General features: G+C 45.9%; 10 protein-coding genes and 2 long non-coding RNA genes across 21 annotated transcripts; 9 read left to right on the top strand and 3 right to left on the bottom strand.

Moving 5' to 3' along the window:
- Window positions 1-36,756: 36,756 nt before the first annotated feature.
- TOR1AIP2 (torsin 1A interacting protein 2) lies at window positions 36,757-53,671 on the bottom strand. 2 transcript variants are annotated; one of them, XM_045028637.1, is made up of 6 exons: window positions 52,439-53,671; window positions 48,846-48,944; window positions 47,528-47,703; window positions 43,663-44,235; window positions 41,776-41,865; window positions 36,757-37,865 (listed from the first exon to the last, which is right to left on the bottom strand). In XM_045028637.1, the coding sequence occupies exons 3-6, from the start codon at window positions 47,559-47,561 to the stop codon at window positions 37,081-37,083; spliced, it is 1,482 nt and encodes a 493-aa protein (XP_044884572.1). In that variant the 5' UTR covers window positions 47,562-47,703; window positions 48,846-48,944; window positions 52,439-53,671; the 3' UTR covers window positions 36,757-37,080. The 2 variants fall into 2 exon arrangements, with proteins under 2 accessions (XP_044884572.1, XP_044884573.1); XM_045028638.1 differs by lacking the exons at window positions 41,776-41,865; window positions 52,439-53,671 and having other exon boundaries at window positions 48,846-49,433.
- Window positions 53,518-73,671, top strand: LOC123376558 (torsin-1A-interacting protein 1-like). The gene is made up of 8 exons (XM_045028636.1): window positions 53,518-53,888; window positions 56,418-56,492; window positions 58,130-58,204; window positions 59,328-59,375; window positions 65,584-65,739; window positions 68,768-68,830; window positions 69,419-69,481; window positions 71,027-73,671. Exons 1-8 carry the CDS (start codon window positions 53,687-53,689, stop codon window positions 71,827-71,829), a joined length of 1,485 nt encoding a protein of 494 aa, XP_044884571.1. The 5' UTR covers window positions 53,518-53,686; the 3' UTR covers window positions 71,830-73,671.
- A 12,072-nt stretch (window positions 73,672-85,743) lies between these two features.
- On the top strand, window positions 85,744-233,038 carry CEP350 (centrosomal protein 350). Its single transcript, XM_045028635.1, has 38 exons — window positions 85,744-85,832; window positions 91,911-91,996; window positions 94,193-94,236; window positions 95,793-95,907; window positions 97,021-97,192; window positions 118,642-119,288; window positions 121,312-121,425; window positions 132,267-132,380; window positions 137,983-138,129; window positions 146,124-146,788; window positions 147,474-147,595; window positions 149,482-150,542; window positions 152,903-153,056; window positions 156,685-156,848; window positions 158,106-158,289; window positions 172,046-172,260; window positions 172,650-172,813; window positions 173,488-173,598; window positions 173,865-174,005; window positions 175,335-175,471; window positions 175,949-176,068; window positions 177,939-178,105; window positions 178,817-179,013; window positions 180,906-181,090; window positions 181,735-181,822; window positions 182,223-182,369; window positions 184,005-184,162; window positions 196,210-196,409; window positions 198,685-198,896; window positions 200,181-200,325; window positions 207,913-208,073; window positions 208,624-208,760; window positions 210,045-210,127; window positions 211,192-213,290; window positions 214,381-214,782; window positions 214,872-215,018; window positions 216,277-216,399; window positions 228,883-233,038. The coding sequence occupies exons 2-38, from the start codon at window positions 91,924-91,926 to the stop codon at window positions 229,045-229,047; spliced, it is 9,480 nt and encodes a 3,159-aa protein (XP_044884570.1). The 5' UTR covers window positions 85,744-85,832; window positions 91,911-91,923; the 3' UTR covers window positions 229,048-233,038.
- A 9,774-nt stretch (window positions 233,039-242,812) lies between these two features.
- Window positions 242,813-283,591, top strand: QSOX1 (quiescin sulfhydryl oxidase 1). The gene is made up of 13 exons (XM_045027157.1): window positions 242,813-243,111; window positions 250,321-250,421; window positions 259,754-259,802; window positions 260,533-260,635; window positions 262,960-263,050; window positions 264,828-264,973; window positions 267,833-267,967; window positions 270,303-270,432; window positions 275,545-275,667; window positions 275,828-275,975; window positions 277,057-277,233; window positions 278,929-279,236; window positions 279,513-283,591. The coding sequence occupies exons 1-13, from the start codon at window positions 242,862-242,864 to the stop codon at window positions 280,062-280,064; spliced, it is 2,313 nt and encodes a 770-aa protein (XP_044883092.1). The 5' UTR covers window positions 242,813-242,861; the 3' UTR covers window positions 280,065-283,591.
- Window positions 283,592-296,493: 12,902 nt separating this feature from the next.
- LHX4 (LIM homeobox 4) lies at window positions 296,494-373,575 on the top strand. Of its 3 annotated transcripts, none has more exons than XM_045028112.1 (7): window positions 296,494-296,620; window positions 297,956-298,016; window positions 334,157-334,328; window positions 353,069-353,271; window positions 370,008-370,162; window positions 370,879-371,050; window positions 372,498-373,575. In XM_045028112.1, exons 3-7 carry the CDS (start codon window positions 334,264-334,266, stop codon window positions 372,890-372,892), a joined length of 990 nt encoding a protein of 329 aa, XP_044884047.1. In that variant the 5' UTR covers window positions 296,494-296,620; window positions 297,956-298,016; window positions 334,157-334,263; the 3' UTR covers window positions 372,893-373,575. The 3 variants fall into 3 exon arrangements, with proteins under 3 accessions (XP_044884047.1, XP_044884048.1, XP_044884046.1); XM_045028113.1 differs by lacking the exon at window positions 296,494-296,620 and adding an exon at window positions 297,255-297,283; XM_045028111.1 differs by lacking the exons at window positions 296,494-296,620; window positions 297,956-298,016 and adding an exon at window positions 308,610-308,685.
- A 13,665-nt stretch (window positions 373,576-387,240) lies between these two features.
- ACBD6 (acyl-CoA binding domain containing 6) lies at window positions 387,241-544,796 on the bottom strand. Its single transcript, XM_045026959.1, has 8 exons — window positions 544,447-544,796; window positions 532,576-532,640; window positions 532,069-532,165; window positions 486,297-486,379; window positions 471,079-471,184; window positions 452,479-452,568; window positions 393,280-393,310; window positions 387,241-387,804 (listed from the first exon to the last, which is right to left on the bottom strand). The coding sequence occupies exons 1-8, from the start codon at window positions 544,630-544,632 to the stop codon at window positions 387,650-387,652; spliced, it is 813 nt and encodes a 270-aa protein (XP_044882894.1). The 5' UTR covers window positions 544,633-544,796; the 3' UTR covers window positions 387,241-387,649.
- Window positions 544,797-545,201: 405 nt separating this feature from the next.
- On the top strand, window positions 545,202-851,888 carry XPR1 (xenotropic and polytropic retrovirus receptor 1). 2 transcript variants are annotated; one of them, XM_045026958.1, is made up of 17 exons: window positions 545,202-545,310; window positions 549,557-549,625; window positions 590,404-590,457; window positions 619,498-619,549; window positions 766,280-766,381; window positions 779,125-779,348; window positions 784,086-784,235; window positions 784,592-784,675; window positions 785,431-785,512; window positions 801,417-801,604; window positions 804,003-804,182; window positions 811,352-811,517; window positions 813,577-813,771; window positions 837,549-837,715; window positions 842,080-842,219; window positions 844,311-844,532; window positions 846,678-851,888. In XM_045026958.1, the coding sequence occupies exons 4-17, from the start codon at window positions 619,510-619,512 to the stop codon at window positions 846,736-846,738; spliced, it is 2,001 nt and encodes a 666-aa protein (XP_044882893.1). In that variant the 5' UTR covers window positions 545,202-545,310; window positions 549,557-549,625; window positions 590,404-590,457; window positions 619,498-619,509; the 3' UTR covers window positions 846,739-851,888. The 2 variants fall into 2 exon arrangements, with proteins under 2 accessions (XP_044882893.1, XP_044882892.1); XM_045026957.1 differs by lacking the exons at window positions 545,202-545,310; window positions 549,557-549,625; window positions 590,404-590,457 and adding an exon at window positions 608,380-608,586.
- A 23,739-nt stretch (window positions 851,889-875,627) lies between these two features.
- On the top strand, window positions 875,628-925,658 carry KIAA1614 (KIAA1614 ortholog). Of its 2 annotated transcripts, XM_045028401.1 has the most exons (11): window positions 875,628-875,746; window positions 875,850-875,973; window positions 887,642-888,661; window positions 890,151-890,214; window positions 907,436-907,579; window positions 909,045-910,780; window positions 911,586-911,754; window positions 917,233-917,500; window positions 919,583-919,707; window positions 921,466-921,650; window positions 924,471-925,658. In XM_045028401.1, the coding sequence occupies exons 3-11, from the start codon at window positions 887,668-887,670 to the stop codon at window positions 924,662-924,664; spliced, it is 3,879 nt and encodes a 1,292-aa protein (XP_044884336.1). In that variant the 5' UTR covers window positions 875,628-875,746; window positions 875,850-875,973; window positions 887,642-887,667; the 3' UTR covers window positions 924,665-925,658. The 2 variants fall into 2 exon arrangements, with proteins under 2 accessions (XP_044884336.1, XP_044884335.1); XM_045028400.1 differs by lacking the exons at window positions 875,628-875,746; window positions 875,850-875,973 and adding an exon at window positions 883,208-883,603.
- Window positions 925,659-940,800: 15,142 nt separating this feature from the next.
- STX6 (syntaxin 6) lies at window positions 940,801-959,255 on the bottom strand. Of its 3 annotated transcripts, none has more exons than XM_045027359.1 (8): window positions 958,958-959,253; window positions 954,787-954,956; window positions 954,011-954,105; window positions 950,720-950,782; window positions 949,176-949,298; window positions 946,408-946,514; window positions 944,849-944,943; window positions 940,801-942,142 (listed from the first exon to the last, which is right to left on the bottom strand). In XM_045027359.1, exons 1-8 carry the CDS (start codon window positions 958,990-958,992, stop codon window positions 942,066-942,068), a joined length of 765 nt encoding a protein of 254 aa, XP_044883294.1. In that variant the 5' UTR covers window positions 958,993-959,253; the 3' UTR covers window positions 940,801-942,065. The 3 variants fall into 3 exon arrangements, with proteins under 3 accessions (XP_044883294.1, XP_044883293.1, XP_044883292.1); XM_045027358.1 differs by lacking the exon at window positions 940,801-942,142 and adding an exon at window positions 943,268-943,548 and having other exon boundaries at window positions 958,958-959,255; XM_045027357.1 differs by lacking the exon at window positions 940,801-942,142 and adding an exon at window positions 943,269-943,551 and having other exon boundaries at window positions 958,958-959,255.
- On the top strand, window positions 943,377-951,646 carry LOC123375927. Its single transcript, XR_006581628.1, has 3 exons — window positions 943,377-944,975; window positions 945,457-945,557; window positions 949,480-951,646. It is a non-coding gene; the product is annotated as an uncharacterized LOC123375927 (long non-coding RNA).
- Window positions 959,256-959,337: 82 nt separating the features above from the next.
- On the top strand, window positions 959,338-1,029,648 carry LOC123375926. Of its 3 annotated transcripts, XR_006581627.1 has the most exons (5): window positions 959,338-959,614; window positions 965,179-965,269; window positions 1,015,994-1,016,108; window positions 1,017,339-1,017,428; window positions 1,029,589-1,029,648. It is a non-coding gene; the product is annotated as an uncharacterized LOC123375926 (long non-coding RNA). The 3 variants fall into 3 exon arrangements; XR_006581626.1 differs by lacking the exon at window positions 1,015,994-1,016,108 and having other exon boundaries at window positions 959,338-959,602; XR_006581625.1 differs by lacking the exon at window positions 1,015,994-1,016,108.
- On the top strand, window positions 979,051-980,294 carry IER5 (immediate early response 5). Its single transcript, XM_045027360.1, has one exon. It carries the CDS (start codon window positions 979,083-979,085, stop codon window positions 979,632-979,634), a length of 552 nt encoding a protein of 183 aa, XP_044883295.1. The 5' UTR covers window positions 979,051-979,082; the 3' UTR covers window positions 979,635-980,294.
- Window positions 1,029,649-1,153,433: the final 123,785 nt, after the last annotated feature.

Raw genomic sequence — 1,153,433 nt, 5'->3', positions numbered from 1 at the left:
CATCAGCCTCCAATTTATCACCCCATTGGGGCAGAGGTCTCTCTTTTGTAGCTTTCCACTCTTCATTTCCTTACAGTTTCTGTAACTCTCTGCTCCCCCTTTCCTCTGGACATGTGTGTTCTGAAACCATAATCCATGCTACACAATGCAGGACCATTCCAGTCCCCACTTTGTCCAGGTGGGGTTAGGGGCGGGAAGAGGAAGATGGTAACAGCAATCAAAAGCCAGTGGGGAAAGAACATGCTAAAACCTGGGGGTGGGGGGAAAGGGAGAGAAGGAGAAAGGGCTGGCTCTGCATGCCTGCAGCCTGAGATGGGCTGGATCAATATCAAACTGAGACTCTCTCCACTTGGGGAGATGGGCAGTACTAGCAGAGGCTGCCAAAAGCAGGGATCTCAAGAAAGGACATGTTATCAGGAGCCTATTGGTAAGATCAGTAGAGGAAGGAGGCCTGATCTAAAGCCCATTGAAGTCAATGGGTGTCTTTCTACTGACTTCACTAGGCTTTGGATCAGGCTCTTCTAAACTGAATGAGTCACACCAAGACAGCAGAGGAGGGAATCGGGCCCAGGGAATCTATTGCCCAAAGTGACTTTCTTAGAAAATAGTCTCCTCTTGGTTTCAAATATGGTTCAGTCTTTCTTGGAAATGCCTCTGTCCTTCTACATTTGACATTGTTCAATAATGAGGATGTGGTTGAGAGTCTCAGGCTAGGTTTACACTACAGACCTATATTGGTATAACTATGTTGGCTTGGATGTGAAAAATTCACACCCCTGAGCCACGCAATGATACGGACCTTAACCCCCCATGTAAACAGCACTATGTTGGCAGGAGAGGTTCTCCCATTGACATAGCTACTGCGCCAAGGGGAGAGCTCTCTCCCATTGGCCTACGAGCGTCTCACTTAAGTGCTATAGAAGCGCAGCTGCATTGGCACAGCTGTGCCAGTGCAGTGTTTTTGGTGTAGACCTGCCCTCATTTTCTTTGATGGACAAGGCCTTATTGCAGCTTTGACAGTGTCGTCTCTTATAACAAGTTACTGGAGATGGTTGGGAAAAAATGACAATTGTTTTACTCGGGAATTTTTATTTTCTGGGAGGAAAAAAAAGGCATTTTTAATTAAAAGCTAAATGTATTTTGGTTTCCAGTGAAAATGTTCACTTTCTGGTTCAAAAAATCAAAGATTTTTACCCAAAAAAAGAGGCCGTTTTCAATTTTTGGCTTTTCAAAGAAAATTGAAACATTACAGTGAAAACGGTCAAAAATTTTCATCAACATTTTTTTTTCAACCAAAATGGAAATTTTTGTGGAAAATTTTCCAATTCCAGAAATCACATTATTTTGGGAGCTTCTCCACATCCTTTACTAGAATCCTCTTGTCAACAGCACCCCTTTATTGGTGAAGGGGTTCATATTAACTAATGCAAGGTGCTCCTTCCCCAGGACATGAATGTGGTACCTTAGCAGCATCCCTGCAGCAATATCTACCTAGCTCAAGTATTTATATGGACCTAATCACTAGGTTATCTCACAGTCTTTAATGTATTTATTCTCACAACACTCCTCTGAGGTAGGGCAGTGCTATTATCCCTATTGTACAAGTGGAGAACTGATCCATAGATTCAATGACTCACCCAAGATCATACAGGAAGTCAGTGGCGGAGCAGGGAATTGAATGCAGGTCTCTCAACTCCTTGGCTAGGGCTTTAACTACAGGGCCATCCTTCCTGGGCAGCAAGAAAGCACTGCAAGGACTGAATCAGGATCTCCTGCCTAGCATTGTGGTGTGTTACCACTAGGCAATTTGGCCAGCTGAAACTGCATCTTTCACAGGAACACAGTGTGATGGGTTCTCCCCAGGGTGCCACTGAGTCCTCTGACCCACCAGCCTGGGCTCCCTCTCACACTGCTGCTGTGACAAATTGCAAAGCCCTCCAAGTTTGCACTTTCACCAGCATTCATTCAGGTAGGGACACACCCAGCTGCAGTCACATGCAGGCTCTCTAACCACCAGCGTCCCAGCCTCCGACCCCCGAGCAGTACCGTCCTGCCTTTTCAGGAAAACACTTGCTCAAGTGCTTTTCTGATCCTGGGCCATGGTCCTTATTGTGTATACATTAGCGTTCAGCAATTCTGTATGATCATATAGAATCGCCTCGGTTATTACACTAGAATACAGTACAACTTTTATAGAGCCTTGGATAAACACATATACCATTGCGTTTTACCGTGTAGTACTTTCTGTGTGTGTTAGATAATACATGGGAATCACTTAGATCGACAGTACAAAGTTAAATACAAATGAGGTGAAATAAAATAGAGTAATACCAGATATATGTGTATTTAAGGTTGCAGAAAATACTGTATTATATATGCCATTGGGATAAGGAAGAGGAATTATTAAAGCTTATAGCATGAGGCATAAGGACAAAGAGGAGTATTTACAGGTAAAATAGTAACTTTTGTATTTCCTCTTGTGTATTTAATGAGACACCTGCAGCTTAAAATCTAGTCCATTTCAAAGCAAATGGCCAAATGTTTGGGGGGTGTAATTATATTTTTCTTTTTCTTCATGTACAGGTCTGTCGCTTCTTATGCACATTTAACATGCGTGAATTCAGCTTTACACGGTTGGCAAAAAAAAAAAAAAAAGAGAGAAAAATAACAATTTAAATACTGTTCCTGTAGTGTGGGCGATTCCGCCCGCCATTACACTCAATGTAATTTTGACTATACGCGGTTTTCGCTTTCCGTGCTGACTGCGGAACGTAACCCTAGCGTAAGATGAGACAGACCTGTAACTTTAGCGCCCTCGTGGTCAAGATGGAGTCTGCTCTGCAGGCAGCTTTGGCCAAGAGATGGCACGCGCAGGAATGCAGCAGGAGAAATCCCTTCCATTCCAGGGCACCTGTTCCAACCCCCGCAGAGTGCACACACACACCCACAGGAAAAGTACAATGGATATAACAAAGGGAGATATTTATTTACAGAGGATGAGAGGAGAAAAACAAGGGGAAATATAGGGGGAGCAGTAGAACAGGGTTGCATCCAAAGCAAGGCCCCACAGGCCCAGTGGTAGCACAGTCTGGAAGGGCAGATGCTGAGCAATGTGTCTGCGCACAGAGTTCAGGAGTCCTGAGCAAAGTTGCAGTCCAGTGGTGAGTCTTGGGTGCTCCTGGTCGTCTTTGGTGCCAGTGAACTTTCCCCCAACAAATCCCTTCGGTGCCCTTCTGCTGCCCTCTGCAAAGCCACACAGAGCGACCACCTCCCCACTTAACTAGCTAATAGCCTCCCCTTGTTCCCAGTGCAGTCACAAGCCCCAGTACTCACAGCCCCATGCAGCTCTGAGCAGCGGTGATACTGGGTCCAGCTCTGGCAATTCCTTCCTGGCACAGTGCTCCTCCTGGCTCCCGTCCTTGGGGGTCCCCGATCAGCCGCCCTGGCCTTCCCAGGCTTCAGGCAGGTTCTCTGCTGCTTCACTTTGCAAGGGCCTGTGGGCTGCAACACTTCTCTCCAGAACCACACTCCCGAGTTTCCCTCCTTTCTTTCACTGCTCCCCTCCCCACTAGGAAAAAGATTTAAAGGGGCCATGCTCTCTAAACCCCAAAGGGGTTACATTCAAACTCCCCTTTTCCCCCAAATCCTCGCTTCTCTGTTGCTGCATGAAAGGCCAACGCAAACCAAAGGTTTGACAGACTAGCTATGGCTCTGATCCTGCACTGGGAGCCACCTGGGCACACCCCTGGCCTCCAGCAGTCCCGATGGAGTCAATGGTACTGTGATGGCCAGTATGCTCTGCCCATGCAGATCCAATCACAGGATCCAGGCCTAACTGTTTACATTGAGGAAGTAGCAGAGTTGAATCCATCCGAAGTGCTGTCCAGTGCCCTAATGTTTTGTGAGCCCCTGGAGCTACTTTTATGTGGTCAGAAAGGCTCAACGTTATTTCAAGCTCCTGAGCCATCTATAGGTCTATTAACTACAGGCATGTCTACACTACAGCGGCGCTACAGCACTGCAGATATGCTGCCATAGCATAGGCGCTTCCTGTGGGGGTCTCCTATAGGGGGGTTTCTGTCGATGCAGAAAATCCATCTCTCCAAGAGGAGGTAGCTAGATCGATGGAAGAATTCTTTCATCAATTTAACAGCATCTATACTGGAGATTAGGTCAACCTAACTACGGCGGGCAATCAAGAGGCAAAATTTTTCACAGCCCTGAGGGACTTAGCTAGGTGGATCTATTTTTAAGTGCAGGGCCGGCTCCAGACCCCAGCGCGGCAAGCACGCGCATGGGGCGGCCCTTTCCCGGGGGGGCGGCAGGCTGGGCCGGCAAACCTGCCACAGTCATGCCTGCGGGAGGTCCACCGGAGCCCCGGGACGACCGGACCTGCCGCAGGCATGACTGCGGAGGGGGCGCTCGTCCCGCGGCTCCAGTGGCCCTCCCGCAGGCATGACTGCGGACGGTTCGCTGGTCCCGCGGCTCAGCTAGACCTCCCGCAGGCATGCCTGCGGCAGCTCAAGCAGAGCCGCCGGACCTGCGAACCGTCTGCAGCTGCGGGAGGTCCAGCCGAGCCGCGCGACCAGCGGACCCTCCGCAGTCATGCCCGCGGGAGGTCCGCTGCTCCCGCGTCTCCGGGGCGCCTCCCGGGCATGACTGCTTGGGGCGGCCAAAAACGTAGAGCCGCCCCTGTTTAAGTGTAGACCAGGCCTACATTTACCCCCTCTCTAACATGTACTTACCACAGAAATCTTACACTGTCAGCTACAGTGGGGTTAAAGTGTACATGAATAGCAGCGTCTTTGTAGTTACTGTGTACAATACTAGCAGGGTGGATGTTGAGGCATAGGCTAGTCACAAGGGTACAAACTTGCCTAATCCATGGGTACATACTCTGGTGGCTAACCCACACCATTGACCGTACTGCCATGGCCATGCTGCTGTTTTTAGCATGCTAGCTTGAACAGCACTAGGCATGTCTGTCTACCCATGCTGGGAAGCTCTGTCCCACCTGCTGGGTAGACTTACCCTTAGTGACTTTGGGCAAGTCACTTAATCTTTCTGACTCAGTTTCCCGATCTATACAATGGCCATAGTAATCCTTAAACACCTGAGTAAAGCTCTTTGAGATAAATGAGTCTAAAGGTCTGTCATAGAATCGTAGAACTGAAAGGGATCTCAATAGGTCTTTTTGTCCAATCCCCTGCACTCAAGGCAGGACTCAAAAATAACAAGACCATCCATGACACATGTTTGTCTAACCTGTTCTTAAAAACCTCCAATAACAGGTTCCACAACCTCCCTAGGCAATTTATTCCAGTGCTTAACCACCCTGACAGTTAGGAAGTTTTTCCTAATGTCCAACCTAAACCGCCCTTGCTGCAATTTAAGTCCATTGCTTCTTGTCCTACCCTCGGCGGTTAAGGAGAACAATTTTGCACCCTCCTCCTTGTAACAACCTTTTATGTACAGTAACTCCTCACTTAACATTGTAGTTATGTTCCTGGAAAATGCAACTTTAAGCGAAACGATGTTTAGCGAATCCAATTTCCCCATAAGAATTAATGTCAATGAGGGGGTTAGGTTCCAGTAGGGTGACCAGACAGCAAGTGTGAAAAATCGGGACGGGGGTGGGGAGTAATAGGAGCCTATATAAGAAAAAGCCCCAAATATTGGGACTGTCCCTATAAAATCAGGACATCTGGTCACCCTAGGTTCCAGGGAATTTTTTTCACCAGACAAAATACTATATTTTTTATATATATATATATACACACACACACACAGAGAGTATAAGTTTTAAACAAGCAATTGAATACTGGCACACAGTGATGATGATTGTGAAGCTTGGTTGAGGTGGAGGAGTCAGAGGATCGGATATTTCCCAGAGAATGCCTTACTGTTAAATGATGAACTAGCAATTGGCTGAGCCCTCAGGGGTTAACTCTTACACTCCACAAGGCAGCAGGAATGGAGGGAGGGGAGACAGCATCACAGACAGAGACAGTGTGTGTGTGTGTGTGTGTGTGTGTGTGTGTGTGTGTGAGAGAGAGAGAGAGAGATGCGCATTTCCCCTTTAAGTACACTGCCTTGTTAATTAGATCAGCTTGCTGAGACCGCAGCTGCTGCCAGCAAGCTCCCTCGGTCCTGAGCCCTATCGTGTGGCCCCCCTGCTCTATGGAAGATGGGGTAAGTGGGGTGCAGGAGCAGGGGGGAGTGGGACACCCTGACATTAGTTCCCTCTCCCGCCCCGCACAGCAATCAGGAGTCTCTGGGAGCAGCTCCAAGGCAGAGGGCAGGAGCAGCACATGGCAGTGTGGGGAGGGACAGCTGCAATTGTTAGCCTGCTGGCAGCTGCTGCACAGGGAACTTAGGAGAGTGGGGAGCTGATAGGGGGGGCTGCCAGTCCACCCTAGTTCCAAGACCCCACCAGCTAACTGCAATGGGCTGCTCTTCCTGCAAGCCAAATGATGTTAGAAGGGAGCATTGAACAACTTTAAACGAGCATGTTCCCTAATTTATCAACATTAACTGGGATGACTTTAAGTGAGGAGTTACTGTACTTGAAAATTGTTTACCATGTCCCCCCTCAGTCATCTCTTCTGCAGACTAAACAACCCCAATTTCTTCAATCTTCCCTCCTAGGTCATGTTTTCTAGACCTTTAATAATTTTTGTTGCTCTTCTCTGGACTTTTGCCAATTTGTCCACATCTTTCCTGAAATGTGGTGCCCGGAACTGGACACAATACTCCAGCTGAGGCCTTATCAGTGCAGAGTAGATGGAACAATTACTCCTCATGTCTTGCTTACAACACCTCCTGCTAATACATCCCAGAATGATGTTTGCTTTTTTTGCAACAGTGTTACACTGTTGACTCATATTTAGCTTGTGATCCACTATAACCCATTAATCCCTTTCCACAGTACTTCTTCCTAGGCAGTCATTTCCCACGTTGTATGTGTGCAATTGATTGTTCCTTCCTAAGTGGAGTACAATACTTTGCGTTTGTCCTTTTTGAATTTCACCTATGTACTTCAGACCATTTCTCAAGTTTATTCAGATTATTCTGAATTTTAATCCTGTCCTCCAAAGCCCTTGCAACCCCTCCCACTTGGTATTGTCTGCAAACTTCATAAGTCTACTCTCTATGCCATTATCTAAATCATTGATGAAGATATTGAACAGAAACAGACAGAGGACCAATCCCTGCAGAACCCCACTCAATATGCCCTTCCAGCTTGACTGTGAACCACTGATAACTACACTCTGGGAATGGTTTCAGAGTAGCAGCCATGTTAGTCTGTATCCGCAAAAAGAACAGGAGTACTTGTGGCACCTTAGGCCTGGTCTACACTAAGGGGGCGGGTCGAACTAAGGTACGCGACTTCAGCTACGCGAATAGCGTAGCTGAAGTCGAAGTACCTTAGTTCGGGCTACTCACCCGTCCAGATGCCGCGGGAACGAAGTCCGCGGCTCCTCCGTCGACTCCGCCACCGCCACTCGCTCCGGTGGAGTTCCGGAGTCGACGGGAGCGCGTCCGGAGTTCGAACTATCGTGTCTAGATTAGACGCGATAGTTCGAACTCCGAGAAGTCGAACGCCGCCCGTCGACCCGGCAGGTAAGTGTAAACCTACCCTTAGAGACTAACAAATTTATTTGAGCATAAGCTTTCATGGGCTACAGCCCACTTCATTGGATGCATAGAATAGAACATATAGTAAGAAGATACATATACACATACAGAGAACATGAAAAGGTGGACGTTACCATACCAACTCCACACAAGCGGTCCATTTCCTGGACACTATGTGACCATCGCTTATTAGCACAGTAAACACCACCCTATACTGGAAACCTGAAGTTTTGGTGATTAGAAAATTCAAATGATCTTGCTGCCATCCATATGATATATAAACAAATTATTTCCAACTCACAAAAACAGCTGTAAAAGAATGCTAGATTTAAAAAAACAAGCATGCAGTAATCTGGAAATCCCTACTTAGTTCTCTATGATGTGAATATTCACGCCTAGTAATGCTTAATTTATAAAATCTCATACTAGAAAATTGTCTCTTAAAATTATACCTTATTGAGCTCAGGCCAATTATTTTTCATTACATTTTCTCTCTAACCTTCCCCTTCATATTCTGGGAGAGGATTTGTCCCCAGTGCATGTAGAGGGAGCATTTTCTGTGTTCCCCAAAGTACAGGGGCTGCATGGTTCTGGTCTTTGGATCACACAAGGGAGGAGAGGAGCGGTTCTTTTATCTTCATTCTACCCTGTGCACTTGCACAAGGGACAGGTGACCCTAAAAGCTGTAGTGTCCTCGTTGTCCAGCCAGACAAACTGAGAGAGAGGAGAAGTGACACTTACCCTAAATCACTGTCAGAATACCGCAGCTTGTCATGCCCAGTCCTGTGCTCGGAGCATTTCAGGAAAGTGTGAGGCAGAAAAATCTGGGGAATGTAAAGCTTGTGGGGTGGATTTTCTGAGGGGCTCAGCGATCACTTACCTCTGCCCCCACTGACGGCGATGGGAGTTTTCCCACTGACATCCATGGGAGAGGAGTTAAGCAAACGCTGAGTGCTTTGGAAAATCCCACCAGCGGTGCCTGGTTTTAAGATAGTGGTTGTGCCAATTAACCATTTAAAGCCAGAGACAAGCCAGGTCTGTATCTGGGAACCCTGAAGTGGTGCACAGGATAGACTAGAGAAATCCACTTAATCCCTCCTGGAAAGCTAAATGTTTCTGCTCGCAGACTTTAGGGAGCTATTTCCTTTTCCAGTCTGTGGATGGAGGATTAGTGTCCTTCCAGCACTTCTGGGGGAAGCTGGAGCTTTCCCCAGCCTTCTGGGACAAACTTTTCTGCTGCCCCCCAGCATCCCTCTACAGGTATGCAACATGTGGCTGCCTTCCTCTATCCTATACAAGGCTTCATTACTCTAGTGCGGCATTTGGGGAATGCAAAATGCTCTGTAAATGTAAAACACTAGCACCCGTTCTCTTCTCACTTACATCTGTGTAAATCTGCATTGTCAGTGGAATTACACAGGTGCAGAGTCAGCAAAAGCAATGGCAGAATCAGACTTGTTATTGACTGCCTGAGAGTATCTCCTATGCAGAGGTGTTTAAGGCTAGAAAGAGACCATTGTAAGTGGGGAAAGTGAGGAAATGTCTGCCCAAGGGTTAGAATGAACTAGCGATAGAGCAGGGACTTGAACCCAGACCTTGTAGAGTCACCACTAGTGTTTTAGCCACTAGACCACTCTGCCTCAGTCAGACATCAGGCCTCATTTCTCCATCTGAGTTCCAAACTGATAGCTGGGCTCTATCACTGCAGAAAGGTACCATTCCCTAGACTGGAAGAAGATCCGTGACTTGACCAATGACCTTGATATCACATTAAGTTAGCTATTCTTTTATGGACACTCAGTTTAACGAACACAAAATTAAAGAAACAAGCCCTCAAGGGAGCCCTCTGGGGCAGGGATAGTCTTTCAATTTCATGTGTGTCCAGCATTTAGCACCACTGGGCCCTGATCCCTGACTGGCACTTCTAGACGCTAACATAATACTACGAATAAATAACAAAAACGTGTGCATGAGGTTAGTTCACAGTAGCGGTATGACAGAGAAGTAACACTGCATATCACATTAAATACATTGTCAGTTTTATTTTAATGCAGTGCTGTTGCTACCATTCAGCCACTGAAAAATTCACTCTGCGTTAGTTTTCTGTTTGTTGCTGTGGGGTTGCTGTAAGATTCCCATTTCATTATGCCTTGAATGCTAAATGGAATAGGACCTATGCAGCATATGCATTACAACTCATCTGAGTCTCCTTCAATCACTGTAAATATCAATCTTTTTATAGTTAGGATCCCAACTTTTTAAATATGAATTGTGTCCCAGCATTAACGTGCAAATCCTGCTCTCTCCTCTGCTGTCGCAAATGGCCCAGGATGCAGCAAAATGTTACTGTGCCTGGGAATAGTGCAGGAATCTTGGGGCCAAGGGCAGGGAAGATGCACCCCTTGACCTCCCCTCCATCCCCAAGCCATCTCTACCCATGCAGATGGGGCCTAGAGTAGGGCACTGCAGCACTGAGTCTTTGTGGATCTAGCCCTTTGAAGTCCTAGTCATGGACCAGGCCTCCACTGTGCTTGGTGCTGTATAAACCCTGAACACACTGACAGTCCTTGCCCCAAACAGCCTAGCTTAGTTAGATCCATCCAAGCAGAGGGAGGTTTGAGAACAGTGGACAGACAAGTTCCTTGGGTATGTCACTTCTCCTCTCTGTGCCTCTGTTTTCCCCCTCACCCTTCATTTGTCTTGCCTGTTTAGATGATAAGCTGTTCAGGGCCCGAGCTGTCTCCCACCACGTCTGTATAGCACCCAGCACACTGGGGCCCACTAAGCAATACCTTGATGTCAACCACAAAGGGACTGGTATTAAAGCAACTGTGCAGATGCATGTGTAAGAGCAGAGGAATAGGTTGTATGGGCTGTGGATGCTAATCCAACCCTGGAAGCAACTGTGGAATGTCTCCCTTAATCCTCTGCAACATATGGGGGCCAGGGAGAGAATCCTCATCTCCTCCCCTCCACGCACATGTGCAGCCTCTTTCACCAGGCTGTCCCACGCAGGTGCAGCGCAGGGGTGACAATGTGACTGTCTGACATCTGCCGGCAGCTGCGGTTTCTTTGTGTATAATCTGGCTGTTTGCTAAGGAACCATCCCTAACCAGATGTGTGTGAAATTCTGCAGTCTTGGTTCCCAGGAGCTGATGTGATTCTGACATGTGGCTTTACATTCCCTGAGATTCAGGTACAAACGTGGCAGCAAAACGAAGTGCAACGCATGGCCCCAATCTACCCCTTCCTCGCCCCCCCTCCCCCCGATCTGTTCAACTGTCCCTGGGCATCAAATCCACTCAGTGTTGCTGCTGTTAATTATGGCTGCTGACACTGCACTGGGCTTAACTGGGAAGCAACCATTCCCAACAGTAGTAATAATAATACCTAGCTCACACATAGGGCTTTTCAGCGGTAGATCTCAAAGCGCTTTACAAAGAAGGTCAGTCTCATTATCTCCATTTTACAGTGGAGGACTAGGAAGGGGAGATGGGTGGGAAGCCCACAGCAGAGCCAGGAAACTCAAGGAGGGCCACCTTGTTTGAATTCCCAACACAGGGCATTGGATTAGCTGGTTCCTAGATGAAAGAAATAGGAGTGGGTACAAATCCCACAAGGGGCCATGGAGAAGAGCAGATGCCTGGAGCTCCAGGTCTAGTGTTTGTTGGTGAGGAAAGGCTGCTGGGGCAAGTATCAGTGCAGACAAGTCACTGAAGGTAATTGCACTCCCTTCCCCATGCACAGCAGGGACCCTAAAGACTTTGGGAACAGATCAGAGCTGCTCCAGGCCGCCTACAGCTTCTTTCCCATGGAGATCAGCACAAGTTACTGCTGACACAATCAGAATTCTGTGCCATTTAGTAGCATATTTTATGCAACTTTGCCTGGGGATGATGTTGTACAGAACAGGTCTCCCCCAGCCCTGCCTCTTCCCCACCCAGGCACACGCCCCCCCAAAAGCCATGGAGACTGAGGTGTACAGAGATCACAGGGGCTTCCCCAGAGAGAAATGACGGTGCTTACGTCTCAGCCCACTTCACTCAACAAAATTTGGGCCTGCTAAACTAACGTTCTGCTGTTTTCCTGCCCTCAGCTCTTGAGAGGAATGTAGGTTCTGAACCGCCAGCCATCCTCATGCCAGCAAAACTCTCAGGGACAGGAATTCACCTTGAAGCCAACAGGCATTTTGCTGGAGGAAGTGCTGAATTAAGCCCTGAATTAAGCCCTGCAGTGAACTCTGATATACTGTAACTCTAAGCCCAATTGTCCACTGCATTATGGCCCTTTTATGCCACCCAGTGATTTCCCTACACCCCCCCCAGAGGGGGTGTACACCCCCCCTGAATTTTCCCAACACCCCCCCCCCCAGTTTTGTGAGCTAGTTACATACCAATTTAGTGACTGTTTGGAAATCTGAATTTAAACTGAAACATTAATACACACTTTAAAAGCTTATACAGTATATGATAAAATATGTGTATCTGAAAAAGTATAATAGATTTGAAAAGTATGAACATAGACTAGCTTCCTTGCTTCCTTATACAGCTGTTTTTTATGATGTCAGTGTATTCATTTCGGTGATGTTGGCCAACCTAATAATTTCAAATGATGATTTGTAAGCAAAGTCTAAATGAGTTCTCCCTGACAGCTAGTGATGAGCTGGGGGCTAAGGCTTCAGGGCCAGATTATATTTACATTCACACCTAATCTACCTAGGAATCCAGCAAACAGAGCTGTGTTGTCCAAGTGATAGATTTTGGCTGGGGTTGGGTTACAAACCACTTGAATGTGGGGGGAAGGGGGGGATGAAATGTTGTTCTTATTGTATGAGTAAAGGGCAGTAGAACTGTACTTAGCCTGTGATGATCTGAAGGCATCAAGAGAGAGGGTGGGGACCTGTCCCTCTCCACTGTTTAAAGACAGAGCTGATTAGGCTCCATAGATAGTCTTTTGTTCTGTTAAGTGATCGCTTGCATCCGAAGAAGTGGGTATTCACCCACGAAAGCTCATGCTGCAAAACGTCTGTTAGTCTATAAGGTGCCACAGGATTCTTTGCTGCTACTGCAGCTGAAATCACTGACAATCGGGTCTAAGTGCTTAGTCCTGTTGTGGGGACAGTGTTCCTGTGGGGACAGTGGTTTTGTGTAAGAGACAGCCCAGATTGCACTAGCAGTGAGGTTCCCGCACTGAGAGCTCAGCTGAAATCACTGAGAGCTGGGTGGAACCTCAAGAGACCAACTCGCAGAGGTCACAGTGGTAGGTGACAGCAGAAGGTGACTGTGCAGGGCCATTGGCAACAGAGTGGTGGAGTGAACGGTGGCACAACGAACAGCCGTGGCCAGAGCAAACTGTGCCTTTTTGTCCCCCACCTGGAAGGTGTACTCACGTGAAAGCACCTCTGAACTCTGAGTCTCCACTGACCAAGGACAACACCGGTGAGTGGAGTGCGGTGGAGGGAAAAGTGAGGGGGACGTTAAATAAACATTTGTTTGTTGGACTATATTTTAGTCACTTTGCTCCAGGATGCTAGATTTGTGACTGGGAATGGAAACTTATATAAATGTTTCCCAGTAGGCCAAGGTTTTTAAAATGCAGTATTTGCAAAGGTTGTTATCTCACATTGTTGCTAGCTTGGGAGGTCATTATGTTGGGGAGTTTCTGTACTAAACATTTTTATTATAATTAATTTTTACATAAGAATGGTCATACTGGGTCAGACCAATGGTCCATATAGCCCAGTACCCTGTCTTACAACAGTGGTCAAGGCCAGGTGCTTCAGAGGGAATGAACAGAACAGGGAGTCATCAAGTGATCCATCCCCTGTTGCCCATTCCCAGCTTCTGGCAAACAGGCTAGGGACACTCAGAGCATGGCATTGCATCCCTCTCATCCTGGCTAATAGCCACAGATGGACCTGTTCTCCAGGAATTTATCTAGTTCTTTTTAAAATCCTGTTATAGTTTTGGTCTTCACAGCATCCCCTGGCAAAGAGTTCCCTGGGTTGACTTTATATTGTGTGAAGAAATACTTCCTTTTGTTTTTTTAAAATCTGCTGCCTATTAATTTCATTGGGTGACTGCTAGTTCTTGTGTTATGTGAAGGATTAAATAAAATTTCCTTATTCACTTTCTTCGCACCAGTCAAGATTTTATAGACCTCTATCATATCCGCCCTTAGTCGTCTCTTTTCTAAGCTGAAAATTCCCAGTCACTTTAATCTCTCCTCCTGTTTCATACCCCTCATCATTTTAGTTGCCCATCTCTGTACCTTTTCCAATTCCAATATATATTTTTTAGGATGGGTGACCAGATCTGCACACAGTATTCAAGGTGTGCACGTACCATGGATTTATATAGAGGCAATATGATATTTTCTGTCTTATTATCTATCCCTTTCTTAATGATTCCCAACATTGTTTGCTTTTGTGACTGTTGCTGCACATGGAGATCTATCCACAATGACTCCAAGATCTCTTCCTTGAGTGTTAACAGCTAATTCAGATGCCATCATTTTGTATGTATAGTTGAGATTGTTTTCCAATGTGCATTACTTTGCATTTATCAACACTGAATTTAATTTGCCATTTTGTTGCCCAGTCACCCAGTTTTGGCCTGGTCTACACTAAGGGGGGGGGTCGAACTAAGGTACGCAAGTTCAGCTACGCGAATAGCGTAGCTGAACTCGAACTACCTTAGTTCGAACTACTCACCCATCCAGACGCCGCGGGATCGAAGTCCGCGGCTCCCCCGTCAACTCCGCCACCGCCGTTCGCGATGGTGGAGTTCCGGAGTCGACTGGAGCGCGAGACGCGATAGTTCGCGATAGATTAGACGCGATAGTTCGAACTCCGAGAAGTCAAACTCTACGCGTCGACCCGGCGGGTAAGTATAGACCTACCCTTTGTGAGATCCCTTTGTAGCTCTTCGCAGTCTGCCTGGGACTTAACTATCTTGAATAGTTTTGTATCATCTGCAAATTTTGCCACCTCACTGTTTACCCATTTTTCCAGATCATTTATGAATATGTTGAACACCGCTGGTCCCAGTACCGACCCCTCAGGGATACCACTATTTATCTCTCTCCATTCTGAAAACTGATAACTTATTCCTACCCTTTGTTTCCCATCTTTTAACCAGTTACTGATCCATGAGAGGACCTTCCCTCTTACCCCATGATGACTTACTTTTCAAAAGTCAATTTAAATTAAATACATTTTTTTTAAATTATATATATTTTTTTAGAAATCTAGATCTGTTATGTGTTTTGGTGTAACTTGCATTTTCCTTATGTTAAATTTGCATTATCCTAACAAAACATTTACTTTATTCACTTTCTTCACACCAGTCAAGATTTTATAGACCTCTAGCATATCCCCGCTTAGTCGTCTCTTTTCTAAGCTGAAAATTCCCAGTCATTTTAATTTCTTCTCCTGTTTCATACCCCTAATCATTTTAGTTGCCCATCTCTGTACCTTTTGCATTTCCAGTATGTCTTTTTTGGGATGGGGTAACCAGAGCTGCACACAGTATTCAAGGTGTACATGTGCCATGGATTTATATAGAGGCAATATGATATTTTCTGTCTTCTTATCTATCCCTTTCTTTAAAAAGCAAAGATTTCAGAGTAGCAGCCGTGTTAGTCTGTATTGCAAAAAGAACATAAGTTTTCGTGGGCTACATCCGATGAAGTGGACTGTAGCCCACGAAAGCTTATGCTCAAATAAATTTGTTAGTCTCTAAGGTGCCACAAGTGCTCCTGTTCTTTTTAAAAAAGCAAACAGAATGTTGGGAATCACTGACTGCTGCTGCACACTGAGTGGATGTTTTCAGAGAACTATCCACAATGACTGCAAGATCTTTCTTGAGTGTTAACAGCTAATTCAGACTCCTTCATTTTGTAAGCATAGTTGAGATTGTTTTCCAATGTACATTACTTTGCATTTATCAACATTAAATTTCATCTGCCATTTTTGTTGCCCAGTCACCCAGTTTTATGAGATCCCTCTGTAATTCTTCGAAGTCTGCCTGGGACTTAACTATCTTAAATAGTTTTGTATCATCTGCAAATTTTGCCACCTCACTGTTTACCCATTTTTCCAGATCATTTATGAATATGTTGAACACCGCTGGTCCCAGTACCGACCCCTCAGGGATACCACTATTTATCTCTCTCCATTCTGAAAACTGATAATTTATTCCTACCCTTTGTTTCCCATCTTTTAACCAGTTACTGATCCATGAGAGGACTTTCCTCTTACCCCATGATGGCTTACTTTTCAAGTCAATTTAAATACTTTTTTTTAAAATGTATATTTTTTTAGAAATCTAGACCTGTTATGTGTTTTGGTGTAACTTGCATTATTCTTATGTTAAATTTGCATTATCCTAACAAAACATTTACTTTATTCATATCTCTTTTATATATCTCATTGGTTCTGACACCCCCCCTGTAAATTCCAACACCCCCCCTAATTTCAATTCCTGTGGAAACCACTGATGCCACCCCAACGCCATAACTGGGCAAATCCATCCACCAAGAAATTCCATTGGCATAGAGGGATTCTCAGGTTGGCGCAGAGCTGCTATGATGACCCTCTTCTACCTCTTACCCAACCCCTCGGGTAGGGGTATGTGGCCTACCCACTGTTGTGCTCTGGCTATCCTCAGCTAGCAGATTGGCCCCTTGTGACCATATGCAGTTGTGTGTAAGTTAGAGCAGCCATGAGGTTGCCCTAACTTATGCTGAGGGCTGGGTATCTCCTGAATATGAAGAGTGCAAAGAAGGCTTAGTCACCTTTACTGTTATGCAGCTCCTGCTCTGAACAGAGTTTGAGTGGAAGTAAGGAGCCAGGCCCTCTTATATAGTAAAGGAAAACAAAAGCCCCATGTAGTTTCAATACATCCAATACTGACTATGTGGACAGCTAGCTCTCCTTTCCACTGCATTGAGAAGCTGCAGAATCCTAGCTCTCTTGATATATGGGAAACCTTAAACTATTGTAGAAGAGGGTTCTACTCCTGTGTGAGGATTGTAATAGCCTAAAACTCCTTACAGGAAGTATTGTTTTAACTGCTTGTGGCTTGGCGTAAAAGGGGGAAATAAAACATTTAACCATCGCCTACAGCTGTTTTAACATTTTTTAATGCAAAGAGAAAGCAAAGAAAATGCTTTTAATCAAGCTGGAAAAATAAAAGGCTGATGGCTCAGAGAAGAAGGGGTGGCTGACAAACCCTTCTTAAACAATTTATTGGCAGGGATTTTATAAAACAGAAATATTTATTTTTAAAAAAAGTTACCTGTGCAGTGGAGAACGAGACATAAAACAGAAGGAGTTTGGATCCCAGAGACAGTGGAATAACTGACCCCAGCACTACAAATAGACACAATGAGGACTTCTTTCGCCTTCAGTGCAGGGAAGGGCAAAGAGTAGGGGAAACTCCAACCTGGTGGGTCTCAGGTATGTGCAACTCTCTCCATCTTGGCTGAAACACTGGGGATTGGAGTTGCGATCTCCAGAGATAAAAGCATGAACTACTCCAGTGTCCCAGCTTGGGCTGTAACAGACACCTACCCTCTGTGGATTGGGCACACAGGGGGATCTCTAACACACACTCCCCAGTGTGTTCCATAAGCCCTGCAAGTGAGGTTCTCAAACCAGCAGGGATCTATTGCATCCCAATGGCCGGAGTCAAAGAATGACCTCTCAGTTGTGGCTGGGGGAGGTCTGACCTATTGGAACACCAGGAGTCATACCATAGCCTCTCTCCCTGATTTGGGGGTAGGATCAGGTGTGGGAATCAGATGGTGGCTCTGGATTATGGAAGGTCTGATGTACTTAGATGGCTGGAGATGGACCTGCAGTCACCAGGTTCAGAGGATTGTCTTGTGTTAAAGCATTGGCTGTCGAGCCCCAATGTCTCTTGGTGAGAGAGTGTCAGTCACGCGTGAAGGTGTGCCATATGAGAATGCTGGGATCACAGCCTGATTTGATTAGGGAGGATCCAAGGCAGGAGGTACCTGGAACCAAACAGCAGATATCTTTCTAGCACTTGGCAAAATCAGAACTGGGTATTAAACGGTCGGTAAAATACTGGAGCACCAATAACAATATCTTTGCTCCCAACCCACTCCTCCCTACTGATCAAAGTGTTTGCTTTAGCGGAGGCCCAACCCTGTTCTCTGTGCTTAGGGGTGGACATCTTGACAACCCTCTCATGGAAGGTCTGATATACTAATCTGCTAAGAAATGCCCAGCAGCCTCTTTGTTATGGAGGGTTAACGTGGGAGAACAGCAGCCAAATTAAACCCTGGTGCCCTCGCCTTATCTCCTTACTCCACCAACCAGGCACGCGCTGAATTTCTGCTCCCCTCCCTGTCTACGATGGTGGTGAAGGGTTGCGCCCTCATCCCCGCTGAGTCTGCAAGAGGTGCCAGACCAGACCTGCTGGGGACAGTTTTTCTCCATGTGTGCATCTTGGATGAAATCTTGTCAGATCACTGACAGCCCCAAACCACAGCTGGAAAAATCATTACTGGATTAGATGACTGATCTGCAGAGGCTGATGGGTTCAGCATGTGTGGTCCTGGAAATCATCCATAAGGTTTAAAGGCTCAGATGGTGACACTAATCGTGCCCTTTCAAAGGCCTGCAAGTGAATCGCACATCCTTAGGATTTATATCTTGCACTCATATGCTTCCCGGCTCCGCTGGTCCTACTGACAGCTGCTGAGAGAGGTTATTGCCTATCAATATCTCCCTTATCAGCACTCTTCCGCAGGCTTCCTTTGGAGCAGGGAAACTGAAAAGAAACAAGTGACTAAACAGATTTTCACTCCCAGAATTTTCACTCCCAAAAACTCTCCCCACCAAAATGTGAAATGAATGATGACTTAATAGCATTGGAGCCATATTCAGGGGGAGCTTTCAGAGGCACTTCTCAGGCCTCCTCACTGTAGCCTTCAAATGCCCTGTTGTAGCTAGCTGCTATGTTCTAACCCTAATGCAACCTCAGTCTTGTCCAGACTAGACTTCCTAACATTTCTCATCCTTGCTGCCACCTGTTCAACTCTGCGGGAAGTAGCAATGGAGTAGCCAAGTTGCAGACAGCCACCAGAGTTTTTACCACCATATTCCCTAGATCTGATCTGAGCAAGATTAAATGGCACAACAGTGAAACTCTCAACACCCTGTCTACACTAGTGATCCCACTACTGCTACCACTAGCAGAGTTGCACCAGTATTAGCTATGGAGAGGGAAAAGGATTAGTGTTCATGTAGCCATGGAGACTGATGTGTTGCTTTCCACTGGGTTGCTGTTCTGGTCTTTAGCAGCAGGGATATTTTTTCAAATGCTTCTTGGCCCAGTTAATTCAGCACTGCTACCACATTCATTGGCCTGTACCCACTAAAGGGCCTTATCCAAAGCCTATTGATGCCAATGGGAATCTTTCCGTTGATTTCAGTGGGTTTTGGATCAGGTCCAAAATGCATCAGTAACAGAAGCAATGACACCTTTGAAGGGTGGGGAATGGGAGCTCAAATGTGAGCTCCCATAAAACACCATAAAACACATGCACTGGGGAATGCCACCATAAAACACATGCACCATAAAACACATGCACTGGGGAATGCCTTCGTTGATCAGTAATGCCAGCCAGATGATGGAGTGGTGATCCTGCAGAGAGTAAAAACACCAACACAAAATTCAGTTAGAAAAAAGGAGAAGTGAGACATCCAGGCTAGCGCCAGGTGCATGGTCGAGGGCTCAGTCCAGCCTTGTTTGCTCCAGTCTCCTTTGTTGACAAAGGGAAATCAGCACCAGAACGATAGGATTAATGACATTCTGTCCTTCCTCTCCAGGGTGCAAAGCTAGCTAGAGCCTTTTAGCAATAGGTTGACACATTACTGGAAAGCTGCAGAGTTTTTCTCTAAGCTGAGACAACGTGCAGCCCAAGAGAAGGAGGGAATTCTCACCAGCTGGGCCTCCTGCCCATGAGTTTGAGGTGCTCACTGTAAAATTGTGCAGTGTTTTTCTTTCTTGGGGCACTTCAGCTGCTTACATTGATTCTATTAAGTTTAGACCCAGCAGTGACCTCACCATGCCAAGCTAATTAGCCTGGGATGGCTCTTCTCTTACAGCCATGGGTGCCAGGACAGAACAGGGCTCAACTCTAGCAATAGAAATATGAGCCCTACGTTAGCTAGCTGGCCCTGAACCCTGATAGCTAACCCCAGAAAGAATTGTTCCTCCTACTCCCATTTAACATCAGATCTGCTTTCCTTCTGCTTGCAGTGGGGATGTGGGCTGCTCCAGTGCTCATTGAAGTCAATGGGCATTTTCCCTTTGACTTCAGTGGGATTTGGATCGGGCACTGGATGTTCATCCCAAGGGAGAGATCTTCTGCTGGAATAAGCCGGTTCCATGTGGATGATCCCGTGAAGTCCCCAATTGCTATAAACTTCTAGTCCCCTTTTTCCACCTCCCAGCTGCCTGTAGCTTATTGTTTTCACATAAAATTGTAGTTGATAGGCGCTGTGTGTCCATGTCTACTTCACTTTGGTGCTTTGGTTGGCTCTGGCCCCAGGAGGACATCAAAGATGTTTCCATCTCTCTGGGATGCCGAGAATGCTGCTGGAGTCTCTCTTTCAAATGTAGAAAGATCTACTTTAGTGTTTCCCTCTGTCTGAGGGAGGTCTGGCCAGCCCCATTCACTTGGCCCTGCCCTGCCACACCTGGGCAGAGTGTGGGGCTTAAAATGAAGAAAGCGCAGCAGTAAGGGGTGACTGGGGAGGAGTGTGGATGGACTGCTCCTTCCTAGGCCTCAGAGCCCTTTGCAGATGGCTGGCTGAGGAAAGGGCCCAGGGGAGAGCTGGGAGGTTCTGCACTGGAAGATGTGAGGGAAAACAGGCGCAGCTGTTAGGCCCCTTTGGCAAGGCCTGGGGAAGGAGCCCAAGTGAGCCTAGGGCCAGAGGCTAGTGAGCGGTCGACCACAGTCTGCCTGGGACTGTTGTGGACTCCTGGAGCTCAGTGGGAGTGAAGAGGATTATGCACAGACCCTAGTGAGTAGAAGGAGGAATGTGGGGTGCCTTGATAAGGGGAGGAAGAAGTATTTACAGGCCTGAGTGTAAGGCTGAGGATATTGGTAACCCCAGAAGGGGTGGGACCAAATGTGACTGAGCCAGAGGCATTTGTAGCTGGGCAGAGTTGTAAAAGACCACAGGAAAACTAAAGCAAAGCGCTGTGCTCTGAGACAGTAATTCTTCTAACACGTTCCTCTTAAGGGTAACAAACACAAGCAGAAAATAGGCAAGATTTTTAAAAATTGGTAAGCGAGAGTAACGATGGTGGAAAGAAATCTTATGTTCTTATGACAGAGAAGATGGCGGGAGAAAGGAAGGCTCGTTCTCTTCATTTTATGGATGGGGAACTTAGGTCCAGAAAGATGAAGTGACTTGCCCAAGGTTGCACAGAAAGTCCTACATAGAGTTCTCTGGACAATTATTGTTGATTTTTCAATAAGTCTTGGAACACTGGGGAAGTTCCAGAGGACCAGAAGAAAACTAGTGTTGTGCAAGAATTAAAGGAGGGTAATATAATCAATGCCAATCAACAAGGGTTTATGGAAAATAGATCCTGTCAAATTAACTTGATATCATTTTTTATGCAATTCCAAATTTGGTTGATAAAGGTAACTGTGTTGATGTAATATACTTAGACTTCTGTAAGGCATTGACTTTGTAAGGCATGGCATTTTGGTTAAGAAACTAGAATCATACAGAATCAACATGGCACACATTAAATGGATTAAAAACTGGCTAACTGATAGGTGTCAAAATGTAATTATAAATGGGGAGTCATCAAGGAGAGGATGTGTTCGTAATGGAGGTCCCACAGGGATCAGTCTTGTTCCTGTGCTATTTAACATTTGTATCAATGACCCGGAAGAAAACACTCGATCATTACTGATAATATTTGTAGAAGACTCACAGATTGGGGGAGTGATAAATAACAAAAAGGACAGGTCATTGATATAGAGCGATTTGGATCTCTTGATGAGCTGAATGCAGGAAAACAATATGTGTTTTAATACGGCCACATGTAACTGTATACATTTAGGAACAAAGAATGTAGGCCATACTTACAGGAAGCAGTGACTCTGAAAAAGATTTGGGGATCATCGCTGATAATCAGCTGAATATGAGCTCCCTGTGTGATGCTGTGGTTAAAAGGGCTATTGCAATCTTTCAATGTGTAACCAGCAGAGGATTCTTGACCATCCTAAACACGTCAATAGATTCATGTGTTCCAAGGCCAGAAGGGACCACTATGATCATCTGGTCTGACCTCCTAGATAACACAGGCCATACGCTCAACACTGTCTTCCTTTCCCCAACCTTCATCTTTTCTTTTGCCCTTCTAGGTTGTGTAAGCTCCCTGAAGGCTTTGTGTAGGTACATACAACACCTGGTATGTGTTGGAAGGTTATTCTAATATAAATGGTGATTTGTGCTGTATTTAAAACCCCCAAAAAATATCTTCCTCTGAAGCAGCTGAGAATGTCTTAGCCCCTTATGTGGCTTGAATCTCTGCCCAAGGTCCTCCTTCATTTACTTCACAGGGCGGGCAGACTACACCACTAGGAAGGATGGGCACCTGCATTCTAATCCTGCTACAGCTTTCTTGGCCATGGACATGTAGACCAGTTTACTTATGGAGGAGAGCAATGCCATCTGGTGGTGAAAGTGTGTATTTAAAGAGATGTTGTTTGAGTTCCATCAGCAGGATCTCAGAATTTGGAATTAATATTTAGTCAAGCAACACTAACCACATTTTTGTATCTTACTCGCTTCAGCTTAACTCCTCTACCTTGTCTATTTCTGCATCATTTATTTAGCTTTTCCGCCCTGCCTGCCTCTCAGTGGAAAACTTGTGCTACAGCCACAGAATCAGGGTCTTTATCTCCTCTATTTTATCTGGGAACACTTACCAATTTATTTGCTGTCATAGGAATGTTACTGATTACCCAATTGGCCTAGATTTCAGTTTGGACTTGGTGGTTATTTTGTATGTACTGACACACATGGCTGACAGCTTTTAGTCTAAGCATTGACTCATCTGATTTTGTAGTTCTCTGTAAGACTATATAGCAACTCACACAAGTGTAAAAGGAAACAAATAATGGGATTATTTTCCCCCAGATTTCCCCTCATCCAGGCCAGAGGAAGAAGGAACTAATTTAACATTCCAAGTGCTCATGTCCCCCTTTTAACCACAAGGCACTTGGGTGTATCTGAAGCACCTGCTACCCTTCATATAGCTTATCTGGAAAGCCTAATTCTGGTACTCAAGGGATAACGGTGTGTGAATGTTCATCACTTTGATTTGAAATGGTCATTTAGGGTCTGAGCCAATGCCAGCTGAAGTCAATGGAAAGACTCTCATTGACTTCAATGGGCTTTGGATCTGGCCTTTACAGGTGTGAATGAATAAAAAATTAAATTGGACTGTGTTTTTCTTTTTTCATCATGAAATAGCTGTTACTCCGTAATAAGGGCTGTTTGTTATTGGTTTTTATTTAATTTTTCTCAGGAATTTATCTGTGTTTATTACTATTACAACAAAAACAGGTGAAAATCAGTGCAAAAAAGTGTTAATTTTTCTGGATAAATATTGGGGTTTATTGTGGTGGATGGAAAGACAAGGGGAAAAAGTATTCAGTAGATTAATGCTTTGGTGAATGGAATTCAGTGTGGTTTGCTGCAGAACTAAAACAGAACTCAAAACACAATGCCACCTCCGAGTTTAAGAAAACACTATAGCTCTAATCCCCAAATAAAACTTTTCATTTGAATAACAGTAAGGGAGGGAAGGCATAGCTTGGTGGTTTGCACATTAGCCCACTAAACCCAGGGTTGTGAGTTCAGTGCTTGAGGGGCCATTTAGGGATCTGGAGCAAAAAGTTGCCTGGGGATTAGTCCTGCTTTAAACAGGGGGTTGGACTAGATGACCTCTTGAGGTCCCTTCCAACCCTGATATTCTATGAACTATTAGCCTATATTTTTACATTTAATAATTGAGACACATAATTTGCAGCACATACACTCAACTTCATCCTTTTCTCCTGTTTTTTTTTTAAACTTTCAAATACTTCCTTGTGTTCTGAAACGTATTCTGCAACAGATTTTCATTTTCTTCCCATTTTAGTGTGTCAAATCTTTAAACCATTATCTGCTAACAAATTGAAATGTGGACATGGTGGGTGTGAGATTCACCAGAACGTTCAAATGCGCATGCACTTCAGAGCTTGCATGCGTGCCTGTTTATTGTGTGTATCTTCTAGACTAATATATAGCCTTACTTCAACAGGCAGCATTGCATATACACACAGACTAATGCAGGGCCACCCGGGGGCGGGCAAGTGGGGCAATTTGCCCCCGGCTCCTGGCCCAGCGGCGGTCCAGGTCTTTGGTGGAAGGGGGTCCTTCAGTGCTGCCAAAGACATGGAGTGACTGAAGGCCGCCAAAATGCCGCCAAAGACCCAGACTGCCGCTGGGTGAGTATAATCTTTGCCCCAGGCCCCCTTAATCATTTGAGCAGCCCTGCTAATGTATTATTGTAATACATATATCTCATGCAATGTATTGTATTTTCCTAATAGAACAAGTTATTTTTATATATATTTGAATTTTACAAAAGTAGGTGAAATCGGGGGAAAAAAACAGATTAATACTTTTTGTAAAACCTGGGATTTTTTTCAGTAAAAATCTGTTCAAACTGAAAATGTAGGGGCTTATCCATACTCCATGCATGAGAGTCAAGTGTCCAAGGGAACCTCTCTGCGTGATACCACCAATTGCAGGTTTGACCTTAGTCATAATGTCAACAATGAGTCATAGTATGTGAATTACCAGATGCGTTGACACAGAGTGAGGGCAGCTGCTAGAAGCAGGATGTTCTTATTTTCAATTTTTACAGACTTAAACAAGATTCTTGACACACAGATTGCTTGAGATTCATACAAGCATGTTGCTTTGTAAATGTTGAAAAATCATGTTCTGAAAACAGGAGTTCAAAAACACTGGTGCACGCAGACTCAAGGACGACTCTCTTGGAGCCCCTCCGTGGTTGCTAATAAAGTTGCCCTGTTTCCACTGGCTTTCAAATACAAGCTGATTCCGCGGAGCAAAGGTGGGGACCCCACAGTCTCCTACACATACCCCCTCCAGCCACCTGCCATGAGCCGCTCAGGGCAGGAGGCTGGGAGCACCCCCATAACCCCAACCCACACCCCCAGCTCCCTGCCCTGACTCCTACACCCCCCACACATACCCAGCCCCCCCCACCCCATGCCCTGACTCCTCCACATCCTCACCCCCACCCTGAGCACCAAACGGGAGCTCCTGCACACACACCTCACATTCCCACCTGCACCCCTCGCACCAAATGGGAGCTGACCCAGGTAAGCGCTCCACACCCAAACCTCCTGTCCCAACCCTGAGCCCCCTCCCTCACCCTAACTCCTGGCCAGACCCTGAACCCCAAACCCCAGCCTGCCCCTGCACCCTAACTCCCTCCCAGGCCCTGCACCCCCAGCCCTGAGCCCCCTCCCACACCCTAAGTCCTGGCCAGACTCTGCACCCCAATGTTTTTTACATTTATTTTATAAAGTGCTCTTATCCAAAGCGCTTTACAATAGTTAGCTAATGGTACAAACAATATTTGGAAAGATCATTAAGTTGTCTGCTGAGACCCCCCAGCGATTTTCAAGTGGTCTGTGGAAAAATAAGTTAGACTACAAGAACAACAAAGGGACTTCACTTTATTTTCATTTACTTGCTATTACTTATAGGAGGATGAAGAAAAAAAGAATGAAAATCAGGGGCGGGGGGGAGATAAGAGAGAATGTTCTTTTTCTTGGCTGGGTCCCAAGGAGGGGTCCCAAAAATGAAGCTGAGCACAGGGTCCCACTAACTTTAAATCCACCACTGGGGCTGACCCCTCCCGCACAGTTCCCCACGCTGCAGCCAGAGGCTGACCCCACCACCACCATTCCCCGAGCTCTGCATGCTGCTGCCAGGGCAGGGGCTGACCCCTTCTTTGCCCCAGCTCCCCACACCACTGCCAGGGGCTGGCCTCTACCCCCCCGCCCCACAATCCATTCTGGCTGGGGCTGACCCCCCAAGCCCTACCTTGCACACCACACTTTTTTGGTAAACTGGCATTTGTTCATTTGCTCTTGCCAACTGATCAGTTGGCAAGAGCAAACGGGATAAATGCTGGTTTTTGTCAAAAACGTCAGGATGGCCAGGACAGCTTAAAAAGGGAACTGTATGGTCACCCTAGCTCCAGGCAAGTGAGTCCTGAGGGAGTCTGGCCAGGGCGGGGGCAGACCCTGGCCTGGCTAATTGCACCAGTCCTGGGAGGCCAGAGTGATTCCCCACCCTGGCACTGGACTGGCCCTGGATGTGCTGCCAGCTCAGCCTGGCAGACGCTGTCACCTTCCAGCAGGGCTGGGTAGTGGGACCAGGGTGTAAGGCAGAGTGTGTGTGTGTGTGGGGGGGGCTGCTGGGCAGTGGAGGGTCTCTTGGGGGACAGTGGGGTAGGTCTGTGTGTTGGGATGCTGGGCAGTGGGGGTGCTGTGTAGTTGTGGTGGTGGGCTTTGGGGAAGTGCATTGGGCAGTAGTGGTGTGACTGTGTGGGGGGCTGCTGGGCAGTGGAGGGTCTCTTGGGGGACAGTGGGGTAGGTCTGTGTGTTGGGATGCTGGGCAGTGGGGGGGTCTCAGTGGGGTGCTGTGTAGTTGTGGTGGTGGGCTTTGGGGAAGTGCATTGGGCAGTAGTGGTGTGGCTATGTGGGGGGGTGCTGGGCATAGCAGTGCCGGGGGACACTGCGAATAGGGAGTGGGGGGCTGTGGCATGGCATGGCATGGGCCCACCCCCAAGGGAAGGGGCACACTGACAGCACAGGGCTGGGCAGGCCAGTGTGCAACTGCCCGTTTGTATACAGTGCCTTTGCACTGGGCTGGGTGGAGCGGGGCTGGCCCCACCATGCTATGCCCCATTGCCCCTGGCTGGCCCCTTGCTCTGGGGACCGACCACCCCACACCCTGCTCCTTTGCCCCCATGGGGGCCCACAAATATGTTTGGCTCTGGGCCCACAAAACTTTAATCCAGCTCTGGATTTAGTGTTGCACAGGATTGCTAGATTCAGCAACTGCCTGCTCCAAAGCCATAGAAGTCCAGCGGAAAGGCCATGATTGCCTTAAATCAGCACTGGATGGGGTCCCAGGTATTCCTCTTCATCCATCTGTCTGTCTTATCTCCAGGTTTCTCTCTCTGGTGGGGGTGTTACTGAATCCTCCGTCACACATCAGAAGACCCGAGTAAATGCCTGAGGTTTACATTTGGTAGTTCACCATCTGAATGAACAGGGCATATTCTTTGGATCCATGGAATACAAATGCTCAAGCTTCAAGTGTATAGTTTGCTAAGACTAGGCCAGAAACAACCCCCAAAATACAGAGTTAATGCTGACTGCTGCTACCAGTATGACAGAAAAAGACAGGGCAGAGTGTGTCAACCCTGCAATATCTGAGGGTAGGTGTTGCAGGGAAGCAATACATTAGCCTTCCCCATCCACCCACATGGAATCCCAGTGACTCGGTGGAGCTCCACATAAGCACAATGGTCTGCCCACACTCAGTTGCAGGATTGGGCAGTCAGAGGCTGATCCAGAGTCAATCAGAACAGAAAGACACTCTACCTTCACTAAGCTTTGGATCAAGCTTTTAGATGGGCTATGTTAGCATTGGACCTGTCCTGACCTAACTATGGCTCTGTATACAACAGATTATCATGTATGTGCACTAAAACTCACTAGAAATGTATGAACAGTTTATAAAAAGACAAGGGCTTCAGTCTAACATTTAAGTCTTTACTGGGTTCTTTTACAACCTCATGATTTATTGATTTAAAAACTACTTTAAGAAGCACAAGGAAGTTTTTCTTTAAAAAAGCATAAAATTTCTCTACACTGCAACAGCTCGACTGGTTAGTGCTCATGGGCCATATTGTCCACAGTGACTTATGTGCCTGAGAATCATTCCTTTCCATGCACAGAAGACAATGCAGTAGAAACGGAATACATAAAACTGTCTGTGCATGGCACTTGACTTTTAGATGTTAATATTTTTTCAAATCATTGAACTTGCACCATAGACTGATCTCTTGCTGATTATTAAGTCAAAGCAAACAATAAATCCCAAGCCATGCAGAAAAACAAGAAAGTGCTTCCATGTTGAGCACTTCTTTGATTAAAAATGAAAAGCAGCCAAATTCCCCCACCCCAAATTTTGTACAAAAATGTTCTTTGGACTGGACCCCTTGGTTTGCTGATGTCAGCGCAGAGAGACTTTTTACAGCCACAGTTATTAATTATTCTCCTTAAAACCTGATCTAGCTGAGTGTTAGAATGTTGATTGTGTCCTAAGGAACACTTCAGAAGACCAGCCCACCTTCTGTAGTAAAACCCTATTTCCATTCTGCAGGGGAGAAAAAAGCACGTGCTTTTCACTACAAGAATTGGATCACATATAAAATGCCAACTACTTTGGAAAAATCAGCAACACAACTACCCAAGACATGTCTTGAAATGGCCAGTCGTGCTGAAAAACCACATCCAATGCATTCTGTTTGCAAGAATAAAAGCAGACTCTGTTTTCAATGCAAAATCACCCCCCCTCCCCCAAAAATTCACTGTCTCAATCCTGAGATTTGGAAATGCAGATGGGCTGCACCCCTGGGGCTGTAGCGAAATGAGTGAATACTGTGAGCTATGCTGTGAGTCAGCTTAGTCTTCCTTTGGAATGGTTCAGCAAGGCACCACTGGTGTGCGGCACAGGCAGCATTGGTGTACAGTCATTGGAGGGTATTTTACAAAGTTACCCATCTCAGAGCGTCCAAGCATTTTCCTGTTGTTGCTTAATTAAAGCCTATGTCTTTGTAAGGCCTGTTTTGGGCAGTTCACCTTGATTGCTCGGTCCTTCAGCCCTCATATAGATTGCGCCGATCACAACATGTCTTCCATTTGAGCAGTTAAACTTGGAAGTAAGCTCCACTTCTTGCCACAGCCTCTTCTCCAACTGGAAGAGACTTGGGCCTTGCTCTTGCAATGTGATCTGTGCATTCAGACTCTCTGCACCCACACAGGTGCAGGGAGTCTGCCTGCAGAGATCTCATTGCAGGATTGGGGCCTTTAGAGCTTTAGCCTAGTACCCTGAGTCCCCTCCAGCATGACTTTAGTAGCTCTTCTCTAGACACTTTCCAGAATGCATCAGTACCTATGGAAGTAACATGCCCCCGAGTGGCTCAAGCTCTTCCTATGTTATGTACAGAAGATGATGTGCAATAATGCATTGGTGTGCACCAAGCTGGGGATTCATAAGCTTTCAAACAGGGCATAAAGTATTAGCTCGTTACCAGCCATCAATGCATTCAGTTCCCCAGCCATATGAAGCACTCCTATTACTCTGAGTGGCTGCTCCCCTGGGCTGGTGAGAAGGTGAGCTCTCCCTATGCAGAGAGATCCCATTGCGACATGTCCTATAGAGGCTGAAATAAATACCTCTATTAACAAATGTCTAGGGAACTAAAAGTTAATCATAAGAGCTATTTATAGAGAGACCTAGAGGCAACTGTGAATTACAAGATTACTATGTCCCTTTGCTGTTACCAGTAACATTACAAACCATGGGCTGATCACCCTTCCCAGGGCTCTGGTGGGGGAGGAACTCTCCCTGAGAAAAGCCCTTGCCAAATTCCTCCTGGCCCCATCCAGCTTTCATCTTGCTCTCCAGACTGAACCTCCATAGGATCTGGGGATACACTGCTACAGCGTGGCTACGACTGCCCCTTCTGTATGGGAGGGAGCAGGTGTGCAGGTGAAAGGTCCCCTCTGTACAGAAAAAACAATGAGGGAAATTATTTTGCCAAGGAGCAGAGTGTGAGTGGCCTGGGACATCACCAGCGACCCAAAGAGGCCATTACAGCCTTGCTGCTGAAAGCTAATTTCTTTGAAAGGGGTTGTGATGACTGGCTGGCTGGCTGGCTGTCCATAAGGTGTGATAACTGAAATGAGGGGAGAAAGGGAGTAGCTCCCCTATGGACTTATTCTACAGTTAGCTGTAAAATCCCTCTTGGTGTCTGTTCTCTGCTTGCTTTACCTGTAAAGGGTTAACAAGCCCACATGTAAAAGGAAAGGAGTGGGCACCTGACCAAAAGAGCCAATGGAAAGGTAGAACTTTTTTAAATTGGGAAAGAAACTTTCCCTTTGTCGGTTGTTCTCTGGGCTGCAGGGACACGGAGCAGCAATACTGTAAGCAGCTTTAAGCCAGGTTTGATTATAGATTATCAGTTCATACCTCAAACCTACTTATCCGAAGCCTCAGATATGTAAGTAAAATTAGGGAATGTCTAAAAAGATGTGATTAGGGTTATTTTATTTCTTATTGGCTTGTGGACTCCTCTGTGCTAACCCCAGATGCTTTTGTTTGCTTGTAACCTTTAAGATGAACCCCCAAGAAAGCTATTTTGGGTGCTTGATTTTTGGAATTGCTCTTTTAAAAACTAGAAAAAGCCAAAGTTCCAGATGTATTTTCTTTCTTTTTGTTTTTAATAAAATTTACCTTTTTTAAGAACAGGATTGGATTTTTGGTGTCCTAAGAAGTTTGTGCATATGCTGTTTGATTAGCTGGTGGCAACAGCTAATTTCCTTTGTTTTCTTTCTCAGCTCTTCCCCAGAGAGGGGTGTGTGAAAGGGCTTGAGGGTACCCCACAGGGAGCAATTCCCACGTGTGCCTTCCTGGATCCAAGGGAGTTTTTTTGCATTTGGGTGGTGGCAGCATTTACCAAGCCAAGGTCAGAGAAAAGCTGTAATCTTGGGAGTTTAATACAAGCCTGGAGAGCAGAAAGTATTAATTTTTAGAATCCTTGTGGGCCCCAACTTTCTGCACTCACAGTGACACAGTGGGGATTCAGCCTTGACAGGGGCCATGTCAAGTTAAATATTTAAAAAAAAAACAAGCCAACAACCTTCCTTCACCTGTATTTTTAATATCATCCTAGTTTAAATAATCTAACTGAATTTTAAAAATCTAATCTGGTTTTAACACCATCACGTTAATTACCTTCTTGCATTTCTCTCAGTTTGGACAATGAAATCACCTTCCAGTTAGTTTTGTTTTCAGGTTCTCTTGAACTAACACAATGATGTGGGCCCGGTTCGGATGCTCTGACCACTGGGCCAGATGCTCCAGTGTGATAAGTCCACTGTGCACCATGTAACCAGTGCGAAGTGGACTAAGAGGATGGAGATGGCCTGTGGAACTCTCTGCTTGTGGAAAGCTGGCAAAGTCAACTCCATCGCCAAACTGCGCCAATGGGACATCTCGTTCTATTTAACATGAGCAAGATGATCTGGATCTGGCCCTTGGTTTGCAAATACTGCAGAGGGTTATGTGTGGTTCAGAAAGGCCTTCTACTGGAATTTTTAATAAAAATCTAGTTTGGTTTTAGGTTTTGTCTGATATAGTTTGGGGGCAGATTTGATCTGACAGGTTCCCTTCTTGGATAATATGGATCAATATTTTATCACTATTTTCCCTCCCATTACTACACCTCTGCTCCCTTCTCTACCTATGTTCCCTACCTGTTACTTTTCCTTCTTCTCTTTCTCCCACTTTCAGAATGGCCTCTCCTTTAACCATTACCAAATAGTGTCACTTGGAATGCAGCATTGTCACACAAATCTAAGAATCTTGAGATGCACAGCAGCTGGGAGACGTGGCACCTTTCCATATACAAGAGTTTCATATTAGATTGAAGTAGCTATGAAGTAGCTACTTCAATAATAACAACTTCAGATTTCAAAGTCTCCCTGAGGAGTACCTCAGGATACTCCCCACATCCCCCAGAAGGAGTCCTAAGAACCATTGTCAACCTGACTTTTTTTTTAATTGACTACTTTTAAAATTGCCATTCCTGGTTGAACACCCTATATACAGTGAACCAGCACCTCAGCTGGTGTAAATCAGCGCAGCTCCCTTGATACTGATTTACTACAGCTGAGGCTGTGGCCAGTATATCCTAATTTTCTTTTTAAAATATCCCTTAAGTATTTTTAACTGGGGTGTTCTGCTCCCCCGTTTCTTTCAGTCAGGGAGAAAGAAACTGACACTGCAAAGGAAACAATGAAATCGCCTTTTGCAAAGTGCTGTCAAATGTAAACAAATGGGAGGGGGGGCGGAGGGGGAGGGAGATAAATATTTCAACCCAGTTGCTTCTGTCAGTTATAGTAACCTCCTGTGTTACATGTATCTATAATAGGTCCATAGGCGGCAGGTTTGTATAATTTTTGGTGGGGCCCAAAATGGTGGTGCCCCCCCGCTCCCGCCCTGTAAGCCGATATAAAATGAAGCTACAACGCGTCAGTGCCACAAGATTACAAGGGTCAATTAAAAGTGGAAAGTCAGAAGCAGCACTTGCCTACTTCAATATACAGTATTATATTTTGTTGCATCTGTTGTGATGAAGTGGGAATGTTCTTAATATTTTCTCTGACTACTGTGTGGGTGCCTCAGTTTCCCCTGCAAGATGCCAACTGAAGGTGTTGGGGACAAAGAGATCAGGTGGCCTCCTTGTCCAGAAGAGACACAGAGGCCAGAGGAGGGAGTGTCAGTTTGGAGCTGGCTGGGGAAATGGGGAGAGACCCAGAACTTGGTTCTGGGCTCCCTACCCCCCAAGATGGACCTGACAGAGGGGTTCTGTTTTCTGTACCAACAAGCTCTGTTTAAACTGTGTTCCCGTCATCTAATAAACCTTCTGTTTTACTGTCTGGCTGAGAGTCACATCTGACTGCAGAGTTGGGGTGCAGCGACCTCTGGTTGCCCCAGGACCCGCCTGGGCAGACTCGCTGTGGAAAGTGCATGATGTGGAAGGGCAAGCTGAATGCTCCGAGGTCAGACCCAGGAAGGTGTAAACTTCTTGCCCTGGAGACAGTATGCTCCGAGAGAGGAGGCTCCCCCAGAGTCCTGACTGGCTTTGTATGGAGATGTTCCAAAGCATCACAGCATCCCCTTCCACACCGTGCACTTCCCAGAAGTCCGCACAGGCACTGACACTCCCTCCTCCGGCCTTTGTCTCTTTTCCAGGCATTAGGAGGCCACCTGATCTCTCTGTTCTCCAACACCTTCAGTTGGCACCTTGCAGGGGAAACTGATTTGGGAGAAATGAAGTAAAAGCTGCCCAAACCGAGCTTGAGCACTCCTGAATTTTGAGGTGTTCAAATCTGGAAGGCAGGTGCTGGGGGTGGGAGAGGGCTGTGGGCTCCATGGGGGAGCATGGCAGCAACTGTCTGGAGCTGCATGGAGCCAGATACGCTGGTCTGAGTGGCACAGTAAGCGGTTTGGGGGTTGGTGAAGAGGTAGGGAGTTCCGGGGGGCAGTCAAGGGACAAGGAGCAGGGGGAGTTGGATGGGGCAGAGGTTCGAAGGGGCAGTCAGGGGACAGGCAGCAATTGGATAGGCATGGGAGTCTAAGGTTTATCAGGGGACAGGTAGGGGGTGCGGTCCTGGGGGGGGGAAGTTGGGTGGGGTCTCAGGAGGGGGCAGTTGGGGACAAGGAGAAGGGAGGCTTAGATAGGGGCTGAGGTCCCAAGGGGCAGTTGGGGCAGGGGTCTGGGGAGGGGGCAATCAGCGGACAGAGTCTGGGATTCAAAGGGCTCTGGGCTGCTGGCAGCCGCGGGGATCCCAGAGCCCTTTAAATCCCAGCCCCGGCTGGGAGTCAGAGGACTCTGGGCTGCCTGCAACCGCAGGGAGCCCAGAGCCTTTTAAATCCCAGCCGGGGCCGGGAATCAGAGGGCTCTGGGCTGCCCGCTGCGGCGGGGAGCCCAGAACCCTTTAAATCTCAGCCGCGGCCGGGAATCAGAGGGCTCTGGGCTGCCTGCAACCGCGGGGAGCCCAGAGCCTTTTAAATCCCAGCCGCAGCCGGGAATCAGAGGGCTCTGGGCTTCCCGCTGCAGCAGGCAGCCCAGAGCCCTCTGATTCCCGGCCGGGCTGGGATTTAAAGGGCTCTGGGCTGCCTGCAACCGCGGGGAGCCCAGAGCCTTTTAAATCCCAGCTGCAGCCGGGAATCAGAGGGCTCTGGGCTTCCCGCTGCGGCGGGGAGCCCAGAGCCCTTTAAATCCCAGCCGCGGCCGGGAATCAGAGGGCTCTGGGCTGTCTGCTGCGGCGGGCAGCCCAGAGCCTTTTAAATCCCAGCCGCCGCCGGGAATCAGAGGGCTCTGGGCTGCCTGCAACCACGGGGAGCCCAGAGCCTTTTAAATCCCAGCCGCGGCCGGGAATCAGAGGGCTCTGGGCTTCCCGCTGCAGCAGGCAGCCCAGAGCCCTCTGATTCCCGGCCACGGCTGGGATTTAAAGGGCTCTGGGCTCCCCACGGTTGCAGGCAGCCCGGAGCCCTCTGATTCCCGGCTGCGGCTGGGATTTAAAGGGCTCTGGGCTGCCTGCAACCGCGGGGAGCGCAGAGCCTTTTAAATCCCAGCCGCAGCCGGGAATCAGAGGGCTCTGGGCTGTCTGCTGCGGCGGGGAGCCCAGAGCCCTTTAAATCCCAGCCGCGGCCGGGAATCAGAGGGCTCTGAGCTTCCCGCTGCAGCAGGCAGCCCAGAGCCCTCTGATTCCCGGAGGCGGCTGGGATTTAAAGGGCTCTGGGCTGCCTGCAACCGCGGGGAGCGCAGAGCCTTTTAAATCCCAGCCGCAGCCGGGAATCAGAGGGCTCTGGGCTGTCTGCTGCGGCGGGGAGCCCAGAGCCCTTTAAATCCCAGCCGCGGCCGGGAATCAGAGGGCTCTGGGCTGTCTGCTGCGGCGGGCAGCCCAGAGCCTTTTAAATCCCAGCCGCCGCCGGGAATCAGAGGGCTCTGGGCTGCCTGCAACCGCGGGGAGCCCAGAGCCTTTTAAATCCCAGCCGCGGCCGGGAATCAGAGGGCTCTGGGCTTCCCGCTGCAGCAGGCAGCCCAGAGCCCTCTGATTCCCGGCCGCGGCTGGGATTTAAAGGGCTCTGGGCTGCCTACAAACGCGGGGAGCCCAGAGCCTTTTAAATCCCAGCCGCAGCCGGGAATCAGAGGGCTCTGGGCTGTCTGCTGCGGCGGGGAGCCCAGAGCCCTTTAAATCCCAGCCGCGGCCGGGAATCAGAGGGCTCTGGGCTGTCTGCTGCGGCGGGCAGCCCAGAGCCTTTTAAATCCCAGCCGCCGCCGGGAATCAGAGGGCTCTGGGCTGCCTGCAACCGCGGGGAGCCCAGAGCCTTTTAAATCCCAGCCGCGGCCGGGAATCAGAGGGCTCTGGGCTTCCCGCTGCAGCAGGCAGCCCAGAGCCCTCTGATTCCCGGCCGCGGCTGGGATTTAAAGGGCTCTGGGCTGCCTGCAAACGCGGGGAGCCCAGAGCCTTTTAAATCCCAGCCGGAGCCGGGAATCAGAGGGCTCTGGGCTGTCTGCTGCGGCGGGGAGCCCAGAGCCCTTTAAATCCCAGCCGCGGCCGGGAATCAGAGGGCTCTGAGCTTCCCGCTGCAGCAGGCAGCCCAGAGCCCTCTGATTCCCGGCCGCGGCTGGGATTTAAAGGGCTCTGGGCTGCCTGCAACCGCGGGGAGCGCAGAGCCTTTTAAATCCCAGCCGCGGCTGGGATTTAAAGGGCTCTGGGCTGCCTGCAAACGCGGGGAGCCCAGAGCCTTTTAAATCCCCGCCGCAGCCGGGAATCAGTGGGCTCTGGGCTGTCTGCTGCGGCGGGGAGCCCAGAGCCCTTTAAATCCCAGCCGCGGCCGGGAATCAGAGGGCTCTGGGCTTCCCGCTGCAGCAGGCAGCCCAGAGCCCTCTGATTCCCGGCCGCGGCTGGGATTTAAAGGGCTCTGGGCTGCCTGCAACCGCGGGGAGCGCAGAGCCTTTTAAATCCCAGCCGCAGCCGGGAATCAGAGGGCTCTGGGCTTCCCGCTGCAGCAGGCAGGCCCGAGCCCTCTGATTCCCGGCCGCGGCTGGGGTTTAAAGGGCTCTGGGCTGCCTGCAACCACGGGGAGCCCAGAGCCGTTTAAATCCCAGCCGCGGCTGGGATTTAAAGGGCTCTGGGCTGCCTGCAAACGCGGGGAGCCCAGAGCCTTTTAAATCCCAGCCGCAGCCGGGAATCAGAGGGCTCTGGGCTGTCTGCTGCGGCGGGGAGCCCAGAGCCCTTTAAATCCCAGCCGCGGCCGGGAATCAGAGGGCTCTGGGCTGTCTGCTGCGGCGGGCAGCCCAGAGCCTTTTAAATCCCAGCCGCCGCCGGGAATCAGAGGGCTCTGGGCTGCCTGCAACCGCGGGGAGCCCAGAGCCTTTTAAATCTCAGCCGCTGCTGGGTTTTAAAGGGCTCTGGGCTGCCTGCAACCGCGGGGAGCCCAGAGCCTTTTTAATCCCAGCCGCAGCCGGGAATCAGAGGGCTCTGGGCTTCCCGCTGCAGCAGGCAGCCCAGAGCCCTCTGATTCCCGGCCGCGGCTGGGATTTAAAGGGCTCTGGGCAGCCCCGGCGGCGGCAGCGGCGGGGGGCGCTCCAAGCAGGGGAGAAAAAATATTGGTGGGGCAGAGCCCCTGCTTGGGATTTATTCATGGGGCTAAAGCCCCAGAGCCCCATATAAGTCGGCGCCTATGAATAGGTCCAATTTTTTCCAGGATAAATCTGCTTTTCAAGGTGATGTTATCCCTTCAATAACCACTCCCCTCCCTGTCTATTCTCTCCATTGGCCATAATCTTCTAGCTGTGCAGTTAGCAGTTTAAAGTACTAGCTCTTCCCATCTATTAATCCACAAATGGGAAGCATCATTCTAGTGTCTATCCAATATGATTGGCTGAGATGGCTTAGCGGCCAGGGGTCGGCAACCTTTCAGAAGTGGTGTGCTGAGTCTTCTTTTATTTACTCTAATTTAAGGTTTCGCGTGCCAGTAATACATTTTAACATTTTTAGAAGGTCTCTTTCTATAAGTCTATAATACATAACTAAACTATTGTTGTATGTAAAGTAAATAAGGTTTTTAAAATGTTTAAGAAGCTTCATTAAAAATTATATTAAAATGCAGAGCCCCCCCGGACTGGTGGCCAGGACCTGGGAAGTGTGATTGCCACTGAAAATCAGCTTGTGCGCCACCTTTGGCACGCATGCCATAGGTTGCCTACCCCTGGCTTAGCCAGTTAACGCCTGCGCCATTGGGTCTCACTTTGAAAATTATAAAATCTTTCCAAGAGGTAAAAATAGATGTGACAGTGTCATGCTATTATAAAGTAAGCTTATTGTTCATTAATGGCTCCAGATCCCTGGCTTAGTAATAACTTGCCTCCTCTACACAAAGGCTTTGGCTGTCCTGGAAGCTGATTTCATTCACCACTATGGTTTGATTTGGAAAGAACAGCCATTGTTCTCTATGGCTTTTACTGGATGGATGGGCAGTACCAGGTGGGAGATGCGGCTCCACAACCCACTCAGTTTGTCGGTGTCCATGTGGTTGTAGGAGCTGGGAGTGTTGGCATTGGTGAATTTGGCCCAGAGGAAATCACGGACTCTCTCCTCGACTTGCTGTAGGCCTATATTAGCCTCCAGCTTCTCTTCCTCCAGCAGGACTGTTAAGAGCAGTGCCACGTCTTTGAAGGCCGCGCTCTCATGGTCGCAGTACTTGTAAAAGATCAAGGTGGAGCCAGCTGGTAGCGACTCGAACCGGTGCACCACTGCGGCCCTCTTGCCCTCCTCAAAGCCGGTGCTCAGCTCATAATCTACCTCCAGTTTAGCTTTGTCGCTGTTGAGAGTGGCTTTACCAGCCCCGTCAACCTGGATGGTACTGGCACGGAGTGAGGTGGAGTAGGCATCTGCAATACGGTTGCTCAGGCACTTTAAGGTTTCTTCACCTTCACGGGCAGCAGTAAAGATTAAAATAGCTGGCTCGCTATGACTGGAAGTGTTGAGATGCCTCTGCAATAATTTTCGCCCTCTAACCCACAGGTAAGAGCTCTGGCCCGGAAAGCTGTCCTTCAGCTGGTTAAACCCGGACAAGAAGGCCTCCAAGGCTGGATTTTTTGGCATATGGTGGGGCTGGGAAGTATAGTAGCCATTGCAATATATGCTGAAACAAACCACAACTACCAGGACTCCCAGTGAAGCTGCAGGAGAGGCAAGACCTGTTAGAGAAGGTTGAGGGGAAGGGACAAGAGAGAGAGAGTGAAAGAGTCTGACATGAGTACAGCGGCATGCTGGAGGCTAGCACAGAGATATGCCTTTGTCTTCATCCATCTCCCAGACCCCAACATCTGCTTTCTAATGAAAATGATAGGCTCACCACATCAACCTAGTGATGGCCCTGAAAATGTTTAATGTAGCACTGAAAAAGAGCCCTCTTCCCTGAGGTGAGGGGACTTGCTCTGCCACTGAGCAGAGGGCCCTACAAACCCACAGACTGAGCTATGGCCCACAGCTTTGGAACCATGGCGTGAGATCCTACACGTTCCCTTGGGAAACTTCAGTCCTTTATGTGATTTATTGCCTTTTCCCCCTAGAATTTAATGCACCAAATCCCAATCCGACAGCACTTTTTCATAGCTCTTTTCTAATGCAGTTTTGTAGGCCATCAGTTTAGGGCACTCAGTGGCGTGGTGGAGCTGCTGGGTGCTCAGCCTTCCAAAATCCAGTCTGCTTACTATCTAAGGTACTTATATGGTCCCTAGTGCTGTAGTGTCTGAGTGCCTCACCATCTTCATTGGGCCTATCATCAACAGCCCTGTGCATGGGCGCCAACTTATATGGGCTCCTGGGGCTTTAGCCCCAGGAATATTCACAGACAGGGGCTCTGCTCCAGCAATATTTGGAGCTAGGTTTCTCCCCTGCTCTGCGCTGCCGGCAGCCCAGAGCCCTTTAAATCCCAGCCGCGGCTGAGATTTAAAGGGATCAGGGCTGCCTGCAACCGCGGGGAGCCCAGAGCCTTTTAAATCCCATCCGCGGCCGGGAATCAGAGGGCTCTGGGCTGCCCGCTGCGGGGGGGAGCCCAGAGCCTTTTAATTCCCAGCCGCGGATGAGATTTAAAGGGCTCTGGGCTCCCCGCCGCAGCGGGCAGCCCAGAGCCCTCTGATTCCCGGCCGCGGCTGGGATTTAAAAGGCTCTGGGCTCCCCGTGGTTGCAGGCAGCCCAGAGCCCTCTGACTCCCAGCCGGGGCTGGGATTTAAAGGGCTCTGGGATCCCCGCAGCTGCCAGCAGCCCAGAGCCCTTTGAATCCCAGCCCCTGGCTGCTGATTGCCCCCTCCCCAGACCCCTGCCCCAACTGCCCCCCAGGACCTCCACCCCCTAGCTAAGCACCACTGGTCCTTGTTCCCCGATTACCCCCTCCCGAGACCCTTGCCCCTAACTGCCCCTTGGGACCTCAGCCCCTATCTAAGCCTCCCTTCTCCTTGTCCCCAACTGCCCCCTCCTGAGACCCCACCCAACTTCCCCCCCAGGACCGCGCCCCCTACCTGTCCCCTGATAAACCTCCTAGACTCCCATGCCTATCCAATTGCTGCCTGTCCCCTGACTGCCCCTTCGAACCTCTGCCCCATCCAACCCCCCCTGCTCCTTGTCCCTTGACTGCCCCCCCGGAACTCCCTACCCCTTCTCCAACCCCCAAACCGCTTACTGTGCCACTCAGACCAGCATATCTGGCTCCGTGCAGCTCCAGACAGTTGCTGCCAAGCTCCCCCATGGAGCCCACAGCCCTCTCCCACCCGCAGCACCTGCCTGCCAGATTTGAACACCTCAAAATTCAGGAGTGCTCAAGCTCGGTTTGGGCAGCTTTTACTTCATTTCTCCCAAATCAGTTTCCCCTGCAAGGTGCCAACTGAAGGTGTTGGAGAACAGAGAGATCGGGTGGCCTCTTAATGCCTGGAAAAGAGACAAAGGCCGGAGGAGAGAGTGTCAGTGCCTGTGCGGACTTCTGGGAAGTGCACGGTGTGGAAGGGGATGCTGTGATGCTTTGGAACAATTCCATACAAAGCCAGTCAGGACTCTGGGGGAGCCTCCTCTCTCGGAGCATACTGTCTCCACGGCAAGAAGCTTACACCTTCCTGGGTCTGACCTCAGAGCATTCAGCATGCCCTTCCACGTCATGCACTTTCCAAAGTGAGTCTGCCCAGGCTGGTCCTGGGACAACCAGAGGGCCCTGCACCCCAACTCCGCAGTCAGATGTGACTCTCAGCCAGACAGTAAAACAGAAGGTTTATTAGATGACAGGAACACAGTTTAAACAGAGCTTGTTGGTACAGAAAACAGAACCCCTCTGTCAGGTCCATCTTGGGGGGTGGGGAGCCCAGAACCAAGTTCTGGGTCTCTCCCCATTTCCCCAGCCAGCTCCAAACTGACACTCCCTCCTCTGGCCTCTGTGTCTCTTCCGGACAAGGAGGCCACCTGATCTCTTTGTCCCCAACACCTTCAGTTGGCATCTTGCAGGGGAAACTGAGGCACCCACACAGTATTCAGAGAAAATATTAAGAACATTCCCACTTCATCACAACAGGTGCAACAAAATATAATACTGTATATTGAAGTAGGCAAGTGCTGCTTCTGACTTTCCACTTTTAATTGACCCTTGTAATCTTGTGGCACTGACGCGTTGTAGCTTCATTTTATATCTGCTTACAGGGCAGGAGCGGGGGGGCACCACCATTTTGGGCCCCACCAAAAATTATACAAACCTGCCGCCTATGGCCCTGTGAGGTAGGGATGTATTACTCCTGTCTTATGGATGGGAAACTAAGGCACAGAGATAGCAAGGCCCAGATCCGTATGGGTATTTAGGCCCCTCACTCTCATTGATTTAAATGGGAGTGAAGTGTCAGAGGGGTAGCCGTGTTAGTCTGGATCTGTAAAAGCGGCAAAGAGTCCTGTGGCACCTTATAGACTAACAAACATCTTGGAGCATGAGCTTTCGTGGGTGAATGACATGCATCCGACGAAGTGGGTATTCACCCACGAAAGCTCATGCTCCAATATGTTTGTTAGTCCAAATGGGAGTCAGGTGCCTAAATATCTTACCAGATCTGGGGCTAAGGGCCAGATTGTTAACTGTCTTTATTTAGACATTGCTGTGCTCAGCATTGCAATGCCTAACTGACTTGGAAGCCTAAATCTCATTTTCAAAAGGTATTTAGAATCCTAAAAGCCATTGGCTTTCAATGGGATTTTGCCCCCCCCCAAGTGCCTAAATCCCTTTTGCAAATGAGATTTAGCCTCACTCAGTTAGGCGGCACAAAGCTGAGTGCAGCAACACCTAAATACCTTTAATAATCTGGGCCTTCGAGAATTGCCCAAGATCCCACACATGCCAAACAGAGGATTGAATCCTGGTCTCCTAAATCCCAGACTAGCCACCTAGCCACTGGACCAGCCTCAGCCTTTTAGCTCAGATCTTAAAGATTTAGCAGCTTAACTTCAGTCAACTTTTCTTAAAATCTTTGCCACTATTGCCGAGTACAAGTACCCTGTTGGTATTTATTTTAAAGAGACAGTGGCCACCTCACGATGTCCCTGCAGGAAGGAGGGGACAAGTTACTTGGAGGGCCCTGTCATTGTTGCCAAGCCCTGGTGCTGTGGGGTTGGGTTATGGGGAAGGAAGCATACCTTCCTGCACAGCGAGCTGGCGTGTCCCTGCACGCCTTTCCATGCCCTGGGAACTTTAGGGAAATCCCATGTATTATGGGACTGAGCCCAGACGCACCTTCGTTATGGATGAGAGCTGCTTTCCATTTCAAACCCACTTCTCTAAAATCCCCATTAAACTAAATTTGCAGCAGTTTTCGCAAATCCTGGGCCAAAGGGTTAATCCACCTCCGCAAGAGCCTCCCGTCAACACAGGGGGTTAGGTTGGTAAAACCACATCACTCAGGGGTGTGGATTTTTCACACCACTGAGTGATGCAGCTATACCGATGTAAGTTTGTAGTACAGACCTGGCCTGAGAGGCCTGAGTGAAAGGTCTGAATGTGTTTCGTTATCTGATCCTGGTTGCTGACTGTTTCCAAGGGAACTGTGAACAATGAAACGCACAAGGAAACCTTCCCGTTCTCACCATTTCCTAAAAAGGACTTCTCCTTCTCTGGCGTTGCTTCCTCCCTGGTCTCTGTCTCTTGTGGATGGGCTTCAGCCTCTAACTTCCCCGCTGTGGGTCAGATATTTTAAAAAAAGGGAGATGAAGTTTGCCACTCACTAGCAAAGGCAAAAATCAGTCTAATCACACTACTAACAATAAAGTCTGCATCCATAGAACACAAGACAAATCTGTGAGACTGCTTTCAGCTGCAGACACCTCTGCTTTGGGAGGCTGTCATCACCCTGCAAAGAATGGAAAGGAACATGCAGCTTTTTAAAGCCCCTCACAATTTCCCTTCTTCCCAAGCAGAAGAGAGTCCCACTCAGTGAGAATGAGCCAGCTGGGATCTGTGCTGAGCTGGAGATAGCTTCATCCCTGCTCAGCTCTTTAGAAATGGCAGCTTGCCCCTGGGTCAGCTCAGCCTCCAAATCTTGGGTAGGGCAAGGATCTTCATAAGATGCTCCACCAGCAAGTATCAGTGGGGATGGGGCAGAGAGGCTGATGAGAGTTGTTCCTTACGCAGCTAAGGTCTCTGCAATAGCTGCAAAGCTGGGTGAAATGTCCTACAAACAGAAGCTGCCCTCGATTGTGATTAAATGCTTAAAGTGAGGTTCTGCTCTGAAAAGTGTCTGTTTTCGAACTGAACGTTCTCAGAATAGCTCTGCTCTCGGTTTGTGCTCAGTCAGACCTGCTGAGTTTAGTGACAAAAGTACATTCTTGCTGCTCATTACTTCGGAACCAGCGCAACCCAGAGAGAGTGAGCTAGAGCAGCAGTTCTCAGCCAGGGGCCTGAGGCCTCCTGGGGGGCCCCGAGCAGGTCTCAGAGGGTCCACCAAGCAGGGCCGGCATTAGACTCACTAGAGCCCAGGTCAGAAAGCCGAAGCCCCGCCGCCCTGAGCCCTGCCACCTGGGGCTGAAGCCAAAGCATGAGCAACTTAGCTTTGCGGGGCCCCTGTGGCATGGGACCCCAGGCAATTGCCCTGCTTGCTACCCCCAAAACCGGCCTTGGCTTTTATATAGGGGTGCTGGAACAATTTGTACAGTGGGGGTGCTGAGAGCCATTGAGCCAAACTGTAAACCCTGTATGTGATGGAAACCACTTCAAGCCAGGGGATGCAGCCGCACCCACATCTTCTCTACTTCCCTAGTTGTTGTACAGCTGGGTCGTGGAGTTTTTATAGGATGTTGGGGGAGTCTCAGAAAGAAATAGGTTGAGAACCTCTGAGCTAGAGTCTGTTCTAACTTATGCATCATCAACAGGATTATTACTAACTTTCAAACAGTCACATTTGTGTGTCAATTTATTGAAGGTCATCTGGTTGTACAGGTGTCACTGAGGTCACACTTTGGCCTGCAGAACCATTTCTGCTGCTCGTGGGGGTGATGATACACAAGAAGGAAATAACTAGGGCCGGTTGAACATTTTCCATTCAGAACTGTTTTCCAATGGAAAACTCGGGTTTCAATGAAACAAAACTATTCATGAACAAAGCCCCTGGTTCTTGTGAAGACTTTCAACTTTTTGTTGGAAAAAACAAACCTGCAAAAACCAAAGAAGAGCTTTCGTTTTACAATTAAGTCTAAATTTTCCACAGAACAGAAACTCATTTGCTGACCAGCTGTAGAAGCAACCATGTTGATTCTGAGGCCAGAATGAGTTTGCCGGGCTTGCAATCTGGGAAAACATCTTCCTACTTGTAAACCCAGCACAGGTGATCTGCAATCCTTGACTGAGAGACAAAACCCTCAATGCCATTCTTACAAAGCCCCTTTTCAGAGATTAACCACACATTAAGTTGAAGGCAAGGGATCTGCAGAGACCTTAAACATGGCAGCACTTTGTCATGCAAACTACTGTTGACTCACCTTCAGTCAAGTGTCTCTTCCTTGCTGTGTCTTGGGGTCTCTCTCCCTCCTTGTTTGAGATACTCTCTTTCATTGGTTCCAGGAAGTCTGCAGATGGAAGTGTAGTTTCTTGGATTATGGTATCTCGTGGCTCTCCTCTGGGGGTGGGTACACTGTTCTCCTCTTCTGTTGGGGGTTCCCCTATGATTTTCTCCTCCAGAGCAACTGGCACTGAATGTGTTTTCCTTTCACCTAAGGAAGATACCAGGTCTTTGTCTAGGGAATAGTCTGGTAAACTCATTGTGTTAAGGTTCAGAAGACCTGGAGACTCCTCAGTGTTTGTTTTCAGAGAAATTCCATCAGAACTCACTGGCCTTCCCTCTGAGGAATCCTCTTCATTTACTGCGGAGGGGCTTCCAGACGCACTGTTTGTCTCTAGGGGACCTAGTGTTTCTATTTCTGGGGAGGTTTTCAGTTGGACAGAACCAGAATCTTCAATCATCTTTTCTTGGTGGATCCTCAATACATTTTCATCTTCTTGGACCTGGGAAGTCCTCTCCTCCTCTCTTCTCATCAATTCTTGGGCCGGGTAGGCTGTGGGATCAAAAAGTCAAATACTGTTTATTTTCTTTAATATAATGGTCAAGAATACTGAGTTGCTGACTAGTTTTCTATAAAGTCTCACCAAAACTCCTAGTCCTATACGCTCCAAAATTGACACACAACAAGAATGGGGATGAGATTCCCATGACTCCTCACCACCAATGAACTACACTGGGCCATCTTCATAGAGATCTCAACCTGGCCTCTAAATTTGTGCCTGCAACTCTGCAAATACAATAATTTGTTCACACTAATGGACCTGCAAAGATTGGATCCTGGCTATTTTAGAAATTTACCCCTCTTTCTGTACTCTGCACCCAGCTGTCAAGACCAGCCGGGACATATAAATGGTCACCAAGGGTCTTAGGTGGAAGTCTCTTGACTCTGAAAGTATAGTCCATCAAATTGCAGAATATGTCATAAGGCCTAACTATGTATCTGGGGTTTCCCTAGTTGGTATGTCAAGGAGAAGAGGATGTAGATTATGTTTTGTGGTTTGGGGAATTTCTACTAGTGGTGTTGACATGGTAGCAGATTGATCTGAGTGAATTCAAAACATTTCTTTGCAACTACTGTACATAAAAAATGTAACTTGCTTCTGCTATATTTCTGATCCTTTTTCATTGACTTTCTGTGGTTGTTCTACCAAAGAATTTAGGTTTGTTTGCAGAAACAGAAATGTAAAGCAAATATTAGAGAATATTTGCACAAAGGAAGTTTTGAACTTGTAAATATGAGTATCTGTGCCAGGAACTTGAATCTTAGGGCAGGTCTACACTAAGGGCGGGGGTCGAACTAGGGTACGCAAGTTCAGCTACGTGAATAGCGTAGCTGAACTCGAAGTACCCTAGTTCGAACTACTTACCCGTCCAGACGCCGCGGGATCGAAGTCCGCGGCTCCAAGGTCGACTCCGCCACCGCCGTTTGCAGTGGTGGAGTACCGGAGTCGACCGGAGCGCGCGGGGAGTTCGAACTATCGCGTCCAGATTAGACGCTATAGTTCGAACTCCGAGAAGTCGAACTCACCGCGTCGACCCGGCAGGTAAGTGTAGACTAGCCCTTAGACTTCCAATCAGGGAACAAACAACAGGTATAAGTGAGCTATAGGATCTAGCAAAACTACCCAACATGGTTCAGATTTCAAATACTGAATATCTGCAACAACCTGCTCACAAAAAATCTACAGCTCAAGAACTATTATCGTATGGAAATTATTCAGCAAATAATTTTGAATACAAAATAAACCTGACAAAATTGTAAGATGCTCCCAGACAATTCAAGAACAGTGAAAAAATATATCTTTGTTGAATACAATCTTTACTGTGAATTACTCACTGAATTCTTTTAGCACTGGTGTAGATTGGGTAAAGTGATCCTATGTGTTCAGGAGTTCTCTGGGGGTAAGGGGAACTGTCATTTATCTGTTTTACACTAGCACAGTGGTTCTCAAACTTATTTGATCGCGCCCTCTTCACTGTGTCTGTAGTAGTTTACGCCCCACACCACACCAGTCCATATACTGATAAAAACAATCAACTTGCAATTCTCACTAAATATGAAAAATGGTAAGGCACTGATTCAAACAGAGTCAACAGTCCATTGTAATAAGAGCAAAACAACACTGAAATTGTGGTTGATGCTTACAATTAAAGGTGCACCTAGTGTCACAGCAAACAGATTAACCTACAAATGGCAACGACTCTGTATAATGCTATTCATTCTTACCAGAAATCTGTCAAAATGCACAGTGGGGACCTGAGGACCTGCTATGTTTGGAGGAATCAACTTTGCTAGTTATTCATTGCTGTGGGTAAAATGTGCACAGTTTTTTCCCCCTAAAGCTTCTCACACCCAATTTGAGAACCTCTGTACTAGAAAATAAAAGTACGCAGTATACATAGAAACAAAAATAAATTGTCCAGTTAGGCTTCTGAATACCCAAGTTGTGCACAGGTAATTGGTGTGAGGATCACTCTGGTTTACATATGCAAAATCTGGGGCCAGCAAGCTAGAGGCCATGTGTTGAACAGTTGGTCTATGATGTGGCCAGCTATAATTTCCTGGTCTCTGTGGAATTTGGATCTCAGACCTGATCCAATTCTTCTTTGTATGGAAAACATGTCCCCCACAGGGGTTCTGGAACAATTTTATAGTGGGGGTACTGAGAGCCACTGAACCAAACTGTAAACCCTGTATATAATGAAAATCACTTCAAGCCAGGGGGTGCAGCAGCAGCACCCCCAGCACTCCTATTTCCAGCACCTATGGTCCCCTAAGTCCACAACACACTCACTTCTCAAACATAACCATATTCATGTTCTTAGGAAACTGGGAACTTTAAATTCAGCTCTGCTTCCATTAGTTAGTTCATCTGCAATAAAAGCTACTTTGTTAATTGCCCCAAATATTGGCCTGTGGGACCTCTGCCCACCTCTGCGTGAAGCTTGATTGCTTCAGAGATCAGAAGGAGGGATAGCTCACTGGTTTGAGCATTGGCATGCTAGACCCAGGGTTGTGAGGTCAATCCTTGAGGTGGCCACATAGGGATTTGGGGTAAAAAATCTGTCTGGGGATTGGTCCTGCTTCAAGCAGGGGGCTGGACTAGATGACCTCCTGAGGTCCCTTCCAACCCTGAGATTCTATGAAAGAAATTCCCCTCTATCCTCTACAGGAGAGCACAATTAGGTAACTGTACTGTGTTGAGGTGCAGGATGGAAAAGGTTCTCTTGGTCTGAAGCATTGATCACTGTCATGGATAGAACCTAGGATAGGTATCTATGGCCTTGTCAACACAGGGATGGCTTGTTCTCACAGGACTCTGAAATTCAAACCGCAAGCTTTGCTTTAACTATGAGAGTGACTGTCAGGGGCTTCCTTTTATTAAACAGGAAATATAGAAATGAAACAGGCTTTTTCCTTTCCAGGTTTTAGTTTCATTGAGGAGATTTTCTCTTCCGGTGTGTCTGAAAATGCAGTAGCTAGGGACTATAGCACTGGAGACATGCATGGAACTCCCTTAAGACTCAGCTTTTCAAGGAGAACTTTGTTTAAACACAGATGCCCCCGCACGCGCACACACACGCACCAGAATCCAGCCCATCTCTGCAAGCGTTCACTCACTGTGACCCCACCCTATTCTTAAAGGGCCAGCTCCCATTTCTCTTATTATATAACTAGTAACAATGACAAATACAACAGTACACAAATATTAAAAATTATTATTAAATATGAACCTATTTCTAAAACATCTATTCCAGGGGCCTCACATTCACACCAGACTTACTCCGGTGAGGATCCTGGTCTCCATTTTCTGCCATTCTCTTGATCGTTTGGTGTTTTGGTTTCTTGACTAGATTGTTACACTTCCTGATTAGGTCATACAGACGCCTGCTATCTTCTTTCTGGTCCGAATAGCTTGATTAGTCTCAACCAGCTCGTGGAGACCATCCCCTGAGCCAACTAAATACAAAGAATAAAGCAATGACTCATACTAGGAAACTTGAGACCTTCCCCACCACCACCAAAGCCATTAATAAAGCTGTTTGGAGCTGTGTGAGCCTGTTACCTTATGATGGAATATACCGAGATGCACCTCAGATAATCAGTGACATCTGAACACTTCAGGCCTAGTGCTGTTAACAAGCTGCTAATATGACTGTAAAGGTGTTCAACTGGGTCTATATGTTAAGATAACTTGACTGGAAAAAAAAACCACTTTTGCCCATGTAGACAGAGCCCACGTAGACCAGGCCTAAGCCCTTATATCTGAATCCCATTGGTGGGGCGGTGATTTGGGAAGTCACACTGTACCTGTCAGTGCTGTCTCTGTGGTCAGAGGACTTCAATCTCCAGGGCTGTTGCACCAGCAATTTAATCCACTCATTTAAAATATGTTTGAATCAAACTGCCACACACAGAATATAAATGCTGGGGGGTGGGAGGGAGAGTGTTGAAAGGAAAAGGAAAAAGGAGGCATGCCTCTCAACCTGCTAAGGTGTAAGAATGTGAGCCTGACTTTTGAACAGTCACAAAGGCCCTAAGTGAGGGAAGGACACAAATAACACAGAAGAGCGATGTGGGATTCAGTTTCTTCACGTAATAATGTTTTCTATTGTTTCAGTTTCAAGATGATGCATTTTGTGATGCCAATCATGTATAGTCAACACTAGTGAGCAATGGATCCTGTTTTCAGACTTGGCTAAGAGGAATGAGTAAGTACATGGGCAATTGAAAAGAGAAACTTTCCCTGATGGCAATCGGCTTGCATACAAGATTTCTGCTTAGTACAGGATCTATATGCACAAGACCAGTAGTCTGTGCCCTCTGTCCCTCATACAGAGTCTAGTAAGAGACTTCCCCACACCAGATGGCTTACCGTCTCTATTGTCATGCCCTCTAACTGAAGGCAATACCATATTTGGAGTTAAACAAAACTGCTCCCTATGGAGGCAAGTGGTCAGATTTACAGCTCACCCCCCAGGAATTTCTGCACTCTGCCGCCCACTCCAACCCACCACATTTTGATTCCTCCTTTGTGTTATTTAGAAAGAGCAGGAAGTGAGAAATTAAAAGTACAGTAACTCCAAGAGTTGAACACTTACTTGTGTGGATTGCAGCAGCTGCTCTTGGCGGGGATTTCTTAGCAGAGGGGTTGTTACAGGCGGATCCAAACTGCTCCCTCCACAAACGTCCCAAGGGCCCTTCAGTTTCGATGTTAGAGGGAAAACAGATCCTCTCAAATACACACACCCATAAACTCTTAATCCTTCCACTGTCAACGTGACAGTGAACTTTGCACCCATCCAAGGTGCCATAGTGTGGAATGCTGGGATATGTAGTTCTGCCCCCACTCTTTGACTACAGCCACGTTTCTTTGAATGACTAGTCCCTAGTTGTAGATCAGTCAGTGGCTTTGTTCTGATTACAAACATGTATTTTCAGGAAATAACTCATCTGTTTGGACTTATTTACAGAACTCTACAATTGTACAGAGCATCCTTCAAACAGACTATCTCAAACCACTTTAGATGTTAAATAATAGAATTAAATTTATTGCAGCAGCAGCAGCATGGCAAATTCCAAAGGGACCTAGCCTCCTTGCAGCTCAAGTGGATCTTGAGATCAGATGGATCTCTAGCTCAGTCCTTAAGTTGGTCTGGCTGGATGTTCAGTCTATGTCTGTCATTCATTACCTTATAGCACCACCGAATTGCCACCAAGCAGCCTCCAGATAATCCTCCAGATTATAGCCAGCTCAGTATTAACCTATCTCTATGGGACACTGAGCAGGTGGCAACTGTTAAATACTTAAGAAGCATCATAGACAGTGCTGAAGGATGCTCAAAAGATGTGGATGCTTGTATAGCAGGAGCTACTGCCATATTTCAAGCCCTTCAGTGATCTCTGTGGGGACATCATGACATTAAGCTTGCTATGAAGCTGCAGATCTATAGAACCCTGGTTACACCAACTTTATGGTACAGCAGTGAAATATGGACATTGAGGAAGGCTGAAGAGAGTGGATTGATGTTTTTGATTCTTCATCAGCTGCTCCATATTAAGAAGCAGAACAAGATCAGCAATGAGGATATTAACTGAATCCAGCAACTGTCTCTGTCAGCCCTGGTGACTTTCTTGGTACAGACCTATTATTAGGATGGAAGACCAATTAACAGAATTACAACAGAGGGAGAAATTATTAAGAGGTATAAGGCAAGGGAGAAAAGAGGCAATTTATGTAAGTAAAAAAAAAATACAGAAGCAAAGAAACTAAGACATCACACTCTGGGCCATGTGTCCATGGAGTCAGTTCCTGTGGGCTGAAAAACGAAACTAGAACTGGCCAATGGGGGATTAGGAAGGGAGTGGTGCACTGAGTGATGCGGCTGGAAAATCACTGATCAGTCAGTATGTACAGCACTGGCAGTGTAAAACAGAAAGTGGGAAAGAAAAATCAGGGAAGCCAAGATTTATTGTTTTATTTTCTGGAACTCAAAACATCCCCATTTAGAAAATAAAGTGTCCAGCCCTTTTCCCAGTGGCCTTCCTTGCATAGGGTCACTTCATTAAGCCAGCCTTGTAGAATGCTACTCTAAAAGGCTCCAGACTGGAGCAGGTGCAAAAAGGTCACTTCAGTGTTAAAGATGGGACTGTTCAAATGTTACTATTAAGCTAGGCAGCTTAAGAAGCAAAACTAAGCTGGAGTCAAGGGCCTTTTGTTTTTATCCCCTTCACTGATCTTTTAACAAATTTTCAAAGCAGATTCATCTATTTAGTCATACCAAGGAATGCACTCACAGAGGGCGTTATTTAGAAACTGGTTTGAAAATGTTCTCCTGTATATGAGAGCAGCATGCTTCTTCGATACGCTTCCATTCACCTCTGGATGCACTGACAGGGCTGACCGTAAGAATGAGCTATTGCATGGATACTCAGCGGTTTAAGGGCTCCTCAACTCCTTCTAGCAAAAGGAGAGGAGAAAGAAAAAAGCCAAAGCCTGAAACCCACTCTCTTGGAACTTGGAGCCTCACAAAATGGAAGGGCATAGCACAGGCTGAGATGCACTGAAGGAGAATCTATTCTGTTTGTGTTCTTATACATCTGGTACATGGCTCACAGACATATAAAACATGTCTTTCTGGGTCATGCTGCATAATCTTTTCCTTAATCCACATTTCACAAACAAAATGTATTTGCCACTCTCATAAATTAATAGATTTTAAGGCCATGCATTTTCCCATTATATGGGGTATTAATTTTCAAATTATATCTCACAAGGCATATTTTGTACAAAGATTATTACAGTAGAGTGTAGGGTGTGAATACAGGAATGCATTCAGTCACACAAGCTTGAAAACATAAAGCTAAACAGTTTTTGAGTTACAGGTGATTATAAACTACTCTGATTGGAAATGTTGACTTTGTCTAATTTTCTTTGTCTCCATCTAGCAAAATTATAACTTGTCACAATCCTGTTGTGTTTTGATAGGTGTATATATATTGTCACTTAGCAACATTAACTTTTTTTTAAACTAAGGTTTTTGGGGTTTTTAGAAATATACCAAGTTAAAGAAGGGTCAACAAATCAGTTTGTAGCACAGTACTCCACTAGATTACGCAGAGCATATCTTGAAGTGCCGCTTTCATTTACAGTCAGTAACCCACATAATTTAATTCTTGTAAAGCCCTTTGAGACCTTCAGATGAGGTGAAATGTAAAGGTCTTACCTGCATATTTAGTAGATGAATCTATGAAAGATTATAATTAATTTACTAGATCTCTTTCTGCATAGCTCTGTGGACTTTAAAACCTCAAGATTAGATGATTATCTGTTACATCCTTTTGTATTGCTTAATAAGACAATGCTCAAATTCTTTGTTCTCCTATTCCATTTTAGAAGACTGACAGTTCATACATCTATTCCTGGCATAAAAGAAGGCATGCATAATTTACATAACAAAATTTCACTTGCTTCTAAACATAAATTGAACTTCTAGAGCACACTTGTACAACATTATTTAACACTTCTTTCTTCTTTAATAAACATCCCACTTGAGAGGTAGAGAGACTAGGAAATGAGGAAAGCTGTCATCCCACATTCTTGCTTAAGAAGTGCTCATAGCATATCCATGTCTCCCCAAACACAATTTATAACCTTGCAGTACAAAAAAGGCATCTTCCTGTTATATATATTCTAAATAAGATGGACTTTGCTGAAGAAATCACAGGAAGGAAATGCTCCCTTCCTCCTACCCATCCCCTTTCAGGAAAATGTAAACCCTTTAGGACCTCTTCATTTTGCAGTTAAATTTGCCTTTCCTAAATCGTGTTTACAGATATTCTTTGCTCAAATCCATATGAGCAAAATAAACCAAATAATGATCTTGAATTTATATCACAGCTTGTATCCAGAAGATCCCAGATAACTTTATATGCTGTATTAGTAAAATCCTCTGGAGGTGACACATGCATGTGGTTAAAAATGGTACTTAAAAAAATCAAACTTCCCTACTGTATGTTATAGGAATACTACTACTATATGTTATTAGTCTTTAATCTGAGCATCTCATAGCACTTTTACATATATTAGTGAATTGCAATTGTAACAACCCTCTGACGTAGGTATTTTATTAGTCCCATTTTATAGCAAAACTTAAGTACAGAGTCATTAGGCCACAATCCAGCAAATGCTTACGTTTGGGAGCAACTTTATACAATGTGTAGTTCCAGTGACTTCAAGGGGTTACTCATGGGAGTCAGGTTTAGCGTGTGTAACAGCTTGTCCAAATTCAGGCAAGAAAGCCAAGAAAAGAACTCTGCACTCCAAGTCCACCTCATTGCCTTCACTGGCATGCTTGTGTGGGTCTAGCTTGTGCATTGCCCTCAACAGGAGCAATGCAAGGCCCAATCAGCGTCACTTTTGTTGCTAGCTCCTTTCACAAGCCATTCACATTTCAGAGTCCTGTGAGAAGCTTCCCAGAACCATTTCCAATGCTCTCGGCTCTCGTAACTGCTGGATTTTCCAAAGCTACATATGGGGGTCATATTCGATCCAAGAGCTTCCAGCAGCACCATCAGGGGGAGGAGGAGGGTTGGGGTGAGCCTTTTTTAAAGCCTATTGCAGAGACTATAGCCCAGCAAATCCCCAGGGCAGCAAGGACCCACCCTGCTCGCTCCTTTTTGGGGAGGGCTTCCCCCTCCCCCTGGACTCGCTGGGGCAGCCACTGCCACTCTCCCATAGATGCGGGAGCTAGGTGAGCTGCTGCACCCCCTCCTTTGACGTGGTTCCCATCACATTCCGGGTTTACAGTTCGGTTCAATGGCTCTCAGCACCCTCCCCCCACTACATAAATTGTTCCTGCGACCCATCGCTTGACCCTTGCTTTGCTGAGATGCCTGGAGGGAAGTGGTAGAAAACGGGGCAAGCGGACTTTCAGGGGAACTGGTGGATCTCCGCTCACTGCGAGCCCCCGCCTCTGGGGGAAAGGGGACGGAGGGAGGATAGGGAGAAGGAAGGATAGAAAAGGGGGTAGAGGGGAAGAAAGAGGGAGCTGGGAGCGGATCGACAGATCCAGCTCTTGACTGTTGGGCAGAGCTGCTGCTGGAGCCGCAGGTTTCTCCGCAGCTAGAGCTGGGACGGGAGAGACAGGGGCTGAACGAGCCAGGCCACGCCAGAGCGTTCGGCCTTAGGCGGGCGGGGGTGCTGCGGCCTCACGTCCCGTGACTTCCTCCCAATGAGGAGGGAGGCCGCGCCGGAAAAGCACCCCACGAGAAACGCCCCTCAAAATGGCGGCCGCCCGGAGGAACGGGTTCCCCTAATAAACTTCCGCCCCTCAACATGGCCGACAGGAAGTGAGATTATCGAAGCAGCAGAGCCCATCACCAGCGGGCTGCGGTGCGGCGGCTTCAGCCCGAGGAGGAGTGCGGCGGGGGGCGTATCCGGATGGAAACGCGGCTGGCGGAGGAGGCGTTCCGCGAGGACGAAGGCGGGAGAGCCGAGAAGGAGCGAACGCCGAGAGGAGCCTATTATCTGCGATCCAGGCAGCCGCTGCGCCAGGAAGCGGTGGAGATGCAGACACGGCAGAGAACCGGGGCTAAGCAGCCGGGGCCGGAGACCAGGCGGCGGGACGCCCAGGCTTCGGAAAGTGAGTGACTGGGCAGCGGTTGCCGACCCGCGCGTCGCGCCCCTGCTGTATCCTGTGGTTCGGGGCACGCTGGGGTGCGGTGAAGGGACGCGGGCGGGGGCCTCGGAGCGCTGCGGGATGCCCAGGGGGGAGGGAGCGGTGTAATGGGGGGCGCGGGCATGATCCCGTACCGGCGTGGGGGGGGGGTGGATAGGCCGTGTCCCGTTCGCCCGGGAGAGGAGGGCGCCCTGGTCTCTGCCTCATCCGGTCCCTGCAGCCGGTCGGGCTCCGTGGGGCGGGGCGGGGCCCGGGGGGAGGGGGTGTGTCAGGGTCCTGAGCCCCCATTGGGTTCAGTGAGAGCTGCCGTGCTCAGCATCTAGGCTGGGGATCGGGGGGCATCACCGTGGTGTGGGTCACGGTGCACCCCGTGTGTGTGCGTGCTGGACCCGCCACGTGCGGGTCTCCCCAGGGGAGAGGCACCGCGTGGCTGCGGCACGCTGGGGCTGGGTTGGGGTTCCTTTCCCCGTACCCCGCGTCTCAGCTTCTCCCTGAGTTTGCCTGCCACGTGCCCGGAGGGGACAGCTTAAACGCAGCAGACTTTACTTCTGTCATATGTAGCTAAACGGCTTCAGAGGGGCAGGTGAATGAAATGCAGGCAGCAAAAGTCTCCTTCGCTAGCAGGAGGAGCTTTACACGCTTTTCTTAAAACTGTTTCCAAGATAAAGAAGGCTGGGCAGACCCAGGTGCGGAAGATGGGGCAACCTGGCTCCATAGGAATCGTTAATGTGACAGTGACATTTGGCCAGTAAACTAATCCGGTTTAAGCAAATCAGTTGTGCTGCAAGAAACAGGGCTGGGCCAACTGGCTTTTGAAAGCAGAATAACAGCTTTATTTTGGGTACAATTAAATTCCATTCTCTTACCTGCTTGCACCTGTTTTCTTTCATACAGTCAATATGTATCTTTTGTTTCTAGCATGATTGCCATTTTAAGGAGGGTAGAGTTTGCTATTAACCTTCAATGGTCTGGCCTGTCTGAGGCAGGGAGGGAAGAGATGTGGTACAGAGGACATTCAGCTTGGACATTGCGCTGAGCATTTTCCCACCAGTTTTTGTCTATGGTAAAACTCTTTCGGGAATCTATATGGAGACGGTTGAGATGTGCAGTGTGCTACATTCTTCTTACCTGTCTCCCCACAACATAACTTTGTATCCAGCATCAGTTTTCTTTCAAAGGACCAGAAAGTGTTTAAAAATACACTATCTGCCAATGAATTGTAGTTATCAAATAGTTGAGATGTTACATTAAAGTTGTATAGAAGGTATTTTTAAAGTGAATCCCCAAAAGACTGGAATGACAAAGCTGAAGTTACTTGTACACCATTAATTCAGCCCCCTTGTAAATATTTATTACAATACAGTACTTAATTATATGATTGTGTACTTTTTTGCGGGCTCCTGCCTCGTTCATTGTGCAGGTTGGACTCTGCACTGTGAAGACTTAATTCTGCTACACTTACTCATGTTGAGTAATACCATATTACTTATGCAGTAGCATTGATCTTAGTGAGTAAGGGTAGTAGAATTGGACCCTGTGTGTAAAGTGTGTGACATATTTAAATAGCTCACTGAAACAAGTGAAGAGTCAGGCTGTGCACTATACAATTGCTATGTCTGTTGACATGGAACACTTCCTCAATGGAAATAAAACTTACTCAAGTATTTTAAACTAAATGACTTGTAGATCTGTGCTTACTGCGTTATTTTGATCCTCCACAGTGAGTTCACTCTTGCCTTATTCCCTGTGCACCAGAGACCAAAATTTGCTCTGTTACTTCAGTATAAATTTAAAACACGGAATTCAGCTTTACTTTGTAGCAGTGTTAATTGGTAAGCAGGCCTGCCTCATTCTCCCTGTAGTAAATCTAAAGTGTGGTAAAACTTCTGGCTTCTACATAGTTCTAGATTTGTGCATAAGAAGGGGCTACTTTTATAGCTGCTCTCCTGCAAAGTTCTTCACATCCCTTAATGTATTTCACACTTCTCTGAATAGTTGTTTCAGGCTCTCTGCCAACTTTGTCAGGCTTCATTACATCTGTTTCCAGTCAGCTCACAGTGCAACCATAAGGGGTTGAGACTTCATTTTTTATTTTTTTGTTTTTACGCGCCAGTTTAGTTTCTCATAGGGATGTAAATACTGTTTAAAAGTTAACTGTTTAAACAATAAAAAATATTTAATTTAAATGGTTAATTGCTGGGATCTATTTCCTCTCCTATCCTTACACTCTTAAAATTAAGCAGGAAGGCTCAAGTTGAATAGTAAAGCCCGTGCATTTCAATATTTGATGACAAGTCTCTTATGCACAACTTGCCTCTTATGTGGTTATATGAGTGACTTTACTAGTTCAATCTCAGTGCTCTTATAAACTGAATAAAAATTGAATTTCCAGACTGATTCAGACATTTTTATTTCTATAGATATGTGCACACTAAATTACCTGTTTGTTTCTAAAGTACCTGTGGCTTTTTTTTTTCTGTGAATGTTTTGAAGATGAAGTGTCCACATACAGAACCAGAAGACAAAGGGACAACACAAATTACAACAGCCAGACACGCTTGACAGAAGGTAACAGTGGGCTTCCTTTCCTTTCCCTTCCCTTCCCAGTTAGAGGAAGTCTTCCCCCTCCCAGATCTTATGAATTGCTATCAACAATAAATTAGTTCCTTAAAAATCTACAATATCCGGTTTCAATAATTTACCTATCTGCAGAGAAATATTAGACTTCACTCTGCAGTATTGTGTCTTCTTTCAAATAGTTAAGGTAGGCACTACTAGATTTTTAAATTGCCATTACACATTAAAGGCACTGTTGTGCTCTTTCAGATGCACCTTAACAGGATAGTTACTGTGAAAAAGGTAGCCAAAGCCCTTTGCAAGGAAATTAGTAGGAGTCTGGTTGTTATTTTTTTTGTATAGTCTCCATTAATTTATGATTAATAAAAATATAATATTACAAAAAATATTTATTATTGAGGCCCCTTGGGTCTCAGCATATAGTTTAGATACATCAAAATCAATCATTTGTATATAGGATTCTGCTAGGCCAAAAAAACCCAGTATTTATTTGTTGTTCATACAGTGGTGTATTCTTGAATCAACGATCGGTTTCCTAATCCATTGGTGTTCAGTTATTCCACATGGTTAGGGATTAGAAGGATGGTATTACTAAACAATTTTTTTTTAGGACTTATCTTGCTTTTATTGATCTCTGGGCCTCTTTAATGCGTTAACCTCTCTAGGATTAGGGTTTTTGGGGAGGGTTGGGTGAGGAACTTCACTTCCTCTTTAGCTCCTTGATGACATATGGGGAAGTTTCATGGAGCCTGATCATTGATTCTTTAGGATTGATCTAGGGGCAGATTTTGGGGCAGGATCAAACATTGCTTCATTTAGAGAAGTTTGGTCTGACTCACTCAATGAATGAATGACTTCAAAACATGTCCTGTCTCAGTCCCTGACATAGAATCTTACGCTGTCACTAATTCAGGACTGAATCCTGCCTGACCTGCACCTTAAGCAAGTGCAATTTTTGACCCTCAGATCCAGAGCACTGGCCAGTACCCTTTGAACTAACTAACTGAGTGACTGCCTGCAGTAGTAGATTGTAAGATTCTGTGTAGACCAGCTGTTAGAGGGTGATGAGGCACCCACTTTATCAGTGGGTTTTGCAGCTATTTGCCATATGGCAGAAGAATGCTGAGCCTTGAGGATCCTGGGATCGATTCCAGCCTCCAGAGGGAAGTGTCCTCTAGTGGTAATAGACCCTTCTGCCCCATTCCCCTTGCTTGTCTCTGCCACTCTCAGCTCCTGTTCCTGTCCTCGCATCCCCTTTGTTTCTGCTCCCACTTTGCTGCCCATACCCTGGATACACTAGCCACTTCTTGACCTGCACAGACCTTGCAAACCTCAGGAAAATTGCCAAACTGGAGTTGTGGACTTGAGAAGACCATGTTCTTGAAGAGATGGAGTGGAGGGTTAAAGTACTTGTGGGGGAGGAGTGACTGCTTTGGTGACTCCCTGATCTTATTTGCCATACGCAACAGTCTCATAAGAGTTAACAGTCCAGCCAATCAGAAACTAGCATATTTATAGAGCGTTTTCTCTGCTTAGCGGAAGTGTGTCAAACTGTTCTATAAACCCATCAGAACCCAGTTTTTCAAAATGTTATACTTTTTAATGTATTCCTCTCTCTCTTGTTTTAGGGAGTGAAAGTGCATTTGGCATAGCAGATATATCGCCTTTGGTTCGACCGAGTATAAGAAAGAGTCGACAGACAGGTAAATTAACTTTTAAACCTAAAGGATGGAGTTTTCGCTAGTTACAGTATAATGTTAGTGAAACACACACAGGACTTGTGGGAGCATAGTTCAGTGATCACAGCCGGGAGTGGGAATTAGGGGACCTCAGTTCTATTTCTGACTTTGCCGTTGACTTGCTGTATAATCTTGGGCAAGTCACTTAATCTCTCTGCACTTTGCTTTTTTCTCTAAAATGGGGGTGGTACTCTTCTATCTCTCAGGAGTTTGTGAGGATTAATGTACGTATATAAAGTCTTTGAGATCATCAGATGGAAAGTGCTATACAAGCGTATATTGTTTTACAGTGCATGAGTTGCAGTAATAGTTGGCTGGGATATTGCAACATATAGTAATTGAGTCAGATAGCATTGTGTGGTTTTGTAAAAGCACTGAGTAAATGCTGTGACCAATAGTATCTGTAGTTATGCAAGCTAAGAGAAGGGTAATAATTTATATCTTGAAGCATGAAATCTTAACAAGGATTCCGGTGACACCTTAAAGATTAACAGATTTATTTGAGCATAAGTTTTCGTGGGTAAAAAACCACTTCTTCAAATGCGAAGAAGTGGTTTTTTACCCACGAAAGCTTATCCCCCAAATAAATCTGTTAGTTTGTAAGGTGCCACTGGGCTCCTTGTTGTTTTTGTGGATACAGACTAACACGGCTACCCCCCGATACTTGAAGATATAAATTGACTCTCTCAAAAGGATTGGGAAGGGATCCCTCCCAGACCATCCAATGTTTAGCATTACACTTCACCAAATGCATTATTGGGATTTGGCAGTACCTTCTCTAAAGCATCAGGCATAGACCACTGCCAGATGCGGGTTACTGGGCTCGATAGACTAATGGTTAGGTGTAATTTGGCACATCCCATGTTTCATTAAAAAACAAAAATATGAAGGACATAATGAAGTTTTAATTTGCCAACCTCTGGCGGTTGGGAGGGGAGCTAGGTCTGTTTTACAAGTGAGTGTGCAGCCTTTGCAGTGTCCTGAGAAATGTATCAGTGACTGCATCAGATAACCACAGCACGAACATGACTGCTTCATTTCCTTCCTTTTTTTCTGTTAATCGTTCTTGTGTTGTTTTGCCTTACAGAAAACACGCTCTCCAGTGCAAATAGAGATTTCAAATGGAATGAGTCAGGTTGGTTCAAGTGACTTTTTTCCCCCTTTTAAATATTCTGGTCTGCTTACTGTTATAGGGTTGTTTCTGTGAGTTTTGCTTGTTATGAGTGTAATGCCCAGATCGAGAGAGAGTGAGAGCACATGCAGAACTGAACGTTGACAGTGGAGTTTGCTGCTACTTGAAAAATGCCGAGATGTTGAGTGTTCCAAGTATAGACCTTTGACAATGTGCTATTACAATGACTTTTTCTGATTTCCTCCCCCACCCCAATACAGTAAAGTTGAAGTGTAACTGCATGACACTGGAAGCTGATTAGGTGGATTTTTCTTTCAAAAGAATTTCAGTTTACTCAGCACTGCATTTACTATGACACCCCCATGAGTAGAACTGAAACTTAAAAACCAGTATCCTAGTGCAAAAACTTCAAATAGCATGTGACACAGTTGCAGCAATGATGCTTAGTGGTTTAAGTGTAGACACTCACTACAGCGACAGGAGGGGTTCTCCCATTGCTGTAGTTAATCCACCTCCTCGAGGCAGTAGGAGAGTGGATGGAAGAATTCTTCAGTTGACCTTGCGCTGCTTACAACGAGAGTTAGGTAAGATGACCTATATCATTCAGGGGTGTGGATTTTTCACACCCAGGAGTGATGTAGATGGGTCAACCTAGCTTTTTAGTGTAGACCTGGCCTCAGATGTCAGCTATATTTTTTTAAGCTCTATATTTAAAATTTTTGTAAATGAACAAAGATTAAGGAAGTTATAAATGTCAGTGCTCTTATTGTTTTAAAAACAAAATCCTCCATTTTATAAGTGATTTTTGAGCTAAAGGTATGTTTTGGGTGCTGGAAGTATTTGTCATTTGGCTTTGTGCCTCATTGTGTTTACAGTTACCATGATAACCACATTCATTATTGTATATTGTCTTATACACTGAATAATTTTGCAGATGTAATCACTTTGCATAGTGGATTTTGATACTGTAGGAATGGCTGAGCTCTATACCGGTTTTAAAAACTGGATTCTGAAGAGTTTAAAGAACAGTCTTATATGCTTTGTCTATCAGAAAATACTCTAGAAATGGTAGTTTCTAATTGGCAGGGATGTTACCTACTGTTGGGTGTGTCAGATAAGATCAGTCACCCAAAGAGGGATGCTCTGAAGACCCACCATGTAGGCAGGTGATAGGCACTGTCTAAAGCTGCTGATTACAGCAGTCTTGTGTTAGGTGTGGCTTGTTAACGCCTCCATTCCTATAAGGGAGGTGGGAGTGATCCTCTGGACAGAAGGATCCAGGATCTGGGACAGTAGGGGCCAAAGGGAAGAACCCAGGAACAGCCAAGCCTGAGGACAAAGCTCAGGCTGAAATTTGTTTCCCTTTTTGATAAAGCCAGACTCCAGGCAGAGTGAGAGTTTGCTGTACTAAGAGCAGGTTAAAAATGCTACCTGCTCACACTAACTTTTTCCTCCCCAGTCAGGCAGTTTGCATTACTAGCTGGTGAAATTAGGCAAGATTTATACCCTAATATTTAGTTTCACGAGGGAAGTGAAATTGCAGATCTCTGCATCTTCCTCTTTCCTGTGACTTTTGTTCCTGTAATAGAGAGCTTATGAAAAAACCCTCCAGTTGACAAATAACTGCTTAATTCTGCAGATGATTTCTTTTAGATTGGGTTTGTGAAACAAATGTTTGTTTCTTAAAAGGAACTTGACACTGAACCTTGTAAAAAGAAAACAAGCTGTGGCTTACACAGCTGAAAAGGACAGTCTGTACCCTTTTGCTGACATTTCAGAGATTTCTGTTTGCATAATTTCATCCCCCTAACAGCCCAGTTTCTCCAAGATGATAGACCACTGTTACCTGAGTTAAAGGAGACTCCCCATTAACCATTAGTGTTATAGGGCCTAAGACATACAGTTGAACATTTGAAAGTTGCTCTTGGAGTGAATTCCTATGTTTCCCAAACTTCTGTCAGTAGCAATTGATTACAACCAGGTTAATACTCTTTGGAACTGCTAAAGTCTGTAAGGGAATTAATAGCTATATCTTCGCTTAAAGTAATAGTAGTGATTTAAAGAACTGTTGTATGGTTCAGTACAGACATCTGATGTCATATTTGCCCCTTTTATGTGCTGTAGTAGTGTATTTTAATCTTATGTGAAATAAAACTATTTCCCACTGTTTCATTATGCTGTTCTTATTGTTTGATAACTGGAGAGTATTTTTAAAACTGGACAAATACATTTTAAATTTAGCACAAAAATTGCTGTGAGCTGTTCCTAGAATAAGTATCACTTTCTTTCTGTTTCCTTTCCTTCCATCTAAAGAGAGACTGCGAGATGATCTGCACAATTCACCTGCATGTACGTTGCCTAAACTATTAGGAGTGCATGAGTGTCTGGATAGCCTAAGAATGTTAAAGATGAATTGACAAGTAGTTAAGGCCCCAAATGTAGGTTTTGCATGAAAGAATAAAGGGCTTGTCTACACACTCTTATGGAAATAAGCTATACTGGTGTAAGCAGCTTTATACCCATATAATTGTGTCCACAGTGTGGAGTTTCACCAATCTGAACAATCAGGTTTTAAATTGATATAGGTAAGTCAGTACTTAAACTGTGTGTAGACCAGCCCTTAGCATAAAGAAATGTCTTTGTGAAAACTTAAATAAATACTTCAGCAAAAACAGTGTTATATTCTTTTGGTGGTGAAATATTCCCCAAGAGTGTTGGACCTCTGGCACCCTCACAAAACCCAGATGCAATTGTGCTATTGCATGAGAGCCAGGAAGTGAATCTAAGTAAAAGTGAAACTGACTAGTCTAGTTTTCTGATCAAGTTAAGTGTGTTGCAAACTAGACTGCAGGCACTCTGTTTTGTTTTTTTTAAGTAGAGGTTTCTAAATATGTGAGCAGTCTGTCTTGAGTTCCTTGACTATTTACTTTTCTGATAGCATATTGCAACAGTCTTGAAAACCCATCTTCCCTAGATTTGCGGGAAGGTCTTGCACTTGACTCATGACGTTGATGTTCTAAAATCTTGAAAACTGGTAATGGAAAAAGCTGATTATCCCATCTACCAGGGGCCAGGGTAGGACTGTTCCTACAGTATATTTTCCAGTACACTGTAGTTCTAGATGCTTTAAGCGAGGGGGCAGCAGTCTATTAATTACTTATTACAGTAGAACCTCAAAGATATGAACACCAGAGTTATGGACTGACCAGTCAACTAGACACCATGTGAAACTGGAAGTAACCAATCAGGCAGCAGCAGAGACCCCGTTCCCCACCCTCCAAAAAACAACAACAGAGATACTGTACTGTGCCTGTATTGCATCTTAAAGGTAGGCACGTCTGGGCTTCCTGTCCCCATCCCACCCCCATGCACGGGGCAGCCACTTACAGCTAGGAGGTGAAGATGCTGGGGCTGCCAGCCCAAGGCAGCCAGAGAGAGCGGAGCAGGAGCAGCACTGAGGTCTGCGCCACTTCTCCCCCACTCCCCCTAGCTGGGAGGGGATGCACTTTTTTTCAGTCCCCAGAGCGGGACATGCTGTTTACTTACACACTCACAACACTTCCTTCCCCCCCCCACACACACCCCCAGCTGGGAGAGGGACAAGCTTGCAAACTCAGTCTGACCCAGGGAAAGAAGCTGCCTGCAAGGAAGTTGCTGGTGCTGAGGAGGGAGCTCAGCCGCTGCTGGAGCCTGTACGAACATTTCAGAGTTACGGACAACTTCCATTCCCAAGGAGTCCGTAACTCTGAGGTTCTACTGTAATAATCACCTTACAAATAGCCAGGCAATTTATGTTTTGTAAACATCACAGATTTTATTACTTCAAAAAGATAGTCCATTAGTAGAACTAATTCACTTCTTTTATTTTGCACTGATGCATTCATTTTGTAGATAGGAAATTCCTATTACATTTAAACAGGATGTTTAGAACCCAAGATACTACAAAAATTTTCCCCACTTGCTCTCTTTCTAGAGTAAATCCTAATCTATCAGACAATCAATTTAGTGAAGCATATAAATTCCTTTTAAATAGGCAAACAGGCTGCTGTTGAATCACTGACTGACACTGTTGCAACAGAAGCAGTTTTTTAGTAGTTAAATCTCCTGGAATCCCAAAAGATTTCAATAAAAGTAAAGCCCCATCTGAGCTTTGATTGTTTTTTGAGACGTTTGAAAGCTGTACATATTTCTTGCATGCTATTAGGGCATAAGATAGCAGTCTTCCCTAAACTAGTCTTGGTGGCCACTGTGAGCCACAGTGTTTGCATTATAGAGGGGAGTTTTTAACTATTAATCGCAAATTTGGGCTTGGAAGAAGCCCCAGTACATTTTTAGAAATGAAGATTGAAAGAACTTAAGGCAAAACTGAGATCTTGAGCACAGTTTGAGAGCAAATGACTATGAACAGCTGCTGCTTCTATCAGCCATGTAAAAATACCTGGCCTAATGGGTTTGTTGTGAATACAGTGGTGACTGTGGCACACTTTAAGAGTAAAAAACTTTTGCTAATAGTTGCTATGCCCCTTTTTATGTAAGTTCTACACTAACCCCCCTCCTTTGGAGGTGATGAGGAGCTGTAACTGCAGACAAGTGTAGTGTCGCATAGCTATTACTGCAGAAATCAGTAGTCTTGGGGGTCCCCAGTCATGGGCCATAGTAGCATCAAGAGGCTTCTTGCCTCTACCAGCACCATTTCCCTCTACTATGTGTTGATCCTTGACTTTTTGCAACCTTGTGTTTCAATATGAGATTCCTACTTGTGGACTGAGATTTTAAAACAAACCAAAAAGCCACATTTATCAAAAGGAAATACACCTCTACCTCAATATAATGCTGTCCTTGGGAGCCAAAAAATGTTATCGCGTTATAGGTGAAACCGTGTTTATACTGAACTTGCTTTGATCCACTGGAGTGCGCAGCCACCTCCCCTCCCCCTCCACCCCCCATCCCCCCGAGCACTGCTTTACCGTGTTATATCCAAATTTGTGTTGTATTGGGTGGCGTTATATCGAGGTAGCAGTGTAATTGTATTTGTGGAAGGATTATTAAACGTTATGTTTCAGTGCTTAAGCCAATCTCTAACTACTAGAGATCAGGAAGAGACCGAACGTGTGGGTCATAGTACTCCACATCTGCCAGTTGTGCAGTTCTTACCCCTACCTCTGAAGCGTCTAGTGCTGGCCACTGTCAGAAACGTGATAATGGACTAGATGGACCTCTGGTCTGATTCAGTCTGGTGGTTCCTATCCAACTCTGTTCACTTAAAGTTCTCAGGTTTGTTTAGACTGTGGCTTCTGAATTAGAAAGCCCATGACTTCAATAATACCTCACAAAAGAATATTGCATTGTATCTTTAATACAGACTTAGAGTTAAATATAACTAGGGGGTGGGTGTGAAACTGAGAGTTAATAATTATTTCACAGATGAGAAGTTAGTCAACTAAAGATTTGAAATGAAAAGGAGTAATATAGAAGAACTGTTTTAGATGGCAGGAACTGCAGAATAGGCAATGATATTTTTATGAAGGAATGCTGAGAAGGCTGGTATTACACAAGGCAGGAAGGGGCTATTTCTTTAACAAAAACAAAAAACTCTTCAAACCTGTATTGTACTCTTAAGAGAGGCCAGTCTGAATTGGTCACCTTTCACCTTCAAGGCGCTGTACAGCTCTGCTCTTCCATTCACAACCTCTTCTCTGTTTGTGCCCCATGCTTTGTCAGCCCTGTGCATTTGGTCACCCTCTTGATTGCCTCCCATGGTCAGCTCTGTGCCATCTATCATGCTACATCCCTACTGAACACCTGAAATATCCCTCTGATTCTGTGCACCATATGGTGGTACCTCTCTCTTTCAAATCCTTCTTCTAGCTTGATTCTCTTGGTTGACCTACCATCTTGGTGGACTTTGCTCCTTCCTAGTATTAACATTACCCAAGGGAGAACTGTAGTGCCCAAACAGTTACACAAGTTGACAAAATAGCAAGTAACAAGATATGTACATCCAGTAGTTTATCTTACAACCTTTCCTGTTGTGGCCTTCACCTTTTGGTGTCCCATGATTAGTGTAGGCCATAAACTTCTTGAGACAGAGACCTGTCCTTTTATACTGTAAAATGTCATGCATACAGGTAGTGCTGTTAGCTATATATAATAGCCTTTGAGTTGTGTGGCAAGCAGTTCTTAATCTTTATATAACCTGTTGTCTTTGCAGATGATGATGAGGAGGAGGAAGACGAAGAGAATGCTGATGGCTACAGTGATGATGATGAATCTGAAAATGATGGGGGAAATTATAAGAAGACTAATGTGCGTCAAACACCAAGCGATAATGGAAGTGATGATTTGCAGTCGTCCCTTCTGTCAAAGGGTTTGTCTCCAATGATTATCAGTTCAGTTTTTTAAACTTGTAAACTTTGGGCCAGAACAAAGCAAAACATAAGATATCATTACAGTACAGTCCTGTATACATGGCATTACAGTTTTGTAGTTCAATTTTTCAGAATGCTACACTGGGCAGAGAGAACCACCCCTTTGATACGTATGAAATATTTGTACAGTTGAGACAAAGGGGGAAAGGTATCATCTTTTATTGGACCAAGTTCTTGGTGAGAGAGGCGTTCAAGCTACATAGAGCTCTTCAGCTGTGGGGAAGGTACTAAGACTGTCACAGCTAAACGAAAGATTGAACAGATAGTTTATGCTAACTACTTATGATATATTCTAAGGGACCATTCAAGGTGAAGTGGGCTATTAACACCCCTGAAGTCATAGGACTAAAAGGGGGTTAGTGGGTTACAGATTGTTGTAATAAGACGTAAATTAGTGTCTCTTTATTAAGACCATGATTTTTAGTGTCTAGCAAAGTTATGAATTTAAGCTCCCAGGCTCATCTTTTGAAAGTGTTGCGCAGGTTTCCTTTGAGGATGAGGACTGATAGGTCAGATATAGAGTGGTGGCTTTGTGAAAAGTGTTTGCCAACAGATGATCTGGTATTTTTCTCTTTTTCCTGTGAGTTCATTTGAGAGCTTAATTACTAGTTTCACCGCATAGTTGTTGAGGCATTTAGTGCACTGGATGAGTAGGACCCATGGATCTTGAAGGGTGTTTTGTGTGGTGGGGGTGTTGATCATTGTATTAGTGGAGATATGTCTGCAGGTTTTGTGTCTGTTGTTCTGGCTGGGTCTGGTGCTGCTTTGAGTTGGTGTGCCCTGGTCTGTGGTGTCCTGGGCTTCTGATGATGGACATTTGCCATCTCTTGCTGGAGGTTGCTGAAAAGTAACAAACATCTGACACAACATAGTAGCCAAGATTCATTTTCTAGCCTGCTTAAATCCTGTTTAAACATGAGAAATCTACTATAAATCATTTTGTTTAAATATAATAAAATTAGGAGAACTTCAACTTTATTAAGGGAGCACTGTTAATTTGAAAACTAGTCAGTTGAAAAAAGCTCCTTGACAATTTTTGTGGATTTATGTATTTATTTATTTTAAATAATCACTATACCGTTGTGTTAGGCCAAAATGCTCAAAAGTGAAATCCTAAATTTAAGTGCACATATAGGCCCCGGTCCTGCAAACACTTAAGATACATGCTTGATAAGACTCATGTGAGTAACTTTACTCGTGTGTTTCCAGGAGTGGGGCCATAGCTGCTTAATTAGGTGGCCTTATTTTTTTTCTAGAAGAGCTGAGTTACTGACAGCTCCTAATGACTCCGGCAATGGAAACTAACTATACCAAGTGCTATCAAATAAAGTGATGAAAGAGAATTTTTTCCTCTACTCTTTCTCAGTTATAGTCATCTTAGATGTGACTTGTAACAGTATGAAAAGACTTTTAGACAGAAGTGTTTTTTTTTTTTTTAAGTTAAGGGCTCCTTTAAGACATGATTTAAGATAAATTGATTTGCAGTCTCTTCAACTGATACTAAAGTGTCTGAATAGATACACTGGTGGAGGACTGGGTGATTGAGGACTGGTAATAGGTTATGGTATGAATCCAGTCTGGTCAAAATCGAATCAACTTGCTATATGATTGCTTATGGGAGAAGACCAGGGGAGCGGCCAGTTGCTCTAACCTGACAAAGCACAGAGATGAACTGGACTTGGAGATGAGAGGTGCATGCAAAAGCAGAGCTGTGCTGGCCTTTGTTCAGTTTTAAGGAGGTGGTGTACAGCACCTACACAGTCAATATGCTTTAGCACCCTTGCCCCTAGGCATGACCCCTCAGACTTCAGGTGCATGGTGAGATGACTGGCCTTGTTGTTAAACAAGTGGTTTTGGTTCTAAAAGGCATTAGTCTGGTGGTGCCTCTCATGAGAATTAATTTCACTTTAGTTATAACTTTCCATCCTCTGCTTAGAACTCCAGTGACTGAATTCAAAGACTAGGAAATAAAGACAGCTAAAAGTGTAGGTAGGGACAGGCTGCATGAGAAAGAAGTGACTGTTTTAAATCTCCCCCAGCATCCCAAATGCCAACCTGCCCTTTGAGTAGCAGTTTGGAAGTACTATGTCCATGATTGATTTGTCTCCAAATTGGTCAGTGTCTGTTAAATTTATGATCTCTGTTCATTTTATTGTGGTGCTGCTTCTGTGGTTTGAATGTAATCCTATGCTGAATTTCAAACAATGAGCAGCCACTAATGAGGACACTGCCCAATGTGACAGGCATGTGTGGCTGCAGCTGAGCAAACACTGTGTTGAAGTATTAGACATGATACATAGCATTCATGTCCCATATGTTCACTTCTGAGTGTTCATGCTCCTAAACCTCTGATCAGGGTCAATTGTTTTAGGTTATCTCCTGGGATTCTGGGCTACCCTTCCATTACCCATTCATTTTCCTTGCTCAGATTCTGCCTGCCTGTCTGCTAGCGTCCTCTACTCTCTCTCCATCTGTGACTATGCATCTATATACCTATCTATATGTGAGATCTTTCATCTTTGAGACAATTGCTGTGATTACAAAGGATTGATTTGACTCAAGGAGCCATAAATATAGGTGGTTTTGTACCATGTGAGTAAACATTACATGTACCCTCACTGAAACCATAACAACAGATAACTGCATGGTGTGCACATTCATACATGTTGATGGAATGCAGTTTACACTGTCCTTTTCAGGAGTTACTTTTTAGTATCTTTTACCTTCTCGTATTTTTTACATGAATACTCCCAAGGCTCACTTTGATATAAAAGCTTGCATTTTGGGTTATAAAGCACTATCTGGTCCAGTTTTCTGATGGTGTTACACAGCACGTTGGTGGGCAGAAGTAACTTTGAGGACTGAGATTGTGCTTGACAAAACTACTTTTCTTCTGTTTCTTGAATCTCATATGGTAATGGTATTGCTTTAAATTATGCATATGTTTCTTCTGTTACTATGTTCCAGATCCCCCAACAGTTGTACAAAAACAACCAGTGTTTAACCAGAAGATGACATTCAGGAGACCAAGTATGTGGATAAAACTCTGCCTCTTGTTTACCTATGTATAGACTGATTGCTATTTTCTTTTGGTGGTTCAGCATTTGAGGAGTTTGTTAGCTCTACATAAGCATGTTTAGTTATTTGTGCTTTTCTGAAAACGGGACCTGGGAGGAGTGTGGATGGGAAACTGAAGCTGGTCTGCCAGTTGAAAGAGATCAGTTTGCTGGCCTGAAACAGTTGTGAACTTGCCATTGTATTTGTCTCTGGGGATGGCGCAGGGCTGGCTTTGAACTCTTTGATGCAAACCTGAAATGAAATCCTTTCCAACTGATTATTTGTCACAGTAGCAGCTGGACTGCTGAGTTCATAGTCCCTTCCTCACTTCTGTTAGTGAGACAATGCTGGCTAAGCAGTGTTCTCAATGAGGTCAAGTCATTTAACCTTTAACCTTTCTGCCTGTTTTACTGTAGAATTAATCTACAGAAAGCAGAAGCTAGACTGAGTTTAGAGCTAAAATCAATTTTCATATGATTTCTCACCCCTTCCATTGATAACTAGATAAATGGATCAGGATTCTGTCATCTTAACTCCCCTTCCCTCCAATCACTCCAACAGATGAAGCTGAATCTCAGGTTCAACCCAGTACGCTGAAGAAGCGTTCACAGCCTGCAGCAAAAAGTAAGATTTATGCTTTCAGATCTGTTTAATGTGTATATAGCATTTAACCATTTTTGTGCCCATCCTTGTATTCAAGCCCCTTTAACTTGGTGCTGTATAGTGGGTCCTGCTAAAACAGACCTGCATTACAGATCCTGCTTATCAGGAGACATATTTTCAGCACTGAGGGAAAGATAACTCAAGAGGCCTCTTGTCTAATCTCTGATTTCCACCTGGTCTGCCCTCTACTCCTTTAATAGACTCTGGCATCAATATGAGATTAAATTTGGGGCACACATAGTGATAGTTCTGTGTTCCATTGGTTTTTTAAATTAGATGCTTCAAATTCAGTTGTAGTAATGTACAGAAAACTTTTGTCATCCTGTTTTCTGATATATTTAGGATCCAAGAAAAGCATCTTCTTGCTATGGGTCTGGTCCTACTTCTAAAGAAGTCAATGGGAGTTTTATTAGTGACTTCGTTGGAAGCAGAATCGGACCCTGTAGGATTTGGGGAGGAGGGGAAGATTTTTAAGAACATGATGCAAGCTTTTTTAATGTTAACAATAACCCTGGTGAATAGTTCAATCGTTTTGTTAAATTAACATTTAAAAAACGAACATGTAATCCATCTTCAAATGTCTGATTTCCCATGCATTTCAATGGTAAGATGCATTTCCTGTGTCCTTTTCATCCTCTGCTTTTACTTTTTGCGTTCTCTGAATGAATGGATGAGACCATTTCACTTCTGGGTTCTTATGCACTAGCACACTGGTTCTCAAACTTCCTGTATTGGTGACCTCTTTCACACAGCAAGCCTCTGAGTAAGACCCCTCACCCCCTTATAAATTAAAATCACAATTTTTATATTTAACACTATTTTAAAGTGATATTTGTATGTTTATCACTTTTCACAGCAGACTTGGTAGCTAGCTGGGAGGCATGTACTTGCAACCCCCACATAATAACCGTGCGACTCCTAGTTTGAGAACCCCGGCACTAACACAATGCAGTAATGTTTGAGTTGCAAACAATGGTGAAGAATGTTCATTTTGTTTAAAAATGCCTTTGAGATTGGTTTCTATGACTTTACTTTTTTTCTTTCTGTTGCCTTCAGATTTTGTAGAAGATTATTCTTAAAAAACTTAAATATTGGGCCAGGTTTGACCTGCCTCTTTAAGATACATTTTAATGTGTTTTTAATAATTTATAATTCTTTGATTAGATAGAATGGTTAGAATGTGAGTGAGCAAAATTTTCAAAAATGCCTTAAGTCCCGTTTTCAAACTGTGATTTGTGTGTTTAAGTTGTTTAAGTGCTTTTGAAAAATTTACCCTATGTCTTGCATTACCCTGCAGTTTTTCTTCTAAGGAAGTTAAGTCCTTCTTTCTCACTCCAGGGTGTCTCCATAATCTTGTGGTGTTCAGTTGTTTATGGGATAGAAAAATGGGTCTTTTCAAATGTCACTGTTCACTCATCCATACTAATTGATTCCTCATAGAACATGACGAAAGCATTTGTTTATTTTTAACATCCACCCCCTCTGCCCCCATTCTCTTTTGTGCAGAGCCTGTTGGACAGTCCAGTGCAGGATGGCTTAGGATGTGCATTTTAATATTAGCAGTAGCTTCCGTTACTGTTGTATGGCATGTCTGGAAGAATCAATCCTCCAAGACTTTGCCGAGGGAAGAAATCAAAGTTGTGCAAGCATTTGAGACCCAGATGAAGAAACTTAGGAATGTCTATCCAAATCAGGATCCAAGACTGTGGGAGAGAATCCAAATGTTCCTTGTGAAACGACTCAATACCACCCATCCCCACTCGCAGCCTGCCATCTTACTGCTCACAGCTGCTCAAGAAGCTGAAAAGTCTCTAAAGTGCTTAAGTAACCAGATTGCTGAAGCTTATTCCTCCTCCCTGAGTGCTGCCACAATCAAGATTGATGGAGCTGGAAAAGCCACGCTGGATAGTGACGTCGTCAAGCTGGAGGTAGATAATAAGCTAAGCTCTGGGTTCAAGGAAGGTAAAAAAGCAGCTGTGGTGCATCGATTTGAGTCTCTGCCTGCAGGCTCCACTTTGATCTTCTACAAGTACTGTGACCATGAAAATGCAGCATTTAAGGATGTAACTCTTCTGCTAACTGTCCTTCTGGATGAGAAGTCGCTGGGAAAGAACCTCAAGCTGCTGGATGTTGAGGAGAAAGTACGGGATTTTCTCTGGGCCAAATTCACCAATTCAGACACTCCCAGCTCCTATAATCACATGGACACAGATAAGCTGAGTGGACTGTGGAGCCGCATATCCCACCTGGTCCTGCCTGTTTGGCCTGAAAATGGTCTCCCTAAGGAGGGCTGCTTACAGATGGATTAAATATAAGACATGGGAGAATAGGAAAACAGTGTTGTGGTATCTGGGCAGTGCAGAACTTAACTGCTGAGCTGAGGCAGCACACAATATTCTCTGTGCAGAGCAAGGATTGGTAGGGTTATTCCATTTAAAAGACCTGGAGTTCTCTCTAGACAATTGGAGAGCATAAGTATGGGGCACAGCTGTTAGGTTGGTCTCTCCTCAGTAACTGATAGGGCCTAGTGCTCTGTAGGTAGAAATGTCTTGCCCCCATTGTAGAGCCATCCCTCTGTATGTAAAGCTATTCTTGTGTGCAGTAGACAAGTGTGTGTCTGCTGAAACTTTTCCAGCAGTAGGTAGTACTGCTATTGGGTATGGCAAGATAATGAGATTTAGCGGATTCTACAGACTCTTCTCCCGTCTCCTCTACCTACTTGCAATCTACCAGAATAACATTCCCTTCTATTCTCAGAGGCTTAATTTTATTAATTGGCGGTGGAGATGGGGCTACATGCATACAGCCATCGGCTTTCTTTCTCCAGCTGACCATGGCCTCGGGTATAAGTTGCCTCTGCATGTTTCCTAGACTGACTGAATTGTATAGAAGATATTCTGGTTCAGGAGAGACTTCTCAAAAGCTGTTTTTGTTCTGTTTAGAAGATCCTGGTGCTCTTCCCCCCCTCCACCCCCCCCCCCCCAAAAAAAAAGCAGCTTTGGAGGCTGGGATGAACAAGGTGCAGGTGATTGCTCTGGGCGTTGTTAACACATCAGTTAACAAAATAACCCCTTAGTGCATCTGCTTCCCAGAGCACCCAGGAATCCTCTGTTCTGCATCCAGTTTTAAGACCTACAAATCTCGAGGAGGAAGTGTTAAATGCTGTTCCAGTGTGTGCTAAAAAGGCCTCACCATACCCTTCTCAAAGGCCTAAGATGTGTACATTCTGAACAGATTATTTTGGCTAGGTCCAAAGGTTTTATTCAAAAAGAGTATTTTTACATCAAGAGGATTTGTTTATTACTGTTGTAAGCCTTGTCCCAAATGAGTCCCCTGTGTGTCTGCATAAAACCTGCTGCCTCCTATGTAAATTTTAAGAAAAATAGACTTGATATGCATGTGTTGAACATATTTTATTGAGTGGCTCATGCCAAAAATCCCTAAAATTTACCACTGATTGAAAATCATGTATGTATTTCTATACCCACAGAAGAATTGTCATACTTTCATGCCTCTCTGCTGCCTAGTATCTCATCTTGGTTGTCTCTTGTTCCAGATCCATTCAGTTTTTTTGGATTTGAAGGAAACTGCTCACGTTTAAGATACGTTTTCTTATAATAGCTGTCAGATTGATGGCACTCTAACACATCCATTACTCAATCTTCCCCTTGCCTTGCTATAAAAGTCCTTTAAAAGGGACTATCTGTAGGGGGTGAAAGGGCAGCTAAGTCCCCATGCTGAGACTACCAGAAAAGACACTGGTTTGCAATCTGAAATGGGCTGGATTAATGACCGGTTCAAGAAAACGCCATAGACTTGGAGCTGTGACCACTTATGCCAGTGGTGGATTTGGCCCTTCTTTGAGAACTGGAAACTGACCACGAATTTGTTTTATGTAGCGGTATTTATTCAGCAAAGAGACATGGAAGTGCTGCCATTGTATGTGTGTAAGAACAGCTCATGAAGAAAAGAGATTTAAATGTTACAAACACTTCACTGGACAAGGGTTTTTTAAAATCGTATGTTAGTTTATCAGTTGGAAATGACCAGTGATGATTTGTAAATAATTTAAAGAAACTATTTTAGTAACCATTAGAAATAAATTTACCTATTTGTTTTATAACCTGTTCTAAGACTGCTGATAAAATTTTAAGATGTGATCAACTTTTTTTTTACAAGCCAGCATTTTCAAATGTAGTTACCTCTGAAAATCAGTCCACCTTGATTTAGGTACTTGAATGTGGACTTAGTGCCTAATTTTGGGCACCTAAACTTGACAACTTTGGCCAAGATCCTTGAATTATATGTAAATCCAGACAGAGTTGTTTGGAGAGGTGGAGGCTGGTCTACAGAGACACCCCCTTCCCTACCATCTGAGCTGTTACATAAACTTCATGAAAATAATTTTTGGCTAGCTGGGAGAAAGCTGCATCACATTCAAGTAGATTGGGAATGTAGTTGGGAACTTCCTCTTACCTGGTGTTCTTGCATCATTTCTTACTAGGGACTCTGAATTGGACATACTTATTCTGAGTTGTAAATGTTTGTCTGAGATTTTTAACCTTGTCAGCTGTCCTTTTCACCTCACCTAGACAGTTTGCATTCAGACTGAAAACACGAAGTTGTTACCTGCTTTTAATGTAGAAGGCACCTGTAATTGCAGTTGGTTTTTCAAGATTGAGGGAAGAATGATGCAGTGTCTACTCTGCCACCTTGCAGGCTGCACTTCAGTTTCCAGTCTTTTTAGTAATTGGTATGATGGAAGTGATTCACAGGTGATTTCTTACCTGTTTAAGTATTTCCACGCAGGCCGAAAAGCTAGAAAACCGAATAATGCTTGGCATTTATAGGGCATGTCACTGGAGGATATCAACATGCTTTACAAGCATTAATTCATTAAACTTCACTCCACCCAGCAATTATACTTTTTTTTTCTTTCTTCATGTACATTTGATGCTTGTGAACTGTCAGTGACAGCCCTGGCGGTGGAGTTTCTCTATTGTATCACAGAACAGTTACAGCACAGACCTCAGAAGTGCAGGTTTCTCTACACTGTTACAAGGTGCCCCAACCATGCACTGGAGAAAACACCCTTAGGTAGCGTAGTCTCCTTGTCCTCTGTGAGACTGCATCTAGGAGATTAATGAGAGTGTTGGACCAGGAATACTAGTCCTAACGGGTGTTGAAATAATCTCATGATCACAACCAGTACAGAGCAGGCTTCAGTTTATGACTTGGAGATGAAAGGCTCCGTGTTCCTCTACCAATAATTACTTGAGCCACCCAGTTCCTTCAGAAGGGAGCTGATTTTGAAGGATTGTGTGTTTAGGAGAGTAATTTTTTTTCTGTCTGAAAAGGTAAAATGAGACCTTGTTTAGTACATGCCTCTCTTTTACTCCTCACTGAAGATGTAAAGGAATTTCAGATATTCTTTGGCTAGCTGGGATAAAGCAGCATCATGTTACAGGTATGTAAAATGGAATATAGTTCCAGATGTAGATTGCGGCACTTATCTCAGGGTGGGGAAATAAATTTAAAAGAGAGAAGCTATAACCTGGCCCACATTTGACTGTTCGTGTACCACCTCAGTCAGGTGAAGTGAGGGCTGTATGCATCCTTCACATGGTGGCTGCTGACCATTGTCCTCTTCAGGCTTCCCTTTTCATTACAATGTCACTCCTGCCATTGAAAGTCTTTTCCAACCACTCCACAGCACCTTGGCTTCTAGAGCAACCTCCTCGCTGGAGGGTGAAGCGGAGTTGGATCTAGCTGTCACAGACCAGTGAACCCAGCCCATGGAAATGAGTGAGTGTGCTTGCAGCAGCTAGAGCAAGGAAAAGTGTAATTCACCTGTGGCTGATAAAGTGCTACTTTGTGTTCTGCAGGCATATGCTGCAGTAGTGTTTTAAGCTTTGGTTGGAGATTCTGGGTAGCGGTTGGGACATCATCTTTAGTGTTTGCAAGTGAAAATGAAGGGGAGCTGAACCAATTAAAGTAGCATAAAGTGCTGTATAAATATTGTGGCTATTAGCAGCTGGGGTCCAGTGGAGTCAGTCAGGAGGAAAACAAGTCAGTTATATCAGGGCAAAAACTCTGAAAGAGAGGAACCATAGTCTAGAGTAAACTTAGAGGGAACATATTTACCTATGTTACAGACAAATACTCAGGGCAATTGATTTGTTTTTAATAGTGATGAACAAAACCCCTCTAAAGAAGCTGCAAACTCAAACATAGCCTGAAAACATACCCAATGACAGAACTGAAGATTGATGGCTTTCCATGTCTAAAGTGCAGTATTACAGATAAAAGTACTAGGAAAGGAAAAGAGTGTAGCATTATGAGAACAAGAAACACGGGCAAGTCAGTGTGGTGCCTAAAGGTGAAAAACATGTAATACTGGCCGTAAGTAGTAAATTGTTCAGGGTAGCACATCAACAGAAGAGACTCCAACCCATCTCCCTGTTTGTTGCCCTCTCCACCATTTCATCCAGGGTGGCTAGCTACCACTTCCAGTTACCCATCCCTGAACTTCTTTACCTAGGACCTTGCCTGAGTTCCTTTCCTCAGTAGGGACAGTTCAAACCATTCCTCGCGCTCTGGGCAGATGACTGGAGCTGTATGGTGACAGTGATGGATCCTGCCGTCCTGATCCTGTGTCTCCTCGCAGTGGTGGCCTAGTCCTCCCAGCAGGGAGCTCTGCAGCAGTTCCTGCTTGTCCCACCTGCTTGCCCTGAGTTTGAGAATACTGCTCTCCCCTTCAGTGGTTTATGACATCACAAGCACCTAAAACAATGCACAACCAATCAGTACGCTTTGTCTTTCACATCCTGCTCTAACTGAGTTGTCAGTAATGTTCTCTGCTGCTACAATGGGCAAAGAAGAATCTTGAATTTGGTTTGCAGGTTAGTAAAAAAGGCTGATTTTTTTCCCCCCCCCACATTTTTCCAAAAATAAGTGTGTATATCCAGGAATATGGAATCCTTACTTTAACTTTGTGTGTTGACAGGCCGGTACTTGGGTAGATTCTCAATTCGGTACACAAGTGCAGATGTGCATACATGTTAAAATAGATATATAGGTAAATGTTATAATTAGTAAATACACTGCTTTTTATACATTATTGTTGTACACCATCTGGGACATGGTTAATTGGCAGTGTACGACATACAGAAAAGAGAGCCTGCTCTTGGTGCTGCATACTGATATGTGTGCATGAGCACACAAACGTAATCAAATTTTGTACCAAGGTATGTAGATGACTGGGAAGCTCTATTTTGTATGATGATCAGTGTGTGCAATATCTAATACAAACGAGGAGCTAACATCTAAATACCCTACAGTACAGCTGTTCCTACTTTGTTTTATGAGCCCAGATCATACACAGGAAATTTTCATTTTCTTTATATAAATTTTCCAGTTCACCTTTTAAGATTCTAATATAAACGTATGTACTGTATTTTCCTGCAACTAGTTTTGCACCATTTCACAGTTGTCTTGTGTCCTGTTTTTACTGTTGGGTTTTGGCAGCTGGATTTATAACTGAATGCCTGCACAACCCAGTCCATGTTCAACAGGTGGAGATAACCCTTTCCAAAATTCCTGGATGGCTTTAAGGAAGCATGTCAGTCAAAGAAAGGAGAAGGGTGGGGGGGAATTTACAGGGTCTTCTTTCAGGCACAATAGCCAGCTGCCCCTCTCTATTTTTAGAAGGCGTGTGCAAGGGTACTATGGAGTGGAAAACTTTCCACAGCCTGGGTGTTAAAAGCTGTAATAGTCAGCACAGTGTAAAATGAGATGGTGCTTCTTTATGTTTAGTCCTCCTCTCCCGGCCACTGCTTTCTAATGCTTGCGCTGCACTGCTGCAATATATTCAATAATGCTGCCTAGTTCTGTTACCAGTTCGTCAAAGCCATATTGGAATTGAGTGCACTTGTTTCTTCCTTTCTCTGTTAGCCATGGCTGTTTCCAGGTAAAGGATTTACTTTGTTTCTAAAAGGCTAATAATTTTAGCAAATTTAATTGAAAAGAGCTTAATTTTCACAAGAGAATTTAAATTTCCTTAATTTATCAGGTGTTATGTGTCTCAAATTATTAATTTTTTTTACATGAAAGCTGACTCTGGAAGCATTATATTTTTTGATCATTTGCTTTAAGATTTCGTGCAAGAGTTATTATTGAATTCCATTGTTACATAGAAAAGTCCTGACATTTTGAGAATGTGGGAATAATATGGAAGCAAAGTCAGGGCAGAGGGGATCTTTGTATAATGATTGAAAATAAAGACGCTAAATTAGTGACTTTCCTATTCAGTGTAAATTCTAATGCACCCTATTTGTCTGGAGAATGAGGGAAGAGTGAGGAACTAAATTAACTGCTAATGAGTAAAATAAAATGTTACGTTCAAAGACAATTTGAGGCAATATGTTACAGCAAGTGATGAATAGGTGAAGAGATCTGCCAGTAAAGTACTATTAAGCAACAGATTTAAGCAAACACTAGGTGACTATATGGGATATAATCAGAATTAAGAGGTCTTGGTCTACGGCTAGAACTGTTAAGCACTTTGGTAATACAAATAATAGTCACTTTGGTGCTTGGGCTACCTTTCTCAGGAGTCAGGAGGGAATTAATCACGATCATGCTCCTTTTCCCCACTAGAGATATCTGTTTTGTCTTTGTTGGCAGGGATTTTTTTCCTCCTCTGGCAAAACAGATACATATAATTTTAAAATCTTCTAAATTTTAAGATAGAGATGTTTGTTGGTGTGAGCATTTGAGACACCCTGAAGCCCATGCTATGCACTGAATGAGGCAGGGTCATATGGAAAATACAGTACACAATCATGTAATTAAACATCGTACTACGTTTGCAGGAGGGAACAGAATGTTGAATGGGCAGCCTTTAATTCTAACACTTTCAAAGTACTGAGTGTTTGGCTTTGCAACCTTAACGTTTTTTTAACATAATGTTGGGGGTCTTTTGCATGTAGTATTAGAGGCAGGGCTTGTGTCACTGCCTATTAAGGTTGCCCAACACATCATCTTATAAGACGCTGGATTCCAGTTGCTTATAACTTTGCCAAACATCAGCTGTTTGGGCTGAAATTTTCCATGCTGGTTGTCGGTAGTGGGCTGAATTTGTTTGGAAAATTTCAGCCAAAATGATTCAGAGTGAGGCTAGGGAAAAATGTTTTGCCCATGTTAAAATATTCCGGTGAACTAAAAAAACACCCCCCCCCCCACACACACACACACAACCCTGAAAAGATTAGCATCCGCATGATGACTATAATTTATTCTGAGAATCAAGGAAGCTTAACAAAGCAAAAAACTTTGGACTCATGCACCTTGGTCCTGATGTGTCAAGCAATAAAAATACCTATTGGAGTTACACATGAGATTATGCTGAATAGTATACTATTAACTTTTTAAAACTGAAAGTAAAACTCTTCTGAGTTTTCTGCCTCTGTGTTGATCAAGAATGGAGTTGAAATGAGGTCTCATTTTTCAAATTAGGTGACATACTGTTTCTTTAAGCAAGTAGCATGATGGAAGTGGATAAAGTTGTAGGTAGAAGCCCTTAAGTGAAGCAGGCATGTGCCCACATGCCTGTATATATACAATTGGCTCTTTAGCAATAATGCTGTTTTGCCTTTTCTAATGACTTTCCTTCTTCAGTGTTAGAAGAAATACTTTACCTGTGTTGCCTTAGTGCAGGGGGCTGGACTAGATGACCTCTTGACCCCTACATTTCTATGATTCTATAGCTGCATGTTATCACATGCCTGCTTTTCAAATACAGTTCTCTTTTTATAATGTACCTATGATGAGGGGGAGAAAAATCCTGCAAAGTAGAAGTATTAGAGGTATTATAAAAATGATATCCTAAACATTTCCCCTTCCCTGCATTTTTAATGAAACGTTATTAAAAGTGAAAGAACTTAACTTCAGTTTTCATTGTATTGATTTAAACTGCTTGTTTGCTACATTTTTCACTTAGAATTAACTTTAAATTTCTTCAAAAATATTTAATTGAAATTTTTTTTAAAAGGTGTAAACATCTGTACTCCTACTTTTTATATTTTTTTTCCTGTTATTTGCCTAAACCTTATGTTCTGGGTCTCAGTGAGACAGTCACTTTAATTAGTCTTTTTTTTAATTAAGTGGTTCTTATAAGAATGATTTTTTTTTAGTAGATATAAAAGTTGGAAAAATAACTCCCTGTTCTGGTGTAAGGAGGCAGGTTCAAAGATTTGGCATATGTAGACTTCCTGGAACCCCAGGTTTATTAACCCTGCACCATTTATTCAGGCATCAGAAGTAGACTGAGTTTCAGGCAGGTTTCTGTCTGTATAACATTTGGATGAGCCTTTACAAAGCAAATTGTTCTTTCACTCTGATAGCCATTTATGTAAAAACTAGAGTTGGTCAAAAAGTGATGGAGAAAAATTATAAACTAAATTTTGAAGTAATTTCTGTTCTGTGGGTTTTGAAAAAACAACTTTTCACTCATTCAAAAAATTGCACATCACTTTTGAAATGGAAAATATTTTAATTTAGTTTTTTTTAAATTTTTAATTATTTGATTTTTTTCCTGGTTTCTTCCTTAATTTGATTTTTGCCCTGAAAAGGGAAGAGGAAAAAGGGGGAAATAAAATCATGGGGAATAATCCTGAATATTTTGTTCCATTTTTTTTAAAAAGAGTAAATCATAGTGGGAGGGGAAAAAAAGGTTTAGGGTAATAGATCTAAAAGAATGTCCTTATTTGAAAAACTGACTAGCCCTATACTACCCGAAGACCCCATTAAGACTTGGGAAAGAACATGGCTGTTACCACTGATGCCATTGGTTGCAGTCCTCCTATTTGAGTTGTGCTAGGGGTGAGCTGCTGCTCTTACACAACAGTGTTGGCTGCAGTTAATGAATCTGGGCTACAGCACCACTTGATAGGGCCCTGCTGTGAAAAAATTTGTGGATGGTGAAATCTGGTCTCCCCTGTGAAACCTGTATAGCACAGGGTAAAAGTACATACAAGACCATGATTTCATGTGGGTGATCAGTGTTTCTCAAAGTGGGGATCCTCACCCAAAAGTGGACTGTGGGAGAGGGGGGTTTGCAAGGTTATTGCAGGGGGTCCTAATATTGCTACCCTTACTTCTGTGCTACCTTCAGAGCTGGGTGGCTGGAGAGCAGAGCTGAGCAGTTGGCCAGCAGCTGCTAAAGACAGCATCCTGCCAGCATTACTGTAAACTCTCCCACCCCCACCACACAACTCCTGTTTGGGTCAGGACCCCTACAGTTACAACACCATAACATTTCAGATTTTAAAATCTGAAGCCTCTGAAATTGAACAAAATGGATTGTGAAGCTGGTAGGGCCCTTTTCATTGATTTTAATGGAGGTTAGGAGCCTACACTACTTTCATGGAGCTACTTTTGGATTCACTGCCCCAAAACTTTAACACAGGGTTAAGGCAGCACCCACCAAACTTGTCTTGTTCCAAAACACTGAACACATCTAAACTTAAACCCCTGAAAAGCTGCCATTCCAGGGTTAAGATACACACCACACCAGCTCTGCAACAGATGTCCTCCAGGTCTTAAATGCTGTGTCTCAACCTTAGCTGTAGGGGTGCTCCCCACCCCTACATCCCTTACGAAGGGCAGGAGAAATAGCTGGTTCCAGGTGCTGAGATTCTATTCAAACCATTGCCACTCTTGGAGCACGTTTTGTGGGAAATCTTTCCTCTCCTTCACTGCTCAGCTGTTGTCCCTCCAAAGGGTAGCCCTGCCTTCTGTCAGATCTAAAGCGGAGACGTGTCAGTGCCCGAGTATTACATCGCAGGTGCGCCCTGAGGTATGCAGGAAGCTGTGCCACACCCAATATGGCCGAAGTATCGTTTGGGCAGGAATGCTTAGGGGCGCCGCCATGTTTGGAAGGTCATAGATTAGGCCATTCTCGCGAGGCGTGGCCGGCTGTTCCCGCCCTGCCCCGCGCCGCTGCCGCCGCCGCTCCGTGTCAGTCGTTGGCCGGTAATGGCGACCGGCGAGCTCTCCTGAGGTGACTGAGCCCGTGCCGGGCCCAGAGTGGGACGCAGCCGCCCGTGGAGGAGCAAAGCGAGGGGTGCTGCTAACTCCACCGGGCCCCCAGCCCCCCCAGGATGCGCTGGGAGCTGCCCCCGGGGTGGGAGGCGGCGGCGGCGACTCTCAGGTGAGGAGCCTGAAGGGGGAGAGCGGCTGGCAGCGGCCTGTCCTCAGCCGGGCCCTGCCCTGCCTCGCCCCGCGGCCGCCTCGGCTCCTGACCTCCTGGGGCGAGGTGGAGCCCCGGGGGTGGGACGCCCTTGGGTCGGGCTCAGGGGCTCCATCTTCCGTAGGGCCGGCGTCCGGGCCGTGACTCGCCCCCAGCGCTGCCAGACCCACTGGACCTCCGCCCCCGGGTCTCCATAGCGCTGGGCAGCCCTGTCTCCGGGCCGTGCTGTCATTCCCTGTTTAAAGAGACCTTCCCGTAGGGCCGTGCCCCGCACTAGCCAGCGGCGCTTTCTGCCGGGCTGCTAACGCCGCCGTGAGCGAAACCTGACCCAGCTGCCCCGCTCAGCTGTGTCTGAGGGCTGGCTACTCTGCTTCTGCTCCGCTTGGAAAATGAAACTGGGTTAACCTCGATCACGGCTCTTCCTAGCCCACTTCCCTTTCTGCTTCCCATGCTCGGGCATGACATCTGGGTGGTGAACGCTGTTGAATGTTCACAGCCACTTTTCATTTTAAGTGTATCTATTTAAAGCCACACACACCCCTTGTGTTAACATTAGGCTTGTAAAACCTTGTTTTAAAATACCAAGCGTACGTTTGGTGGTGGATTGACTTTCATAGCCTTGTCCTCACTTGTCTACAAAAGTGTTGGAATGCTTTGAATGTACAATATCTGTATGTACACCTTGCATGCACTCATAACACAGCAGGCATTTTACAAATTTTGGTTAAGCTATTTGTTTGTGGCCTGATCTTTACACGGATTTTGTACTGGTGTGACTGTGATTTTGAGTTGTGATACTTTTTAAAAAAAACATATCATTATACTAGTACAACCGCTAATGTGGGTTTGGCTATACTGGTATAGCTTACTTCCCTTTCTGTGAGGGTCTGTCTTCACTACCAGTGATAAAGCGATGTGTAGTTGCGATACCAGTGCTGGGAGAGAGCTGTCTCAGTGCAGTAAAGAAGCCACCCCAACCAAGGGAGTAGCTACTAGTGTACTGTCTACACTGCCACTTTATAGTGCTGAAACTTGCATTGCTTAGGGAGGTATTTTTTTCACATCTCTGAGTGGGAAAGTTTCAGTGCTGTGAAATGGTAGTGTAGACAAGGCCTAAGGGAATAAGTTATACTGGTATAACAACTGCATCCACAGTTGTGGTGGGGAATTATCCTACTTTAACTATACTAATATAATTAAAGCAGGTAAACTTTCTTGCGTAGACAAGCCCTGTAGTGCCTGGAAATATAGGTTTTTATTTTAATGTGTGGTTGAATTTGTGCAGATCTATATCTAGACTGGTCAATTTTACTTTCTGGTTCACTTTCAGTTTAAACCATAATACAATACCTTTCATCTGAAAAATGGCTAAAAATTCTGCTCTCAGCAAAAATTCTGGGCAATCTGGGATAGATACTATGCCTTAAGAGTCCCAGAATGTACTGATGCATCCAAATTTGTAAGGCACACTGTGTGTGGATTCAGTTAAATGTTTCTGTCAAACTGTGATATTGTGTTGACGCACTAACCTGTTATAAGGGCAAGTGAGACAACTAGCTGCTTCATACAATCTTTGTCACTAAAACAGTTTCATTACTAAAATGAATGGTGTGTCCACACTAACACAGTAAACTTTTTGGAGCAAAGAGAGATGCTATTAAAACAAATATATGTGGTGTGTTTTGAATACAATTTAAAGTTGTTTTAAGAATTGTCAAGAATGTTCGTTTGTCTCACGCCCATGAATCAGATTACTCACATGAATATTCCGATGATTTTAATGGGACCATTCTTGCCTCAAATGAAGCAATGTTTTTAAGATTACGTTCTTAAGCCTAACTTTAAGCTTCAGAATAGTACCAGTTGGAGTCAGTAGGATTACTAGTGTACTTAAAATTAGACTTTGTCTACAACTTTTATATTGGTATAGCCATGTCAATTAGAGGTGTGACTACTTTACCAACATATTTTACCAGCTACTGTCAATATAAGCCCTAGTATGGACACAATTACACTAGTATAGCTTATATTAGTTTGAACTGACATAAACTATACTGGTATAACTGTCCACAGTGGATGGGTTTTGCCAGTTAACAGCATAGGTGCCGACCCCGTGGGTGCTCTGGGGCTGGAGCCCACTGGCAGCTCCCCGCCTCAGGTCACCTCCGCCTTCTCCCCTGAGTGTGCCTTCCCCGCTTCTCCCCCTAGCTCTCAGTGCTGGGAGGGAGTGGGGAGGAGGGGGAACGCGGTGCGCTTGAAGAAGAGGTGGGGCTGGGGTGAGGATTTGGGGAAAGGGTCCAACAGGGTCAGGGAGGAGGTGGAGTTGGGGTGGGGACTTTGGGGAAGGGGTTGGAATGGGGGTGGGGCTGGGCCAAGAGGAGGCAGGGCAGGGGTGGAGTCAGGGCACGGCTGGGCCAGGGGTGAGGGCAGGGGTGTCAAGCACCCACCAGTGCCAGGAAAAGTTGGCGCCTATGGTTAACAGTACAGGTATAACCATACTGGCAAAACTCTCCTAGTGCAGACAAGACATTAGGCATGTGCTGAAGTACTTTTCTGAATTGGGATCCATATGAGTAAAGTTACTCATGGCCATAAGAGTTTGCAAGTTGTACAGGTGTTACAAACTTGAAATATTCTGATGACTTCTGTCTAGTGTGACTTCAGTGGGACTAGTTAAGTGAGTAAGGTTACGCACAGGCACAAGTTTGCAGAATCAGGTACAGTATTTGGTTGAAAGACTTGTGTGAAAGAACCACAAACAAAGTGGGAAATAAGTTTCACTCATTGACTATACCAGGTCAATTGAAACTGACTAATAACAGAGGGTGAAATCCTGATCCCATGTAAGTCAATGGCAAAATATCCATTGACTTCAGGGGGTCCAAGATTTCAACCAAAGTGCTGTCAAATACAAAAAGTAAACAAATGGCAAAAATGAAAGTTTTTTTCTTCTAATCTTCAATTATTAATATTACATGTTACATGTAATAATAGTAGGTAAAAATCAATCAGACAGAGGTATGATTCCTTTTTTAAGTTGTTGTTCCTGTTAAATAGATACAGACAACTCTCATGAATGAAAATACAGCAAATGTCAGCGTTCCTAATGAGGAAGATGATTTGTAATGCCAGGAACTGTATGGTCAAGTCTTGGGAAGATTTCTAGGTTCTTTATTGCTGTAGATAAAAGTGGCATTTTCTTTCCAGGATGCAGATACTAGCCATAAAGGTGGTATAGCAGACAATGCTAGCTATCAAGTTGGTACAGCAGAAGAGAAATTATCCATGAAAGAAAAACATACTTTCCAAGTTATATTATTTTGAGCTCTATGTACATGAAAGCCTAAATTCACTGTGCTAAAATCAGTCATGTGCTTTGGGATTTTGGGGGAAAGCTTCTGATACACTGTGACTGAAAACAGTGTTCAACATCTTAAAGTTTTCTGAATGTCTGTTTCTTACTGATATTCTTGTTGTATTAATGTAGGTGGAATATATGGGCCCAGTGTCAAAGGTGTTAACATAAGCCAGTCACTGTCCACCATTAAATAGTGTTAAACCGGGTTATGGGTTTGGTATACAGAGACTTCAGCATGCTTAATACCATGGTGCAAACAGCGTTAAATATCTTTTTAATATTTTCTTGGAGATACAAAGAAGAAGGGGAAAACAATTAAAGGTTTTGAAATGTAAAACATTAAATTAGGCTTTCATTTTAAAAATATCCATTGTTCCCTTTCCCTTTAAAGGGAAAAAAAACCCTTGTTTGACTGTCTCTTGTGTGGTATTAAAGATGATGATAACTTGTCCTTTGTGGGGAAAAGAGAAGTTAGTTGGAATGGGCTGGTGGTGCTGCTGCGCTTTTGTTGTTAAAGTCTGATCCTGTTTCCTAGAAGACAAAACAAGACAGACACACAAATGAGAAAAGAAAAGAACAGCAAAGATGGAAAATGCAGCTTCTGTCTCTGGTGTTGACTTTCACTTGCATACTTACTGCTGGAAAAATACAGACAGAGCACATTCTCTTGTCAGCCACTCTGAGGCCTTGTCTACACTACCGGGGTAAGTCGACTTAAGTTATGCTTCTACAGGTCGTGAATAACATAGCTAGAGTCGACGTAGCTTAGCTCGACTTATTGCGGTGTCTACACTGCGCTGTGTTGATGGAAGACACTTTCCTGTTGACTTAACTTATTCCTCTCGTTCCAGTGGAGTATCGGAGTCGACCGGAGAGTGCTCTGCGGTCACTTAAGTGGGTCTTCAGCTAGTGTTCCCTCTAATTTTTTACGTTCATGTGTAGAATGAATTTTGTTGTGTGCACCAATATGGAGGTGATATTTGACACATCACCTTCATATTGGTGCACATAACAAAATTAATGTGGTGGGGGTGGCACCGAGGGGTTCAGCGTGTGGGAGGGGGTTCAGGACTGGGGCAGAGGGTTGAGGTGCGGGGGGTGTGTGTGAGGGCTCTGGCTGGGGGTGTGGGGTTTGGGTGTGGGCTGCCCCAGGGCTGTGGTGGGAGAAAGGACTCTCCTTAGCCCTCTCTCTCTCCACAGCAGCTTGGGGAAGGAGGAGAAGTGCCTCTCCCTGGCTGTGGCAGCTCCGGTGGGCCTGAGATGGGCCAGCGGGGAGGGGCACCTCTCGCCCGGCCACGGCAGGTCCATGCTGGGGGAGAGGCCTCTCTCCCTTCTGCAGTTCTGAGCCCCTGCCCGGGGCTTAATAGGCAGTTGCATGGCTTAGAGGGAATTTAGGTCTTCACTAGACCCAGTAAATCGATCCCTGCTGCAGCAATTGTAGCAAAATCTGTCCATGGTAAGTGTAGACATGGCCTGAGACTTGGCATACTTGTACCAGAATTGGGGTTTTTAGGGCATTGCATTTAGTTGCCTCTCTGATCACACGGCAGTGTTGCAGAATACACAGTCTTGGTCAGCTAAGCTGGACTTTTATTAGGCGGAAGGAAAAAGGAGAGACATAATTGGGGGGATCTGTGGGGGACAAAGTCTCACATCCCAGATGATATTTGGGATTTAGCTGGAGCTGGCGATGTTATCTGGCTCACTCTCTGCCCCTGTCTGGTTAGTACATCTTTGAGGATCGGGATGAAGAAGTTCTGGGGGTCCCAAGAGACAGTAGGTATGGCAGCCATGATGATAAAGCTCACTGCAATGGTTGTTTGCAGAGAGCAGCTGCTTCTGCTAATTTTTGCAAAAGGTATTTTCTTTGTAAGGGAGTGCAGAGTGGAATAGTCCATCTTCTCATTATTTTGTCCACCAATAGGTCCAATTCAACACATTAATTTTTGGTTAATTCATTTCCAGTCCTCTTCATCTCTGATTTACCAGTTATATTCTTAACACAGTCCTTGAATGGGATCAGTAAATCCCTTTCTGTTTAAATTAATTCAGTCTTTCTTAAACAATTTTATATAACAGAACATTGTGACAATTTATGAACGTTCATTCATTGTTTATAGATGAGCTTACAATTAGGCCGTTATTACATCAACTCTTCCTCATTGGGTATCGATAAACAGTAATTTTTCTTAGAGGGTCTCTGTGTATTCCTTCACTTGGAATCCAGGCATTTGCTTGGCAAGGTTCTAGACTATCCTTAAAGCTATTTCTGTTGGAGGCAGTGTGGGCCGTGCTTCGTAGCACTGAATGTTCAAGGTCCGAGGTTATAAGTTATTGACTGCACTTCCCTTTTCAGTTTCTACCTTCTTGTCATACTTGGCAGGTGTAGGAATATTAAGCTTGTACCTGAATCGGACCACATCAAATGTTCCTCTTTACGCAACCTTTGGTAAATAATTTTAAGGTATTTTAATTGTGTTTAGCTGTGTGTGTGTGAGAGAGATAACTTAGCTTGTAGAACCACTGTGGTTCCAGTGCTAGCTATTGCTAGGTGGTACTTTACCTGGGCCACTATACTTGAGTGAGTTAGCCATAGCCTTTCTTTCTCCACCTTTTTGTTGGGATTGAATTGGTGAAAGAAAAGTAGTGGCATTCTCAGATACTTTGCCTACAAACCAAGCTCTGCAAACTTCAGGTAAAAAAATGAGACACCTGTTGATTATGCAGATCTTCCTTTGATGATCATTCCTCAGCTGATCAGTCTTTCTGATAGAGAATTTTTTTTTTTAAATGAAACCTTAGATTCTGATGCACAGGCTGGTAAACAACTCCTCTCCTCTCCCCCACACCCCACCAAGTTTCAACTGGCTGAGCCACACTAAACGAGCCAGTTTGAGCCTTAACTTTCTTCAAGGCTGTGCCAGAGAAGGCATGTTGCCTGTGTGAGTTTTCCCTCAACTAAGCTATCTCTGGTTGGTGAGGGACTCAGTAATTTGGATGAAGTCTACCTAGCTTGGCTTTCTTGCTTCTTCTCATCCTTTATTTTTGTCTCTCATAGACTTTAAGACCAGAAGGGACCATCAAGATTGTCTAGTCCAGGGGTTCTCAAACTGGGGGTTGTGACCCCTCAGGGGGTGTCACAAGCTGTCAGCCTCCACCCCCAACCCGCTTTGCCTCCAGCATTTACAATAGTGTTAAATACAAATTTATTTATTTATTTTTATTTATGGGAGGGGGGTCGCACTCATAGGTTTGCTGTGTGCAAGGGGTCACGAATACAAAAGTTTGAGAAACACTTGTCTTGTCTGACCTCCTGCACGTTGCAGGCCACAGAACCTCACTCACCCAGTGCCATTGACCCTTTTGGATGTCCTTGTAGTTTACATGATAGATTTACCATTCACAGAAAATACTAGAGGTGACCTATTGGCTAGCGAAGTGGTGTAAATTAGAAGGTTTTCGTTTCATGGAGCATTGGGCCACCCTTTATGGGAAGAGGGGCCCCGTATAGTTGGGGTGGCCTTCATCTCAACAGTAGAGGAACAAGTCCTATGATTAACAGGGGATTTTGGGAAGTGATGGAGGAAGAGCCTCTCATTCAGAACTGCTGGGCTCCACAATAGGAAGAGAAGATTGGTGTCTGTGGGTATGGGGTAGAGGAGAGAGGGAACTAGTTTTCTCATCCCAACCCTTCAGTCATTGATGAAGAGCAGGGTGGATCTTTCGTGTAGTGACCTGCCTGCTGGATAATTTGTTAAGGGTTGACTTCATTTATTCTGAAGGGCACTAAGAATAGCTCTTTTACCTTCCAATATAAATCTTGGTCACATTTTAATGTTCATCTTCTAATTTTGCTTTTTCATCCTCCATAACAAGAATTTCCTCAAAACCTTGTGGTGATTGTTGAGCTATTGGTAGAATATATTTAAGTTCGTGGGCTTTGAGGGAAAAAGAGGTGCTGACTAATGAGAGATCTTGTTGACTGTGGAGGCATCTTTTCAGGACTCTTAAAACACAGTCCTCTTAAAATCACTTTATTCCTTTGTACTGTTCTTATTTCAAAGCACTTTCCTTTTAAATACTCCCACTCCCAATCTACATTTGCTTTGTAAATAAATTCGCATGTATTATGTAATCACTTTTTGCATGTTACTTATTTTTTCTAAGAGATCATCAATCCATACTATTGAGTTGTTTTTGTCATTCTTTTTCAGGCAACAATAACCAATAGTATTGAAGGAATTTGGATGTTTTCCTTGGCCTTAGAACATGCATGATAGTCTTCAATGGGAGTTTTAACATTGATTTCACTGAGAGCAAGATTGGGGCCTTGGTCTATTTCAGGGGTCAGCAACCTTTCAGAAGTGATGTGCTGAGTCTTCGTTTATTCACTGTAATTTAAGGTTTCACGTGCCAATAATTTTAAACCTTTTTAGAAGGTCTCTTTCTATAAGTCTATAATATATAACTAAACTATTGTTGTATGTAAAGTAAATAAAGTTTTTAAAATGTTTAAGAAGCTTCATTTAAAATTAAATTAAAATGCAGAGCACCCTGGACTGGTGCCCAGGACCTGGGCAGTGTGAGTGCCACTGAAAATCAGCTCGCGTGCTGCCTTCGGCACCTGTGCCATAGGTTGCCTACCCCTGGTCTATTTCCTGCTTCCAGCGTTGTGCTCTGCAGTCTAGCCTGCCTCTACAGAAAGTATTCTTTCTCACTTCAAACTGGAGTAATTTTCTCACAGAAAGGTCTTACTTACCGTATATACTCGTTCATAAGCCGAATTTTTTTAGTAAAAAAGGAAAGCACCAGAGAAGGTCAGCTTATGAATGGATATAGAGAGGGAGAGGTGGGACACAGCCCCTCCCACAGCAGAGGGAGCAGGGAGAGGCTGCACAGCCAGCAGAGACAGAAGGGAAGAGGTGGGGCCAGAGTCTCTCCGCTTCTGGCCACACTGCTCTCCCTTAGCCTCCGAAGCAGCTGCAGCTCCGGGGCTGGCAGGCTGTGGCTGCGCCGCCCGGTCTGGCCCGCCCGGAGCAGGCTGTGGCTGCGCCGCCCGGTCTGGCCCGCCCGGAGCAGGCTGTGGCTGCGCCGCCCGGTCTGGCCCGCCCGGAGCAGGCTGTGGCTGCGCCGCCCGGTCTGGCCCGCCCGGAGCAGGCTGTGGCTGCGCCGCCCGGTCTGGCCCGCCCGGAGCAGGCTGTGGCTGCGCCGCCCGGTCTGGCCCGCCCGGAGCAGGCTGCAGCCAGGTCAGAAATATCCTCCCCTGGCCCTCCCCAGATAAGGTGGGAAGGGATGGGATGGGGAGAGTGTGGGGGTCCTAGGCTAGGGGTGGAGTCATGTGGGGGGTTGGTCACAGGGGTTACTCCCCTGATTCCCAGCTTCTCCCCCGCAAAAAAATTTCCCCACCAGTTGCTGTCCCAGCCCGTCAGGATAAGCAGCTGGTGTGCCGGGACACTTTGTTTACTTAGGTTTACCTCTGTGCCTGCAGACGCTCGAGGTAAACAAACCATCTCGGCCCACCAGTGGCTTATCTTGATGGCCTAGGAGCCAAAGTTTGCTAACCTCTGAATTATAGGGTAGGCTTATGAACAGGTTATAAAAAATTTCCATTTGTACTTATCCATCTTGGGGGGGTCGGCTTATAAACGAACTGGCTTATGATCGAGTATATATGGTATATATCCCTCTGAAGACAGCTATTTAAAAATTTGTTTTCACTGCTCTGTGGAAGTGGGTCTACATGGGGGTCTGCTTCACACCGAAGTGACAGGAAGAGCCATTTCAGATACTAAGATACTACTACAATAATGTGGGGTATATAAATCCCTAGATTGGCTTCAGGACAGAGGTCCATCAACCTGAGGAATTTCTGGGACCCTTAGTGTCAGATGACCCAGAATGGCAGGATGATTACCGGTCTTTAACCTTCAAAGTTTGTTCCTCTGTCAACTTTAATCTTCTTGGTTTTACCCTACCCGAAGCTCTTTAAGGATAGCTTCTAACTGTTTGGGTTTAGAGGGGGTACTTGGATTCATTAGCAGACCTGTACAAGAAACTACTTTTTGTGTTTTTCTGGCCTTTAAATCGTGTAATCTCTCTGGAGCTTTTGGAAAGATGTCACTGAATATTGAGTCGTCTTATACTCTTTTAAAAAATTGTCTAATTATTACTTTTATTGTCATGCTTCTCGATCTCAGTCAGACTTCAGACCCTTATTTCTTTTAAAGGCTAAGGTGGCACATGTGTCAGTTGTTCCTTTCATTCATCCATTGGCAGGGCCAGACATTTTCAAAGCTTTTCAAAATTCTCTAGGGATGACTCTTGACTGTGTTTTATTTCCTCGGTTCCCTGTTAATGTAGCCTCTTTATCAGGATTCGTCTTATCATTTCTGCAGACTCAGTGGAGCGCTTGTTGCTGTGGACTGACAGGTTCTCTCTGTCTTTCTATATTGAAATCTATTATAGTGTTAGAGGCCTTACCTCATACCTTCTGGATTTTTGTCTCTGGTCGCCTTCAGCCTCCTTTGTAAACATTCTTATTCACAGTGTCTCCCGTTGTCAGTAGTAGTTCACTCTTGTTCCTTTTTAAGAGAATTACAAGCTGTAGTCACCTTTTTGGTCTTTCAGTGTTGCCTGTCTGATCCAACTGGTGATGTATATAGTGTCAAAAGGTAATTTGAAGGTAAAACATTTTCTTTGGTCTTATTGATCAAGACAAGAGAGATCTTTCTTCACTTTTATTTTGTATACTTTTGGTCCTTAGTGAATGTTTCTGTTTGTAGGTAAACTAACAGGATGTGGAGCAACAAATCGAAGGAGGTGCCTTTACAAAACCCAAGGCACACTCAGAACAGGGATTCCCTCAGAGGTATGGATTTGCTTTGTTGTATCGCTTTACTTTAGAAGCAGTTTTATCCTAGATAGTGTAATATTTTGTACTGTATTGTAAATTTTGTAGATATAATTTGTCTTAATTGAGTCAAAGGCTAAAACCATATCTTACATAAGAACGGCCATACTGGGTCAGACCAAAGGTCCATCTAGCCCAGTATCCTGTCTACCGACAGTGGCCAATGCCAGGTGCCCCAGAGGGAGTGAACCTAACAGGTAATGATCAAGTAATCTCTCTCCTGCCATCCATCTCCACCCTCTGACAAGCAGAGGCTAGGAACACCATTCTTTACCCATCCTGGCTAATAGCCATTAATGGACTTAACCTCCATGAATTGATCCAGTTCTCTTTTAAATGCTGTTATAGTCCTAGCCTTCACAACCTCCTCAGGCAAGGAGTTCCACAAGTTGACTGTGCGCTGTGTGAAGAAGAACTTCCTTGTATTTGTTTTAAACCTGCTGTCCATTAATTTCATTTGATGACCCCTAGTTCTTGTATTATGGGAACAAGTAAATAACTTTTCCTAATTTACTTTCTCCACATCACTCATGATTTTATATACCTCTATCATATCCCCTCTTAGTCTACTCTTTTCCAAGCTGAAAAGTCCTAGCCTCTTTAATCTCTCCTCATATGGGACCTGTTCCAAACTCCTAATCATTTTAGTTGCCCTTCTCTGAACCTTTTCTAATGCCAGTATATCTTTTTTGTGATGAGATGACCACATCTGTACTCAGTATTCAAGAAGTGGGCGTACCACGGATTTATATAAGGGCAATAAGATACTCTGCATCTTATTCTCTATCCCCTTTTTAATGATTCCTAACATCCTGTTTGCTTTTTCTGACTGCCACTGCACACTGCGTGGGCGTCTTCAGAGAACTATCCACGATGACTCCAAGATCTCTTTCCTGATTCGTTGTAGCTAAATTAGCCCCCATCATATTGTATGTATAGTTGGGGTTATTTTTTCCAATATGCATTACTTTACATTTATCCACATTAAATTTCATTTGCCATTTTGTTGCCCAATCACTTAGTTTTGTGAGATCTTTTTGAAGATCTTCACGGTCTGCTTTGGTCTTAACTATCTTGAGCAGTTTAGTATCATCTGCAAACTTTGCCACCTCACTTTTTACCCCTTTCTCCAGATCATTTATGAATAAGTCGAATAGGATTGGTCCTAGGACTGTCCCTTGAGGACTAGTTAGCCCTCTCCATTCTGAGAATTTACCATTTGTTCCTATCCTTTGTTCCCTGTCTTTTAACCAGTTCTCAATCCACGAAAGGACCTTCCCTTTTATCCCATGACATCTTAATTTACATAAGAGCCTTTGGTGAGGGTCCTTGTCAAAGACTTTCTGGAAATCTAAGTGCAATGTAGCCCTGATCCTGATTGGGGCTTTTGGGCACTACTGTAACATGTAATTACATTTAGCAACACTTACAGCTGACTTCTTTTTACAAAGTGCTTGTCAATATAGTCTAAGGAAAAAGATCATACTTAAATATTATTTCAATAATTTTGGTCATATTACTAGATTTGTGAAGATAGTTAACTTTATAAATTTAGCTTATAGAGGTGAAGTAAGTAAAGCTTATGAACCTATCACCCATTCTTTGGAAATCTTGGCTATATGTATTGTATATGTAACCTGTGACGCTTAAATATATGAATTGGTATTTAAGAGTAACAAGCTGACAACTTGTAGTCTAAATGGGAGCTTCCACTGACAATATTTTCATAGCCTGTTTGTAAAATAAATAAATAAAAATATAATAAATAAAAATTCAAAGCATGAGATATAATGGAAAAACCCCAAAGATATTTGTGTCACATGGGTAATGAATTTGCTATAGATTTTTAAAATATATAGGAGTTCTGGCTTTAGCTGTAATAAGAAACTCAGCTTAACTTATGTAACCCTTGTTAACTTTGATTTTTTTTTGTTAAAAATATAGTTTTTAAAGAAAATCATAATATTGAATTGATGTGTTTTAATGACGCTGTATAATAATTACCCCACACACAGGAGTTTCATCGTTTGGGATGAATTCATTAAAAGGAATTAGTTAGTGAGCCATGCAAAACTGTTTTAAAATGTTTTGTTTCATTGTGTTACTTGAATTAATAGGAAACTTGTTTTTATTCTTTTATTTTTGTTTTGTGAGATCTAACCACAGCTTGGGATACTTTTTCTCAAACTAAAGCTACAGTAAGTATAATTTTTTCTGGATTGAAATCAGTTAATGGCCACTGCAGTTTTATTTAATGCCTTATTTTCCCCATAGTTTGATGGTTATAAAAATAAAAAACGGGGTAGGTGGTTGGTGGCATGAAGATGATGGATGTTCTTATTGCTTTGGACCGCAATTCTGACAATGTAATTTAGTGCTACAAGAAGCTCAGTACTGAGGTTAATGAAAAATCAGTCTTGCTTGGCTACTATAAAACTAACACCATTATCAATGAATAGTATTGTTTGTATCAGTCAGAATGGTGTAACGAATGTATGGGTAACTTGTGTTAAATATTTTTGTAATTTCTTTTTAATTATTGCATAAAAGATGTAAATGTTAACTAGAATCTTACAATATCTTTACACTGAAGATTTTAAATAATATTAAATATTTCTTTATTTGTATTATCATAGTGCCTAGGAACCCCAGTCATTGGCCAGGACCCCCTGGTGTTAGGCACTGTACACAAACAGAACAATAAGACAGTCCATTCCCCAAAGAATTTACAACCCCAGAAAGCACATAAGCTGCCAACTGGTAGCTCTGTAGTAATCCTGGGCCACCAAATTACATGTCAGCTTTCACCAAACTGAATATTATAAAGAATCTTTCTCCTGAAGACCTTAGTTAGGGCTAGTAAATATCAAGGGCAAGGTTTTTCAAAAGTGACTAATGATTTTGGGTGCCTAATTTTGGCACTTTAAAGTGTACTGGTTTTCAGAAAGTAATGAATGCCCATCCTCTGAAAATCCAGACCCCTTTACAATGTCGAAGTTGGGCACTCAAAGTCACTGCTTACGTTTGAAAATCTCCCAAATCCCTGCAGATATGAGCTGTAGAGTGAGATACCTCTGTTCATCATTTTAAAGGAACTAACTGTCCTCTCCTTACCTTCAGAGATAGAGGCTGTTGAAGCAATATACATGTGTTTCATAGTTCCATATGTACTGCACCAACCATGGAATTACTACTATGACGTGTGAACTTAAGCTATATACTCATGATGCAATGCTACATTTTCTGTAAACTGGGATACAGTGATATCAAGATGCTAAATTTCTTTGGCAACTTAGGGAATTTATCTATATGTTCATTACCCCTCTCATTTTTAATAGCTGAGTGAAGTGGTACAGTTTTATATGTGGAATCCTATTTTGTGTTACCTCTAGAGTAGAGCATTATAGAATACAGTGTGTTTTCGTTCTTAGTGGTTATGTTTCAATGAGGCCAAGTGTTAAGACCTTTGGCATTTTGTATAATTCTATTGTTGGCAATGACCCACTTGTGGAAACAGATTTAGTCAACAGAACTGAATTTGAATAATCTTTTTTGTACTAATCTCCATCATCTAATGTTTCTGGTCACAAGACTATGGAAGTTTATACCACCAGACTTTTAAAGCTGTTCTTCCCTGTAATTGTTTCTGACTATGAAAGCCAGAGGAGTTCTGTACTCTTTTTTTTTTTTTAAAGTTGTATCCTCAACATTCAAAAAATGAACCTGAATATTGTTTTGTGTCTTGAAATTCTAGTTGCGTCATATTGAGAATAAACTGGAGGTAGCGCCTACCAGCACAGCAGTGTTTGATTCTGTCATGGATGCCAAGAAACCGTCTGCCAGTGCTACCAGGAAAATAAGCAGGAAAGGTGTGTATTACTTATATAGGGCAGGGTAAGAATAAGTCTTTCTTAGTAGTATCATTTTTATTTTTTTAATCCTCTTTTCCTGGTTTCCTTTGTTTATGAACTTGAGAGAAAGTTGGAGCAATGTTTCTCTTCTGAATACATTGTCCTGAAAAAAAAAATATGCTGCCTATCTGGTGATGGTATTTGGAACTCACTAGAAGGGTGCTTTGCTGCAACTTGTGCTTGCCATAGTCTGTTACCTTGTTTCTACGGCATTCCAGCTAACAGCTACACACGCTGATGGCTAGCTCCAACGGTAGTATTACATTGGAGTGACCATCTACATTTTTAACATTTCTTTAACTGGTTAACTTATTTTAATAGTTTCACAATGCTCACTTTCAAGGATAAATGCCCTTATATTGCCTTTTTAGAGTGATTGTAATCATGACAACAAGGCTATGAAAAGAGGAAAAATCATATTCTAATGCTACTTTTAGAACTTAAACCACTTTATGAAAAAATGTGTTCCTATTTGCAGAGTGTGTTTTCCTCATCCCTATTCAGCCCCTATGGTTAGTTGTAATTTAACTCATTTGGCATTCTCATAGGTTTTATATCAGGGGTTCTCAAATTGGGGATCGCGACCCCTCAGAGGGTCACAAGGTGGTTACAAGGGGGTTGTGAGCAGTCTGCTCGGTGGGGCTGACATCCCCGAGCCCCCATTAAATTAAATCCCCCCCTGCCCCATTTTTAATTTCTAGGGGGGGTCACAGTCAGAGGCTTGCTGTGTGAAAGGGGTCACCAATACATAAAGTTTGAAAACCACTGTTTTATATTGACATGTCAGAGCAGCAAGAAAACTGGTTGGATCTCTATATTTCTCTGATTCAATCAACTCTCTTAGGCTTAATCATTCCCAGTTATGATTTTTTTAAAACATTCTTTTAGAAATGTTATATGCAGAACTAGTGCAATTATTTGCTTGAGTGTTTACCACTTACTCCTGGTAGCTTGAAACAGCTTGCTGGTGAAGAGAAGGTGATAACTTAAGTATTATTTTTGAGCACTAATTGAACCGGAAGAGAGCTGCATTCTAAACCACTCAGCCCTATGAGCCTTCTCTTCCTGCAGATGGTAGGTACCTAGAGGATTCCTTGGTTTCTGCTTCAGCCTCCAGGTCCTCCAGCCAAAATAAGTCACGCAAAGAGAAGTCCTCCCGTAGTCCTCTTCGAGCTACAACTCTGGAGAGCAATGTGAAAAAGAGTAGCCGTGTGGAATTTCGTGAACCCTTGGCTTCATACAGGTTAGTGCAAGAGAGAACTGACATTTACTGTGAAATACACAAACTGGAACAGAGCTGTTGCCAGTGTTCTTATGAACACTTCAGGACTGGGTTTATTTTTTTTCTGCCAACAGGTGGAGAATGAACAAAACCTCTTGGTTTTAGATTGAGCAAGTATAATGTCTGATGTGTTGCATAAGGGGCTTTATCATCCATTTACAGGAGGATGGACGCAATGATCCAATAGGTCTCTTATGTCTTTAACTTCAGTGATAATTCCCCCAATATTTGGAATATCACAAAAGTGTTGTATTTGTTGCTGAAAATTCATTCTTGTTCTTCTCCTGCTTCTGTTAACCACCTATAGTAAAATAATACGCTGTAATTATACTAATGTCTACTAAATCCAAGCATTTCATTATTAGTATTGAGGCAAAACATTTGTTTTTAAAGATCAGGGAGTTGTCTTAACTGGATTTTTAAAGGGGTTTAAGTGGGTTAGGAACTCAAGTCCCTTAAACTGTTCTGAAAATTCCAGCCCTAATGGTTACTACTCACTATGACAACTTGTTTAAAAGGCTGCCTTAACAGAGCTGCCACTCTTTACCAATAGTTTAATTTTCTATACAGTGTACAGAATAAGCCAAAGAATCTTCTTCAGCACTGGTATTGCAAATGATATCAAAAAGACTGAAATGTTTTATTTAACTGCTGAATTGCTGTTGCAAAGCCAGCAGAGGAAGTAGAAAGCATTATTACAAGTCATAGGGAATTAGTAGTTATTTCTTATCTTCTTGGCAGTGGTGATAGATTTTAAACACAACTTTTCCTACTTTTGATTCATCTTAGAATCTTTTTTCTAATGTATAATATTGGTGATGTAGAAAGAATGTTTTCTATCTTGATAACATTTTTTCTTTGCTCTTTTGAGGACTTTGATTGAGGACCAGCCCTTTTATTATTGCCATAACCAACAGAACATGACACTTCATTTATTTTTGAACATTATAAGTAATGATAAAGTTTTTCTTGGCTGTTGTCATGTATTCATGTAATTTAAATTTTTTAACTTCCTTGACATTTTACTTGTGGAATTTTTGCACCCTGTTAAGTCAGCAGACAAGCTGGTAAACTATTGTATAAACTTGGAGTCTTTAAAGAAACACCTTTAAAATTGCATAGGAGAGTATTGAACAGCAGGGGATCACTGACCCTGTTGTAGGGAACACTCTCTTTCTGTCTGTCTCTCTCACATGCACACGAGTGCAGAGAACCTTGCTGACTTTAAGAAAATATTGGTTGGGGGCAGTTGGAAGGTGTGTGGTGGGGAGAAATACTTAATGATTACAATGTACCCTAAAACAAGCTTGTCACTGCAGAGTTAGTTTGGTTAGTACTTAAGATTTCTGAGACTTGTAACATTTCACCATAAGTCCTTCATTACTTTTTTTCTCAGTTTGTGGCAAACCTTGGCCCTAGTCATAATGAATGACTTGTTTAAATTGATATTGTGTAGGATTTTTTCAAGTGCTGAACTTCTGCCTAACTCAGATCCACTGAAGTCAATGGTAAAACTCCTATTGACTTTAGTAAGAGTTGAATTAGGCCACCACTGACTGTTTTTTTAAAATCCCACCCTTTATCTCTTTATTTATAATGGGCCCAGCACCTATGTTATCTCAGTACCAGTAGAAATGAAACGTAAGCAAACATAGAAGTTCTATCTTGCCTGCAGGCTCCTCATTCCAACTGTGGATTTTCCTCGTTGGCTACATAGGAGGCAGAGTTGGACTTGTCAGGCTGGGGGCTCTTTTGCTAATTAAACTGCTCCTGGTGTTAGTTCCCCATCTGGAATAATTCTTTCCCGGACATCAGTTGCTTGGTGTAAAAACAGTGTATCAAATTGTTTGACTTCAAATGCAGGGGGGAAAACCATGAGCAGATGAACTCTTATCAACCTAATATCCATTTCTCATTCAAATATACTTAGATATAAAGAAATCTAAAGTACAGGAAATGAAAAAGACTACCTTTTTACATTGTGAAGATTGTAAGATCAAGTACTCAAGTCAGGGCATTCAAATTGTTATGCTTGTGCTAATTATGTTAATTCTGTCCTATTTCATGTCCTGTATACTTTTATGATATACATTACTAAGAGCATGATACCTGAAGGTCTGTATTTAACAGGGAAAAGAGAAATAGAAAATGCTGTGTGTATGCAATGTTATGCACATGGCTTCAAAAAGCTCCTTTGAACATATACTTGCCCAAGGACTAAGCCTACTAGCCTAGATGAAAAATAGTGTCACCTCAGTACTCCTGCCATTGGCACATATTCAACCCCTCTTCAATAAACCTTAAATAAATTCTGCCCTCATAGCGCGCAAACATCCTAGAATACCAAAGGAGCTGACTGAGAGATCTGAGCCATCAGCAAATGTTCAAAAAGTCATGAAAGCCAGGAGAGATTTTAGAGGACTGGAAAAGGGCAAATATAGCGCCAGTCTATAAAAAGGAAACAAGGACAACCCAGGGAATTACAGGCCAGTCAGCTTAATTTCAGATAATGGAGCAAATAATCAAATTGCAAACACCTAGAAGATAATAAAGTGATAAGTTACAGTCATCATGGATTTGTCAAGAAAAATTGTGTCAAACCAACCTAACAGCCTTCTTTGACAGTAACAAGTTTTGTAGATCGGGGGCGGGGGGGAAGCAGTAGATGTGGTGTATCTTGACTTTAGCAAGACTTTTGATAGTCTTGCATGACTGTCTCATAAACAAACTAGGGAAATACAACCTAGATGGAGGGTGCATGATTGATTGTAAAACTGTTCCCAGAGATAGTTACCAGTGGTTCACGGTCAAGCTGAAAGGGCATATCAAGTGGGGTCCCATGGGGATTGGTCCTGGGTTTGGTTCTGTTCAATATCTTCATTAATGATTTAGATCATGGCATATAGAGTACACTTATAAAGTTTGCAGATGATACCAAGCTGGGAGGGATTGCAAGTGCTTTGGAGGATAGGATTAAAATTCAAAATGATCTGGACAAGCTGGAAAAATGATCTGAAGTAAATAGGATGAAATTCAATAAGGACAAATGGAAAGTACTCCACTTAGGAAGGAACAATCAATTGCACACATGCAAAATGGGAAATGACTGCCTAGGAAAAAGTACTGTGGAAAGGGATCTGGGGTCATAGTGGATCACAAGCTAAATATGAGTCAACAGTCTAACACTTGCAAAAAAAAAAAAAAAAAAGCAAATGTCATTCTGGGATGTATTAGCAGGAGTGTTGTAAGCAAGACACGAGAAGTACTGTATATACTCGTTCATAAACCAAATTATTTTAGTAAAAAAGGGAAGCACCAGAGCAGGGGGGCGGCTTTTGAATGGGTATAGAGAGGGAGAGGTGGGACACAAGGAGCAAGGAGAGACAGCACAGCCAGCAGAAACAGAAGGGAAGAGGTGGGGCCAGAGTCTCTCTGCTTCTGGCCACGCTGCTCTCCCCACAGCCTTCGCAGCAGCTGCAACTCTGGGGCTGGCAGGTTGCAGCCATGCTGCTCAGCCCCACCCCCCAGAGCAGGCTGTGGCCGCACCTCCTGGCCTGCTGGAGCACGCTGCGGCCGCGCTGCCCGGTCTGACCTGCTGGAGCAGGCTGCGGCCGCACTTCCCAGCCTGCCAGAGCAGCTCCAGCCAGGCCAGAGACATCCTCCCAAGATAAGGTGGGAAAGGAGGGGCTGGGGAGATTGTGGGGGTCCTGGGTGAGGGGTGGGGTCATGTGGTGGTGGTCACAGGGGTTACTCCCCTGACTCCCAGCTTCTCCCCCCCCCCCCCAAAATTTCCCCACCAGTTGCTGTCCCAGCCCATCAGGGTAAGCAGCTGGTGCGCTGGGACACTTTGTTTACTTAGGTTTACCTCTGTGCCGGCGGATGCTCGAGGTAAACAAACCATCTCGGCCCACCAGTGGCTTATCCTGATGGCCCGGGAGCCAAAGTTTGCTGACCCCTGAATTATAGGGTAGGCTTATGAACAGGTTATAAAAATTTTCCATTCTTCTTCGAGTGATTGCTCCTATGCATTCCAGTCAGGTGTGCGTGCCGTGCGTGCATGGCATCTCGGAACTTTTTTTTACCCTAGCAACTCCGGTGGGCCGGCTGGCGCCCCCTGGAGTGGCGCCGCTATGGCGCCTGTTATATACCCCAGCCGGCCCGTCCGCTCCTCAGTTCCTTCTTACCGCCCGTGACGGCCAGTTGGAACTGTGGAGTGCTCTCTGTCCTCCACTACCCTAGCTCTCGCTACTGTTCTTTGTATATAGTTCGTTTAGTAATTAGTGTAGATAGTTTTTCATAGTTAATTAGTTAGGTTTAGGATAAGGTTAAGGGGGGTATCCCCTCCCTTTCCTCCCCCGGTGCGGGCTCATGCCCAAGGCACCGGGCTTTAAGCCCTGCGCGTCGTGCCAGCGGCCTATGCCAGTTGGGGATCCGCACGACGCCTGCCTCCGTTGCCTGGGCGAAGGACATCGAACAGATAAGTGCTCTTTCTGTTCCGCCTTCAAGCCGCGAACTCGCAAGGAGCGAGATATTCGCTTGAAACAACTTCTAATGGAGGTGTCGCTCCAGCCCCCGGCACCGCCCGCGCCGGCACCGCGAGCTTCCTCGGTGCAGAGCGCACCGGCGGCACCAAGCCGCTCAGGCACCGCGGCACCACAGCCTAAGCCAGCGGCTTCGAAGACCCGGCACCGCTCGCTCTCGCCTTCAAGAAAACACAAGCTGGCGAAGGAACTTGCTAAGGCCCGCGCTGAGGACTCAGCGAAGACTGTTGCGCCACCTGCGACCCCTGCGATGGCAGTGCACAAGGTGTGCACCGGGCCTCTGACTCCGGCGCCGCAAGGGCCGTCGAGTCCGGCATCGCCACGCTCCCCGGCACCGACCGTGGTTGAGCCCCGGCTGCCATCAACACCGGAGACTTTCTCCTCGGCGCGCGAGGTAATACGGCTCATAGAGGCACCACGCCTCCGGCCCCCGGCACCGCCGGTGCGGGCGGTCGTGTCCGCAGGGAAACCGGCCATGATGCTCCGGCCGCCCTCTCCAGAAAGACGGCTCGACCGACGCTCCCGCTCCCGGTCACGTTCCCGGTCCCGCCGCAGATCACCATCCCGTCGATCGCGATCGCGGCACCGCTCGCCATCGCGGTACCGGTCGCCGTCTCGACGTCGGTCAAAGTCCCGGTACCGTTCGTCATCACGGTACTGATCGCACTCCCGGCGTCGCACCAGGTCCCGATCGCCGTTGCGTCGGCACCGACAAAGGTCTCCATCCCGGCACCGTTCCCGGCACCGTTCCCAGCACCGTTCCCCGCGCAGCCACTCCCGGCACCGCAGGTCCGACTCCTGGTCGAGCTCCCGGCACCGGTCGAACTCCCGGCACCGCGGCTCCCGTTGGTGTTGGTCACCGTCCCGGTACCGTGAAAGCCGGCACCGATCCCCAGCACCGTCCGGGGCCGGACTGCCTCGGTCGTCGGCGCACTCCATCAGCGCCTCGGCACCGCCATGGCCATCCTGCTCTGCATCGGTCACCTCCGCAGTGGATGGCACTGCCCACCTTCCGCCTACCCCACAAGGTCACCCTCAAGGGGCACAACAGTGGGGCTTCTGGGTGCCGTGGGCCCAGTACGAGACTCAGGGGGTGCCATTGCGCCCAAGAGCCCCTGCTTCCGAGCGCAGGGTACCAGAGGCAACGGTTAGCCGACCGCCCCCTTCTCCTACACGTGAGCCGGCCCACGAGGATACCATGCAGCCCGACCCAGCCGACGAGCAGCCCGCAGGTCCTTCCACAGAGGTCGCCGTCCCGGGCTTGTCTTCATCGTCCTCACCGGACGAGGCGGTGGCCGGAGCCTCTGCCAAGGAGCCTCCGCCTATCGATCTGAAGGCCCACCAAGACCTTCTTTGCCGCGTGGCGACGGCTATGGCTCTCCCGGTGGCGGAGGTTCAGGAGGACGAGGACCCTATCACTAATGTCGTCGGGTCCGAGGCTCCCGTCCGAGTGGCGTTACCTTTTGTGTGAACAATTCAGAAGAACGCCGCCGCACTTTGGCAGACGCCTGCGTCCATCCCTCCTACGGCTCGGGGGGTTGAGCGCAAGTATTCAGTCCCCCCCACGGGCTATGAGTATCTATATACTCACCCAACCCCGGACTCGTTAGTTGTCCAGTCGGTCAACGACCGGGAGAGGCACGGTCAACCTGCCCCGGCGCCGAAGTCGAAAGACGCGCGGCGAATGGACCTGTTAGGCCGCAAGGTCTACTCGGCGGGCGGTCTACAAATGCGCATCGCCAACCAGATGGTCCTTGTAGTGAGTCGGTGTGGCTCCCCTCCTGCCCGGCAGAGGGAGCTGCCCTGCCAACACCTCAGTGGGCGGAACTTCCGCCCCCAGTCCCCGCCCCCCGGAGGTCAAGGGGCGGGGCAGGAAGTAGGAAAGGAGCGCGCCCAAGCTCAGTCAGCACCCAGCCACCGCCGGGAGCAGACGTGCCGGCGGGAGCTCCTTACTGGGAACCCTCCCCAGCCCGAGGCGGCTGCCCGGCCTGGCCGGAGCTGCCTCGCGCCCACTACGACGAGGAGCCCTCGGAGCCTCCCCGGACCCGGTACTGGGAGGAGCCCCCACGATTGCCGAGCGGGCGCTACGACGAGGAGACCTCCGAGCTGCCTGGCGACCGCCTCGACAAGGAGCCCCCCAGGCCCTGCTGTTACCCGGAGGAACCGCCCGAGCAGGCCTGGCCCGACTGCCCGGAGGAGCTGCCGGACCTGCCGCCAAGCCCTCCACCGGAGCCGATGCAGACGGACTGGCCTGAACCCAGTGCGACCGATGAGGTAGGCCCTGAGGGGGAGATGGAGTGTAGCCCGGGGGTAGCCGACCCCTGTCCGGCTGAGGGCACCGACGTGCCCATGTCAGTGTGTTGCGGCCAGGATCCCCACTGACTGCAGCGGATCCACGCCGCTGCTAGGGCCCCGGGCTGGGACACAGTGGAGTGGGTGGGCCTGTGTCCCCCCCCTGCCACCCTTCTCACGGGTGGCAGTCTCCCCCTCACACCAGCACCCCGACCCAAAGGTCTGGACTTACCGATTGTTTGCTCAGCTCCTGACTGAGGACCTGAGTCCCTGAACTTGAACTGCTGCTCAGCCCTGCCTGAGGGTCTGAGCCCTGTGTGTGTTGTTGCCCCGCCCTGCTCCAGAGGGCCAGGGCTTATTTGAACTGCTGTTGCCCTGCCCTGCTCCAGAGGGCCAGGGCTTATCTGAACTGTTGTTGCCCCGCCCTGCTCCAGAGGGCCAGGGCTTATTTGAACTGCTGTTGCCCTGCCCTGCTCCAGAGGGCCAGGGCTTATCTGAACTGTTGTTGCCCCGCCCTGCTCCAGAGGGCCAGGGCTTATTTGAACTGCTGTTGCCCTGCCCTGCTCCAGAGGGCCAGGGCTTATCTGAACTGTTTGCCCAGCCCCTGCTCCAGAGGGCCTGGGCCTATTTGTACTGCTCTTTGCCTAGCCCCAGCACCAGAGGGCCCGGCGACCTAACGTCGTTCCCCGTGACTCCTAAAGGCTAGCAGGCGAACAGAAGTGAGTCGGTGCGGCTCCCCTCCTGTCCGCTGGAGGGTCGAGCCCCGACCAACCAATTACAGTCCTCCTTGCCAGGTATGTCTTTGACATCATAACGTCCCTGGCAAAGTTTACGGAGCTCCTGCCGACAGCCTCCCGCCAGGAGTTCTTGGCGATGTTGGACGAAGGGAAAAAATCGTCCAGGTCCTCCATCACGGCCGCCCTCGACGCCGCGGACTCGGAAGCTCGGACCTTGGCCTCTGGCATGACGATGCGGCGCATCTCCTGGCTCCAGTCCTCCACCCTGCCGCCGGAAGTGCAATATACATTACAGGACCTGCCTTTTGACACTCAGGGTCTCTTTTCCGAGAAGACTGATTCCCGGATCCAGACCCTGAAGGGCGGTCGAGTTGCCATCCGCACCCTAGGGATGCACACGCCGGCTCCACAGCGCAGGTCCTTCCAGCAACAACCCACCCGGTCTTTCCCTCAACAGCGGTACCGCCCGTACAACAGCAGGCGGCCGGGGCAAAATCGCCGTCGCCCATCCGGCAACAGGCATAACCAGGGCCAGGCCCCTTCCAAGGCCCCGCAAGGCTCCAAGCAGGCCTTTTGATGGGACGGCCGAGGACGGCCCATCACTCTCCCTACCGGATCCTACCCCTTTATTTTACAACCGCCTTTCCCATTTCTTTTCAGCGTGGTCCCAATTAACAACAGACAACTGGGTGCTTCAAACAGTCCAGTCGGGATACCGCCTTCAATTTGTTTCGCCCCCACCTTCCCACCCACCCTCCCTGTCCCTCTTCAGGGACCCCTCTCACGAGCAAGTCCTCTTACAAGAGGTCCAGACTCTGTTGAGCGTGGGTGCCATAGAAGCAGTGCCTCAAGACAGGCGGGGCAGGGGATTCTATTCCCGCTATTTTCTCATCCCCAAAGCGAAAGGAGGGCTACGTCCTATCCTGGACCTTCGCGGGTTGAACAAGTACCTGCTCAAGCCCAAGTTTCGCATGGTCACCCTGGGGACCATCATTCCCTCTCTGGATCCGGGAGACTGGTTTGCCGCCCTCGACATGAAGGACGCCTACTTCCATGTCGCGATCTATCCTCCTCATCGACGTTACCTCCGGTTTGTGGTCAACGACGCCCACTACCAGTTCGCCGTGTTACCATTCGGGCTCTCCACCACACCGAGGGTGTTTACCAAATGCATGGCAGTGGTTGCCGCAGCCCTCCGCCGTCGTCGGATACATGTCTACCCGTATCTCGACGACTGGCTGGTTCGCAGACAGTCTCGACGGCTGGTAATAGACCAGATGACAGACATACTGTCCCTCTTCTGGCGACTCGGTCTTCTCATCAACACCGAGAAGTCCACCTTGCTCCCGTCGCAGCGAGTGGAGTTCATTGGGGCGATCCTCGACTCCTCGTTGGCCCGGGCCTGCCTGCTGCACTCTCGCCACCAGACGATGGTCTCCCTCATCCGGGACCTCATCTCTTTCCCAACCACGACGGTGCGCTCCTGCCTCCACCTCCTGGGCCACATGGCATCATGCACGTACGTCACCGCGTACGCGCGGCTCCACCTCCGCCCATTCCAGTCTTGGCTCGCGTCGGTGTACCCGCCGCATCGAGATCCCATCGATATGGTGGTCACAGTCTCCAGGCCGACCCTTGAGTCCCTCAACTGGTGGCTAGACCCGGAGGTCGTCTCTGCGGGAGTCCCGTTCCGTCCGCCTCGCCCGTCCGCCACTCTGACCACGGATGCCTCAGCGCTCGGTTGGGGAGCACACCTGGGCGGCCTTCACACCCAAGGTCTGTGGTCGACCCAGGAGCTCGCTCTGCACATCAATGTACGCGAGCTGCGAGCGATCCGTCTGGCCTCTCGCACCTTCTGCACCCACCTGCAAGGCCGCTGTGTGACAGTGTTCACGGACAATATATCAGCAATGTTCTACGTGAACAAACAGGGCGGAGCCCGCTCCTCCCTCCTCTGCAAGGAGGCGATGCTCCTGTGGGACTTCTGTGTGACCCACTCGATTCACCTAGAAGCGTCCTTTCTTCCGGGAGTCCAGAACACACTGGCCGACCATCTCAGCAGGTCGTTCTTCTCCCACGAGTGGTCTCTCCGTCCCGACGTGCACACAATTTTCCAGAGGTGGGGGTTTCCCCGGATAGACCTATTCGCCTCCAAGGCAAACAGGAAGTGCCACCTGTTCTGCTCGTTCCGGGGTCACGCGCCGGGCTCCCTGTCGGACGCCTTCCTGTATTCCTGGAGGGATCACCTTCTCTACGCCTTCCCTCCGTTCCCGCTCGTCCACCGAGTGTTGCAGAAGCTTCGCAGGGACAGAGCCACCGTCATTCTCGTAGCTCCAGCCTGGCCGAGGCAACATTGGTACTCCCTGCTGCTCGAGCTCTCCGTTCGGGATCCCATCCCCCTTCCGTTGTGGCCGGACCTCATCACACAGGACTTCGGCAGACTCCGCCATCCGAGCCTGCAGTCCCTCCATCTTACAGCTTGGTACCTGAGTGGTTGACCCACGCAGAAAGGGGCTGTTCAGCGGCGGTGCAGCAAGTCCTGCTAGAGAGCAGAAAGCCTTCCACTCGCTCCACCTATCTAGCGAAGTGGAAGCGGTTCGCACTCTGGTGTGACCATCGAGGCCTTAATCCCTTCGTAGTCCCTGTCCCTACCATCCTGGACTACCTCTGGTACCTGAAGGGGCAGGGTCTTGTGGTCTCCTCCTTAAGAGTTCACCTGGCAGCAGTGTCCGCCTTTCGGCCATCCGTGGAAGGTCGGTCCATCTTCTCCAACCAGATGGTTTCCCGCTTCCTTAAAGGCCTGGACCGCTTATACCCGCCGGTGTGGCATCCTGCCCCGACCTGGGATTTGAACCTCGTGCTGGCCAAGCTGATGGGTCCCCCCTTCGAGCCCTTGGCCACGTGCTCCCTGCTCTACTTCTCTTGGAAGACAGCCTTCCTCGTCGCCATTACATCCGCGAGGCGAGTCTCTGAGCTCCGTGCTCTAACTGTTAGCCCGCCATACACCGTCTTCCATGGGGACAAGGTGCAGCTTCGACCACACCCGGCCTTCCTCCCAAAGGTGGTGTCGCCCTTCCACCTCAACCAGGAGATCTTCCTCCCGGTCTTCTTCCCGAAGCCGCATGCCTCGCCTCGGGAACAACAGCTGCACACCCTCGACGTCCGCAGGGCACTCGCTTTTTACATCGAGCGGACGAAGCCCTTCCGGCGTTCGCCCCAGCTGTTCGTAGCGGTGGCTGACCGCATGAAAGGCGAGCCGATCTCCTCCCAACGGATCTCCTCCTGGGTCACAGCGTGTATCCGGACCTGCTACGAGCTGGCTCGCGTGCCACCATGCCGCTTCACCGCTCACTCCATGAGAGCGTACGCCTCGTCGGCCGCCTTCCTGGCCCATGTCCCCATCCAGGACATCTGTCGAGCGGCCACCTGGTCTTCGGTCCACACCTTCGCCTCCCACTACGCGTTGGTGCAGCAGTCTCGAGACGACGCAGCCTTCGGCTCAGCGGTATTACACTCCGCCACGTCTCACTCCGACCCCACCGCCTAGGTAAGGCTTGGGAATCACCTGACTGGAATGCATAGGAGCAATCACTCGAAGAAGAAAAGACGGTTACTCACGGTAGTAACTGTTGTTCTTCGAGATGTGTTGCTCCTATCCATTCCAGACCCGCCCTCCTTCCCCACTGTCGGAGTAGCCGGCAAGAAGGAACTGAGGAGCGGACGGGCCGGCTGGGGTATATAACAGGCGCCATAGCGGCGCCACTCCAGGGGGCGCCATCCGGCCCGCCGGAGTTGCTAGGGTAAAAAAAAGTTCCGAGATGCCGTGCACGCGCGGCGCTCACACCTGACTGGAATGGATAGGAGCAACACATCTCGAAGAACAACAGTTACAACGGTGAGTAACCGTCTTTTTTTACGTATCCATCTTGGGGAGGGGGGTCGGCTTATAAATGAACCGGCTTATGAACGAGTACATACGGTAATTCTTCCGCTCTACTCCGTGTTGATTAGGTCTCCACTAGAGTATAGTGTCCAGTTCTGAGCACCATGTTTCAGGAAATTGGAGGAAGTCCAGAGGAGAGCAACAAAATGATTAAAGGTCTAGAAAACATGATGAGAGAAGATTGAAAAAATTGGTTTTTTTTTAGTCTGGGGTAAAGAAGACTGAGGGGGGACATGACAACAGTCTTAAAATATGTAAAATGTTGTTACAAGGAGGAGGGAGAAAAATTGTTCTAGTTAATCTCTAAGGATAGGAGAAGCAGCAATGGGCTTAAATTGAAGTATAGGAGGTTTAGGTTAGATATTAGGAAAAACTTCCTAATTTCGTTGTCATGGTAGGGCACAGGTGATCTGTTGTAAACAAACCAAACAATTATAACCAGGTGAATATAACTAAAACCATTACAATTGACTAAACACCAGATATAACCTAAACACAAATCCAAACAATTATAGTTATTATAATTGGGAATACAATAAAACCATAACCATTACAATAATTGGGTACATTGTTACATAAGATGAGGCCCAAGTTTGATGCTGCAATAGCCATCAAACAATAAAAGTTACTGAGGTCAGGACCTTCTTAAGCACACACAACAAATAAGATTTTGTTGGAGGACTATAGTTGTCATGCAAGGTTAAGCTGATTTGGACTTAAACTAACATTTATTTGCTAAAATGTTGCAGAATTCCCTATTTTTAACAGTTGTACTTAAGAGGTTTTTGGGGACCTGAAAGATGAGGCTCTGCAATTATGGGCCAAGGTCTTACAGGTTATGGGGGCCCAAGAACTACCCTTTAGGACTTGGGGAAGTAGAACCAGAGTGTATAGAGAAAAGTGTGGAAAACCTAACAAAAAATAAACCTGATGCACTGGGGACCAAAGTCTTTTGGACACAAGTGGTGATTGATAAGTTGGATGGACATGGGGGAAGTAGAGAGAGGAAAAGACATTTGCTCTGTCTAGTATAGTTTTTTTTTTTGGACCCAATGCTAGCACAGGACACCACTAGAGACAGACACAGAACATGCAACAGAGAACATGCAACACAGAACACTGAACACAGACTTTGTCGCGACACTATAACCATGGTATTTTATAACTCTTCAGCTGGTACCAGCTCTCCTGATGTTTTGGTTTTAGAGCCTGAAAGATAAAAGCTTAAAAATAAATTAGCACAGTGCTTCCACATGGCAGACCCTGCTTAGTCTCTGCCACAGTGTGTTTGGTACTTCGGGCTGCACAAATGCTAATTAAGTGGTGCAAAAAAAAATTTTTTTCATTTTAAAATCCCCAGCCACTTTGCCATGGCCTGGAGGTCTGAGGCAGAAGCAGGCACTGTTGTTACTGTTGCAATGGCATTGTGGCCCTGGGAGGAAGAATCTACCCAAATATTCCCCTTCCCACTCTCCAGAGGGGTCCCAAAAACCTGCCCCTTCTGGGGTCTCAAATGTTTTTTCTTCTGATGTTACTGCTGATGTAAGATGTGAGAGTGCTGTTTTAACTCTCTGTACCCAACCTTAAGGGCATCTAACTGGGTTTGAGTACTACATACATTTTTATTTCTCTGCTTTTGCAGCAGAGGCTTGTAAATCTTAATGCAGTTTTGTTTTTACATTTTCCCAACAGTTGTGAACAACAACCAACCACAACAAAAAAAAAAAAAAACCAGACTGATAAATATTAAGCACTATAACCCTTAATTCCTAAAAGAGCAGCTTACAATGGTTGTTTCACATATTTTCTTCCCATGTTTTTCGGGGGTCCCAAGCCTCTTTTTCCCAATGAGCCATTACTTTCCAATTTTCTAACCCTTTTTCCAATTGGGATAGTTTTTCTTTTAGAGATATTTTCTCCTCTTTACAGGCTGCTAGGTGGAGGTAGCTGTCATTACAAGCCTTCCACAGCAGCCAGATCCCTGTAGCATCTCTTTTTACTGCATCTAGGGGTTTGCATATGAGGATATATTGGGCCAATCTATCCTCTTGGTTCACAATGGTGCAGATATCTGCAAGGGCTTGTTCAGTCCAAGGACTGTGCCCATATCTTTGGAGAATTTTCTGAAAAGGCGTTATCTCTTTAATAAAAGGTGAGGTAGAAGCTACTTTTGACTTCATTTCTTCCTCTGGGACTGTTTTCCCTTGCCTTTTCTTAAACATTTTAAATTTTGTTCAGCAAGCAGCACTGTCTGGTCCCTGGGACCCTCTTGTTGCTCCTGATATATATATATATATTTCTTTTTCTGCTACCTTCACGGAGGCCAACAGATTTAGTTAACAATTTTCCTACTACCCACACGGGGGCCAGCAGTTTTTGTTAATAATTTTACTTTTCCTACTACCCACCCGGGGGCCAGCAGTTTTTGTTAACAATTTTACTTTTCCTACTACCCACCCGGGGGCCAGCAGTTTTTGTTAACAATTTTATGTTTCCTACTACCTTCACGGAGGCCAGCAGGTTTTGTTAACAATTTTACCTTTCCTACTACCTTCACGGAGGCCAGCAGGTTTTGTTAAGAATCTTATGAGCTCTTTATTTTCCTGCTACCCACACGGGGGCCAGCAAGTTTTGGTTAACCAGAAATAGAACCGTGCTCTGTAGAGACGGTTGTGTGCACACAGATTGGTTTACAATAAGTGAGGCGAAAATACCAATAATTCCCCTTTCGCTATTCTCCACCAAAATGTTGTACCAATATAATAAAAACCAGCAGGATCTTATTAAGAGGGATAAGGCAAAGATGCCACATTTATTGTAAATACCATAACAAAACAAAAGACAATGTTTTTCTACTTATTTCTATCACTACTTATTCCTTATACACACACACACACACACACATACACACACACACACACACATATTCATCCACACAATCATTCATTCAGGTTCTGTATAGATGTTATAGTTACCAGCCTAGATGTTGCTCATGCCAAGTTACTGGCCAGGTATCTTGGTCATGAGGATGGAGCCGAGTCTGTGTCAGATGCATCTGATGCTCTTGGAGGCTGGCAGCAGAACCATAGACTCAAAGTCCTTATTCTTTAGAGTCCAGTTTTATAGGGATTTTTCCCTATGTTAGTTCATAGGAGTTGCTTCATTCTGCTGTTGCTAAATCAATCAGCAGATGGCTGGCTCCATGTTATTAGATGTTTTGTTTTTCCTTCCTTTGAGGTGTGGTGGGTGGATTCCAGTTTGCCCTCCGGGGCGGGGGGGGGGTCATCTGGTTGATCCCACTTGACACCTTCTTCAGCCGACACTGAATTCTTCAGGCTGGTGACTCCCTAACCATTCATTCATTGTTTAAACTAGGCATGCATTCACATACATTCTCTATCTTAATCACATCTATTTCACTGTCTCTTTACCTTTTGGGGTGTTACCAATTTATGTGAGACTACCTGTCTTTTAACAAGCAAAGATAAAGTGAGATGAAAACTTACAGAGGGTGGGGGTCTCTATCTATACACTATAACAGCTTCTGTTTTGGCTTACTTAGAGTTAATTAATGTTTAGCAAGTTTTATACCAAGTATTTTTTTGAGCAGGCTTCACACAGACACAGCTGGTGGCTTGCAGGTTAGAATCACAAATTTACTTTTAACATAAACCTTTAGTTATGAGGCATCAATTAACAATAAGTCATTTTTCATATAAACCATGTCTAATATAAACCTTCTTTAATATCCCTACATTAGGAAAAACTTCCTAATTGTCAGGGTAGTTAAGCACTGGAACAAACTGCCTAGGGAGGTTGTGGAATCTCCATCACTGAACATTTTTAAGAGCACATTAGACAAGCACCTGTCAGGGATGGTCTAGATGATACTTGGTCCTGCTTTGAGTGCAGGGGACTGGACTAAAAGACCTCTCAAGGTCCCTTCCAGTTCTGTGATTCTATAGGTTTTTGTGAACAGGGCTGCTAACAAGGACTTTCGCAAGGGAGTTCTCCAGGTGAAGGAGGAGCAAATACAGCACCCTTGGGATAAGTTGTTGTCTGTAGTTTGTGTTTGGAGGTTACTTGCTGTGTGCTGAGCTTGTGTTTGTCTGTCCATTTGGTTGTTTGAAGGACCATGTGCTGTGGCTGGCAGTTGGAAGCTGTGAGCTTCAAAGTAAGGTTTGAAAGCTAGAAGCCTCTGTTAATTGGCTGAGCCTTAGTCAGCGGGCGGGGCTATCAAGAATGCCAGGGCTTTATAAAGCAGTGAGCAAGTGCCAGGGAGCTTTGCGACTAGGGCTGCTAAGAGGGAGTTTCGCAAGGGAGTTTGGAAGGGGAGTGAGAAGGGGGCAAGGTTCACCTGTCTTTCTTTAAAACCTGTAAACTAAACTACATTAAAAACTTCTTGATTTAAACAAAACCCTTTGATTAACTTAGGTAGCTGTAGGAGAGAACGCAGGCAGAAGCCCAGCAGCAGAGTCGGGGCTATCCAGTTTATTGCGCTGAGTGCAGAATGTATGATTACCTGCCCTGTGGGTGGGTGGCATTTGTGTGCATTCGGTGCAAGGAGACCGCATACAGGCTTTGGAGGCCAGGGTGGTGGAACTGGAGGAGCTAAGGGAGGCAGAGAGATATGTTGATGAGGCTTTCCGGGACACTGTAGAATTGTCTCACGTCTGGTTAGACAGCCCATGCGCTGTTGAGGAGGATGAAAGGCCCAGGGAAGTAGAGCAGTCAATGGGAGCAGAGGGAAACCTTCCCATAGTTGGGACCCTCCTTCCAGATGGTTTTAATGTATCCTCTCGCACTGAAGTTACCTCTCCGGGGAGGGAACTCCAGTCACTAGGAAAAGGCAGGTGTTAGTAATGGGAGATTTGATCATTAGAAACATAGATAGCTGGGTTTGTGATGACCGGGAGAACCGTATGGTGACTTGCCTGCCTGGTGCGAAGGTTGCAGATCTCTCGAGGTATCTAGATAGACTTATGTGTAGTGCTGGGGAGGAGCCGGTGGTTGTGGTACATGTAGGTACCAATGACAAAGGGAAGGGTAGGAGAGATGTCCTGGAAACCAAATTTAGGCTGCTAGGGAAGAGACCGAAATCCAGGACCTCTATGGTGGCATTCTCAGAAATGCTCCCAGTTCCATGCGCAGGGCCAGGTAGGCAGGCAGAGCTTCAGAGTCTCAATGCATGGATGAGATGAATCTAAACCCCTCCTCTCTACACAATCATTAGGAACTGGGGAAACTTTTGAGTTAGGGGGAGCCTATACAGGAGAGATTGGCTCCACCTAAACCAAAGTGGAACCAGACTGCTGGCACTTAACATTAAAAAGGTTGCAGAGCAGTTTTTAAACTAGGAGATGGGGAAAAGCCAACTGCTGCAGAGGAGCATGTGGATCGGACAGAAACTTCTCTTAAAGGAGAGTCTATTGATAGAGATTTTCTAGGTTTTAGTCAGGAGGAGAGGATGGAAGAGAATAATGTAAGGGTCAGATCAGACGAGAAACATTCACATAAAAAAGAATCTGACACATCAGAAAAGGGCAGACAAATAAACAGTGACAAGTTCTTAAAGTGCTTGTACATAAATGCTAGAAGTCTAAATAAGATGGGTGCACTAGAGTGCCTTGTGATAAAGGAGGATATTGATATAATAGGCATCACAGAAACCTGCTGGACTGAGGACAATCAATGGGACACAATGATTCCGGGGTACAAAATATATCGGAAGGACAGAACAGGTCGGGGGTGGGGGATATATGTGAAAGAAAATGAAGAATCAACTGAAGTAAAAATCTTAAGTGAATCCACGTGTTCCATAGAATCTCTATGGATAGTAATTTCATGCTCTAATAAGAATATAACATTAGGGATCTATTATCGACCACCTGACCAGGACAGTGATAGTGACGATGAAATGCTAAGGGAGATTAGAGAAGCTATAAAAATTAAGGACTCAATAATAGTGGGGGATTTCAATTATCCCTGTATTGACTGGGAACATGTCACCTCAGGATGAAATGCAGCGACAAAATTTCTCAGTATTTTAAATGACTGCTTCTTGGAGCAGCTGGTACAGGAACCCACAAGGGGAGAGGCAACTCTTGATTTAGTCCTGAGTGGAGCGCAGGAGCTGGTCCAAGAGGTAACTATAACAGGACCACTTGGAAATAGTGACCATAATATAATAACATTTAACATCCTTATGGTGAGAAGAACATCTCAAGAGCCCAACACTGTGACATTTAATGTCAAAAGGGGAACTATACAAAAAATGTGGGGATTTATTAAACAGAAATTAAAAGGTACAGTGACTAAAGTGAAATCTCTGCAAGCTGCATGGACGCTTTTCAAAGACACCATAATAGACGCCCAACTTAAATGTATACCCCAAATTAAAAAACACAGTAAAAGAACTAAAGAAGAGCCACCGTGGCTTAACAACCATGTAAAAAGCAGTGAGATAAAAAGGCATCTTTTAAAAAGTGGAAGTCAAATCCTAGTGAGGTAAATAGAAAGGAGCATAAACACTGCCAAATTAAGTGTAAAAATGTAATAAGAAAAGCCAAAGAGGAGTTTGAAGAACGGCTAGCCAAAACCTCAAAAGGTAATAACAAAATCTTTTTTTAAGTACATCAGAAGCAGGAAGCCTGCTAAACAACCAGTGGGGCCCCTTGACGATCGAAATACAAAAGGAGCGCTTAAAGACGATAAAGTCATTGCGGAGAAACTAAATGGATTCTTTGCTTCAGTCTTCACGGCTGAGGATGTTAGGGAGATTCCCAAACCTGAGCTGGCTTTTGTAGGTGACAAATCTGAGGAACTGTCACAGATCGAAGTATCACTAGAGGAGGTTTTGGAATTAATTGATAAACTCAACATTAACAAGTCACCGGGACCAGATGGCATTCACCCAAGAGTTCTGAAAGAACTCAAATGTGAAGTTGCGGAACTATTAACTATGGTTTGTAACCTGTCCTTTAAATCGGATTCTGTACACAGTGACTGGAAGATAGCTAATGTAACAGCAATATTTAAAAAGGGCTCTAGAGGTGATCCTGGCAATTACAGACCAGTAAGCCTAATGTCAGTACCAGGCAAATTAGTTGAAACAATAGTAAACAATAAAATTGTCAGACACTTAGAAGAACATAAATTGTTGGGCAAAAGTCAACATGGTTTCTGTAAAGGGAAATCATGTCTTACTAATCTATTAGAGTTCTTTGAAGGGGTCAACAAACGTGGACAAGGGGGATCCAGTGGACATAGTGTACTTAGATTTCCAGAAAGCCTTTGACAAGGTCCCTCACCAAAGGCTCTTATGTAAATTAAGTTGTCATGGGATAAAAGGGAAAGTCCTTTCGTGGATTGAGAACTGGTTAAAAGACAGGGAACAAAGGATAGGAATAAATGGTAAATTCTCAGAATGGAGAGGGCTAACTAGTGGTGTTCCTCAAGGGACAGTCCTAGGACCAATCCTATTCAACTTATTCATAAATGATCTGGAGAAAGGGGTAAAAAGTGAGGTGGCAAAGTTTGCAGATGATACTAAACTGCTCAAGATAGTTAAGACCAAAGCAGACCGTGAAGATCTTCAAAAAGATCTCACAAAACTAAGTGATTGGGCAACAAAATGGCAAATGAAATTTAATGTGGATAAATGTAAAGTAATGCACATTGGAAAAAATAACCCCAACTATACATACAATATGATGGGGGCTAATTTAGCTACAACTAATCAGGAAAGAGATCTTGGAGTCATCGTGGATAGTTCTCTGAAGATGTCCATGCAGTGTGCAGTGGTGGTCAAAAAAGCAACAGGATGTTAGGAATCATTAAAAAGGGGATAGAGAATAAGACAGAGAGTATCTTATTGCCCTTATATAAATCCATGGTACGCCCACATCTTGAATACTGAGTACAGATGTGGTCATCTCATCTCAAAAAAGATATACTGGCATTAGAAAAGGTTCAGAGAAGGGCAATTAAAAGGATTAGGAGTTTGGAACAGGTCCCATATGAGGAGAGATTAAAGAGGCTAGGACTTTTCAGCTTGGAAAAGAGGAGACTAAGGAGGGATATGTTAGAGGTATATAAAATCATGAGTGATGTGGAGAAAGTAAATTAGGAAAAGTTATTTACTTGTTCCCATAATACAAGAACTAGGGGTCATCAAATGAAATTAATGGACAGCAGATTTAAAACAAATACAAGGAAGTTCTTCTTCACACAGCGCACAGTCAACTTGTGGAACTCCTTGCCTGAGGAGGTTGTGAAGGCTAGGACTATAACAGCGTTTAAAAGAGAACTGGATCAATTCATGGAGGTTAAGTCCATTAATGGCTATTAGCCAGGATGGGTAAAGAATGGTGTTCCTAGCCTCTGCTTGTCAGAGGGTGGAGATGGATGGCAGGAGAGAGATCACTTGATCATTACCTGTTGTTAAGTTCACTCCCTCTGGGGCACTTGGCATTGGCCACTGTCAGTAGACAGGATACTGGTCTAGATGGACCTTTGGTCTGACCCAGTATGGCCGTTCTTATGTTCTAGGTTGAATCATTTCTATCCCATCTTTTTCCAGGCTGTCTGTTCTCAGTATGCTGCCCAAAGAGATGGCATCTACCTTCCTGGGTGCAGATCCCTTTTTTCACTTGAGTCTTCTGTATCTAGATTCTACCTCCCTTTCTTTAAGGCAACAGAAGCTGTGGTCCACTCTACTTCTCACTTTTCTACCCTCCTATAAAAATGTAGCAGCTCTAGCTGTTATAATTCCTTCTTTCCGTAAAATGTGCTGTAGTGCTTGGGCCACTCTGTTCCCAGTCTCCCTCCTTCTCTTCAAGGAAAGCTGCTGAAAACTGCTTTGCCCACTCAGTTCACTCGTTTGGCCAAAACCTATGCATGCCCTGAATCAGTAGATGTTACAAACTCTGATTCTGCACATTTGCATTAAAATACTGCATATAAGAAATTTTGTCAGTCAGCTTCCAAAACAGCCTTATCTTTTGGACTTTTCTTACTTCTGATTGCTTGATACTGCAAACTGTTAACATCCCATTAACAGTTGTTGGGTTTTTAAAAAGGGAGAGAACTGTTGGGAAGGAAGATACTGGGAGGTAATTAGCTTGCTGAGCTGATCACCTCTATTAGTGAACCTTGTTAAGTTCGCTGTTCTACCCCCAATTCAGTCTGAAAGATCAGTAAGTTCCTTTCTCATCAGTTTTTCTATGCTGTGCACACGTCAGATGCAAGTTCCTTTCTCTGCAACTTAGAAGCTTCATTGTCTACTATACATTTTCTGAACTAAGAAGTGCTAACTTAAGGAACTGTGCACACATTTTTTTCACTCTTGCAAACCTAAGCTACTGAAGGGGTTTTGCTCAAACTGTCCAGGGGGTGGGAAGGAATCACTTTCAAGGCAGAAACCAAAGTATAGAAAATTTCAGCTGAAATAGGGAAACATTCGAAAAGTAGGGAGCATATAAAAATGGGGTCATCATTTAAACTTTTGCAACTTTCGTTGTATTAGGTAACATTAAGTGCCCATTGTAATAAACAAAGTAATTGTTTCCATGAGTCATCTAATAGGTGTTGCTGATTGGCATCTAGAAATCTATACTTTTCAGAGGTTTTCTGGTGTGTGTAAAAGTTAGTTTATCTCAGCAAATGTTGAAACCATTATTATGCTGACCACTATAGTTTAGGCAGCATAAGCGAACGTCACAAATGTTAAAATTGGTAGATTTTTATACAGTGAATAACATTCTCTTTGATTTAAGAAACTCACAGGCGTTCATACTGTATACTTCATGTAGGTGATGATGACTACAGAGTTAATTCAAACCTAGTTTGTGGTGTTTTTACTGTTGTGTTTCTAATGTTGACTTTCTTTTGTGGTAGGGAGACTTATGGTGTGCCATCTTATCAAAGTGCTAGTCAATTGGAGGCAAAATGTTTGCTGTCTGGTTTAGACCGTAATGAAGCACAGGATAAGACTGAAGGAAAGAGCTGTATGATATATGACAGGAATGAAAATGACTTGCATAACAGAAACTTTGAAAGCCCACATTCTTCTGCTGCAGATGACACAGTTGTTAGGTATTTGAATGACCGACCAGCAATTGATGCTTTGCAGAACATTGAGTCTCTTTTTAAAGCTGTAACCCCTACAAGATCAGAGGAGGAAAAGACTAATGGATCCAGAAGAGATGAGAGCAGCACTAAAACTCCTTTGAGTAGCACAGCCCAGGATGCAGAATTGAAAGGGATAAGGCTGGCAGAATCTTCTCCTTCCTCCACTAGTACTTCTAGTGCCCACAGGCTGGAAATCTTAAAACGGAGGCAGCATGACGCTAAATTGCATGATGCTAAATTGGAGAAGCTGAAGGAGCGGATTAGGAAGCAATGGGAGCATTCGGAAGAATTAGGCAGCAAGGGACAACTTCTGGGATATGCCGAGCAGCCTGTAGTGGTAACAAATGTGGAGAACGCAGTGACGCCAAAAGTCAGAAAAGTGGCAGTTGCACCCCCTGCTCCAACATATAAAGGTATGTAGACCCTCTATCTCATGTTATTTACATGTAGGGGGGGAGAGAGAGAAAGCAGAGTTTGTGCAGCGTGTCAAAATATGGCAATTGGCTTGTGACTTCTGTCTGTTTGGGTAGAAATCATTTAAATATGACCACAGGCAAGAAATTATGCCATCTAAATGTACACCTTCAGTATATTTTACATCATTTACAATTCCTCCTGTACCTTCTCCCCAGTCAAAATAGAAAATTAGAGCATGCCATCTCATTACTCTCTTAGGTTACCTGCATACTAGATGCATTTTCATGTAGTCCTGTGCAGCGTTTGGTAATTTATATATGCAGAAATTTTTTTTTGTTCTAATCACTTCGTCAAAGGTATGTTAAACACCAGCTGCATTTAAAACAGTTTAAAGGTTTGAAGCAAAAGCCAGGAAGTGCAAGGTTAAGCTTTTCACTTCGTATTTCAGCATAAACACAAAGAATTAAGACCAAGTATTTGTCCTAACTTCAGGCTCCCATAATTTCTGTGAGTCTAGAATGGCAATGGTGGTGTTCTAACATAATTTCTTAATAAAATTTAGACTTTTTTTACAAAGAGAAAAATGCAGAAACCTCAAAAGGTATAATTACTGACATTAACCAAAACATCCTTCAGAGTTCAGGTAATCCAATATGGGGCCTCTTTAGATTATATGACCATATTATATTCTTATATACTGTTTAAAAGTATTGTTCACTCATTGAGTGAGTTAGGTTTTTTTTTTTTAAAGCTGTTGCTGACTATAATGGAAATACAGTCTTGAGCACAAGAGCTTTTTTAATAGAACCTCTTTTAAATTGTTTGTTGCACATGTGCTAGAAATGGGCCCTTTCTGTGAAATTAGGATCCGGCTTTCCCCCTAAACTCAGTGATATTTTTGTGAGTGAATAGAGAGTGGGTCTGCCTATAAATATATGTGGAATCCACTCCAAAGATTAAGTTTGCCTAGGCCCCTCTTTGTGCACAGTAGCTTCTTTTTAAATCTAATATCTTGGTTGGTTTACATACTTCTCTGAAATCTCTAAAGATGAATCCTGGTCTTTTATTCTCTAAATGTGAGATATGGAATAGGTATGAATTTCTGATAAGACTTGGAAAATCAGGCCTTATTTGTACTTTTGGTAATGCACCATGTTAACCTAGTGCTTGTCAACTGCTTGCAGTGTAGTACTTTCTCCTCATGTAATATACCTTGGCAACTGAAAACAGTCTTAGGCACCATATAAAAGATATGTGTCTATTAAGAAGATAAGTCAACCTATGTTAAGTCGACGTACAGCCACCGCATTAATTACTGCGGTGGCTGGTGTCCACACTACCCTCTTTCCGTCTGTGGTGTGTGCCCTACAAGGAGTGCTTCCACCGTCTGAAGAGGGGCAGTGTGGGGGACAGAGCCAGGGCTCTTAGCTCCATGTAGCTCCCCACCAGGAGCCCAGCTGCTCCCCTGGGCTTCTTGCCTTCCCGCTCCCACCTCGGAGTGGTGGGGCAGCTGCCTGGGGCACCTTGCCTCCTTCAGGGAGATCTGCACTCAGTCTGGTCAGCTGCTGCTCTCCCAGCGGGAAGCCAGGACCCTGGGAGGTGGCAGGGCTCTCACTGGGGAGTTAGGAGCCCGGGCGGCAGCCCAAGCTGGGAACCCGTGTGGCACCCCGGCTTGAAGCAGAGACCGGGCAGCAGCCATCTTTGGAGCCAGGAGTTGGCTTTCTTGTCAATTTGGAGCCGTGAAACTGACAAGAATGACAGCCAAAATCTGATGTAAGGAACACAGTGTCTACCTAGACCTAATTACACCGACATAAGCGCTATACCTCTCAATGAGGTGATTTTATTATGTTGGCATAGCAGGGGAGTTACATCAGTGGGAGGAGCATTTCAGTGTGTACACCTCCACTGTTTTGTCAACAAAACCATGTAGTATAGACAAGGCCTAATAGCACAATTTTTTTCCTCAAGGTTTTTAAAGTATTCTGCAAAATCTAGATAAAACTCTGTTTATCATAGGTTTCAATCCTGCTGAGACAAAGATTCGCACTCCTGATGGAAAGGTGTGGCATGAAGAGGAGTTTCAAAACATCAGTAGGGAGTTGTATCGAGATATAGCACTCCAATTAACAGGTGAGAAGCAGATCTAAGCTTATTAATACACACAGGCTTCTTTGAGAAGCATCTAGGGTTGCTACACACACAACTTAACTGACACAAACGCATGGGAAATGAAAGGTAGAGCTACCTAATAGTGCATACCCTGTATTCCAGTGTTTCTTAAACGTATTTGATCACACCATTCTTTGCGTCTATAGTAGTTTATGCCCCCCTGCCACACAAATAAATACACCAATAAAAAAATCAACATGCAAGTCTTGCTAAATATTAAAAACAGGAAGGCATTGATTCAAACAGAGCCACTTAAGTATATAGTAAAGTAAATTTTAAGTGAGATGCTGCAGTTTTGGGCACCCGGCCAGCAGCCACCACTCTTCGGCTTCCCAGTTCTGAAGGCAAGGCAGAGGGCAGCATAAAATGTGCGTAGTACTTTTTTTTCCTTAAGCTTCCCACACCAGAATACATTCTGTGCCTCCCAGTTTGAGACCCTCTGCTGTACTCCATCCACAGGCACTAGAACTGGTTGAAAAAACTTTTGCCCCCCACAGGATTTTTTTTAAAATAAGTCAAATGTTTGTTTTATTTTGTATTGGAGTAAAAAATGCATATTGAAGTGGAACAATTTTTCATTTAATTTTGAAATTTCCCATTGAAAAATTTAATCAGATCTTTTCCCACAATAAAATTGTTTTTGATGAGACCCCACTTTTTTGTGGTAAAATTTTTCATTTGAAAAAATGCAGACAGTTCTAACAAATGCACACCTTTCAGTTACCACAACTACTACCACTATGTGGCACATCTTTAATTCTGCCCCTTCAACACTCCTTTTTACCAAATTACCCACTCCCAAAATTAGTTGTGGAGATGTTTTGTGTTGTGGTGTGTTCCGCTATGAGGTAGCTTAACTCCTCCTAAAGTGTCAGGAGTGGAAAGTCATGTCATATGCTAATCAAAAGATCACTGGACAATACAGATACTTCAGGACCCAAAAAGGGACTTTTGTTGTCTTGACAGCTCTTATCCCAGTTTCTCTTATAAGGGGTAAATTAAATCAAACCAGGTATTCTCCCTCAGCTCAGGGGAAACAGAAGGTTCAGCTGTATCCAACTTTCAAAAGAGGAGGAGGAGTGGAAAAGTTTTTCCGGTAAGAAGAGTGCCAGGATAACTCTTCCCACAATCACGTTGCTGTGTAACTCTTCTCTAAAGAAGGGAGACAAAAAGGGTGAACTAGTAGGAAATGAAAAAAACATTGTCATGATGTGCCATGATTTTTTTTTTCCTTACAGCACTCCTACATTGTTTTTGTCTGTTGTGAGGATCTTGGGGATTTTATAATTTACTTTTTTGTTTCTTTACTGCTGCTTTGTTAACAATAATTTGATTTCAGGGTTTTGAGTTTTTTACAAGGGCTTGGCTTTGCTTATTTTACACTACCAAATGAACTTTTTTCTTTAAATGTTTATTAAACACACACACAAAAAGGGGGTGGGGGAGGGAAACAATGAAAATGTTCAAAGTGAATTGTTTTCAGTAATATCCTTTATTCTCTCTCTGTGTAGAGAACAAAACTTTGCTTGATAGTCTTTTAAATAGCATTAAATGTCTTTGTTGTGGCAGGGGATCAATTTTAGCGCTAGTACTCAGGTTTTGTTAAAGCAAATGCTGGTTCTTAAAACAAATGCATACAAAGGACAAAAAGAAAACAGTAACCAAAAGTGCTAAAATGTAGCCTGGCTTTGCTTACAGTTCAGTTGCTGAAAGACCACAAGTATAGCACATGCCCATTTAGCCACTCCAAGTCCTTGGCTTTACTCCTCCTGGCTCTGGAAAATGTTTGGCTGCTGTTGATTGCCCTCACTTTCCTCTGGCAAGTCTGTAGAATATTTTTACTGAGATAAGGCTACTTTTTAGTTTGTCAGACTGGCTACATCAAAATGATACTGTTAAATAGCTTCTGATTCACTAAGCCAGGGAAAAAGAAGAGATGAGAGGAATAAAGTGGCTATGGAAATTGACACACTAAGAGGGCGTAATGAGGATCTTAGGCTTTCATCTCGGGAGTTGCTTGGATCATACCAAAGATAAATGTTGCCCAAATACCTGTTCTTATCTGGTCAGAACATATTTCAGGCAAAGGAAAAGGACCAATCGTGTAATAGTAAATCTTTGGGCCCCAGTGTTAATGATGCTGGCTGAAGTAATGGTGGTTGTGATCCGTCTTCCTTCACACTCAGAACTTGCTGCCAAGCTGAAGAAGTTGACACGTGATCCTCACAAAAATGTCCAGAAAGAACAACAATCTATTTTTATCAAAATTACCCAGTCAAAACAAGCTTTCAATGGTCCACATATGTATGTTCTGCCATAATTGTAACTTCACCAGGAGCCTCGAAGGCTCCTAACTTAAGTGGTGTTTTTAGTTCAAATAAGTTTAATTTGCATTTGAATAACTTTATTGAATTATGTGCTTTTTGAAATATTTTTGTCACTTTTACTTGTCAAAAAGATTGTTTACATCTTTCACACACTTAAGATGTTTCAAGATTTTTTAACCCAGGGTAGGATTCAACACATGTCCCAGTAGATGCCATCTCTGTTCAGAAATGGTCATTTTAAGTACGGTCCTTCCCTAAGCTCCAAAATGTTAAGCCTATACAACAGTCATTTTCTAACACCTTCCCCTTCAGAGAGACACACATACGCGCGCACACACACTCTCTTCCTATGCATTCTCTTCCAGTAAAATTTGGGATTTCATAGTATCAGAATAATGTAAATTGTGGTTCTGACATGGGGTTATTGACATTATTGAGAGTAGATCTAGAAATACTGTTGTTTTTTTGTGTGGTGCCTTGGTGTTTTAAAAATATGCTGAGATCACATAAATTATCCTGCAAACATCTCCCAACAAAAAATAACTGGAGAATTCTGCACAAACTCTCTGGACTTTTATGGCTTTGTTATATAAGTATTAAAGATCCATTTTGCCTGTGAGAGACTGTTCAGTTTCTAAAATTCAAAGGTCTTTTATCACTAAGCCTATTCTTTAATTAATTTCAAAATGATTTAATGTAATTATTTTTTTCTCTGAATGTATTTAAAAATCAGCACAAGAAAACAATCTAAACTCTTTACAAAGTCAGTTGGGGCTCACTTTGAGAACTATAAGCAAAACTTAGCTTTTCCCAGCTCTCTCCTAAACTCTTGTGGAACCCTCCTTAGCTATGTGTTATCTATCTGCTGTTGACCTTTTCACTCAAATTCACATTTGTTGTCCTCGAGTTTTGGAAATGTCCATTAGATGTACCTTCACAATATCCCACAGCAGATGACTGCTCTCCCCAGATGATGATGATGTTGTGAGGTTTTTCTAACTTTTCTGAGACTAACTTGCAAGATGCTTGTCATTCTGCCAGCAGAATCAGACACATGCTAAATAGCATACAAGCAATTCAAAATGTATGCATGGTAATATAATCTTCAGATTTCTGGCTTTGTCACCTACACTACATTGACACCACTTAAAAGATTTATCTTGAGTAACCGAACCTATTTCTTTTACCTTTCTGTAGACTTAAACTTCTCCTTCTGACTTGCAGGTTGTATTTTATGGATTCATGAAGTTCTAAATCTTTGGTGCCTTTCTGGCTACTTCTGACACTCTGGCAGTTCAAAGCAGCTGTAAACCTGGCAGATCAGTCTACTGGTGATTTTTCTAGAGTAGTGATAATCCCCATTTAGAGTTAGACCCACCCTTCTCAAGGCCCTTGGTGAAGGAATTATGGCTTGGGTCACAGTTCTGCCAGTGATCCTTTGCTGCCGGAATTGTCTCAAAGGGCTTTGGGAAGCTGGATGCAATTTACAGCTGCCCTGAGGTGGTTCAGAATTTCACCAGGGACTGGACCTGCTCTTGATTAGTACCATGACTGGGGAGCCACAAAGTTGTCTTAAAGCCATTTTGCTTCCTTTGCTGAAGTTCTAGCCCGGGATAGTCAATGGTGGACTGCGGGCCAAATCCAGACCACCAGACACTTTTGAATGGATCCTGAAATATTTTTATTTACTTGTTGTTTTTTATTATTGTTGGGTTTTTTACTTTCTTCTCTGGAGTCTGGACCATGACTATACCTTAACCAAGAAATTTGGACCTTGACAAAAAATAGACTACCCCTGTTTTTGCCCAGGGTTTTTATTCAGATTACTCCAGAGGTGGGCAAACTGTGGCCCACAAGCCACATCCGGTCCATGGGACCCTTCTGCCCGGCCCCTGAGCTCCTGGCCCGGGAGACTACCCCCGGCCACTCCCCTGCTGCTTCCCCTCCCCCGCAGCCTCAGCTTGCTCCGCCGCTGGTGCAATGCTCTGGCTGGCGGGGCTGTGAACTCCTGGGGCAGCGCAGCTGCAGAGCCTGGCGGCGATGGCGTGGCTGGCTCCAGCCAGGCGGCACGGCTGTAGCGCCGCCAGCCACCGGTGTTCCAGGCAGCGCAGTAAGGGGGCAGGGAGCTGGGGGGTTGGATAGAGGACAGGGGAGTTTGGGGAGTTGGTCAGGGGCAGGAGTTTGTATAGGAGTCGGGGCAATCAGAGGGTGGGGAACAGGGGGGTTGAATGGGGGCAGAGATCCTGGGGGGGCAGTCAGGAATGAGAGGAGGGATTGGATGGGGCAGCGGATAGAGGGTGGGGGCTGGGCCCCAACCCCCTCCCCTAACTGGCCCTCCATACAATTTCCGAAACCTGATGCGGCCCTCAGGCCAAAACGTTTGCCAGCCCCTGGATTACTCTAATGTTTATAGATATCTTATTATGTTTAACTTACCTTCTTTTTTTTCTAGAAATCCAGTTTTTCTTTAAAAGTTTAATATAAACAGAGTTGTCCGAATTAAATAGACATCTAGTCCATTTCTCACGTTTTCCAGGGGACACATTTCAGTAAGAGGAATGAGTAGTATGCAAGTTTGGCCATATGCCACTCTTGATGCCATGTGTACACCAGCTGTCTGGAATGATCTCCTTCATTTGAAAAGATCATATCAAATAGCTGATTCTAAGTAACCAATCTATAGTCATACACAGTACATACTGTAAATATATATTGAGGTTGTTCTATTAAACGTGAACACGTGGACAGAAAATCTAACATAGATATATTCACCATGTACTGTATGGACAGCTGAACTTATATTCTTTTCCAATCTGGTACTGAAATCAGCAGCATACCTGAAAATTCTGCAGCACCTTCAAGAACATGTCTCTTAGTAATTGAGGTTTTTCTTTAATTATGAAAATTAATACGACTAATATAGAATCTCATGATTTGGTTTTTTAATTGTGATAGTGGCTACATGTATCCTACTCAGTGGGTATGTTGATTCTGAATCCCACCCTTGGGTTCATCTCTATCAACTAAACACATGTTAAAATAAATCTTGTCCTGTCTACGCTAGAGTTTAAAACAATGTGTTAAAACACTTTAGCTAAATGCATTTTAAAATACCATATTTATCTTAGTCTACACAAGCCCATTGGTAACAATGCACTGACTTGCATTTGGTTCACTTTTTGAATGCTTTCTTTGCAGCCATAAGGGCTAAGGCTTAAGTCTTTTTTTTTCTTTTTCTTTTTTTTTAATGAAAGCTTAAATGATGCAGAACAATTTTGAATCAGTGAATATGTCTACACCACAAACAAACATCCATGGCTGGCCTGGGTCAGCTGACTCAGGCTGCAGGGCTGTAAAATTGCGGTGTAGATGTTTGCCCCGTGAGCCAGAGTCAGCTGACACAGGCCAGCAGTGGGTGTTTAATTGCAGTGTAGACATACCCAGTTGGTGTATTCTGTGGCAAATTCTGCAGGCACAGTTGCAGAAAGTACAATGCTCCGCTATTTAGCCTGTCACATTTTGATGGATTGGTTGGGAGCCAAGGATTAAATGTGCTAGCATGTATAATGTAAAGTTAGAGGGTCATGTATTCAACAATGAAGGAGCTAGACGTAGCCCATTCAGGTGGAGCATTAATATGTACTTTGTAAAATTTAATTTGTCCTTCAGTAGAATAAAAAAGCAACATTAGCTCAGATATGCCAAACTATTAACGTGACTTCTAAACCCCAAAGTGAACTTCCTAACGATCTGTTACGGCTGTTATCTGTGCATACTTATGGCTTTGCAGTTTTCTAGTATTTATGTAAACAGTGTTTGAGGCAAAATGTTCATTCTGAGTGTTTTTGGGCAAAGCTATAAGGGTAAGCCTAAGCAATGCATTGTGGAGTCTAACCTGTGGGCCTTGGAGTAGCAGTAGAATTCTACCTACCGGTGGGCGTGGTACATGTAGGTACCAGCAATATGGGGAAGGATAGGAGAGAGATCCTGGAGGCCAAATTTAGGCTGCTAGGTAAGAGATTGAAGTCCAGGACCTCCATGATAGCATTCTCTGAAATGCTTCCAGTTCCACGTGCAGGGTCGGTTAGACAGGCAGAACTGCAGGGTCTCAATGTGTGGATGAGATGATGGTGTAGAGAGGAGGGGTTTAGATTTATTAGGAACTGGGGAAGCTTTTGGGAAAGGGTGAGCCTATACAGGAAAGATGGGCTCTACCTAAACCAAAATGGAACCAGTTTGCTGGCGCTTAAAATTAAAAAGGTCGTAGAACAGTTTTTAAACTAAGGGTTGGGGGAAAGCTGACAGGTGCACAGGAGCGTGTGGTTTGGACATCCCTTTGGGGAGGATCTATAAATGAAGATTCCTTATGTCCTACTAAAAAGGCGAGGATGGAAAATGATAAAATACAGGGAGGATCTGATGAGAAACAGTCAAATGAAAAAAAGTCCCATTCAATTACATCACGCAATAGGAGACAGCCAAAAAATGACAAGTTTTTAAAATGCTTATATACCAGTGCTAGAAATCTAAATAATAAGATGGGTGAACTAGAGTGCCTAGTATTAAATGAGGATATTGATATAATAGGCATCACAGAAACCTGGTGGAATGAGGATAATCAATAGGACACAGTAATACCAGGGTACAAAATATATCAGAAGGACAGAACAGGTCGTGCTGGTGTGGGAGTGGCACTATATGTGAAAGAAAGCATAGAATCAAATGAAGTAAAAGTCTTAGATGAACTAAATTGTACTATAGAATCTCTATGGATAGTAATTCCATGCTTGAAAAATAAGAATATAGCAATAGGGCTATATTACAGACCACCTGACCAGGATGGTGTTAGTGACTGAAATGCTCAGGGAGATTAGAGAGCCTATTAAAATAAAAAACTCAATAATAATAATAATAATGGGGGATTTCAACTATCCCCCATATTGACTGGGTACATATCACCTTAGAAAGGGATGCTGAGATAAAGTTTCTTGACACCTTAAATGACTGCTTCTTGAAGCAACTAGTCCTGGAACCCACAAGAGGAGAAGCAATTCTTGATTTAATCCTAAGTGGAGCGCAGGATCAGGTCAAAGAGGTGAATATAGCTGGACCACTTGGTAATAGTGACCATAATATAATTAAATTTAACATCCCTGTGTTGGGGAAAACTCCACAGCTGCCCAACACTGTAGCATTTAATTTCAGAAAGGAGAACTACACAAAAATGAGGAGGTTAGTGAAACAGAAATTAAAAGGTACAGTACCAAAAGTAAAATCCCTGCAAGCTGTGTGGAAACTTTTTAAAGACACCATAATAGAGGCTCAACTTAAATATATAGCCCAATTTAAAAAAACATAGTAAAAGAACCAAAAAAGAGCCACCGTGGTTAAACAACAAAGTAAAAGAAGCAGTGAGAGATAAAAAGGCATCCTTTAAAAAGTGGAAGATAAATCCTAATGAGGAAAATAGAAAAGAGCATAAACTCTGGAAGATGAAGTATAAAAATATAATTAGAAAGACCAAAAAAGAATTTGAATAACGGCTAGCCAAAGACTCCAAAAGTAATAGCAAAACATGTTTTTAAATACATCAGAAGCAGAAACAACCACTGGGGCCACTGGACAATCGAGATGCTAAAGGAGCACTCAAAGATCAGGCCATTGCGGAGAAACTAAATGAATTCTTTGCATCGGCCTTCACTGTTGAGGATGTGAGGGAGATTCTCAAACCTGAGCCATTCTTTTTGGGTGACAGATCTGAGGAACTGTCCCAAATTGAGGTGTCAGTAGAGGAGGTTTTGGAACAAATTGATAAACTAAACAGTAATAAGTCTCCAGGATCTGATGGTATTCACTCAAGAGTTCTGAAGGAACTCAGATGTGAAATTGCAGGACTACTAACTGTCATCTGTAACCTATAATTTAAATCAGCTTCTGTACCAAATGACTGGAGGATAGCTAATTGCGACGCCAATTTTTAAAAAGGGCTGCAGAGGTGACCCTGGCAACTACAGGCCGGTAAGCCTCACTTCAGTACTGGGCAAATTGGTTGAAACTATAGTAAAGAACAAAATTGTCAGACACATAGATGAACATAATTTGTTGGGAAATAGTCAACATGGTTTTTGTAAAGGGGAATCATGCTTCACCAATCTATTAGAATTCTTTGAGGGGGTCAACAAGTATGAGGACAAAGGAGATCCAGTGGATATAGTGTATTTAGATTTTCAGAAAGCCTTTGACAAGGTCCCTCACCAAAGACTCTTAAGCAAAATAAGCAGTCATGGGATAAGAGGGAAGGTTCTCTCCTGGCTTGGTAACTGGTTAAAAGATAGGAAACAAAGGGTAGAAATAAATGGTCAGTTTTCAGAATGGAGAGAGGTAAATAGTGGTATCCCCCAGGTATCTGTACTGGGCCCAGTCCTATTTTCCAGATTGTTTATGAATATGTTAAAAGGGGTAAACAGTGAGTTGGCAAAATTTGCAGGTGATACAAAACTACTCAAGATAGTTAAGTCCCACGCAGACTGCGAAGAGCTACAAAAGGATCTCACAAAAGTGGGTGACTGGACAACAACATGGCAGATGAAATTTAATCTTGATAAAGGCAAAGTAATGCACACTGGAAAACATAATCCTAACTATATCTATATATCTATATCTATAGATATAGATATACACACACACACAGATGGGGTCTAAATTAGCTGTTACCACTCAAGAAAGAGATCTTGGAGTCATTGTGGATAGTTCTCTGAAATCATCCACTCAGTGTGCATCGGCAATCAAAAAAGCGAACAGAATGTTGGGAATCATCAAGAAAGGGATAGACAATAAGACAGAAAATATCATATTGCCTCTATATAAATCCATGGTACGCCCACACCTTGAATACTGCGTGCAGATGTGGTTGCCTCATCTCAAAAAAGATGTATTAGAATTGGAAAAGGTTCAGAAAAGGGCAACAAAAATGATTAGGAGTATAGAACGGCTTCCATATGAGGAGAGATTAATAAGACTGAGACTTTTCAGCTTGGAAAACAGGCAACTAAGGGGGATATGTTAGAGGTTTAAAATCATGAGAGGTATAGAGAAAGTAAATACCGTATTGTCCCGAGTATAGGCCGCACTTTTTCCCCCTAATTTAAGTCTTTAAATTAGGGGTGCGGCCTATAATCAGGAACTTAAAAAAAATAAAAATACTTAAAATCCCAGCCACGGCCGGGAATCAGAGCGCTCTGGGCTGCCCGCCGTGGCGGGGAGCCCAGAGCCTTTTAAATCCCAGCCGCGGCCGGGACTCAGAGGGCTCTGGGCTGCCCGCCGCGGCGGGGAGCCCAGAGCCCTTTAAATCCCAGCCGCGGCGGGGACTCAGAGGGCTCTGGGCTGCCCGCCGCGGCGGGGAGCCCAGAGCCCATTAAAGCCCAGCCGCGGCGGGGACTCAGAGGGCTCTGGGCTGCCCGCCGCGGCGGGGAGCCCAGAGCCCTTTAAATCCCAGCCGGGGCGGGGACTCAGCCGGCTCTGGGGTGCCCGCCGTGGCAGGGAGCCCAGAGCCCTTTAAATCCCAGCCGCGGCGGGGATTGAAAGAGCTCTGGGCTCCCCGCCGCAGCGGGCAGCCTAGAGCCCTCTGAGTCCCGGCCGCGGCTGGGATTGAAAGGGCTCTGGGCTCCCCGCCGCGGCGGGCAGCCCGAAGCCCTCTGATTCCCCGCCGCGGCTGGGATTTAAAGGGCTCTGGGCTCCCCGCCGCAGCGGGCAGCCTAGAGCCCTCTGAGTCCCGGCCGCGGCTGAGATTTTCTTTAAGTTAAAAAAAAGTTAAAAATTTATTTTTTTTAAAATAGCACCAAACTTTAAGGGTGCGGCTTATAATCAGGAGCGGCCTATACTCGGAACAATACGGTAAGGAAGTGTTATTTACTCCTTCTCATAATACAAGAACAAGGGGCCACCAAATGAAGTTAATAGGCAGTAAGTTTAAAACAAACACAAGAAAGTATTTTTTCACACAATGCACTGTCAACCTCTGGAACTCCTTGCCAGAGGGTGTTGTGAAGGCCAGTACTATAATTGGGTTCAAAAGGGAGCTAGATAGATTCAGGGAAGATATGTCCATCAATGGCTATTAGCCAGGATGGGCAGGAATGGATTGGGTGACAGGGCATGGATCACTTGATGATAACCTGTCTGTTCATTACTTTTGGGGTACCTGCCATTGGCCACTGTCAGAGGACAGGACACTGGCCTTGATGGACATTTTGTCTGACCCAGTATGGCCGTTCTTATGTACCTAGCTCTTTCTATAGCAGATGGAACTGCTGGATTCTAAGATAGTGGGTATGACCTAGGGAGTGATCATGCTGCAGTTCTCTGACTAATCCCCACTTAATCAAGGTAAATGCTGAAGCAAGTTTGCTTCTGAGTTTTATTTTTCCTTCCCATGGGGTATCAACTAACAATTCACACATACTGTCTGCTTTTCAGAGGATTCAACAGGGAAAGAGAAACCCCCTGAGAAAAGCAAGGAGAAGAAAGCAACCAGACCAGTGCGCAAGGTCCAAAAGCTAACCAGGTCATCAAGCCCAGATTCCAAACCAGGTGAACAGTAGTACTCTTGACATAGGCTTCTTTCTAGATGTGTATGTTCACTGATTAGTTATGCCCAGACTGGTGAAAAAAGCTGTAGTTTAAAGGCACCCCGTTGACTTGAACTCTGGTCAGTTGCACAAAATATCCTAAAGGTTATTTGGTATATTATATCAGCCCTGTATCCCCCACCAGTTTTTTTTCCTTCTGTTTACAAAATTTTCCTTTTCCCTGCTGTTGTGTGCAACTCTCAGAAACAGCAGAAGATTGTACATGTATTTCACAGAGGTTGTCTGAGGACATTCACCAGAGCACTAGAGACCAGCAGCAACAGCAGAACTTCCTTGCTCCTCTCTTCTGCCTGTGCCATCTTTTGTCTCTGTGCAAGAGCCGGGGTGTGTGTGTGTGTGTGTGTGTGTGATATGTACTTCTCTGGGGTGCAGCCTGAAACTGGGATACCACTGAGCTCTGTCTCACCAGCCTGGGCTCTCTCTCCCACAAACTGCAGACCTCTCCCAGTCCTCCAGTCACACAAACATTTACAGGCAGGGACACACCCTAGTGAGTTACACGAATGCTTTTTCCAGTCACTTATGGACCAACAATATGCAGGCTCCAGCCACTTCCACCCCAGCTCCCAAGCCTAGGAACCCACAGCTGTACCATCTTGCCATGGTCAAAAGCCTGACCAGTGTAAGTTATTTACCCAGTTCGCCCCTCCTTCAGTGTGGAGAGGACATGCACCAGCCTCTGTTCCTGAGCAGATTTCCCTTTAAACTTCAAACAACACACTGTTCTAGGTTAAAAAAAACAAACAAACATAAAACAGATTTATTAACTATAGAAAGATAGATTTTAAGTGATTATAAGTAATAAGTGTACAGATCAAAGTAGATTACTTAAGAAATAAAACAAAATCACAATCTAAGTTCTATAAACTAGACAGGATTTGAATCAAGCAGTGTCTCACCCTGATGGTACAAACAGTTCACAAATTTTCCATACACAGTTTGGGGGGACTCCTTTCCAGTCTGGGACCAGCTTCCCAGTCAAAGTCTTTGTTCCTGAGGTGTTTCCAGATATTGAGTTGTGGGGGGAGTGAGGCCAAGTGATGATGTCACTTTCCCGTTTTACAGCTTCAATGTGGAGGGAACTTAATTGTCCCAAACACAGCCTCCAGCACAGTTAGTGGAAAAGTACATGCACAAGATGGAGACCAGTGTCACATAAGCTGGTCACATGCTCTTGCATGCTTTGATGAGTCATAGCAGGGGCCATTACCCATATTCTGGCTAGAATATTCTGAGGAAAGTTCATTGGGTGGGGATAAGCTTCTTCCATGGCCCATTGTGTTCATTGATGGGCCATCAACTTGAATAATCCATTCACAATGTGCTGGCTAGACTGGATGTAAACTACCTTGTGGGAGTTACCACAGGAGCAAACACATTTGAAATACAGTAACTCCTCACTTAAAGTTGTCCCGCTTAACGTTGTTTCGTTATTACGTTGCTGATCAATTAGAGAACATACTAAGTTAAAGTTGTGCAATGCTCCACTCTTCCGTTGTTTGGCCGCCTACTTTCTTCACAGCTGGCAGCCTCCTACGCCCCCCACAGCGCTTCCCCACTGCCGGCAGACCCCGCGGATCAGTACCTTCCCCCTCCTCCTGCCCCCGGCAATCAGCTGGCTTGTGGTGTTTTGGAGGGAGGGGGGAGGAGCGAGGACTCGGCGCACAGGCTCCCCCTTCCTCCCCTGCCTCCTGAATGCCACAAGCCAGCTGATTGCCCTGGGCAGGAAGTGGGGGGGGGAGGTAGGGGGAGCCTGCGTCAAGTCCTCGCTCCTCCCTCCAAAATGCTGCAAGCCAGCTGATTGCCGCTGGCAGGGGAAGGAGGGGAAGGCATGCCAAGTCCTTGCTCCTCTCCCCTCCCTCCTGCCTGGGGCAATCAACTGGCTTGCGGTGTTTTGGAGGGAGGGGGGAGAAGCGAGGGCATGGCACGCAGGCTCCCCCTCCCTCCCCTGCCTCCAGAAATCCGCAAACCAGCTGATTGCCCTGGGCAGGAGGCGGGAGGGAGAGCCTGCGCCAAGTCCTTGCTCCTCCCCCCTCCCTCCTAAATGCTGCAAGCCAGCTGATTGCCCCAGGCAGGAGGGAGGGGGGAGGAGCAAGGACTTGGCATACCTCCTCGCTCCCTCCCCTGCCTCCCGAACACAGCAATCAGCTGACTTGCGGCATTTAGAAGGGAGGGGGGAGGAGCCAGAATGCAGTGTGCAAAGTAAAGGGGGAGAAGGGTGAGGGGAGAAGAGATGGGTCTAGGGTGGGGGCTTGGAGGAAGGGGTGAAGTTGGGCAGGCTGAGGGTTGAGCCCCCTGCCCCTGGTGCTTGCAGAGTAGGGGAAGCTGCCCTGGAACCTAAACCCCCCCATTTACATTAATTCTTATGGGGAAATTGGATTCGCTTAACATCGTTTCACTTAAAGTCACATTTTTCAGGAACATAACTACAATGTTAAGTGAGGAATTACTGTACAGGTACATAGTCAATATTCATAACTTCAGATACAAAAATGATACATGCATACAAATAGGATAATCATATTCAGCAAACCGTAACTTTTCCATTAACACCTCACATGACACATTTTGTACAAGATTTGTTGCAATTATAACACTGGTGAATACGGGGGTGCCAGGGTGTTGCTTTGGGGTACAGAATATCACAGTGGGACGCTGCATGTTGCTTTTCTGTTGCCTATCCTATCTCACAGATAGATGCCAGCAATGAGGGAGGGGCCATCAGTCTCCACTGCTAATAGGTGGGGTGAGGTCAATGGAACCTGTTGTGTTATCCTCCTATGGCCTGATGGATTAGGAATAGAATGAAGGAGTCATCCCTCTCCTTTTTCCTCATCTTCCTCCCCGCCCCCTTCCTGTATACAGGTCCAGGTCTGTGGAGGGAATTGGGAGGTGGAGGGGAACAACTTCCTTCTCCGTTGCTTTTCCTGTACCTCAACTAAAAAAATGAAGGGAGGCACTTTTCCTTTGTTGTACTAATCTTTGGTATTACAAGTAACAAAAGTAAATGGAAAACCTTTCAGATAGAATCATATTTTAATTGAACTTTCATGTCAAATAAGCAATCATCAGGATCAACCCAATCAATATACTAACATAGCTTAAAAAATGCATAGGGCATTTATTTTTGCATATTTAACCTCAGAATGTACTGTTGTCTGTAGTTAGCTCCTTTTTTCTTTAACTAAGCTTATAAAGTTAAGCCATATACAAATTTATTACTCCCAAAGAGTTTCGGCAACAAAGTTAATGTGGCACAATATAGAAATTGTGCACTCAGTATATAGTACTCAGGGGAGCGGTGTGTAAATGTCTCATTTTAGTGATGATGGCTAATAGTTGAAACTGGTATTGAAAGTAAATGTTAGATATGAAGCTGTTTCTTTGTGCTCTGTTGAATTCATGTTGTTCAGGAACTGTGAATGGCTAAGCCTCCTCCCTTATATAGAAAGTAGAGTTACCAAAACTTTAACAGAAGTTGTGTGTTTTGGATTCATCTTTAAAGTAGCTTGAATTTTAGAGCTGCTGCTACCTTCAGTTTGGTTTTCTTTGGGAATCTGAGAATGGATTTCCCAGACAAAGTTGAAAGGGTAGCCTGAATTAAGCAATGCTTGTGGGCCTATGGATTAAGAAAGGAACCAAATGTCTCCTTAAAAAGAAAAATAATTAAGAGTTTTCCATAAAATATTTGTGACCATACTATTATTCCAGAAAGGGGGAGTAGCACAGAGGCAGTTGAACTCCGTAACCATGTTGATTTTATGGTGTTATCCAGCTACACCTATCTCTGTATTGGACTACATAATTCTCCTCATGTTTTTGTGCTGAAAATCTTAGAGGAGAGGCATCAGAGCTGGCTCAGTGTTATATCTGTAATGATGTTCCCTCCCCCTTCAGTCACTGCAGTAACAGAATGCATAACACAGCCAAGTACTATAAATAACTGCAGCTCATATTCTGCTTTGTTAGCTTCTTTTAGTGTAGACAGCTGACCTGATATAGAAGATGAGCTCTTCCTTCTGGCTTTGTGGAGGGGTATAGAAATAATTGAGAGCAGCAAGTTGGGCAAGAGAATCTCTTTGGCTGGTGCATCTATTTTAAAAAGGTTCATGGTAACCTGTTTCTAGTTCAAGTGACAGGTTCATAAACAGGTTGCATAGTTTATAATTTAAGTAGACACTGAAATGGTGGCTTTTCAACCTTTTATCTTAGAGATCTATTGCTTTCATTAAAGGAGCATTGAAGATATTGAATGTCAAAACATACTAGATCTGCTGTGTTGGTTTAGTTTTTTAATTTAGTTAGATTCAATGTCTAGGGTTGTCAGAGCCCTGTAGGGCCAGTAGGCTGATATCCTTATGTATTTATGACTAGTTTTTAAACTATGCGCATGCTCTAGTGTATGAACATATATGGTTGGAAATCCCAACTAAGAGAGAGACAAATTGACCTGATTATTAATTACCTGCAAATTAGGTGTTTCTCAGCAGAGATTCAAGTGATAAATGGCCCAAATTAAATAATCAGTATACTGCTTTGCACTTATATATATACTTTTCATCCAAGGATCTTGGTGCTTTACTTCAAAAGGTCATTAAATATTGTGTGGGAAGCTAACGGGAAGAAAAACTAGTCAGATGAATTTATATGTTTAATCTTATAAGCATTCAGTGAAGATACTTCTGTGCCAGATCTGCCAGCCTCTGATCTGATATAGGGCCATTGAATAATATTAATGCATGTTTGAAAAAAATAATTGTGATGTAACCCTTTATAACTGCATTCTGTTCCTAAGCAATGCATAAACCATTAAGATAGTGTCTTAACCCTTTAAACTTCCCCTTCACGGAATTCCTTGCTAGAATCCACTGGATTTGCATAGCCCAGGACTGTTATTGACTCACATTTGAACATTCGTAAGAGCCATCTATTTCAGCAGCATATTTGCTCTTAAAAATGCTATTGCTTTCTAAAGTCCTTTCTGTAAACTAAACTGCTGCTCGTTTAGCCTCAGTACTTAAAAATGAACCATTCATTTCCTCTTCCCCCCCCCCTCCCCATTCTGGGCCTCCTTTTATTCTCGTTACTCTGAAATTTTATCTTTCTCTTGTTCTATTTCTGCTCTGCTTTCTCATTTTTCTACCCCCCCACTCAAGATACAGAGCCTCTTTTCTCAACCTCACAATCTTCTACAGATTCTCTCTCTTTATTTTCACTAACATTTGTCTTCAGATCTTTTAGGCCAGCACAGGACTATTACTTCTACAGTTTTTTGTAGGGATACAAGTTACTGCAGGATGCTTTGGGTTTTTACTTTGTGCTGTACCTTGGTAATAAACATTATACCTCAGCCTTCATATACTTTTATGCTTCGAGGCTATTTATTAGGCCTGAGTTGTGCAACTGAAGTAGCACCATATTTGTTTGGAATATAGTGATAGTTCTTAGTGTAATAATAAGTAGAAGGGTTATGGTAAGTACTAGGTACATTCAAGATGCACTGGAAAATACATTCAGTACTTCATTATTTGCTCTTTGTTTAGGTGGAGGTCATCTGATAAGTACATCTTCCTGGCGGGATGGACAAAAGCTAGTGAAAAAGATACTGGGTCCAGCACCTAAAGTAGAGCAACAGCACAAAAGAGCAACATCCAGTGACAGAAATGGAAGGGAGAGAGCTACTAAATCTCGTAAGCTGTGCTGTATTTAACACTAGCTTTTTCTGTTGGTTTTAATTTTTTATTTAACAACTTTGCAGACTTCTAAGATTTGTGGAGGCTCCTACTATATTAGGAACATGCAGCAGTTAAGGTTGCAACCTGCTTTTGTTATAAAGCCCTATTTTTCTCTCTTATGACTTTGACTTGGAAAACTAGTTTGGCCTGAAAATTGTCAGTTCTTTGTGTCTTTGGATCCCACTGCAGGTGTATATGAATGTGAGAGCAGAATCTTTTTGAATAGCTGTGTCCACTGGAGCTGTGTCTGCACCTTCCATGCCCATGTGCCTCCCCTTTCCCACCTCAAAAGCATAAAGGGTAGAGCAGCCATACAGTCCCTCTGTTCCCTCTTACCAGTCTTGGCAGTGAAACAGAACTAGTAGCATTTGTCTGCTACCTATTATTGTTTCTTCTCCTCTTAACTCAGGGCTAATTTTTCCCTTTTTACCCTCTGTTATTCTTTATTTCTTATTTTTCTGTTTGGATTGTCTCTTAAAAAAAGCAAAGGCACCTCTTTCTGCACGAAAATGGCAGATTCAAAGTCTTCAGACTGCAAACCACATCTTTTCTGGATGGCTTAATCCCTCTCATTACTGGCCACAGCCACCGTTTATTCTGCCTTGGTGAGAGCCACATTCCAGGTCGGTGTTTGATGTGCTGGACGTTTTTCCACAAGGACATGGAAATTCAGGGAAGCCTGTATAAAGTTTCACTGCCTCAGACAGTGTATAGGGTCACTTCAGACCCTGAAGATGGAGGATCAACTTCTAAGACAGATCAGACCACTGTTAAGTTCTAGTCTGCTAGTGCCCTTGCTACCCAGCACATGACTCCCAAATGGGTGCCAACAAAAAATCCCTGGCATCAAGCAAGGCTCCGGCACCAAAGTCCATGCTGGCACTGAAGACTGGTGCAGCGTCTTCTGTGAGACAAGAGAGGCCCAAATATAGAGACAGACATGGCTCCTGGCACCACTCCCTATCTTTCTGTAAGGAAGGGCCCTAACATCAGTTCTCCAGGGAACAAATCACTATGCCTCTGTCCATCACAGGAGGAGTAAGTGATGCTGGCTCAACCTTCAGCTTGGTGCTGAAGAAGCATTAGCCTCATGTGGTACCAGTGCTTACAATACCACTGGCACAGGCATTGACACAGGTGGCAGCTTCAACATCAGCACCATCTATGGAATTCCTAACAGTGCCTGATGACTTTTTACTGGAGGAGACTATCTTGTACCCGGTGATGTTTTTGGTACTAAGACTTTCATAATTGGCACCAGTGCATAATTTTGGCTTCTTGGCCAAGAAGGTCTTGGCTTCAAGGTCTCCCCAAAGGTCAAGCTGTCCCTTGACTGTTTCTTTGTTGTCCTCCTCACTGGAGCACACTCTTTCTCCTGTGTCTAGCAAGGAGTCTTCTCACCTCAGATCATTATATCACCACAGACAAGAGGCTCTTCCTTTACAGCTCCTACATACACACACCCATCACAGGCATACAAATGGCCTGGTCAGCCTGATCTGAACCAGACTTACCAATACAGTGGGCCATAGTGGGATTGTGCATATTGGGGGTCTTTGGTCCTGGATATCCAGGAGACCTTCCTACCATTCTAGGAAGTAGAGTAGATCTCTGTTTCCCCTCCACTTCTATGCCACGATCACTATCATTTGAGAGAGATGAGTGAGCAAGTGGCTGAGGAGGAACAGACACCAGAGAACCTGAGGAGCAACATCCTTTGCATTTCAGGCACACATTGTCATCTTTCCCCAGCCAAAGCTGTTTCTTCAACCCTTGTACCAGAATCTGATGACTTCAGAAGTTTCAGGACCTGCGCCCCAGAATTGCCAAGAGACGTTTCAATGTCAAGTGTATCACTTTAAAAAGAAAAATAAAAAAAAAAGGCTCTCACAAGCTTCTTGATATTCTGCACTCATCTGCTCCTGCTAGGATAGTACAACCTGTCAACGAGGACCTCCTGGATCTAGCTAAGACCTCGTGGCAAACACCAGCTACTCTATCTTCTACGGCTAACAGAGTAGAGAAACACTGCCAGCTATCCTAAAAGGGGTAGGAGCAGTTTTATATTCCCCTGACACCAGGCTCTTTGGTGGTCTCTCCTGTGCTTGAAAATCTAAGGTAAGAGATATCCCAAGAAACTGATCTTATTTGGGAGAATGGACTGTTCATCAGCCTCACTATGATTATGATTTGTCAATTAACAGGCCCTATCTGAAAAATGTAATTATCTTGTATGGGATAGGGTGTCTCCTTACATATCCAGGCTCCCACAAGATGCCAGAAAGGAGCTGAAAGATATCATTAAGGAAGGCCCAGCTAGTATCCAAAACATTGCTACCAGCAGCCATTGATTCCTCAGATGCTGGCTAGACAAGGCATCCATGTCTATGCATATCTAGATGATTGGCTAATCAAAGGCTTATCCCATCAGGAGCTTACTGCAGCTTTGAACTATGTCCTTCACTTGTTCACTCAAATGGGCCTTTTAGTGAACTACAAGAAATAGTCTCCCATCCCATCACAGGCAAAAGAATTAATAGAGAAGTCTTGACTGACTCCAAATTGGTGATTTCATATCTTTCTGAAGACCGATTTCAGTTTCTTCAGTCAGTAATCACCAGTATTAAATTGAATCCAGCATACACGGTATGGAGTTGTCTCGGATTTCTAGGCTCTGTCACTCTGCACTTACGTGAAGCTTCTTGCCAAACTTCACTCACAACTGTTACAAGCCTGGTTAAAGTTGGTGTACTGTCCTACAAGAGATCAAATTAGCATGAGAACTATGAACCCATCACTCATCCCATCAGCACTGAACTGGTGGTCCAACCCCAAGAATTTCCAAAATGGGTTCTCTTCTCTCTAACTTCTGCAAAGATGCTGATCACTGACACATCATGAGCAGGTTGGTGTGTTCACCTGGACCACCTCCAGATACAAAGGATTTGATCTCAAAGGAAAATAACTCTTCACATAAATGTTCTGAAGCTACAAGCAATTAAATTAACTTCCTTGGCATTCCAGACTGTCCTTTGGAATTCCACAGTACAGTTTCATACAGTCAACACATATGCAGGTGCATCTGCACCTGCTGCTTATCCCCATGTCAAGAAGCTATCAAGTTATGGACATTGTGCCAACAACCCAGGTAACATCTCTCCATCTTGCAGGAGTCAGCAAAGTTTAGCATACTACTAAGCAGACAATTCATCGCCAACTACAAGTGGTCTCTGAAGAGCTTTATCAAGCTTATTTTTTTTCACTAAAGGGGAAATCCTGTCATAGACTTGTTTGTCACCAAAGATCATCTGAAATGTCCAGCCTTTTGTTCTGGGGAGGCAAGATGCCTGTCTCATACTGTTGGATCAAGGTCTCATATAAGCATTCTCACCAATTCCCATGATTCCCAGAATGACATGTAAGATCAGATGAGACAGAGTATCTCTCATTAGTCCTGATGGTCTCATACAAGTCAATACAGTTCTGGTTGATAGACCTTCCCCAGACATCTGCTTAGCCTCCCATTCCACTTCCAGACTGCCCAAATATAGCTGAGCTTGGCAGAACTCAATTTTTGTTTTTTTATTTTAAATATTTTTTTCTATTAACTATTTTTATTTTTATGGTTGTGGGGAGAAGGTTGAAGTTAGAGTTAGGGCAGTGCTGACTGTGATGAGCTGCAGAGGGCTTCCTGTGTGGCTGAGGAGCCCAAGACACCAGGGCCCAAGATGCGGTGCATGGGTGGGGGGGATCACCCTGGCCGGGCAGAGCAGAGCCCTCTGCAGCCAGGACTGTAAGGAGGACAACGAGCCCTTGGCCAGGGGGGAGGCCACCCTGCAGCTGAACAGTTCCTGCCCGGGGACAGCTCCCATGCTCCTGGCTGGTGAGTAAGTGAGCAAGTCCATGACAGCAGAGCTGTAGAGTGCTCCCTGCACGGCCATGGGACCGTTGACAGTGAATCCCAGCAGTCACAAGGTAACAGGAAAGTCTGGGGTCCAAGTAGGGCATAGCAGAGATCTCAAGCCAGAGCCTCAAGAAGGACAAGTTCTTGGCTGTGGGAGAGGTCACTCTGCTGCTGAATGGCTCCAGCCAGGGGATGAAATCATTCAGCAGCTGGATGACTTCCTCTGCGACGGGGGAAAGGACTCCTCCCTGCAGTTCTGGCCAGGTGTCTCTGCTCTGCTGGGTCAGGACCGCAGTCTTTCCCACACCGTATGCCTGTCAGGATTGAGTCTCACCAGCCCCACTCACCAGCCTGGAGTGTGGGAGCCATTCCCAAACAGGAAATTCTCAGCAGTGCAGTGACTTCCTCTATAGCCAGGAGCTTGTCCTCATCCTTGCAATCCTGGCCAGGGGTCTCTCTTCCACTGTGGGGAGGGATAGCTCGGGGGTTTGAGCATTGGCCTGCTAAACCCAGGGTTGTGAGCTCAATCCTTGAGGGGGCCATTTAGGGTACTGGGGTAAATATCTGTCTGGGGATTGGTCCTGCTTTGAGCAGTGGGTTGGACTAGATGACCTCCTGAGGTCCCTTCCAACCCTGATATTCTATGATTCTATGACAACTGCTGCCTCCCTGACACCTTGTTCCTTCAGGGATCGGGTGTCACTGGCCCTGTGGCTATGCAGGGAGCCCTCTTCAGCTGCACTATCATGGCACCTTACTCCTGTGACAGTGGAGCAGCAGAGGTCTCCCTGCATGGCCAGTGACACCCAATCCCTGCAGGGACATGGTGTAGAGATGGCTGCAATCCTGGATGGGCAGACCAGAGACCCCCGGCATTCCCAGCTGGTGAGAGGGAGTGGGGTCCATGATAGTGGGCTGCAGATGGCTCCCTGAACTGTTGCAGGAGCCATTCAGCAGTGGGGTGACCTCCCCTGCTATTGGGGGCTCCTCCTCCTTGCAGTCCTGGTCAGGGGTCTCTGCTCTGCCATGCCAGGACCACAGCCTCCTTCTGTTCTTTGTGCCTGTAAGTATCGGGTGTCACCAACCCTGAGGCAGCTCAGGGAGCCCTTTGCAGCTCCGCTGTCTCTTACCCACTCACGTACTCCTGTGACAGCAGGGTTGCAGGGGACTTGTTGCAGGGCTGGTGATATCCGATCCCAGTAGGCACACTGGCTATTACTGATTGATATTTTTTTAATCGATTTCAGTGAGTCAGCTGAAAATCCGATAGTTAGCAATTAAAATTTAACCCTGCCAAGCCTAAATGTAGTATTGCAGCATCAAGGTCAGATACTACATCAAGACCAAGGGTCACTGCATCTGATAGTCTGGATGTAGGCTTGTTGAGCGCTACTGATTGAGACAACTCTCTACAAGGTCCTATTCCAAAGCAGAAATCCCTCCATGAGGAGGCCTTTTTCCTATAAGTGGGGGAAAAAATTTCAACTTGAGTAGCTCAGCACAACTTTGACTTGCTGAAAGCTTCTATACCAAAGATTCTTGACTATATCATATATTTGAAACATTCTGGATTTTTTTCAATTACATTACAGTCGGCCTTGCAGCATTCACTTCATGTCATGCACTTGTCCAGTCATATATATTTATCCTATGGTATCCAGATTTCTAAAGGGGTTGCTGCATACTTACCCAATAGTCAAGAACTCTCTCCTGCATGGAATCCTTGCAAACCTCATGATGTCACTCTTGGAGCACCTTTTAGTATGCTCTTTCTACCACCTCTCATTTTCTTGACTGTCTTTTTAATCCCATCACATGGGCCAGTAGTTATCAGCAAACTCCAGGCTCTCGTGGTTGATCTTCCTTACACAACGTTCTGCAGAGGCAGATGATGTTGACACCTCATCCAAGGTTTTTCTAATGTCTGGATTTAATTTAAACTGGTCCATCAATTTACCTATTTTCTCCAGGCCTTGATGTTTCAAGGGCTTTATTATACTACCCTTTCAGGACAAATCCTTTGACTGTCTTCCAGTCTTTTTATTGCCTTTTCTCCAGTGACCTGAAGGGCTAAATCATCTCCTCCCAGAGAGTATCAAAACGGGTTACTCAGTGCATCAGTTTTCTACCGTATGGCTGAGATACCTCTTCCTTCAAAGGTAAAAGCATATACCACTGGAGCATAAACTGCTTCCTTTTCTTGTTTCAGAAACCTCCCCATATCTGACATTTGCAAGTCAGCTACATGCACCCCTTGAACGCTCCCTTGATCTGACTGCAGGATCAGATGCCAAGTTCTGGACTGCGGTATTATAACCATTCTTTAGTGGCAGTTCGGACTCCTTTATACCACCTCCAGATGGGGCACTGCTTATCAGTCAATTGCAGTGGGATCCACATGGATATGTTTGATTAAGAAAAAGTGGTTATTTACCTTTATAGTAACTGCTTTTTCAAGATGTCATTATCTATGTGGATCCCACTCCACAATCCAACCTCAATTCCCCACTTTTTTGGAGTTCTCTGAATTAGCCAGGGAACTGAGGGAGAGTTGCAGCTGCTATGCCCTATATGCCCTTGTGTGGGGGGGAAGGGACAAGGGAGAGTGTGAGGACATTCAGGATGCAGGCACCTAGCCCCACTGGACACTGCTTTTTCCAAAGATCAAGGCACTGAGTTGGGCACCTGGAGTGGGATCCGCACAGACAAAAACATCTTGGAGAGCTACAGATACTGTAAGATCAGTAACCAGGTGTGAGGGTTTTTGTTCGTTTTTTGCTTTTAAGGCAAAGAGGGTTTCTGCAAAGTTGAAAGAAAATGCATCTGTGTTTTGAATTAAAAAAGAGTGGTGTTGCACCAATTTGCAGCTTTGTGTACTGATGTAAGTGTTCACACAAAGTTGCAAGTGGATTAGCTAATTTGGTGCAACATTACACCTATAATTAAAACTGGTGAAATTGTGTGTATAGATAAGCCCAGGGTTGTAGTCTAAGATCTGCAGTTGTGTTTTATTATGGAATCAGTTATACCTTTTTGTAACCTTGGCTATAATTAAGAACCCTGGTTGTAAACTTGGAAGCGAATTCTGATCTGCATCTTATAGCAAAAACAAAATCCTTGAACTCTCAGATTTTCACATTTGTAGTTATGGTGTTAAGAGAAGAGTAATTCCAAAGCTTCATGACACAAAATTATCATTGTAGAGATCAAGAAGGATTTTTTCCAACATTAGAGAGCTGTAATAGTGTATTACAAGAATTCTTCTTTCCTTTGAAGCAGCAGATTTTGGCCACCTTTGGTCTTAATGGCTATAGTCCAATCCAATATGGCAAATGTATATTTTTACTTAAGATTAATATGATAGCTCATATAGCTCCATATATGGATTGACCCTATGGTCCATACAATTTAATGTGGCCATTTTGATTTCAAAAACTGTAAAGAAAAGACTATAAAACTTGCAAGATTCTTTGGTATTCCAACAGTGTACACATTTCACATCAAATTTGGAAGAAAAATTGCACTTGTAATCATTTCTTTGCCCAATGTCTAGTTTCATTCTGAAGCAAACTTTACAGCATATTTGTAAAGCTGTACGGAAGGGATTTAATTATAAACTGATAGATCCTGAACTGTAGTAGTGCTAATGGAAACTATTAAAATATGTGCATTTTGGTAGCAGTGTCCTGGCTACAGCCTATCCGTTTCCAATTAATACTAATATATATAAGAGCTTTGGACATCATTGGCTCTGCTTGGTGCATTACAATTCTTTGCAGATATTTCAGTGGTGGCTTCTACTTCCCAAATCTTTGCTTTATATATCAAAGCTTTTTAGTACAGTGCTTTTGATATATAAAACAGGATGTTTTCTCTTTCGAGTGGAACTGACAAGAGAATACTAGTTCATCTCCTTACTTTTTATGCTCTTCAATTATTGACCATTTTTATGTGATTGGTTTGAAACAAAGAAAATCTCCCCTCCCCACCTTTCTTTCCCATTCAAAATGTTTAGATGTAACATCTGACACCTTTCATTCTTTAGCAGGCCCTATTGGAAGGACAGGGTCAGATCCCAGACTGGATGTTACCCACAAAACCTGTCCAAGAAGTTCTGAATGTTCAAGGAGTAAAGTACAGTCTGAGAGTAACCTGAAGAAATTGGACTCTACTCTTCCAGATAGTAAACAAGATGAAGACCATACCTCCTTAAATAAGGACTTTCTGCCCATAGAGATACGTGGAATTCTTGATGACCTACAGTTGGACTCAGTGATTCCAAGTACAAAGCAAGAGAGAGATGGGGAAAGGCAAAGTCAGAAATCTGCAGTGCCTACACAAGGTGCCAGGAGTCACAGTCCAACAAAAAGGAAACCAGACAAGTTAGCTGCTAGTGAAGAGCCTCAAGTTATCTCCAAGAAACGTCACTATGACACAGATGAGGTTCGCCAGTACATTATTAGACAGCAAGAGGAGAGGAAGAGGAGGCAGAATGAAGAGAAGAAGGCACAGAAAGAGGCAACAGAACGGAAGAACAAACGGCTTCAAGAGCTTTACAAGAAACAGAGAGAGGCTTTTGCTAAGGCAAAGAACATTCCAACTTCTGAACCTTCAGCAGCTAGGCGACTACAGGAAACCTATTCTAAACTGTTGCTGGAACACACTTTGCTAGAAGAAACTTCTCAGCTCCCTGTTGCACAGGAAATGCAGGTATGTCAGTTTCACTACCTCAGTATTTTAAAGATAGGCATAGAAATAGAGGGTAGACTACTTAGGAAGGTCCTGAATTATCTTTATTAAGATAGCAGTTAAGGAAAGAAGCAGAGTATATCTATGAAAACAATGATCTATACTAAAAACCAAAATTTTATTTGCCCACAAGATAGATAAACTGCAGAATCTCCTCGTATCAGCAAGACATACAATAATAGTGAATGGAAATTCAGTCTCTCGTAATTCTAACTAGCATCTGAGTTTAATGTATTGATTAACTGATACAATGTTTGAAACTTAAAAAATGCATATAATAAAACTCCTCAGACTGAATGAGGGGCTTCAGTTCAGCTTACTTTGGCAGAGCTGTGACTATTGAGGTAATTCAACTCACTGCTGTTTGAGGCTGAATGTGAAACATGGTTGTTAGATGACAGGTCATTACTGTTAACTTTCCTGGTTCCTCTTTGGCTGGCTCTGTGTGTGAGTAAAACTTGTGTCCCACCAGTCAGTTTTGTTGGGACAAAAATCTTGAATGCCCTCTCCTTTTTTCTATTTTTGCATGCTAGTAAAACGTTAATGTTGAGTTTCTTCTAGTCCCTTTGACTTTGAGACTTAAGCTCCTCAGTCACTTTAGGCACTTCTGAAAATTTTGCTGTTAGAGTCTTCTTTTTATTTCTAGCCCAGGCCTGGATATCAACCATCTGGGGAATCTGACAAAGAAAACAAGGCACAGGAACGTTCTCCTAGTGCATCTTCCAGTAGTGATATGTCCTTGTCGGAACCTCCACAGCCTCTTGTTAGGTAAGTAGGTATGGACGTTTATCAGAGACTTCTAGTTCTCCTTAGAACATATAGTACACTTCTAAAATGATTGCTTTTATAGTGATTAGTGATATAAAAGTGTTCTATGACAGTAGGAATATTTGAAGTGCAGTAATACATTTTTATTTTGAGGTTGTACAGGAATCTGATGCACAAAAAATTAAATTTTGATTACCAATCTGCCTCAAAATCATAGCATCTATAAATGGTATTTGAAATATAATTGACATCAACTGCTACTGTTATTCTTCTATAGATATCTCAGAGAGATGTGCATTCCGCATCAGGGACTGGTCTTTCCTTTGTCATCATCCCAGTGCAAGAACAAGTAATCATATAACCATATCTGCAAGTTAGATTGCATTCTCTATTTGAATCACCTCGTTATTTTCTTCCTCACTTTCAGACTGAGGTTCCAGCTTTTGATTTTCACCTTCAGGCTCCACACAAGTCTGTTTCTGCCTGCATCTCTGGTCTAACTTCTTCCTATTCCCCAGCTTGCTCCTGTTTTTCCCCCTTCTGCTTCCTCCAAAATACTCAATTTATATCCATCCACCATTGCCTTCATACATGAAATAATCTCTCTCCCTCTTGTGTAGCAAGCAGACTCTTGCTCATTATCTGGGAAGCTTTTCATTAATTCACTAAAGTCAGAAGCAGCATGGAGTGGAATCTCTGTACAGTGTTTTGACACTGAACTATCATCTAGTCATTTGATATATTGTCTAATTTAGGTTGTAAGTCCTTTGCAGCATCGACTGCCTTTTTTTCTGGACATTTAAAGTAATGGACACCACTTAATAAATGTAATCAAATTTATGTTAACAGCATATTCAGGATGCACATTGAAACATGCAAAAGTGAGGAAATGACTGTTAAGGCTACATACACATCCTTAACTCTGTCCCCTTGTACATATGCCCTATGATCTGGTTTTTAATTACATGATCACTTACTGTTTCTTAAATGTATATATCTCATTACCTTGATCAAATTAAAACACAGTTTTGTTGTGTAGCAATACTTGTCTCTTAGTCAGGAAGAGTTTTAGCTAGGGCTAGGAAATTCAAGTGGTAATAGTTCAAATACTACACTGGTATTGCTGTATAATGCAATATTAATATACTACTGTGATGGGCACCTTAGCAATACCTAGGTGTGGGTGCTAATAACAGGGAAGAACTGAGACTAGAATGGCTGCATAATTTATTTGGAGAGCCAAGTAGGAAGTTGAGAAGCAGGACTTAGCTGGTGGGTTTCTCAGGAAACCTAATATTCAGACTATGCTAGTAAGATTAAAGAAGGAAATTCCAAGACACTGGATCACTGGAAGAGGAATGCATTTGTAGAACCCTAGTTAGGGGAAACTTGGGTATCTATAATAAAAGGCTTTTATTTTATTTATAGATTTGTGACTATGCTTATATTCCACACTAAATGTGTCTAGTCCTTGCCCAGTGTGTCAGTTGCTATGAAGTGTTGGAAGGGTAATGTGAATAAAACTGGAGAGGGTTCTCTGGGCTTGGAAGACAGGAGTGGCAGGGAAAGCAAGGTGTCATCTGAACTGTATTCTGTAAACTTCTGCAAAAATCTTGCTTTTTCTTACCAAAGAATATTATCTGGTACAACATAATGCAATTTGAGAGTGTTTAGACTTTGTATGTATATGCTGTGTATTTTATGTATATACAGTATAGCGCATTTTTATTTTTGGTACATCTATAATTTCTATTTCCCAAAAGATTGTTGTATTTTGATGTCTGTGAAAAACCCTTTTGTTGCAAAGATATAAGTTCACATGAGCTCTTAGTACTTCACAAATGTTGCACTTGGTCACAAATTTCAGTCTTGTCTTTTGATTCTAGAAATGATTTGATGGAGCCTACGTGGATACAGCCAGATAGACTGAGCCCAAGAGTCCAACTCTCTCACCCACAACCTCTTGCTGGCTCAAGTGGAGGACTTTTCTCTCAGCTTTTGGATCTGGAGCAGATGGGCCTTTTGCCAAAGGACTTTGACTCAGTACTGTCAACCAGGAGGAACCACAACACAGCTGTGGGATCCTTGACTTTGACACCTCAGCCTTACCTGACTTCATCTGCTGCACAGCAAGATCTCTTGGTAAAGCCTGGTGCCAGCCAATATAAGAGTAAACTGGATCGTATTGAAGCCCTGAAAGCTACAGCTGCTTCTTTGTCTAGCAGAATTGAAAGTGAAGCCAAGAAGTTAGCTGGGGCGGGCATCAACTATGGCTCAGTGTGGAACTCTGAGCAACTACTGCGGGGGAAGCAGGATGATGGACACTGGGCTAAGGCTGTGAGTCCCCCTGTGAGAGAGGATAATGAAGATGTTTTTTCAGCCAGAATTCAGAAAATGTTGGTTACTTGTGTGTCTCATACAACCTTTGATGATAACCTTCCTGGAGTGGGCAACCTTAGTGAATTTAAAAAGCTCCCTGAGACTATCAGGCCTCATACTGCTGCAGTCAGCCTTGGAATGAGATCCCCAGCGAGTCAGAGACCTGAAGGAATGCTAGGACATTTATCAAAGAGGCAAACTGACTCCCCTGGGTCTGAAAATCAGGCTTATAGTCAAAACAAAGGCATAATTCCTCACGATTCCAGCACAGATTCAATTAGTGAAGGACCTCTTCTAAGTGAGGGGAGTCTCTCTGAGGAGGAAGGTGACCAACATAGGCAGTCTCCTTTGAAAATTGCTGAGGTGTTAAAAGAAAAGGAGTTCTGTGTTGGGGAGAGAACTGCTTTTGAGCCCATAAAAGAGTTTCAGAAGGAGGCAGAAAAGTATTTACCACTTTTCACACAGACAAGTGGCACACAAAGCAAGGGACCATGGGAGGAACTGGCCAAGGGAAGTCCACATAGTGTCATCAACATATTTGCAAAATCTTACCAACTACATGGAAAAGGTAAGGAAAAGAAATAGAAGTATTACACTGGGGGAATCTTGTGTATATTCATAATTTTCATATTTACTGTATTTTATAGTTGAATTTGCTGGTGATTCAATTTTCAAGTATCTCAATAAATATGAAGATGGATTAATAAGAAACTGTTATTAAGGCATAAGTGTGAATGAGGAAGTGTTATTTATTCCTTCATATAACCCAAGAACCAGGGTCACCCAATGAAATTAATAGGCAGCAGGTTTAAAACAAACAAAAAGTAGTACTTCTTCACATAACACACAGCCAACCTTGGAACTCGTTGCCAGGGGATGTTGTGAAAGCCAAAACTATAACTGGGTTCAAAATAGAATTAGATAAGTTCATAGAGGATAGGTCCATCAGTAGCTACTAGCCAGTATGGTCAGGGATGCAATCCCATGCTCTGGATGTCCCTAGTCTCTGACTGCCAGAAGCTGGGCGTGGACAATACGGGATGAATCACTCAATTACCTGTTCTGTTCATTCCCTCTGAAGCACCTGGCATTGACCCTTGTTGGAAGACTGGATACTGACCTGGGTGGACCATTGGTCTGATCTGCTATGGCCATTCTTACGATTCACAGGAAACTTTTATGGATGTAGTTTTGAGTAATAAGTGATTGACCTGATTTTATTTTTTCCTACTCCAGGAAGAGAATTCCATTGTTTTTGGAAGCAGAAGACTGCTTTTGTGTTTAGGTTGCTACACTCCTGCAGAGTGTAGGTAATTAGAACCTTGGACCTATTCAACTGTTAAATGCAACACAGTCTAATTTGGGAGTGAATTGTATTTTTTATATGTATTTACCATGATTTTAGAACATTGAACTATATGTGGTACAAGTTAATTTTATATGTTTTTAGAATTGTATACTTAGGTTTTATCAGGTATCTTGTCATATGCAAAGTGCTATGCTACACCTAACTATCTTGGGTTGGGTTTGAGGATCAGAATGTGTTTGATAGTTGACTTCACCCCTTACAGTACCAAACAATTTTTCCATAGAAATCTCCCTAACTTCTTATTTGTAAGCCACTTGTATTTTTCTCTTTCCCTTCCCATTCTGTTCATCTCAGTTCCATATATGCTCAGTGTCCCTTTAAATATACTTCAAATACATGCTGTTGTGGACATCTTTCAGTTTGGCATCAATAACTATTTTCAGACCGCTTTGCCAGCGTCTGGGTTGGAAATTTATGTTTTTTAATTAAATAATAAAAGGGTCTTGTTGCTGAGAAAAAGGTAAGTCCTGCCCCTCTTCTTTCTTTTCAGGTTTCTTTAATGTAGCTGGGCAAGTGGAGCCAACAGGGAGAGCTGAGCCAGTGGTTGGGAGTATGCTTCCTCCTACCACAGCTCCATTTCAAATCCACCCACCAATCCCACCGATGCGATTTCTTAAGTGAGTTATTTCTAACCAAAGGATCAAGCTTTGTGCCAAAGCTTTAACAGCATTTCATCCCGTTCTCTTCCCATTTCAGTTATTCCTGAAAGATGGAATGCATACATTTGCAAGATTTGCTTAATGTAGTAATGTCAGTGACTGTATATATGCCAGATTCTCTTTACTCACCAATATAATGCTGCACAGTCAGGGTAGGTTACTTTGGTAGAGGGTAGATTTTTTTTTTTCTTTTTTAACTTCAACTCTTCATATGTTGTCTTATCCAGTAGCTCTGAAAAATAGTTTGGCAGACAACAGATAGTTAATGAACTGAGATCTCTGTAGCAATCTCTGGTCTTCATAGATTAGGCGCTGGTGGTATATCAATAGGCAGGATCTTTCTTACTAAGTGAGCAAGTTTATAGTGTTAATTGCTCTATTTGGTGCCTTGTTGCATATTTTCCAGAATTTTCATGCAGGACACTGCATTCCATTCTTGTACATAGCTGTTCTGTCCTTTTACCAGCGCACTTAATTCTCCTCTGTGAGGCACTTGCTCTTGCCTTCAGGTACTGTAGTCATTTGCTGCTGAATGTTTTCTACAAATTAGTTTACATGATGTCCTTTTTGATTATTTTTTTCATTCTTCAAAGATGATGGAATTTACTCCCTCTAGCTCTCCAGATGGCTCCACTCCCAAGCATAATGTTATTCAGATAATGTTTTCTAAGTGGCTTGTTACTTCAGTATAGAAAAGAGGCACAATATAGTTGACATTTTGTATTAGACATCCAACGGTAGTTCTATCATGTTCATTTAGCATGCTTCTATTAGGAAGGCATTCTTTCTTACTCAGTACTGGTGGAAGTATTTAAAGCTTGCAGCCTCATTGCCTGTCATGCAAGCTACATGGAGTTTAGTATCAACTGTCTTTTTTTTTTTTTTTTTCCTTTTTCACAGGATTTGAGGAAAGGTCAAATGGAGGGTCTCCAATCTTGCGACCTTTACTTCCTACCATGAGCCCTCCAGATAGTGTTGTTTCGTATGAAGATGACTTTGTTTCATCACAGGGCAGTGGAACTTTGACAGACAAACAGATTGCTCTTGAGCCTAGGTAATTATGTAGAAACATTTGGAGAAAATCTAAATGAAAAATGATATTGAATTTTTGAGAGTACTTATAAGCAGCTTCCTTTTTGCATCAAGTAATGTGTGGATATCCCCCAAAAGGGTACTGTTACACTATTTTATCCCATTAGTGAAAAAGACGATTCCTTACAGTAGGATTTGGCAAATTATTTACAATAGAACTTCAGAGTTAGGAACACCTCAGGAATGGAGGTTGTTCATAACTCTGAAACATTCATAACTCTGTGTCTCTTTAAATCTACTTCAAATACATGCTGTTGTGGACATCTTTCAGTTTGGCATCTATAACTATGGTTCTTTCAAAAGTTTATAACTGAATATTGACTTAATATAGGTTTGAAACTTTACTATGCAGAAGAAAAATGGCAGTTTTTTACCATCTTAATTTAAGGAAACAGTTTCCTTACCTTGTCAAATCTTTTTTTTTTTATTCCCTTTATTTTTAGTAGTTTACATTTAACACTGTACTGTATTTGCTTTTTTTTTTTTGGTCTCTGCTGCTGCCTGGTGCCAAATGAAGTGTATGGTTGACCGGTCAGTTCATATCTCTGGGTTTCATAACTCTGAGGTTCTACTGTATCTGTGGCCTTACACAGCTAATATGTCAAGCCACATGGCCTCGGAGCAAGCAGTGTAGGACAGAGAATTGAGTACTCCTGAAACCTAATCCTGGTTCTGCCCTGACTTCTTATGTGGGCTTGGGCAAGTCACTTAACTCTTCTGGGTCTGTTGCCCCATCTGTAGAATGTGAGAAGAATAGTTCCTAACCTTTCATAGCTGTTATGAAGCTTAATGTTCAAAACACTTGGAAAATATTAAGCCCTATGCAATTGCCAAATTATAATTTGTTACTGTCTTTTTGTAGGTTTCAGAGTGGTAGCCGTGTTAGTCTGTATCAGCAAAAAGAACGAGGACTACTGGTGGCACCCTAGAGACTAACAAATTTATTTGAGCATAAGCTTTCGTGGGCTAAAACCCACTTCACTGGATGCATACAGTGGAAAATACAGTAGGACGATATATATACACAGAGGACATGAAAAAAATTCCATCCTGATTATCACTACAAAAGTTTTTTTTCTCCTGCTGATAATAGCCAGCCTGTACAAGAGTTCACCAGGGCTCGACCCTCTCCGGGGTGGAAGGGAGCCATGCCGGCTCACTACACACCAATGGGTCCGGGGAAATAGTCCGTCCAGGGGTCTCCCTCGGTAGCCCTTGCGGTAGTCGGCTGCACTGTGATTACGTCTAGTCCTGGCCCTGGCTCCAGCAGGGCAACAACCACTGAGTCAGGAGGCTCAGGCCGTCAGGCAGGGCTGAGCCATAACAACAGTTATGAGCCCCGGCCCTAGGTCAGGGCGGGGCAACACACACTGAGTCAGAATGCTCAGGCCCTCAGGCAGGGCTGAGCAGTAATAGTAGTTTTAAGCCCGGCCCTAGGTCAGGGCGGGGCAAGAAACACTGAGTCAGGGTGCTCAGGCCTTCAGGCAGGGCTGAGCAGTAATAGTAGTTTTAAGCCCGGCCCTAGGTCAGGGCGGGGCAAGAAACACTAAGTCAGGGTGCTCAGGCCTTCAGGCAGGGCTGAGCAGTAATAATAGGCTTCGGCCTCCTCAGGCCAGGGAAAAGGGGGAGTCTGCCACCCCGGAGTTGGGTGGCAGGGGGGACACAGGCCCTCCCACTCCACTGCGTCCCAGCCCGGGGCCCTAGCAGCGGCTGAAGATCCGCTGCTTAGTCAGTGGGGATCCTGGCCACAACACACTGACATAGGCTCTGGTAATGCTGCAGCCAGATGGGGGTTGGCTGCCCCTGGGCCACTTCCACACTCCCCCTCGGGCCCTACCTGGGTTCTGGCATCAGCCTCTGCAGGGTCCAGGAGCATGGGTTCATCGCGGCAGGGGTTGGTTGGCAGGTCTGGCAACTCCTCCGGGTAGCTGGCACAGGGTAGCTCCGGCAGCTCCTCCGGGTAGCTGGCACAGGGTAGCTCCGGCAGCTCCTCTGGGTAGCGGGCGCGGGGTAGCTCTGGCCAGTCTGGGCGGCTGCCTTGGGCCGCAGGAGCTTCCCAGTCTCGAGCTCCCCTAGGGACGTCTGCTCTCTCTGACGGCTGGGCTCCTACTGAGCTCTGAGGGCCGGCCTTTATAGTTCCGGTTCGCCGCCTGACCCTTTGAGGGGCGGGCTCACAGCTCCCTAGCTCCGCCCACTCTGGCCTCCGGCCTCTTCCTCCTCTGGGGTGGAGGGGAGCCACACTGCCTCACTACATAGCCCACCTTAATTGATTACTCTTGTTATAGTTAGTATGGCAACACCCTGTGTATATATATCTTCCTACTGTATTTTCCACTGCATGCATCAGATGAAGTGATGAAAGTTAGCCCATGAAAGCTTATGCTCAAATAAATTTGTTAGTCTCTAAGGTGCCACAAGTACTCCTCGTTCTTTTGTCTTTTTGTAGTAGTTTGTTGTAAATGTCTAGAATTTTTTTCAAGGTTCCAGTAAGGCTTAATAACAGAAATATATTTTTTAAAAATTCTGATAGAATTTTAAAACCTTTTCTGTAACTGCTTGGAATTTCAAGGCCATGACATTTCAGATCTTCCAATTTATTGTGAAAATGGTTGGATTCGATGTAGCTGAATTTTGAAAAAATTCAGCAAGAAATTTGAATTTTCCATCTTTATAGCTCAGATTTGAGGGGTTTGGAGTGGGATAGGGGAGAAGTGACAACCCTAACAACTTTTTGGGGAAGGAGGGCAGCAATACGTTTGTCTACAGTTTTTGTCTAGGCCTGAATAAGTGGAGGACAGAGCACATTTTTCATGTTGATTATATGGCTAGCTGTAAAAATGTTCTCTTACCGAAGAAAACAAATATTACAATTTAGCTTCTAATACAATTTACCACCTTTCACATAACACTATCCCTTTAATTTTTTTCATAAATGTATGACCCTATTGAAAAAGTCTATAGTTCTACAAGTTTATCAATAATATCAGACGTCCATGTGTAATTTAGATTTCCATCAACTTAAGGGTAATACATATGTGTATCCAAATCTGTAGCTGAATGCCCATAAAAACTTGTATCTGAAATTATGCAAATATTCGTCTTTTGTAATTTTACATCTGGGCTGAAATTCAGTACACTTAGAATCAGGTCTAAGGCCTGGGCTACACTAGCGGGGTGGTTCGAACTAAGATACGCAAGCGTAGCTGAAGTTGAAGTATCTTAGTTCAACTTATCTGGCCGTCCTCACGGCGGCGAATTACTCCTCCTGCCAAGGTGGAGTATGGGCGTTGATTCGCGGATCGATTTATCGCATCCAGATGAGACACGATAAATCGATCCTCAATACATCAAACACTGCCTGCCAATCCGGCAGGTAGTATAGACGTACCCTAAGTTCTGAGTGTCCTAGCAACTTGCTACCCATATCTAATACCAAGTCATCTTGTTTCTCAAGATGGATTTGTAATGCAGCAATATAAAATTGGCCCTGATTTTAGTCATCTGTCTCCTCAAGAAAGTCATGTAGATTTCTTGTGGCATGGAATAGAGGAGTTGAGAATCTTCTGCTAGTGTTTTTTGTTCTATGGCAGTATCAGTGGCAGCAGCAATTCCAGCATTCAAGAAGAGCTTCCCAGCAGGAAGTCTCCCCATGAACACCGATCTATCGAGCTAACCTCTCAGCATTCACCTGTACCCTGGTCTGCAGCATCTTCTCGCTCATCTGGATCTTCTAAAAGGAGAGGGAAAAAGGAAAGTAAGTACAGTGCCGAGTGTAGACGCACTTTTATCACTTTTGTCAGCTGGTTATATTGGTATGCTCACATTTGTAAAGGATTTTTTCTGGGATTATTCAGTGTGATTGATTAAGCATTTTCACTTATCCAGGGTGGTAAGCATCTGTAAATCTAGTACCAGTGTGTAGGAAGCCTTGTTTACTCTTAACCCTGTATGAAAATGTCTGCTTTCATTACATTACTATTCTAAAGAGAGAGCAAATGTCTGTTTTCAGCAGTTACTTTCTCATGCTTTGACCATGTAAGATGCTCATTTGTAACTCAGTCTGTTACAAATTCGGTGAATATTGAAACTGAGTTGTTAACATTATTTCTACCAGAAACCTCACTGTACAGTTTGGGGTGATCCTTTTTTTGGCCTTGTCATATAGTAACTGCTAAAAACAAACAGTTGAGAAACTTAATAGTATCGTGATAAAATGTGCTATATTAAGCAAACTGTTTAAAAAATGACCTAGCTTTATTTTTTTATATAACCTAGAGATTATCCTCAAATTCTAAAATTAATTTTAAAAAATCCATTCAGCTACTGTGAAATTAAAATAATGGCCACCCTATACAATATATAGTCCATCATTAGGCTATGAAACATCTGTATTTTATGCATAAATGAATAAATATCAAGCCTCTTACGGTAGTTTGTTACATTAGAAAGGGAGCAAAATATGATTTGACAAATGGGAAATTAGTTTTATGCTTTTAAAAAAACAAATAATGGAGTAAGATGAGAATACTAAATTTAAAATGTGGTTACAGTCAGAAAAGAAATTGTCACATTGGAGGTTCCATATTTTCTCTGTGGCTTCTGTATCAGAATTCCTCAGTGTGCAAGACAAGATAGGAATTTTTCTAACCACCACTACCACCACCACAAAACCTGATATTTTCAGTTTGAGTTGCCAGTAATTGTGTGTGAAGTTGGGGTTTAGCTGACTATTTTGATGAAGAATGTGTGAGGCAGAACAGAATTGGCTATTATACGTTCATGGCTGGATTGGCTCTGCAGTGCAACAGGCACTCTATTACTAAATTTAAGTAGATGTGATTCAGAACAGGAGCTAGTCTTGAGTAAAAAGGTGCCATATTTATTTAAGAGCACTTTAGGCTAGATAAGGCCCTTTTTAAGTGAGGGAAAAGTCCACTCAATTGTTTCTTTGTAGCTAATAACTGCTGAACTTTGGATTTAACTTTGCCGGTATTATACTTTGCACGGATAGAATCTTTCAATGGAAGTTCACACCACTTTCCTGTGGAAGACGACAAAATACTATCTGAGTCAGAGCGTGGGTCCCAGCAAGCAAAGAAGTCCTTGCCTAACAGCAGAGTTTCTAATAGAGACCCTGAACAGAACGCAGATACTGATAGCACTTTGGAAGAGTTGTCTGGACATTCTTTGCTGAGGTAAAGTGGACCTTTATAAGACATCATGCACATATTACTAGAACTTGGTGTTGAGTTTTAATATGTAGTGTGTAGTACAAGTGCAACCATAATGTAGAGGGGGAGAAAGGATTTGCAGCTTGATCTGCTGTTTCAGCACTGTATTGAATAACTTGGTATAAAAGTCTTAAATTATAGCCTGGGTCCTGAAAATTCTACCATCTATCTGGATAAGTTAGTAGTAGTAATTCACAATGTTTACTAGTGAAACACCTGTACTTGGAATAAACATAGTTTAAAAGATGCTGTCTGATTAAATTGATTCATTTTTAAAATTAAAGAAAATATTGAAGCTGACACTATCGTTCTGAGAGAGGACATAGAGTTTTAATATTATTTGTAAGTTTGTGCAGCTTTTGTAATCAATACAGCTACCTCATTTCAGCACAGAAATGATCCTCAGGGTCTTGTCTGTCTTGTTTAATGCTCAGAAGGAAACTGTCAACTTCAGTTCTTTGAAATGTTTAAGTTTAAGAGAATCAATTTTTTGATGGAATACCCTTTAAACACAATGTTCTGAAAACCTTTTAATTTTTGTAAATATTTGAGAGTTTTTCTTAGGGCTGTCGATTAATCACAATTAACTCACACGATTAACTCAAAAAAATTAATTATTATTATTTAAAAAAATTGATTGCAGGTTTAGTCGCACCGTTAAGCAATAGAATACCAATTGAAATTTATTAAATATTTTTGGATGTTTTTCTACATTTTCAAATACACCGGACCCTTGCTAGAACGCGGGATTTGGGATCCATGCACAGTACCATGTTAATGTGGGGACCGCGTTAAAATGAATTGCAATTAAAGTTATTACATTTGGGATCCATGGCCGCGACCGCGTTATATGCGAATTCGTGCTATATAGATGCACTTTCTAGCGAGTGTCCGGTGTATATTTATTTCAATTACAACACAGAATACAAAGCATATAGTGCTCACTTTATCATTTTTACAGTGCAAATATTTGTAATAAAAATAATATGAACAAAAGAAATAGTATTTTTCAATTATTATTTAGCATGTGCATAGTTCTCTAGCCAAGCAATAGCATCTTCAGTGGTGCGATGCAGTTCTTCTAGGCCACCACTGAACCTAGTCAGCAGGCATTCATCGATAATGTGTTTCATTGTCTGTGTTGCGCCACAGCTGCACAATGGACTGTCTCAAAAGATCCAGCGATACTGGTTAGCTGCACAAAGACCTTGCCCAGACCGGAATCTGTTCAACAGGGATCATTGGTGACGGGCCATGTCAAAACCAGGCTGGCAGATTGTGGGGTCGACAGCAAGGGACTGGTTGGGGATTATAATAGATATCCATTCCTCTCGCCAGAGTGTTTCCACCCTAACATCCTGGTGTGACGGATCAGACTGTAATGGGCGATGTGACAGCAAACATGTAGCTGGTGATTTCAAAAGGTCATTGTGCAATGGCAGGCTTGGGTTCATGCTTAGTTTCTCTAGTAACTTGCCAGTGGCAACCTCTCATCTAATATAAGGAGGAGCAATATTGCTCAGAACTGGAAGCCATGGGAGCGGTGTCAGACGCAGGGTGCTGGAGATGATCCGCATGGCGGCATGTAACTGCTTATCCACCAGTTTGGTGTGTGACGTTTGACTCCACACTGGTGCACAATACTCCGCCACCGAATACGAGGTGACGAGCTGACAGCCGCAGAGTTGGAGCACGGGCACCCCATGACGAACCTGCCAGTTTGCTTAGAAGGTTGTTACACATCTTCTGTCTTCTTCAGGTGGGCATGGCAATTCAGTGAGTGATCTAAGGTCACACCTAGATAGACCAGTTCTACTTCATGCTTCACCTTCTGACCATTCAGATAAACATTCAGTTCTCAGGTTGCACTAGACTGTTTTTAAGCCGCTTGACTGAAGGAGCCAAGTCTTACAGTAGTCAACTAACTTTAACATGTCCCGGTTTAAGGTGGCATCAAGCTCGTGAAACCTCAGGGCTGGGTACCGCAACAGATGTCTGCGTAAATGAACTTTCATGACTCCGTTGTTGGCAGGTCATTGATGTAAAGGTTGAACAGGGTTGGAGAAGTACAGAACCCTGGGGTAACCCATTGCTCAGTCATCTCCAAACACTCGTCTTCTCCCCCATATGGACTCTGAATTGCCTATCACAGAGGAACAGTTCAGCGATGCCTGTGACCCAAGGTAGCAGGACCCATGATACCTTCACGAGCAGGCCAGTGTGCCATACCGTATTATACGCCGCTGTTAGATCAATGAAAACACCTATTTTCAAGGGTCTTTGGAAGCCATTTTCAATAAATATTGTCAGTGAGAGTACTTCGTTGCATATGCTACGACTTTGAATGCCGAAAGCCAGCTTGGTAAGGACTCAAAATTCTCTCCACATCTCTCCATTGTAGGACTAGGCGCTCCAGTGCCTTGAAGCACACTGGCAGTAATGATATGGGACAATAGCTTGATGCTTGACTTGAGTCCTTTCCAGGCTTTAGGAGGTCAATGATTTTTGCGGTGCGCCATATCTTCGGTAGTCTGCCTTCACTGATGACCCTGGTGAAGAATTTCACAAGCCAAAGCTGAGCACAGGGGCCAAGGTTTTTCAGGAAGTCTGGAAATATGTTGTCATAGCCCGCAGCTGTTCCACATTTGATGCTATCCAGTGTCTGTTACAGTGAATGGTCCTGGGCAGCTTCTGATCTGGTGTACACGTTTAAACATATGCCATTCATTCCTCAATTGTCTTTGCACCTGTTTCTCCAAAGGTGCTCTGGTCACTTTAAATAGGTATCCTGGTTGGGTGTCACTGAGGGTCGGTAGAGTGCAGGTGGCTGCTGTGCTATTACAAGGCATTGGAGCAGACTCCAACACTTGTGGCTGGAGTGGGTAAAGCTCATTCTGTCGGTCATCTCCTCCCATCTGGCTCGGCGAGCAGTGTCCAGTGATTCGATCAGATGGTCAGCGACTTCTGGGTCACCAGATACCTCATACTGCTCAAGCAAGGCAGCGCTCTCCTCGTCAAAACAGAATGTAGACCGGGCAGCAACGGTGTGGGATGGCTCTGCAGGCTGCTTTATAGATAGCACTACAGAAGTGACAGTCGGTCTCATTTACCAAGATATGCCGGGCTGGTATTGTCACCACACTCTTCTCCAGTGCTTCCCTATGTTTTCCCCAGTCAGCCTTCTGGAAGTTCCACCGCTTCTTTTTGGAACCCTTGACAACTGGGAGCTGTAGCCCTATATGGTTCAGCAACCATCTCTATTAGCTGTGTGGAAAGTTATTCAAGACTTGGTATGTTGCTGGCTGAGGATGGCCATGAACTGAACTGACCCAGCACAAATCAGGAGAATAGTCATGATCCCATTGAGAGTGAATGGAATGTGCCTTACAGCTTAGCATCATGGATAAGGGCGAGGTCATTTTGAGATGCTCTGGCTGCAAGTTTTCACCATCAGTGTCAACCTCCTTATACCCCCAGTCTGTGTGATGGCTGTTGAAGTCTCCAACGTAGACAGCTGGATGTGGCACACTTGGTAGAACCTGTTGGTTCCAGCTGACGCTTGGAGGCATGTAAACAGTTGCTAGCCAGATACCGCCAACCTGGATGGCATCAAAGAATTCAGTAGACAATAGTTGAGTGGCATCTGCAATATCGGACCGAATGTATGTGGCTTGGCCATGCTTTGGGTGTGTCACATGGCACAACAGGTCGAAGCCGTTGATACTGTAACTCCCGGTTTCGGCAGTTGCCATGTGTGTGTCTTTTGCAAGCAAATTATATCGATAGTGTGTCAATGAGCAAGAACACTGAGTAAAGCATGCTTGGCAACTGACAAACCCTTCATGTTAGGTTGTAACACACGTAGAGCTGGAAGAGGCAAATCCTCAATTTTCAATTCACCTCATTCAAGTACCGTAGTGCAATCTCTTTATCATGAAAGTGCAACTTACAAATGTAGATTTTTTTGTTGCTGTTACATAACTGTACTCAAAAACAAAACAACGTAAAACTTGAGCATCCACAAGTCTACTTAGTCCTATTTCTTGTTCAGCCAGTCGTTAAGACAAACAAGTTTGTTTACATTTACGGGAGATAATGCTGCCCTCTTCTTATTTACAGTGTCACCTGTAAGTGAGAACAGGCATTTGCATGGCACTTTTGTAGTCGATCTTGCAATGTATTTACGTGCCAAATATGCTAAACGTTCATATGCTCCTTCATGCTTTGGCCACCATTCCAGAGGACATGCTTCTATGCTTATGATGCTCGTTTAAAAAAGTGTTAATTACATTTTTGACTGAACTCCTTGGAGGAGAATTGCATGTTTCCTGCTCTGTTTTTACCCACATTCTGCCATATATTTCATGTTATAGCAGTCTTGGATGATGACCCGGCATGTTGTTTGTTTTAACAACACTTTCAATGCAAAGAAGTTACCAATGTGAAATTTCTAAAGATAGCTACTGCACTTGACCCAAGGTTTAAAAATCTGAAGTGCCTTCCAAAATATAAGAGGGATGATGTGTAGAGCATGCTTTCAGAGGTCTTAAAAGCACAACACTCCGATGCGGAAACTACAGAACCTGAACCACCCAAAAAGAAAATCAACCTTCTGCTGGTGGCATCTGACTCATAATGATGAAAGTGAACATGCGTCAGTCCAAAGTAGTGCGGACCATTATTGAGCGGAACCCGTCATCAGCATAGACGCATGTCCTCTGGAATGGTGGTTGAAATATGAAGGGACATACGAATCTTTAGCACATCTGGCACATAAATATCTTGCCACGCTGGCTACAACAGTGCCATGCAAACATCTATTCTCTCTTTCAGGTGACATTGTAAACAAGAAGCGGGCAGCATTACCTCCTGACAATGTAAAAAGACTTGTTTGTCTGAGTGGCTGAACAAGAAGTAGGACAGAGTGGACTTGTAGACTCTAAAGTTTTACATTGTTTTATTTTTGAGTGCAGTTTTTTTATATATTTCTACATTTGTAAGTTTCAACTTCCATGATAAAGAGATTGCATTACAGTACTTGTATGAGGTGAATTGAAAAATACTATTTCTTGTTTTTTTACAGTGCAAATATTTGTAATCAAAAGTGAAGTGAGCATTGTACACTTTGTATTCTGTGTTGTAATTGAAATCAATATATTTGAAAATGTAGAAAACATCCAAAAATATTTAAATGAATTATAGTCTATTATTGTTTAACAGTGTGATTAATTTTTGTGTGTGTGATTAATCGCAATTAATTTTTTAAATCATTTGACAGTCCTAATTTTTCTGCCTCTCTGTTGATGTTAAGAACAGCCTTTAGGGTGCACCCAAGTGCAACATCAAATGTGCTCAGGATTACCCCTCTTTCTCCTATTTTTTCTTTCTGGATATATGCCTACCTGTTGCCTTTTCAATTTTAGTTTCAGTTTTGTTGCAGCTACTATGGGTAAAAACCTTTGTGCAGGGGCTGTGAAAGTGTGTGTGAGTTCTTCTCCCTCACCCCTGCCAGAACATTGCATCAGTGGTGGTGACGTACCAGTATATGAGACTGGAAGAGCAACTGATGAACAAAACATTGAAACAGACTCCACACTGTGCTGTCAAATTTACAAAATAAACGTGGAAAAATTAGAGACTTTTTTTCTCTAGACCTGCTTAATTATGATAGTCTTAGGTGTTATCTGTAGCAATAGCAGGTACAAAATAGAAGTGATTTTCAAATTAACACTGTCCCCTTTAATCTTAATTTCTGTACCAAACAACTGCAAAGAAAACCATGGCCAATACAGGGATCTTTCAGTTTAATTGCTGAAAAGGCACTGAAGCTAGCTTTGCTTTTTCCATCTTCACAAAGAGGAGTCTGTAAGAAGATAAAAGAAATAGGCAGACTACCTATAAAGAGCTGTTGGAATCTCTGCCAGTAGAAACCACAAGAATGTCTCTTTGACTGGGGTGACTGTGGGCTCCCTGATGAATGAGTTTGACAGTGTGATGTTTTGTGCAAAGATGGGTTGCTGCTCCAAAGGAGTGTAGAGGGGGAGAGAATTTAATACCCATCCTTGCTGCTGTTGCAGTTCATGTTTCCATTAACCGTGTCATTGAAAATAAAATCTTGTCTCAAATCTCCTTCTAAAAAGACATGCAAGTTAGTTTTCATGTGTCTGTTCACTGAGGGCATACAGAGTAATTGTGATGAATTGGCTTAGTTTAATTAAAATATTGAACCCAGTATTGGGTTTGAAAACCACCTCCTGACCTAATGAGATGATGAAATGAGTTGTGCTATTGTTTTAATATGTATCTGGGAGGCTTCCCCATGATTTAATCATCGACTGTTGATCATCTTTGCTTTCATAATTTTGGAATGTTAACATTTTTGTATGTATTTGAATCATTTTCTGAAAGTTTTTGGAAAGCGATGTACTGAAACTTCCCTCCACAGGCAGTTTTCATGTTGTATTTTATTAACTATTACTATTTAATGCAAATTTAGGACTCTTTGGCATTTACCTCATTTTGCAAAGGGAGATTAATATTTAAAGGTAACAGCTCTGTCACAACCACTTGCACCTCTAGAGCATTTCCAAACTGTAAAGGGCTTCTATAATGTCAGCTTCTTCTGTAGGTTTAATTAATTTTCTGTAGGTAAAATTAAGTTCCTGGCCAAGACTTTCAAAACAAGGTGCCTAAAGTTCTTCTTCGAGTGATTGCTCCTATGCTTTCCAGTTAGGTGTGCGCGCCGCGCGTGCACGGCATCTCGGAACTTTTTTACCCTAGCAACTCCGGCGGGCCGGCTGGCGCCCCCTGGAGTGGCGCCGCTATGGCGCCTGTTATATACCCCAGCCGGCCCGTCCGCTCCTCAGTTCCTTCTTACCGCCCGTGACGGCCAGTTGGAACTGTGGAGTGCTCTCTGTCCTCCACTACCCTAGCTCTCGCTAAAGGTTTTTTGTATATAGTTCGTTCATAGTACGTGTAGATAGTTGTTATAGTTATAGTTAGTTAGGTTTTAGTGATAAGGTTAGGGGGGGTTTCCCCTCCCTTTCCTCCCCCGGTGTGGGCTCATGCCCAAGGCACCGGGCTTTAAGCCCTGCACAATCTGCCAGAGGTCTATGCCGATCGGGGACCCGCACGACACCTGTCTTTGTTGCCTTGGCGAAGGTCACCGGACAGACAAGTGTCCGATCTGTTCCGCCTTCAAGCCGAGAACGCGTAAGGAGCGGGACAATAGACTTAAGCAGCTCCTCATGGAGGCGTCGCTGCAGCCCCCGGCACCGGCCGCGCCGGCACCGAGAGCCTCATCGGTGCAGAGCGCACCGGCTGCTCCGAGCCGCTCTGGCACTGCAGCCTCAGCCAGCAACTGCGAAGACCCGGCACCGCTCCCTTTCGCCTGCTAGGAAGCACAGGCTGGCGAAGGCGATCGCTCAGTCCCGCGCTGAGGACTCGGCCAAGACTATTGCGCCACCTGCGACTCCCGCGGTGGCCGTGCACCAGGCGGGCACCGGGCCGTTGACTCCGGCGCCGCAAGGGCCGTCGAGTCCGGCACCGCCACGCTCCCCGGCACCGTCCGTGGTTGAGCCACGACTGCCGTCGACGCCGGAGACATTCTCCGCGGCGCATGAGCTGATACAGCTCGTAGAGGCACCGAGCCTCCGGCACCGCCGGTGCGGGCTGTCGCGTCCATAGGAAAGCCGGCAATGATGATCCGGCCGCCCTCCACGGACCGCCGACACAAACGACGCTCCCGGTCCCGACGAAGGTCGCCATCCCGTCAATCCCGATCTCGGCGCCGCTCGCCGTCCCGGTACCGGTCGCCATCCCAACGCCGGTCGGAGTCCCGGTACCGTTCGTCATCCCGGTACCGGTCGCACTCCCGGCACCGATCCAGGTCCCGATCGCCGTCGCGTCGGCACCGCCGGAGGTCTCAGTCCCGGCACCGTTCCCGGCACCGCGACTCCCGCAGCCACTCCCGGCACCGCAGATCCCGCTCCCGGTCGAGCTCCTGGCACCGGTCGAGCTCCCGGCACCGCGGTGGCCGACGGTCTCGGTCACCGTCCCGGTACCGGATGGACAGGCACCATTCCTCGGCACCATATGCGGACAGACTGCCGCCTTCGGTGGTACAATCCGTCAGCGCCTCAGCGCCTCCTTGGCCATCCCGCCCAGCATCGGTGGCCTCCGGCGCTGACAGCAACGCGCACCTGCCACCGACCCCACACGGCGAACCTCAGGGGGCTCAACGGTGGGGCTTCTGGGTTCCCTGGGCCCAGTATGAAACGCAGGGCGTACCGTTTCCCCCGAGACACTCGGCCTCCGAGCGCAGGGTCCCCGAGGCAACGGTTAGCCGGCCGGCCCCTTCGCCTCGACGCGAGCCCTCCGTTCCGCCGGACCACCAGTCCTCCATGCAGCACGACCCAGCCGAGGCGCAGTCAGCAGCCCCTGCGGCGGAGGCCGTCGTCCAGGGCTTGTCCTCATCGTCCTCCCCGGACGAGGCGGTGGCCGGTGCTTCAGCCAAGGAGCCGCCGCCCATTGACCTGAAGGCCCACCAGGACCTGCTTCGCCGGGTGGCGACGGCCATGGATCTCCCAGTAGTGGAGGTCCAGGAGGACGAGGACCCCATTACCAACGTGGTTGGCGCGGACGCTCCCGTGCGCGTAGCATTGCCCTTTGTGAAGACAATCCAGAAAAACGCCACCACGCTCTGGCAAACACCCGCATCCATCCCTCCCACGGCCCGCGGGGTTGAGCGTAAATATTCAGTTCCCCCTACGGGCTATGAGTATCTTTATACCCACCCGACCCCGGACTCGTTGGTCGTGCAATCGGTTAACGACCGCGAGAGGCACGGTCAACCTGCCCCTGCGCTTAAGTCCAAAGACGCCCGGCGCATGGACCTGCTAGGCCGCAAGGTCTACTCGGCAGGCGGCCTACAGATGCGCCTCGCCAACCAGATGGTCCTCCTCGCCAGGTACGTCTATGACATCATGACGTCCCTGGCGAAGTTCACAGAGCTCCTGCCATCAGCCTCCCGCCAGGAGTTCGCGGCGATGTTGGATGAGGGAAGGCGATCATCTAGGTCCTCCATCACGGCCGCCCTCAACGCTGCGGACTCCGGAGCTCGGACCTTAGCCTCCGGCGTGTCGATGCGGCGCATCGCCTGGCTGCAGTCCTCCACCCTGCCACCGGAGGTGCAATATACACTGCAGGACCTGCCCTTTGACACGCGGGGTCTCTTCTCCGAGAAGACGGATTCCCGGATCCAGACCCTAAAGGACGGTCGCGTTGCCATCCGCACCCTGGGGATGCACACGCCGGCGACACAGCGCAGGTCTTTCCGGCAGCAACCCTCCCGGCCCTTCTACCAGCAGCGCTATCGACCGTACAGTAGCCGGCGACCGGCTCAAAATCGCCGTCGTCCTTCCGGCAATCGGCGTAGCCAGGGCCAGGCCTCTTCCAAGGCCCCTCAGGGGGCCAAGCAGGCCTTTTGATGGGACGCTCGAGGACGGCCCATCACTCTCCCTACCGTATCCTTCCCCTTTATTTTACAACCGCCTTTCCCATTTCTTTTCGGCGTGGTCCCAATTAACAACAGACAACTGGGTGCTTCAAACAGTCCAGTCGGGATACCGCCTTCAATTTGTTTCGCCCCCACCTTCCCACCCACCCTCCCTGTCCCTCTTCAGGGACCCCTCTCACGAGCAAGTCCTCTTACAAGAGGTTCAGACTCTGTTGAGCGTGGGTGCCATAGAAGCAGTGCCTCAAGACAGGCGGGGCAGGGGATTCTACTCCCGTTATTTTCTCATCCCCAAAGCGAAAGGGGGGCTACGTCCTATCCTGGACCTTCGCGAGCTGAACAAGTACCTGCTCAAGCCCAAGTTTCGCATGGTCACCTTGGGGACCATCATTCCCTCTCTGGATCTGGGAGACTGGTTTGCCGCCCTCGACATGAAGGACGCCTACTTCCATGTCGCGATTTATCCTCCTCATCGACGTTACCTCCGGTTTGTGGTCAACAACGCACACTACCAGTTCGCCGTGTTGCCATTCGGGCTCTCCACCGCACCGAGGGTCTTTACCAAATGCATGGCGGTGGTTGCCGCAGCCCTCCGCCGTTGTCGGATACATGTCTACCCGTATCTCGACGACTGGCTAGTTCGCGGACAGTCTCAACAACTGGTGATGGGCCAGTTGACAGACATACTGTCCCTCTTCTCATCAACGCCGAGAAGTCCACTTTGATCCCGTCGCAGCGGGTAGAGTTCATTGGAGCGGTCCTCGACTCCTCGCTAGCCCGGGCTTGCCTACCTCGATCTCGACACCAGACGATGGTCTCCCTCATCCGGGACCTCGTCTCCTTCCCGACCACGACGGTGCGCTCCTGCCTCCGCCTCCTGGGCCACATGGCATCATGCACCTACGTCACCGCGTACGCGCGGCTTCATCTCCGCCCATTCCAGACTTGGCTCGCGTCGGTGTACCGGCCGCATCGAGATCCCATCGATGTGGTGGTCACAGTCTCCAGGCCAACACTCGAGTCCCTCACCTGGTGGCTCGACCCGGAGATTGTCTGTGCAGGAGTCCCGTTCCATCCTCCTCGCCCGTCCGCCACTCTGACCACGGATGCCTCAGCGCTCGGTTGGGGAGCTCACCTGGGCGACCTTCACACCCAGGGTCTGTGGTCGCCCCAGGAGCTCGCTCTGCACATCAATGTCCGCGAGCTGCGAGCGATCCGTCTGGCCTGTCGCACCTTCTGTACCCACCTGCAAGGCCGCTGTGTGACAGTGTTCACGGACAATACAACAGCAATGTTCTACGTGAACAAGCAGGGCGGAGCCCGCTCCTCCCTCCTCTGCAAGGAAGCGATGCTCCTGTGGGACTTCTGCGTGACCCACTCCATTCACCTAGAAGCGTCCTTTCTTCCGGGAGTACAGAACACGCTGGCCGACCATCTCAGCAGGTCTTTCTTCTCCCACGAGTGGTCTCTCCGTCCCGACGTCGTGCACACAATCTTCCGCAGGTGGGGGTTTCCCCAAGTAGACCTATTCGCATCCAAGGCGAACAGGAAGTGCCACCTGTTCTGCTCGTTCCGGGGTCACGCGCCGGGATCCCTGTCGGATGCCTTCCTGTATTCCTGGAAGGATCACCTCCTCTATGCCTTCCCTCCATTCCCGCTCGTCCATCAAGTATTACAGAAGCTTAGGAGGGACAGAGCCACTGTCATTCTCGTAGCTCCGACCTGGCCGAGGCAGCATTGGTACTCCCTGCTGCTCGAGCTCTCCGTTCGGGATCCCATCCCCCTCCCGTTGTGGCCGGACCTCATTACTCAGGACTTCGGCAGACTCCACCATCCGAGCCTCCAGTCCCTCCATCTTACAGCTTGGTACCTGAGTGGTTGACCCACGCAGAGAGGGACTGTTCAGCGGCAGTTCAGCAAGTCCTCCTAGAGAGCAGGAAGCCTTCCACTCGCTCCACCTATCTGGCGAAATGGAAGCGGTTCGCGCTCTGATGTGACCAGCGAGGCCTCAATCCCTTTGTAGTCCCTGTCCCGACCATCCTGGACTACCTCTGGTACCTTAAGGAACAAGGTCTTGCAGTCTCCTCCTTGAGAGTCCACTTGGCAGCAGTGTCCGCCTTTTGTCCATCCGTGGAAGGTCGGTCCATCTTCTCTAACCAGATGATTTCCCGCTTCCTTAAAGGCATGGACCGCTTGTATCCGCCGGTGCGGTGTCCTGCCCCGACCTGGGATTTGAACCTTGTGCTGGCCAAGCTGATGGGTCCTCCGTTCGAGCCCTTAGCCACGTGCTCCTTGCTCTACCTCTCCTGGAAGACGGCCTTCCTCGTCGCCATTACATCAGCGAGACGAGTCTCTGAGCTACGCGCTCTGATGGTTAGTCCGCCATACACCGTCTTCCACGGGGACAAGGTGCAGCTCCGACCACATCCGGCCTTCCTCCCAAAGGTGGTGTCAGCCTTCCACCTCAACCAGGAGATCTTCCTCCCGGTGTTCTTCCTGAAGCCGCATACCTCGCCTCGGGAGCAGCAGCTGCACACCCTCGACGTCCGCAGGGCGCTCGCTTTCTACATCGAGCGGACTAAGCCCTTCCGGCGCACGCCCCAGCTGTTCGTAGCGGTTGCGGACCGCATGAAAGGCGAGCCGATATCCTCTCAACGGATTTCCTCCTGGGTCACAGCGTGTATCTGGACCTGCTACGAGCTTGCTCGCGTGCCACCATGCCGCCTCACCGCTCACTCCACGAGAGCGCACGCCTCGTCGGCCGCCTTCCTGGCCCATGTCCCCCATCCAGGACATCTGTCGAGCGGCCACCTGGTCTTCGGTCCACACCTTCGCCTCCCACTACGCGTTGGTGCAGCAGTCTCGAGACGACGCAGCCTTCGGCTCCGCGGTATTACACTCCGCCACGTCTCACTCCGACCCCACCGCCTAGGTAAGGCTTGGGAATCACCTAACTGGAATGCATAGGAGCAATCACTCGAAGAAGAAAAGACGGTTACTCACCGTAGTAACTGTTGTTCTTCGAGATGTGTTGCTCCTATCCATTCCAGACCCGCCCTCCTTCCCCACTGTCGGAGTAGCCGGCAAGAAGGAACTGAGGAGCGGATGGGCCGGCTAGGGTATATAACAGGCGCCATAGCGGCGCCACTCCAGGGGGCGCCAGCCGGCCCGCCGGAGTTGCTAGGGTAAAAAAGTTCCGAGATGCCATGCACGCGCGGCGCGCACACCTAACTGGAATGGATAGGAGCAACACATCTCGAAGAACAACAGTTACTACGGTGAGTAACCGTCTTTTAGACTCCTAAATCCATATTTAGGCACCTGAATGTGGCCTGATTTTCAGAAGTGCTGAGTTCCTATCAAATTCCAATGAAATTGATAGGAGCTGCTGGATAATCAGACCACTTATTCTGGTGCCTAAGAATGGAATTAAGGGGCTAACCTTAGGCACTTATTTTTGAAAATCTTTGCTCCATGGTACAGAGAGAAGTTTGTATCTATGAGATAGTCAAGGAGTCCTATCACCTTTTGATGTAGTTATTTAGGTGAAGGATTATAGGATAATTTCTACAGTATGTTACTGGCCTTGATACTTTAATGACTGTTTATAAATTTGACTCATATGAGGTTTTTTCTATGTTTAGAACCTCTAAGTAATCCTTGTTCCTTTGTTATTTATATACTAACTATGCTTGATACTACAGAACAACTTTATCAAAATGTGTCCCAAAGTGGAATGCATGTGTAACATCCCTTTAGTGAGCCACTTCTTAAATGCAGGGTGGGCACCTGCAAATCATAGGACAGCATTCCTTGTACATAGTCTGTTCAAATGTAGACAAACAGGGGATTTAGGTTAATACTATGTAAACCAGGGGTCCCCAACGCGTTGCCCGCGGGTGCATCTAAATGCGCCCGCGTCCTGGCCAGCGGTCAAGCATCCGCCGAAATGCCGCCGAATTTCAGTGACATTTCGGTGTTGATGCCTCTTGCCGCCGACAAACAACGTCATTGAAAGGCGTTGCCGCCAAAATGCCGCAGAAATTGGGCGGCATTTCGGCGGATGCTCGACCACTGCCACAGTCCTTCATCTGGGGCCCGCCAGGCAAAAAGGTTGGGGATCACTGATGTAAACTGTCATCCTTGCACTTAAATGGCTGGGCATTGGAGAATACTGATCTTTTTCTGGTTTGATTTTTCTGTCAGTCTCTCAGACAAGGGAAGGTCCCAGAAGACCCCAACCTCTCCCCCATCTCCAGGCTCCCAGAAACTGTTACAGTTTGACTCTCTAGGAAATACAGCGGAAAGAGCCAGGTCCCCTGCAGGCTTTCCTGGGACTACAGCTTCAGGGTTCAAGCCCAATGTACCCATCTCTGACTTCAGCCTGGGAACTAGCAAGACAGGAGCAGCAGCAGTGGCTGGTGAGCTGGCTCCATTCAAGCCCAACTAATTCCATAAAATTTCCTCTTTTTTTTTTCTCTTTGTATTTATGTATAATTTCTATGATACAGGCTAAGGGCTTGTCTACACTTGAAATGTTACAGCTGCAGTGCGGCAGCTGCATTGTTGTAGCTCTTCAGCACAGACACTCCTGTTATGTTCTTATGTCATAGGTAATCCACCTCCCCAAGAGGTGGAATTCTGTTGACCTAGCGCTGTCTACACAGGGACTTAGGTTGGCTTAACTACATCATTCATGGGGTGTGGATTTTTCATACCCCTAAGCAGGATAGCTGGGTCAATCTAATTTTTTTTAGTGTAGACCAGCCCTAAGTCCTATAAATGTTAAATAGTAAGTATTCTCTTACAGGATCCATGCGCTTCTCTCCTGCTGGTCTCCAGCATCGTTTGTCAGCAGAGCTCAACTACCTGAGTGCCATTGAGGAATCTGTACGGCAACTCTCAGATGTAGAACGAGTGCGGGGCATATCACTTGCCCAGCAGGAGAGTGTTTCACTGGCTCAGATCCTAAAGGTGACTGGAAACGTTCTTTTACGTGCTTTAACCCTCTTGTTCTGTATTTTGTGAGGAAAAAATAACCAAAGCACTGTAATTTAAATAGTTCTGCTGATGATTTGAAACAATCCACAGCTGAGGTGATGCAGTCTATTTGAAAATGTCCAATATATTTTAAGATCAATACCTGCATCATCTTCCCTGTTCTTATCAACACACCAGTGGTGAGTCAGGAGCTCCTACCATTAGTATATCATTGGCTGAAATAATTGTTTTTACTGCATATCATGATAAAACTAGAATTTATTTACTTGCTAGATTTGATACTTGGCCGTTTAGGCAACACAATGGTGGTTGTTCAGGCTGGGTTCTTGGTCTTATTCCAGGTATATCTTGGTTGAAATCTGTTCCTCTTGACAAGAATAGCTACTTCCCAAAGCAGAACAAGTAAACCTTCCAGATTCTGATTTCTTTTGTACCCAGAGGGAAAGGTGGGGAAGGGGTATACATAGTTGTCAGCTCCCTCACCAACAAGATATTGGTGCCAGAAGAGAGCTTGAAGGTTTGACTTTAGCACAGGAAGCTTCAAATAGAGCAGCATTCTGACTGTCAGTTAGCTACAGTTAGTGGGGTGGGTTGTGGAATCTAAATGCAGATTCCTTTACTTAACACTAAAATGTCTCAATCTATAGGCACAGCAGCAGCGACATGAGCGGGATTTGACTCTTTTGAAACTCAAGGCTGAGCAAGAGGCTTTAGAGAGTCAAAGACAGTTGGAGGAAGCGAGGCAGAAAGCGGCTCAGGTAATGCCTACCTTCAAAAAATATGAAGTGCGTAAGAGACAGAGCTTTGAATCTGTAAGTAAAACCTGTGTCCAGAAATATTCTTAATGTGAAGTCCATGGGTGGTCTGGAATGGGTGAAGGAATTTGAAGTATCTGACCAAAACACATCAGAGACAAATCTTAATTTCAAACTGATTTTTTTTTTCTTTTAGGCTATAAACTCAAAACGAATAGTAATACTACCCAACCAAGAGTAATTATAACTGTGCTGTTTTTTCTTTATAGGCCCATGCAGAATCTCTGCAGCATCTTGTCCAGTCACGACAGGAGGCAGCAGAAGCACTACAGGAGACGACATGTAAAATTGCAGCCCAACAGGTGGAAGCTGCTCTGCTCACCACGGATGCAGCTCGCCAGATCCGCGAGGTGAGATTCTGTATGAAAGACTTGATGAAAATGTTCCATTGCCAAGTTGTCTTGCTACTAAAACATTCACTCTTCAGTGTAGCTTCTTCACCTTTCAGCATGCTAGTGCTGGGTGGATATTCAGTAGAACTTCTGGCACTGCTATTTAGAAAAAAGTGAGTGGCCTTATAATCCCCATGCACTCCCCAGAGCATCTTACTAAGAGATAAGAACTATTCAAAGAAAGGGAAGTCATGGGCTAGAGAGAGTTTTTGGGTCCATGTTCTGAAGAAACTAGGGCAAAACTGAATTGAATTTCCAAAGAGTTAAATGGAACATAATGATGTATAGTGAATACCTGTCGTCAATGCACCAAGCACATTTGCTGGGCACGCACCATACTTTCCTTAAGTATAAAGGGAGTTAAGTTTTCCCACTATTTTCAATAATGTACATATATATGTATACAAGAAAACATGATGGTGTGATGCAAATTCATCAGTGTGTGTTTAAGGTTGCTACATTACTCACGAATGATGAAGACATGAGCAAGTTATGTAGATCATTCCAACCAAAAATATTTTATGCTGCCACACTGTCTGTTCTGCATAAGCCATATATTTTACAGAAAAACTATTTTAGAAATTTATTTAGTAAGTTCTTGAAAAATATTATTGGAACTGATTTTTTTTGTACCCATTCACCAAGCTTTTAGTCTCCGAAGTCTGAACATACAGACCTCCTGAGGAAGATTTAAAACTAGTAAATCTTGAGTTTCTAAAAGTAGAGTTTCCACATATTTTGATATGTTTGATATATTTTGTTTACCTGATTAGAAACAAACGCCTTATTCCATTGAAAAGAGGAAATTCCTGGGTTTCTGATTATATAATACCATTTCTAGCCCTTATGGTTTGTATGATATTGGACCATAAAATTTATGACTAGTCTTGAACAAGTGTCGTCAGTCTCACTCATCAGACAAGTATAATTTTTGGGGAAAGAAGAAAATGATATTTGGGCAGATTTTCTTAAAAAAATAAATCTGTTAAGCTGTTTGGAGTTTTGGAATGTTTGTCTAAGTGAAGATCATTTAGTGAACAGAGTTCAAGTTAGTTGGCCAAAGTAGCATGATTGATACAGTTTATCACATGGCTTTTCCCCCTCTGTGTGTGTAAATAAAAAATAAATGTACAGAGCAATCTGCTCCTCTTTCTTAGTTGAAATTGACCCATCTTTAAGTGTAAATCATTCGTATATCATGGTGATGTGTGTCATATATATGCCTGCAACAATTAAGAGTTTCACATAGGGAATGCAGCTGTGTATTAAGTATATTCCTGTATTCAGGTGACAGAGTTGGCACGAACACAGATATCAGATGCAGTCAGTGCTCCAGCAGCTCCGATCACCACACTGTTTGACCATCAGCGGCAACATCATTCAAAGTTCATGAAAGAGCTCAGAGATCGAGCCGATACAAACAGGTATTTGCCCAATACAACCTCTCACAAACGTAGCACTTTAGGAAAAGCAGTAGCAGTTGTTGTGGCCTCATACTAGTTCTCCCACCATTTTTTAGTGAAAATCTTATGGAGCTTTAATGAAAGAGCATTATATAAAGGAGTTCTATGTGAATAGAGTAGATAGACTAGGAAGATGAATTTATCTTAATGTAAGAGTACAAAGACAGAATTTTTTCCCATGGTTTATACATCATCTGTTCTGTAAAGGGTTGTACATAAGTGATAAGTGAAACTGCTTACTCTTTTCATTGGATAGTTTTCGTCCTGTTTAGTTTGGTTTGATTTTAACTGCCCTATCATTTTTTAAGTCCTCCATTCTCTTTACTCAACAGACCCTTATTTCTCCTATTAAATTGAAGTAGACTTGTAAAAACCTTTCTTTTTTTATTCTTTATTCCAAGACTACTCAAATTTATCCAGAACATTTTCCTTTGACAGGAAAAATGAATCTGGAACCCCTTCACAAAGTAAAGAGAAGACAGCTGACTCAAAGCAGACATACTCCCCGTTATTTGATAGTTACTCAGAATCCTCAAGATCCAAGAATCATGATCAGAGGTGAGAAGAGATTAAAATATGCCATCTATTTCTACTTTAAAAGTGTAGTAAAGTAAAAATACATACAAATGAATGCTCTGGAAAACTGGTATCTATTGGAATTTTAACTTGTCCCCAATGAAAGTTTCTTCTTAATTCCCAGTAGTTCGAGATTGGTTTTATGTCCCAAAGCTTGAAGATTTCTATCCCTTCCAAAACTTGGGGGTTTTTTTGGTTTTTTTTGTTTTTTTTTTTAATATTTACTATTATAACTCTGGATATTAGTGTTATTTATGTAAATAATCTTTACTCTAATCTTTTTGTGTGTTTCCTGCTAAACTCTGTGCCTCAAATGAAAACTTGTTGCAATATATTCCACAGTCTCGTGGTGTGGTGTGAAGATATTTTTTTTCCGTTTTTAAATTTGCCACTGTTTAATTTCATTGAATGTCCCTTTGTTCTTCCTGTCTCATGGAACAAGAACGGAAACTCTTCTTCTGCCTTTTCTATACCATTAATTATTTTGTATATTTTTTATCTTGTCTCCTTTCTGCCATGTTCCCATTTGTGTCCTTTGTAAGGTAAACAGTACTAATCTTTTCAGTTTCTCTTTGTATGCGATTTTTTCCATGTCCCTAATCAATCTTTTGTTGCCTTTCTCTGAAACCTCTCTGATTCTGTTATATATGTTTTGAAATGGGGTAACTGGAACAGTAAATGGTATCCCTGGTGAAGATATACCATGGATCTATATAATTGCTTTACAATATATGTCATATTCTGTGTTCCATTCTTCATATATCCTGACATTTGGTCTGTTTTTATTTGGCAGCTGCTCTGCACTGAGCAGAAGTCTTCATTGAGCTGTCTATAGGTGCCTAGGTCTCCTTCCTGGGAGCTATTTGTTAATTTAGAACCCAGTAAGGTGTATGAGACCCTTCTGTTATTCCATCCATTATTTATTATCTTGAATCTGTCAACACTTAATTTAGTCTTTCATTATATTGTACATTCTCTCCTAGTTTGGTTAGGTAGTTCTGAAGTTCCTCATAGTTGTGTCTGGTCTTGACATATCCAAATAATTTTGTGTCTTCTGCATATTTTACCACCTCACCAATAACTTTTTGTCCAGAGGAAAATTGACCACTTATTCCAACTCTTAGTTTTCTGTCTCTTAGCCAGTTTGTTTCCCCTCCCTAATAATAATAATAAATAATTTTAAAAGCTAAAACAACTGCCCCCGCCCCCCCAAAAAAAATCTTTAAAGACTTGTAAAAGAAAAAAGCAGTGGTCCCCAACCTTTTCGTCTGGCGGGTGCCAGACGAAGGACTGTGGCAGCGGTCAAGCATCCACCAAAATGCCACCAAATTTCTGCGGCATTTCGGCGGTGACGCCTCTCGATGATGTCGCTTGTCGGCGGCAAGCGGCGTCATCGAGAGGTGTCGCTGCCGAAATGCTGCAGGAATTCGGCAGCATTTTGGCAGATGCTCAACCGCCGGCCAGGACGTTGGGGACCCCTGGAAAAAGGGAATGATTGGCATGATTTATCATCAGTACCCATTGCAGGGTAAAAGATTGTACACGCTTACAGGCTTGTTTGTTTCCCTGGCTGTTCCTTTCTATCTTAGACCAGAAGTGAGAACTTTTAGTGTGGATTTCCAATTTAGTTAGGCCTGGGATTTTGCAAAAGCCAAACTGCTTTTGTTTAACCTAAGTATTTTTTTAACTAGGGTTTTTACTCAGTAAGAGAGAAGATAAGAATACAATTTTTTTTTTAAATGTTGAAGGAGTGAACAAGCAGGACTGTCAAATACCTGTGCAACATTTCTATATCTTGGTTCTGGTGGAGAAAAGCAGAAACAAGTAAAAAGTGTTTGTTCTTGTTAAATAGTAGCAGCAGCAGCCGGCAGGAGAGTCCTTCAGTTCCTTCTTCCAAAGAGAATGAGAAGAAGCCCTCCCGACGTGAAAAGACAAGCAGCTCCATAGAAGAGCAGGCTCGTACTGCTGTGGATGATTCCTTGCGGAGCGATAGTATTCCATCACTACCAGATGAGAAAGGTTAGACGTATTCTTGATCCTTGGTGAAGCTAGAGGTAGTGCCTCGGAATTAAAGTCTTTGAGATAAGTGGAGGGGGAATGCAAGTGAAGAAAGATGAGCCTCTGGACTAAGTGGTAGTCTGTGGAGAGATAACACAGGATGACACCGTGGGAAGGAATCATTTAAACTGTTCTGTATTTAGGGGGCAATTGATTTCATAGGCTGTTTTATTTTCTGGTAATTTAACTGTTGCCGGATGTTCATTTACTGTTATACCAGAATATATGCTGAAGGCCAGATGTTTCAGCTACCATAAAAATGCATTTGTATAGTTATTTTAAAAAAAATTCAGACTGTGAAGTGGCACTGGATACCTTCCGTTTGAAGCCTTCATTAGCTAAATAATACTATTAATTAAAAATGTCTGATATTCTACTTCATTATAATCTCCCAGGGATGACCACACATTTTTTCTAATAGGCTTTTTCTGCAGGATATTAACTGTAGTTCAGACTAGTATTTTTATTTTGGCTTATACATTTTTCACAGTATTAGCATTCATTCTGTGATATAACCTTTTTGCCCATTATTTGGCTGAATTGTTCAGTCTGAGTTTCCACACAACACTTTATACCTTTGCTGAGGCTAGATCCACTTCAAAGCCCATGTGTGCATAATGAAGACTCTCACTGGAGAATAAACTCTTTTTTTTTTTCTGATTCCTCCCTCAGACTCAGCTTCCATTGCGACAGAGTATTCCCTGAAATTTGATGAGTCCATGACAGAAGATGAGATAGAAGAAAAGTCTTTCCGGTCTTTGCTACCTTCTGAGAGCCATCGCAGGATTAACATGGAGAAGAAACGAGGTCATCGAGACGATTCTGATGAGGAAGTCTCCCCAGAAAAGACAGCCCTGTCATCTGTCAAGGTAGGTCTCAAATACCATGCAACTGTAGTTACGGAGAATAAATACAATTGAGGTTCTTCTCTAGGTGAGATACTCAATCTGTTGGTGACTTTGAAATGAACCATTTTTTGTCAAGTTATGTTTGCAAACTTTAGGATGTTTCTTTTCCTGTAAAACACTCAAAGGATAATTGTATATACGAATTGTGCCAAATGTAAAGCTAGTAGAGAATGAAGCTTTCCCTTTGCACTGAATTTCAGTTGTACATAATATAACTTGTTTAACATTCTGCCTTTAAAAAAAAAAAACTTTGGAAATCACATAATAAAACTCTGATAAAAAGTTATTTAGCTTTCAAGTCAGGCACTTGAGAATTACAAAATTCCAGAATTATGATTGTCAGCGCAACTTTAATTCTACCTCATTATATGTTTTTTAATTACATGATCACACTTTTTCCACAGGACTGCTGCCTCATTCAGTGTACAGGAGGGACATAACTCACAAGGGGACAGAATTAAGGTTGCATAGGCAACCATAAATCAGGCATTTCCAAACTTTTGAATGTTTGATTGCAACCTAAATAATGTGTTTACCATTATATTTTTATGTAATCTTTCAACTATTTCAATAAACACATATGAATGTCTACTTAATACAAACTTCTCTAATAATTATACAACTATCCCAGTGTCTCCCCACATTATTATCCTTCAAACAAAAACCTTTAACTTAGAATTAAGCAAATCACATCAGCGCAGTTGCTGAAAAATCTAGAAATCACATTTCCCCAACTATGTACTTGTCGCTTTTCCTTCTTCTCTACATCCATCAAATACCCATACCACTCAGACCTACTCCATCACACATGCAGCCCTCTTCCTGCCACTGCCACCAGTTCAGCCCCTATTATTGACAGGGTGGGAGGCAGGAAGAATTAAGAGACTTGTAGCTAAAGGTGCTTCAACTCTGGTCCAGAGGTGACTTTCCTTCTGACAAACTTCTAGTGATTCACCGTGGTCCCAGTTTGTTGGGCTTTGGATGTTCCAAGCCCAGCTGACCTACAGTTGGGCAGGGTTAAGATTTACCAGGGAGGATATGTGGACATGGTTGTGGCATGGAAATCATTCTCCTAATGTGCCACTTCCCCCAATAGATCAACAGACTTTTTGGAACTGTCATCTAACTATCAATTGGCTAAAGTATTTTTGTAAAACAAAATATAGAAGCCTTTAGCAAAGGATAAAGCTGAAACATGTAAGTAGAAAATCTACCCTGTGTTTGAAGCATTTAAATTTATTCTCTGCTGTTGTGTTTGGGGCACATTCCTCTGCTTCTCTGTTGCTTTGTGGCCTTGTCAGCCACAATGGAGAAAAGAAAAGAAACTAAAAATGGCATCAAAATTTAAAAAAAAATCCAAATGTCCCTACACCAGGAAAAGCACTAACAGTTTTTCAGGTGAAAAGGACATTTTCAAGTGGATGTAAAGAACAGACTAACAACTTGGGGAAATTAATCTTACATTAATGTAAGATGTTGGAAAGTTAAGACTGAGCAAAATTTATAGGGAAAACTCTTTCTTGGTGTGTGGTATGTAATTCTCAGCCTGTACTTTAAATGCAGCATCATTGTCTTACAGTAAGGTAGCTCGATGTCCTTGTAAAATTAAAAAAACAAACAAACCACACCACCACCAACTGGGGATCTCAACTTGCCCCTCCCTCTTCTGTTTCATACCATCTCTTCAAATATCCCCTGGTATGAGTTTCAATCTCAACATGTAGTTGGGTACTGGTATTGTACATGCAGAATGCTGGCCCTCATCCTCTTTCACTTAGATAATTTGGGTCTGATGAAATATTACTTGAGGTCCTTTTTGTGGGGATTAACTGGAATTTCTCTTGCTTCACCAGGAGCTAAGTATGCCATTCTCAGGGGGGCAGGATAGTTTCTCTAAATTCACCATGGAGATGGTACGGCAGTATATGAAGGAAGAGGAAATGCGAGCAGCTCATCAGTCTTCACTGCTTCGGCTCCGTGAAAAGGCACTGAAAGAGAAAACCAAGGCTGAGTTAGCCTGGCTGGAACACCAGAAAAAGTAAGAGAACTCTGAATATGTAGTCTCACTGATGATTCCTGCACTTGTGCTTCTACCTGGGTAGTTTTTTTTAATGGCTTCTTCATGCTCTGTTTTTCAAATTCGATTAAATGTTCTTTGTAAACTATTCATCTAAAATCACTGTATACATATAAAAAATGTAAAAATGACGCCCTTTCTAAAATTCCCGTACCACCGACCAGCAAAGGCCCTGTATTGCAGTAAACAACCATAACTGTTTCCTTTACTCTAGGATTTCATGTGTCAGGCAGGGAACTATTAGAGAGTGACCTGAAGCATTTTTTTCACTCACTCTCTTTCAAATGACTGTGCTGTGAATATCTGTCCTGGGCATGAGAGAGAATGTCTGGCATCACCTACATTGACTCTATTAACTTTTTATGCCTTTGCTACAGAATTGTATCTCAAACAGAGCCAAACTAAAAATAGTAAAACTGATTCTGTTTAGACCCTAAAGAACATAGGATAGTTCACTGAAGATAATATTCCTGATGGAGTTTTGACATGCAAAATGGTGCTCTACTCTGTTTTGGAGATGTAAGATTGCAGAGTAGAAAAGTATTGCTGTATTTGGAAGCAAGAGAAATCAAGGCTATTTCTTCCCTTCCCCAATCTCTTTGCAGACATTTACGAGACAAAGGAGAGGATGACAAGATGCCACCTATCCGAAAGAGACAGCGTGGTCTGCTATTGAGGCTGCAGCAGGAGAAGGTAAATGCTGCCCTATAAAAAAAAAAAAAATCCAGTTGAATCCGTTGTATAGTCGCTGGACAGCTCTGACATTGTATAGATTCTTAAGTATTGAACAAGAACCACTGAATCAGGTCCTTGGATCCTAAGCTTATTGTGGTTCTCATTATTTATTTATTTATTTGTTTGTATTATAATAGCATCTAGCATTAATAAGTTGAGCCCTTTACACCAGGACACAGTTATTAGTGGTGATCTAGTAATTGATCAGCTGTCCTTGCTCTGAGAGTAGCTGAACAAAATTATCAAAATAACGTAATGCTGTGACTAATCATATGGCACAGACCTTACGGCAGCCTCAGAATGCATTCCAGGCAAATGGCTCTACAGTTCTTTTGCTGCATCTTTTCTACCTTTAAAGGCGGAAATAAAGCGTTTGCAAGAGGCCAATAAGGCAGCTCGGAAGGAGAGACAACTGATACTTAAGCAGCAGGAGGAGATAGAACGAATCCGCCAGACTACCATGAAACTGCAGGAAAAACTGAAGTCTGCAGGGGAAAACAAGCTGGTAAGTAACATTACAGAAGCTGTATCTTACCCATACCAGTGGTAATTGACTTCAGTGTTATAGCAATGAAAAGTTATCATGTTGATATATAGCTTACAGATTTGCTGCTCCTCCTCCTAAATCTTCCCTCATCCCTTGGGTTTATGAGCAGTTTTGTCTGTCTGATCTGTTTACTTTATTGTGGAAGGAAAAAACAGCCATATGGCAATGACTTTCAAAAGATGTTTATTTTTTGACCTGGATGGCAAATGATGTTAATTGTCAAGATTTTCAAAAGTTACTAGTGATTTTGGGTATCTTGATTTATGGATACCAGCTTGAGACACTTTAAAAGGGTCTGATTTTCAGAACATGCTGGATTTTTGCCTTTTGAAAATCAGGCTGTTTTATGGAGTCCCAAGTTAGGCCCTGAAAAATTGAGGTACCCAAAGTCACTTTTGAAAATCTTGACTAATAAAACCAGTTTTCCTCACTATACATTTCTGGTTTAATCTGGAGAGACTAAAGCTTTCTGTTGATTTTAGACTATTTAATTCAGTCTTCCAGTTGCACAGGGTATAAGAGATTAGGGACCTAAAATGGCAGGAAGCCTCTGTATCATGGGCAATACTAGATGTTGTGCTTCCTAGATGAAAGACCTCTTTGGAAAGTGAACATACTTGTTACAGTACAGGATTGTTGATTATCGCAGCAGCAGGATTCGTGGATTTTCCAGACCATGCAAAGAGTGCATTCACTGTGAGTAAAAGGACGCAAAAGGAAGGCATGGTCATCTAGGAAAGAAAGAAACCCATGTAGTTAACTTGTTAAATAAGTCCTTGTTAGAGACGGAGGAAGGTAAAATGTAGAATCGAGATTCTATAAAATATATCCTACCCACAAAGGAAGGAAGAGAACAAGGCTGAGAAAAAGACATGAGAGAGGGGTGGAAGTGCAATACTTTGAAATGTGTAGGTAGTATGGTTTGAGGTCTTGACCTTTAGTCTTGCATGTTTCTTTCTCCAGGTAGAAAAATAGGAGAGATCACCTTACGGATGCTAAACTCTTTATAAAATCTAAGATGAGGCTTTATTCTAGTAATATGGAAAGGATTACTCAGTATTTAAGAAACTATCAGTGGAGACCTTAAGTTACAGAGCAGCAGAGTACTGAAGGGATTTATGCTGAATTTTAAAAATTGTTAGTATACGAAATAAGCTACCAAGCGTCTGCAATAGGAACTAGTGCCTCAAGTTTCTAAAGTATTGTCAGATTGGTGTTGGGTGGGAGATAAATATGGGATAAATTAATAAAATAAAAAAGAAACTTGAAAAGGTTAAATAAAAAGAATTACCTGCCTTCTTTTTGGCTCTATAGTTTTCTCAGTAGAGGTTTCTTATGGATTATTTTCTTGATTGCTTAAAGTTCCATTGTGTTTGAGTTTTAGTAACCTCAGGATAAACTCTAGATAGACTGCTTGGATCCAAGGATTAACCTGACTAAAGCGGTGTGGTAATAACTATTGTTTACAGGGCCAAATTTTGTGTTTTAAGCTGGAGAAAGGAGGAAAGCGGATCAATATTCTAAAAGTTATTTTTTCACTCTTCACTCCAAGCCCATGATACTTTTCTTAATTTTGTTCTGCTTTTATTGTAGGAGGTTCGCAGTGAGGATGATATAAAGCAGAGCAATGCTTCCAGCCCACTTCCAACTGATGTAGAGACCCGTAGCCCTTCCCCAATCTCCATCTCCAGTAGTGAGACTAGTAGCATCATGCAGAAGCTCAAGAAAATGCGTAGCCGAATGGATGAAAAGTAACTATTTTTATAAAAGTTTTGTTTATTTTAATAAAACTAGTAGCAGAAAATAAGTAAATGCTTTGCTTTATTAGCAATAGATGACACTGCCAAGGCTGCTCCCTTTTACTACAGCAGCACTTAAGTTTAAATGACCATGCCATTCATTTATGAGGAGTTGAAATGGAGTTGAGTTCAATAGAGTACAATTTGGGAAAGTGACCCATGCAGTTCAGTTCAGATAGATCTTTAAGACTACTAAGATACAATGCTTGTGTCCTCTGGGCATCTCACTTTATCCCTTTCACTTTTTAAAGGGGAAATTTATGTAATAATGCTCTGTTACAGTAAATCTTTGCCCTGCATTCTAACAGAAATCTCCTGGCAGACTAGTTGAGTTCAGATTCTGATTTGCAGATCACTGGCTAGCTGATCATATGGGCCTGACTCTCCTTGTTTTAAACTGCTAAATTGCATTAAAAGTCATCTAAAGATAAATTACTTTTCACTTAAGCAATTGCTGTAGGTGGCATGAGGTGGTGTTTGACCATGAATGGAAAGGGGAGATGGTCTGAATGATCATGAAGGAAACAGCAGGCATTCCATGAGATAATCCTGCTGTTAATATGTGGTCCATACACTGAGAAAAATTGAGAACATGTGAGCCACAGGCACTTATTGGAAAGCAGAATATAGTCTAAAAGGTGGGGGTATTTAAATTCAGTTTATTTTATTTTATTTTATAAATGGCTTTTACAGAATGCTTGCTTAAAGGAGATACAACCTAATTGGAGGGCACTAGATGCAGTACAATGAATAAAGAGATTCTATCGGATCCAGAACTTCCTTCAGGGAATTTTGGATGGTATAAATTGCACAGTGAAATAACCCTTATTCCCTAAAGATTGGTATTAGCTATGGCTCTACATTCCAGGTGTATAAGGTAATAAAGGAGCAAATTAATTGCTTCATGATTAGTAAAATTTTTCCTTGAGGCATGCCCTTTGTGTAATGCCTGTATAGTATATATGTCAAAGGATATAAATACTTGTTGCAGAACCACTAGTTCCTTTTCTTATTTCATTGGTTAAGTATCACATTTTCAAGTCAAAAATGTTTAGGCCATCAAAGACTGCAACTTGAAGGGCACGTGAAAGATAATTTCATCAGAGCTTGTAGACAAACTCAAGCTGATCTGAACAGATGAGATATTTGTAAAATACAAGTATGGAATTCTTCTTCACTGAAAATCTGCAGAAGCAATTCAATATGGGAGTTTCTTGTTCTGCTTTAAAAGTCCCACATACATCTAAAATAAGTTAACTATTATGATTCCATGTGTCCACTAATCTTGGATATTAAACTACTACCTTGAAGTTACCATATAAAAAATATGTGGCCCTAACTGCCTTCAACTCTTCTCTTTTGACCTTTAACTATGGGTCACCACTATTAATAGACTTAAAATAATTGCTGTAAATAGCTTTAAACTTGTTACTAGTTAAGGTAATTATAATTTAGTCCATATTATGCAGATTTTCTGCTGTTTTTTCTCTTTGTCTCTAGTATCCCAAGATGATGGGTCCAGAGAAAAGGTCATGAATCAAATGTTACACATCTTGTAATGACAAGATATCTATGACTCATTAGCATATTGGATACTTGAAAATGCCCTGGGAAGGGCATAAGTCCTCCCAATGTTAGATTCTCAGTAACTATGGTAATGAAAGCTCAGATAGTAATGGGGCCTATATAATAGGAAAAAACATGACAGAAGGTCAATCTGATTTCACAGTCTTTACCCACTTTGGGTCTAAAACAGGGGTGGGCAAACTATGGCCCGGGGGCTGCATCTGGCCCTCCAGACATTTTAATCTGGCCCTCAAGCTCCAGCCAGGGAGCAGGGTCCAGGGGTTGCCCTACTCTGCATGGCTTTGAGAAGCAGTGGCATGTTCCCCCTCTGGCTCCTACACGTCGGGGCAGCCAAGGGGCTCTGTACTCTGACCTGCCCCAAGCGCCGCCCCCGCAGCTCCCATTGGCCAGGAACTGTGGCCAATGGGAGCTGCAGGGGCGGCGCCTGCAGACAGGGCAGAGTGCAGAGCCGCCTGGCCACACCTCCTCATAGCAGCTGGGGTGGGGGCATACTGCTGCTTCTCGGAGCTGCTTGAGGTAAGCGCTGCCCGGAGCCTGCACCTTTGACCCTCTCCTGCACCCTAACCCCCTGCCCCACCGCTGATCCCCCTCCCACCCTCTGAACCCCTCAGTCCCAGCCCGGAGCACTCCCATGCACCCCCAACCCCCTCATCTCCAGCCCCACCCCAGCGCCTTCACTCCCATACGGAGCCCTCCCCCCACCCTGCCAGGCGCCCCCTCCCACACCCTAAACTCCTAAACTTCTGGCCCCACCCCAAAGCCCACACCCCCAGCCGGAACCCTCACCCCCTCCCGCACCCCAGCCCCATTTTGTGAGCATGGCCTGCCATACAATTTCCATACCCAGATGTGGCCCTCAGGCCAAAAAGTTTGCCCACCCCTGGTCTAAAAGGAAGTCTTCTGACCCAGACTCCACTGATTAGTTTTGAGTGCCCTGAGCCTTCAGTTCTCTTCTTTAAAGAAGAAACAGCATTCAGGACAACTGAGACACTGACTATGAAGTCTTAAGGATCTGTGCCTCCCACGTTAGTCATGCTGAACCAAGGCCATCTTTATACAAGAAGGGTTGAGATTGAACTATGCCCTAACATAGACAAATCCTTTTAGAATGGGGGGGGCACCCTTTTTATGGGCAATAATGGATTCCAGAGTTCTCCAAAAAGAAAGGGTTTTTCTCCTGAATCTACTTTCTCCTCAGAACAAAAGAAGGTCTTTGAGTCTTCAAGGTTAAGAATCAGTCAGATTGATCAGAAGAATGAAATTTCCAGTGGCGACAGATGCCATAATTCAGAATTGGTTCACGGTTCTTGAATTTTGAAATTGTATTTACATACCTTGATAACACAGTAGCTCTATAGGAAGTATCATAGGTGACTGTTACACTTTTTAATTGAAGTATTTTTATGTCAATATTTTTTTTGGTAATATTTAATTTTCATCTTGTATTGTAATAGACACCTCTCTTCTTTCTCCGGGAGTGTAGATCATTAAATAATACTTATCTTTACAGAAAAAGAGAGTTCGTTACTGGCAGATAACTCTGCCTATTGCAGTCTTATAAAATTGTTATAAAATCTTCAGCCTTAGCAACACAGTATGTTCCACCTTTAAGATGATATGAAAAGGCCTAATGATATTTTAGGTGCCAGTCAAAACAATTGTCCTAGTTCAGTAGAATTTTCAAGACTGGCTAGCAGAATAGTTGCCCTCCTTTATCGCTGCTCTGAGCAGTAAGAATGGAAACTGTGCCTTTGTGTGGTTTAATGTATCGTTCCAATGTTATCTAATTACTTCTTATGCTGTGGATTATGTATGTGTTTGGTAGAAGTTTAGGGTAGAGTAGCACTTTCTTTAAACTTAAATTAAACTTTTATTTTTGCCAAATAATTCAAAATGGATTATTTTTTTACATAATATTTTGCTACATGGCTCTGAAACTGTATGTTTGTTCATAAAAACTAGCATTGCAGACTGCAGTGTTCTCCCGAGGATGTAGCAAAGAATACTGTTAAATCAAAGCAGTACAGCAAGACAGTATTGGCAGAATTTTTGCAGGTGGGGAAGGGAAAGCCATCCTTTGAAAGAGAACTAATATTGAATTAGTCTAATTGCATAAGGTGCAGGAAAGAAACTGAATGATAAGAATTTACTAAAAGCAAACTGGGGAGGAAGAGGGCTTTAAAAGCCTGCTATACTTCAGAATGGAAAAGAATGCTGGACTTGCTGTACTCTGTGGCAAAGGAGAGATTCTTCTCACTTCCGTGACAGCTTCAATACCTATTTTCTGCTAAGAAGAAAAGAGAAAAAGAGTTCTGTCTTAATCCTTCTGGTATGCATGTGAACAGGAGCATGCTCTGTCAAAGAGAATTAACACTTTTTTTTCCCCTTGTGTCCTTTGCATATGCAGCTTCAACAACAATCATCCATGCACCATAGGAAATAGAGGAACTAACCTAATCTTTTGCTTTATCTTAACATGTTTCTTACCTTGCATTAGAATAGTGAGCTATCTGTAGCATGGCTTTTTCCTCTGAATAACTTGTCGGGGCAACACTATATTTTAAGTATTATCATCCAGCTAGCTTCAGGAATTTTGTAATATGAATGCAATTTTGTTGCTCTTTAGTACTTTTAAGTGAAACAGGCAGTGTGTAAACCTGAAAAATGTGAGACCAAGTTAGTGCTTTGCTGAGAATGAAAAATGGCAACATTTGCATTCGAGCTAGAAACAGATGTACCAGTGAACATTTCAGGCTATTTTTCTGAATCACTTCACTATTTTTGAACCAGGTGGTGCTACTAATTAGATCAGTGGTATTCACCTTTTGGAAAAATTGTCTGATTCATGTTTGAACGTACAAGTGAAAATGTGTTTAGGGGTTTCAGACTAGTACCATTGTCCACATCATAAAACAAGCAAGTCCTCTACTGAGGACTGGATAGCAGGAGGTGCTAAAGATCCAGGATTGAGGTGTGTGCACAGAACTGCAAATGGAAGCTTGTACACAAGCAACAAAATTATTAACAAAATCTAGAGGGGAAATTAACCTAGATAACAATATGAAAAGAAGCTTGCATTTAATTGGCAGAATCAACTGTTACATTTTATGCATAGAAGTAGCTATGTTCTGTTGCCTTTGGAGTGACAACATACAATTTTTCTGTTTAAGACGAGGTGATGTAATCCATGTAATGTTAACACATTTTTAAAATTCTTTGTTAGCTGCTCTCCTTTTCTCGTTCTTTCTGTCTTTTTGATATCTTGGTTTTAAACTCTTCCTCCTTATTTTGTAGACACTGCTCTCCTGTTCACTACTTCTTCTCTGTCTTTACGTCTCACCACTGGGCCTCTCTCAGTGTCTGTTTTCCCAACCTCCATCCCAAATTCCAGCTGTATATCTACAACCAGTTGGTCAGGTAACTGCACCTTTTTCAGTGGTGTACTCTTTGATAGAGCATGCTCTGTTCATTCCTAAACAGCCAGGACGGGAGGCACCTCATCAGAATAGAATTCCAACAGACTTTCCTCACTGTTTCCAAATTAATCTGCTATTGCTGAATATAATTTCCTGAGCGGTAGGTAAGAACGTGAAATGGACTGCATATTATCAAGCTGCTGCAATGGAGCAGTAATTGAAAACTTTATCTAGCTCTGGGCTTCAGGTCTGTACACCTGAGCTTCTATTTAGTTATTGCATCAGTGTTTGGAGAGAGCACCACATTTAACCTTTTAAATTGCACAAATAAGTTTTCCTTATTCAATGGTTTCTATTAACCTTTCAGAACAGATGGGTTAAAAAATACAGCATAGTTAGCCTTTGAAAATAGTAATGGTGTGGCGTGAATGCCTTTCTCTCCCCTGCTTCCCACTGACAAAAAAACCCTTTTGCCCAGTATGTATTAGAGTTTTCATTGGATTATTTTCTATAGAGATCCCTGCTCTATAGGATGCATGTGCACGCCTGGTGTTACATTGGAACACTTTAGAATATAGCAAATATTGAGGTTGTATGCGTATTCTCTTGTGGTTCGGACCATTGAATCCCATAGGTTGTAAAAGGAACTACAGTTCCCACCCATCCCTTTCTTTTCTCTTACCACTGTAGATTGAAGGTCAAATCCCTTGTTCTTTCTGGGCTTCTTTTGGCTTGTTCAGCTAGTGTCATCATAAATAGTTAATGTTTGTGTAGCTATTAATTTTTATGGCAGGTTAATTGGTTCTCCACGTTATTCTTTGGGTTGATACAGTAGGCATCTGGTTTGGTATGGTTTTGTCAGCTCCTGCTCTTTTGATTCCGTTTATTTCCATTGTCATAGTGGCTGAATCTTAGAAGAATCTGAGGTTGAAGTAATGTACATTGTATGAAGCAAAGATTTTTGTATTCAGACCAGTGTATCCAGTTCGTGGGTGAGTGATGCTCCCCACAGAGGTATATGCTTTATGCAGATTTCCTCCACTTCCCCTTCCAAAATACTCAGAGTGAGAGTCCCACCTCTGTATGTTGAAGAAAGTCCGACAGGTTAATCTGTCTTTAGCTTAAATGTATTAATGAATAGGAGTCTGGGACATCTTCAGAGTCTAAAGATGCCTAGAAGTCCAACTCTGAGAAATCACTGGGTTCAAGAATGCCTCAAGGACAAGAGTGCTCATTAGGCTCAGATACCACTATTTCCTCTCTTGGAAGGAAGATGTTTCTCTTGGTCCTTTATAGATTCCTGAAATAAGTTATGGAGGCTTTGGCCTCTCTGAACATCAAACTAGGATGAAGTTTAAGGTCTGCTCCAGGGTTCTCAAACCTATCAGGCATCTATGCAAAATCCTTCTGAAATAACCATAAGAAATCCACATGGCCTTGGACCTGTTGGCCCAACAGTCTCAATCCTTTTCCCCTGAGTGGAGGAGAAAGAAGAAATAGAGAATAATCATTCAAGTAGCTGCTGCTTTCTCCTCTTCAACTGATGAGTCTGTGCATACATACCATCCTTTTATGTCTCCATTTGATGACTTTAGGAAGTTTCAGGAGTTATTGAGCAGAATGGCAGAGGAGTTGTTGTATATTTAAATTTGGATAATTCATGGAATGTCATCTCACCACTTGTATACTATCAATCAGCTCCAGCAGAACACAGCAACTATCCCCTTATTCTTTCTGAGAACCTCTATCATCCACCTCTATCCCAGAGATGTTTAACCCTGCTGATAATCACCAAATCCCAGAACTCTTCTTGTGGCAGTTAATAAGAAAACAAAGCAAAGAAGGGTTAACCCATCATGATCAGAATGTTGGGGAAGTAATTGTATTCCTCTGCTGTGCTTCAGAAGAGAATAAGGATTCATCAAGTGATATTTGAACAGTACAATTTCTTGCTGGGGACAGACTTCTCCTATTAATGCACCGGCTTCCAAAATAGTTTAAAAAAGAAGCCAGGGTAGTTGTGCCTGAAGATCAAAAGGAGGCAAAGCATGCCTCTCATGTGGCTCTATTCCTTAGTCACAACTCATTTGGTAGTCATGGCAGAGACTTAGCAATGAATTATGTCTAAGGAGCCCAGACATTCCACAAGATGTTCTAGCAAGTAGAAATATCTTCCTTTTGAGGTTCTCCTCATTAAATATGTGAAGATAGATTATATAATGGAAGAGAGAAAGATTCTAGGTCTTGGAAATTTTTGACTGGATTGATCCTCCTACAGGAAAAAACTAACTTTCCAGTATCCAAGTGCAGCAGAGCAATCCATCTGAACACTTCAAGAAACCCCCATCAGAAACTGTCATTCAGGCAGAAAAAACGTTAGTTAGCAGAGATAAAGGAACTTATCTACAGCTTGGTGGTCTGTGCCAGTGGCTTTCAAAGCTTATTGGTTCATGTACCACCAATTTAAAAAAAAGTATGAAGTGAATGGACGGCATATCAAGCTCACGTACTACCCATGGTACATGTGCCATATAGTTTGGCAGCCCCTCATCTAGGCATGGTTTTTGAGGCAGCAAATTTAATATGCATGCAAGAGCCTTAAGATAATAAATGTGGCAGGTTATTTTCCTTTCTGCTTAGGGAACCAACTTCTTTCTTTATTTTTCATGAATCATAGAGTTGGAATTACCTCGGGCAGATGGGTGTTTGAGGTTGGTTTCGAAAAGATTATGCCATCTTATTCCACTCTATGCTTCTTACCAATCTTTTCTTACCAGTTACTAAAATATGCTGAGAAGTAACTGTCTTCTTTAATTGGAAAAAGATAGCAAATGTCACCTCTGTGGCCTACCTAAATAGACTATGGAGGGCTGAAGGAGTTGAGCTTCATCCTGTTCCATGGGGGTTAGAGGAACTTTTTGCAATCTACTAACCAGCTGGCTGTCCAATTTAGCTGATCATTTATGTGATTGGCTTTAAATCTGAAGACCTTGTACCAGGAAAATTATCTCTGAATCCTGCTGTGTTCCAATGAATAATATGCTCATTGCCTCTTAACACATCAGTCTGTTTTGTAGCAGCAGCAAGGTAACACTTTATTCAAAAAAGTGAGTCCGGTGGCACCTTAAAGACTGACACATTTATTTGGGCATAAGCTTTTGTGGGTAAAAAACCACTTCTTCAGATGCATGGAGTGAAAATTACAGATGCAGGCATTATATAATGACACATGAAGAGAAGGGAGTTACCTCCCAAGTAGAGAACCAGTGTTGACAGGGCCAATTCGATCAGGGTGGATGTAGTCCACTCTCAACAACAGATGAGGAGGTGTCAATTCCAGGAGAGGAATGCTGCTTTTGTAATGAGCCAGCCACTCCCAGTCCCTATTCAAGCCCAAATTAATGGTGTTAAATTTGCAAATGAATTTTAGTTCTGCCGTTTCTCTTTGAAGTCTGTTTCTGAAATGTTTTTGTTCAAGTATAGCTACTTTTAAACCTGTTATAGAATGTCCAGGAAGATTGAAGTGTTCTCCTACTGGCTTATGTATGTTACCATTCCTGATGTCCGATTTGTGTCCATTTATTCTTTTACGTAGGGACTGTCCAGTTTGGCCAGTGTAATCAAAGGGATTGACAAAGGAGGTGCTGTAGTCATAATGAACACTCTTACAGCAAGATAATCAGCACTCTTACAACAGGATTATTTGGCTATTTGGACTCTCTCCTCAGACCCTGCTGTAAGAGTGCTGATGCCTGAGATGATGGGGCATCCAGGGTTTCCAGGTTTACGGATCTTGGGTAGCAGATAGAATACCCCTGGTTGGGGCTCTGGGGGTGTGTCCATGTAGATTTGTTCCCGTGCTGTAGCAGGGAGTTTCTTGAGCAGATGGTATATTTTCTTTTGGTACTCCTCAGTGGGATCAGAGGATAGTGGTCTGTAGAATGTGGTGTTGGAGAGTTGCCTGGCAGCCTCCTGTTCATAATCCGACTTGTACATTATGACTACAGCACCTCCTTTGTCAGTCCCTTTGATTACATTGGCCAAACTGGACAGTCCCTACGTAAAAGAATAAATGGACACAAATCGGACATCTGGAATGGTAACATACAAAAGCCAGTAGGAGAACACTTCAATCTTCCTGGACATTCTATAACAGGTTTAAAAGTAGCTATACTTGAACAAAAACATTTCAGAAACAGAAGTTTCCGGGATTGCCTTTTGGAGGTATTGTGCAGGTTTCCCTTGAGGACAAGTACTGAAAAATCACCTTTGGAGTGATCGCTGTGTGAAAAATGTTCCCCCATGGATGATATGATATTTTTGTCGTCTTCTGTGATTTTTATATCTGAGCTTATTCAAGAGTGCAGTGATTGTCTGGTTTCACCTACTTAGTTGTTAATGAGGCATTTGATGCACTGGATAAAGTACACCACATGTGATAAACATATGTAGGACCCATGAATCTTGAATATGTGTTGTGAGGAATATTGATCATCATAACAGTGGAGATATGTCTGGAGGTTTTGCATCTTGTTCTGGCAGGGTCTGGTGCCTCTTTGAGTTGGCGTGTACTGGTCTGTGGGGTGCATGTTTCTGATGATGAGCTGGGCAAGGTTGGTGGGTTGTTTGAAGGCCAGAAGAAGGGGGTTCAGGAAGGATTTCTTTCAGGATGCAGTCCTTATCAAATATGGGTTGTAATTGTTTGATGATACCCCATAAGGGTTTCAGTGTGGGGTGGTAAGTAACAACTAGGGGTGCGCAGCCAGGGTTTTTTTCTTTTCTGTATTAAACAGGTTCTCCTGGTGTATTTGGGTGGCCCTTTCCATGATGTGATCTACTTCTCTGGTGGAGTGTCCTTGTTTAGTGAAAGCCACTTTAAATGTGTTTAGGTGTGCATCTTGGACTTTCTCTTTGGAGCAAATTATGTGATATCTGAGTGCCTAGCTGTAAATAACAAATTATTTGGTGTGTCTGGAATGGTTGCTGGATCTGTGGAGGTAAGTGTGGTGATCAGTGGGTTTCTTGTGTATAGTCATTTGTAGGATTCCATTATTTAAGCTAATCATGGTGTCCAGGAAATGGATGCTGGTATGGAAGTGTTCTAGCACCTCATTGGAAGATGAGACTCTGGTTTTCACTGCTCATACATTTACTTAACTACCTTTTGACTGTTATGACAATTGGAATTGTACTTCTGGAATCCAGTCAGCCACAATGAACTGGGAATTCGAAACACATCAGCCTGGCTGCTGAATGAAGCAAGACAGAGGTAGTTACCATAATGAGGTCATTGTCACCTAATTGGTCTCCATAAAAGTTTCTGGGTCAAGGACCTACTTGACTAACTGGAATGGCTATGACATGCATAATTGAAAACTGGGAATAAAAAGTTAAACAGTCTTGATGAAGAAACAAATGTGGACTCCATAGTGATCCAAGTATTGTCAATTACAGTTCCCTCAAGATGCCTTATCCAGGGGTTTTGTACTAGAACTTTAAATAATACATAGGCCCTAAATTCAGTTATTTGCTGCCAGGCAGAGGGATCACTTATAGGCCAGCAGCATGTATCATATCATATTTTTTCAAAGTACTGAAGAAGCTCAGACCTCCAAAGGGATTAATATGTCCAACATGGAGTCTCAATTTAATCTTAAAATCCCTCATTTCACATCCCTTTGAACAATTAAACTAAGTTTCTCTATACTGATTTAGTCTTAGTGTGTTTAATGATACCAATCACATCTCCATGCCAAGTATAAGAGATTCAGAGTACTTTACATGTGAATTATAAATATGTCCCCAAGGACAAAATAATGCTGAGAACCGAGGAGAAATTCATCCCCTTCAAAGGTGGTCAGTGTTCCACAGAGCCCAAGATATAGTTCTACCTTCCTTCTACCTCCATTTCTCAATGCAGGAAAAAGAAGCTGTGGCACACCCTGGATGTCTGATGGCTTCTGAAAATATATCTTCATATAATTATTCAGAAAATCTAATTTTATTTTGGAGCTTCCATGTAGATAACTGAAGGAAGAAAGCATGCAAAGACACCATTTCCAAGAGCAGGGATCCAGACAGACAATATTAAAAGAAGGGTTACTTATCAGTACGTATAGTTCTTCAAGCGGATTGTCAGTATGGAACCATATGCTCTCTTCTTATGGTTGCTTGTGGATTTGGAAAGAACTTGAGACATTTAGGTTTGCAGTATCTTCTATACCAGTGAGGACAGTTGGGAGAATGTTGGGATCCTTGAAAAAGAATGCTCACGATCCCAATGGTCGCTATTTTCTAGAGGGTTCTGACTTAATGCCAGCAGCCTTTTTGCATGCCCAGGAATGGGGACCACTACAGACAATCTATTCAAATTGGTTACTGATGAGTAACCCTTCTATGTATAACTACAGTATTTAAAATCCTCAAAATTTGTAGATGATTAGCTCCCTCCAGATTAGTGATCTGCTTATCATACTGTATTATAAAAGCTGGGCCTCAGAGTTATCCTAAGTGACCAGAACTTAATTATGTCTTTGTTGGCTTTCTGCTTAGTGAGCCTGGTACTAGGTCAAGCTTGAAACCTCTTTGAAGGGGACAAGCATTTAAAAAATTCAAAATGGTGGGCCTCTTGGTACATTAAGAATTTGCCATCATAGTTTTTACATTAAAGACTTGCCCACTTCTTATAGAAAGGAAATGTGCAGAAAGATGTGAATTGGAAGATATCTGTTACGCTTCTGATTTTTTTCTGTGCTGTTCTACATAATTTGTCAATGAACAGCAATAAGTCCTACAGAGTAGTAACAATAAGTCACTTGCCTCCTTTTATTATATAGTTTTTTTTGGAGATCTATGGACCGTCACAACATTGATATTGACTTAGAAAATGACTTCTATTTATACAAGTCTATACATTGTGATGATAAGAGCATCTTGCCATTGGGTCTTTTGGCTGTGGTAGACTGTTTTCCCATTGTCTTCTGATATGTTTATCAGGTTCCTGACTAAGCGAGAACAGAAGCTGATGCAGCGGCGACAACATGCTGAAGAACTGCTGGAGTGGAAGCGCCGTCTAGATGCAGAGGAAGCAGAGATACGTCGGATGGAGAAACAAGCCTTAGCTGCTTGGGACAAAGAGAGACACAAAACAAAAACAGCCAAGAAGGAACTGGGGGACCAGAGGGCTGAACCCAAAGGTAAAACCATGTCCTGCTCAAAGAGTGACCCAATGCAAATAATGACTGGGGCAAAACATAGCATATCATAAACTATTAGCCTCTGGTAAGCTCATATTTTTGTATTTTCTTCATGTGTGGTGGTGATTGTTCCTCTCTGGACACAGAATTGTGTTCTGTCCTCTGCTCTTTATTATCTTCTACCTCTTATCATTATCTTTAACCTTAGCTACCACTTTTACGCTGATATTCAACAGTATATCTTTAATGACTTTGTTCACCCTCACTTCTTGCATTGACCAAGTAAATGTGTTGCTTTGTTTCAACTTTCCAGCGCTAAATACCTCTGATAGAATTGCTTCTCTTACACAAGGCGAGCTTTCTTAAGTGCCATTCCATCTTCTCTTCAACTCAAAGCTTTTGGCCTCCAGTGGCCTTATCTTGGTGACATCTTTGACGCTGTACCCTTCTTTATATTCTACATGTTCTATCTTGAAATACACCTGAAATCGCCTCTGCAACTTTATCCATGTATCTCAGTGCCTCTGTTTGTCTCTGTTATTCTAATCCATACCTTTATCTTTTTGCGTTAACTGCTGCAACTCTATTGGCTCCATGGACCAGCTCTCCAAACTTCAGTATTTGTACAGTGCCACTGTCCACTGCCTGTCATCTTGTGTGTACAGAGGAGCGTGGCCACATCATTCATATATTTCAGGATCCAGTTTAAATTTTATTTTTTCTTTTTAAAACACAGATACCATGGTCTTTCACCTAGCCTGCCTCACAGACATTCCCTCTTAAATCCCCTTTTCATTTCAGTGCTGTTCTCTTCTATCTCCCTACCAGCCATCTTACTACGATTCGTGCCATCAGAGGGAGCCTTCTCCTGCCTCACAATTTGTATTTCAGATCAGCGAAAAGCTGTTTATCTTCCCTGCCTTTTACTTTTATTTTCTCTTGCTATGTTATTAACTCTGCAACTATGCATGACTAAAGTATTTTTGGATGCAGTTTGTATGAAAGGTTCTTCTGTATGCAAAATAAACTTGCTTCGATGCAGCTCCCAATATGAGTCTCATTCAGTCTTCCTATGGCAGTTTGTAGCTTCAGCATGAGGTATAGAGGGCAGGGAGTCTAAGTGAAGAAAATACTGGTATCTTCAAGGATTGTCCTAGAGGATCTTAATTTTCCTTTCTCCCCTCACCAAAATAAAGCACATCTTTTGAATCTATGAGGCAGTTCAGTGTTATGGTCAGTTTCACTCATCATTGCAAACTCCCACTTGAACCTCACACAGCTGTATGACAATTAAAAAAGAATGGTGAAAGATAAAGTTTTAGTGAACAAAAACTCCAATGTGTTGAATGTAAAAAGTAAATGTATTTGTATTCCCTCCACTAATTTTATCTACCTACCAGGGTTGGAGCACAGTCAGCCTGGAGAATGGACTAAGGTGATTCCTTTCCCCAGCCTCTGCCCCAATATTGAGTAATTTTCTAAGGCTTTTTTCAATAGTACGCTATATCCTATAAAAGTTAGAAAACAGGAATTTTATAACTCAGTCCTGATTTCCGGATTCTGTCTGCCATCTGCCAAGAGTTGATGAAATCATAACATCTAAAATAGTGCAAGAAACATTTCCCCACTGTTCCCCTGTTTTAGGTTTGTCCACAACTGTTTCAGGGGAAGCATAGAATTTTGAACTCAGGATTTGGTTTTCAACCAATCACAGCTAACCATGCAATTTTGTTGAGGGGTGAGGAATTATTTCCATAGGCAAATTCCATGCTCCAGCATTGATCTCTGGCAGTTGACTTCACTACCTCAGTGACTGCTGAGGGTTGTAATTGAATAGGGGAGCCTGTCTTTGGGGGATGTTGGAAGATGTTCAAGAACCACAGAGCTTGGAAAATGTTAATTTAGAATATGCTGAAATCCTTTGTTTTAGACATCCAACAGCCACTACTAATATTTGGCGTTTTGTTTTATTGAACTTCCTTAATTAAATATCTCCTTGTTAAACAATTCAATACCATATAATGTGAAGTAACACTGTGCAATCAGAATGGTGTAAACTTGAAAGCTTGTCTTTCACCAACAGAAGCTAGTGCAAATAGTACCTCACCCTCTTTGTTTCTTTAACGTACAATCTGGCATTTAAACACAGCTTGTGACTGATTTTGTTTGATCAAATGCAGTAATCAAAACTACCTTAGATTCATGTAAATAGTGCAAGTTCTTGCTTGGCTGACTATACTGTGTGCTCTCTTTTACCTCCACTATCTCATTTCAGAAGCAGCCAGTGAAGAGGAGTCTCCAGTGCTTTCCTATACTCATGTAAACAGTGAAAGCTCTGTCCCAGAAGAACTAGGCAGTCCAGCTGGTGAACCTGTCCAATCAGAGCCTGTGGACCAAGGGAAGCCAGTAAGCCCAGATCATAGTACACTTACTGAAGAAATGGTTTACTCACAGGATCTAGAGTCTGCTACCTCACCAGGCAAGCTTGTGAGTGAACTTTATCCTTTACACTTACATGTTCTAGTACTAGTAAAGAACCATCAGAAGAGAAGTAGAAATAAACTTTCTAGTAGCCATTTAAAGCTTTCTACACAGAGATTAAACTTTTTGTAGCTGTAATGCTATATCCGAGGGTGTCAATAAATATTGCACTCACATACTTTCTTTAAAATCTTTAGGTGAAAAAAAATTGTTTTGGAATGGGGTCAGTTAAGCATTTTTAACTTGTGTGCAGACTTACAACAGATTTTGAATGTGCCAGTGTGGCTACACAGCATAATCAGTAGAATGCTAGCCCAGAATACCAGTGTGACTTGGATGGATGATAGTTTGTCACGATTACATCAGGCACAGGAAGCTAATACTATGATTTTGATTTGAGTAATGCATTATGAAGTGTTTGTAGGTATTCCATAGCATCAGGAACACAGCTGTGCCTCACACATAATCTTGCAGGTTACAACATATAATGCCATCTTGCTAGATAATTCTGGCTTTCTACTCTGTTCCAAGTATTATGTCTGCTTGGCTTTGTAAGTTGCATCATGGTAATTCTTGTTCTCTGGGCTTTATACCTGGATTAAGCTGTGAGGCTAAAGATGCTGTCAGCCACTGTCTGTGGAAACACGGCTCATCTCGACTTACATTGAGTTTTACAAACACCTTTTCCTCTGGGAAAGTCCATTTAGAATGTGCAGCTGAAGAGTTAGTGCAGTATAAAGGTTGTATTCTGTCTCGGTAAAAGGGCTGTGACAAGTATACTGTTAGTGCCATAAATAGATATCTGGACGAGAATCTGCCCTTAAGAGAAGTTTTGCCTCGCTGAAAGTTGAGTCCGTGTTGTGGTGGTTGATGTAGGGTAATGCCTTGCACTTCCTCATATTGAGAGATGTCCTTTCAGTTTAGCAGGTATATTTGGCAGCAGTTTTTACAGAAGTGTGGTTGCATCAACAAATATTCTAATCTGAAGCATACAAGTTTTCTTGTATAGCAATAAACTAGACCATGTAAAACAGAATTACTGAGATCCAGCTCAAGATAAGTGTCAGCTTTTGCTACTTTAGGTAGTTTTTGTTCTGATGCATAACACACTGAGAAAGATAAAGCTTATGTTAATGTATCTGGATAGGTAGTTAGCTATTTGTTATTGCTAAAGATTTATGACTAGAGAATACTTTCCTTCCTTGTAATTAACGCCTGTTGACAGTGATCTCATGCTTTTAAATTGAGCTTCACAAGTAGTTACTTATTTTTTCTTTCGTCTTTGAACAGTCTCCTTCAAAAAGCAGTACATCTATCTCAAAGCAAGATTCCATCAAAGGAAGCCACAGAACTGGAGGACAGCTGCATTTACCTGTGAAATCCCATCAAGTATCCCACAGTTGGTCTGATGAGTCTTTATCCATGACACAGTCAGGTAAGATTGAAGATATCAAGAATACATTGTCTTGTGTTTAAATTCATTTCTCATACTCTGTGTTTTTGCAACCCAGTAAATTAACTCATAAATCTAATTAAGTAAACTGAAAATATTTGAAATTGCGATGACTTCAGGATACTGTGGGAGGGTTTTTATATTAAAGTTGATCACTTCAGTGTACAGCAATGAACAAAGTTTCCTAAACTGTGATGTCATTAACTGTTCTAGAAGCAATACAGAGCCTGAAAATCTGGTCTTAGAAGTTGGAGGAAACGATCTTTCAGATCCTTTGTTTTAAACCATATTGAGTTTTTATACTTAAACACGCACACCCACTGATATGAATGAGATCTTAAACATGTTGCTTTTTCATCAGTTCACTTTTAATGAAGCTGATGTTACTGACTTGGGGAACCTCTGTTCAGAATACTTTGACTTAGTTATTCACACCCAGGGACATTCTGCAGTTTGTGAGCATCAGAATGCCACCTTCATTGTAGGGAAGCTTGCACTGGGGTTGTATGTCTGTGCTTTATCTGCTCTGTAGGATGTAGTTTATCATCCTCTTAGTTGCTCTACCTGACAACCTTTACCAGTAAGGAATTGTTTTTAAAAAATGGAAAAAGAGAAAATTGAAGCAAAATTCCTCTGACAGCAAATGACTTGCATTAAAATTAATCCTGAATTTAGAATTTGCGTGTGCTTATATACAAACAGCAGAATGTGTCGGCCACCTCCAATGCAAAAAAGTTAACACCTGGCATTGTATATTATAGGTGGAGCTGGTAATACCAATCTATTAAGGTTGCCTGATATTTCCATTATAAGACCATGTGTTTGGTTGCTTGCAGTTTTGATAAACTTTAACCATTTGGGCTGCAATTTTCCATGCTGGATATCTGCTTCAGACTGAATTTTCTTAGAAAATTTCAGCCAAAATGGTTTGGGTGTTTCTGAAATCAAGGCTAGGGAAAAATACATTGTTTTGCCCATATAGAAAAATTCTGGCGCACTTTTTTGAGAAGCTGTAGAGCAAGGACTTTAGAGCAAGGACTTGAAATTTGACAGAGGGGTTGCCTTTGTGTTAAGAATATGCCTTTTTGCCTTCCCTATAGAAATCCACCCAAATTTGGCCAAGTTATAAGCCTTGGAAAAATCAGTACATACATGCTCAATAGAGACTTCCTAGAGTTTAGCACAGGGATCTCAAACTCAAATCATCACAGGGGCCACATGAGGAATAGTACATTGGCCCGAGGGCCGCATCACTGAAACTTTTCCATACAACGATACAAAAGTATAGTCAAAAATGGAGGGAAAAAAATGAAGAGTAATATAGTATGCTATTAAAAGTCAATGTATTAACTTTTTTAAAACTCTAATGCCCCGCCCCCATTCCAATCCCTTCCCTGCCTCAACTCTGCCCCCTCCCTGCTCCTATTCCAATCCCTTCCCCAAATCCCGGCCCCAGCCCTGCCTCTTCTCCGCCTCCTCCCCTGAGCGCACCATGTTCCCACTCCTCCCCACTCCCTTCTGGAAAGTCCTAAGTGCCGCCAAACAGCTGTTTGGCAATAGGAAGCACTGGGAGGTAGGTGGAGGAGCAGGGACGTGGCGCGCGGGGGGAGAGGGGAGCTTGGCTGCTGGTGGACTCGGTGCCTATGGCAGGCCACAATGCGGCCCGCGGGCTGCGTGTTTGAGACCCCTGGTTTAGCAGCTAGGATCTCCAAAAGTTCTGAGGCAAGAGAACTGGGAGTGGCTGGGTAAAACAACTGCTATAAGGAGCTAGAAGGTTGGAGAGAGACACTGAGATAGGCCAAAGAGCCCAGGGAGAAAGACTGGGATTGAAAGCTAATGGGGATACAGAAGGAAGAAGAGAGACAGAGTGCGGGGGACTGGGACTGGGAGTAAGGTGCTTGTGGGGGAGGACTGGGATGAAGAGTCCAGAAGAGATTCTAGGACTGACTGGGCATGGACACTGGGACTGGGAGGAGAAGCCTGAGGGCTGAAGACTGCAACTGGCTAAGTGAAGAGAATGGGACCGGGACAAGGTGCTGGGGGGAATGAGATGAGACTGAGACAGGTTTGAAGGGACAGAAGAATCTGTGCCCACTAGATGTGCTACCTTCCAGAGCTTGAACTAGAACCCAAGATCCCTAAGTCTCACCTGTCCTCTGCTGTCAGTAATACCTGTGGAACCCACTGGCAAAGTGTCTCATCTCCCTCTAGTGCTGGTCCATATAGAGGATGACAACCTACTGATGCTATCAGTTACGCTATTAGCTCAAAGGGAAGAGGTTTCTGTAGTGTATCTAACGGTTCCAGCCCTGCTTGACGACTTATGAGAGTGGCAGTATGATGCCACATGATGGAATTTGCGATTTTTCAGCTTGCCTTTTAAAAATCTAGGAGATTACACACAAAAAAGCTACACACAAGAACATTAAGGTTGCACAGTGAAGCAGTCAGAAGCTAGGAAAAGCCAGAATTAATGTTGCCTGTACACCCTTAATTTGTCTTCCTCATATGTATGCATTATGATAGAGTCTTTAATTACATGATCATGTACTATTTTTCCACATGACCCTTGCATCCACAAGTGAACAGGATGGAAGGTGCTCATGTAATGAGCAGCTATTCAATATTTTATTTTATTTTCATTGTGCATTGTGTGGCCTTAAGCCTCATTTGCTGGACACTATTCAAACCCTGCTCTGAAGACAGAATTATTAATTCATTCATGGACTTTTCTGTAGTGCTTATCACATAGTATCAGAGTACTTCACAAACGCTGTCATTTTTACAACTTCCCTGTGTGAAGAGAAGGTGGTATTATCCTCATTTTACAGATGGGGAAGTGAGGCACAGACAGTAAGGTCAAAGGTGTCCACTAATTTTGGGTGCCCAGTTTGAGGCACCTAAGACCTGCTTTTCAGAGTACTTTTCATTACATAGCACTTTCTGTACTCAAAGCACAGCTCTCACTGACTTCAGTTGCAGCTGTGAGCACTCAACACTTCTGCAAATCAAACTCCAGGGTCTCACCTTAGGCACCCAGAAAATGAGGAACACCTAATTAGTGACCATGTGTGAGAGGTTTGGTGTAAGTGACCTGCCTGACATGAGACAGGAACTCTGGGAGGGGAGGCAGGGATAGAATTCAGTTCTCTGGGCCAGCATTTGATTGCCTTTAACCATGAGATCATCCCTTCTTTTTCTGCAATCCCCTGCCTCATTCACTGCAGACCTTCCAACTTCTGCAACAAATGAAGCAGGGGTCCTCTACATATCTCCACAGCAGGTCCATCCTGTACACTGAATGAGGTGGGGGTCACATGGAAAAAATAGAGTGCAATCATGTAAGTTAAACATGTATCATAAAGAATAAGCAAAAAGGGACTAAATTGAGGTTGTATAGGCAGCCTTAATTCTGACATTTCCTAGCTTTTCAGTGCTTGACTTTGCAACCTTAATAATCTTATAACAGCTTTTGTGTGCACTAGAAAATAACAGGACTTGTCAGGACAAGTGTTTTCCATTTTGATATAAAAATGAATACATAAAATAAACACATTCACACTGATTAATTTTTAATAGCGTGCCACCTTCAGGGCACTGCAACATAATTAAAACATGCAATAACTTGATAAAATTCTCTTAAAGTTGAAACAGAGAAAACCAAATAAACATATCAGTATGAATAGATTAAAAATAATGAATATGGGGGGCCAACAGTGATCATAATGAGCTCTTTTTTGAAATAAATAGTCTTTCAAGTATTTGGTATTTTAAAATATGATGGAGAGACTAAGACTGATGTCAGCTGGAGGAGGGATTTGGGGATGCATCACTGCATTCTAGTGTTGGTCTGCATTGTTGCCCTTTTTCCCACACCATATGTAAAATCATCTTGGTTCATTAAAAAGACATTGTTGAGTTAAAAATAGATATTGCAGATTTATTTGCGTGTGTAACTGATGCCTGAGATAAGTAAAGACTTTTTTTAAATTAATTTACTTCTCACCATTCACTGTTTGTTTCCACTTCTGCATTTTTTTGTCAGCTTGAACCATGAAAATAGAATAGTCAATTTCATGTTTGTTTATAGTCTATTTCTGGTTCATATGTACTATTGATACTTGAAAACACTTTAGAGGAAAGCTGTTCCTTTAAAAAAAAATGCATTAAAATTTTTCAATGTCATGGCAACAGATTCCTTTGTTAGGCTTTGTAGAAACTTGCTTTATACAAAACCTGAATTTGGGCCTTAATTAACATGATGTTACTTTCACTTAAGCAGGAGGAATTAATTGTAATCAAGACACTTGCCGTAAAATAGGTACACTACCTCGGACTATGAGGAGAGATCACATTCTTCCTGTCACATACACACATCTATTTTGTGCACTGCTTGTTTAAAAACATTTTCATAAATATTTAACTACAAAACTTTACTGAAAAAGGAATGCATCACATTTACTAGCTGCTGGTAGTGAAATACCTTACTGCTACTTACTGTTGCTGCCTTTGGTGAAATGAGGCACTGGTTATCGAACTGAAGTGTAAATTGCTATTGGGCCATGAAGAACTAGCTGGTCACCTGGTGCTGCTGACTTTTCTTCTTAATTTCAGCTGGTTTTATAGTCATCTATGCTCTTCATTGCAGCAAATGGTCTGGATCCCTGTAAAAGTGGCTAGAAGCTGCCTCTACTAGGGGCTGCTGCTACACAGAAGGATGAGAGGAGATACGAGCAGCCCTGAGGCTGAAGTTTTCAGCCACCAGGGAGAATTGCCAATGGGACTGTAAATTAGACTGAAAACTATTAATAATATTTATTATTTGTATTTTGGTAGTGCCAGTCATGGACTAGGATCCCATTGTGCTAGGTGCTTTACAGACACAGAACAGACTCCTGCTCCAAAGAGCTTACAGCCTAAGGGCTTGTCTACACTTACAGCGCTGCTGTGGTGCAACTGCCCGGTGGAGCTGCATTGCTGTAGCGCTTAGAGAAGATGCTACCTATGCCGATGGGAGAGCATCTCCGGTTGACATAGCACTGTCTACACCAGGAGTTAGGTCGGTATAACTACATCACTCTGGGGTGTGGAAAATCCACACACAGTTATACTGGCATAAGTAGATAGGGTAGACCAAGCCTAGGTATAAAACAAGACACAACAGGTAGATACAGACAGATAGATAGGGATGCACAAGGAATCAATGAGACAATAAGACCATGCCTTTCTATGAGTTTACAGTCTTGACTGGGCCTTGGTCATTACAGAAATACAAAAACATTTATATTAATGGCGACGACTCTACTGTGGAGAAGGGAATCAATCAGCTGAGCATGACTTCCAATAGAATAGAGGGAGAGGACCACCAGGAGGATTGGAAGACCAGACAGTAGGGAATCTTGGGGGAGGGGAAGAGGAACAGAATGGATGGTAATGAAATTGCAAAAGGAAACCATGTGATTTCCTTTTTAAAGGAAAAGGAAAATATTTGTTCAAGTGAGCAGTGGCTACATTCACCACAGGGATATTGTTGTTATGAATGACATAATAGGTGGTCTGCAAAATTGAGACTAGAAGCATAAGTGATCCATGCAGTTGTGAATGGAATATAATGTGGTCCATGAGACAATCTCTCTAAAGATGTGGTTCTCTGTACGCGTAAGTGTGAGAACTCCAGAAATAAGTTGTCAAACAGGAGGGTTTAACAGTTAAAATTACTACCATGATCAAACTGCTTCTCTTTCTAACTGAACTTAACTAGTCATCCTCCAGTCCTAGTGAATTTGTTTAGTCCAGGAGATTTAAAACCTGGTGGTCTTACTGTACTCCATCTATAGTTTTGCAAGAGACCTAGTTTACTTCTGAACTGCACTATTACAAATTAAATACTCACCATTAAAATAATACCTCATGTAGCATAAGTGTGTTTAAGGTGAATTTAAAAGCTTTTAAACAGAAATTTTAAAAATATGTACATTCTTAAACCATTAAAAAGTTTCACACTGAAAAACATAAGATTAAAATACTGTTTCCTCTGCAGCAGTTGATATCACAAGCAGTTAATGACAAATCCTTACGTCTTTATCCAGACAAGTGCTCATTGAATTGAATGAATGAGAACTGAGTAAAGGTTACTGGATGCTTGTGCTATGTGTGTCTGATGTCCTTAACAAAACACAGAAGCCTGAACTTACTTACTGCTAAGCAGGGAGAGGAGGCAATGACTTTCAGATACTTATTATATCTAAAATATATATTTGAAACACATTTCTCTCATCTATAAATTAACCATTTGCATTCTAGACACACAGCATAGTTCTGAATGTTGAGCTAATTTTCAATCCTGATATTCTTCTGTAGATCAGATTCAGTCCATTCTATGTCACCTTCATAGCATAAGGGTATATCTACACTTGGAGCTGGGGGTCTGAGTCCCATCTTCAGGAGACAAATTCACACTAGCTTTCATCAAGCTAGCACACTAAAACTAGAATGAAGCTGCAGCAGCATGAGCTGCAGGACAGGCTAGTCATTCTGAATATGTGCCCCTGAAAAACCTTAGGCACATCGTTGGGGCAGCTAGCCTGTCCTGCCTTCTGTTAGTAGCGTGCTAGCTCAATGAAAGCTAGTGTGAGTTTGTCTCCTGAAGATGAGAATCACATCCAGCCCCAAGTGCAGACATGCCCTAAGTTTGTCATTGAGTAGGCTAATATGCATTAGTTAAAGGGAGAAAATACCTATGTATTGGTTTTGTTTATTTAACAGTGCCTGCACTTTCAGCATCTCAGTTCTGTGTGGTCTAGACTATAGGTTAGACTATGGGACAGGGAATTAAGAGGCTTAAAATCTACTTCCTGTTCTGCCACTGACATGCTGACCTAGGGCAATTCACTTAACTGTCCTGTGCCTCAGTTTTTCTATCTGCAAAATGGGCATAAAATACCGATCTTTGTAAAGCGGTTTGGGATTCTCAGATTACATGTGCTATATGAGGGCAGAAAGGTGTTCATTCACTTTACACTTTTTACCTTTTGTATTTTTTAAAACTATTTTTAAATGCGTTTGCATATACCAGCTTGTATAGATTTTCTGAAATATACCTGCAGGATAAGCACAGAGCCCACCCAAGACATGCGTTTGTTTAATTGTGTGCCTTTTGTATCATAACTTTCAAACACAGCAGCAATTCTATCTATCTTGGTTATTCAGAAGTGTCTCTAATGTCTTCTTTCAGTGTAGGAATCACAAAGTTAAGTGACTTTGGCTTTTTAAGGATGTACAAGATAACTAAGAACATAACCATTTTATACATCATGTCTTTGCCAAACTCAGTACGGTCTAGTGTAGCGTTTTTCTTCCTTACCATATGTGATGTGATATTGTTAAAATAAGAGATGCTTACTTAGGAAGTATTTATTTTGATGAGATGAGCATGTTAAAAATAAATTATTTTACTAATATTTTATATGATGTAATTTAAATTCATTAACTGAAGATTCTGTACTTTGGATAGCAATACTTGTAATGTGTGAGGTTATTTGAGGGTTAAAACTAAGCTATCTTTTTCAGAAACCACATCTGACCAGAGTGACATTGAAGGCCGGATCAGGGCCCTAAAGGATGAGCTACGGAAGAGGAAGTCTGTTGTTTATCAGCTGAAAAAGGAACAAAAGAAGAGGCAGAAGGAGAGGCTGAAAGCCCAGGAGGCTAGTTTGATCAAACAGCTAGAGGTTAGGAACAGTTAGAAGGGCTAAGTAACAAGTCAAACTGTTAGCATAGTATGAATTGGTATATTACAGTCAGTTGTTGAAGAAATCCTTTCTCTTGGACTTATTGATGCACCTTGTTATGACAGCAGCACCACCATTCTGGTACTGGTTTAAATATTTCCAATAATTCTATAGTAGCCCATGTGGTACTGATATGATGGGCTATCCTCTTCAGGCTAATCCACCAGTAGAATGATGTAAGGGGGTTGGGTTTTGGGTTTTTTATTTTTTGTTTTGTTTTTTTTTTTAGTAGTATATTGACTCAGACTTGACAGACATTGTTGGAGTCTATAATAATAAAATATTAAAACTCCAGCCACTCGCAACTGAAGAGCTGTTACTTGTGCAAATAAGCTATTTGTCCATACGCACATGAAAACTTCTTGCTTTGAGAGCAGTCTTCTAAAAGGAAAGGATGCACTTTATTCATTTGATAACTTCTGTTTGCTGATTGATTCTTCCAAGAAGTTGTGATTTGGAAAATTAACAATCTTAACTTTTTCACACTCAGTCTTATGATGAGTTTATAAAGAAGACTGAAGCAGAGCTGAGCCAAGACCTGGAAGCATCACCCACAGCTAAACCTCAGATTAAAACTCCATCTTCGTCTACTGAAAAACCTAAAATCAAGCCACCTCCACTCCATAGGTAACTTGGAACTCTCTTTGTAATTTAACATTACCTTGTTAGCATTTTTCTAGGTCAACTGTACAAATGCCTTTTCCAGAATGTGCTACAGTTGTAATATAAAGTAGTTGTGTGAAGATACTTCTGAATGAGCGTGTAAGAAAAGTACAATGTGTGCAAGCTTCTCTGTTCCTCAAGAGAATAGATCTCTGTTATGTACTTGGAGAACTGTAATCTATCTGAAACTAAACAAAAACGTGTGTGTGTGTGTGTGTGTGTGTGTGTGTGTGTGAGAACACTCAATAGCATTTTGCGGGGAGAGGGAAAGTTGATGCTATCTCAGAAAGTGCAGCAATCATTGGTATAGGGGAAAATCACAGGGAGGAAACCTGAAGACCACAGCTCCGTAGGCCATTGGAGAATGGCAGTGTGTTGATGCCTTATGCTAGCCCAGTCAGCAAACACATCATCAAACAGACAAGCATTGTATAAAGTTCCCATGCACAGTGTCAGGGTATTCTATTCTTGTCCTATCTCATCCTGGTGTCCTAATCTAGGTTTTTCTGAGCAGCAGCAGCTCCTGGTTATATGGAATTGTGACAAATATTATGGATGGCTTTCTGAGCTGGACAGTTCTCTTCCTGGCCCCCTGTGCAGGTGCCTTCTGTCCCTCCCCCTGCCATAGAAACCATTCATACTTATAACTTAAACCTAGTTTACAATCCAGGGTTTCAGAGGTAAACAGTGCATTAGCCCACTACACCTCTTGGTGCATCTCCTTATGGTTCTGTTTCCCACCCCAAGAGATGGTGCTAAAAATCCCATTGGCCTCTCAGTAGTAGGTTTACATGCTCTCAACTGCAGAGGGTAATATTTCTTACTAAGCTAATCTTTATTAGAAAGAAACCCTCCCCAGAATGTATCGCATCCCATGCATACATACACACACCTTTACACGCATGGGGCACGGGTCACTTGCTGGAGGATTCTCTGCACCTTGAGGTCTTTAAACCATGATTTGAGGACTTCAAAAACTCAGACATAGGTTAGGGGTTTGTTACAGGAGTGGGTGGGTGAGATTCTGTGACCTGCATTGTGCAGGAGGTCAGACTAGATGATCATAATGGTCCCTTCTGACTTTAAAGTCTCTGAGTCTATAATTAGTTTCTATAGTCATCTCACCTTTAATGCACTCTTGCATTGAGGTACAAGATTCTTTAATTATTGTGTTTGCACTTACACTATGACTAGCAATTCCAGCATCTGGAACATTGGTGCTTCACTTTATTGACTTTTCAACCCTAGGCCTGAAGCAACCAAGAATTGGAAATCACTGACTGAGTCAGAGCGGTCCAGAGTATCTTTGGAATCCATTGCAGAGCATGTTGGTATGTAATTGGAAAATAAATGCTGCAGATGGAGGCGTCCTTTCATAAATCTTGAAGAATTCTATTCACTGTGTTTTTAAAAATACCGATTCTTTCATAATCTCTAACTGTTTGCTGCAAGGTGAGAAGAGATTTAGAGAGAGAGTGATTAAGTCAAAATTGAATGCATAGTACACACTTTTTCTTTATAGTTGTATTTTTTTTTCACATTTACATTTGTTTTGAGTCTAACATTAATCTTCTGAAGAACAAATTTCACTATTCCTCCCCTTAGATGTAAAGCATTTTATTCGGGTCTCTTCTTTTAAGAGACTTTTTAATAATAAACAGCCAAAACATAGTGGAAAGAAAATGGTAAATTTTAGAAGAATATTTTAACTAAGACAAAATTATAGCATCTTGGCTTTTTCTTCTTGCTCTATCACTTCAACTTAGGAGACAGCAGAAGCAAACAATGTGCTGAACCACAAATATTTGGTTCTATCCTTGCTGAGGCTTATGTGAAACATCAAAAGTATGACAACTGTTTTTCTTTTTGCCTTTTGTGTTTCCCAGCATCATATAATTTGAGAACACTGCCCTTGAAAAAGCCAAAAACAATTAAAGATTTTCTTCTTTTGTTCAGATATTTTTCAGTGGTTTACTATTAGTGTTTATCTCTTCACATACATTTATAACCTTGTTTACCTTTGTGACCTCCAGACAAATACCTGAGCTTTTACCTCCTATAACAAAGTCCCATTCCTCAATAATAAACTCTTCACAGAACAGCAGCAGAGGTAGGAGGTTAGAAAGAAAGCTATGGAGACATAATACATACGGAATACAGAGGCTGCTGTTGTTATTTACAGGACAGTCCAGCAGCCTGTGAAACTTTCACAGATCCCTGTTAATATCCTTTTGTCTCAAATCTTTTGACTGAACAGCTGTTTAACTTTGGCTGCAGTTTCCCAATAAAATAACGGGCATTCCTGATCACACCTTGTTCTGATAGGATTAAAAGATATCAAAAGATTATTCTGGATGATTTAGTATTGTGATTATTAATTTTTTTTTTATTTAAGATGCTGTATCATCAAGTTCTGAGAGGTCTGTGTCTGTACACGTCAAGAGACTCATTGACTCAGAGGTTCATGCAGAAGAACCTTCCCGAACCCTATCCCCAGTCTTCAAGTCACCAAGGAGATCCAGAGCTGAATCTGGTGATTCCTTGGACAGTGTGCCCTCATCAGCTCTTCTCCAAGATCTAAGAGATGGTGGCAGAGTATCCCATGTGTTAGTGAGCAAGTCAGAAGATGTATCCAGTGACGATATTGTGTCCAATCACAAATCTGATATACAAGAGGAGATGGAATACATAAAATCAGAAGAATCCGAGGTTGAAGATGCTAATAATAAACACTCAGAGGGTTCTGGTGCTTTGTTGACGCTAGATATACACCAGGAAAGCTTACCAGAAGTCCTTCCAAAGAGAGACCTCCACTCTGACACTGAACAGTCTCAGAAGGAACTATTTAGCTTGACTGCTGAAAATATTCAGAGTAGAGAAGAGATCTCAAAACAGAGACAGACAATCAAAGATGATGTAGGGAGTGATCAAAGTGACAGATCAGAAAAGTCCTCTCTCAGCTTGAGCAAGTTGGCACAGGAAAAAGACTTCTCTCTGCCAGAACAAGATTTTACTCAAAAAGAGCCATCATACTCTGAAGATTTTGTGGGGTCCTCCCCCAGAAAAGAGACATCAGTTGAAGAAACTCCTTCTGCTGAATGTTTCAAAGATGATTTTGAGATGCCTACATTGTCACACAGAAAAGATTCTCAATCACTTAGAGAGAAGTCACAGCATACAAAACCATCTAGAAGCAGATCCACCAGCCTTGGCAGTGAAGATGAAATCAGTGAATATCTCAGTGACAAGTCTCTCTCTGTCTCTGGCAGTGTGCATTCAGAGAGATTATTAGAACTCAAGTCACCAACAGAGTTCATAAAAAATAAAGAACGCAGTGATGTGGAGAAAGAACAAGCCCCCATTGAATCACCACTTTGGGTCTCAATTTCCATCACAGAAGAAGCAAACACACTGGTAAATTTCAATATTGGTGACAGGATACTTGTGAGTAACGTCCAGCCTGGAACACTGCGATTCAAAGGCCTGACCAGTTTTGCCAAAGGGTTTTGGGCTGGAGTGGAGCTGGATAAACCTGAAGGAAACAACAATGGGACTTACGATGGTATTAAATATTTTGATTGTAAGGAAAAGCATGGTATTTTTGCTCCTCCTGAAAAGATCTCTCACATTTTAGAAAGTTTTGATACCTATATAGACACGAATGAAGATGAAGACTCGTTCTTTGATGACAGATTGGGTCAGCACCACAAATCCGAGCAGAAAGACAAAGAAAGTTCCAAATCTGGCAAAGATGAAGAAAGCAAGGGAAGAGATGCAACTGAGAAATCGTCCCAAGATAAAGCTCCACCAGGCATGACTGCTTTAGAAGCCTCTGTTGGGCAAAAAGTTGATGATTACTCCAGTTCTGAAGTAAACCATATAAAGGAGGTTTTCACAGCTGTTAGACCACTTGCCAAAGAGCAGTCTGTGGTGGACTGTCTGAAAGATGCTGTAAAAGATGAGATTGTCCATGCACCATCGGTTTCTACTATAGAAAATGTTGCCACCATTCTATTGGAAGGTACCTCAGATGGTATATTGTCTGAAAAGCTGGAGAGGCAGCAGTCCTCACGGGAGGAATGTACTGAAAAGTCAGATAATTTTTCTTCTGGAGTTTTGGAAAAGCCTGCAACTCCACTTCTGGACCTATTGACCAAGGAAAAGAATCAATTAGAAGCCCAACTTAGACTGCCTCTTAGAGAGGAAGAGAAATCAAAAGACCAGCTAGAAAAGGTCTCCTTATTGACAGACAGTCTACTTAAGGATTTTGTTAAGGACACTGTCAATCAGCTACAGCAAATCAAGAAGGTCAGGAATGAGAAGATTAATTTTAGCAATCAGGAGCTCTGTTATGTTCAAGAGGAATTATCATCCAGAACCCCAGCCCAGCATATGGAGGAGCAGGTAGCAAAGGACCTGCAGAACTTTTTTTTAAGTTCTGAATTGGAAGATGAAAGAGAAGAAGTTTCCTCTCCAGATATGTGTCCCAGACCAGTGAGTATATAGCTTGCATTGATTTCAGAAGCTAATATATTAATTGTTTGTTTGTTTGGATAATTATTGAATCTGAAGATTGTTTTCTACCAATTTTGTTTCTCCCAAGTGTTGTCAGGTGACCTCCAGTGTGTGTCTCACTTTATGGTATATTCTGAAACATTTTGGGGATTTACAAAGATGTATGAAACACCTACTCATATCACATGAAAAACTGAAAAACATTCTACTTAGAGAGCATTCTGCTTACATATATCATCTTTCCTGTATTAGCCTACCCTGTTTTTCATAATCCTAATTGAATCTGCATGAACGCCGACTCTTGTATTTGAAGAGTAAGTTTGCTTTTGCTTACTCTCCATATATAATAATCATCCTCTGACCTTACAGTTAGTTGCTATAGAGATCATTAAGATGTCAAGCTGCTAAAGGTGCTGGGTTAACAGCTCTCTGATAAGTGAAGTTTTATATCCACTGGACAGATATATCATGAACAGTGGAAGTTCAAGCTTCCCCAGAACCACTTCTAAGGGTAAGAATATAAGACATGGCCTCTTTGCTGAGGCTCTTAACAAAGCTGATAAATGTGATATTCTCAATATGTTACTATCACAGAAAGCACCAGCTCACTTTCACATATGCCACCAAACAACCGTCAGCTTGTAATGGCTTTTAGTCTACTGATTTAAGCTAGATTGATACTGGTGGTAAGTGAAGTGGAAAGTTACATATTCCATTACCAAACTGGTCAGCCACCCAACCCCTCACAAACAAATTGGTTTCAGGGCAGAATGAGCAACAAGAACAGATGATCTATTTTAAAAAATGCTTCTCTCTGTTGTAAACTCCCTAATACAGTAACTTTTCAAAAACATTGGGGAAGAAATGATGAAAGTGCAGGTATATGAGTAGAATCAAATGTTTCCACTGGTTTGGGGTTTTTGAGATAATTATTCAAAAGTGCTTTATAAACACTGACAATCATATCAGAAGTACATTTCAAAATCGAATTATAAGAAGTGTTTGTTGGGCAATAGAGTACATTACTGCTTTGAATAGTAACTCTGTAATTCTGTTTCTTATTCCACAGGAGAGTCCAGTGTTTGGTGCCAGCGGACAGGAAGAGCTTGCTAAGAGGCTGGCAGAACTGGAGATCAGCCGGGAATTCCTGAGTGTGTTAGGAGATGATCAAGACTGGTTTGATGAGGACTTTGGCTTGAGCTCCCACAAGGTCCTGCAGAAGCAAACTGAAGAATCAGCGGTGCTGCCCAAGACAGAGACACAAAAAGTGCCACCTAAGCCATGTGAGGAGCCTTTGGCTGTTCCACATACTGCAGTGGAAGTAGAAGTCATGGTGCATGCAGCAGCTGAGGAGCTGTGGAAGTTGAAAGAGCTGGGTCATGATCTTCAGAATATCAGCCTTCCCATAGACCTTGGTAATACCACCAAAGAGCAGGACATGGAGACTATAAGCAAACAGGTCTATAAACAGGTACAACCCTGGGGAACATAGATCTCATCCCCTGGATACTTGCCCTCAGAAGCTGAAGTTTTAATTTTGACCTTTTTCTTTTTGTCAAGGCGGTATTTGACTTGACGAGAGAGATTTTTCGGGAAATCTTTGCTGAGGATCCTAATCTGAATCAACCTATTTGGATGAAACCATGTAGAATTACCTCCACTTACTTCCGGCGAGTAAAAGATCCAAATGACCTTGATGAGATCAAGGTAGGAAAGATGCTATTAAATTGAGACTGTCCTCATATCATATAATGCTTATATAGCATTTTTTCATTTGTAGCCCACAAAATGCTACGTGTAGGTAGGCAAGCATTACCTGGAGTTTAACAGATGTAGCATTTGAGCACAGAGAGGTTTCAAGAGTGGCTATTTGCTGAAAAGCAATTATGTAAAGATGGTTGTTGTTTTTTTGTTCAATAGATTTACCACCCTCTCTTTCTGGGATGTATTTGCTGACTTTAGTGACTTTAAAAAATTTCCTTTACTGCAGATCTAACAGACCTCAGTCCTGCAATCTGATCTGTCTTGGCAGATCCATATGCCTATGTGGACTTCAGTGCAAGGGTCTATTGTCATGGAGCTGGTTGCGGGATTGGGGCTAAAGGAGTGAGCTGGATTTTATACTTTCTTGTGCATTATATTTGTATGCTAAACTTCAATCAGATACACCAGTGCCAACCCCAGTGAAGGCAATGGAGTTGCACAGATGGACTAAAGGCATGATTTGAAGATGAAATGGGTACACTGCTGTAACTGAGGGCCTAGTTTGGTCTGCAGGCTTTTTATTACTGGTGGTAATGCTCAAGAAAGAAAAATCTCAGCTTGTTGCTGAACCCAGATTTAATTTACAGGGCTGTATGTTAGAAAAAAACATGTGTCAAGCTAGCACTTTTCATATGGAAATCATTGGGACACAAACAAGGAATATCCCTTGCCTCCAGTGCTGTTTTTCCAAAGTTATTTTTCAGAGTAGAACTGCATTTAAAGTAACTTGCCCAAGATAACACATTTAATCTTTGGCAGAGTCAGGGACAGAACCTAGGTCTATCAAGACATAGCTGTCCCTGAACTGTTAATAGCTGGGAAGAATAAAGTTAAAAGGATAAAGGACTGTCTGTCTCTAACCCTATTTTCCTACAGTGTCCTGTCATAAACTGAATTAGTTTTAGTCTCCAGTTTACTGTATTGTTTAAATGAAAGTTGTGCTCTATGGTTAGTCAAAGCTCTAAAGGCTAAAAAAAATTTCAGCCCTTCTTAAAATATAGTATATGTACTGCATAATGTTGCCTCTAAGATAGGGTTATTGCTCAATGCTTCCATTGTAAATCTCTTGCACTGCAATGTACATTTCACAGTTAAACAGAAATCCACCCTGTATTTTAAGATCAGATTTTGAAGGGCAGGCACTCTGTACGGGATTCACTTCTTCTCTCAAATACAATATTACCTCTTTTCTTTTCCCTAGAGTTTCATTGCAGCTGAAGTTCTAAAATTATTCAGCTTGAGGAAGGAACCTAATCACAAAACAGATTGGCAGAAGATGATGAAGTTTGGACGCAAGAAACGGGACAGAGTGGATCATATACTGGTCAGTGGATAAAAGCATCCAGTAGTTTGATTGTATTCTATCCCCTGAATACAAAGTGTTTGTTAGTTATATCTCAAAAGAAGGCATGAACCTTTTGACAAAAGGTAGTTAATCCTAGGTGCACAATTTAGAACTATATGTAAGTTCCATATGGTCCACTTACATTTTTGTCTATTTTGGGTACTTGCAATGAACAAAATAACTTTTAAACAGATCATTATGTGTGGGTAGAGAGGGTAAGAAGAGGAGAAAGTTGAGAAGCATAAAAAGTTAAAACCATTAATTTAAACAGTGAATTTGTTACAATGTAAAATGCATAACTGAAAGGGTAGCCTTTTTTCTTTGGACCAAAAATGGTATTCCTTCCCGTCACAAATTCTAGGAGAAAGACTGGCTTTCTGCATTGATGAACCAAAGTATTTATTCTTTAGTAATGTTGTTTCCACTGTGACAAGTGATACTGAAATCCAAATAGATTAAGCTCCTTCCTGTGACAGAATTCTCATACAGCATTTCTTGGTTTTTTCAAGAGTTCTGCAGTTAAGACCAGTACAGAATTTGAAATAGCATTATAATTTCAAAGTGACTATATCTTCTTCATAGTACTGTGGTAGCAGCTATGCCACATGGTTCCCCCAGCATGTTCACTAATACCTCTGCATGTAAGCTCTGTTGAACAATATACGCTGCCAATGCTGGTGCAGGGATGGAGGATAACTCATGGGGGCAAGCTTTTTAAAGTTGATTTTTGGGTGGTTTTACTGAATGGTTTACTCGTCTGTGATGAGTCTACTTGGCAATATAAGAGTTCCCAACACATTGCTTTTATCTTAACTATATCCTAAATTGGTATATAAAATTACCAGTTAATTCAAACCATGGATATCTTTGGTCTTTTGTTCTCTCACCTGTGGAAGATTTCCAGCAAAGCATTAGGAAGACTCTTCTGCCAGGGACAAAGTTGCACCTTAGCTAGGTAAAGGATTTAAAGTTAGGGTCAAGTATCCTGAGATATCTGGGCTTTATTAGTATATGTGATGTAACTAATATAATTTATAATAAGCTAAAGTACAGCCACATTAGGTATGGAACATGCAGCTATTGTGTGTCTGCACCAGCTCACTGTACCAGCTTTCAGTTGTTATAAATTAGTCTCAATTGGAAACATTCAAAAAAGTGAATCAGGTAGAATGAGGTTGAAAATTCAGACACTAATGTACAATAGTCTTGAGACCTTCCAGATTTCATACAAGAATCCAGGTGTTAAAAGGTTAAAACACTTTAATCCATATATTTTAATAAATACAGTCTGACAAGCCTGTGTTTCATCCACCTCACTCTCACAAAGAAACAGAGGTAAAACAACCACCATTTTAGCTGAAGCATGGGAAAAATACAGACAAACAAACTCTATGATATACTGTTTGCTTTAGGATTTGGCATTGCTCAGTGACATAGTTGCTAAGCTTATCACTGCAATGTAAGCAACCAAGAGAGAAACTTCTAGCTTAGAAGTTTTCCAGGGTTTGGCTACTTTTTCTATAAACATATTTGCTAAAACCTCTTTAAACTGTTAAGCAGCTGGTTAGCTTTCTCTGTTTCCCTAATCAGCCTCCAGCATCTGCCAGTTTTGTTTCTGTGGTCATGAATTGTGAGAATACAAATACTGGATCATGGCAGCATCACTGACTGAATCAGGGGCTTTGCTAAATAGCAGTGTTCAAAAAGAAATAGAACATGATGATTTAACTGGAATTTCGAAAACTCAGTTTCATGTTTTCCTAAGCATGGCAATAGTCCATTAAAGGAACAAATCAAATTTGGTTCCAAATTTAGATTTTGTAGACATATTTCTGTTGCTCTTGGGTTTCTGAAGACAAATTTTCATTAGTTTTCGGCTGTGTTCTTATGTATAAGTTTATTTAAGAAATATATCTGCAGCTCAAATACTGTCTGTCATGCTCTGGAGTGGCTCACAACTGAGTGCCAACCACAGGGCAGACACACCAAGCTGGTAGTGTGTTCTGTAATTAGAATTCACTAAGCCAATAACAAGTGTGAACTCCTAGATCACTACCAGTCTTACCGTGGAGTCACAGACAGTCCCCTGGGATTCTCCAGGGGGCTTTGCCACCCAGACAAACTGGACTTTGTGGTAAAAGGTCACTCAAACCAAAAATCATGTCACATAAGGTTGCCTCCCGTCCCAAGAGAACTCCGGGTCAGTTGGTATTCTATATCTTACACCAAAGACTACACTGGCAGCCAACTCTATTGTAAATGAACTAGAGGTTTATTATCTAAGAAAAGGCAATGAAAGTTATTAAGAGGTTAAAGCAGGTAAAATATATGCACTAATGAGTCACTCTTTGTAATTCCAAATGGTGGCAGTCATGTAATAAACTGCCAGTTTCCCAAAAGTCTTTTCAGGGTACCCAGATTGTCTTTGGGATCTCCGCTTTGCATGTGGTACACATCCCAAACAGTCCAGAGATGAATGCTCTTTCCTTGAATCCATTCTTAAAGCTTCTTCTCACAGAAATCAAGCTGAGGCTATGGCTACATTAGCGCTTCAAAGCGCTGCCGCGGCAGCGCTCCCGCGGCAGCGCTTTGAAGCGCTAAGTGTAGTCAAAGCGCCAGCGCTGGGAGAAAGCTCTCCCAGCGCTGTCCATACTCCACCTCCCTGTGGGGAATAACGGACAGCGCTGGGAGCCGCGCTCCCAGCGCTGGGGCTTTGACTACACTGGCGCTTTGTAGCGCCGCAATTTGCAGCGCTGCAGAGGGTGTTTTTTCACACCCTGCTGCAGCGCTGCAAATTTGCAAGTGTAGCCATACCCTGACAGGGTCACTACTCACATGGGCTTTTCCTTTGATGACAGAGAGTGAGGAATGCATTTTGAGTCTTTGATCTCCAATCATCATGAAGACCACTTGCTTTGAAATTAGCATTTTTCTGTTGAAGTTCTTCATTTGCATTTCAAAAGGCTTCTTTCTTGTCTGATGGGTTATTTAGTTACAGGGGTATTTACAATATAAATATTTGCTATTGCATTATAACAGGATACAGATAAGTGAAAACAATGCAAGTAACAACCCATTCGTTTTTCATTACGTTTAAACGCCAGATACACTCTTATGCATTTAACAATTACTTGAAGCTATACTAATACACAAGTGAATTGACCTGTGGCTTCAGCATCAGCTGGCACCTGCTCTGCCAATGTTACATTGTCATCATACTAAAATAGAATCTAGAAGTTAAACTGTAGCTAGTCTGTTTATAATGGCTGATTTATTGTCCAAATTTGATTTGCTCCTTATAAAGGACTATTTAAGCGCAGAAAATAAACATAGTGAAAATTAAGTTATAATTATTTTCATTTTTAATAATGTGAGGCAGAGATTCTAAAACTTTCATTGTCTGAAATGAGACATTAGTAGAGTCTCTTGCAGGCTTCTTTCCTTCCCATTCATAATTGTGTAACATCCTGTGACAATTACAGCAATTGCTTACTTGGAAAAGTATTCTTAGTAAAGTGTGTACTTTTGGCTGTATTAAATATAATGTAGCAGCTGGAAACAAGGAGAGCCAGCACCATGTGACTATCCAGCATGCTGGGAACCACAATTTGGAAACCACCAGTGTAATGTGTTTGTAATATAGGCAAGGAAATTTGTTGTACGTTCCTCTTCTCCCAGACTACCAATAATGACAGTCAAGTACTTATAGTGTTGTGACTTTGCCTACCAGGAAGCAAAGAGGTGGTAATTCTGTCAGGCAAGCCCTGCATGTAAGGCCCCATTTTAGAGATTTCTCTTTACTTTTGTTTTTCCTTTTGTTCCTATTTCCTCTTACCCAGCTTTGTCTTTCCCCTTTTCCTCATTTCTAAGCCCAGAACTGAAGAAAAGGACAAGTACAGTTGTTGGGTTTAGTGCTGGGTGGTGGTGGTGGCTTATGATATACAGGAGATCAAACTAGAGACCTGGTGGTCCCTTCTGGCCTTAAACTTCATGACTCTACACAGAATGAGGCACAAAATAGACCTCAAAAAGAGAGCAGAAAAACTGAGGGGGAAGGATGATCGGCAGAGACAACCTCTAATGAGGATTCCCCTACCTTCAGCAGAGAGACAACCTTGTGCCGGAGTGTCAGTAACACACAAAGCAGGACAGCATTCCAATAACTCTCCCATCAATCAGGTTTCCATTAATATTGGAGCTGGTCAAAAATGGAGGGGGAAGGGGATTTTGCAAAAATTTTGGAAGTTTTCATTTTGCAGGGCTCAAAGCATCCTTCACCTAAGGAGGCATAAAGGAACTGAGCACTTTGAGCTCTGTGAAGGGGCTGACCACAGTCTGGTCAGCCATGCTGGAAAAAGAGACTTGCTGCGAAATACATCTTTTAACAAACTAGAGTCTCTTGTACAATCGGGTTTAGTTTTAGAAGCGTATTTTTACTTTTGTTTGCTTGTGACTTGTTCTATCTTTATTCCTTATACTTGGTATCACTTAAACCTGTGACTTCTTGTTTAACAAAGTTGTTTAATTTTTACTATAAACCATTCATTGCTTTGATTAAAATAGTGTTCCTTTACGCAGCTAATGTAATACGCTGCTAGGTATTTTCTCTTTAAGGGACCAGTGAAATGGATCACTTCTGTAAATGATCAAGGCGAGGGCTGGACACTGCAGAGCAGACAGTTTGGGGGAAAATTTGGGACTGTGAGAGTGTTGGGATCACCCTGAAAAAAGTAACTGGATGGTAGAAGCCGGGGTGTGATCTGCATGCTTGTAAGCTGGCTGTTGGTGTCAAGGCTGTTAGCCACATCAGCATTGCATTTAAGGCGCTCCAAGTTTCAGGGCAGGCAGTGACGCAACCCCTTACTGGTCTGGGTTGAACCCCAAAGTGTCACAGATGCCCAATTCCCAATTGGCTTTCATTGCAAATTCGGTACCTAACTGCCCTTTGCACCTTTGAAAATTTCCCCTTCAGTCTTCAAGAAGGTCCCTCCTCTTCTAAAGATCTTGATGCTTTTTTATTATGTTCAGGCACAGATAGTAGATTGGCTTGCCTCTGCAACAACAGCCAGAGTACCCTGCTTTTTCACTTGGGCCGTTAGGCCTAAAGCCCTGTCCACAAGCATATTTATCATAGAATCATAGAACTGGAAGGGACCTTGAGACGTCATCTAGTCCAGTCCCCTGCACTCGTAGCAGGACTAAGTATTATCTAGACCATTCCTGACAGGTTTGTCTAACCTGGAGATTCCACAGCCTCCCTAGGCAATTTATTCCAGTGCTTAACCACCCTGACAGCTAGGGAGTTTTTCCTAATGTCCAACCGAAACTTCCCTTGCTGCAATTTAAGCCCATCACATGTTGTCCTTTCCTCAGAGGTTAAGAAGAACAATTTTTCTCCCTCCTCCTTGTAATAACCTTTTCTGTACTTGAAAACTGTTATGTCCCCTCTGTCTTCTACAGACTAAACAAACGCAACTTTTTCAATCTTCCCTCGTAGGTCATGTTTTCTAGACCTTTAATCATTTGTGTTGCTCTTCTCTGGACTTTCTCCAGTTTGTCCACATCTTTCCTGAAATGTGGCGCCCAGAACTGGACACAATACTCCAGTTGAGGCTTAATCAGCACGGAGTGGAGTGGAAGAATTACTACTCGTGTCTTGCTTGCAACACTCCTATTAATACATCCCAGAATGATGATGTTGGGTTTTTTTCTTTTTTTTTTTTTCCTTTTGTCAACAGTGTTATATTGTTGAATCATATTTAGCTTGTGATCCACTATGATCCCCAGATCCCTTTCCGCAGTACTCCTTCCTAGGCAGTCATTTCCCATTTTACATGTGTGCAACTGATTGTTCCTTCCTAAATGGAGTACTTTGCATTTGTCCTTATTGAATTTCATCCTATTTACTTCAAACCATTTCTCCAGTTTGTCCAGATCATTTTGAATTTTAATCCTTGCAACTCCTCCCAGCTTGGTATCGTCTGCAAACTTCATAAGTGCACTCTCTATGCCATTATCTAAATCATTGATGAAGATGTTGAACAGAACTGGCCCTAGAACTGATCCCTGCAGGACCCCATTCGTTATGCCCTTCCAGCATGACTGTGAACCACTCTCTGGGAACGGTTTTTCAACCAGTTTTGCACCCACGTTTTAGTAGCTCCATGTAGGTTGAATTTTCCTAGTTTGTTTCTAAGATCATGTGAGACAGTTTCAGAAGCTCTACTAAAGTCAAGATATACCACATCTACCGCTTCCCCCTTATCCACAAGGCTTGTTACCGTGTCAGAGAAAGCTATCAGGTTGGTTTGACATGATTTGTTCTTGACAAATCAATGCTGACTGTTACTTATCACCTTACTATCTTCTAGATGTTTGCAAATTGATTGCTTAATTATTTGCTCCATTACCTTTCCACGTACAGAAGTTAAGATGACTGGTCTGTAATTCCCCGGGTTGTCCTTATTTCCCTTTTTATAGATTGGCGCTATATTTTCCCTTTTCCAGTCTTCTGGAATTTCTCCAGTCTTCCATGACTTTTCAAAGATAATCACTAATGGCTCAGATATCTCCTCAGTCAGCACCTTGAGTATTCTAGGATGCATTTCATCAGGCTCTGGTGACTTGAAGACATCTAACTTGTCTAAGTAATTTTTAACTTGTTCTTTTCCTATTTTAGCCTCTGATCCTACCTCATTTTCACTGGCATTCACTATGTTAGACGTCCAATCTCTAGCTAGTGTGAACTCGTTTTGTGCCTTGGCCTTTCTAATTTTGTCCCTACATACTTGTGTTGTTTATATTCATCCTTTATAATTTGACCTAGTTTCCACTTTTCGTAGGACTTTTTCTTTTTTTTCTTCTTTTTTTTAGATCATTGACAATCTCCTGGTTAAGCTAGGGTGGTCTCTTACCATACTTCCTATCTTTCCTATGCAGTGGGATAGTTTTCTCTTGTGCCCTTAATTATGTCTTTGAAAAACTGTCAACTATCTTCAGTTGTTTTTCCCTTTAGACTTGCTTCCCAGGGGTTATTACCTACCAACTCCCTACGTTTGCTAAAGTCTGCCTTCTTGAAATCTATTGTCTTTATTTTGCTGCTCTCCCTCCTGCCATTCTTTAGAATCGTGAACTCTACCATTTCATGATCACTTTCACCCAAGCTGCCTTCCATTTTCAAATTCTCAACCATTTCTCAGAATTGAATCTAGAACAGCCTCTCCTCTACTAGCTTTCTCCACCTTCTGAAATAAAAAATGGTCTCCAATACATTCTGAGAACTTGTTGGATAATTTGTGCCCTGCTGTGTTATTTGCCCAACAGATGTCTGAGTAGTTGAAGTCCTCCATCACCACCAAGACCTGTGTTTTGGATGATAGATAGTTGTTTTAAAAAAAAAAAAGCCTCCTCCACCACTCCTTCCTGGTTAGGTGGTCTGTAGTAGACCCCTACCATGACATCACCCTGTTTTTTACCCCTTTTATCCTTATCCAGAGACTTTCAACAAGTCTGTTTCCTATTTCCATCGCAACTCTTAGGCCAATTGTACATATTTTTAATATATAAGGCAACAGCTCCCTTTTTTCCTGCCTGTCCTTCCTGAGCAAGCAAGACCCTTCTATACCAATATTCCAGTCATATGTATTATCCCACCAAGTCTCTGTGATGCCAACTATGTCATAGTTGTGTTTATTTACTAGCATTTCAAGTTTTTCTTGTTTATTCCCCATACTTCTCACATTAGTATACAGGCATCTAAGATACTGATTTGATTCCCCCCTACCTTCAGTTATGTCTTGTCTCTCCCTTATCCCTGCTATAACAGCCTATGCTCCCCCCAAATTTCGACCCTTCTCCCAGGTCTCCAAGTTTTTTACTTACCTGTGGGCTTTGGTCACCTGCCCACCTGTATGGGACTAGGATAAGGAGCTATACCACTGCTTTCTTCCTCTATCCCTTTTCAGAGTTTTGAGGAAGGTGAAGCATGACAAAGCAGAGGTAATGCTGTCAAGCCTCTTGAAGGCCCATGCCCTTAGTTTTTTGAGCTGATGAGCCTGTCATTGGCCATTGCTTGACCTTCTGGACCTGTTGATCCAAGGCCCACAATCTTCCTCTTTCAGTGTGATTTGGAGAGATTGGAAATAAAGCAAAATGCTTACTAGAAGAGGAAATCTGTTTTGAAATTGCAGTCTTTCTAGCTAGCAACAGAGAGCCTACTCCTGTGAAATACCCATGAATTTGGAACCGTTTTTTTGTTCAGTGGGGCAACAAGAAGAATATCAGTGCCTGTGCAAGACATATTAATGCCCTCTTTGTAGGGTTTCAAAAAGAGCTCAGTGTCTATAACCTAAGCGTCTGCTCTTCTGTCCTCTCTCTTATTGGAGTTCTTTCAGGAGCAGGGACACTAGTTCCCAGCTGATTTTTATTCAGTTTTGTTGGAGACACCTGCATCATCCAGTAACTCCTCAGTGGGACCTGTCCTTCATTTTGCAGGTACCCATATGTTTGCATTTGAATCCCGGGAGGAAGTCTCCTTCTGCAGATGCTGCCCAAGCTACCCTTTTGAAGTGCTGCTTTTAATTGTCATAGTACCTTGTCAGACAGATGGGAGAATTTTAAGCTCCCTCATTTTCTCTCTCTCCTACACATCTGTGCACACCTCCTTCAGTATTTTCCAGGTAAGATGGTATTTGTTTTCCTGCCAGAATTCATCCTTGAGGGGGGACATGAATTCTGCTTCAGTTAACCTGTCCTGTTCACAACTTTATCCAAGCCCTGCTGCTCTCCAAGGTGGGAAACTTCAATCCTGGTGTCAGAGGTGTGAAGTTCTACTGAACTCTTTCATGAGATTTCAGAAAGTTTCAACAATTTTTTGTGCTTTTAAGATTGCTGCAAGTGTTTAAAAACTCACTTTAACCACCAGATAGGTAATGACCAGTATCATTTGCTTATTAGCCAGCCAAGTGCTAATGTACCAGTTTGGTCAAACATCACCAACTAACGGTGTCTCAGTAACTTCATGGACTGAGGCCTCTTTGAAAAAATGTAAAGCCACATGGCACTCTCCACCCATGTTCATAAAGCACTATCACCTAGACTGCCTGCACCTGAGTGTTTCTTCAGCTGTAGAGTTCTGCAATCAGCATGATAAGGTAGGTCCTCCACAGAGCACCACTTGGTGCATGCAGTGTATGTCTTTGACTAAATCCATTGGAAGAGTAGGAGAAGAGTGGTGTAGAACAAAAGAAATTTAGTCTCTGTAATTCCTTTTCTTAGTCTTCTCCCCTGTCATCCTTCATCCCACCCTCCTTTCCTCTGAGGAGAGGTGCCACCCTATATTCTTATACCTTTTTCTAATTTCTTTAACTGTCTGTGATGTTCCCCTGGTGTTATCTGGACCGGTGATCTGCTAGGTCACTCCAACCCTCCACTCTGGGAGCCAGCCTTACCCTGCTCTGCTGTGAGAACTCCCACTCCTGGGCTGTTCACGCACAGCCTTTGGCATGTAAGCTGCTTGGATTGTGCAACCAAATGACACTAGCCAATATCTCTGGTCCCAGACACAACCCTAGGAACCTCCGTCTTTCAGTGTCCAGTTATTCCCACAGGACACTGCAAGCTTATATGAGTTTGTCAGTTTAACAAAGAAATTGATACGTACCAGGCTTGTTATCCCAAGAGGAGTCTCTGACACATTTCAAACCAAACACACTGCCTCAGGTAGAGTAAACAAACAAATTTATAAAATCCATCTTTGTAGTTAAAGTGATTATAAGTCAAAGCCCAATAAGTCAGATTTGGTCAAATGAAATAAAAGCAAAACACATTCTAAGCTGATCTTAACACTTTCAGTGCCTTTACAAACTTAGGTTCTTCTCACCACAAGCTGGCTGGTTGCCCTTCAGCCAGGCTCTCCCCTTTGATCAGTGCTTAAGTTGCTTGGTGGTGGTGTCTGTAGATGGAGGTGGAAGAGAGGTGGATGGGAGTGTCTCTCCCTTTTATCATGTTCTGTCTTCCGTCTTGGCTTCCCCTGCCCCCCAACTCAGGTGAGCATTATCTCATCATAGTCCCAAACTAACCAAGGGAAGGGGGGTGACTCACTCAAGAGACCAACAGATCCTTTGTCGCTGCCTAGGCCAGTGTCCTTTGTTCCTGTGAGGCTGGGCTGGGTTTGTCCCATACATGCCCTGATGAGATGTGAACTGCCCCTCTTCTCCTGGAGAGTTTTGCCTGGGCCTCTGTTCCTGGAATTTTTTGCCTGGGCCTCTTTTTAAGCCATGAGAACACATTTTCAGCCTCAAAACTATATACATAAAATTACAACCTATAACATTACTATAACAACAATGTTCAGTGCATCATGAGACTTCCAAAGTCACCCGACATGACGAGCTTTGCATTGGATACCACACAATCATATAAGGATGAACGTGGGGGTGCAGGGTGTTCCCCTGAGTTATAGAGTGTCACACTGGCCTCTCAGAACCTCTCCTTCTGGGGGGGAAGTGAAAGGACTGACCTCTGATATACAGGGCTTGGTTGACAGAGTCTTTGCCACCTTGTTTCCTTGTAGTCAAAGCCATAGCACTTTGTCTTTAACTGTTGGTTCCCGTTAGCCCTCTTTTTTTCCCCCCATACTGCTATGACAAAAAGGAATGATTAGGGAGTGATTTTCCTTTGTCTTATACATGTATGAATGACAGTTTCTTTAACTACACTAGGGCGGATCTATGGAAGCGTGCAGAGCACTAATGAAAGTGCAGGACACCTAAAAATTGCCCTTTCACGCTTGTTTGATGAGGTGCATTTTTTTCCCAAACTCTTCAATAAGTATAAAGGAGCTGTCAAACTGTGAAACCACGTGCATTACTGAGGGCTTGTAGACATAGCTAGAACCTTGGAAGTTCTGTTCCTCTATGGTCTCCATTGCAGCCTGTTGGGCCTTCACATTACTTTTGGATTATTAAATTGCAAAGAATTCTTGTACAGTAGCTTGCCCCCTTTCACATTCTCAACAGATGAAGTCCCCTTGTGTAGACAACTCAAAAGACTAAACAAAGAGGAAGAGGGTACTGGGTTTATTTCAGTTCTCCCTCTTTCCCTGCTCCCTTATTATATAAATAGAGTAAAATACCATAGATATTGATATCATAACTAATAAAATTATCACAAGCAAAGTTTTTCAGCCTTGTTTTGACCGTGTATTCCAAAGTAATGTCTGCCTGATCTTCTTACTAGTTGTCCATATGTATTTTGGGATAGCTTTTATCCACAACGAGGTTTCCTTCTTTTCCTTTTCTGATTATATAATATAAATATGTTTTAATTAAGGTAAACAGATACTCTTGTGCCAAATATAAGGTTCATGGCTCAGTGTTGGTTAGCACTGAAGCTGAGCAAATAGTGGAAGAGTTTTCAAGAGATACTCCCTAGCGTTCAAAAGAATGTTTTATTTGATTTCATGTTCTTTCTGAGCAAGTTAAAACACTCAAGGTTTACTAATGTGAATACATATGGAAGCAAAATTTTAGCATGAATGCTCAAAAGGTCTAATTTCAAATTGTAATATTTGTAAAATTCAGTTTGACTATAGCCTTTGGACTATGCATTATTTGCTGATGATTTCTGTCTGTGTTCTTGAATGGAGCCCGTCATCTGGGGTAATTTTGAATAACAATTAAGAACTGCGGGATCTGCTCATGGACAAGAAAAAGAAAAATCATCAAATTGTTAGAAATTGTTTAGCTGTACGTAGCATAAAACTCAGTTAGTAGTAATGCTTTCAAGAGCAGTGAAGCATAAAATATGCTATACAAAGAAACCGTTTTGCAATATCATAGTATTGCACAACAGCATTGCATGCTAGCATTTTTTATTCTACCGTCAGGAGAATTAGTAGTAAAATGTAAATTTCTTTGATACTATGGGTTTCTGATGCTTATTTAGCCATGTTCTAATCACCTACCTTCTTCCTCCCTCTGTTTTTCTTTGTACTTTCTTACAGATTTCAATCATATTTTCCTCTTTTGTGCAACACTGATCACATCATTGACTTTTTATAAATAAAAAATTAATTTTTAAGAATATTTCAATTTGAATTCACACTATTGATCAGGAATGATGACACATCAGTAGTGTTTTTCAAGCACAAAACTTATATAAAAATAGAATGGATTTCTTTAAAATGAACAGTAAGCCAAAGGGGAAAAATTTAAAAAGTAAAAATATTCTGGTAAAAGTAATGTATCTGGTTAAGAGATCAGCTGTATAATATAACTCTTCATTTTACTGCACTAAGAATTGTTGTGGAACAACTTATATATAAAAACAATTCTGTCATTGCCAGTTATTTCTTATTCTACATTTTCTGTGCTTGTTTTGTACTTGTCCTAGAAGGCCTGAAGAATAATATTCCAAGAAACAATGGAGTGTTAACACGTTTTTTTTCCTCTAAAATCCAAGGTGCAGGAACTCCATGAGGAAGAAGCTCAGTGGGTGAATTATGATGAGGATGAGCTCTGTGTGAAGATGCAGTTGGCAGATGGGATCTTCGAGGCCTTAATCAGAGACACTATTAATGTTCTGAACCAGATAAATGAAAAACAAGGGAGACTACTGCTTTTGTGACATCCGTGATAATAAACCAGAAACTGCAAAACTTCTTGTCATGGGCTTTCTGACTCCTGACATATACTACATCTCCACCATAGCAATATTGCTGCTGGACTTACATACATGGTTTTAAAGGCAGTTCAGATGTGATAAAGGAACACAGTATTACATCCCGCTGCCTTTAGAGACCTTACACTGGATTTGTTGTTGTAAACAAGCATGGTCCTTCACTTGATGCTGGCTTGTGGTGTGTTCACACCATCCTTTTGCTAATTCAGCACAGAGAATATATGTCAGCACCTCTCCATGGTCTCAGACTGGGACTGTGAACTTCAGATTGTACTCTGAAAGTGGTTGGATGTGGTTGGGTTGAGGTACTGGTCACTTGGCCCAAAATTGCTGTCAGCAATCTAAACTGAAGTGATCTTTAGAAAGGTGTATTGGGTGATTTTGATAACTGCTTGTCAGTTTTTAGCCATAAATGGACATTACAGCAATTAATAGTGTTACATTATTAACCACTTTGTATCTGCAGTCCTAACAATATGCATCAATTTTTCCACTTGAGAGTCCATTTAATTCCCTTGAAGTCCATTCCCATCTTTCTTCATGTGATGTGGTACCAGACATGATCGGTGGGCTAACAAAGAGGAACATGGATGAGCTTGCTTTTTTGCATTGATCTAAAGAATTCTTACTTGTTTCCTGTCTAATGTGCTTCAGTCAAGAGTTAAGAGCAAAGTAAAGGCCACCAAAAACTGGGCATAATAGACTAGACTAGACGTTGGTCAGCTTTACTCCTACCATGCAGCATTTCTTTATCTCCTGAACTACCAGCAGCTCTTAGATAAATGGATACTCAGGATTCTCTCAGGCAGTAGACATGCAGGAGTGGAAAATGTTTCTTCACAAAACTTTGGCCTTCAATAGCTCGGCTTCCTCCCTTGCTACCACCCAACCCTAATAAAACTGCTTCTCTGATATTTGAACGATTAGGGAAATGAGTATTCACCAAAGAAAGTGATGTCCAGTGCTTGACTGTGTACTTGTTCTGTGGTTGTGGGATTTTTAACTTATTTTAAGATAATTTATTACATTGGAGTTAAGGAAAGTGTCCAGTGCAGTGGTTGCACTGTCTTAGGTTTTGAAACAGCAGAACCTGTGAAAGGTACCTATGTAATACTGCATCTGTCCTGGAAACTTCTAGGGTCCATATTCTTTGCACAAAAATCCAGCTTCTTGAGACAGGGGGGTCAAAAAGAAACAAACTTCAGTGGTCAAATGTGGGAAGAAAAGGGGAAGACTATGAAAAGAGCCTCATCCGGACAAATTTCAGTGATTGTGGAGTGTTTAAGGGAGTAATCTGAAGACAAGATGTGAAAATATTTCCTGCTCCCTCATTACCTGCCTTCCTTCTCACAAATGTTATTTTTCCAGAGCATTAGGCAGTAGGCAGCCACCGTGTTGTATTTTTGGAGCTGTGCCCTTCGTCTTTGAGTGCTTTCTTAATCTGTCCTCCCTTTTTGTGTTTCTTGGATGAACACAGACAATCTGGGATTGAGTATTAATGCCTTAATAATGGAAGTCCTGTTTACTAACATGGGATGAGACCCAAAGCAGATTCATATTCTCCAGGCATGTTGGAGTATTGAAGTGCATGCAAAAGCATGTTAGGAGGCACCCAAAGATGCTGCAGCCCATGATATGCATGTGGGGAGATTTCTGCTCCTTTCCTTCCATCTGTTTTTGTTTCTTGGATTTCCTACTGTGCATACGTGTGCTACTGCTCCGTTATGTTTCTCTCTCTTTCCATCTTTCCTTTTTGAGAAACTGTCGTTGGAATATTTGCATTTTGCACAATGACACACAACTGGTAATTCTTTAAATCAGGGACAGCACTGAGAAATGTTGGCTTTTCAATCCAATCAGATTCTCAGATGTAGTAGTGCCAGCACCTCATGTGTGAGTTATTAATGGTGAGCCATATCCATGAGAGCTTAATGAGCAAACAACAAACAGGAGCAAATAGTGTCTTGGAACACCTCAGATAGGGCACACGTATCAATCCGTATGTGGTAGCGTTCTTTCTAGCTATCCAGAAGTCAGATGATTTTCATGGGTGGCATGCATCTTTTTCATGAGTGATTCACTTGTGTCTGTAAATTAGCATTCTGATGCTAAACCTCAGCATTGTCTTAAGCATTTGACAAAAACCAACTACAGCTGCTGTTTAACCAGTATGGTATTACTAATCAGGTCACTGTCTGTTTCCTTTTCCTGGGCCTATCTTCTTTTCAACAGAGAATATTGTTATTTTTATACATAGTTATAGAAGAGGGCAGAGTACTAGCAGAAGGAGAGAAACCTACAAAGTACATCTGTGGCATGGGTATCATAGAAATAAGTTAGTCTCCATCCCTAGGAACCATGACCATTGCTGAGATAGTAAGATGGACTGCATCTCTGAGGCTTCCTGCTGGGATACAGAGTTTGTGCATGTGTGGTACATGCACCAGCAGAGAGTGTATTGTACTGGCAATCTTTCAAGATGTGGAAGAATGGAGATTACTTGTGCCCTTGTTGGCTTGAGTAAGCAAATATCTAGGTATCAGCTGCAGAAACAGTTGCTACCTCTCCAGGTCTTTGGGCAAAAAGAAACTGTGTTAAAGTAATGGTTTTGGAGAGATCACCATTTATTTTTGGTACCAATTCGTAATGGGAGCAGCCTAGACTAAAACAACTATGGCTGTTAAATTACATTCTCAACACTAGATAATTGTTGAGGTACAATGGAGGCTAGGACTGATGATCATCGACACTTGGTGATGGTCCTTCCAGGTCAGGCTTTGTGATCAATTGTTGAAGCAGTATGGGGAAGCCTTGAGTTGAATAAAGAAAAGCTGAATTTTCTCTCTTCCCCCCCCCCCCTTTTTATGTCAAGCCCAAGGTGTTCTGTCTGGGTCATGGTTGAATTATCTTGGTGCAGCAGTGTTGGAAAATCCAAGGTTGAGGGAACATGGAAACTCCAGAATTTTTCTGAGCCCAAAAATAGGGTGAGCCCTCTATGGCAGAGTCAGAAAGTGCTGGATAGAGTTGATATGAAGACCTATGTCCCTTTTCAGTCTAGGAGGAGGTCTGTTAATGCAAGGTAGAACAGCCCAGGTTTGTATGAATATGGAGAGAGACCACTTCTCTCAGACTAGGATAATGCCTGAGGTACAGATCTGGGCTATTACTACTTTACCTTTCAGAAAAGGTTTTGTTGCTCATAAGGTTTTGTGGCCTGTTTGAAAAATCTGTCTTGTTCACTTTCCTTTCTTGAAAAAGTGGCCTTAGCTTTTTGCAATACTTGAATAAATTGTGTATGTGCAAAAGATTTTCAGTAGCACAGCGTTAGAGAGCATTTAAATAACGCTTCTGCAAAGAACTGAGTGTAGTTCAGACTTTCAGATCCCTTAAGAATACTAGGAGAATAAATTCTATTCAGCAGAGTAACAGTTGAAACTTACAAGGTATTTAGTTCAAATTGTAGGAATTTTGAAGTGTTTACAAATCAGCTAAAATGGAGAAAAGCAAAATATCCAGAACATATTTGAAATATAAAAATTAAAAATGCAAAAATATATACAGATGAAAAAGGAGTACTGTAATTAACCTGCATTTAATAGGTTTTTTCCTTGACTTTGCAGAGCCTTTTTATATACATTTGCAAAGCCGCCTTGGGAGACCCTCTCTCCCTGTGTACTGTATTGTGCAGATATTAAAATAAATAAACCTGTTTACTGTGTTTGTGTAAATAACCCGTTAACCTGGTTTCCATGCCAGTTTTCAGCCAATAATCGCATCCAGTGCAGCTTTGCACAGTAGAGTTAAGGATGTGGGGTTTTTTGTAATTATGAACTGTAAAATAACCAGGGTTGTCCCTGTGTACACCAATGTAAATATCTTTGTTAACTGAAATGTACTTTGAGGATAAAACCTGTAAATAAACTGATTTATAAATTAATTCTTATTTCCTGCTTCTTTATAAAATGGAGTGTAATTACACAAATAGCTGATAATTCTGAAGGTGCCCAGTGGATTTGTTCTTGGTAACATATTCCACCTTATCTCTGATGCTGCACTTTGGCTCCCAGTTACAATCTGCTAAATCCCATTATAATTGCCTTAATTGTAATAATACCTTAGCGTGTCCTTGCATGTTTGTTAAAGCTGGCTGAGTGTTGTGGCAAAAAATAGAAAAAATCTTTGCTTTGTTTTTCAAAAATACAAGTCACAATTTTCAGTTGGAAAGATTAAAAATGAGTCATGGTAAACTTTTCAAAATGGACTTTAAAAATCTTCTTTTTAAAATTATACTAAAAATGTGTTATTTTGTTTCAAATAGGAAATATTAATAATATATTTAAGAAGTGGATAAAATTTTCCTAGAAATGATCCTAGACCTTGTTATATATTCCTAAATGAGATGGTTTTATGGGTCTGCTCTTGTCTTCTCTGAACTCATCTTTATATAGTAAAAAGGAGTGTTCTCCAGAAGGTTGCTAGGAAGGCAGCACTGCATCCATTACACTTGATTCATATTTGGAAGATTACCTTCATAATTGTAAGGGTTAGAAGTGTAGTAATTTTAAAAATGAAAGCTAATGGAGATCTGCAGAAGGCTATTGAGCAGCCACAACTTTGACTTTAAATTGCAGAAATCACAGGATTCATGACAACCAGCCCTTGTCATCATTAAATGCAAAAAAACTAGCACTAATTCAATATTAAGGTTGCAAGATCAAGCACTTTGATCAAGATTTTCCTACAACTAAGGTTGCTGTCTAGCTATTTTAACTCCTCCACATTACACATCCTGTTTATTTTATGCTGTACATTGATAGAGTAATAGGTTAGGGTTTCCATTTAATAAGGAAAAGAGGCATAATGAATTCTACTTATATGAATCACGGGAGAGTTATTGTTGCCAGAGCAACCTTATCTTTTTGGAGTTTCCTGGGAATCTGAGTGTTTGATTTCACAACTTTAATATTGCATTAATAATACCTGGCTCTTATGCAGTGCTTTTAGTAGATCTCAAAGCGCTTTACGAAGGTCAGCCTCATTGTCCCCATTTTACAGATGGGGAAACTGAGGCACGATGCATTTGTGCCATCTTCATAGACACAAAGTGTATGCGTGTCGCAAGTGGGATCCACACGGACAACCTATCTGGAAGAACCACAGCTACTGTAAGGTAAATAACCTTTTGGGTTTTTTACAAATCAAGTCATCCAGTCTTCTGTGAGGACTTGATCCATGTCAGATTTCAGATTGGTTCATTGTTCATGTGTGGTTGAAATTGTTTAAGTAGAAAGTGAGCGGAGAATTAAGCACTTCATTCCCAACGAGGAATGTTTTGGAAAATTCTTAGCATGTAGAAACCAAGTTAGAATCAAGTCTTACAGTGATCGATTCACTCAGGCTTTTGGATTTGTGCAAACCAGAGCACTGAGGTGGGTTGCTGGTTGAACAAATGAGTGTAACAGAGTAGTGTCTAAATTGGTGCTTCAAACAGGGAGAGCATGCATCGTTGTCCATCCCCACCCTTGAACTAATTTCCACTACATAGCCTGTCCTTTAGGACACATTTTGCTGTCATAATGCCTATGCTCACGATGGGAGCATATTCACTGGGAATCAGTGTTGGGTGCATTTCAGGTTAGAAACTTAATCTTTGGATTTGTCTTCATTTTTGAAAACCTTGGCAAAGGACAACATTGCCACAGTTAATTGGAGAATGGCGCAGCAAACTGCTGCATCACTGCTTTGGGCCTTTCCCAACACAGCCTGTAAACCAGCTGATGCAGCCCCATATTATTCCCTTATTTGCGAATTCCTATTACTTCACCCTGGCATTGACTATCTACAGCATTAACACTTCCCTGCACCACTTAAGGTGTGCAATCACATTATAAATGCTTTCAAACAAGCTCTCCCAGCCCTAGAATTTTGTTACCTAATGAAATTCTCTGAGTGAGCAATGCCAGGGCAGGTACTTCCTAAAGTCCACAGCGTTAATTCTGGTGGGCACTGTCTAGGATCTATTGTACACTCAGCTGCATCTTAATCTGGGGCTACACAGCCTACGATGCCTTGGTGAAGAACATTGTTGGGCCTGAAATGTAACACTGCTTCAGATTTTGGAGCATCCTGCAAAGCAAAGCGTTTCTGGAAAGTTCAGTCCTTCGTATGAATGGACTGCAGAAAGAAAGGTGCTAGCCAGAAGACACTGCTCCAGGAGCCCACCTTAGAGCACAAGCATTGGAAGAGGACAGTTGCGGCTCACTGACCTGATGTTACCATTCTGTGGGAGTCCAGCCCAAAATATGAGTAACTGGAAGGCAGGCTGGCTGGAAGAAATATGTATGGGTTATAACAATGTTTACGGTATATGGCATGATCAGGGTTGGAGATGCAAGCAAAACACAGGGCTGGGAAGTGCACTAGTTGCTGGAGAAGGAAGTGAGATGCAGCAGAGTCTGAAGTAACAAATGAACAAATAGAGATGTACCAGTGACCATCCCACCCCTGAGTGTTATCTTCTTTCTTCCTGTGCCCTTCCTGCCCTTTCTAGAATATGGTGCTGTTTGAAATACACATGCGGAAATCTCCAGGCAAGGATGAAGAACAGACACTATGGGAAAACAAATGGTTACCAAAATAGGGGGCCAATGGGTGTTTATAGGAGAGGGTACTTAAAGTAGGATCAAGGAAGAAAAGGGACATCTAAGGAAAGGTAGCCTCCTTTTCTGCAGCAGCTCAGAGGTAACCTTGTTAGAAGAGTGGAAAAAGAAGCCTATTTGGCTTCAAATCTAGATGTTCATCTCAGCCTAGTTTTTCACCACTGGAGACTAAATATTTGGGACCCCAATCATTTCTTCAATAGCAATCATCCCACTGAGATCAGTTGCAGGTAGCTTCCACCAACAGACAGATCAAGGGCCTGGATTTGAAGTCTGATTTGTCTGTCTCTTTAATCTCTGTGGTGCTTGATTTAGGTGGTATCTAGGGTGATTCTAAATAAAATACTATACGTAAATGTTAGATGTTGAAGAAATTGGATTTAAAGGGGGAAAAATGAAGGCCCAGATATAAACTCAATCAGGTTATTTATGGGTCTTGGTACTACCACACCTGTCAACTGGAATTCAATGGTAACTGGACACTTTATTCCCTCTGGCTCCTTTGAAAATCCCAGGATAAAGTGCTAGTTGACGGTGTTGCCAGTGCTCACAATTTCAGCACAAGTCTCACAATGTTTAGTGTTTGTCTTAAGTCCAAGCTCCTGGAGTCATGTGACTATGTGAGACTCTTGGCCTTAATTAAAAAAAAGAATGAATGTTCTTAGGGCTCATAGTTGTGGAGTCAAGCGTGACAACATGACCAGGTAAAGTCTCAAAAACTAGGGGGCAACTGAAAAGAGCCCCACATGAATTTTAAAATCACATTATTTTTAAGTTGTTCATGACGATTTGAGGCCTTTTTGAACCCTTCTTTGTGACAGTGCTACACAAGTAAGGAATCTTGTAACACTTGCATTCATGGAGTCCCTTCAACTAAGCCAAGGGCTGAATATAAGTAAATCAGTCTGGATTTTCTTAACCCCTCTCCAATCTAGTATACTACCATCATAGAGGCTCTTATAGTCTATGAGAATGGTCGATCTTTGGCAATATGGGTTTCATCCAAAGCTCATTGAAGTCCATGGAAAAACGGTTTATTCAGTGAGCCCTAGAACAGGGGCCATATGAGATCTGACCTTAACATTGAGCTAAGGGACCAATTTTTCCTCTTCTTGATTTCATCTTAAAACAATTCACCAGGAGACTTTTAAAATACATGTATTTTATAAAAGTTCTTCCAGAAGTAAAAGGTGTGAAAGAAACTGATCCTTCATTAATTCTTCTGGCACAATGGCAGCTGCTGTTGTTTTACAATTACAGTCGAGCTCTTTCCAATTCCAGGGGAAGGAAACATCCAGTCTCCTCTTTAGGAGAGGGTTTAAAAAAATGCTATTCAAGCATCATTACACAATGAAAAGCACGCACTGTCAATGAATGAGGATATGTGTGCCATCCTTCCTTCTCCCATCTTTGGACTAATGAAGGGGTGGTCATAACAAGCTACAAGCTAGCTCTGAGGGTATCAGGAAGCATGGAAAATAACTTGCAACATGGAAGAGAGTCACTTTGTAAGGAGTCGAAACATTTGAGGTGTGGACTCTTTCCCTTCACTTTGCATAACTGATGCATGTATAAAGATGCTAGAGTTGCAGCTAGAATGAGTCATAAAATTTGGGCTAATTAGATAAGACGATGTGGCTTTTTAGCAGGATTGCCGGAGAATAAGTAATTGATTTTTAACACATTTGTAATTCATGATGCTAGAGTAACTTAATGAAATAAAGTTGCTGTCTCTTTAAAATGACATAAGCAGATGTGCCCTGGAGAAAGAATCAATATGGTAAAGCAACAGCCCCAGCTGTCATTTCTATGGCAGAAAAGTGGAAGCCCCAAGTCAGGACTCAGTCTTCTAACTCACCCCTTAGAAGAGATGGAGCATTGCAAAGTATCTGCCAATGCCTTGCAAGCAAAGATGCAGTTCTTGTTTTTTTCATAGCACCCTAATGCCAGGTGAGATGGACCCATCTGTTGCAATTGCTAGAGTGGAGGAGAGCTTAACCAATCAAATCAAATTATTCCAAGGCTGAGAGAAGCTGAGTCACCTTCCACTTCATATGGTGGGACTGGAATGTCCTGTCTTGAAGAATGAGTAAGCATGGTGAGGAGCATAATGCGAATATCTTGTAAAAAGGCTGAGGCTTCCTTGAAATGTTGAATCATTCTTATGGCATTAGAGAAGCAATAAACACCTCACCACAACCACCACAGTTCAATTATGTTATTTTTGTAATATAGGCGAGGGCCATTGATGGCCTTAGCAGTGAAGAAAAGGTAACCACAAATTATATCTACGATGGGGGGGGTGTGAGTTCTGGGTAGGGTGACCAGATGAGACACATGAAATATCGGGATGCGGGGGGGGGGTGCCGGCGGAGCAACCCTCCCCCCCAAAAAAACCTAAGAGGTGGGGGGGAGCCGCTGGAGCACAGGAAAAATTGTTGGGGGCTGATCACCCACCAGAAGCTCCATGCCCAGCTCCCCTGCACCAGCTTGCCTTCGCTCTGCCTCCACCTCCCCTGAACTGGCTGCTGCGTCTTGCTTCTCCCCCCTCCCTCCCGCACTTGCACCGCCATACAGCTGATTAGCGCAAGCCTGGGAGGGAGGGGTAAGGAGAAGGAATGCGGTGTGCTTGGGGAAGAGGCGGGGCCAGGGTGGGGCTTTGGGGAGGGATCCAATGAGGGAGGGAGGGGTGGAGTCAGGGCTGGGCTGGGGGGGAGTTGGGGTGGGGGGCACGAGTCCCCTCCGCCTGTGCGCCGGAGGGCAAAATATCAGGACAATTCGCATCCCGACCGAACATCAGTCAGGACATGGGACAAACAAGTAAATATCAGGACAGTCCCAATAAAATCAGGACGTCTGGTCACCCTAGTTCTGGGCGGAGGACACAGGGACTTGAGTAAGTCTCTCCGGGTACTCTAATCTGCCCCATCCCTCTGAGCACTGAACTGGGGCAGGGACTGTCTCTTTATCTGTATTAGCACTGCACTTGGTACACTGGGAACCTGATGGTCACTAGGACTGCCACAAAATAAATGATATACCAGTGGTGGCCAACCTGTGGCTCCGGAGCCACATGCGGCTCTTCAGAAGTTAATATGCGACTCCTTGAATAGGCACCAACTCCAGGGTTGGAGTTACAGGTGTCAACTTTCCAATGTGCTGGGGGGCACTCACTGCTCTGCCCTTCCCCCCCAGAGCTTCCTGCATGCCACAAAACAGCTGATCAGGAGGTGCGAGGAGGGAAGGGGAAGCTCTGATCCGCGGGGCTGCCAGTAGGTGGGGGAGCTGATGAGGGGCTGCTGATGTATTACTGTGCCTCTTTGGCAATGTACATTGGTAAACTCTGCCTCCTTCTCAGACTCAGGTTGGCCACCTCTGTGATATACCATCTGGAAATCTATCCATAGACACCACAGGGCAGTAATGTTTAGGAAGCCCCAAACCACAGCTACCAAAGAATGGGGAGAGCTACATGCTAATCCCACTCCCTAGTGAAATGCAACCAAAACTGCTAGAATGCATTAGGATCTCTGTGCTAATCCCTGTGCATTGAAAGCACTGGCTCATAAATGCACTGGAATCTTCACGTGAAACCCATCTCTAGTCTTACCCGTGGCAACCAAAGTGCCCACTGTCATCCCACTAATCTCCCTGGGAACTAAAGCATTGTACAGGGAGATAGTTACTGAAGTTCCTCAATATTTCATTTAGATGGAAGGTTTGTAATTTTGTGTTTGTAATATTGATTACTGTCATAGCACCTAAGGGCACGGGTCAGGACTGGGGCCTGGCTGGGTTAGACACTGTAACAACATTCCTCTTGCATGAAGATGGTTTGCTCAGGAAAGCAGAGTAGTCATGTCATGTATAAATGCTCCATGCTAGAGCTTGCTGCATCTCTTGTCAAGTGCTGGAATGCTAATGGCCTCTCAGAATCCTGTTCTTCTAGCAGAGCAAGTTGCACTAAATATCTAGGTGTAGCTCTGGGAAGATGAGCTTTCTGAGACCTGAACCAATAAACAAAGCCATAAATAAAGGGGAGTGCCATTAACAACCACGATTCCTGGGAGACCAGTGGATCTGAAACACACGCTGTCAAAAGGCCAACATGTTAATTTCATCTCTGCTTTTATGTATTATTGTGTGAGACTTTATAGTGCCCTGAAATGTGCTTCTCTAATGGAGGAGGATGGCTCAATTCCTGCCCCAGCGTGCTTGCAACGACTGTTATAGTGTTGCAATGCGGGAGTGGGTGACCAGGAATAGGGAGGGTTTGGGGGGAAGCAGGATAAGAATGATAGCAATGAGATCACGTGGTAACTAACCACAGACGTGCTCTCCTGATGCTTCTGTTAAGTGTTCCCCCAGAATTTATCTATATAAAATAAAGCAGATTAAAACAGAACAGTAAATACTAAGTATTTCATTGTTGAATTGCTTCCCAGTGCACCCCACTGTAAAGATGGGGGAGGAGGAGCAAATGAGCTTCAGAAAAGGAGGGGCTATCAGTTTAAATAAATGTGTATAAATAAGCAGGTTTCAGAGGCTAAGGCCAGGCTTTCCTGTGGGTGATGGAGCATGGAGGTTAAAGGTGGTTCTGAATTCAAAAGTGTAACTACTCAATTCCATTTGTCATTGGAGCCCTGATTTCTGTGATATTTTCCATGTGTTTTTTTTAACTTATCCATTAATTTTTGCATGTCGGTGGGTGGATGTGATGGTAACATTAAATGATTTCACTGATGAGTTAGTGTTTTGCCAAGATAAAGCTGGGCTGCATGGGAGTCTAATGTAAAGAGCAAAAAGGTCAGCAACATTATGCTGGCACAAGGGAACAGAGCAAGGAACCCTCAGTAAGATTTTAATGCAAGACAAAATTTCTGCTGATGTAAACTGGCCCAGTTCCATTGCAGGTGACACCAGCAGAGAATTTTTCTCCAACAAGGTGAAAAAAGAAACACGGAGCGTGGAATTGGTTTGCAACGGTTGGCTGGCTCTTGTGTGGTATCTATGTTTAGATCAATTTCCATATTGCAGCCCAAATACAGTTTTAGTGGTTTGTACCAAAATGGAAAAATAAAGATTATCTAGGATACAGAAAAATGCCTGTGACTTCTGACTTTATGTATATTTCCATGTCATGGCTTTTCTTAAACAGGTAAAAAAACCTGAACAAAAATACTGTCCTAGAATAACTAAGTAGGTCCTATCTAAGCTCATCTTAAAAAAAAAAAAAAAAAAAAAAAAAAAAAAAGTTGTGTGTGTGTGTTTTACCAGCTCATGGCAGGACTATGTGTAATATAATTAGTGTTTAAAATCAGTTTTACTTCTGGGTTTCCAAGGTAAAATTCCCGTCTATCTAGGCACGTCTCTCAAATTCCCCTCATTTCAAGAGATGTCACACATTTGTCCCAAAGTTTCCTATCTGCCACAGTGCTGGCGGTCTCTCACCTGGATTGCTGAATATTATTGGCTCCCATCACTGTAATAACTGAGCATCTCAGTCTTTAATGTATTTATCCTCACAACACCTCTGTGAGCAGGACAGTGCTGTTTATCTCCATTGTACAAAAGACTAAGTAATTTACCCAAGGTCAGACAGGAAGCCTGTGGCAGAGCAGGATTTGACTGGGAGGTCTGTCCAGTCCTAGGTGAGTGCCCTAACTACTGGACTATCCTTCCTCTCATGCACCTGAGGTTAGAGAGTTATTTACACTAAAAAAATGAATCCCCCATGGTGATTTTATCATGGGTCTCACACTGTTGGGTGTTTTCCTTAAAGCCCAGCTCCTGGGGACAAAGGCTTACATGAGAATTTCCAGTTTCTTTTCTTTAAAGTATGTTTCTGGTGTCATGGTTACAAGAGATGCTTGAAAAGATAACCTGATTCAACTCTCAAGCCAAGTTTTGTTGTTGTTTTTTTAAATATCGATCTCAGGATTTTTTTTTGTTGCACATGATTTTGGTGGCACCTCTTGATTTTTGAACAGGTGCAGTTGGCTGATGTTTTGTGTCCTGACATAATTAAAATGCTGTGTCTTTGTTACGTGTTGCGGGGCATGGCTGGCCCCTGGCAGGTCTGGATCTAAGTATTTATACTGTATGTCAGCAATGCATGTGAGCAACTACCTTCACACCTGTATTAAAATCTGTGGATGTAGAACAAGGGGCTCTGGCAGCTGCTATGTAGTTAAACAGTGTGACTAGCATGGGACCATATGCCCACTCTAATGCAAAGAGATGTCTTTATCTCTTTCACTGCCCGGCCTATATCCAGTGCATTTCAGTGGCTTGAAACACATCTCCCCAATGTCCTAGGATGGGGAGAGGCAGCTGTGCTAGGCATTTGTTTCAGATAAAGGAGGTCTCCTTTGCTGCACTGTGGGGACCAACCCCTGCCTTTGCTCAGACTGCCACAAAAAGGAAAAAATAACCCAACCACTGCCCCTTTGCTGGGGGCTTGTGCCAATGTACCTGCCAGTACTCAAGGGTCTATGACCCACCCAGCAGGGAAGGGCAAGGGGGGCTGCTTTGTCCTGTGCCATCTTAATCACTTAAGAGGCACCAGGGCACAGTGTAAAGGGGGAGGCGCTCCCTATGCCGGTAGGAAACAGTCAGTCTTGCGTGGGTAACATTTTATTGCAGGTCGAGAAGTTTTACAGGGGCGATGCTGCTTTAAACCCCTCGCTGTGTGTGTGTGTGTGTGTAGCTGGGGGTTGGCACCTTGCTCCCAGGTGCCTCCTGGCTCAGCAGAGCCTGAGACCCAGCACGGCTGGCGGGAGGGGCTCGCCAGGTACCGGGCGTGCCCTGCCTGGGTCCCCACCCCGGCTGCCGCCCAGCCCCCGGCTCTGGAGCAGGGGCTGGACGGGAGGGGAGCTGAGCCACCGCCCACCCCCCGAGGCTGAGCGCGCGCGCCCCTCCCGCCCGGGGCCCAGGCCAGTGCGGTCGCTGCGAAGACGGGGCGGGGGCGGGGACGGCTGGGGCCCGCCCGGCCCAGCTCCGCCCCCGCCGGCCGGGGACAGGCAGCTGCAGCTACGGCAGCAAAGTTCCCCCGCGGCCCGGCCCGCAGCCCCTGTGCGGCGGGCTCCCTCCCGGCGGAAGATGGCGAGGCAACGCTGCCACCCGCACGGGCCCCGGCTGCTGCTGCTGCTCCTGGCGGCCGCCCTGGCCGGGGCGCCGCCCGGCGGCCTCTACTCGCCCGGCGACCCGCTGGTGCTGCTGCAGGTGGACACGCTGGAGAGCAGCGTCCTCAACTCCAGCAGCGCCTGGCTCGTGGAGTTCTACGCCTCCTGGTGCGGCCACTGCGTCCACTTCGCCCCCACCTGGCGGGCGCTGGCCGCCGACATCCAGGGTGAGTGGCCGGGCCACGGCAGCCCCGCTTCCCTCGGCCCCCCAGCAAGGGCACATGGCCACCTGCCCCGGGCCAGCTCTCTCCCCGTCCCGGGGCCAGCCTTCCTCGGGCCCCTCCTTTGTGCCACTGCCCGTGTCAGCCCCGCCCCATAGAAAGGGCCCCCACTGTCCTGGGCCGCCCCATGCCCTTTCTGCCAGCCCCCTTCTCGTTCCCTGCCCCGGCTCGCTGGAGAAGTCCTCGCTTCTCTCCTCTGCATCCTCGGCCCCCTTTTCGGCTGTATCTCTGCCTTCTCCCTTCCCCCCTGGCATCCTCATTCGCCCCCACTCCTTTCCCCTCTTAAGTCCTTGTGTGCCCCTCCCCCTTCACTGCGCCCTCTGTCGGTGCCTCTCCGAGACCCTTGGCTGTGGCATCCCTGCTCCAGGTCATTTGCAAACCGCAGAAGGAGGCCGCCTGGCCTTCCCCTGCTGCGACCGTTTCTTGTGTGTGGCTGACGGGTCCCAGCTGCACTCTGCGCTGTAGCTTTAGTGCCCGTTGCTGAACAGTTAGGAGAGCAACTTCCCTAAAGTTGGTCTCAAAAACCACATACAAACGAAGCCTCTTCCTGCTTTGCTTCTGCGTTGTAGCTACTTCACTTTTGGGGGAGGGTTTCCTTCTCCAGTTGTGACTTTGCGTTAACTTCAACGCTGTGGCTCCTTTCTCATCCGCCTGGGGCTCAGGCACTGTCTAACTGGCTGTGGAGGCGGCCAGAAGTGTAGTGTTGGTCTGATCAGCTGAGGCCCTAATACAGACTGGGCTTGGGAGCTACTGGAGAAAGAGTGTGTGTGTGTGTGTGTGAGAGAGAGAGAGAATTGGAGGTTTTTCCCCCACTGGCTTCTTGCAATGGGCGTGTGTGTTTGAAGGTCACATATGGAGTCTCTGTAGATCAACCGCTGAGTTGTGCCCTGTAGCATGGGCTGGGACAGCTCCTGTCACCACAGGTGGCTCCGTCAATGAGTGGTTGATGAATTGGTGCTTAGTAGTTGTCCAGTTGGTCCCTCCTCTGATGTTTGGGGCCTGCACCCCAGGGAGATGGCAATGTGTTTTGAGCACTTTTCATCCTGAGGGATCTCAAGGCATGTTTACAATTTTGTTAATTGATTGCCCAATTAGAGGCATGTGAATCACTGGACCAGCCACTGAAGTGCAGCGGCCCTGCAGGCGGAATGTGACAGCTGTTCAGAAATGCGCAGTGGCACTGAATGGAAGTGTTGGGATGGCAGTGAAGAATATTGTGGCCATTTGAAACCTGCAGAGCGAATTGTAGGTATTCTGGCCAAATTCCAATGTAAGAAACACCCATATTCTTCCCCAAAGTGCCATGAGCTCAGACAGCTCATTTTGTGTCTCATCCAAGAGGCAGAAGGAAACGTGCCAATGGGAAAGCCACCCACATCACTTCCTACAGCGCCTTCATTTCCTTAGAGGACTCATTATCTGCTTGGTATGGCCATGCTTAACATGCAATATAGGAGGAGGATTTATATTTTTACCTTCAAAGGGCTTTCCCAGCGCTGAATCTTTGCAGCTGCTGTGGGGTAGGTAAGTAAATATAATTATCCCTGTTGCACAGATCAGGGAACTGAGGCAGAGTGGCTAAGGATCTTGCCCAAGGATACCCAATGAATCAGTGGCAGAGCTGTGAGTAGAACTCCCATACCTGTGCACTAGACCATGCAGCCTTAGTGATGAGATTACAGCCTGAGGTTTGCGTAACTGGATGACAGAGCATTGGTTCATGCTCACAGGTGTTTTCTGGTGTTGTGCCCTGATTCTAGACACTGGTGGAACAGCGCTGATGTGACTGTGTGACTCAGTGGGAGGTCAGGAGGGATCGTAGAGATCCTTGTCATCCCCTTGAAGGCCTCTTCAGCACTTCCCGTGTGCATCGTCCTGAAGGGACTGGGGAGAGCTTGCCATAATGGGGTGGCCAGGACCAGCCTTAGGATCAAATGACCCTTCACTCCCTCTGTGCTTCCTCCCATCTGGGGATCTCAAAGTGCCTCCTAAACAGTCAGGGATTCAGCTTCCAACCCTCCTTATTCACAGGAGGGAAGCATTATTCCTGGCTCGCAGAAGGGAGAACTTGTCAGAGGCTACGTGATGCTCCGGGTTGCCCAGTAAGTCACTGGCACAGCTAACTTGGGCCAGGCCTCTGATCCATGGGTTCCCATTCCTGTGCCTTAACCACAATGACAGCGAGGTCCCCGGCTGCCAGAAGAGGAGAGGCATATTGTGACTTATTGCTGTCCTCTCCAGGTCTGCCGCCAGGGAGCGCTAGGGTGGGCCATGCACTGCCGAGCTTGCATGGGGTCTAGGCTTACACAGAGCAGGGTCCCACATGCTATGGGCCAGCCTGTGGTGTGACGCTGTAAGCCAGCCTTGCCTCTCTGGTGATCTTACCACAGGGATTGAAATTCCAGCATCTGGTGCCCCTCAGCGCATCATTTAGGGACTCTTTGCTGTAGTTGCCTGTACCTTCTGGACCCCACCCTAGTGTGCTCCAGATAAGACTCCTGCACAGTGACATGCCCAGGACTGGGGACAAACAGACATGGGAGGGCCATGAACCTCATACACACAGAGGCCATGTCTGCATGGAAGCTGGCATGGAAGCAGTAGAGTCTCATGCCCCAGGCTGCACATACTGGTCTGATGCCTGGAGCTGAAAGGAGGATGCTGCTGATTGCAGTTCTCTGGGGTGAGTTGACAGCCCTTCAACCGGCTCTGGAGGAACACACTTAGTGATGATGGCTGTCAAGTGGGGCTGGTGTCCTGTGGGCAGAGGGGAAAGGAGACACGTGCTGGTGGCCTGTGTTACGCAGGAGGCCTGACTAGATGATCACAGAGGTCCCTCCTGGCCTTGGAATTGATGACTCTATAGGTGCTGTAGGCACATGGCCTCCCATTGGCCCAGAAAATTGTATTTGGCTCTGTGCCAGCAGGGCATTGCACATGCACTCTGTGCAGAGCTCTCCTGCTGACATAATGACGGAAGAGTCTTCACTGTGAACCCACGTTTGCCTCCCTCTGACGTGTGTTGACAGAACCCAGCTCATGCAGCTGGAGGAAGTACACACACCCACACGCCAGGGCTGAAGAGGTACAAACGTGCCTTTAGCGCAGCATTCAATGGTGGTGTGCACTGATGCAATCTAAGCAGGGAGCTTCTGGCCCCTTGCAGACCCTCACAACAGCCCCGGGCTGGATTTGCTTGTCGTTGCAATTTTTCCTCCCCCTTTTCCATTCTGGCAGGAGAGGCTGTGTTCAGGACACTAGAGAATTTTGTCTCCGCTCGCTGATGGCTGCGGAAGCCCATAAATCAGACTTGGAAAAGCTCCATGAATCTAATTGGGCAAATGCTGATCTTTAAAGTGAAACCTCCTGGAGTGGGGAAGAGCCTGGCCTGCCAAATCCATCTTGGGTTGTCATATGAAAACGTGATGGAGAGTTTGTACGAAGAGACCTTGCCTGGGTGGGAGGGGAGAATTGTTTCTCGTTTGTGTTTCTCCCACCCAAATCCTTTTCTCAGCCGATCAGTGCAATTCATACGCTCCTCTTTCCCTGCACTCGGGAAGCCCTGAGCTCCAATCTGGCTTAGGGGGAGATTTTCAAAAGGGCTGTTGGGTACCTGTGTCCCATTTGTGCCTTGGAAAATGTCCCCTTAAGTCACACATGGGGAAGAATTTTGCTTCCTTGTAATCCTCACCTCACAAAGTCATTATGCAGCTGGTTACAATTGGCAGCCTTTCCTCAGGAGAATTAAGGATGTAGAGCTGCCAGACCAGTGGCCCGTCTAGCCCAGTACCCTGTCCCTGACAGTGGCTAGCAGGAATCCCCTTAATGGACACTATGGAATATCCTGTGGGGAACTTAATTTCTAGTGTCCACCAGGCAATGTCTGACTGCGTCCTGAGGCCTGAGAGTTTAGAGCCCTTCTAATTTTTCCTGTCTAATGTAACTGAATGTTCACAGCTGTATGTCTACTTGCCCAGGCCTTTTCTAAATCCTGCTAAACTCTCGGCCTCAGTGAGATCTTGTGGCAGTGAGATCACGGGTTAATTGTGTTTTTAACATGATTTCCTCTGATCAGTTTTAGTTTTGCTGCCTTTCAGTGTTACTGATTGTCCCCATGTTCTTGGGTTAGATGAGCAGGCCCATGATTACCTGCTCAGTGTCAGTTATGTTTTTCTATACCTCCATCACGTTCCCCTGCCGATGCCTGCTCATGTGGAAGTCTTCCCATGCCTCTTGCCCTAAGCCCTGGTCAGAACATAAGAGCCCTGACGGATCTGCATCCCAGCAGGCGAATAGGAGCAAGTGCTGCAGGTCAGGATCAAGGTGCCGTGGGCAAAGCTGGGATGCGCCTGGCACTGGAATAACCGGAATAGCAGGTCAGAGTGTTACAGGTCAGAGTTGAGCTGCCTTGGCAGAGACGTCTCAGAACTCAGGGGTGTTGCAGGATGAGGGCAGCTTGCACAGCGCTGGTCTGCATGAGCTTGGCTCTCGCTAGTGCAGTTTTTTCCTGGCTTTCTCCACCCAAAAGGTGCATTAAACCACCCGCTGCCTTAATGTGAGCTGAGCCTTTTATGTCCACTGGCGGGGAGCATGAAACCTGCCTGGAAGGAAAGCCCTGTGCTTTCAAATGGATCATCCCCAGGGCAATGCTCAATAAGAGAGAGGCAAACACCCCTCAGTCTGATTGTGAGCCCAGCTTCCACGGCCAGTGTGTGGGCCCCAGGATGGTTTCTAGGGAGCCCCGACACAGTCCTTGTGTAGCAGCTGTAGCCTGGCTACAGAGGAGCTGAATAGAAGGCAGATTGTGGGGACAGGAGGGAAGCGCTCAGTGGCTGGGACCTATTCAGTGCTGTGTGAAAGGGATGTTGCATTTTGGATCTTGGGGATTCTGCAGAGAGAGGCTAGAGTAAAGGATGTGAACATTCCCAGCACTGCCTGGGAGTGCAACTAAAGGGCAACCTGCCCCAAACACTGGCTCTGGCTCCCCCTTGCCCTGTGGAACTGTCTGCATGAGCTGGACACCTGCCCTGCTCCTTCAAGCGCAGGTAGCAGCAGCATTGCCAGTGTGCTCCCCCCTCTTTGCTGGGAGCGGGCACCTTTTGGAGCACTGCATTTGGCCTCAAATGGCCAGCAGGGATTGCTCAGACAATAAAAGCACAGAACTGCCTCTCAAATTGAGAGCTGCAAATGGCGCTTGTGCAGTGATTTGAGGGCTGGAGTATATTGGGGGGCTGGTATTTGCCTTGGACTCGAACCCCCCGTGTGCTGCTGCACAATGTTCTCTTGTGGGGCTGGCACAAGTAATGGTACTGTGTGACCTGTGCTAATGGCTGCGTGTCCTGCACTGCAGTAACACCTCTGTCCCTGCCAGAGCTCCTGCATATCAATCACACTAGGTTAGGTAGCCACCTGGTTGCAATGGCCAGAAGAATAGCTAATTGATGCCACCGTATTCCATCCCTGCTGTGCCCACCACCTCCTATATCTTGGCTCCTGTTCCCATCCTTTTAAGCATGTTCCATGGACCGGACCCCAGAGCAAACAGAGGAAGTTTGAGAAAGGGAGAGAGTGTTCTGGGCTCACAACTGCTGCCAGAGAGGCCTCTGAGCCACAGTGTTTATGGAAGAGGGATTAACAGCTCTGCATTGGATCCCTGCCCAGCTCTGCCCCTGGCACCAGGCTGAAGCTGCTCTCCCCTACGTTCCTCCTCTGGTCTCCCAGGAGTGTCTGCTAAGCCTGCCACTGCAAAGGGCCGGGAGGACGTTCTCCTTGTTGTGCCTGGTGTGGAGGAGGCGAGGTCCCTGGAACAAAAGGGCCCAGTTCTCCCTCCCTGGCACCTTGCCCACAGATGAGACTTGTGAGTTTACTGCGCTGACCCATGACTACTGTGGGATTCCTGTCTCTGCAAAGTCTAGGGAGCTTCTCTTTTGGGATGGGGAGAAGCTGTGAGCTCAGTTGAGCTGTATATTGGGGCTGGGGTCCCTGCCCTCACCCAGTGACTGCAGCCCAGAGAGAAGAGGATAGTGGCCAGAGTGAGGATGCCAGTTTGCGGGGGGGACAGAGACGCAGCACACAGTATGAGTTGCTTAGATCTCAGCCCCCAAGTGAACACACGTGCAATGTGATATTATCCACCACTTTGCAAGGCTTGCGTGTTTCACTCCCTGCAGCCCTCAAACTGTGGCTGTCAAGCCAAGGGGGCCTGGGTTGTCCCTGGAGATGAGCCCTCTGAGGAAAAGGCCGGGTGCTGCAGATGACTGTTCCTAGGTGAGCATCCCAACCCAGCCTCAGCGTGGTTCCTTGGTCACTGGACAGCTAGAAGGGCAAAGGGGTGGTAGAGATGGAAAACTGAGTTCCTGATACCCTTCTCCCCTCACATGAACACCTTTTGTAAGAAAAGAGGTTTGAGCCCCAGGCTCCTGACCGGATTCCAGCTCTGAGCATTACGCTCAGTCAGTCCAAAAATACCCCCATAGCATTTGCTGGTGAAGTGGCCTGGTGCTATATAAATCAAGTGGTTTGACGTGTGTAAAGCATGCTGCTCTGCTTCCTGTCTTAAGCTGCTGTGCTTACTCTGCGCTGGTAAACGGCTGCCGTGCCGTACCCCAGAGCCAGCTGAAATTCATTGGTGGCTATAAGGCTCCCGTTGCATGAGTGTCGAAAGTGCTTTGGGATGAGCAGTGCTCTAGCAATGGAGGAGGATAGAATTCAGCTTCCGGCCATGGAACTGTAGGAAAGGTTTGGGGGGGTTACCCATAATACGTTTCTTCCCAGTGGAAAGAGCAAGATTTTGCTCCCGGGGGTAGGTAGGTAATGCTGGAAGTCTGTGCAGTCCTCAGCAGTGTCTGGGAGTGAGATACGAGTAGAAATAACTCCGAAATACTGATGGGCCGCTGTCTATTATGTAATTACAATAGGGAGCAGTAGCTACGGTATAACAGAGGCTTCCCCCAACTTAGCCCTCCGAGTGGCTCCTGCCCCGTTTCCTGGGGCTGGCGTGGCTGGGGGTCTCCCCATGAGCAGTGAAGCTGTGACAGGGAAAAGCAGCCACTGGAATTCTGCCCCAGCGGCTGCTCCTGTTCTCAGCGCAGAGTGGCGGGAACTGGAGAGGGGGTTCAGATCCGCTAATGTCTGTCTGTCTGTGTCTCCTTTCAGAATGGAGCCCCGCGGTGAACCTTGGCGTCCTCGACTGTGCAGACATAGCCAATCAGAAAATGTGCGGGAAGTTTGGGATAACTGGGTTCCCTACGTTGAAGGTAAAGTGAACACAGGCTGGGGTGGGTGGCAGGAAAGCGGAGCTGGTCCAGCTTCAATCTGTAGGGGTGTGTACTTAGCATTCTGCAGCGGGGCTCACACCAGTGCTCTAAAAATAGCTGCACAGGCAGTGCTTTGAACGGTGGCTCAGACTCTGAAGCCTAGCAGGGGGGTGGGAGGACCTGAGCAGGGAGGCTCGCTCCAAAACGCGTGACATTCCATGGAGCTGGTACCCCAGGAGGCCCCTGATCAGTTCTACTGTGGTCCTGGTCTCCAGCCTGTGTTTTACTTTTGGGTCTGAACAGCAGCATTGACCATAAGCCATCTGAAACCACCCCCTCCCCTCTTGTTTATCTCAGCGCTTCACCGGGCAGACTGTGTTTGGGGGCATACCCCCTCCAGCCCCCTGCACGACCCCAGCCCATTCCCACAGCCCTCTGCCCACCTTGACTCCTGCACCCCCTCACACCTCCCCTGACCCTTGCCCTGACCCCTGCACCCCCTCGCACCTCTTCAGCACCCCCCACACCTCCCCAGCCCCCTGCCCTGACCCCTGCATCCCCTCTCATACCTCCCCAGCCCTGACCCCTGCACCCCCACACCTCCCCAGCCCTGACTCCTGCATCCCCCCTCTCGCCCCCAGCCCCTACCCTGACTCCTGCCCCCCCCCCATCCTGAGAACCAAACAGGAGCTGCCCCAGGTAAGTGCTCCACACCCCAACCTCCTGCCCCAACCCTGAACCCCCTCCCTCACCCTAGCTCCTGGCCAGACCCCGCACCCCAACATTTTTTTTTACAATATTTGGAAAGATCATTAAGTGGTCCCTCGAGACCCTCTGTGATTTTCAAGTGGTCTGTGGAAAAATAAGTTAGACTACAAGAACAATCAAGGTACCTCACTTTATTTTAATTTACTTGCTATTACTTATTGGAGAAGGATGAAGGAAAAAAAGAATGAAAAATGGGGGTGGGGGGAGATAAGAGAGAATGTTCTTTTTCTTGGCTGGGTCCCAAGGAGGAGCCCCAAAAATGAAGCTAAGCACAGGGCTAGGGGGCCCCACTAACTCTAAATCCACCACTGGCTGTCATGCCACCTGGGCTGGGGATACTGTCAGTGTAACCATGAGGCGAACTAGGCAGCTGCCTAGGGCGCCAGGATTTGGGGGCGCCAAAAAGCGGTGCCCAAAAAATTTTTTTTACACTACAGTGGAGTCACATCTTATGTGGGGGTTAGGTTCTAAGGTCAGTGCGTAAGAGGAAAATCATGTATAGTGAAAATTACCATAAAGTACAGTATACACTAGAACCAGGGGTCCTCAACCTACAGCACGCATGGCAAAGGTGGCACGCAAGCGGATTTTTTTTAATGGCAGGCTATGTGTCCTGGCCGCCGATGAGCCCTCTGCCGACCTGGGGTTCCGTTCACCCAGGCCGGCAGCAGGCTGAGTGGGGCCGGTGGCTGGGACCCCGGCTGGCAGGAGCCGGCGGCCAGAACCCCAGACTGGCAGCAGGCTCAGTGGTGGCCGGGACCCGCAGCCTGCCAGTAAAAAAAAAATAAAATAAAAATCAGTTCCCTTGCCACATTTGGCACATGTGCCGTAGGCTGAGGACCCCTGTTCTAGTGTATACAGTTTATACGGTGTGTACTGTACTTTATGGTAATTTTCACTATACGCGATTTTCCTCTTATGCGCTGACCTTAGAACCTAACCCCCGTGTAAGATGTGACTCCACTGGATTCATTTTTGAAAGTTTATAATAAACGATGCTCGGGGGGGGGGGAGGGGGCAGGGCTGCGCAAGGTGGAAGTTTCGCCTAGAGTGCAAAATATCCTTGCACTGGCCTTGGATACTGTGTCAGCTGATCCCCACAGTCTCCAGCCTACCTGGGCAGTACAGCAGACATGGCTCCTCTCCACTCCCTAGGCCCCCCCCCCCCTTAGGCTTAGCCTTCTTACTTCTAAAAATGATTGCTTGTCCCTCTCCCCCCCTCAGGCTTTTCTAGCAGCTGTGTTGCCAAGTATCCAGTTTTAGACTGGAAACTCCAGTAGAAAATGGGACCTGGGTGTCCGGTTAGCAGTGCTGACTGGAAACTAAATGTCCAGTTATAGGAGTAACCACATTACCCTCCGTGGGAGGAGGGGCAGCTCAGTGCAGAGAGAGACAAAGAGAATGGGCTAAAACCGGGTAGGTACCTGCTCTATGTGGGCAGAGGTGGGGTGGGTGGATCCTGTTTACCCCCTCCTCAGCCCTGCTGCGCTTGCAGTTTACCCCAGCTCCTCCCTTGCTCCAGAGACCAACCCTAGCTCCTGCCCACTGTGCTTTTACCCCCGGCCCCTTTTACAATCATTCCCCAGGGGGGCCCACAAATATGTTTGGCGCCGGGCCCACAAAAAGTTAATCTGACCCTGGTGCCTCCTAGAGCAGTTTATTCTTGTGGCTTCTCCTAGCCTGTTTCTTTTAACTGTTTCCTCTCCCTGTCAATTCAGCTGAATGATGACCTTGCATCTGTTTATATAGCACCCCAAATGCATTCCTGGCCATACACGTAGGAGTCGCTTCATCCAGCACTGAAATGCAGCCATCTCTGGAGTGAAACACAGTAGCTGTTAAACAGTACTCAGCATCCCTTCTCAGGCATCTAGAACAGGCATATCCAAGTGAGATTGCCGTGGGGATCTGGGGAGGCAGAACGTAGTGAGGCACAGAGGAATTTGGCCAGGAGGCTGGAGCTAACAGCTCAACTCTTGTAAAAAGTACCATGGGGGTCTGCCACAAGTGACTTCACTTTTGTGTCTATTCCCTAGGCCGCACGGGTGCTGCACGATTTCATTCCCATCTGTTAAGTGCTTTGAGGCTTCCCATATTGGGTGGCTCTGTTGTTATTGGCAGTCAAATTGTGATTCCGCCCCTTGGTCCCGTGCCCAGCAAAAAATTGTGTAAATATATATAATTTAAATATTTCCTCATGCAAACAAACCCCGGTCCAACATAAGCAAGAATGCAAAAGCCTCGGAGATGCTTTGCTAACAGGCAATGAATTCCCATAACTTGGAGTTCAGATGCAGGACTTAATTATTATTACTATGCACAGGGCAGGAGAATGGCACCAGAGTAAAAGGTACCCTCCATTTTTCTTTCTTGCATTTCTGTTGGGAACTCCCTGTAATGAGCCCTCTCTGAGGTAGTAGTAGGGAGAGCAAATCCAGAGTCTGGTATGTCCCTGTTCACCCTCCCTTCAGGTTCCCAGCATGCCTCTTGTCCTGGCTGTGTTCCTTTCGCAAGGAACAGGGACTCTAAGTGCCTGAATCCATTCCAGCTGAGAGGATGGTGTGGTGCCTTTGATCTGGTGCAAAGGGGAATACATCATATGACCGTTTCAGATGCCTCTGTCACAAACATTTCCTGAGGCAGACCTAGTGCAGTTCCTGCAAAGTCCTTTAAAGAGACGGTGTCAGTGAGTCCTTCTGAGCAAACATCACTGTGTTTCCAGTGACCCTTTGGATTATTTGAAGCCGGAAGAATTCTGTGACTTGTTTTTTGATGTTTACTTTCTGCACTAGCTGGTGAGCTTGCTTTGTCTGAGCTGTAACCCAAGCTAATTGATTGCCTGTTAACTAACAAGATGCCAGACTCCAGGGTTGACATTCCCTAATGTTGGTTCCTGGTTGGATCTGCTGAAATGAACACTTTATGACTGGCTACTCTAGAATTTACACTCATGATCGTTAACTTGAGTTAAGGAGCAGTCAGCTAGCTGCAGTTACAGCTGGACCAAAATCTCTGGCTGTCTTTGTGTGGGATTTTTGACAGTGGGATAACTAAGGCATGGGAGCTGCCCTGCTGGAGACAAGGGACAGGTCGTTTTTAGTGTGATGTAGCTGGATGAGGTCAGCACTAAACCCTCCACCTGGGGTTGACCTCACCTAGCTACATCCTGGTAAAATGAAAGAGCCTTGTTTCCACTAGGAGTTTGCAGCAGGATCGCTAATACTCATTACCCTGCAGTAAAAACCCACCCTTTTTGGCAGTGAAAATAGCCTGTGTTTTTGTCTACACTGGGAAGATGAGTGGTATATTCAAACATGGTATGTAACCACTACTCTACACCTAGTGTAGACAAAGACAATTGTGTTTAAGAACGTTAGCTGGTTGGGCTAACCCTAAGGGCTTTCTACACTGTAATGTGAATGTTAACATGGTGGGCTTGGCCCTGTACCAGGTGCTGAGTGGTGTTTAAAAACATGTTAATTCAAATGTGTTAGCTCACATGTTTTAAAATTCCGCTCGTTTCCCAGGTACACATAAACCCTGTGGTGAAACCAGACAGGTGAGTTTCACTTCCTGGGCCTCGTGCACTAGCATGGAGCCATTGGCAGGGTCAGGCTCCTCATGTCATCACCTACCCATCCCCCATACACACTCACTCCCAGCTGGACAAAATTTGGCCAGCTCAATGCCCATGCTAGCAATTCCCTCCATTCTCCAGCCATGTGGTGAGTCGTGTTTCAGTGTAATGTCTGCAGGATTGCCAACTTCAGGAGATCAGAGACCATGAGATTGGCCAAAAAATCATGACATTTAAAAAAAAGAAAAAAGATGTGTTTTTCAGGTCAGTCTCTTGATTTTTGACTCCCCCCTGCCTCTGCCCAACCCCAGTTTGTGTGCATGTGACAATCAGTGTTGCCTGCTCTGCCACATGTACTGGATAAGGTGATTTTGGCCCCTGTTACAGGCGTTATCACCCCCGCATCTGCCTGTCTCCTGCCCAGTAATTCATTCTGTCCGACAGGCCTCCGTTGTTTCAGCAGCAGGTGACCCCCAAAAATCCTGAAGTTTGAGAGTTCTGTCATGAGATTATGAGTAATGCGATTTCTTAATAAAATTAAGCCTGTCTCGCAAGTTGACATGTCTGGGTCTATAATCAGACTTAGTCCCAAAAGAGCTTATTTATTTAAATGCCTTGGCCTGTACCTTCAGAGACCTGCCTCTAAGGCCAGCAAAACTCCCCACTTGGGGCTCTCCTGTGTTGGGGAATCTCAAAATGTACAGGAGAATTTCTGATCTCTTTTTGCTTTTTTATTTTTGTAAGTTAGTTTCCAGCCCTTTTCCTTCGATAAAGATAACAAAGTGAGGGTCTGTTCCAACTTCTGTTCGGGTCAATGGATTGGAGCCATCAGCAGCTCCAATCAAGGACCAGCAACTTGGGAATTTGCACTTTTAGTTCAAGAAATATGGGCTGTATTTTTCTGTAAATCTCCCTCTGGTATAGCTGCACCTGTGGTAGTGGCTGTGGGAGCGCTAATATATGCCCCTCGCTGGTGGAGATCTGTGACCTTTAACCCACAGATATTATTACAAATATAACTTTATTTTCATAAATCATTCAATCATCGAATTCTAAGTTTGAAGGAGTCAGGTGTACCAGCTGTACACTTTACAACTGCTAAAGAATTCTGAGTAGTTAAGCAACAATTAAAAGGGCCTTAGACAGAAACACCTCTCAAAAGAGACAAAGTCTAACAAGATAATGAGTCTGTTTGCTGAGCTTGTTTATTATTCAAATGAAACATTTCAAAGGAATTCAGAGTGAGCAATCAAGTCTTGGAAGCAGTAAGCCATCTAGAGGTAGCCACTCAAGATTTCCATTTCAATAAAGAAAGAGGTGGCTGGGAAAAAAAATTCTGACATTTGCAAGTTGGCATGTCTGGGTCTGCAATGACAGGTCAAGTCCCTTTGGTTTGGTTTTTGTTCCCTCTGGGGCAGGGCGGCAGATGCACAAGAGCCATCTCAGGTAGTAATGGGCACTAACCCTAGCGTCTTGCACACCTGGGCGGGCCAGCTCTGCCTCTCACCTGCCCTAGCTTTGACTCGCAGAGCCCTATGGCTGGGCTGGTGGCCAACAAGAGGGTGATTGTAAAAATCCACCCAAAGTTCCTTTCTGTGGCTGGCTGGAAAAAGAAACTTGCCGGACTCCTGGGGTAATTACAGTCCTGGGATCAGCCTAAGAAGAGCTCCAAACCTAGGGGGAAATGAGTGGGTGTGGATTGGGATGCTCCCTGCTCCAGGGGGTCCTGTGAGACCCCTCAATCCGCTGGGTACTTTAATTGGCTGTTGACGGGTAGAACCGAGTGCTGGAGCGATGACCCTTACCTCAGATGCCACAGGAATGGGCCTGATGTGCTAAGCCCCTCGCCTGGCCCAAAATACAGCGCTTGAGCCTGTCTTTAACAAGGCTCCCAAAGCCCAGAGGGACCTGCTGATGTGGCAGTGCTACAAGGCCGTTGGTTGGGGTTGTGTTGTCCTCTCCCCCTCCCTCCTCCCAGCACCTTCTGCAAACAGCTTTCGCTTCCAGCCCAGCCTGGTTGGCAAATATTTGCCATGAGATTTCACTGATCCTGCTGCCCTGCCTGCATGGAGGGAGGGGGGAGAGTGCACAGCTGGCATCAAACACAGAGGGCACATGACTCTTTGCAGCAGGTACTGTGGGGCAGCCTGTATCCTGAGCCCTGGATACATAGAGCAGGCCCACCTCTGCTGGTGAGCCTTTAAAGGGACTGGCAAAGAGGCAGCATGAATGATCCCCAGAGCCGGGAGGTCACTGCGGCTGTATGAGGTTGGCTGTGTTCCTGGGCCCTGGCCAAAGGAGAGAGTGGGCATTCTAGGGTGACCAGATGTCCCGATTTTATAGGGACAGTCCTGATTTTTTGATCCTTTTTCTTATATAGGCTCCAATTACCTCCCACCCCTGTCCCGATTTTTCACACTTGCTGTCTGGTCACCCTAGGGCATTCATCTCCCACGCAGCCCCCGTGTGCCACCCTCCTGCCTGCCCTGCTGGCCTTGGCTGTAACCCCTGGCCTGCCGCTGTGCGCGGGGGACTGAGCTCTCCAGGGGTGCTGCTGCATCAGATAAGCAGCTTGGGTGTCCGGCCCTTCTCCTCCATGCAGAGCTGCAGCCTTAGCATCGGCACAGCCCTCCTCTGGGCTGGAGGCATTGTCGTGTTCTTGGCCAACTTGCTGCGTCCCTTTTCCCAGGGCAGGGCTTCACACACCCGCTGTTCCCAGAGCTGACAGGCAGCTGGTCAGTCAGCCCGGCTGGCTCCTCCAACAGCAGGACTCTCTCTCCCCATCCAGGACCTGCTAGGTCCAATGGGCTGCAGCCCTTACGCTATTGAGCCTGGTGATTCTCCTCCTGGCTGAACACAGCCAATGGGGGGATGTCCCTGCAGTGCCTTGGCACGCGCAGGATGGCGGCCTCTCCCCCACCTGCAGCACGGCTGGGCTGTGGGGTCTGCTGCCCATGCTCCCCAATGGCATAACTGCAACGGGAGCATTGGCAGCTCCCTCGTCTCTATCACGGTCAACTGCCGCGTACCAGGCTCTGGTGCCGGCGCACGGCAACATGGCCACATACTGAACCCTCACAGAGCTTCCCTAGGCTGGGATGGGGCATCTACCTCCATGGAAGCATCCCCTTCCCCTATGGTACACGCACACTTGTGCCCCCTGCCCCTGCAATAAGCGATTCTGTCTCATCCCTTATCCCTCCCCCCCGGGCCAGCGTCCACACCAGGCCCTGGGGGAGGCAGAGCTGGTGTGCAATGCCGACAGTGGGCTGGGGACACTCAGCTCTGCCCCTTTAACTCATTGGATCTAGACAGGCTGTGATTTCTGCTTCCCCACTGTCTAGCTGAGAATGGGGCTCTGGCAAGGGCTAGTTGGCAGAGGGTCAGCCTGGAGAAGCTGGTAGTCTAGGGAAAACATCCAGACTAGCCGGGCAACCGCTCCATCGATTGGGGTAGTCTGCCTGCCTTTACTCTACGAGGATCGCGATCGAAGGGTCCCATTGTTCCTGCTTGGTGGCAGCTGAGAGCGCTCTTAGTTTCCTTCTTTGGTGAGGAGCTTGCACTGAGTGCAGCGAGCCAAGCTCTTGTCCTCTCCAGACTGCATTGCTGCACTGTGGGACTTCGCCTAGGACAGAGGATGGCCTCCCACTTCCAGAGCAGGCCTGGCCTTTGGGAGATGTTGCGCCCACGCTCCAAACAGCATGGACATCCAAGCCATTCCATTACGGGTGCCATTCATGGGGCTGGGTTTGATCTATAACCAAGATCCTATGTACCCTGTAGCCAGGTGACGTTAATTCTGCAGCACAATCTCTGGATTTCACTGTGCCCCGGGGCAGCCGGCTGGGAATTCTGTCTGCTTCAGCGGAATTAAAAAAGGTGGACTTTCCGTAATTGAAATATGAAGATGAACGATGCGCTTTGGCACAGAACCCTGCCCACCATTGACCTTGGTATTAAATGTCATTCATCTGACGTGTTTTTATCTTTCATTGTACTGCAGAATTGGCCAAGCTGGGCAAGTTTGAAGTTTTGGCATCTGGAGAGGGGAGATAGAGAAGAGTTTTGCACCTGTGCGCTGTCCCTGCAGGCCAGAGCCACTGACAGACTTGTTGACAGCCCCCAGATAGGAATTCTGAGGGCTGATGGTGGGAAGGTTACAAGATGTGTGTCTGGATCGTGATTGGCAAAGAGACCTTGACTCTCCAATGCCCGCTCCTCCTTCCCACCCCCTTGCTTAGTCTGACAGAGCCAGCATGTGGGTTTGCCCTTCAGGGTTAGATGAAAGATCTGTTTGCTCCCTGAGGCATTTGCCAGGAGGTGGGGTAGGCTGCTGAGCAGATTTGTGTCTGGGGAGTTTCACTTAGTCTGTATTGGGTCAGTTTATTTATTGCACTTTGTGCCTGTTTTAATGATTATTCTGCAGGTGCCTAGAGACCTTTTATAAATTGGCAAAGCCTAGTAGCTGGAGCATTAGACTGGGACCCCAGGAGGCCTAGGTTCTATTCCTGGTTCTGCCACTGGCCTTCTAGGTGACCATGGGCAAGTGACTTCACCGCTTTGTGCCTCAGTTTCTCCATCTTTTAAATGGGGATAATGATATTGATCTTCTTTGTAAAATGCTTTGAGATCTACTGCTGAAAAAGCTATGTAAGAGCTAGGTGGTATTATTAGGGATGATTAAACTCACTTGGGAAAGTAATAAACTTTACCTTCCGTATAGCATTCTTCAGCCCTACTTCTCAAAGCGCTTTACAAAGCAGGTAAACATTTTACAGATGGGGAAACTGAGGCAGAGAAAGGCAGCCATTGGCCCAAAATCACCCATCAAGTTGGTGGTAGAGCGGGAATAGAACACAGATCTCCTGAATCTCAGTCTGATGGATCAGTCCATGCTGCCTTACAAGTGCTCTGTGCGTTGCAATGAATGTTGTTAAATGTTCTCCAGATGCTCCTGCGGACACTCTTCTCTTATGTTTCTTTTCAGTTTTTCAAGGCCTTCTCCAAGAGCCCTGAGGACGGGATGAAGATATTCCGTGAGTATTCACAACCTCCTGGCTCTTTAATCCTTGCTGGACTCCCCTGTTGGAATTCGCCCTGCTGTGGTGGTTTCCTTTCCATTGCCGCCTGCACACCTGCTGCGTTCTAGAGTAGGGGGTGGTCAGCGAGTGCTTTCCCCAGGTGAGGGTGGGAGGGCAGGAGGTTTTGGTGGAGGATGACTCATGAGAGGGAATCACCTGGCAGGGGATAAATGAATAAAGCATCTCAAGCTTTGTAAAAGAAATGTGTTTCTGCCATGAGCCACTAACCAGCCACTGGAGGGGCTGCCAGGGTGGGTTGGGGATATATTGTACAGTATGGTCCAGTAGCGCTCAGTCCCCATGTGACACTGCTATGGCTTCAGGCAGGGCTGGCTCCAGACCCCAGCGCGTGGCGGCATTTTGCCGGGAGGGCGGCAGGCGGCTCCGGCGGACCTTCCGCAGTCATGCCTGCGGGAGGTCCACCGGAGCCGCAGGACCAGCGCACCCTCCGCAGGCACATCTGCAAGAGGTCCCCCGGAGCCGCGGGACCGGCGACCGGCAGCGCGCCCCCTGCGGCGTGCCGCCGTGCTTGGGGCGGCCAAATTCCTAGAGCCGCCCCTGGCTTCAGGGATCCAGCATAGTTGGGATCAGGGGTTGGGATGGGTCATTGTTACCTTGGATACAGTCCTTGGCTTTTTGTGCATTGTGCTTTGGTGGTGAGCTGTGTGTTTTGTTCCCCCAACAGATCCTGGGGACAGCATTCAGAACCTGAGGCAGAGCATAATCACCAACCTGGAGATGCACAAGGAGACGTGGCCACCTGCCTGTCCACCACTGGAACCAGCCAGGTTATTGGAGGGGGACATAATAGCAGAATGCAACTGTGTGTGGGGGAGGGGGCGGGGTTGGTTGGTTGAGGGGGCCTGGGGTGAGAGAAACAACAAGGAATGGACTCGTGCTTAACCGGGCCTCCAGTAGCAGTCCTTGAGACCTCTGCCGCATGTGGATGATGACTGTGTTCAAGGGCCTGCCCTTGATTCAATCCCTGTTATCGTGTGGAACGGAATTCCTGCGGGTTGGGCTGGCGACGTTGCCCTAGGCGGTCCGAAGAGGCTCCTGGTTACTCCCAGGACAGTGACACGCACTGCAGAGGTGTGAGTGAAACTGACGGCCTGGTGCCAGAGTGACTTCCTGGAGTGACTGTGATAATAGCACATGGACAAAACGAGGAAGGCAACTCTTTAGCCAAGAATTAATAGGCACAGACATTTGGAGTTGCCTCCTTGGTAACGTTCCAGACCTCCTACGTGTATCTTGTCCATGTGATGCGCCCAGAACTGTCAGTGTGGGGCGGGTCCATTACCTACAAGGTTTTTTCCCATGATTTGTCTCTAACAAACCTGCCTTTAACTACAACCCCAGGCTGGAGAGTGGTGGCTGCTCGTATTCGTCACTGGGGGGGAGGGTAAGTCCTGTATTGCTTGTGTGGGGGAAGTGTCAGTGCCCTCTGCTTTATCGAATGAGACCTGCTGACGGCCTGGGAAGGGCAGATGAGCCCTAGTGCTGCCCACAGCAAACAGATGCCCCTGGAGTGGCAGTGGCTTGAGTGTTTGGAGCAGGAGTCTGGGTTGTTTCCCCTGGGATACACATGTGCGTGGTAGTTGATGGTCCGCGTCGTGGCCGGGGGGAATGGCTGGTGGCACAGAGGTGCCGTGCCCGCTGCTGTCCCTGGTCTTCCTCCATGTCCTTAGATCCTAAAGTTGCCCTGCAAGCTGAAGTCACTGCTGCCCTCTGGCTCCTCCCTGGCTGAAAGCCCTTGGTCGAATCTTGCCTGTTCGGTGTATGATCCGGGAGCGTCTAACCTGACCTGCCAGACCTAGATAGCAGCCAGGACTCTGCTGTACAGTGGAATTCCTGGCTCCCAGCCCTGTGCTCGATCCACCGGACCAGGCTGTCCTGGCTACAGGAAAGCTCACCACTACTTGAGCCTGGAAAGCCCCTGTGGCTATAACCTGTTAATGCTGGGGGCAGTGGGGAAAGGTGTTAAGCCAGGAGGCAGAAATGGATCTGTGAAGCTAGCCAGGCTGCCTGCAGATCAGCGATGCAAAGGAAACTCCTCAGATCTGCATCTGGTGATTGCCAGGGGCGAGTGTGTGAGCCCCTCTCCCCTTCACGGGTAACCATATCCTTGTGCTTTCCTCTGTGCCTGTGAAGCTGATCTGGCTCTTCCTGGGTATGAGTCACCTGGGCCTGGCTGGGCCGGACAGAACAAAAGGGTTTGAGCTGCACTGCCCACTAGCCATCCCTGCCCACATTTCAGTGGAGGAGCGGGAGGACGGCCCCTATCCAGGTGTTGGACAGCATGCTGCAGGTGTCTAACTACCCTCTCCTCCCCACTGTCTGAGCGTTCCAGCCTGGGCCCCCAGCAATGCCCCCTCCTTCCAATGGCACGTCTCTGTACTCCTGCTCTCTCCCGGCTTTGGACGCTGCGCCGTGCACAGCGCTGCTTCTTGGCAAAGGTGGACTTATTGCACCTCTCGATGCCCTGTAGGCACTTATCCTCTCTCCTCCCCCACCTGAGTAAAAAATGCAAAGCCACAGGCAGCGTTAATCAAATGCCACAGGTGTGGATGGGGAAATGAACCCCAGCCAAACTCCAGCATTCCCACCTCATGTTCAGGCTCCCCACTGTCCGATGCCCCACAGGGGAAATTGGGGGGTTCATTCCCACTCCCCAAGAGCAGAAGCGTTTGGGCTCAGAGATAGGGTTCAGGCTGTCTCTGATGTGACCCTATCTGTGTCTTGATGAAACTGCTCTGGCTCTAGTCCCACTGCTGGCTTTCACAGTAGACAGGGTTTTAACCTCAAGTCTCCCATCTCCCGTTCCTTGGCTGACCCTGGCAGATTACCATACAGCCAGTGAACTGAAGCAGAAAACCAGGCCGGCAAGCTCCATGTGAATTGAACAGTGTATAAGCAGAGCTGATCTCGGCCACCTACCTAGGCGACAAATCCAGCTGGGTTCAGCTCTGTGCGAGAGGGGCAAACACCCAACCCTTTGCCAAGCATCTGTGTGCTGTGCTGGTAGGGAGCACGTTCTGCGCTGCTGGGGCTGGCGCGTTCACCTGCTCGCTCCGTGTCACTGAGAACACCTCATTGTTTTCTCCTGCAGCGTGGAGGAGATCCATGGGTTCTTTCAAACAAACAATGTCACGTACCTGGCGCTGATCTTCGAGACGAGCGACTCCTTTCTGGGCAGAGAGGTGGGCATTGTTGTTTTGTTCAGTATTTGTGTTGCTGTAGCACCAGGTTGGGTTGGGGCCTGTCACTGTGCCTCCGTGGGTCACAGCTGAGGATGTCAAATTCAGGACAAACTGCTGCGAAACAGGGCAGACTCACCCCTAAACTGGTGGTTATTCTTCTATAAGATATAGCAAACCAGTAACAAAAGTAAACGTCTGTCTCACCACACTGGTTAACTAGAAGTCAGAAATGCAGCCTCCTTAGGTATCCCAGCCCTTGTTTCACCACCCAGTCCCTAGACTTTATGATGAGTGGTTATTTAAAACCAGTTTAATCAACCAAAGGGTTCTTCTGATCCCAAAGGACCAGTCTCATACCCAGGTCAACATATAACTCAGATCTTACCCAGTAATCATGCTATAGCCAAACCTTTAGTATCTAATATCTAACGGTTTATTTATAAGAGAAAAGAAAGGGGTGAGAGTTAAAATGGTCAAAGGAATCAAATACATACATTCATTGCAAAGTTCTTGGGTCAGGTTTGTAGCAGTGATGGAATAAACTGCTGGCTTACAATGTCTCTGGTAATATCCAAAAGATTGGAAGGTCCTCAGTCCACTGGTTGGAATTCTCCTGCTAGTGTAAGTCCGTAGTCCAGAGCAGGAAAGAGGCAAAATGGAGATGCTACCAGGGTTATTTATACTTTCGCCCATGTGGAGGGAAAACTGTCAGGGTTAGTTTGTGGAAAAGTCCTGGCACAAGATGGAGTTCAGGGTCACAGGAGCATGTCACGTCCTTGCATGCTTCAATGAGTCAGAGCAGCCATTACCCATATTCTGGCTGATGCATCCTCAGCTGCTTCTATGGCCTCTTGTGTTAGCTAAGTGTCCTTCAATGGGCCATCAACTTGAATAGCCCATTCACAATAAGCTGACCAGACTGGATGCAAACTACCAACCTTGTGGGCGTTACCACAGGAGCAAACACATTTGAAATGCTGGTACATAGTCAATATTCGTAACTTCAGACACCAAAATGATACACGCACACAAACAGGGTAATCATATTCCTTTTCTGTTGACACCTCACATGACACATCTTGTACAAGATTTGTCGCAATTATATAACAGTAGTATCAATAATAATCACATAATGTCACCGGGCCCCATTATACACTTCATGTACATGTAGTGAAAAATGTCCCTTTCCCCAAAAAGCTTATGGTCTGAGTAGATGAGTGGAGAGGCAAGTTCTGATTCTCCCCCTGGGCCCCTCAGGAGTTAGTATACAAAGATGTTAACTGTTCCTTGACTCTTTATATCCTTTCCAGTTTCCATAGCCATCAAGTGCCACGTGCTGCAGTTAGGTGAGGCTAAGGATCAAGTAGTGGTGAGCTTTCCTGTAGCCAGCACAGCATTGTCCGGCGGGTCGAGCACAGGGCTGGGAGCCAGGAATTCCTGGCATCATTTATTCAGGGAAAGTTCACCTTTTTTAACTTAGCCCTGGCTCTGCCACTGACCTGGGCCATAAAATGTCTGTAAAATGGAGATCCTACTTCTCCACCTCTCGGGGCTTTCGTGAGGGTCAGGCTGTGTTTGTACAATGCTTTGGAGGCATAAAGTGTTCCCTCAGTGCTAGATATTGCTGTGTCCCGACTCCTGCTGGGAGAAGCGGGGGCTGGAGCAGCCATGAGCATCCCACGCCACCCCCCAGAGGAGAGAGCTGCTGTAAGCGGGCCTGGCCCTGAGACGTTTTGTTCCATAGCTAGTCTAACCCATGGAGCGTGCTGCCTTGCAGGTGACACTGGACATGCTGCAGTACGAGAACGTCGCCGTCCGGAGAGTGCTGAGCAGCGAGGAGGAGCTAGTGAAGAAGTATGGCGTGACTGCCTTCCCTTCCAGTTTCCTACTCATCAAAAACGGGACCTTCAGCCGCATCCCTGTGTAAGTCCTTCCCTGCCGGGACCCAGACCGGGTGGCCTGTGATGTGCCAGGCCTTCACGTGGCAGCTGGGTGTGACGCTGGCAGGTGGATCCCACTGTACCTAAGGGGTGGGAGGATGAATCCTGGCACTGTGGGACTGATGATGGAGGGAACTTGCTGCACTGAAGCTTGGAATGTGAACCTCGGTGCTTGTGCACAGATCCCCCTGCCCACGGCCCTTAGAGAGAGATCCTGTGGTGTTTGATAGGGATAAAACCCGTAGGGTTTTATTGCAGCTCCTCTCCTATCCCAGCTGGAGAGCTCTGGCTCGAAATGGTCTACAGAGGGAATAGTTTTCTCTGTTAAACACCATGGGACCTTTCCCTAAGGAATGGGTTGTGAATCCTGGTGCTGGTGGGCAGATCCCTCAGAGATAAGGCCAGCTCCTATTGCCCATGGAGCTGTCCAGCTCCAACCTTCCCTGCCTGTTCTGGGCTGCCCCGTGTTGAAACACTGGGTGTGGCTTTGTGATGCTGTGTGTGGCTTTCCTCCCCGGACTTCCCCCACCAGCTTCAGCTACAAACTGCTGAAAGCCCCTCTAAACTCAGCCCAGCTTGCAAGTGTTTCGCTGGCTGGGGAATACATTAGTGGACTTTGCAAAGCTGGCAGGGAGTCAAGTTGTCCCTGACCACCTCCCCGACTCGGCTAGCCTCCCCACACCTCCCTCTTGGTTTTCTAATTGCGAAAAAGTTCATTAGGAACCAGACAATGGCTGGTTCTGAAACGCTGGCAGAGAACAATGGCGCCGGGACTCAGCCCCTCTCGTGGGTTCCTGCTGCTGAACAGCACGTGAAATAGCAGCCAGATGGTGCCTTCGCACCCTCAATGGATGATTGATGTCAGGCTGGCAGTGCAGGGAAGAGTGTGGCGGGGCAAGGGGGTAAACAGACACTTGTGGCTTCCCTAGGAAAGGTCATGGGGAGGGGGGTCTCTTGCCTGGGTAACAGCCGAGCAGGGAGTTTTTCCTAATGGGAATCGTGGCGTTTGCAAATCTCGTCTGTGCTGCTTGGTGTGCGGAGGATGGGGTGAGCCAGGTTTAGGGGAGGAGGGGTGCTCTCTGATGATGCCAGCTTCACCCAAGAGCAGAGTCATTGTTTCCTTGCCTCAGAGCTGGTGGAGGGGAAAATTGCTTGTGACGACGCCGTCTCTCCACCATCTGCTTGCGGGCGAACATTGGGCTGTGAAAGCAGAGCGGAAAGCGATGGCTCCTCGCTGCCGGCTCTCCTGGGCTTTCCTGCCGCTGCCTCTCTCAGAGCCTGACAGCTTTGCTCATTCTGTGTGGGTTAAGTAGGGAGTCCTGTATTCCACCCTCTGCTCCCTCCATCTTGCCAAGCTGTCCTGAGAGACAGCAAAACCTCCCACAGCACCCTGGGTGCCAGGGCTGGGTTTATCCTGCGCAGATCCCAGTGCATCCGTACCCCCAGCTCTTGGGTTAGAGGGCGTTACTGATTCCAAGAGGGTAAAACCCACCCGGGCAGAACTGGGAATTGCCCCACAGAAGGGGGAGGAAGAGGCAGGTCCTTGAGGCAGCAAGGGTGGTTGGATCCAGGTGGTGGCATATCTTGTGCTTCTGTACCCCTCTCTCTCTCTCGTTGCCCCAGCCTTCCTCTCTGCAGCACCGATGGCCCAGACTAACCCAAATGTTCTTCTCCCCCCTTAAAGTGCTTCCTAACCAGCTCTCCTGGCTCTGCCTGCGAGCCCTTGGCATATTCCCTGAGCTGCCAGAGGAGGCAAACCCCACCCCAGAACCTAGGGTGAAAGGAGGCTGCAAGGGATAGAGCGAAGCTGGGAGAGTGGCTGGGTGAACTGGGGCTGCCGATCCCCATGAGAGCTGTGCCCTTCCTCATGCCAGCTGGCCTGGAACACACGCAGTGCCCAGTCAGAACCTGAGTTCTCTTTATATAGGTGGTTTGGTTTCTAGTGCTCTCCCTTCCCCCTGCCAGAGCCCCATTAGGGACATTCCCTGTAACGTGGCCAGTGGGTCCCCAGTCTTGGCAGTCAGAAGAGGTGCTGGCTCTGCCTTGTCAGATGCTTCAGGGTACACGCCAATGGCTGCTGAGAATGTGTCTGTAGAGGTGGTGGGAGGAGCGGAGAGCAGAGACCCTGCCCTGCAGAGAAGGCAGTCCAAAGGCAGGAGTGAGGCCATGCAAAGCAGGCTCAGGCTGATGGCAGCAGGGCCGCTCCGGCTGTATGTTCGGAAGGAGGCCAGGCAGGGTGCTCAGGGAGCTTGGCTGGGACTAGCGGAGGGACATAGCTGGGAATGGATGAGAGAGGCAAAGGGAGCAGTAGGGAGGGATGCATGGGCTGAGCACAGGGAGTGGGAAGCGATATGGGAAGTGCCAGAGGCAGCAATTCCAGACCAGGCGGACCAAGGAGGCAAACCCATCCCCTTCCAGGCCTGGCTTATGTGCATGTCTCTCCGCCCCTGTTAGGGACAGAGCCTCGTCCCGTTTCTAGGCAGCTGGAGCGGGGAGCTAGTGATTCAAGCAAGGCCATTAGCAGCTGGGGGCACACTGGGGCCACACAGCTAACAGTGCAGATACTCTCCCACCCAAGGAGACCCATGGAGGCCCCCTGGGTGTGTGGGGCCTGCCGGTGCATGTGGGAGGGTGGAAGCAGATGGGAACAGCGCACATTGTTATGCCAGGAATCCCACCCCCATCCCCAAGGACACGTCTGGCCTCCTGCCTGAGTGTGACAAACCTCAGGGTTGCAGGCAGCTGTGTTTGTGGTGATGGAAGGGTTAATGGGGGTGAAGAGGTGACCCCCTGTTCAAGTGGAAGAGGCTCCTCTCACGTGTTCCCATTTCCTTCCCAACAGGCAAATGGAGGCGCGATCCTTCTACACCCACTTCCTGCGGAGGCTGCCTGGGGTTACGCGAGGCCCCTACGCGCCGACCAGGGCACCAGACATGCAGATCAAGACGACCCCCACCCCGCGGAGGGCTGCAGACCGGTGAGCACCCCCCGGCTCCACTCTCCTGTCTGTCCATTTACACACCCCCTCTGCCCGCGTTCCTCTGCAGAGCTCTCCCTCAGCTGGGTAAGTGCTGGGCCTCCAGCATTATGACTGGCTTCGGGAGCTTGATGCTTCCTGTTAGGGGATTCAGAAGGCCTGGCCAGCAGGAGCGCGTGCAGACAAGGGGAGCAGAGGAATGGTCAGTCGGCTTGACAGGCATGAAATGATTGCTACGACGCCAAGGCCGGGGCAAGCAATTGGCCGAAGCAGCAGAGTCGGAGGAGCATGGGTACCGTATTGCAGTTTGGGGCAAAGGAGTCATTCATTGCTGTCACTGCTCTTGGATGCTCAGAGAGCAACAGCTTCTTGCCATCTGGACCTGGTTGGAGGGGCTGGGCCTTTCCTGCCCTTTTCTGTGCCGTTGCCCCTTGCTGGTGAGATCTGCACACTGTGCTCTGCGTGGGGTGGCACCATTCGGACACTGAAGTTAGCATGGGATGGGCCTGCTGCTTATCAGTGCTGGGTCCCAAGGTCATGTGAAGCAGCCATGCTCCCGCGGCCTGCGCTGGCTGCCTTTTATGAGTGGACCTTCAGGCATTGGCCTATGAAACCCTAGAGTGTCACACTCACCTTCCCCTACGTTACAGGGGTGATCAGTGGAGCTGACGGCCCCGTGGTTTGAAAGGGCGGAAGGTGGGGCCAGGGGCTTTCTCCACAGAGGGACCTTCTGCTGGGGAACTTGCTCTTGGATGCATACCCCATTCAGCAGAGCCGAGGCCGGTTGACATCCAGGCCGTGCTGCAAGCCTCACCTGTTTTACCCTGCTGGGCGGGACTAGAGACAAGGCAGTGCAGGAGGGGTGAAGCTGGGCAGGGTGACTAGAGAAAGTACTGGCAGCTTGTGATCTCGCACCCCAGGTCAGTGGAGAGCAGTGAAGAACATGGCTCTGAGTTCAGTCATTACAGAGATGCCGGTAGGGTGACCAGATGAGAAGGAGAAAATATCGGGACACATAGGGGGACAGGGGGTCCACCGGCGGAGTTAAAAAAAAAAAAAAAAAAAAAAGCCGAGTGCTGCCGGCGGAGCAGCAAGAAGGGGGGTGGGGAGTGCTGCTGGTGGAGCGAAATATCGGGACAAATTGTGTCCCGACCAAAGATCATTCGGGACGTGGGACAAACAGCTAAATATTGGGACGGTCCCGATTTTATCGGGACATCTGGTCACCCTAGGTGCCAGTATGAACTGGGGACTGAATTCTGAACAAACGGCTCTGGGGAGCATTGGGATTGGGACAGATTAAGACGATGGCCACCTCCCCACGTAGGGGTTCCTGGGACAGTCGGGGGCATAGGGAAGCCAGGGGAGGGTGGAGGTGATGACATGTCTTAGTGGGGCTCTGTAAGTAGCTGAGATGGTTCCAGGGCTCTGCTTCACTCTGCAGTATGGTGCTACCAAAGCCCAAATACTGAGGTGACTCTCCCTGGAGCCCTACAATGAGGGACAGCTCCCTGTGCCCCAGGTTGCTGCTGTTTGAGTTTAGTGTAAGGGCCTTGACACTGGTAGGTCTGGGCTGCTTGCTCCCAAGGGACCGCAGGGGGCTTATGCTTGGAGGGTGAGGCTGCAAGCTGGGTCAGCGGCAGGAAGAGATGTGGTCATGCTGCTTGCTCCTTGCCCCATCCCTTCCCCCAGCCCACCTCGCTGTCCAGGGATGCTGGAGGTGTTCCCCTGCCCTGCTGAAGGAAGGGAGAGCTCATTGCCTTTCTCCCCCCAGAGGAGGCCTGCAGGCTCTGTGGTGGGGCGCATTCTGCTGGCGTCTGTACCGTGCTGGGGTCCTGGGTGTATTTTGCCCCTCCCCCCCCCCGTTTCTATCCGCCCACCGTCCCTCCTTTGCTTTAGCTGTGGATTGGCAGGTCCTTTGCTGTTGGTTTTGCTGTGATGGGGGGGGAAGGGGTGAAGAGCGGCTGTAAAAACACAACCATTGTTATTCCTCTTGCTGCTTCAGAATAAAGAGAGCAGGCCCCTTCGCCTCTAGCCCCACGGGGGTGAGTGCCATGCTGCTAGTGAGGGCACTGCGGGGGCTGAATGAAGCTGGAGGCTGAGCTAACCTTGGCCTCTCAGGGTGAAGCCAGACTCTGGGTCGTGACTGAATTCTGCCATCCCCTCGTGGGAGAAGGGGCCAGGACTCGCAGCTGTAATGAGGGGTCCTTTCCTCCCAGGCGGATCCTGGGGGGATACAGTTGAGGTCCCTCACTGGAGCAAGGGTCAAGGACCCCCTTTCTGCAAGCAGGCTCAGACAGTTGTTAACGCCCTGTTTTTCTCCTCCGCTCTCCAGCTCAAAGGTGTACATGGCTGACCTGGAGTCCGCGCTGCACTATGCCCTGCGGGTAGAGGTGGCCCGGTTCTCTGTCCTAACGGGAGAGCGGGTGAGGGCCCTGAAGGACTTTGTGGCGGTGCTGGCTAAGGTGAGCGCTAAGGAGTCATCAGCCAGGCAAGGCCTGGGTGGTCTGTAGCCCCCTCATGCTGAGAGCAGATGCAGGGCCTTTGCTGGGGCCTCACTTGCCACCGTGGCAGTCACTGGACCTCCCCTTCAGTTGGATTAGAGGAGGGGCAGGCTGGTATTTGAATCCTGTAGCGAACGAAGCTGGGCATATCCCCATACGCGTTCTGCTTGAACCGGTCTCCAGAGAACCCCATCTCCATGCCGTTCGCACACCCCACATTCCGACCCGCGTAGCAGCCCTTGTGACGAGACCCTGGAGGGCTCGAGCGCTGCTCTGCCTCAGCTGGCCTCTAACAAACCCCCTCGGTTCTGGCTGCTTGGCCCTAGTCCCTAACTCTGCTTGAGCTCTGATTGTGAATAATGGGGCCTTTGTTTAGATAAATGGGAAATTGGAATTGCATCATCCCCTGCGCCGGGCATGAAAATTATATGTGCCCTTCCCAAACCTTCACTGGTGACGTGACCAATCGCATTGAGCCTGGACATGAGCCATGCCTTTTGAAACCCCGTCCACCCGTGCTCAGCCATTCACCATAGCCACTTCCCCCTGAACCTCCTGCAAGAAGGCACCACCATGGCTGGTTCTCTTCCCCCCCCCCCCCGACCTTGATGCAAATTCTTTCCTCCTGCTCCCACCCCTACCTTGAGCATCTGTGTTGGCTGCATCGGTAAGCGCACACACAGCAATGCCCTCTGCAGTGAGCAGCTTGGAAGTGTCATGGGCACCTCTGTTTTGCTATGGCAGATAGGTGGCTTGGCGGCCGTATATTTTCTCCTATACAACCCTCCAGAACTTAGCTTTGGAAATCCTCTTTCACAGGATGAAAGAACTCTCCTCATGCAGGGTGCAATGCGATTGTGATAGCAAGGGACCACTAAGGACCTCTTGCACACAAGCCCATTTCCTTTGGAAACTTGGGTTTGATTTAAAAAACTGGAGAGGGTTCCGAAAATAGTTGCTGGAATAATTCAGGGTCTAGAAGACGTGCCTTATAGTGAGAGATGTAAGAAGCTCAGTCTGTTTAGTTTCTCCATGAGAGGGCTGAGAGGTGACTTGATCATGGTCTAAAACAGGGGTGGGCAAATTTTTGGCCCGAGGGCCACATCTGGGTGGGGAAACTGTGTGCAGGACCATGAATCTAGGGCTAGGGCTGGGGCAGGGGGTTGGGGTGCAGGACAGGGCTCAGGGTAGAGGGTTGAGGTGCAGAGGGGTGCAGCAGGGGGCTCAGGGCAGGGATGCAGAAGAGGGTGTGGGGTGCAGGAGGGGTTTGGGGTGCGGGCTCCGGCCCAGCGCCACTTACCTCAAGAGGCTCCAGGGTGGCAGGGGCACACAGCGGGGCTAAGGCAGGCTCCCTGCCTGCCCTGGCCCCGCACCGCTCGTGGAAGTGGCCAGCATGTCCGGCAGTGGCTCCTGGGGGTGGGGTAGGGCAGGCTACTCCGCCGCGTGCTGCCCTCGCCTGCGGGTACCACCCCCAAAGCTCCCATTTGCTGTGGTTCCCTGTTCCCGGCCAATGGGAGCTGCGGGGGGCGGTGCCTGCAGGAGATGGCAGTGCACGGAGTCCCCTGTCCTCATCCTCCCCTCCCCACCCCCCGAGGCCGCAGGGACATGGTGCCGCCCAGAGGGGGGGCAAGTGGGGCAATTTGCCCCGGGCCCTGCAGGGGCCCCCACAGAATATGGTATTCTATAGTATTGCAACTTTTTTTTTAATGGAAGGGGCCCCTAAAATTGCTTTGCCCCGGGCTCCCTGAATCCTCTGGGCAGCCCTGCTTAGCCCCGCTGCACCATGGGGCTGGCATTCCCGTGGGCCAGATTGAAAGCCCTGATGGGCCGGATCCGGCCCGCAGGCCATAGTTTGCCTTCCCTTGGTCTAAAAGATGCTGAGTTTCTAATCTGCTGCGGGGTGCTCCCCCCGGCTCTGCCCAGGCCCTGCCCCCACTCCACCCCTTCCCCCAAAGCCCCATCCCTGCACCTGTTTCTTTCCACCCCTGCCCCACCTCTTCCCTGCCTCTTTCCACCCCGCCCTGCCCAGTTCCTCTCCTGAGCGCACTGCACCCTTACTCCTCCCCCCAGCGCCTCCTGATGCCGCGAAACAGCTGATCCATGGTAGGCACTGGGAGGGAGGGGGAAGCAGGCAGGAGGCACTGGGGGAGGTTTTGGTAGGGGGGCTGCCGCTGAGTGCTCAGCACCCACCATTTTTTTCCCATGGGTGCTCCAGCCCCAGTGTCAGTGCCTATGTGAGGAAGACATTTCTGATCATAGAGGGTTCTTTAATGGAGCAGAAAAAGGCCTGACGAGATCCAGTGGTCAGAAACTAGACACATTCAGGCTGGAAATGAAGGTGATTCACCATTGGAACATCTTATCTGGGAACGGGGTAGATTCTCTATCACTTGAAGCCTTTAAATCAAGACTGGATGTGTTTCTAAAGCAGATGCTCTAGTTATGGGCTTGATGCAGAGATTACTGGGTGTGGTTCTGTGGCCAGCACTATGCAAGAGGTCAGGTAAATTGTTGTAATGGTCCCTTCTTGCCTTAAAATCTATTAATCTAAATGTGGGTCACTAGTGCAATGAGTCTTGGGTTCTCAGCTTAGACCTTTATTACTTTTTCCCTAATTGCCCAACTGCTGCATGATTAACAAAACTGGCCGGCTGTGCCTGTGAAGGGACTAGGACTTAGACTAGCAGGGATGGTGCGGGGCAGGACTGAGGTGCGTTGGAAGGGAGTGTGTGAGGAGGGCAGGACTAGAATAGCCAGTGGCCATGTGAGTCAGACCTGAGGTGCTTTGGCATGGTTGTGCTGAAGCTTGCTTAACACCTAGCCTGCTTGTGGCCTGGCTTTAGCTAATGCTCTCACTCTCTCTCACTTTCTTGAGCACAGAAGATTTCATTAAATGAATACCCCACCCTGCCACCTTCCCCTTCAAAATACAATCCCCCAGGAGAGTGCAGGCTGTCTTCGACCCTCAGACAGCTGAAGGGCAGCTGGGGCGGGGGAGGTGGGGGGGTGTTGCTACACCAGCCCCCCAGGCTCTGGAACCTTCAGGGGACCAGTCTATACTGTGAAATGTGTTTGGTGTCAGACAGCTGTAGTAATGCAGCTCCAGATTAGGAGACAAAGCTGTTCAGATGCAGGGAACAGAGAGTCCAAGACTGAAATAGCACAAGGAACCCAGTTCACCAGCCAAGCTCCCTCCCTCCTTGCAAAGTGCAGAGATGTTGGGGGGGGGGGGGGAAATGGGAATGGGGTGTGAGGGGGATGGGTGTATGTGTGGGAGGTAAAGATGGGGAGAGAATGGGGTGTCAGTGGGGGGTATAGATGGGGAACGGCATGGGGGGTGGAGTGGTGGGGAGGGGAATGGGTGGGAGTGTGTGTGGATGGGGGGTGTGTGGATGGAATGGGGTGTGGGTGGGGAGGGGAACGGAGTGTGGGTGGGTGGATGGGAAGGAGAATGGGTGTGGAGGGGAATGGGTGTGTGAATGGATGGAATGGGATGTGGGTATGAATGGGGAGGTGAATGGAGTGTGGGTGAGTGGATGGGGAGGGGAATGGGGCGTGTGTGTGGATGGAATGGGGTGGGGGAGGAAGAGGAATGGGTGTGTGTGGAAGTATAGATGGGGAGGGGCATGGGGGGATGGAAGGGTTGGGAGGGGCATGGGATGTGGGTGGGAAGGAAGGGGAACGGGTGTGTATAGAGGTATAGATGGGGGGCGTGGAAGGGTGGGGAGGGGCATGGGTGTGTGTGTGGATGGAATGGGGTGTGGCTGGGGGGAAGGGGAATGGGTGTGTGTTGGATGTATAGATGGGGAGGGGTATGGGGGGTAGAAGGGGGAAGGGAATGGGCGTGTGTGTGTGTGGATGGAATGGGGTGTGGATGGGGGGAAGGGGAATGGGTGTGTGTGGAGGTATAGATGGGGAGGGGAATGATTCTCTTGCAACCTCTCCCCCTTCTGCCTCCTCAGTCTGGTGGTTGGGTGTGTACCATAGTCTAGAGGAAACAGTTTTGTGCTCAGTGCAAGGTGTTTCAGATTTAGGCCACTAGACGGAGCAATGTCACCAGGATTCCCACATTCCTGACAGTTGCAGGGAATTTGCCTTCTCTGGATGTCCAGACTCTGATCCTTAAATCTCGCGTTTCCCAGAGACGTGTAGGCCTGCGGGGAGAGAAGCATTTATTTTAGAATGGGTCACCTGCTAAACCTCACCCCAAATCTCCAGTATCCCCTGGGAGCCTTTGAAAGGAGATTTGGAGGGGTGAGGGGGGCTCCTCAGCAGAAATGTCAGTTCCCTGTGTTTGTTTATTGTCTAGCATAATGGGGTATCCATGGAGGCTAGACCCTTTTGCTTTCATTCCCCCCGCACTTTCCTGGGTTCCCACCTCCTGCTTTTACCCATCTACACTGTCTCCTCTCTTTATGTTTGTCCCTGAGGTGGGTCTTCCCCCCACCTCAGTCACTCGCTCCCCCCCTCCCTGGAGTGCTTGCGGTTTTAAAGTGCTGATACTAATCGGATTTGTGTTGACTTATTGTCAAAGTAGCTTTTCGTGTTCCTCGGAGACTATTTGGAGTTACGATTGAGATTTGGATCTTGGCTGTTGGCCCACAGGGCTGACTTATTCACAATGGTGGCAGCTTGAATACAGATGAAAGGGCTTCCCAGTGCTGGCTGCTTGGATCGTTGGGGGAAGGCTTCATACCAAGCTGGACAGCCTGAGAGTACTGTAGCTTGAGCTCCCCGCAGCCAGTGCTCCTGCACCATTCCCTGCAGTGACTCCTGCTGGGAGAGGCTGGCATTGCAGTTGCCGAGAGTTTCTTACAATCAGGGTCTCACCCCATTTCCCACCTGAGAGAGGCTAGCAAAGGGCATATGAGACATGATAGTATTGCTAAGAACCTGACTTTATCATTGTAGGATGATTGGTGTCCTATTAGCCATCATGCTCAGTAAAGGTCTCCAAATGTCCCCTGGAATCAAAGCAGGAATTTCTCCCACGCCTGGGTTCACGTCGACCATAATGGGTAGCAAGGCTTTTGTTGTTAAACGTATTTCCTCCTCGCTCTGTTCTTGCTGTAGTATTTTCCTGGCCGCCCCTTTGTCCGGAACTTCCTGCGCTCTGTGGACAGGTGGCTGAGGAACGTGAGAGAATCAAGCATTCCCTACAGTGCCTTGGAGCTGGTGTTGACCAACAGAAAAGAGGTGGGTCACATAGAGATGATTTCCCTTTAGCCCTGCAGTGTGTGCACGCGTCTGCCTCCCCCAGTCCTTTTCTCTCAGTCCCCTTCTGCTCTCCCTCCCCTGCCCACCACGTTAGCCCTGAGGTTGTTACTCTTTGTCTGCCTGTCTCTCTCCCCATCAGGGTCAAGCCCCAGCGGTGCTGTCGAACAACGTGACATGGGTGGGTTGCCAAGGAAGCGAACCTCATTTCCGAGGCTACCCCTGCTCCCTCTGGACCCTCTTCCACCTCCTGACAGTGCAGGCGACTAGACACCGCAGGCTGGGCACAGGTAAACACACGACCCCGTGCGCGTCCCACTCTGAACGTGCTGGATGATCTAGCTCTTGGCCATAGAGAAAGGAGTGTGGGAACCACCGTGATAGCTCCCCTTGGCCGTAGCTCGGGAATTTCCGGGAGCTGCTGCTCCATGGGAAATGGGATAGGGAGTGTAGGTAGGCTCCGGCCAGAAAGCTGAAGGCAGTCCTGGGGTTTTAGAAGGGTTGCAGTCCCTGCTTGGAAAGCCCTTCCAGCCTTTCCCTGTAGCCATGGAGTTGGTAAGCCCCACACTAGGTGGCCCATTGTAATGCCCCAATCTTCTCTCACCCCACCTTGCATGCCTAGCACCTGTATCTAAAGCCTGTATCTTGTGGCTTGCTGGATCCCCCAGCATGAGCGTTCTGCAGCTCTCATGTCAGGTGGTTGGCTGCCACTTCTCCCACGTCTGGGTCAGAGCGCTGAGCTTCCCAGCCAGCCAAGGGGGCTGCGCTCCCGTGTGGAATCTTAGCATCTTCTCATCAATCAGCTGCGCCTGGCGCTCTGTCCTGCCCCAGGGCCAAATGTGCTGCTGTCTCCGCTCAGCCAGCCCCTCTGGCTCACAGCTAGCAATAATAGTATCTAGCTCTTCTGTAGTGTGGCTCTTTAGTGACAGCTGAACACTAGCCCCAGGGCCTGCTGGGTCACAGGGGATGTGTCTTAAACAGGACATACAAGCCCGACTGCAGAGCCGGCCTTTGGTATCTCTGCTGGTTTCCCTCAGGATCCCCTTGCCCAGCCTGGTTCATGGTGTCCCATGGTACCATGCCAGCACCTCCCGGTGCAGGTGGGGCTGAATGCTCTAAGCGTCTCACACTTCACTGGAAGCCCCGTGCTGGGCCTCACACAGCCCTCTCAGTGTAGCTAAGGCCACCTGCTCCGTGGCACTGTGATCCTGAGCTGGCTGGTCCTGTGGACCCACCCGGCCTTGGATTGCTAGCACTCTGCAAAGAACCTGGGTTCCTCTGGGCAGTGTGGACGGCAGGGAGGCCGCCGGGCACAGTGCTTCTCTGAGCTGCCAGGGTTTCCCCAGCCGACTGAGCTGTCTCACCCTCCAGGCCCACTCGAGGTCCTTGGCGCTATGCGCGGCTACGTCCGGTCCTTCTTTGGCTGCCGGGAGTGCGCACAGCACTTTGAGGGCATGGCAGCGGAGTCCATGGACAAAGTGAGACGCGTGGATGAGGCAGCCCTCTGGCTTTGGTCAAGGCACAACCGGGTCAACGCTCGGCTGGCAGGTAAGGTGGGGAAGGGGGTGTCCTGCTGGTGAGGCTGGTGTTGGCCAAGGAAGGAGGGGAACGAGGTGCCTGAGGGAGAAGTTATCCCCCAGTGCAGGGGGTCCAGACCCTCTGGCCGTATCTGGGGAGGGATGGGGGACAGGGTCTTGGGGACAGCTGACTGCAGCGGGGTTGGAATTTGAGATGAACCTTATGGGCCGGCTGGTGCCTTGGCTTGTAAAGCATAGGCTGGGCTGACTCAGCTCCCCGATAACGCTGTGCCTGCCCTGCCACTGCTGCGCAGTGAGGGGACGTCTCTCCTCGCAGGTTGATAACTGCGGGGGGAGCCGGGCTGAAGGGGGAAGTCGGGCACAGGGAGCTGTGAGAGCGCTCTGCCTGCATGCTGCGGGCCAGCTTTGTCCGTTCATTTCTCTTTTGAAAGCAGGAGGTGGGTAGCCATGGGTTAACTCTGCAGCCTGGCAGGGGGCTGGCGGAAGGCCGTGGGGAGAGATCGCAGACCCCCGAGGTGAAGGGAACAGGCAGCTGGTGGTGCTGAGCCAGAGACCGCCCCAGAGAGGCAGTTAAATCTTATCCGGCTTCCCGCAGGGGGCTTTAAAAGCTGCCACGTGCCCTGGGAGGACCCTGCTCCCGAGACGATTCTCCAAATGCTCCATTCGTGTGCAGACGCTGCCCCTCCCCCTTCGCACACGAGCCTCTAGAGCCCAGTTCAGGGGGAGCTGGGACAAAAGCAGCTGGCAGCTGAGAAGGAAGAGGGAGCAAGAGTGGCCAGGCAGGGGAAGGAAGGGGGAATGACTTCCTGCTTGTCAGTGCCGCCTCCCCCGGTGGGGGGCATAGCTAGGGTGACCAGATGAGAGGGAGAAAATATCGGGACACATGGGGGGGGGGTGGGTCTGCCGGCGGAGGTGTTTTAAAAAAAAAAAAAAAGTGCTGCCAGTGGAGCAGCGAGGGAGCGGGGCAGTGCTGCCGGTGGAGCGAAATATCGGGACAAATTGCATCCCGACCAAAAATCGGTCGAGACGTGGGACAAACAGCTAAATATCGGGACAGTCCCAATTTTATCAGGCTGTCTGGTCACCCTAGGCATAGCACCCTCCACCCCAGCTCACAGCATTCACCTGGAACGCCCCAGGCTGACACCCAGGGACTCTGGCAGGGAGAGGGCAGAGCCCACTGAAGCCTGGGAGAAACTACCGGCCTTGGTCCCATTGTGGGGTGACGGTCCCTGCTCCGGTCGGTCAATTGGGGGGCAGGGAGGGGGCAGGGAGGAGACTCCCAAGTCTCAAGCGGCTGCAGCTCTTGGCTACAAGAGCCTGTTCTTGGCACTTGGTAGGCTGGGGGTTCTTGCACGCCTGCTCCCTGCCCCTCAGGGTGGCTGAAAGGCACGTGGGCAAGTGGAGCTGCTCCTGCAAGCGAGTTGTGCATGACCTCCCAGTCAGGGCAACGTGCGAATCCCACTGGAACTGTGCTCCCTGCTGGGAGTCTCACGCTAGCAAGGGGAGAACCGGCTAAGGCTGGAGGGCTGTGGGCAGGCTTGGGGTGTGTCTGTAAGATCCATAAGGCACAGAGCCTACTCCCTTTCCTTCAGGGCTTATGGGGTGGATGTTAAATGCTGTGGTTATTGTGCTGGGACTGTCCTGCTTCTGGAGCCCCTGGTGGGACTGTGTCTGAGGCCTTTGTTCCATCTGATTTATCCAGGTACTGAGACCGAGGACCCCCAATTCCCCAAGCTGCAGTGGCCTCCCCCAGAACTGTGCCCTCCGTGTCACGGTGTGGTCAACAGGCGCCACGTGTGGGACGAGGTAGCCGTGCTGCGCTTCCTCAAGGCCCACTTCTCCCCGGCCAACATCTTCTTAGACTACACGGAGCCCGAGAGGGCTCTGGTGGTCAGGCGCAGCCGGGAGGCAAAGGAGGGAGCTGGAGAGTGGGCCATGGGTGACGGGGAAGAGAGAGAAGAGGAGGAGGAGGAAGAAGAGAGAGGAGAGAATGGGAGAGGGGAGGAGGTAGAGAATGGGAAAGAAGAAGAAGAGGGGGAAGAGAGAGGAGGGAATGGGGAGGGGGAAGAGAGAGGAGGGAATGGGGAAGAGAAAGAGGAGGGGGAGGAGAGAGGAGGGAATGGGGAGGGGGAAGAGAGAGGAGGGAATGGGGAGGGGGAGGAGAGAGGAGGGAATGGGGAGGGGGAGGAGAGAGGAGGGAATGGGGAGGGGGAAGAGGAGGGGGAGGAGAGAGGAGGGAATGGGGAGGGGGAAGAGGAGCGGGAGGAGAGAGGAGGGAATGGGGAGGGGGAAGAGGAGGGGGAAGAAAGACGACCAGGGAAACCTGAGGGCGCAGGGGTGGGAATGGAGGTGGGTGGCTCGGAGAGACGAGGCTTCTTGGGGCCACGGAAGCCGAGTATCGTCCGGATGAACCCCAAGATGCAGGAGCTGGAGGAGGACATTGTGGACCTGGATTCCTTCAGCGAGCTGCACTACAAGAGCAAAGCCCTGAAGGCTGCAGCGGCCAACAAGGGGCGGCGGCTGAGCAAGAGGGACACCATCCCGCTGCTGTTGGCGGACGACAGCCATGAGGCCTTTGACTATGCTGCGGCCTGGGAGCGCCTGAGGCGGCGGGGGCTGGGCTCCAAGCAGCTCATTGGGGCCCTGGAGGAGGACGAAGGGGACGCCCTGAGGAGGAACCATTGGTTCCGCATGCTGGGAGTGGGCTTTTCCCGCCTGGACGTCAGCCTGTGCATCATCCTGTACTTCCTCTCCTCCATGTGCCTGCTGGGCATGTACACCTTCTTCCGCATGCGCACGAGGCACCGCAAGGGCCGCCCCGGCTTCCCCACGGCGTGAGGCTAGGGGGTGCGACGGGGTGGGGGTGATGGTATAGGTCAAGTGCTAACGATTCCTTCCGGGGGTCTGTGGCTGGAAAAGCGTCTGACTTTCTCTGTCAGGGTTGCTAGGGCAGTGGGTGCAGCTGGACGGCTTCTGGATCTTGCCACCACTGGCCACACGGACATGGGGCCGCCCATCGGACAGATATGGCAGGGTGTTCTTCTGGGATCCAAGAGCCTTACCAAGCCACCTGAGCTCCTCAGAGACCTCTAGCAGAGCCACTGTCGGGTCAGGGTGGGAGGCTGGAGGACGGAGTGAACTGGGAGAGGTGTGGGGAGTTCTAGCTGCCTCCCTGTTTACAGTAGCTCAGCCACTGGTAAGGATTGGGGGGAGTCTCCTTTCTGGTCTGTTTCCTGCTGCACCGCGGTGAAAGTGAATCCAGCCCAAAGCGCCCAGGCTGCCCCAGAGGGTGCAGAACTTTCTCTTTGCCAGATGATTCCGTCACTCTTGTAGGCCAGGATCGCTAACCTACCCAACCCAAGGTGCTCTCGCACTATGCTCAGGGTGTATGTCACCCCCCACACACAAATAAGGGACTGCGGTGCCACTGGCTGGAGATACACATAACACAGACAGGTGCTGAGGAAGCCGTGTAGCCAGAGCTAAGCCAGTTCACCGTAATCCTGACCTGTAACACTCCTCCCCACCCCCATGTACTATTTGTGTCATGAGCCACTGCTCTCCTTATCCTAATGCATCTCAATCCTGTCTTGAAATACCACCTGCTTCACGCTCTTGGGTTCCTTCTATGCTGGCTCTGCATTTGTGAGAGAGACAGAGAGAAATGGCCACAGGGGTCAGACTCACCAATCGGCATCTGGCTTCTGAAGTTCAGGGCTTGCAGGGGAGGAGTTGCTCCGTTAGCCCAGAACAGCTGTTACGTCCAGCCTCTCTGCAGCCCAGAGTGCACATGGGCACAGGTGGGTGGGAAAGGACACGGACCCTTGGTCTGACCACAGACCATTCTGCTGGAGCATCTAATTCTGTGCCACCTTGGCCTGTCATGTTGAGGCTGTCCCCAGCCTTCTCCTCTGTATGTGGCGCGGTGGCATTAGTGCTGGCAGGGTTCTGTGTCAGCCTGTGCTGTGTTTCACCTGCTGGGGGCATGCTCGGGCCAACGAGCCACCTCTCTGAAAGTCTTGCAGGCAGATTTGCTGCTACCTTCATGCTTTAAAAATAGAAGTGGGAGGAGGTGGTGGGCTTTGCCAGTCCCCCCCAAGCCTATATTATATTATAGAGTCTGTGAAACTGGGAAGAAACTGGAACTCTTCCTTTTGGCACCGTGGGTGGGGCCAGCCTTAGAGCCAAATTCCCCTAGTACAATGAAAAGCCATAGAACCTACCAGGAAGTCCTGTGCTGCTCCATTACTCCACTTTGTTCCCACCTGCTTCAGCATGCAAGCATGGGCACCTCCTTTAGGGTGCCCAGCTATGCATTTGGGTGTTGTGTTTTGGTCTTGAAATCCAAGCACCCAGAATTGGACTCAAGTTTCCCAGATGCACCTGGGCGCTTGTTCAGTACTGGAAATATTCCCTCCCACGTCCTTGTATAGTGAGCACTGTCAGCCCAGAGCATTCGATCTCTGACCCCTAGCGTTAGTGTATCTCACCGGCCTGCAGATGCTGTCACTTCGTTCAACCTTTCTATGAAACCCACTGTACTGGAGTCACCGTTGAGCTGAGGAAAGAGAATCCTAATGCAAATCTTGGCATTGCAAGAGTCACTTAACTTATCCCCATTCATACGCCAGCTCTTCTTGGGTCCCCATCCCCTGTCCTTTTGTTTGTGTATTATTTAGAGTGAGGTCTGCAAGGCAGGGACTGTCTAGCACTGTGCAAATGACCTTTGGGCTGGTGAGATCCAGAGGCTGGCTGCACACTGGGTGAAGGAGCATTGCTTGTTGATTGTTCTGAATGTAGCTCCTGGTACCATCCAAGTAACCCCAGGTACCCGTAGGCTTTCTTCAGAGGGTGCATGCAACTAGTTACAAGTTAGGACCAAGCTTTTCAAAAGTTACCAGGGATTTTGTTTAGCCTGCTTGAGAGGCCTCGAAAGGGCCTTACTGTCACAGGCGGAAATCCAGCCCCTTTCAAGGCGTGTCAAGTGTAGCATCTGAAATCACTAGTCACCTTTGCATACCTTGTCCTGGGGGACCTGCTGGGTTAGCTGTCTGTGGTGTGGTTTTGTGCTCCATCGCCAGGTGGAGAGCTAATGTAGATTGGCTGCCTGTGCTTCTGCCTCTGGCGTCTAACCCTGATCAGACAGCTGTAAAAATGCTAGTGGCCGATCTGTACTCACACTGCCGCTGGTGGGGCTCCTACAGCACTGATGAGTGACACCCAGCCTGACCTGGTTTTTGTCATCTCCCCGCTTTTTTATTGTTTCTTTTTGCATCCCAAAACCGGGGAGGAGGATGGGAGGAACTGGTGCCTGGAAACGGGGACAGCCCTGGAATTTGGGGGTGGAGAGCAATCTATGAGCACCCTTCCCATCCCCCACTTGGTGCTTGAGAACATCTCCTGCCCAGAGCCTCTCTGCCTTGTCCAGTGTAACCCGGTCCTGCCTTTGGGAGTGGTGAGGCTCCTGTGTCTCTCCCTTCCATGGGCTTGTGCTGTCCTGATGGATCTGACCTAAGCCCGCCGGGATGTTTCTTAAGCCCAGACTGGGATAGCTGAGTTCTTTGCTCTTTTCTAAAATGTGCCTTTAAAAAAAATCTGGACTCCTGAGCTGTAAAACATTGGCTTTGAGATCACCTGTGGATTCCTCCCTGATTTTCACTTGGTTACCTTCCTTTTGCCATCTACAGGCTGGAGCTGGGGGTCCGACTTGCTGGGCTACTGGATTTTGGTTTTTGGAGGGGGCTTGGAATGTATCTGAGCCTCCCAGGGCTGTGCCCGTGAGAAGCTGTGCTAGCCCACTCAGAACTAATGGGCACCCCTCAACCATCTGAACTGGCCTGGCATCTGAAGCAGCTTGCTGCATGCCTGGTCCTTCATGAGCTGGTGTTTGTGGGTTGGAAATAGCCACTCAAAGGAATTCTGACATCACATGATGGGGTCACACATGCGCTTCCATGTTGCCTGGCATCATGGGTCTTTGTGTGTCACTGGAGAGAACCGATTCCTTTGGGTGGGGGGAGGGGTGCTGCACCATTATCTGTCTCAGCCAGTCTGCTGTAAGGGGCAGAGCGGCTTCCCTACTTGGCTGGTCCCAACCCAGACCTTTAGCTCAGTGTGTCGCCCCCAGGCTGAGGTCTGCAGGATGCTCTGCTACGGGATGGGTGGAGGAGAAACATTTATCTTTAATTGTCATGAGAGGGTTGGGTTGGTTTCATTTTCTTCACTTTAAAAGTGGTGGTTGGTTTGTGCTCTGTTCCCAGTGCCAGGCTGCTGCGCCAGAAAGAGCCAGGGTCTCTGCGTGCAGTGTCTATGCTTGTGTTAGTGGAATAAATTATTTTTGCTAATAAACATTCTGCTGTGTTGGATCACGTGTGTGTCTAAAGTGTGTGGGTCTGAACTGCTTCGACGCAGAACAGTGCAACACAGGGCGTGACTCTCATCTGCTGAACTCGAGTGGGGCCAGCCAAGGAGCTGAGTGGGCTAGGGACCCGCCTGCTTTTCATTCATGCCCTGTTTACTCTTGTCTCTTCTCCACCTCAACTCTCCTTGGGCCTCCTGTTCCTGGCCTCCTTCCACTAGTCCCCTCCTGGCCCTATGACCACCTCTTTTTGCATCCCCAGTGCAAATCCGATGATGCATTGTGTGCTACTGAACACCTTCTTGGCTTGGAGGGAGGGGGTCTGAGGAAAGATTTCTGACTCCCCTCTGTCAAAAGAAATCTATGCACATCCCTACATCTCCTCTGTCTGCAGGACCCTCCAGTGCATGGGCCCTCCCCGGGGGTGAAAGTAACTTAAAGGACTTATCCATACGCCGGAGTTCTGGGTGGGGTGTGGCCTCAACCGGAAGGGGCGGGGCCTTTCAAGATTTAAAAGCTCTGTGGCTGTGAGCCCCCAGGCCTTTAAATCGCCCCGGAGCTTCCAGCTGCAGAGGTGTCTGGGAGCTCGGGCGAATTAAAAGGCCCGGGGCTCCAGCCGTGACAGAGCTCCAGGCCCTTTAAATCACCTCTGGAGCCCTGCCACCACTACCCCAGCGTGGCGGGGCTAGGGCTGAGGTAGCAGCAGCAGGGCTCCAGAGGTGATTTAAAGGGCCCGGGGCTCCCCGCAGCGGCTGAAGCCCTGGGCCCTTTAAATCGCCTCCGAAGAAGCTGGTCCAGTCTGGCATGGCGCACCAGCTCTTGCCGGTGTGCCATACTGTACCGTACCGGCTTACTTTCACCTCTGGCCCTCCCTGCCCTACCCTCAGGACTCAGCAAGGCTTCGCTCAAAGCCAGGCACCACACTGCATCATTTGTCATCTAAAGTAGCAACCCTTTTACAAGGAGTGTAGCCTTTGATTCTCCACCCCTCCTGTGCTCTGCTCCCCTCTGCCATGTTCCATCCCAAAGAGATTTAAAGTCCTGTTTCTCCTGTACACCAGCTTCACCTGGGAAGGGCCAGGAATAGCCTTCCTTTCGCTCTCTCTTGCCTTGTTTTAATCCAGCAGAAGATTGCATCACTCAGCCTGGCCTGGCAGAGAGAGGATGGCTCAGCTGTTTTCAGAGTTCCATCCTGGTTGGCTGCAGACTAGCCCAAGGCACGTGGCTGCCCATTGCTCTCCAGCCCTTAGCACCCCAGCAGCGCTGAACCAAGCACAGGCACCTTACCTGGCCATTTCTAGTTGGTCTCTCTGGCTCCCAGGTGCTTGGAGTGCTGCCCTGGTATTGGAGCAGTAGGTTGACTGTTGCAGTTGGTTCTCCTGAATATGAGAGCACGCAGCTGTCTTTGGTCCTTGATGAGCAGGGAATGAGAAAGGGGAGAGGATTGTTAATGGATTATGGAGCCATTCACCTGTCACCAGCTTGATTCTACTTTAGGGGGCTGACTGGGCCACACCCAGTTGTCAGCTGTTCAGGGCCTGTGTCCGTTGAGTTGGTGGGACTCCTTTCAGCTCCTGGTGGACAATTCATGTCACCACTGTCAGCCCAGACCAGATCCTGGTGGGGCTTCCTGGCCTGAGTCACCTGCCCACCTTAGTGTGGGTCCTGTGGGTTGTGGTGAGGCACCTTAGTGGGGTGGGGTGGGGGGAGCTTGCCCCTGCCCTGGCAGCTGTGGTGGAGGGAAGTAGAGGGAGTTCTCTGCCCCCGGGCTGGCTGCCTCTGGTCCCTTTCACCAGCACTCAGTTCACTTCAAAGGGCGCCTGGGAGCAGACTCTGCCCTGGCATATGGACTCCTCCATGGCACTGTCAGGGCAATCAGATGCCCTTGCCCCAAACGGGATGCTGGGGGGAAGGGAGTCTGGATGTAGGGTGAGGACGCACCAGAAAGCATTTTCCCCATCTTCCCATGGGCACGCTGGGCACTGCTGTCACCAGGCACTGTTAGTACCCTCTCTCCAGGGACGGGCGTGTGCTGCTGCCCAGGATGCTGAGCGTGGAGGCTGGGGCAGGCAGTGTCTCCTCCCTCCCCACTGTGCATCTTGCTGGGGCTTTGACTGTCTCAGTTGGTTTCTAAGGGATTGAATGAACTTGTGTCACCTCCTCTTGTTTGCACTGTGGCCCCCTTCTCCCCACGCCCCACCTCTCCCCAGAGCTGCTGGCCCCATTTCTCCTGCCCTTTTATCCTTGTTACAAATCATTAAGGAAAATGGTTGTTTTCCAGAGCTGGTCCCGGGCCATCTGCTCCCCTGGCGCTGGCTAAATCCTCCTGTAACAAATTCATTGGGATTACGCCGGGCTCCTCTAATCCCGGCCCTCCCCCCGCTGCGGGGGATTTAAAAGGATTAGAGACCGGCTGATAATAAACTTTATTAAGGGGGGCAGTGGGTGTCAATCCGATTTGGAGCCTTTTTTCTTGACATCTTCACTTTGCTCAGGTGGGGATAGGGAAGACCCAGAGGTACCATAGGAAGTGGGGTGCGCTGGCTCTGGTTGGTATGGGGCGCAGGGGACCTGGGTCCTTCGCACTGTGCCTCACACCTGCTTACGGCCTGTTTGGGAGCTGAGGGCCACTGGTGGCTGTGGGAAGAAGGCAGATGGGAGGGCAAGCAGTGAGGAGTCTTTCCCCTCTCCCTTCCTATCGCTCTCCCTGCCCCTTTCTCTCACTCTTGTTTCTTCTCTAAGTCCTTACTCCCCACCCGTGTCCCTTTTCCCATCTCACTCTCTGCTTCCCACCTCCTGGGAGCTCTGTCTAGCACCTGCCCCCACCCACACACTCAAAGCAGCACAGGTGGTCCCGCTCCTCTGGGGAGGAAGGGTTGCCTAGTGGTTAAGGCACAGGCCTGGAGCTCAGGTGTTCTGGGTTTGGTTCTCTGCTCTGCCACCAACTCCCTGCATAGCCTTGGGAAAATCATTTCACTTCGGTGTGCCCCAGCTCCCATCTGCCAAATGGGACCAATACTTCCCTCCCCCCTAGGCTAAGTCCATTTTTGGCTGGGCGGTGATGGGGTGGGTAGATTTGGGCTGAATTTCTCCACAGCGTAAGAGTGGGAAGGCAGGCCCCGATCCTGGCAGGTGCCAGTTCTGGGTCACTTCTAGCCAGGGGCGGCTCTAGACATTTCGCCACCCCAAGCAGGGCGGCATGCCGCGGGAGGCGCTCTGCCGGTCCCGCAGCTCCACCGGACCCTCCACAGGCACGCCTGCAGGAGGTCGACCGGCAGAGCTCCCCTCGCGGCATGCCACCCCAAGCACGCGCTTGGCGTGCTGGGGTCTGGAGCCGCCCCTGCTTCTAGCCCTGCAATTTCTCTGCCTGTCTGGATGTGGTGAGGGCTTAAATGGAAGCAGACCTGCCCCCTGGCAGGCTAGTGGGTCTCCAAAACGACGGGGCTGGGGTAGAAGAGAAATCACCAAGGTAGTGTTGACTCTGTCAGTTAGAAGTGGAGGGCCAGGGGCCTCTGCCTGCGGCTGTGCCAACCTACTAGGCCTCCTCCCTTGCTTTCGCTCCTATTCTGAGAGTGCATTAAGAGGATGAGGCTCTGTGGCCAGCGAGGGCTCAGCATGGTCTAGAATTAGCCTGGCTGCCTTTATGTCAGGGAGAGGGGTGTTAGAGTTGGGAGAGCAGCTTGTTGCTGCAGGGGGGTGGGAGGGCTCCTGGGAGCCACTGGTTAAAACTCCTTTGCCTAACAGAAGGGAGGGGCTGGGGTGATCCCCCTGCCTCTGATGGCGTCGCTCCAGTTTTGGATTCTGCTGAATCAGCCCTAGCAGAGCGGCTCTTCTATTTAGGTTCTTGCACCACGACCACCCCAGCAACTCCCCAAACAATGTGTGGCTCTTTGCAATGGGGCAGATTGCACTAAAAGCCTGGTGTCTCCCAACCCTTCCCCACGGGATGGAAACCCCAATATATGGTCTTCAGCCTCTCCCCATTTCATCATACGGTTACCTCTTTCTATGCGATTATCCAGTATTCAGGACTCTGAGAGTTGCTCCTGTAGGAGGAGAAACAGATGAGGGAGTCAAGTATTTCTTTGCAATCCTGTTAAGTTACAAAGAAGTCACATAAAGTCCTGTTTCCCTGAACACAGCAGGAATCACAGTTTCCGTTGTTCAGGAGACCATTTCTTTGCTCACTGTTACAAGCCTCTTTCCAGCCAGCCCTTAGCCCAAAAGCTGTCCCTCAGCTTTTCATCAGGGTCACACTTCCCTGATTGTCTCTGAGGCTCCCTTGCTGCCTTCTCTGTGTGCTTCTCTTTCTTTCTTTCTCAGATGCACACAAACCTCACTCACCCAGCCCTCTGCATTTACACTCAGTCCCAGGGAAACCCTCTGCCCACATAACTCAGATTCTTGAGCAGCCTGGAATGTTGCCTGTGGCTGTGCAGTGACTTCTATTGTTTCAGCTATCTCACTCCATAAAGGAGCTGACATGCTTTTACATGGATCCTGAATGGAGGCTGTTATGCCCATTAGCTGCAAGGAGGTTTCCCCCAACCCTCAAAGTAACAGTTCACCTGTTGAACCCTGGACTGCACCATCAATACCCTCCGTATGGGTTGGGGATAAAGTATCAGCCTTTCCAGCAAAGGGTACTTAATCTAAGTCTGTTTCCGCCTGCCCTCCTGCTGCCGGTGGGGAAATCATCCTGATGAAATGGAGAAAGCAAATGCTTCTATCTCCCCTTTGCAACACCTCCCCCACCCGCTCCCCTAGAATTTAGGGTTTGCCGGAGGCCACAAGGGAAGCCTCCCATGGGAGCATCAAGCTCTTGGCACATCTGTGCAAAGCCTGTGGACACACTGGCTGCCCTGTATCCAGAGAGAACGTCTGCCAGGGGCTGTGTGCCCCAAACACTATTCATGTCCATCATTGCCCCTCCCCAGCCCTGTGATTGATAGATGGGGTGGGTCCTCGTCATTAGCAGGGCTGCTACTGCCTCTGTCGCCTTTCACCCTGATTTCCCCAGGGTGCCTGTGAGCATTATCTATAAACCTAAGGGGTCCTCCCCTCCCCACCAGCTGGTCCCCTCTTCCATCAAGTGGGCAGGGCCGAGGGGAAAGGAGGGCTGCTTTGTGAGTGAAATACCCCAAGTTCAGCTCCAAGCATCTCCCAGCCAGCTGTAGGGGACAGTCCCTGACCTGTCTTTTCCATAGGCTGTTTTAGCAGTGAAGTGCTCATGGCTAAGAGCTGGAACCATTTGTGTTGGCTACTGTTAGTGTCAGGGCAATGCAGCTGAGTTGCTGCAAAGTCCCCCCCCCCCCCTCGCATGGCCTAATGGCTTCTTCCAAGCATTACGCTTGGTGTCCAGCTTCATGGTAGAGACCTGCTGGGGGATGCCCATCATTCCCGCTGCCTTGTGCCCAGGCTGACTTGGAAACTACACCCTGAGTCCAGTTAGCTCCCGAAATGCTACACACCGCTGAAGGGCTGCTGCTCTTTACAATCCAGACATTTTGCATGGAAAAGGCTGGTTATCATGGGCACTGCTACTGTCCTACTTAAAGCAACAGCTGATTTAACAGAAAGGAAGACTAAGCTCAGCTTTTCTTTGCCTGTGCATTTAATACAGGTGAAAGGTGCTAGCTAGACAGACAGGCCTGGAGATGGAAGTCCTGGACTCAGTCACAGCTTTCCCAGAGCACCGTGCTCTGCTTTGCCTCGAGCGGGGTGGACGGATTATGCCATCTCCATCCTTGCTCAGCCTATCAATGTGCGCAGTCCACTGTGCTGAGTTGTCCAAAGGGGCCATTTGTGTTCGATGCAAACGCCTGCCCTGTGGGATCTCGCAGCTCATGTCACATAAGTCACGAAACAGTTATTAATGACTTCGTCTCACTATGAATGCACAATTTAGCAGTAAGTGACATCTCTCCTTGCGAGTCCCCTCAGCCAATCAGGGGTCCCTGGGTAGAGCAGGGTGAAGAACTGATATTTCGGTTTGGTGGTAGTTCAGAAAAATTGGAAAAAAAAATCAGTTTGGGGCAAACCAAATCTGAAATGTTCCTGATTTTTTGGTGAATCAAAAGTCTGTTTCAGATCTGTTCTTGAGCATGGGGTTGTGTCCCTGACTATCTTGGCTAGTAGCCATTGATGGACCTATCATCCATAACCGTTTCTAATTATTTTTTTAACCTGGTTATACCTTTGGCCTTCACAACATCCCCTGGCAATGAGTTCCACAGGTTGACTGTGTGAAGAAGTACTTTTTTATGTCTGTTTTAAATTTGCTGCCTATGCATTTTATTGGATGACCCTGGGTTCTTGTGTTATGTGAAAGGCTAAATAACATATTTTCTCCACATCATTTCTGATTATGATTGAGGTCTATAGCCTCCCTTAGTTGTCTCTTTGCTAAGATGAACAGTCCCACTCTTCTTAATCTCTCCTCACCTAGAAGCTGTTTCATACCCCCTCATCAGTTTTGTTGCCCTTCTCTGTACTTTTCCAATTCTAATATGGTGGTGGTTTTTTGAGATGAGATGAGAACCGCATGCAGTACTCAAGGTGTGTGTGTGTATCATGGATTTATATTGTGGCATTATGGTATTTTCTGTCTTGCTATGTATCCCTTTCCTAATGGTTCCTGACAGTCTATTAGCCTTTTGGACTGCTGCTGCACACTGAGCAGATGTTTTCAGAGAATTATCCATAAGGACTCCAGGATCTCTTTCTTGCGTGGTAGCAGCACATTTAGACCCCATCATTTTGTATGTAGTGTTGGGATTATGGTTTCCAGTGCGCATTACTTTGCATTTATCAACACTGAATTTCATCTGCCATGTTATTGCCCAGTCACCCAGTTTTGTGAGATCTCTTTGCAGTCAGCTTTGGACTTAACTATTGTGAGTAATTTTGAATCAACTGCAAACTTTGCTACCACACTGTTTACCCCTTTTTCCAGATCATTTATGACTATGTTGACAAGCACTGGTCCCAGTACAGATCCTGTGAGGACCCGACAATATATGTAGCTCCACTGTGAAAACTGGCCATTTATTCCTACCCTTTGTTTCCTAGCTTTTAACCAGTTACTGACCCATGAGAGGATCTTCCCTCTTATTCCATGACCACTTGATTTGCTTAAAAGCCTTTGGTGAGGGACCTTGTCCAAGGCTTTCTGAAGTCCAAGTACATTATATCCACTGGATCATCCTTGTCCACATGTTTGTTGACTTCCTCAAAGAATTAGTGAGGCATGATTTCCCTTTACAAAAACCACGTTGACTCTTCCCCAACAAATCATGTTCTACTGTATATCTGATCATTCTGTTAGTTTCAACCAATTTGCCTGGTATTGAAGTTAAGCTTACCAGCCTGTAATTGCCAGGATCACCTCTGGAGCCTTTTTAAAAAATCAGCCTTACATTCCTATCCTCCAGTCATCTGGTGCAGAGGCTGAATTAAGTGATAGGCTACATACCAGTTAGTAGTTCTGCAATTTCATAACTGAGTTCCTTCAGAACTCTTGGGTGAAGACCTTTTAGTTCTGGTGACTTGTTACTGTTTAATTTATCAATGTGTTCCAAAAACCTCCTCTACTGACACCTCAGTCTGGGACAGTTCATCAGATTTGTCACCTAAAAAGAATGGTTCAGATGTGAGAATCTCCTTCACATCCTCTGCAGTGACGACCGGTGCAAAGAATTCACTTAGTTTCTCCACCACACAGCCTTGTCATCCTTGAGTGCTCCTTTTGCACTTCGCTCGTCCAATGGCCCCACTGATTGTTTGGCAGGCTTCCTGCTACTGATGCACTTTAAAAAAATTGTTGTGGTTAGTGGTTAGCTTTTGCGTCTTTGCTAGTGGCTCTTCAAATTCTGTTTTGGCCTGCCTAATTACACTTTCATACTTGACTTGCCAGAGTGTGTGCTCCTTTCTATTTTCTTCAGTAGATTTGACTACCAATTTTTAAAGGCTGTCATTTTGTCTCTAACCACCTCTTTTATTCTGCTGTTTACTCATGGTGCTACTTTTTTGTTCCTCTTACTGTCTTCTTTACTGGGGAGGTGGGGGAAGATACATTTTATTTGAGCCTCTATTATTGTGTTTTTTAAAAGTTTCCATGCAGCTTGCAAGCATTTTATTCTAGTGACTGTTCCTTTTAATTTCCATTTAACTAGCTTCCTCATTTTTGGATAGTTCCACTTTTTGAAGTTAAATGCTGCTGTGGTGAATTTCTTTGGTATTTTTCCTCTACAAGGGTGTTAAATTTAATCACATTATGGTCACTATTACCAAGCAGTTCACCTCTTGGACCAGAGTGGGGAGTTGAACCTGAGTCTTTCACGTTTCAGGTGAGTACGTTAATCACTAGGCTAAAGGTTATGGGAGGGTGGGAGCACCATCTCCTCCTGCAGCCATTTTGTAAATGTCTGAAAAGATTTGTGTCAAATTCATGAATAGTTTGGAGTCGATTGAAATTAAACTGTTAGTCCAAAAACCTTTGCCCAGCTCGAGTGTTGGACAAACAGCCCAAGTCTTTGGAGGGTCTCCGGGCCCCCACCTGCTGGAGCATTTTAGGTTATTCCTTTGGTCCCTTTTTTCTCCAGTTAGTGAACTACAGAATCTTGAGAGGGCAGCAATTGCCTGACAGCGAGTGCCCAGTACAGCCCTCCTGCCTGTCCTCCTGAAATGGACAAAGGGACGGCATGTCTGCCATGGGAACAGGACAAGGGGAAGGGGCAGAAAGGGATGGCGCTCAGCTCATTAACCTGCATGGGGGGTGTTTCCTCAGACTCTCTCTTCTGGGCCCTATTCCTGTTCTTCCGCCCTCCCATCTCCAGACCTTGCTGTTGGGTCTCTCTCTCTCCTTCCCTTGGCTCTGTACCCTTCTTTGAAAAGTAGAATCTTCTTTCCTCATCCTGTGTCTCTTCCACATTTGCTCTCATTCCATGCTATCATCCCCCTCCTCTCGCCAACCCCTCCTCTCTCCAGGTTGAGGTGTCTCTATCCACCTTGACCCCACCCTTCTGCTGGTCTCTCTGTGCTGCTTGCTTCCCCCTGCATTACATGGTCTCTCCATGATCCTCCTCCAGCCTTTCCTCTCCTCCCTCCCCGACCATGTCATCCACCCCCTTCTCACCCACAGCATCAACTCTCTGGGGTTCATTCTTCGGATTCTTCCTCCTTCCCCTGAAGGGGGCTGCTGCTGAAAAAGGGGTGCTGTGTTTCTCTGCACACCCACATATAGCCCCTCTCCTGAGGCACGGCTCCACCCTGGTGTTTGCTAATTGGTGCTGCTTCTCCCTGTCTCCTCACATGGTTCTTGATTTTGGCACCTGGTGCCTCCACCCCTGGTGACTCCTCTCTGTGCTTGGGCCACAAGGGGTGCTGGTCCATGGGACAATAACTAATACAACCCAGTACCAAAACAACAAAATGTATTAATACAGGCCCCCACAAATGAAATGTGTCACTCAGAAAGACCAATATAACACAGGCGGCTGTACTGGGGACAGGAAACCAAGGCTCTAAGGATGGAAAGGATTAAGATGAACTAAAATACTCAAACATCAACAATATAACAAACTCCCCACCTCCCTACATTCATCACTGTACACAACTCCCTGGCTTCCTCCTTAGCACCAGCCCAGGGAGATGGGACACTGAGGATAAATCCTGCGATGAATGCTGTGATTGCTGGTTGGCTTGAACAAAAAGAAAGGGGTTTCCTTACAGTGTCTTCACCCCTAGGCAGGGGCAGCTCCAGGCCCCAACACGCCAAGCATGTGCTGGGGGCGGCAAGCCGTGGCGGGCGCTCTGCCGGCGCCGCAAGGGCGGCAGGCTGCCCTCGGCGGCTTGCCTGCCATGCTTGGGGCGGCAAAATCCCTAGAGCCGCCCCTGCCCCTAGGTGGGGTGGGATGGGGTAGAGTCCTCTCCTGGCTCCCTCGGCTGGAGTGCTGTGGAGGTCTTGGCTAGGTCAAGGGAGCTGGCACTGGGTGGACTCTCTCCCCCGAACCCCCAACTACTTGGCTGGAACTCCCTGATCGCCTATTAAATCCCACAACAGTTCAACATCTCCCTTTGGGTGAGGAGTGGGAGTCGAGCTTCCCCAGGCTGTGTTGCTCCTCTCCCCACTCCAAACCTAAACAGCCCCAATGTGAAACCAGAAGAATTCCCAAACTGTCTCTAAGGCAGCCTGTCCCTCTCACTAAAGAACTGAGCAGTCCAGGCCCCTCATTGGCCCAGCAAACTGTCTATATAAATCACTCCATCCAAAGCATCCTCATCGGCTTTTGTAGGAGTTTCCAGTCTACTCCGTCCTCTCCCCAGACCTTCAGCGGGCTGGGAAATGGAACCGTTGTTGCTGTAGTCCATAGGCTAGGACCAGAGTCTGGGTTCAGCATTCCAGAAGCTGGCAAACTCCAAAGGGGTTTCACACACATACAGTCTCAGCCCAAGTGAGCTGAAGAGAAACAAAAATCCAAGACAGAACAATGCTCAAGTCCCCATGAGAGAGTGCAGTGTGTGTCCCCCCTCGGCCACATGCTGCAACCTCTTCACCTCACAAAATGGCAGCTGCCCTGCCAACAGCAGCCTACTAGATTCTTAAAAGTGCATAGACAGCGATGATGCAAGCTTCCCTCCTTGCTGCTCTCCAGCCACTGTGCCTCCATCCTAGCCTGGAGAGCACACTTCTATAAGGAGGGGCAACTGGGTCTCCAGGCACAATTGTCCTTGGCCTCTCTTGCTGAGAGGAGCCAGCGAGTGCTAATTGTAGTTCTGTGGACAATTGTCCACTTGAGACTAGACTGAGAACAACTAACTCATTTTGCTGAAGCCACCAAACAGCTGCTAGATGACAGTTTGCATCCACTCCTGGACCTGAGCCAGCCACTTCAAGAGCTATGTCTCCACAGCCCATCGTCAAGCCTTTGAGTCATTCAGTCCCCACTGCTTTGGACAAGTGTGGACATGAGCGGAGACAGAATTAGCAGGTGTACACCTGGGCGGATGCTAGAGGAGGACAGGACAGCCATAAAGCTACAGCAAGCCAGTCATCTCAGAGCTGCAGGAAAGTTCTGCTCAGCTTAGCATTACTGCCAGGCAGAGCAGTGAGATTTACAGAAGGAACTACAGCTGCCAGTGCAGGCAGGAAAAAGAGAGGCCAATAACCAGACTTTCTATAATCCTGATTGGGGCATTCCAACTCCTTCTAAGAACCTGGCCCAGGCTTTCCTCAAGGCCAACACAACTGCCCTGACTCAACCACACACAGGCAATTCGGTAGCTTCTTTCTCAGGGCTGGCTCAAGATAGGGTAACTCAATTGCCTCTTGTGCTTTGCTGCAAGATGTGAATACACAGCATGCAGCTTTTCATGCTCTAAATGAGCCAGATACAGGGCTCGTGCCAAGGAGAGCAGAAAGGGTGCTGGTCACCCTGTATGAGGCAGAACAGAGCAATTAAACTAAACAAAACAGGCCAGACATGCCAACAAATGACCCTTTCCTTGAGGCTTTTTCACCATCATCTGTTTTGCTATTTCAATAAATATGATATAGTTCAGCATTGTCACCCTATGCCCTGGGACTGAGCATCCCTGTACAGTATCCATTCTGCAGCTCAGCCAGCAGGGTCTGGGGTTTCACCAGTTTTCCATGTATTAGTTCATGAAGCACTGAGTGTATCTTTTGTTATTATTCATGCGACTTTCTTATGCATGATTCTGATGGTGCTGTCTACGAACCACACTTCAAGCTAGGGACGGCTGGGGCAGCTAAGTCCCACCAATAATGCCCCAGCTGCCAGCCATGTTAGCTAAGAGGTGAAAACATTTTCTAATATACTATGGTACTGCTGGATGCAGTACCACCTTCTGCCATAAGGGGGCGCCTAGTGGTTCTCTACCCTGCTCATATAGCAGAGGATGCAGATGCAAAGCAGGCCTCCAGGAGCTCATTTTGATTCTGCTAGTGAGGGTGCAGAGTTCCTCTATGCCTAGAAGAAGGGGTTGGAGGAGGAGCAGCTAAGCTAAGCTCCCCTTCCACCCCACCCCACCCCCTTACTTTAAACCGACTCAGCAACGCTAGCTCGTAGGAGCAATACGAAGACACGGGTCTCTGTGAGGTGACTGGCCAAGTGCCGCTACCTTAGTGGAATAAGGTCAAGACAAAGCTCTCTCTGAAGTTCCTGGGTCAGCAGCTCTGCCTTGCTGGGCTGGTCTCAAGGAAGCATTGAGGCAGAGCCGTCCCTGGGGTATGGCGAATAGGGGCGACTGCCCTGGGCCCTGTGCTTTTGGGGGCCCTGCAGAAGGCAGGCGGGGAGGTTAGGCGGGAGGCGGGTGGGCAAGTGGAGTGAGGAGGTGAACGGGGAGGCAAGCAGCAGGCAGGCGGGGGGGACAAGAAGGAGCCCCCCTACCAGAACCTCCCCCTCCCCCCAGCACTTCCTGCCCGCTGGTGGGCCCCACTGATCAGAACCTCCCCCTCCCTCTCAGCGGCTACCACCTGTCGTGGCATCAGGAGGCGCTGGGGGGAGGGGAGAGGAATGAGGGTGCCATGTGCTCAGGGGAGGGGGTAGAAGTGGGCAGGGAAGAGGCGGGGTGGGGGCAGGAAGAGGCTGGACAGGAAGGGGTGGTAAGGGGCAGGGGTGGGGCCCTGGGGGAAGGGGAGGAGTGGGGGGCAGGGGACTGGATGGAGCCAGAGGGAGCACCTCCCAACAGATTAGAAACTTGGCGCCTATGTCCCTGGCCCTGCACCCCCTTAGGGATGGCCCTGCACTGAGGTCATTAACTCACTGCCCCATCTTGCTGGATTGCTGTTTGGCACAGGCCTTTGTGAGGTCGCTGTCAATGTCTTCACCAACAGATTATTTCTAAAGGAAATGTGGTGTATTGTATTCCCATTGTAACCTGTCACTTAAAATTGCAGGGGTTTTCTTGCTCCTGCTTGCATTAAGAGGGTAGGGGAAGAGGTCTGGAGAGAAGTGTGGGACCTGGGCATAGCAGCAGTCAGGAGCCAACAGCCAGTCTAGAGCAAGGTGGGGTGAGTGGAGCCTCTCTGTTTTAGGGAGCAGCCTGCTTTGTTGCTCTCTATTTTGGAGTCCTTGTGGGTTATCTTTCTGTAGTCTAGGAAATAAAGCAGTGTTGTGTTGCAACCTTCCAGTATGAGTACTTCACATCTAACTTCTCTGTGTGTATGTTCTACATAACAGGAAGACACTGCAATATTCTACTGCAATGGTGCGAAACACTATGAGATGTGGTGTTGGGGTGGTCACTGTGGAATACTGTAGCATTGTTTTATTAAGGGTTGCTTGACTTCTGAATTGGATGTCTCTGTAATCTGTGAATAGAGGTTCTATCTGGGTGTCATGCTTGGAGTGTGGTTATTCTGGCAGCCCCTTTGAAAAGGGAAGTTATGGCAACAAATTCCCTGTGACATGGGTGGAGAGAGCATGCAGGCATTATCTTGGAATGAGGAAAGGGGCTGGAATAGGAGCTACTCCCACCAATTTCTCCATTTTACAATAAGAGATTATTCCAGGCATCTTCCTGGGTGAATGGTCTCATTCTAGTGATAAATGAAGACTCATTTTGACAGGCCCAGGAGATCCAGAGACATCAGGAATCATAATACTATAAAGGGGAAAGCATGACAGCAAAGACCTGATTAGGAGAGGGAATTGTCCTGCGCCATAAAGGTCAGGTATGAGTTGAGATAACAGCCCGTCTGTGTCAGAGGGATTTGGATCTGGAATTAGGGACAGAGGGATCCTGTAGTATCAGGTGTGTGTAGGGATGGAGTGGGATTCAGATGGGCAAGAAGTGTGATTGAACATGGAGCAACCGCAGGGCCGTGTGGGACCTGGAGCTCTGCTGAGGCCCAGGGGAGCAGTAGTAAGACAGAGAGTAGGATAATGGCAGGCTCGCATGGGTCAACTCGAACTCCTATGAAGCAGGGAGAGCCCCCTCCTCCCCTCACCCGACCAACTTCTGGATGGAGCTTCCTGGCCTGCAACTAATTACCTAAATGGACACAGGCTGTTGAGAGACAGTCGCTATTCCCTAATAGAATTTGCCCTCAAGTGCAATTTAATTTTCTCTGAGGTTGTTTTTCCAGCCCCCCTTTCTCCCCCGTCCTCCCCTGACACACACACAGAGTCACTTTCCCAGCTTCAGAGCGGGATCAAAGTACCTTCTCTTCTGGGAGACCTGCCACCTTTGCCTCTTCCCTTTCCCTTTCCCTTTCCACCTTGTTTTCTTCTCCTCTTAAGCTTGTTTTTGGGGCATTTAAATAAGTCCCCCCCAAGGACCCAGGCCCCTCGATGTATGTGTATTGGAGCAAATATGGATTCAGCTAATGTTTAAATATTTTCAGTTAAAATAGCATCCTCCTGCTCTGCAGTTCCTGAAATGGGAGACTCTTTCTTCAACCTCTGGTGAGTACAGAAGCTCGTCCGTGTTTGTAAATACTTTGTACCTGGATCCACCTCTCTCTCTCGCTCTAGCCAGAGGAAGGGGGTATGCAAGATGAGGGGGTATAGAATGGATAGCACTGGAGTAGTGGGGGAGGGGCTATTGCAACGTTCTGTGTAAAACATTTCTGTGTTGTAGCTATGGCTAAGCATTCATATATTCCTGCCTGGGTGATCAATAAGGGCTTGCCGCCGAGGCTCGTGGGTGCTGGGGAGCTGCAGAATGGAGGGGATCCTGCCAGCCCAGCCCTTGTCTGAACAGTCCTTGATTTCCTTTAGAAGGGCTGAGGGTGGATTGTTTTCTGCACCTCGGCTCTGATGGCTGCGAACGTTCACCCCTGGTACTGGGGGGGATTTTTCACATTGGTTCTGTTGCGCCAGGCTCTGGGCTGGAGCTGCGCTCTTTGGGGATTTGGTTTTTCAGCTGATGGTTTATCTCTCCTTCCCCTCTGCCCACTGCCCCTGTGAAAGGGGAGAGTAACCCCAAGGGCCATAGCACAGGCTGACCTCATCGGTTGTCTCTCCGTTGCAGACTGAGGGCAGCTTTTGGCCCTTCCTGATCTTTAGTTACCGTGGGCAGGAGACGGGTGTGTGCGTGCTGGCCCTTGGGGAGTATTTGCCCACCCTGTGCTTTAGACTGTTTCTCTAAGTGGACTGAGGGCTGTGAAAGGTGATCAGCTGACAGCCCTGGAAGCCAAATCCTGTGTCCTCACCAGAACAGGTCCACTCCAGGCAGAAGCGCTGAAGCTTCCCCGCCCATGTGCCCCAGCCCCACACATGGACAGACCCCCTCTGGGGACGAGAAGGTAGCTCAGTCTCCATGGTCCTTGGCAGCTCGGCGCAAACTGTCAGCATGTTTTATGGCTGACATTGACAGCGGGAACCAGGCTGAGACCCACCACGCTCCTTTGAACAGCCATCAGTGACTTGTGGTGTCTTTTGACTTGGGCTGGATTTCAGTGGCTGACCTAGCTGTGAAAGGGGCTTTATCTCTTTACTAATCCGTGAGCCTTTCTGCAATGGAGACGAGGCCTTTATTGGGGTGCTTTTGGAGGGCTGGATCTTACCCTGGAGTACCTTGCCTCTCTAATATCCTGGGACTGACACAGCTACAACAACACTGCATGCTAGCATGGGATGAATGAACCTTGATCCTAGCTGACATCAGAATACCAGCCCCAGGGCCACAGCGGGTGGAAGGTTCCTTTGTTTCTAATCTCTTTACACGGCCCTGCGTGGTTCTAGTGTTTCCAGTCTTGGCTGTAGTTGTCTTCACACAGGCCCTGATTCAGCAAGGTTCTTAAGCACATGCAGAGCTTAAAGTTAGCTATGTGCTTAAATCCCTTGCTGAATTGGGGCAGAGCTAACATTCGCATGCACAAATCGTTAAGGTGGGTGTGTATTTATATAACTTAAATATATACAGGTGGGGCAGGGGACTGTTTAGTTGTATTATTCTTTAATATTACTGGTAGCAGCTAGAGATCCCACTTCGCATCAAGGGCCCGGCGTGCTAAGCATTGTACAAACACAGAGCTGGATACATTGCTGCACCAAAGAATATGCAATCAGAAGCCACCAGTGCCTCGTGGGAAACTCTGAGATAAATTCTCCTTACAGATTTCTTATGATTTATTACTGAAGCAGTGGTGTTTTGGTTAAAAAAAAGAAGTTGGTAAACTACCCTCAGCTAAACTTCATGTATTCCCCAAATGAGAAGTGGGTAAGCTCCGTTTACCTTAATTTACCCTCGACTACACTCCTGTATTGAACCCAGGGGCCCTAATCAATATCAGGCCCCCATTGTATCAGGTGCTATATAAACCCAAAATAAACAGTCCCTACCCTAACAAAATCATTCTGGGTTTCCAGAGTGTTTCTGCTTTTATATCTGCTGTACATTTACAAGAATACAGGGCTTCTGCTCATTCCCTACCTTAAATAGTGATCCTGTTCTTGTGACCTCATAATCCTCTGCTTGTGACAACATAATGAACTGCTAAAACATTTGATTATGATGTTACAAGCAGAGACTTATGAGCCCACAAGCAGAGGATTATGACTTCTGGTGGGAGAATAAACAGCAAGAACAAGTGAGTTTTTACCAATAGTAAATAATCCAACCCAAGAGATAGTAGAGAGAGTTTTCATGCAAACCGCCCTAGTATTTAAAAACAACAACAACAAAAAACCCACGGAAACCTTATTATTTAGGCCCTGGGGGCAGATCTTCAGCTGGTATAAACAGACATAGCTCCACAATGGAGCAATGACAATACACCAGCTGAGGATGTTCCCCCAAGGAGTTCTAGGAGGTGTATACACATGATACCTGGGAGGACGCAGCCATTCTCCCAGTGAATCTCCCTGAGCAGTGCCCTCCTCACAAAGTGAAGAAACAGTCTGGTAGGGAGCCTGTCACGGAGCAGAGCAGGATTAAGAGACCAGGAGTAGCTTTACCAATTCAGACACCACTTTGCAGATGTGGCACCAAGTTAAACGTCCAGCTGGTTTCTTTCTGGCTCTTGATGGATAAGAACCAGAATTTGGGCCTCTCTCACACTCGAAACAATTATTTAAAATCATCATCGACAGAGAGGACCCAGCAGCAACCTTATAAAATACAAGGCCAGACCAGGATCTGCCTCCCGGCTCTGCTCCTGCAGTTTGGCTGGCTGCTGGTGGCTGCAGACATGGTAATGTTAAAGAAAGGGGGAAACGTCTCTGAATGCCCAGGGTGCCTTTGCTCCAGGGTGATATTCTGTCCCCCCCACCCCTCTTTGGCAGGGATGCCGGGTTTTCACTTGTACAAACTGCCCAGTTCTTTCCACAAAAGAGTCTGCTCTCCCCTCCACCCCCCACAAAAAAAGTCAGTTTTAAAAAAATCAAAGCAAATCCTGAAATTATTTTGTACTTTAGGTAGAAATGGGATTTCCCCCCTCCCTGCCCCAAAACACTTAGTTTTGCTGGAAAGAAGGGAGTTTGCTGGCCCCAGAACCAGGTCTCTTGTCTCTCTGGCCCACCTAACCCTGCCACCTGCGTCTTAGGTTTTCTGTGTCCCGGTAACAGCGCTGTGCCAGACAGATGACCAGAAAATAAGAGCGCACATTCCAGATGGCCAGAGGGGAAGGTCAAGAGACAAAAGAAAGGCTAGGAGGGTAGAGGAATGGATGACGGATGACTGGAAAGCCATGGAGAGTCAGCGCACACAGGATCCTGTTCTTTCATTGGACAGCTCCTAGCAGCTCCCTCTGGGAAGAAGGAAGCTCCCTTGAGGTTTGGCTCTGTATTGCCCTCCTTGCTTTTTCTTTGCTGCTATGAGTAATATGGACCAGGGCAGAGGGTCTATATCAATCTAGCAAAGCAGAAAAATGAATGAAAATTGAATTCCCTGAGGAGAAGGGGGTGGGGCGGAAGCTGTTATCCAGACAGAAAGATAAATCAAAGAGTTCGGGAGAGGAAGAAGAATGAGCTGGTTTCCACTAGCAATGGAATAATTAGGGAAACAGGTTCCAAATGCGAACAGGAATCTCGGAGGGGAGGAAGATGATGGCTGTGAGTCTGTGCGTTCCGCTTTGAGCCCAGCTTCTAGATCTGCATTTAGGAAACTGCCTTTCAATTGCCTAGCGGTCTGTCTTGTGCTTATAGTCACCCTCCAGAGACAGCTGTACGATTCCCAGAGACACAGCTCGGACTGCGCTCAAGAGACTGCAGCTCCATTCCCTAGAGGCAGCTGCACTCCGTGTGTGTCTTAATGCACTTGAGAGGCCGGGGCTCAGTTGACGGGTGGAGGACTAGGCTGGAGTGTAATTCCTACCGTGCTGAAGAGAGACAGTGGTTTGCTCCCCCAACCCCAGGAGCTGACTTCTAAATCTCCCTGCACTTGAAAGACTGCAGCTTGATTCCGCCTGGCTTAGCACAGAGAGCCCAGGGCCTTTCAGTGACTGCGGCGTAATTCTCAGAGATTTGCATGTAGAACCTACTGCCTTGAAGAGACTGTGCTTTGATTCCCATGTGCTGATTGGAAGATGTTCCTGCGCGTCAGAAAGGAAAGCTCTAGTGAGTAGTTATCCTTCTTAGGGAGCTGTCCAATAGAGATTGGCTAATATACATTTGTATGTATCTATTAGTTGGCAGAATGCAGATGAGTGTTAACTGTGACTACTAGAATCAGTGTATCTGGACCCCAGTCACTTGTCAGGGTATTAGCCTTGACCCCGGTCAGGACACTGAGTCCAGGAAAGAAAGTTCATCTTACCAGCTCTCCTGAGTTTCATACCCTGATTATAAGGAGGGGCTCAAAGGTGCATGACAAATGCACTGATCACATGGATATCAGCCCCATATCTGCAGGGAGGGAAAGTATATTGTATATGTGTGTATGCAGGGCAATTTAACAGCTGCTTTAATTACTTGTAAAGTAAGCAACACTTGGTTTTAATTAGCACAACTTGCCTTATGATATCTTTGAAATACTGTGATGTTTTGCTTTGCTCAGTCCCACTTTGCATCATCAGATTTGAGTTGGTGGATGCATGTGACACACACACAAGGATTAATCAACTCTTGGTAGTTGCTTTGGGTTTGGCTTTCAGTGGAGCCAAGCACTCACGGCTCTCCCTAACTTCACCTGGCATTTTGGGTGTGCAACACTTCTGAGTAACACTCTATTGTATCCTCAGGGTTATGTACAGCCAGATGGAGGTCTTCTCATGAGGTCATGATTCTGCCTATGTTCCACTGGTTGAGTGTGTTGTCACTCAATATCTTTTAGGAGTGGAGTTCTTTGCAAAGCTTTGGGAGACTCCATCTTGATCCTGTAGTTAAATTAGCCTCTTCTAATAAGCACCATTGTTCTTTTCTTATTCACTACCAGACTCCAGCTGGAATGACCTATATATGCAATGCAGCATTCTTATTTGTCTTAATGCACTTTAACTTTTTGAAATAATTTGCTTTGCCTTGCAATAAGAGGTTTTATTGGAATATTCTTATGTATATGCTCTTCAGAATTTGATTTTTTTAAATAATTTTGATGAATAATATTGATGTTTATTTTTATGCATTTTAAAAACATTGTATCCATTTAAAGTATTACCGTTGAGCAAAATTAAGGGTTTAAGCATTTTTTCAATTTTTATCTATTAAATTTTCACAGTTGCAGGAAACTATGGGAGATGGGGAGCAGACAATTATTGAATGACAGTAGACATTGAGCTTCAAAAAGTGAAAGGTTTAGGGCCGTTAAAACACAAATTGTCACCATCATAAAAAAGTAAATAGCCTTAAATTAAACTTTAATAAGTTCTCAAGCTGCATTTTTCTTACTTTGCCTGTCTATAAATTTGGATTATTATTCCTGGAAATAATTTTTTGTCAGCCTGTGCATGTACGGTGAAATCAATGTTTATCTGCTTTTACCAATAAAAATCTATTCCTTCCTAGCCTACTTATGTAACACTGGAGTGTTCCTTTAAACTGTGCTTCAATTAGCAGAGGGTAAGGGAATATAAGTGGATCCTACTCCATTTGACTGACTTTGTTCCTGCATGGGAAGGGTCATTTAGATCCTATAGCATGCAAGGGATTGTATTTCCACTAATGGAGATCTGGGGACAAATTAAGTTAGAGAAGAAGGAGGGTCATGTATATATTTCCCTAATGAGACTGGACAATTTCAGAGCCAATGAGCATGTCCTTTTGCAGGCTAGCACTTTTCTCGTTCCTTAGAAGGGATTCTTCAGGAGCCTGTATGTCATCTCTCCCATACGTTCTCAGTTATTCCCTGTGACTATCACCCCTGGTTTGTTTATGCAATTTTATCCGTCACCTCCTGCACACGCATGCTTTTCCTTCTCCTGCATGGCTTCCCTCCCAGCCTTTGTCAGTCTGACCTCATCTGGAATAGCCTGACTTTGTATCAGTTTAGTAGGTGCATACTATGGAATTAATATTATGTCTCTGCATGGCTCCGGAAGCCATGTCCCATAGGAGTCCTGAAAAACATACACATACAAAAGAGAGCTTTTGAAATGTTCCCAATCTATGGCCTATGGATGTAACAAAATAGATTTTGATCTAATGCATTGATTTCTGCAATTCACTATAGTAATCTATCCCCAATAGCAACCTCCCATATAGTGGGTGCTAGCATCATTATTAATATTGATAGAAACCATATCACATGGCTCCATTGTCTGTAATGAAGAACCTTGTTGGGTTTTTTCCCCCACTATCTTGGGCATTTTGTTCTTTCTTATTATATTGTCTATTCAATATTATGTCTCAGGAGAAGGTTAACATTTGGAGACCTCTTTCATGCAGAAGACCCAGATAGATAGACAGATCTATAGCAATACCGGATATGTTATGCCATATTCCTTATCAGTGTTCCTTGTGTGGAAATTCTCTGCCTATGCTTTTTAAATTGGATGGGCCAAATTCACCTTTGGTATTTAACTGCTCTAAACATCAGTGATTTTACTTCAGGAATTAACTTCACCCCTTGTCTGAGACTAGGATCTCATGTCTTCCTCCCTCCCACCCTCTGAATTAAAGGGGAACTGTCCATGTGCTTACTCTCATTGTGGTGAACCAGTGTAAACACCTATAGAAGCTCTCCAACGGTGAAACATCCCAAAACACTCTTGCACAGCTACTTGAGTAAATTTGCTTGTTTCTTTTTAACATCCATGGCTGTGTATCCCTTTTCCTTCCTCCACTTTGTTTAACTGGTATTGTCACCCCACAATATTTTGGTTAATTGGTGATTGCCACCTGTCCACTGGACTCATGGAAGTATGAGGTTGAATCTTGGGCTTCATCATGGTCACTCTAGCCCTGGACAGATAGCCAGGAGACCTGGGGCCAGCTGAGGATCTACCCTGGGGTTTTATTCTCCGCTCTGCTGCTGACTATGTTGCCTGGGGCAAGTCAGTTACCTGCTCTGTGCCTCAGTTTCCCCAGCTAAAAATTGAGATGAGTCTTCTCTCCCTTTGTAAAATGCTTGGAGATCCAGAGATGAAAAGTGATACAGAGCTCTCCACTATATTATTATAGTTAGTGTTGTCCTGATTAAAGAACCCCACAAGCAATTAAAATTTAAAAAATACCAAGATAAAAAGATTTGTACATCTGGAGGAGAGTGTAACTTCCCACATGATCTCCAGAACATTCTGGATGGCTGGTGGTGGGTTATGAAACACATTTTCCTACCTATATGGGAATGATTTGGCTTTTCAGCTTGGGACTTATGTTCCGCCTTTGTGGGAGCTTATTCCCTGCCATTCTCTGCTCCCTGGCCCCAATGCTTGGTCTCATCAAACAAGGATATTAATAGAGTTGATCTAAAAATGATTATTTTTTTGTGCAAATTATAAGGAAAATATTGATACTTCAATGACATTTTTTGTCAGAATTTGGAAGAATTCAACCAGCTTTAGAGCTGGTCTAAAAATGGGATGAATACTTTTGTGAAAAAATTTGCTAAACAATTAAAATTAAAAATTCTTCGTTTTTAATCAAAACTTGATTTATTAATCTGGAAGTTTTTTACTCACTCTAGATAATAACTCCCCATTTTTAAATTCGAGTCTATTTGGTGTTTGCTTTTTGGGCTACCAGACATAGAATTTACTAGCCAGGTTCATAATTCCTTCTGCCAAATAATTGTTAGGGTCTTTCTCCAAGGCTTATCTCTATGCACTTGTGCCTTGTGACTTTTACTGACGTGATAAATCGAAATGTCTTTGCCCTGCACACCTAACGTCTAATAACGGTAATTAATAATCGCAGGGTCTGCTTGACGAATCGGACACGGTAACATTCCAGCCGGGGAGATCTTCAGTAAAAGTCCCCTTCGGTAAAAGTTATTTTAACTGGAGGTGCAACAGGCGAGAGACAAGAGGCGGGGGGCGGGGGTGTACAGCCTCAGCTGATATAAACGGCGGGATGACCATTTATGCCAACGGAGGATCTGCCCCTGAGATGGGACGGGCAAGGTGAACACACTGAATCAAACCCATTCCAGCGGGGATGAGGAGGGGGAAATACGCGTGAGCAATGAGGTCATCGCCATACTTCGCCCCAAGAATGAATTTAGCCTAGAGCCTTTTACAGAATCGAGGGGGTTTCACCCCCTTTCCCCTGATCCCAGCCAAGCCTGGCTGTTTCTGTGCCGCGGGCTTGGAGGAAGCAAATACATTGGTTGGACACAGGTACTTTTCTAATCATCTATTATACCTCTCAAAAGATTCTTAAATTCCTCCGTGAGAAATAAATGTCGATATTTTCGTTTGCTGATACCCGCCAGTAAATCAGCCCAGGGATGGGAAACTCACTCGCCGTTATTGTTCGGTTTTTTGCTCATTTCACTTATTGTTTTTTCGTTTAAAAAGTCGCTATTACCAGAGTCCTGATCTCGGTCTCTCTCAGCTGGTGTGAAGGACATTTCCCAGCATGGTTTAATATCGCTGGCAGCGGAATGGACACGGGTGTGTTGCCGGGCTCTTGCCATCCGTGGGGCTGGTCCAAAATACAGAAGGGGCAGGACATGCATCAGTCCTTAGTTAGTGACTTTTACTCCTAAAATGTGCTGTTTCAAACCCCCCCCCCCCCCCCCCCGGCCCCGGGTGAGGAAAGCGGTCGGCCATCCGGAAGAATGGGAGCTGTGGCAAATGGCAAACATTACAATCTTTAAGGTGGAGCGTTGGATTTCTTAGGACATCTTCCTTGTGCATTAAGACGGGGTTTTCAGCGTGCTATCGAAAGCTATTGGGCTGGCTGTTTTCTGCCTTGGGTCTCATGGGGAAAAGGGGAGGGGGTCCCTTCTGAGGAGGTTCAGTGGGCGGCAAAAAAGCCAAGTGCTGGAGCTCTCTCCTTTCCAGTCACCCAAATGTGGGACATTCCAGCTTCCTCAGCCAGCCGGCCAGCATCCCTCCCTACTGCCTAGAGAGAGGGCTGGAAACACCGAGTAACCACAGCCCTGCCTGTAGCCGCAGTGTAGCGAGAAGCGGCCTCCCAATCCAACAAGCAACAGGACTCCCACCAGCGTTCCCCAGGGTAGGGGGATGTTTGGCTGGGCAAATACTGAAATTGACTAGATGAAATTGGTCAATCATCCAGCTCACGTTGATATGATGGGCTGGGGCCAGCAACACTAGCCTGAGGTTTATATATATATAAAGTGAAAAAGGCTATTTTAAAGAAAACCTGTTTGTTTACCACTCTGTGACCTTTCTGCCCTGCGTGCCATAATAATGCATCCGTGATTCGAATTGTTTTTAAGAGGAAAAGCTTCATAATGAACAGAGGCGGGAGGAATAACTTCCTCACGTGAGATCTGAATTTTTTCAGAGAAATAAGTGCTGGAACCAGGCATTTCAAAGTGTGCGCAGCTTGTGACCATGGAGCAGGCACGCACCGAGAAGAATCGCAATGCTCTGTGAGAAATACAGACCCGAGCGCTGTTCAGCGGGCCTGGGCAAGGTGAAGCGACGCTGTGGCTGACGCTGCATGTCAGCGTGGGGAGAGGGGGGAATAAAACACAGGGAGCTATTTGGATAAAGGGGAAATCTTAGAACAGCTGCTGAGGGAGACAGAACCAAGCAACGAATAGAGCGAGCGAGCGAGAAGCCGCAGCGGAGATTAGCGCTGCAAAGCGAGGAAGGCCGCGTGGCAATGGGAGCAAACCCCAACTGGAAGGAACGGCGGGGGGCGGGGGGGTTTGTTTAATCCTGTCAGCGGCAGCCGAGGCCTGTCGATGTCTGCAGCGTTTGTTAGGAGGGAGCAGGTGTGCAGGGGCCGGTGGCCGGGTGGCGAGGGGTAGCTGGCTGGCTGGAGCCGCAGGGTGAAGGGAAGACGGGGTGGGGGGTAAAGGGGAGGGAAATGGAGCCGGGGAACGAGGGATCATAAGGGGGGGCTGTGACTGACGCAGGGATTTCTAGCGTGCGCCGCTGTAACAGGCGTGGGGCGCCGCTCGTTCACCGGGGCAACCTCCCGATTCAAGGGACACCAGGGGCTGCGCAAAGCCAGCGGGACAAGCAGCTCTGAGCGACCCGCTGCCGCCGCCGCCTTTATAGCCCTCGAAGGGCAGGGGCGGGGCTGAATGCCAGGTAACCACGCCCATAAAGGCACAGGCCGCGCCCACTTCGCTTGGTGGCCCCGCCCCTAAAATCTTTACCTGGGCTCTGTCCTTTGAGTGTCCCCGCCCCAGCTTCTGACATGAGGTAAGGGGATTGGCTGGTGGGGGCGGGGCCTCCCTGCGGAAAGTGACGTCACGCTCACTCCCTGCAGTGTGAATGAATCAAACCTGCCTTCAGGGGACCAGCATTCCAGCGAAAAGAGCTGCTGCAGCATCACTTTAACCCAGGATACACTAACCCAGGATAGCAGGATCAAAAGGGATTTGAAACAGACCAGGGCTAAAGCAAAGCCACTCCAGTCCTCCGGCACGTGTAGAAGGATCAGCCCTGATTGTACTTTAAACTTAATGTTTTATTTTATTTTTATAGAGAGAGAAAATAGGGCCGTTTATTTTTTATTTTCTATTTCAATAAAATGATGCAAAGCTCAGCACTCACTACAGAAGGTTCTGTCAAGGGGCTTCCAGAGATTCTTGGTGTGCCAATGCAACGTAAGGATTTTTTTTCCCTCATTGATTTAATAATAAAGAAAACTGGCAATGATAGAAGCCTAAATGGTGCAGGGAGGGTGGCTAACTGCACTGTGAGATCTGGAGAGGCGGGCGCGGGGGGGGGGGGGAGTACTTGAGAAATGTAAGACGGGTGGGTATTTCCATGTGAGGCAAATTCCTGCGAAGGGGCTGGATGAGGTTGGTTGCCTTCTTTTTAAAATACTAATAATAGAGAGAGAAAATAATAATGTGCAACAGGGAAGGAAGTACCCGGAGAGCTTAGCAGAGTGGATATGCAGGATGATTGTGCTGATTGGGGAAGAGGAGCTGCTAGGCAGCTAATGGGAAGTAAACAATCTTCCTAGATGAGAGCAAAATACTGGTCCCGCAGCCACATCAACTTTAAACCGCCTTGCAAGAAGTTGGGAGACCCCCTGAGCGCTGCATTGTAAGGAGGAAATCTCCGGAGAGTGCACCCATCGCGCCAGTTTGCTGCTAGGAGTGGGGAGAGCCCCATGCAAGTCACCGCCGGGGAGTTTATTTGCAATCTGCTCTTCGGAAATACAGGTGGGGAGCGGGGGGAGCAGAGCCGCTGAGCTGCCTGCTGGGGGAGATCGCAGGCGGTTGTTTTGTCAAATTGGAATTGAGGGTAGTGTAGCTCAGGCTAAGCTGTGAACTCTGATCCAGGAATGTTATATGCATAGGAGAGCCTAGTTGGGAACCCTCGCTCAGGAATATAGATACTAAGCATATATATGTATCTACACGTGTGTGTATATAATATAGCTATGCGTCTGCGTATGTATGTACGTGTGTATGTGTTTGTGTGTGTGTGTGTGTGTATAGATCTATATACACACGCTGGTATATATGTTGTTTGTGCATATATATATATGTGGATATATATACGCACACTGATATATACGGCATGTGTTGATCTATGTACATACACACATAATCTAGACACATTCATACTCCATAGTATTCGTTGCTTGTCTTATGACCCCCTATTTCTTGCTCTGTTCCCGACGCTGAGCACGCGGATCGGCCCCTCCTGGAGGCGACAGATGCTCTGGCCAAGGGCAGGCTCCCTGCGCAGCTCTGAACGCAGCGTCTCTCCCCCGCACTCGCGGCCCGTGCGCGCTGGTTAGGCGGAGACGTCGCGTGCGGCTTTGCCCGGTTTCCGGGGCTTTCCGCTGAAATGTGAACTCAGCCGGGCGCTCGGCAAAAACATGCCATGTAAATGGCCGGGGAAACAGAGCAAGAGTTTTCTGCAAATGCTGCCACAGGTCTCTGGCTAACCGGGGCGCCGGCGTGCGGCCGTGTCGGTCTGTGCGTTGTTACACACAGCACCGTGCTGCTTGGCGCGGTACGGAGCCTGCCCGCCTGGCGCGTTGAAGGGTTTCGCTTGGAGACCCTTTTGCTAACTCACTCCGGGCCCGGTCGCATTTGCAGCCGGGACGGAGGTCACACTGAGGAGGGGGCGCTTTACACATCCCCTGCCGTCCTGCCTCTCCAAGCTAGTTCCTCTCGGGTGAGATGCAGCGGGCTGGCGGGTGGGGACAAGTTATAGGAAAAGTTAGGGGCCGTTCACACCTTGCTTGACTCGCAAGTCTTTGCTACCGTTTGAAACCCAGCAGGAAGGAAGTGCGGTCACTTCCTTGCGATAGCAGGGCACAGAAAGGGGTGGCAAAAATATCCAGGTCTGATCTTGGTCGACGGAATAAGAAGAACGGGGTCCAGTTTCTGGACTGTTCCTTTGTTTGTATTTGATTGTTTGGCGCCTTCTAGATTTATCTGTCTACCTGTGGTGCCCTCTCCCCGGCTAGAAAACGGGGGGCTGCTTTAAAGGCTGTAGGGAGCCAATGCGACCTCATTTTATTCTCCTTTATGATCCAGAGGGGAAATTTCCTCTTCTTGCTACTGAGTTTTAAAATCCGCCTCCAACCCAATCTCCCGAATTGAGAGAGAGAATTAACTGGACCCGGCCATTTATCCGGAGACAGACCTGTCTGTCGGAAACAGGGTCCAATTTATAGCTCGGGTCAGATAATCTGTATTTATAATGAAAAGTCAGTTGGTTTAGATCAGATACGGCTAAATTGCATGTCACAAATCCTTAAAATCCCATTGTATCTATCTGTCCAAATATTGATACCTAGATCTAGACCGCTATTGAATGATGTAGGAATACAGATCTCTCCCGTATACATATATAAATACACACCCCGTTATTTCGGTATAGACACACCATTATCTGTATATTTATAGAGAGATCTGTATCCATGCATAATATACCGGTAGTACCTGTCTAGCTACATACCATTATGTATAGAGTATACAAGTTGTTATCTCCATTTCTTCTCTCTGTGCTGTATGTAGATAGATACTATATATACAGAGATACAGATGTACGTGTAGCTACATATCTTGGGCTGTTTATCTTTTTTCTCTACAAATCTCTGGCTGTAAAAGTATCTGTGTATTTAGAGACAGATCCTTCTTGTCGAACAGTTTATACACGCGTCTAGTATATTCATTCCATTGATCAATTCATTCCTTTTCAGTCACGTCCCGGCGCTTTGTGTTCTGGTTGCTCACATTTCGATACTTAGGGGGTCACTGGCTGGCAGAGCTGAAATTCCTGACCCCGACAGGCAAAAGATGCTGTTTCCTTACCCTCCGCCTTCCCAGCGCTTGTGCTTGTACACGGTGTTTGCTCCAGACTTGTAGATCGGGAAGGGCTCTCTGCCGTCTCTGCTTGGTCAGTTACCGGTCTTTAGGCAGCTCCTGGAACCCCCCTCTCATGCTCCCGCTGGGCACTGCGGCTCAGGTGAAAGACTTGGGGGCTGCAAAGGCTCTTGGGGGGTCATTTAGTCCAGATCCTGGTGGATTCTTTCCTGCAGGGATCTCCTCCATTTAGTCTGGAGCGCTCCATCCCTTGGGTTTCCTGAGCAGCAGCCCCGGATTCTCCCGATTTCCTCCTCTCCCCCACCCCTAAAAAACAACCCTGGTGTTGGGAACGTGCCCAGAGCAGCCCTACCATAGCGGCTGAATGGCGAGTCTGAGTCAAACATCTCCAGATAGAGGGGACAGGAGCGATCCGGGCAGCCGCGTTTCACCTCCGGCTCTTTTATCTCCTTCTCTCACCCTTTCCTCTGTTGGGGTGGGGGGTGTTTGTATTTTGTTTGATTAAATACTTGCAAAAGCCGCGCAGAAAGCCCCCTGTGCGTGATGAAAGATCTTTGCTTTCCCGTGACCCCTGGTTCAGAGCCCTCTCCGTACCAATGGGGAGGCATGAGAAGGGGTTGTCAGTTTCACTAGCCCCCTGTCTTTGTGTTTGCTGTGGACTTTCATCTCCCCCCTTTGCTGTTCTAGGTACCAGCCACGGGGGTTTGTTTTGAATTGCTCTGGGTTAGCAGTATTGTAAGAAACTGTGGGTGTGAGTCCGACACCGCACTCCTTTTCTTTCCTTCTCTGCCGTGTGCACCCCCCGCCTTCCGTTTATCCCAGACAACGAAATAATGATGGTTCTAGGCAACCGTCCCCGTTAACAATTGTTTTAAATTCGACTAAACAAGTAACCGATAACGAATAGGGTGTGAGGAGTGTGTGCCTCCCCCAGCCCTTAAAATATCGCTCCCAGCAGGCGTGAGAGAAGGTCTAACAATTCCCTTCGATTCGGATTCTAGGAACCACCTGGCTTGAGAAGGAATCTCGCTTCTCAGATCGAAAAGGGCGGTAGGAGATACTGGGGGTGAGAACAGCGGAGGGCTCCGTGTGGGGTCTGATTTCCCCTTTATACTGGGGGTCCTTGACCCCCTGCGTCCCAGGCAAGAGGGAAAATCACCCTGTGCTATTCATGCCCTGGCCTGTGGCCAAAGCCCAGGGCTCCCGATATCCCCTTTCCTGGCCGGGATCCTGAAACTCCGTCCCCTCTCTAGCTACCTGGGACCCTTTCACACTAATCCGGCGGGGGAAGCAGCAGCTCAGGGATGTCTGGAAACGCCGTTTACAGGGCTGGATGCTGGGCTCCAGAGCTGGTTGGTTGGTTGATTGACCCTTGAGGTGCCCCATATGCAGCCCAGCCGGGGCCACTCAGTGCTGGCCTGGGGTCAAGATCAGAGGAAGGGGCATTTCCCTACCTGCTTCGCCGACCCCACCGCCGCCCGGTGCGCTTCCCTGGGGCATAATTTCCCTTCCTTCTGTTTGCCCAGAAGGACATTCCGTCCCAGCGGCAGGTGGATGGTGAGCGAGGAGGGGGAATTGGTTTGGGTGAGAAGAAAATTCAGGCATTGAGATCTCTGTTAGCTGATCGCGATGCAATAGCGACAGGAGACAGACCTCAACAATTCAAAGAGTCTCTGTCTCCCCACATACAGATCGCTAGATAAACTATTTATCTATAGAGAGATCAAATTCGAATTGTCTATGGATAGAACGTAGTTATCTCCTCACACATATATAAATGTAATTGTTTTTACACCTGGATCCATGGAGATAGATTATTTGAATTACAGATGCGTGGATACATTTTGTGTCTATATTCCTCGATTTGTCTGTCGATGCATCGTTTATTGGGCAAAATTAATCGATGGATATAGAATTTGTTGTCGGCATACACACCCATTGTCTCTGCGGCTATGTGTATCGGTTTATGCGAAACAAATTCTACATCAAGAAGAAATCTATATAGGTGAAATGTGTAATTTGCAAGATGCGCTACGGAGAAAGCCTTGTTATGTGTGTCTGTTTCTAGCCTTATATTTGTGGATTAGTGTTGAAAAGGCTAAACTGCTTGGGTTGCTTCGTAAAGTCTCATTTACTGTCTGTGAAAATGACCTGCCCTGGTCAGAGCTTCATCCCAAACCGAGGGTGAATTGTCTCTTTCCCAGTCGTCTCTTTGCACTTCGGAAATGTTCCCCTGCGTTTTGGGAAGGGGCAATTTCCACCCGCCTACCCCCCATGTCGCCTCTTGTTAATTTCGCGATTATCCCGCATATTCCCGCCGGTTCAAACCTTTCCCCGCTTTCTAGCAAGTCGTCGGCCCGGTAAATTATCAGCGTCAAATGCCCCTTTCCAAGTTGGAAGAAATAAACGAAATCTATAGGATTTGGGAGGGGTGGGATTATTCCGATCCGGGAATCTCTCGCCTGTTTTTTATTTTTTCTCTCTCCTCATAGCCCATATTCCTAGAGATGTGTCCGGTAGGAATTAGCTGCCTGGACTAGTGCAGGATTAAGCCGGGAAGGCGATGGGGAAGACGGACGCCGAAGCGCTTTTCTGGGGTTGTGTGTAGTTTTGCCTGGTAATTTCCTTCCTCGCCCTCCGATCTCCCACAGTCCTGGCTCTTTCGGGCTGAGAAAGGAAACCTGGTTTTATTTCCTCACCAATGGCAGGAATTGCCCCTCCTGCCCCAGACGCGGGGATTTCCCCCCATGTGGGCGCTGCATCACTTTCTCAGCGCGGTTCCGGATCGCTCCTGGCGTCTATCAAATTAGATGTTAGTTAAAGCCGCAATAGATCTACGGCGCCAAACCGAACCCACCTGCCGCAGAGACACACGGGCCCAGCCTTTGTTCAGCTGCCCAGCGCCAGTGCTTGGCGCCAGCTTTTTCTATTCGAGTCCATTGCTAAGGGCTCGATCCCGTGCGCCCTGCTTCCCCGCTAACTTCACAGGGAGTTTGTGGGGTTCAGGGGGTCAGGGTCCCGGCTGGGCAAGGTCTATTCAGGGTTGCTCGCGGGGCACAACTGTGTTGTTGTCGCACACTCTGGTCCCGATTCTGTTATGCGCCGCGGGAGTGTTCGCGGGGGCGACGCGAACTGGCTGCGGCGCGTTAATGGGTCAAACGTTTTGTAGTAGCAGGGGCTATTCTGCTCCTACGTGACTTCCCCTGGAGCAGGATCGGCCGGGACTTGCCACCAGCCCTTGTGTAGCGCAGCCGCTGCAGCCGCTCTGCTTCGGTTAGGTTCCATTGAAATGTCGCTTCTGCAGCAGGGCGAGGAAACACAACTCGGGAGGCTGATCCTGAGAGAGCAGAAACTCCACAGTGCAGAAGCGAAACCTGGTGTGCGCTACCTAAGGGCTGGGATCAGACTCCCCAGTACCCTCCACCTCACGCAGGAAAATTGCCCCGCGATTTTTCTTGCTATCTTCCCTGCCTTGTTGGTCAGAGAGGGCTCACGCGCCCGTAAAAGGGATGCCAAGCCAAAGGGCTGAGAATTCACTTCCCAGCATCAGGCCATGAGGAGAAAGCCCGGGAGTGCCTAAGGGGCGGGGGGGAAGACAGTGGTGGAAAGCAGCGGATTTCTGCAGTGTTCCGGGTACCTCCTGGCAGCAGCAACCCCCAGAATCCAGAGCCCTCTGAGTGAAATATGTGTGGAAAGAGTGATCATTGAACGGAATGTCAGGTCAGGCATTTCACTGATTTCGATTAGCGGGTATTAAATAATGTTACTCCTCCGCCTTCTCTCCTAGGGCTAAGAGAAACGTATCTATCTATATATCTATCTGGATATTAGCTCCAAGCCAGCGAATAATCATTCCCCTCCCTGTCTGCTACCCAGACATTGCAGCGCTGCGAATCAGAAACTGAAATTGGACTAGATACTAAAGGGAAAGTGTCTTCACTGGGTTCCATTGTCCCAATCGAATGAAATTATACGAGCGAGCAGAAATAGTGAAAAGTCGGTGGGCGTTTGAGAAGTTTCTCAGTCGGTTTTTCCAGGCGGAGAAGAGTAGCTTCCGTGCGTTTGTTCTGTACAGAAGTTGGTTCACAACCAAGTACATTTCAAGTGGCGACGCGTGCCCCGCTGAGGCTGCGATCCGAACCTGAGCAAAGCTGAAGCGTTCAGTGAAGTCTGACAACTTCTTCTTGTCTCACCTGGTTGTACCAAGGTACAATGCAAGCGTTGTGTTGTAAATTACCCACTGTGACTGTCCTGAGAGCCCGTGGTCGCAATGCACAACAGGATGGGCTAAAAGGGGTGTCAGCCTTCACTCGGGGTTGCCTGGCTGTTGCCAGTTTGTCTCGTTTACCTTTTTGTTTTATAGTAGATTTTTGTTTGTTTGTTTTGTTTTAACACTAGTGATGAGGCTGATTTTCCCGGCGTGGTGGCTACAGGGGGCTGAGTTATTGGTCAGATCCAGGGGGTAGGGATCAGGAGGCGTGAATATTCCTGACTTTAAAAAGAACAGGAGTCCTTGTGGCACCTCAGAGACTAACACATTTATTTGAACGTAAGCTTCTGTGGGCTACAGCCCACTTCATCGGATGGATTCTATGTATCCGATGAAGTGGGCTGTAGCCCACCAGATCTTATGCTCAAATAAATGTGTTAGACTCTAAGGTGCCACAAGTACTCCTGTTCTTTTTGCGGATACAGACTAACACGGCTGCTACTCTGATTCCTAACTTTGCCACTCACTCGATGGCATTGGGAAAATCACATAAAGCCAGATTATGTCCCCTTCCTTCGGGCTGAATAGCACTTTGCTCTCCATTTCAACGGTCTGCCCCAGCGTGAGGGGAGAAAATGTTGCCTTAGCCTGGGTCCTTGTTTTCTCGCTGGTAAAACGGAGCTAACACCTGCCCAGCTTTGTGAAGCCCGCTGCAATCCTTGTTGCTATGATCAATGCAAACACTGTTGTGTTTCTCTGTCCGTGCCCCGCTGCAATCCAGGCTGTGGGGAGGGTCCAGCTGCGCTGGGACTCAATGAAACTCTTTGCACGTGGGAAGGGTCCGCGCGGCTCTTGCCCCTGGATTGGGGCAGAGCGGTTAGCAGGCGTATCACCAGCGTGCTATGCCACCCTGGCCTCCCCAGGTGCTGGGGCAAAGGCAAGGCAAAACTAGGCAATAGGAAGAGTGAGCTGGGTGACTCACGGCACTGGGAATAAACAGGAACCAGCAGGATTTTGTGTACGGTCATTTCAACGTGAAACTGACGCATGCTTTAAAAACACGTTGTAGTGATACTGTGAGCTTGTGGCGTCCAATCCTCCAACCCCTCCTCACTCAGACAAATAGTCCTCGCTCCTGCGTGTAGGCCCGTTAGCTTCAGTTGGACCTATTGATGTGGGGAAGAATTTGAAGCCGGAGACAGTAACAATTTAACCTGTGTTAAAACGCTGCTGTTTCCATTCTTGTTAAGTGATCAGGCTGTGAGTGAGTGGCTTGCACAATGCTAGTCTTGAAAGGGGATTAGGGTGGCTAGTTACTGTATTTTTTTAAACTGCAAACGAAACCAAATATGAACCAAGCAAGCCACCATTTTCTTCTACTCTCTGTAAACTAAAATAATAATCCTGCCCAAGCTGATTTAAACCCAATGCTTTTTTAATTGCTTTCAGCCTGTGAACTTCGAGCCTGAGATGACATTTTTAGGGTTGAATTATGAACTTCTCAGTAATGGAAATACTGACACGAGCTTAACTAGAGTGGCACCAGTGATACTGCGATGATAAATGAACGACACCACTGGGCTATCGCCTGCCATCATTCCACAGGCAGATCTCCAGGGGGAGCTTTGCAGTCAAAGTGATGGCAGAACAGGGCCCATTCTGGCTGAGGAACCCACTGACATTGCCTCTGCTTATACCAGATCTGAATTTGTCCCTGTGTCTTCCCCCCTCACACCAGTTTTTCATTCTATTTGTGTTTTAGTCTTGGGGACGATCTCTTTGGGGTCTGATCCTGGGAAGTGCTGGGTGCCCTCAACTCCCATTGGCTCTCAGGAAAGGGACTCAGAACCTTGGAAGTTGGGGCATTTTTTGGATTGATCCAAACTCCATTGAAGTCAATGGAAAAAGTCCTAGTGACTGCACTGGGGTCAGATTGGGCCCTTTACAGGAATAATTGAATTAACTGGATATTGTTGCATGATGCAAAATATATGAAGAAGGCAAATAATAAGGAGTTAAAAATATGTTTAGGTTGGTGCCAAGGGTATAGCCTAGGGTAATAGGATGACACTAACAAAGGGAAAATATAGGGTGTATATCAAGAGAAAAATCCTATGTGTGAGATCTGTAAGGCTGTGGAATAACCTCCCCTGGGAGGTGCTAGAAGCCCCATTATTTGAAACATAGGCTAAGCCACTGCAGGCCACAGTCCTGCACTGGTTCCCAGGGAATAGATGAGGTGGTCTATTAGGGCTTTTTTAAACCCTGTTTTCTATTATTCTGTTTAAAAACTCAGCTTCCCCCACATAACAAGAGAGTGAAAGTGAGCATGTTTGGGCAGCATGCAATCTCAAATAGTTACAGACAAAATACAATTCTTGGCTTTATTAGAATAAAACAAAATTTAGAATGAGAGAGAGGCCTTAAAAGCTGGAAGCATGAATTCCTATTCCAGCAGTAGGAGTGCTGAGGGATGGCAGAGAGAAGTCAATGGAAAGAAGATTCACTGTTAATTGACAGATGTTGTTGTCTACCTCTGGCACTGAGGATACCTCTCTGGGGGAGGGAACTCCAGTTATTAAGAAGAGACAGGTATTAGTAATGGGCGATTCGATCACTAGAAACAGAGATAGCTGGGTTTGCACTGACTGGGAGAACCTCACGGTGACTTGCCTGCCTAGTGCAAAGGTTGTGGATCTCTCGAGACATCTAGATAGACTTACGTGTAGTGCTGGGGAGGAGCCAGTGGTAGTGGTACATGTAGGTACCAATGACATAGGGAGGGATAGGAGAGAGGTCCTGGAGGCCAAATTTAGGCTGCTAGGTAAGAGATTGAAGTTCAGGACCTCCATGGTAGCATTCTCTGAGATGCTCCCAGTTCCACGTGCAGGGCCAGTTAGACAGGCAGAACTGCAGGGTCTCAATGTGTGGATAAGACAATGGTGTAGGGAGGAGGAGTTTAGATTTATTGGGAACTGGGGAAACTTTTGGGAAAGGAGGAACCTATACAGGAAGGATGGGCTCCACCTAAACCAATATGGAACCAGATTGCTGGCACTTAAAATTAAAAAGGTCATAGAGCAGTTTTTAAACTAAGGGTTGGAGGAAAGCCGACAGGTACAGAGGAGCACATGGTTCGGACAGAGACATCCCTTAGGAGAGGATCTAGTAATGGAGATTATCTATGTCCTACTAAGAAGGAGAGGATGGAATATAATAAAATACAGGTAGGATCTGATGAGAAACAGTCAAATGATGAAAAGTCTCATTCAATTACATCATGCAATGGGAGACAGCTAAAAAGTGACAAGCATTTAAAGTGCTTATATACCAATGTTAGAAGTCTAAATAATATGATGGGTGAAGTAGAGTGCCTTGTATTGAATGAGGATATTTATATAATAGTCATCACAGAAACTTGGTGGAATGAGGATAATCAGTAATACCAGGGTACAAAATATATGGGAAGGACAGAACAGGTCATGCTGGTGGCGGAGTGGCACTATATATGAAAGAAAGCGTGGAATCAAATGAAGTAAAAATCTTAAATAAGCAAATTGTACCATAGAATCTCTATGGATAGTAATTCCATGCTCTAATAATAATATAGCAGTAGGGATATATTACCGACCACCTGACCAAGATGGTGATAGTGACTGTGAAATGCTCAGGGAGATTAGAGAGGCTATCAAAATAAAAAACTCAATAATAATGGAGGATTTCAACTATCCCCATGTTGACTGGGTACATGTTACCTCAGGACGGGATGCAGAGATAAAGTTTCTTGACACTTTAAATGACTGCTTCTTGGAGAAGCTAGTCCTAAAACTCACAAGAGAAGAGGCAATTCTTGATTTAGTCCTAAGTGGAGCACAGGATCGGGTCCAAGAGGTGACTATACTTGGACTGTTCGGTAATAGTGACCATAATTTAATTAAATTTAAATCCCTGTAGTGGGGAAAATACCACAGCAGCCCAACACTGTAGCATTTAATTTCAGAAAGGAGAACTACACAAAAATGAGGAGGTTAGTAAAACAGAAATTAAAAGGTACAGCACCAAAAGTAAAATCCCCGCACCACCATAATAGAGGCTCAACTTAAATGTATACCCCAAATTAAAAAACATAGTAAGAGAACCCAAAAAGAATCACCGTAGCTAAACAACAAAGTAAAAGAAGCAGGGGGAGGCAAAAAGGCATCCTTGAAAAAGTGGAAGTTAAATCCTAGTGAGGAAAATAGAAAGGAGCATAAACTCTGGCAAATGAAATGCAAAAATATAATTAGGAAGGCCGAAAAAGAATTTGAAGAACAGCTAGCCAAAGACTCAAAAAGTAATAGCAAATTTTTTTTTAAGTACATCAGAAGCAGGAAGCCTGCTAAACAACCAGTGGGGCCAATAGACTATCGAGATGCTAAAGGAGCACTCAAGGACGATAAGGCCATTGCAGAGACACTAAATGAATTCTTTGCATCGGTCTTCACAGCTGAGAATGTGAGGGAGATTCCCAAACCTGAGCCATTCTTTTTAGGTGACAAATCTGAGGAACTGTCCCAGACTGAGGTGTCATTAGAGGAGGTTTTGGAACAAATTGATAAACTAAACAGTAACAAGTCATCAGGACCAGATGGTATTCACCCAGGAGTTCTGAAGGAACTCAAATGTGAAATTGCAGGACTACTAACTGTAGTCTGTAACCTATCATTTAAATAAGCTTCTGTACCAAATGACTGGAGGATAGCTAATGTGATGCCAATTTTTAAAAAGGGCTCCAGAGATGACCCCGGCAATTACAGGCCAGTAGGCCTGACTTCAATACCGGGCAAACTGGTTGAAACTATAGTAAAGAACAAAATTGTCAGACACAAAGATGAACATAATTTGTTGGGGAATAGTCAACATGGTTTTTGTGAAGGGAAATCACGCCTCACCAATCTACTAGAAATATCTGAGGGGGTCAACAAGCATGTGGACAAGGGGGACCAGTGGATATAGTGTATTTAGATTTTCAGAAAGCCTTCAACAAGATTCCTCACCAAAGGCTCTTAAGCAAAGTAAGCTGCCATGGGATAAGAGGGAAGGTTCTCTCTTGGACTGGTAACTGGTTAAAAGATAGGAAACAAAGGGTAGGAATAAATGGTCAGTTTTCAGAATGGAGAGAGGTAAATAGCGGTGTCCTCCAGAGGGTCTGTGCTGGGCCCAGTCCTATTCAACATATTCATAAATGATCTGGAAAAAGGGGTAAACCGTGAGGTGGCAAAATTTGCAGATGATATAAAACTACTTAAGATAGTTAAGTCCCACGCAGACTGTGAAGAGCTACAAAAGGATCTCTCAAAAGTGGGTGACTGGGCAACAAAATGGTAGATGAAATTCAGTATTGATAAATGCAAAGTAATGCACATTGGAAAACATAACCCCAACTATACGTATAAAATCATGGGGTCTAAATTAGCTCTTATCACTCAAGAAAGAGATTTTGGAGTCATCATGGATAGTTCTCTGAAAACATCCACTCAATGTGCAGCAGCAGTCAAAAAAGCAAACAGAATGATGGGAATCATTAAGAAAAGGATAGATAATAAGGCATAAAATATCATATTGCCTCTATACAAATCCACGGTACGCCCACATCTTGAATACTGCATGCAGATGTGGTTGTCCCATCTCAAAAAAAGATCTATTGGAATTGGAAAAGGTTCAGAAAAGGGCAACAAAAATAATTAGGGGTATGGAGCGTCTGCCATATGAGGAGAAATTAATAAGACTGGGACTTTTCAGCTTGGAAAAAAGATGACTAAGGGGGGATATAATAGAGGTCTATAAAATCATGACTGGTGTGGAGAAAGTAAATAATGACATGGTATTTACTCCTCATAACACAAGAACTAGGGGTCACCAAATGAAAGTAATAGGCAGCAGGTTTAAAACAAACAAAAGGAAGTATTTTTTCACACAACGCATAGTCAGCCTGTGGAACTCCTTGCCAGAGGATGTTGTGAAGACCAAGACATAAACTTTAACAAAAAAGAACTAGATACATTTATGGAGAATAGGTCCATCAATGTCTATTTGCCAGGATGAGCAGAAATGGTGTCCCTAGTCTCTGTTTGCCAGAAGCTGGGAATGGGCAACAGGGGATGGATCACTTGATTACCTGTTCTGTTCATTCCCTCTGAAGCACCTGGCATCGGCCACTGTCGGCAGATAGGATACTGAACTAGATGGACCTTTGGTCTGATCCAGGGGAGTCAGTGAACTGGAATCTGGTTGAATGGGATTCCTTCTCTTTCTCTTGGTGTAGTTTTCTCTGAATAAGATTTTCCTTTCTGTTCTCCAGTTGGAATAATGAATCTGGGACTATCTGAAGACGTGTTGCTGCAATACAGCACCTGAAAGGTTTTTACAAAAATAAAATCAGGCCAGATCCAAATCCAGATCAAGCCAAATCAGGCTTGTCTACACTTTTCGGATGATTGACTCTGCAGTGATCGATGCATTGGCGGTTGATTTAGTGGGTCTAGTGAAGACCCACTAAATCGACCGCCAATTGCTCTCCCATAGACTCCTGTACTCCATCTGATTGAGAAGAGTAAGGACAAGTCTTCACTACCCGCCAGATCGGCGGGTAGTGATCGATCTATCTGGGATCGATTTATCGTGTCTTGTGTAGACGCGGATCTGGGATCGATTTATCGTGTCTTGTGTAGACGCGGATAAATCGATCCCGAACACACTCCCCGTCGACTCCGGAACTCCAGCTTGCGAGAGGTGGAAGTGGAGTTGACAGGGGGAGTGGCAGCGGTCGACTCGCCACTGTCCTCACAGCCAGGTAAGTCGACCAAAGATACACCGACTTCAGCTACGCTGTTCACGTAGCTGAAGTTGTGTCTCTTAGGTTGACCCCCCGCCCCAATGTAGACCAGGGCTAAGGGGAGTCGACGGGACAGCAGCTCCTGTCGATGTCACGTAGTGTGGACCCCGCGGTAAGTAGATCTAAGTTACATTGATTTGAGTTACGCAATTCATGTTACTCAAATTGTGTAGACAAGTGTAGTGTAAATGGGCATAGCTCCACTGAAGTTGATGGAACTACTGCTGTGGAGACAAGCTGAAGATCCGGCCCATTAGCTCTGGTTCTGACCTGATCTCATGTTATCTCATGTAACAATATAGGGCCTAATCTTGCAGCCCTCCCATAGGCTTAATTCAGTAGTTCTGGATGTCACTAAGCTCTGCCCATACAAATGACATCACTGTTTCCATAGTAACTAATGCACTTCAAGGAGGAAATAGCAGAGCAGAATTTTATTTTTAAAGGACAAAAATTAGTGGCATAAACAAAATATGTGATGGCGGGGATGCTATAAAGTTTTCATTGCTGCTAATCTGGAAAAAGCTACATAATTCACTTGTAGCTCAGGCACCTACGAGTAATGTGGTCATTGCAAACTCCTGGCAATAAGTCCTTTATGCTGCCCCCACATTATGGGCCCAATCCTCCAGTAATTACATACACAAAGTTCCCACTGACATGAGTGAGTTTGGGGTGTGCAAAGAATGCAGCATCAGATCTATCTGTCTATAGCTAGCTAAAATTTAGTTCCATGTAGTGTGTGGGGGGATGAATCTTTCCAATGAGAAATTAAAAACTGAACTTCTGGCTGCTGCACGTGGACCTTAAGGATCCTATAACGGGGTCATTGGTCAGCAAATGTCTTCTCCTCTATTGCTGTGCAGTGTGCTATGCAACAGTCAGCCAGGGCTCTCCATCCCCAGAGGTGGCTGCATGTCATTGGTACTGCACATATGTAGTCTGTGGAACTCTTTGAGCTGAAATGCCTATGTGAGTGTAATATCTTGTATATCAAACCGCTCCTTTAGACCCACCTCTGCTGTGACACATATATGAAACAGAGCAATTAATGAGGGTGAGACTGAGTGGCAGATGGGATTAGTTGGCTTTTACTTTATTTATAATAATTTTAAAGCAGCAACTTTGTATGAGTGTCGAAACAGTGTATATATTGATTGCAGCTCTCTCTCCAGGGCAAGGACCCTGCCTTCATATGTGTTTGTATGGCTTCCTGCACAACAGGGCCATGATCCTCACCCATGCTTTGGGGTGATACTGCTATACATGTGTTAAATACCCTGCCCCCTGCACTCCATAGGTTCTGATTGACAGCTCCTTGAAGTCCAGGGAAAGTCTTCAAGGGGCTCTGGATTAGATGCAGAGTGATGTCATTTATTTTTTTCCTTTAAAGCCTGATTTTGCAATTCCCACTCAAGCAGAACTTCCACCGGAGCCTACAGGGAGTGCACCTGAGCTAAGACCACAGGATCAGGTCCTCCATATAAACACCGATCACTCCCTAGAACGGGAAAAGCAATTCTGACATTGTGCTGCAATGAAAAAATGTGGAGGTTTGTCTGCTTCAAATGGAGTTAGTTATCATGTTATAACCTCATAGAGGCATTTTATTTATTTTTAAAGGAGTAGCTCCATTAGCTGGTACTTACATTACATCTGTATTCAGTAAAAGCAGGTTCCTCTGCGCATGTACTATGAAGTGTGGGGGCTGGATTTGGAATGCCCCAGATTTCAGGAGCATTCAGAGCTGAAGGGTTTGGTTCAGCCTGTTAAAAAAAATAGGGACCATCTGTAAAATTCCGAGTTGGATGACCTAACGCTTGGGGGCTCTGCTGTGAGGTTTGCTTTGAGACCCTGCCCATTCAGGATTCTCTTGATATCACTGCATTTGATTTCTGTGGCTCCCCTCAGTGACAAATTGATTGAAGAATTTCATAGAGTATTTCACAATCCGTTTTGGTACAATAATTAGCTATTTTTTTCCCCTGACGGGGATAGATAATGCCATAAAGATTAAGCCAGTGTTATAAATCATTCCAACCACTGCCCTGATCTAAAACGTGCTGCTGGTGAATGGCACCCAAACAGACCACACCGTGTCTGTCAATTCATCACTCCGAAACTGAGCAAGGAATAGTACCAGAATCTGAGAACTAGCTACATTTATTTTAATGCTGATAATGGGGTAGTGCCAAGTTCTGCCCTGGCTGGTGCTTATAGGGAGAACTGAGTGTATGTTCAATACATAGATCTCTACTCCTCCTAAAAGCTGCCAGCCTGGGTGGGATTCCATTGGGCAGGAAGACCTGTGAAATGCCTGGAGCTGGGCATACTTTCCTGTAGATTTTTAACAGTAAGGGTAATTTATCTTTGGAACAATTTACCCAGGGTTGTGGTGGCTTCTCCATCACTGGAAATGTTAAAATCAAGATGGGATGTTTCTCTAAAAGATCTGCTCCAGATCTGCTCCAGGAATTATTTTGGGGGAATTCCCTGGTGTGTGTTATCAAGGTGATGATGATCACTATTGGTGCCTTCTGGCCTTGGAATCTATGAAAAGCCACAGCATTTTCCTCTGGTGCTCTCATGCTGTGCAGCACAGCTTACGTGATATCTAGCTAAGGCAGCGTTCCTCAAATGTGGCCACCAGGGGCTTTTCTTGTGGCCACAGCTTCCTGGGCTGTTATTGGGGGTGGGGGAGTAGAGGCCTCTCCCTGTTGCTCCTGGATGCACTGCCTTGGTGTTGGTTTCTGGGGCTGCCAGTAGTAGTTGGGCCCTGCTCCCCCTGTGGAGACACCTGGGGCACAATGCTGGAGGACCAGACACCCGATGAGTTCCCCACCTTCCCTGGGGTGATGGGGTTCAAGCTTTAGGCTTCCGTCCTGGGGTGGTGGGGCAGAGCGGCAGCAAGCTCTGGCCACAGGGCTTTAGGCTCTAGTCCCCCCCACTGCCTCCCCCTATCTGCCCCATTGCCCCTGGCCCCCGCTGCCTCCCCCGACGCCCCATCCAGGGCTTAATTTGTCCCCAGGCTTGACAGGGCTGAGGTAGTCTGTTGTGAAAAGCGATACTTGTATGCTTGTTAATATCACTTTTCACAACAGACTTACTAGCTAGCAATAAATACATTGCAATGATTTGGACATGTATATGTGCATATTTATTTGTTTTTCCTAAAGCTAATTAAGTATTTTAGGAAAAAGTGTGAGAGCGGTCAGCAGCAAGAGTCGGTGGCTGCACTCTGAGGCCACCAAAAAATTTGTCCTGAGAACCCCAGAGCTAGGGGCTCATCATACAGTACCTAGCCAGAGCTCCAAGCCTCTTTGGAGTCATGGTGCATGGGCCAGATCAGGAATCAGATGTTGCTGGATAGCCCTGGTTTGAGAGCTAGGGAAGGATCTTTTTCTGCTGTGTGTCCTGGGGGATGTCTCCCTGTGATCTCTTTCCCCTCCAGTGAAGCCACACAGCAGAAGGACAGGTCCTAGCCCAGAGCATTCAGTTTTCCAACACCATTGTGATTTGGGTGCCTTGATTTGTAGTCTGAGTCTCTTTAGAGCAGTCTTATTGTCAGAGGGAGGGTGCTCAGCCCTTTCTTGCTGTCAGGCCCCTAGCTATCTCAGAAACGAGGCATTTTGCTTTAGAAAATCCTGGCCAGAAATCAATCAGTAACTCATTTCTGGAGTTCACCATTAAAGTGTGCTATTTCCTTTTTTCCCCCTTAACATCGGTTGAAGAGCTTATTAAACAATTCAAGGCACAGAGGAATTTTCAGATTATTTTCAATAAAATCTTGGGGGGCAGGGCCTTCCTCCCAAAGTAAATGCTCTCAATTTTTTTTCTTAAAAAGCAAAATCAGTAACCAACATCAGCCTGTTGATTATAATGTTATTGCAGTATAATGAAGCCTGCTTGGGTTGCTAGTGGGCAGCTTTGAACCAAAGACTTCTAGCAATAAAAATGTGGGCTTTTTTCACTTGAGCTAAAAGAGGATTTGTCCTAGCTGCCAAAAGTAGTAGACTCTTATCCTCTTATGTTGTCCAACTGCTAACGGAAGTCAGAGGCTTGCAGTGTGCTGGTATGGGTTACAAGTGCTATTGCAGAGTGCCAGGGGCTGGCAGAATTTGGCTTGACTAGGTGTGTAGTGATGCACACAAATCAGGCAGTGCAATTGTATTATGTAACTCAACCTTGTCACCTGCTACTGTTTATCATTGTACTGTAAGGCTGATTTTTTTCCCCATATGGTATCGGAACCATCCTGGGCAGGTTGACTCCATGCTGAGGTTTCTTTCCTGTAGGTCTCAGGTTCATGTGACCCTGTCTCAGCCAATAGCTAGAGCCAGTAACGTTTGCCTCATAACAATTGATCATCTACTGTGGGAGAGCTACAGTGCCAGGCTATTCTAGGTCACATAATTCTGTCTCCTCTTATTGGACAGTGTTATCTGCAGTCCACGATTATCATAAATAGCTGGTTGGGTGGACAGGTAGGTAGATACATAAGGACAAGCGGAATGAATTTGTACAGACGGATATGCAGTCAATTAAGCAGCGCCGTTAATCTAATTATGTGTGGTGTGGATAACTGTCTGCCACTAAAAGACAAATGCCGAGGTAAAGTATTTATCAAAAATACTGTAAACGCAGAGGTGAAGCTGAGACATTTGTTATTAAAGAGCTAGACAGTAATCTGGTCACAGTGTATAATTCCATTAACATTATTCCTATTATACCAAATAATTTAGTTAAAATAAATGAAATAAATGAAAGCCATTCTGCAGACATATGATGGCAATGGGAGAGCTGACCCCAAGGAAGGCAATTCCATTTAAAAAGACAAAGCGGGCACATTGATTCTATTTAATATCTTTTTTTCTTTATTTTTTTAAATCTTTGACTGGAAGGGAATTTTTCCCCCTCTGATCCTCGCTGCCTTGCATCACATGGACTGTCCAGAAGGCATGGATGAGGCACCCTTTGGAACCCATCAAGGCCTCTCTGGGTTTAGCCACATGGATCAGTCAAGGAGCAAGAACCTGGGATCAAGAATTAAAAAATAAGATTGTTTAATTCATATGAGAATGGGGCCTCGAGGCCACTACCAAGATTGTGCTAGGCACTGTACATGCACATGGTAAGAGACAGTCTCTGCCTTGAATATCTTGTAATCTCAATAGATAAAACAGTATTATTAGCCTGCTATCCGTGTGGGGACTGAGATTAAGAGACTTGCCCGAGTTACACCCACAGGCTGTGGCAGAGTTGGAAACTGAAGGCAGATCTTTTGAACCCTATCTCAGTGCCTTATGTCTACATTGCAAAGAGAAACCCACAACACCGAGTCTCAGAACCATGTTGACTTGGACTCACAGTGCAGATATTCAGGCTTGGGCTGTAGCCTGGGCTCTGAAACCCCCAGAGGGGACAGTCTCTAAGACCATGCTCCAGCCTTAGTGGGAATGTCTGCTCTGCTATTTTCAGCCTGCAGCCTGAGCCATGCAAGCTGCAGTCAATTGACCCAGGCTCTAAGCCTTGGTGCACAGGTGTTTCTTTGCAGTGTTGACAGCCTCAGCTCTCCAAAGCAGCCCTGAAAACAACTGAGAAAGCCCCTGGCTTTCTCCTCATGCTGTAGCTGAGAAGCTGCATTTTGATTGGCTCACAAGCTGAGTATCTACCTGCTTCTGCCAATCAACAAAGAGCTTTATCAGAAGTAGGGTTCACTTTTTTTTTAATGTAATCGATTTCTCAGAGTAAACTGGCTTCAGGCTGGCCAATGTGTGTGAGCTTTAAAAAGCATATCAATAAATAAGCCAATCATCATGTCTGTTTCATTTTGGTAGAATCCGGTAACTCTTTCCTGACCCTTCTCTAGGTTTGTGGCAGCATACAAATGCCCAAATAGTTACTGCTTGTCAGTCATCCTGAGACCACAGACCTGCCCAATAGACAAGTGAAAGAAAGAGCTGATGCACAAACATCTCCTGGGATATTACACTCCTGCTACAGGGCATATTTCTTTAAAATCAATCATCTTTTATGCATGCATGGCAGCATTATGTGCATTGCTTTTACATGGCAATCTTCTCTTGCAGACTTTTACAGCACTCTCTGCTTATTCTGAACTATAGGCAGATAGAAATGGAGATAAATATCTAGCTATCCAGATCTATATAAGCTGTCTGTCTCTAGACAGACATCTTATATGAGTCTAGATAGCTAGATATATATCTTGCTTTTATACTGAGCCTCTCACCCCAAAGCATTTCAAAAGCTCTTTACAAAGCATAAATACTGCACAGTGGGACCATTTCAGTCAACAGTGAAATGCAGCCACCTTTGGTTTGGAATGGGGTAGCCATTTAACAGAGCCCAGGAACACCATGTAACAATTTAGGTCAGAAAGTGAAGGAGCTACACTATAGCCCATTGACACTGCAGTGAATGTGAGAATGTACAAACTACATGCAGCATGTATGCTCTGATTTGGTGTCTGCTTTTGGATTGCCAGGCAGATCTGTGTAGCACAGGAGAATTTTTGCATAGCTATAGACAATGTGTCCCTTCAAGCCAAATTAGGGTTGCCAGTTTTGGTTGGATGTATCCCTGGATGTTTCATCACACATCATCTTTAAAAATTAATCTTTAATTCCTGGAGACTCAGCAACCCTCAACCAAATACCTGGGCCTACCATCCAATCTTGCTTTTACTGGCAGTAATGAACCCCATGATCTTGGTGTGTTAGCTCTGTACTGGTGTCGCTCTTCTATGCTGTCACTTTTTTTTTCTCTCTCTCTCTCTGTTTGCATACCCCATTAGATACCCTGCTGATGGGTTTGGAATCATCATCTGTTAGTGTACTCCACCCTGCAAAACTGCATGTCTTTGTTACCTTCTAGTACAGGGGTCTCAAACACGCGGCCCGCGGGCCGCATGCGGCCCGCGGAGCTCTTCCCTGCGGCCCGCGGAGCTCCCCCACCAGGGCCGGCTCTAGAGTGGGGAGCCCAGAGCCTTTTAACTCCCAGCCGCGGCTGGGAATCAGAAGGCTCCGAGCTGCCCGCCGCGGCGGGGAGCCCAGAGCCTTTTAACTCCCAGCCGCGGCTGGGAATCGGAAGGCTCCGAGCTGCCCGCGGCGGCGGGGAGCCCAGAGCCTTTTAACTCCCAGCCGCGGCTGGGACGCGGAAGGCTCCGAGCTGCCCGCCGCGGCGGGGAGCCCAGAGCCTTTTAACTCCCAGCCGCGGCTGGGAATCAGAAGGCTCCGAGCTGCCCGCCGCGGCGGGGAGCCCAGAGCCCTTTAACTTCCAGCCCCGGCAGGCTCCGAGCTGCCCGCGGCGGCGGGGAGCCCAGAGCCTTTTAACTCCCAGCCGCGGCTGGGAATCAGAAGGCTCCGAGCTGCCCGCCGCGGCGGGGAGCCCAGAGCCTTTTAACTCCCAGCCGCGGCTGGGAATCGGAAGGCTCCGAGCTGCCCGCGGCGGCGGGGAGCCCAGAGCCTTTTAACTCCCAGCCGCGGCTGGGAATCGGAAGGCTCCGAGCTGCCCGCCGCGGCGGGGAGCCCAGAGCCTTTTAACTCCCAGCCGCGGCTGGGAATCGGAAGGCTCCGAGCTGCCCGCGGCGGCGGGGAGCCCAGAGCCTTTTAACTCCCAGCCGCGGCTGGGAATCGGAAGGCTCCGAGCTGCCCGCGGCGGCGGGGAGCCCAGAGCCTTTTAACTCCCAGCCGCGGCTGGGAATCGGAAGGCTCCGAGCTGCCCGCGGCGGCGGGGAGCCCAGAGCCTTTTAACTCCCAGCCGCGGCTGGGAATCGGAAGGCTCCGAGCTGCCCGCGGCGGCGGGGAGCCCAGAGCCTTTTAACTCCCAGCCGCGGCTGGGAATCAGAAGGCTCCGAGCTGCCCGCGGCGGCGGGGAGCCCAGAGCCTTTTAACTCCCAGCCGCGGCTGGGAATCGGAAGGCTCCGAGCTGCCCGCGGCGGCGGGGAGCCCAGAGCCTTTTAACTCCCAGCCGCGGCTGGGAATCGGAAGGCTCCGAGCTGCCCGCCGCGGCGGGGAGCCCAGAGCCCTTTAACTCCCAGCCCCGGCAGGCTCCGAGCTGCCCGCGGTGGCGGGGAGCCCAGAGCCTTTTAACTCCCAGCCGCGGCTGGGAATCAGAAGGCTCCGAGCTGCCCCCCGCGGCGGGGAGCCCAGAGCCCTTTAACTCCCAGCCGCGGCTGGGAATCAGAAGGCTCCGAGCTGCCCGCAGCAGCTGGGAATCAGAGGGCTCCTGGCGCTTCCCGCCGCCAAGCCGCCAAACAGCTGTTGGTGGTGCTTAGCACTTTCCAGGAGGGAGGGGGGAGGAGCGGGGAGCCGCGCACTTAGGGGAGGAGGTGGAGAAGAGACAGGGCAGGGGCGGAGCCTCATGGAAGGGGTGGATTAGGGGTGGGGCCAGGGGCAGCAAGGGGGCGTGTCAGTGATGCGGCCCTCGGGCCAATGCACTCGTCCTCATGCGGCCCTCGGGGTCATTTGAGTTTGAGACCCCTGTTCTAGTAGCTGGTCCATATAAGAGGATAAGAACCTTACATAGCTGCCAACTAGAGGAGTTACTCCTTTAACTTAAGCTGTAGAGGCTCATGCTTTTAATCATGCTAAACTCCAAAACCCATGTCTGGGTGGTTATATTAGCACTTATGTGCTCTCTGCTGAATCCTCACAGATTCTTTTGTTTTGAGGTATTACATGTATCCCGACTTGTCCCTACTCCTCACAATCCATTGTATTATAGGCAGGGGCTGATAGCACCACCTGGTACTAAAGTTGCTTGACACACCTCCCATTAAAAAGACTCAGTTTTCAGTTGCTTATAAAATGCCAGACTTTGACTGGTTTTTAGGCTGAAATGTTCCATGCTGGGTGTCTGCCTCAGGCTGAATTGTTTTGGAAAATTTGAGCCAAAATGGCTCAACGGTTTCAAAGAACAAGGTTAGGGGAAATAAAATACATTGTTTTGCTCATGTTAAAAAATCCTGGTGACCATTCTTGTTTGCGAAGCTCTAGTGCTCCGTGCTTTGGATCAGGAACTTGCAGTTTGGAGGGGAGGGCAGCGATTTGTCATCTTTGTGAAAAGCCATCTAAATTTGGCCACCCAAGTTTCCAGCCTCTGAAAAATTGCAGTTTGCCCATGCTCAGTAGAGACTTGTTAGAACTTAAAAGCAACAAAGAATCCTGTGGCACCTTATAGACTAACAGACGTTTTGCAGCATGAGCTTTCGTGGGTGAATACCCACTTCTTCAGATGCAATACCCACTTCTTCAGACTTGCATCTGAAGAAGTGGGTATTCACCCACGAAAGCTCATGCTGCAAAACGTCTGTTAGTCTATAAGGTGCCACAGGATTCTTTGTTGCTTTTACAGATCCAGACTAACATGGCTACCCCTCTGATACTTGTTAGAACTTCTCAACTTAATGCCTCAAAGACTTTGTCCACAGTGGGACTTTGCCAGCAATTGCAGCTCATGGGTGCTTCAGGCCAAGCGGTGCTGGGTCTGGGCACCCAAACTGAGAGCAGGAAGCCTGTCCCTTCATGTGCTCTCACTGCTTCCCCTCCTGGGCTCAGGCATGGTGGGGGAGGAAGCTGCTTGAACTGAATGCAGAGGGGACAAGAGCCAGACCTGTCAGGGGAAGTACTGTAGACTGGGAGAAGAAGCCTGATGGGGAAGACTGGGACTGGAGCCTGATGGTGGTGTGGGAGAGGGAAAGTAGGACTGGGAGTTGCTGGGGGTGATGGGGACTGGGAGCCAGAGGAGGGACCAGAGCATATTGGGACTGGTTGGGCATTGAGCCTGGGAGCCAGGTGTATGGGGACTGGGATCCAGTGGGTGGGGGAAAGAGGTGGCAGGAGGGGGACAGAGCAGGTGAGAAGCCAGAGTGTGAAGAGAGAACTGTGACTGGCTGAGCAAAGAGACTGGGAGGAGGGACACTGGGATTGGAGGAGGAGTCTGGTAGAGACACTGGAACAGGGAGCCAGTGGGGTTAGGGAACGTGGGTGTGTGGGTGACTGGAGGCCAGTGGGGGCGAGGAAGAGACGGGGGCGGGGAGACTGTGTAGGGGGCTTTACAACCTCAGTAATGTTCTCCTCAGGTAGAGTTTGTGTGTGTGCTAAGTACGTGTCACCTGACCTAAGCTTTTATGTCAAATTCAATACAGAGTGATTCACACAGAGCCCATAACTGCCAAGGAATGTAGGCAGCCAGGTGTTCTTCACCAGGCTGGAATTACGCCAGGGCATGGGGGTGACTGCTCCTCTTGCACAATGTGCTGGGGGATTGCTAGTGGGAGTGGATGGTCTGGAGCTCAGCTTTGAGCCCCATCCAGGAGCTGGCATCTCCACAACCACTTTTCAGTAAGACCTTCTTTAGTGGAAAGAATATTTTAACGTGTTGCCCCCTCCCCCCACAGCTGAAGGTCTATGCCTGCCTACTTCTGTGAGTGGAGGGGGCTCGTGCTCCACAGATATCGCCAGAGCCTCTCCCACTCACTGCCGTGGGAGAGCTAGGTCGGGATGTCAGTATGGGGGGGGGGGGTTGGACTCTCACAATAACTGTGCCTCACAAACAGGAGCTTGTTCCTGAGGACAGGGTTTGCAATGTCTCCCTCCACACAGCTGAGTAGACCCCCACCCTTAGGAGCAGGAATGCATTGGGGAGCCCCTGGCTCCTGCTATGGCTGTGATGCCAGTGGGTGGCAGAGAGCAGCAAAGTGCCTCTGCAGAGCAGTTCTGTGCCCTGGAGAGCCAGGGGATTACAGCCCAGACTCTTCCATTGGGATGGGGCTGGGAGGGGGACCCCCGATGGGACCTCTGGGAGGGGAAACTTGCAGCATGCTCACTTCCCACTGGGGATGAGGCATGTAGGTGAAAGGGGAGCACCAGAATGGGCGGCCTGGTTCATCTCGTGCCACAGACGTCCAAGGCACTGGGAAAAGCAATAGAGGCCCTGCCCCAAAGAAGTGAGAGCCTAGCAGTGCCCATCCAGTACGAAGCAAGCCCTGTGGTGGCTGTGCTGTCTCTGGGGGCAGCAGGGGGACGTGGTCAGTGAGGGCGATCCAGGAAGGCTGAAGGCAGGGAGTTTTAAGGGGGCCTTTGAGGAAGGGAAGGTGTTGTTGGTGCGCAGGAAGCAAGAAGCTGCCCCAAGGATGGGGGGCAGTGTGAGAGAAGGCTGGAAGCCAAGAGTGGGGGGAGGAGGTGAGGGGAGAGGCTAGGGAGAGGGAGCAGGAAGACATGGGAGCTGAGGCGAGCCAGGGTGAAGCTGCTCAGGGCCTCAAGGGGGAGGATGAAGAGGATGGCCTGGATGAGGAAGGGGAACAGAAGCCTCTGAAGGGATGTCTCCCGCTATATCTGTGCAGCGCCTAGCACAGTGGGGCCCCTGTCTCGCTGGGGTCTCAAGACACTCCTGAGGTGTAATGCTGTTCAGCACAGGCATGGGGTGTAGCTGGAGCGACGGGAGAGCAGGGGGCTGGTTGAGCAAGCTGTGTTCTCGTCCAGAAGGGAGTGGGACACTAGGTGGGCTTAGCTCCCTGAACGCTAATCTCTAGGTGACTGTGTCCCTCCGTGCTTCCCACAGAGCAGGGAGATACAGGCCTCCGAGGCCCGCCTTTTCCCTTCCCCAAATGGGGCCATCCTCACTGACCCTGCTCTTCTCCTCTCTCCCTCCTCCCCCGACTGCTGCCTCATCAGAGATTCCCCAGTGCGCCGGCTGCAACCAGCACATCCTGGATAAATTCATCCTGAAGGTCCTCGACAGGCACTGGCACAGCTCCTGCCTCAAGTGCGTGGATTGCCAGATGCAGCTGGTGGACAGGTGCTTCTCCAGAGCCGGGAGTGTCTACTGTAAGGAAGACTTCTTCAAGTAAGTGCAACCGTCTCCTTTGTGTTGGGAGGGCTGAGTGGCAGTGGCCTGGGTGTTTTCTGACAGCTCACACCAGGCTGTGGAGAAAGCTCCCCCTTGCACAGGAGACCTTGTTCTGGAAACTCCCTGCCAGTGCTTGCGAAGGGGTTTAGGACTAAGAGACCCGCTCTCAGGAGCACACCAGGGTCCTAACAATCCTCCCAAGCTGTTTTTCATTATAAATAAATCCCTTTCTAACTTAATATTTCTCCTAATCGAATCCCAACCTGCCCCTGCAGCTGCTTTGGCACAGTTTAGGGTTAGCGAAAACCAGGACATGGCTTCTTTGGCCTCCCCTCCTGGGATCAGCTCAGAGTAACTCAATTGCCCAAATCACAGGAGATGCCAGCTTGGGGAGCCCTCAGTTACCACCCTCATGCCTCTCATTCTGGGTTTCATCAGAAGGGGAACCATTTGGCCTCCCAGACAGGCTGGCTGCAAGGGGGTACAGTCCACGTTGAGGCTGGTGGAAATGGAGAGAAAAAGGAAAACAGAAGGCGATCATGGAAAGACAGGCGTGATGTCCCTTAAGCAGGCACTGGTACAGACAGACATGGAAACAACTGGACAAATTTTAAGCATAATTTCTCCAAAATCTTCTTATATATAATTTTTTTTAAGCCCAAGTGTTTAAATAAAGGGAATTTTGCTGCTTTAGAACTGCCACAGGCTGAATGCTATTTGTGGGGATTTAACCTTCTTAGAGACCCAAATCTCTCTAATACTCCTCTCTCCCCCACACCCTCCCCCTCCCCATTACATTTTTAAGCCCAAATTGGACTAAGGATTCGGCTTGTTAATCACCCTTCCTGCATCAAGCACATCTGTTCAGATCAGAGCTAGAGGGCAGGAGAAACCCACACAAACACAAAGACTCCAGATCCCTGCTGCTTTTCAAGATCTCCTCTCTTTGTGGGTTGTTTTCGTTTTTTGTTTTTTGCTGCCTTCATTTCCCTGTATCCATATTTTTTCCTAGTAGGATAAAAGCCTTATTTAATTCACACTTGGGCCATTTGCAATCTGTGTACCTGCCTCTAAACCAGTGGCTCTCAATCTTTCCAGACTACTGTACCCCTTTCAGGAGTCTGATTTGTCTTGCGTACCCCCAGGTTTCACCTCACTTAAAAACTACTTGCTTACAAAATCAGACATAAAAATACCAACATGTCACAGCCCAGTATTACTGAAAAATTGTTGAGTTTCTCATTTTTACCATATAATTATAAAATAAATCAATTAGAATATAAATTTTGTACTTACATTTCAGTGTATAGAGCAATATAAACAAGTCATTGTCGCTATGAAATGTTAGTCTGTACAGACTTCGCTAGTGCTTTTTCTGTAGCCTGTTGTAAAACTAGGCAAATATCTAGATGAGTTGATGTACCCCCCGGAAGACCTCTGCGTACCCTCAGGGGTACATGTACCCCTGGTTGAGAACCACTGCTCTAAACTATCTGATGTACAAACCCTGGACTGTCCATGGCTCCTCTGTGAAAGAGCATTATTCTTGCAATGAAAATTGGACTTTTTGCAGTACATTTTATCCCCGATTGCAAAATCCAGTCATTTTATAAAGGACAGTTAATATCTGTATCTATAGCAGGGCAGATCCTCCGCTGATTAAACTGGTGTAACTCTACTGATGTTAATAGTGCGATGCTGATTTACATCAGCTGAAGATCTGGCAAGATACGTATGGGCCAGATCCTTGGTTAGTGGAAATTGGTGTAGCTCACTGAAGACAATGAAGTGATGCTGATTTACACCAGGAGGGGATCTGGCCCAAGATGTCTTTTGGTGGCTGAGAGGACAAGGAATGAACAAGGCGCATTTGGAGTATGTTGGATATGATAGCACAGCCATCAGACCTAAGACACATGGCATGTTTATGCAAGGAGACACAAAGACAGCGTAATGCAAATGGCTTCCTCTCAGAGAGCTCTGTGGTAATTGCTGTACATTACTGTGCTCCGTTCTACCTGGGCTCCTGATCTGAGTGTTCCATGGCATCTGACACCAGTGGTTATTTTGATATGGGTTCCCCACTTGTAAAAGAGTCCCAGGCCATGATGTTCTTTGCCGGCTCATGCCCAGGGTATTTATAAAGATCCCCCTTCTAAAGTAATCCTGCATCAGATGCACACAAGGTATTGGTGAGATATCTACCCTGTACTAAAGGAGTCTTGGGAGAGAAAACAGGACACAAAGGAGTCAGGAAGATTTGATTTGAAAAATGTTACAAAATTCAAGCATGGTCCCACGTATTCCTCACCCAACTATGTCAGGTGGGAGAATAATGAAGCCAATACTTGTCTAGCAACTCATCCCCCAAATATGGTGACATTTCTCTGATGAATTGTGAAGTGAATAGTATCCCTCCGGCTGTAATCCCAGGTCAGGATTTCCCCTGTCCCCCAACCTCTGGTAAATGGGGTGCAGAGTCGACAGTCTCGCTTTCTTTTTGGATGTCTTTCAAGATGGATTTGAGCCCATTCCCAGACTCACCTGGACATCACTAGACACAGGCATTCAGAGACCCCAGTGATGAAGGCAATGTGAAGACTGGGTAGTTCCTCTATCTTTGTGCACAGTGTTGCCAGTATTGCTAGTTCCATGCCAGGCACCCCCGGCTGCTCTTCGCAGGAGGATGGCACAACAAGGGCACCTAAAAGGTTCAGTCCAGCGGGCATTGGTGGTTCTTGGCTTGGGAGGAGTCAGTCCCAAAAGGCTGGGGGGAGCAGGATGAGGCAGGCAGAGAGCTCCCTCTGCTGCACCCAGGGCCGGCTCTGGCTTTTTTGCCACCCCAAGCCGGAGCAGCGAAGCAAAAAAAACAAACCGTGTGGGGCGGCCGGAGACAGGGTGCAGGGGGACTCCCTGTGCTGCAGACGTGCCCCGGGCAGTGGGGTGCGTGCCCCGGCTAGCAGGGGGAGGAGGAGGGAGCGGGGGGAGAGAGAGAAGAAGGGGTGGCCAGGGCTTCCTTCAGCCAGGGGGCTCGCCATGCAGCCCCTCCCGCCGCGCCGCCTGCAGACGGAGTGCGCAGCCTGCTCCCAGCAGGGCGCTCCCCTCCTCCACGCCGCCGCCCCCTACAGGGCAGCCAGAGCAGCAAACCAAAAAAAATAAACCGTGCGGGGCGGCCGAAGGGGCGAAGCAAAAAAAAAAGATAAAAAAAAGGATTGGAGGGAATGCAGTCCCTTAGAATCTGCGGCCCCAAGCACAAGATTGCTCGGCTGGTGCCTGGAGCCGGCCCTGGCTGCACCCCTCGAGGAGGTGCAGCTCATGTTCCCTTGTGCCATCTGCCCCAGTGGCTACAGTAGATCTAGCTGAGCTTGGAAGGCGGCCATTTGTAATGGCTGTTGTCATGGCGCTGGCCGTTATGAAGGGATGCAGGGTGGGGACAGGATGTGGCCAGGGGACGAAAATAGGGGCAAAAGGGGAAATTGATTCAAAAGGCGATCTTGGCCCCCCAGACAGACAGACAGACAGACCAGCATGTGCAGGGACAGGGTGGGGGTTGGCTAGGAGCTCCCCACTCTTTACCAGGATGGAGACTCAATGAAAGAGGGTGAACTCAGTGTTGCAATTTCCTGAGTTTTAGAAGAAGTTCAGCCATCCCCATGGAGATTTAATGCAAGCTTTCAGAGGGGAGAGGGCATTAGCGGCAGGGCCTCAGGGTGGCCTCTTTCTTCCCCTCCCTCCTGCAGGAGGAGTGGGGGTGGGCACATATCTCCCTATAGAGGAGAGACAGGGAATAGGAGAGGAAGACTGGCTCCCTCCCCTCAATGCAGCGTAGCAAGGGATGTCATCCTATTTGTATTGTGTGTTGATAGTGTAACAAGCTCAGAGCAGCTCATGGTGGCCTTGACTATTAACTAGGTTGCTTAGCCTAGATCTCTCATCTTGTGGGACTAGCATGCCGGTGTCAATATGCAGGAAAGTGTGAAAGCAGAACAGAGGCCTGGGCATCAGGTGTTCTGAGTTCTAGTCCCAACTGTGCCCGTGTGGGCAGTTCACGTAACTTCTGTGTCTGCATTTACCCTACCTGTAGAATGGGGATAAAAAACCTGCCTGTATCTTAAGGTTGAATTAATATTACTTAGCTCTTGTAGCTTGGTGCTCTTGAATCTGTACATCTTGAGGTGGTTCACGAGCTGTATGGTATTTATTGTCACCACAGCCCTGTGCGGCAGGGCAGTGCTGATATCCCCATTGTACTGCTGGGGAGCTGAGACATAAAGAGGTTAAGTGACCTGCCCAAGGTCACCCAGGAAATCTGTGGCAGAACAGGGAATTTCTCCCCAGTGGGTCAGACCCTAACCACTGGACCATCCTTCCTCTCAAGTGGTTAATATCTACAATGCACTTGGCTTTCCTTGGAAGGAAGATGCCATAGAGATGCTAAATATAAGTAATAGTACCTTTCAGCTGGGCTCCTAAAGCACCATTGTGCTAGGATAACACAAGGACCAGATCCTCCTGGCGAGTGGTTCAGTTGTGTTCAGCGCTATCATTGTATCTGGGTGGCAGGGCTGTTTCACAGTGGCTGTCTGTTTCTTACATGGGTGTGTAAACATAGCCTGTTGGACAGCTGGATTTGCTATCAGTGATCAGTTGCCATCATCATGGTTGTCTGTTTCAGTGGCAGGAACTGGAGGGACTCTGGTTTGCTACAGGTGTTGCCTGCCCCAAAGAGCTCACGCTAGAGCACCCCAGGTGGGCAAAACGGGTGAGGGAGGAGAAGACATGGAGGACACGATGGCAGTAAACAAATTCAGTGTGTGTGTTAGTCGTGGCTCTCCACATGCCCACCGTTAGCAATGTCCTAATCTACCTTCTGCTTGTGCCTGATAACTGTCTCCCAATTTCTGATAACTCTTTGGCCAGAGGTAATAATAGCAGGCCACTGACACTTGAGATCAGTGTCTTGGTTCTCTTACCCGTCACTCTTTGTACTGTCAGGCCCTGTATTTCATCCCTTGTCACATTTCTGTAGGGCAACTGGGCCAATGTGGATCTTTTGTCCTTTTCAGCCAGTTTCTCACTCCCTGCAAACACCTCTCTGCTAATCCACTGGACTGCAGATAGTGCATACTGGTTTGGGTGTGCATTAGTTATGTGTATTACAGTAGTACCTGGAGGCCCCAACTAAGTTCAGGCCCCCACTGTGCTAGGTGCTGTACAGACACATAGTGAGACTCTGCCCCCAAGAGTTCACATGCTAAATAGACAAGACAGACGGAGGGAGGGAGGAGAAAGAGTGATGACTTGCCCCCGATCGCTCAGCAGGTCAGTGGCAGAGGTGGAAACAGAAAGCAGCTCTCCTGGGTTCCAGTTCTGGGCTCTCTCCACCTTTGCCTTGGTAAGCTAATCCTTCTGCACTTTTATTCCTAGCTCTGCAACAGACTGACTGCATGCTTTCTTCCAGTCTCATAACTAGTCTATGCCTCAGTTTCCCCAGGTTCATAATACCTACCTACCTTGCAGGTATGTTCTGAGAGTTAGTTCATAAACATTTTGGAGACATAGGGATGGAGTGTGATGTAGACGTATTATTATGGACAAAATTCATCGGGGATTCTGTGATGGTCAAATTGTGATTATGCACATTTCACTTCTGGCATTTTGACCAAGATTTTAAAAAGTGACTCATAATTTTCAGTCTTTGTTTTTGACATGCCCAGTTTGCAACATCTTAAAAGGCGGCCTCAGTTCAGAAAACACTGAGCCCTCTGAAAAAGCAAGTCCCTCTGAGGTGTCTCAAGCTGGGCCCCCAAAAACAGAGACCCTGAATGTCGTGAGTCACTTTTGAAGACCTTGGCCTTTATCAGTTTCCTTCAGACTTAGCAAACAAATTTCAATCCAATTTAAGAGTAAGTCTGCCAATTTACAGCCCCAAAGGAAGGTTCTTGCTGCAGTTATGAGGGTGGATGGGAGGTTGAGGGACAGCTGTGAATGCAGGGCCTTTGACTGGAGCTGTGGTTGCAGCCGTATCTGTGGACGAGCTACCTGGGCTAGCCAGAGCTCTTAGGTATTACTTGTTCAGGGATTGGGGCAGAGTTTTATGGACGTTTGTGTTGATTTGGTAGCTCCAGTCTGAGAGTTTAAAAGATGAGTCACTGTCATGGATTCCTTTGAACCCCTCCCCACCCCACAAATGAGCGCTGTTTCCACCAGCTAAATCGCTGTCACATGCCTCATGCCCCTCACTACTCGAGTCTGCATTGTGCGGTTGGCATCGAGATGGGGGAGACGACAGAAAGATTCAGGAGGGTCCATTTTCCTGCAGAATTTTCTGTGTCCAAGCTCCCTCTGGAAATCGTGAGCAGCCGTGTGGAGAAGTGCGCCGGAGCACAGGTGCCAGGCTGCAGGCAGACAAGAGCCAGCGTGGGCAGGTTTGATTTTTTTGGCATGTTCTGCTATAGTGCTCTCTCTCCGTGCACTGGTGTCAGGGCCTAATCTTGCTGTATATGAGTGCTTGGGTTTTGTTTACTTACAATCCCTTTAGCAGTGGTCCATCAGGCTGTTTTTAGTGTCGCGTTCGGGTCAGCGGGGGCTGTTAATGAATGCATTGCTCTGGGGACTCAGCCTTCGGCACGGAGCCCGATCTATCTTCCATCCAGCCCACTCTCCCCACCGGGATATCTGACCACCTTACAAATCTCCCTGACTGGTGGGCTAGATAGAGCCTTAAAATCTCTCTTGCTGCTCCCTTAACATACAAGAAAAAGCCATATTCCCCCCTTCTTCTTTCTGCTCTTCCATCCGGCACCCATCAGGCTGATATTTAAATTGGACACTTTGTGGTCCAGGTTAGAGACTGGCAGCTTTTATCTAGTTCAGCGATTCTCGAACTGTGGGTCGGGATCCCAAAGGCTTTGGAAGAGCTTCACAAACATTAAGAGCCTGATCCATGGCCCACTGGCCAGACTCCCATTGATTTCAGTGTGGGGCAGGCCCAAAGTTTGAGAGCCTCCTTCCCAGCATCCCTATAAGGTTGGTAAAGACTCTTAGTCCCAGATGGGGAAACAGAGAATTGAAAGGTCCTGCTCACACTCTGACTACAGCCCTGATTTTGTAACCGGTTATGGGTACCACCAGCTAATTCCAAGTCACCTGGTTCGGTGTGTGTCACCTTCACAACCACGCTGTCACATCCACCTCTGGTTCTGTGCTCAGTGGTGGTGTCTAAGAGTACGTGTGGGGCATTCTATGCCATAGTGCCCCAGCAGCTGCCTCTGACAAGGTCTGGGGGTAGGGGGTTGCTGACGAGCCCTACCTGTCACCTAGGATTATAGGCTCTCTTAAAACTTAAATCCCCTCACAGCAGCGGCGTATTATCGCCTAGGCCGGCAAATTTGCAGGGGTGGCAAATTTGCTCGTGACCCCTCCCCAACTCCGCCCCTTCCCCAAATCCCCGGTCCGCCTCCTCCCCCAGGCGTGCCATGCTTCCCTCCTTCCATCTCCCTCCCAGGCTTGCCACACTGGGAGGGAGGGAGAAGCAAGTAGCGGTGCACTTGGAGGAGGCAGAGCAGAGGTGAGCTGGGGCCCACGGGCACGGGGAGTGACTCTTGGGGGGGGGAGGGGCAGGGAACCACTCCCCGCCCCAGCTCACCTCCACTCCACCGCAGCCATACCCCGAGCGCGCCACAACTCCCTTTTTCCCCCCCTCCCTCCCAGGCTTGCCGAGGGGGAGCAGAGGTGACCTGGCGGGGGGGGAGGGGGGTGCGGCAATTTTTTGAAGGCCTAGGGGCGCCAAATTTGTTAATCCACCACTGCCTCACAGTGGCTATTTGGTGTCATGGAGACCTTCCTGCCTTTCCATGTTGCAGCACTCTCCAGCTTCTCTGTTACACCCCCTACACAGAGCAGGGGAGACATGGCACCAGCCCGCAGAGCTCTCTCGGGCGTTACCTGGAAAGGAAACCGAGGCAAAGCGCTCAATCTGTTCAGCTTAACAAAGATACTTCACAGCCTAGAAGTATGAACATGGGGAACAAATCATTAATAAAAGGCTCTTCCATGTAGTAGAAAAAGGCCTAATACGATCCAATGGCTGGAAGTTGAAGCTAGACAAATTCGGACTGGAATAAGGTGTAAATTTTTAACGGTGAGTAATTAACCATAAGAACAATTTCCCCAGGGTTGTGGTGGACTCTCCATCACTGACCATTTTAAAACCAAGATTGGATATTGTTCTAAAAGATCTGCCCTAGGGATTGTTTGGGGGCGTTCTGGCTGATGCTATGCAGGAGGCCAGACTAGATGATCACAATGGTCCCTTGTGGCCTTGGAATCTGTGACTCTCTGGAGTGAAGAGGTTTGTGCCTGTCTTCCTTGCTATACTAGATGGTGCAAAGGGCAGTTGTTGAGCCAGGCGGAGCTCTGCCACTGGTGGAACAATGCTGTGGCTGTCTAGACTGGTGGCGACCAATGAGGCTGACCCAGCCAGTTGTTTTGACACAGCCTTTCTGTGTGCAGTGCTGACAGTTGTCATGGAAATCCACCTGTACAGGAGGTAATGCCCCCCCGTGCACAAGAGGTTTGCTATAGTACTCTAGAGACTGGCCATCAACACAACTGTTGCTCCCTGGCAGAGTTCTGTGGCATTGGGAAGACCTCAGGGGCAGAAGCTGAGCTGGATAAGAAGCAAATGCTGACCCACATGGTCAAGGTTGCCTTTGCTCCTGAAACAATGAAGGACTTTGAATGATTTCAGGGGTTTCCAACTGGTGCTGGGGACGGATGGAACTTGCTTCTCAGCCTCTCTTTTCCCAATCGGGCCCAGGAGTTCTACACCCATCAGCCATGCAGGCTTTGTTAGTCACAGAGGGGGCTTCAAGGACTGGCAAATCTGCCAAGGGTCACAATGCAACGACAAACATAGTTTGCACAGAGAGGCATCGGCAGGGATACTCTTAGACAGCAGGGATATGACTGATGATCACATCAACTGGGACTCACTTGGACCCTGCCAGCCTTTGCTAGCCCGGCTGGTGGAGCCATGCTCCAGTTATGGGGCTGCTGACAAATGAATAGCAGTTGAGGGTGCAGTGCCTCTGGGAGACTGGAGGGGCAGGCCAGAGGCCTGCAGAGGTGGAGTGACACTGAACTGAGATGCAAATTGTTGCTGCTGGTCAGGGCTGTCCCTAGCTATTCTGGGGCCCTACGCAGCCCCCCCGTGGGGAGTGTGTGTGGGGGCCCAGGCCTCCGGGGGGGCAGGACTGGCTTGGGGGGCAGGGGGAAACGCCCCCCCAGCACTCACCGGTGGCGTGGCAGGGGCCAGGCCGCTGCACTTCCCGCCACTTGTGAGTGCAGGCCCAGCCCTGCTGCAGTCCTCCAGGGCGGGAAGGGGCGGAGCAGGGCGGGGGCTTTAGGGAAGGGGTGCAGTGGGGGCAGGGCTGGGGCAGAGCAGGGGCTGGAAGAGGTGGGGCTGGGGTGGAGCAGGGGCGGGGGCAGGGGGAAGAGGCAGAGCAGGGGCTGGAACAGCACAGAGCTGCGCAGGGCACCCACACAGCTGCGTACTTTGCGTATGGGTAGGGACGGCCCTGCTGCTGGTTGTGTGCTCCAGAACCTCTGGGAACGGACAGGGGCTGCTGAGGGCCTTATGGCTAAGGTGGTCCTAGCACTCAGGGTTCAGTCCCCAGCTCTGCCCCACACTTACTGTCATCTCATCAGTCTGGGCTTCAGTTCCCCTTTTGCCCGGGGGGGGGAGGGGGTTATTAAAGCTGGGCAGGTTTTCCTGGCCTGTGAGAGTTTTCAAAACCTTTTCCCATCCTGAAGTGGAACAAAAAGTGGAAATCTTGAAAACGTCCATAACCCGAGAAGCCACAAACCATTTGGACTGTGCCTGATGAAATGCTTCCTTCTGATCATTTCAAAACGTTTCATTTCAGTTCTGACCTTTGAAATGTTGTAGTCTTTTTTTTTTCCAGCTGTAAATTGACTCCCCAACCAGCTCTATACTTAGCCTTCCTTCCTTCCATCTTAGATTGTCAGCTCGTTAGGCCAGGGCTTGATTCCCTCCTGGTCTGTCTCTGTGTGCACAGCATGTAGCACAAAGGGGCCCCCTGACCTTGGCTGTGGCATCTCAGTATTCAGTATCAGCCTGTCTGGGGTTCTGCGCCCACTGCTGCTATGCGAACAAGGCCAGCAAGCCAGATAGCAGATGCTCTGTGCTGGTACTTTGCTCACACTGCTGCCTTGGGGAAGGCAGGGGAAGTGGAGTGAAAACACCATGCTGATGTGCTTGTGTCACATGCCCTTAAATAATTTGCCTTTTAAAAACTGATTGATCTGATGTCAGGCAATCATTGCTGTATGTAATCACAAATGAAGTATTTACTTAGCAGTGTTTCCTGGCCTGTGATATACTCTGACAAGGGCTATTAAAGAACATGACTTTTTATTAGAATAGAAAAAGTGCAGAACATTTTTCATACTGTCCAAAGGGGGCAAAAAGATACATTGAAGTGCAGGTCTGCTTCATGCTTTCGGGAGGTAGGTGGCAGCTGATGGAAGGTTTGTGTCCTTGCAGTGCCCACAGGAACCAGTTCTGAGCACTGGCGTGGGGCAGCAGTGTGAGAAGAAAGGAACTGGATATTGTTGCCATTGCACATGGGCAGGCTGCAGATACCAGCTGGGGCTTGAGACTAGAGCTTGGGAGGAGGGGTGCTAGAGACTCCAGCATCATTTGTGGCAGTGTCTCAAACTGCTGACTCCAGCCTGTCTCCTGGGCCTCCATCTCCTCCTGCCTGCCTTCTTCCTTCCCCTACTCCCACCTGTATTTGGCCTCCTCTTCTGCCCTTCCCTCTGGTCCAGTGAGGCCTCCTACTGGTCTGAAAAGGTGAGCATGCAGTCATCTCCCGGCCCCATCAGGGACCACATGGAGTCAGGGATGAGTTCCACAGTGTTCTTTGCTGTCTTGTGTCTCAGGGTTGTTGGTGCCTCTGAAGTTTTGGTAGGTCTTTGCCTTGAGCCAACCCCTGCAGTGGATGGTCCCTGTGCCCTGCTTGGCATGGTGCCATCATCAGGTTGCCATGAATGTTGGCTTTCTGTGGGCAAAGCCCCACTGAGAGTTATTCAGTGTGGGTGGGACTCAGCCCTATTCAAAGGGGCAGCACAAGTCTAAGCACCACTGAGGTCGCACCGAAGTTCTTCAGGTCCTCTGCACAAGGGTGAAGTTCCACCTGGGCAGCCCTGTCGCTAGGATGTTGTTCCCCTGGTCAGAGCTGCGACCTTGACTCTCTTTATGGATTTGTTTTCTATAAAGACACGTCTCTCGACTGCCGGCCATTCACTTGCTTCCCACCAAAGCCACTCATCAGAGCTAGCCATGACTTCCAAGGAAGTAACCTGGGGTTAGTGCCAGGGAAGGGGTGCTTGTTTTAATGTGCTGAAGCCTACGGCCGCCCTGACATTACCAAATGTTCCTCCAGATGCCTGTGGCCTAATCTACCATAAAGCTGCCAGATAACCAGACCACAGTGTGGTTGGACTGCTCAGGGTTATGATAACCAATGAGATAAGCAGAAAGCCTGGGTGTCCTATTCAGGTTCAGCAGGGAAACATTCACTGCCTGTGACCCTGGTACATCAGCTTGAAGAGTAGGTATCTGAAAAGTTCTGTGTGAACCCTGTTAAAGATCAGAGGCTACAAACTAAGGTCAACCTGTACATGGACTAGATCAGTGAGACTCGGGGTATCTGCACTGCAACCAGAGGTGTGACTGTAGCATGTGCAGACAGGCCCAGCTAGCTTTGATCGACATAACGCAAATAACAATAGCAGCGACACCACAGCAGCACGAGCAGCTTGACGTCTGCAGAGGGCATGTAAGCATGCCCTGCTGCAGCTTCATTGCTATTGTTATTTGAGCTAGCTAGATCCAAACTAGCTTGGGTGTGTCTACAGGTGCTGTAATCACACTGCTGCTTGCAGTGTAGACACACCTATAGAAAGGAACAGGGCCACAAAGCAGCAATTGGTGCTCCAAGCCAGTTTCTCAACTCAGTTGATTCCTGCTTTCAGGGGCGGCTCTACAAATTTGGCCGCCCCATGCAGTCATGCCTGGGAAGCGCCCCCGAGCTGCGGGAGCAGCGGACCTCCCGCGGGCATGACTGCGGAGGGTCCGCTGGTCACGCGGCTCGGCTGGACCTCCCGCAGCTGCGGACGGTTCGCTGGTCCGGCGGCTCCGGTTGAGCTGCCGCAGTCATGCCTGCGGGAGGTCCAGCGGAGCCGCGGGACCAGCGAACCGTCCGCAGTCATGCCTGCGGGAGGTCCACTGGAGCCGCCGGCCGAGCGTCCCCTCCGCAGTCATGCCTGCGGCAGGTCCGCTGCTCCCGGGGCTCCGGTGGACCTCCCGCAGGCATGACTGCGGCAGGTCCGCCGGCCCAGCCTGCCGCCCCCCCCGGGAAAGGGCCGCCCCAGGCGGGTGCTTGCCCCGCTGGGCTCTGGAGCCGGCCCTGCCTGCTTTGTTTGTTTTTTAAAATGTGTGGCTTGAATTTCCTGGTATGGGGAACTGGAGCCAGTCAGCTTTGTAGGGCTCGATTCCCTTCTGGTCACTGACCCCTCTGCAAAGTGACTGTAAACACTGCTGAATGGGAATGGTGTAAATGACTAAGCAAGGCAGGGGAGAAGCCAGGCGGCAACATTTAAGATGCTAGGATGGAATGTAGGCTTGTATCAGATGCTGCTTTTGCTACCACGAGCACTGGGGACTACAGTTGGTATAGAGGCAATTTTCTCATTCTGTGAGCTTTGGTGATGGGAGAAGGGGAGTGTCACTGCACCTTAAAATGACTAGGAGTCTGGTGGCACCTTAAAGACTAACAGATTTATTTGGGCTTAAGCTTTTGTGGGTAAAAAAGCTTATGCCCAAATAAATCTGTTAGTCTTTAAAGTGCCACCGGACTCCTTGTTGTTTTTGTGGATACAGACTAACACACCTACCCCCTGATACTTAAAATGACTGCTCCTTGCTTGGCTATATGGGGGTGGAAGGGCTTTCTGGGCTGTGCAGATTGCAGGGTGGAGATAATAGAGGATAGACACTTCCAACCCCAAAAGAGGACAGGTCCACCAATAGTGTGCGTATACCAAGAGCCATGGCTATGTTACTGCTGCCCACACAGCACTGTCCATACCCTCCTGTCCCAGCCCCTCTCCCCCACTGCCCTATACACAGACTAATAAAGACCTGGTGGCACTATAACTGAGTCAGGAAGAGCCTTATTTTGTTGCCAGACCACTTCCTCCACCACCCCACTGAGTTTGACTTCCTGTTGTCTACAAGGTTAATGGCTCTGGTGGTCTGGCACCAAGTCCAGCTCACCAGACTAGGGACAGCCTGTCAGCTGGTGGCAGGAGACCTTGACTGAGTCCTTCAGCCAAATGTATTGCACCTTTATGGATTTTATTTTCACATAGTCTGCTGGATCCTGCTGGCAGTTAGGTGATCAGAGACCTGCTGAGGCACCTTCTGACTGTATCTGGCTGGTTTCCAGATAGCCATCAGGGTCTTAATCTCCCTCCTGGACCAGGCTTTTCCACAGTGGAGGGGTTGCTCTGCAGCTCATGGTACTTACAATGGTGTAAGTGCTACGTCCAGCAAAAATGTGCTGTAAATTTGAAATAGGTCCATGTCATGTGACTGATGCAGCTAGCACCCCCTCCTTCTGCAATAGTTTACGCTCAGCAGAATAGGACCCCTAAGAGGAAAGGGGTAAGGCAAACAGGGCCGATCCAGTGCCCATTGTGGTCAATAGAAAGACTTACACTGACTCCAGTGAGGTTGGCTCAGGCCCCTGGAATGGTACTGGTGTCATGGAGAAACGTGCACTCTGGAAGGGCTAACAGAGTCAGGGAGGAAGGATGCCTGGCCTGACCAGGTGCAGTAACTTGGGCAGCAGTGCCAGCACCTACCACCACCCTACGCCAGAGTCGGCTGCCAGCAGGAGGAAGAATCACCCCTTCTTACCTGATTGCTGGCATCATACTGCATTTGGCACTGTGTGGATGGGGCCTAGATGACGTACCAAGGTGGCAATCTTAGAGCAGGGAGTAGAACCAGCGTTTCAGTGACAAGCACGTCTAGCCCTCCGGAAATGATATTAGCATCAGCATTTTCAAGCCATTTGGTGGTGTGTTTTCCAGCCACACATTGGGATTCTCGTTGAACATTTCAGTGCTCAGTGGGGCTAATGCAGCTCCTCTGCCTCCACCACAGAGCTGAGTTCAAATCTTTTCTGTGTCACTCACAAGCTAATATGAGCCTGGCATTTCACCCTCACAGCCATCTGTTGACATCACACAAGTTTGGCACAATTCAGCCCAGTGGCTGGCTTCTGGTGAGGGGAGAGCCGGGGCTGGGAAATAGCTGGATGCTGTTGGTCAGCACAAGCTGCACTGGCAGAGCCGGGGAGAGGCCCAGGATTGGGATAGCAATGGCTCCAGCTGGTCAGAAGTTAGGTGCACTAGCAGAGATGTGTTGGGAAGTTTGCTTCTCCTCCTCTAGTCACTCCCAGCAGCTCCTCCTTGTGCCATACTCACCCTTCTTTCAAAAAGCATTTGCTATTGCTCGCACTATCCACCCTGAGAGCTAGAAATCTTGGGCCAAATACATCCCTGGTAGCTCAAGTGGCTTTGAGGGAGTCACATCAGTGCAATAGTTAGACCATCCACCCAGGTGTAGTGAAAGGCTCAGTTAGTTCCCTGACGACACAGGGCGGTATCTGTCATTGAGCTGAATGTCTCTGGGCTCTGCCGTCAGTTTATTTCAGTGAAGCCACAATTCAGCACGTTGCATCTGAAGGGCTGAGCCTTGAAACTAAAGTTTTCCTTTATTTATTTCCACATAACCCCCACCTAAGAAAGCAGAAGGCAGGGGAGCAGGTGTCCCATGGAACGTGGAGTTCCCATAGCCCCCCGCGCGGGGTATTATTGCTATGCACTCGGCTGGTCTGATTTGTAATCTCCAGGGGATTACCATTTGCTTGTGACCCAGTCTTTCCAATCTAGCTTGACGCCGTCTGCCTTGGCTTTTTGTAAGGCTCCAGTCACTGTGCGCTCTATCTACTGGGTACCCCTCTGTCACTGTCTGGCAGCTGCTGTTATGGGTTAGCACGTATACTGCAGTGGTGTGTGAAGGCCTCAGCCAGGCTGGGCCCCCTTGTGCTGGGCACTAGACAAACACATACTGACCATCCCTACCTAAAGAGCGTGTCTCGCTGGGCAGCTGTAGGCACGCTGGGGTTGTGGAGATGTGGTGGGTACTGTTCATACATGTCAGGAGAGCCAGTCCCTGCCCTGAAGAGCTTACAGTCTAACCATGTCAGACAGACAAGGGCAGGAGGGGAAACAGAGGGACAGGAAGGAGAAGTGACTTGTTCATGGTCACACAGCACGGTTGTAGCACAGCTGCAAACTCAGGTCTCTCAGCGCACCTGTGGCTTTAGGTGGCTCACTTTAGATACCCAAGTTTGGATGTTTAGGCCACAAATGTTGACCTCAGCATGGCCATGGTTCACTCGTAGCCCTTGCATGGGTAGGAGAACATTTAAAAAAAAACTGTAAAAAGCTACATTAGTGATTGAAACTAGTCACGTTCAGGTGGCAGCTGTAATGATTTGTAGGAGAGAGGAATGAAGTCCCCATGGTCCTGCATGACTAGACCCAAGCAGCCAGGGCTGGTAGGCTAAGTTGTGCGAGGGCTTGTATACCCAGGGAAGTTAGTGCACAGTACACTAGGGTGTGAATCAAAAGTGCATTAAGCTACTGCACACACTCTCATTCCACACTAAGTGTGTCCACACGGGGAGTTAGTACAGCTAAACCTTGTATGACCACAGATAGCTACTCTGAGCTAACAATGGCAGGCTTTTCCCCCATGTTTCCACGCCCTGAGTCAGACTTTAAGTGGCTAATTGAAACATACAACTAAGAAAAAAATAACCCAACAAATAAAAAACTCACACAAGGAAATTAAATGCAAAAAAAATGCAAGTTACTGTACTGTGATGTTTGTACGCACACCATTTTTTTCCAGTGGAAAACTTTCAACTTCAAACAGCATCGTGAACTGGACCGTGCTGCCCACCTGTGTGGTTTCCCAGTCCAGTGGCTCAGTAACTACTGACTGGTGCCAGCTGTATTCCACAAAATCTATGGCGCATGCACAATGTGGCTGAGTTAATGTTGCTGTTGCTGCCTTAGCATTGTAGTTCCTGCCCTTTTATTTTTCAAAGTGTGCATCCTTAATGTTGCTTTATATGGCAATTATACACACAACAGATATACGGTATGTGCTCAACTCACTCTGGCGGGAATGGTGGGGAAACTACATGCACCCACATGCTCTCTGCACCAGGGGGGCACTGACCCCCCCACCCGCCACTACATGGGGAGGGCACCGTGACACTGCATTTAGTACGCCATAGAATTGCTGAATTCTGGCTGAAGCTGTGTGGGGAATGCATTGAATTAGCACATCCAGCACATTCCCTGGTCCTCCCCTGCTGGCCATGCTCACTGTCTGGGCTGTGCTTACTAGTTTGCCTGGAGCCCCTATTGGTGTCCTGTGCTACTGGCCCCCCCCCCTCCCCAATCACTGGGGCTGAATAGAGCTGTGCGGGTGTTGGTGCGTGAGCAAGCAGGGGCTGTTTGAATGGCTAAGGCTGCAAGGTGTCTAGTGTAGAAACAGAGTTTATAAGGGAATCAGATGAGCGGGGACGCCTTATACTGACCGTGAATTGTGTAACTGCACGTACAGGAGCTGCAGCGCTGGGGGAGCCATAGAGAGACTTTCCTGGGCAGGCAGGACATGAAAGATGAGCTGAAGCTGCTTTCACTAGCCAGTGGTGTAAATCCTACAATCAGGGAAATTGCTTCTATTGCTAAAAATTGTGGTGGTGAAGTCCATTTATTTTTCATTTTTCTTGTGCTCTCTCGACCCCCTGGCATGAATCACAGTCTGCATGTCGATTAAATTTACACCAGACATTAGCTTTCATGGCTCTAGTGCACGTATGTAAACTGTGCTTTTGGCCACTGCAATTCTGTAGCTCATTGGTTGCGGATTGGACCACAGTCACCCCCAGGAAATCAATCCTTTGTTAAGAAAATGCTCTGCATCGGCATAATGTGTGATGTTCATGTGTGCCGCACCATGGGACTGAAATCATGCTCTAGTAATACCTAGTGCTCAAGAGCAGAAAGAATGGGAGGCATGAGCCACCCCATCAAGAGCCAGTCATTGGATCAAGTCACTTTTTTCACCCCCTTCAGGAAACATTTTGGTTTCTCCATTGGTTATTTATATGTTTGATTTTTACAAATGGCATCATAGCTATGTGCACCTGAGGCAATGCCATCTAGTGGGTAAGGCACTGGCCTAAGCATCTGGAGACGTGGCTACTAACCTGCTGTGCGACCTTAGACAAGTCACTGCTCTGTGACTCAGTTTCCCCTTTGTCCGTGTTGTCTATTTAGATTGCAAGGTCTTTGGGGCACGGACTGTCTCTTGCTATGCATATGTACAGCACCTGGCACACCAGGCCCTGGTCTCATTTGGGGCAGCTGTAAATGCTACTGCAGTACTAATATATAATACATGTGACAGTAAACAAGATCAAGTTCAACCCTGCCATCAGACTGTCCTCCTGCTCATGGTGGTTGTCTGTCTCAGAAGCTATAGTGCTATAACTGCAGAGCTGGCTAGTTTTGTGAGTTAGCTCTGGCCTCAGAGGGTCTGGTTCCCATCGCACCTATTGTTGTATCAACTGGGCGTAACTCCAGGGAAGTCAGTTGTGTCAGTGTCAGACTGGTATGTGAGGTCAGAATCAAGCCCAGGGTATTTAATGATAGATGTTGTGAAACCTACAACAGATGTGGTGTTTTTAAACATGGGTAACAAGCTGGATTTAAACAACAGTCTGTATCCATATGCTCACTCCAACCTAGACAGTCTCCCCCACTCAGGCACCCCAGCACATTTAGTTAAATGCACACTGTGAGCTGTACACATACATCCCTTTAGAGACCCCACCCCCACCCCACACAGACACATTGAGCTACACCAGACCCAGCCACCCAGTGTGCAAGTTGTCAGTTGCACACTGAGGCACACACTTGCTCTGGCGCATGCTCACAATGATACTCTCAGGCACACCCACACTGGCACAGATCCCCTTGCTCAGATGCACACACATGCAGACACTCCCCGCAGGGCACAGTCACTGGCCCAGACACACTCACGTGGCCTGAGACACACGTTTGTGTGGCAGATGCGCTCTGCCAGGTGTCATTGCAGTGTAACAGCCCTATCATGCTGAATTAATCTGGGATTCATCATGCTAACCGTGCGCGTAATGAATTTATTTGGTATTAATGTGGATGAAATATGTACTGTCCTTGCAGGGAAATCGCACTGCCTATAAGCATTAGTTAAAAGGACCATTAAAATCAAACCTTCCTCAGCTCCATTAGGCCAGTCTTTCACACTGAAGAAGATAGAGCCTTGCTGTGTGAAATGTCATGCATAATTAGGTTGATTGCAGTTTTAAACTCTGCCCCTTCTTTCCCACCCCCTTCCCAGGCTCCCTCCAGTGAGCACTCCCCTGCTGCTAAGATCTCTCCCGAGCTAGTTGGTGCATTATTCCTCACTGTTGCTCCATCCGTGTCAGATCTGCCACTTGTTCTCCTTTCAGGCGTTTTGGTACGAAATGCACGGCCTGTCAACAAGGAATCCCCCCTACCCAGGTGGTCCGGAAAGCCCAGGACTTTGTCTATCACCTGCACTGCTTTGCCTGTATCATCTGCAACCGCCAGCTGGCCACAGGCGATGAGTTCTACCTCATGGAAGATGGGCGCCTGGTGTGCAAGGAGGACTACGAGACAGCCAAGCAGAATGGTAGGTGCTGAGCTCACCACAGAGCAGGGAAGGGGTCACACCTAACAGGTGACACTGGGAATTCTACAACTGCAGGGTGGTCTGAGCCGGGATTATGGTTCAGCTGATTTTAGAGATTGGGGACATCGGCCAAATTCAGGGTCACATGAGGGTGTGTTTGGATGAAGATTTTGACAGTTGGTTTGTCTATGATGTTTAGGATTTTCAGGGGCCCCACTAGGGTCTGTTATTGAGTTAAGGAACTGTGGAATGTGGACCCAGATTCTGAACTGTATCCAGCTACCAATGCTGTGGGGATGTTTGGTTCTGGGGCTGAACTTCAGGCTCTCATCTGGTTTTACTGTAAAATAATTATGCTTATTCCCTGGTTCAGCAATGCACTTAAGCGTGGGCCTAACTTTAAGACACAAACAGTCCCTTTGACATCAGTTGGGCCACTCACATGCATACAGGGCCACCCAGAGGATTCAGGGGGCCTGGGGTTTCGGCGGCCGAAGACCCAGCACTTCGGCGGCGGGTCCCGGGGCGGAAGGACCCCCCACCACGGGTCTTCGGGGCACTTCGGCATCGAGTCCTGGAGTGGAAGGACCCCCCCACCGCCAAATTGCCAACGAAGACCCGGAGCAGAAGCAGCTCCGGGGGCCCGGGCCCCGTGAGAGTTTTCCGGGGCCCCCAGAGCGAGTGAAGGACCCCGCTCCAGGGGCCCCGAAAAACTCTCATGGGGGCCTGGGGCAAATTGCCCCACTTGCCCCCCCTTCTAGGCGGCCCTGCCTGCATAAAGCTATACACGTGCCTAAGCACTGTACAGCTAAATCTGGGCTCTGAGCCTCTTTTTCCTTGTATTCCTCAGTTTTTTGTAACTGGGAACATTTGCAAGTAAACAGGATCTGTGTATCTTGAAGTTCCTGCTGTCTGTTGCCCACCTGAAATCCAAATCCTGCTGTGGCAATGACAGTCAGGTTGAAAGGATTATAAACGCCAGTGCAGAATGGACAGCTGTTGCAGCTTGACTCTTAGAAAATGAAGATCCTGTTTGCATGGGAATGCACATAGGGCCAGCCTTTTAAAGGTTTTTAGAGATGCTGATTGGTGTCTAATATGGAAAGCATCATGCCACCTTGAGCTGCAGTCTGGTCGCATCTCCCGAACTAAACAGGGCTAGGCCTGATGAGCATTTTGAGAGGAGCCCTTCAGGGAAAATCCAAGTCTTGTAGCAAGTGGTGGTGATGGGTGAGGAGCTGGTACAACTGCCTCTGGTTTGTTAAATAGAACCAACCCCCAGCACGGTGGGAGGAGGCACTGTGTGGCTGGTGGTGCTGTCTGTTGGATAAGATGCATCCGGGGTCTTCACTACATCTGGCCATTAAAGATGCAATGAGACTTTTGCAAGGGCAAAGGGTGTTAGCGCAGGGGTCCTGGCCAAAACTCCGACGTCAGGTAATCCCTTCTCACCTTAAATTCTCCTTGTTGGAGAATTGGCAAGGGAATGATGTGGGTTCGTTTCCTGCCCCCAAGACACTTCTCTGTTGTGTATTGCTAAACAGTGCTGCATTTCTTCATTGCTTGGTGAAGTGACTCTTTCTATACAAGGCCAAACCCTGCCTGTTCGCCACTCCCAGCGAGGTTGCCTGGGTGTAACCCTGGGGAGAATTTGCCCCTTTGTTTGTAAAACACATTGAGGTCCTTTGGAAGGAACGGCGCTGTCATCAATGTTAGTAAAATAAGATAATCATTAAGTAAGACCCCAAATTTCCCTCCCCCTAGAAGCGAGTGACCTCTCAAGGGCACATCTCCGGTAGGTTGGTAGAACAATGCGGAGAAGCTTAACATTGAGAGGCCAGTCCTAGGTTTGAGCTGCAGGGACAGCATCGACAGCACAAACCAAATTCAGCTGGGCTGCAGGCAGGCGCAGCACCACCCAAGGCAACGGACTTGCACCTTACACTAGAGCTGAACTTGGTCCTAAATTCCCATTTATCCATGTGAACCAAACGGGGCTTTAAAGAGCCAGTGGAGGTGAAAAACAAGGCTGGGGGAGGGAGGGTGAGAGAGAGACTATAGATCACAAACCAGTAATGAATCCACAGAGACGTCCCAACGGGGCCTGACTGAAATTAAAACTGAACTGGTCTTTAATGGATTTCATGTTGACAAGCCCTGACTTCTCATTAATTAAGGACTCTATTTTGACCTAATCAATTTGGTTAGGGTGATGCAATGCCTACTTGTGCTGAGCGGGGGGGCATGAATGTAATATTACTCAGATTCCATTACTGACTCCCCGGGCTAGCGATGGCCTCGGTGTCACGGTGTTTGACAGTCTAATAGCCAGTAGGCAAGAGAGAGAGAGACAGGCACAAAGTTTCCTGTCCAAGAGACAAGTGCCACTGTGCTGATTTCAGTGGGATTTCACCTGTGAATCTGAGAGGATGTGGCTCGTGTGGGTGGAGCCAGAGCTGTACATGGTTCTGTAAGTAGAGGACATTTTAGGCAAGACCCTTGTTCTGTGCTGGTCTCAGCCAATGCGGATCCACACACTGCTGCCATATAGCTTTATGGTCAAAACCAAACATGGCCCCTCCCAGCTTGCAGTATTATTTCTGAAGGCCTCCATGGCATTCATCTGGAAAAACAGTCTACCAGCCAGAACCTGTTTTGGGCACCAAAGGGTAACCTGTCAGCAAGGAAAATGTCATTGCTACCATGTTAGACACACATCTGGTGGGCATCACCAGGGCGGACAGAGATGCTGGAAGTGGTGCAGTTTTTCTGTCATGTAACATTTAAATGTTATCGGGCGTCCAATCTGAACAAATCAGAAATTCACCAAAAGGGCCCAACCTCGTAGAAATATAGTTTAATTTTGACCAAAATTGGTGGAAAGTTTCTGAATACAACTGATCATGCAATGATACACTCAAACGAGTACTGTCTGGGAAAGCTCGGGAACTATTTTGCCCCAGCTGATATAGTTTATCCTTTTCCCTGTACTTTTTTGCTTTCGGTTACAGGCCAGTATGAACTTGTTATACCACATCAAAATATTTGTCATTATGTGTAGAATGTACTGATTTGAGAAAAGGTTTTCCGGCTGCTATTTTTATGAAGTTATGCAGATAATAAGGCCTTTACCCCTAATTATAAAACATATTTTTTGATGTTCTCTGTTTGGTTAGAGACATAAGTCTAACACACACACGGTATAACTGTTATTATCTTCTTACTATCACTGACTACAGTGACAATACATGTAATCTACTTCTAGAAGAGTAATGACTTAGTAGAAGGGCAGTTGAATATCTTGGTATTCACATAATATATTCATACAAAGTATAACCATGTAGTCGTATGTGACCTCTACATATAACTATGACCTATGGACTGTTTAATGCAACATCCCCTCGTGTTACCTTTACTCACAGAACTAGTCACAGTGATTTGTATATAGTTGACCCATTTCTATTCCCCCTCAGAATCTGTCTCTGATGTGTCCAATACTCTGTTGCTGGACTTGTCACTGTCACAGTTGCATGCATCAGAGCACATCAGCTCTTCCCGGTGGCATTTGTATCACCTTGGTGCACAAGTACTTTCACAACTACATGGCACAAAAGTGAGGCTGGCTTCTGGCGCAGGTAGCAGCATCATTTGAGAAACAAGGTGTCCGTATTACCACCCATCCAGCATCGGCAGGACCCTTGAAGATACTGAACTGTTGCATGATTCCCTATGTGTGACTGATAATTTCAGGTGCGGCCTGAAGGAGGCCAATGTTGATGACACTTTTCATAGAAGTGTAGGACTGGAAGGGACCTTGAAAGGTCATTGAGTCCAGTCCCCTGCCTTCACAGCAGGACCAAGTACTGCCCCTGACAGATTTTTGCCCCAGATCCCTAAATGGTTTTTCATAACAAACAATGCGTAGCACATGTTCTCCAGAGATGCTTGCTGGTTGTGCCACAGTACAATAGAGAGACCAGTGAGCCATAGGCAGCTGAATCAGAAAAAACTGCAGTTATCTGCCTTCCAATCTTGTTAGCGATCCTGAGCAAGGCCTGCTTGATTCAGCTACTGCTGGGTTCTTCATTAACTCTCAGGTTAGGTCGGGTCTGTCCATGCCATGAATTCAAAGTAATGGTCCTAATTTATAACACCATTTATAAGGCAGAGATGTAGCTGTCTTCTAGACTGTCGTATTATTGGGAGTGGTTCTGCTCTTTGCCCTCCACGCTGGAGGTAATGGACACTAGCTTATAAAGGATGGACACATCACACCTGAGATTTCATACCTGTTCTTAAACTTGGAAGAAACCACTTTTCTTTTGCACAAAGCTGGGGAGGAGGGGGGGGGGGGATGAGAAGTATCCCCACAGAATGTGTCTGAGTCGCCATCCTCTGATCTGACCAACACACAGCTCCAACCCCAACACTCTCAGCATTATTAGACTCAACGTGGTGCTGCTGTGAGCCAGACCTAGAATGCTACCAGGCGCAAGACACACCAAGGCTGCAGTAGCACGTCTATTTAAAGTGCTCCAACAGCCAGTCAGGTTGACTTGGATGGTTGTAGGCTCCTAGAAGGGCTTGGGTACCAATACTGGTGCAAATTTGGGATCATGGTCATGTAGCCCTGAGGTGCAGCTCCCTTCCTCGCCTGGAAAATGACCTGTGTTTAATTTTAAAGTGCTCCAAAATGCAAATGAAGTGCCAGATTGGTTTGAGCACTGATATGCCAGCTGAAGCCCTAGATTAGGGTACAATTTGGGGAGGGGGGTTTCTGTTATTTTCAATGGGGCAAGTTATGGAACTCCAGCAGTGTTGAAGTTGGAGGTGCAGACAGTGCTGATGCAGCAGTGCAGTGCTGAGCAGGAGGAGTGAACTGAGACTGCGTGTGTCTCAGAATTCGGGGAGTTAAGAAGGGGCACACTCAGGCCAGACCATTGGCACGCAAAGCCAGAGCCACAGTGAGCCCTAAGTCCTAGTTTTAGCACCATTGCGATCCACAAAACCCCTGCTTGGCTGCCACCCAACCCAAAGTTTTTGCTCTGAACATTCCCTCGGTACCTATGTTTCTGCTTCTGAGCATGAGTCCTACTGCCTCATGCTAGGCACCAGCAGCTTAGCTCATGCCTAAGCCCCAGCACACATGTCAAACCAGAGCTGGTAGGGCTAGAGAGAGGCCACCTAACCACACTCCTGTGTAACATTTTGTTCCATGGTTAGGTTAGGGGAGAGCCTGGCCCACGTGCCACCCTCTGCCTGATGAAGAGAAGGGGTTTGAACAGCGCGTGTCCTGAGCGGTGGCGCAGCTCCCCCACATAACCGATAGCCAGTAGTTAGGGTACTCATGTCGTGGGCGGCGGCGGGGGGGGGGAACTGACGCTGGTTCAATCCCCCACCCCCACCTGCTGACAAGGGATTTGACTAGGGATCTGCCAGCGCTCAAGCGAGTGCCTCGATCACTGAAGCAGAGGCTGTTCACGCAGGAGCTGCTTTTCAGCTCTTGTTGAAGCTGTTCACTTGACTGAACTTATAACTGGGGCACAGGCAGTCTGAACCGTCTATAGAGCCACGGTTTGGGGGCTCAGCTCACGCTGTGGGAGATTGTGGTTCAAGGCCCTTGATGAGTTGGGTTTTGAAGAATGAACTCGTACCTGTGATGTGAGTAGCCTAACTACTGGACTGTGAGGTACTCTGATGTCTTTTCTGTTGTAGCTGAGCTGCTTTAATGGCATATTAATTGGGCCAAAGCAAGACTAAGAAGCCCTCTCTGGTGGTGAGGGGCCTCCCCTTGGATGTGGGAGATCTCCACAGGAGCAGAGTAAGTGCCCATGTCACGGGGCTAGTCTGAGCAGCTGCTCCACTTTTAAATCAGGGCCCAGCAAACACGCAAATCACTCTTTTCTCCGCAGGGGTACCCAGACTGTGGGCGATCCCCGGGCACATCCCTCATCTGCAAAGGCATTTGACCAGGCATCCCCTACGTCTTAGGGCAGTTACCTGGTCAAACTTCTTCCTAACAAGCAGAGAGGGGATTTGGCCCCAGTTCACCCATAGCCCAGCTGAGTAGCCTAATCACTAGACTATAAAGTGAATCTCACTCTTTTGTTGGCCCAAATGCACAGGCACCAATTTACTCAGCTCCCAGGGGGTGCTTGACCCTCCCGCTCTGCCCCAGACCCCGCCCACCCCCCCTTTCCCCAAGCCCCCACCCTGCCCCATCCTGCCTGTTCCTGCTCCTCCCCGTCGCCTCTATTTTCTCCCATGGGTGCTCCAGCCTTGCAGCACCCCTGGGCTTGGCACCTATGGCCAAATGACAGTTAATGAAAGTAGAACAGCTTCAACAAGCAAGACTGAGGGGACCCCCTCCCCATCAGTATATTCCCAAAGCCCAGTGATTAGTGCCCACAGCTGAGAGGTGGAAGACACCCTTCTCCTCATTGGGCAGCAAGGGAAATTGAACCAGGGTCCCACACAAGATAGAGGAATGCCCTAACCTCTGCCTCCTCCCCACACCCCTCTCAGCTGGTTGGGTGTTAGGCAGGTACCTAAGAATCTCACAGGAAACAGCTTAGTTACCTGAGGCCAGGTGAGAGCCTCACCCACCTGATTGCCTAGTGATCAATGGCTCGGTGTCTAGTTGGCAGCCGGTATCAAGCGGAGTGCCCCAGGGGTAGGTCCTGGGGCCGGTTTTGTTCAACATTTTTATTAACAAGTTGAACGATGGGATAGATTGCACCCTCAGTAAGTTCGCAGATGACACTAAGCTGGGGGGAGAGGTAGGTATGCTGGAGGGTAGGGACAGGGTCCAGAGTGACCGAGACAAATTGGAAGACTGGGCCAAAAGAAATCAGATGAGTTTCAACAAGGACAAGTGCAGAGTCCTACACTTAGGACAGAAGAATCCCATGCAGGCTGGGGACTGACTGGCTAAGCAGCAGTTCTGCAGAAAAGGACCTGGGGATTACAGTGGATGAGACGCTGGATAGGAGTGAGCAGTGTGCCCTTGTTGCCAAGAAGGCTAACGATACATTGGGCTGCATTAGTAGGAGCATTGCCAGCAGATCGAGGGAAGTGATTATTCCCCTTTATTCGGCATTGGTGAGGCCACACCTGGAGTATTGTGTCCAGTTTTGGGGCCCCCACTACAGAAGGGATGTGGGCAAATTGGAGAGAGTCCAGCAGAGGGCAATGAAAATTATTAGGGCTGGGGCACATGATTTACGAGGAGAGGCTGAGGAAACTGGGGTTATTTAGTCTGCAGAAGAGACGAGTGAGGGGGGATTTGATAGCAGCCTGAAGGGGGGTTCCAAAGAGGATGGAGCTAAGCTGCTCTCAGCGGTGGCAGATGACAGAACAGTGGTCTCAAGTTGCAGTGGGGGAGGTCTAGGTTGGATATTAGGAAACACTATTTCACTAGGAGGGTGGTGAAGCACTGGAATGGGTTACCTAGGGAGGTGGTGGAATCTCCATCCTTAGAGGTTTTTAAGGCCCAGCTTGACAAAGCCCTGGGTGGGATGATTTAGTTGGGGTCGGTCCTGCTTTGGGCCAGTGATTGGACTAGATGACCTCCTGAGGTCTCTTCCAACCCTAATATTCTATGATTCTATGAGGAGTTCCTGGATGTGGCGCTCAAGCAGAGCTAGGCACTGATCTCCCTGTAAGGGGCAGGGCTTAGCACAACCTCTCTGCTCAGCATCTCCCAGGGGCTAGCTTAGGCTGCTCCCTGCCTAGCATGCCGGCTTTTGTGGCTCCCCTTCTTAGGTGCCACTCTCTCGCTCTCTCCCTCCCGTCATTGAAGCGGGAGCCGAGGGGCCTAACTCAGGCTTTGGGGAGTCCATTGTGATTTTTTCCAGGCATCTAAAAGTTAGGAGTGGCAATGCTGAGTATTGCTACACCCAAGGCTGTTTGTGGCACTGTGCTGACAGACAGGGGAGATGATCATAGAAATGGGCCAAAGCAAGACTAAGAAACCCTCATTGGCATGTAGGGCTGGAAGGGACTTCCGAAGTCAACAAGTCCAGCCCCCCGGTGCTGAGGCAAGACCAAGTAAGGCTAGCCCATGCCTGCCGGGTGTTTGTCCACCTTGTTTTTGAAAGCTTCAATGAGATCAAGCCCTTTCTTGTCCTACCTTCGTTGGACATGGAGAACAAATGATCACTGTCCTCTGTATAACACCCCTTAACATATTGGAAGACTGTTATCAGGTCCCTCCCCGTCTTCTTTAAACATGCCCAGATTTTTCAACCTTTCCTCATAGGTCAGGTTTTCTAAATATTTTATCGTTTTTGTTGCTCTCCTCTGGACTTTTTCCAATTTGTCCACATCCTTCCTAAATTATGGTACCCAGCTGGGGCCTCACCTGTGCCAAGTAGAGCAGGACAACTACCTCCTGTTCTTACATATGACACTCCTCTTAATACACCCCAGAATCATATTAGCCTTTTTTTCAGTTGCATCACATTTATGATTCATATTCAGTTTGTGATTCACTCTAGCCCCCAGATCCTTTTCAGCAGTACTAACACCTAGCCAGTTATTCCCCACTTTGTAGTTGTACATTTGATTTTTCCTTCCTAAGTGAAGTACTTTGCATTTGTCTTTATTGAATTTAATCTTGTTGAATTCAGACCAATTCTCCAATTTGTCAAGGTCATTTTGAATTTTAAACCTGTGCTAGCAGCCCCTCCCACCTTGGTGTCATCTGTACATTTTATAAGCATACTCTGCCCACCATTATCCAAGTCATTAATGAAAATATTGAATAGTATCAGACCAAGGACTGACCCTCTGTGTACCTCCACTAGATACGCCCTCCCAACTTGACAGCAAACTATTGATAACTACTCTTTGAGTACAGTCTTTCAACCAGTTGTGCACCTATCTTATAGTACATTTATCAACACCGCCTTGCCCTAGTTTGCTTAAGAGATTGTCATGTGAGACTGTGTCTAAAGCCTTTCTAAAATCAAGGTATAGCTCATCTACTGCCCACCCCTCTCCATTACATCAGTAACCCTGTCAAAGAAGAAAATTAAGTTGTTTTGGCCTGATTTATTCTTGACAAATCCATGCTGACTATTACTTGCAACACTATTATCCTCCAGGTTCTTACAAACTGATTGTTTAATAATTTGCTCCAGTATCTTTCCAGGTATTGAAGTCATGCAGACAGATCTATAATTCCCCAGGTTCTCCTTGTTTTCATTTTTAAAGATGGGCACTGTGACAGTTCCTCCCATAAGGCTTTATGGATGTATATATGACTGAACTAAAATGTTTTGTGCTACATATGCCATGTAACATATCTCTGTAAAGGTTATGATCTACTGAACCTATTAATCTTATTTGTATGCATGTATCATTTTCGTATTTGAAGTTAGGAGTATTGGCTGTATACTTGCTTGATTTTAACTAGCCTAGTAGAGCATTTGGTCAGCTTCTTAAGAAAAGTGCAAATTAAGTGCCCAATCAAAAACCACTTAAGCCAACAATGAACTTGAAGATGCCAATCCACAGCTGTGCCTTCTCAGGAATATAGCTTGCCTGGTAAAAACTAAGTCATGCACAGTCACATGGCTTGTCCATGTGACTCCAAAACTCCATCTAAAAGCTGGACTTTGCATAGGAGAGAGGAGGGGGTCTCCAACCTCAAGAGAAAGTCTATTTAAGCCAGTGGGAGACCCCTCCATTTTGTCTTCAGCTGGCTAAAGAGAAGCCTGGTCTACACTACGCGTTTAAACCAGTTTTAGGAGCGTAAAACCGATTTAACGCCACACCCGTCCACACTAAGAGGCCCTTTATATCGGTATAAAGGGCTCTTTAAACCGGTTTCTGTACTCCTCCCTAACGAGAGGAGTAGCGCTAATATCGGTATTACCATATCGGATTGGGGTTAGTGTGGCCGCAGATCGACGGTATTGGCCTCCGGGCGGTATCCCACAGTGCACTACTGACCGCTCTGGACAGCAGTCTGAACTCGGATGCAGTGGCCAGGTAGACAGGAAAAGCCCCGCGAACTTTTGAATATTTCCTGTTTGCCCAGCGTGGAGCTCCGATCAGCACGGGTGGTGATGCAGTTAAAAATCAAAATAAAGAAAGAGCTCCCGCATGGACGATGCGGACGTGATCGCTGTAAGGGCAGGCAAATCTGTTCTATCAGTGCTCAAAATTATTTTTTAAATATCTCCAGACAGATGCCATAGCAGGGACTCAGCGCACTGCTGCGTGACAAGCGTAACGGAAAGCCAAAGAATCAAATGGACGCTCATGGACAGGAGGACTCAAGCTATCCCACAGTTCCTGCAGTCTCTGAAAAGCATTTGCATTCTTGGCTGAGCTCCAAATGCTTCTAGGGTCAAAAACAGTGTCCGCGGTGGGTCAGGGCATAGCTAGGCAATTTACGCACACCCCCACCCACCCCCAGAAGTGAAAGGGAAAACAATCCTCTCTTGACTCTTTTACATGTCACCCTATCTTTACTGAATGCTGCAGATAGACGCGATGGTGCAGCACTCAACACCAACATCCTTGCTCCCCCCACGCTATGGATGGCTGATGGTACAAAACGACTGGTATCCGTCCTCATCATCAGCCTATTGGCACATGGGGCAGTGCAAAAGGACTGGTAACCATGCTGACTAGCATCTGTTAGGTCGATCAAGGGCGCCTGGCCCTAATTTTTCCTGGTAGATGGTACAATATGGCTGATAACCATCGTCATCATAGCAACAGGGGGCTGAGCTCCATCAGCCCCCACCCTTCATGTGTAAAGAAAAGATTCAATTGCCCCTGAACTAGCAGAGGGATGCTGGGCTCCTCTCCTACACACTCCTTACTGTCCTGTCTGGACTATCATAGCAGCTGGAGGCTGCCTTCCACTCATTTCTCACTAACAAGTCACTGTGTCTTATTCCTGCATTCTTTATTACTTCATCACACAAGTGGAGGGACAATGCTACGGTAGCCCAGGAAGGCTGAGGGAAGAACGGAATCAACAGGTGGGGTTGTTGCAGGAGCACCCCCTGTGAATAGAATACAGCTCATAATTTCTGCAGGATCTGACATAGAGCAGCTGTGCTCTCTGGTTCTCTGATACAGTGGTTCTCTAGTACACTTGCCCATATTCTAGGCAGGACTGATTCTATTTTTAGATACCAAAAAGGAGGGATTGACTCAGGGAGTCATTCCCAATTTTGGCTTTTGCGCCCCTGGCTAAGAGCAGCCAGGGGCACTTATGACAGCAGCAAATGGCACAGTGCAAAAGGACTAGTAGCCACGATCATCTTATTACCAATTTATGGTATGGTAGATGGTACAATATGGCTGATAACCATCTCTGCTATCATGCAAAAGCAAAAGCATGCTGCTGTGTAGCGCTGCTGAATCGCCTCTGTGAGCGGCATCTAGTACACATACGGTGACAGTCACAAAAGGCGAAACAGGCTCCATGATTGCCATGCTATGGCATCTTCCAGGGCAATCCAGGGAAAAAAGGCATGAAATGCTTGTCTGCCGTTGCTTTCCCAGCGGAAGGAGTGACCGACAACATTTACCCAGAACCACCCGCGACAATGATTTTTGCCGCATCAGGCACTGGGATCTCAACCCGGAAATTCAAAGGGGCGGGGGAGGCTGCGGGAACTATGGGATAGCTACGGAATAGCTACCCACAGTGCAATGCTCCAGAAATCGACGCTAGCCTCGGACCGTGGACGCACACCACCGATTTAATGTGTTTAGTGTGGCCGCGCACACTCGATTTTATACAATCTGTTTTGTTAAACCGGTTTATGTAAATTCGGAATAATCCCGTAGTGTAGACGTACCCAGAGAGCGTCTCCACTCCCAAGGATACCTGAAAGAAACTGGAACAAAGGACAGTAGCTGGGGTGGGGGGGCGTGAGTGATTGCTGGACTCAGACTAGCAGGAGACTAGTCTGTAAAAGGAAGTTTACTGGAACTGGTGAGATTTTATTTGTATTCAGTTTCTTAGACATAGACTTGCATGTTCTATTTTATTTTACTTGGTAATTCACTTTGTTCTGTCTGTCACTACTTGGAACCACTTAAATCCTACTTTCTGTATTTAATAAAATCACTTTTTACTTATTAATTAACCCCTGGGGGAGCAAACAACTGTGCATATCTCTCTATCAGTGTTATACAGGGCGAACAATTTATGAGTTTACCTTGTATAAGCTTTATACAGGGTAAAACGGATTGGGGTTTGGACCCCATTGGGAGCTGGACATCTGAGAGTTAAAGACAGGAACACGTCTGTAAGTTGCTTTCAGTTAAGCCTACAGCTGTTAGGGGACGTGCTTCAGACCCTGGGTCTGGGTTTGCAGGAAGCTAGCGGGTCTGGCTCAAACCAGGCAGGAAAGCAGGGGCAGTAGTAGTCTTGGCATATCAGTTGGCAGCCCCAAGGGGGTTTCTTTGATGCAACCCGTCACAGGCACTATGTTTGCCCAGTCTTCTGGGACCTCTCCCATCCTCCAAGAATTTTCAAAGATAATTGCTAATTGCTCCCAGATTGCTTCAGTTAGTTCCTTAAGAACCCTAAGATGAATTTCATCAGGCCCTGCTGACTTGAACACATCTAACCTATCTACACATTCTTTAACCTACTCTTTCCCTATTTTGGCTTGCGTTCCTTCCCCCAGTTGTCAATAGTGTTTTGAGTATCTGGTTATCATTAACGTTAATCATCTTTCTCTTGCTCCTAATGTATTTAAAGAACCTCTTCTTGCCTTTTATTTTGCTTGCCAGGTATATGTAATATACCATATTACAGGCAAACAGCACTGTGACTGTAAGGGAGCTGAGAATGGGCATGCCACCGGCATGTAGCCCTGAGACTGGATGAGAAGGGTTGTGAGAATGGGCATGCTTGGTTCATACCACAGACGCATCACCAAGACCAAGAGAGCTGAGAATGGGCTGGCTTTGTGAACGCCACAAGCATTGAGATCAGGGTGGGGAATGCAGAATAGACACCATCAGTAGACCACAGCCTTGCACCCAAGAGCAGGGTGGGAAATTGCGAACAAGCAGTCTCAGTGCATGCCATAGACACAGAAGCCTGAAACTGGGGGTTGGGGGTGAGAGAGACACATTGTAGAGCATCCCTTCCCCCTGGTCCTGCTGCCTGGGGAGGTGATGGCAGGGGGATGGGGGAGAAGAGCTCTAAACTCCTTCACCACATAGTGCTCTGGGTGCTCAGCTGCTGCCTTCAGCCATCTCTTTTCCCCCATGCCACTGAAAGCTGAAGTAGAGTCATCACAACCACTGACAGCATGAATGTTTGGCAGCATCTGAGACATGTCTACTCCCAGCTCCAGCCACTCCATTCATGGGAATGAGTCTCATCTTTTGGCTGACCCCAGTTTTGAAAAAATTACTCTCCCAAGAATAGAGCAATATTTTAGGTACATGGATGAAACATCTGAGTCCAAGCACCATATCAGCACCCTGTTTGCTCCGAGTGTTTGCTTTGCATGAGCAACATGCAAGAACGTGCCTGAATCTGCTTCCTCGAGTTCTGGTATTGTAGAATGGTTGCCAGACACTGCTTTCACTGCATGTGCAATGTGGTGAAACCCACCAGTAAGGTACATGTCGCGACCAGGTGACAATCTCTGTCCACACTTCATGAGCCAGTCACTGAGGAGAAAGCGTGCAATGTTAGATTTATTCTTTGAATTTGATATCATCTGCAAGCATTGCTTTGGTAATGGTGTGAACACAGTGGGGACTCTGAATGTGTTGCATTTGGATATTCCCCCTGTGGGCTCTCTCACCAGATCTGATTGATTCTTCATTTGCATAATTGTCACCCACAATAGCAGTGTATGGACATTGCAGTCCGACGGTAGAGTGCAGCAGCTGATCAGACAGCTCCCCAGTAGTTTTGCACTTGGCAGTATCATTGCACACCATCTGCAAAAGCATCCCGAGTTCAAGAATAGCCGACGTTGGCTTATCAGATGCTGGTAGCTCAACCACTGACAGATTTTTCTCCAGCCAAGACAGTGTGTTCCTCTTTTGGGCCTTTCTTAGAGATCCACCCAAGTTGAAGAGGGAAAGTGGGACAGGTGCCAGCTCACGTGTCATCAGACCCTGGATAGCAACATCTCTGGACTGGGCAAAAAAGCTGTCAGCTTGCTGAATATCTGACGATCAATAGTTATCGCTTGTGCTGACTGCTTCTTCTTCTGTTTGATTGTTTTGTTGAGACTACCAAATGATTTGAGATTTTGCCTTTCTATGGGCTCAAAGAGGTCTCCCTTGCCTCTTTGCAGCCTCCTGGTTACGAACGGCTTCATTTATCATTTGCCAGTCTCTCTCATCATGCACAAACCTTCTGCACTTTCAGGTGGGCCCACTGTAGATGCTGCAATGTTCAAAAGTGACTGTTGTGTGGGCTTGTTCCAGGTTCAAGTGCTAAAAGGATGTGTCATTCTTTCAGTCACAAAACATAATACCTTGGACAGCAATTTCATCTGCAGCCATGTGCTTTATGGTTGCTTCTTTGTGGAGATTGAAGGCTGCATTCCACACCTTTGTTTTGTCATAGCTGTTACAGCTGCCTTAAAACGTACAGTCAGGTAATCCTTGGTCAGAGCCTCATTTATTGTGCAAAGACACTGATGATTCCTACAGTCCTTGTTCAGAGATTGCTCAATGGCCATGTCACAGTGTAAGTACCCCACTGAAGAGTCTGGCAGTCTGGTACACTGCTTCCTATCAGCTTGGGCACAATCTATATCTGGCTTCTCCTCCAGAGATCTGGCTTCTGCTACATTTACACAACCCATCTGGCATAATTCATATGACCACACTGTCATAGTGGGATCATCTCTGCAAATGTCTCAAGCTCCATGGACTTGTTATTGCCTCTCTTTGCTACTATGTAATCCATCAGTGATTAGGAGCAATGTAGTTTTTCCAGGATGGAAATGTATCTGAACAGTTTTTTCCTTGGGTAATGGAAGTATCCATGAGCCAGTGCAATGCTTGGGCACTGTTCATCAAGCCTGCCAGAGCATTCTGTGCTTCCAATCTGTTTTCTCTGTTGGACTGCTCCACATCTTCAAATGCTTCAGTGCACGTTTGAGCTTCCTCCAAGATGTGTCACTTCTCATCTTCTGGAAGAATCATCACTGTGCACGGAATCGCCAAGTGCTACCCACTTCAAGTGAGCCATCACCTCATTCATACGTTTGTGGATTCCAATGCCATGGTTATATGCTTTCCCTCTTAGAGCATGGCTGAAGCACCATAGATGCTGGCTTCCACAAGGATGTCTTCAAACCCACTCTCCTGCATCACACTGCCTGTATCACACATGACATTTGCTACATGATGCATGCCTCCCTTCTCAAGGTGGTCATCGTCAAATCTGTTTTGATTCCTCCATTTAATTATTAACAGTGCTTTGCAGTAGATTGCTTCATCATTCAAGACACAGGTCCAGTCTTGGCCCAGAGAGTGGAACATATCCTGAAAACATTTCATCCTGGGGTGCACTGTGTTAACATCAGTTGTCAGTGGAGGAATCATTGGACAGTAGCCAATATTCATAAAATAGCAGACAGAAAGCTTTTCTACAAATAATGACAAATATTTAGATAGAAATGATGGTAGAAAAAAGCTAATACTGTCATGTGACCACAGACTTTTGCTTTAATTGAAGGCAAAAAAGTACAGGAAAATGCATAAAATATATCACGTGGGACAAAATATTTCCCAAAATTTCCAAAACAGTACTAGTTTGAGGACATAGTTGCATGATCAGTTGTATTTAAAAGCTTTCTGCCAATTTCGGTCAAAATTAGACTATGTTTCTTCAAGTTATGGCCCTTTTTGTGATTTTATGATTTTTTTTGGTTTGGTTGCCCAATAACGTTTAAATATTATGTGATATAGAAAAACTGCACCACTTCCACCATCTATGTCCACACTGGCGATGACCACCAGATATGTGCCTAACGTGTGGGAGCAATGAACTTTTTCCAGCTGAAGGGTTGCCCTAACTCATTAATGAGACCCCTTTTTAAAATCTGGCTGGTAGACTACGGAACTTTTAAAATGAGGCAAGGTTGTTATATTGGAAGGAAAAGGATTAAAATGTTCTCAGGTCCATCCTTACAAGAGGAAGGATGGTCTGGTGGTTAGGATGCAAGACAGGGACTCAGCAGCCCCATGTTCAGCTCCCTGCTGTGCTACAAACTTCCTGTGTGGGCAAGTCACTTAGGCCCAGATCCTCAAAGGTATTTAGGTGCCTCACCCTCAGGGAAATCCATGGGAGTGAGGCACCTAAATACCTATGAGGATCCGTGCCTCAGTTCCCACTCTGTACAATGGGAATAATAGCACTGCCCTGTTTCCCAGGGGTGCGGTGAGGGTAAATACATTACAGAGTGCATGGCACTCAGCTACTAGGGACACGGGGACCAGATAAGGACCTTAGATAGGCTTTCCGTGTTGAAAGAGGAGCATCGTCACACTGAGACCTGGAAGGCCACGTTTTATCAAGACAAAGTCACTGAAAAACAAGGGCTGAATTTTGCAAGCCCCCTATCTCCCATCCCTACCCCTCCCGGCCACAGCTAAGGCTAATTAAAATCAACTGCATCTTGCTTTAGATTTTGACTTTCCTTCTGTGCTGGTCATTGGCCAGCTTCTATTTTGTGCTATCTGTTCCATACTGGTAAGAAATTGTTCTGTTCCAGATGATTCAGAAGGTGGAGCCAAGAGGCCACGAACCACCATCACAGCCAAACAGTTGGAGACGTTAAAAAATGCCTATAAAAACTCCCCCAAACCCGCCAGGCACGTGCGGGAGCAGCTGTCCTCGGAGACGGGGCTGGACATGAGGGTGGTGCAGGTGAGACTGCTGCAGTTGAAGTATTTTTCCATTCCCTCCTTGTCCCAACCAAGCTGTGCACATCACATTCCCCTGACAGCGCACGACCCCCGCACTGAATTCCACGGTAGCATAGAAGGAAGCCAGGCCAGAAAGCTGGATAAGCAGTAAGGCCCCCATATTGTGACTGACAGCCCGTGGCTGGACTGCTGAGCATGTGCACTGCCCCAGGGCTCCAGGGGATGCATCTGTCCACCACCTTGATCATAGCACAGGATCCGAACCACTGAGTTAAATCTCCCTGGTTATTAGCAGCAAGCAGTGAATTAGATGTGAGTTTGCAATGCCAGCAAAAAACGGGTACTGCATGTTTGGATGCATATCCCCAGGAGATCTGCCATGGGGTGGGAGGCATCTGACCCACTCTATGGGCCTGAAACGCTGAATACTGGGTCTGAGCCTTGGGGAAGTTTGGATGCAGAACTGGATCTGGGCATTGTGGCTTGGGCCCATTTCTATACGCTGTATCCAGCCTGGAACCCCTCAGACTAGGGCAAAGTTCTGCTCTGAATCCACCAGCCTTGGCGCCCTAAGCTGCAGGGGAGCTGGGCTCCTGGCTCTGAACCATCTTGAACTTCGGGGAGGTTCGGAGCCAGCCCTGAATTTTTCTGTCCAGGCCAATCTTTTTCTCCCTGTGCGTGCTCCTTTCAGTGCCTTCTGGGACTCTGTCTCTCCAGGTCTGGTTTCAAAACAGGCGGGCCAAAGAAAAACGGCTGAAGAAGGATGCTGGGCGGCACCGCTGGGGCCAGTTCTACAAGAGCGTGAAGAGGACCCGCGGGGGCAGCAAACACGAGAAGGAGAGCTCTGCGGAGGACTGTGGGGTTAGTGACAGTGAGCTGAGCTTCCGAGGTGAGCAGGGCAGGAAGGCTGGGGGGCGGGGAGGCGGTGAAGGTGGGAAGAGATGGGTTGTAGCAAAGGGTGGGCCCCAGGAGGGTCCTGCAGAGTGGGATGATTTCCTGCGCTTAGGCACAGCTCAGCATCCCACATTGAGAAGAATGCCTGGATTTCTCTTGCACCAGAAACGGGAATGATCCTTGAAACTGATGTCCCATCTGAAGATGTACGAGTTGATCTCATGGCTGGTGGCTCCTTGGGGCTTTCTGCACTAGAGGAAAATGATTAATTATTGGCCTGTATCATGCACGGCCAGAAACCCCTCTAGCAATGGAGCTAGGAACTGACACACACTCACTAAGGATGTGTCCATTCTGAGCTCCAGCGAAGGGTCTGCAGCTCCCAGGGGAACTTCCCCAAAAAAGAACTGCCGTGCTGGCCTAGAGCAATGGTCCCTCTAGTGTAGGGATGCATCAGGGCAAGGTGGAACGAACTTAGGCTGCACCTCACTGTGTAACAGGATATTATGAAGGGAAATATTTTCCTCATCTCTGCTCATGATCAGTCCCTCCCCTAAAGCCTGAGGATTGATAGCCCATGAAAAGTGTATCTGAGCTAACGTCCCTGGCAATGCGATTCATATCTGCATGAATGGCTAGTCCCTGCTGGAAACTCACCTGCCTCAATACGTTAATAAACTCCCCCTCAGACCCACACCAGCAGCCACCTGCAGGCTGGCACAGCTCAGTGGATAACTTTAAAGCAATCATTTAACAATAGTTTAACTTTTAAAAATGGCCCCTTTGAATCATCGCAGCAAATATACAAGCCACCGGAAATTATTTGGTTATTTATGGTCTAATGAGAGCCAGCTATGGCTCCCAAACTGGTCTGTAGTGCCTGTGTATCAAGCCTGGTCCATAATTAGTTTACGATGCCCTTGGGGCGAATGCATCAGGCGAGAATCAAGAGAACTTCCCCAAAAGAGGCCGTTATGTGCCACCAGCTTTCATATGACTGAAGAATAAAAGATTTAAAGTAATCCTGTCTTGTGTTCGACTGTACAAAAGGCACTACAAGAACAGAGGGAGGCGTGTGGGGTTAGCAAAAGGGTAGAAATAAGCTGTGGTACCATTCAGAATGTATTCTTAATTAGTTGCACTATTTACTCTGGCTAAGTACTAAGCAGAGTGGGGAGAGCACATGTGCAGCTGGTGTAAATTGGAATCACTATTGCAACAGAGCTTCCCCCAGCTCATGTCAAGTGAGAATCTAGCTCAGGATGCCATACAACTGGCCTTCAGTGAGGGACAGTTTTCTTTGAGTATGTGCTCTGTTGGCCCAGCTCATTCCTGGTGTAACCCCACTGACTCCAGTGAAGTCACTCAAGAGATGCGTTTGGCTCTGACTGACCACAGACTGTTTTACACTCATAAACCAATCTTCCTTCTTTCATTCACAGAAGATCAGATCCTCTCTGAGCTTGGCCACACCAATAGAATTTACAGCAATGTTGGGGATGTTGCTAGTGGACAGTTAATGAACGGAAGCTTCTCCATGGATGGGACAGGACAATCTTACCAGGACTTGAGGGATGGAAGCCCCTATGGAATTCCTCAGTCTCCATCTTCCATATCGTCCCTTCCTGCCCATACTCCATTGCTCAATGGTCTGGATTACACAATGGACACTAATTTGGGAATTATAGCACATGGAGGGCAGGGGGTGAGCCAGACACTCAGAGCAATGGCTGGGGGACCAACCTCTGATATTTCTACAGGAAGCAGTGTAGGCTATCCAGACTTTCCAACAAGTCCTGCTTCTTGGCTTGATGAAATGGATCATCCTCCTTTTTAAGCATCTCCTGCTTCCCACCCCATCCCACTCGTTCTTTTGGCCTGAAAGTGTGCTCAAACTAGCAAAAGAGACAACAAGCGACCTTCAAGAATCCCAGACATATCGTACCGGAAAATTTCCATTATTTTCAATGGGAATCCACCACTGGTTCCTGGAGGGCTGTGAAATGATAGCGTGGTGTTTTTTTCCCTTTTCACTTGGGGAGTGGGAGGGCAGGAGACACCCTTCTGAACACTGGCATAAAGGATTTGATTCTAGGTTTTCAGGCTCATAGTAAAACACAAACTCATTGATTCTCTCCAGGTCAAAGACTCTTTGCGGTTGAGTGCTTCTGAAGCACATGTTGGCTGGCTCAGCAGATCTTGGCTATTATGAACTCCAGGTCAGTTGGCGCTCTCTTACTTGGAGCTGAACGAATTATAAATGCCTCCAAAACCCTTGCTCTTATCAGGAAGTGACTGTGCACGGGCAGTTAAACTGACCTTCCTCATAGATAGGAAATGCAGCGTTTCCAAAGCCAGGCCACGCTTACCAAGCACTATACCTTTACCAAGGGCAGGGGTCTGACCCGAAAGGGCAGAGTAAATAATGACAACCCTGGGGGAGAAAAGTTATCAAGATTTTTTTCAGTATAAAAATGTGATTTTCCTCCCATCCCCACTGAATATTAACATTGGCTATTTGGATAAAAAAGTACAGGAATGTGGTTGAATGGATATCAGGCCAAGGAGCAGTCCTACAGCAAGCATTGGGTCAATAGACAGGTACCATGGGTGAAAGTTACCCATGTGCAATGGGCCAGCACAAGGGCTATGTGCCACTTAAGCCCTCAGAATAAGGCTAAGTGGTGCAAAGACTTTGTACTGGCCCCTCTGCATAAGGGTGAGATTCTGCACAGGACAATACCTTGTGTTAGAATGTGTTAACCCCGCAATAACTGCAGAGTTCAAAATCATGTCAGTGGTAATGACTAATCGTTCTCTGGAAATGAACTTTATCAGCTGATATGAATCTAACTCCAACATTCCTTGTCCACACTGAGTGCTAACATGTTTTACATCATTAATGTTTATATTACAGTAGGGCCCAGAGGTCCCATTGTGCCAGGTACTATACAGACAGTCCCTGTCCCAGTGAGCTCTCAGTCTAATTAGGCAAGATAGCTCATGTGTGGGAGGGGAAACAGAGAGGTGATGGGATGTGCCCCAGGCCAGGAGGCTAGCAGAGCCACGATTAGAATGCAGGTCTCCTGACTCCCAGCCTGGTGCCACACCACACTGCTGCACTATCGGAGCTAACACATTATAACACAATACCTTTTCCCAGTGCAGACAATCCCTAAGTGATTTCATTCTGAGGCCCTTGAGTAAGGTCGGCTGGAATTCGTCCATGGGAAATAATTCAAGACATCCCCTGATGGTCATTTTCCACCCAGCTGGTGCATAAACTGATACTTTCTTGCTTTTAGTAGAAGGCCATGTGCTCCCTCACAGATAAAGCCCCTCGGCTGCCCACTGATCAGACAGCAAGTCAAATAGTGAGAAAGTGTAATGGAAAGACAATCAATAAAGCCAAATGGTGGTGAGGATGAAGATGGCTCTCAAAACAACCAAGCCACCTAGTGCGTGATTCCTTTGGATGAGCCTGCTGTGAAAAAGAGACAGCAAAGCCATCTTCTGTTTTCAAGGGTTATTTTTAGCTACTGGGTTTTCAATGTGACTCCACGCTGCCAAGATATCTGTGGTAGAGACATAAACACAGTAGAACTGTTGATTTTAGTGCAAGAGAAGACGGGTGCCTAGTCCCATTAGATTATTATCCTGCTTCCTGGGGAATGGGACTGCTCCATTAATTTATAGCCATTAGCTCCACCCCGACTGTTTTGTTCAGAAGCCTTCAGTTCAGCTGAAGGGTGGAACTGGTTCTGCCCACGGCACCACAGGGGTTTTATCCCTCGGGTTCATGTCACCAGGAAGTGACCCCCAAGCTGCGTTTATCTCAGTGCTGCAGGAGAGTGCACGGATGTTCTACATGCAGCTGGCTCTGTGGGTGTTACAGTGCTCTTTGCTAGAGGATGGAGATGCTGAATGTCAAATAGGAGACGCTGCAAGGGAGAAGCTAACCCGAGAGGGGCTGCACACTTAGCTCCAGGCCCATCTGGAAATCTTCACACACTCTGGTAGGCTCTTGCAAAAACACATGCAGCCGCAAAAGCCACAGGTCCCCTCTTCCCCCCCAGCCTGCGGCGTTAGAGCAGCTGGAAGGACTCGTCCTCTTTCCACTAGGCGAGCTGTGGCTGAGCAGCCCAATCCCGAACACACATGTGCACCACGACAGGGTCAAAGCTGCTCAGTGACGCTTCCTCTCCTGGGATTTCTCCACATACGGAGCTTTTATTGTGGATGAAGATGATTTTGTCCCCATTTCTCCTCAAGCATCCTGTCTGGGGCCGGCTGGGTAGGCTGGACTCATTGGAGACACTGACGTAGGTCAAGAGGAAAGGTCTTTATTGGCACAGCATGGTGTGGTATTAGATTGTAAGCTCTTCAGGGCAGGGGCTGTCTTTTTCTCTCCATCTGTACAGCACCTAGCACCTATGAACAGTTAATAATAATGCTTGGAGGCTCCAGGGGCCAGCTGGATCTTCCCTTCTCTACCCAACATATGGCCAGCCCTCACCAGCTTTGCTGGATCTCACAGATCATCTGCCTCACACTGAGCACCCCTTCCAAGTGGCCCCTGTCACCTGAGCTTTGAAGCATGCCCTGCAGTTTCACTCACACACCTGCTGTGCACCTTGCAAATGCAGCGCCTGGTGGCAGGAGAGCCCTGGCAGGGGTTTCCCAGCCTGACTGGGAGCGCTCCTGCTGGCTGATTTGGAGAGTGGATGAACTCTTCTGATTGTATGGCTCTTGTTCGCTGCCGGGGGGGTGCGCCTGTGGTATGTCACCTGTGGTGCTCACAAAGGGCTCGCCCCGCAGCAGCAATGCGAAGTCACCTGGTCCACCATGGGGTCAGCTTTCGGTCCACTCGCAGCATAGCCTCAAATCTCAAATCAATCCTCTTGGGTGGAGCCAAACGGTGGCCTAGCCAAACCATGTCTAACAGCCAAGGGGGAGCCGGACTCACCTTTGGATCAAATATCTTTAGCCAAACATAGTGTCTGTGTTCCCAAGGGCCTTAGAGACAGGAAAATTACGCTAAAAATGGCAGCAGGAGGGGCCCTATCCAGAGTCAGATTCCTTTATGCTGCCAGAGCAGCTGGATCTGCCTGGCTTTGAATTCCCTGGCATAGAGGGGTTTTTAGCTGATGCAGAGCTGACATTCCTGGCTCTGGGGCAGTGGGGGCATTTCAGGTGCACGGCTGGAGCATTCTGCACTCTGCTTATCCCCAGCTGGTGTATGGTCCCTTGTGGGACTGTTGCCTGATGCACAGGGTACAGCAGCCCACCGGCTGGGAAGATCTGCGCTAAGACTCAAAGCCCTGTGACCAGCTCTCTGAGGGCCCTCTCCTGTCCCACATCCCCTGCTGCAGCTATGACGACGGGACACTCACTACAGCAAAGGGGTAGGAGAGAGGCAGAGGGTAGCTAGAAAAGCAGCTGGCGGAAGCTGTATATGTGAGTATGTTACAACACCCCGTCCCCTTCTTTCACATATCCCATCTAATACCTTTCTCTGGCTCCTTAGCATTTGGGTTCCTCCCACTCAGACTCCCTGACAGCATTAATTTGTGTGCAAGCAGGTCTAAAGGATTCTAAGCACCTAACCCAAATTCCATTGAAGTCAATCAAAAGATGCTTATTGACTTCAGTGGAGGCTGGCTTGGGCCACACAACTGAATGGGAACCTAACGTATGCATCACCTCTGAACTAGACTCTCTCGCTCTTTCTGGGGCTTCCACATGAGATTTGCTCAGTTGGCATCAAAAGCCAGCGTTGCACATTCAACCTACCTCCCCCAGTGCGTGTCACCACAGAGCTGGGCTTTTCCTGCCTCTTCTATAACAATGATCCTGTGGGCTGAAGGGAGCTGGTGATGCCTTAGGAATCCAGCTCGCTCTCCCAGCTCAGCTGTTCTAAACAGGAATCAAGCATTCTTCACCATGAACCAATAAGCAGTCAGGACCTAATGCCCAAGCATGCTCAGATCTGTCGAGTGAGCTGGTGCCATTTTCACCGTGAATCTTCTGAACGGGTTCACATTCAAAATGGTTTCCTCATCTCTCTTAAGGAACGAGGCAGATACAATGTTTATTCATTGCAATTTCTTTACAATTAGTTTTTTTGGGGAGAAGGGGTACTGAGACATCCCCAGATTTCTCTCTGTTAAAAGGAGCATTGAACTGAGGTGTTTCGACAATGATCTATCAGTGGTGGAACAGGAGTGCTTGGGTTGCATTATTACAGTTTTACCTTTTTAACTTGGCAGGAATGAATTTAAAACACAAAAGGCGGGACTTCCCCAAACCACCAGTCTTCTGTCCTCTCTCTGGAGGCTACACACCCACAATTGACTAAGCAAAGCTGGGCTGGGATCACTCACGATGCTGGTGAATAAAAAAAAACAAAAAAGAAAAGGAAACAAAAAGCCATGTCGTTAGTGAGCAGAAATGGCTCCAGGGAAGAGAAGGGAACCATTTATGCCACATAGGTTAGATCAAAATAGGAAAAGGAAAGATTTTACTTTAACTGTATTACAAGCAATAAAACGTGCAAATAGAGAACTGTGTACAAGTAGTGGACAATGCCAGCGAACAACAGGGAGTTGAGACGCTTTATGCATGTAGCAGCTCCAGCCCAGAACATAGAAATATAAGGAAATAATGTGGCTGAGATGTTCAGCTCTGTCTAGTGACTTTAACCACCCTCTATTAATGGTACATGGTGTCTTCTCCCACTAAATGGCTTTGAAAACTCTCAGCCTGCCTACGTAGCCTTGTACTGCATACGGCTGTAACATGGCTTGAATTCTGTAGTGGTTCAAATGGTGCTGAAAGCTATGTGTAGGGGTGTGTCAGAAAGAGGCGCATAACATGCCAATTTGGTACTCTTTGTGGGTCAAATTGAGCCGGGGATACAACAGTCCCTGAAGTCAATGGGAGCTGTGCGTACTTTGGGAAGGGCTAGATTTGAGCTTAGGCATGGTGGGGTTAGTGCGACATTAATGCGTTTGTATGCGCTACACTTACGTCAGAAGGGAGATAAGCCAGGCTCATTTTCATCCAGTTAGTGAGGGTAACAATAGCAATAAAGACCCAGTAGCACGGACCCTGGCATGGGCTGGCAACCCAGGTATGTACCCAAGGTCCCTGGTGGGCTTGTACTGGGACAGCTACCCCAGGCCGGAGCCCACCCAGCCATGTCCTCACTACCACTGTTCCCCACACCAGCTAGATGAAAGCTCCCTTTGCGTCAATCACACTTTTAGTTGTGGTGCACCCATACCCTGACGCTCTCGTTAGTGGATTTTCTGATGCCTCCTCTTTCCTCCAGGGCTCAATAGAAATGATTCTAAGATGCTGTAGACTCTAATAAAAAATGAGATTATCTTGAAAGCTGATATTTTTTAAACCCTCCTGTAGCTTTTAGTGCAGGTGTACAAGTTCTAAAGGATGGTTCAAACCCTACCATGGCCAAAGGGTGTCATGTTCTATTGAATCCTATAGGACTTTTCCATAAAGATCTATGGATGGATTTTCAAAAGGCCCAAGGTTCGGCAAAGCACAGATCCCACTGCCTTTCCATAGACCCTGTGCTCCTAAGGCGCTTTTGGAAATCCGATCCTACCTCTCTAGTCTTTGTTTTAGGCACCAAAGCTCTGATCCAGGTGCCCCCTAGGCAAGTACGGCCCCTTGTAGTGTGTGCCCAGAGTGCCAGATGAGCGTAGCTTCCACCCTGAGCCACCCAAGTGGCTTGCGGCCAGCTGCCCCTGCAATTTAGACCATAAGGTCACCAGCAAATGTATCCCAGAGAACTCCCTGTGCACCAGAACTTCTTCCTCCAGGCTCCAGTCACTGGAATTTGGCTGAGGCCTGTAAGAAGGATTAAAGCCTGGTATAAATGACCCATGCCCCCCAACCAGAAACTGCATTGACTAAGCACACAGTAATCTGTCTCTCCCCTTAGTGGCCCCCTGAAGTGTATGCTGCTCCAATGTAGGGCATCCCATTGTCACAGCTCTTTGCTCTCCACCAGGCAAACGCGTGCCTGCTGTTAGCCTCTACCTGGAGCAGCATGGAACTCATTGCTCTAGCATCGTGGAGGCAGGTGTGGATGGGTGGGGGGAAGATGCTCATGTTTAAACATTGCACTTTAAAAGCTGGAACCGGTGGGCTGAAGAATTGAGTGAAGCAGAAATGGGCTGTGGTTTACTGCCTGCTGTCGAAGGGCTCTGGGCATGCTGAAAGCTAAATGAAAAGCACCTCAGCCGCGCATGCTCCCTCTCGCTCGGATTTGCTGGTTGGTTACCTCTGCAGGAGTTGCTCCAACCACACTGACACAGCGACTGAGGGAAAAACAGAACTCAGCAACCCCGCCACCAGTCTGCCTGGCAGCACCTCCACGTTGGCCACCCTCTATGCTAGTTGCTGGTGAATGAGCTAGCTTCCTGCAGTGAGCCTCGCCTGGGACCATGAGCTCTCAGCGCTCCTCAGGCCTTCCCCCAAAGACTCATGCTCACAGACACCTGCTCTGTCTGCGGAAGACACATCCAGGACAAACATAGCATCGTGGATCCTGTAGCACGGAAGCTGCTTGTATTTTTTTTTAAATGCAGTTTCTACCATAGTATGGCTCCCCAGGCTCTTTTCCACAGCTCGACGATCCCTCCTCCCCGGTCCACCACAGCCGCCCATTGCAGTGTAAATTTTGTACAGTTCCAAAAGTGAAGTCTTGTTTCCTGGGAAAAAAAATCATTAAAAACTTACTTATTGCCATGTGTCTTTGGAAAGCAACACAGAACCTGGTGCATTTCTTTGTATTATGCCTCCTGTGCGTTGGCATGAGATGTGTATGGTCCAAACAAAAAGCTCTGTGAAATAAATATGGAAAGTTCTTTAGCAGCTGATGTCTCCTGTCTTTTCTTCTGTGCCACTAGTTTAAATCAAAGTTTCTTCCAACCATGGACTGGAGACGAGCCGTAATACTATACACCCTCCCTGTAGCACTTTTCATGCAAGGATCACCAAGAGCTTCACAAGACTAGTGAACTGAGCACCATCTTCTGAAGTACCTTTGGTGCCGACCACTATCAGAGACAGGATAACAGACTAGATGGACAACTTGTTTTCCCAAATCTGGTCATTCCTACATTCCTAAGCCTCACCATACTGCTGTGAAGTAGGTGTCTATTAGCTGCCCCCTATTACCGATGGGGAACCCGAGGCACAGAGAAATTGAGCCTGAGATTTTTGAAAGAAGGGAAAGGAAGTTAGATGCCCCAACTCCCATTGAGTTCCTTGGAACTGGGCACCTAACCCCTGAAACACCTTTCAAAGCCTCTAGATCTCACAGTGCAGTGAGAACTGATCCCACAAATCCAAGCTCGACTTATCATTTTTAAACATTTTTTGTCACTGACCAAGAGAGGCCCTACCTCAAACAGCTTTCTCGCCCCCTGCAAACAAGGCTCCGGCTAACAGGGATGGGAAAGCACAGGCACGGCTGCTGGGGAGAAGGGATTGCTGGAAGATATGCAGCTGAAGGAGGAGAGAGGGGTGCATGACAGCTGAGGACCGGGCGTCCATTCCAGGCTGAGGGGAGTGAAGCGCGTTGGGGGTGGGTGTACTATACCATACTGCTTTCTGCACCCCTCGGTGACTAGAGGTCACTAATAAATGGGCCCTGTCAAGCCATTGCGTTTGTACGGTGCCTAGCACAGAGGGGGCTGGGTCCGAGTCTGGGGCGCCTAAACCTCTCTACCATAACCAGTGAAGGCTGTGGCAATAAGGCCTTCAAACGCCCTGTCGGGGTCTCTTTTGGGGCCTCAATATTCACTTTAAAAACCGATCTGTTCAACACACCCCACAAAGCTCGGCACAGACCCGTGGGCATCACCAAAGGGGCTGACGCCCAGAGAGGGAAGCAAACAACTAGCCGCCACATTGGCCTCTGCTGTGTTAGAAGGGGAAGGGTGGGAGCAGACAGGTTAAGTAGAGACACTTCCTCTTCTGGCACCTAAGCCAGCCTCACTAGCTGGGATCCCACAGTGAAGGGGGAGGGGGAATAAAGGTGCTAGTAGAACAAGAGAAAAACAGACACACAAACTGTATTTCATATGGTCCAAACAGCGTCCTTTTGACTGGCTACCTTTCCCCCCCTTGCAGGCCCATATTTACAGGGAACATGACACTTGTTTCTGTAGCCGTGGCTAGGTCTTCCCAGCCAGACTGGCTTTACAATGTTTCCAAATTTGTCAATTTGTGAACTCCCCCCCGCCACTATCCATTCCCTCTATACAGCTCAGCTCTTGGGGGGCTGCTTGAGCCCCTCACTCACTCTGTGATCTCCTGTTCTGGGTAGCAGGTTGCAGAGTGGTAGCCATGTTAGTCTGTATCAGCAAAAAGAACGAGGAGTCCTGGTGGCACCCAAATAAAATTGTTCGTCTCTAAGGTGCCACAAGTACTCCTTGTTCTGGGTAGGGTGAGCAGATAGCAACTGTGAAAAAATGGGACAAGGGTGAGGGGCAATAGGCGCCTATATAAGAAAAAGTCCCCAAAAACAGGACTGTCCCTTTAAAAACAGGACATCTGGTCACCCTAGTTCTGGGGAATTAAGTAACAAGATGGACATTACTAACAAAGCAGAAGCATCTGAGCAGCATGTTTCCAGGCACATAACTGGAGTGTTGGTCATGGAGGGAGGTTCCTCTGCGCAGTGCTGTGCGTTGCTTGTGCCTCACCCTGGGCCAAACTCAGCTCTCAGCTACCCTGCTGTAATCCCGTTGCCCTCAGCTGCATTTCGCTGGATATCAATGAGGGGAGAGCTGGTCTGGTACTGGATGTGCTGGGAAAGGGATGTTGGAAGCTGGAATTCCATTGGTTTTCCAGGAGGCCCTCAGCACATGGCTGCTTTGGTGAACAGAACAGGAGGGACAAGGGCTTTCCGTGCCTGAAGAAACAGAAATGATGAATAAAAATAGGCCCTGTCTCCTACCACACCTCTCCCAGTTGGCTCTCTTAACACTTTGATATAGCCACTTGCAGCCTTCCACCGGCAGCCACGGAGCAGAGCTATGCACTAAGCCGCAGTAGCATGAAGTAAATGATGCAGGAAAACGAATACTTTGTCCATTTCAGGGGCCTGCCCACACACTTGTGGGAGTATTTAGAACTATACCACTTGTGGAGCGAGGCCCTTCCTACATGAGGGTGTGGTGGCTTTATATATTTTAATCATTTTAACATTTAATGCTTCTCAATTAAAGTGATTTCCTGGAGTGGATGCCAAGCTTAGTTTGTATGCGCATTAACCACTTTGTGTATCGGTAGTTAAAGGCACTGAGGGATTTAAACAGCAATCCACAAGGCTGCTGGGGAAAGGTTTGGCAGAATAAAGCAGATTATAAACAATAATATATGTCTCGCTCTCTTTTTTTTGGAAGGGCTCCAAACTCACAAACAGACCTAAAGTGCTATAAACATCTCCAGGCCTAAGCTCCACAAATGTACTGCATGAAAGCCATGGGCAACGCTGCTGCCACTTTTCATCCATGCGCACGTGTATTTTAAGAGAGCTTTTTATTACACAAACTGTCCATCAAAGAGAACCTCCCTGAGGAAGATTAAAATGCAAACAGGGATAACCTTCAATGTGAAAGGAAAAATAAATCCCAGGCAAGGACAAGGTGGCTGCAGCATGTTAAGGCAATACAGGAAGGTGACTTCCCTATTCTTTAACCTCTACCCAGCCCCATAGTGGCACAAGACAGGGTCTTAATTTTGTACAACACTGCATCCAATCCAAAATAAATAGCAGTGTAACCACAGTGAGCTTGGGTTTATATATCCCCCTCACACACGGGTGGATCCAAAAGCAGCTGACAAACTTTCAGGATTGTACAAACGTATGTGCACAATATACCTGTATACACGCGCGCACACACACACACACACAAAAGAGAGGGTATTATACACACTTCACACATAAGGAGTTGAGATCTATATAATTAATTGCAGTCATGTGATAAATTGTGGAACCAGGTGATAAACTTACCTCTGACCACCACACGGACTTATTTTGACATCCATTTATAAGCAATGCATCACCATCCAACGTGGGCACACTTTGCAGGGATTGTGTTATTGACATTTCACATAGGAGGACAGAAACTTTTGCACAGCCCCTTGCAGACACACTCATAAAGACAGAGAGATCTGGTCAGTCAGCGAAGTGTTTTCGAGTTTCCATCGCTCAGTCAGTGGAAGGCCTAGGTTCAGGAAGATCTGGTAACTCTCCTAGCCATGCCCAATTTCACACTATTGTATTCCCAAGAGAAATGCTGGGGTATGCCACTGGATTCTCTAAAGCTTTAATCAAAAGTGACTAGGGGGCAGGTGAGAGAGAGAACGCTTCAGTCTCTGTCGAAACACCTACCTTAAGTGACTGGAATTAAACGCCGTTAGTTGTTGTGCACAGGAAAACTTTAATATTTAACAGCAACTATGTAAGAATTTACATCTGCTAATCCAGATAGCTTGCAGATATTTCTCTAGCTTCATCCTTTAAGCCTGATTGCCGCTGGTCCTCTTCTGTTCCGTGGTTACCCTTTAACGTTCCCCTGGAGTTAGTGGAACTTCAGTATGCAACTGCTAATGCTCAGCAGCACGGCACATGTTCATCCCTGGCCATACAGTCCCTCCAATGCACCGCAGCTGTCATGTGGTTAAACACAGCCGGAGGCTAAACAACTTCATAACAAACAGAAATGGACACACAAGAATCACAACCTTTTCTACCCTAAAGGAACCAATGATTTAAAAAAAACAATTGTGTATGTGAGTCCACAGCTCCTGCTGTTCTGCTTCTGTGGGATGAGCATCATTCACAACATTTCCTGGCTTTCACACACAACGTAAAAAGCCGAAAGCAATGTGCTCTTCTTATTCTGCACAGCAACTGCCAATTAATTTTTGGTGCCACACGGCTACGTTTAATCTGTACTAGATCATGACATTCCCGATTTGAGAGCGTGCATGCGTATTTCCATGTTATTACAGCCACCCGGTGCAGCTGTCTTTAAAGTGTATCACAGTTGTACTCTCAGCCTGGTGGATCATACGATAGGTCACCTTTGCATAGCACATATGATTTTCTCCTGCTGTTTTATCCAAAGTGAACAAGTTCTCCAATAAATATTTGTTTCTATTAAAGTGTGGATCTACTTCACTGCTTTGAATGGACTGGTTGTGTATATTAGCAAACATGTGCTTACACGGCCCACCACATTTAAAAATGTAGCCCAGAAACCCAATTTCATGTTTAAAGTTTTCTTTGAGTTGTGAACTTCGAGCAGATCCAAAACCCATTAAGTAAATGGGTGTCTTTTCATTGACTCATTCATTGGTGTTGGGTGATGGCCTTAGGGCTGATCTGGGAGCCTTGGAACCTGACGAATGAAATGAGGCTGCTGATTCAGAGAACAGGCCCAGCACTGAGAGCAACAGTGCTCATTTATGCCATATTGTCCCTCTACTGAGCCTCTGTACAGACCACCTTAAAGCATGGGTGGGGACCAGTCTCTCCATGCCCTCTATTCTACCATGAGGGTAACTAGTTGGGGGAGTGTTTACTGTAATACAGGCATGTGCTGACCAACAACTTGACTGAAGCCACCAAAGAGGCATCGAGGCCAAGATTATGAAAAAAAAAGAATGCCAAAAACTAAGATGCAAAATTCACATTTCCCACCTACATACTGTCCCGCATGAGCTTCTCATAAACAAACTTGGGAAATACAACCTAGATGGGGCTACTATGCGTGCATAACTGATTGGAAAATCGTTCCCAGAGAGTAGTTATCAGTGGTTCACAGTCAATCTGGAAAAGCATATCAACTGGGGTCCAGCAGGGATCAGTTCTGGGTCCGGTTCTGTTCACTAGCTTCATGAATGATTTAGAGAGAGTGCACTTATAAAATTTGCGGACGATACCAAGTGGGGAGGGATTGTGAGGGCTCTGGAGGAGAGAATTAAAGTTCAAAATGATCTGAAGTAAACAGGATGAAATTCAAAAAGGACAAATGCAAAGTATTCCACTTAGGAAGGAACAATCAGTGGCACGCATACAAAATGGGAGATGACTGCCTAGGAAGGAGTACTGCAGAAAGGGATCTGGGGTCATAGTGAATACAAGCTAAATATGAGTCAATAGTGTAATAGTTTAAAAAAAAAAGCAAACATCATTCTGGGGCAGGAGTGTTGTAAGCAAGACATGAGAAGTAATTCTTCTGCTCTACTCTGTGCTGATTAGGCCACAACTGGAGTATTGTGTCCAGTTCTGGGTGCCATATTTCAGGAAAGATGTGGACAAACTGGAGCAAGTCCAGAGAAGAGCAACAAAAACGATTAAAGGCTACAAAACATGACCTATGAGGGAAGATTGAAAATACTGGGTTTGTTTAGTCTGGAAAAGAGAAGACTGAGGGGGGTCATGGTAACAGTTTTCAAGTACATAAAAGATTGTTACAAGGAGGAGGGAGGAAAATGTATTCTCCTTAACCTCTGAGGATAGGGCAAGAAGTAACGGGTTTAAATTGCAGCAAGGGAGGTTTAGGTTGGACAATAGGAAAAACCTCCTGTCAGGGTGGTTAAGCACTGGAATAAATTGTCTAGGGAGGCTGTGGAATCTCCATTACTGGAGATTATTAAGAGCAGGTTAGACAAACACCTGTCAGGGATGGTCTAGATAATACTGAGTCCTGCCAGGAGTGCAGGGCACTGGACTAGATGACCTCTCGAGGTCCCTTCCAGTCCTATGATTCTATACGTGGCTGATTCTAAAAAGGGCTAAGAACTCAGCAGCTCTCATTCACTTCAGGCTCAGGAACTACTTGGCTACAGTCAGGAAAATCAGGAAAAAAATCACATGGTAAATAAGGGGGAACATCCACCATCTTCATGTACGGCTAACCTGGGTTTTTCTCCTGGAAGCTGTGCAGTGCTACATGATTATGCGTATAAACCACCTCATCTGCAACTGCAGATTTTGGGCCCGTAAACAGCTGCTATGGAGGGAGAGATTTTCTCACGCACAACAAAGTGGAGCAAATCTTGGTAGGTTTAAAAGGGTCTGGTGCCATATTGCAGCTATAGTCAATGGACCAAATCTCAAACCTTTTGTTTCTAGTCAGTCTTTACTAGGGACAATTCCCATTTGACTCAATGCGTCTCAGGTTTTGGATGCATTGTGGGAAGGAGATAGGGTCCAAGGATTTCAGGTTCTACTCATTATAGTGCAGATTCTCTAAAGATCCATCCACACTGTATATCCTACTGGATTGAGGGGCTCCTAATAGTGCCATTAGGAGCCTCTTAGTGCAGTAATTCTCAGACAATAAAAACATGGTTTGGTCTTGCAGTGTAGGTAGGTCTGACCCATGTTTTAACTGTCCCTGAACACTGCTATCACTGTTGACTTGGACCATAACACTGTGACCTGGTTAACACAAGCAGGACCCCGCCCCCACTAGCAATTAAACTGCAGTCATATACATATTCTCTGCACTTCCACAACCCCCTCCAAAACAGAAGCCATTCCTAATGGATCCACAGCCCTCTCTCCAAGGCTGGTTAGTTTCGGACAGATTCTTGTTGGTTCTTACAGATCACTAGCATCTGCACCTGCCCTATGGAGAGTTAAAAATCATGGTTCAGACCTATTTACACTGGAAGATCAAATGGTGTTTTTACTATCAGAGATAGTTTTTACTATTTCCATGTGACAAGGAGTTGGAGATAAAAATAACTCACTGGTAACATTTTTACTCTGCCATATTTTCCCCTTAATAAGCAGTTGCGTGAATGATACAATTATTCCTTGTGACTTCACTCAAGATACGGGCACAGTACTGATATCTCTCCTCCTTTTACATAATTTATGATGCACTAATGTACTTTATATCTAGACTATAGAGTGACACACACTAAAAACCCCATCATCAACCATGGAATTGGGTTGGAGATTGCACTGGCTCAGTCTTTTTTTTGGTCATTTTCTTTTTGAAGAACACTTTCTGGAATGCCCCCCTCAGCTGAGTGTGCTGGTGACATCTGAAAGGCCCCAGTGCAAATAGCTTCACAGGAATCAGGCCACTACCTCACATCCAAAGACCAGAAAGGAACAACATATGACCTTGTGCTCTCTCTTTTATTTATAGTATTTGTCTGGGCCAAGGGAAATACAGCTCAGCTTCCCTCAATGGTACCACACCTGATTTCCACAGATCTCATCTGGTCACATCTGAATCTTCAGTGCTGATTGTTCACTTCTCACCTCTCACCAGCGTTGTCTGAGTCCCCCAACCCACCCAGAGCAGTAATAAATTCCAGAGCATGCAAAAATGGATCCTATTATGCAATGTATACTCCTTCCCATATCTCTCCTTCCAAAGACTTATGCTGGTAGATTTGCCAGGCACCCAGCCCTCCCAAACGTCATGCCCGGCTCTCAAAAAACAATGCATATGAAAGAGGGGTGGGGGGGATTATTGCCGTTTCTGTCCATTCTTGAAGCCCCGTGCTGATGCAATCCTTCTGGTTAGGTTTTGCCAACTGTGTGCTGCTGCAGCATGGAAGTGATTGCTTTACAGTCTGTCACCTCTTCAGGCAGGCAGCCTTCTTGGTCCAAGAGGGTGGGGTCAGCTCCAGACTTCAGCAGCAGCTCCACAATGTCAAAAAACTCACAGGCGGAGGCTGGAGACAAAGGGTAGAGTCAATCTGGTGTTACAATTCAGCAGTGATGGGCCTTCAACAGCTGCAACAGTGAATGCCAGCTGCCTCCAGGCTACAGCTCAAGCATGTACAGGGCATCCTATACTTATACTGAACATTTTCTGGTGCTAGGAAATGCCATTTTGGCTTTTGGCAACGTATGGTAAATATTGCTTTGGGGAGCAATTAGCACAAATTACTTGGATTTGGATTTACTACTGCAAGGGGAAGGGACAATACAAACTAGATATTTCTGTTGTTCCAAACCATATATCAAAGGTCAGGACAAAGAACTCTAGGGTTCCTCTGGAGTCCTGCCTCCATGAGAGCATGCATTTGCACACAGAACAAGGCAGGGCTTTCATACGCCCCTTAACCCATAATGCAGCAGGAGGCAGGGCTTCTTTGGAGCCACATCGAGTTCAGAGACCATTACCTCTCTTTCACTTCCCTGCCTCAGCCCATGAACTCCCCATTGATACACACTTTCGATGTAAAAAGAAATTATATTCCAAAACTCCGCCTGAGCACAAACACACCCGTACATGCAGCTTAGTGCCCATTCGTTTCCAGCACAGAGAGGGGTTACTGCTAGGTGGAAACTACCAGGCAGGCACCAACAACTCTTTTTTTCAAATTCTCATTACTCGGCCAAAACAAAACCAAATTCCACCCCCCTAAGGACTCACTCTCTGCCAAGCTGCCACTTCTTATCCCCACCCAATTTAACACGGGCTGTTCAAAAAAGGGCTTTTTTTCAATAATAGGAAAAGAGCTGTGCCTGTTTACATCAGTGGAAGATCTGGCCCATGGATTTTACCTTAAAATAACTTTGTAGCACAGATTTCCTCTGAGACCTAAAATGTCTCAGTGCTGATCTGCCTTATGAGACTGTCAGGAGGGCAGTTTCCTGTCTGTTAATTGTTGGTTTTAATTATATTTCAGGCACTTTAACAAATTTAGCGACTTACTCTTCTATGCCGCTAGATGTAGTAATTAGTGTCTTTTACATTACATTGCAGTTTCCGACAGATCCAAGGGGACAAGCAGCAAAGTTTAATCAAAGTAAACTCGAGGTGTGATTGGAGCGCATGTTAAAACAAGGAGTGATGGGACTGATGACAAAGCAGCAGGTGGGATGCAGGAAGAGAGAGAAGTGCCAAATGGAGCGGCACAGGAGAGAGCAACATCCAATAAGCTCTCAGGGAACCTTTAGGAAAGGAACATTTCCAGAGAGCTGAGGGAACCATGCAAGGGAACCCAATATCATGGTTTCCCATGGAGCCAAGTCTGTGTGATCCTGAGCAGCTGGTACTGAGATGGAGACATCTCAGAACCTGCATCTCCAGGGAAGTACTTACAGAAGTGACAGATCTTTACGAAATTGGCCACCTCTACACTTAAAATGCGAAAGCGGTGCTGCTGGAGCGCCTCAGTGTAGCCACTACTGATGCCAGTGGGAGGGGTTTGCCTGTCCGCGTAGGTAATCCACCTCCCTGGCGGAAGAATTCGACACCAGGGGTTAGGTAGGTATAGCTACATCTCTCAGGGGTGTTGATTTTTTACACCCATGAGAGATGTAGTTATACCGATGTAAGATCCTAGTGAAGACCAGCCTTCATTCTCTGTCACAAATACACTGCAAAGAAAAATGGCTAGCTTTTGCACCAGCTGAGGGTCTGATCCTGACGGGTGCTAAGTACCTCCAGCCTTAAACAACTGCTCAGCAGGTATTCAGCACTTCTTGGGACCAGGCCCAACATGAGGCAATGTGTTGGCCCTGTTGCTATACTGGGAAATCCAAGTGGTCATCAGCCCATTTCAGAAAAGCATGAACAAGTCCCTGGAGCTTAGAACAGCTGCTGAATTTATGGCACCCTGGGAACCTCTATTTGTCAAGTGCCAGAGAGGTGGCCCTGACACTGGCACAGGTGAAGATGAATTTTCATTCAGCGCAGTTCGCCTCCTGACTCCATTAATCCTCAGGGTTTTGATGATGAATTTCATTTTTTTTTATTTTCACTCCAATGTCCCCTCCCACAGCACAGTACGAGCAGAACAGATGGTGCTTTACAAGGAAGACAGAGTGCCCACGGGGATACAGAACCTGCCCACTCTGAAATCACGTGATTGCAAGTGCAAGGAGAAGCCTTGATTTCCTCTGGGAGACACAGAGGCAATGATTTTAGTATTCCCTGTGGGTAGAGGGAGGGGAGCACGGTGAGGAGGAGCAGGAGACTAACAGGGCATTTACAAGGGAGACCATGCTCATACTGATCAACTCTGCAATAAGCATTGCATATAACCACAAGCACCAAATGCCCAGAAGCCAGTGAATCCTACAGGGGAGCAAAGGCAGGTGGGTGCATTTGGAACTCATAACATGCAGCCCATTTGGGAGGCACATACTGGAGTGTTGCCTCCACTTAACCTCCGATTAAACCCAGGGTCAGAGCCAATTGGAACGATCCAGGATTTATAACCCATCTAGGACAGAGTTTGACACCTGCTGTAATCAGGAGAGCTGTCACCACAAGGACAGCTGTCAGACCAAAGTAACTCATAAAGGGGGATGGCTAAACCCCCCAAAACTGTCCCTGTCTTACTGTCCTCGCTCCTGGGATTTAACTACTTTGCAGTTTACTGTAAAGCTGCAACAAAAGGAGATATTGCAGTCAATCCCAAAAGGAGGCACTTTACTCAAGCTTGTGTGTCTCTGTTGCAATTAATAACCCCATTATGCAGCACCAGTAACAATCATACTTGAGAATTTTCAATAAATTCTAGTTCTAAGTAATAATCACTCGAGTCAAAACAATGTTTTAAATTAACTAGATCTTTTCAGGCTTCACGTAACATATTACTAGTGCTACAGAATGGGGAGAGGGAAAAGAGAGGAGAAACGTTTTACAGATTGGATTCAGACACATTCAGACAGGGAGCACAGGGAGGGGACAACATATGGAGCTAGAATGGACCTGAGTGGTAAGGCTCCAAGCAGGCGTTCTTGCGGATTAGTTGTAGTGAAGGGGACGGGGAGTGAGTGTATACCCAAATGGAGGAATAAACATTGCGTCAATATAGCAACTGGAGGTAAAATATTTTTCACTCTTAAAAGAATTTTTTATTCACACTATACAGGTTTTTAAAAAAAGGCTTTCTTGGAGTGCACCTATAATGGCTTTTACTCCAAAGGACACTATTGCCTTGATCATATTGCTGTCCAGAATTTTTACCTACCGTTGTTACTGTAACTTAAATAAAGAGTAGAGAAAACACAACATTTCCCTTTCCCTCTCCAGTTACTCCGTGCACTTGACGGCACTTTGTGCAGAGTCATTTTCCTGGTTTCCCCTGTGCAGTCAGGGAGTTTCCCTTTTGTTTGTGTGGCTCTAAGACAAAGCAACAAGAGACCAAAAGAGACAAGGTGGGTGAGGTAATATCTGTTCTGTTACCTCACCCACCGTGTCTCGCTAATATCCTGGGACCAACATGGCTACAACACATTGCATATAAGAGATCAAAATCGCATTTAAAAAAAAAGGAAAATGTGATTATTAACTACCCCCCACCCCCAACTCAGCAGGGTGCCACAGGGGCACTACTTTACTTCTGAAAACAAATAATACCATAAATATAATACAACTTGCATCCTTTGCTTCAGGCAGATACTGTTGGATAGTCTGATCATGTGGCTGAGAAAATTACCAGTAAGCCACAAAACCCATGACCAGTTCAATCACTGTAGATGGGTGCTAGGGGTCTGCACAAGGGGAAAGGTGAGGAGGCTGGAGAGTGGGAGGGGAGATGCTACATGGGAGCTATTCCAGCCCAATGGCTAAAGTAGCTTCTGTCACCCTTGGGCCCCCTCTGCTGCAGGAAGGATTGGAAGATCCTCTTGCGCAATGAAACTGCGCCTACGGACCAGGTGGTAGGATCTGCCCCTTAATAAGGAAAGGACAAAACTCCAAATGAGACAGACAAAGAGAAAGCACAACATGAGGCTAAAAGGTGATTAAGATAGTGTTATTCAGACAGCAGAGCCACCATTGTTTGCTACAATAAACAATGACTTATTTCAATCGGGGCGATAGGAATGGCTGTTTTTTGAAGAAAGAGGAACAATGGACTGTAGGTGAAGAGGCAGGTGGGGAAAAGTCACAAAGTGTCAGACTTAATGAACCCTGTGTCTGGACACCCCAGAATTTAGGTAGATTTAGATCCAGATGCAAACTCTGCATCTTGCACTGATCTCTACAATCATTTTGCTATCCTGTTCATGTCCTTTTGGTAGGGGTCTGAAGGAGGGCCAGGCACAAATACTACCCAAGTGACAGGTGTCACTAATTACACAGCGACTATAAAATGATGATGATAAATGATTTAATTTAGGAAAATATTCTGGCAGATTTATCAGCCTTTTTTCTTCATTCTCTGCACGTCAGCACTGTATGTGTATCATTTTAGCCTCTGCTTTTCTCTTTTGTATAGATCACAATTTTCACTAAAAAGACTACACAAAAAGATTTACTTTAGAAACTCAAGTCAGGTTTTTACAAGTCAAAGCTAATTACGATTCAACTGCAGCAGTGACACATGCCATAGTGTCAAGAAGTAGGAGAGATGCTGTTTGTTTTGTTAAGTGCAGAACCTCTGAGGTTGGTGCTCTCAGCGTAAGCTAGGCTTGTAACTTGTTCATTGTCAATTCAAGCCACAGCAATCTTCTCTAAAAGAAAAAATCACTGTACTGTTTCTGCAACATCCTCCTGTCCCACATGGCTTGTCCGGGATAGGACAGCCAGTGCTCTTTGATATAATTCCTCCAACACATTACTGCTAGCAGGTCCAACAGCCACATTTCTGGCAACAGAGATTCGCGGATATGCTACCCAGTATCCTGCATCCAGAACAGGACCGCAAAGGGCTTTATACAGAAAGTGAACCACTAACCAAAAGGAAAAGGAAGGCTTCACAGTGAGATTTAAGGAAGGGAACTGAATCAGCGAGTGCAATGGAGGAAGAGCGTCCCAAACATGGGAAGATGGAGCAGCCCAAGTGAAAGAAGCCCTGTTAACCATGCAGAGTGGAGAAGACACAGATGGAGCCAAGATTGGAGAGAGAAGGTGAAGGTGGGGTCCAGACAGATGTTAGACGACAGTAAAGGTGAGAGAGGATGGGGCTTCCCTCAGTGTAGTTCACAGTGTTGCTACCAGGCCAACATCAGCAGATTAATATGATGAGATTCCAAAGGTCACTTGTTACAACATCTGCACACCACTTTCCCACACTTTCCACTGGAATCTGCTGTTGGAGTTACCGGCCTGGTTAATCCAGCTCCAGTTTCTGGACAGCTCCCTGCTTCTACTTCTTCTGAAATATGCTTTACACATTATACTATTTATTTAAACAGAAAACTCATGCAGTTAATAGGCAAATGTAAATCCAAAGCCAGCTTACCATAATGCAGTGCTGTCTGGCCTTCGTCATCCTGAAAAACAAAGAAACCTGGTTTTAGAGGCAAATGCCGGGTCTAGGGGTATAAATAAGTAAATAACTAACCAGTCAGAGCAATTTATTAAATTAACTAGACAACTAGCACATGGCCCCATGAACATAAGAACGGCCAGACTGGGTCAGAGCCAAGGTCTATCCAGCCCAGCATCCTGTCTGCCAACAGTTGCCAATGTCAGGTGGCTCAGAGGGAGTGAACCTAGCAGGCAATGATCAAGTGATCTCTCTCCTGCCATCCATCACCACCCTCTGAGAAACAGAGGCTAGGGACACCATTCCTTACCCATCCTGGCTAATAGCCATTAATGGACTTAACCTCCATGAATTTATCTAGTTCTCTTTTAAACCCTGTTATAGTCCCAGCCTTCACAGCCTCCTCAGGCAAGGAGTTCCACAGGTTGACTGTGCGCTGCGTGAAGAAGAACTTCCTTTTATTTGTTTTAAACCTGCTGCCCATTCATTTCATTTGGTGACCCCTAGTTCTTATATTATAGGAACAAATATATAACTTTTCCTTATTCACTTTCTCATCACTCATGATTTTATATACCTCTATCATATCCCCCCCCATCTCCTCTTTTCCAAACTGAAAAGTCCTAGCCTCTTTAATCTCTCCTCATATGGGACCCATTCCAAACCCCTAATCATTTTAGTTGCCCTTCTCTGAACCTTTTCTAATGCCAGTATATATTTTTTGAGATGAGGAGACCACATCTGTACACAATATACAAGATGTGGGCGTACCATGGATTTATATAAGGGCAATAAGATATTCTCCTTCTTATTCTCTATCCCTTTTTTAATGATTCCTAACATCCTGTTTGCTTTTTTGACTGCCACTGCGTGGACGTCTTCAGAGAACTATCCACAGTGACTCCAAGATCTCTTTCCTGATTAGCTGTAGCTAAATTAGTCCCCATCATATTATAGTATCAGAGGGGTAGCCGTGTTAGTCTGGATCTGTAAAAGCAGCAAAGAGTCCTGTGGCACCTTATAGACTAACAGACGTATTGGAGCATGAGCTTTCGTGGATGAATACCCACTTCGTCGGATGCATGTGCATCGTATTATATGTATAGTTGGGGTTATTTTTTCCAAATGTGCATTACTTTACATTTATCCACATTAAATTTAATTTGCCATTTTGTTGCTAACCAGCAGTCAGAATTCTACTGAATCTTCTGCCTTTCATGGGCTCAGCACACAGTGAACACACGCAGCAACTCATCAGAACGTCTAGTTACATCACAACATCAGCGTAACTCAGTTCAGAGCACTGACATGTCTAGCTCAGAAAAATCAATGATTCTAGCACCACAGCCAAATGCGGGGTCCCTGGCCAGTCCTGCGACTGCAATGCAACACTGGAAGGAGGCTGAGTGCATTGCCAAAGGTGCTCTCCAAGCAAGATCTCTGACAGCTGTTCAGGTGACGGCAAAGCTCCCAGGCAGCTTTTCAAAATTATTAGAGGAATAACCTCAATGTCAAAGCCAATATTTCTTCTCTCAATAAAACAGGCTCTAACAGCCAATACTGCATATATGCTACTGCTTTAGTGCAAAATGGATGCAGTCTTAGCCTCAGAATTCCTGCTGGCAATTAAGGGTAATATTTTCAAAATAGACTAGGTGACTGACTATGCTCCTAGGTGACTTAGGAGCCTTTCACTTTTGAAAATTTCCCCCTAAATCATTACTATATGAAGAGCTTTGATAGATGTGTATTATTAACACTAAATACAAATTCTTGTGCAGTTTTCAGAAGATAGTGCAAAACCGTCCCCCACCCAGCTGATCAAATAAGTACAGAAAAACATTACATCAGTCAAATTGTATTGGGCTCCGCTGAGTCCTGTGCTGTGCTCTGCTGTGCTGGTTCACGAGTGCGAAGGGGAAGAGCCTCACAGAGAGCCTCTTCTCCTTGTGCAAAATTCCATCATAGCGTGTGTATCTCAGCATTGTTAGAAGCACGTTCAGCTAATGGATCGGCCTGCGCAGCATGCCTCCAGGGAACACAGTCGGCAAGTTCAGAGGCACGTACAGGTCTCAAAGCCGAAAAGCACAAATGCTGTCACCAGAAGCCAGTGCTTGCCAGTAGATGGTGGGGTGTGCATGTTGCAGCTGCTAGAAAGAGCAGCAGCAAGCACCCTGCAGGGTGCTTGTGTCAGATGAACCAGTTGCATCTCTGCTTCCCATTGAGTTATTAGCCACAGCAGGATCTGGCTCTGTGCAACGTTCTCCTTTACCCCCGTTTATCTGCAGAATTTTAATAATAATTTTGTCACCTTTTAATGACCATCTTCTTTGTTATTATACTACAAGCTCTGCAGCCTGTCCTGCCCTCTGAAGAGAAAAGAACTGAAAAATAAGCCGAAAACACAAAAGTGGCTGTTTGGAGATTTGTGGTTTCTGAGCATTTATTAACAGACCAGAGATTGCTCCATATGTAACATTTTTCAACCTAGGAGATTAGGAGCAACTGTGTTTTAGGAGATTCTGCATTCAAGTTGGAACAGAACAAGTATTTCTGTCTCAGCCCAGGTCCACACCTAAACTTAGGTCTACCTAGCTAGGTTGCTCAGGGATGTGAAAAATTCACACACACCCTGAGAGATATATAGCTATCTTGGCCTAAATCCTGGTGTATACACTGCTAAACTGATGGAAGAATTCTTCCCTCAACCTAGCTATCACCTTGTGAGGGGGTAGATTTACGACTATGGAGAAAACCTGTTGCTCTAGTAAGCATCTACACTACAAGTAGTACAATGGTGTAGTTGCAGATATGCGGCTGTAGTGCTTCTAGTGTAGATGTACCCCCAGTAACAATAATACAGCAGCATAAGCATGGAAAAGGCCTTGTCCCTTTTCCTCTGAGTTGCTGTAGCGAGTGCAAACTTAAGAACATAAGAACGGCCACACTGGGTCAGACCAAAGGTCCATCTATCCCAGTATCCTGTTCAACAGTGGCCAATGCCAGGTGCCCCAGAGGGAATGAACAGAACAGGTAATCATCAAGTGATTGATCCCTTGTTGCCCATTCCCAGCTTCTGGCAAACAGAGGCTAGGGACACCATCCCTGCCCTCCCCTGGCTAATACCTAATCATGGACCCATCCTCCATGAATTTATCTAGTTCTTTTTGAACCCTGTTATAGTTCTGGACTTCACAACATCCTCTGGCAAGGAGTTCCACAGGTTGACTGTGCGTTGTGTGAAGAAATACTTCCTTTTGTTTGTTTTAAACCTGCTGCCTATTAATTTCATTTGAGGAACCCTAGTTTTTGAGTTATGAGAAGGAGTAAATTACACTTCCTTATTTACTATCTCCACACCAGTCATGAATTTACAGACCTCTATTATATCCCCCCCTTAGTTGTCTCTTTTCCAAGCTGAAAGTCACAGTCTTACTAATCTCGCCTCATATAGCAGCCGTTCCATACCCCTAATAATTTTTGTTGCCCTTTTCTGAACCTTTTCCAATTTCAATATATCTTTTTTGAGATGGGGCAACCATATCTGCACACAGTATTCAAGATGTGGGCATACCCTGGATTTATATAGAGGAAATATGATATATTCTGTTTTACTATCCATCCTTTTCTTAATGATTCCCAACATGGTTAAATTTTTGAGTGCCACTGCACACTGAGTAGCTATTTGGCTAGGATATGTAAATTGAAACCTATAGTAGACACCACAAACAAAATAACAGAGGTAATTAAGGACGACATTCATTGACTATTCAACACTAAAGCCTGGTCTACACTTCAGAGTTAGGTCGATTCAAGTCAACGTACGTCGACTTACCTCTCTAAGTGTCTACACTGCCATGTTCCTTCCATTGATGTAAGTCGCCCACTACTCTGACTTAATAACTCCACCTTCACGAGAGGCATAGTGCTTAAGTCAATATAGTTAGGTCCATGCAGTGTCAGTGTATACTCTGCAGTGTATAGTGCTTATACTGACTATTGCTGCCTTTCAGAAGCCATCCCACAGTGCCCACACTGGCAGTTCCATTGGAGCAAGCGCTCCTGATGAGGATGTGCACAGCCGACACAAGAAGCGTACTGTGGACATGTTAAACCAATTCAATTACTGTGTTGGCTGTACGTTGACGTAACTTAGGTCAACTTAATTTTGTAGTGCAGACAAGCCCTAACAAGACAACAGATCAGATTCAGAGCCACAAAGAGGTTCTCAAGCACACGTTTGCTTTGGAAACTACAAAGACTGCACTGACTTCAGCAAGATATTGGAAATAACTGGAGATGAAGAGGCGGGCACAGTACAAATGAATTATTGGAAAGGCAGAGCTTAATATATACAGTGTGTGTGTGTTTTGGGGGAGGGGATGTGGGTTATGCTAACCAAATGAAAAGAGGTGAATTGAAGACTTAGGCATTCTGGAAGAATTCCCTTCAGATATAGTACAAATAAGCTCAACAACCTCAAAACTACTTACTGCAGTGGTCAGCCACCCATTGAGTGCGATACTGGTCAATCCTGGAGCCTCTGCCAGTCGATCACGATCTCTGGGTCACTAAAAGGTGGGCGACACAGCAGGGCTCAGGCAGGCTACCTGCCTGCCATGGCCCCGTGTTACTCCTGGAAGCAGCTGACTGCTGGCACGTCTCTGCAGCCCTGTGCCCTGCCCCCACTCCCAGCATCATTTCCACAGCTCCCACTGGCCGAAACGGGGGAGGGGGTGGTGCTTGTGGGCACGGGCAGCGCATGGAGAGCCGCTACCCCTCTCCTCCCCAGGGGCTGCAGAGATGTGCCAGCAGCCAGACGCTTCCGGGAGCATTGTGGGGCCATGGCAGGCCGGCAGCCTGTCTGAGCCCCGCTGTGCTGCCGGCTGGGAGCAGTCTGTGGTAGGCGCCTCCTGCACCTCCACCCTCTGCCCCAGACCAGAGCCCCCTCCTGCACCCAAAGTCCCTCCCAGAGCCCTCACCCCATCCCGCACTCCAAAACCCCTTGCCCCTGCCCAGAGCCTGCACCCCAACCCCCTGCCTCATCCCGGTGAAAGTGAGCGAGGGTGGGGGGAATGGAGTGAGCGGGGCGGGGCCTCGGGGAAGGGGTGGGGCAGATCCCAGGTTGATCTTAAATTCAAAAAGTGATCTTGTGCGCAAAAAGGTTGGAGACCACTGACTTACAGTATATGTCACATGGTAACAGAAATTCTATATACTTTTGTTCTTATTCCAGAGATCTGCATAAAATGTTGTTCCATGAGACTCTCACCAAAGCTGGGTTCTAAAGACACTTGTTTGGAATTTATTATTCCCAGAACTGAGTTTAAATCCCAGCCTCAGAGAGGCTTTTCTTTAATTAAAATGTTATTTTTAAAAGAACTTTTAATTCATTGTTCTAGAAACAGAATCTATTATTTACACTGTGGTTTTTCCCGAATCTGAATGCTAGCCAAATGCTATTCCAGGTTAGAGTTTTTAGATTTTCGCCTTATGACTTATTTTCCCCATGATAATTTTTAATCCAGTGAAACTGAAAAAGCCTAAGCTATGGTTGCTCATTAAGGGCCTTGAAATTCCCTGACTGCTCCCAATCTCTCTTTGATTTGTTTTCTTGTGGCACCATGGCTAATGAAACTTGTGTGTCCAGCTGCTATGTGCTGGAGAGACATTGTGCTTGACTTAAGATACGGCAATTCTGATCCTTCAAGTTAAGGTGCGCTCCCACCTGAAAACTAATTACAGATAGTGCCATGGACATACGTATCACAGTTCTAGTCGGGGAAATAACATGATATGATTATCATCTAATATTATTAGCCTTCCTGAAACACTCATTGTTTTACAATGAATCAAGACGTACAGAGGCATTCTTAAAATTAACCCTAGCCGGTCTTTTTAATGCAGCGATCTACACATTTTCCAGGAGCATGGGCTGCATCTCAACCTGCTGAAATATGTGTAAGCACAAAAAACCACTAAGTAATTACAATGCAACACAAATGTTACTTTTACTGCACAATGGCCCAGACTGTCCCTTGTCATAGTGCCCAAATGGGCAACGGAGGCTGGCAATGACGAACTGCCAAAGAGATGAGAGGAGATTGCACCAGACAGTGCAGCAGGTTCTACCTACTATGCTTCCTGGGACTCTGGGAGGAAGGGTGACCACTGAGCTGCAATGTCTCTTCTGGCATGGTGGGGTCCACTCTGCCCTCTATTTCTTGCTGAGGTTAAATGCCACAAACTAGTCCGGAGAGCTTTACATTCGCCAGCAATTTGATAATCCTCTTTGTGAGCTCCGCTAGTAAGTTATAAACACATCTGCAGTTATAATTCACTTGGATATTATTTGTCATAAGTTTTCAGGTGAAAGGACTATAAAAGCTCTGCAATGGCTGCCACTATAACCAGCTGTACAGGACCACAGCTGTTTCTGTGTGATCCTGACAGGAGGCCGCTGGGTCAGCACCATGGGAGATTTGCAATCCTAGTTTGAAATCTGTAACAAGGAATACATACAACCAAATGGAAATGAATGCTGTGGAGGAGTAAGTGAAAGATTTTACTAATCTGCTTTGCAACTAGACTCAGTTCATTTTTCTCCATTTAAATTGATTTTTATTTTTATTTGTTTGTTCCATTTCAAGTGACCAAGCCAGAGGAGGGATGTTTATCATTGTTATTTATATCCCGCTCCCTCTGCTTTAGTTTAAAGGATTGCCTAAATGTAATTTATATGGAATTGTAACTATGCACAAGACTGAGAGTCTATTGATAAATGCTGAAACTGGTAATTTGCTAGAAATTTATGTCGATACCACATGATCCCAAACTGTGGTCCACAGAAATCTGGTTGGTCACATACCACCAGTTCCCCCCCAATTTTCTGTCTCCTAATCCACATTAAAAGAAGCTAAAATATATTAATTTCCTAATATTTGCTTTCCATGTAAGCAGCTGTGATCTTCTACCTGTATATCATTGTGTAAGATTTTGAATAGAGTCACATGAAAGTCAAAGGTTGAAAAAAAGAAAAGAAAAAAAGAGAAGTCAACAGAACCAAATAAGTGACATTATACAAAAGGAAGAAAAGTCCAACTCAAAGCACTAATATTTAGCTTTCTACACAGCTTGCACTATATGTTTCAAAGTGGCATCCTAATGAATCTCTCCCACAGCCTCTGGTGAATGATATCCCCACTTTACAGACGAAGGAAATGAGAAACAGAGGTTTAGTGACTGGACCCAAGTGAATCAGTGGCAGAGCCAGTACAGGAAGATGGAAAGAAGAAAAAACAGGAAAAAATACAGAAAACAAATAAATGAAAGACAAATATGCAGCAAAATGTCTGAGAAAGTCAGTGAATCCAGAACTAACCCCACTTCCTCACACACAAATGATGGAAAACATTATGTTCCATTCTAAGCTTTCACCTGCACAACATATCGTCATTTCTCAGACTCAGAATTTGTGCAGCACATTTTACATCCTTTTGTTACACTTGGCCATGGTAGGTAGACAGCTACGGCTGCATGGACTTGAAGGGAGATGAAAACATTTCTTCCTAGTAAAACTATGTATTATAACAATAGATCATGTTATCTATGTGGTACCTATTAGCCAAAGCATTCTAAGTGTCTCACAAAACTACAATGCAGTTAAGACTAGATTTAAAACATGAAAATTTGCCAAACTCTTTAGCAAATAAGGTCTGGAAGAGCCTATTTCTATGGCTTTTCTCAAAGCAGAAGAAAGGTCATTCCAGAGGTCTGGGGCTGCTGGTGCGAAAACACAGGCAGCATCTGTTGTACCCATACATGCCCTGGAGCCAAATGCCCTTTCCCTCCAACCTAGTAGAGCAAGGACTTGATTTTGCAAGGTGTTAAACATCCCATATGAAGTCTATGGGAAGTGAAGGCAGATGCTCAGTGTCTCACAGGAAGCACGTGGCTCCTTACAGGATTCAGGCCACAGAACAGTACCCAGGATATCAATAGGCTGGTAAATATGTGGGACCCCTAGTGTTTAGATAGAACATGGTTCCTGAACACAAACTTCTATACTGAAAATCTTACACTGTCTCCAACCTCTAAGTCAAACATCACTGATTCTTTTTCTAGGCAGTCACAAAATTAATAATAGTATATTGACCTTTAAACAATCAGAGGGCAATTTAGTACATTTCCAGTATGAAGCTACAGAATAAGCAGCTACCTTCATTTTATAGAAAGTTAAACCCTAGGAGTCTTGACTCTAGCTGGGGACAAGGGGGGTGGGGAGAGCCTGAAGCCAGTCACTTGCACAGAAATACTCTGGATTATTTAAGTGACATAAAAAAGCACCCATCCTGCAAACTAGCATATGATGCAAATTCACATCACAGCACAGAGGAATTAGATTTGAAAAATGTGTGCTCGTTCTCTGGCACCACAAGGAATCCCTAAATCAGGGGTCGGCAACCTTTTAGAAGTGGTGTGCCAAATCTTCATTTATTCACTCTAATTTAAGGTTTCGCATGCCAGTAATACATTTTAACATTTTTAGAAGGTCTCTTTCTCTAAATCTATAATATATAACTAAACTATTGTTGTATGTAAAGTAAATAAGGTTTTTTAAATGTTTAAGAAGCTTAATTTAAAATTAAATTAAAATGCAGAGCCCCCTGGACCGGTGGCCAGGACCCGGGCGATGTGAGTGCCACTGAAAATCAGCTCGCGTGCCGCCTTTGACACACATGCCATAGGTTGCCTACCCCAAAGTAAATGAGGAGATTGACCAGGGGAAGGAAGTTGCCTTTGTATATTATGACTACTGGTTAAAAAAATATACATATACTGTAATACAGACGCTTGTAAGTGCTTACTTTTTGGGAACTACTGGGTTACACTGGAATTGGCCGTTCCACAGTGAGCTAACATGACTCTTAAAAAACAAAAAAACAAACAAAAAAACAAACCCAAAAACCCCTCAAAGGTTCACATAAATAAACAACACACAGACAAACTCCAGTAATTTCATAGTGTTCAGTGTCTTCAACAGATGTCACCCAGGAAAATCCAACTACCAGTGAGCATCTTATTGGATAACAGGATTGTGTTGTGCTCATGAGTAATTTAAGAAAAAAAAAATTCAAGACAAGATGATGTTTAAAGTGCAGATGGGCCAACTGGCTTATCAAGTAAGTGGCACCTACAACTACTGCATATCAATTTGGAATTGCATGAATATTTGTACCCCATGCTTATCTTGGGGAATTTTTGTAACAATATTTACTGTAAAAACTACAGCTGTCAAACGATTAAAAATAATTGTAATTAATCGCGAGATTAAAAAAATAGTCACGATAAATCGGAGTTTTAATTGCACTGTTAAACAATAATAGAATACTAATTTAAATTTATTACAAATATTGTTGATGTTTTTCTACATTTTCAAATATACTGATTTCAATTACAACACAGAATACAAATGCACTGTGCTCACTTTATATACTTATTTTTTATTACAAATATTTGCACTGTAAAAATAAAATTGTATTTTTCAATTCACCTCATACAAGTACTGTATTGCAATCTCTATCATGAAAGTGCAATTTACAAATGTAGAATTATTTTTATTTTTTACATAACTACACTCAAAAACAAAGTAAAACTTTAGTGCCTACAAGTTGAAGCATGCAGGGCATATGAATGTTCAGTGTATCTGGCACATAAATAACCTGTCATGCCAGCTGCAGCAGTGCCATGCAAATGCCTGTTCTCACTTTCACGTGACATTGTAAATAAGGAGCGTGTGGCATTATCTCCTGTAAATATAAACAAACTTGTTTGTTTAAACAATTGGCTAAACAAGAAGTAGGACTGAGTGGACTATTGATATTCTATTATTGTTTAACAGTGCGATTAAAACTGTGATTAATCGCAACTATGTTTTTAATCTAGTTAATTTGTTTTGTGTTAATTGTTCGTATTAACTGTGATTAATTGAAGCCCCAGTCCAAAAACACACACACAAGTTTCTGAAGGTGCACGTTGGCTGATTCAAGTAGCTTGCGGCTCAGCCCCTGCAAAGCTCTGAAGGTGCATATGGACTCCTGGGGACTGCTGGATACTTTATAAAACACAGTGGCTGACCTTGCTGATCTCACAACGCAAGAAGGATGTGGAACCTTCACATCAGCATTTACTGACTTTTCAATGCTCAACCCTAACAGTCTCATAGTACAGGTTTTTTAATGGAGTTATATAAACATGATCTTTCTTCAGAGACCTGCAGTATTATTATTTTTCAGCTATACTGTGGTAAGCTCTAAAACACAGCGGGTGCATTCCATATGAAGGAGGAGGCACAGTCACTGCCCTGAGGCAAACACAGTCTAATGGCATGGCTACACTTGCAGATGTAGAGCGCTGTAAGTTAAACCAGCCCTCGGACAGCGCAGTAGGGAAAGTGCCGCAGTGTGTCCACACTGTCAGCTGCCAGCGCACTGGTGTGACCACATCTGCATCACTTGCAGCAGCATTGGGAGCAGTGCATTATGGGCAGCTATCCCACAGAGCATCTCTTCCCATTCTGGCACTGTGGCCTGTGGGAAGGGGGTGTGGGGCATTCTAGGTCCTGTCCTAAAGCCCTGTGATGCATCGCTTCGCATCCCAGTGATCCCTGTGCTTCTGTCCATATTTGGCGCCATCTTTCAACGTTTTTTGTACTGTGCGCTCTGTCTTCCCTTTCCGTCTGCAGGAATGGATCCCGAAGTGCTGAAGAATATGTGATGGGTCTCACCAGCACATCATTTTTGGCAGACGAGTTACTCCTTAAGCTACAAACTGACAGTGACAAGTCCGACAACGATATTGACTCGCGTAATGCATATGACATGAGATTGCTTGTGGCATTCACGGACATGCTCACCACCATGGAACGTCGCTTTTGGGCTCAGGAAACAAGCACTGAGTGGTGGGATCATATCGTCATGCAAGTCTGGGATGACGATCAGTGGCTGCAGAACTTTTGGATGAGAAAAGCCACTTTCATGGGACTGTGTGATGAGTTCTCCCCCACCCTGAAGCATAAGGACACGAGATTGAGAGCTGCCCTGCCAGTGGAGAAGCGGGTGGCTATTGCAATCTGGAAGCTGGTAACTCCAGACAGCTACCGATCGGTGGCTAACCAGTTTGGAGTGGGAAAGTCGACCATTGGAATGGTGTTGATGCAAGTTTGCAGGGCCATTAATCGCATCCCGCTCAGAAGAACTGTGACTCTGGGTAATGTGCATGACATTGTGGCTAGCTTTGCACATATGGGTTTCCCTAACTGCGGAGGGGTGATAGATGGGATGCATATTCCAATTCTGGCACCAGTTCACCTAGCCTCCGAGTACGTTAATCTGAAGGGGTATTTCTCTATGGTTCTCCAGGTGCTTGTGGATCACCGTGGGCGTTTCATTTACATTAAAGCAGACTGGCCCGGAAAGGTGCATGACACACGCAACTTTCGGAACACTGGCCTGTTCAGGAAGCTGCAAGCAGGGACTTTTTTCCCAGACCAGAAGATCACCGTAGGGGAAGTCGAAATGCCCATTGTGATCCTTGGAGACCCCACTTACTCTTTAATGCTCATGAAAGCCTACACAGGAAGCCTTGACAGCAGCAAGGAGCAGTTCAACAACAGGTTGAGTCAGTGCAGAATGATTGTGGAGTGTGCTTTTGGCTGTTTAAAGGGCCGCTGGCGCTCTCTGTATGGGAAGCTGGACCTGGCTGATGACAGCATCCCCGCGGTTGTATCCGCATGCTGTACCCTCTATAACATTTGTGAAGGGAAGAGTGAAAGATTCACTCAGGCATGGAACTCGGAGGTTCAACACCTGGCGGCTGAATGTGAACAGCCAGAGAGCAGGGCTATTAGAGGGGCCCAGCGTGGGGCTGCAAGGATTAGGGATGCCTTGAGGCTGAAAAACACCAGTAACGTTTGGTGTCCTGCACGGGAGTGAAGTGCAGTGGTTCCAATGTGAGTAGAAATCTGTGCTTGCTACACTGACTTGCAGTGCCTGTTGCTTTCCTGGGCTAAAGAATCTTTTACTTAATGCAATACTAAAGAATGTTTTCAAAGCCAAAAAAGCCATTTATTTAAAATAACATTCATTTATTGAAAAGAAACACAATGCTTGGGAAACAGAAAGGGCAAGGGAGTGGGGTGGGGAACGGTTTAATCACAGATTTGCGTTATGTGCTGTTCTCATACTCAGCCTCCTGTCTGGAGTGCTGCGCAATGAGTGCTGCACTTCAGGATGGCTATACTGCATGGTGATGGGGGTTAAGTGCAGTGGGTAAGGGTCATAGTTTGCAGGACTGGGTGGTGAAGCTACAGGTGTTGGAGGCAGCTGGTGGTGATAAGAACCCGGATGTTGGGAAAGTGGGTTGGAGGTGACATGGGGGCGCAAGGGAAAGTGTTTTGGGACAAGGGCTGTGCGGGGAGGGAGGGGGCAGGCGTGGTAGCGCTCCGCCTGCATGGATACGAGCGCCTGGTACAAGTCTACTTGGCGCTCCGTGCTTTGGTGCCAGCGCTCTGCATTCTGCTGGCGGAACCGCCTTTCACTCTCCCTCCACACCTGCACCTTTTGATTTTCATGAAGGGACTTCTGCAATACTTCATGCAGCATGTCTTCTTTGCTTCTATGTGGCTTCTTCCTAATTCTTTGGAGTCTATCGGCCGGTGATAACACGGACGGCTGAGATCTCAAGGTTGCATCTGTAAAGGCAAAATACAACACTTAATAGAGGCGGCATTGTTCACACCAGACAAAGCAATGATTCACCTGTACTTAAAGACATGCACAGTCTACACAATAGCAGAATTTGCCCATCCCAAAGCGAGCGCACATAACACACAGGAGCCCCAAAGTGGTGAGTAAGCACAGGGTCAAGGTGGACTGACTGTTTCACTGCCGTACTGTCCTCCGAGGTTCTGTGCCTTGGGGAGAGCCAAAAGCTGCAGGGGGCCCCTATACTGAACATTGTCCCCACATTTTCCACAGGAGTTCGTCCTGGAAGATATCTCACTGCTGAGGGTGGCCTGGGAAGCAAGGGAGGGTCTTCTACTACAATGCGGTTTCCGCCCTGGCCCATATGCAGCTTGCCTGTGTGCAGCAATGATCCCCCCGCCCATCAAAGCACAGTGGCGCGGACATGTTAGCCTTACTGGGACAAGGAGCACAGTAGCGCTCCCAAGGAACCTGCGCAAGCGCATTGCACAGCTTCTGGATGAGGCCTTTGAAGAGATCACTGAGGCCGATTACTGCGATGTGAGAGAGCACATCAATGCCCTATTCCGCATCTAGGCATGCATGCAGCCCTAGCCCTCCTCACCCCAAGAGCCTGCACCGAATAACTTCCTTCCCAAAATAAAAGCCGCTTACCAGGCACGTCCTCTGGTCTTTGTCTTTCCCCAAGCACCGGCTGCTGCAACTGGCTACCTTCCTCCTGGCTTGAGAACAGCTCCTGGCTGCATGCATCTAGGGATGCTGGGGTGACATCCTCCTCCTCAGCACCCTCGCTCCTGCTTTCCTTCTCCTCCTTCTGCCTTGTTGAACTGGGCTCTGAAGTGTCCATGGTGGTTCTCGGAGTGAAGGTGGGGTCACCTCCAGTATTGTGTCCAGCTCTTTGTAGAAACAGCAGGTTGCGGGGGCAGCACCGGAGCGGTGGTTTGCCTCCTTCACTTTAACCTTGCACTGCAGTGCATCCTGGTCATGGCCCCTTTCCATCATATCCCTTGATATTTGCCCGAAGGTATCGTAATTCCTACGGCTGGAGCGCAGCTGGGACTGGACAGCTTCCTCCCCCCAAACACTGATGAGGTCCAGCCATTGCTCCATACTGGGGATCGCCTGGCGTGTGGTGGCATGGTCACCTGGAAAGATGCACTGAGAGCATCCCATGCCTTGCTGAGCAAACAGGAGGGGGATTTTCAAAATTCCCAGAGAATTTAAAGGGCGAGTCTGACAGTTGGTCACCTGAGGGCAGTAGAGTTCAAAGTGATGACCAGAGTGGCTAGAACAGGCATTGTGGGACACTTCTGGAGGCCGATCAGAGCGCATTAACACACCAGGGCATCCACACTGGCACTGAGGTGCTCCAGCCAGGGCGCACCAAGCATTATGCCTCTCGCGGAGGTGGATTACCAGGAGCGCTCCAGCTGCGGAGTCAGAGCGCTCTATGTGCCTTGCCAGTGTGGACGCATCGTGAGTTAGAGTGCACTGGGCTGCTTTAATGTGCTCTAACTTGCAAGTGTAGCCATGCCCCAAAACCAGTCTCTCTATAGATTCAATTTGTTTGATCTGATCAGAATTAGTAAATAGTCCTCCTGGATGTATGGGAATGAAAGGTTCCGTACAGATTCCCCCTTTGAATTTCAACACCTATGTTCATACTGCAGTTAGAGATGAGTATGAGCTGCAAAACTTGGAACTAGATCTCCATTAACCCAGAGTTTGGAGGAAGAGGAAAGAAGGCATGAGTTCAGATGTGGGGTTTTGACTTGGGCACACCCTTAATTGTTGCGTTATTCATGTGCATGGATATATAATGTCTGTATATAGGCTCACAAGCACTCACACAGAATGCAAATGTTCCACTCTTCTTGCTCCCTTTCTAACCAATGGGCACTGCCCACTTCTGAGGGCTACACACACAGCATGAGACATACTTGCCAGCTCTTCCCATTTAAGTGGGACAAGCTCTTTTTAAATTTTATGTTACAGTATCATTTTCTCAACTCTGTCCCCACAGACAGAGCTTCCCTTTTTCCATTCATTTCTATGGACTCAAAAGGTGCATCCATTTATAGATTTCAAATGTTGGCAGGGACTGCACAAGATAAGAGCGTTTCAAGACCACTGGGGATTGGCTGGTGAAAAGATAAATATTTACACTACATCTTTAGAAGGTTTGTGTATAAAATGGGCTAGAATAAGAAGGAATCTAAATGAGAAATGGCACTTGTGAGCCACAAGTATAGATCTTTGCAAACACCTGGCACAGAACTACTCAAGCCAGGAAAGTGAAAAATAGCAAGGAAAATATTTTCCCTACCTTTAAAAAATGTTTTTCTTGTTACTTATTTCCACGTTAGGACTAAGCATCCCAACAATTTACTTTCATCTCATATTTCATTTTCGCCCAATGAAATTCTTATCTCCTAAATGGATGAGGCAACAAAACGTATCAGAATTGACATGCAAACATACACCAACAAGCAAAAAAAAAAAAAAAAAAAATCAGACTAATGCAATCAATGTGAACTCCATGGGCTACATTTTCAACTAGTCTTAACACAGTCTTTATTTTTGTGCTTCTCTTTGCACACCGTGCTTGCAAAAGTGGACATGCATCCTGTTGGTACAAGCAAAACCCACATTTGTCCAGTCAAATCTGGTAGCTGAGTGACTATGGATGCAAATGTGGGCATGTAAAAATGGAGGCTGAGGTTGAATGTTTGGTACCATGATTTTTATATTCCTCTTAAATGGAATACATGTGTACGTTACACACTATACAAAGCAGAAGACTTTCCCCTTTTATTTTTAAACGTATGCTTACAAAAAAAATTCTTAACAAGTGGACACATGCCCATACCACAAAACCACCATGTTACTCAGTGGAAAGGCTAAGGGCCTTGGAGACCAATGGAACGATCCTCTCGCCTCTGGAGATGGTCCCCTGGTTGGGGTAGAGCAGGAGAAGTTGCCTGGACTATCCTTGTTTTGTGGATGACTGGGGAATTTCTCAGTCTCATGAGTACTATCAATCCAGCACCTTTCACACCATGCTGCTTTGGTGCAAGACTCTTGACTTTACGCAGCATGGTATTCTTCACTTAAGGATGCCTGTAATCCCAAATATTGCTGACTCTAGGACAATGAAGCAGAACTTCAGCTGTGTTTCATCTATTTTTGATTTAACTGAAGCAAAATAAAATTGTGACTACTCAGTTTTACCCGCTGCTTTAGACTGATTAAGCTCTGTATTACCCTGATTAAGTCAATATTTGTGATCACTGTATAAATGTTAATGATTATTACTAAATTGCACTGAAGTATGTTGTTGGGAGACTGCATTACTGCTGTCCTCTGGGATCTGCATGATGATAGCTGGGGTATTTTATGAGGCTCTCACACTGAGCAGAAGTGTAATAGTAGAGGCACCAGTGCGGGTAAGAAAGGCCTGACAGAGGCCGAGTCAAAACTCTGAACTCCCTATCAGTTTGTAACTCCCCTCCCAACCAGTTTTTTGGGTGTAGGTTAAAGATAAACCAGATTAACTAGGGCAGGATCACATATGCTGGGGTGACCAAACTTACTGGCAGCCGCATATGACCATCTTAAGAAGTTTGAGAGTTGGGGCGCACCTGCCAGTTCTCAGGGCTTCAGCCCTGTGGCGAGGGGGGTCTCAGGGCCTCAGCCACACAGGGGCACCTGCTGGGGCTTTAGCCCTGCTCCTGCTAAAGCCCTGAGACGTCCCTCCCCACTGGGCAGAGAGGCAACGCGCAGGGGGGGCATGTGGGGTCATGGGACCCCCAGATTTTTGCCAGGGTTTGCTGGCCCTGCTCAGTCACATTGTACCACCGGGCCCCCTCCTTGCATGGCAGCTGCCAGAGCTGGCAAGTTGGGAGCTGCAGTGGTGGGGGGAGGCAGCAGCAAACAGCTGGAAGCTACAGGGAGAGCCGCTGCTTTTGCTGCTGCCTCTCCCCACAGAGCTGCAGCTCCCAGCTGTTTGCCACTGCCTCTCCACCTGGAGCTAACACCTGGGAGCTGCAGGAAGAGGCCTGGGATGTGTGTGACTCAAGCTGTTGATGGGGCCTTAACCTTTAAATTGTGCCTCCCACTCTCAGCAGGCACCAATTGTTTGTGGCAGAAGCCACTAGCCCCACCACCCTATGCAGGGCAAAAGCCCTGAGCTCCCCGCTCCTGGTCTGGTAGGCGGGGGGAGGGAGGGGGCGTAGGTGGGAGGGGAAGGAGGGAGAGAGAGTGTGTGTGTGGGGGGGGGAGGACGCTCCACAAGCCGCACTTTAACTGTAAAAGAGCCGCATGTGGCTCGTGAGCTGCAGTTTGGCCACCCCTGACATATGCCATAAGACTGGTTAGCAATTAAATCTTTCAGCTACCTGGTATCTGGACAGACCAAGTAGGAGCTGCACAGGTAATTTAGACCTGCACAGAGAAGCAACTAGTATATTTGTAATGGTATGGACCCTTACAGCAGAGCTCACTACTGAAAAGAAAACTGGATTACCTTTTGTATGTTTTAAAACTGTAATGTGAGAGAAAGAAATATTGAAACCCTTTAACTGCCAGCCTGAGAGCTGGAGTTCCTTCATTCTGGGGACCACTGTTCTTATAGTGTTCTCTTAGCCACATATTGCTGCCTATCTAGGTGGGGGTTTTGTGCATCTAGTTTTCAGAGCAGCTTTGACAGTTCTGAGAGAATGCAATGCCCAGTATCCTCCACTTGCTTCCTCTTGAAGCCCCATGGGGTTGATGCACGCAAACTTCACTGGCCTGAGAAGCTGAAGCCTCAGGGTTATCCTAACCCAACCCCCAGATTTTCAGTCTAGCTGATAAAATACTTACCATGATACCTGAATTCTCATGTGCCATTTCAACTGCACAGCATTCATCATTACTACTCAATACAAGCTGTTGTGCAGTGTTTCTCTGCATGGATGAACCGTGACTATGTTCCACCTCAGAGGTGGCTGCATTTATTTGAAGGATGAAGTGATTTTCTGAATGTATACAGTAGTTTGTGAAGCATCTCTGAAGCCTTCTGGGCATGGTTTAAAGGTACTATATTATCATATCTTCCATTTATAATGCTTGTATTTTCAAACTCATTTGCACTGATTATCCAGAATGCATTTAGGCATTTAGGAAAGAGGCAGAATACGATGACCCTGTGTAGCAGGGTGGACCCGGCTCCTGCCCGGAGGGGCTTGAAATGCTGCCTGCCAGGGCTTGAGAGGGGTGGCTCTGGAAGCTGGGCCGAGTAAGGAAGTGGCCACAGCTGGGGCCACGCCCCAAACTGAAGCCCTGGGGCTTATAAGAGGGCAGGGAAGCCAGAGCCCAGACAGTCTCTCTCTCTCTCTGCCTTCAGAGAGGGATGGGCCTGGCTGCTTAGCTTGAGGATAGGTACCTGAGTGAAGCAGGGCTGGGGGACAGGCTGAGGGGCTAGGGAAGCTCCAGCCTGGAAAGCCCCAGGCTGCGGCCTAGTAAAGGGCAAAGAGGTACTGGGGGTTGCAAGGGACAACCCAGGGGTAGGACAAAGCAGCAGGTCCAAACCCCTTTTGCCTGTGATGAGTGGGCTGATACCGCAGTCTGCCCCAGGGTGTGGGGCTAGACCATGACTGTCAGTGGCCACTACTGAGGCAAAGTGGGGATAGTAGGGTGGGGGTTCCCCTGGGAGGGGGAGACCCAATTATAGTTAAAGGGGCACCGGGTCCTGGGAGGGACACGGGGCTGATAGGAAAAAGGGGGATCACCGGCCTGCAGAGGGCGCCCCGGGCTGAAAGAGAGCTAATTCCCCGGAAAAACCAGCAGGAGGCGCCGCGGCGGTGAGTAGCCCGTTACACCCTGTAAAGCTGCTATTTGGTTTAACTGGGAAATTGCTTTCATGAGCATTTTTCTGCTTTGTGTTACCTATGGAACCATGCATCATCATAGCTCATGCCATTTCAATGGTCCGCAGGCAAAGCATGTTGGTGTGATATAAAAGCAACCTGGGAGGCCTTGTGTCCTTAACCATTCAGAGAAAAAGAATTCTAGATGTATTTGGAAAGGCACCAGTGTCATATAGCTCATCAACAGTCTCACAAGGCTGCAGAAGATACCAAGCCTGTGCAGAACTGTATAAGGACAATTACTGAGGAATAATATCCAAATTACACTGAGCAAACTAAACAAGAGTCTCTCTTGCCTTTGAAGAAACACATTAATGAACAGAAAGATTCAGATATCACTTCTCAGGGAAATTCCTTCCCCTCGCCCAGCGTAAAGTTAGTGGCTCCCTATTGCATTCGCCTATTGCTTATCGCTTTAGTATGGATGAGGCAAATACCTGGTTATTTAAGGAGCAGGATAAATGGGCTGAGACAGCTTTCCCCATCCCCAATTCACCAGGGAATGCTGGAGAATTCCACCTGACACTGGGACAGCCTTGTGCTCTTAAACAATCTACCGTCTGATCCGATTGTTCCCCAGTGGGGGAGGCAGGCTGCAGCTCACTCGAGAGTCATTGATTGGATTAACAGCCTAATTCCCAACAGATGAATAGAATACTGATGTCTTGTCAGCCCAAATCATAGAAGGAAAACACAATCTGCTTCTACAGCTTGGAAATTTAACCCTTTGTTTCCCCAGCAGTGTGAGTCTGAATTCAGAGCCCTGCAGTTTCAATTCAAGATCATAGCCATTTGAGTGGCAACATATATTAATATATGGCAGGGTAGGCAAACTATGGCACACGTGCCGAAGGCGGCACGCGAGCTGATTTTCAGTGGCACTCACGCTGCCCAGCTCCTGGTCACAGATCCAGGGGGCTCTGCATTTTAATTTCATTTTAAATGAAGTTTCTTAAACATTTTAAAAACCTTATTTACTTTACATACAACAATAGTTTAGTTATATATTATAGACTTATAGAAAGAGACCTTCTAAAAAAACATTAGAATATATTACTGGCACGCGAAACCTTAAATTAGAGTGAATAAATGAAGATTCGGCACACCACTTCTGAAAGGTTGCCGACTCCTGATATATGGGCATAATTTGACTAATCATCCACTTGCTACTAGATGGTTCCTTTCCATCTTCCTTAAAACTGGTTTTCCATTAAAGCTCATTTTTAAAAAAAATGACAGCCTGGAAAGATACTTGTATTGAGATCTTGATTTTTCTATTTTATTGCACCCTGGGAAAGGAAATACTAAATGTAGCCCAAGAAGTTGGTGAAAAATCATTATCTTTATAGTTATTATTCTGAGGTATACAGATATCACTATGTGTCTTTTAAGAACACCGTTTTATCGGAATGATAGAATCTGGCCAGTGAGAAGCATCAGACTATATATTTGCATTCTCCTTCTTCTCTTTGTCTGCTTGCTCCTGGCCAGGATCAGGATAGGGGAGGAAGGCAGGTCCTGTGGAATATGACTGGGATCCAGGAGACCTGAATTCAATGCATAGCTCTGCCACAGACTTTCTGTGTGGCCTTGGACAAATCACTCACACTCAGAGTCTTGGTGCACCATCTCTACAATGGAGATATTGAGGCCTTTTTACTTCACAGGGAAATTGCGACTAGAAATTAGTATTTGCGAAGAGCTCAAATACTACAGTGATGGGGGCCGCGGCCCTACAAAGAATCTCCAAGAGCAGAATTTACTCGTGGAATCCTAAATGAGATTTTTATTTATTTGCTCAAGGGTCAGCTAGGGGCAAGAACAAACCCCAAATGTCAGGTCTTAAGAGATGCATCAAAGAGACTTTATTCCTAGAGTAGGAAGAACCACTAAGTACTAATTGAAAAAAGAGACAGTTTTTACAAGTGTCCTCTATTTTTGTGTTTAAAAATCAGGGAGACAGACATTTAGGTACTATTAACTGACGTTGCAAAAAAGGGGATGCAAAACTGGTGACCAGGTTGGAACCTATTTAAAAATGTGGTCTATAGAGTTTGTTTGATCCACATGTGAATGTGAATGACTTATACAGAGATTCTTCCTATCCTGTTTGGCTCTGCTCACTGGAGACTAGCTAGACCACATTTAACTCTGCGGACTGAAAGCTGTTATTGTCAATTTGTTTGGGATAGCTCATATGCATAGAGGATTAGGCTACTCCAGTTCACCAATAACCCCTACCCCCAACCCCTTACCCTCTTAAAAATAAACTGTCCCAGGTCTAGCTAAGAAACCACACAGGGTAGGCCAGGAAGCTAGATTCCCATCTAACACCCTTCTCTTTCCCTTTGAACAGCACCTGGAGCCAACAGAAGAGTTCTAGATTTCAGTGTTTTACAACAACATTTACATGTTTTATATGCACACTATCTGTACAGAAGATCTGCAATGAGATGGCACAAAAACCTCAGGCCAGCCACCATGCCAATATATCAAATATAAAGGCATCCACATATTGAGAGACAGTCCTTCAGAGAGAAACAAGGAGTTCAATGCTTAGAATAAAGGGGATGGGGGGAAGCAATAGTCTGGATTAATGAAAGAGCCGGCTTGCCCAGCACCAGAAAGCACTTAATGAATGATATGACACCAATCAAATGATTCAATTAATGCAGTGTTAATATCAGTGTTGCAAAGTCAGTCAGATTATTAGCACTTTTTTTTTTTATCATTTGAAGCCATGTTGTTTCATTTTTATCACCAGATGTGAATTACAGAATGGCAATACATAAACAAAATCAAACCTTAAGGATGATTTTTTATTTTAAAAAACCAACCCAGACCCTGTCTTGTAACGCAGTTGCATTATACATTTGTGAAACCAGGTTAAGGATGGTTACTCAGACAGTTGTGCCCTGGAGCTAGCAGACTGCAGGTTTTATAAATACATACAGAAATAATTAAAATCTAAGGGGTTTAGAAGGGTTAATCTCCTTTAAATAATCTCTGCCACAAAGCCTGTAAAGTCACCACTGGCACAGCGCCCATATCGGACCGGCTGTCGGATATCAGGGCAGCATGTGGGGAATGGAGCGGAGAGATTAACTGAAACCACAGCCACGCTGGCCTATCAAACATACATTATTCTCCTCAATATGGCCCCCTCTGCTCACTACCAAGAGGTTGAAAATGGACTGAAAGCCCAGCCGGACAATATCCAATACCAACTAGCAAGCCAACATTCCACTTATTGTAGCTGATTAAAACAGAGAAAGAGGTATATGTTGAAGGGCTGCTACATGTAGCAGCTTAAACCAGGCTGTAGGGAGACTGAGCAGGGCACAAGGGAGTACTGCTGTCCCCATTCAGTCCACCAGAGCCATCCGCAACTTTGAAACAAACTCAAGCTCATTTTAGACTTTAGAGGAGTTCATCATTTTGTACAGGCTCTCTCCTCTTCAGGAGAATCAACCACTCAGTCCTCTGCAAATGCAAAGGAAATGTTACATTTTAAATAATTATTTAGCATTTTCCACCATCTTATATCTTCGAAGCACTTCCTCTTACTTTAAAGTTGCCTTTTTAAGACAAAATTTTGGCAGCCATAAAAAATAAAATGCTGGTTACTGCTGGATGGGCAACGAATGATTTTGAACTGGCTGAATGCTAATGAAATGTTCCTGTGTTTGAATCAATGAGTTGGCTGTGGACTCAGGTTCCAGCCATACATTGCCTCAGATGGCTGGGGTGAAGAGAGGATTAGCTGAAATTTTGCAACTGTATTAAGAGCTAAGCAAGAGTCCTGAAGAAATTCAGCTTCCTTTATCTGCTCTTCAAATTAACCATAAGACAGCCTTAGGAGACTATGTTTTGGTATCACAAATCTTCATCAGTTTGGATAAACTGGAACCCATATAAAACCACCTTGGTTTTGATTTTGTAAAACCAAACTACCCAAATTTGGAAGGCTTGGATAAAACGCTTTGGTTTTGTCCTGCAAAACCTCATTAAGCCAGGGTTGGGTTTTGCAAAACCAAGATCGGGGTAAATTGGGGTACAGGTTCTATTTTAGCTGAAATGAAAGTCTGTGGGAGTCTGAATCAAGGTTCTAATTTGGTCTCAATCTAAAATTAAAAGACTCCTTTTTAGGAGGACACAGATAATTGAAGGGACCATGTGTAATCTCAAAGTACGAGATGATGGGAGCTGTACTGCACAGATTCCATGTGTACTTTCACTTCAGTATATACTTAGAAACTAGTGTGGTAATCCCTCTTCACAGTTAATCTTTGTTAGGAAAGGACATTCTGATATACTTACATCCTTTTGAGAAAGACGTGCAGGCATAAAGACCCAGATCTCCCATTTCTGAAGTGACAATGTGCATGTATCTTAAGGCAGAGTTAGGTTGCAATATGCACGAGTTAAGGATGAAGTTTCAGTTTCCACTCTGAATCTCATACAGTTTTGTTGTTTATATGACACCTAAAGGCATTTTAGCAGACAAGGTTCTCCTGTCCGTGTAGTAATCCACCTTCCCGAGAGGCAGTAGTTAAATCGATGGAAGAATTCTTCCGACAACCTAGCGCTGTCTACACTAGGATTTAGGTCGGTTTAACTACAGTATTCAGGGGTGTGGATTTTTCACACTCCTGAGTGACGTAGTTAAACAGACCTAATTTTCTAGTGCAGCCCAAGCTTAACACTGGAGTGGGGTCCACCTGTAGGAAGGAGTAGAAAGTTGGGTCACGTGTACTTTAATCTCCTACTGAGACAGCCAACAAGGGAGCCTGTTGTGATATTGGCATCTGTCCACTAAATACAGAACTGAGACCAACTCATTTCACATATGGTAGAGCACCAAACAGAAGCAGATGGTAAGTACTTTTAGACACCATTGACTAGGGCCAGAGTTGAACCAGTGACCTAGAGGTGAAAGGCTCTGTTCTCCCATTACCAATCCCCAGAGCCATGCAGTCCCTCTATAATAAGTGTTGATACATTAATCTTTTTGACTGACAGAAACAAATATCAACAGCAAATAAAATGTTCAGTGGGGGGCAAGGGGAAACATTTACCAAAATGCTATTTAAAAATGTACAGTTAAGAGCACCCTTGGGGTACATTCTAACATAACAGTTATTTCTATCTGATGCAACTTTCTTTTTTGTACTAGAGGTACAAATGTTAAGAAGTACTGCTATATTGTATTAGTGCAATTGTTCTGATGATAGGTACAACAGAAATGTGTGTAATGCTGCAGTAAATAATAAACTGTCTGCTGTGCTTCCTTCATAGTAACCTTTCAGAATCAGGTTTTTACTACCAGGTAGATGGTACAGCTCAGATATCTATCTGGTAAGATAGTTGAATAATAAACTAACATGCTTATTTGGGCCTGGTGGAAGTTTTCCTCCAAGAAAATGTGCTGCCATAACTAAGTGTGCTGTGTTGGGTAAATACCTACACATCAGGACACTTTTCAAAGCCATCAGGCAGAGGGGTCAGCCTTTTTTTTTTTTTAAACTACAGAAGCTAATGCTTTAAGAGTGTCTTGATGGAATCAGGGAAATTGGATTGTCCCCCCATTTGCTGGTCTAAAACAAGCCTTTTTTATTTATCCCATTAGAGGAACACAAGAGAAACCTTTTAAATGTCACTAAAATTTTCCCTGCATTGCAAAACCCAGTCAAAAGGGTTTTAATTCTCCCCCATAACTCTTAAGTAATGCAGTATGTCAAGGTTTAATAAATTGTGTAGGGGATAGTTTTTATTCTGTGGTGTTTATCTTACTTCACTAGAGGTGGTTTTGCACGCTTAGTCCTCTGTGCGTGGAGTTAGGTCCCTGCAGCAGTTAGCAGTGAACCTCACAGATTCCGCTGTAATACCTTTCTGCAGAGCTGAAGCACATATGCAAAGTATGGCGTGGTTACCCCTCACTCCAAATATTTCATGCATGAGTTATTCTGCATCTCATTTTAAAAAAAACATGTGGAAACTCAGCAACGTTGACCTCTCGCCCCTAATTCTGGTATGTGATTTTGGATTTCTATCTTTCATAAACAGGAGCAGGGTAGTTGAAAGAGGGCTCCCTCCCTCCCTTAACTAAACCAGAGTGCTGACGCAGCAATGGAAAAGGTTTTCTGGCATCCTCTTGGCAGGATGCTATTGCATTCAGTGGTACGAGGCTCCAAGTTTCACAGGAGTATTTGAAAGATGACAAAAGCTAGCTTAATATTTAGATAGGAGAGTCTAGGGATTTAAAACGTTAGGGTGTGTACTAATGTTGTGCACAAGCACATGAAGTGCTGATAGCATGATTCAAGACAGATGTAGTGCATGAGCTTATATGAAGATTTTCCCCTTCTCAGAGAACAAGTCAATCACGACCCACAGTCTTCCTATTTTCTAGCCTACACCTCTCCAGAGCAGACGCTGACAGCACTGCTGAAACACCCAACAGTTTGTGTCCATGCACAAATGGTCACTAGTAACTAAGATGAGACCATCCACATTGTTTTCATTTGTGACAATCAAAATTTTGAATCCAGGTTGGTTCCCAAAAGGTGAGTAGTTAGTGCATTTGTCAATTGCACCATTTAGCCCTCTTATCTCTTATGGACCAACAGCTCTCCCAGGAACATGCATTAAAGACAGAAACAGGTGATCTGTTCATTGGAGGCTGGGCCTGCCTAAATTTAATGCTACTTTCTGTGGATGCCACGAGCTTTAAAGCCAAAGCTATTTCTTCTATCCATTTCAAACCGATGCTGCACAGTTAGCCATACTGAAGATTACTACTCTTCCCAAAGCAACTCCAACTATTTTTAACTACTATTAAATTAGGCCATTATTCAGGCCCTGTTAGTATGATCGGCCACTCTCACTAGAAACCAACATCAGCAATAGACCTCAAAGATGAGCAATGAAGTTCACTGTCCTCAATCAGTATTAGTCCTGGTTTTGTTTGTTTTTTTGTGCTGTGTGTTGTGAGTGTTTGTTTGTTTTGAAAAAAGGAACATGGTAAGTTACCCAAGGAAAGGGAAAATAATAAAAGTAGGATGGTTAAGAAAATGATATTATCATGAAAAAAGATTGGCACTGGAAGACCTCCTGCTCCTGGCATGACACATCAATACATTTCCCAGTAGCACTTGGAAGACTAGAAATCCTCTCTCCCCCACATACACCCATCAAGGCAGTTTGGAGGGGTAAGTACAGCTCTTGACACAATTTACTATGCAGGTCACTTCTGTGGCAAGGAGGAACCCATAGTACACAAAGCATCGTTTCACTACAGACAGGAGCGAAACCACGATCAGTAGTTGCCGCTTTGAACGGTTCACTTCAGTAAGGCATAAACCCCTCTGCCCTCTGGCCCCCAATCAGAGGTCAGAGCCTGATTTGTGCTCTAGTCCCCCACCCATCAACAGCTGGCAATGAGCACTACTACGGAGGAGAGAGAAGTAGACTTTCAACTAGTCAGAGAAAAACGCATTCACGAGACAAAACTATTGCCTCCTAATCCTCCCTTTAGGGTTTTTTAATCTATTTTACAAAATGTCAAAATTCAGCATGAAAACAGGAAAAAAGGTGTGTGTTTGTGTGTGCGTGGGGGAATCAGAATGGATGGTTATTGGACCAAGGGCTGTGTTAAAAGGATCAGGAGGTGGTGGTATGGGGAGGGGGGGAGTGAAGGGGATAAAGTAGTGGTTCTAATCAAATCAGTTTAAAAAGCTGCAGCCTCTCAGCGCCTCTCAGCGTTAACCTTGCCAATCAGAGAGCGAGCAGGAGCATGCCTGTGCACATTAAACTGGGAATGTGTCCTTGAACCCACAGCGCACTTCATCCTCCCACAAGCAACCCATGAAGGCTGCGTAATGAGCACCCTCAGAAAAAGCCTTGAATTCCATTAGGAGTTCTCCTGAGGAACAAGCCATCCTCAAGTGGCAGCTAGCACGGCAAAGGCAGCTCATACCCTTTACTGTTATTAGACATGAGCTCATGGGATTAAGATGGCAATAGCTTGGAAAATTTAAAAAAACACGAAAAAACCCACTGACAAATGACAACTGCAGCAGCTGTGAGTTGCATTACCAACTTGTGTTAATGGCAGTCACTTTACAATAAATATTCACTAGGAATTACATGGATAATCTAAAGGGATTATCTTGATGTTTTTTAGCAGTTCAACAAACTGAGCATAACATGGCCGATGCAGGCGTTCGCATTATTTTGACCAAAATCAGCCCCTTTCCAATGACCACAATCAGATTCAATTGCAAAATGCATGTCCAGTTCTAATCAAGCCCTCTAACTTTCTCCAGATTCTCAGCCATGGTGGGGGAAAATCACATTAGTGCTCTTTGAAATCATCACAATTCCATTTTCAGTGACGGGGCAAAAATGGTTTTTACTGACAAGCACGTTTAGAAGAGCCAATCACTAGGCAAACAATACAAAGTGCAGCACAACACAAGTTCTTGTGGTGAAAATGCTTGTAACAGACTGTCTAATGCACTATTGGGGAAGGATGATCTTGTCGTTAAAGGCACAGCACTGGGAGAAGGTGATCTGGGTTTCATTCTTAGGTTTGCCACAAACAGTGTGAGCACTTGAACATGCCAGTCCCTCAGTTTCCCCATCTGTAAATCATGGATAACACCACCCACCTTCCTCGCAGGAGTCTTGCAAGTTTAACTCACTAGGTTTCCAAAGCCAATGGCTGACATCCTTGGATGGAACATGCTGTCAAGCTGCAAAGTATTATCATCACAATCTGAAACACACAATGATCTAGCCTGCAGTATGGCAGCAGTGCTCTTAACTGCTATGTCAGAGATTGAACTTTAGAAACAATGTAAGGGACTATGAGTTTCTGAGCAGTACAGATTAGCTATCTGGAGAAGGTGCCTTCCTCTGTTTACCAATTGGCTTACATAGCTTGCTTCTGTGGCAGTTGCTAGTGACCCACCTGCAAAACTACAATGGGGAGAGCAAGATTTAGATGAGATGGTGCATCCAATCCCTCTGATTAAAGTTCAGCTGCTATCAATATGGCAAGTCAGGAGTGCAGAAGGATAGTGGAGAAAATTGCGCAGAATGGGTCAGAATGAAGGGATTAAAACAGTTAATTTTCAAACACTAATAATCCACAGCTCTTGATATATAATGTATGTCCTAACATGAAAATCTCTTAGATGCCCCAAAAGTACTGTTGTGAAAGGCTTGAAACTATATCTATTGCCAACTATTATAATATCAGAAACAGTGAGCAGCTTTGGTAAAACATGCTGAATCTATTCCTTAAAACACAGCAGCACTAACAGAACAGAAGAACGATAAATGCTTTAAAAATCTGTCCCTATTTCCTTGCAAACACTAATAATAAATCAGGACCCAATTATCCCAGGAGAAAAACTGACAAGGATTGGTGAGCCTGCAAGAATAGGGCATGATTATGCTGCCTGTAAATGCAGGAATATACCACAACAGTGATTCTTTTAATCAAATCAGGTCTTTGGAGCCCTTTGTGGTGGTTCACAATATGAAAAGTTTTGAGAACCAAACAGTCGGGAGACTAGGAAGTTGGGAGGGAAGGCATGATCCATGAAAGGATCGATATTTTAAAAGGTCACTCTGAACAAGGGAGGGAAGGGGACTGGGTTTGTGACTTTTTTGCCTTCTTCATGATCTTCAAATAAGGCATGGAAGTTTTCTCCTTTTTTAAGATTAGAAATATCAGTAATGTCTAGTCAAGTTAGCCCTATTTCACTGAAAGTCTCTTTTGTAAGACTTAGCAATACTAACAGGAGGGCACTATCTGCCATCAACTGAAGGGACTCGGTATTAGGGGGCTGAATTTTTCACAGGATAGGTTTTCATCTTACTGTTTGTCTGGCATTTGAGTTAAATAAGTGTTAACAAAATCAAAAAATAAACCCAGAGTTTTATATAATCTAAATAAAAAAAACATTTCTCTAAACCAGCACTTTCTTGATGTGTGGTTTCATAAACTACTTCACATCTGCCAGAAGAAAAAAGACTAGGTAAGACCTGAATATCTAATTTAAAAGACGAAACAAAACACCTGCTCCCCCTTTCTTTTTTTAAATGTTCATGCTCTCTTCAGACATAAATAACACAAAAAAGCACAAGTCCAATATTTTCCTCACTGACTTCAATGGAACTCCACCAGCAGAGAATTTGGCCAGAATAAAACAGCTGGAGAATCACTGAAAACATCACTTTGGCCTTCACTGAGTTCAGCTCTAAGAAAAAAGATCATGACAACAAAAGTGACATGGTAGTCACTTTCACTTCCTGTCCTACACTATTGCGTAGTGCTGCTGAGAGTTGCTGAACAGCGGTCACAGAACTTCTGTAGTGTATAATTTCTGTCCGTATAGCCTGATCTAGCAAATCCCTACTCATACATCTTTTTCTTCTAGCCTTGGTCCCATCTATATAGGGCTGGCCAAACCCCTACTCATGCAATGGTTGCAATAGGACTATTCACATACATGACTGAGGGTTGCAGCATGAGTTGGGCTTACAGTCCAGTAGTTTCTAAAGTGCTGTGCAGAGGAAAGGCTCTATAGCAAAGCAAGATAATATTGGGCTTGATAATGCAAGGTGCTGATGTCCCAGGACTTCAGATGAACCTTGCAGGATTGATCCCATTAAAAGCAAAGATTTATCCACAGGGAACAGTTGAGGTATATGTTAACAGGTAGCATCATTTCCTTTGCATTTCAGGTTACCAAAGGAGCTCAGTTGGAATGGGGAAACATGTCGAAGAACTGACAAGATGCTGTCTCCACCTTCCACTGATGGCATATAGTCCCCATTTATCAGAGTAGTATGAAGTCTCAGAGTCTGGGAATTCCACACTAAGCTTGGATGACCAGGTAGTATCAGTTTCCACCTTCAGCTTGCTAGGAAACTTTATCCCTTCCCTCCCGGACAAGGCACTGACCACAGCAATCAATGCATTTGTCACTTCCAGGCTGGATTACTGTAATTCACTGCATCTGAAGCTGAATGTGACGATGATGTACAGGTGCCAGCTGGCACAGAATGTCGCAGCCTGCCTTCTTCATGGTTCAGGCCACTGTGAGTGCTCAAGTCCCTCCACTGGCTCTCAATCAGTTTCCGATATCAGTTTAAGGTCTCAGTTCTAATTTTCAAAGCAATTAATGAAAAAGCATTTCCACCATAAGGGACACAATTTGAATACCCTTTTTATTCTCCAACCCCCGTCTCCTCCTCCCTGCCCCTGCCCAAAAAAGCAACACCCTACCCCAAGCAGAGTTCTGACCCCATAAAGGTAGAAGTGCCAGAGGCATCACAGAGTCCACTAGGGACTTCACTACTGCTACTTATTTTAAAGGGAAGGCGCCAGATTCCATGGTGATGAGCAGCAGGATAAAACTCTAAGACAGACAGGTAGTTTCATTTGGTGTTTTTCACACTTTGAGTGCTCAGGAAAAAATCCCCGTCTCTGTTAAGAGGAACGGTGCTACAGAGCTATGACACATATTAATTTCTAAAAGAGGGTTTTAATCATGCAACGTCCTCTGTGGTAGCACAGAATTTAATCTCATTGCTGACTGTAGGCAATGGGGAGCATGTTAAGTAGAAAAGTTGTATTAAAGAGCTTTTTACTGGAGTGTGGTATAGGCAGTTCTTTGATAACCCCCCCCCCCCAAAAAAAACCCACAAATCTTTCCTTTTCTGTCCACCTCTGGCCCACAAGTCTCAGAAAAGAACCTATCAATTTGTGTAGCAGATATGCAGATGTACCTTCAATGTCCTGTGCAAGGCTCAAGGACATTTATCAATGTTATTTAGCACTTATATATAGCAGTGCTTTACAACTATTGATTTAGTAATCCAGGTAATACCCTTGGATATAAGTATGTATTATTCCCATGTTAGAAACAGAAACTGAGGCAGAAAGGTTAAGCGATTTACCCCAGGTTATACAGAGAGCAAATCACACAGCTGGGATTTGAACTCAGGAGAGTGAATTCCCAATCCTATGCCCGGACCCTGTAGGAGAACATGCAGGTTTTTTTCTATGCAAATCAGTGGGGTTTTCAAACTTTTCCACACTGGGATCCCTCACCAATCTAGCAAGGATCCTCTTCTCATTTAGCAATATGGGAAGGGAAAAGTGGTCAAGACCCCTAGATTCAGTACCCATGTTGTAAAATTATTCTCCAGGGCTTTTAGTCATATTTACAAGAACTGTGTCCAATATGTTCTATTATGTCTTTCGCATATTCTCCTTCATTTGCCCTTTTTCTGTTTTTATTTCTTGTCTACTGTTAGACACTAACTGTAATATTATTGAGAATCCCCAAGAGATTGTCCTACAAGATTTGTTTAACTGAATGTACAGGCATTTAGAGTTCAGAAGAAATGCTTTATTCTAACTTGTGGTACAGTTCTTTTTTTTAGAAGCTACAACATAACACAAATAAAGTTCTCACTACTAACTCTCTCTGAGTGGAATCATTTCCAGGTGCAGAGCTGCTGCCTACAGGATATGCCTACACAAGCAAAACAGAAAACATTACATGGTGCCAAAAATACAACTATAGCATATCACCTTCAACACAGGGAGGTAAGTAGCCCAAATCCAGACTATCCAGCCTAAATTATTCCAAACACTGTAAAGCACTAATGGATCAAGAGACCTCTCCCAAGCACAAGTCCATTAATACATTGAGTCCACTAATACATTCTAGCTTCCTGCATTAACCAAACACTAAAAATAGTGGACTCCTGTGATAGCTTGATCCATTTTCAGAGTCCAATAAAGTCGAACTGCCTGAATTTTCTTTTTTTTTAAATTGTGTTAAAATGTAAAGCTACCAGTTGCAATATTGCAGGATTAGTTGGATGAGTCCTTGTGCAGGCATAATCAGCTTAATGGCAACAAAGATCACAACATAGTTAGTGCAGCTGTGACACTCAAAAACATTTTGCTGAACGGCAAAGCGTGCACAGAGCTGAATCTGTCCCTTTTCTCGTTAGCCATTTCTAAAACAGTGCAGCAAGTCAACAATCCCATAGTCTACATTACTGTGAAAGAATGAAGACAGGGAAGTATTAGGATGGAGCAATTTACTTTACTGGGTCACAATTCTTTGACCGTGTCATATAATTTAGTTAGATGTACCAATAAAGTGACACTGGCTGTTTCCTGAACTCAGTGTAATTTTAACTTAATTCCCACTGTACTGTGGGCTAAAGGGCTGCCTGTTGTTCACTGTTGATTAATACATATCTAAAGTAGTGTCAATTTAATATAAATATTATGGGGAGAAAGTTCAGTAAAAACCCTTCAGCATTCTTAATAGTTTACTATTCTCATAAAAAAGAGTAATCAATTCAGTCAGAATAAGAGGCCTGGATTCTCCTGTGTACAAATGTATTTGCACTGAGAAATTTGTTGCAACAGGGTTAATACTATGCCATATATCACAGTTGCATTACAAATAAACGGAGCTGAATATAATAGATTGAAATCTTCACCTTAAAAAATGAGGGAGATCTAGATTCTAAGCTTATCAAATTAAGAGCTCCATCTTTAAAAAAAACCAAACATATGTAGAAGTCAATACCCTCATCTTAATCATCCTTCTCAGCAATTACTGTGCTTCTTGGTTTTTTGGTAGAGTTACCTCAACCCAAAATCCCTTGAAATCAAGCAGAGAGTAATAAGGATAAAAATGGCTGAAGAGGAATAGAGAAATAATTCTTTACAGCCCTGAGAATAAATCTATTCTATTCACTGGAGTAAGCAGAAGAGTGATCTAGGCAACAGGTTGGAACATGCGGGAGGTCTAGGTTGGATATTAGGAAAAACGATTTCTCTAGGAGGGTGGTGAAGCTCTGGAATGGGTTACCTAGGGAGGTGGTGGAATCTCCATCCTTAGAGATTTTTAAGGCCTGGCTTGACAAAGCCCTGGCTGGGATGATTTAGTTGGGGTTGATCCTGCTTTGAACAGGGGGTTAGACTAGATGACCTCCTGAGGTCTCTTCCAACCCTAATCTGCTATGATTCTATGTGGATTCCTTGGAACCAGACATCCAATTCTGTCAAGGATGGTTCTGATCTTCAGCCTTCCAAGCTAGTGAAATTAAACCCAATGCAGCTGAATATTCAAGATTTGATTTGCAGAAGCAGCCTCCGTTTTAGTAAGTTCAACATGTTGAGGCCTTTCATAATAAACAAACAAACCCATGGAGACTCCATGCCATTTTTCATAAGGCTAAGGGTTCACCGCTGCCAAAACCTTGCCTCCTTGCCCAACTGTGCAGCATAGTTTGTGTCAGTTATCCACCTGCTGCCAGCCTACACCCCAGAAATAGCTGCATTTCAGTGGTGGTGTATGAGTACAGTTTGTACAGTAAATGGAAAGAAAGATGTAATAATAAATACAAAACATTATTGACAGAATACCTGGCACTGAGCTCTCAAACCTGCTCAGGAACTTTGCAGGAGCAGAATCATACATGTCAAGGCCATCACCTAAGGATCCTTTCAAAGTTTTACCTTTGGTGGAACTGAAAAACATCTCTGAAGTTATTAAACCAACCAGTTGGAGAGTGAATGCGGGGGGTGGAGAATGGGTAAGAGCAGCAAAACATTCCTATGAGGATATTCAGAGACATCTGGCTCAGAGATATTAAGAAAGGAAAGAAAAATTAAGCATGCTGCCTGAAAAAAATAAGCATCAGCATAGCCACCTTGTCATAACTCAGATATTAATAACATGAACCCCCGGGGACCTCTAGATGCCTAAAGGAGCCACTTGTTGGCTATCACAAAGGAGACACATTTAACGGATGTCTCTTTAAAGCATTTTGAACCTTGATCTAATCCATTGCGGAGAAATTTTCTGCAGCACACAGAGCACCCCAATGTCAAAGGTCAAACATTTATTGCTTTACCCTATTCTCTTTTCTAGCAGTTACCAGTGGAGTCAATATGATGGAGAGCAAGCTACCTTACTGCTTAAAAGAAGAGATATTTCTGTACTATTAGCCACAAGGATTTGGAAAGCAGAAAAAGAGGTGCTCATTATGATGGTGGAGCAAAAGTTAAAAGCCGGACAGTGAAGCTTCAGAAAATATACGATTAGAATTGCAAGCAAGGGAAAACAAAGCAAGAAAGAGCTCACCAAGGTAGTTATGAAGGACACCTAGAAGAAACTGAAGTTACAGTTGGTTGGCATATTTCAGGAAGAGAAGACGGATTTCAACAAAATGGAAACTAATGGACAGCACAATAGAAAGCCCAACAACCACAAAGATGATGATATACACAGATAACCACACAAGTCCTATATAGGGTATGTTTAGACCAGGACAGACATTTGATGACACAACAATGAAGTTTCCATATTGCTAAGGACAGAAGGAGGTGTGATAATAAATATAACCCATTCTTCTGAAAGCCTTTCTCTGGTCAATGGGGCATAACTACTCCTATTTCCCTTTGTTCCAGTTTTTGCTCCTTCTCAGAAAACGACAGCAATCCTTCCTGCCTAAAGACATTGGAAAGAAACCATTCTAACTGAACTGCAGAGCTGCCAATCTGCCTATGTTTGAGAGAATGTTGCTAAAAAATAACACACACACACACACACACACACACACACACACTGGTTGTATATGTACTCTCTTATCAGCTGGAACCATCAATAGAGGTATAGCAACTCCAAATTCAGCTGCAGGAACTGGAGAGTTTACGATGCACTACTAATCCAATGAAACGTCATACCAGCCACAAATTAAAAGTCAAAAACTATCTAGAATGATATTAAATGGAAGACACAAGCAAAGCAGAAAGTGTAGAGCAACGTGTATACATATGATTTTGATCATATGGGAGGTGTTACTTTGGAAACTAATGTGTGTTTGGGTCATACAAGATGGATGAGCTTTGGCAAGCCTAAACTGACAATTTCCCAACCTTAGAAACTGGGAGAACACGACTGAAGTACACTTAAAAAGTCATCCACAGCATCCTTTTTGAAACGTCTATATTCAGGCAAGAGATGACATTCCATAGTGCAGCATCCAAGATCAGGCATTCTGGGATGTTTCTTCTATTATAACACTTTCTCCTTCCAGAGAAGTGCCCATTGTTTTCCTTTCTTTCTCTCCTATATCTGGTCCAGCCATAGGAGCAGTAACAGGGAACAAAGACTGAAAATTACATCCTTCCAGAAATGCTGTGCCACTGTTAGAATTTTCAAATTAAAAATAATTATGAAGCCCAATGTCTGTGTTATGAGGCCACCCCATCCCAACAGGAAACTTTTTTTTATTCTTGGTACAGCTGTGATATATTCCTATGCAAATGAACCAACTTTTTAATCTCTTTTCCTCTATGAAAAATCTCCCATTTCTTCCCCATCACTGAATTCATATCTCAATGAGCTTGATTAATATCAACACTTGCAGTTTTCTTTTTACTGATCACAAAGAGGGATACATTTGGCCCTCAGATACACACATAAAACTCCCACTGATGTAAATGGAAGATTCATGTGTATATCCCCATCAAAATTCCTGATGCCTGTCCTCTTAAATCCCTCATTAAACCTATCTCTGTAAGATCCTTACAAATTACTGCGGTCTGGTTAGAGGTTAGGCAAGCCTAGAATTCCACTTTTCTTTTAATCTCTGTTTTGCTATTTCTTACTCTCACCCTTTCCACCTCTCTGTTTGGTCTCCCTATCCAGGGGGATGCCTACACTTTGGTTACTTTCTCCAGACCTGAGGAAGAGCTCTGTGATGCTCAAAAGCTTGTCCCTTCCACCAGCAGAAGCTGGTCCAATAAAAGATATTACTTCACCTACTTTGCAGTCAATAGGAACATCATACATGTACCTAAGGAGAGAGAAGCTTCACATACTTCTCAGTGAATGTTTAATTTTTAGTAAAACTCTCAGAAACCTGAAAATATTTGTGTCCCCACTGAATTTGATCTTTTCCATCTTGTCCTGAGAGTCTGATGACAGAGAATCTCCAGGTTATAGTCAGGAGCAGAGGAATGAGAAGTATAATGTAAGGGCCGGATCAGATGATAAACAGTCACATAAAAAAGAATCTGGCACATCAGAAAAAGGCAGGCTAATAAACAGGGACAAGTTTTTAAAGTGCTTGTACACAAATGCCAGAAGTCTAAATAATAAGATGGGTGAACTAGAGTGCCTTGTGATAAAGGAGGATATAGATATAATAGGCATCACAGAAACCTGGTGGACTGAGAGCAATCAATGGGACACAATCATTCCGGGGTACAAAATATATCGGAAGGACAGAACAGGCCGTGCAGGGGGAGGAGTGGCTTTAACTATATGTTAAAGAAAGTGTAGATTCAAATGAAATAAAAATCTTAAGCGAATCCACAGGTTCCATAGAGTCTCTATGGATAGAAATTTCATGCTCTAGTAAAAATATAACAGTAGGGATCTATTATCGACCACCTGACCAGGACAGTAATAGTGATGATGAAATGCTAAGGGAAATTAGAGAGGCTATCAAAATTAAGAACCCAATAATAGTGGGGGATTTCAATTATCCCCATATTGACTGGGAACATTTCACTTCAGGACGAAATGCAGAGATAAAATTTCTTGATACTTTAAATGACTGCTTCATGGAGCAGCTGGTACGGGAACCCACAAGGGGAGAGGCGACTCTAGATTTAATCCTGAGTGGAGCGCAGGAGCTGGTCCAAGAGGTAACTATAGCAGGACCGCTTGGAAATAGTGACCATAATACAATAGCATTCAACATCCCTGTGGTGGGAAGAACATCTCAACTGCCCAACACTGTGGCCTTTAATTTCAAAAGGGGGAACTATACAAAAATGAGGGGGTTAGTTAGACAAAAGTTAAAAGGTACAGTGACTAAAGTGAAATCCCTGCAAGTTGCGTGGGCCCTTTTTAAAGACACCATAATAATAGGCCCAACTTCAATGTATACCCCAAATTAAGAAAAACAGTAAAAGAACTAAAAAAGAGCCACCGTGGCTTAACAACCATGTAAAAGAAGCAGTGAGAGATAAAAAGACTTCCTTTAAAAAGTGGAAGTCAAATCCTAGTGAGGCAAATAGAAAGGAGCACAAACACTGCCAACTTAAGTGCAAGGGTGTAATAAAAAAAGCCAAAGAGGAGTTTGAAGAACGGCTAGCCAAAAACTCCAAAGGTAATAAAATGTTTTTTAAGTACATCAGAAGCAGGAAGCCTGCTAAACAAGCAGTGGGGCCCCTTGACGATGAAAATACAAAAGGAGCGCTTAAAGATGATAAAGTCATTGTGGAGAAACTAAATGGATTCTTTGCTTCAGTCTTCACGGCTGAGGATGTTAGGGAGATTCCCAAACCTGAGCTGGCTTTTGTAGGTGACAAATCTGAGGAACTGTCACAGATTGAAGTGTCACTAGAGGAGGTTTTGGAATTAATTGATAAACTCAACATTAACAAGTCACCGGGACCAGATGGCATTCACCCAAGAGTTCTGAAAGAACTCAAATGTGAAGTTGCGGAACTATTAACTAAGGTTTGTAACCTGTCCTTTAAATCGGCTTCGGTACCCAATGACTGGAAGTTAGCTAATGTAACGCCAATATTTAAAAAGGGCTCTAGGGGTGATCCCGGCAATTACAGACTGGTAAGTCTAACGTCGGTACCGGGCAAATTAGTTGAAAAAATAGTAAAGAATAAAATTGTCAGACACATAGAAAAACATAAACTCTTGAGCAATAGTCAACATGGTTTCTGTAAAGGGAAATCGTGTCTTACTAATCTATTAGAGTTCTTTGAAGGGGTCAACAAACATGTGGACAAGGGGGATCCGGTGGACATAGTGTACTTAGATTTCCAGAAAGCCTTTGACAAGGTCCCTCACCAAAGGCTCTTACGTAAATTAAGCTGTCATGGGATAAAAGGAAAGGTCCTTTCATGGACTGAGAACTGGTTAAAGGACAGGGAACAAAGGGTAGGAATTAATGGTAAATTCTCAGAATGGAGAGGGGTAACTAGTGGTGTTCCCCAAGGGTCAGTCCTAGGACCAATCCTATTCAATTTATTCATAAATGATCTGGAGAAAGGGGTAAACAGTGAGGTGGCAAAGTTTGCAGATGATACTAAACTACTCAAGATAGTTAAGACCAAAGCAGATTGTGAAGAACTTCAAAAAGATCTCACAAAACTAAGTGATTGGGCAACAAAATGGCAAATGAAATTTAATGTGGATAAATGTAAAGTAATGCACATTGGAAAAAATAACCCCAACTATACATACAACATGATGGGGGCTAATTTAGCTACAACGAGTCAGGAAAAAGATCTTGGAGTTATCGTGGATAGTTCTCTGAAGATGTCCACGCAGTGTGCAGAGGCGGTCAAAAAAGCAAACAGGATGTTAGGAATCATTAAAAAGGGGATAGAGAATAAGACTGAGAATATATTATTGCCCTTATATAAATCCATGGTACGCCCACATCTCGAATACTGTGTACAGATGTGGTCTCCTCACCTCAAAAAAGATATTCTAGCACTAGAAAAGGTTCAGAAAAGAGCAACTAAAATGATTAGGGGTTTAGAGAGGGTCCCATATGAGGAAAGATTAAAGAGGCTAGGACTCTTCAGTTTGGAAAAGAGAAGACTAAGGGGGGACATGATAGAGGTATATAAAATCATGAGTGATGTTGAGAAAGTGGATAAGGAAAAGTTATTTACTTATTCCCATAATACAAGAACTAGGGGTCACCAAATGAAATTAATAGGCAGCAGGTTTAAAACAAATAAAAGGAAGTTCTTCTTCACGCAGCGCACAGTCAACTTGTGGAACTCCTTACCTGAGGAGGTTGTGAAGGCTAGGACTATAACAATGTTTAAAAGGGGACTGGATAAATTCATGGTGGCTAAGTCCATAAATGGCTATTAGCCAGGATGGGTAAGAATGGTGTCCCTAGCCTCTGTTCGTCAGAGGATGGAGATGGATGGCAGGAGAGAGATCACTTGATCATTGCCTGTTAGGTTCACTCCCTCAGGGGCACCTGGCATTGGCCACTGTCGGTAGACAGATACTGGGCTAGACCTTTGGTCTGACCCGGTACGGCCTTTCTTATGTTCTTATGTCCTCATTGTTTTTTTGCAGCAGACAAACCAAAATATTGCATTGGTCAGCATTAACCACAATGGTTTCTCTGAGACAGTGTGGAGGATATTTTGGGCCAAATTCAGATGTGATGTGTAAGATGGTGTAACTTACACATGCATAAGTGAAGGTGAAAGAATCCAAATGGGTGTCATTTACATGTCAAGGGTCTAGAATAGACAGGTGGAGGGGGGAAAAAAGGTAACTAGAGGACTTAAAAAAGTATAAGTTAAAGCATTCCCACACACTCTAGTTACACATTCTTCCAGTCTCCCTCCGTGTAAATTATACTATTTTAGACTCTTACTAATATGTAACTTGCACCACCTAAAACATCCCTTCTGCATTTGGCAAGATACCACAATAGCAGCTTTTAACGATTTTAGGAGGAAAAAAAAATGTACTGCTTGAAAGTGGCCCTTGGAAATGGTCTACCAGCATGATGTCAGGAATGGGAAGTCACAAAGAAATAAAGTGGAGTGATGGAAAAGCAACTGCGTCTAACTGAAAGTAACCACAATATTCTCAAGCTTGTTTTCTTTTAATTAATAAATCATTTTTGCAAAAGACTAATGCCAAACAAGTCCATTCCTGTAGAGTTTTTGGATTCCAGAGCATCTCCTGATCCTACACATAGCTTGATGTGAGATCATAGCTTTTTACTACCTCATCACAGATGTTTAAATCATTTGCCTTTCGGTTCATTCAAGTGAGGGTCCTCTTTCAAATTAAGTTTTGTTTTTTTAAAAGATGCAGCAGTGACCAATGGCCAAGATTTATTCCATCTGTGTCATAAGCAAGCCTATTATTACACCTATCCAGCTGGGCCAAACTACTCCAGGTTTGGCTGTGACAAAAATGTCAAGAAACATTTATTGTGATTAAATAATTTGTGACAGGTGAGGCCTTGCCTATATTACTTCATTAAAGTAGTTTTTTGTTCTTAACTAGAGCCAGGGCTGACTCACTCACTACAACTTGGGTAAGTACCAAGAAAACTCTTGCGTGTGTTACGGCTGTTAAGAGATACCAGTCACATCTAAGATGTGAACTCTACGGGTATGCGTACACTGCAGTTAAACACCTGTGGCTGGCCCGCGTCAACTGACTCGGGCTCACAGGGCTTGGGCGAAGCGGCTGTAAAACTGCAGTGTAGATGTTTGGGCTCAGGCTGGAGCCTGAACTCTGGGCTCCCATGAAGAGAGGGTCCCAAAGTCTGGGCCAAGTCTGAACATCTGCAATTCTACAGCCCCACAAGCCTGAGCCCTGAAAGCCTGAGTCAGCTGACATGGATCAGCCACTGGTGTTTAACTGAACTGTAGACGCACTCTATATGTACATGATGGGAGAAGGGAAGGAATAGAGGCTCCTTCACATGTGAACTCTTCCCTCTTCACTATAATTTTAACCTCTAACAAATTCCCCCACTGTTCTGGTGATCAAATGAGTAATGATTCCCCTTCAACACACTCCCCCCAGCATGGTGTTTAGCATACTATTGCAAACCAGAAAATAGGAGACTTCTTTTGCTATGAAAAATAGTTAACGTGTCAGAAGGCATGAGAAATATATCAGAAAGCATATCTCTAGCAACAAACTGACACATGAAAAGTGAAAATGACGCATGCTACAGCTCTCACAATTCTGTTATAATCAATCAAAAGGAACAAAAGTCATCAAGTGATTTGTCAACAGTAACAAGACACGTCTAAATGGGCATTATGGTCTCAAGTGGGCAAAAACAATCTGAATCCTTTCTTTGGTTGCAGCCAAAGAACTTACTAGTGCACATCCTGACTACCTGGGCTGTGCTAGGGTACCAGAATTTGCCCCATAATGCACAACCTTAATTTAAGAGGTGCACATCTAATTTCTCTTGTATTACACTTTAGTAACGCACTCCTCAGGAAGGGAAATCTGAAACATTTGCTACAGCATCACATTTAGGGTTGCCACTTCTAAAACATTATTTGCAGAGAGAAAAACATAACACTGTCATAGCAATATTGCAATGCACCACAGTAAGTCGCAACACATTTTAGATATATTCTCAAACATGAAATTCAGGATTTTCTGTATCTTGCAAACTGACTTTCAGGGTATGTGACAGATGCACCAAAGTCAGATGGTTGAGGCTAACAAAGCTAATAGCTAAAGAGATCTTCTTAACTACTTTGTACTCTTACGTACTTCTAGAAGATTGGAAAGAATATTTCTTTCCCTAACAATAGTTCTTTAATATTTCCCTAACAAGAAATATTTCTTTGCCTGCTCCTAGTGACTTTATGCGGACCTGGATTGGATCCTTTAGTCTCTTCCCTCTTTTGGTGCATTCTGAGTGGCATGGAAATTTGCATGACTTGGAGTACGATGCTGCAAGTCTTCTGTGCACGTAATACAGTTATTATTTGTTTAATATCACTTACAGCGTTTTTTATGGTGCTGATCACTACAGCATCTCAGCACCTTACAAGAACTCCTGAGAGGTAGGGAAGGATTCTCTCTCTCTCCATTTTACAGATGAGGAATTGAGACAAAAAAATTAAGTGACTTGTCTGAAGTCATGAAAAGGGCCTGCAGCAAAGCTAGGAACAGAAGCCAGATCTCCTGGCTCTCAATTCAGTCACAAGAGTACTATCTTCTCTTAAATCAATAGGAGTTCTGTATGTAGAGGGTTTATATGATCAGGCCCTTGTTTTGTTATTTTTTACTTTTACTGTGCACAGTATAATAGGTGTAGTCAGCACAACTCTAGAAACAGTAAGAAAGATTCTGTTCTTAGTTACATCAGTGGAAATCTGCAGTAACCCCATTGAGCCCAGTGAACAGTTCTGGGGCCTCTACAGGAGGTAGTAAAATTTTGAAATTTAGCAAGGACACCCTGGGTCATAGATGTGCCTTTCCATGGTCCACTGAGTATCTTTTTAGATGTGGTCAAGATAAACTTTTTTCAAAATGTACTTCAGCCAAGCACTAGTTTTACAATATTTTTTTCATTTCCCACCTTTCCACAACCTTTTGTTGACTCTGCACAAATGTCAGTGTGTAAGGAAAGAGGAATTTCTTATTTCTGAATATGATTTCACCATGTTCTATTGGTTCAGGGCATGTGTGGGTAAGACAAGGAGTTCTATAGCTATGTAGCAACTGGTTCCACATGGTAGAAGTTTTGTTTGATCATCTCTCTTTAAATAGGAAATGCTATTAATAAAAACTGTGACTGTTGGAATATGAAGCACTGAAAACATCAGGAAAAGCCAAAGTTAAGGTTTAATTCTGCCCCCTTTAACATGCATTTCAACAAAGTCTTTAATTGCCACAGGCCTCGTGTCACTTGGTGAGTAGGCTGGAGAGTGACTCAGGGAGGGATGCACAATGAGCAAGGCAGTAGTCCAGAGGCTGGATTCACTGACCTCAGAATGAGGCAACCGGATATTGTGCAGTGAATGAAGCAGGAAGCTACACACTGCACAGGGAGGATAAAAATTAATACTGAACAGCTGCCTCATTCACTGCACGCTGTCCAGCTTGTGCACTGGCTGAAGCAAGGATCCTGTGGCATAAAATAGTATGTGTTCTCTGGAGTCAGAGTCAAGGTAATTTGAGGGAGTAACAGCCAATTAAATATCTGGTATTTGTACTGGTTCGTCAACTCAGATTCTTACTAAATCTGAATCCGATTCAACGGACAAGGAGTCTGACCTACTCTCTAATCCCTGCAAGGGCACCTTCTAAATAGTGTTGAGATACATTGGCTGGACAGTGTCAGGGGAAATGCAGATTGCTGACCAAATGCAATACCTGTCCGGTACATAGAGGACATCAGTCCCCAAGGCTGTCAAATCTGGCCCTATCTATTACCACTAAATCCACTTAAAATCTAAAAATAAACAAAAAGGGTGAATATTACTGCTGCAGCTCTCTCAGTATAACTTTCTAGGACAAACCTGTGTCTGTACTTCAATCCTTCACGTTTTAATTTAGCATGGCTTTACACGCTGCTTTCCCTGGTTTAAATATCAATGCAGTCAATGTCACGGTCTGCCCTTAAAGTAACTGTCCAAAACACAGATCTACAGTACAGCTGTGACAAGTGGCCATTACTGTAGAATACTGTAGTAATTTTTTTTAACATAAGGTTGTATCAACAGTGCAGAAGTTCCAGAGTCACACTGGAATCTGTGGTTGCTATTCTGAAGGGTATGGGAATCACTGTCTCCGTTTCTCTGGACTGTATAATACTGCTTATAAAAGTATCTTAATGATTATTTACACTCTACTTCTCCAACCTTCCTCTTTCCTCCCTATATAAATACTGTATACAATAAAAACAGATGTGGCATAAAGGCCATCAATCTATGTGCTCAATTCCCCATGATCCTAAAGATCCTTCTTTGGACAAGCTAGTGATTTAGCTCCAAGTTCCTGTAAGCTGTAGCAAATTCTTCTGACCTCAGTCAGCGCTAATGTGACACAAGCCCTTGCCCTACTTAAAGGGAGACCCATATCTCAAGAAACTGAAATCAACTCTGTGCCATTTCAGTCGGAGTTGCTTGGAGTTTTTATAAACTGCACTCTACCATGGCTCTCAAGAGCCCTTCAGATATTTCACTGGTCTCCCTTCTGAGCTCTTTGGGGCTCGGAAGGAACAGCAGCTAGAGTCTTGGTATACTGTACATGCCTCAGGACTCTGCCCTTAACAAGACCAAGACCTCTGGCCAGTGTCAGATAATCTGTCACTATAAACTACTTGTATCCAAGCCAGATATTTATTGCTATTGATCTGCTTGGTCCTAGCGAAAGACTTTTGTTCTCTCAGCCCAGGACTTTGACCTCAATTAAGTTATGAATTTCAATCCGATAGACTGCTCCACTTACCCTGCTGCTCTCTCTGACTGGATTAATTAGAATTAGCTAGGCCGGGACTCACCCCGAGCGCCTCATGGATCATGTTATTTTAATAATAAATAAAGAGACGGCAGCAACATACAAGGAAGGATTTTGAAAGATTACTCATCTCGGAGCATCATTCAGAACCTGCCAATACCAATTTCTCTGAGTTTGATTACCTCATTTACTTCTTTTTACTTCACTTCATTAACTGAGTTTTATCCCCTATTACTTCAGCTCCCAAAATCTGCCCTTCCTGTAAAGGAATCAGAGACGCACTTACTTTATAGCACCCCTTTTCTATTGCTGTTCCAAAGTTTTACTACTGTAGCTCATCAAAACGATAGTTAGCAATAATGAAATAGTCATTAAGTATTTAATAACCTAAGAGTACTGAGAGAGTATATACTATAGACAGGGAGGGAGATGGAAAGGGGATAGGGCAGCCTTGTCTGTAGCCATGAATTATTATTATAAAGCATCCAATATAGACTTTTCATGCAGTTAGTTAATTGGCTGGGGGACAAAATTGAATGTCTCCAAGAAGGTAACATCTAACCCAGGAGAGAAAGCATATATCAATCAGTACATTTTCTGACATCTGCAATAATGCCTGTGGAATGCTCATAAAATGGGCTGAAGACCAGAGGAATTTGATTGGCTAGTGGAAGTTTTGAACCACATGGGTCAAGACCTGTTAGCTACATTATCCTTATTACATCTCTTTCCATATAAAAGCAATTACATACTTCAAGAAGTCAGGTTACACAGGATTATCCTGAAATGGAATTGTCTCAACCAGTCAGATCACAGACATGCTACAGAGTTACTGATCCATAAGTACACACTTATTTATCAATTATGCAGTTCCTTGGACTCTGATAGGCTGGGAGGAGGAAAGCTAGTTAATTTGCATAATGGCAGTTCATTTATTTTTCAAAAACAGCACAATTATGAACATTTCGATGCTCTGACTGGCCTTCAGATCTCCAAATCGATAGCCCCAAAATAAACATGTCTGCCCCAGCTTCTGACAATCTCCCCATCGTAATCTCAACTAACGCCAGATATTCAATACAATTTAGTTTTTAAAAAGCCAATTGGTACAGAACTATTTATAACAACCAATCAAAGCCCTGTGGTGAGAGGACGATAGTTTCCTACAGAAATGTGACTATCTTGGGATAATAAACTCCTCAGCTGTTAGCTTCAAGATTTATCTATCTCAGGATAAGATTCTAATCTTCTACAGGGAGCACCCTGAAGTACTCACTTCTTCGGTAGTTGAGGGCCTGGTGTTTCACAGTGCAGGGCCCCTGGTAAAGCCATACACCAATTCCATGTATTACTACTTCTGTCATACCCAATTCACCCTTAGCTTCACTTATGAGCCAATAACCAAGAAGTAATCATGACTAGCAGTGACCTTATTAAAAAAATGTGTATATATATATATACATACACACACACACACACACACACACACAGTACAGACCCGTTTATGCGCGGATGTTGGGAGTCAAGCCGTCACAACCGCGTGTTAACAAACCGCGGGTTAAGAGGGCCATGCTGAAAAAAGTGTCTATGATTCACTTAGGAAAAAAATGCCGTTATTTTCTGCTCTTTCATGCACCCATTTTTTTTTCTCTCTTATGAAGTCTGTCATTCGCCGCAAATGAATGATTTCAATATTTTGCTCCTCCATAAATCTTACAACAGTTTCTACAGCACTAAGGGCTTCTGTGGGCAAAATTTTGACCTTTTCAACGACATCCTCGTCGTCATTGTCATTTAGGCCTGCGTTATTAGAATTCTCGCCATCACTTTCGCAGTCCAATGTAGCCTTGCAGCCCGTTAATATTTCTTCCTCGGGCAGAAATTCTGAAGTCGGGCAATCTTCATTCATCTCCAGCCACTCGGTAATGATTTCTGGCAACGTATCCAAACTAAAATCTTTTATCATTTGAAAGAGAAGTTTACCTTTATTCTCTTTTGTCTGCATGCATGTTTGTAGGATGTCTTCTTCCAAAAATCCTTCAAAGTCGGCTCTGAATCAGTACCACTGCTGGAGTTTTCCAAGTCTAAGCCATCTTTGACAGAAAAGGCATCACCGAGAGCCTTCATCCAGCAGTTTTCAATGGATTTTTGTTTTACTCCATCCCAAGCTTTTTTAACTAAATAAATAATTTCCTTCATGTTTAACTGTTTCAGGAATTCGGAAATGCCTGAAGACATGCATGACACAATCGCCGAAATCAGCTCCTGTCGATAATTGTTTTTAAAATTCTGAATAATGCCCTGGTCTAAAGATTGAATTTTTGATGTTGTGTTGAATGATAGGTATAGCACTCGAATTTTTCCATCTCTCGATACCACTGATTCGGCTGGAGGATGGACTGGACAATTGTCAAGTAGCAAAAGTGCTGTGTCTTTGAGTTTCTTTGACCGTAGATGCTTACAAACAGCTGGAACAAAGCTGTTGTGGAACCAGTCATCGAAAATGCGTCTCGTCATCCAAGTATTTTTGCTGTTAGCGTATATTACTGGCAGATTGGCTCTACTGAGGTGATTAAAGCAGCGAGGGTTATGAAAGCAGCCAATGAGAAAAGAGGTACGCTTATGGCTGCCCGTCTTATTACTACAAAAAAGAAGAGCCACACGATCTTTTATCTTTTTAAATCCAGTTGTTTTCTGTGGCTCGTAATTAAAGACTAAAGTCTTATCAGGTAGCAGTTTTGCAAATAAAGCTGTTTCAACACAATTATAAAGTTGTTCTTCGTGGTAGTCTTCATTTTGTAAACTAGATTTTAACTCGGTGGGAAACGTGTTCGCGGCCGATTCATCAGCTTTCTCCATAAATCGATACCTGCGCTATGCCATGACGCTTTTTAAAACGACTTATAAACCTACCTTGCTGGCTTGGAATGATTCATCCCCCGTTAAATTTCCAAATGTTGTCACCTGGGCTTGAAGAATTGGCCCACTTAGCGGCATTCCTTTCAGCCTTTCCTGAGCAAACTACCTGTGCATGGCTTTGTCTATTGTGGGTTTTGCTGAACAGGGCACACGTCTTCACTTAACCCCCGCAGCAGAATCGATATTTTGTACAAAGCCATTCAGTTTAGATTAGTTTTTTTAGCCATCCTCGGAAAATAGATTCGGTAATCCCAGTATCTTTTGAAACTTTGGCCTAGGTTTCTCTGCTATTTACTCGATCTATTGCAGCTAGCTTTTCTTCTGCAGTGTGGGAACACTGACTCTTGCCCTCTGCCATTATATTAGCCCTACAGTTAAAATTTTCTAATGTAGTATATATACACACTGTATTATAATTTAACTACAGTACTACTGTAAATATTCTATAGCTCTTTAGCGTGACAATGACTAAGCGTGCGTGATGTACGTCTTTACCGATATCGGTAAAGACGTACAACACATTTCCGCTCCGCACTTCCTGTCAATTTCTATGTCAGTGAGTTAGTGAGCAAATCTGTAGCGCTACATAGCAAGTTCCTGTACCACATGTTAATGAGTCTAAATAGGTAGCACTGGGAGGCATGGCGCTACCGCGCTTAAAGCGGATTCGCGTGTAAACGGGTCACACGTGAACGGGTCTGTACTGTATATAGAAGAAAACCAACAAGCATGGAAAAGGAATTTCCCCTCCATTTAAAGTGGTAGACAAAAATTACTTGAATGAAAAAAAGAGATCAAAGTCATACGTAAAATGAATCAAGGGATGCGTACAGCATGTTCTCAGTTCAGATTCTTGAATTATGACATACTTCTTTGATTCAAATACTTAAGAGAGAAGAGTCAATCAGACATGAAGGAGAGGCCACGTTTGGGTAGTAAAACCATCCTGTCCACAGTGGAAACCTATAAAACAGGTGCCTTTCTGGAGACAGAGTGAAACATTTTAGCTTCACTGAAATTCTTCCGAGAGGGAGAGCTTTTTGGAGGGGCTGCGTGCAAAAATGATCAGTGTTTTAGGGACTGCCCCTCCTAAGTAGACACACAGTTGGGATGTACAGCAAAGGCAATTCCTCTAGCTCTGCAAGGCACAGCCTGGGATTAAGGAAACAATTTGCGGCTGCAGGCTGTGTCTATGACTATGCGCTCAACTGGAAAAAAGGCTCAGCTGCCAGCAGCAATCTGTGTTTTCACACCTGACTTTCCCTAAGCTGGGAACACCTGAATGAGGTTTCAAGGATTTTGGACAATGACTTCACAAATTAGACAAGTGATTTAACACATTAGCCACATGGTTTTTCAGGTGACCCTGAGACTGAGGGAGAGTGGGGGATGGGAGCAAAGGATGTTGAAATCTTTCACCACACTGAGATAAAGCGCATTAAAATATTTCAAAGCACAAACAAATACAAAGTATGCAAGGCCCAGAGATTCTGGCTTCATTTTTTTAAAGGCATTTATTAAGAATAAATACCTAGATGGTAGATAGAGCTTTAAGGCCTTAATCCTGAAATTCCTTGCGGGGTAGGGCAAGGAGGCTGGAACTAAGGGTGCTGGGGATGTGGCAGCACCTCCAGGCTTGAAGTGGTTCCCATCACATACAGGGTTTACAGTTGGGTCCAATGGCTCTCAGCACCCCCACTATACAAATTGTTTCAACGCCACTGGGGTGGGGGGGAAAAGGTGGTTGGGCTCCAGCACAAGTGCATGCAGAGGCTATGCATGAGTGCATGTAAGGTTAAGCTCTGGGCACAGTCCGCTGCACTGAGCATTAAGTCTCAAGCCCTACATACCACCGCCTTACTCATAAGTGTGCAAAAAAAAAAAAAAAAAAAAAAAAGGGAGACAGGCATAACTGAGAAGACAGGAGCTTAAACGTAATCGGCATGCTAACGAGCTACTTAGCTACATGTCTCCTCTTTGGCCCTTCTGCTACTAGGCAGCAGTAACATGGCAGCTGTGCAGAAGCTTTCATTAACACCGGATTGGGTTCCATTTGCCCTGTCCAGGTCAACGCTTTATCTTGGATTTATATGCCCTACGCGCAATGCCTTCACTGTGCAAAGTCAAGCCCTCAGGGTAACGTTGTTTTCTTTTTCTGCATGGGCGTGTAAAGGGGAAGAAGGCACAAGGAGCCTCCTCCTCTGTCTCTGCACTGCACCACATTCAAGCTAGGTGCAACGATGGTACTTATACCTTGTACAAGACTAAAACCAATCCTGGCTTCAGTGGATGGAGAGAGGCAGGGAAGGGGCAAATTCAAGGCCCTGGAACCATTTGACACGAGGACAACAGTACTGCCCAGGCAGAGAAATGTATATAGCATATTGCACTTCCTGATTTTACAAGAGGCACTGGCATTCCTGAGACATTATGCCACATGGAGCTCCCACTGGAGGCTCTTCCTGCACTACACTCAGTTAGAAGACATGCCTCAAAAGGAACGACTGAATCTTTATCATGAAGCATTGCACAATCACTAATCAATCCTCACACCAATCATAGGAAGTGGGAGGTGTTATCTGAGGGGGAAATCAGAGGAGAAACATGAAATAACCTGTTAGAGGTCACACAGCAAGTCAGTGGCAGAACGGGCAACAGAAGGGAGGATCTCTAGCTCCTCTCTGTGCCCTGCATTCATTCCTCTGGACAAAACTGCTTCTCACTTTCACTAGCATTCCTAACAACACTTGCAATTAACTGACTTTCCTAGCTTGTTGATTTTAAAATCCTTATTTCAGATTCTGTAAGCACTGCTCTGGCAATGGAGTGCACAAAAATGCAAAATGTTTTTTTCTTAGCTCTTAGATAAATAAGAACTATTGGGGTGGGAGCAGGGGTGGGGTTGCAAGAGAGATTTCTGTGTGGCAGGATGGCTTGAGAGAGAAAAAAAATCAAAATCTAGAGAATAAAGCTATTTTGACACCAGTCAAACTTTAGGCCTAGATTATTTGAAGGTAGAGAGATAGGCCTGCAATCCTGCCTCAAACCACCAGGAAAGGGTGGTAGGTCATTCAACTTTCCGACCTCTCTTCCACTCCAAAAGGCAGCTAAGGGCAGGGGGAGTCTATAAGAGGGGCTATTTGGAGACACTGGATCTTGGGTAGGGTGGGGCTTCATAAACATCCAAACTGCTTGAAATTTATCTGAACTTCAAACCTGTTGAGTTCCTGATCACTAAGTTACTCAACTTTAAAATAGCCTAAAATTCCCCAGAAGGCACATACAATGTTCTAGCAGCAGGGGGCCTAGAGACTCCCAGACTATTGCGGGTCTTCAAGAATTATTCCTGGATTTACTGGCAATTATGTGCTGTGTGAGGGAGAGAGAAGAATGTGGATACATAAAATCTCACTAAAACAATTTAAAAAAAACAGCTTCTTTCTTGCATGCAACTGCTTTTGCTTTGCAGTGATGCTGCGCACCACACACATGCTGCCTGAATCTCAAAGCTGCCAACAGTTTTGCTGCATCCAGCAGTGAGACAGTGATTCCGGTGACAAAAAAGGAGCAGGGGAAAGACGAATTGTACACGTCAAGCTGTGAGATGCAGAGAAATAATGCATCAAAATCCAGCACTTTTGGAAGGAAGAGCCCTCTACACAAACAATCGGCAGATGCTGCTCAAGGCATATTCAGAAACTGAAGAATGAACTAAGGTGAATTGCTGAGTCAAATCTGAAGTTCTAGCAGAAACCTGTAAATGTTTTATAAATGGTTCTGCTGCAAGAGATTTTTCTCCCAGTAGTTAAAAACAGCATCTGCTGAGTGGTGACCACTTAGCATTCAACCTGCTGCCAACCTACATTCCACAGAGATCTGCAGGAGAGGCATGGAGCTGTGCCACTTCTAATAACTGTGTGACTGGCACCAAGTCAATGCTTTAATGTTGAAAGCTACCCTCTGTCACTAAGCAGATCTTTCCTTTCTTTTGGCTAATGGATTTCACACCCATTGGCAACAATGTCAAGAGTGCAGGAATATAAGCCTGCAGAGCCTTCTGAGAGCTGCTCATCACAGCTTACTTGGGCAGTACAGAGAGAGGAGGAGGGGAGAAGAAGGAAGCTGTCTTGGATAATAATTTTACAGGTAAAGGTTGCTCTCATTATTGGTACTGGCATGCCTACTCTTAGCTTTCCCTTTCCCCCACCTTTAGTTTCTTCAATCATTTGCACCATCCTGCTATGATACTGGTAAACGCTGCAATATTAAAAACCTTTTTCTCCTGCTGAAGTCTGCAGGCACAGTTGCAGACCCTCATAATAGCTGACAATCATAGCAAAGTGAACTTTCTGTCTTGTCTACACTATGCTTTTTGGGAAATCTACACCAGATAGCAACGGTATGAGCAAGAGTATAAACAAGGCTCAGACATTTTTACCAGTGTGTCACTTGGACTTGTAGGGTTAAATGCCACAGTGGTTAGACTCCTGATGTCGTATCTATAGTAACACTCCCCAGTGATGGCACTACACTGGTGTGGTCAATGGCTGGATATTCTCACAAAATCTTAGTGTAGACACACAGCCATAGTGCCTCTGACCCTTAGCCTGAAGGTTCAAGGTGTACAAACCAATCTCCTCCAAACCTCCTTGATGTCCTCAAGTGCATGGGAAGATAAGGCACACTACAATCAGTGAGGAGTTAGGGGAAGAAATGCATCCCTTAATGCAAAATCTACATTGGTGTCACCTATACGTATATGGGCTGCTACAGGGTTTGAACTGCAAGCACATATGCACCTCACTATTATACAATCTAAAGATAGGGGGTGGGGTGAAAAAAAGAGTCACAAAAACATTTTTAGAGCCATGCAATACATGGGGAAAACAGAACAGAAAAAATACCAAGCAATTTTTGACATATCCATAATTTCTCCTTCATTTCTGGCTAATAGTGGAAATTAGTCTTCAGATAGTTGATAAAATCAGCCTGTCTGTGCTGGGTTAGTACCATGATCTGCGGCCAGGCAACTACTTCTACTAAAATTGATTTTCTTTTTTGGCAACCAATAGGCCAGTCAATAATAATGTTATTTGAGAAGGATTGAGTCATGAGGGAGATGAACCTTCTCTGCCATTTATTATGTTTGTATTGTCTCCATTTGAAAAGAATTTTTTCAATAAGGATGTGCAAGAAGGTATTACAAGGGAATAGCTACTTTGTGTCCTGGTATCTGGAAGCCCTCTGACTCCAAAGCACGTTAGCATCCAAATTGATAGAAAAGAGGAAGCTCCTGTCTGTTAAAGGAAGGTGGCAAAGGCTATGACAGGGTAGCTAGAAAGTTTTTCTTTTTGCTAATCAAGCAAGCCCCGTGGTCTGTCTGAAGCGTACTGCCCCAACATGGGATTGGGAGAGAGAGGCAGGAGGAATGCTTGCCACATTGCTCTTGCTGGCTAATCTAAGAAGTCTTTCAAAACAAAAAATTCCATGCATGAGTGCTTCCGCAAGATAAAACTCAAAGGGAATGGCTGGTTTTTTACCTGCTGCAAATGATAACATTAACAGGTGTGATTTTAGGCAATCATGCTGGCTAGCAGCAGCGCTCTGAAATGCATAGAGGAGACCTAGGCTCTATCTCAGTAATGATTTCCTGATGCTAAACTGGGAAAAACCTGAAACACTACTGAAGCAGCATACTCAGCATTCCATACTGGTGGAATAGGGAGAAGAAATAGTATTTGTCATCATCCTTTATCCATGACTCTATCCAATTAAAGAGGTGGCAGTGACAGGAGGAGTCTCACAGTTCTGGCAGAGATGTGGAGAAGCATGTGAAGGAAGAACAAAAGCTGTGATCTCTTACAAAAGATCTGACTACTGAACCTTCAGTGATATTTCTTTCCATCAAGGCAGAAACTAAAAACTAGGGATATGAACGATTTTCTCAGAACCGAACATTTTACTTGCATCTTTATTACCTATCTGTGAACAGCATCATTAACAAGACAAGCTACACATCATCACCACAGGGAGAAAAGACCTAGGCCACCTTTCATTGATATTCTGAGCAATATTAGAAACAGAATGAAACTATCCCATGTAGAAAAATACTCTTTTATATACAGGAACACAAGGCAATGATAGAAGATTTGCCAGGTATATTCACCCTAGAAGTATGGCAGATTTACAATTCAAGTTATTATATACAAAGGGTTAGGTTAACGCAACATTAGGATCGCACAGTTACACACTCAAATATCCGGAAATGAAAAAAGAGTTGAGCACAACTTTACCTCTGCTCTATTGGGCACACACAGATACAATACTGTCTTGAATCGTGATCACATCCTGTTTCTCAAGTAGTACAATTTTATCTACAACCAGTGATTTAAGTGTGTATCTTGGGGCATGTCTACACAGGGAAACTGACCATAATAGCAGTTTCAGAATAGCTCCCCATGTGGACACTGTTCTGGAATAAAAGTCACTTTATTCTGGAATAATTAGTGCACTCAACAAAGTGCCCACTAGTGGAGCTATTCCGCTCAATTTCCTCATGTAGACAAGCCCTAAAATAAACTAGGATCAATATAATTAAGGAATGCGTCATAATGCAAAGAGCAGAGTTATGGCTATGCACTCACCCTTAATTTTTACATTTCCTGATTTCTAAGTACTGAATTCTGCTACTTTCATATGTCACATGGATGTAGGTTATTACAGTAATTTTCTTGCTCTTTTAAAGAAAAAGTCATCAGTTCTATAACCAATAGCCACTTTTGTGAGCAAAGACCAACCAATTCCTAGTGTAGTCTGTATGTTTCTGGACTAAACAAAAACCAATCAGGCCAAGGTCAGCTAGTGTCAGTTAGTAATGACGGTTAAGTACATATTTCCACACTTATGACCTAGTATATATCTGTAATGGAATTTGTTTTTAACTTTAAAATCAAAATAACTGGTTTTCTTCATAGATGGCTTAATTTTAGGAATGAATTGGATCCACCAAAAAGTCAGTTGTGAAGCAAATCTGTTCAGTAGTTTTAAAGGTGCAAAATTTCAAGTCTGCAAAACATTTTGAAAGGTGCAAGGTGCATTTGTGGACAGTGCTTCTTTAAGTGGGCACCAATATTTTACTCAGAACACTGCTATTTTCAAATGGTAATAATTTAAAAAAAAAGAAGAAGAAGAAAAGCTAAGAGGAAGTATGTGCAAATACTGCGAAGTTTACCAGAATTATGGCAGAACAGAAGACAACATCCATAACAAGTTTCAAATTCCAAACCAGTCAGCTTTGCTGTACTCCTTCCTAAAAGTGTAGCCAGATTTTATTTATTTATTAAATAGGAAAGATGTGACTTTATTTTACACTTGGCCAGACTCAAAAACAACCAAAGGATTTTACTCAAACTTTTCTACATAAAATTAAAGTTAACCTTTGGGCACAAGACAAAGATGGAAGATTTCAGCAGAGGAATGTACGTTCTGGATAGTTCTGAGCATAAGTAACATGGGATAGAACTGAAAGACAATTTTCTGTCTTAACTATTCTGGGTTCATGAAAGAGCAATCCACTCTACTAGTGAGGAGGAGGAAGCTCAAGGGGAGTGAACACCAAAGAATAAGCCCAGAAGGTTATTCTGAATAGATTAAACCTTTCCCTGAAGACCTACATGCTGCCTCAAATTCCATAGTATAAATGCCCAGATAAAAAGAAATCAGCTGCATGGTGCATTCTACAGAGCTGATTCCCTCCCTTCTCCCTCCTATTACATTACAAAGAAACCAATGTACTTTTTCCCTTATAAGAACACTTCTCTAGTGTTCCAAGAATGGATGCAGGCATGCTGCTGACTTTCAGCCTCTCACATCATCACACGGTGGCAAAACACGGTATTGCTGTTTTACGTTGAATTGAATGGAGAACCTGAAAAACATGAGTTAATGTTGGATTTGTATGGTAACCTGTTTTGGTGTGTCCTGGCTTTTCATGGGTGGATGGTGTTGCTGTCCCCTAACTTCCTGCCGACTAGAGAAAGCTAAGAGAACAGATTGGTTAATAGTTCCAACACAAACACCTCTATGGAGAAAATGATGGGATGATGAAGTCAAAGAGAAGGACATAAAGCTGGCAGATAAAGGCACATAAAGCCTCCTAGTCAGCAGCTCAGATTAGGACCCAGTTTAGAACTGAACACTATAAGGAGCAGAGCTTCTCAAAAGCCTGGATTCTGGTATGGGATAATTTTACCCAACCCGATGTTACCTGAGCTCATGTAATGAGATTCAACCCATCCTCTAATGGAGTTTTAGATAAAAGTACAGAATTTTTGCTGTGTTAACAGGTTCATGCCCGATCTTCATCTTGCTTCCTCCCACTAACCTAAGTGAGTCTACAACCTATGATTTCCATGTGACAGCATACACACATACTATTTCTCAGAACTCAATATAGCCAGTGTTTGCCCAGTACAGAAATATATCAGCTGAACAGCAAAACCCCAATGCTCTTATTGCATTTATGTTACCATCATGAAAAAGCCGTTTGTCATGCTCTCTATCATTTGGCTGCTTATTAGATCAGAGTTCACCCAACCTTTCTTGAAACTGAACAGGAGTAAAACCTATATGCTTTAAAACAACATCACCCCATGTAAAAGAGGGCAAGTCAGGTCTGACCTCCGGCACAGATGCTTCATATGTACAAAATCTCCATTTTCCTTATTTTTACAAGATAAGGCAAGATATTCTCTAAAAGAGTGGTTCTCAACTTTTCCACTCCAAGAGACTTTATTTTCCATACTAGGACCTCCCTAAGACCCCCCCCTTCCATTAGGGATATGGGAACAGCAAGGTGGTTATGATCTCTTGAAACCTGTTTACAACCCCCATGTTGAGAGCTCTGTTCTAGAACGCAAACATTCTACAAGCAATAATACCCTACAAAGAGAAAGCCATGACTGTTTCAATAGAAATAGAATGTTCCACTTTACTCACAGATGGATGAAAAACACCAACATTTATTCATTCATCAACAGATTCATTCATTCATACATTTTAAGGCAAGAAGAGAACATTATGATCATAGGCTGACATCCTGCATAACAAAGGCCAACTGCTATGTTAAGAACAGGCTCCCCCCATTTCCTTTACTTCACTGTTCAATAAATACAGATTTTTCTAAACTGATCAATAGGAGGCTGCCTTTGGAAAGATCTCTGGGTTCTGGGTGTTTCCAGCACAGTTCCAAAACACCACCCAACCACCCACTTAGAAATGGCCTTTGGCTCTGAGGATTTAGGTAATTTGATTACATAAACGTCCCTTTTCAACATAAAGCAGGGAAGGCTGTTGTGTTTCTGCACAACCCCCCCCCCCCCCATGTCAATCACTTACCACCTCTTTTCAAACATACTATTAAAGCTAATTATGGACAATCAAAGAACTCAATGGATGCAGGCTTTCAGTGGCCAGCAATGAACTGCCTCTTTAAACCCACAGCATCATTGTTTAAAAAGGACAGTCAATCTACTACTGCACTCCAGGAGCTTTGTGCATACTGCAGGACCAAATGGCACCATGGAGTCTCTCCCCACTTACCTGCTTCAAATACATCAGAGTATGTAATAAAATAATCAAACAATTATTTACACTTATATAGCACCCAGAGATCTCAAAGTGCTTTACAAAGATAGCTATTGTTCACATTTAAAAAAACAAAAACAAAGGAAAGGGGGAGGCCTGGCTCCAGGTCACCCAGCTAATTAATGTTAGAACTGGTAAAACTAAGGGGTCCAGTGAACATCCCCCTATGCTCTAACCACTATACTATAATGCTGGTGCTACATAAGAAACATAGGAGGGGAAAAAACATACAGTGTCTGCCAAATGAAAAAGCACAAAGCAGCTGAGGCGAGGAGGGGTATTATTTTCTAATATCCTAGAAAGGTATGAAAAACACTGCAGATAAAAAATAAAAAGGAAAAAAAAATCTATCATATAAGCTTCCCCCTCTATTGTCTGTTGCTGTCGCTCTCATGCTCCTAGATCTTGTGTCTTATGCTGCCTGCATTTAACACTGCTGCATGTATGAATGAAATAGGAAGATATCTCAAGGCATGTAGGGTAGAAGGTTTCTACAGATCCTGTCCCCCAAGCTGGAACCTGGCAGACTGAGAGCTATGTGTAGTCTGGAATGTGAACTTCCAGGGTTAGCACAGCATGTTAAAATAATAGCTCCACTAATGCAAGTCACTAGAGATTCCCTTATACTTAACCCCCAATTCTTTACAACCCACACATTAACTGATAGTGCATTTGGTAATATATACGAGCACGTGCTTCAATGTTTATGACATATTTGGAAGCATATCTTTTTTCTTCACTCTTTGGTTGCTCCTCCAAAGAATTCCCCATAATCCTGGGTTTTAGACAGTACTTTCTTTAAGGAAAAGGTCCAGATAAAAAGTAAACACTGGGCCATGAGATCCTGATAATGTTATCACCATTTATAGAAGGTTGAGGAGAGAGAGAAAATAAAATAGAAGTCTTAGAATTGTCTGCCTTCTCTGAGAATACATCTATGTGCAAAATAAGACCTTTAAAAAAAAGGTCTCCTTTATTACCTTGGAGGAAAAAAAATAATCTAAGATTGATTTTCTTTCTATAGCTATTATTAAACTTGTGTTACTGGACAAAAATAATTTGGTTAGAAAAAATGTGCAATACATTAAAAAAAGGGAAAAAAAGTTAATAGAAAATGATGGCACAGAGAAAATACAGATTATTTTCCTTCAGCTACGGAAATCCTCCCCAAGTCGTACTTTTACAGCTAAAGACACTCTTGGTGCACTAAGAGATGGGAGATACAGCCATCAGAAAGAGATGAATTTTCAGGGACTATTATTCCAGAACTCCAAACAGCAACAGGACCGGCTCCAGGCACCTGTGAAGGAAGCAGGTGCTTGGGGTGGCCAATCGAAAGGAGCAGCACGTCCAGGTCTTCTGTGGCAATTCAGCGGTGGGTCCCTCAGTCCCTCTTGGAGCGAAGGACCCGCTGCTGAATTGCTGCTGAAGAAGTAAGTGGCGTGGCTGAGCTGCTCCTGAAGTGTGCCGATCGGGGCTTTATCTTCCCCCCCCCCCCCCCGCTGCTTGGGGCGGCAAAAAACCTGGAGCCGGCCCTGAGCAGCAGACATCCCCTGGGGTCACAGGGTAAAATACAAAGACAAACATGTAATCCCAGTTCTCCTGGTCTCAAGATCATGCTATTTCCAAACGTTCACAGACAAACATATCACACATAATTAGAGTAGTAGGTGTGGTGTCCAGTCTCATCTTAGAGCAAGGGAAATCATGGACATAACTCCAGTATGATTCAGTATAATTATCCTCCACAAATCTACCTTTTTTTTACAAATGAGGATTTTTTTCAAAGATCCTCAAATGGTCTGCATAACAGAAACCTAGGAATCATATGCTCAAAGAACCACAGGTCCCTGCCTAAATCGTCCCACAGATTTCAATGGAACCAAGCAAGTTCTCTTAATATGTACCCTTTTCACGGCCTGTCCATAGTAGGGCTTGTAACAATATTTTAAACAGTTTTTAAACATATTTAAAGCTTAACTTAGTTACTTCCACCACCACAATGTTACTGCTGAGTCAAGAAACCTACAAGAGAGCCTATTACTTCACATATGTCACAGTAGTGCATTTCCAAAGCTCTTATTGGGATACTGGGCTAGCACAGTTCTCAAAATACACACACGTGCACACACAAACTAGATAGGGAAATGATGCAAGCAACAACCATATTGGAAAACAACTGTCAATCATGGTTCTGGAAGAACCATGTTTGACAATTATTTCTGAACATGATCACAAGGTTCAACCCTTAATTACAACAGGATTATAAATACAATCTACATTATAAAGTGAGATCCAACTGTAACAATGTCAAATTTCAAACAACATAATCTGAAGCATCATTTAGAATGCTTTGTTTAAGAAATGTACCTTCTAATAAATGAATGTTCTATTGTGTTCTACTCTTTGGCAAATAGGTTTCTTCCTGCAGTGGAATTTTCTTTAGTTCACTCTCCAGTCTTCAGATGCTCTGCTGAAACTATAGCATATTAAGGAACTGGACAGAGTCTACCAATTAATTCTATCTAAGCCACTAAACATCTAGTAATAGGAAATATCTCTGGTTTCGCCTACCCAAGTCAGATTTGAACTGATCATCAACAAGTGAAAGACACTATTGCAGGAAGAAATTTCATCTTGCAACTGAAAAGGTTCACTGTGGTTTTGTATTTGGTTGTATGGAAATCTGGTTTTAATGGGTCTATTCTTCTCACATGTATCGCTTTAGGTGGTCTCCTCCATATTCAATATTCTGAAAGAATTTGCTTTGGAATCCTGATGGGACAAAGTATGATGTGTTTGGTAAAGATACAACATCATGCACCATTGAAAAGCAAGTTTTCCATCCTTCCTTACCTGGCTGTTAACATTGGCCGCATGCTGTAGCAGTACCGAGACCAGCTCCTTGTGTCCTCGATCACATGCCCAGTGAAGCAAAGCCCTGCCCTAGAAATATCCAAAAGAAAAAGAATGAAGTCAGCAGAAACTATTGTAAAGAGACTCAAAGTCCTACTGCTGGAACCCTGGATATCACAAACAACTAAAAATTGAACAATAAAATAACCACAATCAGAATGGCCTATAATGTGCCATTCATTCTCACTTGTATGTTTACACAGCAAGGTCAAGAGCATCAGCTATCTGTTAGAAGGGCAACACAAGGCCTGATTCTGCACTGCTCTGCACCCAAAACTCCAACTCAAGTCAAGAAGAGTGTAAGGGAGAATGAAGAAAGCAAGAGACCAGAATGTGGTCTGCCTTCTAGACAGTTTTAGGGTTTAACTGTACCAGTGATTTTAACAGGAACAGAGTCTCTCTAAGGCTAAGATTTTTAAAGCTGCCTAAGGCATCTGAACCCCCTGTTCCTATTAAAAGTAATGGGACCCAGGCATCCAAATCCCCTGTTTGCTTTGCAACTCTCAGCCTAAGTCACTATGATCTGGGCAACAGGGTGTCATCAGATCAGGAAAATTTATTTATTTGAATCTTTTATCGACTCTACAATTCTCCCTCTCCCTTCCCCACACGTTTCTGCATCTGAAGTTACTGGGCGCACCCCCAGAAAAAAATTTGTAATGACTCCTCCTCCACTAAGGTGGGTGGCAATCACTAGGGGAAGTCCAGATCCACCTATTTGTCAAGGACATGGGAAATAAGTAGCTCAGCACTCTTCTGAGGACTGACTGACATGCAGCTTAACACCCTGCTATAGGCAGGGCAGGTTATCATGTTCAGAAAATGGAATGTTTTTTCCATATTAAACTCAAATCTCTGCTTTATGCCAGTTTTAACTGGGATTAAGCAAATATCTAGAGCAAAAGATGGAATTAAGTCAAAGGAGCACTTCACGAAAGCCTTTTTCTCCCCTTCTCTCACATTCAAACTCTTTCCAGGATCACCCAATTAAAGGAGGGTCTAATTGAAAAACAACATGATCTGAAAGAGAAAGCACTCAGCAATTTAGAAGTCTTAAAAAGTTTTCCTTGCTTTGTCTTTTGTGCAACAATTGACCCATCTCTCTACCCGTGAGAACCTGCTTCAAGTAATCAAGCACTAGATGCTGAAAGGGAGGCGGATAGAAAACTGGGCTGTGCAGATGTCCTAAGTATTCTGCCCTAGAAAGGGCACAGATGCATGCATAAGTTAGGAGGAATTTCATCACCCTTTGTTCATCCCAAACTACCCAACTGAAGATGAGCCTGTGCCATGAAGTCCTGATCTGTTTCTGAACTTCACCAAAGTTTGAGCGTGTCCACATACATAGTTTTGGTTTGCCATGTAGAGGTAGAGAGAATAGCTGCAAAATCTGGAGTATTCTATTTCAGGGTCTTGGTTTAGGCTCATCTCGGAGAATCATCTCAACACAGGACTGCCCAGGCTGTAAGCGCTTATTATTACGATGTTTAAAACGCTTACATTTGGATACCAAAACACAGTTCTTCTGCTACGGTTGCATGTGTTATTAGCTGCAATAGCCACACTGCCCACTGAGCTTGGGAACAGTTATCTTGTTACCCACACGAACAGAATCCAAATCCACCCAAAGCAATAACAGAGCCTTTTAATGAATAGCTCTAAAACATTTCCTATCAACTACAGAAGATGTTATAAATTGGCATCTTTTATATCTTCATTTAAATAAAATAAAAAGTAGATGATATTTTTAGATGGCAGTTGTTCTACCCTGGCTATCACTTACTTCCAGCTTAATGTGTACACTTTATAGCTGTTTATGTTAACAGGTAGTTTAAATTAATTTCTCCAGATTGAATATGGTGTGTGATACTCCTGCAGAAGGATCTTTTAAACTCATGCTGCTTTGTGACATTTTCACAACTTGCTTTTTTTTTTTCTAATGTACCACCCAACACACTTGTGGTCCTTCAAAACTAAAACAGGGTTATCCCTTGACATATATCTTCAAACACTGCAGGGGGGGACAAAGTGAGCAACTCACTTATCTATTAATAGGAACTGTGTGCCAGTTTTCCTGGACATTGTGCCAAAAATTTACTAGTAGAAGGGGGATAGGAAGACACCAGTGACTAAATCTCTCTCACTTTTCATGTTGGATATTTTTCAGTAAGGTGGCAGATTTAGAACATTATTTTGAGTCGGGAAATGTGATCTCAGACATTAGGCATTCAGCTTTTTACCACACTTTTTGACCCAACAAGTAATTAACTTTTGTAACACATTATTTTAATGGTACACTAATTAACCTTGAATTAGAATGAATTCTCTCACAATTACTTTCTATGGAAGCACAGATTACATTGACACCCACATTAGTATCATTTAATGATTAATGTTCCTGCACTCAACATTACAGTGAAAAACTGAAAAGAGGAGAGTAGAATTTAACGGATTAGTAAATACTGATAGACAAAGCATATTAAATTAATCTAGGGGCCACCAAATGAAATGAATGGGCAGCAGGTTTAAAACAAATAAAAGGAAGTTGTTCTTCACACAGTGCACAGTCAACCCGTGGAACTCCTTGCTTGAGGAGGCTGTGAAGGCTAGGACTATAACAGGATTTAAAAGAGAACTAGATAAATTCCTGGAGGTTAAGTCCATTAATGGCTATTAGCCAGGATGGGTAAGGAATGGTGTCCCTAGCCTCTGTTTGTCAGAGGTTGGAGATGGATGGCAGGAGAGAGATCACGTGATCATTGCCTGTTAGGTTCACTCCCTTTCGGGCACCTAGCATTGGCCACTGTCAACAGACAGGATGCTGGGCTGGATGGACCCTTGGTCTGACCCAGTATGGCCATTCTTATGTTCTTATGTTAATCTCTGATCCACTAACACTTTAGATGTTGGATTTGTATTGGACAGATAATCCAAATTTCTCTGTGCTATAAACATATATTCCAGGAGATAGAAACACTTAATTTATAAGATGCAAAGTTCTCATGAATACTTGTTATTAGGGCTGTCAAGCCATTAAAAAAATTAAACAATTTAACAATCTGTTAAATAATAGAATAACATTTATTTAAATATTTTTGGATGTTTTCTACATTTTCAAATATATTGATTTAAATTACAACACAGAATACAAAGTGTACACTACTAACTTTATATTTATTTTTGTTACAAATATTTGCACTGTAAAAAAAGAAAATGTATTTTTCAATTTACCTAATACAAGTACTGTAATAAAATCTCTTTATCATGAAAGTTGAACTTACAAAGGTATAATTATGTATAAAAAATACCTGCATTCAAAAACAAAACAATGTAAAACTTCAGAGCCTACAAGTCCACTCAGTCCTACTTCTTGTTCAGCCAATCGCTCAAACAGGTTTGTTTACATTTACGTGGCAGATGTGCTAAAGATTCACATGTCCCTTCATGCTTCAACCATCATTCTAGAGGACATGCGTCCATGCTGATGACAGGTTCTGCTTATTAACGATCCGAAGCAGTGTGGACTGATGCATGTTCATTTTCATGATTTGAGTGAGATGTCACCTGCAGAAGGTTAATTTTCTTTTTTGGTGGTTCGGGTTCTGTAGTTTCCGCATCAGAGTGTTGTTCTTTTAAGACTTTTGACCTTGTCCCTCTCAGATTCTGGAAGGCACTTCAGATTCTTAAACCTTGGGTCGAGTGCTGCAGCTATCTTAAGAAATCTCAGATTAGTACCTTCTTTGAGTTTTGTCAAATCTGGAGCGAAAGCTTTCTTAAAATGAACAACATGTGCTGGGTCATCATCCGAGATTGCTATAACATGAAATATATGGCAGAATGTGGGTAAAATAGAGCCGGAGACATACAATTCTCCCCCAAGGAGTTCAGTCACAAATGTAATTAACACATTTTTTTAACAAGTTTCATCAGCATGGAAACATGTCCTCTGGAATGGTGGCCAAAGCATAAAGGGGCATATGAATGTTTAACATATCTGGCATGTAAATACCTTGCAATGCTGGCTACAAAAGTGCCATGCAAATGCCTGTTTTCACTTTCAGGTGACACTGTAAATAAGAAGCAGGCAGCATTATCTATTGTAAATGTAAACAAACTTGTTTCTCTGAGCGATTGGCTGAACAAGAAGTAGGACTGAATGGACTTGTAGGCTCTAAAGTTTTACATTGTTTTGTTTTTGAGTTCAGTTATGTAACAAAAAATCCCTACATTTGTAAGTTACACTTTCACAATGAAGAGATCGCACTACAGTACTTGTATGAAGTGAATTAAAAAATACTATTTCTTTTATCATTTTTACAGTGCAAATATTTGTAATAAAAATATAAAGTAAGCACTGTACACTTTGTATTCTGTGTTGTAATTGAAATCAATAGATGTAAAAATATAGAAAAACATACTAAAATATTTAATAAATTTCAACCGGTATTCTACTTTTTAACAGTGCAATTAAAACTGCGATTAATAGCAATAAACGTTTTTAATCGCAATTACTTTTTTTGAGTTAATCGTGTGAGTTAACTGTGATTCGACAGCCCTACTTCTTACATATAACATAACTGTAATTATCTAACTGTAGTGGGATAATATCATCATTACACAGTAAATACCATGCAATTACTGTACAAAAATATAGAATCATAGACTTTAAGGTCAGAAGGGACCATTATGATCATCTAGTTCGACCTCCTGCACAACGCAGACCACAGAATCTCACCCACTCATTCCTGTAACAAACCCCTAACCTATATCTGAGCCACTGAAGTCCTCAAATCATGGTTTAAAGACTTCAAGGTGCAGAGAATCCTCCAGCAAGTGACCCATGCCCCACGCTACAGAGGAAGGCAAAAAAACCCCAGGGCCTCTGCCAATCTGCCCTGGAGGAAAATTCCTTCCCGACCCCAAATATGGCAATCAGCTAAACCCTAAGCATGTGGGCAAGACTCACCAGCCAGACACCCAGGAAAGAATTCTCTATAGTAACTCAGATCCCACCCCATCTAACATCCTATCATTAGCCATTGGGCATATTTACCGGTAATAGTCAAAGATCAATTAATTGCCAAAATTGGTGTGATAGGATAGCCTATCCCCTCCATAAACTTATCAAGCTTAGTCTTGAAGCCAGATATGTCTTTTGCCTCCAGTACTCCCCTTGGCAGACTGTTCCAGAACTTCACTCCTCTGATGGTTAGAAACCTTTGTCTAATTTCAAGTCTAAACTTCCTGATGGCCATTTTATATCCATTTGTTCTTGTGTCCACATTGGTACTGAGCTTAAATAATTCCTCTCCCTCCCTGGTATTTATCCCTCTGATGTATTTATAGAGGGCAATCATATCTCCCCATAGCCTTCTTTTGGTTAGGCTAAACAAGCCGAGCTCTTTGAGTCTCCTTTCAAAAGACAGGTTTTCCATTCCCCGGATCATCCTAGCAGCCTCTCTCTGTACCTGTTCTAGTTTGAATTCATCCTTCTTAAACGTGGGAGACCAGAACTGCACACAGTATTCAAGATGAGGTCTCACCAGTCCCTTGTATAACAGTACTAACACCTTCTCTCTCTACTAGAAATACCTCGCCTGATGCATCCCAAGACCGCAATAGCTTTTTTCATGGCCATATCACTCTGGCGACTAATAGTCATCCTGTGATCAACCAATACTCCGAGGTCCTTCTCCTCCTCTGTTACTTCCAACTGATGCGTTCCCAACTTATAACCAAAATTCTTGTTATTAATCCCTAAATGCATGACCTTGCACTTTTCACTATTAAATTTCATCCTATTACTTTTACTCCAGGTTACAAGTTCATCCAGATCTTCTTGTATGATAGCCTCGTCCTTCTCTGTATTGGCAATACCTCCCAACTTTGTGTCATCCGCAAACTTTATTAGCACATTCCCACTTTTTGTGCCAAAGTCAGCAATAAAAAGATTAAATAAGACTGGTTCCAAAACCAATCCCTGAGGAACTCCACTAGTAACCTCCCTCCAGCCTGACAGTTCACCTTTCAGTTCGACCCGTTGTAGTCTCCCCTTTAACCAGTTCTTTATCCACCTTTCAATTTTCATATTGATCCCCATCTTTTCCAATTTAACTAATAACTCCCCATGTGGAACCGTATCAAATGCCTTACTGAAATAGAGGTAAATTAGATCCACTGCGTTTCTTTTGTCTAAAAAATCTGTTATCTTCTCAAAGAAGGAGATCAGGTTGGTTTGGCACGACCTACCTTTTGTAAAACCATGTTGTATTTTGTCCCAATTACGATTGTGCTCAATGTCCTTAACTACTTTCTCCTTCAAATTTTTTTCCAAAACCTTGCATACTACAGATGTCAAACTAACCGGCTGTAGTTCCCTGGATCACTTTTTTTTCCTTTCTTAAAAACAGGAACTATCTTAGCAAGTCTCCAGTCAGACGGTACAACTCCATAGTTTACAGGTTCATTAAAAATTCTTGCTAATGGACTTGCAATTTCATGTGCCAGTTCCTTTAATATTCTTGGATGAAGATTATCTGGGCCCCCCAATTTAGTCCCATTAAGCTGTTCGAGTTTGGCTTCTACCTCGGATGTGGTAATATCTACCTCCATATCCTCATTCCATTTGTCACCCTAACATTATCCCTAAGCTCCTCATTAGCCTCATTAAAGACTGAGGCAAAGTATCTGTTTAGACATTGGGCCATGCCTAGATTATCCTTAACCTCCGCTCCATCATCAGTGTTTAACAGTCCCACTTCTTTCTTCTTTGTTTTCTTCTTATTTATATGGTTATAGAACCTTTTTCTATTGGATTTAATTCCCTTTGCAAGGTCCAACTTTACATGGCTTTTGGCCTCTCTCACTTTATCCCTACATGTTCTGACCTCAATAAGGTAGCTTTCCTTGCTGATCCCTCCCATCTTCCATTCCTTGTAGGCTTTCTGCTTTTTCCTAATCACCTCTCTGAGATGCTTGCTCATCCAGCTTTGTCTACAACTCCTGCCTATGATTTCCCCCCACCTTTTTGGGATGCAGGCTTCTGATAATTTCTGCAACTTTGACTTGAAGTAATTCCAGGCCTCCTCCGCCCTTAGAGCCACAAGTTCTTCAGTCCAATCCACTTCCCTAACTAATTTCCTTAATTTTTTAAAGTTAGCCCTTTTGAAATCAAAAACCCTAGTCACAGATCTATTTTTGTTTATCCTTCCATTTAGTTTGAACTGAATCAAGGTTGTCCCCTACAATCATTTCTTCAATGAGGTCCTCACTATTCACTAAAATCAAATCTAAAATGGCATCCCCCCTTGTTGGTTCAGCAACTACTTGGTGAAGGAATCCATCAGCTATTGCATCCAGGAAAAACTGAGCCCTATTATTATTATTACTAGCACTTGTCCTCCAGTCTATATCTGGGAAATTAAAGTCTCCCATAATCACACAATTCCGATTAGCATTTACTTCATTAAACACATTAAAGAGGTCTCTATCCATATCCAGATCAGATCCCGGTGGTCTATAGTGCACCCCAGGCACTATCCCAACGGAGGCTCTAGTAGCTTTTTTCTCTAATGTGATTTTTGCCCAGACAGACTGTCTTATCCATTCCATCACTTCTTATTTCTTTACAGTCTACCTCATCACTGATATACAATGCTACTCCACCACCTTTGCCTTTATTTCTGTCTTTCCTAAACACATAACCTTCAATACCTGTACTCCAGTCATGACTACTATTCCACCATGTTTCTGTTATCCCTATAATATCTGGTTTCACTTCCTGCACCAGTAGCTCTAGTTCCTCCATTTTACCACCTAGGCTCGTCGCACTGGTGTACAAACATCTTAATTTTTGATGTTTGGCTTCACTCACATTCTTTACCTGATTAGGCCCAGACATTCTACTGAAAGTACAACCTATTAGACTGGTATCTACACTATCCTTTCTCCTTATGTCCATTCTCCTACCCACAGCTATATTCTTTCTTACTTCATTTTCTTCCCTCTCAATGTTAAAATCTGGCGTGGAGATTACCTGGACATCTCCCAACCATCTCCCCCAAATTCCTAGTTTAAAGCTCTCTTAATCAGTTGTGCCAGCCTCCATCCTAGAAATCTATTTCATGCCCTACTCAGGTGAAGTCCATCCTGAGAGAAAAGTCCTCCGTCCATGAATGCCTCCCAGTGGGCATACATCCCAAAGCCCTCCTTATAGCACCACTGCCTGAGCCATCTGTTGATTGTCATAATCTTGTCACACCTTTGTTGTCCTTCTCTAGGAACAGCCAGAATCCCACTGAAGATCACCTGAGCCTCGAATTCCTTAAGCGTCTTCCCCAGCCTTGCATAGTCTCCCTTGATTCGTTCCAGTGAGAATATAGCTGTATCATTTGTTCCCACATGAAGGACAATCAGTGGATTCTTTCCCGCTCCCGTTAGGATACTCTTCAGCCTCAGGTCCACATCCCGTATTGTCACACCCAGCAGACAAGCACACCCTTCTGTTCTCTGGTTACAGGCCTATCTATTCTTCTCAGTAAGGAGTCCCCAATCACGCAGACCTGCCTTTTCCTGGTGATGGTGCGATTCTCCAGTCTATCCCTGTTCCCTCTGACTGCAAGTCCTCTTGATTCCTATTCACCCTTTCAATCCTCTGCAACCCATCCCATATCCTCCTGGGGCTCATATTTGGTGTTATCTCCATTGACTCTTCCCCTCTTCCTATAGGACTCACTGCTCTTTTCTTCTTCCTTGCCCTCTCACCTTCAGTGACCACCTGCTGTGCCCCTTCTTCATTTTCCAACTCCGCAAACCTGTTCCTGAGCTCTATTTCTCCTTCACTAGCCCATCTTTTCCTTTGCCTGGTTCTCTTAGTCACATGCTTCCACTGTCCACTGTCTTCACCAAACAGTCTCCCCTCAGAGTTCTTTGGTCCTGCTTCCATCTGCAAGTCTGAGCTTTTCCCTTCAGCCTCCTCGTGTCTTTGTTCCATCATCTGCTCGAATCCCCTTCTAAACTCAACCAGAGTTTCCACCTGCATTTCCAATCCTCAGATCTTTTCTTCCATCAGCTCTATCAGGCGGCACTTCATGCAGATGAAACTCTTTTCAGGTACCCGCTCCAGAATCACATACATACCGCAGCTTCTACATCCAGTCGTCTTCATTGTGTCTTCCACTGCTTGTGTCACCACCACTGCTGCCTCTGTCATAGCCTTCCCACTTAAGTCCTGTTAGTCCAGGAAACACAAACCAAACCAAAACACCACAACCCACAGCAAAGCAAACCCCCAACAAGCACCAAAACACTGCCAGAACACCACACACTCCCTTCACTAGCCTGTCTGTTCCTCTGCCTGCCTCTTTTAGTCTTCCCTGCAAACTCCCACTCAAACTTCCGTTTACAGCTCTGTTTGCTGGCTCCTGTGCCACTACAGCTGTCTATCCTTTAAACCAACGTTTACGTTCTAGATGTGCACCTATATCATGTTGTTCTGTGATCGTTTCTTATCTTCAAAACAAGAAGAGTGTGACTTTGCCAGTACTGTGCTTGGATGAGACCATAAAAGAAAACTCAGCATAATGCAACAGTAGTCCTGGCAATCCAGTAAACTCAGCAGTTCTGAATGACTACAAAACCAACACCCAAGAAGCTGCTGCTGGAGATCCTTTCTTTTGGATGAGACAAGAAACTGAAGTCAACTGATCATCTGTAATCATTAAAAATCTTGTGCTTTTTCAAGAGTATGGATTTAAAGCCTGGGGCCAGCTTCACTTTGGGTAATTGTGACATAATGTACCTCTGTGTCCACACCCTACACACTATTGTGATAATTTTTATACAAAGTATGCCTTGTGAAATATCATCTGAAAACTTATAATTTGCTGGTCAATATTATCCTGATAAAATGTGTGTGGCAACATTGTATGTGGAATTATAAGATTTAACTGTACAATGTTATTAACGCATGTTCCAAACCATAGCAGAAGTTGGCAAACAGGTCTGTCTTAAACAAAGGAATATGTGCTCTGCTTAATGTGCATTTAAGCAGTAAACAGAATCATCAAGCAGGAAATGTAGACAAAGAAACCTCAAACAGGTGAGGAAAAGCATTAGGGAATATCCTTTCCCATAGACTTTGTGTGTCCAGAATCACATCTGGAAATAAATATTTTCCAAGATGGGGACTGACACTATAAAAAGGACGGAACAAACACCCTAAGAGAACCCCTCCTCTGTCTCTGTCCATCAATTCACTGCACCATAAGGGACAACGGAAGCAGCCATTAAACCGGGGAAGGGGTCCTGGCATAAGAAGATTGGTCAGTAAGACTGCTGAGAGCAAGAGGTAAGAAAAACTTTGCTTGAATTTACCATTGTTCATTAAATTAGGCACCAGTGGCATTTTATCTTTATTTTTCTTGTAACCATTTCTGACTTATGTCTCATTACTTGTATTCACTTATAATAAACTTGTTTTATGATTTGATCTAATCCAATGTGTTTAAAGTGTCTGTGAACTCCAATTGCTGTAACAAGGTGTGTGCATATTATTTCTATTAAAGAAATATCGACTTTATATGAATTAGTATTGTCTAGGAGAGGGCTGGGCAGTACAGGACATACACTTCTGGGAGAAAATCGAAGACTGGCAGTGTGTTGGGGTCACCCTGCAGTATAACCCAGGCTGGTAAGAGTGGCTGTAGCTCACACAGAGACATACCTGGGAGTAACTTACATGCTGGAGGCTGTTTGTGAGCAGTCCAGACTGGAGGCCACAGCAGCAAAACATTGTAAGAGACACCCCAGGTTAGAGGGCGGGGGTGACAATTCTATTCAGTCTGGATTGTACACTGAGTATGTCACAGTCATTATATTATTTCTGTATTTCCTCTGCAATTCCAAATGGACAGAATATTTTTCACTTAGTGATCTACATTGTTCTACACTGTAGTTGGTTGCTATTATAAAAACTGCCATGTTCCACTTGAGAAATGGTTGCATTCTAGTAGCAGGCAAACAATCCCTAAATACAGCCTGTAAAGCACTACGGCATTATGCTGGATAAATGTAAATTGTTAAAATACAATAATTTACTTTTGGACCTATAAAAGAATAATTACTGAGTAGTTTGCAGAAGCATATCATTGCTACAGAGATAGATAATATCTACAAAGGAATCTCAATACTGTTCCTACATAATAAAGAGTACTTCCAAGATATTTGCGAATTAAAGTGTTATCCCCAGAAAGCAAATTCAAAATTACGAGCATTTGGAGACATAAAAATCAAGTTAAAAACATTAACAGCTATAGCTAATGGACCTAACACCTCAAGAATCAGGAAAAATCTATTTATCAACTTTGCCTATCATAAAAAAAGCGTAGCAATAGCCGAATCAGTTGTAAATGGTGGTAATACTGGGCAATGTGTGAATCATGGATATGGGCTATGCAATCTGTAAAATCTTCTAGTCTGCATAGTAGTTAATTTATAAGAGTCATTACAAAGTTCACCCTACACGCTAGGAGGATTTCTTGGAGACTCCCCTCCCCTCCATCACAACTTCATTATGGTAGCAATGTTTATTGGGCAATGCTTAAATCACAGATGTGTTCAAATTGGCATGAGTAATTTAGAATGTGAAAGTATATGCTGTAGTGATGTCCTTCTTTAATTAAATTCAAACAAAATCTAAGATGCCTATTTTTGTTGTAGCCGCACAACAGAGCATACACAGTTGTTGCAGAAGTTATTTGAGAGGATGCAGTTTTCTCTGCCCCTCAAGTCTTGAATAATAAGCATAAATTTAGCCCCAGTGTATTGACCCTGCCTCTTAAATCTTCCATGTCTCGCTTGGATTACCACTGCCAGCTTCTGTAGCAGTTTCTCAAGCCAACAGCATATAAATTTTGTTTCACCATGAATCACAGGTTGTTCAAACACAAAGTAGGGATGGTTACCTCTCAAATATTTTTTTTCAAGTCCCAGTAGAAGCATGTAGGAGAATAGTCTTCATTGCAATTAACCCAGAGAGAAAGAAAGAGGACTATAGCTAAACTGAATGGATATCTCAGTGTAAAACTGATTTGGAATCTAATTGCTTTCATAGACCTGAAAACGGAGTGTGTGTGTGTATGTGTTGGGGGGGGGGGGGGTGGAGTGGGGAATAAGTGTATATGTCAAGAAAGATGCAATAGTTCTTAAACCACATTCTTTTCCCATCATTCCTAAAAATACCATGGAGCTATTTACGTTGTTGAGCTGGAACATGATTCTTTTACATTTAAGGTTCCAAACCTGCATGGAAAAATCTCACAGAGGCATGGCTACACTGACACTGCTCTCAATGAGGGAGCCAGGGTTATGGTGGCATGAGGCACAAGCTCTTTGTTAAAGGCTTTGCACCCACTTAAACACGGGTGCAGAGGAAACATTCATTTGCTTACTTGGATTTCTACAATAATGTAAAAAAGGATGTTTCTACCCAAAGTTCTATGTGCCCTTGACACAAGTTCCAAAAAACAAAAAATAAAATAAAATAAAATTGAAAAATCAGGACACATTCTAGGAAGATTTCAATGCCTTTGAAAATAAAATAAAAACAAAATAAAGCTGGAAATGTATTGTTGTTAAAAAGGCACCAAAATCTCTTTCCTATTAGTATATGCCATGAACTCTGAGCTGACAAAGTAACTAAAATGTGACACTGTAGCCTTTATTTTATTATTTCCCCTTGCATACAACCCTGTATACAAGGACCCAGTTGCTTTTGTCTGTGCCTATTTCTTTTAAACCAACACAGCCTTAGCTGCTGAATTTTGAGCAATTTAGAAATAGTGAATGGGAGCTTATACATAATAATTGTCATCAGACACTTTATATAATCCTCTAGGACTCTGCTTAATTCAAATGGAAGTTTATTGTACCTGAACTATTAGCCAGTGTTCTTGTTGGAGAACTGAGAAAGAACAACATATTCTTTTCTTTAGGTGAGAAGACTATGTATGTAATTAGATTTCAAAATTGACAAATTCTATATGGTTTATTCTAGTAGATGTGGTTAGCATAGATTTTTTAAAATATATTCATTTCTAGCATCATATTCTGAAATCGTTTTGCTTGTAATAAGTATGACTTCTCATGTTATATATGTACCACTAGATTTTTATCTTGTATTTCCAAATTGGTAGGAATTATTTGCACAAAATGGAAAGGATATAATTATAAACATTATTAATACAGTATGTGGAAAAAATCTGAACTGTTTAAAAACTCAGAAAAGTCATTATCATACAAGAAAAGGATGTGCACAGATTCATTATAAAATTATGCACTGTATAAGCAAATTCTATTCCATAGCAAGTAAATTACTTAGGAGCTGGGCTTATTTGCATATATCTGCACTCCCATTTTAAAATGTATGAGAGATACAAGGTAGGTAATAACTTTTATTGGACCAACTTCTGTTAACCAGGAGACCAGCTTATCTTCCCCAGACCTGAAGAAGGGCTCTGTGAAGCTCGAAAGCATGTTCCTTCCACCAACAGAAGTTGGTCCAATAAAATGATTACCCCACCTACCTTGTCTCTCTCAAATCCTGACATGGCTACAACAGTACTGCAAACATTTAAAATGTGTATCCATTTAAAGCAACAGTATCAGGTTGGTTCAGCTGCACAAGAGATGTATCTTTTGGACATGGCTGGACACATTTGCACCATAACACTAAATTGATTAATAAGATTATGTCTGCATATGCTTTTGGCCTACCAAAGGTTCAACACATACGCTGTTCTAAAAGACTTCAGCTGAGCTGCAGGATAGAGAAAATAAATTAGTCTCCTGCTTGTGGAGAAGAAATGCGGTTTAAAAAAAAAAACAGCAGTGGGGTTTTCGGCTCATTAAAAATATAGTGACATTTTGGTATTCATGAAAATGAGGGACTAATAGTACTATTTAGAACCAAGCACAGCATAGATGGATGCTAACCAAACTTCATAATGCTCTGCCAAAGCACTTGTATGTGTAACCAACACGAAAGTCAAAATGCCTGAAGCTGCCAGTCTTGTCTATCCTGGGGTTTGTACCAGTGGCAATTTTTCTGTGAAATTCTCTAATGTAGACAAGGCTTCAGAGAAGGATTTCATAATATGGTGTTGAAAACGCCTCTTGATGATGAATAGTAGATAATGCTTACTAACTGCCATACACAAAGAGCTGTGTAATTTCTAAACATTTCTTTTCTCACTGAAAGATGCATCTCCTTTGAAGAAAACTACTCTGGGTTACATCCTCAGCTGCAACTGAGATATACTCATTTCATCTGAAAATGGGGCATAGGTGGCTTTCAGCCAAAGCTGGGGCTCTCCAGTAGGTAGGGGCTGTCCCAACCCCTCACTACAACTTTGAGCAGCCTTGGGGCTGACAGTCAGGCCCGAAGTTTTTACAATGTGCTAACTCGGAAATGGCCCAAGAAAATTATACCAAACTTTTAAAGGAATTGTGATCTTTTCAAATAAGCTTCTGGCTGAGAACAAGGATGGGAAATTTTAACACAAAGGGGAACTTTCAGGGAGCTATATAAAAAAGTGCCCCTTCGGTAAAAATAAAACAATACTAGTGTGAAGCAATAATACACTGACTGCTCAAACTACAAGATCTCAAAAGTGATTTTTTTATTACTAAAACTACACTGTAGTTAGTGAGAGCAGCTCTGCTATTTCTGGGCTTACAACGTACACTGGCTGTTTAACTTTGTAACTTGTAGTCACTAGCAGGATTGATGGAGCTCAGTGGTGCTGTTGTTACAGTGCCTCTACATGGCAAACAGTCTCAGTTCATTTAATCTATGATGTGAAATTCCAACCCTGATTTTACCCTCCCTCCCTTTCCCCCTAAAAATTAATTCACATCAATTCCTGATTAATAATAAAAGGCCCTGCCATCAGCATTCAGAGCCCCAGCCGGGGCTGTCATGGCTCAGAGGGCAGAAATCTGCTTAGAGCTACAGGAGAACCCAACTGAATTTGAGGCGTCTCAGTCTATGAATGTGTAAGCACTTCATCTGTTCGCCAAAACACAATGCGCTGAGAAGCAGCGGGTAAAGGTAGCTGTATGTATTATGGAGCAGGGCTAGGTGGCAGTATATAAGGGTTGAACCAATGTGATAAAGATGGGAGATCATTAGTTACAGACCGATTGAACAACAGAAGTGTGTGTCCATTCAAGTGTTTGCTTTTACAATAAATATCTGTACTGAAAAATAAGACCAATTCGTAATGTCGACACTGCTCTACAGCAAAAATGCTTCTGAAATAAATGCAGTCAAACTTTACTAATTCTGGGTCACTGAGAACGAAAATGATGCTTAAAATTGTTGATTGGCTCTAGTTTTCAAGTTATGCTATTGGGTCAGTATATACGACCCTTGACTTGGGAATAGCGGAGAATAAGTGAGTTATAAAGGGAAGGGATCTCAATTTAAACCAGAAATGACTAAAATACATCTTTGACTGGATCGATGAATAAATCTATGACTGGGTTTGGACAGTACTTGCTTTTTAGGCAAAACAATGAATGATGCAATCTGAAGCTGGTATTGCATCATACATGATATGAATTGCATCATGTTATTCCTAGAAGTCATGGATGATGCAATCATAACGAAGCTTACATCACTCTGCTGAACAAATTGCCTTATATCAGCTCTAGAAATCATACAGTGTCATGCTCTCTTATTTGTCAGTGTTTGATTTTGCAAAAGGACACATTTCTGTTTAGCCAAAGTGAGCAGAGATGCCTCGTACTTGTGTGAACAGTGCAGATAACTTCTGCTATGTTTGTGGTGAAGTGACTTTTGCATCACAAAAGCGCAGTATAACCACTATGGTTAAGAAAGCCTATCACCTTTATTTTGGCTGCAAAATTGGAGATCAGGACAAGAGGTGGGCCCCACACATATGCTGCAACACTTGTGCAACAAATCTTCGCCAGTGGTTGAACAGGAAAAGGAAACCTATGCCTTTTGCAGTGCCAATGATTTGGAGAGAGCCAACAGATCATACCAGCAATTGTTACTTCTGCATGGTGCCTCCAGTTGGGAAAGGTGTGCCAAAGAAGAAAAAGTGGACTGTGCATTATCCAAACATTCCATCAGCTATACGCCCAATACCCCACGGAGAAAGACTGCTGGTTCCTGATGCACCAGAATCATTCTCACTTGAGTCAGACGAGGAAGAGGAAGAGGATGAAACTTCTGGTCCTGAACCATCAATGTCACAGGACCCACATTTTCTCCCATCCTCCTCCTCTGAACCACACCTCATAACACAAGGGGAACTGAATGACCTTGTCAGGGATTTGGAACTACCCAAGAGTAAGGCAGAGCTGTTGGGCTCCAGACTACAGCAGTGGAATCTCCTGGCAGGTGATGTTAGGGTTTCCATGTTCCGTGACTGTCAAAAGGATCTTGTCCCATTCTTCTTCATGGAAGGTGATCTTGTAGCCTGCAACAACATCGATGGTGTGATGGCAGCCCTCAACATCGTTCACGATCCAGATGAGTGGAGACTGTTCATTGATTCATCGAAGACGAGTCTTAAAGCTGTTTTACTGCATAATGGCAATGTTTTGCCATCAATTCCAGTTGGTCATGCAGTCCATATGAAGGAAACCTATGACAACATGAAACAACTTTTGAGGTGCATAAACTATGACCAACATCAGTGGCAGCTTTGCTCTCTTGCTTGGTCTGCAGACTGGATACACAAAGTACTGCTGTTTTCTCTGTGAATGGGATAGTCGTGCAAGAGATTCCCACTACATCAAGAAAGATTGGCCACTCCGACAGTCATTGGAGCCTGGGAGGAAAAGTGTTCAGCATCCACCGCTTGTTGAATCAAGGAAGATTTTACCACCACCCTTACACATCAAGCTGGGTCTGATGAAGAACTTTGTCAAGGCCACTGACAAAACACAAGCAGCTTTCAAGTACCTCTGTGGAAAATTTCCAAGGTTAAGTGAAGCTAAGATAAAGGAAGGTGTCTTTGTTGGTCCTCAGATTCGTGAACTTCTTCGAGATGATGCATTTGACCATGCACTGCGTGGCAAGGAAAAGACGGCATGGAAAGCCTTCCAGTTAGTGGCAATAAATTTTCTCGGAAACAACAAGGCAGACAACTACAGGTTGTTGGTGGAAAACCTCCTCAAGGCATACAAAAGCCTTGGTTGCAACATGTCACTAAAGATACATTTTTTGCACTCTCATCTAGATTTTTTTCCACTGAACTGCGGAGCAGTGAGCGACAAGCACGGCGAGCGATTTCACCAGGACATTGCAACAATGGAGAAACGCTATCAGGGCAAATGGAGCCCATCAATGCTTGCAGACTATTGCTGGACAGTGACAAGAGATGCTCCATTTAATGAATACAAGAGACAAGCCAAGAAGCGCCGAGTAGACACTGAATAGGACTAAACTATGTACATAATAGTTTTTTGCCTTTTGTTTCATAATACATTTTAGTTAGATAACCCTTTTGCTGATTTTTAAAGTGTTACCTAAACAGGACAGGTGAAATATTATCATGTAAAGCAACCATAAACACATGAAAAGACCTAGGTTTACAATTTATGATTAAAACTCTACTATCTACACAATATGCATAGACATAAAATGTAAAAACTTACATAACTTAGAAACAGTAGCCAGTTGTTTTAATTGTCATATTTGAATTCAGCACATCAAAATACATAATAAATAGCACATTTTATCTCTGAAGCAGACGACTTCTCAAAAATTGTAGACCAGTGTACTCATTTCTTTCTTGATGCTGTTGTCAAATTACTAGTCAAGGTCAAGTTAGTTCTTTCCTAGCTTTGGGACGTTGCTTTGACTCTGGTTGTTGCTTCAAGGGCTTGCAAACAGGAAAAGCACTGGATAGTGGTCACACTTTTAGTCAGGTTGACAAACCTAGAATTGTACTTTTGCCTTCTGTCTGGCTAATCGAGAAGAGACAATGACAAGTTCCAATATTAAGTACTCTCCAGCCTTTCTGGTCTAAGGATGTGTAGCTTTGGATGGAATCACACGTGCCCAGACTAGTTTATCTTGAGTGGACTGGCAGACACCACTCACTGGCCAATTCCAAACAAAAAAAAGCCATTTTTCCCTACTTTTGTTCAACCAGGCTCATTGTACTGAAAGGGAAAGGGCTACTGGGCACCAATGTGGCTCTGTTAAGCTCTTACTTTGAGTCCCAGCTGGCATTTTCAAGATACTGCAAGAAGGAAGCATCCTGGCACTGATATGACATTATTGTTAGTAAGTCCATACTACTAAAATCCCAGCTGAAACTGGAATGGAATTGCTATTTGTTTTCAAATGGAATACATTGCTGTCTCAACCAGTAGATGTTTCGCCAACTATTTAGCACCTGTCCTATAACAATTCTAAATTAGGAATTTAGAAAAAGGTCTGGGGTGGTGAATTAAAACACAAAACCGACGGAGGATCAATGGGCTACTTTTCCACCATACCTCTTCATCTTTCATATTCACGTCCACTTTTTTTGATTGTATGGCTTTGGATACATGGTCAATGTTGTTTTCTCTGCAGTAATCAAATATATTCTTGTCTTCCTCCCTAATTAGGAAACAAAAGCAAAAAAGGTGTCTTATTGAATAACAAAAAGGCTACACACATTAGATGCTAGCTGTGCTGCAGACACACTCATTTCAATAGCATCACTGCAGTGGAACAGATTTCCAATGTTTTGCATGACGACTAATATGTTTTGCCAATATAAGATAGCTCAGCCTGCTTCTCTAGAAAACACAAGTTAGTTTGAACAATATTCTGCAAGAAAAAGACATGTATACTTAATCCAATAAACTCCCACAAAGAATCTGGCATTTAAGACCATGTGAGACAAATTCAGCCTTGGCATAAGTCATTTCAAATCCTACCGATTACATCAAGGCAAAATATGGTCCTTTTCTTTTCTCAGAGATGTATGCAAACCCCCATATAAATGTCATGCGCTTTTTCTAACCTTCTCCTCCTATCATTGCTGGTGGCAGAGACAGAAAACTTTCTTCTTTAGAATCAGCCTCCTGTCTGCCAGATTCCTTCACTGAGGTGTCTGGGACACTATAATTCACTACAATGGAAGTGACAAATCTGGCAAGAGGAAAGACTGGATAACTCTGAAGAAAAAAGATTCCATATGCACATATCTCTTGGCCACCAGTAACTGGAAAGGGGATTCCAGGAAAAAGACATTTTAATATTGTTTTAGGGGTTCTCCGTCATCTCCTAACTCTTGACAGGCTTCACATAACAACAACATACACCATTAAGTGGAAGAGGGCCTGGATCCCCCTAACTCCCAGCAACATCGGTGTGCCTGTCAAATAGAAGATGGTGTTCAAGAAAGAAATCAAGACCCCTCACTCTTCCAAGGAATCAGGTGCACTGTCTCTGCCATGCAGAATAGGTAGAGCCCTGAAAGTCTGCAGATATCCACTGTATATCTGCTGATATTTGCACCTGTGGACCATTTTTGCGGATTGGATGCATATACAAATTTTGTATTCACACAGGGCTCTAGGAATAGGAACTGACTGTGTGACCCAAAATGAGACCAATCCTTGGGCAGCTTTGCTGAAACATTATTTAAAGTTGTGGTCGCACATTCTTCAGGGAAATGTTTCAAAGTGATACGCAAAGACTTCATATTTTACCCTGCAAATTCCACTGATGTACAATGGGAGTTGCCCAGGTAAATCCCAAGCCATGATTATGAACATTTATTGCCTTAAGTCTAATGCACACTTGTCATGGGTTCCTTCCCCTCTCTAAACTTTAGGGTACAGATGTGGGGACCTGCATGAGAAACCCTAAGCTTAATTACCTGCTTAGATCAGTATGCTGCCAGCATCCAAATATTTGAGTCATTTGGAAAACTCTGCCTTCCCCCCCCAAAACCTTTCCCTCCCTGAGTAGCCTTGAGAGACTCCTCCACCAATTCCCTGTTGAACACCGATTCAAAGAACCCTTGGATCTTAAAACAAGGAAGAGTTACTCATTCCCTTCCCCCGCTTCTTCCCCCACCAATCCCTGGTGAGTCCAGATCCAATCCCCTTGGATCTAAAAACAAGGAAAAATCAATCAGGTTCTTTTAAAAAGGCTTTTAATTAAAGAAAAGAAAGGTAAAAGAAAAGCCTCTCGGAGAGATTAGCATACCAGCTACTCTCACAGACAACAGATTCAAAACACAGAGGATGTTCCCCTGGGTAAAAACTTAGCACACAAAAGAATCCCCAATTTGATTATTCCTCTAATTGCACAAAGACAAAGTCACAAAAGAAAATAAACATAAACCTATTTATTCTTTTCTATAACTTACTACTCTGATAAGAGGCTGGTTCCTTGATCTTTTCCACTCCGGCCAAAACTGAAACTGACCAAGACAAAGGGAACTTCCCTCCTTCCTTTTGAAGCATCCCATTGGTTCCTCTGGTCAGGTGTCAGCTAGGCTAGGTGAACTTCTTAACCCTTTACAGGTAAAAGGCATTAACCCTTAACTATCTGTTTATGCAACACTGAAGGCCCATTTGTCATCCTCCATCATGCACACCTTACAGCAGGACATAATAAAGCTCTTCCATGCTGCCATAAGGGGCTGTAAAATGTCTTGTTAACTCTGTTAGCAATATTGTTTCATATTGGCTGGTAAGAACAGAAGGCTTAATGTGTTGTAACAGGCCACTGTATCACTTCTATCATTTACAGATCTATTTATAACTCAAATACCTGCAGCACCTTAACTTGCAGATTCCTCTGCACATGAACAGGCCTGAGTGAATGTGCATCTGTGTTCTGTCACAGAAGCAGGGCATCAACTAGTTTCAACCAGGGCCACTGATCTGAGAACACAGTCGAGCTTTGTGTCAATCTTGCAAACACAGAGCAGTGTAAATGCAGTTAGCCACAGTGATCATTCATAGACTCACAAAAGAAATACCGGTAGTCAGAGCCCTTGTGACACTCCAAGGATCTCACAAAGGCCTTGTCTACACACAAAAGTTGTACCACTTTATCTATACCAGTACAAGCCCCTAGTGTGAATGTAGTTATGCCAGTATGGAAAGGAGAATAAGCTTATACTGGAATAAGCACTTTTATACCAGTAGAACTGTGTCCACACTAGGAGGAGTGTATGTGTATAACTAGTTTGGTTAAAAAAAATAAAAATCACAGCCCTAACTGAAATCTATTTGTTGACCAGGCCAAAGTAACCTGCCTCTACTACAGGATGGTAGACAGTGCTGCAAGAGTTAATAAAAGGAGCTGGTTAGATTTTCCATTATACATCCCTAATTTCCAGTAAATTAGTTTGATTACTGTTGCAGTATATGGTTCATCTAGAGGAAGAGCAGTAGAACACAAACACAGCTTTGTCTCAAAGGAAGCTCTTTATGGGAATGGAGAACTCGCTGGGGTCAGGTCATAGCCAATGGGAGTTCACTAGTTTGGGTGCCACTATAGCAGAACAGAAGATCTTCCCGTTATCATAAGACGGCTTCAGGAAGAATGATCCCATGGTGTCAGAATGCAACAGTACTTAGTTTATCTGTGAGCAGTGCACTGATTGCTAACTCTTGGAAGACCAATAACCAATAATAAAGTAAAATAAAAAATAAAATGTATCTGCATTACAGTCCAATGGGACACTAAAAGAAACACCTGAAACTCATGCCCTCTGACCTGTGCTCCAAAAGAAATGTATGCAGTGTGATTGTAGCTGTGTCCGTCCCAGGATATTAGAAAGACAAGTTGGGGGAGGTAATATGTTTCACTGGACCAACTTCTGTTGGTGAGAGACACAAGCTTTCTCTCTCACCAACAGAAGTCTCTGTCACCAACAGAAGTTGGTCCAATAAAAAGATATCATCTCACCCATCTTGTTTCCCCAAAAGAAATGAAAATACAGAGAAATTCTAATGCCACATGGTACAGCTCTGAACTCCGGGGCAATGAACTGACATGCTGAAATAGGTATGGTCAATGCAGAACAAGCAGAGCTCCAAGGAAGCAATTTTTACTTTACTCTTTTGGTTTTTTTGTACTTTGTTATGAATTATGCTTTGTTCCTCAGCTCACAATTTCTTTTTGCTCCCTCCGTGCCAATGAAGCAGTTAAAAAAAAAAAAGTGCTGATCCTGAGCTCCTGCTGTAGAAAAAGTGCCAGGACTCACTTCCTCTGACCTCTGGCTCACTTTGAACATTGCCTTTTTGGTATCTCACTCCTCTGCTTTGCATGCAAAGAATCCTTTCCTCTATCTTGGATGCATGGGACACAGATGTTGACTAGAAAGGTTCAAGGTTTGATAGTTCATCTATAGGACTGGTATTTGGGAATGTTAAAAGATACTCCTCTGACTTCTGATCAGGTCTCAGATGAACAGTCTTCAGAGTACTAGTCTGTATGCTAAACACAAACTCCCAAGCAACAACCACTGCTTCGTTAGATACAATCATTAAGAGCTCAACTTTTAAAAAATTCCTATTGATAGCTGAATAGCAGCTATACACTTTTTATATTTTCATTTGATTATGAGAAAGGCGGAGCTCCCCGCTCCTCCCCCCACTCCTGGAAAGCGCTAAGCGCCACCTAACAGCTGTTGGGCGGCGGGAAGTACCTGGAAGTAGACAGAGGAGCAGGGGTGCGGCGTGCTGGGGGGAGCTTGGCAGCCTCAGGAAATAATTCGGGGGAGGGGCAGGGAGAGGGGGGTTGGCAGACTGCAGCAAATAATGCCGCGGGCCGCATGTTTGAGATCCCTGCTTTACTTCCTCATACTGGCTCTCTAGTCATCCACAGAGACTTCAAGGGAAAAAAAAGAATATTTAAATTTCTTATGTTAAAAAAAAAAAAGTATATGGAACTTCTCTTCTTCCAGGGCTTTCAGACCTTTCTACATCAGAAAGAGCAACACCCAGTCTCTCCACCTTTGCAGATCATCTTTAAAACAAAGCAGCAAGCAGATGCCCATGCTCCATCACTATCAGTCTCCTTCCCCTTTCTGTGAATTGATCGAAAATGGCTTTGTGCAGAAAGATTTGGTGGAAGCATGCAACCTTGCCCAGGAAGAGACTGTGTGCTGCAAACAGGTGGCTTTGCCTGTCTGCTTGGCACAGTGCTGTTGAGCATACTGAAGCTCAATGAAGCACAGAGGTAGGCGACCATGGGAGCCAGGAGACACTTGCAACAGTTACTGTTTAAGTCAAGGCCCTCTCACCTCAAGGGACCCATTTTCACATAATCTATAATTATCTCTTCGCTTTAATCGCCTCATCACTTCGGAGGCTCTCCTGGGCACAGGAAGAGGAAAAGCTCATTAACTGAACCTTTTCTCCTCTCTCCAGCCACCCATAGCTTTTAATTGCTTGGTGTTGTTATTATCTATCAGTGCAACTGGGATCATTTTCATAAGAAAAGGTGGTGGGAGGAAGGGAGGCAGGCATGTGTCCCCGAGGTATGCATCACAGACAAACCTTTGCTTTCTCAATTATTTATGCCAGCTGAGGTTTTACAGGCTGAATAAATCCATAACTCAAGTTTATTCTGAAGAGTCAGGTTTCCTCTGGGGAGGTGTTGCCCACTTGCCTGCACACTAGTGTGCAGTCCTCAGAGAGCATTCCGGACGTAATAAGACATGTGTCATCCAATTCCCCCACCCCTCACAAAAATGCACGTGCAATTCTGTAGATTAGCAGCATTGTAGGATGAGGAGCAGCAGTTTAAAACCCAAACAGTGCCTGCCATTTAACGGTATAATTTCTCCCTGTGAGCAAGGACCATGGCCTAAGGACGTCCTTTGCTAGCTTAGTATTTGAAAATCAACTCAAGCCATATGGGGGAGTGGGGGAGGGCAGAAGTGGGTGCACTAAAACCTAGAGCAAACCAACAAAAATGTCAGTTCAATAGCCTTAAAACCATATTCTCATTACAAGTAACATTTGTCATATAAAAGAGGCTGTGTCTAAACAACACTAAGTTTAAAAAAAAACAAACCCAAAAGCCTGCCTAAATTGGTGGGTGTTTTGTTTCTGAGCAATTGCTCTTATTTGCAATAGGGCTGTACATGCTGCAGCTTGCTTGGTTTTCTCCAATCAGAGGAGCTCTTTCAGAGGGAATTTATAGCCCAACATTTGTGTGAGTGACAGACGACTGTGCTGCATCCATTCTGCATGCACACACATCATACCAATAAGAGCCCTTAATTGCCAACAAACCAAGAACAGTCAGCCAGTCTAATTTTGATACTTAATTCTACAGTTTTATGATCAGTTAAGATTAACGCATTCCCAAAGAACACCACACATACTCTTAAATCACTGGGATGTTTTCAAAATCCATTATTGTGAAGAAATAGCAACTTTACAAGTTGATGGTAGAAGCAACTTTTTAAAATTCTGCAGGCCTTTGTGTCTGACCACATGCAGTGACCTCTGGTATTCTCTGCCAAAACAGTTCATTTGTCTCTCAGAACAACTAATCAATTCCAGAGCCCATCAATCATTCCAGTTTTGCCCTAGTGTGGTCTAGCACAGTGGGGGCCAGATGGCTGCCTCTCTTCAGGGGATTAATAAAATTCTGATGGTTTATGTGGCATCAGATGGACTACAAAGCATGATGGGGACTATCAAATCTTTGCACAGGAGAAGGCGGGGATAAGAAAATGTAGCCCATCATTTGCTGACATTTTAGTTCTTGCGCTATGTCCAGTTCCTAACCTTATACCCTAAGCCATTAAATCAGGGCCTCCTAGGAAGTACATAGCGCTCAGAAGTCCCCTCTTTCCCTCAGAACATGCCAGGTGGGGAATTTTTTTTAGAAAAGGGCATCTTTCTTAAATATCCCTCGCTACTATCCAAATTTAACTCGGTTCACAGATTTTTAGTGTTATCCAACTTGTATTTCTAATTAAATTGATTCAGAAATGATGAATAAGGAAACTGAAATCTGAAAAAAACAAGGCTCAAGAAAAACATCTGCCACTAAGTTAAGTTGTCTGCCTGCACAACTATGAAGAACTATTTATTTTAAATGGAAAAAAGTAGCCACATAGGAGCATTACATTATTTTCAGATTCCTGGCCAGTATCTGCAAAGACAATGCTTCTACTTACCTGTTGCTGGAAATACTAAGATGGGGTCGGAGAGAGACGTGGCAGAGTGTAAGACTGCTGAGCCGAAGGCTGCATCGTCTCTGGATTGTTGCACCAATGCGTAGTGGGAAGCAAAGGTGTGAACCGAAGACCAGGTAGCCACCCGACAGATTTCCTGGACGGGGACATGGGTCAGGAAGGCGGCAGAAGAGGCCTGTGCTCTTGTGGAGTGAGCAGTAAGGTGGCTAGCCTGAACATGAGCGAGCTCATAGCATGTCTTGATACAGGATGTCACCCAAGACGAGATCCGCTGGGACGAGACTGGCATGCCCTTCATGCGGTCCGCCACTGCCACAAAGAGCTGGGGCGAATGTCGAAAGGGTTTCGTCCGCTCTATATAAAAGGCTAGAGCCCTACGGACGTCCAAAGTATGAAGGTGTTGTTCCCGGCGCAATGAGTGCGGTTTCGGGAAGAAAACCGGGAGGAAGATGTCCTGGTTTACATGAAAAGCAGACACCACCTTGGGGAGGAAGGAGGGGTGTGGTCGGAGGTGCACCTTGTCTTTGTGGAAGATCGTATAAGGCGGTCCCGCCGTCAGGGCGCGAAGTTCTGAGACTCACCTCGCCGAAGTGATAGCGACGAGGAAGGCCGTCTTCCAGGAGAGATATAAAAGGGAACACGTGGCCATAGGCTCGAAAGGGGGGCCCATAAGTTTGGCTAAGACCAGGTTTAGGTCCCAGGAAGGGGCCGGGCGCCGGATCTGTGGGTACAACTGTTCTAGTCCCTTAAGGAACCGGGAAACCATCTGGTTAGAAAAAATAGAATGGCCACCCTCAGTGGGTCGGAAGGCCAAGATGGCTGCCAGGTGTACCTTTAAGGAGGAGACCGCGAGGCCCTGCTCCTTGAGGGAGCAAAGGTAGTCCAATATCTTTGGGAAAGACACCAGATAAGGATCACAGCCGTTCTGATTGCACCAGTGGGCGAAACGCTTCCACTTGGCGAGGTAAGTCGACCTAGTGGAAGGTTTCCTGCTCCCCAGAAGCACCTGCTGTACTGCAGCAGAACAACTCCGCTCCGCCTGAGTCAACCACGCAGGAGCCATGCCGTGAGGTGAAGGGACTGGAGGTCCGGGTGGTGAAGCCTGCCGAAGTCCTGCGTTATGAGATCCGGCCATAACAGAAGGGGAATTGGCTCCGTCACTGATAGGTCGAATAGCAGGGTATACCAATGCTGCTTCGGCCACGCTGGAGCAATGAGAATGAGGTTGGCTCTGTCCCTCCGGAGCTTGAGCAGCACTCTGTGAATGAGGGGAAATGGTGGGAAGGCATAAAACAGGTGTCTCGTCCACGGGAAGAGAAAAGCGTCTGAGAGGGAGCCCGGGGAGCGTCCCTGGTAGGAGCAGAACACGTGGCATTTCCTGTTCTCTCTGAATGCAAAGAGGTCTACTTGGGGAAAGCCCCACCTCTGGAAAACTGTATGGATGACATCGGGACGGATCGACCATTCGTGAGACAGGAATGACCTGCTGAGGCAATCTGCCAGGGTGTTCTGTATTCCTGGGAGAAAAGACGCTACTAAATGAATAGAGTGGGCTATGCAGAAGTCCCACAGTTGGATGGCTTCTTGACAAAGTAGGGAGGAACGCGCCCCGCCCTGCTTGTTTATGTAGAACATTGTCATTGTGTTGTCCGTGAACACGGACACACAGAGGCCTTGTAGATGGACTCGAAACGTCTGGCACGCCAGGCGGACTGCCCTCAGCTCCCTGACATTGATATGTAAGGCCAGCTCGTGGGGTGACCAGAGGCCTTGAGTGTGTAGGTTCCCGAGGTGGGCACCCCAACCCAAGGATGATGCGTCTGTGATCAGCACTACGGAGGGTGGAACGGTACCCCTGCACAAACCACCGCAGGGTCTAACCACCAATTGAGGGAGTCGAGGACTGTCCCGGGAATTGTGACCACCGAGTCTATATTGTCCCTGTGCGGACGGTATAGTGACGCGAGCCATGTTTGGAAACGCCGAAGCCGGAGTTTCGCATACAGGGTCACGAAAGTGCATGAGGCTATGTGACCTAGTAGGCTGAGGCAGGTGCGCCCCGACGTTGTCGGGAAGGATTGGAAGCTTCGAATGATCGAAGACATGGCCTGAAACCGAGACAGAGGGAGGCAGGCCCTGGCCAGATTGGAGTCCAGAACTGCTCCAATAAATTCTATCCGCTGAGTTGGCGTCAGGGTAGACTTTTCGGCGTTGACCATAAGGCCTAGCCTGCCGAAGAGGTCTGTGACTACGCGCATGTGCTGAGACACCTGCAATTGGGAAGTCCCGCGAACCAGCCAGTCGTCGAGGTACGGGTAGACGTGTATTCGACGACGGCGGAGGGCTGCAGCGACCACAGCCATGCACTTGGTGAAGACCCTCGGCGCCGTAGAGAGGCCGAAGGGGAGCACTGTGAATTGGTAGTGCTGATGGTTGACGACAAAGCGAAGGTAGCGTCAATGTGGCGGGTAAATGGCAATGTGGAAGTACGCGTCCTTCATATCGAGGGCGGCATACCAGTCTCCCGGATCCAGGGAAGGGATAATGGTCCCCAGGGTTACCATGCGGAACTTGAGCTTCACCATAAATCTGTTGAGCTCTCGCAGGTCTAGGATTGGTCGCAGACCTCCCTTTGCCTTGGGGATTAGGAAGTAGCGGGAATAAAAACCCCTGCCCCTCATGCCTTCTGGCACCTCCTCTATGGCACCCAAACTCAAGAGAGTCTCTATCTCTTGCAATAGGAATTGCTCGTGAGAGGGGTCCCTGAAGAGGGACAGGTAGGGTGGGTGGGAGGGAGGGGGAGAACAAAATTGGAGGTGGTATCCCGCTTCCACCGTGTGGAGGACCCAGCTGTCGGAGGTTATCTGGGACCAGGCAGGGAGGAAATGGGAGAGGCGGTTGGAAAAAAATGGGGAAGGATCCGGTAGGGAAACTGGTGGGCCGTCCTCGGGCGTCACATCAAAAGTTCTGCTTCGACCCCGAAGATGGTTTAGGGGGCGGTTGGGCTTGGTTCCCCTGGTTGCCCGATTGTCTCCGCCTGTTCACCCTGCCGCGACACCTGGTGTCTTGTCGCAGCCTGGGTTGATTATAGGGGCGGTAGGGCTGGGGCCGGAAGGACCTACGTTGGGTTACCGGAGTGTGCATGCCCAACGAGCACATTGTAATGCGGTTGTCCTTGAGGCTCTGCAGTCGTGGTTTGTTTTTTTCTGAAAAGAGACCCTGACCGTCAAAGGGCAGATCCTGAATTATTTGCTGCAATTCAGGTGGGACAGTCGAAGCTTGGAGCCAGTATATGTGCCTCATTGTTATGCCAGAGGCCAGGGTTCTGGCCGCCGAGTCCGCTGAATCCAGGGAGGCCTGGAGGGCAGTTCTGGTTACTTTCTTACCCTCTTCCAAAAGGGCCGTGAACTCTGTACGGGAGTCTTGTGGCAGCTCAGCGAACTTGCCTACAGACACCCATGTATTAAAGCTGTAGCGGCTTAGGAGGGCCTGCTGGTTGGCCACCCTAAGTTGAAGGCCGCCAGCCGAGTAGATCTTACAGCCTAGAAGGTCCATGCGCCTCGCTTCCTTCGCCTTAGGAGCTGGCGCTTGCTGGCCATGTCGTTCTCGTTCATTGACGGATTGAACTACCAGTGAACAGGGAGGAGGGTGGGTGTACAGATATTCATAGCCCTTTGATGGGACCATGTATTTTCTTTCCACTCCCCAAGCCGTCGGTGGGATGGAGGCCGGGGACTGCCATATGGTATTGGCATTGTTTTGAATGGTACATATGAACGGCAGGGCCACTCGGAGGGGGGCATCCGCCGTCAATATGTTCACCACTGGGTCCTCCACTTCTGCTACCTCCTCAACCGGCAGGTTCATATTTTGGGCTACCCTCCTCAACAAGTCCTGATGCGCCCGAAGGTCAATAGGAGGAGGACCCGAGGAGGATGTTCCTGCAACTGCCTCATCAGGTGAGGAGGAGGAGGAGAGGCCCGGTACCAAGGGGTCCTGTGGTGGGTCAGTGAGCGGCGGAGCAGCGTCTGCGGTGATAGGAGCTTCAGGTTCCTCCAAAGCAAGTGGTGCCTCGTCTGTGGTCGTAGGAGGCCTGCTGACCGTGGCTTCTGGAGCTCGATGGTCAGAGGGGCCTGAGCGCTGAGCCGCGAATGGGACACCTTGAGCTTCGTGGTACGCCCACGGGGTCCAGAAGGCCCATTGAGAAGGGCCTTGGTCTTGGCCTTGAGGATCGGACTGCTGGTATGCAGCACTGTTGGCGTGGGACGAGACGGATGGTTGTCTCGAAGGCCATGGCAGTGCCGAGAAGCCCTGTGGTGCCGCTGATTCAGCCGTTCAGTCCCGGGGCGGTACCGAGGAACGGTACCGGTCCTGTCGGTGCCGGGAGTGAGATCGGGACCATCTACCGCGCCAGTGCCGGGAGGTCAACCGGGATCTCAAGTCTCTATGGTGAGAACGGCTGCGGGACGTGTGGTACCAAGACCGGTACCGAGAGCCGGATCGGTGCCGATAACATCTGTCCGGCGACCGGGATCGTGATAGTCTCCGTGAGTACGACCGGTACCGCGATGGAGAGCGGTACCGGGACTGGGACAGGCGTGAGCGGGAACGTCTCCGAGATCGGGATCTGGAGTGACGTTGCTCTTGGTGGTCAGGGGAAGGAGGCCTCATTATGGCCGGCTTGCCAACTGACTTGACAACCCGCACCGGCGGTGCCGGGGGTTGAGGCTGTGTCGGCTCCGTCAGCGCAATTACCGTCGAGAACTTGCCGTCGAGAAAGTCTCGGGAGTTGACGGGAGAGCTAGCTCAACCGCAGTGTGAAACGGGGAGCAGTGTGGTACCGGACTCAATGGCCCTTGCGGTGCCGGAGTCGACGGTGCCGCGCTAGGAGTAGCTTGGAGTTGCGGTGCCAGAGTTGGTGGTGCTGGCGTAGGTATCGGGGTTCGGCCTAGGGCCTGGACGCATGGTCCTTTTTGGAGGATGAAGTCTGCACCGCCTTACGTTTCCACGAGGGGGAGAGGGAACGGTGCCGGGGAACCGGTGCCAGCTGTTGTCGGTGCCGGACCTCGGTGCTGGAGTGAGTTGGTGCCGAAAGCGCACTCCTCACCGATGCAGACTGCTGGGCGGTCGGTGCCGGCGCCGCAGGGCTAAGTGCTGACTCCATTAGGAGCTGCTTTAAACGAAAGTCCCGCTCCTTCTTTGTTCTTGGCTTGAACGATTTGCAAATGCAACACTTATCAGGAAGGTGAGACTCTCCTAAGCACTTCAGGCAAGATTCATGAGGGCCTCCAACCGGCATCGGCTTCTGGCAGGCCGAGCACGGCTTAAACCCCGGTGCCTTGGTCATGAGCCCGCACCGGGTCAGGGGAAAAAGGGGGCTAGTCCCCCAATCCCCCGGTGAACTCTACACTAACTACAACTAAACTAGTAAACTAACTCTAACTAAACTAAAGTTGAACTATATACACAATAAGGTAGAAACAAGAGCGAGAAGCTAGGGTTGTGGAGGACAGCGATGCTGCACTCCACTGTTCCAACGACCGTCACGGGCGGTAAGAAGGAACTGAGGAGTGGATGGGTCGGCAGGGGTATATATCTGGAGCTATAGCGGCGCCACTCCAGGGGGCGCCCAGCCGACCCACCGAGTGTTGCTAGGGTAAAAATCTTCCGACGAGCGTGCACGCGGCATGCACACACCTAACTGGAATGCATATGGGAAATCACTCGAAGAAGAATTTAAAATTCTTCATTCAAGAGGAAACTTCCAGTTCTACCACAATTCAACAATGGGTGTTATTTTTCTATAATGCCCAAAGTGTGCCTGGCAATTTTCAAACAAAGAAAAGGAGAGACAGTTCCTACCGCGGGAGTTTGTGATCTCAACCATGTAGTGTGGCAGCAACTGTTCTACATTAGTTTGGGGAGGAGGGGGGGCACTCCTGCTCATTATTGACATGATTATTAATGCCTCCTCCGGGAGGACAATACCACCCCCAAGCAGATAAATGCTAGGCCTTAGCACAAGAAACCTACTTTTGTTATTAAGGGCTGATCTACACACATATAAATACATTGTTTAATTGAATCAGTTTCTAAACTGATCGAAATAAAGGAGTGCAATTTCCTTGTGTGGACATTCTTAAATCGGTGTAGAAACTAGCTGAGTTAAATCAGTTGATATTTGTATTATTGTATATGTAGGCTTGGCCTAATAGTTTTCTGTTTTTCCATTCTGCCTCAAATCTTCCCTTTGAGGCAAATCATTGAGAAAGTTGTAACAAACCAACACCAGCAAAAGCTCAACTCTTCTAGCTTCCTACATCCTTGCTTTAGTCCTGGACACGACAAGGCAATTGCATATCGGCCAACGTTTTCAAACTTGAGTGCCTAAAACTAGACACCTGATTCCATACGAGACACTTAAATATGGATTTAGATGCACACTTTTAAATACTCAATTTTGAAAACACTGGCTTTATTTCTTTAGCCCATGACCTTCTGTTGACGTACAGTAGTCCATGATGATTCTGTTAGATCTTTCAACAGCTTCTGATACAGCTGATCACAAAGGGCTGTTGATTTGTCTTCAACTCCTTTTAGTAGCAGTTGGGTGTGATGGGTGCGGTCACAGAGACCCCCTTGGGACTGTCACCTGATGTGCTGAGACTACCGCTGAGCCTGTTTTCTCTGCCAGTTTGGGCCTCCAGAACCCTGCCTTGTTGAGCCAGACATGACAGTCTGTTCCAACACAGACCCAGGGTCTGAACCACACACCCCAAAGCTGCAGACTTAACTGAAAACAGCTTAAGATGCTTAAGTTTGGCTGATGTACATAGCAGAGGGGCATTGCTGACATATGATGGCGTATATTACATTGGTGGACGTGCAGGTGAATGAACCGGTGATGGTGTGGCTGATCTGGTTAGGTCCTGTAATGGTGTCGCTGGTGTAGATATGTGGGCAGAGTTGGCATCGAGGTTTGTTGCATGGATTGGATCCTGAGTTAGAGTTACTATGGTGCGGTGCGTGGTTGCTGGTGAGAATATGCTTCAGGTTAGCGGGCTGTCTGTGGGCGAAGACTGGCCTACCTCTCATATCTACACCAGCAACACCATCACAGGACCTAACCAGATCAGCCACACCCATCACTGGTTCATTCACCTGCGCATCCACCAATGTAATATACACCATCATGTGCCAGCAATGCCCCTCTGCTATGTACATCGGCCAAACTGGACAGTCCCTATGTAAAAGGATAAATGGACACAAATCAGATATTAGGAATGGCAATATACAAAAACCTGTAGGAGAACACTTCAATCTCCCTGGACACACAATAGCAGATTTAAAGGTAGCCATCCTGCAGCAAAAAAACTTCAGGACCAGACTCCAAAGAGAAACTGCTGAGCTTCAGTTCATCTGCAAATTTGACACCATCAGCTCAGGATTAAACAAAGACTGTGAATGGCTAGCCAACTACAAAAGCAGTTTCTCCTCCCTTAGTGTTCACACCTAAACTGCTAGAAGAGGGCCTCATCCTCCCTGATTGAACTAACCTCGTTATCTCTAGCTTGATTCTTGCTTGCATATTTATACCTGCCTCTGGAAATTTCCACTACAGGCATCCGACGAAGTGGGTATTCTCCCACGAAAGCTCATGCTCCAATACGTTTGTTAGTCTATAAGGTGCCACAGAACTCTTTGCCACTTTTACAGATCCTGATGACATGGCTACCCCTCTGATACTTGACATCCATTTATGAGTTTTTTTCATTGCAAGTCACACGAATGCCATGTTACAGTTAAATGCTTTTAGAAAGAGTCTGGGATATTTTAGAAAGTCAAAGTTCACTTATATTTTGATTTCCTGAGATCAAAATGATGCAAGATACATAAAACAGAAAGAGAAAACACACAACTACATGCTTGCAATGTGAGAGAGCAAACACCACTGTAGGAACCTTTAATTTTGCATTTGCTGACTTTTTTCTGGTTTACTCTGAATTTTAATGTTTCATTCTCACCTATTTTACGTTTAATTTTCTTTTATATTTTAGTTCAGAAGTATCTTAGTTGTCAAACAGCAGCCATTCTTGCTTAATAACTGCATTTTTGCTATGCAAGCAGGAGAGGGAAGAAATTAACTTTGATATAAGACAGGGCTTCCAAATGAAGGTGTACAGTGTCCGCTTATAAAACCTTAATTACTATACACACATTCAGTATTATTAATAATTGTATTTGAAAAAAACACTTTTTTGGATAACTACTGATAAACACATATTGCCCTCTTGAGCTGTGTAACAGCAAGACAGAAGACATTCTCCCACTCCTACATCACATGCTAGGGAAGGTTAGTACCTGGGAACAATACTGACAGTTACTGATTTAAATGACTATGGACCTGAAAAGTTCTTTTCTGTTGTTTATTATCCAGCTGGAGTTGCCACCACACTTGTTTGATGTTAAAAAAAATGCTTAGAAAAATTAAAGTAAGTTAAACTGAAAACATATCAGTGATAAAAGACCAGAAGAGATAGTCACCTGATGGTTTCTTCCTGATACAGCGAGCTGACAACTGGGCCTCCAAACCCAGTTTTTCCTTCCTTTCCGCTTTTCTCTGGTGTCTGAAAGAAAGAATTAGTAGAGTGACATGGCTTTCAGGCTCAGTCTGCCTCATGCTGTAACTTTGTTTTTTAAGGGCATAGAGGGGAATGGTTCCTTAGGATCCTTCCTCTCTCTTCCCTATCACCATGCTCAAATGCTTCATGTCTCTGTTACATCTCAGGGCTCCAAAAATCAATGCTATTCTGAGCACAGTCCTGAGGGAGTCTCCTGAGAGGAACAACAAGGCACCTTCTCTCTCCCTCCCTTCCTCCCTCCTCACAAGAATGAGTCCACTGCCTGCACAGCGCTCTCAGCCTTGGCCACTTAGGACCAAAGTGCTAATCCTTTGGGAGGCAGCATAATGTCATGTTACTAGACTCACCTTTATAAATCTATTTAATATAGATTTAAATTAATTTTTATAATGGGTAGCATTTCCAAGTAATTTACTCCAAAGAACTCTAGGATTCTGAATGATTTCTACCATGACAGAAAAGAACAATTAGAATACTGATAGCTCAATATATAGTCTAAGGCCTACATTTTCAAAAATGACTAGTGATTTTGGGTACCTAATTTTAGACACCTTGAAGTGGCCTGATTTTCAGAAGGTTCTCTGAAAATCAAGTCCTTTTAGAGGCCACAGAACCTCACCCACCCACTCCTGTAATAGACCCTTAACCTCTGGCTGAATTACTAGTCCTCAAATCATTATTTAAAGATTTCAAGTTACAGAGAATCCACCATTTACACTAGTTTAAACCTGCAATTGACCTGTGCTCCATGCTGCAGAAGGCAGTGAAAACCCCCCAGGGTCTCCACCAATCTGACCCACGGGAAAATTCCTTCTGACCCCAAATATGGCGATAAGTTAGACCCTGAGTATGTGGGCAAGACCGACCAGGAAGATACCTGGGAAAGAATTCTCTGTAGTAACTCAAAGCCCTCCCCAGCTAGTGTCCCATCACTGGCCGCTGGAGATATTTGTTGCTAGCAGTCATAATTGGCTACATGCCATTGAAGGAGTCTCATCATACCATCCCCTCCATAAACTTATCAGGCTCAGTCTTGAAGCCAGGTAGGTTTTTTGCCCCCCCTGCTCCCCTTGGGAGGCTGTTCCAGTACTTCATTCCTCTGATGGTTAGAAACCTTCACCTACTTTCGAGCCTAAACTTGTTGATGGCCAGTCTATAACCATTTATTTTTGTGACCTCATTGGAACTTAATTTAATAACGCCTCTTTCTCCCTGGTATTTATCCCTCTGATCTATTTATAAAGAGCAATCATATCTCCCCTCAGCCTTCTTTTGGTTAGACTAAACAAGATAAGCTCTTTAAGCCTCCTCTCATAAGGTAGGTTTTCCATTCCTCAGATCATCCTAATAGCCATTCTCTGCACCTGTTCCAATTTGAATTCATTTTTCTGAAACATGAGAGACCAGAATTGCAAGCAGTATTCCAAATGGGTTCTCACCACTACCCTGTATAATGCTATTAATACTTCCCTGTCTCTACTGGAAATACCTTGCCTGATGCATCCTAGGACTTCATTAGGCTTTTTCATGGCCGCATCACATTGATAGCTCATAGTCATCCTGTGATCAACCAATACACTCAAGTCTTTCTCTTCCTCTGTTACTTCCAATTGATGCATCCCCAGCTTATAGTGAAAATTCTTCTTGCTAGTCCCTAAATCAGCATTCTCCAAAGTGAAGTGTGCAAGACGATCCACTGGGGGGGGGGGGCAGGGGCACGGCAGGAGGAGCGCCACTGGGGGGGGGGGAAAGGGGGAGTGAACGACAGCCGGAGGAGGGAGGGAACAAGCGAGTGGGGATGCTGTCCCTCCTCCCCCGCAGGCAGGGCCACCCAGAACGCAGGGGCTTTAGGGGCTGCAGGGCCCTGGGCTAAGGGGGCCCCGGGGCCCTGGCCTGCAGCTCTAAAGCCCCTTTCGGAATGCAGCCCTGAGTCCTCCGGCCCATGGAGGGGCAGGGGCAGCTGTGCAGCCAGTGGCCGGAAAGAAGTGGTGCTTTTCCCTTCAAAGCCGGCCAGAGAGAAGTGGCTCTTTGAAGGGGAAAGCATCACTTCTCTCCGGCCACTGGCTGCGCGGCTGCCCCTGCACCTCCTGAGTCCTCCAGCCCGTGCTCACAGGGCCGCATTCGGAAAGGGGCTTAGAGCTGCAAACCAGGGCCCCGGGGCCTCCTTAGCCCAGGGCCCTGCAGCCCCTAAAGCCCCTGCGTTCCGGGTAGCCCTGCCGGGGCGGGGGCAGCTCCCAGAATCGTGGCTCCCAGAATTGTGGCCATGAGGGCGGTGCCGTGCTGTGCAGAGTGGCCTGCACATCCCCTACACCAAACAGGAGCTGCCCCAGGTAAGTACTCTGCACCTCCTGCCTGCCCCAGCCCTGAGCATCCTCCCGCACCCTAACTCCCTCCCAGACCGTGCACCCCACCCTGAGTCCCCTCTCGCACCCTAACTCCCTTCCAGACCCGCACCCCTACCTTGAGCCCCCTCCCGCACCCTAACCCAGACCTTCGAATCGCTGTATCACAAAAAGTGTTAAACCAAGATTTTCAGAAATAATTAAGCATATTCAATCACATTTCTCACTAAAAATATTAATTTTTTTGAGAGAGCAAAAAGGTTTTTTTGTACTGTTAATACAATAAAAATATTTTAAAAATATTGCTTATTTCATCTTTATCTCATCTTTTTTAAATTTCTATTTTTTGTGTGTTTTATAATGTACATAATATATTAGTATTGTAGTACATGTATATAATTTATACATAAATAAATATACCGGTACATATATGGGGGGGTGCTCAAAATATTTTACTGATGGGGTGCGTGATCAAAAAAGTTTGGAGATCACTACCCTAAATGCATGACCTTGCACTTTGCACTATTAAATTTTATCCCGTATACAAGGTGATCCAGATCATCTTGTGTGATATTTTGGTCTTCCTCCGTATTGGCAAAACCTCTTAACTTTGTGTCATCCGCAAATTTTATTAGCGCACACTCACTTTTTGTGTCAAGGTCAGTAATAAAAATGTTAAATAAGACTGGTCCCAAGACCGGTCCCTGAGGAACTCCACTAATAACCTCCCTCCAGCCTGAGAGTTCATCTTTCAGTATGACCTGTTGTAGTCTCCCCTTTAAGCAGTTCCTTATCCACCTTTCAATTTTCATATTAATCCCCATTTTCTCCAATTTAACTAATAATTTCCCATGTGGAACTGTATCAAACGCCTTACTAAGATCCGGGTAGATTAGATCAGATCTATTGAATTTCCTTTGTATAAAAAATCAGTTATCTTCTCAATGAAGGAGATCAAGTTGGTCTGGCATGATCTACCTTTTGCAAAACCATGTTGTATTTTATTCCCATTACCATTAAGCTCTATGTCCTTAACTACTTTCTCTTTCAAAATTTGTTCCAAGACCTTGCATACAGTTGAGGTCAAACTAACAGGCCTGTAGTTTCTCAGATCATGTTTTTTCCATTTCTTCAAAAACAGGAACTATATTAGCAATTCTCCAGTCATCAAGTACGACCCCCGAATTTACAGATTCATTAAAAATTAAAAATTCTGAAACACAGGTTTCCTTACCTCTATTGCTACCAGCACCTGACATTATTTGAAATGAAATTTAAAAAAAATGTAATTGACTTTTAATTATATGTTTACTTTCTGCATTTCTCTCAGCACAGACTAGTTAGTACAGGAGAACCTGGAAGTGAAACTATCATAATATAGCAATGTTTGGGTTGCAAACACTGCAGACATGCTTGTTTAAAAAAAGATACAGTAACTCCCCACTTAAGGTTGTAGTTATGTTCCTGAAAAATACTATTTTAAGCAAAACGATGTTAAACGAATCCAACTTCCCCATAAGAATTAATGTAAATGGGAGAGTTCGGTTCCAGGGAAATTTTTTTTGCCAGACAAAAGACAGATACACACACACACACACCCCGGTATACACACACATACAGTATAAGTTTTAAATAAACAATTTAATACTGTACACACAGCAATGATGATTGTGAAGCTTGGTTGAGGTGGTGGAGTCAGAGGGTGGGATATTTCCCAGGGAATGCCTTACTGCTAAGTGATGAACTAGCACTCAGCTGAGCCGTCAAGAGTTAACACATTGTTGTTAATGTAGCCTCACACTCTACAAGGCAGCACGAATGGAGGGAGGGGAGACAGCATGGCAGAGAAACAGACAGAGACACACACCTTGTGAGAGAGAGACACGCACACACATTGCCCCTTTAAGCATGCTGGTGCCCTTCTAAATATACTGCCTTTTTAAATAGATCAGCAAGTTGAGACAGCAGCTGCTGCCAGCAAGCTTCCTCCATCCTGAGCCCTGTCGTGTCCCCTGCTGCTCTATGGAGATGGGGTAAAGGAGTAGGAGGCAGGAGTGGGGGGAGGGGGACACCCTGAAGTTAGTACCCCTCTTCCCCCTCCCACCCTTGCACAGCAAGCAGGAGGCTCCCAGGAGCAGCTCCAAGGCAGAGGGCAGGAGCAGCACAGGACAGTGGGAGGGGAGGGACAGCTGAACTGCCCGGCAATTGATAGCCTGCTGGGCGGCTGCTGTACAGGGAATTTAGGAGAACAGGGAGCTGATGGGTGGCTGCCGGTCCACCCTGGTTCCAAGTCCCCACCAGCTAACTTCAATGGGCTACTCTTTCTGCAAGCAGTGGACAAAGCAGGTGGCTGCCAAACAATCTTATAAGGGGGCACTGAGCAACTTTAAACGAGCATGTTCTCTAATTGATCAGCAACTTAACAAGGAAAAGTGAGGAGTTACTGTAAATGGCAAGGAAGTATTTCCATTGGCTTTTGGTTTGTAAAAGGCTATTTTCACTAAACCTACATTTTGGGTCAAATTTCACTCAACATTAGGCTAATTCCCACTTATATGAATAGTCCCATTAATGGTAAGAGGAGGTTGTACCATTATTCCTCAAATTTCTAATATGGAGAAAACACTGTAGAGTGAACACACACAATTAAGAAACGGAAGCGTCTCTGTTTTTCACTACAGATGATCAAGAGACATTTTCTCCTAAATTCTTTCCTGTCATTTGTTATCCAGCTACAGCTGTCATCATGTTTGCACATTGTTAAAAACTGCTTAGCCAATGTATTGTACAGATATATAGTAAGTGACCGTCCGTGCCTGAAAGAGGTCTTAACACTGGGTGGAAGCCCAACTCCTGGTATGAGGCTAGACCCTCTGACATTCTAAGACCAGACACGAGAATGCTACTAACCAGCACACTTATCTATACAGCATTTACTATCCATTGTTTTAAAAAGGACAAAAATTGTCTCTTTTTAAAGTGTTTTTAATTTGTAAATGTTCCAAATTCAGAATAAACCACAAATCTCTTAGCTCCCAGCATTCCAAGATCAACATGGTGTCTAGAAACCTGCACCCTGGAAGAATTATAAGAAACCGACTGCACAATCAGTATGTTTAAGATTATTTATATTTCTCGGTTGGTTGCATTTGTTCCTCCTTAGTAAGTAGTGATCATTATAACGTATTTTGCCTATTCTTTTTATGGCCTCAGTTCAGCAGGGTACTTAAGCATGTACCCAACTTTCACACATATAGATAGTCCCATTGATTTTAATGGGAATACTTGTGTTTAAGGTTACTCTCATGCTTAAGAACCTTGATGAACCACGGTATTATTTTCTTAAGGCTGGCTTTGAAGTATGGAATTCTGCTATCTTCCTTTAACATGTTTCACAAAGACATATCCCCTCTGGACTTGTAAGGTTCTAAAGGATTGGTACATAAAACACTGTGTTAATAATGATTATCCTTGTTCAAAGATAGTGAGAGGGCTGTTCACCCTCCACGGACTGGTTTAACATGCAAACACAGTTGAATGGGATAAGAAAAATGTATTTAAAAAAGGACTCACCAATTGTGCAAATAACTAATAAAATTTAAGAATGCATTTTAGACCATGGTTTGCAATGTTCCATATGGGAGGTGATCTTATTTTGTAATCATTAATTACCTTCAGTACCACAGCCCTAGCAGATCCTCTCTTCTTCCAGGCTCCCTTAACTGTAGCTTGAAGAGTATTTACTTTTGCTGTTACCATTTATCACTTCATCCCTTTTCTATTCTAATCGCCATACCAGTATGGGATTTCCCCCTTTCTAGCTGTAAGATTCCCTGAGTCCAGTTTTGCAAACCATTTTCATCTTTCTCTGAAGTGTTGTGTGATGCTTTGTATGAAGGAAAAAGCTACACAAACATAAATTGCCTTTTGTATGGGGGAAAGGAAAATCTGTGAACGTATAGTAACTACAGAATAACACGAAATGTGTATTAATATGTTCTCTCTCTTCTGTTCCAAATTGTAAATCCTATTATGTATTCTAGATTCTCAAGTGTCAATAACACTATAATCACAAAAACACATATAAACATGAAAACTTGCATTCACATTTAAAAAACAATTCACCCAAGAGGTAGGGTGTGTGTGTGTGTGTGAGAGTGAGTGAGAGAGAAATAAAATTGGTCACGAGGCTCTTGTCATAATTTAAATTCACGTATACAGTGCTGTTTCTGCAAGGATCTCCATCACCAGCACACCTTAAATCTGCTGTTTGACCAAAGAATATAGCTGGCTTTGTGGATTTACTGGAAGGTAGCTACAAAATCATGGAATATGAGTAGGGGCTGTAAAAACTATTGTATGTCAAGCAGTGCTCCCCAGAATTAGAGTAGCAAGGTGACACAAAACATCCTTTCCCCAAAGAGAAAGAAAGATTTAAGCTTCTTTACAGCAAAACGGCCCTCTTAAAAAGTCTTTCACACAAAACCTCATACCCATATACCATCCGCCAATTATTTCCACACTAATAAGGATGAAAATTAATTTCAGCTCATCTGCTAATTAGTGCAAGAGCTATATCTACAACATGATGCTGCATACAGCCAGCCTCTCTTCTCTGATGTTGATAAAAGACAGCAATCATTTGTCCATGTTTTTCAGAAGGAATCAAGAAAAAGAAAAAGGGGGGGAAAAAAAGCGACTCTTATAGCAGGTTTGCTTCTTCCCACAAAGCTTTTCTGCTTACTGCAGTCACACACACAAAACACTTTAGAAAATACATCATCTTTTTACAAATTGTGCCTCAGAAAATTCCTTGGGCCAAATAAATCACATTTGCAACCCCAGAGAAGCCAATGGAGTTATACCACAGATTAATTTGGCACAAAGGGTAGCAATTCATCAGGAAACTAAATTGTAAAGACTTTCTTATACACGTGAGAGCTACAGCCTCAATTTGTCTAAGTTTATTCCTAGAATAGTTTGGAAAGTAGGGAAAAACTAATATGTAGCCCAAGAGTATTCACTGCATCACTCACGAACTTTATTTGTCCCTTCATACCACATGAAGGAAAAGGTATATGAACCATATGCAGGTGAAAAACTAAGAAACAGTCCTACCCAGAGTACTTAAACATGGTTCTATTCTGCACAGTGATAAAAGCAGCACGTTGGGGTTCCATATTTATTGTCTCTAGAGTTCTAAAAAATATATGCAAAGTTGGTTTTTTTTTCAGACTGACAGCTCTATTACCAAAATGAGTTCTTTACATTCTCCACATCACAGCCTTCCTAACAACCCTGTATCCCCACTATGTCTCAATCATCTCACTGTAACATCTATGAAACCCCAGTGTTTTCGATGGACTTGCACAGGTTTAACTGATTTCAAAGTGGTAGCTGTGTTAATCTGTATCAGCAAAAAGAACGAGGAGTACTTGTGGCACCTTAGAGACTAACAAATGTATTTAGGCATAAGCTTTCGTGGGCTAAAACCCACTTCATCGGATGCATGCAGTGGAAAACACAGTAGGAAGATAATATATATACACAGAGAACATGAAAAAATGGGTGTTGCCATACTAACTATAATGAGAGTAATCAATTAAGGTGGGCCATTATCAGCAGGAGGAAAAATATGTTCATAGTGATAATCAGGATGGCCCATTTCAAACAGTTGACAACAAGGTGTGAGTAACAGTAGGGGAAAAATTAGCATGAGGAAATAGTTTTTACTTTGTGTAATGACCCATCCACTCCCAGTCTTTATTCAAGCCTAATTTAATGGTGTCCAGTTTGCAAATTAATTCCAATTCTGCAGTTTCTCGTTGGAGTCTGTTTTTGAAGTTTTTTTTAATGGAGAATTGCCACTTTTAGGTCTGTAATTGAGTGACCACAGAGGTTGAAGTGTTCTCTGACTGGTTTTTGAATGTTATAATTCTTGACGTCTGTGCCCATTTATTCTTTACCGTAGAGACTGTCCGGTTTGGCCAATGTACATGGCAGAGGGGAATTGCTGGCACATGATGGCATATATCACATTGGTAGATGTGCAGGTGAATGAGTCTCTGATGGTGTGGCTGATGCGATTAGCTCCTATGATGGTGTCCCTTGAATAGATATGTGGACAGAGTTGGCAATAGGCTTTGGTGCAAGGATAGGTTCCTGGCTTAGTGTTTTTGTTGTGTGGTGTGTGGTTGCTGGTGAGTATTTCCTTCAGATTGGGGCGCTGTCTGTAAGCAAGGACTGGCCTGTCTCCCAAGATCTGTGAGAGTGAGAGATCATCCTTCAGGATAGGTTGCAGATCCTTAATGATGCGCTGGAGAGGTTTTAGTTGGGGGCTGAAGGTGACGGCTAGTGGTGTTCTGTTACTTTCTTTGTTGGGCCTGTCCTGGAGTAGGTGACTTCTGGGTATTCTTCTGGCTCTGTCAATCTGTTTCTTCACTTCAGCAGGTGGGTACTGTAGTTTTAAGAAGGCTTGATAGAGATCTTGTAGGTGTTTGTCTGAGGTATTAGAGCAAATGTAGTTGTATCTTAGAGCTTGGCTGTGGAGAATGGATTGTGTGATGCGGTCTGGATGAAAACTGGAGTCATGTATAGCAGTTAGTAGATTTCTGGTATAGGGTGGTGTTTATGTGACCATCGCTTATTAGCACTGTAGTGTCCAGGAAGCAGATCTCTTGTGTGGACCGGTCCAGGCTGAGGTTGATGGTAGGATGGAAATTGTTGAAATCATGGTGGAATTCCTCAAGGGCTTCTTTTCCATGGGTCCAGATGATGAAGATGTCATCAATGTAGCGCAAGTAGAGTAGGGGCATTAGGGGACAAGAGCTGAGGAAGCATTGTTCTAAGTCAGCCATAAAAAGGAGGTGCTGTCGTCATCATGAATAGGTTGGAATATGAATGAGAGGCTGCGAGGCAGCACTCTGACACCACATTGTACAGGACATTACCCTCTGATCACACTGACGGTTACCAAAAAAACTACACCATTTGCTGAAGAAACTCCCTGAAAAAGCACAGGAACAAATCTGCACAGACACACCCCTAGAACGCCAGTCAGGGGTATTCTATCTGCTACCCAAGATCCATAAACCTGGAAATCCTGAACACCCCATCATCTCAGGCATTGGCATCCTGACAACAGGATCGTCTGGCTATGTAGACTCTCTCCTCAGGCCCTACGCTACCAGCACTCCTAGCTATCTTCGAGACACCACTGACTTCATGAGGAAACTACAATCCATTGCTGATCTTCCAGAAAACACCATCCTGGCCGTTATGGATGTAGAAGCCAACATTCCAGAAAAAGGTGGACTACAAGCCATCAGGAACAGTATCCCCGATAATGTCATGGCAAACCTGGTGGCTGAACTTTGTGACTTTGTCCTCACCCACAACTATTTCACATTTGGGGGACAATATATACCTTCAAGTGAGCGGCATTGCTATGGGTACCCGCATGGCCCCTCATTATGCCAACATTTTTATGTCTGACTTAGAACAACGCTTCCTTTGCTCTTGTCCCCTAACACTCCTACTCATATAATATCAAGGTTGGAAGGGACCTCAGGAGGTCATCTAGTCCAACCCCCTGCTCAAAGCAGGAGCAATCCCCAGACAGATTTTTACCCCAGTTCCCTAAATGGCCCCCTCAAGGATTGAGCTCACAACCCTGGGTTTAGCAGGCCAATGCTCAAACCACTGAGCTATTTCATCTGCTAGTCCACACAAGAGTTCAACTTCCTGAACACTACAGTGCTAATAAGAGATGATCACATAAACACCACCCTATACTGGAAACCTACTGACCATTATACTTACCTACATGCCTCCAGCTTTCATCCAGACCACATCACACAATCCATTGTCTACAGCCAAGCTAAGATACCGCATTTGTTCCAGTCTCTCAGAAAGAGACAAACACCTACAAGATCTCTATCAAGCATTCTACAATACCCACCTGGTGAAGTGAAGAAACAGATTGACAGAGCCAGAAGAATACCCAGAAGTCACCTACTCCAGGACAGGCTCAACGAAGGAAGTAACAGAACGCCACTAGCCGTCACCTTCAGCCCCCAACTAAAACCTCTCCAGCACATCATCAAGGATCTGCAACCTATCCTGAAGGACGATCCCTCACTCTCACAGATCTTGGGAGACAGGCCAGTCCTTGCTTACAGACAGCGCCCCAACCTGAAGGAAATACTCACCAGCAACTACACACCACACAACAAAAACACTAAGCCAGGAACCTATCCTTGCACCAAAGCCTATTGCCAACTCTGTCCACATATCTATTCAAGGGACACCATCATAGGACCTAATCGCATCAGCCACACCATCAGAGACTCGTTCACCTGCACATCTACCAATGTGATATATGCCATCATGTGCCAGCAATTCCCCTCTGCCATGTACATTGGCCAAACCGGACAGTCTCTACGGTAAAGAATAAATGGGCACAGACGTCAAGAATTATAACATTCAAAAACCAGTCAGAGAACACTTCAACCTCTGTGGTCACTCAATTACAGACCTAAAAGTGGCAATTCTCCATTAAAAAAAAACTTCAAAAACAGACTCCAACGAGAAACTGCAGAATTGGAATTAATTTGCAAACTGGACACCATTAAATTAGGCTTGAATAAAGACTGGGAGTGGATGGGTCATTACACAAAGTAAAAACTATTTCCTCATGCTAATTTTTTCCCCTACTGTTACTCATACCTTGTTGTCAACTGTTTGAAATGGGCCATCCTGATTATCACTACAAAGGTTTAACTGAGTACAACTTAGCAAACAATCTTGATAATGTAGAAAATGGAACAGAAGCTGTAGCTCACACTTTTCTTAATGGTGTTGCATCTGCAGTATTAACAGTAGTACAGTTATTTTTGTCACTCACATGAGCAGACGACAGGATTCCAAATATACGCAGACAGTACGTCCAATGAATAAAAAGGTGCCATTTTTTCAGTTGCTTTTCAGAGTAAGGCTACTCTTTTTAAGTCATATCCTACACACACAGAAAAACCATGGCCTTCAGCTAAAATAATGTTTAAAGTAACATTACAACTCCCACACATGCTGAAAACTACCAAAAATCTCAAAGCAGAAGCTGTCATTTTCCCCTTATTTTTTCCATTTTCAAAACCATGCATTGTTGATTAGCCATGTGGTTCCCACAGAAGCCAATGAGATTTACACAATTTAAACTTCATGCATTTGTAATTTTTTCATTTATGAATCACTACGGGTATATATGGAACTATACAGTTATTTAAAAGATAACATGGTCCCAGACCTAGAAAGTCTGCAATCTAAATTCCATACAGACAAAAAAATCCCCACAACAGTTGGAAATAGGTCAGGACCACAAAAGCCATAATGAGTGGAACAGCAATACAACAAAGGGATGGAGAAGTGGGGAGATGGTTACTCTTGTGTTAATAGTTAAAAAGATATGGGAAACATGAGTTTGAAACAGCAAAGGAGAAAGGTTAGTGGACAGCACTTGTGTCACAAGCATGTGGGGGCACAGAGAGGAGACAAAGGAGATGCTTTTGGGGAGTACTGAAAGTTTACACTTTCATTCTGAACTCTTGTACATTGCTCCCTAGCTGTCTTAAGTATCTGCCTTAGATTTGAATTCAGTTTCGCCTTCATGTCTTGGCAAGTCAAAGGACAGCTCAGGCTGGATTCTTTGACATTTGCACCTCCCTGCATCTCTCCGAACCAGCAAGGCCTTTTGTGCTGCAACAGGGATTGATCCCCAAGGTAGGGAGTGCAGTGTTCTCATGGCCACCTTCCCTTCAGGTTCCTTTACTGAGGGGCAGCACTGAGTTCCTACAGGGACTCCACTGGAGCCCTTTTGGCAGAAGCTATAGCAGAGCTTCTCACATCCACCAGTCACCCTTCCAGTGCAACACTCTCCTCCTGGAAACTGTTTAATTTATGCATGTGTTAAAAGATGTTATACATCCCCTGCCCCACATGGCATGTACACACACTGCCATTCTTAACTCCACTAATCAGATAAACTATCACCACAGAACACGTGCTAAGTATCAAGAATTCCAGAAGCAAAGCAAGTGCTTTCTTGGAACATAAAGACAGCAAGCTGTCCTCATTCTTCCCTCAGTACACTGTATTGGTCAATAAAAGACCAGCTTGATTCAAGGTGCAATCAGACCTTGACTGGCTGTCACTGACCATCCTTTTCCAGAGGACTGCAGGCCTGACAGTCTCATTCTGAATGGGATGGAAATATAAGGACTAATATTTGCTAACATCATTAATTCATTTTTTTTCCTCTACTCCCCCTTACTCCTTTATATGTGATGTCAAGATGCATACCTTTAAATTGTTGTCAGCCATAAAAGAGGTGTCATGTGTTCCAGTTCAGAGGTTAACATACAACGACAGACACATTAAAAACCAGTCCAATGCCTCACTGCCAATTTCAGCTCCATCTTCTCTTCAAAGAGACAGCAGCTCAAACCCAGTTAAGAGCTTTAACAACATGAAAGTCTAATCATGATTGAAAGATAAGAGAGCTACAGAGTATGACTTTATCTAGGGCTGTCAATTAATCGCAGTTAACTCATGCTATTAACTCAAAAAAATTAATCACGATTAATCGCAGTTTTAAAATCGCACTGTTAAACAATAGAATACCACTTCAAAAGTTATTTTTCCTCCCTTGCTATCCTGCTGTTAATTGATTTATCTCATTAGACTGACCTCACACTTGGTAAAGCAACCTCCATCCTTTCATGTATTTATACCTGCTCCTGTATTTTTCACTTCATGATTCCGATGAAGTGGGTTCTAGCCCATGAAAGCTTATGCCCAAATAAATTTATTAGTCTCTAAGTTGCCACAAGGACTCCTCGTTGTTTTTAATTGAAATTTATTACATATTTTGGATGTTTTTCTACATTTTCAAATATATTGATTTCAATTACAACACAGAATACAAAGTGTACACTCCTCACTTTATATTATTTTTATTACAAATATCTGCACTGTAAAAATTATAAAGAAATAGTATATTCACCTCATACAAGTACCGTAATGCAATCTCTTTATTGTGAAAGTGCAACTTACAAACGTAGATTTTTTTGTTTGTTACATAACTGCACTCAAAACCAAAACAATGTAAAACTTTAGAGCCTAAAGTCCACTCAGTCCTACTTTTTATTCAGCCAATCACTAAGACAAACAAGGTTGTTTACATTTAACGGAGATAATGCTGACTGCTGCTGATTTACAATGTCACCTGAAAGTGATAACAGGTGCATGGCACCTTTGTAGCCAGTATTGCAAGGTATTTATGTGCTAGATATGTTAAACATTCTTATGCCCCTTCATGATTCGACCACCTTTCCAGAGGACATGCTTCCATTCTGATGACACTTGTTTAAAAAAAATGCTTTAATTAAATTTTGACTAGACTCCTTGGGGGAGAATAGTATGTCTCCAGCTCTTTTATACCCGCATTCTGCCATGTATTTCATATTATAGCAGTCTCAGATGATGACCCAGCACATGTTGTTCTTTTTAAGAACACTTTCACGCAGATTTGACAAAATGCCAAGAAGGTACCAATGTAAGATTTCTAAAGATAGCTACAGCACTTGACCCAAGGTTTAAGAATCAGAAGTGCCCTCCAAAACCTGCGAGGGACGAGGTGCAGAGCATGCTTTCAGAAGTCTTAAAAAAGCAACACTCTGATGCGGAAACTTCAGAACCGGAACCACCAAAAAAGAAAATCAACCTTCTGCAGGTGGCATCTGATTCAGATTATGAAAGTGAATATGCATAGGTCTGCACTGCTTTGGATCGTTATCGAGCAGAACCCATCATCACCATGGACACATGTCCTCTGGAATGGTGGTTGAAGATGAAGGGACATATGAATCTTTAGCAGTTCTGGCACATAATTATCTTGTGACACCAGCTACAACAGTGCCATGCGAATGCCTGTTGTCACCTGAAAGTGAGATTATAAACAAGAAGCAGGCAGCATTATCTCCTGCAAATGTAAACAAACTTGTTTGTCTGAGTGACTGGCTGAACAAGAAGTAGGACTGAGTGGATTTGTAGGCTCTAACTTGTTTTATTTTTGAATGCGGTTATTTTTTGTAAATAATTCTACATTTGTAAATTCAGCTTGCATGATACAGAGATTGCATTACAGTACTTGTATGAGGTGAATTGAAAAATACTATTTATTTTGGTTTTTTTACAGCACAAATATTTGTAATAAAAATAAATATAAAGTGAGCACTGTACACTTTGTATTCTGTGTTGTAACTGAAATCAATATTTGAAAATGTAGAAAATATCCAAAAATATTTAAATAAATGGTATTCTATTATTGTTTAACAATGCGATTAATCGTGATTAATTTTTGTAATTGCTTGACAGCCCTAGTTTTATCACGATAAGCATTCTGTAAAAGGAAGAACAAATTACATATTACAGAGACATACATACACTCTGTCTGAGGGGCCCTGGACTTCAGAGCTCACTTTCTCCCTGAAAAACCATCCATTTGCTGACTTTCAGAGCACACAATAAAGCTCACTTATCTTTCTGAGATTTTGGAGAGTGGGATGAGAGTTATTGTCTTCCAGCAGAATATGGGGAAGTGTTAAGTGGTAATTCTTGGTTGGTTAACCCTAGATACAGGGTGAGGATAAAATGCTGTTTATTTTTGAGTGGATTTTTAAAAAAATAAATCATCAATAGAGCTGAGAGTCTGAGATAAGCACTTTTTATTTGGATGTACATGTTTAAAAACAAAAAACATACATACACACATAACAAGGTGGTAGTTTCTAGGGCACGATACAGGAATTCAGGTGCCTTCTGCTGACTCAACGTAAACTCAAATGTAAGCTCTCCATAAAGATGCAAAGTAATTGCTGCTCAATCACTCTAAGGTTAGATTGAACCTCACTGGTCACAACTCATCTAGGAATAAAAGAGGGGTCAGAGCCTCTCTCTAAGACTGAAATAGGGACAGAGAAATCCTAGCAATAGCCTAGCTTAGGAAGAAAGCTTTGGCTGAAGTTTATTTACTTCTATTGTAATCTGAGCTACCCGTAAAGCCACATCCAAGGAAGAAGTTAATGCTATGGTCTAACCTTTGTTCCGGACATAATGGGAACTCTGCCTGCTTACAACACATATGTATAATATGTATGTACATATACATATCTCAGCGCAGAGGAATAAACTAGATGACCTCTCCAGGTCCCTTTCAGCCCTACATTTGTATGACTGTGGGGGTGATAAATTGCATTTAGCATGTACCTTTGATTGCCTCACCTGTACTCTACCCCAGTAACACGTCTCCACCACAAATCCCTGAATGGCTTCTAACGTACACTTTAAAAAAAGAAAAAAAAACCCTGCCAGATATTTCCCGTTTCTTCTGCCAAAATGGTAACACCCCTCCCCTCTCCAAATTTACCCTGGCTTAAGGTTCTAAACAGTCAATATTCAATCCTGCACGAGTAGTATGTTTAAGGGTCCAAAATCATGTGGCTTTACAGGGCTAAAAATGGGAGCTTTACATAACTGAAAAGGGAGCTTCCCAGCTTTCAGGTGGGCCACAACACTTGCTTTTACCCCTGGAAGGTCCCAGGATATCAATCTTGCAAACTCAAGACATTGCCTAGTGCAAAAGAAGCTATTTTAGGTGACATTTAGAGAGCTATTTAATGTATTTGCTTTCATCGTTCTCTCTCTCTGAGCCTATGCTACTGGACTCACAGTAACCAAAGCAACCTGGGCTTTACAAGGAGAATAAGCCCCATTAAAAAAAAATTGAAACTAAAACCTTGCTTTCTAAAATAGTTTCTGTAGCATACAGAATACATGATGTTGTGGCATTAAGATATTATCAGCACTTATTTTGGATAACCTGCATAATTCACCTGTGGCCTCATCACTTGCCAGTTCCATTACACACATTGAATCTATTTCCCCATATTAAGTATTCTCACACCTCTTGTCAAACTGTCTGTAATGGGCTCTCTTGATTATCACTACAAAAGTTTTTTCTCTTAATTAATTAGCCTCTTAGAGTTGGTAGGACAACTCCCACCTTTTCATGTTCTCTGTATGTGTGTATAGACATCTCCTTACTACATGTACCATTCTATGCATCTGATGAAGTGGGCTGTAGCACACGAAAGTGTATGCTTAAATAAATTTGTTAGTCTCTAAGGTGCCACAAGTACTCCTGTTCTTTTCACTTGCCAGTTGTGGCCATCCTACACTCTTGCTAATAAAACCTTTATATCACAGACATGTTACTTTATATATTCATGATACCTATGTAATATCTCCATCCACCAACCCAGGCTCGTTTTAGGACTCAGTATTGCAGCTGCAAGACAGCAATTCTTTAATTCACACCTCAACTAAGTATACTACAAAAATTGCATTGAAATGATAAAATCTACTGATTGAAATTTAAACCTGTTCCTAGTGGGGCATTTAGTGATGTCCAAACAAGAACAACGTCTAAGGGCTATCGAAGACTACTTTGTACTAGACACACAGAGACTGCAAAGCCCCCAAAACAGGTAACTGGGCTCTTACTGGCAGAGATGCTGGAACTAGGGGGGCTGGAGCTGCTGCCACACTCCCTGGCTTGAATTGGTTTCCATCATATACAGAGTTTACAGTTTGGTTCAATGGCTCTCAGCACCCCCACTATAGAAATTGATCCAGCACCTCTGCTTGCTGGCGTGTACTGGAAGGCTTGAAGGAGTGCAAAGCCTTTAGAAGTCATGGAGTTTGGTGTAACCAGACTGGAAGCTGAAGCAAAGATCAGGGAAATGATAGGCAAGATCCACTGTTGCATTATACCACAGACCTTATATTTTTTACATATGAGAAATTATGTAATTCCTACGCTCATAAGAGTGATGGACAAAGAGAGCTGGGGCCTCTGCTAAGGGGAAACTGAGAAGGAAGCCTGTATTGAAAAATGCACACACTATCAAGAATTTTGTGCAGTGATCATCAGTACTAAAAATTATAACACCATGGATATTAAAACAACAAGTTTACAGGACAGGAAGCTAATAAGCCAAGTAACAGCGCCCATGAGCTGAATAAGTTTCTGTACCCTGTAATATTTTTTCTTCTAAATGCCAAACTTTATTTGAATATACAAACATAGATGCAGTCTCTTTAATAGACTGCACCACACTTCAATATATGGGCTGACATCCTGACTCCATTTAATTCAAAGGGGCCAGCATTTTACATAGTGAGTCTTACCCAGTGTTTACCAGGGAGCCACAAGCGTTTCTATGGGCTGCATTCTCTGTAAAACCTAGCAATATAGAAACCATGCCTAATGTCTTGAAGGCATCAAATGCGAATGTTCTTTGATTTCTCCTAGATCTTCTTTCAGTTCCTGTTTGTGCCTCTGGTTCTTAAAAATCTATCACCCTCTCAGGTAATCTTGTGGCATCAATATCCAGATATATGCCAATATCAGAGGCTTTCAGAAGTCTATTTTCCTATCCACTAGGAGAAGATTTATATGGCTTAGCAATAATGGTAATCCATGACATTGCCCTACACCAATTTCTCAATGCACTGATTGAGGAATTCCACAATGTTGATATCTGGAGCTTTGCCCTAAAGGATGGTTCTTTGGCATGCACCATTTGGTGGTAGTGGTAGGGGAGAGATTATCAAAGTCACGAAGCAACAGTGAAAAGGCTCTGCCTCCTTTTGTCCGCCTTAAATTATATGTGGGGATGATCAGTAGTTTCCATCCCACCAGTCTCAATTGCTATGATAGAAGATAAGATGACAGACTAACCTCCTAGGTCTGGCATTATACCAGTAAAAGTAAAACCTTGAAGTGGGCTGACTGAATCATAGGAAGCTGGTATAGTTTCAAGATGTAGGAGAGTTTATGGAACACATTTCACAGTAAATCCAATCAGGGGACCTTTAAACCTGCTTCACTTGCTTCTATCACTATACAATGCTCTGACATACCTGGACACAACTTGAGAAGGAAAGGATTGTTAGAGAGGCAGCATGAACATGTAAATCCTCCTAAAGTTTTAGACACTCCCTCCCTCCCTCCCTGTCATGGCCTGGCTGTCCCCCTGGGAAGGGAACTTGGGCAGACACTAATTGTATTTGACAGCAGCAATTACACGCAAGGCTGGAGATTAGAAGCCCGTTAATTGTGTGTGCTGTAATTGCTGCCGTCTTTTCCTTTAATAGTTAAGGCCAGTGCCAGGAGAATCAGTGGGAGGAGGGTAATGCAGGTGGTCCAGGGACCAAAGTCCCTAGAAAGGGGTGTCTCTCTCTATATAAGAAGGCTATCAACACAGCAACAATGCAGGATGTTCCTTTGACAGGACATCTAATGAAGCATGAAAAAGGAACAAATAATGTGCAATTCCAAAGGTATTTTCCACCTGTATTTTCTAGTTTACTGTGCTGGGCACTAGTGAACTTCACATTACAATGCAACATGGATGAGGGTAAAATATTAACCCTTAGAGCTCACCATACTCAAAACCCAAAGTATCTTTACTCTTTCTAAAATTCAGGCATTGTGTTAAATACTTAAACAGCATTCATAAAATCCTTCCACTCCATTAAAGAGTCTGAACAGCTCAGAAAGGCACAAAAGGCAACTGTACCCTCCCTATCAGTTGTATTCATGGCTATCAAACATTCGATTTAATATTCCTCTCTCAACAATGCTTCTTAGCTCTAAAAAGCAGCCTCAGCAAGTGTGTGCATGTATGACTCAGCAGATGGAACATTTTCAAAAGACCACTGAAGATCTGTTCAATTTGAGCAAACTGTTCTATAAACACTATGTTCTCCAGTACAATATATATACTTTTTATATTATAGTGACAGTCTAGTTAAGTCTGTCAATGATTCCATTAAACCCCCACACACAATTTTTCTGGTGCATATAAAACTAGCCTGTAAAAACTCACCTTGTAAACAAGATCTAGCCCTGCAAGGACTATTTTTAAGCCTACATTTATAGGACAATACAAGTGCAATATAAAGAGATAGAAGTTGACTAATTTCATGATAATTTGGAGACCTCTGATTTTAAAAATGACAGCCATTTAGTCTATAATTAATAACTGCTGTAATCACATTTGGGGATTAGTAATTAGGTATTCTATGGAGAAAAAATACATCTATATTGTGACCTCTGCATTTAACAGTAGCTACACTCAGTGATTTCTGATACTTACTGCATACATTTTTGCATGGTCAAAAGCCTAGTGTATATACACATTTTGAAAAGCATCCAGATTGGGGACATAGATTAACTTTGCAGAAGTCAGAAGATCTTGCAAGGGGAGCACAAGGCATTACTATTGGCCAACGCTGAATCTAGTCAGTAATATTTCCCATATTCTCCATGTAAACTACCAAAATGCCATGGCACAATAGTTGCATGCAGTGTAGTTGTAGCTATGTCAGTCCCAGGATATTAAAGAGACAAGGTGGGTGAGGTAATATCTTTTACTGGACCAATTTCTATTTATTTATATAGATTTCTGTAGATGTTTATAGGGACAATAGGAATACTCTGAGTTGTAACAGTAAAAAGGATAAACAAGAAGCTTTGGATAAGATCTAAAACCTCAAGCTTCAGAGCATAAACTAACATTCCACTACTGGGGACAGGAGAAACTTTCCCTGGGGTGCAGGGTTCTCTGCAGCACCTGCTACTGGCCACTCTCAGAGATAGAATACTGGACTACATGTATAATGGTGTAATCAGTGGGGAAATTACTATATTCACAAAATTGACAACCCCAGACTAGTCAAGCAGTGCTACTGAAACTTGGTTTCTTTAACAGGAGAGAAACATCACTGTTCAAGATCTGTGTTGATCAAGATGTCAATTATCTAATTAATACCTTACAAATAAATTAGTGTTACCTGCCAATTAAACCTATAGTTTTAACAGAATTATTTGAATGTTCCCCATTTTTGCACATGTACAATTACTTGGTTATACTGATTTTAACCCTCAGATCCAGGTCCCTGAATGCACAACCCAGATATGTAGCCTATGCACACAGGAACTTTGTGGAAGATTGTAAGGGAAGGAAAAGATCTTCATTGGTCTCTGCACCCACAACCCAGGACAAGGCAAGGAGCAGGGCTATGCCATACCATGACAGACAGTAGTTCTACAAAGTCACAGATCCAATGATTATACCCCTACCACTTCCCCAGCAGGCCTGCAGGGGTGTGCTATGCAGTTATGCACAGCAACATGTTATGGGTGCAGCTGTCTTCTGCATAGCCTCCTCTGTGCCTACAATTTACACTTAAATTAAGACTTTCAAGGACCTTATTTGAGCTGGTGGATTTCGCCCTAAAAATTTAAAGTGCCATGCAGCCATAGACTGCTATAAGAGTTATAATATTTTTAACAGCACAATCTTTTATTATGAATAATTTGAATATCTGGGCCCAGATAATACAGGCTCATTTTAGTCCAATGGGGATTTCCTATGTTGAACATAGATTTCAGAATGTTAAAAATCTCATTTTCTTTGCCAGTCTAACTCAGATCCTACCTGGTGAACCTGAATGGCAATATGTGGGTTCATTCTATTATTGTTCCCTCTCTTGCAAATTAAGTGCTAAAATCATTTTCATGTGAACATAGTTTCACTGTCTAGGGGCTTGGCAAGACTGGAAAATGAGGGAGGTTTTTAAAATGTGTTAGGGTATGTCTACACTGCTACGAAACCCCCCCAGCACTGAGTCTCAGAGCCTGGGTCAACTGACTTGGACTCATAGGGCTCTGAGTGCACAACTAAAAATAGCAGTGTAGAGGTTGGGCTGGAGCCTGGGCTCCAAGACTCTCCCCCCTCATTGGGTTTCAGAGCCTAAGCTCCAGACGGAGCCTGATCTTCTATGCACTTACTTTTAGCCCAGCAGCCCAAGCCCTTCAAGTCTGAGACAACTGATCCAAGTTCTGAGACTGCGCACCATGGATTTTTCTTTGCAGTGTAGATATATCCTTAGTTAACATGTATTAACAGGGTTTTTTTCATTTGTTTTTTTTAAATACCACTTGGCACCTAGAGTAAACAGGTAGTCATATAAAAAACTATGATAGCTGGTCCGGGTTTGCCAAGGGTTAAGTTCCTGTCTACACTAGGTGCTAACTGACATTTGAGCTTGTTAATGAACATGTTCCCAGTCTAGATGAGCTCCCCACTCTGCACCTGACCTCCCCACCAACCAGGCTTGTAACCTCCATGCAGCCTTTTGCTCCCTTACATCCCTCCACCCACACACTGACATAATTCAAGCCTCTCCGTTCTTCATCCCCACCTCTCATCCACATCTTACTGAACCCTGCTGCCTGCCTCAGTCATCTCTCCCCTTGACTCCTGCTGCTACCTACCTCCTCTGACCTTGCTGCCTCTCCCTGCCCCCCCGCTTTACTAAGTCCCCATGTCCCCAAACTCTGTCAAAGCACCTCAGTCCTGTCCTGAAGTTTCATCTGCTGGCTCACTTCAGCCAATGCGATTGATGTATGCAAAAAAAAAAATGGAGGGAGTGAATGATAACTGGCTGAAATTACTTCTGATGCAACAATGCGACTGCTCATTTCTGCCTTTAAGCCCAACAACAAGTGGGCATTTCCAGGAAGGTGGATTGATTTAAATCACCACGTGGAAAGCCTTGATTTAAATTATCAATTTTAATCAACTTTTCCAATTGTAATTCACTTGTTTTCTCCAGAACAGTGCATGCTCACTGGTTGATATAACCATTAAAACATGTTGAATTACAACTAAATAGAGCCTTTACACTAGATTTGGTACATCTTTTTTGCTACCTAATGATGAGATACATGATGGTGTCTCCTGGAATCAAAAGTTGGGTCCCAACCTCAGATGATTTTGTCAGTCTTTTGCACCCAACAGCATAACCCTTGGGTCGCCTACAGGATCAAGTCCTTGATACAGTATATGATGACCTACTTGCCATATTTATAAAGTTTAGCCTCAAAACTTAGTTTTCCCCCACCAATTCTTTCACTAGATAGAAAAGCTGCCTTTAACTCAATGTTTTTGATAGAGGCTCATTGATTCAGCATATTTATTTTTTATTTAAATGTTTTAAGATGATACAATAAGTTCGGGCCTTAAGATATTTTGTATTAAATTATGAATTCATTTCAGACAGGTTTATTTTTGAAAATAAAAAATTAGTTAAATAAAAAAATAAAAAACCCAATCTAAATTTTAAAAAAATCCATTAAAAAAATTCATCACTGACTTTTATCTACCCTAATTTCCTATATTCCAGTTTTCCAACTGTCACCAAAAATTAATGAAGGTTTTGACAGCTGGGTAGGAGACAGTTGGGGTTTCTGAATAAATATAACTGAATGTTTCTGCTAAGTTATCAGCAGTGAAATAGCTACATGTTGACATTTAAAATATCTGTAGATTTCACAGTCAATATATAGAGATGAATGGGGCACATCACACCTACTGTTTCTGCAAACTCAAGACAACACACTGCATCAGTTACACTAAGGGCTTGTCTTCACATACAATACTGAAGCTGCTGTAGTGCTTTAGGGCTAGTCTACACTAGAAATGCTACAGCAATGCAGGTGTAGCACATCTGGTGAAGACGCTCTATGCTGATAGGAGAGATCTCTTGTGTCGGTATAATAAATCCACCTCCCTGAGAGGCTGTAGCTATGTTGATGAGAGAAGCTCTAACCTAATCTGTCTACATCGGGGGCCTGGTCTACACTACGAGTTTATGTCGAATTTAGCAGCGTTAAATCGAATTAACCCTGCACCCATCCACACCGAAGCCATTTACTTTGACATAAAGGGCTCTGAAAATTGATTTCTGTACTCCTCGCCAACGAGGGGATTAGCGCTGAAATCGATACCGCCGGTTCGAATTAGGGTTAGTGTGGACGCGATTCGACGATATTGGCCTCGAGGAGCTATCCCACAGTGCACCATTGTGACTGCTCTGGACAGCACTTTCAACTCAGATGCACTGGCCAGGTGTACAGGAAAAGGCCTGCGAACTTTTGAATCTCATTTCCTGTTTGGCCAGTCGAGCTCATCAGCACAGGTGACCATGCAGTCCGAGAATCGAAAAAGAGCTCCCGCATGGACCATATGGGAGGTACTGGATCGGATCGCTGTATGGGGAGACGATTCCGTGCTATCAGAACTATGTTCCAAAAAGACAAAATGCCAAAACATTTGAAAAAAATCTCCCAGGGCATGCTGGAGAGAGGCCACAACAGGGACTCAATACAGTGCCACGTGAAAGTTAAGGAGCTCAGACAAGCATACCAGAAAACCAAAAAATCAAACAGACGCTCCGGGGCAGAGCTGCAGACATGCCGCTTCTATGCTGAGCTGCATTCTAAGAAGGGCTGCCACCACTACACCATCCCTGACCGTGGATTCCAAGGAGGGGGTACCCTCAGCCATGCCTGAGGATTTTGTGGATGGGGAAGATGAGGAGGAGGAGGACGATGACCTTGAGGAGAGCACACAGCACACCATTCTCCCCAACAGCCAGGATCTTTTTCTCACCATGACTGAAAATATCCTCCCAAGGCGGTATCCCAGACCATGAAGCCGTAGAAGGGACCTCTGGTGAGTGTACCTTTGTATATATAATACATGGTTTAAAAGTGTTTAATTATTAATTTGCCCTGAGGACTTGGGATGCATTCGCGGCCAGTACAGTCTTGGAAAAGTCTGTTAATGTGTCTGGGGATGGAGCGGAAATCCTCCAGGGACATCTCCATGAAGCTCTCCTGGAGGTACAGCCTTTGCAGAAGGTTTCTGGGGAGAACCAGCCACGCGGTGGGGGGAGGGGTAAAGCAATCATCCCAGAGAATTGGATTGGGGAGGGGGTTACTTTGGTTTCTGCTGCTGCACATTAACACGAAAACCGCAGCACTCAATGGGCTTTGCTTGTTTGTATGGGAAAGGAGGGTGCTGCTTTTATGAAGGTTGCAGAAGCCGAAAGACTATGGCTTACCATGGCTGCCTGCAGGACGAATTCTGTTGCCTGGCCCTGCATCTGTGATCTCTAACACCAAAGCCTCAGGCACTCAATATAAAAGATGCAAAATGTGACCTTGTACCGAAATCACATGTGCTATGTAAAGTGAATAGTGTTGTTCACCGTGAAAGAGTATACACATTGTTCTGTAAAATGTATATTTTTAAATACTTCTCTCCCTTTTTTCCCCCTCCCGCAGCTGTAAATTTTTCAAGCCTCCCTCCTCCATCCCGAAGGCTCTCTCAGATAAGGCAGCGAAAAAAATGCATGTGCGATGAAATGTTCTCTGAGATCATGCAGTCGACCCGCAATGAAAGAGATCATCTGAATGAGTGGAAAGGCACAGTATAGGAAAGTGGCCAATGACCGTGAGGACAGGAGGGACGAACGTGAGGACAGGAGGGACGAACGAGATGAGAGGTGGCGGCAGGAAGATCAGCAGAGGCAGGATGCAATGCTGGGGCTACTGCAGGATCAAACTGACATGCTCCGGTGTCTGGTGGAGCTTCAGGAATGGCAGCAGGATCACAGAGTGCAGCTGCAGCCCTTGTTTAACTGCCCTCTCTCCTCCCCAAGTTCCATAGCCTCCTCACCCAGACACCCAAGAACGCAGCGGAGGAGGCGCCGGGGACCCAACCACTCCACCCCAGTGGACAGCCCAAGCAACAGAAGGCTGGCATTCAACAAGTTTTGAAGTGGCCTTTTCCTTCCCTCCTCCCACACCCCACCCGGGCTACCTTGTCAGTTATCTCTCTATTTTTATAATCAATTAATAAAGAATACATGGTTTTTAAATGATAGTGACTTTATTTCCTTTGCAAGCAATCTGTGATTGAAGGGGGGAGGGTGGGTGGCTTACAGGGAATGAGTCAACCAAGGGGGCGGGTTTTCATCAAGGAGAAACAAACAGAACTGTCACACTGTAGCCTGGCCAATCATGAAACTGGTTTTCAAAACTTCTCTCATGTGCAGCGCTTCCTGGTGTGCTCTTCTAAATGCCCTGGTGTCTGGCTGCGCATAATCAGCGGCCAGGCGATTTGCCTCAACCTCCCACCCCGCCATAAACGTCTCCCCCTTACTCTCACAGAGATTGTGGAGCACACAGCAAGCAGCAATAACAATGGGAATATTGGTTTCGCTGAGGTCTCAGCGAGTCAGTAAAGTGCACCAGCGACCCTTTAAACATTCAAATGCTCATTCTACCACCACTCTGCACTTGCTCAGCCTAGAGTTGAACAGCTCCTGACTACTGTCCAGGCTGCCTGTGTATGGCTTCATGAGCCATGGCATTAAGGGGTAGGCTGGGTCCCCAAGGATAACTACAGGCATGTCAACATCCCCAACAGTTATTTTCTGGTCTGGGAAGTAAATCCCTTGCTGCAGCTGTTTAAACAGACTAGTGTTCCTGAAGATGCGAGTATCATGAACCCTTCCCGGCCATCCCACGTTGATGTTGGTGAAACGTCCCTTGTGATCCACCAGTGCTTGCAGCACCATTGAAAAGTACCCCTTCCGGTTTATGTACTGGTTGCCCTGATGCTCCGGTGCCAAGATAGGGATATGGGTTCCATCTATTGCCCCACCACAGTTAGGGAATCCCATTGCAGCAAAGCCATCCACTATGACCTGCACATTTCCCAGAGTCACTACCTTTGGTAGCAGCAGCTCAGTGATTGCTTTGGCTACTTGCATCACAGCAGCCCCCACAGTAGATTTGCCCACTCCAAATTGATTCCCGACTGACTGGTAGCTGTCTGGCATTGCAAGCTTCCACAGGACTATCGCCACTCGCTTCTCAACTGTGAGGACTGCTCTCATCTTGGTATTCGGGCGCTTCAGGACAGGGGAAAGCAAGTCACAAAGTTCCATGAAAGTGCCCTTATGCATGCAAAAGTTTTGCAGCCACTGGGAATCGTCCCACACCTGCAACACTATGTGGTCCCACCACTCTGTGCTTGTTTCCCAGGCCCAGAATCAGCGTTCCACAGCATGAACCTGCCCCATTAACACCATGATCTAAAAAGCGCCGAGGCCCACACTTTAAGAGAATTCTGTGTCCATGTCCTCATCACTCTCGTCACCGCACTGCCATCGCCTGGTTTTTTAGGTTCCAGTTCTGCATAAAAACTGCATGATAATGCGCGACGTGTTTACAATGTTCATGACTGCTGCGTTGAGATGAGCGGGCTCCATGCTTGCCATGTATGGTGTCTGCACTGAAAAAAGGCACGAAACGATTGTCTGCCCTTGCTCTGGGGAGGAGCAACTGGCAACATGGCTTATAGGGAATTAAAATCAACAAAGGGGGTGGCTTTGCATCAAGGAGAAACACAAACAACTGTCACATAGAATGGCCCCCTCAAGGACTGAACTCAAAATCCTGGATTTAGCAGGCCATTGATTTCACGGAGGGAGGGGGGAAGCAAATGAATACAAAACAAATCTGGTCTATTTCTTGTTTTGATCCACTCCATCTATCTTTTACATCTTAGGCTGGCAGCAGATGGTGCAGTACGACTGCTAGCCATCGTCATCTCCTGGGTGCTTGGCAGAAGATGGGAATGGCCTGGCTAAATCACTCCCATGTCTGCCCAGATGCCCCTGACCGACCTCACCGAGGTCGGCTAAAAGAGCACCCAGGAGTACGACGACAACGGCTACCAGTCGTAATGCACCGTCTGCTGCCAAAAGGCAATGAGCTGCTGCTGTGTAGCAATGCAGTCCCACTTCTGCCAGCACCCAGGAGACATACGGTGACAGTCAGCTGAGCGGGCTCCATGCTTGCCGTGGTATGGCGTCAGCACAGGTAACCCAGGAAAAAAGGCGTGAAACAACTGTCTGCCGTTGCTTTCACCGAGGGAGGGAGGAAGGGAGGGGGGAGCCTGACGACATGTACCCAGAACCACCCGTGACAATGTTTTACCCCATCAGGCATTGGGATCTCAACCCAGAATTCCAATGGGCGGGGGAGACTGCGGGAACTATGGGATAGCTACCCACACTGCAACGCTCCGGAGGTCGACGCTAGCCTCGGCACTATGACGCACACTGCCAAATTAATGTGCTTAGTGTGGATACATGCACTCAACTTTATACAAACTGTTGCCAAAAATCGAATTCTGTAAAATCGGAATAATTCCGTAGTGTAGACATACCCGGGGTTAGGTCAGTATAACTACATTGCTCAGGGGTGTGGATTTTTCAAACCCCTGAGAGATGTACTTATGCCAGAATACGTTTGTAGCGCAGACCTGGCCTTAGTTTATGTTTTTACAATTGCCCACACAACTATGAAAGCTTAGATTCTGGAGCAGAATTGTGCAACAAGAAATGGATTCTGTGGGAAATTCCATGACCACAGAATCGCAGAATATGTGGAGGCTATGCAAACAGTGCACTGCACTAATTTAACCAGATGTGATGCTTGTGAATATCTACAAGAAAAATCAAAAACTTTAACAGTTTCTAGCTCTACTGTAGGAAAAAAGTTACAAAAAAAAAACTTATCCATCAACTTATCCAAAACAACTTACCCATCAAGTTTATGTCATTAGATACCAACATCTTTAATTTCCGCTCTCTCTCTCACACAGACACAGACACACACACACACACGTGTATGATAGACAAAAGCAGATATGATCTCTGCACAGTTTAGAAAGTTAGACTGCCACTATTTTAAAAAACAACAAAACTTCATCAGTCAGTGGCCAAACACTTCAACAACCATTGCCTTATGTTTATCAATGATAAATTCCCCTCCCACTCCTCCCCCCGCCCAAAGTCAAGGCTTGAACTATTGTAGATATAAGAGAGAACTTCTGGACATCTCACTTTAAAAAGAGTCTCCTATTGGATTTGCCAAAAAAGTACTGTTACATACTTCCACAGAACTTTGCACACAGAATAGTTCAACAGAAATTTCACTATTTAAGACTTTTGCTGTCATCTCTCCACCACCCCCTTTCCCCCCCGCCCCCCAGTTAGTCTTCAGATTCACAAACATTGAAAACTTTAGTACAGATACATGGAGAAACCAAAAGGAAAGATTAGACTTTAGTGGAATTGTCCACTTATCATTAACTATATGGTGGGGAGAAGCTACAACTGGATGCAACAGGGTGGCAGATTAAGACCCTTTATGGGAACAGGGCTCTGCTGTTGCGTCAACCTAGACCCAGATACTAAAATGCTGCATTGCAGTTCATGGCAATTACTGCTGAGTCACCTAGAAAGTGGGCCCACTTACCTCAAACAGTATATAAAGGTGACTCTTTGGGCCAAATAGATGGAGAGCTAGGGATGAAAGGGTCATGCAGGGAAACCCAAGCTCAGTAAGATTAGCCTTTGGTTTGTTAGTTTATTCTTTACAAGTCACCAATAAAGCCAGACCGTGGACAGGAGGATGAGTGTGGACAGGAACACAGCGTTTGTGTGCTCTGTTGAAAACAGGGAAAAGACTCTGCCTTACCACACTAGAGAATGTTTATAGCCGTGACACTCTCTAATAGTGCAATTCTCTGGAGCCATTTTTATTTTCAATTTTTTCATCCACCTGTGTGTTCCACATTACCCTCACTGAAAGCACCCAGAGGGGATCTAAAAGAGCAGAAATTTCATACTCACCTGGAGCTCAGCTCATCACTGACACATCCAAGACTGAAGGTGCCAGGCAGTTGTAACACCTAGGTGTGCTGTGACTGTGCAGACTGTGCATTAAGATGTCACATGAATTCCACCGTTTTTTAAACTGTTCTTTTTTGGAATATATTTTAGGCAGTACATGATACCTTTATTAATTAATGAGATCAAGCAACACAAGTGAATTCAGCTGAATTCATTTGAACATTCAACTAGCTAAAAATGAACATTTCTACTCTTAGTTTATTAAAGTCATCACCGCAATTTTTAACATGCATCCCTAGAAAGCTCTGCAATGGTGTACAACATACAGTTGTTAAAGCGCCACTGAGACAACTAGTTGGCTGCCAGGCAATATAAATCCTATTGGATCTGGCCTGGAAGCAATCAGTTATTTTTTTCTCTCTAAACTATTTCATGTTTAGTTAATGTTATAATTTCTACCTCTCCAGAGAGCCAACTAAGACTCTTAATACCCAAGGAAATGGACTCCTATAATTGGTTTCAGAACATGGAAACTAAAAGAACCAATATACAGCAGCAGAATTTTAACAAAGGAAATCTCCAGCAGTCTTGATCTGCTGGTTGGCTTCTTCCAAATTCACACCTTTATAAAATGCAGGCTATAAATTGGCAGCGTTGTATGTCCAACAGCCTGAAAGAGGACTGCAATGTCATAAATAAAAAGGGAGAGACCATAAGTTTCTATGGAGACATAAAATAAAAGACCAACAAATTCATGCAATATTCTCTAACCAATTCCGGTTTTGTTTATATTTACTGTATAAGACACTACCTCATCATTTAAATCCTCTTGTCCATATGGAGTATGGGGTTAGAACCAGATTTCAGAGAAGCAGGAACTTCTACTCCAAGTCTAGCATTTTGTTTCTATGCTTCATTGTAAATTGTGGTTCTAGTGACAAGAATTGTCAACCATTTGTCAGTATGTCTGCCTGCTGCAGGAAAGGAAAGCCACCTAAAACAGCACTGCTGACAGCCCCACAAATACAACATTCATGGCAGGGTGGATAAAAATCAATGATTAAAAAAAAAAATTAAAAAAAATCAGATTTTTTAATTAAATAGTTTTTTTCCTAAAAAAACGTATCTAAAGATAGTTTTAATTAAGATACATTATAGCTCAAAGATATTTCATAATGGAATAGGGATTATAAATTCCAATTCTATAGTATGAGACAATATATTCATGTAATGTTTAAGAAAAGATTTGTAAATGAGTTCCAGCAGTTCATAGATTAGGGACCCAATCTTATGGGGTGCCACAGGCTTCTGTATAGATTACTTAAATTAATCTTTCTATTTACCCAATGGGACTCAGTGCTCAGTTTAGATGATACCATCTGAGATGCTTAGTTTTGCAGTTCTCAAACTGTGGATTTGTGTCTTCAGAGGTTAACAGCAAAATGTTTTTAAATAAATAAATAAATAAATAAATATATAGAGGTGAGAAATAACACACCTCAACTCTATTGTCCCTCCGCAAATTTGTGTACACAGAGTCAATCCCTTACTTCTCTCTAAAAGTGCAAAGTTTCAAGAAGTTCAATGAATAGAAGATTGTTGGGGGCAGAATAGTTCTGGACAAGGAAAAGAAGTCTGGAGATAAATATGAAAAGCGAGAGACTATGCTTGTTTTGTTAAAATATTATATGTTTGCTGTTGAAGAAAAAAAATCTTATAGTTCTTTTAGTTAAATAAAACAATTTAAATGTCTGTCTGGTGATGTTCTCCTCCTAATACAGCATGGCAAGAAAACCCTCCAAATATTAATGATTAACCTGTTGAACTGGAGATAGTTCACCTCCCAATTACTTCATAAATATCTGCTTCAATTACCTTTGGTAAATGAAATAACCAAACAACCATTCATTTTCTGATATAGCAGTAAAACTAATCTGAAAAGTTTTCAAAATAAATCACTTTAAAAATGTATAGGGTGTACCTTCTAAAAATGAAACCTACATCTATCTCTGAGTTGTGAAGAATACGTATTAAGATTATAACAACCAACAATAATGCACTTTTATGTAGAAAACCATGATTAAATTGAGTCTTCCTGACTAGTGATTTAAATCATGATTTTTTTATTTAAATTAAATCCACCCGGATTCACGGCATACGACAATATTTCTACTTGCTAGAACAATGTATATTCAGCCCCAGATACTGCACCTTAGATATCTCCATCTTAGACTACAGGTTCATGAAGGATAATTGCCAGATTGTTTCCCATTGACAGTGTTACAGAGACAAAGAAAATAAAAGACAAATCATTCTACTTTTTTTTTTTTAAACTCTTCCGTTTATTGGTACATCATTACATTCACAGTAGTGGATTAACACTTTTGTTGTCCATTATTAAGTGATCACTAATCTGTGTTAGTTTATTTTAAAACTAGCATGCATATGACAGAAGACAGTTTGTTTTAAAAACGGATGTTCTCAAGACATGTAAGTTAAAAAGCTATAGACTGTACCATTAAACTTTAAATTAAATTCACGTGGGTAACATTATACTTCCCACATAATGAAAGGACTGGAGGTTTAAACTAATCCTTTTAGCATAATGAAAATTATAAACAAAATGCAGTTACATATATGAAGAAAGGTCCAATCAGACAACTGATGGTATCCATGAGTGGCTTTCTTTATGAGTAGAACTTACAAAACGTTAAGGTTTTTTTAATTATTCAGACCTGGAAGGATTAGTTAAAAACTATGAAGTAATTTCAGACATTCCCTGTTATAAGGTTCATTTTTACAGGAGCTGTTACATTTCTAGCCAATTGCTGAAATCAGACATTTAGCATTTTAGTCACCAGTAGGTTATACAGGGATCCTGCAGCAGTACCAGGGCCTCAGTCTTTAGCAATATGAACCCTTCATTAGTGTAATAGCCATAATACCTTGGGGATAAAATGGGCTCCTTTTGTGTGGCATCTCCCTTAGTTTCCCAATCACTAAGATGGGCATGATAACTTACCTCCTTTCCTTGAACAGATGTTGTGAGTAGCTAGTACTTGTGAAGTGGTATTATGTTGCCTTATGAAACAGTATGAATGGACTGTTCTCTTATCAATGATGTAGGAGTTGATTTTTAAAAAAATACATTTTCAGTCAAATTGTAAAAGGTCCATAAATTCTTAACCTGTATAGCTAATGAACTGCATTGTTCTCAATTTGGTAAAACAAAACGGGTCATATTCAACATCACAGTTCTTTTGGTCTCCCGCAAATCACTCCAGAAACACTGCTCTAACACCAAGAAAAGTATTTTCAGGACTATCTGTAGTAACACAGACTACTATTCTTACAACCAAAAGGAACTAACTTCACAGGTAGGATTCTAAAATAACCATGGACATCTTCCTCACTGGGCAGGGCCAGCTCACATAATGTTACCGAATCTGTAGCTGCAGGAGGTCATGAGATCTCCGTCCCACCAGCTGAAACGTTAGTATAACGTCTACTAATGTTCTAAAACTGTGTGCTGACAAATTACTGCTGTACGTTAACTGAGAAGTCTATTGTGAGGATCCCCCCCTTTATTTCAGCTCTATCTTGTGCACTTTGTAGATTCCTATAAGATGAAGCCTCGATTTACTCCTCTAATTACACACACGCGCACACACACACACTCTCTCTCTTCCAGAAACATTCTTCCTTAACTACCAGAGATATGAACACTCCTCTTCCAGCTGGCATAAAAATAGTGAAGGTGGAGAATCACACTGTATATTAAAGTCTTGGGCCTTGCAGCAGATAATCCAACCAAATGAATTCATGGTGCTGAACCACAAAAATACAAGTCTGAAAATCTGCCTGAACACTGGAGAATGGGAGCAAAACCCTAAACATGAATCAGCTTGTCAAACAGCCAGCACTATGAAGACTGGTGTGGGCTGGCACTGCAGTACCAGTTATAACACCACATTTGCGAGTTAGCTGCTATATTCTATTATAAACACTGCTTTTGAAGGATTCATAAATCAGCCATTTTAATTTACATTGGGATGAAATTTACCACATATCAGTTCAAATGTAAATTTAAAACATACCTTACAAGATGGCTAAAAATGAGTTCATACAGGGTGGTGATGGTGAATATAGTAAGTTTTTTGGTAGCTTCTGGTGCTTCCTCTCACCTCCACCCCCAGTTACCAATTAAAGCAAAGTTTTAAAAATTATAGTCAGTTTTTAGAGGGGGTTTAGCATTAATATGAGCTATTTAACTTTAAAAGGCAGCTATTATGTATTTTCCTATTGACAGTGTATGTGTTTTTGTAACACCTCACTAACAGATTTTGATATTTTATGAACTATTGATTTAATTTTCAGGTAAAAATACAAAAGCAGGTATTACCATAAAAAAGTAAATTAAAGACAAGGAGCTAACACACTAAAAAACAAAATCCAGGCAGTTCAGAACTGCATCTGAAACTCCATCTTTAATTAAGGATTTGCAGGGATCTGAGTGACAGGGGAACCCCATATATACAATTATATGTGCCACAACAGCAAGGCATAAAGAAGTGAGCTAACCAATTCTGACATTTCAGTTGGATCATTAATTAAAAACAAACAAAAAAAAACAGACTTGCTATTTTCCAAAGGCTTTACATGCATGGAATGCTAGAAGTAGCTTAGTTTACAGAAGGGAGCTAGTTTTTCCTGTTGGATGGTAAACCATAAACAGAGATATTCACATCCCAGCAAACTAAACATATAGGAGGAATGGAATCAATGGTATTTTCACATTAGCCATAGACCCAACACATCTTTCCCCTACTCTCCCCACCCCCATTGTAATCCTTTCCAAACCACTCTGCTTCTCACTTCTGACTGCAAACTGTGGCTGCGTGGCCAGATTAGGAAGGTGACATCTGTTTGAGTGAGAGACACACTGGGAAGGCATGGTGGGTGCTCAGATACTGTTTATGGGCCACAGCTTTTTCAATAAAATTTACTTAAGTTATTTACTTAAATTCTTCCAATACAGAAGTTCTCTGATACCAAGTTGCAAATTTGCAGATTCAGAAGGATAACATTAGCCTGATTTACCCGTTTGTTAATAAAATGTTAAGACAGGCGCTCAATATAAAATCTTAAATCTGAAACTCAGTCAGAGTTGCTCAAAACTCTAACAGGCCACATTTGAGCACCAAAACCAAGCTTTATGAAACTCAGGTCTGGATTTCAAATCCCAAGTTTTGGAATGTTTAGATACAGAGTTTTGGTTTGGGTCATTATAGAGGTTCTAAGTTTGGGGCTGGAGTTATGGCTCGGACCAACATCTAATAAATATGAAACATTAATCAATTTAAAACAAGCTGTATCATTTGTTACTAGAATATTTCCTGAGATTACATCAATAATATCCAGCTCCACCTACAGTATCTAGATTCAGAGTGTAGTCCATTTTTTTGTGGTTAAGAAACAGATTCTCCAGACTTTCAAAGTATCCTTGAATTGTGAATTCTCTCTTATACATGTTTTAGGTACAAGCAAGTGAACAACAACATTTTAAATGTGGTGAAGAAAGGCTATTTGAATAGTGACAGGAACACATTCAAACCCATGAACACTCTAGTAGCTGGCTGCTGTGTTATGAAATACTGCCCTCTGCAGCCCATTCTGGCGAAACAGAGTTCAACCAAATTAACATTCATTCCATACAACTTCTCTGTTTTACAGGTCTACTCTGTGCCTGTAGCAACAATATGTTATTCCTTCAACTTCATTTGCTTTCAAGCTTGTTCTGTTTTTATCAGAAGGGTTGTTTATTCTCTTCAGTGATCCTCTGGTGGCTGCTTTCAATTCTGTGCTCTGCACTTGCTCACTAATAACACAGCACTAGTAGTGCTTTATTGACGTCAATTAGTCATCATAGAGTGCACTGAAAGAATTTAAAAACAGCATAGACCAGCAGTTTGAATATACATGTACATTTATTCCCTCAAAATCTCAGCGTTGGAATTTCAAGACCCAAGAGGGCTCAGGAAGGGGGATACTAATCTAGTTTCACCAAGATTTGGGAATCTTGGGCCCCCTCTGGAACCAAGAGCTATCTTCTTGCTTTGCTTGATCAGTGTGCAGACATTGCCCTGTGCTTTGATGACTTTATTCCTTATTACACAGGAGGAATTCTAAGTTTTGCATTATGGGTAAAATTTTATTCACAAGCTAGTACACCACAAGTGATGTAAAAAAACTGGCAATATGGGTGGTCAAGTGGAAGGTCTCCACTACAAGGGCAAATGTGTTTTATGTTTCTCTGGGTCTTTACATTTCTCCTTCAAATGTTTCATTTCCATGTTGCAAAACCCAAGCCAGATAAATACTACTCTCAGGCCTTGTCTACCTACAAGACTATTTCGAATCTACTTAAGTTGAATTTGTGGATTCGACCTTATGAAGTCGAATTTGTGTATCCACAGTAAATACACTAATTCGAATTTCTGAGTCCACAGTAACGGGGCTGGCGTCGACTTTGGAAGCGGTGCACTGTGTGAAGCTATCCCACAGTTCCCGCAGTCCCCGCTGCCCATTGGAATGCTGGGTAGAGCTCCCAATGCCTCCTGGGGGAAAAATGTGTCGAGGGTGCTTTTGGGTAACTGTTGTCATTGAACCGTCAATCACGCCCTCCCTCCCTGAAAGCTCCGGCGGGAAATCTGTTCGCGCCCTTCTCTTGTCGGTTACAGCGTGTACGCCACAGCACTGCGAGCATGGAGCCCGCTGCGATCATCGCTGCACTTATGGCCGTTGTCAACTCCTCGCACCTTATCGTCCATCTCTTCCACAGTCAGCTGCTGAGAAATCGTGCGAGGAGGCTCCGGCAGCGCGGTGAGGACAGGAATTCACAGAGTGGCGCAGACCTCTCACAAAGCAGGTTACGCCGCGCCGTGGAGATCATGGTGGCAATGGGTCAAGTTCATGGTGTGGAACGGCGATTCTGGGCCCGGGAAACAAGCACGGACTGGTGGGACCGCATAGTGCTGCAGGTCTGGGATGAATCACAGTGGCTGCGAAACTTCAGGATGCGTAAGGGCACTTTCCTTGAACTCTGTGACTTGCTGTCCCCTGCCCTGAAGCGCCAGGACACCCGGATGCGAGCAGCCCTGAGTGTGCAGAAGCGAGTGGCCATAGCCCTCTGGAAACTTGCAACACCAGACAGCTACCGGTCAGTAGCGAACCACTTTGGCGTGGGCAAATCTACCATGGGGGTTGCTGTGATTGAAGTAGCCCACGCAATCGTTGAGCAACTTCTCTCAAAGGTAGTGACTCTCGGAAACGTCCAGGACATCATAGATGGCTTCGCCGCGATGGGATTCCCAAACTGCGGTGGGGCTATAGATGGGACTCACATCCCTATCCTGGCACCAGCCCACCAGGCCAGCGAGTACATTAACCGAAAGGGCTACTTTTCAATGGTGCTGCAAGCACTGGTAGACCATAGGGGACGTTTTACCAACATCTTCGTTGGGTGGGCGGGCAAGGTTCATGACGCGCGTGTGTTCAGGAACTCTGGTCTGTTTAAACGCCTCCAGGCAGGTACTTTCTTCCCGGACCACAAAATAACGGTTGGGGATGTGCAGATGCCTACAGTGATCCTCGGGGACCCAGCCTACCCGCTAATGCCCTGGCTCATGAAGCCCTATACAGGCACCTTGGACAGAGAGAAGGAACTCTTCAACTACCGGCTGAGCAAGTGCAGAATGGTGGTGGAGTGTGCTTTCGGACGTCTTAAGGGGAGATGGCGGAGCTTACTGACTCGCTCGGACATCAGCGAAAAGAATATCCCCGTAGTTATTGCTGCTTGCTGTGTGCTACACAATCTCTGTGAGAGCAAGGGCGAGACCTTTTTGTCCGGATGGGAGGTTGAGGCAAATCGCCTGGCTGCAGTTTACGCTCAGCCAGACACCCGTGCCGAGAGAATATCCCAGCGGGAAGCGCTGTGTATCCGGGAGGCTTTGAAAGCAAGTTTCCTCGGAGAGCAGGGTAACCTATGACTCTCCACTTGCTTTCAAGAGAAACTGACCCTGGGCCTGTGTCTGTATGTGTCGATTTCGATCTGCGGTTACATACCCCGTTCTCCAAGTTTCCCCCACTTCCAAAGTACGTTTTAAAGCAAATTAATTGTAACACTCATTATTAATAAATCTTTGTTTTACTTTGCATTTCTGTTCAGGTGTTGAAACATGGACGCATACTGTGCTGGGCACGGTGTGCACTGATGTACAGACCGCTTGTTCCATAGAGGAATGACATCCTCCTGCTCCTACATAGGTCTCTGGGGTGGGGGACGGTTGCAAGTGGTTGTGCATGAAGGGGAGGGATTGCAGGAAGGGGTGGGTTTGCAGGAAGGGGCGAGTGGTGCCTTCTTTGGATAGGGGTTTGGATGACGGCAGTGGGCTGCGGGTTTGGGCGTAGGAAGGGGTGAGGGGGAAGGGTGAGTATCTGTCCGTGGATGAGGGCTCTTGTTGGGGCTCAGGGCAGCGGAGAGGCTCGTTGCTACGGTGGAAGTGCATGGTAAGGGCAGCCTGCCTTAACATTAAGGGGGTGGCAGGCGCTAGGACCCTGGACAAGCATACACATCACAGAATGACCCAGGGCAGCATACACCACACAGAGTGACCCTGGTGCCTACTGACTGCAGTGTGTGTGTGCCCTGCAGTTGATCATGGCCCCAAGTCTGTACCCTGGTAATGTAGGCTATACCGTGCAATTATAAATCCCCTCCCCCCCCATACAACAAAAAAAACCTCTGACACGAAAGACGTGACCGAAACAGTGAATAACAGCAAACAGCTTTTAATAATCTAATACACAGTGGGGGGATGAAACTTGGATTTGGGACTGGGTGAGCCTGTAAGGGAAGCACTTCTACAAATTTATAGCGTGAGAGGTGTGTGGTACATTAGCGCTATGCAGTGGTGCAGTGACAGTTCTCACGGCCCCTACCACCCCGCCGTCTTGTACTTTTGGGTGAGGGGGGGGCAGGACTTCTTGGCGGGGGAGGGCGGTTGCAGATACACTGCAGGGGGGTTCTGTCCTCCTGCCTGCGGTCCTGCAGAACATCAACAAGGCGCCGGAGCATGTCCGTTTGCTCCCTCATTAGCCCAAGCAGCGTTTGAGTTGCCTGCTGGTCTTCCTGCCGCCACCTGTCCTCCCGTTCGATGTGTGTGCGATGCTGTTGACATAGGGTCTCCCTCCACTGTCTCTGCTCTGCCGCCTCGGCTCTGGAGCAAGCCATCAGTTCCGCGAACATCTCGTCCCTAGTCTTTTTCTTTCGCCACCTAATCTGCGCCAGCCTCTGCGAGGGGGATGCCGGGGCAGTCCGGGAAAGAGCCGAAGCTGTGTGATGGGAAAAGTAACTGATTTCCTTGAACAGATACATGTTTGCGAACAGTGAACACAGTCTAGTCAGTTTCTCTGAACAAGACCATACAGGGCAACAAGTCTCACGAGATCTCAGGACAAGTTCGAGATTTCGGAATACGCTCTCATTCGCTGTGGCATTGCACAGGAGAGCGGACAAGTGGGGAGAGACAGCTGAATCCGTCTAGCAGACAGTCCTGGTAAGCCTTACAGTACATTCTGCTTATCAGTTAATGGATAGCTGTGCCCTCCCGCTAAAGGCAATCTGGAAATCATATACTCTGACCCTTTTCCAGCCACTCCCGCCAGTGCACGGGAAAGATCAATGTATGCTTTTCCTATGTGGCCTACAACACGTGGCTGTTAAGCGAGGGTCATTGTTATGCAAAGTAAAAGTCAACCATTCACAACAGTAACAATACACTAATTGCCCTAATTAGATGCAGCATTTCATGAACGAGATCACCCTGATGCGGGTCCCTCGGAGTCACAAAGAGCGGATGCTAAGGGAAGCCCTGCAGAGACCAGGACCATATGCAGCCATGCTTGTGGAGGCGATGATTCCCATCTACATAAGGATGTCCTGGCGCGGAAGAGTGTGCTTCCATGGAGCACCCAACAAGGCACCTCTCCCCAGGAACCTCCTGTGGAGGCTTTTCGAGGACCTAAATGAGACCTTTCTTGAATTGTCCCTGGACGATTATTGTTCAATCCCTATATGTGTGGACCTACTTTTCATATAGTTTTTCATTGAAAATTTTATATATAGTATTTCTATTTTTTTATACCTGTTTTATAAAAAATAAATGTTTACATGTTTATAGCACTTACCGCCTGATCCTTCCCCTGATTCAGAGTCCGGGTTAACGGCCGGGGAGGGTTGGTAGGGGATCTCTGTGAGGGTGATGAAGAGATCCTGGCTGTCAGGGAAAGCGGTATTGTGTTCGCTGTCGCCTGCGCCGTCCTCCACAGACCGTTCCTCATCTTCCACATTGGCGAACATCGAGGAGGAACTGTCCAGGTTCACTATGCCATCCACTGAGTCCACGGTCACTGGTGGGGCAGTGGTGGCAGACCCACCTAGAATGGCATGCAGTGCCTCGTAGAAGCGGCATGTCTGCGGCAGGGCTCCGGAGCGTCCGTTTGCCGCTCTGACTTTTTGGTAGCCTTGTCTCAGGTCCTTGATTTTCACGCGGCACTGCATTGCATCCCGGCTGTATCCTTTCTCTATCATTGCTTTGGAGACCTTCTCGAAGGTCTTTGCATTCCGCTTGCTGGAGCGCAGCTCCGACAGCACAGACTCCTCGCCCCACACACCGATCAGATCCAGGACTTCCCGGTCTGTCCATGCTGGGGACCTCTTTCTATTCTTGGATTGGCCGGACTCCTCTGCTGGAGAGCTCTGCATCGTTGCAGGTGCTGCGGAGCTCGCCCCGATGTCCAGCCAGGACGTCAGATTCAAAGTGCCCAGACAGGAAAATGAATTCAAATTTTCCCGGGTCATTTCCTGTGTGGCTGGTCAGAGAATCCAAGCTCCGACTGCTGTCCAGAGCGTCAACAGAGTGGTGCACTGTGGGATAGCTCCCGGAGCTACTAAGTTCGATTTGCATCCACACCTAGCCTAATTCGAGCTAGCCATGTCGAATTTAGCGTTACTCCACCTGTCGGGGTGGAGTACCAAATTCGAACTAAAGAGCCCTCTAGTTCGAATTAAATGGCTTCCTGGTGTGGACGGTTGAGCGGTTAGTTCGAATTAACGCTGCTAAATTCGAATTAAAGTCCTAGTGTAGACCAGGCCTTAGTTGAGAAACAGATCCTGCAAAGAGGGAGAGGTGATCATGCTTCCTGTTGCAAGTAAGAGGCATGCAGCAGTGTTCTGGACCTGCTGAAGACTTGAGGTCACACAGAAAGGAACTTAAATAGTTGAGGCAAGAAGAAAGGCAGGCTTGCAGGAGGATTTAACAAAGATGGAACTGTCTATGCTGTATGTGGGAAGAGCTGCAACGATGGCAACAGGCAGATTTGCCATATAAGAACGGGAAGAAGGAGAATTTAGTCACAAAGTTTCTGTCAAAGGAGGTAAATGGAAGGTCTGAACTGAAGAAAGAGCTAAAAGAAGTGGAGTTGTTTACATTGTTATTTATTTTTATTGCATGAACTGTGTGCCAAGCACTTAGAGTGCTGATATTCATCTTGGTATGAGAAGCAATAACCCAGAATGCACCCTAACTTTTCTTGTGTGCAATGGCACACAGACTGTGGTCTGCACCTCTATGAATTGCAGATTTGCAGGGAATAAATAATCCCGTATAAATCCTAGTCAATTAAAGATATGTACACAATATAATTGACTAAACTGGCACAAAAGGGACCCCTCTGTCACTCCTCCACACTCCACCCCATACCATTTTGTAACTGGGGACAGTAGAATTCCTCTACTGTATTTTTTTTTTTATTATTTTAAAACAAGCTTTGAGTTTTAAATCTGAGAGGAATTTTTGTGATGGCATCATAAAACCCCTGAGAACAAAGGTTAACACATTTTTAAAGTGTTTTTATGAAATTTTAAAGGGAAAATATATATGAACATCAGAAAAGCTTTCTGGTAATGAAACATATTATGCTGTGAAATGGACTCTGAAGAGAATTTAAAATCTGATAGCGCTCTCTATTTAAAAAAAAAATGCTGGTAAATTTAATCCATCTTGAACAGCTAAACTTTTCATATTCCTAATAAGCGACCCTATATTTTCTCTCAACAAAGCCCATCAGACACACACAATTATTGTTTCTTGTTCACCAGCTACTTATAATGGGAAAAAAACCTAAGAAACCTGGCCTACCAGCTGATCACGTGAGGAGGAAAGAGACAGTGACTAAGCACCTAGTACTGTACACACAAATCTTTTTTTTAAATTAAATTTAAAATTTGAAGACTATAATAACTTTATTATTATATCACCTTTCCACGACAAATATACCTTAGTTATTATAATGAACAGAGCTCCCTCTTGTGGCTGCAGGAAGGTGGACCTGGTGCAACAAACTCAGAGTATAGATGGCATGAGATCAACCCCAGAGAGATGAGAGAAGGGGAGGTCTGGTTCTCCTGTGTACCATTACTAACTTGGTTAAACAATAGCCAATGAATGGAAAATATCATGGTGTAGCAGGGCAGTCACCCCACTCCAGCCCTGAAAGTGTTAAAAGCCAGCTCTTGGAGAGGGCTGGAGCTGAGAGCCAATAAGAATAGGCTGATTGGGAAGGCAGCCACAGCTGGGGTCACACCCAATTAGGAGACTGCTAGACCTATAAAAGGTCTGTGAGCCAGGAGCTGGGTCAGTCTCTCTCTAGCACTTGGGAGAGAAGGACCTGGCTGCCTGGGAGCTCAGGGTACAGGGATGGAGATAGGCCAGAGGAGCTGGGGAACTCCAGCCTGGCAAATTCCCCAGGTTGCGGGCCTTGCTAAAGGCCAAAACAGGTACTGGGGTTGCAAAGGTGCAGCCCAGGGTTAGGCAGAGGCAGCAGATCCAAACTCCCCCTTGCCAATGATGAGTGGTTTACAGACTACAGTCTGCCCCAGTGAGCAGGAGCTGGATGATGACTGGCAGTAGCCACTGAGGCAAGGTGGGTTTAGAGGATGGGGGTTCCCCTGGAAGGGGAGGCCCAGAGTGGGGGTACTGCAGGGGCAGAACCCTGAGGTAAAGGGCACCGGGGTCTGGGCAAGACATGAGGCCTGAGGCAGGTGAGCCACCAGCCAGCAGAGGACGCTCTGGGCTGAAACTGAGCTAATTCCCAGGATAACCAGCAAGAGGTGTCACAAGGGTGAGTCTTACTTCGCTACACATGGCGACAAGAGGTTGCTGTTTAACATACTAATTAATAATTCTCTCCCTCTTAAAACCCTTTCCCTGCACAAATGCTGCAGAATGTAGCAACTTTCTCCTCTTCCCCGTTCTATTTTTGACCACCTTCCTCCAATGCAGAGCCTTCCTACCTTGTTCAACTGATTTCTGGCTCACTCACAGGCAGTTTGCAAGGCAAGGGATACAATCAGGATATGAAATTTAGGGTCTAAGCTATGGGGAATGCACATCAAGACAGAAAGACTTTTACATTATTATCCCTACGTCATTTTCATTATCATTATACTTGGGAGTTCTGAAAGCAAACAGAAAATGCTTATTATCTTTAAAGTTTTGAGAAAGAAATTCAGTTACATATGTGACAGTCTAAAACACTTAGATCCGCTGAAATGTTAGGGCGAAACATCTATTGAAAAGGAAATCCATATAGCCTCAAACCACTCCTTTTTGTGGTTTCAAAGCTATAAGGATACTAAAATCTGCTGAACACTGGCATTCACTCCTGGCTGAAACTGGCAAGGTAAGACAATTTGGGCCCTACCTGCCTTAAGAGTGGCCCCCCTTTCAGAGTCTATCATTGCTCCCCAAACCCTTCAAACATTTCTATGACTGAAAACAAAAGAAAAAAGAAGGCATGGATGAGTGTGAAACTCACAGTAAACAAGCCTGTGCACTAATGCTTTGAACCACTATACGGACCGAGCCCGTTTCTCTCCTGACAGGACTCTCAAAGTCACACAACATTTACAAATACAATTTAAAAAAGTCACACCAGTATACTATGGGGCTTTGTTGTTGTTCAATTCAGTTCCCAGTGGACAAGGATCCACAATGCAAAAATCACTACCACTTATTAGCAGTCCCAGAGGCACCAAGGATTAAATGAGGTTGGTGACTGAACTCCCTTTCCTGGTCAATGGGCTGGATGGGTGACAATGCCTGCTCTCTCTGAATAGTGGAGTTCAGTCTCCAGGGATATTCATTCAACACCCTTTCCCAGAACTGAATTCATATGCTTTTTAAAAAATTAATTTTGAAAGAAAATGTCATGACTGACTCCTCAAGGAAAGAGCTCTGAATTGGCACAATCAAGACAGGTCCATTTTTAAGTCTAGCGCTTTGCCTGGTGCCCTTTAAATTCTTCACCTCATAGATACTGCAATCAATGGAAGTACCTCCAACAGCTGTATTAATGTGACCAGAACATATGCTGATTTCTGCTTATTCACCTTCCACTAAGGAGTGAAGAGGATAGATATGTGCAGTGCAGGATACTGGGAGGAGTAATCATGCTCAGACGCACTCATTCTTTGCCAGGAAAAAGTGCCAGAATTCCAGCTCCTTCATTTACTGCATGGTTCGATTTTTAGACATTTTGAAAAACAAAGTCAATTCTTGAATTCATGTCCTAGATTCTTGCTGCAGAGTACCATCATACAAATCAGAACCGGCCACCAAAAGAGGATGAGCATGCCACACTCCATGACATTTCAGTGGGAAGATTTCTATTTATCAACAGAAGCTACATTGCAGCGATTGCATCCATAAGGATACAGAAAGGGTTTCCCCCCTACTTTATGAATAATACTTGAGCTGCAAGGTGTTTTTGTTCATTCAGGCTTTTAACTGATCAATATTTATTGGATTTTTTCCTTATTTTGCATGGATGTTTTAGGTTGGACAAGATTTTATGTAAGGTAGAGCATGGCAAATCACTTTTACTTTTGTATGCTAATGGGATTGTACAGTCCAGAGTTATTTTTCTAGAGATGCTCTATAGTTCTTTTCATCCTCCAGACGCTCTGCAAATATTAACTAATTCTCACAGCAAGCTTCTGAGACAGAGGAGCATCAGCATCCCCATTTTAAAGATGGGGAAGCTGAGCTACAGCCACAGATGTCCCACATCTACCCTAAAGCCACAGGAGGCATCAAAACCAGAATTAGAACTCAAGTTCTTGGTTCCAAGTCTTGTGTTCAGACAAGAACTCTCTTCCCTAAAGTAGAGGAGCAACAGAACCACAAATTTTCACCAACATAAAATCAACATGCCTGAAGTAGGTATTTTTAAAAGGTGTATAAAAAGGATGTAGACGTTCCACAGTTTCCTGTAATTCTAAGTCAAACAAAGTACGGCCCAGGGGACCGTCCTGCCCGGCCCTTGAGCTCCCAGTCGGGAAGGCTAGTCCCCGGCCCCTCGCCCACAGCCTCAGCTCACCGTGTTGCCAGCGCTCTGGGCAGCAGGGCTGCGAGAGCCACTGGGTGCAGTGTATTAGATTGCTCCCCAGGGGAATGTGCTACTTTCAGAGCACCAGGACTGGCACCCCGAAGTAGTACACCGTAAGTAGCACATTCCTACAGGGAGTGATTTAATACACTATACCCAGGCAGGGAAGGCTGTGCCTCCCCAAACAGCCTGGCCCCCTCCCCCTATCCGCTCCCTCCCACTTCCTGCCCCCTGACTGCCCGCCTCAGAACCTCCGACTCTAGGGTGACCAGACAGCAAGTGTGAAAAATCAGGACAGGGGTGGGGGGTAAATAAGAGCCTATATAAGAAAAAGACCCAAAAATCAGGACTGTCCCTATAAAATCGGGACATCTGGTCACCCTACCCAACCCATCCAACCTCCCCTGCTCCTTGTCCCAGGGACACCCCTGCCCCAACCTCCGCCCCGGAACCCCACCCACCCCCTAGCCAATCCTCCTGTCCCCTGACTGCCCCGCCCCCATCCACACCTCAAACCCGTCAGGCCCCCTGGGACACCCACACCTATCCAACTGCCCCCCGGAACCTCCTCCCCTTATCCAACCCCCCGCTCCCTGCCCCCTTACCATGCTGCTCAGAGTACCAGGACTGGCAGCAGTAAGTACTACACCATAAGTAGCACATTACTACAGGGAGCAATTTAATACACTACACCCAGCCCTCCATACAGTTTTGGCACCCCAATATGGCCCTCAAGCCAAAAAGTTTGCCCACCCCTGCTGTAAAGACACTGTATTTTTTATGCTATAATGGTGCCCAGGTAAAAGAGATACCTGTTTTTAAAAAAATGTTCCTCTTAAAAGGAGACAATGCCCATACACCAGAGAGACTATGAAACCCTTATATATCTGATAAAGTAATAAACCTGGTGGCTGAAATACTCTTTAAAACTACTCTAAGAAGTTATGTTTCCTGTGCAGTGAATTAACTTTTCCTGGAGCTCTTTTTAGATGAAGACCTGATGCAAATATTCAGATGTGCAATAAAAAAAAGTGTTTACATTGATTTCTGCATGTTATTTATTTCCATTTATCCTACCTGAGGATTCCAACTGGGATCCAGTTTCTTCACTGTGGCAATGTATTCTTGCATAGCCTGGTGGGGACTTGAATCTCCCAGCGCTTTCCACGCTTCCCTGGGTACAGAGAAAAACATAAATGGCCCACTCAATAGAACGGATACATCTGCCTCTTATTCATTGTCACCAACGAAACAGTGATCAGGCCTAACACAAGCCTACCTTCATACTTCTGGGAAAAGGAAAGACATCTTTTACCCAATTTTGAAGCCATCAATCAGACTTAAAAAAAAAAAAAAAAAACTACACACCTCCTTCACCCACTTGTATTTATTTGTTGCTGATTAAACCAATACAACAGTAAATTAGCAGACCACCACCACCATTTTAAGAATCCCCTAAAGGATTATTTTAATCATTAAGAAAGAGATACATGCAAAGTAATATTCTAGTTCAAGCAATCTAGAAGATGACTAAAAATAACAATTTCTGATTTTATTTTAAGAATTGCAAGGATTTCCTCTTACCATTTCTGCTTTCCTTCAAAATCAAAGAAACTGGGCTTGGGAGTGTTACAGTTTCCAAATTTGACCTAAAGAAGAAAAATTTCCTTTGTTACAATGAATGGTAGAGAGGGATAAAGTTAAATTTATCATTATAATTTGTTAGCCAATTCATAGCAGCAAATATCCAGATTTATTATACCTCTTGATTTCAGAGCAAATTTATACTCCTGTCTGTTTGACAATTATTAGCCTCATATCTCCCCGGAAAACCTCTCAACTCCAAATTTTTTTATTTTAACAGTCTCACACAGCTACTGGCGAATTGGCCTTTGTTATTTTCTGTACAGGATACAGAGATGGAATTCTGATTTGCAGATAATTTGTTCTGCAGGTATTACCCAGCAGGTGATGCTGCAGAGTGATTTTCACTCAAAGACTTGTCAGAGAAGGAAGGTCTACTTTTGAGGAAAATCGCCTTCTGTCCTGGTGGCAGAAAAACGCCAGAAAAGAAAGGAAAGACAATGGTCACGCAGCAATCGCGACCCAACTCTGTCTTCCAACACCACCTGCAATGTCTGCCAACGAGCCTGTGGATCAAGAATTGGACTCTTCAGTCACCAAAGGACCCATGAAAAATAAAACCTGTGAAAGAGATCATCCTTGAGGGATCACCAACAATGTATATTACTCATCTGTATAGCTCATCCTCAACAAGACTAAAGAAAAATCCCTTTGATATTAGGGAATGTAGGTACACAGCTAAACCACATATTATGATTATTCATTAAGGATGAAATTCATCTTCTTCTGCACAAACACTAAATAAGTGGGCTATGTTTAATTGCCTTTGATAGCCATGCTGAATACAAAGATGACAAACTTCAGTGGAGTCCATATGATCTCCAGATTTCCTCCAGAAGCATGGTAGCCAGAGCAGATACACCAGAAATGGGAAGTGAGTCAAGGTTGGAGGTGGTTGGGATGGTTCAGTTAGTCAGAAAGAGGGGAAAAATAGTAAATTGTGGAGTACAGGATGGAGTTGTAGCTAGAAACAAAGAATTCATTACAGGACAGTGAGGCAAGAGGGGGAAAAAAAAGAGGCTAGAGAATAGAGGTATAGGAAGTGTTAATGGACTGCAGTTCATGGAAGGAATATGAGTTAGGGGTAGTAAGTGAATAAACAATCCTGAAAGAGAGAAGATAGTGATGATAACATATTCTAGAGGGGGTGTAGTGGACTCCACATGTAGACACAGAAGGCCTGAGTCTCATTTACATAAAGACCCTTTTAAACTGATATGGTATCATTAAGGGGGCTTTGCAGTGGTCATCAATTACATTTAATATCCCTTTAACAATAGCAGAGTGGTGTAAAGAGGCCTTAGTGTAAATGAGACTGAGGGCTTGTATACACATACATTTTATAGCGCTCTAACTTGCAGGCTCAGGGATGTGAAATCACCTCCTTAAGCCCAGCAAGTCTGAGCGCTTTAAAGCGCTAGTGTAGACAGGCTCCAAGTGCTGGGAGCCGTGCTCCCAGCGCTCAGAGCTTATCCACTCATGGAAGTGGATTACCAGGAGCACTGGGAGAGCTCTCTTCCAGCACTTGCGCGTGACCACACTCACACTTCAAAGCGCTGCCGCAGGAGCATTCCCGCAGCAGCACTTTGAAGTTTCCAGTGTAGACATAGCCTCAGACTCAGGATATTTTTCCACATGAAGGTGTATTCATAGTAGGGCTGTCAATTAACCACAATTAACTCAAAAAATTAATCATGATTAATCAGTTTTAATCGCACTGTTAAACAATAGAATACCAATTGAATTTTATTAAATATTTTGAAGGTTTTTCTACATTTTCAAATATATTGATTTCAATTACAACACAGACTACAAAGTGTCCACTGCTCACTTTATTATTATTATAAATATTTGCACTGTAAAAATGAACAGTATTTTTCAATTTACCTCTTACAAATACTGTAGCGTGATCTCTTTATTGTGAAAGTGCAACTTACAAATGTAGATTTTTTTTTGTTACATAACTGCACTCAAAAACAACCAATGCAAAACTTTAGAGCCTACAAGTCCACTCAGTCCTACTTCTTGTTCAGCCATTCGCTAAGACAAACAAGTTTGCTTACATTTACGGAAGATAATGCTGCTTACTTCTTATTTAAAATGTCACCAGAAAGTGAGAAGAGGTGTTCACATGGCATTGCAAGGTATTTACGTGCCAGATATGCTAAACATTCATATGCCCCTTCATGTTTCAGCCACCATTCCAGAAGACATGCTTCCATGCTGATAATATTAATTAAAAAAATAGTGTTAATTACATTTGTGACTGAATACCTTTGGGGAGAATTGTACGTCTCCAGCTCTATTTCACCCACATTCTGCCATATATTTTATGTTATAGTAGTCTCAGATGATGACTCAACACATGTTCATTTTAAGAACACTTTCGCTGCAGATTTGACAAAACACAAAGAAGGTACCAATGTGAGATTTCTAAAGATAGCTGCAGCACTCGACCCAAGATTTAAGAATCTGAAGTGCCTTCCAAAATCTGAGCGGGGTAAGGTGTGGAGCATGCTTTCAGAAGTCTTAAAAGAGCAACATTCTGATGTGGAAACTATAGAACCCAAACCACCAAAACAGAAAATCAACCTTCTGCTGGTGGCATCTGACTCAGATGATGAAAATGAACATGTGTCGGCCTGCACTGTTTTGGATTGTTATCGAGCAGAACCCATCATCAGCATGGCCGCATGCCCTCTGGAATGGTGGTTGAAGCATGAGGGGACATGTGAATTTTTAGTGCATCTAGCATGTAAATATCTTGTGATGCCGGCTACAACAGTGCCATGGGAACGCCTGTTCTCACTTTCAGGTGACATTGTATGTAAGAAGTGGGCAGCAGCATCTCCTGCAAATGTAACCAAACTTGTTTGTCTGAGCGACTGGCTGAACGAGAAGTGGGACTGAATGGACTTGTAGGCTCTAAAGTTTTACATTGTTTTGTTTTTTAATGCAGGGTTTTTTTTGGTACATTCTACATTTGTACGTTCAACTCTCATGATAAAGAGATTGCACTACAGTACTTGTATTAGGTGAACTGAAAAATACTATTTCTTTTGGGGGGGTTACAGTGCAAATACTTGTAATAAAAAATAAATATAAAGTGAGCACTGTGCACTTTGTATTGTGTTATAAATGAAATGAATACATTTGTAAATGTATAGAACATCCAAAAATATATTTAAATAAATGGTTTTCTATTATTGTTTAACAGCACGATTAATCGCGAAAAATGTTTTAATCGCTTGACAGTCCTAGTTCATAGCTATAAGGAATGCTGAGGAAGACTTGCAGTTCCTTTCCTTTATTTGACTAAAGTCCAACAGCTGCCTTTCAGTAATAGGGTCATCTACAAAGGGAATACAGTGCATTTCAAAACTTATTCCAGCCTGGGACACTGGCTGGTCCACATCCAGAGCTCACACTGAAGGTAACAGGAGATCCATGCATGGGGCAACTACAGGATCACAGTCTGGGTGAGGAAGAGACAGGGCCGGCTCTAGCTTTTCTGCCGCCCCAGGCAGAAAAGAAGAGGGCCGCCCCCCCAGCGGCGCCGACCGCAGCCCGAGCCCCCGAGCAGCGCAGCGCCGCCCTAGCCCCCCCCAGGGAGGCGGCCCGCAGCTGGCTACCGGTTCGTCTGGAGGGTGGCCGCTGCCCGCAGGAGAGCAGCCCGAACAAGCTGAGGAGCGGCCCCTCCTCTGCAGCTGGGGCAGGGCCGCGCTACCAGCTCCGCCGGGGAGGGGGGTTGCTTACCGCGGAAAGGCGGGAGCCGGTAGCGCAGCCCTGCCCGGGCTGCAGAGGAGGGGCCGCTTCTCGGAGTGCACCGGCGGGGACAAGCGGAGGAGAAGCGGCCCCTCCTCTGCAGCCCGGGCAGGGCTGCGCTACCAGCTCCGCCGGGGAGGGGGGTTTGCATCCCGCGACCGGCGGGCGCCGGTAGCGCAGCCCTACCGGGGCTGCAGAGGAGGGGCCGCTTCTCCTCCGCTTGTCCCCGCCGGTGCACTCCGAGAAGTGGCCCCTCCTCTGCAGCCCGGGCAGGGCTGCGCTACCGGCTCCCGCCTTTCCGCGGTAAGCAACCCCCTCCCCACCCCAGCCCAGGCGGAGCTGGTAGCGCGGCCCTTCCCCAGCTGAAGAGGAGGGGCCGCTTCTTGGTGTGCACCCGCGGGGACAAGCCGAGGAGCGGCCTGTCCTCTGCAGCCGGGGAAGAGCTCCGGCCGCTCTTCCGGTAAGCAGGCACATACACGCCCGTCATTTCGCCGCCCCCTAAATTTGGCCGCCCTAGGCACCTGCTTGTTTAGCTGGTGCCTAGAGCCGCCCCTGGGAAGAGAGACTGACAGGCACAAATTCTTTGAGCCCTAGTCCAGGAGGAGTTAAAAGCAGAATTTTTCATGAGAGGAATCAGGGAGCATAGAATAAGGAATGGCAGGTAGTAAACAAAATACATGTTGGTCTATGCCTCTGTAATTAATTTACATGTACCCATTAATATTACATTTAGATTTACAGACCCTATCATTAGAGGATAAAAACACCAAAGATTAGGAGAATGTTGATGCCCACCTCTCTTATTATTGGTGTCTGCATACAAACAAGGAATTTTCACATAGGTTAAACGTCATTTTGATGAACAGTGGATTTACATAAAATGAAACGTGGACTTAATCACTTTGGCTTTTTTTTTTAATGTTCCTGCATTGGTAACCAAACATTTCAGGACTCCAATTAAAAAGCCACTCTTTAATCACTCATAAATAACTATATCACAAACTCAGATTCCCAGTTAAGGCATATTTCTACACCAGAGGCCAAGTCAGAGTAGCCGTACTGATGCAAACAGGAATAATCCCCTTGAAAGCAACTGTTATAGTAAGTCCCCTAATGCAGGACAAAATCCAGGATAAATGAAATATGGGAAGGACTGGAGTAAACTTGGGCACTCAGTTTTCAGAGATCATGACAACCTGTTAGTCAGATGTTGCTAGTCAAGCAAAAATCAAGCTGCATCCATCAAACTAGTATAAAACACTTGCTGCTCAGCCAATTAAACTGCTTAATCAGCTAATGATTCCTCACCTTAAGAGGTTGCTTTATGCTGTATCTGCAATCATCAATCATCTTTTTAAAAAACTTAGATGTGGAAGTTGCAGTAATTTTATTTAGATTTTTACGGAAAGGGAATGGGGTTTTTAAAAAAAAATGAAGACGTTTTCTAAAATATTTGTTTTAATGTTTCATGGTAAATGTCACCAGTTTGAATCACAGGGTTTCTCAGCTGGCCTTCAGATCAAGGTACTTTGTTAAAACAGGTTTTTGCCTGATGGGGAGTTGAATATAATTTTGTTTAACTGTTGTCAGCCCTATCTTATGCAGACTATGATTTAGATTGTGTTTTAAACATTTTCTCTTGCACTCTGAGACACTGAATACATTTTTACAAATTGAAAAATATAAATGAAATATGATCTACCATCAAAATAGAACATCCCAACCTGGCCATTCTCTAGCCCAATATCCCAATTGCACACAAAACAGCCAACAACTCTGAGAGAAAGTTACATACTTTTCCTAATACTTTAATTATTTTTTAAGATCCTCTTCAAAACCTGACAAGTTTCCCCTCTTTAAATTTGGCATTTATTCTTTTCCTCCCTGCTGTGCAATAACATCAGCACTACTGATGCCAACACAGATACAGGAACAATACTTCAAAATTATCTGCAAAAGAAAAATATGTTTTTGCCCTTTCTGCTTTTTTATGCTATATTAAGTTGGCTTACAAGAGTTTTGTCCAAAAATAAAGAAGGGGTAGGAGAGGGGAAAAGAGGGCACTGCTTGATTTTTTACATTAAAAATATCAGCTCTTTACTTATCACATTTTGCTGAAAAACTGGAGAGCTAATGGGATTCTGACATTACATGAGACTGAAATTGGAGCAGTCGAGAACGGAAGGATTTTTCGTTAGAATGTTTAACTTGAATTCCTGACAAATAATTGGGAGAAAAGCATTTGTGAAAGATTCAGCCCTCTTGTCCCTACAGCTGAAAGTTAAGAAAGCTTTTTCTACAAAGCTAGCAGAAAGACATGAGCTCCAAATATTATTTCAAGTCAGAGGTTCCTATACTATTGTCCATGGAGGGCTGACTGGTCACTTGGTGCTGGGCCCTCCTTGTTTCAAGTTGATAAACTGCATTAAAAGACAGCCCAAATACATTAAATACCGGTACTTCCCGGATATCACTTTTCAATGCAAGCAATTTCTGTTCTTGCCATAGCGATGTTATGTGATCATAAATCATGGGGAGATGATCCATGCAATTTTGGAGGGGAGGGATCCATGAGAGTCTCTATTAAGCTATGGTCCATGCCATGAAAAAGCTTGAGAAGCTCCAGTTCATGTCAAACAATCATGGTCTGTGGTTTGTTTTCTTTACATTACTCAACTGAAGTAGATTGTAAAGCAACTGATATCCAGACTGCAGGTTATTTCCCACCAAATCATAAATTCTTTTAGGCAAGTCAAACTTGGACCCTAGCCCCAGAATTCGATAGTACAGCTTTGAATGTAGACCTGAACCATACTGGGACCATCTATATGCAATCAGCTGACCAAGTGACCACAATTTCCTAGGCAGAAATGGAATTCCTTCATGTAGTTTGGCCTGCACTGAAAGGGCAGATGAAGAAAAGCCTCACTAATCTGCACTAACTAGTGGGGTGGGCCTAAATTCAGATCAGTCAGGGTTGCAAATTAGCAAGTACTGGGATGGACAGGAGAAGCATCAGCTTCACCGGCCAATTAGTAAGGGTTCTAAGCCCTGAATGCCAAGGAGGGATCAGGAGGTAACATGGTGTTCTCCATTAGATCAGGGAGAATAATGTCACTCATATTGACTCAGACCAAGCACAACAGTAGTGCTACAATAAACTGTAAGCCCCCCACACAAAAAAAATCTATTTTCAGTACAAACTTGTGGTTTAATCATCTTCTACTGTCCCTGAAAAATCATCACATGGAAGCATTTCCTGCACCCATCAGTGTGAGCCCTGTTTTGATATGAGTGCAGGATTTTAATACTTGAATTTTGTCTGACCACCCCATCATTTAGATCAGTGCTTCTCAAAGCCAGTCCTCCGCTTGTTCAGGAAAGCCACTGGCAGTCTGGGCCAGTTTGTTTATCTGCCACGTCTGCAGGTTCGGCCGATCGCGGCTCCCACTGGCTGCATGGTTTGCCGTCCCAGGCCAATGGGAGCTGCAGGAAGCGGTGCGGGCTGAGGGATGTGCTGACCGCCCTTCCCGCAGCCCCCATTGGCCTGGAGTGGTGAATCGTGGCCAATGGGAGCTGCGATCGGCCAAACCTGCGAACGCACAGGTAAACAAACCAGCCCAGACTGCCAGGGGCTTTCCCTGAACAAGCGGCGGCCCAACTTTGAGAAGCACTGCTTTAGACAGTTATCAGGAGAGCCTTCTTCAAATACTGCAGCTCTTTCATTGAGTCTGATCACTCAAGAGTAAGGCTGCGAGTTTGTCATGGAGGTCATGGAAGTCACGGATTCCATGACTTTCTGTCACCTCCATAACTTCTGCAGTAGCCAGTGCGCCTGGCTCAGGGACAGGGACAACGCACAGGCCACTGCTGAGGCAGTCTCGGGCCACCACGTCCCCCAGCAGCAGAATTTGGGTGAGAGAGGGGCAGGGGGTTGGGGCACCAGACGGGGCGAGGCAGGCTCTGGGCAGTGCTTACCTGGGGGCGCTCCTCAGAAGCTGCGACATCCCTCTTGCTCAGCTGCTTGGCAGAGGCATGGCCAGGAAGCACTGCATGCTGCCTCTACCCAGAGTGCTGGTTTCACAGCTGCCATTGGCCGGGAACCGTGACAGGCAGCGTGCATTGCAGCCTGGCCAAGCCTCCACCTAGGAGCTGAGCGAGGGGGGATGTCGCTGTTTCCAGGAGCCTCCCAGGTAAGTGCTGCCCAGAGCCTGCCTCCCCCCATCCCATACCCCAAACCCCTACACCCCTCCCACACCCAAACTCTTCTGCTGCTGGGGGCACGGAGCCAGGTAGGGAGCCTGCTGGCCCAGCCAACTCCCCCCCCAGCACCAGTGGGGGTCTGCTCCCCCCACCCCAAGCAGCCTGGACACCCTCCTCCTGCACCCTTGGGGCCCCAGGCAGTCCCCCCACACACATGAATTTCTGTTTACTGCCTGTGACCTGTCTGTGACTTTTACTAAAAATACCCGTGACTAAAACATAGCCTTACTCATGAGGCACTGGACTCTTGTCAACTAGTTATTCTATTTCTACTTTGGATACTTATATGGCCCCCATTACTGTAGTGCCTGAGAACATCACAATCTTTAATGCATTTATCCTCACAACACCAATTTTACTGCTGGGGAACAGAGAGACTAAATGACTTGCCCAAGGTCACATAGGAAGTCTGTGGCAGAGCAGTGTTCTGACACCAGGTCTCCAGAGTCCTAGGCTAGCACCCTTACCCACCGGACCATTCTTCCTCTCTTAGGGTACGTCTTCACTACTCGCCGTATCGGCGGGTAGCAATCGATTTCTCAGGGATCGATATATCGCGTTTCATCTAGATGCGATATATCGATCCCCGAACGCGCTCATGTCGACTCTGTAACTCCACCAACGCGAACGGCGGTAGCGGAGTCGACATGGGGAGCCGCGGACGTCGATCCCGCGCCGTGAGGACGGTAAGTAATTCGATATCAGATACTTCGACTTCAGCTACGTTATTCACGTAGCTGAAGTTGCGTATCTTATATCGATTTTCCCCCATAGTGTAGACCTGCCCTTACTGAAGTTCAGCCCTAGCAGGCCCTGGCAACATTGTCTCACTAGGGCCAACAACTGAACAGTTCCCTTATTTTCAAGCTTCTGACACACAAACAAAATTGCAGATAAAATTAATAAAAATCTGAAACTGACTCCAATAAAAGGTAGTAAAACTCCAGGAGAAAGTTTATATATCTAAATAGTTTTAGATAAATAATGTACAGTATTTTAACAGAGAACTCAGCTGTTACTGTCATGTTTTTTATGGTGGTGTTGCCTCTTAAATCAAAGCCTTTTGTGACAAGAAATATTGACTTGAAGACAGACAAGGATGTCAAATCAGGGACAGCAAACAGATCTAAGTCAGCACCTTTTGCACACAAGTAATACTATTGTCCACTGGATAATATATTAGCAGCCTATTATGCATATTGATATGACTTTTGTGACTAGAAAGAGGTTGTGTTAAGTACAGCAGTTTTGTCTTAAATCACAAAATCAACCAAAAAATCGAAGTTAACAGGGCTTGATCCTGCAGCAGCTTGCGCTTGCAAGACACCCTCTGACTTTCACTGGAGTGAGTCCCACCTCTGCAATATGTAGGCTCTGTCCTTAACCAGTCCCACTGCGTCTAGGCAATGCGAAACACTGAGTCTTCTATAAGGTTAGTACTAAGAGGATGAGGTAAGAACAGAGTGGAAGCCTTGCCTACAAACATCCTGGACTCTGGAGGCAAGATACTTACAAGATTTTTTTTTTTTTTAAAGTACAGACGAGTCTCATCTTACGCTGAGGTTACGTTCCGCTGTCAGCGCGTAAAGCGAAAAATGTGTATAGTCAAAATTACATTGAGTGTAATGGCGGGAGGAATCGCCCGCACTACAGGAACAGTATTTAAATTGTTATTTTTCTCTTTTTTTGTTTTTGTTTTGTTTTTGCCCACCACACAAAGCTGAATTCGCGCATGTTAAATGCGCATAAGATGAGATTCGCCTGTATATTTGTTCTGTAATTAGTTGCATACACGATATCCCAAAATGATACTGTTAATGCATACGGTCAACAAGACACAGATTATGTTGTTACTCTCTAGGAGCAGTCAAAAGCATCGCACACACCTCTCTGCCAGCAGTCTAAAACCTCAGCTATTGAAACATGTGGTGACTCAATGCAATTAGCAGCTCCCTTTTGCTTGGAACAAATCGAGGGTTTGTGAAAACAATTTCTGAAGAATTTCCTCCTAATAATTTCAAGCTAAACAACATTAAGCACCTCATTTCTCGTCTCACAACTGGCAATGAGAAATCCTCTGGAGCCCAATATCAGATGTCAATGTAACCATAAAGCTGATATACTGTACTGTATTCCCTTTATGACCCAGTGGAGCTATGAAACACTTAAGATAGTATGAGAAGCTCACACTGTGAGTAACGGGACCCTCCTGGACCCTCCAGGGTTTGTTAAATGTTTACACAGGCAGGACTATATACACAGTTGGACAGCATCAACATGGTAACAGCAGCAACTATTTACATGGAAATGCAATAGTAGGTATTTTAGTTATTTCTAATGCAGTAAGCATTTGCCCTAAATAAATAAATAAATAAAAAATCAGTCTACTTATACTCTTCATTTCATCTCACATTCCAATCTGTTCTATTTTCTCATGTTCCCTTCATGATTCTCTGCCATCTGATCATCAACTCCTTAACCTCTCCACAAGATTCCCAGTGCTTGTCTCCTGCTGTCTTGGACAGGCTACCTAGCTATCCAGTCTTCTTTTTAAGCACACTATCTGATCCCTTCACTGCTGCACACTCATCTCCTGCTGATGACTGGCAGTTTCAGTCACACTGGAGGCTCCAGAGAGCAGCTCCTTTCATCCTCTAACACAGCAGTAGTCCCAAACAGAGGCAGTTAGGTTAGCAGTCCCTCCTCATTTCCTGCTCCTTTTACAGTCCAAAGGTTGGACACCTGTAGAAGCAGCAGAAAACACAGAAAAGACCAAGCAACATGTGACCAGCTAGCTCTTCAATGGACTACTTATGTGCTTAAAGCTAAACCTGATTGGGGCCTAAGTCAGTGCCTTAAATCTGATGCAGGTGATGGAACGTCTACTATCTGCTGCGTGGTCTGCAATGAGAAGGGGGGGGGTCTTAATTTAGGTCATGATAGAGAGACATCTGTTATAAAACTACTGTCTCAGTTGGCACTCTCCTTCCATGTTGTCAGTTTCAATACATGGTCTGGTTGAACATGGAAATACCCTCCTATCCTTACAGGTAATTCCCGAAACCACTTGAGAAACGTTGCTGTGGAAAAGTTAGCACTGCCACTGCTCTTTCATTCAAAGGCCCCAGTCCTGCAGTAGGATCCGCATGGGTTGGCCCTTGCTCTCACATGGAGCTCCATTAACTTCAGAGGGTTCTTCACATACACAAGGGTCCTAAAGTAACAAAAGCTAACTTGTGTTCTGCCATCAACTGATGGTGGCTGATCTCCACCTCACACTACATCCAGCCTGAAGTGACAGCTAACACATGGCCCCCACCAGGCTGGACAAAGGTTGAAATACCACCCAGAGCTATGCACAGGCAGCAGTATCAACCCCAAGCATTGAACAGTCATGAGTCAGGCCTCCCCCACAAACAGAACAACAACAAAACCCCACAATATTTCTTTATAACGAGGAAATTCTAAAATAAATAAATGCACAAGAATCCTTGTCCTTTACTTTCCAGCTCCAGGGCCTTTAGGGCGCCGTGGGATCCCGTTTCCCAGCTTCTCTCTGCAAGCACGAGGCCTGAGACCTTTCTAAGGTCTGAGATTCCCTCAGAGCCACGGGGCTCCCGGGCTTTAGGCAGGACCCACGATCTTGGGACACTCGCGGTGCAATGGCGCAGGCGTGGGAGCGCTTAGCAGACCCTGCCTCAGCGTGCCCGGCGCTGGACAGAGGCGGCGAACCGTGAGGGACGCGCTAGAAGGGGGGAGTCACCGCCCCAGCCCGGCCCTTACCTGCTTGTACCTGGCGTACAGGTAGAGGAGCTGCTCCCTGCTGGCCACCTGCATCAGCCCCGGCAGTCGCTCGGCCGCCCGCTCGAACTGCTCCGCCAGAGCCCGGGCCTCCTCCTCCGGCCCGGCCGACTCCTCCCCGGAGCTCGGGTCCCCGCCGCTGTTGCCGGCCGGGAACGGGGAAGCCATGGCCAGCCCGGCCGCCCCCTCCCTCACTGCATCGCGGTCCGTCGGCCGCTCCGTCCCCTCCCGCGGCGGCCCGCCCCTGCCGGTAACTGCAGCGGGGTCCGGGCCAGGGCGCAGGGTGAGCCTCTCCAGGGACTCGGTGCAGCGCTGCTAGCGGCGCGGGCGGAAACGCGGCCACCGAGACAGAGGTTCCGCCGCGCAGGGAGTCTCTGCCCCTGCGTGCGGGAGAGCGGGGGCTGGTGAGGCGCTGAGGGCCCAGGGTGGGGGTTGCTGGTCGTCTTCTGGGATACGGGACAGTGCCTGCTGGTCGGAGCAGGGAGCCCAGGGCAGCAGCCTGCTTGGGACCCTCTGAAACAAATTGGTGGCTTCCTAGTGCACATGTACCTACATAACCACAACCACCCATTAGCACAGCTGGTGCTCTTGAGACTTCAAGATCCTCTTAGCCCTTGAGGTGACATCTCAGTACATGACTATTCACGTAGGTTTTTCTAGAACATTCCGTGCTAATTTTTCCGTCATAAATACACGAAAAGGGAAGAATCTGCCAAAACATTCTAGTAAACTATCTACGTCACGTGATACTGCAGTCTAGAAATGCTATGTGATGCGATCTAGGGTGCACCAAGAGCCCAATTACTACATAAGGGCTGACTGTAAGAAGCTACTTTACACAAACAGGTGACTTCTCACACAAAGGTGGTACCATTTCTATAAATGTTGAGCCAGTCAATTTAAAGAAGATTTAGGGATTTATCATGAGATGCTTTTCCTTAAAAACCTCGCTAAATAAACAGGGCTCTACATTGGGTTAATCTGACACTGTTGATAATATTTGCCAAACACTCATGCATGTTTGAGTGGGACAAGACGCAGTCCAGTGTATAATCTCTGGAGAGCCTCAAGGAGAGAGGATGTGATTATTAGTAATGCCAAACCCAAGCTTACACCGCTGCCATTTAAATATAAATCATAGCCGCCTTTGAGTTCAATGCCCTCTGCAGTTTAGTATAGTGATTAATACAGTATGGTCTCATATTCTCACTATTAACACTGCATGGAATGCCTTTAGTCCTGCATATGATGCCAGACTTGTTTTGAAATTGGAAAAGAAAAACCTTCTATATAAAAGACACCCTCAAGCAGCTTCTCCTTTGAATTCAGGTTTTGTTTTGAGAACAATGTTTCACATAACTTAATACAAGTAGAAACATTTGCACAACATTTTTTAAATTTCATTACAGGTTTTTTTTAATTATCTTTTTTGTAATTTAAACTTTCCCCAGGAGCTCTAGTATCTAGAATTGAAATGCAACAGCATCCTTCTAGGGCAGGAGAAAGAGAAACTGACCCCAAAAAAGGTGAAACTTGCCAAGCTAGTTTCACTGTCTCAACTAAGTGAAATGCAAAAGATAAACAGTACTACCAACAATGGATTAGCAAATTTTAATAATCTAAAGTATTATTAGTAACACAGGGAAGGATTTAGGCCAACATTTTCAAAAGTGAAGTGATTTTGATGTCCAAGTTGAGTCACCCTAAAGGACCCTGATTTTCTGGAAGTGCTAAATCCCCCTCCCTCTCTGAAAATCAAGCCCCTTTAAAGTCAAAATCTGAGGAGGCACCCAGAATTGCTAATCATTTTACAAAGTCTTGGCCTATTTATTTTCTAATATATACATTTCATCTTGACTGTTTCCCTTTAACAAAGTAGACATCTTACAGAGGTGAGGTCCATTAATAAAGGAAGAAGAGGCAGCTGGGTTTTGGAAGCAGGATAGTCCCCTGGATACCCTGGCTCAGGTGCAGTTATTCTCATGATCATTTAGGGGCAGATCCATAGCTATGGTGCTAGTGCTAGTGGTTCCCTGTTAGTGGAATTTTAGTACACATTTTTTCTTCCCCTCTCATTGCCAGTCCTGAGTTTTAGTCATATTTCAGGCTCTTCAAACCAACACATCCCTCTTCAGGAGAGGCCAGGGCTCTTTTTCATGGCCAACATCCAGCTAGAGGCACACTGCCTGGGGAAGCCCTTCTGCTTCTCCCACAGGATGGCAAGTTTGCTCTTCTCAATGAGGAGGATGTTCAAGTTTTGGATCATGCTCCAGGATACAGCCCTTCCAGGCCCCATTGTTGTTGAGACTAATAACAGCATTATCCTTCAAGCCAATTTGGCACCAGATAAGAAACTCTAGGAGATCTCCTCTGTCAGTTAACTCAACAGATGAGGAGATAGAAATGGGTCATGGTTCAGAACTATTCAAATGGTATCTGATTTCATCTGCATCTTTTTACTATGCTTATTTAAAGCAAAGTAACTAATGGTTAGAGCAGGGGATTAGGTCTCAAAGGATACCAGGTTCTAATCTGCTGCTACTACAGACTTTGCTGTGAAACTTTGGGCAAGGCACTTCAGCTCATACTTTCAAACTTAGATCCATATTCAGGCCTCGAAATGGAAAAAGAAATGGCCTGAAGTCAAGGGGAGCCACATGTGCCTCTGAAAATCAGGCCACTTCTCTTTAGGGGGCTAAATATGAATTTAGATGCTTAGCACGGATACACCTATGTTTGAACATTTGGGGTAAAAACAGTGAGATACACAGGTCCATCCAAATGAATGCAAATTAACCTTTCTTTTATTCCACACCATTAAGGTTTCTGTAGACACCATATATATATATTTTTTTAATGTTAGAAATATTTTCAAGATGTTCTAAAAATTGTCATTGGGACTATATTTTGCATCCTTCCACCTAGAAAGCCATCTGCCTTATTTATCTTGGCCTCAACTGTGCAGAACACAGAGGGAGAGAAAAATTATAACCAACATATTAAAAAATGACCCATATTGTAGAGCTGGTTAGAAAGCCAAAATATTTCCCATGATAAATTTTAAACAAAAAAATCTTTGTTAGAAAATGTTTGGTCAAAACATGCTCGTGGCCTCAGGGGAAGATTTGAACTGATTCAAAATAACAATTTTCACTTCAACTCGACATTTTGACTTAAAATCAGATTTTATTTTTTTAAACTGAAAAAGTGAAACAAAACAACATTTTAAGTTAAAATGAAAATGGCAAAATAAGAAATTTGAAAGGAAAATTTTTATTTTGAAATAGGGTGACCAGACAGCAAGTATGAAAAATCAGGACAGGGTGTGGGGGGTAATAGGAGCCTATATAAGAAAAAGACCCAAAAATCGGGACTGTCCCTATAAAATCGGGACATCTGGTCACCCTATTTTGAAATTTCCCACAGGAAAACTAAGTTTATTTGGCCAGACTGATATTTTCCCATGAAAATTTTCATTTTTGAGGAAAGCTTATTTTTTGGTGGGAAAACTTCTTACATGAAAATTTTCACCAGTTCTAATAACTAACACGTATATAGTTATCACGACTTTGTACTGATATGTTGGGACCTACTGGGACTAGACCAGGGGTTCTCAAACTTTTGTACTGGTGAGTCCTTTCACACAGCAAGCCTCTGAGTGCGACCCCCCCTTATAAATTAAAAACACTTTTAAAGAATATTTCACAGTATTGTAAATGCTGGAGTCTGGGGTGGAGGCTGACAGCTCGCATCCCCCCATGTAATAACCTCACGACCCCCAGTTTGAGAACTTCTGGGCTAGAAGGACAGAGCTGGCTCTACAGTTTTCGCCGCCCCAAGCAGCGCGCTGAATTGCCGCCGGACGGCAGGGGCAGTCATGTGCCCTTAGGGCGGCAGGTGCGTTTCTGCGGCGGCGACAATTCGGCGGCAGCTTCTATGTTTAGCTGAAGCCACCGCGGACAGCTAAACATAGAAGCTGCCGCCAAATTGCTGCCACCGCAGAAACACACGTGCCGCCCTAAGGGCACAAGGACTGCCCCCGCCGTCCGGGGCGGCAATTCGGCGCGCTGCTTGGGGACAAAACAACAGGGACTGCCGCCGCTTTCAGATTGCCACCCCAAGCACCAGCTTGGAATGCTGGTGCCTGGAGCCGGCCCTGTAGAAGGACATGCTGTGTGTTTCACTTGAACACTGGGGACCTCCCTTTTCCAATGCTCTACAGCTTCAGTTCTAATCTAAACAGGTTGTGAGATATTAGACCTTAAACATCTCACTAGAGGAAGACTGAATATTGCCCAAGAAAATTCCACCTGTGGAGGAAAAGGAAATATTTTTGTGTCAGGTTGATTTTTAAAAGGCAGCCATTTGAAGCAGAACTAAGAGGTTTGAAATGTTAAAAGTAGTCCTACCAGAGACAGATCATCATGCAAAGAGCATCTGAGGAGCATGATAACTATAATTGATTACAGGTCTCTGCAGTGTCACTTGCCCTCACCATCACATATGTAGTATAGCTATTGTTTCTCTTTATCCTTTACTACACTACGCTGTATGAAGAGCGAATAGCAAAACCTATAATTAAGGTAACAACACGTTTTTGGTGGGGGGAGTGGAGTTAGAATAGCAGGGGATGCTGTGGCAGGACTGGGTGACACTGGAACGGTTTTGTGTTTTAAATGAGGCATAACTGGGATATCAGGGGATCCTGCAGCTCTCATATGGGTTGAACCACTCATACCTTTCCTCAAACTGTCCCCTGACAAACTTCCAGCTCTGGGTGATCCTTAGCACCCAGAAACCCAATAAGGAGGAAAAAATCAGCAGGATGGGCTAAATCCTCTCTCAGAGAGTCTGTCAGGCTTAGGTCAGGGTAGTGTAGTTAGTCCCCTGGATAGGATGTCCCACTGTCCTGTTACCTGGTCGTCTGGGAAACCCTCAGCCCTTTTGTGATGCTAAGTGGGTGATGGTTCTGGAGCTAGCTGAGCGGGGGTGGGGGTGGAGAAGAGGAGATCAGGAAGGGCTGAGGACTGCCTGGCTCTTCCCACATTTTTAAAAATTAGGTGACACCACATTTAAAAATTGTTCTTTGTAGATCAAGGCACTGATACCTGTGAAGTGGCCAGAAGAGCGTGACAGGACAGACACATGGATAGGATACAAGGTAAGGGAGAGCTTTTTCAGCTCTAAGGCATGTTGAAGGGGAAATGAATGGCTGTTACCAATCAAATACTAAGAGCATTGATACTCTGGAGAGAGTAGAACTACGGACTGTTATTAGAAGAAATTCAGACAAGTGGGGAAGAGCAGAGGTGCTGGAACAATTTTTATACTGGGGGTGTACTGATCATGGAAACTATGTATTTAGTGTTTGTTATTACTACTTAAAGCCAGACAGTGTGGCAGTAGTTCCAGTACCACTGGGAGGACTGAGATAGAAAAGGTCCGTGCGCAGAACAGGGTTTGCTCTCAGGGGCTTCAGAGGGGGAATACATCTGCTAACTTCTTTCTGTTAGCTTAATTTGCCCCTTTTTTGTTGTTGTTCTCCCTTATAATAAAAACACCCAGGATGGAGATGATGAACTACTACATTACACTCAATATCAAATATACCATTACCTGCCTTAGAGTTATTGACAATTCAGAGAGAGCGAACCTGATATGCTTATGGGTCAGTGTAGATTTCAGTCTTGGAGATGTATTCTAGAAGTCTCATCCTGTCACTGGTGAAACATCCGTGGAGCTTCTAAAAGTTATAGATGGAAACTTTCTAACACAAAAAGTATTGCAACCAACCAAGGGCAACTCTGTATTAGACCTCAATCTGGTGGATAAAGATGAATTGATCACGGCGGTATCAATTAATTGTTGCTTAGGTACAAGTGATCACAATCTAAATCCATCTGCTATGTGCAAACAGAATATATTCCTGACCTGTAATACATATCGTTAGTGCTTTAAAAAGGCCAGTTTCTCAAAGCTGAATGTAATTATTGGTGTGAGTTGCTCCCGGTGTGGTGCTCTGCTCTGTTCAATGTTGATATCAATTGGCTGTGTGCATGTTCCCTCTGTGTGCTGTCCCAGCTCTGCGCAAATAGCTGACACAGCAGACCCCGAGAGAACCCTCAATGACCACAGACTCTAGTAAGATACGAAGGCATGTTGGCCAGGTTTATTGTCGAAGAGAAACACAGTCTCCAGCTCTCCGGCATAAAAGTCCAAGGTGCTGCTGAGGTGTGGCTAGCTAGTAGTACTTATATGCTCCCTGACAATGGACTCAGCTCAGTCAATGGCGGGACTTTCCACTGCCCCCTAGGCCGGACAAAGACATCAACTCAGAGGAGCATTCTTATACAGAGATACAAACAAGTCACACATCACTCCTGACGAATTGAGGTGCAACCCCTCTACGTAGCAAAGTACAATCCCTCTATGTAGTAAGGTGCCACCTCTCACCTTATACATGTTGGTTCAAACAAAACAGCTCTATCCATCTTATTACCCTTTAGGCCCTGTCATTGGGATGGGTCAGCTTGTTCCTTGTTATCTGTGTGGAGTGTACAAACGTTCTGATATCTGGTGTCCAGTACCTTTTAGGTATGTCTCTTTTTGCAGCATCAGCTCTTTCCTTGCCAGCTTCTGTGAGCAGGGCCTGCCTCTGGCTCACAGCTTAACTTTGCTTTATGTTAGCAAAGTCTTGACCATTATTTTAGTTCAGGCCTTAGGCCTCACACCAGGCCTCTGATACCAAGGTTTATATCTCAGGGCCTCCTCTTACTACATTTATAAGCAAAAATTTAAATATAAAAATGTTGATGGTAATTGGGAAATTGAACATTTGGGAAAAAAACATTCTTAATAAAATAACATCGCAGTCTTGAAAGAAAGCTTGTTTGGTTAATCAACCATCCTGCTTAAGAAGGTGGGTAAAAGCAGTAATAAAAAATAAAAATACAGGATATAACAAATGGAACGATAGAGAAGCTGATAGAAATGAATGCAAATTGGCAGTTCGGAAATGCAGACAATTGATAAAGGAAGCTAAATGTATCAATGAAAAAAAATTGTGGCCTGTAGGATTAAGGACAACAAGAAGGAATTATTTAAATATATCAGGAACATGCAAAAGGAGAATCTAAGCAATAATATAGGTATGATACTAGACAAGGATGGTAAAATTATTAATTCCAGTACAGAAAAGGCAGAAATAGCTATTATCCAGGAGGGTAAGGAATAGTGTCCCTAGCCCCTGTTTGTCAGAGTGTGGTGATGGATGGCAGGAGAGAGATCACTTGATCATTACCTGTTAGGTTCACTCCCTCTGGGGTACCTGGTATTGGCCACTGTCGGTAGACAGGATACTGGGCTGGATGGACCTTTGGTCTGACCCAGTACGGCCGTTCTTATGTTCTTAAGTATTCAATAAATATTTCAGTTCTGTATTCAGAAAGAAGCAACATGATATATTTATATCATATAGTGATAATGAAATACTTTCTGTTCCATAAGTAACTGGTGAAGATGTTAAATAGCAACTGCATTCCAACTGGTGTGGCTTATCGTCTTCAACTTTGACCTGATCCTACAACACGACACTGCTACAGACTGCTGCTTCTGGCCTTAACCCCCTAGACTGAACTCAGACCACATTCTTGAGTCCCTTCCTACCCAGGCCTTGGCTTCAACCTGCACCTCCATATCCAGAGTCCTGACAAAGAGTTTACAATCTACGTAGACAAGACAGGCAAAGGATGGGGAAAAGGAAGTATTATCTCCATTGTACAGATGCAAAACTGAGGCCCAGAGAGATTGAGTTACCTTAGGTCACACAAGAAGTCTGTTATAGCCTTAATAACTGAACCTAGGTCTCTCGAGTCCCAATCCAGGGCTTTAACCACAAGGCTACCCTTCCTTTTTAGTATACTGGGCATATCTGACGTCCTGGTATGAATGGAATAAAGATACCTGCTGTGAAGGAATGAATAGAGAGGGCCTGGTCCTGTGTTCCTTGCACACTCAACTCCTATTGACTGCAAGTCAAACAATGATTGATATCTTAGCAAGGTTCCTTTTTCAATTCAGGAAATATCCTTTGTGTTCCATGACTCCAAATCTTAGAATTAAAGAGCAGATTCTACTGGGTCACACAAAGGACCAGACATATTAATTCAGCAGCACTCCCCAGTCTCTAGGGGAGTTTGTGTCCACTGGGAGCTTTGCCATTGACTTTAGACCCGCTAACTCTTACTTCCCGTTGTTTATTTGTATTGAAATCGTGGCAAATAGACACAGTATGAACTCACATTTTACTTGAATTTGGGCCTCTCAAAAAATGGAGAACTAATTGTTCTGGCTTGAGCTAGGCATTGTGGAGTAGGCACTTCATAAACTTCCCACAACCAACTCTGTCCAGACCTGAAGACCCCCATTCCTATCCTAATCCTAGGCCTCTACTGAGCAGGATCTGCCAGGTGTGGCACATACGAGTTTGTGGCAGGGTGGGATTGAAGTCTGGATAAACATCCAATAGTGTCCACTTTTCACTTCTGAATTAATGCTTTGTTCCGTAACGAATGGGCATAGAGCTTTTCTTGCCCGAGTTTGATACTTATAGCTCTGTCAAAGAAAAATCACATTTTATATGAATATTTTCCCCGTTCCTTATTAAGTTTTCTCCCTCTGTCATGCACACACATACACAGGTCTGAGATCTGGCTGTAGTGACAAACAGTTATCCATCACATCAAAAATACAACACTTAGCCTGGCTCCCGTGCTCTTATGAATGTGCACAGAGCATTGCATGCATCTGGATGTGATAGGGTCACCTGGCGTGATGCCCTTGACTCAGTTTTATAACTTTTCACTGCTTAGCAGCTGATCAATAATAATTTAACTGAGCACTTTTATGAAGAGGCCAGAATCATCTTTGAGAAATGGAAGATTAATTTTCAATGCAAATTTGATACCCAAATTCCCAAACTGGTCATTGCCTTGTCTAAAGCAGGGCTCCTCCGACATTTGCTTGCTTTTTAAGATAGAGATCTTATTACAGTTAATAAACATTTACATTACGGTAGCACCCTGTAGCGGGGCAGTTACCCCGCTCCTGGGAGAAAAGGTATAGAGGATTGGGGGTTCCCCTGGGAGGGGAGACCCAAAGTGCAGGTGTACTGCTGGGGCAGAACCCCAAGGTAAAGGGCACTGGGGTGCAGGAGGGACACAGGGGCCTGAGGCAGGCGAGAGACCTGCCAGCAGAGGGCGCTCCAGAGCTGGAATTGAGTTAATTCCCAAGGCAACCAGCAAGAGGTGCCGCACCGGTAAGTGCTCGACTTGCTACATGTGGTGGAGAATGTGAGCATAGATGGTGACCCCGATACAAGGGGCAGGGATGGGACTGGGACTATTGCCGGGCAGAGGAGAGAGAGACAATGGATCCCGGCTATACTGGGGCTTTCTTTGCGGAGGCCCCTGGTGTTATCCAGGATTGGGGTCAGGCGTCAGCACCCCAGCAGAAGGGGGCTGACAAAGCACATGGGCGAAGGGGATTCCTGCTGCAAAGGATCCGGGAGACACAAGAGGGACTCTGGGAGGTGCAGTGGGCCCTCCAGGAACAATTGGGGCAGAGGCGGAAGGGCAGCGGGCCCTTCTAAGACTGGTGAGGCGAGAGATCAAGAAGAACCGCTGAAAGCCGCTGCAGGGCCCAGAGGCTGGGCGTGTAATGCAGGGCTTGTCACACCTGTATAAGGCGTGGACATTTAAAAAGGGATTGTCCCTACTGGGATGGGGGCAGGGCGCCTCACCCCGAGCAGGGACAGAGAAAGTCCCTAAGATAGCCCACCTGGGGAGGTAACCCAGGGGGCTGAGGATGTGCTGGGCCTGCGGGCAACATGGACACATACAGTGGGCATACCCAGGCCTGAGGTGGAGGGTCCAGGTTAGCCCCAGTGAGAGGGCGGGACCCCAGAAGGACCACAAGAGACCCAAGACAGCGAGGAGGCAGGGAGCCTGCTGGGGCTGCCATGCACTGGGCCACATTAGGAGGCACTGCCCCCTCAAGGGAACGGAGGGGCCACAGAAGGATGTGTCTGGGGGCCCGGAAGGGTCAAAAGGATCAAGGCTGCACTGATGATGGCTGACCAGCCAACAAGCCGCCAACAGAAGGTGGCGGAAGCAGCAACCAGGATGGAGGGGACCCAGCAGGAGGTCGGGACCCAGACCATCGCCGGGCAGGTCTCAAATAAAGAAAGTGTGACAGAGTGGGCCTAGCAAGAGGCTGGGACCCAGGTGGTTAATGAACAGGCCACAACATGGACCCAGACCCTAAAAGAGGAGGGTCAGGGGGATGCTGACCTGCGGGCATGGCTGGAGGCAGCGGAGCAGGCCTGCCGGAAGGCGGAGGCACACACCTGGGATATGGCCCGAGGCTGGGAGGCTTCGGAGATGGGGAGGGCAGCCCTGGAGGGGCCACTACTGGGAGCCCAAGCTAAGAGGCCCCCCTACCTCCAGGGGTGGGGATTTTGAGGCAGGATGTGTGTAGCAGGGCAGTTACCCCACTCCTGGGAGAAAAAGTATAGAGGGTTGGGGGTTCCCCTGGGAGGGGAGGCCCAAAGTGTGGGGGTACTGCTGGTGTTAGAGTGCTCCAGAGCTGGCATTGAGCTAATTTCCACGGCAACCAGCAGGAGATGCCATGCCAGTGAGTGCTCGACTTGCTACACACCCAAAGGCACACCAGGCCCACTCTGCTGAGTGCTGTACAAAGAGTTATCTCCTCTCCCAGTCCTGATTTCACACTTCCCTGCAACAAGCAATAGTCACATGTAAAAACAACTATAAAGGTGCTGTTATGGAGAAAATCAAGTAATTTAATGCAATGTTGCAACTTGGTTATGCCCTTGTCATGGAGTGTCCACCCCACATAAGGCCTGATGGGGTAAATTAGACCAGTTAGGCTTAGGCTGCACCAGGTGGAAACCCAGGGAATGCTAGGGCCTAATTGCTGATGCAGTCCATCTTGGGGAGGAGCTGTGCAAGATCTTTAGAGAGAGGAAGTTGGTATGCTGCATGGGGGATGCCTTCAGTCATTCTCCTGGATGCTAGAGGGAAGAGTAGGACGCTGTAAGGACAGTAGGAAGTATTCCAGGGAAAAAGCAGTGACGGCTGGGAGAGTAAAAGCCAAGAGCTGCTAAGCTATGAAGAAGAAAGCACTGCAGTTCCCAGTGCATGAGGGGGGCCCGGGCCATGAAGGGAGGGAGTGGAACGACACACTGAGTAACCATAGGAAGGGGTGGCAGAGATAATTTGCCAGATAAGCCACAAGGAGGCACTGCTGAATGTTGAACAGAGTAAGCCATGTCACAATCCCCCATTGTATATTTGCAGCAGAGCTGACTGGAAAATCTCTTATTCTTGAACAAAAAAGTTGCAGTAAAAACACTGACATTTTTCTTTAAAAGCCTTTTGGTTTTCATTAAAAACAAACAAAACCCAAAACTTTTTCAATTTTCAAACTAGAACATTTCAGGGGGGTGTATTTTTTTATTTTTATTTTTACACACACACACTTACTTTTCACTGGAAAAACATTTCAAATGAAAATCTCTAATCTGCATGGCTTGTTTCTTCTCCCTGGGCACAGGACTGCATATGATTATTTCTCCTCCTCTTGTTGCCTGCAGCTCCCAGTGCTGTATTCTTTCCAGGCCACCTTGTTTGTTTGCTGCCCCTCCTGTTTTGGTGTCAAGTTTGGCCACAGTTGAATTCACTTCAGAGAAGCAAAGGAACACACAAAGCAGAGTTCAGGGAGGAGCTTGGGTTTTGAGTTCAATTGATCCAAAAAGCTTCTAGAACTCCAAAGAGTCTGGGACCAGGTGACAGCTTCCAAGCTAGGTGCTTCATTGTTGTCAGAGCAACTGCTCCTGACACTGTCAGGTACAGCAAGCAGCTCAATGTACTCACCTGCACCAGCACACTGGCCTCAACTTCCTGTGCCTGTTCACTGAGGACAGTCACTGCGTGCACTGCAGTCCATCGTCTGTATAGTGGAGTCACTGACTGTATGTGTGACATATTCCTGTGGCAGCACATATATGTATAACCCATCTGTATGCCAGTGTAACCCTTCTGCCCCTCTGAGTTGGCAGCAACAAGGGCCGGGTTCAGTATCCAGGGGTTCTGTTTCAATAACACAATGCAAAACCGGCTCGAGCCCCCACCCAGTGACCTGGGACAATTACCTACTACCCCCCCAGGCGCCTCTAGGAGGCAATACTTCCCCACTCGCAAGCACAGAGTCCGAGTGTAGCAAAATCCTTTTAATAAAGGAGGGAAACAATGCGGCATCACGTTGGAGAGACACCACAAACAGGACTATACACAAACCATAAGCAAAAAACCCACCTCCAAGTACATTTGGCACTGTCCTTTCCCCCTTAGGGTCTTGAGTCCAATCACCCCAAAGTCCAACAACCCAAGAGTCTCTGTCTCTGGTCAGTGCCACCCCAGAGTTCAAAAGTTTATCTGCCGAGTTTTACCCCCCCAGCCTGGGTGGAAATGGGGGGGCACACACAGGGTGTTAAGGGACACCTTACGTGGGCCAGGGTCGACTGCCCCGCTTCTCCGTGGAGTTCTGCTGCAGCTTTCACCACGACTGGCTCCACTCCATCAGCTGTGCCGCTCCTCCAGCCAACCCATGAACCGCATCAGCCATCCCCACGAACCGCTCCACACTGCTCACTGTTCCACAGGCTGCACCAACGTGCTGCAGACTGCTCCGCTCTGCCAGCTGCTTAGCGATCAATCTTCAGGCTCCCCCACTCAGTGATCTCAGCTCAGTAAGCTTAGCTCTTTTAGTGATTTCAGCTCTTAGTGGTTTCAACTTGTAGTAGAGGAGCCCCAGTGCCACCTTGGCCCCAACGTGAATTCAGGTCAGCAGCCTCCAGATGGACTCCTAAAGGATTCAAAATTAGCTCTGCTCTTTAACAGTGGAGAGAGGAGGATGTGCAATTGGTGTTCCAGGCCCTCAAAAGGGGCCCATACCATCAGGTACACACACCAGTCCCCAGCCTCTCTCCCTTCACTGGGTTTTGGAACCCATGTCCCTTGTCTAGCAAGTACTATTTAATGTAGGTTGAGTCATTTCTGTCATAAAGCAGTCTCATAGTTCCTCATTCACATAATTAAGGTAACAGCACTTTTTTTCCTTCCTGCCCCAATAACAAAGAAATTGGGGATTCCACAGTGTGAAAATAACCATCCCATGCTGCTGTGTGTTATGCTAAGTGGAGTGGGTTTACCAATGCAAATGCACATTCCTAAAATTCCTTTGCCCACTCCTCATAATGTACCACCAGATGTCAGGGTAGATCTCATCCTGACTCTGCTTACATCAGTGTCACAGCAGCACCATAACGGAAAGCACAGTGTGAGGGAGAGGAATTGATCTCCAACCCATCCATTCCACAAGAAGGAAACGTGGAACAAATTCTTCTCCAGTGGCCTGCGTACCCCCTTGGAACGGCTTTCTGCTGGTTCTCTTACAATCCCCTGAGAAGAGCTACCAGGCAGGAAAGTGGCTCCAGCCCGTGGTCATGTGAGTGATAACATTACACTTATGTGAGACGCACAGACATGTACCTCTAACTGTCTATGAGGAAGCAAAGCTCCCAGGGAACAACCAGCCTCTCCCACAGATCGCACAGCACCGAGCCTGCACTCAGTGGATCTCTCCAAAGGGTCCTGCTGGCTGATTCCCAACAGACAGCCCCTAAGGAACTGCTGAGAAGCTCCCCAGGGGCCATCACCGAGGAACTAAAGCACTTTCCCCCAACATACTTCCAGATTGCTAGATGGTTGGCAGCAACCTCTGGACCAATGGGCTGTTCCAAACAGACTGAGGGAGGCAGCTTTTAATTAAATTTAAAAGCATTAAAAAACCCTCTAGGCTTGGGGGTAGGGAGGCCTCTGCTTGGGCCTGAGGCAGCTGGGCCTGGCCTGTGTGCCAGCTGAGAGCAGGGAGACAGCACTCTACACAGTTCTCTGGGGCTGGGGGAGGCCAAGTACAGAGTGAGAACAGAGCCGATGAATATATTATAGGGCCGCCATGAGATGGCTGGAGCTTTATAATGTATTTATGAGGGTTCCCAGGCAGCCTCTTTCTGCAGGCATAAAGTGCCTTCGTTCCCTGGTTGATGATACAGAGGACAGCTCCTTGCACCCCCCAGGCAGCTCATCAGAGTACTTCATAGTGATCAGAGATGACAACTGGGGAGCCCTTATGAATACATAACAGAGGGTAGCAAATGACAATATTTTTCTTCTGTTACCTCTTCTGACTCCCCACTCCTGTCTGGGTCTGTGCTTCTTGGCTGAGCTTTCACTTTCCTTCTCCAGTGCTGATCCACTCTCCATCCCACCTCGCTGCCAGCTTTGTCTCCTTGCCTTTGGCCAGCTCAGCCAGCACTGGGGTCATCATATTCAGTGGCAGCCTGCAACGGAGTTCAGTCATTGTTGGGGCGCCTCCTTGTGGCTGTGGATTAGCTCCTTTCAGCTCAGACACCCCCTTCCAATGGCTGCTCACATTGTATTCCCTCCTCACTCTCCAGGACTCACACTACTCCGTCTTTGTGACTCAGCACTCTGGCCAGGTTACTGTACAGTCCTCCTCTTCTGGGATTTCAAAGTCAGTCTGGATCAGCTGTCCATATGCTGTTCCAGATAGTATTCCACCCCACAGCCAGGTCCTGTGCCACTTTCCCAGCAGATGGTAAGGGAACCCGGGCCTGCCCACTACTCTGGCTTCCAGCCCAGCAACCCTATATCTAGTAGCAACTACAGTTTGCTTGCCACCAGTCAGATCCTGTTGTTATTTCCCTGGACTCCTTCCTACTTCCCTTTTCTGTCTTCTTGCCCTCCCCCCAGGTTTAGTGGCTCAAATCCCCTCCTCCCAGGGACTAACTGTAAATATATCCCCTCTGATTTCTTGCCAGGCTCTGTAGCCCTGAAAGTAAACCTCCTTTCTCCCAGGGGCTGACTGCAGACTACTTCCCCTATAGCTCCACCCTGCCCCCCCGCTTCATCCCTTTATACAAGCTCAACCTGCTCTTTCCCAGCTGAACTTCATCTTCCATTAGGCTTTATTGGTCTCTGGCTCTCCTCCAGGTGTAGCATATAAGGTTAATTGACCTAATTTAACCTGCTCTGGCTTGTGTGGGGTGGATACCCCATCACACAGCCACAACTTATTTGACTATTTGCTTTTCAGGAGTTAAATTTGACCAAAGGGGCATATGCCAGACAAGACATTTTTGTTGCTGAGGGCACTGATCCTCCTGCTGGTTTAGCTGTAATTGCAGAGCCTCCTTCCTAAAATGATCATGTTGGCGGTTTGTAATATGCTAACCTGAAGGGATAAAATGAATCCAGCTTTTTAACCAGTTGCTATTTCATTTGTCAATAGAAAATGCAGCTTCCAAAGTATTTTTCCACCAAAAGATACTTGCACACCCTCATGAAATATATGCCACTTTTGCTGCTTATTATAAGAACATCTATATCTCAGATACTATAAGCTCTGAAATTATTCAAAAATAAGTGAAGGGGCAGGCTTGCCAAAGAACGACTTAGAAACTTCAGACCAAAAAAACACCGAAGAAGAAATTTTAGTGGCAGTAGCAAGTATGAAAAGTTGTAAAACTCCAGGACCTCCTAGCTTTCCAGCGGAATGTTACAAGGTATTTAACAAGGGACTAGATGGCCCATAGGGGAGGTATTACCAGCAATGCTATTCTATTGTGGGAGGAACTTCCACAACCTGTGAAAGCAGCTACTATTGTTCTCCCAGAAGTTGGAAAAGACCTTAACTTATGCAGCTCTTATAGACCCATGTAGCTGCTGAACCATGACAAAGATTTTAGCAAAAATACTAGCTGGCTGGTTGCAGTCTGTGCTCTCATTTTCTACAAACCCAGATCAAACTGGATTCATTAAGGATAAACGAGTGTCAGACAATATTCAGAGAGAACTTGGAATCACCCATAATATCAGATTTTTAAAAAAACTATTAATTTTGTTATCACTAGCTTCAGAGAAAGCCGTTGATAGACTAGAGTGGAATGGTCTGTTTCAAGCCCCTGTCCCATATGAACATTGGCTCCCTGTTCCTTAAATGGATAACTGCTCTTTGCACCAGTCCAAAAGCAGCTGTGCGAGTTAATGGGGTTAAATGGGCTCTTCAATCTAGTAGGGAAAGCTATAACAGGATCCAATGGCTGGAAGCTGAAGCTAGACAAATTCAGACTGGAAATAAGGCGTAAATTTTAAACTGTGAGTAATGAAGCATTGGAACAATTTACCCAGGGTCATGGTGGATTCTCCATCACTAGCAATTTCTAAATCAAGATTGGATGTTTTTCTAAAAGAGATGGGGTAGGAATTACCTTGGGGTAGTACTATGGCCCATTTTATTCAGGAAGTCAGACTACATAATCACAATGGTTCCTTCTGGCCTTGGAATCAATGAATCTCCCCTGTTTGAAGTACCCAGAAGGACTAGGCAGGCAGGAAAGTCCATTGTCTCCTTCCCTTTTTGCACTGGCCGTGGAGTCTTTTGCACAGAGGACATGGGAAAATCGATCACAAGAATAAAGCTAGCAGGAACATATCAGAACCTAGCTTTATACGCAGACGATGTAACATTATTGTTATCTAAACCAAACATTTCCTAAAAATTAGTTTCTAAAAAAAATCCATGATTTTTGGAAAGCATCTTGATTTAAAGTCAATTATGTCAAATCCAAAATGTCCACTATAAATTTGTCAGACTCTGAGGAGTCACTCCACCAGAAAATATTTGGGTGCAGATGGGCAACAAATTCTGTCACACACCTGGGAATTCAGATCTCAAACAACCTAGAAGAGCTCTATGATTTAAATATCAAGCCACAGCCTCAGTAAATGAAAAAAGGTCTGGAGCGCTGGGGGAAGGATGTAATTTCTTGCATGGGAAGAACAGCCTCAGTCACAATGAATGTTTTGCCACAGAGATCTTTCCTGTTTCAAAACCTTTTTGTGATCATCCCAGATCAAACCCTAGCAGGAATACAGAGGACGTTGTTAGAATGTATATGGAAAAAGAAAAGACCAAGAGTTAGTGTGGACTGATCCATTAAACAGGGTGGACTAGCTCAGCATTTCTCAAATGCGGCCATCAGGGGCTTTTCTTGTGGCCACAGCCTCCTGGGCTGTTATTGGGGTGGGGGAGTAGAGGCCTCTCCCTGTTGCTCCTGGATGCACTGCCTTGGTGTTGGTTTCTGGGGCTGCCAGCAGTAGTTGGGCCCTGCTCCCCCTGTGGAGACACCTGGGGCACAATGCTGGAGGACCAGGCACCCGGTGAGTTCCCCACCTTCCCTGGGGTGATGGGGTTCAAGCTTTAGGCTTCAGTCCTGGGGTGGCAGGGCAGAGGAGCGGCAGGCTCTGGCCACAGGGCTTTGGGCTCCAGTTCTCCCCCCCCCCACCCCTACCTCCACCCACCCCTTTGCCCCTGTGGCTGCAAGAAAAGCCCCTGGTGGCCGTATTTGAGAAACAGTGACCTAGAGGCTCCAACTGAGATCGGGGCCCCATTGTGCCAAATGCTGTACAGACCGATGGTAAGAGACATTCCCTGCCCTGAAGAACTTACACTCTAATAGACGAGACAAATGAAGGTGAAACAGAGCCACAAAGATTCACCCAAGGGTGGGGCAGAGCCAGGAATTAGAACCCAGCTCTCCTCCTGAGTCTCAGTTCAGTGCTCTATGCACTAGGCCATGCTCCTTCTCTTTAATGATACAGATCATCAACATCAAGCACTGGTTTATTGAGCAGAAGCCAGCTCAATGTTTCCTTAAGGACAGCTAGCATTCTGTCATCCCTAAGGGAGGCACTGACAGGCTCAGTCTCTGACAGTAGAGGCAACCGTTCCCCACTGGCCTTAACCAACCAGGAAGGAAATGGGTCCACATCCTGAGTTCTCTCAACCTCTCTTGTGCCTCCCTGAGCAAAGCCAGCCAACACTCAACTAGAGAAGACTGGGCATTTGTTTCCTCAAGCTATCGTTCTGTTCCAACAGACCCACCCAGATAGCTCAGCATGAATCAGAGTAATTTCATCTGCAGAATGACAGGACATTTCCTCATAGCAGGAGGGACACAGATAAGCCACCATGTGGCAGCAGTGAGGCAGAACCAAGTTGTCTGCCACCAGGCCCCACTTTCCCATCTCAGCTTTTGTGTAGGCTGCAGTATAAGCAAAGGGATTTTTCTTTGCCTTCCACACAGTTCTGGCCCAAGAGCTTAAGGAATCTTTGTGTCACCCCAGTCACCTTTGGCATGAGACTTCCCCCACTGGCACTCAAGCTGTCCGCCCTCCTGCTTCATTTGTTGCAAGCCTGGGTAGGTTGGCTGCAATAGGATTGCAATTAGGTACCAATATGGCCTGAGCAATAAGACCCCAGCTCTGTTAGCACAAAGCCAGGAGCAGATACCCACCCCTGGGTGGTGCTGCCACACAAGCTCCTGGGATGAGCAAACAATTTTTCAGTATTTGACTTTCATTTCCAGACTTAAAATTTTTCACAGAGACAAAGTCAAGAACAAGGTGGGGGTGATGATCTCTTTTATTGAGAGAGACGAGCTTCTGCATTTACACAGGGCTCTTCTTTGGCAGGTAAAATGGTGTAAAGAAACCTGTGCAGGCTGCAGCAGTCCTAGCTCTCTATGAACTGGGTCCCGGGGTGTTGTATAATCGTGTAGCTTTCCTGAGCAAATTGCCACTGGAGGGCAGCCTAAGTCTGACTCTGTCTCCTGTAGTCATTCAGATCCTTGTTACACATCACTCCTACTATCTCAGCTGCTTTAAAAGTCCTGTCAAGGTGCAGGCTGTTGGCTCACCTTACCTTTTACAGCTGTATGTTACAGTAAGAAATAGGTTTCTTGTTCCTCTTTAGTGGAGCGTGTGCAACTTTTCAGTGGTAGCTCACGTAATAAAGCTGAATCAATTAGAATTAACTAAAGTAAAAGAGAGAATATTAGGCATAGGTCATTGGAGTGATTTGCTAGCCACCCCTCAGAACACACACTTTCAGAGAGGGGCTATTTCTTACAGTAATTATCAGCGCTGCCAACTCACTCACACAACATTATTGTAGGTCTTGCAACAATTGATGTTTTTCAGCTCCTGGGAATGTGCCTCTGTGAGAATCTCAGCTTTCATTTTTTGAGAAAGGAAGTTTCTAGCCCACATTGTTGCTGAGAAAAACTTGAAAATGTGAACCCTCATTGCTTAGAAGCAAGAATGCAAATGAAAATAACCCAACATTTATAATTTTTAAAATCTCCTTATTTTGAAGCTTATCTTCTGATCTTTGTGGCCTGACTCATGATTTCTGAATGCTTGAGCTTGGCAATGCTGCGATTTTAAAAGTGCGTTACGCTCAGGGACTGAACAGCTTGTGCAAAATTCTGCAGTTAGTTACACTAGTGTAAATGCCTTGAAGCCAATGGAGTTATTTCTCAGTTACGTCAGCGTGAGAGCAGAAATAGATCCCATGAATAATCCACTAATAGGAGACAGTCAAATGTAAATCATCCGTGTCGGTATTCTCCTCTAATGTGTTAGTAAGTACCAGTGAGCTTGGCTTTGCTGTTATCTTGCTGGCCCGTCTCTCTGGCCCAGTTTCAAAGCTGGGCATGCTGACCTGTAATTTCTGGACGGGGGTTTCCCTTCCAGAGTTGCATTTCCTGTTGTATTAAGTTGTAGAAAATAAGCAGCGATACAGGATTGCACAAGACCTCAAAACAGGGGACCACAGCAGACTGAGGGAGGAGGAAAAGAGCCCACAGGAGGAAGCTGGAGGGAGGGCAGGGTGGCTTTCTGGAATGAAAGCCAAATATCTGAAGTTGCCACAAATCTTTCCTGTTTCCCCCTAACCAACCAATGATGCTTCGCTGATGCTAGTTCCTTGTCTCCTTTGCCAAATGATGAAACTGACAGCACTGAGAGGGAGAGCGCAGACATCGTTCACCCCCAGATAGCAGGAACGCTCACCGGAAGGTTCCCCCAGCTCCATCTCAAGTTCTTAAGGGAGGTCCTAGCCAAATGTGGACCAAAAGTTGGTTTATATTTAGCATGGTATGTATTTAATTTGGAAAGCTTTCCCTCAGCACAGCTGTTGATTCAATCTCCCTCTCTACCCCTGACTCCCAGCAAATGGCAGAACACCTCCAGCTGCAATAGCTAAAGAATTCATGGCCAGCTCTTAGAGAATGAGTGGTTTAAATGCTCTAGAAGTCCCAGTAAAATTCCCTTTTCTTACTGTACCTCTCAGTAATGGCAAACATTCCCACATGCAGCCTCACAACACCTCCAGGAACATGTAGCGTGATATTCCCATCTTACAGGTGAGGAAATTGAGGCACAGACTTTCAGTAACTTGCCCAAGACTGAGGGATTTTTGTAGCCATAGGACTTCAAACCAAGGCAAGCTGCACTGATACAAGTCACTTTTTACACTACTGCAGCATGTCCATAACCCACTGGTTAGTGTGCGTTACAGGTTCCCACTGTGCTCGATCTGCTGAGCATGGGTCTCTTACAGCTCTCAGCTGGAGAAGCTGGTTCTTTAGCACAAGCTGTAGACTTGTTCTTTTCACTCTTGTGGTCCCCAGTTCACTCTCTGGTGGTGGCCAGCATGATGGTGTGATGTTGCAGTCTATATGGTTTTATAAAAATATGCTAATGAGTGAATATAATATAACTGGAATATGCTTCATGCAGAAGGTCTCTTGTAAGGTATCATTACAAAGCTTATAATCTACTGAGTGTGATCATCCTATTTGTATAAATGTACCACTCTTGTATCCGAAACTAAAAATATGAAATATAACTCTGAGGGCCTGTTGTAATTATGCAAAGTGTGGGCTATTAATGGTGGTTTGGAATCTTGATGATTCCCATTAACCAGGACCATTGTCTGCAGATGGCTGTGTTTTACCTGTAAGTCTTCTTGTGTGCTGGCAAGTGGGCAATGAAGTCTTGCAGTGACATGTGATCATGTCACCTGAACTGGAATCCATCTTTAACCTGGTGTCTTTCCATTGAGAAGGAGGGGGTGGGAACCCAGAGTGACAAAGGATTCCCGCCTTATGCAAAAGATATATAAAGGGATGGAACAGAACAAAGGGGAGCAGCCACCATGAAGAATCTTCTAGCTACCACCTGAGCTGGAACAAGAGCTGTACCAGGGGAAAGAATTGTGCCCAGGCCTGAAAGGTGTCCAGTCTGAGGAAAAAACTTACTGAAGCATCTCTGAGGGTGAAATTATCTGTGTTCAGTTTGATTAGACATAGATTTGCGCATTTTATTTTATTTTGCTTGGTGACTTACTTTGTTCTGTCTGTTCCTACTTGGAACCACTTAAATCCTACTTTCTGTATTTAATAAAATCACTTTTTACTTATTAATTAATTCAGAGTATGTATTGATACCTGGGGAAGCAAACAACTGTGCATATCTCTCGATCAGTGTTGTAGAGGGCGAACAATTTATGAGTTTACCTTGGATAAGCTTTATACAGAGTAAAACAGAGTTATTTGGGTGTAGACCCCATTGGGAGTTGGGCATCTGAGTACTAAAGACAGGAACACTTCTGTTAGCTGCTTTCAGGTAAACCTGAAGCTTTGGGGCAAGTAATTCAGACTCTGGGTCTTTGTTGGAGCAGACGGGAGTGTCTGGCTCAGCAAGACAGGGTGCTGGGGCCCTGAGCTGGCAGGGAAGGCAGGGCTAGAAGTAGTCTGGGCACATCAGGTGGCAGTTCCCAGGGGGTTTCTGTGATCCAATCTGTCACAGATGGCTTGTCATATGTCTCATTGTTTCCTTGTACTCCCATCAGTCTGTCTGTATCAAGTCTGTCACTTGTCTTATACTTACATTGTAAGCTCCTTGGGGCAGGGCTTGTCTTTTTGTTCTCTGTCTGTCCAGCGCCTGGCACTTTGGGGTCCTGGTCCGTGACTGGGGCTCCTAGGCACTAAGGTAATACAAATAATTAAGAACACCACATCTACATTGAGGGTATGGAGCAGTGCAGCTTTACTGCTGCAAAGCCCAGAGTATGCCAGTATAGTGTCAAAGCCAGGAACAGACTTGGGGCTCCTGGCTCTACATCTCATGCTCGGTTTAGTCAGCTCACCCCCACCATGCATGGGAAACATTCTATATGCAGGACAAAGCACAGGTGTCAGAGTTCTTGCAAAGAATCCACCCCAATCAAAACATGACAGAGGGCTCGCTGTCATCACCTGGTGCACAAGGAGAGGGAAGAGAGCCTGCTGAGAGTCTCCTAGCCATGCAAGCAGCAAGGGTTGATCCCTCCCTAGTGGGCCAGCCTTCCCACCACATCCCCAAGGGCACATGGACTAGGCAGTATGGTCAGCCCCCAAGTCAACTAGCACATATGCCGATACAAATGCCAAGTGCTGGCTGACAATGGCACACATTACTTCTTCTAAGAGGGGTGACACCGTGCATCCCATAGTGCTGTGCAAGGTAGTGTCTTGCTATTCTCCATGGGCAGCGGGTATAATAGACCAGCAGAAGCTAAGCCTCCCATAAGCCAAGCCCTGTCCCCGTCCATGCTTTGTCCTCTCCCCCAAGCTGGTGGGAGCCCAGCACTGGGGCCAATGCTGGGGGGCGACCGGCAGCTTGGTGCGGGTGGCAGCCAGCAGCCCGGGGCAGTTCAGCTGGGGCTTCTCCACTGGGGGGAGAGGGGCTCTCGGGGCTCTGGTGGAAGGGGCAGGGCCATGTGGCTAGCCTCCCCAAAGGGGGGTGGTTCATGTGCCACCCTGCTATTCTCCCTCATCAGGAAGGCAGAGGATGTAAATTACTGTGTCTGCACTTTCTATTAGAGCTTTGAACCCCATATAACCTATGTATTAAAAGAGTAGTGGCTCCGGTTGTGCTTGAGAACTACCCACAGCATCAGCTCCCTAGATATGTGAGGGAAAGGGTTCCACCAGACATGGGGAACAGAGAGGATGAAATAAAAAATACAAGTATCAGAGGGGTAGCCGTAAAGAATACAGAGCATTATATCAGCTAGGTGTTTGGATGGAGGTGAGGATTGGGGATTGCTGGGATTTTCAGTGCCTGCCTGCCACTCTGAAATGCATCTGTCACTTCAGGGCTGCGTTCTCGAGGCCATAAGGTCAACCTGCCTGCACCACTCCTGTGCTGATTATAAACCTGTGTGAAAAGCACATGCTGCAGTGTAAGTACATAGTCTCCTTGCTTCCCTTTTAAATCCATTCCTATTCTGGCAGATGCAGTCGGTCGAAATTACACTGCAGATAGCTATGCAGATAGCTGCTTTGTTTTTAAACACATGAAACAAATGTGGTTTGCAGGTACTGTGTATTTGCAGAAATGCTGAACTGGAAAGGGACTTCCCCATGTGTTTAATGACTAGTCACCAGGCCAATTCCTGAGCTCCAGAGATACTTGGAAACCCAAATTTTGTATTGAGGTTGGGGCTGGGACAGAGTTACAGCCTGTATGAGAAGGGCAAATATGGAGAGAGCAGTTTCTGTCTTGCCCTAGGAGTGGAGGTAACTGGGTCTCTGACCTCAGTTGGGGGAGTGGGAAGGAGCAGAGGTGGTCTCTGCCCTATTTATGAAATACATGAAGATGAAGCTCCTTTGGAGAGGCAGTGGAGGTCTGTGCTGAGCCATGAGGCGTGTTAAGTGCTCTGTCTCTCTCTAAGCAGGTCTCAGTTCTGTTTAACTGACTGACTGAGGCTCCCAGTTCCGTGGCAGATCCTGCATCATCCTGTATCAGGAGAGCAGGGAATCTCTGGCTTATTGGGAAGGCAGGTGTGATTAGGTAGGTCTCCACCCCATATCAAGAAGGGTGGTGTCTAGCTCATATGGAGAAGCTAGATAGGAGCAGGGAGTCTTTAGCCTATATTGGAAGGGAGGACGAGGCTAGGAGAGGTCTTTGTTCAGTACTGGGACGGTGGATGGGACAGGAGTGTAACAAATACAGGGGACAGAATGAAGGCTTGTGCTGGCATCTCTCCTGAGAATGCCCTGCCTGCATGCAGGTGTGTATGTTATGTATTATAGCCACAAAGACTGAAAACATGGTGCCAATCCCATGCAATCCTGGAATAAAATCAGCCTGTCCACCCTCCCTGTTCAAAGGAGGAAGCCATTCTCAGACTCAGAATGGGGAAAAGCCTGCTTTGGCTCAGCCACTTACACACATAAAATATTAGCTCCTCCAAGTGCATGGTTAATACCCAACCCATAAACAGACAGTAATGTGTACAGTGTTCCTGTGCTGAAACTCTACAAGAAATTCATGTACTCCCTCCAGCTGGCAGCGTCCACCCTTTGTCTCAGTGTTGCACTGAGGTCAGTGGAGCCCAATTCTGTGGGGTGCTGAGTTTCTTCCACTCCCACTGACCTCAATAGAGAGGTGAGTGCTCAGCAGGACCCTCATAGAATCAGGTTCTTAAGCTTCACAGGTGGGACTTGCTGAAGCAGACAGCAAGTCAGTGCAAATCCCGCCCCAACTGTAATGGGAGCAGAATTAAGCCAGTATTCAGTGCCTTTGAAAAATCTTAGAAGTCTTAGAAAAGCATCCCCCTTCCTCCCCCCAGCAAACTCCCTGACTGGTCAGAGGAACTGCTCTTTGGGGTTGTGTGCAGAGGGAGTGCAGGATCAGATCCTCTGAACAGCTTGAAAACTGCTAGCAGCATATTAACTGAAGTGTGCAGCCTTTGCACAAGTGCTGTCTCGTCTCCATGGTGAAAGCGCCTTTGTTTCCTATCTATATTTCTTTGCTAAATCATTTATAGTTAACACCAGCTTTCTGTCTTCTTTAAAAAACTGTGCTAAGGGCCTGATCCTTTCTTCCACTGAAATCCATGGGCGTCTTGCCATGGATTGCAACAGGAGTTGATCCTATACAAGCTGACAGTGAAGTCTATGGGAGTTTTGCCTGAGTGAGGATGTCGATACCAGGCTTTGAAATAACTATATACTGGTACACAGCTGCCTTGTAAAGAGAAGGGCAAAGGTACAGGATTAGTCCTGAACCCCGTCCTGCTGCCTCATATGCAGCCAGCCAGTGGCAGCTGTAAACCACAATAAAAGGCTTGATACAGCCTCTCTCTATCAGAGAATCCTGTGCTGTACAGTGGAAAGCAATGCAGATTAAGAATCACATTCTGTTTTCAGTTTTGGTGGTATAAATCTGGATTAACTCCACTGACTTTAAGGAAAAAACTATGTTAACATCAGGGTCAATGAGTGCAGAATTTGGCCCCAAGCTATAAAGTACGCAAGATTAGAGCAATTATGTTTGAGCATTAAATGAAATCAATGTCTCTTGCCAAGAGGAGCTCAGGAAGATGTTTAATCTCGCTAATTCTGTGATTGCCCTCAAGGCAAAAGAGAGGGCACGGTCCAGCCCTGGGGCCCCAGAAGCAAAAATAGAGACATCACCCATCCTGGTTCCCTCAATCCCCAGGCAGGGGTGGCTCCAGGCCCCAGCACGCCAAGCACGTGCTTGGGGCGGCATGCCGCGGGCAGCGCTCTGCCGGTCGCCGGGAGGGCGGCAGGCAGGGCTCCAGTGGACCTCGGTCTGCTGGTCCCGCGGCTTCGGTGGAGCCACGGGACCAGCAGACCCTCCACAGGCACGCCTGCGGGAGGTCCACTGGAGCCGCGGGACTGGTGACCGGCAGAGCACCCCCCCGCGGCATGCTGCCGAGCTTGGGGCGGCGAAATGTCTGGAGCCTCCCCTGTCCCCAGGTTCCAACAGTCTCTGCACTTCAGACCTTAAAGGGCCAGATGCCCCATGTTAGCTGGGATCCACTTAGTTGAGGCCTTAAAACAAGGGGGCAAAGCTCTCATTTGGGGGTTCTGCTGAACAGCTGGGTCTGGAAGTGGGAGAACTCTCCCATATGTCTCTCACCTCAGAAATCCTTCAGGTTAAAAATCTCTGCGATCGACTCTCCTATACTGCAAAATCAGGGCTAGCTAGTAGAAATCTTTTCAGGCAGAACTCCCACTGACCTCAATGCAAGTCTTGCTTGGGGGTCAAGATTTCTAACACTAGGATCTTATCAGGGCTACAATGATGTGTGATGAGCAGAAAGGAACAAAGTACCTTGGTATAATTAAATGCCATAGTAGTTATCCTGGAGACACCTATCATTGCCCATTTCAAAAGGGAGTGGAGACCTTTTTCCCTGAAACCCAGGGTGGTCTAGAAGCAAAGCCGAAGGGGTTTCCAGGATCCAAACTATTATTAATTTTTTTCCCCACAAACAAAAGAAAAGATTGGTACAAGCTCAGGGTTGTTTTGTTTCAACCCCTGTTTGTTTTGCTGTGTGAGCTATGTCATATATGGAGAAACGTTGGTTCTGGAATTTGAAATGCATTCATGTTCACAAGTGCAAGTGTGGAGAGCTAGGGCCTGCGGGAAATAGCTCAAGCACAGGGAATGGAAATTCTTACACTTGCATTCACACTTATCACCCAGAGATTTTAACCAGGCTTAAAAAATATTGAAAAGTCCTTGATTCACCATCTGAAATCGGATTGCTTGTAGATTTGCTGCTTAGGTTTAGAAATGTCCTTCTACTGACTGTTCTATTATCCAGCAACCATTGTGGCTCCTATTCTCCTGCTATGATGTCTCTCTCTTGCTCTCCTTCCCTAATCTTCTTTCCCTTCCCTTTCTTGGCTCTCTAGTTCTTTCCCCTGCCTGTCTTGCTTGTCACCCATCTCTCCGGTCTCTTCTACATTGCCCTCTACCTTTCCTTACATTCTTCAAACGCTGGGGAAGTTTGGATGCAGATTGGAAATTCACAAGAACCCCATCGAGAGCTGTTGAATTCTGCAGAACGGGACTTGCAGTGGAACTGACTTTGTTGGAGTAGAATGGGCTGCTGCCAATCAGGGTAGTGCAGTCTCCACTGGACTGGAGCAGATAGGTGAAGAAAGGCTGCCCTCTGAAGCACCTGGCATTGGCTACTGTCAGAAGACAGGATACTGGGCTAGACGGACCTTTGGTCTGACCCAGTATGGTCATTCTTATGTTCACTTAACTGCCTGGGAGTTCATTGGAATTTCATCGTGAGGTTTTTGGGGTGTGGACTGGCCTGTGAATAAGGTCCGGGCATCAACAAACCAGGCAATTACTATTCTTATGTATTATTCCCAGGATTCCAGAGTGCTTGAAAGTTGGGAAGAAATATCTGTAAAGGTGGCCAGGGGAGTTAAATCTTATGGGTGAAATCTGGGCCCCACTGAAGACAATAACAAAGATCTCATTGTCTTCAGTGGAGCCAGGATTTCACCTTGCATTTCTGAAAGCTGGGAGAGAAGGAGGCTTTAGGGAGGGAGTGTAAATCAGACACATTATTGAACTCAGCCCTACTATTGATTGGCTTTAGGCTTTGTCACTCAGCAGCTCACAGGGCTCTATAAAAGTCAAAGACTTTATTGACAGCACACTGGCAAAAATATTGGCCTTGAAGGCCATTTCTTGACTAGCGATGAAAACGTACCGAGCTCCCTGTGAGAATTGCTTTTGACTTGTGGGCTCTCACTAGCTGGATATAATTACCCAGCTTGAATTTGAATGCTTGAGGGGTTAATTTAGGCATTGTCAAGTAGCTTAGATTTAAAATGTAACATGCATTAAAACTTCTACAATGTGCTGAAGAATGTAGTGTGGATTTTAAAGAAGGGCCCAATTTATAATCTCAAATCTGAATGCCCATGAACTGTGGGAGTGGTGTAAATTGAACCTGCATCCAGATCACTGTTTTGCACATGGCCTTTTCTATACAGTGGGGTAAACCAAAACCTCAGGTAAGAACACTCTGAACTATGAAGGGGGTAGGGGGTGGTTCAGCTCTGTTGAGTTCAACGCCACTATTCTGAAATTCAAATTTTTTGAAAACCCTCAGGTCTGAGTTTTATGATGGACAGAAGTCAGGTTAGCAAAAAGCGGAGTCTGCCCAATGGCCTCTGGGACCGAATGCACCCCTGTATTCACATCTTACACATCACTAATAATATCTGTAAAAAATATGCTTTGTGAGTATCATTTGAAAACAAATAACTCACTGGTCAATAATATCATGGTGAAATGTGTATAGCCATATTCTATGTAAAGTTATTAACATAAACTAAAGTTATGACTGAAATATGTTCATCAGACAAGCCTGGGGAGTGGGTAAACCAGTTCCTTGAAGACAAAGGACAAGCTGATGCTACTAACCAGGTGGCATCAAAGTTTATTGACAATCATCAGTCAAGTGGCCATTCTTTGGCTGAAAATGGGGGCAGGAATAGATCAATTTTAATTGTAACAAACAATATGGAACATCTTTAGGGTTACCAGATGTCCTGATTTTATAGAGACAGTCCCGATTTTGGGGTCTTTTTCTTCTATAGGCTCCTATTACCCCCCACCCCATCCCGATTTTTCACACTTGCTGTCTGGTCACTCTAAACCTATTTCACTATGAGACCCCATATCTCCCTCCTCACAGCTGAAAGGAACTTTATCTAGGGGTAACATAGTGCTGTCTGCACTGGTGCTTAGGTTGGTAGAACGAGGGATGTGTATTTTTCCCACCCCTGAGGGCTTGGCTACACTTGCAAGTTGCAGCGCTGGTGGAGGCTTTCCAGCGCTGCAATTAGTAACCGTCCACACCTGCAAGGCACATCCAGCGCTGCAACTCCCTGGCTGCAGCGCTGGCTGTACACCTGGCCAGGTTGGGGTGTAGCGATTGCAGCGCTGGTGATCCAGCGCTGCTCATCAACTGTGGACACACACCAGTGCTTTTATTGGCCTCCAGGGAATAAGGAGATATCCCAGAATGCTTTTAACTAAATTACTCTTTTTGTTTTGTTATGCAGCCTCTCTTTGTTTTGTTGTGAACTCCGATCGGAGCTCCGTTGAACTGCTTATCTAAAAAACAAACACTGATCACAGCAAACAGGAGCTATCTGTACCTGGCTGTGAACGATCAAATGAGAGGCAAGCAGTTTGCTTGACAGAGAAACAGCGTTGGATGCAGGCTGTTTGCAATTAAGACTAAGGGTTCGCGAACATTTTGTGATTTTTAAATCCAGGGAAGCTAACACACAGTGTTGGCTCCAAAAATCCACTCTCTCTATCTTCCCCGCTCCCTGTCACAGTACACCACCCTCCACCCCCCTCTTTTGAAAAGCACGTTGTTGCCACTTGAATGCTGGGATAGCTGCCCATAATGCAGCACTCCCAACAGCGCTGTAAATGCTGCAAATGTGGCCACACACCAGCGCTGGTAGCTGTGAGTGTGGCCACACACCAGCGCTGGCCCTGCACAGCTGCACGACCAGCGCTGTAACTCCCAGCGCTGCAACTTTCAAGTGTAGCCAAGCCCTGAGTGACATAGTATACCAAAGTAATTCTGTAGGGTAGATTTGCTCTTAGGAACCAGAGAGTGTGTCTACACTGCAGTCAGGAGGTATGATTGCATCAAGGGTAGGCATACCTAAACTAACTTTGATCTAGTTAGATCAAAGCTAGCTCAAGTAACAATAGCAGTGAAGCTGCAGCAGCATGGACTTCCCATTGAAAGTAATGGGGGCGGGGGAGGGGGAAGGTAGACTCCTTAGTGCCTAAGGCCATGCCTGCACTACAAAATCATGTCAACCTAATTTACATCAGCATAAAGCCACTGCAGCTATTAATTTGCTTGTGTGTGCGCACACTTGGCTCCTTGTGTCAGCAGAGTGCGTCCTCATCCGGAATGCTTGTGTCGATTTTTCTGTCAGTGTGGTACACTATGGACCGCTCTTGAAAGCCAGTAACAGTTGATGTAAGCAATGCAGTGTCTACACCGACACTGAATCGACCATGCCTTTGACTCAGCGGGAGCCAAATTTAAGCAAAAATACTTCCACAGGTAAGCAGATGCAAAGCTGCTTATGTTGACCTAACCCTGTAGTTGTTATGCTATACAAAGCACACAGGATCTTTTAGAGGAGAAGGCAAAAACACTGCATTTATTGAAAATACAACAGTTAGCATATGCTTTTTAGGCACACACACACACACACACACACACACACACACACACACACACACACACACACACACACACACACACACACACACACACACACACACACACACACACACACACACACACACACACACACACTCCTGCCAGTTGATGTTTATAGTTACCAGTCTGTTGTAGCTCGAGTCAATCTAATGGCCAGTTAGATTGAGCACGAGTGAGGAGCTGGGCTCTTGTCAGTCGCGATCCGATGCTCAGAGGCTTTGCAGGACTTAACCCAGAGTTCCATGGCAAAACACCCCAGCTTTATAGTTGTAAATTCCCATTTGAGTCCATGCATTTTGCAATGTCATCCTGTAATCATTAGTCCTTAAGTGGTGTTATCATTTGATGGTTATTGTCGGGCTTCCCATCATTATCTCCTATTTGTTGTCTCACCTTCGGGGGTGCCTGCCTCACCTTTGAGATAGTCAGTGCTGCTAACATGTTTAGCATCGGATACAATAGATGTTTTCTGATTGTCTCCTGATCTTTCCAAGGGAACGTTGATACTACCTGCCGGATCGTGGGTAGAGATCGATCTATCGGGGATTGATTTATCGTGTCTTGTCTAGACACGATAAATCGATCCTCGAATGCACTCCCCGTTGACTCCGGAATTCCACCAGGACGAGAGGTGGAAGCGGAGTCGACGGGGGAGCCGTGGCCGTCAATCCCCATGCCATGAGGACGGGAGGTAAGTCGAACTAAGATACGTCGACTTCAGCTACGCTATTCTCGTAGCTGAAGTTGCATATCTTACATCAACACCCCCCCCCCCAAGTATAGACCAGCCTAAGTCTCTCACTTTTTCTTGACCATCTGGACATTTGTGATGGCTTTCACACCTTATCTTCTCCTGATGCATGCATTCCTCATTCACACAAACAATTTCTTACAGAAACCTTCAAAGGTATACAGACAGCATTTTATATTCAGCAGAATACATTGTAAATCAAGCCTTGCTAAATCTTATAATTAAAACAATTCACATTGGGGCTTCAGGCCCTCAACGTTCCTGTAATCTCCTTAGCATAGACACAATACAAGATCCTGTCTCTTACTTACTAAAACCTTAAAACAAAGAAATGTGTATTTAACTAGAGTGCCTAATTTGTAATACATATAGGAAACCATAGTAGACATTATAACTTATCCTAAAACAAAAGGGTGACCATAGTCAGTCATAAGGATTGTTCTGGTCTGTCATTCCTTTCTGCTATTCAAAAAGGGTGGCTGACAGGATGAAATCAAATCATACATTAATTCTCATGGGACATTATAAAATCCTGCTCCTCCATAGCGCAGATCAGGCCTACGTCCCTTTTTAAAATGTTATCCTGGATCTGAGCTTCAGCTGGACCCATCTCAACAATGTGCCAATTCACAAGCTGACATCCAAACACCCCCCGCCCCAAACCTCGGGAATGTTCAGATCTGAATCTGCTGCTTAGCTCATTTCTGCAGCCAGCAGCCTACCCATCATTCCTTCACATTACTACCAATCCCTTTTGCTCTGAAAACTTGGGGGCATTGTGACGGTTAGTGCAAATGTGACAAGTGCCATCTTGGCCGTGAGCTGGGACTGAACCTTCAGAGCTAAAAGCCAGAGCTTTGCCTTGTGGCCAAGAGCACACATGCCCTGGGGATCAGGCACAGAGAGAATGCATGACACACTTATTGGAGGGGATCTACAGAACTCTGCAGATCCTTTGGCTGGAGGAAGCTTTCTGCCACAAGATCAGAATTGGGAAGTGATTAGTTATTCCTTTTCTCTCTTACAAAATGCTTTGTCTGCAAAATTAGCCCGAGAACCACAGCTTTTGCTGAATCACCATCAGCAAAACGGATGTGGGCCATTGATGTCAGGGGAGGGGGGAAGGGGGGCCTCTTGCTGACAGAATAGTTCTCACACTCCCATTCTGCAGCTGACTTGCATATTTTTCCAGCAGTGGTGCAGCTGCACCATTCCCACTAATGGTGGGAGCAGTAATGAAGGTAGGGCCCAGACAGTTTTTAATCACAATGTCAGACATCTAGTCCTGCTCAGCACAGGATTTCTTTGCGTGACGGTGATCTCCTGAGCCCTATCTCTACTGCAGCACCCCCACTGATAGCAATGGTATAGTTGCACCTTGCTGGAAAATGGGTACAAGCTTTCCAAATGTCGACTAGGTCCTAGTTTATCTTACTAGCTTTGGCCTTCAACTAGGCACTGCAAAAGCAGAAATGTCTCCAGCAGGATTTATGAAACTGTGTGCAAAATTGTAGCTTAAACCCTATTCCGGCAGCTCACCTTCGAGTCCCAATCCAAACAATTAAGAGTGAAATCCTGTCCCCTGGGCTGAGCTCAGGTAGCTGGGTTTGGTGCAGAGGGGTTCCATGGGGATAGAGGGGAAGGAATTCTCCTCCGAGATTGCAGAGTGCCAGCAGATCTGCCCCATTTCTGCTACAGCCTCTGTCACTCCTGGACCTGTGTACTGGATCTACTAGCGCGCTTCCCTGCCCTTCCATCCAGCTTCTATTCCACACCCAAATCCATATGAATACACAGGGAGTCTCCAAGATTTTGGTTCTGTGGCACACAGAGGCCCATGCCTGCTGTGGGAAATCCCCAAATTCTGCCCACGCGCAGCAGAGCTGCACTGATTCTGCTTTCGCCTGAGGCCTGCCACAGGGGCAGGATTTGCCTTGAAAGAAATAAAGCCTACTAATCCAGTCTCCATAATACAGAGACTTCAGAGCAGCCCCTAGCTTGATCACACACAGCAGAGAATCAGAAAGCAAATAAGTGGCATTCTGCAGCAGCATCTAAGCCCTGTACTGGGACTGTGTATTTATGGCTGGTCGAAAGGTAAGAATGTCTGATAAACAAACTACTGATACTTAGTGGAATCACAATTCATAACAAGCTAAGATATTGTTCAATTTAGAGTGCCACATTGATGCTGAAACACCCTCACTACACACATACCCAACAGATCTGTAGTGAACAGATGCTCAGAAGCGACTGTCTATCACCACCAGGCTTGTTAGTCAAGGACAGGTCTGTGTGTGCTTGCCTCTCTCCGATTTGCATTTGGATTTTTGCTACGCACATAGTTGTGCCCATAAGTACTCCATCTCCCCGCGTCTGTCACAGCAGTACACATCTAATGCTTGCCATGTTGGCTTTGTAACAAAGGTTGGGGGTTGGGTGCTGAGTGGTTCCACTCTATTCTACGCATTCACAATTTTAGCAGAGAAAATAATGTGCACATTTTCCCTAAGTGTCTGGCAGCCATTAGCATTGCAGACACATTTACTTACTATCATTTGTTAAATATTCTGGAATATGATCAATGCTTTAGCAGTTAAATGCCCTTGCTGCTGATCAGGAAATTTGTTTTCAATATCTGAGAGTGGATCTGGGTAAAATGTGTTTTTTCCTGAGCAGTAGAGAATGTATCCACAATCTACCTTGCCCTGCCATCTCATATGTGACAAGGAAAATCATTTCCATGAATTATAATCAAGTCACATATGATGGAAAACGGCAGCTAGAAAAATCCAGTGTTGGCTGGAGAAAACCTAAACAAAACCATTGAAGAAGGTCAAAAACGGAGTCAGCTGAAAGGTCCTGTAGCCAGGTGGGGTTGTTGTCTGCAATCCTTTCCTGCAGCTGAAAATGGATTTCAAAGCTGCTTTTCCCTTTAGAGAATGGCAAGTTTTCAAAGAAGGTGTTCTCCCAAGGGGCAGCCATAATGATTTTTGTGAATAGATTCCAGTTGGGTCTGTGTTACATTTTTAGACCTGCATGGGAAAATGATTTGCTGTGGTTAATGCGTACTGTGCACTTGGCTGGTTTAAAATGGGAAACATTTTTGTAACGGCTGTGCCTTGTAGTGCCTGAGCTCACTGTGTGCAGAGGGAAATCTGGGGGGGGGAGAGGCATCACAGGTCAGTGGAAACAGGCACTCCCCACTCTTCTTGTAGAAATTAAAGATCCTTGTACAGCAGGTACCTCCATGCACAGCTTGATACGGACCCTTGAAGCCCTTGGCCAAGGAATGTGTCTTTATAAAGCTCTGTGTAAATTTACCATGCTATCGAAATATGTTGTAATAGCAATAACAGGCCAAATTCTGCCTGATGCTCAGGTGGCTGTGCATTGGGAGTGGACGGGAATGCAGAAACAGAGTTCTTTGCCTGTGTGAGAGTCTGGCAGAACTGGAGTGCTACACACGTCCCAGAATAGGCACAGAGCCCCAGCAGTGGAATGACTCACCAAGCTGGGCCTCCATGCCTATTCTGGGATGGCTATAGCGCTCCGGCTGAGGTCCAGAAAAAGCAGGGGAGACCTTTTCCTGGATATGCACAAACACATGAATAGGGACTCCAACCACGCGGACCAGCACGAAACGAGGGCTACTTCTAAAAGATGGGACTAGTCCGGGAGAACTGGCACCAAACTATTTCTGGAGTGAGTGGGAAATGAGACTGGTGGACAGAAAACTCGAGTCTGAGATTTTCAACCCATACACTGGGGTTTGGAAAACTGTTGCACAGATCACAATATTCTTTGACTCCCTCACATTCAACCCCTTTATTGGAGCAGGGCAAGGAAAACTGGAATCCCAAGGAGATGCACTATATTACTCTGCAGGTGTATATGTCACCTGGTTTGTTATCGCAGCCAGGCTGCATGTTTGTATATAATAAAGTAGGACTCAGAAAAAGTGTGTATTAGCACAGCAATCATTTTTTAAAAATATCAATAAAATATCAACTCACTCCAACCATTAACTTCCTCACCACAATGAACACAAAGCACCATGACACGTCTGACGAAGTGGGTTTTCACCCACGAAAGCTTATGCTCCAATACTTCTGTTAGTCTATAAGGTGCCACAGGACTCTTTGTCGCTTTTTACAAATCCAGACTAACACGGCTACCCCTCTGATACTTAACAAAGCACCAGTCACACAGAAAGAGCAATGCAGAACCCATCCAAAGTATATAAATCCAATATCATTAAATCTCTCCTGAAATAACGGTAAAACTCATCTCCCAGTTGCCAAGCACCACCCTGAACGTGTGTGCACACAACATGTCTGACTTGGTCAGTAAGCCAACTGCAGGCGGGGCTAATGTAAGTAATAACCTCAGTTGCAACATCCTGTCTGCCCACCTGGGCAAAGGTTGCCACACATCCTGCTGCCTCCACGCTCCTCTAGGTAGGAAGAGCCTCCCCCTTGCTTTCACATATGTTTGCAGCAGACAGATACTAATAATGACTATGCTAGTCACTGCATTGTCATTGCAGGTCAACAGGCATGCCTCCTCTTGCTTTCAGTCTCCCCAAAGCACATTCCAACACCTCCCTGCACCTGCTGAGGTGCACCCAAATCGGTGTCGCTCTGAATTTGTGTTAGCCGGGAATGGTTTTAGGAGCCCTGGCAAAAGCCACACAGACACATGATTTCCATCAATAGCTCCTGAATCCCGCAATGACCTCTGACACATTGACCGCCTTGACCACACGTTTCTGCAACACACTGTGGATGGCCGAACACGCCTCCACAATAGCACACTAGGGACCTCACAGCCCCAAATTAGTGCCTCACTGATAATCATCTGGAGTAGCCATCTTTCACAGGACAATCACCGGTCATTTCCATGAAGAGCATCTCATCCTGATGGTCTGCTACTGCAATGCTTGGGCCAGCTCCCCACCAGAGTACAGGATAGTCAGTCTCCCTCTCTTATTCTGAAGTTTTACAAGAACAGCTGTTCATCCCATGTCTCAAGAAAAAATCAGTCCAATGAATAAACATCCTCCTCAAGTACCGCATGTAGCCGGCTACTTCAGGTGTGCAGGTTCACAACCAACCATTCCTGGTTTCTTCTTCTCTCAAACGTGACTAGAGCAACTGAGCCTGACTTTGCCTTCCCCCTAACAGGAGAAAAAGAAAACTAGTGATTATAATTGCAACTGTCTGTAGTAACAATTACATAGTTGCTGATATAAATTGCTCTCTCCTGAGATTTACTTACAAAGGCAGAACAAGTTCAACTGTCAAAATACTGCAAGTCTAAAAAGAAGCATTCACCTTTCAACTCCATGGAAGAAGATTAGTAGAGTATGTGTCAGCATAACCCATGTTATGCTATATGCAGGGACATTATAGTGAACTATTCACACTTCTGTATTTCCTGGAACATCTAGGTACTGTTGGGGCAGGATGGCTCAGGAAATTGGTAATGGGATACTGAGGCCTTGTCTACACTACAAGACTATTTCGAATCTACTTAAGTCGAATTTGTGGATTCGACCTTATGAAGTCGAATTTGTGTATCCACAGTAAATACACTAATTCGAATTTCTGAGTCCACTGTAACGGGGCTGGCGTCGACTTTGGAAGCCGTGCACTGTGGGAAGCTATCCCACAGTTCCCGCAGTCCCCGCTGCCCATTGGAATGCTGGGTAGAGCCCCCAATGCCTCCTGGGGGAAAAATGTGTCGAGGGTGCTTTTGGGTAACTGTTGTCATTGAACCGTCAATCACGCCCTCCCTCCCTGAAAGCTCCGGCGGGAAATCTGTTCGCGCCCTTCTCTTGTCGGTTACAGCGCATACGCCACAGCACTGCGAGCATGGAGCCCGCTGCGATCATCGCTGCACTTATGGCCGTTGTCAACTCCTCGCACCTTATCGTCCACCTCTTCCACAGTCAGCTGCTGAGAAATCGGGCGAGGAGGCTCCGGCAGCGCGGTGAGGACAGGAATTCACAGAGTGGCGCAGACCTCTCACAAAGCAGGGTACGCCGCGCCGTGGAGATCATGGTGGCAATGGGTCAAGTTCATGGTGTGGAACGGCGATTCTGGGCCCGGGAAACAAGCACGGACTGGTGGGACCGCATAGTGCTGCAGGTCTGGGATGAATCACAGTGGCTGCGAAACTTCAGGATGCGTAAGGGCACTTTCCTTGAACTCTGTGACTTGCTGTCCCCTGCCCTGAAGCGCCAGGACACCCGGATGCGAGCAGCCCTGAGTGTGCAGAAGCGAGTGGCCATAGCCCTCTGGAAACTTGCAACGCCAGACAGCTACCGGTCAGTAGCGAACCACTTTGGCGTGGGCAAATCTACCGTTGGGGTTGCTGTGATTGAAGTAGCCCACGCAATCGTTGAGCAACTTCTCTCAAAGGTAGTGACTCTCGGAAACGTCCAGGACATCGTAGATGGCTTCGACGCAATGGGATTCCCAAACTGCGGTGGGGCTATAGATGGGACTCACATCCCTATCCTGGCACCAGCCCACCAGGCCAGCGAGTACATTAACCGAAAGGGCTACTTTTCAATGGTGCTGCAAGCACTGGTAGACCATAGGGGACGTTTTACCAACATCTTCGTTGGGTGGGCGGGCAAGGTTCATGACGCGCGTGTGTTCAGGAACTCTGGTCTGTTTAAACGCCTCCAGGCAGGTACTTTCTTCCCGGACCACAAAATAACGGTTGGGGATGTGCAGATGCCTACAGTGATCCTCGGGGACCCAGCCTACCCGCTAATGCCCTGGCTCATGAAGCCCTATACAGGCGCCTTGGACAGAGAGAAGGAACTCTTCAACTACCGGCTGAGCAAGTGCAGAATGGTGGTGGAGTGTGCTTTCGGACGTCTCAAGGGGAGATGGCGGAGCTTACTGACTCGCTCGGACATCAGCGAAAAGAATATCCCCGTAGTTATTGCTGCTTGCTGTGTGCTACACAATCTCTGTGAGAGCAAGGGCGAGACCTTTTTGTCCGGATGGGAGGTTGAGGCAAATCGCCTGGCTGCAGTTTACGCTCAGCCAGACACCCGTGCCGAGAGAATATCCCAGCGGGAAGCGCTGTGTATCCGGGAGGCTTTGAAAGCAAGTTTCCTCGGAGAGCAGGGTAACCTATGACTCTCCACTTGCTTTCAAGAGAAACTGACCCTGGGCCTGTGTCTGTATGTGTCGATTTCGATCTGCGGTTACATACCCCGTTCTCCAAGTTTCCCCCACTTCCAAAGCACGTTTTAAAGCAAATTAATTGTAACGCTCATTATTAATAAATCTTTGTTTTACTTTGCATTTCTGTTCAGGTGTTGAAACATGGACGCATACTGTGCTGGGCACGGTGTGCACTGATGTACAGACCGCTTGTTCCATAGAGGAATGACATCCTCCTGCTCCTACATAGGTCTCTGGGGTGGGGGACGGTTGCAAGTGGTTGTGCATGAAGGGGAGGAATTGCAGGAAGGGGTGGGTTTGCAGGAACGGGCGAGTGGTGCCTTCTTTGGATAGGGGTTTGGATGACGGCAGTGGGCTGCTGGTTTGGGCGTAGGAAGGGGTGAGGGGTGTGGGGGAAGGGTGAGTATCTGTCCGTGGATGAGGGCTCTTGTTGGGGCTCAGGGCAGCGGAGAGGCTCGTTGCTACGGTGGAAGTGCATGGTAAGGGCAGCGTGCCTTAACATTAAGGGGGTGGCAGGCGCTAGGACCCTGGACAAGCATACACATCACAGAATGACCCGGGGCAGCATACACCACACAGAGTGACCCTGGTGCCTACTGACTGCAGTGTGTGTGTGCCCTGCAGTTGATCATGGCCCCAAGTCTGTACCCTGGTAATGTAGGCTATACCGTGCAATTATAAATCCCCTCCCCCCCCCATACACAAAAAAATCCTCTGACACAAAAGACGTGACCGAAACAGTGAATAACAGCAAACAGCTTTTAATAATCTAATACACAGTGGGGGGATGAAACTTGGATTTGGGACTGGGTGAGCCTGTAAGGGAAGCACTTCTACAAATTTATAGCGTGAGAGGTGTGTGGTACATTAGCGCTATGCAGTGGTGCAGTGACAGTTCTCACGGCCCCTACCGCCCCTCCGTCTTGTACTTTTGGGTGGGGGGGGGCAGGACTTCTTGGCGGGGGAGGGCGGTTGCAGATACACTGCAGGGGGGCTCTGTCCTCCTGCCTGCGGTCCTGCAGAACATCAACAAGGCGCCGGAGCGTGTCCGTTTGCTCCCTCATTAGCCCAAGCAGCGTTTGAGTCGCCTGCTGGTCTTCCTGCCGCCACCTATCCTCCCGTTCGATGTGTGTGCGATGCTGTTGACATAGGGTCTCCCTCCACTGTCTCTGCTCTGCCGCCTCGGCTCTGGAGCAGGCCATCAGTTCCGCGAACATCTCGTCCCTAGTCTTTTTCTTTCGCCGCCTAATCTGCGCCAGCCTCTGCGAGGGGGATGCCGGGGCAGTCCGGGAAAGACCCGAAGCTGTGTGATGGGAAAAGTAACTGATTTCCTTGGACAGATACATGTTTGCGAACAGTGAACACAGTCTAGTCAGTTTCTCTGAACAAAGACCATACAGGGCAACAAGTCTCACGAGATCTCAGGACAAGTTCGAGATTTCGGAATATGCTCTCATTCGCTGCGGCATTGCACAGGAGAGCGGACAAGTGGGGAGAGACAGCTGAATCCGTCTAGCAGACAGTCCTGGTAAGCCTTACAGTACATTCTGCTTATCAGTTAATGGATAGCTGTGCCCTCCCGGTAAAGGCAATCTGGAAATCATATACTCTGACCCTTTTCCAGCCACTCCCGCCAGTGCACGGGAAAGATCAATGTATGCTTTTCCTATGTGGCCTACAACACGTGGCTGTTAAGCGAGGGTCATTGTTATGCAAAGTAAAAGTCAACCATTCACAACAGTAACAATACACTAATTGCCCTAATTAGATGCAGCATTTCATGAACGAGATCACCCTGATGCAGGTCCCTCAGAGTCACAAAGAGCGGATGCTAAGGGAAGCCCTGCAGAGACCAGGACCATATGCGGCCATGCTTGTGGAGGCGATGATTCCCATCTACATAAGGATGTCCTGGCGTGGAAGAGTGTGCTTCCATGGAGCACCCAACAAGGCACCTCTCCCCAGGAACCTCCTGCGGAGGCTTTTCGATGACCTAAATGAGACCTTTCTTGAATTGTCCCTGGAGGATTATTGTTCAATCCCTATATGTGTGGACCTACTTTTCATATAGTTTTTCATTGAAAATTTTATATATAGTATTTCTATTTTTTTATACCTGTTTTATAAAAAATAAATGTTTACATGTTTATAGCACTTACCGCCTGATCCTTCCCCTGATTCAGAGTCCGGGTTAACGGCCGGGGAGGGTTGGTAGGGGATCTCTGTGAGGGTGATGAAGAGATCCTGGCTGTCAGGGAAAGCGGTATTGTGTTCGCTGTCGCCTGCGCCGTCCTCCACAGACCCTTCCTCATCTTCCACATCGGCGAACATCGAGGAGGAACTGTCCAGGTTCACTATGCCATCCACTGAGTCCACGGTCACTGGTGGGGCAGTGGTGGCAGACCCACCTAGAATGGCATGCAGTGCCTCGTAGAAGCGGCATGTCTGGGGCTGGGCTCTGGAGCGTCCGTTTGCCGCTCTGACTTTTTGGTAGCCTTGTCTCAGGTCCTTGATTTTCACGCGGCACTGCATTGCATCCCGGCTGTATCCTTTCTCTATCATTGCTTTGGAGACCTTCTCGAAGGTCTTTGCATTCCGCTTGTTGGAGCGCAGCTCCGACAGCACAGACTCCTCGCCCCACACACCGATCAGATCCAGGACTTCCCGGTCTGTCCATGCTGGGGACCTCTTTCTATTCTTGGATTGGCCGGACTCCTCTGCTGGAGAGCTCTGCATCGTTGCAGGTGCTGCGGAGCTCGCTCCGATGTCCAGCCAGGACGTCAGATTCAAAGTGCCCAGACAGGAAAAGGAATTCAAATTTTCCCAGGGCATTTTCTGTGTGGCTGGTCAGAGAATCCAAGCTCCGACTGCTGTCCAGAGCGTCAACAGAGTGGTGCAGTGTGGGATAGCTCCCGGAGCTACTAAGTTCGATTTGCATCCACACCTAGCCTAATTCGAGCTAGCCATGTCGAATTTAGCGTTACTCCACCTGTCGGAGTGGAGTACCAAATTCGAACTAAAGAGCCCTCTAGTTCGAATTAAATGGCTTCCTGGTGTGGACAGTTGAGCGGTTAGTTCGAATTAATGCTGCTAAATTCGATTTAAAGTCCTAGTGTAGACCAGGCCTGAGCCTTTCATCTCCACATTACCAAGCAGGAATGGATTGGAACAAGTAATGAATGAGCGTCATTACCATCTGATGACTGTTCAGTGACCTATGTGAAACGAGCATCTGGTCTGAGTCTAATTCTGAGTGGACATGGATCCAGATCATATAAATCACCATGACAACTGGCACCCTTGATGCAACACTCAGCAAAGAGGCCGTGGCATCTGACTGCTAGTGGTTTTCCCTCCAGAACCTGCTATAATCAAGCCATTTTCAATCAATAGTCTTTCCTCATGCATGTGATTTTCAGTGTGGAAAGCAGTTTTTATAGAGTGGGAATTTCATTTTGTCATGGGCAAGCTAAGAATCTTACACGGTTTTCTATATAATTGGATCAAAGTAAATGTAAACGTGGCTACACAGATATATTATGACTGTCACTTCCTATTAGGGTGGGTCTACAACAGCTCTAGGAAATCCAGCTGGGAAGCAGTCTACTGATATCCCTGGGCCTAAGAGGATCTCACCAAGAACACCTGTAGGACTCTTAATTTGCCGTGCATCTTTCTTTAAATGATTAGCTTAAATCTGCTGTACCTAGTCCACTCCCACCAAGATTTTCAAAAATAGAAGACTGACAGGCTCATAAATCCGTATTTAGGCACCTAAATAACACTCAATCCTGTTGCATGTGGTCAGATAATGGAGCCCACACATAGTGCCACTAAAGTCAATAAGAATCCATATGGGAATAGCAGTCTGGGAGCAGAAGTTGGGCTGACATTTTTCAAACAGTGCAATCCAGCAGAAATCTTCAAATGAACTTGAAATGGATCAAAGGCCCCACTCCTGAAAACACTTAAGCACATGCTTAACTTTATACACAAGTAGTTGCATTGATTTGAAGCATCAGGGAGCAGATGGTTGGCTTGAATGGAACTACATAAAGTTATAAACACATCCATCAGTGTCTGGAGCTCAAGTGACAAGGCCAGAGTGAATTCTTGCAGTACTTTTTTATTGTTTTGGAGTTCCTAACACAAACCTCAGAACATAAGACTATAAATGGCTTTTATGCCATCATTTGTGATGTGAATATCTTTATTGATTGGAATACATTAAAAATACAGAACATCCAAACTGAGATCTCTACTGCCTTGTCAAAGATATAGGGTGATTTAGGCAGCTTTGGAGATTTCAGTGATAATTACTGAACACTTAGGGCTTGTGTATACTTAAAACTCTATAGCAGCACAGCTGTGCCAGTGTAACACTTCAGTGTAGACACTACCTATGCCAACAGGAGGAGTTCTCCTGTTGGCATAGGTAATCCACCTCCCCAAGAGGCAGTAACAAGGCCAATGGAAGAATTCTTCTGATGACCTAGCACCATCTACACAGGGACTTAGGTTGGCTTAAGTATGCCACGCGGAGGGTAGATTTTTCATACTGCTGACTGACATAGTTAAACCAACCTAATTTTCTAGTGTATACCAGGTTTTAGGCCTAGTCTACATTTAAATTTTTTACCACTATATTGATGTCATTTAGGAGTGTGATATTTTACCAAAATAATTATAACAGCACAACCCATAGTGTGGATGCAGTTATGAAGCATCTTTATGCCAGTATACCAGGTTAATTTATTCCCCTTCTCATACTGGAACAGCTATACCAAATAAAGCACCTTTAAACTGATATAACTGCACTCACACTATGAAAGCTGTACTGCTATAACTAGAGCAGAATAGGTCTTCCCTTAAGTTCCACTGTGACATACCAGGGTACAATCCAGACTAATGGAAGACTGTCACCAATGTCCTGTAACCCAGGGTGCCCTTTACAATGCCTTGTTGCTGTAGCCACCAACCTGGACTGCTCACAAAGCTTCCAGCATGTAAGTCACTCCCAGCTATGTCTGTATGTGAGCTGTAGCTAGTAAGCCACACCTTGGTTCTCACCAGCCTCAGTTATAGTGCAGGGTGAACCCCAACACATCCCCCATCCTGGATCTTCCCCCAGAAATGTCCTGTACTGCCCAGTCTTTCCTGGCCAGTCCAAATATATTAAGTCCATTATTCCTTTCAGGGAATAATATGCCATTTTATTATTTTAAATTGTTATCCAGAAACTTCAACTTAAACACAGTGGATTAGATAAAACAAGTTTATTAACTACAAATAGATTTTAAGTGAGTATAAGTAAGGAGACATAAGGATCAGAAGTGGTTAAAAGAAAAATAAAGATAAAATGCTTACTAATGTAACAAACTTTATTAGATTCAAGCAAAGTTTTTCACCACATGCTCTAGCAGATTACTGGCCAAACTCTAAGATCAGGACCTTTCCTCCAGAGTCCAACAGCTACTTCCTTTGTCTTTTTGAGTGCAGAGAATGCAATGGGGAGGAAGGGTGGCTTGGGCTGTCTGCCCTTTCTTTTTATAGTCCTGCCCCGCCCCCTTTGAAAAGTATTTCCAGCTGGGAGCAAGGCAACAGCCAGTCTGTGTGGAAGGAACTTCATCCTGTTTCTTTGCCAAGATGTAGGATTTTGCCCCAACCCCCTTTCCTGCCAAAGAATGGCCACTTAGCAGGTAATGGTCCATTAGCCTTGTTTACACCTGGCTGAGGCATCAGCTTGCCCTTTGTCTCTGAGAAACTGGTTTGGCCACTCCCCAGATTTATCTCGAAAACTTGACCAGACACACCAAACAGGAGCTGGTTCCTCCCTGCTGGTTATATCCACCTTGTACTTGTTACGACACTTAGTAGTTTATCTCTCTCTAAGCACTTTTCTTATCATTGTTCTTGGAAAATAAAGGTAAATGACATTTTTAGGACTAATGGCATCAGACTTTGCTATTTTAATTGTACCTATTGCTGCTTAATGACTGAAATATCTAAACCACTTTTGATAAACTGGGCTAAAGTTGTATTGATTTCTGTTATTTTCTTAATGATCTGCAAAATGACTCACAGGTCATTTAAGCCCTGACAAAATGTGGGTTAGGAGTCCTAGCTCTGCAGGACCTGGCTATGGAAGGTACAATTACATAGGTGCTTCCTCTGGTAGGTTCCATGAGCTCCCAGAACTCTGCACCTGTGATCCTGACCTTCATTCAGAAGAGAAAATATATCCTCTTTCTAGATGCTGATTACCTGTGCTTCCACTCTACTCCTTCCTCTTTAAAATGCAGGGTGTGGACCCACCCTCTAGTAAGATGGTTAAATTAGGATGTCAATGAGGACTCCACTGAGCATGCCTAAAAAGTAAACTAAAAGATTTCAAAAGTAAATGATGAGGAGGGGAGTGGGGAAGTCCCTGAAGGCTGACTGGTACCAAGCCATCTGATAATCTGCAGAAAATGTATTAAAAGACAATAAGACAAATTCTGGTCCTGGCTGCATTGGTGCTACATTCAGGGCTTTGGTGGAGTCTCACTGATATAACTGAGTGCAGAAGTTGCAATGACTCTTGCAAACATTTTTAAAATGATAAGGAGTGGAGTGCCGATATGTTCACTGAAAGAAAGGAGAATCCAGCTGGGCTGGGAATTGCAGAATGAAACGCAAAAACCAGTTTGAACGGACAAACAGCAGAAAAGGAACATTTAGCTGTTAGCTTCTAGTAAGTCATGTTGAGGCGATGATGGCCAATTTAGGTGCTTCTTCCTCAGGCAGAAAGGTGGGAGGGCGAGAATGTAAGAAGCCTGTTTAGCATGAGGTTTTTGTCCACTCTCCGGGAGGTGGAGCTGCTCCTGGAACAAATTAAAATTGTTTTGTGGCTCAGGGAAGGCGACAACGTGTTCCTGTTTCTTTGCTAACTTTAGAATTCTTTGCCTCTCTCTTTAGCTTTTAAAAGTTTGTGTTTTACCTTACTGAGTAATTTTTATTCTTCTCACACAAGACAATTTTGCATTTCACTTTACATAGATTAAAAACAGGAAAACATATTTTTTTTAAAAATCTCATTCTTCACACTAGTGAAGAAAGGGCAAAACCAAGTTCAATACCTATTGTAAGAATCATGGTCAACCCCTGATCCAGCAAGCTGTAATTCACCACCAGTACAGCTCAAAAATAGTAGCAATGGTGGCAGCTGAGCTGTATTATACACGGAGCTCAGGTAACTTGTCATTGTGTCGTCTAGTCCTGCTTGGAGCAAAGTTAGGTGACACAATTGTAATAACACCTGCACTTTTTACACTACAGCGTCCATCATCTCTACTACTCTTAGTGAATTATGGGTCCTGATTTTCCTAGCATAGAGAAGGCCCATAGAATTTGCCCATGCTTGGCTGCAACAGGTTTGAACTCAGTTGGCTCTGTCTTCAGCTGGATGACTTTTTCCAACACCATTTGGGTAGTGCCGAAGAAAACTGTGTCGACACTTGATGTCAAACATGGCTCCATTTCCTAGACCAGGCCCTATAGGATGGGGAAAAGGAAGTCACAGTCACCTCATGTTACGAGATGGGGGGTGGGTAGTAACACCTCTAGGAGCTCCAAATAGAGGAAAGGAGGATCAGACCTGATGAATGATTGAACCAGGGGGATTATAGATTTATGGAAAGTCAGATGAGGAGATGTGTGTAGAGAAGGAAAAACTTGTTCAAGATGACTTACTTGCTGAAATGAGTGATCTGAGTGTCTTCAAGTACAACTTCCCTACTTTGTCAACTAACTTTTTCTGATCAATAAATTGCTCCACAGTTGGATTTCCAGACAAAATGCCCATGTGACCTGAGACAGAGATAGGGAAAGAACGTGAGTAATGAGGAGATGATGAGTGCTGTGACCTTGTGTCTATGTCTGTGCATATGCTTGTCCTGAATCACCCCCTGCTAAAGACCAGCCTGTTCATTGTCATAATCTCAAGATTAGAAGCAGACACACTTTCCTAAAAGATAAGCTGCAGGGGAACATTGCAAGGAATACTGGAGATGCTGTTATTTTTGGCCTACATGTATATGTCTGTCTTGAGTGTTGAATAATAATGCTCTGACATAGGGTGCGTGGCTTGTATTTTGTGGGATACTTAATTGCCTGACCCTATAGCCCAGGGGTGCAGCTCTCCCTGCACCTCCCAACTGTTTGCTGCTGCCTCTCCCCACGGCTGGATGTAGCTCCCAGCTTTCCAGCTCCAGCAGCTGCCGTGCGGGGAGGGGATCTTGCAGCACCATGTAACCGAGCAAGGCCTGCAAACCCTGGCCAAAATCCAGGAGGTGTGGGGCCCGTGACTCTACATGCCCCCCCATATGTTGCCTCTGGCTTCTGCCCAGCGGGGATGAGGGTCTCGAGGCTCCAGCCTCATGGGGTGCACCTGCTAGAGCTCAGGGTGGTGGGGGAAGAGGAAAAGAGAGGATTCCCAGGGCATCTTCTGCTGCTAGAATCCTACAGGCCAGGAGGGCCTAGGGCTCTGCGTGCAGGGCCACACTTCATAACTGCAGAAGGCACCCCCATGGAACGCATGGACTGCAGTACATGTATTAGTGAATATGGGGATGGAAATGCCTCAGACACTAGGTGATGCCCTTGTGGGCTGTAATGTGAGGGCCACAGTGATACCTAGTGCCCTTTCCTAATGCTGTGTTGACCACTAAGTAGAGGTTCTGCCCTGCTGCTTGTGGAAGGAGGAGGGCATGCCTTTGCTCTCTGTCACTAGTATGCATGCCCAACAGAGAGAAGTAAATATGTACTGAATACATATTTCTATGTATCTATTTGGGTTCACAAATTCATAGATTTTAAAGCCAGAAGGGACCATTATGCTTATCAAGCCCAATCTCCTGCACTAACACACACCAGCCATTTTCACCCAGTGACTCCTACATTCCCATGTTCTTATACTGTGCCCATCACTGGGGCATCTGAGCACACACATGTGCATAGATAGCACCTTGCACGGTGGTACTGAGAAGTTACCTATGCAGCTGCAGCATCTGATTGCTACCTCAGCTGGTTACTTCTCAACGTGAAGTTGCTGGGTCTCTATCTGGGCCTCACCTACATCTCCCCCAATGCCAGTCGTTCAGAGAGAGTGTGAGACTTGCCTCGGGGGGTATTAGTTTCTTCTGACCCTCTTCCTGGCAAGGAGCTCCTATGCTCCCTCACAGCCCCTTTCATGTTACTTCCACCCCTCGGTCCACCCACAGCTCTGCTCTGGACCCATCCCCAGCCACGGCCCTATGCCTGGCCCCGCCCCCAGCCTCAGCTGCAGCTCTGCACCTGACTGTGGTCCTGGATGCTGGTCCCTACCTCGGCCCGGCCCTGGCTCCACTACCAGCTCCAGCCCCACCCCCAACCTTGGCTCCAGCTCTGCTCCCAGCCCTGGCTCCAGCTTCATTCCCATTCCCAGCCCCAGACTGGTCCCCAGCTGCAGCCCCCTCACCCCTGCCTGCTTCCCCCCCCGACCCACGGAGCCGCAGCCCCACTCCCAGCCCCAGCTCCGGGGAGGGGGTGGTGCACAGACAGGGATAAGGGGGACCATGAGTGTGAAAAGTTTTAGGGCAGTGGTCCCCAAACATGCTTTCTCTCCCTCTCCGTATAGGGGTATTCTACAGATGACAGCTACGGCTAGTTTCTAGTCCATGCAAGAAGTATCCTAGCCTTTGAGGGTGTCATATTAATGATCCAGAAAGCTAACTTTCCACTTTTCTATACCGGGGTTCTCAAACTGTGGGTTGGGACCCCAAAGTGGGTCGCAACCCCATTTTAATGGGGCCACCAAAGCTGGTGTTAGACTTGCTGGGGCCTAGGGCTGAGGCTGAAGCCCGAGCCCCACTACCCGGGGCTGAAACCCCAGGACTTCAGCCCTGGAAAGGGGGCTAGGGTTACATGCTTTCTGCCCATGGCAGAAGCCCTTAGGCTTCAGCTTTGCCCTCCACCCCCAGCCTGGGGCAGTGGGGCTGGGATGGGCTCGGGCTTCAGTCCCCCCTCCTGGGGTCACGTAGTAATTTTTGTTGTCAGAAGAGGGGTCACAGTGCAACGAAGTTTGAGAACCACTGTTCTATACTATCACTTATACTGTTATGAGCCTCATTATACTTTAGCTCTGCAGGAATATGGGGATTTAAAATGAACAGTGCTGTCATTATCATAAGCCAGGGGTGGCCAGCCTGTGGCTCTGGAGCTGCATGAGGCTCTTCAGAAGTTAATATGCAGCTCCTTGAATAGGCACCGACTCCGGGGCTGGAGCTGGGAAGCGCCAACTTCCCAATGTGCTGGGGGATGCTGACTAGGGTGACCAGATCACACAGGTGAAATATCGAGACGAGGGGAGGGCAGAGCAAAAAAAACCAGCCACTGGAGCTGCACGCCCGCCCGCCCTGCACCAGCTTGCCTCCGCTCCATCTCCACTTCCCCGCTCCCTCCAGCGAAAAAAAAAAAGGGGGGGGGGAAAATGGCCGCTGGAGCTCCACACCCTGCCTCCCCGCCCCACACCAGCTTGCCTCCGCTCCGTCTCCACCTCCCCCCTCCTTCCACCATTTGCACCACCATACAGCTGATCAGTGCAAGCCTGGGAGGGAGGGGGAGGAGGAGGAATGCGGTGTGCTTGGGGAAGAGGTGGGGCCAGGACGGGGATTTGGGGAGGGATCCAATGGGGGAAGGAGGGAGTGGAGTTGGGGCGGGGGGGCACGAGCCCCCTCCGGGCTCCACTCCGCCTGTGAGCAGAGGCAAAATATCGGGACAATTCGTGTCCCAACCGAAGGTAGGTCAGGACGCGGGACAAATAAGCAAATATTGGGACAGTCCCGATAAAATTGGGATGACTGGTCACCCTAGTGCTCACTACTCAACCCCTGGCTCTGCCACAGGCCCTGCCCCCACTCCACTCCTTCCCGCCCCCTCCCCAGAGCCTGCCATGCCCTTGCTCCTCCCCTGCCCAGAGCCTCCTGCACACCATGAAACAGCTGATCAGGAGATGCGGGGAGGGAAAGGGAGGAGGAAGCACTGATCGGTGGGGCTGCTGGTCAGTGGGAGGCACTGGGAGCTGTGTGGGGGTGCTGATGTGGGGCTGCTGATGTATTACTGTGGCTCTTTGGCAATGCACATTGGTAAATTCTGGCTCCTTCTCAGGCTCAGGTTGGCTACCCCTGTCAAAAGCCAAGACTTCTCATTATTACTTGTAGGCATTGCCAACCAAGTGGGTCTACACATGAGATCCTAATGAAAATTCAAAGAGCAGCTATGGGAACAGGGCTGCAAAGAAAGGTTTTATTTCTCGGTCCTCCAGCCCTGCCTATGATGCTCCTTGCTACCTGCCAGTCATGGGAGTAGCTCCCAGGAGCTCTTGAGTTCTAAACCTGGCTCTGCAACTAGCTTTCTGCGTGACATAGTGCAAGGCACTCATACTCTGTTGGTCAAATGCAGACCTAGTGTAAATGGATGCCGAATTCAGTGAAGTCAGCGGAATCACCCCCACTTACACCAGATCAGAATTTGGCCCTCCGCGTTTGTTTCCCACCCCCCTCCACAAATGGAGATAATGACATTCACTTACCTAGCTCAGAGCAGTACTGTGCAGTTTGTGACAGATACGGCAATTTCTTGCAATTTCCTGGAGGTGGCTTGTCAGATATTCCCTATTCTTTGCTTTTGGGGATGGTTTTGAAAGCAGAAGGGATGAATCACTACCCTAGACTGTGTTAGCTAAAATGCAAATGAGGTAGCTAACAGGAAGGAGGGGGTGGAGCCCCCCGCCAGTATCCAAGAGGAGTGAAGGAGTGGGGAGTGACAAGGCCGACTGACTGCAGTGGAGTTTTCTGAGTCCTGAAGCCCAAATCAGGGAAATAGGTTCCCAGAGACCCAGAGGCAGTTCAGAGCTTGGCGGTGGCAGTGTCCAGCCAAAAGTAGGGACACTGAGGCAGCTAGGATGCACTGCCAAATCTATATGATCCCCCACCCAGGGTGAAAAATGCTCAAATAAAGTGTGGGACAGCTGCTTGGGAGATGACAAAGGTAACTACAGTGAGGAAGGAGGGGAGACTTCATCCCATAGTCTGTGACAGCCTGAGGGTCTGTGAAAACTTAAAGGACCTTGAGCCCAGTGGGAGAGGGAATTCTCCTCATCTTGACTCAGTGGGGTGGAGGATCAGTACTCCTCCCAGAGAAGTTGAGGTTAGGCTGCCCAAGTCCCCTGGGCCCTGATGTAAATGTGGGGAAGAGAAAGGAATTTAGCTGTGGGGGAGGTTTGAAGAATCTCCTTTGCCCAACCCCTCTGCTGTTAAAAGCAGTGAGAGGTTGAGAGCCACTTTACCAGGAGGTGGCCCTACGTTATTTCTCCCTTTGGTCCAAAGAATGGCTGCTTGTGATCACTCCAGGGAGTGGGAAACCTCAACTCATTGTTGGGACAGCTAGCCCCTTGGGGGACAAAGGTACATCCTGCTCACTCCTTAGAAATTGGATCAGAGATGGGAGTTGGAGGATCAGGTCTGAAGTTTACACCCAAAGGTTTTGGGGTAACAAGGATAAGAAAGGGCATGTGAGGGCTCAGTCCCAAAGGTTCTACAGAAAGAAAATATACAGGATGGTTGTCAAATGCTTAGGCAGTCTGACTTGCTGGGGAATTCAGAGAGTAGAGGGGGAACTGTACAGTCTGGAAATACCGCACTCAAGAGAGGGAGAGACTCGCGTCTCTACTCAGGAGAGGTGATGGCTGAGGACCCAGAATCCTGAGTGGGCACCCTTGGTGGATCACACAGGGGAACACAGGTGCAGTAGCCCTGACCTGTGACATAGTTAACTTAGTCACTATTTGCAAAGTGTTTTGAAGATATAGGACTCCTCTTGATGTCCATGGATGTTGGATCAGACCCATAAAGTGCATTATTATTTCCCAGTAGCCACTACTATTGACTTACTCTGACCCAAACAGATGCTGTAGGGTAGCCTGCCTGAGCATATACACATCATAACAATTTCCAGACAATTGGGTTAGGACATTCCTGATCTGACATTGTGCGCTGTCTGTGTACTGGGGAATAAAAGGCCCTCCTGTTTATGATGTTCCCCATCACACCCTCAGCAGGTGCCAAAGGGGGAGGAGGAGTGCACATGAAATCAATAAGCTCCATTTCTCTCTGTCAGAGGATTTGTGCATTTTGTGCTGCTGGCCATAGGAAATCTAATATATAGATCACATTTCTTCAGAATAGTATCGACAAAGTGTATAATGGCTTGGCTAGCAGCCGATTGGGTAATGCCAGGAGTGTCCCTTATAGCAGTCTACATAGCCTCTGTAGTAGGAAGCCTAAAGCTGCTGTCATATTGATCATTGCAGGCATGACAACGCCTCGTGTTATGATTTGCTAAATCCTCTTGTAATTCCTGGCCAAGATCAATAATGACCTGTTTTTATTATTATTTCCCTCCCTTCCAATGTGTATCTCTTGAACACCTGCTCCTTACTTCAAGTTGAGAAATGATTGTCTCAGCAGGTAAAGTCTTTCTGGGGATGTAGAGAATAGTTACTTCTCCTTCTCTGATCCCTCTGTCACTTCCTCTAAAATGCCTCTGTATATCTTTCCAGGACCAAGAGCTACATGGGAGGACGCACACATACAGCTTTATAAATTGGTGGGTAATTACGTAGGAATACCTTTCATTTGACTCAGGCTATGGTTGTGCTGTCTCGACTCCTTCATTAGGAATAGCAGGTGTTCAAAATCTCTCAGGATCAGGCCTTTAAAAAAACCTTAATTAACTACTCATATTTTGTTGGGGGAGAAGAAGAAGTTGTACCTCAGGATTCTGACACATAGGAGAGTTAAAAGGGTTTTTGAGCAATGGCCTGTATAGCTTTGGTGTGTTCACTTCCTTGCACTCTGGTTGTGAGGCATGGGGATCAGGAGACAAGTATTTGTGCCTCTAAAATTACCTGTCCTTTATATATCTAGGTGTCTTAAAAGGCCAGGTCCATATGGCAGGGGTGCATTACCTATTTAATTAGAAGGTCCCAAAGATAGGTTTCTGTGGGTGTGTCTCATTGTTCCCCCCTTTTGAAAATCAGCCCCTTAATGGGTTTATGAATTCTGCAGAGACAGGAAAGCAAACATTTCTCCTCAAAGATGTTTCTAAAACAGCTCTTTTGAAAAGTGTTTCCTCCTGAGCCATGTAGAATCTTTCCAAGTATAATTATTTTAAAACCCCAGTCTATTTATAAGTTATTCTATATGCTCTGGACAAAAGCAAGTGCCAGACTGCACTGGCAGAAAGCCTACGCCTGTCTTTTCCTTGTTCGGTTTTAAAACACGTGATTTTTTTTTAACAGAGTATGACTGAAAATTACACTGGAAACTTTTTATTAGAAAAAGAAATGGAATAAGAAAAGCATAAGGGCCAGATTCAGGCAGCATGAAAGGGGCTTCAAATGGACAGAAATGCCCCCTTGACAAAAATTTTCCCCTAGAGGGAGCCTCCCTGGATTGTGGGGGCATGATAGGAATGTACTGCACTATGGCTGGTAGGGGCTGGGGTCAGAGGGGACCATGGGATTCAGAGTATAGGTAACAATAGCCCCGAGGCTGCTCTAAGAAGGGCTAGGCAGAGGGGCTACAAGAGGGGCTAGGCAGGCCCCTCTACAGCCACAGAATACAAGGGAGCACAAAGGTAGCTTAAAGCTATTTTTGACCGACCTCCCAGCCTATCTGCACAAGTGCAGGAATGGGGTCACTGAGAATCAGGATCCTTCGGTATAAATACAGGAAACCTTGTGAGGTGAGCCAAGCTGAAATGTCTAGAATCAGATCTGAGCTTTCCCAACATTCAGGATGTTTGAAGTTCATTGCTTAATTTTATATATAGCATAAAATTAAATCATTTGACCTCAGTAACGTGCTAAGAAAACACAGGCCTGGAAACTGTAGGTACAGCTAAACATTCTACTTCCCCTTTGTATTCCCCTACCATATTGGCCTGACAGGTCAATCAGACTGCTGCAGAGCTCTCCCCACTTCAGAGAGCCCACAAGGCCCATAAGATTTGGTTCTTAAACCTTCCTTTAATATTGCCCTCTCTTTCCTATATTCATTAGGGGTGCGGGATTGAGCGAAAATTGTGAAATATTTTGAAGTGTGCTGCAAAGCCTACGTATGGCTCAACGTTATTATTAAAGTCATGCCAGGGGAAGAATGGAATTGATGTGGGAGTCAGTTTTTTGGATGATTGGCTATTTGTCCCCATGAGTTATTGCATATTTTAATAGTATAAGTAGTAAGAATTCAATTCTATTGCATCTGGTGTAGTTATCTACACTATAGATGTGTATATCATAGCATTTGACACCCACATTGCACTCCAGTACATGGCTACACAAGGTTCAGGGCAATAGAAAATCAGGCCCTAATTATTTTCAGTACCCTGAACTACACAAGATATGATGAGAAGTGACAAATTTATGACAAGCATCAATTTACATGATAGATTTCATGTAATGCATATAGCAAATTAGAAGAGATGATTTATCTCAAACAGATCATTATCTCCATGTTCAGTTGCACATTGTTTCCAAGCACTGTGTTGTATTCAAAGGATTGAAATTGCAGCAGTGTATCACCAGGGTCTGCTCCCATCCAACTCATTGCTGCTGACCTCAGTTGGAGCAGAATCAGGTCCTAGATGATTTTATCTGGTATAAGTTTACATTTGCAAAGGTAATATATTAAAACCCTCTGATCCATTACATGTACATCTAACTGTGATAAGTGTTTAGGTCTTTTTAAGGTCAGCACTGCTTGGATTGTTGAGTCTGAAGTTCCTATTGAAGGGCACTAAATCTCTGTTCATTAAATGGTTTTCTCCAAAGATAATTAAGAGATGGTATCAGTGAGCTAGAATGTTGTCACCAAATGATCTGCTGTTGCTGCTGAGTAAGTCTCAATGCAAAGATGTATTTTCACAAGTCAGGACACTGATCCTGTGACAGAGTTCTGCTAAATCACATCAAATAGATTCTGCCAATTTATGCTCTGATGTTGTTCACATTGAAATCAATAAGAATTTTGCTATTGACTTCAGTGGGAGCAGGACTGGTCTCTAAATAAGTGTCCACCACAGTTTGGAATACAGCCACAGTTTAAATGGCCCCTGAGCCTCCAACCAACCCCTATAATTATCCCCTAACCACTGCAGCATTCCATTTATGATTTAATCCTGAGTCTCACATTATTTGGCATTTTACTTAAAGCCTCAGTACCTGGAATCACATTACATGAGAATCTCAGCTTTCATTAAAAACAACCACAAGTTTCTAGCCTTCACAGTTGCCAAGAATTTTGAGAACACAACCCAAGCATAGGTGCTGAAACACCCCTTGGCTTGAAGTAGTAATTACAACTCAACTACATGGTTTCCATTGTCAGCAACTCCACTATAAAAATTGTTCCAGCACCACTGGACCCAAGGGCACCATAAATGTTCAGTTGCCTGAAGGCAAAGCAAAATAATGTAAACAAACATCGTAGGATTGTTAAGCCAATCTCATGATTGGGGGGCGGGGCAGGCTTGGTTAGTGACTTTTGAATGCTTGGGGTTGGTAGTACTGCAAATTTACATCAGCATAACACTGGGGGGATGGGGAGTGGTGGATTAAGGCAATCCAAGGCACTAAGTAAACCATGACACGTGGCTCAATTCCTGTGGAATTGCCCCCTCCTTGCTTAGGACAGCAATAGGAGAGGGCCAGCTTCTCCTCCCTTAGTAGTGGCAGTAGCATCTCCCACTCCTTCAGAACAGCAGGGATGGCAACAAGGTCCCCTGTGCTCACCAGAAAGGAGCAGGGGTAGGAGCAGGAGGGTCCCCCAATATTGACTCTCCAGCACTAAGGGTGTAAGCACACATCCTCATCTCACAGGCCCCCATCAGGTCTCAACAAATCCTTGCAGGGGACTTGACCTATTGCACCCTCCTTGGCTACCACTTCCTTGGCCCCACAATGGCCAGTCCTAGCTGGCATCTTCTCCCTCTCTGGGTTTTCTGTAGCTCATCCCTCCAGCCAAGTCCCAGAACAGTTCACTGCCCTTCTGGGGTAACTAACAGTCCAACTTAGAGTTCACAAACAGCATCCAGACTTATAATTCTTCTGTCCCTCTCAGGTTCAACTGAAATCCTCCATATCTGGGCCCCTAGAGAGATTCCCTTGAACGGCTTTTCTCCCACTACTTCCCTTTGCCAGGAACTCCAGCAGTTTACCTCAGAGGATATCCCAGCCCCCTGTAGGCCCTATCTCTGGGCTCCCCCACAGGAGCCTACTCTACTCCCTGTAGGTCTCTTTCTCCTGTTGTAGGCTCTGACTCAGGGGTATTCTTCCTCACCCACCCCATGAGTTCCTCTGGCATCTCTCTCCAAACTAGTGCTTTCACTATTTCACCACCACAGCTGGAGGCAGTCTGTCTAATTAAGCTCCATGACATCCAGTGACAGTCACTCATTAGCCCTTACATCACCAGCTCATCAGTGAGGCTGAGGGATAGCTGTGGAGTGGGCAAGGTAGAACCAAGCTTAGCTCAAAGGGCCAGCCTGCCCATGACATAGGGTTTATCTGCAAGGGTTGGGCCAACATCCTCCTCTCCTATTACACAGAGAGTCCTCTCTGTGCTAGAGTGGTGTTGGCAAGGGCCCCCTAGAGCAGTGGGTCTTGGATTTAACACCCTACTGGGATTCATGGTGCAGTTCACACCTTTCAGAGTTATTGTTTCAGGCTGTCTGCAGAGTCAGCCTGGTGGTGCTCCATTGGATACACTCTGCTCACCTTGGCAATAAAGCTAGTGATAAAATGGTAAAAATCTTTGTGAAGGAACCCCCCCACCCCTTTCTTTCTACTGATTTCAAAAAGGAACAATTTTTTATCCAATTTTTTTCATAGGAAATGTTTTCTCACCCTCCCTCCTCCTCCTCCTGCACTTCTTTTTCCCCCTCTCCAAACCTTTTTCTATTTTGCCACTAGAAATGAGGGGGAAGGAAAGGAGAAAATGGAAACTGAACATTTTTTATTTTTGGGCTGTGTTGAAAAATGGGATATTTGAAAACACAAAATATTTTCCCATGAACATTTTTATTTTTGAAAAAAGGCAAATTTTTCATATTATTTTTGACCAGCTCTAGTTTTCAAACATTTCTGTACACCAGGGCTAGAAACTTGCTTTTTCATTTGTTTTAACAAAAACTACTCCTGAGCAGTGTTCCCTCTAAGTTTTCCCAAACATGTGTGGAATGAATTTTGTTATGTACACCAATATGGAGGTGATGTGTGACACATCACCTTCATATTGGTGCACATAACAAAATTCATGTGGGGTGGGGTTAGGGGGTTCGGAGTGTGGGAGGGGGCTCAGGGCTAGGACAGAGGGTTAGGGTGCAGAGGTGTGAGGGCTCCAGCTGAGGGTGCTGGCTCTGTGGTGGGGCCGGGGATGGGGGTTTGGGGTGCAGGAGGGTGCTCCAGAGCTATGGCAGGGAGAGAGGGCTCCTCCCAGCTCTCTCTCCCTGCAGCAGCACTTGGGCTGGCAGGGAGAGGTGCCTCTTTCCACTGTGGCAGCTCTGGGGTTGAGGCTGCAGGATGGGTGCCCCTCCCCCGGCAGGCCTGGGATGGGGCTGGGCTCAGGCCAGGGGAGGGGTGCAGCTGCAGGTCGGGGCTGGCTAGGGCACTCCAGCTGGGTTTGGGCTGAGCCACCCCGGCCCTGGCTGGATTTGGGCCAGGGTAGGGGCACCCTGGCCAGTCCAGGTGCCCTGGCTGTGGCAGAATTGGGGCTGAGGGAGGGGCACCCTGGCAGATTGGGGGCCAGGCTAGGTTGGAGCTGGGGGAGGGGCACCCCTCCCCTGGCAGGTCCCCAGGCAGGTTCCCTGAGCGCCTATGCAGCACTAAGAAGGCTGCTGCACGGCTGTACAGCTTACAGGGAACTTAGCTCCTGGGGGAATTCTGCACCATTGTGCATGGGCAGAATTTATGTCCCCCGCAGATTTCTTTGCTTCCCCACAGAAAAATGACTTTCTGATGGGGAAGCAAAGGGAAGCCACAAAATCAGTCATACGACCCTTTCCAGCAGTATGTTTCAGGTGCCCAGGGCAGCTGGCAGAGAGGAAAATCACTTTGGGGCAGGGGGCGGGATTGAGAAAGACCTGGCTGGTGGCTCCTTCCCTACACTGGGCTCAGCTGCTAGACCCGACTGGGCTGGAGAGGACAGGACTTCCTCTTCCTCTGCATGGCATCTGAGGCCGGGTCAGACCCACCCCCAGATTTCTTCCCCAGCTGCAGGAAACTCTGTAAACTGTCCTCCCCCCGACATGCTTCCTGCACCCATCACTCCTCAGCTGCAGGGGGAGGGATCTCTGTAGAGGGAGCTGCTCCCCCATCTGCCCAACCCCCATGCATTCAGACCCACTCATACCCAGACCCTCCTGCTGGGCCTCACCCCCCCTCTGTACCCATAACCCCCCCCCCCCGACAAGCTCCAATAAGCTACCTGGACCTCCCCAATAAGCCACCTGCACCTGGATCCTCACCCTACTGAGCCCCAATCAGCTGCACCTGGATCCCCACTCCACGAAGCCCCACTCCCCCAGCATCTAGACCCCCCCCACTAAGCTCCCCACACCCAGATCCCCCCATTGAGCTCTATCCCCCACACCCTAACTCCCCACACACTGAGGCCCAACCACCTTCACCTGGACCCCCCTGCAGAGTCCCATTACCATTGAACCAGAACCCCACAACAAGCCCCTGTGCATCCAGATCCCCCACTGAGCCACTTGCACCCAGATTGCCTCACACAGAACCCTCTTTACCTACACCTGGATCTTCCCACACTAAGCCCCTCCACACTTGGATCCTGCCTTGCTGAGCCTGCCTGCCCCCCCCCCCCCCCCACTTCTCTTTATCTTGGGAGAGAATTTTTGATCTGTAACAGCCCTTCTTGTAGAGCAGTGTATCAGGCCAGTGTGTCCCTTAGACCGAGAAGGGATTGATGCTATTCCCTATGGAATCTGTCCACCAGGCTCATGGGTTAGCTGGAGAGGATCACTCAAGTGGGATGCCCTCTATCCTCCTTCAGGGATGAGCATTCGGCTCACCACAGCACTCCCAACCCCTATCAGCAGGGAAGACAGAGTCATCTCAGGAACTGAATTCTGACCACATCTTGCCTCTAGTACCATTAATATTTATTCCGACAATTGACTAAGTGGGCCAGATCCTTAGGTCTTTCTGAGCTGTGCTCTAAGCTATCATTCTACCTCCCTTGATCTGAGGAGCAGCTGGGCTTGTTTAGCCCTTGATACAACTTAGAGTAGCTTCAGAGCTGCTGTAAATTACAACAGCAGTGACAGTCCCAATGGCTGGTCCGCTGGCCCAAGAGAGCTGGTGCACCATACTCCAGCCATATACTTCTCAGTTCTTTGTCTGCCCCGATATGCACCTCTGCTGCAGGTGGAGAGTGGGGAGCAGGTGGCACTTAGCTGCTACATTGGTATTACACCACCCAGAGATTCCCTTATGCAAGCAACTCAGGCTAGTTATTCCACTTAGGGCTGTTTTCTGGCTGCTTTGTGCTGCCTGAGCAGTGCAAAGCAACTGGATGGGGAGGGTGGGACTGAGGGTCTGGACCTCAGTGTTTTAATGCATCCCTTACTCTGAGCTTCATAGTCTCTGAAAATTTGTATTTTACAGGCCACCAGTGCCTTTGTACATACAAGGATTGCTCTCAGCTTGGACTTTGGGCCTTCCTTGTGATCTTTTCTTTGGTCAGGAGGGATCAAAAGGCTGTTTCCCATATCCTCTCCATTCTAAGAGCAGGACTGAGTTATTCTTTGACCAGCTGACAACACATTTCTTCCCATATAGGCCTTCCACTACCCTGACACACTTTATCCTGCCTGAATCAACTGCCACCCTGCTCCTCTCAAGTCCTAATCATTTTTCTCCAAATGCCAGATGGGCAGGCAGAAGCGGCCCAGACAGCATCTTTGGCATGGTTGTCAAACATGTAGCAGAATTCCCCTCAATTTACCAGAGCCCTTTGTGCACAATCTGTGTAACTACTGTCACATTCCAGGGTGCAATCCAGACCAGTGAGGGGCTGTGTCACCATCTGCCCTGTAACCTTGGAATGGGGGGGCTCACAATGCTTTGCTGCTATAGCTCCCAAACTGGGCTTCCCACAAACAGCTTGCAAGCATGCAAGTCACACCCTGACTGTCTGCATAGCTGCAGCCTTGGTCCAACAACTCTGACCCCATCAGCCTGTCACATTAGCCCCACTCTGGCTTTCACAGACTTGGTTACTACATGCAGGGAGACCCCAGCACATTCCCAGTCCCATTTTTTCCCCAAAACATGTGTTGCACTGTGCAGATCTCTCCTGGACAGTTCAAATATTAGAGGTCCATTCCCCTGTAAGGGATCAGTGTACAACAGTTTGCTACTTTAATTGGAGTTACCAAACAATTCAGTGTAAACTCAGCACTGGATTTGATTAAAGAATAAAACAATTTTATTTAAGTGAGTACAAGTATAAGGCATTGAAGTCAGAAATGAGTACAAGGGAAATAAAGATAAAACATTTTCTAGTGCTAGAACTTTAACTAGGCTTAGTTCAAGGTGAAATTCTTACTACTTCTTATTGTTTGGAGCAACAGGGCTGATCAAATTCTCAGGTCAGGACCCCTCCTGAAATCCAAACGCTGGTTCCTTTGTCTTCTCAGGTGAGAAAGAGAGGAAGAGAAAGAAAGCATGAATATCTGGGTTGTTCTTACCCCTCCCTTTTATAGTGCAGTCACTCTTTGAAATGCATTTTCCTGAGGGTTGCCCCTAGATAAAGTTTGCTCTCACTGTGAGGATAGAGACATGGAATCTCATGGTGAAAGAGGTCCCATGTTGTTGTTTATTAAAATGCAAATCAATCTGTTCCTGCCTCCATCCATTGCCAAGGAATGGCCACTTGACCGGTGATAGCCAATCGACTTTGATGACAACTGACTAGAGGCATCAGTTTGTCCTTTGTCTCTGAGGAACAGATTTACCCCCGTCCCCACACTTGTCTGGTAAACACATTTTAATCATAATTTCTTTTTATGTTCATAGCTTTACATTATAATGTTGCTACACACATTTCACCATATTATTGACCAGTGAGTTGTTCATTTTCAAATGATATCGCACAAGGCATATTTTGTAAAGAAATTATTACAATAGTGTGTTGCATGTGAATACAGCAGTACATTCGGTCACAATCACACACAAACAGCTTTGGTATATTGAAGGCAGTTGTGGTAGAAGTCTATGAGCTGCACAAGTATTAAGTATTTGTCTATTGTAATGCTTGGGTATTAAATATATTTAATTAACTCACTCTTTCCTTTGCTTTTCTTCTTCCTCCTTTACCATTTCTGTTCCTTCACTCCAACTTTTCTTTTCCTCCATTTTTCTGCAGTCTTATCCCTCATTCTAATTTCCCTCCTCCACCATTCTCTTCTATCTTCCTCCTTCCTGCATATTCTTTCATTCTTCCCATCTGTCTCCTCCCTTATTCTGAATCTGTTCCCTGCCCAATAGCTCCTATACTTTCTCACACTCACACACTGCCCTCCCCATCTCACACACATGCTCTTTCCCTCTCATGCATGCACTCCACCCCTATTGATTCACACTAGTGCTGCATGGATTGGAGGATACCCAGGGAAGCACTTCATCCCCCTCCCCAGGCTAGAAAGGGTCAGAAGAATGGTCCTGACCTCACTCCTTCTACAGGCTTTCTTTGGTGCAATGGGGGTGGGTGGGAGAATTCACCTAGGGATGACCAGATTTTCAAATTAAAAAGCCAAGACACCTTTCAAATGGGGGTAGGAGTGATGATGCATGGGTGGCAACACTTTGGGGGGTTATGCCTGAGAGGGAGGGTGAGGGACAAAGGCATGTCTCCTCAGCCCAACAGCCTCTCCCTCGCCTTTCCTGTCACTCTGTGGATTCATGTGGAGAAAGGCTGCTTCAGCAACTTGTGTGGAGGAGGACGGGCGGGGGGAGAGGGCTTTGGAAGGGGAGTGGGGGAGGAGGTGTCAACATGCAACAGGCCTGGTAGGTTGGGGAGATGGGTTCTTGAGGCTTGTGTGCTCAGCCCACTCATCATCAAGTGCATGAGCTTAGCTGCTTCAGATGGCCAGTTTACAGGGTTCACAAAAACAGAGACAAAAGCTGGATTTTGTAAAAATAACCAGGGCATTCCCAGCATTCAGAGATACATTGTCCCCCTTTGAAATCACCTCCCTGGACAGGTAGAACAAGGAACAGGAGCTCTGCCCTCATCCCACTTGGTCTCCACTGTGAGACGGGAACTGGCAAAGTGAAGAGCATCTAGATCTAATCTGCTCAGCACTTGTAGCCTAGTCCTGGGCCCTGCTAAAGCCACCAAATGCTTGCCAAATGCTGGATGGCCTGGGACCCCAATCCATAGGAAGCTACTGTATTCAGAACTTCTTATAGCCCTCCCAAAGCTGCTGTAACTAACTTTGGGGCTAGGCACACAGCTCCCTGTTCCAAGTGCCAAGCTCAGCTCAGATAGAATGAAGAATTAGGGCCAGAGAGAGCGAGCAGTATCTTGCTGTAAAACATGAAAAGAAATCTGAAGATAAAGTACTTTTCTGCTTATCATCATATAAAATTCAATAATGCTCCAGGATGTGGGTTTGTTACTGTAATATACAGATTACTCAGGTATGTTCAATAATATGTTTATAATTTCTGCATTTACATAGAACTTTTCACTCAAGGCTCTGAAGAACTTTACAGCCATTAATTAAGTCTTACAACACCCTATAAAGTTGGTAAGGAATGGAAAGGTTAAATGACTTGCTAGAGATTCCAGAGTGAGTCAGTGTTAAAGTGGAGGAAATAGGCCTAGGAGCAAAGATGGCCGTTAACTATTGCTATACCACAGAACAAACTGGCTCTCCAAAGTATACTGTAGTTTTAAAGGAAAAGCTGATTTATGACTGAAGTTTTCCATCTTAGCAGTGCACTATTAGCTGTTCAGTTAACCAGCAGAGACTATGCAAATATGACTTATACTGCTTTCTTCTCTTGATGACAAAAAAGCTCATTAATCGCTGTGCATGTAAACTTACTAGGAGGAAATGTTTGTTTTTATAAATGATTGTAACAAGTTAATATCATTCTTCAAGTAAAAGAAAACAGCACGTAGATCCAGGAGGTTTGATTTGTCCTTTTTGTCACGGTTCAGGGCAACAGCACCTGTATTCCCCTTTTGTGGTCTCTTGAGGGCACCCATTCTAGGCTCCTCAGTTGCCATTTTTTTTGGTCAGAGACCTTCATCTCTCTCCCTTCTGACCAGGGTTTCCCCCCCCGACTGCACAGTTCCCTTCCTACACTGTGATATTCCCAGCAAGCCAGACTGGTTAAACAAGTCAGGGTCTGCACTCTTTCTCATCGACGGCTATGAACAGCTGTAATTGCCAACAGTCACAAGTTACCACACAACTCCTTATAAGCAAGCACATTTATTTTTAAGGTGAAAGCATTACAGAGAAAACATATTAAAAATAAAAAAATGTACAATCATGCCAATAAGCTTACCAGAGATTAGCCCTCAACTCCAGCAAGGGTTCTGATAGAAGTCACTCCTTCAAACCCACCAAGGGGTTTTTCTGTGGTTACAAGTTCAGAATAGTGTAGCTCAGAACGAACAAACTCTGCATAGGTTAGTCTTTCCTTTATACAGCTTGAGCATTGGATATTGAGACTGTGGGAACCGGTAATCAGCCCTCTTCAGGACATAGCTTCAAAAGGCTGGGATTTTGCATAACTGAGGGGGTGAGGAATTCATATTTTCTACTTGATACTGTGTGTCCCAAAAGTCCATTCTTGTCTAGCACATTGTTCAATATAGTCCTAGGCATAATATATTGGTAGGGGGTTCCCACCTTCTCCATGCACAGACACTATGGCGTAGGTAGCCATCCACACTATGATGCCGGCCCATCCCATGACCCAAGCCTGCCCTCCACACTGGCTAACAGGGTGACCTTTGTTTGCCTCATATTCAGTCCACTATCCACAGCTCACTCACACGGGCCAACCTAGGCACTCCTTCTTACATGTAACCCAGTCTGGTGCTAGCTACTAGCCCACGCTATCCAAAACAGTGCAATCCCCCCCTTTCTCAGCTGAAGCATCTCACTACCCTTGTGTGCTGTGCAGTGCCACCCAGTGCACTCTTGGAGGAGCTGCCACGATTGGCCCGCAGCAGCATTCTCTGCCTTCTAGCACCTGCCTGACGCTAGTGGGCCTAGCTGTACGGCCCCCGCGTCCACAGCACCCTCTAGCAGCATTGCACGGCGGCGGCGGTGCTTCTGCGGAATGGGCGGGGCGAAGGGAGAAAAACCCCGCCCCCAAAGGCCTCTCCGCATTCCCTGTTTTCAAGCCAAGTTTGTAAGGAAGGGGGCGGGGCTCCCTGTTACTCCTGCCGCGCCCTCTGGCTCTAGGCCCCGCCCCCGGCCGGTCTCCGCGCTGAGTCGGAGGAGGTGGGTGGCGGTTACCATGGTGATGACGTCCTACTAGCGGGAGGGGGGGCAGGGTGAGCGAAGAGAGAAAGATGGCGGCGGCTGCGGCGGGGCCGCAGTGGGCGCCAGGGCAGCGCTGAGGAGACCCGAGCCGGGCGGGCGGGGACGCAGTGCGGGCGGCGGGAGCGAGGAGCGGGGCCCATGTGCGGCGGCGGCGGCGGGGGCAGCAGCAGCGGCCCGCTAGCACCATCCACCGCAGGGTCCCGCGGAGACGGCTCCGGGGCAGCCGAGTGAGCGCGGCGGCGGCCGGGTAGGGGCGGCAGGATGAAGTTCGCCGAGCACCTCTCCGCGCACATCACGCCCGAGTGGCGGAAGCAGTACATCCAGTATGAGGTACGCGGGCCGGGCCGGCGCGCTCAGCCCCGAGGGGCGGGCGCCGGGACAGCGCTGCCGCAGGAGCGGGTCTCGGGGCGCCCCTCGGCGGGGAGCCAGGGCCTCGCTGCGGTGCGAGCTGCGAGAAGGAGCTCGGCTTACCGGCCCCCTCGGCTGCCTGCCGGCTGTGTGATCCCCGGCCGCTGGGGTGCCTGAGGGAGGGTCCCGGTCACTGGGGAGGTGACAGCCCCGGGTTCTCTCCGATCAGCAGCGGCTCCTTATCCTACAGCCTCCCCCGCTCCCGGGAGCTTTCATTGGAGCAGCCCCCTATCGCCCCACTTCCCTATCCCCTAGGTTGCCGAGGCGTGTCTGTCACCCTGTGCCCTTCTGCCAGGGCTTTCGCAAAAGGAATCCCAAATCCAGCATTTCCTCCCTTTGCGCGGCTCTCCGCTAGCATCCCATGTCACGCCCTCTGCTTCTGGGGCTCTCATTTCATCCCATCGGGCTCTCATTTCATCCCATCATCCCCTGTGCCCTGCTGGAAGCGGTTCCTGATCGGACTCCTATCAGTCATCCTGCCCGTGATCAGCCCGAATCTCTTTTTAGCACCTCTCAGGTCATCTCTCTTTCCATCACTCCCGTCCCTGTTCACCCCAGCCCTGATCAGTGAGGTAAATGTCTATCCAGGGGCTCTCTAACTGGGTTGAAACTTGACATGAAGATAGCCTAGAAGCATGCTCTGAAAGACTTCTGTTTCCAAATTTATAAAGTAAAATGTTACAATTATACAAAATAATTAAAATGTTTTTGCTGGTGTAGCTTTTGTCCATAATTCTGGAACTTGGACTGTAATTTTTTTTGCTTTTTGAGGCTCTGAAGAAACAAATAACTGGGGTGGCCATTTAAATAAATAAGCCTTTATATGGCATCAATACTTTAAATAAATAAACATTGCTGTATATATTTTGGTTGCATATATTTGAGTGAAGGGACTGTAACCCAAAAATACCCAATGAGCACTAACGGTTGTATTAAATAAATAATGATAATTTGCCATATAAACACTTGGATCTGAGAGATTATTTTTGTGTTCAGCAACATTATCTAGAATCCAGCGGTTTCTGTTTATATGCTCATCAGGAACACAGTGCAAAGTCAATATGTTTATACACCTAGGTAGATTTTAAGAATGAAACTGGAGCTCGTCATCCATAGAGCTTGAGCAAAAGCAATTTGAAGTAATAGCTGTAACATTAAGATTAACATTGGATTTTTGCATATAACTTCTCTGATAGCAGATGAGCTGGTTTAGGAGCTTGAGGAATAAATAAGTTATTTAAAAACATGTAGTGGGAATTATTAGGAGAAACCTTTGATAATATAAAATATGTGATTGATGGTATGCGAGAGGCTGAGAATTACTCCTCCTTTGTAGTATTTTCTTTTTATGGTAACTTTACATAAATTAGAAATATAGAGGCTGTGGAATTGTAGTATAGAGTTATGTGTAATGCTCTATTGTTTTATGTTCTTTCAGTTCTGGGACCCTGGCAAGAGGCCAGAGTACGTTTTCTATTAAATTTGGTGGTGTTTTTACAGCTTCTTGTGAGCAAATGATTTTCAGCACCACTGTCAGTTCTTCACTGTGGAGGCTTGGAATATATGATCTCTTTGGCTCACAGTTGCCTCTCAGTGAAGTATGGCTCCTAAAGATCAGAACTGAAGGGACAGCTGTAGTGAGTATAAAAATCTACCTGAATGGCCGAGAACATTATGGTTTTTATAGCAACAGTTACTTAATTTTTTAAGGTTAGTGAGGCCTTCTGGGGAAATTTGCTTTGCATTTGTCTGATTCATACTTGATTTTAGGATTAATCCACTTAAATTGCAGACTCTTAATCTTCATGGACACAATTCACACAAAATTCTGCTCTATCAATCATGGATTATTTGCAGAAAATAGCTTATATTTTTTTCAGATTTTATTACATCAGTTTATGGTGAGAGAATAAAAAACTTCAGAAGATAGCAATAAAATTATCCCTTGACTAATCCTAAATTGGGGTATAGAATGTTGTTGTTTAAAAGAACAAATGGGAAAGGCAATACAGAAAGGTTCAGTATTTAAAATTTATTAAACGTTAAAGGTTTGAGAACATCTGATAATAATAATGCTTTGCAGTATATATAAGTCTTCGTGATTTCTTGAAATCTATTTTAACCAAGTAGCAAGAATCCCATAAAATTATTATCCAGCATAATATTTGCAAAAGAAACAAACAAAAAAATGGACTAAATTATTCCAGTGGATTTTGTGTGTACAAATACATTTATCAATTGGATTTCTGCACAGATATTCATGGCAGTATTCGGCATGAAGTCTTCTGAACGCTAACATCCTTTGTTACTCAAAGCTTTGCAGGAATAAATTTCTAATGCTTCTGTGCCAATACTGACACTACTGGAAAATCTACTTTTGTTCTTCATATATATTTCAGGTAAGACTGGTAGACAAGTTAGTGAAGCTACACTTATGTGTATCTTCCCCAATTTTTGGTAAGATTCTAGAGAGTGAATAAATGTTAATATCATAATATGATATCTTTCCTCATTCAGATACTTGTGTTTTCGCACTCAGTGATACTGTAGCCTATTTTACATTCTCATTTGTTAGTACCTTCAGTGATATTTGTTGTTGGAACTTGTATTTTTTTGTCTCAGAACAAACCTTGCATTTTCATTCATTCCAAGTTTAGGGAGGCTCTTTCTTTTATCATCATCTTCTAGTATTTCATTGTTTTCAAAACAGTTTTGTATTAACTATCGCAACTTTTGAAAGGTTTTGCTGATTACTTAGTTTGAAATCTGGTTCATGGGATTTGTTGGAAGGTTCCATTTTGACCTGATGGAGGTCAAGTCCGTTTTTTTCAGGTGCATACATGGATAAAATTGTTTTTAGAGACTTCAGTAACAGTTTTTGCTGTTTATGATATGTCTGATTCCTCCACAAATTGAAATATGTGATAGACACCTGAGAGCTTTAAGAAACCCATGACCAGCAACAACTTCTTCTGAACTGGTAATGACTGATTTAAAAAAAAAAAATCCATTCCCTGCTACTTGAGCTTTTATTTTTTTCTGGGGGACTTCACATCTTAATATTCACAGTAGAAATAAATTGATAAGAGAATTATTGAAAGGAAAAGAGCTCTAAAATCATGTATTTGTCTTAGTTCAGCTCATAGAAGCTGAAACAACTTGAAGTGGGGTAGCAGAGTAATATTAATGTCTGCTGTTTTGACCAATCCTACCTCTTCTCTTCATTCCCCAGTTCCAAAGGAATTAGTCCTTGCATTTGAATACCAGTTAACAGTCATCTTACTAAAAATGGCTTAAGGTTAGTTTGATGAGAACAAAGTTGCCAGTTCACTGGGTAATTTAGAAAATTGTGTAACCAAGTGGTGGCTAAAAATTTTTCAAGTGGATATTTGTTTTCTAAAAATATCAGATTAATGTTGCATCTTGCCTCTGATAGATATTTTCTAGAAGAGATACTGGAGACAGAAAACGAAGACATATCCTGAATGAGGTTTCATAGAATCATAGCAATTTAGGGCTAGAAGGTTGCTCAAGAGACCTACTCCAGCCCCCTGCGCTGAGGCAGGACCCAGTAAATCTAGACTGTCACTGGCTGGTGCTTTTCTAACCTGTTCTTAAAAACCTCCAATGATAAGATTCCCAGCCTCCCTTGGAAGTCTGTTCCAGTGCTTAAATACCCTTACAGGTAGAAAATTTTTCCTAATGTCTAACCTAAATCTCCCTTGTTGTAGATTAAGCCAATTACTTCTTCTACCTTTATTGGACATGGAAAACAGTTGATAACTGTCCTCTTTTTATAACAGCTGATATAACGCATATAACATACCAGTGTAACATATTTGAAGACTATCGTTCCCCCCTCCCCGTTGTCTTTTCTCAAGACTAAACATGCCCAGTTTTTTTGGTCTTTCCTTGTAGGTGAGGTTTTCTACACCTTTTATAATTTTTGTTGCTCTCCTCTGGACACTTTCCAATTTGTCCACATCTTTCCTAAAGTGTGGCTCCTAGAACTAGACACAGTACTCTAGTTGGGGTCTCACCAGTTTCAAGTAGAGTGGGACAATAACCTCCTGTGTCTTACACATGACACTCTTGGGACCCCAGAATGAATTAGCCTTTTCTGCAACCACATTGCGTCTGACAAAATGAGTATTTACCCATGAAAGCTTGTGCTCCAATACGTCTGTTAGTCTATAAGATGCCACAGGACTCTTTCACACATTACATTGTTGACTCATATTCAGTTTGTGAGCATCTATAACTCCCAGATTTTTTTTCAGCTGTGCTATTGTATAACTACTTATTCTCCATTTTGTAGTTGTGCATTTGATTTTTTTGCTTCCTAAGTGTAGTACTTTGCATTTGTCTTTATCGAATTTCATCATGTTATTTCAGACCAGTTCTCCAATTTGTCAAAATCATTTTCAATTTTAATCCTGTCCTTCTGACTAGTAGCAACCCCGCCCAATTTAATGTAATCTGCAAATGTTATAAACATACTTTCCACTCCACTGTCCAAGTAATTAATGAAAATTTGAATAGTTCTGGACCAGGACAGACCCCTGGGGGACCCCACTGGACACATCCTCCCAGTTTGACGGTGAACCATTGATAGCTACTCTTTGAGTATGGTCTTTCAACTAGTTATGCACCCACCTATTAATAATTTTCTATAAACATCATTTCCCTAGTTTGCTTATGAGACTGTCAAGTGGGACTGTAAAAAGCCTTACTAAAATCAAGATGTATCGCATATACTGTTTTCCCCCTTATTCACTAGGCCAGTAACCCTCTCAAAGAAGGAAGTTAGATTGGTTTGGCATAATTTGTTCATGACAAATCCATGCTGGCTATTACTTATTACCCTATTATCCTCTAGGTGCTTACAGATTTATTGTTTAATCAATTGTTCCAGTATCTTTCCAGATATTGAAGTTAGGCTGACTGATCTATAATTCTCTGGGTTTTCTTTGTTCCCCTTTTTAGCGATAGGTACCTTGTTTGCCTTTCTCTAGTCCTCTGGACCTCACCAGCCCTCCATGTGTTCTTAAATATAATTGCTAATAGTTCTGAGATTGCTTCAGCTTAAGTGCCCTTGGATGAATTTCATCAGGCCCACCCTGCTGACTTGGATACACCTAACTTACCTAAATATTATTTAGCCTGTTTTTTTTCCTATATTGGCTTGTGTTCCTTCTCTCTTGTTAATATTAATTGTGTTAATTATCTGCTCACAGTTAACCTTTGTAATGAACACAAAATAGGCATTAAGCACCTTAGCCTTCTTGATATGTTGTTAGTGCTCCTTCCTCACTAAGTTGTGGACCTATACTTTCCTTTGTCTTTCTCTTGCTCCTAATTTATGTATATATAGAACCTCTTCTTATTGTCATTGATTCAAAAATTCAGTTTGCGCCTTAGCCTTTCTGATTTTGTCCCTACATGCCTGTGATATTCTTCTGTACTCCTCCTGTGCAGTTTGTCCATGTCTTTGCTTTTTATAGGATTCCTTATTGATTTTCAGGTAATTCAAGAGCTCCTGGTGAAACCATATTGGCCTCTTACTAATCATCTTATCTTTCCTTCACAATGGATAATTTGCTGTTGTACCGTTAATATTGTTTCTTAGAAAAATTACCAGCTTTCCTGAATTCCTTTTCCCCGTAGATTTCTTCTAATGGAATCTCACTTACCAGTTCTGAGTTTGTTAAAGTCTGCTTTTTTTGAAGTCTGAATATCTGTCAGTTTTGGCTTTGTAGCCATATTTTTCCTATTTTGTAAAGGATTTTCTTTCCTCTTTGTGTGCGATCCAAATGGGGTAAGCTGACTGCAGATACAAATTACTGTCAGTAACACAAAGTAGAAAAAAAATCTTCGTTCTAATAATTTTAGGTGTTAGACGTAACAAGGATAAGTTTAATAAAACACCCCTCAATTGAGTAAAAAAAATCCTGTTGGTTGTAATCTTTGCATGGGGTGGCTCAGGTGATTGGTAAAGGGGCATTGAGCCTTTCGCTTCTAGATCATCTGTTTAATTTTATAGGACAGGTGAACAGTGACTGAATCTGCTGCTAGGCAGCTTCCTGATTTTACATATTTCAGTTCAGTTCAGGTGTCTACTGACAGCTAGTACCCTCCAGTTTTCAAGGCTGATAATCTAGAACAGGGGTAGGCAACCTATGGCATGTGTGACAAAGGTGGCACGCAAGCTGATTTTCAGTGGCACTTACACTGTCCGGGTCCTGGCCACCGGTCCAGGGGAATCTGTATTTTAATTTAATTTTAAATGAAGCTTCTTAAATATTTTAAAAATCTTATTTACTTTACATACAACAATAGTTTAGTTATATATTATAGGCTTTTAGAAAGAGACCTTCTAAAAACATTAAAATGTATTACTGGCACGCAAAACGTTAAATTCGAGTGAATAAATGAAGACTTGGCACACCACTTCTGAAAGTTGCTGATCCCTGATCTGGAATCTTTCATTAGCACTGCATATATTCTAGAGGTTAATCTTGAAACTATGGATATAGAAAATACATACGTTACAGATTTTAAAATTCCTTTAGAACACAACCTTATCTCACAGATTTTAAAGAAATTCTGCATTTTCCAGCATCACGCTCTTTTGAGTTTTACAGGAGGAACTTGTCCAAGAATTTTGGGCTAAATTATTAATACCTGTAGCAGGGTGGACCCTGCTCCTGCCCTGAGGGGTTTAAAAGCAGCCTGGCAGGGCTTGAGAGCTGCTGCTCTAGGCTGAGCTGATTGAAGAAGTGGCTGCAGCTGGGGCCATGCCCCAAACTGAACAGGGCCTTATAAGAGCCAGAGAAGCCCAAGACAGTCTTCCTCTGCATGTAGAGGGAGATGGGCCTAGCTGCTGTGAACTAGAGACCAGATACCTGAGTGAAGCAGGGCTGGGGACAGGCTAAGGAGCTGGGGAGCTCTGGCCTGGAAAGCCCCAGGCTGCAGCCTAGCTATAGGCCAAGAGGTACTGGGGGTTGCAAGGGGCAGCCCAGGGGTAGGCCAAGGCAGCAGGTCCAAACCCAACCTTGCCAGTGATGAGTTGGCTGATACTGCAGTCTGCCCCAGGGCATGGGGCTAGACGATGACTGGCAGTAGCCATATACTGAGGCAAGGTGGGGATAGAGGGTGGGGGTTCCCCAAGGAGGGGAGACCAAGTGAGAAAGGGGTTACTGCCGGGGGCAGCACCCCATGTGAAAGGGCACCGGGTCCAGGGAGGGACACGGGGGCCAGAGGACAGGTGGATCACCAGCCTGCAGAGGGCGCTCCATTGCCTGGACGAGCTAATTCCCATAGCCACCAGCAGGAGGCGCCGCAGGGGTGAGTCGACCCGTTACAATACTAAATCAATTTAACATTTCACTTCCAAAAATCCACCTCATACTTAGCAGTGTGAAAGCTCGGTGAGCCCAGATGGGATCCAAGCTAGCTCAAGAAAGGAATTTATACTTCCTTGAACAAATAAGAATATAAGCACCCTTCATTCTTGGTTCCTCTTATAGACCCGAGGAGCATTTTATTTTTCCTCACTTCGCATCTTCCCTTGTAAAGCTTTGCATCATGGACACAATCCTTCTAGTACTATGCTAAACATGACTCCCTTTATTCTATTTCTAACAAATCCACTTGAAGTCCAACACTATGGTTTAATCAACAAGTTAGAGTGACGTGAGTTGTTTCCCCTCCAGGGTTACTTTTGATCTGTCAGTGGTTCTCAGCCTGCGGGCCACTTGTGGCCCAGTCAGCACACAGCTGCGAACCATGTGACATCCTCAGGGCCATACAGGTAGTAAATATATTGTGTAGATGTGGCTCACATAACACACAGAGAGCTGCATATGTGGTCCATAATGGTAAATAGGTTGAGAACCACTGATTTATGTGAAACAGTACCCTGTAGACCAGGGGTTCTCAAACTGGGGGTCGGCACCCTTCAGGGGGTCGCACGGTTATTACATGGGGGGTTGCGAGCAGTCAGCCTCCACTCCAAACCCAGCTTTGCCTCCAGCATTTATAATGGTGCTAAATATATAAACAAGCGTTTTTAATTTATAATGGGGGGGGGGTCGCACTCAGAGGCTTGCTGTGTGTAAGGGGTCACCAGTACAATAGTTTGAGAACCACTACTGTAGACAGAGCCATGCGGAGTAGCACTACAACTGAATAAAGTGAATAAGTTTTCACCTTAAAATGACTGTAAAAAGAATACCTCCTTTAGAGGTTAGTAGTTTTTGGTATTCACCATCCTTTCCTATCCAACTTAGTTTAAATTCTTATCCTGGCGGATCTGGCCAGCCTGGGACCTCAATTTGATATGCTTAAGAAGAAGAAAAGTAGAGATGTCTAGATTTCAGAGGGTGTGTGTCTTTTATGCCGTGAGCTTAAATTGGTAAGGAATCAACTCAAGCTAAATCGTAATAAGGCACTCAGATTTGAATGTACACAAAACGGGCTTGCACTGGTTTAACTTCACAAACTTCTAAACTGTTTGAATTGTATTGGTGGTACAAGTCTCTTGTGTACACAAGGCCTAAGAGAAAAAATACAGTAGGGGCTTCTTTTGTTAATCTGTAATGCTGACACCCCCACTCCCCAACCTGGATTATCAGAGAAGACTTAATATTGCTGTTGCAAGGTTTATTTTGTTTATATTTGTTTCATTACTCATAATCTGCATTGAGTCTCCCATTCATTGCGAATTAATGAGTTTACTGTATTAGTTTGCTTTGGACTGAAGTCTGAGAAGTTTAAAATTATGACTTGGCATGCATCTTCTTAAAAGCTGGTCCTCCATTTTTTAGATATTATTTTCAGAGGAGGGAGGTTTATTATCTATTTAAATACTTACACGGCCCCCATTATGGTGATACCAGTGTATCATGTTTCAGAATGGTGGAGAATTTCCTTTCCCTTGACTGTTTATATGCTTCTGAGTTGATTTGGGAAGCAGCGTCCTTCTTATAGAAGGAGATTTCAACTAGCCTTTTTTCTTGTACTTTATATTTCTCATGGGCTGTGTGAATGTTTTAGTGCATGGAAAAAGTTATAGCTAGGCAAAGATTAATAGGAGGAAAAACGAACACTTTTGCCACTTGATAGACTGTGGAACCCAGGTCATATGCAACTAACTAGTAAGTCATGTGGAGAAGCAGATTCAAATGCCAAGTATTGGCTGGGAATGTTTAAAAAAGAAAACAGTGGAGGGGGAAGGTTGACTGGCATGGAGAAGATGAGTAAACAATGTCTTAAGTAGGAAAACACAGTTATGCAAGTGACCCATGTCGAGACCTCTGTGTGGATTCAGGAATCAGACCTTTGGGAGATGGCTAAAACTGTCTATTTAACTTGCCATTTGTGGTATCCTGAAATAAAGATGTCCTTTAGACCTTGTATTTACTTTGCAAGATTATGACCACCATGTTACCACAGTTTTTCTGATTTTCTTTCTAATTACTCAGTTTGCTTTTTTTCTTTGAGTACTATTTGCTAATTATGCTGCAGTGCCTTGATCTTGGAGAATTGGAGTGGGGCTCAAGGATTGGGGCTCAAGCATCTTGTTGGTTGCAGGAAATAGGTTTGTAGAACATGTTCTCAGGATGGATTAGGATAACAGCCAAAAAGGACAGGCTGGACACTTCATATATCCTAAAATGGAACCAGACAATGCAACTCTCGTTAAAACGTGATGGTTTAGATGTTATGTTCACAAATCTGAACATTCAGTTATGGTTTGCACAGCAACTGTATCTCTACCACTTGCACATTCATCATGCACTCTATATAGTGGGTATTGTTTGCCTTAACATATGCAGTGGGGCTCTTTCTTCCTTGCTGTTTCTGGCTCCAGCATGACAAGTCTAGGCTTCACCATTATATCTTTCAGCAACAGGCCACAATTCATCCTGTTTCTTTCTTATTTGCACTTGTGTAGTAACCAGGAGTGTAGAGTACACAACCCACTCTTGAATTGTTGGTATTGTTTCAGTAACTAGCTGAAAATCATCATATAAAAAGGATTGCAACTGACACACTGACTGTGGGCTTGGAACACATGAGTTTTTTGGGGTGATTGAATACCACTCTTGAACCCAGGTTGTGCATGTAGCAGTTGAATGGATTGCCCAAAGTATATCTTTAACTGTGTTACCTCTGCCAGTTTGATTTGTGAAACTGCTTCCTGTACTAGAAAACTAGTGTACTGGATTTCCTGAGCTATTTGATCCCTTGAGTTCTGGAGCGTGAGACACTATTGTTCCGGAGTTCTGGTTAACGAGCCTTATCTGGATTAATGTTTTGGTCTTTTAGTCTCTACTTCAAAAGAAGACTAAAAGGGAAATGTGCTGATTTCTTTTGTCATGCGGTCTTCACTTTTTAAAGAAAAGTATATATTTTTTCAGTACTTCTCACTATCGATAAGCAGTCCCTGAAGCTCTTTCTTCCTTTGACATGACAGAGTCCAGTTATGTCACACCGAAGCTCTGGTATTGTCAGGTTTCTCTCTAGTAAAATCCTATCTTACCTAATAGGAAATATTTTTCCAAAAGAGCATATTTACACATACTGTCAGGGTAGTCTTTTAGACAGCAAGGCAACTGGTTTTAGACAAAATTGTCAGTAAACACGTAGTTTGTGTGTTTCCTTTGTTGTCAGGAATAAGTATAATTGCAGTGACTTCACATTCCATAGCTTTATATATCAGTCTTGAGGAATTAAAAAGACTTTAATTGCTACTCATTTTCAAACAGGCTTATCAGAGTGACTTAAGTTTTTTGTGCTGACTGGTTGAATTTTTTCTGTTTGCTGCAGGCTTTCAAGGAGATGCTGTATGCAGCTCAGGACCAGGCCCCTTCTATAGAAGGTAAGCAAACTGTGACCCTGAATCATACTTGCATTACTGGATGCTGAGTACCAAGCACAGCTTCCCCTTGCCTATCTGCTGAAACTGACAGGCTTAATAGACCAAAGGGGAAGCAAGATCTTGGCTGCAGAAAATTCTGCTTTTCCAGATCTCTAAAGCCTTTTGTACTAAATCATTGGAACAGAAAAAGGATATTTCTATAGTCTGAGGCTTGTAACAGCTATTTTCTTTTTGTGTATATGGACACTCAATCATTCAGTGGTGGAAGTGATTCTTTCATGAGTTTAAAATAGTACTCTGTTCTGGTATGACAATTCCGATCCCCAAAAGTGGCTAATATGAAGTGCTGGACAGGAATGTATAAAATAGCCATAATGCATCTAATTTCTGCAGTGTTGCACTTTGGGATAATTATTTCCTTATCCTAACTATTGGTCAGTTTATGCCCTGAAGCATAAGTGAGAACCTCTTAACATTTATCCTGTGTTAAACTGGGATGCCATTCTTATTTTTATAAATGTAGAATTATTTTAATATTTTTCTTACATAGCCATTTGTATCTGTTCACTGGCATTAAGTTCTCTTGATAGTGTTATGTAAAAAATTCTGTCAGCTATAAACTTGTTACATTATATCAGTAGGCTTTCTTAATCGAGTGCTTACTCATAAAACTAACTTTCTTGATAAAACTCATTACATTTAACTTTCATCTCCTTTCTAAGAGAGCTACAGAATAATCCTAATCTTTAAATTGCTCGCTCCAGCCTCTACTTTTGTCACCCTCCTCATAACTTTTTGCCTTTTTTGCAGTTAGGTGACTAAAACTGAATGCGATATCGAAGGTGAGAATGTATCATTAACTATAGTGGCACGCCTATGTTAATCTCTATTTTAATACAGTTTGTGACTTTATTTACCTTTTTAGGTATATATAAACCAGGAAACACATGCTGACATGGTCATCTGGTTAATCTTGGTCATGCTTTCTGTAATGGTGTCAAACATTTCCATCCCATCTATGCTGTCAGTTAAACTGTTATCATTACTACTTGAAGGAAGGGGGGGGCATTGCTAACAACTGGTTGGTCACTTTCCTAGAGTACACTGGAACTTTAATCACAGCTATGCATTATTCATTATTCTAAAATTAATTTTTCCATTCTCTTCTCTTCCAGAAGACTAAGTATGAGATAAAAATCAGTTAATCTTTTCAGAAAGTCTTTGAATTTTCTGTTTTCTCTATAATCAGAGCTCCCAGGTATCTTTTATCATTCCGCAGTACTAATTTACTTATTCACCTGTTGTGGAAAAGGCAACAATGAAAAATACAAGTGTCAAATGTATTTTTTTCATTTTTTCTTTCTCCTCCAGTGCACTACATTCCTGCCCCCTTAGCTCCTTGTATTTCCTTCGTCTTTACCAGGTAGTACACTAAATAGCTGTGAATAGGGAGAGTTTCTAATTACGGATTTAGTGTAAGTGATGGGGAATTTTAGTCACTTGATTCCTGCAAGTTAAACTAAACTTCCAAGATGTTAATGTACCTGTTCTTTGATTGGTGAGAATAATATTTAAAAGAAGAACATTACTAAATTATCTCTGTGTGTAGTGGGGACAAGTCTTTATTACACTTCTCAAAGGAATAATCAAAGCCGATAGAAACCTCTCTGGAGTCTCCTGACTGGAGGGAAGTATCTTTGGAGCACTGCCTAGACAGGTATAATTCTTAGACTGACTTTGGCACCTGACTACTTATTTGACCCGGTCTACTAATTTTGTTAAAACAAACATACTTTTTCTGTAAAATGCCAGGCCCCAGGACTGGACATCCACAGCCAGGTGGCTACAGTCTAGCCACCAGGTGGAATATATGGATTATTTTGGAAACTGTGTAAATGATTTTACAAAGACATTGAAATTTCCACTCCGTGTCCTATTTTTTTTCTAGTGTGCAAAACTGTTTAAAAATGGTCGAAAACACTTTATAGGCTCCCTAATCTAGAAAACTGATTTGATGCTAGTTTGGAACAGTGTTGCTTACTCCATACTGACTACGCACATTACCTTTAATCTGTGTTTTTAAAGATGGTTTCCTGACACTGGTGGAAGTCCAGTGTAAGTGGAATGTATGGGGATTGGCTGGCTCCTCCTATGACATATTATTGCCTTCCATCTCTAGGTCAGTGGCTCACATCTATCCCATGTCCATACAAGCTTTCTGTCTGATGGCTGTTCAGTGGCCTGTATTTCTGGTCAGGAAATGTCAGCTAGTTTCTGAGACATAGTTCAAGCATATTGATGAGACAGTGTGAGAGAACTTGCATTGCTGCTGCCTGTACTATGTCCCTTTTCTGTGCATAAAGAAGACTTTAGCTTGCATGGCTGTTAATCCAGCACCTTTCACCAGCTTTTAAATTTATTACAAACTTTAATTTAAAAAAAAAAAGCATGAACTGAGACAAGCCAGGGTTTTCCAAGTAAAAGCTGAAACTCCATCCTTAACTCACTCCATTCTGTCTTGGTATTATGATGTTCTTCAAACGGTAGGTGACTTTACACATTGGTTGTGATACCGAATGAGAGCATAGACTCTCACTTCCTTGTTTTTGTTGTTCCTTAATAGTTTAAAATATGATTTAAAAAATAACAAGGTAAGGGGTGTGGAGAAGATGTCACAGGAAGCTAGCTCTAATGTGATAATTAAATTTTGGGAGCTGTAACTTTTTTCTCTTGACACTTTTAGCATAGTATCTAGATGTGCTGTCTTTGTGCATATTGTACATATTTATTTAAAGCACCAATGGAAAAGGAACTGTGTGTGTGTATGAGAGTAGATTGTCAGATGGTATAATATTTGTATTGTCCCTCTAGTTATGATATGGGAGAGCTTTAACTTGTGTTTTAGTCTCCTGTGATGTCCTCTAAAGAGCTTGTCAAAGTCCTTCTTCAATAAAAAGGGGTAAGTGACATCCTGGTATTATTAATGTAAAAAACCAAGCAGAGGAGTTTTAAAAAAAATAAAACTGAACCTAATCTTGTATGGCATAAAATAATTTTCTAAGCAATCTATTTTAACTCACTTTGCCTAAACTATCTCCAGTTAGATAATAGGAACAGCAAATGCCTGCATGTGACCATTTAAGTTAGTGGTTCCACTCGTTGTTGTTGTTGTTAAAGTAGTCCTTGTGGTGGATTGATGAGAAGATATTCCCTTCTGTCCCTCTGCCCAAGTATCAGTATGGTTGTCACCATATGACCATTCTTTTGCTCAGTTCTCTCTCCCTTTTCTATCTATTCCTTTTCCATTATCTTCTCCCCCCTCCTTGTTGCTCTCACTTAAAATCTCTTTTGCTATTCTTTATTTTGCTTCCATGCTTCTGCTGACTTCCCTCTCACCAATTTGCTGCTTGAGATGTGGAGTTGGGTGTCTGTGCTCTCATGAAAAAAGAACAGGAGTACTTGTGGCACCTTAGAGACTAACAAATTTATTTCAGCATGAGCTTTCGTGAGCTACAGCTCATGCTGAAATAAATTTGTTAGTCTCTAAGGTGCCACAAGTACTCCTGTTCTTTTTGCGGATACAGACTAACACGGCTGCTACTCTGAAACCTGTGGTCTCATGGACTGCATGTGCTCTTGTGGCTGAGCTGAGTACTCTGGGAGAAGAGAAACAGGCTGGGGGGTTATTGCTTGACCCTGCATTCATATACATGTCTGCTGCTTCTTTGGCCAGCTGGATTAGGAGCTGCTGAGACAATAGGGAAGGAAGGCAGGCGACAGTCAAGGAAATGCAGCCCTTGGAGTATGTTTTTAGTAGCGACAGGAGATTTAAGATCAGATATCTCTCTCTGTTCTCTTATCCTCTTCCCTTATGCCCTCCTGCCATGGCAGTACTCAAGGTTAAGCGCTGACTTAATTACTAACATTATCTAGTACAGTGGTTCTCAAACTTTTGTACTGGTGACTTCTGTCAAATAGCAAGCCTCTGAGTGTGGCCCCCCGCCCCCTTATAAATTAAAAACACTTTTTTATATATTTAACATCATTATAAATGCTGGATGCAAAGCGGGGTTTGGGGTGGAGGCTGACAGCTTGTGACTCCCCATGTAATAACCTCACGGCCCCCAGTTTGAGAATGCCTGATCTAATATGTCAGTCTGACATATTTGGTTGGAGGTGAGGTATTTTAACAAACATTGAAAATGTTAGGTCAAATTCTGGAGCTGGGCAAAATAGCTCTTCAAAGGGATGCACATCCCATTGGGATCCAGGAAGTGGGCGGGCGGAAGCCCGGCCACTGCTAAAGGACCTCCCTCCAGCCTAGGGGGAGGATCCACACGTCCAGGATTCCAAGTAATTTAGGGGGACAACTAAAGATATAACAGGAACAGGAGTGAGGTCACAGGGCTAAACGAAGGGAATGGGACAGCGGGATGGGGGGAAGGGGGGATTCACATAGACCCTTCAAAAGCATTGTTATCTGCCTATACTCTGGTTACAAGAGCTCTACACAGCCTGGCCATAGATGCTATTGCTGGACCAGGGGGATGGACTGTGGTTTACATGCACAATATGTCGAGAACACCTTTCCAGTTCCTATCATGGATGGTACTGCAACCACCCTGGATTTTTAAGAGCCAGATCAGCAGTAGTCTATGACCAACTTCTTCTCCCAGTAGTGGCTGTTTGATGTTGGTTTTCTGACAGTGCCTATATATGAGTTATACTACACTTGCCAGAATTGCGCATATTTTCTTTTTCACTATTATTCAAACCATTGTCCAGGATGAACAGTCTACTGAAGGCCTTGTCTAAATGCAGAATGTACTGATTTAATCAAAATCATTTTTCTAATTTATTTTGTTAAACTGGTGCAGACCTCTGCGAGGACACATCTAATTAGCTTTGATTTGACTTAATATGGAGTGCTAGTTTACTGGTCAAGGCTTTGTCATATCACTTGAGCTAGGAGAAGATTGAGTCTGTTTGCTTCCTTAGAGCCTAGGAATTTCTCCTGCTCTGTTATAAGTGCAGTGAAGTATTAGCACAGACTCTTTCTTAAACTGCTACAGGCTGCTATATGTATCATTTGGCAAAGCGTTGTGGGGTGTGATAAGTGCTTTGGGAGGGATAGCTCAGTGGTTTGAGCATTGGCCTGCTAAACCCAAGATTGTGAGTTCAGTCCTTGAGGGGGCCATTTAGAGATTTGGGGCAAAAATCTGTCTGGGGATTGGTCCTGCTTAGAGCAGGGGGTTGGACTTGATGACCTCCTGAGGTCCCTTCCAATCATGATATTCTATGAACCTCCAAAACACTCCCAGTAAATAATAGGGGCAATGATAAGTCTCAGAGATCTGTGCAGGCTAAGCACAAATCAAAAAATTAAAAAAAATCTAATATAAACTGTTTTCAATAGTCTTGTACCTGGGACTGTCTCTTTGCACAATTCAGACGTGGACAAATAATGTTAACTTCTAAATGGCACTTAAAGAATTTAAACGACTTGTAATCTTACTAGTTTCAAAAAAGTTAGAAAATGGTGATGGGGAAAAGCCTGAGATCTGAGGAGTGATGGGCAGAGCCCAGGTCAAAGTAGAGATTTTCTACTCTGCTACCTTACTCAAGTGTATAGTGACGCTAACTGGCTTTGTGCTCAGCTGACTTTTGCGTGTGTAAATCTGCATTTCCATTTTAAAGCTATGAACACTATGACAATTTGCTTTTAAGTAACAAAGCAGGCATGTGGGTGACCAGAATAATGTATTGCAAAAATATGCAAAAACAAACCTCCCCATACCACTACCACGCAACTCTGGGGAAAATTCATGCAACTTCCTGTAAATTTTAAGTTATTGCCACAATATTCTCCCATCCTTGCTGATGTCTTTATAAATTCCTTGATTCTACCTGTATTTAATATTGCGTTCTGCTTATTTTGGATGGAGGCAATGAGGATGGAAGAGGCGAGGTCATTCTGTGCTTAAACACCCATGCTTTTTGTAGAAGCAGCAGAGGACCAGCATTATGTATTTCTGTATCCTGAATTCTGCATGAACGACACCAGGTGGCCTGCACACTCTTCCAGAAGAGTTGTTCACATATACATAGTTGAAATAAACTTGTTCAAACATCCCAGTTCTTCCTGTGTCTCGTTACTTTTTGTTCCTATAGTTTCCTTTAGGCTTGCATCAGTTCCCTGCATGTTCTTAATAGCTTTCTTTGCGGGACTTCCCCTTTATCAAAGCAATGCTGTTTATATACCTTCCTCTTATCCAAGCAACTTCTGAGTAGTATCCATGTTTGACCATTCTCAGACCACACTTTCACATCAAGACATAAGCCAGTAAAAGCAGACAAATGATATGTAATTGGCTCCCAATCCTAAATGTTATGCAAAGGAAATTGCTTGAACTACCAGGGGATTCTTTGGCATACATATTTGCCTTATTAGTAGAAATTAGCATGTAATATATTTACAGTGAATGGTTCAGACTGGATGAATTGATGCTGTTGTAAAATTGTTCCTTCCTCTGCTTTTCACAGCTCTCAGCATTGTGAGATTGCATAGTTTCTGGTGGAAAACCTGTACATGAGTATAACAAGTCAGTAGAAATTGGCACCATGGCTTTGCTGTGAGAGGACGCACTCAGGGAGCAGCCCCTGGTGGTTTGTGGTGAAAGTCCGATATCATGCCTTGCTTTTTTCCAGAGGCAAAAAGCACACTATGACAAAGGCATGAAATACTGGCCTCATGTAGGGCAAGTAGTGCTCTGCCTTTTTCCTGTTGTCTCCTGTCAGCTTTGTCCCCTCAGCAAGACAGGTTGCTGGACTGTTGTGGCTTGGACTCCTACTGATTATTCCACTTGGTTAGCAGATGTGTCGGCATCTCCCTGAGCTCCTTAGAATGCAACTCTTCTCAGCAGTAGTGAAGATGAAAGCATGCCTGTAAATTATTCATTCTGATTATCTGCTTGAATGGACAGAGTCCACTCTAAATATTTTTCCCCAGGATCTTTGTTATTCTAAGGGATTTTGAAACTTAACCTGCTTCTAAAATTATTTTACATCTGTTGAAATGAGCTGTTCTTCTCACTTAGTCCATAAACCTATATCTCAATAGGACATAATTTCATTCCTTTTGCCTTTCTGTGAACAAGGATCGCTACAAGGTTAAACAAGGTTAAATCGTGTACAGGGTTTAGAAAATATTCTATTTTTGCTATGGGGATGGTGAGTAGTAATACTTCAAAGCTTTATAATATATATATATATATATTTATTACTTATCATCCATTAGTTTTAACTTATTACAGCAAAATGGGGCTGGAGGTAGAAAGAAGCAAATATGACAGGGTTTCTCTATAGTATCTTTTTAATATCTACATATTTGCTTTATATATGAAAAGTGAGAGGAGTGGGGCTCAAACCACGTGAGAATACCAGTGCTTGAGGGCATGTCGGTTCGATTACGCACATTCATTCTCATATGAGAAGATTTTAATCTTCATTTGAAATATACTGTTGATTAATTTTGGGTTAACGTCGTCAAACCCCTTTGTAAACTGACTTGGATTTATTCCTGCAATTAAAATAAATGAAGACCTTATAGTATTCCTTAGTCTATTCCATTGTGGTGATAAAAAATATTCAGTGCTGAATGTGATAGGACATGGAGCAAATCTGATTCCCTTACCATGTCCCAGACAAATGGTTAAGAGGCTGCAGAAGTAGTGATTTCAGTACCTAAACCCAGGGTTTCTCGTGAAGGATGGGTCCTGGGTGTAGTCTTTGTAACAGTTGCTGGTGAACAGGATGTGGTTTCTTAGAAGGCACTGAGGAATTGGAAAGGTCTGAAAGTTCAAAAGACCAAGGGAGTGTGTGTGTGTGTTACGTGTGGGGGTGCGGGAATAAGGATTTGTCAGCAGTAAAAAGGAAAAACTAGAATTTAGACCTTGTAATTTAGTGACAGAAATCATCCAGGTGGTTGACAAAACAATTTTGTAGGCATGCACTTTAGTAAGGCTTGGATGTTGCTGACTATTGAGACTTAAGTATGCAAAGTGGTACAAGCACAAAGCTCTGTCTGAGATTGGGGAGGGGGCAGGTTATTGCTTTGGTATGATTCATTTACATCCGTTTATTTTTTCAGCTCTCTGGTGTTAATAAATAAGAGCTGTATTTAGTACAATAGGTGGGAGTGAAAGTTGGACATAGTAGGCTGGCCTGTTCCATTTGAAATGGCAACCGAGAAACTGTCCTCTGGGAGCAGTAGGTCTGGTGAGCTGCTTATCAGTCCAGTTGCAGAAGCGGTATGGATTATTCATTAATGGTGCTGGATCATACATCAGATACAGTAAACTGTGCTCTGTTTTTTCCTTTTACCGCCTTGTATTTTAAAAACAGAAAACAAAACAAAAACAGCAAAGTGCTTCCTTTTCTCTGGTTAAGGGAATTAGTGAACATTTATAATTTAACAGGTATATGTAAAATTTCATATTAGTGACCAGCATTCAGAATATTCATTTTCCAGTGTAGCTCATTTCACAAAAGTAGATAGTTGGTGGTAGTGTTTTGATGAAGGAATGGCTGTCTAACAGTACCAATTGTGGGGAAAAAAAAAACACTTTTAGTTGCAGCTATAAAGAAACAATACATGAACATTCACAAAACCAGGCTGGTTTTTGTACCATATGCAATAAAAATTGCCTATAGTCACCTTTACCATGAGGTAGCCTCTGGGTTTCCAGTAATTCTTTATATAAAATGTGATGCTTGAACTATTATTATGCAATTAAGACTTAAGAGGAGATCAACTGTCCTCAGTGAATAATGCAATATGAATTAAACTTGATTGGTTTCTTTTGGTTTCAAAATGCATGCGGTGACAGGGAAGGAGCAGAATCATTGACATGTATTCTGTCAGATAAGAATTGCTTGTAAGATGCCTTGGAAAAATGGCCAACTCACTTCACTAACACCTCATGGAATCCTGATGTGTCTGCATAATACAGTGGAGGAACAAAGGATTTCCCCTATGATTATACCTCTGAGGCAGCCCTTTTCAGTTTTGTTACATTAATCTGCTTAAAGGTCACACCATGTGTTGGTTATAACAAAAAGATTGTATGAGAGCATGAGGATGCCTTTTTTTAAGATTAAATATTTTTAAAGCAAACAAGGCCAATGTGCAGAGAAAGTCAAATCAATTCTGATCCTATTCCCTGTCTTATATATGCTTAAGGATGAGGGATAAAAAGGAGGACCAGGTAATAGTGAATTTAGAAAGGAATGTTTATAGTTTAGTTGACATAGGAGTTAATAAATACATCTTAATTCATGTTGAAAACTAATCATAGAATATTGGGGTTAGTAGAGACCTCAGAAGGTCATCTAGTCCAACCCCCTGCTTAAAGCAGGACCAATCCCCAGACAGATTTTTGCCCCGATCCCTAAATGGCCCTGTCAAGGATTGAACTCATAACCCTAGATTTAGGAGGCTAATGCTCAAACCACTGAGCTATCCCTCCCCCCAGACTGCCTTTTTTATTTAGAATGCAGAGACTGAATAGAGTCAAAATTTGACTTTTTTTACTTGAGGTGAATAAGAATTATTTTTAAATTAGGAATTTTATTTACATGTTGTTGTTAGTTCTTTAACTTCTTCCCATATTACAATCTTAAATTGCTAAAGTGGCTGTTTTGTACTTTGCTTAATTTTGCACATGCCTAACTTTAAGCACCTTAGTAGTGTCATTGAAATTCATTGGACTCTTCATATAGGTAAAGTTACACATCTGTTTAAATGTTTTGCAGAATCAGGGCTTTCACTTAAAATATTTTGCTTTTTTGCCTATAACAGTTTTGTAAAAGTCAAATAAGAGATCCTACCGGTAATAGCATTTTTAAAAAGCATTTATAATCTTAGTTTAATCTAAAATTGCAGTAGCACAGATTATATTAGTTTTACAAAGACTCAGTATGACTTCGATCAATGATTCTTTATTTAAAAAATCCAGTGATTTAACAATTTAAATTACCTTAATTTACATTGTTCCACTATTACTGTTAGACATGGTAGCCACTTTTATTATCTGAGTTAATATCTAATATGCTGTAAAATCACAGACACTGGAGTAATGGTATTTTGTTATCAGATTTACAAATGCAGCTGTAAAGATCTTGAATCTTAAAGAAATTCCATTGTAATATAACGGATGCTGTAATCATTACATACAGTTTCAAAGAAATAATGTAAAAGCTAGTGACTTGTCAGTCAGGAAAATGTTCCAAAATCTATATCTGTAGCCAAAAGCCATAGGGTAGGCAGCTATGTCAGAATGTATGAATTCACTTTGAGTGCAAAGCAGCTTCTGTATTATGGTGTACAATAACATGGCTGGCAAAGTGGTTCTTAAATAGTGCACTGTGACGGGCCATTAGACTTATTTAGAGAATCCTGTGAGCAGCAGCCATCCATTCAAGAATTGCGGGGGCAGGAAGTGGTATCAGTAGTATTGGGGCCCAGTGAGATCACGTGTTTAGTTTCTCATTTTCTCTTTTGTGAAGAGGGTGAAGCATAGTTTATCACCAAGGAGATTGAATGTCAATCTGTGATTTCTGATGAGAAATTGACTAGCTATGTGACTTTAACAAGAGATGCAATCAGTGGATCGAGAAAAGGAAAATTGCATTTGTATTGGTGTATTATGGCATGCAATTGATTTTTCATGCATTATATAACCCCAGGCATACAGATTTTTATTAGGGGCTGAATTTTCTGCATTCTAGACTGTAGCACTGTAAGTCCTAAGTAGCTAAATTTGATTTTAGGAGTATGCTGTTAAAGCAATTCTAGGAGTAATTCAGAACATATTTTATAAGTGCTTCCAACTTGTTTGTGGGGGAGGGTGGATTTGAAGCAGGAAAGAGGCTCAGTGGGGATGAGATGGTTGACTTTGAATCCATCCTGTCCCATAACTGCAAACTTGCTCTGAGGGCTGTAGCCAAAGCTCAAGACATCTTGAAAGATCACTCCCTATGCTACTTCACACATCCCTAAGGCAGCTGTCTAAGACAGCCATCTTATCTGTAGTCTAGCAGTCCGGGCTTCTCTCCCCTGCTGAAATGAAGTGGATCCATGCCAGCTAGATTGTCCAACTACCAATCCATTGCTTGGGGGCTTTAAAGAAAGATGAGTATCATTACCATAAAACTTGGAGTCTTCTGTTGCTTAGTTGGGATAATCCTAGCAGGTTGCTCAGTGCACAGACACACAAGAACCATTTGTACAGATATGAATGAAAATGCTTCACAGAATAAATTTTTATTCTGTAATTTTTATTCAGTGTTGTGTGAGGACAAACCATAGTTAGTGGGGCCCTTTTGTGTGATCATAGATCAGTAAACTCAGGTTTGGATTTAAAGTAACGCTAATTCTCTGACGAGTGGTGGTGTCTCCTTTCTATGTCTGTGAGGCAGTGAGGTGGGGTAGCAGGTAAGTGTTGACTGATGTTCTCTTGTGTAATTTGATTAATGGAATTCCACTAATGTTTTAGTACCTCTAAAATTACTTTTCATCTTTCATGTTCAGAACTGGAAGTTGGGGAATGGAATTGATTAAATAAATGTGGGGCCTGATCTTGCATTCTTTGTACACCTAAAACTCCCATTGAAATCAATGGGAATTTTAGGTGCCTGAGGAACACAGTCGGGGCCACAGTTCAGCTATCCTGTTGGCATTTGTTGCACTTTAATTGTTCTTCAAAATGAGGGCAAGTCAGGATTTGGGTCTGCTTTACCTTGACTAAGAGCAACTACAGGAAAGAAATCATTTTTGGAAGTCAGTCTAATAATTTGAAAGGACACTACACACTTAAGCCTAAGAATGCTTCAGGGACGATTAAAAACTATTAAAAGTTTGTGTGGTTGTGACTGGATGCCTGAATGGGCCACCCTGAGAATCCTTGCAGGTTGCCCTGAGTAAGCAATAGGGCAGGCAATCCCCCAAAAGGATAATAATTAGATTCACCAAATCAGTAACAGAATAGCTTCTGTAATACCACAGTGGTTATCAAAAGTCAAATAGTTCCCTTTAAGCATTCCAGCTCTTGGCTGTCTAAATGGGGACCAAGTCGAATATAGTGAGTGGTTACTGAAAGCCAGATTCACCACTTTAGGTCCACCAGTCCCAAAGGACCAGATACTTATCCTCAGGTTAATGTGAGTCTCAGGTCTTCCCCAATAATCATGCAGATGCCAATCCTTCAGTGACTAAAGGTTTAATAATAAAAAGAAAAAAGAAGAGAGTTACTTTGGTTAAGGGATCAATATACATACAGATATATGAAAAGTCTTTGTCAGTTTCATAGCAGAGATGGTGAGGTTGCTAATTTGTAAACAAACTTTCTGGAATCAATTTAAAAGGTTATAGTCTAATAAGCAATCCAGTTTGTTCTCTTCAATGAGAATTCCAGGTTAAATCCAGAGTAAACCTGGAGACCTCAGTCTTGTGGTTTATATCTTCCCTGTCAAAGTTTGAGCAGACCTGAGATGGCAGAATCAGGCCCAGGGCTTTTTCTTTATAGTCTTGTTGCAAGCTGATAAGCCTCTTGACAGCACTTGTCACATCAGGAACTTACCCGGATAAAGAATAGGCAGTGTATATTGTTGTTTTGACACTAATCTTCTATTTCCTATGCATACACAGGTAAACTAGCTTCATCTATTTACATAAGTCAGTTAGCCATTCAAATTATCAAGGCAGTTCATCGTAGCATAGAAAATTAAGATGAAGACAGTAAATATTATTAGTTCCTGTAGTATCTTACATCTCTGATTTTTTGAGTCAATAAGTAGAAATGATGCATTATAAGACAGGAACAGGATTTTAGCATCTACCCGCTAATTAGATCACATTGTTAAACTTGTAACAAGATACAGGTAAACACAGACAAATACACTTAGCATCTACTCTTGATTTCTATTACTACAAATAAATGTTTAATGATTGCTGGTTTAGGACATCCCTTTGAAACTCACATACAAGTAGATTATCTTGATTACATTTCAGTACCTCTTGATAAGTTGTTATGGGTCACATACAATTTGACCTGTCTATCAATGTCACAGTGGTCCTTGGTGATATTTAGATTGTTGTGGACCCAAACAATGTTTATAGTTTATACTCTGTGTGCATGTGGGTGGTCTTCTAGAGTTGCTGTATGAGATTGTTTGGGCGCAAAAAATCTTTGAGTATCCCTTTTAACAAGGAAATTCTTTTACTGATACCATAGTTGTAAACCAATGTGTGTTTGGTGAGTTGTGGATCTGGAAATTTCGTGCTTCAAAAGGTAAATTTAATTGTTACAAATACAGGTCTAGAACTAAATTGCCTCTTTTGGAGTCCTGTATACAGCACTGAAGGATTGCCCATATGCTTTAGGGAAATGAGGGAGAGGTATGTTATGCCAGCCTCTGAAACCTCATGTGTAGGCTGTTAAAGGGCTTGGCTACACTCGAAACTTCAAAGCGCTTCCGCGGGAGCGCTTTGAAGTGTGAATGTGGCCGCAGCACCAGCGCTGGGAGAGAGCTCTCCCAGCGCTGCACGTACTCCACCTCCCCGTGGGGATTAGCTTACAGTGCTGGGAGCCGTGCTCCTAGCGCTGTGGCACTGTTTACACTGGCGCTTTACAGCGCTGTATCTTGCAGCGCTCGGGGGTGTTTTTTTCACACCCCTGAGCAAGAAACTTGCAGCGCTGTAAAGCGCCAGTGTAGCCAAGGCCAAAGGCAGGATACCAGATTTTGATGGACCAGTGGTCTGATCTGGTGTGGCAAATGCAAATTATGCTGGCTGTGGGGCAATCACTGTCACTGCTGAGCACCATTGACCTTGCATGTGTTGTTTATTAGGCATGAACACTAGATATGCATCAGCCATAGGGAGAGCTTGCCACTGTTCCAAAACCATTTTGCTCGGCAAGTGCCCTTCATGATGATATCTTGGGAAGCCTAAAATCAGAGTGGGATAATTAAGAGAAAAGGTGAACAGGTTCATGTCTGCATGCAAATAATTGTCTGCCAAAAGCTGGGATTATGGCTGAGCCCCACACTCTGGGATGAGTCTGACTACTGAATGGAATTTACTTGACTGGTTTCGATTTCTGGCTCATGTTTCTGAATTCATGTGAACACTGGTGTTCTTTCCCAGCTGGTGGCTTTGGCTCTGTGCTCTTAAGATATACCCATCACTTTTTAAAATGGAAGATTTGGTTGCTACTGCAGATGGTAAATGAATCTTTGGGGGTAGATTTTCAAAGTCATTTTTGGTGCCTTACTCCCAAGGAAAGCCATTTAAGCCTTTGAAAATATACCGCTTTCATTTTTGTAACTCAAACCTAGCCCAGTTAAAAGTGGTCCATAACAATTTCCCTTCCACCTGTGAATTCCTATAGCTCTCAGCCAACTACCAATTTAATTCTTGCTTTTGTGCTTAGTTGCTTGAACCTAGGGTGGTGTGCATATATCTCAGTGAAGTGTTCTACTCTGAGCAGTTGTGTATCTTTTGTCTGGCTAGCTCAAATGAAACTAAGCATCAGAAGATGTGTGATCTCTGTTCAAGCTTGCCAGAGCACAAATTCCATTAATTAATTAGTCAGACATGGAATTATTTCGCTGGGGCCACAAATGTTGAGATTGGTACATCCCAGCTGTCAGTTAAGAGTTGCTGATGCAGGAAACTCTTTGCCAGCTGAGTTTTTCCTTATTTGTTAAAACTTGACTGTTAAGGTCTTCATTTTGGTGCTTCAGTGGTTGATTATAAAATCTTTTGAGTGCTTGAAAGTTCTGGCCTTTTTAGCTAGCTTTTGCTAATAGCACAAATAGGTATAAATTCAAGAAGCCTATAGTGTTTAACTGCCATGGAAGGCTATAGGTCTCATTTAGGATATAACTAGTCAAGGTGTGCCAAATGGGTTGGCTTTTCCACTCAAATTTCAGGATTGATTGACCTGTCTGTCAAGGCATGGGGTAAGAGATGCAATAGCTTTATCACCTTTTAATTCTTGGCCACAATTTTCCTCGTCAAATCTTTCTTTTCTCTACTGTGTTGTGCCATAGGGCTCTGTGGTGGCTGGTCTCATTCAATGGTAATATGTTTGTAAACAATTCGGTGTACAGTGGTTGTACAGCACAAGCTTTCTTGACCCTTCAAAAGGCTGAGAACATAGTCTTCATGTTTCCAGCCTCCACTGCCTTTAGAGCTTAAAATTGAGCTAATAGAGGAGAAATGGAGTCATTGTTCTCTTTTACAGACCAGATGATTTCTTTCACCTAGTTGGATTGATGGTTGCAGTCCTCAAATACAAGCACAGATGCAATCCTCTGCTGCTTGACATGGGGAGAAGAGACTAACATTAGTGTTGTCATTGTCCTATCCCGGGGTGGGCAAACTTTCTAGCCTGAGGGCTGCATCTCGGTATTGTATGGAGGGCTGGCTGGGGCAGGGGATTGGGGCTCATGGGGGGGGGGGGAATGAAGTTTCTGGCTGGGGGTGTAGACTGGGGTGGGGATGGGGATGAAGGGTTTGGGGTGCAGGAGGGTGCTCTAGGCTGTTTGGAGGGTGATCAGGGGGTTGGGGCTCTGCGGGGGCTCAGGGTTGCAGAATCCGGGCAGTACTTACCTGAAGTAGTTCCCAGCCAATGGGAGGTGCAAAGCCAGCCCTTGGGGTGGGGGCAGCCTGCGAGCCCCCTGGCTGCACCTGCTTCCAGGAGCCCAGCGGAGCAAGGCAAGCCCCCAACCCCGTTCCCTGGCTGGAGCACCGGAGCGGGGAAAGCTCCCAACCCCACTCCCTGGTGGGAGCTCGAGGGCTGGATTAAAAGGTCCGATGGGCCGGATGCAGGCCGTAGTTTGCCTACTCCAGTCCTATTCTATAAAACCCCCGGCGGCACTGGCATCTTACACTTATGCTGATCCTACAGAGATCTTCCTCTGTGGACCCACAGGAGAACTAATGTGAAATTAGCCAAGCTGTCAGTTTAACTTGTCTGTTGTTGTCATTGCTGAGTGAGTACTGTGTGCAAAAGCAACCAAACGAAAGTGATTCTCCACTGTGGGGTGGGGATGTGGCATGAGACACTCAAGTTTCTGTGCAAAACTTAAACTCATGGGCCTTCTTTGTAAGAAACTAAGATTATTCAGATACTGAATGATGCCATGAGTTCCCTATCTTAGCTCTCAGCTTGGCTTTACTGTGTGGTTTTGTAGACCAAACACTTGGTTTTATAGTACCTTTGTTTAATCATGTTTTGTAATGTAAAACTTGTACATTTTTTTTCCAGCTAAATTTCAGGACAAAGTTAGCAAGTGGCTAGGATTTATATATAACTTTAGACTAGTTTTCTAAAGCTGCTTCAAGTCTTTGTTCACCCCTCTGAATGTATTGCAGCTACATTAGTAAAGTTTCGATGGACTTTGAAAACAAAGTTATCATGTTAGCATGGCTTCTAGAGCAAAAAGCAGCTGGAGAATTGAAGCAATTGGTTTCTGGTGCCACAATATTGCTGAATAATCTTGTGTTATACTAAAGGGAAACCAACTTGTAATACAATAATCTTGGGGGAAAAAATAAGTTTAAAAGGTGTTTCAGGAACCACACCTGTCCTGGGTCCACTTGAAAATACTCTTATTTTATATTCACATTTCTCTGTTTTTCAAATATTTCTCTCCCCTGTTGCTATGTGAGTGATCCAACAAACAGGGGAAATGGCCCATACAGGGAAAACGAGAAACTCCCTCTATGCAATGTTGTCAAATATACAAAGTAAATAGTCTTTTTAAAAAAAAAATCAGTTTAAGTAATCTTAATTGTTACTTGTGACTGTTGTAGATGAAATACCTTTCAAGAACATGCATGTGTGCGCACACAAAAATTGAGGTGTCCTTTAAACAGAAGTATGTGAATATTATGTATTTTCTGGCACTTAAAATGCTCATCAATCACAACTGTGTGTGTGAAGTATACATTAAAGTACAAAATATAGCATGTTAGGAAGAGTCCTGCAAATGTAAATATATTGAAATAATTTACTTAGTTTTGCTGATCTTTCATCTGGAGAATTTAAATTGGGATGAGGTGATGTACTTTAGAAAGTATACAGGTGTACATTTGTAACTGCTGTTATAACAGTTTGATTCCTGTTGTGGCTGCATGGTTCTTTAATCACAAATGGGTTGTACAATTCCAGTTCATGCACAGATTAGAAAAAGTGAGGAAACATTTGAAGCAATCTGCCAGTTATTAGCTTTGGCCTTCCATGGTTTTAGGTTATGTAGTTCAGCTTGAGTTCATATTACCGTTGTGTTGTATAAATAGAATATATGAAACTTACACTGCAGAGTATGACACATTGCATCAGGATACTGCTTATTTGATTTAAATCCTGTGTGAGTGAGTTCAGCTTTTTAAATTCACACTTATGCATGGGTTTAGTTTTGGTTTAATTAGTCTTTCAAGGTTTATATTGACTGACTGAGTTTCTCTATGCTAAATTCCGTTCCAGTTCTTGTTTAGAAATCAGTGACATTTTGGTGGTATCTGAGAATTTGTATGCAGCTAGTTGGTACTCTCAGTGGTTTCTGGATTACTATAAAACAAACATAACTTGGTGCTTATAAAACTTTACCCATCTTGGGTTAAAAATTAATTTGTCTAGATATTCAGTTTGCCATATTGAAAGAGTGGAGGAGCATCATATTTGATGACTATTCAAACTCTCTAATAAAGCTGTGAGGATGCCTTCATTGCAGTCCTATGTGTTTATTCTTTATCCCTATCCTATGCCCCCCTCAGAAGAGATGGCTGATGAGACAAAAGGGAAGGTTCATAGTTCAGGTGTAAAAAGCTTTACTATTGCTGAGATGGTCAGCAGATAGAGGAAGCCCATGTTTTCTATCCAGTTATGTAAAATGATACTGAACACAGACCCTTGGAGCAGGTGCTTTTAAATATAAAGCACATATCTTTTATTTTTCTTATTTTAATTTTTGTTCTCATTTGGTAAATAATCTGTTAGGCCACTTTTGACTACAGTCCAATCTTGGAAAGTGTTCTCTACACACAGATTTAATTTACAATGCTCTGTGGTTCACACATTTCACAGAAATCAGCTCTGTTATGGCTGCATTTAAAATCTTGTATCTTAGCACTCACTCTTTTTCAGAAGGAGGCTTTTGGAAGATATAGACTTCTTTCATGATTTGAGTATTCTGTTGTGAGTCTGTCTGTTGAAACAAAATGTTTGTAGTTGATCAAAGACTGCGAGAATGATGATCCTGCCTTAGAGGTAAACTAGCAAAAAGAGAGAGATTCCAGTTCTGAAGCAGGACTAACTGAACAGATACTCTTAAGGACTGTTGACATGATGATGTGAATAAAGGTTTTTTAGCAGAGGTATTTTCATTCTCTTGGAATAATATTTACCTTTCTGTGTCAACAGTCAAACTATATACCAAATGACATTTTAATGGAGGGTCATAATTTTAGTAGTGGAGTGGGAAGTTTGTTTCTTCACTTTTAACTGCTACTAAAAGATGTAGGACATCAGTTATTAGGACACTTCTATATTTTTACAAAAACAATTATTTGCTTTGTCCACATGAATCAATATTCTGATTGTGAATCCTGCAGAGATCAGGCTCTTTTGTAGAATGCAAGTGTATTTTTCTTGAAAAGGGTGAAAACCTAGCAATTAAATAGGGGATGAAAGTCTCTTCTTTTGTGCCAGTCAGTCATACTGAGCTGTTTCTTTAGATTCAGGTTTTTTAATTACCAGATATTCTTTTCTAAAATCCTTTCACCTAGAAAACTCTGTTCAGATGTGGCATTTTGCTTTCTCCAAAGTGCTGCTCTTCATCTAACTTTCACCTGAAGTGCAGGAAATCAAATGACTTTCCTAGGGCCACACAGCAAGACTATGATTTAGCTGCAGAATGACTGGTCTATCAGGCTATCTTCTCATTCTTAGCTCTAATTCTTAGGTGACCCTGCTTATTGTGTAATATGATGTGTAACTATATTAGGTAATACTTTTCAGAAGCTGGGAGCTGACACACTTAGCTGGACAAAGGTGCACTGTAATCCATCAGTGATGCTTTGGAACCTGATCTAAAGACAATGGGCAAAATTCAGACTTCGTGTAAATGAGTACAACTCCATGGAAGTCAGAATTGCACCTGCATACATAATGTCTGAGTTTAGGCCTGTGTGGTGTTCTCAAGCTAAAAACTATTAAATCTTTGTACCTCCAAAGGCATTTTAGAGTTTGTAAGTGAGGGCAGGGAAGTTTTTAAAATGCTAAGCATAAAATATTTGACACTGAAATTTGGCATTAACCAAGTCCTCTGAAAAGTGACACCTGGTCCACCAGTAGAATTGGATGCCTATCAGATTACTTGATTTCTGTCTTCATGGGGATGGATTTCTTGCATATCTGAATAGTAAGTAGCTGTTGCTGGCATGGGTAATTTTCCTAATTAAGAAATCAGCCTTTACAGTAGATGAGCATTGTCAAAGGGAGGCATTGGGTCTAGTCCCATCTGCGGTTAATCAGCTGCTTCCCAGCTGAGGCTCAGAGGCCAGGGATCAGGTGATATCTTCAAGATAGATCACCACTGTAGCCTCATAAAAACCAGCAAGTAGCTCAGTTGAGGAGGAGACTGTGGGGAGTAGGTAAACTCCTGCAGGAGACTTTAGGTTAAAGGAAAGAACTCAGTGTATGGGTGACTCTGTGGTTTGCATAGTGGTTTGCAAGGAGCATCTTAGGAAGGAGAAGAGCAGAGGCTCATCGTGACTCCCTGGCAGCTGTGGAGTCTAATCCTGTAGAGAGCAGACAGGCTCACTGCAAAAGACCCCACGTTCAAGGGAAAGGACATGGTAGATGTACTGAACTTGTGTTAAAAGGTTTTGCTTTGAAAAAATAAAACTGAGATCTTCAGTCCTTTTTCTTAAGTCCTGTGACTTGGATAGAGTGCTTTCAGCCAGTAAGAATCCATCAATTTGCACATGTTCATTTTTTTTCTAGTTTTGATGATGGTAGAGGTCATTCATGGCAAACTAAGCTCTCTAGATATTGCACTACGTCAATAATGATGATTGGCAATTGGAATTGTAGACTGGCATTTAAATCTGGAAATGGTTAATACTGCACCTGCAATTTCTGTCACATGCAGAACAACTTCAGTTTTCAAATTCATTAAAGATGGTCGGAGAACTTTGTGTAACCTTAACGTTTGTCTTGGAGACGATCCTAGCCTACTTTGTTAAATAGCTTCAGTTCAAAGGTCAAATTTGCTTTCAAAAGACCTTCATGTCTTTAACATTGTTTCTTTTGGAATCTTGGAATTTTTTTCCTTTGGTAGGATTAGTATAGACTGATTATATGGCCAGTGTTTGGAAAAGCAAATTGGTGATTGGATTATGCTGATAATAGAGCTTCTTGGCTATTTAAAATACAGTAACTGTTGCCTACAACTTTCTTTCCATAGTGATGAGCAAGCAACAAAGGAGAATAGAAGTATGTGAGTATGCAGAGTTAAATATAGCCTTCTTTTGGGGCTAACCAGTAGGAAAGAGCAGGCCAGCTATTCCTCTTTCACCCCACTTGGGTAGAGGGGAGGAATTCCAATTAGATATAATGTACCATCCTCGGTGTCATAAAAAAAGTAGTATAGCAGTGATCAGGGCCGGTGCAACCATTTAGGCGACCTAGGCGGTTGCCTAGGGCACTGGGATTTGGGGGGCGCCATTTTCTTCGGCAGCGACTGCGGCGGCCGGATCTTCGGCCACCATGGTCACCGCTGGCATTTAGGCGGAGGGAGCTGGGGCAGGGGAGCGCGGGGAGGGCCGCCTGCAGCAAGTAAGGGGGGGGGCGGCACGCAGGGGAACTCCCTGCCCCAGCTCACCCCTGCCCCGCCTCCTCCCCGAGCACGCCGTGGCTGCTTCACTTCTCCCGCCTCCCAGGCTTGTGACGGCGTGCTCTGGGTGCTCGTGTGCAGAGCAGGGGTGAGCTGGGGCAGGGGGTGTGTGTGTCTCAGGGTGGAGGGTGGGGAGATGCCGCAAGGGGGGCACCTCAGGGTGGAAGGGAGTAGCTGCTGCGGAGGGGGGGCACCTCAGGGCGGGATACGGGGGTGGGGTGCAAGGTGGAAGTTTCGCCTAGGGCGCGAAACATCCTTGCACCGGCCCTGGCAGTGATTGCCACTGTTGTTAAAGTTTCCATTTTAATTTTTTACTGTCTGAATCAAGGTTAGAGGTATTAATCTGCATCTACACTAGGAAAAAGGTTGTGCTTAGATTGCATGTTGTTAACCCTGACTTAATCTTGACCTCTTCTAATCTAGATAAAATCCTACAGAAAGTGGGGGGAAAGAAGGACCTGCTAAAAGGAGTGATCAGAAGTAGGAGGAGAGGACAAAGGGAACCATGGGAAGACATGATGGTGCATGTGTTTATGTGAGAGTGACCATGTCAGATGCAGCTAGGAGGTCAAAAGATGAAGCTAGAATACAGACCTCTATAATTTAGCATAGAAGAAGTCATTAAAGATCTTGAGGAGACCAATTATGGAGTGGGTAGAGTTAAAGACAGACTGGCACGATGGTGTTGTAAGATGGGTATTTGAGGAAATGTCTTGCAGGCAAGTGGGATAAAATATTTCTTTTAGGTTGGAGAGACTACTAAACTTCGCTTTTGTTTTGAAGGAAGCAGGCCAAAACAGTGAGAGGTTAGATGAGTATGAAGAAGTAGAAGGAAGGAATGAGGTAGAGAGCGAGAGAGAGAACTCAGTATTCTATAACAGGAGTTCTGGTGGAGGTCAGGGAAGGATCTCTAGCTTTCAGAGAACAGAGAAGGAGCACTGTTTAGAGAAGGCTATAATGAGTGTCTGTTTTGGTGAGAGGGAAAGTTAATCCAGGGCTTGAGATCAAACAAGGTGAGGGCAAAGAGGGAGGTGGTAAATGGGACAGATGGGATATTAATGTGGAATTTGAAGTCACCAGTGATGAAATGGGAGGGAGAGCCAGGTACCAGAGGAAGGTGGTTGGGACAAAGTTGGATGGAAATAGTGGCTGAAAGCTGCATGAAGTGGAAGGGGAGACTAGAGTTGGATGGCAGATCACTTGAAGGAGGAGTAGGAAATGGGAGAAGAGAAGGCTGTTTCGAAGTGACAGGAAAAGGAGATGAAAAGCCCAACATCTCTGCATTCCTTTGGGGATTCCTTGAGGCAGGGTGTGTGTGTGAGAATGGTTAGATGCAGTGTTGTAGCCATGTCGGTCCCAGGATATTAGAGACACAGGTGGATGAGATAATATCTTTTATTGGACCAACTTCTCTCACCAACAGAACGGTTAGAGGAAGCTAGTGAAGAGATCCAGGTTTTCACGAGTGCCAGGAGATGGAGGGGCAAGAAGTGAAAGGTTGTGAATGGCAATTATTGTTATAAAGAGATGTTTCTGAAGGAGCAGGGGTAGGGGGATGGGAGGGAGGAGGCCTGAATGGATGTGAAGTTTGAAGGAGAGAGTCCAGAGGGATAGAGGTGGGAATGGAAGGACGGTGAGGGTTGATGCAAGAAGGAGAAAGTGGTAATAAGGGAGAATGTGAAGGTGAGAAGGTACAGCTGTTGGGGAGCAGCAGAAAGGGAGAAAGTAAAAGGGGAGGAAAGAAAGGAGGAGACATAAGATAGTAACAGGAGAAGTATGATGAGTGTTTAGGTGGCAGATAATGACAATGGTTGGTGAAGAACAATCAATAGGTATGTTGGGAGCAGACCATCAATTAATGTAGACAAGAACAATAAAGCAAATTGGGCAAAGAAATCAATTTTGTTAAACAAATAACAATTACCAGAACAGTGGGAGCAAGCAACAGCATGAGTAGTTACTTTAGTTGTTGTGAGACGAACTGGGACTGTTCTTAATGTTTTCTCTGAATACTGTGGGGGGGCCTCAGTTCCTGGCCGACCCTCTGTCACCTAGCAACTAATGGCCAGGCCCTTCTCCCCCGCAAGGGGATGCTAAAGGTGTTGGAGACAAAGAGGTCAGGTGACCTCCTGGCCCAGGAAAGGAACTGAGCAGAGAGAAGGGGCTGGAGGGGGGTTTTTCAGTCTGGAGTTGGCTGGGGACGAGAAGTGAGGGCAGATGTGGGGGTCTGCCTTGCTGGGCCCCAGAATGGACCCAGCCGAGGGGTCTGGTTCGCGGTACCTACAAGCTCTGTTTTAGACAGTGTTCCTGTCGTCTAATAAACCTCTGTTTTACTGGCTGGCTGAGAGTCACATCTGACTGCGAAGTGGGGATGCAGGACCCTCTGGCTTCCCCAGGACCCCGCTGGGGCGGGCTCGCTGTGGGAAGCGCACGGAGGGGCAGAGGATGCTGAATGCTCCAAGGAGAGACCCAGGAGGGGAAGACGTGTGAGCTTCTTGCCCTGAAAAAGTCTGCTCCAAGGGAGAGGAGGCTCCCCAAAGTCCTGACTGGCTTTGTGGGGAGCAGTTCCAGAGTATCGCCCAGGGACTCCGTGACAGTTGTGCAGTGAAAAATTATGTACAGAACCTTAATTTTGCCCTCTTTTGAAGATATAAATAAATGATGTTATTTTTCAAATACAATAAAATATTACCTTTTCTGCAACGTTAAATATGCATGTGTGGCTTGTTCCAGTACTGTGTTCTTTTCTGCATGTCACACAATCCATGAATCATTTTTATGAAAGTACACAGTAAGTAATTCTTTAACAGTACAATTGAAACTGTAAGTGAAAATTTGCTGATACATAGATCACCTAAATTTGCAGTTAACAGCCTCATCTTTTGATCTACACGTAAAGAATCCTATGCTGCTGGTTGGGGAAAAAAAAATTATTGAAATACACAAGTGAAGCAAAGGTATGTTAAAATATATCTGAGTAAGGTAATGGACCCTTGTGACAATTAAACATTTTACATTCTTGTAACTCAGAATTACAAGATGCCACATTTATCAGACTGCACCTTTTCATCTTACACCATGGCCTGGTTATGTTACAAAAGCTTTTGACATGGAGGTTGGCTTACGTAGTACACTTATTTTGAGTTGCCTGAAAGGTTGGTGGATCAGGTGCCTGCAGCGAGCACAGAATGTGATAGTCTGACTATTAGAGGATGGCAGTGGGAGATCTGTTCTCATGCTGCTTCACATTCTTCATTAACTGCCTGTGATGGTGTGGGGCTTTTTTAGTGTTGACATTTAAAGCTCTTTTAGCAAGCTGGGTGCAATGGAAAGTATCTTAAGAAAGTTGCCATGATCAGAAGGGTGGGGCTTTTGCTCTCAAGAAGTGGAAGAACTGGTAAGTAAACGTGTGCCTTTTGGACTCCGCAGCAGCCCAAAATCTCTTGAATACCCTATTCCTGTACATTCAAAATTCTGCAAGTTTTTGGGCTTTGTAGAAAGGTATTCAGATACTACTTTTTAAAAATGTTTTTAGAAAGGCATTGTAATAAATTTAAAATATTTGCCTATATCTGGACCTGTTAAAGGTTGTACTTTACACATGTAAAGCCTTAAATGTGGGACTCTGTCATGGCATTTGATCAGTTAAGTTGAACAGTAGGCTTTATCCAGATGTGAACTTGAGGGAAGAAAGAAGATCTTCTAGGCCCAACCTCCTTTGGAATGCTTCCCTCACTTCTGGTCACTTGTGTACCAAAGTATGTTGGTAGCTTTTCCTGGTAATGTCTCTTCCCCCTCCCCCCCCCATTTGAATGTGTGTTTTGTAAGTGATGTGACAAATACTTCAATTTCCTGCAATATCTTTGGGAGATCTTATTGAATTAATAACTTTGGAGTCCATTGTGTTATAAATACAAAGTTTATGTATTATTGTGGGATTGTATGTAACTTCTCTGTTGGGAGATGTGGCCAGTGTAAACCCCAGGAAGTGTTATAAGCTTCAAAGGACTATCTTAAACAATGTGCCAGACAAGAGAGAACTTTCTGGACAAGAAAGTTAAGTAGGCTTCCTAGGAAACACCTGTGGGGAGAGAAATGCAAATTCCCACCTCCGGTCCCAACCTTTTGAGGCTATACCCTGAGGAGAGAACTGATGTTTGACTGATCAGCTGTTCAGGGTCTCGGAATATCAGTGAGCCAAGCTATATAAAGGAAAGGCTAACCTATGCATATGTGTGTTTTGTTCTGAGCTCATGTCTGCTATGAACTTATGAACTGAAAATCCCTTGGTTGGATTTGAAAGACTGGTCACCTGTCAGAGCCCTTGAGTTGGGGGTGATCTCTGGTAAGCTCATTAGCATGTGTGTAGCTTTTTATTGTTTTTAATGTTTTCTCTGTAATACTTTCACTTTAAGACTAAATGTGCTTGCTTAGGAGGGGCTGTGTGGTAACTTATAACTGTGGGCAGTTACACTGTTTTATAGCCTCTGAGGCGGATAAAAACAAAGCAGGTCTACTTAGGCATAAGAACGGCCATACTGGTTCAGACCAAAGGTCCATTTAGCCCAGTATTCTGTCTTTCGACAGTGGCCAATGCCAGGTGCCCCAGGGGGAATGGACAGAGCAGGTAATCAAGTGATCCATCCAGTCACCCATTCCCAGCTTCTGGCAAACAGAAGCTAGGGACAATATCCCTGCCCATCCTGGCTAATAGCCATTGATGGACCTATCCTCCATGAACTTATCTAGTTCTTTTTTGAACCCTGTTATAGGCCTTGTCTACACAACCAGGGTAAGTCGACCTATGTTATGCTACTCCAGCTACATTATTCATGTAGCTGGAGTTAACGTTGCTTAGGTTGACTTACTGTGGTGTCCACCAGGGTGCATTGACGGGAGATGCTGTCCCATCGACTTACCTTAATCTTCTCGTTCCGGTGGAGTACCGGAGTCGACCGGGGAACACTCTGTGGTTGATTTAGCAGGTCTTGACTAGACCTGCTAAATCAGGCCCCGCTGCATTGATCGCAGCAGTGTCAATCCCTGGTAAGTGTAGACATGGCCATAGTCTTCGCCTTCACTATGTCCTCTGGCAAGGAGTTCTACAAGTTGACTCTGCGTTGTGTGGAAAAACAAAACAAAACAGCTTCCTTTTGTTTGTTTTAAGCCTGCTGCCTATTATTTTTCAGTTGGTGACCCCTAGTTCTTGTGTTATGAGAAGGAGTAAATAACACTTCCTTATTTACTTTCTCCACACCAGTCATGATTTTATAGACCTCTACAATATTCCCACCCCTTAGTCGTCTCTTTTCCGAGCTGAAAAGTCGGTCTTGTTAATCTCTCCTCATATGGAAGCTGTTCCGTACCCCTAATTATTTTTGTTGTCCTTTTCTGAACCTTTTCCAATTCCAATATATCTTTTTTGAGATGGGGCGACCACATCTGCATGCGATATTCAAGATGTGGGAATACCATGGATTTATATAGAAGCAATATGATATTTTCTGTCTTATTATCTATCCCGTTTTTAATGATTCACAACATGCTGTTCACTTTTTTGACTGCTGCTGGCACATTGAGTGGATGTTTTCAGAGAACTATCCACAATGACTCCAAGATCTTTCTTGAGTGGTAACAGCTAATTTAGACCCCATCATTTTATATGTATAGTTGAGATTACGCTTTCCAATGTGCATTACTTTGCATTTATCAACATTAAATTTAATCTGCCATTTTGTTGCCCAGTTTTGAGAGATCTTTTGTAGCTCTTCACAGTCTATGTGGGATTTAACTATCTTGAGTAGTTTGTATTATCTGCAAATTTTGCCACCTCACTGTTTACACCTTTTTCCAGATCATTTATGAATATGTTGAATAGGACTGGTCCAAGTACAGACCCCTGTGGGGGACACCACTATTTACCTCTCTCCATTCTGAAAACTGACCATTTATTCCTACCCTTTTTTTCCTATCTTTTAACTAGTTACCAATCCATGAGAGGACTTTCCCTCTTATCCCATGACAGCTTACTTTGCTTAAGAGCCTTTGGTAAGTGACATTCTCAAAGGCTTTCTCAAAATCTATAGAACACTATATCCACTGGATCCCCCTTGTCCACATGCTTGTTGACCCCTCAAAGAATTCTAGTGGATTAGTGAGGCATGGTTTCTCTTTACAAAAAACATGTTGACTCTTCCCCAACAAATTATGTTTGTCTGTGTGTCTGACAATTGTTCTTTACTATAGTTTCAACCAGTTTGCCTGGTACTGAAGTCAGGTTTACCTGCCTGTAATTGCTGTGATCACCTCTGGAGCCCTTCTTAAAAATTGGCATTACATTAGCTATCCTCCAGTCATTTGGTATAGAAGCTGATTTAAATGATAGGTTACAAACCACAGTTAGTAGTTATGTAATTTCACATTTGAGTTCCTTCAGAACTCTTGGGTGAATACCATCTGGTCCTGGTGATATATTACTGTATAATTAATCAATTTGATCCAAAACCTCCTCTAATGACACCTCAATCTGGGACAGTTCCTCAGATTTGTCACCTAAAAAGAATGGCTCAGGTTTGGAAATCTCCCTTACATCCTCAGCCATGAAGACTGATGCAAAGAATTCATTTAGTTTCTCCACAATGGCCTTATTGTCCTTGAGTGCTCCTTTAGCATCTTGATTGTCCAGTGGCTCCACTGGTTGTTTAGCAGTTTGCGTCTGATGTACTTAAAAAGAAATTTCTAACTTTTATTCAAATTATTTTTTTAGGTCTTCCTAATTATATTTTTACACTTCATTTGCCAGAGTTTATACTCCTTTCTATTTTCCTCACTAGGATTTAACTTCCACTTTTTAAAGGATGCCTTTTTGCCTCTCTTTGCTTTTTTTATTTTATTTAGCCTCGGACGCAGTTTTTTTGGTTCTCTTACTGTATTTTTTTAATTTGGGATATACATTTAAGTTGAGCCTCTACTATGGTGTCTTTAAAAAGTTTCCATGCAGCTTGGAGGGATTTCACTTTTGGCACTATAGCTTTTTAATTTCTGTTTAACTAACTTCCTCATTTATGTAGTCCCCCTTTCTGAAATTTAATGCTAAAGTGTTGGGCCACTGTGGTGTTTTCCCTGCCATAGAGATTCTATAATACAGTTTGGTTCATTTAAGATTTTTACTTCATTTGATTCTACGCTTTCTTTCATGTATAGTGTCGCTCCCCTACCAGCACGACCTGTTCTGTCCTTCTGATATATTTTGTACCTTGGTATTACTGTATCCCATTGATTATCCTCATTCCACCAATAAATCTTCTGCTAAGGGATGTATCTGTCCGAACCATGTGTTCTTCCGCATCTGTCGGCTTTTCCCCAGCCCTTGGTTTAAAAACTGCTCTAGGACCTTTTTAATTTTAAATGCCAGCAATATGATTCCATTTTGGTTTAGGTGGAGCCCATCCTTGTTGTGTAGGCTCCTTCTTTCCCAAAAGTTTCCTCAGTTCCTAACAGAGCTAAACCCCTGTTCCTTACACCATTGTCTCATGCACACGTTGAGACCCTGCAGGCAGTCTGACTTGCTGAGGAACTCCATGTAGGTAGGGAGCTGTGCCATCTGACAATGGTCAGGAGGGTGGGAGATGTGACAGCTGTGGAGCCAGAAGCCTAAAAATGTCTGCCCTTGCTATATCATCTATTGGGAAATATAGGTGCAGTTGCCCTGAACTGTGACAATTGATTTATTGCATTGATGGATTTGGGGTAAGGATTTACTTTATTTTGGGCTAGAGTCCTGTAGCTTTTACATGTTTTTTGTTGGTAAATTATGCTGTCCAGTAGAAGGTCCAACACCCTTGTCAAGGCTTCCAGGTGAACTGATTTAGACCCCTTTTAGACTCAAGTGCACCCCTTAGATGACATATCTGCCTTCCTGGACTTCACTGTGGGTGGAAGCACATGGTTCAGTCACTCTCAGACTAGATCTCTGGTCTGAAGACCCCTGCTCCCAACATGTTAGACACAGGTCCAGCTCTGTTTTGACACATGTAAGAGTTTCCCTTCAGGAGCCTCTCACAACATAAGTTTGTATTGAGAAGGCAGAAATGGAGTCTTCAAAAGAAAGGATTATGTATTCATTCCTCAAAGGTACAAAGCATGTAGGGCAGAGGGAATAAACAATAAAAGGCCTGCACACATGGATATTTCTTAAATGTTCATCCATTCACTTCAGTCTAACTATTGCAATCTCTGGTGGGGAGAAAGAATGAGGTGGAAACTGCAGAGCCTGTGTGTTTTGTATAGGGATGTAAAAGGTTAACTGGTAAGCATTAGACTTAACCTTAACTGTTAAGCGCCACGGCTAGTCATGCCATGCTGGCCAGATCACGCCGGGCTGGATCCTGGCCACGCTGGGCTGGGCAGGCTGGAGCAGCCCCAGCCCCAGCCAGCAGGATTCCGGCCCCTGCCACCCCGTGCTGGCCTGCTGCTGGAATGACATCAGTTAACGGTTAACAGTTAATTATTAATCAGTTAACCGGTATATACCGGTATTAAGTGGTTAACTGGTATTAAGCGGTTAATCCAGGGGCGGCCCGCCTGAGAAGGAGCCAGAATTTACCAATGTACATTGCCAAAGAGCCACACTAATATGTCAGTAGCCCCCCATCAGCTCCTCCCACTCCAACCTGCAGTGCCTCTTGCCCACTGGCCGCCACACCAATCAGTGCCTCCCACTCCCTCCCCATGCCTCCTGCCTGCCGCAATCAGCTGTTACGCAGTGCGCAGGAGGCTCTGGTGGGGAGGGGGAAGAGTGAGGGCATAGCAGGCTTGGGGGAAGGGGTGGAATGGGGGCAGAGCCTGGGGCAGGGAAGAGCAGGGGGTTGAGCACTCCCCAGCACAGTGGAAAGTTAGCATCTGTAGCTCCAGCCGTGGAATCCTTGCCTATGCAAGGAGCTGCATATTAACCTATGAAGAGCCGCATGCAGCTCCGGAGCCACAGGTTGACCACCCCTGGATTAACCAGTTAACTTTTTTAACCAATATTTACATCCCTAGTTTTGTCAGCCTGTCAGCTTTTCACTCTCACAGTTGGGCGGCATCTCCCAGTTCACCCAAATGCCTTCCCATTTCTAGAGTCTTTGAGGTTTTTTCCTTTGGCTTAACCTTGGGCAGAGTAAACCATTCTAGAGTAAACTGATGGGGATCAGTCAGGTAGCTTCTTCCCCACCAATGGCCTAAGTATTGTCTTTGTTGCTTGGAAGGTGTGTACGTGTGGCTGCCTTATCTTTGCTATTGTTTTGTTTTCTGTATGTTTCCACAGTTACAGATTGCTTTGATTTAACACCATAGCAGGTAAACCCTCATAAGCAAATACCATATTCATTAAAAATACTTTCCAATTCATCACAGCCCTTGAGGGCTTGGACTATTAGAAAAATTTCTCAAGGGAAACTCACTCAACACCTTCAAAAGGCAAACCTGGGAACTTAAATTCATAACTCTGGTAGACACCAAAAGCCATAGATTTAACAGGGACACTGGTTTTATGGTTCATTACAACAATTTGTACAACAACGCTGCCTGCTACCCTTAATTGCCCATTTCAAATCCTTTATGTGTAATAGTTTAACCCACCAATTGCCTACTTCATTTCAAGTGATCGCCTCCCGCATGATAACCCTTCTGTTTAACAATCTGTCTCAACTTGTGTTTAGCTCACTCTGTTTCCTTCCCCAGACCTGAAGAGCTCAGTGTAGCTCGAAAGCTTGCACCTTCAACCAACAGAAGATGGTCTGTTAAAAGATATTACCTACCTATCTTGTTTCTCTCATATCCTGGAACCAACATGGTTACAACAATATTGCACAGAAAATTTTTTAACTGTTAAATTTGTATACTTTTTAAATGACATCCAGTATTTTTTTTAAAGAAAAATGCCAAACAAATGGTGTGCTGGCTTAAATCCTTAGATGAGTCTCGACAGATTTTGTGACTGCTGATGTTTTATCCTTTTTTGGCTGAAGACCTAATGAGGATGCAGTATGTGATTACTCCAGGCTGTTCTCTGAATTCAACCAGTTCTTGTTTGAAGTGCTAAAAGACTGGAGCCAAAACTTTCTCACTCTGGGTGGGTGTCTAAGCAAGTGGTCTGATTTGGAGAGGTGTTGAATGTCTCTTCCTCCTATTGAAATCAATAGCAACTGTGGACACCTGTGAAAATTTGGTCACTTATTTAGGCTTCTAATTTTAAATACAAGTCTGAAAAACTTGTGTAGAGCTACACAGGGCAAAGATCTTGTTAAATCCACTGCTTTTGTGAAGGAAAAAGGAGTCAGACTTCTCTGTTGGAAACACACATCTGCTGTTTGCGTGGGCTGATGTGAACTGCTTTTAAAATCATTGCTCTGGGCATCTTATTCTAAAACAGACTTCTGGACTATGATTCTGTTTAAATACAATAGACACATTTTGAGAAATTATAGAACATTAATTTTAACCTCAAGGGTATGTGTTTTCAGTCAGGGAAATGAAAACTATTGCACTATTTAGAAACGACTTCCAGGTTTCTGGCTGCAAAGATGTTCCTGATCTTTGAGAAAAGGAGCTTCCCTCTGTGTGGAATAGATCACTTTAGGAAATGTGCCAGTCTACTGTTTACATCAGTGGTTTGTAGATTAAGTTGAATTTGCAGATGTATTTGCATATTCTTTTGAAAGTGTATGAAACATTTTTCTGCTACAAAAGAAATATGGTTGATCTCGTGAATGAAGATTTTTAGTCTAAGGGCAAGTCTTGACCAATGTTATGCAGCTCCAACTACGTGAATAATGTAGCTGGAGTCAACGTACCTTAGGTCGAGTTGCCATGGGGCCTACACCGTGGGGGGTTGCTCTCCGTCGACTTACCTTACTCTTCTTATTGGGGGTAGAGTACAGGGGTCAACTGGAGAGCGATCTGCTGTTGATTTGGGTGGCCTTCATTAGACCTGCTAAATCGACTGTTGGTGGATCAATCTCAGAGTGTCGAACCAGGCTGTAGTGTAGCCTAAACGTTGACCTAAGTTACATTGACGTACAGCCACCACAGTAATTGAAATGCTTTTGCATGTCCACGTTATGCTCCTCGTGTTGGTGATGCGTGTCCTCACCAGAAGTGAGTTTGCACCAATTTAACTGTCAATGTGGGGTGCTTCTGAAAGGCAGCTACAGTTGATGTAAGCAAGCAATGTCTTCACTGATACTGCATTAACCTAAGTGATATGCCTCTCACAGAGGTGGAGTTAAGTCAGTGTAGTGGGCGAGTTACATCAGTGGGAGCTACATTTTAGTGTAGACGCTTACAGAGTTAGGTTGATGTAAGCTGCCTTGCGTTAACCTAACTCTGTAGTGTAAACCAGGCCTAACTCCAGTCCTTTCCAGATGAGCTTTTGTTTGCATTCAGGAGCAGTAAATAGAGTTGTTAAAGCTATTGTTTCACTGAGGGCTTGTCTGCACTTAAAATGCTATAGCAGCAGTAGATTTTCCAAATGCTAGTCTAAGGCCCTCACCCCCAAATGTTTAGTGGTGAGATCAAATAAAAAGGAAAAGGTGCTGCAAATAAACATTTGATCTTTTTCAGTCATTTACTAGCATTTATGGGTAAAACCTTAATTGTACCTTTTAAAAGTCAAAACCTGCTGTGTAATCTAAAAGAAGAGTAAAGTACAAGGTTAGGGTGACTGAACCAATTAAGATAAAACAGACTCCTAGCCAGTACCTTCAGATATTGATGGAAAGCTCTGCATATCATTGTGTTAATGCTTTGCATTATAAAGCTACTCGAAGCTGGAATTTTATATGGAACTTGGGAATGACAATATTTATACACTTTTACTGTATTCCCTTTGCTACAGTTCAGATATGTGCATCTTGTATATTGATATTTCCTTTTGAATCCTGCAATGTATTCTTCATCCTGCACTTCAGTTTGTCCTGGAAATTAGTTAGAGGTTACGAATATCATATGATTTCCTTGCAGTTTTGACATTTTCATTACATGAATTGGCCAGAAGACAGTTTAACCGTTCTTCTTTACCAGACAGTTGTGGGATCTCTTAATGCAATTGTTCAGAAGTTGTTTTATATCTCAGCCTTAGACTAAGGTGCATTACTTCTGTAGAGATCTGCGCACGCCCTCCCCCGCCCCCTTTTTAAAATCCCATAGCACATGCAAACTAGTTTTTTAAGCAAATGTAATTTAGGGCATAAGGTGCTGGTTAAATTCTTCACTTGGAGTCTGAGACAACTCCTGAGTTTCAGTAAGACTATCAATAGCAAATTTGGAAATAGAATTGTACTTTGTGTATATGTGACTGACTGGGCCGCACTGATGGGAACAGGGAGAATTGGTGCTGCTGTGCAAAGAAGTCTGACAGAAGCACATAGCATTCTGTTTTCTCTTTAAATCAATAAATAAGATATTCCTTAGGATGCTTCCCCCCCCCCCCCCTGCCCCCTCTATCTGCATGCTTCCAGGAAGTTTTTCAAAACTTCTTCCTGAGCTGGTCCAAGCTCAGGAAGATGGATATTGAATATTTGTTTGTCCTCCAACAAAAGCCAGCTGTTATCTATCTTGGCAGCCTCCAGTCAGCAGCATTCGAAGAAGAAATGCTTCTGTCAGTGCTTCCTTTTTTGCTTCAAGATCTTCAAACAAGTTAATTTTATAGAGTTCATCTACTTGCCCAAGTTGCTTATCTCTGTCTTCCAGGCTTGAGGATTTGCTTAATGATATAACATTAGGGGATTTGGTGGGGAGGGGATAAAGAGGGAGGGAGTAAGTGGTCTCAAACTTCAATCTTAGTTGTTCAGTAAGTTTTGCATTCCTTATTTCAGACTTTGTTTATAGGATCAAACAGATGAAAAATACGCTAATTTTCCAATTTGCTGAACTGAGGAAATTGATTTTGTGTTGCCACACATTGACATTTAATGTTCCTTAACGTTGAAAGTTGGTATTTGTGACAATGAGGTATGATTTAAGCGGGCATGGTAGTTGCATTCTTTGGACTCCTGCATCTCTGGTCAGGAATAAATGCAAAGGTCCCTTAATCACAATCATCACATGATTGTACCTTGCTCTCTTTGTCATGCAGAGATTTTAAACTGGAAGTACTTTTCAGAGTCAATATGATGGTTTTGGTTTTAAAATAAATCTGATCCAGCTTTCAGGTATTTGGTGTGTTTTCCTGAAAGTTTGAGACATATAGTTCTGTTCTTTAGAGATATGGTTTCATAAAAAGGGCAGCAAACAAGTTTGTCTATTTTAGCTTCTTTAAACTGTATAAAGAAGACCTTGATTTTTTTTCCAATTAGTAATAAAACTTTCTCTTACTTTAGGTGTATTATATACTTTTATTCCAGGAAACCTCCCTTGGAAGACTCAAGGAAACTGATAGGGCACTTTCTTAGCCCTTAATTGAAAGGACATAGCCGTTTAATGCTTTTTTTTAAAGTTTCCTTCCACTCATAAATCTGTGTAAACAAAAATTTAACTTTGAGTAAAAATCACTTGGTATCTGATTTCATAAACCCAATCTAAATCTGTAATACAAAAATTAAAAGGTAATTTTTTTGAGGTGTAGGGCTATATGTGTACTTTTCTTTATTCTGTAGAAGTATGAGAGCACAAATACATCTTTCTTTTGTACTTCATCTTTAAACCTGGCCCAGTTCAGAATTCCAGCAATGGTTCTCTGTGCTGATTTGCAGCACTTCCCCTACTTTATTCTGGGTTATCAGAACTTCTGTTGATGCAGAAACTTCATAACCTGCAGCAACTTTGGTCTTTACACCAGGGTCCCTGTCGATTCTGCTGAAGGCAAATTTAGTGGCTTTGGCACTTAGGCGCATGTCAAAGCACTTGATTGAGAGCACCACATTCTTACACTTTTGAACTAAATCTATTTAAAATCTGTTTTTCTGCACAGGTTAACTGCTTTCATTTCTACACCAAGAATAAACTATGTTCAATATAATAAATATAGCCCAATGAGAATTTCAACCTTGAGAGATGTCCAAATTTAAAAACAAATTTAAATCCTATAATCTTAAATTCTGTGGGGGCTTTTGTTTTTTATTTTGGCAGTCTGAATAAATTGCAGCATACTGCTCTGAACACTTCAGGTGCATCCATACTACAGCATTCTAACCAGATACTGTAGGATTACTAACTAGAGAGTGCTACCACAACAGGAGACTCTAATCCATAAATTTAATTTTGAGTGATCACACTTTTTATTGTAAAAGGGAATGAAAGTCTCTGGAGTAAATTTTTTGGGAGGGTTAATGGGAGGATGGGAACAGATAAACATTTTTGCTCATTTAAATGACATTGTCATTCCACAGATGGCTAGTGTCACATCACTAGATATAAACATCGCCAGTTCCTGGAAACCTTTGTCATAAAAAGCAATGCTAGTGATGTGTACTTGAAATGGTCTCTTTTGTGATTGTTATTCTCTCTCATTTTATAAGGATGAGTAATATATATTATATTTCTGGACATTATCTGTAGTTTGATGGCGGTTGTACCCGATACTGAAAGAGTTGCACAAATAATTATAAGACCGTGCAGCTGTAACTGTGCATTGGTTTAATGTGACCAGCTTGCTATTTTATTCTTGATTATTCTAAAATTTCATTTTTGTTGAAAATGACTGTTAATGTCTAGTAAAATAGCAATACAAATATTTATATATAGACATATATATAAAATAGACATTTTTAGGCATACATTGTCCTTTCCATTTATGCTAGTGGAGGAGATTAAAATTTGAGGAAAGTGCCCGTTTGCAGGGAAATGTTGGCTTCTGCATTAGCCCCTGAATGTGTGCATTACAGGGTGTGGGTTTTGGGGACCAGGGTGGAGTTAGGAACTGGACTAACTCCTTTTCATTGTTCTGGCTCACACTGTGGTTATTTGAGAATTAGTGCTGCTTCAAACAGCATTGATTCCTCTGAGATCCTCCGCAGCTGCTGTTGTGTAGACATAGAGATACAACCAGTGATGAGCTGCCAAAATCTTAACAACTGGTTCCCTATAAAAAGTTCTGATTTAAGGGGGGGGGAGCAGGGGAGGGGCAGGGGGAGACATACTTGTGGGGCCGGGGGCCCCTGCAGGGCCTGAGGCAAATTGCCCCACTTGCCCCTCTGGCAGCACTAGAGCTTGCAGCCCCCTCCCCCCTTACCTTGCCGGCAGCTCAAAGCAGCAGGACGACTCCAGAGCTCAGCTGAGCTGCCCAGCTGATGCCGGCGGCTGGCTACGCTGCAGCTGGGGAGAAGCGGGGGAAGGGCCGGGGGAGCCTCAGCCTCCCCAGCTGGGAATCCTGGGAGCAACAGGATGGTCTGGCCCGCGGACTGGAGTTCTTTGCCCACCCCCTGGCCCTTTAACAACCAGTTCTCCACGGAGGTCTAATTTTAGCAACTGGTTCTTGGGAACCTGTGAGAACTGGCTCCAGCTCACCACTGGATACAACCAATGGCAACATGCCTCTTTCTGGAAACAAGTTTTGGGGAGAGGGGGCAGTAGGCTGGTATCTCCTGCCTCTGTCTAGCTGGGAATTCTCTTTCTCACCCATCACCTGGCCACCCATGGCTTAAACTAGAGAATTTCTGGAAAATCATGAGTTACACCTTATGGCATTTCTGCACCCTTCTGCCCAGTTCCTGTGGATGTCTCTCTGGAAGGACTGCTTTAGCACTTAACTTTCACTTGGTATTTTTTATTTCCACTTACTTTTAAATTACAGAGAGAACTCCGTTGGCCTAGTTCTGTCCAGAAAAGCTGCAGGCCAAAAGGGAAGCACAGGCTGAAAGTTTTCCTCCCTGTTATGCCCTGACCCCCTGTGGGCAGCTTACTGTATATGCCCTGGAGGTGGTTAAATCCTGGATTGGCTGCAGGGCTTTGGAGCAGAGCCCAGAGCTGAAGGGCAGAGCAGCTCCGGAGCAGTGGAGCTGCTGGTTTTTGCCTGGAGCACAGCTCCAAAGCCCTGATTGGATGCCAAAAGATGGGTCTTCTGAAATGGGTTCATGGTCTTTCTTTCAATGCCTACACCACCAAACCTAGAAATGAGCACTATGTAGACAAGTTTACAGATGTGGTCCTTATAAGAGTAATCTGGTGTGGAGTGCAAGAGAGCATGCACTCCATAGGACAAACGGACAGAATAATTGTGCATGTTGATCCTTTCATTGTGAGTGTTAAAGTGCACCTATTTTAATTTCTCATTGCTCATGAGCCAGAATGCAGCCCCATAACTCTTGTGTTAATTTTAGAAAGTAAAAATATTGCAGTACTAACAAATGAGGTTGAATTAAATGGATCAAATTCAGACCTGATGTAAGCAGGTGCGACTCTAGTTAATGGAGTTCCAGGTGCTTACACCGGATCTGAATTAGGCTAAATGTGTTTATTTCAGAAGTTGTCCCAGAGCAGGCCTTGAATGTGTATACCCATTGAGGAACAGTGCAGGTACTTGCTCTGTGGGTGGCTGAACTTTTTGAATGCTGTTACTTTCTCAAATAAATGTATGTTCAAACCTTCTTTTCCTTAGATTATTTTGACTGCAGAACATGCTATTTTAACATATGAACTCTCCAATAGATGGTGCTGTGGGGGAGGGCAAACATGTAAAATTAATGTGCTTGCTTTGCTAAAATAATGCTGTTAACTTTTATTTAATTTAGAACATTTTAAGAAATTTGATATACAATATTGTGAATTTTTAAAATACTTTGGCTTTGTACTAGGGTTTGTGCTACCTTCAGCAAAAGCACTGGAAAGTGTGATCATAACTATAAACTATCTAAAGGAGAACTTAAATACAAGTATTCTATGTCAGGCCTTTGTAGGCAACAATGCATACAATTTTTTTGGTATGTTTGGTAAGTGTACCTTAAAATTACATTTTGTGGTATGGTTAAATTAGATTACTGCTACTAAAATATTTAATTTAAACGGGGTAGATTGATTTAAATTTTAATCACTTTTTAAATCAGCAAGCAGGAAATGATTTAAATCTATTTGAATTGTTTTGCCTTTTTACTTTTAGTTATTTTCCGAAAGAAAGGTTGATTCTCATTGGTTAGTATTAATTAAAACACGTTGATTTGTACCGACATAGAGCCTTGAAACTAAGCTTAGTGGTACATATTTGACTAACCAGGAGGATACAATATATCTATATACATTTATTTAAGCAGTTGTATAGCTTAATTTGCATTTATTCAGATTCTTAATTTTTGCATTTTATATTATGTTAGAAAATGGTGAATGATGCATGTCTTATTTACCAGATTATTATTTTTTTCACTTGGGATTTGTATCAAGCTCTGCATGGATGGAAATTCAAATTCAATTAAAATGCACAAAAACAGTATTTTAAATGAAACAAAACTACTTTAAATATGCTGGATACATATACTTTTTTCTTATCAAAACATACTTTGTGTTTAAAACTGGCTTATTAAACAGTTTGTGTTTCTAAAGTGTTTATCTGTGGTTAATGAATTGAATTGGTTATTTCTGATCACCATGTCTTTTCAAGATTTCCAAACTCGTAGATCCCATCTTTTCACACTTAGTTTTTATTCGCAGATTGGAGGAGGAAAACAAGCTTTCCTGCTTTTTCAGCTCCTAGTTGTTTTTCTCAAATTTGAATAAACTAGTCATTGAACTGCACTAGTTGAATGAAATGAAGAAAATATTGTCTGCACCTTCAGAAGAGGCTACTGCTGTCAAAAACTTGCTTAGCACCTCACAGACTCTGGTTCTAGGTGTTCAGCCAGTGGCTTCCAGCAGTTTAGTGCTTTGACTTTCTTTAAAACTTGGCAGCAGATATGTACTTCTTAATGTGTTTTGTATTTAATTTAAATTATTTTAATAATTTATAGCATGTTTAGGCCTCAACATAAATTGTCCTAATTTCAAATTGAATTTTAAATATATTATTTTTTTTAAAAACCTATTTAAATAAAGAAAATCCACTTGAAATAAAAAAATCTGATTTTTTTTTTTAATCCACTCTGGTAAACAATTTGACCATTCCTATAGTTCAGTTTGGTATATAAGTACATTAATAGTTTCTAGTAATTAATCAATTACTGCATAAAAGCAATACTTAATAACTGGGATAAAATATATTTGAATTGCTAATGATATTACTGCAAATGATTTACAGAAGAATACAATTATTTTACCATTCTTAATAAATTAAATTAGTCATTTAATTTCTTTGGTTGTGGCAGTATTGGGCTAGGATAGCAATGAAGTGTGCTTGAACAAGCTAATTGTGCACTTACCTAGCTGAGTTTTTATCTGCGGCACAATGGTTTGACTACTATGACAGGGTCCCTGGTGTGCAGCCTGGACGGTGGGACTGCTGAGCCCTCCCAAACCCACCAATTTGGGTTGCCTCTCGTACTGTGGTTTTGATGTCAAGCTACAAACCTCTGATAGGCATTGCACTTACAGACATCCACAGTGACACACCCAACTGTGTTACATGAATAATCTCCCAGCCACTCATGAGACATCAATAGACTCCAGCCTATTCCCCCCCATATCCCCAGTTTTGCACCCTAGAACTGAACTGTCATGCACTGGTCAGAAGTCTGGTCAGTGTAAGTTCAGTACCTAGTTCTCCACTCCGACAAAAGGGTAATGGATGTTCAACAGCCCTTGGTAACCTGAGGTGAGATTTCTCTACACGTCAACCAAAATATACCGTTTTAGGTAAAATATAAAACAGGTTTATTATTATATGTGGAGATTAATGGAAGAAGGAGGCACATGTCAGGGCCCTAATGGAGCTCTGGGTGATCGCTACTTCCCACCACCCAACACAGATGTAATGAGGTTGAGTAGTGTCCGCAAAAGAGAAACTATGGGTATGTCTACACTACGGGATTATTCCGATTTTACAGAAACCGGTTTTTTAACACAGATTGTATAAAGTCGAGTGCACATGGCCACACTAAGCACATTAATTCGGCGGTGTGCGTCCATGTACCGAGGCTAGCGTCGATTTCTGGACCGTTGCACTGTAGATAGCTATCCCATAGTTCCCGCAGTCTCCCCCGCCCATTGGAATTCTGGGTTGAGATCCCAATGCATGATGGGACAAAAACAGTGTCACGGGTGATTCTGGGTAAATGTCGTCACTCAATCCTTCCTCCGTGAAAGCAATGGCAGACAATCATTTCGCGCCCTTTTCCCCCTGGATTGCCCTGGCAGACGCCATAGCATGGCAACCATGGAGCCTGTTTTGCCTTTTGTCACTGTCACCGTATGTGTACTGGATGCTGCTGACAGAGGCGGTACTGCAGTGCTACACAGCAGCATTCATTTGCCTTTGCAAGGTAGCAGAGACGATTACCATCCCTATTGCACCGTCTGCCATTGTAAATTGGTGATGAGATGATGGTTATCAGTCATTTTGCACCGTTTGCATTTGGAAATTGGCGATGAAGGTTATCAATCCTTTTGTACTGTCTGCTGCTGTCATGGGTGCTCCTGGCTGGCCTCGCTGAGGTCGGCCGGGGGCGCATGGACAAAAATGGGAATGACTCCCTGGGTCATCCTCTTTATGTTTTGTCTAAAAATAGTCAGTCCTGCCTAGAATATGGGGCAAGTGTACTAGAGAACCAGAGAGCACAGCCGCTCTGTGTCAGAGCCCCAGAGATCCCGCAGAAATGATGAGCTGCATGCCATTCTAGGGGTTGCCCCTGCAACAACCCCACTCGTTGCTTCCCTCCTCCCCCAACCCTCCTGGGCTACCGTGGCAGTGTCCCCCCATCTGTGTGATGAAGTAATAAAGAATGCAGGAATAAGAAACACTGACTTTTAGTGAGATAAAATGAGGGGGAGGCAGCCTCCAGCTGCTATGATAGTCCAGGCAGGACATTAAAGGGTGGGGGGGAGAGGAGCGCAGCCTCCCGCTGCTATGATAGTCCAGGCAGTACAGAATCTTTTCTTTAGATGTGAAAGGGGGGTGGGGGCTGATGGAGCTCAGCCTCCAGTTGCTATGAGGAGGACGGTTACCAATCCTTTTGTACCATCTGCCGGGAATGACCGGGAGTCATTCCTATTTTTACCCAGGCGCCCCTGGCCAACCTCACCAAGGCCAGCCAGGAGCACTCACGGGCTGATGATGACGATGGATAGCATTCATATTGTACCGTCTGCCACCGGGAAGGGGATGCTGGTGTTCAGCGCTGCAGCACCCCATCTACCAGCAGCATGCAGTAGACAAAGGGTGACATTGAAAAAAGGCGAGAAACAATTTTTTTCCCTTTTCTTTTGGGGGGGGGGGAAGGGTGTAAATTGATGACATACACTCTGACACACCCGGGAAAATGTTTTTGACCCTTCAGGCATTTGGAGCTCAGCCAAGAATGCAAATGCTTTTTGGAGACTGCGGGGACTGTGGGATAGCTGGAGTCCTCAGACAGTTTATGCTTATGCCTGCAGGATTCTACTGTACTCGCTTCTTACAACTTCCAAAAGTTTGAGGCCTAACCATACTTAGCCTGGCACTACTTGACAAGGCTTATGCACATTAATCACACTATAGAAAGGCAGATTTTAAGTTATTATAAATAGCAGGTGTAGAGATCAAAGTTGGTTACTTAAAAAATAAAAATAAATTTGCTGTCTAAGCTCTACAAACTAAACAGGATTTGAATCAAGGAATATCTCAGCCTGACAGATGGTACAGGCAGGTTACAGTTGGTCAGTACACAGGCTGGGACTTCCTTCCATCTTGGGACCCTTCTCCAGTTCTGAGTCTTTGTCTTCCAGACATTCTTCCAGGTGTTGAGTTGGGGGCAAGGGAGAGGAAAGAGGCCAAGTGATGTCACTTCCCCTCTTTTATATCTTTTTCCAGCTTGCTGGAAAGATCTTTGCTGTGAAGTGGGGATCAGGCATTCCCCATTTGTCAAGCAGTCTTCATTGTATACAGTCTCTGGGATAGTGGATACTTTCCTTGATGGGTGGTGTTAAGCCATCTATCCATGGCTACTCCTTGTTGTACCTGAAAAGCTGGTTGTGGGTGTTCCCAACCCCATAACATATTTGAGGGCTTGGCTACACTTGCAGCTATAGAGTGCTTTGGGTTAAACCAGCCTTCGGAGAGCGCACTAGAGAAAGTGCTCCAGTCTGTCCACACTGACAGCTGCAAGCACACTGGCATGGTCACATTTACGGCATTTGCAGCGACATTGGGATTTGTGGATTATGGGCAGCTACCCCAGCGTGCAAGTGGCTGCAATGTGCTTTTCAAATGAGGAGAATGGGGTGGAGTGTGTTGTTTGTATGTGTGGGGAGAGAGAGTGGGTTTTTGGAGTGCTGAGTGTGTGTCAGCACGCTATCTTGTAAAGTTCAGATCCTCGTAGTCCCCCTGCCTCTCTCTCTCTCACTCACTCACTCAGTAAACATTTGCTTTGCCCCGTTGCAGATAAGCAGCCGCTGTCTGAAACGGAGCTCTGAAAAGGCACTTCCACATTCCTCAGCCGGTTTCACAACAAAGAGAAGAGAGGCCACTTGACTTAAGGGGATTATGGGACATTTCCTGGAGGTCAGTCAGAGCGCTGTAACATAACTCCTCGTTCACGCTGGCCCTGGGGCATCTCAGCCAATATGCAACAGCCGTTATCCCTCTCGTGGAGGTGGAGTACCAGGAGTGCTCTAGCCAGGGAGTCGGAGCGCTCCCTGTCCACACTGGCAAGGCATGTAGTGTAAGATAGAGTGCTCTGGGAGGCTTTATTGCAGTATAAAGTGCCAGTGTAGCCAAGCCCTTAGTAACACATTTAGCTGTGGTTCTCAACCTATTTACCACTGTGGACCACATATGCAGCTTAGGGTGACCAGTGTGTGTCTTTTTTGACTGAAACACCCAGTCAAAAAGGGATCTTGGCAGCTCTAGTCAGCACCACCGATCAGGCCGTTAAAAGTCCGGTCGGCGGTGCTGTGGAGCTAAGGCAGGCTAGTCTCTGTCTGTCCTGGCTCTGCACTGTGCCCCAGAAGGGTCTGGCTCCTAGGTGGGGGGGCTATGAAGGCGGTGCCTGTGGGCGAGAGCAGTGTGCATAGAGCCTGCCTGCTGCACCTCCACCTAGGAGCCGGACCTGATGGCCGCTTCCTGGGTACAGCGCAGTCATAGAATCATAGAATATCAGGGTTGGAAGGGACCTCAGGAGGTCATCTAGTCCAACCCCCTGCTCAAAGCAGGACCAATTCCCAACTAAATCATCCCAGCCAGGGCTTTGTCAAGCCTGACCTTAAAAACCTCTAAGGAAGGAGATTCCACCATCTCCCTAGGTAACCCATTCCAGTGCTTCACCACTCTCTGAGTGAAAAAGTTTTTCCTAATATCCAACCTAAACCTCTCCCACTGCAACTTGAGACCATTACTCCTTGTTCTGTCATCGGGTACCACTGAGAACAGTCTAGATCCATCCTCTTTGGAACCCCCTTTCAGGTAGTTGAAAGCAGCTATCAAATCCCCCCTCTTTCTTCTCTTCTGCAGACTAAACAATCCCAGTTCCCTCAGCCTCTCCTCATAAGTCATGTGCTCCAGCCCCCTAATCATTTTTGTTGCCCTGCGCTGGACTCTTTCCAATTTTTCCACATCCTTCCTGTAGTGTGGGGCCCAAAACTGGACACAGTACTCCAGATGAGGCCTCACCAATGTCGAATAGAGGGGAATGATCACATCCCTCGATCTGCTGGCAATGCCCCTACTTATACAGCCCAAAATGCCATTAGCCTTCTTGGCAAGAAGGGCACACAGTTGACTCATATCCAGCTTCTCGTCCACTGTAACCCCTAGGTCCTTTTCTGCAGAACTGCTTCCTAGCCATTTGGTCTCTAGTCTGTAACAGTGCATGGTATTCTTCCTTTCTAAGTGCAGGACTCTGCACTTGTCCTTGTTGAACTTCATCAGGTTTCTTTTGGCCCAGTCCTCTAATTTGTCTAGGTCCCTCTGTATCCTATCCCTACCCTCCAGCGTATCTACTACTCTTCCAAGTTTAGTGTCATCTGCAAACTTGCTGAGAGTGCAGTCCACGCAATCCTCCAGATCATTAATGAAGATATTGAACAAAACCGGCCCGAGGACCGACCCTTGGGGCACTCCACTTGAAACCGGCTGCCAACTAGAAATGGAGCCGTTGATCACGACCCGTTGAGCCCGACGATCTAGCCAGCTTTCTATCCACCTTATAGTCCAATCATCCAGCCCATACTTCTTTAACTTGCTGGCAATAATACTGTGGGAGACGGTCTCAAAAGCTTTGCTAAAGTCAAGGAATAACACATCCACTGCTTTCCCCTCATCCACAGACCCAGTTTTCTCCTCATAGAAGGCAATTAGGTTAATCAGGCATGACTTGCCCGTGGTGAATCCATGCTGACAGTTCCTGATCACTTTCCTCTCCTCCAAGTGCTTCAGAATTGATTCCTTGAGGACCTGCTCCATGATTTTTCCAGGGACTGAGGTGAGGCTGACTGGCCTGTAGTTCTCCGGATCCTCCTCCTTCCCTTTTTTAAAGATGGGCACTACAATAGCCTTTTTCCAGTCATCTGGGACCTCCCCCGATTGCCATGAGTTTTCAAAGATAATGGCCAATGGCTCTGCAATCACATCCGCCAACTCCTTTAGTACCCTCGGATGCAGCGCATGTGGCCCCATGGACTTGTGCTCGTCCAGTTTTTCTAAATAGTCCCGAACCACTTTTCTCCACAGAGGGCTGGTCACCTTCTCCCCATACTGTGCTGCCCAGTGCAGCAGTCTGGGAGCTGACCTTGTTTGTGAAGAGAGAGGCAAAAAAAGCATTGAGTACATTAGTTTTTTCCACATCCTCTGTCACTAGGTTCCCTCCCTCATTCAGTAAGGGGCCCACACTTTCCTTGACTTTCTTCTTGTTGCTAACATACCTGAAGAAACCCTTCTTGTTACTTTTAACATCTCTTGCTAGCTGCAACTCCAAGTGTGATTTGGCCTTCCTGATTTCAGTCCTGCATGCCTGAGCAATATTTTTATACTCCTCTCTGGTCATTTGTCCAAGTTTCCACTTCTTGTAAGCTTCTTTTTTGTGTTTAAGATCAGCAAGGATTACACTGTTAAGCCAAGCTGGTCGCCTGCCATATTTACTATTCTTCCTACACATCGGGATGATTTTTTCCTGCAACCTCAATAAGGATTCTTTAAAATACAGCCAGCTCTCCTGGACTCCTTTCCCCCTCATGTTATTTTCCCAGGGGATCCTGCCCATCAGCTCCCTGAGGGAGTCAAAGTCTGCTTTTCTGAAGTCCAGGGTCTGTATTCTGCTGCTCTCCTTTCTTCCTTGTGTCAGGATCCTGAACTCGACCATCTCATGGTCACTGCCTCTCAGGTTCCCATCCACTTTTGCTTCTCCTACTAACTCTTCTGTTTGTGAGCAGCAGGTCAAGAAGAGCTCTACCCCTAGTTGGTTCCTCCAGCACTTGGACCAGGAAATTGTCCACTACACTTTCCAAAAACTTCCTGGATTGTCTGTGCACCGCTGTATTGCTCTCCCAGCAGATATCAGGGTGATTAAAGTCTCCCATGAGAACCAGGGCCTGCGATCTAGTAACTTCTGCTAGTTGCCAAAAGAGAGCCTCGTCCACCTCATCCCCTTGGTCTGGTGGTCTATAGCAGACTCCCACCACGACATCACCCTTGTTGCTCACACTTCTAAACTTAATCCAGAGAGACTCAGGTTTTTCTGCAGTTTCATACTGGAGCTCTGAGCAGTCATACTGCTCTCTTACATACAAGCCTGCATACAAGTGATCAGGAAGCCTGCCTTTAGCCCCCTGCTGTGCTGCTGACTGGGAGCCACCGGAGGTAAGCTTGCACCCCAACCCCATTCCCATCCCTGAAGCCCCCCCAACCCGGAGCCCTCATCCCCGGCCCCCCCCCAGAGCCTGCACCCCCAGATGGAGACATCATCCCCTCGCATCCCTGCCCCAGCCCAGAGCCCCCTCCCACACCTTGAACTCCTATGTACCACCCCTCAGCCTGGAGCCCCCTCCTATACACCAACTCCCTCATCCCTGGCCCCACACCAGAGCCCGCACCGCCAGACGGAGCCCTCACCTCCCCTGCATCCCAACCCCCTGCCTCAACCTGCAGCTCCCTCCCACATCTTGAACCCCTCATCCCCACCCCAGAGCTCACACCCCCATCTGGAGTCTTGACCCCCTCCCACACTCCAACCCTCTGCCCCAGCCCGGAGTTCCCTTCCGCACCCTGAGACCCTCATTTCTGGCCCCACCCCGGAACCCCCATCCCCAGTTAGAGCCCTCACCCCCTCCCACACCTCAACACCCTGCTCCAGCCAGTGAGTGAGGGTGGGGGAGAGCGAGCTACCGAGGGAGGGGGAATGTAGTGATCTTGGGGCAGGGCCTCAGGGGAAGGGGTGGGGGCAAGGGGTGTGGCCCCAGAGAAGGATCAGGGTTAGGGTGTTCAGGTTTGTGGGATTAGAAAGTTGGCAATCCTAGTGCAGCTCTCTGTGTTATGTGGGCTGCACCCACACAATACGTATACTACCTGTGTGGCCCTGAGAATGTCACATGGGCAGCAGCTGAGTGCTGATTGGGCCATGGGTTGAGAACCACTGACACAGCAATACTTCATAACTTCGCATACAGTGATATCACTACTCAAGACTATTAAATGATACCTTGCAAAGTTTACTCTGTACAAAACATATAATCATATCACCCTGGTGAATATGGGGGTTCCAGTGTGCTACTTTGAAGTACAGAGTGTCACAATGAATCCTGTGAAGCTTGGCATAAAATCTAAACTTGAACTGATTTTGCTCTAGTATTATTTGAAGAGTGACTATAAACTTTTAAATCTGGAAAAGTTGTTTTATCTTGTTTCTCTTTCCAAAATGCACAGTTGAAGGGACTTTGTCAGTCTCTATAGAAAAGTCAACTTTGGTTAGAGATTAAGTATAGAAATTTTCAGTTCAAAATGTAACTTTTCAGAAAATTGATCATCTGAAAATCCTGATTATTAGGATAGAAACACATTAATTAGTGTTTGGGCCGCTTTCCTAATTACTGTATATACTCGTTCATTAGCTGGTTGGTTAAAAGCTGGCCCCCCAAGATGGATAGGTAAAAATATCAAAAACTGTATGACCCTTTCATAAGCTGACCCTATATTTCAGGGGCTGGCAAACTTTGGCTCCTGGCCCATTAGGGTAAGTCGCTAGCGGGCCTGGACATTTTGTTTACCTGGAGCATTCACAGGCATGGAGCCTCTCAGCTCCCTGTGGCTGTGGTTCGCTGTTCCCAGCCAATGGGAGCTGCGGGAAGTGGCACGCTATTTCCCGCAGCTCCCACTGGCTGGGAACGGCAAACCGCGGCCACAGGGAGCTGAGGGGCTCCATGCCTGTGAACGCTCCAGGTAAACAAAACGACAATATATTAGATATTAAATTCAATGATTCCATAGAGCAGGGGTAGGCAACCTATGGCACATGTGCCGAAAGCGACACGCGAGATGATTTTCAGTGGCACTCACACTGCCCGGGTCCTGGCCACGGGTCTGGAGGGCTCTGCATTTTAATTTAATTTTAAATGAAGCTTCTTAAACATTTTAAAAACCTTATTTACTTTACATACAACAATAGTTTAGTTATATATTATAGACTTACAGAAAGAGCCCTTCTAAAAACATTAAAATGTATTACTGGCACGCGAAACCTTAAATAAGAGTGAATAAATGAAGACTTGGCACGCTGCTTCGGAAAGGTTGCTGACCCCTGCCATAGAGTTTAAAATCATTACATTTTGGTGTAGACCCATTTATAAGCCGACTCCTGCTCTTTGATGTGTCACTTTTTTGCTTATGAACGAGTATATATGGTAGATTATAAAGTGGAGGCACTAAAAGATGGATTTAAAAAAAAAGGAGTCTAGAAACAGATGAACTGTTACTGAAACCTATGGGAGTGCTGCTTGTGACTTGGAAAGAAGTGTAATATATAATAGAGGAGGAGAATTTAAAAATATGGAAATGATACAATATGAAATAATCTAATAAAATTGTAGGAGAAATATATCTAAAGAAAACAGGAACATATGCTTTAAAAATTCTCTCTATAGGACTAGATCAGTGGTGCCCAAGCTTTTCTCCCCCCCCCCCAGTAATAAAATGTGGCTACAACCCTTCCCACCCTGCCCGGGGACTGGGGCTCGAGCTGCGCCACCAGGACTGGGTGGCCCTCCCTCCCTGTCACCCCATGGGGGCTTGTCTGGGCTCTGTCGTGTTCCCCAGACAGTTTGGGGACCACTGTACTAGATGATCAGAATGGTACCTTCTAGCCTTAAAATATATGAAAAGTGAATGTGTTCTAGAGATGCTAGTCACAATTTCATAGTTCAGGTTGAAGGTTACTTAAGAATTGATCACATTACACACACAAACTACATTAAAAGAACTTTAAGGTTGCAAAGTCAAGCACTCAGAATTTAGGAAATGCCAGAAATAAGGCTGTCTTTGCAACCTTAATTTTGCCCTCTTGTGCATATGCGTTGTGATACGTGGTCCTGTAATTAAAGACTGTGCACATTTTTTTTTCTCACTTCACAGAATGGATGGTGCTCACTTTAAATGAGCTGCCATTCAATATTTTGTTTTCTCATCATTTGTTCATTGTGTTGGCCCTTTGCCTTATTTTACTACACTCTATTCAAACACTACTCTGAAGATAAAACTACTAATTTTTCCACAGACTTTTCTGTAGCACTCATCACCACAGTATGAGTGCTTCGTAAACATGGATGAATTTATTTTCACAACGGTTCTGTGAGATGACTGGGTATTATCCCCATTTTACAGATGGTAAAAGAGGAGACAGATTAATCTCAAGTGTCTACTAATTTTGGGTGCCCAATTTGAGACAGCGAGGACCTGATTTTTTTAGAGCATTTAACATTCTACAACACTTTACATGTTCATAGCCTCAACTTCAGTTGTAGCTGTGAATGCTCAACGCTTCTGCAGATCAGACTCCAGAGTCTCAAGTTGGGCACACAGAAAATGAGGAACACACAAATAGTGACCACCTGTGAAAAGTTTGGTTTAATTGACTTGCTTAGCATTGCATAAGAATTCTAGCAGGGGGAGGGATAAAGGCCAGTTCTCCAGGGTGACACTCAACTGCCTTAACCATGACACTGACCTTTCTTTTCCTGCAATCCCCTGCCTCAGGGCACATCTTCACTGGCAACATTAAAATGCTGCTGCGGCAGCGCTTTAATATGGTTTGTGTAGTCACAGCACAGCGGTGGGAGAGAGCTGTCCTAGCGCTCTAAAAAAACCACCTCCATGAGGGGTGAAGCTATAGAAGTGCACTGTCTATACTGGAACATTACAGCACTGAAACTTGCAGCGTTCAGGGGGCTGATTTTTCAAACACCCTGAGCAAGAAAGTTGCAATGTTGTAAAGTGCCAGTGTAGAAAAGCCCTCATTTGCTACACAGCTTCCAACTTCTGCAGCACATGAGGCAGGGGTCATACAGGCCTTGGCTACACTTGAGAGTTACAGCGCTGTTGGTAGCTTTATAGCGCTGTAACTCACTCCCCGTCCACACTGGCAAGGCACATTCAGCGCTGTATCTCCGTGGCTACAGTGCTGCTTGTACTCCACCTCCCCAAGAGGAATAAAGAGTATAGCGCTGCTGCTGCAGCGCTGGGGTGCCAGTGTAAACAGAATAATCTTAGTATGCTGTTACTGACCTCCGGAAGCTTCCCATAATCCTTTTAAGTGAAGGTCCCGCTCTTTGTTTTGTTGTGATGCCTCTCTCTTTGTTTTGTTGTGAACTTCGGGCTCTGGAGCTGCTTATCAAAAAAACAAACACAGCTACTGTTTGCTGTGAATGGGCAGGGGCAGGGGGGCTCCCTTTGGAATGCCCACAGCTAGTGTTTGCTTGAAGAGAGGGGGAGGGAGGGGGCTTAAGGAGAGAAGCAGCGCGGCGGGCAGGCAGGAGCAGGGGGGTCCGTTTCAGAGCGGCTGCTTATCTGGTCTGTGAGGGGAAAAAACAGCTGCTGAGGGGGGTGGAGGGGGTCGGAACTTGCAAGGCAGGGTGCCGACACAGTGTCGGCTCCAAAAATCCACTCACTCTCTCCCCCACGTGCCCTGTCACACTCCACCCCCCCCTTTGAAAAGCACACTGCAGCCACTTGAACCCTGGGATAGCTGCCCATAATGCACCGCTCCCAGTGCTGCTGCAGATGCTGCAAATGTGGCCATGACAGTGCGCTGGTAGCTGTCACTGTGGACAGACTGCAGCGCTTTCCCATCTCAGCTGTACGAAGAGAGGTTTAACTCCCAGCACTGTACAGCTGCAAGTATAGCCTTACCCACAGACAACAGCTTCCTTTAGTACTGAACCCTGAGCCATCCTCTAGCAGAATGGAAAAACAATGTAATCATTTAATTAAAGACTCAGTGGACTGATGGGTCAGTTGATTTAAATCAAGGTGATTTAAATTACCAAGGAAGCCTTTATTTAAATCGATTTTAATAACTTTTCCATTTCTACATCAGTTGTTTTGTAAAGAAAGGTATATTTTCACTGATTGTTATAACTAAATAGTCTTTATACTAGATTTGGTACAGCTTTTTGTTACCTGGCAGGGTACACTATAACTATATTTAATTACATAGCTGAATATTTTCAGATTCTTATTAATTGTATGTTAGAACATGGTGAACGATATATTGCTTATTTTACTAGGTAATGAACTGTTCATGATTCTCGTAAAACTGCATTAGGATGGTAATTGGAATTTAATTAAACAGCATATTTTTATTTAAATATTTTGAGATTGTAATAAGTTTAGGCCTTAATCTATTTTGTATTAAATTCATATTTCATTGTAAAATTTTTATTTATAAAAAGAAAAATTTGATATAATTTAAATAACAAAATAAAAAAAATCCAATTTGAATAAAAAAAAATCAAATTTTCAAAAAAATCATCAATTTTTATCCATGTAATGAATGTGCATGAGGGGGCTGAATTAAAGTTGTGCTGGCATGAGGATGGATCTTCTGAGATTTTGATCAGTTGAGCTCTAGCAAATCTCTACCGAGCATGCGCAAATTGTGTTTCCTACCCCTGTTCCCCTTCTCCGTTTACAGCGTGGCCAAATTTGGGTGGATTTTCCCTGGGATGGCAAAAGGCACATCCCTGACTCAATAACTGCCCTTTGACAAATTTCAAATACCTGCTCCAAAGCATTACCAAGAAGAGGTTCCTAGAATTTTTTAACATTGAAAAACCTATTTTTCCCAGACTCATTCTCAGAAATGGTTTAATTGTTTTGGCTGAAATGTTCCAAAATATTCATCCTGAAGAAGATGCCCAACATGGAAAATTTGAGGCCCAACAGTTAGTTTGGTAAAGTCATAAGCAATGGAAAACAAGGTCATATAATGGGAAGTGTTGGGCAAACATAGTAATAAGCAGGCTGCCAGCCCTGCCTACAATATGAATTTCTTGCTCTGCTAATATTAGCAAGAGCCTAATGCAACACCTGTGAACTGTACTAATGCCCTTGGGGGTCATACTTCCAGCTCTGTCACTTTTAATGCTCTGTTATACGTGGAGTAACGTGTGTCCTGGAAAAGACATTGCAGTAACTTATTCTTCTGTAGTTTCTTGATGGCTGTCGTTACTCAAAGAGCTTATTGGCTATGTGTGATGATGCCAGAAGCTGAGCCTGTTGGAGGTTAATTATCCACACAAGGTGGATAATTCAAAGAATGGGTTCATTTCCAAGGTGAATTTTGGTTGTTCAGTTCTGCCGACCATATGCCCAGAGAGATGAGTTCTTATCCGTGGCCAGATGCATGAGAGCAGGCGCACAGGCTGTTTGTACCGGAGGGGTTTGTGATTGTGGCTTTTCTTTATTCAGCCCTGGTTCAAGCCCAAGAAGTGTGTCGGTCTCCTAACCCAAATTGGATTCTTAGGTAGGCATTTGTATTTAAGAAGTTAGAAGGCACTCGTTATCCAGCGTGCGTCTTTTTTTAGATGCAGATTTCATGAGATCACTCGTCCCACTTTCTTTGCTATAATATGCATTCCACCGGAGCATCATAATTATGAGCCACTTTCTTACTTAGTACATTGTTTTGATCATCTTTTCTTAAGTCATCTTATACTAAAGTAGTTTCATTTAACATGGCAAAGGTTTATTCCATTTTTATAGCTGGTAACTTATGTTTTAGATGGATGATACCTTTTAAAGTCTGAAGATTTGGGAGAGCCATTTCTGAGTGAGTAAGTCTTACTCTTAACATGACACTACTACTGAACTACTTTAGATCACCACTTTGTCACTGAGAGTAGCTAGGAGTTAATAGGGATTAGGGAGGAAAGAAGACAATGAAAATATAGCTCAACTACAGGTCTGTCGCATCTTACGCGCATTTAACATGCGCGATTTCAGCTTTACGCAGTCAGCAAAAACAAACAAACAAAAAAAAAGAGAAAAATAACAATTTTAATACTGTACCTGTAGTGCGGGCGATTCTGCCCGCCATTACACTCAATGTAATTTTGACTATATGCGATTTTCGCTTTACGTGCTGACTGCGGAACGTAACCCCAGCGTAAGATGTGACAGACCTGTATTTATCAGAATAAGGTTAGATTTATTATTTGTATTATGATAGAGCCTAGAAGCTATGGGCCCCATTGTACCAGATAATGTAAAAACATAAAGAAGATGGCCCCTACCCCCCCAAAGATTTACAATTCAGACAATTATCAGAGGTGAGCAAAGTTGCTGTCTAGCTAGGGGCATGCTAAGTTAACCCCCCCCCCCCCCCCCACCCCCACACATGGAGGTATGTTTTCTGCCTCCTTGTCTGGAACCTGTGGGTCTTCATTTCTACACCCTTTCCTTTCCATTCTGGTGACCCATGCCTTTATCTGACTAACTAGGACTAGACAGGAATTTCTTCAGAGCCTTTTGGTACACTAGTGAACTCAGATCTTGTGAGGAATGCTTTTGATTCTTTTATCAGGGGTTGATCACAATACTGTCGTTCATACTAGTTTAGGAAGCAAGAGACTCAGGGCAGGAACTAAACCTAGGTCTTTTGCATTACACTGTGTTGGTCCGTGAAAACCCTTTTATCTGTTGACCAGGCTTAGGGTGACCAGATGTCCCGATTTTTATAGGGATAGTCCTGATATTTGGGGCTTTGTCTTATATAGGCGCCTATTACCCCCCACCTTGTCCTGATTTTTCACACTTGCTGTCTGGTCACCCTAGCCAGGCTATAAAAATTGCATTTTGGTGTTCCATTGGCTTATTTTGCTATGACCTGATATTTCTCCTTGCCTACCCTTGCTCATAGCCAAAGTCATGTTTAAATCACGCTGGATTTTAAAGATGAGCTCTATAAACTGACCAATGTTTGGTTCGCCTGAAGAACACAGAAGTATGAGATTCTGAGCAAAGAATTTCATGTTGTAAATGACCCTGATAAATCTGTAGGAGACAGATGGCCCATTCTTTCACACCAGCGTTCTGTCAAAGGATCTTGTGTATTTAGGAGTTTTAGTTCACCAATTTTGTATTAGTAATTGCTATTGAGTCAGTGTGGTCCAACCTCTGAAGAGTGAAAGCTCTTTCAGAGTCAGCATCTATTTCAGGGATTGGAACTCTACAGCTTTTTGCTTCTCTTTCAGTTTCCATGAATTTAGTTATCTTGAAGTTTGCATGCTTGTATGTTTCAGTATATCTTATTTACTAATTTCTACACTGCCTCGTTAGAACAGGAAAAACAGGAATTGAAACAGCTTGATTAGCAAGGAAACTGTTGAAATCACAACTCTTTGAAATGCTAAGTATTTGAACAGCATAGTATCAACAGCTGTTATGTTACTGTATGGGGAATCCAGATAATGAAATAAGATGATGCATTAGTTTGAAACATGCACGGTGTTGTTACTAATGCACGTTAAAATGTGTTTCAGGTAATGAAATGTGAACATTTTGGGCATTTCTACAGAAAACTTGTGTACCTGCATGTGATAGATATTTCAATGTATCTGTGCATTTTGAAACTTAACCATGTTCTTTTGTTTTCATTTATTCTAAATTGTAGTATCCATTAGAGTTTGAATAACTGTAAATTTCATAAGCAGACCACTGGCTAATTGTTTGAAGAGACAGTTGTAGTCATTTCTGCAGTAATTATTGGCAGATGTCAGCCACAGAGCTGAGAAATTTTCAGGGATGCTAATTAGTGCTATCTAAATTTTTTTCGGTGAGTCTCCTTTATTCATAAATTCCATGGTTATAACCTTACAAGTGTCCTTGTAGTAGGGGAAACACCTTTTCATTATTACATAGGAATGCTGTAGACAAGAAGATGATATAAAGGAGTGTCAAGCATCATTCTCTAACCCTCAGGTGTACATTGATGATTGGTCAGTATCTGTGTAGAGTAGGTGACTGCAGCACAACCTCCCTTATACTATCCATACAGCTGCCTCACTTGTGCTTTTAAAAATGGAAACAGTTGATACTGGGTGTGACATTAGACTCCATATTCTTTACGAAAATATGCTAATGATATGCATATGACATAACTGAGATGTACTTTATGCAAGATGGCTCATGTAAGGTATCATTGGAAAGGTTATGATTTACTGAATGTGATTGTTCAATGTGTATGCATGTGTCATTTCTGTATCTTAAGTTAGGAATATGGACTATGTAACAATTACAACTGGTTGTGTATTGGGAAGACACCCACCAGATGACAGGCCATCAGATTTGATAGGCCATTAGGAAGGAACAACAAGACTGTGAAAATACTAATCTCGCTCCCTCCTGGGAGGCATCCTGGGACTTAACTATGACACTACTAAGACAGGTGGTCTTGTCACCTGGTACTAAACATTATCTTGGACTTCTTGTAACTTTCCACCAACAGGGGAGGGGGATCAAGTTTGGGAAACAAAGGATTCCCGCCTTATGTAAACTTTATTTAAGGGTGGAGAGGAAGGCAAACAGGACTCTTCTCCATGACTTGTCTGCCCAAGAAGAAATACTGTTAAAGACACCTGAAGGGAAGGCAGTGGAAAAGTCCAGACTGAGATGGGTCCAGTCTGAAAAGAAATAGAGCTGGAACTCTAAGCTACAGAAACTTTGCAACCTGCCTAAAATAACATTTAGGTTAAGAAATTACATTTTGTAACTGTTCCTTAAGTATATTGAGCTTAGCTTGTGTATTTTGTTCTCTTTGCTTAGTAATCTGCTTTGTTCTGTCTCTTATGTTCAGTTAAAATTCACCTTTTGTAGTTAATAAACTTATTTCTTATAATATAACCCAGTTTATGCAATTCATGGGGGGGAGGGGGCCCGGTGAGAAGAGGCTGTGCATACCTTCCTCCACATGGAGGGGGGAGGTGGATTTCATAATAGACCTTTGGGTCTGCACTCCAAGGGAGGTGGACACCTGAGTAATGGGGCAAGGCCCTTAAGCTCTGAGTCTTCCCAGAGCTGATCAGTGTCTGTGCCGTTCTTCAGCTGGGTGTGGCCCTGCCTGTGTGTATGCTGGAGGCGGCTTAATGGCCTGGCTCAGCAAGACAGGTAAAAAAGATGCCCAGGCTGGCAGAACAGTTGGGCTCAGCAGTATCTCAGCACATCAGGTGTCATCTTGAAGGGGGGCAGCCCATTACACTGGGGTTATAGAGCTCTCTGTCCAAAGGTTAGCAAGGTGTTGGTGAGAAATGAGGTTTGGAAAAGAGAGTGCCGCCCTTTTTAAAGTACCCGATCTGGACACAGTAGCTCTGCTGCTCTGGATTTTTGCAACAAACTCATTGCAAAGTGGAGGAAAAACTGTTGCAGCTCTATTTAAAAACAAATCAGTAATATTTTTGGTCAGACTTTCCAGTCATATTCCCCCTCCTCCCTGGGAATTGGCTTTTAATTCCATCATTACTCCTTAGTGAAGCAATCCATTTAAGGCAGTGGTTCCCAAACTTTAACAACCTGTGAACCCCTTCCACTAAAATGTCAAGTCTCGCAACCCCCCCTCCTAAAAATATATATTTCCAGGGATTTTTTCCTTTACCTGAGTATAAATTATAAAAGCAGTGATCTTGGGAAATATAAAATTTGTTTTTATAACATGCTTATTACACACTATTTATTATTAATTTATCATTACAGTATTTTTATTACATTATGAAAACAGCAACACTCTTCCAAGATCTCACTTTCGTAGCTTGTAGCACTTTTAATAAACCTGTTATAAGACAAGGCTCCTATGTTTCATCAAGGAGTATCAGGTGTGAAACAGCATGAAGGTATTTAAGAAGCCAACTCAAAGAGTTCCTCCTACACAAGCATTCAGGTCTTGAGCAGTCCAGACAAACAACACATGTTGCAACAAAGCTTAAACTTGTTCTTCAAAATAATTTAAAAAACAATACTAGCTGCCTGTTTAATTATAAAAACAGCAAAAAATATCCACCTCCCTTTCCATTGCTTATAGGGAGTCTTGAAGTTTAAATCTTCTCAGTGTGATAGATACGCTTGCTTTGGTCTGCTGAGCTCTTGGAAGTCCAGGGGCTCTGGCTGCTGGCCCCATGTTGCCCGGGGTCCCTAGGGACAGCTCTGTCTGCCATTAGGGAATTTTTTCCCAAGAACCCCCTGTAACATTTTGTGAACCCCTAGGGGTTCATGAACCTCAGTTTGGGAACCACTGATTTAAAGCAAACATATATTTGAGACTAAAGCCTTCTCGTTTAATTGGGATTTATGCAAATAATGCAGGTTAATGAAATCTGCCAGAATTGTTCAATAAGGAAAGTAGCTGGTGAGCATTTTACATAGGAAAATGCGTGGTTCATCCTGGACTGTACACAAAATGACAATCTAAGTCCTTAATAGCATTGGCATGCAAATATAGATAGTGATTTGTAATGTAAAATTATGTAGGGTGCTGTGGTATAAGGATTGAGAAAATATGTAGCCTAGTTGTGTGGGTTTTTTTTGTTTTTTTTTTTCAAGAATAGTGGAGGTCTCAGCCAGCATAAAGTGTTGTCAGTGCAGCTGAACCTCCAGCAGACTGATTGTGGGCAATAGTATGGGACATGGGTTAGGGAAGCAAACTCAATATCCGAAAGTTGTCGAATGGGAACAATCGTCCAGCAGTCACACACAAGTTACAGAATTTAAAAACTAAAGTTTAAAACTGTGTTTTGTTTTAAAAGTCTCTTTTTTTTTTTGAGGTATCTTTTATTTTATGGTACTGTAGGTAAGGTGACTTAGCCCTTCTCTAATACTTCTGTCACTTTTTCGAAGCTGCAGCTCTTTTTCAGGATGTAGCACTTCTGTGACCAGCACTATCTCCAGTAGATACATTCTTTGTGTTTCCATGCCTGTTTTATTTTTTTTCCTTGGTAGCTGACCTCTCCAAATGCCTCTCTACTGCTTTCCACTCTTCCCACAAACAATTTACCTTCAATTTCCACCATTGTAATCTTCCCTTTTCCAAGTGTTTCTAGCATTTGTCCACTTGCAGCAACTCTTGTGTTTGATTATAGCTGAGCTCTTATAATTGGGCAGTTTGTATACCATCCCAGGATCTGAATTGTGCAAGGTTGGACTGGATTTTGACGTGGGCATGCATTTCTTCGCTAACCTGATGTGAACTGTAAGCCAAAACTGCTCCACAGAGCGTAGAACACATACATATGATATGATTTAAGGCTATGATTTTGTCACGGAGGTCGTAGAATTCATGGAATCCGTGACTTCCAAAGACCTCCTTGACTTCAACCCTGGTGGCTGGGAGCTGCAGGGTCCCGCCGCCTTCCACAGCAGCAGGGAACTCTGAGGTATCCCCGCCACCTTAGGCAGTGGGACCCCAAGCTCCCATGCTGACATGGGCGGGGGGAGTATCCCTGTAGTTCCCAGGCCGCTGTGGCGGGCAGCCGGGAGGACCCTGGAGCACTGAGCCCCCACAGCTGCCCAGCCCCTTACAATTTTATCATGGATATTTTTAGTAAAAGTCAGGGACAGTCATGTGAATTTTTCTTTATTGCCTGTGACCAGTCTGTGACTTTTACTAAAAATATCTATGACAAAATCTTAGCCTTAGTTATGGTGACTCATTCTAAAAGATAGAAACACTTAAGCACAGGAGGTAACTTCATACAAGAATCAAAACTCTGACTAACCAAACAGTCTGTCTTGAGGTTGTTTTCATGAATTTTCTTAGCCTGGATGACAGCTGTTCATTGTATAGGATAGTGAAATTGAGGCACTAACATAATTGTATGAAATTATTTTATTACTTTTTTTCCTCATGGCATCTTTGTGGCAGTTATGATGGGTTGGATCGCAGAAACCCCCTTGGGTCTGCCAACTCATGTGCCAAGACTACTTCTGCCCCTGCTTTCCCTGCCAGCTTGGGACTCCAGCACCCTGTCTTGTTGAGCCAGACATGCCAGTCTGCTCCAGCACAGACCCAGGGTCTGAACCACGTGCCCCAAAGCTGCAGACTTAACTGAAAGCAATTTACAGAAGTGTTCCTGTCCTTAACACTCAGATTACCCTGTATAAAGCTTATACAGAGTAAACTCATAAATTGTTCACCCTCTATAACACTGATAGAGATGCACATCTGTTTGCCCACCCAGGTATTAATACATACTCTGGGTTAATTAATTAGTAAAAAGTGATTTTATTAAATACAGAAAGTAGGATTTAAGTGGTTCCAAGTAATAGCAGACAGAACAAAGTGAATTACCAAGCAAAATAAAATAGAACACGCAAGTCTATGTCTAAGAAAACTGAATATAGATAAAAACCTCACCCAGTAAGCTTCCTTTTGCAGAATAGTCTCCTTCTAGTCTGGGTCCAGCAATCACTCACACCCCCTGTAGTTACTGTCCTTTGTTCCAGTTTCTTTCAGGTATCCTTGGGGGTGAAGGGGCTATCTCTTGAGTCAGCTGAAGACCAAATGGAGGGGTCTTCCAGGGGTTTAAGTAGACTTTCTCTTGTGGGTGGAGACCCCTTCATCTCTCCTATGCAAAGTCCAGCTCCAAGATGGAGTTTTGGAGTCAATGGGCAAAGTCACATGTCCATGCATGACTCAGTTTTTACAGGCAGCAGCCATTGCTTACCTGCTACCTTGAATGTCCTCATGTAGACTTCTTATGTGGATTGGAGCCTCCCAAGATCCATTGTCTCTTAAGTGCTTCTTGATTGGGCACTTAATTTGCACATTCCTTTCTCAAGAAGCTGACCAAATGCTTTACAAAGGCTACATAAAAATCAAGCCAGTACACAGCCAATATTCATAACTTGGAATACAAAAATGATGCATGCATACAAATAGGATGAACAGATTCAGTAGATCATAACCTTTATAGAAATATGTCACATGGCATATGTAGCATAAAACATATTCTAGTTATGTCGTATATATGCATTCGTAAGTATATTTCCATGAAGCCTTATGAGGTGCACCGTCAGAGCAGCTTATTGCTTGCCTTAAGTAATGGATTCTTGTATCTTTGTGTGTAGCTGGTTGAAGTCCAGTATTGCAAATTAACATGTTCTGCAAATACAAGGGAGAAAGGTGAGGGAGGCATAGCACAGATCATTGTGGAGCAAGTCTTACAGTGGAGAGTTACTAATCATAGTGTATAAAAACTACTGAGCCATCTGTCAGAAATGTATACAAATAAGCCCATAGTTTTCTGTAGTGGCCGCTATTATCCTCAAAACAGATAGAAACCAAGTGGTTTTTTCTTTATAAATTATGAAACTGGTGTTTTTGTTCCAAGTGGTCTTAAGGGAATAAGACTCTTCAAACTTCTATCCAATTAAAAATGACTGAAACGTCTTGCACTGGCTACATCTGAAATTTTTTTTAATAGGATTAATGGCCTTAACTTCTCGTTGTTCCCAATGGGAGCAAAGCCAACCTGCCTTCTGAAGATGGTTGCCCTTTTTGCATTGTGTGTACATATATATATATATATATATATATATACACACACCATTTTTTTTTCTATAAGCATTTCTGTAGGGTGGCGTAAGGCCCCACAGGTCTAAAACCCAGGCCTGTAGAGTTACCAGGCAGCTGACATCTCCAGGCTGCCACCCAGTGGCAGCTGTAATCAGCTTGCGCTCCACTTCTCATGACCTGCTGTGAACGCAGATCATGGGAAGTTCCATCTCAAGGGTTTGACAGACAGCAGCCCCATGGCTCCTGATTGGATCCCTGCCTTATATAAACCCAAAGGGTGTTCTAGGAAGTGTCCAAACAATAGCGTGGATCTTCTGCAGCTGTCATGACTGTTACTGCTTCTTGCTCTTCAATTCCTGGCTTTACCTCAGCTCGATTTGGACTTTTCCTGCTAACTGTGACTCTGAAACCTGACTCGACTCTGACCCTTGGTATCGACCCTGGCCTGCACTTGACTTCGTACTGCTCTGCTACTGCCAGTCTCAGATTTGACCCTGCTCTGACCCTTGGCCCTGACTGGCCTTGTTGGGATCCTGATAGTTGGGTTGAAAATGGATTAGGTAATGGGCTATCATGAAGGTGATTATATTGATAAATAAACAAATCATAGAATCGTAGGACTGGAAGCGACCTCAAGAGTTCACTTAGTCCAGTCCCCTGCACTCATGGTGGGACTAAGTGTTATCTAGACCTGGAGATTTTTTAAGAGCAGGTTAGATAATGATGGAGATTCCACAGCCTACCTAGACAATTTATTCCAGTGCCTAACCACCCTGACAATTAGGAAGTTTTTCCTAATGTTCAACCTAAAATACCCTTGCTGTAATTTAAGCCCATTGCTTCTTGTCTTATCCTCAGAGGTTAAAGAGAACAATTTTTCTCCCTCTTCTTTTTTACAATTTTTATGTGCTTGAAAACTATTATCGTGTCCCCTATGCCTTGTGTTCTCCAGACTATAAAGAAACCCATTTATTTTCAGTCTTTTCTCATAGGTCATGATTTCTAGATCTTAAATCATTTTTGTTGCTCTTCTCTGTGAACTTTCTCCAGTTTGTCCACATCTTTCCTGAAATGTGGTTATCTAATCTATCTTATTTATCTATCTACACATACACAGTATAAGTTTTAAACAAACAATTTAATACTGTATACAGCAATGATGATTGTGAAGCTTGGTTGAGGTGGCGGAGTCAGAGGGTGGGATATTTCCCAGGGAATGCCTTACTGCTAAATGATGAACTAGCACTCGGCTAAGCCCTCAAGGGTTAACACATTGTTAATGTAGCCTCACACTCTACAAGGCAGCACTAGTGGAGGAAGGAGACACAATAGATGCATGGTAATGGCTGCAAATATTCCCTGCAGAAACTGAACGTGATGATGAACCCACACTATCCCACTGGAGCGCTCCACTCCCTTCACTTTCCAAAGTGCCGGGGTGTGTCTGTGTGAGAGAGAGAGGGGGGGGGGGCACCGTGTGTGTGTATGTGCATGTGAGACAGAGAGAGGCACATTGCCTCTTTGAAGTATGCTGACCCCACTCTAAGTACATTGCCTTTTTAAGTAGTTCAGCAAGTTGAGACAGCAGCTTCTGCCAGCAAGCCCTGTCCGTCCTGAGCCCTGTCATGTCCCCACCTGCAGCAGAAGGCTCCCAGGAGCAGCTCCGAGGCAGAGGGCAGGAGCAGCACATGGCAGTGGGGTTGGGGGACGACAGCTGAACTGCCTGGCAATTGATAGCCTGCTGGGCGGCTGCTGCACAGGGAACTTAGGGGAGCTGATGGGGGGCTGCCGGCCCACCCTGGTTCCAAGCCCCCACTAGCTAGCTCCAATGGGCTGCTCTTCCTGCAAGCAGTTGACAAAGCAGGTGGCTGCCAAACAATGTTATAAGGGAGCATTGCACAACCTTAAATGATCATGTTCTCTAATAGATCATTGACATAACAATGAAACAACGTTAAGTGGGACGACCTTAAGTCTGGAGTTACTGTACTCCAGCTGATGCCTAATCAGTAAAGCAGAAGAATTACTTTCTCTTTTCTTGCTTACAACACTCCTGCTAATATATCCCAAAATGTTTGCTTTTTTTGCAACGGTGTTACACTGTTGACTCATATTTAGCTTGTGATTTGCTATGACCCCCATATCCAGTGATGAGCTGCCAAAATCTTAACAACGGGTTCCCTATAAAAAGTTCTGATTTAACAACGGGTTCCCTATAAAAAGTTCTGATTTAAGGGATGTGCGACAGCATGTATTTTTTGTACCAATAGGGTTACCATACGTCCATATTTTCCCAGGAGGTGATTAAGAACCGAAAAGCCTGACATGTCCAGGAAAATACAGATGTATTTTAACCCTACCTAAATTCTTTTTTAAAAAGATGGGGCTGAACTAGAAATGAGCTCCGTTTCACATGTGTGGGTGGTGATCAGGGACAGTCTCAATTTTTGGGTCTTTTTCTTATATAGGCTCCTATTACCCCTCACCCCCGTCCCGATTTTTCACACTTGCTGTCTGGTCACTCTAGGGTGTGCACATGTGTGGGTCCCAGCTGCTCCCTGCCCCCCCCCTCATTAAAGCAGGTGTGCAGGGTTACTGCCCTGGGAACTGCAGGGCACCAGTGGATGTGGGGCTGGCTGCAGATAGGGGCGTGGGGCAGGGCTAGCTGGCGGCAGGGAGTGACACGGGCTGGCTGTGGGCAGGTGATGCAGACAGGCGGGCTGCGGGCGGCTGTGGGCAGGGGGTGGCTGCGGGCGGCTGTGGGCAGAGGCTGGCTGCAGGCAGGGGGTGGCTGTGGCAGGGGCTGCAGGCAGAGGCTGGCTGCGGGCAGAGGGCGGCTGTGGGCAGGGGGTGGCTGGGGGCAGGGGCTGGCTGCGGGTGGCTGTGGGCAGGGGGTGGGGCAGGGGGTGGCTGGGGGCAGGGGGTGGCAGGGGCTGGCTGCGGGCAGGGGCTGGCTGCGGGCAGAGGGTGGCTGTGGGCAGGGGGTGGGGCAGAGGGCGGCTGTGGGTGGCTGGGGGCAGGGGCTGGCTGCGGGCAGCGGCTGGCTGTGGGCAGAGGGCGGCTGGGGGCAGGGGCTGGCTGTGGGCAGAGGGAGGCTGCGGGTGGCTGTGGGCAGGGGGTGGGGCAGAGGCTGGCTGGGGGCAGGGGCTGGCTGGGGGCAGAGGGCGGCTGGGGGCAGGGGCTGGCTGCGGGTGGCTGTGGGCAGGGGGTGGGGCAGGGGCTGGCTGCGGGCAGGGGCTGGCTGGGGGTGGCTGGGGGCAGGGGCTGGCTGCGGGCAGAGGGCGGCTGGGGGTAGGGGGTGGGGCAGGGGGCGGCTGTGGGCAGGGGCTGGCTGTGGGCAGAGGGTGGCTGTGGGTGGCTGGGGCAGGGGCTGGCTGTGGGCAGAGGGTGGCTGTGGATGGCTGGGGCAGGGGCTGGCTGCGGGCAGAGGATGGGGCAGGGGCTGCTGTGGGCAGGGGGTGGGGCAGGGGGCGGCTGTGGGCAGGGGGTGGGGCAGGGGGCGGCTGCGGGTGGCTGTGGGCAGGGGGCGGCTGTGGGCAGGGGGTGGGGCAGGGGGCGGCTGTGGGCAAGGGCTGGCTGTGGGCAGAGGGTGGCTGGGGGCAGGGGCTGGCTGCGGGCAGGGAAGGCGGGGGAGGGGCGCAGATACTCACACGGGGGGGGGGCGGCTGGGAGCAGCAGGACGCAGCCGGGGACTCACGGGGCAGCAGCAGGAGCCCCAGGGCCAGAGGTCCAAAGAGCAGGAGCAGCAACAGGGCCAGGAGGCAGCTCACATGGCTCTCGCAGCAGGAGCAGCAACAGGGCCAGGAGGCAGCTCACATGGCTCTCGCAGCACAGCGCAGCGCCCCCCGGTGGCCGGGAGGAGGAATTACAGGCTTCCCAGGCAGAGCCCATCAAAGCTTCCCTCACAGGGAAGCCAGTTAACAAGCGGTTCTAAAACCGCTTCTAAATTTAACAACGGGTTTGCGCGAACCGGTGCAAACCCGCTCCAGCTCACCCCTGCCCATATCTCTTTCTTCAGTACTCCATCCTAGCCAGTCATTTCCCATTTTGTATGTGTGCAGCTGATTGTTCCTTCCTAAGTGGAGTACTTTGTATTTGTCCTTATTGAATTTAATCTGTTTACCTAAGATCATTTCTCCAGTTTGTCCAGATCATTTTGAATTTTAATCCTGTCCTCTAATGCATTTGCAACCCCTCCCAGTTTTGTATTGTCCCCAAACTTCATAAGTGTACTCTATGCTGTTATCTAAATCATTGATGAAGCTATTGAACAGAACCAGACCCAGAACTGATCCCTGCCAGACCCCATTTGATATGCCCTTCCAGCTTGACTGTGAACCACTGATAACTACTTGGTGGGAATGGTTTTTCAACTAGTTATGCATCCACCTTATAGTAGCTCCATCTAGGTTGCATTTCCCTAGCTTATGAGAAGATCATGCGAGACGGCATCAAAAGCCTTACTAAAGTCAAGATATATCACATCTACTGCTTCCCTCCTCTCCACAAGGCTTGTTACCCTGTCAAAGAAAGCTGTTATGTTGCTTTGACATGATTTGTTCTTGACAAAACTATGCTGTTACTTATCACCTTCTAGGTGTTTGTAAGTTGCTTAATTATTTGCTCCATTATCTTTTGAGGTACTGAAGTTAAGATGACAGGTCTGTAATTCCCCAGATTGTCTTTTTTTATACATTGGCACTATATTTGCCCTTTTGCAGTTCTCTGGAATCTCTCTCATCTTCCATGACTTTTCAAAGATAATTGCTAATATATGGAGATATACCTATCTCATAGAACTGGAAGGGACCCCGAAAGGTCATTGAGTCCAGCCCCCTGCCTTCACTAGCAGGACCAAGTACTGATTTTGCCCCAGATCCCTAAGTGGCCTCCTCAAGGATTGAACTCACAACCCTGGGTTTAGCAGGCCAATGCTCAAACTACTAAGCTATGCCTCCCGCCAATGGCTCAAATATCTCCTCAGTCAGTTCCTTGAATATTCTAGGATGTATTTCATCAGGCCCTGGTGACTAGGGATATAAATATCATTTAAAAAGTTAACCGTTTAACTGATTAATCGGTTAACTGATTAAACAATATAATTTTAAAGGGAGAGGGGCTGGGTTCGCTCCAGTGGGTCTGGGACTGGGATTGGCCGGCACACCTGGGGTCTCTCCAGCCGGCTGGTGCAAAAACACCTTCATCTAGTTCTGAGAAATTCCAAACTAAGTTAGTAAATGCATAGCATACATCTTTGCTGATGATGTTTACTGTACAGCTGGCTTTTTTTCTGGGCTGGGATAGTCCTTAACTTTGTGCATACCACTTACTGAGTGTTGTGTTATGTTCTTCCTGGTGCCAACTTCAAAACTTTAACTGCCCAGTTTGTCTACCTAATTATCCCAACTAGAAATGTTGATGCACTTTGTAGAGCATAATGATTCTTCTCTATAATTAACTACTGTTTAATAACAGTAAATATTGTTAGAAATAAAATACTCTGATTACCATGTTACAGGGCTTATTGCAGCAGGCCTCATGTTCTTGCCATGGACAGAACTGTAATCTCTGTAGATATTCTTACTGTAAATTTGAGTGGCATTACGTTTTTGAAGCCCATGCCTCCTTAAATACTGAGATAATGGCCACAAGTTGGCAAAAATGCCTTGGAAGTTGACAATGAAATTGACAAATAATCTCAGCGCTTCACCTATACCAGGGGTGGGCAAACTTTTTGACCTGAGGGCCACATTGGGGTTGCAAAACTGTATGGAGGGCCGGGTAGCAAAGGCTGTGCCTCCCCAAACAGCTTGACCCCTGCCCCCATCCACCCCCTCTCACTTCCCGCCTCCTGACTGCCCCCTCAGGACCCCTGACCCATCCAACCCCCGCTGCTCCTTGTCCCCTAACCGCTCCCTCCCAGGACCCCCACCCCTAACTGCCCCCCAAAACCCCACCCCCTATTCAACCCCCCTTCTCCTAGTCCCCTGACTACCCCCCAATCCTTATCCACACCCCCGCCCCCTGACAGGCCACCTGGGACTCCCATGCTTATCCAACCCCCCCCCAGTTCCCCATCCCCTGACAGCCCCACCGAACCTCTGCCCCTTATCCAACCCCACGGCCCTGGCCCCCTTACCATGCCGCTCAGAGCAGCATGTCTGGCAGCCACATCACCCAGCCAGAGCCAGACACGCTGCCATACTGCTCTGCAGGAGCGTGCAACCCTGCCATCCAGAGCGCTGCCCATGTGGGAGCGTGGCTGCAGGGGAGGGGGATAGCGGAGGAGGGGCCGGAGGCTAGCCTCCCCAGCCGGGAGCTCAGGGGCCGGGCAGGATGGTCCTGCGGGCCGCCGTAGTTTGCCCACCTCTGCTGTAAGAGCAGCCTGCGGGGTTGCTGTAATTCAGTAGTTCTCAAACTTTTTGTACTGGCAATCTCTTTCATACAGCATGACTCCTTTGTGCTCATATAGATACCCCCTCCCCCCACACACACTTAAAGTTACATATACCAATGTCTACAGGAGTCTAAATTGGGGTACTGGAATCTAAGTTACATATCATCTCTGAATTTGGACCTGTGAGTATGAAGCGGGGCAGGGAGAAAAGAATCACAGAGAAGGTGAGAGGGTAGACAGAGGGTCAAAGGAATAGGAGGAAAGGGGTTGTGGCAGATGGGGAGGTGGAAAGAAAAGATACCTGTCAGGAAAGAAAGTGAAAAGGGGGATGGCTGATTGGAGAAACATGGGAAGAGAATTGGAAACTGATAGAGGAGAGAAGGGAAGGTGGGAAAGAGAAGGGAGGGAAGCAAAAGGAATGAAGGAAGGAGGGTGTGGAAAACAGGATGTTGAGGAGAAGATCTGGGAAGGGGGATAGAAGAGGAAGGGGATGGAAAGAGATGGATAGAGGTGGTGGAAAAAGTAGGATGTGAAAAGGAGGCTGGATGGAAAAAATGTGAAAGGGAAATGGATGGTGGAGATTAGGAGGAGATATGGAAAGGGGGCTAGAAGGAGAAGGTTAGGAGGAGGGATGGAGGGAGGAGGGTCGGGCAGTTGCTCCGGGCCTCTCGCTTGGCGGCAGCTGTGGTGGGTCCGGGGCGCTGTAACCCGAAACCTCCCGCCCCTGAGTGCAGTGGAGGAAGGAGGAAGCGGCTCGGGCCGGCAGTGACTGTGTCCCACACCAAGGGGGGAGCGCTCCGGTTTGTTCACTGGCGCTTATGGCTGCTGCAGGGGGGGGGGGTGTCTGTGCCTCCTTTGCGGGGCTCTCCCGGCCCCGGGTGGGAGCTCGCTGCCCCCTGCTCCTGCGGCCTCTCCGGCCCCACCCTTTCCTGAGACTTTGCCTCCCGCACCAGCCTTTGTGTGCGGAGGAGGGACAAGCCCGTGCCGGGAGGGAAGCTGGATTTTAGGGCAGAGGAGCAGCCGAGCACTGCATCTCTGATTGCAGAGCCGGGGGGCCCAGCCAGCGGCGGCGGGGGGGTGTCCTGCTTCTCGCGAGCCCTGCGAGCTGCCCAGGTCCCGATCGGGGCCGCTGGGCCCGGGACAGGCGCTGCGATTTCCCGTGTCTCCGTGCAGCGCGGGCGGGCTGGGTCAGGAGCTCGGGGGCCGGGCAGGACAGTCCCGCGGGCCGGATGTGGCCCGCGGGCCGTAGTTTGCCCACCCCTGACCTATACAGTTCCACTGTGAACAGAAAATACAAGAAAAAGAAGATATTCAGGCGTCTAATTGAGCCAGCTCATGGTGGCTTAGAAATCCAATACTATGTTTTTGGCATCCATCTTACCTAAATATACTTTCCACCAAGATTCTTACTCTTGGGTTTTAGGTTCTTAGGGGTAGACCACAGGAATTCCCACAGAGGATTTTGACACCAGACGGCTGCAGCAGCAGGGTAGAGCCTGAGCAAGGCCTTGGATATTGTGCACCATCATTTGGAAAGATATAAATGTTACCCTCCGATTGTCTTGGCTCCTTATTGTCTGTGGTCAGCAAAGGAGCAGTCAGTTTGTATTTGTGTAGCATTTCAGCTCTTTCTATTCTGTATCCTGTTAATTGTCCTACCCTTTCAATTGTTTCAGTAATGATTGTAAGATTTGTGATGCCACAGTGTTCTGACACATCATTGTACCATTTTGGGGCCACTTGTTATGGTGGTCTGACTTCTGCTTCAGTGTGGAACAGAACTACCAAGAAGGATACTAAATTTTTCCAATATATAATTCATGGAATTACACTTCTAAAATGCAATTGTGCAGGAATGAAAGTCTGTACAAGTGGCAATGAGTGTAGAATATTTAAGCATGGTTGTTGGGATCCACTAATTGTGAAGAGCCCCAAGCACACTACATCTTATAACCTTTAATTTTGACACAGTTATTACTGTTATTGGCCTCTACCAATTATATAATATAATTTTGTAATAGAGCTGTGGCAGACTGGCTTACCCCCATAACCAAAATTAAGGTAAATTATTACTTTGAGTTGTAATACTTTTGAGATGTCATGGTCACACTGTATTTTATTGTTGTAGCTTGTTCATGCTTATCTTGTATAATCCAGGCATTGAATGGTATGCATGTTTACAATTTACATCACTCTAGTGAATGAAAAAGTGGATGGGGGGACTTGTAAAATGAAGGAGTTTGAGTTTTGGGGTGGAGATAGGTTGCAGCATTAATTAATAAAACAAAACAAACGCCCCCCCCCCAAATTCTCAGTTCACAGGAAAAGTCCACAGATCAATTATAATGGGTCTTACTCTTGTTTGCTGTTCCTCTGAGAGATGGCAGACCTGTCAATCACATCGGACTTGCTCAAAGCAATGAGAAAACGAGATCCTTTAAATTTTTAATATTTAACTTATTGGATTCTAAGACCAGAGGAATAGAGAAGCTGGCAGGAAAGGACACACACATGCCTGGGTTAACTGAACTGTTTGTTGTATGGCCATGCCCCGCTTCTTTCTCGCTGTCTTCAAAGAGCTATCCATGGAGGGATGAGAGAGAGTGAGCAGCCCTGATGTGGAGGAACAAGCAGGCAGTAAGGGGACCATTTCCTTATCCCTCTTTAATAAGGTGTTTTGTTTTCATGTAATCCTGCCTTTCTCACAATGGAATTCAGTGAGACAACATGGCTATGCCATGTGGCTTCTTATATAATAATGTCTTGCTCATTATGGAGTTCATTGAAATCAAATATCTGTTCCATTTGAAGGCTTCCTCTGGCACTCCCTGGAACAGGAGCTTAAAGAGCATCTATCAAGTTCAAAGAGCCCACATAGGGCTTCAGAAACAGGGAAACTCGTTCAAGGAGCAATTTCATCCAAGATTCAGAGATAAACTGACCTCCAACATAGCATCAATTGGCTCAAGCTCAGAGCAACTGGATATGTCTTAAGAGCTGTAACCCCAGTCCTACTCAGCGAACGTGTACCAGATGTCTTGAACACTTTGGCAGTTGCTTTTATCAACAAGGCAGGAAGTACCAGTTCTTCAGCCATGCTGTGAGCATGTAATCTTCGTTCCTGGATGAAGAGAATAAAAATATATAAATTATGTATTTTCAAGTGCTATACATTTACAGGAAATAAGCATCTTAGCATCTAGATAAGCAGGAAGAGGAAAGATCTGGGAGGGTTGAGTCTACAGTCCAGGGTCTTTGAGTGGAGAGTCATACCCTATGTCACCTGTCCATCAATGAATGTATTGGCATACAGCTGATGAATACCAGAGTCTTTTTCTAAACAAAGAGATTAATAGGCTGTAGCTATGATCATTCACTTCTTCCTGTGGTCAAAGCATGTCTGTCTTTATGTTAACAGTGCTCTCCAGTGCAATTTAAATAGAAAAAGCAGAAATAACCCAGGTGGTCCCACGTTGTCCAAGGAAGTATTGGTTCTCATATCCAATTCAGGTAACAACCATTGCAATCATGTCACCTCTACAAGAAGGATCTGTTCTCAAGGACCAAAATTCCACATACAGAATTAAAGAAATTAAATTTAGCTACATTATATTTGAGATGTATCATTTAAAATAGAATATTGTTTAAAATACATTTTTAGTCTTGAAAAAGTATTCCACCAACGGGATCTTCAAGAGCCTGGTAAGGCATGGTGCTTGGCTGTTTAGCATAATGGAGCCAGTCAAGTCAGAGGCAAAACATTTTTTTTTTTAAATCCTTACAGACTTAACTCAGCCTCTGAAATCCATATGGTAGACTTTCCAGCCCCCTAGAGATAGCAAGCAGGAACGGGATTGTCTTCTCATCCACACCTAAGATTTTAGAGCTGCCTCGCTTCTCAAGTCTAGTCTAATGAGAACTCCCTCTTGGAACCTATATCCTGTATCAAATTATCTAAATAAGCATGGTATTGATCTCTTGTCAGGAATGCCCTTAGAGCTTCTCTTTAAAGGTTTGCCATACTGGTTGCAATCATTTCTGCAAGGAGCTTTTTCAGAGGCTAAAGTTTTATCGAGAGAAAGTACTGCTTCAGTCATAAAGGCAAAGATGTAGTAAGAGTAAATGAAGTCTTTAATCCAAAAATACAAGAAATTGTGCGAATGAGTTTTGCCAATAGGTAAGTCACTATTAAGAAGAAGTCTGGCATACTTGATTTCAGGAGACCTCTACAAATCAACACTGAATGGAGTATCCACTTCAGAAAATCTGTCACTGATGATCTGTAACACCCATCATTAAAAGGGGAAAAAACCCTGACAATGCTTCAGTTAATAGATGGGTAATTGATTAATTTCAGAAGCTTTCTGTCCCATTAAGTGTTTATCATAGAATCATAGAATTGGAAGGGACCTCGAGAGGTCGTCTAGTCCAGTCCTCTGCACTCATCGCAGGACTAAGTATTATCTAGACCATCCCTAACCGATGTTTGTCCAACCTGTTCTTAAAAATCCCCAATGATGGAGATTCCACAACCTCTCTAAGCAATTTATTCCAGTGCTTAATCACTCCGACAGGTAGTTTTTCCTAATGTCCAACCTAAACCGCCCTTGCTGCAATTTAAACCCATTGCTTCTTGTCCTATCATCAGAGGTTAAGAAGAACCATTTTTCTCCCTCCTCCTTGTAACAACTTTTTATGTACTTGAAAACTGTTACCATGACCCCTCTGTCTTCTCTTCTCCAGACTAAACAAACCCAGTTTTTTCAATCTTATGCTAATTTATTCAGCCATAGAAGTCTCCTGGCTTGAAAGAACATATGCAACATACAAAAAGAGATATAGAGTGGCCACATGATCATATCTTCAGACCTTCACTAAAGTTTTACAGTTTAAATATGCAGGCTTCATCAGCCCCTGCCACTGGAGAGAACGATCTGAATACTACGTTTAACCAGTAAGTGATATACTGATATATACTGAATATAAAATAAGACCACTAGCTCATTCTTCTGTTTTCCCTCCTGATAGCATACTTACATTGACATTCCTTTATAATAGGGGTGGGCAAACGATGGCCTGCAGGATTGCCACCTCTGTGGCCCCTCAGGCCCCGCACTGCTCCCGGAAGTAGCTGGCACCACGTCCCCACGGCCCATGGAGGAAGAGGGCAGGCAGAGGGCTCTGCGCGCTGCCTTCACCTGTGGGTTCCACACCCGAAGCTCCCATTGGCCAGGAATGGGGAACCATGGCCAATGGGAGCTTTGGGGGAGGTACCCGCAGGCGAGAGCAGTGTGCAGAGCCCTCTGTCCCTCTACCCCCAGGGGCCACAGGGACATGGTGCCAGCTTGATTCCAAGTGGCACGGGCCAGGGTAGTCAGGGAGCCTGCCCTGAGCGCACCGCTGCCACCCTGGAGCCACTCCAGGTAAGCGGCACAGGGCCGGAGCCCACACCCCAACCCTCTGCCCGTAGCCCCCTGCTGCACCCTGCACTCCCTCCTACACCCCACCCCCCTGCCCTGAACCTCCTCTTGCACCCCAACCCCCTACCCTGAGCCCCCTCCCGCACTCTGCACCCCTCCTACAGCCCAACCCCTTGCCTTGAGCACCCTGCCATACCCCGGCCCCTCCTACACCGTAACCCCCTGCCCATAGCCCCTTCCTGCACTCCCTCCTACACCCCAACCCCTTGAGCCCCCTTGTACACCTGCACCCCTTGCCCTGAGCCCCTTCCAGCACCCTGGACTCCCTCCTGCATCCCAATCCCCTGCCCCAGCCCTACATTCATGGCCCTGCATGCAATTTCCCCACCCAGATGTGGCTCTCGGTCCAAAAGGCTCCCCCCCCCCACTTTATAATGGATCTTCAGATTTTTCCATACAAAGAAGAATAGGAAAATTTATCTGAACTTGCCCCAAAATTTCTTTTCCCACCCCTAGTGGCAAAGTCCTCAGATCCAACCCATGTGGTACAAGGATTATTGTTCTGTGGAGGCTCTTAAACTGTGTCACAATGTTCTTGTGATCTCTCTCTCTCTCTCTCTCTCTGTGTAAATATGTGTACACATACTCAATATATGTTCTCTGGTGGTTGAGGTAAACTTTTGAATTTGCTCTTCAGTAGGTCTTATTAATTTATTTTAATAACCTGTGAAATAAAGTTTAAAAGAATTAGGTCTACTGGCAAAAGTTTCAAGGATGCGCTTGCTCTGAGCTTCCTGTGATTGACAGGTATCTGTCACCAACGAGCTTTGAGCAGGAATAAAACCCATTGTAATGGATCTGTGGAATCTCCCACTAGAAGAAGAAATTTTTTTGTGGTAAGTTCAGATAGATTTTCCTATTTTTCTTACTTCTTTGGGTGACTTTGCCAGCACAGAACAAGCACTGAACTAAGGGCTTGGCTACACTGGAGAGTTGCAGCACTGGTGGAGGCTTTACAGCGCTGCAACTTAGTAACTGTCCACACCTGCAAGGCACATCCAGCGCTGCAACTCCCTGGCTGCAGCGCTGGCTGTACACCTGGTCTGCTTGGGGTATAACGAGTGCAGCGCTGGTGATGCAGCGCCGCTCGTCAAGTGTGGCCACACACCAGCGCTGTTATTGGCCTCCAGGGTATTAGGAGATATCCCAGAATGCTTTTAACTAAATTACTCTCTTTGTTTTGTTATGATGCCTCTCTTTGATTTGTTGTGAACTCGGGGCTCCGGGAGCTGCTTATCTAAAAAAACAAACACAGCTCTTGTTTGCTGTGATCAATCTGTAACTGACTGTGAACAATCAATTGAGATAACCCACTACCTTGCTGTGAATGAGGCAGGCAGGGGGATGAGTGTTTGCTTGAGGAGAGAAACAGCGAGGGGAGGGGAAGAAAGGGAGTCCGTTGGAGCAGCTGCTTATCTGGTCTGCAGGCTATTTGCAGTTAAGAGTAAATGAGGGGTCGAGGAAATTTTCAGATTTTGCAAGGCAGGGAGCTGAAGTGTCGGCTCCAAAAATCCACTCTCTCTCTCTCTCCCCCGCTCCCTGTCACACTCCACCCCACCCCCCTCTTTTGAAAAGCACGTTGCTGCCACTTGAACGCTTGGATAGCTGCCCATAATGCACCACTCCCAACAGTGCTGCAAATGCTGCAAATGTGGCCACACTGCAGCGCTGGTAGCTGTCAGTGTGGCCACACTGCGGCGCTGTCCCTACACAGCTGTCTTCAGCTGTAACTCCCAGCGCTGCACATCTGTAAGTGTAGCCATACCCTGAGAATGGAAATTTCTGAGCTGAAGTACAAATTTAATTCATGGTTGCTTTGAAGAATGGGAGAGAAGATTTAAAAACAATGTGGCAGAAATATCATGTCCTCATGCTATAATTTTACTAAGGCATCTATAAAAGAAATATTACTTTTAAGATTTGCAAGCTGACAGTTCATCCTTTAAATTTGAGATGCAAACTTGTTTTCATGTCGTTTAATAAGCCTCCAAATTCTTGATCAACTTGTTCATTTTTATCTCACTTTTAAAAAGTTGATTTTGAGGGTAGCAATGCCAGAAGCATTAAAAATCCTCATAAATAAAAATGAAGTCTAGAGAGAATCTATGAATGTCTCTTTTGAAATTTGAGCCAGCTGAGATGGCGCACAGCCACATGGTCTTGTTTGCTTTGAAGAGTCATGTAATGTGTCATTATTTCTTCTGTTAATGGTTTCAAACCAGCATGACTGTATAACACCATTTCAGCAGCTCTTTACTATGCAGTAGTTAACAGTTTAATGTAATGAAATGAGAATATTCTAGCTGTGCCTTCAAATCATGTACAATACTGCAGCTAATGAAAATTGTGTGGAAAGGGGAACAGGAAGAATAATTTTTTGTTGTGCAAATACTTAGACTTCTTGATTGATATATGCACCCGTATGTAATTATACTTTATATCACAGGTCCTTTACCTAGGTACAGTACCAGTGGATAGAGCAGCTCAATTATAACGCTCTCTATATAAAAATTAAATGGGCTGATAGGATAGAGTGCTAAATTCATGGCTTATTATGTTGTCCTCCTCAGCGATGTTGAATTCAAGGAGAAAATCCCATGGCACTAAGAAATCCAAACTGTCTGAAGGGTCCTAGCCACGCTTCCAGCAGAGGGCTAGCCGTATTTTTCTCATAGCCAGTCAACACTGTTTGAGTTGGCAGAAAAGTTTGTGTCATGCTCCTCCCAAGGGCCTGTGTGCACTAGTTCCACAGCACTACTTGTTTGGGAGTAAAGAATGGAGTAAATGCCGCTGAGAAATGGTACAAACGTATTCATCAGATAATTGTAGTTAACTAAGCACAGTTGTATAAGAATAGTTTTTTATGGTATTATACATTGAATTCCACAAGGCTGAAGAATGTGGTAATGAGATTTGGGTAGATTGGAATGATAATTTTGTGCTTGCATTTTGTCTGTCCTTTAGCTATCTTGCTCTTATCTCCCTGGTGAATTATTGGAGGTAGAGCAGTAGTGCTGATAAGAAATGGTGTAAGTTCTGTCACAGGAAGTGAAAAACTATTCAATTACAAAGCCTGCTCATCCCTGGGGGAAAAAAAAATATGTCCAAGAAATACACTATTTGCTCTAACCAGTCTCTTTCTAGCAAATAACTTAAACCATCTGATAAAGAAATTCATTAGGAGAAATTTAAACTGTTTGCTATTGTATTAAGCCAAGGGTTCTCAAACTGGGGGTCGGGACCCCTCAGGGGGTTGTGAGGTTATTACATGGGGGGTCTCGAGCTGTCAGCCCCCACTCCAAACCTCGCTTTGCCTCCAGCATTTATAATGGTGTTAAATATATAAACAAGTGTTTTTCATTTATGGGGGGGGGGGTCACACTCAGAAGCTTGCTAGGTGAAAGGGGTCACCAGTACAATAATAGTCTGAGAACCAACCACTGTATTAAGCTTGCAGAAGTTATCACACTGCAGCCTCTTAACTCCGGCCAAACAGTTAACTGATGACTGAATTCTACAGAGCTTCCAGTTTTGTTGAGCATGTGGCTTTTAATCAGCATCTTCCTGAAGTCCTCTTCTTTTCAATAACACCTGCTTCAACTGTTTTAGGTGAAGGATGTGTATGAAAAAACAAGGCTTAACTGGAACAAGGCATGTGAACAATGCATTGTTTGCCCAGTGCAGGCATGAATGTCTTGTTACAGCTGTAATTTTAATGGCTTTAAAATGACTTTGAACAGAGTTCTTTCAGGTGTAAGATTTGGAGTGGCTGCAGGGAAGGGTCCTGTTTGTCATTGGCTCACAGACAGCCAAGCTGACACGTTGTGGGGGAAAGAATGCAGCATTAGAAACCCCTTTTTCCATTGATCTTCTAAAGATATTGAGGGTTCCAAATGGGTTCTGCATCAGAGCCTTTTTTTGCCTTGATTCATTTAGCTTGAACTGTGACATAAATTGTTCAACTGAATTTTAGAACCCATCTCGTCCTAGTGAAGGTAGCAATTTGATTGAAATATACTGGCATTTTTCTATTTCAGTACCAACTGTGGTACTGAAGTTACAACTGAGCTCAGGTAATCATCTAAAAAATGTCTTGAACGTAGGCATGGCAATTTTGGTAGATCATATCAAAAGTCTCTGAGTGAGACCCTTACCAAGGAACATGTGGTTGCCCACAAAAGACACAGATGTGCAGTCAGAAAGCTAGCATGTATCAGTGTATTACACTAAAGAACTTCTGACCCTGCCTGAGAATATTTTAGTACAATCTTATCTAAGGCAAAGAACAAAACATACTGTATTGTCCCGAGTATAGGCCGCACTTTTCCCCCCTAATTTAAGTCTTTAAATTAGGGGTGCGGCCTATAATCAGGAACTTGAAAAAAAAAACAATAAAAATACTTCAAATCCCAGCCGCGGCCGGGAATCAGAGCGCTCTGGGCTGCCCGCCACGGCAGAGCGCTTTAAATCCCAGTCTGCAGACTTGTGAAGATTATACCGGAACATTCATGTTTGGAATGTCCTTCAAAATCATAAGAGCTAGAAATGAAACTTAAAAAAAATTGCTTAAGTTTTGTAGAAACTGATGGCAAAAGTCACTCAGCAGGTCAAGCTTCCTATTTTTCAGGGCCAAATCAATTTCTCGTCCCATGTTCCAAATTGAGGTCTTTTTTGTTGTACTGTACAAACATATTTTCAGATGGGATTATGGGTTAACATTTCCTTAACCCTTGAACTGGAAACTATTGCAAGCAAACAAGGTGCTGCTGTAGTATCGCTTCTCAGCTCTATGAGCTAAGATGTGAAAAAAATTATCTTTCACTAGCTTTAATCCATTTATTCTCCTCTGGAGACCTTGTTTAAAATCCTGCTTTGTATTACAAGTGAACATGCATGTCATGTTGGTAGCATCTGTTTGAGGTGCAACACTGGTGAAGGGTGCTATAAATCTGTAGTTTAGTTTACACAGAATCCATCATCCCTCACTTTCCTGATTACCCAATTCACACTCCGAGATCACAACTATCCATTGTACTTGCTAACTTGTATCCTTGGTATGCAATACATTGTTTCTTATCCAGATTAAGTATGTTTGTGTGTTGTCCATACTGAGTTGGACATTGGTTGTTTCTCTTTAACATGTGCATTTCATTACTTCCTTTTCCTTGTAAATACTATCTAGAGACCAAAGTTCCCTCGGTGCATGACTCCATGGCTGCACAGGAGGCCACCAAAGGCTGCGCACTTAACCCCCCTAGCCCCAGGGCTGTGGTGGAGTGATGAGACACGCCTCTCTCCCTGCCCCGGAGCTGCTGTGGTGGGGAGAGGCGCCTCTCCCCCGGCTCCAGCCCCGGAGCTGCTGCAGCAGGGAGAGAGGGCTGGGGTGGGGAAGTCCTCTCTCCCAGGGGCAGCCTGCACCCCAAACCTCTCAACCCCAGCCCCACCCCAGAGCCTGCAACACCTCCCACCCCCCGGAGCCCTCTGCCCCAGTCCTGATCCCCCTCCCACACTCTGAATCCCTTGGCCCCACCCCCACCACACCTCACCTCCATATTGGTGCACATAGCAAAATTAATTCTGCACACAGATGGGAAAAATTAGAGAGAACATTGCTAGAGACCAAATTCAGCTATTTCCAAAAATAAATTTTAGTAGCAGGATTTGTAGAATGAATTATTAAAATGTTCCTGGTTCAGAAACAGAAGTCAATCATTTTATTACAGCAGCTGGTGAATGAGACACTTTCTACTGTTTCTAAAAGCACAACTCTCCCAGCTGACTACCCCAGCCCCTTCCCATACAAAAAATACTATAAAGGACCAGATTGTTAGTTGGCCACTGTTCCAGCATATTTATCTTACAGTGAGATGTCACTAATGCCTACTTCTGTGAAGTAATCTTTGCCTGCCTTGTTTTGTTACTTAAAGGACACTATAAAAGCTGTCAATTAGTGGGTTCAGGAGAGGAAAGCTGGAGTTACATTTTTGGCTATGACTGCTCCAGAAATGCACATGTTTTGCTGTTTGAATGTGAGACCGATAATCACACATAAGCACAGATGCTCCTGATTGACCTAATCAGGCACCTGCTAAAGAGCTCACAGTAACTAAAGGAGCAGTGGCCGATTTCTGGTAACATTATCTTACTTAGCACTCACTGATATGATAGGAAGTTATGATTCAGAGAAGCACACACAGATTAATGCAAGCTCATGTCCTCTGCCTAGCTCGTCACAAGGCAGTGTCATGTGTCATGTTGTAATTTGTCAAGATGGCCTCTGGGGAAATAATGCACCTGCTTATAAATTAGGTTGTGTTGTCTTAACTGTTTAAAAGCTCATTAAAGTAGCACTTCCCCCTCTGCAATCTTTCCTCTCTCGCCTTTGCAAACCATCTTACTGGGCTTCTGTGAAGAACACCATGAGTGATCATACCAATTAGACAAGCCCTAGGGAGACTTGGGGATGTTTATTAATGTATGTTTTTACCATGTACTACTAACTGGCTTATAGGTTACTGCCAGTGAATGATACTCACTTTCCTTGATGCATTGAGTCGCCTCCCCACTCCTTGAACAATTTGTTAAGCTCCCTTACTATTTAGGTAATGCAGAGGTTATGAAAGTAGTACACCAACTTAACTAAGAACTTGTTTACACTTAAAACATCAAAGTGGTGGCACTGCAGCACTTCAGTGTAGACTCTACCTATGCTGATGGCAAGGGTTCCTCTGTCCATGTAAGTAATCCTCCTTTTGGGGAGGTGGTAGCTAGGTCAATGGAAGAATTCTTCCATCAACCTAATGCTGTCTACATAGGACTTAAGTCATCTTAACAACGTTGCTCAGGGATATTGATTTTTCACACCCTTGACTGATGTAGTTAAACCAACCTAATTTTCTAGTGTAGACCAGGCCTAAACAAACAAAGCCAGATAGTTGTAGAGTTCATAGTGAGGCTATTGACCTGCTACTAAAAGTATTGCCAGAGTGCTTGATTTTAATTCAACTGGATTTTTTCCCTATGCTAAGTGAAAAGTGAAGCAGCGAGTAAGTCCCTGAATGTGGTTTACCATGCTCCTAAAACCTGAATGGTCAAGATAGTTTGTGTTTTAAAGGAAATATCGTGGCTACAGTTATAGCTTTCAGAGCATGATGAGAAAAATAATTGGCAACAAGTGACACGAATGGTCTCTGAAAATTACATCCTGATGCTCTAAAATCAGATTCTAAAGGCCCTGTGGTATTGAGCCATTTCTTGCAGATATTTAATTCCTTTGTTTAAAACAAAGTTTTCATCAAATGCACTATTTCAGGAGTTGGTGAAAAGCCTGTGGGAGACGCTAATGACCTTGGTCCTTCAGGAGTTTTTATTGGTTATATTTATTTCCACAAATAACTTGTGTCAGAGCAAGCAGTGTATCACCTGGTGAAAATATTTTCTGACAGTGTTTCCTAGAGATCACATGGAAGCCAAAAGAAGCATTTGGTTTCATATTTGAAAATAATAACCTTATTCCTAACAGGTTTTTTCTGTTTTTTGACTTGGCACAAACATTTAAGGTCTTAAGGAGGTGAAGGTCTTCAGTCATCAATAAATCTTTACAGAGGTGCTCTACTGCTTTGGTGTCTTTTAATTACAGTGCTGCTCTCACATAAGATTGGTGATAAAATGAGCAAGTCTTAAAATATGCAAAAAGATGCAAAATGTTATGTCTGTTACTTTTAGCCCCCCAGACCCATTTCTACGTACTGTTAAGGATCTTCACTTGAAAAAACAGTATCTGAGCAGTGTAAAATAAGCCCTGGAACTTGACTAAAACAAATTCTGTTCACCCGCTGAAGGAAATATTATTAGCCACTGTGACGTTGCTCCCCATAATGCTTTATAGAAATATGCTTATTAATATAAATGACATAACTGGAATATGTTTTATGCTAGATATGTCATGTAACATATCTGTGCAAAGGTTATGTTTTTCTGCATGTATTCATCCTATTTGTATGAATGTATCATTCTTGTATCTGAAACTAGAAATATGAAATAGAACTCTGAGGTCCTATTGTAATTATGCAAAGTGTGGGCCATTAATGGTGGTTTGGAATCTTGATGGCTCCCATTAACCAGGACAATTGACTGTAGATTGTTGCTCTTTCCCTCCCCGTTGTCTCCCTTTCCAGATAACATAAAACAGTTAGCCTTACTAAGAGCCAACACAGATAACTTGCTGGAAAGTTGTAGTCAATGAGTGTGCACAGTAGAGCTGATTGAAACTTGGAATTTCCATTTTGTGGAAGTTTCAATATTTCAACATTTTTCTTTCTGAATTGGAATTAAAAATTATTTTTGAAACTTCCTGCAAAATAGAAATTTCCAACAACAAAAAAATCATTGAGGTCTCTTGAAAAAAAAAAACAGTTGAAATTTCATTTTGTTTTGAAATTTATTTGTTGTATTACATTTCATGATATGTCAGTGCTAGTGTATAATATGTTGTCATATTCTGTAGTGTTACATAACATAGTTAAAATATTTTATTTTATATTAAAAAAACAGAAGGGGCAGCTGCTACTTCAGTACAGATCAAAATATCTTGAGCAGCTGCCCTTTTTAAAAATAAAAATATTTTGAATGTCGTAATGATAAGACTTGACATGGTGACTTGTCAATAGTAGTGCAGAATGACATGTAATAAAATATAAAAATGAACACAGATTTCAAAACAAAGGATTTTTCATTTTGAAACAACTTAAAACTTTTTCCAAAATGAAAAACTCTTTATTATGGGAAAAAAATTATTGCAGGAAACGGTATCAGAATTGTGATCTTGCAGAAAAATTCAGTTTGGTCAAAACAGCATTTTCTGTTGGAAAAATTTTAATTAAAAATTTCCAACCAGCTCTAGTGCACAGCTTGATCTGATTGCGTTTTTATGTAGTATTAACCTGTTGATCTCCCCGCTTTAGTGAGATAGTTTTGAATTTATATTTATATACTCAACAAATTTATTTATATATAAAAATAGGGCTGTCAAGCGATTAAAAAATTAATCACGTAATTAGTCGCACTGTTAAACAGTAATAGAATACAATTTATTTAAATATTTTTGATGTTTTCTACATTTTCACATATATTGATTTCAATTACAACATAGAATACAAACTGTACAGTGCTCACTTCATATTTATTTTTTATTACGTGTATTTGCACTGTAAAAAAACAAAAGAAATAATATTTTTCAATTCATGTAATACAAGTACTGTAGTGCAATCTCTTTATCATGAAAGTTGAACTTACGAATGTAGACTTATGTACCAAAAAACTGCATTTAAAAATAAAACTATGTAAAATTTTAGAGTCTGCAAGTCTACTCAATCCTATTTCTTGTTCAGTCAATTGCTTAGACAAACAAGTTTGTTTACATTTGAAGTAGATAATGCTGTCCGCTTCTTGTTTACAATGTCACCTGAAAGTGAGAACAGGTGTTCTCATAGCACTGTTGTACCCGGCGTCGCAAGATATTTATGTGCCAGATGTGCTAAAGATACATATATCCCTTCATGCTTCAACCACCATTCCAGAGAACGTGCATCTATGCTGATGACGGGTTCTACTCAATAATAATCCAAAGGAGTGCAGACTGACTCATGTTCTTTATCTGAGTCAGATGCCACCAGCAGAAGGTTGATTTTCTTTTTTGGTGGTTCAGGTTCTGTAGTTTCTGCATCAGAGTGATTCTTTTTTAAGACTTCTGAAAGAGTGCGCCACACCTCGTCCCTCTCAGATATTGGAAGGCACTTCAGATTCTTAAATCTTGGGTTGAACGCTGTAGCTATCTTTAGAAATCTCACATTGGTACCTTCTTTCCATTTTGTCAAATCTGCAGTGAAAGTGTTCTTAAAATGAAGATGTGCTGGGTCATCATCCGAGACTGCTCTAACATGAAGTATATGGCAGAATGCAGGTAAAACAGAACAGGGGACATACAGTTCTCCCCCAAGGAGTTCAGTCACAAATGTAATTAACACATTATTTTTCTAATGAGCGTCATCAGCGTGGAAGCATGTCCTCTGGAATGGTGACTGAAGCATGAAGGGGCGTATGAATGTTTAGCATATCTGGTATGTAAATACCTTGCAATGCTGGCTACAAAAGTCCAATGCGAATGCCTCTTCTCACTTTCTGGTGCCATTGTAAATAAGAAGCAGGCAGCATTATCTCTTGTAAATGTAAACAAACTTTTGTCTGAGCAATTGGCTGAACAAGAATTAGGACTGCGTGGACTTGTAGGCTCTGAAGCTTTACATTGTTTTGTTTTTGAGTGCAATTATTTAACAGACAAAAAATCTACAATTGTAAGTTACACTTTCACGATAGAGATTGCACTACAGTACTTGTATTACCTGAATTAAAAAATACTATTTTTACAGTAAAATATTTGTAATAAAAATAATATAAAATGAGCAGTGTACACTTTGTATTCTGTGTTGTAATTAAAATCAAGATATTTGAAAATGTAGAAAAACATCGAAAATATTTAATAAATTTCAATTGGTATTCTATTGTTTAACAGTGCGATTAAAACTGCAGTTAATCGCGATTAATTTTTAAAATTGTGATTAATTTTTTTGAGTTAATCACGTGAGTTAACTGCGATTAATCGACAGCTCTAAAAAAAAAATAAACTCGTGAAACAATAATATATACTCATCCTGTGAATGGGACGTTTCTGTTGAAAACCCAATGCAAGGAATGTAGTTTTCAGTATTGTTTAATTTTTTCTCTAAGGTTGCTCTTAAACACGAAAGCTCATTTCCATCTTGAGGAAGGTGGGGAGTGTTCAAAGTATTCAGGCTTTGTGTACTGGTGTTAAACCTTAGGTACGTAACTGGAGTTGGCACTTATCCTAGGGCTTGGCTACATGAACAGTTAGTTCGTGGCAAGCTGGGTGGGTGAAACTACCATGCACTCACCTGCTGTGGACTAACTGTCCAACATGTTAACTCAGGTTAACAGTTCAGTAATGCGTTTTCATCTAGTCCTGTTTGAAATGGGACTAATTAGAGCATGTTAATGAACTGTTAATTCATGTCAGCAGGGTCCTTACAAACAGTTAGTTCACAGTAGGCTAGCACCGGGTAGATTAAATGTTCATGTAGACAAGCCTCTAGAGGGCTCTATCAGCATAATCTGGTTAAATTTTCTTTCCTAATTCTGCATCATAAAAACTCCAATCTGTGTGCTGGCATACTCCATATTCCTAAAGCGCATGTAGAACCTCACAGAACTATTTTAGCTAGTTGCTTGATGAAATTTGTGTATATTTATTTTGGTACTCTGCTGACTTTATAACCCTTCATATATAGTAGCTAAACATTTACAAAACATTCTGTGTATCAGTCAGGAAACTGTGTTCTGTTCCCTCTCAACAGGTCAATATAAAATAAACTCTGGGGTGGCCTCGCTACTCAACTACTTAATGTATTTTTTCAGTTTGTTTAATGTAGCAGTAGATATAAACAGTATCTCCACTAGTGGCATCACTTCTTTAGGCAGATGGCCCAATTTGCCTGACTTGACATTTCAAGTTCTCCACCCCTCGCCCCATCATCTACCCTCTGCTTCAACCAGATGCACAAGTACTTCATGCAACACAGCAGACAAGTTGAACGGAAAGACCCCCACTCCTGTTACCCAGTGGTGCTTTCTCTAGTGGGGCCATCCTAATATAATGGAAGTCTGATCCCTCCCTTTGACATGTTACTAAAAAGCCTCCTGCTCCCTTGTTAGTGCACGCACTCAGTGCTCCTGCATTCCAGCTTTTCAAACAGAGATTAAAGAAACTCCAGTGCCCAGCAAAATTGTCCTAGATGCTCCCTGAAGAACCTAGTGGTGTTGGTAATCTTTAGGCATTCCTCTAGCACAGTGGTCCCCAACCTTTTCGTCTGGCGGGCGCCAGACGAAGGACCACTGCGGCGGTGGAGCACTCGCCGAAATGCCGCTGAATTTTGGCGGCGACGCCTCTCGATGATGTCACTTGTCGACGGCAAGCGGTGTCATCAAGAGGCATCCCTGCTGAAATTCGGGGGTGATGCCTCTTGATGATATCACTTGTTGGCGACAAGCGTCATCATCGAGAGGCGTCCCCGCTGAAATGCCGCTGAAATTCGGCGGCATTTCGGTGGGTGATCTCCTGGGGGCCAGGACGCGGGCGCATTAAGATGCCCCCGCGGGCGCCATGACGCCTGCGGGCACTGCATTGGGGACCACTGCTCTAGCACACTGCCTCTTGACAGCACTTTTTCTACATGAAATAAGGCTTTCCTTACCTCTCCCCTTACAGATCAGAAGGTGGTTTCTATTGTCTGGTGTTCTGTAGCCACGCCAGTTAGCAAGAACCTCTTTGTTATCCCTTCTTACTGCCAAGTGGTTAAATAGTTTCTGCTTTACAAGGCCAGAAGCACATAAAACACCACAAATCCTGTTCTCTGATTCTCCTTGGTCGAGTTCCCCTTCTCTCAAGGAAATCTCTGTGGACGTACTTGTAAAGTAGGCCATCAGCAACTTCAGGTTTTTCCTCTCCCTCCCTTACAGATGTGCCGCTGTAAGTTTGTAAGTGTAGGTAGACTTGGCCTATGGATAGTTTGCATCATTGGCCTGGTCTATGCTACAGTTGGAGCCATGAAATTAACAAGAAAGCTGGGCAGCTAGAGCCTGGCTGCTCCCCGCTCCCAGCCGGGCTCCTGCCCAGAGGCTCCCTGCTCAGGTTGCCGAGAAGCCCGGGTAGCTGGTTCCCGCTTTCAGCCATGAGCGGGAAGGCGAGAAGCCTGGAGAGGCACCTGCCCCCCTTCCCACCCCGAGCGGGAAGCTATGCAGAGCTGTGAGTCCTGGCTCTCAGTCCCCCATGCTGCCCCTCTTCAGTCAGTGGAAGCACTCCTAGTGAGGATGCACACCACTGACAGAAGTGTAGCATGGACATCAGCTGTAAATTAACCTAAGGTTAGTCGATTTAAGTCTGTAGTGTAGAGATGTCTGTTGTTTGAAGATAAAAAGTTTCACTACAGAAGAATTTTGGAGTTTCTTTAACAAGATTGCAAGGCATTTTTCTCTGGTATAAGAGACAATTGGAAGTTAGCAAAGCTTGCAAACAGATTTTGTCAGGGAAATGAAAGTGACTGTTTTCCGTACTGGCTATCTTAACTGGCAATCCGCTCTTGAGTTATGATGCAGAGGGCACTAGAAGATGGATTAATACTTTTTTTCTTTAGCGTATCAGACCTCCAGTTCTTAGGATCAGTACCTTGGGAAGCCTCCCTGTCCATGTGCCATGGAGTTGAAGTGTGCAAATGCCTCTAATGGAACTGACTTTACAGATTTTATTTAAAAATCCATGATTATTAGTTTGGAGTTGGCAATTTGCAAGCAAGTTACAGAAGAGTTGAATCAGATTTGAGACCAAGAAGCATAGAAGTGATTACAGCAGTTTCTAAGCTCCAAGGTCCTCTAGGTTTCACTGTTCCCATGGAGTAAAAGGCACAGGATTAGTCTGCAAGAAGCCAATTTGGCTAGCTTGCATTTCCTGGCATAGATGAAGGGAAAACCTGGGAATAGATTTTTCCCCATTACTGAAGCCTTCATAGGCTATACAAAATCTATATTCCAAACAAGAAGGTAGTTTAGTAACCCCTAAGATAGAGGTGGCAGTGACTCCCAGTGTAACAGACTTGTGAATAATGTGCAGCCTGTTCCATATGGGTTAATACTTGCTGCAAAAATGCTGGTAACTTTATTATCTAGGGTTCTATGTGCTTCATAATAGATCTTTATAATCCTGCCAAGAGCATTGAAATGCTCCCAAAACATGTTGGACTGCCAAAGGGGCTAATGACATCTTATGTAGATTACCTAAACCAATATACTGGTCCCAATTCTAGGAGGAGAAAGCAGTCTTCAGAGACGAAATACCCTCCTACTAAAGGATAGTGTCAGTATCAGCAAGACACAGAAATTGAGCATAAACTGATAGTTTATCTGCAATATAACTGGATAAAAGCATATAAAATTGATATTTACCTTATCAAACTGATCCTTTAATAGAAAAAATATTTTTTTATTATTTAGAATGAGGTTACACCACAATGGGTGGGTTGAGCTGGGTAAAGCCCCCTCTCTGCATCAAAGAATTTATACCTACCCAGGAATTCAACTACATTCATAGCCAGACTTGAGCCATGTGAGTCAGCACTGAGCTGAGACAAGGAGATAATTTTAAGCTTTGAGATATGGACTTTGTCAGCAATGCCATAGGTATGCCTTCCGTACTCAGTAATAAAAGCTTAAGGCTTGGTTAGCAATGCCTTCCACAATATTGTTTACTTTTAATTTTATGATTTCCTTTTACTTCTGTAACTTTCAATAAGATCTGCTTGTAGCTTAGACAACTGGACCTGAACCTGGCATATGATTGGGGACAGTCATTGACGCCTACATCAGAGAGCTGGTTTTGACCTTGGGGGACACAGAGTCAGAAGTGAGTAACAGCCGAAGTACAAGTTGATATTACAATCTCCATCACAATACTGCAAATACACTAGTGAAGGTGCTTATGTGTGTGGGGAGGAGAACAGTCCCAAAGTACTGGTTGTAGTTCTGCAATTGAAGTAGATCACCTCTGACCCAGAGGTCCATTGGACATGGAAATTCAACCCTGAAGAGGGCATTGAGACAGCTAGAAGAAGTATTGTAAATTAACTTTCATGCTTTCCATTTTGGAATATGTTCTTTGTTTGACCCACAGAGACAGAATATTAAAACTTGCCCCAACAAGAAACTGTACTTTTGAGGTTTTTTGTTTTAATGGAGAATTTATCTCTTCTCTCTCTGCTCTCAAGTGGAAGAAAGAAACTGTTGGTGATAGCTTCAAGGGGAAGGACATCTCTTTTCTATTTATTTATATTTTAAAAATAAAGATTAGTATATTGGTGGCAGAAACCCCAGCTCAGTGGCATAAGTATGTATGAGTTGGCAAAGCAAATACTCTAGGAGAAACCACATCTTGTTCATTTTCAAGAGAAATGTACTTACTGTACTGTTCAAGTTTCAGTGACTTTCAAAAAGTCATTGGAATAAAAATATTGCATTTTATAAAGTAGCTATACAACAAACCATAAAACAATCTTCCTCCCAGACTAATTGATTTTATAAAACTCTAGTGTGAAAATCTAGTATTTTAGAGAAGGAGAAAAATCCCCTCATCCAAAACAAAAATTCATTTTATATTCTGGAATAAGTGAATTAACAATTGAAAGTAAATCCTTATCTGAAACATCCAAATCCACCCCAAAAGAATTCCTGTGTTTTTTAACTTGGTCTGATAGTTTTTGGTAATATCAGTCATAAACTGTTACAAAAGTTTTGCTGGAAGTAATACAAATCCAAAACCATTAAAGATGAAAAGTCCACCTTTAAAATCAAACTTCTTATGATGAACTTAAGTAGCCACGCTATCAGGAAATAACATTTTTCCTTATATTGCCAAATTACAGCTATAGTGCCCTCTGTCTTGAACTGAAGCAAATGTGATACTTCACTTGTTCTGTCACACTTTGATTAAGTGATACAAATTTGAATAAAATCCTAACCACTTAATTTGGAAAGGAGGCTCAAACTTTATTCCAGTAAATTCTGGAAATTGAGCTATAGCTAAATATATCTCCTCTGAATTCTCAAACACCCTCAGAACTTTATTACATGACTTAATATGTTTCAAAAATTTTGTTTGGCTTGGGATTGTAAATCTAAAGTCTTTCATCCTAAACCAACAAAACATTCTGCAGTATTCACCTTTTCCAGATAAGAAATTCTGAGACTAAGCAAATTTAATATAGCTTTAAATTGAGCAAAATGAGACTGGAATATCTGTGTAGTGGTGTTTAAAAAAAAAGTGTCAGATGTTTTAGTTGTAATTTTTAATAGTTTGAGAGTTTTCCTGCTGGCAGATTTTAGTTTATAAAGCAGTTGCTGCTCATGGAGATTGTGGGGGAGAAGAGGATGGTGTAGACTTGCTTCTCTGTGCTTTAGGTGTCCCAGAAACATTTGGAGTGATAACTTTTTCCCTGTGTGATGCTACTCTTGGTCATTTTGGGAGACACTAGGGAACAAAAAGGAAAAGAATTCCTTCTCTTTCAGTATCTCAATATGGAAGCACCAAGTATGAGAGAGATTCTTTTCAGCTCAACAGAATAATATCGAAACATGAATCATCAGTAGTTGAACCACTGGAGCACTTTAAAAAGAAATAAAATAAGTAGCTTGCCAGTAATCTGAAAGTTCTAGCAGAAGTGACCCAGGGAATTAGAGTAGCAGTGTGACTTGAAGGGATACAGCAACAGCTGCTATCTACAGGGTCCCTGGCCTGGGACCTGGAGTAATGGGCAGGCCTGGGTCTCCCCCACTCCCGACCCCTCATTAGTCACTGGAGGAAGTGGCCTGGACATTAAGGCACCCCAGAAGAGGAACTGAACTGTAGTGGCCCAGCTGAAGAGCTGAGGCCAGAAAGGCCCTGAGAAGGGGAAGACATTGCCTTCAGGGAAGGAGCCATGGGGCATGGCTGTATTCTGGAGCAGGGACAAACTAAGACAGACATTACGGAGGGCACTGAGAGGGGCCCCTGTTGGACTTGTACCCGAAAGGGATTTGCTTTGCTTTTATCACACACACACAGACTGTATATAACTTGGCTGGAGGGCTGAGTGAGCGAAGACCCATCACAAACAGAAAATGCAGGCACACGCATTTGGCCAGGGGGCACTCGCGAGAGGTGAGTGCAGTCCCCTTACATGGTCTTAATGGATTCATTAGTGTGATCTCTTAGAGTAAGCTGTTCACTGCTGTACTGCTGTATCTAATTTTGTCACCTTAGTGTTTTCTGAGGTACATGGACCTGCAAGCCATCATTTAGATAATCACTGCAATCCTCTTTTTGAATGCTTTTTCCTGGTGAGCAGCCAGTTTATCTGCAGACTCAGAGGATAAAAACAGAGATGAAGAACCAGATAGGTTGATGGCTTCTGAACAGTTTCTCTTTTACAGTCATTGGGGCAAATGCAAGTATGCACGGTTTGTCAATGCATTTTTGCAGATATGAAGATTGAGCCTAAACTGTAGAAGCTGGTTTTCGTTGCTGTGTTGAAATTTCTAAAACATATAGTTGTAAACTGGATCAAAAGTGCAGCAAGGAGAAAGCATGTTTGTGGAATGAGTTTACTGGCCTCATTAAATTTTCTCCAACACTTAAACTGAGAGATGTTGTTCCTGGAATATGAACCTTTTGTCTTACTAAGAATGAGCTAGTATAGTAGCATGGGAGTTCTTGTTAGCTGTCACCTTTGGCACCTTCTTGTATTAATCTTAATGGCTTTTTTACTAGCCATTGTCTCCCTCTTGATGACTGAAGTTTTCTCATGTAATTTGGCTTTCTCAGCCTTCATGACAAGGACTTGTCACATACTTTGAACATTTATGGTGCTATAGGATTAGATATAAAAAGTTTAGCTGCCTATACATAATCTATGGGCAAAATGTCAAGGATAATTGCTGAATCTCAAAAATATACCAGGCATGCATTATTCAGACGGATATATGTCTTTCAGTCAGAGGTTGCTGCAAAAGATGGTTCGGTGGTGGGAAACAGGGTATGAAGCTTAGCCCAGCCACATTGTCTCCAGCTACTGGAAATGGGGGACAGAGAATGAAATGGAATTCCTACTAGGGTGCCAAACTACCCTGCTCTGAGTTCAATCTGTTGTACTTGCCCCTGGTTATTGGGTGCATAATTTCAATGTCCCACTATCTCTGGTCACTGAAAAGAAAAAAGAGCTAGCTATTCTTGCCAAAGTGTCCTGACTGGGAGGGTTGGGGTTCTTGCCACTTGCCTTTTTTCAGCTGGATGTGAAAGGGTGCACTCTCCTCTATTCTGCCTAAGACTCAGGTTTTATGGGGTCATCCTCAGTTAATAATTCCAGTGTTTGCCTTAACTACTGTTCATAGCTTTCTCAAGCAGAAGTAAGAAACTGACATTATTTTTGTCAACAGGTTTGAGTAGCTTTAGGAAACTCGCAAGAGCCCACCCCCCTTACAGTGCTAATTTTGGGGTTTGGGTAGGTGCCTCCCCTGTGTTACTCTCCACGTTCTCCCATGTTCTGAAACCGAACTGTCTGTCATGTGTCTTGCTGATGCAGCCCATCCCTTCAATGATAGCAAATCTGACAAGATTTTATAGTGCTTAGCTGCAGGCGTATCAGTTTCCCCTAGGGATTTCCTTGCCGGAGCCCATGATATCATCATAGGTCAGAGCTGTCACTAGTTTGGCATTTCATTTCTAAAAATCGCCAGACAAGTATTTCAGACTTACTGATTGCAGTTTGTTAACATGCATGTGGTCTGTGAAAAATATAAGCAAAGAAAGTACATTAATGAGGTGAAGGATGACTTTGCACATCAGCTTAAGTTGTACAAAGTAGGTAGGAAAGCCTGGGAATTTTGGGTGTCCTTGCAGTCAGAAAATGCAAAGGCCTTTACCTTTTGAAGACATTTCTTTGGAAAGACTGCTTTAAGTCATGTGAAGTTTTACCTCAGACTTTTTCAGGGGGTCTGTTTCCTTCCTCCCCACTTAATATTTCATTGTTAATCCAGTGAAGTGACAAGCAGCTGGCATGTACTCAAGTCTGTCTTGGACTTGATTAGAATACCACTGAGATTGGAATGCTTAGCCTGATGTGTAACAATTTCACAAGTCTTTACATATTACATATCTGATGCACTTTCTGTACAATACATATCTGCAACTTCATGTGCCATTTGCTTTCTCTTACTTACTCCTCCCTCATCTCTCATCTCAACTCCTAGCTGCTTTTCTTCTCCATGTATTGTATTCTGCATATAGCAGGAGGTGAGGGATCAGACTTGTAGAGTGCTGAAAGTCTGAACTCATCTGTCGTATCAGACTCTGGTTGTCAGCTATCAGATAAATTTGAAGCCCATCCCAAGTCCCATTCTCATTAAATAGCTCCAGCACCTGTTTCTCCTGCTGCTTATTGCTTCCCCAATTGACATGATTCTCGTGAGTTTCACTCCTGCCCACAGATTTGTGAATAGCAGCATTGAAAACTGAGAGGGAAACCACAGAAGGAAAAGAAACCTTTGCAGCTTCAGAAAGCTATGAGCAGCTTTAGTGTCATTGAAGATAGTTGTCTTAATATCTATGGGTATGTCTACACTGCACACCCCTGGCAGCAGTGTGTAGGGTACATGTAGCTACATGCTTCAGTGGAAAGCAGGCTGTGTCCACACTGCGGAGTTAGCTACACATGGCAGTTCAAAGCTCTGGCCAGGGAGGCAGTGAGGAAAGGCTCTGGCAGTGAGGAGCTGCTGTAGCTTTTTCCTGCTACATTCTCCCTGCTGGAGCCTCTCTCCACTCCCGACCTCCCTGCTCTCAGAGCCTTTCCCTGTGTCTTTTTTCCCCAGGGATGAGAATTCATTCTAGGAGTATGGTTTCCTGCTGCACTGAAGGATAGGCATCCTGTTTGGAGATCTGCAAGGCAATCACCTGGTAGTTGTCACTTCATGTTTTCCTCAAACATGGGTAGGTTATATTAGACAGACATCACCTTCTTAGAAGTATCTTTTAGCAGATACACTCTGAGGAGATGACAGACAAGTAGTTCTCTGTCATAAACGCTTTTCCTCTAAGTCAGTCGGAATATGAACAAGAGGCTGCTAGACAACTCTGACACCACGTTCTACAGGCCATTACCCTCTGACCCCACTGAGGATTACCAAAAGAAACTACACCGTCTGCTCAAGAAACTCCCTAAAGAAGCACAGGAACAAATCTACACTGACACACCCCTAGAGCCTCGACCAGGGGTATTGTACCTGCTACCCAAAATCCATAAACCTGGGAATCCTGGACACCCCATCATCTCAAGCATTGGCACCCTGACAGCAGGATTATCTGACTATGTAGACACTCTCCTCAGGCCCTACACTACCAGGACTCCCAGCTATCTTTGAGACACCACTGACTTAGTGAGGAAACTACAATACTTTGGTGATCTTCCAGAAAACACCATCCTAGCCTCTATGGGTCCTCTGCACCAACAGTCCACACAAAGATGGACTACAAGCCATCAGGAATAGCATCCCCGGTACCATCACAGCAAACCTGGTGGCTGAACTTTGTGACTTTGTCCTCACCCACAACTATTTCAGATTTGGAGACGATTTATACCTTCAAGTCAGCGGGACTGCTGTGGGTACCCGCATGGCCCCTCAGTATGCCAACATTTTTATGGCTGACTTAGAACAACGCTTCCTCAGCTCTAGTCCCCTTACACCCCTACTGTACTTGCACTATATTGATGACATCTTCATCATCTGGACCTATGGGAAGGAGGCCTTGAGGAATTCCACCAAGATTTCAACAATTTCCACCCCACCATCAACGTCAGCCTGGACCAGTCCACACAAGAGGTCCACGTCCTAGACACTACAGTGCTAATAAGCGATGTTCACATAAACACCACCCTATACCGGAAACCTACTGACTGCTATACTTCCCTACATGCCTCCAGCTTTCATCCAGACCACATCATACGATCCATTGCCTACAGCCAAGCTCTAAGATACAACCTCATTTGCTCCGATCCCTCAGACAGAGACAAACACCTACAGAATCTCTATCAAGTGTTCTTAAAACTGCAGTACCCACCTGGTGAAGTGAAGAAACAGATTGACAGAGCCAGAAGGGTACTGAGAAGTCACCTACTACAAGACAGGCCCAACAAAGAAAGTAACAGAACGCCACTAGCCGTCACCTACAGCCCACAACTAAAACCTCTCCAGCACATCATCAAGGATCTACAACCTATCCTGAAGGACGATCCCTCACTCTCACAGACCTTGGGAGACAGGCCAGTCCTCACCTGAAGCAAATACTCACCAGCAGCCACACATCACACAACAAAAACACCAACCCAGGAACCAAACCCTGCTACAAACCCTGGTGCCAACTCTGTCCACATATCTATTCAAGGTACACCATCATAGGACCTAACCACATCAGCCACACCATCTGGGGCTCCTTCACCTGCACATCTACCAATCAGTGGCGGCTCCAGGCACCAGCGCTCCAAGCACGTGCCTGGCGCGGCAAGCCGCAGGACGTGCCCTGCTGGTCGCTGTGAGGGCAGCAGTCAGGCTGCTTTCGGCAGCTTGCCTGCGGGAGGTCTGCCGGTCCCGCAGATTCGGTGGCAATTCAGCGGCGGGTACGCCGAAGCTGTGGGACCAGTGGACCTCCTGCAGGCACGCCGCCGAATCCACGGGACCAGTGGACCTCCCGCGGGCGCGCTGCCGAAGGCAGCCTGCCTGCCGTGCTTGGGGCGGCAAAAAAGCTAGAGCCGCCCCTACTACCAATGTGATATATGCCATCATGTGCCAGCAATGCCCCTCTGCCATGTTCATTGGCCAAACTGGACAGTCTCTACGCAAAAGAATAAATGGACACAAATCTGACATCACGAATCATAACATTCAAAAACCAGTGCGAGAACATTTCAGTCTCTCTGCTCACTCGATAACAGACATAAAAGTGGCAATTCTTCAACAAAAAATTTCAAAAACAGACTCCAACGTGAAGCTGCAGAACTGGAATTAATTTGCAAACTGGATACCATCAGATTAGGCCTGAATAAAGACTGGAAGTGATTGGGTCATTACAAAACCTAAACTTAATTTCCCCAATACTAATTTCTCCCTGTTGTTACTCACACCTTCTTGTCAACTGTCTGTAATGGGCCACTCTCTTACCACTTCAAAAGTTATTTTCCCTCCCTTAGTATCCTGTTGTTAATTGATTTATCTCATTAGACTGACCTCACATTTGGTAAAGCAACCCCCATCCTTTCATGTATTTATACCTGCTCCTGTACTTTTCCCTTCATGCATCTGATGAAGTGGATTCTAGCCCATGAAAGCTTATGCCCAAATAAATTTGTTAGCCCCTAAGGTGCCACAAGGACTCCTAGTCATTTTTGCTGATACAGACTAACACAGCTACCACTCTGAAACCTGTCTCCTCCAAGTTGTGGGCCTTTTATATTTACCGTATTGTCCCGAGTATAGGCCGCACTTTTTCCCCCTAATGTGAGTGTTTAAACTAGGGGTGCGGCCTACAATCGGGACAATAGCCGCGGCGGGAGCCCAGAGCCTTTTAAATCCCAGCCGCGGCCAGGAATCAGAGGGCTCTGGGCTGCCCGCTGGCGGGGAGCCCAGAGCCTTTTAAATCCCAGCCGCGGCCGGGACTCAGAGGGCTCTGGGCTGCCCGCTGCGGCGGGGAGCCCAGAGCCCTTTAAATCCCAGCCGCGGCCGGGACTCAGAGGGCTCTGGGCTGCCCGCTGCGGCGGGGAGCCCAGAGCCCTTTAAATCCCAGCTGCAGCCGGGAATCAGAGGGCTCTGGGCTGCCCGCTGCGGCGGGGAGCCCAGAGCCTTTTAAATCCCAGCTGTGGCCGGGACTCAGAGGGCTCTGGGCTGCCCCAGCCGCGTCCCCGCCTCCCCCGCCGCCCGGCTCCGACCCCGGCCGCGTCCCCGCCTCTGCCGGCCCCGGCCTCAGGGCCGCCCAGAGGGGGGGGGCAAGTGGGGCAATTTGCCCCTGGGCCCAGCAGGGGCCCCCACGAGAGTTTTTCGGGGCCCTCGGAGCGGGTCCTTCACTCGCTCCGGGGGGCCCGGAAAACTCTTGCGGGGCCGGGCGCAGGAGCTTCTTCTGCTCCTGGTCTTCGCCTGCGGGGGGGGGGTCCTTCCGCTCCGGGGCGGAAGGACCCCCCACTGGCGAGTTACCGCCGAAGCGGGACCCGCTGCCAAAGTGCAGCCCGGTCTTCGGCGGTAATTCGGTGGTGGGGGGCCCTTCCGTTCTGGGACCCGCCGCCGAAGTGCCCCGAAGACCCGCGGCGGGGCCTCCCGCAGCCGAATTACCGCTGAAGACTGGGCTGCACTTCGGCGGCGGGTCCCGCTTCGGCGGTAATTCGGCGACGGGGGCGCCCCGCGGCAGGTCTTCGGGACACTTCGGCGGCAGGTCCCGGAACGAAAGGCCCCCCCCCCCCCCGCCGAAGACCCCGGGCCCCCGGAATTCTCTGGGCGGCCCTGCCCGTCCCCGCGTCCCCCGCCGCCCGTCCCCGCGTCCCCCGTCCCCGCGTCCCCCGCCGCCCGTCCCCGCATCGCCCGTCCCCGCGTCCCCCGCCGCCCGGCTCCGGCCCCGGCCCCGCATCCCTTCCCGGCCGCCCTACTCTGGCCGGCCAGCTACCTGGCTCTGGCCATCCGGCTCCTGCCACATCCTCCAGCTCCGGGCTCTGGCCGCGTGACTCCTGCCCCGGCCCAGCATCCCGGGGCTCCTGGCTCCAGCCGCGGCCGGACTGTAGTGCCGCCAGCCACATCCAGGCAGCGCAGTAAGGGGGCAGGGAGGGGGTGTTGGAGAGAGGGCAGGGGGGTTCGGGGTGGGGGGTGGATAGGGGTTGGGGGGGTCAGAGGGCAGGGAACAGGGGGATTGAATAGGGGCAAGGGTCCTGGTGGGGCAGTTAGAAAGGATCAGGGGATGGATGGGGCGGTGGGAGGCAGTCAGGGGCAAGGGTTCCAGGGGCTGTCAGGGGACAGAGAGAAGGGGTGGGTGGATGGGGCAGGGGTCCCTGGGGTTGGGGGAGGTGTCAAGGAACGCGGGGGATTGGATGGGGCAGGAGTTCGGGGTGAGGGCCATGATCCCTAACCCTAAGAACATTTGCTAATGTTGTTGATTGTTGTGCAGGGGAGAGGGTGAGAACTGTTCCCATCAGTCTCCTTGTCCATTCCTTTTCCCTTCTTTATTTACAGTATAACTACAAAATAGTTTTCAATATTTCTGAGTATATAACATATGCCGTCAAAAGCAGGACTACCAAAAGTGTTAAAAATACTGGTACATGTCTTCCTATTCATTAAATAAAATACTCTTTTACTGTTCTACTAATGTGTATATTTTCTTTAAGTTAAAAAGAGTTAAAAATTTAATTTTTTAAAAATAGCACCAAACTTTAAGGGTGCGGCTTATAATCAGGAGCGGCCTATACTCGGAACAATACGGGGTATGTTGTTTCTTTAACTTCTCTGGTGTTTGGAGTTTCAGAAATTAAATTACCAGGTAGAATTCATTCAGTAAAGTAGTAGTTAGAAAACCATTTGTTCTCAAATGTCAATTAAAAATCAGTTGGCAAATTCCTCAACTCTTCAGAATGTGTATTCATTAAAAGGGTCATTCGGAAGAGTAACTTGCTGTTGAAACAATAAATACAGTTGCTTCTCTGACCCTGCAACCCTGACCAATTGGACCAGTCTCTTTAATCTTGTTCTTAAAAAGAAACAGATTGATTTGATGACCCCTGACACTCAAAATCACTGACTTGTCAGTGATACTGTAAGTCTGTGTAGCAATATATTTATGCCTTATGGGTATTCTGATGTCCCTCAAAACAATATTCTGTAATCCCTGCTGTCAGCTGATAAGTGGGTTTCTGCCTGTTTCTGAAACTCTGCCAACAGAAAATTTTATTCCCCTCCAAGTCCTCATAGTCACAAGGCAGCAATAGAGAAACTGGTCTGAGAATCCCAGTACTTGATTCCTCAGTGATGTTAAATGAGACCTGGATTTGACAGGCTGTCTTCTGCAAAGAGGTTAGCCGTGTTAGCCTGTATTCACAAAAACAACAAGGAGTCCGGTGGCACCTTAAAGACTAACAGATTTATTTGGGCATAAGCTTTTGTGGGTAAAAAACCTCACTTCTTCAGATCTTCTTGTTTTTCTGCAAAGTGCAAATGATGTGAAAACCATTTATTGGGTGGGCTTTTTTGATACAAGTAAATGAAATATCCCCTTTAGAAACTTAAAAATATTTTGCCCAAAGCTTACCTTTTTCTTTAATAAATTCACATTTACTTTTCCTGTCTTAAGTAGAGCCACAGCCATTGTAGTCTAAGTTCCCTGTAAGCTGTGTGGCTGCATGGCAGCCTATTTAGCACTGTGCAGGCACTCAGGGAAGCTGCCTTGCCAGGGGAGGGGTGCCCTGAACCCAGCCCTGGCCCAGACCTGCTGCGGCCGGGGCACCTCTCCTCTGTCCCCAACTCATTCCTGGACCTGCTGCGGCCGGGAGAGATGTGCCTCTCTCCTGGCCCAAAGCCAGCCCCAGCCCAGACCTGCTGCGGCCAGAGAAAGGGAGCCTCTCCCCCTCAGCCCAGGTACTTCTGTGGGGGGAGAGAGCTGTTGGGAGTCCTCTCTCCCCACCATAGCCCTGGAGCACCTTCCTGTACCCCAAGCCCCTCACCTCTGGCCCCATCCCAGAGCCTGCACCCCCATTTGGAGCCCTCACACCCCTGAACCCCAACCCTCCTCCCCAGCCCTGAGCCCCCTCCCACACTCTGAACCCCTGGGCCCCACCCCCACCCCATGAATTTTGTTATGTGCACTAATATGAAGGTGACATGTCTCACATTGCCTCCATATTGGTGCACATAACAAAATTCATTGCGCACATGGGTGGGAAAAATTAGAGAGAACACTGATTGTGGCCCTGTTTTGTTCATTTCCTTGTGTCAGTGCAGAGCTGGACTTGTGCTTTTACTTACTCTCCTTCCTCTAGATCTCTAGCAGTCATACAATACAAAACCTGTAGGTCTTGTGTAAATGGTGGTTTTGTTTATAATTTTAATATATTTAAAATCCAGTGGCCTTTCTTCAGGTGTTTTAGTAATTGGAACAGCACACTGACTCTGTTTTGGCTCAAAATTTTAAATTGTATTGGGTATATTTAGGTCCCTTACCTATACTGAAACCTTTCTTAATTATTTTAACCTAAGCCAAGAGTGTATTTCCCCCGCTTCTCTCCAGCATTTGCTGTTGGTGGTGTTTTTGACACATGCACAAACACTAGGAGGGAGGACATGTGCCCTGAGATCAGTGTGTGACAATACAGAACAGTGTCATATATGGTCCTATAACCTCTGTGGAACACCTGCAGTTGGCAAGTGCTGTTGAGATACACAGATACATCCCAAGAGAGGTTATAGTTAAGGCTGCGAGTCTGTCATGGAAGTCACAGGTTCTGTGAGTTTCCGTGACTTCTGAAGCTGCTGGTGCTGCCCCAGGGGCTAGCAGCAGCAGTTTGGGTGTTTGTGAGGGGGCTAGAGGCAGGGGGTTGGGGGATGCTTACCTCAGGGTGGGAACTCCCCAATTCCCATGGACCTGCAGCTCCTAGGCAGCAGAGGGACTGGGAGGGGGCTCCACACTGCCTGTGCTCACAGGCCCCATCCCTGTAGCTCCCATTGGCTGGGGTTCCTGGGCGCCTGATTCCTCCGCCGCCTAGGAGCTGCAGGGACGTGGAGCCAGGTAGGGAGCCACTGCCAGCCCCGCCAACCCTTCCACCCCCCTTGCAACAGCGGGGGTCCCAGGCCATGCTATCTGGCTCCCCCACCAGTGGGGTCCCCGGGCCACATCCCCCATCACCCGCGGCGCCCCCGGACTGGTCCCCTCCCCCCCCCAAGCACCTCTGGCCCCTCACCCATGGGTGTTTTTAGTAAAAGTCATGGACAGCCCACGGGCCGTGAATTTTTGTTTACGATCTGTGACCTGTCCATGACTTTTACTAATAATACCCATGACTAAAATGTAGCCTTAGTTATAGTTAGTTTCTCTGTCCCACATCCCACTTCCATCCCCAAATTCTGTGTCCCAATCTGTCCATGTTATAGAAAACTTCTGAGCTTTGCCTTCAAAAAGGCATTCCCTTTGGCTTGGTGACTGCCCTCACACGTGTTCATAAAGGTACTAGCTCAGGGCAGGCACACTGGTATGCTTTTGGATGATTTCCAAGTGTGATCCAGAAAAGAGTATCCCTTTGTATTATGTTCTGTTCTTCTTTGTAAAACATAATGCAAAATTTCTCTATAAAGAAAACTACTGCTTGTGAAAACTACCTGACTGTCAACCCTGGAGAACAAGACTGAGGTATATCACAGTATAGTAGGAGAGCTGTTGCTGTTGCTGCTGCTAGTATTTATTATGTGGACCAAGAGAACTGGCTTCTTTTTGAATTTACTGGAAGTTTTGAAGGTGATTATAACTAAGGCTAAAATTTTGTCACAGGTATTTTTAGTAAAAGTCACGGACAGGAGGCAGGCAATAAACAATAAATCACGGAAGCCAGAACCCCATGTTGCGGGACTGGAGCCGAAGCTCCACTCCCTGGGGCTGAGAACCTGATCCCTGCTGCCTGGGGCTGAAGTCGCGGAGGTCACATAAAATCACAGAATCATTGACCTCTGTGACCGACTCCTAGCCTTAATTATAACTGTTTTTTCTATCTTCAGCAAGTTCATGCTTCCACACACTTCATTAATATAAAAGAATTAGTTGAGTACTTACACTGCCCTGCATTATAAACCGATGCATCATTTGGTAAGCAGATACCAGGAATGCTAGACTGTCAGACTCCCATGCTGTCATTGTAATCAGTCAGGTGTAGAGGCAATTTTCAACCTGAATAACTTTTTTTTCTCAGAGAATACAAATTAATAAAATGGTGAGGAAACAAAAAGGGGAGTAAACTTGGAAAACTAAGACAGCTGCAACTTCTACTGCTTACCAAGTGGAAATGTAGAAACTAGATGGTAGAATGGGTTAATATTCTAGTTTTTTGCTTCTGGAGAGCTTAATTCAAATCTCTTATGACATAAGCCAAGAAAAAAGTTTGGTCTTCTCGCAGAATGAATTAAAGCCCCTGTACCTGGTCAGATTTGTCAGTTTTAGAATAAGCAGCAGAGAGTCCTGTGGCTCCTTATAGACTAACAGATGTTTTGGAGCATGAGCTTTCGTGGGTGAATGCCCACTTCGTCAGATGCACGAATAGTGGTTTCCCTGTTCTCAGGAGAGGCTCGGGACTGAAATAGTAGCAGGTGTTACAAGTCAGGATTTAGATTTATTTGCATAGAAATTTCACAGTATAGACATAGCAAGATGTAGTTTATAGTGCACTGCCATAACTGACTGCTAAAGCTTATGTGTACTGACCTGATTTATGTGGCTCTGAGCACCTACAGTAATTGTATCCAAATAAAATGATTGTGATGTGGCAGCCATCAATGTTCTCTTCTCATCTGTCAAACAGGAAAGTGGCAACAAATGAGAGAGCACAGTTTTTTTGCTCCCAGTCACTCTTTTCTAGGCTTCCCATGTTGCATGCCCCCATAAAAATCGGACACCTTGCTTAGGCACTGTTTCCCCCCCTCCTGTAATACGCCATTCCTTCATTGAAGCTAAATCTCCTACTGAGAGGAAATAGAGGAATTGCCCAGAGTGCAACAATATTTTTCAGTTTTCTGCTGTGGAGTAGTTTGTCTTCATTTGCTGAGTGTAAGGAGCTTACACATTTTCCTCTTGGATGGGGACCTCACCACAAAATCTCTATTATCTGCTGATGCAATAATTGCAATGTACCATGCGCCTGGAGATACCCTTGAAGCAACTCTGACAATATAAAAGCAGCTGCCCATCTGCTTGTTAGAGATTTCTCTGGCATGGAGCATATTACACCTGTGCCACATAGACATCACTAGCTTCCAATTTTCCTGTATTCTGTTTGATATTGGCTTCAATATACAAAACCCTACATGGTTTGGATCCTGGCTTCATTACAGATTAATACCCTCTCCTACTGCACTATCCTGACTGTCAAAATCTGCCAAGACCATCTTGCTTTGTTTGTATGTTTGAATTTCTCTCTTATGCTAAGGTCCATTGACCCTTTTCAGTAAGCATCAGCTTGCTGCTTTGGGGCAGAACCAGACCTGTCAGGCACTGGCAGCAGGGGGATGCCTTGCGTCCTGAAGATCCCTCCAGTTTGTTCTGCCTTCCAAGGGGCCGGGGACTCAGCCAGACCTGCAGGGCTTTCCAAAGGAAAATTCAAAATTTTATTTCAAATGTATAGACTAACAATTCAATTCAATAATTTCTCTCAATTCCCAGCCGTGTCCAGGGCTACATTTGGTTTTTGGGTATAGCCCCTTCAGCTTTGCCACCTCCTTCTGAGGCATTTGCAGCAGGTGGTGACATTGCAGGTTACAGGGAACAAGCTAGGCTGAGAAAAGCCAGAGCAAAAGGAAAGGTCTGTCTTTCCTGCTTCACCCCCTTATCGAGAGCTTGGCTGACCATACAGGTGAGGTACAGTTTCCTTCACTCTTGAGCCCTAGGTCAGTGCTTTCCTTAAGAGACCCAGAAGGGACTTTTGTGGGAGAAAAGACAATTAAGACCAGCCTCTTTGAGGACAGGGGGCTCACTAGCCAATTGAACTATTTCCAGAGCAGTCTTTGAATCCAGTAAAAAGAACAGGAGTACTTGTGGCACCTTAGAGACTAACAAATTTATATCAGCATAAGCTCTCGTGAGCTACAGCTCACTTCTTCGGATGCATAGAATGGAACACACAGACAGGAGATATTTATACATACAGAGAACATGAAAAGGTGGAAGTATGCATACCAACAGGAAGAGTCTAATCAATTGAGATGAGCTATCATCAGCAGGAGAAAAAAAACTTTTGAAGTGATAATTGAGATGACCCATAGAAGGTGTGAGGAGAACTTAATGTAGGGAAATAGATTCAATTAGTGTAATGACCCAACCATTCCCAGTCTCTGTTTAAACCTAAGTTAATTGTATCTAATTTGCATATTAATTCAAGTTCAGCAGTCTCTCTTTGGAGTCTGTTTTTGAAGTTTTTTTGTTGCAAAATTGCAACCTTCAAGTCTGTTACTGAGTGGTTAGAGAGGTTGAAGTGTTCTCCCACTGGTTTTTGAATGTTATGATTCCTGATGTCAGATTTGTTGTTCTGCAGCAGGCTTATGGGGACAAACTCCCCAAGGGGAAATGAATGAATTAAAAAATCAATGCTGTTTCTTCAGCTCATCTTCATACTACAACAGCATGGAGGATAATTGTCAATGCCAGGTTCTCCTGCTCACCCTCACAGCATGACAGATCAGTGTAGAAAAGACCAGGCCAAAGACATGGGATGATTCCTTTAGCTATGTATGCTCCCTCCCCTCACAAAGGAAATTCTTTTTTGTTAGAGGAGAAAGGCCAACTGTCCAATCAGCGTTAGAGAATCAAATAGTAAGTATATTTTAAAGGAGATTATCAGGCAAGTGTGTGTGGAATATTGTGAAACTCCACTTATGTATCTGTAGCTGCCCAAGACAAGCTGTATATTTCTCCTCATGCACCCTGGAAAGATCTAATAGAGATTTCCTGACACAGCGAAAGTATTGGGTTGTCATCCCCAGTTGCCACTGTGGGTCACTTTGCTGTAACTATTGGGCTGTCATTCCCAACTTCTGTTGCAGGTAACAATGCTTGGCTACCATTTCCCTCAAGCAAATGGTTATGGAGTGATAAGAGGGACAATAGCCTATGTGTGGGAAGAACCTGCAGGCAGTGAGGGGCCTTCTTGGCCTACCAATTATTTGTTTCTACCCCAGCCTCCATTTTATAAGGCCAGAAGAGTCCTCCGTATTCCCCAGTCAAAATTTAACAATGTCACTGCTGAAGATAAACATGTCTGTTTTCCTCTGTGGTTAGGGATTCAGCATTTCCAAGTGGGGTGATTTTTACTTTACAGTGGCCTCACTATACAGGGCTCTCGACAATCAGCCAAGTCACAGCAGGCATCATCTCAGCCCCTTCCTTGGGGTGTGAAAACCCTCAGGAGGCGTCAGGTCAACAAAATAAATGAGTATGAACTGTTGCCTGGCACCCTTAGGGCTTCTGCATGTTTTCACAAGCAATGGTAACATGGGTGGATAGTACTGAAAGTAGGGTCCCTCTCATCCTAAAGATTGCAGAAAGACGTCTGCCTGGAAAGAAAAATTAAGTGGGATTCAAATCTGTTCTGTGCAGGCAGGGTCGGCTCTAGGCATTTTGCCGCCCCAAGCACGGCAGGCAGGCTGCCTTCGGCGTGCCTGCGGGAGGTCCGCCGAAGCCGCGGGACCAGCGGATCCTCCGCAGGCAAGCCGCCGAAGGCAGCCTGCCTGCCGCCCTCGCGACAACCGGCAGAGCGCCCCCAGTGGCTTGCCGCCCCAAGCACGCGCTTGGCATGCTGATACTTGGAGCCGCCCCTGTGTGCAGATATATGGGGCTTTTGTCTTTGGGATTTAATGCTCAGACAAATCAGTTCCCAGCTACCTTAGTGATACTATGAGAACCTTTATGCAAAGCCATATAGATTCAACACACAAGTCAACTTACAGTCCTGACTCCTGCCAGGCACTGTATAAAGGAATATAGGAAAATGAACCAGTCTGTGAAGTACAACAGGAGAAAATACTTGTTTGCAAGTAATAGTTAGAACAAGTGCAATGTCAGTATCTGTCCTGTATTGCTTCATAGCTACCTGCAGGTCTCCCAACTGCCCTTTCTGGACTTTGACCCCTGATTGATGCAAGGCCCTCTCTCGATTTGGGAATGAAAAAGCTACCTATAGCTTTGATCAAATGAAGTTAGAGTACATTGTCCAGAGAGGATAACCTGAAATTTTTGCATGGGTCCACAAGAACAGGTTTGTCTCATTTCCCGTCTCTGCAACCAATGAAAAGGCCTTACATGAATTAAATCAGCCATCTTCTATTTCAGATCAGAGCATGGCAATCTGTACCCCGTTCTTGGAGAATTGGGAGCAAGCAGACCAGGGTCCTGTCTGAAATGTGTGAAGTTCCTGAGGAGGCTTGTCTTCAAAGCATTCCCATTTTATCATCCTTAGACAAATCTTAGATTTTGCACATGGGTGGTGTCTTTTTTGGCCTTCCCCACCCCCACCAGCTTTGATCATTACTACAGTATTTGATCTTATGTGTGCTCACAGAGTTGATCTCCTGGATCATGGTAGCAATATTAGTTTTAGGGAAGAAGGAAACTCACTCATCTCTTCCTGGACAATTTTTCTGATCATGGTTCTGTACAGAGACATAGCTGCAGTATCTTGGATTCAGGATAGACCAGTGGTTCCCAATCTTTAACAACCTTTGAACCCGTTCACTAAAATGTCAAGTCTTGCGAACCCCGCTCTTAAAAATTAATATTTCCAGGGATTTTCTCCTTTAGCTGAGTAGAAATTATAAAAGCAGTGATCTTGGAAATATAAAATTTGTTTTTGTGACATGCTTATTACACACTATTTATTATGAATTGTTATTTATCATTACAATTTTGATTATGTTATGAAAACGGCAACACTCTTTCAAAATCTCACTTTTGCCACTTGTATCACTTTGAATAAGCCTATTATAAGACAAGGCTCCTATGTTTCATCAAGGAGTATCAGGTGTGAAACAGCATGAAGGTATTTAAGAAGCCAACTCAAAGAGTTCCTTCTACACAAGCATTCAGGTCTTGAGCAGTCCAGGCAAACAACTCACGTTACAACAAAGCTTAAACTTGTTCTTCAAAATCATTTAAAAAACAATACTAGCTGCCTATTTAATTTTAAAAACAGCAAAAAGTGTCCACCTCCCTTTCCATTGCTTATAAGGAGTCTTGAAGTTTAAATCTGCTCAGTGTGATAGATATGCTTGCTTTGATCTGCTTAGCTCTTGGAAGTCTAGGGGCTCCGGGCTGCTGGCCTCCTGTTGCCCGGGCTCCCTAGGACAGCTCTGTTCGCCATTAGGGAATTTTTTCCCAAGAACCCCCTGTAACATTTCATGAACCCCAGTTTGGGAACCACTGGGATAGACACACGCTGCTTGGGATATAAGTCCGGCCTGGTCTGAGAATGAATACTATCAAGTACAAGGTCTCAACTCAGAAGACAGTTAACAGAAGAGGAAGATGACCATAATGGAACACAAGTGGTGTCACAGAAAAATCCAACTCTTATTAGAGCCTATTAGGAGTTCTGCTCTTATAAACAGGCATACTTCTATGATCCAGAGTTGGTATACCTATTCAGGAATTCTGGATATCCCCTCCATATCGCTCCCTGTCTCATTCATTGGCAGAGATCTGTCTCCAGTTGTATATTCTCCACTCCTACAACTGGAAGATCAGATATTTTTGAAGGGGCCCTCCCACTTTAATTCAGGGAATAGTTTCCAGAGAAAGAGCGAGCTCAGCATCTACCACCTGAAGCATAAAGCTTCAAGTGAGATCTTGGAGCACTGCTTCTTTCATTGATGAGAGATCTGTTCTGGTCGCAACACTCAACATGCCAGATAGGGTTTCATAATAACTGGGAAAAATATAATCAGCTCTACTCCAGAGAGCTTTTCCTGTCCTGCGTAGAGCAAAGGGTCCTATCTCTGTGCACACTGCCCATCAAAGAGTTGAATACCAAGACATGCATGGCAGAAATCAGATTAGCAGTGTGGCTCCTACACCCACAATCTCACTTATAGTAAATGAATTTGGTGGGTCTGTGTCAGGACCCAGGATTTGGGGTGGTGAATGACATCTTGCAAAACTGGGCAGGGTCCCTGCTATGTCTTTTCACCTTTTCCACAACTCCCCAGGAAAATACAAAAGTTAGGCTATGTTTGCTAGGCTTGTTCACCTAGCTTTGGATCACTGGATGTGTCAATCTCACAGAAGAGGACTTCTATTGCAAGACCAGTCCTCCATCTGGGACCCGATAGGTTTAAAATGAATAGTTGAATGAAGTGATTGCTCTCATGGACCCCTGAAGAGAAGTTAACAAATTGAGCTCATTCTTCTGGCTTGTGCAAAGTCCTTAGATAGCCTTGAATAGCTGTAAGCATAGTAGGGCTTTATTATGGGTGTATTAGTGTTCCTTTTCTTGGACATATTGGGAACATAATTTTACAGACTTGACCTTTTTGCTGGAAGTTTTGTACACATCCTAATTTTAAATGCTTCCTTAGGGTTTCAGACTTCCAACTTCTCAAGCTCATAGACCATGACCTCGGAACCTCATTCTGTTCCTTACAGCGCTACCCAGATTGAATCCCCGTAGAAGGTTTCGGTATACTGCCTGTCATTTAGAGTAGGCCTCACAATGGCTACTGTTTCCAGAAGATAAATTTTTATTTGAAGTTGGGAGCTTTTTCTAATGAGACCCGGTATGGTACTAATAATTCATAGAGTCATAGACTTTAAGATCAGAAAGGACCATTATGATTGTCTAGTTTGACCTCCTGCACAATGCAGGTCACAGAATCTCACCCAGCCGCTCCTGCAACAAACCCCTAACCTATGTCTGAGCCATTGAAGTCCTCAAATCATGGTTTAAAGACTTCAGGGTGCGGAGAATCCTCCAGCAAGTGACCCGTGCCCCACGCTGCAGAGGAAGGAGAAAACCCCCCAGGGCCTCTGCCAATCTGCCCTGGAGGAAAATTCCTTCTCGACCCCAGATATGGCGATCAGCTAAACCCTGAGCATGTGGGCAAGACTCACCAGCCAAACACCCAGGAAAGAATTCTCTATAGTAACTCATATCCCACCCCATCTAACATCCCATCATAGGCCATTGGGCATATTTACCGCTAATAGTCAAAGATCAGTTAATTGCCAAAATTAGGCTATCCCATCATACCATCCCCTCCATAAACTTATCAAGCTTAGTCTTGAAGCCAGATATGTCTTTTGCCCCCACTGCTCCCCTTGGAAGGCTATTAAAGAACTTCACTCTTCTCATGGTTAGAAACCTTCATCTAATTTCAAGTCTAAACTTCCTGTTGGCCAGTTTATATCCATTTGTTTTTGTGTCCACATTGGTACTGAGCTTAAATAATTCCTCTCCCTCCCTGGTATTTATCCCTCTGATATAGTTATAGAGAGCAATCATATTTTCCCTCAGCCTTCTTTTGGTTAGGCTAAACAAGCCAAGCTCTTTGAGTCTCCTTTCATTCCTCGGATCATCCTAGTAGCCGTTCTCTGTACCTGTTCCAGTTTGAATTCATCCTTCTTAAACATGGGAGACCAGAACTACACACAGTATTCCAGATGAGGTGTCACCAGTGCCTCGTATAACGGTACTAACACCTCCTTATCTCTACTAGAAATGCCTCGCTTGATGCATCCCAAGACCGCATTCGCTTTTTTCACGGCCATATCACATTGGCGGCTCATAGTCATCCTGTGATCAACCAATACTTTGAGGTCCTTCTCCTCCTCTGTTACTTCTAACTGATGAGTCCCCAGCTTATAACAAAAATCATTGTTGTTAATCCCTAAATGTATGAACTTGCACTTTTCACTATTAAATCCTATTACTATTACTCCAGTTTACAAGGTCATCCAGATCTTCCTGTATAATATCCCGGTCCTTCTCTGTATCGGCAATACCTCCCACCTTTGTGTCATCCGCAAACTTTATTAGCACACTCCCACTTTTTGTGCCAAGGTCAGTAATAAAAAGATTAAATAAGATTGGTCCCAAAACCGATCCCTGAGGAACTCCACTAGTAACCTCCCTCCAGCCTGACAGTTCACCTTTCAGTACGACTCATTGTAGTCTCTCCTTTAACCAGTTCCTTTTCCACCTTTCAATTTTCATATTGATCCCCATCTTTTCCAATTTAACTAATAATTCCTCATGTGGAACCGTATCAAATGCCTTACTGAAATCGAGGTAAAATTGATCCACTGCATTTCCTTTATCTAAAAAAACTGTTACCTTCTCAAAGAAGGTGCTCAGTTTGGTTTGGCATGATCTACTTTTTGTAAAACCACATTGTATTTTGTCCCAATTACCATTGACCTCAATGTCCTTAACTACTTTCTCCTTCAACATTTTTTCAAAGACCTTGCATACTACAGTTGTCAAACTGACAGGCCTGTTTGACCTTGATTTTGATTTCAATTTCAGTAATTTCATCCTTTTCTGCACCCTTCCTTTCTCTTAAGTCTGTAATAAATTGATGATTTTATGTAAAACTGGGGTTTGATGGACTTGGAAGGTGCACCCTGGGATTAATTGATGCTACTGCACAGGAAGATGTTACCTACTTCATGCCCTTTCTACAACAGCAGTTAGTTATTTTTCTTTTTCCTTTTTTCCTCTTCCTCACTGTTTTCTAAAGCAGTCCTTTACTAGCATTTTAAACACACATTTAGAATATTTTTGAGGGGTCAATGATTCAATCTTTTTCCTTCTCCTCCCTACTTACCAGTTTAAATAAGAAGAAAAAGCATCCTTTGAGCATTACACACCTGATTGCTATTCAGTTCCCCAGGGAGAGATGCTGAGAGCTGAAATGCATGGAGTGAGGGAGGAGGTTGAGGATCTTTCTGTTGAGATTCAGTGTATGGCACTAATTAGAGCAGAGTAGCTGTTTACATATTTATTCATATTTTAGAACAGTCAGTGAGTCCAGACAAACGAATTAACTGAATAGCTTCAGTAATTTATACTCTTCATGTGCATAAATATGCTACAGTGGAATTTAGACTTCTGTTGGGATTGGTTCTTTGGCATACATAAAACTATTGCGGTAAAATAGTTAACCGTTTGACTTATCTGTGGATTTTCTGTTTGGGATCTCCTGAATCTCCCCCACTTAACTTCAGAGGCCTCATACAGGCTGTCCTTGTAATGGAGTAGGGCTGGTCCCTTCACCCAAAGATCTCTGAGCACAGGTTAGAAGAGGCTACTTATGTGATACGAGGTGATTCCTCTTTTCTTCCTATCTTCCCACCAAATGGCTAAGACCATTCCCACAATATCTTCAACCCAGATAGTGGGGAAAAAATGAACTTGAGACATTAATTCAACCCCCCTGCATAAGAGCAGGTGTGTGCTGCTACATATGTAACACAGAATAATTTTGCCATAAACTTACTTTTTCTCATGGAAGATCAGGATAATTCCCCAGTACAGCCTTAGTGCGGTTAAAATTCTCATACTTTGACAAGAGATGTGAAAGTGTTTCCTTTAATAAGGCACATTTCTTTATTTAAAAAATTATCTTTGAACTTCTTCACTTAACTGATACTACATTGCTTAAAATTTGGGGGGAGAAGAAAGTTGGCTGCTGATTTGTTTCCTGTAGTTGAGAGATTTGCATTCCATCTGCTCTGACTGTTGATTAGCAATGTGCTGGTAATGCAACCAGTGTTATTGAATGGAATTGGTCATTGGTCCTATTAAATGTTTTATTTATATGATGTCAAGGCTACAGAGCTAAGCTGATGGTATGCTACACCTGAGGGAGTGAGAGTGCAGAATCTTTGAGATTTCCCCCTCTAAAAGTGAAGGTAAGAGCATTACTGGGTGTGACTTGCTTACTGTAAAAATATTCTCAAGATTAAGATCTCTCAAAGCTGAATGAGCACAGATGGAAAATTTTACTAAACATTGGAGGTAGATCTGAAAAGTGAGAATACTGACTAGCAAAATCCAGGGTTAACACCCTAGCGAATAACCCAGCTGAATAGATCAGTCTCTCCCTTCTTTTCTCTTCTACACCTTGAACTGCTCATATTTCTATCAGGGTACTGCCCCTGTACTCTTCTCTGGGCTTCTCAGGCTATTTATCAGGCTCTGTCTCCGTCCCTGATTTGCTGAAAGGGAGAAGCTTTCAGTTATGTTCCTTCCATAACATCCTGCCTGCTACAAAAGCAATAGTCTGCTTTTCTACCTTAACGCAGCCTCTTGGCTGCTGTGAGGATAACCAGAGGACGAAAGTCTGAACTACTCACTTCCCCCTGCTGCCATTTTGGATGGTCCTCCCCTCTGAATAACTCCAATGCTGGCCTGTATGGGCACTTACAGCTTTTTTTAAACAACAGCCTGAAATTAACGTGCTTGCAGGCAATAATTAGTATCAAATTATTTCTTAATAGTAACTGTGAAATTGACAATCTTAACTCGGTTCCTACATGGCAAAGTTTTGAGCTACTGAAGAGGCCAGGCACTGAAGCAGTCAAAAGATTTTGTAAAACATACTTCAATGGTTGTTGACACATGGGGCAGTAGGTGTGTGTGTGTGTAAGTGTAAGGCAGAGAACTTGGAGGACTGCACAGAGAGGGAGGCTGGGATCTAGCTGCTTTGTGATGCTCTGATGATGCACAAAGTGGCATAATGGAGGGGGGGAAATCTAATTGTCCCGGTTCCCAAGGTAACCTCTAACTCATTTGGGGTCTAACTGAGGTGCCTTCAGGAGGTCTTAGATCACTGCCTGCCGCCTTTCTTAGGATGGAGTTCCACAACTCTTTCTGTCTAGATCTTGGCCTTAAATTGTAATTCTGCAATTTACTATGATTATCTCAGCAGGTCTGACTTTAGTTCAGCCTGCAGTCCTTTTCTCTCAGGAGCATAGACACAGTTAACCAGCCAGCTTCCATGTAGCAAAGTACTGTTTATTCAGAACAAAAGCATTACAGAGAAAACATATATTTAAAAAGAATAAATAGTGTATTTGGAAGTGTAGATTAGCAGGCAGTTATCAATTCTCCACATGGGGACACTGATAGGATTAAAATTAGTCAGGCCCTTTCTGCAGGGTCTGCGTATCTTGGTCATAGTTTTATGTTAGTTCTTGAATCAGTTGTGTGAGTGGTCTGTCTTCTAGATTAAGGCTGTCTCTTTATGCAGCTTGTAGTTCTTCATTTGCCAGGCCTCTTTAAGCAGGTCATGCTGTTTTCCCCAGAGTAAACCTTCCATAGGCTGGTCACCCACATTAGCGAGTTGCATTAATTATCCACTAGTAACTTCAGTTCCTACAGGAAACGTCTCTTATAGCTTACCCATTGAGCCAGGAATACACTTACTAGCTAGTATCTAAAGATACATCTAGCACAGCAGTTCTCAGCTGGGGGTCTGCAGGACCCCATGGCTGAAACCCAGAGAGCCTGAGCCCTAAAGTCCCCTGCCACGGGGCTGAAATCCCAAGCCCCAGCACCCACCGCCGCGGGACTGAAACCCCGAGCCCTGCCCCCTCCCCCCCACACTACAATGTCAGAACGGGGCAATCTCAGGGGCAGCTCCACACCCTCCCTTCTTCCTCTCCACGCCCCCCTCAGCCAGGTCAGACTCTGAGGCAGGAAGCTGGAATCGGTGGGCAGTGCAAGTAGCTGCTGCTCTGGTTGGTGTCATGGAGCAGGCAGCCACGGCATTCCCCTGTCTGCTGCTGGTGCCCGGGGTTGCGGCTGCTGCTCAGCTCACGCAGCCGGTAAGAGCCGCCCAGGCAGGGGGACCCTGGTCTGTGGCTGGCAGAGCCCTTGGAGAGCCGTGACCACAGGGGAGCCCTCCTAGCACACAGCCCTTAGCTACCCCCTCTCAGCATCCTGAGGTACCCCCTGCCCACACATGGCCCCTAGCTATCCCCTCCCTGTACCCTGAGCAGTTTTTAAACTTTTTGAGCTGAACCACACACAACCCTGACAGGCTGGGTGACCTGCTGAGGTGAGTCAGGGGGTGGAGGTGGTGGTGCCTTCTTGGACCTTGCTGTGCAGAGCTGGGCCAAACCCTGCCACCCAAAATAGAAGTGAAACTACGCCTATGCCTGAGGGCCCACCCCAGGCCTGGAGCTCTGAGTCCTTCCCTCCCCATCCCCTGCTGGGCCGTGGAGTTTTTAGAGCATGTTGAGGGGAGCCTCAGAAGGAAAAAGGTTGAGAACTCCTGATCTAGCACTTAAAAAGTTGATATTCCATGTTTCCAAAGCATCACATCTATTGCACTGTTTTTCAAAACTGGTTTAATCTGATCTGAGACCATGAACACTAAAATGCTTTAATTATATGGTTATTATATGATATTACAGGATAGAATTGAAATTGGGTGCCCTTGGTATGCATTTCTGTATCTTACCATGCTTAAAATTCTTAAGTTTTTAAACTTAACTCTGAATTTCTTGCATTTATAACACTTGGTTTGGGGTATAATTGGAACATCTTAGAATGTATTTTACCCTGAATCACTGATAAGTACTCTGAACATTAACTCCATCTTAAAGTACTTGTATCTGGGAATATATCAATTTACTTCCTTTTTGAATTGCTCAAATTTAGAGAGAGATTTCATCATTTGTCCCCATTTGAGTAGCCCTTTCTGTGGGTGAGACCTCTGATTCTAGTTTTTTACAATTATCATCAATAAGATACAGAACTAATTGAGTATTGTTAATTTTGACATTTCGGTGGTGCATGGATTTAGGAAGAGTGAAAATAAGAAATTGAGGTTACTTCAGGAAATAAAGCAACTTTTCCAATAATGTTTTGTTTAGAATTTGTTTTGGGAAACAAAATGTACCTTTCTTGCTGGCAGGAATACACCATTCAGCTTATGTAGTCCCTTTCTATCAGACTTTTTGTTGTACAAGCAATGGAAATAACTGAATGGATTTCTTGCCTTGTTATTTATAAAGTGCCAGCAGAGTGCTAGGGACCGAGCCTTGCGGCAATGTGAGCGGGAAAACATGACTCTACTTTAAATCTGTCTTTTCATTTGGAGCATAAAGATCCTCTTCAAAGCAGTAGTAATACTCAGGTTCCAATTCTGCACAGATGTTCCAGAGACGAGATGCCAACCTTCTGTACTTCCTGATTTGGGAATTATGCTGTGCATCAAGAGGTTGGCTTAGAGAGCAGACCAACAGACAAGCTGAAGCCTCATCCCCACTTCATTTTAAGTTTAAAACTAAAATGACTTCTCTAACAAGGTTTGAACACAGTAGCTCAGTTTAAAAGTTGTAGTGGACATAGGCTTTCATAAATCCATCCATTTGACAGGCCATCTCTTAAAGCAAGGACACTTAGACCGCATCTTACTTCTTCCACAAACTTGAATGGCAGCAAAGATTTCACAAATTCAGAGAAGAACAAGTAAAACTACTACTTAGGTTTCAAATTGGCCCTTTAGGTCTAGGATTGAAAATACAGTTCCTTGGGGAAATTTGGAAATTCTGTGACATCTCAGCATTAGAGAAGACTCTAACTACCTTGCATGTTTCAGAGTGGTATCTGTGTTAGTCTGTATCAGCAAAAACAACAAGGAGTCCTTGTGGCAACTTAGGGTATGTCTACACTACAGGATTATTCCGATTTTACAGAAACCGGGTTTTTTTAAACAGATTGTATAAAGTTGAGTGCACGTGGCCACACTAAGCACATTGATTTGGCGGTGTGCGTCCATGTACCGAGGCTAGTGTCGATTTCCGGAGCGTTGCACTGTGGGTAGCTATCCCATAGCTATCCCATAGTTCCCACAGTCTCCCCCGCCCATTGGAATTCTGGGTTGAGATCCCAATGCATGATGGGGCAAAAACAGTGTCGCGGGTGATTCTGGGTAAATGTAGTCAGTCAATCCTCCCTCCGTGAAAGCAATGGCAGACAATCATTTCGCGCCCTCTTCCCTGGATTGCCCTGGCAGACGCCATAGCATGGCAACAATGGAGCCCATTTAGCCTTTTTTCACTCTCACCATATGTGTACTGGATGCTGCTGACAGATGCGGTACTGCAGTGCTACACAGCAGCATTCACTTGCCTTTGCAAGGTAGCAGAGACGGTTACCAGCCCTATTGCACCGTCTGCTGCTTTGGAAATTGGTAATGACGGTTACGAGTCCTATTGTACCATCTGCTGCTGTCATGGATGCTCCTGGCTGGCCTCGCTGAGGTTGGCCGGAGTCGCATGGACAAAAATGGGAATGACTCCCCAAGTCATGCCCTTCTTTACGTTTTGTCTAAAAGTAGAGCCAGTCCTGCCTAGAATATGGGGCAAGCCTACTAAAGAACCAGAGAGGACAGCCGCTCCGGGTCAGAGCCCCAGACATCCCACAGAAATGATGAGCTGCATGCCATTCTAGGGGGTGCCCCTGCAACAACCCCACCCGTTGCTTCTCTCCTCCCCCACCCCTCCTGGGCTACCGTGGCAGTTATCCCCCCATTTGTGTGATGAAGTAATAAAGAATGCATGAATAAGAAACACTGACTTTTTATTGAGATAAAATGAGGGGGAGGCAGCCTCCAGCTGCTATGATATTCCAGGCAGGACTGAATCTCCATTAGACATTAAACGGGAGCGGGAGAGGAGCACAGCCTCCAGCTGCTATGATATTCCAGGCAGGACTGAATCTCCAGGAGACAAAGCTTAAAGAAGGGAATGACCAAGAGTCATTCCCATTTTTGCCCAGGCACCCCGGCCGACCTCACCGAGGCCAGCCAGGAGCACTCATGGGATGATGACGATGGTTACCAGTCCTATTGCACCGTCTGCCATCAGGGAGAGGAGGGGATGCTGCTGTTTAGCGCTGCAGCACCCCGTCTACCAGCAGCATCCAGTAGACATACGGTGACATTGAAAAAAGGCGAGAAACAATTTTTTTCCCTTTTCTTTCATGGGAGGGAGGGGGTAAATTGACGACATATACCCTGAACCACCCGCGACAATGTTTTTGACCCTTCAGGCATTGGGAGCTCAGCCAAGAATGCAAATAATTTTCGGACAGTGCGGGAACTGTGGGATAGCTCGAGTCCTCAGTCCCCCCTCCCTCCCTCCATGAGCGTCCATTTGATTCTTTGGCTTTCCGTTATGCTTGTCACGCAGCACTGTGCTGAGTCCTTGCTGTGGCCTCTGTCTATCATAGCCTTGGAGATTTTTTCAAATGCTTTGGCATTTCGTCTTTTGGAACGGAGCTCTGATAGAACAGATTCGTCTCCCCATAAAGCGATCAGATCCACTATCTGCTGTATGGTCCATGCTGGAGCTCTTTTTGGATTCTGGGACTGCATGGTCACCCGTACCGATCGATGCTCCACGCTGGGCAAACAGGAAATGAAATTCAAAAGTTCGCAGGGCTTTTCCTGTCCACCTGGCCAGTGCATCCGAGTTCAGATTGCTGTCCAGAGCGGTTACAATGGTGCACTGTGGGATAGTGCCCGGAGGCCAATACCGTCGAATTGCAGCCACGCTAACCCTAATCCGACATGGCAATACCGATTTCAGCGCTATTCCCCTCGTCGGGGAGGATTACAAATACCGGTATTAAGAGTTCTTTATATCGATATAAAGGGCTTCGTTGTGTGGATGGCTGCAGGGTTAATTCGGTTTAACGCTGCTAAATTCGGTAGAAACGCGTAGTGTAGACCAGGCCTTAGAGACTAACAAATTTATTTGGGCATAAGCTTTTGTGTCACAGTATTGTCACACATACTTTGAGAACTTTCTTTGAAAGGTAGTGGGGTAGGAAGAGTTCAGTTTTTGCAGCCTGGAGAGAGGAAACATAATCTAGTGTAGACTTCTTTAATTTTGTGAGGCACTCAAATACCTGGTAAAGGGTGCTCTTTGAGATAATTCTACTTAGGTTCTTAAACAGATAAGCAACAGTGGTAATGTTTGTCTGCTGATGTTTGAATTAGGCATGTATCATTTAAATGGAAAAAACTTTATCTTAAATGATGCAGAACAATTAGACAAACATTGGTGTAAATGCCAATGAGGAGTAAAAAGCTTCTATGTTCTCTGCTTGGTGAGAAGTCTAAATGCTAAACCTGAACGTGATTTGACTGTGAAATTCCATTGAAGTCTTGCACAATGCCATTTGTGGGCTCTGTATTTCACTGTGCTACCTTGGAAACCTGTTTCCCATCATCTGATAATTGCTTGCTTATTACCTTCTTGCTAACTGTTTTTTCTTAATAGCTGTTAAAATAAAAAAGGAAAAATGAATTTGAATAATGTTCACTCCCTAGAGGGAAATTAAGCCATCAATAACCTGTTTAAAATAGACTTGTCTTTGTGCAGTGTGTTCGCTTTCATCCATAAGGGGAGACAATAGATGATGCAGAACCAACTATCTTGTCTTTCTGGTTACCCTCGCTATTAATTGAAGACTTTCCCAGGAGACAGTGTCTATTAACCTTCCTTTTCCCATCTCCCCTCCCCCCAACATACTCATATCTGGAGGAGGAATTTTAAAAGCACCCTTTTGCATTGGTGGACCTCTAATCACTAGTCTTTAGTTCCCTGGTAGTGATGTTTTCATTTCTGTGCCTTTCCTTCAGAGTTGTATGTGCTCTGTAATTTGGCAGAAGGCAAGATTGGAAAGATATTTCCCATAGCATGGAGCCTGGGTTTTTCAACAGCCTCAATTATTCCATCAGTTTCTTCAGTCAATCTGTTTTACTCCCCCTCACTCCCCTGGGGCATCCTATATGCTAGAGAATTTTTTTTCCCTCTTAGAGAAAACAGTTGAATGCACCCCCTCTCCAAGTGCTTTGCTACCTTAATTTTCTCAAAACTTTTGTATAGAACTTAATAGGTTTTTTGAAAAAGTTCTGTTGCTCTTAGAAAACCACTGAAATTTTTTAATGAAATATAACAAATCATATATTAGACATTAACTCAGGAATCTCCAGATCTCAGGGAATTATCCCAGCTATACACTTGCAAAATACCTGTAATTGGGAAAACAAGATAACATTTGAGAAAATCTAAAGTAAACCTATGGCAAAATAATCTAGCAGACATTGACCCTTGAACTAGTTCAAACATAACCTCTACTTGTTGTGACTAGGAATACATACATAGACATTTTATAGTCCAAACACTAATTACATATCTTCTTTCCTCTCCTAACTCTGCTGAGTTTCCAGTTGTCCAAAAGTGTATGCTTGTTAGGAGGATGGGGGTGGGGAGGCAGGCTAAAGAGTTAGTTTACACATCTGACAAACACATGCACAACACATCCTTTTTGTGTACTTAATAAGTTTAGCCAGAATCTCTGTTGTGCCTGATCACTCACTACCTGACCTTCAAATGCTGATAACATGGCTGACTGAAAAAACTAATTTTCCTTGGAACAAAACCATGTGCTGCTCCTTAGTATACTGCAAATTTTAAAATTCTGTCGCCTTTGTGAGGCCTGAGCAAATCTTCACCTGAAACGGGAAGATGAGAAAATGGAACTTGAGCCCTTTTGCCTCCTAGCCCTGAACACAATTAAAGGAGGAGTTTGGTTGGGTAAAGCTGGACAGATGTGTCCCAAAAACTGTGGAATAGTATCACACTTATTGAGCTTTTCTGAATATTTCAGAATGTTGTTAATTGAACACATGAGGTTATTTTGCAGACTTATCTACAGAGATTCTCATACACATCATGTTTTGTTATTTTGAAGCTATGACAATTGCTTAATTAAAGTAATATTAAATATTTTCCTAAAATATAGCTAAAATTTATTAAGGCAGGCTAAAATCTGGATAAAAGCCAACACCATGCAACCAGTCAACTCTTCACACACCATCTATAAGTGGTCCATGGACCACAGATGGAGAATTGTTGCAATAGTACTCTCACAGCTTGAGTACTGTGGTCGGTTTTAGTTGCCTGATCTCAAAATAAATACAGCAGAGACTGAAAAGGTCTAAAGAAATGATAAATAGTTGGAAACATGGTATAATTTACATACAATAATTTACAAAGATTGGGATTACTTAGTTTGGAAAAGGAATTTATTGTGAAACAAAGATTAAATTTAACAAACAAAAGGAAATAATTTATGCAGCATATTGTTAGTCTGTAGAATGTAATGCTGCAGGAAGCCAATGAGACATATTATAGTATTATGTTGTTTTTAAGGAGGACTGGATAATTTCGAGCTCTGTAAACATCTGTGATTATACAAGTTTAATATAATAATCTAAGGGAAATGAAACCATGTGCCTCATGTCATAACTCTGCACCTCTGATTAGGTGAATTATTTAGTATTGGCCACTGCCGGAAACAGGATGCTTACCTAGATGGGCCAGTAGTTTAATTTGAAATGGCAGTTCCTAACAATGACTCTTCTACAAGGAAGAGAACCGGTGGCAATAACTCCATGAAATACCCCTGTGTTTTGGAGTAGTTTTGACTGCCTGAGATCACAAGCTGGGTGTATACTCCTACAGCTTGCCCACTTCAGGAAAGAGAAGGCATGGACAGAATCATGTAGAGAAATAAATAACGTATGAACAAAGAGGATCTGACCTAGAGGCTTCTGCCTACATGTGGCGAACACCGTTTAACACTCTTGTTTAAACACAATGACTTTGTCTACACTAGCAAAGTTTGTAGTCATAATTCACCATGAATACAGCTCCACTGATGGTTACAATAGTGAAAGCTGTAGTATAGACTAGATCTATGCGTCTTTACTGTTGTCATTTAATCCTAGATGTCACGGCCTTAATTCTGACCTCATACGCTTACATGTAGAAATATAATGGATATAACTTGCCAATACATAATAAAGGTCTATAGCATCAATAGATTTAAGCTGAAATATTCCAGGCTCCTTCCTTGCCAAATGTGGCAGTACTTCTCCCCTGCCATGCCTTATTTAGTGTTCTCAATTTAAAATTTTTTGTCTCAACTTTAGGTTTAAACAGCTGCCTTCAGTCTGTGAACTGAATATAATAATGATCGGCATTTCACTTGTTCAAACCATTATAAAGATATTAATGTAAACATCCTACAGGCTCATATAAGAAACATTAATTTGCCTGTAAATTACATGTTATGGCACAGCCTAGACACACGCTTGAGCTGGGCTAGCATAACTGGTTTGTGTGTCAGTATGGCCTTAGTAATATTGAATGTGCAATACCCCATGTCTTGCAGTCCAATGAAAATTGTCTGCATATAGAGATAAATAGGATTTGTGTTGCTTTAGTTTTGTGTACTGTATTCAGCCACAGGTTGGAGAATTGGAGAGCAGTAGTTGAAGCTCACATGTAAAGTGTGTCTTCAGCGGGGTGCAGTGATTAAATCTAATATTTCAAAAATCTAAATCAGATTGAGGATATAAAACGGATTTGAAAATTTCTGCTATTGTATCATTAGATTAAAAATTTATGAGTTGAATTATAAATGCTGCTTTTTAAAGGCTATTGCTGGTGTAGTGGGGTATGTTTGAATTGTATGAAACTACTGTAGGTCCTGATTCTGCAAACATTGAAGCAGGCATGTAACTTTACTCACCTGAATAGGCCTATTGATTTCAAAAGAAGGTAAGTTAATGTATAAGTGTTCTCACCATCAGAAGCTAAAATTGTATTTTCATTAAACTTTTGTCTTGGGGGCATAAAATCTTTGTCATACTAAAACAAAACTGTGTTTTAGTTTTAACAATGAAAAGTTTTGTAGGCTTTCAATGCATTATAAAACAGTTCATAATAACTTTGTTATACATGGGCCAAAATATCAAAAAACAAACACCCTCCCCACACACACACATACACCAACCCACTCAAAAAAATCCACAACAAAACCACACTAAAGTTAGGCACCTGGTGGGTGGGGTTGAAGGGTTAGGATCTTCAGAAATACTTAAATGGCTTAGGAACAGAAGTCCAATTTACTTCAAACCCTGGTGAAATACAGCCTGAACAAAGTAGTCCAGCTTTTTTAACTCGAGGAAGCTCAGTATATTGGAAGCATGTTCGTTGCAAATATAGCACGGTGATTTATCTATCACCTTTTTGTATGAGTTTGTAGTGTTCTCGCAGCAGGGATATTAATAATGCCCTGGACTTGTTTCTTTCTGGATAGATGAGCATTAAGTGCAAAACTTCTTAGGTGAGTTCTCATGTTGTTGCTTGGACAATGTAGAGGCCAGTATAGAAGGAAAAAAGAATTTTTCTTAGAGGAAAAAAGAATTTTTAAAATGTGAGCTTTTGTCAACAATTAGGAAACTAATTAAACAAATACAGAACATCCACTTCAGTATTTGACTGTAAAATGGGAAGAAAGTAAAGAACTCGCAACATGTAAATAAAAATCTGATATGACCTAAAAATATTTTTTAAATCATGATTTTTATCTATTTATCTTCAGATTAATGGTGGGTGGAAGACTCTCTTAAAGATCTGTGCATTGCAGTTAATTCTTCTGTGCTGCTCAATTCCTTTTTATGCATAATATTTGTGTACTTAAGGAATTTTTCCTTTAGAAAATGGAAATATTTTCTTACATAAATAAAATTACATTAATCTATTGGGAGAAAAAATATTGATTTCTGTTGCAATTGTTCGAGTCTGTTGGTGTCTGAACTAAGGATGAAGTCATTTTACAATATAGTAAGGAAGACTTAACATGGACTCAGCCACACAGGCGAATAGAGATGAAGGCACGTACCCTGCTGGAGTACTAAAAGAGAAGCTAGCAGCAGCAGCTTGCTTAGACAGAGGATGAAAGATTGATGTTTTCATCTTGTTTAACCAATAATTAGGTTGGGAACTTCAGTAGATACCTTCATGCTAAATCACAGGACTGGAAGGGACCTCGAGAGGTCATCTAGTCCAGTCCCCTGCACTTAAGGCAGGACTAGGTATCATCTAGACCATCCCCGACAAGTATTTGTCTAACCTTCTCTTAAAAATTTCCAATGATGGAGATTCCACAATCTCCCTAGGCAATTTATTCAAGTGCTTAACCACCCTGACAGTTAAGAAGATTTTCCTAATGTCCAACCTAAATCTCCCCTGCTGCAATTTAAGCCCATTGCTTCTTGTCCTGTCCTCAGAGGTTACGAAGAACAGTTCTTCTTTGAGTGCTTGTTCACGTCCATTCTACATTAGATGTGCACGCCGTGTGCACAAGCATCGGAAACTTTTTCCCTTAGCGGCTCCCAGCAAGGCCCCCACCAGAGTGGTGCCACTGTGCCATGCATATATACCCCCGCTATACCTCCAGTTCCTTCTTACCATCTGTGGAAGCGTTGGAACAACCTCTTGCTCTCGTAAGAGAAGCAGTCCCTTAGCCTTAGAGTTGCATAGCTGTTATCAGTTAGCGTTTCATTGTTGTTGGACACTTAATAGATTAGGTGCTTGGAGGATTCCAGCACCTGCCCCGGGCCACGGGGCATGCCGCAGGCCCAAGGGTTTAAGGCTTGCGCCACATGCCGCAAGCCTATGCCAGTTAGTGACCCCCATGGCTCCTGTCTGCGTTGTCTGAGGAAGCTCACCAAGCAGAGAAGTGTAAAATTTGCAAGGCCTTTAAGCCAAGAACAAAGAAAGAGAGAGACTTTAGCTTAAAGCAGTTGTTGATGGAGGCTGCGCTGCAACCATCGGGCCCGGAACGCCTGATGCCAGCCTCTGCCTCCTCAGTGCGGAGCGTCTAGGAGTCGTCAAGAGACCCGGTACCGGCCAAGCACCGCAAGCCGTTGGTCTCGGAACACCAAAGTAGGCCCTGGCACCACTCATCCTCTCTGGTACAGCACAAGGCAAAACCAATGGAGGGGCATGGATGCTCCCTGGAAAGGAGACCGGCGCTATATCAGGCCCCGGGTACCAGGAAGAGCGGAATGGACACCACACCGACTTCGGCACCGGAGGTATCGGTGCCACAAGTCCCACCGAGTCCAGACATAAGTGAACTCAGTGCAGACGAAGGGCTCGAGGACGTAATAGATCAGCCCTCCACGCCTGACACCTTTGAAGGGAAAGCCAGCAATGGTGTGCCGTTTGAGGACACCATCCTGGCACTGCTCCCAGCGTTGGTCCCGGTCGAGCTCAGAGTCTGTGGACTCCTAGTTACCCTTGACTCAGAGGGAAGTCTCGGTACTGGAGGCAAGTCAATGCATGGAAGTAGTGCAAGACACACAACGCTCCCCGGTGCCCTCCCAAGACAGCACCAGGAGGAGACGAGCCGGGAGTCGCCTAGGGCTCCCAGAAGACACCGGTCCCGGGAGCATCGGTCCCGGTCCTGATCCAGAGAGCAGAGGTACCGGTCCCGCTCCCTATCAGCAAGAAGCTGATCGTCAACCTCCCGCCGACACAGATCGATGGCACCACCGTGGCCCTTGCGCTTGGCGTCGCTGGGGTCCGGCACCGACTCAAGCCGATACAACTACCCGCACCGGGCTCCGGACAGCAGGGAACAACAAACTGGTTGGCAACAACAATGGGGACCACCAGGACACTGGCCCTTCTGGACCCCTTGGGCCTAGCACCAGCGACAAGGTTCTCCTTCGAGGGCCAACTACTCAATGCAGCAGTCCCGGTCCCCGCATCTACGCTCCTACAGTGCTGCTGTAAGGGAAGCTACAGTGTCCAAGCCACCTGCAGCTGCACCGAGCAAGAGACCGGAGAGTCCAGCACTATATCCGGTGCCGCCCCAAGGCCACCGCCCCCAGCTCAAGCCGGAAGCCCCGCCCCTGGAGGAAGAGGACCAGGGAGACCAGCCGGAGGAAGCTGAACATTTGCTAACTTCCTCATCATCCCCGGATGAAGCAGTAGTAGGTACGGTGGTAACAGGACCTCTGCCGATAGACCACAAAGCCCACCAAGAGCTGCTACGTAAGGTGGCCCATAACTTGGGGTTGCAAGCCAAGGAAGCAGTTGAGCAAAAGGACCCCATGGTGGACATTCTGAGTCCAGAAGGTCCATCCAGAATGGCACTCCCGCTCGTTAAGACCATTCAGTCTAATTACATGTCTATATGGCAGACCCCGGCATCCAGCACACCAACAGCCAAGGGTGTGGAACGCAAGTACTTCACCCCGTCAAAAGGATACGACTTCTTGTTCTTCCACCTGAGCCCATGTTCCCTGGTAGTCTCGGCAGTAAACGAGAGAGAACACCAGGGGCAACAGGCTGTGGCCCCTAAGGCCAAGGAAGCAAAACGCCTAGACCTGTTCGGCAGGAAAGTGTATTCGTCAGGGGGCCTCCAGTTGAGGATTGCTAACCAGCAGGCCATCCTCAACAGGCATAACTTCAACTCCTGGGCAGCAGTGGGGAAGTTTAAGGACAACCTCCCACAAGTCTCCCAACAGGAGTTCTCAGCCCTGGTGGAGGAAGGCAAGGCTGTGGCGAAAACCTCCCTCCAAGCACTCGGTGTGGCTTCAGGAGTCAGGTCTGCCGCCCGAGGTCCAGAATTCGCTCCAGGACCTCCCCTTTGAAGGGTCTGGACTCTTCTCGGACCAGATGGACACAAAGCTGCATAGCCTCAAGGACTCTAGAGCTACACTCAAGTAGCTGGGTGTGCACACCCTGGCTACTCAGAGGAAGCCCTTTAAGCCACATCCTCCTCCCCAGCGCCAGTACCAGCCTCGTCCTCGACAGGAGCCTTACCGCAGATGAGGCAGAGACAACAGGAGGTGGCGCAATAATAACAGCTCCAATAGGCCAGGCCAGAGCCAAGGCCAACATAAATCTCAGCTGGGCCCTAAGCCAGACTTTTGAAGGTGCACTCAAGGACAGCATATCAGATCAATTTACCCGTACCTTGACAACTGGCTCCTGGTGGGTCGGTCTGAAGAGGAGGTTCGGTCCCACGTGCAGACGGCCTTGAGTCTATTCCACAAGCTGGGCTTCTGGTAAACGTTCCCAAGTCCACTCTCGTTCCAATGCAGAGAGTGGAATTCATAGGGGCGGTCCTAAAAGCAGTACAGGTAAGGGCAAGCCTTCCGGAATCACGATTCCTTGCCATCCAGCAAGCAGTGAACTCCCTATACCAGTTCCCCACTACAACGGCCAGATGTTGCCTGAGGCTGCTAGGCCATATGGCAGCTTGCACACATGTGGTCAAGCATGCCAGACTGAGACTCAGGACTCTGCAGGCTTGGCTTGCCCGTGTATACCACCCAGGCAGGGACCCCCTAGATCTGATAGTGACAGCCCCAGGGGACGTGCTGGTCTCCTTGATGTGGTGGTCCCAGACCGTGGTTTGCGAAGGCATCCCCTTTGCCGGACTTGACGCTGGTAACAGACGCGTTAGACCTCGGATGGGGTGCTCACCTGGGGGGCCTCAGGACTCAGGGCTTGTGGTCAGGGACGGAGCAATCACTCCATATCAGCGTGAAGGAGCTCAGGGCAGTTCGTTTAGTATGCCAGACCTTTCACGCCACTCTGAGTGGTCACAGCATGACAGTTCTGACAGACAACATAACTGCCATGTTTTACATAAACAAGCAGGGCGGAGCCCGTTCCTCTCCGCTCTGCCACGAGGCTCTCCTCCTCTGGAACTTTTGCATAGCCCATGCCATTCATCTCGAGGCTGTGTATCTCCCGGGGGAGCGGAACAAACTGGCGGACCACCTCAGCAGGTCTTACCACATGCACGAGTGGATGCTCAGAGCAGACCTCGTGCTTTCGCTCTTCCGAAAGTGGGGTTTCCCTGGGGGGACCTGTTCGCTGCCAAGGGCAATGCCCAGTGCCCGCAGTTCTGCTCATTCCAGGGTCGCAGCCCAGGCTCAGTAGCTGACGCATTCGTGATCCCGTGGGGAAGGGAATTGAAATACGCCTTTCCCCTGATCCCCCTGGTACACAAGGTACTGCTCAAGGTGCGCAGGGACAGGGCGTCGATCATTCTCATCGCCCTAGCCTGGCCCCACCAGCACTGGTTCACCACGCTCCTGGAGCTGTCGGTGGAGGCCCCGATAACCCTGCCCCTACACCAGGACCTCATTACCCAGGACGGAGGGTGGCTTCTCCACCCCAACCTGCAATCACTGCATCTGACGGCATGGAAGCTATGTGGTTAAATGCTTTGGAGAGCCAGTGCTCCCTTCCTGTGCAGTAGGTTCTACGTGGAAGCAGGAAGTCCTCTACCAGGGCGACTTACTGTGCCAAGTGGAAGAGGTTCTCTTGCTTGTGTGTGTCACAACAGGTGCAGCCACTCCAGGCCCTAGTGCCTACCATTCTAGAATACCTACTGCACCTCAAGCAGCAGGGGCTGGCCCCGTCCTTGATTAAGGTGCACCTGGCAACTATCTCCACCTTTCACCCAGGGTTTTCAAGTAGCTCAGTTTTCTCCCACCCAATGGTGGGGCAATTCCTCAAAGGTCTGGAAAGGGTGTTCCCTTACTCGCGCCCCCCAGTCCTGCCATGGAATCTTAACTTAGTCCTTTCTAAGCTCATGGGGTCCCCGCTCGAGCCACTGGCTACCTGCTCCTTTCTCCACCTTGCCTGGAAGGTGGCATTCCTGGTGGCTATCACCTTGGCCAGAAAGGTATCTGAGATGAGGGCTCTCACCTCGGAGCCACCATACACTGTGTTCACAAAGACAAGGTGCAGCTCTGCCCACACCCTAAGTTCCTTCCAAAGGTGGTCTCATGATTCCATTTGGGCCAGGACATTCGTCTGCTGGTGTTTTTTCCCAAACCCCATGCGGACCCGAGTCACTGCAGCCTGCCACGCCCTAGATGTCTGCCAAGCATTGACATTCTACTTGGAGCGCACCAAGCCCTTTCATAAATCCATGCAGCTGTTCGTGGCCATAGCTGAGAGGTTGTGAGGCCTTCCAGTGTCAGCGCAGCGAATCTCGTCGTGGATCACGAGCTGCATTCGGGCGTGTTATGACCTCGCAGGTGTCCCGGCTCCGGCGATCACAGCCCACTCGACCAGAGCACAGGCAGCTTCCGCGGCCTTCCTGACACAGGTCCTGATCCAGGAGATCTGCAGGGCGGCCACCTGATCATCGGTGCACACCTTCACAACCCACTACACGGTCAACCAGCAGGCACGGGACAACGCGGCAGTTGGCAGGGCGGTCCTCCAATCAATTGTTTTGTGACTCCTACCCTCCTCCAAAGGTAAGCTTGTGATTCACCTAATGTGGAATGGACATGAACAAGTACTCGAAGAAAAAACGGTTACTTATCTTTTCGTAACTGTTGTTCTTCTTTGAGATGTGTTGTTCACGTCCATTCCACCACCCATCCTCCTACCCCTCTGTCGGAGTCTCTGGCAAGAAGGAACTGGAGGGGGTCGGGCCAGCGGGGGTATATATGCACGGCGCAGTGGCACCACTCTGGTGGGGGCCCTGCCGGGAGCTGCTGAGGGAAAAAGTTTCCGACACTCGTGCACGCAGCGCGCGCACGCCTAATGTGGAATGGATGTGAACAACACATCTTGAAGAACAACAGTTACAAAAAGGTAAGTAACCGTTTTTTCTTCTTTCTCCTCCTTGTAACAACCTTTTATGAACTTGAAAACTGTTATGTCCCCTCTCAGTCTTCTCTTTTCCAGACTAAACCAACTCAATTTTTACAATCTTCTGCCATAGGTCATTTTCTAGACCCTTAATCATTTTTGTTGCTGTTCTCTGGACTTTCTCCAATTTGTTCACATCTTTTCCGAAGTGTGATGCCCAGAACTGGACACAATATTCCAGTTGAGGCCTAATCAGCATGGAGTAGAGTGGAAGAATTACTTCTCATGTCTTGCTTACAACACTCCTGCTAATACATACCAGAATGATGTTCCCTTTTTTGCAACAGTGTTTCACTGTTGAATTGTATTTAGCTTGTGATTCACTGTGACCCTCAGATCCCTTTCCACAGTACTCCTTCCTAGGCAATCATTTCCCATTTTGTATGTGTGCAACTGATTGTTCCTTCCTAAGTGGAGTACTCTGCATTTGTCCTTATTGACATTCATACTGTTTACATCAGACCATTTCTTCAGTTTCTCCAGATCATTTTGAATTTTAATCCTATCCTCCAAAGCACCTGCAACCCCTCTCAGCTTAGTATCGTCTGCAAACTTTATATGTGTACTCTCTATGCCATTATCTAAATCACTGATGAAAATATTGTACAGAAGCAAACCAGAACTGATCCCTGCAGGACCCCACTTGTTATGCCCTTCCAGCATGACTTTGAACCACTGATAACTACTCTCTGGGAACGGTTTTCCAACCAGTTTTGCACCTGCTTTATAGTAGCTCCGTCTGTGTTACATTTCCATAGTTTGGTTATGAGACGGTCATGTGAGACAGTATCAAAAGCTTTACTAAAGTCAAGATACACCACATCTACCACTCCCCCCGATCCACAAGGCTTGTTACCCTGTCAAAGAAAGCTATCAGGTTGGTTTGACATGATTTGTCCTTGACAAAGCTATGCTAACTGTTACTTATCACCTTATTATTTTCTAGATGTTTGCGAATTGATTGCTTAATTAGTTGCTCCATTATCTTTTTGGGTATTGAAGTTAAGCTGACTGGTCTGTAATTCTCCAGGTTGTCCTTATTTCCCTTTTTATAGATTGGCACTATATTTTCCTTTTTCCGGTCTTCTGGAATCTCTTCTGTCTTCCATGACTTTTCAAAGATAATCAATAATGGCTCAGATATCTCCTCAGTCAGCTCTTTGAGTACTCTAGGATGCATTTCATCAGGCCCTGGTGTCTTGAAGACATCTAATTTGTCTAAGTATTTTTTAACTTGTTCTTTTCCTGTTTTAGTCTCTGATCCTACCTAATTTTCACTGGCATTCACTATATTAGACATCCAATCACCACCAACCTTCCTGGTGAAAACCGAAACAAATTAGTCATTAAGCACCTCTGCCATTTCCACATTTTCTGTTATTATTTTCTCCCCTCATTGAGTAATGGGCCTACCCAGTCCATGGTCTTCCTCTTGCTTCTAATGTATTTGCTTCTAATGCTTTAGTCTAGTCTAGTTTTGCTTAACACTCTTCCCCCTCCCCTCCTACCCACTTATTCTGTGTCAAGTAACACTTTTCAGGGTACCTTTGTAGTTTAGTCTTTAGCACTTTTGGGGGCTCTGGAAAGAAGAAAACTGACTTAGGACTCTAAAGAGGACCTGCCAAGTGTAAGTGTGTGCTGCTTTATTCTGTATAATGACGGCTTTAAAACCATTTTCTTCTATTTACCTTAAATGTCAGGAATGTAAAGTCTTCCCTATTTTTGCCAGAGGACTTATTGGGGGATTTGGGTGTGGGCTGAGCTTTCTCAGCCATTAAATGAAGGAGTGAGTGCTGTTGCTAAGGCCATGACTACACTAGCACTTATGTCGGCAAAACTTTTGTCACTCAGGGTATGAAAAAACACTCCCCTGAGGGACATAAATTTTTGCCAGCATAAGCAGGGGCGGCTCCAGGCACCAGCGCAGCAAGCGCGTGCCTGGGGCGGCAAGCCACGGGGGGCGGCCTGCCAGTTGCTGTGAGGGTGGCAGTCAGTCAGCCTTTGGCAGCATGCCTGCAGGAGGTCCACCGGTCCCTTGGCTTTGGTGGGAATTCGGCAGCGGGACCAGCAGATCACCTGCAGAAACGCCACCGAATCCGTGTGACCTGCAGACCGCCCACAGGCGTGCCGCCGAAGGCAGCCTGACTGCGTTGCTTGTGGCAGCAAAAAACATAGAGCCACTCCTGGACATAAGTCATAATGTGCATAGCGCTATGCTCTCCCACCAACATAGCTACCGCTGCTCATTGAGCTGGTTTTATTATGTCAATGGGAAAGCTCTCTCCCATCAGCATAACGTGGCTACACGAGCGCTTTTACAGCGGCACAGTTATATCAGTACAGCTGTGCCGCTGTAAGCTTGTAAGCGTAGACGTGGATCTTTATCAGAGACTTTGGCTCCTGAAACCATCTCAAGCAAACTGAGATAGACGGGCAACCCCATCACTGATTGGTGTGCTCTTGATCAAGAGATCAAGCACCTCCACCAGTCTTATAGTGTAGATCAGATAAAATAAACCCATTTTAAGACCTCTTCCACATCCCTGATCACTCAATGGCTCCTAGCTAGGATGGGCAGGGATGGTGTCCCTAGCCTCTGTTTGCCAGAAGCTGGGAATGGTTGACAGGGAATGGATCACTTGATGATTTCCTGTTCTCTTCATTCCCTCTGGGGCACCAGGCATTGGCCACAGTTGGAAGACAGGATACTAGCTAGATGGATCTTTGGTCTGACCCAGTATGGCTGTTCTCATGTTTTGTTCCTAGGAGTCTTTCCTTAGGATCCTGTTGTCCCAGATCCTTGCTCCCTCTTTGCGAGAACTGTTACCTTCACCCTTTTATTCAGGTTTGTTTCTAATGAGCAGTAGCTAACTTGCTACTCCCACCTGCTGACAGGGTGGAGTGACAAGATAATCTTGCTAGAGTTCACCTGGGATCTCAAAGACCAGAGCTGGCCAAAACTCAACCACCAACAATTCGCTATATCCAGAGGGGAAAAGAAACTGTCCTCACTGAAGCAGCCAGTTCAACCTAAATCCAACTGATGTATCTTCAGAGAAATAGTCAGATATTTCTTCCTGCAAGGAATCTGCTTTTAGTCACCACTCCAGGTACATTGACTTAGAACTGCTCTGTTGCATGGGATGTTGTCAATATAATGGTGGAAGGGAAAACATCTGTTTCCTCCACAGCCATAATACAGCACTTTAAAAATAAATAAATACTCTGTTTACCACAATCCCTTTAGATCAAAATGTGATTACCTTTATTGGTTTTCTATCCTGTGTCTCATTTTAACATGTCAGAGATTCCGCCGCTTCAGCTAGTAGGGAGCTCTTATTGCTGAATGATAAAACCCTTAAAATAAGACTTTTTAAAAATGGAAGCCCTGACCAAGGGAGTACAAGAAGCAGTTTATAATAAAGCCTAATCTCCTGTCAGAAATATGAAAATAAACTCTTGGTTTTATAAAATTGAACCAAGGTTTCATATGCATATTTTGTCAGTATATGTGTATACACATACATACAAATCAAAGCTGCAGTAGGAAAATCATCACTTTGAAAAATTGTTTCTCTTATCTGATTGAATTGTTTCTTTGAAATGTAATCAGTATTAAATGGGCAGAGGTCATAATGCCATAGAGTAAAGCATTTGTTAAAATTCCCTAGTAAATGTATGAGGAGTGGAAGAAGAGGGAAAGGAGGAGTACTGTTTGTGACTTTTAAAGTGAGTGACCTCTGTTATATTAAACATTGGAATATTTGAGTTTATTTTAATTGTGTTTTGCTGCAGCAGTTCCCAGCATCTATGGTAATTTCTTCAGTCATTGATTAGAAAGCCGATCCTAAGGGGATCAGTTACAGGATTCGAACGTCTTTTTGTTTTTGTTTTCATTTTTATGGAGAATATATTTACATTTATTTAAATATCATTCTGCTAAAAGGTCAGGAAGCATGGCACCTATTAGGTTATGGTAATTGACACGTTATTGGCTTTTATCAAGAGAGGATTCTGTTGGACTTGCATGCATTTTACCTGGTTGAGGGAAAATGGGAGGTAGGGTGAATTTAGTGAAGGGACACTTACAATTTGAACTCTAGTTAGTTTAAAAAAATTGGGTATTATCCTGCCCCAGAGTTTCCCTGCCAATTTTTGTCTGTTTAGTAACACGATTTTCCTATTTTTTTAACATGTTTTTTCTTTTCCTTGTTATTGTGAGGTACAAGGGTCAAACTGGGGAGGGGTGGGGAAAGTGGTGGTACTTTTCCAAGCTTTACCTACAAAATCACTGACCATGTCAATTGCCGAAATGAAACACTGCTCAGAGTATGTTGTGTAGATGGTAAAGTATGATCATGCATTCTTACTTGGTTCCCTTCAGTGGGGCTTGAATATGTACACTGGCTCTGCTAGGATCATGGGGCTTTGCTCTTTAATCCCCTCACCCCCACTAAAAAGCTTTATCTCCCAAATGCCACTCACTTGTGGTGCCAAAATGAGACATCGCTCTCAGTAAACTGGCGATCTGTGATCCTCCTCTCTTCTTCCTTAATAAAACGTTAGCACTGTTATTTTATTCCTTATCATCACTGGCCATCTGAATTGATACCTCGCTGAAATGAATGGGGCAAGTCACACTTATCCCATCTGTTGTTCCATGCTTTCACAGCTATCTTTGCAATAGTTGCACTTAGTTCACTTTTTTGAGCTTTTCTTTGCACCTATATCAGCTAATGACTTTAAAAATGAAAGCTGGGGATCTGGTGAACAAGATAGCAGCTTGAAACAGGTGCTAGAGTGCCACGTACCATCCCATTCTGAGCCTCCCAAAGTGGAGAAACTGTCCCCTGTGTTGTTGGTTATTCAATTAAATTAACAACACGCAAAGAGTATGTCTATACCAGAGCTTTTGGTCCTGGTTCAGTTAATTGATTTTTGTTTTAACTTGAGTTTAAGCAGGACCACAAACTCTACTCTAGAAAAACCTAAAGTGCTGACAATTGCACAAAGAAAAACTGAAAAAATAATTCTCTAGTCTTTCATTTATGTAAATCATTCTAAGGTGTGTGTTGTTATAGCAAATATACAAAATTTTCAGCTGGTTTTTGTTGACTGTGTTGTTAACACTTAAAAATGTGATGTCACTAACATCTTCAGTTTAGGTGAGTACAATGCCTTTAACAAGCACATAAATCACCATTTGTTTTCCCCTTTGAAAAGACATGGAACTCAGAGACTGGTTTGGGTACTGAAAAAATTTCACTGAGTGCCATCACTATATATAATGTGTTTGGCAGTTTGATTCAGGGATGCTATTTTAGCATTTCTTTTGATGGTCGTGTGCTGCAAACTTCCAGTACATGCAACAGAAATTCTTTACCATGTTACATTTCTTTCATCTATTTTTCTCCCCCATAAAGTTCACAGATAATACCTAATAATTAAAATAGGTTTTTTCCTCAACTGTCCCTTGAGTCTTAAGCACCACATGGCCCTCATTTAGTGAGCTGACCAGGACTATTAATGTAATAAATAATAATACTTAGAAGGCAATGTTGTGCAGATGTCAAGCATCACATCCGTATAATGGACAGGCACTGAGGATAGAAAATGGAAATAGAACAATGAAGTTAAATTATAACTCTGACAATCTGCAGAATTCAAACAGCAATTTAATGAGGTTAAAATAAAATGTCAAATCTGGGGCCAGTTAGTCTGGGAGCTGGGGAAGAAAACTCACAGAAGCTTAGAGATGTCTTATCTCCTCTGCAGCATTTGCCAGTCCAGCTATCTTTTCACTTCTTTTCATATCTGTTTGATCAGGCAAAGGAGTAGTTTATATCCCCACTCTGCCTCTATTGGGATTGGCAATGGGCATATTGTGTCTGTCCATTTTGTTCCCTTTTGAGTGCCTGCTTGAATGAGAGAACTGTTATAATTGAAGATTTTTAATAGAGCCAGCACCAAAGCAACCCATTCTCCTACACACTATTATGGTTCTTAATTCAGGCAACTGCAGCCAGCTAATACTAACTTTTAAAAGCAGCTTTCAGTGCTAAGCTAATAAGAATTACCTTTTTCTTTTCCTTTTTTAAGGAAAAATTTTAACATTGAGGCCTGCCTGCCTTCCTTAATCTTTTCTGTTTGTCTTTATATTGTACCCGGTGTGTCAGATACGGCAATTTCCTGCAGTGTCTTTGGGAGATCTTACTGTATAAAGCATCAGAGGGTAGCCGTGTTAGTCTGTATCCACAAAAATAACGAGGAGTCCGGTGGCACCTTGAAAACTAACAGATTTATTTGGGCATAAACTGGGGGTTTTTACCCACAAAAGCTTATGCCCAAATAAATCTGTTAGTCTTCAAGGTGCCACCAGACTCCTCGTTATTTTTACTGTATAAAGTTTGTTTCATTGTGGGGCAAGGATTGTATGTAATTCCGTGGGGGAGGGGGATCACAGTCCTCTGGGAATGTAGAACAGTTGAGGGATTAGGTAAATTCACTCCAGTTGTAACGCCTTTTGAGAGGTACCACCCCAGGAAAGGCTTGCATATACTAGTTCAAACTGGAGTCTCTAAATACAAGCAGGCAAAGAAAGGACATTAAGATAAATATCTGCTTTCTGACCCAGCAAACAGACAAGACCTTCTGTCCCAGGGAGGCCCCAATCCTTTCGGGGAAGAGTTGTAAGAACATGAGCTATTCATGGGCATGCTTGTTCTGAGAAAAATGTTATCAACCTGTAGCCACAGAAAAAACACTGTGTAGAGGACTGATCATATGCACTTGCTCTGAATTGTGACTCCCGCTATCGTGGTTTCTGAACATCAAGGTATCAGATTTCCCTTCTTATTTAGGACTCACTTTGTTGGTGGCTTCCAGTTATGCACATTTTTATTGTTTTATATTAGCTGTTGAAAAAAATCCAGAATACTTAACCTTGTTTTAGTTAAATAAAACAATTTAAATGTCTCTTTGGTGATGTTCTCCTCCTAATAGTGCCTGGCAAGAAAATCCTCCAAATATTAATGATTAACCTGTTGAATTGGAGATAGTTTACCTCCCTATGACTTCATAAATATCTGCTTCAATTACCCTTGGTTAATGAAATAACCAAACAATCATTCTTTTTCTGATATAGCTGTAAAACTAATCTGAAAAGTTTTCAAAATAAATCACTATTTAAAATGTATAGTGTATACCTTCTAAAAATGAAACCTACATCTATCTGAGTTGTGAAGAATATGTATTAAGATTATAACAATCAACAATAACGGAGTTTTATGTAGAAAACCATGATTAAATCGAGTCTTCCTGCCTAGTGAATTACTGTAAATCAAATTCACCCTGTTAGATGAGTGGGTGTTAGAAGAAGTAGTTGCTAACAGATATGATGGCCGGATACAGGAGACAAGTGGTTCATGTTACGTTTTGTTTAACCGTTACGGATATCCCTAGGTATCAATGGATGTAATAATAGTTACCTGATAATCAGGAAGCTGCCTTTCCCTTCTAGTATATCTTTTGGGTTGTCTCTCCCATACAGTATGTAACAACAAATAGGTAAATCTATCTTCTAACTTGGAGAATAAGTCATAACTTCCTAGGCCCTGTGTGACACTGCACCCCATATTCTTCATAGTGATATTATTACAATGTGATTATGGCATAATTATGATGCATTTTATGCAATACGGGTCATGTGAGGTGTCATTGGAAAAGTTATTAATTGCTGAATATGATTATCTGATTTGTATGCCTGTATCATTTTTTAGTCTAAAATTAGGAATATTGACTATGTATCTGTATTTCAATCGTACTTACCCTGGGTGACACCCACAACTAGCCTTTCTGGTACATCTGTGAAGAAGCCAGACAGTGCTGATGGCCCATCAGCAAAGACAAGGGACCCTGGAAGAACTTAACCTTCCTGTGAATGTTTCAGACAGCCGTAAGTAATGGCTGCTGTGACTCAGCAAGGTATGCAAGGACATGTAACCAGGCCACATGACTCTGGACTCCATCTTGGGATGTCAGTGTTTTTTCCACAAACTGAGTTTGGAACAAAAAGTTCCTGCCATATGCTAATGCTATGTAAGGCAGGAAGTGACATCTGTGATTTTTCACTCTCCACACAAGAAGACTCCTGGAAATACCTGAGGAACAAAGACTGAACTGGGGGGAAGTGCTGGACCCAGGCTAACAGAATTTCTAGCCTGTGTATGGAAAACCTGGTGATTCCAAGCTGTAAAGCAAGTGCAACTTGTATCTTGAGAATCTGCCAGCCTGCTTGTATCATCAGCCAGCGTGAGAATTTGCTAATTCATATGCTGTCTTTCTAGTACCTTAAGCTTAGTTTTCAGTTTTGTTTATTTACTAGGTAATCTGCTTTGAGCTGTGTGCTATCACTTGTAATCACTTAAACTCTATCTTTTGTAGTTAATAAACTTATTTTATGTTTTAATCTAACTCAGTAAATTTGGAGTGAAGTGCTTGGAAATCTGAGTTTGGTTTAATACAGGCTCATTGCATTTCCTCTCCACATTGAGTGGGAGGCCAATTGGATAATAAATTCATAATGGTTGGGGTTTGGACCACTGCAGGACTGTACAGCTCTGGGGTCCTAGGCTAGGAAGCTAGTGGTTATTTTGGCTGTAGATTCTCTATTGTTGGTTTATGCGGTGGCTGGTCAGAGAGTCTACATATAACTGCAGCTGGGTGTGTCCCTACCTATGTTAATGCTGGAGGAAGTATAAGACCAGGAGCAGGTTTGCAGCTTGTCATAGCAGCACAGTGTGAGAGGGAGCCCAGGCTGGTGGGTCAGAGGGCTCAGTGGTACCCCAATTTCAGGTGGTACCCCATGGGGAACCCGTCACACCCTGTCAATACAGTTCCAAAAAATGACTGTTCAGGTTGATTCTTCTGGGGCCCTCTGGGAATAAAATGGCAAATAGCATTTTTGAAATTTGGCTTAAGTTAAATTGTTTTTAGGGTCTTTAAGAGGAGCTTTCTTGTGGTGGTCTGAAGGTATTCAAGGGAAAATAGACAAATTAAAGAAGAAAGAACATACACTTGTGTGCTTCCAAACTCTGTCCTTTCCAGCATGTTATATATATAGTGCATTTGAATTTGTTAATGCTGAGACTAAATGAAAAGGTTTATACTGTTATAAATTCCTTGTGTCAACTTAGTACTTGTGTTGCACCAAGCTAGAATATTTGTTCTGGAGCATGTCTATGCTCTGCTTGTTTAGCTTTTCCTGTTTGTTTCTTGTACAATTTTAATATGGTTATCTGTGTGTATTAAAGTAGTGGGTAGAGCTGGCTTAAGTTGTGGGCTAAGATGATCTGTGCTGCCCATCAGATTTCACTGCTTTCATCTGTGATCTGGAAAGGCATAGAAAATACCGATAGATACAGCTTTCAGAAAAAGATTACCCAGTCTTTATGCTGTGATAGATTTTCATTATGCTTTGTCTTGAATTTGCTTTGTAAACCATGTATTGAGAAGTAGCTGTCAATTTGTGATCATATTGTGAATTAGTAGACCAGTGTTGAGAGAGACTCTCTAATTTTTGCCTAAAAGTTGAACTTAACTTTCCAGATATGATCTAACAATTTTAAGACCCGCAATCCAGAACTTTCCAGGAGATTTTAGCATGTTTATGCTGGGTTGAGATGTGCAAGAATATCATCAGAAGTCTTCCCAAGAGCAGTACTCTCGCTTTTCATATCCTTTTCAAAACTCATTGTTTTTTCTGAATCACTATTTGGTTCCCACTTTAATATTTTTCAGCTATTGCAATGATGTCTTGTGGTTACTTTCAGTTAGTATGAAGGAAAGGTTGGTGCATCTTAGTATGAAGGGAAGGTGGTTTGATACCTGGTGCATCTCTGGTTTTGAAATATGGCTAACTGTACAGAGCAAGGCTGCTTCAAAGGCAGCAGCTTTGAGGCTCTCAAGCACTCTTCATTTTGTAGTGTGCTTGGATGTAGAGCTCTGTGTGGGACTAGTGTAGAACCCTGCAGTAGAACCGAGGTCCTGCAGGACCTGCTGCCATAATAGCGGAGTGAGTGGGAGCAGGATTTAAAATAGTCCAATGCAGGGCTCTAGCTGGAAACTGAAAGTGCTCTAACACCCCACACTCATTTGCTAACCAGCCAGTGGTTCTGCAGTGGTGACTAGCATGTTCAAATCTCATGGTCAGGGCCGGCTCCAAGCACCAGCGCAGGAAGCAGGTGCTTGGGGTGGCCAATGGGAAGGGGCGGCATGTCCAGGTCTTCGGCGGCAATTCAGTGGCGGGTCCCTCTTGGAGGGAAGGACTGGCCGCCGAAGAATGAAGCGGTGCAGTAGAGCTGCCGCCGAAGTACTACCGATCGTGGCTTCTTTTTTTTTTTTCCCTTCACCTCTTGGGGTGGCAAAAAAGCTGGTGCCAGCCCTGCTCATGGTAACTGCGTGCATCATCCCTGTTGCTTTTTACGTTCATTTAAAAGAAAGAATGGGGGGAGATTCCAGTTTGAGTAATTAGCCATTTAAAATGAAAAACCTTAATAAATTCTTATAGTAAACCAAAAGTAATAAAATGAAACAAGACTGTGTGGATCTTGCATGTTTACTGAGGCAAGGATGTTACAAAATGTTTGCGTTTCAAGCATTAATTAGATGAGTTTTTGCCCTTTGCAACAGATTTGCAGCACACCACTATTTGGTGTTAGGAGCTAGGGATGTGGGGATTTTTTTTATTAAAAAAAAGGGCATTTCAAAACTAGGAGGAAAAAGGGGTTGTTTCTGGTTTGAGGAAGCATTTGTTCTACATAGAGACCATTCGGGTTGGGGAAGTGGAGAAAAATGGTTTTTTGTTTTTTGGTTTTTTTTTTCAGTCTTTGGGACAAACTTTTCATTGTTCCCTCAGCCATTATCTTTAATGTGTAATAAGATTTTTTTTGCATAGATTGCTCTTTGGACCTAACCTAGGTAGGATAATATACAGGAAACTGAGCTTATTAGGCTATGTACATATCAATAGTTTCTGATGACATGGTAACCATAAGCAAAGTTTTAGTGGTTTGCGTCACTTGAATCTTAAGATGTTTATAGCTTTACTTAACATATTGGTGCTAAACAATAATCCTCTTAAGTTTAAAAATATTGCAGAGTGTACAGTGTGTATATAATAACCCGAACAAGAATTAAAAGCTTACAAAAATGACTCTCCTGCCCTTCTTTGTGTTGCAAACACCTGTTAGAGAAGCAGTAAAAATATAGAATACCTTGGAGATGTTTGTGTGTAACATAGTCATTTTAGACTAATAAGTCACTTTTCTTATTGTGCATATACAAAACATGTGACAAGTTAATAGGTGTTCTTTATAAATCCAAAAATTCAGAGAGAGTTCAGCCAATTGGGGTATAGCTGACTTGAGATTACACTGCTCTATAGCCAAAATGCTTCTGAAATAAATGTAGTCAAACTTTACTAATTCTGGGTCACTGAGAACGAAAATGATGCTTAAAATTGTTGATTGGCTCTAGTTTTCAAGTTATGCTATTGGGTCAGTATATACGACCCTTGACTTGGGAATAGCGGAGAATAAGTGAGTTATAAAGGGAAGGGATCTCAATTTAAACCAGAAATGACTAAAATACATCTTTGACTGGATCAATGAATAAATCTATGACTGGGTTTGGACAGTACTTGCTTTTTAGGCAAAACAATGAATGATGCAATCTGAAGCTGGTATTGCGTCATACATGATATGAATTGCATCATGTTATTCCTAGAAGTCATGGATGATGCAATCATAACGAAGCTTACATCACTCTGCTGAACAAATTGCCCTATATCAGCTCTAGAAATCATACAGTGTCGTGCTCTCTTATTTGTCAGTGTTTGATTTTGCAAAGGGACACATTTCTGTTTAGCCAAAGTGAGCAGAGATGCCTCGTACTTGTGTGAACGGTGCAGATAACTTCTGCTATGTTTGTGGTGAAGTGACTTTTGCATCACAAAAGCACAGTATAACCACTATGGTTAAGAAAGCCTATCACCTTTATTTTGGCTGCAAAATTGGAGATCAGGACAAGAGGTGGGCCCCACATATGCTGCAACACTTGTGCAACAAATCTTCGCCAGTGGTTGAACAGGAAAAGGAAATCTATGCCTTTTGCAGTGCCAATGATTTGGAGAGAGCCAACAGATCATACCAGCAATTGTTACTTCTGCATGGTGCCTCCAGTTGGGAAAGGTGTGTCAAAGAAGAAAAAGTGGACTGTGCATTATCCAAACATTCCATCAGCTATACGCCCAGTACCTCACGGAGAAGGACTGCCGGTTCCTGATGCACCAGAATCATTCTCACTTGAGTCAGACGAGGAAGAGGATGAAACTTCTGGTCCTGAACCATCAATGTCACAGGACCCACATTTTCTCCCATCCTCCTCCTCTGAACCACACCTCATAACACAAGGGGAACTGAATGACCTTGTCAGGGATTTGGAATTACCCAAGAGTAAGGCAGAGCTTTTGGGCTCCAGACTACAGCAGTGGAATCTCCTGGCAGGTGATGTTAGGGTTTCCATGTTCCGTGACCATCAAAAGGATCTTGTCCCATTCTTCTTCATGGAAGGTGATCTTGTAGCCTGCAACAACATCGATGGTGTGATGGCAGCCCTCAACATCGTTCATGATCCAGATGAGTGGAGACTGTTCATTGATTCATCGAAGACGAGTCTTAAAGCTGTTTTACTGCATAATGGCAATGTTTTGCCATCAATTCCAGTTGGTCATGCAGTCCATATGAAGGAAACCTATGACAACATGAAACAACTTTTGAGGTGCATAAACTTTGACCAACATCAGTGGCAGCTTTGTGGCGATTTGAAGGTTGTTGCTCTCTTGCTTGGTCTGCAGACTGGATACACAAAGTACTGCTGTTTTCTCTGCGAATGGGATAGTCGTGCAAGAGATTCCCACTACATCAAGAAAGATTGGCCACTCCGACAGTCATTGGAGCCTGGGAGGAAAAGTGTTCAGCATCCACCACTTGTTGAATCAAGGAAGATTTTGTTACCACCCTTACACATCAAGCTGGGTCTGATGAAGAACTTTGTCAAGGCCACTGACAAAACACAAGCAGCTTTCAAGTACCTCCGTGGAAAATTTCCAAGGTTAAGTGAAGCTAAGATAAAGGAAGGTGTCTTTGTTGGTCCTCAGATTCGTGAACTTCTTCGAGATGATGCCTTTGACCATGCACTGCGTGGCAAGGAAAAGACGGCATGGAAAGCCTTCCAGTTAGTGGCAATAAATTTTCTCGGAAACAACAAGGCAGACAACTACAGGTTGTTGGTGGAAAACCTCCTCAAGGCATACAAAAGCCTTGGTTGCAACATGTCACTAAAGAGACATTTTTTGCACTCTCATCTAGAATTTTTTCCACCGAACTGCGGAGCAGTGAGCGACGAGCACGGCGAGCGATTTCACCAGGACATTGCAACAATGGAGAAACGCTATCAGGCAGGGGCGGCTCTATAAATTACAGCGCCCCAAGCAGGGCGGCGCGCTGCGCCACCCTTCCCCGTTCCCGCGGCCGGGGCAGAAGTGTCTGCAGCGGGTGCGCTGGTTCGCGGCTCCGGTGGAGCATCCGCAGTCATGCCTGCGGGAGCTCAAGCGGAGCCGCGGGAAGAGGGGACCCTCCGCAGTCATGCCTGCGGCAGGTCCGCTCGTCCTGGGGCTCCGGTGGAGCTCCCGCAGGCATGACTGCGGAAGGTCCGCCGGAGCCAAATGCCGCCCTGCCCCGACAATGCCGCCCCACGCGCCTGCTTGGCGCGCTGGGGTCTGGAGCCGGCCCTGCTATCAGGGCAAATGGAGCCCATCAATGCTTGCAGACTATTGCTGGACAGTGACAAGAGATGCTCCATTTAATGAATACAAGAGACAAGCCAAGAAGCGCCGAGTAGACACTGAATAGGACTAAACTATGTACATAATAGTTTTTTGCCTTTTGTTTCATAATACATTTCAGTTAGATAACCCTTTTGCTGATTTTTAAAGTGTTACCTAAACAGGACAGGTGAAATAGTATCATGTAAAGCAACCATAAACCCATGAAAAGACCTAGGTTTACAATTTATGATTAAAACTCTACTATCTACACAATATACATAGACATAAAATGTAAAAACTTACATAACTTAGAAACAGTAGCCAATCAGTTGTTTTAATTGTCATATTTGAATTCAGCACATCAAAATACATAATAAATAGCACATTTTATCTCTGAAGCAGACGACTTCTCAAAAATTGTAGACCAGTGTTATCTGCCTCTTGCAATTCTGTTGGCTAAATAGTTCGTTTTGCATGTTTTGTTCACTTCTGATGTGGAGTTTCATTGCTGATATTACAGCTGTGGCATACAAGGTCACAGAACCAAGATATGTAGGTAACAAGACAGATGTGTACCAGGTACCTATATCTCTCAGGTACACTGAAGCTTAGAAATTTTACCTTCTGTCCATCCCAGCTAAATAAAACCAACTGGCTCTTACACAGAATCTCACAAATTTGTGGAAGTGGCGCTATACATTTTGGTGTGGGGGATGGAGACCTGTCAGGTAAATGGCTAGGTTTCTTCTGCCTGGAAGCCTCTTCTTTCTTTTTGTAATCTGAAAATATGGATGAAGCGCTATTATGAAACAGGTTATTGTTATTTCCATAGCCACCTGGAGCAGATTTTACTCATCCTGGATTATCTGTTTTGAAGACAGCAAAACGTTGATCAAGTAAAAAACTTCAGCAAAACATAGCATACTCTTTTGAAACTAATTGCAAAGCATAATACAGAGTATCATTAATGAATAGCTAAACCTCCTCTTTGGACAAAAAGAGCACTAGTGTTACAGTATGTACTTGTATTTCTGAACTTTGCTAACATCAAAGCATAGAATAATATCTCTTTCTTCCATCCAAAGTGTATAAAATAAATGTGTGTGTCTGTCTAATATATATATATAGCGTCAGAGTATTTGATTGCTTAAAGAAAAGGATAGATCAATATTTCTTCAGGAGCCAAAATTAGTATAATGTAAGAGCAGAAAGATATCTGGCTTTTTAAGTTTGCTGTTTCTCTTAACATTTTCTCTTATAGTTCTCAGGGGGATTGGGTTGTTCAGCAGCTACTTCCTACATTTTTTTTCCTGTGCAGACATTACCAGGCTCATTTTCCACTAATGCCTATCACCACTAAAGTCTCTTACTTCATTAAATCAAGTGCTAATTTAATAGCCAGATGATAATACCTGAGTTGCACTAAAACATTTATTAGGGGTGAATTCATTGAGGTCTGTCACTAAGACTCTAACCAGGTTCAACAAGGAAGATACGGCCACATGGATTTTTTAATAATGCAAAGTGAAGTCTAATGTTGCTGTTCTGTTGATTTTTATTTTGTCTTAGTTCAAGGGTCTTTTGTTTTTGTATGGTGCAGTAGACACCTAAATAGGATGATAATTCTGCATACTTAAACACAGGTACCACATGTGAATTTGAATTTTCAACTTCCAACATGGATTCACTTTGCTTTTGGCCTGCTTGTGGAGTTTGACCTCACTGACTTATGTTTACTTGTAAAACATAACTTGAGGAAAAGATATAGTATTTCTTATTTTCAAGATATTTGAAGTAGGACCATTTCTCGCTTTCCTTAAAAAGACTTGCATTGATAAAAGTTGACTTCTCTAATAAAAAAAAATCAAAAAACCCCAAACCAAATTTTAAAAAAACCTTTGCGTTGGTGAGAAATGGCCCAGCGAAAAGTGTTTCCATACATATATTTTAAGCAGTTAAAAATATGAATAGCTTAAACTGTTTCTCACCAAAGGACGTGCAGCTAGCTAAAATATTCTCATGCTTTTGGGTTCCTGGTGTCTGGAAAATGATGGTACTTTTGTGTTCACACCTTTAATGGTAACACAGCAAGATGTGGGCTGCGTATGTTATCAGTCATCTTAATATTAGTGAAATCTTTTGATATGTTGGAGGATCTATAGGTTTTTTAACTTTGACTGTAGAATTACAAAAGGCCTGTGACAAAGTCCTGCACAAGGCACTACTAAAGAAACTAAGTAATCTTGGTATGAGAAGCCAAGTACTGTCATGGATCAGAAACTCACTAACACAGAAAAGAGAGTAGAAATCAGTGGTCAGTTTTCAACATGACAGAAGGTTAACAGTAGAGTGCCACAAGTTTCTGTTCTAAGATGAATGATATTTAATAAATTTTGTAATGATCTGTAAAAGGAGTTGGTAGTGAGGTGGCAATTTGCAGATGACAAAACTGTAATTCTGTGCATGAAATGAGGCAGTGGCTTTGTAGGAAAAACTTTGTGATCATGTAATTGAAGGCTATCATAATGAATACACATGAGAACAAATCAAAGGTGTACAGATGACTTTAATTTGTGCATTTCCTAATTGAGTGCTTGACTTTTTTTGAACATCTGTCCTGCACCCATGCTGGTACACAGGCCTGAAACCAGTCTATTCCATTTCTTTCTGTCATTCATTACTGTTTCCATTTGCTCTGTGGTACTGAGATCTCCTCCTTGCCCTCCCGGCTAGAGTAGTTCTTAAAGTTTCTCATGGGCTTCTTTATTTCCTCACAACAGCTGGTTTTCACTTAACAACTTCACATGGGAGTCTGTATGTTGGCACCTGAAGTACATACCCCAAGCATGTGCAGCACTTTCCTCTCATTCTGGTGGAAATAAGCTGCTGGTGATTTCTCAGGTCTCTTCATTGTTGAGGAAATTGTTCCAACCAATGCCCTGAATTTTTCATAGGCACTATTATCAAAGGTGTCTAGTTTCTGTCTAGCATTTTAATAGATCTCCAGCTCTCACCGTTTGACTTTGCAATCTTAATATTCTTTTATTGATTTGTTTGTATATACTTTTAATAATACATTTTATCTAATCATTATGATGTCCTTGAGAAGTACTTGCAGAATTTTTGTATTGATAAATCATAACTTCATTGTAGAACTGCCAGTGTGGAGTCTGGAGGCTTTGGCAGCTGGGCGGGGCAGTTAGTTTTTGTCACCTCAGGAGACACTTTGAGACTGTGGAATAGCTAGATGTTTTCATTAAAATGAGCAGCAGTTTAAAATTCTTAAATTATGGTGCCTATATTTGTTTGCTGTGTGTTTGTAGCTTTGTTGGTCCCAGGATGAGAGACACAAGGTGGATGAGGCAATATCTTTAATTGGACCTGTTTCTGTTGGTGGACCTAAATTGTCATCTTTAGGCTTCAGCAGCAACCCATTTTAGATGAATGGAACAGCATACACCTTTCAGAGCTATTGTTTGAGTATGTCTGCAGACTCAAGAAAACAGCATTTTGTACCAGCTAATGGTGAAAACATGAAGCAGGTGTGATCTTCATAACCATGAGAAGCGGAAAACTTACTTTCTTTTTTAAATGGAAGTTTAAATTTTGGTGCACAATTCTGTGATTAGTAAGCAGAATGTGCAGCAAATGACATGACCATGGAGAACATTGGACCCTGTATGTAATGAATCAGCAAGAGGCTAAGCCCAAGATACCATTGTTCTTGAATATTTAGCACAACTGATGGTGAAGTGATCTTTAAAGCTTGGCATCATCTGCTGGCATTGAGATTTAAAGTGCTAATGTCTAAAGTAGGCATGAACAGCGTGTTTGTTTGGACAAATATAGTGATGATTTTCTGAATCAACTCTTAATTGTCTGAAGAATAATTTGATCTTGATAAGGTTGTGAAGGCAAATTGCTCTAAATAGTTTGCCATTAAGTGTCAGCCAGGTAGCGACTAATGGTTACATTTTATATCAAGACCACTATTGTAGAGTGAAGGAAAGCTACACTGTCTCCATTAACATCTGTGAAACTGGCCAAGCAGAGCTGTTGCTTCTCTCTTTAGTTGCTACAGTGATTACAGTACAGCTGCCAGAACACAAGCCATTAAACTAATTGCTTACAAAGGTACTGAAAATATTTTAACTCAGATAGTAAATATCTGTGAAGGGAATTTGTATACTAATACCCATCATGCTTTTTTTCATCCTTCATCTGGTGTCTGAGCTCAAAATGCAACAAACTGAAAAGTGTAGGCATGTCAGAAGGTGCATAGGGTTCTCTCTTATTTTTGGCTCTGCAAGTGAGAATGGCTTTTCCCACTTACTTTCTCTGAATTGGAATCATGTGGAAATCCATACAATTTTCTGTAAAATTACTGTGCTTTGTCCACACCCCTGAAATAGAAAGCTGTGGATACAATTGAGAGGTTATCACACTGATCAGAGTTTCATCTTCAACCAGTTTCATGGCAGCACCATGGGGAGGAGAACAAAAAACCCACTAGGGATCTAGAAAAATCATAAAGGAAAGTTGCTGCCAGTCCTTTTTGGCAGCTATAGCTAGGTGCCTTGTAAAAGCAGCTTCTGTTGCCATGGAGCCTCTTAATCCAAGGTCAGCTTCTGGCATCATGGCTTTCACATGGCAGAAAACCTTGTCCTGTTCAGCTTTGAAAAAAATAAATATGGAATAGCCTTGGGCAGAATTAGTCTATTATTGCAGCTAAATTACTGAGCTGCAGTGAGAAACTGAACTGAAAGGAAACCTTTTGTTACCAGAAAAAAAAAATCTGATTTTTAAAACTCTGGTATCCTCTCCAGTCAGAAGCCTGTAAACTGGAGTTTAAAGGAAGATGTTTAACAATTGGTAAATATTTGTTGCAGCATTTGTATAGCCTTTTTCACTTGACACAACCATGTTTTGTGTCTAAATTCTGACCTGCCTTTATGATTATATGATTTTTAGACTCTCTTAGCACAGCTTTATTTTCAAGGTTTGTTTTCCTCTGCTAGTCCTTAGAAGACAACAGAGAGACTGAGATGAGACAAAATTGTGCCTTTCTTATTGCTACATGTCAATACAAAATGTAAAGAGGTTTTATAAACGAGTCCTTAAAATGTCTCCTTTGAAGTTATGTACTATCATTTCCATAGCATGGAACTCTTTACCTCAGACTCTGAAATAAGAGGCTGGCCACGGGAATTGTTTTGAAGGATACCACTGAGCTGCCACCTGAAAGTGGGATTGAAAGTGAAATTGAATTTTTGGTTTCAAAATGAAACATTGTGCAAGTTTTATTTGGAAGCCTACTGCATAATAGAATGAACCAGAGAAAAAGATCTGGGGAGGTTGGGAAAAGTTGGGCAACATATTGAGGAGGGAAAATATGAATGGGGAGAGAAGTAGCAAAATACCAGTAGTGTAAAGAAGTTGTCTGTGGAAGGCCGGGGAAGATACAGTACTGCTTTTCCCTGCGTGAGTGGAAAGTATTTTTAGACGCAGAAGATTTCTGGGTGGTATGAAGGTGGGGGGGGGGGATTCTAACAGGTATGAAGGGAGGGGAGGGAGGATTCTGTTAGAACCCATGAATTCTAACAGAAAATTTAATTTGGCCCTTATGTAGGAGTCTGAGACTTCTGTTTTAAACACAAATTTGTGTTTTGTAGACTCAGTATAAATGTAAATGCTCAATTGGGTAATTTATTTTTTAAAAATGGTAGAAGCAGCATCTCTTCTGGGTTGAGAACTTGTATAAATTCCAACACAATGCAAACTGAAGTTAGACCCCTCAAAAATGGAGGACTGTAATGGTAAAACATTGACAGGAATATAGTACTTGAAGTATGAACCACAGAGCATTTATCATACTGCTTCTGTGATTGCTGCACCTTGGCTTTCAGATGTACTAAACTTGGGAATAACTCCTGTGTTTAATAAAACACTTTGGACAAGTTTGTATCAGAAGACTTGTGTCTTATGCACTCACTGGGGAGCAAAAATAGTTTTAGGAAAATATATGTAGGAGTGGAAGTAAAGTAAAATAGAACAGGAATTGTTTACACTAAGATTATTGGGCAATTGGCTCTTTTTTCTTATCAGCTTGCAAAGAGTCCCATATTTTAGAGCCCCATTTCTTTCTTCACTGTTTTTACCAAAGAAATCAGTAATACATGTTTAGATTGAATTTGCTCCAAATAAAAATTATAAACCAGAATCTTACCAGTCTACCTCTAACTCACCCTTAAATTTATTTCCTTTATGGGCTGACACAAAGTCCAGCCTGAATTCCTAGAGTAAAAGAGCAGTCTTTTCATCTGATCTGTTGCTAGAAGTGCAGCTTCTGTACAGAAAGTTGGTTTAGGGACCAGGAATGAGAGTGCATGAGACCTACAGCAGAGTTTCGGCAGGAGAGTGATTAACTAGATAGTGAAATTGAGGGGACATGTCTTTGTGTCCTCAGTAGCTGCACCTTGTGTGTCACTACTCATCTTGACATGCATCTGACGAAGTGAGTATTCACCACAAAAGCTCATGCTCCAATACGTCTGTTACTCTATAAGGTGCCACGGGACTCTTTGCTGCTTTTACAGATCCAGACTAACACGGCTACCTTCTGATACTCATCTTGGTTAATCTTCTTCCTTCCTCTCCCTGCTAGATTTTGGGCATTATTAAACTCCATTGCAGCAAGGATTTGGAATAAGGGAACAAAAAACGTTCCAGTCAAGTGAGGGTTATGTCCCCTCAAGGAGTCCTTTGATTTGATATTTCCTGACATTCTGCCAATTATTACAGGGGAAGATGGCTTGTTCTCTGGAGAAATACTTTCACATTTGCCACTGAGAGAGACCGAAATTAACACTAACATGTAATTTCATGCCCCTCTTTCCTTATTCTCTTACTATAAACTTTTTCTTCTTGTTTCACAGTCACAGACGAAGACACAGTGAAGAGGTATTTTGCCAAGTTTGAGGAGAAGTTCTTCCAAACCTGTGAGAAGGAACTTGCCAAAATCAACACTTTTTATTCAGGTAAGCTGCTTATCTACCTCTAATAGAATTAGTGGAAGGTATAGCACACAAAGACCTAAGACTTCCAAACCCACAGAATAACCATAACATTCCTGAAGGTCTACCATCAGATAATCATAGGGTGTGTCTATGTAAGAAAGCTGCTTTAACTTAAGGTGTGAATTTAAAATGATATAACTAAATCTGTTCCAAAAAAGCTGTGTATGCTCTTGTTTGGTTTGAATGTCATATTTCAGTTTAACTCTGTTAGAAATAGACTTAAGCCAAACCAGAATATGCCACACTTAAACAAAAATATGAGTGTGTCCAACCGCCGTTTGTGCCAGCTGAACTGTATAGGTTTAAAAAACAGTTTAAATTAAACCAGTGCAACTTTCTGATGCACACAACCCTATAGCCAATGGCAGGTAGCTGGCAAATACATTACGCAGTAATGTAACCTGTGCTGCTGTTTCTGTTCAAATTTATTAGAGTTGATGGGACTGAAAAATGGAGAAACCTAGCAAAGACGTTATAATTACTGTGTTTCTTCTGTGAAAGTTATACCCATTTTTGTTAGTACAGCATTTTGAAATGTCCACTGGAGTGAAGTTTCTCACAATGTATAAATATGCTAGAAATAAAGATTAAAACTGATTGAGCTGAGTCTGTCATTTGTGTAATAATACTTCTAGAAAAGGCTTTGCAACAGTGGTATTATAGTAACATGCTGTCAGATTTTGGGCCAGTTTCCATCCTGTTTTGGAAATGCGTTTCATGCCGGGGGGAATTTATATATGAGTGTAGAACAAGAAGCAATGGGCTTAAACTGCAGCAAGGGAGGTTTTGGTTGGACATTAGGAAAAAGTTCCTAACTGTCAGGGGGGTTAAACACTGGAATAAACTGCCTAGGGAGGTTGCAGAATCTCCATCTCTGGAGATATTTAAGAGTAGGTTAGATAAATGTCTGTCAGGGATGGTCTCGACAGTATTTGGTCCTGCCATGAGGGCAGGGGACTGGACTCGATGACCTCGCGAGATCCCTTCCAGCTCTACAATCTATGAACCTATGATTCATAGATTGCCATAGTTTTTCTTAGCATTTTGTTAATTACTAAAACTTTGTATAACAAAGTTTATGGTGCCTCCTGATAGCCTGTCAGTTGCTCTGATTTAATTGAGAAGTGAATACATAATGTTGAATATATGGCTCTAAAAATTGTGATAAGCACTGGAGATGACTTCATTGAGGCAAGCACCAGAAGCTGGTCTATGAGGTAAATAACAATCAATAAAACTCAAATGTCAGTAACTGTTCACTACTGCTGCCCTCTGCGCAGATTCCATGTAGGGAAGTAGTCTCTTCTTCTCTGTTGGCCCTCCCTGCTCTATTGGCTCCATGGAGGAAATTCCCTGTCCCATACATGGCTGCTGCTTCTCTCAAGCCTCTCTATGAAGATTCCTTTCATCCTGCTACTACCACCCTCCACCCACTTCAGACTAGCTCCCTCGCTGGACACTTAAATTGAGAAAGCAGATAACAAAGTGTGTCCTCAGAAAGTGACTGCCACCTTCACTCTCAATTAATCTTAAACATAGCCCTGTGCTTCCAAAAGAAACTGCTCACTCATACCCTTCTTAGCCCACTAGGATTCTTGTGCCTGGAGTTACAAAAACTACCTTCATTGCATGGTCAAATTGCACTGCCTTGACCTGGTGGAAAAGTCCTGGCTGGGAAGGGGTCAGGGTGGGTGCCCTCTTAAAGGAGCATACCCCATTGATGTAAAAGTACCCGTTGGTGGGGTCATTCTGGTTAGAACCCTATTCCACAGGATCATCTATTCATACTAAAACAGCAGCTGTTGCTTTGTTTTCTGCAGTGCCTAGGGAAAGACATGCAGTTGAGTTCTCTACCCCTCAACTCCAGAATAGTATGCATGAATATTATATTTTCATGCTAGTACATGAAACAAAAATGAAACTCATGTATCCAGGCACTGTTAAATGCAAAAAAAGTAACACTGAAAAAACCTGAAATATTGTTCTTAATTTGATTTATTTAGTCATCTAAAATGTTTAAAAGTAACAGCAGTAACCAAAACTCCTTCAGACACTATTTTAGACTTGCCACTTTAATTAGGTAATGTTTTATTATTAACTCTTTAATATGAAGTCCCAAAACTTAGACTATCTCTTATTTTGTTTTAAAACCATGTCATTTCTCTCTACCCCTCCCCCTACAAGTATTTCATATACCGTTAAAAACATAACAGCAGCTTAGAGCTTGACTCACTCTACAACCACCACCTATGTGCACAAAATAGAAGAAATAATTAATTTCAGGGTGAAATGTTTTAATATTTAAGGTATGTTGATGCTGATGTGCTGTTAAAGTATTGGAACAGTAAACTTTTTTCTGATTGCTGTACATCTGATTACATTATACTCTTGATGTGAAAAAAATCTTTTTTGTACTATATTCTTAATGCTTAAATCTGAAAACTATTATTCAATTTCACTTGAAATTTGAAAGGTTGTAACAAATGGGGACGATAGTTAAAATCTTGTCCTCCTTTGCAGAATCAGATTAAACACATTATAAAATGATAAAGAAATCAATTTTCTGTTAGTATTCAACATCCTGGAATCAGCTCTGGATCTGATACTGCATTTCCATAATGAAGATCTGCAAACATCATTTTCCAGCAACTTTTTATTTTCAATGGAATTGCTAGTTAATACAAGGTGAGTTTTTCACCTATTTAAAATTTCAAAAAGCTGTGCAGAACAGAATGATTGTAACTTTCATTAGTGAGCGTGACAATCAGTCTTGTAACAATAGGCTTCCTTGTGCCTTAATTATGGAGTGACAATGTGACTTCCCATAATATAAAATCATTTCAAGAGTGCTCCTGTATTTCACCCCAGCAATGGATAACTGCCTGAGGAGCATCACTTGAATTGTTCATGCCAGACCTATGATCCTGTCATACTTCAGGCATGTGTTGATTTGGAGTGCAATCTGGTACTTGCCAGTTATTCTAGTCATGTGCATGGTTGAGAGGCATTCTTAGTCTTAGGTGTAGACCATGTCTTAATAGAAACTGTCTTATGTACACCTCCCATCCAGATGATCTCCCAGGCCACTTTCCTTCCTGTTGAAAATTGCATAACATCCTTGTAGATAACTACAGGAATTACAAAAACAACAAGGAATCCAGTGGCACCTTAAAACTAACAGATTTATTTGGGCATAACCTTTTGTGGGTAAAAAACTCACTTCTTCAGATGCATACTCAGACGACTATCTTCTCAAGGCGTCATCTGAAACTGTTGCCCTTAATGCCATACAAATGACAGTGAACCTTTTCTCGAGTCTCGGCCTTCACCTAAACCTGAAAAAATCTATGCTAACACTGGTGCAACACCTAGAGTTTATCGGGGCACAGTTGGATGCCATACGAGCAATGTTCCCTCTAATTTTGTTCTGCCACGTGTGGAATGAATGTTATGTGCACCAATATTGAGGTACTGTGCAGATGTGAGCCACCAGTAGAAACAAAAAACCTAGATATAATACATATTTTTTAAAAAGTTACCAAATGTATGGAAGACGACGACATCATTAGAGACTACCAAAAATGACAAATTCCAATACAAGTCCATGAGTTAATGGATAATGTGTTAGGTATGGTGACAGAATTTTGAAGTTAATCTTAACTGACTCCTTTTTTTTTTAATATTTGAGGTTTTTTGTTTTTAAATATGTTTTTAAATCATTTGTTTCTTAGACCAGCACTTAAAAATCTTAACCGTTAGCAAATGAAGTTTCTTCAAGGGCTTGCTCATGTCCATTCCATGTTAGGTGCGAATGCACTGCGAGCACCGTTGTCGGAGGTTTTTCTGTCATTGGTATCAACTGGGCCAGCTCTAGTGTGCTCTGGTGCTTCATGCTTATGCCCTGATATAAGGGGCACTGCCAGACCTGCACCCTCTGAGTTCCTTTTTGCCATCCACAACGGTTGTTGGAACAATTCTTCTTGCTTTGGCAAGGCATTTTTCAGTGGTTTTCTTCTCTGTATCTTAGTGTATTATTCTTAGTATAGTTGTAGTGTAAATATTGTGACTGGTTCTGTACTAGTGTAGATAGTTAGATCCCTTCCTTTATCATAGAGGGGCTCCCTTCTCCCCTGGTGCCGGGCATGCCCCGGGCTTCAAACCTTGTGCCTATGCCTGTGAGTGACCCACACTCCAGTTGTCTGCTGAGTCTAGGAGAGGCTTACTTAAGATTTATGTCAGATTTGTTGGGACTTTAAGCCTCGTACGAAGAAGGACAAAGATGTTAGGCTGAGGGCTATCCTCATGGAAACTGCTTTTAGACAGGCGTCAGAGCCAAGCTGCTTAGATTCGGCACTGAGCACTTCGGCCTTGGTGCGAAGCGCCCCTTTGGCACTGTGTATTTCCTGGCACCATTCTCCATCTTTGGTGCCAAGGAAAAAACATAAAAAGCAGTGCTCCGAGAGAGAGAGTGCTCTCCAGTGCTGAAGAAAGGAAATCAAGCAGAAGGCAGTAGAGTGCGACCTGCGTTGGGCCACTCCTCAACCCCTAGTCCCATGGCAACACCGTCAACTCTGCCCAGAGGGACGTTGAGTCCGGTGCGGGACCCCCTGCCGGCATCAGGCAGTCATTGCAGCACCAGTGGAATCACGGTGCCTTCTACCCCAGAGGGCTTTCCAGCAATCAGGGACTTAATACTGCCCCCAGTACCACCGACTCTAATGGGACAACCACCAGCTTTGAAGATCACGAGCTACACCCATCCCGAAGTGAAGTGAAGTGAAGCCCTACACCCATCCCAAGGGCTGCCACCGATACCCATATTACATGCTGCCGGACCCCAGTGTGGGTCCACCTGCTGGTAACTGACCAGATGGACAGTGGCCTATGCAATGGCCATTCTGGAACCCATGGGAGTTTCCCCTGGTACAGGGTTTGTCATCCCACCAGTTGTACTCGGTTGCTTCCAAGAGGTGGGCTCCCACACCACTTGGCATTGGACCCTGATTCTGGTACTGATACACAGGATGTGAGCCCCATGGAGGCTGAAGAAGAAGAAGAAGAAGCCCTTCCTGTGGTACAGGCCTCTTCCTCCTCCTCCTCCCTGTTGTTTTTGGACTGACTTTCCCACTTCAGCCTGGTGTGGTCCCTCATTACATTGGACAGCTGGGTGCTAAATATAGTGGTAAATGGTTATACCCTTCAGTTTACATCCATCCCTGCCTCCCATCTTCCATCCCCCTCCCTCTTCAGGGACCCTTCTCACGAGCAACCCCTAGCCCAGGAGATGCAAACTCTCAGATGGGTTGGGGCTGTGGAAGAGGTGCTTCAAAACTTGAGAGGGAAGGGGGTTTACTCCCTATATTTTCTAATCCCAAAGGCCAAAGGGAGTCTTCGCCTCATCCTGGACCTGCATCGCCTCAACAGATATTTCAATAAATGGAGGTTCCACGTGGTCTGCCTGGCCTCCATTATCCCCTCCCTGGATCCAGGTGACTAGTACACTGCACTCAACTTGAAGGATGCTTACTTTCATATCTCCATCTTCCATGGCCACAGAAGATTCCTCAGGTTTATAGTAAACCAGACTCACTATCAATTCACCATTCTGCCTTTTGGCCTGTTTGCAGGCCCCCGGGTTTTTACAAAACATATGGCGGTGGTAGTGGCGTGCCTCAGAAGACAAGGCATTCAAGTCTACCCATACCTCAATGACTGACTCAGACTCAATGTAGGCCAGAGCATTCCTTCCAGAGGCTTGATTCCAGACAATGTTGGACCTGATAACCAGGGTCATGGCTCACTCAATCACAAAAACCTGGATTTGCCGCAAGATCCTGGGACACTTGGCCACATGCATTTACATAGTACAGCATGCAGGGCTGTGCCTCAGACTCATGCAGACGTGGTTAGCTCACCGAATAGGCACCACTCGGACTCGGTGCTTACTGTTCCAGCCCTGGTCCTCACCTCCCTCAACTGGTGGAAAGACCTCCGGTCAGCAATGGGGATGCCCCCGTTGTTGCCCACCCACGCTCGCGTAGCTGTCAGTGTCCCTAGCGTCGGATGCTTCAGACCTAGGTTGGGGAGGCCATCTTGATCCCCTCAGGACACAGGGCCTGTGGTCCCAGGAAGAGCTTCTCCTGCACATAAATGACAGGGAGCTCAGAGCGGTCCACTTAGATTGCCAAGTGTTTCTCCCCCAGATCACAGGCAACACCACGGCCATGTTCTACATCAGCAAGCAGGGACAAGCATGTTCCTCTGCCCTGTGTCAGGAGGCCATCCGTCTGGGAATTCTGTGTGCAGCACTCCATCCGCCTTGAGGCTTCCCATCTTCCGGGAGCCCGGAACGCGTTGGCCGATCATTCAGCAGATGTTTCTCTTCTTATCATGAGTGGTCCCTTCACCTAGAGATCACCAGGTTCATCTCCCAGGTATACCTGTACGCAACCAAGAAGAACAGGAAATGCCATCAGTTTTGTTTGCTGCAGCGGCACAGCCTGGACTCACTTTCAGCTGCCTTGCTGCTTCAGTGGACAGAGCTCCTATTCTACGCATTTCCTGCGGTTCTTCTGGTTCACAAGGTCCTTCTGAAAATCAAGTGGGACCAGGTGAGAATTATTCTTATGGCCCCAGCGTGGCTGCCCCAGGACTGGTTTAGCACACTGCTAGACTTATCAGTAGTACCTCTGCTGCTGCTCCTACTCTGCCTGGACCTGATCTCACAGGACCAGGACTGTTTACTCCATCTGACCTTTGAGACCCTTCACCTGGCTGCATGGAAGCTGTTTTCAGAGAATGCTTCTTGATCACTCCCTAGAGGAGTATTTGTTGGCTTGCTTTTTACTGCAGACTTCTTACCCACGGCCTGGTTGCTGGCCCCTCTCCCCAAACCTTCTGTTTGTATAGAGTATCTAGTTGCATAGTCAGTGACACACATACAGATGGATAGCAGTCAACCTGTCTTTTTGAGAGCTCTTGTGCCATGTCAGGAAGTAATGGGTGACTCTAAGAATGTGATTGATGGAAACGGAATTTGGCAATTGCTCCAGAAGGTATCACTTTTCTCTTCAACCTTTGCCACTGAGATTTCACTTTGGTTCTGCAGTCAGTGGACACCAGGGCATGTAGTGTGCAATATACTCCTGGAGGCTGTTTTCAGTTTCTAAATATGTGCTTTTTCTGACCTTCTGTGTAGCGAATTGTTTAGAAGTCACTAAAAGCAACAAAGTTGAAGTCATACTGTGTGTTGCAAAAGAGAATGCAGTTCCACCAAGGACTTTGGCAAGGCTTGCTGCAGGTTAAAAAATTGATTTCTTTTGTGCTTTGCATGTGCCCTAAGCAATTCTGTAGATGATTTAAAGAGCAATAGCAACATAATATATTTTGCCTTATTTTCATTCTGTACATGTCAAAGTAATAAAATGGTATTTTAATAAGGTGTAAGATTCATTGCTGGGTTATTTAAATCCCTACTGCCTTTCATGGGCTCCCAGAATAAAAATGCAAAGAGGCTAGATATCGTCTTCAACAAAGCAGAATTTTCCAAGCACTATTAAGTCAAAGCCCTGGCTGGGATGATTTAGTTGGGAATTGGTCCTGCTTTGAGCAGGGGGTTGGACTAGATGACCTCCTGAGGTCCCTTCCAACCCTGATATTCTATGATTCTATGATTCTAAGTGACTTGCAAAGGATTTTTGAGAAATTGAGCTTGTGCTCTTTTTTTGTTTCTTTATTACATACCGGTATATAAAGTAAGAAGGCTTGTAATCTCAGCTCTTCAGGGGGGTTTCCTGCTTCTTTTACCTTAAATAGTGTACAATTTGGGAGGACCACTGGGTGATCTGAGGTGTGTGTTAAATTAAGATGTTAAAACTCATATTAAAAGAGTTTTTTTATATTTAATAAAGGCATTTTTATTCAAAATGGCATTTAGTCATTTAAATGAAACAGGTGTTAACAAGAATAAACAGCTTTAATAAGAATCTGACTAAAAATTCCTTCCTCCTAATAGCTCAGCTTTCGCTTTCTTGGCTCTTGTAATGTACCTCAGCTGTCTTTGGACTTGTCTTCACTAGTTTTATTTTAACCTGGAGCAAGCATTTTAAAATGTGATGTTTTAGATGACATTTAGCCTTTCACAAACTTGTTAACTACTTTGAGTTAACTGGTAAACAATTAGCTCATGGTAAGAGCTCTAGTGTGGACATCTAAGAGCTCTGGGAACAGCAGTTTTTTTCAGAAAGATAATGCTCAAGTTTCTTTACCGTGACTTTAGCCTTTGCAAAGTCCTAATCACTGAAACTGTTCCAAGAGACAGTTGGATAGATCCAGGATGTCCTCCTTGTTTTCTGAGTAGAAATTTTTTCATTATATTTCACTGATAAGATTACTCAAATATGGACATGGGCAGTTTCTGTGATATGAGTATTTGTAGAGTAACGATCATAGTATTTAGGTGTGAAATACCTAGAATTCAAGGTTGTTATCCAAATTAGGAGTACTTTCTTTGCTCCTCCCTTGGTAAGCTGATATTCTGTACGTCATCTTTAGAAAGGTTTATGTAGGGAGGGAAGGAAACTTGCAAGTAGACTGGTCACTGTTTCTGTTGAAGGGAAAGCCTTTCCAAAGAGGTGTCTTGTATTGCATCCTCAAATTGAAAAGACATTTAATTCATCCTGGTCTGCTGCTGTATGAAACGGTGCAAGAAAATGGGAATTTGGACTTCCAGTGAAAGTTCCTTGCTCCCAAGGGATTCTTCCTGGGTATTGGCAGCTACTGTGCCCATTCTTGTAGTATTTATGTAGACAGAGATAGTTCTAAAGGTATTTTGGACCAGGACTTGATATTAAATCCAGAATTGAATATGGGGAGTAAGTCCTGTGTACAAAAGAGCAGTGTGAAATGCTCTTTTTAAGGTGAGAACCTACTGCATGTTCGATGAGCTGTAATCTCCATTTACTTTCCATGGTCAGTCCTTGGGTTTAGGACATTACTGTAGTCCAACCAACCAAGACATGAATCACCACATCTAAGGAGAGGGAGCAGTCTTCCTTCCAGATGGAGACTGATGTTTCTGGCTAGTGTTGCAGTTGAGTATCTAGGCTGTTTACTAATTTTGGTACATTTCAAAGCAGTTTCGCCTTCCTACTAACTTTGTGTCCATCTCGTTGGTCTAAGTTGGAGCAGGGATTGTTGGACCACATGTTTGCATCGTCTGGATGTTGGGGCAGCAGAGTCCATGCACTCAAAAGCAAAAGGCTACTTATAGCTGTGACATCAGTATTTTAACAGTTGAGCGCATGGCATCTCATTATATCAGCCAATGATTCAACAGGAATGTAAAAGGAGAAAGGGAAGCATGAAGTCTTACGCATCATCTGCCTGTGTGAAGGTTTTTGGTGAAATTTATAAGTATGTTATAGTTCAGATAATGCTCAAAATACCAGTCGATAAACCCTATACAATCTTCCTAGACACTCATCAATTTGCTAATTATCAGCTTGTTTCAATTGTCTCGTGCCACGTCATGCAGATGGCTTAACAGTTCCTGATGGCTAGCAGGCTGTGTTGAAAATAGCTGATACACTAGAATAAACATGGTGGTTGATCCACTGTTTGTGGCCATAAGGAGAAATCCCACTAGTATGATAACTGATTTCTCCATGTAAGAGTCTAGAGTATTGCCTAAAATTAGATTCTGCTGGAGTACCTTCGTCACCATCTGAGGTCTGGTCTACACTGGGGGGGTCGAACTAAGGTACGCAACTTCAGCTACGCGAATAGCGTAGCTGAAGTCGAACTACCTTAGTTCGAACTACTTACCCGTCCTCACGGCGCGGGATCGATGTCCGCGGCTCCCCCGTCGACTCCGCCACCGCCGTTCGCGGTGGTGGAGTTTCGGAGTTGACGGGAGCGCGTTCGGAGTTCGATATACCGGTATCACGTCTAGATGAGACGCAATATATCGAACTCCGAGAAGTCGATTGCTACCCGCCGATCCGGGCGGGTAGTATGGACGTACCCTGAGTAACTTTGCCTAGGAAGGAAACAATTGAGACAAGCTGATAATTAGCAAATTGGGCATCTAGGAAGATTATATAAGGTCTGTCGACTGGTATTTTGAGCATTATCTGAACTATAAAATACTTATAAATTTCACCTGCTGAGGGCTGCATTGTCTCCCTGGGTAGCGGGTAAAGATGTTTCACATTTACCTTCCATAACAAAGGAGTAGTCAATAACACATGTGACACAGACATCGTTTGTGCCTTCAGAATGAACTCTAATAGGAGACTGATATAGAAGCTTCAGCCTCGTCTGGTATTGTTTCCTCTAATTTAAAATGGTTGTCACAGGTTTTAGTGATCTTTTCAGAAAAGTGTTATGATTTTTCATGGCACATAGTTCTGGGCTTTCAATACTAGAAAGGTGTTTACAAAGGGGAGGCATTTCAAAGGAACTATAGAAGTGAGTGAGAGGGCTAGTGGGATTGAGTGAAGCAAGATTTAGAATAGCTACAGTAACTGAAACTGACTAAAGGTGGAAATAACACTCCAAAGATTTGAAGATTAATTCAGAGAGAAACTTTGCATGGTACAGGAGGGTATAATATTCATATTAAAGAGAAAATTTAGGTTGAATATTAGAAAAAATGGACCGAGAGAATGGATTGTGGAATAGCCTCATAGTAGATGCCTAATTGTACAATCACCAAAGGGGGCACAATTAACATGAAAATAATATTTCCATCTCAAATTTGCCTACTTATTGTTACAAGTGACCTCTTATATTACTACAGTTGTAAGAGACTACAGGTGAAAATCCTGTTGTAGTTTACTTTGTGCATTTGTCTACACTTTGTCTGTCATTGATTTCAGTGTTTTGTTGAGGGTACATACCAATCCCCTGGGTCTGCAGTGTTTACCAGCAACAGGTGCAGCAAAGTTGAAACTGAGTGAGTAAGGAAGTAAGTCATTGATGGGTGGTTGTACAGAAACGGGGGGGGAGGGGTGACTTTATTTAGTGGTGGTGCTTTGAGGCCTGCCAAAAGACTCTTCTAAAAATAGGCCTAGGAGCAGTTTCTAAAAGGATTTTTCAAAAATTTAGGACAAACTAAGTACAGGTTGTTTCTTTAGAAAATAAATTTTTAAAAAGCCTATTTTAAAAAAAAAAATCAAGTTGACTCTCCCTTTAAAGCTAAACTGGCAAAACACTGAGTAATGTGCTACAGAGTGTGACCCTGAATTGCAGGGAAGGGAGAACTAGATGACCACATTACTGGGTCCAGTTTCTGATTCGTCCAGTTGCAGACTGTTTGTATTTTTAAACTGTTGCATGTGTTGGTATCATAGCCTCTCATCACAGTAGAAGCACATTTGTCTGTTGCATGTCAAGTTACATGCAAAAATTAATAATACTTGATAAAAGTAAAAGTTATCTTCTGAGCATTTTCATACATCAGATCAATTTAACCCAATTTTTTTTCTTTGATTTCTTTATGACCACGTGAAACGTTATGTTTTCCTGTCCAGCAACGGGTGCAAAGAAACCCAAAGTGCCTTACCAACTGATGTCAGGTTTCATAATATTAGCTAACAAGCTTTTGTTCTTGTTATGAGTGTTGCTTAACGCCTTCTTAGGATGTGAGACCCAATAAGCAAAAGCATCTTACTCTGCCACCCTAAGGATGTTTGATGTCACTCTCTTGACAAGAGAAAATGTGAAAGTTCAACCATTGGTATCTTATAAATCAGTTTGGTATTTTATGCAGTATCTTGTTTTGTATGTTGGGCGCAGTGGCATGCTCTTGTAATCCCAGCAATTTGGGAGGCTGAGACTGGAAGATTACGCAGGGGTTCTGGGCTGCAGTACATTATGTCAGTTGGGGGTCTGGTGCCACTGACAGGCTAGCCAGTGGGTGGCTGAAGGACTGGCTAGAACAACACAAATGACATGTTGTGACCAGCACACTCTCTGTGCAGGCTGATGTACTGATAGATCAAGGTGATCTTGTTTTGCAGGAAGGATAGGAAGGCAGATTGCTGCCTGCCTTCAGCTACGATGCTGGAATAACACCATGTCAGGAGTTTTGACTGATAGGGGCTATAAATAATGCACACATTTATGGGTAGAGGTCAGGATAGGCTATGCCAGCTGGGATTCCTTTTGTCAATGACAAAAAAATTGTCTAGAAGTTAAAGCACAGGACTGGAAGTCAGGAGACCTGGGTACCCTTCCTAGTTCTGTTACTGCTATGATGTATAATCAAGGGGAACTCATTTAACTTCTCTGTTGGCCTACCTGCAAAAAGTGGATAATATTTACCAGTTTCTTGGGATTTTTGAGTTATAATTTGTTATAAAATACTTGTAAAATCATTGGAAAGAAATGCAACCTTATTTATTTTAGGGATTAGTGGTGTAAGAGCTACTTCTACACAGCAAGTGACTGTACAACAAGCCACCGTGTGACTCTACAGAGTAACAAGCCTAGTGCACTGTAGATTCACTCCCTGGCTTGCCATGCAGTAACTTCTCATGTACACAAACCCTAAGTCACACAGTTAATGCTTCCACTCAGCAGCCTGTCCCTACAAAAGCACTTGGCAGTATACACAATGTTAGTAAGGTATTTCAGCCTTCATAGACAAGTTACTACCTGCTCCATTTGTGCTTTTGACAGTTCCTTTTCCTTGCTAACAGAAAAGCTTGCAGAAGCTCAGCGCAGGTCTGCTACCCTTCAGAATGAACTACAGTCATCTTTGGATGCACAGAAAGAAACTAGTGGTCTTACCACAGTGCGGCAGCGCAGAAAGGCAGTCTTCCACCTGTCCCACGAGGAGCGTGTTCAGCATAGAAACATCAGAGACCTAAAACTGGCCTTCAGCGAGTTCTACCTCAGCCTCATCTTACTGCAGAACTATCAGGTATGAAGAAAAGAAGGGCACAGTTTTCCCGTGGGCCCTAAGTGTTCATATCATTCTTGGTCATTGGATTGCTTCATCTCGTTGCAATGAGAGGACAGAACATTGAGACTGAGAATGGGAGAGTAAATAGATCACTACTATAACTTTGAGGCCATATACTTGTTCATGTTCTGTTCTATGTAAAGCCAGATTTGAGAGTCTGGAAAGAAACTTGTTATATCTTAAAATTGGAAAGAAGCATGAGGCTGTTTATATATTCAATTTCTTCTTTGTGTTACCATAGTAGTGTCATTCACCTCACTGTAGCTGACGCATCAACATTTTCTCTTTTAAAACTCACGTTTTCAAGAGTTTCTAACTTTTCTGTTAAATTCTATGAGATGCAACTTGGCATAAAAATTGTTAGCCTGCAGGCAAATATAAAAGAATTAAATCTTAGACATATTTAGATTTGTAGCACTGAAAAATGGAATTGTAATGGTTGTGGAGACTGATTTGTGTTCCAATAATTTAATTCAATTTAATTGGTGGGGTTTTTTTACTTTACCTCATTGTAGAAGACTGGCTCGTACTGTGCACTAATCTGTTTTTACTGACATTTAATACTTTAAATATTGTTTCTTATATTACATACAATATGACACTTTGTGTGACACTGAAAATTTCATAACCACTTTTTTTTTTAACCTGTGAAATTAACTAGAATGTTCAAACTTGGGTTCCTAAAGGAAAGCACCTACATCCTTGTATAGTCACCTAAATAAGGCAAACTTTATGCTAGGGAATTTTACCAAACAGAATCCCACCATTGGGAATTACTTTGTGAAGTTCCATAGTATAGATGAGGCTTTAGTAGTTTGATTTTTTTTCTGAGGATTTGCAGCTCCCCTAGACTTCAGTGGGTTTGCTGGTCCTGAGCATTTCCCAAAAATAGACAATGTATTTAGATCCCTAAACATGGATTTAATTGCTTTACTTTAGGTTCCCAGGTTGGAAAATCTTGGTCCAACTAGTGCCAAAGCAAGCTGCAGATTGGCCTATAAGCTGATACAGGCTTCTAGTACTACTGGAAGCACTCAGTTACTTACAGCAATGGCAGCTAGTTCACAACCCTGACGTAGATAGAGTAACCTCAGATCTTTGCTCACTTCCTGGTGAAGCCATGTTGGCCACTTTTTCCTTTTATTTCTTTTTAAAAAAGAATACTAGGCTCTTGGACTTTATTATCAGGAATCACTTCTGTGGCCTGGTAAGATGAGAACAGTGCAAATGATTCCTTGGAAAGGCTTTAGGTACCAGTCATGAAGGAAGGAAGGAGTCACTGATAGTAGGGAGCAACTAGTAAGTGTGCCAAAGAGAAGATAATTTTACATTCACTAAACATTTGTATAGACTCTGAGCTTGTTTGGATTTGGAAGTCTCCGCTTACGCAGACCCATCTGCATCAAAAACTGGCAGGGCATCTTTGAGGGTTTTATACCAGGTTGGAAAGTGAGGGAAAAAAAGATGAAATTGTTCTAAAACAAAGGACAAAGAGTACGTGTATGAAAAAGCGTCTGAACACAAACGAAGGCAGTGTGGTAAGCACTAAGTGAGTTAATAAGTTATGGCAGTTATCTGCTTAGGCATAAATGAAACAAGGTGGGAAGAATCTCATAACTGGAATGTTAACGTAGACTGTATTAATCTACATAGAAGAAATAGAACGTGAGGTGCAGGAGGGTGGCATTATGTCAAATATATTTACAGTTCTCTCTGTTTGTGTAGTGGTGAAGCTTTTTGAGTTGGGTTACAAAGAAGGAAAAAATAAGATAAAACAGTAGGTATCTTTTATAGACTGCAGTAGAACAACAACAAAAAATTCATGCACCAATTCTAATGCTACTTAAAACTGCAGGATACATACCTATGGAGTAATTTTAACTGCCCAGTTATGTGTGGGTATCAGCCAAACATATATCATCAGGGGTTCCTCAATTAAAAAACAAGGTCATGACCCAAATAGTAAAACTAACACTTAGAGCTCACTAATAGAGGAATAGATATGAGAAAGTGAACATAAAAGGGGAAAGCTTGAAATTAGTAGCCACAAACTGTTTGAATTCATCATAGAAAGCAGTGGCTTTACACAGTGCAGCAGCACAAAGATAATGGGTTTCTGAAAAGAGCAAATTGAGAAAAGAAGAACCTAGTGAGCAAGATGTAGGAGGGAGTGTTAAAATCCACTGTTATGGTGGAAGAATGGCAAGGCTAAAAACATCAATATATCCTAGTTAAACCTACATGTATTTGACCTGCATGCGCTCCTGAATTTTCTAATTAACAGACATTTACATACAAGCAAGCACTTTCTCTCTGAGCCCGTTCCCTCATCCTACGTGATTCTGCATAATATTGAATAATGTAAATCATCATTGTGGTTTTGTGGTATTAGTCATTTATATGTTGGCAAACTGATATATAATTTAGGCTTATGGACTTCACTTTAGTATCTAGTAGAAATAGAAGGTGAGTTTGGAGGAGAGAGCTTCTATTCAAAAACAAGATTATCTTAGTAGTAAGAAAAATACAGAATTTCAGGCTAAGTAAATTATTTCTCTGAGTTTTTGCTTTTGTATTTGTATCACTGAAAAAGTCCTTCATTGAAACTACCGTTTAGCAGTGTTTAACTTCTTTAGCGCACAGCTTTGGAATCATGGAACTTGTGCTGTCAGAAGAGGAAGCTCCCCTGCAAGAAGAACTCTAGGATACATGATGTAAAAATATTGGGCTGTTCTTCCTGAGATTGCTAATTGCTCACACCAGCAAATAACATTAGTCAGTTCAGGGCAACAGTAAAATCTGTGACCAAAATTATCATTTTATTACATTTTTTCATTTCAACTTTATGAAACAAGGCTCTGCTGTCCCAGGGGTGAAACGCTGGATTTTTCCAACAGAAAGTAATTAAAGTCTCTCTTTTCTGCGGTAATGCAGAACATTAATGCATTGGCTTCCTATTCCCATCTCCCTGTCCCTTCCTTACCTACTGCACAATGGGGGTCTGATATTAAATCACTCCAGGCATAATTAGATTGAAAATCATTTCAGTAGATTAGTTGGAGCCGCTCCCAAAGGCATTGAATTCTGCCATTCTTTGTATTTTTCTTTCAAATCTAGTCCATGGGCTAGTTTTTATAAACAAAAAAATATAATTCCTGTCTGGTCTATCTGTATAGCTAATATTAGGCTGAATAAGCTGAGTAGAACACGAAGTGCTGTTGGTGATTTCTTTGCATAGTTAGATGCCACAATATTTCAAATATGCTTGATCATAGCACTCTTCAATTTACTCCCAGTTGCTATAATGAGCTTTTCCATTACTATGTATTAAAAAATATATAAACTAATGAATCTGGGCTTACACATACCTCTGATATTAACCCTCTTTTTTCCAACTAATTACTGTGGGCCTGATCTTGAAAAGATCCCGAATACTCTCAGCTCCCTTTGACTTCAAGCTCAGACTTGTTTTCTATTCACATAATGCAAAATCTTGTTCTAGGAACACGCTTGGTGGGATTTAATTGCCATGACATGTAAAATGCTTTCTAATTTTTCTTGACAAGGATATATCTTATTGAGTGTGTTACACTGTACTGCTGTGTATTCTCTAGTATTAATGTGTTCAATTTTGGTTTTAAAATGAAGGAACTAGGAATCAGTAGCCTTCCCTATCCAAAAGAGAGAAGAAAAATATCCCCCTCCCAAAAAGTAGGTGTGATGCCTGGGCAGTGGGTGCCTGGATAAGAGGATGAAGCTAAAAGTAACTTTGTTCTTACAAAATTACTCTTTCAACTTTTTGCACATATAAATTTCAGTTAAGAGCTCATCATAACAACTGTCAGTATATAGACATGTGATATGGTACACAGAACATACTTGAATGAGCTACCGTTACCTGAGACCATACAAACAAATAATCAGAATCAAAATTACTGTAGGAAAAGTGCTCAGTATAGCCAAAGCTCAGCTATCTACATTGAGTTTTCATCCAGAAGGTTGCCCGTTTGGTTAGGGAAGGAGAGGTGGCAGCAACTTCACTTTGCAGAGTAAAAAATTGATGTTCCACAAGGTTCAGTGTGTTATGTTCATATTCTTCTGTGTCTAGTCCATTTTATCTCATGCTTTTTTATTATAGTTAATTGTGATCACTTTTCTTCTACAGATTTTCTCTTAATTGTGTTCTTGTTTTATATATAAACATCTGTTTAATTTCTAAGCAAAAAAAAGTGTAATTCTGTGTTTGTGTTAGCACGCTCAGATCATCTACTGCTTTAGAACCTTTGAAACATCTGTGCAAATGAGTATATTGGATGGTATTGACACAACCCTTTTCTCTGAATATACATTGTCTTTTTAATTAACTCTATTTTAATAGCTGCTGGTATTGCATACATTACTATCATGAGACTGAATAAATATTAGACTTTAGAAGTTCTCTACAAATAATTTCATGTTTTTCATGCCCTCCATCCACACAGTCTTACTGTTATTTTTTGAATAAGTATTTTTATTCCTTTATTTAATAGCTCTGTAGACCAAACAACCCTTCTGAAATATTTATCCAAAAGGTTCTCTAATTAACAACCCTTAATGGCTGTTTTTTCTCTGCTATCACTGGAATATTACCAGATTTCAATGTTCTTCAGTGTTAGCTGAGACTAAAAAATTATGTTTTACTTTTCTTGTCTCTAGAACCTGAACTTCACAGGATTCCGTAAGATCCTGAAGAAGCATGACAAGATCCTGGAGACACCCCGGGGTGCAGATTGGCGGGTGGCCCATGTGGAGGTGGCACCATTCTATACTTGCAAGAAAATCAACCAGCTCATCTCTGAAACAGAGGTAGAGAATGCTGAACTGTGTAATACTTCCATTTTATGTAGAGAAACAATGCTCTTCTTTCCCTTCACCAGTAATAACCCTGAGCTCCTGTACTGTGTTGTGAATAAATGCCTTAATTGCCAATGCAACTATTAATTGATTTTGAAAGAACCACTAGTTTCTGGCATTGATCACTTGTAATTTGTGGGTTTGTGTGTACATTGGCTTCAGCTGTTAACTTGCACTATGTGAAATTACAGTGATGTTAAGAGTAATTCATAATAATGATGTAATTGATGTGTAATGTGTCATCACTCTGCTACTTTCTCTTTCACTGGGTAGACCCTGCATTAAATTCTTGTGATTTATGCCCATAGACAGTGGTGACCAATGAGTTAGAAGATGGAGACAGACAGAAGGCCATGAAGCGTTTACGTGTCCCACCTTTGGGAGCTGCTCAGGTGAGAATTTAAATTCCATAATTCCTGTTTTCCTCTCAGATTAGCTGATGTGTCAAATTACATTTCAGCCCCCCCCCCAGCAGAATGTAAAAGTGCAAATATATTGAAATGGGTGTTTCTACCTGTCATGAGAGATGACCAGCACCTTAAATTATTTGGTGGTTAGAAAAGGTAACCTACTTTAGTCTCAGAAGATTTGGAAATGGCATTGAAAGTGCTAATGTATTAAGGCAAGGTAATGGTGGAGAGGTGAATAATATGGGGACATAAATTTTAGCCTTTCAAACTTACTGTTCGTATAGATAGTTTTGGCCATGCGCTTCTGTGTTGGAATGCTGATGTAAAGACCTGGCAGATTTCTCAGGAGGCATTCATAGAATCACAGAAAATTAGGGTTGGAAGGGACCTCAGAAGGTCATCTAGTCCAACCCCCTGCTCAAAGCAGGACTAATCCCCAGACAGATTTTTACCCCAGTTCCCTAAATGGCCCCCTCAAGGATTGAACTCACAACCCTGGGTTTATCAGGCCAATGCTCAAACCACTGAGCTAATACACTTAAGCATTGCATAATGCTCTTGGCTGGTGCTGTGTTATACTTCTAGGATTTAAGAAACTTCATCTTACAGGGGAAGGTGGTATTAGAACATAAGTTAGAATACTACATTAATTGGTTTGACATTTATTCTGAAAATTAATGTGCACTAGAGATACATTAGTATTCTGCCCTTTAAGCCAACTATTGTTCTATTTACAGCCTGCACCAGCATGGACCACTTTCAGGGTTGGCTTGTTCTGTGGCATATTCATTGTGCTGAACATCACTATCATACTTTCAGGTAGGTATCCTTATCTTGGATCCAAATGACACCCAGAGCCTGATTCTAAGTTTTCTTTTATTACTTTATAGGTGTTGAATGAGTAGTAGTAACAGGGTTGAATTTGTCAGAACATTGCTGGTAAGAAGGCTTGGTAGGTAATGCCTTTATAACATGCTGTAGTTATGCTACTGGCTTCTTACATCTATTCTTGGTGGAATCTCATGCAAATTTTACCACCTCTTTGTCCTCTGGACCTTTTGTCGTTGACAGTTGCATCCACTTTATCTCTCCAGGGGTTCTCGTAGGATTCATGTTTCGTATATTACTGACTCACTGGAATAAGGAATTGGTATTGCCTTCTGTAAAACTGCAGGTTCACAGACTGAGGGTCCAGTTTCAAGCAGCATTATGTTATGCAATTTCATCCTTCTAAAAAGTTTCTTACTGAAATTTCTGGGATTTCAGTGCCAGGTCCCTATGGAGCTGACCTGGTGGTATATTGCTTAGTTGGTAAATTATGACAAGCACACAAAAAGGCAATCGATCCTCACATCACCTGCGCTTTGTAGAGGGGTTCTCAAACTGGGAGTTGGGACCCCTCGGGGGGTCACGAGGTTATTACATGAGGGGTCGCGAGCTGTCAGCCTCCACCCCAAACCCCACTTTGCATCCAGCATTTATAATGGTGTTAAATGTATAAAAAAGTGTTTTTAATTTATAAGGGGTGTCACACTCAGAGGCTTGCTGTGTGAAAGGGGTTACCAGTACAAAAGTTTGAGAACTACTGGCTTTGTATTTATTTTGGTTTGCTTCCTCTCATCAAGGTAAAACCGCCTTACTTATTGTGGTACATTACACAGAACCATCAACAGTAGAAATCAGGCTAATGTTACTGGTCCAGAGTGAGAATTCTGCCTTGTTGCAAGAAACTTTTTCAGTTGCATACAAAAAGGCCTGATTTTTGTCTCCAGTGGAGGAGTAGTCTGTTTAAATAATGCAAAAGAAACAGCTAGCAAATCAGTCAATATCTCTTTGCACTAGGGAAAAACCATGTATTCAATTTAAAAGAATTTTTAATCAGGTATTTTAAAAATTGAATCCAGTCATCTTCGTGATAAAATGTTTGTTTTGGAAGCTGTTTGCTGAATTGCTTTCCTTATTTTTCTTTGATAGACGCAATTTTTTTCTTTGAGTGGTGGTCCCTGTATGTATTCCAAATATGCGTTTGCATGTGCGCCATACGCTGGAAGGTTTTCTTAGCGGTGTCCTTTGTGCTTGCAGCTGATACGGGTAATAGGCCAATATGGGTCGATGCCTCTCAAGTTCCCTCTTATTGTCACATGGCCTGAGTTGGGACCTGCTGTTCCTTCATGCTCTTAGTTTTTACTGTACATAGTTGGTGTTCTGCTGTTAGATAGTTGTATATAGTAGTGTTAGAGTTAGTAGTAGTTAGTATTAGTCACCCGCATTTGGAGATTGGCTCCCCCCTCCCTGGGAACTGTGCCCCGCACCGTGGGGTTCAAAAAGGGTATATCCTGCCCATGCTCCTTCTCCATGAGCAACAAGCACCAGAGGTGTGTCTATTGCCTCCATGAGGCTCATATCGCGGCACATTGCTCTATCTGCAAGTCGTTCCTGCCTCAAACCGAGGAAGCTCAAGAGCTCTGCCTCCATAACTTCCTGGTGCAGGAGGCAATGTGGCTGCATGTGCATTGAGATCTGGGACCGTCAGAATCGCTGGTAGAGTGACCATCCCTGGTGGTGAGTGCCCCTCTGACCACTTCCCATGCCCCAGATCCAGCAGTACCACTGATGGACAAGCTCAGGCATGAGAGTTGTAGGAACTTTACACTTCTTAAGCACTAAGGAGGTAGGAAAACCGCCCCCAATATTTAGAGCGGCTGAAGTGGTTCCCACCCCCCCACACTTCCGGTCAGGAGACACACAGATTAAACACCGACTAGGTGTATATCTCTGAAGTACGCAGTGCATAAAGCACCAATCAGAAGAGGGGGCAAGACGTTGGCTTGAGTTTGTACATGCGTATAATAGAATGATTTATGTAACCAACTATAATAAATAGACGTGGACAGCCCCGTTGGGGGCGCTCCACGGGAACAGACTGATGGACTTGGCTTCATTCATTGCTACAGAGAGTAAGAAGTACTCTCATTGGCACAAGAGCAGGTCCCTGCAGTGGACTGCTCATACAGGCAGTGTTTCCTCCCCGAACCAGGCAAGGTTTGGTGAGACGTCACATGCAGAGACCAGTGCCCAAGCTTCCCTGGTTGAGGAGGGAAAAGTCTGGTGCAAGAAGGATCCACTGGTGCCATTGGCCACCCCAGCACCTGCCCATCTGGACCGTTCACTGATGCCTGCATCACGGATCCAGCCACCACCTCCGTGCTGCTTGAACAAGCCCTGCAGACGCCACCGGGGCCCTCTTGTCTCTTTACAGGCACTCCACAGACTCCTGGCTGCTTAGAGCCCCTTCTCCCGGCAGAGGAGTTTATACTTCCCTACCTGCCCACTCTGCTCCTCTCTGGACCTCCACTTACCTGCAAGGTCCCTGCTCTGGCAGATGAACTGCTCCTGTTACTGCCGGACAGGCCCCTGCTGGCACCACACCACAGCTCCCTGTTCTGCCAATCCCTCCACTGCCGGAACTGTCCTCTGAGTTGGAAGAGTTCTCTGAGACAGAACCCTTCTTTTCCTTGATGTCTCATTGCAGCTTGGACTGTGCCCCCGACTACCTTTCCCACTGGCATATGAGCCAGTCATGAGAGTCTGGTATTGGTACTCGTGGGACCCACTGCAACCATAGAAACCTTCCCCTTGACCATACTGGGTGCCCTAGGCTCCCTACCTGCCAGCGCTGCCTGCCCTCCCAGGTGTCCTGTCACTCCACCCATGCTCCTTCACCAGCACCGTCCAGCTCCAAGGAAGAGGTGGATGTCGAGCCAACTCCACTGGTCCCCACGGCCACTTCATCTTCACCAGACAAGGTGCTGATTCCTCCCTCCCTGTCTCCGCCAGACGATCACTGTCAGTATCAAGATCTGCTACAGAGAATGGCAGCAGACCTGGGGATACAACTGGAGGAGGTTCAGGATTAGCCAACACCAGCTCCTGGGCATTCTCCAACCTCAGGGACCATCTAGAGTTGCACTCAGTATTAACATGGCCATTCTCAGTCCAGCGCAGGCAGTGTGGCTCACCCCGCCTCATGTGCATCCACTCCTAAGAGGGCAGAGTGTAGGTATTTTTTTCTGGGGGCAGATTTTCTTTTCTCCCACCTACCCCCCAGCTCTCTTGTCATCCACGCGGCAGCTGAATTGGCACGCCAGCATCTGCAGAAATCGACACCTGCAGACTGCACGGCTAAACGTATGGACCTGTTGGGAAGAAAGGTGTATTCCTCGACAGCCTTGCAATTTTGCATAACGAACTATCAGGCTCTGCCAGCCAAATATATTAATAACGATGTGCGGCTAGCAGAGTTCTGGGACAAACTGCCACTAGACAACAGCAGCAATTTCAGGTGCTGGTGGATGAGGGAATGCCTAGTTGGCAAGATGGGCCTCTAAGTAGCAGTTGATGTGGCAGACACATCCTCTCATCCCTTGCGATAAGAATAGTCATGCACCATAACTCGTGGCTACAGTCATCCGGCTTTCCTCGGGAGGTCAAAACTACTATCGAGGACTTCTCCTTTGAAGAGGACAAAATGTTCTATGCAAAGACGGACAAGTCCCTTTGCTCATTGAAGGACTCCAGGGCCATATTGCAATCCCTAGGGATCTATACCCCAGCTCTATGGAGCAGGCAACAGCACCAGCAGTTCTGTTCTCGCCCACTCATGCCCTACCTGGCCTACTACCAACAATAACAGGATGCCTCATGCAGGCAGCAGGCAGCAGGGTCCCAGTGGCAGTGTTTCCGAGTCTCAGCCACGGCCACCTCTTCGACCCTCTCCCACCAACAACCAAAACTCCAGTTGTGACACATTGGTTGAGAACTGTGAACCTTCCTCATTGCCACCCGTGGTGCCCCGTGTTGTCTTTCAGGGCCGTCTTGCCCTGTTTGCCCACAATTGGGGCAAGATCACCATGGACCATTGGATACTGGAGATCACCCATCATGGATACTCCATAGAACTTCCCCCCTGCAAATCCTGGATCACACCTCCCCCAGGACACTTTCAGGGGACTCTTCCCAACAATGCATTGTCCAACAAGAAGCAGATGCTCTTCTTGCAAAGGGCACTATAGAGCACGTAGCACCTCCGTACATGAGGAGAGGCTGGTTGTCCATAAAAAGGAGCTACCCACCCCCATTTCATTTGTCACACGACCCACAAATCACAAATGGTGCTGGCCAGCCTGGTTTAGATTGGGTCCACACCAGCTGGGATTTCTTCCTGGAGGTTTAGGAAACAGGCCAATTTTCGATAGCATTTACTTTAGCCTGTAAGGGGTTGATAGTTCCTTGACCCACCTGGTGTCCAAGATACGTTACCCTGTTTAGGCCTATTTGACATTTTTTGGCCTTAACGGTTAATCCTGCCTCCCTTATGTGCTGGAAGACAGCTTGGAGGTGTTCCAGGTGTTCTGCCCATGAATCTGAGAATATAGCCACATTGTCAAGGTAGGTGTCTGCAGATTCGCAAAATCCAGCCAGAAGGTTATCTTCCAGTATCTGGAAGGTGGCAGGTGCATTTCAAAGTCCAAAAGGGAGCACATTAAATTCATACTGCCCTACATGGGTGATGAAGGCTGACCTTTCTTTGGCTGGGTCATCTAGCAGCACTTGCCAATACCCGTTAGTTTGGGCATGTCCCAGTTGTTCCAGTAGCTCATCTGTGCGTGGCATTGGATAGTTCTCTGGGCGAGTTACAGCATTTAGCATACAGTAATGCATGCAAAAGCGGATTTCCCCATCTGGTTTGGGAACCAGAACCACTGGAGAGGCCCATGCACTCTCAGAGGGGCGGATTATACCCATCCATAACATGTCCTTGATCTCCCTTTCCATTGCAGTTTTGGCTTGAGGAGCCATCCAGTAGGGTTGGGCTCTAATTGGGCAAGCATCACCTGTGTCAATGGAGTGGTATGCCTGTTCTGTCCATCCTGGGGTGGCTAAAAACATTGGCACGAAGATGATGCACAGCTCCTGGATTTGCTGTTGCTGCTTATGCCCAAGGGTTATGGAAATGCTTACCTCTTCTATGCCACCATTGCTTTTCCCTTCATAGTAGACTCCTTCAGGCCACTCAGCGTTGTCTCTCTCCTGGGCTGTAAGCGGGAGAACCTTGATTTCTCGGGAATAAAAGGGCTTTAGAGAATTAACATGGTATATTTTAGGTTTTAGGGTAGGGTCTGGGAATGCTATGAGGTAATTAACAGCTCGCAGGTGCTCTCGAACCATAAATGGCCCCTCCCACGATGCTTCCATCTTATTGGCCTGGGGCGCTTTCAGGACCATGACTTGGTCACCTACTCTGAAGGAATGCTCTCTGGCATGTTTATCATACCACACCTTTTGTTCTTGTTGAGCATCCTGTAGGTTTTCTCAAGCAAGGGCTCGAGAGTCTTTGAGGGTGTTTTGCAGGTTGGTTACAAAGTCCAAAATGTTAGTTCCTGGAGAAGATGTAACCCCCTCCCATTGGTGCTTCACCAACTGTAATGGCCCCTTAACTTCATGGCCATAAACAAGTTCAAAGGATGAAAATCCCAAACTGAGATGTGGTATAGCCCTGTAGGCAAAGAGCAACTGCTGCAACACTAGGTCCCAATCATTGGAGTGCTCATTCACGAGTTTACATATCATGACCCCCCAAAGTCCCATTAAACTTCTCCACTAGGCCATTTGTTTGATGGTGGTAAGGGATGGCAACCAAGTGGTTCACTCCATGAGCTTCCCAAAGACATTTCATGGTCCCTGCCAGGAAGTTAGTTCCCGAATCCATAAGGATGTCGGAGGGCCAACCTACCCTGGCAAAAATGTCTGCCAGTCCCTGGCTCACGCTTTTAGCCCTGGTTTTGCTTAGAGCTACTGCTTCCGGCCATCGGGTGGCAAAATCCATGAATGTCAGTATGTACAGCTGTCCTCTGGGTGTCTTCTTAGGGAAAGGACCCAGAATATCCACAGCTACACACTGAAATGGATCCTCAATTATGGGGAGTGGCTGGAGAGGGGCCTTGACCTGGTCTTGGGGCTTTCCCACCCTCTGGCACACCTCACAAGACCGGACATAGGTAGAAACGTCGTTGCCCATTCCCTCCCAGTGAAATGACTTCCCCAAAACGGTCTTTGGTCCACTAGGGTGATCATGGGCTAAGCTCAAGAGCTTTTCCCTATACTTAGTTGGAACTACCAGCTGTCTCCGAGGATGCCTTGTGCCCACCAGAAAGGATTTCTTTGTATAAGAGTCCTCATCCTACAACAAACCTGGACCTATTGGAAGAGCTGAGAGGTGGTGGGCTGCTCCGTGCTGCTGTCCAAGCTCCCTTGAGGCTTTCATCTGCTTCCTGCTCTGCCTGGAACTGCTCCCTTGATGCTGGAGACATTAGTTCCTCACTGGGTTGTAGACTTGGGCTTGGTCTCACTGGAAGCAATGCTGGTGATGGGGGTGTCTCCATCAACTGTGAACCGCTCTCCGCTGGTGCACTAGGTTATATTTCAGGCTCCGGTTGAGCTTCTTATGCCAGTTTAGCTGCAGGTGCAGACTCTGTGGCGCCCTGTTGTGCTGGCTCCCCTGACTCTTGTGGGGTTGCAAGCACAGGCTCTGGTGCTGACTGCTCCGCCAGTTCTAATCCTTGGGCTGGTTCTGGCTGGGTCCCAGGAACTGGACCTACAACTGCTGCCATAGACTCTGGTCTGGGGTCTGGTTTCATCACCTCTGGCTGGGTCCCTGGGCCTGTGGTATCAGGGGACACTGACTGGCTCCTTGTAGGAGGCTCAGGAATGGGGTTAGGTGTGGAGGCCTGTTTAGCCTGGCTGTGGGTGACCATCCCCACCCTTTTTGTTAGCCTCACATGGTTGGCTATGTCTTCTCCCAGCAGCATGGGAATGGGATAATCATCATAGACTGCAAAAGTCCATATTCCTGACCAGCCCTTGTACTGGACAGGCAACTTGGTGGTAGGCAAGTTAAAAGAGTTGGCCTTTAAGGGTTGCACTATCACTTGGGCCTCTGGGTCAATGAATTTGGGGTCCACCAGGGATTTGTAGATAGTGGACACCTGTGCTCCAGTGTCTGTCCACACAGTAATCTTCCTCCCGCCCACACTCAGTTTTAGGGGGAGGGATAGCTCAGTGGTTTGAGCATTGGCCTGCTAAACCCAGGGTTGTGAGTTCAATCCTTGAGGGGGCCATTTAGGGAACTGGGGTAAAAATCTGTCTGGGAATTGGTCCTGCTTTGAGCAGGGGATTGGACTAGATGACTTCCTGAGGTCCCTTCGAACCCTGATATTCTATGATTCCTTCATTCTGGGGGTATTTGCAAGGCATCTGGGCCTGAAGGCTCTCGGTGGGGCCCCAGGGTGATGAGTTGCAGTCAGTTGGTGCTCTTGGGGCAGTTGGCCTTCATATTCCCCAGCTCATTACATTTAAAGTGTCCCCCAGCGGACTGTGGGCTGGGGCGAGGTGGGTGGTTGGAGAGTAGAGTAGTAGGACAAGAGGGCATCTGGGGTTTCCCTGGCTGTGTGGAGGCCTCTGCCATCTAGGATGTACCTTTCTGTTTCCTCAGGAACACCCTCTAAGAACTGCTCCATTTGTATTAGGAGAGACAAATCTTCCAGAGACTTAACATTTGCTCCTGATATCCAGGCATCCCAATTTTTTACAATGTGGTAGGCGTGTTGGGAAAATTCCATGTCTGGTTTCCACCTTGGGGCTCTGAACTGCCGACAGGCATGCTTGGGTGTTAGCCCCATTCTAATTCTGGCCTTTTGTTTAAAAAGTTCGTACTCGTTCATGTGTTCTTTAGGCATTTCAGCTGCCACCTCTGCTAAGGGTCCACTGAGTTGTGGCCTCAGCTCCACCATATGCTGGTCTGGAGGGATGCTGTATCCAAGACAGGCACTTTCAAAAATTTTTAAGAAGGCCTCTGTATCATCGCCTACCTTGTATGTGGGGAATTTCTTGGAATGGGGAGCAGTACCTGGAGAAGGACTGTTAAGACTACCTGGTTGACCCAGTTTAGCCTTTTCTAGCTCTAAGCGCTTCAGCTCTATTTTCACCTCCAAGCACTTCGTCTTCACTGCCAAGCGCTTTGCCTCTCTCCTCGCTTCCACCTCCCAGTGGATCTGGGTGTGTCTTCTCCGAGGCATGCGGCTTTGGGAAGACTGGTTGCTCTAGGGTTTTAGTACCCGACCGCAACCTCATGCACAGGGCTGCCCTACTCTAACGTAGCTATTTTGTTGCCACAAAGCTAGAAAAAAAAAGCCTGCTTGTTGGACTCCCTGGCTCGGCAGGCTGAATCCTTTTCCCCCCTGGCAGCAAAGAAAAGGAAAAAAAGAAAAATCTCCCTGACTTTGCAGGCTGCCAAAAGGAAAAATGTGTCCTTTTAAAATCCCGAGGTCTGTGCTTCTGGTTAAAAATGATCTCACCACTCTGCCATCATGTCATGGCTGATTCCCCATTCTGGCACTTGGAGTGCAGAAGGTGGGGGCCCGCAAAGATTCTAAAAATTAATACTGGCCACTCCAAGCTTGTATTAAACTCCCAAGGTTACAGCTTTTCTCTGACCTTGGATGGGTAGATGCTGCTACCACTCAAGTGCAAAAATCCCTTTGAGAACCCAAGAAGGTGCACCTGGGAATTCCTTCCTATAGGGTACCCCTCAAGCTCGCTCTCTCTCACGCGCGCGTGCAAAAGAGGTGAGAGAGAAAACAAAGCTAATTAAACAACACATGCACAAGCCTCTTAGGACACACAATCCAATCCTGTTCTTAAAAAAGGTAAACTTTATTAAAAACAAAGAAAGAAAATACATTTGAAAACTCAGGCTATTGCTAGATTTAAAAACCCCACTTACAATAATTAAGCATCAAGAATAACCACCTTGAGGTCCAGCTTTAAGATTACAAGCAAAACAAAAGCATTTGGGGTTAGGACAGAGGAGTCCACAAGCCATAAAGAAGTAAACAGAAATAAACTTAATCGCATCTTCCTAGACATTTCCTGAACTACTTGTATATCTGGGGTTTTAAATGAGTAGTTTTTAGGTATGATCTAATGATTTCCATACCTGCCCCAAAGTTTTTTATAGCATAGTTCCAGCACTGTCTCTGCTCTCCAGGAGAACCCCACAGACAGACAAAGGGGAAAGTTTTTCCCCCCCAATTTTAAAAAGTTCTAGCCTTCCCATTGGCTCTTTTGGTCAGGTGCCCACTCCCTTCCTTTTACCTATGCAGATAGACTTTTTAACCTTTTACAGGTAAAGCAAGTAGAGAACAACTCTAAGAAGTATTTTATAGCTAGCTGGCTGGGTGCCCATAAAAGGGAGTCTCCCCTCCCCTTCATTTATCATAGTTACTAAGAAATAAAAGGTCAAACACCACTAACACCTAACTTAAGGTAGTGAATTCAAGCTCCAAGTGACATACCTGCTGGCACCCAAAATTCCCTGTCTGACATGCTCAGCAGGATTATGTACCTCAACTACACGTGAGAATTGCACAGTGCCACATTCTGATCTCTCTTCCACAAATGGGGCACCCCACACTTGGATCTCTTCGCCAGCCCTGAGAACAAGTTGCCCCTTTATTCTTTCAGGGGAGCCATCAGAGGCTTCTCCCCTCTGCTACGCATACACCCCCTCCATTCCCGTCCTCCTGCAAGTGCAATGCAAGATCCACCGGGACTGCATTACCATAATATTCAGTCCAGTTCTGGACGTGTCAGTTTTGGTTCATAGACCTTCTCAGACTCTCTACCTGCATGCCACTCCGTCTTTGTGCACTCCTGACACGAGATTGGGGCTGTTCCTGGCATCCCCATCCAGGCCCTCTTCATCTCACAGCCTGGTTTTTGGATGGGACTCAGGAGTAGACAGAGCATGCTCCACCCCGGTGCGACACATTCTTACCATGCGGAAAGGTATCCACCGGGGACTGCTACCAAGGTAAATGGAAACTATTCATCTTATGGGCTCACTGCCATCACCACCTACTGGTATGATATCCATACCTGTCATCCTTGATTACCTTCTCAATATCAAAATGTTGGGCCTTGCCCTCAGCTCTATACGTGTCCACTTGGCAACACTTAATATTTTTCTTCCCCCCTTCCTATAGATGTTGCCTCCATGTTTACAAACCCTACCACTGTCTGTTTCATGAAAGGTCTCCTCAGTACCTTCCCACTAGTAGTACTCAAGCCCACACCCCCATGGGACCTGAATCTTGTTCTCTCCACCCTCCCAAAGCCACCCTTCGAGCCACTGGCAACATGCTCCCTCTCCCATCTCTCCATGAAAGTGATGTTCTTATTGGCCATTATCTCAGCTAGACAAGTCAGTGAACAGGCAGCCTTGATGGCTGACTCCCCTTTTACCATATTCCATAAGGATAGTTTCCTTACAGCTACACCCTAAGTTCTTCCCCAAGGTCATGTCAGAGTTGCACCTCAATCAGTGTGTCCACCTCCCTGTCTTCTGTCCCATGTGGACAGGATCTTGCACTCCTTTGTTGTCCACCTTGCACTGGCATTCTGCCTCCACAGGACCCATGCCATTTGCGCAGCAACGAAAATATTTGTAACCTTTGCCGATGGAGCCAAGGGCCAAGCCCTCTCTTCCTAGTGAATCTCTAAATGGGTCTCTGGGTGCATCTGTGAATGCTATCCAGTGTACTGTCGCCTGATGGTGTCACAGCGCACTCTGTGCAAGCAGCCACATCAGCCTGCCTAACAGACATCTCATGGCAAGACATCTGTAGTGCAGCAACATCGTGCTCCATACACACATGCGCATCCCACTATGCCATCGCCCAAGGGGCAGCTGTGGATGCTGCAGTGGGCTACACCATACTACAGACTGCACTTCCACTCACATCCTCACACCTACCTCCACAATGATCACTGCTTGCTACTCACCCACATTTGGAACTCACATAGGGACTATGACTTGAAGAAGAGGAGGTTGTTACTTACATTTGAGATGTGTGGCCCCCTATTTGTATTCCAATACCCATCTTCCATCCCCTCTGCTGTGGACTTGGCTACTCATCGGAAAGAGGGTCATTGGCGAAGCGTTAATCCACCTGACCTATTGTACCCTCTTCTGCAAGCACGAGGGGATGCACGATGCACATGTGGGTCACGGGATACTGCTAAGAAAACCTTCTGGCTCTGGCACATAGTGCACATGTGCACCCATGTTTGGAATACAGATAGGGACCACACATTTCAAAGAACCTCCAGTTACTGGTAAGTAACCACCTCTTATTACCACCCTCCATGTGTGTCGGGAGCCTCTTTTAATGTGTGTGTTTATGTAACTTCATACATTGTCTTCACATTTCTGTCTATAGCTTGCATGTTTGATCTCTGTGAGAGCTGTGAATACCATTAAAGCCAGCTGCTGTTTGTATTTATCTCGCAATGTGAAATTGGTGTATTTTCAATGTTCAGAATGAAAAAGCATCATAATGGTAGTAATGAATTCATGACCACAATCCTCATCTTCAAACATATGCACCAAAACTGATGTGAATTAGTGTGCTTCCATCAGGAGACATGACCTGGAACCTGTGAGTTTCTACAAATATTGGGAAAATAAAAGTTGTACTGGTACTTGCAGCTATAAAGTTAATTTAAAAAATTGCTAATTTGCTAACATATTAGTAACCTTTACCAAAGTGTTTTGAGAGTCTGCTTGGTACAAACATGACGTCAAGGCTATAAATTTATAATGCCTCAGGGCAGACATTAGAACTTGGGAGGTTCAATTACAAAACACACCAACCGTACCTTCTGATTTAAAAAAAATTAACATCACCTGGAGATCTGTGTTTTTGAGTAACCTGAAGTCCACAATGGTTGTCGCTATCACAATCGAAACCAGAGAGAGTCCTTTTAATAGGGTAGACTGTCCTTCACTAACTCCTATGGGGACATGGCCCCCTCCGTGTCACATCTTATTTGCTGCCGTATCTAAATGTTTTATAGCTCCTGAGAGTCTAGATGGCTTTGAAAGTATATTGAAGCAGGGGTATGATCTGTTACTTATTAACAAGTACGATTTTACACAATGCCTCATGAGTAGCACTTTTTCTCACAATAGCAAGGGTCATCTTCACTTGTAAAAATACAGAATTTGGTAATAGAACAGACTAGTGTATTGGGATACCATGAAATATCCATGTGATGTTCGCTTTTCTATATTAGCATCTCTCAAGATGTTAGTGAACATGGAATTGTTAATACATTAGTGAAGTGAAGCTGCTAATTCAGAGTTTGTATAATTTTCATAGTACAGGGACAAAGCTAGAGCATTCAAATCATAGCAAGGTCTTGGGGAGGAGAAAAACCCTAACTCTAATTACTTCAGTTCTGCAACATATTTGAACAGGATTTGTAAGAGAAATCAACATGTCATCATGGATCTAAATGCAATATCAGAAACTGAATGGAACTGAAACAGGTTTTGACCCTGTTGGGGGCATCAGAACAGAGAGAACCTCTCATCTGTTAACACTCTGAATGCCTCTTTAATTTGTCTACCAAGTATCAGTTGGTGAAAGTGTAACAGCTAAATCCATGTTATTGTTGACATTAGTAATTGGGCTAACCTGAGGTATTAGAGCTAGGTGAATAGCAGGTTAGTAAGGCAAGCCTTTCGACTCAGTCTTTGAACATAGAAAAGTGGGGGTAACAAGTAAACACTATCATGGTGCTCTTATCTGAGTCTTCATTTACACACACCACAAAAGTGCTAAATTATCACCATCATCATGTTCACATTACGCCTCTGGCGTTTAGGGCAGCGACAAAGCTCCTTTGCTCCTATCTGTTTCTGGCAAGTCTTTCGATGGTTCCCCAGCTGTGTCCCAGGTTTTTCAGCTCGGCTTCCACAGCTCTTTGCCATGTTGTTTTCGGGTGGCCTCATTTTTGCTTGCCTTCAGGTGTCCATCTTATTGCTGCTCTTGTGATGGAATCAGTTTCTGTCCGAAGCACGTAGCCAATCCATCTCCAGTGCCTCCTGGCAATGATGGTGCTCATATCCTCTTGGCTGCACTGTGTCAATAGAGCTTGGTTTGAGATTGTTCTGGGCCAAAAAGATATGGAGGATTTTTGTGAGGCAGGTTGTATGGAATGAAGACAGTTTGGACATGTCGTACTTTCTCATTCCCCAGTGTTCTTCACTATAAAGTAATGTTGAAAGTATGTGGCTCTGATAAACTTGAGTTTGGTTTTGGTGTTGTATTTTGATGATTTCCAGACTCTATTTAAGCTCTTGAATGTGTTCCTGGCTTTATTGATTTTTGTTCTGGATATCCTGGCTTGTTCCACCATCCTGGCTGATGGTACTGCCCAAGTATATGAATGTTTCTACATTGGTGAGAACATAACCTCTATCTGTACTGGTGCTACATACTTTGCCATAAATGACTGTCTCTTCTCAAGAAGTCAGGATTGCAGTAACAATAGAGTTGCAGGTCACGGTTAGAGTGCATTGACAGAGCAATATAGGGAAGATTTTACATGTTATCTGCCCACACTGCTATCTAGTTCAGGCCAGTCCTAGTAGTGCTTCATTTTCCTGAGCAGAATCATCCATAAAAAGTGGGTTTTGGTTGCACCTCCAATAAACTGTTCTTGATTGTTGTCAGACTTGTCATTTGTCCCTTCTTCAATACAGGCAGAGTCTGACTCTTAGGCCAACTGAAATTATATAGAACATAATGGTGAAAACTGATGCATAATTATTTTCAGTATTTATACAGTGCTGTAACTTTGTGTGGCACTTAGATTTTTTTAAAGACTTAACAAATAGACCCCTCAAACTCTCTCCCAGGTTCTATCTGAGCTCTGGTATACCTAGTGGGGCAAGATCCCCACTGGTCCTTGCCTTTTACCAAGAATTTTTAAGTGGGATTTATTCTCATGATGCTCCATCATCATTCTTCACAGTGTTTCCTGTTCAATATTTTGGGGTCTTCTTTGCCCAGAGTAAACGGGTTGATATCCACCTTCTGTCCCTTTCTATGTGTAATTGTTTCCTCTCTTTATTTGCAAGCAGCCCCCTGATCTTGCATGCCCCTGGTTCAAAATAAAGTTCAGATGTATATTTTCACAGTCATATCGTAAACTAACTTAGCTGTCATCCTCTTCAGGACATTTTTGGCAAAATCCTTTTGAATGTTAATTAGACATCTGCTGATTTCGCTCAGTGTTACCTGAAACCTGTTAACATTATCACTCTTGGATATAAATTTAAAGGGACAGTATTTGAATAATTCCGTCTTATCCATAATTTCTATCTCAGTAATTCCAAGCAATATAAACTATGAATGCTGGCCAGATGAATGAAAATGGTTAGAGACAGTTTCATATGGAGAGACTGAAAAGATTGGAGCTATTTAGTTGAGAGGAATTGAATAAGAGAGGGTGTGGTGGAGGAAAAATTAATTGACACAGAGAAGTTAAATTGGGTGCTCCTGTCAAGACTTTCTATTGAAAAAAAAAATTAAAAGATTGGGCAGGGAAAGGGGCAGGAGGGAGATGGGAATATTCAATGAAACTGAAATTGATTGAAAAAAAAATTTAACTCACCCGTCAGTAAGAAACCTTGCCTTGGGCAATCAGGAGGGTAAAATTTTACAAGGCTGCCTGGGCTGGACAAAGATAAAGCTTCTATTTTAAAGAGTTGATTGCCATTTGAGATGCAGTAAAAACACATGGGTCTCCAAAAGCTTGTAGGACTGAACAAAGGAAGCAATATACGTTTCACCAACCTCACTTGAATTTAGTGAATAGACAGATTTAGCGCTAGTTTAAATAGTGTGTATTGTATTTCATTGGCTTGGTTTGAGGCTAAAATATTTGTGCCTCCATTTGCAGAGAAAAAATGAGGCTTTGAGATTTTTTTGGCTTAACCACAAACTTGGAAGAATGTTCAGCTTCTTCTAGTTACAATTCCTGCAGGTACCAATGCTCCAGTTTCACATCACTCCTACCAATAAGGGAGTAGGATGTTGCTGGTGGCCTGAGTGGGAGATGGAGCAGAGCTAGTAATCACTGGCATGTTCAGAAGTGGTCGGGGCAGAAGCAAATTGAGGTAAAAGGAGACTTAAAATACAGTGAGGACAGTTAACCGTTGGAACAGTTTACCAAGGATTGTGGTGGATTCTCCATCACTGGAAACCTAAGATTGGATTTTTTTTCCTAAAAGATATGCTCTAGATCAAACAGGAATAAATTCAGGGAAGTCCTATGGCCTTTGCTATTCAGTAGAAGTTATATTCGATGATCACAGTGATTTCTTCTGGTTTAATAATCTATGAATCCCTGATGTTTGACAAATCTTAAATTTTACTTATGAGGTGAGGCTTGAGAAGACAGGTGTATAGTACCAAATAAAGCTTAACTTTGATCATTTGGCCAAAAAGAGGAAACTCAGACCACCACATGCAACTTCTCTTGTTTGGCTGAGGTCAAGTGACAGATCTTCTCCCATCCCCAAGAAAAAAGCAAGTCAGAACTTTAATCTGGATTTAGGGCAAAGAGTCCTGGTTCCCCACTGTGTTCTAATAGCTAGAATACGAGCCTGTGGATTAAGAGTACTACTCTTTTCTTCTGGGGTATGTATATTATCTGCTGTTTACCTTAGGATCAGCATAAAGAAACAGAGAATTGTTTTGGCCTGCAACGTGGCATGTATTATATCATTAAGCACTTATTTTCTCTCTGTCAGGTGTGTTTTTTATAGATGGACCAAAGGTGTGGCCACTGGTGAGAATCTATCGAGGTGGCTTTCTCTTGATAGAATTCCTCTTCCTCCTGGGTATCAATACGTATGGCTGGAGGCATGCTGGAGTGAATCATGTCCTCATCTTTGAACTCAATCCCCGCAGCAATTTGTCCCATCAGCATCTCTTTGAGGTAAGCAGAACAAGCCTGTGATACATGAAGGGGGTGGGAATAGCTCCCTTTGATGGACAGCCAGTTAGCTGTAAAATCCCTCTTGGTCTGTTCTCTGCTTGCTTTACCTGTAAATGGTTAAGAAGCCCACAGGTAAAAGTGGGCACTTGACCAAAAGAGCCAATGGGAAGGTGGAACTTCAACCAACCATTCATCGTAACCACGCAGTCCGAGCGTGGTCTGGGAGCAGTTTTAATGCAGGAAGGACCAGATCAACAATTCCATCCTGTTGTGTTTCTCAGCAAAAAACTTTCCGAGAGGGAAGGACACTGGTCAGTCTCAGAAAAAGAATGTTATGCCATTGTGTATGCTCTGGAGCAGCTACACCCATACATTTGGGGACTAACAAAAAGCTTCTTTGGTGGAGTTTTGCTATTCAAGACTTTGATTTTGAAATACAACACATTTCAGGAGCCTCTAACAAAGTGGCTGATGCACTCTCCCAGGAAGGTCTCCCAGAATCACATGGGTAAAAATGTCTCTGCATTCTAAGTCATTGTAGTCCTTGAAATGTAAAAAGTACTGTTTAGTTCTTCATGTAATTATTAGTAAAGTTAGAGGTGCATGTATCTTATTAACTCTGTTTCCTAAACCTCCAGGAAGAAATCCCAGTCGATGTGCACCCAACCTGAACCAGGCTGGCCAGCACCTTCTGTGATTTGGGGGGCATGTGATACATGGGGTGGGGGGAGTAGCTCCCTTTGATGGACACCCAGCCAGCCAGTTAGCTGTAAAATCCATCTTGGTCTGTTCTCTGCTTGCTTTATGTGTAAAGGGTTAATAAGTCCACAGGTAAAAGGAAAGGGGTGGGCACCTGACCAAAAGAGCCAATGGGAAGGTAGAACTTTTTAAAATTGGGAAAGAAACTTTCCTTTTGTCTGTTGTTCTCTGGGCTGCAGGGGACGGAGCAGCAATGCTATAAGCAGGAATTCTGTGTAAGGTTTGAACCAGGTATAAAAATTCATCTTCCATGCCTAGAAGAAATTATTTGAATAGGGAATGTTTAGTTAGATACAATCAGGTTTATTTCTTATTTTGGCTTGTGGATCTCCTCTGTGCTAACACCTGATGCTTTTGTTTGCTTGTAACCTTTAAGCTGAACCCCCAAGAAAGCTATTTTTGAAATTGCTCTTTTAAAATCTAGCAAAAGCTTAAGTTCCAGATGTATTGTTTTCCTTTTTATTTTTAATAAAATTTACCTTTTTTAAGAACAGGATTGGATTTTTGGTGTCCTAAGAGGTTTGTGCATGTTGTTTGATTAGCTGGTAGCCACAGCTAATTTCCTTTGTTTTCTTTCTCAGCTCTTTCCCGAGGCGGGGGAGGTGTGAAAGGGCTTGAGGGTATCTCACAGGGAGGAATTCCCAAGTGCTCCTTCCTTGGTCCAAGGGTTTTTTTGGCATTTGGGTGGTGTTGGCAGCATTTACCAAGCCAAGGTCAGAGAAAAGCTGTAACCTTGGGAGTTTAATACAAGCCTGGAGAGTGGCAAGTATTAATTTTTATAATCCTTGCAGGCCCCCACTTTCTGTACTCAGAGTGACAGAGTGGGGATTCAGCCTTGACAAAGCCACGGGAGCCACTGTGCATTTTAAGTATCAGCAGAATAAATCGTCCTGTTTCCTTGGAATGAATTGTAACATAACTATCAAGAAAAGGTTCAGGAAAGGCCAACAAAAATGATTAGAGGTTTGGAGCAGCCTCCATATGAGGAGAGATTAATGAGACTGGGACTTTTCAGCTTGGAAAAGACACAACTAAAGGGGGATATGATAGAGGTCTACAAAATCATGTCTGGTGTGGAGAAATTAAATAAGGAAGTGTTACTTACACCTTCTCATAACTCAGGAACTAGTGGTCACCAAATGAAATTAATAGGCAGCAGGTTTCAAACAAACAAAAGGAAGTGTTTCTTCACCCAACACACAGTCAAGCTGTGGAATTCTTTGCCAGAGAACGTTGTAAAGGCCAAGACTATAACAGGGTTAAAAAAAAAAACTAGATAAATTCATGGAGGATAGGTCCATCAATGGCTATTAGCCAGGATGGGCAGGGATGGTGTCTCTAGCCTCTGTTTGCCAGAAGCTGAGAATTGGGTGATGGGATGGATCACTTGATGATTACCTGTTCATTCCCTCTGGAGCACCTGTCATTGGCCACTGTCAGAAGACAGGATACTGGTCTAGATGAACCTTTGGTCTGACCTTGTAAGCTGTTCTTATGTTCCTAAGTCAAGAAACTGATGTGTTACTAATTTGATTATAGTGATGAAAGCAGCTCTTCCTTGGGTTCTATAGTATGGAATTCAGAATTGCCTTAAGTCATCAGGTGTATAACTTTGTTTCTCTCCTCCATCTTTTATTAGATTGCTGGATTCCTTGGGATGTTGTGGTGCCTGAGCCTGCTGGCATGTATATATGGTGAATTTACCCATGTCCCTATGCAGGTGAATCCACTCATCTTGTATGGATTCATGTTGCTTTTCCTCATCAACCCCACCAAAACTTTGTACTACAAGTCCCGGTTTTGGCTGCTCAAACTGTTGGTAAGTCTGGAACCTGGTACAAACTCAAGAGAAACTGGTGTGGGTAATTGAACTCAATTAGTTGAAGTGTGTGCAAATACATCACTAATTTTCAGACTTGGGAGTGTATGCCACACAATTTTATGCATGCTTTGATTCATAATACTCAAGCAAGTCCATGCATAAAGAATTATTAGATGTGTGTATTTGTTGAGCATAGAGCGTAGAAGTTACTTTCAGTCTTTGTACTGTTTCTGTTATGTTGTTCATGCCAAGGGTATGTACACACAAATGTTCACACATACAAAAATAAGCATATGTGGTGTATGCATGCACACACAAATGCACCATATAGCTTTCCTCATGTCTCAGCCATGCTCACTGTATCTCTTCTTTAGCAAAGCAGTTTGGGTAAGATTACAAAGGGCTAAAAAGCAAAGCTGACAGAATGCTGTTTGCCCAAACTGAAAATGGGCCAATACTCAAAAAGAGTATTCATGGGTAGCAGACTATAGCTGAGGTTACTTTCGTTTTATACTACTACTCGCCACTACTTCTTCAACATTTCTTTTCTATACTTGTTCTGAATGAGAAAGATTAATATTTTAATCTTAGCTATTGTTTCCCTGGTAACAAAAGTCAGAAAAAATGAATGGAAACATGCTAATGCTATAGTCAGATTATAAATGTAAACACCAAAGCAGTAGTTTTCAGCCATCTTGACCCAGGAATCTCTTACCAATTTTTCCCAAAATGCATACGCCTGCCGCCACTCCATATGTCCATGCACCCTTTAATTTACATTAATTTTAATCAAATTGATTCTGTGACAGATTGGATCACAGAAACCCTCTGTGAGCTGCCACCTGATGTGCCAAGACTACTTCTACCCCTGCCTTCCCTGCCAGCTCGGGGCCCCAGCACCCTGTCTTGCTGAGCCAGACACTCCCATCTGCTCCAGCAAAGACCCAGGGTCTGAAATACTTGCCCCAAAGCTTCAAGTTTACCTGAAAGCAACTAACAGAAGTGTTCCTGTTTTTAACACGCAGATGCCCAACTCCCAATGGGGTCAAAATCCAAATAAATCTGTTTTACCCTGAATAAAGCTTATACAGGGTAAACTCATAAATTGTTCACCCTCTATAACACTGATTGAGAGATATGCACAGTTGTTTGCTCCCCCCAGGTATTAATACACTCTAATTAATAAGTAAAAAGTGATTTTATTAAATACAGAAAGTAGGATTTAAGTGGTTCCAAGTAATAACAGACAGAACAAAGTAAGTCACCAAGCAAAATAAAATAAAATGCGCAAATCTATGTCTAATCAAACTGAATACAGATAATCTCACCCTCAGAGATGCTTCAGTAAGTTTTTTCCTCAACACTGGACACCTTCCAGGCCTGGGCATAATTCTTTCCCCCTCGTACAGCTCTTGTTCCAGCTCAGGTGGTAGCTAGGGGATTCTTCATGATGGCTGCTCCTCCTTTGTTCTGTTCCACCCCTTTATATATCTTTTGCATAAGGCGGAAATCCTTTGTCCCTCTCTGGGTTCCCACCCCCTCCTTCTCAATGGAGAGACACCGGGTTAAAGGTGTCACTGCAAGACTTCATTGCCCACTTGCCAGGACACAGGTATACAGGAAGACTTACAGGTAAACCACAGCCATCTGCAGACAATTTCCCTGGTTAATGGGAGTCATCAAGATTCCAAACCACCATTAATGGCCCACACTTTGCATAATTACAACAGGCCCTCAGAGTTATATTTCATATTTCTAGTTTCAGATACAAGAGTGGTACATTTATACAAATAGGATGATCACACTCAGTAGATTATAAGCTTTGTAATGATACCTTACAAGAGACCTCTTGCATGAAGCATATTCCAGTTACATTATATTCACTCATTAGCATATTTTTATAAAACCATATAGACTGCAACATCACAGATTCCTTCACCTTTTCACTTACTGCTGTGAAGGCTTGGGTTCATCTGGGTTTCTTAGAAGACCTGACATTTTCTGGCTAAATAATTTTTTGTTCAGTTTGCACTGTAAAAATACTGAGTGATTTGCAGGAGGGAGGATTAAGGCCTTGTAAGTGGGTCCTAGAGTATCCTCCTCTATGGAATTACTTTGCTAACACTTGATAAATATTTTTTAATTGGTGCAATCTGGAACAAATCAAAGATAAGTCATAAAATTGGTCTTCAGCATGAACATGCATATACATATACAAGTATACATATAAGTGTACACACATTTTGTATATATACATCTTATTTAATCTTTAAGGGTTCAACTTTCTAATAGTTTTAACATGCTGAGTCTCTGTTCCTTTTGTGCTCTCTTCTTTTCCTTTTCCTTTTCATCATTCAACAAATCACTATCTCTCCTACATGGATGATTTTTCAGATGCAATCCTGCTCCTTTCTCCTCTCCTCCTTTCTTCATCCCCTAGCCTGGCCATTCGTATTACTACCGCCTTGTCCAGAGGGAAGCCAGGCAAGTTCCCAGCCTCCCCCTCCCACACTCCCATCCCATTGGAAACAAATTAGCAGGGAGTTATTGGGGTCCATCCTGGTTCAGTTTCTGCCTTCCTTTGAGGCTCAGAAGACATCTCCCGCCTCCAGATGCTCTGCAACATAAATTACTTACATTTCACGCTTACACAGAGGCGGGCTTTTCCAGACCAATATGAATTCTTAAGGGGAATACAACACTTTTTTCCATAAAAGGAACTATAATCAGTTTCATTTCTGTGTGGAGTTATTGTGTGGGCACAATCTCACAATTATAGCATTATTGTGGCACCACTAGCACAGGCAAAGTGAAACATATTGGCATGATAGAGCTAGAAAAGAAGCACTCAGTCTTCACAACAACGGCAGCTTTAGAAATTCTGCATTTTGCTGCTGATTATTCATCAAAGTCAAAGGACCCCGTACAGTTGTGTCCATAAGGTAGTAAATGAGACTTTTTTCCCTCTGTAGTACTCCATCACTGAAATAACAAGCTCTGATTCATGCATGGCAGGTTACCTGCACAGCTTATTAGCAGACAGATTGCACATTGTGCTTGACATTAAGCATTACAACTGTTGTGTGTATGTTAATGAGCAAAGACTAGTTGATGGAGTACATTGGGAGTGATGGTGGCAGGCAGAGGTAACACAATAATGAAACGAGTTGAGCTTGCAAAACCATTACCGTAAAATATAAAAAAACAACTTCTGCAATCATTACTGCAATAACTGAGTTCACAGGTGCAATCTAGTTAATAGTTTTCTTTGTATGAAACCTTGGAGGTTGACACATCTACTTGAATCAGAAAAGCTTTCCCTTGTGAGTAATTGGAATCTGAAGGCTTATTTCTTGGAAACTTTGGGGCGAAACCACTTATACAAAAGGTTTTTCATACACAAATCTCATTGCACTTTCATTACACTGCCCATTTTGACGCTAACAATAGACAAGGTTCCCCATTTATTTATCTTGGGTACAAATTCAAAACTATGTATTTCATTAGCTTCCTCGAGTATATTCTGTGCCTTTGGACTACTCTCTGGGCTGGTATACACAGCTTTTCTACCACTTTCACTGTATCAGTTTAGAAACAGATTGTGGTATAATCCACCCCTAGTGTGAACAGTGACATTAGTATGGCACTTGTATGAGACTAGCTTCTTTATTTCTGTCTAAATTTATAGAAATTAGAATCATAGCACTGGAAGGAACCTCGAGAGGTCATCTAGTCCAGTCCCCTGCACTCAAGGCAGGACTAAGTATTATCTAGACCAGTGGTTCTCAAACGTTTGTACTGGTGACCCCTTTCACATAGCAAACTTCTGAGTGCGACCCCCTCCCATATAAATTAAAAACTCTTTTTTATATATTTAACACTGTTATAAATGCTGGAGGCAAAGCGGGGTTTCGGGTGGAGGTTGACAGCTCACGACCCCCCATGTAATAACCTCGCAACCCCCTGAGGGGTCCCAACCCCCAGTTTGAGAACCCCTGATCTAGACCATCCTTTACAGGTGTTTGTGCATCCTGCTCTTAAAAATCTCCAATGATGGAGATTCCACAACCTCCCTAGGCAATTTATTAGCTATATGTTATAAGCATCTTTATATGGCTATACCTGTATCCATGCTAGAGGTTGCAGTGATTTACTCATCTCTATGTCTAAACTGATATAGTGAAAGAACAAAAACTTGTGTAGAATAGCACGTTGGCTTTGAACTCGGAAAGGCATAGTGAACTGACACCTGCAGGCTTGAGGTCTCTTAGGGAGAGATGGTTCAACAAAATGCAAGGTGACCTTAATGGTGCAAAATAATACAGTACATTTAACTGTATGTAAGGCCAAAAAGCAGACAGACCACATAAAGGAATAGCTGTTAGGGGCAATCTGTGTCCACCCAGATGATATCAAAGTGGGTCTCTGACTACGTATGAATTTTGTATGAGTTATACAGGAAAGATCCCCTGGCCATATTAGGGCTCATTCTACTAGGGCTCGAGCAGCTTACCTGAGATATGTAGAGCAGCAATGTGGTGCTCGATCCACCCATTTACTAATCAGTATTCCCTAGCACAGGCCTCCAGATCAGATGCCAATTTTGGTATGGCTGCCCTGCAGTTAACAGTCAAGGAGGATTCCTTGTACCCAACTCCATGCAAACAGACAGCTGCTTGTTAGTCACTAAGAATGAAATCAGTGTGGACAATCACTTGAAGAGAGAACAGTTACTCAAATTACGGTAACTGCGGTTCTTTGAGGTGAGTTGTTTCCATGGATTCCATGCTCTGCCCTCCTATGGGATTCTGTATTGACGAAGGAAGTGAGGAGCAGTTAAGCCCACACTGCTGTTTATGCACTTGGGTAGGGGGCACAAGGGCACCTATGATGCAGGCGCAGCCCCAACAGAAGCTGCTAGCCAAAAAGAATCAATACTCAACCGCAGTGGGGCATAGGTGCTCCAAAGGTAGAATGCATGTGCAACACATCTTAAAGAATCACAATTACTGAAGGATAAATAATCTTTGCTGTTCAGTGCCAGGCTGGATAAGCAAGCCCAGGGCGCACCTGGTTTTGCAATGTAGAAATCTAGCAGGAGTTTACAGGTGGATTAAACATCCACTGCTTCAGCACTTATTAAAACTACAGTTTTCAGCTCCAGAATGCCCATATTCACCCCAGTTGGGAAATGGTCCAGTCACAATGGTGACCAAATATTTGACACTAAAATTCAGGTCTCATTCTTAATATTTTAAGCAAGAAAATATTTCTTAATGTTGTCAGAGACAGGTTTTGTTGGCCGTGGGGTCTGGTTTGGTAAATGTGGCAGAGTTTTGGCAGCTGCAAAGGTGGATTTGGTTGGTGGTACCTGTCACTGGGAACAGCCCACTTGTAACCACACTGTAAACTCTGACCTCTCCCTGTACCTCTGGCACCGTCTCTCCCAAACCTGATTGTGTTCTTGGGGCTCAGCTGCTTCTTTCTTAGGCTCCAGTGTGCTCTCTGCATGCCTCGCTATTGAACTGTGTAGGCATTGGTACAGTGAGGTCTGGGCCACTGCACATGAGCAGTATTCCAGACAGAACTGCATACCAAGATGTGCACTGTTCAGTGGAGTAGCAAAAAGGAAACACATTGGAGTGGGGGAGTAGGATGCAAACAGCACAGAAGCAGTTGGGAACCACAGACAGTTGAGATTAGTTTCAATTCATGGTATACGTGATTAGAGTACTAGTGCCCTCCTATAGGTTTAAAACACGTGCCTGGTCACTCTGTCTGCTGTAAACTTTAGATGGAGTATTTTAATCCATTGTTATATCTACCTATCTTAGGTTTTTATACTGAGGTCCATCCCCATAGTATCTGAGCACCTTCCATGTAAAAGAAATAGCAGATGTCAGTATTGAGTGTCATTTTTATGGTGGAAAGGTCTTTTTGAAGAGAGGTTTTGCAGTGTTCCTTAATTACTGTTAGACTCTGGATTTCCCTCGTGTCCTTTGGAAGCTTGTTACATAGCTGAACCCCTCAACTGAGAACATTTTGTCCCTAACTCTCATGTGCTTCATCTTGGGCTTTGTGATGTGCATTGTCCTAGAGGAACACAGCTGTGTCTCTGGTTCACACACTGAAATGTAGTCTTTAATGTAGCTGTGGTTTGATCCATGAATTGCTTTGAAGATTATGACCAAAGTCTTAAACTAGCATCAGAAACTAACTGGGAGCCAGTGAAGAGATTTGACCACAGCCCTGATGTGCTGTGTTCTTATAACTATTTTCTTCCAATGTCTACCCTGCTTATTAATAGTAGAAACCTTCTGCTTCTCTACAGATTAGTTTTACCCAATGTTTCCTTAATAGAAAGCTTCATAAATGTCTGAACTGCAGTTCAATGCTGGTGTTATCTTTTCGTTACTATAACTAACCAGTCAGGGCCAGTTGTAATCAAAGGTAATGGAGCATGAACATTGCGTGCTTTGAAAGGAGTGTAACTGCTGTCAAGCCTTGGAGGGGAAATGGGCTGGGATGGAGAGGGAGTCTGATTAATATTTGACAGTTAAAATTTCCTCTGCTTTTTTAATTTAACCCTTTAAACTCTTGAGGGATTTTGGAACCCTACATTGAACATTGGAGACACATGGTCTTAGGGCTTGGTGTACAAATCTGAGTCAAGGTCAGATTAGAGGCCAAAATGGTGATCCAGGACCTAGTGGGGGTCAGGTGTGGAATGGGGAAGAAGCATGCTAAGATATGCATGTGGTTATGGTGGAAATGCTGGGGAGGAGAGGTCAGAAGCTATTGTCAATGTCATAGATTGGGAAACATTGGTTACATAGCACGCTCTTAAGTGAGGATTGTGAGTTTCTTTGGAGAATCTTGGCTCTTGCTTTGAAGAGATTAAAAAACTCAGGCCAGCCAGAAAGGAAAGGCTATGAATAACTGAATACAAGGGAAGAAATGGATGTCTAAAAGAGGAAATGTTGTGCTCAGTTCTTGTGAGTGAAGGGGAAGTTCTACTGCCAGGAGGAGTGATGAAACGGCAGATCTTTGGGGGGAGCAGTGTGATATTTCATGTTAATTCAGCACAGTCTCATCTCCCGCTACTATACTGTCAGTCTGCTCTATTAATATCTTTCATGCTAACTCCATGCTGTTTTAATTTCCAGTTCCGGGTGTTCACAGCCCCCTTCCATAAGGTAGGCTTCGCGGATTTCTGGCTGGCCGATCAGCTCAACAGCTTGGCTGTGATACTTATGGACCTGGAATACATGATCTGTTTCTACAGCTTTGAGCTCCAGTGGGACAACAATACCGGACTGTTGGCAAATGCAGGTATAGTAGTAATGAAAATGAGATGGTAACAAATATGTATGAAGACTTTGCCCAATAAATCCAGGAACATTGATACAAACTGAAAATTTCAATAGGCTTCTTTCTGTCTTTTAGCAAAAATTCTCCCAATAACATAGGAAACTCATTCCATCATAACTGATGTTCCTTCTAGGCACAGCCCTAGAGATTTTATTCTCCCATCCCTTACTGCCCTATTTACCAATCCATTTGTCTGGTATAACCTGCTGCTGTGACTGGCATGACCTGTGTATTTAAGAACTTGTTTGCCAAGATTTTGAGGTGTTCTTTGGCAGAGGAAAGACGCGGCAGTTTTCCAGGCTTGGCTGGCAGTTTTTCAGACTCCTTTCCAACAATGCAATCACACTTAGCCTTTTGTTGCTGCTTAGTGTTAGTGATTCATAGAAGCAGTACAGAGCCGACTACCAAGAATTCAGAGCTTATGGGGAAATATTGTCATGAGGATTTTTTTCTCCTAAGGGCTCTTCTCCTGAGGGTCTTCCATATTCCTAATACACTCATGTGGGTTCCTTCCTGTTTTATCTGTGCTTTCCAGGCTATTTCTTCCAGGTCCTATGTTTCAATGTTGGCTTTTCTTCTGGAGGGAATGGCAGGAACTTCCTCAGAGCTCACTGGTGCCATTCATTATTCAATTACAGTTGACATTGAGAGAGACAAGGGCTATGCACACTGCCTCCACATCATTTCCAGCTTGGAGAGCAAGAGATGATATCTGAATTTTAATTCTGGTCTTCCCCATGGCAAAACATTATCTTATGCCTCTGGACCAGTCCACAGTCCTTGTCGTTCCATTTTAACCAGCAGCCACTGACAAATCATCTTGTCAATGGGCCTTTAGCATATCTTGAGAGAACTTGAAACCTGGTTTCTGTGTGCATCAGCATTACTTTCTATTCCTCCAGTCTTGCCTGCCTCAGAACCTTCCACCCAGATGTATTAAGGCTGCATTCTAAGGGTCTGTTCCCTCTAAGCATTAGTTGGAATTAAATTAAACTGTTTAAAACAAGAAACTGTGTATACTGAAATTTTCTGCATCAAACCAAAAGGTGGAATAAGAACACAGTTCCCCTGGAATAAATATTAATTGATCTAAGGGAGTGAACAAATTCTGTATATTGATGACCTGATGTTTTTCAGGTGTGCTGAGCACATTTTGGAAATCAAGCCATAAGTGACTAGATATGGCCATGTGTAAGAATGTAACAGACTTTGGAATTTACACTAAACTCGTGGCTTTTCCTGCCTTTTCCCCATTACTTATTGGCATAAATCATTGCACCCCTAAAAATGGGATTTTCTTATGCTAATTGGTGATGTGACAGTATTAGGAGACAGACTCAAATTGGTTGATAATTAAAGGGACACATTCAACTTGAAATCTGGCCATTTAAAAACAAGAGTCAAGTCATTTCAGGTACTGTACATCCCCTCGAGGTCCCCTGCTGAATTTGGTGGTTTTGTGGGAACACCTTTCTATGTATGTCTAAAATTCAGTGTAGCCTTTTTGTAATTTTTTTCCTCTCTTTCATATGCTCCTGCATGGAGAGATCCACACAAACAGGAGAGAAACTGAAATTGAGTATACACGGTGCTATCAAATGCACACAGTAAATAAAATAAAATAATAGATTTTTTTCCCCTATGCTTTCATTGATAGTAATCTTAGTTGCTATGTGTAACAATACTAGGTTTTTAAATTTTCTGACTGGAATGTGTTGTTTAAGCTGTGTCTCTTTAAAGCCTAGCAGTGATTGCTCCTGTTATTGAAGTAAAGGGATTTGAAACACCTTCCCTTTACTGAAACACCTGGTCGTGGGATTGAAAATGTTGAGATGCTAAATATAGATGCAAATACAAAGCAAATTGTAGCATTGCTTAGGATATTACAGTTGCTGCTTCCAAAAGCTTAGTGTCACTCATCTCTTCAAGGAAGGTAGAGGCAGTGAGACAATTAGAAGGGAATGAGAGCAGAATTAAATATTTTGTTTCCGTGTCCACTGAAACATCTCTTCTCTTGTAGGTGGTCAGATTTGTAACAGCTACTCCTACGGAGTGCGAGCAGTTGTCCAGTGCATCCCTGCTTGGTTGCGTTTTATCCAGTGCCTGCGCCGTTACCGTGACACCAAACGGGCCTTTCCTCATCTGGTTAATGCTGGCAAATACTCCACCACCTTCTTCATGGTGACATTTGCAGCCCTTTACAGCACTCACAAAGGTATTGGATTTAGCTGTTTCACAAAGCTTTGCAGAACCCTCTGCTGTCTTTTGTCAGTCTCTGCTCCTCAGTCATCTTTTCTCTCTGTGGACCTTTTAGGTGCTAACGTTTATAGAGAGAAAACAGAATTATGGATAGAGCCCTGCAAATCCGTGGGTATCTGCTTTATATCCATGGACCATTTTTTGCGGATAGCCGCTCAGATGCGGATACTAATTTTGTATCCACACAGGGCTCTGACCATAACAGACTCAGCAGAATGGAGCAGCTGCGGCTGTCACCCAGCCCCCAGGCTCCAGCTCAGCTCTCTGAATTGCGCAGCAGCGGGTGTAGCCCACTGGGCATTCTGAGAGTTGTAGTCCCCAGCTTGCTTGGATGAAGGAGGTAAACTACAGCTCCTAGAAGGGAGTGAGCCCAGCGCCATTTTAAAAGAGGTATGGTGTGTAATTTAAACTAGCAGGTGGCAAGGGCCCATGCTATGAGGGGGAGAGTAGTTATTGACGCTCTCTGTCTGGGCCTAGTCTGCATGCATTATTGCCCCCGCAGCTGCTTAGGGGTGTCTGAGCTTCCCCTCCCCCCCAGAGGGTGGTGCAGCACACAAGGGCCCAGGCGTGTAGCCTTCCTACCCAGAGTGGGGAACGAGGTATGGTGGGAGCAGAGCAGGCGGTGGGGCAGGAGAGAAGTGGGGGGTGGTTGGGGGCTTGGTACAGCCCAGCATCACTGCCAAGGTCGCCGAACCCCTCCCAAAAGTGGGGAAGAGGGTAAGGAGCCTGCCCTTCTGCCCAGGATGGAATGGGGCCGAAAGCAGCCCCTTACCTGCCCGCCCAGGGCAGGTGGAGGGACCCAGGCTCCCCACAACTTCCCATGTGGCTCTCCTTAATCTGGCTCCGGCTGGCAGTGGGGGCCTCGGAGCCACAGCCTGGCCATAAGAGCCGGGTGGGTAGCTGTAGGGAGCCACAGCGGACCTTCCACCTGCCCTAGGTGGGGGGCCTAAGCAGCCCCCCGGCCCATGTCCCCACCCCCTGGGCTCCCCGCCCAGGGCAGGTAGAGGGTCTGCAACTCCACACCGGCTCCTCACAGCTGCCCACCTGGCTCTTACCATGGCTGGGCTGCAGCTCCAAGGCCCCCCTACCCTGGCTGGAGCCAAGTCGGGGAGAGCCACATGGGGAGCTGATGCAGAGTTGCGGACCCTCTACCTGCCCATAGCCAGGTGGGGAACCTGGGGGTCGGGGCCCAGGCCGGGGGCTGCTCTCAGCCCCCCCAACCACTACCGCAGGCAGGTCGAGGGTCCATTGTGGCTCCCCAATGCTGCCCAGGTTCCCCAGCTGGGCTCACTCTCTTCTTGGGGGGAAGAAGAAGTGAAGGGGGCACAGTCTGCCCTGGTGAAAAGTGAGCCCCCCCGGTTTCAGCACCACTGGTCAGTGCTCCCCAGATGCAGATATTGGCAGACAATTTTATGGATCATGTGCGGATACACACATTTGTATCCGCGCAGGGCTCTAATTATGGACAGTACAATTTATATTCTTACCTCACCTCTTATTAAAAGAGTGACAGCTATGAAAGGTAAGAGAATACAATAGAATTGAGGCACTATGGATTGAATTACAGCAAATAACATTGTTTTAAAAATTAATTGATAACTTTGATATCAGTTCATCCCCCTTTTGGCATTGATTGGATCTTCCACTGGAACTGCTGACTCCTCAGTGAAATGGGACCAGTCTGTAGCATTGATTCATGTGTAATCATGCAGGCTTAGATAAACTTTCATCTGTTCAGTACATTTTCCTCAATTTTCCTTCATAATAAAGTATAGTTATTTATTTTAAAGTAGTAGGATTTGTCCCCAAGAGTGGGAATTGAGAATTCAGTTTTCCATTCAAATGAATATGAAATGTTTTCTTTTGGGTGGGGGAATGCAATTTTTTAATCAACAACGCTGTACAACACATTGTCTACCATCATGAAAGAGGCATTTCAAAATTTCATTTGAAATTGTTGATCTGTTCAGTGTAATTATAATGGGGCTTAAAGATAGAGGAGAATTTTAAGGGGAGGGTTGAAGGTTACTAGTGATAATGAGGCCTTCTCTTTCCCCTTCAGAAAGAAAATACTGAAACTCCTAAGAAATTTCCCATAATTTTTTTCTGTGAATAGAGACTAATTTTTGACTCTCTAGATGTGTAAGGAAATGGACTGAGCTCCTACTTTATGTAGTAGTTACCAGTCCCTTGGTATTCAAGGGCTACTATCAGAGATCAAACTGAATGGGGCTGGTCCATTATTTAAGAAGGTAGGGGAATGTATCGTGTGCTAGGAAAAAGCCCCCTCTGGGTTTCATGTATATTTTTATCCCTTTTCTTTCTCAAGCTGGTGGGGAGTTGTTTCCAACCCATTTAACTGCCGATTGAGCTCTTTGATCCCTCAAGTTCCCTATCTCCGTGGCAACTGCAATTATTACTTGATTCTGCTCTTGTTGTGAAGGAAAAAGCTTTTAGCTCCTGCACTTCAGGCAGTCGCCCTGTCTTTCATTGTTCTTTCTCCTCCAAGTCCCATGTCCATCAAAAGCTTTATTCTTTCCACTGAAATAGATGTCTGCCGTATCTACAGAAATTAGCAACAGTATACACTTGTGAGCCAGTTACTCACCCATGTGTAAGGTCAAGGAGATTGATAGAGAAATCAGAAAAATATACAAAGCTTCCTTCTAGCTGTCTTAGTAAGATGTTTCCTTCAGGTGGACATCAAGTTTATTAGAAAACCCTGCTGGTGCAAGAGTTGGTGCTAGTTGAAAATAGGTTGGCATCTGGGAAGTAATACAAATAAAACACAAGCCTTGAGCAATGTAGATGGCCTATAACAATGTATTAGTACAAGCTGTCTGAAGACTGAAAGTTAAACAATATTCATGAATGTATTTTGTATCCAAAGGTACATGCATGCTTCTCTTGGGGGTGTTAAGTAGCAGACTTTGTCACAGCTGATAGCCCCCATGTTTGATTCCTCTGTCTGTCTCCCACTGTCACCTCCACAAAGACTGTTCCCCTAATATTTAAGATATTCCTCTACTGGGTTTTTTTCCTACTGCTTTTCCCAGTCTGAGGCTGCAGTCTAGTTAAAATCCCTTGCTCTTAAACTGGGCAATCAAACAACAAATCCAGGATGTAAGACTTGCAATTAATGCTTCTGATGAACCTGCCATACCTTCATTCAGGAGGGCTGTTTAAGTTTTTCACCATCAAGGGCATTCCAAAATAGTCACTCTTATGAAGAGAGAGGAAATTGGTTGGGGGCAAGCTCGAAAATACATGCTTGTAAAATGTGCCTGTTTAATATAAGTTTGACCTCTTCTTAGTCCCCTTGAATTTTGCACCTGTGCCAGTATCACTGACTGCAGGTTTCATTGCTACTGTGTATAACTTTTACATCTCTCTTCAAATCTGACACTTCATAATGAAGTATTTACAAATCATAGAGACAGGGCCTGTTCAGATTGCTAGTTTAAACAAGGGCTACCCTACAACACATCATCTCATCCTAGGCATAGGGGAGGTGAATTGACAAGGTAATACTGTAATCTTTAGGGTAATCTGATTTTTGAAATACAGAAATGGGCCACCTGTTCCCATGGACGTTACAGCAAGATTTGGATAGTTAAGAGTGGGCAGAAAATCTGCTCACTCCAGTTTTCCAATCTCCCCCTCTCCAGCCACGCTTCTTCCCTCTTGCCCTGACGGCTCTTCTCTTCCATGCAAGCTGGTGTTCCCCAACCCTTTGTCAAAGGGCCTCAGGGCCCAGCTGTCTCTGCTAGGCTCTGGTGAATATGCTACTACAGCCTTCTGGCCACACCCTGTTAATACCAGACACTTCTTCAAGGAGTGTCCCTATCAGTGCTCCACTGTAGGTGTATCTGCACCCCTGTGCCTCTAATCGGAGATTTTAGGTAGCAGTGTCTGTTCAGCCTGCACGTGCTACCTCGAGACTATCTAGCACTGGGCAGGCGACCCCCACTCAGTTCCTTCTCAATCACTTTTGGCTCGCAAGGAGCAAGCAGTTGTCCCTTCCTTATCTGCATCATTAGCATATATAGTAATTGTTTGTTTTGTTCTCCTTAAAAGTTAGTGTTTTCTTTTTACTTGTTGAGATGAAAGAAAAAGAAGAGAAAAAACTTTAGTTTACGTTTCCCATCCTGTCTGGGGGGACTCCCCACCCTCTTCCAGGGGTGTTTAGAAGACACTATAAGTTCTTTCAAATTAAAAAAAAAAGGTTTTAAAAATAAAAGAAGAATTGCTGAGTTGGCCAATCGCACTGAGGAAACTCTCTGTCTGGCCAACAATTCAGTTTGGGGGCTTGAAGCCCTTTTTCTTGAGCCTTTACAAGGGGAACATGCTGGTCTTTTTGGCAACTCTACCCCCTTTGAAGTTGAAGGCTCTGGGGATTTTAACTTCAGTGCCCGGTTCTTGCGAGATCTCAGCTTTGCCTGGTGGCAGAGGGAGCATTTCTGAGGGATATCGGACTTTCCCAGGCATCAGACACAGTGAGAGAGTGTGTCCATTATAGGAATCGACTCCTTGCAGGAGAGGCACCTCTTGAAACCAGGGGAGCTGGGCATTCCCCTCATGTGGGAGGCTATCATCCCCTAGCAGAAAGGATTGCAGAAGAAAGTTCTTCTTTCCTCCTAGAAGCTGGAAGGGACCTTATGAGGTCATCTAGTCCGGTCCCTGCACTCAAGGCAGGGCTAAGTATTACTAAACCATCCCTGACAGATGTTTGTCTAACTTGCTCTTTAAAATATCCGGTGATGGAGATTCCACAACCTCCATAGGCTATTTATTCTAGTGTTTAACTACCCTGACAGGAAGCTTTTCCTAATATACAACCTAAACCGCCCTTGCTGCAATTTAAGCCCATTGCTTCTTGTCCTATCCTCAGAGGTTAAAGAGAACAAGCCGGTGCCCAGAATTGCCCTTGTCACCAGGCCGTGTATCACCAATATCCCAGTCAGTGCGACCCTTACCCAGTGATGAGTCTGACAGTGACCAGGAGGATGTCATCTCCCTGGCCTCTCATCGTGGCCTGCCGTAACAAAACAAGGATCCTCCTCAATTCCATCAAACTGACCCACAGTCATGGGTACCGGCTCCTTTGGGCACCCCCACCACCGATGTCCCTCCCACCCCCCAGTGGCCGTATTGGGATCCTTGGGCGACACATACATCCCACATTTTGCGGCCATCCAGTGTCTCTCAGAGAGCGTCCACCCGATGGTCTCCTACAGCCTCGCTGTCCAGAGCCCCTGAGCCAGGAGAGGAGGAAGCTTTTGCAGAACAGAAAGAAGGACTAGAAGGGGAGGCTACCCCTCCAGTAAACTTCTCCTCATATTCTCCTCAGCCACCAGATGAGGCTGTAATGTCCCCCTCCCACCCCCCCCCACCCCACCCCACCCCCAAACACTAGCTGATGATTTTAAGAACTTTCAGGCTCTTACCAAGAGAGTGGTGGGTGAGTTGCAGATTCCCCTACAGGAGGGGGCAGATACACATCACAAGCTGGTGGATATTCTGCACACCTCCTCCTTGTCCAGAATTGTCCTCCCAATTAATGAGGCGATTCTAGATCCTGCCAAAGTAATCTGGCAGATACCAGCCTCCATCGCACCAACCCGCAACAGAGCCGACAAAAAATACTATATCCCTCCCAAAGAGGTAGACTTCCTGTTTCAACATCTGCAACCCAATTCCATCATCATAATGGATGCAGTTAATGCACAAGGCAAGCAACATCACACCAAGTCAACCTCATATGATCAAGATTGGAAAAAGCTAGGTTTCTGGGAAGGAAGGCGTATTCGTCAGTGACATTGCAGTTTAGAGTCATGAACTACCAAGCTGTCATGGCCAAATATGATTTTATTAATTATGGGAACATTTACCAGAGATGCAAAAGGAGCAGTTTCAGGTCATTGTCAGAGATGGTCAGTTAATAGCCAGAACAGCACTACAGATGGCAGAGATGCAGCTGATACAGCAGCGGTAATGAGGTGGGCTTCTTGGCAGCACTCTTCCAGGTTGCCCAAAGAGTGCAGGCGACAGTGGAAGATCTCCCATTTGAAGGCCCAAGCTCTTTGCAGAGAAAACAAACTCTTCTCTCCACACCTTGAAGGATTACCACTCTCTGAGAATCTATGCTGCAAGAGAGAAGAGAAGAGAGAGCCCTCAGCTACAGCACAGGTCACGACCTCCTTAATACCTCCCGTCTCAGCACTAGTATAAGCTCCAGCGTAAGAGGCTGAGGGTTCAGAAGTGGAAGCAGTCAGCATCTCAATCCACAACCTCTCAGACCGCCTCTTCTAAGCACTTTTGACTAGTTGGTCGAGGGCCTGAACAATTATACCTTGCAACATCAGCTGCCCCTCTACACACCTGTCACACCCCTTCGGAAGTTGCCTGGCCTTCTTTCACTGCAATTGGGAAAATATCATCTCCGACATATGGGTCTTGGAGAGTATTTCAGAGGGTTACGTCATTCCGTTCATGTTTTTCCCCCATTCCCACCCTCCTTCTCCATCCCTCTTCAAGGACCCTTCTCACCAGAACCTACTTCATCAGGAAATAGATCATCTGTTATGCCTAGGGGGTCACAGAACCAGTCGTGGTTTTATTTCCATTATTTCCTGCTCCCCCAGGCAAAGGGAGGTTGGAGGCCCATTCTAGATCTAAGGGCATTAAACAAATACATGAAGATGCAAAAGTTAAGATGGTCATGCTAGTAGCCATTATTCCAGCTCTAGAGCAAGGAGATTGGTTTTCGGCCCTCGACCTACAAGATGTCCACTTTCACATCTCGATTTGACCGTCGCATAGGAGATTCCTATGGTTTACATTTGGGCAGGACCATTATCAGTATAGGATGCTTCCATTTGGCCTCTCGTCCGCACCCAGGGTATTTTCCAAGGTTCTCTCCATTGTAGCGGCGCACCTACAAACATCGGGCATCATCTACCTAGACGACTGCCTCCTCAGGGCTTCCTCATTCAAGGATGCCTTAATGAGCCCCCCAGATGACCATGCACACATTTGTGCAGCTGGGCCTACAGCTCAACTTAAAGACATTGACACTGACCCCAGTACAGTGACCAAAGTTTATTGGTACCAGCCTTGATGCAGTTCTAGTGAGGGTGCTCCTCCCGCTACACAGACTCACCACCCTCACAAGTCTCAGAGACAGGCCAGGCCAGCCCCCAAACATTGGCCAGGGATTGCATGCAGCTGCTAGCTCATATAGCAGCATGCACCTTTGTAACCCCAAATGCCTGGATGTTCGTGAGGTGTCCTCAGATGTGGCTCAATTCTGTCTAGTCCCCAAACAGGGACAGACTAACCAAACTGCTATCACAATTCTCGGCAGTAAAGCGCTTTCTAGACTGGTGGAAAGACTCATCCAATGTCTGAGCAGGTGTTCCATTCATACAACTGCCACCAACGCTGACTCTGATGATAGATGCTTCCCTAATAGGCTGGGGAGCTCACCTACACGACCACAAGATTCAGGGGTTGGAACAAAGAGACAATCTGCACAGCGTAGAGAAAGTCCAGTTACAACTGTCGAAAGTTCTATGAATGTCTGAAGGTCCTTGCTTTGGCTGCTTCTGCATGCAATGGATTCTGAGGTATCCTAAATTGCATTCTGTAGTTCACAGGAGGATAGCAAGTCTAAATCAATAAATTTAATGATTGACATCATCATATTTAATTCAGGCCCTATCCAGGCATAGCAGTATATGGTGGTGGTAGGTTGTGAGAGAAATGAAAGAGCCATTCATCAGAACATCCATACTGGATCAGACCAGTGGTCCATCGAAGCCAGTATCCTGTCTTCTGACAGTGGCCAATGCCAGATGCTTCAGAGGAGATTAACAATATAGGGCAATTTTGAGTGATCTGTCCCTTGTTATGCAGTTCCAGCTTCTGGCAGTTGGAGGTTTAGGGACACCCAGGGCATCGTGTCCAAGATCAGACTAAATATTGCACCCCTGACCATCTTGACTTCATGAACTTATTTAATTTTTTTTAACTGTTATACTTTTTTCCTTCACAACATCCCATGGCATCCACAGGTTGACTGTGTGTTGTCTGAAGTAGTACTTCCTTTTGTTTGTTTTAAAGCTGCTGCCTATTAATTTCATTGGGTGACCCATAATTCTTATGTTAATAACACTTCCCTATGCACTTTCTCCACACCATTCATGATTTTATAGACCTCTGTTAGATCCCCCACTTAGTCATCTCTTTTTGAAGTTGAACAGTTCCAGTCTCTTTAATCTCTCCTCATATGGAAGCTGTTTCATAGCCTTAATAATTTTAGTTGACTTTCTCTGTAGCTTTTCCGATTCTAACACATCTCTTTTTTAAGATAGGGCTATCAGAACTGCACACAGAATTCAAGGTGTGGGTGTACCATGGTTTTGTATAATGGCTTTGATATTTTCTGTATTATCTATACAGAGAACAGTTTCTAAAGAAAGCAAGGTGTTCCCCCACACAATAACCAACACCCCAAACTGAGGATTATTTCATGTATATGTTGGGGGGCTGGGAGAACTGGCAGGATGCCATTACTAGGAAAAGGATAAAAATTATAGAAAATGTGATCTGAAGAGAATGCTTTCTATCCTAGACCATTTTTAATAAAAAAACTAAAGTCAACAGCACTTGTGAGTTCCTGTTCCTTGACTTGCTCTCCCCTTAATCCTGTTTTGCAAGGCCTCCCATCTGTCTGTCTTGTATCTTTCCCTTCTATTTAGAACTGTTAGTACTCAGATAAATCAGAGGTTGATTTATGTTATCGCTAGTGCCTGATGGAGAAGTTAGTGACCTCTTGGAGTAATATATACTTTGTGATAAGATTTACTAACTTCTTTTTTTATACTTGTTCCTTTCATCTGTTTCATTGTAATATAGCATACTTTCAGCTCCACCTGGGGAACAAGGGAGGGATAATTTGGAGCCAAAATCCGTAATGTCTGTCACAATAATTGCTGTGAGCAAGGATGAATTTTGTCTGAAACCCAGTTCTCCCATGCCCAGGAGGGCTTGAGTAACGAGTTGTGTTCATTAGCTAGTCTTTCTGATCCTCTCACTCAGAGCAGTGTCATTAGTGGAGAATCTGAGGCATTGCCATAGGGAGATATTGTTGTTGCTAGGTCAAAAACCATAACAGCTTTGACAATCCTGTCATCGCTAAGACTGTAGACTTGCTAGCATGGCTTCTGAAAACTAAATTGCTAGGTCTCTACCTGTTTGGTCACCATTTCCGGTGACATCCTGCTAAAGAGTCTTTAAGAGTAGAGCTGGAGAGGATGAGCAACAAGGCAGCAGGATTTTGTTCAGGCTACTGCAGGATCTTCTAAGTGTTCACATCTGTTCAGGGAGCCTGCAGGTTTCACTTGTCCATAACATGTACTGTTGAAATGGAAAAGGTGAGATGACTGAGGCTGCAGCATACACTTGGTGGAGAAAACCTCTGCCAGAGACGTTCATACGTAGTGTTTCAGGAACTGCCATTGCATCCTGAATGGCAGCACAGCTTGGAGATGCAAAAAGAAATTTTCCCAAATTTCATTGGTCCATCAGCGTGATCATATAGGACACTTGACAGTGACAGCACCCAGATGATGGAGAAGAAGATACCTCTGTATCCTCCTATCGGTATTGATTCTTGTTGGTCCTAAAGCTCGCCCTCTTAAGGCTGATTAATTTTAATAGCTGTAATTTCAAGAGCAGCTGAATAACACTGTTTATATTGCTTAATATAATCTTCAGTTAATGGTGACCGGCTAAGTGAGAGTATTAATGAAAAAGATGAGAGCAGAAAGGATGATCTGCTGATCTTTCATTTCATGGGCAATTAGGAATGGAATGGTTTGATTTTTATGGAACTCTTTAAGAAGACCAATTTACTATATCACAAGTAAGCTGTTTTCCTTTCAAATACACAACTGTAGTCTTACGTGGTACTGCAACACTCTAAGAAAAAATACAACCCTATATTTAAATAATTTTTATTTGGTTAATTGGATTTGTGGTGTTATTTCTGTGGGACTCTTTATTTTGGGTTTTCAAAGCTCTTCCAAAATTCTGTGGTGTAATTAATTATTGCATCTGTCCACAATCCTTAAATTTGCATTCCCAGTAGAGGTTGTGGTTCACCATAATGTTTACTTCTAATTAGTAGGACCTGATCATCATTCTGAAAAGTGGATGGACTGGTAAATATGTCCTCCCCAAGGAACAAGCTGAATACCAGTAGATCACACTTCATAGAGGTGCTTGAGAAAAGTCACCAAAAGAGAGATCAAATCAAGTGTGACAGATATTGCAGCATCTTATTCTCTCTTCGCTGTAATTAACATAGTTGGAAGAAATGCTCTTTTATAGACATAAGTGGCAAAATAGTTGTGAAGGCTTAAAATAACCTGTCTACTGAAATAACCTACACAAACGTTTGTTCTACCCCACCAAAGATAACCCACACTTACACAGTACTTTTCATCCAAGTGTTGCCGGCCCAAAAGGCCTGAGGCAGCAAACAGTGGTTCGTTGCCCGGTGTGCGTCGCACTAATTATCACACCAGGGTGGAGAATGCAGAAAAAGTTTATTTGAGCCCAAATAGAGGTGCCAGGGAGATATTACAATCTCAGATCCTGCACACAGATGCAAGCTGTGTGTCCCTTCTTATACATGATTTCAACAAGGCATTCTCATTACCCCCCATTGCCCACTTACCCCCCTTCTCCCTTCTAGTCCCCTCCCATATAATAGGCACTTTGTATAGTTAACAATTAAATCATCCTTGACAGCAGACAATTCATCTCGTAACTTTTCAAGGCTGTTACCTTGGTTTACTTCTGAATTTATTACCCTGTCTCTCCTCTCTAAACGAAACACAAGTAGGGCCCCTATTTACTATCTCCTGCTGTCCGTGTTGTACTGATAAGAAACAGTTACACATTCCATTCTCACTTCTAACTTGGGAATTCAACTAGAATTTAACAGAAAGGGACTCTTAGACCAGCATAAAATAACTTTGGTTCAATTCAGGCCTAGTACAGAAAAACTTCATTAATACTGTGGTTTTCTACCCTCCTGAATTATCTAGGAATATGCCTAATGGCACCAACAATTCCCCCCTTTGAGAATACTCAACAAACATTTGGTTGAGTTTTCTCATACTTTGAAGACAAAAAACAATTAAACTCTAGGGAGCTGGGGTATTCAGTTCCACATTCATCCTCCCTATGGACCCGGTAGGATTCGGTATGTGGAAGCCCACACCCACCCTAACCGGTCCTCATGCCTGGAAGGAGCACTGTGAATGTTCATACTTCCATCCAGAAAGCGTCCAAGTATGTCATCCCCCTGACCACAGATCAGATGGTTCCTGATAGTCTGTAAGGGCAGTGGGCCAAGTCTGGTGCTCAAGATCCATCTAAATATACCAGATCCCACTGCAATACCTTCCCAGTCTCAGTGATTTTCAATACCATCTCTGTCAGCAACTTCTGGGTCATAGAACCAAGGGTGGAAATGACATGTAACCCACCAACTCCAGCTTGTACTTAGGATAGCTGAGCTTTAAAAATAAGGCTAGTGGCCTTTTCTAGTTGGCCCAATTTCTTATCATGTTCCCAGCTTGTAAGAATATTTCAAATGGCTGCTGTATTATTGGCCTGAGTCCACAGAGATCTGGTCAATTCCCTCTTCTTGCAGAGGAAACAACCCAGGCTTTCTGTTGTGCTAATCTAATGGCAGCCCCTTGTGAGCAATACATGCTGAAGGATTTATCCAAACCACAGGGCGCAGCCTGTAGAATAAACCCCAAAATCTAATCAATACCACAGTCTCAAACAGGGGTCCCACAAATTTCTTCCTGCCAGTGTATAATTCTTGGTTTCTACACCAGGGTCAGTCCTTAATGTCCATTTTGGTCAGGAAATCCTGGATTCTGACACTGCACAACGCTGTTGGTGGTCAGCAGGGCTTAATAAGGGTCTTTTCAGCATAGAGCAAAAGCAGTCTTTCGCTGGTGGAGCTTTACATCGATCCAGTTTCCTGGTTCCAAGGGTGGCAGGACTCCTAGGGTCTTTGTGTAGTGCGTCTTTACCTGTGAAAAAAGAAACCTAACACATTTCATTAGTGCCTGTCAGCGATTTGCAGACTTTACAGCTGTGTGGGAACATTTAAGCCTCCCTTGTCTTGGTTGTTAGCTAAGTCTTAGCTGAGAGCAGTGTCCTGAAATGGGGCTAATGCCCTATCTTTAAACTCAGCATGTTAGCTATTTTTCCTCAATTAACTCGTTCTTCTTCCTTTTTTCTGTTTGGCTTCTTTTAACCTACAAAGGAAACTTAGCCTTCACTTATACATCTTTTTCTAACAATGAACACATATACATTGCCTTTATACAGTACATTAGTCTTATTATTTAAAGTTTGTCACATCTATCCTTTTACTAAAATAACTTTTTCAGAGCTTTGGGACAACAAGTTAGGACAAGCACACCCACTTTGACGAGTTTATTTCATAGAGCCTCTAATCCAATAGTTTCCCACCATCCCCAGCCCTCTGGCTAGAAATCTGAGATAGCCAGAAGGATCCAAATACAATATGGGGAGTGGGTTAACTTTCCATGTCCTTGCTTCCAAAAACTATTAATATGCAAGTTTTACTAACAATTTTCAATTAAAAGATTTGGCCAATAAAGTTTCTCTTTCTCTTACTTAAGGAGATGTATTAGACTTTAGTATATCACATTTTTCCCAATTTATCCAAACACTTTGTATTCCAAGTTGAACAAAACAAGTATCTGTATTCCAATCCAGACCATCCCATAAACAAAATAATTTTGGCCACGAGACAAACACCACAAGACAGAACATAAAACATAAAACATAATTTTACTGTGCTATCAAAGGCATGGTATGTTGAATGCTGTTCAGCTAGCATCAGTTTTCTCTGATTATCTGAAAGACAAAAACAGGGGTCTACCTTTTCTGGGTAGTCAATCATCACTGAAAATATACAAATACCTCCGTTGATTTCAGGCAAAACAGGGGAATTACCCCATATTTTCATATATATGTTTCATAGGCAGCTTAGGTCTCAGTGACTTCTACTTTATCAGTTAGATAACTTGCATCAATACAGATGCTTCCTGACTTGCTTTGTACTTTTAACTCCTGCTTTTAAACACTGAAAGAAAACATCATCACTTATAGTGCCTTTAGAACCTAATAAGATTTCAATTACTTATATAAACATTTTTTAGATAATTCAACTAAATGGGTCATAACCAAATGATTGCAATCTAATAATTTCTTTGCCTGAATTTATTTACAAACATTTCAAAAACACCAAGAATTTTTCTCTTTAGCATTTTTACAAAGTTCAACTGCTGTTCCCTCCAGCAACTATGGAGTTAACTTTTCACACTGCCTTAAATCACTCACTTGTTTTCTCCAACAACCACTTTTCTCAACTTAAATCACTATTACAAGTATCCTCCTGGATATTTGAAATCCCCATGTTTATACCTATTTACTCCTTTCTTCCACTAGACCCTCAAAAGTTTCCAACCCGTTTTCCAATCTCTCCGTCTGTTGTTTGCCTGCCTGGGCCCGATCCTTCTTTTCTAGCTGAACCGTTCTTTCCCTAAAACATTTTAACTCACAAGACTACCTAAGTCTTCCCTTGTGAGGCTTGCCACCTGGGCAAAACACATGGCCCACTGGTGTTTAATTATTTAATTTCCCCTTGTAGCAAACACACTGCTATTACGGTGTATGCTGAGCACAAATAGTTAAATTTTGGCAAGTCCCTGAAGGACTGGTACTTGCTTAACCAGGGCTTCCTTTTCTAACTAGAAAATCCTGTCTCAAAGCCTGCAACTTGCCCTGAGCGCAGGTTTGAGTTGCTGTCTGGGTCATGATCTATGCTCTTAATTGCTCAATTCTAGTTATCAAGTACATATTTGTTCTTTTTCTCCAACTACTCTATTGCCCAGTCCTGGTGCAACTGGGGGTAGAACCCCTTTCTAGTTCTCAGACTTACTGCAGCTGAGAGTAGGCTCACCTTTAATCATGCAATCCTCAACATATAACACCAACAGTTCCAAACAAAAGAAACACAACATAACAAAGGTAAAACAAATAGATGGTGTAAATTCTATAGGGCTTCCCCATTCTCAATTACTCACCAAACTGTAACAAATCTGTTACCAATTTATCTACTGCAGGACGTTGGGGGAGGACAAAACACACCATATAACCAAACCCCAAAGCTTCCCCAAGCCTTAAGCCACTTTAATACTCACACATATCCAGACGACCACGTCTGTATATAACATTCAGAAAAGGGGAATAGGTGGACAGGAGATTATTCTGTATACAGCTTGTCCAGTATTTCCAACATGCTTCCACTCTTGGGAGAGCTGTTCTTTTACACCCTGGAATCTCCTGAAGTGTCTCTTTCAGAGATCCCAGTTCAGGTCACCAAGCCATACCAGCTCTGGGATTGCAAAGACTGTTAAATCTCACTAAACAGTTAAGCTTTGCAAATGCAATCTCAGTTCTGTAACTTATATTACCTTTAATTTACCTCTGTCTATATTTTCCCACAGCCAGCTGGGGCTAAAAGCAGTTTTTCTTTATACTTAACATAGTCTGACCTAACACGCAGAGCAGCTCTCTCTTTATCTCTGGCCTTAGCCGAGTTTCAAATTAACCCATTCCTAGACGAATTGCTCACACCGTGTCAGAGGCTTTTCCTTTGGTGATTAAAAGCTCCTCTGAGATATATGATCTTATCTAGATTGAAGGTACCTTCTAATGGACATTGTTTAGATGGATTTTCACGCGTGTAAAGATTCCAATTCTCTAAATACCTGCAGGTTTCAGGACCATAATGTACGTACATGTACTATGCTGGGGTACCCTTAGGGGGTGAGGTAGAATATTTAGACTGTCCCTTCCCCCATTTTCCACTTACACACACAGAGAGGGGGGCCCTGTCCGCACTAGCGGCTCATAAACTAAGAATCTCTCCCTACAGGACACTCACACAGGAGAGATTAACGAGGATGACTGACTCTTCTACACCTCCTTTCAGCAAAGAGCTTCGGCTAGTCTCTGGGAGACACAGCGCCGTATACTCTAATTGCATTCAATGAGATGATCAGACTGTCAGTAGCCCACACGGAAAGGAAGGGGGGGGAGGGAAGATAGGTTCACACATTCCTAGACCCAGGCAGCTTCCTCGCCGGACGATGCCAGGCTGAGTCAGCCCACCGTGGGTCGGATCTCCTAAAGATCCACTAGTTACTGGGCTTGCGTTAGACTACTCCTGATCATTAGCAATCGCTTCACAGGGCAATCTGGGCGTTTTCCAGTAACGAACACTCACACTGGTGTACACACACACACACACACCAAGACCATTATTCCCACGGACAATCCTCCTCCCAGTGCAGCTCTGGGGCATATGATGGGGGATTTTTACAAGAGCTCTTTATACAAAGAGTTTCAAAAGCTACCCATTCGCTAACAAAACAAAAGTAATTGAAGGATCATGTTGTAATTAAGCGATCCTTCTGGTGGCCACCTTTCCTGGCTCTCTAGTTGATATTGAGGCCAGTCAACTGTACAGAACCTTTTTAGTTTACCCTTAGTCATTGGATCCAAACCAAACACTTTCCAATCTGCTAGAATGCATTCTGGGGGCATACACCGTGCCCTGCCTGTACTCCATCCCTGCCCCATACCTATGGGAAGACACTGGGCGTCCCCAGGTCTTAACAGGCAAACAAAAGGTTAACAACACTGAACTGTTCCTACCTTTTCCACAGGACCGGTTCCTCACCGTCGCCCACAGCTGCTTCTCCACTATCTGAGTGCGTTGCACCGTTGTGTCCTCCAAGGTCAGCCTGACGCGTCTCTGCCGAGGCCCCCGGTAAAAGCACCGGTGCGCGCTGGGCATCGGCTGTGACTGTCGTCCACCGGCCATTGGAGGAGTCCGGGCAAGGCATAATTTTGCCTCGAGCCCACCCAGGGACGCCAAGACTGTTGCCGGCCCAAAAGGCCTGAGGCAGCAAACAGTGGTTCGTTGCCCGGTGTGCGTCGCACTAATTATCACACCAGGGTGGAGAATGCAGAAAAAGTTTATTTGAGCCCAAATAGAGGTGCCAGGGAGATATTACAATCTCAGATCCTGCACACAGATGCAAGCTGTGTGTCCCTTCTTATACATGATTTCAACAAGGCATTCTCATTACCCCCCATTGCCCACTTACCCCCCTTCTCCCTTCTAGTCCCCTCCCATATAATAGGCACTTTGTATAGTTAACAATTAAATCATCCTTGACAGCAGACAATTCATCTCGTAACTTTTCAAGGCTGTTACCTTGGTTTACTTCTGAATTTATTACCCTGTCTCTCCTCTCTAAACGAAACACAAGTAGGGCCCCTATTTACTATCTCCTGCTGTCCGTGTTGTACTGATAAGAAACAGTTACACATTCCATTCTCACTTCTAACTTGGGAATTCAACTAGAATTTAACAGAAAGGGACTCTTAGACCAGCATAAAATAACTTTGGTTCAATTCAGGCCTAGTACAGAAAAACTTCATTAATACTGTGGTTTTCTACCCTCCTGAATTATCTAGGAATATGCCTAATGGCACCAACACAAGCATAACAGTGTTTTACAAAGATAGGTTAGGATTATCCCCATTGTACAGAATCTGATGCACAAAGAAGCTAAATGAGTTTCCCAGAATCCTACAGAGAGCCTGTGAGAGAGCTAATAAGAATGATCTCCTGGCAATTGCAATTCATCTTGCTACATTTTAATAGATTGTGCCTTGGGACTGTAGAAAAAAGTTTACAGGAACTTTCGGAGATGTTTGCAATGTAAAATGCTCATACTTTACAGAGCATACCAGTGGGATAAAAAGGAGTACTGCCTATAGGCTACTGTAACCGGGTCCTTTTCTGGGCCGCCCCCCTTGCTGAGCTCTGTGCTCCCTCAATAAAGCACTGTGAGGCTTTTCTTGCTGCAGCACCCGTGGCTTTTATTTATATACAGTTCCCACCACCAGCAATACTATTTACAAATACACACAGGTCTTCCTATCTCCTCTTTTACAGGGAGTCTCCCTTCAACCTGGAGACTGTCCCTTCCCTGGCCATTCCCCCCTTGCACTGGCTGCCAGCCAGCCAGCCTTTATAGCTCTTCTACTAGCAGGCCCACAGGTGCAGCCAGTTCCAGAGGCCAGGCACCAGACTTCTCCCCAGGCCCAATCTATTTCTCCTGATTGGGGCTGGCTGAGCAGGGGCTAATTAGGTGCCTTTGCACCAGCACTCTGCTACAGCTACATAGGGATGTTTGGTTTGTGTGCAAAAGCAGCAAAGTCCATTTTTGTGTGGAAGCACTGCCATTGGTCAGTGTTGAACAGAGACAGGTATCCCCTCATGCTGAGCTAGTACTTTCCTGCCATTTCCTCACCAAATATGCCTGCTTATTATGAGAGCCATAGAACTGATCTCAGGTAGTTATAAGGCTTGACAATAAATGCATTTGTGGGTTGCATTAGCTGTCATTCTGACAGTGGTTCTCATGTAGATGAGTCATTTCCGCTTGTCACATTCACCCATTGCATTATGGAATAGATGGCTTAATGGAGGCATGTCATTCAGTGGCTAACTAGCAGGGGCGGCTCTAGAAATCAGGCTGCCCCAAGCAGCGCGGTGCGCTGCGCCGCCCTTCCCCGGTCCTGCGGCGGGTCCCCTCTTCCCGCGGCTCCGGTTAAGCTCCCGCAGGCATGACTGCGGTGGGTGCCGTGGTCCCGCGGCTCCGGTTGACCTGCCGCAGTCATGCCTGCGGGAGCTCAACCGGAGCCGCGGGAAGACGGGACCCGCCGCAGTCATGCCTGCGGGAGGTCCAGCCGAGCCGCGGGACGAGCGCCCCCTCCGCAGTCATGCCTGCGGCAGGTCCAGTCGTCCCGGGGCTCCGGTGGACCTCCCGCAGGCATGACTGCGGCAGGTCCGCCGGCCCAGCCTCCCGCCCTCCCCGGCGGCAGGGGACGCCCCCTACATTTTGCCGCCCTAGGCACCAGCTTGTTTTGCTGGTGCCTAGAGCCGCCCCTGCTAACTAGGCAGTAACTTAGGATGGGTTTTGTATATCTAGTCCCTAGTATATTGCAAATGAGCTTTTTATTTTGGATTGTGACACTACAGTTCTGGTTCTACTCAAATTTACAGGGGAAATCCTGATAATCTACTCTTACGTTACCTGCACAAAATTCTCTGTTACTCACACTCTAGGGCACCCACCTTTACAAGTTCCTAGGGCTCAAGGCATAACCCTCTTAATTTAGGCACCCCCACCCTTTCCCGGTTCCTAAGGCTCCAGGCGAAAGACACCTAACTTTAGTCCTCCGTGGGCTCCAGGCTCTTCTACTCCATGGGCTCTGGGCAAACACCCTTTCTCTGTGGCCTCAGAGCAAACACCCTTTCCCTGTGGACTCAGGGCTTAATCTTTTGCAGGTTTACGGGGTCTTTTACCAGTGAAAGAGCCCTATACAGTAATATCCTACGTAACCTCTATTTATTAACAATCACCAAAACCAGAATGCACATGCTACATATACAATGCGCACCACTTCCAATAAGATAAATTAACTTTTCTTGATAGCCTGTCAGGATCAGGTCCACCTGGAGGACTCCAGTTTCTGCACGGTGTCATTGGCAGAGTGTTGCGGTCTGGCAGCTCTGTTCTTAGGGCTGTGTCTTGGAGCTGGTTCCCCGCAAAGAACTTGCCTTTAGATCCCAGTTTATATAATGAAACTTGAGCCCAGCTTAGCTATACCTTAACCAATCATTATACTAAACATTTTACTAACCAATCCTGACATTGTAACAAAATTATATAACCACTCCTACCTCACCACCTTAATTAATTTACACCTGGCAAAATTAATTATGTAACAGACAGAAACAATTAAAGAACCAGACAGAGATTATGCAGGGAAACAATAGGGAAGTGGGGACCATAATGACAAAACAATAAAAAAATGAGGATTTCACAACCATAATTACTGATGAGCGATTTCTTGACGGACAGAATGCTATCAAACTAAGTTTTCTTTAACCACCTTAAGATCTGATTCTTTATCTGGTGATAGTTGGTGCTATTAGGACGTGGTCTCCTTCTTAACAACCTGATATTACATTGTTTTAATGTAATTTAGATACAATGTGAGGATGTGACTTCCTGCTTCTCAGCTAGTGGCTGCTGCTCTTTTAACCTGGCTACAGACGAAGGCCTTAGGCTTTAGGTCTTGCAATATGGCTACAGACAAAGGCCTTATCCTTAAACTTAGGCCATGTCAAGTTTGGCACCACTTGATGATTGAAGGGTTTTAATTCAAGCAGGTGGCAGAAGTCTCACACCAGTCAGTCTCATACCAGGCAGCAGTGCTTACCTTAGATTTAGAAGGTTTTCTGATAACCCCAGACTTCTTTTTGCTTTTATCACAGCTTTCACCATCAGCAGAAACCACAGCTAGCCGCAGCAGCAAACGCACCAGGAATGCTTATCCAGGGCCATTGTACTCCGAGCCAGGTCTTCAGTAACCCTTGGCATTGATTTTTAGCTGCATTGAATAGAATATAGTGTTTACTTTCTGCAAGATAATTCAGGAGGGTAAACAGATAGCATTCACTAAAGCAAAGTCAATATTAACTACATTCACTGTGATATTAATTGTGTGGCTCTGCTGTGGAAAATGGCCCTTTTTTTTTGGGTCTGTGTTTAGAATGGGTTATAATGTGCAGATACTTTATTATTATCTCAAAATGCTAGTCAGATATTCTGTGTCCCCTGAGGTGCTTTTAGATTTCGGGATATTTGTGTTTCTGATTTGTGTGTGTGTGTATTTTTATATTATTTCCTTAACTTTCCACAACAAAAGAAGGCAGGTAACACAAGTGCTGCTACATGGCACTGAAAGATTGGGCAACCGTTGGCCTTACAGAAGTTGCAGTTTTGCTAATGTGAAGATCCATAGAAATCAGCATTTCAGTGTTACAGGCATTATGTGCCTACAGCTTTATATGCTGAAATGCTAAACTGTTTCCTGTGCCATTTTCCTATTCACGCATGCATATTTGAGCAACATACTGTGGTCAGGGGATGCTCTCTGTGTTGTTGCCCTCCAGGGCTTCTAATTCAAAGTGTCTCCAGGCCGCCTGACTTTGCTTCTCCAGGTCTCACTTCCCATCTTTGAGCTCTCTTGAAGGTATTTATGTAGGTGATAAGCAGCAGAAGTTTAGATTTCTAGAAGAAATCATATTCAGGGCCTCTCAGTTGGTAAAAGCACACTATCCCCCTTTCACATTTAGAGACTGAGAGCCCTTTTCTCTACTCCATCACAGAAATTTCAAATGCCCCTGTCCTGCAGAGTTCCTGAGATCTGCAGCAAAGCGGGTAGGGAGAAGGCTCTGATACTTCTCTCCAATGGGCCTTAGGGACGATGCATGAGTGGAGCTGCCTTTTTGTGCCCCATAGGAGCCAAATTGCACCCAGATTCTACCTATGTTCCACCAAAAGACGGTCACTCCTGGTCTTTGTTTTAAGCTTCCTGCACTAATTTTCTTCTTGCCCCTTGTTTTTAGTCTTTTCCCTACATTGTCTGTGTCCCATGTTTGAGTTATAGCAGATGGAGAGTTATGTCCCTTATGTGTTCCTAGCTTGGGCTGATTGAAGGCTGCATCAGGCCGGAAAAGGTCTGCAGTCCCCTAATTATACAGGCAGTCCATGGGAGATAATGGAATCCATCTTTTCCATACTGTCGGGAGAAGTGAGGAGATGAGGGAGCAAGTACTAGGACACTGTCTCTTCCTGAATCTCTGTCTTCCTAACAGCTTTCTGGCAGTTTCCAGCACTTCATTATGTGAAGAAGTACCACTGGGTGAAACTGTTTTTGTTTAAATAGACCCTGACATTACTATAAACATACCCAGCGTGTATTATTTCTGCCGAAGTGGCAGGCATGTAGTAGATGGAAACTCTGGGCGGAATATCAATGCCTTGATTTTTACCAACCTTCTGTGCAGCATTGAAGAGGGCCACTAGGACTAGCCAGTGGAGATTGAGATATAATTGCTTGCCTAGAGCGGTAATATCTCTCGGTTACACCACTTGAATACCAATGAGAAAGAAGGAGGGTGTCAAACAGAATCGTGGGGAAGAGAAAAATAGGGATGGAAAGGAGAACAAATGATTAAGAGAAGAGACCATTTTTGTTTGAAGTCTGTTACTGGGGAATGATTTGTATTTGTAATGAAATTTTCAGGAGCAAAGCACATTACACAATCAATGTTTTAGAAAAAAAATGGGAGAGGGGAAAGTATGCAGCTTGACCCAAAGTGCCAGTGAAAAGAATACTCCTAGGGATGAGGAGAGAAAGCGAACAGAATCCAGGATGAGTAACTGGAAATTAGCACATCCCTTTTAGCTTGATGGATAATGCACCAAGAGTTTTTAATTGAATTCTCTCCTATACTGCCTTTCTCACAATAATTGACCTCAATAACTCTTCTTAAGGCAATTTAGCTTTAAGCAACATTAAAACTTGACATCACCATTCTGTGCAACTGGCTACTTAGGTGCAGTTTCATCAGTTCCAGCTTCACTGACTCACTGCCATTCTATATGTCGTTTCGGAGAAATAGAAATCTACGGCCAGATCATTCCCCTCCATGAGCAGAGAGTTCCAAAGACAATTTGGGGGTACAGAATATCTCTGTGGCATTGTCTTCCTTTCCTTGCATCTTATGGATGTAATTCTGCAAGTGCACTGCATGGCTCAAGCTCTGTATACGAAAAGAGGGCTTGTCTGAAGAATGTTTTCTCTATGGCATCTGTAGAATAAATATAAAATTAGAGAATTAAAAGTTAGCTGTAGTTTGGTTAAAGAAAGATTTATTGTAAAGAAAGGCCCTAATTAGCAAATAAAAGAAAGGCCTTGAAAGTAATGAGTTATAAGGCCAGAAGGAATGAAGTAGCGAGGATGTCTGGTTCAAAGAATAGCTAATGAAATAAAGGGAAGCTTCTAAAAAGAAAGCCTCTGACTGATAGGGGTGACTGCAGATGGTTTTAAACAAGACAAAGAGAATCTGTCTTAAAAAGAGCTAACATGGACCTTCCCAACCCACCTACCAATGTTATCTCAAAAATTAGGGCCTACGTGAACCCAGGTGCAACAGAAAAACTGTTGATCAATGAGAAGGCCGGAAAGAGATAGAAAGGAAAGGCCTTGGGGAGAAAGGAGGTTATAAATCTTATCTGGATTAAGGCTGGAAATAAGGGTGAACTGTCTCAAATTGTTTTTTAGCTGAAGTCAGTAGTTGGCAGTGACATCGCTTTGTTAAAGGGGATAAAAAAGTAAACTTGTAAAGGGTTCATTGCTGATACCTGCCTGACCAAGTTGGAGCTGGTCAGTATAGGTCTAAGGATCCCTGAGTTTAGCCCGTTTGTAAGTATTTTGATCTAATCCTTATCAGGGTTTTGTTATGGATGTAGTAAATAGCTTATTTTGGTTTTTAGGTATGTTTATAGCAATACTGTTTGACCTTATTGGCTGAAGATTCATTTAAAATTGTTAGGAAGATGAAAAACGCTACACAAATGTTTCCTATTTTACACAAAAGCAAGAAAGCTAGTCTAAGCAAAAGACTGAAGAAAATCACTTTTATATAATTTTGCGCTATTAATTTTAGACTCCACTGCAGATAGGCTTTAATAGGTAGGTTAGGGGATGTGTTGTGAAGAGGATGAGTGTGTATTTGACCTATATCCTGCACATCATGTCCCAAAAGTCCTGAAAGGCATAATGGAATGAATGTACTATTACACTACGTGTCCCTCTTAATTTTATTGTGTTAACTCACATATATACACATTACATTTCTATCATAATTATTAAAATGAAAAGAAGAAAGAGAACAAATCGAGCTATTGCTGTTTTTGTGATCAGGAGGCAGCTCTAGGAATTTTTATTGTTTCAAAGCCACATACTTGGAAAATGCACCACCACAGTTTGTTATATTATTGCAGAGTCGCTTTTGTATCGGGAACATTTCTACTGGGTTTGTTAGTAAAGAATCAATTAATAAGCAATTGCAGTCACTATGCAGAATGACACCTGATAGCAAGATGGTGCAAAAGTCTCAGCTGTACAATCCAATATAACATGTTTTATTTTTATAAACTCTTTATGGGCCCAAATTTAGGTTCTAATTCAAAAAGAAAATAAACAGTACAATTTATTTTCTTCCCTAAATATTAAGAGTGTGACAAATATAAAAGGTAAGAGAATACAGCAGGAAGCAATATAGTCAGTCCTATGCTGGAGTGAGAGAAATAACTCATTTACAAAAATATACCTACAAACTAGCAAGTTTCCCAAATAAGTTAAATTTAAACAATTATTTCCATATGAAGCACAACATATTGAAGTGAGCTTGAGGAGGAATTCAAACTGTAACTTAAAAGTATCTCTGATAAGGCTTTCAGAGAGTTTATTTAGCCTGGTGGGACAGGGAGCTTAGTTAAAAGGGGAACTACCATCGGTCATGTGGAGTTTTGGTGGTCAATTTTGGTGCTTCTATAAGAAATGTTTAAAATTATGCAGCGTCATGCTGTTGTTTCTCTCTTGCAGCTCAAAACCACAGTGACACCCAAGTGTTCTTCTACCTGTGGATTGTCTTCTATTTAATCAGCTCCTGCTACACCCTTATTTGGGACCTGAAGATGGACTGGGGTCTCTTTGACAAGAATGCTGGTGAAAATACCTTCCTTCGGGAAGAGATCGTCTACCCACAGAAAGTGAGTACGCAGCCTTTTGTCATTTTGGGGAGGGTCTGCCAATGTTTTAACAAAACCCTTTGGATTAAAGACACATTCTGAGTGGCCGCTGGAGTGTATTAAATGCAGCGTGTCAGAAGTTCTGATCATATAATCTGTCCATTACCAAAGAGAAAGTCCCATCCTTATTACGATTATTGAAAGCCATAGGCGCTGACTCCGTGGGTGCTCCAGGACTGGAGCACCCATGGGAAAAAAATTAGCGGATGTTTAGCACCTGTTGGCAGCCAGCTTCTCCACTCCCCTGCCCCCCCCAGTGCCTCCCACCCGCCAGCAGCCCCGCCGATCAACTCCTCCCTCTGCCTCCCAGTGCCTACCACCCGCCGCAGTCAGCTGTTTTGCGGCATGCAGGAGGCGCTTGGGGGGGGTCTGGGAGGGCATGCTCAGGGGAGGGGGTGGAAATGGAAGGGGTGGGTGGGCACTTGGGAGAAGGAGTGGGGTGGCGGGGTCTGGGGCGGAGCAGGGGCGGGAAGAGGTGGAACGGGGTGGGGACTTTGGGGAAGGGGGCAGTTGGGGGCAGGGACCAGGCCTGGAGGAAGCCAGTGCTATGTTGAAAGCTGTGAGAGGCACAGACTATATTTCAGTATTACAGATAGCAAAAAATAATATCCATTGTGACGGGTTTGGTCAGAAAGATTCCCCTGGGGACTGTCACCTGATGTGCTGAAATTACCTCTGAGCCTATTTTCCCTGCCAGCTTGGGACTTCCACAACCCTGCCTTGTTGAGCCAGACATGCTAGCCTGCTGCAACACAGACCTAGAGTCTGGTCCACGCCCCCAAAGCTGCAGACTTAACTGAAAACAGCTCAGCAGGTTACCTGTCTCCAGCACCCAGACACCTAGTTCCGAATGGTATCCAAAGCCCAAATAAATCCATTTTACTCTGTAGGGTGGAGTGTGACAGGGAGTGTGTCGTGTGTATGTGGGGGGAGAGAGAGTGGGTTTTTTGGGGTGCTGAGAGTGTGTCAGCATGCTGTCTTGTAAGTTCAGGCAGTAGCAGACCCCCTTTCCCCACACACACACACACACTCACAGCAAGCAGCATTCCACAGTAATGGTTGCTCTGTCCCAGAGCAGATAAGCATGCCAGCTGTCAGAAACAGAGCTTTGAAAGGGCATATCCGCATTCCTGCAGCTGATTCCAAAACAATGACAAGAGTGGCCACTTGACTTCAGGGGATTATAGGACGTTTCTGGAGGTCAGTCACAGCGCAGTAATGCAACACCTCGTTCACACTGACGCCTGGGCGTTTCAGCCGGGGCGCAGCAAGCGTTATGCTTCTCCTGGAGATGGATTACCAGGAGCGCTCCCGCTGCAGAGTCCTGGCACTCTAAGTGCCTTGCCAGTGTGGACACATCAGGAGTTAGAGCACCTGGGGCTGCTTTAATGCGCTCTAACTTGCAAGTGTAGCCAAGCCCTGATAGTAATCACTTACTCTGGGTTTATTAATAAACAAGTGATTTTATTAAGCATAAAAAGTAGGATTTGAGTGGTTTCAAGTAATAACAGACAGAGCAAAGTAAGTCAGCAAGCAAAATAAAACAAAAACACGCATGTCTAAGCCTAATATATTAAGAAACTGATTACAGGTAATATTTCACCCTCAGAGATGTTCCAATAAGCGTCCTTCACAGACTGGACTCCTTCCTAGACTGGGCCCAATCCTTTCCCCTGGTACAGTCTTTGTTAGATCCAGCAGACATCTCAGGTGGTAAGCAGGGGTTTTCGCATGACTGGCAGCCTCTTTTCTCCTGCTCCACCCCCTTTTATAGCTTTGACACAAGGCAGGAATTTTTTCTGTGCTTGTCCTCCACCCCCCCCCCCCCCCGTCTCATCAATGGATTCCAGTATTATGTGACATGGTCACATGTCACTGTAAGATCCCTAGTCTCCATTCTTCCTGGGTCAGCCCACACACACAGGAAGGCGTCCAGGTAAATAAACCATTTACAACCAGTTGTCCTAGTCAATGGGAGCCATCAAGATTCTAAACCACCATTTAATGGCCTACACTTTGCATAATAACAATAGGACCTCAGAGTTATATTTCATATTTCTAGCTTCAGACACAAGAATGATACATGCATACAAAGAAGAGGAATATATTCAGTAGGTTATAACCTTTGTTATCATACCTTACAAGAGACCTTTTGCATAAAGCATATTCCAGTTTCATTATATTCACACTCATAAGCATATTTCCATAAAACATATGAAATGCAATGTCACACCCATCACAGAGCTTACGTGCTTGAATGTTTTGTGATGGTTCAATTGTGTTCTCCTCTGTTTGTGGTCGTCTTATAGTGCCTTTCTTTAAAGGGAAAATACTAATTGGATAAGTATTAAAATAAAAATAAAGGTCTGTCTTAAACACAGAAAAGCCACCAAATTTAGTTTTAAGGCATCTCCCCTTTGTCCTTAACACCTTTCTATCATGCCCACATACTGCTGCTCATGTGGCTCTTCAGCAATGGGCCTCAGTATATGGAGTGGTTAGGGTGTTTTTTAAACATACTAGATAGCATCAAGTACTATGGTCTGATGAGATAAATAAAGGGTGGAGTGAAAACCCCACTTCTGAATTTACTGACTTGAATTATTTGAGTCTTGCTTTTATATGTAAAAAATCCATTTCATTATTATTAAAAATCCTCTCACACCTATTATAGGTGCAGTTGGTTGAAATGTAGCAGGAGCAACAGGGCATTATTAATTCAGAACATTAGCTTTCCACTCCAGGTATTTCCATTTAAAAAATAAAACCATCAGAGTGTCGTTGAGCCCTTTAGGAGACTGGAAAAGGAACAGTAAATCTCATCTTCCAGTGCTTACAGACGTGTATTCCACTCGGGTGTGCATGGGCCCAGCACACCAAAGCTGGAGAATTGTGCTTAGCGGTATCCATCAGGGCCTAAACTTGCCTTTTAATTTCATCTTGTTGATCCTTGTTGTATTCCCAATTATCTCATCCTAAGTAATTCCTTTCTCCTTAATGTTTACGTCCTTCAATTATTTGTAGATGGTTGTCCCCTTTCCTCCCGCTATTGAAAAGCGGAGGCAGGAAGACATAAAAGGTCTAAAGTTCTGTCTCAAATCCCATGCAAACTAGGACAGGAGATTTCACAGACTGGACTCCTTATTAGATCAAACTTATTGATCTTTCACCATGATTCCTGAATATTACAGGTGGTTAGAGCAAAGGGTGATATGCAGGTAATCCCACAAGTAGAATACAGCCGTTATATTAGGTACTTGGGTACACTGAGGATGAAGGCCTGTATGTAATTTGTCTTCAGAACATCTTAAAATATAAAGGAATAAAAGATTTGAAGTGGTTCAGAAAAATTTGTAAACTTCTTTTAAAAAAAAAAAAAAGATAAAGCCCTTTCCTTACATTTTGAAATGAGCACTTTAGGAACTCCCAAAAATCTGTTATTAATCTGGTCTTTGTAGGTGCTCATGCAGCTATTGCAACCTGATGTTAGAAATTCTGAGGTGTTATATTTGTAAGAAATCTTTTCGGTATTTCTGTGTTCCACTACCTGGTGAATCTGTGGTTGGAGACAGTTTTGTTTTAAATCAAAACAAGTTAAAGTACAATAAAACTAAAAACCTGGTGAAAAACATTCTTAAAAGTCTCTTACAGGTAAATAAACAATTGCTATGCAAACATTAGCTGCGGAAGGAAAACCAGGGTAAAAACAATAAATAACAAGAGAAATAAATGTAGGTCTGATTCTCATATCGGGAAGTTTGCCCTTGTCTAAATTGGTTTAGAAACTGATTTAGTCAAGTCAATGCAACACTTATGTGGATGCTTATTTCAGCTTAAGAATGCTATAGATTGATTTAAGTTATATCGGTCAGGAATTGGTGGATAATGTTTCCACACAAGAGGGCTGAACTGATTTAATTAAATTAGTTTCAAAACAAATTTAGTTAAATCAGTATAAATCTCTTGTGTAGACAATCTCTTGTATTGACAAATACTGACAATCATATATATCGTACTTAACATGGCCTGTGTCTAGCTCTGGTGATCATCTCTCTCTTACTAGAAAAGCTTATTTTAGGGTCCCAGAGTCTTCTGTCTGGAGAAGGAAGATGGACGAGAGGTTAAACTTGGCAGTGTGTTATATTTTCCCTGCATAAAGTCCATAGCCATCAGTGGTTGTACCAATGGTATTGAAGAATTAATCCCAATAAACGTGAAAGTTAGTGATGGGATTGGCTCTGCTTCTCCTTGGTCATTTGACAGGTATCCTTGCTCTGTGTTGAACATGTCAGCTGACCTGTCCTATTTTACTCTTTGCTCCTCAGGCCTATTACTATTGTGCCATTGTGGAGGATGTAATCCTGCGCTTTGCCTGGACCATCCAGATCTCCCTCACTTCCATGCAAGTCTTTCCGTATGCTGGGGACATCATCTCTACTGTCTTTGCACCACTTGAGGTTTTCCGGTAAGGTGGCTCAGCTAAACAGTATTTCAAACTGCTTGTTTATCCTTTTTGTTTTACAAACAACACCAGAAAGGTGGGGAAGTGCCTGGCTTTCCATAGGCTCCTGGAGCTGCTGTTTGAAAAGCCACAAAGTGATGAAAACACAGAGCACCAAGGCTCAGAATATGCACTAAGTCTGAGCAAATTGCTGGCTGAAGGAGTGCTATGGAATCTTTCACTGACCCATCTGTGAGAAGTGTAAGGTTATGCATTTAGGGATGACTAACAGGAATTTTAGTTATAAGCTGGGGACACACCAGTTGGAAGTAATGGAAGAGGAGAAGGACCTCGTAGTCCTGGTTGATCGCAGGATGACTATGAGTCGGCAATGTGATGTGGCCGTTAAAAAAGCTAATGCGGTCTTGGGATGCATTGGGCGAGGTATTTCTAGTAGAGATAAGGAGGTGCTAGTCCCGTTATACAAGGCGTTGGTGAGACCTCATTTGGAGTACTGTGTGCAGTTTTGGTCTCCCATGTTTAAGAAGGATGAATTCAAACTGGAACGGGTACAAAGAAGGGCCACTAGAATGATCCGAGGAATGGAAAGCCTGTCGTATGAAAAGAGACTTGAGGAGCTCGGTTTGTTTTCCTTAACCAAAAGAAGGTTGAGAGGAGATATGATTGCTCTCTTTAAATATATCAGAGGGATAAATACCAGGGAGGGAGAGGAATTATTTCAGCTCAGTACTAATGTGGACACGAGAACAAATGGATATAAATTGGCAGTCGGGAAGTTTAGGCTTGAAATTAGACGAAGGTTTCTAACCATCAGGGGAGTGAAATTCTGGAACAGCCTACCGAGGGAAACAGTGGGGGCGAAGGACCTCTCTGGCTTTAAGATTAAGCTTGATAAGTTTATGGAGGGAATGGTTTGATAGGATAACACTATTTAGTCAATAGGTCAATAACGTGCTGCCACTGGTAATTAGTACCGAGAGTCAATGTTGGGATATTGAAAGTCTGTTTCCTGAGTGTCTGGCTGGAGAGTCTTGCCCGCATGCTCGGGGTTCAGCTGATCGCCATATTTGGGGTCGGGAAGGAATTTTCCTCCAGGGTAGATTGGCAGTGGCCCTGGAGGTTTTTCGCCTTCCTCTGCAGCATGGGGCAGGGGTCGCTTGCTGGAGGATTACCTGCTACTTGAAGTCTTTAAACCAGGATTTGGGGACTTCAACAGCTGAGTCAAGGGAGAGAATTATTTCAAGAGTGGGTGGGTCAGCTTTTGTGGCCTGCATTTTGCGGGAGGTCAGACTAGATGATCATAATGGTCCCTTCTGATCTTAAGTTCTATGATTCTATGATCTGGGATTCAGAGACCTCTGAAAACACGCAGGTCTGACCATAGGCAGGCCTGAGACCTGTGTTCTACTTCACTATGTTCTGTTTGCCAGGGGTCAATGTCTTACATGAGTTTATTTGGGGGAATTTAGCAAGCTCACATTTTAAGCATTTTCACTGGTAAAAATTATTGAAATGTCACTTCAAGGCTAAATTTACAAATTTTCCCAAATCTCTTCTGGTTTTGCAAATTATTAAAAAATGGAATTCTCACTGTGATCAGGCACTTCCAGAGCATTAATGCTGTCTGCATTTTTGTGTTACTTCAGGAATCACATGTCTGCTAGAGTATGCAAAACGGCTTGCTTTTGAATCTCACTGCGGGGGGGGGGGGGGGGGGAATTTGTATTTATTCCTCCTAACTGATAATCCTTGGGCTACCTTGACACCAGCCATGCTGCGGTAATCCTCACTGTTAAAACTATGAATGATTCCATCAAAACTGTTTGCTTCCCTGAAGAAGACCATCAATCTACTGCTGTGAAGTAATGTAGCAGGTAGCTCCTTGTTAGTCATTCACCTTTCCAACCATCTACTTCTCTCCAACCTGTCAATTTACAGGGCCTTGCCCTCATACAGTCTATGTGTTATTCCAGGGAAGTGTACGCAGTAACATCTTTGGGACTGTATCACTGCTTTGTCAAAAATTGGTGACAGCTGTGAAAGCAGTACTTAGTTTTTATATTATTCCTTTTCTCCTTCCCTCTCTCCTTCCAGGCGGTTTGTGTGGAATTTCTTCCGTCTGGAGAATGAGCATCTGAACAACTGTGGTGAATTCCGTGCTGTCCGGGACATCTCAGTGGCACCAATGAATGCTGATGACCAGACACTACTAGAGCAGATGATGGACCAGGAAGATGGTGTCCGAAACCGCCAGAAGAACAGGGTGTGGAAGCGTCGCCAAAGCGTGTCCCTGCGCCGACCTAATCTTTCTTCACAGTATGTATTGCTTTGCTCTCTTTCACAACAAAATTTGAAGGGATTAATTTAGTAATAAGTGTTTGAGGTTCCATGTTGGAGACATAACTCTAAATAGTTTGAAAAGAGAGGGCTGACCCAACTAGTAAATAAATACATTGGCATTTTTACCCTCTCACGCCAAGTCTTTGTAGCATTGATGCAGTGTGCTTTGTTCAGTAAGGTTGTAACCAAGTGTACTTTCATCAGGTACAGAATTCTGTTTAGATAAACACATTTAAGGCACAGTTTATCCCTTGCAGTGAAGCAAGCTAATGTCATGTATGTCATAAAATAAGCTGTGTGTGTGTGTGAAGCACAGTGTCAGACTGAACAAGAAATATGCACAGTAGTATATGTCCACCGCTCCAAGGACAGGATTGATTCCCTAAGGCCTTGTCTACACTGCCACTTTACAGCGCTGCAACTTTCTCACTCCGGGATGTGAAAAAACAAGTTTCAGCGCTGTAAAGTGGCAGTGTAGACAATGCACCAGTGCTGGGAGCTACTTCCCTCATGGGAGTGGTTTGTTTTTTTTTTACAGCGCTGGGAGAGCTCTCTCCTAGCGCTGGTACCGCGACTACACAGCCACATTAAATTAAATTAAGAATTTAGATGATCCTGAAAGCATTACCAAGCACTCCAGTTAAAAGATAGGAAACAAAGGATAGGAATCAATGGTCCATTTTCAGACTGGAGAAAGGTAAATAGTGGTGTCCCGGAGGGGCTTGTCCTGGGACCAGTGCTTTTAAACATATTCATAAATGATATGCAAAAAGGGATAAACAGTAAGGTGGAAACATTTGCAGATGATACAAAATTACTCAAGATAGGTAAGTCCAAAGCTGACTGCAAAGAGTTACAAAGGGATCTCACAAAACTGACAACAAAATGGCAGATGAAAATCCACATTAAATGCAAAGTAATGCACATTGGAAAGCATAATCCCAACTATACATACAAAATTATGGTGCCTATATTAGCAGTTACCCATCAAGAAAGCGATATTGGAGTTATTTGCGGTACTCTGGAAGCACTATGATTCCAGACTACTGCAAATTTATAAGAATCCTTCTCATTGTGCCTGTATTATCCTGAACTCATTCTCCAGCTTCAGAAGACTTAAAAATTATCTCCAGTCATCAATGGGACAGACGCAACTGAATAATGTGGCTGTCCTTAATGTGTATCAACACAGTACCAGGGAACTAGATGTGAATAAGATTGCTGACAGTTTCATCCAGAAAGCTACAGTGAGACATAATGTCTTTAAACTGGGACGTTAGTGAAGACAGCTTGTAGGTGACTGCAATGATTTTAATATAATGTAATTCATGATAATGTAATTATGTAGTTCATAACAATGTAATCATTATTAAAGATACCAATGATAGACACATTCAATAACTAGAATATGAAAAAACATGTATAAATATGCTGAAAATAGCAGCCCCCCAAAACTGGCAGAGTGCCCTTCCTCCCCGCCCCAACACACACATCTATTCAAAAGCACCCCCCCAGCAAAAACAAAAGTCAGTGCCTGTGATAAAGGTTATTCTAGTTTCACTCCCAGCCTCAAAAAAGTTGTTTACATTTTGTCCCTTGTTTGCTATATTGTAACTGTCCAGTAGAGGGCGCTGTTAACCTGCAGCATTTAGCTGTATCAAAAAGATGAGCATTAGAGGCAGAAAGGTATCAGTCATCCCTCTAAAAGAACAGGAGTACTTGTGGCACCTTAGAGACTAACAAATTTATTTGAGCATAAGCTTTCGTGGGCTACAGACCCACTTCATCAGATGCATGTAGTGGAAAATACAGTAGGAAGATATATATATATATATACACACACACACACACACACACAGAACATGAAACAATGGATGTTACCATACACACTATAAGGATAGTGATCAATTAAGGTCATCCCTCTGTATTTTTATAGGGTGATCTTCCCATCCTGGGGGGAGGGGAGAGTATGAATTAACATATGTCTATAGTAGTCTGCTGGCCCAGATATTACCTGTGTAGGGAATATGTTTGACAGAATGTATTTATCTTATCTGTATATTATAGTAATGTCTTCCTTCCCCTCAGTGAGTGAGTATTTTTGTTTGTTTTTTTTCCCAGATCCAAGGCTCGTGACACCAAGATATTGATAGAGGACACAGATGATGAAGCAAACACATGAAATGTCCACAGAGTCTAGTTCCACATCCCTTGTTTTCTTGCTCTACTACCCTTTCCCCGACCAATCCAACCTCTGGTACAGTTCCAGCTGAAAACAGGAGAAAACACTGAACACATTTTCCGAGCTCTTCCGGACCGGATCCTATGGACTCCAACAAGCTCACTGTGTTTCTTTTCTTCTGGTTTAATTTTCTTTTTCTACTTTTAAAATAAATATTTACTTCGTTTTGCCAATCAGAGGACAGTTAAGGAAAGAAGTATCTAAGAATTGTTTACAATCACAACAAGGACACAAAACCCTATCTGGATGAAGAACAAGCATCATAGGGACTCCCTGATGGGACAGCACCGAGAATACACTCGGCTTCTGCTTGGCCTGGTTTCGACTGGTTGAAACCGGACTTGGGTTTTTAAATTTGTGTTTTGTTTTTTTCTTTCCTTCATATCCAGCGCTGAGGCACTGGCTGCACTTGCAGGGAAAGTGCACTTAGAGCAGTACCTTCATTCACGAAGCTACTTTTTAATTTGATGTAACTTTTCTTATAATTTTTTTGGAAATACGATGTATTTGTTGCATACAGTTTTCACATTATTTATGAAACTTAACCATATGAGAATGATTTTTTGAGTCCTGTGCAATGAAGGCGATAACAGTAAAACAAGGCAGGGGGATGTAGATCTGGATCTCTTTTGTGAGGGTTATGCCCTGCAAATACCTCTTTCATGAGATAATTTGCGCCAGTTTGACCCTTTTTCTCTTCAGTTTAGTTTTATTTACAAAGTTTTTCTTTCTGGTTTTAGTTGCTGCTGCTGCTTCAGAAGCCTGAGTATGTTTCACATACCAGTTCATGCTCATCTTTCCACATGGCCGTGCAAAGATAGTGTAAATGATTCTGTTTTAAAGGAGAGTTGTAATAAATCTTGCCACAAGGCAAAACACCCAGGCAAAAAAAAAAGGGGGGGGGTGTTTAGGTTAAGAACTGTTTTTTCAAAGCCTTAATCTTCATGAGATAAGGTTAGAGTACTGTGCACCCTATTAAATAGGGAGCTTTTCCATTGTTCCGCTTCAGCTAACTACCGCAAAAATAAAAGTGGACGAGATGAGGACATGATCTTTGCCATGTGCGGGAGGGGGGTTTGTTACATGTTTGGTTCATAGGTGGCTACGCTTCAGAGAATTGGCACTCCTGACTGAGTTTGCTGTGGGGCAAGGAGGTGGTTGCGTGTTGTTCATAAGGTAGGGAAGTTGGTATTAAATTAGAAGTCTTTAATGACATTTTATTTTATATGTTTTGCCAGGCTTTGGCAAAGCGTTCTCTACCAGTCACTTCCTGAGCACACCTTCAGGTTGCTTTGTTTGTTGCCCGTCCTTTACACCCTCTTCTCAGTGTAGTCTAAAACCAGTTAAGTGGGAGGTCAGCCTTGCACTGGAGTGTGAGTGATCATACTCAGCAGGCTAGGGTTTAAGGACATCATACTGCTTAGCAATTTCAGTAGAAATGTTAAGGCCAGCTTGATAAGCTTTGTATATTTTGATACCACCACCACCTTCTTAGAAGAGAGCAGCATGAGTGTTTGAGAGTGCCATGCCCTACACCACTGCAGGCCTTAATGCGTGCAGAAAGCTTCAGTGTTTAATATTAATAAAATTTTATTTGTCCTTGCTCTGTTGCATGTAAGGTTAACACCAGGGACTGGGGGAAGCTGCTTCAATTCCCTTTAATCCTGTCCTTAACTCAAGGCCCGACTTTACAGCAAGGACTATTGAAGACTCTTCATCCTTTTCGGATGGGGCATGGTCACTGTTTCTGCTGCTCTGCGTCCTTGTTTCTAACCACTCTTCCATGTATTCCAAGTACTCTTAGTTCTTTGGCAATGCCAGTAGCTAGCCATATACAGTTATTGTTCAGACTCCAAGTGGCAGATGAACAACTAAGGAGGAGCCATTTTTTACTTCTGTCCCTTGTTTTGAACTCGCATTTCTAGCAATCAGATGCTAGGAATCCCTGCTCAGCTGCTGTTAAATATTTTTTCTTTCTTTAGCCAATCATATGGCTTATTACATATGGCTAGTGCACTGCTTTTTCTTAGTTTGCCTATTGTGCCTCTTGCCCAGAGGAACTGAAGAAGGAAACTTAATTGTATTCATTTAGTTTAAATAGGTCAAAATAACTTGATCATACATTGGCAGTAGTGAACTGGTGCCCCTCGACAGAGTGAGCATTATCTCAGTTATCAGCACTGTCATATTGCACCCTGAACTTATCAAGAAACTTTGACCTGCTAGGAAAGGCCTCAGCACTACCACTGATCTACTGAAGGTGATAGTGTCATTCCAGTGGAACAGATGATATGTGTATTGTTATTCCTCCACCAACGTGACCAGGGCCAGCTGGTATTTCAGCACCAGCCATCTCTGGTGAGAGGAATCTGAACAATTTTGACTAATCCTGAATTCTGTCATTGTCCCTTTTGGTGCCCAGGAGTCTGATTCTCCTGATCTTGACTCACTGATGCTTCTTGTGCAGACAAGGACAGATGTACCTGTCCAGCAGGAAGTGGAGTTTGAGATGGAAAGCCTTCTAAAGTATTTCAGTCCACTATTTTGCATTTCAGTGGTTTTTGCTGTGTTCACGATGTTCGATTCCACACAGAACAGAGAGCTCATTCTCCTGGGAGGTAACTACGATACTCTGGCTAACAATTGGGATATCATCAGCAACTAAAACTGTCAGAGAATAGCGATGTCATATATGCCAGTGGGCAGTTTAAAAGGAGTAGCAGCCAAACTAAGGGGCACAACCTGAACTAATGGTGTCATTACTTAAGGAAGCATTGCTTTAAAAAGGAGGGGTGGGGTCTTACTGTTAGCACTCCTTTGTCAAAGGAATGGAAAGTATCATAGCGGCAATTAGGGCATCTGAAAAATGTTTAGAACTTGGTACAGAGAGATCTTAAAATATCACAGAACAAGTAGAAACAAGTGAAACATTGCAAATGAGTTTCTGAGCTCAGCTAGGAGAATTGAACATGTTTTGGTTAGTCTGCCTCTGACATGAGTGGTACTGCATGAGCTGATTGGCTCAAACTTTAAACCCATGGAAGGATCAAGGATCAGGTCTTGGTCAGTTTTTTCTGCAACGTATCAAAACTCTGGGGGAATAGAGAGATATTTTGTTCTGTGTTTGTCAATACACTGCTTCCACCTTCTTTCTCTTCCCACCCTGCAGAAGAACACTCTGTTTCGAGCTGTGTTTTCCCTGCCAAAAAAGTTGGGTTTTATTACAGTGAGAGAACTAATTGACCTTAGCTAACTTGGTGTAAAAATGCATGTTTTATGACCATGAAGACAGCCTGTGTAATGAAGGTGTCCATATGCTTGGGTCAGGATGCCTGAGCTCCTAGCATCATGGTCCAAAAGAACCCAGTTTCCAGAATCACTGTACTCCTTGGTGCCACAAGGGCTTGTATTCCATGACTACACAGAGAAATTTCTGAGCCATTTGGCATATAGCTCCTCTCAGGAGTTAGTTCTAAAAACCTGTCTGGTTCCTTCTCTGAATGGACAGTGATATCTAGCCAGTTAAATGAGATATAATCAAGCAGGGCAGCTAGTGAAAGAAATATAACCACCTCTCCTACTGAGTGGTCTGCAAAATGAGAAAGTGAGAAAAGATGTTTCCCCTCTGGTGGTCACACTTCATGAATGACCTTTGCAAATATAACGGAATGGGTGTTTGTGAAAATACTGCTGTAGAAGACTAGCATTACTGAATGCAGAATGCGCGGTGAAAGGATAACAGGGAACTGTTTTTTTTATCCAGTGGATTGCCTCCGACTCACAGATGGGATAGCAGGAGAGCCAGGAACCTGCTTCCAACTTCCTTAAGCAAAAGCTGGAAAATGCCCATCATCTTCCTATTTTATAGCAGCTATGTTTGCCTTTCCTTTTGATCTCTCTGGGTTCTCTCCTTCCCTTCTCTTAAAGGGTGCTCTTCTGCTGGAATTGAGACCTACCCAATGGTTCTGCTTTGTATTCACATGAGCTTAGAGTGGATGGTATTTGTCTCACCACCGAATGTTTTTTTAAATGGAGATTTCCCCACACCCCTGTAGTTTAGAAGTTCAAGTTGACCACATTCATTCCCTGTTCAAAGGGGTCTCCATCCCTCCCAGACATCTAAAGTTTTATGAGGATTGTCAGGCAATGTTAATCAGGCAGATCCGTTTCCAGGCTGTTGAGATATTGACCACTGTGAATCCACACGGATCTCTAATTCCCTGGATCTTTCCTCCAGCTTCTGACTGTACTATATGAAAATGAGATTTTGATCACTGGCATGTGCTTATCACAAATCATAGAAAGGCCGGAATCCCTTTGCTGTGTTCTCTTGGATGAAATTTATCTATGGGAGGAAGGCAATTGGGGCGTGGGGGGGGAGACAGTGGATTCTCTGCATAGAACTTCACAGAACAAATCTTAATGAACTATGGCAGAAATCGTGGGGGAGAGCATGCCTGTCAGGCTCATTCTCTACTAACTTTACTGCTACCTTTCCCTTCATATTCTCCTGCTTTCTTATGGCTGTATCCCGAATGTCTCAATATATTCATACTTCTGAAATTCAGATACATTTTGGAGGCAAATTTGCTTGCCCTGTGCCCTCCCCTCCCCTACTTTCTCTGTTTCTTCAGTATCACTGTTTATATCGGGGTCGTGTCATGAAGATCAATACAGAGGAAGAGGCAGAAGTTCCCACTATGGTGCAATGAGACTGAGCCATCTTCTGAAAAACGAAGCTCTTCTTGCCACTATTCTGTCACCTCCTGTTGGCTGCTCTGATTCTTCCAGGTACCCTTAGCTGCTGCTTCCTACGGGCCAAAATGAACACATTCTCTCTTCTCCTCCCCTCCATACTTCTGCCAGCCTTCTCTCTAACAGATGATTCCTTGCACAAGCCTTCTCTAGAATTTATCCTTCAGTCTTTTCCTCTGGGTAAAGGGGAGGGGAAGAATGCAATGGGCTTTGTAGTTTTCAGTATTGCCCATATGAGGCTTCTGTATCTAGGACAGGGGTAGGCAACCTTTCAGAAGTGGTGTACCAAGTCTTCATTTATTCACTCTAATTTAAGGTTTTGCGTGCCAGTCATACATTTTAACGTTTTTAGAAGGTCTCTTTCTATAAGTTTATAATATATAACTAAACTATTGTTGTATGTAAAGTAAATAAGGTTTTTAAAATGTTTTAAGAAGCTTCATTTAAACTTAAATTAAAATGCAGAGCCCCGGGACTGGTGGCCAGGACCCAGGCAGTGTGAGTGCCACTGAAAATCAGCTCGTGTGCCGCCATTGGCACGCGTGCCATAGGTTGCCTACCCCTGTTCTAGGATCACACATCTTCACAGCAATGTGTCTGCAGAGGGGGATGGAGGATTCATTATTTTGGGCTGCTGCACTAGTTGTGCCTGTGTAATATCCTGGGGTATTTTTGCCATGAATCCTCAAGGAGTGATGGGAATCAGGGCCAAAATTTTCAAACTTGAGTACCCCAAGTGAGGCATCTGAGTCCACGTTGGGCATCTGAATAAAAGTGGCCTGATTTTCCAAGGTGCTGAGCAGTTACTGCTGGGTGCTCATTGTTTCTGCAAACCAGGGGTCTCTCTTTTAAGTGCCTAATTTTAGGCACCCACGTTTGAAAATGTCTTGCCCATTTTGGTGATTTAGCAAGGCCTACCTTGAAGAGTTTAGCTGACTTTAGGTATTCAGAGCACAAGATCAACTTGGCAAGGAAGTCAGGGCTTCACACCCCCCATCCCTGTCCCCGTCCTCCCCCACACACACACTTTTATCTCTTCCACAGTGGTTCTGGGTCACTCCAAGGGGTAGAAAGCTTTTCTGCCTTACGCATTATTTCTGGAAGGCTATTGATTTATTTTGCTCACTGGAAAAGAGGGGATCAGGACTCCTTGGGGAAGGGTGGAGAATCATTATACTAACTTTAGATGTAATCAGACTCTCAATTGTAGATCGTTAAATCAAACCCCGCCTCTGTAACATCATGATGTCTGTGTGACTTGGGTCCTAAAAATGACTGCATACTTTGGGGCAAATGTGTAGACTTGCCACAACATGGATTTAACCCAGTACTGGATCAAACTGCTACTCTAGTTTACCTATGGGATATCAGTCCCCACCACAACTTAATGGGAAAATCACCAGAGTGACAAAAGAAATGTGGATTTCTCAGGGGAAAGGGGCCTTTAATATTGGGTAAATCCTGGGACCAATTCCCTTGTCCCTGCAGCCCAGACAAGTGTGAGGTTGCTCTGGTCTGTGTGCATCTCACAGCAGCATCAGTGTGTTGGTGGTCAGGGGAGTTATAGCCCCAGGATTTCCAATAATAAGGCCATAAAATATAATTCCTTTTGAGTTCTTAAAACCAAATTGTATGAGCCCTTCAGTACAGACAGTGAATCTCTTAAGCCTGTAACACTTTGTGGCTGTCAACTTCCTTACTATCTTGTCAATCCTTCTATCAAACAGTGTTTGGAAGGGACCTGGGATAGAAATGTATTTGCCGCTTCAGAAATTTTCCCTTGCCTCTCTGCCATCTTTCTGTACACCCCTCGCCCCTGCTGTGTTGATCTAAATGATGATTATTCTATGAAGCCCTGAGCTGTAGATGTCAAAAGTAACTATGGAATGTGATTAGTCCTCTGTGGGTGCTTTCTTTCTTTCCTCCTTTCTCTTTCGCTATCTCCTTCTCCACTCTTCTTTTGGCTAAGTGGAAAAGGTGAGGACAAAGAATTGCCGCTTGCTTGGACTCATGATGTATCTGTGACTGCGCTATTAGCTGTCTCCTTTTTCCTTCCCAAATGGATATAACATTTTTTAAGTGTGGAATACCCTTCTTGATAAGTAGGTTTTTAAAAAATGCACAATGTGGTACTGTTTCATAGTTTCTAGGTGGTTGTATAAAACAAAGTCAACTGTGGTTATGTGTTTTTAAAAGGAAAAAAAGTGATTGGTTACTAAATCTGTCCTTTTTTCATTATTACAAGCTCTTTGATTTCCAATGATTGGATGGCTCCTTTGTCACTGATGTGGTGTGTGGGTGTGTGTGTGTGTGTGTGTGTCCTTTTTCCTCTCTGGGTTGATGACCTTTTCATTTCTGAACATCGACACTACCATTACTTGCTTAACTCACCTGAAGACTTACAAGCCAAACTGTGATGGGGTTGGGTTTCCGGGAAGGATGGCTAGCTTATTTATTGGGGTCTCTTTAAAGAGAAAAGGACATCTGAAGCTAAAGATTTGCAGGCTGCAAACGTTGGTCCTGGGTAAGCTGTAAGGGGGACTGTGAATAGCTTGTGACTTACAGAAAAAAAAAACCACAAACATTTACAACTCCAGTGCTTTACATTTTGAAGGCAACAGAAATGGCTAGAAATGTTTGAAGATAATCAGTTAAGATCACATCGACATCTAAAAGGTCCCACAAATCAGAAGGCCTGTGGCTACAAGCTTTGTGGGTGTGAAAGGCTGCCCCTGTGTGAAGGAAAAAGGAGAAAGAGGCATCGCAAGTCATATGGATATCAAGGGTTAGTTCAATTTGAGCCTTACACCAATACAGAGCCTTATCTTCCCAGTCTCAAGAATGCTTTCCATAATGCTTCTGAAATCAGCTACCCTGGCAACCAGCTACAATTAAGCTGTTTTCTGCACCACTTCAAGGAGATCTATTGCTAACAACCATTATCTGTAACAGGTCAGTTCCTATTGAAGAAGTGCCTGGCACTATCCTAAGATTCGGCAAAAAGTGCACCCTGAACAATACATTGACATTGTGTAGCTGTCCTGTGCACCTGTCAGTAATTGTACACAAACCCCACATACACACTATTCTGTACAGAACCTGTGGCAGATTGTCACCCTCTGAGTTCTTAGGATCAGAAAACTATATATCACAGTGGTTCTGCCACTCTAGAGAAGGACACACAAACATCTTGTATCTTCCAACAGACATTAAAGTATGTGCAATCTATATTTTAATGGTCCAGTTAATGACGATGCTTTTTGTCTCTCTTAAGGATAGAGTATAACAACAAAACAGTGCCACCTGGCTTGTATCTCATGCAGAGCCCATTAGGTGATGTCTGTGTGTCAATGGAAACAGTGGATTCTTGGATAATTATCAGAGTTAAAAGCCCCCAGGGATGCATGTAGGGAGAAACAACAAAATTACCAGAAAAACGGATGCAAGTTAGTAACAGAGTGGTTACACTTTAAGGGCCAGGAGGTCTGGGGCTAGCTAACCGTGTATAATCAGCCTCATAAAAGGGCTGAGAAACTCAATTTCGAAGAGGAACCACAGGGAACAAGGGCTTCTGTGGAAGGCCCTGAAGTAGGGTCTGGAAGGACTCCAGGGATGTAGCCTGGGAGTCAGCGCTCTATCCCAGAGCAGAGAAGATGGAAAGGTAGCCCAGAGGGAATAAGACTGTGACAGGGACTCTAAGGATGATGACAGCCCTGGAATAAAGGTCTCTCCCACAGCCAGAGAGACTTACTAGTAAGCCAGAAGGGGCTGGAGGGTGGGCTGAAGCTGAAGAGAAGCCCAAGCAGGGCAGAAGAACATTTTGTTTGAGACTTTTCTTTGGAGTTTTGTTACCCTGGAAGGAGGGTGAACTTTGACCCAGCCAGAGGGCTGAGCCGTGTGGATCCCTGGGACAGACAGGAAACCCTGGTGAGGGGAATAAATTGAGGCAGGGAATATCTGCAGCACCACACTTTGCCAGCAGGGGGTGTTACAGGGCAATATGCCCTATAACAGTGGAATAAGCCAAATGAAGAAATGTACTTTGAATAGGGAAGGTGGAGAGAAATAATATGAAGAAGGTCATCACAGTGCCCGGTTTGAACTAAGGATTAGATTTTTTTTTTACTAGGTTGATTAATTAGGGATTAAGGTCTGAAATGTAGGAAGAATTAGAGCTTATTTTAGAAGAGGGGAGAAAAGTGATCAGTGTTAGTTGCTGCAACAAAAAAGTATATACTCAATGATAAAGGGCAAGAGCATCTTCTCATGCTGACTCACTAGCCTAGCAGGAAGGGCTTTCAATTAGGTTCAAAGGGGACAGGTGACAAGGAAAAAAAACAGGCAATGTGATGGTAGGGGTCTGCAGTAGACCATCAAATCAAGAAGAGCAGATGGATGAGTCATTTCTAGAACAAATAACAGAAATATCCAAAACACAAGACATGGTAGTAATGGGGGACTTTAACTACCCAGATACCTGTTGTAAAAGTAGTAGGACAAAACACAAAATGTTCAATAAGTTCTTGGAATGTGTTCTTGGAGCTGATTCTGACTAACGGAGGAATTGGTTGCAAATCTGAAGGTTCAAGGCAATTTGGGTGAAAGTAATCATGAAATGATAGATTTCATGATTCTAAGGAAAGGAAGGAGTAAGAACAGTAGAATAAGGACCATAAAAGCTGACTTTAACAAACTCCAAGAACTGATCAGTAAGGTCGCATGGGAAGATAATCTAAGGGAAAAAGGAGAATGGGCAGTTTCTCAAAGAGATGTATTAAAAATACAACAGTGAACTAGCCTGATGCAAAGAAAAGATTGGAAGAAATGTAAGAAACTAATATGATTCCATCAGGAGCTCTTTAATTACTTGAAAATCAAAAAGAATCCTACAAAGTGGAAACATGAAGAAATTGCTAGGGAAGAGTACAAAAGAATAGTACAAGCATGTAGGGACAAAATCAGAAAGTCTATGGCACAAAATGAGTTACACCTAGCAAGGGACATAAAAAGCAACAAGAAGTTGTTCTATTAAGTACATTAGGTGCAAGAGAAAGATAAAGGAAAGTGTGGACCATCTATTTAGTGGAGAAAGAGAGAGAAAAATGGACAACATCAAGAAGGTTGAGGTGTTTAATGCCTATTTTGCTTCAGTCTTCACTAAAAAGGTAAACTGTGACCAGATACTTAAGACAATGTTAACAAGAGGGGGAAGGAACAGCTTAAAGAATATTTAGAGAAGTTAAATGTAATCAAGTCAGCAGGACCTGATTAAATTCACCCTAAGGTATGTAAGTAACTAGCTGCAGCAATCTCAGAATTGTTAGCAATTATATTTGAGAATTCATGGAGGATGAAGGTCTCAGAGGACTGGAGAAGGGCAAATGTGTAGTGCCTATCTTTAAAAAGGAGAACAAAGAGAATCCAGGGAACTAGAGACCAGTCAGCCAGCCTAGCTTCGATACCTGGAAAGATACTGGAACAAATTAAGCAAGCAATTTGTGAGCACCTACAATATAAAAGGGTTACAAGTAATAGCCAGCATCAGTTTGGCATGATATGTTCTTGACAAATCCATCTTAATTTCCTTCTTTGACAGGGTTACTAGCCTAATGGATAGGGGGGAAGCGGTAGATGTGATATTTCTTGATTTTTAGTAAGGCTTCTGACAGTCCCACATGATATTCTCATAAGCAAACTAGGGAAATGTGGTTTAGCTTAAACTACTTTAAGGTGGGTGCAAAATTGCTTGAAAGACCATACTCAAAGAATAATTATCAATAGTTTGCTGTCAAACTGAGCGGACTTGTCTAGTGGAGTCCTGCAGTGGTCTGTTCTGGGTCTGGTACTAGTCAATATTTTCATTAATGACTTGGATAATGGAATGGAGAGTATGTTTATGGAATTTACAGATGACACCAAGCTGGGAGGGGCTGCTAGCACTTTGGAGGACAGGCTTAAAATTCAAAACAACCTTGATAAATTGGAGAGTTGGTCTGAAATCAACAAGATAACATTCAATAAAGACCAGGAAAAATCACATGCACAACTACAAAATGGGGAATAACTGGTTAGGTGGTAGTACTGCTGAAAAGGATCTGGTGATTATGGTGGATCACAAATTGAATGAGTCAATGTGATACAATTGTGAAAAAGGCAACTGTCGTTCTGGAGTGTATTAACAGAAGTGTTGTATGTAAGACACAGGATGTAACCGACCTGCTCTACTCAGGCTGGTCAGGTCTCAGCTGGAGTCTTGTGTCCAGTTCTGGGTGCTACACTTTAAGAAAGATGTAAATAAATTAGAGAGAGTCCAGAGGAGACCAACAAAAATGATACAGTGTAGAAAATCTGACCTATGGGGTAAAAGTTAAAAAACTGGGCCTGTTTAGTTTTAAGAAAAGAAGATTGAGAGGGACCTGATAATTCTTCAAATATGGTAAGAGCTGTTATAAGGAGGAGGATGGTTAATTGTTCTACATGTCCACTGAAGATAGGACAAAAAGTAATGGGCTTAATCTGCAGCAAAGGAGACTTCAGGTATATACTAGGAAAAACTTTCTAACTATAAGGATCATGAAGAACTGGAATAGACTTCCAAGGGAGTTTGTGGAATCTTAGTCACTGAAGATTTTTAAGAACCGGTTACGCAAACACCTCTTCAGGATGGTCTAGGTCAGTGGTTCTCCATCTTTTTTTTTCTCGGACCACTTGAAAATTGCGGAGGGTCTCGGCAGACCACTTAGTGATCTTTCCAAATGTTGTTTGTATCATTAGCTGACTATTGTAAAGCACTTTGGATAAAAGCGCTATATAAAAAAACCTTAGTAATTAACTTTTTTTGTTCTACAAATAAAAGCACACAACTCATATTTTAACATCAGTAGTTTTACCTTTCTAATGCAATGGATGTGCCCTCTTTCCCCCACCGCGGCAGCCACAGAGCTGAGGCTGGGAAGGAGGGCCATCTCTCCCTGGCTGCTGCAGTCCTGGAGCTGGGGAAAGTCACCTCTTTCTCTGGCCGCTGCAGCCCTGCACATCCCAAATTCCTCCCACCCCATCTTCTCACCCCACTGCCCCCTCCCACCTACCCTCTATTCCCTCCCAAGGCCACCACCTCACCTTGTGTGTCTTCTCCAGGGTGGAGCCACCTAATTAGTGGAGCCACACCTGCGCCACTCCACTAATTAGGTGGGTGCCCCTTCATTCTCTCGTGTGCAGCTGCCCAGGCGCGCACCTTAAAGGGAACTATCCACGGATCACCTGAATGGAGCTCGTGGACCACTGGTGATCTGCGGACCACAGTTTGAGAATCTCCAATCACAGTTTGAGGTTTACTTGGTCCTGCCTCAGCAGTAGTGGCAGGACCAGATGCCCTCTCAAGGTCTTTTCCAGCTCTATATTTCTGTGTTCTATAGAAGGCCAGGATCTAGGTAATGAATTCTGCTTAATAGAATTAGTGTAATAGTTGGAAGCTATAGAAGGGATGGTTTGGCCCAGATATTAGGGAGGGCTTCTCCCAGATTTCCTGGAATATGTAAGTCGGCCACATATCGTAGGAGATTCATTTTAAAAAGAGAAAAGTTTGACCAAAATAGAATGAAAATATAGTTGGGTCTATTTGCTAAATATTGTCTTATTAGTTCTATGGTGATGTGGTGTGCATGGTGCTTTTCAGACAGACGAGCCCTACACTGAGGAGCAGACAGTCTAAATTGGAAGCTGAGCAATAAGATGTATTTGTCATAAGAAGCAGAAGCAGCTTGTGGAAATCTTCCACTCATGATATTTGCTAAAAGTAAAGGGTCACTGGGATTGAAACAAGAACTGAATAGGGCCTTTGTGCCCAAAAGCCTAACGGAACCCAAATCTGATGATCTGAAAGAATTGAAAGTTTGCTCCTTTGTTCTAAATACTTGCCTACTTCCGCACTTTCTGGTTTCAGGGAGAAGAAATTAAGTGGTATTGCAGGTTTCTTGTGGTATTTTAGCCTAACTGAAACTGGGATGGAGAACCTCATGAGAACCACATCCCAGTAGAATTCCAGACCAAAGATGGGAGCTTAAGCTTTGGGTGTCTATCTGAAATAAGTTTGGAAGGCTTGCCCATGACTAATCAGTCACAGATCAGAGCCATAGGAAAAAAAATAACAAGTCATTGAGTGGGTGGACAGGATATTAGACTGCAAGCCATTTTAAGAGAAAAAGGTCATCTGGTCCAACACTGGTTTATAATCCCCTCCTACCATATTCCTCAATCAATCTTTTTTCCAGAAGCAAATCCAAGTGTCTTTCTTTAATTTAACCAAAGCTTATTTTGCTTCAGTTGCTTTCTCTGGTAGCTTATTCTGCATGGCCATTACTCTTTGCAAAAAATAGTTTTGTGACTGAGTTGCTTTATTGACTTCTGTTCCCAGTGAAATCAATGGGAATTTTACCATTGACTTCAAAAGGGGCAGGACTTCATCACAGGTTTTGAATTTTTACCAAGGTTAAACGTGTCCAAGATAAAGTATTTCATAGACTCAGAGTTTGACCAGAGAGGACCATTAGATCATCTATTCTGACGTCCTGTATATTGCAGGCCATGAAATTTCACCCAGTTACCCCTGTAGTCAAACCCAATAATTTGTGGATTGAGTAAAGCATAAACTTGTGTTGAGTTAAATCATGTCTTCCTGAGTGCATCCAGTTTTGATCTGAAGACTCCAAGAAATGGAGAATATGCTATTTACCTTGGTAGTTGGTTCCAATGGTTAATCACCCTCACTGTTTACAAATTGGTGCCTTATTTCTAATTTGAATTTGTGTGGCTTCAGTTTCCAGTCCTTGGTTCTTGCTGTGCCTTTCTCAGTTAGATTAAAGGGCCCTTTGGTATCTGTTATGTTCCCTCCATGAAGGTGCTTAGACACTAATCAAGTCATCCTCACTGCTCCAGTCTATACATCCAAGGATCACATTAGCCCTTTTTGCCACAGCATCGCACTGGGAGCTCATGTTGAGTTGCTTGTGCACTATGACCCCTAACTCCTTTTCAGTCATTGTTTCTAGGATACAGTCCTCTGTTCTGTAGGTGTAGCCTGTGTTCCTTGTTCCTAAATGTGCAACTTTGCATTTGGCCGTATTAAAATGCATTTTGTTTGAACAGACCCAGCTTACCCAAGCAATCCACATCATTCTATATGGCTGCTCTGGGTTCGTTATTTACCACTCCACCAGTCGTTGTCATCCACAAATTTTATCTTCAGTGATTGTTTACTTCAGGTCGCTGATGAGCATGTTGAATAGCATTGGGCCTAGTAGCGATTCCAGCAGTGCCCCACTAGACTTTCCTAAAACTGGAGAAAAGCAAATAATTAGAACTCTTACACTGAAGGCACTTCTGGATAAGAGAGAGAATGAACAGAGGGCCTAGAACTGACCCTGTTGATAACCCACTCCTTTCCTCTTGGAAGATGGCTCTAATTTAAGCCAGTTTTCTATCTGCACCCCATTTTCATTATATTTTTCATCTGTTCAGGATGTGGAATCTTGCCTATGCTTTGATGTTCTCAAGTCACTGACTTGCCTTTGTATATTACATCAGCCTTCCAGATGGCTAATTAAACAACCTTCCCTGCCTGCATCCATACAGTTATTTAATCCTCCATGTCCTCTCCTTTAACATAACGTCCAAGCCTTTTCAGTATGAAGTGTAGTGAGCTGTAGCTCCTGGGGTTTGCCTCTGGAAATACAGTACTACAGAGTTGTCAACACTAAACATTTGTGCCACGGACAATTTTCCAAATCAGCCATGGGGCTGCGCTGCGGTGGGGCCATGAAGCCTCCAGCTGCCAGGGGACTCCTGTACTTCTAAGAAGGGTGAAGTAGAGAGGAGCCCCGAAGCAAATGCAGACTGCACCACACTGTACATGCAAGCCATAGCACCTCCAGCCTGCTGGCTGGTTAGAAAAATTACCCCTTTACTAACACTGCTTCCCCTGACACAGCCTCGCCCCAATGGATTCTCTGCCCCTTTCACCCTCCCCTCCCTTCATCCCCGTGGTTTTCTCCCTTGCCCCTGCTGCAGCCTTTCTTCTGCTGTCCTCCTTCCCCAGGGTTTCCCCACATCTTGTGCTTCAGTCTTTCCTCCCCTCCTCACAGGCCGAGTAGCAAGGGAGCAGCTCCAGCTGCTCAAGGGAGTCTCTGTTGCTGTTGGGGGATAGTCCTTAAAGAGCTGTAACCCCTCTGCCTGCTGGTACTGCCATTCCCTCCCTCGCGCCTCATGAGCCCACAGCCCCCAAAACTGGCCATGTGTGATTTCCCTTCCCCCCACCTCCAAACCTTCCCCCACCCCCGCAGTGTCATCCAATTGCCACTCTGCTTACTTTCCTCGGTGATCATCTCTGCTAGTGCAGCCTTGACCCTGGCCAGGAAAGCCAACTGCCCCCTCTCAGTTCAGTGTGCTGACAAGCCTGCCTCACTGGTGAAAGGAGTTGGCAGGTGCCTCCATCCTCGTGCAATCCCTCAGTGGCTGAGCAGAAACAAACGCTGGGAACATCCTTCTGTATCTGCAGAGAGAATAACCAGATACCCACAGCCACCGAAGAGAGCTCAACCTGCAGCTGCCTATCAATCACATCTGGGGCTAAGAATGCATTTCTCTGCTATCCTAGTGCCTGGCTGAAGCTCAGCAAGACAGAGGTCAGGCTAATAAGAAGAGGGAAACCAAACCCTGTGAAGACTCAGGCTGACACCATTTCATCGCCTGTCAAAGGCATCTGATGCCTTGGGGTCCTTGAGACTCTGGTAACACCAAGGACTCCCGAGATCTGCTCTCCATCCCATCTGCTGTTCTGCCAGTCCTCATGATTCTTTTCCTGAGTGACGGGGTTTTGGCAGAGGCTGGAGCCAGCCCATCCATGTCATGAGAAGCTCCAGCCCACTAGCAAATGTGAGCGAACGGGGCTGCCTGCCCCATTTTCTGCCTCCTGGGGCAGAAAAGACAGAGTAGCTGCAGGCAGAGCTCTCTCCCCCTCCCCATGGCAACCCAAAGCCATTCTCACCAGAGGGGAAGGGGAAGCTAAAGAGCCCAGCAGCTCAGGGCACCCTGCTACCTCTCCCCCTCCTCTCCCATGAGCAGCCAGGACTGGATGGGGCCTCTGAGGGTTAGGGGCTGGAAGAGTAAACTGGTGGAGGGTGGAGGCTAGTGGGGGGGTGCTGAGTTGATAAGGGCAGGGTTAATTGCTGGGCAGGGGACAGACAGATGTAGGGTGAATGCTCCTGCAGCAGGGCCAAAATTGCCTTCCTTAATAAGTTTAGGAGAGTGGGCAACACTAAACAATGCACACACATACAATAGCACCCCGTTTATCCGACCCTTCATTATCCAGCTCTCTCTATTAACCGAATAACCAGCGCACACAGGTCCAGATGTGGGTGATCTCTCCTGTGGCCGCTGGACAGCGTGGCAGCCTCACGCTTTCCCATCCTCTGGATTATCCAGATTTTTGATTATTTGATCTAGCCCAGTCCCGATTACATCAAATAAAGAGGGTTCTGCTGTTCACCCACACAAACGTGAACCCGCGTGCACTGAGGATGGGCAGAGGGAGTTCAAAAGTCGACAGTCTAAAAATCACAATAGGCTTTTTTTTTAATCTCTTGATTTTGGGGGTCTGACTCAGGATTTTTTCGTCTCTTTAGGTCGTCCATGCTGTATTGGACAATGACTTACCCACTGGTCACCACGCCTCCTGCCCACGAGTAATGCACCATTATGCACAGAGATGGGCGAAGGGCTTTGGAAATGGTCAATGAAAAGATTCTTCCAGATACACTCTGAACAGAAATCAGGCCTTTTACATCAAGCATGTGATTGGGGGAGGAATCGCTTGGTCCCCCTTTTCCTCTTGCTGCAGAAAGGGAGCCCAGATGTATATTCCCTTTGGTCTCAGCAACTGGTTCACAATGTTTGTATGCGCTTTCCGGGCTATCTTTGCAAGGGAAAAGGCAAGAGACTTTGTGTTTTGTTTTGCTTTTAAAGTCAAAAGCCAAGGTTCTCTGTTCTGGGGACCAAGGACCGGCTCTCGTAACAAAGAGCTTGTGCCAGCCCCATAAAGCTTAGTCCCATGCTTGGATTTTAGAGCTCAAACACAAGTCTGGCATGATTCGGCTCAGTTAGCATCAGGTCCCCCTGTGGCTAGAGTCACGCGCTCTGCTCGGGAGAGGCAAAGGGCTGAGCTAGCTCAGGGAATAAATTCCCTAGTGGGCAAGGACAAGGTTTTGTGCTGGAAACAGAATTACAGCCAGGAAACCCAAGACATGGGAACTGAACAAATTCCTCCTTGTTCCAGAACTCAGTGGGTCCCTCTAGGTTCAGCACGGTGATTAGGAGGAAAGGGAATGTGAGGAAGTGTGGCTGGCCTTTGGATAAGCCTGATTAAGAATCCCTAAATCCTTTCGGTCCAAAGGCTCAAGAACAATTCAAGCCTCTTGCATAATGAATGGAAGGAGAGTTAACTGCGTTTATCTCCATCCAGTGCCCAGTGCAATCAGCACCTTTGCAAACTGCACTGATTTTTCCCTGCTGCTAACTGCATGCAGCACAGCAGGAAACTAAGCTAGGCTCTTGCATCCAAAATACACCACTGGGCAAACTGCAGCCACAAGAGGCTTTCGCTGTTTGTCCTTGATTTGACTCGACTCTCAAGGCTGACTTCCGCACTTTTCCAGTGGCGTGCATCTGACTACGGCGCCAAGGAAGCCATGCCCCTTTTGCCCAGTACTGCTTTGGGGAGGAGTGTGTGAGAATGTCTCCTCTTTCTGTAGCTCCGGAGCAGGGAGCCGTGCAGGAGAGGTTGGGGAAGGTTCTAATGGAAGCTCTGCAGCTGTATGGATAATCAGCATTTTCCTTTATTCTTGTTCAGTGTTAGCAGGAAGTTATGGGAATGGCAATGTTATGGGAATGGCAATTGCTCTCTCCTTTGCAGAAGGTTCCTATCACCTTGGTATTGAAGCAGTGAACTGAGTTATGGCCAGCCTATATCCTCAGCTGTTGGAGTCAATGGTGAGTGCTAAGTGGTGTCTGATTATTGCTTTGGGTAAAGGCTTGACCTGTGACTCCAAGCATGAAGTCTGGGAGGGCTGGGTGAGAGGGGCCCCACGGGTGCAATGGGGGGCAGTAGTCAGGATTTGGGAGATGCCCGACCATTTGGTCGGCAGGTGGAGCTTTGATGCAAGGTCAGTTGACGGCTTGCTGACAGCATCCCAGAGCAGCTCCCTGGCTGGGCCTCTGACCTGGCCAGGAGGAGGCACTGGCCTTGCCCCAGCTGCTAGCTTTCTGAGAAGTGATAAAGGATAGACGGCATGCAGGTGTCTGCTACAGCTGGATGGTGGGCATTCTCCTGGACCTGAAGTCAAAGGGAAAGTACAGGAATAAGACAATGCCAGTCTGCAAAGCAGCACAATATTGCGTAACTGTAAGGCGTTAATCAAAGGCTGGAGGCTAGATTATGAACTGCTTGCAAGGGGCTCCCTTACCCCAGGTGTTGTGGGTTAGATGCAAACCATGTAAGAACCAATATACAAAAGATTTGAGACCCCACCTTTCAATATTGACATGTCTGCATACACACAATAAGGTCTTCAAAACTACATACCTAGTCTACAGTTCAACACCTTCTCACACTGTCTGGAGTGGCTCACAACTAGGAGTGCCTATCTCAGGGCAGACTGTCAGAAAACAAGGATAGACACCCTAAGCTGGTGGTATGTTCTGTAATTAGATTTCACCAGAACAGTAACACATGTGAACCCCTGGATCACTATACCAGTCTTACCATGGAGTCACAGACAGTCCCCTTAGCGTCTCCAGTCTATCTTGCTACCCAGAAAAACTGAGCTTTGTGATAAAAGGTTATTTAAACCTAACATCACATCAGGTTACTCCCAGTCCCAAGAGACCAGTCACTCACCCAGATTAATTGGTACTCCAGACCTTACACCAAAGACAATGCTGGCAGCCAATTCTATAGTAAACTAACTATAGGTTTATTAGCTAAGAAAATGAGAGTTATTGAAAGATTAAGGCAGGTAAAATATATCTACAGATAAATCACAGTTTGTAACTCCAGATGGTGGCAGTGATGTAATAGACTGCCAGTTTCCCAAAAGTCTTTTCTGGGGCTGCCAGAATAATTCTGTGGATCTCCGTCTACTCCTTCAGTTGTTCTGCTCTGTTAGAATTCAAACAGTCCAGAGATAAAGGATCTTACTTTTAATCCATATTTATATTTTCTTCTCCCAGAAGACGAGCTGATGGTCTCTCTACCCATGCTGGTTTTTCATTTAATGACAGCAAGTGAGGAAGGTACTTTTGACCTCCAGCCATATACATAGTGGCCACCTGCTGAGAAATTAGCGTTTTCTTTGTTAGCATTTCACAAGATTTCTTTGATGTGTAATTTAGTTGCAAGAGTATTTGCCATGTAAATGTTTGCTATTACATTATGACAGGAATAGATGAGTGAAAACAATATAAGTAACCTTCCATTAGTTTTATGAAGTTTAAATATTCCAAACACTTATACATTTACAGTCGCTTTGATCTAATACACAACTGAATTGACCTGAATACACACTAGCATGACCTGGTCAGCCAGCATCACACGCCTCCTTCCCTCCAAAATGTAACCCCTTCCTATACAGCATTGCAAGTTCAGCCTGCCCTCTTGCTTAAATCCTTTCTGACTTTCTTGCTGTTTTGTCAGCTCCATGTTATCAGAGAGGCAGAGAAATCCTGTTCTCTCATGTACTCGTGCACCAGAATGAGTTATTAAATGTTGCCAAATCATGAGTCTAAGGCTGGAAGGGACTATTGTGATCATCTGGTCTGACCTTCTGCATCACACAGGCCAGAGAACTTCCCCAGAACAATTCCTATCTGAACGAGGAACAAAGGCAACATGATGAGGGTGACGGAGACACCAGGAGGGTGATGTGCAGATTGTAGAGTCCTGGCGGCCAGGCAAGGAGGATTTTGAGAATGTGATAGAAGAACTACATTGAAGTTCACTCCTGTTCAGATCATTCTGCAAAATCCCTTTCTCCTCTTTGTAGCTACTGGCGATTGACCTCAAGGGGCCCAATGGGGTGTTTTGACTGGCTAACTCCATATGCGACATACAGCTTTCTGCCGGTCTTGGGACCAAGCATTCTGGTGAAGCTCCACTCCCAGCACCTGGGTAAAGGTGGCACTTGTGCAGCTTGGCCACTGTAGCAGCTGAGTGTCATTCGGGGTCTCTGGTGCTAGAGTCCATGTTACCATCCAAGGTGACTGTTTCTCAGGGCTCCTTCCTAGAAGGGAACGACTCCTGTGCAAGAACCAACACAGGCCCGGGGTGTCAGACAGAACGTTAACCAGGCAGGCAGCGAGCGAATGTGCAGGAAAACTGTTTCAGGTCCTGACCCACCGACACCAACTGCTGGCCGGGGCAGATGGGAGTTCAGCCTCCATCACAAATGAACTTTGCCAACGTGGTGCTTTCCCACAGTAACTAACTCTGGTGCGGGTTCGATAGCAGGAGAGGTGTCCTCAGCGGTGAGGGAAGTGGGAAGCAGGAGAAGCTGTAAAAGAAGCATAGATGAGTTACATGTGAGGCTCTGCTCTTTGCCTCTTAGTAGCTAGTCCCCCACCCCTTAAATTCCTGAGCCTCTGGCCCCTCGTTAATCTAGGATCCTTCTGAAACCAGGGTCTTTTTCTCCAGTCCTACTTATTATAGCGTAGAAGCAACAGCACAGAATGGATACCAGTGTTGTCCAACTGGGCTCTCTACAGCTTTGGACAACGCAGTGGTTAAGATGCCAGCAACCTTATGGCTGTTGCTGTTGGTGTCGATGGAGGGCAATGCTAAGGGGAAACGGCTCCTAACCAATGTGTTAGTGTCCAGTCAATGCTGACCAAGTGTAATAGTCCGATGTTGGGGCCGTGCCCTCTCAGGGGCCGTCGGGAGCCAGGCCGCCTCACTATACGGCCCAAATCAGTCTCCGGGTTCTGAAGGTCTTGGGGGTTCGGCCCCTCAAGCAGGGGCTGAACAGAAGGCACACGGTTAGTGCAGTGAGTCCCAGCCCTCAGTCAGGGCAGGGCAGCGAACCAGTTCTAAGCTCCGGTCCTGGCAGCCGGAGCTGAGCAGTGACAAAGTCAGTAAGCCCCAAGCCCTAGCTCAGGGCGGGGCAGGACACAAGAGGCAGGGCTCAGACCCTCAGGCAGGGCTGAGCAGCAGTCTAAGTCTGTAAAGCCCAAGCCCTAGCTCAGGGCGGGCAGCACACAAGAGGCAGGGCTCAGACCCTCAGGCAGGGCTGAGCAGCAGTCTAAGTCTGTAAAGCCCAAGCCCTAGCTCAGGGCGGGGCAGCACACAAGAGGCAGGCTCAGACCCTCAGGCAGGGGCTGAGCACACAAAGTCACTAGTTTAAGCCCAAGCCCTCAGTCAGGGCGGGGCAGCAAAACAGCAGTTCTAGCTCAGACCCTCAGGCAGGGGCTGAGCAGTAATAATAGTTCAGGGCTCAGGTCCTTAAAGCAGGAGCTGAGCAGTAATCAAGTCAAGAAGCCCAAGCCCTCGATCAGGGCGGGGCACCAAACACAGCAGTTCTAGGCTCAGCTCCTCACAGCAGGGGCTGAGCAACAATAAGAGTTCAGGGCGCAGGTCCTTGCATCAGGAGCTGAGCCACCATAGTCAGTAAGCCCCAGCCCTAGGTCAGGGTGGGGCAACAAACAATAGTTTAAGGCTCAGGTCCTTGTAGCAGGAGCTGAGCATAAATGCCAGTTCAGGGCTCAGGTCCTTGTCTCAGAAGCAGAGCAGCGGCAACAGTCTCAGGAAGCTCAGGTAAGTGCAGGCTTCTCTGCCTGAGTGCTGGCAGGAGGGGGAGTCTGCCACCCGTGAGTGGGGTGGCAGGGGGGACACAGGCCCACCCACTCCACTGTGTCCCAGCCCGGGGCCCTAACAGCGGCGTGGATCCGCTACAGTCAGTGGGGATCCTGGCCGCAACACACTGACATGGGCACGTCCGTGCCCTCAGCCGGACAGGGTTCGGCTACCCCCGGGCTGCACTCCATCTCCCCCTCCTCGGGTACCTGCTCGTCGCTGGGCTCGGCAGCGGGGTCCCACACCATGGGCTCCTCGGCATGCTGAAGGAGGTCTAAGTCGGGCTGCTCCTCCGGACTCGGGTCAGGGGGACGCTCGAGCCGCTCCTCGGGGTACTGGGCTCGGGGCAGGCTCAGCCAGTCCACCTCGGGGTACCTGGCTCGAGGGAGGCTCGGTCGGTCCGCGTCCGGGTACCTGGCTCGGGGCAGGCTCGGTCCGTCCGCGTCCGGGTACCTGGCTCGGGGCAGGCTCGGTCCGGCAGGAGCCTGATCAGGAGCGTCCGTCCTCTCCGGCCGCTGGGCTCCAACTGAGCGCTGAGGCCGGGCTTTTATACTTCCTGTCCCGCCCCTTGACTTCTGGGGGGCGGGAACAGGCGGCGGTGGCTCCGCCCACTGAGGTGGCTGTTCCGGTTCCTCCCTCTCAGGGGCCGTCGGGAGCCAGGCCGCCTCACTACACGCCCCCCCCCCCTCAAGGCTGGGTCCCGTGCAGCGGGGCCAGCCCACTCCACACACCCCAGTCTAGAGAGGAAGTCCGCATTCGCATGTTCTTTACCGGCTCTATGGCAGACCGTGAAGGCAAATGGCTGGAGGGCCAGGTACCAGCGCTGCACCCGCATGTTGTGGTCCTTCATCCGGGCCAACCACTGAAGGGCGGAATGGTCGGTGACCAAGGTGAAGGGGACTCCCAGGATGTAGTACCGGAGCGCTTCACAAGCCCACTTCACGGCTAGGGCTTCCTTCTCGACCACCGCATAGTTCTTTTCGCGGGGGAACAGTTTCCGGCTAATGTACAGAACCGGATGCTCCTCACCCCCTACGTCTTGGGACAAGACAGCCCCGAGTCCCACTTCTGAGGCGTCGGTCTGTAAGATAAACGGCTGGTTAAAGTCGGGGCTATACAAGACCGGCTCGCTGCAGAGGCACGTCTTAAGAGTCCGAAAGGCCCTGTCGCACTCAGTGGTCCAGTTCACCTGCCGTGGGCTGTCCTTTGTTAGGAGCCCCGTTAAGGGGGCTGTAATCGTCGCGAATTGGGGGATGAACCGCCTATAATAACCGGCCAAGCCTAGAAACTGCCGCACCTGGCGCTTCGTGGTCGGCGGGGGGCAGTTTGCAATGGCTTGGACCTTGCCGATCAGGGGTTTTACCTGCCCATGCCCGATAGCATACCCCAAGTACTTGGTCTCTTGCCACCCGATGCGACATTTTTTCGGGTTGGCGGTTAAGCCGGCCTCCCTCAGGGACCTCAGGACAGCGGCGACTCTCTCCAGGTGGTTCTCCCACTGTGGACTGTAGATCACAACGTCGTCGAGATAGGCGGCCGCATAGTCCTGATGGGGCTGGAGGAGGCGGTCCATTAGGCGCTGAAAGGTGGCTGGGGCCCCGTGGAGGCCGAAGGGCATCCTGGTGAATTGGTAGAGACCGGAGGGAGTGGCAAAGGCAGTTTTCTCGCGGGAGGCGGGCTCCAGAGGGATCTGCCAATACCCCTTACTTAGGTCTAGGGTGGTGATGTAGTGGGCCTCCCCCAGGCGGGCCAACAGCTCATCTATCCGGGGCATGGGATAGGCGTCGAATTTAGAGATGGCGTTAACGCGTCGGAAGTCGATACAAAAGCGCTGCGAGCCGTCGGGTTTGGGTACCAGCACTACCGGGCTGTGCCACTCACTCTGCGACGGTTCTACCACCCCCAAATCCAACATCGCTCGTACCTCCTTCTCCACGACCTGCTTCCTATGGTAGGGCAGGGGCCGGGTCGTCCCCCGGATCACCACCCCCGGTTCTGTCTGGATCCGATGGTATACCAGGGAGGTGTGTCCCGGTTGGTCCGTAAAGGTGTGGGAAAAAGCTCGGAGGAGGCACTGGGTCTGTCGGAGCTGTTCCTCGGTTAAGGTCTCCCCGAGCTGGGGTTCCTCGGCGTCTCCGGGGTGGGGGACCTGGGGCCCCAGTTCCGGTTCTGGCGGGTAGGGGTTAATCAACAGCCCTTCTCGCTCCTTCCAGGGTTTGAGGAGGTTGATGTGATAGCGTTGGGTCTTCTTCTTCCGGTCCGGCTGATTGATTTCATACGTGACCGGGCCCACCTTTCTGACCACCTCATATGGCCCTTGCCACCGGGCCAGGATCTTTGATTCACTGGACGGGAGGAGGAGTAACACCCGGTCCCCGGGTTGGAAGTCCCGAGTCTGGGCGCCTCGGTTATAGGTCTGGGCTTGCGTGTCCTGGGCGGCTTTCAAGTTTTCCCGCGCCAGATCCCCCGCCTGCTTCAGGCGCTCCTGAAGTTGAAGCACATACTGTAAGAGACCCTGGGCCGGGGAGGGAGCCTGTTCCCAGGTTTCTCGCATGAGGTCCAAGAGGCCCCGGGGTCGTCGCTCATACAATAATTCGAAAGGGGAGAACTTCGTCGACGCCTGGGGAACTTCTCGTATGGCTAGGAGCAGGGGCGAAAGGAGCTGGTCCTACCGGCGAAGGTCCTCTTGGGGAAACCGACGCAGCATCCCTTTCAGCGTCCGGTTAAACCTCTCCACTAATCCATCGGTCTGGGGGTGATAGACGGAGGTGCGGAGTTGCTTGACCCCCAGGATTTCGCAAACAAGCCGGGACGTGAAATTGGTCCCTTGGTCCGTGAGGAGCTCCCGGGGTAGGCCAACGCGGGCGAAGACCTTCACCAGTTCCATGGCAATGGTGCGGGCTGAGATGTTCCGAAGAGGAATGGCTTCGGGGAACCTGGTGGCATAGTCCATCATTACTAAAATATATTGGAACCCCGCGCTGCTCTTCGGGAGGGGCCCCACCAGGTCCACGGCCACGCGTTCAAAGGGGGTTTCCATTAAAGGCATCGGTATCAACGGTGCCTTAGGGGTCCGGGCAGGGGCGGCCAACTGGCAGTCCGGACACGAATTGCAATAGTCCTTTACTTCTTGGTACACCCCGGGCCAGAAAAAACGCCCCAGGATCCGGGCCAGCGTCTTGTCGTGCCCGAGGTGCCCAGCCGCTGGGACATCGTGGGCCAGCTTCATGACCGCCCGGCGGTGACACCGCGGCACGAGAAGCTGTGTCCGGATCTCCCTGGTGCGGGGGTCTTTCTCCACGCGGTAAAGGCGCTCTTGTCGTAGCTCAAAGTGCGGCCACTGCGCCGCTCGCTGGGGGTCGAGAATAGTCCCATCCACGGAGGCCAGCTGCTCGTAGATCTGTTTGAATGTGGGGTCGGCCCGTTGGTCCCGGCAAAAATCTGTGGGTGTCGAGGGATCCCCTCTTCCCCCTCGGGGAGGGTCTTCACGTCCTCCCGTGGAACTGGTAGGGACGGGGGTCTCCCCTTCTAATGCCGGCGTGGCCTGCGAGCTACCCTCGAGGTGGCGGCGTAATACAGTGGTAAAGTCGGGCCAGTCCCGCCCCAGGATCACCGGGTACGCCAGCCGGGGTGCAAGCCCCACCTTCATCCGCCGGGTGATCCCATCAATGGTCAATTGGGTCTGGGCGCTGGGGTAGGCTCGTATATCTCCGTGGATACACTGCAGTGGAATCTTCTCCAGGTGGCCGTCCGCCGGCGGGCCTAAGTCCTGGCAGACCAGCGTTTGGCCACAGCCTGAGTCAAGGAGGGCCACCGCCTGGCGTCCCTCAATGACCACGGGCACGGTGATCTTGGCCGCTTGCGGACGTCGGGCACGGCCTTCCCCTGAGTAGACTTGGCCAAATGCACACTCCATTTCAGGGCAATTCCGCTGCAAATGGCCGTAGTTTCCGCAGGAGAAACAGGGCCCCAAGGTGGCTCGCTCCGTCCGCGCCCGGGCCCCGGGGTCACCCCCGGGGGGTTTCTGGCTGTACTCTCTGGCTGTGGGCATCGGGGTCCGTGGGGGTCTCCCGGAGGGCGCGGCCATCCGGGCCCGGCCCTCTACGCTGCGGGAGGGAACACTGATGGCTGCCCGTGGGGGCGGCCCCCTCTTTTCCGGGTTGGGGCGCTCCGTCCGGACCGGGACCGCCCGGCCAGCTGACCCCGACGGGGCCTCCGCCGCGAGGAAGTCCTCCATTAAGGTAACGGCCGCGGACACCGTCGTCGGCCTGTGGCGTAGGACCCAGGATCTTCCCCTCGGCGGAAGTACATGGGCAAATTGTTCCAATACAATTTGTTCCATCAGCTCTTCTGGTGTCCGGCGTTCGGGCTGTAGCCACTTTTTGCAGGTCTCCCGTAGTTCCTGAGCCACCATCCGCGGCCGGGCCCCCGGGGGATAGGACAGGCTCCTAAACCGTTGTCGATAGGTCTCAGGGCTCACGTCCAGTGCGTCCAGAATAGCGGCCTTCACTAAGTTGTAGTCCTGGGCCGCTTCCACCGACAGACCTCGGTAGATCGTCTGGGCAGTCCCCGTTAAGTATGGGGCCAGGATGGTGGCCCACTGGTCCGGGGTCCAGCCTGCGACGACAGCCACCCTCTCGAAGGTGACGAGAAAAGCCTCCGGATCATCCTCGGGCCCCATCTTCGTCAACCGAATTGGGGGGCTGGGTCGCGGGGCCCCTGCGGGTTCCCCCGGTCGGGCTAGGGCTGCTGCAAGCTGCTGGACACATTTCTGCTGGAAGTCCTGGTGTTGGGTAACCAGGTCCGCAACCAGCTGCCGTTGTTGGACCCCCAGCTGCTCTACGAGCTGCTGCTGCTGTAGCTGGTGGGCGGCCTGGTGCTCCTGTTGGTGTTGCGCCTGGGCCGCCTGCTGTCGTTCCTGGCTCTCAGTGATGAGGGTCAGGAGCTGGGATAGGTCCATCTCTCTTGCGGGAGATCTCTCTCCCGTCACCCCCTTTTCACCGGTGTCTAGAGTCCGTGCCCACATTCTGGGCAAAAAGGTCCTCAGAGAAGGCACCACGTGTAATAGTCCGATGTTGGGGCTGTGCCCTCTCAGGGGCCGTCGGGAGCCAGGCCGCCTCACTATACGGCCCAAATCAGTCTCCGGGTTCTGAAGGTCTTGGGGGTTCGGCCCCTCAAGCAGGGGCTGAACAGAAGGCACACGGTTAGTGCAGTGAGTCCCAGCCCTCAGTCAGGGCAGGGCAGCGAACCAGTTCTAAGCTCCGGTCCTGGCAGCCGGAGCTGAGCAGTGACAAAGTCAGTAAGCCCCAAGCCCTAGCTCAGGGGGGGGCAGCACACAAGAGGCAGGGCTCAGACCCTCAGGCAGGGCTGAGCAGCAGTCTAAGTCTGTAAAGCCCAAGCCCTAGCTCAGGGCGGGCAGCACACAAGAGGCAGGGCTCAGACCCTCAGGCAGGGCTGAGCAGCAGTCTAAGTCTGTAAAGCCCAAGCCCTAGCTCAGGGCGGGGCAGCACACAAGAGGCAGGCTCAGACCCTCAGGCAGGGGCTGAGCACACAAAGTCACTAGTTTAAGCCCAAGCCCTCAGTCAGGGCGGGGCAGCAAAACAGCAGTTCTAGCTCAGACCCTCAGGCAGGGGCTGAGCAGTAATAATAGTTCAGGGCTCAGGTCCTTAAAGCAGGAGCTGAGCAGTAATCAAGTCAAGAAGCCCAAGCCGTCGATCAGGGCGGGGCACCAAACACAGCAGTTCTAGGCTCAGCTCCTCACAGCAGGGGCTGAGCAACAATAAGAGTTCAGGGCGCAGGTCCTTGCATCAGGAGCTGAGCCACCATAGTCAGTAAGCCCCAGCCCTAGGTCAGGGTGGGGCAACAAACAATAGTTTAAGGCTCAGGTCCTTGTAGCAGGAGCTGAGCATAAATGCCAGTTCAGGGCTCAGGTCCTTGTCTCAGGAGCAGAGCAGCGGCATCAGTCTCAGGAAGCTCAGGTAAGTGCAGGCTTCTCTGCCTGAGTGCTGGCAGGAGGGGGAGTCTGCCACCCGTGAGTGGGGTGGCAGGGGGGACACAGGCCCACCCACTCCACTGTGTCCCAGCCCGGGGCCCTAACAGCGGCGTGGATCCGCTACAGTCAGTGGGGATCCTGGCCGCAACACACTGACATGGGCACGTCCGTGCCCTCAGCCGGACAGGGTTCGGCTACCCCCGGGCTGCACTCCATCTCCCCCTCCTCGGGTACCTGCTCGTCGCTGGGCTCGGCAGCGGGGTCCCACACCATGGGCTCCTCGGCGTGCTGAAGGCGGTCTAAGTCGGGCTGCTCCTCCGGACTCGGGTCAGGGGGACGCTCGAGCCGCTCCTCGGGGTACCGGGCTCGGGGCAGGCTCGGCCAGTCCACCTCGGGGTACCTGGCTCGAGGGAGGCTCGGTCGGTCCGCGTCCGGGTACCTGGCTCGGGGCAGGCTCGGTCCGTCCGCGTCCGGGTACCTGGCTCGGGGCAGGCTCGGTCCGGCAGGAGCCTGATCAGGAGCGTCCGTCCTCTCCGGCCGCTGGGCTCCAACTGAGCGCTGAGGCCGGGCTTTTATACTTCCTGTCCCGCCCCTTGACTTCTGGGGGGCGGGAACAGGCGGCGGTGGCTCCGCCCACTGAGGTGGCTGTTCCGGTTCCTCCCTCTCAGGGGCCGTCGGGAGCCAGGCCGCCTCACTACACCAAGACTCCATCATGGGGCGTTTACTTGGAGTGCAGTAATAATCCCCATTGGCACCTATCAGTGTATTCTCAATCCAGAAGAGAGCAACTCCAGACTCCGCTGAGGACTCTAACCTGGATCTTTTCTCCAGCGTGATGAGACTGGCAAATCAGGGCGAGCGGTGGAAATGGACATGTTTCGCGTCTGTGTTGCAGTGAGAGCTGGGAGCTGGCCCCTTCGCTGGCTCCCAGGGGCTCCTCGGAAGGAGCTGACGGTTAGAGCCGTTTTAAGGAGATACAACCGATTTCTGTGACTTGCGCTGATGGCGGCAGCCATGTATGGGGCAGGGGGGGATTAAAACAATTCTGTAATCCTGGCCATTTCCTTTCGATTGGGATTATGAAACCAATCATGAATATCAAAAGCTGCAGCTTACATCAGCAGCCTGAGAGCAGCTGCCGGCAAAGACTGCAGCAGGAAAGAAGTGAGGCAGAACCAGGGCTGGCTTCCATTTCACTCAGAGAGGCCTCCACCCTCCCACCCCCGCTCTCCCCATTCATCACCGAGCCCCGTCAGTAAGGTGGTAACTGGTTTGGACTGGGATGGCTGCCTAAGAGCATTCAGGTAAGAATCATACTTAATTAAAGCACGTTGACACTTCGAAACCTACTGGGGCTGCCTCAGGCCTGTTGGAGCTGTTCCCATTCTCTTCTGCCTCTGTTCTTAGGAGCCAAGTGCCCCATGTTATAAAGGGGAGACTGATGAACTAAGGTACCTCAAGCCCAAGTGCCCTGCTGGTGTGATGTGCAATGGGACAAGAGTGTGACACGCCACTGCGACTGCCTGGAAAGGTAACACACGGCTGTGCTTGAGAAGGGTGGGGGGGGGGGGGTCTTCCAGGGTACATACGTCTTGCATGGGGTAAGTGCCAGCTTTAACCTTCGGCTCTTGTTCTCCGCCGCAGTCTCTCTAGTGCCACTGATCTATCCCACTGCACCAGACTCCTGTTCTCCAGGAAAGCAGCCATCTGTCTTCAGTCTGCTTTTCTAAGGCAGGGATATGCAGCCTGGTGAGAGTGAGCTGGCCAGGCATTTCCTGACCTGGGGCCCTTTAGGAGGGGGGAGGAGCTTCAGCTAAACCTTGGTGCGAGTGAGCCAGGCACATCTGGATGTTGGGGTCTCTTAGTAAGAAAGGGGAAGATGAATTTCAGTGCCCCATTGATAGGTCTCTTTCTGTGCTGTAACTGTTAGCCACTGTTTTTTGGCTGTTTAATGTGATTGTCCTGACTGGGTTACCTTGTTCTTGCAAATCCCCTTTCCAGAAGTAGGGAGCAGTTAACTTTTTGGGTGCTTGTTGCAAATTACCTTTGGTGCTCTGTAGTGCATGACAGCCCCTGTGCGTCCTGGTGAGTGTCTGTCCTGCATCTGAGCTTCCCAGAGAAACAAATTTCACTCCCTTAGTGGGAACCGCACTCCAAGAGCTGCACTTGAGGAGTGATGAAAGTAAATCCAAAGCTGTTTTACTAGGGAGTCACTCATCTCCCGGGAGAAATCAAGGCAGGATTCAGATCTATCAACTCGAGTGTGAACTCTTCCTGATAGGCAGATAATCCACAGCTCTGAACACAAATACCAGGAAGCAAGACATTGTGGAGGAAAACAGCTGTTGCCGTGTATGTGCATGTCTTGTGTGCCAGCATGGGTTGGAGCTCCTGTGTTCACAACACCCCAGTAGGCTGCATGCTGGGATCTGGGTATGCAAGAATGAGGAAGGTGATCCTAAAACAGCTTCCATCCTGTCAGCATCAATACTGTAATTCCAGTTCTCTCTCCCCTCAGTAAATCCTTTACATGAAAGAGCAGAACAAGGTTGATTCTTCATTGAACTCCATTCAGTTCTAGCACTGGCTGCTGCTGCCTCTGCTGAGAGATGGGTATGCTTGCATGCTGGCCTCATTCTGTCGGGGCCAGCTTGGAGAAGGGCCCAGTAACATTTCCTCTTGCAGTTTGCAGTTGCGGCATTGGCTTGGAAAGCCCAGTGTGCAAAGCTAAAGGCTATTCCCTCCAGAGCGGTGCGGAGGACATGGATGGAAGGACAGTCTTTCCTCCCCCATCTCTTTGCTCACTGGCATATCAGTACCCTACAGAAAATTGAGAGAATGCAAAATCAGACACCCAGTTTCTGAACCCAAGATGCCCCAAACTCCCCTTGCTTTGGCTTAGCTGGGTATTGCCAACTCGTAGGATATTTGGTGTTTCCCTTAAAGCTGCAGCTCCTGGAATCCTATGATCTCATGACAATATCAGCTTTCCTAATTTTGAATACAAGTAAGTTTCTAGCCCTCTGATTGCAGAGAAAAACTTGAAAACACGACTCCCAAAGGCTCAGAACAAACCCCAGATTTATTGTTTCTTGGAATCTTTGGATCTGGGGAAGCCTGACTCCTGATGCTTGAACTTTTGGAGCTGGCAATACTGCTAGCCCACCTTCTACGTATTGCACTCTGAGGCATACGAGCCTCTTGCTATAAACCACCTGGGGACATTTGCATTCCATGTGGCCAAGCTGTGAGCTGGGCTAAGGTTCCCTGAGGCTACAATATAACCTAGCTCTAGGGCAGGCTGGCTGCATCACTCCCCACCTCCTCACAGTCCCACATATTGCCAATAACCAGAGTGACACTGGCCCTCTCAAGTGGGAAGAGGCCAATACACCTGTGACTAGACAGTTGACCCCCAATTAGGCTTGAGAGAGGGCACCTGAGCCCTAGAGAGAAGGACTAGGAGACTGGGACAGGTGAGTCAGTCTCTCAGAATTTAAGAGTCGGACACAGGCAGGGCAGGTGAGAGCTGCTGCTGGAGGAGGGGGGAGAGGGAAGGGCAGGAGTTGCTTGGGAGACAGCTATGGAAGACTTGGGAGAGAGACGACTTTGAATGGGAGCTGGAACAGGGCTGCTGGTGAGAACTGACCAAAGCTTAGGGACTCCTGCTGAGCAGAAGGCTCGGGAAGTGGCCCCAGCTAGGCCGGAGGAAGCCCTGCCTGGAAGCAAGAGAAGGTGGTTGTGGGAGGGTAGGTTCCCCTGAGCAGGGGTAGGACTCGCAGGCAGGGAGGCTTGGAGGAGTGGAAGGCTGCAGGAGGGGGAGCCCTCGGGCTGAAGACCTGAGTGAAGACAGGTCGCTCTCAGGTAGGGAGGTCTGGAGAGCAGGGCCCTGGATCAGGGGCAAAAGGAACTGGGAACAAAGTGCTGCTATTGACTGTCGGGTGGGTGAGCAGGAGGTGAGGTCCCTGGAGAAGGGGATGGAAGAACTTCTGTATCTTGTATGTTTACTTTGGGAACTGGAGGATTGTTTAATATTACAAGGTTTTGGGGGAATTACTGTACTGATGTATGTGAATAAATTGTGCCCAGAGGTGGACTTTGTATCGGACACTGAGAAACTACATGTGTCACTTTCATGAGTAGAAGAAAGGGGAAACTGAGGCTGGGCGCACTTGTGCTGGGACCTGATGCTGGAGGGCAGTCAGAGGTGAAGGGCCATCGTGACGCCATCCTTGCTTTGTTAGCTTTTCACACGTGAAGGAACAGAATGTGCCCCTGCTCTTTGCTTTGACTTGATTGGGTCACTTTAATACTGGTCTCCAGTCCTACTAAACAGCTTCCTGGGTGTGTAATTGCATGGCGACTCGGTGGTTCAGTCAGTAGGCAGCATGTCCTTTTACTGACACGAGTTCCAGTGGGGACAAGGGGCGGAGGGAGTGAAAAGTTAGCAGGACAATGCGGGAACGTCTACACAGCAATAAAACACCCACAGGGGTGAGTCCCAGAGCCTGGACTCAGGCTGTGGGACTAAAAATGACAGTGTAGATGTCTGGGCTCGGGCTGGAGGAATCTCCTTGGGGGGAGGATCTCAGAGCCTGGGCTCCAGCCAAGCCTTGTCTACACTGCTATTTTTAGCCCTCCAGCCCGCACCCTGTGAGCCCAAGTCAGCTGACCAAGTGCCACAGGTCTTGCACTGCTATGTAGAGGTACCTTGTGATGTAGAGATGGCATTTTCCCAACTGCCAAAATGGCATCCAAGAGAGAAGCCTGCTCCTTCTATTCAATAGGCGTGAGTGACTGCGCAAGATGGAACTGTAGCCAGGGTTATGCACACACTCCTGCTAGTGGTCAGACACTTTTGATGGGTGATTTCTTGGACCTGCAGGTAGTGATAATAGAGACCAGGTCACTGGGGCTGAAGAAAAGGAGGGGTATGGCTGTGAATGAGCTGCATTTGCCGTGTGAAGGGAGAAAGAAGTTGTAGATCTGAGCTACAAAGGGAGACGTGGCATACATACTGCAATGAGACTGCTGAACTCGAATTAATATGCAAATTAGATACAATTAACTTAGGTTTAAACAGAGACTGGGAATGGTTGGGTCATTAAACTAATTGAATCTATTTCCCTATGTTAAGTTCTCCTCACACTTTCTATGGGTCATCTCAATTATCACTTCAAAGGGTTTTTTTTCTCCTGCTGACGATAGCTCAGCTCAATTGATTGGACTCTTCCAGTTGGTATGCATACTTCCACCTTTTAATGTTCTCTGTATGTATAAATATCTCCTGTCTGTGTGTTCCATTCTATGCATCCGAAGAAGTGAGCTGTAGCCCACGAAAGCTTATGCTGAAATAAATGTGTTAGTCTCTAAGGTGCCACAAGTACTCTTGTTCTTTCTGTGGATACAAACTAACACAGCTGCTACTCTGAAACCTTTGTTTTCCATGTACTGCATCTTTAAATCTGCAAGGACACTGCTGTCTGCATTGTCAGCTGGCCACTTGGGAGGCTATGTGGCTGCAGCCTGTTGCAGAGGGGAGATGGATACCTCCTGGGGTCGTGCTGTCTGTCTCTCTCTCATGGAGAGTCTCTGCTTTTGGTTGTGCTTGTTGTTCTCCTTAATCTGAAACAAGTCTGCCAGAGAGACAGGAAATGATCCTAAAGGCACCTCTCTTGTGGTAATTGCTGTGTTGCTCCTGTGCAGGCCGGGCACCTCCCCAGCAGGGAATTACACCAGCTGCAATTGTACCTGAAACATGTCTGAAGCGTGAGCTGCTCCCAAACACGCTCAGGCCCTGAGTGGTTCATCCCTGACACAGCAGGAGGTTGCTATAGAGTGTCATGGATCCACAGGCTTTGCCTGCCAGACCCCAACAGCTCCTACTCTTCCTTCAGGGTAGTCCACACACCCTCACTGTCTCCAGGACTGAGCCTCTGAGCTTCAGCACTCCTGCCTCACACCCTGAGCTTGGCCCAGTGAAGCCAACGGAGACAGACTCCTGGTTGGAGGGTTGGGCACTCTTCAGGGACACAGGCACCTCAGAAGGTATTTGCAGGGACACCCGGCAGCCTTTCCAAACCAGAGCAGGGCTTATTAGTCAGCTGGGACACAGCACTGGAATTCCTTAGGACACATGGAGTAATGAAGGGTAAAGCATAGTCCATCTGGCCAAGCCAGAGCAATCCACCAGCCAAGCTGCTGGGGTTGGGCACCATTCTGGGCTCTCTGTGTCTCTCTCCCTTTGTCTGACCCTGATGAGAGCCATGTCTCTCCAGGGGGCTAACTCTTCTCCCCTTCCTGTCACTACTCAGTCCTCTGTTCTCTAGCTGGCCTCTGCTGAGAGGTGGGGGAGGGGGGAACCACCTTCCTCTTGGCTGTTGATTGCTGGGTGTCAGTGTCCTGGTCAGTGGGGTTTCCATTGTCCACTTGGATTTTTCCATTGGTATGGTTTGGCCTTGGCCAGTCTTTTAATGAGCCATTCAGTCTGTCTCTAGCAACCAGATGACAGGCACACCTCATGTCTCCTGCACTGCCCCAAGAGCAGACTTAACCCATATGCCCCCACTGGGTAGCAATGCAAAGTACAGAGGGAAACTGAGGCACACATAGGCATCATAAAAATATTACAGAAAATTCCCACCTTGTCACATAGGGTCTGATGGTCCCATGGACATGTAGTGCTGGCTTTTACAGGGCACAGCACAAACCCACAGCTAAGTAAGGAGCCTGATATGAAGTGGGAATCATTTCCTGGCTAAGGGTTACGTTCTCCCAGCCCTCCACAGCTTCCCAGTTATCACAAGTGATTTTGCTGTCAATATTTAACAGCAAGGAACCATAAAAGCGCTCTCGGATTTGTGCTGGGTCATCGGGTCTTGTGTGTTGGTGATGTCCCTTAGGACAAAGGCCCAGTGAGGGGTATGCTGTGCATTGATTCCCTGGGTTTTGCTCATCAAATCTTGATGTATGAAAGAATAATGTGTTTAGAATAATACTATTTCTTTTCAGAAATAGCCTCTAGAGGCCAAAATGGAGATCTGGACCCCACCTTGCTATGCCCTGTGCAGACTCATGCTAATGACAGTTCATGCCCCGAAGAACTTAGTTTGTTGAGACCAGAAAGAGACAAGGTGGGAGAGAGGCATTATTATTATCCCCCCATTACAGGTAGGAGGCTGAGAGACAGAGAGATTAAGACCCAAATGCTTAATGATTTTTGATTGCCTCAGTTTCTGGGTGCCCAACTTGAGATGCCTGGAAGGTGTCTGACTTTCAGAGGTGGGTGCTCTGGACCTATCTGACAATCAGGCCCCTTGTAAGTTGTCTGAAGTTGGGGTACCCAAAATCACTGGACACTTCTGAAATTCTTGGCCTAAGTGACTTGCCCAAGGTCACATGTGGAGTCTATAGGCAGGAACTGAACCCAGCCCAGTTCCTTCTCTACAAGGTTGGGCTTTCAAAACCCATCCTGGCTTTCCAGGGCGTGTGAGTGACATGCATGGACAGAATGAATACACATCTCATGTGCCCTAGCTGTGCACACAGCCAGGCTTCAGACTAGGAGGCTAGGGTGGAGCGAAGGTGGATGGTGAATTTCAGTCTGGTTCTCAGCAGAACGTGGCTCCTCCAGGTTTGCGTCTGGTCCATGGTTTGAAGAACATCCAGGATTGACTGGCCCTGGGGGCTGAGTCCCCAGCCTAGGGACTGATAAAGCAACGTGCAGTCAGAGCCTGCCCCTCCCCTCACCTTTGAAAAGCCCACATAACTCCCTCCACTGCCGCTCTCCTAGGGCCGCTTTACCCGCCCGTGGGTCTCAGTTCTACCAGCCGCCTCCAAAAATGGAGACTAAACAAGGGACATTCCTGACTAGCAGCCAAAGGCGGCCAAGCTTCCACCACCTCCCCTCCCCTCCCGCTTCCTCCTTCCCGCCCTCCAGCCTCCCTCCCAACTTCCCTCCAAGCTGGGACTGAGCAGCTCCCCACGGGGTGTAGAATTCCACCCTCCCACCTCAGCTAGCCGGGGCTGTGCAGCCAATGGGGTGGGTTTGTAGCCTCCCCCCCCCACGTTCCCACCCCTCCCCTCTGGCCAAGCAAGTGGGTAGCCATGGCGACACCGTGGGCCCCTCCAAACATGTCTTACCTTTTATAGCCAGCGGTTCCGTGGTTAGCATGTTTTTTTGCTTGGGTGCCCTGGTATGCACGGGGCCGGCTCCCCGGGCTCTCTCAGCTTGCACAGCTGGGTCACTGGAGGGAGAGGGGAGGGGAGAAGGGGGGCGGGGGCACCCCAGCTGCAGAGGGGAGTCACCCAGGCAGTGAACTCGGGCGCTGCTGGCAAAGGTTTTGGTTTGGTTTTTGTTTTCCTGCCTCTCGGTTTCCGGCCCTTGCTCTAGCTGGAGTGCTAGGAAAACTCCACCGCGTTTAACTCGTGGGAGTCGTGGCAGAGAGAGGCCTAGCCGGGGTCCTGCTGTGAGCCCTGTGCTGAGCCAGCTGGTCCTGTGCTGCTTTCCCCCCACCCTTGTCCCCTCCAGCTGGGGTCCTGCTGCGATCCTGTGTGCAGACTTGCCCCCTCACCCCTGCTGGGGTCCTGCTGCAGTTCCCTGCGCTGATTTCCCCTTCCCCCTTGGCTAGGGTCCTGCTGTGATCCCTGTGTTGACCTCCTCTCCCCAGCTGGGGTCCTGCTATGATTTCCCCCAAAATAGCTCTCACGCTGCCCCCTCATATTTGGTGTATGTCTCTCCCGAGTGCAGTTCTGCTCCCTCCTCACTGCCTGGTGGTTGTAACGGTGCGGCTATAAAAGGTTAACATCTGGGGGCGGGAGGGGTGCTCTTTTTCCTGCCTCCCTCCCATGATCATCCCTGCAGTGCTGCATAGGAAAGAGAAATGAGTGAAGAGGGCCGGAGAGCGGACTAGCCTCTGCCCGGCCCTGCCTTGAGGAGTAGCTCCCGCCTTGCGAATGGGGCCTCCGGGATCCAGTCTCGGGGAGATGGAGCGCCGCCGGCACCACTGGCAGCTGGTTCGCAGACACTTCTGTCCCGTGGTGTAATCTGGAGCCTGGATGGAGGTTGGGGAGGAGATTCTCCCCACCACTCAGTTGTGGGGAGAGCTCCTGCGTCCCACACAGAAGCAGCACACCATTCCCAGCTGACTCAGGAAGGCTTGGTGAGTATGAAAGTGGAGAACTGAATAGGATGTGGGAAGGGGGATTCCTCAGTAGTTATCCCATGCCCTCTGTCTGGCTAGGACAGTTGAATTTCAGACCTCAAAGGAGGTTATACAGGGCTGGGAGTAGGTGTTTGTGGTACAGGATGCAAGGTAGGGGTCATTGTGATGCATCTCTGTGAAGCCCAGGCTCAGCTGGTGTGGCACATTAGGAGGAGACCCCGGTATTATCTGAGTGCTCCACTATTACCCCCAGTGCCACAAGACAGGAAGGGTGCTCGTGGCTTAAGGCACGGAACTGGGACTCAGGAGATCTGGGTCCAGTTCCTGGTTCTGCTACATGCTGACTGTGACAGTGAGCAGATCACTGCATCAGTTCCCCCATTGCAAGATGCAGGTAAATAACCCTCCCTTTCCCCTTACTCTGTGTCTCATCTAGTTAGACTGTAAACTCTAGGGGCAGGGGCTGCCTCTCGCTGCGTTTGTACAGCACCTAGCACAGCAGGGCGTGACTGCATTACAACTAATTGATTTGGGAATCTCAGCTGTGCATGTCCTGACCTCCCTTTGACACCTCCATGTCACTGGACCACACAATACTGTCACAAGTGGACACTTGGAGTTGTACTCACTTAGGCAAGCTGTGATTTTAGCCTCTTGTCGCCTATGGCTTCTGCATAAGATTCTTCCAGTCTGGTGTTTTTTTAAGATACGTATTTCTGAATGAGTCATTGGGACTCCAAGGGCTTGTCTGCATGGGGAAGTTTTACATTATACTGATATAGTTGTACCAGTATAACTCCCCCACCCGCCATGTAAGCGTTTGGAAGAAGGCCTGTTTTCGGTTTAGTTTATGTTGCTTGGGAAGAGGGTTAAGCTAAATCACAAAAAACTCTTTTATACCAGTATAAGAGCATCTACGTGGTGGTGAGAGGGTGACTATATTGGTTTAAATTTACATCTTAGTTTATACCATTCTTTCCTCCTGTAGACAAGCCCTAAGCAGTGAAACTTCTGCTGAACTTGGAGGTGAAAAACAAGTTTCGGCTTCTTTTTTGCTCTTGGAAGATTCCCTGGCTAACATGTTGAAATGCGTCACATTCATTTTTTCCCCTCCAGACATGTGTAACATCTTTAACCGCTTCATTGCTGCTTTGTGTGTGAGGTAGGCTGATCAAAGCACATGTGCAGTGCTGCCTGGATACTCAGTGTAGCACTGCGTTACATTCCAGGCGGGTGTTGGCACATCAGTGGAATACCACAGCAACACACAGGCATTGGACTGCAGGATCATCAGCCTGCAGTGACCTGGGTGGAGGGTGATTCTTTGGACTCCTGGGCTCTATTCCTGACTCTGCTACTGACTTGCTGTGTGACCTTGGGAAAGTCACTTAGGCCAAGGTTTTCAAAGGTGACTAATGATTTTGGGTGCCTCCATTTTTGTTTGCCCACCTTGAGACACCTTAAAGGAACCTGATTTTCCACCCTTTCTGAAAATCAGGATCTTCACAATGCCTCAGGTTGGACACCCCCATTACTAGTCACTCTTGAAAATCTGGGCCTTAGCTTCTCTGACTTCATGGACCTCATCTGTCAGATGGGGGTGAAAATACCTCCCCTGCTTTTGAGGGATGCTGTGAGGATGGGTTAAAGTATGCAAAGGGCTTTGAGATCCTCAGGTGGAAGGTGCTACAGAAGGGCAAAGTCATTACCATTTTAAAATGGGATGTGGGGTAGCTCCCAAGTGTTCAGAGCCAGCTACTTGGGTTTAGGGAAGGCACTAAATATGCCTGTTCTCGCGGCTCTGTGTAGCTGGGAGGGCTGGGCTTGGCCATTGCTCCTTGACAGCATCCAGTCGCTACATCCCAGCCAAGGCCATGTGGAGAGCCATGTGGTAAGTGGAGATGGCAGCAGCTCTGTCTCTTCTGAACAGTTTGCTGTGAGGCTCAGGTCTGGAAACAGCTCCGGGGGGAGTATAGTTCTTTTGATCCAGGTTTTCCCCTTCCCTCCCCATACTGCCCTTGTGTTTGAAGTCTCTCTCCCTGTGACCTTCTGGAAAGTCCAGGAGAATGTTTCATGTCACTTGCTGATTTCCCCTCCAACCCCCCAAAGCCTGGTCAGAATTCTGCTCTGGCCCTCACCCTTGTGCCCACTCTTCAATGTCCGTCTCAGCCTTAGGCGAATGCCTGAACCTGCTCACTCTTATCCTCAATCTCGACTTGTGGTGAGGGGAGGGGCCACAGAGAGTGTTTGCCCACTGTCCTAGTGGGAAACCTAGGAGAACACTGGGTGTCAGGATCCATCTAGCCTGGGGTACATCTATGTATTTCTAAATACCAGTTCCCACAATGCAGCAATACAAAGGGTCACACCTGGATTCGCTTAAAAATAGTAATTTAAACTTATTTTGTAGTGGAGGGACTCAGCTTTCTGCACTGGAGTCCATCTGACCTCACCTGGGGCCCTGACCTTCCCAGCTAGGAACTGCACATGCAGTCAGCTTGTGATGCCTAGAACGAGGTCTTTACTCTAGGGAATGATCATGCGGGTGCGGCTGGAATTAACATGCTCACCCAACCTCTGCTCTAAACCCACACAGAACTGACCCACGCCTGTCTGGGAATATCTTCTCTTGCTCTTCTCCTGGCTCATTGCTTTCCTGCCCCTCTGCCCGGCTCCACAGTTCTGGGAGAGGAGGTGCCGGAATGCCACAAGCAAGGTTCTTCCCCTGGCAGCCAGCTGAAGGCAGGACGTAATTGAAATCTCAGCAGATTACTAGCCCAGCCTAGCGAACTCAGCATTAGAAACCAGTCTTCTGGAGGCTGATCCACACCTTCTGAAAATCACCAATGTTCCCTCTGATGCTATAGACAGATTTGGGAGTGGAGGAGCCCTTGCTACGTGCTGACAACTAGCAGTAGCGTGAGACTGGATGAGCCGAGTTGGGGGTGGGTCTTAAACTTCCCCCAAAACTTCATTCAGGCTGGTCACTTTCCTAACTCAGCAGTTCTCAGTCAATAGTGGCTCTTAATGACTAGCTGGTTCACTGACTGAGGAGAGGCAGCATGACTGAGAGGCTAGGCCGGGGACTGCAAGTCAGGACACCTGAGTTCTATCTCAGTGTTGTCACTGATCTGCCTATGTCATGCACTTAATCGCTCAGTGCCTCAGTTTCCCTATCTCTAAAATGGGGATGATAATACTCACCTGCATTTGCAAAAGCCCTCGAATGGAATGTACGAGATAAATGCAAACAGGTATTTTATCTTATAACTGCCAGGAAACACCGAGTCTGGAGGCCCTTACTGCTATTCTAAACCATTTATACAGGGAGAGGAGACAAAAGCAGAGAGAGAATGACTTGTTTAATGTGTCTGAAGACAAGGAAAGTTGAAGTGCCCATTGCCATAGACAGAGTTCAGTTCACAGAACTTGTCTCTTCCTCCCTGCTTCAGCCTAGTGCAGTAACCGATCCGAAAGCCGCGCTCCACTCTCACTACATAGGATTGCGATGGAAAGTATAAAATAGCGAAATGGCAACGCCAGGTGAATTTCTGCCTGCAATGATGGTTGTACCCAAGAACTGCACACAACTGTGGGGAGGGCCTGTTGGCTAGTAGTGGGAGCAGGGCCCGAAGAGCTGGGATTCCTGACTTCTGGTCCCCGGAATGCTGTGAACTTGGACAAGTTGCTCGGTCTCTCTCTTTGCCCTTCCTTGACACAGGGATAATCAATAAACATCTAAGCTTAGTGGGGCAGGGACCATCTTTTTGTTCTGTCTGCGCAGCACCTCGCCCAGTGGGACCCTGGTCCATGACTGAAGCTCCTAGGGGCTACTGCAGTGTAAATAATTGTATGCAGTGCTTAGAGACCTTTGGCAAGGGCTGTGTGGAGCTGGCCAATGTTATTAGTGGGGGCAATGGGAAAAGCAGTTCCCTGAGAGTGGGGTGTGTAGGCCCATCCAGCTGTGGTGCTGCAGAGAGCTCCCTTTACAGTCCAGCTGAGTTCTGCCCTAACTGCTGTTTGTTTTCTCTGAAGGGGCCCCCGGGAGGCAGAAGGCCGGCATGGAGGGGAACTCGCCTACGGAGAAGAGAAGAGCTGTGAAGGGCACGAAGCAGCATGGCAGGAACGCCAGTAGGAGCAACCTCCCCGCTGAGAGTGCCGAGCCCAGCACTGACCAGCCTGTCCGAGTGGCCTTGGAGCCAGCGGGGCTGCAAGGGGAACCGGGCAGGACCGCTCGCTCTATTCTGGAGGGCAAGGTGAAGGCTCTGAAGGAGAAAAGGTCGACCGTTAAGCAGGGAGGAGCAGTGTCCCAGGAATGGGCCTCTCTGAAGAAGCCCAAGGCCAGGAAAGGGAAGCTTGCGCCAGGTCCAGCGGTGGTGGAGGGAGTCCCCCAGGACGCAGTGGTGGAGCCGCGGGCTCAGATCCGCACCTACCTGACGGACGTGCTGCTAGACAGCCATGACAATGTGGACTTTGGGCAGGGTGCCAGGGGGCCTGTGGCTGCAGACCTTTACGCCGACAATGTAGAAGCTCTGAAGGCTCAGAGGACAGTGGGAGGAGGCAGTGCCTTGGGCTGTGGTTCAGCTGAGGAACTCTGGAGGCTCCCAAGCCCAGGAAGGAGCATGCAGGAGAATGCTGACTACTGCTCAGAAAACAGGGCCCAAAGGGGCTCCCCAAATGGGCTTTGGGGCACCAGCTCCACTAGGAATCCTCCCTCAAGCAGCCAGAAATCTTCCCTTGAAGACCATGGCAAACCAGCCCCCTTTGGAGAAGAGCTGGCTCAGGCTAGGGACTCGGAGAGCCTCCCCCTGGCTCAAAAGGATGATCTGTGCAGGGGGTTAGCCCCATCAGGGCGGCTGTGGAGGGCTGAGAGCTGGGACAGCCTTGGCAGTGCTGCGAGTGTTGCCAGCGGGCTGTCTCTGGCTGAGCGGGTGGAGAGGAACCGGGCTGTGCTGCAGGAGATGCTGAGCCTGTCGAGGCAGAACCGCTCTCCTCTGGAGCCTCATCGCTATGCGAAGGAAGCGCTCATGCTAGCGAAGGATGGAGCCGCTCAAGGTGGGTATTTGATGTGGGAGCATCTCAAGTGTGTGTAATGGGCAGGGGAAGTGTCACAGCCATCTTAACGCTGCTCTGCCATGCACCTTAGTCCTGCCTTGCAGTACCTACCCCTGCTGTCCACTCTGAATTACATGGTCTCACTCACTGTTACTTACAGATGCCCTGCGAAGAAAGCACAACAAACTGGGGTTGTGACCATTGCCCATTTTTGCTCCTTTATGATAGGAAAAGAAGGCCTGAAATGGGGGGGGAAGGGGGTTGAGGGTTTTTGTATTTTTTTTTTAATCACAGGCCTTTTCTCCACAAAAAAAGAGCTACCACTTCAATTAAATCAGTGCACGTTCCTTATGTAGTCACTTAAATTCAAGGCCTTATCAATGTAGCTTAAAAATGAGGAATGGCAAGCCTGGTTGGAGGCTTCAGATGTGGTTTGCAAGTGTTCACAGCTCAAAATTGAATCTTTAACAAAGACAGCTTTTCTGTCAAGTGTTTCTCCGGTATTTCTGTTCCATACACATACAACCCCAAGATTTTACAGTGTGTGAATAAAAATCACCTCTCTCAATTAATCAGGTTTCACTTGTAGAATAGATCTGAGGTCATAATGCTGCCAGTTCTCCAGTCATCCATAGTGTCTTCCAGGTTAAACAGAAGAGCCAAGGCCTGAATTTCTAATATTTAAAATACAAGCAGAAAAAAAGCCTTTTTCAGGACACTTTATCCATACAGAAAGTGGTAGAAGCTCAATTTTTCTTTTGGAGATCCACCCTTGAATTACTATGGACAGTAGATCAGCAAACTCACTACTTGTTTGTCTCCAGAAGTCTCCACCCCCACTAGTGCATCATTAATTCGCTGACTCCCTGTCAGGGTGACCATTTCTTTCCAAAATATGGCCTAGTGCTGTGTGAGCTCTGTCCTCGCCATATTATAAGGGAAAGGCTGAGTGAGGAGAAACAAGACTGTCCTGTAGAAAACTGTAGCTCTAGGTACAGTGGCCCCCAAATCCCTTCTCTGTGGGAATGGGTAGTGCACCATCTGCAGGGGTTGCTGAGTGAGTAATCAGCCTTCTTAGTGGAAACATGGCTAGGAAGGCAACAGTAGCTCTCCTTATCACTATCTCATGAAAGCTGAGACCACCCAACTCAGTGGAGTGATCCGAGTCCAAGTAGATTTGTTTTAGAACAAACCCTAGTGAAGCCCATGCTGTGCTCTCTTGCCAGTGGTTCTGTACAAAGATATCTTGGTGTCAGACCAGAAGGTATCTCAAAAATCCTCATATTGCAGATTGGAAGCCTTTGAAATACGCTGCATTATGGCGACATAATCTAGAAGGAAAGGATTGGCTTTGGAGGATGAGCCCTGAGGTTGGTTTGCGGGTGAATGGGATCTGTAGTGAACAGAAGAGCAGGGTCACTTTCACACCCCCTGCTTTACCTGTTGCTGAGGTGTGCGACTCGATGTGCGTCTCTGTTCTGGGTTGCAGAGCTGCTGGTGAATGACCTGGACTGGGACTCTGGGGTCTCACTGCAGGACTCAGAAGGGTACAGGTAAGAGTTGAGAACACTGCGGGAAGGAAGTGAAGATTGCCCCCCCCCCAGCATGTATTTTTAAAACTAGTAGGCAGTCCCTGGTGGGTCTTGGTCTGGTTCCTAAACTTCCCCCTCCCCCGTAGAGGTGGCCTTTCCCCCTCACACACACAAGGCCAGAACGAAGGTGCTCTCCCAGGCCAGCCTGGGGGAAGCTGGCCCTGCTGCTGCTTGTGTTCAGCCGCTCTGAGGTTCTATGGAGAGCTCCAGTCTGCAGGGCCACGAGTCAGGCAGCTGTCCCCAGCACCCAGTTCACTCGAAATAGCAATCGCTAAATGCGCAGCGTTCCCTGCCAGTGCCCCTTGCCCATGGATGATTGGGAACCTGGCACCGCTAAACCAAGGGTGGGAATTGCTTTCGCTGTGCTTTGTTTCCCGGCATACACATGGAGAGGAGCAGATGGAAACATACAGTACTCTGCTGGAAGCTTTTAACATAACACAACTTTATTTCCAGACTTCAGAAGGGTAACACACAAGAACCCAAAAGCAGAGAGACAAAACAGGCTGCTCCCTAAGACAGAGAAGCATATCTCATCCCTTTCTGCAGGGTGGCTGGCAGCTGATTGACTGCTGCTATGTCCAAATCACACACTTCCCTGTAGCTTCCCCCAGCCTTCAAGCAGGAGCAGGAAACCCCCTATGATTTAAAGTGATAATGTGTAATTGTAACAGTTTGCAATACACCACCCACTTGAACAAGAAAAAATAACACACACATCTAAACAGAAGGCTAAAAGGAGTAAAGTCTGGGAGAGCAGTTAATTCTAGGCTCCCGTCAGCGCCAGCTTGTATTAGTTCATTATAAGCCCTGGGGCTGTTGCATTACAGGACTTGTTCTTCTCAACTGGAGCCCAGAATAGCCCCAAATGTTATATTGCTGCAGAGTCCCAGGTGTGTTTTACAAGGGGCAGGCCCAGCATGTGGGGCATGTGTTTCCTCTGAGGACAGGTAGCTCTCAGCAGAGCATGGCAGCGTGATCTGTGTGGGGCTGCCATTAAAAGTAGCTTTACCTTACGCCGCTGGCTACCACTCAGGGGGCTTGCCAGGGAATGCTGACGAGGGGCCAATGCTGCTCAGTTCAGATCTGGATCTCTGAGTGACTTTGGCTCTGGGTGGCAGCTCAGGCCCAGCTGTTGAGGGAACAATCATTGTCAGCAGGAAGGTTTTTGAGGTTAGGATGTGTGCGTGCGCACAGGAGAGGGCGGAGGAGGAAGGGCCTGCTTCATGCCTTACCCATTCCCTTCCAGGGGGGTGTCTTCTGTGCTGCACTTGCTCCCCTCACCTTGTCTATTAGTCTGTGGTATGACTCTGGAATCCAAGGAAACTCTGCCCCATGCTCCATCCCTGTTTGCTCAGAGTGCTCCCCTCACCAATTACCCCCTGCTGATGGCACCCACTAGGAAGTCAGGCTGCTACACTCCCAGCAGGTGCAAAGATGGAGTGGCAGGTGTCTCTTCCTGCCCCGCTGTGAGAGCAGGGCCAACGATCTGGTCTGATTCCATTGTGGGGAGGAGTGGCAGGACTCCGGGGTGCACCATCTGCATGCCATAGAGCTGTGCTCGCTGTATCCCAGCACCTGGAGCTCTTGGATGAGAGAGGAGCAGGGCATGACTGCAGGGATCCCCTGGCCTTCTCCCCCTTGCCCACGAGCACAAGAGCCCTGGGGGCTACTGCATGCTTGAGGCTGCAGAGGGTCTGCTGTTGCCCTGTGGATTGGGTGGAAGTTTCCCCTTAACCCCTCCATAGTGAGTTACTCATCTCAGCCTCCTCCAATTGTTGTTCTCTCTGGGGGATGCAGACTGGGAGGATGGGTGGACAAATGGCTCATTTATTTGTTTCAACCTCCCCTCCCCCAAATAACAAGTGACTTGACCAAGGTCACCCAGCAGGCTAGAGGCAGAGCTGGGAACAGAATCCAGGTCTGCTGAGTCCCAGTCCAGTGACAATTACCTGTTTTTAGTGCTTAGCAGAGGTGTCAGATTGACATCTCTGGAGCCCTCTATCTACAGAACAAGGGTAGCATGAGCTTCCACCAGCTATTGCCCTGCCTCTATGCATCAGCCACCCGGATCAGTTCCCTGGGTGAGAGATCGGCAGCTCAGTCTCCAGGCCCAGCGAGTGCTTGGCCTCTATTCAGTCTGCCAGTGGTGACGGTAGTTTTTGGCTCCTTACAGTTAGCTTAGGAGCCTGAGGCTTTAGAGTCAGGGTATTCATGGAGTAGATGCATCCTGTGGAATAGGGAGCAAGAGAGAGACCTGGGAGCAGTTGTAGATGCTAGACAGAATCTTGCAAATCAGTGTAGAGCTGGGTCATAGGGCAAAGCAAATAATGGGCTCTAAACTGTGGGCCTGGATTTAAGGAGGAGTCAATAGTTCTAGTGTTCCCTGGGGGATTTGTTAGTCCCCTTTTAGACAGTGGGTCAAATATTCAATAAGACCTCGAGTGGGTCTCTGTCCATCCATCCATCCTGCTGGCCCTCGTCCCCACAGTATCTGCACACCTCTCAGAGCGCTTTGCAACGATGGAGACACAGGCGGGGTGGAGGGAGGAGAGACTTGCCCTAGGTCATCCAGCAATAGAACCCAGGTCTCTTGTCTCCCAGTGCCATGCCCTACCCAGGCCATTCTGCCTCCATGTTCATCTGTGCACATGCAAATCACTGATCCAAGCGATTTTTAAGCACTATCCCTTGGGAGGTCACACTTGTAAGACACCAAGTGCTAGTGCTCAAAATTTGTGTGTACAGGCTTTAAAGTGCATCCGCAGAGGCCACGCTTTGGAAATATGGCCTCAGCTTGCCCAAGATCTGGGCCCAGTTGTGGGCTTTGTGCTCCGCACAATCTCCAGGAAGAGACTGACCCAAATGATCAAAGGGGTTAACGTGTACAGGTCTAGGAAAGTTGTAACTGCTTGTGGTTGGGAGGGAATAGGACTTAAATCTCCCCATGGGCTAGTGCAGATTGTGCAGGTAGGAACCTATAATCTCATTGAACTAATGATAAACCTTAGGGATATGGACTAAAAATAAGAGAGAGAGATCCTAGAGAGTGAAATTTCCAGCTGTGTCAGGCTTGCGTGCGGGAGGAGGAGAGAGACTCTGTTTGGCCTCATTTGAGGCAGCTGAGCGGCTGCCCAGCTGTGGTACTGTGCAGGATGATGCTCTGGTCACCAAAGGTGGGAGCTGGCTGGGGATCTGCTGATTGAGTTCGCTGTATGATCTGGGCCTCCAGCTGGTGGGGATGTTGTGGGTGATGAGACACCTGACAGGTTTCATGGTAGGCGGGTGAGTGAGCTTGTGGAATGGCTGGCTCAGGGCAGCGCTGGAGGCATCTCACAGATCAGTTCTGGGAGCAGGGAGGAATTCGGCAAGCACTTAACGAGAGAGAATGTCACATTAGTGGGTGTCTCTGCTAGCTAGGGAAATGGACAAGACTTGATGGTGTCTTGAATCACCCTTCATGCAAAACATTTTATGTAAGTCAAGGGATTCTGCTCTATTGCGTTCTCCAGTTTAACAAAGAATGGAGATAGACCATTACAAGTGGGGAATAATACTGAGCTCTCTGCACACTCAGAGCAAAGGAGATTTGTTATCCCCCCTTTACAGATGGGGAAACAAATGCACATAGCCATGAAGTGACTTGCCAAAAGGTGTCACAGCTGTAACAGGCGGGTCCGGGGCTCAACCCTCTGAGGGGAGGAGGGGAGCCACACCGGCCTGCTTGTCTCACGGGGGTTCTGTCCTGTCTCTTTAAGGCTAGGACAGGCCCAGGCCCCCTGGTGCAGGGGCTGGGCGACAAACAGTCTAAATAGGTCTCAGGCCTTTGGTAGCAGGCTGAGCCAGTAACAAACAGTACAGGGGCTCAGGCCTTTGGTAGCAGGCTGAGCCAGTAACAACAGTACAGGGGCTCAGGCCTCTTGTGGCAGGCTGAGCCAGTAGCAAACAGTACAGGGGCTCAGGCCTCTTGTGGCAGGCTGAGCCAGTAGCAAACAGTACAGGGGCTCAGGCCTCTTGTGGCAGGCTGAGCCAGTAGCAAGCAGTACAGGGGCTCAGGCCTCTTGTGGCAGGCTGAGCCAGTAGCAAGCAGTACAGGGGCTCAGGCCTCTTGTGGCAGGCTGAGCCAGTAGCAAGCAGTACAGGGGCTCAGGCCTCTTGTGGCAGGCTGAGCCAGTAGCAAGCAGTACAGGGGCTCAGGCCTCTTGTGGCAGGCTGAGCCAGTAGCAAGCAGTACAGGGGCTCAGGCCTCTTGTGGCAGGCTGAGCCAGTAGCAAGCAGTACAGGGGCTCAGGCCTCTTGTGGCAGGCTGAGCCAGTAGCAAGCAGTACAGGGGCTCAGGCCTCTTGTGGCAGGCTGAGCCAGTAGCAAGCAGTACAGGGGCTCAGGCCTCTTGTGGCAGGCTGAGCCAGTAGCAAGCAGTACAGGGGCTCAGGCCTCTTGTGGCAGGCTGAGCCAGTAGCAAGCAGTACAGGGGCTCAGGCCTCTTGTGGCAGGCTGAGCCAGTAGGTAGAGGGGGACGACTGCCACCCGTGAGTGGGGTGGCAGGGGGGGACACAGGCCCACCCACTCCACTGTGTCCCGGCCCGGGGCCCTAGGCAGCGGTCCTCACCGCTGCCGGTCAGTGGGGATCCTGACCGCAACACACTGACATGGGTTCAGTCTGGTCAGCAGCCTGACTGAGGTCAGCTGCCCCCGGGCCACTTCCACTATCCCCCTCTTGTCCTACCTGGTCCATGGCGTCTCGCCCCGGGAAGTCCCACTGCATGGGCTCGTCCCAACCCGGGCTGGGGGGTAGGTCTGGTAGGTCCTTAGGGAAGTCCAGCCAATCCTGCCCCGGGGGCTCCTCGGGGTAACAGCATGGCAGCTGGGGCGTTCCCCCGGGCTCCTCGTCGTAGGTGGCGCGGGGGAGTTCCGGCTGGTCTTCCCAGGAGCGAGGTAGGGTGCTCTCCGTCCAGTCCAGGCAGTCGCTCGGGGCTCCAGTGGTTCCTCCGGTAGGAGCTCCCTCAGGCAGGTCTGCTCTCCCCGGTGGCTGAGAGCTGACTGAGCTGGGAGGCCCGGCTTTTATTCTTCCGGGTCGCCGCCTGACCCTCTGAGGGGCGGGCTCACCATGCTGTAGCCCCGCCCCTTCCTGTGTCCGGGGCTCAACCCTCTCCGGGGAGGAGGGGAGCCACACCGGCCCGCTACATTCCCCCCCCCTCAAGCCTGGCTCCCATACCTTGGGGCCAGGTCCTTCCATCTCCTCAAGGCGGGACAGGAAGTCGGCATTTGCGTGGTCCTTGCCCGCCCGATGCCGGATGGTAAAGGCATAGGGCTGCAGGGCTAGGTACCACCGCATGATCCGGGGGTTGTTATCCTTCATCCTCATCAACCATTGGAGGGGTGCATGGTCCGTGACGAGGGTGAAGGGGGCACCCAGGAGGAAGAATCGGAGGGCGTCACAGGCCCACTTCACCGCTAGGGCTTCTTTCTCGATCACGGAATAGTTGCGCTCGCGGGGGAATAGCTTCCGGCTGAGGTATATCACGGGATGATCCCCCCCCTCCATATCCTGCGACAGGACCGCCCCGACGCCGGTCTTAGACGCGTCTGTCTGTAGAATAAACGGCTTGTCGAAGTCCGGGCTGTACAGGACTGGTTCCTGGCAAAGGCGGTCCTTCAGGGTCTGGAAGGCCACCTCGCACTCGGCCGTCCAGCGCACCTGTCGGGGACTATTTTTCTTGAGGAGCTCAGTTAGGGGTGCGGCAATTGAGGCAAACTGCGGAATAAACCGCCGGTAATACCCGGCGAGCCCCAGGAACTGCCGCACTTGACGCTTCGTCGTGGGCGTGGGACAGTCCGCAAGGGCCTGTACCTTGCCTACCAGGGGTCTGATTCGTCCTCCTCCCACCGTGTAGCCCAGATAGGTGGTCTCCTGCCATGCGATCCTACATTTCTTAGGGTTGGCGGTCAACCCCGCCTCCCGCAAGGTTCGTAGGACCGCGGCGACCCGGTTGAGGTGATCTTCCCAGTGGCGGCTGTAGATTACCACATCATCCAAGTAGGCGGCCGCATACTCCTGGTGAGGCCGCAAGAGGTGGTCCATCAACCGCTGGAAGGTCGCAGGGGCCCCATGGAGGCCGAACGGCATCCGATTAAATTGATAAAGGCCTGAGGGGGTAGCAAAGGCCGTTTTTTCTTTGGACGCTTCGTCGAGGGGGATCTGCCAATACCCTTTGCTCAGGTCCAGGGTGGTGATAAATTGGGCTTCCCCCAGGCGGCCCAGGAGCTCATCCACCCTGGGCATCGGATAGGCGTCAAACCGCGAGATGGCGTTTACCCGACGGAAGTCTATACAGAATCGACGCGTACCGTCCGGTTTGGGGACCAGCACCACCGGGCTGCGCCATTCACTGCAGGAGGGCTCGATGACCCCCAAGGCTAACATGGTTCGGACTTCTTCTTCTACCTCCTGTCGCATCCGGTACGGCAAAGGCCGGGTGGTTTCTCTGATCGTTTTCCCTGGCTCGGTCAGAATTGTGTGACAGGCCCGGGTTGTATAACCTGGGGCGGCCGTGAAGGTTTTTTGGAAAGCCTGCAGGAGACATGTAGCCTGCTTACGCTGCTCTGCCGTGAGCGAGGGGCCTATCGGGGGTTCCTCCACGCCCTTCGTCTCAGCCGTGTCCGGACCCAGCTCGGGCTCGGGCGGGCAAGGGTCGATCAGTAGGCCCTCTCGGTCACACCATGGCTTTAGCAGATTAACGTGGTAGATCTGGAGCTTCTTCCGTCGGTCGGGTTGGCGGATTTCGTATGTCACGGGTCCCACTTGCCGCACCACCTCATAGGGCCCCTGCCAACGGGCCAACAGCTTCGACTCGCTGGAGGGAAGGAGCAGTAGGACCCGGTCCCCAGGAGCGAACGTCCGGGCCCTGACCTCCTGGTTATAGTTCCGCTCCTGCTTCGCCTGGGCGGCCCGCAAATTCTCCCGGGCTACTGTCCCGGCCTGGGTCAGGTATTCCCGTAATTGGTGGACGTACTGGAGGAGGCCCTGGGTTGGGGAGGCCGACTCCTCCCAGGTCTCCCGCATCAAATCTAAAAGTCCGCGGGGCCTCCGCCCGTACAACAGTTCAAAGGGGGAGAACTTAGTTGAGGCTTGCGGAACCTCCCGGATGGCCAGAAGCAGGGGTGGTAGGAACTGGTCCCAGTGCCGCAATTCCTCAGGGGGAAATTTTTTTAGCATGTCCTTAAGGGTGCGGTTGAACCGCTCTACCAGCCCGTCGGTCTGTGGGTGGTACACTGACGTACGCAGCTGTTTCACCCCCAGGAGCTTGCAGACCTGTTGGAGCAGCCGGGACGTGAAGTTAGTGCCCTGGTCTGTTAGGATCTCCCTAGGCAACCCTACTCGGGAAAATATCTTCATCAGTTCCCCCGCAATGGTCCGGGCGGTGATGCTCCGCAGGGGGACGGCCTCGGGGAAGCGGGAGGCGTAGTCCACAAGGACGAGGACATACTGGAAGCCGGCCGCGCTTCGGGGAAGCGGACCTATCAGGTCCATGGCGACCCGCTCAAAGGGGGTCTCGATGACTGGCATGGGGACCAAGGGGGCCTTGGATACCCGAGGCGGTGCGGCCAGCTGACACTCAGGACAGGAGGTACAATATTGCTTCACCTCTTGATGAATACCAGGCCAAAAGAACCGCGTCAGGATTCGGGCGAGGGTCTTCTCTTGCCCCAGATGCCCGGCGGCGGGCACATCGTGGGCCAACTGCATCACGGCCCTGCGGTGACAGCGGGGTACCAACAATTGCGTCAAGGGTTCACGGGTGCGTGGGTCTCGATCGATGCGGTAGAGCCTATCTCGCCGGAGCTCGAAATGAGGCCACTGCGTGGCCCGATGAGAATCTACCACGGAGCCGTCGACGGCCGCAAGTTGTTGATAGGCCCGGCTAAGCGTCGGGTCTGATCGCTGGTCGCGGCAAAAGTCCGTATCGAAGCGAGGTGCTGAGGGAGTTTGTTCCAGCGGCCTCTGACCTCCTTGGTCCTCTCCCTCACTCTCCGCACCGGCCTGCCCCGCCGCTGGCGGGGGTTCCCGGGGTTCAGCGGCCAAGCCCGGCGTTGCCCGGAGGACCTCTTCGAATAAGGGCCAGTCTCGCCCCAGAATCACAGGATAGGCCAGTCCGGGCGCCAGGCCGACGACTAGCCTCCGGGTAGTGCCTCCCACCGTTAGCTGGGCCCAGGCACTCGGGTAAGGTCGGACATCTCCGTGGATGCATTGTAACTGTATCGGCGTCAGACGGGGGTCGGCCGGTGGTCCCAGAGATTGGCGGACCAAGGTCTGGCCGCACCCTGAATCGATCAGGGCCTGTGTGGTCTGGTTCTCAACCATTACCGGGATTATCAGCTGGGGGGGCCCCGCCCGGCGGGCCCGGCCGGCCCCTACGTAAACCTGCCCGAAACTGCAGTCCATCTCGGGACAGTCTCGTTGTACATGTCCGGCTTTCCCACATCTAAAGCAGGGACCGAGCTCAGGGCGTCCACTCCGGGGAAGGCTTGTTCTGGCACTTCGGGGGGGGCTCCGCCGGACCTTAGGCGCTCCCTGGGTGAAGGCCGGGGTAGTCCGCTGGGGGGTTGCTTCCCAGCGTGGAGTCGCGGTTCCCTGTCGGGGTCCCGGCCCGGGGTCCGGGCCTCGTGGGTGGGGCACGTTCGACGCCCTCTTCTCGTCTCGGGGTCGTTCGGGCCCCGAGGTAGGTGGCCGGAAGGCGGGCCCTATCGAGGCTTCAGCAGCCAGGAAGCCTTCCAGGAGCGCGACGGCCTCTGCTAAGGTCGTCGGTCGGTGGCGGAGTACCCAGGCCCTACCTTTGGCCGGTATGGTGTGAATAAACTGCTCCAACACCACCTGCTCGGTGACCTCCTCCGCCGTCCGGACGTCTGGCTGCAGCCACCGACGGCAGGCTTCCTTCAGGGTCTGGGCCACCATCCGGGGACGGGCTCCCGCCGGGTAGGTATGGCGCCTGAATCGCTGCCGAAACGTCTCCGGGCTAATGTCCAAAGCGTCTAGGACTGCGGCCTTCACGCGGTCGTAGTCGCGGGCTTCTTCGGTCGCCAGCCCCCGGTAGGCTGCTTGGGCCGGCCCAGTCAAATAGGGGGCGAGCAAGGTGGCCCACTGGTCTCTTGCCCATCCCGCCACGAGGGCCACCCGCTCAAAAGTGACCAAGAAGGCCTCCGGGTCATCATCTGGGCCCATCTTGGTCAGACGCAGGGGGGTCGCCAGACGCGGACCCCCTCCCGTGACCTCCCCCGCAGGCCATTCAGCGGGGCGGGGGGCGGGCCCGAGGAGGTGCTGCAGCTGGGTCCCAAGCTGCTGCACCAGCTGCTGTTGCTGCTCCAGCTGAGCTACCTGCTGCTGTTGCTGCTGCTGGAGCTGGGCCGCGTCTCGCTGCCGCTGCTGTTCCAGCTGGGCGGCATGCTGTTGCTGCTGCTGTAGGAGTTGAGCCGTCTGTTGCCGCTCCTGGCTTTCCACCAGCAGCTGGAACAGCCGGTCTGCCTCCATCGTCCTGGCTAAGAGGGCGCTCCGCCGCCCTCTCACCGGCCCCTTCTCACAGGGGCAAGGGATCAGGTCCCTGGTCAGGTGCCACTTGTAACAGGCGGGTCCGGGGCTCAACCCTCTGAGGGGAGGAGGGGAGCCACACCGGCCTGCTTGTCTCACGGGGGTTCTGTCCTGTCTCTTTAAGGCTAGGACAGGCCCAGGCCCCCTGGTGCAGGGGCTGGGCGACAAACAGTCTAAATAGGTCTCAGGCCTTTGGTAGCAGGCTGAGCCAGTAACAAACAGTACAGGGGCTCAGGCCTTTGGTAGCAGGCTGAGCCAGTAACAACAGTACAGGGGCTCAGGCCTCTTGTGGCAGGCTGAGCCAGTAGCAAACAGTACAGGGGCTCAGGCCTCTTGTGGCAGGCTGAGCCAGTAGCAAACAGTACAGGGGCTCAGGCCTCTTGTGGCAGGCTGAGCCAGTAGCAAGCAGTACAGGGGCTCAGGCCTCTTGTGGCAGGCTGAGCCAGTAGCAAGCAGTACAGGGGCTCAGGCCTCTTGTGGCAGGCTGAGCCAGTAGCAAGCAGTACAGGGGCTCAGGCCTCTTGTGGCAGGCTGAGCCAGTAGCAAGCAGTACAGGGGCTCAGGCCTCTTGTGGCAGGCTGAGCCAGTAGCAAGCAGTACAGGGGCTCAGGCCTCTTGTGGCAGGCTGAGCCAGTAGCAAGCAGTACAGGGGCTCAGGCCTCTTGTGGCAGGCTGAGCCAGTAGCAAGCAGTACAGGGGCTCAGGCCTCTTGTGGCAGGCTGAGCCAGTAGCAAGCAGTACAGGGGCTCAGGCCTCTTGTGGCAGGCTGAGCCAGTAGCAAGCAGTACAGGGGCTCAGGCCTCTTGTGGCAGGCTGAGCCAGTAGCAAGCAGTACAGGGGCTCAGGCCTCTTGTGGCAGGCTGAGCCAGTAGCAAGCAGTACAGGGGCTCAGGCCTCTTGTGGCAGGCTGAGCCAGTAGCAAGCAGTACAGGGGCTCAGGCCTCTTGTGGCAGGCTGAGCCAGTAGGTAGAGGGGGACGACTGCCACCCGTGAGTGGGGTGGCAGGGGGGGACACAGGCCCACCCACTCCACTGTGTCCCGGCCCGGGGCCCTAGGCAGCGGTCCTCACCGCTGCCGGTCAGTGGGGATCCTGACCGCAACACACTGACATGGGTTCAGTCTGGTCAGCAGCCTGACTGAGGTCAGCTGCCCCCGGGCCACTTCCACTATCCCCCTCTTGTCCTACCTGGTCCATGGCGTCTCGCCCCGGGAAGTCCCACTGCATGGGCTCGTCCCAACCCGGGCTGGGGGGTAGGTCTGGTAGGTCCTTAGGGAAGTCCAGCCAATCCTGCCCCGGGGGCTCCTCGGGGTAACAGCATGGCAGCTGGGGCGTTCCCCCGGGCTCCTCGTCGTAGGTGGCGCGGGGGAGTTCCGGCTGGTCTTCCCAGGAGCGAGGTAGGGTGCTCTCCGTCCAGTCCAGGCAGTCGCTCGGGGCTCCAGTGGTTCCTCCGGTAGGAGCTCCCTCAGGCAGGTCTGCTCTCCCCGGTGGCTGAGAGCTGACTGAGCTGGGAGGCCCGGCTTTTATTCTTCCGGGTCGCCGCCTGACCCTCTGAGGGGCGGGCTCACCATGCTGTAGCCCCGCCCCTTCCTGTGTCCGGGGCTCAACTCTCTCCGGGGAGGAGGGGAGCCACACCGGCCCGCTACACAGCACATCAGTGACTGAGCTGGGAAGGGAACCTCGCTTTTCTCATAATTCTCAAGCTAGTTCTGTAGCCACTGGATCACACAGCCTCCTTAATGGCCTCTGCCTGTTTTCTGTTGAGCTTGCCTTGGTAGGAGTCCTTGTTGTCACCCCTTGAAGACATCTGTCCAGCAATATCCACACACAGATCTTTATTCTGGTGGCTGACCACAAGGGCTTCCTGCACCTATGCTTCTCCCTGGATGGCAATGAGATCTAGCGTCTCAGCATAGCTCCATGCAGCTGCTCGAGGCATGTTGCAGGGTTTCTGGAGTAATGCTGCAGCAAAGCTGATGTATTTGAATCCAGGAGCAAATGGGCAAATATCCTGGCCCTCTGCCAGTTTTTAACTGGAGGAGGGGAACTTCTGGTCAACTTCACACCACAGCAGTGGAGGGCACACAGATAAACAGAGAGGTCAGTAACCACCACCCACAAGGCCATGTGGGATAGCAGTTGGAGGACTGCCATAGCAGCATCACGTACACATGAACAGTAGATTGAACTAACTCAATTCACACTGAACTTAGCAAGACGATTCCAGAGTTTGCAACAGATGTGCATTTAGCGTATGCAAGTGTTTTCAAACTGGCTTAACTGGACTTCGTCCGGTTTAGCCCCCGTGTAGACAAGCCCTAAGATACTAGGGCCCAAGCTATAAAGGGCCTCATAAATCCAGTCAGTGCCTTAAATGGCACTGGGAAACCGTCTGGACTCCGCTGCAGAGGTGAGTATAATGTGCTCCCTGCATACACTTGCTCCGGCTCTGGAGTGGTCTGTGTGGGTAGCCATCCCTTTATGGAGGCTGCAAGTGACGGAAAGGAGCCACAGGCAGGACAAATCTACCCATCAATCAGTAGGAAGCACGATGTGCCCACGAAATGCATGTCTTGCTCTGAAGCGAGTTTGGATGCTGTTGTGTTTCACACGTCTGCCTTCTCCTAGGAAGCCCTGGGCATGAAAGGGTTAATCTGAGACTCTCTGAAGTGACTGCCTGAGCTGATTACTGTAATCAGGGGGATTATGGCAGCAGCCAGTAGGGAAAGCCTGTGCTCTGGAATAGCCTGTGGATGACATGTGGGGCGGGACAGAGCAGGGGGCAGCTTGCAGACGATGTGAAGCGGAAGAATGGGGAGCGATTTTTCCCCAGGGCAGTGCAATGTACAGGGGAGCACAGGAGTGGGTGGGGACAGGCATCCTGGGGATTGTCCTGAGTGCAGCAGCTTAACTAGATAGCAGGAAGGAAAGCTTGGAGCTTACTGCCCCTGAGAGAATGGAGCTTACTGCCCTGTTCCTTTGGGGGTGAGATTTAACATGCATATCCGTACAGCCGCTGTTGAGACAGTCTGGAGTTATTCCCTAGGGAGCTGGCGGCACTGGAGGGATTGTGGTGGTTCCCTATGAGGGAGAAAGAGGAGCTGCATTGTGTTGACACAGCTGTGTGGGGAGGGAGCTGCTGCAGACCCTCTTGCAGTGGAGAGAGTGCAGTGCAATCCCTGGTGGGGATGGGGATGGGGGGGAGGGGGAGGAAGGGGCTTTACTACAGATCCAGTAATGCTCCAGTTGTAGTTTGAGTGCCCAGGGACTGGAGCCTATAGCCCCAATTACAGTTGGGAAATTGTTTTCTGATTCCAAGTGGATTTAGGCTGCTGCTTCTGGGCAGGGTCTGCAGAGTGCATTCTGTGTGGCTCCTGCGGAACTGACAGAAATCCTGTGCCTCTGGGCTAGTGAAGTGTCTGAGTTCTGGCTTGGGTGTAGCTGGTGTTGGGGTGTCACTTTACTTCAAAGCTGGTTGATCCCTTTCCATGGTCATGGCCAGGATGTGAGAGAGAGGCTCTGAAAAATTCACCATGGGTCCTATCCAATGCAGGGCCTTCCGGGAGAGTGTGAGCAATGGATGAGGCTGGATGCATTCAACAAACCTGCTAGCTCTTGAACATAAAACTGAGTTTAGTGCATTCATTGAAGGCTCCTGCCAGCCTGGGACACAATGAGTGTGCTCAGCTAGTTAAAAGTGACATTTGGTGTGGGGCCACACAGCTGCTTTTCTTCCATGCCAGCCATGGTTTTGTGCCCCCCTCTGCCTAACTGTATATGCTAGGAGTGTGTTCTGGGCAGCTATCCCAAGGACAATGGCTGTTTTTCAGAGCCCCTTCCGTTTCTGCCGAGGATTCTGGGAATTGTTACATTCTACCCACAGTCCCCTCCTTCAAGGACAGAGTGGTCATTTGGTGTCCTGGGAACCTTCCTGGCATGGGAGTGTTGAGTGAGCATTTGAGGCAGAGCACGGCAGAAATGGGAACAGCGCCCAGAGCACTCTCAGGTGTTCCCTGCTGTCTCTCTATGCTGCTTTAGTGAATTGGGAGGAGGCAGCCTCTGTATGGGGCCAGTCTCTCCCATTGATGGGGCAGTGTAATTCTGCTTTCTTAGCACACGGCACTAAGCAGCCTGACTGTTCTCTCTCCCTTTCATTCTGGTGTCTTCTCACCATGGCACTCCAGGCCATATTTGCCTGTAGGTCTGTGAGTTCTGGGCCTGGGGGCAGTGATTTTGGGGAAGACAATCTGAAAGCAAAAGCGAATGGAAGGAAATGCTAGGGGTGTGAACCCCAGAGCACTAACTGGCTAGGGGCCCGGTGAGCTGAGAACATCTCATATCTGTACAGCATGTGGGTAATCACCACTCAACCCTAACTATGGGCCATCATTGCTAGCAGCCTAGTCTGCCATGTGTCTGGGTCCCGTAAGCGATTAGCCACATGGTTAATGGACTGTGTAGGAGGGTACTCACCGCTGGTAAACTCTTCTTCCTCTTCCCCTCATTCTTCGCCACTGAACATCCCCCAGTGCCCTCTCTCACTTGTGGGGCTGCCTGCCCTTGGGAACACTTTTCCCCTGCCTGTAAGGGGCTCACTTAGTCCCATGCCCCAGACAGGTGCATGTCCCAAGAGACTGAATTCCCCTTCCGTGCTCTCAGATCAGGGGAAAAGCCGCTGTGCACCTACCTGGGAAGATGTAGATGTGCTGGTATGTCCCTTTCCCTGACCCCGTGACAGAGCCCAGGGGGAAGCCTCAGTCAGACCACAGCATGTGTCTGGCGCAGCTGGATGCTGCATTAGAAGGCGGTGCTAATGACACTTGCCGGTGAGCTGGGAACCAAGCGTCCCCTCAATGTTTTGGTAGGCAAAGAACCTCTGTGGTTGAACAACTTTAGTGGGGCACAAGGCATTGCTCTCCTCCCTTCCCTGAGATACATGGTCATTGGCTTTGTCATTGGTGGGTTACACTCCTGGCATTGCTGACACGAAGGGGGACGCACCCACCCCTTTCCTCTCTTCTGTGGGCTGAACAGCCACGTGTGAGAGGTGTCTTATGGCAGAGCACCCATCACTAGAGCATCAAAGTGCTTCCTGGCTCAGTTAAATCTGCAAGCTGATGACCCTGGCAGGCTTTGTGGAGCACCCTCCTGTTCTCGGGAACCTTAGCACCTGACATTTCTCTGAGTGGAATGGGGCGGGAATGGCATCAGCAGATTAGCTGGAGAGGGAGTCAGATGTGCACAGAGGAGGAAAGTGCCATGTATTGTGCTATGTACTGCATTGTTTTGCAAATTAACTCTCCTGTGCACTGGCTCCGCAGAACGTAGAGCCTACTAAAAACATAGGCACAATGGCCTCCCAGAAAACTGGACAATCCCCCCTGTTTGGGCCTCAGGGCAACAGACTTGAATGCTGTACACCCAGCCAGCTTAGGGACTGTTTGTTCAAGAGCCTCAACTGCTGCATGGCAGGTGGGGAGGGAGGTGTGTCTCAGACAGCCAGGACACAAACCACCTAGGGCTCTTCAGATCAAGGCCAATCCCTGGCCTGCACTGGAAGTGGACAGGGAGCCAGTGCGACTCTTGGAGAATTGGGGTCAAGTATTCCCATTGGGTAACAGCACCTCCCAGGTGGACAGCTGCACTCTGCACCTGCTGTGCTGGCCGCCAAGGGGTTTTCCCCAGTACAATGTGGGGCCATTGGGGAGGAGGGGAGGAAGCTGTTGAAGGAAACAAATGGTCTGGGCTGAGATGCATTGGCGAAGCTGACTGGGATAGGAGAGGGTGCTACATGTGAGGACATGTGGGCAGATCTCGGTGGACGAAAGGGGGTAGACTACTGCTTGCCCAATGTCATGGGGTGGCTGGCAGCTGGCCTTTGAAGAGAAGAAGTCCATCTGTAATTTAACTCTCTAGGTGTCTGACTGGCAGCTAATTGGCCAATGAGCACCAGGATGAGATAAGACTGCCAGAGATCAGTGAGAGGAGGGAGCTCCCAGGGAACAGAGCAGCTGAACTCTGAGAGAAAGGAAGTTGGGGAGGGACTGTCCCAACAGCTGTCTGCAGGGGCTCTACATGGTCTCCGGTGCACAAGGGGTTAACTTCAGTTCTCCTTCCCCTTCACTTTGCACAGGTGTTGCAGGAATAGGCTGTAAACAGGGCTGCTGCAGAGAGACAAGGTGGGGAATGTCGGGTTGATCTCAGGCTGCGAACCTGCTTGTTGCTCTTTTTGCTTCTGCTACCTTTGTTTAGTTCCTATTAGAAAGAGTCCCTCCTCCTGCACAACCTTTACTCCCGGTTGCTTCATTTTGTTTCTGCTCAGCCAGTCATCCCTGTAGTTTACAGATTATTGCTATAGTGGCAGTGTGGTCCTGTGCAAAGGGGACTGGGACTCAGGAGACCTGGGTTCAACTCCCACCTCTGCTACTGACCTGGTTGGTAACCTTGGGCAAGTCACTTCAATTATCTGTGCCTCCGTTTCCCCATCTGTAAAATGGGGGTGATATTCCCTTTGAGATCTACAAAGAGAAAGCAGAGAGAAGTAGTATTTTCACTGTGACTTATAGCGCAGCATTCTGGTGTTCTTTGGGCAAATATACCATGCAGCTGAAGCTGTGGAGTGTGATGGGTGTGCAAAACTGCAGAAACACCAGCAACTGTGTCCCTGGAGAGCTTCTGCCTTGCTATTTCCAAATATTTAAGGTGACTTGCAAGAGATGCTTATGCAGGGTGCTGTGGTGCATTGAAAGCTGTATAAAAATGACACACTGTCCCTTTAAATTTGGGGGGTGGGTTGCTGCTCCTGCTTGCAGACTAGGGGGCTCTGTAGAATATGTGCTGCTAGGCCCAGATCCCGCTCAGCCAGCCAGCCTAGAGCAAGATGGGGAGAGTTGTGCCTCTGTTCTAGGGGGGCAGCCTGCTTTGTGTGTCTGCTTTTGTGTTCTTGTGTGTAATTGTTCTGAACTCTTAGAAACAGCTGTGTTGCATTGCAACCTTCCATTGCGAGTATATTGTTTTAATCTAACTTCCCCTTATGTATGCTGGGAACTTAGCAGTCACAGTCCTGTACTGGCAGAGGGGAGGGGGCCTAGCAGGCTCTTTTTAGCTCTGGCCTATTGGTAAATAGCCACCAGAGGGACCAGCAAAAAACCAGTCACTGAGTAGAAGTTTGTCTTTAAAGGTCAAACTGAGCGGGAGTGGAAACCGTGAGGGTGCATTTAATGTGGCTGGAAGTGGGCTCCTTGTCCAGGTTTTCAGGGTATTTGGCCTCAACTTGGCTTAGGCCCCTGAGACCTGCTGCATCCACTTGTAAGGCTGCTTAGGGAATGCTCCCGTCCTTCCTCCTCCTGTCTCTGGACAGGTCTATCACTGTGTCTTTGGAAACAGGCACCCATGCCTGTCTTGTGAGAGCCCTGGCTTCCCCTGTCGGTGGCATAGGCTGCCCTCTAGTGCTGGCTTGCAGGCCTGCAGTGGGTCTGAGGATGCACTGTGAGTTGTTTTTCCAGGCAGAGCCGCATCGTCCTCGTCACTGTTAAACCACTTCTAATCCTTGTTATTTTTTTCTAATCCCCCTGCCTTGCTCCCCACTGGCCTGGCTGCAGGGCCTTTGTTCCCACTCAGGAGCTTGAGCTGAGCCCCAGGCATGAGCAGGCCAAGCAGCTGTTGCAGAGAGCCCGCATGAAGGCCAGGACGAGCCCTCTCCGAGCCAGCCACGACATCCTTCCTGCTGTTCCCCAGGCCAGGCGGTGAGTGCAATGCCTCGCATGTCAGTCACAGCTCCAGGGAATGCCAGGGGGAGGGGGCGGGAGACCTGCTTCTATTGCCAGTCTCCCTGCAGGATTCTTCTGCTTTCCTGCCTCACTCACACTCTTAAGCATGTGTGGAAATAGAACCAGACTGTGATCCTCGCTCTCACACACGGGCTGGAACTAGGGGAGCTAGGGGTGCTGCCTCACCCCTGGGTTGAAGTGGTTTCCATCACATACAGGGTTTACAGTTTGGTTCAATGGCTCTCAGCACCCCCACTATCCAAATTGTTCCAGTACCCCTGCTTTCATGTAGATGCAGACACACTAGGCATTCTGAAGCCCAGTATTTCTCAACTACTGGTCGGTGGACTGGCCCCAGTCCATGAGATCTTCCTGACACAGTTTAGGAAGGCAGCAAGCCGGTTTCTGGTATCAAAAGGGTTCAGAGACACTGCTGCAGCCTACTACACCACGTAAACAAATGTCACATGCACAGCAGAAGCCTGTTACACCTTCACCGTACACATGCTCCATGTGTACCGGATAGACACATACAATGGACACACACTAGAGGATTTGAATGGGGTGTGATTGTTTCATTTTATGATGACAGAGGCACCAACTGCAAGTTCCTGGCTCCCAGAGATCAGTTTATTTTGCTACTGATATAGAAAGGTCTCCCAGACTAAAATAAGCTCAAGCGCTCCGGAGGATGACAGTTTTGGCTTATGAGGTTTTAAAATTTGTTTGGTTTTGTTCCACATTAGAACAAGGCCTGTTGTCCCAGTCACCTCTGAGGGAGCCTGGCCACACCACTCCCTTATCTGTTGAAGAGGTCAGTGTTGAGCCTTGTGTCAGGACTGCCTTTCCCGAGGGGCCCAGTGTGCTCCCCCACACCTCCCTAGGCCAGCAGAGTCTGGATCCAGGCATGAAAACAAACACAGGTCTCCTGCATATTACTGCCTAGCCCGGCCCCTAGGGCACCTACATCTATCCTCTCTGTTCATATTTTGCTGGTGCTCCTGGTCTCCTCTGTACTTACCACAGATTGATTTACTGATTTGAACAGCAGCTGGACTGAGTTTGCACCTTGGTGGCCTTTAGCCCTTAACCCACTGGTCCCTTAAGATTTTCTGTTATGGTTTCAGTGGGATTTTCACCATGGGCACTGGACGTATCCCCCTGACTCTTGGTAGCAAAGGAGGGAAACTTGTTCCAAAAGGGGGTGATATAAGGTGGATGTAGTTGCCTCCTGGGGAAAGGGAGGTGGGCTGGGTGAGGCATGAGTCCTGACCCTGGGGCCCTGGAATCACTCAGATGGACAAGGGTCCATTCCGCAGGGTGGAGCCATTTGCCCAGAGTATGCTAGAGTGGCAGGACTCCCCTGAAGGGAGTAAAAGGGGAGGGGTGACTGGCTGGCGATTCCATAACCATCCTCTCTGTCCCTGTGTTGCTGCATTAGGGATGCGGGTGGGAGCACCGCTCCAGATCTGAAGAAGAGCTATGCTCTGAGGGATGGGGAGGCTCACACCAGTGGGAACCTGAGTGACTCCTCCAGTGGGGAATCCAGCTGCGGGCAGGCCAGGAAGCGAGGGCCATCCCCATCCCGTGTGCGCTTTGAGGACGAGTCTCTCCGGGATGCCGAAGTTCGCTATTTGGAGAGGTTGCAACTGCGCCAGAAGCGGGTCTTGGACTCGGTCCTCTTGACTTTGGGACAGAGCCCACTGGTCTCCAAGCCAGACCTTTCAGATTACATCAACGGGGACTTCCACCGCAAGGAGAGTGGAGTCAGTAAAGCCTGCAAGGAGCAGCAGAATCGTGGGCAGGCTGCAGGGACATCTGCACACCACACCAGCAGGGGGCGCTCTGAGAAGGCTGGGCCCACTGCGCTGAGTGCAGAGGGGAAGTGCAGAGCCTGTGGCTCCTATCTCAGGGGCTCAGCAGCTAATCAGAACATGGACCTCAGGGCTGATCAGACCGTTAAGCCCTTATCGGAGAGCCACAGTGTAACTCAGGAAAACAAAATAATCAGCACCGGGGCTGAAAGTGGGGAGCCAAGCGCTTCCCAGCAGGAGGCGAGAGGAAGGACTTTGGGCCCGAGGGGGTCTCCCCTCTGGATTCTTCCCTCCCGGCAGCGCGTTCATACAGAGCGGATCAGGGAGACGTACATCGGGGATGTCACGTACATAGATGACGTGGACTCAGCTCTAGACAGCACCGACACGTCTGACAGCTGCAGGACTGACAGCGAAGAGGCTGGGCCAGGGAGCTGCCACCCCCAGGGTTACCAGGATGCCAGAGGCCGCTGGCCTGGCGGGCACCAAGCTCCTAGGGGAACTCATGCGCCGGAGAAGGACACGAGGGGCAGGAAGGCGGGGCAAGAGGAGTGCAGGGTGAATGGTGACAGTGGAGGGACCAGGATCTCTGACAACATGCTTTGTACTGGCAGGGCTGCCATTGGTGAGAACATCAGTGAGGAAAGAGACTCCAGCTTGAAGGACACCCTCGTGCTAAAAGAGGGTCAGGTGACCAAGCCAACAGGCAATGGGGTAGAAGCACTTTCCAAAGGTGACCAACTCCCAGCTGCACCTCGGCTGGCTGGGAAGAACAGTGGCCGGTGTGATGCAGCGCTCAGCCCTGTCCAGCGGGGGCATGTCCACCCTCCGCCCCCTGCCCAGGGTCAGCCGTCAGCACCGTCAATCCCAGGCAACAGAGGCACACTGGAAAGCTCTGCCCCCGCCCCTCAGCCAGCCAACAACTTCAGCCAACCCAGACCAGCAACAGGCATCTCCCAACAACAAGCAAAGCAGGGGGCACCATGCTACAACTTGCTGGCTCGGGTCCCTGCCCCGCCGCCGACTGGGAAAGCTTCCTCCCCTGTGCCTTACAGGAAGGCCATCCTGACGGGTAGCTACAGGCTGACAGGCCACAAAACTGGGCGCCTAGACCAGACCAGTGGCCTGGTGACTCGGCCCACTTCTCCTCCCGGCAAGTGTGGGTCTGTGCCGGAGGAGCAGAAAAGCCAGCACAGCCCAAAAGTGCTTTCCAAGGGCCGACTCCTGGCCTTGTCCACCAATAACTGCAACAACACATGGGCTCAGTGTCAGCATGATGGCCAGGCTGCCAGCGCGGCTCTGAGCCACGGAGAGCGGGCCGTGAGAGTCCAGAAACTGCCTGCTTCCTTGGGAGACAGTAAAGGTAAGATGGGCTTATTGCTGCTGGCCCCCTTAGTGACATGGCTGTGTTATGCCTGTCCTCTGTGCTCTGAGCTGGCTTCCCATTGGGCTCTCATAAGCACTGTCTGATTGGAGACCTGGCCACTTCCCTGCCTGCTCTCAGGACAGGTGAGCGAGCTCTGGTGCTCCTGCGGACAGTCTCAAGATTTGAACTCCGCAGCAAGGGAAGTAGTGGGCTCTCGGAGCAGAGATTCTTCACTGGTAAAACCTGCCCTCTCTCTGGCAGCTCACCAATGCCTGAACATGCTGGTCATCAGGCTGCGGTGCCAGAATCACACATTTGCTGTGCTTGGGGATAAGACTCTCGAGCGGGGTGTGTCCACGAGCTGGGTGAGGCTGGCTAATATGGGAATGGTGCTGGTTGCTGCCCAATCCAGGATAGACGTTAAAGAACTGGAGGGGGCAGAGAGGGGTTACTGTCATCCGTGGGTGAAGGGAGAGTCCCAGATGCATGGCACAAATCCGCTCAGCCAGCTGAGATGAGAGCCACCCACTGCGGGACAGGAGAGGCTTTGGGGATGGGTATCTCGGGAGAGACTAGACCCTCTAAATGAAAAGGCGTCACTTGAGGTACTGGCAGCTCCATTTCAATGGGGATCTAGGAAGAGTAATGAAAACTATCCCTACTCCTGCAGTACAGCGGGTCCGGCTGAGTGAGGTCTGCGTCCCTGCTGACTCCAATAACTGGGTCAGACTCGCCTTCCTGTCCGAGCCTGTTTCTGAACCAGCCAGTAGATGCCTGTCTGACTGTGTTGCTGTCATGATAGGTCCATCCTCAGCAGCAGCTCCCTCTGCTGCTCCCAGCGCCATCAGCTCAGTGGGCATCACCCTCTCCCTGGCAGCTGAGGAGACCGAGCCCACCCAGGCTGGTCGATTACCCAGCGGGGAAGCGCCAGTGTCTGGGTCACAGCAAGCAAAGCCGTTCGCGGAAGGGAGGTGAGTAAATATACAGCAAGCTCCCCGCTCTGTAACCACATCAGTGGAAGGGCTCTGAGCTGTGGAGGGGACCGGCTGGGCATTGGACTGACTCCTACTTCTGTAAACTGCACAGCTCCTTCTGTGGCTGCAAAAGTTAGCAAGTAACGACCCTCGGGGTCTATGGGTCGGCTTGTGTTGTGCCTGGTATATAGAGCGATGCTTGTGACCATGGAGGTGGCAGATAGGAGAGAGACTGGCAACCCACGCACTGGCAGCTCTGCCTGGCAGTGGGGTCATCAAGGCAGGCAGGGGTGTGGCAGTTAGGTCCCAGGCCTAAGACACACCCATCTGCTGGTAATGAGGCGCTATGCATATGTAAATACCTGTCATCCTCTGGTACCCCTTCAGAGGGAATTGGGAGCAGCTGTTTGACCAGAGGGGGTCAGCAACCTTTCCATTCTCCAGATCTGCAGCCTCTTTCTGGTTCCTTGGCTCTTTGTTCCCCCAGCTGCCGCTAGTACTGCTTGCTGGCTGGCACAGCTGTAGCTGCTAATTGGTGGGGAGCCAGCCTTCCAGTATTAAACCTTCCCCTGCTGATTCTGCTCTCCCATCCATGTACCTGCCCATCTCTCCTCCTCTATCAGCCTCTCCTTGGTGTCCCTGCTCTCCCTAGAGCTGGCCAGGAACTTCCTGTTCCCCACTGTGCCTTCCCCCAAAAGCTGCTGCTGCCGTTACCGAGGATACCCCTCAGCCAGCATGCATTTCCCCTTTCCCGTCCACATCCCAGAATGCTAGAAATAAATACTTCAGTGAAGACATGAAGGAGTTAATTATACCTGATTGCGAGTCATGGTGTTCATTGTAGACCCAAATGGATCTCTGATCAGCAATGAGAGGTTTTCAGTGTCCCTGCCGCTGGTATTGTGGTGTCTTTGCCCTTTTCTTTGTGCCATTTAAAGAAAGGATCTTCCCAGCTTCTTCCATCCCTAATGTTTTTCTTTGTTCTCTACCACTCCTCCCCAAATTGTAGTTTCTGCCACTTAGTTTAAAGGCCAGTGTTGCTCCTTCAGGCCTGGGAGAGTTTGAAGTTTACCTGGGAGTCTTTCCACCGTTTGAACAGCCCACCCTGGTGTGGGGTAGGAAAGTGGAGCCAAACTATTGTGGTCTCTTGTAGCAAAGGCAATTTAAAGCACTGTCAGAGTCTTACCCCACACACCTGCCTGCCCGTAGGAGAGGCCACCTCTCCTGCATATACCCCTACTGCTTATGTTCATTGTTGTCTGTCAACAGGGCCTGTCACAGCCCCGGAATCCCACCCAGATGTTGGGTTCCTTGCAGGTTAATCCAGGTGCCATCAGGCATGCATGATGGGTGTTGTCTGTGCAGGGAAGTGTAATCTGAGCAGTTCCCACTGAAATGTTGCCATCACCTAATCTAATATCTTACAGCAGCATCACAATCATCACTAAGGGGCTTGTATCTTAGCTTTGATGACAAGGTGTCGGGGATATGGGTTGTATTCCCATCAGCCACTGACTCAGTGACCTTGGTCTGTGGTGATGGGGGCTGATTTTGAGCAGCCACAAGTCCAGGGGAAGTCACTGTGTGAGGCACGTGTTCAGCACCTCTGAAAACCTGGCTTTTCTCTCCTCCAGTAGCATGGGGATCATTCTGATCTACCTGTGGCTGGGCAAAGAGCCAGAGAGGGGAAACACTGGGCCAAGGAGCTGGGGAAGGGTTGGGGAGACTGAGTTTGGATGAGGAGCCTGGGAGAAAGACTGGGACCCAGTGCAAGGGGCAGTCAGGGTGGGGGATGACTGGAGGCCAAATGGGTTGGGGAGAAATAGATAAGATGAGGAGCTGGGAAACTGAGACAGGCTGTGCAAGGAGACTGGGACGTGGATGAGAAGCCTGAGGAATGGAGATTGGGACTGACTATGTGAGGAGAATGGGACTGGGACAAGGAGCTGGGGTGGGGAACAGAACACAGGCTGGAAGGGATGGAGCAGAAGGGGTTAAGCGTGGGGGGTCAAACAGACGGACCTGACCAGTAGAGTACCTCCCATCCACAGCCCGGACTGGAATTTGCTCTGATGTCCGCAAATATCTGTGAAACCCACTGGCAAAGTGTGTGTCCTCCCCCTCTAGTTCGCAGAGAGGATGACAACCTGCTACTGCTATCAGTTACTCTGTTAGCTTAAATAGCAGAGATCTGTGATGTGAATCTAAAGGTTCCAACCCTGCTGATGAACTGTGCGGGTTTCTGTGTGACTCTACGTGATAGAATTTGGGGGTTTTTTGGTTTGTTTTCTAGTAACCTCGGAAATTACACACACAAACGATGTTAAAAGAACATTATTCAAGTTGTAAAGTCAAGGACTCAAAAGTTAGAAATTCCAGAATTAAGGCAACCTTAATGTGGCCCCTTCTGCACATGCATTATGTTAGTCTTTAATTACATGATTACATGCTACTGTTTCCACAGGACCCTTAACTCGTTTATTGCACAGGATCAACCTGCTTCTAGGGGTGAATCCGAATTGTGTAGTGAAGTTGGAAGGTGCATAGTGAATGAGGGAGAGAGAGGATGGTCTCATGGTTAAAACAGTTGAATAATGTCCTGGAGAATTGGGTTCTAGCCCTGCCTCTGCCAAAGAGTTCCTATGTGATGCTGGGCAAGTCAATTCAGTGTTTCTCAACCGATGGGTCTACCTCTAAGCTGTGCGGCCACACAGCTGCCTATTAAGCCCCACGCAGGCATTCAGGGCTGAAATGGGGAAAGGCGCCCCTCCCCACCCACCCTAGCGCGGACCTGCCTCCACTGGGGAAGAGGAGCCCCTCCCTTGGTCTGGCCCAGCCCAGCGCTGCCGTGGCCGGGAGAGGTGCCTCTTCTTGCCGGCCCCAGCGCAGACCTGCCTCGGCCAGGGGAGAGGAGCCCCTCTCTCGGTCCAGCCCTAGTGCGGACCTGCCTCGGCCGGGGGAGAGGAGCCCCTCTCTCGGTCCAGCCCCAGCACGGACCTGCCTCGGCCAGGGGAGAGAAGCCCCTCCCTCGGTCCAGCCCAGTGTGGACCTGCCTCAGACAGGGGAGGAGCCCTTCCCTCAGCCTGGGCCAGGCCTGCTGGAGCTGCTGTGGCCGGGGGGAGGTGCCTCTTCTCCAGCCCTGAGCTGCTGTGGCAAGAGAGGGCTGGGGGGAGTCATCTCTTCCCACTGCAGCCCTGGGGCAGCCTGCACCCCAAAGCCCTCATCTGTGCCCCCCCAACCCCAATCCTCTGCTGCAGCCCTGAGCCCTCTCCTGCACCCCAAACCCCTCATCCCCAGCCCCATCCCAGAGCCTGCACCCCCAGCCAGAGCCCTGAGCCCCCTCCCACACTCTGAACCCGTTGGCTCCACCCCCACCACATGAATTTTGTTATGTGCACCAATATGGAGGTGCTGTGTCAATATGTGACACATCACCTCCATGTTGGTGCACATAACAAAATGTATTTCGCACATGGGTGTAAAAAATTAGAGGGAACACTGGCCACAGCCCTCAGGAGAGTGGGAAGGGTCCCGAAAGGCAATCAGGGGTGGGGGTGGGGAGGGGTGGCATTGACTATTTTATTACACTCTAAAGCAAAGACAATCTCGCTCCCCACACACTGTTACCCTTCAAGGTCAAGGTCTACTTCTCAAAACTCAGAGTTAAATTATATAGGCTGATCCTTGCTGTCACTGCTACATTTTTACTCTGATAAAAGGAAGGGGGGTTGTGAAAATATCTGACTTTGAACAAGAGGCTGCCAACTTGAAAAGGTGGAGGAGAAACACTGACTTAAACCAAGCTTTTCACAGGTGGTCACTAATTGTGTGTTCCTCGTTTTCTGGGTGCCCGACATGAGACCCTGGGGGCTGATTTGCGGAAGGGCTGAGCACTCACAGCTGCAGCTGGAGTCAACAGGAGCTATGTTCTGAACATACAAAGTGCCATTTAACACCAAGTCCTCTGAAAAATCAGGTCCTAGGGGTCTCAAATTTGGCACTCAAAATTAGTGGACACCTTTGACCTTAATCTCTCTGCCTCATTTCCCTCTCCGTGTCTGTCCCCTATCTGTAAAATGGGAATACCACCACCTCATCTCACAGAGGTGTTGTGAAAAAAAGTCTGTTGATGTCTGTAAAGCACTCAGATACTGTAGTGATGAGCACCATAGAGACAGACCATGAGGAACTTACTAATTCTGTCTTCAGAGCAGGGTTTGAATAGTGTGGAGTAAATAAGGCCTGGGGACACACTGAACAATGAGGCTAAAACAAAATGTTGAATAGATGCTAGTTAAGTGAACACCACCCATCCTGTGTGCTGAATGAGGCAGGGGCCCCATGAAAAAATAGTATGTGACTGAGTAATTAAGTATGCACAAGGGAGCCAAATCGAGGTTGCCCAGGCAACATTCATTCTGGTGTTTCCTAATTTTTGAGTGTTTTACTTCAACCTTAATATAATGTCATTTTAATGCAGATTATTTATATGTAATTTATTCTTACATTGTACAATATTCTCCATTATTCCTTGTGATCTTTCTTACGAGGGGAATCTGGATGTTTTACTCATGGCAGGTTAACAGTCTAGTTTGTAACGTTTACCTTGAAATACAATTGCCTTTTTAAAAAAAACTGTGTTTTTCTCTGGGTTTCCCAGAGCTGATTCTCATATAAGCTAACCTCCCGCCAACCTCCGGCCCCTGCCGGCTTTTAGGAACGGAATAGTTTACAGGGCTTAAAAGCCAGAGAAAGAATTGACACAAACCTCAAGGATTTCTTTTCACTAGCAATTTTGTGTGTGTGTGCTCCGTTTCTGTTCCCCAAGCTGCAGGTTTGAGGCTGAAGAATCTGGTGGCTTATGGTTTCTGCCCAGTCATGTGTCTGTTTTTAATTTTGATCATGCATAATTCTCACCCCTGTGTAGACGCCTTTCATAGCTAGAGTCTGTGCACCAAAGCCATGCGAAGGGATTTTTCCATTCACTGTCACTCAGGGGAGTCACTTTATTTCCTTTTTACTCTGTATTTTTTACATTGCAACACTAGCAACATCTATGGCTGATCTTCCTGGGTTTTAGCAAATGTAGTGCTGGTGAAAGTCCTTCTCCGTCAGAACACATGGACAGTGGCCGTGTAGGCTTTCTCTGTGCCGCTGTGCCCTGCTGGCACTGCCACGTGAGACGGGAGTTCTTTCTCTCTGCTGAGATGGCCAGGAAGGTGGCTTTGGGGATATGGACACCAGCTTATTAAGAACTGGACCCGTCAAGTCATTTCACACAAGCCACCAAATACATCCACCAGGCCCTGTGTGCATGTGTCTTTGCTGCAGGATTCTGCCATGCCACTTTAAACTGTTCATGTATTGATGCTCTTAGTAAAACAAACCCCTCACCTGCTGTTCTCTCTTAGTGGAATCTAATCCTGGCTGCAAACTCTGACATCTCTATTGAAATGGAAACCACTTGTCTTTTAGCAAACTGCTGGATGCCCACCTAGAGCCAAAGAAGCCGTCGGCCTCTGCAACAAGCAGGAAAGGAGGGGGCTCTTCCGCATCAGGGCTGAAAAAGTTCTTCTGCACCCTCAGCCAGAGCACCAAGCAGAAACTGGGCAGGTTCCGGTGCTACAGCATGGATCAGATTCCCGCCGAGGCGCCAAGCCTGGCTCCACCCCCAGAAGCCAAGGCAGATGCTGCTGATGGCTCTAATTTGAAGAAAGCACCTTCCCTGCAGTCACTGCGCCTGGTGAGTCCCAGGCGTGACTCTGTACATGCTGCAGGTCTGGCAGTTGTGAGATACTTTACAATGGAGGCAGAACACAGGGTCTGTGTGGGGCTTAGATTGGACAGAGCACTGGGGAATATAGCGTAGTAGGGAACAATCCTGTGCTGGGTGTGATTCCCAGCTCTGTGACCACGGGCATGTCACTTTACCTCTCTGTGCCTCAGTATTCCCTTATGTAAAATGGGAGTTAGGATGCTTACCCTCCTTCCTAGAGGAAGTGCATTGAGATCTGTGGAAGAACAACGCTAAATGATCATAATCCCTTTTAGGTTTTACAGCAGTCTTCACCACTGGATCCCAAAGCACTTTACAAAGGAGAACAGTGTCATTATCCTCATTTTAAAGATGGGGAAACTGAGGCACAGAGGGGGAAGGGACTTAATCAAGGTCACCCAGCAGCAGAGCCAGGATTAGAATCCAGGTCTCCTGAGTCCTAGTCTGGTGCTCTACCCACCAGACCACACTGCAGAGATGCACCATTTACATCTGACCTACTCTGTTTTCCTTTTAAGAGTATGCAGGCTGCTGCAGCTTGAACTGACTTTGAGAGAGCTTTGCACTACCACCCTTAAGCGCACCCCTGTCCGTTCACGTCCTGCCAGTCTGCCCCACTGTGTTGTGTGCACAGACTGTGGAGTGAAGCTTACAAGAAAATTGGTCAGCACAGCTGAACCTGTGCCACAGGCATAGCAGAGGGGAAGAGAAGAGCTGGGGAAGTGTAACAGAATAAGGTAGAAAGAAGAAGATGGAAGAGTGTAGTGGGGGTGGGGAACGGACAACTGTGTGTGCTCGTGTGTGTGCGTGTGTGCGCGCATGCATAGATCACTCAGGCTGGGTTCAGTCACACTTTCTGCATAGTCCTGGCTGATTGGGCCTTTTCAGGGTCAGACATACCCAAGCCCAGCAGGACACTGGAGCTGGGAGGGTGGTCTATAGCCTAATCTGTTTGCAGCCTTTAATTATATGGAGTTGAGATACTGATCCAAAAATGAAGTCCCTTTGCTAACGTAATTGGCCCAAAGCCCCTGCGATCCCACTGGGGCCCTGAGTAACATTGCTCCCAACAAGCGCTAAGCAGTCCCGGGTGGCTGAGGGCATTCTATGAAAGCGATCAGACTCCTTCAGGGTGCACAGTGTCTGAGCTAACCTGGAAGAGTGTGTGAGCTGTCTTCAAACATCATTAAATCTGTGCTTGCTTGTGATTATAAAAGCAAGACAGCCCAGTGCTTCTTTGGAAGGCATTGATCATAGAGTCATAGAAATGTAGGGTGGGAAGGGACCTTGGGAGGTCCTCTAGTCCAGCCCCCTGCACTGAGGCAGGGCCAAATAAACCCGGACCATCCCTGACAGGTGTTTGTCCAGCCTGTTCTTATAAAGCTCCAATGAGGGGGATTCCACAGTCTCCCTTGGAAGCCTTCCAGAGCTTTAGTTAGAAAGTTTTCCTAATATCTAACCTAAATCTCCCTTGCTGCAGATTAAGCCCATTACTTCTTGTCTTACCTTCAGTGGACATGGAGAACAGCTGATCAGTCCTCTGTTCAACAGACCATAATATATATATATATATGAAGACTATCATCAGGTCGCCTCCCCCTCCCCCGTCGTCTTTTCTCAGGACTAAACATGTCCAGTTTTTTAAACTTTCCCCACAGGTCGGGTTTTCTAAACCTTTATCATTTTTGTTGCTCTCCTCCGGACTCTCTCCAGTTTATCTCCATCTTTCCTGAAGTGTGGTGCCTAGAACTGGACACACTACTCCAGCTGAGTAGAGCAGGACAAGTACCTCTCAGGTCTTACATCTGACACTCCTGTTAGTACATTTGTTAATACAGTGATGCTGGAGAGATGGAAGAAACTGGGATTGTTTTTCTTCCTTTGTTGATTTTTATGGTCTTCAGAGGGTTCAAGAGGGATCAAGAGGATTTGGGGTTTCAAATGCTGGTCACTTGGGAGCTCCCTGAGCGTCCCCTTCTGGCAAAAGACACTTTTGCTTGGATTTTCTTCCAGTACTTCTGGTTTTCAGTACTCTCATTCTCCCACTAGGTGTCACCCTTCTGCCAACTGAGGAAAGCCTCTTCGGTACAGAACCTGCATTCTCTCCTGGGCAAGACTGACCGTTCCAGCTTTTATCTGGAGGGCAAGCCAGGGGAAAGCAAAGCAGCTGACAGGTAGGAATGTGGGAGGGCCAGGGCGCTCCCAGTTCACCCCACTCCAGATCTCTGCTGATGTTTAATTGTTCTGAGAACGCTGATGCTACTGATCTGCAATGGAGGTTGCAGCTGGTGCTGGGTGATAGTGTTCTACATTAGTCTGTAATACAAGTTTATTCCACTAGTGGTGATGCCAATGCAGTAGTAAATAATTGATTATTTAGCTCTGTCTGTGTGCTTGGTGCTGCACAAAGCCTGGTGCGAGATATGGTCCTTGCACACTGAGTAGTTCTGTTACAAACCAGTGTGGACATCACTTTATTTCAGGAACGCTGGGTTGTGTGTGGCTCTTCTTGGGGAGGTTCTGGTAAGGAGCCACGCTTGGGCCTGTCTGTAGGGGGTCTGAATGTGTTGAGGGAGGAGTTCCTGGTGCATGAGGCAGCTTGGAAGAAGGTGCCAGCGTAATAAGAATGATACACAGGAGTGCTGGGAGGAGTCTCTATTGGCTGGCCTGTGCCACATGACCTGGGTCAAGGTTCCAAAGAAATGCCCCAGTCGCATGCCAGGCTCCAGTGGGTACTGTTATACCCAGGGAAAGAGCAAGAGGGGCCAAGAAGCCCTTTAGGAAATTGGCTGGGGGGGAGGGAGACAAACAGGGAGCAATAAGAGTGGAAATGCAGGTGGGGCAGAACTATCCAGGGCATCAGAGGGGAGACCAGGAAGACACTGTTACTGTGATGCCAAAGGGCTGGCAGGGGAAGCCAGCAAAGGGAGCTGAAGGGGGATATGATACTCTGAGTAGGAGGAGAGGAAGATGCAGCGCTTGCTCCCCAAGGCACATTAAATGCCAGAGAAATTACTTCACTGCTGTGGTGTAGTCACCTCCAGGCGGGATGCTGGCGGACAGCACAGTACTGAGGGCCTGGGGGATGTTTGAGTGAGGGAGACTTTTATGCTTGAAAAACGTGCTGCTGGATTTTTAACGTTCAGGCAGAACAGACAGGACCCTAGTTCCAGACTGTCTGAAAGACCTCGCACCTGCTTGGAATTCTGCCTAGCTGCCTCCAAAGGGCAAGTTACTCTGGGGGAACTGGCTCCAGGAAAGCCTTGCAAACTTCATGCCTAGATTGCAAAAACTTCCATTCTGGGTGCAGTGGAGAGCAGCAGACACAGAACTTGGATTCGGAAGCAGCTGCTTGTTAGCGTGAGCGCTGATAGGATTGGTCTGCTGTGGGTAGGAGGGTCTAATGAAGAGAGATGGGATGAAATGAAGGAAAGGAAAATCCAGGTGAATATCAGGGAAAACTTTGTAAGTGCGTGACCCGCTATCCTATGGGGAAGTGAAGGGAGCACCATTTGCTGGAGCCAATTGAAACAGGGATGAACAAAGGCCTGGAGACAGTGGGCGGAGAGTGAGGCAACCCCGCCTGGGCTCCTGAGGGATGGCCTTAGAGGGTCTAATGCTGCAGGTCTCTTCTATTTCTAATTTCCAGGAGTCTCCCCTTAGTAAGATCAGGGTCTCTTCTGCCTTGAAACGGGAGAACCAAGGGGAAGTCCTTATTAGGTAGTAACAATTCAAGCACTTGCCTCAGGCTCCTTAGAGTGCAAGTTGGACTTGAACCTGTGATCCTGAGATGAAGGATCTGTCAGAAGCTCTAGGCATCAGCCCTGTACTCCCAGTAGCTGAGATATTACACCTCCTTGCTCCAAGGGTGGTGGGTTCTTTGCTCCACACAGCAGTAACGTTCCCTCTGGCTCGTTCCCTTCTCCCTCCAGGAAAGCAGGTGCTCCGCCCCGGCGTTCCCTCAGCGTGGAGGACATTGGCACCCCTGATTTAGTGCGAACAGTCGGGCGGGTGGTAGAAGTCTTCCCGGATGGAACCAGCCAGCTGGAGCTGCAGCGCCCCCCACAGGGCACTTTTGGGTTCCGTGTCTCCTCAGGGAATGGTCGACCTGACACAGGTACCTGCAGTAAATAGTCGCGTGGGGCTTTATAGCAGCACCATCAAGTAGCTTTTATGGTTTGTTTCAGCTTCAAGACCTTTAAAAATACCCCCCTCTCAGCACCTGCTTAGTGCTGTTAGTCCCAGCCTGCCTGGTGTGTGTGCCCGGCTGAAAACCCTGGCTTGTCTCTCCTTTGAGTCTGCGGCACAGCTTTGAGAACGGCATGTGTTAATACACTACTGCTGGAAGAGAGCTGGGCTTTTCCTGTGGTGTGTTGTACCCACGTGACAATGTTTGGTGCCTGTGTATGTTACCCAGCTTGGACTGGGAGCAATTGACATTCCTGGGGTGGGGAGCAATGACACCGTGACCCCCTGCAGCTTTATGGGACAAGAGGTGGAGAGAAGCCAGTCAGTCTGCTCAGTGCTCAGGATGGCTGGCCCTGGCTGGGGGAGCCTGGACAAAGACAGCAGTGTGACCTACGGGCAGCCAGCCTCAGGCTTAGGAATGGTTTGGGTGGGAGCAAATTCCACCAGTGGGGCCTCTGCAGCAGCGCCCTACTTCCGGCTTCCCATGAGCATCACCCCGGGACATGGCAGCCCAGGGCTGGAGAGGTGGCTGCCTTAGCCTGCTGCAAAGGGTCTTGCACCTTCCTGTAAAGCAGCTGTTGCTGGCCCGTGTGGAACACTGGGCATGCGCTGGATGGTCCCCGGGGCTGACTCAGCCTGACAGTTCCTGGGCTGTTAGCTTGTCAGCAGAGTAGTGGAGCTCCCAAAACACCCCAACTAGAGCTCTCATCCTTAACGTCCTCTGCTGGGATGGGGAAAGCGCCTGTGTCTGGGCCAGCTGTCTCTGTAAATCCCCATGGAGCCCTGGAGTGCCACCCTGGAAAGCAGCCCTCAGGCAGTAGTGGGCTCTGGGACCTCCACCAGCCTCAGAGTAGCCCTTTGCTATTGGAGTCCCCCCCAAATCTCTTCCCCGTTCCAAGTAGAGAAGAGCCCCCTGAAATGGGTACGGCTCAGGGCCTGACTGAGCTCAGACATTCCAGGGTTCTTCCCGGCCGGGCTCCTGGCAGTGTTGCAGTGCATCTGGCTCCTGGCGTCAGGTAGGTGGCTCCAGGAGGAAGCTGGCATTTGATTTAGCCAGCCTTGACTTGGATACTATATTCCATTGAAGATGTTCAGTGAATTTATTGCCATGACAGCTTTGCTGCCCCGACTCCTCAGTTTATCCACAGAGCAGCGGGTCCAGCGAGCAGCGCTGCCGGGTGCCTCAAACCCGACCATCCTGGGCTCCGGGGGTAGCTCCTTCTGCACCGCTGCAGTCCTTGGCCTTTCAGCTGAGACTCAGAACAAGGACAGCCATTCAGAGCCCCTGGGGGAAGAGAAGGAAGGATGGCTAGTAAGGACTTGCATACACCCAATGGCTGAAGAGCTCTTTAAAGAGGGCCAGTGAGTCTCGGCCTGTTCCGCACCAGGACCCCTCTCCCATTGGGCAGGGTGGTCATGACACCCCTGGGCTCAGATCCCCTGACTATGGCGGAGTTCCTCTTACAGACTGGCCCGGGGCTGGGGCTGTGCGGATGTGAGTGCTGTGGGTGAATGCACCGCAGCTCTTGGCAGGCGCGGCCAGGATGTTTTCATGTTTCTCTTTTCCCATCTGTTGTGCGTGTGCTTTGCTGCTTGCTTCCCGCACCGTGTTGCATGTTTGATATTTATTTGCACAGGGGAGATGCCACACCCCCCTACGGACAGTTGGAGACTTAGATCGGCACTAAGGAATGACCAACAGGTGGCCTGCAGGCAGGGATGGATGGCCAGTGATGGTCCTGCGGTCTGTGGCCTAAGCCCCTCTCAGCATCCCTGTCCTACCTTAAGAAATGACCATGAGGGCTTGCCTGCTGCTGGTAATGAGCAGTGGAGGTCTGCTTCCAAATTCAGCCCAAATTACAGAGACAGGGTGGTTTGGCGGCCGATGTGCAGTGAGTGGTGGCTGTGGTCCCATCACTAGTAGACGTGTGTAATTTCAGAGATTTCAATGCCCCAGCAGGCACCCTTATTGGCAGTGTTGCTTCAGAGGCCATCAATTGAGCGAGCATGAAAACTGAACCCCTCTCTCTGACTGCGAGTGCTCACCGTTGGAACAGTGTTGGCCAAAGATTTTTAGTGAACTTGCAGCTTATCCAGATCCCTCTGTGGCTTGGTGCACCATGAGGTCTTGGATCGCTTCAGATCCTGGCCTCACAATCTGGCATGCTGTAAAATTTGGAGCGAACAGGAAGGTCAGAAATTCGAAGCAGCAGGGGTCAGTCGCACGTGCAGGGAATGTGTGCTCTGAGCAGATCGTTTATTTTTATTGTTGTGCTGGCCAAAGGTCCAAGTTGGGCCCCATAGTGCTGGCCAGTGTACAAACGTAGGAAGAGTGAGTCCTTGCCCTAAATGTCTTACAAGCAGAAGAATATCCCTGTGTGCGCTGATTTGGCTTTCCACCTTAGTGAAATGCCACAGTGAGAATTTCCATTCTCCTAACTGGTCCAATCGCAGAGCTTTCCCAATCTGCCTTCCAGCATAACTCTGGATTTGCCTTAGTCCCCTGCTCTCTGAAAAGCTGGCCTGAAAACACCTGCCTGGTTCTGACTAGATGGAGACCAGAGCGTTGTACCTAATACTCACAAAGGAAGAGCAGCTAGGCCAAAATGACCTAAGCAATGGTCTGTTTGCAGTGTGCAACATTAGCAACAGCAGGAGCTGATAGGAAGGGTAGGAGTTGGTGCAGGGAAGCTGCACCTTACTCTCTGCATAACTGGGGCACTGAGCAGGCTCTCCACTTGCCTTGCAGGCATCTATGTCCAGGAGATGGCAGACACCAGCACAGCCAAGCTGTACGCAGGACTCCTTGGAGTGGGGGATGAGATCCTGGAGGTGAACGGTGCCAAGGTCACCGGGCTCGGCCTGGCCCACATCAGTGAACTGCTGTTATGGGCTGACACCCTGTCCATCCGAGTGCTCAAGCAGAGACCCACCAAGCGGTAGCATGGAGGAGGCCAGGGTCCTGCTGAGTTGCACCCAGGAAGCACGATGCTACGCAGTGTTCAGTGGCCTCGCTGAACAAGGAGAGACCAGCATGTGGGTGAAGCCCCTGCTGCCTCATGGGGCGCTGCAGGGACACAGTCCTTGGCATGGAGCCCAACTCCTGCAGCTAGGAGATGCCTTTGTGACTGGAAAGATGCCTGATGCCACAGGCAGTGCTGTCTCAGTGTCAGGGACCTTTCTGTGCTAAATAGTGAGCGTGTGCAAAGTTGTGACGGACAATGCGGATCCCTGTCCGTGGCCAAGGGACTGTCAGGGCGATGTCTGCTTCAGTGCCTCTGTCTCTGTTGGGCGGGCTGGTGCACCAAGCAGCTCATGCATGCTAGTCCAACAGAAATAATGGGTGCTGCTGCTCTGCCTGGGCCGCTCGGCTCCCCTGCGGTGAGTGTTAATGGCCGGGGCTCTGCACCCAGACATGCTGAGTAGCATTCGGTGCCAGACTTTCTGTGCAATATTTTGTTCCCCAATATTTTCCAGCTTGGGGCAGACAGGGGTCTTATTTTCTGCTCTCATCCACCACACAGTGACTGCTGGCAATGCGGGAAGGATCCGTGACCTGCCAGCTCGGTCCCTGCTGTTCCCAGTGGCCAAACAGCAGGGGGCGCTGCCTGATCAGCATATCCAAGAGAGGCTCCCATGGTGGGGGCCTGGCAGCACCAGCGTATTCAGCTCTGAGCGCCAGCCTGGCAGCTGTGCAGCAAGAGCTCATGGCTGCTGTGCAGTGTCGCCCTCTCGCCAGGTCTGCCTTTGTGCCCTGGGTGCAGTCAGTCCCTCTCCGGTTGCCTCCTGTCACCGAACCAAGAGCTTTCCCACTGGGTCCTTGGTACCAGCCTGAGATGAAGGCCAATGTCATTCCTGGGCTAACTCATGCTGGCAAAATAAAGGGCGGGACATAGAGCCCAGGGACCTGCTGGATGTGCTGATGGGACCCGTTCGGCCTGGCGAGGGGCTCGTTTAACCAGTGTTGGAAACCTCTGTATGTTCATCATTGTGTTTCTCTTAACTTATTAAAAATCTCTGATGGAAACTCTCCACACCCTGTACCTGAGTTATTGGAGCAGGTGTGAGAGTGGGGGCCAGGGAACGGGCCTGTTAGTGTCTGCGGGCAGTGCTCTGAGGGTGGCCGGGTCAGGACCATGTTTACTGATGGGGTGCGGTGCCCTAAAAGGGGCATGTAGATAAATTGCGGGGAGGGCGGGGGTAGCTGGTGTTGGTCGAGATGCGCAGCGCTGGGAGAGATAAGGAGATGGGCAGGAAGGAGGAGCAGCCAGTCTCGGCATCTGTCAAAGAAAGCCATCCCACAGCTGGTTCACAGGGTGGATGGGAGGGTGGGAGCCATAGATCTGGGGGAAGAGGAGCAGGACGGCTGAGTCTGGGTGTGGGGGGCTGCAGGCCAGTTATGTGGCTGGAGCAGCAGGAAGGTTAAGTCACTTAAAAGGGGACGTGGTTGTGGGGTTAGTCTGTTTACGAACAAGCAGACTTGCCTGCAGTGCCTCAGTGCTGCGCAGTAAGCTCCCTGTCAGAGGTTAGTCTGGCAACTCGACACGGTTAATGGCTAGAAACCAGAGTCCTACCGGAAGTGGGGCTGAGTTGGTGCAAGTCCCAGAGAAAGGCCGGATGACAGGCAGCTGGTCTGGCAGCTCAGTGTGCCATGTGTAGGGCAATGCAAATTGGGGGCTTGGAGACCTCCCAGCCTGCGGAGCTCAAATGGCGGAGGACACATCATGCAAGGACCTTACCGGTGTTTAGTCGTTTGTGGATGTGACGGTTCTGCTTGGGACACCAGAACCAGCACAATCTGGTCCCTGGGACTGCCTAGGATGAGGCATGGAAAGGTGGCCAGAGTGAAGAAAGGGCTCCGGTATACTGTGAACTAATCTAACGGGATGCTGCTTAAAAGCGGGGCCAGAGGGATGGAGGAGCCAGCCCAGGAGAGGGAGCTGGTAGTGGAAAGCAAGGAAAGGAGAGGTTTGTAAGATGCACAGGGTGGGACTTTGCTGGCAAAGTGGAGGACTTAGGAAAAGGGGAAGTTCTAAGCAAATTGCTCATTCCAACCTTATCTCTGCCTCCCTCCCGCCCCTGCCTCCAGCACCCGCTGCACGGGGAGCATGCTCTGTCTGATGTACACACTCACGCTCTGGCTCTCCTAGGACTTCCTCGGCCTTCGCTCTCCTCATCACGTCTGGGGCCTTTGCTCTCCCAGGAGGTCACTTTTGCCCCTCCTCACTGCCAGTGTTTTTAACTAATCTTGTTATTGGGGAGCAGGCAACACTGCCAGACTGATCAGCTGGGTCCAGCCCTCCCCACCCCACTCTCTGCAGGGAGCACGTTCCAGTTGCCAGGTAACACCTTTCTCTGTGGCAGAGGGGAGGGGACAGGATGCTTTTGCTTCAGGAGGGCAGTTCACCCCAGGCCCAGATTGATAATGGCCAAAACATGTTACCACGGGCTGGCTGGTTTGTGGGCTTGGCCAGTCCATACTGCACAAGCTTCTCCATCACACCTCCATTGCCATAACTCGCCCCAGGGAGAAAGGCCAACAATGGGCTGAGCCTGGGCGCCGCGCTCCCCTCTTCACCCTAGATGTTGCCTGTCTGGGTCAGGGCTGAAGCCCCGGGGGGGGAGGCGGGAGGGCTTGTGCTTTCTCTGTAGCTGAGTACGGGGCCCAGCTGATCTGGCACCTTCGCTGAATGTATGTATTAAATAACTCTAACAAAACCAATGGCAAAACAGTGCCCACAGCTCCCCTCTGCTCCCACCTCAGAGGAGACAGTAAGAGCCATTCATCTCTGCCCTCCAAAAAAATTATGATTAGCACAAGGGAGACGGCCATCAGGGGTCACAGCCGGATGGCGGTGGGCGGCAGATGGATAGCCCCGGGCTCCAGGTGCTGCCTCTTGAAAGGAAACACTATGTGGCTCTGTATCTGCGGAGGGCCGCCTGAGTTAACCCTAACACTCCCTCCACTGGTGAGCTGAGCTGAGTGGTTTATGCAGGCAGCCATTCTGGCTTCTGTGTGGTAACAGCTGCTCGGCCATGAACTGTGTCCTCACAGCTGTGCTTTCCCAGCCTGGCCAATTGGTTTTAGGTGACCTGCAAAGGGAAATATTTTAAAATGGGGTTTGTGCCTCTTTTGTTGCATCTAGATTTCCCCCCCTCAGGAACAACAGGGAGGCAGTGTCTGGATTTTTTGCTGGAGGTCCAGTACGGGAGAGCAGGGTAGAGGGGATGAATTGTTAACAGTGATGTCCTTTTCCCTAGAGGCTGGACACCTCTCTCAATTGCTCAGCTTTTGTCTGTACTGAAGCTGTGAAGCCCACTGAGTCTCCAGCCCTTCGCACCATTCCAGGGATGGAAAGCTCTGACTTTCTGATGCCACCACCCCTCTTTTAGGGAGGAAAAACCCTTTCATGCTGCTTTATCCCTCACAAAGAAAGGCACGATGAGCCCATTTTTTTTCCATTGCAGGTCACCTTTCCAGGGGCTGCCAGTCTCACCTGTGAGAGGACGACAGATGGCGGGAACCCAGGTGCAGAGTCACTGGAATGGCAGGCAAGCTAAGGTCTCATTATGAGAAGTGCTGAGCTACACATAGGAGGCACCAGGGTGCCCTGCTTCACACAACAGAGCCTCTGCTTTGCTGATATGTCAATAGACACTCGGGGGTGAAACATGCAGCTTGCCTCAAGTGCTTATAACTTAGGAGTGGAACATCCTTCACTAGCCACTGGCACGGGCTAGTTGAGGTTGGTTAAGGCCGGGTTTATTTTGGCACAGGCTGATCGCCACTCTAGTGAATATATGTCGGAGAGAGAGCGAGCTGGCTGCGACGTGTCCCAGAAGTAAACCCTGCGGGTGCTCTCCATACATGTGAAGGCAACCCGCGCTCTGATGGGAAAGCTAGTCAAAGCCAGCAGGAGCGCAGTTCTGGATTTGTTCCAGCCTGCAGACATCCCAGACAGCCCTGCGGGGGGAGAGCATGGGAAGAACGGGAACAACATCTCCCCTGTTCTCTTCCCTCATGGCAAGGAGAAGCAGCCTGGGTGGCTGTGTGTGAGCAGCAGCTACCCAGGTCTGTCCTACACACACACAGGAAGCTCTGTAAGCTACGTGGGGCCAAAGGGCCAGTGCTGACAGCCCCCTGCAAAAATACTGTTACCTAGCACTTAGGTCAAACTTTACACTTTCAAAGTGCTGCCCAGACATCCCTGGGAGGCGGAGTAAGTATGGCTGCTTGTAACGAGCAGGTGAGGAAAGTGGGACACTGAGGTGAAGCGATTTGCCTGGGACTATCCAGGATGGCAGTGGCAGAGTGAAGATTAGAAGTCAGCTGTTCCTGGTTCCCAGCCCTGTGCTCAGTGCACCGGGCCATGCTGCCCCTCCACTGTCCCAGTGCACTTTGGAAGTGCCATTGACCCCATTAGAGATTCGTCATGGAGCCCAATGCAGCAGGGCTGGATGCCAAGCCCACTTAGCAGCTGGGGCCGAAGGGAGCCGCAAGTGGGAGTACGCAGGGTCCTCCCTGAGCAGGCCGGCTAATCCCGTGGGAAGCAGAAGAGTCCGAGGTTGCTGGGGTGGGGGGGTGCAATGATCTGGACACAGTGCTGCGCCGATGGTGCATGGGTACCATGGGGAAAAGCGCAGTACAGCCAGAGAGGCGCGCGTGTGTGTGGAAGGCTCAGCCCACGCACAGACAAAGTGACTGGCCGGAGGCTGCTGTCTCTCCCAGCAGCAGACGGGGCATTAGCCCCCTCCCCGCTGAATGTGACTGCTCCCCTCTGCCAGCCCTCTTATGATTGGAGCTCTTCTTGCGGTGCTCTAGAAAACTGGGCCCTGTAGCCTCTGCTCTGTGCCAGCTTTCCATGCAGCCCCAAGCAGCCTGGGCACAGCTGGCATCTTCCTGCTCCATGGCAGCTGGAGAGAACCAGTTCAGTTCAAGCACACCCCCCACGCTGCCTCTGTTGCTCCGGAGGCAGGAGGGCCCCCTGCGGCAGCAGCAAGCCTCTGTGCCCCACTCACTGCAGGCCCCAAACGGCTCTGGGCCAGCAGCCAAGGAACGAAGACACCTGCCCAGCTACAGCTCTTCCAGCCGCCTTCCTTTCGCCCAGCGCCGCCCCCGCTCCTTGGATGAGTAATTCGGCTTTTGTTCTCCATCCCCCAGAGAGTTTATATTTCAATGCTAATGATCCCAGGGTGTCTGGACAGATTGCCTGGCTGTTCTTCACCCAGGGGGAGGGATCTTGGCTGCTTGCAGAGCTTTTCTTCTAAAGAAAGCGCCTGTGAAGTATAAAAAATAACCTCCGCCTCTCTCTCAAGCAGCATCATGCTGCTACAAAATCCCCAGCCAGAGGGGGCCATCCCCTTCAAATGCCACCTCTGGGGCGAATCTGAAACTGGCCTTTAGAAAAAAAAGAAACTGAAAGAAAAACAAAATACTAGCAAGCAAATCAGATTAGCTGCAGCTTAAAAATATTAACCCAAATAAAAGCCCTATGAGTGGCAGGCTGGAGCCATTCTCTGTGTGGGAGAGATCACAGCAGTTCTGGAAAACTATTGCTTCAAGCCTGTACTGTGTCTCCTCCTTCGCCATTCCTCCTTGTAGAATGCAGCACTGGGCCAGAGATCGTTTGCACAGTAGATTCTGATCACTACATCTAACTACACAGCAAAGCAAATTATTGAAAATGCTGGTGTCTTGATGGCACCAATATTGCCAATCCCAGATATTTAGAAATCATGAGATTTTTTTTTAAAAACGTTCTGTGTTCTTTTGATTTGCTTCTGTATTTTGAACCTTTCGATTTCATGATGTCAAGCTTTTGTCTTTAGCTGCGAGGGCTAGAAAAATCTTTATGCTGAGATTCTCATGTCATAACTAATGCCAAGAGCTGGGGCTTTAAGAGCACCACCAAAAAGCGTGAGACTGGTGCTAAAATTAAGAGTTGGCAACACTGATGATAAACAGGAACCTGCCTCTTGATGCAAAGTAAGACTGAGAATGCTGACTTCCCCTTAGAAAGCACTGGGCAGTGTAAGTTCCATTGTTCTGAAAAACAAAACCACTGTTGCCTCCAAGAGACACAATCAGCCTAAATGTGCCCCAAAATATAGGCCTGAGGAAGGGCTAACGGCAGCTTTTATTCAAAACATGTCAGTCCCATGGGAATTCTTTTAAAATTATCCTCAGCAGAGTTTGCACCCCAGATGTTGCAGCATGAGGCCAGCGCATGTGAATCGGTGACCAGTGTGACCCCACTTGCTAAGCTGGACCCCAAAAAGCAAAGGACATTAAACACTGAAAAGTAAATTAGAATGTAAAGAATCTCACTCTTGGGTTGGTGGGGGTGAATTGACTTGTCACCATTTCGGGCACTGGGTGCTAGACTGGGGCCCAAACCCCTAGATCCAAACACCTTTCCCCCCTTTACTGAAAGTTCAGGTCTGGATCTGGGTCCAGAGTTAGCCTCAGGCCCATCTCCAGCAAACTCTAGTTGCTGGGGGAGAATCTCCAGCTCCCGCTGCTGGTGGACAGAGGGCAGCTCTCCAGCCTGTTCCCTGATGTGGTTCCTCACTACATTCACCAGCTCACCTGGAAGTGGTGTGACTTGGCGGTTCCTCCGCTCTAGGTTCTGTGCTCCGCAGTTGGGAGCCAGTCATGCTGTTGGAATCAAGGTAATCAAAGTAAAAGTCGAGAGCATTTTTAAGTTTGTCACAGTGAATGTGAACAGGGCCCCATATGGTGAAGTGGGAGACATGCGAAAAGAGAAATTCACTAACATGATCTCTTCCGCCTCTCGTCAGGACTGACAGCTTATAACCATACTGTGACTGTGCAGTATGCTCAGTGATCTCTGTAGTCCCCCACCTTCACTACTCCTGTGTAAAACGCCCACCCCGTCCCTGTGTCAGAGTGAGCCACAAGCAGGCATCTGTCTGTGTTAGTTTCACTAGAGTTTCCTTCATCAGGCTTCCCTTCAACAGGTGGGAAGTGAAGAGGGAGACACATAAGTTTGTGGTGCGATGGCTGACTCGGCAGGAAGATGCATCACCTACTATTGGATAGGCTGGACAAGGTAAAATCAGGTGAGATCGGTTCTGTAACCATGGGTTGGAGAGGCTGGTGGGGACAAGTGGCCCTAAGTCCAACAGAAGGCCACATGAACCAGGTAATGTGAGAGCCAAAGGCTGGGCCATCCCCTCCACTACACCAAATTCTGCCCTCAGATAGCTGTTGTCCTTTCATCCACTGTAATAGGGACAATGGCTGTGTCAGAGGGTGGAAGAGAAACATCTGCTTCTGGCACAAAGCAGCAGGCACATCACTGCACCTTTGTGCTCAACCCAGAAAACCTGCGATCGCTCCAGCTAGCTCCTGGGGTGCTCATGTTCTGGGTGTTATAGTGAAGAATGGAAAGACACAGACATAACCTACTTTCTTCACTTTAATTCTTTGTGTCTCCCCACTGTGGGAGGAAGCTGGCAGTGGCAGCATTAGGGACCCTACAGTGACAAACCAGCATATGTGCTCAGTGAGGAAATGCTTCAGTTTTCAATTTCTAAGCTAGGCTATGGCTGCTGCTAAGGGATCAATGCACTGCCCCCTCTCTCCTTAGTGGTCACAACCAGACTTGTGGGTTTTTCAGGGGAGAGGGCTGTGATGGCATAATCCCTTCTTCTCCTGCCTTTTGCCCTCCACTGAAGCTCTGTCTTTGAGGGGAGGCTGCTAGCAACTTCCCGAGCAGCAGTGACAGGAGTTGCTGACACCTCTCATCTCCCCTCAGCAGTGTTTTCCATAGGAGACCTGGCACTATGCTCCCCCAGCACACTAGCACCTGCTCACAGATGGCCGGTTTGACAATACCCCACTTGACAAAGACCTTGCTGCAATTTTGGAAAAGGTCAACTGGCTCCAATGGGCAGGAAATAACTTCCCCACTATTTCAATTTCAGGCTTTTTGGCAATTGGTCACTTGGATTGTGATGCTGCCAATGGGACTGTAAGATTCCCCAGGGCAAAGTGTGTATCAGGCAAATACATGGAGACACCATCTCCATGGATTCGAGCAAGGAAAGTGGAGGTAAAATGAACTATTGCTGTGCCAGGCAATTTGCAGCAACCACTTAGCACAAACTCTGCAGGCAGAATCTCTCCATCCAGTGGGCTTTGGGGAAGTGTTCAACTTCTTTAAATGGCCAACTGTTTTGACAGAGGGAAATGAGATGATTCAGGGGATTAGTAACGGGAAACAGAGCATTTCTCCTGGGAGGTGGCTTGCTGAAATACAAACTAGTTTAGTAGCTGCCCAAAGCTGGTGCCATCCATTGACATTGTGACGACTGATGTGAGGTGAACGGGAGGGCTTACTGCCAGCGTTAGCCAGGTCTCCAGATTGGTAGCACTCCCAGCCCAAGCCACAGGCTTTTGGACCTGGAGACTGCACTGTTCCATCAGACCTAGAGGTGGGCACTCCATGTCAGAGCAGAGGCCCTGTATAGGAAGGATTCTCTCTGTTTATTCAGGTGCTTGTATGGTCCCCTTCACTATAGGCCCTGAGCCTGCATTGCTCCTGCCAGTGCTGCATCTGTTGTAGGAATGGAGGATTCCAGTTGTCAGGGAGAGCAAGGTGGCACTTTTCATGGGCAATTAATTCACTTATTTAAAAAACTAGCTGCTACTTGACACTGTCAAAATTGGCTGCACTTGCTGTGACGGGGCCATTTTATCCAAACTCCTGCCTACTTGATCCAAATAATTGGTGGAAACAGCTTGCCCAGTAAACAGGGACTGGCACAAGTATCCTCGGACAGGGAAAGTGTGGTGCCAGTTCTCGCATTCACTAGCTGGAAATCCTAGGCCTACAGGGATCTCAGGGAACTACATTCCATCCTCAGTACCCATGTAAAGGAAGCAAGAGATGCCTTCGTTTTGCTGGTTACTCCAGTGCCTGGCTATGGCAGTCCCCACTCTTCACTGCTGATGTAGCTACACTGGCAGACTAGAGCAGTGCTTAAGCACTGGGGAATCTGGAAGGCGAAGGGAGACCAGCCCCAGGAACGGCGCTCCTACATCCTTGCCGTGTGTGTGGAATTAGGTGGCAAAAGGGCATTTGCCAAATGTAGGGCTGTGGTAGACACTTGGGTTATGGCTACACTGTATTAAAACACCCATGGCTGGCCCCTGTCGGCTGACTCAGTGTAGACATACCCTTGGTTTCTGTCCTTGCGGTTTGGCAGTAGCACAGGGAAAGAGCAAGCAGTGCCCCTGCCTTTGGCTCCTGCTGCTTAATTCATGGCCACTCACTAGTAAGAAAATGGCTGAGGCACCTGATCTTGCATCTATTAGCAGGACCTTGCTGGCTGACTCAGCTGGCCATGCCAGTGTAGGCTCAGCTTTGTCTAATTGCTTATTTGGGCTGAGTAGCTGCCATTGAGAGGTATTATTGTGATTGGTAAAATAGATGCACTGTTTTCAGGTGTCTAGCTTTTGTGAAATAAGGCTTGTGGTGGAAACCGGTGAAGAGCAGAAAGCCTGTCTTGGGGAAAGTTCTCAGTATGAGGGCAGACATCCTATTGCTGGTGATCATATACTTCAGTGTCTGTGCTCAGCCAATTCTCCATCTACTGTGAATCACAGAGGTGGTGCTGGCTTCTTAAACTTATCATTGCAGGTTGTGTCAATTAGTCAGGGATTTCAATACCCCCTACGCAGAAAGGGCACAGATGAAAGCAACTCCTGTGCCCTTTCTGCATCATGATAATATACCAACAATGCTGTATGTGCTTGAAAACCATTTCCTATTTGGGGATGGTTTGTGGGGTGGCCTACACTGCCAAACCATTCACCCAAACACATTAAAAAAAAATCGATGAGTTCAGCAAATCTCCACTTTAATACTGTAGAAGGATGAAGGATTCTTTGCATAACTGTAACATGATTCCAACAGCAGAAATAAACATTTGTTGATATTTTAGAGTAACACCATTTCCTTAGCAGGCTACTGCAGCTCATTATTTAAAATGTTTCTCGCAGGCTTTACACTATTGCCCAGTGTCCTTACTCTCCAACAGCTACTACTAAGCTGTGATTTATCACATTTTGTTTCATGGGAACAGTTGCCGTGGTGTAATCACATTGTACTCCACAGGAATGAACTGCTGTCAATCCTCACCGAATATTCCAGGGGAAAACAGACAGCAGGATCTCCCACCCAGGCACAGACCAGCTGCTTTCCTGTGCTGCAGCAACACAGCATATGGATCATGAGTGCTAAAACATGTATACACATGGGTAAAGAATCATCAGAAGAGAGAACTGTAAGTTTTCCAGGACTAGCTTTGCCTCCCACTCCACTGCTGTCCCCTTGGGTCTTGACCCGTATGTTCCTTAGTGGCAACTGGCTTCTAGAACATAAGGGGAAACTACTTTTTCCCTGACTGTATCTATTTAAATAACTTTTCTACATAATTAACTACCAAACTCACTCCCCCTTAAAGATCAGTTCATAACTTCACACTAAAACAGATTTGATTTTTTGCATAGCCAAACCCTTATATTTCCTCTTCCCTCAGCTAACTGTCCCTTTCTTCCACATCTCATGAAGGGCTACTGGGAACTTGAGTCAGGGTTTTCTGGTGCAGAAACCCATTGCTAGCAAGTCAGCACACCGGAGTTCACAACACAATCACTTCAACACCAAGCAAATATTCCAGAGCTGTTTTTTCCACTCATGCCTGTGGTGCTTCCAGATCAGAGTAGCAGTTCTACTGTCATCTAAAACACTCAAGGGAATAGCGGCAGAGGGTTGGTAATCGATTACTGCAATCTTTGCTCCCCCGCTGAGGACGGTAAGAGGGAAAGAGTAAAGGAAAGTTACTTCTGCATTCTGGTAAGTCATAGAGCTTTTTACAAAATCCCCCCAGATGCACTGTCCTTATGAGTATCACCATGGAGAGCAGCCAGTGCATCCAAACGGAACAAGCAGCTGCTGCACTCTGGCAGCATTGGCACAGGACAGTGCTGTTAGAACTCTCTGCTGCATTTAAATACTGAAACAATGGAACAGTGTTTCGGATGAATGACTGTTAGTCAGCTGCCCATCCATTGCTTGTTTTTTCTGTTTGTTGTCATGTGCACTGCTTTGCACTGCACTGGCTGTATCTGAGCCTGGGAGGGAAAGTGAAGCAGTAAGAAGGGATTCCCAAACCTTAGTCCACCTAGCATGTTCCATGGGTGGACTTGCTTGTGCTAAGGAGGGGTACTGTGGGAGACGAGTTAATTTTCTGAATATAAAGCTCTGAGTTTTTCCATAGTGCTGTGGAATAATCCAAACATTTGGCCCTGCAGCATCATGTTTGGTATACCCAGCTGCCCTGAACTGTACTTGCCAGGCCTGCTTACTGTGCACCGTAGGGTTTTTACTGTACCATGATTCCAGGGTAATCATGGGGATGAAGGAGAGGGTAGGGTTTGCCTCCTCTTGGAGGGGAAAGCGAAAGCTGATGGTAATCTCAACCTCCTCTACATGATAGGTGGTTTGTTGTCTATCAGTATTTTGAGGTCACTCAGCTCGAGGACTCTTCTGGGGCTAGCACTAGCTCTAACCATGGTGGTAGCACTAGGCCCTTGACTGCTGTGGTCAAGCCTCCGTCAGTCTATTCCTACTTAACACACTCAAGAATGTAGGGGCTGAATCAATGTTCTACTATACGCTTTAATTTGGCACAAGCCCTAGCAGAAATGTGGTAGAAGCCTTTGAGTTACAACAGTCTTCAATCCAAATCGACGCTTTTAGCAAAACAACTTTCTAGGGCTGAAATAATCCATCACCCCCATGTGTCTAGATTAGGGTTTCTTCACTACCGGAAAAGTGTTTGTGCTCTTGTATTGCTCCTTTGGAATGAATCAGAAAGACAGCTACAAAGTGCCATCTTCCCCAAACCATTTTTTGCTTTTACATCAGAAAAATCAAGGCTTGCCTTCCCTCTTTTTGCTGGAAACTGTTAGTGAGAGACCATTTAAGCCATCTCACCACCCCTTTAGCTGCACCCTTCAGGTTAAAAAAAGTTTCAGCTTTGTGCAAAGATCTTTCTATAGTAAACAGGGAAGATCTGCTAATCCTGAAGTAAAGATCAGCAGAGTTCCTTTAAAGTTATGTGGCTGTACGCTGCAACAGCCCTCCCCCCCCCCCCAATGCGGTTATCCTCTTTATAAAATAAGCTGCAACACAGCCACAGTAAACTAGTGCATTAAGGCAGCAGTTCTCAAAGCATGTCTGCTATGCAGAGCTTTTTAATGCAAGTTAAAGTTTAGATAATAGCATAAATATCTAATACTGTTGGACAGTCAGTGGACTGTGGTTCTGTTAGTACTTGTGAGATTGCTCTCTCAATGAATTACAGGGCAGAAGCCACCTTGGAACAAGATTACATGGAACTGAAGTATGGTCATGGAGGGGGGAAAAAATAGGGAAAGGGAGACTCATCCACCATCTCATTACCAACCACCTGCAACACCACTCACTGGGCTTCTAGACAATTCATGTGTGTACACTGCAAGTATTGTGCTATACACCTCCCAAGCCCACTTAGTGTGGGATGCATATAGCAGAGTACAAATCTGCATTTAACTCATTGCACTCATGGACTACTAGGTCTCAGATGATCGAGTAGTTCCTTTAAAAACCTGTATGGAGAGAGGAACAGGAGGGGCTAGTAGGGTCCTGCGAAGTACAATCTATCCTCCCCTGCCTATAAGAGAACGCAATAAGTGGCTCCCCTTATAAACTGCATTACTAAAATGCAATTTTTGTCAGCCTGTCCCTAACCTGAAGAAAGGAAAATAGCAGATGGACTCAGAGCACAGTACCCACCTCTCTATTACAATGTGGAGCACAACATAATGAAATATCACTGTCCCAAAGTTAAAACAAATATAAAATTGGAGATGACTGTCTAGTTCCTCTTTGAGGAAAGGTCAATTACAACACAACCAGCAGTTTTAACAGCTCTTCTGAATGGAGGAAGAACGGCAACTTTTACAGTATGAAAATAAGCCACAGGTAGCCATTTCCGATTCCGCAGGGATCAAGTATAACAGATCTTTCACAGTGCTCAACCACAAGGGATGGTCCAAAAAGCTTCCTCAAAGGCCACCTAGCTCCACTACAGCATTAAGACATCGAACTCTACAGCCAGCTATTTACAACCTCCTCATTACAGCTTAGCATGGACCGGAGAAATGTTCCAATTGCCCAGCCTTGCCACACCAAGATGAAAATATCACATTGTTAAATTTGGTCCAGATTCTGTACAGAGATCTTTCTCAGAGTTCAAAAAGTGCTACATTTTGATGAACGCTCTGTACCAGTCTGAAATATGTTCACAGAAGCAGTGTCTAGCTTCTCCAAGCTTTAGAGACAGTCTGAACTTTCAAATGTAATATTGTACCAGACTCTCTCTATATATTTACACTTCTAACAAAGGATTATCAAAAAACCCACCATTTAACTATTTCCAGTAGCTGGATTCATTTGGCGATGCCACAGTCCATTATTTATGACATAATTAAATGAAAAGGCAACAGGAGCAATCAGGTTTACAAGGAGAATAGGACTAAAGACACTGAATTTGCTAGCTAGCAGCACCATCTAGACAGACATACTTAAGCACAGCAGTTTAATAGGCTTCTGGTAACATGTTATAGTCTAAAATTTCCTTAAGTGTAGGAGCAGTTCTGTACAACTCATTTAATTAAGAATTCTTGGAGAACACACAACACAGCATATTGTAATGTAAGTGGGGAACTGCGTGTGCAACTACCAGTGAAAATGTCTCTCTATTCCCACATTCTACAATGAACAACTAGCACTGAGCCCTACGCTGAAATTACAGTATCAGGAAGTTAAATAGAACTGGAAGTCTTCCTTCCCCCTACTGAATATGGCTCCTCTGGTTTTTATATCTAGGCTCAAGTTTTCTGATGTGTCTAAAGTTAGTCATTTCACAGGATGCTGTTCCAAATATAAAACAAACAGGCTAGTATATTCTCCAGTGACAAGACACAGCAGCAGTGGGTGCATATACCCAAATCCCCTCTGTAACAGCAACACTGAAGTGCCAAGCATTGAAAGGTACAAGGTCAGGTCCACACAGATTCCTATTAAACCTAATGGGAGTTACATAGTTAGCTTCCTGGATCTCCAACTGAAAAGTTACTCTTGAAGAGATATTAAATGCAAGTGTAATTATAATGGACCAAGTCTACTTAGCTTCCAATATGCACAGCAAGAGTATAACAGATCCTAGAGGAAGCAAAGCATGTATTTAACACACCAATGATAAATTTAACTTATTTCTGACAAACTAACTCAAGGAATATTTCAAGGCTTGTCTACAGTTTCCAAGTGGGTTAAGCTAAACAGCAACAAGGCATTCTTGTTCCAGAATAAGGGTTGATCCACAGAGTTATTCAGAAACAGCTACTGTGCTTTAAATTTGCAATCTACCTTAATCTGTATTAACTTTCTAGTACACCTCTACCCCCATATAATGCGGTTGTTGGGAGCCAAAAATCCCTACCGCGTATAGGTGAAACACCGTTATATCAGGGTAGCGGTGGCAGGGCTGCAGCAGTGATTTGGGGAGCCCCAGGCCCTTTAAATTGCCGGCAGAGCCCTGCTGCTGCAGCCCCGGGATAGTGGCGGCAGGGCCCCAGCGGTGATTTAAAGGGCCCAGGGCTCCCCACAGCAGCCAGAGCCCCGGTCCCTTTAAAGCGCTGCCTGAGCCCTGCTGCTGCAGCCCTGAGGTAGCAGTGGCAGGGCTCCAGCGGTGATTTAAAGAGCTGCGGGGAGCCCAGGCCCTTTAAATCACTGGCCAAGCCCCTCTGCTGCAACCCCAGGGTAGTGGCTGCAGCAGCCAGAGCCCCGCACCCTTTAAAGCGCTGCTGGAGCCCCGCTGCTACTGCGCTATATGCAAACCCGTGTTATATCTGGTCATGTTATAGCGGGGTAGAGGTGTAGAGACAAACCCTCAGTTAAAGGTGATCTGCAAGGTTTTTTTTTTTTTTAAATATAGAAGGCCTGTCTGGCAAATGTTCCCCAAAATAGAGATAAGGGCACATTAAACAAACGAATGTCCCATTTAAAGGTGAAAGACTGTCATCCAAAAGTTTGGGGCAGTTATCCCTAATCCTGCAGGAGTTAGAAGGCATATAGTACACGCTTACTTTCCATGTTACAACTTAAGTGTTCTGTGTACAAATTCAACTTTCTTTACATAGGTGGGTTATTGTAATTTAGTCTGAGAATCACAATATTGCCATGCAGAAGCAAGTTTAGTTAGGATTAAAGTCTATTTCAGTGTTTAACAAAAATCTCATTAAAGCTGAAATCTCACTTTCAAGGGTATCCAAAGGAAGGAACCCACTGAATAGGCTTATATTTGAGCAGCATGCAGTTTTAGCTATCAAGATTTGCTATGTATGGGCACTAACTCACTCCCAAGTTTTGGCCTTGAAAGGGCAATTCTTTTTTAAAAGAAAAGCCTGGTTGCCTTAAACTTTTCTAAATTAATCTGAGTCAGAAGGGCAGGAGCAGCAATTTAAAGGAAAATGGGGGTTTTGCAGTATAAAATAGCCATTTGGATTTATTTGTCCCCACACCTACGCTACCAGGTTGAGCCCTTCTAGACCAAGTTTTGGTACTGACAGCTTTTAGCAACACTTAAATAAAACAGTGACTGATTAAGTCTAATTTCCAATTCACTGTGACAAAACTAGACTTAAATAACAATGTTGTGAAACAAAACTGAAGTGCCAGGCAATTCAGAGGTAATGTAAGGATTGGGGAAATAATAAACTGGAGTCTCTCCCTTGACTTTGCATTTTCTGGCTTTTTGTTTGTCACAACAGCGCTTAACATTTCTAAAAAAATACTGGGTCAGGAAAAATTAAGACATCCTATTTTTACGTGTTAGTATACATTTAGAGTACAAGCTCTGGGCCATATTCTACCCTGTGCATGTATAAATTAGTCAATGGATGTGACATATCCAAGGAGAGAATATGGCCCATATCATTAATATTAAATATCTTTGAAGTTTATTTATCAAAATATTGTATGTTATTTTAAAACTTGACAAATCACTTGCCAAACAGTAACAGCAGTTAAACAGGCAGTCATTCAGTTACACAACAGCAAAAAGCACACTCAGTGGGCTTGAGGCTTGTATAATCAAGGTTGAAAGTTTTAGAAAACGTTTACCCTCAGCCTAGAGTCTGTCAACTTTTGGCTTACAGTGCAGTGAAACAAGTTAAAGCGCTGCAGTGAACTGCAGCTGCATCAGGCAGGGCAGCACAGTATTTTTGTAGTTCACAAATACACAGTATGTAAGATTCTGCTGAGATGTCCTGCAAGTTTGTTTTGCCCATGATTCTTTCTAACATGTCCAAGCTACTTACTTAACTGTGGAAGGTCAAATCAATACTGCTATGAGACCAGTCTAGCACAGTGCCAGTAGCCTGTTAGATACAGACAAGTTCACATTAGATTTCATGTCAGCAGTTATGAGCCATATCTCCCATTTTATTAATCCCACAGGGTCCAAGGCCTTGCTGCTCCTAACACTTAGATTACTTTTAAGGGTGCATACACATTCTGCTTTTGAAAATACTATCTCCGCACATCTGTCTTTTATAGCTTTGCACTGGAGTGAAGATAGCCAGAGTATAAATTAATGCATTTACTGACATCAACGCTACTCCTCTGGTGCCTTCTTTCCTTCCTAGTGAGCAACTTTTATTAGCTTGGAAGTGCTGCACTGTTGGCTGATGATCAGCTTCCAGTAGTCAATGAAATACTGTCCCAAGGAACCATTATTCTATGTCTAAATCTGACAAGAGTGGCATTTGACAAGGGAAAGGGGAATATGTGACAGCTTAGGATGTTTCCAGGCTTCATATGGTTCACACTTGTAATGGATGAAAATACTAACAGTGGTAAACTCCTTCTGAATTGCCTTTTCCCTTCTAGGTCTAAATCTAGGCCACTCCACATAGGATGGTGAGAGAGAAGAGGGCCTGTTGTCCACACAGCAGTATGTCCCAGGTACAGAAGAATTTGGGATCACATCCGTCCTTCATTTTCCCCTCAGGCAAGTTGATGAGGCTTAGAATCAGACGAAGAAGTTGCAAGAGTCATGCCATAGGTGTTAGTCCACAGAAGAACAGTAAGGTCCAGATGTAAGTTTTCATGACAGGAATCTCAGAGTGGAGGGAAACGGTAACCAAGTTTCATTTCCCCATTTTTTTTTTGAGGCGGGGGGCACAAGTCCAAGGGAGGTTAGTCCATCACAGCACAAAAAACAGGATAAGCACCACAAGTAAGATAACAAAGAGAATGATGATTGCACACCACTGCCGTCGATCTGGAAGAAAAAGGAAACATTAGTTTTCTACTTCCATGGGGAGGGGAAGAGGAAGAAAGCTTCCTCCATTGCACTATGGAGGACCTAATTTAAGCCAGAAAGAAAGGAAAGTCTGATGGAAGCCTTTTAAACTAGAGCTACATAAGGAACAATTCAGCCAGACTCTCCTTAGGAGAATCCCAAGAGCCAGATTTTGCCTCAGCAGTATTACTACGACTGGAAGCGAAGGTGCACCAACCAACCGTATGTAACTCAGCACAGCTCCCACCTTTTGAGAACTTTGCACCATATATATAACACACGCACGTTGTGCAAAATCTTCAAGAAGCAATATAAAGCATAAGAGCTCCCCTCACCTCCACCTAAGGACTTTTGGGACGCTAGAAATTTCGGCAAGAGAACAGCCACCAGTAGGAAGGTGAGACTAACCTTTAAAGTAACACTCCGTAGCAAAGAATTAGTTAAACCTCCTTTAAAAGGTGTCAAGACTACCTTGATTTCCTCTTCTATTTTCACCTACCCCTGGCCTTAAAAACATCTCGTCCTAACTTCTTTCTTTGTTGGGGGACAGCAAGATCCTGAGGGGATCAGGATGGTGACCATACAGTTTGACACTAGAGCTGCAGCTAAATGGAGGGAGAAAGGTGGAGTTTTAGAAGCAGAATTTGTCAAAGCCTTGGAAAGAAGTCTGGAGGTTCTCTAGCCATCATCAGAGCAGGTCCTGGAAAAAGTCTGTGTTATGCAATGCACTTTTAAAGGCTGAAGGAAAGATGGTCATGTCCTTGCTGGTGCTCCCTGCAGGTTCTATCTGCATTGGCAAAGCTAGGCCCATACTTCACCACTAGCGCAGTTCCACAAGTGGTGGCAATGGAGGAAGCTGTAGACAGAGCTGTTTGTATCACTCCTCATCTAACCATGCTCACACCATAACTTCCATTATTGCTACAGTTAGCAAAGCTGCACTAATGGAGACCCACAGCTCTCAACTTTTCTAGTGCTGAATCCTTAGTTTAGGATGCAGGTACTAATAGAAACCACAAGCCATCTTTTCTAAAAACATCAGTCTTTCACAACAATTGAAGGAAACTGAAGTTTATTTTTTGATCATTAAACCAGTGTCTGGGGGAGAAAACACTGAAGTGAGCTGTCTGTACTTCTAAGTGACGTCACTTGAGCTGAATGTTCACCAGCAGGACTGACCCAAATGCTGCATTAATCCAATGGTTTGATTTCAGATGCGGTTTGTATATGGCAGAAAGCACTTCTCACCATGTGATTCTGTGATGCTTACTGCCTGAAAGGGTACCAGGTGGTGATTTTCAATGGATCCTCAAAGCAGCAGTCAGATAACTGACACTGACAGGCTGATAGTACCTTTCTTCTATCTGACTCATGTAATATACCCACTGCTTCCAGAGATACATGAAGCAACCATGGAAGAGAAGATAATACATTTAGGTAGAGTATTATAAAGCGCACACACATACTGTTTATAAATGAAAACAACTCTGGGGAGTGACACTTCCTGGAAGTCAGAAGGCAGCCTACACAATCAATCATACTTCCTGTTTTTATTACCCTGGGCATCCTGTCAGCTCTGGGACCCCCTCTCATGGTTCAAGTACTGCCTCCTCCCCCATCCTCCCAGAGGCTATGCCTGCCCAGACACCATCTTTCCTCCTACTGATGGCAAGGAGCTTTTCATCTGACACTGTTCCAGTGTAAAGCTAAGAGTTAAACTAAGCTTGTTCTTGGAGTCTTTATTCTGAACACTGAGGCACAGGGAAAGACCTGGAGCATGAATTGCACAATATGATTAATTTAGAGCACTTCTCGTTCATTTCCTGTTGCATTTTAGAGAAACTAACCTGATGTCTTTCAGTTCTCAGGTGAGAATCTCACCAGCTGGATGCATGAGCTCACCATTGGCTTCAGGCATTCAAGACACAGATGAGTGCCGAGGAGGCATTGCTAGATTTGAGGTGCTTTTTGGCAACCAATCCAATAAGATACTAGAAGTCTTCAATAATCTCTCCCTCCTCTCATATGCTCTAGAATTAAGCTATTTGCTTTGGCACCTTTGAGATTTACTATCCACAGCCTTTGGGTAGTGGCAGATGCTAGCATTCCTGTGGCTGGGTGTAGTTTCCACAGTTGGAGTGAAGATTCAGGCTGGGTTTTGTTTCATTCACAAAAAGAACTCCATAAAGCCAAACTCCATGCCAGGAGTACATTGTGGGCAGCTACTGCTTGGACTTTACAGCAAGGAAAAGCTACCTGCTCACATGGGGTTTAACTAAAGTTCTCTAGCTTGTTTCATGTGTAAGCATCCTCCAAGCTTGTAGGAACCTACAGTAAAAGTTGAAAGTGGAATGATGCAAAAGCTATTACAATTGTAGTCCCAAGGTACATTCTCTCACCATGCAGGTGAAAAAAGGCTGAGGAACAGGCTAAAAAAAGGACAGTCCCAGCATGAACTATAAACTGTCAGGCTCTACACTCAAGTAGCGTAAGATTATCTTTCCCTGGCTATTTATACACTGAACTGCTTCCTGTCTTGCCATGCTCTCAAAAACCATACTATTTAAGAGAAACTACTAGACACTAGTCCCAGCTCCAGGAGACAACACAGCACATTCCAGACCTCAGACCAATGTAGCTTTCATTCCCTGTTTTAGACGTCAGAACCCATTTTCCGCCACCTACCACTGGTCATGTGGGACACTTTTGCAAGCTTCTTCATAACATTATCGAGACGTGACTGAGTGTTGTCTAACTCATGAGAGAAGTCATCCAACATCCTGGGGACAAAGAAGAGGGGGAGCTGTGTCAGGTAAACAACCTAAGCAACTTGTACTGATTAGTTAGTGACGTATCTCAAGAACTTCACTACACGCACAAGACTGTCACACACCTACAAAAAATAACCCAATCCCCAGGCAAAGTACAAAAACACATTTTAGGGTCTTATTTGATAGTGTCAAAACAAAAATTTGCTCAACCAGCAGTTTTACTCTGGTGGTAAATAAGAACTCATTTGGACTAATTTTCTAAGGGCTTTCCCTGATGTGTGAAGTCAGTACATAAGCTGGCTCTGGTGATCTCTGCAAGGTGAGCAGTAGATGATAAACATTTGATCCAAAATTAGCAAAACATGTTTAGGCTTAAAACCATTTAAGGTCCAAAATGTCACATTGTTAAAAGCTTTGTCACTTACATGGAGCTTTGTCACTTACATGATAATTAAGTATCATAAGGGAATGTGATTTGGAATTGCTGTTAAGTATCTACTATTCTGGTTTTAAATGCTTTAGGAAAGTTACTAAAACCTGTCCGGAGCTGTTTCATCACTGTCAAGAATCCATTTTGAGAGAGAGGTACATCCAGGATAAACTTATCACTTATTCTTGAACAGGTAAGGTTTTAAAGCTTCCTTGACCAGTTGCTTTGCTTTTAAAAGGATTTTCTTCTCTCCCTGTCTCCCACTGTTTTCCATTGTTTGTTGTGCCTTCCCATCCCATTTGTTCTATTCTCCCCCCCCAATCTCTCTCTTTTTAACAGAGCACAAGCCAACAGGGGATGGATCACTCAATGATTGCCTGTTCTGTTCATTCTCTCTAGGGCACCTGGCATTGGCCACTGTTGGAAAATAGGATACAGGGCTAGATGGACCTTTGGTCTGAACCAGTATGGCCACTCTTATGTTCTTATTGCTTTGCCTTGTTTACTAGTATGTAGTTACCTATGATGTTATCACTATAGTTCTTGAACCACTGTGTTAATTTGTGCTCTGGGAGTGGCCTTGGTAGCACAGAGACTCTGCAGAGTTACACAAAAGATATGTTTAACTGTTACTGAGAAACTTTAAACATAGGTATGAACCACTAGTCTTACTGAAAATAAAACTGCGATCCATGTCACTGGAAACTCCAGATATACTACTTGATTAGAGAATACATACTTGGAAAGAAGAAATCTAATTTATATATAAATGTAAGAATGAAAACTGCAGCTGTGAGCTACCCTTTAATTCTTTGTGTGGGCAGAACTTTTTAGCTATGATTGAATAGCATTTGGGATCTCCTCTGTGTCACTAACCAGGCTGACAATATTATTTCAAAGCCCCAGTCAGCCAATGATATACAGCGCTTGTCCTTTCTGGGCACAGGAGCACCAATAGTTACATTTTAGTGTTATCACCAGCCCTTCCCCATGTCTTATTCCTGAGAACTCCTACAGCGGGGGTTTTGTTTCTCAGCACTCACACTGCTTGTTCCTCCAGCTCCCCACCAATGCGCTGGGACATGTTCTTCAGCACCCCAATGCTGCCAGAGACCAGTTCCAATTGCTCATCCTGCTGCTCCACAATCAACTGGTGCCAGAGAGAAGGGAAACAAGCAGTTAAAATCCAACATACAGTTACAACTGGTTCAGAGCCGAATGCTCTGACACATGCCTGTCCAAACTGGCAGGGCAGCAAGCAGAGTTTAGAAATAGGCTTGAACTTCTAGTGACTAGTCTTGTAATTCAGAGGAATGCTTAGTGTTGGTCAATCCTGAAGAATGACTGTCAAAGCAGCATGATTGGGTTCCACATTTGTCCCAGTAATTCCTTATCGAGTGTTCACTTGACAAGTAAAATGGAATTGTTCCCTATCAGCCCTGCAAATTCAATCCGGGCTTTGAATCAAGATGGGTTCTTGCCATCTTGCATATCAGCAGTAGAACAGTTCTGTAGGCTACTGCAGGCCTGATGTCATATTTGTGCAAGCTCATTACCTTTAATGGGTGGAAGAGACTGGAACTTAGTAGCAATTCTGATGATGCATATGATGGAACAGAATCCAGATCGCACTGCAGAGTCAGCATAGCTAAGAGTTAACGTAAGTACAAAACTAGTCACTAAAATGACTGGATATGACAATCAGGAATGGCAAGGTATTTACCAAAGGTGTGTTTTACTGTACTGGGCAACATTAGTTAGTCCCAGTTTAAGGCATTTTCTATTTTAAAAACTTTCATTAAGGCAAATGTTACACTTAATTTTAGTTACATATTCAAGTTGTGGTTACTTAAGGCAGATTTAGGGCTTTACAAATAAATAAAATGGCTGTGATTAATGTAATTATGCTACTGAACACTGGAATATCTGTATACATTTTTATTTGGTATTTTCTCAAGGAAGCTATGTAATACTGAAAACTGAAATGACATGTTGAAAACATTCAATGATATGAAAAAGACAAGAATGCAGAGTGGCAGGCTTGAAGCACTGAGCAATCAGAAGTGATAGAGCTGCAGACTACCAGTCCAGGTCCATTAAGTCATGCAGCATTCTGTAGCAGCAGACCAATTTTGATGTTGTGGATACTCCTGTTTTGAATGGATGTATTCCCAAATTGAAAAGATTTGCTCTATGGCTGCTAAACTTCCTGTACACTTAAGCCAGTATTTACCAGCACCCTGTCCTAAACAAGTTTCTCCTAGGGAATTGCCAACTCTGCTCTGAATACACTAAAGAAACAGTTGTTCAGTAAGACTATACCATTTGACTTTGGTGCACAAACACACTTTAAAGATCTATCTATCAGCTGCCCTTTACAAGGTCAGTACATAGTTGGGATTATTCAATCACGTAAAGATCTGAAAAGTTTGTTTAGAGATACTTTGTGGAGAATGTTACCAATACCTCACTTCATTTCTTCCAAGAACCTATGCTTGTGTGGACAGCTACATATAAACTTAGGCACTGTCCAGACAACTCTTCAAATGAGCTTGCAGCAGTCAAAGTAAGCTACCCTACAATGGTTCCTAGCAGTGCTAATGATTGATTTTCTATTAAATCATAAATGTATGGTCAAAAGCACAAAGTAGTAGACATTAAGCTTATAGAGCTAGCTTATCATTTTATTTTACTTAACTGTAATGGTTACATCACCTTAGAAGTGTACGCTGTTACATCCATCTTGATTAGCCTATCTTAAGCAGGCAGAGCCCATAATACTAATGGTTTGTATCCCACACTGGCTTCTCAGCTAATTCAAGGGTCTGGTTCTAATCTTTAATGCAGTAAATCACAGTGCTCAGATAAGGTGATGAACATAGTACAAATACTTAAGGGGGTGGAGCCTCATTAACTCAAAGAACATTTCAGTTCAGTGGCACCTGCTCTCAGGGGAGAAGCTGAAATTGTCCATGCCCATGTGTGAATTCTCAGCATCAATAGCCAGTCTCAGTGGAGAGTCTCTGACATTAAGTCTTCTTACTACAGGTGATCAGAATGAACCTAAGCCAATCTGTCTTTAGGGGAAAATGGAAAATTCATCTCCCCTCTTCCTCCTCCTCCTCCCCTCCCACACACAAAAAGTCCTAGTGCAATAGAAGCTAAAAGCACACATTAAAAGACAAGAGGCTTCATTACAGATCAGTTTAATACAAGTCAGCATTATAATTTTGCACACAAATTTTACAGTGAAGGGTCCAGTTGGGGTGGAATAAATGCATCTGTTTTTTCTTCGAGATGAAGAAAAGTCAGTGCAGCAATATCAAGAGGAGTATTTAATGCATCAGCCCTAAACAAATTTTTATTCAAGATAATTGTAAAAGCAGAATCATTTTTTGAACTGGAATGGAGGAATCTGGCAGAATCAGGTATTCTACCCACCCCCTTATGTTTCTATGCTTCACAAAGGATTTCATCAGCATGTGGCAGCTTCCAGATGGGATACATCTTTTAGTTGCCTTCTATACAAGCCTATACAGCCAAGGCCTAAACTTTAAGGTTTGAGTGCCAAAACTTACACACCAAAACCACCTTAAGCACAACAGTCAGTATTTAGGTACCTACAACAGGTATGTAGGCAACCAACATTGAAAACAAATGGGCTCTCATTGTATTGAGCACTGAAGATGACTCATGGCTTAATGTGTGCTGGATGTTTGAAGACTTTAGGCTATTACTGCCAGTACCACCATCTTCTTACACAGCCATTAGCAAGGGATCCACGTGCACTATCATGCAGGAAATACTTTACCTGCTGCTGAGCTTGCTGCTCCTCAATGAAGTGTGAATTGGCTAACTGTAGCTCTCGATCCAAACCGCCATATTTATCTGATCCAGAGCTCCAACTCTGACCTCCACTTTCTCCCAGCAGTGCCTGTATACATACACACACAGGAGAATTTAATCAGTAAGACACTCCAATATATGGTCATGTCACCTCACCTAAACCCAAATTCCAAATGGAAGCAGGAAAGACAATTGAGTAGTACCCCATGTTACCCAAAACAGAGTATATACAACAAGTCACTTTTGTTCCATCTCTATTCCTATTCCAGCAGCAGATTGCTGTAGTTGCTGGCCCTTAAACAGGAGAATGGATGGAATGGTGGGGTCACACAGTTCTGTGACTGCTGCAATTGGACAGCTGGAGAGAAGGAACAAATATGAAGAAAAGTGCACTGAGAGCAGCTGGACCCACTTGGTCAGGAGAGAGAAGAGGACCAGGCACTGAAAGAAGATTAACAGGTGGCAGATAATGTGTGAGCCTGGAACAGAAGGTCAGGGAAGGGGAAAAACAGAAGACAAGCAGTAAGCCAACAGAGAATAAACACTGTCCCCAAAAAGGTTGAGTACATTGCTGGTTCTCTCCAGTGACTAAGAAATTAGTTCTGGCTAGGACTTCCAGGTTCAGGGGTGGCAATCCTAGTGTTATTTAACATGGTATGAGAGTTAAGTGAACTTGCAACCTTATACCTATATTCCAGATTGTCAAATAACTTTTTCTAATAAGGCAGCATTCAAGAGAACTCACTTACAGCATGATGCTAATATCTCAGTGGTGACCTGCTACTGGTCACTGCTGTCATAACTTACATAGCAAGTTTTATGGAGGACCAAAAAGCCCTTTACTTACAGGCATGTGCTTTGACCACATCCTTTACACCAACTCTTTCCTGACTCTTCTTAGAATGAAGCTTTGCTATGTTTACGTAGTCAAATACATATTGCTAAACATAGGATTAGAAGCCATGAATGCTAGAATTACAGTCCTAGATCAGAGACTCACAACCCCTCCGGCTTCAGATTCCTCCTCTGAGAAATGGGGATATTTTTCTCCCTCCTAGGAGCAATGCAAGACTGGATGGTGTATAAGCAGTTTGAGGCAAAAACCACTTAGTAACTTATTACCTTGTGTGAAAGGTTTGGAAAGCAACCAGAGCAAACTGTGCCCGCAAGAATAAGTGTTTTAACTGATTACTAGCCACAAAAAGATGACAGGCTGCAAAATGGATGCTTTTCTAGTTTAAGATAGATTTGTTTTTTGTAAACAAAGCTTCTAGTGGAAACAGGATAACAAGATGGATGCTGGCAGTCAGGTGTTTAAACTGGCATTTATTTTGTTTAATACCAATGTACTCTACCTTAAGGTACATGAGCCCCTTAGCCAAGTCAGTGTACTTTCATCTAACATGTAGCTTAAGTCAGCAGCTACTATACTTGAACTATAAGGAGTTATCAACCATCTTGAAGGATTCTTGTGTCCACTTTAGCCAGCAGTCTGCTATTGGTTCTCACCTTCCTGTTTTTTCTTTCAGACAGTGCCTGCACAGATGAATTTGACATCTGATCCTTCATTTCCTGTTTATTCAAGAAAAAGATATGATCAAATTTTAAATTGCCAATTTGCTAAAATAATGGCTTAATTAAACATACATAGCAAGTTTTATGGAGGACCAAAAACCCCTTTACTTACAGGCATGTGCTTTAAAAAATCCTGGAAGACTAAAGTAACATTACAATTCACAGTTGCCCTAATGCTAAGGAAAATTTTAATGAAGCCTAGAAACCCTTGGGGCAGAATATTTTGAAAAGGTTAGTGATTTACTACTGGCTTTGCTCCTCCCCATTCTCCACTGCTGAAACAATGCTTGATTTGTGTAGCTGATTGAAAAAAATATTCTCTCTTAAGTGGTGTGTATGAAGGACTGTGTTCTAGCTGTTGGAAGTTAGATCTCCTGCATTTCCTCCCCCCTCCCCCCAAGTGCCACTTTGGACAAGCCACTTTTTGTGCTTGAATTTCTCCTCTATAAAATGGGTATCATTCTTTAAGTCACTATACAAGTACATGGAAGTCGTCTTTAACCAATGAGCACTTTGAGCTCCTTAGATGAAAGCCACTATGATAGCAGATGACTTTGAAGTCTAGAAGATACATTTGGAACAGTCTATACTGAAAGTGAGACCCCCCTGCTACCACAAATATATAAAAGTGAAGTAGTGGCCAAATATGATAACTAAAGTGGATGATAATCTCAAGACTGGCACAAATGTCCGATATCACCAGAATACCCATTGCATTCTTGCTCCAGACAGCGACTGATAAAAGCCACATAAGATATCCCAAATATACTGGGACCTCCCCAAAGAATTACTTTTCACAAGGGAGCATTCTAGTAAATCTGTTAGAAATGCTAACTAAAGCTGTAGAGTCAACTATGTAAATTAAAATGCCTAAGAACTAAAAATAAAAAGCATTGCTCAAAAATAAGACCATGCTAGTGATTTATGTTCAGAGGTGTTCTTGAGCTGGGTTATTTTCACATTAGTCAGACTGCAGCCTGGACAAGAGGGGACAGTGTGAATTTATCTGATTTACTCAAGATAAAAAAAACCAGAATATAAAGGCAGCCACATAAGCATGGATCCATTACCTTTGACAGTTTCAGGATTAGTTCCCTAGAAAGCAAGCTTCTACTTCAGGAAGAATTGTACTTAGATAACAATACTGCAAACAGGGTAAGAACTCAGTTCCCAATAAGAACACTATTTGGTGGCTTGCTATGAGTATCAACTAAGAATCTTGTCAGAACCAGCAGAAATTAAGGTTTGTATTAAAATATTAAACAATGGGGGAAAAAAATCTTAAATCCAATTGGGAGATAATTTCTTAACTAGTATTTACTTATCAGATGTTAACACTCTCTCAAACACTGATGTTTCTCCTCTTCTTCAATTATCTTCTGGTTGTTATAAATCCCTCCCAATCACATATGAATCTCTCCTACTCATTCAGGCCCAACTAAACCCAGCTCACCTTTTCTCCATACTTATAGTAGTAACTGCTGCTCCCATTATAGTTAAGACTACATTTCCATTCTAACTTTGTTTTCAAAGTTACAGTAACTCCTCAACTAAAGTCATCTTGGTTAACATTGTTTCATTGCTGATCAATTAGAGAATGTTTGTTTAAAGTTGCGCAATGCTTCCTTATAATGTTGTCTGGCAGCCGCCTGCTTTGTCCACTGCTTGCGGAAAGAGCAGCCTGTTGGAGCTAGCTGGTGGGGGCTTGGAACCAGGGTGGACTGGCAGCACCCCTAAGTTCCCATGTGGCAGTCCCCCAGCAGGCTATCAATTGCTAGGCAGCTGAGCTGTCCCTCCCCTCATTGCCATGTGCTGCTCCTGCCCTCTGCTTTGGAGCTGCTCCTGGGAGCCTTCTGCATACTGTGCAAGGGGGGTTGGAGGGTGTGCTAATGTCAAGGTGTCCCCCCCTCTACCTCATCTCCGTGGGAGGGACATCTGACAGGGCTCAGGACAGAGGGAGCTTGCTGGCAGCAGCTGCTGTCTCAACTTGCTGACCTACTTAAAAGGCAGTGTATGTAAAGTGGGGTCAACATATGTCTCTCTCTCTCACACACACTCCCACCCCCACCCCAGTCTCTCTCTGCCATGCTGTCTCCCCTCCCTCCATTCGAGCTGCCTTGTAGAATGCGAGGCTACATGTTAACCCTTGAGGGCTCAGCCGAGTTCATCATTTAGCAGCAAGGCATTCCCTGGGAAATATCCCACCCTCTGACTTCACTATCTCAACCAAGCTTCACAATCATCATTGCTGTGTACAGTATTGTTTAAAACTTATACTGTGTGTGTATGTATGTATATATAGTCTTGTCTGGTGAAAAATTTTTCCCTGGAACACCCCTCCCCCCTCCGTTTACATTAATTCTTATGGGGAAACTGGATTCACTGTAGCTCACGAAAGCTCATGCTAAAATAAATTTGTTAGTCTTTAAGGTGCCACAAGTACTCCTGTTCTTTTTGTGGATTCACTTAACATCATTTCACTTAAAGTAGCATTTTTCAGGACCATAACTACAACATTAAGCGAGGAGTTACTGTATTTAAAGCTTTGTGAAAGTGATCTTTTAGGTCAAAAATTTCTAGATGCGTCTGCCCAAAGGTGAGCGTTTTAAAATCCAAGCAAGAACTAAGCCATTGGTGAATAAAACCCCACAATTCTCCCATAATAAACTAAACACTAGTAACCTTTAACAGTTATAATACCAGAACAGCTGAGGGTAGGAAATTGATGCCTGGTATGTAAATAGCATGACATGCCTTTAAACGGTTCAGTGAAAGTTGATTTTGATTTGAATCTTTGAAAGTTTGCACTTCAAATATGCACAGCACAATTAAAACAGCATTCAAAGCTAGACTAATTTCCTCTCCGCCTCTTGCTGTAGTACAGGCAGTTATGTTGATTCTTCATTTCCAGCTGCTTCTATAGGCTCCAGATTGTTCATCCCAAAGAGGAAACTGGACACTTGTAGAAGCAGCTGGAAGTGAGGAGAACCAGTAGTAGAATCCAACCAGCTCTTTGCAGATTGCAAGCAAGTGCTTCACTGACCAAGGCTTGGGAACCCTTATCAGACAGATTATGCTGAAAATGAGGGTGTTGAGAAATCAGGTAACAGTTTGATATTAGACTGACACTGGAAACTAATTTCCAGTACTTTGTAGTGGCCATGGGCTTTTAAACACTATCACTGAAAATCCCCTCCACAAACAATGAGCAGCCAAGCTCCTTACCCTGACCACCTGCCGTGTGCTTGTGATGAAGGCTTTTCTTACACCCAGCTCTGTTGCATCAAGGTTGAATTTCCGAGGATTTGCTTCAACAATGCGTAAGTAAGTCAAGGAAATAATTTAACTGGTATTCAGCATTTATGAAGATTGAGATATCCTGGCTGCCCGGAAAGGGCTCCCCAACTCCTATAATTAATAAGTGTAATTGGACCTTTCCAAAACTTTGGTTAGTAAAGTACTAGATAGATTATGTTCCTATCACAACCACTTAAAGAAAAAAGCGTGGTAGGAATGCATTCTACAGGACATGTATGAGCATGCAGAGTCTCCTTCTCCTGCTTGAATATTTGAGTTCTCTGATCTGTACTGTGTAGCGCTTTCAGAAGTTTGAACTTAAAATGGAGAAAGACTAGCATCCTCCCAAAACCATCTAATATAAGCTTAATTGCATGAAATAAATTTCTCCAACAGAAGGTGCTTTAGTGAACTGAACATTTCATTTTAAACTGCATCTTATTGGGGAGGAAAACATAAGGAACACTTTTGCCTGGAAGTACTTTTTGTTTGAAATTTGAGATATAACTGACTGTTGTCTAAACTAAACTGTACATAGTGCAATTTAATGAAAACAGTAACTCCAATGAGAAATTTATATAGAGTGTGATGCATATTTAAGACTGAACTACTCCTTAAGAGCCATAATGATCTCTTGGCTAGCTGTTATGTAGGTTCATATCTGATTTATCCAAAGGACTGCAGCAGCCCTATAGAAAGGATATTAATAGTTTCATCCAAGTCTTCCAGGTCCCACTCAATGCTCCGCAGGTTATTCCTGAGCTCATTGGTGGTCCAGTCAACTTCTTCTCTTGTAGCTGTGGAGGGATCTTGCAGGAGTTCCGTCCATCTCTGGAACAGCCCCTGTGCAGTGTTCACTGCTTTTTGTACCTCCCTGCAGTTGAGAAGAGGAGAAGGTAAATGATGATTAGCATGTATTCTCTGTATTGACAAGACTAAGGGCTTGTCCAGATGGAGAAATTGACTAATCTGTTAGTTATTCTAGTCTTTTCTCTATGGGGCAAGAAACGGTTGTCACTAATTTTCATTGTAAACCTGCCTACATCTATAATCCCCAGAACTTCTTCCTCCAAACCCTCCTTTCTTTTGAAAATGAAAGATTCTTCACATACAGTGGATGCGAAACAGTCAACATCTTGTCTCCTCCCATAGTGTGGTAGAAATTAGCACATTATGAAATTGTCACAGCAATCCCAATTATTGAAAGGACCCAAGCCTTCAGCCAATTCTGCCATACAACAGAATCTTCACACAATTTCCCTAGTAGTTATATTGGTATGTCAATACTCTTCTTTGGATGGAGGAACCAGCCTATGCTTTGCATTTCTATTGCATCTTTCATCTCAGGACTGAGAAGTACCTAGCTAACACTGTAGTATCAGGTGCACATTATGTTCTCCCCTATGACAATAGTTTCACTTCACAACAAAGGCAATAAGAATTGCAGAAATTGTCCCACTAGAGTTTTTACATGGATTGTATTCAGTGTGGCCCTGGTGATTTTAATATTACCATTCAGATATGGTAGTTTACTAAACTGAACTGCCTTTGCTGTTGCCGCAAGCTCCACGGAAAAGTGCATTCAATTTATATCATGGAAATGCATGCTTTGCTGATGGCACTGTGACTATCACTTAACAAGTAGCAAATATCTACCAGCAAATACTGCTAGCCTTATTCCTGTGGAATATCCGTTCAAATTAATGGGACTCAGGACATGACAAGCATGACCAGTCATAAAAGCAAACTATGATGGGCAAACTACGGCCCGCATCCTGCTCATCAGACCTTTTAATCCGTCTCTCAAGCTCCCGCTGGGGAATGGGGTCAGAGGCTTGCCCCCCTCCACGCATGTCATGGCTCTGAGTGGTTCCTGGAAGTAGCAACATGTTCCCCCTCCGGCTCCTACACGTAGGAGCAGCCAGGAGGCTCCGCACACTGCCCCAGCCCCAAGAGCCAGCTCTGCAGCTCCCATTGGCCAGGAACTGCAGAGCCATCAGTGCCGCGCCTTTGTGTAGGCGCTGGAGGGGAGACATGCTGCTGCTTCTGGTAACTACTTGAGATAAGCACTGCCTGGCGCTTGCACCCCTGACCTCCTCCCATGCCCCAACCCCCGTCCCAGCCAGGAGCCCCCTCCCATACTCCAAACCTCTCTGCTCCACCCCCAGCCTGCAGCCCCCTCCTGCACCCCAACCCCCAATTTCGTGAGCATTCAAGGCCTGTCATACAATTTCCATACCCAGATGTGGCCCTCAGGCTAAAAAGTTTGCCCACCCCTCCGTAAAAGGCACATGCCTTTTTCTCCTCCCCTTATTTGTCACCTATCAAATGGCCTAGCATATTTTGGGGCACTAAACATAATAACTTTGACTAAGGATACAGTACAACTTATTTGCTTTCCTCAGTCACAAGTAAACTTTGTTAATGGAAGTTTGGGTTTTTTTATTTTGTACCCAAACATATTTGGAAAGTACCAAGAAGTGGAAATTTCAAGTAAGGTTGGATGGTCATAGATGAGAAGAGTTACACATAAAAGAAAAAACTACTTAAATATGATGAGCTTAAAGGCTATCCTCAGCACTAAATCTGAAGAGGACAAAAGCAGAATTAGTGTCATCTGAGGGGACAGCACGAGAGAAGCTACATCTCCTCCTTTCACACAGCATGAGCAAGTCTCCACACTCCTAGACAAACTCTGTAAAGTTTGCCTGGATATATCCCAGTTCCCAACCCAGAGCATTTTGTTTTCTCTCCCATAACACCATTTCATCCTTGAAGCAAGTTTCACTTTCACCCTCCACGTTGGTGAACTCTTACCCTCTCCCCACCTCTTACCATGTTCACAACTGCTTTTTCCTTCCTCTGCTTCCCTGTGTCTCTCTCAACCATCCCTGAACTCTGTTCAGCTTGTTATGATTTCATTCAGACTTGAAATTAAGATAAAATTTTCCAGTGCAAGTTTTCAGTTTATTTAACCCCTTCAAGCCCAAACTCTTTGCAACCACATACAAGTCATGCCACATCAATGGCTCTTAGGGCAATATTGTCTATGCCAGCAGCTCTCCCTAAATATTGATCTCCCTTTTTCCAATTTTTTGTACATTATCCCCAATTTGAGATCTTTGGCTCACTGGCTTCATGAATGCTGAGGGCCACAGACCCACAAGACTAGCATCATATTAATTGTATCCCTCCAACATCTCCTGAACTCAAAGAGCCTGTTCCTTCCATCTGCCTACTTGTCTCCTTAGGATAGAACAGTGGCTCTCAACTTTTCCAGACTATTGTAATCCTTTCAGGAGTCTGATTTGTCTTGTGTACCTCAGGTTTCACCTCACTTGAAAATTATTTACTTACAAAAATCAGACACAAAAACACAAGTGTCACAGCACACTACTACTGAAAAATTCTTGTTTTCTCATTATCATAATTATAAAAAATCAATTTGAATATAAATATTACTTACATTTCAATGTACAGTATATACAGAAGTATCACCAAGTCGTATGAAATTTTAGTTTGTACTGATTTTATTCATGATTTTTATGTAGCCTGTTGTAAAACTAGGCAAATATCTAAATGAACTGATGTACCTCTGGAAGACCTCTGTGCACCCCCAGAGGTATGCAAACCTCTATACCACTGGGATAGAGGATTTTTTTCCCCCAACTCATCTGTCTCCACTCATCTCAAGCAAAATATTCTCTCTATGCAAGGCCAGCCATAGGTACAATAAATGCATGCAAACCCTTCAATGCCACACTTGTGGGAACACTAGATACCCACAATGAACTGGCAACTCATGAGCCAGTCCCCTCTCTCTCAGCAGTAGACTGGGTTCCAAAATTTGTAAAGCTGTTTTCCCCTCAAAATGCCTGCCTAGGTTCACAGGATTGTAGAGTTTTGCTGCTCTAACTAGAGCTGGGCCAACTCAAGTGGTCACACCCAAATAATGATCACCTGAGTTAACTCTGCAATGAAGAAATACTCTTCTCCCCCCCATCTCATTCTCTAACCACTATTGTTTGTGTATGTAGGAGATTTTTTTTTTTTACCCTGAGTTTAACTGATTGCCTATTAACTCAAGGTAGGTAACAGGTTTATAAAGGCTAGTCTGGACAGTCCCCACACATTTACTCTAAGTTAAATGTTTCTGGTATACTCTATGGCTCAGCCTAGACTGAAAGATATCACAAATACTTGTCTCCTGGAAAAAATATTTGTGAAATGTAGACTAGCTTTCACAAACATTAGCTATCCCCATTTTAATTGGCAATTTTACTCAAGTACATACAACCCCTAGTGGACTATGGCATAGTCCATTGTACTTCAATGGGAGCAGATCAAGTGCTGGAAATGTGATCACCCATCCCACATGCACCCTTGGAGCAGAGCATGAGGCAGGTGGGGCCAGAAGCACTTACAAGGAAGTTCGTTGACTGAGTAGCGGGAGATTCCATGGGATTGGGGGAAAAAGAGGGGAATTCCTCTGCCCCAGAGATTCTCACATCATAAAACCTATAACAACCCCCCCTTTCCATTCACCTCCACTGATCTCCATCTTCTCTACTAACCTGCCACTAGCCCCCCCACACCACCTTTGCCAGTTACCCCACCTCACCCCCATTTACCCTGCCCCTCACCTCCACTCACCCCTCAACATTAACTCTACCCCTGTCAGTTACCCTCAACCCCCTTCACTCCGTCCCCACTTCCACACACCCCCTTCACTCTGCCCCCCACCTCCTCATTAACCCAGACCCCCTCCTCCACTCACCCCCACACCCTCATGAACTCTGCCCCCGCCAGTTACCCTCACCCCCTCATTAACCCTGCCCCCCACCTCACCATTTACCCTGCCCCTCCCCCACTCACCCTTTCACCACAAAGAAGGGGTCCTCCATGGACATGGCCAGCTGCACCAGCGCCGCCCGGGCCCCTCCCTGCAGCCCGGGGGGCGGGGGCGCCTCGGTGTCCCTGCCGCGACGGCGCAAGTTCCGGCCTCCCTCTCCCGCCCCACCAGGCGCCCCGTGTGAAACGATCAGAAGAACGAGGCGAGCCCAGAGAGCCCCAATCTCCTGCCCCGCCGGGGGGGCCCGCCCACTCCCCGTCACGTGACGGAGGGTAGCGCCTAGGTGGCCTTGTCGCCGTTTCCGCGAGGAGGGGCCTCCGCTGTCACGTGACAGGCGAGAGCGTTCTCCAGTGGGAAAGGGGCGTGAGGGGCGGTGCTCTGTCACGTGACACGGGAGAGCGCATCGCCTCCCCCCGAGAGTGGGGTAGGTGCGTGACGCGAGGCGTGCGTACCCCGCCCTGTACTGGGGGGGTGGGGCTGCCGCCTCGCGCCCTCAGGCTGAGGGGAGGCGAAAGTGGCCTTCGAGGCCCCGTCCCCAGGGCGATGAGGGCTAAGCCCTCAGCTCCTGGAGTCCCCTGCTGAGGGCAGAGGTGCCGCTTCCCAGCCCCCAGTTATAGCTGGCAACAAGGCCTGAGTCTGCAGAGAGCCTGGTGCGGTAGCTGAGAGAGGTGACCACCCCTGTGCGTCTGAATGGTGTGGTGACTCCATGCCCCACTGCTGCGGGGGGGTCCTGTAAACACCCTGTTTGGGGGCTTTGTGTGCCAGGAGACAACTGCAACAGGCCCCAGGCCACCCATGGGCCAGTTTGAAGCCAGAGAGGCTTATTGGGGGGTGGTTTGTCCCCTAGCCAGTACTGAGGCAAAACCGAGCATGGTTTTGTCTAGTAACATGCCCAGAAGGCACCATTTTAAAGAATGTGCCAGTGCCACCGATATGACCTTGTGTGCACTGTGCATCTCAGTTCATACTGGTGGGAGCAGAGCGATTTGCTCTTCAAAATGGCATAGTCTGTGAGGCATGAGCTTGCACACACATCACGCTGGCAGGGTGTTCCTGGAGGTACCAGAATGTCCAGTATTCTGGGGATCCTTCAGTGCCCACTCTATGCACCCACCTAAGATACTTCCTGGCCTTTGGATTTCTAGGGAACCCCTGCTCCCCTTGAGGAGGGGAATCTGCTACTACTCTTGGGGTTACAGAAGGGGGACTCATCTCACTGCTTTTGCCTCAGTGGGAAGATAGTACCCCTGCCACCACAACTCCAATTGGAAGGTGGGACCACAGTATGGGAGAACCATGTTATGGTGTCTAGGGCCTTAATCTGGCCCTATCCACCCTATTTGTTTCCTTCCTTACAGGTAGAGCTGGCAGCAATGCCTAGATTTAAAACTGCATATTATTTTCCATTATAACACTCTATTTTCAGCAACAAAGAGTCCTGTGGCACCTTATAGACTTAGCCCTGGTCTACACACAGCCCCGGGGTCGAACTAGGGTACGCGAATTCAGCTACGTGAATAACGTAGCTGAATTCGAACTACCCTAGTTCGAATGACTTACCCGTCCAGACGCCGCGGAAGCGAACTCCGTGGCTCCAAGGTCGACTCCGCCAACTTCTCCTGCCGCGGTGGAGTACCGGAGTCGACCGCGGCGCTTCCGGAGTTCGAACTATCGCGTCTAGATCAGACGCGATAGTTCGAACTCCAAGAAGTCGAACTCGCCGCGTCGACCCGCGCGGTAAGTATAAACGTACCCTAAGAGAAGTATTTGGAGCATAAGCTTTCTCCAGTATGCTCCAATACTTCTCTTAGTCTATAAGGTGCCACAGGACTCTTCGTCGCTTTTTACAGATCCAAACTAACACGGCTACTCCCTCTGACACTCTGTTTTCAGTTGGTTAAACTTTGCGAAACTTTAACCATCTGGGTTGAGATTTTCCATGCCAGATGTCTGCCTCAGGCTGAATTTTGTTGGGAGTTTTAGCAAAAACAGTATAGCCATTTCCAAGAATGAGGTTGTTTTGACAATGTTTAAAAACAAAAACAAAAAAACCCTTACAGCCATATATTTAAGAAGTTCTAGTGCCTTCCTGGTTTGGAGTAAGGATTTGAAATGGGTGAAGAAAGAGCTCTGGGTTCAGGGAGATTTCTTTTACTGTCCCTGTGAAAATCCACCCAAATTTGGCCAGTTATAAATGTTTGAAAACGGCCAATAGCACATGGCTCGATAATGGTTAAGAGATGAAAATCTCCTTATATTCCAGCCCCACTGTGTTCTCTAGGCAAATATCCCAACAGTACTGCATTGAATAAGTACATCCTGTGTTGGGCTGGCTCAGCTTCTTTGCCCTGTCTCACTGCATTCCCAACTGGTCTTCTACAGAACAGTTTGCCTGCACTTTTGGAACCCTGCTCCTCAACCCCTCTCTCAGGAGCAAAGACAGGCCTGGGCCAAAAGGACGAAAGCTGCCCGAGAACCAGAAAGGGTTTTGTTTTTAGTTTTGGGGTGGGGTGGGGCAGGCAAGAGAGGAAGTTCTGAGCTGACATGTTAGTTCCAAAACAGGAAGGGGAAGAGTGAGTGGAGCTGGATTTGCTGGGCTCTTTCTGCTTACCCTTACCTCCTTGTGAAAAAATGGTTCCACTCCATGCCCATTCCTACTTTAAATCCTTCTTGGCTCCTGCACAGCTTCTCTCACAGGTCTCTCTCTGCTCCTTGGACAAGAGTGAGGTAGAGGAGCAAGAGGCCCAGAGCTGCTGGGAGTTCCTGGGCCTTAGGAGGACAATAGAGAAGCAGTAGCAAGGTAGAGAGGGCACAGCTGGCACTAACTGGACAGGAAGGGTGCCCCTGAGAGGGGACGGGCATGTACCTGTGTATGGATATATACGTGGAGCTGCATTCATTAAATTTGGGGAGATCATAAATGGGGGTCACCACCACACCCGTACCCATTACCAAAATGTGCAACCCCTGTGTTATTTCTGTGTTGTGCCATAAATGGCAGATAACATTGTTTTTAAGGATGCTTCCTCACTGTGTGAACTAAACAAACTAATTTTGCAATCCGTATCATTTTAATCATGTGGTTTATTTAATTCAAACAGTGAGGAACCATCTTAAAGACATTTTATATTTTTAAAACATAGATTATGTTTTTGTGGTGCAACATGCAATTACATAGGAATTACACCCTTTTGGTCATTTGTTACACTATTCAATGGATTCACGTCAGCTGTACTGAACTTGCTCTGTCCAGGGCTCTCAGCTGTTGCAAGGCATTGTGAGGAAGAATTTAAACACAGAAGTCACCTGTTAAGAAGAAAGTTGCCTGAAGTAATGTAGTCCAATGTAACATTGATAAATATACTCATATTAGTCTTTTGTTCCTACCAATTTGCTGTGAATCAGCCAGTTAGGTCCAATATGCCATTGCATTCAAACCTTTGACCTGAAAAATATATAGTATATATTAATTGCCAAATGCCACATTCATTTTTAAAAACATCCTTATTTTCAGAATGTTAAACAGAATTTTTAACAGTTCAGTTGAGAGCCTTAAAATGTACACACTCAGTATTTTGTAAACACAATATCAAAATGGTGAACCAGTATCTATCAAAAGGTTACACTTTCTCTTCAAGCAACTCTAGTCACTTATTTGTAATATAGTGAATATAGTGTTTAATTCTTTACCTTCTGCTCAACCCTATTAAATATAAGCAAAAAGAACGAGGAGTACTTGTGGCACCTTAGAGACTAACAAATTTATTTGAGTATAAGCTTTCGTGGGCTAAAACCCACTTCATCGGATGCATGCAATGGAAAATACAGTAGGAAGATAGAACACAGAGGACATGAAAAAATGGGTGTTGCCATACTAACTATAGCGAGAGTAATCAGGGTGGCCTATTATCAGCAGGAGAAAAAAAACTGTAGTGATAATCAGGTTGGCCATTTCCAACAGTTGACAAGAAGGTGTGAGTAAAAATAGGGGGAAAAATAGCATAGGGAAATAGGTTTTACTTTACAGGAGGCACTGGGAGGGAGAGGGAGGAGCGGGGATGGAGCGCTGTGACGTTCCCCTCTGGTGTTCTGGACTGGTGATCTGTTAGGTCACTCCAATCCTTGACTCTGGGAGCCAGCCTTACCCTGCTCTGCTGTGAGAACTCCCACTCCTGGGCTGTTCATGCACAGCCTCTAGCATGTAAGCTGCTCCTTGGATTGTGCAACTGAATGACATTAGCCAATATCTCCGGTCCCAGACACAACCCTAGGAACCTTCATCTTGCAGTGTTCAGTTATGCCCACTGGATGCTGCAAGCTTATATGAGTTCATCAATTTAACAAAGAAATTGATATGTACCAGGCTTGTTATCCCAAGGGGAGTCTCTGACATGCTTCAAACCAAACACACTGCTTCAGGTAGAATAAACAAACAGATTTATTAACTACAAAGATAGATTTTTAAGTGATTATAAATCAAAGCATAACAAGTCAGATTAGGTCAAATGAAATAAAAGCAAAATGCATTCTAAACTGATCTTAACATTTTCAGTGCACTTACAAACTTAGATGCTTCTCTCCACAGGCTGGCTGGTTGCTGTTCAGCCAGGCTCTCCCCTTTGATCAGCGCTTCAATTGCTTGGTGTGTCTGTAGATCACGGGTTCTCAAAGTGGGGGTTGGGACCCCTCGGGGTCACGAGGTTATTACATGGGGGGGGGGTCGTGAGCTGTCAGCCTCCACTCCAAATCCTGCTTTTCCTCCAGCATTTATAATGGTGTTAAATATATAAAAAGGTGTTTTTAATTTATAAGGGGGGGTCTCACTCAGAGGCTTGCTATGTGAAAGGGGTCACCACTAAAAAAGTTTGAGAGCCACTGCTGTAGATGTAGGTAGAAGAGAGAGAGAGAGAGTGTGGCAAATCTCTTTCCCTTTTATCATGTTCTTTCTTCCCTCTTGGCTTTGCTCCTCCCCCCCCCTTCAGAATCTGGTGAGCATTACCTCATCGCAGTCCCAAACTGACCAAAGAGAAGGGGAGTAACTCACTTGAGAGTCCAACAGATCCTTTTGTTGCTGTCTAGGCCAGCATCCTTTGTTCCTGTGAGGCTGGGCTACGTTTGTCCCATACATGCCCTGATGAGGTGTGAACTGCCTCTCTGCTCTTGGAGAGTTTTTGCCTGGGCTTATTTTAAATCATGAAGACACATTTTCAGCCTCATAACTATATACATGAAATTATAACCTGTGACATTACTATAACAACAATTACTATAACATCACTAAAACAACCATGCTCAGTGCATCATGAGTCTTCCGAAGACACCCAATGCGACACACTTTGCATTGGATACTACACAATCATTTTACAAGGATGAACATGGCGGTGCTGGGTGTTCCCCCCCGAGGTACACAGCGACACAGGCGCACTCGGGGAAGGGGGTGGAAAGAGGTGAGGAAGAGGAGTGGTACAGGTGGAGCGGGGGCGGGAAGAGGTGGGGTGGGGGTGGGGCCTTGGGGGAAGGGGTGAAGTGGGGACAGGACTTGGGGCCAAACGGGGGCCTTGAGGGTCTGTGAAAAATTTTAAATCAAAATGGGGGTCCTTGGGTTGCTAAAGTTTGAAAACCACTGATTTAGAGGTACAGAGTGCCACAATAACTTTCACCTTTTCTAACACTGCTATGAGCCTATATAAGCTAAAAGTAATGCTGATGCTAGTAAAAGTTGGCCAGGTCTTAGAATACCTGATAAGATTATGTGGTGGGCCTGTACTTTCTCAGCAGCTACGTTGAAAGTAAGAAGGTATCAGAAACAGGAGATACATTTTCTATATTTGCTATTATTTCTTTCTCCCTTTGTGGTTTTTATCTTGGTCTTAAAGGGAACAAATTCTGATTTCATCAGTAACTCAAAACCATTCAAACTGATTTTGCCCTCTTTTCCCCAAAATGGACAGCTAACCCTTCTTCCTTAATACTGGCTAAACAGTGTCAAACTGAGGATTGTCTCTAGAGAAGATTGCACAACTAAAGGAAAGGCAATAAGAGAACTAAGTTAAATGAGATTTACTAATTTCAAATGCTGTAACTGTGTTTCATTTCCTCTTTTGTGTGTGTGTTTTAGTAAAAGATTTTAAAGGTTTTCAATGGTGGGAATAAGCCAGCGATAACTTGACACTAAACCCTACACAATAATTTTTCAATGTTATAACAGTCAACTAGGGTTTTAATTGCACCTCATCCCTTGTAGGGCCCTGAAACATCTCAGAACTGACTTCTCTGATCCTCCAGTTGCAGAAGACAGTCTCACAATGGGGGACAGAACACACTTTCTGATTGAGGTAGGCAAGGCTGATCATTTCTCATGCACCAAGAATATTGCTCTACGGGAGGTGGTTACATGTGAGCAATGAAAAGAGGCTACAGTGATGGGGGCAGGGGACTGGACTCGATGACCTCTCGAGGTCCCTTCCAGTCCTAGAGTCTATGAGTCTATGAATCTTTAGAAATATCAGTAGCTGGGTAAGTAGGAATCATGAGAATTGTTTGGCAACTTGCGTGTAGCATGCAAAGGGAGCAGATACCATGAGATTTCTAATTACTGTGTTTGTGCTACATATTGGTACCGGTGACACAGGGAGACGTAGGAGATTGGTCCTGAAAATTAAATATAGCTTGCTAGGAAGAAGGCTCCGTGGCAGGACTTCTGTAGTCGCTTTCTCTGAAATGCTTCCAGTTCCACACACTGGGCAGCTAGACTGGAAAGCTGGCAGGTAATGAGGAGCATTCAAGTCAGGCAGAGACATATGTGAGAGATGTCAGTAGTACAAAGGTATCTCTGCATCCAGACAGGACACACAATACAGCAGAACTGGAACAAGGGTTGGTAAATATCAGAGGTAACTGCTATTAAATCAACATGGTGTCAGATGAAGGGGTTAAATAAAAATGGGTGCATGGTCCAAAAATAAACTGTAAATGTCTATATAAAATTCAAGAAGCTTACCAATGGAAATACGTTTTCACATAATACACAGCTAGCCGGTGGAACTCATTTCCACAGGATATCACTGAGGCCAAGAGTGTAGCAGGATTCAAAAAGGAATTGATATGGATAATGAGAGTAGCCAGATTTGTGTTATACACAAAAATAACCAAGAGTTCTGGAAGGGAGATAGTCCCTCTTGGTTTGGGGCTGAAGCCAAAGTCTCAACTATTGGGGGATTTAGGAGGAACTTTCCCTGGGCCAAGTTAATCTGTAACCATGCTAAGTATTCCAGTTTCCCTGGGAGACTCCTGATTTTGTGTACCCTCTCCCTGTCTCCTAAGCAACTGCCTGAAAATCCCATTTTTATGAGAGCAAATAGTCACGGAGTCAGTTCATAAAATGAGAAAACTACAGAGCAAAGGATGGTGATAGAGCAGCCAAAGGGCAGGGCTTCACAATAGGGGAAGGATGGTCCAGTGGTTAGAGCCCTGCCTAGGTGATGTGAGACTGAGGTTCAGTTTCTTGCTCTGGTATGGACATTCTGTGTGACCTGGGGCAAATCATGTGGCCTCTCTGTGCCTCTGTAAAATGGGGATGATAATGCTTCCCTACCTCACGGGTGTTGGGAGGCTAAATACATTGTGAAGCCTTCTGAGATCTACTGATGAAAAGTGCTGTATAATAAATAGACGTTATTTATTTTCATTATTAACAGAATGGGGCCATAGACTTGGAATGAGCAGGGAGAGCAAACCCTGGTGCCTGGTGTGGATTATCAAGTACATGGTGGCACCATAGGGTACTGAGCCAGTGGTCGGATTAATGAGGAAAGGGGGCTATTTGGCCTGGAGGTGGAGTCATGGTGCCAGAAGAGAGAGTGGGGAGGAAGGCCATTATCACTGAGGACATAAGGGGAATTTTACTGGGACCAGAATTACTCAAGCTGGGATTTGGGTAGGACACCCGAGTTCACACCCTGATCCTTGAGCAGAGGGGGTCAAAAGTTCCATAAGATCTTTAACTCCCGCCCCCCCCGCCTCATGTGCCACATAATTTTGCATCTCATTATGCAGCACAGACTGTTTATTTTACTATAGGCTTCTGCTCCTTAAAGAGGATTATGGTATGACCTCATGCTCTGCTCTGCTCTTCTGGGTGTAGTTGATATACTGAGACCTATGTGTGGGCTTTCCTCCGGACTTACTTTGGAGCTTGCTTTGGTATCAATGATTGTTAACAAGAACCATAAACCAAACAAAAATATCTTGTGATATTTATTGTTGCACGGTCCTTCCAATTCTTCTGTCAACCTAGCTGTGATTATTGTGGGGGGTTAGGTTGACCTAACTACGGTGCACGGGCTGTGACATTTTTTACAGCCCTGAGCAATATAGCTACTGCCTCTCTAGGATGTAGGCTAACTACAGCGACAGAAAATCCACTTCTGTTGCTGTAGTTTCTAATTTACGGTACTACAGCGGCGTAGCTGCAGCTGTACTGCTATAGCACTTGTCGCGTAAACATAACCCAAAGGAAGGACAACTCAATCGGGATCTGAATGTCAAGCTGTAACAAGGATCCTTTTTGCTGGATACACAGGACATAACTGGGATAGAGAGAGAAAACCTGTTCAAATTATGTATGCTTCTGAAACTTTTTTGGTACTATAACAGAACCATTTCAAGTATATCTGTTGAAAGAACACAGAAAAATGGCTCAATAAGAACTATAAAACAAAAATGCCCTTAGATTCATTGTTGCACAGTCCTTATTGGGAGTTAGATGCCTGGCACTTTTGACAATCACACTAAGTGATTATCTGCATTTTTAGGTGCCTCAATACTTTTTGAAATCTGGTGTTTAACAGATTGCTGTAATAAGATCCTTTTCTGGGTTTTCCCCACCAGATATATTAACACTAGATTGTATTCAGAAGCTGAGCCAGTAACTTCCTAACCTTTTGGTGTAGGTTTTTATTTATGTATTTGTAATTCTAGTTTAAATCTGTACCAGTTTAGTAAATCTATGTAGATGTTGTAGTTGAAAATCATTCTAGACTCTGTTAAGCAGCAGTCCCTTTTTGTTTCATTTTTAGAAGGGTCTGAGTCATTCTAACTTTGCATTTATAAATAAATAAAGCATGTGCAAAATAGATAGGAGTTGTGAAGCATCGTTTATCAGGACATGACTGCTGCAGTTTGAGATGAGAGAGACCTATAAGGTCATCATGCCCACCTCCCTGTAATAGTGGGATATAGTCCCCAGAGAGAGGATGTGTAGGTTGGTACACTTAAACTGAGCCAAAGGATGAAAAAGAACCAATGCTTCTATTCATCTTGATTGTTTTAATGTATGTGTGGCCCTATCTACCTGGTATGGAAATTTTCTTACACTTCATAGTTGCTAACAGCACAGGTTCAGCTTCCCAGGTGTTAACAACAACACTGGGCATCCTAGTGTAGATTGGTCACTGGTTGCCATGGGTATTTGCATATCTAATTGAGGCTATGTTAAAAATACCTGCAGCCCATGTATGCTAGAGCATCCTAATGCTGGCAGAGAGGAAGTGGTATTAGCCAGGGGGCTCTCTGTGTGTTTGTGTGTGCGAGAAAGTAGGAAGGATCTGGTTTGTTTTCCAGCCAAGAGGCAATGTCATGAATACTCAATGAGCCTCATGAGGGGCATGCTAAGGTTTCCTTCACTGGATGATGAACACAAATTTAAACAACAAAAAATCAGTGAAGTGCCTAGCCCTCTTCAGTTGTTGTTTGCATTGCAAGCTGTGTCCTGTCCAGTTTCTTTTATCTTGTATGGTTTTTCCTTCCAGGTGGGGTTGTGGCTCCCTGCTGATTTAATCTTTTAGGTTTCCTTTCTCCATCATCTCCTGCTGCAACGATTTTGATGTCGCTTGCAAAAAGGCCACCTTTGTCTGAGAGCCCTTCCCCCTCCCCCGTCAAGGAGCTATTTTGGGAAACAGCAGCTGAGCTGGAGGATTGTTGTTTGTCAAACCCTTCCAGACCAGTTAGATCCCATGCAGAGAATAGAGTGCATAGTCACATCCTTTCTTCTGCCTTCTTTTCCTACCCCCCTGTGACCTGGGAGGAAATGGGGAATGCCCCTTTTCCAGGCAGGGAGAGAGACATAGAACACCACACATTGACACACAATCACAAACAACAGACATACTCTATAGTCAGCCACAGCTGCGAGGACAACACTGAGACGTTCACAACAACCAGTCCAAGTTCAAAGAAAGATCCTGACACTTCCAGAAACAGAGCACACGCTAAACCAATCGTGGCACAGGCTATGAAGCACAGAAACACTCTAAAACCAATCACAGCCCAGAGAGAAACACCCACACACATACACATTCCCGTTAATCAAAGCAGAGAGAGACTTCTCACACACATACAACCACAACCCCAGAGACAGGCAGGCAGACAACAAAGCCACTCAGGGCTCTGACCTCAAAAGCCACCATGTGACTCTGTCTGAAACTTACTGCATTACATCAGCCTGGGAATGAAAGAAAAGTGCTGGGACCAAAATATTGGCCTTCTTAAAAGGGCAATCGCATCCATAGTTTTAAGGAGCACTGGATTGTTTCCTTGAGTGCTATTCCCTTCTGCCTTCTTGCCTGGCTTGCAGATGTCATAGAGTTGTGGGAAGGGCATGTTTATAATAAAACCCTTTTATTTTGTGTAGTCTTAAAGCACAGGACCCATTTAGGATCATGATATATGCTGAGGTAGAATTGGGAGAGTCTTTGTGTAGGCTCGAAACAGGGTTTGGCCAAGCACTGGGCAGCTGTGATTTAATTCTATGGAGATAGATGACACTGGAAATATAAAGGTATTAGTTAATGCCTGTTAAATTTAAGGTTATATGATAGTTGACACTTATGTAGCACTTTCCATGCAAGGATCTCACAGCACTTTATGAGCAGTGAAGCCTTTCACCTCTACGTGACTGGTGATGTTATGTCCATTTTAGAAATGGAAATGCAGGCACAGAAGTTAAGACCAACATTTTCAAAAGTGGCCACTGACTTAGGATACCTTAATTTTTGAGTGTCCAATTTGACACACAAAATCAGTGCCCACTTTTGAAAATATAGCTTTTGAAAATATAGTTCTCTCAAGGACATGGAACAAATCTGTGGTAAAACCGAGAATCTCTGTATTCCCTGCTTTGAAGCAATAGATAGTGCTTTCTCTCCAAATACCTGTCAGCTTTTCCCAGGAGGGAAGGATCACTGCTTACTAGCTTCCTCCACTTGTCTGTTGCCCTGCACATGGCTTGTTGGGCCATCAGAGGCAAGTTGCTCCTTGTGCTCCTCCCTTTTTCTCCTCTTCTCTCTTCTCTCCAGTGAGGAAGCCGATAACATCTGGTGTCAAATGAAATGAGTCAGTAAAGTCAGTGGTATAAATAAATCTCTGGTGTAGCTTCTCTGAAGCCAGTCAAATTAAACCAGGGATGAAAATGGCCCTATACACTAACTGAAGTCATGTGCTTACCTTGTATGTGTCCAGGCAAATCAGCAGCTGCCTTCCATAGGTGTCAATGACTAACAAAGATGCAAGGCAGAGGAGACTTGGGCCCAGAAACTTAATGTATAGCGGAAACATGAATAGAGAGAGTCCCAAGCTGCAAAGTTCAGGTACACTGATGATCAAGAGGGAGCTTATGCCAATCCCCTTATTAATAGAGTTGACCTTTGGTCTTGGTAAAGGATCTCAGCTTACTATTTGTTTCGTAAAAGGAAGGCTTGAGCTCTTTTTCTTGGGAAGTAAAATGTGTACCCACACAAACTGATTGCTAAGGCTGAAAGAAACGTGCAGCTGGGCTCCACTTCTGCAGCAAGATTTCTCCCCATGTACACACACCACATACAGTTTTTATAGGAGATGAGTCAGTTCAGTTTGGCAGGTATCCCACACAATCATCTCACTAACCTTCTCCAAAATCTTGCTTTGTACTTAGCCATGTGATAGTTGTAGACAGAAATTGGTTATGCTTGGTTAATGTGACCAAAAATTGATTGAGGGAGTTGCATGAAGGGGAGGGCTCTTTACGCAGGGAATACCACTTTCATTGCTCACTGTGGCAGGAAATATCTGTGGGAGCTGCTTCTTAAAATGTTGGCAGCTTATCACTGTTGGATATGGCTCCAACTTCAAGGGTTGGGGAACTTTTATATTGAAGTCTTGGCCCTTCTCTAATCTTGACTCATCTTAGGGTATGTCTGCACTGCAATTAGACACCTACTGCTGGCCCACGTCAGCTGGCTCGGGCTAAGGGGCTGTTTAATTGTTTTGTAGATTTCAGGTTTGCATTGGAGCCTGGGCTGTGAGACCCTGCAGTCCAGCCCCAAATGTCTGCAATTAAAAAGCCACATAGCCTGAGCCCTGTAAGCCCAGTCACCTGGCCTGGGCCAGCTATGGCGAGTGTCTAATTGCAGTGTAGACATACCCTTAAGATCTTTTGAGGAATCACTTGGTGACAAATGAAATGAGTCAGTAAATACAGTAACTTCTCGATTAACATTGTAGTTATGTTTCTGAAAAATGCAACTTTAAGCAAAACGATGTAAAGTGAAGCCAATTTCCCCATAAGAATTAATGTAAATGGGAGGGGTTAGGTTCCAGCGAATTTTTTTTCACCAGACAAAAAACTCTATATTATATAGATATACACACAGTATACGTTTTAAACAAACAATTTAATACTGTTCACAGCTATGATGATTGTGAAGCTTGGTTGAGGTGGTGAAGTTAGAGGGTGGGATATTTCCCAGGGAATGCCTTGCTGCTAAATGATGAACTAGCACTCAGCTGAACCCTCAAGAGTTAACACATTGTTGTTAATGTAGCCTCTCACACAAGGCAGCACGAACACGAGGGAGGGGAGACAGCATAGCAGACAGAGACAGACACACACCTTGTGTGTGTGTGTGAGAGAGAGATGCACAATGCCTCTTTAAGTAAGCTGACCCACTCTTAAGTGCATTGTCTTTTTAAGTGGATCAGGAAGTTGAGACAGCAGCTGCTGCCCCAGGCTCTCTCCGTCCGTGTCCCCTCCCTGCTCTATATGGAGAAGGGGTAAGCGGGGTGTAGGAGCAGGGGGGAGAGGGACACCCTGACATTAGCCCCCGCTTTCCCTCCTGCACAGCAAGCAGGAGTCTCTGGGAGCAGCTCCAAGGCAGAGGGCAGGAGCAGCACATGGCAGTGGGGGGGAGGGACAGCTGAACTGCCGATTGATAGCCTGCAAGGCGCCTGCAGCACAAGAAACTTAGGGCAGCGGGGAGCTGATAGGAGGAGCTGATGCGGGGCTGCCGGTCCACCCTGGTTACAAGCCCTCACTAGCTGGCTGAAACAGGCTGCTCTTCCTGCAAGCAGTGGACAAAGCAGGCGGCTGCCAAACGATGTTAGAAGGGAGCATTGCACAAATTTAAATGAGCATGTTCCCTAACTGATCAGCAACGTAACAACGTTAACTGGGATGACTTTAAGTGAGGAGTTACTGTAATAAGGGCTGGATCCAGGGGCCTTTACCCAGGTGAGGGTGCCACTGAAAGTCTTTTCCAGCCATCTTAGGGATTCTGGAGTAAAAGAATCACATTCCTACCAACACTAATTGCTTCATGTGTCAGGTATATGGCATCAGGAAATCAACAGGAATTTTACCTGAATAATGACTATAAAATCAAGTCTAATTATTCTAACTGGAATCATCTCTTTGAATGTCATCACAGCCCCCGATCCTGCAAGCTCCAGAATCTGAATGTGACTCATGGTGTCACTAAAAAAATGTAAATTAGCTTGCGACCGCATAGCATGATGTCACATCATGGACTTATTTCAACGTGTCACAGACATACAAATAGCAGCAACGCAAACCCCAAACATCCAGGCTTAGAATCAGCTTTGCTAATTAAACCCTGACTTAAGTACTTACACCATAGAACTGTAGCCTTTCCATGGCAGAGGATCAGATTCTGTGGGTCTGGGAATTTGAGCCAATTCTTTTCCTTTAGACTATCATTTTTCTCTACTATTATCCTGATTTCTTCTCCCTCCCAGTTTGCCAGAGACCACATGTGGGGCACAGAACTCATGTGACAGTGAGCTTCTCCATAACTCAAGAAGGGCTGGAAGCACAAAAGAGATGGAAATAATTTCCAAGTCACAAAAGAGTTTGTGTAGCATTGTAGATGTCACAAATTGCCTGTTTTGAGGCTATGATATTATAACAATGGGGAGGGGGAATTGCGGCAGGCTTGTGGAAAGGGGGAAAATTTGATGCCAAACCATGAACTGTGCTTTGTTTAGGAGACAGGTGCATTGTTTTCAGGAGGACAATCTCATAGAGCAGTATTTTGGACTTTAAATATAGAGTTGATGAGCTAGAGGAGAACATGAAGTTGAGGGTCTTTTGAAGTTGAGGGTCTTTTGTTAACTCCTCAGTGTAAGATGCTTTCTGATGTATTTATGGCTTATTCCTCCCTTGGTTTTTGTTACTGTCAGAATCAACTGCACCTTCAGGAAGTCAGAATTTGGTGGAAGTTCCTATTGCCAATGAACATTAGCTCTCAGGACAGGAGTCACTGGCACGTGAAAGCTGACATTTTGAATGTTGGAAGTGTGGGAACATAACCAAAGGAATGGAAATGAATTCAGTAAATAATGGAGAGTTCACATATGGGACTCCGTTATCGTGGAGAAATTCCACCACTGCCACATCTGCCTATGTAGGAAGGACAAATCCCTCATTTTCAGCTGAATAATTACACTCATTCTCCACTCTGTTCCTCTGAAAAGCTTTCCTTGTCCACAGCATTTCAGTGCACAGATGTTCCTATTCCCACCCCCAGATGACTCCATTTATAGCCTTCATATGTTAGTGAGGGTGGCATTCAAGGGTGGGAAAAAATGCTTAGGAATTCAGGGACACATCTGAAAAGCCCCAGAAGACTGCAGTTCCCCTTCTGTCTGTCTCTGGGCTTATCTACGCTGCCAATTTACAGCACTGCAACTTTCTCGCTCAGGGGTGTGAAAACACCTCCCCCGAGCACAGCAATTTTCAACACTGTAAAGCGCCAATATAGACAGTGCCCCTCGTGGAGGTGGGTTTTTTAGAGCGCTGGGAGAGCTCTCTCCCAGTGCTCTGCCGCGATCACACAAACCACGTTAAAGCAGTGCCGCAGCAGCGCTTTAGTGTTGCCAATGTAGACTAGCCTTCTGACTAGCATGAGAAATCAGAGTCATTTGTAAAACCTCAGGAGTGGCACAAGTAGTGCTGATTAAGCATGATTTGTCACAACTAGCAGGCGAGAGAGTTAGGACAGAATGTGGAAAGAGCAGAGCTCTGTAAAAAAGAGGAGAGATTGTGTCTCTAATAAGTATCTAGGAGAGAGATGTATGATATATCATGCAATAATAGACAAAGGACTATAAATCCATTGGGTAGCACATAATGCGAGATGACAGTCAGCTGACATATGACACATACAGTGTTGAGTCGACAGACACTGAAAAATATCCCACATCTTTGATCTCATCTGCAGTGGCTGATGGTGTCTTCTTTGCCAGCAGTGCAATGAATTCCTCACAAATAGTCTTTGATAGATATTATGTATGGCCTTTTCTATTGACATGCTGAACTAAGAGAGGGTTGAACTTAGCGATTAGCTCTAGAATGCCAAGGTAATTGCCATTGTGTTTCGAACCAACAGTCTCATCTGAGCCACGTAATGGCAGACCACGCTCAGCAAGAAAAACTATGGTTTCAACTACGCATCTGAGAATGTTCTTCCAATAAGCACGAGCTTCCAAAAACAGGTTTCCATTTGGTTATCAATTCTGCCACTAACTTTCTTTCGGGCATTGTAGCTGCTAACTGACAATGTATGCTGCTCACCCATTGCATGATTAGTAATATATTCAGTATTCTTCCAATCATTGAAGCCTGCACAAAACATTCTCCACTTTTTGATATCAGAAAACAGGAGGCAGTAAAAACCATAAACTTTCTGCTTAGAAGTTGAATAGATGAGCCATTCTCACTTGCCAATCTGTTTGTTAGGCTTCACATATTCAAACACTGATATGGTCAAATAACGATTCTGATTGGTGTACTCTCGCTTTGTCAATGAAAAGTCAGCATTTAGAGCAGGGGTAGGCAACCTATGGCATGCGTGCTGAAGTTGGCACACGAGCTGATTTTCAGTGGCACTCACACTGCCCGGGTCCTGGCCACCGGTCCGAGGGGCTCTGTATTTTAATTTAATTTTAAATGAAGCTTCTTAAACATTTTAAAAACCTTACTTACTTTACATACAACAATAGTTTAGTTATATATTATAGACTTATAAAAAGAGACCTTCTAAAAACACGAAAATGTATTACTGGCACGCGAAACCTTAAATTAGAGTGAATAAATGAAGACTCGGCACACCACTGCTGAAAGGTTGCCGACCCCTGTTTTAGAGTCTGGAATTTCTGTGAGCCCTTCTCAGTATAATATGCAATGAGCTCTTGAGAAGTCATGTCCCACTCGCCTAGATCTTTGGGGAAGGATATTTTTGTATTACTATCACTGGAAAAGTCTTCAGAGGAGTGGGGTGAGACTGCAGCTAGAGAAGTCACAGGAGGCTGCTTCTTTTCCTCAGGTGCAGGTGCAGCGGGTTCACTTGGGCTGGTATTTGCCTCGACTTCCTCACCACCGGACTTAGTAGGAGGAAAAATCTTTAGGAGAGGAGTACCTTTCAGCACTTTGCTTTCTTTCTTTGGCCTCCTTCAATTTCTGCCATCCTCCTTTCTTCAACATGGTTTCTGTTGTCCAGTGTAGGCATACTGTGTACAAAGTTCAATATTGCTTGAGCCCACAAACACTTACTTAGCCCACAAAGACAAAATCACAACTACCATAAATTGAATTCACAGTCTTGATGGATTAATTTGTACAAAGCTGTATCTAATAAGACAAAATATTTCTGATGGCCCCGCTACTGTCGCTCAGCTGTTCTTTCAATACAGAATGGAGGGCCTATAGTAGGGCCTAAAAATAGGAGGGCCTAAGGGTATAGCCTTATTAGCTTATAGGTTAATCTGGCCCTGGCGGCAGCATGGGCTAGCAATGTGAGTATGTACTCAGCGTTCCAAGCTGTCTTTTACACCCTGTGTTGAAATCTGTGCTGCTGCATCTTCACTGCTATTTATAGCTGCACTAGCTAGACAAAAGCTATCATGGGTATGTCTCATCATTGGTGGTTCCTCTATTCGAGGACGATCTCTGCCATGGATTTACATATGGATGCCTGAGATGATTCAGGAGTCCGATTCTGAAACCACAGATCCACCTGCAATAGGTACAGACATTTCCTGGTGGGTCAGCTGCCTGGTGGGAGAAACTTCTTTCTTTTTTCTTCCTTCTCTCTCTCTCTCTCTTTTCAGCTTTGAGGGCAAGGCACGTCTTCTCGAAGCAGGCCACTGCCTGATGGAGGATGTGATACCAGTGAGGTCAGTTCGTGGCTTGCTCCTCCCAGTTTGTTATGTGCGCATCAATGTGTCTTTGTAGTATTTCGTCTGACCACCAAAAGACCATATGTGACCATAGATGAATGGAGAGTAGAGGGTTTGTTTTGGGAGATGAGAATCTGGCAGTTTTGATGATGAAAAGTTCCGTCTCAAAGCCATTACAGAGAACGGTTGCGGTCATCTGATTATGAAGAAGCCTTAGGACCCTAATACATTTTGGAGGACAGCCAAATCTGGCCACCACCTTGCACAGGGCTTCACAACTGATGGACTTGAAGACCGTTGTCAAATCAATGAAGGCTATGTGCAGGTCCTGATTTTGCTCTTGAGACTTTTCATGGATTTGGCGGGCAACGAAGATCATGTTGGTTGTCCTGTGGGATGGTCTGAAACCACGCTAAGATTCCAGCAATATTTCCTCAGCAAGGGGAAGTGATCTGTTTAAGAGGATACTACAGGTGAGAATTTTCCCAGCAGTAGATATCAAGGCAATGCCTTGATAATTTCCACACTCCAACTTGTCTCCTTTCTTAAAGATTGTAACAATGTAGGCATTTCTCAAGTCTTACAGAATCTTCTCATTATACAAAATTTGAAGATAAAGTTTATGGAGCTTCTTTACCAGTTCTTCACCACCAAACTTGTAGAGTTCAGCTGGTATGCCTTCTGGTCCTGCTGCCTTGTTGTTCTTGGTTTGCATGATGACTTGTGTTACTTCTTCGAGGGCGGGGGGATCAGCAAGAGATTCTCGTTCATGTTGTTGAGGTATGGATTCGATAGTAGTATCAGAGACAGTTGACTCATGATTCAGGAGTGACTCAAAATCCTCCTTCCTTCTGGCTTTGATGGCTTCACTGTCCTTAAGGTACATCGACCCGTCTTAGGCTCAGAGTGGTGAGACACCATGGGAGCATTGACCATAAATGGCCCTTTTGAAAAAAGCTCATGTCATGTTGATTAGCGTAAAGCTCGATCTCCTTGGCCTTTTCTCACTACCCCTTGTTTCTGATGTCATAGATTTTCCTTTGGGCTTCAGCCTTGAGTTGCTTGTATGACTCTTTCTTCTGCTGGTGTGATATGTCATTTTGCCATATGTGATGAGCTTTTCTTTTCTGGTCAAGCAGGCCCTGAATCTCAATGTCATTCTTATCAAACCAATCTTGGAGATGGTGGGTGACATAGCCAAAGGACTCACTACATGCCGAGAGAATGGCAGCCTTTAATCCCTTCCAGAAATTTTCATTGTCATCATCAGATGTAGATATGGCGGTTAACCTCTCTTGAAGACACTGCTGAAGTTTTTCACAAGTCACTATATATCTTGAAGAGACTTGACGATTAATTTCTTTTGTACTGATTTTGCCTGATTACGATGCCTTGAGATGATCTGGAAATTCATGATGGATCTAACAAGGTGATGGTCTGTCGAACAGTCATCAGTTCCATGTGTGGCCTTTGTGATGTGGACATCCTTTTGATCTCGAGCTCTAACAATAACGTAGTCAAGAAGGTGCCAATGCCTGGAGTGAGGGTGTCTCCAGGTTGATCTTATACTTCTCATTTTGTCTAAAGAGGGTGTTCGTAATGACCAGTTCATGTTCTATGCATTTGCTCAGGAGGAGGACACCGTTGGAATTGGCCTTTCCTACTCCTTCTTTTCCGATAGTACCATTCCAGAGATCTGACTCATGCCAGACTCTAGCGTTGAAGTTTCCGAGGAGAACGGGTATGTCTACGCAAGCTGCAATCACACCTCCAGTTGCAGTGTGGACAGACCCATAGAGAACCTCAGTTGGAATATGGCAGTTTTCAGCAGCACCAAATTCACACAAACGAGCACAAGGAAATCTGGGACACCTGTCAGATAAGGTAAGGGCTGGGGGGTGCCCATGACATCACAAGGGAGGGGCTGCTTTGGGTGAGCATCCAGTTGTGCCTGGAAGGATGAGGGAGAGATCCTCCTTTTTCTTTTTCTCAGCCAAACAGCCAGTCTCTTTCCCCTCTTCCCTTTCACCTTGTGGATTTGACTCTGGAAGCGGGGAGGGACAGGACTCACTGGAAGAGCTGCGGGGCAGAGGTTCAGTATGTTCCATGCCTGAGATGAGTCCTGGGGGCTTGCACGTGCTCAGCCCAAACTGCTCTCCCGGTTCTCCTCGCACCCGCACCAGCAGACAGTGCGGTTGCTGCTGCATGAACATCGAGGGGGTGAACGAGAGGAGACTCGGGCCCAGCCGCCTGACAAGGTCTCTGGGACAGGATCCGAGGCTGCGGCACGGCAGGGAAGGTGGCAGCCACTCGCCGCTCTGCACAGACCGAGCGCCCCCTAGCCCGACACGCGCAGGGTCGGCTGTTGTTGCCGGCCATGGCCTCCCCACCTGCTCTATCATTGCCCCTTTAAGAGCCCTCTACGCGGGGCTAGCGTTCGAACCCTCTCCCTCCCTCCCCATTGGCCAGAGTGGGCGCGCAGAGGGCAGTGGAGGGGGGCCAGTCGGCTGTTAGCTCAACCGGCGGGGTGCTCTGATTGGCCGGCGGGCGGGGGCGCTATATAAAGCGATCCTGGCGCGTGGGCTAGCTTCAGTCGGCGGCGCGAGCGGGCAGCGCGCGGGCTGCGGAGCCGGCAGCGCCATGGAGTTCCGGCTGGAGGCGCACCGCATCGTCAGCATCTCGCTGGGCAAGATCTACAGCGCGCGGGGCCAGCGCGGCGGCCTCAAGCTGCACAAGAACTTGTTGGTGTCGCTGGTGCTGCGCAGCGCCCGCCGGGTCTACCTGGGCGAGCCCGGTGGCGAGTGCGCTCTGCCGCCCCGCCCGGGCCCGCCGCCCCCGGACTGCGAGAGGCTGCGGCGCGGCTGCCGCCCGTTGGGCTCGGAGCCGGCGGCGGCGCGGGGGCGGGCGGAATGCCTGGCCGAGTCCCCCCGGAAGCGGAGCGCAGCCGAGCGGGGCCAGGCGGCGGGCTCCCCGGGGAAGAAGCCGCGGCGTGAGGCGGAGCCGCCCCCGCCGCAGGAGGACATGGAGACCGGCAACGTGGCCAGCCTCATCAGCATCTTCGGCTCCGGCTTCTCGGGGCTGCTGGGCAAGGAGCGTGGCGCGGCGGAGGCGTCCGAGCCGGGGCAGGTCTGCTGCGAGCAGCCGGTGCTGCGGAGCCTCAACCCCTGGAGCACGGCCATCGTGGCCTTCTGAGCCCCGCCGCGGACTGGCCGCGCCGCGGCACCGGCGGGCTGGGACTGGCTTCCTTCCAAGTAGGCAGGAAGCTCTGGCCGACGCTGGGGACTTTTGGGCCTTGCCCCGCCGCCCTGGGAACTGCCCTGGGCAGCAGCAGCACTTCACTTCTCCCTTCCTGCACACGGACATGCCGCGATCTCTTTCCCACCTAGGGATCTACCTGTGCGACTCTTTGCCTTCCTATGTGGCCCCTTTCCTGCCAGGAATCCCCTTCTAGCTTTTAACTGACTTCATGTCTCCCAACCTCGAACATCCTGCCCTCAGGGTGAAATCTTCCAGAGGCTGTTTCCATCCTAAACACTTGGAGCACTCCCCCAGACAATACTTTGTTAGGAAAGACTTGTGTTGATTGGAAGCTTCTGTTTTGACAAGCTGGAAGTCGGAACTTTTACATGGTGCTTTAAAATGAGTAACGCAGTGAACAAAAAGTTTACAGATTGATAGAAAGTCGTTGTGGCTTTTGGAGTAGGCTTGGTCACTCCTGGTCTTTGTTCTATAAAGGCTTGGGGATGTGCTGGGGCTCTTGTACAGTATTCTCTCTTCCACTGATGTAATTTGTTTTTGTATAAATGTAATTCTACGTGTATAACACGTATTAAATATTTTGCAGCTGTTTAAGTGTAGTCATATTTCTGTAGCCGCTTGGCCGGACGGGGAGGGTGAGGGCTGGGTAGATAGAAATGGAGTGGGTGTGGTTATGTGTCTGTGGCCTGTATCCACCCTCCACAGCTAGAGGCTTGGGGTGGTTTTGGTTCCAATTCGTCTGAACTGTATATAAAGGAACCTTCTGTTAGGGGAAGATGGTGAAAACCCCTCCCAAGAGTTGACCAAGTCATCTGAACTACCTCTTGCTGCCGTCTATTCCCTGTTCAGTGCTGTACTTAGGCAAACTGCCCACAGACTTTAGTGAGGTTTGACTGAGGAGGAAGTGCTGAATGGCTCTCGAGTTCTCCTTATTTATAACATATGCTTATTGGTTCAGAGACTTTTAGTAATGTATTTGTGAGTGGGATGGGGTTGTAGCAGTTTGAGCTCTTATTCAGAAAATAGTCAGGATGCAAAATTGTTAGCTTAACACCTTATACTTCATTGCATTGAGAACAGTTGCTCGATGTCAAAACAGCACATGGACTACTAGAATTTTCTTGCATAATGTTCTATGTAGCTGTCAGACTTTGCAGTCAGTTCTTAGTGTTAGGTAGGGATATCTGACTTAACCTACTCAAGTCATCGTGGCCCCCCCCCCCCCCCCAGGTTCCTATTCCTCAGAACATGCTCACCCACTTCTGTGGTAAACACCAATTGTGAGTGCTTAAAGTAATTCTGTAGAACAGCCCTTCTATATAGTACTGAAGCAGTACTACTTAAAATAGCTATACGTTTTATGGGCTTTTGTCCTTATTTCCAAAGTGTGTTCAGGTTACAATTAAAGGTGACTTACAGAGGGAGAAAATGGATGTGTAACCTTATTTCATAATGCATAGAGAATTTTTCTAAGGAAAGTCCTGTTTTGTTGCTTAGTTGAGTAATGGGAGTCTTTTCAGCCTGTAATTGATAAATGAAGATTTAATTCTTAAAAATCCCGTGGAAATGGGTTTGTATTCCTGTTTTGCTGCTGTTTTATATCAAAATAGCCAGAAACATCTTTTATTCCCCTCTTTTTAAAAATACAAATTAAGTTCCAGTTTGTCTGGGAAGACTGGACAACTAGTGAAATGATATCATGAGTGAAAGTTGAGCAATGAAAATTTTTTTTTGTAACTGTCTAGATAATTGCTTTTTGTGTTGATGTAGTTAAATAGACATTCCTTAATGTGTTGGATAAGTGATGCTTCTGATAAAGAGTCACTGTTTTGAGGCTTAAAACAAACTATGCCCTGAAGCTCCAAGTCCTCTAGTGAAACCATGTAAGGACAAGACTTGGCTCGTCTAGGATACTAGACAACCAGCAGAGGGGAAAATCTTGCTTTTGATGGGGAGGAAAAAACCTTTTGGGCCCATCTTGCTCTGGCTTTTAAAAAAAACAAAACCAAAAAGCCCCCTGTGCATGTTACCTTTTAACAAATGACAGTTGAGAGAAAATCTGTTTTCTGGGTTAAGTACTTTTTAATCTCAATAGGGTTTCACTTTTGTGATACTTATGTTATACAGTATGACATAACTACACAAGCTGGTAGATACAAACTCAATTCCTAAGAACTTTTTTTGCGAGGGGGAAGCTTTCACAACTTCATATATCTAGGAAAAAGGCCCAAAGCCCTCTTTTTTTTTTTTTTTTTTTTTTTTCCCCCCTCTTTCCCTTATCAGGTCACCTTCAAACAAAGTCTTTAGTCCTCTACTGAAAAAGGATTGCCAACTGGCAGAGGTGAAAAAAGAACTGAGCTTGGTGGGGAGAAGAGAGCTGGATTGAGGGAGACTTTATCCTTATACCATTTTGGGGGTGTACCCATGAGAACCCTCTCTTGCTGCTCCCTTCCCATGGTTTCACTGGGGAAAGTTTTGGGCTGAGAGAGGGCCTTGTTCTTGAGCAAAAGGGTGGATCATAAGATCAAGGTCTCTCCTCAGTCAGGATTTCTATTCAAATCTTGAATGAGTAGATTTCAATCCTCCTACTTCCTGATTCTTCTCTTGGGAAAGCTGTTCCAAACAGCTTTCCACATTTTTTAAATATTGGCCTGTGTAGATATGAAGCTGTTCCTGCTTAACTCTGTGTGGATACTCCTACTCTGGAATAGTGTCCACACATGGAGTTAATTAGGAAAAACTCCTTGTCTGCACATAACCCAATGGGGATTCTGTATTTAAAAGCCAGCGAAGAAAGGAAGGTCTGATGTTACAGCTGTGCAGAAGGCTCTGAATGCCTGTCTACATTGTAGAGAAGCCATAACATCCTTTCAGCAGAGTACTTGGCATTGGTCATATAGCTAATGTCCAAAGAGGAGTTGTGTAATTGATGTGCAACAAAATAGCTTGGTGGTTGGCAGCATCTGAAATGGCAGCACTAAAGACTATTCTGGTACATATCACAACTCTGCTTCTAACTGCAGTGAGCCATCCAGTTTACATCTAAATGTGTGATTTCTCCTTTTGTCAAGTGATAAATAGCCTCACGAAAAAGGGCACAATCCAACTTCACAAGCTGCCCCCAGAACTACCTCCTGGGTTATACCATGCAACTAACTGACTTCAGTGGGGTTTCATAGAGCACAATGAAATGCATCCACATGTGGGGCAGTGAGTAGCAGCTAACCAGCACTACCACCAACCAGTATGTGAGTAGGAAGAATAGCTGAACTTATTGTCTTGTTTCCCTTATACCAATGCATTTACAAACGAAGTTTGTTTCACCACTGCCTGGAAACAAATGTACCAGGAAGCCTGAGTGCAGCAGAAATTGGTTTTTCTTGGTGAGGTTATTTGATGGCTGTGCTGGTTAGACAAAACCATAAGAGTGGGACATAGTGAATGAGGCTGTTTAGTTATAGCTCTGGAGGGATCAGCTGAACTATAGTTGCTTCTCATGCTATTGGCACACTCTGACACTGGTTCAAAGACTGCACACGGCCTCATGCTTGAGGCAGTGCTGTGTACTTTATTGAAAGTCTTTACATAGCTTTTGGAGAAGTGTAATTTTCCCCCCCCTCCCCTGGGAGAGAGAACTTGTGATCTATGCAGTAATGTACAAACTTCTCTAGCAAATACTTTGCACCTTCCTAAAGCATCAGCCCTCTTCTGTGGGAACCGATGCAAACAATAAGAATAGTGATGGTATAGCAAACAGCAGGCCCACAGCAAAGAGACATTAAAGACTCACTGAAGCCTCATGGCAAATAGAGTTGATTCTAGATACAGTGGACTATCAGATTTTTCCGATCCTTTTATTTTTCTCATTACTATGGATGCTGGCATATAAAAAGGAACTGTGGCCTAGGTCTTCCAATTTATTTAGGTGCCAAACTCCTATTGAAATCTGAGGCTCTGGGCCTGTTTTCCTTAGTTCATCTGTTCTACCTTCTGATTCTTCCTCTTGATTTTCTTCTGTTGATGGCAGTGCCTTTAGTTTGCAGTAGCAGCGAAGGTAATGGCACAAACAGAATTGAGGCTGGAGAAGAAGCATGAAGAATAGGCACACAAATCCAAATACAACTTATATGCAAATGCCCATTGAGGAAAGAGAAATACATAAGTACACCAAATAAAAACTTCCATCACTTGAAAGATAGGAAAAGCCTTATGGAAACTACTTAAGGCCTATAAGGATATGATATATGGCAGAATCCTTGCCTTCCTATAATAACAATGAACATTGAACTATTAAGAATGAAGAACAGCTAAAGTAGGGCAGCGTGGCAAGAGATCTGTGTTCTGTTCCTATCTCTGCATGGACTTGTATGTGACCTTTTCAGCACCCTGCCTCAGTTTCCCTAGCTGTAATACTGACCTGGAAGGGCTGCTATGAGGTTTAATCAGTGTTTTGTAAATGCTTTGAGGGCCTGAGTGGAAGGTGCTATAAAAATCCTTTCACTTAGGGCTTGGCTACACTTGAAAGTTGCAGCGCTGGGAGTTACAGCGCTGGTCGTGCAGCTGTGCAGGGCCAGCGCTGGTGTGTGGCCACACTCACAGCTACCAGCGCTGGTGTGTGGCCACATTTGCAGCATTTACAGCGCTGTTGGGAGTGCTGCATTATGGGCAGCTATCCCAGCATTCAAGTGGCAACAACGTGCTTTTCAAAAGAGGGGGGTGGAGGGTGGTGTACTGTGACAGGGAGCGGGGAAGATAGAGAGTGGATTTTTGGAGCCAACACTGTGTGTTAGCTTCCTTGGATTGAAAAATCACAAAATGTTTGTGAACCCTTAGTCTTAATTGCAAACAGCCTGCATCCAACACTGTTTCTCTGTCAAGCAAACTGCTTGCCTCTCATTTGATCTTTCACAGCCAGGTACAGATAGCTCCTGTTTGCTGTGATCAGTGTTTGTTTTTTAGATAAGCAGTTCAACGGAGCTCCGATCGGAGTTCACAACAAAACAAAGAGAGGCTGCATAACAAAACAAAGGAAGTAATTTAGTTAAAAGCATTCTGGGATATCTCCTTATTCCCTGGAGGCCAATAAAAGCGCTGGTGTGTGTCCACACTTGATGAGCAGCGCTGCAATCGCTACACCCCAACCTGGCCAGGTGTACAGCCAGCGCTGCAGCCAGGGAGTTGCAGCGCTGGATGTGCCTTGCAGGTTACTAATTGCAGTGCTGGAAAGCCTCTACCAGCGCTGCAACTTGCAAGTGTAGCCAAGCCCTTAGGATGAGAAGAGGGTGGTAATAACTTGAAAAGAGCTGGGCTGGAATAGGGTGTGAAGTCATTCTCCCATGGAGAAGATATATCCTGAGATACGGGGGGAATGCATTTGCTTTCACCTTTCCTACCCTGTAACTATTAATGAATTATGGCCAATTTCCACCCCTGGTGTGTGTGCTATTGATCTAATTAAGGATGCCCTCTGGAGAGAGGAAATCATTTTAAAAATACATTTAATGGTAAGGGAGCATTAAAACTGAATCATCTCCTCCTTTAAAGATAAATATGTATCTCAGCGTATGCCAGCCAGTGTTCCCATCCAAGATAGTGGACAAAACAGGCATGGGTAGAGGGGAGGCTAAAAGCCAAATCCAGTGTTCCTTTTCATGTGTTCTCTCCCATTTGGCGTACTCCAGGGATTCCCTGGAAGAACATGCCCCAAGATGACCCTGCTTACACATCCCTTTTCCTGCCTCAGGGAGCCTACACTCATTACTGCAGCATCTCCTTGGGACTTGTCTCAGCCCTCTGGAATCTAGTGAGCTGCTTGGAGCAAGGGAGAGAAACCTCAAGGGGCCGCATTCTTGATGCGGCCACTCCCTTGCCTAGAGAGGAGCAGCAGCTGGCTGCTGCCCACTTCAGGGAGAGCTGGAGCTGCAGTAACACTTGGATGTTGAGAGGAAAACACTGGAGAGGTTTAAATAGCAGACTGGTACCTGAATGGAGAAGGAGAAAAAGCATGTGTGGAGGGGCTTGAAAAAGCTCCCTGCATTTTGTGGGGCTGGGGGGAGGGGGAAGAGGGGCATTTGGTGCTTTATAAAAACCTTCCATACTGTCCTGTATCAATTCTAAGGGTTAATTGAAGGGGGAGGGGAGGGACCTGATCTCCCCCAGCCCCTTGGAAGCTCTTTGGGACTTGCCTGGCTATACAGTACTGTGCACCCCTCTCCTGCTATAGAGATGTTAATTAACCTGGGTAGAGGGAGAATTTCCTCCCCCTCTCAAATATATACACCTTTGTCTTGAGCTCTGTGCTGTTAGGTTAGGGTATGTTTTGTGTGCCTGAAACTAAAAAGGTGATAGAGCTGGCTAATGCTGCTTTCCCTGCTGGCTCCTGGAGCTTTCTCTAGGGCAGAGAGGAGAGAGCTCTCCAGCCTTGGCTTCAGGCTCTTGCTGCTCTGAGGGGGCTCATTGGGAAAGAATTTGATGGTACAGGGAGGGTTGCTAATGGAAAAAGAGTGGAAGGTTGGCAGGGAGGGGTAGGGTTTGGTTTGCTGACAGGGCTTTCAGAAGACCAGAGAAGAGAGAACCTCACCCTAAAAGACATGCACAGACTCTGTAGTCATGGAAATGCTACTGCCAGTCAGGGTACAGGAGGCTCAGCAGTGGGGCCATGAACATTGGGTGGAAAGAGCCCTGTTTTGGAAGCAGAAGAGGTAGCTGAGCTAGGGGTACCTCACCTTGACATGGCTGTAAGCAGGTGAGATGGCAGACGCTACCTTGAAAGTTTCATTAGCCATTTAGGGTACCGTGCTGCTCAAGGGGGTGAGGGGCCTAGTCCTGGAAGTACTAGTGCCAGTAAACCCCAGAAGGTGGGGTCAGATCCAGACCAGCAAGAAGATGTGACCGCCATAGCTAGAACTAGATATGCTTCCTTGGGGTCTGCAGAGAGAGAGAATGAAATGACACATTCCTCTGATTAGCAAATCCAAAAAACTCAATTTGAGTTTTGGGTCTCTCTTGCTTCATGTTTCTGCTGACCCTCTCCTATCCGAAGTAGGTGGCAGTGGTGGTTGGTGTGTTTTTTTGTGTCTGTGTGTGATTTTGTTACTTATGGGAGAGGGATAACTGTAGACGAGTCTTGGAGCTGTAATCTGAAACTGTCCTAATGTATTTCCCAAATAGTAATGCAAACTTCAGGGAGAACGAAGGAGGAGGAAAAAGTGCATTCCTTGCCCGAGAAGTCATGGAAGAAAGGACAGTGAATAGATAGCTTGGGGGGGGGAGAAGGGGGAATTTTCCAGGCCTCCCACTTAGAACTAATTCACAACTTCCAAGATATTTAGTCTGAACATACATGAGGCGAGTTCAGGGCAGACACACTTGGCTTAATTTGGAATTTCCTGGCTATTGTCAATCTGGGTCACAACCTGGATCGCTTCACTTCCAAACTATTTTTTTGATTTGGACCAGACTGAGGGAGCTGTTTTGACTTGTGTTTAGGCAGGTGTTTGTTAAAAAACACGTAACACCCTTGGGAAACCAGAACAGCTCCTCCCTTTTCTTTTTGCAAGGTGCCAAGTTCCAATCTGGAGTGAATATTTTCTACAGCTGTGGTAGAAACCACAGAAAATAAGGATTTTAGAATGGAAAATTGGATGAGTCCCTCCTTGTATAATGGAAATACAGAGTACCTGCTCTGGTAAAGTTATTGCTCCTGGTCTTCTGCCCCTCCTTGCCTATGCGTCTAGCTGTAAAGATGGAGACTGCGGGGCAGGATGGTGTGGTCTTCCAATAGTGTGAGAGTGGAGCAGGGTGAGTGCATCCATGCTGCCCAATGCACAGCTAGAACGTCTTCTATTTCTACCTCTACCCAAGGCTTGATCAAGAGATGGGTATTGTAGACCCATGCCCAGAGCCCCAGCCCCTGGAATCATGATAAAAGCAGACTCTTAGCTTTCATTTAAAAACAAAAATCCAGCTGCCATGATGAAGAAAAGCCTGAAAACATAACTTGTGTAGCTATGTATGCCTGAGTCTGCAGGCAGCCTGGAACAGTAGCTGTGACAGGGGGAATCTGTTCATGTATCTCAGTGGGGTGTTATCTTCAAGGTCTAATAATAGGGTGTGGGGGCTGCCAGTGCCACTGCAGCAGGAGCCGTATGGACAGCTGGAGAAGCAAGCAGTGGGCCCACTCAAGTTGCTGGGGTGAGTTTGGTGGGGCTTTCTGGCAGTGCACACTTGCCTCTGCAGGGTGGGGTGGGGAAAAGACCCCCATTCCTATTGGGAGTGGGGGAAGAAAGGGGGGTGGGGGGAGCTACAGAGGAACCCTGAGTCATGGTGAGCCTAGAGCAGGGGTGGCCATCCTGTGACTTCAGAGCCACATGCGGCTCTTCAGAAGTTAATCTGCGGCTCCTTGTATAGGCATCAACTCCGGGGCTGGAGCTACAGGTGCCAGCTTTCCAATGTGCTGGGGAGTGCTCACTGCTCAACCCCTGGCTCTGCCCCAACTGCACCCCTTCCTGGCCTCTCCCCTGAGCCTGCCATGCCCTTGCTCCTTTCTCCCCACCCCCACCCCAAGCCTCCTGCATGCCATGAAACAGCTGATTGGGAGGTGGGGGGATTCCAGGGGAGGTGCTGATCAGCAAGGCTGCCGGTGGGAGGTGCTGGGACTGGGGTGGGGGGAGCTGATGAGGAGCTACTGATGTATTACTGTGGCTCTTTGGCAATGTACACTGGTAAATTCTGGCTCCTTTTCAAGCTCAGGTTGGCCACCTCTGGTCTAGGGCACCAGATTTCCTTAACTCAGCTGTGTCTGTACATTGACTGATCTTTATTTTTTAGACAAATAACTCTCTACCCTAACCATTTAACCCTCTTCTTTATGCTGGAGAAATAGCTCTGAGATGCTGCTACATCTCTCCAAGAGTCTTGGCAGTCAGTGCCAGCAGCAAAGGCTGCCTCCCAGCACTGCCATCTAGGACTCTGTCATTTGCCCCTGTCCTGTTTTTCAGGGTGCCCTCTAACACTGGAGAGAATAATAAAATTGTCTCCCTACTGAGCGGAGCTGATTGGAGTCTCCCCATTGGGAAAGTTATAGCTGTGTCATAAGGATTGTAAGTTTCCTCCCCTTCCTATGGATCCGTGGAAAGCACTGGGACTCAGTAGCATGTTGTGGCTGTGCAAGCATTGGGCTCTTGCCAGCAGTATTAACAGTCTCCGAGAAATCCTCATGGCTGTCTGTTGTTCACGTTCAGTGCTCTGGTTAGGAACCTGTGTGGTTTCCACTGTTGTCTCTGATGTTCCTATTGGGAACCAGGAAATGGGCAGGCAGAGCCTGCCCACTGCTAAAGGACCCTCCCCCTCTGATGTTGTAGGTAGGGGATTAATCTGAGCCTAAGGGCAGGTTCAGGCATGTCCAATGCACAGGCGAGCTTTACACACAGCATTGGGGAGGAGGACAATGAAGCATTCTATTGCAGCCCCACAAGGCAGCTGAGCAGAGTAAGAGGAAGAAATGCTTCTATAAATTGTTAAAGATGGACCTGAGCCCCAGATTCATTTTCCCACCACTCAAAGCACTGGGATGGGATGGTTCTTAATCTACACTGAGATCTGAATGTTGGAAATGACTCCTGTTGCTACAAGCTGAGCCCAAACCCCGGAGCAGAACATCTGTGAACAGTCAGATGTCCAGGATCCATGGATCCACAGAACTCCAGGCTTTGAAATGTGCAGATTGGGCCCATCTCTAATAGTTCTGCCCAGTATTTCTAAGGTCTCTGTCATGATAATTCATAGACTTTAAGGCCAGAAGAGACTGTTTTGATAGTCTAGTCTGTCCTGCTGCATAACACAGGCCAGAACTCACCTAGTAATCTCTTCCTCAAGTCCATAACTGCTGTGTTTAATGTAATACCAGAGTGGTGGGGAGTGCAATCAATTAGATTCCCGGATAATTGTTTGTAATGGACTCTGGTCTTTGCCTCTTCTAAGTTCAGTAGCTCTTCCTGGTCCTCTGTGCTCTTTAGTGAGGCTTACATTAAAGTCGCATCAACAAAATGACTGATTTACAGGGCCGGCTCCAGGGTTTTTGCTGCCCCAAGTGGTGGGGGAGGGGAAAAAAAAGCTGTGAGCGGCGGCAGCTCCACCGCGCCGCTTTCTTCAGCAGCAGTTCGGCGGCAGGTCCTTCCCTCCAAGAGGGACCCGCCGCCGAAGAGCCTGACTTGCCGCCCCAAGCACCTGCTTGCTGAGCTGGTGCCTGGAGACTGCTCTGCTGATTTAATCTCGGAGAGTGAGAAAACAGGTATGTAGGAAGAGGGTGGGCAGAGATGCAGATAAGGTGAATAGTGAGCAAGGGAAAGCACAAAGCTGTGAGCAGAGAGCTGGGAAGAAAATAGAAAAGAAAGAGATACAGAGGCAGCTGAAATAGGAGAGGGAGTGTAAAATGGGGAGTAGAGGGCAGAGTATCACCCACACAGAATCTGGAGAGCAGCCTGAAAGTATTAACAATCAGAGGCACATAAGGACAGGAAAGAGAGAGCAGGCCCAGAGAAAGTGGGGAGACTGAGCCAATAGCACCCCCTGTGCCTGAACGGAGCCTAGGTTGGAATGTGCAATTTGTTTCCCAGCAGCTTGATGCTTCCTGCAGTCAGGGACAGTTCCCTCGTCGATTTCCCAAAAAGAAGCAAAGGCTCAGCGGATGCCCCTTCTCCTGACCACCCCTTTCCTCCTGGGTTTGAGGGGTTGCTGCAGTTTCCCACTCCTTCCCAGCCACACAAATGAAAAGCTCCAGACAACAGAGCAAGGCAGGTGAGGGAGAATGCAGACTTCCACACCCCCTCTCTCACAAACTTGCTTCATGTTCAGCAGTCACTGGGGTAGAATTTCACTTGGGAAGACGGGAGAAAGTGACATTCTTAGAGAGAAACCCCCATCAATCTTCAGTCACCAAATACTAGCAACAAATGCTCCTCCTATGCCCTTTAAACCTGTTATCTCTTCTTCCCCACCATATCTGCCCTTTCTCTAAATGTGTGTCGTCCAGTTCTCTGCCACTGGGCTCCTGCTGATTGCAGGTTACTGTGCTTTCCGACTGTGTTAAGCATGCTAGTTTCAGGGTGGTGGTGGTCTGCGGATGACGATAGTTCAAAGCCCAGTTTAGATAGAAAACTGACGTGGGTGTTCTGGTCTCGTCCTTGTCCTGAGTGGAGATGGGGCTGTATCACCAAACCAGATGTAGTATGAGTGTGAGTGGTGGTGGTCTTTCAGGAAATTCCTATGACTGCCATAGATGGCTGCCCTGGGAATCTAGTAGGAACACTGGGTGCCTTTTTCAAAAGTGCTAAAGTGGCTTAGGAGCTGAAGTCCCATTGACTTTCAGTAAACCCAGCCTCCAAAGTGCTTAAGTCATGTCTGAAATTGGGAAGTAGGCTCCCAAGTGTCTTGGTCACCTTTGCCAGTGTTTCTCAGTATCTGACAGTTTTCTCTCTAAATGCTCCCTAGCCCGTTGGGGAGTTTCCCTTTAAACTGCCAGGAGTTTGGGGGCATGTCCCAGCACACACTTTCTTCTGTCCCTCCCATGGTCTGAGCAAATGCAAAGCAGTCTGCCTATGACTGGGGTTTCTGCTATTTGTTGACAAAGGCTGTATGGGGACCCAGCCCTGGGGATATTATGGGTGAGGATGTGGGTGCAGTGGCAGAGAGGTGTGGAACCCAGGATTTGACTAGCAAGGATGCTGCAAGTCAGAACACACTTGCTTTCCTAAAGATGCTGGGAGGATGCCTGCTTAGCAAAATTTGTCCACTGGCTAGAAACCATTTGTAGTCCCTCACGTGCATGAGAGTCTCCACTGAAGGATTGGTTGGCACCTTGACGCTACAACAAAGGATCCATTAAAAATGAACCACTGAGTCACTCACAACTGTAAAAGGAAGGAAACCGCAACTTGTGCAGAGCTCAGACCTCATTTGCTCTTAGGTCCAGATCCCACTGAAATAAGTTAGGAGCCTAAATGCTATTGTGGTATCAATAACTAGAACAGGGTTTGGCAACCTATGGCACATGTGCCAAAGATGGCACACAGGGTGGGCTGAGCCACTCAGCCCACTGCCACTCTGAGGTACCTGCTGCTGGCCCCTTGCCAGCTGGGGTTCCACTGCTGGCCTGGGGGAAGGACCCTCAGACTGGCAGTGGGCTGAGCTGCTCAGCCTGCCACTGCTCTGGGGTTCCCGCCGCTGGCCCCACTCAGCACCTGCTGCTGGCCTGGGGGAAGGAACCCAAGCCTGGCAGCAGTTTGAGACCCCAGCTGGCAGGACTCAGCTGCCAAAACCCCAGAGCGGCGGCGGGCTGAGCTGCTCAGCCTGCTACCGCTCTGGGGTTCCTACTGCTGGCCCATGCCAGCTGGGGTCCCGCTGCCGGTCCCACTCAGAGCCCACTGCTGGCCTGAGGGAAGGAACCCCAGACTGGCAGTGGGCTGAGACCCCGGCTGGCAGGAGCCAGCGGCCGAAACCCCAGCGTGGGGTGGGCTGAGCGCTGCTCTGGTGTTCCCGCTGCTGGCCCATGCCAGCCGGGGTCCCGCTGCCGGTCCCACTCACAGCCCACTGCTGGCCTGGGGGAAGGAACCTCAGGCTGGCAGTGGGCTGAGACCCCGGCTGGCAGGAGTCAGCAGCTGAAACCCCAGAGCAGGAACAGGCAGAGACACTCAGCCCACCGCCAAAACCCCAGAGCTGGGAGGGCTGACCCGCTCAGCCCACTGCCACTCTGGGGTTCTGGCTGCTGGCCCCTTGCCAGCCAGGGTCCCTGCCGCAGCCCCACTCACCTTGCTTCCGGTTGGAGTTCCAGCACAGGCCCCCTGCCAGAGAGGGTCCAGGTCTCCAGCCCTACCAGCCGCCAGCTCCACTCACCTCAGCTGCTGATCTGGGGTTCCAGCCGATTAACAACTGATCACTCAGAAGCCTGTGTGCAGCTTAAAGTATCTAAATAGGTGCTGCCAGGCATTGGAAAACTCAGCAAGGAAAAGCAAGGGCAAGGATCACACTAAACTAACACGATCTGCATTTTAATTTGATTTTAAATAAAGCTTCTGAAACATTTTGAAAACCTTGTTTACTTTACATATAACAGTAGTTTGGTTATATATTATAGACTTATAGAGAGACCTTCTAAAAAATGTTAAAATATTACCGGCACGTGAAGCCTTAAATTAGAGTATATACATGAAGACTCGGCACATCACTGCTGAAAGGTTGCCAACCCCTGAACTAGAATGTAGTTTTCTTTTTATGACTTGGCTCAAATCACTGCTGTGATTCTCAGATCCCTGTTAAACTCTAATTTTTGCTGCATGGAAAATGTTTCCTTGTATAACAGCCGTATTCCCCTAGCCTAGCTGATATTGACTTACAAATCCTCTACTGCTGTCTGGTGGGTATTTGGTTTGGTGGTGCATAGACAGTGTATCCCTTCCCCAGGTTAATGTACTTTTCCATGATCCTTTTACTTTTAACTTTAGATACCTCATTGCTTTGGTATGTTTCAGTGCATATAGCACTTTGTTCAGAGTGAGTGAAGGGTCTCCTTCAAGTTTTGGGAGTTTGGGGACACTGGAATCCCAGTTCAGGTGTTCTGGGAAACTGGCAGGAGTCGGGGCTGTATCTCCTTCTTGCCATAGCTCACCAGTAACAAGTTTTTCTCTGGGCTTAGTCTCTTTATGTTGCAGCTTACTTCTGAGTATACAGCTGTGGTATACACTTGTATACTCAGCTAGTATTCATATAAGCAGTACTGATCTGAGACATGTTTTATGGCTATTCATCTCAAAGGTGAAAGTGCTAAAGGTGTTTATAAACTAACTCTTTCGCTGTCCAATATTAAACAGTGATAGATGGTGTGATACATGCAGTGGGGAGTGTAGCTCCCTTTTATGGACACCCACACAGCCAGTTAGCTATAAAATCCCTGTTAGTAGCTGTTCTCTACTTGCTTTAGCTGTAAAGGGTTAAAAAAGTCCATAGGTAAAAGGAAGGGAGTGGGCACCTGACCAAAAGAGCCAATGGGAAGGCTAGAACTTTTAAAATTGGGGGAAAAAAAATTTCCCCTTTGTCTGTCTGTGGTGTTCTCCTGGAGAGCAGAGACAGTGCTGGAACTATGCTATAAAAAGCTTTGGGGCAGGTATGGAAATCATTAGATCATACCTAAAAACTACTCATTTAAAACCCCAGATATGTAAGTAGATCAGGAAATGTCTAGGAAGATGCTATTAGGTTTATCTTTTATTTCTTTATGGCTTGTGGACTTCTTTGTGCTAAACCCAGGTGCTTTTGTTTTGCTTGTAACCTTTAAGATGGACCTCAAGAAGCTATCTTGATGCTTAATCCCTGTAATTATTTTTTTTAAAACCTAGCAAAAAGCCTAAATTCCAGATGTATTTTCTTTCTTTTTGTTTTTATTAAAATTTACGTTTTTTTTAAGAACAGGATTGGATTTTTTGTGTCCTTAAGAGGTTTGTGCATGTTGTTTAATTAGCTGGTGGCAACAGCTGATTTCTTTTGTTTTCTTTCTCAGCTCTTCCATGTAGGGTTTGTGTGTGAAAGGGCTTGAGGGTACCCCACAGGAAGGAATTCCCAAGCGTGCTTTCCTGGGTTCTTAAAAGGTTTTTTGCACTTAGGTGGTGGCAGCATCTACTCATCCAAAGTTAGAGAAAAGCTGTAACCTTGGGAGTTTAATACAAGCCTGGAGTGGCCAGTATTAATTTTTATAATCCTTGCAGGCCCCCACCTTCTGCACTCGAAGTGCCAGAGTGGGGAATCAGCCTTGACAGATGGGTTAGGGGTTATTTTTAAACTGAGCCCTTGCTTTACTCCATTACTTGGGAAACACAAGCATTCATTCAAACCAAAATCTTATTGATTAAACACAAGAAAGAACAAGATATAACAGCAAGCATTTCTATTGAAACTGTGATTGAGTGATTGTTTGTTTTGCACAGTCAGAGCTTATCAAAGTCTCCTTTTTGGAGTCAAACGATAAGAGTCTCTTATTTTCAGAATAACCTTTTTTGATGAAAAGGAAAAGATTAATTTTACTCTCAGGCCTGCTGTGTGGAGAGCTTTCACTTATCCTGTTCTTAACAGACAGACAGACACAAGGTGGAGGAGAGACAGGATAGAAAAGATAGAAGAAATGTGGCTTTTGTTGATGTCTTTGACAAACTGGACCACTGGTTTGGCTTGGAGGTCAACCACAGCACTTGCTGCTTGGACCCTGGTTAGTTATGATCTGGTCAGGGCTGTCATCTGGTTGGATCCATTGTCCTTAGACAGGGCAGGTTTGGATGAATGCAGAATAGATGACATCAGGATCTGATGGAAAGTGAAGAGAGTGAGAGAGGATAAGAGGAAAGAAACTGTGGGGCAGAAAATAACACAGTAAGGGAAGGGAATACAATTTTACCTGCCTTTACTGGTAATTAGTTATCCCCACTGGTGGGCTGAGAACTGGATGTCATAATGTGATGACTTTCAGCACTCATAGGTGAAAACAAAGTTCCTCTCAGGAAGAAAGTCCTTTAGATGAGTCAGGATGAGTTGCAGAGCTGTGGGGAAGATGATTCTTTTTTTTTTTTTTAAAGCCCCCAGAAAGAGTAAAAGTTGGTGGGATATTTTATCTTCATTATTTTGTCCACCAGTTAAACGCATTTCTGTAAGGCCAAACTTGGCATAGTTAACTTGCTTCCCACATTTTCTCATTTACCAACTATAATCTCACCACAGTCCTTGATTTATATTACTAGGCCATTTTGTTTAGACTAATACGGTTTCTCTGTATGATTGATTTTTGCATCTATTACAAACTTCATCATTATAAACAGCTGGACCTGTTTTTCATGATTATTGTAACATCTTATGAACTTTCACATCCTTTTAAAATTGAGCTTAGGATAACTTTGTAGGTCCAATAATCACAGAAGACATTAGTGTAGACTAGGGTGACCAGATATCCTGATTTTTTGGTCTTTTTCTTATATAGGCTCCTATTACCCCCCCACCCCCATCCCGATTTTTCACATTTGCTGTCTGGTCACCCTAGTGTAGACAGGGATCCTGGCCTCAGTGGTACTGATGTGCCTAACTGCCATTGATTTCAATAGGAATTAGGTGCCTAAAAACCTTTGAGGATCTGGACCCAGGTGCACAGATCTTAGCTCTTGATGCACACTTTGTTCGCTAAGGGCAGCAGTTGTTATGGTTGTCAGGAGCACTTATTTTTGGTCTTCGGACTTAACACTGTGCTAGCTAGAGGCAGAAAGTCTAGTGGCTGGAGCAAGGGACTGACCAGAAGTCAGTAGTTGTAAGTTCCACCCCAACTCACTGTGACCTTGGGATTGTAACTTTATTTTCGTGTGTCCCCATTTATCTACCGAATGAGAATAATAATTACTCCCCTTTGCAAAGCACTGTGCGATGTTTGGTTGAAAGTTGCTATATAAGAGCAAAATGTGGTTATTTTACATTGAGTTTGCAGTAGTGTCCAAAGGCCAGCCAGAGCAGGGCCCCATTGTACTGGATGCTGTATAAATACAGAATAAATGGTAGTATCTACCTATCCCAAAGATCTTACAATCTAAAAGACAAGACATTTACAGGTGGATGCAACAAATAAGCAGGTTGGATTGGGAGCGGGAAAGGGGTGCGAGGAAGACAGTATTACAAAAAACGAATAGGGTTGTAATTCTTAGCCAATTAGGAGCAACTGTCACAATTCACCCCTGCCTGGCCATTAGCAGATTGCAGTTTCTGGAATGCATGGTATGGAAGAGGTGAGTTTGGAAGAAGGATTTGAATGAGGATAAGGGGGTGGCTATGTGAAGTTTGGGCACTCTTCTCTCTTGCTGGGGCAGCATGGGATAAAGTATGAAAGTGCTAGTGGCAGACGGGGGTGATCCGTCATGGGGAGGGAGGTGTTGCTTGGCCAAGATGATCCCTGCTGTACCTCCATTACAGCAGGGGAGAATTTGGCCCATTATCCCTAGTCTACGGATGGAGACGCTGATGAGGCTGGGTTAAGTGACTTGGCCAAGGCCACAGTGGGAAGTAGTGTCAGTAAGGAGTAGAGCTTCCAGACTCTTGTGTCTGGGCGCAGACCACATCTATAAGACTCTCATTGAGTTAGTGCCATGACTAGGCTGGCCCTGGGAGTGTGTGGGGTTGCTGCTGGAGGGGGCAGGTGGACAGAGATTTGCCAGCTTGTGTGCACATTTCATATTGCTAGCGGCACTTTCCTTGCCCTGTTCCCATGCCAGGCAGAAGGGGAGAATGAGGTGGAGCCGGTGGAAATATTATCACGGTGCTGACTCCCTTTGACTTTTCAGAGCTCAGGGTCAGGGCTGGACAGAGGATTTCCTGCATATGCCCATGCGGCGCCGTGCCCTTCCCTAGCCTGGGCTCCCCATGCAGTTGCCCTTGCTGCTCTGAGCAGCATGCTGACATCAACCTTGGGCTGTCTTATCCAGAATGTGGGAGTGCAGTGGGACCTGCAGCCAGGGGAGTCACTGGTTGGGTTTATGAGCTGCCCTTGCCTGCCATGTGTTACCAGGGTAACTTGTGTGACAACTGGAGGAGAAAGCAGCCTGCTGCGCTGGCAGGAGGGAGGGAGAGACAAGGCCTGGGGAAGGAGTAGCTGTTTTGTCTCCATGGTAATGGTGCTGCTATTTTCAATGCAGGCGAGATTCCAGTGGCACCCTCCCAGGGTGTAATTCTATTGCAGGCCAGGAGCAAGCGGCTGCGAAGCGAAACATAAACAAGTGACTGATTCCCTGCTGGGCACGGTGGTGATGGGGGGGCTAAGAGAGCTCAAAAGAAGGGTTGCAGCTGGTGCCCTGATCCTGGGATAGGAGACCCCTTTATCAGTGGGGTAGGGGACTCTCAGCCCAAGGTGGCTGAGTTGGCTGTGAATGTGGGTGGAGTTCTGGTAACTCATGCTGATTCCTTGCTGTCTTTCTGGTGACACGCTTATTTTCATGCTCCTTGAAATTCTCTTTCCATGCTTCCTCCAGGGCTTTCTCCTCTTGGTTGCATTACTGCTGTTGCCCTCTCCCGTGTACTACTTCTTTCTTTGTTTAGTCCTTCCAGAACCCTTCCTCTCTCTCTCTCTGTCCCATTTCCAGATTCCCCCTTCCCCCAGTCAGCTCTGTCTCTCCTCTCTTTCCTGAGCTCCATCTATTGCCCCCTACCAGACCTGTCTGTCTCTCAGTGATCCCCACTTACTGCAGTGAGAAGAGCACAGAATGCAAAGAGAAAGCAATTAAAGCCACAGCAGGCTAATCTCCCTCATACCATGCCAGCGGCCCATCCCCAGGCTGAAAGGGCTGTGCTGGCGAGCTACGCTTCCTAGGGTACATCTGGTGCCTTGGAGGAGGTGGCTGCTGCCCCCCTGGCTCAGCAAGGCACTAATGAGAAGAGCTATTCCCCCGGGGCTGAGCTCTGGCTTGCACCGCTCTGAAGAGCTGCTCTCTGTTGTCCTGTCCCACCTCCTCCACCCAATCATGCTGTTCGTTCAGAAAGGGAATATTTGACCGTGGATGCCCTTGGCCGCAGAGAAGCTGGGAGGAGCTGTGTCCGCAGGAAGGCCCAGCAGAGCGACTCCCACAGGAAGGGAGGGAGCGAGGGAAGGAAGGAAGGGTCTAGCAGCAGCAAGAGGAGGAGTAGGAGTGGGGCATTTATTTTTCCTTGTGACTGAAAGTCAAACCACAAGCTGGCCTCATGCAGAGCCAAAGTCTAGCCCCAGCTGGTTGCCCACTCGGTAACAGGCCTGTAGCCAAGGCTTCTTGAGCTGCTGGCTCTTTAACGTGGACGTGGGTGCAGGGAGGCCCATGAGCAGCCTGTTTTCATGTGGCCAGTGGAGATTGTGACGGGTCCCAGGTGGAACTGAGTGGCCAAGCCATGCTGTGCCGTGCCACGCCATGTCTGCAGTGTGATTTATTCACAGTGACATCACCTATAGGACAATGTTCCTTCCTTGTAAGTGTCACACTCACACTGGTGAAATCGCTGCTGATGAAAGGGGCTGAACTGAAAGCCCTGCAGTTCCTTATCTGTAGAGCAAGGGACGGCATGGGCAGCAGCAGCAGCTTCCCCACCAACCGGCCTCACTCCTGTCCCAAATGGAGGGACCTGTTCTAGGGGTATAGCCCCTTCTGCGGAGAATGTCAACTAGGGGGCTAGTTAGTGCCACGTGGAGTGTGGACACCTATCTGTTAGGAACTGGAGTGAGACTAGTTCATTTTACACAGGACAGGACGCAGCTGTCATATGATATTTATTCCCAGCCACTAGCTGCCTGGGCTGATATGAGCCTAGAGGGCAAAGTTCAGACAGTCTTCCCTGTCGAAGCCTGGATCTGTTTTCCGTATCCCTTCTCTCTGGCTTTCTTCCCCATCCCTCGCTCTGCATACCTTTCAGCTCAGACACTGTCAGTATCTCCTGTTTGTGAACTGCTCTCCACCTCCGTTTTCAAACCCCAGTCATTTGAAGGGGGCACTGAGATTTGTTTCTCTTGCAGTGTGACGTTTGGTTTTTGGGATAACTGTCCAGGCTGCTAGGGGTGAGGTCCCAGTCTCTGAGGTCAGTGCTCTAAAAACCTCCAGGCTATTGACTCATTGTTTGTCTCCATTTGTATCTCCTCTAGCAGCTGTCCTTGTCACCAGACCCACCTAATAAGCCTTATATTGATACAGCACTTTCATCCCAAATCATGTCCCAAAGAACAAGCAGGGATCCCTTCACAGTCTGTGAAATGCAGCCACCTCTGGGATGGAAGGCAGCAACTATTCAACAGTTTAGGACAGGAAGTGAAAAAGGGATATTGCATCCCATTGAAACTGCAGGGGGAATCCAGAGAGTTGTAAATTACCCATGCTGGCATTTGTTAGGAGAGGTGGTAGTGTGCGTGTGGGGAGGGAAAGCCTAATGTGTACAGTTGAGAAAATTGCTGCGGGACCTTTCATGGTATCTTAACCCGTTTCCTTGTTGTCGCTGCAGGAGCCAGGGCTGCAGTTTGCAGCACTGTGCGCTCTTCCACCATGGATCAGTTCTGACACAGAAGGAAGAGTGCCGCCTATTGAATCACCAACACAGCTTCCTGCAGCAGCCTGGGTTTTCTTGAGTGGCCCCTGCCTGATCCATCTACTGGTGAAGCTTAGCCTAGCTCTACTTAGGCCTTGTCTACACTACAAGACTATTTCGAATCAACTTAGTTCGAATTTGTGGATTCGACCTTATGAAGTCGAATTTGTGTATCCATACTAAATACACTAATTCGAATTTCTGAGTCCACATTCACGGGGCCAGCGTCGACTTTGGAAGCGGTGCACTGTGGGAAGCTATCCCACAGTTCCCGCAGTCCCCGCTGCCCATTGGAATGCTGGGTAGAGCCCCCAATGCCTGCTGGGGGGAGAAATGTGTCGAGGGTGGTTTTGGGTAAGTGTCGTCATTGAACCGTCAATCACAACCTCCCTCCCTCCCTCCGTGAAAGCGCCTGCGGGCAATCTGTTCGTGCACTTTTCTGGTCAGTGACAGCGCGGACGCCACAGCACTGCAAGCATGGAGCCCGCTGCGATCATCGCCGTTTTCTCCTCCTCGCACTTTATCGTCCACGTCTTCCACAGTCAGCTGCTGAGAAATTGGGCTACTTTTCAATGGTGCTGCAAGCACTGGGGGACCATAGGGGACGTTTTACAAACATCAACGTCGGGTGGCCGGGCAAGGTTCATGATGCGTGTGTTTTCAGGAACTGTGGGCTGCTCAGACGCCTGCAGGAAGGTAGTTTCTTCCCGGACCACGAAATAACTGTTGTGGATGTGCAGATGCCTATAGTCATCCTCGGGGACCCAGCCTGCCCGCTAATGCACTTGCTCATGAAGCCCTATACAGGCGCCTGGGACAGCGACAAGGAACTCTTCAAATACCAGCGAGCAGCGAGCAGCGTGACCTGTGACTGTTCAGTTTCTTTACAGAGAAGCTGAACCTGCCCCTGTTTCTTTACCCAGTTACTGTTGACTCTCCTCTTCGGTTACATACCCCGTTCACCCCGTTACCCCCACTTCCAGCACACATGTAAAAATAAAATACATGTCCCATTATTACTTAACAAAGGTTTCTTTATTCATGACTTTTCGTGAAAGGGTTGAAACTGGGACGCAGGCTGTGCTGGGTAGGGTGTGCGGTGATGTAAAGACCGCCTCTAAACTCAAGGAATGACAGGCTCCTGCTCCTAGAGCGGTCCGCAGTGCCGGAAGGCTTCTTTCAACGGAGCCTGCCATCCCTCTTTATGGAATTCTGTGTGCGGGCGGATATGTGACCTTGTGGTGGAGGAGGACGGATACAGATTCCTCAGCTGCGTGACTCAGCGGTCCAGGACAAGGACCGCTGTATAAGATCTGTAACCGCCCTCCCCCGCTGCAAAGTCACATCTCCCCCGCCCACACAGATCCTGGAAACCACCTCCAAAAACCGACCAGGTTGCCTACTGACTGCACTGTGTGTGTGACCCGCTGCTGATCCTGCCCCCGTGTCTGTACCCTGGGAAAGGTGACTGTCCTATGCAATTAACCACCCCCTTCCCCACGCCCCCCATTCGAACACAGTCTTCTTTGAAAAAACATAACGGAAACAGTAATTAACAGCAAAGCATTTTTATTAATTAAGTAGACAGTTAGGGGATGGGACTGGGATTGGGACTACTGTGAGTCTTGAAGTGAAGGACTTCGGCAAATATAGGGTATGAGAGCTTTTGGGTACTTGAGCACTGTGCTGTGGTGCAGTGACAGTACTCACGTCCCCGGCCACTCCTCCTCCTGATTATTTTCGGTGAGGGGGGTATGGGACTTTGTGGTGGGGGAGGGCGGTTGCAGATACACTGCAGGGGGGCTCTGTCCTCCTGCGGTCCTGCAGAACATCCACAAGGCGCCTGAGCGTGTCCGTGTGCTCCCTCACTAGTCCAAGCATTGTTTCAGTCGCCTGCTTGTCTTCCTCACGCCACCTCTCCTCCCGTTCGCTGTGTGAGCGCTGGCACAGAGAGACGGTCTCCCTCGACTGGCTCTGCTGGTCCGCCTCTGCTAGGTAGCAGCCCATACGTTCCTCGAACATCTTGTCCCTTGTCTTTTTCTTTCGCCGCCTAATCTTCACCAGCCTCTGCGAGGGGGATGCTGTGGCAGGTCTGGAGACAGTGGAAGCTGTGAGATGGGAAACAGGGAGTGAATTCCTTGCAAAGATACATTTTTGCGAACAATTAACTGAGTCTAGGCTGTCTCTGTGAATTCTGGGTTGAGACCCCTGTGCCTGCTGGGGCAGAAATCATTTTCGCGGTGGATTCTGGGTAAATGTCGCCAGTCATTCCTTCCTCCGGGAAAGCAACGGCAGACAATCATTTCAAGCCCGTTTTCCCAGAATTGCCCTGGCATACGCCATAGCGTGGCAACCATGGACACTGTTTTGCCTTTTGTGTATGTCACCGTATGTGTACTAGATGCCGCTGACAGAGGCGGGCCAGCAGCGCTACACAGCAGCATGCTTTTGCTTTTGCATGACAGCAGAGATTGTTACCAGCCATATTGTACCATCAACCATACCATAAATTGGTAATAAGATGGTAATAAGATGGGCATGGTTACCTGTCCTTTTGCACTGCCCCATTTGGGGCTGTCATAAGTGCCCCTGGCCGAGCAGCCAGGGGCGCAAAAGCAAAAATTGGGAATGACTCCCTGAGTCAATCCCTCCTTTTTGGTACCTAAAAATAGAATCAGTCCTGCCTAGATTATGGGCAAGTGTACTAGAGAACCACTGTATCATAGAACCAGAGAGCACAGCTGCTCTGTGTCCGATCCTGCATAAATTATGAGCTGTATGCTATTCACAGGGGGTGCTCCTGCAACAACACCACCTGTTCATTCCGTTCTTACCCCAGCCTTCCTGGGCTACCATACCATTGTCCCCCCACTTGTGTGATGAAGTAATAAAGAATGCAGGAATAAGACACAGTGACTTGTTTGTGAGAAATGAGTGGAAGGAAGCCTCCAGCTGCAATGATAGTCCAGGCAGGACATTAAGGAGTGTGGATGAAGGAGCCCATCATCCCTGTGCTAGTCCAGGGGCAATCGAATCTTTTATTTACAATGAAGGGTGGGGGCTGATGGAGCTCAGCCCCCTGTTGCAATGATGAGGACGGTTACCAGCCATATTGCACCATCTGCCATCAAAAATTAGGGACAGGCGCCCTTGATCGACCTTACTGATGCTAGTCGGCATGGTTACCAGCCCTTTTGCACTGCCCCATGTGCCAATAGGCTGATGATGAGGACGGATTTCCATCGTTTTGTACCATCAGCCATCCATAGCGTGGGGGGAGCAAGGATGTTGGTGTTGAGTGCTGCACCATCGCGTCTATCTGCAGCATTCAGTAAAGATAGGGTGACATGTAAAAGAGTCAACAGAGGATTGTTTTCACTTCTGGTGGTAGGTGGGGTGTGTGCGCAAATTGCCGAACTATGCCCTGACCCACCGCAGACACTGTGTTTGACCCTAGAAGCATTTGGAGCTCATCCAAGAATGCAAATACTTTTCGGAGACAGCAGGAACTGTGGGATACCTTGCGTCCTCATTCCCCCCTCCCTCCATGAGCGTCCATTATATTCTTTGGCTTTCCGTTACGCTCGTCACGCAGCTGCGTGCTGAGTCTGTGCTATGCCGTCTGTCCGTAGATTTTTTAAAAATACTTTGGACCAGGCGTAAAATTACAGTAATTACCCTAATTAGATGCAGGAGTCTCCGAGCGAGATCACCCTGAGGAGGGTCACTGAAGGAGATAGAGAGCGCATGCTGCGTGAAAGCTAGCACGAATCAGGGCCCGATACAGCCGTGCTCGGGGAGGCAGTGCTCCCTGAGTACCTCATGAAAGCCTTGCGCGGAAAACTGTGCTACCACGGAGCACCCAATAAGGCAGCTCTCCTCAGGAACCTCCTGCTGATGCTTTTCGATTAACGCAAGGAGAGCTTCGTGGAGATCTCCAAGGATGATTTCTGTTCTATCCCCATATCTAGAGAGACCTCCTTTTCACACAGTTAAGATTCCTGTTATATTAAGAATAAAAGTTAACATGGTTAAAGCACTTACCGACTGCTCCTTCCCCTGATTCAGGGTCCGGGTTAATGGCCGGGGAGGGTTGTTGGGTGATCTCCGTGACGGTGATGAATAGATCCTGGCTGTCGGGGAAACCAGCGTTGTAAGCGCTGTCGCCTGCCTCGTCCTCCACAAACCCTTCCTCATCTTCACCGTCCGCGAACATCACCGAGGAACTGGCCGTCGACACTGTCCCATCGTCAGAGTCCACGGTCACTGGTGGGGCAGTGGTGGCAGGCTCCGTAGCGTCCGTTTGCCGCTTTGATTTTTTTGGTAGCCTTGTCTGGGGTCCTTGATTTTCACGCGGTGCTGCGTTGCATCCCGCCTGTATCCTCTGTCTCTCATGGCTTTGGAGACCTTCTCGTAGGTCTTCACATTCCCTGTTTTGGAGCGCAGCTCCGAAAGCACAGACTCCTCGCCCCACACACCGATCAGATCAAAGAGTTCCCAGTCAGTCTATGCTGGGTCCCTCTTTCTATTCACAGATAACATGAACTCCTCTGCTGGAGAGCTCTGCATCGTTGCAGGTGCTGCGGAGCTCGCCCCGATGTCCAGCCAGGACGTCAGATTCAAAGTGCCCAGACAGGAAAATGAATTCAAATTTTCCCGGGTCATTTCCTGTATGGCTGGTCAGAGAATCCAAGCTCCGACTGCTGTCCAGAGCGTCAACAGAGTGGTGCACTGTGGGATAGCTCCCGGAGCTACTAAGTTCGATTTGCATCCACACCTAGCCTAATTCGAGCTAGCCATGTCGAATTTAGCGTTACTCCACCTGTCGGGGTGGAGTACCAAATTCGAACTAACGAGCCCTCTAGTTCGAATTAAATGGCTTCCTGGTGTGGACGGTTGAGCGGTTAGTTCGAATTAACGCTGCTAAATTCGAATTAAAGTCCTAGTGTAGACCAGGCCTTAGCTTGGGTGAGCAGACAGGCCCACAGATAGAGGTGTTACTACTGCGGGGCCATCTCCCTTTGATAAACATTTATACTTCCTTCCTACAGTTATCTAACTCGTCTTGAAAGCTTATTTCCATTAGCTGCTGCTGTTGCTGACTGGGTGGTCTTTGTACATCACAGTTCTCTTTGTGGGTGTGAATTACCTGTGACCGGCGAGTGACTCTTGAATTAATGACATTAATTGCCATATATTTTTTGTGACTAATCCTTGGACTGGTGCTCAAATTGAATGTGTGGTGGTTTTTTTTTAAATGTGATCTGTTTTGATTGGACTTGTGGGCCACAGGGTTATGTTCCTCTTCCTTAATGGGAGGGTCATAAGTCTGGGAATCCGATCACTTCTGTGAACATGTATGATTACAAATAGCTTCAAATATCTCATGCCATTTGCTTAATATCTGCAGTTAGTGGACAGTCCTGCTGCTCCACTTGTATATTCATGGAAAGCAAGCATCAAAGGGGCGGAAATCCCATCCAGAGAGAATGGTTAAAAACTCTGCGAGAGAGTCACAGTATCTTCCCCCATCACTATGTGTTCCCACATGCTGCTTTCTGTACGGAGAGATTGTGTCCACGTCCTTGGGATCCTTCCCACATTTTCACCTGTGCTTCCTTTGCCCCTTGGATATTACACATACTGGAAATGGAGAAGTGGAGACAGCATCTCTACCCACTCAACGACCTTTCATTGTGGTAATGGCTCCTCTGAGAAGCTGGATAGCCAAGGCACCAACCCTCTCTGTTCACTTCCCCCCCCAGGATGGGTTTGATCCCCATTTCTAGGATACGGCTTCCCCAGCCTGACCACTGACACTGCTCTTCTCCTGCAGCTCTTTCTTCATGAGATACCACCGCCTGAGAGGAGTCAAGAGCTACTTTAGCATTTTACCCCTTGGCTTCCATAGGACACCGCTATGAAACCTTAGAGTGCAGTGGGATCTGCCCACCCGCCAGCACATTGGTGCAAGGATTCCTTCTCAGGCTATGGATTCAAGGCCAAAAAAAGGTGGAGTTTTCAGCAGGATAACTAACACCCATTAGCTACCTTACTATCAAAACCATGTGGAGACCAGGCACCTGTACCTTTTACTGCACTGTAGCTAGGGTGGAGTTCATACTATAGCCCAGGGGTCGGCAACCTTTCAGAAGTGGGGTGCTGAGTCTTCATTTATTCACTCTAATTTAAGGTTTTGCGTGCCAGTAATACATTTTAATGTTTTTAGAAGGTCTCTTTCTAGAAGTCTATAATATATAACTAAACTGTTGTATGTAAAGTAAATATGTTTTTTAAAATGTTTAAGAAGCTTCATTTAAAATTAAATTAAAATGCAGAGCCCCCGGACTGGTTGCCAGGACCCGGGCAGTGTGAGTGCCACTGAAAATCAGCTTGCGTGCCGCCTTCGGCACTCGTGCCATAGGTTGCCTACCCCTGCTATAGCCAATCGCATGGTTTTCTGGCCCTCATTGTGGATCACTTGTGGTTGGTGCTATGGTAACAATTCAGTACAGTCCTGCAATCTTACATCAAATCCACTTGCGAACTGGGGGCGAGAAGGCCGATTTTGAGCTCTCCTATCTACATGTGGGTAAAATCTGCCCGCATGTCGTCTCTGCTAAGATTTTTGCGGTGAGGTAGCTCATGCACATTAGTTACCTCACTGTGCAAATCCACCTTTTTTGGTAGTAAAGACATCATCTGAGTGCCTGCCCTGCCTCCATTGCTGCATGGATTCACACCTCTGAGCACCATGCACTCAGCTTATCTGTGTCCCTACACTAATTTGCATTGGCTGAGAGGCTGTGATGTATTGTCCCCGTTTGACGGCCAGCCAGTGACTGTCTGGTCTTGATTTGAATAACGGTGGGAGAAGACAGATTAGTGCTGGATTAGTGCAGAGAGAATACTAGAAGGTTTTGCCATGTAGGTCAGAGGTCACAGCAAGACTGAAGGTTCTGTCCAGGATGTGCCAGGGGAGGGAGCAGCTGGCTGAAAGGCAGACACCAGGAGGGAAGGGTTGTAAAAATAAATAGCCCCCATAGGTGATGAGGTGAAAAAGACACCAACTGATAGGAGTGGGGACACTAGGCCATATGATCTCTCCAACGCCTTCTCTAGAGAGAGAGATGTGAGTGTTAAAATACTCAGGTTAAGGGGCACAGCTGTGATCTAGTGGACTAAGCATGGGGCTGGGATGCAGGAGATCTGGGCTCTGTTTACAGCTCTGCTATATTGGTGCAGGCAGATCCCATCACAGTTTGTGTATCTGTGGGATGGTGATGAGATGCCTTACTCACCTGAGTAAAGCACTTTTTAATCGATGGCTGATATCTGATTGTTAGGATTGCAGCTATTTAAAAAGAAGGCAGCTTCTACCATTCATGGTTGCACAGAAAAGCTTGAAAATATGACACCTTTAAAGGCTTCAGCACCAGAAGACTGATGAAAAACACCCAAAATACATTTAAAAAAAAAACCCTCATGATTTTTAAGCCAGTCTCATGATTTTACCAGGCCCTGGCTCCTGATTCTGGAACACTTGCAGTTGGCAATACAGTACGGTAACAATTCAGAACAGTCCTGTCCAGTGCGTGTTGTGATCTTTCCATGGAATCTGCACTTGAACTGGAGGCCAGGGGGCAGATTTGAACCTTTTGCTGATCTTCCCCATCCCCCTTTACTCCTGGCCCACAAATGGACGTGTTCCAGGCTCTTCCCAGAGAGGGACAAGAAGCCCATCTGTGGGTTCCCACATGGCTATCTCGGATGCAAATGTTTGCATACCATCTGAATCACACCAGGAAGCAGCAGCTGGGGAGTCAGAACTGGATTCTTGATCCCACCTGGAAAGGGCAGTGGGTTTATTTCCTGGTAGGAGAATCTGAGCTGGAATTTTGTCTCCAACTGGAATGAACTCCGATTAAACCTTGCACCTGCCCCCTTTAATCTGCTGTGCACAGCTGCCGGGGGTCGGGGGGGGGGGCGAAGAGAAGAGGACAGTGGGTGACAGCTTCTGCTGGCAGCATTAGAGTATGACTAGGGGGGATGGGGAGAGAGTGCAAAGAGAAGCACACAAAACAGGAATCCAGATGGTGCAGACAAATCCCCCAGTGGCCTCGGGATAAAATGCAGGCTCCTAGGTGCTTTGATCAGGAATGGGCAAATTGGCTGCTCTCTGTGCATTTGATGCAGAGCTGCTGAGCCAAAGGTTGATGGCCTGACAGTGGGAGCTGAATGCTCAGGAGTCCTTAGATAGTAGTTAACATCTGACCACACTGCTACTAGGTCACATGTATCTTGCATTTCTAACCAGCCTTGTGCTCATATGTATACAACAACCCCTTTGTGTGGCTGTCCTCTGCCGCAAGTCTTTTGGTGCCTATTCTGGCAGTAGCAGGGGTGAGGGGAGCAGAGCCCAGAAGATCCAAGTTTCAGCATCTCAGCTGTCCTCTTTTACATTAGGGATGCCTGACATTAGTAATAGCTGCAGGTGGCTTGATGGGATTGGCAAAGGACTATAGAAAAGTTCAGCAGCAGCCCAGGTCAGCAGCGGGCATAAGCCATCAATGCATCTGGGTTGTTTTATGGCCTATGGGAAGGAGCTGAGAGTCTCGATCCAGTTCAATAAGCCAGCAGGGAGATCAATTCTGCCTGGTCTTGAGGAGTGAAAGATCTTCTAAGGCTTAAAGGTGGTGCCTGTAGGTTTGGGTTGAGTGATGATAGTGAAGCTTGCAGGGCTGCTGCCCAGGTTTTATCTGCCCTGTGGCTAAAGAGAGGACTGATCTCCAGATCTGTCAAGCCAGCAATAATAAGATGTCCCGTGCCTTCATGGGTGACCAGGACTACCTGATTGACTCTTCATGACCCTGCCCCATGTCAAGCTTTGCTGGCCTCTCTCTCACCTCAGCTTCTCATTAGAAGCTGTTGGACCTGTGGATGACTTCTCCAATCCTTGGGCACTTCCCCAGTAGGGGGCTAGGAGAGTTGAGCTTTAGAGGGCATGAGCTTAGAGGGTAGATCTAGTTGTCTTGGTGAATGCTGCTGCCGCTTGATTTGGTCCTCCTGACATCTACCAGGTTCTGTTTCTGGGATTGAACAGCACATATGCCTCCACAGTTCCCTACTGGCATTGGTGTTCTGGATCTGAGATTGCATCTTTCCAGCACGCAACCCTAGTAATTTTTAAGGCACATGCTGCTGCCCCCTGCAGGATCTCTCCTAAAATAGACACTATATCTCAGGCCTGGTCTACACTACGCGTTTAAACCGAATTTAGCAGCGTTAAACCGATTTAACCCTGCACCCATCCACACAATGAAGCCCTTTATATCGATATAAAGGGCTCTTTAAACCGATTTCTGTACTCCTCCGACGAGGGGAGTAGTGCTCAAATCGGTATTGCCATGTCGAATTAGGGTTAGTGTGGCCGCAATTCGATGGTATTGGTCTCCGGGAGCTATCCCACAGTGCACCATTTTGACTGCTCTGGACAGCAATCTGGAGTCGGATGCACTGGCCAGGTAGAAAAGCCCCGTGAACTTTTGAATTTCATTTCCTGTTCACCCAGCGTGGAGAGATCATCAGCACAGGTGATCACGCAGAGCTCATCAGGTAACAATGCAGTCTCCTGAGAATCGAAAAAGAGCTCCAGCATGGACTGCACGGGAGGTACTGGATCTGATCGCTGTATGGGGAGAGGATTCCATGCTAACAGAACTCTGTTCCAAAAGACACAATGAAAAAACATTTGAAAAAATTTCCAAGGCCATGATGCAGAGAGGCCACACCAGGGACTCAGTACAGTGCCGTGTGAAAGTTAAGGAGCTCAGACAAGCCTACCAGAAAACCAAAGAAGCAAACGGAAAGTCTGGGGCAGGGCCGAAAACATGCCGCTTCTATGCTGAGCTGCATGCAATTCTAGGGGGGTCCGCCACCACTACCCCACCCCTGTCCGTGGATTCCGAGGTGGGGGTGGTAATTGCAGCCATGGCTGAGGATTTTGCGGATGGGGAAGATGAGGAGGAAGAGGAGGATGAGCTTGTAGAGAGCACACAGCACTCCGTTCTCCCCAACAGCCAGGAGTTTTTTCTCACCCTGACGGAATTACCCTCCCAAGCAACTATCCCAGACAACGAAGCCATGGAAGGGACCTCTGGTGAGTGTACCTTGTAAATATAAGACATGGTTTAAAAGCAAGCGTTTTTTAATGATTAATTTGCCCTGAGGACTTGGGATGCATTTGCGGCCAGTACAGTTACTGGAAAAGTCTGTTAACATGTCTGGGGATGGAGCGGAAATCCTCCAGGGACATCTCCATGAAGCTCTCCTGGAGGTACTCCAAAAGCCTTTGCAGAAGGTTTCTGGGCAGTGCTGCTTTATTCCGTCCTCCATGGTAGGACACTTGACCACGCCATGCATGTAGCAAGTAATCTGGTATCGTTGCATGACAAAGCCTAGCTGCGTATGGTCCCGGTGATTGCTGGCATTCAAGCAACATCCGCTCTTTATCTCACTGCGTTATCCTCAGGAGAGTGATATCGTTCATGGTAACCTGGTTGAAATTCAGGAATTTAAGTAAGGGGACAGAGATGGCCATTCCTACTGGGCTGTTTGCCTGTGGCTTAAAAGAAATCCTTCCCTGCAGGTAGCCAAGCAGGGGAAAGGGCGGCGGGGCGGGGGGGGGGGGCGATTGGCACTGAGCTTTTCCGCATTTGGCTAGCAGGGATCTTCCCTGCTACCAGCCACGTGGTTGGGGGTGGGGTGGGGGAAGGGGATGTTTAGCAGTGATCTTCCATGATACCAGCCACAGAGTGGTTTCTGCTGCTGCACGTTAACAGGAAAGAAGCAGCACTCAATGGGCTTTGCTTGCTATTTGGGAAAGGAGGGCGCTGGATAGATGAAGGCTGCAGAAGACGAAAGACAATGGCTTAGCATGGCCGCATGCAAGCCGAATTCTGCTGCCTGGACCTGCGTCTGTGATCTGTAACACCAAAGCCGCAGGCACTCAATATTAAGATGCGAAATGCGATCTTGTAGTGAAAACACATGTGCTATGTAAGGTGAATAGTGTTGTTCACCGTGAAAGAGTATGACCATTGTTCTCTAAAATGTATCTTTTTAAATACTTCTCTCCCTTTTTTCCCTCCCTCATGCAGCTGCAAATTTTTCAAGCCTCCCTACTCCGTCCTGAAGGCTATCTCAGATAAGGCGGCGGAAAAAAAAGACGCGAGAAGAAATGTTTTCGGAAATCATGGAAGTGACCCGCAATGAAAGAGCTCATCTGAATGAGTGGAAGGACGTGGTAGCAAAGTACAGGAAAGATGCCAGTGACCATGAGGACAGGAGGGACGAACGTGAGGACAGGAGGGATGCTCGAGATGAGAGGAGAGATGCTCGAGATGAGAGGTGGCGGCAGGAAGATCAGTGGTGGCGGGATGCAACTCTAGGGCTGCTGCGTGATCAAACTGACATGCTCCGGCGTCTGGTGGAGCTTCAGGATCACAGAGTGCCGCTGCAGCCCCTGTATAACCACCCTCCCCCCTCACCATGTTCCTTAGCCTCCTCACCTGCCAGACGAGTAAGAACTCATGGGGGTAGGCTTCGTGCACCCGCCCACTCCACCCCAGTGGACAGCCCAACCAAAAGGCTCTCATTATTATGAAATTTTTTTAGTGGCCTTTTCCTTCCCTACTATCCTCCTCCCAAACCCCACCCCGGGCTACCTTGTCAGTTCTCTCCCTCTTTTTATAATTAAGTAATAAAGAATACATGATTTTTAAACGAGAGTGACTTTATTTCCTTAGAAAGCAAGCTGTGATCGAAGGGGGTGGTGGTGGCTTACAGGGAATGAGTCAATCAAGGGGTGGGTTTCATCAAGGAGAAACAAACACAACAGTCACACTGTACCCTGGCCAGTGATGAAACTGGTTTTCAAAGCTTCTCTAATGCGCACCACTTCCTGGTGTGCTCTTCTAATCGCCCTGGTGTCTGGCTGTGCGTAATCAGCGGCCAGGTGATTTGCCTCAGTCTCCCCCTTACTCTCACAGAGATTGTGGAGCACACAGCAAGCAGCAATAACAATGGGGACATTGGTTTGGCTGAGGTCTGAGCGAGTCAGTAATGTGCACCAGCGCGCCTTTAAACAGCCAAATGCCCATTCTACCACCATTCTGCACTTGCTCAGCCTGTAGTTGAACAGCTCCTGACTACTGTCCAGGCTGCCTGTGTACGGCTTCATGAGCCATGGCATCAAGGGGTAGGGTGGGTCCCCAGGATAACTACAGGCATTTCAACATCTCCAACTGTTATTTTCTGGTCTGGGAAGTACCAGCTGTTTAAACAGAGTAGTTTTCTGCAGCTGTTTAAACAGAGTAGTGTTCCTGAAGATGCGAGCGTCATGAACCCTTCCTGGCCATCCCACGTGGATGTTGGTGAAACGTCCCTTGTGATCCACCAGTGCTTGCAGCACTATGGAAAAGTACCCCTTGCGGTTTATGTAGTGGGTGCCCTGGTCCTCCAGTGCCAAGATTGGGATATGGGTTCCATCTATCGCCCCACCACAGTTAGGGAATCCCATTGCAGCAAAGCCATCCACTATGACCTGCACATTTCCCAGAGTCACAACCTTTCGTAGTAGCAGCTTAGTGATTGCTTTGGCTACTTGCATCACAGCAGCCCCCACAGTAGATTTGCCCACTCCAAATTGATTCCCAACTGACCAGTAGCTGTCTGGCGTTGCAAGCTTCCAGAGGGCCATTGCCACTCACTTCTCAACTGTGAGGGCTGCTCTCATCTTGGTATTCTGGAGCTTCAGAGCAGGGGAAAGCAAGTCACAAAGTTCCATGAAAGTGCCCTTACGCATGCGAAAGTTTCGCAGCCACTGGGAATCGTCCCACACCTACAAAACTATGGGGTCCCACCAGTCTGTGCTTGTTTCCCGGGCCCAAAATCGGCGTTCAATGGCTAGAACCTGCCCCATTACCAGCAGGATCTCCAAAGCGCAGGGGTCCGCAGTCTGACAGAATTCTGTGTCCATGTCCTCATCACTCTCGTCGCTGCTCTGCCGTAGCCGCCGCCTCCTCGCCTGGCTTTGCAGGTCCCAGTTCAGCATTGACTGCACGAGAATGCGCGAGGTGTTTAAAACGTCCATGATTGCTGTCTTGAGCTCAGCAGGGTCCATGCTTGCTGTGGAATGGCGTCTGCACAGTTCACCCAGGAAAAAAGGCGCAAAACAGTTGGCTGCTGCTGCTTTCACGGAGGGAGGGGTGAGGCTGTACCTAGAAGCACCAGCGGCAATGTTTTTTGCCCCATCAGGCACTGGGATCTCAACCCAGCATTCCAATGGGCGGGGGAGACGGCAGGAACTATGGGATAGCTATGGGATAGCTACCCACAGTGCAACGTTCAGGAAATCGACGCTAGCCTCGGTACATGGATGCACACCGCCGAATTAATGTGCTTAGTGTGGCCGCGTGCACTTGACTTTATACAATCTGTTTTAAAAAAACGGTTTCTGTAAAATTGGAATAATCCCGTAGTGTAGACATACCCTCATCTAGCCAAGCAGATAAGGAAGCCACACAGCAATCTTGGAAAGGTGCTGACAATTAAAGGGGTAGGTGGTGGGACTAGAAGGGGGAAACCTATCAGGCAGGTGTGAACATGACTAAATAAAACTTGGACAAGTTGGTTCAAATGCTCTCCTTCTTGAGGCTGGTTTGATTGGCAAGTCAGGTAACAGAATATTAACCTCAGCCTGAGCTTTCCCAAGCTTACATAGAGTATCCTGCAAGATCACCTTGTTTCTGCCCCTAGTTCCCTGGCGCAGCGAATCATGCCTTACCTCTCTCATATCCCTGTGCAATTAACAAGGTGCATCTGCCAATACATGTTGGCAGAACTTAGTAGTTTTTTGCAGGCTTCTTATCTTTGCTAGCAGGGTGGGTCGCCAGAAGAGCCTTCCTGGGTCATAAATCGTGCTACAGTCACGATCTTGGGTTTATGTCCCATCTGAAAAGTGGTAACAAAGGTGCTAAGTTCAAGAAGGTGAGAGGCAAATGGGGAGGATGGGAGGAGTGGGCATGAGCCCTATGAGTGGCTGGCATGTTTTTGTTAAAGGCCCATGAGGTATTAGCAGCAATTCCCTAACAGAGCAGAGAAGAGGTTATTATGGTCACATGTTTCTTTGTTGCCTATGTTTCCTTTGCCTGCATTTGTGGTCAGATCCTCATGTCCTGGTTCCCAAGGCTGCTTACAAGGCAGGAAGTCAAGAAAGTGGCAGGACTGATAGCAGCAGCTGTTGAGGACACTACCTGGGAACTGCCCATGGCTCCTCCAAATCCAGATAGTGAGCGCAGAAGCATACAGGACCAGGATGTGGGTACTGAGCTAGGCTGGTGCTTTCCCACCAGCACTAACCTCAGAGCTGGTCACCAGGGCTGCCAACTGAGAAATCCCCCATACTTGGTCCAAGCTGGAGGATTGCTTTAATTTCCCCTGGACTTTCTTCCTGGGAGGTTAGAAAGCTGGGGAATTTTGGTGGTACTGACTTCATGCTCAAACCTTCCCTAGAGCATCTGAATATCTTGGTGATGGGGCTCTAGTGGAGGGAGAGGGGGCAGAATCTGCTTTTCTTGGTGGAAGGGTGGAGTATCCTCAATAAAGGTCTGAAGGAGAATCTCCTTTAGCCACAAGGAATTTCATCTGGGGGTCCCTGCCAGAGGACACCTGTCTGCACTTTGCAATTAAGTCACATCTTATCATCTGAGGGTATTGAGCTGAGCACGTATCCTGCATCAGTTCACCCAGCCTTAGGGGGCACCTGCAAGGATTGCAGGAAAGAGAAAGCAGAACTGCCTGTGAATAGGTCATGGCTGCCCCCCTGGGCTCGCTTCCCTCCCCCCCTTATTCTTAAGGAACTGAATTAGGATACTTATACCAGCTCCTAGTCCGACTCCCTAGCCTAACTTCAGCTTCAGGGTTGCCCAGTGGAGTTCAGCTGCAGGGGGAAGTACAGAAGCATGACTTTGAAAGGGAAGCTGCCACTTCCTCCTGCAGCTCGCTGGCTCTACAACCTGTTGTCATTTCTATATCATAATCTGACCCCCTCTTGTCCTTGCGCCTGTCCCCTCTGCTGGCTGCATGCTGATATCTGTCTGTAAAGGGCTGATATCCTAAGATAGCAGCCTGGATGGACCAACTAGAGATGGGCTGTGCTTTGGGTCTTACAAAACCAAAATCAGGAGTGGTTAAAGATCCATCATAGTGAGAACATTGCAGTGTGGGAGGAGGGTGTTGGTTTAAAGGTTCTGCTTCCAGCAGTCACTTGTTACACCTGGGAGTCAATAGATACCCAAACAAATGCACTTAAATTTGCCTAGGTGCTGCTGTAATATAAATAACAGAGCTGGCTGGCAGAAGCAGGTGCAACCCCATTAGCTTCATGTGTGGCTGTTAACCTGGCCCTGAGGACTTTACCAGCAAAGCCCCTCTCAGAATGATTTGGATCTCTTTTTAAATGCTGAAAAGAATGTAAATGAAAAGCAATGTAAAGGGGCTAGTCAATTAGTCCCCCTAGAAAATCAGTGAATAGAGACTCAAAACCCCACTAGCTCACTTGGTAGCAGCTGTTGCTCAAGAAAATGCTATGGTGTGTGGGGAGGGAGATGCACAAGGTGACTTATACCACCAGGAGAACATGCTTCTGTATTGGCTTATGAAGCAGGAAGGATGGTCTAGTGGTTAGGGCACTACACTGGGACTCAGAAGATCTTGGTGCAATTCCTGGTCCCACTACAGCTTCTCTGTGTGACTGTGGCAGGTCACTTAGTTGTCTGTGCCTCAATCTTTATCTGTAAAATGGGGATACCAGCACCTCCCAAGGGTGCTGAGAGACTAAATACGTGCTGCTCAGATATTACAGTGATTGTCAGATAAGATTGTAGGAGGTAAGCTTGTATGCTTCATTTTGAGCCTTGGAGGGTGTTGTGCATGAGCTTCTTATCCATGATGCTTTTGCATCCTTCTCTGGGCCAGTTTTGTGCTTGAGCGCCAGATTTTACGCAAGATTCCTTCTGGAAAGTTGACACTGAGTCTGTCTCGCAGGGAAATCCAGCTGCTAGGAAAGTTTTCTCTCTCTGTGTGATGTGGTAACCAACAACACAGCTTCTTTTAATTTCCAGGCCTTGCATATCAAGGAAAACAGTCCCACCCTTGATCAGCAGCACCGGAACAGCATGACCTTTACAGAACCAGCAGCAGCAACCTGTTTTGTTTGGGCTGTGCGGATGCATCTTGGTGATATCCATTCAGCTATCCAAGTAGCAATACCAGCACTTGAGATAGAGCAAGCTGATTGTGCAGTTAAATTGCCCTGGACAGTAGCTTTTGGTTCTGATTTACTGTTGGGAGTGGAACCTACCTCCGATCTGAATGGTTTTCATCCCTGAACTCGTTACCATGCTGACCCCTTCTGGGAAGAACAGGGAAGGCCGCTTGTCGCTGCAGGCTCATCACGTGCCTGAGAATGTCCTCTGAGCCATTCCAGACTCCAGCTGGTGTGTCAGCTGCACACAGAGGGCCTGGAAGTCAGGCTAGATTTCCTGAGGCAATTGGGGCGTAGGTCACCCTGAAATTACCCTGCAGATGCTTCAAAAACAAACCATTTATGGTAATACCACTGAAGCACTGTGATAGCAGGAAACCCTTAACTTAAATGCTGCAGATGAGAGAGTGACAATAGTATACCATTATTTATCCCTTCCAAAAGCCTAAGCACTGGACTGGCCAGTAGGAAGGGCTACTACAGTACCCCAAATTAATAACAGATTTCACACAGTGTGTAGTTAATGTGGGACTTGCTGCTATTGGCAGTTGTTGAGGAAAATAGTATTGTTTTTTTAGAAGAATAGGTATTAAGAATAGCACCTAGTGTTACCAGGGAAGATACTCTAAAGGCTAACAATCCACATGCTTCAGGGCATAAACTAACTTCAGCAGCTAGGGTCAGGAGGAAACTTCCCCTCTTTGGTATAGTACCTCATAACTAGCCAGGTACACTGTGGGTGTCCTATCCCTGTGCACAAGGTGTTGGTTACTGACTGAGGCAGGATGCTGGATTTGGTGGATTCTGGTCTATTTCATTGTTTGTAGGGACTAGCCCATTGATTTTTTTTCCCCCCTGAGTTTCTCAGACTTTTTCTTTGAGATTTTCTATGCTATGTCCTTGGGTGAATTAGTTACTTTTTAGTTTTTTCTACCCACTCTTAAGCACCATGCTGTGCTTGTGTTTGTGGGGCCACTTCTGCTGCTGCTTACCTACTAAACCTTAAATGCAAAGAAATGCACAGCAGGTATATGAGATACTTGGTGTTGTAGCCAAAAGCACATTGAAATTGTAGCTCCAATAACAGACTTTTGTTTTCATCCGAAGAAGTGAGCTGTAGCTCACGAAAGCTCATGCTGAAATAAATTTGTTAGTCTCTAAGGTGCCACAAGTACTCCTGTTCTTTTTGTTTTCTTGTACAGCAAAGACCTCTAGTGGACATCTGAAGCAGCACACCAGATAAAATGCCATCTGGTATAATGGAATAGACAAGGACTGCTTCCTTAGAAGAGGTAGGAGGCAGGAGGGAGTACCACGTCAGAACATTCCTTGTTGGCTTACACGAGGTTATTTATAGAGCTTTCCCCATTCCACACCCCTGCTGCCAAAAGTGCCAAGAACATACATAGACAATGCATGACAGGAACAGATCACTTGGGAAAGAATCAGTCCTTGTTCAGGACACTCTTGTATATTTGTTGCATCCTGCATATGCAATCTTTGTATCTTCTGCTGGTGTGGACAGAGCAGGTAATTTCTTGTTGCTTAGTGGTTAGGCTATGGATGACAGGCTCATTTTCTAAATGAGCCAATAGGCTTGGTTCTCCCTCTGACCCCTTACATTGGTTGTGTGCACTGGGGCCCTAGAAATCTAAAGAACCTGGAGTCTTTGTGTATTACCAAACAGTAACAGTTTTGTGCCAGTTGAGGTCACTCAGCACTTTCTGGTGGCTGAACCCTCAATGCACACCTTAGAAAAGCCTGCTGATTGAGACGGAGCCCTAAGGATCCCAGCCTGTCAGTGTGTGGAGTCTCTGGAGCCAGGCCCACCTGCCAGGCAGCTATATCAGCCTACTGTCCTACCTAACACTGTTTATGCCAAGATGCCCCTGCTCATGGGGGATCCACATCAGTTCCAAATCCCTGCACAGGCCACTACTTGTAACAATGACCTGGCTGGATCAGCAATGGGGACTAAAGCTGCCAGCTATGACTCTAAAATAATTCATCTTTACTGCTTAAGCAAGAGGAGCACAGCTGCTAGCACAGACAGTAGCAGCCACACAAACTTTGTTATACAGTCTGGCCACTAGAGGGGGACAAAGAGCCCGCAGGCTTAATATTGTTTACATTTAAAAATCCCACTAATGTTAAAAATGTATTGAATGTGTGCAAAATGGGATTCCCTCCTCCTCTCTTCCCCCCTTCCCCCGAGTTTTATAATTCAGATAAATCCCAGCCAGTTTTCACTGTGATATTCATTGGCACTTATCATTAATAAAGGCATCACCCTGCTAAACTGCTATCCCAGCCACTTTGGATGCCAAGGTGTTAATAACTATACACTAATGACATTGATTCCCCCTCTGCCTCCCTGAGCTCAAACACAGCTGGCCTGTTTTCAGTCAGAAAATAAATCACTTTCAGGCAGAGGTCAGACCTGGCTAATTTCATCCTGATAGGTGAAACTTTGAGCTATTGATGAACACCTGAAAGCAGGGATAGGTTGGAGTTGCTTCAGTCACCTTAACTGCAGCTGGAGCACTAGTCAGAACTGCAAGCTGTAGCTAATGGGGCTGTGGGGGAAGCTCCAAGAGTTGAACTAATAGAGTTGCCCTTTTTAGCTCATTGGGTAGGGGCCTGAGTACATGGACGAATGGATGGCGCACAGAAAGCTAGCAAGGTTCTCCTTTTTACCTCCTTGCTGGGAGTATGTTCTGCCCTGGTTGGGGAGGATCATCCTTTTATGCTGAACAATGCTCTGTACCAGTAACCTAGTAAAGCACATCCATGGCAGCTAAAGCCAGCAGCGTAGCTGAGAAGGAAGTGCTGCAAGATATTTGATAGCAATGTATACTGATCCCTGAGCCAAGGAAATTCCCAGGACAGGCAGTGTCTGTTAATGAGGCTTGTGCTACACTAAAATACCACTGATAGAAACAGTGGTGTTCCTTTCCCACTATGGAGCCATGGCACAGGCATTTCCCCTAGAACAGGGGTAGGCAGCCTATGGCACGGGTGCCGAAGTTGGCACGCGAGCTGATTTTCAGTGACACTCACACTGCCCGGGTCCTGGCCATCGGTCCGGGGGGCTCTGCATTTTAATTTAATTTTAAATGAAGCTTCTTAAACATTTTTAAAACCTTATTTACTTTACATACAACAATCATTTAGTTATATATTATAGACTTATAGAAAGAGACCTTCTAAAAACGTTAAAATGTATTACTGGCTCGCGAAACCTTAAATTAGCGTGAATAAATGAAGACTCAGCACACCACTTCTGAAAGGTTGCCGACCCCTGCCCTAGAAGATGTGGTGTGTTAGCTTTTGCCCAGGAGTCCTTTGTCCCAGCAGCTCATGGTTAGCCAGACCCACAGTTTGCATAACTACAATAGGCCCTCAGAGTTATATTTCATATTTCTAGTTTCAGATACAAGAATGATACATACATACAAATAGGATGATCACACTCAGTAGATTATAAGCTTTGTAATGATACCTTACAAGAGACCTTTTGCATGAAGCACATTCCAGTTACATTATATTCACACTTATTAGCATATTTTCATAAAATCATAGAGAATGCAACATCACACACCTTAAAAACCCTGGGTCTCTATGTCCCAGCCCTGGCATGTAAGCGATTTAAACTGCAGCAGCTGCAGGGCGAGGGGAGTCAGCCTTGGCAGGACCAGCCCCATAAACAAGCCAAGGGCTAAAAGCGCTGCCCGAGCCACCCGCCTCCATCCTCTGCCCAGTCGGGCTCGACCTGTAAGAAGCAAGGGGACCAAACAGTGGTTTTGAGGGGGTGCCCGAGGGTGATCTACCAGACTATTCCCTGGATCCATCCTTCCCTGTGTTCTCCAACTGCCTTTCCCTCTTCCTCCCTGCCTGGACTGCTATAATCTTGGACCAGTGGGTCCTCAGCACAGTGAAGCAGGGTTATACCCTCCAGTTCCTTTCTACTCCCCTTCCCACCCACCTTCCCTGTCCCTCTTCAGGGACCCCTCTCACAAGAGTCTCCTCGCACAGGAGGTACAGGGGTTACTACAGCTGGGTGCGGTGGAAGAAGTTCCTCTCAAGTATAGGAACAAGGGATTCTATTCCCGGTACTTTTTAATCCCAAAGGCCAAGCGTGGGCTACAGTCCATCCTGGACCTGTGAGACCTCAACAAGTATCTAAAGAAGTTAAAGTTCCGCATGGTTTCCATAGCTTCTATTATCCCCTCCCTGGATCCAGGAGACTGGTATGCCACCCTCAACTTGAAGAACGCGTACTTCCACATAGCGATCTTTCAAGGACACAGACTCTTCCAGTGGAAGACATTTACGGTGGGGCCCCACCACTACCAGTTTGCAGTCCTCCTGTTCGGGCTGTTTACCAAGTGCATGTCGGTGGTAGTGGCTTACCTCAGGTGCCAGGGTATTCAGATCTACCCGTACCTTGACAATTGGCTTGTCAAAGGCAGCTCCAGGTCTCAAGTCCAAAGGGATGGCGCGGTGCTTCAGGCCATGTGCTGCTCTCTGGGCCTACTGGTAAATGACAAAAAGTCGACGTTAATGCCAGTGCAGAGGATAGAGTTCATTGGAGCGGTCCTCAGCTCGACCTGTGCCAAGGCGTTCCTGCTGCTGGAAAGGTTCCACACGTTGACGAACTTCATTGCAGAAGTCTCTGTGTTCCCTCTGACTACAGCCAGGGTCTGTCTGCGCCTCCTGGGTCATATGACAGCGTGCGCTTACATGGTCCGCCATGCCAGGCTCCAAATGTGGCCCCTGTAACAATGGCTGGGGATGGTCTATTCCTAGTCCAGAGACCCCCCCCCCCCCCCGGAAAAGATTGTTACCATTCCCCAGGCAATACTTACCTCACTGCGGTAGTGAACCAACCGAAGGACAGTCATGGAGGGGGTTCTGTTTGACAGCCCCACTCACACCATTGAGTTGGTGTCGGACGCCTCGGACTCGGCTGTGGTGCGCATCTCGGCGACCTCCAGACACGGGGGATGTTATCCCCAGAGGAGGCAAAGCTGTACATAAATGTCAAAGAGCTCTGAGCAGTCCAGCTGGCATGTGGAGTCTTTCGGCCCCACTTGTCGGTCAAGGTGGTACGAGTCCTGATGGACAACACAGCCTCGATGTTCTACATCAACAGGCAAGGGGGAGTGCACTTGTCGACTCTCTGGCAAGAGGCACTCGGTCTATGGGACTTCTGCATCAGCCACAAAATCCACCTGGAAACTTGTCACCTTCCAGGTTTCAAGAATATGCTGGCGGACCAGCTCAACAGGGACTTCTCCTCTCACCCCGACTGATCGCTCCATCCAGAGGTAGTCTGCATGATCTTCCAAAGATGGAACTCCCCAAGTGGACCTATTCGCTACCAGACAGAACAGGAAATGCCACCGGTTTTGCTCTCAGCAAGGTTTGAACAAGGGCTCCCACCCCATGCCTTTCTCCTGTCATGGTCAAGGAGCCTGATGTACACAGTCCCTCTGATTCCACTCATCAGCAGGGTCCTGGCAAAGATCAAGAGAGACAAAGTGCGGGTTGTCGTGATCTCCCCAGTGTGGCGTTGCCAGCACTGGTTCAGCATGCACATGAGTTTGTCAGCAGCCCCTCCCTGGCCCCTGCCTAACCGCCCAGACCCGCTGTCACAGGACCACAGCCAGCTCCTACACCTCAACCTCGAGTCCCTCCATCTCTCGGCGTGGATGCTGCGTGGCTGAACCCGGAGGAACGGACCTGTTCGGAAGGAGTCCAACAGGTCCTCCTGGGGAGTAGGAAGTCCTCAACCAGACTGACCTACCTGGCCAAGTGGATGAGGTTTTCCTGCTGGGCGTCCGAGCGTGGCATATGTCCTTCGCGTTCTTCCATACAGGCTGTCCTGGACTACCTGCTCCATTTGAGGAACCAGGGTCTGGCACACTCTTCCATTAGAGTGCAACTTGCGGCCATCTCTGCTTTTCACCCGCTGATCCAAGGACAAAAGGTGTTTTCCCATGACATGACAGTCAGATTCTTGAGAGAGCTTGAGAGACTCTTCCTTCAGGTACGGACTCCTGTCCCACAGTGGAATCTTAACTTGGTCCTCTCTAGGCTCATTGGCCCACCCTATGAACCGCTGGGATCCTGCTCCCTTTCCCACCTGTCATGGAAGGCTGCATTCCTGATGACAGAGAAGTCGGCAAGACGGGTCTCTGGAATTAAATCCTTGACCTCAGAAGCTCCGTACATGGTCTTCTACAAAGATAAGGTTCAGTTGCGGCCCTACCCGGCCTTCTTGCCAAAGGTGGTCTCCACCTTCCATATGAACCAGAACATCTTCCTCCTGGTGTTCTGTCCCAAACCGCACAAGACCAGTGAAGAGAGGCGTCTTCATGCTCTGGATTTCCGGAGGGCCTTGGCTTTCTACTTAGAACGTACCAAGCCTTTCAGAAAATCTACTCAATTCTTCATCTCTACAGTGGATAGGATGAAGGGTCATCTGGTGTCCTTGCTGAGGATTTCCAATTGGATTACCTCGTGCATAAGGACCTGTTAGGACTTGGTGGGCATTCCACAGCTGCCAATTGTCAGAGCCCACTCGACAAGAGCGCAGGCATCTTCAGCGGCCTTCCTGGCACACATCCCTATCCAGGACATCTGTAGAGCCACAACGTGGTCCTTGGTCCACATGTTTACCGCTCATTATGCCATCACTCAGCAGGCCAGAGACGACGATGGGTTCAGCAGAGCTGTGCTGCAATCTACATGTCCGTGAACTCCTACCCACCTCCATGAGTATTGCTTTGGAGTCACCTAATATGGAATGGACATGAGCAAGCACTTGAAGAAGAAAAGACAGTTACCTTTTTCATAACTGTTGTTCTTCGAGATGTGGAATGGACATGAGCAACACGACCCACCCTCCTTCCCCACTGTCGGAGTTTCCAGCAAGAAGGAACTGAGGGTTTGGCGAGCTGGCAGCACCCCTTTTACCATGCTGTGCAGGCGCCACTCCAGAGGGCGCCAGAGCCGGTCCCCTACGGATATTGCTGAGGGAAAAACTTCCAGCATCGGTGCATGTGGTGAGCACACACACCTAACATGGAATGGACATGAACAACACATCTCGAAGAACACCTGTTACAGAAAAGGTAACTGTCTTATTCTATGAACCCTCCCCAGCCCAGGTCACCTTCTTACAGGAAATTTTCTCCCAGCATGCCTTTCGCAGGCTGGCCCTTTAAATATGGCAGAGCCAGGCAGTTGTAGGCCTAAAACAGCCATTTTGCATCAAGCTGCTGCATCTCCTTCTCTTCCTGCTGGTGAGTGTTCGGTCCTGTTATGTTTTCCCTTGTTTGTTCTGGAGGAAATGACACATTCTGACACTTGTGGGCACTCAGCATTCACAAAGGGGTATGGGGATAGAGCTCCTCCTGCTGCCAGAATAGAAGCTCTGGATACTTGGAGCCAAAAAGAAAGCTCTCTGTTAGGATTCAGTCCTGCCAGGTGGTGAGCCATGGGTCCCCGATCCAGCAGCGTATTCACTTGCGCTGGCACAACCTGTCTGGCCCTAGAAGGGGATTTGAACTCAGCCTTGTCTGTGACCAAACAGTTAATCCTCAGATGAGCCTTCTCTGGTGCTGTAGTCACCATTAATAACTCCAGCTGTGAAAGAGTCAGGGTGGAATTCACAGAGAGAATTCAGTCAGCTGGAGTTCCAGCCCAGGAAGGGGCTGAGCCTAGAGGAGGGATGGGCAAACTTTTTGGCCCGAGGCTGTCTAGACTGCTAACTGGACTTTTGGTGCCACAGAAGGGGCCTGGCCTAGGTGTGGCTTAACTGGAGGACTAAGTGCTGGGCAGAAATAGGCCAAGGAGGTGATCAGCAGGGTTCTCTAGAAGTGAAGACCCCTGCAGTGCTATATCCTGATGCCAGGGAGTGCAATGACTGGAGTCACATACGTGTGGAATGTCATTCGGCCTTCAAAGCACATGCTGGAGCGCGCTGTGCCTGATCAAGCTCTTAGCCTGTAACCGCACCAGTCTTGGGGCGTGCAGCTGAGCAGTGTGGATTCCATCTGTACCGGCCAGCTCACTGGACTCTTCCGGAGGTGAGTGAAGTAGGTTGGATGCTTTGACTCAGTGGAATGGTTGCTATAAAGTCAGGGCTGGCTCCAGGGGTTTTGCCGCCCCAAGCAGCCAAAAAAAAAAAAGTCGTGATCATGATCCCGATCTGCGGCAATTCAGCGGGAGGTCCTTCGCTCCAAGCGGGAGCGAGGGACCCTCCGCCAAATTGCCGCCGAATAACTGGACCTGCCGCCCCTCTCCGGAGTGGCCGCCCCAAGCACCTGCTTGCTAAGCTGGTGCCTGGAGCCGGCCCTGTATAAGGTGTGTTTCTGGACTGTACTAAGCACTTAGCTATCAATGATCAGCCAAGGTGGAGGGAAGTTTGTGTTCAGGTCAGGGGGTCCTTGCATGGCTGGCTGTGGAAGGAAATCTGTGAAAACAATCTGGTAGCTAATGGTATTTCCAATATGAACTGTAGCTAAGAACAAGGATTCTGCTTTGGGATAAGAAGTGATCTGTGTGGCCTGGCTTCTTTATTGTGTTTCCTGTGCAATAGCTGATGGGTTGGGATCATTTTGGAAACATGGAGGTGACACACAGAGATTTTGCGGGTAAAGGAGGGGGTTTGATATGGTGGTTGCTGCATTCCACCCCAGAGCCAGCTCCGTTTCACTGGTGGGGGACTGAGCCCTGTCAAGGTGGTTTGTGGTCCCTGGGACATGAAAGTACAACTCTGCTCTGAAAAGTCACTAAGAAAAATAATACCCTCTCTTACTCTGCACACCTAGCTGCTCCCCACAGTGGTCTCTGCTTGTCTGACTGAAATAAGCTTTTACAGTACTTGTTTTTGTCACTGCACAGCTACTGAGAGCATGGACTGGGCACTATTCTTGTGCTGACTCAATTAACACGTCTGCTCATGAAGCTGTGACTGCAGATTTATTTTTTCTTTTTAGGCACTTGTTAGTCTAATATCTTCAGCTCCTCATGGGCTATGGGAATGGAGTAACCTGGTTACAGGGTGTCTCTCTGTAAATGTAAAGTAGCACCTGAGGAATAGCTCCTGCAGTTACGCCAACTGGGGTGCATGTTAGAACCCTTACGCTCAGGCGAACCTGGGGGGAAGAGAGGTTTCATACCTTGGCTGTGGAAAGCACTGCCTGCTTGTCCAGGTGTACAAGGGGCCAGTCTTTCAAAACACCTTGGTATCCATGAAGCCATCAAAGTAAGAGGCTGGATCTTCAGCAATGCTTGGCACATTGGCTGCATGTTGTGTGCTGAGCTCTTTGGACAAGTGGACCCAACTGTGGGCACAGAGCACTCGAGCTCTTTGGCAAATCTGCCCATCGGTGTGTCTTGTTTCTTTACTGCCTGATTCCTCTAAAGCATCTGGCATAGGCTACTACCTGGGGCAGGTGACTGGCTGGGCTACTGTAGTATGTCTGGTCTGGTCCTGTTGGCGTTGCACATGTTTATGCAGTGAGCTATCATCTGTGCTGTCTGCAGCCTGGGATGCTTATGGTAAATATCGGGCTAATTTCAGTTAAATCGGTGGAACGTCCCTAGAAGTGAATGGGTGCAGCATCCAGGAAAGGGAAGGCAGGGTTAGGCCCCAGGCTGTTGAGACCTAAAATTTGTACAGAACATCTTGGACATTCATATTGCCTACATGGTAGGTGTCTGCATTGCACTGCACCCCTCTTGTGCCTCTGGATTGCACAGCACGTTCTGAGCAGAGGTTCTTTTATTTGTTGGGTACACGCCATCCATTGTAAACTACTGTGTCCCCTGCAGTGCTCTATAAATCAGACAGTATTCCAGCTCTCTGAACAAGGAATGAACAGCTCTAAAGGATTATTTGCATTTTATTTTCAGGCACTGTTTAATGGTGACTTTACAAATATCATTGCATTATGGGCCCCGGAGTCCTGGATTAATTCCAGTCTGGGTAATTACATCCTGCCTAGCTAAAATACTTTCCCTGCCCCTCCCAGCCATACACCCCTGTAGTTTCATTGGCAAAGATGTTCCTGTATTTTTACTCCAGGAAAAACTGTTGCTGACATCAGCTGGCTGCTGTGTTCCACCCCAGAGCTGGCTCCATTTCAGCAGTGGGCGACTTAGCTTTTTATGTAGCTCTATAAACAGTTTGGGATCCTTCAGAATGAAAGGCACCGTAGTGTAAATGCAGCCTTTATTCATAATAAACCCAGCACAGCCTTTACAAGCTACAGGAGCTGTGCTTTTACATTGCAACCCTCTAGCATCTGAATTTACCAAAGTACTTGATTTTTGCGGTTCCCAAATCATTCTAATGTATTGTATTTGGTATGTAGTAAATAATATTCTTGTATTTCCAGGTATAAAAAAAATTGGCATGCTGGTTGCATGTAAGCTGTACAGTTGCCTCCCTCTCAGTTGGGGGCTGAATATAAACAATATAAATAGACTTGGTAAGAGTCAATTTACATTGTTAACTGTCATTAAATGTCAGTTTCACCTTACACACAGAAATTGGTCAAAAAAATCCATCTACAGTAATCAAATGTGGGTTTCTTCTTTGCCCGACAAGTGCAGCCTCTCCTGCATCTAGCACCTGCCAAGATCAGAGGACTTGGTATGAAACTGTAGAACAATTAAATCAATAAAAATTGGGGTGGGAGGGAGAAGGTTAAAAATAAACATCAATTTTATCCATCAAAATTACACACAATAAAAAAATCAAAGTTTGCCGAACCTATGTATAAACATTAGGGATTTCTACTCAATCCACTTTGGCTGCTTAGATTATCTGTCCTACCCCATCCTCTACCATTTTAAATGAAATCACTCTGGTCAGAGCATAAACCCCTCTCAATCTGTCAATATCCTATCTCCAATAGTCTGAATATGGCTCAGATTGACTGACACGGTGGAGACATGAGGGTCAACTGAGGGTACGTCTACACTACAAGACTATTTCGATTCATCTTAATTCGAATTTCTGGAATCGACCTAATGAAGTCAAAGTTGTGTATCCACAATAAATACACTAATTCGACTGTGTGAGTCCACAGTAACGGGCGAAGCGTCGACTTTGGAAGCGGTGCACTGTGGGAAGCTATCCCACAGTTCCCGCACTCCCCGCCGCCCATTGGAATGCTGGGATTTCCCACCAATGCATGCTGGGGGGGGGAAATTGTGTGGAGGGTGGTTTTGGGTAACTGTCATCATTGAACCGTCAATCACACCCAGCATCCCTCCCTGAAAGCGCCAGCTGGCAATCTGTTCGTGCACTTTTCTTTTCAGTGACAGCGCGGGCGCCACAGCACTGCGAGCACGGATCCCGCTGCAGTTGTGGCCGCTGTCAGCTCCTCGCAACTTATCATCCACCTCTTCCGCAGTCAGCTGCTGAGAAATTTGGCTAATTTTCAATGGTGCTGCGAGCAGTGGTGGACCATGGGGGACGTTTTACCAACATCAACGTCGGGTGGCCAGGCAAAGTTCATGACACGCGTGTTTTCAGGAACTCTGGTCTGCTTAGACGCCTGCAGGAAGGTAGTTTCTTCCCGGACCACAAAATAATGCTTGGGATGTGCAGATGCCCATACTGATCTTAGGGGACCCAGCCTACCCGCTAATGCCCTGGCTCGTCACGCCCTATGCAGGCACCTTGCACAGCGACAAGGAACTCTTCAAGTACCAGCGAGCAGCGAGCAGCGTGAACTGTGACTGTTCAGTTTCTTCACAGAGAAGCTGAACCTGCCCCTGTTTTTTTACCAAGTTACTGTTGACTAGCCTCTGCAGTTACATACCCCGTCCACCCCGCTTCCCCAACTTCTAACACACATTTAAAAATTAAAGTACGTGCTCCACTGTAGCTTTACAACGGTGTCTTTATTGATGACTTTGCGTTAAAGGGTTGAAACTGGGACGCACACTGTGCTGGGTAGGGTGTGTGGTCATGTAAAGACCGCCTCTAAAGTCGAGGTTTGACATGCTCCCGCTCCCAGACCGGTCAGCAGTGCTGGACTGGCTGTTTCAACGGATCCTGCCATCCCTCCTTTTTTGGACTCTGTGTGCGGGGGCTATGTGGCCTTGTTGCGGGGGAGGACGGATACAGATTCCTCTGCTGCGTGGCTCTGCGGTCCATTACAGGGACCGTTGCATGACATCTGTAACCCCCCTCCCCCGCTACAAATGCACGTACCACCCCCAACGACAGAAAACCTGCAAACCACCTCCCATACCAGCTAACCGCCTACTGACTGCACTGTGTGTGTGACATGCTGCTGATCCAGCCCCCGTCTCTGTACCCTGCTAAAGGTGACTGTCCTATGCATTACACTACCCCCTCAACCACCCAACGACCCACCCAAGACATCTAACACAGCGTTGTGTAAAAAACCATGACGGAAAAAGTAAGTAACAGAAAACTACTTTTAATAATCAAGAACACAGTAAGGGAAGGACTTTTCAAAATGTAGTAACTGATAGCTTTTGGGTAATTTAACACTGTCCTGTGGTGCAGTGACAGTTTTCACGGCCCCTGGTGACCCTCCTTCTTGTTATTTTTGATGAGGGGGGGATTGGAGTTTGAGGCGGGGGTGGGCGGTTGCAGATACAGTGCAGGGGAGCTCTGTCTTCCTGCCTGCGGTCCTGCAGAACATCGACAAGGCGCCTGAGCGTGTCCGTTTGCTCCCTCATTAGTCCAAGCAGCGTTTGAGTCGCCTGCTGGTCCTCCTGACGCCACCTGTCCTCCCGTTCGCAGAGTGAGCGGTGCTGCTGACTGAGGTTCTCCCTCCACTGGCTCTGCTGGTCCGCCTCGGCTCTGGAGCAGCCCATAAGTTCAGCAAACATCTCGTCCCTTGTCTTTTTCTTACGCCTTCTAGTTTGCGCCATCATCTGTGAGGGGCATGGTGCATCAGGTCGTGATACAGTTGCACCTGTGTGATGTCAAAAAGGTAGTGAATTTCTTACAATGATACATTTTTTAAACAAAGAAACATAGTCTACTCGGTGTCTGTGAACAAGAGTATGCACAGCACCTGTCTCATGCGCACTCTCTAATGGAAAGTTCGATTTCTCTGAATGCGCTTTCATTGCCTGGGGTATTGGGCTGCAGATCAGAGAACCTTTGCAGGAAAGAAGAATTTGTGTAGCAGCAAGGCATGGTAAGCCAAACACTTTTGGATTCATAGAAGTGAATGTACAGCTCTGTCCTCTTGATGCAGGCAATCCTGAAAGCATAAACTCGGCCCCTGTTGCACCCCCTCGCGGCTGTTCACTGGGAAAGATCCCTGTATGCTGCCACTCTGTAGACTGCAGCACGTGGCTGTTAAGTGAGGCTTCTTGTTATGCAAAGGAACAGTTAAGCGCTCCCATTACTAATAGTACCCCAATTACTCTAATTTCATGCAGGAGTGTGCGAGAGAGATCACCCTGAGGAGAGTCTCACGGGCAGAGAGAGCGCGCATGCTGGAAGAAAGCCACCACCACCCAGGGGCCTACTCCGCCATGCTCGTGAGGGCAATGGTCCCGGAGTTCCAGCTTATAGCATGGAAAGGCAAAGTGTGCTACCTCGGGGCACACGATAAGCTAGCTCTGCCAAGGAACCTCCTGCATAGACTTTTAGATTACCTCCAGGAGAGTTTCCTGGAGATATCTTATGAAGATAAAAGTTCCATCCCCCTGTATGTAGACCTTCTGTTCTCCTAATGTCTCTCCCTGTTTAATTACTAAAAAAATGTTAACTCGTTGGTCTTAGCTGCTTTTAATAAATAAATGTTAACTTGTTTAAAGCACTTACGGACTGATCCTTCTCCCGATTCAGGGTCCGTGGTAACGGCTGGGGAGTGTTGGTAGGGGATCTCAGTGAGGGTGAGGAAGAGATCCTGGCTGTCGGGGAAAGCGCCGTCGACTGCCTCGTCCTCCTCATCTTCCCCGTCCGCGAACATCTCCGAGGAACAGTCCGTCGACACTATCCCATCCTCAGAGTCCACGCACACTGGTGGGGCAGTGGTGGCAGACCCACCGAGAATGGCATGCAGTGCCTCGTAGAAGCGGCATGTCTGGGGCTGGGCTCCGGAGCGTCCGTTTGCCGCTCTGAGTTTCTGGTAGCCTTGTCTCAGCTCCTTGACTTTCACGCGGCACTGCGTTGCATCCCGGCTGTATCCTCTGTCTGTCATGGCTTTGGAGACCTTCTCGAAGGTCTTTGCATTCCGTTTGCTGGAGCACAGCTCCGAAAGCACAGACACATCGCCCCACACAGCGATCAGATCCAAGACTTCCCGGTCAGTCCATGCTGGGGACCTCTTTCTAGTCTGAGATTGCCTGGACTCCTCTGCTGGAGAGCTCTGCATCGTTGCCGGTGCTGCTGAGCTCGCCCCAATGAGCAACCAGGAAATGGGATTCAAACTGTCCAGACAGGAAAAGGAATTCAAATTTTCCCGGGGCATTTCCTGTGTGGCTGGTCAGAGCATCCAAGCTCCGACTGGCGTTCAGAGCATCAACAGAGTGTTGCACTGTGGGATAGCTCCCGGAGCTACTAAGATCGATTAGCATCCACACCTAGCCTAATTCGACATAGCCATGTCCAATTTAGCGCTACTCCCCTTGTCGAGGTGGAGTACCGAAGTCGAACTAAGGAGCCCTCTATGTCGAATTAAATGGCTTCCTGGTGTGGATGGGTGCACGCTTAATTCGATTTAACACTGCTAAATTCGATTTAAAGAGCTAGTGTGGACCAGCCCTGAGAAGCTGTTGAGAGGGCCCTTGAGTGGCAAGGATTGGATGCCCTGATATAAGGCAAAAGTCAGGGTAACTAAAGTGAGTGTCTGTGTGTTGTGCTACTGTAATCTAGTAACAGTAACGGAAGGAGGCAGCATGGTCTAGTAGCTTGGCCATTGGCCTGGGGGTCAGTAGGTCTGGAGCCCGGGCTCTGCTACTGAACTGTTTGGGCAAGTGTCTTCCCCTCTCTATTCATTTGTTTCCCTTTCTGTCCTTCTTCACTTAGCTCTTTGAGGGTGGCGTCGTTCACTGAGTGTCTGTACAGCACCTTGTCTAATGGGACACGGCCCTTGTGTGGCTTCTAGGCACTTCTGTGTAACAGCCACTTCCACAGCAACCTACCAGGTGATGTATGGGGTTTGCGGAGGCAGCAGGAGCACGAGGTCTTACAGCAAAGGCTCTGTCTCCAATCAAGCATCCAGTTAAAGGAGGGGGTTTGAAACCCGAAGGTGGAATTGTTCCCTCTGGCGGGACATCTCCTGGAGGAGGAAAGTGACCTTGTGTGGCTCCCATGTGAGTGGTGCTTGGATGCCGAGGTGATGGAGACCTTGGACAGGCTGGACATGCCCCAAGGGGTCCCTGTGGCTGTCCTCCTGGACAAATCATGTCCAGCCTGGCAGTCAGGAACCTACAGAGCCCAGAGTTCTGTTTCACGGCAAATACACAGTGAGTTTAGATACCCCAAATGCTCTGTCTGGAGGGCTGCACCATAATGCCGCTTAGAATCCAGAACCAAAAGCAGTGACAAGGCAGGCTGCTCCATAAGGCACCACTCACCCCACCTTACTCGAGGCTGGCTCTTTGCAGACTGACTGCACAAGACTCAGATCACAGGCTGCCCTACAGAGCCCCTGAGCCTGAAAGCAGGACCAGGAACCCCTTACAAGTTAAAGTGATGGCTTGTATTGAAAACTGTGTTAAAATTACACCATACCCCAGTACAGGGATGTGGATCTAGCCCTGTCCTCCGCCTAAATGCCGGCAGCGACCGGGGCGGCCGAAGATCCAGTTGCTGCGGTCACTGCCGAAGAAAATGGCACCCCCTAAATGGTTGCACCGGCCCTGCCCACAATGCAAAAGGAGGCCTTTGCAGGTCTGCTAGGATGGTGCAATCTTCCTGGGGGCTAATCCATTGTATATATTGCCTCTTAAAAATGGTCCATATTCACGGCTGCAGAAGAATATGCTGGGGAACACTCTGAACACACAGAGTTGGGTCATGCACCCATTTCCAGAGAGCCTCTTCAGATCCGGAGCATGGGCCAGGAGCCAGGTTTGAACCTTCCCTCCCAGGTAACAGCAGCTAGTGCAGCCTTAGCCAGCACAGAGTACAGCGATTTCTGCCCAATGATGGCTTTTTTGGGGGGTGCGTGGGGAGGGTTGGAAGCATCACTGTGAATGGGAACAGGTGGATTTTAGCAATGCCCAGCTGGAGTTGGTCTTGCAGCTCTGGGATGTGTATTTCACTGATCTGCCACCAGGTGGGGCTGCAGCCCACAGTCTGAAGACGCCACCTCAGCAGAGGCTAAGTTGTCACCTGGGCTGATGGCTAAGAGCCCAGTGGCTGCAGCAGGGGGTGCTTTGCCTGGTGCAGTGCCATCAAGCTGATCAAGGAGCTACACTGACAGGCTCCGAAGGGAGGTGGGAGGGGTCCTGGATGGGGCGTGCCAAGGAGCTGGGGGGGGGGGGAGGGGAAACGTGAGCGGAAGGTGACAGCTGAGCCAGGGGCACAAGGAAATTTCATACAGGCCCCTTGCTCGGTAGCAGTAGGCAGGATGGGTTGGCTGCGGGGTGTCGGAGAGCCTTGGCCATGGCTGTCAGTGTATGCATAGCAAGACAATAGGGGCCTGGCTGTCCCAGTGTGGATCTCTGGATTATTCAGTGCCCCCTTCCTTAATCCCTGGCGGCCCATCCTGGGTCAACCTTGTCCGAGGCAATGCCACGGCTTGCCCCTCCTCAATGGCGATGCTGTGCAGCCTGACATCAGCCCCGAGCTCCGCTTTGGAGACTGGTCCCCCGTCTGGCTCATGCGCCAGCCCTGGTGGGAAGGAGCCTGCGCTAGAATAATGACACTGCAGACAACAGCAACGGCACGAAAAATAACTGCTCCACTCACATCTCATCATCGACTGAAGTCATTTCAATCCATTCTCTCTCTCCCGCCCCTCCGCAGTTGGCCTGCTGAAAAACCAGCATCTTCCCTCTGCGCGCTGAGGAATTACTTCTCCCCTCGCTGCCCCCAGGAGCTTTTTGCTGCCAGGGACTTTGGCCACCTGCAATGGCTCTTACTTGGCAGAGCCATTCCCGCTTCAACCCCATTTCCCTGTGAACCGCCTCTGATCTGCTCCTAACTTTCCCAATGCCCCGGCGTCTGTGGAAGGTACTGACAGGGAGGGCAGGGCTGTCTGCTTTCCAGCTTTTAGTTCGCTGAGCTTTTCCTTAAAACTTCCTGCCTCTCGCAGGACACCTCCAGTAGGAGACCAGAACTAACAGGTGTGGCAATACATCGCCCAGTAGAGATCTGGCTCAACTCGTCAGGGAGAGGCCAGGAGGAACTCACTTTCTTTTGCCTTCAGACATGGATTTTGTGGCATTGCCCACCTTCAAGAGCCTTAAAGGTCAAGTACAAAGGTGCTCACCATTGTGAAGCTGGCGTGGATGTATGTGCTGAATTCCCCCACTAACCAGGCTGGGAGTTGGGCATTCAGGACACAGGAAACCAAACCCCGAACATACCCCTTTGTAAAAAGACTTGTACAGTATATTGCTGGCTATCCAGAGAGCATGGGGGCCATGGATTTGATTTGGATAACTGAGAGGGCAGGAACCATTCAGCAGTGGCTGTGGGTGGGGTGTCATCCTCCTCCTTGCAGTCCTGGCCAGGGGGGTCTCTGCTCTGCCCAGCTCACTCACTGCCATGGCAACAGGGCTGCGCTGCCGCAGGGCCAGTGACCCCTGATCCCTGCAGGGCAGAACAGAGTCCTGGCTGGGGGTTTCTGCTCTGCCTTTCCATGACCTCAGCCTCCTCTCCACACCTTGTGCCTGCAGGGATCGGGTCACTGCTCCGCTCACTTACCCCGTGACAGCGGGGCTGCAGAGAGCTACATGAGCTGCTGCAGGATCCATTCAGGAGTGGGGAGGCCTCTCCCACAGCTGGGGGCTTGTCCTCCTTGTTGTCCTGGTCAGGACCTGTGCTCTATTATCCAAACCTCTGCACGAGCCCAATCCCCTCCTTGTCCCCCAGCACGAGATAGATAGATACCCACTGGAGAGAGCTTTTATCTATCTCATGCTGGGGGCCAAGGAATGGATTTGGATAATGCGGCAGTTCGGATGACAGGGTTTTGGATAAAGGAGAATATGCTGCACCCTCCTAGAGGGAGAGCCCTTTACATGTTTTAGCTCCCCCTGTGATTCATGGGTGGAACCTTCTGGGCTGAGACCACACTGAGGAGAGTCAGCAAGTGCCTGTGACCAGAGGTCCCATCTCCCACCCCAGGCTGTGGACCTGGTGAGATGTTGCAAGGCTGGGCCTGGTGAGTAGGTGGATGGGAGCCCTCCAAGGAACATCACTGGTGCTTCAGTAGGTCCAGCACCTCCTCCTGGCGTCCGTGCTGAACCAGGGCCCCAGCATGGCAATTTGAACAGTGATTTTCAACCAGAGGTATGTGTGCCCTTGGGGGTACACAGAGGTCTTCCAGGGGGTACGTCAACTCATCTAGATATTTCCCTAGTTTTACAACAGGCTACAGAAAAAGCACTAGCGAAGTCAGTACAAACTAAAATTTCATAGCAACAATTACTTGTTTATACTACTCTATATACTATACACGGAAATGTAACTATAATATTTATATTTCAGTTAATTTATTTTATAATTATATGGTAAAAATGAGAAAGTCAGCAACTTTTCAGTGAGTGTGTGCTGTGACACTTTTGTATTTTTATGTCTGATTTTGTAAGCAAATAGTATTTAAATGAGGTGAAACTTGGGGGTACGCATGACAAATCAGACTTCTGAAAAGAGATACAGTGATCTGGAAAGGTTGAGAGCCACTGCACTAGAGGGTGCAATGCTGATATGAAGGGCACCCCTTCAGGTCAGGGGTAAAAGCTGGGCTCTGAATTCTTATGAGTCAATTATTGATGAGCAGGCAAAGGCCCATGACAGCATTGGCGAGAGGAAGGGTGGTGGTGGAATCCTTGTTTTCCTTGCCGAGTTCCAAGCTGGGTAAAGAGATTTTCAGAGAATTCTGATGGAAGCCAATTGGAGGCTGTATGTACCTCACACTTCCTGGTTCAGTGAACGTCTTCAGATCAAGACCCGTGTTTTCCCAGGATTAACAGTTCTGGATTTTCTGATCAATATTTACCTCAGCAGAACTCAGTGCATCCAGTTCTCTTGCCCAGCAGAGCCCCTCTGCCTTTAATACTGTTGCCTGGCTGTAACTGAGAGCCAGGTCTAACCATTCTTCTGCTTATGGTCATGCTTGATGCCCTATGGGCCATTGCTACCAGGGCGATTTCCACGAAAAGCTGAAATATGCCTGCTGCGAGCTCTCCCTCAGCACCACTCCCTCTCTAGTAACCTTTATCCGCTCTGTGGGATAGGCCCTTTCTGGTCCAGGAGTCTCATCATTCTTCAGGCTCATTTCTCACTCCTCGTTCTGTGGTCCTTTGGCTTTTCTTCCATTCCCATTTCCTGGCATCCCTCCCATCCCCTCTCCATCAGTCCTTTTTGTGAGCACGGTGGCAAAGAATTAATTGTAATTGTTCAGCAACATTTACTCTTTTGATCGATAAATTACCCTCTGCCATCTCTTAAGTAATAAAACAAACCTGCAGACCTAGAATGATTTTATTGAAATTAATGATTCTCTCCTCCTCTCCAAGCAGCAAATAGTGCATTTCACCCAACTATCGGTCCAGCTCCTTTCCACTTTCCTCTTGCTCTGAAGTCCCCAGGGCAAAACTGTTCTGCTCTGAGGGGCGGCAGGGGTGATACTTCAGAGGCCCTGCCTTTCACTTACTGTTCACTGAATCCACCAGATTGAGGCGAATCCGTTGTTAGCATCTTATGGCTGCACAGTGACTGACAGTATGGGAAAGGAGTTGCTGGTCTCAGGCCATTCCTAGTGGACAGGTGTAGTCACAAAACCTGTCACCACAGGCTCTCCTCCCACCATGCCCCAGGGGACACGGAGAGGTGGGATGGCCCAATGATTAGGGTGCTAGCATAGAGCTAGGTGACCAGCGCTCAATTCCCTGCTCTGCCACAGAGTTCCTTTGTGACCTTGAGCATGTCATTTAGTCTTTCTGGGCCTCAGTTCCCCATCTGTACAATGGATTGGGGGGGGGTAATAGCCCTGCCTGGCTTGTTGACTATGGCTATGGAGGAAACTTACACAGTTGCTGGCCAAATGAATGCTGACACTGTAAGCATTAGTGGTAGAAGTACCATACTGCTCGTTTGTGTGGTGACATGGCTTGGGCTGGCCTGAATGGATGACATGAAATTGTGTTCTCTTTATGTGAAAGGATTGTGCGCTAGCCCAAGTCTTACACCATTCTGGGAAGCTACTCCTGGGGGAATTCTGTGCCACTGCATATGCGCAGAATTTATGTCCTCTGCAGATTTCTTTGCTTCCCTACAGAAAAATTACTTTCTGATGGGGAAGCAAAGGGAAGCCATAAGAGCGGTCATTTAACCCTCCCCAGCAGTATATTTCGGGTGCCCAGGGCAGCTGACAGAGAGGTAAATCACTGTGGGGTACAGGGCGGGACTGGGGAAGACCTAACTGGTGGCTCCTACCCTGCGCTGGGCTCAGCTGCTAGTTCCAGCTGGGCTTGGGAGCAGGGCCAGCTTTAGGAAGTGTGGGGCCTGATTTGAATAGTTTCTACAGGGCCCCGGCAGGGATGACTCACCCGGCGGCCCTCTGGGTCTTCGCTCCGGGTCTTCCGCGGCACTGAAGGACCCGCCGCTGAAATGCCACCGAAGACCCAGAGTGAGTGAAGGACCCACCGCAGAAGTGCCGCTGAAGACCCGGAGCACCACCAGGTGAGTAAAAATTAAAAAGGCGCCTAAGTTAGGTGCTCTTCTTTAGAGTGTGGGGCCCTCTTAGGCACGGGGCCTGATTCGGGGGAATTGGCCTAAAGCCGGCCCTGCTTGGGAGGACGGGAATTTCTCTTCCCATGCATGGCATCTGGGGTGGTGTCAGACCCACCTCCAGATTTCTCCCCCGGCTGTAGGAAGCTCTGCAAACTCCATCCCCCCATACTTCCTGCACCCATTGCTCCTCAGCTGCAGGGGGAAGGACCACTGTACAGGGAGATGCTCCCTATCTGTCCAACCCCCATGCATCTAGACCCCTTCTTACTAAGACCCTCCTACCAAGCCTCACCCCAGAACCCCGCCCCGATGAGCCCTATTCCCCTCCTGCACCTGGACCACCCCAACAAGCCACTCACACCCAGATCCCCACTGTACTTAGCCCCAACCAGCTGCACCTGGATCTCCACCCCACTGCCCCACTCCCCCAGCATCTGGACCCCACTACTGAGCCCCTCCACTCCCAGACCCCCCTGCTGAGCTCTATCCCCCCCAACACCCAGACACCCCCCTGCTGAGCCCCAACCACCTTCACCTGGACTCCGTTGCAAAGTCCCATTACCATTGCACCAGAACCCCCCAACAAGTACCTGTGCATCCAGATCCCCCACTGAGCCATCCGCACCCAGATTGCCCCATGCAGAACCTTCTCACCCCACACCTGGACCCCCCACACTAAGCCCCTCCTCACTTGGATCCTGCCTTGCTGAGCCTGCCTGCCTACACCTGGTGCACTTGGCAGAGAGGGGCAGGGCCCTGGGGTGTTTCTGGGGCAGGCCCAGTCTCTGCGCTGTACCAGGGTTGGGTGCAGCCTCACTGCTGAGTCCATGTCCCATGGGGAAACTGCACAGTGATCTCCCACCTCTTTGCAGCCAGTGGCCTGTGCTCCTCTATGCCATGCTGGAGCCTCCACATTTATTTATTGACAAATACAATTTGCAGAATTTTAAAATATTGTTTGTAGAATTTTTAATTTTTTGGCACAGAATCCCCCCCCCCCCAGGAGTAGTGAAGCACGTGGGGTTGCATGGAGTCAGAGCCAGCATGCTGGAGACAATGACTGATAATCTCTATTCCCATATAGCAACTCCTGAAGCAGGGATTCCTGCCCCAGTGCCTAGACTAGGAGAAGATCCAGGTTCTCTCTGCTTGGGATTTCTTCTTCTCCTCGGCAGCAATTGCATTGGAGGCTAGCTAGGCATGCTGCTCCCTGCTCCCCCTTTGTTACTGCAATCAGCTTTATACATCACCTTGCATAGCAGTGTCAAGGCCTGCTCCTCACCCACCGAGTCCCAGTAGACATTGCTGCTTTGCCTAGTCCAGTGGCTCTCAAACTTTTTTAGTGATGACCCCTTTCACACAGCAAGCCTCTGAGTGAGACCCCCCTTATAAATTAAAAACACTTTTTTATATATTTAACACCATTATAAATGTTGGAGGCAAAGTGGGGTTTGGGGTGGAGGTTGATAGTTCACGACCCTCCATGTAATAACCTTGCGACTCCCTGAGGGGTCCTGACCCCCAGTTTGAGAACCCCTGGCCTACTCCCTCCCAGATCTGGGGAAGTGAAAGGCTGGGTCTAGATCAGTGGTTTCCAAACTTTAACAACCCGTGAATCCCTCTCACTAAAATGTCAAGTCTTGCGAACCCCCTCCTAAAAATGAATATTTCCAGAGGTTTTCTTCTTTACCCGAGTATAAATGATAAAAACAGTGATCTTGGAAATATAAAATGTGTTTTTGTGACTTGCTTATTACACACTATTTATTAATTATTAATCATTGCAGTATTTTGATTACCTTATGAAAACAGCAACACTCTTCCAAGATCTCACTTTCGTAGCTTATAGCACTTTGAATAAACCTGTTATAAGACAAGGCTCCTATGTTTCATCAAGGAGTATCATATGTGAAACAACATGAAGGTATTTAAGAAGCCAACTCAAAGAGTTCCTCCTTGTAACAGGTCGGACTCACCCCTGCGGCGCCTCCTGCTGGTGACTCCGGGAATTAGCTCTGTTCCAGCACTGGAGCGCCCTCTGCAGGCTGGTGATCCACCTGTCTTCAGGCCCCCGTGTCCCTCCCTGGACCCAGTGCCCTTTTACATGGGGTGCTGCTCCCTAGCAGTAACCCCTTTCTCTCTGGGTCTCCCCTCCTTAGGGAACCCCCACCCTCTATCCCCACCTTGCCTCAGTATGTGGCTACTGTCAGTCATTGTCTAGCCCCACACCCTGGGGCAGACTGCAGTATCAGCCTATTCATCACAGGCAAGGAGGGTTTGGACCTGCTGCTTTGTCCTACCCCTGGGCTGCCCTCTGCAACCCACAGTACCTTTGGCCCACTGCTAGGCCGCAGCCTGGGGCTTTCTAGGCTGGAGCTTCCCAGCTCCTCAGCCTTTTCCCCAGCCCTGCTTCACTCAGGTACCTATCCTCAAGCTAAGCAGCCAGGCCCATCCCTCTCTGAAGGCAGAGAGAGAGTGTCTGGGCTTCTGGTTTCCCTGGCCTTTTTATAAGGCCTGTGGCTCAGTTTGGGGCGTGGCCTCAGCTGCAGCCACTTCCCCAATCAGCCGCCCAGGCTAAAGGCTGTCTTCTCCTGCCAGAGCCCTATCCCAGGGCTGTTTTTAACCCCTTCAGGGCAGGAGCAGGGTCCACCCTGCTACACTCCTACACAAGCGTTCAGGTCTTGAGCAGTCCAGGCAAACAACGCACATTACAACAAAGCTTAAACTTGTTCTTCATAATAATTTTAAAAACAATACTAGCTGCCTATTTAATTTTAAAAACAGCAAAAAATATCCACCTCCCTTTCCATTGCTTATAAGGAGTCTTGATGTTTAAATCTCCTCAGTGTGATAGATATGCTTGCTTTGATCTGCTTAGCTCTTGGAAGTCCAGGGGCTCCAGGGAGCTGGCCCTGTGCTGCTCGGAGTCCCTAGGGAGAGCTCTGTCCGCCATTAGGGAATTTTCCCCTAGAACCCCCTGTTTCACAAACCCCAGTTTGAGAACCACTGGTCTAGATTGAAGTTTAACCATTGCTTGTAACTATCTGACATACAGGAGCTTCACAGAGACTCCTGGCTGCAGCTGATTTTGTATGTGTGCGCTTTTTTATGACATTTTAAAGCAAACACCTAGATCTGGGCAAAATTTTTCAACTAAAATTTTTTCCAGTGAAAAATGCAGATTTGGGTGGACTGAAATATTTAAATAATTTGTGTTGCTTAATTCTTGTGGTTTGGAAAAAATAATTTCCCCCAAACTTGAAATGTTTCCTTTCCACGTTTTCAAAATGATTCTTAGTTTAGTTTCCTTCAGTTTAATTAAAAAAAAATTAAACATAAAAACCCCTCAACATCAAAACGAAACATTTTATCTTCCCCAAATTATTTTTTTTTAACTTTTCACTCTGCTAAACAACTTTAAACATTCAGTTTTTTGGATTTACACAAATCAATTTTTTTGGAGATGTTCTGGGTTTGCTAGCAAACTGAAAAATTCCCTACACACAACTCTAGCAAATACAACACACTGCAGCAATTGGACTTTGAATACTGAGAAGTGCATAACAATCACAGTATGCTGCAAATGTGGTTTGTGGGGGAAGTTCTCTTTGTGCTGCTCCTCCAGAATGCTTCAACCTGGTTAGCAGGGCAAGTGACTTTAGGAGTTGGAGGGTATCTGAATTTCTGTTCCCATTCATCTCTCCCCTGCCAATGCACAAGGCTGCCAACTAGAGTGGTGGTGGTTTGAAGTGGATTCTTGTCCACTGGGACCTGAACTGAGACTACATTTCATATAGATCAGACAGCCAATAGTAATAGATTTTGGCTGTGTCAGTCCTGGACTAGGTTGCATTTGAACTACAAACCCACAAAATCGGTGGGTTATTATCAATCCCCCTACTTAGCCAGTCTCCAAGTCTCAGCTTTGCAAAGAATCAAGCAAATGTATCACAGATTTTTACAATTTTCCTCCCTATGTTTTTCTACTCACTCAGGTGGTAAATGACATAAGAAGTTGTTAGTGGGAGGGTTCAAGATCAGGCACCAGACAATAGTTTAGGCAGTTTTCTCTTATTTTGCCCCTGACAGTGTGTTTGGATTTGGCAATGTAGACTTTGAGCAAAGACTGATCATTCAGTCACCTACTGTGAAGGGTTAAACCCTAGCCATCTGAAGGTTAGTAGAGAATCAATGGGATCTATTGGTGCCATGTTTTAAAAAGTATTGTCTGGGTCTCCAAGGGAGAGTGGAAATTACAGAAACACAGACAGCACCCGTGAGGACAAAGGCCGTTAGCTGGTGGCTAGAAAAAGGGGAAAATAAGCGGTGCTCCAGATGCTTTTCCAGCCACTCAGAGATAATACGGTCTGAAAGGTGACCTTTAATGTAGGTCCCTGAGTCCGACCTGCTGTGACAGGCCAAAAGAATCAGGCCAAGAGATGCTGTTCTGAGGCTGAATGCGCCACAGCAAGAGGAAGAGAGGGAACTGCAGTCAAGCCATATAAGGAAAGGAGAAGACTGAGAAAATGCAAGAGGCGCCTGAATCTGTGAACTGACAAACGGACAAACAAACTCCAGTGCTGCTACAGCACGGGAGAGGGAGCAGGAGCCAGAGGCTCCTATCTGGTGCATCCCTCCGGCAGGGTGAATGTCTGTGGGCTGTCAGAATATAATAGAGAAGAAGAAAGGGTGGTGGTGTTATAAGGTCTATGGGGTTGTTGGTCGCAGTAAGATCCCTTTGTGTCTCTCTGGCCTGAAAATGGGTGTAAGGTCCCATTACACTGCCAGGGGTGCTCACAGGGTAAATGAGATCCCATGTCTCTGTTCTACAAAGACCCACGTCAGGCACCGCATTCCTGTTCTAATAAACAGAAAATGACAGCGACAGGCAGTCTCCGTTTGGGACAAAGTAGTCCCAAGACTCCTCTCTGCTGTGGTGTTGCTGTGATGTGTCTGTCTCCAGCTGTCTGCAATTCCCCTTCCCCCTTTGTTAATAAATGCAACAAGGCTTATTTTTAAAGGTGACCTGTAAAGGGAGGAAATGGGTCTGTGCCCTTTTTTCTGCTGCTTCATGAGGGATAAAGAACATCTGCAAGGCATGGGGTGGTTTTACCTTAGAATATCAGCTCATGTCTGTCCTGTTGGTCTGGTAGAGACTAGAATGATTGGAGAACTAGCAGGACTGAGAATAGTTAGTGGTTGCTGCACTCAAGGATAACAGCCTACAACTTCTACTGCAACCCCCATCCCGGACACCTGCCCTTTCTGTGGCATGTGGGAGACCCTGGCACATGTATATCTGGAGTGCACCAGGTTGCAGCCCCTGTTCCGGCTCCTCTTAGATATCCTATTGCGTTTTTGGCTGCACTTTTCCCCTCACTTCCTTATCTACGCACTCCGTATCCATGGCTCCACAAAGTCATGGGACCTCCTTGTCAACCTCTTCCTAGCCCTGGCCAAAATGGCCATCTAGAAGACCAGGGAGAGGAGGTTGGCTGACGGGGTTTCCTGCGACTGTGGGGCCTATTTCTGATCTTCCGTCTGCTCACACATCCAGACGGAGTTCCTCTGGGCGGCGTCTGCTGGCTGCCTTGACACCTTCGAGGAGCAGTGGGTGCTGTCCTGGGTTCTCTGCTCGGTTCCCCATCAGGTTCCCTTCATTTAGCCCTGTGACCTCACTCCTGTTCCTGTTATATCTTTCATTGTCCCCTGTAATTAATTGAGATCCTGGACCTTGCGGATTCTCCCCTTAGGCTGGGTGAGGTCCTTTAGCAGTGGGTGGGCTTCCACCTGCCCACTTCCAGGATCCCAACAGAACTGCTACCTGCTAATGACATTAGTGTTCTAACTCCACTTGTAGAGGTCTCTGCTGAAGGGTACAGTTCAGCCAGTAGCTATAACGCTGTAAAAGTGTCATTAGAAAGGGGGAGAGTCTGTATAGATACTACCTGCATTTTGAACTAGGCAAGTCTTTCTTTCTTTTTTTTTTTTTAAATACCCAATTTCTTACCTATAAAATAATGTAGATATTGGGTGGCTTTTCTGCCAGTCTTCCCCTCACTGATCTGAAATGGGTCTACACGCCACCATTCTCGATGCCAAGGAATTACCATATGGGCTCAGACGAGTGGTCTGTGTAGTGGTTGGATGCTTTACAGGAAAGTACAAGAAACAATTATAGAATAATAAACCTCTAGAGGAAACTTTTTCCTCCCTCCTGGCAGCTAGTGACTAGCTTGTGCCCTGAAACATGAGGGCTTATCTTCTTCATAATTTTTTTTTATCCAATGTATTGTCTAATGTGAATCTACTATCTAGTGTGAGTGTTTTCATTATGAATATAAATGTCATTTTTTTTTGAATCCTCGGGAGCTCTTGCCCTCAATTATAGCTTGTGGCAATGAGCTCTACGGGTTAATTATATGTTGTTTTGAAAAAAATCCTTTTATTAGTCTTTAATGTATTGCCTTTCAGTATTTTGAATATCTTTTTTATTTTATTTTTTTGCATTGTGAGAGAGGGTAAACAGGCATGTCTGGTCGACCTTCTTCATATCATTCATAGCTCTGTATACCTCTCATGTCCCCTCTTGTCTCCTGTCTGAACCTAAACAGTGCCTCCCATTCAATCTCTCTTCATATGGAAGCTTTTTCCATGCTGCTAATTGATTTGTTGCTTGTCTCTGAACTGCCAGCCCCCCCCCCCTTTTCTGATCTAGCCACTTATGAGATGAGCAGAACTGAACACAGAGGGCCGGGAGAGGGCATTCCATTGATCTGCAGAATGGCAGCAGAATTATTTTTAAAGAGTAGGATTTTCAAAAGGACTCTGCGTTGGCCTAACTCTGCTCTCATTGGCTTCAGTGAGAGCAGAATTAGGCTGACCCACTTCTGAGAATCCTATCCTTTTGTCTTTTCCCATTCCCGACTGCTTGGTTTGTTTTTCATTCTGACTGCTGTTGCACTCTGCTCAGGGGGGTTTCATTGAGCTGTTGGCAATGGGACTCAGGTCTCTTTCCTAAATGGTTGTAATAAATTTAGAACCCAGCAAGTTCAAATGATTCCTTTAAATGTGCATTATCTTGCATTTGTTGTCAGTGAATTTTGTCTGCCATCATGCTGCCCATTCACCTACCTTTGACGCTGGAGTTTCTCACAGTCTTTTTGACTATCTTAAATTAATTGTCCTCTGCAGATTTTTTTTACCAGCCTTTCCAGATTCTTAACAGACACACAGAACACTAGCTTCGGTGTGGCACCTTGTGAGGCCCCCAATGTTAAACACTGATCACGCTGAAAACTGACCATTTATTCCTACTCTTTGTTCTCGGTCTCTTAGCCAGTTTCTGATCAATGATTGTAATTTACCTCTCACTGCATGCCTACTAGGTTTCCTGAACAGCCTCTCGTGGGGGACTGTATCAACAGCTTTTAGAAAGATCAAGTAAATTATACCAACCAGTTCTTTACCCACTCTCTTGCTGACATGCTATAACGTTTCAGTAGATTAGCGGGGCATGAATTTCCTTTACAGAAGTCCTGAGGTTTTATCGCTACCATACATTCCTCTAGCTTAGTGGCTCTCAATCTTTCCAGACTACTGTACCCCTTTCAGGAGTCTGATTTGTCTTGTGTACCCCGAAGTTTCACCTCATTTAAAAACTACTTGCTTACAAAATCAGACATAAAATTACAAAAGTGTCACAGCACACTATTACTGAAAGGTTGTTGGCTTTCTCATGTTTAGCATATAATTATAAAATAAATCAATTGGAATATAAATATTGCATTTATATTTCAGTGTATAATATATAGAGCAGTGTAAAGAAGTCATTATCCATATAAAATTTTAGTTTGTACTGACTTCACTAGTGCTTTTTATGTCACCTGTTGTAAAACTAGGCAAATATCTAGGTGAGTTGATGTACCTCCTGGAAGACTTCTGTGTAACCTCTGCTCTAGGTCTTTTAAAATTCTATTTTTAATTATCATTTCAACCAATTTCCTTGGCACTGAAAACAGCTCACTCATCTGTAATGACCAGCTTCACCCCACTGCCTCTTTTTAAAGATAGGGTCAACATTTGCTAATGTTTAATCTTCCTTCACACCCAGTGGGCTGAAGTCAGAGGCGATGGGTGAGGAGGAGGTTGTCAGTTACTCAGGTCTGGTCTACACTACAGAGTTAGGTCGACATAAGCTGCCTTGTGTCTATGGAAGTGTCTACACACTTAAATTTGACTCCTGCTGACGTAAGTGCCCAGCTGTACTGACTTAATAACTCCACCTCCACGAGCAACGTAGACTCACAGTCGCTGTACTTAGGTCAACGCAGTGTCAACGTAGACACTGCATTGCTTATGTCGATTTGTTATTGGCTTTCAGGAGCCGTCCCACAATGCCCCCACATTGACAGTAGGATCGATACAAGCGCTCCTGCTGAGGATGCACACCACCAACAGAAGGAGCAAAGCACAGACATGCACAAGCGATGTAATTACTGTGGCAGCTGTATGCTGACTTAATTTTGTAGTGTAGACTCATACCCACATAGCGTGTTAAATCTGTACGGAGTCTAAGTTGATGTAGCAATGAATACTGAGGGCTAGTCTACACTGGCAACGTTAAAGCGCTGCCGTGACAGCGCTTTAACATGGCTTGTGTGGTCATGGCAGAGCACCGGGAAAAAGCTCTCCCAGTGCGCTCAGCGCTGGTGCACTGTCTACACTGGCGCTTTACCGCACTGAAACTTGCAGCACTCAGGGGGGTGTTTTTTCACACTCCTAAGCGAGAAAGTTGCAGCACTGTAAAGTGCCAGTGTAGACAAGCCCTGAGTGTGGGGTGGGGGGGAAGAAGAATAAATTGGTGCAAGTGGCATCTAGGCCTGGTCTCGCTGTACTCTCCCCAGACTCCCAATTTTCCACAGTTACTGCCACTGGTCCAACTCTTCTATAGGTAGCAGCAGTGGGAGCACTAGCGTAGATAGCAGCCATTGGTGCCTTGGAATTTTTACCACCTTCCTGCCTGGCTTTGTCCTGGACAGGGTTAGATGAGGAGAAAAATACTGGTGCCTTGTCTACACTGGAGGATCTGCGCCAGAGGGTCCAACAGTGCAGTATTTTGAGGCGAAAGGGCCACTGTAGAGCTAGCCTTGGTCTTGCCTCTCTGCGTGGCCCATTGAACCAGCTCGCTCAGGAAACTGCACAATGTGTCCGGCTGGGCATGGGAGCCAAGGGGAGAGGCTGGAGGGCGTGTGACAGAGGAGGCAGAGTGCCTGGCGTTACGACACTGTTCACGCTGCTTCCCATCTCTGCGTTCTGGGGCCCCATTGCAGAGTCACCCTGCCCTCCCTTTGCTATGTCATTTGGAGGCTGTTGATTTTCTGGGGTGTGAGTTTATGCCAAGGTCCAAGGAGTAGCAGCCATCCTGAGAAGAGAGGTCTCTAACCTCGAAACTCTGCGTTGCCAGCTTCTACGGCAGTTGGCGTATAGCCGTCCCTGCAGCTGGGCAGTCTCCCCTGCAGGCTGTGGTGGAGGCTTGCCTCCCTCCTGTTTGGGAGACCACCAGAGCTGGGGAGGAGGGCTGGCGTCAAAGGGTCCTGCTCCCCACCTGCATGCGTCTGTAGCACTGTCTGGGCTCTGGGCAAAATCATTAAGGGGAGGCCAGGATGTAGGTGGTGCACAAGGAGCTTGTTTCATTGCCACCTGTCAGGCTACAGCATGGCACATTTTATGGTGTGTGTTTCAGTCTCTGCTGCTCCAGGGTGTCCCACTCGGCTCGTTTCTTCTTGTAGGAAGTAATTAGCTCTGGGCTTGAGAAGTCAATATTGCAACCAAGGTAAATGGGGAGAGAGAAGGGAGGGGCGGGGGAGAGGTTACCATGTGCCACTGGAGGGGACACGAGAGACCCCCTGAGAAGCTGGCTAACCTAATCCTCTCAACTAATTGTAATTACAGCTCTGCCCAGTGAGATGCTCCCCGCAGTCAAGGGGGATGTGCACTCCCCGGGGTGCAAAGGCTGCAGAGAGAGAGACAGCACAAGGGAGCAGAGGCTCTTGGTTGTGCAAATGAGTCTCAAGGCCTCTTAAAGGGATCCCCCTGTGATGTTTAGAGAGGCTTTCAAGGCATTTAGATGCCAGATTGGTTATAAGACAGGTTGGGAATGTCCTGTTGGATTCTAAGGCTGAGATTTTTTCCTAAATCTGGGTGCTCAGTGCCCATTAAAACTAATGGGAGCTGGGCATTCATATCCCATGGCTAGTGGCACTCAACCTCTTCTGTGGTGGGATCTAGCCAGAACCCTCCTCCCATCTAGCACTATGGGAAAGGCAGGGTATGGGGGAGTTCTGGTGGTCTGGGGGAACATGACTCCCTGGCTGAGAGGCCAGGCCTTGGGTGGCTCTGCAAATCTCAGGCTAAAGACCTGTTTCCAGTTTTTTAAGCATGTTCTCTGCCCTCTCATAGCGGAGACAGCCTAGCCCTGTGGAAGCAGAGCCACACAAGCCTGTTGACAGTCTTCAGCTGGGTGCAATGCACTTGCAGTCAGCTATTAACTTTTACAACTAGAGCTGGGCTGTCAAATGACACTGAGGCTGGTGCACCAGCCAGGAGGTGAGCAAAGAGCCAAGCTAAATGCAAACTCTGCAGCTGAGATTTTCAGTGCCATCCAGGGGGTGACTTCCAATGAGATTTCAATGCCTAAGAAGCCAGAGTCACTACTGAAGATGGGACTTAGGGCAGATTTTTAAAAGTGTTACCTTATAGGTGCCTTTTCAGTAATTTCACTGACATCAGTAGAGACACAGGGGAAAATACCCTCCAGTGTTAACCAAATGACAGATAGGAAGCAAAAGGAATATTCTCTTCAGTTTTGTCTAAAGGAAGAACCAAAATTAATGGGGAGTGAAAAACAGGGAAGCAGCCAATACAAGGGTAATGATTCATACTTCAATTCAGTACATATCCTTTCCCATTTTCCTCCATTTTTCATATTATCATCCCTTTGTTGTTTGTATTATGCTAGCACCTTGAGGCCCCAACTAGGATCAGGGCCCCCTTGTGCTAGGTGCTGTACACACACAGAGTGGGAGATGAGGTAGACAAAAGACGTTATCCCCATTTTACAGATAGGGGAAACTGAGGAACAGCACGATTAAGTGTCTTTTCTAAAGACAGATGGTCAGTCTGTGGCAGAGTGGGAACTGAATCTAGCTTTCATGAGATGCCGGCTCTTGTTCCCTAAGGATGTGGGGGTATCAGACAAGCTGAAATACTTTGTTTCTGGTATTTTGCTTCTCGGGGCAATGGAGCTATGTCAACGTATGCCAGCTGAGGATGTGCCTGTCACTGGGCGAAGTCCATAATAAACTGCTCTCTGCACCCCCCACTCATCTCTTGATTGCTTTTTTACAGCTGTGTTGGTCTGATCTGATAGATAACATTTGGAATCCCAACTTGTTGATTTTTTTCCCCTTGCAGAGAGGAGAATCATGTTCTGGATAGGTCACCTCAGGCCTAGTAGTGAGAGAAGGGAATCGTGTGCTCGTAGTAAGTTTTACAGAAGAGAATAGAAAAAGAAAGTAGCTAAACAAAACCAGACTGATACCTTCTGGGTGAAAACGCTAATTTAACCATATGATAGCTGTGTGGTTGCTGTTTGTTTTGTGTAGTCTGTGCTGGGAGGTGACGTGTCCTTTGATGCCAAGAATTGTGAACTAAGTTGCATTATGACTTTGTATGTATTTTGTGAAAGAAAAATGAATCTAGCCACTTTGGCACACAGTATGCTCAAATCAGAGTTGTTAGCATCTTGTGCAAAAATATTATTTGTAGGATCATGCCTAGAGATCTCAGCTGAGATTGGGGCTCTGTGCTAGGTGCTGTACAGACAAAGTGTCAGACAGTCCCTGCCCTGAAGACATGGCAATCTAAATAGACAAACAGAAAAAAGGTGAGAGAGAGTAAGAATTAGTACCTGTGTTTTAAAGGGAATTGAAAGCCAGAGAGTTTAAAGGTAAAATTTTCAAAAGCACCTAAGTGACTTGCCCAGGGTGGGTCCCACAAGGAGTTTGTGGCAGAGTCAAGAGCTGAGCCCAACTCTGTCCACTCTGTAGCCTAACTACAAGCCCATCTTTCCTCTGACAAAAATAATCGAGTGTCCAGTTATTTTCCTCCAAAGAGATAATGTAACTGTTAAGTAGGGCTCAATGCAAGCACATTATTTATTTCTGGAATTAGTACTCCTCTGGCTGGCATCGACTGGTGTGTGGGTTTGCTTGGTTTTGTTTTTGGTTCTCATTTGTGTTTGTAGTTACACAAAGTATAATAAGCAAATCATCGACAAATGTTATGTGCAATAAAGCAGTGACAACACCGGTCAGTTTCCTGTCTATCACTCTGAATGCCCTGGTTTAAAGGGGAGGAAACACGGCTTGTTAATAGAGGACAGTTTCAAAGCTGATGTCAGGAAAGTTCCATCCCTGGAAGTCTTTTAACTGAGCTACATTTCATTTCTCTCAAACACCATCATCCAGCTGAACGCTCTGGTGCCAAGTATCGGTGACATGGCAGCTCTCAATGGGAGATACCAGCTCCCTTCACATGGGATACTGAAATATTGTTTCCAGTGCGTTTGAAACTTCCTTTTGCACCAGACCCTTTATTTAGTGATCTGAACTATTAAACAGGCAGTGATGGATTCTTCCTTTAATGAGCTGATAATACAAGTTACAGTCAGGGGAAAGTTGTCTCTCCACAAAAAACTCTTCAGAGGAAGGTTACAAGATTACGTCACAAGGTTCGGAACTGAGGCGAGGAACTCACAGAATACACGCAGCAGAAACCCATTTGCTCCTAACGTGCTCCACACAGGGATTGGGTGCGGGGGTGGGGGGAAAGAACACCCAGCTAATGTGCAAAACAGCAGCCTGTCTCAGCAGAGCTCATGTTTTAAAGGTCTTAATCTTGGATCCTGACTAGCTTTTCGTCAAAAGTCACAACACTGTGGCTCAGGAATAAGTTGCAGCGCTGCCCCATGATTGCGGGTGAAGATGGCTGTCCCCTCAAAAGGCCATTGGCTGTTTGGCATATATGTGCTGTAGGATGCCGTTGCAAAAGACAGCCAGTAGAGACACTTTGAATGTGGGTAGGCAAAACTGACCAGGATTACACGGGGCCAGTTTACACTGGCAGGTAAAAGTCAGCATAGGAAATGGCTATTCTGAGGGAGGTCCTTGACTCATCTGAGACCTGACCTCCTGTAACATGGACAGCTGTGGCGTCCAGAAAGGATCAAGGAGGTCAAGTGTCTCAAAGGACACTGAGTCCCCGAGGGAATACAGCATTGTAATAAGGGAAGGATGGTCCAATGGTTAGTGTGCTGGACTGGGACTATTGTTGGCTCTGCCATGAACTCCCTGTGCGATCTTGAACAACTCAAGTAGGAGAGTTTTCAGAGGGCCTGTAGCGGGGTGGTTACCTGCTCCTACCCCTTGGGGCTTAAAACAGCCCTGGAGAGGGCTGTGGCTGGGGCAAGAAGGGCTTAAAAGCTGCAGCTCCAAAAGCTGGGCTGATTGGGGAAGCGGCCGCAGCTGGGCCACACCCTAATCAGGCCACAGCTGGCCTGTATAAAAAGGCCAGGGAAGCTAGGCACAAACAGTCTCCCTCTGGCTGTAGAGGGAGAAGGGCCTGGCTGCAGGGAGCTAGAGACAGGGTACCTGGGTGAAGCAGGGCTGGGGAAAGGCAGAAGAGCTAGGGAGCTCCTGCCTGGAAAGCCCCAGGATGTTTTAGAGAGGCTTTCAAGGCATTTAGATGTCAGATTGGTTATAAGACAGGTTGGGAATGTCCTGTTGGATTCTAAGGCTGAGATTTTTTCCTAAATCAGTGGGCGCTCAGTGCCCATTAAAACTAATAGGAGCTGAGCATTCATATCTCATGGCTAGTGGCACTCAACCTCTTCTGGGGTGGGATCTAGCCAGGACCCTCCTCCCATCACTGAATAGAATTTTGTGTTCTTAAAGAAGTCGCCTTCTGCCTGATCATGTGAATGAACTAATGAGCATATCAATTGAAGGAATGGAAGTATTGGACAAACGAGAAGCCACCAAAGATGAACGCATTGCATTCAAGAAGTTCATTAACAGAGTTGTGCAAAATTATAACAAGAAACCAAGAAGGATGTAAACATTTTTCAGTTTTTACTGTGGTGCCATACAGCCCACCTTCACCCTCACAGTCTCACCCCTCATCGGCCCTGACACCCCGCCCTGTAAATTCGAACACCTCCCCCCCCCCAATTTCAATTCCTGGGGAAACCACGGTGGGTGGGATTCTGTGGACTGCAATGTGCAGGAGGTCACTGTGATCGTCTAGTCTGGTCCCTTCTGACCTTAAAGTCTATGAATCACATTTGCACCCTTCATCTAAGATAGCAGGTGACGCTGCATCAATTCTGTGTGCCATTCCAGGACTCCACAGATACCTCACCAGCCCCAGATGGGGGAGAGAGAAAAGTCCCTTAACTACGAAATGGGTGGGGGAAGGTAACCTGGAGCTGATGGGTCATAGTGACTTTGGGATTCCTTTGAGGAGACTGGAGCAGATTAGAACATTCCAGAACTATGCAACTTCTGGAATTCCAGAATGGTCAGAACAATGGGCACCATTGGGGACAGGAAAGATATAAGCAAATTTCTGTGAGGGACAAACAGCCTGTATTTTGCACTTAAATCTTGTTACAAAACATCGAGAATTTCACTGAATTTTCGTCTACCCTGAATGACAGAAATAATATTTTTTTTCTAGGAGGTTTTACTTAGCTTGTTGCTAGAGGTGGGTGGTATCCTTTGTACAAAACTTTTTGATGAAAAATGCAGATTCATCAACACTGAAACCTTTTGTGAATTAGCATTGGTTTAGCTGAATTGTATTTTTGGGGGGTGGAAGAACTCCAACACATTTTGTTTTGACATTTTCTAAAAGAAATGTTTTGTTTTTTGTTTTTTTCCAGTGTGAAGGGACTTTTCATTTAAAAATGTACTTTGTTTTAAAATAAAATTAATCAAACAATTTAAAATGCTCAAAGCTAGACATTTTGGTTCAGTTTTTAAACATTATTTTTTACTTTGATTTGTGAGAAGGTTTAAAAAAAACTTATTTTTGGTTTGCCCCAAATGAATTTTTTTCCAACTTCAGAATTGGTAGCAAACCAAAAAGATAATTATTCACACAGATCTAGTCATTACTTCATCCCATTTTTTTTTAATCTCAATCATGCAAAACCAAACACTGTCATCAAGGATAGGCCCAAAATATAGTGGGGGAAACGAAGTCCAACAAAATTTAATATGAATTAAAACATTTGTGAAATTTAAAATAAAAGAATCTGTGCTGGCCACTCTTGGAAGACAGGATGCTGGGCTAGATGGCCCACTGGTCTGATCCAGTATGGCCGTTCTTATGTAAAGTGTTTAATAAGGTGAAAATCTTGGTCAGTGTATGGATCGTGACCTATCATTTCCTATTGGTTTATTGGTTCTGTTGGTATGATTTGCATAATCACTGTAAGGTTAATGCTAAATAAATGTACAATATGCAAATTCCTATGCTGGGACTAGCTAATAACAGTGGTCAGCCAATCAGAGTGCAGAAATTTGCATAATCAGGTGGCGATTTGTCTGTAACCATGCAAGTCTAAGCTGACGGGCTACTATTATCCCTGTGTTCTGTTTGGCTCATCTAGCCAGGATTTTTGAACTGTTTCCCAGCAACAAATATGCCTCTGCAGCTTCTAGCTCCCTTCAGCTAAAGCAAAACACCAGTTTTGACATGCAAGAGAAGTGGAGGAAATACCAAATAGCACAGAAAACTGAGGCTGAGAAACTGAAAGGGAAAATGTTCTTAAAAAGTTAAGATTACAGCCCCCCTCCCATAGAACCCTGGCCTGGACTCACTTCCCTCCTCCATGTTTATTCCGGCTCCCTCTTAATCTGATGGGAATTCTCCTATTGACTTTATTACCAGCTCCAGCGTGTTTATATTGGTTGAATCCCAGTCTCTCCCTGTGAAATCCAAAGCTGGTTGAAAAATGGCACAGTAACTTTTTTCCCCTTGTCAAAATTTCTAAAGGTTTGAAGTTTTCCAACCAGCTCTCCAGATTAATTTTGAAATGCAGCAGAAACAAACATACTGTAGTGCAGTCTGGGGAGAGGAGCCTGTGGAACTCATTGCCAAAAGACATCCCTGAAGGCAAGAGCTTTGCAAGGTTCAAAAAGAGATTAGACATTCATGTGGATTAAAAATAACCCAAGTTAGAACAGAAATAATTAAAAACAAAACTCACCCAAGAGTTTTGGAGATGGACTTTAGACCCTCATGCTTCAAGGCTTAAGTCAATAATTGGAAAGAATTTTCTCTGGAAGCAGGTTCATTTTATAGCTGCCTGCTGCAGGGTTTCTTCTCTGGTGCTGGTCACTGTCAACCAGGATACTGGACAAGATGGGTTCAGTATGACAATTCCGATGACGGGGTGGAGAAAGGAGGGCAATTATGGGGTGGAGAAAGTAGGGCCCCAAATGGGTTAACTTCTTAAAAGCAAGTCTGTTTTTCTGCAGTTTCGTGGCCCACTCTAGTGTTTTTCTTTCTTAGATTTAACATTTGAATATTTCACTTAAAATATCCACTACAACAACTTGAGTTGTTTTCATCAGCTCATTGCTAACCAAGTCCTTCACTAAGGAATCTGTAGGCATTCATCTTCTGAACTTGATAAAAAATACCTCAGCCACAGGCTGGAGTATGTTGTTCAGCCCTAGATACAAGTACCTTGTAAATAGGACACACCCTCCTGCTGTTACCAGAATCAGGACCTGTGCACACATGATCTCACACCAAGCTGACTTCATGGAGTTATATACCGATTTGTGAGAGAGGAATCCAGCTCCCATCGTGTGGAGTACTCACTAGTGGTAATTCTAAATACAGTACTGCTTAGTACAGGAACTGCATTTTCCTACCCAGAAGTTGGCTGTGTCTTTCTTTTGGAGAATGAAAATAAAGTTTACGGGATTCTTAGCAGCAAGCCTTATGGTCTGTACCTACCCAGAGTCCAGTTTGTGAACCCCTTGTTACAATGGTGAGTAGTTATTCACAGGAGTGTCCTCTCAATTTTCTTTTAAAAAGCCTACTTTGTTTTGAACCTGATAGCGTCCTTCTGTCTCTAACAATGTGGAATGAGCAAAGAAGTCCTCTTAGAGCAGCATTCTCAGGTTTTAGTTAGCTAACGTGTACAATGCCTTTTTGCTCTCAAGGGCATAGTGCAGCTTTCTCTTGGAACACTTGTGCAGACCTGCTCATAGCATGTACAAGTCACCTCAATGGGTGAAATACAGTCCGTGAATCAGAATTAGTTCTAGTCATTCTGTACCATGGGGCACAAAGGCAAATAATTTGCATGGGCCAAGGGGCTCTTAAAACATGAATTGCACTGGCAGCATGTGTTTTTTTTTTTTTTTTTAATATTGAACTTCACTCACTGCATAAAGAGGGGAACTACTGGCTTTTGTTCTCCTCCAACCCACTTGGAGGTTTAATTTTCTGTAAGGGGCACAACATTGGGATGTTTGCACCGAAGAAGTTTCTAATGGGCAAAACATTGGGAACATCTGTAGTGCTCACAGAATGCTACTTTGCCTGGAAGTCCCATGGCAACTTATTGCAGTGACTGACAGCCTCCTATACCCAGGTGTTCCTGCCACTGTACAGTGGAGGGGAGGGAGAGCTCCCACCCACCCTACACCTGGGATAGCCGTCTTGGGGCTAGGGCAGTCTCAAACTAAACCCTCCTGTTGCCTTCCCAAGACCACTTCTCTCCCTCAGTGTTCAGTAGAACCAGGGCTGTAGCCAGGCAGCAGATGGAGACAGTTCTTTGGCTTCCTTCTCTCTTTGAAAGCAAAACCAGAGTTCAGCCCTGCTGTGGATTGAAACACAGCCAAGCCCAGATCTACACCCTTTCTTCCTGCAGGCTGAGTTGAAGGTCCTTTTAGCAGACTGCTGTACCGCGCTTCCTATGGACTCCCTCTCCTCAGGGCAGCACAGCCTTGCAAAGCAAGTGATAACCAAATATAGACAAATAAAAGCTAACATGGCTTCTTCGAAGGAGCAAATGTTTCCTGGCTCGGCTCAGCCAGCCACCTAGTCTGCTGCTCACACCCAGCAGCCTTCAGCAGATGAATTTCTTCTTATAAATTTTCCCCGAAGGTTAACAGGTGCCAACTGTTTCCTGACCCGGCTGGTCAATGTTTCCTTCTCAGCATGGAGCTCCATGACTTTCTGACCCAGTCATTCTTGGGGCTTGGTTGGGTGATAGATCCAATCATATCTCTTCTAGTGCAGCCTTTCAGTCTGGGGATTAACACATACAGGGCAAGGCAAGCATGACTGGGAGCTTTCATTTGACATCAGTGGGATTCCATCAGCATTGCTGCACCTGCCTTTCCCAGCAGCTGTTGCTTTAGAATATAGTGCTGAAAAAATGATAGGAGAACCTCAGAGTTACTCCTAGTTCCAGCCTTTCTCCACCTTGGAACCACTTCAAGGAGGCGTTTAGAGATTGGGTTCTGAGCCATGAAGGACACTGAGTTTCTCAGTATAGCCATATCTGCTCTAACCTGAGCTGGCTTCTCTGGCCCTGTTGTATAGACTCATGGACTATCAAAGGCTGACAGAGGCAAAAGGAATTCAGGAGAAGATTGTCCATTTAGCATTGTGGCATCATGCCTGCAGTTCCCCTTCAGGTGCTTCTCACTCCTATCTCCGTGCCCCCAACGGCTAGTTTTTACCACTAACAAGAACTGTATCCACATTCTCACTTTTTCCTGCTTTCATGTTAGCTCATTTCAGTGAACATCAGGGCTATTGAAAGTCAGACAATCAGTAGCACGTGCCTGAGCTAAGTACAGGATGGACAGGAGATGTGGGAGATGACTCGCTGTACAGTGCTGCATTGATGGCTCAACAGGCATCAGTTCTGATGTGGGCTTCTGAACACGCACTACCCATTGTAATCCTACTAGTATGTATCTTCCAGTTAGATACTGTCCTTTCATTCTGAAGACTCTCAAAATAACATGCAAACTGTATGTGGGGATTGCATCCTTGACATGCAGCCATCTCCAGTGCAAAACATGGTAATTGCTTAACACTGCCTAAGGACTCAAGAATTTAGGGCTGGATGTGAAGAACAGTGCAGCATCCTCTTGAAAGGGCAACCCTCCTCCTGGAGCTAAAATACTTGCTGGAGCAGTAACAGGCAATGCCTGATGATTGATCTGTCTATGGATTGCTCAGTCAATCATACTTTCCCCTTCCATCCTCTCTCCCATCAGCTAAGGCCCTAAAACTGACACAAAACCGTGTTTCTTTTGGATGAACGTGAGATGTTGGCTTTGTGCTGATGAACGCATACAAAGAGCTGGATCCAGTAGAAATCACAAAATTCTCAGGAAACAGACAATATAATGCATGGCTGCTTCAAAATCACAGAAATGCAGGACTGGAAGGGACCTAGATAGGTCATCTTGTCCAGTGCCCTGCACTGAAGCATGCCTAAGTATTGTCTAGAGACCATCCCTGGCAGGTGTTTTTCTTAAAAACCTCCAATGATGGAGATTGCACAAGCTGTCTGGGTAACTTGTTCCAGTGATTAACTACCCTTAAATTAGGGAGTTTTTCCTAATGCCTAACCTAAATCTCCCTTTCTGCAGTTTAAGACCATTACCTCTTGTTCTGTCCTCAGTGGTTAAGGAGAAGCATTTATCATTCTCCCCTTTATAACAACATTTTATGTACTTGAAGACCATTACCATGTCCTCCTGTCACTCTTTTCTTCTCCAGACTAAACACATTAAATTTTGTCAAGCTTTCCTCATAAATCATGTTTTCTAGCCCTTTAATCATTTGTGTTGCTCTTCTCTGGACTTACTCTAATTTGTCCATTTCTTTCCCAAAGTGTGGTGCCCAGATCTGGACACAGTACTCCCGTTGAGGCCTTATCAGTGCTGAGTGGGAGAATTACTTCTCATGTGTTGCTTACAACACTCCTGCTAATACACCCCAGAACGACATTTGCTTTTTTTTTTTTTGCAACAGTATGACATTGTTGACTCCTATTTATTCTGTGTTCCAATATAACCCCATTTTGTATGTGTGCAACTAATTATTCCTTCCTAAGCGGAGTACTTTACGTTTGTCCTGATTGAATTTCATCCTATTTACTTCAGAGCCTTTCTCCAATTTGCCAAGATCATCCTGAATTCTAATTCTGTCATCCAAAGCAGCTGCAACCCCTCCCAGCTTGGTGTCATTCACAAACGTTAAGTGTACTCTATATATAATTATCCAAACCATTTATGAAGATATTTAATAGAACCAGACCCAGGACAGAGCCCTGCGGGACCTCACTCGATGTGCCCTTCCAGCTTGACTGTGAACCATTGATAACTACCCTCTGAGTCCATTTTTCCAAACAGTTGTGCACCCACCTTATAGTAGGTTTGTGTAGGCTATATTTCCCTAGTTTGCTTATGAGAAGTTCATGTGAGTCAGTATCAAAAGCCTTGCATGGCCTTCTTATAAGCATGACTTCAGAGAGAGCAGCACATTAACAAACTCCTCTTTGTGCTCCGCTTACCAAGATACCATTTTGGTGACATCCGTATGAGAGGTGACGTGTTTAAAATGATGGTCAGACCTGCTTTATTCTAAACTGATCATGTTTTTATCTTTTCTTTTTTTTAAAGTTGTCTGCAAATGCTAACAAATGACTTCATTTCTCATGTCAGCCCAGTATGTTGTTGTGAAAGTGCCTTGAGTGGAGGAGTACTAAGACCTGAAACTTTGCAGCTCTTGACAAGATTGATCCTGACTGTGTAAAGGTGAGGCATGCAAGGTTTGGGGATTGATGGGAAGCTTAAGTTCATATATTGAGCTATATAAGACTGCAGCCCTGTAAGTGCGAGCGAGTGTGCTGTGATTTCTGGAGGGGTATGTGTTTGTGTTTTAACACAGTCAGGTTAATTTCTCTTGTGCTATCAGTGCGGTTGAATGGAAGGTGTTTTGTTGCTTCTGCTGCTGCAGAAAAGGATGTATATTAACACACTTCGCATCTGCAAAATTAAGGGTTTTTTTCAGTAAAATATCATGTTCTATCTAAGGCAAATGAACAGAGCAAGAGTGCGTAGATGGATTACACACTTGAGGACACTGGAAGGTGCTGAGAGGGAGGAGGAGAGATGGCCGGGTTTATGCTTTGTTTCTGTGAATTTAATCCTACGGACTGCTTGATTCAGTCTAAATAAAATACACAACCCTTGATTTGTTTCCATAAGAGAGATGGCCAATCCCATAAAAGGTAATATAAAGTTGGGTTATTGTTGACCTCTGCATTGGTTTGTTCTTTGCTTAACTAACTGCTTTAGCAAGATTCTCTACTGCACTGAAGGGAAGTTGGCTCAGATTTTTAAAAAATACCCACTTTCCAGTAGCAATCAAGTGAAGAAACCCTTTAACTTACAAGGTGAATGTTTCTGGAAGTTGAATGATACCTACTTTACAGGGGTGGGACACAACCATCTAGTCTAGATCTGATCTTACACATAACTGAGGCTCTGTCTACACTGCATACCCTATGCTAGCATAGCCCCGTAGTGTAGACGCAGCAAACATCAACAGAAGGTGTCTTTTTGTTGCTGTAGGAACACTACCTCCCTGAACAACACTAGCTCTGTCAACAAATGCTCTTCACCAGCATAGCTGCGTCAACACTGCGGGGTTTGCCAGCACAGCTATGTTACTCAGGAATGTGTTTCTTTCACACCTCTGACCACTATAGCTATGCCAATATAGATTTAGAAGTGCAGAATGAATGGCTCAGAAGTGTATTATGTCATGCCTTTCTTGGGTCTGCTTCATGGCTGTCTCATTCAGACTGCCTAGGAATGAGATCATCTCTCCCAATATGTGAGTGAAAACACTTCAGATTTCCTCTGCGAGAGCATGGACTCAGACTACTTAGGTCTTCCAGTGCCCTTGTGGCTAGAAGAACCAGGAGGCTATTTACGTTGAATGTTAGGCACCAGCTCAGAGCTATTCATTTTTGTTGAGTATTTATGAAAGGAGCTGGATTGACAGTTCTCGGTTCCGTTGTGTGATTTATTCACAGGACAGGTGCAGTAGCATAGGCATTGGTCGTGCAAGCTTCCCCAACCTTCACTCACCAGTGAGCCTTAGTCGTCTCATGCCCATTCAGTCCCTGACCTGAGAGACTACCTCAAAGAGGCCACTTGTGGTCCTTATTGTGTCCACTGGGAACTGGACTGAGGAAACCTCTCATGCATTTCACCTGTGCCACCAAACAGCCCCTTGGTGGTAACAATTTCCCTCCTGGCCTGGATTCAAACCAACAATCTGGATGGGAAAGGCTCTTTACCAGTCCCCTCGGGATCTCATTTCAACTGACATGTTGGGTGAACTGAATTAAACCTGATAAGAGCTGTCTCAGAAATATCCCAGCTCTCCTAGATATGGTGTCTGACAACCATTTCTGGAAGAGCTTAAACCCCATTGTAAATAGTTCTGCTAAGTACAAGGATAAGAGTTATTTAGAATAGTGGAGGTTTAGGATATGGAGAGGTTTAATGTGAGCAGCTTGAGGATTAGTTTTAAGCATTGAGAATGTCTGCTCTTGCTTTGCGGGGAATGCGGAATGCAGCCTGTGCAGTAAAATCACTGCAATCTCCTTTTCATGGAGATTGTTTTCCTCACTGCTCCTCTAATTAAGCAGATGGCCCATAAATGACAGAATGCTAGTCCCTGGACACAGCTAGCACTGTTCATGCTTGAAATGTAGACAAGAACACCGATGCTTTGGGAGTGTGATTTGGTCCCATTCTGTGCTGCAAGACTGAATGAGACTTTAACCTAATTGGGAGCCCCTGACTCTGTAACAGGTCTCCCCGCTATTGGAGGAACTATTGCTAACTAAGAGAGCAATTTGATTATCGTCTATATGTATCTACATGGGGAGCAAATATTGAATTATGGGCTCCTTGCTCTAGCAAGAAAGGTCTAACATGGTCCAATGGCTGGAAGTTGAAGCTAGAAATAGGACATACGTTTTTAACAGTGAGAGGAATTAACCTTTGGAACAATTTACCAAGGGTCACGGTGGATTCTCCATCACTGACAATGTTTAAATCAAGACTGGAGGTTTTTCTAAAAGCTGCTCTAAGAATTACTTTGGGGGAAATTCTGTTGCCTGTGTTATCCAGGGGGTCAGGCTAGATGATCACAGGGGTCCCTTCTGGCCTTGGAATCTATTAATATGGGTGGAACCAAAACTTGGTTTCCCCAATCCCCTTCTGGGCTCTCTGTGTCCAGACTGTTTTGTGAGGACCAGACAAGCGCACTTTTGGGAGGCGGGGGTGGGGTTGCATACACAGGTGCCGACTTTCCAAAGTGCGGGAGGTGCTTGACCCCTGGCTCTGCCCCAGACCCCACCCCCACTCCACTCCATCCCTTCTCCCAAGGCCACACCCCACCCCACCTCTTCCCGCCCCTGCTCCACCCCCACCCCGCTTCTTCCTGCCCAGTTCTGCACCCTTCCCAAAGCATGCTGTGTCCTTGCTCCTCCCTCTGTCCCCACCCAGCCTCCTGCATGCTGAGAAACAGCTGATTGCGGCGGGCGGGAGGAAGGGGGAGGTGCTGATTGATGGGGCCTGCTGGTGGACAAGAGGCACTGGGGGGAGTGGAGGTTGCTGATAGGGGGGCTGCCGGTGGGTGCTCAGCACTCACCATTTTTCCCCATGGGTGCTCCAGCCCCAGAGCATCCACGGAGTCGGTGCCAATGTTTGCATACATACACCGCTACCTCGATATAATGCCACCCAATATAACACAAATTTGGATATAACACGGTAAAGCAGTGACTCCAGTGGAGCAAAGCAAGTTCAATATAACACGGTTTCACCTATAACGCGGTAAGATTTTTGGCTCCTAAGGACAGTGTTATATTGAGGTAGAGGTGTACTTGAGTTCAGCCCCTAAGTATGAGATATTTTCCTTTAACTGCAGCTCAGAGGTACCCCCTTCCCTCCCCCAGAGGGGCCAGGCTGCTCAGAGGCCAGAATTCCCAGCTGCCTCAGCTTTACAGTCTTTTAAAATAAACAAGCTGTTGATTGTGAGAAATATTCTTGTTTCTCACCCAGATATGTTTGAATCCTTCTAGTTAAAGGTCCCCTTCATGGGTTAGCAGAAGGATACACTTTGGGATCCAGCTAAACTAGAATATGTTGGATTATTGTTCATTAAATATTATAGTAGTACCTAAAGGCCTGAAACACGTTGGGGCTACTAGCAACAGGCCCCTGCTACCTGTTGAAAATGGCTTGGTTGCTAGTGAAGGGGAGCGCAGACTTTCCTGTACTGGTACAGAAGGCTTGTTATAGACCTGTCAGAATGTGTTGTCTTTGGCAACACTGTTAGCAGTGAGCTACACTCTATGAAGTCCACTAGAAGCTCTGCTCTTACTATCCATTGTACATAGAAAGCGCCCAGATGCAATGGTGACAGGCGGCAGTATGAAACCGTAAGAGAGACAGAAAAGAGCATGGTTATTTTTTACACTAATACTAAAGCCATTTCCAAGCAGCTGCAGAAGGGCGACATTGGATGTTCACCACACTGATGTGTGTATTACCAAGACAAGTCTGGTGGCTTCAGCGCAGAGTGGAGGAAATGAGCAGTCGAGTCAGTCCTCAGTTGGAATGCCCTGTAGTGCGCATTGTGTTCTTCGTATGATTATTTCAAAGCACATTGTAAACATGAATGGGTTAAGGCTCACAGCACAGCTGGGAAGCTAGGTACTCTTTCCATTTTGCACATAAGGAAATTGAGGAACGAGTGACTTGCCTAGGTCACACAGGCTATAGGTAACATAGCCAGAAGAGAAAATCCAGATCCCTTGGCTGCAGCTTTGCTCCTTCCTCTCTGTGTGTAATGTATAGAAGTGGTTCTCAAAGCCGGTCCGCCGCTTGTTCAGGGAAAGCCCGTGGCAGGCCAGACTGGTTTGTTTACCTGCCACATCTGTAGGTTAGGCCAATCGCTGCTCCCACTGGCCGCAGTTCACCGCTCCAGGCCAATGGGGGCTGCGGGAAGGGCGGCCAGCACATCCCTTGGCCCATGCCTCTTCCCGCAGCCCCCATTGGCCTGGAGCAGCTAACCGCGGCCAGTGGGAGCCGTGATTGGCCGAACCTGTGGACGCGGCAGGTAAATAAACCATCCCGGCCCGGCAGTGGCTTTCCCTGAACAAGCGGCAGCCCAACTTTGGGAAGCACTGATGTATAGAACCCTGAGCTGAACAAATGCCTAGAGGATTCCATGTCTGTATCTGACATTTACATGGTTTGTTAGTTCACCCTTTTCCATGAGATTTTTCTTTTAAATGGCTTATTCCAAGAATGGCCTGCTTCCTCTCTGACTTACGCCAGATCTATGCCAGTGAAACTCCACTGATGTCATCTTACACCAGCATAAAGCTGGAGTAATGCAGTGGTGTGAAGCAGGCTAGAGTTATTTAAGCTCCAGGTGGAGAATAAAGGGCTTGCAGTCTGCCTGCCAGGGGCGGCTCCAGGCCCCAGCACGCCAAGCGCGTGCTTGGGATGGCATGCCAGGGCCGCCCAGAGGATTCAGGGGGCCTGGGGCAAAGCAATTTCGGGGGCCCCTTCCATAAAAAAAATTGCAATACTATATTCTCATGGGGGCCGCTGCGGGGCCCAGGGCAAATTTCCCCACTTGCTCCCCCCCACGGGCAGCCATGGGAAAAATAAACCTTCCGCATCTCAGCACAAACCCAGTTTGGAGAAAACTTCTTTACAAGGTATCACTGGTTCTCAGCATCAGCTAGTGCTAAAAGGCACTAAAGCTCATTAAAAGGGTTGGACAAATATTTTCCATCAAAACTTTTTTTGGATTGAAAACTAGGGGGTTTTAAAAAGCAGAAAAAAATCACGGACAATGTCTGCTTTCCTTCAAAATTTGTTGTGTTTTTTTCAATCGAAAAGCTGAAATTAGTCTGCCAAAACCTGAACATGATTTGGGGTTTCAGACGTGTGTGGCCAAATATTTGTGGCTTGCTGTGTTTGATTGTTTAAAGAAACAATAAAAAAATTCTGCTTAAAAAAAATCCAAAACTTTTGAACCACCTCAGCTTGTGACCAAACGCCTGTGCCCATCTGATCAGAGATTTTTCCAGGTTTCTGATACTCTTCTGGCTTCCTTGACTCATATCTGTCTCCATAACTTTGGGTTCATTTAGGTTAGAACATAAGAACAGCCATACTGGGTCAAACCAAAGGTCCATCCATCCCAGTATCCTGTCTACTGACAATGGCCAATGCCAAGTGTCCCAGAGGGAGTGAACCTAACAGGTAATGATCAAGTGATCGCTCTCCTGCCATCCATCTCCAACCTTTGACAAACAGAGGCTAGGGACACCATTCCTTACCCATCCTGGCTAACAGCCATTAATGGACTTAACCTCCATGCATTTAGCTGTTTCCTAGAGACTGGCTCCATGGGGCCCCTCACAAACTGAAGACAGTTACTGGGGGGGTTGTCTTTAGTATAGCTTATGTACATACTCCACGAACTGAGCATTTGAGCTTGTTCCAGAATCTGGGATGAGCCTATGTTGTGAAAACTGAAATGCTCAAAATAGCACATGCATGTGAATGGACACAAAGTGCTAAAATTAAATTAACCCAGGGGGTCTCAAACTGGGGGTCACGAGGTTATTACTGGAAGTTGCAAGCTGTTAGCCTCCACCTCAAACCCTGCTTTGCCTCCAGCATTTATAATAGTGTTAAATGTATAAAAAAGTGTTTTCAATTTATAAGGGGTTGGGGGGGGGTCACACTCAGAGGTTTGCTATGTGAAAGGGTCACCAGTACAAAAGTTTGAGAATCATTGAATTAACCCCTCTGAAGCCTCAGGGAATGCAGGGGAGAGGGGGTCTCCCTTGGTAGGGTTGGGCAGGATATTGCTCTTCTCATGTGATCCCTCCCCCAGTGGCTAATTTTAAATGAAACTACCCTCCCCTGACATGAAGCTCCCTATGGCACTGAAATTACATATAGACTATAATTTGGCATTTGAGAAGTGAAAGGGATGGTAGCCCTAATGGAAAAGCTAACAGCTTGGCTCTTCTGCAAGCCTCAAACTGCTGAATGAGCTTTAGGGTAGGGAAGGCTGTGCCTCCCGAACAGCCTGGCCCTGCCCCCTATCCGACCCCCACCCACTTCCTGCCCCCTGACTGCCCATGCCCCCTCAGAATTCCCGACCCATCCTGCTCCTTGTCCCCTCACCATCGCACAGAGACCCCCCCCAACCACCACCCCGGGACCCCACCCCTGCTCCCTGTGCCCTGACTGCCCTGACCTCTATCCATCCCCCCACCCCGCTGAGTCCTGACAGACCCCCGGAGCACCCACAATCCAAGCCTCCCATTCCCTGGCCCCTGACCACCACCCCCCACCTCTGCCCCCTCCCTGTGCCCTGACTGTCCCTGGGACTCCCTGCTCCTTAGCCAACCCCCTCCGGCCTCAGCCTCTTACCCCCAGCTCCCCCCTCATCCGGAGCCTCAGCACGTCGCTGACCAGCTGCAGCGTGTCTCCGGCGGGGCCCCTGAGCTCCGCCCCACTCAGCGCCGTGTGGTGAGGGGGCGGGGCTGCGAGCTCCAGCGGGGGCCTGAGTTCCCTCCGCTCGGCCTGGAGCTCGCAGCCCCGGCCCCTGACTACACAGCTCTGAGCGGGGAGGGGCTCAGGGGCCCCGCCGGAGACATGCTGCAGCTGTTGAGGGACGCCCCTGGATGCACTGAGGCTCCGGGTGAGGGGCGGAGGCGGGGTCGGGCCGGGGCCGGGGAGGGAGCCTCAGCTGTTCTCTTGGGGGCCCCTGCGGAGCCCGGGGCCCTGGGCAAATTGCCCCACTTGCCCCCCCTCTGGGCGGCCCTGCGGCATGCCGCGGGGGGGCGCTCTGCCGGTCACTGGGAGGGTGGCAGGCGGCTCAGGTGGACCTCCTGCAGGTGTCCCTGCAGGAGGTCCACTGGAGCCGCGGGACCGGAGACCGGTAGAGCATCCCCCGCAGCGTGCCACCGTGTTTGGAGCGGCGAAATGGCTAGAGCCACCCCTGCAGCCTGCTGCAGCCTGGGGAGGAGAATGCTTTTGAGGGTTATCCACAGCCAGACTGCTTTCATTGCCACAGACAGTATCTATAAAGAAGAGGTGGGGAAAGCCCCAGGCAATTGGGTCAGCATCTCTTGGGTGAACAAGGCTCTATCCATAAATTCCTAGGCGACAAAACCAGGGGAATGAGATTCATGCTCCTTTGATGTTCAGGAATGTGGGTGAAAGGATTCTGTCTGCTAAATCCTTCAGCATCAAAGCAGATTAATTAAATTCTAACTGCCAACCCAGGGGCATAAAAATGGGTGAATTAGGCACTGCCCACTAAACCCCTGGGCGTATTGAACTGCAGTCTCTTGTATGAATGAGGAATGAAAGCATTTAGGGCAGTGATACTCAGATTGTGGCTACTGAGCTGCAGATAGCGCTTTGTGCCCTTATGTGCAATGGTGCATATAGCGCTATGTGCCCTTATGTGCAATGTCATGCATCCGACGAAGTGGGTATTCACCCATGAAAGCTCATGCTCCAAAACGTCTGTTAGTCTATAAGGTGCCACAAGACTCTTTGCTGCTTTTACAGATCCAGACTAACGCGGCTACCCCTCTGATACTATGTGCCCTTAAACATTGCTCTCTTGGGGCAAGGTTCGGCTCAGCCTCTCTAGCTTTCTCTGCTGGGTCTGGGGCAGAGTGAGAAGAATGCTCATGGGATGAAAGTGAGGCTTTCAAGCCACAGCAACTCCATGGGCTCTGCTGGTGTTGAAAGTCGAGTGCCAGACTAGTAGAGTGTCTGAAATCTTCCAGGAGCAAATGCTGGTACCTGCCCGTGTTAGCTGATCATGTACAGATTTATACGGGACGTCTGTGGCAAAAGGGGAGTCGGAGGTCAGGGGGAAGAGATCAAATTGCATGGGTGAGGTTGCTGAGCAGCTCCTGGAGTCTTTCTACAGTGCGTAGGGCAGTGGCTCCCGTCCCCAGCCTCCCGTTGGTGTCCCTCGCTCCACAGCTCAGCACCATTGCAAATTTTCTCAGTTTTTCTCTCCACTGCCATTTTCTTTCTCTGGTTGTTCCCTCTTCTTGGGGGGTTTCCTACTGAAACAGAAAAATTCTTCTGTTTTATAAATATTGTTCTCTTTATCTGTGTGGCTAGGTTCCTGCGCTCCCCAGAAGGCTGGGCTGCTTGCCACCGACAGATGAGCAGTGCTGGCAGCCCTGCGAAAGCAGCTCCCAACAGCCAGCTCCCTTAGAGAAGGGAGGGAAGGCAAGGAGAAGCCCATGTTCATTGGAGAGAGAGATGGGAAGGTGGATCTGGGTGGGGTCATGAAGCTTTTAAATTTCACCCTTGCTGCCCCTCTCCCCCGACCCATCTGCCACAGGTTTAGAAATACCATCCCACTCTCCATGATCCATAGAGAGCTCCCTTTCCACTACTCCTCCAGCCCTGCACTCGTCACACTCCAGTTTGAACTAACCGCCATGTAGCAATAACACCCCCACCAGTCAGATCTTTCTGAATTACCCCAAGGTACCCTCCTGTAGCGGGGTGGTTACTCCGCTCCTGCCCTGAAGGGCTTAAGACAGCCCTGGGAGAGGGCTGTGGCAGGAAAAGCAGCTACTAGGCTGATTGAGGAAGCAGCTGCAGCTGGGCCATGCCCAATCAGGCCTCAACTGGCCCTATTTAAGAGCCAGGAGATCAAGAGTCTCTCTCTGAACACACAGAGAGAAGGGCCTGGCTGCAGGGAGGTTAAGCAGGTATCTGAAGTGGAGCAGGGCTGGGGAAAGGCCAAGGGAGCCGGGGAGCTCCGGCCTAGGAAAGCCCCAGGCTGCAGGCCTGGTAAGGCCTATTAGGTACTGGGTTGCAGGGGACAGCCCATGGGTAGAGAGAGGCAGCAGGTCCAAAACCCCCTTTAACTATGATGAGTGGTGTACACTGTAGTCCGCCCCAGTGAGTGGGGGCTAGATGGAGACTGGGCAGTAGCCAAGACGGAGGCAAAGTGGGGATAGTGGGTGAGGGTTCCCCTGGGAGGGGGAGATGCAGAACTGTGGGGGTACTGCCAGGGGGCAGCACCCAGTTAAAGGGGCACTGGGGTCCTGGGAGGGACACGGGGGCTAAGCTGTGGCAGATCACCGGCCTGCAGAGGGCACTCCAGGCTGGACATTGAGCTAATTCCCTGAGAGACCAGCAGGTGGTGCTGCCGGGTGAGTCTACCCATTTACACCTCCCAGTGCCTTTAGTATTCCTAATCCTCAATCCCTCCTGTGTGAATGCACCTATTGGACAGCATTAAGGGCTGAAATCATTGGTAAAGCTCCCATTGACTTTTGTGGGACAGAGTCAGGCACCAAGCTACATTTCCCCAAACTGCTGTCTATCAATTACACTCAGTGCAGAAAGAATTCCAGCCTTGCTGCTGCAAGGAATCATCTTAAAAGTAGAAGGTAGAAAAGCTCTGATTTGCAGAGGGGACTTGCTGAAGCTTTAATATTGTGATTGAGTGCCAGTGAAATCCCTTTAAATACTTGATTCTTAGCTACAGAGAGTCCTGTGGCACCTTTAAGACTAACATGTATTGGAGCATAAGCTTTCGTGGGTGAATACCCACTTCGTCAGATGCATGTAATGGAAATTTCCAGAGGCAGGTATAAATATGCAGGCAAGAATCAGCCTGGAGATAACGAGGTTAGTTCAATGAGGGAGGGTGAGGTCCTCTGCTAGCAGTTGAGGTGTGAACACCAAGGGAGGAGAAACTGCTTTTGTAGTTGGCTAGCCATTCACAGTCTTTGTTTAATCCTGAGCTGATGGTGTCAAATTTGCAGATGAGCTGAAGCTCAGCAGTTTCTCTTTGGAGTCTGGTCCTGAAGTTTTTTTGCTGTAAGATAGCTACCTTTACATCTGCTATTGTGTGGCCAGGGAGATTGAAGTGTTCTCCTACAGGTTTTTGTATATTGCCATTCCTGATATCTGACTAGTGTCCATTGATCCTTTTACATAGTGACTGTCCAGTTTGGCCAATGTACATAGCAGAGGGGCATTGCTGGCACATGATGGCATATATAACATTGGTGGATGTGCCTGGAAATCCAGGACGCCTCATCATCTCTGGAATTGGCACGCTCACTGAAGGACTATCCGGATATGTGGACTCTGCTCAGACCCTATGCCACCAGCACTCCCAGCTATCTCCGTGACACCACTGATTTCCTGAGAAAACTACAATGCATTGGTGATCTCCCAGAAAACACCATCCTAGCCACCATGGATGTGGAGGCTCTCTACACAAACATCCCACACACAGATGGAATACAAGCTGTCAGGAACAGTATCCCTTGTGATGACACATCACAACTTGTTGCTGAGCTCTGTGACTTTATCCTCACACACAATTATTTCAAATTTGGTGACAATATATACCTCCAGACCAGTGGCACTGCCACGGGCACCCGCATGGCCCCACAATATGCCAACATTTTTATGGCTGACCTGGAACAACGCTTCCTCAGCTCTCGTCCACTCACACCCCTTCTCTACCTACGCTACATCGATGACATCTTCATCATCTGGACCCATGGGAAGGAGACTCTGGAAGAATTCCACCATGATTTCAACAGCTTCCACCCCACCATCAACCTCAGCCTGGACCAATCTACACGGGAGGTCCACTTCCTAGACACCACAGTACAAATAAGTGATGGTCACGTTAACACCACCCTATACCGAAAACCCACCGATTGCTATGCCTACCTTCATGCCTCCAGCTTTCACCCCGGACACACCATATGATCCATCGTCTACAGCCAAGTGCTGAGGTACAACCGCATCTGCTCCAACCCCTCAGACGGAGACCAACACCTACAAGATCTTCACCAAACATTCTCAAAACTACGATATACACACAAGGAAATAAGGAAACAAATCAACAGAGCCAGATGCGTACCTGCTACAAGACAAGCCAGAAGCCTCCTGCTACAAGACAAGCCCAAGAAAGAAACCAACAGAACTCCACTGGCCATCACCTACAGTCCTCAGCTTAAACCTCTCCAACGCATCATCAGTGATCTAGAACCCATTCTGGACAATGATCCCTTGCTTTCACAGACCCTGGGAGGCAGGCCAGTCCTCACCCACAGACAACCCGCCAACCTTCTCACCAGCAACCACACACCACACCATAACAACTCTAACTCAGGAACCAATCCATGCAACAAACCTCTATGCCAACTCTGCCCACATATCTACACCAGCAACACCATCACAGGACCTAACCAGATCAGCTACAACATCACCGGTTCATTCACCTGGATGTCCACCAATGTTATATACGCCATCATGTGCCAGCAATGCCCCTCTGCTATGTACATTGGCCAAACTGGACAGTCACTACGTAAAAGGATCAATGGACACTAGTCAGATATCAGGAATGGCAATATACAAAAATCTGTAGGAGAACACTTCAACCTCCCTGGCCACACAATAGCAGACGTAAAGGTAGCCATCTTACAGCAAAAAAACTTCAGGACCAGACTCCAAAGAGAAACTGCTGAGCTTCAGTTCATTAGCAAATTTGACATCATCAGCTCAGGATTAAACAAAGACTGTGAATGGCTAGCCAACTACAAAAGCAGTTCTTCTTCGAGTGATTGCTCCAAAGCATTCCAGTTAGGTGTGCGCGCCGCGCGTGCACGGCTCTTCGGAAGATTTTTACCCTAGCAACTCCGGCGGGCCGGCTGGGCGCCCCCTGGAGTGGCGCCGCTATAGCGCTGAATATATACCCCAGCCGGCCCGTCCGCTCCTCAGTTCCTTCTTCCCGCCCGTGACGGCAGTCGGAACTGTGGAGTGCTCAGTAGTCCTCCACACCCCTAGCTCTCTCTACTGGTTTTGTATATAGTTTTTTACTGTTAGTATAGTTAGTTTTAATAGTTAGTTAGTTTAGATAAGGATAGGGGGAGTATTTTCTCCCTCCCCCTCCCCGGTGCGGGCTCATGCCCAAGGCACCGGGCTTTAAGCCCTGTTCAACGTGCCAGAGGCCTATGCCAGTGGGTGACCCTCACGGCTCCTGCCTCCGTTGCCTGGGCGAGGCACACCGTACAGATAAGTGTGCCATTTGTTCGGCTTTTAAGCCGCGGACGCGTAAGGACAGAGACAGTCGCCTCAAGCAGCTCCTTATGGAGGCGTCCCTCCAGCCCCCGGCACCGTCAGCGCCGGCACCAAGGGCTTCTTCGGTGCAGAGTGCACCCGCGGCACCGACCGGCGCCGGCACCGTGGCCACGGTACCTAAACCGCCGCCGAAGACGACCCGGCACTGCTCGCTCTCGCCTGCACGCAAGCAGAGACTGGCGAAGGCTGTGGCGAAGGCACGCACAGAGTCCACTACGAGAGTGGCTGCGGCAGTGCGTAAAACGGGCCCTGAGCCCTCGACTCCGGCTCCGCAAGCGCCGTCGAGTCCGGCACCGCCACGCTCCCCGGCACCGACCGAGGTGGAGCCAAGGCTGCCTTCAACGCCGGAGACATTCTCCTCGGCCAGAGACCTCATCAGGCTCATAGAGGCTCCGAGCCTCCGGCCCCCGGCACCGCCGGTGCGGGCTGTTGTCTCTCTCGGCAAGCCAGCCAGGATGACTAGACCGCCCTCAGTTGACGAGGGGCGCGGAAGACGGTCGAGGTCCCGGTCCCGGTCCCGGTCCCGGCGCAGGTCCCCGTCCCGCCGCTCGGAGTCTCGTCGCCGCTCCTCCTCGCGGCACCGAGCACCATCCCGACGCCGGTCTGAGTCCCGGTACCGTTCTCGATCTCGGTACCGGTCGCACTCCCGGCACCGATCCAGGTCACCGTACCGTCGGTACCGTCGGAGGTCGTCTCGGCACCGCGACTCCCGGAGTCACTCCCGGCACCGCGGATCCCGGTCCCGGTCGAGCTCCCGGCGCCGGTCGAGCTCCCGGCACCGTCGGAGTCCACGCTCACGGTCACCGTCCCGTCGGCGCTCGGCGTATCGACCCTCGGTGCCGTCGGTGCATGGCCTCCCGCCGTCAGCGGTTCAGTCCGTCGGCACTACAGCACCACCTTGGCCATCCCGCACGGCTTCCGTAGCCTCCGGTGCCGATGATACTACCCACCGGTGGCCTACCCCACAAGGACTTCCACATGAGCAGTGGGGCTACTGGGTCCCGTGGGGACAGCATGAAGGTCAAGGTATCCCGTTTCCCAGGAGGGATGTGACCACCAGCACCAGGGTCCCTGAAGCGACTATTAGTCGGCCGCCTCCCTCTCCTCCGCACGAGCCATCTGCTCACCCGGTCCGCCAATCGCCCACGCTTCACGGTTCGGAGGAGGCTCACCCACCGGACGTAGAGCCGGAGCCGGTTCTGCAGGGTGCATCTTCGTCATCCTCGCCGGACGAGGCGGTGGCAGGGGCTGCGACCAGCGAACCCCCGCCCATTGACCTCCGGGCCTTCCAAGACCTGCTTCGCAGGGTGGCGGCATCCATGAATCTTCCCGTAGAGGAGGTCCAGGAGGATGAGGACCCAATCACCAACGTGGTGGGTGCGGATGCGCCCGTCCGTGTGGCGTTGCCCTTCGTCCGGACCATTCAAAAGAACGCTACTACGCTATGGCAGACTCCCGCTTCTATTCCTCCCACAGCACGCGGGGTCGAGCGGAAGTACTCAGCCCCACCATCAGGCTATGAGTACCTTTACTCTCACCCAACCCCGGACTCCCTCGTGGTCCAATCTGTTAACGACCGGGAGAGGCGCGGCCAACCTGCCGCTGCGCCTAAATCCAAGGAAGCCAAGCGCATGGACTTGCTCGGCCGTAAGATTTACTCCGCCGGGGGTTTGCAGCTGAGGATCGCAAACATCATGGTCCTCCTCGCCAGGTACGTCTTTGACATTCTGACGTCCCTGGCGAAGTTCTCGGAGCTCCTGCCTTCCACATCACGCCAGGAGTTCTCCGCCTTGCTGGACGAGGGGAAGAAGTCCTCTCGGTCATCTATTACGGCCGCCCTCGACGCCGCGGACTCCGGGGCTCGGACCTTGGCATCCGGCGTGACAATGAGGCGCATCTCCTGGCTGCAGTCCTCCACCCTGCCGCCGGAGGTGCAACATACACTCCAGGACCTCCCCTTCGACACCCAGGGTCTGTTTTCCGAAAAGACGGATGCTCGGATCCAGACCCTGAAGGACGGGCGTGTTGCCATCCGCACGCTCGGAATGCACACGCCGGCGACGCAGCGCAGGCCCTTCCGGCCGCAGCCCTCCCGCTATCAACAGCGTTATCGCCCCTACACCAGCAGACGTCCGACCCAAAATCGCCGTCGTCCGTCCGGCAACCGCCGCAACCAGGGCCAGGCCGCTTCCAAGACCCCGCAGGGGGCTAAGCAGGCCTTTTGATGGGACGATCGAGGACGGCCCATCACTCTCCCTACCGGATCCTTCCCCTTTATTTTACAACCGCCTTTCCCATTTCTTTTCGGCGTGGTCCCGCTTAACATCGGACAACTGGGTGCTTCAAACAGTCCAGTCGGGATACCGCCTTCAATTTGTTTCGCCCCCGCCTTCCCACCCACCCTCCCTGTCCCTCTTCAGGGACCCCTCTCACGAGCAAGTCCTCTTGCAAGAGGTTCGGACTCTGTTGAGCGTGGGTGCCATAGAAGCAGTGCCTCAAGACAGGCGGGGCAGGGGATTCTACTCACGTTATTTTCTCATCCCCAAGGCGAAAGGCGGGCTACGTCCTATCCTGGACCTTCGCGAGCTGAACAAATATCTGCTCAAGCCCAAGTTTCGTATGGTCACCCTGGGGACCATTATTCCTTCCCTGGATCCGGGAGACTGGTTTGCCGCCCTCGACATGAAGGACGCCTACTTCCATGTCGCGATCTATCCTCCTCATCGGCGTTACCTTCGGTTTGTGGTCAACAGCGCCCACTACCAGTTCGCCGTGTTGCCATTCGGACTCTCCACGGCACCGAGGGTATTCACAAAATGCATGGCAGTCGTAGCAGCAGCCCTCCGCCGTCGTCAGATGCACGTCTACCCGTATCTCGACGACTGGCTGGTCCGAGCTCAGTCCCGTCAGCTCGTGATAGAACAGATGGCAGAAATTCTGTCTCTCTTTCAGCGGCTTGGTCTTCTCATCAACACCGAGAAGTCCACTTTGCTCCCAACGCAGCGGCTGGAGTTCATCGGAGCGGTTCTCGACTCCACGGTTGGCAGGGCCTCTCTTCCCCGCGCCCGGCACCAGACAATGACCTCCATAATCCGGAATCTCGTCGCCTTCCCGACCACAACCGTGCGCTCCTGCCTACGCCTTCTGGGTCACATGGCCTCCTGCACGTATGTCACCGCATATGCGCGACTCCATCTTCGCCCCTTCCAGTCCTGGCTCGCGACGGTGTACCGGCCTCATCGAGACCCCATCGACATGGTGGTCACGGTCAACAGGAAGGCCCTCGACTCCCTCCGCTGGTGGCTCACCCCGGAGGTCGTGTGTGCGGGGGTCCCGTTCCATCCTCCTCGCCCATCCGTTACGCTGACGACGGATGCCTCAGCGCTCGGTTGGGGGGCCCACCTGGGCGAGCTTCACACCCAAGGCCTTTGGTCGCCCCAGGAACTCGCGCTACACATCAATGTCCGCGAGCTCCGTGCCATCCGCCTCGCCTGCCGGACCTTCTGCTCCGACCTACAACGCCGTTGTGTAACAGTACTCACGGACAACACCGCTGCGATGTACTATGTGAACAAGCAGGGCGGAGCCCGCTCTTCTCCCCTCTGCGAGGAAGCGATCCTCCTGTGGGACTTCTGCGTGACCCACTCCATTCACCTAGAAGCGTCTTTTCTTCCGGGAGTGCAGAACACGCTGGCCGACCATCTCAGCAGGTCGTTTCTCTCCCACGAGTGGTCCCTTCGTCCCGACGTTGCACATGCGATTTTCCAGAGGTGGGGGTTTCCCCGGGTCGACCTCTTCGCCTCCAAGGCGAACAGGAAGTGTCTCCAGTTTTGCTCGTTCCGAGGTCACTCGCCGGGCTCTCTGTCGGACGCGTTCCTGTATCCCTGGCAGACTCACCTCCTCTATGCCTTCCCTCCCTTTCCTCTCGTGCACAGAGTGCTCCAGAAGCTGAGGAGGGATCGAGCCACCGTCATACTCGTGGCTCCGGCCTGGCCGAGACAGCATTGGTACACCCTGCTGCTCGAGCTCTCCGTTCGGGATCCCATCTCCCTCCCGTTATGGCCGGACCTCATCACGCAGGACTTCGGCAGACTCCACCATCCGAACCTGCAGTCCCTCCATCTTACAGCCTGGTTCCTGCGTGGTTGACCCACGCAGAAAGGGACTGTTCGGCGGCCGTGCAGCAAGTCCTGCTTGAGAGCAGAAAGCCTTCCACTCGCTCCACCTACCTGGCGAAATGGAAGAGGTTCGCGCTCTGGTGTGACCAACGAGGGCTCAACCCTTTCATCGTACCCGTCCCTACCATCTTGGACTACCTTTGGTACCTTAAGGAGCAAGGTCTAGCGGTCTCCTCATTGCGGGTACACCTGGCAGCGGTGTCCGCTTTTCGTCCTTCCCTGGAAGGTCGCTCCATCTTTTCCAATCCGATGGTCTCCCGCTTCCTGAAAGGCCTGGACCGATTGTACCCGCCGGTGCGGCGTCCGGCCCCAACCTGGGATTTGAACCTCGTCCTGTCCAGACTCATGGGTCCGCCATTCGAACCGATGGCCACGTGTTCTCTTCTTTACCTCTCCTGGAAGACGGCCTTCCTCGTCGCCATAACATCGGCCAGACGAGTCTCGGAGCTCCGGGCGCTGACGGTAGGTCCGCCATACACTGTCTTCCACACGGACAAGGTGCAGCTTCGTCCGCATCCGGCCTTCCTGCCAAAAGTGGTCTCGGCTTTCCACCTCAATCAGGACATCTTTCTCCCGGTCTTCTTCCCGAAGCCCCATGCCTCGCCTCGGGAACAACAGCTCCACACCCTCGACGTCCGTAGAGCGCTCGCTTTTTACATCGAGCGTACAAAACCTTTTCGGCGTTCTACACAACTCTTCATAGCAGTCGCCGACCGCATGAAAGGCGAGCCGGTCTCTTCCCAGCGCATCTCCTCCTGGGTAACTCAGTGCATCAGAGCATGCTACGAGCTGGCTCGCGTGCCCCCGGGCCGCTTCACCGCTCATTCCACGAGGGCACAAGCCTCGTCTGCCGCCTTCCTGAGCCAGGTCCCCATCCAGGACATATGTCGAGCGGCCACATGGTCTTCGGTCCACACCTTCGCCTCCCACTATGCGTTGGTGCAGCAGTCTCGAGACGACGCAGCCTTCGGCTCAGCAGTTTTACACTCTGCCACGTCTCACTCCGACCCCACCGCCTAGGTAAGGCTTGGGAATCACCTAACTGGAATGCATTGGAGCAATCACTCGAAGAAGAAAAGACGGTTACTCACCTGTAGTAACTGTTGTTCTTCGAGATGTGTTGCTCCAATCCATTCCAGACCCGCCCTCCTTCCCCACTGTCGGAGTAGCCGGCAAGAAGGAACTGAGGAGCGGACGGGCCGGCTGGGGTATATATTCAGCGCTATAGCGGCGCCACTCCAGGGGGCGCCCAGCCGGCCCGCCGGAGTTGCTAGGGTAAAAATCTTCCGAAGAGCCGTGCACGCGCGGCGCGCACACCTAACTGGAATGGATTGGAGCAACACATCTCGAAGAACAACAGTTACTACAGGTGAGTAACCGTCTTTTTCTCCTCCCTTGGTGTTCACACCTCAACTGCTAGCAGAGGACCTCACCCTCCTTCATTGAACTAACCTTGTTATCTCCAGGCTGATTCTTGCCTGCATATTTATACCTGCTTCTGGAAATTTCCATTACATGCGTCTGACGAAGTGGGTATTCACCCACGAAAGCTTATGCTCCAATACATCTGTTAGTCTTAAAGGTGCCACAGGACTCTCTGTTGCTTTTTACAGATCCAGACTAACACGGCTACCCCTCTGATACTTGATTCTTAGCTGGTGCTTCCAGCTCGCTAATAATGAGAAGAAGGTGGCTGGTGGGTCTTGCCCACATAGAATCATAGGACTGAAAGGGACCTCGAGAGGTCATCTAGTCCAGTCCCCTGCACTCAAGACAGGACTAAGTATTAGGCCTGGTCTACACTAAGAATGGGGGTCGAACTAGGGTACGCAAATTCAGCTACGTGAATAGCGTAGCTGAATTCGAACTACCCTAGTTCGAACTACGTACCCGTCCAGACGCCGCGGAACCGAACTCCGCGGCTCCAAGGTCGACTCTGCTAACTCCAGCTGCCGAGGTGGAGTACCGGAGTTCGAACTAGCGCTTCCGGAGTTCGAACTATCGCGTCTAGATCAGACGCGATAGTTCGAACTCCGGAAAGTCGAACTCACCGCGTCGACCCGCGCGGTAAGTGTAGACTAGCCCTTATCTAGACCATCCCTGACAAGTGCTTGTCTAACCTGCTCTTAAAAATCTCCAATGACGGAGATTCCACAGCCTCCCTCGGCAATTTATTCCAGTGCTTAGTCACCCTGAGAGTTAGGAAATTTTTCCTAATGTCCAACCTAAACCTCCTTTGCTGCAATTTAAGCCCATTGCTTCTTGTCCTATCCTTACAGGTGAAGAAGAACAATTCTTCTCCCTTCTCCTTGTAACAACCTTTTATGTACTTCGAAACTGTTAGCATGTTTCCTCTCAGTCTTCTCTTCTCCAGACTAAACAAACCCAATTTTTTCAGTCTTCCCTCTGAGGACATGTTTTCTAGATCTTTAATAATTTTTGTTGCTCTTTTCTGGACTTTCTCCAATTTGTCCACATTTTTCCTGAAATATGGCACCCAAAACTGGACACAGTACTCCAGTTGAGGCCTAATCAGCACAGAGACAAGCGGAAGAATTACTTCTTGTATCTTGCTTACAATGCTCCTTCTAATACATCCCAGAATGATGTTTGCTTTTTTATTTAATTTAATTAATTTATTTATTTATTGGCAACAGTGGCTTGGTCTGGTGTCTTTGGGGTCGGGAAAGAATTTCCCCCCGGATCAGATTGGCAGAGACCTTCGGCAGCATGGGGCACAAATCACTTGTAGGTTTAAACTATGAATCTATCAGGGGAATAATAGGATGTGAGCAATGGCAGGCCATGATTAAAAAAATAAAAAGCCCCATGGAAATTAACTTCCCCAATACTTGGCAGTAGAACAGGGAAGTTTGGAGTCCGGTTATCCCATCAGCTGCACATGTATAACTCCCACTGACTTCTTAATAATGCAGGCAAGGTAAAAGTGTTCAATAAAAATGTCTGATCTATATTTGTGAACAATCCAGATGATGTATTCATCTTTTGTATGGCAAGAGAGGTGATTAGCAATGTTCAATATCAGCTGATGATGAAATACTTTTCCATTCCAGCAGTAGCTAAAGAGGATCTTAACAGCAGCTATTTATGATAGAGAGACAAGGTGAGTGAGGTAATATCTTGTATTGGACCAACTTCTGTTGGCAAGAGAGACAAGCTGTAACGCTTAAACCAAGCTTCTCTTCTTCAGGTCTGGGAAACAAGTTACTGGGAGTGTCAGCTAAATGCAAGATGGAACAGGTTGTTTTGCATAAGTAATCAACACCTATTTCAAGGAGCAGTTCAAAAAGTGGGCCATTAACACCCCTCCAGTCATAGGGGGGAGGGGGAAGATAGCTGGGCAGAGGTAGGAAGGGGAAATCCAGTGTCTCTGTTCAGTTCATGATTTTTAATACCTAGCAAAGTTATGAATTTAAGCTCTCAGGCTTGTCTTTTGAAGGTGGTGTGCAGGTTTCCTTTGAGGATGAGGACTGAGAGGTCAGATATGGAGTGATTGTTTTGTGACAAGTGTTCACCCACAGGTGATTTGGTGTTTTTGTCTTATCATTTTCCGGTGTGAGTTCATTCAAGAGCACAGTGACTGTCTGGTTTCAGCTACATAGTTGTTACTGGGTTGTTTAGTGCATTGGAGGAGGTACATCGCATGTGTGACAGGCATGCGTAGTACCCAAGGATCTTGAAAGGTGTGTTGTGGGGGGTGTTGATTGTAGCAGTGGAGGTATGTCTTCAGGTTTTGCATCTATTGTTCTGGCAGGATCAGGTGCTGCTTTGAGTTGGTGTGTCCTGGTCTGTGGGGAGCTTGCTTCTAATGATGAGCTTGGAGAGGCTACAGGGTGGGAGAGTTGTCTGAAGGCCCGAAGAGGGGGTTCAGGGTTCATGGCTTAACTTTTAGCCCAGTGGATAGGGCACTGCCTCTAGCATATGGGAGACCTAGGTTTGAATCCCCTGCTCTGGAGCAGGGACTTTAACCCCAGTCTGCCCCTTCCCAGGCGAATGCCCTACCAGCCAGACTATTCTGGGGTGGGTATCTGTCTCTCCTGTGGAAGCTACTCCACTCTGCACAAATACTTAACTATTCATTGGGCCAAAGAGAGAAAGAGAGAGTGAGTGACTGTTGCCTAGGAAGTAAGGAACTCCTCTGATGAGATTACTGATAAAGGTAATAGTGTTTGATGCAATGTACTCAGACTTCTGTAAGGTATTTGACTTGGTACTGCAGAACAGTTTAATTAAGAAACTAGAATGATATAAAATCAATGTGGCATGCATTAAATGGATTCGAAACTAGCTGACAAGTCTCAAAATGTAATTGTAAATGGGAATCACCAAGTGGGTGTATTTCTAGTGGTGTTTTGCAGGGATTGGTTCTTGGCCCTATGCTCTTTAGCTATTTTGTCCTATTTCTTTATTAAAGAAAGTGTAAAATCATCTCTGGTAAAATGTGCAGGTGAGACAGATTGGGAGAGCAGTACATAAGGAAGAGGACAGGTCACTGTTATGGATCAATCTGGAGCTCTTGGTAAGCTCGGCACAAGCAAACAATATGTTTTTTAATACTGCCAAATGTAAAGTTAGATAGCTAAGAACAAAAAAGGTAGGCCATGTTTACAGGATGGGGTGTCACGGTTCAGGGAAACTGCACCTGTCTTTTCCTCTTGTGGTCCAGTAAGGGGACCTGCTCTAGGCTTCTGGCTCCTCAGTTGTCACCTCTCTTTGGTGGAGTTGCTTCTCTCTCTCTCCCTCCTGACAGGAGTTTTTCCAGGTTGCACAGCACCCTGCCTACACTGTGATATCCCCATCCAGACAGACTGGTTTGAGAGGCCAGTGTCTGTGCTTTGCTTTCTCTTCGAAGGGTAATTGGTCACGGTTTTAAGTTACCACATAGCTTTTTCTAAGCAATCACGTTAATTCTTAAGGGAAAAGCATTACGGAGAAAACACATTACAAACAATAAAAGTATCTACGTGTATGCTAAGAAGCTTACCAGAGATCACAACAACTCTAACTAGGGCTCTGGTTGGAGTCAGTCCTTCCAACACTTCTCTAAGGATTGGGTCCCACCCCGGGACAGAAGGTCCCATCTGTTTGCTGGATCAGAATGAAGGCCCTGAGACACTTTAAACTCAGGCTATTTATCCAAATGTCCCTTTTTTTTTTTTATCTATTGATCTCTGGAGAATCCATTTTGAATTAGTATAGGCAAGCCTCCCCAGATGCGGGTACCTCACTGGAGGTGTTACATCCTGAATGAATTTGCCTAATCACCCTCCACTGTTCTTAATTCTTGGAGGACTGTAGTTACCCTCCCCCATGGAATTACATACAGCCCACAATGATACATAAACTTAATGCAGTAAGATATTGCATGGAAATTGCCACATGTGTCACAGAAGGAATCTGTTGTGGGAAGAGGGGACTCTGAAAGAGACTTGAGGTCTTGGTGTATAGTCAGCTAAACATGAGCTCCCCTCCCTATGTAATAGTGTGGCTAAAAGGGCTAATGGCGCCCTTGGGTGTATAACCAAGGGAATCTCGAGTAGGGGTAAGGAGGTTATCTTACCCCTTTTTAGTGCGCTGGCTACAGGAAGATAAGGTTCTGTTCTGGTGTCCACAATTCAAGAAGGATGGTGATAAGTAGGAGAGGTTCCAGTGAGGAATCACAGAATGGTTAAAGGATTAGAAAACATATCTTAGTGGGAGACTCAGTGAATTCAATCTGGTTAGCTTAACAAAGAGAAAGTTTAAGGAATGACTTGATCGCAGTCTATAAGTACCTCCACGGGGAACAGAAATTTGATTATAGAGGAATCTTCAGTCTAGCACACAAAGGTATAAGAAGTTCCAGTGGCTGGAAGTTGAAGCTAGACAAATTCAGACTAGAAGTAAGGTGTAAATTTTTAACAATGAGGGTAATCAACTATTGGATCCGTTTGCCAAGGGTTGTGGTGGATTCTCCCTAAGTGGAAATTTTAAAATCAAGATTGGATGTTTTTCAAAAAGACCTGCTTGAGTTCAACCGCAGCTTGAAGCAGGAATTAATTCAGGGGAGTCCTATGGCCTGTGTCATACAGAAAGTCAGACTAGATGATCACGACGATACATTCTGGCCTGAAAAAAATCTATGGAAACTGATGGGATAATAATCAGACCTTTTTAATGCACAGCAGCCAAATGGAGCCACTCAAGGGGCTCACTCCAATATGATTTCAACAAGTTCCAAGCTACCTGCTGCTAGAGGCTGGGGGATTGGGGGAGTGCTATAGAAAGTGCACCGCTTCCAAGAGGAAGCTAATTAATTGAAAAGGAATTCTTATTTGTTTATTTTTTCTTTTCCCTTGTGTGTGAGCCCAAACCTGAACAGAATGACTAATGAATCAGACTGCAGGGCCCTGGAGTGTATGCGGGACACAGGCATGGTGCTTTAACTGAAGGATTTCTTCCCCAGAAGTGCATTCCCTTGGATTTAGGTGTAGGTACACTAAGGGTACTTGGAGAAACCTAGGGGTAAATCAGAAAGCACTGAGCTATGGTGGTAACAGTGAAGGAGATGGGTTTTGTGTGTGGGGAGGAGAGGAATACAGTTGAGCTCCCACTGACTGATGTCGGAATGGGGGTGTTGAAGTGGCAGTTCCAGTGGACAGTCGAGAAATCCTGTAACTGTGTTCGCTCAGTCCTGAGTTTCCCCATGCTGTTCCTTCAATATCCCCCATTGTCCGTGAACTGGACTGAACTCCTCCTCCTAGGCAAGAAGTGGGATTCAGTCTCTGTATGTCGATTCAGTACAGGATATCCTCTTCAGTCAGTGCTCTCCCAACAACAGACCTGACTGGGGTAGGCTGTGCAGAGACACAGCGCTGTTATGATAATAACAGCAAGAGACAGTCCCTATCTTGAAGAACTTGCAATCTAAGCAGATGAGACAGATGAAGGCTGGGAGAAAAGATACAGATCAAAGTGTGCATTTAATATAATTCAGCAGACTAGGCATCAGACCACAACAACGTCCAAACCCATCAAAATCAAAGACAGGAGCAAAGCCATGGTTTGGCCTATTGGATAGATCCCGAATGCTGAGCTTTCTGCTCCAGACTGAGTATGGTGCGGCGTGCACATGCTGACTGCCACTGAGTGAGGTGTCTGAGCTGACAGACCCCTGGTTAAGTGGGAGAGGGGTGCTGGCAAGGGATGGGCCCTCAGCTTTTGCTATTCAGATCTTCCCTTGATCCATCTGAGCCAAAGTCTGTCTTCAGGGTTCTCTGCTTAGTGTCCTCTTCAGGCTCCCTTTTGCTCAGCCTTTGACCTCAGTCCCATCCCCACCCTTCTTGAGTTGTCCCACATAGTTAGTGTACCCCAGTTCCTTTTTTGGCCCCTCCCCTTCTCTGAAGAATGGGCCTTTCTTGTCTCTGTGTTAGGGCCCTTCACAGTCCTCTGTTTTTCCGCCTCATCGATCTGGTTGTCACATGAGCAATGCCCAAGTCAGTTGACTTTCAGAGAATGCTGTAGGGTTTATCTATTCCCCCAGGCAGTCAGGATGGGGAGAAGGACTCTAATGGTACACCTACACTATAATAGATACATGGCTGTGGCTGGCCCGGGTCAGCTGACTTGGGCTCATGAGGCTCCAGCTGGGGGATAAAAATTGCAGTGTGTGAACATTCGGGCTCAGGCTGGAGCCTGGGCCCTGAAACCCCACAAGCAGGGTGGAGCCTGAGTTACCTCCAGCCTGTGCGCCAACGTTTACACTGCAATTCTTAGCCCCACAGCCAGAGTCCCACAAATCAGAGTCAATTGACCCAGGCTCAGTGCCAGGAGTTTTTTATTACAGTGTAGACGTACACTTTAGGTGGTTGGTGATTACGGATAGTTCTGAGTACTTGAATGGGCTGATTGATAAGGATTTGTAGCTGATTTTATTGTACATGTGCTTAGAGCATTGTGACCTGGGAGGCACGCTTAAAAAAATTACCCCAGCTATGTAATAACGATGATTTTAAGAGGATTTTTTAAGGCAGGGAAATGGATCTTTTGGAAGATCAAAGAAAAATCCTGTCACAGACTCCATGTATTTGAAGTCTAATGTGTGTCTCACTCTTTGCCAGGGAACAACGTCCCCAGATGATATGGCTAGAGCATGAACACGCAGAGCTTTCCCTTCCATGAGAGATGAGCAGGGAAGGGGGAAATGGGGAGTGCGGAGGGAGGCGAAGGGGCTTTAGAGTAATTGGGGTGGGTGGGGAAGAGATGGCAAATGTGAGGGGTGAGGGTAGGAGACCGTGAAGGGAAAGGGAGGCCAAATGTAGGGGTCAGGGTGCCACAGGAGAGTGTGGAGGGAGAAGTGTGAGTGGGGAGGAGAGTGGGCAGGGAGGAAGACAGTGGTGAGGGATGGAGAGGAACAGAATAGTAGACTAGGGGACAGTCAGGAGGTGGGAAGTGGGAGGGGGCAGAGAGGGGGCAGGGCCCAGGCTGTTTGGGGAGGCACAGCCTTCCCTACCCAGCCCTCCCTACAGTTTCAGAACCCCAATGTGGCCCTCAGGCCAAAAAGTCTGCCCACCCCTGTGCTAGGCTCACCAGCAGGGAAGTAGGCCACCTGTTGAGCAAACCCACTTACATAGGCCAGGATAATACGAGCCAGTTGCTGAATCTGGGAGGACTTTGAGATACCTTATTAAAATTTGAGTGAACATGGAACACAACATGGCTTTGCAAGGGGCAGGCTGTTGCAAGAAGCTAATGTAACCTGATCCAGAGACCTTTGCAGAGTGAAATTACTAATATACTAATAAAGTGCGGTTGTGGTCTCTGTGATCTCATACATAATGTGCATTTTTCATGTGGCATCATTTCAAAAATCTAAAACTAGAAAGGCTGGAAAACAAAATAATAATCAGAATAGGAATAAATGGCTTTCTGGCAACAATTTCCCCTGCACTAGATGGAGAGCGGAGACGCAAGCCAAGAAATTGCTCAGAATTTGGTCAAATATGTCAAATGCAGCTAGAAATATAATCAAAGGTGTGTTGTATGCTTAAATCCAGGCATTTCAAAGTGGTTGGAGCACAGCCAGGCAATGATGCAGATCTCTTTGTAGGCATGGTCACTGTGTCCAATTGGCAAGTGCAGCTTCAATGCTTAATGAGTTGTAGCCTTTAAACTGGATACTGGAGCGCAATGCAAAATTAGTGCAAGGCAAATATAAAATGCTGAGGCTAAGGAAACAGATCAGAAATCTAAAATAAAGGATGTTTTGTAATCCGGACATAGACCAACTGTACAAGATAAGTACCTAATGGGAATTGCTAGCACAATTTTTTCAAAACCAGTGTGACTTAACTATCCAAACAGGAGATACGCTATTTGTGTTAGAATTAAAATTGCCATGCCATGAAGCTAATGAATGTTTGCTGTAAATGTAAGAGAATCACATAATGAGTATATTAGGGACATTCTTGGATATCTGCCAAGTCCTATGATGTCTGAAAGGTGAATGCTATATTAAAATAGACAAATCTGTAATTTCTGTGATCCATCAACTAAGAAATATTCCATTTGCCATATGTGATAAAGTAACTAAACTTAATATTACGGCAAAGCTGGGAGTTACTGAAAAGTAAGACCATCCTACAGGCTGGGTTAATTGTTCAATTGGAATCCAAAAGCCAAGTTAAATATTGATATGCATTGAGCCATGTGATTTTTAAATGAAGTCCTAAAATATGAGTATTGATTGACTAAACTGTTGAAGTGGCAACTACGTTTTCAGAAGTGAAAATATTACTTAGGATTTACAGCTGGTCAAAAATGCCAACTTTTCTCAGCAAATCTTTTATTTAAAAAAATTGCCATGAAAACTTTTTGTTTTTTGATGAAAACCCAAAACAACAGCAAACTCTCTTTTTTTAGTTTTTAAAACTGTTTTTGAATTTTTTAAAATAGACATTTCAGCAAAAACTCCTGATTTTTGAAAATCAAAACTGATTTTTAAAAAATGGAGCAAACCCCCAAAGTTTGTTGGTTTGCTTTTTCTGGAGGAAAACTGGAAAACTTCAAAATTAAAATTTTCCATGAAGAATGTTATAATTTTTTTATGAGCTCAAGTGTTATGAAATGTGGGACATGCTTTTTGTGGCAAATAGTGATAAAAGACAAAGCTTTAACAATGATCTGAATACAGCATTTAGACAATATACATTTGTACTAAAAGGCATTCTCCTAGTTCTGCTCCTGAGGTAGTCGGTGACTAATTTCACAGGATTCTGAGGCATTACAAGGTGTTGAAACTATGTGGAATTCTTTAACCTATTTATATTCCTTATGGAAATTATGGGCCAGATCCGCTCTTCAATGGAGGTACACTGATTTACACCAGACGCCATGGTCTCCTTCTCTTTTACAGTTGTGCACCGATGTGAGAAGAAAATCACATATCCCATATCTTTGCAGCTTCAGCATCATCAAGATAAATGTTTTTTCTAAGAACAAATTTTCAAATGGCTTGTAGTCATTTTTTACCTGTATCTTTTCCTCTCAGATATTAAAATATATACATGTAAACATAGTGGATTCCCTTAGCACAACCGCAAATAGATCACCTTGAAAGAGACTTTGATGAATACAAAATTCAGGAAGTGAAACTCAGCCTGCTGGAACTTCAAAATTAGCAGCATTTCAAGTCACAGACACAATCCTGCTTTGAATATTCTGAAATTAACAATTTTACAAGGATGCCCTCAAAAAGGAGCAGAGCCACAAACTTAAACCATCTTGGAAATAAATCGATGAAGGGTCAGTACTTTATGAAAAGGAGAAAGAAGGCTTGTTCCAGAGAAAAGAAATGCTCATTAAAACGCATAGCTGTTATTTCTGTGCTGAAAAACATAAGTAATGGGCAAGAGCTAATTGTCCTTGCCTAGGAAAAGTGATAGAACAGTATCAGTAGCTGATTGTTATCCATCCAATTGTTTCCATAAAGAGCAAACAAGAATATACAGGATCACAAAATCACAGGGTAACCCTAGCAAAGCCAAGAAGGTGCCTGATTTCCATTTGACAAAGGATGGCATGGATTTACTGTTAATTGATTGCTACTCAGGGCTGAAAGTAATTTACAGGATTTACCGGTACTGCTGGAGTCCGGAGGGGGGGCGTGGCCTCACCTGGAGGGGGCGTGGCCTCATCCAGAAGAGGCGTGGCCTCTCAAGATTTAAAGGCCCTGGGGCACCAGCTGTGGCTGGGAGACCCAGGGCCTTTAAATCAACCAGGGGCTCCCAGCTGCAGAGGTGGCTGGGAGCCCCCAGGGCTCAGGGGCAAATTAAAGGGCCTGGGGCTCCGGCCGCCGGGGGGAACCCCGAGCTTTGTGGGGCTGGGGGAGGGATTTAAAGGGCCCAGAGCTCCTGCCGCTGAGGGGAGCCCCGAGCGCTTTAAATCCTGGCCCCAGCCCGGCCGCCAGAGCTGCGGCCGGGATTTAAAAGGCTCTGGGCTGCCCGCAGCCGCGGGGAGCTCTGAGCCCTTTAAATCCCAGCCGCAACCGGGATTCAAAGGGCTCTGGGCTGCCCGCAGCCATGGGGAGCTCTGAGCCCTTTAAATCTCAGCCGCGGCTGGGATTTAAAGGGATCTGGGCTGCCCGCAGTGGCGGGGAGCTCTGAGCCCTTTAAATCCCAGCCGCGGCCAGGATTTAAAGGGCTCTGGGCTGCCTGCAGCGGCGGGGAGCTCTGAGCCCTTTAAATCCCAGCCGCAACTGGGATTCAAAGGGCTCTGGGCTGCCCGCAGCCATGGGGAGCTCTGAGCCCTTTAAATCCCAGCCGCAACCGGGATTCAAAGGGCTCTGGGCTGCCCGCAGCCATGGGGAGCTCTGAGCCCTTTAAATCTCAGCCGCGGCTGGGATTTAAAGGGATCTGGGCTGCCCGCAGTGGCGGGGAGCTCTGAGCCCTTTAAATCCCAGCCGCGGCCAGGATTTAAAGGGCTCTGGGCTGCCTGCAGCGGCGGGGAGCTCTGAGCCCTTTATATCTCAGCCGCGGCTGGGATTTAAAGGGGTCTGGGCTGCCCGCAGCGGCGGGGAGCTCTGAGCACTTTCAATCCCTGACGTGGAAGCTGGTGAGGTCCAGCACGGCATACTGGCTCTTGCCGGTACGCCGTACCGCACCGGACCAGACCGACTTACTTTCACCTCTGTTGCTACTCTATATTGATGGAGATTTCAGAAATACCCAACACATGGTGATTGCCAGGATCAAATTATGATTTGAAAGGCATGGAATGTAGGAGGTTCCCATGACTGGCAAGAGGTAGATGTCTTCACAAGTGAGGCATATCAGAAAATCCTACCACAGCTCATCATCTCCTTGCCAAAATCACCCCAAGAGTAATGGATGGCCGAGAGAGCCTCTTAGCAAAATCCCGTAAAGAAAGGATGATAAAATGCTTTGACTTACAAGAACAATAGTATGAAGTGTGTGGCCTTCTCTGCACAGTTGCTAAAAGGAAAACAGAGACTTTACTTCCACACGACCTCCGTCACTCAAGGCTAACCAAGGTAAAACTAGAAGAGACGGGGAAAACCATCACTGTGATAAACCTATCTAACCATTGTCCAGGCCAGTCCACCTGAGAACAGACTGCACCAGCTGGAAGCCTGTTAGCAGTGAGCATGGTTATCCCTATTGCACAGCCACAACTTTATGTTCTGGAAATGGAGGACACAAGGAAACCAAGGGTTACTTGCAACACCACCTGTTGATACAGGAGAAGAAGGCAAAAGCCCAATTCCTCAAGGAGCAGATGTGGGAAACAGGGAGGAGACCTGATTCTCTCCAGCTTTGAGCAGTCACTTGCATCTGTGCAAAGTGTGTGTAAAAGTTTACCCTTCTGACTTGGTGCAAAACAATGGAGAACCAAGCCTGGTGCCTGTATTGGTGACAGCAAAGTCACTGCAGCTGGTGGCATTGCCAAAGCCCCTGGCAGAAGTCACAGCATAACTAGCCTGAACTGAGTCATGTTAGTGGCTGCATTTGCAGGAAAAAGCCAGCTAGTTCCCTGCAGGGCTGAAACACTAGAGCTGTGAGTGATATTTCCAAATCTGTTGTCCGTTGCTGTATAGGACTGATGTGACTAACGATGCAAGAACACGTGTTGTATTATTAGTATGGCAGTAACTGTGCTAATGAGATGAAATAATGTTAGTTTGGGAGTCCCTGGGAGTCACGCTTCTGAGCATGTCCCATCAGAACTCGCTGTTTCCAGGAGCCTGGGTAGACTCAGTCTGAGCTGGCTGCTCATGGAGCTCATAAAAGTGCTGTCCCTTCTCTCCACCTGACTTGCTTTACCACCTGTGGGTACAGAGTCCTCCTTATGTCACTTTCTTTTGACTGACGTATATTTCAGAAGCCTCTGGTGGGCCAAGGAAGCCTTGTTTAAGTCTTTTGTTTGTCTGGGCTGGGTCTGCTCGGAGAAGGGAAGGTAAACATTAGCGATAAGCCCGTGGATCTAAACTGGTCCAAACTTTTCTGAAGTTAGGATCTGGAGCTGGATCTGAACTTTACACCTTAAGTCCATCTTGTCTGTATGGTGCTTAGCACAGTGGGGTCCTGGTGCATGGCGAAGGCCTGTAGACACTACGATAATACAAATAATAAATAAGCTATAGTTAAAATCCTGGGAACACCAGACTGGCAGACTGCTGTGGAGAGACTCCAGCATGTGGGCGAGTGTGTGTTTTGTGATTTGTTCCCAAGAGACTAATGCAGTCTCAATGCTTAGTTGTCAGCACTGATATGATTACATCTTCCTGTGTTTCATTCCAGTCTATCCTTAGCTGAGTTAGTGGGAGTAAACTCTTGATTTCCTCTCTCTGTGGATGTGGAGTCACCTTCCTTTCGGTGTATATAGAATCCCTTCCCTGTAATGCCCATTAACATCTGCTTCCTTGAGGAGCTGGCAAAATTATACCCTTAATGGAGCCCTGGGGAAGAACCCTGGTTTGCTCTGCTCCCATAGAGCAGGTAAGGGCTGGAATTCACACTGGCATGGCTTATACCTGGAATAGCAGAGCTGATCTGTGATGAAATGCTGAGAGAGAGCAAGTGTGTTGAACAGCGAACCCCAAGAGTTCAATTACCCCAGCTTCTACCACAAAAGGTAACCATGGAAACATAATCCAAGGCATCCATCGTCCCTGAGCAACAGCAAAAATAAATAAAAAATAAAAATCCTGAACATGTCAGTGAGGGGGAGTAGGTTGTGTTGTGTACACACAGCATGGGTGCCATGTTGGGGTTCCTTTGAGTTGTGTGTAGGATGTGCCATTGGGCACGCCGTTTGGGCATGCGGGCAGTACGGGATTCTTGTGTGCCAGCTGTCTTTTGTATGTATAAGTATGATTGATGACATGTACATGTATATCGGAGTGTGTATGTTTCCAACTTTCTTAAGGATGCTGAATTTGTGCATACTCTGTGTTCTTCTTAGTGTTGGGTATGTATATCTGGAAACGGTTGGCTTAGTCTGCAAAGTGTGAACTGTAGTAATAAAGTGCATTAAGGTGTATGTGGATGTGCTGCTTAGTGTATTATGTTTTGCATGGCTGCTGATGAGATGTGTATGTGATTCTGCCTCTGTGCTACACATGTAAAGTCTGAACGTATCAGGTTTTGTTTGTGCATATATATGGGCAGTATTTGTTTTCTCATGCTGGTCCAAAGGTGTGTGTGGACTCTATGGTTTGGTATAGGTTTGTTGGCCATTCACTGTGCTGTGTACTGTACCTCTGAATGAATCCATCATAGTATTAAGGAGCTGGGTGTGTGCAGTGTTTGCATGTGTTGTGCCCCGAATGTGAGTGCAAGAGCTCTTATTTCGATTTGCTTGCTGTCTGAATGGGTGGCTCTCTTCATTTCATACGATTGCCATGTCTCTGAGAAGCCTATAAATGGAATTGCATTTGCATGGGAGCATATTCATTTTGTGTGTGTGAATGAAACAGAATTCTGACGGCGGCATTTAAATGGAACACTTGTCTACAGGATTTTCCTTCTCCTAGTTTCATTCAGATTTACAGCTGAACGTTTTAAAGGGACAGTGTCAAAATGGAACATACCCATAATAATATGGGTTTAAAAAAACCCTTCTCTGGATCCTCCAAAACCTGACAATCCCGCCAAAAGAACTCAACTGTTTTAAATCCTGGCTCTTCAGCTAGATAGCCCACTTGCCTGCTCAAACCACTTCCCCAGCCCGCTTTGCTCTCCTGAGCAGGAAGTGTCAGACTGCCAGATTTACAGAGGCTGATGTTTCACTCTCCAGGGGTATCTTTAAAAACAAAACAGTATTTACATCTCAATTATATTGTAGGCCTGTCATCCTTCCCAACATCCCTAACTTGCCGGACTGTCTGCAAAGAGGTCTGCTGCATGAATGGATGTGCAAACAGACGTGTGACCTCCTGGGCAGTGGGCATTTCTATGCATGCACTATTATGCCTCGCTATGCATGTGTGACTCTTTTGCCTTGCAATATGCCTCACCATGTTTAGCTGGCATGTGGATTTGGGCGTACTTCGTGTGCGCAATTTTGTCCCCCATTTTGTTTGGGCAGCGGTCTTGGTTTGGATCTAGTGGCTCTCCTGAGATTGTGCAAATTCCTCTAAGCAATTCTTATTTTCTTTAAGCAAGACAAAAGCCAAACAAGGAGAGGATGTCACACAGGCTGATGCCTTCTGGGAGCTGAGGTGCTTTTGTGGCATTAGCAGTGAGCAATCAGCAAAAATGAGGAAGGTGTGAAATCTGAATAGGATTAATAATGCTGGCAGAGGCTGCCTGTGCCAATATGTCATTGGAAAGTTTATGATGCCTGATAGTGTGTGCATGTGTGTGCGCACTTTCTTTTTTCCCTTTCCCCTTCTAATAACGTCCTGCTTACAATTGGATGTCAGCAAGCTGGTTGCCATGGCTACTAAATGGAATCCATGCCGGCTGAATTATTAAACCAGGCCTTTTCTTTGGAGCTGCTGCTCCCATTAAAGAAGTCATTTTAGGTGGCACAGTCTGTGGAATGGAGCATTTGCTAGGGTATTGAAAGGCATTTGCTGTCCGGAGTGGCTTTGGACACAGCAGAGAAGTGCAGGGAAAGGCCTCGCCAGCGAGCTTGACACAGTTAGAGAACCTTCCTTCAATCCCCCTTCTCTCCAAACATGTGCGTTCGGAGCCCATACTGGCGCATAGGGAAGAAGGGTACTTTTGAGGGAACTCCCAGCCAGCTTGCTCCAGCCCCTCTGCCTTGTGGAAAAGGGCTGGGACAGAAGCTGTTGCTGGAGTGTGAAGGATAAGGACCAAATCCATATTGTGTGGTGCTGTTTGGAAGGACTCCATGTTGCTCTAATTGGTTGGTGGGTTTTGAGTGTGGTAGGGAATGAGGTGGGTGACTGAACTGTGCATATTTGGGAGAGCACATGAGTGTCATAGGGGCTGTGGACTCTGCACCCACCCACAAATACCTATCAAGCAGGGATGCCCTGGGATCATCTTGTCATGGGGCTAGAGGTGGAGAGGATTTGGTGCTCCAGCATGGGCCCATGGGACAGATGCTTGGTGTTTGGGAGGGAGCGGGAAGACCTGAGTGTTGCTCTCTTGGTGATTTCGAAGCCAATGTCCTTGGTGTTCAAATTCTTCACTCCAATCAGCTGGTTTCTAAAGTGAATTTATACTGCTGAAAGCTGCTGGTTTGACAGCTCTATGGCCAAGCTCTCTAGGACCCACGGGGTGGACAGCCACAAAGTGCCCACTCAGTGCACCTCTGTACTGGGAGAAGGGAATTCAGCCACCATGCACATCAAGTCCTTGGCCTCTTTGGCTTCGTTGGCAGCATCTAGCAATGGTTTTTGAGAGACAAAACCCCTTTTTGCTAGGAACCGGACTGAAATTTCTCATGATGTATCTGGCACAACTCAAGCAGGATACCAACTGACTCTCTGTTGGTGACTTTTCTTCCCTCACTCCCTGGGTAAAACAGGGCTGTCTCTTGGTGCCATTGAAGGGGACATAATGAAGGTTCTAGTTAACAGAGCATGTGGGACTGAGTCCACCCATCAAAGTCACTTTAATGGGTACAATCGTCTCCTCCGTTCTCTGCCCTCACTTTGAGTGACAGCATTCAGAAAATTGTCGCTAACAGCTGTAGCTGCTGATGACCTACCTCACAGCATGGACCATTGATTGCAGTTACATGCAGTCACAGCATCAAGCCTAGGCTTCTAGTTGGAAACTTTTAATATGGAAACTTCATTCTGGATGTTGTGCCCTTGAAAAATAGATACCTTAAATCTGCCTTTGTCCAGATGGCTGGGTGGCAAGGATGGAGCAGGAGAAACCATGTGTTGTAGTTGCTCAGTTCCAAGCATCCTCATGCTGTTCCATCCGTAGACCATGACCCAGGAAGGCCACCCTTTCCTGGAGCTAAGGGAAGAATTCTGTGTCATGTTCATTTAACCATAGATTATTCCATATTTCTCCCTAATGAACCCTAAGCGTGGATTGGTGCTTGATCTCCTGGGCGGAGAAGAGGAATGCTGTTTGTACTGACATTCAGCTATTTCAGGATTGTTTATTTTAGCAAAGAGGAGAAAAGACAAGGAATAACCCTTAGCTTCTTTCTTCCGCACCTCCCTTGGTGTGTCTGCCTGTCCCATGTGGGACTGGGAGAGGAATGCCTAATGGAATGACGCGGAGTCCAATCTCGAATGCTTCACATAGACTCTTTGACACTTTTTTTCTTTCTAGAGTGTGCTGAAATTGGGGGTGAATATTTCCCAGGTTCAAGGAGTCTTTTACACAAGAGTCCATTTAATTTATTTGTCTTATAACTCTTTATTGTTCATTAGGGCTGTACTCAAACTGTAGTCTTTTATTCCACCCTGTCTTCTTCTCTTGGACTCCAGGCTGTTGAAACATGGAATGTGGATAATTCCTGGCTGCAAAAGCAAAACTATCACTGGTGTCCTCCATCCCCATTGTTGATCTCATTGGTTGACCCAAAAAACGGACCTCCTTATTCTCCCCACCTTCTGCCTTCTGGTTCGGAGCCATGCTTCGGCTGTTGATTGAGGTGAAAATAAAAACCATTAGGTAACTGGACTGCAAGGAGCTCCAGCCTGTAAAGAGAATTTAATGACATGAGCATTTTGGCAGCCATGTGTGATCTCCTTCACCCACAGGTTGCCCATCCCCACTCCTCCATCCTGGAGAACTTCCTCCCGGCAGTGCCCTGATCAGCGACTCAGAAGCCTGTCACAAATCCCAGCCAGAGGTGGCAGAGAGACACTGGAGCATGTGCGGTGTATTGGTTCCTCTCTGCAGAAATGGGAGGTAGATGCGGTTTTGGATTATTACAATTGTTTGTTTTTTGTCGACTATAGCTAAGGAGTAAGTTAAGGGTGCTGAACTCTTAACAGCCGTGCTGACCTGAATTCCCAGGCACGTGGCTGTTTACTTCTCTAATTATGTAAAATGGGCCAAGCCTTTCCCCACTCTTTCGTGTGTGTGTGTGTGTGTGTGTGTGTGTGTGAGATATGCCTGGACATTTCTTTTTCTGTTTTGATTTAGCTTCACTCGCTATTTTTCCTTTGTTATTCTCCGTCTGCCCCCTCTGGTATGTGTGTGAGTTCTCTTTCTGATTGTCAGAAATTTCTTTTCCACTGTGTGGGCAGGAGACAGATTTTAACTGTCTCTCTATTTTCCCCCCTTTTAAAAAAAAATCATTCTTTTATTCCCCCCCCTTTCCTCCTCATTCCTTTTTTTCATTCTCTCCTTCTCCCCCTCCTCTTCTTGTGTCTCTCCCTCCTCTCCTCTCTTCCCCCCTCCTCAGGCTTCTTTTCTCTTCATATTACAAATAATGTCTCTGGAATAGTATCATAACCTCTCCCAGCTTAAGTGCAGGAGCCATGCATTTAATACAAGGTAAGCTCTTGCTTTTGCTTGCTGTTTGTAGGGCTGGTGTTTCTCAGTAGCTTTCTAAAAGTAGATAATGCTGTGTGGTTTTTTTTGGCATCTTGCATTCCTACCTAGCACAGGGAACCTTAGACTGGAGCCAGACTCCGGCGAGTGCTGCTACCTGTTGTGGGGAAATGGCTGGCTTTCTGCTCTCCAACTACCCCACACCCTTTAAAAAAATATATATACTTTAAAAAATCCACTCTAGACTGTGGGTGCTTCTTTGCTTTTATCTCAGAAAGAGATTTAATCTCTGATGAAAATTTTGCAAGGCTTTGTGTTATCTTTCCTTATGGCAGTGCTCTGGGGCTATATGTTGCTGTCTAACACAAACCATGCTGAAGAACTACAAGCAGAGGGACGGGAGCCTGGTCTAAAGCAGAATATCATGTTGTCACTTACAACTCTCCTCTCTGATGGATCTTCTACACACTACTGTGTGTGTGTATGTTTGTGTATATTCTCTCTCCCCACAACTCTCTACATTCCACTACAGGGGATTTACACTGCACTTAGGTGGCTTTGAAGTTGGAAGAGGAACTTCTTCACAGGAGAATTCTCTGCACCTTTGGGGCTTTGCTGTGCACAGGAGAAGCTCTGGCTCAAGAAAGTTTTTATTAAGGTAGCCTTTGTGCATTCCGAGGCTATTCAGTTACTTTAAGGTGGATCCTTTCATTCCTTAAGATGAGCTTTGACTAAATGAGCAGAATTGCTCAGGAGAAGGAGAGGGGCAAGATGCCGTTCATTGGGACTGCAAGCTGAAGGAGTCTGGTGATGGGGGAAATGGTGAGCTCTGTGTTGGATTTATCCTGCCTTGGCTTGCGTTTCTTTTTTTTTTAAAAGGCAGTTTGAGGCTGTTTCCATCAGAGTAGTGCTGGTAGCTTTCCCTTCCACGCAGGCAGAGTGTTCTAGCTCCTGCTTCATTGATGCTGAACTCCTCAGGTTTCATTCACATGTTTGTGGACCCCATTCATTGGGGCTACAGAAATGAGGCTTCCACTCACTTCTCTCCATGCTTGGGCCAAGTGCCATGCAAAGGAATCCTCATTGTTTATATGGTGCGGGTCTGCGAGGGTCTTTTGTGAGGCTGTTGGTCTTAATATGCTGAAGGCTTAGATTTGACCCATTGGTGCCTCTGGTCCAGTGGCGTTGGACCAGTTTTTATAGTGGGGGTGCTGAGAGTCATTGAACAAAACTGTAAAACCTGTTGTATGTGATGGAAACCCCTTCAAGCCAGGGAGTGCTGCCGCAGCGCCCTTGGTTCCAGCACCCCTGCTCTAGTCTCAAAGTGGGATTGTGCCATACTACCCTTGCTCTTCTCTCTTGGCTGCCCTTTAGTGACCTGGCCTTGTGCCCTATTAGTGCAGCCCCCCAACTCCCCTTATTATTTTGGCTTGTCCGCTCCATAGGGTACAGCTCCGGCCCCTTCTGGTGCACAGCCCCTCTACTCCTCTTGGATACATGTCAGTGAAGCAGTTCCGGACTCTATTGGCACACTGATTCTCTCTCCCTACTAGCTTGACCTTTCGTTAGTGATGCAGCTCTATGCTCCACAGCTTCCTTGTTTCTCTAGCTCGGCCACTCAGCTCAGTTCCCTGCTAGTGTGTGGCTGCGCGTTCTTGTGACCCATGACTGCCGCTTCCATTGGGTTCCCCTTCTCCCTGTGGGGGCCCTTGGAAACCTTGTTCCCCCTTCCAAAGGTGTTTTGAAAGCCCACTCGGGCCACAGCTGTCCAGGGTCATGTCCATTGCCCATCGGTTGGTTAGCCTGCTGGGCTTGCTCAAATGAGTCTTGGTTCTGTCCCTCTCCCCACACCTGAGGCCTCTGTAATGTACTTTATCTCTTTTCCTTTAGAAAGCTTGCCTCCCTAATTCCTCCCCCCACTATAAAATGCATGTCTTTATGCCATGCCACTTCCCAGGGCTGGCTCCAGGGTTTTTGCCACCCCAAGCAGAGAGAGAGAGAGAGAGAGAGAGAGAGAGAGAGAGAGAGAGAGAGAGAGAGAGAGAGAGAGAGAGAGAGAGGAAAAAAAAGCCGCAATCGCGATCAGCTCTACCGCTGCCACTCCAGTCTTCAGCAATTTCGACAGGGATTCAGGGACCCGCCGCCAAAGAGCCGGACATGCCGCCCCCTTCCATGTGCCACCCCAAGCACCTGCTTGCTGGGCTGGTGCCTGGAGCCGGCCCTGCCACTTCCCTCCCTGCTCCACCTGCATGTCCTTGGAGCAATGGCCCTATAGTAACCGTACACATTGCTCCCTTGCCAAAATGAGTTTGCATTTCTGTTTGGTCTGAGTGAGGCTGGGTCCAACTGCAGCTAACAAGTGGAGCTCTGCCTGGGGCCACTCAAGACGCATTGATTGAAGAGTGATGAATGATTGGCCCCCGAGTTGTAGCACTGTGTTATTTGTCTTGCTTCTGCAGCTCTCTTGGCTCTTGAGCATTACACCAAGTGCCTGTCTGGCAAATGTTGTCCCTGCCTTAAAGTGCTGTGATCTGGCTCAACCGCAGCATTCACTGATAGGGAAGCCAATTCTTTCCTTTCTGAAAGATGCTGAATGGACTCGACTTGCAGGACTTGGATATTGTGGTTCGTAAGATCTTGGCCTATGTTACTTTCCAAGATGCACCATGCCACCTGGGGCTGTGATCTCCTAATTCACAAGCTGGAGCAAGTTAGGCCTAGTCAGTGTGAACATAGGATAACTCCACCCCTGATGCTGTAGGAAGTGGATGACACTCTCTGAGCTGGTACTGACCATTGTTCCAGCCTGGGTTAAAGAGGCATTGTGCTGCCAAAGGTGCTGTCTGTAGGGTGAGACATGAAATTTCAGCTTTGCCATCAGGAGTCATCTTTGGCAAGATCTGGAGCATTACAGCTCTTGAATACTTGGAATACAGGCTGCCAGCTGCGTAATGATTCTCCTTAACAGAATCCAAAGTGTAGCTTCTTTCAGAGACATTCCTTTCCACTGCCGCCTCCTAAAATCCTTTGTGTAGAGTTGCTGTTGCAGAGTAGCTGCTCTGTGCCAGGGCAGTCTAGATCTGCTACTCATCATTTTGCCCAAACCAGCTGTAGCTTCATGCCAGCTACCTGCAGTCCTCCAGTAGTTCTCATAGTGCCTTCTGGCCACATGGATGCTGTGCAGGGTGGCCTCCCTGGCAGCGCTGCCCAGCAGATGAATACAAAGTTCCTTGGCCAGTTTGCTTTTCCACTGGCCAGAGGGAGAACTATGCATGGCTTGCTGGAGGCCTCCAGAAGGAGCTGACAGTAGGGGCTGTCCCGGGGAGTGTATTGCCTCTGGTCTTTGCACCCTCTCCCCAGAGGAAGAGAGAGCTATGCCAGTTACCACCATCTCCAAGCTGGCCTCCTTCTGTTTCCATGTTGGGGGGCGGGGGGGGGGGGGTGTTGTAGATTCCCCATGGCTCTTTACATCCTGTACTGCTATGTACTAGAGCAGGGGTCGGCAACCTTTCAGAAGTGGGGTGCCGAGTCTTCATTTATTCACTCTAATTTAAGGCTTCGCGTGCCGGTCATACATTTTAACATTTTTAGAAGGTCTCTTTCTATAAGTCTATAATATATAACTAAACTATTGTTGTATGTAAAGTAAATAAGGTTTTTAAAATGTTTAAGAAACTTCATTTAAAATTAAATTAAAATGCAGAGCTCCCCTAACCGGTGGCCAGGACCCGGGCAGTGTGAGTGCCACTGAAAATCAGCTTGCGTGCCGCCTTCGGCACCCGTGCCATAGATTGCCTACCCCTGTACTAGAGTGATGGACTCACTCTGAGCACCCTGCTTCTGTCACTGGCGGGTTTCTTCTTCTTCTGCCCTGAGCATGCTCTACATTAAGGAATCAGACTCCAACCCTAGTGAAGGTCTGGGCTGCAGCACAATCTAGCAATTTGGTTATAATGTGCTTTGGGTTCTGTCCCCACACACCTGAGACCAAACTGTATTATGTCCTGGCCAGGCACTATTGAAAGCAAGAGCTGGAGTCTGCTATTGTGTGTAGTGTAGATGGGTCTCTGCTGCCTGCTGTCTTGCTTCCTGTCTGTCGGCCCCCTCTCTGCTGCCTGTGGAGGAAGGCACACATTAGGAGTTGTGGATCGAACCCTGCACAGCGGAGACTGTGGGCAAGTGTCAGTTCTTATTCAACGTGAATAAAACTCTTCCATTGATTGTGACTTTGCGGCCCCTCTTCTCCCCCTCCTCCCCCTGAGTGGTTGAGTCAATGCAGCCCACCCACTGAATCCAGTACAGTGAGTCACAGGCTTTTCATACACTGGTGTGAATCACTCACTCACAGCAACAATGACTATAGTGACAGCTGAAAAGAGAAAACAATTACCCCCTCCCAACCCCCATGAACCCAAGCTCCTTGGCTCAGGCCAGTTCCTGGAGCCAGAGCTCCCCTAACTTTTCTACCCCCATGACCTACATCCATAGGCTGAACCAAGGCACATTCTGATCTGTGTCCAGGGGCTTTACCAGCAGGGACCCACTGCTTAAAGTCCATGAGGATCTAGCAGTTTAGCCTTAAGGCTATTGGCTATGGGCTGAAGGGACATCCACCAGCTGGGTTAGCCTGTGGGGCCTACACCAGCAGGGGATGGAACCCCTGACCGACCCACTGGCTGAAGTAGTGTGTTGTGTGTGTGTGTGTGCGCGTGTGTGTGTGGGCATGCGTGGAGGGCTTGGAAACCCTGGCCCATGGGCTGCAGTCAGGGGTGTGTGCGTGTATGTGTGCGTGTCGGGAGGGCTTGGAAACCCTGGCCCATGGGCTGTGGTCGTGTGTTGTGCGGGGCTTGGAACACCTGGCCCGTGGAATGTGGTCACGTGTGAGTGAGTGGGTGGGTGGGTGGAGGGCTTGGAAACCCTGGCCCGGGGTGCAATCAGGAGTGTGGGGGTGTGTATGTGTGCACGTGCGGGGGAAGTTTGGAACCCCTGTCCCACGGGCTGCGGTTGGGGTGGGGTGTTTATGTGTTTGTGGGGGTAGCTTGGAACTCCTGGTCCACAGGCTGCAGTCGGGGGCATGTGCAGGAGGGAGGGGGGCTTGGAACACCTGATCTGCGGGTGTGAAAGCAGCTACTTTGGAGGCCTGGCTCCACTGACTGTGGTGGGGAGAGCGGGGGAGAGGCATCTCCATGAGTAGCTTTGCCAGTGTCCCTTCTGATTCACTCCTGCTGCAAATACAGAGAGAAACCAGACTCAGTCTGCAGATCTGGTGACTTTCCCCCAGCCCTTCCTGCCCACCACAAGCCCCTTGAGTGCACAAGAAACATCTTAACCCCAGCGTGAGGGGCCGACAGGAGCCAGAGCCTTCAGAATGCTCTTTCCTGCTCTTCTCCCTCATGCTGCTGGTGTGACAGATGGCAGCAGTCATCTGCTCAGCTGGTGGCCAGGATACTTTGTTTGCTTTTCTGCTGAAGGCTTGGGCTGTGGCTGTGGCTGGCCCCCTGGGACCGGAGATACTGTTTTAACAATGGGAAGATGCTTGTTAATTACCTTCCTCAGCCCCCCTCCCACTCCATTCCTACTGTGCTGCTGAGAGAGAAACTCTGAATCATTGCAGAGATGGAGGGGTGCAGGCTTGGAGGGATGTTTCTAGCACCCTCCCTTCCCCCGTTCCCCTGCCAGGCTGGGTGTTAGAACCAGGGCTGGTGGCTGTTCCAGGTCGTGCTGTTTCTCGATGCTGGAGGGATCTTTCTGCTGGGAAGAGGATTCACTCTGGTAATCAGTGCAGCAGCCACGTGGCTCTGGTTTCCAGGGTCCATGATCTCATCCAAGTCGGATGGAGCTGCGTTGCACAAGTTGTTGTGGATTATTGGTGGTGTGTGTAATCTACAAGAGTAAAATTATGTCCTACGTGCCATTAGGGTCCTAGCCCCCTGCCTCCGGCCCTTTCCCCTCTTTCGGCCAAACCCTACATCCCTGGCACATTTATTTCTGTTGTGCTCGTTGCTCTTGCTGCAACCCCTCCTCCCTGTCATCTCTGGCTTGGCTCCCCACCATCATGTCCCTCCTTCTTCCTTATTCCCTGCGGCTGAAATGAAGTGCTGGAGTATTTCAGAGATGTCAAAACATACCATTAGTTGCAGCTGTGAGGCCTTCTGCCCAGGGAGCAACCGCTGAGCTCCATGTCAGGCTGAGAAATGAGCACAGTTTGCAGGAGCAGTAAATTTGGGTGGGGGGGAAGGGGCTCTCAGAGGCCAGATTCTGGCTTTGGGATCCCCATGCCCTCTACCCTCCACCTGCTTCCCTCTGGTTCACGATGCCTCTGGTGCAGATTAAGGCTGTCTTTCCCCCCCTTCTGCCAAGATGCTGGCTGGCCAGACAGGTGACGCCTGGACTATGATGACCCCTGAATAAATTAGTGAAAGAATATAACCTCCCCAAAGATGGAGAGGAGTGTGACTTGTGTCCATGCAGCTGGAGGCTGAGGATGGGAGCCAGGTTGAAAGCCTGCTGGGAGATGGTCTCAGGCTGTGGCCATGGGCTATTTCCTGAAGCAGGTTTGAAGGGCGATTCTTGGGACCAGATTCTGGTAAGAATATGTGTTGCCTGGTGCCAGCATGTGCGGGAAGAAGGGCGTGGCTTCTAAAAGTTCTCAGGAGTCGATCAGTTGTTCCAGGATATGGCCCATGGTGTTGGGTAGGTGGGAATTGACTTGGCACCTAACCCTCTGAGTCAGTGTTGAGCCAGTGCCCTGACATAGTGCCGGGGGCACTGAGGCTAGAGCTGCCCTCTGTCAGATGAGACATAGAACCAAAGTCCTGATCGTGGGTGGTCATTAACTCTGACAGGACACTTTTCCCAAGTGCTGGAAGAGGTGTTACCTTTGGTGCTGTTGCCGGGTTACTGCAGTCCGCCTCTGAAAACAGTCCACATTGAATACTATATTTTTTCAAAATATCATCAAAACCAGTGGTTCTTAACCTTTACTGCAGCCTGAACCCCTTTGGTTCTCAAAACATCTTCTCACACCCCTTATCAAAAATTGTTGAAATAGGTCACTTCTTTAAATCTAGATATATCATAACTATAGAATGGAAGAGAATTATATATTTTAATTTCGCAGTAAAATTAAGAATACATGAATACATATGTGCCTGTGCTTAAATTGTGTTTTCAGTGATGTACCTTCTAAAAAAATCTGGCATGTCTCGCACCCCCAGAAAGGGCATCTCGCACCCCCAGGGAGTGAGTGCACCCCAGGTTAAGAACCACTGATCTAAACAAATAGCCCCAATACTCAGTCCTGGCTAGATCACCCCCTGCCCAAAACAGGACCCAGGAGTCCTGAGCTTCAGCCGTCTATTGTTGTCTAGTAAATAGAGGCACATGGAATTTCTTTGGGATTTTTAGTTTTCTTTTAAAAAATGAGCAAATCTTAGAAATTCTCTTTAAAACTCATACACAAAATACTCGGGGGAAAGGATGTCATTAAGGCTGTGGAGTCCAAGTGCTCCAAAGTTAGGCTCGGTCAGAATTAAGGTAGCCTGTGTAACTTTAATTCTGCCCCCCGATAAGCTGGTTCCCCTTTCTCCTAACTTGGCAAGGTGGCAAGAAACCTCAAGATTGTCTAAATCCTTTTAAGGGGTTGGGCTTAATCTCTCCTCAGAGTTCACAGGGGATTGCTGTCTATAAATAAGTCTGAAACCAGACAGAAAGGGTTCCTTAAAGTGCTGAGATGTAGGCAGCACAGGGCAGATAATGAGACTTCTCCCACTCAGATGAGTGCACAGGGAAAGCTAATTAAGCCATGGCTAATATTTCTAAGGAAGTCTTCTGGTTCAGCAAAATATTTTGTGTTGCCCTATGTCCCCTATTCTCAGTGTTGTCACTACACTGCAGAGAAAAAGAGAGCTCATTGTCATCTATGCTGTCTGCATGCTTTTATTATCCAGGAATAGCTGAGACGTTGTGTGAGCTTCCTCACAGCAGTGTCCTGGCAGTGCCAATGGGCTGCTAGCTGCTTGTGCTTCATCACTGTAGTCCCCTGGTGGTGCCAGTTGAAATCTCCAGCACTTTGAGTAGAATCGAATCATAGAATAGAATATTAGGGTTGGAAGAGACCTCAGGAGGTCATCTAGTCCAATCCCCTGCTCAAAGCAGGACCAACACCAACTAAATCATCCCAGCCAGGGCTTTGTCAAGCTGGGCCTTAAAAACCTTCAAGGATGGAGGTTCCACCACCTCCCTAGGTAACCCATTCTAGTGCTTCACCATCCTCCTAGTGAAATAGTGTTTCCTAATATCCAACCTAGACCTCCCCCACTGCAACTTGAGACCATTGCTTCTTGTTCTGTCATCTGCCAGGACTGAGAACAGCCTAGCTCCATCCTCTGGCTGTATTTCAAAGAATCCTTATTGAGGTTACAGGAGCAAACCATCCCGCTGTGTAGAAAGAATAGTAAATATGGCAGGCGACCAGCTTGGCTTAACAGTGAAATCCTTGCTGATCTTAAACACAAAAAAGAAGCTTACAAGAAATGGAAGCTTGGACAAATGACCAGGGAGGAGTATAAAAATATTGCTCAGGCATGCAGGAGTGAAATCAGGAAGGCCAAATCACACTTGGAGTTGCAGCTAGCGAGAGATGTTAAAAGTAACAAGAAGGGTTTTTTCAGGTATGTTAGCAACAAGAAGAAAGTCAAGGAAAGTGGGGGCCCTTTACTGAATGGGGGAGACAACCTAGTGACAAAGGATGTGGAAAAAGCTAATGTATTCAATGCTTTTTTTGGTCTCTCTTTTCACGAACAAGGTCAACTCCCAGACTACTGCACTGGGCAGCACAGTGTGGGGAGGAGGTGACCAGCCCTCTGTGGAGAAAGAAGTGGACTGTTTAGAAAAGCTGAACAAACACAAGTCCATGGGGCTGGATGCACTGCATCCGAGGGTGCTAAAGGAGTTGGCTGATGTGATTGCAGAGCCATTGACCATTATCTCTGAAAATTCATGGCGATCAGAGGAGGCCCCAGACAGGGCCGGCTCCAGGGCTTTTGCTGCCCCAAGCACCCAAAAAAAAAAAAAAAAGCCGCGATCACGATCTGCGGCAATTCAGCAGGAGGTCCTTTGCTCCTAGCAGGAGTGAAGGACCCTCCGCCAAATTGCCACCAAATACCTGGACGTGCCACCCCTCCCCGGAGTGGCCACCCCAAGCACCTGCTTGCTAAGCTGGTGCCTGGAGCCAGGCCTGGCCCCAGATGATTGGAAAAAGGCAAATATAGTGCCCATATTTTAAAAAGGGAAGAAAGAGAATCCAGAGAATTACAGACTGGCCAGCCTCACTTCAGTCTCTGGCAAAATCATGGAGCAGGTCCTCAAGGAATCCATTTTGAAACACTTAGAGGAGAGGAAAGTGATCAGGAACAGTCAGTATGGATTCACCAATGCCTGACTAACCTAATTGCCTTCTATGAGGAGATAACTGGCTCTGTGGATGAGGGGAAAGCAGTGGACGTGTTATTCCTTGACTTTAGCAAAGTACGGTCTCCCACAATATTCTTGTCAGCAAGTTAAAGAAGTATGGGCTGGATGAATGGACTGTAAGGTGCATAGAAAGCTGGCTAGATCATTGGGCTCAACAGGTAGTGATCAGTGGCTCCATGTCTAGTTGGCAGCCGGTATCAAGCGGAGTGCCCCAAGGGTCGGTCCTGGGGCCTGTTTTGTTCAATACCTTCATTAATGATCTGGAGGATGTCATGGATTGCACCCTCAGCAAGTTTGCAGATGACACTAAACTGGGAGGAGTGGTAGATACGCTGGAGGGAAGGAATAGGACAAATTAGAGGATTGGGCCAAAAAAAGTCTGAGGTTCAACATGGATTTGTGCATGTCCAGCTTTTCTAAATAGTCCTTAACCTGTTCTTTCACCACTGAGGGCTGCTCACCTCCTCCCCAGACTGTTGCCCAGTGCAGCAGTCTGGGAGCTGACCTTGAAGACTGAGGCAAAAAAAGCACTCAGTACTTCAACTTTTTCCACATCATCTGTCACTATGTTGCCTCCCCCATTCAGTAAGGGTTCCACACTTTCCCTGACCACCTTCTTGTTGCTAACATACCTGTAGAAACCCTTCTTGTTACCCTTCACATCCTTTGCTAGCTGCAACTCCAATTGTGTCTTGGCCTTCCTGATTACACCCCTGCATGCTTTAGCAATATCTTTATACTCCTCCCTAGTCATCTGTCCAAATTTCCACTTCTTGTAAGCTTTCTTTTTGAGTTTAAGCTCACTGAAGACTTCACTGTTAAGCCAAGCTGGTCGCCTGCCATATTTGCTATTCTTTCTGCACATTGGGATGCTTTGTTCCTGCATCTAGTCTCCCTGCGTCGTGTCTGGAACGAAGCTCCCTATTAATGCCAGTGCAAGCTTCCTTACCAGGGTGCCCGGTCAGGTAGCTTGCTGAAACTGACGAGTGTGTGAGGCAATGGAGAGATCAATAGTGAAGGCTCCAGATTTCATTTGTGAAGGATAATCAAATAAATCCTAGCCAGCCAAGCACACAGTTACATTGCAGCAGGCAGTGGCCTGCAAGCAGCCCTGGAAAATTTGCATGTCTGCGGGTTCAAGGATGGCCCATTCCCAATAAGGAAAGAGACAATAGGCTAGCTGCTCCCTGTAGCCCGAAGTTGAGAAGGAAATATGAACTGTGGCAGTTAAAGCAAGTGTGTTCACTATCTGTGTCTGTGCCCAGTGTGAGGTGAAAGTGACATGAACTTGGATTAACTGAGAGATACCCCTCAATGTGATAATATGGAGGTGTTGGTCACAACTCCAAAGTTAAGACTGAGTTCTGTTTTGCATGTAAATCAGGGATTCAATCTGTTTATTATGCATGAAAACTACAATGTCGCCTCAAACTTACAGCGCTTGCCCTTTGAGTCCAGAATGAATTTTGTGGTAAATCCTGCAATTAGCTTGAGTTAAAATTAATGGATTTGGATCCCTGAAGAAATTTAACATTTGCCAGTCTTTTCTTTGTCCAGAATGATCTTAACAAGGGAATAATGCAGACCCTTCACTTTCCATATAGTTAGAGTTAATTGAAATCTTGTGCACAGACTATATTTGAAGAAATTAGGTTGTAATTAAGTGAAGTTATTAATGATCGTTGGATCTAATTGCTATGATTAATAGGCAACAGACAGGCTCAGCTCAGCAATTCAGATAGTTCTTAAGTGGGGGCATTGTGAAATCAGAGATAACTCAACCATTACTCTTCCTCTACAGCTGTGTTGTATGACCGATTCCGTTGGTTGTAGTCACTCAGTGGTGGGAGGGAGATTGGACACATGTCCAGAATTCTCATTGGTAGACTACTGGGCCCAGCTGTCCCTGCTCTTTACAGGTTCTATGGCTGCATGCTAGCCTGGGGATCAGTGCATGAGAGGCTTGCCATGCCACTGCTGCTTTAGCTCCCATGTACATCAAGGGAGCACTCTTTGAGGGACTGAGGCAGGGGCGCATGGGGAACCCTCACAGCACAGAAAGACTGGGATTCAGGGAGTGGGGCCTTCCCTCCCTCCACATTTTGCCTGTTTCATTAATGCAGCCCTCTCAGCCAATCATTCCGCTGCAAAGGAGGGGCCAGTTTCACCAGTTCGCTTGGGCTGCTTTGCACTGCTCAGATGTCAGTGGTGAATCTGGCCTTAAAGGTTGATTGAAAGTTAATGTTACAAATCTTCATTAGAAGTATCAGGTAGCAGCTTTCACTTTGGGTTTCTTCTTCAGTGTTCATGCCTGCAATGTTTAATAACTTTAAAAACCAAGGAAATCCCAAGGGAAAAAACTACGCACAGAAGCCACACATTCTAAAATGTCTTAATCACAATCGTATTGTGATTCCCTGGCATGGCTACAGGACAGAGGGAGGGTTATCTGGGCGCCTTCAAGGTGCATTTCTTATTTGAATGTGCTTGGATTTCTTTTAAGTGTAACCTGAACACTGAATTTCTGGATTTTTTTCCTAATGTTTGGTTTGGGAATAATTTCAACATCCCTGTGATGGTTTTTACTCTTAAGTTACTGTATGGACTCTCAACCTTGCCTCCATCTTAATGGATCATGTTAGCTTGGATGCGAATATTATTTGTATTGGACAGACTCAGCTGCCTTGGAAAGGAGGACATGAAACCTTATGGCCCATGGCACCTGTTACCCCTACCTGAAGTGGCATTTAGTAGAATATGAGGGCAGTTGCTAGCTCTAGATGGTTGCCCTCTGCTGGAGGTTAAGAATATGTGAATTGCCGTGCAGATGGTAAATTGTCTTTGTACTAGATGCTTCAGAGAAAGCTGTAAAACCCTTCGCATGGACCATTGTGCAATAACAGGTCCCTGGGGGAAATTCCCTCCTTACGCCAAGTGGATACAGGTTAGTGTAAAAAGAGCTGCATCTGTAGCTTTCCTTATCTCAGCTCCTACCATACTCAACATTTCAGACAGATGTAGGAAATCCTCTGCCATAGCCCAGGCACCTGGCCTCTTTCCTTCACTGCAGGGCTCATCTCTGTCTCTCTCTTCCTCTTGCTCAGCCATTCACTCTCCATTTCTCTCATCTTGAGCTTCATTATGTTCCACCCTTGGGTATGCCCATATTTGGCTCTGAGAAATATTTTCCCTTGACTTTCTCTGACTTTGTCTTTCCTGGTACTTCCCTGTCCCTCATCACCATGGTATCAGAGTGCTTCCCATGAGCTAAACAAGGACAATTTGCTGCCCCACTCCCCCCACCTCCTTCTATTTGTCCAGTTTGGGATCAAATCCCAAAAGACTTTGTTGGTAACATTTGTTTCCCAACATCACCTGCTGCCCAGTGCAGTGGGCCCTGTGGTACTCGTAGTGGCTCTGTCACCCTCCACTGGCTGAGCCACATAGAAGTTGAAGGCTCCACTGCAGCCTCTGAGCTCGCAGAGCTGGGTCTTTTCGCTTAGGCTACAGATATTATGGTGATGGGAGGCTGCAGAAATACATGTTTAATGTACCCCGGAGATGCCTGGAGGCAGATTGTAACTCGCTGTTATTTCCAGCGGCCTGAAGACTCCATAAGGCAGTGTCATGCCAGGTCAAGTGCAGCAATCCTTCCAAACAACCTGAAGGGCTCAGACTAGTAATTACTTGTACTACAGTTGAGGCCCATCGTAATAGGCGATGCCAGGGAAGGAGCTGTGCAGGGAAGTAAGTGGACATCAGGTACCTTTATGTCTCTGAGCAGAGACCTGGATTGCAGTCCACAGAGGAAACAGAACAGCATCTGTAGGGACTTTAGTGACTCTCCTATGCAGGAAGTGAGGGAGGGGGCAGGCAGCAGTGAGGAGCGGCAGAGCAAGTAGGTAAGAGTAAACAGGACAAATGTTGACTTTTGCCCAAAACGTCGGGACGGCTGGGACAGGGCTTAAAAAAGGGATTGTCCTGGCCAAAACGGGGCATATGGTCCCCCTACCTGTAAAGCCAAGAGAGAAATGGAGAATGAACTCAAAGTGGAGGGTGCTGCTGTGCACTGATACCCCAAAGAGCTTGCTGTCTCAGTAGACCAGAGACACAGGGTGGGAAACTTCATTTAAAAATAAAAGCTTAGGTTCTTCAGGAGCTGCTGGGTTAGCCCCACACCCTTCTGTGCCCCCAGCGAGTAGGCAAGCAGTGTCTTTGTATGATTTTCATATTGCCCCGTTCTCAGCTTCTGGCATTTTGTCTCCCATTAGCCCCCCTTTTTATCTCAGACACATCAGAAGAGTGATGCTTGTGTTTGATGTTTAGCGACTTACTAAGCAGCCTGAAAAATGTTTACAAAACACAGCTCCGGTGATGCACGCTAATGTCTAGTTCTGTGTTCTGCTGCTCTCTGCAGCTATTTGCAAATGTGTCATTTACTCCAAAAGTTGCTTTTAGAGTTTAGTTTTGAAACACAGGCACTGTGTGGGCTCTTCCACGGTGCTTAGTTCAGCATCCACACGCTACCTGCAGCCCTTCTTCCCACCCTCACCTCCACCACTGCAAGATTGTGGCCAGTATCCTCCCCTGCCATGAAAACCTCCAACCTTGTGGTTAACTTTGATTTGTCCCTATCCTTTTCCATAGTCCTCTCTTGCCTGGGCTTGAGTAACCAGTTCCTGAGGAGCCTCCTTGGCTCAGCGTCTTCAGCCCATGCAACTTCCAGCAGCTGAACTAGTCTCTCAGAGGGCAGGTCAACATTACCCCTTAAATCAGGGGTCTCAAACACATGGACTGCTGGCCACATGTGGCCCGCGGAGTTATCTCCTGCGGCCCACCATAGGTGCCAACTCCACCAGCAGCCAAGCTCCCCTCACCCCCCACCTCTCCTCCTTCCATCCCATATCACCTTGCCTTGCCTGCCTGAGTGTTCTAGGTTTGTCTCCTTTAGATTGTGAGCTCCTGGGGGCATGGCCCATGGCCTGTTTGGGATGGGAATTTCCAAAGCATTCAGCATCAGCTGCTCCCATTGGAGTCAATGGGAAAATTCCCAGCAATAGGAAAATTCCCATTGCCTTCAGTGGGAGCAGAGTTGGATTGATGCTGGGCACTTGAAAATTCCTCTCTAGATCTCGCAGATGACATTGAAAATGCTGCTGCTCTGCTCTATTCTCTGTGTACCTGTGATTATGGAATAACAATGTAATTCCTAAGACTGGGAGGGGGAATTTCTTTCAGTCCCTCTCCATCTAGTGGGATGCAATTGAGTGAAACAAATGTAGGCTGAAATATTTCTTAATGGTGAAACTATTAGACTGTGAAATAGGCTCTGCAAAGGCAGTGGTGCATGCCCCATTGTCTGAAACAATTACAAATCGATTAGGCAAAGCCCTGGGAAAGAGGGTTTAGTAAAGGAGTGATTCTTCACTGGCCCCTGAGGGATGGACAGGATGACTGAGTCCCCGGTCATACTGGGAGCTCCTTAAATCGAAGTGCATAGATTGAGTAGTAATGTTGCTAGCATGACGTTTCGAAATGTGTTTGCTTCTCATTGGAATAAAACCAGAAGCTTTTGAACATTTTTGCAACAAAATTGTATCAAAATGTCCATTTTTTGTTTTAAAAGCTGGGCTTCTTGTGTGTGGGTGTGTAGTGTTGGTGGTTAGGGCACTTGCCTAGGATGGTTCAAGTCCTTGCTCTGACCAATTCATTTCCAATCACTTGAATCAGGCAGAGCAAGGATTGAACCAAACTTCATTGAAATAATACATCTCTGGAAAATGTTTCCATTTAGAGGAAACAGCATATTTTGGCAAAATTTCATTTTGTGGAATGCTCAACCAATTCTAATCTTTAGATTATGCTCTGAGCGGGTCCGAAGATCTTTGATGGAACCATTTTCCTTTGCAGCATGTGGTTCTATCAAAGTCAAAATGCTCTGTGAAACTGTCAGTTTTGCTGAAATTTCGTTTGGAAGAGAAATCAGAAGAAAAAAATTCTGACAACACTGAAAATTTCCATTTTGATTTCATTTTTAAATGACTTTTCATTCGGAAATTTTTATATTTTTCTTATGAAATAAAGTGAAATTGAAATGAAATGTTTCAGTTTGTTGAAACTAAACGTTTCAGTCAACCCCCAAACAATGTTTTTTCTTTTGCAGAGAATTTAGAATTTTACAACGTTTTGATCCTACTCATAATGTCAATTTTGAAATCCTCCACAAAACAGAATTTCCATCCTCTGCACAGCTCTATTGCTTATATCTTACGAGGGCCTATGTGCAATTGCCAACTTTATAAAAGCATAGCAAGGGAGAATTGTTCAATTAAACTCAGTGATAACGGTAATACCTAGCTTTTATATAGTGTCTCATCTTTAGATGTCGAAGTGCTTTACAAAGGAGGTTGCCACACTTCGCCACACTTTATGAACGGGGACACAAGGCCCACAGGCAGTGTAGGGTTTTGAGCAAGTTACAGTGAATTACAGCACTTTACTGATACTAACAGCTCATCACTTCTTCCTGTAGGGGAAAGGAACTATTCTTACTCCTATCTTATGGCTGGGGAAACTAAGGCAGAAAGGATCAGTGACTTTACCAAGGTTCCAGAGGGAGTCTGCATTGGAGTCAAGATTAGAATTTAGGGGACCTTGTTCTCAGGCCCTTGCTTACTTCACTAGACCATACTATTGTACTGGCCGTCCTTCTGGCCAGAGATCAATGGCCACTTAGTAGAGGAGCCACCTTCAGAATCAGTCTACTGCATTGCCTCTGGCAGCCAGCAACTGATCACGAGTCCTCCCAAATATCGAGAGACCTCTGAGCACATGTACAATGGATGCTAGAGGGGAGACTGGATAACCCGTGATTACCAAGAAAAATCAATAAGAGGCTTTCAGCCCCAGTGATCCATTTGTTTCCAGAGCTGCCCTCACAAGGAAAAGGGCTAGAGCTGCCATTGGCTTTGTGGGTGCACAGCACCTTTGAAATTCAAGCCCATCACAGTGATTTTTAAATGAAAGCTAGTCTTCTCCTTTACCCTTCTGCTTCTCTGTAGCAGGGGGACTCAGCAGTGGCTTTGAGGACACTAAATGCCAGCTCTGATTACTATAGCTCAGGAATGGGCAAACTTTTTGGCCCGAGGGCCACATCGGCGTTGCCTCCCCAAACAGCCTGGCCCCCACCCCCTCCCACGTCCCGCCCCCCTCATAACCTCCAACCCATCCAACCCCCCCTGCTCCCTGCCCCCCCGGGCCCCACCCCCTATCCAACTCCCCTGTCCCCTGACTGACCTGACCCCTATCCACACCCCTGCTCCCAGACAGGCTCCCCAGGACTCCCATGCCTATCCAATCCCCCCTGTTCCCCATCCCCTGACACCCCCTCAAAACCTCTGCCCCATCCAACCTCCCCCTGCTCCCTATCCCCTGATTGCCCAGACCCATATCCACACACACACCCCGGACTCCCATGCCTATCCAACCCCTCCTGTCCCCTGACTGCCCCCAGGACTCCCTGCCCCTTATCCAACCCCTCCCCCCGCTCCCCGCCCCCTTACCACGCTGCTCAGAGCAGCAGGAGCTTGCAGCCTGGCCAGAGCCAGCCACGCCACCTGCCCGGCAGGAGCGGTGGACCAGAGTGCTTGCGGCGCGCTGAGGCTGCGGGGGAGGGGCCCGGGGCTAGCCTCCCTGGCTGGGAGCTCAGAGACCGGGCAGGACAGTCCTGCGGGCCAGATGTGACCCACGGGCTGTAGTTTGCCCACCTCTGCTATAGCTTGATGCTTTTCCTATCTGTAATGTGTCTGATTCTGTGCTCGTGCCATGTCCATGCAAACCATGGGCGTTCTAGCTCTGCAGATGTACCAGTACCATAGCATTTCTTTTTTCAGTCCTAGAAGAGCGTGGAGCAATTGTGGCTGTTCTGTTCAGGTGCATTAAGAAGAATGCAGGCTCTTTCAAAAACAAAAGTCACACATTCATACAGGGGGGTTATTTGTAGGCCTGGGGCTGGCTCCCCAGGGGTTGGAACTGACACTCAGTGATTTTTATTCTAGTGATTGCTTACAGCTAATTGACAAAATGTAGCTATGTGCAGATCTCATTTGACTTATTTGTGAGTGTCGTGACTTAGTTTTTGCCATTTTTATGTTTTACTCATGCAGAAAAATGTTCATGTCATCAAGAGATTAAGTTGAAAACTGTCACCTGTTTTCTTTGGTATCCTAGTTGGTTAAGTTAATGCACTGGATTGTAGATGCATTCAATCGCAAAGGGCAGTCCTGGACATTAGCCCTGTGCTGGAACCCTGCTCTCCAGTAGCTCTTGTACAGTAAATATTACCTCTTCTCAGACAAGGGAGCCTTCTGCCCAATGTTCATGAAGTACTGAGCTTCCCAGTCTGTTCTGTCACTAGGATCTGGAAGGACCATTCTCTCAAGCCTTGTCCATGTTAGAACTGGCTGTGATGGATGCACCACGTGGAACTTGACACAGTGGAAGACCACCTGGTCATTAGCCTCCCAGGAGCTGCGATTGGCTGAATGCCATTGGGAGCCTTTTTGTATGTGGACATCTGAAGGCCATATCCTTGGTCATTCTCAGGGTCTGAGTCCAGGATTTCCAGAGCTAAAGAGTGAGCCTCTACAACTTGGGCTAAAGAACCAAATCCCATAGCCAGCGGCTATAGCAGACTTGTATCTTCTATGGAACAGGCGCAGAAGGATATTCATAACGCACTCTGAGCAGTGGGTTGGACGCATGGCATGTTGAAGAATATCTGAGACGCTACTTCTCCAGCACTCAGCATGACTCACTCAGTGTATGACACGGCTGCAACATAGTTTTAGAATTGTCATGTGGTCACAAACCACGCTGTATGCTCTGAAGCTCGTATAGTGTAGGCAGGGTTGTGGAGCATGAGATTCATACGTTCCCCATTTCCCTTCAGTCCCGTCCGCTCTTCTTGCTGCTGTATCAAGAGACAGCAATCCAACAGATCCTTTCTCCCTGGGAGGGAAAGGGAAATCCACTCTCCAGGCTCATTCAGTTGGAGCTTTTCCCACACTACCCCTCTGGGGGACCTCTGTTCTGAATTGGCAGAAATTCCCCATAGCTATCAATGTGGAGTGAGGTGTTGGATTCTGCTTATCCCTCAGTGTGTGGAGCTGCTGTTCAGAGTCCGTAGCCTTGCTTAGAATTGCAGATCTTTTCAGGCAGATTTCTTGGCACTAGCCTTGTCTAAGCAAAGCTGAAGTCTGAATTAATGCTTTAATTATCCAGGAATCTTCCCCAAAGGCCACATTCTCCATTTTAATTTTAAAAGTTTCTCATATGCAGCATCTTTCTTCTCCTGATCCTGTCATCTATAATGCTGAAAGCATCCCCCAGGGAGCGTTACTGGGACACAAACGACTGCCCTGCATGAAACCGTCTAACTGCTGAGCGCACTTGCAGAGCCATGCCCAGCATTTGAGTGCAGCGCAGAGCCTTTGTCAATGAAAGGGGGGGCTGGTGCCTTGATTCAGTAGGACAAAGACCTTAGGGCCATATTTACAAAGGTATTTCAGTGCCTAAAGATGTAGACGGGTGCCCAGTAGGATTTTTGAAAGTACCTAAGCAGGCTAGGTGTCTGACTGCCACTGGGATTTAGGCATCCTAACCTGCTTGGGCACTTTTGAAAATCTGGCCCTAGGCAGGGCGGCCCAGAGGATTCAGGGGGCCTGGGGTCTTTGCCGCCGAAGTGCTGGGTCTTTGGCGGCGGGTCGTGGGGTGGAAGGACCCCCCGATGCGGGTCTTCGGGGCACTTCGGCAGCGGGTCCCGGGGCAGAAGGACCCCCCGCCAGGGCTGCCCAGAGGATTCAGGGGGCCTGGGGTAAAGCAATTTTGGGGGCCCCTTCCATAAAAAAAAGTTGCAATACTATAGAATATTATATTCTTGTGGGAGCCCCTGTGGGGCCTGGGGTCTGGGGCAAATTGCCCCACTTGCCCCCTCCCGGGCAGCTCTGCCCCCCACCGCCAAATTGCCACCAAAGACCTGGCACTTCGGCAGCAGGTCCTGGGGCGGAAGGACCCCCTGCCGCTGAATTGCTGCCGAAGACCCGGAATGGAAGAACCTCCGGGGGCCCGGGCCCCGCGAGAGTTTTCCGGGGCCCCCGGAGCAAGTGAAGGACCCTGCTCCGGGGCCCCGAAAAACTCTGGTGGGGGCCTGGGGCAAATTGCCCCACTTGCCCCCCCCGGGCGGCCCTGGCCCTAGGCCTAACATACAGGGCAACAAATTCTGTGTAGACTAGACCAGACAGGGAGCGCCCCCTCGTCCTGTAATAGATGGCACTTCTTGGGTAATTTTCCTCCAAGGATCTCTGAACACCCTCCAAAATGAGTAGAGCCTCCTGCCACCCTGACAGGGCGGGAAGTATTAATGTGCCTATTTTATGGATAAGTGAAGCTGAGGTACAAGGAGATTAAGCCCCTGTCTAATACACAAACTTATGCTGGTGTAACCAAAGGTGTGCTTTTACAGTGATTTGGGGAAACCAGTGTGTACCCCTGTGTACAGACCGTTACTTCAGTTTGAGTGGCTCATGTTGCTTTAGCTTAAATTGATTCCTTACAAGTTTAATCTAACCTGAAATAAGAGTTTCTACTGTGACAGACCCAGACCAGTGGGGTACAGGAGTCTGGTAGAGGGCAAATATACTGGCCACTGGATGAGCAGTTTTCTGTTCCCTGAGTGACCAGAGCAGGGGCTGCACTAGAGTAATCAGGAACCTGCTAGAACCAATTAAGGCAGACAGGCTGATTAGATCACCTGCAGCCAATCAAGGCAGGCTAATCAGGGCACCTGGGTTTAAAAAGGAGCTCACTCCAGTTTATGGTGTGCATGTGAGGAGCTGGGAGCAAGAGGTGCAAGGAGCTGAGAGGGAGAGGGAGAGGGTGGGGGTGTGCTGCTGGAGGACTAAGGAGTACAAGTGTTATCAGACACCAGGAGGAAGGTCCTGTGGTGAGGATAAAGAAGGTGTTTGGAGGAGGCCATGGGGAAGTAGCCCAGGGAGTTGTAGCTGTCACGCAGCTGTTCCAGGAGGCACTATAGACAGCTGCGATCCACAGGGCCCTGGGCTGGAACCTGGAGTAGAGGGCGGGCCCGGGTTCCCCCCAAACCTCCCAACTCCTGACCAGACACAGGAGGAGTTGACCCAGACTGTGGGTTCCACCAGAGGGGAAGATGACTGAGGTGAGCAAATCTGCCAATAAGCGCAGGACCCACCAAGGTAGAGGAGGAACTTTGTCACACTAAGTAGAGTTTTGCCAGCCATCAGCCCTAGAATATGGCTTCTCTTATGCTGTCCAGACCAGGAGAGAAGGTTATATTTTGAAAGGTGTCAGACTGAGGTCACTGGAGCCAATGTCCTGTCTCTGCATTTCCTCTGATTTGTCACCTACAAAAGCCGGCTCAGGTTTGGGAATCTCCCTAACATCCTCAGCCGTGAAGACTGAAGCAAAGAATCCATTTAGTTTTTCTGCAATGACTTTATCGTCTTTAAGCGCTCCTTTTGTATCTCCATCATCAAGGGGCCCCACTGGTTGTGTTTAGCAGGCTTCCTGCTTCTGATGTACTTAAACATTTTGTTATTACCTTTTGAGTTTTTGGCTAGCCGTTCTTCAAACTCCTCTTTGGCTCTTCTTATTACATGTTTACACTTAATTAGGCAGTGTTTATGTTCCTTTCTATTTACCTCACTAGGATTTGACATCCACTTTTTAAAAGATGCCTTTTTATCTCTCACTGCTTCTTTTACATGGTTGTTTAGCCACGGTGGCTCTTTTTTAGTTCTTTTACTGTGTTTTTTTTTTTAAATTTGGGGTATACATTTAAGTTGGGCCTCTGTTATGGTGTCTTTGAAAAGCGTCCATGCAGCTTGCAGGGATTTCACTTTAATCATTGTACCTTTTAATTTCTGTTTAACTAACTCCCTCATTTTTGCATAGTTCCCCTTTCTGAAATTAAATGCCACAGTGATGGGCTGTTGAGGTGTTCTTCACACCTCAGGGATGTTAAATGTTGTTATATTATGGTCACTATTTCCAAGCGGTCCTGTTATAGTTACCTCTTGGACCAGCTCCTGCGCTCCACTCACAACTAAATCGAGAGTTGCCTCTCTCCTTGTGGGTTCCCGTACCAGCTGCTGCAAGAAGCAGTCATTTAAAGTATCGAGAAATTTTGTCTCTGCATTTTGTCCTGAGGTGACATGTTCCCAGTCAACATGGAGATAATTGAAATTCCCCGCTATTACTGAGTTCTTAATTTTGATAGCCTCTCTAATTTCCTTCAGCATTTCATCGTCACTATCACTGTCCTGGTCAGGTGGTCGACAATAGATCCCTAATGTTATATTCTTATTAGAGCATGAAATTACTATCCATAGAGATTCTAGGGAACCATGTGGATTCACTTAAGATTTTTACTTCATTTGATTCTACATTTTCTTTCACATATATTGCCACTCTCCTCCTTTCCACCCCCCCACCTGTTCTGTCCTTCCGATATATTTTGTACCCCGGAATGATTGTGTTCCATTGACTGTCCTCAATCCACCAGGTTTTTTTGATGCCTATTATATCAATATCCTCCTTATCACGAGGCACTCTAGTTCACCCATCTTATTATTTAGACTTCTAGCATTTGTGTACAAGCACTTTAAAAATTGTCACTGTTTATTTGTCTGCCCTTTTCTGATGTGTCCAATTCTTTATGTGAATGTTTCTCGTTTGTTCTGGCCCCTAGATTATCCTCTTCCATCCTCTCCTCCTGACTAAAATCTAGAGAATCTCTATCAATAGACTCTCCTCTAAGAGAAGTCTCTGTCTGATTCATGTGCTCTTCTGCAGCAGTCAGCTTTCTCCCATCTCTTAGTTTAAAAACTGCTCTGCAATCTTTTTAATGTTAAGTGCCAGCAGTCTGGTTCCACTTTGGTTTAGGTGGAGCCCATCTCTCCTGTATAGGCTTCCCCCATCCCAAAAGTTTCCCCAGTTCCTAATGAATCTAAACCCCTCCTCTCTACATCATCGTCTCATCCACGCATTGAGACTCTGAAGCTCTGCCTGCCTACCTGGCCCTGCGCGTGGAACTGGGAGCATTTCTGAGAATGCCGCCATAGAGGGCCTGGATTTCAGTCTCTTCCCTAGCACCCTAAATTTGGCCTCCAGGACATCTCTCCTACCCTTCCCTATGTCATTGGTACTTACACGTACCACGACCACCGGCTCCTCCCCAGCACTACACATAAGTCTGTCTAGATGCCTCGAGAGATCTGCAACCTTCGCACCAGGCAGGCAAGTCACCATACGGTTCTCCCGGTCATCACAAACCCAGCTATCTATGTTTCTAATGATTGAATCTCCCATTATTAACACTTGCCTTTTCCTAGTGACTTGAGTTCCCTCCCCCAGAGAGGTAACCTCAGTGCGAGAGCATACCCCAACACCATCTGGAAGGAGAGTCCCAACTATGGGAAGGTTTCCCTCCGCTCCCATTGACTGCTCTACTTCCATGGACCTTTCATCCTCCTCAACAGCGCAGGGGCTGTCTAACCGGAGGTGGGACAATTCTACAGTGTCCCAGAAAGCCTCATCAGCATACCTCTCCGTTTTCCTTAGCTCCTCCAATTCCACCACCCTGGCCTCCAAAGCCCGTACGCAGTCTCTGAGGGCCAGGAGCATCTTGCACCGAATTCACACATACGCCACCCGCCCACAGGGCAATAAACTGGGTAGCCCCTACTCTGCTGCTGGGCTTCTGCCTGCGTTCTCTCCTACAGCATAAAGGGGCTTTAAAATGGTTGTAAATAGCTTCCAGAGAATGGCCAGGAGGTAGTTTTAAACCAGACCTCCACCAAGGGCCTGGCATGGGGGCACATCAGGGTGTGTTGGGGACATGACCTGAGTCCAGTGCACTAGGGCGAGTCACACTGTGTGTCCCACAACCCTGAGTAGAAAGGGTAGGCCCCTGCACTGCCCCAGAATATGAAGAGTGCAAAAGTGGTTTTCAAAGCCACCTTAATCCTCACACCCTCAGAGCAGGAAGGGAGTAACTGCGAATCAGGTCCCTGTGGATCTGCTTAGAAGAGACTGTGGCAGACAGGTGTGAGGGAGCAGAGCAGGGAAGAGAAATTCTAATGGGAAAAATTAGACGCTGTAGGTAGGCCACCCACTCCTGTCTGCCTAGATTGCTGAGGAGGGGGGTGTCTGATTCCTCTAGTACATGGTGCAGGATGTTAATCATATGTGACAGGTGTTAGTCATGTCATGGCACTGCTGGAAGACTGTCAGATGCTGTGGGGATGACAGCTGTATAAGAATCTGTGGAAAATAGGGTCAGTTTCCCTTGAATTAGAATTTATTACAAAATGGTTTAAATTACACGGGGCAAAGGGCTCTGAGACTTGACTAGTTTTGCAGATCTCCAACAATAAGTCCAGGGGCCCTTGAACTCCCCCATGGGTCTGCAGTTCCTGTTTGCTGATCCCAGGAAAGCCAGTCTCTCCATGGGGCTTGAGAGAATCTGAATGGTGTGGCTGCCACAGAGGCTGTGATGATTTTTCCCGTGATGAAGAAAGATTGTGCAAGTGGCAAGCAGTCCATCGGGGAGTGAGTGGCAAGAGTAGCTGCCTGGCTGTCTTTGGAAGTGCCAGATGCCAAATCGAGTTGTGTGAGAAGGTGAAGTGATGACAGCCACCAGGCAGCATTATTGTGGGGGTGGAAGTTCTTCGCTGGAATGCAGCTAACTCCTGCGATGCCAATTCAGATACATCTCTACCTCTACCTCAACCTCAGTATAACACGACCCAATATAACAGGAATTCGGATATAACGTGGTAAAGCAGTGCTCCGGGGGGTGGGACTGTGCACCCTGGTGGATCAAAGCAAGTTCGATATAATGCGGTTTCACCTATAATGCGGTAAGATTTTTTTTGGCTCCCGAGGACAGCGTTCTATCGAGGTAGAGGTGTATGTCTATCCTGTCATCCCCAAGCTAGCTTTAATCTAGCTCCCAGCAGCGGGAGCTTTAGCTGGGACTTGCCCCAGGAGTAACTACCCCGGGGTCCAGGTGGGTTTGCACAGCCCGCCCTGAAGCCTGCACTGCCACAACTTCACAAGTGCTGGTACCTCAGCCAGATTAAAGCTAGCTCAGGTATTTCAGCTTGAGCTGCAATCACAGCCTGTGATTGTGGTACAGACATACCCTGTTTCAGAGTAGCAGCCATGTTAGTCTGTATCCGCAAAAAGAATTAGACATACCCTGTGTGTCACTTGTAAATGTCCCTTCACAATTTTACTGGTGTAGGTGGGACGAGCTAGGAGCTTGAGGGTTAATCACTCATTGGGGTCTGTGATGATGATTCTAGGTGGAGCTGGGAGGACGTTGCTGGGGAGGTGGAGGTAACTCAAAGGGTTTATTACTGTCAGTGAGCAATGGAGAGTGAACATCACATAACACAGTGAGTACCACTTAAAGATCCAGGTTCACGTTCCAGCCAAGCTGTGCTCAGTACAAGAATCGGGGGAGGGGAGGGGCAGGAGAAAGCACAAAGGTTGTTTGAAAATGTAGCAAGTGGGTGATGGAGGCTGGTACCGATCAGAGGTGGGAGTTGACATCTGAATGAGAGATGATAGGTAGGGGCAGGTATAGGCCTTAAAGGGCCTTGAAAGTGAAGACAAGTAGAGATGCAAAGAGAAGGAGTAACCTAGATTCATGTGCCCCCAATCATAGTTTAAAAATAAGGAATAGAACCAAGTCTTCAAGGTGATTACTGATCATTTAATTTTGTGGAGGACAGTGAATGTCACAATGAGTGACAGCATTTACAACTTTTATTTAAAATAAAATAGTTAAAGCAAACAGCACAGCCACACACTGCATTGGTACTCATGCACCAAGAGGGAATGTTGCATCCAGGGTGCTCAGTTCCTGGATGAGAAGAATGGGTATACAGTCCTTTCCCTCACAGTACCTTGATGGTGGATAAGCGTGCTAATCTAAAATGAGCATACTATCCTTTGATAATCAATTATAATACCTCTTAGCATTTAGCCTACCTTTTACCATATCTGTATTTCTGCTACCATACTTCATCTTCTGTATTCCCAGACCCTAATATCATCTTCTACTTTATTGGCTATTAACATCAAACATATTTGGGGTCGGGAAGGAATTTTCGTCCAGGGCAGATTGGCAGAGGCCCTGGATGTTTTTTGCCTTCCTCTGCAGCATGGGGCACGGGTCACTTGCTGGAGGATTCTCTGCAGCTTGAGGTCTTCAAACCACAATTTGAGGACTTCAGTAACTCAGACATAGGTTAGGGGTTTGTTACAGGAGTAGGTGGGTGAGATTCTGTGGTCTGCATTGTGCAGGCGATGAGACTAGATGATCATAATGGTCCCTTCTGACCTTAAAGTCTGAGTCTATGAATCTATCATTCTGATTATCATCAGCATCAATACAAATTCTGTAATTACCAGTATTCCAGAGCATCCAAAAATTCCCCTCCAACACTTGCTAAAAGCAGTGGAAACCAAAACATGTTTACAACATGGCCTGGGGTTATGTCCCAACTTATCTCTAACTTGCTTCTAAATTATTTCACTTTACTCCACTCATATTTTATTAGGCCTTATTATTATTTACTACATGACCCAAGGTTATGCCTTGATTCACTTCTATTGATACCTCTGTTCACTCATGCTAATAACTTAACTGCAATTAATATGAAGCCTAAACTTTAGGCCTAAAGGCCTGCTCTCTACTTGTATTTCAACACATTTCTATTTAACGTAAGCAAGCATCATCTCTATAGACTACAAAGGTGACGTGATCAAAGAGACAGACCAGGAAAATGATCATTGCAGCAGCACGTTGGATGAATCTGAATAGAACCCCATGGAATTCTTTTGATGTTTTTAATAGTTTGTCATTTTATTCTTGTTTCATTGTATCCACTAAAATGTTTTTATTTCTTTTTATACCATTTGCAATAATTTAAAAAACGTGCACTTCTCCTTGCCCACTCAGTGATACAAACCCCATGGGACACCATGGATCTTCCCAACCCCTACTGCTTCCTCCTCTTGTTCCCCCTCCCCCAGCGTCTCCCTGTTCTATATCCCCAGAGACCCTTCCTGGGGCTCCCACCCTATTTATGTATTCCCCCTCTTCCACTGAGCCTCAAGCCTCAATTAGCCCAAGAAACCTCTCCCCTACCCCCCTCCCTTAAATATTCCTTCCCCATTGAGCCCCAGTGCCCCAGCCATACCACTAGTTCCAGGGACACCATCTCTATACCCCTTATGTATTCCCCTTCCCCCATTGGACCCCAACCCCCCCCACTAGTTCCACACCCTGTGTGGGGGAGGGGTTGGGTCCTTTCTCCGTGGGATTGTGGGCCCTGGGTCTGCAGAGCGAGTCCGCTCTGCACTCACTCTGCAGCAGCAGCGCATGTGGCTCCTGTCCTGAGGAATTGGCTGGACTCTGCTCCTTGCTCTGGGTGTTATGACTTGGCACATTGGGTCGCAGAGCTGCTCAGCTTGGGCCTGGCCACCACTCCATTATCATGGAGGTGGTGTGCCAAATTTGACTGAGTGATGCCGCGACTCCATGAACCAGGTTGCATCACCACTCACCATCAGGACAGAGGGGTGGGGGGCCAAACCTGAGGAGCGCTGCCACCCTGAGCACCAGGTGGTAAGGCTTGGAGTGGGGAGCTGAGCCCAGGCAGCCCCGGGGGGCAGTAGCAGCAGTTGCTGTGGTGCCGGGGGAGTTTTTCATTTTATGTTGGTTTTTGCTTTGTTTTATTTCATGTTATTTCACATTTGCGGAAAATATGGGGCTCTAGATACGAGTGTGAGCGAGAGCACTTTAGTCAAGGCCAGAGAAGAGGACTGTGCAGTAATATTGAGACGTGAGATACCTAGAGACATCGAAGGGCTGGTGGACCCCTGATGTAAATTAAAGGAGTCTCTGGGCTACTCTAACTTATGCTCTGCTGCAACAGCCCCTTTCATGGTCATTGTGGCAAGAAAGACTGGGCTCCAGCCAAGTTCCCCCTCTCTATGCCCACGTCTGAAGCACCCCATGTGATGGAGACTGGGTGGAGAGGCAGAGGAGTGCTGTCCTTCCAGCTCTTCACTGCTCTGGTAACCCCGTTACACTGGGGTTGCTCTCTGGGGGCTGTTCCAATCCCCTTTCTACTGGGGCCAAAGTGCACAGGAGAACTGGCTCTTTAGTAGTCACCACTTGCAGAAGCAAAATTTATCCCTGGGATTTGTAGCATTTCCATTCTATAAATAGAGGACCCTCCAGCTTCCTCAGTAGACGTGAGTACTGCTGTGTGATAAGCACTCATTTCTTAATGGCACCCACTGTACTCCTTTCTTGGTTATTGCTGTGTCATACCCATGCTGCCTCTGTCAGCTTCTCTTGTATGGTATCTTGGATATGTAACGCTTCCTAGAGCCTGATCCTACAATATGCCGATGTCAGTCGGAGCATAGAGCTCTCAGCCCTTTGTCCTTAATAATAGTCAGTCAGTCATTATTTTAGTGCCTTTCTCCTAAAAATCCCCATGCACTTGACAAGTGGATTTGCAAGGTGTCATAGAGATAGTGGTCATGGCTCCATAGTTAAGGATGAACTGTGTCTGATTTAAAGGGATTGCCTTATCACCAAGTGATATGCAGCCATCTCTGGGCTGAGGCTCAGCAGTGGTTTAACAGCAACACTACACAACAATTCAGGTCAAGAAGTGAAGCATGCTCTTTCTCCCCATCATTACAATGACAGGTGAATGCAGGTGGAACAGTTAGAATTTAGCTGGGACACCTCTCTCTCTAAAGCTACTACCACAACATTCCTTCCAAATGAAACAGCTGGCTGGGTGCCCCTGGGGTTCAATACACAGCAATCGTAGCAAGCTGTCTCCGCACCCCTTCGCTGTTCGTTGTTTGCTGCTTGTGTGTAATGCCTGCCTGCGGTCCTGCCAGTGCCCTGTATGACTGCAGTCTGGGTGGGTTTCATGTTCGCACTGAGTCTTGTATCTCTGTTCTGACCAAAGAAATTCATGTAACATATTTTACTTCTTGGCTGTTAAAATAACTAGTTGCTAAAATAAATGCTGCATATGAATGCAGCAGCAAGGAAACTCAGCTAGTGGTGTTCTTTGTAAAGGAAGCACATTGACAGATCTGCTATTATAAGTTTTTCTTCTAACTCTAGTTTGAGTGGCACTCTCAGAAACATGGGTTTTCTTAAAGATGGCATGATGGTTTCCCAGCAGAGGCTCTTTTCCTACTTAAATAGCAATGGAAATTATAGGAAATGCTTTATTATCTCCTCTCTGCTTTTTGACGTTTTGTTTTTCATTTGCATATGCCAATAGCCAAGGGTGGAATAAATGAGATTTGTCACCAGTTCCCAGCAGGCTGCACATATGTAATCTTTGTCTCCAGGAGAGCGTAGGGTGGGTTTTCAAAAGCACTCAGCACTGGCCTAACCTTGTTCCCATGGTAAAATTCCCATTAATTTCCACAGGAGTATAGTTTGGCCAAAGCTGAATGCTTTTGAAAAACCCACTTGTGCTGTATATAGAATCCTAGGGCCTGTTTCTGTGAACTCTCCATGTTGGGAAAGGGGCAACAATTCCACTGGGAGAACCACAAACAGAAGATTTGCAGACTCAGGAGCAGAGGAAGGATGGCCTAGTGGTTAGGGTGCTCAGCTGGGACTTAGGAGACCTTTCTGTGTGACCTTGGGCAAGTCTCTCTCTGCCTTGGTTCCCCATCTGAAAAACAGAGATAATGCTTCCCTACCTGTTGTGAGGACAAAGGCAGTAAGCATGACGAGGTGCTCAGATACTGCACTGATGGGGGCCAGATAAGTATCTTGGATAAATAGGCTCTCACTCAAAAAGCCTTAGCAAAGCAGTCCTAAGTTTTAAATACATCAATTACCTCATAAAAATATTTATATTTATAATAAGCACAAAGTCATAACATGTAGAACACAAAAGTTAAAGTTCCGTAAACAACCTTTGCTCTCTCCCTGTATTCTAGCATACCAGGCTCCCTCTGCAGCATGTGAAATTGCTTTGTGTCCAGGATAAGCATTACAGCTACCTCGCAAATGTCTAAAAAAGTTAACAATTCAGAAGGCATATACTGCCAGCAGGTCAAGTCCCCTTTATCCTGCATGTGCAGCTGGTAAGGGCAGAGTGTGCAGCTTACAGAGTGGGAAGCTGGTTGAATCATTGATCTGTGGCTAATATTTGCAGAGCGGAGGGAGATAGGTTAGATACCTGGCTCTGAATGGATGCCCCAGGCTCAGACCCACACTGGAAGGCAGACTAGGGGTGATTTTATATGTATAGAGAGTTGAGCTGGTCAGGGGGAAAAGGATAAAAATTGTGGGATTTTTTCAAAATGTATTACTCTTTCCTCCAATACAATTGAAATAATTGTTGATGCTCTGAAGCTTCATCAAAGTTTTTATTGTCAAAAATTTTTGACCAACTTTCCAGCTGGTTGGAAAAACAGAATATCATATTTTTGGAGGTACTGGGGGGGATTCTATCAAATTTGATTTATTTTTTCCAGTGAAAAACATTATGCTCAAGATGGGGTAAATTTTGACCAATTCTAGTCGAGAGGTGTGGACGGGGTCAGTTGAATCAGTTCTGCTTGGCAGCCTTTGCCTTTGTGGCTGATAGTGGCATAGTTAGTAGTGGCAGATGTTTGGGGACCTTGTGAAGAGGGTGAGATGTGCAAATGTTGTAGCATCTTGACCATGGTGGGAAATGGAAGACGAGAGAGGGACAGATCTCCGGTCTGTATATGGAAGGTAAGAGACAAGGGCTGGTGTAATAGGCTCATAAGAGAGGGTGAATTTGCACAGATGGCAGCTTAACACAGCACCACACGGGTCATAACAAATTTTATGCCAGTAGCATGCTGGTCTTTCTGGTCCACAGTCTATTACAAGCAAGTGTCCGGTAGGTAGTGAGGATAATAGGGTAGAGTACACAGCTCTACAGCAAATGCTCCATTTTCTTCCCCCAGTTGTTGGTGATCGCATACTACAAACCTTTCTTAGCACAGCAATGGATTCAGACGTGTAGTACAAAGCAGTGCCTCATGCAGCTGTACGAGATGAGCACAGCCCACAAACACAGAGAGCCAAGACCAAGCTGCCAGGTTTGTGATACAGTAGAGACACTGCTAGATCCATGAGGCGTGCACACCCATTGTGCTCAGCCTGCTGTGACCTGGCTTTCTGGGGAGCTTAATGTCACATTGCTTGGGCCAGCTTTACTTTACAATTGCCATGTGCTTCTTGAACACTAGTCAGGGGGAGGCCAGGCAGGTACATTTCCCATTGCCACATCTCCAAATGACCCACTCTCTTTCAGCTGCTGTGCTTGGCCTGCATGCATCAGTTGTGTTGTGCCTGCCATGTGCCATACTATGCAAGGGGAGCAGAACAAGATTCATATTTGTATGTTTGCTGCTGTCATAAACAGATAGTTAAGGGTTAATGCCTCTTTTACCTGTAAAGGGTTAAGAAGTTCACCTAGCCTAGCTGATACCTGACCAGAGGAACCAATGGGGGAACAAGATGTTTCAAAAGGAAGGAGGGTTTTTTCCTTTGTTTAGTTTTTCAGTTTCAGCCGGAGTGAAAAAGATCAAGGAACCAGCCTCTTATCAGAGTAGTAAGTTTTAGAAAGGAATAAATAGGTTTATGTTTAATTTCTTTGTAACTTGTCTTGGTACCATTAAGGGAATTATCAAATTTGGGTATTCTTGTGTGTATTAAAGTTTTTGCCCAGGGGAACATCCTCTGTGTTTTGAATCTGTTGTCTGTGAGAGTAGCTGGTATGCTAATCTCTCCCAGAGGGTTTTCTTTTACCTTTCTTTTGTTTAATTAAAAGCCTTTTTCTTAATACCTGATTGATTTTTTCCCTTGTTTTTTAGATCCAAGGGGGTTGGATCTGGATCCACCAGGAGTTGGTGGGAGAAAGGAGGGGGGATGGTTAATTTCTCCTTGTTTTAAGATCCAAGGGGTTTGGATCTGTGTTCACCAGGAAACTGGTGAAGTTTCTCAAGGCTACCCAAGGAAGGGAGTGCTTGTGAATGGTGGCAGCGATACCAGATCTAAGCTGGTAATTAAGCTTAGACGTGTCCATGCAGGTCCCCACATCTGTACCCTAAAGTTCAGAGTGGGGAAGGAACCTTGACATGGCTGCTTTTTAGCCAAGATAGATTTGTAGATGCCAAGGCCTGAAGGGGACCTCTGTGATCATCTCGTCTGACCTCCTGCATAACACAGGCCGTAGATCTTCTCTAAATTAATTCCTGGTTGAACTAGAGAATATCTACAATTCTGTCAGTTATTCTAAGGGTTAATTTCTTTCACTGTTAAGCATTTTTGCCTTATTTTGAGTTTGAATTTGTCTAGCTTCAACTTCCAGCTGTAAAATAGACAGTCTCCATCTCAGTAGAAGGGGAACAAATTGTGTAGGGGACAGGCTGGCTAGACTAGTCAAGTGGGCATTAAACTAACAAAAGGGGAGGGTTAAAAGGAGGATCAGATGAGCACTCATTTAGCACAAAGCCAAGATGTTGAGAACAAAATTAATCAAGGCACTCAGAGATGTGAAGGGAAGAAATTCTTTAATTGCCTGCACCAATATGAGGAGCCTGGTAATAAACAAGAGGATCTGAAATTGCTCATAATGAGCATAAATTCAACCTAGTTGATATTACTGAAACCCAGTGGGAAGATTTGCATGACTAGAATGTTAAAATCAGTGGTTATAGCAAGGACGGAGTGGGCAAAAGGCGAGGGAGAGTGGCACGCTCTCAAAAATGGCATTATGTGGTTCCGAGTCATTGACAACTCAGAAGCAAATGATCTTGAATATTTATGGATTGGTGTCCTAACACTTAAAGGGCAAGATGGGGTGCTACTTGGTGTCTGCTGCAGAACTCCACATTGCACAAGAGACTAGGTTAATCAGCTCCTAATGCACCTATCCATAATGTGAAGTAAAAAAAGCTGAATTATTATGGGGTGCTTCAATTTGAGTGACATGCCAGAGGTCTCGTGCTGCCTGTACTAAAACATCCTCAGAATTTCTATACATTATAGATGACAATTTCATAACTCAAAAAGTTTTGCGTCCAGCATGGAGGCATTCTGTGTTAGACCTTGGCTTGACAGGTAAATAGGAATTGACTACAGAACCAAAAATTAGTGGTAGCTTAGATGCAATTGATCATTACTTTATTTTGATACTATACAACTATCATCATAAAGTCCAAACCAGTAATATGTATACACAGTGTTTTAAAAGGGCCAGTTTCACAAAGATGGAAACAATTATGAGTCAAATCAACTGAGAGAGAATTTAAACAGAAAAATGTTAATGATAATTGGGAACTATTTAAGAATATTTTACTAGATGCCCCAAAAGTCATAAGTAAGAAAAGGCTACACTGATTAAAAACCCAACTTGGATTAGAGGGGGATGTAAAAGCAGCTATAAAATGTTTATATATAAACAAATGGGGAAAAGGGGTAGTAGATAATGATGATTATAAATTAGAAGCTAGGAACTGTAGAAAATTGATAAGGGAAGTAAAAGGACACAAGGAGACATCTATAGAGAGCAGAGTTAAGGCAATAAATATTTCTGTTCTGTAATTAGGAAAAAGCCTGATGACATCGAATACTTCCCATTCCGTCAGTCACCCAGGAGGATATTAAACAACAGCTAATAAAGTTAGACATTTTAAAATCAGCAGATCCAGATAACTGACATACTGAAGTTTTAAGAGCTAGCCAAAGAGCAATCTGTATAGTTAGTGTTGATTTTTCACTAGGTCTTGGAACACTGGGGAAATTACAGAAGCTAATGTTGTGCTAATGATGACCTGAGTAATTATAGGTCTGTCAGTGTAACATTTATTCTCGGCAAAATAATGGAATAGCTGATATAGGACTCGATTAATAAAGAATTAAGGGAGTGTAATATAATTAATACAAATCAACATGGGTTTATAGAAAATAGCTCTTGTCTAACTTGATATCATCTTTGATGAGACTACAAGTTGGTTGAAGTTAATAGTGCTGATGTAGTATGCTTAGACTTATGCCGTAAGGCATTTATGACTTAGTGCTGCTTGACATTTTGATTAATAAACTAGAACTGTACAAAAATCAACATGGCACACATGAAATGGATTTAAAAAACTAGCTAGCTGACGGGTCTCAAAATGTAATTTGTAAAAGAGGAATCATCATTGAGTGGGTGTGTTTTTCCAGTGGGGTCTTTCAGGGATTGATTCTTGGCCCTACACTGTTAAACATATTTTATCAATGACCCAAAAGAAAACACAAAGAAAACATAAAATCCTCACTGGTTGTCACAGGCTTTGTCCCATCCCTAGCTTATTGCTTGTTGGGAGAAGACCTAGAGCATTGGGGCTTCACACCAGGCTAGTCCCATGCCTAATATCTAGGTAGGCTGAGCAAGGGGGCATTATTCCTCTGCTCTGCTACTATCTAGTCCATAGTGAATTAACTATGGTCTAATGACCACCCCCTTTTGAAATCACTTGTCACACATGGTGCCAACAACAATTTTGCTGACACACTAGCTGGTGCCCAGTACTCAGCTACCTCCCTTGTGACCTGTATGTTAGGGCTTCACACCAGTGAACTGGTAGAAGAAGTGATGCCAGGCTGTAAGAGCCAAGCAACCCACAAAAAAGACCTCATCTGAAAGCTGAATACTCCAAGGCATTTCCTACAGTCTGCTGATGAATGTAGAACTGTGAGTTGCACCCTCCAGTCTTCAGGTTACAGATCAAATGTAAGGGTGGAGGAGAGGCCAGAGAAGTTACCACCCTACAGAGAGTGAATGGACAAATGAGGGGCTTGTTAAAGCTTGTTCTGTGCTAGAAAAGTAATAGCTGTCACCAACCCCAGGGGTCCAAAAATCATGAGGAAGGGTCCCCCTCAAAATCATAAGATAAAAATATTAAACAGTGGGTTCATCTCCTTTGCTTTCTGGGCTTCCAGAGAACTCTCAGATCATATTTTCCAGCTTTTCTCTGCAACCAAGAGGTCTCTTGCTCTAGCCACTAGACCACATGGCCTGCTCCTTTCAGCTACGGAAGTACAGCCTCACATGCCTTCTGTGGTGCAAGCCCAGGGAAACCACCAAGAGAAGATTGGTGTGTGTGTGTGTGTGTGTGTGTGTGTGTGTGTAGGGGAACAGATGTAAATGGTGAGTAGTGGGCTGTGGTCATGGCATATTTAACATGTTTTGGAAATACCATCATGAGTAAATACCAGGGTTTTCATCAGAAGAATGACTGGGAGGGCTCATCGGAGGAGGGCTGGGTGCCAGTCTGCCTTTGACAGCCTTGATTCAGGAGAAGTATGCACAGGCTGAAACGAATGGACCCACTTGCATTTAGCGTGAGCTCCTGTCATGAGCAATGCCAGGGCACTATCCAACCACCTGTTTAGTGTAACACAGGGCACAGGAAGCCCCAAAACCCTGGGCACCCAGGGAGGTTGCCTAGCTCCACTGGTGTACAGAACTGCGGGTCCCGTGGGTGCTGTGGTGGTGTGTGTATCCACGTGGATTAGTCAGCTCTGAAGGGTCATGCCTCTTTTCTGCAGGGTGTGGGTGGGGAAACGTGGATATCGAGTCACTTGTCTTACCCTAGAAAATATGCCTATTTGTTGGTGCCCAGGCACCGAGGCATTAAGCGGGCAGTGGCCGGAGTCTGTGCTTTCACTAAGCTCTCTTGTTTGGTACTCTAATTGGTGTGTAGTAACCTCTGCTGCCCTCACTTCATGATCTCTGTGGTCAGCTTTGTAGATGGTGCTGTGAGGGCAGCGTGTAGACCTGTGTGCAGTGATTTGCATATGTATGGGGCAGTCTAATGCCAGAGAAACTCAGATGTCCACAAAATATCCGGAGAGACTTAGCATGTCATCTGGGCACTGTTCTTCCCACACGTTGGGGAAGGGGAATTGGCTGGACAGTGATGGAGCAGATGTGCAAGTGGGTTTTTCAGAGAACAGTCCTTTGTTGTTTGGTAGAAGTTCCTGTAACTAAAAGACTCAGCTATTTGTGCTGTAGATTTGGGGTTGGAACACAATTGTCCCCCAGGTCAGATTAGCAGGGACCTTTGGGCTTTTCTCCTTCCTCTGCAACATGGGGCATGATTGGCCTCCTGGGATCATCTGGGCATGTGTCAAGTAATCAATTCCCTGCCATTGCAGTGCCCCAGGCATTGGTGGCACTTTGGTCTCTCCTGTTCTTTTCCTGTGGCACACAACTGATTAGTCTCCTGAGGACTGAAATGCTTTAGTCCAGCCCAAGTGATTGGGCTCAGTACATGAGTCACTGGGTGAAATGTAATGGCCTGTGATACACAGGAGATCGATCAGACTAGATTATCTAATGGTCCGTTCTGGCCTTAAAATCTATGAAACTGAAACTTTGATGCTGTGTCTTAGGTGCAGCATGTAACACACATCGGGGACAGAGGGAGACCAAACTCTTGTTCGTTCTGTAGACATTTACTCTAATGAACACACATTTGGCACCTCCTTAATGGGAATAATCAGTGCAGCCTGCAATAATTATAGCGTCATTCCCAGTCTTCACGATCCTAATAAACCATGGCTGGGACCGGCTGTGTAAGCGGCACGCTTTCTGTATTCACGCTGCACAGAGTCAACTGTTCTGTGGTCTGGAGCAGTAAAAATCAATGTGTTCATCTGGGAAATGCAATCATCCCCCCTCTCTCTGCAAATGTCAGTCTTCCTGCTTGCACAGTCGGTCCCGGCTGCCGTCTCCTACAGCAGGTTGTTTCTGCATGGTCAGCACCTTGCCTCAGGCCGTTTTTTTTCTGAAGAGCTCCAATGCCATTTAGCTACCTAAATGAAGTAGCCAGATCCTCAGAAGGGCTCAGCAGTGTCCAGCAGCTCCCAATGGGTTTCAGAAGAGCTGTGATCCCATTTAGATACCTAAATGAAGCCAGATTTTCAAAAAAGTCTCAACACCCCCTCCACTCTTAATAGTTTTCTGAAGAGCCCTGTTTCCATTTAGGCACCTGTATGAAGTGATCAGGTTTTCAAAAGGGCTCGGCCACCTCATGCCGCTGTGTAATGGGAGCAGAGATCCTAGGGCTCTAGAAGCTACTCTGACTAGATTTCCTGGCCCAGGTTTAATGCGGGCAGATGGTGCCATGGATGGATACAGAGCCAGCTGTGGTCTCTTCATATTAGACGTTGAACTTAGCTGATTTGTTCATATTTGCAGATAAAACAGGGTTGTCAAAATGTTCCTTTTAGTGCCTCCTAAATAGTTATTTTCTTCCCCTTTCATACGGAGTACAGCTGAGTGATAAAGTGAGATCAGGGAAACTCTTTCAGAGGCTGAACTCTTTGTGTTTGTGTGACAGCCAAGAAGAATTCCCTATTCATACCTATTAAATTGCACAAGCAGGGAAGATTGGGGGGGGGGGGGAGAGATGGCAGGGGTGGGGATGATAGAAAAGGAGGCAAGGAGAGAGGCAGTGTGGTTTAGAGCATAGGGCACTGGGATGGGGCTCAGGAGACCCAGGTTCTAGACTGGGTCTGACACTGGCCTTCTGGGTGACCTCAAGGCTTGGGCAAATCACTTAATCTCTCTGGGCCTGTATTTCCTCTCCTGCTCTTGGTATTGTGTACTTAGGCTGTAATGTTGTCAGGGCAGAGACAGTCTCATGCTACTTGTTTCTAGCGTATTGGGGCCTTGATCTCAGCTGGATCCTCTAGGCACTATCCTAATACAAATGCACAGGGAGTCTTGGACTTTGGGCATGTCTACATCGTAGAGCATACCTGTGTCCATGCTCCTGTGCATACAAACCCATGCTTGCCAAGCCAACCTGACAGCATCCACATTGCAGAATCATGTATGACCCCTAGCCACAGTGGAGCTGTGGTGTCACATGTCTGCCGCTAGTATTTCTGAGGGTGTATGCCAGGGTTCTCTGGGTCTTACTAGCTGGAGCTGCTCTAGTGGGGTTTTCACCATGTATTGTGGGAAAACTTGTCTGTCCTTCTGAAGCCCCTGTGTAGAAGTGTTCTTAGTCCTCCAACACCTCTAGCTGAGGAAATTCAAGCTCTGCACACTCCTTGCTTCTCTCCATCCAGCTGGAGCCAAACCATGGATCCAGTGCCAGTGGATGAGCTGTTCCTGTTTTTCAGAATACAGCTAGAGGGGCTGAGAAACAGTGACAGTCATTTCAGTGGCAGTTTCCATCGTTTGGAAGCTGGCGGTGGGTCTCGGAGGGAAGTTCATCCATGATACAATTGAAACACCTGATACTTGTTGCCATAGCTGCAGATTTCCCAGCTGTAGACTGGTGCTTCTGATGCAGGAGAGAAAGCACAGCAGTTTGGCATTGCATCGTCCTGCAGACCTGGCATGTTCAGCAGTGGCTCCAGAACTCCTGGAAGTCAGGACCCCTCCCACAAAGTCGAATGGCTGTTTTCCTTTGTCTTAGTTAGGCGTGATGCCAGAGACAGATCGGGGGAGCAGGTAAGGGTGTCTTGGGGTATTTGTCTCTGCTTTTTATGGTTTTAGTCCTCCTCTTCAAAAACATTTCCATCTGGGAACGAGGAGACTTGAGGCTATGGCTACACTTGCAAATTTGCAGCGCTGCAGCAGGGTGTGAAAACACACCCTCTCCAGCGCTGCAAATTGCGGCGCTGCAAAGCGCCAGTGTGGTCAAAGCCCCAGCGCTGGGAGCGCGGCTCCCAGCGCTGTACGTTATTCCCCACAGGGAGGTGGAGTACGGACAGCGCTGGGAGAGCTCTCTCCCAACGCTGGCGCTTTGACTACACTTAGCGCTTCAAAGCGCTGCCGCGGCAGCGCTTTGAAGTGCAAGTGTAGCCATAGCCTCAGAGTCTATGTGGAAGGATCTTCCCTGCTGTTTTTTCCTCCCCACCTGTTTGAGCTTCCTTTGTTTTCCCTTCCTGCTTGATAACTCTGTTTTACCGCTTAAATGCAAATTAAGGCAAACATACACTCCTTTGTTCAAGACGGGCCTGCTTGACCAGTTTGGTGCTACATCAGTTTTGAATGTAGATTTTTAATATCATGCCAGGGAATCTTGCAACTTCACCGTTGTTGCCACACACATTTTATCAGGACAACACTGACCAACAAATTATACGTTTTCACATGATACCTTACAAGGCACACTTTGCACAAAGATTATTACAGTATTGTGTAGGGTGTGAACACAGGGGTACATTCCCTCACAGCAGGGTGTTATTGCCATCAGGAAGTGGGCTACCTTCGATTGCTACAGGGCTGTGACTAAACAATTTAGTGTTGGCAAGTCACCTGTTGGCACTGGGGTAGGGAGGGTTTGTGAGACGATTAATACTGTGATTTGCGCACTAGTGGTGAACATAACTAATGTGCCTGAAGCAATAGCTGGCTTTGAGGGAACAGCTTTCCCAGGCTGCACTGCGGCCCATTGAAGGCACTCATGTGCCCACAGCTTGCCTGCCAGAAGGCACACATGAATATATGAACGGCAGTGCATACTGCTTGATGGTTCTGCAGGCCTTGCTCAGAGCTCAGGGACAATTGATGAACACCAATTCATGAACTGGCCAGGTGCAGGACACTAAGGTGCTGAGCTGAGGAGATCTGGTGTTTACCTGTTTGGACAAGTAGGGACTGTATTCCCTCCAAATGACATGGTTATCTGTGCCTGCTTTATTTTCGGTGATGGTGCTTACCCACTCCTTCAATGACACGTGAAACCGTACCCTGAGCTCACAAGCCTGGAAAAAGACACTGTCGTGCACGCTTAGCTGTTGCAGCATGTTGGTGGAGTGTGCATTTGGCAGGCTGAAAGATGCCAGCGTGGTCAATGCTGTCCATATGATTGTGGCGCTGCACAACATCTGCAAGGATAAGACTGAAGTTTTGCATGGAGTGGCTCAGGATGCTGTTGGGCTTGGTACAGGCACTCAGAAAGTGCAGCTGGCACCACCGGGTCCGGTCTAGGTGAGCAAGGGAAATAAAGGATGCCGTAGGCACTCACATCCTTGCATTGCATGGGGAAATGTGATGCTGTGTAGTGTTGTAGTAGACATGAAAGTTTATTTGCAAGTGTTTTTATATGGGATTTGTTGTTTTTTAAAAGCCTTTAGATACAACTTTGACTCAACCTTTTTTCCTGTGCACTCAAACACTGACATTTATTGCAACCAAACCAATTTGTTCCTAGACAAAGGATCAGTGAAATAACATTAGAAAACCATTGCAGGCCTCCCAGCCGGTTGCAAATAAACACTGAAAGTGCCAAATGAACAAAGAAAAGTGCCGAACAGCCCACAACAGTACAATGGCGCAATGAAACTGGGTACAGTGCAACCAGTACAGCCTCACCTTGGCCATGAGTGCTGGAAGTAAGGAGGCTGTCCTGTGTTCAGGGGTCACCCAAGTGTTTGGAAGCAATGGGGGATTCTAGGAGAAGGTTGCTGGAGGTGACAGGTTAGGGAACCGCAGACTGCTGGAGCTGGGCACTGGGTAAAGGCTGGGCAGCCAGCGGTCAGCACTGGGCCGAAGTGGGTGAAAGTCACCCAAGTGCTGGGCAGCACTGGGAAAGGCATCTTAGGAGGGATGGTATCGAGCCAGTTTCACATGGATACTAGGCCCCTTTACACCATTCTGGCCAGTGTCAATTACAGTTACATTCGCTTTAAGCCCCTTTGTGCTGCCAGAGTTGTGTGAAGGGGCCTTAGCATGAGTGAGAACTGGGAAAAGTTGTTGGGAGAATTAAAAGGAGCAAACGCCTTTGATTCACAACCTAAAAGTTAAGGAAAAGCTTAAGGACAAACTACAAAATTAAACCAGCTTGTTGTTCTTCCCTTTAGTTTCTGTTTAATGATGTATAAAGGTGGCCTTGATGTTTAAAAATAAATGGTTTGGCTTGTACATTAAAACCAGCTGATCCTCATGTCTCTCTCTCTCTGCTGGAGGAGGCAGATGCCTTGCAAGATTTGGAGGCTCTGATTAATCTTGTCTCATGAAGCTGCAGCTCCTTTTTTCTCCACCTCACTGGAAGGGGCAGGGGGGAAAAGGAATCAACCTAGGAATCAACCTATCCTCACTGTGGCAGAGAGTAAATTCTCCAGGAAGTGTAAGATACTATTCTTTCTAGGCAATGTAGGTTGCAGCCTGGTGTGACATCATGAATTGGGTCCTCCAGCTGTGACCAAGCATCTCCAGAAAAGGAGAAATAAGGATCTGATATTTCTAATGCAAATTAAAAAAAATTGGTGGTGGGGCGGGGGACAATAAGACCCTTTGAGCTAGCCTTTGTATATAATAAAGAAGCACTAAAGTGCAAAAACATGTCTTCCTTTGTAATTCATCTTTAAAGGATCCCATTGTTTTAACCTCTCTGTGGTGCTATGACTCCCTATGCTTTAAATTTGGTGTTTGCAAGATCTGTTAATTGCCTTCATAGGTCTATTGAATAATGACAGATGCACATTGTGGCTTGTGAGTGGCCAAGGCACCAGTGGCAAGGAGGACTCATTCTCAATGGCTTCCCCCAGGTTAAATAAGGGTTTCATCATTATTATGATTGATTATTTTGGTAGCAATCCAGCAAACTGCAGGAGAGGAAAACAAAGTGAAAAGAGCAGTGAGGAAACTCAATAGGTATGAACTATGAGTAGGAAAAGCCAGAAAGAAAGGCCTAAAAGATTGTTGTCTGTCTGCAGGGAGCTATTGTATTTGGGGATACTGAGGGGACTTCACAGACTTACCAAAGTCACATGATAAATTAGTATCTTAGCATGGATTCTACAGTTCTCTGGGTCCCTGTTTTATGTTGTCAAAGTTCTTGAAGCATACACACCCCACCTCCTCTTGGCTTATGGAGCACAAGGGGAAAGGAAGGTTGGCTTTGCGCTTAAGGCAGAGGACTATCAGACAGAAAATCTGGTTTCTCCTGGCTCTGTTTTGTGCCCTTGGGCAAGCCACTTAACAGATCTGTGTCTCAGTTTCCCCCCTAGGTGAAATGTGGATAATAGTAGCTACCGGCACATAGATGTTTTGAGGCTCGATTCACTAATATGTAAAAATTGATCCTCTGGAAAGTACTATACTAGTGAAAAGTATTACAAATACCTTCCCTGCCCAGTTCCTAAAGGGTGTTATAGCTAGTTAGTAATTCCATGGGGCAGGTGTTCTTTTTTAGTTTTGTGGGTTTTTGCTTGGATCTTCCTAGAAATGAATCTAGCAGGGGTGCAGCGGCTTTAAAATAAATACAATACACAACTGGTGTGGGAGGGTAGTCAGCTCTGGGTCAGCGGCACCTCAGCAGCTAGTAGCACAACAGGATTGTGGAGCAGGAGTATGCTGCCAGATGGGAGGTCTTGCTGATGACTGTTGTCTTGAACACAGAGGCTGGGGAAATACAACAGAGTGAAACCATCTTGAATGAATGCCATTAGGAGGGACTATTACTAGTGGAGGTATTCTGGTAGTGCTCACCCCGTGTTAGGTGCTGTTCATACACACACCGACACAGCCCCTGCCCTGAAGAGCTCACACTGGATTGGAGCCTGCATCTACGTGTTCAGAATTGGGAATTGAGACCATGTACCTTCAGCTCCTCCTACCTTGATGACTGGTGAGCAGGCCTGCATGGTTGGTAGGCACTGCTAGATTCTTTTCCTCATGCCCCTCATCCCATCTTTCCCCTTTATTCTACAAACACCCCTCTTCCCCCAATAACACCACCCAAAACTTTAGAGAGACAAAGTGGGGGAGGTAATATCTTTTTATTGGACCAACTTCACTTTGGTGAGGGAGACCAGCTTTCAAGCCACACACAGCTCTTCTTCAGGTCTAAGGGTATGTCTACACTGGCAGATTTACAGCCCCGGCAGATATAGTTACCGCTCAGAAAGTGCTGAAGGGAAACCGCTGTTGTGTGTTCAGTGTCCGCTGCCTGTGCAATAGCATGTTCACACTTGCAGTGATATTCGGAGCGGTGCACTCTGGGCAGCTATCCCACAGAGCATCTCTACCTCTTCTGCCGCTAAGAGTTGTGGGAAGGTGGAGGGGGTGGCGGAGCATCCTGAGTCCTGTCCCAGTGCCCCATGATGCATTGCTTCGCATCCCAGCAATCCCTGTGCTTCCATCTGCATCTGGTGCCATCTTTCAATGGTTTGTGTACTGCACACTCTGCCTCTTTGGTCTGCAGGAATGGATCCCAAACTGTTGACCAGTATGCTGCTCGCTCTGACTAACACATCACGGGTGGCAGTGGAGTTATTCCTTAAACTACAGAGGCAAGAGGAGTGCGACATTGATCTTGCTTTTGGCATTCATGGAGGTGCTGACCACAGTGGAACGCTGCTTTTGGGCTCGGGAAACAAGCACTGAGTGGTGGGATAACATTGTCATGCTGCTGCACGTCTGGGATGATGAGCAGTGGCTGCAGAACTTTTGGATGAGAAAAGCCACATTCATGGGACTGTGTGATGAGCTCGCCCCAGCCCTGCGGCACAAGGACACAAGAATGAGAGCTGTCCTGCCATTGGAGAAGTGCGTTGTGATTGCACTGTGGAAGCTGGCTACTCCAGACTGCTACTGATTGGTTGCTAACCAGTTCAGAGTGGGAAAGTCAACCGTTGGACTCATGTTGATGGAAGTTTGCAGGGCCATTTAATCACATCCTGCTTCAAAAGACCGTGACTCGGCAACGTGCGTGACATTGTGGATGGCTTTGCACAAGTGGGCTTCCCTAACTGCGGAGGGATGATAGTTGGCACGCATATTCCAATTCTGGCACCAGATCACCTAGTCACCAAGTACATTAATCGGAAGGGGTATTTCTCAATGGTTCTCCAGGCGCTTGTGGATCACTGTGGTATTTCACTGACATTAACGCAGGCTGATCTGGAAAGGTGCATGCCACATGCATTGTGACATTATTGACATCAACTGTGACTGTATAGATCATTGCAACCAAAGTCCTTTACACTCCATAATATTTGTGATGGGAAGGGTGAAAGCTTTGCTCAGGGCTGGACTGCTGAGGCTCAATGCCTGGAGGCTGAATTTGAACAGCCAGAGACCAGGGCTATTAGAGGGATGCAGCACGGGGCCATAAAGATCAGGGATGCCTTGAGGCAGTGTAGCAGGGTGGACCCTGCTCCTGCCCTGAAGGGATTAAAAACAGTCCTGGGAAGGGGCTGTGGCTGGGGCAAGAAGCCTGGGCTGATTGGGGAAAGTAGGCTGCAGCTGGTCCACACCCCAATTAGGCCCAGCTGGCCCCTATAAGAGGCTGTGAGCCAGAAGCCCAAACAGTCTTCCTCTGCTTGTAGAGGGAGAAGGGCCTGGCTGCAGGGAGTGAGACAAGGTACCTAGGGTGGAGCAGGGCTGGGGAAAGGCAGAGGAGCTGGGGAGCTCCTGCCTGGAAAGCCCCAGGCTGCGGCCTAGCCTAAAGGCCAAGAGGTACTGGGGGTTGCATGGGGCAACCCAGGGGTAGGCAAAGGCAGCAGGTCCAAACCCCTTTGCCTATGATGAGTGGCTGACACTGCAGTCTGCCCCAGTGAACAGGGGCTAGATGGAGACTGGGCAGTAGCCAATACTGAGGCAAAGTGGGGATAGTGGGGTGGGGGTTCCCCTGGGAGGGGGAGACCCAGTTAAAGGGGCACTGGGGTCCTGGGAGGGACACGGGGGCCAGTAGCTGGAAGGTGGGTCACTGGCCTGCAGAGGGCGCTCCGAAGCTGGAACGAGCTAATTCCCCGGAGTCACCAGCAGGAGGCGCCGCAGGGGTGAGTCCGACCCGTTACAGGCAGCAATTTGAAGCCACTAATATTTGTCGCTATGCTTGGGAGTGCAGGGCTTGTAATGCTAGGAGGTGATTGTGATTGGAGCAGACGATGCAATATGAGGGTTTAAGATAATTGTCTGTTGCTTTGCAAGGCTTTGTTTGCTTTCAATTAATAGAATAAAGATTGCTTTTAAACCAACACAATTCTTTTATTAAAAAACAACAAACAGATGAGAGAGTCAAAGAGAAAAACACATCAGCACTGAGGGGGATGGGGGAAGGGAAGGTCCCCGGAGGAGGTAGGGTTTCGGCACGGTTAAAGATTTGTGTATGTGCAGGGATCATTGTGACGTTGCACTCCATATGCTTTATGACAATATTCTTATGAATGTGAATATGATGTAACTCGAATATTCTTTATGCAAAAGGTCTCTTGAAAGCAGGGCTGGCTCCAGGCACTAGCGCAGCAAGTCTGGCTCTTTGGCAGCAGGTCCCTCAGTCCCTCTCAGGCTTTGGCTACACTTGCACTTCAAAGCGCTGCCGCAGCAGCGCTGCCGTGGCAGCGCTTTGAAGCGCTAAGTGTAGTCAAAGCGCCAGCGCAGGGAGAGAGCTCTCCCAGCGCTGTCCATACTCCACCTCCCTGTGGGGAATAACGGACAGCGCTGGGAGCCGCGCTCCCAGCGATGGGGCTTTGACCACACTGGCGCTTTGCAGCGCCGCAATTTGCAGCGCTGGAGAGGGTGTGTTTTCACACCCTGCTGCAGCGCTGCAAATTTGCAAGTGTAGCCAAGGCCTCAGAGGGAAGGACCTGCCGCCGAATTGCCGCCGAAGAATAAAGCAGCTCAGTAGAGCTACCTCCGAAGTGCTGCCGATCGCGGCTCCCCCCCCACCCCGCCACTGGAGCCGTCCCTGCTTGTAAGGTATCATTACAAAGCTTATAATCTACTGAGTGTGTTCATCCTATTTGTTTGCATGTATTATTTCTATGTCTTGAGTTAGGAGAATAAGATATAAACTTGTATTACTGATGTAAACATATTAAGTGGAAGCCATTTAGGGTGCTTCAGAATCAATGAACTGTAAATGGCTCTGTTTACTTGCAAACCTTCCTGTGTATGTGTGGGCCAGCCCAGGAAGAATGGAGGCTGGGGTCTCACAGGATGTGACCATTTCACATGACACTGGAATCCATCTTAAATTTGGTACTTTTCCATTTTGAAGGAGGGGTGGGGACCCAGAGAGACACAAGATTCCTGCCTTGTGCCAAAGCTATAAAGGGGGTGGAGCAGGACAAAGGGGGTGACCAGTCATGAGAACCCCTGCTTACCACCTGAGATCTGCTGGAACTAACAAGGACTGTACCAGGGGAAAGCATTTTCCCAGACTAGGAAGGAATCTAGTCTGTCAAAGAAAGCTTATCGGAACATCTCTGAGGGTGAGATATTACCTGTAATCAGTATCTTAAATTATTGGGCTTTTGCTTTGTGTTTTTGCTTTATTTTGTTTGGTGACTTACTTCGTTCTGTATCAGAGTGGTAGCCATGTTAGTCTGTATCAGCAAAAACAACGAGGAGTCCCTGTGGCACCTTTGGCTTTGGCTACACTTGCATTTCAAAGCGCTGCCGTGGCAGCGCTGCCGCGGCAGCGCTTTGAAGCGCTAAGTGTAATCAAAGCACCAGCGCTGGGAGAAAACTCTCCCAGCGCTGTCCGTACTCCACTTCCCTGTGGGGAATAACGGACAGCGCTGGGAGCGCGGCTCCCAGCGCTGGGGCTTTGACTACACTGGCGCTTTGTAGCGCCGCAATTTGCAGCGCTGCAGAGGGTGTGTTTTCACACCCTGCTGCAGCGCTGCAAATTTGTAAGTGTAGCCAAGCCCTCAGAGACTAACACATTTATTTGGGTGTAAGCTTTCGTGGGCTAGAACCCACTTCATCGGATGCATGGAGTGAAAAATACAGGAGCACTTAAATCCTACTTTTTATACTTAATAAAATCATTTTTGTTTATTAATAAACCAAGAGTAAGTGCTCCCCCAGGTATTAATCAAACAGCTGTGCATATCTCTCTGAGTGATATAGAGGGCGGACAATTTATGAGTTTACCCTGTATAAGCTTTATACAGAGTAAAACGGATTTATTTGGGGTTTGGGTGGTTGGGTGCTGGAAAGGTAACCTTCGGAGCTGTTTTCAATTAAGTCTGCAGCTTTGGGGGCATGGACTGGACCCTGGGTCTATGTTGCAGCAGGTTAGCGTGTCTAGCTCAACAAGACAGGGTTCTGGGAGTCCCAAGCTGGCAAGGAAAACGGGCTCGGAGGCAATTTCAGCGCATCAGGTGACAGTCTCAAGGGGATCTCTGTGACCGGACCCATCACAGTCATATCCAACCTTCTCTAAACTGCAGAGGGATGGGTGTTGAGTGCAGTGGGTACTGAGAGTCCGCAGTGCTGGACTGTGATGGGGGAGGAGTGGAATGCCGCAGGTACAGACTGGAGCCAGGAGGTTGATAAGAGTGTGTTGGCGGTGTCCGGGAGGCACATAGGAAACAGTTTTGTGACAGAGGCTTCAGGGGAGGGTGGGTGCAGAGCTGCTCGGTTTGCAGTGCTAGTATCAGCTGGAGCATGTCTGCTTGGTACTCCATAACATTTAAGAGCTGCTCCATGGCTTCATTCTGGCGTGCTGCATTCTCTTCAGTCCCTCTTCTCACTGTCCTTCAATTCCTGTTTTTTGGCCACGGAGAGCATCATAACATTGTGCAGAAAGTCCTCCTTAGTTCTTCTTGGCCACTTTCTAATTCTGCACAGCTGTTCAGCCGCCGATAACAAAGGGGGAGGCTGGGCTCCCAAGGTCCTCTCTGTGAAGCCAAAACACAACATTTTATAGAAGCAGTATTGTTTGCAACAAACAGAACACTGATTCAGTGATTTAAAACACAGCCAGTACTCACACACCTGTCGCTAACTGGCTGACCCCCGTGACAGCAGAGTGGCATGGGAAAGTTACTGTTAATGGGGCAAGAAACAAAGCAGCTCTGCCAAAGAACCTGTGGCAGCGGATTGCCCAGTATCTCCATGAGAGTTTCCTAGAGATCTCGGAGGCAGATTCCCATGAAGTGAGGGAGTCAATCAACAGCCTGTTCCGCCACTTAGACTAGGCATGGGGTGGGAGACAAGCCTGCTTTCTGCAACCCTCCTGCCCCCAACAACTTGCTTTAGTGATTCCCCAAATCAAATCCACTTACCAGGGGCCTCCTCTCCTGTTTGCGTTTTGCCAATATCTGACAGCTGTGACTGGCTAGCCTCCTCCGGGGTAGAAAAGAGTTCCTGGCTGCATGCATCTCTGGGTCTCCCTCCCGCTCCACATCCTTGTCCAAGATTTCTTCCTCCTGGCTCGGTCCACTCTTGACTGACACGTGAGCCAATGAAGTATCCACAGTGGCCTTGGCAGTGGAGTTGGGGTCACCACCGAGTAGCACATCCAGCTCTTTGTAGAACTGGCAGCTCATGGGTGCAGCACCGGAGCAGCCGTTTGCCTCCCACACCTTGTGGTAGGTGTTCCGCAGCTCCTTCACTTTGACTCTGCACTGCACTGTGTCCTGGTCATGGCCCCTTTTTGTCATGCATTGTGAAATCTGTCTGTAGGTATCATAATTTCTACAGCTGGAGCGCAGCTGGGACTGCACAGCCTCCTCTCCCCAAATGCAAATGAGGTGCAGCAGCTCGGCATTGCTCCAAGTGAGGGATTGCCTGGTGTGAGGAGCAGGCATGGCCACCTAGAAAGATGCGCTGAGACCATTGCACGCATCACCGAGCAAACAGAAAGGGAACTCTCAATATTTCAAAGGAATGTATGGGGTGGGGATGACGGTTGGTCACCTGTGGGCAAGGAAGTAGAGTTCAAACCGATGACCAGAGAAGCAAGAACAGGCATTGTGGGACACCTCCCGGAGGCCAATCGCAGCGCTGTTAGTAACAGGGTGTCTACACTGGCACCACGGCACTGTACCTCTGGCACAGAAAGGTGTACGCCTCTCGTCGGGGCGGGGGTTATAGCGCTGCAACTGCTCAGTTTCTGTGCGCTAAGTGGCTTGGTAGTGTGTAAACCTCAGGAGTTACAACGCAGAAAATTGCTTTACTGTGCAGAAACTTGCCAGTGTAGACAAGGCCCAAGAAAGTTACTCTGAGCATCACAGCTGAATGCAAAGTGGAATAGATTGTTTAGCATAAGTAGTTAGCACATATCATAAGAGACTATTCAAGGTAGAGCGGCCTGTTAACATCTCTGTAGTCATAGGACAAAAGGAGGGGGTTAGTGGATGAAACCACACCCTTGATCATTACGTTGATTGCTTCGGGAAGAAAATTAACTGCGAAATCCTTAACAAACATCACATCCACCATAATCTCTTCACTGCCCTGAAATCTAACCACCAGACAGCGATTGAATCAGCGGTAAAGGAGGTGCCATTGTAGTCCTCAACCGTGATGACTAGCTTAACCAGGCCAATTGACGACTCTCTGACACCACCTACTAGGTGGCTTTCCCCATAGGTGCTCCAGCCCCAAAGCACCCACGGAGTCGGCATCTATGCTCTCTGCTTAACAAGCTGTTCCACTTTGCACTTAGCTGTGAGGCTCGCAGTGCCTTTCCCAGACCTGAAGAATAGCTCTGTGTGGCTTGAAAGTTTCTCTCACTCACCAAGTTGGTCCAATAAAAGATATTACCTCACCTATCTGGTCTCACTAATATCTTGGGATCAACATGGCTATAATTATACTTTATAACCAAAGTTTTATTAAGCTCTTTGCCTCAATAATATCATATGGCAGTGAGTTCCACAGCTTATATATGAAATGTAAGTTCCTTATAGAAAGTAGTTGCCTTCTGAATGCCTCTCTTGTTTACATATTATGAGAACGTGTAACTAGTAACTCCTGACTGGGTTTCTCTATGCCTATGGTTCTCAACCAGGGGTCCGGGGACCCCTGGGAGGCTGTGATCAGGTTTCAGTGGTTCCACCAAAATAAAGCAGAGAGTAGGGCCGGTGTTAGATTTGCTGGATCCCAGGGCAGAAAGCTGAAGCCTGAGTCCCATTGCCTGGGGCTGAAGCCGAAGTCCAAGCAACTTAGCTTCATGGGACCTCCTGTTGCAAGGAGCCCTGGGCAGTTGCCCTGCATGCTACCCCCTAATACCAGCCCTGGCTTTTTATCTACTGGATATGCAGAAAAACAGTTGTGGCACAGGTGGGTGGTGGTGTTTTTATAGCATATTGGGGTGGCTGTCTCAGAAAGAAAAAGGTTGAGAACTGCTGTTCATTAACTATTAAGTCTTTTATCTATTTTTGTTTTCTCCTTTCCAAATGAAATACTCTAATGCCTTGGCTACACTTCCAAATTTGCAGCGCTGCAGCAGGGTGTGAAAACACACCCTCTCCAGCGCTGCAAATTGCGGTGCTGCAAAGCGCCAGTGTGGTCTGCGCTCCCAGCGCTGTACGTTATTCCCCACAGGGAGGTGGAGTACGGACAGCGCTGGGAGAGCTCTCCCAGCGCTGGCGCTTTGATACACTTAGCGCTTCAAAGCGCTGCCGCGGCAGCACTTTGAAGTGCAAGTGTAGCTAAAGCCTTAGTCTTACTCTTACGCTCCTTGCATGGAAGCTCCTCCTGCAAAAACATGCCTCCAGTCATGTATTTTTTTCCCTTCTTTTCTGGCTCTTTTCCATTTCTGCTGTTGCTATTGGGATGAGGCAGATGACTAACATAGGAGCACAAGTCCCATTATTGCTTAAACTCATTGAGGCACTTTTGAGGTTACCACCCAAGATCAATAGCTCTTTCCGCAAATGTATTACAATATAAAGGAGAGTAGGTCACAGCAACTGCAGTCCCAGTTTCTCCCAGCAGGAGTCACTGTTTGAACGGTGCAGGATCACTGCTATGGAGAAGCTTGCATCTATGCCAGGCCCAGCCACTCCTAGCAGCAGTGGGGGAAGATGTTAGGATGGATTTAGAGCAGTCAGGAGGAGCAGTACTCAGGATGTGAGATGTGAAGAACATCTTGCTTTATTAAACCATGAATTTCCATGCTCCTCATTGCCGCTGCATGGAAAATGATGTTCCATATTCCATATCCTACATGTGCAAGCTGTCAGCTTGGTGTGCAGAGCTGAGTATCTGCAGGGAATTGCAGGCTGTCCCACAGTGGAGCTCCCTCTCCCAGTGTAAATGGTTACGGGAGCAGCTTGGGAAAATGCAGGGCTATTTTGGGCAGGTGTTCAGTGCTGTTTACATTCATGGCACGTTATTAAAGTGTCTGCAGTCTGCATGGCACGGGACAAGGCACAGATGGTCCAGTGAAGAGCTTGCGATCTAAATAACACTTGCATCTCCAGTGACATGCTGGAGGGGCTCCAGGGAGAACCTTGTTAGAACTCAAGTTGAAGGGAGTGGGAGCGGGTTTTCCCTGCCTCTGATGGAGCTATCTCCGTCTTGGTACTCCACTCCTGTTGGAGCTGAGTTTTATTTCTAGAGATCATAATGTTGTTTCTGAAGGATAGAGAGGAAGGCTGGTCTTGTGGCCCATGGCACCGGACTGGGACTCAGGATCTGGGTTCAATTTCTGGCTCTGACATACCTAGGGCAATGACTCTTTGTGCCTCAGTTCTCCCTCTTTAAAACAGGGAGAACAATCCTCCCTGTGTCTGTCATGAGCCATGTCTACACTACAAAGTTTGACCAACACAAGTTACATCAGCATAAAGCCGATGCAGTTAGTATATCGCCTGTGCGTGTGCATACTTGGCTCCTTCATAGAATCATAGAATCTCAGGGTTGGAAGGGACCTCAGGAGGTCATCTAGTCCAACCCCCTTCTTGTCCAACCCAGCATCCTTGCGTTGATGCTGCACGTTATTATCAGTCATGCTTGGGTCAATGCACAGTGCGGTGCACTATGGGTAGGTATCCAAGTGTGCAACCCACCACCGTCCAGTGCACTGTCTTTTGGGAAGTTTTGGCAATACATGATGGGGTGGAAGCAAGTTGCTTAGGGGTGACTGGGAGCAAGAGGTTAAGTTCCCAGCATGCAACTTTCTCCATCCCATAATGTCATCCATATCCTATTATTTTTATACCTTTTTAAAAAAATCCCATGAACCTGTTCAGTCCACCATTTCTGAGAGAAGCATGGAGCCTGCACAGCTCTGCACCATTGTCATGAGCATTGCAAGCACAGGACTCATCGTTCTCTGGTATATGCAGAGCTGCAAGAAGAATCGCATCAGCAGGGAACATGACTATTTCTTGGAGAATGATTGATTGTTGTGGGAGACAGTGAGAACCAATTCAAGGTGATTGGGGGCATTCACGGGGCAGCTGCAGATGGTGGAGAGCTGCTTCTGGGCCTGAGAAACGAGCACTGATTGGTGGGATTGCATTGTAATGCAGGTGAGGATGATAAGCAGTGGCTGCAGAAGGCCACATTCCTGGTTCTGTGTGCTGAGCTCACCCCAGCCCTCCAGTACTGGGACACCAGAATGAGAGCTGCACTGACAGTGGAGAAGCGAGTGGCGATCACACTGTGGAAACTTGCAACACTGGATTGCTATTGGTCCAGTGAGAAATCATTTTGGAGCTGGAAAATCCATTGTGGAGGCCGTTGTCATGCAAATATGCAGGACCTTTAATCGTTTCTTGTTATGCAGGACTGTAACTCTCTGCAATATGCGGGACATAGTGGAGGGATTTGCAGCAATGGGGTTCCTGAACTGTGGTGGATTGATAGATGGCACGCATATCCCTATTTTGGCACCAGCTCACCCTGCCCAGAGTATGTCTGACAAACCTTGGATTCATAGAAGTAGTGAGATCAGAGTAGGGGTGGTGCATCTCTAAGGTCTGTAACGCTCTAGTGCTTGTTAAGAGTAAAGTGACTGTGGTTAAGAAACCCTTTTGCTAAGCTTATCGCTTTTCTTGCTTTCCTGCCATGTTAATGCTGAAGGGGTTAAAGTAGAAGCCAGAGTGCCCATGGCTGGGTGATGCTCCAGGGGAGCATGTATATATAACTGAGGGGCTTGGGAGGCCTGAGGCACTGGTGTTGGGTTCTAGGACAGCTGGATGGTGGCGTTCCGTGTCCCGAGAGGTCTGAGCCTGAGCGTGCACCCTAAAGTCCCAGAGCTAGGAACAGTGACTATGCTCTATCCAGCCCCAGTTGGCTTAGAAGCATACGGGACCCACAGAAGCTGTTGGGTCCAAGCTCAACACAGCAGTGTCTTTACAGTGCAGCACTGGACCAGGTCGTGCCAGGAGATGTCTCAGACATCCAGGACCACAGCCATAAAGAAGGGTTTGTAGATCAATGCCTAAGCTTGGAATTGTACCTGAAGCCAAAGTAATTGCTGAGGACCATGAGGCAGCCACATTCTGCACAAGCTGGGGCTACCAAATCGTCCTGGAGGGTGGCCCTGGACAGAGCAGTAATACAGTCTAGGAGCTGCACAGACATGGAGAGCTGTGCTGAGATAGATACCTGCAGCTTCCTTGCCCTGTGCCAATTGACTCTTACAGCCATAATGCCACCTGAGATTCCAGCGGCAGAAGGGGATTACAAGCTACCAACCTCTTAGACTAAGGGTGGACAGACCCCGTTTATCGCCAGGGCAGGAGCCATCCTCAAGGACCTGCCTCAGCTCCCTTCCTCTTGTCTGCATTCACCTTCAGCCGCATCCCAAGCTCAGTTGGACTGAGACACCTCATGATCCAGGCCTCAGGATAAGGAGTCCTTGAGCGGTGTGTCCTGCACATAGTCAGGACAATGCCACACAGGCTGTCCCACTGTCTCCTCCAACAGCCTCACAGGGCTCATTTCAACTCTGACTTGAGAAGGTGGTTGAGGGTTAATCTCCCTGCAGCCATCCCTTTCTGCTCCAGTAATTGCTTTTCTGGAGAGAAAGGCCTGGTTCCTTGCAGCCGCCTGCTCTCCCCGCAGTGCTGTGCCTGAGATGGAGGGCTGATTTCCTTGACATACATTTGTATAAATAATAGTGGGGTTGTTTAACAGTTATTCTTAAAGGAAAGATGAGATAATTTCATGTTTTGATATTCTTAAAATTGATTCCCTTGAATCTGGAGCTTGCTATGTATTACAGAGAGAGCTCTCTTCTTTCCTCCCTCTCTGAGAGGGGGAGGGCAGAGTCCCAGATCACTTGGGGAAGGGCATTGGCGAGAAAGGGGCAGTTGAGGAGGAGGGGACATGTGAATCTAGATGCTATTTGGGGTTGATTCGGAGCAGCTGGAGAAGGGCGTATGGGGGAGCGGAGTGATCATGGAAAAGAGCTGGAGTAGCGAGCAGCCCAGGAAGGGCATGGGGCAGAGGCCTGGGTTGGCCCAGTAGGAGTGTGGGGGAATAGCCTTGGGAAAGCATAAGGAATCAGCCTGGGAATGGTGTGTGGGAGCAGCCTGTGTGTAGCTCAGAAAGGGAGGAGGGTGGAATATTCGCATCATTTCCCAAAGCTGAGCAAATCTGACAATGTGTCACAGAACTTCACCCAGAGGAACCTGGTGCCATTTTGTGCATTTCACACCCCTTCTGCCTCTCCCACCTCACATTTACTGTATTTGCAATTTGAACAAAATTAATGGATTCCAAGGCCAGATGGGACCATTGTGATCATAGAGTCCGACCTGCGTAACACAGGCCAGAGATCTCCCCTAGGGATTCCCGCAGCAAACCCATCCCTTCTGTTTGAGCTGCAGCATCTCTTTTCAAAAGCCATTCGGTCTGGATGCATCTATCTTTGCTTTGGAAATGCAAACAGTCACACTGTTTGGATGAGAGCTGTCTCTGATTGCTATATAGGTTCTTATGCCACACTCATCACCATAGTATCTGGGTACCTTCCAGTACCGCTTTAAGCATCATGACTATCATCTGTCATGTGCTGTTTGTTCTCTCTCCCTCCCTCGGGGGAAAGTGTGTGCAGTGGAGTGTCTTCTTGTGGTAGAGCTTTTTTAGATACAGTGCTCTGTATTTATGTTAGAGAAGGTCAAGGAAATGTACCTTGTGCTTGGAGTGGAAGGTGATAAGCTTTGTGATAGTCCTTAGTTCCTGGGGGAGTTCATTCCACAGTCTAGGGCCAGCCCCCGAGAAGGACTTGTCTCTTACACAGATGAGCTTTACCCTTATTGTAGAGAGTTCCATTGTGCTAGAGGAGTGTAGTTGACCACTATCTTCATCCCAGAGGTCTAGATGGTCTTTTAGATGCCCTGAGCCCAGGCCTTGAAGATAAGGACTGAGACCTTGAATTTTATTAGGTTATTCTGTAGGAAGCCAGCATAGGGAGCAGAGGACAGGTTAGATGTGCTCACAGTAGCCAGTTGTTGAAGGGACATTCTGCTGTGTTCTGGACTAGTTGGAGTTTCTAGGCACTTCATGCCCATGAATATTGCATCGCTGTAATCCAGCCGAGAGGTGATGAAAGTGTGAATCATTGAGGCCAAGTCTGTTGTCTGCCAGCATGGGACCGAGTCTCCTAGCCAATTAGAGATGACAGCAGCATCTGCAAGTAATACTTCTTAAGCAAGAGCTCAGCATCAGTAAGGAATCCAGGCATACATCTAAACTACAGACTGAATTGACCAATTATGGGTCTGTACCTTCAACCATTAAGAAATGGGCCTCTTTCCCCTTGGAAATAGCCCTGAGTTCGTTCTCTCTCTCTCTCATAAACTTTCCGCCCACTTCATGAGATTTCTGTGAAAGGAGGTTTGTAGCTGACCTCCCAGTTTGTCTGGCTCTCCTCAAACCTGGCCTCCTTGTTGCACTGTTTGCAGATGAACAAAGCAGCCTCTGACTCTTTTGTACTTCAGCCATTGTCCATTTTTGATTCTGCCTTCCCTGAGGTCAGTTTCCTTTGAGATGCCTGCTAGTAATTGTGCCATCCACAGTCCAGTTCCGGGGATCTAAAATAGAAACAGACTTTCCTGAGAAATAAGAAGAGTCAGGAAGTAAGATCGGTCGAACACACCTTCACCTGGCTGGATGCTTTGCAGAGTTCTGCTGTGCAGGCCCATGGTTTAAGTTAAAGCATTGTATAAGATACAGGAGAAGTAATGTACAGCAGAACAAAGGCACTCACCAAGACTAAAGGCTGTCTGGACGTCTAGTCCCAGAATATCTCATGTCCCAAGGAGAAATGTCAGCTAATCAGAGCTCCTTCTTCCTTTATCTGATCTATTTTAGTTGGTTATAGTGCCTTTCATTGTGGGATCTAAGTACTGCACAGCTTGGCTCGGCTCATCACCAACAAGTAATTTCTTTTACCTGAATGTTCATAGAAATATGAGTTGTCCCTTAAAAATCAGGTTTAATGGACTATCGTTTCGTTCTATGCAGTTCCTGACTCCAAAACATGGTTGTATATTTGGCAACATCCTCTTTGAGGCCCCAGTTCAGCAAAGTGCCTAAGCATACACTTACATAACAGCAGCAAAGAATCCTGTGGCACCTTATAGACTAACAGACGTTTTGCAGCATGAACTTTCGTGGGTGAATACCCACTTCTTCGGATGTAAGTAGTGGAAATTTCCAGGAGCAGGTTTATATATGCAAGCAAGAAGCAAGCTAGAGATAACGAGGTTAGTTCAATCAGGGAGGATGAGGCCCTGTTCTAGCAGTTGAGTGAAAACCAAGGGAGGAGAAACTGGTTCTGTAGTTGGCAAGCCATTCACAGTCTTTGTTTAATCCTGAGCTGATGGTGTCAAATTTGCACATGAACTGGAGCTCAGCAGTTTCTCTTTGAAGTCTGGTCCTGAAGTTTTTTTGCTGCAGGATGGCCACCTTAAGATCTGCTATTGTGTGGCCAGGGAGGTTGAAGTGTTCTCCTACAAGTTTTTGTATATTGCCATTCCTAATATCTGATTTGTGTCCATTTATCCTTTTCCTTAGAGACTGTCCAGTTTGGCCGATGTACATAGCAGAGGGGCATTGCTGGCATATGATGGCATATATTACATTGGTGGACGTGCAGGTGAATGAACCGGTGATGGTGTGGCTGATCTGGTCAGATCAACAGAGCCAGACGTGTACCCAGAAGCCTCCTACTGCAAGACAAACCCAAGAAAGAAACCAACAGGACTCCACTGGCCATCACATACAGTCCCCAGCTAAAACCCCGCCAGCGCATCATCAGGGAACTACAACCCATCCTGGACAATGATCCCACACTTTCACAGGCCTTGGGTGGCAGGCCAGTCCTCGCCCACAGACAACCTGCCAACCTGAAGCATATTCTCACCAGTAACTGCACACCGCACCATAGTAACTCTAACTCAGGAACCAATCCATGCAACAAACCTCGATGCCAACTCTGCCCACATATCTACACCAGCGACACCATCACAGGACCTAACCAGATCAGCCACAACATCACCGGTTCATTCACCTGCACGTCCACCAATGTAATATATGCCATCATATGCCAGCAATGCCCCTCTGCTATGTACATCAGCCAAACTGGACAGTCTCTAAGGAAAAGGATAAATGGACACAAATCAGATATTAGGAATGGCAATATACAAAAACTTGTAGGAGAACACTTCAACCTCCCTGGCCACACAATAGCAGATCTTAAGGTGGCCATCCTGCAGCAAAAAAACTTCAGGACCAGACTTCAAAGAGAAACTGCTGAGCTCCAGTTCATCTGCAAATTTGACACCATCAGCTCAGGATTAAACAAAGACTGTGAATGGCTTGCCAACTACAGAACCAGTTTCTCCTCCCTTGGTTTTCACTCAACTGCTAGAACAGGGCCTCATCCTCCCTGATTGAACTAACCTCGTTTTCTCTAGCTTGCTTCTTGCTTGCATATATAAACCTGCCCCTGGAAATTTCCACTACTTGCATCCGAAGAAGTGGGTATTCACCCACGAAAGCTCATGCTGCAAAACGTCTGTTAGTCTATAAGGTGCCACAGGATTCTTTGCTGCTTCTACAGAACCAGACTAACACGGCTACCCCTCTGATACTTACATAACAGCCATACTCAATCAGACCAATGCTCTATCTAGCCCAGCATCCTGTCTCTGAGTGGCCAATGCCAGGTGCTTCAGGTGGAATGAACAGAACAGGGTAATTCTGAATGATCCATCCTCTGTTGTCCAGTCTCAGCTTCTGGCAGTTGGAAGTTTAGGGACACCTGGAGAATGGGATTGCATCCCTGTAGTGGCATAGCCAGGTTCTAACATCAGGGGGAGCAAACACATAAAAAAAAGCACCACCCAACATATCAAATGACTAATTACATAATTTTAAATTCGTTATACATATTTATTTTGTACTTAAAATAAAAACACAAGAATGATATTGTATGTATAAGTATGTGAGCCCATTTGACAAGTTTTATTGTCCTTGGGTCTGGCTTCCATCCCCTCTCCAGCTGTTGCAGCTGTCTGGAGGTGCCTGCCTTCCACACCTTCCTCATTCACACCTCATTCATTCAACAGGGCAACTGATTAAGGGGTGGGGGGAAATCTTAGGGTAAGCTGCACTTGCAGCTGTACAGCACTGGGAATTTAAACCTGTCTTCGTACAGCTGAGTAGGGAAAGCGCTGCAGTCTGTCCACACTGCCAGCGCACTGTCGTGGCCACATTTGCAGCATCTGCAGTGGCATAGGGAGCGGTGCATTATGGGCAGCTATCCCAGCGTTCAAGTGGCTGCAACGTGCTTTTCAAAAGAGGGGGGTGGGGTGGAGTGTGACAGGGAGCATGTGGGGGGAGAGAGAGTGGAGTTTTGGAGCTGACACTGTCAGCAGCTGCCTTGCAAGTTCCTACCCCCTCCCCCACTCCTCTCTCACTCACTGAAAGCAAACAGCAGCTGATAAGCAGCCGCTCCCCGAAACGGACCCCCACTCCCTCCCTCCCGGGTGCCCTGCTGCTTCTCTCCTCAAGCCCCCTCCCTCCCCCTCTCTTCAAGCAAACACTAGCTGTGGGCATTCCAAAGGGAGCCCCCTGCCTGCCTCTGCTCATTCACAGCAAACAGTAGCTGTGTTTGTTTTTTTGATAAGCAGCTTCAGGAGCCCCGAGTTCACAACAAAACAAAGAGAGTTATCTTTACTTAAAAAGCATTATGGGAAGGTTCTGGAAGTCAGTTACAGCGTAGTAAGATTAATCACTGTTTACACTGGCTCCCCAGCGCTGCAAGAGCAGCGCTATAGTCGTTATTCCCCAGGCCAAGGTGGAGTACAGCCAGTGCTGTAGCCAGGGAGATACAGCGCTGTATGTGCCTTGCCAGTGTGAACGGGGAGTAAGTTACAGCGCTGTAAAGCCACCACCAGCGCTGTAACTCTCAAGTGTAGCCAAGGCCTTAGTCTATTCTTAGCAAAGAGACATTTTTCTTCTATCTTATTCTATCCTTAGGGGCTATAACATTATACCAAGGGCAATGCAAAGTTTCTATATCAGAGTTTGATACAAAGTTTTCATATACCAAGGCTCATCAATACAAGGTTTCTATATGAGGCTTTGATACAAAGTTTAATGAAAACAGAGGCCACACGTGGGTAGACCCACTACAAGGTTATATGAAGAGGCACAATGTAAAGTCATATGAAAATTATCAGAGATTTATCTACAGAAGCCCATCACTGGGGAATCATGGGGGGGCGGGGGGGGCGGCTGGCTGGCTGGCTGGCCCTGCTGCTCTCCTATTCTACAGGAACAGAGGTGACTCTAGGTACCAGAGCAATCAATCCATCACCTCTCTCCAGTGTGCCATTCAGTCCAAAAAACAAAAACAAAAAAGCTTTAAAAAAACCCTCCCAAGTTCCATTTACAGCAGCAAAATGTCTTCAAAGGATCAGACAAAGGTATTACCAGTGACATGCGCAGAATATCAACTACAAACCCATTCGGGAAGACAGTGAGCAATTCCAAGTGGCTGAAGGCTTAGTGCAGAGAGGCAAGAGAGATGCCTGAGAGCTCGGATTAGGTGTCTGGGTTTTATTTGCTGGAGCCTACATTGTGCATAAAAGAACCTGTGGCGAGGGGTGCTGGGGAGCACCCCACCAACCCAGATATGCAGGGGGACTGCATGATATCTGAGAGGGATTCAGTGGGGACCAGCGACCAGGCCATCTTCTGTGCTGGCATGGGGGAGGGGGCTGATCCTGGATATATTTTTAGTGAAGGGGTGGGGGGAGGGAAATCAGATTCACTCATCTATGGGTGTAACCATTGGTAGGCTGTGGGAGTGCAGTACCCCCTGGTGGCTGGTTCCACTTACAGCCAATGAGGTAGTTCCCTTGGCTCAAGGGGGTTGGTACTTGTGGGGCTACAGGTCCCGGGCACAATCTCTGGGGCGGGGCGGGTATTGTAAATATAGCATTTAAAGCAGCCAACCCTGCTGCTGCTAAAGAAAACTCAGCTGTCATCTTAGAAAGCGTGGG

This window comes from Mauremys mutica, chromosome 8, assembly GCF_020497125.1.
Source record: "Mauremys mutica isolate MM-2020 ecotype Southern chromosome 8, ASM2049712v1, whole genome shotgun sequence".
In the NCBI taxonomy this organism is placed as follows: Eukaryota; Metazoa; Chordata; order Testudines; family Geoemydidae; genus Mauremys; species Mauremys mutica.
This window is presented reverse-complemented; position numbering and strand designations above follow the sequence as displayed.

Bases quoted from the DNA above. Each gene is read 5' to 3' on its own strand.
- QSOX1 (XM_045027157.1), top strand. From the start codon at position 242,862: ATGGCGAGGCAACGCTGCCACCCGCACGGGCCCCGGCTGCTGCTGCTG. The intron at 259,803-260,532 runs GTGAGTATTCAC...TTCCCCCAACAG, and splicing joins GGACGGGATGAAGATATTCC to ATCCTGGGGACAGCATTCAG. The intron at 275,976-277,056 runs GTAAACACACGA...CTCACCCTCCAG, and splicing joins ACACCGCAGGCTGGGCACAG to GCCCACTCGAGGTCCTTGGC.
- STX6 (XM_045027357.1), bottom strand. From the start codon at position 958,992: ATGTCCATGGAGGACCCCTTCTTTGTGGTGAAAGG. The intron at 954,957-958,957 runs GTGAGTGGGGGA...TCTCAACTGCAG, and splicing joins CCCTTCTTTGTGGTGAAAGG to GGAGGTACAAAAAGCAGTGA. The intron at 946,515-949,175 runs GTAAAGTATTTC...CTCTGGCACCAG, and splicing joins AGCAGCAAGCTCAGCAGCAG to TTGATTGTGGAGCAGCAGGA.
- LOC123376558 (XM_045028636.1), top strand. From the start codon at position 53,687: ATGGAAACGCGGCTGGCGGAGGAGGCGTTCCGCGAGGACGAAGGCGGG. The intron at 59,376-65,583 runs GTTGGTTCAAGT...TTGTCTTTGCAG, and splicing joins TTTCAAATGGAATGAGTCAG to ATGATGATGAGGAGGAGGAA. The intron at 65,740-68,767 runs GTTTGTCTCCAA...ACTATGTTCCAG, and splicing joins GTCGTCCCTTCTGTCAAAGG to ATCCCCCAACAGTTGTACAA.
- KIAA1614 (XM_045028401.1), top strand. From the start codon at position 887,668: ATGGAGGGGAACTCGCCTACGGAGAAGAGAAGAGCTGTGAAGGGCACG. The intron at 888,662-890,150 runs GTGGGTATTTGA...TCTGGGTTGCAG, and splicing joins GAAGGATGGAGCCGCTCAAG to AGCTGCTGGTGAATGACCTG. The intron at 921,651-924,470 runs GTACCTGCAGTA...CTTGCCTTGCAG, and splicing joins GAATGGTCGACCTGACACAG to GCATCTATGTCCAGGAGATG.
- XPR1 (XM_045026957.1), top strand. From the start codon at position 608,518: ATGAAGTTCGCCGAGCACCTCTCCGCGCACATCACGCCCGAGTGGCGG. The intron at 842,220-844,310 runs GTAAGGTGGCTC...CTCTCCTTCCAG, and splicing joins GCACCACTTGAGGTTTTCCG to GCGGTTTGTGTGGAATTTCT. The intron at 844,533-846,677 runs GTATGTATTGCT...TTTTTTTCCCAG, and splicing joins CGACCTAATCTTTCTTCACA to ATCCAAGGCTCGTGACACCA.
- IER5 (XM_045027360.1), top strand. From the start codon at position 979,083: ATGGAGTTCCGGCTGGAGGCGCACCGCATCGTCAGCATCTCGCTGGGC.
- LHX4 (XM_045028111.1), top strand. From the start codon at position 308,610: ATGATGCAAAGCTCAGCACTCACTACAGAAGGTTCTGTCAAGGGGCTT. The intron at 334,329-353,068 runs GTAAGTGCAACC...TTCTCCTTTCAG, and splicing joins TGTAAGGAAGACTTCTTCAA to GCGTTTTGGTACGAAATGCA. The intron at 371,051-372,497 runs GTGAGCAGGGCA...TTTCATTCACAG, and splicing joins CAGTGAGCTGAGCTTCCGAG to AAGATCAGATCCTCTCTGAG.
- ACBD6 (XM_045026959.1), bottom strand. From the start codon at position 544,632: ATGGCTTCCCCGTTCCCGGCCGGCAACAGCGGCGGGGACCCGAGCTCC. The intron at 486,380-532,068 runs GTAGGATAAATG...TCTTTCTTTCAG, and splicing joins ATCCCAGTTGGAATCCTCAG to ACACCAGAGAAAAGCGGAAA. The intron at 387,805-393,279 runs GTAAGCTGGCTT...CTTTGTCTCCAG, and splicing joins CCAGACAGCACTGCATTATG to CCTCCGCCTGTGAGTTTTTT.
- TOR1AIP2 (XM_045028637.1), bottom strand. From the start codon at position 47,561: ATGGCAGAAAATGGAGACCAGGATCCTCACCGGA. The intron at 41,866-43,662 runs GTGAGTCAACAG...TCTGACCCACAG, and splicing joins GAAGAGACACTTGACTGAAG to CGGGGAAGTTAGAGGCTGAA. The intron at 37,866-41,775 runs GTGAGAACGGGA...CTTCTCTAACAG, and splicing joins GAAGTCCTTTTTAGGAAATG to GTCTTGCCTCTCCTGCAGCT.
- CEP350 (XM_045028635.1), top strand. From the start codon at position 91,924: ATGTGGAGCAACAAATCGAAGGAGGTGCCTTTACAAAACCCAAGGCAC. The intron at 121,426-132,266 runs GTGAGAAGCAGA...TCTGCTTTTCAG, and splicing joins TATAGCACTCCAATTAACAG to AGGATTCAACAGGGAAAGAG. The intron at 174,006-175,334 runs GTGAGATTCTGT...TCCTGTATTCAG, and splicing joins CAGCTCGCCAGATCCGCGAG to GTGACAGAGTTGGCACGAAC.